Consider the following 1,153,433-nt stretch of genomic DNA (forward strand, 5'->3'; position numbering starts at 1 on the left):
CTTTTTTCTTTATGCACTAGCGAGGAAAAAGATCCACCTTTCATACTTTCAAATAATTTTTAATAAAGTGTATAATGGCGTTATCATCGAATATAACAAATAGGCCAAATTTCAGAAAGCTCTAATTTTAAATTTACATATATCTTTGAAAATTTTGAATAAAAAGTGGTTTTTTTTTTTTTTTTTTGAATATATCTACTTCAAGATGATGCTAAAAATTGTATAGGTGTTAAAAATATTTTTGAACAATTTATCAAAAATATTTAAAAATACAAATTTTAAAAATAAATCATAAAAATGTTTGAATTATATTTGGATTAAGCCTAAATTTCGACTTCTAGTAGAAGGAATCAAATAAGTTTAATAAAAATGAGATATTAATAAAAGTAGTATATCAAATTCAATTAGCACTGAAGAGCTAAAATTTTGAGAGTTAATATTTTGAAAGCTGCTAGTGCAATTTTTACAAAACTTGGCAGTTTGGCATAATTTGAGTCGTAGAATCGAAATTTGGAAAAATAAATTAGCTTCTCATTTCAGAAAAAGTCTGATTTTTGTGTCAAAATACCTATATCAGAACAATACTATATATAAATCTAATACACATCCTAGTCGCACTTTCGAGACATGAAAAATGCAAGTTGAAATTTGTCAATCGGCCGAATGGAAGCGATATAGTATTGTCCCCCATTTTTTTTTCTCAGTGTACTTTAAGATGTGGATGTGGAACATTCGATTGTTTCGCGCTTCCACTGATGTCCCTAGAATAGGCTTGCAAAAAGATTTGAAAATGTTCGGCGTGTCTTGGCTAGTGAACGTATCTGTTTTCGTGAAGTCCAGACTGCTTTTCTCTGTTTTTGTTCATTTTTTTTATGCATATAATATCTAATGTTTTAATTAACTTAGTTTTGTAAACCCGTGTTGTACATCTGGGGTGCACGGGGTGATTGTATGTGTTCAGAATATTAAAAAAAAAAAAAAATCCAGACATGGCGGAGGGAGCATTAAATTGCCTATGTTGTTAGTTTGCCACTTTTACTAATCTAGGTTGAGCCGTCAGTACGTCGGAATTTTCTCTGCTTATTTTGATGCAATTGCAAGTATTCAATAAAAATGTGCCACGAAATCCAAATTTTTAAAACCTGCTTTTTTATCCTCATTAAAGACGCACATAATCATATTCAAAGTATAGCCAAACTTTTTTTCATAAACTAAAGCAATTTTTTCATTAGCAACTTTGAAATGCTAAACCCCGTATTTAAATGTATGAAACATTACTATAATTTCCTGCCTTTCTCCCTCCTAATTACCCCTTGCTCCGGATATCTGCCTCCTATTTTAAAACTCGAAACGGCTAAGAGGTTTCAATTCTCGTGTTACATTTCTCGGCTTCCTAAGGAAGTCTTTACGATTCACACATCCACCCTGACGTTTAATCGGGGTAAATACCGCTATTTGTTTCCGGGTGGTCGTCGAAGTTCATCATGCAGAAAGGATGAAAGCAATTTACAGCCTCAGGCTTTCAGAGGAAAATATTTAGCAAAAGAAGGGAAAGGCAAATTCTTGTTACTCGGAGTGATTGTAATGGCTTGTTGAAATCTAAAGCGTTAATATTTTTATTTTCATTTTTTAATAGTTTCTTTTTTGTCTTGTTTCGCTGCTAATGAGTAAAAATTTCGCTTTTTCGTAATTTTAACTAAGAAAAAGCAAGAGGGTTTGGGAGCTATTAACGTTTATTTTGTAAGCTCGTAAATGATGAGTAACATGTCAATAAAAAAACACCTTTTTTTTTAGCTTTGGGTATGCTTAGAATTACGTTTTTCATTATGATTAGTCATTACTGTAGTGCTTAAATATGTTTTTAACGTCCTAAAAATGAAGTTTTTTATGCGATTTTTTAATATATTTAGAGACAGGCTTATAATAGTACATTTAGAGAGCTAAGGTATGCATTTACGTGCTTTTCACCAGATGAAACATTCAAATTGCTTATTAAAACATCGAATTATATGAAACTGGAGACTTAATCTGTTAATTAAACTTCTCGAAATATACGAGAAATTCAGTTAAAAAATGAAACAATTCACTAAAGAAACAAAAATTTAAAAATTATCTGAAAACTTTCAGGTTTTATATTAAGCCCAGAGGGACTTTTGTTTTTCATTTACACACATATACATGCTTCCAGAGCATTTGGGCTAAAGCCCCTGTGATCTAAAAGTATTTAAAACAGATATATTTAGTTTTTGCGATACATAGTCACGTGCGTTGAATATAACATCTTTTATTCCGTACAGTGCTGGAACTTGACGCTTAGAAATCGTTGAAGATTTTTAATTAGAAATTCGTTAAAATTTTACAAAATATGAAATAGACAATAAAGCGAATTCAAAATTCAGGCTTCGAGGTGACCATTTTCGGATTACAATATTGAAAATTTGGTGGCTCTAAGTATCGTTGTTTTTTTACAGTGCACGAAAAATGCATACATTCATAGAGATTCTTCGTTATTTAATTTCTTTAAATATTATACTGGGCGATAATATTTGGTGGCAACAATTTGAAAAGTTATTCAACGCTTTTAGTGATCCGACAACAAACATCGTTTCAAGGCCTTTCTGGGATAGCGTTTGTTTGGGCTAATATACTTTCAAAAAGAGTATTGTTTAATATTTAGTCTTGCCCTTAGAGTATCAGAACCATAAATGAACTAAATGATTACTAAGCCGTTGCAATGATCGAGTTTCAAATATCATTATGCAAGAAAGCAAATTAAAAAATAACACATAATTTTAAGTACGTATATAGAAAACATGGCCACTATGAAACAGTAGAATACATAGATTTTCTATTTAAAATGCACAAAGAACTAAATAAAGCATTGGGGTCAAATAGCGAGTTTAAATGAAAGATGTACATGTATTGAGTGTTTGTAATTATTATTCTGGTAGCGGTAAATAACATGTTTGGTTTCTTCCATTTTAATTAAGTACAAACAAATAATAAACCTAAATATATCCAAATTGTTTTTAAGTATAGTGGTAGCGTTACTCTCTACATCTCGAAGTTAAAGCTTACAAAATTGTTTATAATAATCCTCCTCCCCCATAAAACTTAAATTCCTTACCATTACTCCATCTTTACAATTCCTTAACATTACATTCTGCATTTATATTTTTGGGGAATCAGTTATGTAATAGGCCCAACTGTACAGTCTGTCTGTCACAAGAAAAGCTCTCGCCAGTTAGTCTGCAGCTGTCCGTTGCCGTAGAAAAAAGCTTTGACCCATTGTTCGTAGAGGTGACTTGAAGACAAATGATAAATTACTTCCCCTCAGCCGACAGTTGCCAAAAACAAAATAACAATAAGGAACCCTTGGTTCGTCCCTATTTGAAATATACTAGCCCTGTTGCTATAGCGACCGCCACCCGCCAAACACTGTGGCGGGAGCTGTTCTTGTCGTAGAGAGACAATATGCCTGGTGTGATTTGAAAGCTTAGGACCTGATTTCATAAGAGAAAGTATGGATGTAAGATACACATTTATAATGCTTACGTTACGACCTAAGCTCTCTGTGCTTAAGTAATTTTGTGAGGTACCACAAGTGGTTCTTTTGGTACATGTGCTAAGTATCATCACAGACAACTATTTTTTGGCTGGTGACCGGAACTAAAGCAGTTTTATAATAACAAAACTCTGTTCCGGTCAGAATTCTTCAAATGATATCGATATGTTTGGCACTTCCAACGAAGGCGTCTAAACGTTGAAGATATAGGGCATTAACTTCATGGACACTGGTAAAATTAACTTTCAAGGATGTATTTTACAAAGATAACAACAAAGCAAGGCTTGCCATGCAAAAACGTTTGACGACATCAAGGGGTATTCATTTCGAATCTCAATTTCGTATCGGTATGTCATAGTACTTGTAAAATGGCAATCCTTTAACATACAGATCTTTGCGTTTCTTAAAGCCATCTGACCAGAACATACATACACATGGCCGTATACATACATATTGTCTCGAATATTTTTCTGCAAAATACTAGTCTCGAATTCTTTAAAAATGTATATATACGTGCATCTTGACATATGTACGAAACATTAAGGCAATATATTAAATGTACATAAAACAGGTTAGAAATTAGGGCTTTCTTAGTGAAATCCCGTGCTAGACAGAACGGTTTCATTTTTTCTCCAATTCTTTGTTCGTGTTCGCTTCAAACGAAATGAGGTGACTCATTATTCCCTCCACTCAGGTTTTTCTGAAATTAAGACAGATTTGGCTCTAAGATAATGAGCAATGATAGTAAAATTGAAGGTCACCTCAGAGGTATTTATCTACAGGGCCTATTTTTGCGAGAATAGAATGATTTCTAAAGTGTATACATTTCAAGGCTTTTGAAAACATAGAAGCACTTTTTAAATACTTAGGTTAGTATTTCCTATGCTAGGCAGCGCCAATGCATATATACATTAGTAAACGAGGTATTATTAGTAATAGCTTGCCTAATACTTGCGCTAAAGCTGCAACGTAATAAAATAATAATTTATTTATTATTAGAACATTATCTGCATATGTATGTACATTGATATTGCCTACCATAGAAAAGGTAAACATTATTTTACTCAAAATGTGTTAAATTTCTTGTTATATATTTTAGTGCTAAGAAAATCTTTCGCTCTCTCTCCCTATACATATATAGATATATATGTAAAAAACTTATCGTCAGAGAGAAACAGAATAGTTAATGCCATATTATCACCTTTTTAAAAGGTAGTTGTAAACTCGAGTAAAATGTATGTTAAGATATGTCGCATATCATTTCTATTCATTTATTTCAGATTTACTTTAATTTATTTTTAATTATTTAAATACATGACCATCAAATGTAATTTTTTTTTTACTCCTTGCGAATTTTATGTGAACACATTACTTCTCTTTTTAGTTTGAAAAATGTTTTTAAAATATCACCAATGCTTTTGCTTCTAACAAGGAAAACGAACAGACTTAATAATAATAATAATAATAAAAAAAAAAAAAAAAAAAAAAAAAAAACTGTAATTAAATTTACTTGGTTAAAACTCTTCCAGAAATGGTTTTGAATATTTGAAATATTTTATTTTAATTTGCAAAGCAATTATTTATGAATTTATTGAAATGATCGTTTTTTTCATATTGCTGTATATCAGTTGAAAGAGACTTATGAGTTTGAACACTTTTATCTTATTAAATCCCTTTACGTTAATTTGTATGAATTTTTAACTCATAATTTCATCTATACTGTTATATAACACATTCTATAGAAATATTTAGAATTTTTAGAGTTCTATACAGGAGATAGAAAAAAGAAAGAGTGAACATATTCTAATTCTATTAATTTAATAATGCTTAATAATTTTCCTAATAATGTTTAATAATATGTCGATAACAAATCGAATACCTGTACGAAAATGTGCGCTCATTAATTTGCATTGTTAGAAATCTAAACAATTTTTAATTCGTAATTTTATCTATACTGTCATATAACACATTCTGTATAAATACGTATAATTTTAGAGTTTTTATAGGAGATAGAAATAAGAAACAATGATCGTATTCTAATTCTATTACTTTATGTGGACAACAAATCTAATACCAAAAACAAAAATGAAAACCCAACTAGCTGCATATGTGTGCTCATTATATTGCGTAATTAAAAATCTAAACAATTACGAAACAATTAAAAATTTTTTCTTTAATTCCTTTTTAAGCCTAAATTATTAAATTATATTCTTGTATTATTTACAATGGAATTCAAAATTTATTATACTACTTGCGTTCAAAGTTTGTTATATATACGAATTGCTCGAACAAAAAGTGTTCTGTAGCACTGTAAAATGTAACACATATTTTAATAACACTGTTAAAGAACTGAAAGGTAATATTGAGAACTGATACGAGAAAAGAGAATTTCCTAGGGGATTTCGTTAGCTGTGGAGATCTAATCCGTAAGCTTAATGGTGAAAAAAAACATCTGTTGGAGTAATAAGATTTTTTATGCCATAAAATCCAAATGCTCAAGATAGATAAGGCGAAAAGTGGCAGTTTAACGAAAAGATTAAGAATAAGTGTTTTATTAAATCGAAGAAACTAGGAAGTTTATTCTATAAAGGAGATTAAACTATATGCTTATTCCTAAAGCTTTTATACCGAACATTTTTAGCCAATTACGATTTGAATCTTATGTCTTTTGTAAAAACTATATAATGACAGTTATTAAAATAATTATCCTGTTAAAATAAAGCAATAAATTGAGGAACATGTTTATAAGAACATGCTCTGAATTTATCTATGACATGAGAAATTTATATAGGAATATAACAGGGAATAAACTGCTAATAAAACAATTTTCAAGCAATGAGTTAAAAATATAGCTTTGCTGGAAAAAAAAAAAAAGTTAAAACATATGTCTGGAAAAAATGTAACATATTACAGTATCTTGTAAGTATCTTACACATTTACGTATATAAGCACATGCAACGTATTAATAATACATCCCATACAAACACAAACATCCTCTGCAGGTCCCGAAAAGAGAGTTATTTATCTTAAATCTCAAATATGTAACAATGCGTCTCCAAAGAACTCTGTAGGTGGTCCATCTGGCAAAAGTAGTTCGTAGTGAAGCCACAAATGGTGGAAGAAACTCAGATATTTAACTATTTACTTACATTATGTTTTTATGCTACATAACTTTTATCGTTTTTCCTTTCAGTATTTAATCTAATTATAATGAAAATTAATGAGTTAAAATGTCTGTTTATGCTTCCAGCTAATGCCCACCCTTGAAGCAAGGCAATTTGGAGCTGAGCAATCTAGTGAAAACAGTACTTATTAAGTTGTGTTTGGAATTCAGAGATGATAGAAGTATATTAAGACATTGTACGGGTTCAATGAATATAATGGCGAGTATCCTAGTTCAAGTTAAAAATGAACACAACACGCTGCCCAAATAAAAGTCTGAAAGTACCCTACTAAATACTACTAAGTTTTAAAATATTTCTTGGGAAAGAAATTCAAAGCATGACCAAACATGTTTCTCTTTTGTATTCGTTTTTAAATATATCCAAAGAATTTCGCTACATACTTAGAATAGGAGAAAATGTATAATTTTAGGCGTATTTCATTGCCTCGCTCATTCATTTTCCTCCTAGTTTTTGAGAGTTTATGAAACCATTTACAAGTTTAAGCATTTCGAAAATGATATATTTTTTAAGTTAAAATTTTACAGATTTTTCGCACTGTTTAATAATATTTCTGTTACATATGAAGTCAAAAATCTTTGTTTCTTATTTGCAAGTGTCCGCACTATAAGAGAAAATATAGTACAGCAACAGATGGCAAAGCCTTATTTGCTTTATGTCAAGACAGTGTATGGACTGTCAATTATTATCATCATGATTTTTTGGAAGTACTTCAAGACAAGTCTAGCGCAAACTATGTAAGCCTTGATATGAGTACCTGAAAGAGCACTTCAGATGGTTGCGTTTAATATATTACGAAGAGAAAAACATGTGAATCTTTTGCTTCTTGTTTTCAAAAAATTTTTTGCATTAAAGTGATCTTAAAAATTATTACTACTTAACAACTTACTAAAGGCATTCTATTTTCTTACATATATTTAATTTTTTTATTATTCATGCTTTTTTTCGTAAATGTTTCAATAACTCTTTTACACCAATTTTATATAATTACATTTCGCTTTTTAAAAATGAAATTTTGCTGTATGATGCATACAAATTGTGAAATAAAGATTTCTATCACTTGTTTCATCCGGAAGATATGTTTGTTTTAAGTATCACCAAACTAAGATTGAATCCATTCTAAAGACACATCGAATATTCTGAAATTTGTTTTTCAAAGTGAAAAATGCTGATGAGTTTACTTTAATGTACTGAATTTATTAAAACTATACTTGAAATCAAATTAAAATCAAGAATAGCCAATTCGATTCTCTGAATAATAACTTTGAATGAAACTCAGAGAATATAAAGAAACATTAAATACGTGTAATTTAGTTAAAATCATAATTTTAGTTAATGCAATGAAAAATGAAATTAAAGTAAATATTTTTGTGCAGCTCAAAAATTTCTGCAATTACGTTTCTCCCTTTAACATAAGCTGCAATTGCGTCTTCAGTCGAAACATGAGCTTTATAAATTTCAGATTATATTACGACCTTATTATAGATTTATTATGATAATTTTACCTTGTGCACAATGAAGTATTTAGACTTCTCATTATTACATACAATTAGTTCGTAATCTTCACCTCTGACTAGAATTTTCTCTGCTTAATTTCCTGTATTTACCATGTAACATCAAGATTTCCTTCCATAATATTAAATAAAATACTGTAAACACGTTTCCAGCAACAAAGGAACTACGAATAGCTGACAAATCTACATATCAGATAGCAATGCAAGGAAGAATTCCATTTACCCTGCTTAACAATATCGAATAAAAACGGAATCCAAAACGGAGTATTCTCATACATATAATCTAGGTCTCCAGAAAATCGGCAAATCTCAAAAAAGGAAGTTTAAAGATACCATTTACGTAATTTCCTTCGAATTATTTCTACCATTTCTTGCATTTTTTTTCAAGCGTTTACAGCAATTTCTATTCTTATCGAAATCTCGGAACGCTTAATAAAAAAACCCTACCTAGGAGGATTTCCATGAATAATGTTGGTCATATGCATAAGTAGAGTTTCTCTCCAAAATGTTTCTCCAAGATGTTTCTTTCATTGATGATGACAATGTAGTTTAGTATACCAAACTGTAGTAGCTAATCTGTAACGTTAAAATCTGTTAGCGTCTGCCTGTTTGTTTGTGACATCATGTCCTCCGGAACGACATGAAGTTGCGCTTCGAGAGAGGTTCCCAAGAATTCCAAAAGATCATGAGAAACCCTTTCAAAAATTCTCATCTTCGTACGATTTCAGTCAAAAGAGATATTAATTAAAAATATTGAAAACGCTAATTTTCCCACTCATATTTTCAAGTCCCTCGCACGCTGGAGATAAAATTCTGCATTATTTCCAAAAGAGTTGCCAATAATGGCTTTTAAATCGAAGAGTTTGTTAATAAAAATTTGTAAGTTTCACAAAATATGAAGTAAATATAGCATTGTCAAACATAAAATATATTATTATTATTATTATACAAGTTCATATTCTGACGTCGAAAAAAGCGTTTCATGTGACGCCATTTTTTGTTGAAATGGACGTTGGCTGACAAGACTATAAACAGACCAGTTCGAAGTTCCCTCTCTCCTTTCCTTCTTTAGTGTTACAGGCGCACGCGTGAGTGAAGGCTGCAAGATTTTTCTAGTATCTTCTGGTCTTTCCATGCCGTTTGGGTGATACCATTTTCATTAGCAAGTCCTCGTGTTTCTTCTTATTATTAAGTAATTTCATACCAGTGAATGTGTTTAACATTAGTCTACAAGAATTTTCTCGTCACAAATACTGCAAGAAGGGAAAAGTATTCCTAAATTCGGATTTGAGTCCAGTGGAATACTCTTTATGACATAGTCATGGGATTGACCAGGCAGCGTATTTTGTTAAAAAACGACTGAACATTTTTCATTCCTAACAAATTCTTTAGTGTTCTGCAAACATGATGTCGAATAATAATAAGTGACTTCTGCGATGTTTCAAGATTTCACTTCCTGCTTATGATGAGCTCGCGACTGTTATTTTGTGACAGTTGTTATATGTAGGTTTCTTAAGACCAAATTTGTCAAATATTCTCCTACAGCGTTAAGGCTCAGAATAAATAAGTGTTTCATAAGACATTATGTGTTTTTTTATACTTTCATGGGTAAGTCAAATTATACCTTTTATCTACTTTTAGGTTATTAAAACACATCAGAATCAGATCTCAATGTTCTGCTCTTTTCGGGTTATTGTTGGTCTCAACGCAAACATGATAAAATTCAAATTTAAATAATTTCTTTCTTTTGGCTTATTCCCGGTAAATTTTACATTAGGATCCACGACAAGCCTCATAAATTTACATCTCAGTCAGTCCACCTTGTGTACGTTTGTTGCCTCTGAAAATTTAATTTTCAAAGACCTAGCAAATGATATGGCATCATCACCTTCATGAATAAGATTAAGATTACAAGCGACAAATACTACAGACGTTCAAGTAGAAGATTCTCAAATAATTCTCTAGATGAGGCTTCTGTAGACTTTTATTCAGTGTACTCCGCAGCAGCTCGTTTAAAAGCAATGTTCAACTGTAAACTTTTCTAGATAAAGTCTATGTGTCTATGCCAGAGTTACTGCAGACGTGACATCTCAAAACTGTCAGGGTGTTGGATGGACACAGATTGCTAACAAAGCGGGGGGATAGTTTAAACTGAAAGCTATAAATATAATACTCGCACGAACTTATGCAGAAAACTGAGTTTTTTCTTCTCTATGTAGTTGGCATGCATTCCTGGCAGTATATATTTAAATATTGAGCAACTATATTGAACATTAACCAATTAAGTTTGTTAAAATGCGAATTCGTTATAAATACCGTATATTCTGGCGTGTAATGTGCACTTTAAATACCCTCGCAAAAAACCCATTGAAATTTAGGAGTGCGCTTTTTGCGCCGAAATAAAATGATACATTTAAAAGAATGCGTACACAAGAAAAAGAAGACCGTACAGAAATTTGATTTTTTGACCCTAAAACAAATGACACATCTTATAAACATAAAAAGTTTCACTACTTGATAATTCTTTACTATCTGTCAATTTCCTTTACGCAAAACATATTAATTACTATAATTTCACCATCAAGCCTTGCTTCAGAATGATTTTCATTTTCTTTGACTTGAAACCAGTATTGTATTTGTTTCATTTTGCAGGATCCATGCTTATTACTAAAAGGAACACTAAATCAACTAAATCAAATGCGATTTATTAAACTTCGATGTTCACTTCAAAATCACGGCTTCAATTGACTATAGCGAGATAATTTTTTTTCTAATTCGCGAATTCATTCCGGTCGGAAAAGCATATTTACCCTAACTTATGACTTTCTCCCGAAACCATAGAATAACATTCTTGCGCGCACCTGCATTAAATACAACCCACCCACTTTACAGAAAAATTTATTCCCTGAAGCCCAACACACAAAGTTCCTCTTAGCACTTCTCAATTCAGTATACTATTAAACAAAGCCTGGAAAAGGTCTTCGAATGAAATAACTTCAAAATCTAAAAGCATCGCAAATGTATCTTTCACGTTTCTTCTTAAAGAAAAGCGTAAGCGTTATACTGCGAATATACCTGAAAATTAAAAAATGCAGTTTGAAATGATAGGTGCATGTGATATGCCGGAATATGCGGCAATTCAAATTTATGTTTAATAAATAAACATAAATATTCTGTATTCCTTATTTTACATTGCTGATTGATTTTCAAGTTTAATATTAGAATATGAATTACTTCTTGCTTTAATGCTAGAAATGTAATTATCAGTTGCAGCGAGATAATTATTATGACAACCACATACGTAAACATAGATTCGATAGTATTAAGAAAGAATGACTCGGTAATAAATTTACATTAAATCTGATATAGATGATTTTCGTAATCGTAAAATGTCTAATGTGAAAATCAAATATAAATCCAAAATTTATATATATATATATATATATATATTTGGTAAATTAACAAATTCCATGTTCCGCGTGCTTCTATATAATACGCTTAAAATTAATTTTAAGCTTTTAAAATCGGTATCAACATTCTGAAGATAGTTTTTTCAATTAACGAAGTTGTTATTGAATTAATAATCCTTCGTTTTCTAATAATATGTGACGTATAATAAGTTGAGGTACTCTTATTTTACTTTCCTGAAACAAAAATGTTTTTTTTGACTTCGTTTTTATACGTTCGCATAAAAACGAACTTATTTTAAACAAATATTTGAGAATAAAATCCCATCTCATTGTTTTAAATTCAAATATTGTGGCTCATGAATATTAAAACTGAACAATAGAAATTGAAGCTTTGTACGCTTGGCTTTATTAAGCTACTTTAAAGGAATTTGTGTTCGAAACATATGATAATTAATACAAAATCTAATTTAAGGTACCTTATTAGTGATGCGTGACTTCTATTTCGAATTATTTTTAAAATGCTTCTTCTTTAGCTCACTTCGAATTAATCCAATTAAAAGGAGGTAAGTTTAATGTATAAACTGCAATAAATGCTCTTTTATAACTAAATTTCTGAAGATGATAAAATTTGAAATTTTCAGTTAACCTCTTTTCTAAATAATAGGATAAATTGAATTAATTATAAGTTGAAATGCAAATACCAAAAGATTCAAACGCCACTGAAACGTGTAATTAAAGCAGGGTAGATAGGAAATAAGCATGTTATAAAAAAATATGATATTCGCAAAAACGAAAGAAAAAATGTAAACATTATGTGAAAGGTTCTTGATTTAACACTACTAATAAAGAGCTACGCTTTTTTATGCCTTTAAAGAATTTAGTTGCATTAAAAATTTTTAAATGAAAATTTCAATTCTAATAGATAATTACTTTGTGAACGTGAGCTTCGAAAATACAAAGGTTTAAAGATTATGCTATTATTTTACACGAGGATGTTTTAAGGAATCCCACAGATATATAATTTTAAGAAGTACTATGCAAGTTCATGAAAAATCGTACAGAATGCAATATTATGGATAAACCATAAACTGATCTTGTGCCCTAAAATAATATTAGCGTTATATTTGAATTCTTGATATTAAATTTTAAATTTTGTTTGCGATATTGAGATATATATCTCTGAAAAAAAATTCGGCTATTTTAATTTGGACATAAAATTTTCCTAACAATTTCGCAGCACTTTTTTCTAAAATAATTACATCTATATTGAAAATACCTTAATACTTAGTACTTGATAAAACTTGAAACAAAGGGTAGATAAATACAGGAAGCGAATTATGGAATACGTTTTGTAAACATAATTTTTTTCAATTAAAGGGATTGCTTTAGGGTTTGGCAATTGCGTACAAGGGAAACGCTTTGGTAAATTCTGTTAATGAGTTTACTAAAATCATACAAGGTTTCAAGCTCATGGAAAATATTGCATCAATATTAGATATGTTATTGCAGACCATCTTTTTCTTTTTAAAGAAATAATTATGGTTGATGATAAAAAAGTGAAGTAATCATACGTTTCAGTAAATTAAAAAAGCAGGTAAACAGGTAATAAAAAAGAGGAGGAGTAATTCCTCACGAAAATAGAGGAATTACTTTCAACGATTTATAGAAAAATTAGCTTAATATTTCAGTCAGAAGAATAGATCATGTACTTAAGCTATCTTTCAAATTAACTGCCCTACTCGTTAAAACATAGATTTAAAGAAAATATGTTTTTTAATGATAAGAATGATATCTTAATGAAAATTTTCATACATGTGCTTTCTTTAATGATTTTAATTATCTTTTTCAATAAATATGTTTTCATGTTATCGAAATATCTTCACCGCATATAACAATTAACTAGAGACTGCCAACTAGAGATATGAGCTAAAAGTTCTAAAGAGCTAGAAATGTATTTATTAATAACAATGTGTCATCTATTTAACATTTTGAAATCGGTGATGATTCCTGCAAGATCGTTAAAAAGACTGGCCATTTCGTACCTTATGCTTTCCCCCTTTTAAGAAGACCCTTGCTGTTATTAACAATGACGATTTCAGGTAGTTTGATTAATTCTGAAAGAAAGGCTTTCCTTTACAAGAGGAAGAGAAATGTAGAGATTCTTGTCTAAACTCTTTAGATGTTTTTTCTTATGAAGGAATAATTTAAAGGTACAACTGATTTCAAATCAGACAGTGATAACAGAAGAGAATATATATGTATATATAGAAAGAAAATGTGATTCTGTTTCTTCATATTATATATCATACATTTATTTCTTAAAGAAAAGTATATGAGATATTAAGTAATTTGTTTTGCAATGTATTTTATTAAAATTATCCAAATTTGTTAAAATTTTCTCCATGGAAGAAATAGTTAAAAAAATAAAAGGACATTGTTACATAAATGATTAAAAACTTAAACTATATGGAACTGTTAAAATTTAAATTGCAGAAAAAATAAATTTTAAGTTGAAAATAAATATTAAAAATTTGAGTGCTGCTTAAGAGCGTAATGCTTAAGAGCGAAAAGTGATAATTTAAAATATGCAGTTCAAATATGACTTGCACTATACATTGTTCGTATATTTCTTATTGCAAATTTTTAGCAAACACTTTCACATCGGAAGGATAAATTCGGGCCGTGTATACAGTTTTCGAAAGAATGAGAAGAATTTACAAAAGAATTACAAATGAGGTAATCCTTGTATTCTGAAACTGCTAGAGCGAAAAGAGAATTATATGGAAAACAAAATCCATGGTGCAAAAGCCTTTGAAAGAGATACAGACTGCAGGGACATGAAACTCGACAGTTTACACTTCTTTTCAGCTTGGAAGATGGAGAAAAAAGACATTGCCACTAAAGTGTCCCTGCCCTTTCAAACAGTGAATATCAAAGCCAATATAATGGCTATTCCTCCTCCAATTAATAAACATAGGAACAATTGTACCTAACCGTTTATTTTCAAATTCCATCCGAATCCTTCACAATCTTCTAACCAACTAATTCAAATGACTTAAATACTGATGCTTTCCACATTGGCATCGAATATTTAAGAAGAGCAAACAAATTAGTAGTTTTGCTCAATAGGTTTCTCCTGTGTATCACTAAGAATAAATCTTTATCAAGGGGTTAGAATACAGGGAGTAAGCATAACATCTTAAAAATTAAACCAAGGACATGTCAACAGCGTGACGTCAAAACTTACCATGTCCGCCACACAGCATGTTTATCTGAACTATGAAATATATTATTAAATAACATTATACTGACTGAGAGAAAATATCATAGTCTCCGAAAAGTATCTTTAGACATAATTTCGGTAAAATGCCATTGAAACTTCCACTGGTCATGAAGGTTTTACCATGTCGTATAGATACCATTTGCCCATTTTCATATAGCTAGATTTTATTGAATTTGAAACAGTTATTTGTAGTCCTTACGATTTTTCTACGTACTAAGTAGAAAATCATTTATGTAAAGTATTAAAATTAGAACGGGTGACTTATAAACAGTCAATGAGGAAAGGTAAACAATGCCAACCAGAAGCTCGCCTATGGGAATGGCTAGGCTAAGTCATAATATCATGCCATGACGTTTGGTGGCTGCATTTTCATTTCACGGGGCCTACGGAGGAGGCTTACTCCATTTGTTTTAACTTACTTGATCTATATAATCGGCATTTAAATAGTTATTGTATTTCAGTACTAGAAAAAAGTTACTTTTCAGTTTACGCTGAGGCAGGCTTAGTATTTTTTTAATCTATTTCTTCGTACTTTTTTAAACTGCGTGCATCATATCATTTGTTCAATGCACTTTTTCTTCTGATTTGATACTAATACAGTATACATTGTTTCCAATGGAAGTTAGGACTATTGTATATTATAAGCTGTAAGGATTATGTTAATTTTATTAACATTTAAATTTTGAGTTAAACTTCTTTCCTGTCAAATTCTTAACTTCAACTTACTACTTTCGGCCAGAACGTAGTTTTAGAATCATGCCTGAATACATAATGAGAAAGAGCGGTATTTAACCGCGAAGTTCTACTTGATGAGTTAGAATCAGAGATTCTGTTTAGTGCGCGGTCGCCTTTTTGGCTACTCTGTCTCAAAGCTGTTATTACGCTCGGCCGTTCTCAGGCCCTTGATAGCTTCGCAGTCAATTAGCGTTAAGGCGCCAACTTGGTTAGAATCTTGATAACTTCGGCTATATCTCTTTAATTTAGATTAGATTTAGTTTACTTCTTAGCCTCTTAAGTTCAAGCCCAAGTGTTGGCTTTTACTGTACACTCCAAGACGGAGTTCTATTAAATCTTATCCGAAAAATAAAGGGTTATTTACCCTTCCATCTTGTTGTTTCTTGTTGCACGAACTCAAGCGATTATTCGCTTACTAGTTCTTAAGATTCTTCACTTTTTACCGTAACTGAGAAACACACAAGTGAGAATCCCACAAAGCGATAAAATATATAGTAAATTATTTAGTAAAAAGTAAATATATCTAATTTATATAATGTTCTTTTTTCTAGGTAATAAATGACTAACTTATGAAATAATTTCTCTAAATCTATTGATAATTTATGCGAACATAAAATTAATATAATAAAACCGACCCTGAAATAAAAGTCTGTTATTAGCAGTAAAAGTAATGTGTGATCGTGCATAACGGTTTTCGGAGGCTGTGAACTCGATTGTCGTGTAAGCTCTGACTGCATCTATGTTTCATTATTCCACTCTTGCTGGTGCAATGTCGATCATTCAGGAGTTAGACGACTAAATGAATGAAAAAATAAGTCAATTATTAATGATGAATACTTTTCGTCAAGTGTCTGGCAGTTGAAAGTTTAATATCGTAACTTATAGACTAATACTCGTTAATTTTCCAAAACTAAACAAGAAACTCCTCTAGTTAAGGTTAAAATCATTTCAGTTACTGTGTAAATTATTTTTATGTGTAAATAACTTCACATTATGTAAGTGTGTACCTGTTGTTTAACATGTACCTTTGTTCCAAGGAGCTAGATGTTTTCATGAATTATTTAATTTCTAATAATAATATGAGACTGTTCATTATGCAAAAAAAAATCTCTCTTCTGTTGTGATGCATAAATATTCTAGCAAAAAATATATATTTGTCTTTGAGCTGCGGGGTATCAAAAGAAATTATTCGAAATTAAATAATTATCACTAGCATTATGAAAATTTGAAATCACAAGAACAAACAAATATTTCGAAAAGCAGGAAAATAATATTCCTTCCCACTTAAAGAAAGCTATCACTGTCACAGTACGTATGAGATCTAAACAATACCCGAGCTAGTTTTATGTTAAAAAATCTCCTAGAGGTGCTATACAGTGTAACCGTATCTAAATTTATTATATGCATGACAAGAGATAGAGGTACGTTAAATTAGAATAAGAAAAGACGCATGAGTATCTAAAGATCCACGTATCACAGTGTACCAGCTGTTCGGCAAGAACTTATCCCCAGGGTGTTATCCAAGCTGTTACTAATGCATATGACAGTGGTGACAAATGTATTACTCTTCTCTGTCTAGATTCACTCCTTATGTCAATCTGAAGAGATGAAATCTTCAGAAATTGATTAGGTATGGGAAAGAGAGAGACAAATAAAAGCATTAAGCGGAGATTCTTGATTTATGCTTGCAAAAACATAATTTTGGTTACCGATAGTGTAACCTTACTGCTTGTAAGAATAATGCAATATTAGTGTTACCATGAAGAAATGTCTTAAAAGTTATTAAATTTTTTTCTGTGTATACGAATATAAAAAAAATATTTTTAAAATAGGTGGTGCTATTTATCAGTAATAAATTTAAAAAGTACATATGTTATTTAATATAGTTCATGTTGGAATTAAAAGGATTAAACCATTGTAATTAAAATAATCCCAATAAATGCTTTTGAAATTACATAGAATAAGGAATAAATGTAAAATACTGCATGCGTACTCCTTTCTCAAAAAGTAAATGATTAGAATAGTCAATCGTGAACTGTGGTGCTCAGTTTATTACTATGAAATGAAGGTGAAGATTTGTTGATGAAGGACTGTAGAACTGGAGCCATATGTTATTGACCATTGGTGTTAATCAGATAAGACCTGACAATTTTTGGATTCATAGCTACTAGGTCAAAATCATGTTCAATGTCCTTGGATAACTAACTACGGGAAGAGAACTCTGACCATGCGCATTTAAACTTTGCAATATTTCAGTCATTGGAGATGTATCTTATCACGAGCATTTTCTGAAATATTGTAATCAGTAAAAATTAGTGATTGATTATAAGTTGCAGTATCAATTTAATACGCTTCATAAGATTGTAGGGTTTTATGTTAATTAACCAACCAGTTATTACGATTTGGACCTTTAATTTAATTTCTTCTTTCCGTAATCCTCCCCAAAATGTAAATTAGCTGAATACTTAAGCCAAGCTTTGAATATTTTAGGGTTTTAGTTTCTGAAAGTTTCGTCTTACAGTTACAAACTATCGCTAGTTCTGTCAAAGTTATCTTGACATTAGCATCTTGATGGCTAATGTTTAAATACTTTCATTAATTACCTTTAGCTAGATTAAGTAGCCTATTCTGTGTGTAATCTCAGACTACATTACCTACATTTGGATTCATCTTATATAAATTTAAATACACGCAAGTAGCTAAGGTTCATTTGTAGCACAAGTAGTACATTCAGATCATTTTAAGAGTTAAATAAAAACGTTATTTTAACTTCCTCATGCCTTCATTATTTATTTCAGGCTAAAACAGTAACTCACTTCCGAGTCTAAAAGGATCTGCAGTACACTGAGACAAGCTTATAGACATAGCAGAATCTCATAAGCTTAAATTTTACGCGCTAGTTGATTTGCTAAATAGATCGGTAGAATAAAATACTCTCATTATTGTTTCTTAAACTTAAATGTAAATATATCTCATCTCTACAGGTGCGATACAAGCTAAGTTTCTTGGCTAAGTGCTGACGTGAGTGGCATACGTATGAGTAAACCTTTGTTCCAGAAAATGCAATTGAGCAAACTGTGCTTCCTGCTCTTCTATATTTATGTTTTGATAGCTGCCCTACCAGTTTCCTCACAGCGTAAATGATAGAACAAATGATAGCCAAATTAAGTCATAAAATAGTTAATCAAAGTTAAATAGTACATTATATAATAGTTTGTGGCGATATGTATTAGTTTTTGTATTCACGTTTGCTGCTACTTGGTACGCAGCTGCTTGCTCTTGTCGCCATCACTAAGAGCTAATGAAAAGTGAAGTAGCGCACGAGTTTAGCATGCCCTTGAAATTCTATCTGTGTCTGTTTATATGGCAGTGGAATATCATACCGCTGCTTCAAAAGAATTCCCTTGCGACAGATCCTGATATTCGGACAGCTTTGTAATGCGAGTACGTTGATTAGCTATCGAGATCGCTACACACTCTCCTCCAAAGCATTTTGATGCGCTATGAGGGGACACGATTGGTCGCTGTGAAATGAGTCTGCGTCCTCACGCTCTTTGAAAGTCTTCAGCTGGCTTTTATTTTCGCAATCTTTAGTCCTAGTCATGTACTTCCACTTACAGAAGTGTTTCAAATGCCGAAAACATTCACGTTTTGGCAATGTCAGGTTTTTAAAAGAACTAATTTTGGACAAATTTGAATGCTGTCTTCTGTTTCCTATACTTATGTTTGGAAAGTTTTCCATTCGTTATGAAAAAAAAAATTATAAGAAATTTGACTCTCCTACTACAAATATTGAATGGATTATATTCAAAATTTGCAATTTTTTATGTCATTTTCAACTTGCCTTTAGTAATCGGTTAATTAAGTTAAAATTTTGAGATAAAATCAGTGTAAATGAAGAACTACGTATAACTTAATTAAAAAAACGAGTCATATGTAGAATGCATATCAGATTGTTTTTAAAACGCGTGTTGCAGTCTGGAGAAGACGGGATAAAAAGGTTTCTCCTGGGAACATTCGTTTTGTAATCTTGACGCACTTAATGACTAATTGGCAATATTCGCTTTTTTCATTTTAACTTCAAGTAAAATCGTTAAATCGTTGTAAAATTGTTTTTATATCCGATTTCCAAAAACTCAATATTTAAACGATTTCTTCACTCTCTGAATAACTTTCAGTAATTTTCTTTACGTCATAATTTTCTTATTATTTATTGCTTACATATTAATAATAACTAAAAATTTTATCTTTGATAACGTGTAAATGAGACTGAAAACAAAACAAAAAAATAAAATACAAAGGTTTTTAAACAATATGCGTACATTTAAACGGAATACGGTAACTAATGCTCCAAAAGGAGAAAATTAAGTTATTTTATAGTTTAATGGAATAATATGTTAAATAATTCATATTAAACTATTCATATATAATAATACATTAAACTATTTACAGAATTCATCTATAACTTCATAGTGCGAATAATAAAAACGTGGGCAGACTGAAAACGAAATCTATTAAATGAATTGTATTCTCAAATGTATAAATTAGTTTTCAAATTTTCTAATAATTTAATTGCATTACCAAATATATAAGCAATTATATTTTTAATTTTCAACTAGTTTAATATCACTGTTGAATGTATAATCCACTATCTTTTGAAATTTTTGATGGGCGCCCATGCTTTCATTATTTGCGTTATTTAACCTATTATTTCCGTTAAACGTTGTGATAACATTTTTCTGCTTTCAGTGCAATACGTATTATACTATTTTAAATAAAAGCGTATTGTACAAAAATTTTTAATTTTTAAATTTCATTTTATTTAATAAAAAACTCAAGGTGTTATTTAGTCTCATCGAAAGGTTTTTTAGTTTCCGCTTAGCAGATTTTTCAACCTGGTTTAAAAGATACTGCCATTTAAGAGAAATTTTGCCTGCAAGTCTGTACACTGTCCTTCAGGGAAATAAAAACACAGCTACGTCTTGAATAACTTAATATTTTTATAAGAAATATGAAGGCATCTCTTTTCTCAGGCAGAAAGCCCTAGTGTGCTTTACCATACTCAGGCATATTATATCCAAGATTAAATAAGCGTACATCGTACATTAACCATAAACTATAATATACGATGAATCATAAGCACGACAACATTACCCTATTATTTAGCCAATTTACTGCAAATCAATTTAAACGTGCGAGTTTAAGTAGTAAGTTAATAAATAATCAGAAATATAAGATAAAATCCTAATTAGAAGTGAGTAAGTTTTTATAGATTAAATACATCGAAAAACGATTTTATTGTAGTGTTTGTGCATGTAAAAATTAATTAATTTTCACCTCAACTTCAAGCAATACAAGATAAATGAAGTTTTATCATTTAGCAGTAATAATTATAATTAACCCTTTCAGGGACGCTACCTTTTAAAGTCGGAGTTTTGATTAAAAGAAAAGTATGCAGTCTAATTAGGCCTAAAGTAGTAAGCAAGTAAAATTTTGTGAAGATAGCATTTATCGTTTTAATTCTGTAGGTGTGCCCGAAGTGGCACACTGATTGAATAGAGTTTCGAAAAGAGTGCTGAAACGAGCATCGTTTTCAATGAACTGACCGGTGAGATGCGGAGAAACAAAGAATACAGAATCTCAGTTGTCCTATGTTATCGGTGAGCCGGCCTGGGCACACCTAGGGTTCGCCGATTGATTTTAGGCAAGATTTCAAGGTTAAAATTTAAAACTAGTATAGAATAAGAAGATTAGCATAGAGCCAAAAATTAACATAGAAATTTCTTTTCAAACAGTTCCTTTTATACCCTAAAGTAAATCTGGAAGATTTCTTTGAAAAACGAGAGTCTTAAAAAACTAAACATGGCTAAAATATATGGACTGGTTTGTGTTGAGCTGCCATCTGCTATAAATAAAGAAGGTTCAGAGTAACCTATAGTAACCTATAAATCTTCTTTCATTCAATATTTCTGTGTGTACAGAAGGAAATTTTTAGGTGTGTCCAGGCAGGACACACTGTGCCGCAAAGAGTTAATTAATATAACATTTCCTTTTGCAAACCAAGCAAAAATAACAAAGTGGTTAAAAGCTCACTATTCAAAGATTTTAAATGACGTGATTTTTAATAGTCACGTTTACATTATCTTATAGAAAAAAGATGCTTAATTTTCAACATTATGTTACTACATTGATTACATTAAAAAGCAAAATTTGGGGAACATATTTATCAAATAAAAAAAAAAATTGAGGCTTTTAAGCATTTAGGATCCTGTGAAGTCAACTCCATGTATTAGATGTTATGGTTTTTCGTTCTCTTCAAATATGGGAGAGGCATAGTTTTAAGCTCTTTACAAATGAAATTTCAGCTCTGACTCTATTTCGTTATAAGTCGAAAGCAGATAGTATTCACATTTTTATCTGTTGAAGAGCAGTTAATATAACAAATTCTCCATGAGAATCTTATTTGTTCTCAAACTTCGTTAATTAGTTGACAAGACTACTTGTGCAAGACTGGTTAATTTAACACCTAAGAATTACCTTGTGCATAGATCGCTTCAGTGTATCACCTAAAAGTACGGCACACACATTTCATCCTTAAGCAATTTTCTAATAGCACTATGCTTATGGGAATACAACACAGTTGTTGTGTCTTAAGGGAATAGTAGAAGCTCCTCAAACTCAAAGATACCATTTCATTTCTTACTTCTTTGTATGACGTAAAGGAAGTATTGTAATCGCGAAAAATTTCGAGTATCGTATTTCAATGGAAATAGCCATTTTGGCTGCTTTCGAATTCATCTGAATGATATTTTTGCTTGTCATCTGTACATACGGACAGAATAAAGAACTCCTTTTTCCAAAACGGATTGTAATATAGATTCAAAGAGATTTATTTTTTTTCGTGACGTCTGTGCATACGTGCGTATGTAGTAAGTATGTATCTCGCATAACTCAAAAACGAGTAGCCATAGAACGTTGAAATTTTGTATATGGAAATATTATAATATGGTCTTATGCGCTTCCGGTTTTCATTATAATCGGCCGCACCAAACGTATGTGTGTGTGCAGGGTTATGTTGTTCGTGCTTTAAAAGTGGTTATGTTGTTTATGTTTAAAAGTGGTTATGTTCTGGTTGAAGTTTTTATGCCTTTGGTTAATCTGCATGCAATAGTTGTAGAATTATAAGCAATTTAAAAGTAGCACTGGGCCTAACGAGGCCAGAATTTGTTTACATTTCAAGCCCTTAGCAGAACAGTGAATTAAGTCAATTTTTGCACGCTATTTTCAGAGTCTTTTTGCCCAGTAGGACCAAAAGGCAACTATCATTTTTATGCACCAAAAATTTGGTCTTTCTGCCAATTGGCCGAACTGCTTATTTTTACGTAAAACTCCGATTTGGATTGTAAAAATTCTTTTTTTAACAGCAATCAGTGTTTTAGATTTTTCTGTATTTTAATGAAAATGTTTTGAGTTTTTATGTATTTTTGCCTTGTCACGAATTGCGAACTTCACTGATTGAATGAGAAATACATCTCTAGTGAAATTCGAGGAAATAAGTTTAAATGAAAAGTAGAAACAAAAGTGTAGTTCAATAGGCCGTACAAGGACATTATGTGATTCCACATCATATATTTTACTCTTATAGCTATCACATGATCATCAATAAATGATACAGTTTATGATCTGTAACGTTTAAATTTTCTTCTACTGATTTTGATACTACAGGCAATTCTACTTACTGACACTGTTAAGAACTTCCAACCCGTTTGGAACTAGTGGCGATAGAAATTTCTCAAATTACGGGAGGAGAAAATTAGGACTCGAAAACATAACTTTCTATTTAGTTATCAAAATTAATAGTTTGAAATTTAATGTGAAACATTCTACTACATGAAGAAGTATAAATTTCTATTGATATGAAATGAATTATGTTCTGGAAATGTTTACTGGTATTTCTTCTGGATTACTTAAAGCCTTTGCAAATATTATTCGGATAATCTGGTTCTTTTTAAAAAAAATTCAGGAGATATATTTTATCGACTCAACCTAAAAGAGAAGTAAATTTCAGCAATTTTATATGCTGTATATTTTTATAACAATATAACATACATCAGCTCGAATTAATAACCATATTTTAAAAGGAAAATCAAAATATTATAATGTGACTGATGAAAGAGCTAGTGATTAATTAAACCCATTTATCATAAGTTTCAAACAGATGATTAAATGCACAAACAGAACTTACTTTAGATTCGTGAAAGGAAGATATTATACTGTCCATAATATGATAACATTTTCATTAAAAGAGGAGACGGATGTATAATATCCCTCATAAGAATTGCTCACGAAAAGCAGGTGAGATACTTTAAACAATATATCCAATGTGTTATGACCTCAGCTACAGCTTACTTTAATAACATCCAGTAAGTTACGTTCTTCCTTTCCACAGACGGTGGGGCAGCCGATCCACTGAGCTATATTTCTTTAAAATATATCGACCATGTCTAAGAAGTAATTGTTGTTTTCATTTACTAAATTATTACATATGTACATACAACATAAGTAAATAAATAAAAGAAAGAGAAAAAAACTCTAATTTAAACAAAATTAATGTGACGCAAGTACAGAACATGTAGGGACTATGCTGATGACAGCTGAAAATTTTTCCAGGCTTTTTTAGATATTATTTGCCATATCGATGAAATTTCGTATGCGTTTCAGAGAATGATGATTTTTTAAAATTATTATTCTCAGCCCGCGCTCGGATATGCTCCGCTGCTGGCTGTTGAAGGTGATGTTCTGCAACACCTCCGCAATCGGACACTGGGTGATCTGAACCTTCTGCCATCCTGCATGAACACAGGCCGTTTCCACGTCGTGTAAAGAGCTGCAGATAAATCAAGAAGAGATCATGTCTTGTTAAAAACTAAGTAAGGTGAGACGAACCACGTCTTAGAATCTAATCTCTTTTTGGGAGGGTCAGATTCTAAGAATTGATCTGCAATATTAGGAGTTAAGTATAAATATAATCTTACGGGAAACAGTAGTATGTATATATAGAAGCAGAAGACGCAGAAATAATACCAAAAGTTTGACTAATGCGATTGATGATTGAGTGAAAAAGGAGAACGCGTTTTTTGTCAGATCTCTTAATTCTTATAATATATCTCAAATTTGGTGCACTTGATAATTTCCTGAATGTATCCCTTAGCTCATAAAGGTTTCTATGAAGCTTTATTAGTTGCAAATATTTATCTCCAGCAAATTGTTTTCAGTGTAAATGCTTCAGTTTTAAATTCTAAACATGCACAGCAAAGTTTACTATAGATACAACAAAAATTTCAACATTTCCGTTTAAGTCCAAGAACTGATACATTGCACAGAAGAAGAATACATAGAGCAAATGCATTGTTAATATTCGAAAAAAAAAATTTAAACTCAAAATATTTCTAAGAATGTTACTCTAGATCCCAGATCTACTAGACTTAGGCATAGCAATAAATCATTCTAGAGCTTTTATACTTACAAATACAAAAATACGTTTTCATACTTTTTAAAATCCAGTAAAAGATATTTTTAAATATGTTTGAGAGATGTATGTCGTAGAAAAAAATATGTCACTTGTATTAAAATACATAAGTTTATAAGAAATATTTGAAGGGCTAGAACTAGATTTACAACAGCCATGAAAAATGCATTCTGAAACGAAAGAACTCTGTACCTGAAGAAATATGATGAAGTTATTCTACAAATGCTTCTTTGGGAATGTGAGGCCGTTTGAGAATTCAGTGACGGGTGAGATGCTAGTACACAGAACATTTTTCATCCACATTTCCCTAGCTTTTTTTGAAGTCATCGTTTTAGAAAGCAAAAGCGTTGTCTCATACAGAGCGAAACGAAATCGGTACTCGATATGCTTGCTTGCTAGATTTTCAAATAAAAACAAATTTTCGTGCTTCTCCTTGTGTCAAATCTATACTATTAAAATCTGTGTGTGTCTTTCTGTTCGCTTTTGGCATCATCTTCTCCGGAATGGCGGAGAGTTCAGTTTAGAGAGAGGTACCCACGGATCTCAAAAATTCGCGGGAAGCCATTTCGGCCTTTTTCATCTTCGTATGATTTTAATTAGCCGCGATATTAATTAGAAACTCTAAAAATGCTAATTCTTGCCCTCATTTTTCAGAGTGGCGAAATTCCTACACGCTGGAGATAAAAATCTGCTTTATTTCAAAAATTGTTGCCATTGCTCGCTTTCAAATCGTTCAAATCGTAGAGTTTGTTAATCAAAATTTTGTAGGTTTTACAAACTATTAAACAAAAATAGCACTGCCAAACATTAAATGTATTATTCCGAATTCCAAAAATTCGAGCGAAGCTATTTCGACCATTTTCATCTTTGTACGACATGAATTAGCCAACATTTTTAAATAAAGTTTTGACAAATCTAATTTGCGCATTTATTTCCCTGGAGATAAAAATCTGCTTTATTTTGTTAGGCATTACGGAGGCATAACGGAGGTTAGGCATTACGGAGGATTACTCTATGATCAAAAAGAAATTTTGTTTGATCGTAGAGTTTGTTGATAAAAGATTTGTAAGTTTCACAAAATATAAAGTAAATATAGCTTTGCCATACTTTAAACATATTATTGTTATATATAGTCATATTCTTGACGTTGAAGAAAGCATGAGATTACATTCGATGTCATTGCATGTCTAAAATGTTTCGTTAATGTTACGATTTTAAATAAATAGTGTTTGCAACATTTTTGTTTCAGGTTAGGATAATTGACACGATATGTTACTGCCTCGTTATTTTTTTATTGATATTAAGAATTACATCATTAAATTTAAATTATATACATTACATTTAATTTAAATATTACATTACGTTATAGAGACATTAGGTATATTTTGGGAAGCAGAAAAGATGAAAAATTAAAACCGCCTTCGGCGGGAATCGAACAACGGACCTCTGGATACCGGCCCAGCGTGCAGAACCCCTACACCACGAAGGCACGCCAAGAAGATGGGAGAAATACCTTAAACCAGTGGTCGTCAAACTTATTAGCCAAAGAGCCAAATATGAACATTACAACAATTTTTAAAAAAATTGGGAGCCAAATCTGCTTGTTTAGTAAACTTTTATTACACTAAATAAAACTAAATTTAATGCTTAATAAATATTTATTAAGGCGAACATTGTGCTTGCATCTCCTTGGAAAGTTGGAGTAAGTCAGGTTTGTATGTTGCTTTTAATTTTAGGCATGATTCCAAGTTCTCATCAATAAGACGACTTCTCAGTTTACTCTTGATAATGTTCATCCTTGAAAAAGATTGTTCGCATACATATATGTAGAACCGAAAAGGGAAAGAACAGCAAACGCGAGCTTTTTCAGCTGATCGTAAGAGTCAGGAATACTATTCCAAGCGTTGAGCAGAAGATCAATGTACTTACTCTCCATTTCAAATAAAAATTCTTTGAATTGGCGATGATTAAGAGCTTTAGCTAAAATGGAGTTGATAATGGTAATCACTAATTCCATAACTTTACAAATTTTTTCCGGAAATGTTTGCGCACAATGCACTTCTTGGTGAATGATACAATGGTAAACAAGTATTTCGTGATTAATTTTTTTCTTTCAAAATAGCAACAACCCCTTTTCTTACGCCGGTCATACTTTTGGCCCCATCTGTTGAAATCGACACAATTTTATCGAGGGCAATATGATGTTTATCCATACACTCAATTACAGCATTAGCGATATCTTCTCCACGCCTCTGACCTTTGAGTGGCAATAATCCTAAAAATTCTTCTTTAGGGCCTGAATGAGACATAAATTTTACAAAACGTGAAACTTGCACTGTAGCATTTATGTCACAAGACTCGTCATCTGCTATTGATAAAGCCGAAACCAATTTCAGATCTTCGATATGCTGGGTGGTTATATTCGAACACATTTTAATTGTTCCATCTTTAATGGTTTTGGCAGGCAATGGTAACTCCTTAACTCTTTTCAGAATATCTGGTTTTACTTAAAATCCCGAAATAGCTCTTCGGATGCATTTATAAAACAATTTTTATGTATTCGCCGTCTGTGTACGGTTTTCCTCTTTTAGCAATCTCTTGGCTACAAACAAAACTTGCCATATTAATATTGCATCCAGTTATTAAACATAGAAGTTGACGACTCTGGACTCTTCTGAAGTTCCTCAACTGCTTTCTTCCTTGCATCACCGGTAGGATATTTAGGGCTAAATGACGCCTGCTTTCTTGTAAAGTGTGTCTCTAAATTTGACTTCTTGTTATGCGCGAAATTCTCCTTACAAATAAGACATGGCGGAAGTCCATTCAAGTTTTGAATAAACGCAAAATTCTTGGTCCACTAAACTTTAAATTCGCGGTTTTCATCTTCCGTTTTTCTTTGCTTTTTTTTTTTTTTTTTTTGGTAGTCATGTTAATTGGGGTGCCTATAAAATATTCCAAATATATTTTTTCTAAAGCCACCAGTACAAAATTATTATCATTATTAAATTGATGAAAATAAAATTTTAATAAAATCTTTTTTAAAAATACAGTGTTATTAATATATGTAACTGCACTAAAAAGAAAAAAATAATTTTTTTCCACCATCAGAATAACAAAGCCTTTAATATGACAAAAAGGGAAGAAAACTTCCAACATTTGGACAAATAGAAGTTATCGAAAAATCGATTTCAAATTTTGTACCGGAATCACATGCATACATAGCAGGTGTAATAAAATCGTATAAAAATACCTGTAAGATGTGAAGCTAGATTAAAAAATACAACAACTGTTTAATAAGACAGGACAACGGCAAACACGGAAGATAAAGCAAAACTGTTCACACTGCAACTGCTGCTCTATGATGCCAATTTGTACCTTCACTACTTTATAAAAAGCATGCACGCGCATGCCGCTAGCTTGTACATGGTTTATGTTTACGTTTACGAAAACTAATAAATTTAAACTCGATGTTCGTTACGTATTTTTACAACAATATAAAATTTTAATTACCTATCTATCTTTTTTACTCAAGCAAAAAATTACATATGTTCTCGATTTATAGAATAATTTTAATTTATCAAAATAAGATGTAATTTTTTTCTTCCCAAGTTTTTTTTTTTAAATGAAAATATTAGTGCGCCTTCCATGGATATTTGTACCAGAGCCGCACTTAAGGAGCCAAAGAGCCACATGCGGTTCTGGAGCCGCACTTTACCGACCACTGCCTTAAACCATTAAATTTAAATTATGTCGTAATACATGTACAGTGTCTCAAAAAAGTGATGGGACACTTGTGCTTTACAAAAGGAAACTGCAATAAAATAAATTAAAAAAAACATGTAAAATTTTTTGTGGGTGTGTTTCATACTTAAATTTAGTAACAATTATTACATAACATGCATTTTCTCAAAATATTAAAATATTAATTTAATAAAAATACAATTGTTTAGAACGGAGCAGAAAATGGCTCACTTAAGTGATGGCACACTACGTACTATGCAACAAAAATCGTCTGAAGTAAGCAATAAAAATATCTTTTAGGGTATTTATTTTTACTCAAAAGTATCCAATAATTTATAAAATCTTCTGCAGTATTTCTCTCCAGTTTGTTTTGGAATTTTTGTGTTTTTTAGCTCTGTGCAGCCATGAATGCTAAATGAAAAGAAACTTTGCCTGGAATTCGAAAATTAGTTATTAATTTGCATATTGAACGTGTAAAATCTATTAGAGAAACTACTGAAACAGTTAACTTCAGTCATACAACAGTTTTCAATATCATTAAACGATATAAAAAGAATCATATGATTCAGGATAAAAGAAGACCTGGCCGACCAATCAAAGCTGGCCTGGCCGACCAATCAAATGGAATAAAGCGAATTATCGTTCGAAATATTTAAAAAAAAATCCAACAATGAGTGCTCCTTAAGCTGCTGCTGATTTACAAGCATTATATGGAGTAATTGTTAATTCTGAGACTATTAGAAGAGTAATTCGATCTACTGGATATCACGGTAGAGCAGCCAGGAAAAAATTCTTCGTAAGTGAAAAGAATAGAAAACTCAGATTGGCTTTCGCAAAATCCAACATAAATAAGAATTCTGATTACTGGAATGAAGTTATATTTGCTGACGAGAGTAAATTTAATATATTTGGTTCTGACGGTAGAATCTTGGTGTGGAGAAAACCCAGGGAAGAATTTCGCAAGCAGAACTTGGTGCCAACAGTAAAACATGGTGGAGGAGGAGTTATTGTATGGGGGTGTATGTCGTCCGCTGGAGTTGGTAATCTTGTTTTTATTGACAGTATAATGGGTCAGTACAAGTATATTGACATTTTAAATCAAAATTTGAAATCTTCAGCACGAAAATTGAACCTTCATAACGATTTTAAATTCTACGAGGACAATGACCCCAAGCACAGTGCTTTGAACGTTAGACTCTGGCTGCTGTATAACTGTCCTGAAATAATAAAAACACCCCCACAATCTCCACAATTAAATCCCATAGAGAATATTTGGCAAGAATTAAAACAACAATTAAAATCGGTGCTTCAAGAAGAATGGGGTAAAATCACTCCAAAAATCACAAAAAAATTAGTCGAATGCATCCCAAGAAGATTAAATCATGTTTTAAAAGTAAAAGGAAATCCAACAAAATATTAAAACCTTTTAAAAAGTAAAATTTTTGGATAAATATTTGATGGAAAAGTAAGTGTCCCATCACTTAAGTGAGCCATTTTCTACTCCGTTCTAAACAATTGTATTTTTATTAAATTAATATTTTAATATTTTGAGAAAATGTATGTTATGTAATAATTGTTACTAAATTTAAGTATGAAACACACCCACAAAATATTTTACATGTTTTTTAAATTTATTTTATTGCAGTTTCCTTTTGTAAAGCACAAGTGTCCCATCACTTTTTTGAGACACTGTATGTATTAGTCTAAACTGTCAAATGTCTTTGTTTCCTGGTTTGGCAACAAAACAAATTAACGAATCGGTTGCTGTTTGGAACGCACGTCAATTGTCGTGTCATGTCAATTGACATGTTTTTATATTTTTTCCAGGTGTACATATAACTTATAAATATTGCTTTGGCCGATGCTCGGTCATTTGAGAGGTTTGCCAGCTAGCGTTAGTGTATTTGTGGTCTATGAAACTGATTGCGAGCTTGCTAGATTTTTTTTAACTGCGCTTTTTTTTTTTTTTAAGAATCACCCTATCCAACTAAAAGTTTTGGATCTTTAACTTATGATTTAAATTTAAACTGTGTTTTAAAACCTTCTCAACTTATATGCAGCAGCATGCAAATACGAAATAAAGATCAAAGCATGAAATACGTAACCTGAATATAAGCATAAATTTATTCTCGCGTAAAATGCTTTTCTGATGTTCCTGTGTTAGCTTGTTCGTGCTCAGAAAAATGAATGAGCAGGAGAGTGGATAGAATTTTGTGACTTCTGTAGTACAGTCGAAAGCGATTGCCGTTAATACTGGCGAGGGGGAAAAAGAGGTATAATTATACTAATCACCAGAATGCTCCATAAGAAACGTAAAAAGAAAAGTTATTTGCGAAAATTCAGAATCATTAGGAGTTTAAGCTGTTAAAAATTCCCTTTAAAAATAATCTTCATCAGTGTCCGGAATTCGCAAAAATGCCTATCCCTTTTACTGAACTCATGGCGATTCACACTAATTGCTAATGCCTAACCGTTAAAACTTGACTAGACAATCACCCTGTTGTATTGTTTCTCCAACGTTACGGAGAAGAATGCTTTGACGTTTGAAGAAATTTCTAACTTAATAATGAATTACCAATGCAAACAATTATTCTAACATTTTCCATAATTCATAAATACCAAAAGGTGTCAGTTCACAGAATTACCCAGAGAATTTTAATACAAGATAATCTTCTGCACTTAACATGTTTATTGACTTCTAAATTTAAATCATACAATTCAAAACTGGCACTTACGTGCTAATTTTGATACTATTGCTATCAACTTTGAAGCGCGGCTATCGAAAGCGGTACTAAATCACTACTTAGAAGCGGGAATTCTTTTAGAAAAGAGTGATGGCGTCAAAACATTAGCATGGAAGCGGCTAATATTTGAATTTTTATATAATACTGTACCTGGCACATCATACTTTAGAGAGTCCTTTTCAGTATGTTTGCTGTTACTATTTGAGTTGGAGCGTAGGAGGTTTCTTCACAACCTCAATGCTTCGTGGTTTGCTGGTGCAAACCCTTTCTTTCTTTCTAATAATATATATAAATAATTAAGTCCACTCGAAATGATTCAGGCAATTCAGCATAATCAACAAAGGACTAAATTTCAGCCATAGGAGCTCGTTATGTGTTGTATATTGCTCCATCTTATGGAAGCCCACTTGGTTTACAGTTTGTTCTACCATTTGGAAATGCTGCATTTGCTTGGCGATTGCTTGCATTCAGAACTGACCAAAAATTGTTGCTGAGATAATGTTAACAAATCGTTTCTGAATATCTAAAGTATATCGCTTATTTCCTAGCTGTACTGTGAGGCAAAACAGACTGATTCTCAGTAAAAGTGAATCTGTAAGTCGATCTCTAATGGTCTCAGAGTTTCTGACTACGAATTGTAAACTTCTACATCACATCCATTCTTCTGACATAAACATCTGCATATTTTTGCATCTTTCTACTGGAAAAGATTTATTGAAATGCTTTGAATTGTGTTAGCATACGATGTAGAAACAACATCAAAACAGGAATTACGAGAGTTTAAAGAATATGTACTAATTCAGAAGTCAAACAACAAAAATCGGCGTTAATTAAAAAAATTTTCACAGAACTAGTTTCGATGGTTTTACCGAACCACCATCCTCAGCTGCAAAACCGCAAATGAACAAGATAGGAAATAATGATTAGATAAGATAAGAAATCCTGGACAAGAATAAGCAAGTGGCGCCATCTGTTGAATGAGTACAGTGAATCTTAATTAAAGAATATGGTTTGAGTCTTAATTAAAGAATATGGTTTGAGACAATACCTGTATGAATTCTGCTGAATCCAAAATATGCATTGTTGTATTTTCAGGATATTCTTCCGAAGGTGGGTATAGATTCGGACATTAACTTATTCGCGGTAATAAACTATACAACATTCTGATGCATATTTTATGTATAATGCGAAATTTTTATGTATAATGTCCTGCTACTCACTGTACTCATTCAATTATAGGAAGTTGCTATTTCAAACGTTTTAATTTTTTTTTCTTTTTGAATTTTACAATATAACCAGAAAATTTACTTACGCTATACCGTAGTCTAAAAAGTAGATAGACACATTTGATGTCATATAATCCAGTCTGAATTTAAAAGCATGCATTTTGTTTCAATACGTTACATTCTAACATATCTTAAAAAGTAAGTTTATGCAAACATGTAGATCAGAATTTATTTATTAATAGGTTTGTGATGATAAATATCGTACGGAACAGAATATAAGACGATTTTGACGGAGCTCTGAAACTTCTACCAAATTTTTTATCAATAGTCTAAAATTTTAGCGCAGTACTCAAGTAATTTATCACTTAACTAATCTTTAAGATAATATAAGAATATCTTACATTTTTACCTCAACATGCGTTACTTTGGTAATTCATTTACTTTCTTTCTTAAGGACCTTCGTTATTCTAAATTTACATATATGAGATCTTCTCTTATGCAAGCCTTTTCATTCGAAAGCATTATATTTGTGACTTACTCTTATTCTAATGACGTAAAGTAAATGCATTTAAAAGAGAAATAATAGTGTAGATATTCGTAAGCCAGGGCTAGTACTTTCCAAAAGGATTTTAAAATATTAATTAAACTAGAAAAATCTTGATAACTTTTCCCCTATTTGAATTTCGCAACTTCGTAGCGATATTTGAACTCGAGAAATACACTGAGAGCCATATATGCCGAGAAAGCATTTGGGAAGATAAAGTATTATGCATACAGAAGTTGATGACATTTGCTTACAAATGTGAGCATGAGATGTTTTCGGCAAAATAAAAGAATAACTAGATAAGCGATCATTTTGCTGAATCTTTCTTCTCTACCTCCATTTAACTGATCGAGCTGTCAAGTTATAGCAGTGAGCATAACGGAGCAAAAGTAGATACATTAAGAAGATGGAAACAAACCAGCATTCCAAAGCCGTTTCCCACATATTTTATCTGCGCTTTCCTAGTTTAGGGAGAAAAAATTCCTCGATTCTTTGTTTTCCAGAAGCTTCATCACGGGCTCGCTTGTTTCATGAGTAGAATAAAGAACTTGCTTCATTTTGAAAGAGGACATTTTGCACGCAGCAGATAAAACTCCCGTAGTGTATTCTCCCATGTATTTCCAGCGGATTTATGAGAAGAGACATGGGCAGTCAATTTATTTTTTTTCTTTGCAAAGTATATAGATATAAAGGAATAATGGATTCCATTCTGAACAGAAACAAACGAATGGGATCTAAAAATGCCTATACTTTTGAGAAAATGGAAAATTTTCTTTGCGAACACCAATTCAACTCTGCAAATGGAATACAAACTTCAGTGCTATGATAAAAATATACATGCGGGAAAGATATAAAGGCCTGCAGTTCCGCTTCGCGGATGCAACGAAATGTACGGAGTATAAAAAACGAAGTTTAGAATAAATAATAAAAGTAAAGTGTCTGCCCTTCCTTAGAAATAATCTAAGATTCCACATTAAAAAAGAGTATGATTTAGATTTTTATTTATGTTTATGAGCATAAACAGAAATCAAGTAAATGTGGCCGTTAGTGTTTCTTAGCGCTACTAGAAAGATCGTATTTCTGGGAAATGGTTGCTGTAAGTCATAGTATATTCAGCAAAAACTCAATTTCTCGGAAAGTAATATTTTTCTCCAATCACAAAAGAGTTTTCAAAAGACGTATCTTTTGAAATGTGTGGAACAAATATTCAGTTGCAAAAGGGAAAACGATTTTAGTTGAATTTAGCGACTGATTCCATCTTTTACAGTATAAATGCAAAATACTGATGAGAGAATGACAAGACGAGCAAACTGAATAGAAGGTTGCAAGGTTAAATGTATTTTATACAGAACACCAACGTAGAATAGCTACGGCTATTCTTTTCTTATATTTATTTATTTACTTGGATATTACGGTAAGAACTTTGAAATGAATTCCTATTACAAAACATTTGTAGTTATATAATGTTTCTGACTTTAGGTATCATTTGTAATTCGTCGCTAACATTCCCGGCATGTAAATATTTGTGAATCAGCAAAAGGTTTTAGTTCGTTATTGAGATTATAAATTTCAAGTACTTGTTTTTGACTAAGGTTAGATTTAAGTATTGAAAGAAAATGTTATTCTTCACTCTAAATTGGAAATTGCATTGATTGTTAACCGGTAAAATATTTAATATGATAAAATAAGGTGGAATAAATGTAAAAACGTAACATCATAGAGTTTGACTTGCTTTAGAAGCATAAACCAGTTTCAAACTTCGGTGCTACTTGGTAGACGGTTGCACGGATTTTTTGGCGATTTACGTTAGCGCAATTGTTGGCGCGGTTTTTACAATCGTCAGCCATCTTGAAAAACGCTGTTTTTACGTATTTTGCGCATAGTAAAGTATTCGAAACTTAAAAAAAAAATAAATATAGTTAAAAATAATGGATTAATTTTTTATTGAAAACGTTTGTTTTTTTAAGATGGCAGGCAAATGCAAATAAATACATTTACTACGAGTATAAAATACTAAAGGTTAAATTATTACTTTCATATAGCAAAGAAATAGAATAAAACATCACTATAAAACAATGCGCCAACGTTTAATTGGATTAAAATATTACGTAAATTGAAAATTGAATTAAAAAACATCATACCTATGTTTACAAGAATTAAAATATTACTTAAATTCAAATACTTTAAAATAAGTAAATAAAAACGCTTTGTACACTAGAGCTAAAATGACATCAATTAGTTTATTGCCGACAAAAAAGAGGAATGTCTAATATTGTTTTTTACCCTTACAGAGGTTAATTCTTCCACCGTGACCACAATACCATATACGGCCGTCCTCAAAATCGGCTCTTCTAAAGATCTCAATCTGTGATCCACATTTCTCGCACTTCATTGAAGAAGCTATTAGCGAGGTTTCCTCCAAAAATTTAAATTAAATTTCCTCTGACCCTTGTAGCAATTTATAAATAAATCTTTGATTAGGAAAGCCAAGTTGGCTAAAATAGGGTCTCAAAGGACAATTTTTTGATTCCTAAAGCAATAATTCTTGGCACTTCCCAATAACAACATTAATCTTTGAAAGGCCTCAAAATCGGCTCTTCTAAAGATTTCAATCTGTGATCCACATTTCTCGCACTTCATTGAAGAAGCTATTAGCGAGGTTTCCTCCAAAAATTTAAATTAAATTTCCTCTGACTCTTGTAGCAATTTATAAATAAATCTTTGATTAGGAAAGCCAAGTTGGCCAATATAAAAGGACAAGGACAATTTTTTGATTCCGATAGCAATAATTCTTGGCACTTCCCAATAACAACATTAATCTTTGAAAGAGAAGACATATCCGTTTCCATGTGAAATCTGAGGAATTCGAAGAGATGAATAATAAAATGGCGCGGTAATGCAAAAATTTTCAGTAACCAATCCGGGACTTGACTACAGCTTGTTAATGCACACGTATTCTGTAACCAATCAGGGACCTCATTACATCACGCCTAGAATTAAAATTATTTAAATAATCATACATAATAAAATCATTTAAAAATGCAAAATTAAATTGTATTTTAATATTTAACAGCCATAAAAATGCTTAAAACATTAGATTAAATTTATAGGTATTAAATCCAATTAATTTTAATGCAAGGTGACGTCATTGATTACATCATCTACAACATAATTTATACAAAATATCATAAACAGTAAAATTTTTATTTCAAATAAAAATGCAAAATTAAATTGATTTTTAATATTTAGAAGCCATAAATTATATTTAAAACACGGAACTTATGCATGTGGGAATCACCAATGCCCGGTGCTGAATTAGAATACCAGGATGATGACGTCATCAGCATCGCTCAGCGCAGTAAGAATCATCCCAGACGGCAAGAGATAGCCGGCAGACGTGGACGTGAGCAGATGGCTCTGTCCTCAGTCGAGAAAGTAGGATGCCATGAAGGACCGAATTCGACATCTACTGCGGCTGACCATATGAAGCCATGGTCAAATTGATTTGATGTTTGTATCAGCTCAAAACCTAAGGACCTGATACTCTCTTCTTCTTTTTTTTTTTTTTTTTTTTTTTTTTTTTTTATTATCTTTGCGAGTATATAATAGTGATGTCCATTCAACAGACATCGAGGACGAGGCCTCTTCAGGCTGGCCGAAGCTGTGGGAATCACCAATGCCCGGTGCTGAATTAGAATACCAGGATTATGACGTCATCAGCATCGCTCAGCGGAGTAAGAATCATCCCAGACGGCGGCTCTGTCCTCTTCAAGAGTTTTGCTGTTACGCCTTTAGCTGTGATGACTAGATGATCATACTATTTAAAACTAACTGTGTACTAATATTAATTAAGAAGTCAAACAACAAAAATCAGCGTTATATTTACAAAGTTTTCACAGGACTAGTTTCGATGGTTTTACCGAACCACTAACCATCGAAACTAGTCCTGTGAAAACTTTGTAAATATAACGCTGATTTTTGTTGTTTGACTTCTGAATTAGTATTTATTCGGCGTGTTATTGTGTCTTAATTGTGTACTAATATATTCTATCAACGCCGGAGGAACTCTGTGTAAAGGACTGTGTGCATCATTATGTTAATCCTGCATACCGTTAACTTCATCTTTACTTAATTTATCTTATTTAAGTTTATTTCTTTCTATTAAATAAACCATAATTAAAGTATCCGTGCTCTCCTGATTTGAGTTAAAGAAAATTCTACATGCATAATAAAGCGCATTATTTTTACAATAAAATGACAACAAAGTATCGGTTACCATAAATAGCTCGTCCAGCAATGGGTTTACCCTAAGTCGTATCACTCGCAAAAAAAAAAAAAAAAAAAAAAAAAAATTAAGAAACACCGAAACTTCTAACAGACGTTAAGCAAATTATCGCTACTTCTGATATTAACTATAGACACTTGAAAAGGTTTATACAAACCTTTTTAATAAACAGAAAATTAAAACACAAACACAATTCTTGTGTCTACAGAAATCAGCCACTACTTATGATGATGCAACATATATAACAATTAAATTTTAATTAAAACGTAGACTAGTAGTCAAAGACTACACAATTAAATTTAAATCGAAGTCGGCTCAAAACTCTAGCAGGCGTAACAATTTGCATGTCGACAGGAAATAAAGCATAGCCGAATGATTACAAACCTATCAGTGATGTCAGATTTAAATAACGTGTTCTGGAGTGGCAGAAACGAAAAACATTTATTGCTTTCACTCACATCTTCTAGAAAGCATATTTTTCTGTGTTGGGTTTGGCACGTCTTTTGAAATATGTTTCACCATAATGTCAAGAAATTTCAAAAACTTGTTTACAAACACCTTGGTTTCAGATTCCTTTTTTGTTAGCATATTAATGTTTTTCTTAGTTTGCAAAGTATTTCCTTAAACACTTATGCTCCTAAGCACACACAGAGTGTCCCAAAACAATGCGTATATTTTTTTAACATAAATAGCAAAGAAACTGTTAACATGACTAAATTTAGTAGGTAGTATTTGAAGCAGCAGTTTCTACTTCATACTGCATGAGAATGTGTAGGCGCTCTTTTATTTTTAGATGCACAGGTGACAGACATTCGCATGCAAGAAATGTTAGAAATAATCGCAGTTTTTTGTGCAATAAAAATTGATGAAATGTTATTCGTAAGGATGTGTGTAAGGTTCAAAGACGATGCTGGACAGAATTGGATATCCAATCACAGTAGATATCAGAAGTTTATGCAACTAATTTCACCCAAAAAAGAAAGAAAAAAACTTTTTTTTATTAATATTATTATTTTTTGGGAGACAACCCCCAAATATCATACCTGTTAATTTTACTAACCTATAAAATACTAATGTTAGTTTACAAAAATCGACTAACGCGCCAAAAAAGAGTTATATCAGTATGGGCATGAAAGCAGGTATCAGAAGTTAACTTTCTCCTAAAAAAAGTATTGAAAACGCCGTTTCTTACACCAGTATTATATAAACTAAAAGCAACTTGAAGTTTATCTGAAATATCTTCAGTTAAAGAGTACATTTTTATATTCGCTACAATATCTTCAAGAAATGATCATGTTTCGTATCACTGATAATTGGTATGGGAACCTTAATATATCAGTTATGGCGCTTCTCGATTTAAAGACCAGTTTGAATGTTACAGTTTTCGGCTTATAACTAATAATTAAATTTGAGATTGTAATATATAAAATGTTTTTCTAAATCTAGCTTTAATCTCTCGATAAAGAATGTTTTTCTCAAATGTGAAAGGTAACTTTGGATAGCAGTGTTTTGTATTTTGAGGGTCTGTAGGTTTAAGAATGTGTTGTGCATGAAATATTTGGAGAATTTAGAAGACGCAAAAGTACAATGTATGTTCGATAAAAATTAATGCCACACTATTTTATACTTATTCAGAATAACTGCTGAGAATGAAATTGGATACACACATTCATGTTCGTACCTTTGTGTAAGCATCATTCATCATTTTAAAATACATGCAACTGGTAGTTTCACATTTGCCAAATCTTTCTTTTTCTTAAAACCTGTAAATTTTTACTTCCTTGTAAGGAGTAAAGGACGTATTGTAATCACGAAAAATTTCTGCTATAATATTTCAATGAAAATATCCATTGCAACCAATTTCGAAAATCCGAATTTATCAAAAATAGAAAAATTAATTTACTTAAAAAGCTTTCTTGGTGGCTCAGCCGCTAAAGCTATTTCTGGTTTCGCTCTCATCGAAAATAATTACGAAGCTGCTCTTGAACTGTTACGTTCCAGATTTGGTCAAAAGAACATCTTAATTAATTCGCATTTAGGACAACTCTTAAGTACTTCACCTGTTAGAAATCCTAATGATATAAAGGGATTAAGAAAACTTTTAGATCACGCCGAAGTACAGATAAGAAATCTTGAAGCATTAAAAATAGACTCTGATACCTACGGAAATCTCTTAACGCCTTTAATTTTGAAATTACTTCCTAATGAATTCGTTCTTGATTATAGCCGAAAAATTAAAGACGAAAATTGGGATTTAAAAGGTTTGTTAGCCTTTTTGAGGAATGAAGTATTCAGTAGAAAACGCGCGGCTTCTGTTAATTATAATTCTAGAGAAAAATATTCGCGATTGGAAAAGCATTTGCCCTTCAAACATAAACATTCTCCAGCCATAACGAGCAAGCCGTCTACAGTTGAGTTATTAGTGGCGTCATCCGAATCGCAGTGTCTGTTCTGCGGGAACACAAATCATAAATCTGCGGATTGCGAAATTTTAAGTGTAGAAAAGAAAAAAGAGATCTTAAAAAGTGAATCGCGGTGTTTTTTATGTTTGGGTCGATTTCACCGGATCCAAAATTGTAAACAAAAAATAAACTGTGCCTTCTGCTTTAATAAACACTCGAAAGCCATTTGTTATTCATTCCATCAGAAAAAAGATAATGAAAAACCTGAAAAGAAAACGTCGGATTCGAGCGTTATTTCCGCTGTTTCGTCATATAATTCCGATGAAAATAGATCTAATAAAATATTATTACAAACGGCTTCTGCATTGATCCGAAATAATGATAAATCTGAAAATGTCAGAATTCTTTTTGATATTTTGATAATGGCTCAATGAGATCTTTCATAACTAAAGATGTATCTACTAAAATGGAACTTCCGATTGTTAGAAAAGAATCACTTTCTGTTTATTCCTTTGGTGATAAAAGTGCGTTAGAAAAAACCTTTAATGTTGTTAGAGCAAAACTAGAAAATGTAAACGATCCTAATCTTAATATATATATTGAGCTTCTTGAAACCGAAAATATATCCAATACTGTTATCTCTCCTCCAGATTTTAACTTTGCTAAGAAAAATAAAATTTTACAAAATTTACAATTAGCAGATTGTTGTAGAAAAAGTGACAAAATTGATATTCTCATAGGGGTAGATTTCTACTATTCTATAATTACTGGTAAAATTAAAAGAATTTCAAGAAATGTAGTAGCCACAGAATCTTTATTTGGGTGGTGTTTGCAGGGTAAAGTAAATAAAGATCATAGTGAATTATTAACTATGAAAGTATTTGTAAATGAAAACTTGATATCAGATCAGTTACAACAGTTTTGGAAGCTAGAAAGCTTGGGTTTGGAAAGTGATACTCAAAACGACAAAACTGTTGATTTAGAAATTATGAAATCTTTCGAATATGATATCAGGTATAAGAACTGCAGATACCAAGTAAAATTACCTTGGAAACCGAATTCAAAACATTTAATGGAAGATAATAGGGATATAGCACTTGAAAGATTTAAGAAATTGAGTAACAAATTTAAAATTGATAACTCTTTGTTTGTTCAATACACAGAGGTTTTAAAGGATTACGAGTTAAAACATATTATTGAACCAGTTCAAGAAGACAATCAAATTGATAAAACCCTATTTTATTTACCTCATAGAGCAGTCATCAGAAATGATAGAGCAACAAGCACACTAAGAATAGTTTATGATGCTTCAGCCCATAAACCAAAAACACTCTCTCTAAATGACTGTTTATATACTGGTCCGAACCTATATCCTGATATTTTTGATTTATTGATAAAATTTAGACAAAATTCGATAGCCTTTACAGCGGACATTACACAAGCATTCTTACAGATAGAGTTAAATGAAGAAGACAGGGACGTTACACGATTCTTTTGGAAAGATGATCCCGGTGATAACAATGAAAGTTTGAAAACCTTTAGATTTACAAGAGTTTTGTTTGGAGTAAAATCTAGTCCCTTTCTTCTAGCTGCTACTATTAAGCATCACCTTAAAAAATATTCAGAAATATATCCTGAAACAGTAGAACTCTTAAACAACTACCTGTATGTTGATGACATTATTGGTGGTCACCAAAATTTAGAACAAGCCCTGAAAACAAGTTTAGAAATTGTGAACATTTTTAATGAAGCTCGCATGTCACTATATAAGTGGCATACTAATTCCAAAGAACTCAAAGATATTTGGCATCGCAAAGAATTTTCGATGCAAGAATCTCCTGAAGTTGTCCCAATTAAAGTGTTAGGAATTAACTGGGATACGGATAATGATAATTTTTATTTTGACACTCAGCACTTGACAAATTTCATTTCCTCGTCAATCAACTCAAAACGTTTTCTATTGCAAACCGCAGGCCGTATTTTTGATCCTGTCGGATTTTATGGCCCTTTCACTATAAGAATAAAGTGTCTGATTCAGGAAATCTGGTCTGCCAAAATTGATTGGGACGATGAACTGCCACCTGATCTTAGTTATAAATGGAAAGCCTGGTACGAAGAAATTGAAGAACTGAACCACCTCAGAATTCTCCGCTACTATTTAGAAGGAATATTATATGCAGATGTGAAACAAATAGAACTCCATAGCTTTTCTGATGCTAGTTTGAAAGCTTATGGATGCGTGGTATATCTGAGAATAGTTTTGAACAATGGAACTTTTCAAACAGTTTTTGTTGCTTCCAAGAGTAGAGTTGCACCTCTGAAATCCCTTACACTTCCTAGATTGGAGCTTTTGAGTGCGCTTTTATCCGCTAGATTGAGTGATAAAATAGCAAAATCTTTAAAATACGAAGTAATCCCCTTCTACTGGACTGATTCTCAAATAACGTATTTTTGGATTCAGGGATGTCCCGAAAGATTTAAATCTTTCATTAAAAACAGAGTTTATGAAATTCAGAAACTAACTGAAAGCAATAATTGGCATTATTGCCGTGGGAAAGATAACCCCTCCGACCTCATATCACGAGGAACTACTGTTGCTAATTTAAGAAATTGTTCACTTTGGTGGTTTGGACCAGAATGGTTGCAAAACAAACATATAGACTGGCCAGTTCAACCGAAGTTTGACGTGGGAAACGATAAGCAACTAGAACTCCGTAGTAAGATATCTGTTTATGACGTTGTTGTGAAAAGACATGATCAACTATTGGATATAACAAAATTCAGTAATGTGCTGAAATATCTCAGAATTATGGCATGGGTTAGACGTTTCGTTGCTAAGGCAAGAAAACTGCCTGCTAATAGTGGAACACTAAGTGCTTCTGAAATTCAAGACACTGAAATATTTTGTGTTCGTAAAGCCCAGATGGATTTCTTCACACCTGAAATTAAGGCTCTTCAATCTAACAAGTCGATTTCTCCAAGCTCTGATATATTCAGCTTGGCACCGTTTCTTGATGAAAATAAAATTCTCCGAATTAAGGGAAGATTAGAAGAAACCGAATATACAGTTGACGAAAAGCATCCAGTTCTTCTTCCTAAAGATTCCAAATTTACTGAATTAATTGTAAAAAGGGAACATAATAACGTTCTGCATGCGGGAGTTGCAGCAACTTTAGCCAAACTAAAACAGAAATTTTGCCGTCAGTTGGTAAAGAAAGTCTTAGGGAACTGTTTAATTTGTCGGAAATACGCAGTAAAACCAGCGAAACAAATGACAGCTCAGTTACCTAAAGATCGAATTGTTGAAACTCCACCTTTCTATGTTACAGGCGTGGATTTCACAGATCCAGTTTACATCAGGTCTGGAAACGACATTCAGAAATCATACATCGTATTGTTTACGTGCGCTGTTACACGAGCGTTACATCTAGAACTCATTTCCAACATGTCTGCAAACAAATTCATTTTGGCTCTCTCAGACGTTTCATTTCGAGAAGAGGAAACTGTCGCACCTTTTATTCAGATAACGCGAAAACTTTCAAATATGCTGCCAAAGATTTACAGTATTTTTACAGCATAATTAAAGGTACAGAGTTTCAAAATTTTCTAGCAAATGAAGGCTTGACTTGGAAATTTATCGTCGAGCTTGCTCCATGGTGGGAAGCTTTTTATGAACGCCTTATGAAAACCATAAAGGAACCATTGAAAAAGATATTAGGCAGAGCTCAATTGAATTTTGAAGAATTTATGACTGTGTTGACAGAGGTCGAAAATATTGTGAATAGACGTCCTTTGACCTACGTTTACAACGATTTACATGAACCTGAACCGCTTGCACCGGCTGATCGGACATAAGGATGAATATCCATACAACTTTGCTGAGATCCTGAATAACTCTCCAACAAGAAAGAGTCTAATAAAACGAAAAGAATATCAGACAACGCTTATAAAACAGTTCTGGAAAAAATGGAAAAATCAGTATCTTCTTGAGTTAAGAAATGCTCACTTCTTTGGTACACCAGAAGCCAAGAAAAATCTTAAAATTGGTGATATAGTTTTACTTGAAGGAACAACTAAATCTAAGTTCCTCTGGGATTTAGGTCGAGTAATTCAAGTCTTCAAAGGACGTGATGGTCTTGTACGATCATGTGTGGTAAAAACTAAAAAAGGGGACCTTAAGAGACCTGTGCAATTGATATACCCCCTTGAACTATCAGACTGAAAATGAACTAAATTTGTAACCTTTTAATTTTACTTCTTGTATTTCATATTCACTAACATTAATTTTAGATAATTAGTTTAGTTATTACTAATAATTTACTGTTTGTAATTTGAATTAATATTTACGTATTGAGTAACATTTGAGTTGATGCAGTTAACTGTATTTGTTTATTTTATAGAATTTCCTTTTGCAGTTTATATTTACATCAGTTGAATGTATTTGATATGTAAGTTGCTTTCTTATATTTTATTATTTGTATGCTGAAATAGTGAAAATTATCAGGTGGGGAGTGTGGAAAAATCCCCCAAATGATTTATATATCGCCGTTAGAGGGCGCTTCGCTTCTGAAAAGGAATGTTAGTTTTTAGTTTGCGACGTAGTTAGTTAGCAGTGAACCTTCGAGGCAATCCAAGTTGCTTTGTAAATAAAATGATTATTTTTGTAGATTGTTGAAGATATTTCACTTCATTTAGAATTAGAACCACCTTTCGCAATACTTGGCACTCTAGTCGTGCCTTTCCACTCCATTTTTATTTCCAATTGATATTTGTGGCCACAATCACTTGGCACTCTAGTCGTGCCTTTCCACAGAAGATTTAATTTTTGATATTGTTGAGATAGAAAGCAAGCCAGCGAAATTACATCTTAGCAGAGCAGAGGGCAAAAGCTGAAGTGCGTAGTTATGAAAGATGGAAGCACGCGAAGAGAAAAGTTTTGGTTTACAAAGTCAGTTTCAGTTCTTAATTATTACGTCATCAGAGTTGCGCGGGCCATAGAGTGATCTAGAAATGACGCAATGCAGAGAAGTTATTACGATTTTAGAATAAAGAGGAAGAATTAATGTTTTTAGTTATTCTGATTCATATAATTTTATCTTACATATTCCCCCCTTCAAAAAGAAAAAGGCGTAGCGACAGAGAAGCCTTTTTAAAGAGAGAGTTAAAGCACTAGCAAATAAAAAAGAAAAACATAAATCATAAAATTTTGATTCTATAAAAGTATAACTTATAAATATCAATTTTTTTTTAATAAAATTTTAATTTTTAGAGTCCTATTGAATTTTTCACTATTTCAGTCCGAAAGTCTTTTTGTTTGAGAGTTCACATAATTCTTCAGGGAAAGTTCTTGTTATCGCAGAATATCACAAAATAAACTTTTAAATAATCATTACTTATAATTAAATGTAATGCACATAAATATATATGATACTTATTTTTATACTGATAAGTTATAATTTAACATCATAAATAATATAATTAAGATTTTCAGAATTTATGGTTTCACAGTTATCATCTTTCATTTACAATTCCTGATTTTACCAAACTGGAAGCCTCGCAATACTTCTAAACAAACATATTCATCAATAGGGCTGTCCTCTTGAGCTAACCAGTGTATTCTCTGCACTGGTGGCCCAGGGTGCCTAGACAGTTACTTGAAAAGGCCTCCGTTCCTTGCATTAAGGTAACTGGCCTTTGAGAACTGCACTAATACATTCCATAATAAAAAAATATAATAATAATAATAATATAAAAAATTTACATGCATTCTTAAAATGAGAGCCTCCAACGTTATCTTGCATGAAGAGGGTAAAAGGAACAACTGTACAGAGGTAATTACAGGCCTCTGTTGAAGGAACCAATACACCCTCGACATACACTATACTTAACATACAATCACGCATACATTTAACATGCATTTACCATAATTTCATATTACTTATCTGTACTAATTTCACTTATTTTTAACATCTTTATTTTTAGAATAATTATAAAATTTGTATTCAAAATTCTCAACAAAATTTCAAAAGCATAAAAACTTATCTTTATATCCTTCCCTATGAATAATTTAAATTGCTTAAAATTAATTACTTAATTTGCTTACACATAATTATGAAAAATTAGAAAAATTAATGAACAAGAATTTCAGATTTTCTGAAAACAAATTGCAGAAATTTTACCCAATGTTGAAATGAAAACTATAGAATTCGCAGCACATTAAATAATTTAGTTCCTGAGCTGGATTCACACGAATGTAATAATTTTTGAGCTGTTGCAAAAGCGGAAGTGCAAATAATTTTCTGTCGCACATACTTGCAAACACCAACTCAGATCGACCTTGAACTCGCTGTAATGCTGAATTCCTAAACGGTAATTCACTGATGATTTAAAGCACTTTTTTTTTTCTAAATATTGTAGAGATCGGCGAAGCAAATTCAATATTCCTTTTTACTATCATTCGAACTTCTCAATTTATCGAGATATTACTTTCAATCTGTAAACACTACGCGTGATTATTTATTGAAGCACTTGCAAAACACCACAGCAGAAGAATATCTGTTATTTTTTAAGCACTGAAAAAACAAATTTGATGATTTACTTCTTTCACATTATCTTGGATTTATTACAAAACGATCATTTGAAGAGCTGAATTAAATTTTCCATTGAGGTTTCAGGCTGCAGGAAACTATCCTTACCGGCTTAATTGTAATAATAAAAGCAAAGGAAATGACGGAACACTGTAGATGCACTGTAGATGCGTAGTTATCCTAAATTGAAGAGGAAGTAATCTGATTGCGTCGTAAACTAATGAATGTGTTGACTTCGTAAATAAAACTTGGCAGTAGAAGCGATTTTAATTCCATTTTTATTTCCAATTGATATTTGTGGCCACAATCACTTGGCACTCTAGTCGTGCCTTTCCACAGAAGATTTAATTTTTGATATTGTTGAGATAGAAAGCAAGCCACCGAAATTACATCTTAGCAGAGCAGAGGGCAAAAGCTGAAGTGCGTAGTTATGAAAGATGGAAGCACGCGAAGAGAAAAGTTTTGGTTTACAAGGTCAGTTTCAGTTCTTAATTATTACGTCATCAGAGTTGCGCGGGCCATAGAGTGATCTAGAAATGGCGCAATGCAGAGAAGTTATTACGATTTTAGAATAAAGAGGAAAAATTAATGTTTTTAGTTATTCTGATTCATATAATTTTATCTTACATATATATATATATATATGTTTTCCCACTCTGTTATCGGGCTCGTTGAGGCTAGGTTTTTTTATTCTTATATGTTGGTAAATTGAGTAATTTTTGCTTTAAAAGTGATTGAATTACGTGGATTTTGTTTTCCGGTTATGGTTTCTATGCCTGTAATTAATCTACATGCAATAGTTCTAAAACTATCAACAATTTAAAAGTTTAAATGGCGTTTTAAGCCTAACCTGCCGTCATTCGTTTACGTTGAAACTGGGCAGAATAGTGAATTAAGTCATTTTCTGCACCTTCAGTGTCTTTTTACCGAGTAGGACCAAATGTAAACTCAGTTTTATGCACCAAAAAATCTGCCTTCTCACCCCCCAAGTAGAGTTGCTTGTTTTTGCGTAGAAACTCCAATTTTAAATGCAAAAATTATTTTTTAACTGTTTTAACTATACTCATTATTTTATATTTTTCTGTATTTTTCAGTTTTTGATAATGGTGTTTTGGTTTAATGTATTTTTGTTTGTCGCGAATTAAGAACTGCATTAATTGAATGAGGAATATTTCCCAATGAAATTCGAGAAAATTATTTAAGATGAAATTCAACAAAAAATATCCATATTTTAATAGGCAAAACAAGGAAATCATGTATTGTCCACATCATATTTTTTTATAATTACCTTTGCATTAAGGCTATAATAAATATTCCTGCATGCTTAGACTTAATTCTTATGAAAATGTATTATTTAAAATGCGGATTTATTTTGCATTAAAAGTTTCATTGAAATCCTATATATCCCAGTATATTAACAACATAATATTCTTCTTTAATATTACTTCTAATATTAAATAAAATAAATTGTTCATTGAACTTCAGATCCTGATCGACAATTTTTTAGTTAATTTTCGAAAAAGAAATGAAGTCTGGGCACAAATAAAACAGCATCGAGGAAGAGATCTAAAATTGCCGAAACTAGAGGCTCTCTAATTGACTACGTTCGGTAAATTAAGTCCGCAGTTATCGACGATCCCTTGGCTTCCTCCCGGATGCAATTAGGGCTCGAATGTTAATTATGTGGCTTTTGGCAAGAGAAGGGATCGTTAAGGTCTATTGCAATGATGCCACTAGCTGGACCTTCTATGGGAAATTATTTTAAATCTTGCAGTTAATGAAACTTTTTGATAAAGTAATCAACAGTGTTCTTACAGTAATAAATATATTTTGGCTATTCTTAGAATATGAGTAATAATAATATTAAAAATGTAAACTATAAGGAAGTAAAACTACAGTTTGATAGTTCTTGAAATTCTAGACCAGACCCAGTAGGGACCCCAACTAGGGTTGAATTATTGAGTATTTCCTAGGATTCCTAGGTATTCCTAGGATAACAGGGAGGATTTAATTTTTTAAAAGAGAATGTGGTCAGCCTTACATTTAGCTGTTAAGCTTCAGAGTCATTAGGTTAGGAGACATGAAAAATGAGGCATGCCCTCACCATTGCTTGAGCCTGGACCTCTAAAATACGCGGCGAGTTTGCTACCGTCACACCATGAAGGGTCGCCCAACCGATATAGTGGTTAGCGTCGCTGACTGCTGTGCTGTAAGGCACGGGCTCGAATCCCGGAGAAAGCATGGGTGTTTGTAAATGTATGGTGTCGATGCGGCATGGCGGCACTCTAAATATGCGAAGAGCTGAAAGTTCTCTCGTGTAGTTTGGTGGAAAGGGAGAGGGGTGAAAGACCTTCGGACCCGTCTTCATCGCGGTGCTCTCCATCAAAATTGGGGGCGGAACTGAGCAAAATCGCATTGTCACCTGAATGGTGCTCAAGGCTGTTGCCAATGGCAGGAGTATTCTAGCGCTCCTTGCTAAGAAGTATTTCGTGGGTTTGGGTTGATTACGTCAGACAAGTGAGCAAAAGCAACAACAAGAACAACACGAAGGCATACAGAAAAGTGTGAGAAAATATCTTATAAAGTATTAAATTTTATTTTATGAATATAAAAAACTACTTTTATTCAAATTTGGGTGTTTCTCAATTGTTTCTGCAACATTTGTTTTTGACGTTATAAAACACATCCTAATGTAATGTAAATCTAAATAAATACATATTATATATTTTTACATAATTAATTACATATTATATATTTTTAGAGTTTTGTAAAGGAAGGTGGGAAATAATTTTTTTATGGTGAAAGGACTGCTTGGAGCAAAACCGGTTAAGGTGAATGGTTGATGGTGAAATGCATTATGTAATTTGTTAAAAAATTGTACTTTAAAAAAAGAGTGTGTCATTTTTTTAGTAAGAAAAGGAAATATACAATTCATTCATAATTTCGAATGTGTCATCTCTCATTGCAGCTCAGGCAAAAATGATTGTGGATTTTCGGGCCATTTTTCCATTTCAGAACCTTAACAACTGACAACCAGAACTCCGAATCACCTTCCAGAAAGAGAAAACCCCATAATCCTGCTTGAGAAAGATTTGATGGAACGATTACCGAAAGAGCAACGCCATATTTGTTTTTCAGAAAAGACAACAATTATTGATAGATTTCTTTCCGTTGACAGCCGGAAGACTCTTTCCCTCTCTGTTGTCTTTTCAACTTTCCGCTATTCATGAAAACGCGTCTAAAAGAATTACATATTCTGTCATGTTGTATTCTTATCTCATATTTCCTTTAGAATAAATACAAAATTTGAAAACTCGTGACTTTCGTATTTTGTCTTTGTGCTTTGAAAAAATGTATGTGTCGATATGTAAAATTTATCGAGCAATGCGAGGCATTTAGTGTTTTTTCCCCTTTTCGTAATCTGTAATTTTTTTCATATAAAAAATTCGCTTCTTAAAGAAGTTTTATTATTTTAATATTAGAATCATTCCTCATACAGTTAGCTGTAATTCATCCATCTGAAAATGAATGCAGAAATACAAGTTGTTTAGAAATGTTTAGCCCAATGTGCGTTAGCGCAGAAGAGCTATTAATTTCGTTTTGGCATTTTGCGTTGAAAACTTTACTTTCAAATTGTTGCAACTAAATATTATCGCCCCTTTATTATATTTAGAGAAATTAAATAATGAAGAATCTGCATAAATGTAGGTATGTTTCTCGCTTTGTGATAAACAAGAATACAATGTTGAATAACGTACGTTTCCACGCGATTATGGGGCCAACTAGAAGCCCAAATTTGGAATTTGTCTTATTATTTATTTTATATTTTGTGAACCTATAACGAATTTTTGATTTATAAACTCAACGATTTCAAAGGGAGCAATGGCAATACTGTACACACACAAAAATAAATAAATAAATTGATTAAAAAATTTTAATTCTGAAGGTTTTCAGATTTTAAATTACGTCTAAAGGGGCGTTTTTTTAACATTTTGTATGTGACCTTTATTTATTAAATATCACGTTCTTTGCACTTAAACCATAAAATTCAGTTCAATAGCAATGTCTCAAAATAATTTTAAAATGAGCCTATCTTTAGGATTTCCGATACACAGTTCCGCACGCTGGAGATAAAAAGGTTTTTTCTCCCCCCCGTAGAGTGTTGCCATTGCTCGCTTTTAAATTGTTCACTATGTTACTCAAAAATTCGGTTTTTGAGTAACAAATTTCGCAACAAATCCGTTTTTGACTCAAAAGGGTTTTTTTCCCTCGTAGAGTGTTGCCATTGCTCGCATTTAAATCGTTGAGTTTGTTATTCAAAAATTCGTTAACGTTTTACAAAATATGAAATCGATCATAAAACTAATTCCACATTTCAAATTTGATCTTCTACATGTCCATATTCGTAGGAGGATTACGTTATTCAAAATTCGATGGCTCTATGTACCGCTGTTTTATCACAATTCAAGAAACATACGTACATATATGCAGATTCTTCCATATTTAATTTCTTTAAATATAATACAGAGCTATAATATTTGGTGGCAACAATTCGAAAAGTGAAACAACGCTTGTAGTGAATCAACGCAAAATGACAAAACGAAATTAATAGTCCTTCTGGACAAATTGCTCCTTTGGGATGATAAATAAAGTTAACCCACAAAACGTTAAAAAAATAGATTTCAGATTTTAGTCCTTTTTTTTTTTTTTTTTTTTTTTTTTTTTTTTTTTTTTTAGTCCAAAGGGGCTTTGTCTCTGAAGGACTATTGTTTTCGTTTTACAATTTTGGGTTGAATCACTATAAATGTTCGTTTCACATTTCAAACTGTTGCCACCAAAAGTTAGATTCTTGCATTATATTTGAAGAAACTAAATAATGAAAAATCTGCATAAATGTACGTATATTTCTCGCATTGTGATAAAACAACGGTACATAGAGCCATCGAATTTTATTCGTAATCCTCAAACGAATATATTAATATGGACATGTGGAAGACCAAATTTGAAATTTGGAATTTGTTTTATGATCGATTTCATATTTTGTAAAACTTTAAAGAATTTTTGAGTAATAAACTCAACGATTTAAAAGCTAGCAATGGCAACACTTTACCTTGCGGAAAAAAACTTTTTTATTTCCAGCGGACGCGGAACTGTGTATCGGAAATTCTAAAGATTTGCTCATTTTGAAATTATTTTGCGACATTGCTACTGAACTGAATTATATGGTTTAAGTGCAAAGAACATGATATTTAATAAATAAAAGTAGCACATAAAACATTAAAAAAAACGCCCCTTTGGACGTAATTTAAAATCTGAAACCTTTCAGATTTTTTTGGAGGGGGCTTGTATTTTATGTTTATATTTTTTATTTTTTATTTATTTATTTATTTATTTATTTTTGGAGAATAGAATAGCCTACGATTCCGGATCTGCGTATCGCATTATATGCTGTGTTTGCTTCTATTATTTTGGAATTACGTGATGGCTGGTTGTATTCGTGTGCAGTTTTCCAAAGCAAGTTTCCAAAACAGCTAAAACATTTCTAGTCATTACGAAATTAGGTGGTTATCTATAATTTTCGTTTTCATTTATTATTCATAAGTAACGCTACAGAAGTGCATCATAAAGTGACAGTCAAGATTTCATTTTCTGCGAAGAATTAATTTCTTCCTTTCCGTATCATTGACACTGAGTTCAGAGTTTTTTGTTGCAAATATTTTTTTATAACTGTTAATAATAAATTTGTGACGAGTAGAGTAAATTGTCCACACTATTAGTCTTAGACTTTATTGATGAAGAACTTGTCATAATTTCTTCGAAATAAAGAACCCACATTGTTTTTTATTGTAACCTTACGTTGTTTCATAAAATGTGATGTTTTTCTTCGCGTTTTCAGCAGTATTGAAAGACGTTTCATTTTTCTAAATGGTATGGGTTTAATGAGGAATATTTGTAACAAATTCTAATAAAATAACTCAATGAATCTTTGACACAAAATGAGAATATGAGTTTTAGAGCTCAATGTGGGAAATAAATGCATAATTTCAGGAGGTATTAGCTCGAAAAACGTATTTGAAACTTTTTTTCTTAAAAAAGTGGTACCAAATTCTGAACAGTGCTTGAAAGCTAAAAATACATCAACACTTTTGCAATCCATCTGACCTTAATGTCTTTTATTTTAGTTGTAATTTCCTAATTACAGAAGTTGAACTAAGTAACAAAAAATCAATTAAAAGCGGTTTTATTTTTCCTCTTTAAGTAACGTATAATACTATAGATTAGTAATTATAATTTATCATTAAATTAATATTAAGTTTATGAGATTTCAGTTAGGTTTCAGTTAGATTTCAGTTTATGATTTTAGGAACTCAAGAATATTCTTCTTCTAGTATTATTCTGATATTTCTTTGTGTTTGCATATACTATAGTAATTTATTATATACAAGGAAAAAAATCTCTCGTCACAGTATAAGCTTAAAACTAATGAAATATCAACCCAGTGCACTGAAAGTTTTTTATTTGAGAAAACCCCCATAAATGTCCAGATTTTCTGTTAGTGTAGAAATTGTTTTTAAGGAAACAGAAAAATGAAAACTTATGCTAGAAAAGTACATAAAGCCTAGTTTTTCTCAGAAATTTTTGCAATTTTTTTCGATACGTTCATGCTACATAGATTTGCAAGGAGTTGCGAAGGATGGCTTCTCTTCACAGTGGCCTTTTGGAATACAATCGATAACAATGAAAGCGCAACAGACGGCCTGAAAACCAGGTTTTTTTTTCTGGAAATCACTTTTCGGGAAGAGAAAACATTAAATATTTGTTTTGTTTAGTCTTTCAACTGAATGTTGCATATGCAGAGGAAATCGTTTGCTTTTCGAAGGTCTGAAAGAAAGGAATATACGCTAGGAATCTTCAGTGTTCAGAGGAAACGGTTTCAGAAAAAAAAAAAAAAAAAAAAAAATTCTGACGTTTTCCATAAATTTTACAAGATGAAAAATAATTCAGGAAATATCATTATGTTACTTCTCCAATGGAATTCTTTCTTGCCAAATCTGAAAGTTTCTGAGCTTGTTGGCATTTTGCAATACCAGGTATTTTTATTTAACGACCGACATGTTTTTCGAGTAAATTATACGTTTGAAAATTTGCGTTTATTTTATCCATCAATGCCAATATGACATTAAAAATTTTCATAATCGAAGTATTTTTTTAACCCAAAAGGAACGTTATTCCCGAATGGAATATTAGTCTCAAAATGGTATTTTGCCTTGAATGACAATAAACGGCGTATCACTTTTCAAATTGTTGCCATGAAATATTATCGAGCTTTACTATATTTAAAGAAATTAAGTAATGAAGGCCGCCCAGCCGGGAGAGTGATTATCGACGCTGACTGCCATACCGAAGAGGCAGGGTCTGAATCCTGGATAAGGCAGGTATGTTTTTAAATGTTTAGTGTCCTGTGCGGCATGGAGACCCTCTAAATTATGCAGCGAGCCGAAAGTCCTCTCAAGAGCTGGTGGCAAGGGATCAATCAGAACTGGGGGCGGGACTGAGCAAAAACATACTGCGTATGGTGATCAAGGTCTTGTGAAAGACAGAAGCAATATTGCACTCCTTGCCACATTAAGTTTGTGGGTTTGTTCTGATGTTATTGTCAGACAATTCAGATAAGTCACAACGCAACAACAAACAAATACTGAAGAATCTGCATGAATGTATGCATGTATCTCGTACTGTGATAGAACAACGGTACCATGAAAATTTGAATAACGTAGTCATCCATCTGAACGTTGATATTGGGAAGACCGAATTTTTAATTTCAAATGCTTATTTTAATTATGTGTTTAATATTTTGTAAAGCTTTAACAAAATTTTGATTAACAAATTCAACTATTTCAAAGCCAGCATTGGCGACAGCATTGGCAAGGGGAAAAATATTATCTCCGGCGCGCAAGACTGTCTCTCCGAAATTTTGAAGAAATGCTGGTTTTAAATATTTTATGACTTTTGCTTTTGAATCGTATTTTATGGAACGTAAGGTCCAAAAATGTGGTATTTAATAAAAAAAGTAAACGCTCCAAAACGTTTAAAATAAAAACACAAAAAGTTTTTTTAAAGCCATCATATTTTTGATTTATTTGATTACGGAAAGGACTATCTGCCTAAGGAGAGGGATGCCTTCGCGGAGGACGTTCTAAGTGAAACTGGCTCGTTTACACGTTACATTACAGAAAAAACACGAAAACACCCATACAGCCAATCTGTTCGTCTGGAATCTGACGCAAGTCGGAACTACCAGTGTTTGGCAACTCTACCGCTCAACGGCTGGTGGGCCCCATCTTAATTCATATGATGCTATTACAAAAGACTGGAAAAAGGCAGAATATGTCAGGAATTCTAAACATATAATGCATCGGGAATTCTATGCGTATAATCCTAAGCTTCTTTCAAAATATTTGTTATTTTGCTGTTCATTTGTATATTTCATACGTGCGAAGGAAATGATGCTTGATAGTAAAGTTAAAAAGACAAAAAAAAAAAAAAAAAAAAAAAAAAAAAAAAAAAAAAAGGGTTAGTAGAAGTGATTGTAACAGCTGACTGGTAGACTGCGAGCTCAGCAAGAACATAAAAAATAGTAACTAACTCTTTTGGGCTACTGTTAAAACTGAAACCTTTCAGATTTGTTTAATGAAACATGGAAGAACTTTTACTTTTAATGAGTTTTTTAGAAATCTATTGAAGTACTTTTTTCAATAAAATTATTTTTATAATCAAGAAATCTTTTATATAATATTAACGGAATTTTAGTAAATCTGAAATTAAAAGCTGTAAAAACCTGTCTTACAGTTATTATACGTTTATATGAATCAAATATTAAATTATTTGCAAATTGTTAAACGTTAAATTATTAGCAGAATGTATTCCGTTGCAAATCAAAATATTTGTTGTCAAAACGGAGTTACATATGTTGACGTGTTTCCTTTGATAAAATATACCAAAAATATGTTTAAAAGAATATAGGGCAATCAAAATCACTTTTAGCATCAAATGCTTGCATTCTAAATGATATTCCCAAGTTAAATTAATGAGTCTATAATGTTCATCTATACTTCGTCTATGCTGAACGTAGAGGAATTGACTGAACTGTGGAGCGACTTATTGCAAAGTTCAAATAGGTAACGACAAAGTACAGAGAAGGGTTAAAATACCCTTTATTCACCCACATAATTTAGAGACGGCTCCTTCTTGGGCGTACAGGGAAGCCTCCACTCGAGCTTCAAATCAAGATTAGAAAAATGCTAAACTAATCTAATACTAAACTAAAGTGACTTAGTCGAAGTTAGACTTAAATAATAAACGTAGTTAGCCCTTAATTTAACCTAGCCGGCGATTATCAACAGACACGCGAAATACGGCGGATCGTAGTAGATTTAACAATGAAGTAGCCTGACGACGAACACGCGCCACTAAGTACTTCCAAGCTGTCTCTCCTTGAAGTAAGCTGAACCTTCCTTAAATACTCCTTCTATCTCGGATGCATACAACACGATACTAAAAATACATTCTGGCAGGGAATAGTGGATGGGAAATGAGAATAGACAATAAAGTATATTTAAACTTAAAGTAACCTCTACAAACCATTATATTCCATTCATTAATTACAATTTATATTCAAAAATAAGAAGTTGTTCAAATACGAAACGTTCGATTGTTACGTTAACTTCGTTACGCCTTATACACGGAAGAGTTTTACCGTGTAACTTATTTTTTTATATATGCTGATTTTGTAATCTTAGATTTATTGGGTTACCTCTGAATTCGAATTACTCATTTATTAGAGCTTTTCAGTTTTACAATTCATTTGTCTATTTTATATGCTATTTCTTCAATGCATCTCCATCATGGTGGTCTGTTTCCCTGGCCCCCACGCTCATTTGATTTATAGAGCCTTAATTTCTTTCTTTGGCGATCCCACATAGCTATGTGTATCACGACTCTGTAGAATCTAAAACGGGTATTGTGTCAAGATTTGTGCGCGCTGTTGTTATAATCAAAGAAACGCCAGGTGTGATCGATCGGTGTCAGGCATGCTTGGCGTCGGATGGTGCAAAGTTCGAACATTTGTTGCCACATTAGAACTGTTTTCATCTCGTATGCTATTTGTACGCATGATGTTCAATAAATGTTTTAAATTAATCATTCCGTTGTATCCTTTCCTATCTTCTACCTCTGCTACCACCTATCCGTGACTGTCAGTCGTCATGAAGTCCCATACCTCCTCTAAATGTTTGTCGCTACAGTTTTTAGACATCTGTACTGCTACAATAATTATAATTCCAATAATATATATTATTTTTTCTAGCGGGATATGTTAAAACAGTTAAAGTATCTTACATCCATCATGGTTTTGAACAGAATTTATAAATGAGCTGCATAATTCGATTTTTTTATGGACGACTGAGTACGAAATCCGAGAGAGCCAGTTAACGCTCGCAAATTTGAATGAGTTGGAATTCTTGAAATCATCACACAAGATCTCTTTTGGACAATGATAAAGCATTTTATTTCTATGACATAGATTCTGGCTTCAAACGGAAAACTTGGTCCAAAACGACAATGACACTCCTGAATCGCTTTTCTAATATGAGGCATAGATGTCGTCATGAATTAGATTCCGACTTAACATCGAAAGGTTTTTAATCAACAATCGCTCTGCGGACCGACGAAGTGATGTCCTTCGAGGATGACAAGAATGCCGCTTCTACCTGCCTACTTGTGGAACTGACGACCTATGTCTCCCCCCGGGGGTTGACACAGGCGAACGCCTTGCAAGTACTGGTTAGGATCCGTACCTAGGCAGTCTCAACCACGGGGATAATTTGGCTTAACAGGACTAAAACCCGAGTATTGTGCTCAGATTGGTTCAGGCTTGGCAGGGACCATACTGGTACTGTCGTGTCTGTTCCTTCTGCTGGGGTGGAGCTAGATCGGAGATCGAAGACCGTGTCCCCGGGGATTTTATCCATTCAGTTCTCATGGCGGGGACTGACAGAGTGGACAGAGCACCCACAACAATGTAAGTCTTGCCGATGGAGTGGTGCCCGGTGGCAAGGTAACAGTTTCAACATAGCAACGTATCGCTCTGCCTAATGCTTTGTAAAAGCCGGGCGGGGACTGCGAGGGTCGCGCTCGCGAGGATAATGTCCCAGGGATATAGATATCTAAACTCTGTATGGATCCTCTAGAGTATGGACCTGGGTCACAGATCTATCGTCTGGTGTGTCGGTCCACCCATGCTGGCTTGGTGCATGATCCAAGTAGCACGGCAACGTCACAATGACGTTGCAAACTCGTCGAGGCGGATGTTGCAAAAACGTTGTAATATATCGTCTTCAAGACGATCAGATGTCTGCGAAACTCCACTGTTTTGCAACCGTTGCAAAGATGTCTTTATTACGTCTTGTAGTTGTATCACGACGTCTTAATGATGCCCAAATTTTTGCAGAATTCCACCTTTTTGCAACAGTTGTAAAATCGTTGTTATTATGTCCTTGTGTTACAAATTGATTTATGCAGAAAAATAAGCTTAATAATTTGTATATTTTTCTTCTTTTTTAAAATCTTTTATAACTTGTATTTTTTCTTATGTATAACTATTTTATCATTTCCTGAAAATCGGAAGATAATACAACTTTTTCTCTGTAGAATAACTATGCATAATTTTAATGAGGCAAATATTCAAGAGAAATTAATGATACTGGCGATAGCAGATTTAATACGATTCACTTTTTAACAAATATACTGCGTTAAAGTAAAATACTGTAACGATCTTCAAGTTTCCATGCGACGAAAACGTAAAAGAAAAGGAAGAGGCTTTTAGCGGAAAAATGCCGTAGGTAAAAGTCGCACCAAGCGATTATCTGATCCACAATGCGGAATCTTTGTCTGTTATTGCTGTACTATACTGATGTTTTACTTTTATTTAAGCCAGAAATCTTCGTTTAGGTTTTAAAATAAATATTTAAAAGACCGGTCTGATTATTCCTCCATCTCGGAAGTTGCTTACGTCACAACAAAAGTGACAACCTATATCAGTTTTCAGCAGTCTATTATGCGATAAGGATAAAAGTAAAGTTATAAAACAATTACATTATTTAACTATAAAGAAAACATATAAATGCAGAATTCTATCAAAGGTATTTAATATCAAAATTCTTACACAATTAGCAATGGTGGCAGAACAAATTTCCTCAAGAAACATGAAATCAATTTATTGTTTTCATGTACTGCAGTTTGACACAAGTGCATAATCTTAACAAACAAATATTTGTTAACAGCCTTATTCATAGAGTTACAGATAGTCCATATAGTTAGTTATAGTCCATAGAGTTAGTTTCAGAATGCTTTTCATCTAATGTTGAACCTTGACGACGCTCTTGTCTATCAGTCACCTATTATAATTAATCATCTGCAAATAAAATACACACACACATATATGTACATTGTTGGCAACCGCTGTCGATTTCCCTAGCGCATGCGCATGATAAGCAAGTTCTCTGCTGCGTAATACTTAGTTAATACGCAGTTAGCAAAAGTCAATGGTGAGTATTGCATGTAAGAGAGAAGTGCAAAGCGCTGTGTAATATCATGTTTCTACTCTGCTGTTCAACGTCTTCGTAGTTTAAATAAATGTTTGTCATGTGTGTGGAAGACGTCATTTTATTCTTCATAGGTTATGGGTCCAGATAGCGCTTAACTGTGCAGTGCAACTACCATTGTTAAATTCTTTCGGTAAGCCAAGCTGCGTCGACTGAAATGAAAATGGCTACGCCTACTACAGTGTCAATTGAAAAGCTAAACAAGGATAACTTTGACACGTGGAAGCTGCAAATGGAAGCAATACTGATTAAAAATGATCATTGGGACTATGTAACTGGGAAAATTCCGAAACCAGAACCTGGTGATGAAGAATTTGCTAAATGGAAAACTACTGACCAAAAAGCACGAGCGGATATAATCCTATCCATCTTACCCAGCGAACTTCCACAAGTAAAGAATTGTGTAACATCTCACGAACTGTGGCGTAAATTGCATTCTACTTACGAATCGAAGGGACCAGCTAGAAAAACCACAATTCTAAAAAAATTGCTTTTTACAAAAATGAGTGATTCTAAACAAATGAGTGATCAGCTAAATGATTTTTTCATTCTTGTGGACAAACTGAAAGAAATGGAAATAAACATTGAGGATGATTTGCTTACAATATTGCTTTTATATAGCATACCGGACTCTTATGAAAGCTTTCGAATAGCTATCGAATCTCGTGATGAACTGCCTTCTCCAGAAATGCTGAAAATTAAACTGTTGGAAGAAGCTAACACTCGCAAAAATAAAGATTCAACGTCTTCTGAACCACAACATGCGTTCTATTCGAAAGATCGGAAGTATACTCAACGACCGGTACCTAAACCGAAACCAGATAAGTCTGCAAACCGAAGACAGTATCCAGTTAACTACAGATGCAATTTATGCCATATCTATGGGCATAGAGCATCGGAATGTAAAAAAAAAATAATAAAGAAACTAAAAGCAAACGCCTCAGTGAAACTGCGATGTCTGCAGAAATTCCGAATTCCTTGGAGCGAGAAAAAGCCGTAGCATGCACTAATAGTAATTCTAAAGACATTTTTTCTCTGGATAGTGGTGCAACATCGCATGTGTGTAACAGCAAAGAACTGTTTCAAGAAATTCACGAGGTAGGTGACACTTATGTTAAATTAGCTGCTGATAAAACATTTAAAGCTATTGGAAAAGGAACTGTTAAATTTAAAGTTCGCATAGGTTCTAAAACTGAAAATATCAAACTCAAAAATGTATTGTGTGTACCTAATTTGAAAAATAATTTAATCTCAGTGTCTAAAGTAACTGAAAATAATCTTTCAGTAATTTTCAAAGAAAAATGTGCTCAAATAATTAATTCTAATAACGAAACAGTAATTTTAGCTAAACGTGAAAATGATCTTTATTTTGTCATGCCAATATTTGAATCTGTATCAATTGCTAAAGAAATAGATCAGTGGCATATAAGATTTGGCCATTTAAATGAAAATGATCTTAAAAAACTTCAAATAAATAACATGGTTAGAGGTCTTTCTTTTTCTCAAAATGACTCTCTTTCTACTTGTAAGGTATGCATTCAGGGTAAAAAAACCGCAACCCCTCTTTCCAAAGAATTTGAATATAGAAGTACTGAATTGTTGAATCTAATTCATTCTGATTTGTGTGGTCCCATGAGAATTGAATCAATAGGTGGATCATTTTATTTCGCAACATTTATTGATGATAAATCTCGATATGTTCGTGTTTATTTTCTGAAATCTAAGGATGAGGTTAAAGAGGCTTTCAGAAATTTTAAAGCATCTTTTGAAAATAAACTTAACTCTAAAATCAGAATCCTGCGAAGCGATAACGGGCAAGAATATTTAGGGAAAGACTTTAATAAATTTCTTAACGATGCGGAAATAAAACACGAAATGAGCACTCCTTACACGCCAGCTCAGAATGGCGTCGCCGAAAAATTAAATCGCACTTTGGTTTCAATGGGATGTTTGTTATTGCAATCCAATCTGCCTCAGAAATTCTGGGCCGAAGTCGTCAATACGGCTGCTTACATTCGAAATCGCTGCCCAACGCGTGGTTTAAAAAACGAAATAAAAACACCTTATGAAGTGATGTTTGGCAGAATACCTGCTGTCTCTCCCTTCAGAACCTTTGGCCAAAAAGCATTTTCGCTAAATAAAAGGACAGGAATAGGCAAATATGATATTCGATCTAAAGAATGTATTTTTATTGGCTATTCTGATGAATCAAAAGCGTATAGACTTTGGGATCCCGAGGCATGTAAAGTGATAATAAGCAGAGACGTAAAATTTATTAATGAATTTGAAAACTGTAGTTATGACTCAGAGCAAGAAATAAATCTGCCTCTCGCTCCGGAGGAAAAAATTATAAATAAAGCATGTGAAAAATCATCACCTCTGGACGGTAGCGAGTCACTCTGAATCTGAAAAGGAAAGCGGAATAAACTTGACTCTGAATCTGAAAAGGAAAGCGGAAATGATTTAGATAGTGAATCAATGCTTCCTATCCTGATTAAAAGGGGGCCTGGTCGACCCAAGAAACTAAACAGGTTTGCCAGGAAGGCCTAAAAAGGAATATCACTATACAGTTGTAAATAAAAATGAACAAACTCAAAATGCTGTTGAGGAAAGCATTAATCCTACGGTGCAAGAAGCATTAAATAGACCATATGCTGAAAATTGGCATAATGCCATGCTGTTAGAATATAACTCGCTTGTTCAAGAAAAGGCTTGGGAATTAGTAAACAGACCTGAAAACAAGAAAGTTATTGGTAGCAAATGGGTTCTTAAAATATAATCACGACGGCACTATCGAAAAAATACAAAGCTAGGCTAGTTGCTAAAGGGTGCGCTCAAATCCCTGGTCTCGATTTCACTGAAAACGTTTCCTCTGTTGCTAGATTAAGTTCCATAAGAACAATTTTAGCCTACGCAGTAGAACACAATCTCAAAGGTTACCAATTAGATTTTGTAATGGCCTATGTAAATGGAAATTTAGATGAAGAAATCTACATGGAAATTCCCGAAGGTTTTCGCGATGAAACTAATTCAGATAAAGTGTGTCTTTTAAAGAAATCATTATACGGTCTTAAACAGTCAGGACGTCAGTGGTACAAAAAGTTGGATGAAAAATTGAAATCTATGAAATTTAAATCTCTTAATTCAGATAATTGTGTTTATAAAAAGACGCCTAACAGTGAAACTATTATAATCGTTTATGTAGACGATCTTATCGTTTTTACCGATTCTAAGCAAACGTATGAAACAATTCGCGATAGTTTAGCTTCTGCTTTCAAAATGAAAGACTTGGGGAAGTTACATTATTGCTTAGGCATAGAATTTCACCAAAATGAGAATTCAATTAAAATTTCTCAAAAGAAATACGTTGATGATATTTTAAATCGGTATAATATGCAAAATGCTAAATCCGTGTCTTCACCTATAGATAACAGCAAAAAAATTATCAAAAGAGATGAGTCCTAAAAACGAAAACGAAATCGCTGACATGAAAAATGTTTCATTTAGAAATCTGATCGGATCACTAATGTACCTTTCAGTAGCTACTAGGCCAGATATCACATATGCTGTGAATTTCTTAAGTCAATTTAACAACAATCCGGGAAAAGAACAGTGGCATGCTGCGAAAAGAATACTTCGATATCTAAAGGGAACACCAGATCAAGGACTAATTTATACGAAAACAGGAAAACCACTCATCGCCTTTGTGGATGCAGATTGGGTATCAAATGATAGAAAATCTTACACCGGTTTTGTATATATATTAAGTGGTTCAGCCATAACTTAGGAATCACGAAAACAATGCAGTGTAGCCCTATCTTCAACGGAGGCGGAATATATGGCTCTGTCTGAGGCCGCCAAAGAAACCGTCTACCTACGTCGTTTCCTGAAGAAGGTGGGTTACAACATAGAACACCCAACAACAATATACTGCGACAATCAAGGAGCTCAGAAAATTACGAAGAACTCTGTGTTTCACTCCCGTACAAAGCACATAGACATTCGCCATCATTTTGTGCGTGAAGTGTATGAACGCGGTGAATTAGATGTGAAGTACATACCTACCAGTGAAATGGGAGCTGATGTGTTAACCAAACCCCTGACTCCCGTTAAACATCAAAACTGTTGTACAATTATAGGATTGAATACTGTTTAATATGTATTTTACGTACTTTTCAGGAATGGGAGAATCAACGTCGAAAGGGGGTATGTTGGCAACCGCCGTCGATTTCCCTAGCGCATGCGCATGATAAGCAAGTTCTCTGCTGCGTAATACTTAGTTAATACGCAGTTAGCAAAAGTCAATGGTGAGTATTGCATGTAAGAGAGAAGTGCAAAGCGCTGTGTAATATCATGTTTCTACTCTGCTGTTCAACGTCTTCGTAGTTTAAATAAATGTTTGTCATGTGTGTGGAAGACGTCATTTTATTCTTCATATATATATATATATAATATCATTTTTTAAGATTCATCTAGATATTTAAATATCCAATACATGATAGCACGGCAATTATTATGAGGTTTATTAGACTAACAACATAACAGTCTATAATAGATTAATTCCTTTAACTAATCATTTTCTGCAATATTTTGTTAGCATAAGGAAAAAAATGCAAAAATAACTTTAGATGAAATGGACTTTATATATTTTGAAATATTTTCCATACTTCTTGAAATATTTCGAGAGAAAATTTCATTTCATTAAAAACTCACGAGGAAAGCTTTAAGTTTATCCATTATAAAAATTTATTTATATTGATCGTAGCAGTTGTGTAAATGCACAAACTTCATCTCAAAATTAGAGCAATGTTTAAAAAATAAAATTCATCTTTGAAAATGTTGACGAAAAATTGTTTAATAGAGCATTTAATTGTGAAATAGTTAAGTTTCAGAAAATTAAAATAGGAAACAAATTAGTTCTTTAGAGTTACCTGAAACGTTCATGACAGTTTCAATTCAATATTTTGAGATTTTAATTTTACTTGCTTTTTAATATAAATTCAACAATTAATAAGTGTGGCTAAAGCACTTTATTTTAGTTTACATTTTGATAAATTAATTGTAGAACTTTTAATACATATAATTTACCAATACCATTGCTTAGAATTAAAAGCATTTTAAATTTCCTTTTCTTTTTATGTAATTAATTCGACGCAAGTGAATTAATTAGATAAAAGGGATATGAAGGATTCTTCTTAATCTATATTAAAAAATTATGATAAAATCATACATTATAACTTCAGGAAAAATGAATATTTTACAGCAGTTTGAAGTTCCTTAACGGCATTCCGCTTGCAACATTAATCTCTCATGATCAACAAGATATCACAATCAGTGCCAAGCTTATAAAGCAAAAAAAAAAAAAAAAAAAAAAAAAATTATCAAAATAACATCATTTCAAGTAAAAACTATTTGGAAAATTATATTTTTTATTTGCAAACGGTACTTACTTCTGCTAAAACACATGGGCAATAAACTGGATCTTACAAAATATCGGCCCGTTTTTACGAATAATGCACCGTTACAGTTAGCAAACATAACTCATCATAATTTTGCTAAATGCAAGTGGCACTAGGAGAATAAATATTATTTAAGATTAACGCATATCTATGGGTGTTGTTTAATTTATCTGTAAATGTGCCCAGTGATGACGGCGCCTATAAACACGTCTGTCTGCTTTGTCTGACAGTCTGTCTCACGCACTCGAGTGTCTGTTCAGTTGGTTAAACGAATATGAAGGATACCAAGTTGCGTTCTATTTTGTACGAAATGCTCATTAATGTGGCAGGAAATACAGTTTGTAATAAAACGAATATAGTACTAAATTCATTCCTAGGAATGAACTTCTCAATGAACTAGCTGTAGAGTGTAAGTACTCACATTTAATGAACTTTAGGATTGTGCTTTATAATGATTTCGATAATTGTAAATGTGATTTCTGAGCAGCAAGTTATACTTGAATTATTAGTCCAAAGGGGCAATTTGCCCAGAAGGACAATTAATTTCGTTTTGGCATTTTGCGTTGAATCACTATAAACAGCGTATCACTTTTCAAATTGTTTCAACCAAATGTTAGAGCCCTGCATTATATTTTAAGAAATTGAATAATGAAGAATCTGCATAAATGTATATATGGTTCTCGCATTGTCATAAAACAACGGTACTTGCAGCCATCAAATTTTGGATAACGTACGTTTCCACCGGAATATGGGCATCTGAGAGCTCAAATTTAGAATTTGTTTTATTATCTGTTTCATATTTTTTAAATTTTTAGTCGAATTAATTGTCATTAAAAACTTTTTTTTTTTTCAAATGATAAATTTAACAAAGTAAAACATAAAACTTTTTGCAGTGTGCGCGGTAAAATGTTTCAAATTATGTCAGGATATTAATTCAAATAAATTCGTCCTTACTTCAAAAATAATAAATAAAGTCATATTTCAATAGTGAAATAATTTCTAACATAAGATTTGCAAAGAATTAGATTAGCAATGATTTCAAAAATACGATTTTTTTAAATATATAAAAGGCATAAATTAGTAACTTATTTCAGAGATCATATTTATTTTTAAATATTTTGCTGTAATATTTATAAAAACATATTTGAAGTATTAACTCTTTTAATAACATTTTAAACAATAATTTAGCACTTATTTTTAGTACTAATTAAATTTAATAATTCAAAAGTGTTTATATTAATTTATATTTCATTAGATGCATCTACCTTAGATTAATATATTTAGATGAAATAAGGTAATGAAACATTACAAAATAAATCATATGCAGACTTATGCAGATTCTTGAAAGGGCAGATTTAATCTCTTTTCATTCTAAAAGTAACGCTGACGAACTACTGCTGAAAAGATCACGTTTAAAAGCGGTCAAATCACGACATTTCAGTGACGTCGACAAATTGCCAAGATGCAAAGGCAAATATTTTGCGTCTTCTCTGCGCTGTATAAGTTGGCGCGACCACTTTGCAAGCTCTCGGATCAGTTTGTAACGTCTTTGCTACGTCATGTGTGACTTGGGGAATGTTCAACAAGCCAAAGTAGCCCAAGGTGGCGTTGACCTAGACTCCAGGTGCACTGTAGGTGGCGTGGCGTTGACTAGCCACGCTCAAGCACGGAGCAGAACACCAGCTCACCAACGTAACAATCAATCATATGAACGCAGTCGGCATGCAAACATTTCCCCAAACACACGGGCGAAAATTACGACAGCAATTCTTACCTTCTCACAACGGTTTATAAATATAAAAGGAGGGTGTTACGGCGCCAGCGAGAGCCGCTCAAAGCTTGCAAATTTGAATGAGTTGGAATTGTTGAAATCGTTACATAATACCGGTGATAGATCATTTCACTCCTATGGCATACAGCCCTATTTTGTCCTCGACGGAAAACGTGGGCCAACAAGGATAAAATGATTCCCGCTTCTAATTTAAGGTTGCAGATCACGCCATGAACAATAGTCAGCTTAAATATCGAAAGCACTGAAAAGCAAGTGATCATAAATAACAGCTGCTCCGTGGGCCGCCGCATGAGTTTTATGAACCGCATGAAATAGAAACCATTCCGAGAGGAATGAATATATTTTGATCTCGTAAATGCATTTTTGTTGCGTTTCAAATTTCGATGAAGATTCTGTATATTTTGTTTCCACACCGATATATTTTTTTAATCTCAGATTTCTTTATTAGTTTTAGCTCCGTCGGGAGACGGGTCACATTTAAACCCTTTTGTCTGAGAAACTTATAAAAAGTAATGACATTTTTTTCAAGTAAAAGTTAAGTATATGTCGAGTATAGCTTATACCACAAAATATTAATTCAGAATTATGACACTACAGATAGAATATGTCTGGAAAGAGAAAACAAATCGTAAAATCTTCTTGCATTAAAATTGCAAGGAAAATCAATTTCAATATGTACTTCTCATATTTTTCTTCATAAAACTTGCACTAAGAGAATAAAAGAAAATTTGTCTTTAAGAATGTATATATTTGGAAATATCTTGTTTAAAATAAAACATTTCCAAGTGTATATTGACGATTTACCAAATTTCCTCAGATTTGTTTAACAGGTATATCATTTTTAAAATCACAAATTCATGGTATTCAAATTCTTAAAGAAATAAAAGAGTGTTGGTCACATACATCATCTTCAATCTAAATAAAAAATGGTTTGTGAGACTATTTTAGCTCGAAAAGCATTTGCTTGAAAGTATTGACTCTGTCATCTCAATTGGTGCATGACATATCATTGTGAGGAAAATGCGCTTTGGAAACAGTGAATCTTTGCCAAATGCATTGTTTGGAATCAACGAATATTGGATAGATATATTCTGTTTGCTTTTTACTGTTATTTCTTTGTCTTCTTGGGCTATTTTATGTCTTTAAGAACATTCGGTCGATATTTGCTCATAAAAAGGGCTCTCGTTTGTCCTGCTATATTATTAGCTGATTGTAGCCACATCAAGTAATACAATTTCTTTCGAATTCTGTAGTAAATGACTCCGTGCCTTTCGAATGATTTGCTCAATAAATAACGTCCAAAATGTACTCAAAAATAGTTCATTATTGCAAAATGTAAGGCTTTAATCAACTACATAACTCTGAAAACTATTTGGTTTTCATTATATTAGAAGAATACATACGTAATTGAGTATATAATTACTAATAAAATAAATGGAAGCGAATCACGAAGTAAATGTTGCACACTGTGAGAGTTATTTTATAAAAAAAGAGTGATTGGTACTCTAGCCTTTAGTACCACCACTCGTAAACAAGGCTCAGATAGCATAAATTTACGAGTGTTAGAGGGAAAACTCAATCACGATGTTGGGGTTTTAATTTTTTAATTTAATAGTTAAAATTTATTTAGTTAAAATTTATTTGCTTCTTTGCGTACCACACTTGCATACCACCGGTTAAGAACTCCTGCTCTAGAGCAATAGTTCCCAATCTGTGGTACGCTCACCTCTGAGGAACCATCAAGGAACAGGAAAAAATCAGAAATAGCGGGAAACAAAAAAAAAAAAAAAAAAAAAAAAAAAAAAAATTACGTTAAATGCTGATTAAATAAACAAAATATTTAGAAAGTATAAATTAATTATTGAATAAATGCGATTCTGAGCTAATTCCGAAGATTTGCAATGGGACCGGTACTAATATCGAAACGTGTATAAAAAAGCAATGCAACTAATTGTAATTAGCCCGGCTCATATGAATTGCATTCCTCCATGTCTTACGTCTCCTTTCATCTTCGCTGTGTCATTGAATATCCTATAAAACGACTGGCAGCCAGTCATGTTTTCAGTAGTGAATAAATAATGAAATAAGTTGCATTTCTTTTACTGTAGAATTGTGGCATCCAAACCAGTTTGAGCGTGGAGTTAGATTTATTTTAAAGCCTTCATTTGTCTTACAGTTTTTAAATGTAAAGAGTTGAATAAAAATGTAAAGAGTTGCTTATAGATAAGTGATTGATAAGTAAATCTTTGTACGGAATTGAAACTACTATGGATAATGACTCTGATTTGTCATGTGCTCCAAGTATTCTAGAGAGAAAGACGTGTCTCCTATTTCAGAGCAGAGATAAGTGTAATACTCAGGTAACAGATGGGTTGATTATTAATAAAATATTTCGAGAACGATATTCTTTCCCGCCCCCTCTAAAGTAATGTATACTGTTGAATATTTAAAGTGTTGATTTTCCTTCATAGGAGATAAGGACATTAATTTTTTTATAGTTAAGTGGCAAGGTTTTGTCAAATGGAAAGTACGAACTTTTCACTACATTTGAATTTAGAAACCCAGCAATGCAGCTGCAAACTAAAAAACAACAAATCTTTCTTCGACAATCCTTAAAAAGGTTTTAACATAAATTCTTACCTGTTGTGTACATACAATGGAATTACTAACACGTTAATAAAAGTGCGATTGTAGCGTCCTTCGAAAAACATTGTCATGCTGTTGTTATCATCATTGTTAAAAGCCATATAATTCCTGAAACTTTGATAGCTTGTTACATTAAAGATACTATTCAATGAATGTTTCCAGAATATTATGTATGATAATTTAGCAACATCTCTTTCTTACACAGTATAATTTGTTGGAAAACTAAGGACATGCCATGATATTGAAGCAATAGCAAATGACAGAATTTCGAAACCACCGTGTGTCAAACCTTCAGAACTTGCATTTCATTTCAAGATATATAAATGTATGGGTTACCTCACTTTTATCTTTTTAAATGTAATATTGAGGAACTTAGTGAACTGCTACGAATAATTGCTCAAGTCCAAGAACAGAAACGTAAGCTCAAAAAGGATTAATTATCCTTTATTTGTGCAAAATAAGATTAACAATAGGCCCCTTTCTCAGGGCGTACAACAAAGCCTCCACTTGGACTTAAAATGTAAGAAATAAGAACTAAGTAATGACTAACTAAAGAGGTTTAGCCGAAGCTAACATAATTCTAAACTACTTGGCCTGTAATATTAAATTAGCTAGCGAACTATCCAAAGGCACTTAATACGGCCGAGCGTAATAACAGCTTAGAGAGACGTAACCCAAAGACAAACCCGCGCTATTCAGGAATTCTAACCCTCTCCAGCGAAGTCAATTGAAGTCGAAATCGAACTTGACTTAAACAATATTGTACTTCTCATTTGCATTTAAGGCGATTCCAAAAGGTCCTTCTGGTAGGAGAGACAGGAAAGAGGTATACACTTAAAATAACTGTTAAAAAATTAAAATATACCTTACAGATGTTAAAAATCTTGAAGAAAATTTCTAGTTTTGCTACCCCGCCTCACAGAAAAGACATCCCAAGAAAACGTTTTAATATTATTTATGTTATTTTAAAAAGAAAGGCATTAATTCCGCCAAATGTGGTATTTGTATAGTTAGTCTAGAGTCTATGGCAGAATATTACACAGTCACATCCCATTTAGTGGGCTAGAGTCTATGGCAGAATACCACACAGTCCCATCGCATTTATTCTATATTTATGAATGCAATAATGTCTTGGAGACATTTTTTTATTCCTAAATATAGCCTAGTTTCAAGTCTTTTTCAGAGTTACTATAAGGAACACTTAGCGGATCTGTAAATGGTTTTAAAGCTTGCATAATACATTACTTTACTCTATAAAAATAAGATGGCTATCGAGTAGGAAAATGTTAAATAAATTATTTGAATTAGGTCTCTAGGATCACGAGTTATTTAAGATCACTATTTCAATTAAACTTGAAAATGTCACAACGATGTTGTCTTGAACGACTAACATATTTGAATTAAGTTTTGCAGAAAATTAAAATGTATTTAGGATTATCTAACACTTCATAACAGTTTTTAAGCGTCTAAGAGAGCTAATGCTGCATTCAAAAAGTTAGATGTTTTGGATTCATATATTGAAAATATCACTCGGAAATATTCTAGATGCTTTAAAACGTTTTTATCAGAGAATGGAATTCAAGTTATAAATGAAGTCCAACCAAGCATAGCAAACCATCTAATATTCCAAGAATTCTTCATTACTTGGCCAAATGAAGTGAGGAGGAAAGTTGTTTTGTAGAGACATTAGGTATTTTTGAAAGCCGGCGAGATGAAAAATTAGCAACCGCCTTCGAAGGGAATCGAACCACGGACCTCTGGAATACCGCCCCCACGTGCAGATCCACTACATCACGAAAGCACGCTAGGAAAGCGGGAGAAATACCTTATGGTATTTCAGATCTTATAATGATTTTTTAGTGATTTTTCAAAGCAGATTTAAATGTTTCCTCCTTATTAGCTACTTCTGTAAAAGCAAAACCTTCCTTCTTTTTCAATTTAGAAAAGAGAAGAATATGAAGAAAAAAGCGATAAGGCACTGGAATAGTTATTACCATATAAAAAGCGAAATTTTTTACATAAGATTATCATCTTACACCTATAATAAAAACAAGTACCACACTAAACTGGACGCTGCTATTAGGACTTTTTCTTCTCTTTTTTTGGTCTTAACTTAAAAACGTTGAATTCAACGAAATAAACTCAAGTATTACATTAGCATTGAAAAGCTGATGTGTACAACACCGACATGACTCCCTTGTACGGAATATTAAATTACGTGCACTTTCTCCTGCATTTAATTCAAACTTATTTCCTCGAATTTCATTAGCTATATATTTATTAGTCAATTAATTCAGTTCTTATTTTGCGACAAGGCAAAATACATAAAAACTCAAAATATCTATATTAAAACTTGAAAAATATAGAAAAGCATAAAACACCAATATGCTTTAAAAAAACAATTTTTACAATTAAAATTACTAGTTTCTAAGCAAAAACAAGCAATTCGGATAGCGGTCAAGAAGGTAGATTTTTCGGTGCACAAAACTGAAAATTTACTTTTGGTCTCACTCGGGGAAAAAGACACTGAAGTCGTAGAAAATTAATTTGCTGTGGGCGCTATGCTGAGTCAATATATGGGATAATTTATTAGTTTAAATGATAATTCCAGAAAGGATTAATCATGATTTAATTCACAATAGTAAAAGAAGACGTTACTTTGTTGTTGCGAAGCTTAGTTTTTCTAGACTGGCAACGAATCCACTATTCTGCTAAGTTTCAAATGTAAACAAATATGGCTGCTATGGTTAAAAATTAGGCTTAGCCACACTTAAACAACTTTTAAATTGTTGCTATTTCTACAACTATAACATGCAGGTTAACTAAGAGCGTAAAACCTTAATAGGAAGATAGGAACAACATAATTCAATCATTTTCTAAGCAAAAATGCACAATTTACAAACATAAAGGAATAAAGAAACTGAGCTCACTGAGCCGAGTAACAGAGTGGATATGTATATATATATATACTTTTGGTGTGACCGATTGAAACCAAAATATGAGGTGCACATCTAACATGTTTTAGTAGTCCTACATGCAAAATTTCAGCGTTCTGAGGCTACTCATTTTTGAGTTATGCGGATACGTACGTGCGTACGTTCGCACAGACGGCACAAAAAATTCTCTTCAGAATTCATTTCAAATCAGTTTTTTAATCATTTCAAATCATAATTGTTTGGGGGGAATAGAGTCCTTTATACTGTCCTTATGTATAGAGGTCACGCCAAAAGCTGATGTTATTGGTTAGGGCTGATGTATTGGCCTTTTTAGCATGCCTTCGTAGTGTAATGGTCAGCACGCTCGGCGCGTATTCGAGAGGTCCGCGGTTTGAGTCCCGGCGTGAGCATTGCTCATTTTTCATATCTTCTCCTTTCAAAAACATGCCTTTACATGGTATTAAAATGATGCAACACTAAGAAATAATGCTGGTTTATCGTTGGGAGCACCGATAATCATATTTCTGAAGAGAAATATTAGGGATGCTCTATAGATACAAATTCTTATCAACTCACTGATGACGGATAACTTAAAGTATGTCTTTTAAATTCAAAATTTAGTAGCCCTTGACGTGGCAATACGATATTCGATTTCATTGGCGAGAAGCCGTGGACGTAGCAATATGTTATTCCGTTTTCATTGATAAGTATCCGTTGACGTAGGAATCTGTCACTCCACTTTAATTTTCGAATAGCCGTTAACGCATTCAGTATGTTATTTCTATTGTTTTAAAACGTTTGACGTCTGCAGTTCCTTAAGTCAAATAATTTTTGTAATAATCTGTGAAGATTTAAATGAATTTACTTTTTATTCTTAATTTTACAATGAATGCTGAAAGTAAATCTATTAATGGTGAAATACGTTTTGATAGTTTGTCTGAAGTTGAAATTGGACCAGATATTTTGAATCCTGATAGTCATAAAAATCAGTTGGAATTTTTTTCCACAAAACGAAGAAACGTTTTGCCACTTTTAAGCGAATCGGACAGGAGTGAGATAGGATATGTCAAAATAGAAAATGAAAAAAAAAAAAAAAAAAATATTTCAATAAATCATTGGTCTCAGAATGATGTGAATGTAATAATGTGAATGTAAGTTGATTTTGGGGAAATGAAGGGATTAAAGTTTTTCGGGAAGACTCTGAAGCTTTGTCACAAGTTATAAATTCATTTGTCTTTTTGCCTTATTGAAGTCTGAAACAAACAATATCGCCATCAAATCGAGCGTAAGTATAAAATTACAAAGAGCGCTTAGCGGTGGACGGACACTCAAAATTCAAATATTCTTGGGATTAAACATATTAATAGAATACGCTAGAAAGAATGGTATAAATGATTAAAGTCCGCAGTTCCTTATGGAAGCCTCCATCTTTGACAAAATAATAAATCAAATAGATTCAGCCAAATTCTACAATGCACATATTTTTTCCAGCATAAATGCCATAAAGTATTATCCGAAATTTTAAGGTAGACTTAGTTTTAAATTATGTTTTGTGTAAATTCGGTAAAGTGTACAAACCAAAATAAACCTTTCCTTAGATCTTACGAAATCCGGACTTCTTGTAAGAATGCTATGTAATATGAAGAATAAAGCTAAATTATATACTGGTAATGGGTAAATGTTAAATGATCTTGCTTGTAAACACCTAGATTGCAGGGAAAGTAAATTACACTACGTTTACACGGACAATTTATACGACAATGTCAAATTCGCAAAACATTTGCTTGAAAATGTGTGGTATTACACAAAAAATTCGGCGATTACCTATGTAAGTCCAAAAGTTTAAGCTGCGGAGAGGAAAGATGATTTTCGTAGAAAAGGAGAATACACATCTGGAAGGATAAAAGGGATGATAATGATAATACATAAAGCTACATGATTGAATTAAAATAAAAAGAAATTGCCGATATGAGAGTAAAACCAGAAATTATTTTGGAGTAAAATAAATATATGAAAGCTGCTCATCAATATCTTTCATACAACTCAATAATAAGAAATATATAAAATGTTTTCATGTTCGTTTATTAACTATTTAATTCTTTTGTAATCCACAAAAACTTTTAAATCCTCAGAAAAAACTAAAATGTTCGTGTTTTTCAAAACTTGCAAAATAATGGATTGATTCTGAAGGTAATATTTGGCCATGTGATCTACGAAGTTCAATAAATTCGTTAGATCAAACAAGATGAGATCCTCATTACGATTCACATCATGGAGATGGGGTAAGAAAAAATTTCTCAAAAACTTTCCAAAATCTGTCCGAAAAATAATATTCGAAGAGTGACATGTTTTTATGCAAATATTTTTAAATTCTTCAACGACCTATCCTCTCAACAAATCAAAATGAAATTTCAGAAACTATTATTTGAAGGTATATTCTCAAGATTATTATGATTTAAAAATATAGAACTCTTATGATTGCGATTGTAGAGGAAATATTTTTAAGTGCTCAAATGGCAACATTCACATTTTTCCTGTCAGCGCACTGAAGAAACATGAATGGCGTTGAAACACATATGATGAAATTTGGATGTACCGAAAACCACAAAACTCAAGCTTCTGTGGTTTGGACTGCGGACATTTCTTTGTCGATTCCAGCTCGTCTCCATGTTGCAACTTTGAGACTATTAACAGCTTGCCGAATTTACAAATTGTTTTCCTCATCAAATATGACGATAATAGCAGGTGGCCGCTGCGCATATTATGGACCGATAAGGTGTATTTTTCCAACTGGGAACGTAAACTCACAAGAACGTCGTTCACTGGGCAGACGGAAATTCTTATGATGTGGCACCAGCACATTTACACGAAGCTAAAGTGACTGTATGGTGGCACCATCGCAAGCACATTCATTCTCTGTCTGTGCGCCTTTGAAGAGGTCAATTGTTTGTTCTATTTTTTAAAAAAGGGGGCTTTTTTTAGGATGAAAATGCCTAGAAATTTGCAAAGTGGAAACATTGTGAAGCAAAATAAGTATTGCAGGGTAATTATTCATGGGATGTCAAAAAGTCAGATTCGATGACCCAAGAAACATAAATTAAGCCTACTTCCGGAATTAACATTATTTTTTGCCAGGTAAGGTTGTTATGTAGTCTCCGCATCCTAAAACTACATCATTATAAATTTATTAGTCGAAAGAGGCAATTTGCCCAGAAGGGCTATTAATTCCATTCTGGTATTTTGCGTTGGTTCACTATAAATTTCGGTTCACCTTTTCAAATTGTTGCCACTAAATAATAGAGCCCTGTGTAATATTTAAAGAAATTAAATTCTCGCATTGTGATCAAACAAAAATACCTAGAGAAATCTAATTTTGAATAACGCAATCTTCCACTGAATATGGGCATTTGGAAGCGTGAATTTGGAATTTGAAATTTGTTTTATTATCGATTTCATATTTTGTAACACTTTAACAAATTTTTTATTAACAGACTCAAGGATTTCAAAGCAGAAAATAGCAAAGTTGTACAGGAAAAAAAAAAAAAAAATTATCTCCAGCTTGCAAGATTATAATCGGAAATTCTAAAGATACGCTAATTTTAGAATTAATTTGCGATATTGCTGTTGAGAACTGAATTTTATGGTTTAAGTACGAAGAACATGATATTTAATAAATAAAAACAGCACACAAAAGGTTAAAAAATGCCCCTTTGTGCGTAATGCAAATTTTGAAAGCTTTCAGATTTTTTTAATTAACCTTTTTTTATTTATTTTTTTTTTTTTGAATTTATTTTATATCTGAAATATTTTAACTTTTGATGGGAGACCAGAAACGTACTTACTATGGAAAAATACATTTTCCCATCTTTCTTCTGAGATGAGTTGAAGAAAAATTATAGTCTAGAAAAAACTTGGTCCTTCCTTGAAAATAATTTGCCATGTAGAAGCCTAAAATTTAAAACATTATTTAATATGATTTATTATGATGGAAAGATACTAGTAATGGCTCAGGCATTAACTTATTCAGAATTATACTTCATTAAATTAATATTCAGTATGTGAATAGTTTCACTAGGCTGCATTAAAATACGAAAATATATTCTTGAAAAAACATATCATTATACTGATCATCATGTTTTAATTATAAATTTTATCCAGGTTTTTTACACAACTTAAATTCGGGAAATAATTTATAAGGAAGAGAGATGATTAATTACCTCTGGAAAAATTAATAAGCACATCCATTTAAAAATTATGTGAAAAAATTAAGGTTTCAGAATTGTGCTACTATTTTTAGAAAAATTACAGATCTTCGCGTCGTAGCCAATTAAAATATCTAGCTGTTAAAAACAATTATCATGTCTTTCTGTGATAGCAGTTGGAGTTTTGTGTGCACTAATTTATTAATAAATTAGTCTTATTTTATAATACCAGGCATGCAATTGTACTTCTATTTTTAATTTTTTATATTCGCTTTTGTAGAAACTCGATAGAGATTTTGGTAACACTTTCCGGAACTAAATTTAAAAGTTAGCGAAAAAAGGCTGAAGGCCCATAATTTTTAGTGACATACTAAACTAAAAGAAATGTTATAAAATGCATTTTGTAACAATATGAAAACATTTTAATAAAAAATTCAACTTTTTGTAATTTAAATTAATGGGCTTTGGAAAAGAAATAAACTTAGTTAATTTAATTTGATACTTTTTCATTCCTAATTGTATTATGAAAGTAGTTATTTATTAAAAGATAGGCTAAAATTATGCTCAACTGTATTTATATAGTTGCGAGCAATTAGTTTTGTTTTCGTATAACAGTTTAATTATAGAAACATAACACATCCAGATGGAAGCTGTTGTAAAACTGCATTAGTAACAATAACAATATTAAAACACACTATCTATTACTAAGAACTAAAACACACTATTACTAAGAATTCTACGAGAACAAACATTAATAAATTTAGATTTTGAAATGCTATGCAATGTATCTCAAAGGCCCACCAGCGGCCGAGCGGAAAATTCCCTAAACACTGGTAGTTCTGTCCGAGGTTCGAATCTCGCAAACAGGCTGCCTGCATAGGCGTTTTTGAGTTTTCCCACGTATATAATGTGTTAAGTTTCTTTTAGAATATCCTCCACGAAAGCATCCCTTCCTTCCGTGTAGTGCCTTAGGACGAAATAGTTAAATAATAATAACATTGTATCTTAGTGAATGAAAAGATTAAAGCTTCATCCATTCTAGATGTTTGAAATGAGATCGCTACCTTTATTATTCAGTGAATAGATTTTCAAATTTTTCTCCATTTAATTTGCTGTTATTCGGATGAAAAAACAAGAAGATAATAAATGAAAGAATCAAAAAAATGTTTTTGTTAAGTAAGTTTTCGTTTAAACCTTTTAAAATATTTATTGAAGTAAAAGGAAGAAAATTAATTTATCATATAGTTTAATAGAAGCAAGATAATAAAGAAATCTCTTTAATAAATTTTTCTTCTGCAATTTTATATCGCGAATAGCAAAAACCATGGGAAATGGGCCTTTCATAATTTAATAAAGGTAATGGTTTATACCTTTAAAAATGCAATTCAATGAATAAAATCCATTATTTAGGCGCCACGTTTTTATTATTTGTTATATAAAATTGTATATTAATTTTGTAAAAGGAATTATTTAACATCAACTTGTTAATATCACGATAACTGAACGATATTTTATCGCTCCTTTTTAGTTCAATATATATATATATATATATATATATATATATATATAATAATTATCAAAGAAAAGTGTTTATTAGTTTTATTCTCTCTCTTCTAATGCGAATTGAATATTTCAATCAAACTATTCGATTGAAAAGTCATTTTTCAGCAATAAACATTCCCAACAATGATGTTATTATTTACAGCCTTACAAGACTGTTAATTAGGAGACTGTTAATAAGATAAAATTAATTTAAATATAATAATAAGCTTGATTAATACAAAAATATGGAGCCAATTTGGGAATATAAAGTTGATGCTGCTATGGTATTAAAATTTATCATAACAGAGCAAAATGTATATAGTTATTGCAGTTTTGGAACATATTTATCCCTGTTACGTTTATAATTTTGTATATTGTAAAGTCATCAGGTTCTTTTGAAGCTGGAAACATGAAAAAATGTTCAATGCCCTCGCCGGTACTCAAACCTGGATCTCTCGAATAGGCGCCGAGTGTGCTACCGTTACATTACGAAGACACGCAGAAAGAAGGGAGAAAATAAAATGGTGAAACTTGTAAACTGATGGGAGAAAATAATTATATACACAAAATCTTCAGTTTTATTCCCCTTTCTTGACGCTTTTTCAATTTATTAAGGTTATGAACAAAGTTTGAATAGAATAAGGATGCCTATTTATTTATATAAAGAATAACATCATCGTATTTTAAGAGGGAAAGGAGGTCGTACAGTAAAATGAAATATATAAAATACTAATTATGAACTATGAGGTCTTAAGATGCGTTACATCGAAGTAAAAAATAACTGCAGTTTACTGATGTGCAGAAATTTATATAAATATCTCTAACATAATTTTTATTTTTAATCTGGTTCATACATAAATATATTTCCATGAAGTATTTGTGGACAGGTATTTCTTACTGCGTATTAAAATAGTAAATTTTCTAGTTAAAGAATAACGTACAAGTCTTTTATGCGTTGACTTGAATACAGTTAAAATTAATGTCAATTGTATTCTATTTTACATGCATAAGCATTGCATGGAAAAAATAAATAATCAATTAATACATAAATACTATAAAAATAAAACAGAATTCTTCACCTGAAATTTAATTTTTCCTTCTAGCCCAAACTTTCTCTTTAATAAATTGAATCAAATGTGTAGTACGAAAAATAAAATCTTTCGAAACATATTTCATCAAGCTCTAGGAAATGAAACTAAAGAAGAAACCACATATAACTAAATTGATTTCTCAAGCTTCTAAGTAGAAAAATCTGTATTTTGCAAACAAATATGAAAAAATAAATACTATAATCTTCTGAAGCATTCAAGATACATAACATTTCTTCAATAATAATGCAATCATTGCCCTCCACAAGAAAATAAAAAAAAGTAAAATGAAAAAAAAAAAAAAAAAAAAAAAAGAATGAAACAAATTGCAATTTTCCAACACGCAATGGCCAAGCTATTTGTTTCAAGACTCAGCAGGAAATAACGATTTACTTGATAACGAACGAAGGACAGCGATAATAAGATAAAGCCAAGACATGCACTGAGAAGCAAGAGGAAAAGATAAAAAAATTCAAAGAAGGATTAATCCCCTAAAGCTTCAACATTTTCGCATGCTTTTATCTTTTGCAAGAGAGAAATAGAGAAGAGAGCTATCAGTGATGGAATTCGTATCTGCATCCTAGTCATAACCTTTAAAATTCGTTGAATATTTATGAACTTGAAGAAGAGAAAGAAAGAAATGGAGGTTATCTAGATACGTCTTACTGAACATTTATTTATATTCGAACTTAATTTAGGAAACCAGAAAGAAATTAGATTGGATTTGTATCAAGACCATTTTAGCAGGAAATAATCTTTTGTATATGCGCTGTGAGGACCTAAGTTGCGTATTAAAAGTATTTAACAAAATATAAAGCTTTATCTCTTTGAGAATTCGCTTTTTATAGATAGGAAGGAATGGTTAAAATTACTGCTGAGCAGACTAAACTGTAAAGAAAATGTAAAACCATAAGCAGTTTTATGAATAATTAGAAATGATAATATTAATATCCTTTGGTACATAAATTATAAATTACTCTTCATAATCAGTTAAAACTTTTGCTGTGTGTATTAAATATTTTGTGTTTAAGTCATTTTTTTTTTTAAAAATAATTTCAAGATACTATACAAAAGTGTAATATTTTAGACATTTACTTTCCTTTCTATTACTGTAGAGGCTTTGATAAATCATTGTACCCATTTTTATTTTTTTTTTTTATTTTTAGTGCTCTTATTTATATTAATAGCTCATTAATTAGCTGCCTTACTTATAAATTATTTAAGTTTTCAAAAAGAAAAGTCACACGCACTATTTGCGTAACGAATATGTAACGTAGGAAAGGTTGCTATCGATGGGCCGGTTCCTTTGTTTAACCACCTTCATTATTCTCTATTTATTTCTGAGAAGTCGCTAATTGTTGATTGTCTAGTAAACCATATGAAGCTTGAAAATCACTGTCTTGACAAGGAGTTAAACAAGGTTGCTTTACAAGAAAGTAAGATTTTTGTACTTTACTTCTAATTTATCACGGTAAAGAAGATACAACTATCAGAGAGACGTTAATAATGTTTACTGATAACATTTAAAACTGCGTTAGATCAGCGTTATTTGTCTATGTTAACAATGGTTGCTTACTTTGTTATAACCGAAATCACGGGCGTATTACGAGTACATACCGACTGCTAGCTGCCTTCAATGAGTCAGCCTGCTTTGCTATGAATGGGCGGTTGGCCCAACCATGAAAACCATATCAGGGCTAATATTTTGTAACTTTTTGCCGTTGAAGAATAAAATCCATATCAGTTACATCAATGGAACATTATTACATCAATGAAATGGAGAAATTTCTACGACAGAGATGGAGAGAAGGGAAATTAGAAGTTTTCATCTATATAGCGAGACTGCTTGGGGAAACATATAGACAAGGAAGCAACGGTAGGAACGGTAATGAATATTTTGCTAAAGCAGGAGTTTGGTTAGTTAACAGAGAGGTATTTTTGTTAACTGGTTGTACTTCTGTTTACTGTTATTTTGCTGCTGCAGTGCAGTTTGAAGCAAATGATGTTACTGTTGTAGAAGTTCCTGACACAAGCCTAACTCCTTCTACCATTGTAATGTCACATGACATGCATGCTCCAGAAAGAACCATCTGTTGCAACCATCAATTCTAAATTCTCAGTTCGAAAAGGTTCAAACAAAGCACAAAAATACAATACTGATAACAATATGAATATATATAATATGTGTAATGTATTGAATTTTAAACTGCTGATTTCATTTCAGAAAAATAAAGATTTTCAAGTTTGATTAAATTTGACTTATGTTTAGAACTTCTCTTCCGCAGTTATGGGATATTTTTGTACTTTATAATAGCTTTTCAATTTCATTCAAAACTATTTCAATAAACTTTTTATGTTTTCAATAAACTGTTTTCTTCAAAACCATTGATACTTATGGTTTAAATTTAATTCCTCAGGAGCTGAATATGCTTAATTAATAAATCTAAAAGCTGACATTACATAAATTTTAGACTATTAAAACCTTATATTTATTTAAATTACTTCCAATAATTTGTGTTGATTGCAACATAATTCACGAATTGCTAGCACTCTTTAATCCATTAGTTTTATTTTATGTTTTCAAAAGTAATATGATGAAAAGTAATGCTTAGTATTCAATTTATAATTTAGTAGTATGCTAATAAAAATTTGCATTTATTATACATTTTCCAATAACTTTGAATACAACAATTCAAATTCATACAACAATTCAACTTTGAATACAACAATTCAATTTTCCAATAACAAAACATTTGCATTTGTTGACTGATGGATATTGTATACGAATCGTATTTATAATTTAAAAACATGTTGACTTTTTATGAACTAGAAAACAAAAAAAATTAACGGTATTTACTTAAACTTGTCTTACTGAACCTTTATTTAAATTGGATTTTAATTTCAGAAAGCAGCGAGTTGTTAAACTGGATTTATGTCAATCAAATTCATTTCAGCAGAAATTAATCACTGAAATGCTACATTTTATTACGTTTAAGCTTTTATTTAAGCTTAAATTAAATTTCGAATTGATTTAAAAAAGAAATATGCAATATAATTTTCTCTGCATATTTATACCATGCATTTATTACCAAACAAATTAAAAAGACATTAAATTTTCTACTAAATCTTTACAAAACAGCATATTGAAATAAAATAATATTGAAATACGATAATACGCTAAAAAATTATTATTTCAGATTAATTAAATATTTTAGAAGTGAAAATTTAAATGAAAGATTGTAACAACACTATAAAAAACAGAAATAATACTAACTGCGTTGTAAATTTAATAATTCATAAGATCATGTTTGACTTGGATAAGTTTTGATACTTTCTTTCTACACAGACTTTTATGAAGAGTTTCAACATGTCTCTTGTTATGGCTGCTACTCTCTTGTAATTTAGTTACTTCATTTTCTTTTACGATGTAATGCTGCAAATTCCAAGAAAAGCTCACAAATAAGAATTCACACTATATGTTCTTGGGTATTAAGGTCGGGTCTCTTCTGGACCACATCATAAAGGCTAGGATTTTGAAGCAAGTCTGTAATCAATCGCGATGCTGGAGTTTCTAGTTTGCAGCCCTTAGTACTGGCAAAATTAAGCGGCCGTAAAAGACTTTTCAATACTTATCATGGTTGTAAATGTCATTCTTGAGCTTGGTTGTAAACGGCTATCATTATATAAAGAAACTATTATTTTTTTTGTTAAAAATCTGATTTACCATTATATTAGGTGAAGCAAATACTTCATCTAATAATCCCTAAATACCAGGTATTGACATTTTATTATTATCGAAGAAAAAACATTTTCTTTTATTTATCCATGCTTGTGATATGAGAAACCTTCTTGTCTGAAAACATTATGGCAGTTTAGATTATTTTCTTTTTCTCGCCCCCTCCTTTTTTGTTTTCAGAGATTGTATTTATTTTTAAGACTTTAAATTATTTCATTGGATTTAGGCGGCGGTAGCATTTGATACTTATGTACTCCTTGTAGATTCTAACTGTTTCATAATCACCTCCACAATTAGACCTGAGTCCATCTTTGCTTTTTGTACTAGTTTCGTTTTAAGATTTTTTTATCGTATAAGGTATTTTCTTAAGGTTCTTTCTTCTTCTTATAAGGTATGCCTTCGTGCTGTAACGGTAGCACACTCGGTGCTTATTCGACAGATCCAGGTTCGAGTCCCGGCGAGAGCATTAAACATTTTTCCCATCTTCTGCTTCAAAAAACCTAATGACTCTGCAAATCTACTTACCTACAAATGCTGCCCGGACTGAAAAGTGGGTGGCTAATAATTCATCACCACCAGGATTTGGCGACTGAGTCCCCTAATACCCGGTCGCCCTTTAAAAGGTGGAGTATATAAGTATTTCCTCCCTCCTTCCAGCATGACTTCGTGATGTATCGGTAGCACACTCAGCGTGTATTCGGGCGTTCCAGGTTCTAGTACCTGCAAAGGTATTGCACATTTTTCACATTTCCTACTTTAAAAAATCTTAAGACTCTGCAAACAATTCTTTCAATAACTCCAAGAGCAATATTTATTAAATTTTCTAAAATACTTATGATAATCTGCAAAATTTCTTTGTTTAAAAAAAAAAAAGCTTTGTTAATTTCTATTCCAATAAGGTGCCTAGAAGAAATTTGATAATATGGGCTGAGTTGTAACGCTGAGGTTTCTGCAGGTAACCTTGTCACTTATTTGACTGAATGTAAAAAAAAAATCTATATATGTAGTATTTATAAAGTATTAATAATATGTTAATATATAATTTCTTGTACTATATAATTATTGTACTATATAATTATTGTTTCTTGTACTATATAATTATTGTTCGTATGTAATTATTGTTATATCAGTATGTAATTATTGTTATGTCAGTATATAATTATTCTTATAATTTCGATAAAGATTCTTATTATTGCTAAACCATAATTATGTGTTTCCACTATTTACGTTAATATCTTAACATTTTTTTGCTGTATTTTTATCATATCTAAAGCATTTTGGGCTCTTAATTTGCATTATTAATACTTTTCACATTAAGTCCTTCAGTGTCGTACAGATATTTCTAATTGTGGATTTTACTTCAATTTCTTTAACGATTTTATTTATAACGTAGATGAAAAAATTTCACACCCCACACCTTTAAAAATATTGCTTTAATTACTGTTTTTCTTTGCAAAAACCTAAAAGAGAATTTAATATTTTCTAAAGACTTTTGCTGCTGCAAAATGTTCGATTATAAAGCGAAGAGTTTTTAAACCTTACAGGCTTAGAATTGAGGTGGTCGTTTTAGTCTTATAACCCAATCAAATGTGAAGCGAACTGTCTCTCTGTCTGAGAACAGTGATAAAATCTAGAAATAACCATTTTATTTAAACAGAATTTATCGCATAAAGTCACTGTATTGTGTTACAATTTCCACAACTCATGGTGATGCAAAATAAAATAGAACAGTCCACGTTGAATCAAATGATGAACAGTAATCAAAGACTACACAATCATATATTCTTATAAACTGCATCACTAAACTGACACTTTGATTCCAATGTGTCACTAAACTGACACTTTGATTCCAACTCTACCAGAGTCGGAATCAAAGCGTCAGCGGCGTGAGAATGCGATCCGAATAATTTCAAATACCGTCATTATTATTCTTTTTCATATAAGTTTGTAATGAGCTATTTACGCGTGATAAACGGATAATATTTTATCCATTCTTTCATAGCCATATCCAAACTAAGAAAAATTTTAAATTAAAAACATCGAAAAAACTTTCATAGATTATTATCTATTGTTATAGTGTGTTTGTGTAGTTTGATTGTGACTTTTTATTTAAGCCCAAAGATGCGTTAGCCCAGGAGTGTTATTAGACTCGAAACGGTTTTTTTTCGTTGAATCACACTAAAAGCGTTATATCACTTTTCAAATTGTTGCCACCAAATATCATCGCATCGTATTGTATTTAAAGAAACTAAATAATGAAGAATCTGCATGAATGTTTCTCGTATTGTGATTCTGAATAATGTTGTCCTCTACCCGAATATAAGCACCTGTAAGCCTCAATTTGGAATTCTTTTTATTGTCTGTTTCATATTTTATAAAACTTTAAAGAATTTTTTTTTATTATCAAAATCAATGATTTGGAAGCGGACAATAGGAATACTGCATAGAAAAATACAGATTATTATAGCTCGCGAGACTATCTACTGGAAATTCTAAAGATCTGCTGTTTTTAAATATTTTTGCCCAAATGCTCTTAAAACGATTAACGAAAAAACTCCTCCTTTGGGCGCAATATAAAATTGAAAGCTCTTGGATTTATTTATTTATTAATTTTAATAATTTACATCACGGATAAGTGCCTGTTTTAAGGTATTAAAAGGAAACTCATGTCAGGGCTAAATTTTATCATTTTAAAGAACAATTGTTTAAATTTATGTTTAGTAGTGCTCTTTTATTTGTTCGCAACAATCATTGTTACCTTTGTCAACTTCAAGTTGCATAAGCATACTATACTACATTAGCTTTTTGAGATCTCACAAGAAAAGCACAGTCTGTATAAAAACAATAAATATTTTTTAAAATTTTCTCTGGTTTAATAAACGAAGTTTATTAAAATTAAAAGATGAATTTATAAATATATCGGAGCTCCCACATGCGTTTATGGAAGTTCCGGAACAAACAAAAGAACTGCAGAAATATGAGTTCTTTTCTCTCAAGAGTTAAAATAACTTCCTCAAACTGCTAAAGTGTCTGTCTGCCAAATTGCATATGTTTATTTTATTTACTTAATACTTGAATTCCAGGAACTCATTATCACTGCAGTATAAAATGTGGAATGCAAAAAGTAATGCTCAGGACGAAATTAGTTGGATCGATAAATACCTAATTATTCTGTGAGTAATTCAAGTATTTGTAAAACTTGTTTTCATGAAGATGTTAGTCGTTATTGTTAGCAGCAAAATTTATTGACGGTAAGGAAAAATAGGAATATTGGAAAGAAATACGTTTCTTAAATGTGTGTTTATAAGGTATTCGTGGTAAGGAAAAAAATTTGCATCAGAAAATAGCATAAAAAAGTCTAGATACATTCAACAAAAATTCTTTCTTGGAGTATTTGCTAAACATTTACTTAGAATACCTTTAGCCAAATTATTATATAATTAGTATTTGAGAATATATAAAACTTAATATTATCTTTAAAATGCAGTACATAATTTCCACTCTGCCAGGAAATTTTCGGATCAACATATGCAGAAAGCTAGAGATGTAACAAAAGCTTAAAGAAATTGGCAAGAATATGAGAAGCTTCTACTATAAAACGTGAAACGGTTCATTCATATTGTGAGGTTTATTTCATCCATACTCTGTTTATGATAACTGTTTTCTGTGCTTTCTAGTTTTTTATCAGTCTTCACCAGAATACAAATTAAATTAAACTTAATCAGCGAGTACAAGCGGTAGATCTCCATTAACTACGGCAAGTTTCCAGTTTATCCCACTGGTTAATCCTTTGAAGGCTTGCCATGGCGAGCTGCTGTCTGTTAAGCAAACGATGAGTGAAATGATTTATCTAATTTCAAGTTAGCATTAGCCAATAATGAACTGTAGAGAATACCAGGCTTGATTGGCATAGTTTCAGTGATAACTTGTCACTTATATACTCGCTAATTAGAAAGCCAGTTTTGTGTTCATCTGAATTAACATTGGATAGTTTTATTGCTTTTAAATTCTAGTTTATGACAACTAAAAGATAAAAATAAACCTTTAGGTGAATGTTTATCCTTTTGTGAGCTACTAAAGGCCAGTTTAGACATCAGTAAATATCTAAAGATGATAATTCGTCTAACTAAACTAAGGTTACTCATATAAAGACAGGTATAATAGTCAAACCTTACCGTATCATTTATTGCAGATTTATCCAAAAGTTCCAGCAAAGACGCAGCAGCTTATAAATATCTTCAAATATTTTTCCAGACTCAACTTGACAGATTAATTGCAGCATAGCCAACTACCTCAGCCTTTTACTGAAAATAGATGTAAAACATTCTGACAGTATTTTATGATGATTAAATGAAAAACTACTATGATTTAAAATATTTTAAGTATTACTTTTATTTATTAATATTCTAATGCGCAGTGTGAAGTGCACACCTGGGCAGATTACATAGTTATAGCGCTAATACTATTCAAGTGGCTTCATCAAGATCTATTACTCAGTGTAGTAAACTTACACTGAAATTACCTGAAGTCAGCTTTGTAATCTTCAGCCTCTCAATCAAAGCTCGGAGCAAGATATTTGTACTCAATTCACACCTGACTCACAGAATTTACGACGTTGGGCAGAATACAAGATACACTGTCTAAATCAAAACCAGACATATTTTCAATCACTGTTTGAAGTAATCCTCAGCATTTAATAGCACCTGTACACACATAGAGTAATTCCGAATAAATGCCCATAATTCTTTTACTTTGGCGCCTTCGTAGCCTGGAAACTCTCTGCAGTTAATTGCATAATAATGGGAATGTAATTTGATATAGGAATGAGTTGCAACCTTTCCAGCCGAACGGTTGAGACAGCTCAGCCAATACAAAAAAAAAAAAAAAAAAAAAAAAAAAAAGGATTACTCAAATATCAATAATTAATAAAAAGAAATAAAAGAAAATATATATACTTACAAACATGTAATTATAATTCCCAATAATTTGCTATTAGCATTTATACAACTCAGAAACTCCTTTATAAATTTAAATTATTTCTTGTGGCAATAGATTTTCTTTACTTTGGCATGTTTTTCGCTAACATGCATAAAAGTGCTATAAAATTGTCACAATGTATATAATAATAAATCTTACTTTGTATACTTTTATGTAAATGTTTAGGTGTTTTAGAGCAGGTGAAAAATTTTATAATATATTTTCTTGGAAAGTTTTAATCAAGACAATGACGAAATATATTTTGTGGGGTTTATTTTCAGGGACGCTGTTGACACGTTTAACTGTGTATATGTTAAAGGTTATTATTTTCAATAGCAGAATATTTATCGAGTTTGCAAATTAACTTGACACTGGAGAGAAAGACGGATATAATGGGAAAAAAACAGACTCTGATGTACATTATTCACTGTACCAAAAAATATGAAAGTAAACAATTTTTTCACAGTATTGGTCCAATCAATGGTTTTTCCTTCCTAATTCTTGGAATCCTCTATTAATTTACGTAAATAAGTGTATTTACTTTATATTATAGTTATACATAAACCCTTGAATCTGAGCGAAAATTTTAAAATCGCTTTCCGAAATATCTAATATTATTTTCCTAAAAAAGAAAATTAGTTTTATTCTAAAACTAATTTTTGAAATATACCACCTTTCTTGGAAAATGTTTGTAAGGATTAATAGCTTTCTACGTTCATTATTTTCTGCGCTCAATAAGGATGCAATATCTGTAATATATAGAAAGAAATGTGAACATGCGACTTATTATCAGCTTTTGAGTTTTTTGTCTGTTAAAAACCATTGCAAATTTTCTTTAAAATTTTTTTAAACTGATATTAATTCCTTTGGAAAATTAGGATATTAAGAATTCTTTCGCGATATAATATGAAAACTATAATGGCTGTTTTGCATTTTAGTCGTTTTTCTACTAATGCTACAGCAAAGTAATATGTCGGAAGATTTTTTAGTTATGTTAGTTGGGCTTTCAGGAAGTTTAAACGCAGAGAATGAGTATGTTATTCTGAATGTATTCTTTTGCATATCAATCAATTTAATTCAAGTATTTTTTCTCTACAGAAGAAGAGAAGGTACTTACGTATTATCGCAACCAGGTTGGCGCAATTTGTAAGTTTGAGTAAAAAAGTATGAATAGAAAGAAAATTTACATTTATTAATTACAGATAATTTTTAATACAGTTTTTTATATTATTTTGTTTATCCTACTTCCGGCAACCTTATGTTAATTTATTAAAGCGAGGTGTGCGTAGTTCGTAGATTCGTTCGTTGCCTACATTGTGCCCTTCGTAGATGTTTTTTTAAGTTAAAACGTGTCGCTGTGTACATGGATTCTTGTCAAATATTTTTGGTTAGAAACTTTATGTTTTTGCTATCTAAATTTGTTGTTTTTGTTTCGGATTTTTAGCTTAAATCGTGTGTTCAAAACGTAGTTTTTGCATGTGCGAAAACCGCGTTTTTGGAGACATTTTAGGCTTAAAGTTCGAAATATAGACAAGAATCCATGTACACAGTGACATGTTTTAACTTAAAAAAACCATCTACGAATGGCACAATGTAGGCAACGAACGAATCTACGAACTACGCACACCTCGCTTTAATAAATTAACATAAGGTTGCCGTAAGTAGGGTCTCCAAATTTGGCGATTTATGCGAATTTTGGCCTGGTTGCGTTAATACGTAAGTACCGAAGAGGTAGATAACGCACTTGTAAATGGCTAAAATAACGATTAAATATATTTTTCTGTTGGCATGAAAAAAAGTGTTGTGTAAAAATGGTTTCAAGGCATTTTTACAGGAAACTTATCCCATTGTTGTTTATTTCCTCCCTCCTACCATCATTCCTTCTTCGTATAACGTTAGCGTATTTGAGAGATCCAGGTTCGAGTCCCGACGAGGACAATGCTTATTTTTCACTTCTCATGCTTCATAAAATCCTAATGACTCTACAGTGGCGCACGAACTAAAACATGTGGTGGATGATGACTTTTAACCATCAGGATTTGTCGTTTGAGTCCCCTAATCACCAGTCGCCCTTTAAAAGGGAGGAGTATTCAAAGTATATCCTGCTTCCTTCCAGCTTGCCTTCGTGGTGTAACGTTAGCACATTCGGCACGTATTCGACAGGTCCAGGTTCGAATCCTGCGAGAGCATTGCTCGTTTTTCGCAACATCATATATTCATGATTATCCGAATTCACAAACAAAAAAAATGGTGTGCATCATGAGAGTAAAGCTTCGTATGTTCAGCAATTTATTTTAGAGCAAAACCGTTGCATTTTCGTAATTATTGTTCAGTATTTTACACGAGGCACCGAAATTTTAAACTGTGTGCTGGTACAAAACAGGTAAAACTTTATTCGACTCAGCAATTCAATTCAAGAAAATGAGAGCACTCTTCAACAGTGGGGCACGATAATCATACATTGCGGTGAGTAACAGCGATGATCTAGTCGTGAAATCATTTACTAATTCAGTTGCCTTCGTTGTGTTATTATTAGCAAACCAACCATATGATGCTGGGGAAAGTCATACAAAGTGAATAAAAGTAAATAAAAATACATAAGATTTAAATTTCAAGATAACCTTAGTATTTAGTTTTTCCTATGCAAGTTATGTGTAAGAGAATTAACAAATTAATATAACCTCAAATCTCCCGCTAGAATGGAAAATACAGAAAAACCTTAACATCAGAGCTAAGCTGAAATTCATATTGCCATTCTGGTACAAAATTATTCAAGATATTCAATGATACAATTTTTCTTATAATATAACCGGAAGATTATATTTATATATATAAAACTTTAATATTGCACAAAATTATCAATTGAGAAAATATGCTAATTCAAAATGAATCATTTAAGGTAATACCTTTAACTATTAAGTTAAAACATAAATTTACTAAATATTCCTTACAATATAAATATTGCACTAAACCGGGGATGCGGGAACGCATAGAAAACCGGGACCTAAGAAAAAAATAATTTATTACCTCAATGTTTCAAAAATTAATATAGATAAAAGCTAATTTCCATGCTGAATTATTACATTATCTCTATCATTTATTCCAACCTTAATACTATAAGAAGACAAATTAATTGAATTTGATTTTCTTTTCAACTTATTCAAATTAACATAGTTAAAAACAGAAGAAAAACTTATCTGATTTACTCCTCACGAGTGCTATGACGTTCTAACCAAAAAATTCAAGAAAAGATGGCGGGTTCCTTAGATCGCTGACTCTCTCTTCGGCCATCTCCGCAGGACGAAAAATGTCACAATCTGTGTCTGTGATATTAAGGCTCCTTCGATGATTAAGGTTAGCATAGGCCAACATCTAGGATGGTCACATGTTGGAATAGAGGAGGTAACTCCTTCGACGATGAAAATGGAAATAAAACCACCCGCTAAAAACCTCTGAGTGGTAAAGTTCAATTCCTGTAAGACTACCATGGGAAATTTGCCTCTGAGAGGAATCAGATTAGCAATTCTCAGCCGCACCATTTTTTTGGGTGGAAGGGCATCTTATTCGTGAAGAGATTGATAAACCAGTTACTTTCACTGCTCCGCAATGAACTGGTAGTTAAAATTGGGTTATTGCAGACCCAAAGATTGTATAATCTTGCCAGCAATAGGCATGGTAAAAATAGGAAAAATTCTATAATGGTAGATTTTTCAACAACCTTCTGCACCCTCTGGTCAAAGAGTGTAGCTTCCCGCTTACCAACGAAATCAACAGCAATCGAAAACTCTTAAGAAAGCAAAAAGAGGCCCGCACACTGTTTTTAATCTGAACTGACCTCACATTTTAAAATTTCTCCAATTTGAAGAGAAAACCCATTCAAAAACGCCAAGAAGAATATGATTCAAAAATGTCCACTTTTTTCCCTCAGAAGTTCAAACAATTTCGTGCAACTCACCCCTTACTCGCCAAGTGACCTAAGAATGCAGCAACATCTGTATCCGCGCAAATCACTCTCCTCAAGACAGGAAACGTGAAAGTGACCTTGCCACTTCTACTACATGTACACCGTCAAAACTGGCTAATTTCAATACTCGAAAGATTTTAACCGGAATTTAGATAATTTATCGGGAATAACTCTAATTCTATTAAACATATCTTAATGAAAGTAGTCTTGATAGAATTACAGAATTTAGATAATTTATCGGGAATAACTCTAATTCTATTAAACATATCTTAATGAAAGTAGTCTTGGAAGAAAGATAAAATTTTTCTACTTAAGTTGCTTAGATTTCACATACAAGTAAGTAACTTTAAACCTCGCTAATACGCAGAAGTTCGACCAGTTGCCAAATGTCTCATTTGACTAACTACCGTATTTACGCGAATCTAATGCGCATCGTTTTTGGCCAAATGTAGTATTCAAAATTGGGGTGCGCATTAGATTCGATGGCGCATTAGATTCGAGTGCAAAGTTCGCCGATGACGTCAACCAAATTTCTCGACTACATTTACCGTTACATTTTTCGTTGACACATTATTGCATAGAGGATACAAACTGCAGAGTACGTAGTCACGAAATGGAGGGCAAACAGAGAAGAATGTCATATGACGCTACTTTCAAACGTAAAGTAATTCTTTATGCTGAAAAAAAATGGCAATAGAAAGGCAGGGAGAGAGTTCAACGTAGCTGAGAGCAATGTTCGCTTGTGGCGGCAACAGAAATTGGCACTGTTTGCAACTAAAGCTAGTAGAAAGAAATTCACTGGCCCTCGCAAAGGAAGACACCCTAAAATTGAAGAAAAAGTTTTGGAATTTGTACCTGAAAGGAGGAAGAATGGACAACCTGTGACTAGTGACACCATAAGAAATAAAGCAAAAGAGGAGGCTGAAGTTCTCGGAATACCGAAACAAGAGTTTAAGGCTAGCCGTGGATGGGTTGATCGGTTTATGAAGCGGATGGGTTTATCTCTAAGACGCCGTACAACAATATGCCAAAAGCTTCCTGCAGATTTAAGCGGTATGTCATTACACTTCGGAAGGAAAATAATTTTTCAATGGGGCAAATTGGCAACGCTGACGAGACGGCAATTTGGTTTGATATGCCTCGTAACTACACCATTACGGAGAAGGGGACTAAGGAAGTTATGATCAAAACTTCGGGATGTGAAAAGCAACGCGTAACAGTGATGCTGGCAATAACAGCAGACGGGTGCAAACTTCCCCCTTTCTTAATCTTCAAACGGAAAACATGCCCTAAAACCCCTAAGAATGAAAAGCTGTTCCCAGATGATGTCCTGATTCGAAACCAAGAGAAGGGGTGGATGACGGAATCATTAATGCTTGATTGGCTCCGAAATGTATGGAAACGCCGTCCCGGTGGGCTCTCTAATCCATCATCAATGCTTTGTCTGGACGCATTTCGTGGTCATCTCAACGACGACGTAAAAAAGAAGATGCACAGCCTAGGCAGTGATCTTGTTATCATTCCTGGAGGGATGACGTCTGTGTTACAACCCCTGGACGTTATTATAAATAAACCTGTTAAGAGTCACCTTCAGGCGGAGTACGAAAAATGGTTTTGTGAGCCAAACCGTGTATTGACCCCGACAGCAAAAATTAAGCGTGCTGCACTGCACATTGTTGCACACTGGGTTTCTGCTGCCTGGAAAAGCATCCAAGCACCAATGATTGTGAAATCTTTCAAGAAATGCTGCCTTTCAAATTCATTGAATGGCAGTGACGATGACGTGCTCTGGAACGCTGAGGATGACGATGACGATGATGAGGAAAGAAGAAATGAATCTGCTTCTGACGAAGAGAGCTGCGAGGATTCCAGTGATGAAAACATTAGTGAATAAAGACGTTTACTATTAATCACTGAATTGTAGAAACTGTTAGCTAGATATAAATGTTACGATTTATTTCATGTTCATATTTTACGATAGGTACCGTATATATGGTAATGCTAATTAACAATGATTGTTTCACATGACAATAGCCCACTAATAGGTTAATTCTATGTTCTGTTACTTTATGTATAAATCCATTGTTGTATAAAATATGGTATCTAAATTTAAATAAAATTATCATACCATTAATTTATAGTTTATATACAAATCCATTGTTGTATAAAATAAGATTCAATAAATTCCTCATATCATTGATGCGCATTACATTCGCCGACAAACAATTTTTTTATTATTTAAAGTTTTAAAATGGGGATGCGCATTAGATTCGATGGCGCATTAGATTCGCATAAATACGGTAGTATAAAAATAAGTGAGAAACGGAGTGTAACTTAACTTGCAAGAACCGCGGTTAATAACAATTAATTCAACAACGCGAACAATTAATTCTTTGATTAATTAAAATAAGCATTGTCTAGTATAATTTAGAATATCTGGTAAATTAATTTTAAATAATTGCTAAGTGATACTTAAAAACGTTAGTTAAGTTAGAATTAATTCAATATGTTAAAATTGATAATATATCATTATTTTAATGAAGTATCGGTTTCTACTGATGGACGAAGGGCTACGATATCAGTTAATTAAGTAGTTAAGTGAAAACCTATAAATAATAATAACGTATTGATGAAATTCAAGAATACATTTCAGAAATTTATTGAAACTGAAATCCTAATGGTTAATCTGTAATGAGGCAGACTTTAATTGTAAAATGTTAGCTCTCAAGACTCTTGCAGCCAGAACCGAAGTGGCAGAATATTTTTCCGCGTAGTAAGGAAAGACTGATAAGTTTGATAAGTTTTAGCTGGCAGAAATGTTACAGCAAATCTCAAAATGGAACTTGTAATGACTGAAAAGTTTTAAAACCTTACAGCCTAAAGGAATTTAGGGGGGAAAAACGCACTTCCTGTAATATATTTTAATAGCACACGTACGAAAAGTGAAATTTTAAAACAATTGGTTCTTTAACCGTTTGAAGGCCGAAATTCCCGAGACATTCCTTCATTCAAACGACAACAGCCACGCGAAACGGCGGAGATTGCGATGTTGTTTTCATCCCTCCTGCTAAGTCATCCAGTAGTAGGTGCAGTTTCCCCAAATGCAATGTATCCGTTTATTGCAGAGAGCTTGTCCTAGAAGACTATTGGAAGCTTCTTTGTTAGGAAGTAGAAACCATGTCATTTGAAATCTTCACACATCTTAGTGCGTTAATGGACGGGGAAGGAAGGAAACGGACAGGACTGGTAAGGGACGGGAAAAGGACTTTCGAGTATTTTAAGCATACAGGTTAGCGAAGGGTTCGGTTTTCTAAAGGGTTAAGTAATCCATTCTTACTTTAGAGAAGTTTTCGAAAGAAAATAATTTACACAGAAACGTTGTTTTATTGTCAGATAATATTTGAATGCAAACTGAAGCAAAGGAACTTTATGGTGATATTAAACTAATATTTCTGTCCCTCTCCCTATATAACCTCCATATACCAAGCTATTAATAAAGGCGTTTTGGAAACGATAAAAAGGAAGTATCGCAGGAAGCTAGCTTTGTGACTTCCCGCCTTGCAACTTCTTTTTATGAAATTATGTCAAGTCAGTTGTTTACATGATCATACCATAAACGGTTCCAAAACTAAAGAGGTAAGTTCAACGAATGATTGGTGTAATTAAACAAAGATTTTTGTGAAAGTGTCGTTGTGAACTTAACCGACAGAGTAACTGCTTGCCAAAAAATGCTCACGGAAAGTCAGATATTGTTTCACTTATTAAAGTGGAGTGTATATAAGAGAAAATTAAACAATAGTTTCATATTTTATCTCGATTTATTGCACTGATAAAATGTGTGCAATTTATGAGGCATCCTTTATTCGAATTGAGACTCTAATATTTATATTGTGTTGGTTTGAATGCTTTCAATACAGTTAAAAAATTAGTAAAGTAAATTTTTAAGAGACAAAGATATATTTTAGTGAGGGTAAATATAAAGGTGTCAATCATTAAAGCATAGGAATTAATGAAAATTAAAATGAAATAACCAAATATATTAAGTTTGCATTATCATTCTCAGCAAATGTAAATGCAATTCAAACATTTCCCCAAAATTGGGAAGAGGGTGACAAAACATTACATAATCAAAGCAAATAAAGTACTATGAGAATCAATGCTCAAATCCTTAACAGAATAAAAAAGATAAAGTTTACTAATTTCCTCATAATTTTACTACGTGTTAATCAAGTAGGTAATCATCTAACCAAAATTTTAGAAGCCACCTTTTTTAAAAATTTTCATTCAATGATATAAAAAATTCCAAACTAGATAATTTTTAATGTTTTTTAGTCAAGCGTGAAAGTGTGACTTACTTCGTGTGTGAATCTAAAATCATCTAAAGTTTCAAATCATATTTGTAATTTAATCATCAAAATGTTACAGTGAATAAAAATGTGTAATACGAAACAGTCAGTGTGCATTCATAATGCGAGCCAGTATAGGCATGATGAGAGGCGTTTTTGTTGAAATTGTCTGTGTATATGATAGACAAAGGCAGCAAAAGAAATATAAATTATTCAGAAAAAATATAAATAAAAATTCAATGCGTCAACAGTGAAATTGTATATTACAAAGATTTTCGTTTTGGGTTGTAATGATTTAGTGTATATATTCAGTGTTGATGCGTCATGAAAAATCAAGATCTTGAACAATATGATAGTTACTAGTTTAGTTTTTGTAATTAACAGGAAACATAAATTACTGAATGACATAACTAGAAGTATTACAAATAAACAAATGCTAAAAAACACATTTTATCATGTTTCCAGCATATGTGATTTATACTGAAATTATGGGAAAGTACGTAAAGTAGGGGTCATTACAACTTATTAAGATTTAACTTTCCTTAAGAAATATTTATTAAAAAATTCCATTTTCTGTGTGAACGGTCAAGTTGTATTTATCACGAGCTATTTTCTTCAAAGCGTTATAAAACGAATAATTCTTTTATCACAATTATTCCAAGTTTCTGTTCTAACTCACTTTTTTTTAAATTTCCCCTTCTTTTATACTTCAGTTTACTTACGGAAATTACTCCTAGAAAAACTGTTATCTATCCTTACGATTTCTAATAAGCTAAAAGCATTTCTGGAGGCATTTCGAACAAATTAATCTGGCATGTCTCTTACAAAATATTTTCTAGTTAATTATGATCATTTTAATTTGCTCTACGATATGTTTACTTTATTTAGATTTCATTAAATTTAAAGGGAAATCCATGCGTCTTTGGCTATACTTGTTTGTTTCACTGATGAAGATTTATGTCTTATTTCTTTGAGACTATGCAATCAAAAATTACAACGCTTTAGAAATTATTGTATTCCATGATGCATCATCTTATGAAAATCTGTAAATAAAAATAGCTCTATGTGTGCATATGTATATATTAATTATATTAAAGAGTCTTGTATTCTTTGGTAATATAAAATGTATGAGAACCCTTAAGACTAATAGCGAATTATCCCTTAGTCACAGAGACAGGGAATGAAATGTATTACGAAAGTATATTACGAAACCGTACGCAATATGCTTCCTTTTTATAGATTTTATACACGTGTACGTAGAACAAGCATGAAAACAATGCTTTTATCGCGAGGTGTCTAGTAGCCATCACAATTTCAAGAAAGTCGGGTTGTACATTTTTCTTCCAATTGTTTGTTCTTTTTTCGGTGGGTTATCTGGAACCTTCTGGATATTATATATAATGTTGCGTCTCTTATTTTTATTACTGCTGATTTTGATTCGAATCTGAATAATAACATTAATAATAAATCAGTTATTTTAGCTCATACAGCCTTACATTTACATGTATTATAACGTTATTTTCTTCCAATGCTATGCTAAAAATGCAAGATCAATATCTCGTTTTTATCATATTATGCCTTTTTATAATAGAAAAATCTGATGTGGACACTACATGACTTCCTTGTACGGCTTATTAAATTATGCACAATTTTTACTACATTTTCCTTAAAATTATTTCCTCGAATTTCCTTAGAGATATTTTTATCATTTAGTCAATTCAATGATCACTTCACAGCAAGGCAAAAATACATACATAAAATCTCAAAACATTTAACTAAAAACTGTAAAATGGAGAAAAACGTGAAACATCAAATACAGTAACAACAATTAAAAACATTTCTTACAATTAAAATTAGAGTTGCTACACAGAAAATAGCAATTTGTCCAGCGGACAAAAAAAAAAAAAAAAAAAAAAAAAAATTTGGTGCACAAATAAAATGAAAGTTTACTTTTGTCCCCACTCGGCAAAAAGACACTGAAGTTGTTGCAGAAACTGACTTAATTCATTATACTCTCAAGAGTTTCAAATATAAAGAAATGGCGGTCTCATTAGATTTCGTAGCGCTTAAACAACTTTTATATTGTTGATAATTCTGCAACTCATGCATGAAGATTAACTAAAGGCATAAAAACCTTAACTGGACCATAAGAAAAAAACATGATTCCATCCCATTTAAAGAAATGGGATGGAATCATGCACAATTTACTAACACACAGAGATAAAAACTGAGCTCACCGAGCCGGGAAACAGAGTCGGTACGCACACACACACACACACACACCATATATATATATATATGTTGCAACCAAAAAGAGAGGTGCATAACTACATGTTATACCAGTTCCATATACGAAATTTAATTATGAGTTATGAGAGATACATACATACGTACGTACGTACAGAGATCAAAGAAAAAATCTGTTCTGAATCCATTTTACAATCCGTTTTCTGATAAGCAGTCCTTTATTTTATCTGTACGTACAGCTGTCGCGCGGAAACATATTTCAAATGGACTCAAGAGCGGTAAAAATAGATATTTTCGTTGAAATACGACACGGAATATTTCGAGATTGGAAAAATTGATGATGGCGAAATGTTAACTACCAAATTATGATTATGTTATGCAAAACATTTTCCTATTGTTTCACCTTGATAAAGCGCTAAATTTCGCACATGAGTTTTTAAGTAAAATTAACTATACACACATTTTTCAAAATTAAGATAATGCATTCTGGAACAACAATAACAAAAGTAAATAAATAAATAAATAATGCAAATAAATCAATTATCGATAAATTATGCTCGAATGGCTTCAAGAAGTCTTTTCTTATTTCTTGGCAAATTGTCTTAGTTTTTATCAGTAAATACATATTTTAATAAGTAAAATGTGTACGTTGATGAATAATTGTTTAAATCTGTAATATTTTAATTCGAAACTGGTAGAAAATGTAGTATAAAAACTTCTTAAAAAAAAAAAAAAAAAAAAAAAAAAAAACTTTTTACATGCTTTCTTTCTTATCGACTCACATTCACATTTTGCTTTTAACAAAATGTGAATCTAGATAGTTAATCTAGAAGTTTTATTTATATTATAGTTTTATTTATTATTATAGTTTTATTTTAGAATTAAAAGAGGAGGGGAAGGAAGAAAACAAAAATTACTGTTGTCAAAAACACGAAGTTGAGAATTTTATCCTGATAATACGTTATTCTGTATGTAGATTTTATAATCCAAACTGAACGAACGAAAAAAAAAAAAAAAAAAAAACTTCTCCCTTTCTAAGAAAAAACTTTTTTTTTTTTTTTTTTGTTTTGAAATATCGCGTATGTCGTTGTACAAGAAACGTCATTCTTTAAATTCTAAGAATAAAATCAAATTTTCTAGTCAATAGTATGACAGATAGTACTGAAAGAATATATTTCCATCATTTCCAAAACTTGTCGTGAAATCAAAACAGCCCATCTGTAAAATTTACCGACCCTCATCTGGAATTTCGATGCTCCGTAAACAGAAATGTTTTGTGAAAGATGTTTTGCCAATCCTTCCGAGTCAGGTGTTTTTATTTATGTCTTCTGGTGGAATATATTTTTAAAAAGTCAATCCCATTCGAAATATATTCAAGAAAGCTTATTAATAAAATTTCCGTTTTGGAGCCAATGAAAGAAACTTGAGTTCATGTATGGTAATATTTTCATTCCTTCTGCTTTTCAAAATGCGTGAAGGAAAGTCCTATACGTAGAGAATGAACAAAATATCTGACTGCAAGTGTTTATTCAAATATTTTTCGTTTCATTATAATAAACAATATAAAATGTTTATTTGGATTAATTTAATATCTCAAACATTTACAGTGCATGCAAGAATTTAAATATTACTACAATGTATGTAATGGCAGTAAAGTTCCATGAAAGAGAGCATTAGCAGTAGCAGTATTGATTAAGTGACATTAATTTTGAAATATTTAATAAAACACTTTAACCTTTCAGAAGACACACTTCAAAGATTGTATAGTAACAGAAAAGTATTTAAGCAAACAGAGGCTCTTAAGGATGTATGAAATGCTGCAAACAGAGGCTCTTAAGGATGTATGAAATGCTGCAAACAGATAAGACGATCCAAAAGTAAAGATTTAAAATAATTATATATCGTATATTACGGCGTATAACACGCACTTTTCAGACAAAATTTTAGAATGAAATTTACGAATGCATGTTATATGCTAGGTATAAGAATGATAGAACAAAAATTACATGTACCTAAAAGCTAATTTTTTAAAAGAAATGGTATACCTTACGAGCTCAGTTTTCATAATCGGATAACATGAAAAGTTCTTCATGTTCGTCTTCCGTTATATCTCCAAGAACACCCTCTAATTCTGTTTCATGTTCACCATCATTGTTACTCTAATCCATAAATAAATAATCATCATTCGTTCCATCTTTCACCAATACCAAACACCCTTGTTGCATATCAAATCTTGCACCATTTCCCTGCAAAAATGTAAGTTTCCATTGCGCTTGGCATTCAAATTAGTTAGAAGGGAGTACTTAAAGCAGGGGTTTGGAAGTAGAAATCAGAGCGTGTTCTGGCTATTTGAAGGCCACGTTGCTGTTGGTAATTATCTCGATTAAAATTCTGCAGCGTTGAGTGATTCTTGCTATTAGGCTTGTTCACTCCGACTTCGGTCAGAGCCAGTATTCGCGCTAGTTATAATAGGAAGCCGTTAGACTATACTTAAATTTCATTAATTTTAGTATATCCATTACCTTTGATTTGCAGCCAAAAGTGCTAACTTCTGTAATCACGCGTTGGTGTTGCCTCTTATTAAACTTTGCTTGCGTTAATAAAAGTGTCCTTTACACCCTTTCCCTGTCTTATCTCTTTTCCTGTGTCAGCAGTATCTATAACACATTAATTTAAAAAGACACAACTTGTCTTTCAGCGTTATGGTGTAATTATATTCTACTGTTTAAAACCAGATCTAATCAGATTTCTGTTTCAACAGATTTCTGTTTCAACAGATTTCTGTTTCAACAGATTTCGTTTTGGAAACTATAATAGGAAACTTTACGAGAACAGTTTCATGACTGTAGCTAGGAAAATATTGTAAGTGAATAAATATATAAACCCCAAAATTTTTAACTTTCTTTTAACTAAGGCATGCTCATTGTAATTCCAAGATTAAAAATATCAGAAGTCGAGCATGAACGGGTAAGTATTTTGAACATAGCTTAATGATTCGTGAATGTTATACACATTAATACTTTGAGCTTCGCCATGGGTTAATTAAATAATTGAAGGACTTCAATATATATACCATTTTTTCTTTTTCTTGATAACGTGAAGAAATGCTAAATACATACTTTAAATAAAAATAACGTCATTGCCGTTACTTGTAACCATTGCCACAATATATTGTTGCGTGCGTACGGATTCGAAATAGATTAAATGCACACAGGTCCGATGATAGGTAAATAATATTTTTTATCAAAATAAGTAATTTAAAGTTCTGCAATTTTCCGCAGAAATACTCGCGCGGGTATCAGCAGTATCATAGAGTATAATCAGTAGTTACGCTTCAAATTACTAAGAAAGTTAAACACAACGCAGTGCAAAGCGCATCAAAAGAGAAAATTAACCCAAAGATATCTCCGATCTCACGCTGAACTAAAACTCGCAACAATAACAACAACAACTAAGCAATTAAGAGCAGATGCTCCCTTTCCGGGCTTCTACCGGGTTCAACCAATAGTTTTCAACCGACCGCCGAGATATTTCTAGTACTTTCTTCTTCACGAAACTGCTGGAATGCAGTGTAATGGTCAAATTACGGTTGCAGCTAAAACAGTGATAAATTACATTTATCCAGTTACAATTACAGTGATACAGAGATCTGACCCAAATATCGAAAATGGTCGACTTTTGGCGATTTCTCGCCAAAACCGTTGTCAGCTTGGCGATATCTAGTCAAATTACCGAGATACCCATTTACTCAATGATTTACTCATTTTCCGCCTCATTCTTAATTTTTTAGTATAGCTACCCTCTTGAGATTTTTCGTGTTACATTACACAGAAAAATACAACAATTCCACATATAATTTCATTAAAAACATCGATCTATACAAAATACATAACAATATATATTAGGTTTCAGTATCACATTCAGTTCTAATATAAAGATGTCCTTATTCACAAATAAGAGCTTACAAACTAGAGTAAAAAACTGAATTAAAGGGGGAAAATATTATTTAAGTACTAATAATGGATTCGTAAATATTTTGTGTTAATTTTGAAATGTTATAAATTATAGGTTAATCTTCACAATTACTTTATGTATTAATTTTAAATATTAAAGCTCTCCTGCTTATATAACTGGTTTCCGGTTACAAATGAAGTTTTTTATTTAATATTTACTCTTCGTCTTGCGACTTTTGTAACGCTGTGTTACAGCTACTGAATTGAGTAGCTCTGTTTCTTATAAAGTGAAACCATAATCTGTGTCCTTATTCAAGGTGCAAAAGTTATAGAAAACGTGCATCTTTTGGCAGGTTATCATAAAATAACCAAATATCATGTTCTTCGTACTTAAGCCATACACTTCAGTTCAATAGCAATGTCGCAAAATAATTTTAAAATGAGCCTAGCTTTAGAATTTCCGATACACAGTTCCGCGAGCTGGAGATAAAAAGGTTGCCCCCCTCGTAGAGTGTTGCCATTGCTCGCTTTGAAATCGTTGAGTTTTTTAATCAAAAATTCGTTAAAGTTTTACAAAATATGAAATAGATAATAAAACAAATTCGAAATTTCAAATTTTGGCTTTAAGATGCCCATATTCGCAGTAGGATTACGTCATTCAAAAATGAGAAATAAAAGAATACCATAATGTATTGCAATGAATTTAGAAAGAATATATAAGTAATAGAAAAAAGGGATTCTGCGCTTTTTTTGCCATATTCTCGCATGTATGTGCTTAGAACTGATATAAGCAGTGTATTTATATTTTTTTCGTTAAAATGACCGTAAATGAAATTAATAGGATTATCGTTTTAATTTCTGTCTCAGTTATTTTTAATTACAGCAGTTTCAGTAGTTTGGACATGTAAAGTATATATTTACGATAAATGAATAATAAAAATATAGTTTTTCCGATGAAATAAATTATTGGAATTAAAATTAAATTAAATTCTAATAGTTACTGAAGTAATAGACGAATAACGTAAAATCAAATTTATTGATAAAAAATTCACAATGATAACTGTAATAATGTATATTATTGTAAATGCTGCTGTTATTATGTTACTGTTGTTATCTTTAACATAGTTCGATAAAATTCCACAGCAGATAACTTTTACTTTTATTTTTACTTCTTTTATCAATTAAATAATTTTGTAGTATAATCCCTCTTCTATACAGTATGATATTGCAGTTAAATGTTAGTTAAAGATTAGTAAAGTAGTTAAATTAGATGTCATCCCAATTTCTTGGGATCTTTCTTTTTTCAAATAATTTCTTTTTACATTTTTTAATCTGCATTGTAATACGCATACACACATAAGTTAATCTGCACATACATAAGTTAATTTAGAAAATAAATAAATAAATTACAGGAAAATGGTTAATAGCAAATAAAATTAAAAGTAAAATAATATATATAAAAAATTACTAAATTATATTTGAAATTAAAAAATTAAAAATCTTAAAGGATATTAACTGTCATCCGAAAAAACTCCTTTAAAGTTTAATATGGTTTATAACTAGAGATTATTAACAAAAATGGCCAAAATCAGAACAGAGCACATTTTACAAGATACCAGACGCATAAACATTTAGACTAGCATGCAAATGTTATATACACCCTGTATAATAAAAAAAAAACGAGAAAGGTGAAGAAATATATAACATCATTCTACACAAACATTGCTTTTTCATTAGGTAAATAAATTAAATGCGACGTAATCTTAAATAAAATAAATAAATTAAATGCGTCGTAGTTTAAATCTATGAGAATTAAAAGTAAAAAAAATGTATAAGGGAATAGATTTTTAATGGCTTATTTTATTAATTATTATGTAAAAGTTCTAGCTCCAGGTTTATTTCTAAACACTGCAGATTCATTTAGCAATTTAGAATATCGGCTTCGCACCGACTTATGTATGCATTACCTGGGTGTTCTATTCCTACTTAGAGCATTATAAACATATTCTTTCGAACGGTTACTAGCTATCGACTTAGAATATTCATGGCAAACCTTTTAAGATTGGGGTGCAAAATGTCCAAAAAAACGTAGCTTAACACAGTGCCTTGTCATACAGAATCATGCTTCTGCCATTCGTGTCATAATGTCTGCCAAGAATGCACGCGAACGCAACCGACTTTAGCTCAGCACATGTTGACAATGACGAGGCAGTAGCAAGACACAAAGATATTTTTGTATTATGCATTTTTTGTGTCCATCGACGACTCTGGAAATGCGTGGTCACCCAAAATGTGTGTTCTTTTGTCATAAGTTCGCCATAACCGACTTAGAATTTTCGCTTCTGATTGATGATGTGCAGGGATCTGGTTGACTGTTCCTCTCTTCGAAGTGTAATACGAACTGATACGTAGCGCGATGAAAAAAACTGTTCCATTCTGCGAACAATAATCAATTTTATTAAAAGCTATGCATGACTGTGTTTGGTCGGGTTGCATTTATTCATTTGTATTTAAAACACCTTTCTCGTGTTATCCTTCAGCACAAGTTTGCTTTAGATTCCAGATTCCCAAAATCTGCACCTGTAAGCGAACTTCACCTCTTTTTAATTGTAGAGTTGATTATATAAATATGAATATTTAAATGTCAGTATATAAGTATTTAATCAGGAGTTTAGTTCCAATAAGAGGGTGAAGTCATTATTTGTGTCTATACTTTAATATAGTTTAAGGAATGAGACTTTTATTAAATTGTACCTTATGGCTAATCCTCAACAATATTGTAAGCAACTTATCGCTACGTCTTCAGAAATACCACAGTGACTTGGGAAGGGTATGAAAGACCCGTTATTTTAAAACTAAGTAAGATAAACTGAAAGCACACTTGTTGCTTTCAATTTAGCTAGTGTAGAGTAACTTAAACTGGAAGTTGGCTTTTAAAGTTTCACCAATGTGAAACACTATCGGTAATTATCATGGAAGGCCGAATTCAAAAACTTTATCTTATTTGTTATCTTAAAATAGCCCACCTAGCAACGTGGTCTTCACTAGGCAAAACACGTTCTGTGTAATCTCAAATCCTCACTTAGATACATGCTAGCTAATTTGCATCCTGGCGGAAAAACAGAAAGGGAGAAGAGACAGTAAGGATTCAAAATATAAAAGAACGATAAATTAAATAAACTCCACAATGTTAATGTGGTACTTGAGGAATGGAAAAAAAAATTACTTAGCTATGATTCTGTATATGTATGCATCCACGACCGTTATCTGCTTAGGACAGTGCAATTAAAGAATTTTTACGTAACGAACCTAAATTGTAATGTTTGGGGAAGAAAGATAAAATTTGGTATGTTTATCAATTTTTGTACAAAATTATTACACAAAAAAAACTTCTTCAACACGACGTAAATAATAACAAATAGTAACGTAAATAATAACTCTTACATTTTGCTGAATGGCAGCAATCTCGAATAAAAAGTGAAACAACGCACTAACAGTGGAAAGTATGTATACTGAGTAAAGTCAATATCGAGTTTCGAGAATAATAGCCCTTTTGGGCTAATAAAAATAACCAAAAAGCCCACACTTTAATTGGATACTGTAAATTAAACATTTGCCTTGCGTCTTACAAATTGTAACCGAACAAAACCTTTTTATAACTAAATTACACTTGAGCTCAGGTATTATCAAGAATTCGTTCCTTCATTTAATGTAGAGTTTATGTTCGATAAAAATGGGAATTCTTGCTAAGTTGTCTAAGGATTGCGATTAAACTCCTAGAAGATATCCTCCATGAAAAAAACTGCCTCTATACCACTTTTGTTCCTTTTTTTTCTATATTTTATGCCGAGGAGTTTCCAAAGGAATTAGTCTTATATTATACACTTGAAGAAACCGCCATAAATGTTCAAAGCTCATTTCAGTGGCGAGCAGAACCCCCGTCTGGAACACTTAAAAATTTTATTATGTTCTTTAATGGAGGTAATGCAAATAAAGAATCTTCATTTTTTCACTCACACCAACTCCTGCAGGCTCAATTATGTGAATTAGAGTAATTTGGATGTATAGAACGTGTTAAACTCGCGAATGGTTTAAGAGGAAACTGCAGTACACTATCATTTTATTTTAAATTGAAATTAGCAAGAACGGTTGTATTGCTAATAATGGACAGCTTTAAATTATTATGGAAATGGACACTATTTTAGAAAAATAAATTGTCATTTGTATCAAATAGGCTGAAAGACCTGTAATTTGTTGCATGTGCAAAGTAAACAACTTTCCTAAACGTTTACCATTTTATATAATGTTATCGTCCATGTTTCAAAATTAATTTACATTTATATAGATATATATTATTCGGTAATTTCAGCTACAGTGGGAGACGCGTTTGTATTTAGAATTTCTAGCATAACAATTGAAATTTAGTTTTCTATTTTTAGAATAACAATACCTCAGTACTTTTTTTAACTGTGTATTAAGTGTATTAATTTGGTGAAATGAAATTTAACAAAGAACGAACACACATTTGAACTGAATAGCATATCGGTTGGGAACCTAATTATGTTCTTAATACTTGATTTTTCATGATAATTTATAACGCTATAACAAGTATAAAACAAATAATCCGTATATTGACTGAAACTGGATTATTGCATGATGCAACAAAGCGGAAGTGCTCCTCTTTGCTTGAGACATGGTATCTTTTATATAGAGACGGTTTAATCTTCTTCTCAATGCGATCAGCTTGACAACTCTAATTTAGATCGCTGTTTTGAAATGGTTTAGAAACAAGACCTTTTCTTTACCGCTTTGTTACCCAAGGTTCACAAAGATTTAAATATATAATTGCAAATTTCAAGTTATGTTCTTATACAGGGTGGGACAGAGCAGTTTGCTTATTTTGAAATTCAATAAAAGAAAGCACCATGTATGTATCTACGAGTATTTAATTCTTTGAACAGCATCAAGTACAATACGTAAGTTCACACAGTTGTAACATCAGGCAGATGGCGTCCATTAGTATTAACACACTGCGTTAATAGAACTCGGAAGTTTTGTACTCCTTCCAGCACATCGACGGATATGTTGACTATAGCTTGACGAATGTTGCATTTCAAGTAAGACAGCGTGTTAGGACGGTCGTTGTAAACAAGGGATTTTAGATAGCCCTTAGAAAATAATCATAAAGAGCTAAAACGTGCGATCGTGCTGGCTAGTGCAATTCGCCTCTCAAAGAAATGAGTCGTCCTGGGAAGTGTTGCATCAAAGCAGTCATTGACACACGAGCTGTATGTGCCGTGGCACCATCCTGTTGGAACCATACACCTCCCACATTCATCTCGTTGAGTTTTGGTAAGAACTCCTCAATCATGTGTACATAACGATCATAAGTCACTGAAACGGGTCGTTCGTTTTCTTAAAAAACCATAGTTCAATTATTCCAACCCGCGATATTGCATACCAAACAGTTACATGCTCTGAATGTAAGGGACGCTGATGAAGCTGTCTAGGTATATGAGGACTCCAATAGCGCATATTCTGCTTATTTACAGATTCCGAAAGATGGAAGTATGCCTCATCACTGAATGAAACAAGCGCGTCGTCAAGCATTGCAAGAAGCCTTTCACATTAATTTTCTCTAGCAATAAAATCACGTGGATTAAGTTCCTGCACTATAGCTAATTTGTAAGGAAGAAATATCAGTTCTTCATGAAAGAATCGCCTCACAAATCGGGCGGACAACGTAACAGCAGTAGTATGTTTCCAAGCAGAGTGCTTAGGAAACCGCAAAACAGAAAGTCTTAGCATGTCTATATTTTGTGGTGACCTTGCTGTTCGTGGAAGCCCCGGTTTCCTCTTTCATATCACCAGTTTCCCTGAAGCTGTTTACCGACGAAACAATCGATTGCTGACTAGGAACATGACCACGGGGCGCAGTATTGAAATGAGCACGGAATGAACTTTTGCGTAGCGATGATTGAGTAATCCTTACAAAAGTATGCCTCAACAGTAAACGCCCGCTCCTCCTTCGATCACTTCATGATGCTAAATGATCCAAATGGGCTAAAATTTTACGGTCCCTTTTCTTAATTTTGCCTACCCTCCACACTTTTCCAAGCAAAAGTCGCTCCAGAGCGTCAAATTTAAATAAGCAAATGCTACATTCGCCAACATACCCGTGATGTGCTGGAAAGAGTTGAACGAAACATCCTAGTTCAATTAACGCAGTGTGTTGATAATAATGGACGCCATCTTTAGAGCAGTGTGAACATAAACTTTACATATTGTACTTGATGCTGTTCAAAGAATATATATATATATATATTACGTTTTCTTTTATTTAATTTCAAAATAAGCAAATTGCTCTGGCCCACCCTGTACTTTGCCTGAAAACCTTCCATAATTCTGTTGTGGACTCCATGGTCGATTGCAATGTGAACCTCCGGAGACATTTGAAAATTGTCCTCCATAAATGTATAAAAAATTCTGGTCTGCCCAATTTTTTTAAAATTATTTTTGAGCGGAACGATGAAATTTCCAGCAATTCCAATTTTTACAATATCAGTCTTTATGATATCATCATTGTAATTTGCCGCTGCTCTAGTGGTCGATTGGTTGATAAATACTGGTAGTTCGTCCCATGCTCGATAATAGACAAAGCAGGCTAGCTGTATATCTGGTTATCTCATGTGTAACATGAATACAAGCCAATTTCCTTCAGAAAGCTCTCAATGCATGCAACCTTCCCCTTCGGATGATATCCTACGTGCTTTGCTATATTCAAGGAAGCCAGAATCTTCGATTTGCTTTCATTAACTTTTGCTAAGAAACTGTTCTCTTTTTAGTAATACTTAAAGTTTTCCTTTTTTTCTGTTTCACAATGTCCTAATCATAATTAAAACGGGAGTTAAAAATGCAGGAGTCTTCAAATAAAATAATCAATAAACTGATATTTTCTAGCTATTGTGAACTTTCTAGTTATTTCGCATTCGCAACAACTATCATACGTTTCCGTCATAGTGAAGTGCGGATGGGTGAAAATTACGTATATGCATGCGTAATGACAAATTCTAAATTGAATGTATTGAAAACTATTACATTTACCGTTCATTGTCGGAAATGATTAACAACCAGTTCATGAGGTTACTTCTCATAAATTATTCTTTTAAACCTGTCTATTTAGTTATCATTAATTGCACTGACTGAATATATATATATATACCTTTTTCATGTAACAGAACAAGCAATGACTGTATTTAGTTGGTCATAAAGTTTTTACAAATGAGACCCTTTTGGGTTTGAATGTTTCAGATTGAATTTCGTACAGTTCTATATATTGGAATATCACAGTGTGAGTTTCCCCAAATTCTGTAATTGGGTATGTTTACAATCGCGTACAGTTGAAAATGATGTGTCTCATCTGCACATATATTGATTTAAGGCTAGGAATCCTCATCTTTGTTGCAGAGTTTTTCAGTAGCATTTCTTGGAAAAATAAGAAAACTAAAATCGAGGATTTTTATATATCGTCATAAAGTACTCATTTCAATACTTTGCTATTGCCATTACACCGTTAACACTAGCAACAATATCTAATAATATATTTATGAGAGACCAGTTTGATTTCTAAGACTCGGGTTGGCAATAAGAAATTTGGTGGACATCTTTGTATTATCTTTCATCTCTAACTAGTAAACACAAGTTAGCTTAAAAGAAATCTACAAAGACCCATTTCCCTCCGATAGCTTTTAAATGTATGCCATAATAGATTAAATGTGTTTGCTTTTGTGCTTACCATAGCATATTAACTGCGTGCTATAATAGCCGAAGAGGATTCAATGTTTGCAGTTTGAGAGGCAGCATGTTTACATCTTCTTTTTGTTTAATTTTTAATAATCTCCATACAGCAAAATATTCTTTCAAACATCAATAGTTAATGCAAGATCATTCTGCAAAACTTAACTCTCTTTAACTATACAAACTGTGGTCGCTGAACTGTTTCAGTTTTGGTAAAAAAAAACTGACAGTTAGCACATGATTTCCTAATGCTTCCCAAAAGTTTACTACAGCAATCATAAAAACATTTCAAACCAGCCCTGAAACCCTAAATTTTCCACAAACGGAATAAATAAGTTGCGTTTTATTGATTATAATTTCAAAACGACTAAACCTTTTGCTGCCATAAATAACTTGTCACGATAATCGTACCTATTCCAGAACATAACATTTACATTTCTGAGATTATTGCGATAAGAAGAGAAGCAGAAAGCAGCTCTCTAGCGAAGTTGAAAGGTAGGAGAGAAGTACGTTGTGTTAAGGATGATACCTTAATTCAGAATGAGTAAGTTTCGATTTCAATACCTTTTGATTGGAAAATTAGAAAAACTAAGATTATTATTGCCTGTTTGACTTTTAGTTTCATTTACGTCACCAGGGTTATGCAAAAGTCGTATGACATAGATTAATCTAGAAATGACGCAGTTCAGGAAACATTATCATAAGCAATTATTATTTTTAGAATAGAGAAGAGAAATACTCGAATTAAAATGAAGAATGAAGGTGCTATTGCTATTATAACTTTTATTTACGCATTTTTATCTTGCATGTTCTCTTTAAAGAGAAAAAGGCTTAATGACAGAAAAGAATTTTTAAGAGAACAAACATTAGAGCTGCAAAACAAGATAATTATAATTTGCAAATGTAAATAAAGCATTGAATTTTCAACTAAATTCTAAATTTTTAAAATAATGTTGAACTTGCATTTTGAGCACTGTAGCTTTGAGAACAATGCAGTCCTGTTATTAAAAATGTAGTCTAATTTTAAAAATTTCTTATTTTTGAGAAGCCCACATAACGATGATGACTCTTCAGTAAAGGTTATCAGTCTCATAGATTAAAAATTAGACTACTAGAATATTACAAACATAAAATTTTTATACACCTAAATTACTTGTGTTAAATAATCATAACAAATCTCAGAAATTTTTAACATAAATAATTTTCATATTTTTACTGGCATTTTAACATCTTTTGTAATAGTATTACTGAATTATGGTTTTTTGTTGATATTACATTTCTAATTTTCTTATTTTATACAAAACTAGAAGACTAAACAGCTCTATTTAAATACAAACAAATCCATCAGCTGGCCATATCCACGTATGCATTATTTCACCAGTCGTTTAGAGGATGTTCTGGCAGTTAATTATAAATGTCTCCGTTACTTACGCAAGGTAACTAAGCCTTTGTGAACTGCACTAAAACATTCTATTTCGTAAAAAAAAATAAAATTAGACTCCACTGCATAAAGAACAAATTCTGCAAGAAAAAATTGCATTTTTTCAAAGCACTGAATCCTAACGTGACAGGCTTCAAGTTTATCTTGTTTGCGGAGGGTAAAAGAAATAATTATGCAGAGACTAAAATAGATGTCTGTTTTTTTCAAGAAGCTCTTTATTGATTACTAGTGTTTATTGATTACTAATCACTTATAACTTATTTCTTATAATCACTTATAATCATATTATTAATTTATATACAATCATTAACTAATTATAACTACCTTCCCAATTTATTTTTATGTGCTAAATTTGTAATTACGTTCTCCGTAATCAATATTATTACAATTATTCAATTTTCTAAAATATTTAATATATCTATATAACGTATACTACTGGCAATACATTAAATATTTGCTACATTATACACAAAAAGCAGTTTTACTTCATTTTCTATGCCAATTTCGAGGTTATTTCATTCGTTTTTTACATTTACTTTACTCTTAAAATTTCTAAATTCTAAAAATTTAGAATTGGTCTTCTCACCTGTCATAAATTTATAGACCGACAGCGAATTATCTCCAAGTCTGAAATTACTCAGTATTTTGAAGGATGTAAAGAACTCTATTGTAAATAAAATAGAACAGACTGCACCTTTGGTGCTCACACATTCAACCAACACTTATGGCAAGATAACTTAAGAGTCAAATATAATTTAAATAAAAAAACTAGTTGTCACAAACTATACAATTCAGTTTGACATGAAGCTGTCTCACAAATCTAACCAGCATAGACAATGCAATATCTGCAACAAATAATGCATAGTCGATGAATTCAAACTATTAGAACGGGGAAGAAAAGTAACGGGAGTGCACACAGAAACACGCTCTGCCTTTGAATCTAAAACGCTCAGCTTAAATATTCCAGTCTAATTTCAATTCTGGCGCAGAAATGGAAAGGAGATGTAACAGTAAAGATCCAAACTATAAAATAACTAGTTAATGAAAAATAAAATTTTAGTGTGATATTTTTATCAAACAGTGCTCCTTTGTTTTATCCAGTATACTAAGAAAGCATTACATCATCAAATTTTAGAACAGAGTCAATTATTGAGTAAGTTATTTATAACGAATAGGGAAAGCAAGTTAAAGAATATCGCTTCCGCACTTGAAAGAAATCTTTCAATCTTGCAAAAATTTAAAAAAAAAAAAAAAAAAAAAAAAAAAAAAATAATAATAATAATAAATAAAAAAAAAAAATGTGACTTAATTTATTCTCTGAAAGAACCGAAATAATACAGATTAACACACGGAATGATTATCTTCAGTGCACTGTATCTTTTAAATACTGGTCAAATCACTTTATCGTAAACTCTATGCTCATTCAGTAAATCATTTTGATGTTTCTAGCACAAATGTTTCTACACTTTTCAAACATTAGTTTGAATTTATTCAGTATAGCGTCTCGTATTTTTAGCAAGCATAATTAGTGAGATGCTATTAGCATCTTACTTTTGATTGAAGACTTTGTAGGAATTATCATTACGTCTGAAGTATGACAAAGTCCACAGTAGGGTGTAAAAACAATTTATCAAATCAACATCTTTCTCAGATCGCACGGAATCATGCTTGCCAAAAGGAAACACTTATGGCTTAACTCGAAATGTAACAAGTTACTGAAAATAAAATATAATTAAATTAGCCTAACGGCTTTTCGCAGATTTCTTAAAGCACGGTAGGCTCTGATTCGTAAAAGGCGGCGTAAATAGGCTTAATGACTAGAAGCGCGCGACGACATAGAAATCAAATCTCCAGTACATGAAAGAGAGCACCGTGGTTTTCAGGCAGGCAAAACACGCTCTGTTGTCTTTCTGAGTTCACCTTCCCTGAAGCACAAATCTCTTTCTATCTCATTTGTATACATGCGCGATAACTTATTAACATTCTGTCAAGAAAGCGTGGTTTGAAAAACAGGAATACTGCGAAAGCTCGCTTCAAAAATAAAATTAAGTGTTAAATAAATTAAATGGGTTCCCACAACACAAGCTGGGATTTGAAAAGCTCGCTAATATCTCATGCAATTATTGCGTTAAAAAATTAATTTCAGATAAACTCACATTTAAGTCTGTACAAAAACCAAGTCTGGCACAACTCTACAAATAAAGTAGGAATGTTTTGAACAGGGTCATTTTACATGTAATAGATAGTTACAGGAATTACTCAAAGTATGCATACTCATGGGAAACATCAGCTCAAATAAGGGAAATTATGTTTATTTGCTACTTTTCAACGAATGGAAGTGCAGGTGTATATTATAAATTACTGTATACTAAGTAAAGATGGGTGATTATTTGCTGATATGAAATCATCATCGCGTGAATGATTATAAGCATTAAGTTAATGCACCTCTATTCATTATTCTTATGTGCACCTAGTGAATGCTATTTCATTATTTTCCACTCTCGCATAGCGTAGTAGGCAAGATGCAAAGGAATTGCATTTATCAATAAAGTAAAGGAGTACAGAGAAATGACAGCTGGCGTCAATTATTATTGGAATGATGGTGCTTTATTGTGAAATTCACTTTGATAATTTCAAAAGGATGTCACCAAGTTTAATAATTCATTCTTTGGTGGATAGGTGAAACTTCCACTTCACAATAAAAATTACTTTTGCTTGTTTAACAAATAGCAATGTAATTCGATGTGCGGAATTTCACCAACGTTCTTAAAATAATTCAACGAAGAAATCAGAGTGTATTAGATATATTAGAAACAATTCATAAATTTTAAATTTAGAGACCATTTTGAAACGATTCTTAAATTAATTAAAATTCAAAATCAGATGATAATAAATTTGCAAAAATTCTCCTCTCCTAAAAACATTGATTTCGGAAAACTGTGTTGTAAGGTTATGAATAATTTTTGTTCTGGTTATCTATTAGAAATTATGCATAAAATAGATAAGAGATCTACAGTTCACGTAAAAAATCTAAAACGGTAGAAAATGAATGAGTAGTGTTGTCTATGACACAAAATAAAAAAAAGACCCAGAGGAGTGCTTCAAACTAATGAAACTACTAATTAAAGAGAACTTTTAGTCCTAACGTGCATTAGTTCGGAAGGGCTATTAGTCTCGAAACCAGATTTTGCGTTGAATTGCTGTAAAAAGCTGAATCACTTTTCAAATGCAACTTTTCAAAAATTATCTCCTATATTATTTTAAAAGATATTAAATAAAGCAGAATGTGCGTGAATGTACACTGCTCAAAAAAAAAAAAAAAAAAAAAAAAAAAAGGGACAGTGCTATATCTCCCGATCTACTGGGCCGATTGACAAAATTCAAATTGCGTTCTTCATGTCTCGAAAGCGCGACTAAGGATATATATTAGATTTATATATAGCACTATTCTAACATAGGTATTTTGACACAAAATCGGACTTTTTCTGAAATAACATACCAATTTTTTTACATATTTCGATTCTACGACTCAAATTATGCCAAAATACCAAGTTGTGTAAAAATCGTATGAGTAGTTTTTGAAATATTAGTTCTCAAAATTTTAGCTCCTCAATGTTAATTGAATTTGGCAAATATTTATTTATATCTCTTTTTTCATTAAACTTTTTTGATTTTTTTCTCTCACATTTCGAAATTTAGGTTCATTCCAAATAAATTTACCCATTTTTTGTGTTTTATTTTTTAAATTTCTATTTTTAAATAATTTTTATAAATTTTTCGAAAAAAATTTTGAATTATAACCTATAAAATTTTTACAATCATCTTAAAGTAAGTATATTTTTAAGCATATCTGCAAAAAATTAGATCTTTTTATTCAAAATTTTCTAAGATATACACAAATTTACATATTTTCGCGTTTTGAAATTTGGCATCTTTTTTTTGAACGATAATAACGCCAAATGTGGTCTATGGAGTTTTGTTACACTGTATTGCCACAGCTATTTTTAACCTTAAATTTCAAGTAAAATTTTACGGAGAATTAATTATATGACATTTTTTCCCTCAATGATGCGTAATAAATATTTATTAATACTATATGAAAAGCTATTTTTTAAATAAATTTTTTAATATTTTTTTAATTTGTCTTTTTTTTTTTTTTTTTTTTTTTTTTTTTTTAATAAGATTAAAGTTTTGTAAGAGTAAATTTTTACCTTCGGCGTTTTATCGTCTGCTACTTTACATCGTTTAAATCGAATTGTCTAAAACTGAGAATTTTCGTTTGATGTTTATTTGAATTTTATGACATTAACTGCACAATTTATTTCTAAACAAACTGATGCTTTTTAAGTGGCTGAAAGAGCGGCTGGTACTATCATCCATATTTTTAAAGCACAGTATATTTTTATAGAGACATAAGATTTAGAATAATCATTTTTATAAAAGTCAAATTATGATATAAATATACAATCCTCTAGAGACTGAATTAATGGAAGTTCAATGGTTATGTAGAAATGATCTGCAGCTACTTAATCGCTGGATAAGTCAGCAGATTCCGTGAACAAGTAAGAATAATTATATAAACGACACCCAACATTCTGAATTCAATTAACAACGAGGATACGATGTTTATTAAAGGAATTCAAGAAGTTTTAAAACATAAAAAATCAACTAATTTTTTATCCAAAAATGTATTTTTGTGCGTAGCGTGTTTTCATTATTCTAATTTAAAATTCTAATAATTCTTAAAATTCTAATTTAGAATGTAATTTTCAAGAACTGATTCCTAATCATCAGTAATATAATAAGTAATTATTAAGGTTATTAATAAATCTTTCTTATAAAGTAATTGCACATATTTCAAAAAACTTTCTGTCTGAATGCAAATATTTTTAATTTTATATTAATCAAGATTGCACACGATATTATTTATTTGAACTTCAATTCTTAACGTCAGTTCTAGTAGAAGTTACAAATCAATTATATTTAATTAAGGATTAGATTGGATTATTTAATTATGGCAAAGCACACGAGGGCTATCTGCCTAAATGTAGGGATGCCTTCGTGGAGGACGTTCTAAGGGAAACTGGCTCGTATACACGTTAGACATCGGGAAAACCACGAAACACCCATGCAACCAGCCCGTTTGCGGGATTCGAATCTCGGACCGAACTACCAGTGATCAGCGTCTTTACCGCTCGGCCGTTTTTGGGCCTTTATGAAATGGAAGGCGATAACTTTATTTAAAATGATCGTCAGAAATACCAAAATGTTTCGAAAAGTTGGATACTTTTTAATATACTTTCAGAATGCTTAAAGAAAAAGAGAAGAAAAATAAATTTTTTCGTAAAATTTATAAAATTTAGTATTTGTATTTTTTTTAATTTAAAATTTTCAATGTTATGATATTTGATTCTTGCGATTTCAAAAATAAAATATTTGACTAAAATATGAATAACATTTTAAGAAACCAAATGTAGGATAAAATTATGTAAAACAATGGGCACAATGATAAAACTGTTTAAAGCAGTGTATGCAAGTCATCCTAAGTTAAAATGTCGGTTATACATCTCTCTTATTTATATATATCTTTTCTGAATGGAACATTGAAAGGCGTGTAAAACTGTGCTTTACTGTATTTTCTCTTTTAATATAGTATGCAGTTTTCAAACTCATCGTAGTCTGGGTTACAAAGTATTCTTCCGAAAGAAACGCAGTTCAAATAAATAAAATCAAATTCTGGAAAATTGATATTAATAAATATATTTAAAATGCTCAGTTCGAAGGAATAAATAGAAAATTTTAAAACAATTATCTGAAGAGACAAGCAACACAAACAATTAAAATAAAAGTATAAAAATTTAAAAATTACCTAAAATAATAACTATGACGAAAAATATATATAAAGAAAACTATTTGAAAAAAAATTAACGCTGCACCTTTATTTACGCAGCTCGAATAGGTAAATAGAAATTTTTAAAACAGTTATTCGAAAAAAAAAAAAAAAAAGTGCAACTTAAACAATTAAAATGAAATTCGAAAAAGAAAAAATTACTTAAAATAATAAGTTATAATTAAAAATATAATATAAAGAATATTATTTGGAAAAAAGGAACGATGGTGACTTTTTTTCCTCTCACGAGAAAGGAAACTAGTTTGCCATATATTAAAAAGTTCGCCAAGTGAAGTATTCTTGGCGCAAACTGACAAAAAAGTGCCAACATAAATTTGTGAATTTCTCCGTAAATTTCGCTCCAAATTTTACAAAATTTCATACTTAGGCGTAATTTGAGTCGTAGAATCGAAATATGTAAAAACATTGGTATGTTATTTCAGAAAAAGTCCGATTTTGTGTCAAAATATCTATGTTAGAATAGTGCTATATATAAATCTAATATATATCCTAAGTCGCGCTTTCGAGACATGAAGAACGCAATTTGAATTTTGTCAATCGGCCCAGTAGATCGGGAGATATAGGACTGTCCCAGTTTTTTTTTTTGAGCAGTGTACATATGTTTCTCGCATAGTGGCAAAGCGACAGTACCTACAGCCAGCGAATTTCGAATAATGTAATCCTCCACCCGAACATGTTGCACCTGGAAATTCGCATTTTGAATTTCGAATTTGTTTTATCTGCTTCACATTTTGTGAAGTTTTAACAAAATATCGATTAGTAAACTCAACGATTTGAAAGCGAGCAATGGCAGCACTGTACAGAAAAACAAACTTTTATCTCCAGCACATGAGGTTATATATAAGAAATTCTAAACTTGTGCCATTTTTAATTATTTTGAGATACTGCTGTAGAATTGAATTTTATGTCGTATAAAGGCGAAGAACATCACATGTAATAAATAACAGTAATGAACGAAACGTTAAAAAACGGCCTTAATATAAAATCTAAAAGCTTTCAGATTTTCATGCCCTTGTACGAAGTAAAGGAATTCTTGTAATCACGAAAAATTCCGGGTATAATATTTCAACGAAAAAAAAATTGACATCTATAGTACGCAATTTAACGATGTTTTTGCTTGACATCCGTACGTAAGGACAGGATAAACGACTTTTTTTCACAAAACGAACCATAAACTAATTTAAATTAATTCAGAAGAGACTTTTTCGTGGCGCTTACGTATGTATCTTACGTAACTCAAAAACGAGTAGCCTCAGAATGTTGAAATTTTGTAAATAGGACTGCTATAACATATAGTTGTGCACCTTTCTTTTCGATCGTAATAGGCAGCACCAAAAGTGTATGCATATATATATATATATATATATATATATGCCCACTCACTCGTCTCAGTGAGCTTAGAATATTTTATTCTTATATAGTGGTAAATTGTACTTTTTGTTTTAGAAACGATTGAATTAAGTTATTCATATCTTCCGGTTAAGGTTTTAATATCTTTAGGTAATCTTCATGCAATAGTTGTAGAATTATCAAGAATTTAAAAGTTTTTTAAGGCGGCTCATACACCTTAAACCCCTTATGATCTTACAATATTTGAATGTTGGAAGAATTAGGATATTTTATTTATTTTAGAAGCAATTACATCCACCTTTGTACAGCTGACTACATAATATAGCTGATTTGGAATACCAAACCAGGTATAGTAATACCATAATATTTACATAAAATATTATGGTACCATAATATTTACATAAATATTAGGTATAGTAATACCATAATATTTACATAAAATAATCCAAAATCACAAATCCAATCATCTTTGTGACAAAATGTTTCGTCATTTTCCATCTTGCGTGCATGATATTTTAAAAATGACTAATGGTACATGCTTGAGATCAGATATAATTATTTATATGGGCACTATTTGCTAACTGAACCAAAAATCTTATGAATATTTTAATATTAAAAAATTTTATGCACGGATACATTACAGATTTTTTTAATAAAATACATTTCATATACTCAACTCCAAATAAAATAAAAATGTAACATGAAATTCTTAGAATTCTTGGTTCACAGTAGTTTCCAAATGTTATAAAAGCTATATATTAAATATGGAATTATATTACGCAACAGAATGTTTTAACTGTGCGCGCAAGTTGGAAACATGACGAAAACCTTTGTCACAAAGAGGATTAAATTATAAAAATATTTGTGGTAACACAAACTTCTTGATTACTCTTTCAGAAAGCAGCTGTATGATGTAGTCAGCTGTAAAAAGTTGGAAGTAATTGCTTTTAAAATAAATAAGTTATCCCAATTCTTGCATATTCGAATATCGTATGGGTTTTAAGGTGTACGAGTCCCCTTAAGTACGGTTAAGCCAGTGCTTGTTTTTTTACCATAACAGCCGTATACCATAACCATAACAGCCATTTGAAACTTAGCAGAATAGTGAATAAAGTTATTTTCTGAACCTTTAGTGTTGCCGAGTGAGATTAAAAGGAATCCTCTCCGAATTGTTTGTCTCTGTGTAGACACTTTAATTGTAATTGTAAAAATAGTTTTTTCTAATATTTTAAACTGTATTTGATGTTTTATATTTTACTATATTTTTCAATTTTTAATAATGTTGTTTTGAGGTTTTTATATATTTTTGCCTTGAGGTGAAATGAGAACTGAATTAATTGAATGAGATATATATTCGTAATGAAATTCGAGGAATTAAGTTTAAATGAAATGCAACAAAAATGTGTGTAATTTAATATACCGTACAAGGAAGTCACGTGCTGTCCCCATCAGACATGTTTTTGCAGATTTGTACCCTTATTTTAGTGCAAAAATTGAAATAAAAGTTCATGAGTAACAAACAAGGTTTATTATTTTCTCCTTTTTCGGACTTAAGATTCGGTGCTTGACCTGCAAAGATAACAAGAAACCTGCAAAGATAACAAGAAATGCAGAATTCCGCAAAACTTTAATTATAAAGTAAAACTTTTAACTATACTGTAAAAACTGGACTATGAAATAAAAGATGGAAAACGAATACATTTTTAAAGCAAGAATAAAAGAGAAGCGAAAATATGAGAAACTTAGAAAAAGTCACAGCAGCTTTTTAACTAGCTATGTAGGATGGTACGTTATTATGCTAGTTTCTTAACCGAGAAATATTATTTAGAAGGTTAAATCTCGTCATTCTACTTTGTATGACCTAACTCTTTCGTTTGCCTTGGAAGTAATTAATATTTTTTTCTTTGATAATTTTAAAACAGAAATCATTACCTTCAAAATTTTGCGTTCTCAGAATTTTCTTTCGTGTATTTTTATTTTAAATAAAATTTACTATTTCAGATATCAATACAACTTCTTATTAATTTTTGTTCCTGGTCTAAAGTTCATTTTCTCTCTTAATAATGCTGTTTCAAACTTTATTTTCCTTGTTATCTTGCATTATAAGTTTTTTCTCATGCACATATTAGTATTCACTTAATTATATTAATTTGTTTTTATTACCTTTTTTATTTTAATTAAAAAATCATCGATAAAAAGGGTTTCATTGATTTTTCCAGATAAAATAAAATACGAAAAATCTAAAAATACTTTTTCTGTCTAACATGTGAATGTTAGATTATTAATTTTAATCAAATCAATAACATTCATTTATAATAACAAATCATTTTAATTACAATTTTCACAAATCATTTTAATAACAATTTTCACTCATTTTAATTACAATTTATAATATCTAGAACAGCGGTCATTTCGTATGACCGCCGGGCTTTCTAGTGAGTATATAAACTAATTAAAAATCAAGACGATTGATCAAATAATCGGCAACGACAGTGCATGGTATTTGCGCGTTTAAGATGGTATCTCCAAAGACAGTCTTGAATAATGAGGTATTTGCAGCAAAGGACTGTAAAGTTCTGCAGAGTTCAATAACTCCTTGTAGTTGTATGAGACAAACTAACAACGAATGAAAGCAGATAGGTTGTATTACTGAGCTGAAATTACGATATCTCTGTAAGCCTATTGCAACAACATGATCGGCATGCTGGCTGCTGTATCATTATTCCGGGTTCATATTTCGAAGAATGCATGAAAGTAAGTGTAAATTGTAAGTGTAAAATATCTGTGATACATTACAGCATTTCAAATACTGACCTGTAAGTCTTCTACCTATATGTTTATTGCCTACGAAAGATCAAATGAACAAAACGACAAATTATTATGATACAGCACTCATAACAATTGAAGAAAAAACCGCTGATCATGATATTTTACTGCATTCGCGATTGTACAGTTCCATCTACAGACACAGAAGCCTCCATTGTGGCATGCCGTGATTTCAGAAAGACTTACATAGTTCAGAAAATGGTTTGTAATGATGTCTTTTCTGGTCAACATGACAAAAGATCCAGATTGATTTATGGCATTATTTGATAAGATTCATTTTGGACTTCGGGTCAATAGCTTTCTTCTAAAGAAAGGTGGATAACAATTTTATTTGAATAACTGTAGAACCTATCCGCCACCCGCCCATGTACATAGTCATGTGCTTAACAGCACATAGCGCGGCTTGTCTTTTTTAACATTCTGCGGTTGTACGTGGAAGTTCTGAGATCTGCTTTGCTAGCATTTTTAACCAAAACCTTCGCTAACCTGTACGCTTAAAATATCGAAACGCCCGCCCTTTCATTACACGTCCCGTACATTCCCTCCCTTCCCGTCCATTAACTCACAAAGAAGTTTGAAGGTTTCAAATGGCATCCTTTCTGCTACCTAACAAACAAGCTTCCATTAGTCTTTTAGGACAAGCTACCAGCAATAAAGTGATACAACGCACTTTTTAAAAATGACATCTGCTACCGCATACCTCAGGTATAGGGAAGAAAACCACATCACAATCTCTGCATTTCATGTGGTATGTGTTGTTTGAACGAAAAGTTGTCTAGGGCCTTCAAAGGGTTATGTTAAGCCTTATCGTATGATCTCTCCTTAAATGCATGTTTTCGACGGAAAAATGAACGCACTTATTTTCAACTCAAAATTGCGACGATAAGGTTAGCTGATTGGACAAAAATCAAACACCCTTTACATTTAATTCTAAGGTTCCTGCAAATACCACCTCTAGATTCGTGCTTAATTTCAAATCAGAAGTGGTATTAACTGGTTTATTATTGTCATTTGGGAAGTAGGAATGACAAAACACCCGATACCTATCTGCCTAAGGTCTAGAATTCTTAGTGGAAGACTTGAATAAAAGGAAAGTTGCATGTATTCATTCAATAGATTTTTTCTTCTGTGTAATGTTTTTAAATGAGTACATAGCTTCTCTCCTGTGTTATCGTGATGTTCTCAACTCATTGTGATCAAGATTTTGTTCAAAATGCCATAATTACGAGTTGTTGATTTTGATTACATTCGGAGAGAAAATTGCCGGTAACAGTTCAATATAGATCATAAAAATAATACTAATTGGAAAAGGTCAAATTAATTATTCTTACAAATATTCCAGCTTATATTATGAACACATCGTAAAACTAGTTAGAGTTTCAAATGACCAAATTTTAATTTCCATCTTTTGGACAATGAAGGTCATCAGCGCATCTAAAAAATTCATATAATTATATTCAGAGTTTTCTTCAAATGAATCATTGGCGCTGAGTAAATACCCTCATTTTTTTCAAAATAGTCTTGCGTGCATACAGGTTTGTAATAGATTGAATCCACTCAGAACCGATGAGAGATTGACAAATTTTATTTCACCAAAAGAAACACTACAGTTCTGGAACTTTCGAAAAAATACTCATACCGGATCTAAACAATATCACAGAGTACAATCAGTAGGTTCCCTTCAAACTACTAAGAATGTTAAACACAGCGTAATGCAAAGTGCATCTAAAAGACGAAGCTCACACGGGGATTCGCGGCGCCGATAATTCATTTGAAAACTGAAGATATAATTTCACGAATTTTTTAAAAGAATTATGGAATTGATATCAAAATGATCAATTATAGAATTTATACATAGACCGGGCCAAAATGTAGCCAAATGGTCGCCAAGTTTGGCGACGTTTGTCTCTTTTCCGCTAAAACACCTGCCAGCTTGGAGATATGTCGCCAATTTGCGAGATAGTCATAGACTTGCCGCTGTAATCTTTTTTTTCTAGCAGACTATCAATTCTTTCAAGAATTCCATATTATATTATACAAAAAATTTCTACAATTTCACATATAATTTAACAAAAGTCATTTACATGTATATAAATTCCATAACAAATTAATTTTGTTATTTTCACCAAAATTAAATAAATATTCGAGGTACACATTTAATGCATACAGCATTTTGAAACCTTAATCTAATTTATCGTTTATCGTGATATTTTTACTATAGGAATAACTTTTAAAAGATAAATAAGGAGCAGAAAATAGCTAAGACGTAATGAGTATGATATGATATATCATCTAAATCTAAATAATGTTTTTCAAAGACACGTATGCTTCAACTAAATATATTTTCGAACTTCTAGATTAGACATTTATTGCTTTTATAATTTTCTTTACCCTCGTCCCGCACGATTTCTAGCCTCAAAATTGATTTGCAACATCTGTAAAACTGTTCCACTCCGGCAGTATTTGCAGAAATTTTATTTCTTCCTACGAAGAGGAGTATCTAATAAAATATTCATATGCTTTCGCAGTCGCTGGCAACATAATTTTTACCTACGGTAGCTGCATTTATGAAACTGTCCAGTATTGCTCCATTATTATCCTCTCGAATATACGCTGCTCTTTACAGCAATAAAACATAATTTATCGCTGATATAAAACTTTATGGGTAAGAATCTCCATACAAAGGTAACGCATTTGTAGTAATCGAAGATGAGGATGGAACATTTATTTCTGGATGAAGTTGAAAATATTCATGTGATTGAACCCATTCATTCTGTGGCATGCATAATTTCAACGAAATTACGAGTTGCGCATGAATAGGCTTAACTTAAATAATCCTCTTCAGTTTTTTTTACTGTAAATAGAATGAAGGACCTTTTCTAACAGCATGCATCAATTGTGATGGGTTTTAAACCATAAATAGAATCACTAATTAGGCTTAAGGGATAACCTGAATGGAGATTATTCATATCTTCTATACCGAATCCTCATTCGTTGGGATCAATTTCGCGTTCTGTTCTTCTCTGGAGGCAGAGAAATCAATATGGGGATATCCATTCCGGTGCTTTCTAAGATTCCATTACTGAGGCTTCCATCGAAATTCTTCAGTCATTCTGCCAATATATGCCAGGCAATTCAAACAATTTTTCCTGATTCTTTTATCGGAAAAATACAAGAGAGAATGCTATTTTTATATGCGATTGGTGTCTATATTTTTATGTCATTTTATACATAAAGTTTTAAAACAATAACGTGCAAAATAATATAAGAAATAATTCAGAAATAATAAAATTCGCTGAAAATCATAAAAATAATTACGCTGTTTGTCTTATTTTATTATCTGGAAATATCATAATAGAACGAATACAATCCAGATATAGCGCATATCGCTACGTTTACGGTTTACGAAAGATCTCCGAATCACCGATTTAACAAGCAGCATTAACTACCTTTCAAATATTAAATTATGATTACTTAGTAAAGAATCAAAACAATTAGTAGCCAGAAGATGCAAATAGTTTGTTTTTCAAGAAGATACTACTGGTAGCCCTTCCACAACTAAACCAATTTTATTGGGGATCGAAATCATTAAGTACTCTAAGTATCGAAAACTTTAAAATTAAAAATATTTTTATAAATAAGCTCAGCCTCTAAAATGCAACTGTCTGTAAACTAGAAGAGAACTGAAATACAAGTTAATGATCAGCTTGATCTAAACATTAATTATTGTTATAAATAAAGGGTAACAAATAACGTTTCAAAATTACGAAAATTAATAGACTTTTGCACTTTCATAAAGAATGCCAGTTGGTTGTAATCTATAAAAGATCTCAAAAAAGTGTCCAAGATTTGACTTTAGATTTTTTAAATTATTGAAATTCCTTAAGCCATGTTAGAAACACAGGCCTCTTCTAGCATGGCTTAAGTAGCGGAATCATTGCTACTGAAGCCATGCCAGGAAAAAAAAAAAAAAAAAAAAAAAAAAAAAAAAACAGACACCGAAAACTGTGTAATGTTGCGCGCTTCCAACCTGTACGCAACAATAGTGGTAACTGCTAATTACTGGAAAGTACACAAAGTCTTGAGAAGGGTTTAAATCCCTTTTTATTCAACTTTAGAAATTACAGATGCGTGCTCTTGACGCTCACAAACTACGCCGACCCGGCGGTAAAATAAAAATAAGAAACTAAAAATGAATAATAACAAGTGACTACCTACGGGGCTCTCTAAACGTAACTAACCTAACCGCGTTAAGATACCGCTGATAATTCAGCAAACTTCTCAATATTACGCTGGAAGATTTAACTATCTGCCGAGGCAAGCACACAGGCCGAAACGCGGTGGTTCTTCAATTTCTAACTAGCCACCTCCACGCTCGTGAAGCAAGAAAGCACACTATCGAACTCGTTTCCCTTCTATTTAACTCAGAATACTTCCGCTGACTATTTTGAATACTTTGCGCGTTCTACTAAAATTTGCATACTCTGGCATTGGCAATTCCAAGGGAAAGTAAGGCTTGACAGGAAAGATAGTTTAAACTTAAAATAAAAATAAATGTTAGTTAAAATAAATATAAACCCTACAACTGTAAACTTTACAAAATTTCCTGCGCTACAATGTAAAACAATAACTGTGCATTCACAAGAAAACGTATTTGCAAAATATATAGTGTTACATACCAAGTGGATGTACACGATGTTTCAGCAAATCGGTTACAAACTTTCAGGAGATATAAAGTATGCCTAGGCAATGGAAAAGCGCATAGCAGTGTATGGTTGGAAACGCTTTCCTGGCACGGTACTGACGACACAAAGCAAAAGAAACGGAGGGCACGAACAGGGTGAGAATATATGCTTAGTGCACCGGAAATCAAGAAATAATAACAAAAACAAACGATCATTATCAAAGAAGACGCTCGAAATTATGTTTGAAACGTATCCTCAACATTTGATAGGCAGGGGTTATCGAGTGCATTAGCTAACAAAATCGCCAGACCTCATTTGCATTGATTACTTCCTCTGGAGATACGTCAAGACAGTAGTGTATGAAAAACCGTTAGAAGTGCTAAGGAACTCATTGTATGCGCTGTGGGAGCTTCTGAGGAAGTCCGAGACATGCCCAGTGTTTTTCAAAACATCAGATCTTCTACACCCCGGAGATGTGAGGCCTACATCAGGGTTTGGGGTCTAATTTCGAACACCTTCTTTGATGACGATAGTTGTCTCTTTTGTTCTTATTTCTTGATTTCTGCAATACTAAGTATAATAAACATGTTTCCTCTCCATATTCATGTTATTCCTTTCTTGTGTTTGCGTTGTCACTACATCACCAAGAAATCCTTTTACATCATACAGTGCTGTGCGATTTTCCATCGTCTAGGTGTACATTATCTCTCCTGAAATTCTGTAACAGATTTCTTTAAAAATCCTGTATATGTAAGTATCATATATAGATATTATGCTCATAATAGACGGAGGCAATAGGACAACAATAGAGCGTAAAGCAGACGCAGCACTCAAATTGCTTACAAAATGGAGTCAAGACAACAAACTGTGCTTCAGTATTGAAAAGACACAGATGATAGTCTTTCCAAAGGGCTCAAAAATAGACGCGAATCCACCACGCATAAAGTGGGAAGGGCATCCACTGCGACGCCAGGATACCATTAAATACCTCGGATTCACGCTTGATAAGAAGCTCACGTGGGTATCACATCTTACGGAAATCCGAGATAAGACGCATCGAGTCATCAGTAAACTAAACAGGATAATCACAGAAAAGTGGAGCCAAAAGGGGCGCCTGTTAAAACATCTATACCTTAATTCAGTTGAACGCATGATCCTCTACGGCTGCCCAGTCTGGATGAATGGCACAGCAAGAATATGTCAAAAACTACATCAAATACAGCGAGTAATCCTGTTAAAAATCACCAGTGCGTATAGCACCACATCAACCTCAGCACTTCAGGTTTTACTGCTGGCTCGCTCCCACTCAACCTAAAAGCAGAATTAGAAAGATCAATCTATCGACTTCTACACTACAAAGAGGACCTTCACACTAAAGAAGATTTACATCTATCCTATGTCAGCATAGAAAGCTTCCAAGATCGCCCTGTCTTACACGCAGGAGATCTACCCATCCTTCCCTGGTACAAATCGCCACCCTCAGGACAACAAAGAGGTATTTTCGCTGACGGTTCAAAAAGTTCAGGACGAGTAGGGCCAGCGTTCACGGTTTTTTCGAACAATGAAGAAATTTATCAAGTACAATTCCGTCTAAGCAACCATGCTTCAGTCTTCCAAGCCGAGTCCCTAGCACTCAAAGAAGCAGCACTATGGTTAGGTACGCAACCAGCAGCTCACACTTCATTCTTAACAGATAGCATGAGCGTTCTGAATACGCTGAATTCCTTTCCTCCAAAACATCCGCACACGGCAGCACTTAGAGAGATCCTCTTGATGTTAGGCTCTTCCATACCTTTAAAGATCTACTAGATAAAAGGACATACCGGGAAAAAAAGGCAATGAACGAGCGGATGAACTAGCTAAGACTGCAGCTCTCAAACCAGAAATTGACAAGGAAGTTCCGCTTTCCGCAGAAGTTGCAAAAAGGCTCCTTAAGACCACATTTCAAGAGACATGGTCATCACGATGGCAGGAGGAAGAGACAGGAAGATTTACTTACAACATCTTCCCAAAACCTTCTCTCAAGACGGTCAAATGCAACCGACTCTTCCTCCAAGCCTGTACCAACCACGGGAAATTCCCAGCGTATTACAGACGATTCCTCAGCGAGACTGTTCTTGCGGTTTTCGCGGGGAAGACGCGGACGCACTTCATTACCTGCTCTCCTGCCCTCTGACAGAGCACCTTCGACAGCAGTTCTTTCCGTCCGACTACATCACATATCCTGTGAATAGACTGTTCACGAACTATTACTGCAACAAAGGCATCTTAGAGATAATGAAGCAAGTGAATGAAAATAATTATATCCAAGAAACTACAGATTAATATAAAATGTAGAAAGGCGGCCTCTACCTTAGCTTGGCGGAACAGGTTAAGTAAAGTGACCATATATATATAGATACACACTTGTGTGTATGCAGGTATAAACTGAAAATTCAGTGACGTAACAGCGCTAAAGGGACAAAGTCTGCAGTGCACGAAAACCTGCTTTCTTGAACGTGGCCCGGGGATGCGTAAGCATATGCCCTTAAAATGTGGTCATCTTGTCGCAGGCCCCCCAGTGTTTAGTCCCCAAGCGAATTTGATAATCATTTTATCGACTTAAGTGATGGAAATCAAGGGATGAAAGGCTGAGTCGACATTGCTCAGCCTGGAAATCCAAACCTTGGCCTGTGGCGCTGCTTCACGGTGCGCTAGCCACTGCGCCACCGGGCCTTGTATGCAGGCATATACTTAAATATTTTTTGTAACTTTTTAATGATAATGTTCTCGAAAACAGCTTTAGCAAGAGTTTGGATAAAGCAAAGCAGGTAATGAATAGTAAAAGAAAGAAAAAACAAAGGTTTATTATATGCAAACCAAAGATGTCTTACTTATTATTGGCTGGAAATTTCATTAAATAATATGAAATTGATTATTTAAAAATGTGCGTTTTAAGTGAATAGATGAACAATAAATTAGTTACGGAAATTTAAGTCGATTACATATCTCATAGTTAAAATGAGAAAAAAGGCCATGAATTTCGTTCAGTTATAAATGAATCAATTAATATTGGAACTAGTAATTTCAGTTGGAAGCTTCTCAGCAAAGGAAAAGACAGAAATTGCCTTTTTAAAATTTATTAAAAGGAATAATTTAGAATTGTAATACAGAGTAACAAAAAATATTTAAATAATTATTTAAAAAAATATGAAATTTTAATCAAATGAAGTAAATTTAAAAACAAAATGCGTTATCTTAAGTTTAATGGTTTTCATATTTGATCTGCAAAATCTGTTGTAGTTTATAACTTAATGTACAAAATCTAATAGTAGTTTTTGGTAAATATGAAAACACAGCAAAAACAAAGGGAAAAAATTAAATATTAACTGTATGGTAACGATAAAAAACTAGAAATGATTTAGATTTATTTTTAATAAACGTAAAGGAGATAGTTTTTTATTTCTCGTTACGAAAAGCTAAAATATTCTTTATTCAGTGGGGATGTGTTTAATTATTCATTCGAACTATGTAGGTGTTAACTAATTCTTTCATATGTATCAATAAGAAATGATTTATTCCGGGATAAGTAATATTCGTATTGCATGAATAATGTATTGAAGCTTATTTAGTTATGAATTTAAGATTACATTATTACACATTATCTTATTTGCGCTATTTAATTTCTTTCGGGAATATAGGTTTAATGCATATATTTCTTATAAAGATTGGTCCATGTTATTTTTTCTGAGTAAATATAACTAATGTAACATTATTTATTTCTCTTGAAGCTATTTAAATTCAAGTGAATAAATGTTAAAAAAGAAAAAGAAACACGAGTTAAAAAAATGTAAAAAGCTTTTATCAAAATGAAGATGCATTTATGCAATAATATTTTTCCAATTATTGATTTTGATTCAGATTATTGATATCTCTAAATTTAATTAAACTGAAAGCTACATTTACTATATTCGTTTGAAATGAAGCAATCGAAATAATTCATAAATTTTGCATAAAGCTAAAGTAGTTGATAGTTGATAGTGGACAGGGGACGTGTGCACCATCCCTTTACCGTAATGGTTAATTGGCATATGCAACACGTCCACCTCTATCTTGAGCCAGATGGGCCACACAGGCTCCTTGCACCATACACCGAAACCCAGCGACCAGGCCATCCAGGTGGCAGTCCAAAAGACCAAAGAAGCCCCCAGAAGCATGTTCACACCAACCGCCCGGGCATGGTATTTATTGAGTCAAAGTTCAACAAATACATGGCCAGACAAGGGCTAAAAAATAAATAAATAAAGGGTACATTTGTAGTTTTGACAAAGCATAAGATTACAAAGGTGCAAGCGCCAGTTTTGAATAAATACTATAATCACATAGACATAATTAGAACAAAACACATACAGATAGCAATAACAATAGAAAACCAAAGAAGTAAACACCACTACAAAACTACTACTGCTACATACTACAATACTACAATACTACAAAACTACTACTAGAATACTTACAAACAGTACTACAAACTGATACAATGCCAAATATTACAAAACTGCTACTGCTGCTATATACCAGGCTGATAATAATGCTGATAGTATGATATCGGTGATGTAATGATCTTAATACTGATGGTAGGTTCAATACAATAGTTAGTGTACAAAGCAAGGATACAATACATAAATACATTATGCAACTATAGAAATACCAATACAAGGTAAAAAGGATACATTATGCAACTATATATAAATATATATATATATATATATATATATATATATATACACACATACACACACATACACATATACATACATATACAGATATATACCAATACGCGGTAAAACGATACTAATGATTCTGTACGAGATGCAAGACAAGATAGATAATTCAAGATAAGATCAATAAGCCATATTGTTCAATACAATAGTTAATGCAAAGTTAATAAAACACTATTTATATTACTATACCAACTGTATATTTCCTATATTAGCGCAATTTTATACAAGATGATACATATCTATACTATGCTCACAATTTAATGTATATATTATATAATACAGTATACAGTACAATATGATTTACAACTAATACGTAAGATAATGGTTGATATATCATTTAATTACAAAAGTTAATGCAAAATTAATGATACATTATTTATATTACGATATCAGCTATACATTTCCTGTATTGCAGGGGACTTAAAGTGCAATTTTATTATGCATACGATGCTCACAACATTGCAATTTCATATAAGATGATACATATCCATACGAAGCTCACAATTTAATATATATATATATTATACAATACGGTTATACGATATAATATGATATACTGCAAATACGTAAAATATGTGATACAATATTTAAATTAACATGCTTACAGGGCAATGCTTTTAATATCAATACAATACTTAGTATACAAGACACAAAAACAATAGGTACAATACAATGCTAAGAGTAAATAAATAGAGTATGCGACAGTATATAGACAAATGCAATGTAAAAAAATACATATTGTCAAGTAATTGGTAATAATTCTATGCAATATGCAATACAAGACATATGATACAGTATAAAATCGATAAGCTACGTCTATGATACTATTCATAATTTAATGGAATATTTAATGCAAAATGAGACCAAAATACTACTTTAACTTTCATACAGTATTTTAACACAATTGCTAGTTCAGTAAAATAATTAATACAATATTTAATTCAGTACGTATCTAAGGGTATAAAAAGAAGTGCATTATATATATTCTTAATAGTATGATAAGTATAAGGCAATGTTCTTAATAACTAAAGCGAATTAAATGCAATACTTTTTTTACAATACACAAGAGCAACACTTCAGCACAATACTGAGGATAAAAAAAACATATTTTGCAACAGTATAAATATACCAATGCAATGTATAAAAATACCTATGATCAATTCAATATTAATAATTCTGTGAAATATGCAATACAATGCAACAATATATTTATACCAATATAATGTATAAAAATACTTATGATCAATTCAATATTAATAATTCTGTGCAATATGCAATACACGACATATAATTCAATATAAGATCAATAAACTAAATCTAAAATCTAAAGTCTAAAATTCTGCATGTAATTCAATAAAATAGTTAATGCCAAGTTGAATGAAGACTACTTATAACGTTATGCTAATAATCCAGCTAATAATACAGTTCCTGTATTGCAAAGAATTTAATTTACAGTTCCATACTAAAGCATGCATAGCGATACGATGTTCATAATTTCAATATGTTGCATCACATATTCTTAGGGTAGAGCTTATAACTCAACATAATGTTACATAACTACCAACTCAATACAATAATTAATGTATTTGATTAAAATATAGATGCATTTTTTTAGTGAAAATGCCTTTAAGGATGTAATTTCCAATAATGTGAAGTATAAGAGAAAGATGACTCACTGTTTCAATTACGAAAATGAAATTATACAAAATAGCGTAATTTGTTTTAATTGATCATGAATCAATACAATGGGTCTAACGATGAGATTTTAACGAATTGCATAGAAATAATTATGATTTTCACTTTGATCCTTATGCTGTATGAAAGAATGATTGTTCGATCGGAATTTATGTTAGAAATACAGAGAACTATATGATTCAATGAGAAATTTCATCGTTATATGTCAGATTTGGAAGTATGGTCGTTTTAAAATTGCTTGTATATTTCAGTAATGTTAGAATTTTGAAACATTCTCGAAAGCTTGTGTCTTTTTGTTGATGAGCATATATTGAAAATATTAGTAACGATTATCTATAAAGTCAAATATTAATACACATCAAAGCCGAAATTTTGTAAAACCCACAAAAGTCGTGTAAGTATTTTCTTCCTCCTTCTAACATGCTTTCGTTATGTAACGGTAGTACACTTGTAAGGATCTTAAGCTTTACTAACGTTTATTTTTATTTTAAAACACTTTACTATCCTCTCTTATTTTCGACTTTGCCAGAATAAACACGTTAACTTGTTTATGCAAATTATACTTGCTAACGCTGAAGTATTTAAGTTGTGGCGTTTTGCCAAGAGCAGAGTTAGATGGGAGGAGAGTGAACGTTCTTAGACTATACTTCACGCGAGCTTCAACCCGTTGCAGTCTGCCTTTAAGGCCAGAGGTTTTAGTCCTCTTGACAGCTAAAGACGTATTATAGTTTTCCGCAGTTTGCGTACTACATGCGTAGTAATTTAAAAGGCCAGTCTTAGTGTAAATCACTCAAAGTTAACTCTTATTTTTAGTTAGTTAGTAGTTCTTGTATTTTTACGTTCAGACCGCAAGTGGTTGGTCTTTGTATCATGAAATACAGGAGCGCCTGTAATATCGTGGAAAATAAAGGATAATTGAACCCTTCTCATCTTGTCATCTTTTCTACACTCCATAGGACATAGTTCGTAGTCAAACGCACTGTCTAATCAGGACACGTCATGATCGCCAAGTAGGTTAAAAGAAATACTAGTCTTGATACACTCAGTGAGTAATCGAGAGGTTCTGGTTCAAGTCTCGGCGAAGATATTGCTTAATTTTCGTGTATTATGCTTCAAAAAACGTAATGGCCCTACAGACGAATAAGCTTTCAGTAGGTTACCTACCCTCATAATAAATAATTTCACACGAAAGCGAAGTAATTATTAGTTGCAGATAGTACTGGATTGGTAAATAACGTAACTGTAGTTGAAAGGTTAGAACTATTGTCTTTGGTTATGCGTCAGAAAAAATTTTATCTGTACATTAAAATTTAAAGCTTTATTCCTATCTGAAGCTTTTAAAAAACCCTTTCGCTTTCAGTTGTAATGACAGTGAAATTTTTTCCGCTTTCCTGAATGACAATCTGGCCACTGGGCGGTCTGCAGGAAGCAGCATTTGATAAAGATTTCAAGTAAGTTTAAGATGATATATATTGAAGGGGGCAGACTTTGTAAAATAAGTATCGAATGAAAATAGGTGTCATTCTTTGTTAAAGAATGCTTCATCTATGATGAAAACTGAAAATGTAGACAAAATTATTATTCATCCTAGGAGATGTTTTATCGGAGTGTGATGTTTTTCGGTTTTTTTCCCAGGAAGAGAAAAGCACCCTGAGGTTTTCGCACGTTGTGGATAAAGAAGGATTTGCAGCGCCTACTGTAATTTGTACTGAGTTTTAATAAGCTGGGATAAGGTAATGGAGACTGCAATTCACCAATTAATTTGAAATAAGACATGGTTACGTCGGTCATTATTATGCAATAATAATTAGGCGAGGAGTTATAAACGGGGAATTTGTTGAAAGGGGAGAGAGTGTTTTTCAGCCACTTGTTTTGAGCTCGATGCTCATAAATTTTAGTCAGCTATTGGATTTTTTTTGGACGCGAAGATAGCGAAACTGAAGAAGAAATGAAAAACGTAGATTTGGTTGAAGGAGAGAGGGTTTCTTCAGCTTGTTTCGGGTTTGGATGGATTTAGTTTAGCATGGTACTGGCGAGAAGGTGATAGATAATTAAGCGAAACATTGTAGAAAACCCAGGCTTATCCTGAGACTGAGAATGAACTTATTTTAGCCAAGATGTCTTGAAAAGACGAGCCGAGTTTAAATTTTTTCCCGCTTGCTGCCCCTGCAAGGAGAGACTGCAGGTTTTAGATGTAGGTGAAGTTTCCCATTTCTAGATTTTAAGAGACGATTTCAGCAGTGTACGAATAGCTAGAGATCACTCAGCTGAAAGATGTACTTGGTGTGTGATGGAGAAAGGACGTAATTTAACGAAGACGTCTTGAAAAGACGAAGTGGTAAATATTTCTTCCGTGTTTTGATGTAAAGTTCATATTTGGGGTTGTGATGATTATGTTATGCTATTATAGACCTTCAAGTGAAGACCGAAAGAAAAGGATTTCTTTCCAACAGAGAAGTAGTGGCTACAGATACCGAAAGCGGTTTCTCTTGTGAACTATATCGAATTGTAGGAAAGTCAATGTTTATATGAACTATATCTAACAATGGAAGACAAGACTTCTATGAACTGTATCGAACCGTGTTAAAGTATGGGTACATGTTAACAAAATCCAACTATAGGAAACTATTTTGAAGCCCAAAAAGTCCCAAGTACCTTTCACCTCTCATGCACACATAAATAATTCTATAAATTATGTGTAAATTGGAAATGAATAGTCAGGACTTTATTTTAAACTTAGGGATAAGACTTCATGTGTATGTTGTTTTTAAGTTTATATGTTAAAGATATACTTAAGTGCTAGTATAAAAAATGATATAGCTAAGAATATTGTGATCCTTAATAATATGGTTCGGCCCACTGCAGTATAATAAAGAAACTTAAATTTATCACTACGTAAATCAGCCTGGTTATGTGTAATTGCGAATGCATTTTTACATTATTATATAACATTCATTAAGTAAAAGATTAAAATCTTATTTTATTATCACAATGTGTGCCATAATTATTAAAAAAATTTTATATTCCTTAGTTTATATTTTGCGCAAACATTATACTATACCACACCAAAATTGTTACAAAAGAATCCACTCTCTGTTTAATCAATAGCTTCTAATATCTATATTAATAAGGGCAGAACTGTAAACTAAGGGAGTTGCATAGTTAAAACCAATAAATCCGTTAACGAAACCCATCCCGTTTCTTTGAAATATTTTAAAATCATGTTATTTTATAACTTTAATGGAATGCCTTTATCTCTTTCTTCGAATAAATTTTACATTATATGCGCATCAAATGACCGAAATATTTCGGCAGAGTTTCCTTTAGCATTCTCTAAAATTCAGAATTCTACTTAATCCTTTTCAGATTCGCATCACCAGTTCTTAAGCCCTACAGCTTAGCATAAGAATTCCATCCTAATTCCCTTCTATGGTAGGAAAGTATTTATCGCTACCTGTCCAGATTTTAAATCTAGTTAGTTATGCTCAAATGAGTGTAAAAAGCTGTCACTTCAATTTTAAATTTAAAACGCGCATCTCGCGTTGAATTCGGAATTAGATTCAAACTGGTTAGCAGTGATTAGGAAAAAAAAATGAGGCTTTTCATTTCTTTCACCTCTATCTGTTTTTGATTATGTTTATCATTTACATCTCCATTTGTTTGTCAGATATAAATTCTTTTGAATGGTTCTGTCTAGTAATTAAAATTTTTAATAAAGTATAAGAAGTAGTAGTATTATATAGCATAGAGAATAAAGGCAAAAAGTAAAAAGGCAATAAGATAAATACGCAAAATATTTTAGACCATTTAATCAAACTAGGAAAAACTTATTTGAAGGTATCTCAATTTGAAAATTATCAGCAGATCTAAATTAATTTCAAATATGAATGAATTTAAGGAATTAAAAATATGTAGTATATATATTTCATTGCAAAAATGCAGAATGAATTTTGTAGAAAAATACAGTACATTTCGACGACAGAGGGATAAACAGATTGAAAGAATGTTTTTTTCTTAATATTTCTATCGAAATTCCTTTAAATTTATTTTTAAAACGAAACTCTAAGTTTTAAATGGCAAAATGACGCATTTTTATTGCTCATTTCAGAAATATGAATCTAAATAAAAACGAACAGGAAACATAATTCGTAACGATAAAGAAAGACTAAGTTAAGCGAAATTCAACCCAAGCAATTACCTAAAATTTACCTATACATTTTGAAAGTGTACACATACATTTTGACCCCAAGTAGTTCGTACTGAAAAATTAAGATTTGTATCTTCTTCTTAGGCAGAAATAAGTCACTTAAATAATTGTCAAATAAAAAAAAAACAATAACAAAGAAAACCTAAAAGCTTTCAGATTTTATATTATTCTCATAGGGGCGTTTTTTTATTTATGTATACATTCACGTTTCAAGAATATTTGGGCTAAAAATATTTAAAAATAGCACACCTTTTAATTTCCGATAAAGGGTCTCGCTCGCTAGAGACAAAAATAATTTATTACGTACAGTGTATTGCCACTGCTCGCTTTGAAATCGTTTTCTGAATCAAAAATTCGTTCAAAGTTTAAAAGATATGAAATAGATACTAAAACATATTCGCATATATTAATTGCAACGGCTCACATTGTTTTCGGACACTTACACTTTTCAATTTTATTTGCAATTAGTGTAATAATTAGTGTTCAAATGAGTTTATATTTTTTCGTTTTAAAAAATTATTAAATATTTTTACAAGTAAAATAATTTATTCGGAAAGTTACAAAAATGAACACACATAAGTAAGAAATAGGCCACGGAATAAACGGTTTACATTTAATAAGCTGTTTTTTCATGGTTTTCATTTTTTTTCATTCAATTTTGTTTTAATTCCTCCATAAGGATTACGTTTAGTAAAACTTTGGAAGAGATATCATGTTTCCTTTTTCTTTTCTGCAACCCACTCCCTGCATGTTCGACAGAATTTATGTCCAGAAAATGTGAAGAAGTCTTGAAAATTTTGGGACCATTGTATAATATCAACAAGCGAACATTTAGGGCGGATCGCTATTATCATATAATTTGAATGCATTCGTATTTTAACATTTCTGCAGATGGTTTCAGCTTTTCATTAAAAATAAAATCGATGTTCATTCTGATCCATTTTTCCATACTGATCCATGCAACGGCAAATAATTTGCGTCTTCGCAACGTTGTAAAGACTTCGTAAAAGAAGTAACCACGACCACTTTGTAACCTCTCGAAACAGTTTGCAACGTCGTGTGCTACTTGGCCTATGTATCCAATCAGTAACCAATACTTTGATGATGACATGAAATGTGTAATTTTAAGACATCACGAATCTGAAGTACCGACGTCTTGTTACAAAAAAGCTTTTTTAGAACTTTTGGAATTTGAGGTTGATTTTCCGAATCTTAAATTTCTCCCTTGGCCATACTAAATCCCTTTACTAAATACATACTAAATCACAAAATTTACGTTTACTATGCTCTTACATAAAATTTTGTAAAGACGTATACAAAAATTTAATAACTATTTAAATAAATATAATTAAATAAAATGCAAAAAAAGTGCATGTAAGCTCAATTTCTACATATTTGTTTTCGTTTATCAGTTTACATTTTCTCTACCTGACACAATCATCTAAAGACTCAAAACACCCATTTTGTAATTAATATTTATCGCTATGTACTTTTAACAGAGAAGATTCATAAATATTTTGTCAAACATATTAAGCATTCAAGATAGGCAAACTTTACTTGAAGTTCGAACTGGATCCTAGTTCAAACCAAGGACTACTTGCACCAAAGTCCTCCAGACCTTATTAGATTGACAAGTGAGTTCTTTTGCCCCTATATTATGATAATATCTTAAGAAGGTTGTAAGTAACATTTTAATTTAACAATAGGCATAACTGGGTTAAACAGAAAGCTGAAGTTATGCTTACAACACTTTTTAGGTTTTAATACACCGCCTCTTGCGGTTATTAAAAACCTATATTGTATTAAAAACCAATATAAACTTAAATTGTATTAAAAACCAATATCAACTTAAATTGTATAGAAAACCAGTTTAAACTTAAAATGTATTAAAAACAATATAAACTTATATTTCATTAAAAACCAGTATAATTTTAAATTGTATTAAAAACCAATATAAACTTCATTGTATATTAAAAACCAATATAAACTTAAATTGTACTAAAAACCAATATAAATTTATATTGTATTAAACACCAATATAAACTTAAATTGTATTAAAAACCAATGTAAACTTATATTGTATTTAAAACCAATATAAACTTAAATTACATTAAAAACCAATATAAACGTAAATTGTATTAAAAACCAATGTAAAGTTAAATTGTATTAAAAACAATATACGTTTTTACATTCAAGGTAGCATTGTCGGAGACAACAGAAAGTGGCCTACTTAAATTGACTCAGTAGTTTAATTGCGTGTCTTAAAGTCAGCCAGCGAAATGGCTATTTACTGTCAGGGCTAACCGATGTAACGTGAATTGCAGGTGACGCGGCCAAACCATCTGACAGTGAAGCAATTCAACTAAAATACTTAAAATACTCAATGAACTAATTTGTTTCTTGGTGAGGACTACGGAAAAGAGCAAGTTATAGAAAAGTTTTATATCATAATAATTATTTAATTAACATAAAATATTTTACATGTTTATGCTACTGCAAACCAGAATAAGTGAAAAACATTCTAAAATTTTTTTTACAGAGGACATTTTCTATCCTCAAGGGATCACAGAAAATGATTTTTTTCTGTGTTTTGTATTAACACCTGCTTTAAAAATGAATTATTTTTCAGCGTAAGAGCAAACACATTATAAAGCAAAAAAGCAATTTATTGGTCATACGCAGTCACCTTTCAGTTCCTTTCCTCTGCATTCAATATTTTTGCCTTATAACGTAAGCTTAGATTAAGCTTACATGTTTATTTCGGTATGACGGGTAAAAACAACGAGATAAAATATAAAAGCTTTCTTTTGTATTTTTGTGAGCAAAAGGGGAAATATAGAATTCCTATCACAAAATCCATTTTTAGTATAGATTCGAAAAACTCTTGACTGGATGCCTGGTATAAGAATTCGGTTCAAAATAACCTCACGTCATGTAACTTTATAAAATTTTAGATATAAGAATGGAATAAATAAACTATTGTGTTCCAGTATATTTCTTTTTCATTCTGCTTGAAATACAACCTTTAACAAATGCAGAAGAAATGTTTGTCCATTCCTCACGGAACTGTGAGATCGAATTTTTCATGCAATTGTTAGTTCGATTGAAGATTAAAAAAACTGTATTTTACATTTAGTACATATTTGTACATCTTAATAATTTCTGTCGCTTATTAAAGCCAGGTGAATTCACTGATCATATATAATTTTTAAATAATACAGGTGCAAGTTGCATTATTTAATAGTTAAGCAAATTTCAAGCTGTTCCGATGTCATAAAAGCCTTTCTAACGCAAATGGTATATATATTTATGCTATGTGCAGTAAAAAGAAGAAAACAATATCGTATAACTTGGTAATTTATTTAAAACATTACTTTGAAATTTGTTCTTTCGAACTCGCAAAATGTTCAAAAAATGGAAAGGAATTTGAAAGGAGCGCAGTTCTTCATACTGGCTTGGAATTAAATTCCTGATTGGATTAGAGTACAGTGCACATGAATTCCACGTATGAGAGAAAATTAAGTAAAAAAAAAAATCTGAAAGCTTTTCAGATTTTATATTACGCGTAAAGGGGCGATATTTTCATTTGCATACACATACATATTTCGAGTATTGGGGATAAAAATATTTAAAAACAGAATATCCTTAGAATTTAAAATAGACAGTCTCGCGCGCTGGAGATAAAAATGTAATTTTCCCTATAGTGTTGCTACTGCTCGCTTTGAAATCGTCAAATTTGATAATCAGAAATTCAGTAAAGATTTACAAAATATGAAAAAAAAAACTATAAAACAAACTGCAAATTCAGACTTCCAGGTGCCCATATTCGGATGAAGAACTACGTTATTTAAAATTTGATGATTCTAGGTACTGTCATTTTCTCACAGTGCGAGAAACATACATATTTTCATGTAGATTATTCATTATTTAATTCCTTTAAATATAATATACAGGGCGATAATATTTGGTGGCAACAATTAGGAAAGTGAAACGGACATTTACAGTGAAACGAAGAAAAACGCCGTTTCAGGAATAATATACCTTTTTCGCTAACGCCCTTTCGGGCTAATAATTTTGAAATTCTCGGTGTTAAAAATAGCAGGAGATATTGCAGATACCATATAAAGTGCTCTGCGCCTTTATATCCCACCGCTCAGCCAGTATAATGGATAGAGCCACAGACTGCACAAGTCCACTAACTACACAGTCCCAGGTTTGAATCTCAAAGAATTGCCTAGATAATTTTGTAAGCGTGTAATGTTTTAGCGGGTAGGTGGCACTAAAAATACACGTTAAGCCGAAAGTCATTTTGAGAATACGACAAGAGGGTAGGAAGATTCTCGGATTGGCACCCCATCCCGGAGTTTACGGCCTCAAAGTTAGGGCGGAACTGCACAGTTTATGGGCGGGATTTTGTCTGTAAGACCATGTTGAAATTATGATGTTCCGTTACCTTTTTCCTACGCTTGACTCTTGACTAGATACTGAAGATTGCGTAATCAGAGAGTACAGCTGCAGCAAGCTTCAACTTGTTTGACGACTTGAAAGGCAATTGCTTGTTTGCGAAGTCTGGGCAAGTTTGATATTTCAGTGAGCGGGAATTGTACTCTGACATTTTCAAATACAGTTACTCTTCAAAAATTAGAGTTTGAAATGTGTCTTTATGTGATCTTTTATGTCTGTGGCTTTTAGTGTTATTACTGCTCGCTTTGAAATTGACGAGGGGAAGCCAATCCCCTCGTCAACCTTCTTACATCTAACCATATAGCGGCCCATAAACAAGGTGCTGACAAGAGAGTACCATATCGTCCCTGCGAAGTCTGAACCTACCACCATATAAACGATGATTCTAGTCACTGTGAAGTCTGTTAATTTTTACCCAGAAGTTGAGTTTGTCTAGATATTGACCTAGAAGCCAGAACGCCGGGATTGCTCCTGGTCGACCTCACTTCATGAATGCCATAAATTAAATGAAAAATGAAAAACTCTGTTCTAGTTTTTTGCAACACATGCCTAAAGCTTAAACTATTTGAAACTGAAATAACTACAATTTCCCCAGTTATTTCTTAAAGTTGTTAGTGAAGTCTCCCCACTTATCTTAATTAAATTCTACAAGCAAACTCAGATATCACTTTGAACTTCTTCTATCTCACTACTTGTGAAGATTGAACTAAAGTAGTGCAATACAAAATTACCATTCGCCTAGACTTGGCTGTATGCACAAAACCTACCTTTACAACTTTTTGCAAATACAATATCTAATCCACTTCTAATAGAGGCTAGAAATTCATCATTATTAGTAACTACTCAAAATCAGACTTTATTTACCATTTTGCTTTATTTCGTCTTACGCGAGGTAGCGGATTTTCGCTAAGAGGCAGACTGGATACCAAGCAGCCGGAGTTCACCCAAATGCTCGCATACCGTTATTAGCTATTCCGCTAAATTTATGCTAAATTGCTTACCACTTTAAATCTGCATAATCTCGGGAAGGATTCGCAACAAAATGTTGGATAAATTGGGGTTGCAGAACTGAATCTCAACTATAATTCCATAGTATATATTTTGTAATAATAAAATTCCATAGTCAAAAATACATTTAAAATTCTAACTGTACGTTCTTTTCATTTTTTAATGGCTACGGTCTCTTATTTGAAAGAACGTGGAATTAAATCCACAGCCCCGTAGTCAAGTTGTTTTTCCCGCCTTTTCTACACGTACAGTTATAGAATGTTCTGAAGATATTTAAAGCGAACTATAATGGCTGACGAGGCTGACGTCATTTCTTGGAAGCTCCGCTTTTCCAGAGGCTATAAAAGGACTCGCAAAGGAATATCGGGGTCTTTTCTTTAATGTAACGATGCAGTAAACTTCATACAAAAAGTTATTATTAGTTCTTTTTAATTTACTCCAAAGTCTTGATTTTTGTAACTGCTATTTCTCTTAAATAATAATAAATGGATCCTGTGTTTTAAACTTATCGTCTGATACTTTTGAGCTACGACTACATCTATGATTCTTCCCCAATCTATTTATTCCGGACAAAAGCTGGTACATCACATATATATATATATATATATGTAGAATCGGTACTTACTGTCTAGGAATATGATGTTCGTAAACTTACTTCCGATGTGGCTGTCTAGGGGCTAATAAACTAGTCCGATTTACAAATAACTTGAATATTTAATGAAACATGAATAGTTGCTACAAACTGCAAAGTATTTACATACGTAGAAGGAAATAGATGAGATTATTTACAAACGAAGAGAAGGAATCGCATTTTACAAGCAAACATCTTTGAATCCCGTCATCGTTCTAATGGCGGAATCCTCTGCCTTCGTCATCGAAAAAGGTGAAAGATTTCCTCTCACAGCTTGTCGCGTCATCCGATTATAAATGAACGATGCCAACTGCTCGTCCATCCTGATGGAATGCGGCCTCGCATTCTCGCAGCACCACTGTCTACATCTAGGGATCTGAAAAATAAAATTAAAAAAAAAAAAAAAAAAAAAAAAAAAAAAAGAGATTTTTATTTACTATTGATGGAAAAGTCGTCTTAAATGGTTTATTTCAGCCATCTTTAATCATCATCTTAACATCCTCAGAAATAACGGCGTTAGCTCTTCTTAAATGCTCTTTCAGTGTTCGTTCATCTTTAACAGTCTATCTGAATACATGTATTTTACAAACACGTCTTCATTTGATGTTGTCTGGTACAATTCGTCTTCGTATTTACGTCTTCTTAAACATCATCTGAATACGTCTTCTGAACGCGTCTTTTCAGATACCGTCTGGATACGTCTTCTGAATGCGTCTTAGATATCTTCAAGATCTGTCATTCGAATGCGTCTTCTCAAAATCATCTTCTTTAAGCCATATTTCTTCATACATTTCATCCTTACATCTTAAATTAGTTCACGTCTTTAAAATAATAGTCCAAACAAATTGCATTTAAAACACTTAAATCCCTTACTCTTATTGTTACAAAAATTCGACTTATGACCTAAACTTCCACAATTATAACACCTTGGCTCTTTAATCTTACTAGGTACAGCGCGTATTTTATTTTGTGTGTTAGTACTTGAATAACCCTTATTCTTCGTATCTGGAACGCGAATTTTCTCATAAATTTTTAATTTCTTTTTGAATTCAGAAATAGTTTTACAACCGTACAAAACAATTTATTACTACTCTGATCTGGTATCCCATTGATTACATAATCAAGAATTGATGAATCATCAACAGAACCGCGACTGGCTATTTCACGCATGGCAATTAAATATTCGGAAAGTGATTCACCAGGTTTTAAGTGTCGTTTCTGTAACAAATTATGAAGTTGTGCACTGTTTATTTTAGAACCAAATTCAGATAAAAGATTTTCTTTTAATTTGTTCCATGATATTATACCTTTCAAAGACCTAATAAATACTTTAGCAGAACCAGTAAGCAATTTTTTAGCAAACACAATTTTCTGTAATTCCGATAACTTAAATAATTTAAAAGATTCTTCTAAATCACCAATGAAGGATTCAACTGGATATGTATCAGTGCCATTAAATTCAGAAACAGTTTCTAAGATATCACGAAAATGTAGGGAAATATTGCTAGGCATTATAATGTTTTCATCCACTAAATTATTTATGGGAGGTGATTCTGACCGAACAGAATTAATATCATCATTTTTATCAGAATCATAAACACTTTCGTTTTCAGATAACTCATCATCGTCATCACTTTCGGATTTTAAAAGCTTAAAATCACAAAGACTATTCAATATTAAATCACAGTTTTCATCAGGATTTGAATCATAATTAAGATATAACTAATTACACACAGAAATAAAATCATTTGCAGTAAGAGTTTTAAGTAATTTTTGTTTTGTTTCTTCAATATTAAAATCAGATGGAAAACCTCAAAAGTTACGCAATCTATATCTATTTTTTTCGATCACCCAAAGTTCCAAACACAATTTGATGTAAAAGTTTAATTGACTTAGTAGGCCCAGTCTTTAAAGAATTTGAAATTCTAGGATTAGAATTTAAGGTAGTCATCTTAATTCACAGTATCATAGAACACTATTCTTAGAAGTAAAAATGTGGAAATAATCGAAACAAAACTTACTTCTCTTCTTTTGTAATATTCATCATGCTTCTTCCTAGGCTTATCGCGGCCCGAGCGCCCAAATCTGTAGAATCGGTACTTACTGTCTAGGAATATGATGTTCGTAAACTTACTTCCGATGTGGCTGTCTAGGGGCTAATAAACTAGTCCGATTTACAAATAACTTGAATATTTAATGAAACATGAATAGTTGCTACAAACTACAAAGTAATTACATACGTAGAAGGAAATAGATGAGATTATTTACAAACGAAGAGAAGGAATCGCATTTTACAAGCAAACATCTTTGAATCGCGTCATCGTCCTAATGGCGGAATCCTCTGCCTTGGTCATCGAAAAAGATGAAAGATTTCCTCTCACAGCTTGTCGCGTCATCCGATTATAAATGAATGATGCCAACCCACATATATATACTTATATGTTCAACCATATTTAAGCAGTATACACAGGTTTGGTTATAAAATTTCAGACTTTTTCAATGTTGGATAAATTGGGGTTGCAGAACTGATTGATGACAACTCACATATCTTATCCTCAGTTCTGATAGACGCTTTTCGAGTTAAGTCCAATTTACGTATAATAAATCCTTACGACGAGTTAGAGTATATATTTTTATATAATTCAAAGGTTAAAAAATTATTTAATTTCGATCACTTTTTAACAGCCAAAAATGTTTTGATATTGTTGCGGGCGTACGGGTTCGTTATGAAATGAATGCACAAGTCCGATGAAAAATGAACAAAAAATTATTATTATCGCAACAAAAATGCTTAAATTTTCTCAAATTATCATGCAGTATTACAATATCTCACAGTAGTTATCTTTTAACTACTCAAATGTCCAATAGAACGCAATTCAAAACAGCTAAAGAACGCTAATCCGCGAATTCGCTACAATCAACAACAGTAGTTTTCTAAACAACAACAAATTAAGCAACTACTACAAACTGAGATGTTTTCCTCCTTTTATAAGATTTTAAAATCACGCGCTAGAATTTTCCAGCACTTTCTCGAAATCAAAAAGAGATATTTATTTATTTAACGCACGCGCTCTTGTATTTTTAATTTTTCCGGCTTAGCTTTCTTTTAATATTCGTCACGCGCTGCACTGCGCGAGAAATAAAACCATTTAATATATAATTGAACTAACATTAGCTTTTTAAATACCAAATTCGTAACACTGCCCCCTTCCCAAGAACTGCACGTCCCGGGCAGTACAATCCCTGGACAGGAAGCTAAACTTACAACTGCGGCATAAATGCAACTGAGGCATAAATATTACATTACGATATCAAACAATATAAACAATAAATGCAATAACTAACTTAAACAAATCAAAAGCTATCAAATACTAAATACAAAACAAATACTAAATGCAAATCAAATACTAAATACAAACCAAATCAAATACACATTTATAAACAAAAAGGACTATGGTCTGATACTATTTACAATTATTTACATTACGTACTATGGCCATAGTAATGAGCTAACCTGTCGTAATGAACGACTTTAGGTTTAGAGTTCGAAGACTTACGAATCCGAACCACGACGTCATTCAGTCTTTTTAGGACTGTATACGGGCCATCTCAAGGTGACTGTACTTTCGGACAAAGTCCTTTCCGTCGAGTAGGATTCCACAACCACACCTTGTCTCCTTCGTGGAACTGATGTTCAGTAGCTCTTGTGTCGTAGCGGGTCTTCATCTTCTCCGTCGCCAAGTTGACTCGCTCTCGTGCAAAGTTGTGCATCACTTCAAACCGGGCCTGGAGATCTTGAATATATTCCTCAGACGATGAAGGAGCATCCGGAGGGCGGCCAAACAATAGATCACAAGGCAGACGAAGGTCACGACCGAAGAGCATCTGTGATGGAGAATAGCCGGTAGTCTCGTGGACAGCACTGCGGTAAGCCAGTAAAAAGAGTGGTAATTTCTTGTCCCAGTTCTGTTGGTTTCTGGAAACCACTAATGAGAGGTTATTAAGGATGGTTCGATTGAACCTCTCTACCATGCCGTCCGACTGGGGATGCAATGGCGTCGTTTGAGTTTTGTCAATGCCGAGTAGTTTGCATAGTTCTTTGATTACTGCCGAGGCAAAATTCCTTCCCTGATCGGAATGTAACTGAAGAGGCACTCCGAACCTGGAAATCCAGTGCTGTATCATTACCTCAGTTACTGTGACAGCCTCTTGATCAGGAATAGGATAAGCTTCAGGCCACTTGGTGAAGCAATCAATGACAACGAGTATGTATTTGTTGTCATCAGCAGTTCGTGGCAGAGGTCCCAGGATGTCAAAGGCGATACGTTCAAAAGGCGCCCCTACGTTGTAACGTTGCAGCTTGCCTCGGCTGCGTCTCCTCGGTCCTTTCCGACCTGCACAGGCATCGCAAGATCGGCACCACTTTTGCACGTCATCCTTTGCATTATTCCAGTAAAAGCGCTCACGAACTCTCTGCAAGGTCTTCATTATTCCAAAGTGACCTCCAGTAGGGGTGCTATGTAACTCTTTAAGGACATCAGGAATGCGGGATCTTGGAAGTATAAGTTGCCATCGGAACGTCTTCCCATCATCCGATTCGAATTTCCGGTATAAGACGCCGTTTCGAATGTGAAGTGAAACCCAGAGTGCCCAATATTGTTTGGTTGTAGAACTACAGATAGAAATGTCCTGCCAGGTAGGTTTTCTGTTTGATGACTCCATTAAATCAATTATGGGTTTAATGTCGCTGTCTTCCAGCTGGTCTTTCCTGACTTCATCATCACTCCACGGTTCTCGATCAGCCGATGTTGATGTTGTAATTTGTCTTGCGACCGGAGTCAGCAGCTCGTATTTCGCTTCCACCCTGGAACAATATCGGCAGCTCTCTTCGCAAGGTCTTCTAGACAGGGCGTCGGCGTTTCCGTGTGATGATCCCTTACGATGACGGATAGTGATGTCATATTCTTGGAGTCTCTGTATCCACCTGGCTATTTGACCCTCAGGATTCTTGAAATTTAAAAGCCAGGTCAATGATGCATGATCGGTGCGGAGCAGGAATTTTCTGCCGTATAGATAGTGATGGAACTGTTCTACAGCTTTGACTATGGCGAGCAACTCTTTCGTGGTGACACAATAATTCCTCTCCGGTTTAGACAGGCACTTGATCCAGTATGCCACTACACGTTCTTGGCCGTCTATTTCTTGGGACAAAACAGCACCAACACTTTCATTACTCGCGTCGGTGTCGAGAATAAATGGTCGGTCAAGCTGAGGATACGTCAGGATTGGAGCAGATGTTAAAGCCTCCTTTAAGTTGTTAAATGCATCCTCGCATTCTTTTGTCCACAAGAACTTCTGGTTGCTCTCTGTCAGCTTGTGTAGGGGTCTTGCGATGGAAGAAAAGTCCTTCACGAATTTCCTATAGTAGGTGCAAAGCCCTAGGAAGCTTCTCAGCTGATGGACATTTTCGGGACGTTTCCAGGATTTAACGGCTGATACCTTTTCAGGATCCGTGCGCACACCTTCTGCAGAGATGACATGTCCCAGGTAAGTCACTTCCTTTCGGAACAATTTGCATTTAGCGGGACTCAGCTTCAGATTGGCTTCTTTCAGTTTCTGAAGCACCTTCCTAAGATTTTCTAAATGTTCTTCAAAACTCTTTCCGACGATGATGATGTCGTCTAGGTATATGAGGCAAGCTTCGTAGGAAAGGCCTTTCAAAACAGTTTCCATAAGACGTTCGAATGTTGCCGGCGCATTACACAGTCCAAACGGCATCACCTTGAATTGCCAAAGCCCTTGTCCCGTAGTAAATGCCGTCTTTTCTCGGTCTTCAGGCTGTATTTCTACCTGCCAATACCCACTCTTTAAATCAAGTGTTGAGAACCACTTGCTTCCAGAAAGAGTGTCTAGAATGTCTTCAATTCTAGGAAGAGGGTAACTGTCTTTCTTCGTAACCTCATTCAACCGGCGATAGTCGACGCAAAATCTTGTTGAACCGTCTTTCTTTCTGACTAGGACGATGGGAGATGCCCATGGACTTACTGAAGGCTCGATGACATCGCCTTCTTCCATATCTTTTAACAGTGTTCGCACCTCTTCCTGTTTAGCAAACGGTAGACGTATTGGATGTTGCTTGATCGGGGGATGATCACCGGTATCTATTCTATGTTGTATCAAACTAGTTCGACCCACGTCAGAATACGAGCGGGAGAAAACAACTTGAAGATCTTTAACGACGCGATCGGCAGCATTCTTCTCTTCATCGTTTAATTGCGCATTCTGAAGTAAATCTGATGTAATGCTTTCTGAAGACACGGATTCTTGGATGTTACTCTTTCTTTCAACGGTGGTTACTGGAGTACGTGTTGCAACCACTTCACCTTTCTTAATAACTCTCGCCTTCTCAGTTACATTGGCGACTCTCACCGGGATAACCGTTCTGGATAGGTCGACGAGTGTTGAGGCTACTAGTACTCCTTTTGGGCTATTACAGTTATTGGGATATTCTATGATGCCGTAGCGGAAATTTCTGTTTTCGGCTAACAGAATTTCCCTTGTTTCTGTCGGGCACTCCGAAAAGGCGTGATGTGACAGCCTTTCAACAACCGTGGCGAGCTCCTGAAGCGTTTCGGTGAGCTTCTGTTGACGAGATTTTAATTGGAGCCTGCTGTTGTCTTTTAAACATTTCTCGCCGAAGCGCAGCTCCAAAGCGCCGGATAGAGCTTCGAAATCTAGCCTTTGATTTTCGGGAAGCGTCTGCAGGATATCCGCTGCGTCTGCTCTCAGAGAAGCGGCGAGATGACAGGCCTTAGCTTGGGAATCCCATCCATTCGCATCCGCAAAGATAGAAAATTGTGTCCTATACACCTGCCAGGAGGTCTTCCCATCATATGTAGATCCAGGAAGTAAAATTTCTGTTCTTGCCGGTATTGTGATATTGTCTTGTGCTATGATTTTATGGACAGATTTAACTTCATCATTGACTCCAAATAACGCTATGTCCTCAGATGTAGAATGCAATTCGTTATTTTTAAAGTCCAAGGAAAAATTGTATTTCCTTAGAAAGTCCAATCCGAGTATGCAAGAATCAGTGATCTCTGCTACATATGCCGTGTGATGGTAAGCGGCACTTCCAAACGCGATGTTAGCATTTACTTTTCCATCGATGTTGATCTTCTCACCGGACACAGTCTGTAGGGTAACGCAGGGCGGCGTCCAGATAAGTTTGCTTCCCAGTTGTTGAGCCAAATCTTTTCGGATGGTGGTAACGTTGGCTCCTGTATCTATCGTCATATTGCAGGGAACTCCATTAATATGTCCTATTATGAAAAGTCCATTACTGCCGCCTCTCACTGCAGAAATCTGAAGCGCTTTAAACTGGGGCTTTTCATGATCTGGCAACCTCCACCCCGCGAGATGGCCACTAATTAGTTTCCCTGGTGTTTGTTAGGAGCGGTCTTAGCATCTGTGCCCTGGGGTGTTCTGCAGTTTCGTCGTATGTGTCCTTCAGCACCGCAGTTCCAGCACTTTACGGTCGGTTTCTTGTCACTAATATTCTGTCTCAAGGCGTTCAGTTGTCTAGTTAAATCGTCTAGACGAGCAGTGACTTGATCCCCTGCCTCCTGGACTTGAGCAGCTCTGACTGGATGGCGGTCTCGACGAGTGGCTTGCTGGGCTGCCTCAAATTTCATGGCATACACTAAAGCGCTTTTCAGATCTTTAACATCCGCCATTCGCAGTGCTTTCTGTATTTCAGGGTCCCGGATGCCATCGATGAAATATTGCAGGGACAGGATTTCCCTTGTTTCTGTCGGGCACTCCGAAAAGGCGTGATGTGACAGCCTTTCAACATCCGTGGCGAGCTCCTGAAACGTTTCGGTGAGCTTCTGTTGACGAGATTTTAATTGGAGCCTTCTGTAGTCTTTTAAACATTTCTCGCCGAAGCGCAGCTCCAAAGCGCCGGATAGAGCTTCGAAATCTAGCCTTTGATTTTCGGGAAGCGTCTGCAGGATATCCGCTGCGTCTGCTCTCAGAGAAGCGGCGAGATGACAGGCCTTAGCTTGGGAATCCCATCCATTCGCATCCGCAAAGATAGAAAATTGTGTCCTATACACCTGCCAGGAGGTCTTCCCATCATATGTAGATCCAGGAAGTAAAATTTCTGTTCTTGCCGGTATTGTGATATTGTCTTGTGCTATGATTTTATGGACAGATTTAACTTCATCATTGACTCCAAATAACGCTATGTCCTCAGATGTAGAATGCAATTCGTTATTTTTAAAGTCCAAGGAAAAATTGTATTTCCTTAGAAAGTCCAATCCGAGTATGCAAGAATCAGTGATCTCTGCTACATATGCCGTGTGATGGTAAGCGGCACTTCCAAACGCGATGTTAGCATTTACTTTTCCATCGATGTTGATCTTCTCACCGGACACAGTCTGTAGGGTAACGCAGGGCGGCGTCCAGATAAGTTTGCTTCCCAGTTGTTGAGCCAAATCTTTTCGGATGGTGGTAACGTTGGCTCCTGTATCTATCGTCATATTGCAGGGAACTCCATTAATATGTCCTATTATGAAAAGTCCATTACTGCCGCCTCTCACTGCAGAAATCTGAAGCGCTTTAAACTGGGGCTTTTCATGATCTGGCAACCTCCACCCCGCGAGATGGCCACTAATTAGTTTCCCTGGTGTTTGTTAGGAGCGGTCTTAGCATCTGTGCCCTGGGGTGTTCTGCAGTTTCGTCGTATGTGTCCTTCAGCACCGCAGTTCCAGCACTTTACGGTCGGTTTCTTGTCACTAATATTCTGTCTCAAGGCGTTCAGTTGTCTAGTTAAATCGTCTAGACGAGCAGTGACTTGATCCCCTGCCTCCTGGACTTGAGCAGCTCTGACTGGATGGCGGTCTCGACGGGTGGCTTGCTGGGCTGCCTCAAATTTCATGGCATACACTAAAGCGCTTTTCAGATCTTTAACATCCGCCATTCGCAGTGCTTTCTGTATTTCAGGGTCCCGGATGCCATCGATGAAATATTGCAGGGACAGGATTTCCCTTGTTTCTGTCGGGCACTCCGAAAAGGCGTGATGTGACAGCCTTTCAACATCCGTGGCGAGCTCCTGAAACGTTTCGGTGAGCTTCTGTTGACGAGATTTTAATTGGAGCCTTCTGTAGTCTTTTAAACATTTCTCGCCGAAGCGCAGCTCCAAAGCGCCGGATAGAGCTTCGAAATCTAGCCTTTGATTTTCGGGAAGCGTCTGCAGGATATCCGCTGCGTCTGCTCTCAGAGAAGCGGCGAGATGACAGGCCTTAGCTTGGGAATCCCATCCATTCGCATCCGCAACGATAGAAAATTGTGTCCTATACACCTGCCAGGTGGTCTTCCCATCATATGTAGATAGTTTCAGAACGGAACGAGCAGGCATCGATAAAAATTTGAAACCTTCAGAATTGTTTCCTACCGTCGCTATGCACTTCTTTAGGCTGTCAACTTCTTTGGCGACGGCAGCAGAAACCCTATCGTCAATTTGTTGTTCGACGGCAGAAACTCTTTCTTCAATTTGTTGTTGGAAGGCCGAAACTCTTCCTTCGACTCGTTGGTCCACAGCCGACACTCTATCTTCTATTTCATCTTTGACAGAAGAAACCTTTTCTTCAATTTGCCCGACTTTATTTTCGACAGCTCCTATTCTGTCTTCCATAGCCTAAAATTTACTTTCTATTACGCAGGTTATTTCTCTTTTCATTTCGTCTTGACCTGCTTCAATCTTTTCTTGTACAGCTTTTATGACTTCTTTAAAAGTTACTTGACCAGCTTCCATTTCCTTTTTAACGGATCTCATCTCTCCTTTAACGGAATCTTGGCCCAATTTCATTTCTTCCTTAACGGATTCCTGGCCCAATTTCATTTCTTCCTTAACGGAGTTGACGGCCTCTTCCATCTTTTCTTGGAAAGCAGCAAATGCAGTCATCATTTGCCTGAATTGTTCTTCCATCGCTCTTGTTATTGGCATTCAAATCCCACTTCTGACACCAAAAATTGTTGCGTGCGTACGGGTTCGTTATGAAATGAATGCACAAGTCCGATGAAAAATTAACAAAAATTTATTATTATCACAACAAAAATGCTTAAATTTTCTCAAATTATCATGCAGTATTACAATATCTCCCAGTAGTTATCTTTTAACTACTCAAATGTCCAATAGAACGCAATTCAAAACAGCTAAAGAACGCTAATCCGCGAATTCGCTACAATCAACAACAGTAGTTTTCTAAACAACAACAAACTAAGCAACTACTACAAACTGAGATGTTTTCCTCCTTTTATAAGATTTTAAAATCACGCGCTAGAATTTTCCAGCACTTTCTCGAAATCAAAAAGAGATATTTATTTATTTAACGCACGCGCTCTTGTATTTTTAATTTTTCCGGCTTAGCTTTCTTTTAATATTCGTCACGCGCTGCACTGCGCGAGAAATAAAACCATTTAATTTATAATTGAACTAACATTAGCTTTTTAAATACCAAATTCGTAACAATATCTTCGCTACCTGCTTCGTTTAAAACTGCAGCATATGTGGAATATTTGAAATTTATAGTGAAGTTCAAAGAGAGCCAAATGCTGTGGTTACCATTCTAGCTTGCTCAGAACGCCTTCTGACTTCAGCGAGGAATGTCGAATTGAATACGTTTTCACGGCAAGGAAGGCTGCTGGTAGAATTTGAATGCCATATTATTATTTTGGCACATAAAATTGTTTACGTTAATTATTCTTCGAATATTGCTTAAGGACTGTATATATTGTACATATTTCCATGCAGAAAGAATTAAAAAGACATTCAAACTGGATTTCTTGAAACCTGAAATTACTAATTCATCAACATATAAGTAATACGATTTGTGACCTATAAAACTGTACAGAAACCTTTTAAAATGAGTTAGATGGACGTAACTAAAAGCTAAATTTAAAATATTTCATGTGTATGCTACATGACTTTCCTGTATATTCTATTAAACTCAATGCATTTTTGCTGTATTTCATTTAAACTCATTTTCTAGAATTTCATTACGTATGTTTTTCTCATTAAATTGATTCAGTTCTCACTTCGCGGCAAAGCAAAAATATTTAAAAACTCAAAATATCTTCATTAAAAATTGAAAACTATAGAAAAACACGAAACAACAAATGCAGTTAAAACAATTAAAAAAATTACAATTTAAATCAGAGTTTCTACGCAAAAAAAGAAGCAATTCGGCCAGCCGGCAGGGAAGTAAATTTTTTCAGTGCATTGAAAGTTTACTTGTGGTCCCATTCGGGAAAAAACACTGAATTTGGTGCACAAAGTGACCTCATTCACTATTCTAATAGGAGTTTCAACTGTAAACAAATGGAGGCCTCATTAGGCTTAGCATTGCTTACAATTTTAAATCATCGATAATTCTACAACTATTGCTCGCAGATTAACTAAAAGCGTGAAAATCTTATACGGAACACAAGAACAATATAATTCAAATACTTTTCAAACACAAAATGCACAATTTGACAATACACATGCTGTTCTGTAAATGTTGCGACAAACTTCTGGAGGAGGTAGGACACACCATAAGGATTAAGAATTGCATAGGAACCCATGTCCTGAAATGTCAGAGGTAAGTGGTAGTAGAGGTAGAAGATGGGAAAGGAAACAAAAGAGTGATTAATTTGAAATATTTATTGGACATGAATACAAATGGTGTACGACAGCTTGAATGGTACAACAGATGCTCAAAGTTTGCACTATCAGACGCCAAATATGCCTAACCCCCAACGGACCATTGATTGCCGGATATGTTCAAACACACAGGGTATTTCTTTGATTGTAGCAGCTGCGCCGGCAAGTCTTGCTACGAGATCCCTTTTAGACAAAACAATATCGTGATACATGACACTTTTGATGGTTCCCCACTGCAAACACTCCCTAATCGCACAATTTTTGATGCAGACGTGGAAACAAACTGTGATCTGGTTGATGTCTGTCAGGGAAGCGTTGTCGTTAAATACATGCAGCGGCTTGTCTATCAATATTCCATACACTAAGTGCATGTCTACAAGCTTTCCGTTAGTACAGCATTCCATGCTCTTCGTATGGTTTCTACCGCTCCGAATGAGGCAATCCTCACTTTTTACTAGCACGCTCCTGTACAGCAAAGCCTGGAGGCGTACAGTGACGTCTCTGGGCATGGGTTCCTATGTAATTCCTAATCTTTACGATGTGCCCTACCTTCCCCAAAAGAATGTAGCCACAGTTACGGGACACCCTATATAAGAATAAAAATACTGAGCTCACCAAGCCGGGTAACAACGTATATATGTATATATATGTTTGGTACGGCTTATTGTTACTAAAACGGGAGGTGCATAACTTCATGCTATATTAGTCCCATATACAAAATTTCCATGTTCTACCGCTACGTGTCATTGAGTTATGCGAGATACATACATATGTACGTATGTACAGACGTCACGAAAACATCTTTCTGCATTTAAATCCGTTTTGGAAAAAATGAGTCCTTTAGTTAGTCCGTAGATGTCATGCAAAAACACTGTTCACGTGGATTCGGGAGTGTCCAAGATGGATATTCTCGTTGAAATAAGATCTCGAAAGGTTTTCGCGATTGCGAAACTTCCTTTACTTCGTGCAAGAAACTAAAAACAAAGTTTTAGCAACCACAAGATGCTTTTGAGTACACGAACCCCATAAGGAGTATCTAATGAAAAATAAAATTCCTAGTACAGATGGAATACCTAATGTGAACTTATTTCTATATATAAGAACTCTAGCTACTAAGTATGCGTAACCTGTGCATTTTAAACTGTTGTATAATTAGTTTAATACGTTCTGGTCCCTACTTTAAATTTGAATTCGGATCTAGGTATGATTAAAACATATTATTCGGTTAGTATGCTTCCATTTTATTTCATGTATATTTAATAAAAAATTTGCTCACATTATTAATTAAAGTAGAAACATTTTATTTAGGTATGCTCAGAAAAAAGTTATATGACGAGCATAAATATATCATTTCCAGACACTTTAATTATTAGCTTAACGATAGATTCATATTTCTTAAACATTTTTATTTTAGTAATATTAACGTTTTATGCTACCTAGTTAAATTTGAGCCCGTGGAAGACAATTTAAGTTACTTCGCGAAAGAAAATTTAACTTAATGGGTATAATTTGCTCTCTAGTTAAAAACCAAAAGACGTGACAAATTTGCTTTTTGAAATGAAGCGACCTAACAGCCAGGAAGGAAAGATAAAAGGGATTAACAGTGTATAATGGAACAGAATCTCATTTTATTTCACTCCAATCTTGGCAATGCAGAACAACTAGTTGCTTGAGCAAAGAAGATTGCATTTTGTGTTTATTTTTATGTTTTGCTATCTGTCTCTCCCCTTCACTCTCTCCCATCTGATATTCGAGCGAAATCCTCTCATCCTAAGCGCATTGTATTACGGACAATAGCGAGGGATTTAGCTGAGTTTCGTAGAACAAAGAAACTTCTTTCTTCTCTTTACTGTTTTCGTCTAACCATTTCTTTTTTAAGCTTTATTTTCAGCTAGCCTCTCACTTTAAGGTTTTATGTTGAATGCTTACTTCACAGGAAGAATGGTTTATAGAGAATTTACATTAAGGGCAGGAAAGCATTTAACTTAAAAAAAATGATTGTATATAAAATGTGTTAATCTGTTGCCAGCCGAAGTGAGAAAAAGAATATTAATTTTAAACGATCCATATTTTAAATCGTATAAAATTAATATTTTTCCAAAATTGTTATACGTACTCTATGTAATAATGCGCCTACTTTATCCATTACTTAATACTAATAACATAAATTTATGTGACAACAAAATGTTATGAAATATTAATTTTATCCCAAAACAGAATATTATGGGGCATACATTGAAAGGACCGTCAATAATATTAAAAGTTTTAAAATGTTCCTTTAAAGCGTTTTTGTAAAGTACGTTTTTTAGAAAGTATTCTGTAGCAAGATAATACACTTTCTAAATTTTTAATGTCATCATAAAGTATCTAAAAGCATTAACATTCCATTATGCATTATTTTTAAAGTCACGTAGAAGCATAAGTTAGATAAATTCCATCCACATTTCCAAAGCATGCGGTAGGATCCAAAATTTTCGTATCAAATCTTCAGGTGTTTAATGCTATACTATCAAATATTTTAAGTTAGAAATTGAAAATAACCATACCTGATATAAAACTGCAAAGATGTAAAAATGTAAAAATCAGTGGTATTATATAAGTAGATGAAAGCTGTAAAAGATTAATTAAATGCTTTAATATGTTTAAAATTTATTACCCTTAAAGCAGAATGCCTATTTAAAAACTACTCGCACTAATTTTTTTTTTTTTTTTTTTTGCTTAATCAAAGTTTACTAGAATTATATTTGATACTGGTATTAGTTATGGCTATGATTTTGTCATGAGAAACAAACATTTAATATTTTTGTTTACCTCTGGGACTATTTGTTTGGATTTTCGGTGTTTAACTTTGTTCTCCGAATTTTTTGATCAGATTGAATCAGATTTCTTACACAGTGGAAAACGTATTTGCAGTTGTTTCATTTGTGATCTTCTTTCATTAGAATCTATTACCAGTAGATTTGCCACATAAGGCAATCAAGTTTCTCTCAAATTTTGATATGCCTTTAAAAAACGTATGCCTGTTACCGCTAGATATAGGTTTCTAATTTTCAAGGTGTGACTGTTGAACGCAGTATACTATTATTCCACTTCATGAAGAAACTCTATATATAAGAAAGTGTTTTATAATTTTTATTTCACAATGTATAAGACTAGGAACGCTCTTTCGAGGCTAAAATTTCGGAATCTTTAAATACAAATAGTCGATCTCTCCCTATGATTCACTGTTGGCAAATTCTTCGTTCTTAAAACAAAATCATCAATCAGAAGTTTAGAAACATCTTTTAAATCCCATAAAAGTCGATATAAAATTTAATGTTAGATTTTAAAAATTTAAAAAACAATTATTTTGTTTGGAAGGTCTAAAATGACTCTTATTATTTTTATTGAAATATCGGTATATCATTATTGAAGAAATAATAGTGTGATAAAAGTACTTATATTATTTGACATTAGCGAATTCGAGGAGGGATAGGATTAGCTTTCTCTGTTTTGAATTGTGTTCTGTAAAACGTTTCAGTAGTTTAAAATATAACTACTGTGAGATATTGTGATATTGTACGAATATCTCTCAGGAAATTTCAATATTTCGTTTTATTTTTTGTAATAAGTATAAATTTTATTAAATTTTTATCGACTTGTGCATTCAATACATTCCGAACCCGTACGCTTGCAATAATATTAAAAGGATTACAATATTTATAATTTATAGTAAAATTTTAAATAAACCATTGATGTATTAATCATGTATACTTATAAGGTATTTCTCCCACTTTCCAAGAGTCCTTCGTGGTGTAGTGGTTCTGCACGCTGGGCTGGTATTCCAGAGGTCCGTGGTTCGATACCCGGCGAAAGCGTTTGCTATTTTTCATCTTGTGTGCTTTCAAAAAGAAATACCTAGTGTCTCTACAAGTGGCGCCCGAACTAAAAGGGTTGGGGATAATGATTCTCCGCACACGGGATTTGGTGACTGAATCCCCTAAAACCCTAGTCGCCCTTTAAAAAGGGAAGTATATAAGATATTTCTTCCACTTCCGTAGCGTGCCTTCGTGGTGTAACGGTAGCAAGATGGGCCGGTATTCCAGAGGTCCGTGGTTCTATTCCCGTTGAAGCGGTTGCATATTTTTCACTTTTTCTGCTTCCAATTAACCTAATGACTCTACAGGTGGCGCCCGAACTAAAAAAGGGTTGTGGATGATGATTCTCCACACCCAGGATTTGGCGACTAAGTCCTCTAAAACTCTAGTCGCCCTTTTAAAAGGGGAGTATATAAGGTATTTCTCTCGCTTTCCGCTCCGTCCTTCGTGGTGTAGTGGTTTTGCACGCTGGGCCGGTATTCCAGAGGTTCGTGGTTCGATTCCCGGCGAAGGCGTTGTTAATTTTTCATTTATCCGGCTTCCAAAAAAATATCCTAATGTCTCTACATACTCATTATTAGTGTTTGAGGAAGATGAAAGTGATGCAAATTGTTCCAGTTTAATTATGAATACAAAATTCAAAATGACCTTAAGAGCAATTAAAGTAGTCAATGTTGCATTTTCTTTGCAAGCGTCTGCATTTATGTTTTTGATGAAGTACTGGAAAAACAAAAGAGTAGCATGAAAACAACATATAAATTTCTTCCTAAATTTAATTTGACCTTTATATTAAAATATTAAAATATTACTAATGTTTATCTACTTCAATGGCAAAATATACTTGCAGTAATTTAATTATCTTTCACGTCATTTACACTGCATATATGAAGCATTATGTTATTTAACTTTAATTAAAATTACACAGACATATTCCCTAAAGTCATAATCTCACATGATAATTGCTTTTATGGCTGCGTATTAGTAATTATATATTATGAAGAAAATGAACATAATGCAACATTTTATAAGCATATTAAATATTGTTTTAAGAGAATCACTTGAATAAATTAGGCACAATTATAATGGGACTAAGTAATGCATTTTATTGCATTAATAAAAGATTGGCTAAGTCATGCGGCAATCCCTTGACGCTCTAATTATTTTAAATATTTAATATAAACGATGGTAGTTCCTTTTATGTCTGTAAAACCATAGTCGATTTCCATATTTGACAAACAGAAGGTGTTAAATAGTCCTGATGATTTCTAAAATTATTACTTTTGTGGTCTGAACACATAGCTCTCTCAATTCTACTTTTATTAGTAAATAGTCTTCTGAAATTGGAGCCAAAAGTAGAATTTTCCACTTCTTTATTTTTGAGTAAACCAGCTGGAAAGATTTAAGCAAAAATGTAAAAAATAAAACATGAATAAATTTGACAGTTTTGTTTTAATTTCTTCACAGACATGAAAGATTTAAAGTCAAACTTGTTACAATTTTTAAGTTGTTCATAATTAATTAAAGGCAATTACAGACTTTATTCCTTTAGCTTTTCATCCTCGAAACATGTGCATTGCAGTATAAAATTCCTTAATGAAAGATGGAGATGTATTGTAGTATTTAATGGTTAGTGTGTATTAAATTAAAACTTAAATTTATAAACAAATGCTGCAAGTTTTTTCTCCTATACAGCTGTATCTAGACACTTCTTCAGTTCCATGGTGGGTGAAGTTAAGTAGATATTACAGTCTTGATATAACTGTTGTGTAGCGAATTTAATATAATTAAGTGATTCATAAAAATCAAAATTTTAATTTGTAATTATTCAAAATTTGAGCTACACAACAAGTTTGGTTATATGCTTTTATTTGGCTTATTAATTCTAGTGTAATCTATTTCGGCTATTCGAGTTTACGCGAACTGCGTCTTCAATCATGTACGATCAGACAATGGATTTAGGTGAAATTTTCATGTAATAAACTCAGCTTTTCATGTCAAAAATCAATATGATTTCTTAGTATTTAATATCATTAGTTGCAGAAAAATTAGCTCTTTAATTTGACATAACTTTCGTTTTTCTAACTTTAATTGCATTTCAGTTATGAGCTTTAATTAGTAGATTTTTTCCGTTTGCATTGTGATTTCTCTTGTGGGGAATGAAATGCCCTTTTCCGGTAAAATAGTCGCTTTTTTTCGAGTTTCAGCGTTTCTTCGTTGGGACTGCTACAGGGTTGTTGAAATTCCTAGTTTCCCCTTCCACGAGGCGCGGTTATTTTGGCGGCGGCTTGGCTATTTAGAATTTCCGTTGGGGTTTCAAAGTGGTGGATTTGGCGAGTTTGCTAACATGAAGGAATGCTGTAGTTGCAACTGTTTCAACTTTTGGCGAGGAGTGAGTTGTGCCAACTTGGTAGTCCGGTGTCCTCCCTTTTAACGGGTTGTTTTGTGGGACGAAGACACTTTTTGACTTTTTTCGCTTATCACATTTTTTGAGCGCGAATTAAGCTGAGGCGCGTGCTCTGCGAGCCGGCTAATAGGAAGAAATGGCGGAGTTTCTCCAGCATCTACGGGGCTTTTGCCCGCGAAAGGAAAGGCTACAGCAGATTAATTCCATCAGCCCTATTTTTCATCTGCATTAAATTTCTTTTCTCCTCGGCGTTTATATTCAGTAAGTTTCCAAATGTTCTATCGGCTGAGAATACTCACATGAAATAGTTAACAACGGCTTAGTGATCTTCAGACAAAAAACCAAAAATCTCGTCAAAACTGATGACCTGTCGCAGAGCCATCTTCAAGGATGTCAATTGTGGAAAATTATAGATAACATGCTACCGTCCTAGTCCTTATGGAGTCAAGAATGCATCCAACTAAAATTTTCTACAAGCCATCTGGGTATGGTTTCATGGAACTTTTCTTCAAAACTTCAATAGTTACCATAGAACTTTCTACAAGCATCTGGGTATAGTTTCTTGGAACTTTATTTTCTACAAAACTTCAATAGATTCCATAGAATTTCTACAAGCCATCTGGGTATAGTTTCATGGAACTTTTTCTACAAGATTTCAGCGTATTTAGTTATGACCTGTTAAATTAGGAAATTCTTATTTGACCACCTCACCAACCAGGCCTCCTAGAAGCCCCAGATAAGTGAATTATATTTTTTTTTAATAATTAATGGTTGATTTATCTCTTCTGTACTTAAGAAATATCTTTCTTGTTATAGATAACTTGATTAGAACGACTAGAGAAATGTATTATTAGTTAAATAGTTTAATTAAAGCAGTAAAATTTTTTTTATCGTTAAGATTTTTATATCCGGTACAATTAATTGGGTGTCATCACTACGCAGTTGGAATAAGTTGTCTGTTAAGTTGTAAAGCCTGATTTTAATTTTTAAATATTTTACCCGGTTTATTTTCTCATCTCACAACTCAAAAAATTATAATGTGCAATTAGAAATTAGTATCATTCCGGTTTATTTTCTCATCTCAAAACTCTAAAGTCATAATGTGAAATAAGAAATTAGTAACATTTTGTTTTTGTAATTAAGTTCACATATGCTTATTCTGTGTGGAATGCTCTTGCAAATTGTAAATTGTTAAATATTATTATTTCTTTTTTCTCCCCGGGGAGGGTTGTTATTCTCACATACCAAGAAAATGATTATGCCTACCAGTATGAATTCAATATAATGTTTGATATTGCAGAATGTTTTGAAGGAAAATTGTGAGTTTATGTTGTTAAAGTATACCTTTTATTTTATTCAATTATTTCTCCCTAACTGGATAGAATTTTCTAAAATATAAATTGCTTGAAAGTTAAAATAAATAAGTTTTTCTAGATCAATCAATGGTTAAATTTATTTTGTGTGCTCATGATTTTTACCAGTGTTTTACTCAAATTGATTTAAGGGTTAATCCGGAAGAAACGCAACGCAAATGTAAATTTATTGGTACTAGTATCTTATTGTTGAATTGAGTTTTTTTTTTGTCTAATTTGTTGTGGTCAACTAGTAGGGTACCTTTTGGTAAAAAAATTGGGTATTTCAAAAAACGACATAACATAACATTTAAGAAAACAATTTTAACGCTAAACGTTAAATTTGTAAAACTTCATATTTATGTCTCATATGGTACTCTCGAGACAGAAGTTTTGATCAATAAAATATTTATGAGTAAAGAAAAAGAATAAACTCCATACCTTTATGAGCAAAACTTGTGAAATTATTCATGAACTAATTTATTGCGAAAACGTTTCAACCTCGCTTACTGATTTAGATTCTGGAAGAAATCTAGGGAAGCAATAGTAAAATGAATACATTTATTACATAGATATACTTATTCTTTCTATTATTATTACTTAATATAACCCCATAGAATAGCATTCATTTCTTAAATTTTTACTTGAAACCTCGAAAATATTTATAAATCACATCAAAGCAATATTTTCCGGCAAAGAGGTGGAACATTGCTCGCTTTGAAGTCCTTGAATTGTTAATAAAAAAATTCTTTAAAGTTTTATAAAATATGAAATCGATAATAAAACAAATTCCAAATTTTGTCTTCCACATGCCCATATTCGTAGGAGGATTACGTCATTCAAAATTCGACGGCTTTATGTACCGTTGTTTTATCACTAATGCGAGAAATAAACATACATTTATGCAGACTTTTCATTATTTAATTTCTTCAAATACAATGCAAGACTCTAAAATTTAGTGGCAACAGCTTGAAAAGTGATTCGCCGTTATAGCGATTCAACGCAAAATCGCAAAACGAAAATAATAGCCCTTCAGGGACAAAGCCCCTTTGGACTAGTAAAAGTAGGTCTAGTTCACGTTTGGCAATATATATAATAGAAAGATAGAAATAGATATAGTTAATATCTTTGTATAGCTCCTTCTTTCTCTTTAAATGTTATGCTTATTAGACCAAAAGAAGCTATCAGTCTCGAAATGCGATTTTGCGTTGGCTCAGTAAACGGCGTAGCACTTTTCAAATTATTATCACCAAATATTATGGCTCGTGTTATTTTTAAAGAAATTAAACAATGAAGAATCGGCATGTATGTATGTATGTATATATGTATATGCACGTGCCTCGCACTGTGGAAAAACGACGGTACCTAGAACCATCAAAATTTCGCAGTCCATCACCCGAACATGTGCACTTAAAAGCCCGAAATTTGAAGTTAGCATTTTTCTCACCAAGAGCGTAAAAAACCTTAACAAAGTATTTTGGCCGACCAATAAAACCTGAAGCTCTTCAGATACGATTTGTTAATATATTAGAATAAAGTATAATATAAAGTAATAATGTAATAATAAAGTATTAATTAAATAATGAAAACTAATTACTTAGTTTATCTTTTGTAAACTTGTAGGGTTTATATTTATTTTAACTAACATTTATTTTAAGTTTAAAGTACCTTTCCTGTCAAGCCTTACTTTCCCCTGGAACTGCCAATGCCAGAGTATGTACATTTTAGTAGAACGCGCAAGGATTCAAATTATCAGCGGAAGTATTCTGATTTAAATAGAAAGGAAACGAGTTCGAGGTGTGATATTCTTACTTCACGAGCGCGGAGGTAGTTGGCCAGAAATTGAAGAACCCCGCGTTTCGGCCTGTGTGCTTGCCTGGAAGTAGTGTTAATCGTTCAAGTGATCTTCAAGTTTGCTGAATTAGCAGCGGTATTGTAAAACGCGGTGAGTTAGTTACTTTTAGAGAGCCTCGTAGTTACAGTCTTGTCTTTAGTTTCTTTTCAGGTTATTATTTTTATTTGACCGCCGAGTTGGCGCTGTTTGTGAGCGTCAAGAGCACGCACTTGTAATTTATTACGTTGAATAAAAAGGGACTTAAACCCTTAACAAGACTCTGTCTTTTATCCAGTTTTCACAGTCACCTCTTGGTTGCGTGCAAGTTGGAGGCGCGCAACGCTACAAACTTTAATTAATTTTTGTTCAGTAAACTCAAGGATTTAAGCTAAAGCAATGGTAACACTTCTCGAAATTTTTATCTCCAGCGCTCGAGACTGTTACATTCAGAAATATGTCTTTCAATTTTATTTAACAAAATCAGCCCTACGTCAAAGCGGCTCGTTTCCAATGAAATAATGTAGCGAATATAAAAGAATGCATGGCAACCTCTAACACTCTATCTAGAGATATGGCATTATTAAATATTTTATGACTTCTCTCTTGAATTGAATTTTACGAAGCGTAGCATAATATTTAATAAATAAAGTTAACTCATAAAAAGATAATAATAAAAAAGCTAACCATCTTACTTAGAAGATTGAATATTGATATTAAGAACTGAAGAAACACTGAAAATGATATAAAAATGTATGCCATCTCTTAACACTCCATCAGTAATTCTAAACATATGCTGCTACGCAGTTCTAAAAATTCTGTGATTTTTTGTTGAAATGTATGTGGCCTAAGTGCAAAGGAAACGATGTTAAATAATAGAGCTAAATATACAAAAAAAAAAAAAAAAAAAAAATGTGTTAGCAGGAGTGAGTGCAAGAGGAGACTGGTAAGACTGCGATCTCACCAAGAGCGTAAAAGACCTTAACAAACTCTTTTGGTTGACCATTAAAATCTGGAAACTCTTCAGCTATCATTTGTTAATATATTAGAATAAAGTATAATATAAAGTAATAATATAATAATAAAGTATAATATTAAATATCTGATAATTCCACAAGAACAGTCCTCAAAATTGTTTTTGAACTATTTAATAGCCCAAATGACTATTAGTGTCGAAACACGATTTTGTGCTATTTCACATTTCATTCCTGTCTGCTGCTATTTGGCAAAATGTAATGTATTTATTTTTTATAATATTATTTTTCTGATTTTAAATCTGATTTTTTTAGATAAAAATGCTATTATTCCATAATATATCTAAGTAGATCTTTTAAATATTTTTATAGAATAAGGTTACACATTCTTTACGTTTTAAGCATACAGTTTCATAACGTTCCCATGTTAGTCTAAATATGTACACATCTAATATCCTATAAATGCCTCGCTACTCTATCCTGAACCGTCTTTTGTTGAATAATCTGAATAATCTCTACTGATAAACCCTATTAAGTACTGAAAGAGCATTTTTGAGGGAGCGCTAAAATCAGAACCGCTTCAGATTAATTTTTTAAAGTTTTACTAATGTTTATTTTATTTTAAAACTGTACTATCTTTTCTTATTTTCCACTTCCGGCCAGAATTAAATGTGTTAACTTGTTTATGCAAATTGTACTTGCTAACGCCCAAGTATTTAAGTTGTAGCATTTTGCCAAGAGTTAGAGAGAGAGAGAAAGTGAGCCGGCTGGCCACTGCATTTCTGTGCGAGTTTTCAATTAGTTGCTCTTGCCTTTAAGAGCAGAGGTTTAGTCCTCTTGAGATTTAAAAAGTATTGTAGCTTCGGCAGTTTGCGTACTACATACGTAAAATTTTAAAAAAGCCAGTCTTAGTGTTAGGCATTTGTAAACTAATTCTAAGTTAGCTCTTATTTAGAATTTTAGTTAGTAGTTTTATATTTTTACGTTCAGACCACAAGTGGTTGGTCTCTGTATCCCGAAGTACAGGAGCACCTGTAATCTTATAGAGAAGAAAGGTTTCATTACACCCTTCCTGCTGGTGTTGCCCATTCCAGACATCTTAATATAGCTTGAGTAAACTCCCTGTTCCTATTCAGGACACGTAATAATTCCAAAGCAGATCAAAAGACATACAAGTCCTGACATATTTACAGTTTTGGTTGGGATAAAACCATAAAAACACACTTACAAGCTCTATGTTTTGTACTTTATTTAGTTGTTTGGTTAATTTTGTATTTGAGGAAGAATATATTTTGAATTAATATGCCAAATTCCTGTTCCGTTATTTAAACGTTTTTGAATGACTGAACAAAATCAGAGTAGTAGTATATTTTATGCAATACAATTCAGCTTATGTCCACGAAATATTTACCCTATTTCTGTAGTAAATTAACTAATTATACGGATTGCACAGTGATATATAATGAAAATATATATTGTTCGTGAAAATGATTGACATTATCTGGCATAAAAATTGAGAGTTGTAATTTCTAACATATGTTTCATTTACGCTACTTTAAAAAAGGAATATGAAGTATATCGACCAATATATTTTAAATTCTTTTAAGATCTTCAAATATTTTCGATGCATTTTTTAAGCATAAGGCTATATGGTATATAAAAGCTGAGTGTTTAGCAGCATCTTTATTCTTGACACAAAGTCAGGATTATGTAGTTTTGGTTAAGAAAATATTTTCTTAGTCAATGTTTTTTCTTAGCAAAAGCTCACAGCTTAGAACAACATAACGCTTTCAATGATATTATTCCAAACACCAATGGTATCGTTTTCTTAAATGATAACAACTCTCTATTTATAGAAGAAAATATCTCATGTCTTGAGTATCTAAGAGAAAATTTTTTAAATAATTTAATTATAATTGAGGGATTTACGAAAACGTTTAAGGAGGGGAGAGCAATACTACAGTACATATTTCCTTCTGCAAAAATGATGATTTTAAATCGAACTTTCTTATATGTGCAGAGAGATATAAGGTCACCGCAATCGTAAAAGTAACCGTGCAAAGATATTGAAATAAACCAAAATGCATGTATGAACTATAGTAAATTAAGGATTATTTTGCGAAATAGAAATAACGGTTCAGAACATCTTCACATTAAGTTCTTAAAATGTGAGCAGCCTTTTCTTCGAATATGCATTCATGAATACGATTTCTAAAATTTGAGGCTATCTTTCTCAATGTACGAATGCCTCATTTCCCTTTTTTAACTTCCTTTGCAATGTCTGAATTGAGTGACAATGTACGAACTGCTCGCATAACCACGCGCTTTTAGTTTACCGTATAGAACAAAATCTGAAAGTGACAAATCAGGAGACATTGGGGCTTAAGTCCTTCCGAAATGAGAAGGTCAGCTACGTCAGCTCAGATAAACCCCAGTAGGAACGGCCCTTAAAAGGTAATTAAGATGTGGCTACTAGCCAAGGCAGTAACAGCCTTCCATCTGCCCTGCTACGCGCGTGCTTTTCAGTCAGTTCATGTCTACCTTTAGGCCAGAACTTACTTCCTGCTGATATAATAGACTTACTGTAGTATTTGCGTCTAGCTCACTACATACGCAGGTTTAACCCTTTCGCCGTCGTCTCCTGTCCGCGAAAATTTCTCCCCAGCGGCCCTTTGTTTTTCGCAGGGTGTAATGTTTTGTAATGTTGTTTGCTTTTCGCAGGTTGTAATATAATTTTAATACACCTGACGTAGCTGACCCATCTCCAAAACCAGTTTCCTCCCCCCATAGGGCAGCAAGTTGAAAAATCTGAACTGCAGGAATAGCGGAGCTAGTCGACATATAGAAGTGATTCAAATAAATCCCAGTGGGAACGGCCCTTTACAGTTTGCATTAAAAGCCTACTCGCGCTTATTCTGTCCGGAAATGGAAGAGAGAGGATAGCATAGTTTAAAATAAAATAAACGTTAGCAAAACTGAAAATCCTTATAAGTTTACAAATATTTCGAAAGAATGACGAATATTAAATGCTTCAACAGCTTTTCTTTGCTTTAATGATTTACGAAGTAATGCTCGATCGTAAAAATATCCTTCTGCTTGGGAAAACGGGCCATGGCCATCTTACATCAAATAAATAATTTTTAAAGTCAACTACAACTGAAACTGAAACTAAAATTTTGTAAGATAACATTATAGTAATTTATTGGAGCAACTTGCAATTAATACAGATTTTCTAATTTCTACAATTTTTAAAGTTTGTTGTGCATTCATGTTCGATCACCTGGTACAAATACTGTTTGCGTGCGTCGGCACACAACAGAGATTCTAGTTTTTCTACACGTTATTTACGGAAAACTGTCATTTTCCAATTTGATTCAAGCTGACTGAAAAGCTATGAATGATATATTATTATTCCTTTGAAACTTTAACATTTATTCCAGTGTAATATTCCATTAGCTTTTCCACTCCAACTTTGAAACTTCCATTTCGAAAATGAAATTGCCTGAAAACAGATAAGTACTTTTCATAGCGTAGATGAATTGATAATTTTGTTTCTCATTTCAGTGAGAAAATTTTGTATGAAACGAAATTGAAAGATTTCATCAAATTTGAATATTTCTCGTCTACAAATATTAATTTCGTTGGTTGATAAATTTATCCTGCGATGATCCATGTCTCATGTAATTTCTGTGTCTCCGATACTTGCAGTTTTATTTTGCATGTTTGTTATTACAGTTTCCAAATTCTTCGATGTTTATTTGGATGATAGAGGCGATTATAAAATTTACACTGTAATGCTATGTTTGTTTACAAACACTTTTTCTAAACTTTCAACTAATTCCTACTTTTCTATTTTCACATCTAAGCACCGTTGATATAGAAGACTTTATAATCAGACTTTCAATATATTTAATCTGTAAAGTAAACGCAAATGACTTCTTGTGAGTAAAGATCATGATTGATGGTGGTGGTGTATTTAATTATTGCAAAGCACACAAGGGCTATCTGCCTAAGGGGAGGGGTGCCTTCGTGGAGGACTTTTTAAGGGAAACTGGCTCGTATACACGTTACACATGGGAAAACCACGAAAACTCCCATGCAGCCAGCCCGTACCGTGACATATGGATCCAAACATCTTATGTTATTTTGAAGTACAATTAACGGCATTATGTTTGAATAAAGCATTATAAAAGTGTTATTGGGCACAAACTACTTTAATTAGATGACTGTATGCACTAACTCGGGCCTAATGGCACTAATGTAGTGCTCGATGTTTATTCTTAATGCTTAAAGGGTTCATTACTTGAAATCAGTGATTCGACTTGATCTTTAGCATGACTTTAGCTTGACTCTAGCCAAGGTACAAATAAAAAAATTTTGGAGAGGCATAATTATAATTAATATTATTATAATTATATGATTATATTGTTGTAATTATATTTCAAATTAAATGTATATAATACATAGATCACTCTGAAATTTTTGAGATACGCGCAGATGATAAGTGGCAGAAAAAAGTCAGCAGTTAGATTTGAAAATATGAATTACTTTAGTTTAGCAGATGATTTTTATTGGCCAGTTACAAATAGTTTAGTGTAGAATAAATTTTAGGCAGAAGGAAAAATGGAATTGACTCGAGAATATTAGAGCTATGATTTTCTATGAAGAGCTTAAATCAAGAAGAATGCATAAAACGTATACAGTTAGCATTTAAAAATGAAGAGCCATCTCGTGCTACTACTATATTCAGATGGTTTACGGAATTTCACAGACGCCTGAACTCCCTTCAGAATCAAGAACACGCAGGAAGGCCGTTGAGAGCAGTCATCACGAGTAATGTGTCTGCCATACGGAAAATATTAATCGACGATAATTGCTGCACCTACGAAATGATACAAAAGGAACTTAACATTGGATCCGCAGCCATGCATAAAATTATTAGTGAATAATTGCATACGAAAAATTTAGTTTGCTGTTGGATTCTCCATAATTTATCTGAGCATCAAAAAGAGGAGCGTGTCAGAAACAGTAAACAAATCCTTAAATAACTTAAAGATGGTAGCATTCCATAATTTTTGGCATTCCATAACATCACGAAAGTAAAATATGAGACTTTGAAGATGATTTCACGCCCTCAACGGTGAGAAACCAATGTGAAAAGTTAAAAGCTATTTGACTGTTCTTATTTAATTTGCATCGGCAATGATTATCTGTAGCACGAGCATTACTATGTTTTGTTAAAAGTTCTGTGCAATAAGAATACTGTTTAAAACTTTCGTAAGTCTATAAACGCTAACGATAAATCGCTAGCGGTCTAATAAGCCTTTAGGACTAAAGTTCCAGTATCAGACTACTAATAAGAGAGCCAATTCAATTACGAACCATGTCGCAAGACCAAGCAACGTTAAGTTCCCTCCACAATTTCAAGCTTCTCCGGCACTCGGAAATCCAGTGAAAGTGTTCGGTTTCATTTTACGTTATTCGCCATTTATTTATTCACCATATGCGCATCAATGAAACCAGCCATTCGTTTTGATGGTAGACGTTCAGTAATGACTTTCTGAAGCAATTAGAAGTTAATTTTTTACTTTCCTCTATTGCAGATTTGCAAATGATAACCAGCAACGGTTACGCTTCGAGCACAGCACTGAGCTGGTACAAATGCATAGTCAAATTTGTAGTAAGTAAATCCAGCACAGAAAATTGTGAGTCTGAAATATTGAAAACGGCGCTTTGGAAAGCATTTGATGTGGCAAAAGATGAGACAAATTACAAGCTGAACTGCTTGGTAAATATCACACTACGACAGAAGAATTAATAAGCCTCATTTTAAGGAAGGTACAGGTCTTATTGTATTGGAAAGTACTTAATGTAGAGGCTATCTAACTATTAGTTCCTAGGTTGTTGCCTCAGATTCAGAATTTTGTTGAGCTACGAAACCTGGGAAAGCTAGAGCAGTTATTTGAATTAACAGTGAGGTTTGAGTGACAATGAATACATATACAGCGGGATATGAGCCTAATCTGCGCGAACATTTTTGCAGACCTGTAGCGGAAGAAAAAGCAAGGTCTGGCAGTACTAATAGATTTCATAAGCGAAATTAAAGTAAATCTCACAAGAAGAAAATGGGGAAGACGGGAAACCTTTAAAATACTCAGAGGTGCTTGCTGTAATATAGAGTGTACAGTCACTCCAGAGAGAGAAACATATCCCTCTAACATTCAATTCAATACGGTGCTAAGTTAAAATGTATCCCTACCTGTGATTCATATTGCGTTACAAAGCATATCATCAGATGTATTATTGGTAAGGGTACACAAATTAGTTGTTTGTCAAAAAATTAATTCAAGCTAAATTTTAAACGGCACAGATTATTTGATGTTGTTGGATTGAAGGTGATAATGTCGCACGGCAAGCGATGTGAACACATGGGAAAATTTTGAATATGCAGGTTAAAAATAAGCAACAGAAGATGTTGTTTTTCCGTGTTGGTGCGAAAATTAATTTTTAGGTAGCTTCGGTGCAGTTGGAGATGAAGAAGATGGGGGAAAACATTTTCAGCCACCGACCTTGCTTGAAGGAAGAGAAATAGGATGAAAAAGCTGGAGCAGTAAGTAAAAAAATCCTACTGCTAGGAAAAGGTTAAAGAGGAGATAGAAAAATCTTGATTTAGAAATGCTGAAAAATAAAATTATCCCCATAAGTAGCCCCTACGCTAGCTTACACTGCTATGCCGAAAGGTAAAATGTCTCCTATCCACTCATTTTAAATCATGCCCTTTAGCTACTCTCAACAGAAAACTAAATAGGATCACGAAATATCCAGTTTACAAATAATTGAGGAAAAAAAAAGGAAAATTATATCTGCAAAATAGATGACCACGCTACATCTTGTTATATAGAGAAGTTTCGACACCAAGGTTAAATAGCTTTACTTCAAGGTACCATTGTTAAATAAGAAACTCCTATATGTTAAATGTTAAATATGAACCTACTTGCAGTGAAAGGTTTCTACTTCCTCTTAGGGAGGAAACTAAACTCTTAAGAATTTGCTAATTACCCAAACTTTTAGTGATCGTATAGTGAAACGTTAAAGCATTTTGCGTTGTGAAAAAATGCATCCCGGGACCGCGCCGTGAGAGGATCGAAAACATAAGAAAAACATATACAAGATATATAGGAAAAACATATTAAATATTTAAAGAAAACATACTGTAATAGGTTTCCAGATTAAATATCAGTTTATTCAATTACATCACAATGAAAAAAAATCTTACCCTCATCTGAGAGTCTAAGGAGAAGTCATCAATTTGTCATTTACCCTTTTTTTTCATTTAAATTCATATAAAAAAAAACTTAAGGTTTGTCTGGTAATTTAAAAGGGGAAAGAGAAACAATTCAAAGCCTGAGAATTAATTTAAGATTCGACGCTGTTTTTACTTTCCAAGAAAAAGTTATTAAAAACCCACTCAAAGTTCAGACACAAAAAAAAATAGCACTTAACTTGGTTGAACATCTTGAAGTGGAGGACTCGTATCTTAATAAGCGTTGACGTCGGCCGGGCTCATCTTTACACTGGTACGTTATTTTTCCACTGTAGAACAGAAACAGGAGCACTGCTGCCCAGGACGGCTATCCGCTTGGTCTTGAAAGTCTAAAGTCAACACGCAGGTAACTCGTTCAAATTTCGCCTCTTTACCAGAACGCGGCAAGGGAGCGTGTTTGCAGCTTCCGGCCAGAAACGTTTTTTCTAGGCAATTACGGCTCGCCTGTTCTTACTCATCCCAAGAGCAAGCTTCACGAGTAACGTCCAAAGTAAGTTCCACCCGCCAGTCAGTAAAAGAGTCCTCTTAACCAAAACGCGGCCGGGGAGCATATTTGCCGCTCCCCGCCGGGAAACATCTCTCTTCGTAATTACATCTGGTCTCTCCCTTTCCAGCAAGTTTCAAGAGTAACCTCCAAAAGTCCAGCAAACCCGTAAGTAAGAGAGTCAATCCAACTCGAATTTCCTTCGTCTCCTCCACAAACGCGGGCTCCCACTATGGCTTCACTTATCGCCCCCTTAATTTTGGCAAAATTTGCGTTTTCAACTCCAGAATGCGGAAATAAGGGTGCTCGCGCATGCGCGTCCTTCTTCACTTAGCCAACAACTGGACCCTCAATCGCCAAAACCTGAATGACTTACATTGCAAGACAAGTAGTAATCTTTTGACCTTTTTGTCACGTACTTCCTCTCTTAAGGTCAACTCCACAATGAAAATTCCTTCTCGAACATTCTAAGGGACAAAGCGCGCGAAATCATGACTTGGCAAAAAATTGCCTCCCTTTCCCTGCTTCTTTAACAATGAATCAAAACTTGTACAAAATTTGCAAATAAAAGAAAATAAATAATATTCTTTTAAACTAAATAATATTCCCAGAAGCATCTGTTTTTCCCCAAAATTAAAGCCTTAAAATAAATAATTCAGAATCAAATAAAATTAAAATTTCCATAAATCAGAAAATCATTCACATAGTTTTTATAACGCTATCAGACAAATTTTCTACACAACAGTCTCATCTCTAGATAGATAAGAAATCAGAGGATGTGCCAAAACGGTATTTGTCTCCAAATCACGAGTTTACTTTTTCCTTAGAATGTCGTTTGGCGTATGCGGAGTACCCGTCACGTTTCCAAGACCTGTTAAGAATGCAAGAAATAGTGTTAAGACCTGTCGTTGGAAAATATACTTTTATTTTTTAGATGACATAATGGCCGTTAGTGATACAATTTGTTAACACATTCGGAATTTACACGAAGGTTTATTTTTTGGCTTCTAAAAGAAGCAAGTTTATATGTGAATTCGGCAAAATGTAAATTCGCAGCCAAATAGCTTCGATACATGAGCTGTGGCGTATTTGAGAGGAAAATCGAAATGGTAGATTCTAAAATTTCAGCAATAAAAAATTATCCACCACCTAACACGAAAGAGAAACTAGCCTCGTTTTTTTGGCTTGTATTCCTATTATAGGACTTTCTGCAAAGCTTTTGCTAACATAGGAAAACTCCTATTAAAATTTGAAAAAACGTCAAGATTCACTTGGTCAGCGGAAGCAAACACACCGTTTGAAAATCTTAAATTGGTATTAATCTAAGCTCCCATCTTGAGATTTTCTGAAGCGAATAAGTAAAAATCCCCGTAGATGTGTCAGATTTCACAGTAGGATCTGTAATTAAGCAAGACGGATATCCAGTTGCCTATTTTAGGAAAACACGTAGTCAAACTAACGAATTTGCGCAGCTACTGAGAGAGAAACCTTAGCAGTCCTGTTGGCGGCATAAAAATTTGGAATTCATTTTGAAAAATGGCCGGTAACCGTATGTAAGCACTATGCGGTTATATTATGTATGCAGTGCGGAAGGAATCTATCACCCACACTCATCGGATGGGCTCTACATTTGCAGGAATACAGTTATTAACTAGACATGCTCGGGGAAAAGAAAATATAGATGCGGATGCTCTATAACGAATTAAATACATGATGAAGAGAAGGAACTGGAATGTATTATGTTAACTTCTTAAATTATCTCAGAACTAAAAATAGACCCTGTATTTTAAAAACTATTTATGTATATTTGAAAGCTTACGATCATTTTGGGACCATAATGTTGCATGAATTTGGAACAGAGCTGAAAATTATGACCATTACTAATAATTGCTTGCTCTACACTAAGGCAACAAATGACAAAAGTGAATAAAGACCGCTTATCCCAAGAGTTTAATATTAAGTATTTTACAGGAACTTCATGATGCGTAGTATCAGGTTATCTCGGAATGAGAAAAATAGTGCAGAAACATTTGTATTCAATGTGTTATGTAACATTTTTCACATAGGTAACGATATCAATTATAACCCGGCTGGGTAACTAAACATCAACTTTTTATGAATAATGAAATAATAAAAATTGACCTACAAGGTTCATACCTATGCAGCTAAAAAAATTAGAAAATATATTTGTTTGTAAAAGCTGATCATTGCTACAAATGGACGGAAATAACTCTTGTGAAAAAAAGCTTTGCCTAAAATTGTTCTAGATTTATTTTAAAATAAATTTGCAATAAAGTATGGAGCTGAAGTGCAAATAATATCGAACAACAGAAACAATTGGTAAACCACATTTTTTATGAAATGTGTACATGTCTTGGTATAAAACATTTTAAGATGGCTCCTTACCTATCCTTATCGAGAGCGGGTGACAGAAAAGTAGTTAAAATTATTCGCTCATGTGTGAGAAATTATTGCTAAGCACACAATTCAAAAAACAATGGATGAATGCCCCAAAAGCAAATGAGAAGTCAAAAATTACTTTGTCAGTGGAAACGTATTTCATGCTGAGTTCTAACTCAATTGAGGACATCTTAGTTTTATTCAGAAAATACTTCTACTCTAATGTATAATTTATCTAGATTTCTAATGTATAATTTATCTAGAAGGATTCTTATTTTTGTATAGAAACATGACTATGCCATTGTAGTCCGAGGGAATATATTGAAGAGAACTGGGATGACTGCGTCTATGAATTAGCATTTACGTTGAGATCGGCCAAACACGACATAACAGACAAGGCTAAATTATTCCTTAGCGGAAAGTGTGGGGAAGGAATAGCGTATTTCATAGTTCAAAATGATGAATGTTCAAATACAAGCTTTCAAGTGGTATTATTAGGGCACCAATCGCCAAATCCTGGGTGAGGAGAATCATCATCCAACACCCTTTTAGTTCGGGTGCCACTGTAGAGACATTAGGTTAATTGAAAAAGCCGGAGAGATGAAAAATGAGCAAACGCTCGAACCACGGACCTCTGGAACACCGGCACAGTGTGCAGAACCAGTACATCACGAAGGAACGCTAGGAATGCGGGAGAAATACCTTATAAGACTACCTATAATCTTATAACTCTAAACATTGCAGTAAGATGGACAGATCAAAAAGAAACTTTTAAACAACTCAGAAATATACGTATTCAATCATGAATGCCTTTCAAAAATATTCTTTTTTAGTTTTTTTTTTTTAAATGATATAAATTTAAGTATTAAATAAGCTGATAATTGGAATGTTAGAAACAACAAATAAAATGAATTATTAAAATTGATTATATTTATTATTACATCAAAATTTATTTACAAGAGGAATAATTTTTCGGCTACATTTTAGTTGTTTATTCTGCAAAATATTCAAATTCACTTGCGGTTCCTCAAAAAATGGAATTTAAAATTACTTTCAATGATCATGTAATATTTTTTACGTTACGTTTATTTCATGTATGAGAATTCTATAAAGCAAACTTTACTAACTACGGAGCTTTTAAAAAACAATTTTGAAAATTCTTTTTCCGAAATTATTACATTTTTTCGTATAATTTCTAAAGAAGTACTTTCTATCTCCGTAGAAATTGGTTTCTCTTTTTTATTTTGTTATTAATATATGAGAGCACAGTATTTTAAATAAAATTTTAAAATTGATTAATGAGCGGTTTTCCTGTTTTATATGGGGGAAGGAGAAAGTAGAAGAGAAGTTTCACAAAGAGGAGAAAACAAAAGTATGGACTACGTTTCGAAGAAACTAAACAAAATTCGTTCTAAAATTGATGCTAGAATTTTAATTTTAAAAATATAAAACATTATTCAATATCATATAATAGATTATTTAATTTTTTGAGAAAATTTCATTTTATATTCATGCGAAATATTTTCAAAGTTAGCTTGCATGTTTTACGTTTCGAATTAATTTTAAAATATTTCAGAGTATCTTCAAAGATAAAATAACTGGATACAACTTTGTAAATAGTGAAAATATGCATAATAGAAGAAATGCAACGACAGAATATGCAAAACTGAAGTTGAAAGACAAGAAAAAATGAAAACTAAATTCTCTTTTCCATAAGTAGAAATATCCGATTCCATTTCCGAAAGATCTAATATACGTCCTCGCTTAGGATATGATTTTATGTTGCATTAGATAAGCTCAGAGATTTGAAATTGAAGCATCAAAAATCACAGACGGGATAAGAAACGTATAAGGAAAGAACTAGAAATGGGAATTGATTTAACTGAAGATTTGGCTGATCTCCAGGGGCAGCAGTTCAGAAAACTGTTGACCCTATTTGAAGATTTAATCAGAAAAAATGAAGCAGTTTTCTTTTCTACATGCTCAGAAATGTAACAAATAATACATTGCATGAAAAAGCAACAGTTATGATAAAGTTGCTTTCTTCCTAGTGAAATATTTTTAAAATATGCAAATCTAACATTTTATTATATTAACACATAATACGTAATATATGTTGCATTGTATATAATACATACGTTTTCAACTCTGTTGTTACACAGTATTTATTTTCCAAACTTAGAACTTTGCTAGAATTTCGCTGTTTGTCCTCAATGACATTTTTACAAATGCTAATAATAATGGAATGTATATTTGCTCCCCATGTTCGAATGGTTCCCGGAAAATGCTTTAGGGCAGTTCTGTGGAAAATGTAAACCATTATATAGGGCGTTTCAAAATTATACTTACAAACCTGGAAGGGAAGTAGGAAACATATATAGGAATCAGAATCGCGTGGAAAAGCAGGGTCCCAGATGGGCAAGTGGCTCTGTTAGCGAGCTGTCGAGGTCGGCACTCGCGGTTTTTTCATTATAGCTGGCGACGGAGTGAGCTGAATGTTATAATAGATGGTGTGTTGCGGTGCTAAATGTAAAAAAATGAAATAGAATTAAGTGTAGTGAATAAGAATTACTTGAGCATCAAAAATAGTCACTTGGCGTTTTTGAATTAAAGGATTAGCAAATGTAAATCAAATGAAATTGCTTCCTTAGTAAATCGCGTTGTGTAGCAATAACCCATAAATACTTACTTACGTGCAGATCAAAATGTGTGATCTGGAAGGAAATATGAAATCAAAGTACTTACCCCAAAGTATGACAACTGTATGTTACCAAATCAATTATATTTTATTCTTCATATTTGATATTGAAATAAGCATTAATATAAATAAAATTATCAACCAGACAGACGAACAAATTTGAACATCAAGCACGAGTGATGCGCATTACCAGAATTAACGTTGCACTCAGAATAAAGTCAATCTTTCTCCGTCAGCTCGAAACAAAGTCTTGGTATAAAAAGAAAAATCAAATTTTGATGGCAGTCATTAAGCGTACTCGATTAATCGTGGTATTTCTGCTTTTTCTTCTTTAAATCAGGAAGTTTCAGATCTCACAAACACGTGCGCGCGAAGAGTTCTCGAAAGGAGGAAAAAGCTGAACAAAAATTATTTTCTGCAACAATGTACAGGAAACAGGAGTAATTATTTTCCTGAATCTTCATGCAAAAAACTCACTAAAAAGGTTTTTCATGTATAGTAGATAGCATCGAAAGAACAGCAAAGAGAAGCAAGAAAAAATGGCACATCGCATCGGCCTGGGAGAGGACAGACTGAAGCCCGTCCTACACCCTCGGACGCCAGCAGCAGAAAAACGAGAAACCGGTTGTTGCAATCTTTTTCGTGTTGTCCTTGAACGGTTGCGGTTAGCACACCTGACGCTGAATAATGTGGAGGCTTGCCTGCACAGTGAACATGCATCGTTTTACTAACGCCGAGTTTGCCGACGTTGACTTCGCTTATGGCCTAGACAATTGAAATGAACTCGCTGCTGTACGGCTCTATCTGGAAAGATTTCCAGCGAAGAATGGCACATGTGCATCAGGACTTGTATGAATCTTTAAACTTCCAATGTATGACTCAGGACGAATGCGACCAAGACGACTATCCAACTTGGAAGTGAGTCTGCTGCAGGTTGTGTGCCGAAATCCAGCACCAGTGTGCATGCGCTTGCCACTGCAACAACCGTATCCGCATCAGTTGCGTGAAGCCTTCTGCGCAGCAACGGCTTACATCTTTTTCATCTTCAAAAAGTCAAAGGACCGAAGTCAAAAGATTATCCCCGAGCAAAAACGTGTATAAAAATTGTTCCAATGTTCTATTTCATTCACTGATGAAGTTTTCTTTATACTTGAGGGGGTATTAAATACCCACAACACGCACATGTGGGCCGTAGACAATTCACACGGAAACAGACGCACAACAGCGCTGTGCTGTAAATGTGTTGGCTGGACGTGTGGCTGAGAGTTTGGTTTTGGTCAACCCAAACCTTTCGAATTTAGGCTCACAAGTTTCTCAGTTTTCTGGAAGAAGCCTTTCTGGATTTGCTGTCCAATTGGTCAGTCGAGCATTAATATCAATGGGCGAAATTTTGAACACCTCCAGTAATGTTCTAACTATTCTACTGCTATTTTTTGTGTGTAATAAAATGCTTAATACTGCTACTGCTTTCTGTACTGTGATCTTGCTTAATGTCCCTTTATCACTTGAGGATGGTATCTGGAATCTTGCTTTCCTACATGACTGTGATTACTTTTGGTGTTTACTCCCTCCCTTGTAAATTTGTACGTCGAGTTATGAAACATTCTGTAATTTAATCGCGACGATCGCGACCCTGAGCACAAACACTCATGCACTGTTTGGACCGATTTATTGATGAAATAAGGTAAAACATGTGGTAGAGATATTTTCCCTTGTTAACTTCATTCTGTGTATTTTCACTGCGTTCAAAGAGCACATTTAAGCAGGTAGACAATTACTGTTAAGTAATCTAAGATAATATGTTTATCACCATTTGTAATTAACTTTTTTTTTTTTTTTTTTTTTACATTGAGTGTAATTTTGCGCATTTATATATTTAAGGAACAGCATGTTTTTCAAAGCTCATTATTACAGAAAAGTCATTCAAATTCACAGTTTATATGCATGATGATAAGGAAATACGAGAAAATATATGCAAAAACTATAGCTACAACGTTTATTTTATAGAAATGTATACTTATACAGAAGTTGGAGGAAAAAATGCAAAAATTGCAAGTTTGATTCACGAGTGTTGATCTTCAATTGTTATTAGCAGTTTCGTTGACAATATTCAGTAGAGACTATCGATGTCCAGGAGAAATCGAAAATGGGGATGTCACAAGCTGATGCTGCTAGACGTCTCCATGTGTATCGTAGTGTGGTCCACCGACTATGGAAACACATTCAATCCGAGGACTCTGTGTCTAGAAGACATGTTGTAGGCAAACCGAGAGTTAAACCACCTGTGGGAGACGGTTATGTATCTCTTCTGCTAGAAGCAGAAGCAATATTATAATGACACAGCTCATGGCAGATGACTTAGTGGCAACAGGAACAAGAATCACAGCTACTGTAGTACGCAGATGCCTACGCAATACAGGTTTGTATGCAAGACTGTAAGGATCTTAAGTTTTACTAACGTTTATTTTATTTTAAATCTTTACTATCACTTCTTATTTTCTACTTCCGGCCAGAATTAAAAGCTTTAACTTATTTATGAAAATTTGTCTGGCGAACGCCAAGTACTTAAGTTGTGGCTTTTTGCCAAGCGAGAGAGAGGAAGGAGTTAGTCCAAGCAGGCCGCTTATCTTAGCAGTTTTACTCGGTTGCTGGTTGCCTTCCAGGCCAGAGGTTTAATCCTCGTGATAATTTTAAACGTATTGTAGTGTTAATAGTTCTCTATACTACATACGGCTTCCTGTTAATATACGGCCAATCTTCCACGTAGGCCCTTGTTTATTATTCCAAAGTTAAGTTAGAATTTAGTTAATATTTTTATATTCTTACGTGCAGACCACAAGTAGATGGTCTCTGTATTCCGAAGTACGGAAATTATTGTAAAGAGTGAAAAATAAAGGGTTTCGTATAAACTTCCTGTGTATCTTGTCTACTTCCCACATTTATTGAACATAGCTTTAGTAAGCTCCCTGTTCCGAGTCAGGTTCCTCAATGTTCCCCAAGCAAGTAAGGAGAAACACTGAACCTGATAGTGGCGCCCAACGAAGAAGAATAACCATGGCCGAGTTTCAAAAAGAACCTGTGCTGCCTGCAGAAGAGGCTCAGAATCCAGAAATGCCAGCTGCCGCCCTGGAAGGATTTGGTTACATCGTCCAGACCATGCGCGCTTCGATGAAACCAGAAGCAACATTTAATGGAAACTCACCGGTTACTAGTTTTTTGGAAAAACTAGATGACCACTTCATGCTCTACCCCGTGCACGAGTTTCAGAAAGTTACCTTAGCTACCAGCGCTTTGAGGGGCCAAGCGCTTAATTGGTTCAAATGTATAGGCAGAAGTCTCTTGGGTCAAGCAGGAAGTCCCACCTATACTTACGAAAATTTCAAGACTGCCCTAGTAAAAGCCTTCCCTGTCGTAAGGGATCGTGCGAAATTAGAAACGGAACTTTTCAGCATATATCAGCAAAGAATCGAAAATCTTTCCACCTTTATTTTAAGAAAAATTCACGTCTTCAAACTCTTGTATGGAAACCGTCCGGATCCTGAGATAATTCAAGTGATTTTGCCGAGGTAACTTCCCCAAGTACAAGACTTTATTGAATTAAGGAATCCGACTACACTGGAAAAGTTATTTGAGCTAGCAATCCAGTTTGAGTGGTAAGTGAATTTGCTTCGTTATTTAGTGATATTCCAGGATTTACTCAAGTTACTAACCATAGTATTGACACCGGAGATTCAATGCCAGTTCGCCACAAAGCATACCGGTATGATAAGAATAAAGAAAAAATTATAGAATGGCACATCAGCGATATGCTACGTAAAAAGATCATAACGCCCATGTCAAGTAGTTATGCTAGCCCGGTGGTTTTATGTAAGAAAATAATGACTATCCATTGACACATCTAAAAAGGTGGCGATTCGCGATTGACTATCGTAAATTAAACTCCATAACTAAATATACGGTATATCCGTTACCTATTATTGAAGAAATTCTAAGGAACATAACGTCTACCAAATATATGACGACTTTAGACTTAACGACTGGTTATTTTCAAATAGGGGTTAGACCTGAGGACGTGCCTAAGACTGCTTTTATAACCAAGTCTGGCACTTATGCATTTCTGCGTATGGCGTTTGGCCTTTCAGGGGCACCGGCAACATTTCAGCGATGTATGGACATTGTGTTAAGGCCTGTTCTTGGAAAGTCCACATTTATCTATTTAGACGATATCATTATTACTAGCGATAATCTGGACCAACATGTACAGGATTTAAGACAGGTGTTTTCTTTATTAAATGAGGCCGGTCTAAAAGTTAATGTCGAAAAGTGCAAATTTGCAGCCCCTGAATTAAAATATTTAGGTTACAAAATATCTCAGAAAGGAATCAAGACAGACGAATCAAAAATAATCGCTGTGCAAAAGTATCCGCCACCAAATACGGCGAAGAAGCTCTCTTCTTTTCTAGGACTTCGTTCATATTATAGGTCCTTTATAAAAGATTTTGCAGCTATTGCTGAACCATTGTTAAAATTAAAAAGGAAAAAGGCAAGATTCTCGTAGACGGCCGAAGCCAATAGTGCTTTCGAAAAATTAAAACACGCATTAACGCAAGCCCCTGTGTTGAAATTTCCTGAAAAGGATGAGAATTTAGAAATTTCAGCGGATGCTTCGGATTATGTGGTAGGAGCGGTACTTTCGCAAAATCAACAGCCCGTGGCATTTTGTAGTCGAACTTTAAATCAAACACAAAGAAATTATTCCGCGACTGAGAGAGAGGCACTTGCAGTTCTGTTAGCAGTGCAAAAGTTCCGAGTCTATTTTGGAAAGGCGACAATAACAGTGTATTCTGATCATGCGGCGGTAACTAGATTGTACTCAGGGAAAAACTTATCCCCAAGGTTAATAAGATGGGCACTCAAGCTAAAAGAATATAATCTGGTAATCAAGCATACCCCCGGAAAGGAAAATATTGTAGCAGATTCCCTATCCAGAATAAAAATAGATGAAGAAGGTAATACTGTAAAGGTGGCAATGCTCACAGCATGTACAATAAATTCCCGAGAAACTGTAATAACCGAAGTGGGTAAGGATCCTGAGTTTGGAAGCATTTATGAGTATTTAAAGGATCCTGAAAATTTTAGCCACCAAGATATTGTGGCGATAAGAAATAGGGCGGCCCATTACGAACTAATAGATGGTCTATTATTTTGTACAAAAATTACAAATTCCAACTACGAATTTCGACCTGTTATCCCAGCTAGTCTTAGATTAAATATCCTGCAGGAGTTGCAAGACAGTCCTTTTGCTTCTCATGCTGGTATTCGAAAAACTATCCAACGCGTACGCGAGGCAGTCTATTTTCCTGAACTGCAAAAGTTAACAAGGGCGTATGTCCAGTCCTGCCCAACATGTCATGCAGTTAATTATATTAATTTCCGCCCGGCCGGGTTTCTAAATAGTATTAAATCCGAATTTCCAAATGAAATAATTGGCATCGATTTATTCGGCCCTTTCCCAAAAAGTCAGTTAAATAAAAGTCGCTATCTCCTTGTTATGGTTGATCATTTTAGTAAGTGGACCGAAATTGTTCCCTTAAAACGAGCCTCCGCGAAATTAATTACTGATTCTATTTTAAATAAATATATTTTAAAATACGGAGCGCCCCTAAAAGTTATATCGGATAATGGTCCTCAATTTGTAAGTAATATATTTGAAGACATGTGCCAAAAACTGGGCATACGTCATTTAAAAATGGTCCCGTATCGGCCGCAATCAAATATAGCGGAACGGGTCAATAGAAATATAGTGAAAATTATCCGTAGTTATGTTAAAAATTTTCATAAAAGCTGGGATAACTATGTCAATGAATTTGCTTTCGCCCTTAGGACCGCAAAACATGATACAACGGGCAAAACTCCTGCTGAGTTATTTTTAGGCAGAAAGATTATAACGCCGTTAGATAAATTATTTTATGTGCAACAAAGAGCCCCAGAATTTAAAATGGGTGATATAGAAAAATTAATTAAAGAAGCAAAAAAGAACACTGAAGTAGCACAGAGAAAACAGAAGCTTTATTATGATATGAAACGTCGGGGAGTAACTTATAAAGTAGGGGATGAAGTGTTAAAAATTAAGCATTCACTTTCTTCAGCACCAGAAGATAAAACTGCCAAATTTTATCCACGATTTGAAGGACCACATGTCATAGAAAAAATAACTCACGCTGTAGTGGTGTTAAAAGCCAGGAATGGTGAAACATGCTCCGCAAACTTTGATCAAATAAAACCATATTATGATCGTAATAAAATGCAAATATTCCAGGATCTTTTGCAGGATCCGGCACGGCAGGCACAAGCTCCAGAGGTGGAACAACGACAAGTGCAAGGGCAAGCCATTAGGAGGCAGGAGCAATTGAAAAGAAAGTTTCCCCGCTGCAAAATTGAAGGTAACAAGAAAAAAAAGCCGTTCCACCGTCCAGAAAAGAGAGCTCACGACCACCCCCAGAATGAAGAAGGGAGAAGTACGACGAATGCAAAGAGAGCCATGAGAAATAACGGCAACTATAACACGGCTCCCAAACGGAAGATCTACTCATCGGACAGGACTCTCCGCAGCAAATGTCGCGGAACTGCGGAAGGGCCACCAGCGGCGGAGGAAAAGATACAAGGAAAATTTGAACGGCCAGCAACGAGGTCCAAGCAGGAACGAGAGAGAAGTGTCCGCCAAGACCAGCTGCCATCAAACGGCCAGGACCACAGGCAGAGGCGAAAAAGAAGGTATTCAAGGGTGACCGAACTGGAGGAAAAGAAAGCTTCTAGAGGAAGGCACTGAAGGGCGAGCCCGCACAAGAAGGAGGATAAATCAAACTAGAATCTTCGCTACCTTCCAGGACTGGGCTGAGAAAAGAATGTCCGAATATCACAAAGATAAGTAAAATTTTATGTTACTTTGCAAACTTAAGTTAATCTTTCATTCTTACTGCAAGTGGCAGATTTCAAGAAGTTTTACCTCATCTGAGGTCTACCTTTATCGCCAAAAAGGCGAGAAATGAGTTGTTACCGATTTTGGTATTATGTTTTTAATTACTCGCGAGTAAAACTAAAGTTGATGTATAATAGGAATGTGTAAATACTTGAATATTGTAAAAGTTATTGTATAAATTTTATTTAAAACATTCTGGCAAGAAAGAAATTTTAGTCTGAAAGACTTTTGAAATGTAGTATTTAAATGTAGAAGAACTGGCACTTGCTTGCAAAAGAATAGAAGTTAACAATTGTAGTAAACTATAATATTAACGGCACCATATGTTGTGAAATTATTAATTAAGAAGAGCTATATGTAGTGAAAATATTTGTATGTGGTAAAAATGCTTATATATTTTAATTTCTTATGTAATGAAAAATGTGTTAATTTCTGTAAGCTATGAGAAATATTTAATACAATTATTCAGGTGTATAAGTGATAACCAAAATTTTGAATATCAATTTTATCAGCGATGAAGTTATAACAATGATTAAGAGTACTTCACGTTGTTTCCGCAATAACCCGAATGATAGGGATAAAATATGTGACCCTCAGAGGATAGCAAAATAAAGTACTTACTCCAGACTTCGTGATAGTTAAAGAAGAAAATACAAGTTATTCATCTACTATTTATCTTTCCTATCAAAATATTTTATTGCTGAGCTCCCACAAATAAACAAGAAAATTAAATATCAGATCATAACTATAGTCCTACTATAAATACAGAGCGTCCATTCGTTTATCGATATGCTACCGAGCACTATCCATTTGCATCACTTTCTATAGATCACGAAATATCTGGAATCGAAGAAATATGTAGACCCGGAATACACTTATCTAGAAACTTTTGATTTTGAAGCTTCTACCAGTGAAGTAATTTGGAGCAGTCACCACGTGGAGATAGACAATGGATGAGTCTCAAATTGCACAATGAGATCGTTAAAATTCTTGTTTTAAATCTTCATTCCACCCAGGATGAATTTTCAGCAGCTGCATATAGAATGAAGATATTCAATAAAAAAACTACAGTTATGGGACTTTTCAGGAAAGTTAAACGTGCATCAATGACATGGCTATAGGTGAAGAGACAGTCCGTGAAGAGACAGGCCGAAGCCCGTCCTTCACCCTTGAAATCCCAGCAGCGAAGAGGAAAAAAACCGGTCCAACAACTGCCACCAAGGGCTTGGACGAAACGATGACAATTCTTGAAGCGATAGTCTGATAGATGCCGGCTTGCTAGCACATTCCCTCCGGCCAAAGAAAAAGCACAGATCACCGCATGAACACTGCATGATAAATGCACTTCACTGACGCTGAGCACTGCATGATAAATTTCACCGAAACACAGTTCATTGCACGATAAATTTACTGACGCACAACACTTATTACAAGTATGATCTGGTATAATAGTTAAATCAAATGAAAAATAGTCAAAAATTATTTTATCATAATTTCACTGTCTGGGATAAGTGCTACACATATGAAGTACAATCAAAAATTAATAACTAATACATATCATACAAGTTACTCATATAGTTACAGCATACACTTTCATTATAATCTGTAGTCAAGTTACAATTTTCTCTTTGTAAATGGAAATTGTAAGCTAATACCTATTTTTACATTCATACATTTTCACTGTTAAACACAACTCTGCATTAATGATCATTTTTTGACAAGTTTCTAATTATACAGATTCTATAAATTCTTCTGGATGACATCAATTAGCCCTTGAAATTACTAAATACATCTAGACCAATTACTCTACAATTTCATTTTTTTTGAACACATTAATTTTCTTCTTCCTCTTTTTATTATTGTTGTATATGTATATATATCTTACTACTCAAGCTTGTTTTAGTAGCACAATTTTCATGTCTAGCTCGTTACTTGTAATGATCACTAAGTGTACTGCACACATTTTTTTTTTTTTTTTTTTTGTAAATTCCATGACATTAGTCAACCCGGACCAGCCTGCAGCCAGCCAAACGTATGAGTGAAGGTGGCCAACCGACACCCAAACTAATCATGAAATCTCAAAAAAGAATTCTTTTGTTGGAAATAAATCCACTAAATTCCTAACACTTACAAATGTGAGTATGTTTTCTATTTATTTATTTTTTCTAACTTAGTGAACAAGAAAAACAAGCTCGATGAAATAAATGTTCTTAATTAATCAAATTGAGCCTTGGATCAACTCTTTTAAGTAATTTGCTACAATGAATTTTTTTTGTTTTGTGGTCTTCGATGTTTTGAATTAAGTAGTTTTTATTTCGAAAATTTTTTATTATTTTGAAAGGTCCATTGAATTTTGGCTGAAAAGCATGTGGTGGTTGTAAAGCCTTTAAAAATACCTCATCTCCAATATTAAATTTTGGTGGTTCTCTGCCTTTAACAACTTTATTTTGAGACTGAAAATATTTTTCTTCGTTTTGTTTCACTAATTCTCTAGTTGCTTTAATGTGTTCTCTCTGACGTGACAAGTATTGTGAAGGATTATCTACCGTTGCCGGTTCATTATTTGTATCTAGAGGTATTTTGAGTTCTCGCCCAAAAAATAACTGTGCGGGAGTAAAACCTGTCACTATGTGTTTAGAATTGTTCTAATATAGTTTGAAAAAAGCTAATCTATCTGACCATTCGATTACCTTATTGGATAAAGAAGCTATGCTTTCTTTCATAGTTCGATGAACTCTTTCTATGATTCCATTAGACTGTGGATAATAAATGGAGCTTTTTCGGTGTTCAATATTGAGATCTTTTAGAAATTTTTCAAATTCAGCTGAACAAAAATTTGAAGCATTATCAGATAAAATTACTTTTGGAATACCAAATTTTGAAAAATAAAGATTCATACACCTTATTATTGTAGCAGATGTAATATTTGACAGAGGAATAGCTTCTAAATATCTTGAATTTTACATGACCTTGGTTTATTCTCCAAACACTGTTGACATTTTTCACAAACGTTTTTTGTATCTAAAAACATGCCCTTCCAGAAATACTTTTTCTTAATGAATTCATAAGTTTTACTAGTACCAAAATGCGGAGCATGAGCAATCTCTAAACAAGGTTTTACTAAAGAATTTGGAAGTAGAATTTTATTTTCTAAATGCCTTGTCTTTAAATGATGCGCTCTGGGTCTTAATTTTATCATTACTACACCATTTTTTTTATCAATAAAATATTTTCCACAAATATCAGCTTTATTATTGTTAATTTGGCTTAAGATATCCTTAATATTTTTGTCATTTCTTTGGTGAATAACTATATTTTGGATGCTTAACTGAGTATTGTCTGAATGAAATAAGTTGATATTGTTTACACTATGAGATGCTTCAGGAACTCTAGAAAGAAAATCTGCAGGATTGGAAAAACCAGGTATATGTTTTAGAGAGTAATCAAAATCTTGTAAATACAACAACCATCTGGCAACAATGTCAGGCTGCTTATCCAGCTGCATATGAAAAGTGAGTGGTTTAGCATCAGTTAAAATAGTAAATTTTTTGCCATATAAATGTTCATAAAAATGCTTGACAGAAGAAAAAATAGCATAAAGCTCACGCCTGATCGATGGGTATCTAGACTCAGCAGGAGTGAGAAGTTTCGAATAAAATTCTACAGGAAAGAATTTATCATCAATCTTTTGTAACAGAATACCACACATAGCTACTTTAGAAGCATCAGTGATCAAAAATATCTCATGATTATCATCAATGTTCCTTATAGTTGGTTTGTCCAACATTATTGATTGTAATTTATCAAAAGCATCTTGGCAATCTTGATTCCAAACAAAGGGAACATGTCTTTTAGTTAAGTGTACTATTGGCTGAGTGATCTCAGCAAAATTATGGATTAAATGTCTATAATAGTTCATCATGCCAAGAAAAGCTTGAACTTGTTTTACATCCTTTGGAATAGGAAATCTTGTAACCTTTGAAATATTTTCTTCAGAAGGAGAAAAACCTGCTTGTGAAATATTGAAACCCAAATAAGTTATTTCAGATTTACAGAGCTGCACTTTAGCTGGATCTAGAGTTAAATTAAATGATTTTAATCTGTCAAACACTTTTTGAAGAATTACTTTTAACTCACTCATACTATCAGCTGCAATAATAATGTCGTTTAGAAAAAATTGAACATTACTACCTTTAATGTCATTTAAACATTTTGAAATTAATGTATGGAAATAAGAAGTGTTATTGCGAGCTCCAAAGGGAAGTCTACAAGGATGAAAATTACCCAGTTCGGTGCAAAATGCCAACTTTTCTTTATCAGAGGCCTGCAAATTGATCTGGGAAAAGGCTGACTTCAAATCCAGTACACAATACAATTTCCTACCAGCAATGTTATGCAAAATCTCAGAAATTTTTGGTAAACAAATTTTGTATGATTCTGTGATACAGTTTAATAGACGATAATCTACAACCATACGAAATTTTGGTGCATTTTTATCTTCACCAGGTAAACTCTTTTTCCTAACAAATATTACAGGAAAATTATAACTTGAAGAAGAGGGTTCTATTATGCCTGCTTCTAATAATTTTGCAATTTCTTGTTGAGCATACTGTTTTGCAATTTTAGGAATAGGGTAAGGTCTAGTTTGAATTGGGAAATTGTGAAGAAGTTTAAATTCTGGTACAACTTTATCAGTAGATCCCGCTAGGGTATGCTTATGTTAATTTTCAGCAGCCTGTTGATGCTGAAAGAGCGTTAGACACAATGAACTTTGACACTGTCAAAGGAAGGCCAATTAGAATTATGTGGTCACAGCGAGATCCATCTCTGAGAAAATCAGGTGTAGGTAATGTCTTCATAAAGAACTTGGACAAAAGTATTGATAACAAAGCCATGTATGACACATTCTCTGCCTTTGGAAATATATTATCGTGTAAAGTAGCAACTGATGAAGAGAGCACTTCAAAAGGCTATGGATTTGTTCATTTTGAAACTGAAGAAGCAGCAAATAACGCGATCATGAAAGTAAATGGCATGCTTCTTAATGGCAGAAAAGTTTTTGTTGGAAAATTCATCCCCCGTAAAGAGCGCGAGAAGCTCTTGGGTGAAAAAGCTCGTCGTTTCATGAATGTTTATATCAAGAACTTCGGTGATGATCTTGATGATGAAAAGCTGAGAGAGCTGTTCGAAAAGTATGGAAAAATAACAAGTGCCAAGGTAATGACTGACGAGCTTGGAAAAGCGAAAGGCTTTGGATTCGTAAGCTTTGAAGAACCAGAGAATGCTGAAAAGGCTGTTGAAGATCTTAATGGGAAAGAATTAAATGGAAAGACTTTATATGTTGGTCGTGCACAAAAGAAATCTGAAAGAGCAGCAGAATTGAAGCGTAGATTTGAATTGTTGAAAATGGAACGTATGAATAGATACCAAGGTGTAAATTTATATGTCAAGAATCTTGCCGATGCTATCGATGATGAACGCTTAAGAAAAGAATTTGCACCTTTTGGAACAATAACTAGTGCTAAAGTCATGACAGACGGAAATGGACGTTCCAAGGGATTTGGCTTTGTCTGCTTCAGCTCTCCAGAAGAAGCAACTAAAGCAGTAACTGAAATGAATGGGCGAATTGTTGTGTCTAAACCTTTGTATGTTGCTTTAGCTCAACGTAAAGAAGAACGCAAAGCTCATTTAGCTTCTCAGTACATGCAACGAATGGCCGGGACGCGCATGCAGCTGGGACAGATGTTTAACCCAGGAAGTGGCGGATATTTTGTACCAACTATGCCTCAAGCTCAAAGAAGTTACTTCCCACAAATGGCTCAAATGCGTGCAACTCCTCGATGGCCCACTCAGCCTCAGATGCGACCAGGAGGTCAACCAGCTGCAGCATTCCAAGCTATGCAGTCTGCTCCATTTGCTAGAGCAGCTGCACGTCCAGCAGTTGCAGCTTCGCAAAATCCAGGAATGAGAGCCGGTATGAATGCTCGACCCATAACAGGCCAACAACCCACTGCTGCAGCAGCTGCTGCATCTGGAACAAGAGTTGCTGCAATGGGTCCTACTGGTGTAGGTGCTGCACGACCTACTAGTATGGCTTCTGCAAATGTCAATCAAAGACCAGCCACATACAAATATACTTCACGTTGTTTCCGCAATAACCCGAATGATAGGGATAAAATATGTGACCCACAGAGGATAGCAAATTAAAGTACTTACTCCAGACTTCGTGATAGTTGAAGACGAAAATACAAGTTATTCATCTACTATTTATCTTTCCTATCAAAATATTTTATTGCTGAGCTCCCACAAATAAACAAGAAAATTAAATATCAGATCATAACTATAGTCCTACCATAAATACAGAGCGTCCATTCGTTTACCGATATGCTACCGAGCACTATCCATTTGCATCACTTTCTATAGATCACGAAATATCTGGAATCGAAGAAATATGTAGACCCGGAATATACTTATCTAGAAATTTCTTTTGATTTTGAAGCTTCTACCAGTGAAGTAATTTGGAGCAGTCACCACGTGGAGATAGACAATGGATGAGTCTCAAATTGCACAATGAGATCGTTAAAATTCTTGTTTTAAATCTTCATTCCACCCAGGATGAATTTTCAGCAGCTGCATATAGAATGAAGATATTCAATAAAAAAACTACAGTTATCGGACTTTTCAGGAAAGTTAAACGTGCATCAACGACACGGCTATAGGTGAAGAGACAGTCCGTGAAGAGACAGGCCGAAGCCCGTCCTTCACCCTTGAACTCCCAGCAGCGAAGAGGAAAAAAACCGGTCCAACAACTGCCACCAAGGGCTTGGACGAAACGATGACAATTCTTGAAGCGATAGTCTGATAGATGCCGGCTTGCTAGCACAACAATGTACTACTAATGTATGTTTTAAAATGCGTAAAATTAACGGCATGTTAATATGTTCTTATATACAATGTGAACTGTTATTTTAAATGTTAAGAAATACTATGATATGGTAAAAGTAAAAGTAATGCAAAAAAAAAAAAAAAAAAAAAAAAAATTAAAACTTATTCGTGTGACTGAAAAAAGACCAAATTATGGTGAATATGTGTTAAAGTTTGAATGAATGTAGTTAGGCTCTCTGACGCTACACTTCAGAGTTAGCCACTTTCAGAATAGTACCTCAGGGTTTAGAGTTGAAGATAGGGTGTGTTACGTGGTCTTGTTATGTTGAATTTTAACACGTTAGTGTTTTGATTGTAGACGGCAGTGTTAAACACGTATACATAAACTCATTCGTGTTTGGTGTTCTTTTACAACACATGTCAGAGAGCACGGGGAGAGATAATTAAAGTCATGAATGAAATAAGAATGTTAAGAGAAATATAAATATGCATGTTACTTGCCATTTCCTTGTGTAACATTTCATTAAACTAGTTTTCCTTCCAGATCTCTGGAAGGAACCAGATTTGAATAAAAGCTCCTGTTTAGATGCAGTACAGATGAAAAATTGGTTGTCCATGGAGCTGATATTGTAAAAACAATTTTTTTTTTAAATTTCTAGTTTCTAGTGAGAAATGTTTGTAAAAGATTGGCCTCGCTTTAGATTCTAGAGCTAAAAGTTTTCAACAAGGTCGTTTTAGACCTCAGTTTCAAACTAATTAACTCTGGCGGGAAGTATGTAAGGATCTTAAGTTTTACTAACGTTTATTTTATTTTAAATCTTTACTATCACTTCTTATTTTCTACTTTCGGCCAGAATTAAAAGCGTTAACTTATTTATGCAAATTTGTCTGGCGAACGCCAAGTACTTAAGTTGTGGCTTTTTGCCAAGCGCGAGAGAGGAAGGAGAGTCGAAGCAGGCCGCTTACCTTAGCAGTTTTACTCGGTTGCTGGTTGCCTTCCAGGCCAGAGGTTTAATCCTCTTGATAATTTTAAACGTATTGTAGTGTTAACAGTTCTCTGTACTACATACGGCTTCCTGTTAATATACGGCCAAACTTCCACGTAGGCCCTTGTTTATTATTCCAAAGTTAAGTTAGAATTTAGTTAATATTTTTATATTCTTACGTTCAGACCACAAGTAGTTGGTCTCTGTATTCCGAAGTACGGAAATTATTGTAAAGAGTGAAAAATAAAGGGTTTCGTATACTTTCCTGTGTATCTTGTCTACTTCCCACATTTATTGAACATAGCTTTAGTAAGCTCCCTGTTCCGAGTCAGGTTCCTCAATGTTCCCAAGCAAGTAAGGAGAAACACTGAACCTGATAAGACGACCAGTTGCTTGTGCCAGTTTGACACAAGGACACATAGATGCCCGTTTATAATGGGCAAGAGAATACGTCTCATGGACCATTTAACAACTGGCGTCTGTTCTCTTCTACCAGACGAGTCCAAGATCGCCCTGGAGAGTGACTCAGGTCTTCGCGTGATCTGGAGGAAATAACGCACCAGAACTAATCCCACACTGTGGAAAGACACAGGTTTAAACGTGATGGAATAATGGTTTATGCTGAGATGCCTCTTGATGGTAACATTGACCTGCATATTCTCCATGGAGGAACTTTGATCGGTGTGAGATATCGAGACGAGATCCTTGATCAATATTTCCATCTATATACCACTGCTATTTGTCCTGCGTTTTTCTGATGGACGAAAATGCGCGACCGCACCGAGTTCGGGTTGCTGAAGAATATCTTGAGAGTCACGTTATGGAGCGGTATGTCACGGTATGTCAGCTCAAACACCAGACTTAAATCTGATAGAGCATCTTTGGGTCTACCTTGGGAGACAGTTTGCTACTTTATGTCCTCTTCCAAGGTTGTTAGATGAGCTTGAACAAGGATTACTCCGTGTCCGGTCGTTGCTTCTCATTTCACTGACCGACAATTTAATTGACAGCTTGGAATGTCGCTTCCGCCAATGTAGTGTAGCTAGGAGAGGACACATTCCTTATTAGAATCCATTTTTATAATGTTACCACACTTTTTCTCAAAAGATTGTAATGTAATATTTCTCCAAGAGTAGTTTTCTCTACGAAGAGTTTAGTTTTTTTTTTTTCTAATTTATGTTTGTGTTGAACTTTAGACACATTCTATGTCGCATTCATTAAATAACTATTTAGTGAACATGCCATCTAAATTTCTTGTTTTTATGTTGTTTTATTTTCATGTTAGACACAGAAAACATGTTCATAAAACTGTTCATGTTAGACACATGATGTTCCCTAAATTTTAGAGGGCAGCGTATGTGGTAAAAATATTAGTGTTTTCAAAGCTTAACTTTGCTATATAGGCATAATTCTATGATAAAGTGCAATAAATAATGTTACGGTATAATAATTGTAATTATTATTATAGCTTTATTGTATTTTATTGTATAATTTTCATTCCAATGAATTCTAGTATAGTAATCATAGTAATCCATAATTTACCATAATAAATGGTTATTATAATAATACTATAATTAATAATTATTATAGTCTCTTTTATCTTTGAATTAAAATATATGTACATTAATATGCTCTGAAAAAATTAATTTCTTAATCTTTAGTTATAATAATTATACGACAATAAATGATTTTTACAGTTAGTTATTTATTATAATTTTTGTGTGATAATTATTTATCATTATTATTATTATATACTTTTTCATAATTCATAAAACCATTCTTGTATAAAAGACCGCAAGATCGGCTAAAATCACGCTAAATCAATTTCGATCAGGGAAGATCAGAAAAAGATATAATGAAGAATGTTAAAGTATTCCTGGAGACTATTACTAAGTTAGTAAACATTGAATCATATAGTAAAGACTAATAAACTTTTATAAGATCTTCTTTCTACAAGATGGACGCATTTTTAACCTTTTACTGACCCCTAAATTTAAAACTGAAATGACAACTTTTGTGTTGTGTAGCATCGGCAAAAGGGATATTGCATCATGTACTATGTATACATTATTGCAAAAACACCGGTAGCCATTAAAACTGTAGTTCCAAGAATAACGCATCTGATCTATTTGAAACTTCCAGGCAACGAAGGTCACATGAGGCGATATAAATGATTGGTAGTGCATCATCTTTGGGAAATATCTGAGCCAGCAGCACTGTTCTAATAGAATTATAGAAAGGAGAAAGGAAAGGCTATAAGTGCTGAATTCTTGTTTAGAAACACCTTAGATTCATCGAAGGACCTTGAAGCTATATCAGCTGACTGTCTATGGTGGACTTTGAGAGATCAAAGCTACGGATTATCATTCAGAGGATATTACAAATAATGAAGGCAATACTATGAGTTACTGGTCTGATATGCAAAATAACTCTCAATCCACTAATTCCAGAAAGAAGATTTTTAATCCCGTCACATCATGTAGGAACACAATTCGCGAATGTAACTCATGGATTCAATAGCCACGTTAGGAATTAATTCTTGCTCAAAAAAGAGTTTGGGTTGTTTTGTAGTTTTAAGCTTTCGACTTTATTTGCAAAAGGTAGAAACTTTTTGAAAGTTTTCAGTATTTCAGCTTCCCGTGCTGGTTATGGTTGCAGTGATGCGTAAAATGTGTCAACCTTAATTCCTTTTGAAAAGGATCTCTCAGTTGTATAACAATACTATGATTTTTGGGTAAATGTTGTGCTGTAACCTAGCATCAGACTGAGTGACCTGCATAATTATTCATCAATTGGCTAGGTTGTTGTAAGGTTTGACACTAGATTACTGCCATGCTCATGTCTAACAAGAATAAAGGCCCTGCTCAGGAAATATAATTTCATTTCCGAAATTGAGCAGCTTTTTGTCTTTTGTCTTAAAGGCCAGCTGTCTGTTATTGAAAATCGTTGCTGTTGTAATGCAACCTCTAACTATAGCTACATTGCTAGCATGTTCGATGATTAGATTGGACAGGCCTTTCATAGTATCCATTGCAATTTGTTTACATCTGTCCATGATTGCCTATTGATAGATCAACGTAGATCACCCAAAATTACCGCAGAGGGTCTTTTTCAATATATCATTATGAATACGAGCCAGTATCTTTTCGAAAATCCTTCATGAATGCATCCAGACTTAGGTAACCCTCGCATGCTTTACTTTAATTTCTAATAATCCCGTCCAGTGCAGTCTGTACAGAAGCAACTATGTATTGCATCACTGGGAGCTACTTCTGCGCAAAACTTCGTTACGAGATAAAGTAATTGCCTTATAAGGTAATTCTCCAACTTTCCCACGTAGTGTAGTGGTCAGCACACTGAGCAGGTACTTAGAGGTCCGTGGTTCGATTCCCGGCGAAGGCGGTTGCATATTTTTCACCTCTCTTGCTTCCAAAAATACTTAATGTCTCTACAACCTTATGGTCGATTAATGTTTCTGTTGCATTTTTGCATTGTAAAGTATTATGTATATTGAACGTGTATTCTTATTATGTTTACTTATAATTTCCACCTTGATCCCCTTCAGTACTTTACATATTTATGCAAGTTAAGTGAAGAAAATTATAACATGAAACCACTTGAATGTGCTTAGACATTTAAAAGGTTTTTCTTAAGTATGAGGCGACTGCCAAAAATAATGCTGTTTATCGAAACTCACTTCACTTTCCTCTTGATAAATATAGTTGAAAGGATCATAGCAAACAATAGCGGTTCACTGAAGCGCTACCGTTTGGCTGGAAGACGCTCTTTTGAAGAAAAATAAGACATACTTCTTCAGTAACCGTTTATCGCTTCAGTTCTTTTCGTGCGTGAGGAATTTGAGTCTTTTCTCGAGTAGCCTTTGATTTTCTTTCCATAGCTTCCGCATATATTATGAGCATCTTCTTGGAATCTTTCCTTCATCAGTGATTTCGAAGGAGACTAAGTAGAGTAACCTTTTAAATTAATACTTTTAGTTCAAAGTGTGAAAAAGCTCCGCTTCGCTATTATTCCCCGCTTTCTCAAAGAAAAAGACTGAGGACACATTAAAGTATTTTCATTGTATATTGAAAGATTTAAATTTCTTTTGCGCAGTAGGGTTACTTTTTTTAATTAACCTAAAGAAATCTCATTTCAGGTAAAAATTGTATTTCCTGGAGCGTTAGTAACTTTGATTACATAGAAGCACAGTGAATGGCTGCTCGTTTTATATTATTTTATTAATAAAGAAATAAAAATTTCGCCCTCTTTCAGACCTTTGTTCTTTTTGATTTCTTCTTTTTTATACTTATATTCAGGCATAATGAATTTTTAAAAAACTTAATGTTAGAAAGCTTTTACTCATAAGTTCGCAAGCCGAAGCTCAGATGAGGATAATGAATATTTTAAATTATTCTGAGAGCATAGCGTTCCGTGGAATTCTTAGATGTCATTTCTGAATTTAAACTGGAAATATTTAAATAGAATATGTCCATATACGCAAAGTTAACTTTTTCTCCCTCGCTTAAATGTGATTTTCAATTTTCAGGTCTAGTTCAAGAAACTCAGAGAAAAACCTTTTAATCTGAAAAGTCTAGAAAGGGAATCAGAGAGTATGCAAAATATGTAATAAAATATAGATTACATGAAGTGCTATATTATTTATAGAGAAAGAACTCTTTAATGACTTCTCAAACTTAAAAGAAAACTGGTTAAGCCATGTAATGGCATAAAATTACAAAAAAAAAAAAAAAAAAAAAAAAAAAAATGCGGGCTATCTTATACTAAAAAAGGTGAAGGAAACGAAAATGCGTGTGGCACGTAGGGACGTCGTTAACTGATTTAGAGTTACGGTTAGGGAGTATTAAGTGTTGCCATACTTTTTTATATTCGCTCTACTATTTATATTAGGCATGTAAATTGAGATATCTTCACCCGCAAAAACTGTTACTGCCAAGAGGTTTTAGGTTAGTTTTCTTGCTCTGCTGACATATTCATTCACAAATTGCTAATTGGGTATTTGAAAGCACTGGAAAAGATCAAAAGGTTTTTTTTTTTTTTAATTAGCCTTTGTTTTTGAAGGTGAGAATGGCAACGATTTGTAAAACAATTTAAAATGGAATCCGAATTTTAAGATTTTTATTTTGGATAACAGGTTATACGTTATTTTTCTATATTTAAAATTTTATTTTGAGATCCATTCACAAAATCAATACTGTATTATAAGCTTTATTATTAAGATCTAATCAGCTTTATCTAATAAGCTTTATTATTAAGATCATTTGCATTTTGCGAATTATTTAGATGTTGGCTTTAAGATATAAAATGAACAGATTATTGTTTACATTAGTTATAGTTTGCCCAAAGAGGTAATTTTCCCAGAAAGGTTATTAATTTCGTTTTGCCATTTTGCGTTGATTCATTATAAAAGTCTAAATCGCTTTTCAAATTGTTGCCACTAAATATTAGAGTCCTGCACTATATTTAAAGGTAGTATAATGAAGAATATGCATGAAAGTGTGTGGTGTGTTGGTCTGCACGCTGGGCGCGCATTTTAGAGGTCCGTGGTTCGATTCCCGTCAAAGGCGTGCTAATTTTTCATCTTGCCTGTTTCCAAAATATACCTAATGTCTCTAAAAACTTTATTGAATTTTTGATTAACAAACTCAACGGTTTATAAGCGTTTCGCTAATATTAACATGGCGTGCAGCTTCAAGAATTGATATTTTATACGCGAGGTTTCTTTACATTTCTTACTTGTATTATGTTGGTAGCGTACCCACGCCAAGATGTTACAATGTCTAACGGTATTTTGTGTCGAATAACTTCGAATGTTGTATCACTTTTCAAATCCCCCGTGGAAAACTACCCTTTGGGCATAATATAAAATCTGAAAGCTTTTAGATTTTTTTAAATCATTTTTATTATTACTTCGGTTAATATTTCCATCTTTAACAATGACATAGCATCTTGGCAGAGTTTCCCTCTCTCGCTTATCGGAAGAATCAGCGGATTACTAATAATAATTTTAATGACACTGCCTGTGTAGAAATTCACGTGCTAATTTATTTTAAGTATATGACAAACACACACAACAATAAGACGCATAATATGAAAAATAAGTCATGAAATATTATAAAAAATATCTGTAATGGAGTAACAGTTAATAAACACTTTGTGCCAGTTGCGAAAAGTTAGGGTATCGGTGCAGTTTGCATAATCAAATAGCTGAAATAAAAATTCTTTATACAGAAGTGCTTTTTTAAACTATTAAATACACTGCGTATGAATTAATTTACCTGAACTGAAAATAAGCTTCATAGTAACAATAATAAATTATAATATGGCTTCCAGAAAGAAGTTAGTCTATTATGTTTTCAATTAACTACAAATTTAATCATCAGAAAATTATATTAACAGTGATTGTTTTCGGATATAGGTTGGATTGTTTGAATTACGGCAAAGTACAAGAAGGCTACCTGCCTAAGGTAAAGGGATGTTTTTGTGGATGAAGTTTTAAAAGACAATAGCTCATATTCAAGTTACACTTGGAAAAACCAAGAAATCTTCCCTGCAGCGAGCTTTTTTATTGCAAACGGAATCCGAAAGTAACCACACGAGTTTACTGATTTTATGTAGTGGCTGTTTGTGGGCTTTAAAATATGGAATGAAATGAGTACGAAACGTCAATTCTAAATCAATTTAGTGAAGCATATAATATCTCCGTGCTGTTACAAATATGCGTGTCCATGTGTTTGTATATATACAGGGTGTTTGATAGATCATGGGACAAACTTGGAGGGGTGGTGGTGCGTACTAAAACATGCATTTTTGATAGGAATGGAGTGTCTAATGTGACAGGTTAAGGCAGGAACGCAAAAACACGACACAAGAGAAAAATGTGTTTATGTACAAAATCAACGCAAATTGCTTCTTTGTAGCAATACAGTATTCAAAATAATTGTTCTAAATTGCGACCACCAACAGTAATACATGCTTGGTAACGTCGCAGAAAGGATTGACGAATATTTTGAAAACGACAGACGTTTCGCGCACTCTTGCTGCCGTGCAACGAGGTCCTCCAGTGAGTCAACGGGAGTCTCGTAAATGATGCTCTTCAGATGGTCCCATAAAAAAAAATCCAAGCTGGATAAATCTGGCGAACGGATTGGCCATCGAACGGGCATTATCTAAAATGCAAAACATCTCAGAATATAAAAACTGAGCAATTATAAAATTCAAAATATTTTTTTCATGCATTCAAAGATATAGGAAATAACACCAAATAAAATTAAATTTTCTCAGACTGGACATAATCTTAAAGAAACAAATAGCATTATGTTCATCGATTTACTTCAAATACTTTTGAGAAATTCAAGCAATTTGCGCATGTCTGGGTATGGGCTAAAACATTGTACTGTTTACTCTTTTTTAGCCTTTAAATCCGGATTGTGTTTAGCGACGCTGACTGCCAAACCGAAGGACCGGGGTTAGAATCCAGGTAAAGGCATAAATGTTCGTAAATGTATAATGTATGTGCGGCACGGGAGCACTCTGAATATGCGGTGAGCCGAAAGTCCTCTCGAGAGGTCAGCGGTAGGGGAAGAAGGGTAAAAAATCCTCGGACCCGTCTCCTCGGGCGGAACTGAGCGAAGTCCTATTGTCACCTATATAGTGTTCAATGCTCTTGCCAACGACAGGTGCAATTTTGCACCTTTTGCCACGATTAATTTTGTGGATTTCTCAGACAAGTCAGATAAGTCCCAACAACAACGTCACCATCTTCTTTTAAAATGCGAACACAGTTTGGTTATTAAATTATAATAAGGGAAGCTAAAATATTTGGTAATTTAGAGCTAATTAGATAAACATAATAATTTGATTCGGATGGTATATTTTTGATAAGTACTAATTAAATAATACCTGTTATCAATGTTTCAGATTAAAATATAATTCGAAAAAGTCATGTTATATAACAATAAAAAATATAAATTTTTGTTTACCTAATAAATGTTTCTTGCTTAAATAAGAAGATTTAGGTTTGATATGTAACAGAAATCAGCAAAGTACTATAATAGGATAGTTTAATGCGATCACGTTTATAAATGATTATTTTGATGAAATGTACCAAATGATAATAATAAGCAATGCTAAAAATAGCCTACAATGAGTTAATGGATAATAATTTAATACAAATGTAACTAAAATATATAAAAAATTATTTTCGCAGTATTTTAATTACGAAGTAAAATCATGAATAGTGGATGATTTGGAATCATTACGCAAAAGTTCCTTTATGCGCTTCTAATATTCATAACGCTTCAGGAATTTTGTTTCCTAGAAAGACATGGACAGATTTATTTTTTTGTCATTGATGCTGCTACTTGTGTTTTATCAATAACCACCCAAGCGTTAATTTACACAAAATTCATGTTGTTGGAGATGGTTTTGATTATTCAGCTTCCTTTATGTCTTCATTTGTTGAAGGGTTGGTATGCTTAAAACTGATTTTTATTACCGTTTTTGAGACGTGGGTTACAGGATTTAATTGTTTGATAATTCTTGGTGATTTTCTTACTCGGCGACATGTTTCTGTCATTTCAAAGTTTCGGCATGGTATTTCGAAATTATTTAATTAATTTATTTATTTATAATTAAAAAAATGTCTGACGGCATTGTTTTAGTTTAAAGACTTCATTCTATAATATTTTGATAGCATAAACCGATCAGTTGTTCACAATAAGCGAAGTATTTTCTATGGTTTTGCATGCAACTGAATCCGACTTGTGCAAATTCGATAGCAATATCCGAAAGAAAACATTAACCACGATCACATGAATCGACGTCGCCCAACCTGGAGGAGGCCGGGTTTGAATCTCAGAGAAGGCATGGCTGTTTGTAAATGTATAGTGCCCGAGGGGCGTGAAGACACTCTAAATATGCAGTGAGCCGAAAGTCGTTTCGAGACGTTGGCGGTAGGGGAAGGTTTAGTTGTCGCGATGAAAGAAATGCCATCGAAGAGGTGTTCTATTGGTTCCGGGCAGATATTAATAATATTACCCTCGGACACGTCCTCCTGGGGTGTTGTCCATCAAATTTGGGGGCGGAACAGAGGTAAATCGCAGGTGCTCAAGGCTGTTGCCAGCGACAGGCGTAAAATTGCGTTCCTTGCCCCGAGGCAAAGAACGCAACAGTTTCGTGTTGTTTTCGTGGGCTTGAGCTGACTATAGGTCAGACAAGTGAGTGTTAGCAGAAACAACAACATCAACAGCAGCATTAAGTGGCGCCTGCAAATCCGTTAGAAGAGGCAAAGCAATGATGCAATTGAACAATTCTCAAGAAGTTTGAATCAAATGAACGCGTAGGTAAGTTTTCATAAATTTACTTATTAATTTATGCTTTAGGCTAATAATCCCCAAATATAGGTACGAATAATTTCTTTTAATGTTAGGAATACGGTCTAAACATAAACCTATTCCAGTGAAGTTTTCAACTCTTACTGAATAAATACTAGTAAGTTAACCTCAGAGTTGAACTCAATAAATGACGACACTTCCGAAATCATCCCCATTTGTCTATTATGGTTTATTACAACTTCGCATGGGATTGGACAGTAAGGCAACTAGAGGGAGAAAATATTAAAGTTGATCGCTAAGGTAACAAGACGCAATTGACTCTTTCATGTCTTCGACATCTTCAAATTTATTTCATAATAGGAACAGCTCAGATTTTAGTGAAATTCAAAATGCTTTGTATTACGACGAATGCATCGATCAACCTTTCAAACGCCCGGAGATGATTTTTCCAAATGAAAAATGGTAGTTTTTCTTGACATTTCATTGCGGTACCTTTTTTGCACCAATGTAAACTGATAACCTTCTTGTTACTGTCTGCGGAATTGTATGGACCAATTTACTTGTTAACGCCAAATGATATTTTATATAAAATGAGGAAAGAAGTTTTGAGAGCAACATTACTTGTTGCCATTCTTCGGCCATTTGCCTGCAAGTGCCATTTAATAGTTGCCAACTTATTATTTCCTATTTATCCCAACATTAGTTTTCAGTCCTTAATTATTAGTAACGGGTTTTATGTAATATTATTAATATCTGCCCGGAACCAATAGAACACCTCTGTGATAGCATTTCTTTCATCGCGACAACTAAAATTGTTATTTTGCAATATTAATTGCACTGTGGTGGTGGTGGTGGTAGTCATGAAAAATTATTCAGAGATTTCTTTTTAACAAGTAGTATATTGTTATAAGGAAAACACGTAAAATAATTTTATTTATTGGACGCATAATGTAAAATAAGTATTAAATTAATAATATTAAATAATAATTATAAAATTATAACATAATATTAAATTCGTATAGTTATTTATTCAATTAGTATTATTATTTTAAGCAATGATTAATAAATTAGATAACAATAAATTATAGTATATTAATTATGAACTAAATATTAAAATAAGAATAGAAATAATATGATATATTATTTTGTAAAATAGTTTATAGCTCATTCAGACAATTATAAAATATTTTAACAAGAACCATGCGCAATTTTCCATTAGATTTAAACTCAAACCACCTTGAAATTTTTATTTATGTAAATTTTTTATGAATTTATTTGCAGAAAAGGAAGTGAAACATTAAAAAAAAATGAAATATAAGATTATAGTCCAATATTCCAAAGAAGATTTTACCTTTTCTAAAAAATAAATAAGGATAACAATAAGAAAAATATTTAGTAATTTAAAGACTCACGCAAATATTTTGTTCCTTTTCTTAAATAAAAATGACACTTACCAGCTTAACTTTTAACTAGACATTTACAAGACAATGAGTTAAAACTCAATTCAAAACATATTTCATTTTTGAAAAATTGTGTCGGTTATTGCATTTAGTTTTTTAATACAGAATTATATAAACAGAAAACTATCAAAATATTTTTGAAATGTATGCATAAACCTTTCAATAAAATTTAATCTGTGCATCAATTACTACATTTCGGTTTGATTTAGTATGCAGATCTCATAGTGAACTCATTGTATTCGTATTATAGGAAAAAAATATAATTTATCATACTTATGGTATAAAGCAATACTCGTTGCAAAATGTAATTAATGGAAGTACATGAAATATTTTTAAAAATATTTCCTTATCTGAAGTTACTTGGGAAGCGCTCTAATAGTAACACTGATTATGTTATTCTTCGCCGGTTAGGGTCTTCTTTGCTCGATGCGTAGTATTGCATCGTTAATTGGCAACAATAATAAATGTTTGGAATGCTTTAAAATAATTTTTTCAAATAAACTACAAAGAGTACATACAGACTTCATACAACTCAACTCAACCGGCGAGGCAGCTTCCGACCTGGCTAATTGGCCTTAACGGAAGTAAGTGCTGCCCCGCCGTAGATTCAGTTCACCATCTGGCGACCCCATAGAGCAAAGGTAGACAAGGCAGTACGAGTACGGTCCCTGCCAAGCCTTACTCTGTCCCGAGAGCCAAGATTCTAACCAGTACTTCCCAGGAATTCTACTGAGTCAATCCCCGGGGAAAACAGACTTCATACAGGGGGGAATCTAATTTTATTTTGCAAAATAAGAGGGGAGGTAGTACCCATCCAGATGAGAAATAATTATAATGGAACACATGATAATTATTCCTCGTCTGGATCATGGAACACATGATATCTCAGAGTGGAGGTTGCACTCCACTCTGAGAGGCAGAAAAGAGTAAAATTAGAATTTCAATATAAATTTACCACAGAGTTTGGAAAGCGAATTAACGATACCAAAATTTGCACAATCTGATTTATTTATCAGAGAAAGACCCACAGCAAGTGCTCAGAGAGCATCCACGGGTGTTGTTGCACAGTTCACACCGGCGAATGAATGACTGGGCAACCCTCTCAAAGATTCCTGGCTTTGGGTTAATTTTGTCTGCGTTAACAACGAGTTTCGCTACGACATCTGCCGCTAAGTCCACAGGTGTCTCGTACACTAAAGATTTCATGTGCCCCACAGAAGAGAATGTCCAGCACGTTGATATCCACTAAGCGAGGAGGCCAAGCCACAAGTCCGCCACGTCCGAACCATCGTGCTGGATACTCTGCCTTTCAGAGTGGAATGCGAACCTGTGTTCCATGGCAATTACTGCTCGTCTAGATGGGTACTCTCAACCCTCTTATTTTGTAGAATTACTTTAGATTAACTCTGTGTATAAATACATGGATAAAATATTCATATTAATTTCATTTATCTCATATGTACAATACAAGGAACTACTTTACGAATAAACAAATATGAAGTTTAAGGAAAATAAGGGGCATATTTTCTGAGAATGAAACTAAATGAATAATAAATTATTCAGCAATAAGACAAAATATTTCAGCCATTTATGCTTCCGTGAAATGCGATTATGCAGCCCTCGTTCCATTTTAAATGAAATTTTCTGCAATTAACGAACTATTTCCTGTATTTAGAACATAAAAACGGTTTTAAATTTGAAAGGCAGTTCACAATTAAATTAATTCCTTCGCATTTCACATTCTATCTTTTTATGGCTAATTATTCTATATAGCCATAAAAAGTTATATAACTCGCTTGGAAAACCATAAATTGTTTAAATCTTTCTTGCCGAGTCGCTGGCCACTCATCTTCAGCTTTTTTTATATAAAACTTTCTTTTCAAGAATATTGATACTAGTTCAACAAAATCTAATTTAATGTAATCTAAAAGTATTTAAAAAAATTAATTTAAATTCAAAAAACTATTTAAATTAAATTAATGGCCTACATTGAAACCAAACTTTTATTTATCGCTTAATTTCTTCCCGAAATCCTGTCTTAAATAATTAAACATATTTTCTGATAAATAAGTGTACAATTCTGCACCTGACGTTCTTTTGCAATGAAATAATACCAAGTAAAACTTCAGCCATAGCCATTTTGCAAAGTTTTTAGTAAAACATTTTAAATATTCGATTTCATACTATGCAGCTTGAATTAGTTTTGGTCTAAGCTTTGAACTTTTATGCTGATGCCAAATATTTAGTTTAAACATGGTGTAGGCCCTAAGGCAGCAACTGCAGATGAGGTTTTGAATGCAAATTTTATAAAAATATAAAAATCAGAGCCTTTTGTGATTTAAGTACATGATTTTTATATTTCTTAAATTTTTAAATATATAAATTTTAATTTTTGGAAATTCCAGAGTATTAGACGTGAATATGAAATTTTCTGACCGCAATACTTTTATTAATTTATTTTGCTTGCTTTCAGGTACTTTCAAGAACAAAGTCAGTTCAAGAATGGAACCGGTATTTTAATAAGGAATTTCCTCATTTCTCACCACATGTATTCCATATGCAAGTGGAAGCACAGAATGCCAGTGACGGCATATTTGATTTTCCATTCTTCCTTTTTTCCAAAAGCCTAATGGATTCTATGGCGTTCGATTAAAATACGATTGCAGCCTAGGTTTGACGATTGCAGTCTTCTCAACAGTCATTTTTTAAGTGGGAAAGAATGTAAGGAATTTTCTTCCTTCCCTGTAAAGTGCATTTGTAGTTCGTTCGTCGACCTGGAAGAAGGTCTAGCTGTCATCGCAAGGTCCAGAGTTTGAATCCTGACCAAGGCTTTACTGTTATTTCCTTTTTCGAAAAGCCTAGTAAGCGCTATGATTTAAATGTTCATTCTTGCTGCAAAATGTAAGAAATATACGGAATATTTACAAGACAATAGAGTTGACAACAATAAAACAAAATAAAGGAAATGTACGGGATATTCCCAAGACAGTAGAGTTTGCAACAATAAAACGAAGTAAAGGAAAAATAAACCCAGCAATATTGTAAATTTTAATGTTACTAAAAATGTATACTATAAGCTTTTAGAATTTCAATATGGAAAAATACATATCTTAAATTTCAATATTTCAACAAAAGAATTCCTTAACAGAAATACCTTCAAACGCATTTACATAGAAACTTCTTAAGAGTATTTTTTTTCCGCAAATTTCCTTCAAGTCAGCGATTTTCTTTATGGGAAAAGGCAAAGAACCAAAAAATGTGTTCGAGTTTAACGACGGGAATATTTTCTTGCTTTTGTGCCTACTATTCGAAGTCAAAAGATAAGATTTGACTTTCAGTTTTCATGTTTTATGTAATCATTTTCATTTTTTTTTACATTGAAAGGAAATGTAAAAGTGTAGAAAAGATTAAATAAAAATGAGTTTTTTCCTTTACAGGAAATCCAACTTATTTCTTAACCAGTGGGACCCATCTCTGTACCTGCTTAACGAGTTTATTTTTGTATGTAAAATGATACACTTTCTTTGCTATATTTTTATACGAAGGCATATGAATAATAATGCATAATAATAGCATTTTGTAATAATGAAATAATAACTGAGCCATTATTCATATTCAGAAAATATTTTAATGATCTTGTTGCCGTATAGATCAGAACATAATTTTTCTTTCAACCGGTAAATAATGTACAGTTTGACTGGAATGATTGTTATTATTTTCCAAATAGCCGGACGCTTACATCATAACGCTTTCGTCCCGGATTGCCAAAATCCATCGGTCATTTAGCCATTTAATCAAATGAGAATTTCGCACAAATTTTATACCCGCCAGAGCGTGTAGTTCCGTTCCAGTTTTGATAAACAACCTGGGACACATTGATTCCAGGATCTCCCACCGCACTTTCCCTACAATCGAGCCTCTCTATGGGACATTTGGCCAGCCGCTATTTAAGTGCTGTCATGCCTTACAGGCATTGTACACTTACAAGTATCCGAGCCTTCTCCGGAATTCCAACTGTAGCCCTGCGATGCGAAACAAGCAGTGCTAATCACTATTTTAAATACACTTTTATACAAATGCCTGCATACTATATTTATGCTTTATATCTGTTTATTTATATAACACTGTTACGAATTTTGTATTTAGATAACTAATGTTAGTAGAAGTATAATTAAAATTATTTTATTCCCCCATGAGACGAGTTTTAAGAGAAAGCTATGTCGGAAAAGTACAAATTAACGTGCATTTAACATTGAATAAAAGTTTACATCGGTAATTCATATTTAATTTGAATGAATGTAATTGACTACTATGTCAGCTGTAACTGGTATTCTACTCTTTTGCCTTCCAGAAATCTCAAACAGCAAAGAAATTACCAGAAACTTCTCGCGACCGACTAAAAGCCATAAAATTCCAGAGAGAGAACATCTCAGCTCATTTGTTTTGTTACTATTTTGCAAGTTATTTAATTAGCTGCTGTTGTTCAGCATAAGATCGGATTAGCTTTCCTTTGCACTCTGTTATATTTTAACGTTTTTAGTAGTTTAAACTATTGATTATATTGTGTCCTTGTACGAATATCTCTGAGGAAATTTCCAGCGTTCTGTTTTATTTCTTCCGATAAGAATACATTTTATTAAACTTTTATCGGAACTGTACATTCAGTCCTGACTTTTTAATGTCAGGAGTTGGACTGAACGCCGGTCACAAGAGCAATGGAAGAAAAGTTAAAGGAGTTAATGGCAACTTTTGCTGCGTTTCAAGAAAGATGAAAGTTGGTCAAGAATCTATTAAGGAAGAGATGAAATCTGTTCAAGCAGGTCAAGAAGAAATGAGAAGGGGAATTACCTGCATAATAGAAAACAAATTTAATTCTATGGCATACAGAACAGACTCAGTTGAAAATAAAATTAGACAAACTGAAGAAAAAGTTTCTTTTGTTAAAGATCAAATAGAAGAGAGAGTTTCGGCCGTGGAACAACAGACTGATAACACAGTTTCTTCTACCAAAAAGCTAATTGAACGATAAATTGATGACAGAGTTCCCGCTGTCGTCAAAGAAGTTGATACTTTAAACGAATTCGTTGCGACGACAGGGAGCAATTCTGACGGTTTTATAATTTTTACCTAAAGCTCTATCCGGCTCATTGGAGCTGCGCTTCGGGGAGAAATGTTTAAAACTCTACAGCAGGTTTCGATTAAAATCCCCACAACAGAAGCCCACGTAAACACTCCAGGAGCTCGCCACGGAACTTGAAAGGCTATCTCATCTCGCCTTTTCGGAAAGCCCTATAGAAACAAGGGAAAATCTTTGTAGAGACATTAGGTTAATTGAAAAAGCAGGAGAGATGAAAAATGAGCAACACTCTTCGCCGGAAATCGAACCACGGACCTCTGGAATACCGGCCCAGTGTGCAGACCACCACACCACGAAGGCACGCCAAGAAGGTGGAATAAATACCTTATATACTCCTCTTTTAAAGGGTGACTGGAGATTTTAGGGGACCCAATCACCGAATCCTGGGTGAGGAGAAACTATCATCCACCACCCTATTAGTTCGGGCGCCACGGTAGAGATATTAGGTTAATTTGAAAAGCCGGAGAGATGAAAAATGAGCAACCGCCTTCGCCGGGTATCGAACCACGGACCTCTGGAATACCAGCCCAGTGTGCAGACCACCATACCACGAAGGCACGCCAAGAAAGTGGGAGAACTACCTTATAATTTGAAGCACTGTCTTTTCTGTTTAAGATGAGTAAGGTCATCTCCTTTTTTCAAAAGAGATTTAGCTGTTGCGTCTCATTTAGATACAGCAACTTCTGCATAGGTATATATATATATATATATATATATATATATTTAGCACAGATGATTTGAATTTCTTTTTTTATTTTTCAGATCTTTTTTGCATTCGCTTCTAAGTTTTGCAGATTCTTTTAATTTATCTAAAAGCAACTTTCAGTTGATTCTCACTTTTATCCACGCTTTCTTGTCAGTATGTTAATAAACTAGCGTTCGTGTATTCAAATCAGATAGAAAGAAGTAGTATTTAAGGGAAGGTATTGTAAGATGAATTTAGAATGCGTTATGCTTGCTTTAAATCCACTTTGCTACCTTGAATTACTAGCGATTAGATTTCTCTGGCTTTGAGACTCTGGCGTACATTAGGGTTATTTACGCCGGCATTTATGAGTCAGGGCCTTCTTGCGCGTTAAATTATTCTGTAAGCCGTTAAGCTAAACTTACTTCATTTAATTTTATGTTCATCATTACCAGTTTGAGTTAAGCCAAAAGTGTAGGCTTTTATGTACGCCCAATTGGTGCGATCTGTGAAATTATATTGAGTGAATAAAGGTTTCTCAACACCGTTCTTCTGACTTTTGTCGTAACTAAGATCTGAGGATAACTCCTCACACAGTCTTTTAGGTCTCCTTCGTTTATGCTACCCAAGTTTACGAGGTATTATGAAGTTAATAATATTAAATTGTTGTTTAATACCAACGCTGAACATATCAAAGAATAAATATGTAATATCATTGCTTATTCATGTGTTGATAGAGCACACTTTTGCTTTAAGGTCTCCTTATCTCCTCCGCTCTTTGAGAAAGTATCCGAAACCAAGGGTTTAACATATCAAGATTTTTCTGTATTAAAGCCAAGCGTATAGCAGAAAAATTTGTTGATCGACCATTTGTAAATATTTATTTTTGCAAGCAAATTTCTAAAATTAGAAAGCTTATGAGAATCATATTCTAATATACGCATAAAGAGTAATTAATTACAATTTATTCTAAAATGAATCGCTAATAATTTCTCAGGGAAATATGTTCTACATACAATGTTTCAAGCATATTTTAAATATGCGTTGAAAATGTGCTTAAAATGGATTTTTCTAATCAAATTTCTGATGGAAGAAACAAATAAACAACGTAAGTGAAAAATTAAAGTACATTAATTTAAGTGCAAGATTAATTAAAATGAAATGTAATACTTTCCCCCCTATTTTAAAGGCACAAGTAAAACTATTTTTGAATATATTGCACTTTTTAAACTTTTGTGAAGTCAAAATTTTGTTCAATTAATTTTAATTTTATTTTAGTGGGTTGAAGTTTAATTTTATTTTAACATTAGTATTACTTATTATAGGTTTTTAAACACGAATAACAATAACGCTAGAGTCTTCAAAAAATGTTCGAAAATTTCTCTCATGACCCGCATATAAGGAACAGAATTAATATGTATATAATTTAAATTCTTTCTTCAAAAATGTTTTTCCGGGAAAGAATTTTAAATTTCTTTTTAAATAGCTATTTACCGAGTCAGCCTTTCCCCTTCCATCTCTTTCTCCAAAATCGAACGGATTTATCCTACATTTATCATTACAGAACTGCTGGTGAAGAGGTTTGATTTCGTTTTCCGTTTAATCATTCTGTGGAGAAATTTGCTTCTTAATATAAATAACACACTCTTTCATTTATTAGTTTCTTCATTATTAGTTCTGTAACGCAACGTATTTAATTAATTATGAATATGAGACAGGTGAAAATCTCTTAATTGTTTTAACTTACATAAATTCGGATTTCAATAAACTCAGCTTGTACATATTAACGTGAAATGTGTGTGAATATAACCATGCAAATTTACAATAACGGCATTTGCTTGGGAAAGGAATGAATTGCTCAGTCTTAACGGGATTCCAAAATTACTTGCAGGGTTATGAGAACATATTTTAGGCATTTAACTTTGAAATGAATCATAATATACGAATTTGGAAGTACTTATGTCTTTGAACCCACATTAAATCGATGCTAAATCAAGCTTTTAAATATGCTATGAAGCACAGATATTCTGTTCTCATATCAGTATGAATATTTAGTAAGCTGAATAAAATAAGCTTAATTTATGTATAAAATATGATGATCAATTTAAACTAAAATAATCTACGCCATGAATTTCTATTTAGAAAATGAATGTATTTTATAAGACTCGAGGTACATAAATCAGCGATAGTGTACTTATATGAATTAGGAAAACTTCTAGACCCTTTCTTCGGTAGTTTAACAGAACTTTATTTTACTTTTACACTGATAACGGGGTTGCCATCCACTCACTGGGTTGAATTAGCATCTCGAGGATTAAAATCATTATCAGAACTATTTATAAACTTAAATTGCACGATTTGCTCACCGGGTCTATCGTTGAACGACAACACAAAGTACTGGATGGCTAGACATTCAGTTCTTATTTTGTAACTATTTTAGGGGGACATGGTACACTTTGAATAATTGTATTTATTTAATAACATTCATGTGTACATCTTTAAGAACTTTGATCTTACATCTTCTATAAATATTATTAAATGGTTTTGTAAGAAAAAATGATTTTAAGCTGAAAAATAATTTTGTCGGTAATTTATTTCAAAGTAAAATGTTTAAAGTTTTTTTTTCCTACAATTTTCAATATTTCCCCCACAATATTTATTGGATTTATTAGAATATACTTAGTAACTTTAAGGATAGATTTTTCAATTAATGAATACGTCTCTGAGAAAAAATAAAAGCACATTTTTATGCACATTATTTTTACAAATTTTGGAAAAAGTATTATCTCATTCACATTTTCACTTCCAATAAGTTTTCTTCTGTGAATTTTGCAAACCCAATCCTTGTTCCTATTAAGCTTATAATTTTAAACGAGTAGTAAAAATGTTAAACACTTTGATCCACATCTGTGTAAGTTTTAGAGCATTGAATAAAAGGATTTATCAAAAAGTGCAAACTGAGAAAACACAGTTTAAAGAATTTAAACTTAATTGTTTAAATTCTTTAAACTGTGTTTTCTAATAACCATTATAATAATAATTCTAATAACCATAATAAAAATAATAACCATTTTAATTAATGGTTATTAAATCATTTCAATATATATATATATATATATATATGTATACAAACCTAGCACTATCCAATTGGTTAATACAAATATAAATTAAAAGCTTTTATTTAAAACAATATTTAGCCAGAAATATTGAAAACAAAATCATAAAATTCAAGTAGAATTTTACTTTACCTAATTTTGTTTTGTAAAACATGTTCAGAACAATTTTAATACATGAATTAATTACAATATATCTTCTAAAATATTTATATTCAATATTAAAACATTTGTAATCAATATTAATTGTGTTAATGTGCCGTTTAATTCATTTTTCTAAAAAGCAAAATTTGAAAAGTGAAAAGTGAAAAAAACGCTTTATTTAAAAGCATCAGCAGCATATGTGATTTCTTCTTTTGTTTTAGCCATTGGGTATCGGTTATAAACTGTATTTTAAATCAATTTAGGTGTCTTTTATTTAATTAAAGAGTTTAATGTTTGTTTCAGTGCGATATTTAATAATGCTATAGTCAGGAACTTAATCACTTTCATTACCTCACCTCTTTCTGTCCGTGTCTTATTAAAATAATTTAAATTTTTGAAGAAGTATAGCAAAAACGACTAATAATACATACAGAAATGATCTGAATATATATCAACCTAGCAGTTCAAAAATGAAGAAATTTTTTTTTCCACCTTCAGTCAGTATTTAAATCAGTTTATATGTATAAATAGAGTTTGCTGATAGATGCAGTCATATTTAACTACATTCCTTTTCTTTTATCCTGGTTTTTAAGACGTCACTGAAACAGCTAAGAAGTGAAAAAATAAAAATTTAGGATGTGTGGTATTTAAAGGGTTGTCAAAATTTTTAAAGGTTTTTTTATACCATTTACTATAGTCAGATCGTTTCAAAATTTCAGTTTAGTGTAGTCAGGGTATTAAGGTGTCCATTTAACAAACACATTGAGAAAACCTGTAAGTCCACTGAATTTTCTGTACTAACTCCACTTAACAGCTCATAAATTGCATTCGATTGCATCAATATAAAGTTGCTCATATTTTAAAATCGATTGCTGCTAACATTTAATGCCACTTCATTCTGCGAATCTCTGACAAAAAGGCTCCCATCAAGAACAAATTTAAATGTAATTATCCCAGATTTACTTTCAGAATGTTTCCTTATTAATCTAAATATCTCTCATTTATTCTTCATCTTAAATAATATAATTATTTACTATATCTAGAATCACTTCTATAGTGCTATATCTAGAATCACTTTTATGGTTCATTTCTATAATCTAAAGGGAGTTTTGAAACAAGGGATATTCCTTTTTACGCTGCGTGGCTCAGTTGTTTCTAAAGATGACGCTAAATTAGCTATACTTAAAAAAATAATTTTTTAGGGAGAAAGTCAAAAGACAAAGCTATTGAGGATTTATGAAACATTTTAACCTTTAAAAATCATAGCAAGATATTGAATAAATCGAGAGTGTTACATTTAACTTCTGCTGGCACTGCAGAAAAAAATTGTATGATTTAATGGAAGAAATTTATACATAATATTTTATGAAGGTCAAATAAATGTAACATTTGAGGCGTAAACGTAATACTTGAAATTAGAAATATTTATCCCTCAGAAAGCAGCAGAAGTCAACGAGTATCTGTAATTACAGTTGTGCTGGTATCATAAACACACCATTCACAGTTTCCTAAATAAATCTATCCTAAGCTCTCTGGTAACTGTTTTTATGTTGTTAGGCAAGAAAACTTTGGTGAGATAAAAGAAAAGTGAAGGTATTGATTTATCATATGGCGTTATATAAAATCAAACTATCCAGTACCATTTCCTTATTAGGTTTCTGTCATCGAGTTTCTCAGAATTTGTTTGAAAATACAGGGTTAGCTTAAATGATTCTTTCATTTTGAAAAGGCTATATTTTGAAAATTATTACGGGTACGCACTTGAAAAATATATGAAAAACTCACCAAGTTCCTTTCACTAATTCACCCAGTTTTTCCGGATAAGTGGAACGTTGCTTCATCGCTGAATATCATCTTGGTGGCGGAAACTTCGTCTTTCAATTTAACGCAGAAATCAAGTTGACGGGCGTAATCCTTCGGCTTTAATTGTTGCAGGAGCTACACATGGGGTACGGTTTGAAATGCAACCGTCAACGCAGAATTTTCCACACAGTTATTGTGGCATTCCGAACATCTGGTCAATTGACAGGATTAACATCTGGACAACAATACTAGAAAATACATGGAATGAGCTCGATTATCGTCTAGACGTGTGTCGTGTCACCAAAGAGGCCCATACCGAATATTTGTAGAAGGTGCAAAAACTTGGTGAGTTTGTGTTTCTTTTCATATATCTTTCATACGTGTACGTAAAATACTTTTTAAAATATAGCCTTTTTTAAAACGAATGAATCATTTGTGATAACCCTGTATATCGAAACATTATCACGCAGAGATTTCACAATTTGATTAACAGTCTAGATTTTCGAAAAAATTCCTATTTTTAATTCCTATTCTGAATTTCTGTCTAAATTATCGAAAAAATTCCTTAATGTGAAGTTTGCAAAATTGCTTTTGCTGTCATGACGTCTCCTGTACTGTTCTCTGCTGGTTCTTTGAATAACACGATGAATTGACGCAATGCGTTAATAATTATGTAGATTGTAATTACATACTTTACATAGAACACAGTTTTCAAATGCTAGTAGACCACGGTAAATATCAGTACTCTTAAAATAAGCAGATAAACTGCTAAGAACAAGTACAAATCCTTATAAATACCTTGTGAACTACCTTGTAAATACAGCGTGTTTAGAAAAGAAAATACGTATTTCGAATACATATATTTATTAAACTGTATGACATACGAATATGAAACTTTACACACATATGCACGAACCTCTCAAGTTCAGATTACAGATGTTACAGATGTTCAATATGTCCTCCATCAGCAACACGAACAATCCCATCGATATTCAAATTCCACCCACACTTGGGCAAGCATGTTCGTCGTCACCTCTTCCAGACTCTGTGAGAGTGGTAGTACATAAACGTTGCCTTTAATGAAATCCCACAGGAAGAAGTCACAGGGTTTCAAATCCGGTTACCGTGGAGGCCAGCTGAGACATGCTAAGTCGACAGCTCCTTGACGACCAATCCAACGGTTCGGCAGTTTCATTCAGAGAATCATGCACTTGGAGACACCAGTGAAGTGGTGCTCCGTCTTGTTGAAAAATGAAGTTGTCTTCGTGCAGCCTCGGAAACAACTCGTTTTGTAATATAGCGAGATACTGCTGACCGTTAAGCGTGTGTTCCATGAAAGAAGAATGGACCGTAAGCAGATGATCGGGATATCGCACAGAGCACATTGATTTTGGGCGAATCTCGTACATTTTCAATGGCTGTATGTGGGTTCTGTAGGCCCCAAACTCGAACATTGTGTTTGTTTACATGACCACTAACATGAAAATTCGCTTCATTACTGAACACGATGCGTTGTGCGAAAGTGTTATCATTGTCAATACCATCAATTATCTCGTTACAAAATACCACACGCTTGCGTTTGTCATCAGAACGCAGAGCCTGTAACAAATGTAACTTGTACGGCTTCATAACCAAACGACGTCTCAAAACACGCCAAAGTGTTATTGTAGGCAGTTGTAACTCCCGACTGGCACAACGAGTTGGTTTTGAAGGACTACGTTGGATAGCAGTTTGAATTCGGGCAACATTTTTCGTCGTGAACACGAGGGCGGCCAGGACTCTTTCCTTTACATACACATCCTGTATTTACAAACTGTCTATACCATCTGGGAAAGTCCCACCCATTCAGAAGATCACTTTGGTACCTCAACTTGAAACGTCTTTGCACTGTAATCACGGTAATGCACTTCGCATACTCGAACACAAAATGATTTCTGCTGCGGAGTAGCTATTGTGAACATGTGACAGTTACCACGCAAAACAGAAGACAACTGACATCTAGCGGCTATAATTATAAACTAGACTATGTATTCGTTTCGCCAATAGTTGAGCGGAGGCGCAGTGTTTGATAGTTTGGACAAAATAACACTTTGTAATAAGCATATTCTTTTCGAAACTGTACTTATAAATTAAACTGGGTACTTATAAATTAATAAAATTAGCTTAAAAAGGGATTTTAATATAAAAATGAAGTTAAATTAAAAGGGACTTCACTGTCATATTATGCCTTATTTAATAAAGCAATCGTAATACGCATGCACCTTAACAAGAGGAAAGCACAATTTCAGTATTTCCGGAATTAATCTTCTAAAATTTTGATTCATTCCCATGTCGACAGCCAATGAATTACAGCTTTTCTCGAAGCTAGTTAACATTTCAGTAACAGTTTAAGATAGAAATTTATTACGTTAATCTAAAATTCACTGCTTTTAATTTAAAAAAAAATGAGCTAATTTAAAATACGAAATGTCTTTAAATATCTTTAACGTAAAAAAAAAAAAAAAAAAAAAAAAAAAAAAAAAAAAAAAACCCACTATTGCCCTTGACATTTAAACAGACCATTTAATAGTTTATAATGCATAGTTTCATACGATATAAGTTTCATAGTTTATTATGCAAACTATGCACCAATATCAAATGAAAAATAAATAAGCTATTAAAATTTAAAATTAGGGAAATAAATTACTTAAGTTTGAAGCAGATTTTGAATATCTAAGCATATGTTCAGTTTTTTATAATCAGTCAGTTACTTTTTGTTTTTTAAGCAGAGAGCTTTGTGTCTGATCGCCTTGTAAATCGATACTGTTTTAGTAAAATCTGTATCAGGTTAAGGTTACTTTTGGCTAATTCTAAACGCACAGTGACGTGTTTATATAAATCTTACAGAAATATCTAGATTTTGTAGGATGAGCTTTCATTCGAAGCATCAAAACTATATAAAAACGGCTTGTGTAAAAAAGGCAGAAGCATCTCTTCTATGGATCTCAGTTGCGCATGAAGAGTGCAATACTAAAAACTTGTTTGGAATAATACACTATTCTATTATTTTCAGAAATATCCCTGAACTACAAAATATCAATTTTGATCAGCTTACGACAGAAGATAAATAAAAAAATAATGCTTCATTATTCATGATTTTCCTTTAAAGGTTACATTTTTACTTCCTTGTACGAAATAAGGAAATATCGTAAGCACGAAAAATTCCGGGTATCATATTTTAACGAAAATATCCATTTTGACCACTTACGACTGTAATTTAACAATGTTTCTGTGTAACACCTGCACCTAAGGACATAATAAAGGACTTTTAACCCCAAACGAATTATAAAACTGATTTAAAATGGATTCAGAAGAGATATTTTTCGTGCCGTTCGTCTGTCTGAATATTTCTGGCATAACTCAAAAACGAGTAGCCTCAGAACAATGAAATTTTGTATATAGGATTACTGTAACATTTAGATGTACATTTCATATTTTGGATGCAAACTCTAATACTCGGCTCAGTGAGCACAGATTTTTTTAATTTTAGATGTTGGTAAATTGTGAAATTTTTGAAATGATTAAATTATGTTATTCTTATCTTCCGGTTAAGGGTTTTATACCTTTAGTTAATCTGCATGCAATAGTGGTAGAATTATCAATTATTCGAAAGTTGTTCAAGTGCAGCTAAGCCTAATATTTTTACCATAGCAGCCATATTTGTTTACATTTGAAACTTAGCCGAATAGTGAATTAAGTCTTTATGCACCTTCAGTAACTTTTTTGCGAAGTGGGCCAAAACGAAATTTTTTTTGCACCGATGTATCTGTCCTCTTGCCAGCTGGCAGAATTGCTTGTTGTTAACTATAATTATAATTCTAAAATTTTTGTTTTAATTGTTTTAACTGTATTTGGTGTTTTATATTTTTCTACATCTTTCAAATTTTAAAGAAGGAATTTTAATTTTTTATGTATTTTTGCCTTGCCGCAATGTGAGAACTGAATGAATTGAGTGAGAACTATATCTCTAACAAAATTCGAAGAAATAATTTGAAATGAAATGCAGCGAAAATTTCATATAGATTAATATTATGTGAAAGGAAGTCATCTGGTGTGTTCTTCGGATTTTTTTTTTTTTAAATTTAGAATGTAGTTAAATTCATAATCGAAAGACATTCAATTTTTAAATGTTTAGTTGTGAATTCAATTAGGGATCGATATTTGTTTGTGTTTCTTGCAAATCCTCTTGTATACAACAGATTACTGAAAGCATATTGATAGTATATGAGGTATTACTAAATAACAGATTTAAACAAATTCCTAAACGGATAGGTCTGTCTTACATCAAAATTAAGCTCGCATTAGGTACGGAAACAAAGTAAAGGTTTTCACACAAAGTTTAATTTTTTTCTCGGTATTGTGGTCAGAATGACCATGGTCAGCAAAACTGCATCTTTTTTTCCTTTGTGGCTGTGTTTGCTACCATTTTTATCTTTCTCGAGACAATGAGATCAGTGTTCCTTTTTCTCTTATGCTTTGTTCTCAGTGTTACGTTCGAAATACCTAACACATTTGACGTTAATGTTTCAGACCTAAATTTGAAGTTCAAAAACCAACGTTATCTATAGGAGCCAGAATTCTTTTTACAACATTTGTAGAAACAAAACCCGATGAGTTTTAGCCTGATAACAGACTCGGATGGCGACGTGTTATTTTCCTGGAAACGAAACACTTTCATTCTTTCATTCTAAAATCTCATTTTGTCCAAATTACCAAATTATTATTTTTTGTATGCAAGTTATGTATGGATTTAGATGTTCTATTATCAATAGTTTCTGGAATAAAGATTATCGCAAACAGGGAAAGCGTTTCTGAATTGATTTACATACAAAAACAAGCTAATACATAACGCGCTTTTGTAGATATTTCGCAGATAGACAAATAAAGTTGTAAACGAATTCAGAAATGCGTTATCTTCTTCAGAAACACTTTTATTTCCAAAATCAGGTTTAAAAAATATATTATTCGGTAGAAGATAGTAAAATGGATTAAAAGTACGGTTACACATTTGGAAGCAAATACGTTATCTAATAAAAATAGCAAATACGATAACCTAAAAATTCTTGTCTAACATATGACATTATTTTGCACCTAAAAAGTAAAATTTGAAAAACCTGTTTTGTGACTTGTCTCACTTGTCCGACACACACATCAGAAAACGGCCATGAAATTTATCGTGTCAAGGAGAGCAAGATTACGCCTGACGTTGGTTAGATTACGCCTGACGTTGGTTAGAGTCTTGAGCACTATACAAGTGACAGTACAACGCCGCTCAGTTATGCCCCCCCCAAGATTTTATGAAGACCACCCCAGAGGAACAGGCCCATAGTTCTCCCACCCCTCTTCCCTTACCACCAGCCCTTTTGAGAGGACTTTCGGCTCGCCATAGGTTTAGATTGCCCCTATGACGCAAAGACACTATATGTTTACAAACATGCATGCTTTCTCCGGTATAAGAAACCGGGCACTTCGGTACCGCAGGTACCGCTTCGGTAAATTATATATATATATAATTTGTAAAGAAAAAAATAATGAGTAAATCTTTCAAATTGATAAATTTTAAAGTTTATTTAAAAGGTGCTTGAAAAGTAAAGTCCTGAGCTATTGCTGGAACGTGAAGTGGATTTTATATAGTAAATGTGTACTATCGTGAAACTTACAAGTAATTATAATTTTTAACAATTTGTATTTTTATTAACGATTTCAGTTTAATTATTTACAAATTCCTTTTTTAAATTCCCACAAGATTACACATTTACTACCAGAAATTCACTTCATATTCTAGAGGAGATAATTTTTCATTTGCATATTTTCGTTCTTAGTTTGTTTGGAATTTTTTGTAGAGGAAAATACAAACGCTGATGATTAACACGTTTTTCATTCTTGTCTAAACATTTATTATACGTACGAAGCTAATTTCGGCCCTTGCATATGATGAACAGAAGAAACGCTAAAATATTCACTGAACCAAGGTAAGCATGAGAAGAAAGAAGGTTTTGGTGTTAAATTAAAAACATCAACGCTATTTCCCCATGCTATTTCTCTTATTCTACCTATTATGTATTCGTCTACCTATTTGATATCTTACATACATGTAAGATAAATTAGGCAAGATGAAATACTTACTTCAATTTCCAGGAGCCCCTTAAATTACTTGTAATTTTGTTAGTTCCCTTTTATATCCTAAAATTAGTAATTGCTTATAAAAATTTCTCTAAGCTTTGCCATTTCAAAACTGATACTTCTCATATGATTCCTACGTAATTACGCAGACTATATAAAGTTTCAGCTAATCTCAATATTAAATATTTCAAACTAAAACTTGTATCATATATACTATATTCGTTCTCTGCTTCTCTCTTTGCTATCGCTTCGCTTGCTAATCATCCTTTCTCGCAAACTGCAAATAAGTCACATATATGTAAAAATATGTTAAAGAATGAGTTTTGCTTCAGATTATCTGTGTTTGTGAAAATATAAAGTTAAATGTCTAAAACGATTGGCATTGTAGTTTTATGGTCCATGTGATAACATTTTATATTATTAAATATATTACTATATGTCTTTCATAAAGGAAGCTCTCCAGCATAATTACTTCGCACATCATTCTCATTATATAATATAATGGCGACGATTTTAGAACCATTATGCAGAGTCTAAACTTGCCTTCTTTCTGGTAGGAAAGAACCAAGGTCATCTTCTGTCAAATGATTTATGCGTTTCAATTTTATTGCAGTTTTGCAATTTAAATGAAAGAGAAAAAATCATTATATTTCAGAAAATGATTAAATGTTATCATCCTCTTTTGCAGTTTTACATTTATCGTATCTGATTATATAAAAAAGTGATAAAGCGAGATATTTATGGGTTCAGAATTTACAATATGAATAGCAAATGTTTTTTTTTTGTCCCTTTCCATGGAGGGGGGGGGGTAAGTGGAGACTATATTATTTCAGTTTTTTAATATAAATACAAAAATAATTTAATATAAATACAAAAATGAATATTTTTCATCTATTATTAAAAATTAATTAAGACACAATAACACGCCGAATAAATACTAATTTCGGCTAATTTTCCAGTGTGGTTTAATTTACATTGGCCAAGCTAAGACAGCCTTAAAATTTCGCGTCAAGGAACATGAGGCATATGTTAGAAAAAAGGAAACGCACAAGTCTTCTGTTGCTCTACATTGTTGGTCCGAAAATGCTGTTCCACTTTCAATTTTTATGCTGCCAAAATTATTCAAAAAACATCTTCCATTGGAGAACTGGATTTTCTAGAGGCATTTCACATTCAAAAAAATCTTTCTGTTCTAGTTAACGATCCTAATTCCAATCCATTTTTGCCTTCGGCCTTTAAAGAAATTATGTTTTAGTTCTGGTTTCATCAACAGATGGCGCCACTTGCTTATTCTTGTCCAGGCTTTCTTATCTTATCTAATCATTATTTCTTATCTTGTTCAGTTGCGGTTTTGCAGCTGAGGATGGTAGTTCGGTAAAACCATCGAAACTGGTCCTGCGAAAATTTTGAAAATATAACGCTGATTTTTGTTGTTTGACTTCTGAATTATTAAAAATTAATTTGACTAAGTAATTTTTATTTATTAAAATAAAGCGATTATATTTTAACTTTTAGAATTGGTTCGCTAAATATATTTCGAACACAAAAATACTCTTGAAACTTCTGCCTGAAAAGCTTTACCTTCTTGTTGAGTTCAATCTACCAAAAATTCTTTATAATGAGGGAAAAGGAATTTTGTAAGGGGATTTTTATTATAGTATTGCGCTCTTTTGCAAGAGATCGGTGGTTTATATTTATGTTCTCCACATATAAAAACCTTATAACATTCCGAGAAGTGATCTAGAAGTACCTTTTTTTCACATAAAATATCTTCCATATGAAGAATGCTGAAAAATTTCATTGTAGGAAATATTTTCATTGAATGGTGTTATCCACGAGGAAAATTGTACCTCGAAAGAGATGGCATTTGGAATATAAACGCACACAAATAAAATGATTCAGTAAAATACAGAAAGAAGTTTTCCAACTAACAAGAAACATCAGAAATAATTAGGCTAGGCAGAAAAATTGGAGTCCAGTTAATCATAATAAAAATCAGAAGTTATCAGAAATAGTTGCCTTATTAACTTAATTTCGAAAGCAAACACTTTATTTACTGATAAAATCCTTGCTCCTCTTACAATGATTTCCAATTCTACATCGGAATGCAAAACTGAAGACATTTAAGGGGATTTTGGAAGGAGAAAATTATGATACGGTTCGATACGCATATCATTGCAATATAAATTCATAAACACTTTTAAAATATTAATCTAACAGTTCCAGTTATTTCGTGGAGCAAATTAAAAACGAAAGTAAATTTTTTTAAAAAAAATATTTAAGTGTGTTTGTAACTTCATTATCATAAGGAAATATGCAAGGTGTGAAGCTCTTGAATACCTGACAGAAGTGAATATAATACTGTTATACAAAAAATTTTATATTTAGATAGAGAATTTTAGTACAATTAAAACTGCTGTGTTTTCTTGCGCAATCCAGTGCGAGACAAATTTTAAGAGAAAGCTATGTCAGAAAAGTAAAAATACAGGAGCATGTGCATTTAGCATTGAGTAAATGGATATCTCGGTAATTTTTATTTAAATTGAATAAATGTAATTGACCACTAGTTGTAACCGTAATTCCATTCTCTTATTTCTTTTCAGAAAACTCGAGAAAGAGAAAATGCTAGAAATATCTCGCAACCGGCTGAAAGCTATAAAAGCCGGAGGGAGAGCAGCGGAGTTCAGTTGCTTAGTTACTGTTGTTATGAGTTGTTTAGTTCCGTGTGAAATGAGATATCTGAATTAGCTTCCTCTTTAGATACGCTTTGCATTGCTTTATATTTGAATGTTTTTAGTAGTTTGAAGTATAACTGCTTATTATACTGTGAACACTGGTACTAATATCTCTGAAGAAAATTCCAGCATTCTGATATATTTCATCTGATAAGAATAAATTTTATTAACCTATTATTGGGCTTGTGCATTCAATCTATTACGAATTAGTACGCACGCAACAATATTGTTATTTGAAATAGAATGATAAAAGTATGCAAATTCTGGATACAATACTTTACTTCCTGAATGAAATTTAAAAACTTACCACATCAAAAGGATAACCTTCTCGTGCAGAATTATCTTCCTTGCACATTTTTTAAAACTAGACCTATACATTTTCGTGTAATTCAAATTAAGCAAATGAAAATTCGCTTAAGAATTTAATACCTATTAATTCAAACAAACATATGTTCAGAATATGTTATAGAACATAGAACATAGAACGCTTAATATATTAATTAATAGAATTACTAAGACTAAGATAACATAATGCGAACAGAATTATATTCATTGTATTCCGTTTAAAATGCATTGTTCTTGTCTACAAGCTTAAACATGCTAATTTTCGTATTTTATTTTTCATAAAGCAGCAGAATTAAGTGTCGAATATATTGTTCTTTCGTAAAAGTATTTTATATCAATGGATGCTTCGGATTATTTGAATAACTATAAAATCATTAATGGAAATAATCCTATGGTCTTTGGAAATTAAAAATATTCATAATGTATCAAAATGCGATAACTTTAATTTTGGTCTGTCTGAAAACAATTACAGGGTTAGACAATATCAGAAACGATATTCAATGTGTTGGAAATAATCATTGCAAATAATTTCATGTTAATATTTCTTATTGTTATATTAATTTCTGAAAAAAAAACAAATTTGTAGACAAAACTTATAACATATCCCTAAGTCATAAAAATTCTTAGACAATTAACTGAGTGGTTGAGAACATGAATGTATTATTTTTAATAATAATAAAATATGTACCGATACATCTGAGTATTTACATACTAGTTAAACTGTCTGAATAATTTCTTAAGTATTGTAAATGAAATTAATTACGGATTGCTTTAGTCTGCCATACGTTTTGTAACAACTATTTTCGTAATTTGGGTACGGTTCTTTATTATTAATTGAATAACGAACTAGAATACAAAGTATAGTAATATGAACTACAGAATTTAAATAAGAAGAACTAAAACTTGGTTACTATACATTAACATATTTTACTACGTAAATTTTTCTAGTAACATCCTCATTTTTATCCGGGGAAAAACTTTTATGTGAAGAATTTTTATGTTTTTGCCGCCCAAACCGGACTTAAAAGTGCTCGTGTCATAAATTCATCTTTTCTGGCATGGACGTTGATTTTCTGGTTCGTCAACTGGTAGTTTGCACTACTGGGGATGTGGGAATTCTGGTGTAACCGACTGCTTTTGTGGTACATGAATGTGCCGTCAAGAACCTCATTTGATTCTCCTGGTCATTCACAAGTTTTTCTAGCTGGTTATCCACTGGTAGCTTACCGTGTAAGCTTAAGGATCTTTACAGCTTAAGAATCTTTGTACTTTGTTTCCTTTCTGTCTTGTTGGCACCCCGTATTCGTATCTTTATTTTTAAAATTGTCGAACTTTGGTTTTCTTTATTTTCTTTTTCACCATTTCCATCCTCCTTTCTATTTCTTTGCGAACCATGTAATTCGGATCTTAACTGTGTATCCGCCGAATTTCTGGATGGCGCTTCGTTGTTCACATTTTATGATTCCAGTAAAACATCTCGTAGAAGTAGCATATCAGCGAGTTCATAGTGAAACTTGATATGATGTGGGTTAGTTTTGGTGCTTTTGTTCTTCGGATCTTTCAGAAATACTAATCTTTCCCTCAAACCCTTAATAAAAATGGGGCTTTAAATTGATTTCAAAACCTTCCAGCCTTAAATTCTGTTGCAAACGAAAGAGAATTTTTAATTTTCAACAGAATATCTCCCACTTTTTTTCCACCTTCTCATTCTCCAGCTTTTCGCCTTTTCTTACCATAATAAAACTTTTGGTTCTCCCCAGCCATATCCAAATTTCTAATTGCTTCATCCACTAATTTCTGAATGTCTGCATCTTTAATTTTACAGACGTCTTTTAAAAAAAAACCTTGATCAAGGAGAGTAATTAACTTTCTGCCAAGAAATAATTCGGCCCTTGTATTCCCGATAGTACCATGTTTAGCCGTCCTCAAGGCAAATGAGAGTTCGCTGACACAGCCATCGCAAAGTTTTTCATAATTTTTCACATAGCTGCGAATAATATCAGCTCTGCTTTTATTCAGTAACTGTACAATACAATATTGGACTGTGTTGAGTAAAGAACCATCTTGTATGCCAAGCCCTAAAAATATCTACTCAATGTGACTAACGAATTGTTTGCCATGCCTTTCTAAGGGGAATTACTTCAACCATCTTCGAAAAATAATCAATGATCATCAGTTTACATCAATTTTTATTTTGTCACTACTTAGGCGGGACTTAATAAGTCAATTCCTATTAATTCATTAGGGTATAAGGTATTTCTCTCACCTTCTTAGCGTGCCTTCGTGGTGTAATGGCCGGCACGCTGGGCGGGTATTCCAGAGGTCCGTGGTTTGATTCTCGGCAAAGGCGGTTGCTAGTTTTTCATCTCTCCGGCTTTTACAATTAACCAAATGTCTCTACAAGGGAAAGTAGCTGTTATGCTACTTATGTATCCAGTCGAGATATAATTAATGTCGTTAATTAAGTGGCAAATAATACAAGACTTGACATAAATTGTTTACACATTTTTGTGGCTGTGGAAAATAAAAAGCTTCCTTTAATCCTCGAAATTTTACCTTTGGCCGCATTCACCTATAAACCTGCTTGTTTTATAAGCGTAACTATTGTATCATCTAAGTTAATGAAGACAAATTTTCCGAGACCAAGTCCTAGAATAACATCCATACCTCTTTGAAACGTGGCGGTAAATACGGTTTCTGTCACATTCTGTTTCTTCACACATATCTGAAATTATCCAGAGGGGAGGTCTAGCATCGCTATGTATTTTGTCGCTTTTAGTTTTTCAATAATTTCCTTAATTATTGGTAACAGGTAAACAGTAAATTTTGTTATGCTATTTAGTTTTCTAAAGTCAGTAGCAAATTGGTGATTGGGAGATTATTTTTCTTCCGGTATAGTATTACAATCGCAATGTAAAAGCTTCTTATCGAGATTATATTTTTATTCTTCATGATTTCTTCAATAGGATGTTCTATTATTTCTTCGTTGACTTTACCATAGAGGTAAGGATTTTCTCCCCGGGAAGGGGGTTGATTCCCAGTTCCTATAGTGTGATTTAATACTTTAGTATATGGTGCGATTTACCACTTGAGACTATTGTGTGATTCTGTTGTGAGAATTATACTTCTATAATGTGATATACCACATGTGGGGCGTCATCAAATAAATCTAAAAAATGTTTCGCCAATTCATCCTAAAGAACTTTGGAAATATGCACTGAACTTATTTCAAGTTATGAACTCCAATGTATAACTCCAGAGTTCCCTCGGAGGAAACTAATACAGTTAATTTCTAATTTTTCGCTCAAAAATTTAGACACTTCCAATCACTTTGGAGTTTAATGCTTGTCCTCAAAACTTAGTAGTAAAGTTACCTACTGTATTTATGCAACCAGATAAATTAGAAAGTGAGAACCTATAAGACCACTACCGAACTTCTGTCATCGAAAATACTTATTGGTTTCAATGACGTTCGAATGGTATCTTTGGGGACCTCGAAGCTTTCCCCAGGACTTGCTGGTAACTGTGGAGACTGCAATCTTACAGGGGGGACAGGCTACGTGTTGCCCTATAATTTGTTCTGTAATGGTCTGCAATTAGATCGGGGCGTTTTGTTGGGTTTCACTTGGTCTGTTAAACTTAATTAATCCAATGACCATAAAAGACGCGATGCGAATTATTGATTTGTCTGAATTATAAGACATAAGTGGTTGTGAAATAGCTTAATAGAAGATTAAAATTTAAGTTAAACGTGAAAAACAATCAGTCAAAGGCTACGCAATTAATTTAGTAAACTAGAAACTGGCACACTGCTCTACTGGAGTCTCATTATTTTACGATTAGGCAGCAATGAAGTTCAAGACCGAATAATTACAACTATCAGAGCTGGCAAGTAAAGCCTCAGATTTCAAAATCCAAAAACGTCAGATTAAATACTGACTACTCATTTCCATTCTGTTGAGGAATACGGGAAGGATATGTTATAGTAAAATTTAAAATTATAAATTAACGTTAAGTGTTACAAAATTTCCTACAAGTTAATTGTTATGCAGTGAACATCTGCTGTCAAGGGTCCGAAAATTAAACGATGAATAAGAATATTACTTAGCAGTAAGATGCAAAAAACGCAACGGAGACCATCTTGTGCAAAGTATAAGAGGATGAAGCATTTACACTACCGAATGCGATTTATTGATACGTACCCTTTCGGAATAAACGTGATGATATCAATGATAAACCGAGGAATGATCACCATTCACAGTTTTGAATGGTCATCGAAAAATTGAGAATTATTGTAAATATAAACATTGAATCTTCGAATGCAATATCATCAATGTTGCTGCTCACAAAATTATCATAGAAGGTCTTGAAAAAAGTAAAACTTTGTTCCGGTGCATGATAGTGCCCCGTTACACACTTATATTCTTCTTGAGCAGGTTCTATAAATGTTAGCAATTCCCAAGCACTCTCCTTATTTACCATATCTGGCAAATGCACATTGCTTCTCTTCCCTAACGTGAAGCCTCACCTTGCAGGTCATCAGTTTAGTGGCATTCAACATATTCAAACTATAAGCAGAGTCTGAAAAGAGATTTCCTAAAGATGAGTTTTACGATAGAATAAATGGATTACATCAAAGTGACAAGCGTTCTAGAGACTTAGAAGCGTTGTATACTGAAAGCTGGGTAATGAATTGATTGTTTTTTGCAACGATCGAGTTTGTATAACTTTAGCTCTGAAATTTTCTAGACGCTCTGTTTAGTAAAAATGGTTGTAATTCAAAAGATTTCAGGAAACTTCTGTGGTATTCTTCACAATTAAATTTCCACCAGAAATCTAAAAGTACATTAGTTATTGCTAACAAGAAAGAAAATAATTTCAATAAAAAAAAAAAAAAAGACGCACCAAGAAGTTATCTGATTGAGACGAAAATCGGTAGAAGTGATGTACACGTACAGAAAAACAAATGATTACAGTTTGAGAAAAAGTGGATTATTTATTGAAGTAATAGAGCTTCACAAAGTGAAAACGTCAATAGCGCTTTTGTCCACCTCTTGCAGCAGTTATTCGGCTTGCCATCGATTGATAGAGGTTGCGGATGTTCTCCTGAGAGATATCGTGCCAAATTCTGTCCAAATGGCGCGTTAGATCATCAACATCCCGAGCTTGTTGGAGGGCCCTCCACATAATGCTCTAAACGTGCTCAATAGGAGAGAAATCGGTGACCTTTCTGGTCTAGGTAATGTTCGGCAAGCACTAAGGCAAGCAGTAGAAACATGTGCAGTGTGGTGGCGGGCATTATCTTGCTGAAATGTAAGCGCAGGGTGGTGTGACATGAAGGGCAACAAAACGGGCCTTAGAACTTCGTCGACATACCGCTGTGCTGTAAGGTTACGACGGATGACAACCAAAGGGGTCCTACTATGAAATGAGATGGCACCCCAGATCATCACTCCCGGTTGTCGGCCTGTCTGCTGGATGACAGTCAGGTTGGTATCACACCGCTGTGCGGGGCGTATCCAGACTCGCCTTCGCAGGTCATTGGGGCTCAATTCAGAGCGAGACTCATCACTGAAGACTATTCTACTCCAGTCAGTACACAGTGCGAATGAACCCGACAACACTGCAAACGGGCTTAGCGTTGTACAGAGGTCAATGGTAGTCGGCGCAAGAGGCGCCGTGACCTCAGCCCCCTCTCTGCGGGCCGTCTATGAATGGTCCTTGCTGTCATGTTCTGTCGTTTGTCCGCAGCGCTTCCTTGTTGACTCTGCGTGAGGCCATGGTTCACCCATTCCTGCCAACATCGTCTAATAGTGGCATCGCTCCTGCTCAAATGTCGAGCTTCGCCAATAAGACCAACCGGCTTCTTTGAGGCCAACTACACGACCCCTCTCAAATTCTGACACCTGCGCATATCGTTCGCGCACCTGTATGAGAGGCGTAGTTACTGTCTACCAGAGTACACGGAATGAAATTCGGGAAGAATTGATGACATGAAATCGTAATTTCTCCTCTTAAATATCCTACCATTTGCGCAGATCAGATGCGCTGTAGCGACAACCGTTCATTCATTAGTAGCCAAAATGTAAAATGTTGCATTTTCGGTCGAATCCTGTATGCATATCAGTTTGTGTCCAATTCGCTTTATATCTTCTCGGTGCGTCTTTTCTTTTTCTTTTCTTTTTTTTTTTTTTTTTGTCTAAGAGTGTATTATAAATCCGCTTTAATTTCCTTGTAAAAATGAGTAATTTTTTTATAACACTTCAAACAATGCTGAAAACCTTTAAAACAGAGATTCATGGTTATATATTCCCTACTTCGACGTTTAAGCGTTTTGTTGTCTGATATAATGTACCGTACTTAAAACTACCTTCAAATGAACTATTGGCTTTCAAAAGAAATCTTTTTCTCCCTGATAAAAATGTTGCTAAATCTTTTTTGTGTTCTCGATCAATAGGTTCACTGAGGTAAGATTCATTGACGTTGGTTGTCACTAGTTGGACAATGAGCAGAATCGATGGTCGGCCATTTTCAACTCGATAAAAACTTGTAGGCTTACATTCATGTTACAAAGCATCTGGAGAGATAGATAGCATTTATGGGTAAAGTTTCATTCAGATAAAATAGCCACGATTGCAAGATTGACTAAATCAATTCTTTAATGTTTTATCCATGTTCAGAGACGATGCAAAATATCGATTCTTTTCTTCTCTGTCACAAATGAAATATAATGCTATTAATAGAAACTTTTTGAATCGTATCTACGGTTTAAATACAAAGAAACGGATGACAGTTTGTCAGTGAATCGGCACAATTTTTATACAAAATATCTTAACGAAAGTTACATTTCGAATTTATTTTATACAGGAAATTTTACTTTAACTCTTCTGTTAAGCTGCATGTTTATGGTAATTATGCTACTACATTTGTAAGGTATATTTTAATTTTATAACATTTATTTCAGTTTTGAAGCACTTATTATCAATTCTTCTTTTCACGTACAACTCCCTCTCAGAATTTGCTTTCAGAATCCCTTTGAATGGAAATGAGTTAGAAGAAGTATTTAAAGAAGGTTCAACTTACTTCGATAGAGAGTGTTAGGAATCCTTAGTTGATTGCCTTCGGTAATTGTATCTAGCTTCGTCTAAGACTCGTTTGTTAATTACAGTTTAGTTTCTTATTTTTGAGTTAAAGACTGAGTTGATGCTTCCTGTAAGCCTGAGAAGGGGCCGACTGTTGTTCTTATTTGAGTGAATAAAAGGGTAATTTAACCCTTCTCGAGTCTACGTATTGGTTGTTCTGAACTCAGCGATAAGTCGCTACATAGTTCACTAGGTTTCTCAATGTTCATCTTAGAAAAAAAGGAGTAAGTTACCCTACATTTTAATTATAACTTGCTTATCGTCGCTAAATAAATTAGTGTTCAATATATTTATTTAACCTAGTTATTCAGATATTTTCAATTTTAAATTTCTTCTTAATTAATAAGTTCACACTTTGGTTTGAAAACTATTCTAGATGCAAGAATTTCGAATAAAGAGATCAAAATACATTCACCAGAGCAGCAGACTATTAATTTAACATTTCATCGTCATTTACCAGGCGTGAAAATTTTGTTAAAGAGTGATTATAAGTATGCTTCTTACCTTCGCCTCGAGTCTCGTTTTCTTATGCAACATAAACTAAGTAGACTTGAAAGGCTGTTTAAGGAATTATCCTCAAGCCTTAAGTACGACAAAAAATAAGAAGGATGTAAAGAAACTTTTATTCACTCAATATAATTTCACAGATTGCAATACTTTGGAGTATACAAAGCCAACACTTTTGGCTTAACTCAAAACAGGTAACGTTGAACTTAAAATGAAATATAGTAAGTTAAGCCTAACGGGTCACAGGATAATTTAAGGCGCCGGTAAACTCTGACTTGTAGAACTCCACGTAAACAAGCCTAATGGCCAGAAGCGCTCCACACCACAGATATATAATCGCTAGTATTCAAGATAGCTAGGTGGCCTACTAGCAAGCTTTCGAGGTGTAACGTTAGTACACTCGGCGCCTATTCGAGAGGACCACGTTCGAGCTCCAGCGAGGGCACTGAACATTTTTCATGTACCCTATTTCAAAATAAATTCATATCTCTACAGTGGCGCCCGAACTAAAAGGTTGAGGACAATAATTCGTCACCACCAGGATTTGGCACATGAGCCCACTAATCCTCAGTCGCCCTTTATAAGGGAGAGTATATAACGTATTTTCTCTCTCCTTCGAGAAATTATAAACATGTCTACAGGAAGATATAGGTTTGGTTCACATTTAAAGAAATAAGGCTATTAAAACATTTGTGTTGATTATAATAGTATTAGCAAAATGTGCGCCTTTCTAGTAAACATTACTACAGAATTTATCTACTTCTTGTAATGTAATCTAATTACTGTAATTATATGTCTGGTTACCTTTATAATTTCTCAGCAACTAGAATAAGGAATATACTAGAAGTAATTTTCTCTTATGTAAATTATGTTCTTTCAAGGTTAATAGACTGCAAGCAATATGCAAATTCTTTTATTACTGATTTAGTGAAGTAGTTCTTGTCTTGCGGTTTGTCTTAAATTTCTTAATTATACATTTGAACTCAAGTTAAAATTTCGTATTTATCATGAGCTTAGTAGCAACCCGTAATAAAATTACTTTAACAAATAAAAGAAATATGTCCACATTACCTACCCTCCAGCAGTAACTATTTACGGGAATTGGACAGCGAAAATCTAACACATGTATCTGAAATGCAATATTTTTAATTGACATTGTACCATTATAACAACTAATACTTGCGCGTTCCTTGGAAATGAAGAATAATTGATAGCAAATCTTCTTGGAATTGAACGAAACTAGTCTTACATAAAACTTTAAAGTTTCTGTAGCCATTCCTGCTAAAACACATTCTCTTTTATACGAGTGCAGACATAACCATACATTCTGTCGGTGTCGAAATATCAAAAAGTCTTGACGTCTTGTTAAATGATCTCTAGACATACGAGCGCAGACGTTTATTTTTCTTTTCAAATCTAAAGTATCTCTCATATTTAGATCCCTAATCTGAGGTTTCTTCCTTATAATACAATTCTCCAAATAAGTATCTCAAATAGCGCTTATCTCAAAAGCGACGGTCATTTTGAATTTTGAATTTAGCAATAATTAGTGAAAATAGGCCAATGGAATGAACTAAAGTAGCATCGCTAAAACTGAAACGTTCTGTTTTAATGACTAAAACCTAATTTTCTAAAAGGTAATACAAAGCAAAGCAGATGATGTTTACATATAAATCATAAACTTCTAGAAAATAATAAAATAATGTTTCTGTATAAGTCAAGAGCTTGATAATAGCATTTTAGTAAGTGAATATTTATATGATTACAAAAAAGATAAAGGAAGCTGACTCTAATCTAAATTATAAACAACATTTGAATCTGTTTTGAAACGTGTCTCCATTTCGCCAGTAAGGAATTGTTCAAATATGAGAGTTTCAAAAAGCATTATGTCACTAGAAACACTGAGAATTTGAAATTTAGCGAAACCATTATAATACTCAATTCATTACACATTTTAATTTGGTTATTTCCCTTTACTCTCCTGTAATAGTAATTGTGTAAAATATTCTCTAAAGTGTCATTATAAAATTAATCTGTCACATATAATTTTTATAGAGAGCTAATCACGCAGATTCTTATATAAGGTTTTTGATTTAAAAAAAAAAATCCAAATTTCAGATTTAGCACTTAAAAAGCAACCAATCAGAATAATGCTGAACCATTAATCAATTAGAACTCAGATTCAATCTTGGTACATCGCATTCTCTCACTCGTTTTTTTTTTTGTCCTGTGAATTCGCTTGGCGCTTGCTGCTCTTTTCTTCATTGAAGTAAATTATTCTAAACATGTAGAAAAGCATATATACATATACGAGGGCATTTCGAAAAGTAAAGATACAATGGCTCGCATTCCTTAAAAACATTTATTTAGAAAACGTCAGTTACATCTTACTAACTGGATTATTTATTATTTTTCGGCATAGTCACCCCCGTTATCCAAACATTTGTCAAGTCTGTGCACTAGCTTTTGTATCCCACAGTCATAGAAGGTTGCCGCCTGTTGGAACCCAGCGTGCACACAATTTCCTGTACCCTAACTTGACAGTCACAACTTCATAAAGAGTTGTCATTGACACTTCCGGTATGATCTGATACAATTCTTTCAATTTGAGACGTCTATTCGCACGAATTACTTCCTCTGTTCTCTGAAGAAGGGCATCAGAGATCACAGATGGCCGACCTGTTCTTTGTTCGTCATGAACATCGGTCCTACCTTCAGAAAAATGACGACACCATTTCGTTACATTTTGTCGATTCATAATGTTCCCATAAACAGAAACAATTTCTTTGTGAATATCCGCTGGTCGCTGACCTTTTGCATGAAGAAAACGTATTACGGAGCGCACTTCGCATTTGGCGAGATTCTGAATCGGCGCAGCCATTTTAAACGTGACCTACTCCAACCAGAATCAACGTTGAAATGCCGAACGACCGCGAGGAGAAAGCTAACGGTTCAAGGTTAACACCTGTGTTGCCAACTTGCTCACCAAAAGTTTTCTTTTCCTCTGGCGTACGGTGTATATTTACTTTTCGAAATGCCCTCGTATATCAAATATTGAATCCGTACATATATATATATATCAAATATTGAATCATATATACATATATATATATATATATGTACGGATCTGCAAAATGAACAACTACCTCTTTACATATTATCTAACCGACAGATTTCAAACTAGACATCTAACTAACTATAATCTCAAATTTGAAAGATCCCTTGCGCAACAGTATACAACAGACTGAAATTCACCATCGATTATCTACTTGAATGAGCTCTGAACCCATAAACTCTATTCTCATAATGTGCCTTCAGTGATTCCGTGAAAACTTCTTGTAACGATCTTGTTACTTGATATTGTGACATTTTACTCTATTTTTTACTTTCTCATGGTATTTTTATATAATAATAGTAAAATATATAGTAATATAGTAATAGTAAAACCCAAACACTAAATCCCATATAAAGAATATTCTTTATCAATATCTTTAGGATAACTGCAACAAATGCACTGTAGATATTATCCGGCGTGCTATTACTCTTCATAAAAGGTGAAATCGAATGCAACCATAATTGCTTTCAACTTAAAGAAGACCACGACATGTGATGGAATAACATATTTTCTCGTAACTATGAAGAAATATATGGAATACTAATGTGTGAAACACAGTACCAACTAAAGAACCTTAGATATATTAAGAACCTATAACCACCAATAACTGCGTTCACAGCCTTAAGTTGGCTCCCAGATACAAGAAAATGTTGAAAGAAGCACATATATTATCTCCCAAACAGGATACGAATTCACCTGGTTAGGCCACATCCCTAGTAACGAAAGTGTACATCAAGCGGAACTTAAGCAATCAAATAGAGTCTGAATCTCTTCCTAAAGCTTTCAACCAATAACTTACATATCGTAACAGTCAGTTTTTGATGGTTGAGATTGAAAATAAATATCCTGAATCGCTAGTAATAGCACAGATTCAAGACAGTGTAATGAATAGCAACGAAAACTTTATAATAGCATGTAAAAACGCATATAATAACTGTAAAGTACTGATGAAGCAGATGTGTATTCAAAACTGTCTGCTCTTGAAAAACTGTGAGATAAAATTGAAACCCTATGGCTAAAATCACCATTAAAATTTGAATTAAAATATCATAATGTAAATAATGGCCAAACCAATGGCATCCAGAATTGCAAAGCCACATTTTTTTTGCAAGATTTCCAAGACAGCGTGATTTTATCAGCGTATTTTATTTCGCAATATACCTCCGCTCTGGCCCCTTCAATGACAAAACGTTATCAACCACTGATCTGGGCATATGCGGGAAAGGGGAGATCTTGACCACTACCTCTTTACATATTATCTAACCGACAGATTTCAAACTAGACATCTAACTAACTATAATCTCAAATTTGAAAGATCCCTTGCGCAACAGTATACAACAGACTGAAATTCACCATCGATTATCTACTTGAATGAGCTCTGAACCCATAAACTCTATTCTCATAATGTGCCTTCAGTGATTCCGTGAAAACTTCTTGTAACGATCTTGTTACTTGATATTGTGACATTTTACTCTATTTTTTACTTTCTCATGGTATTTTTATATCCTTTTGCTCATTATTTACTACGAAGTTAATTATTAACTAACTTTTAAAATTTTATAAGGCAATGTTACAGTATTATATTGCTGCTGTAATAGTGTACAAAATCCCAATTATTTTCTGCTTCACATTGTTTAGTATTGTTTCTTTGCATTTCCCTTCCTCTTTTGTATTATCTCATAGTTAGCTTTATTTATTACTGTCTCCTCATACCTACCATCACAAATAAATTCATAAGATCACTTAGTATTCTACCTAACATTAACTGTAAATACATTTTCTCCTTTATATCACCACTAATGTAAGAAAACATCTTAGGTTATTCTAACAATCATTTAAAATTTTTAATAATACATATAAAAGTACTTCTTCCTCTCTTAAATGTAGTACTGTAAGATAACACTTTAATTATATATACCCCATTTTTGTCCTTCCACGATCATGTCCTTGGTTATTAAAAACCTGGTATTCTAATTATGGTTGAATTAAAGCAATACAGTAATTCACATAGTTAGTGATAATACATTTACACATTAATTGTTTTTTAGTTTTACAGATATTTTTACCTTTCTCTATTACTTCATTACTGCTGTATTTGGCATTAGTTATTTCTTTTAATAACTGTATGTTTAAAATCTCCGCTATTTCTCTATTCCTGTTATAGTTGTATCAATCTCTACTACACCTCATGCAAATAATTTTAAACTAAACTTTCTTCTAAGAAATAATTTCTATTATTCTATTAGTCAATTAACACAACTTAATTTTGTCTCTTATTTCTTTTTCAGGTTAATATTATTATTGTTTGTCTCATTATTATTAATTTGGTTTGTATCACAATTATTTTTAAGACAATATTATTTATTTATTAGTAATTTTAATTTTTAGCAACCTTAGCTTAAAAATATAAATTCACACACTTCATCTATTATTCAACTTGTACCTTATGTACGCTCTATACAGTAAGTCCTCCAATCCTCAATATACAATTGTATACTGTATGTGAACTTTTGAAAAATTCCTTTAATAAATGCCGCTTTTCTCAAGGCAAATTCTTTGGCTTGGTGTAGCAGATTCTAGATTAGTATTGATCAGTACAGCATAAAAGCTGAAAGCCTAAATGATGGTGTAGATGCTCCTCCGATGGTCTCCTGTATTACAGTAATAGACATTGTAATTGAATAAATATAATTGATCACTATAGTAACTGAAAACGTAATGCAACGCCATATTACCTTCTAGTAATTTCGAGAAGCAGAAATTTCTAGAAATATTTCGGAGGCCGGGGGGGAACTATATAAAGCCGAACAGAATATCTGCTCTCAGTTGTTACTGTTAGCTGTTATCATAGCGTGAAGTGAGTATTATCACCGTTTCAACTTCGCTCTTTAGTTGCGCGTTGCATTGCGTTGTGTTTAACGTTTTTAATAGCTTGAAGTGTCACTACTGATTCTGTTCTGTGATGCTGCATAAACCGTACCAGTGCTTTTGTGGAAAAATCCAGAACTTTGAAGTGTTCCTTTCGAAAACATAACTATTATTAACTGATCGTCGGACCTACGTACATTCAATCTGTTACGAACCCGTAGGCATGCAACAACATATAAATATAAATACGTGCTTTTTGTTTTAGAAGAAGTGTAATTAATGTAATGAACAGATGTAGGACAAAAAGTAAACAAATAGTGACAATAAACTTCTTTAAGTCCATACAAAGAGGGGGGAAAGGTCAAAATGAGTAATAATAATAATAATAATAATAATAATAATAATAAATTATTTATCATTTTTGAATACTTGGGAAGAATTAGTTTAAAAGCCCATTTCAGACTAAATCGAAAAAATAAAAATAGAAGGTGCAATCCAGTTTAGTTCCAGCTGAATAACTAAAAATTGACTTAAATTCGTGTTTTATAGAATGAGATGTCATGAACAATTTTGCTTTCTTCATAATAGGAAATAGCTCTTGATCTTACATGTTATAATTTAGGAATTTCTATAAAAAAAGGTAAAAGAAATAAAACTGAATCTTTAGATTGGAGATAGTAGTTCCCGTTTCACAGGTTTTTCGATTTTTATCAGTATTAATCTGACATTTTAGGAAATATATTTGTGCTATAATTATTGGTGTATTTATTCCCTCAAAAATATGATAATTTGTAAGAAAAAATAAATAAATTTACTGAAAATCAATGAACTGAAATTTTCAGTCTTCATCTCAGCCAAAAGGCGTAAACATTACCCTTGCATATGTATTGTACTTTCATAAATAGTATCTGAGATAAATCATGAATGAAGCCCACACACATGAAAGGCAGAATATGCTGAGAGATGCAAATTATTAGCGATTGACAGCATATGCAGACTTTAAGCAAAAATACTGACTTAAGAATAACAAAATGGTAAACTAAATCACTTATTTTCGCTCGGAAATGGCGTTTACTAATTTTTTCTGCTTGGATGTCGTATGATTATTTATGCAAAAAAGTGGAGTTTATGCCAACCGTTTCAAAATTCAGTCGAGGGTGACTCGGTTCTACACGAATTGCGGTTTATCATATATCCCAATTGCAGTTCGTGTCATCGAGATCTTCTTATGTTTGTTATGAGTCGTGCTTGTTATGTGAATTTGTCCACGGTACACGGTCCAGTCCATTTGTCCACAGAGGACACGTATAGAGACAAACAGGTTCGAACTGCCCATAATAACTACTTTGGATACCATACGTATTGCGCTTAATTACTTTTAAGAATCTGCAGTCACATCTCATACCTGGGTCAGGAAATCGCGTGTGCTACATACAATCAAGTATGCACATGCATAGGACGACGGACGTTCTACAATAATATAGATTATCAACAAGGCTGCGATTGTTTCTGCTTCGCTTTACGCTACATTCCAAGGTACAGTGTCTACAACGCTGCGTTTAATGACTCACATGGACGTATCTTTACGTCGTTTCTAACAATTCCTATTTTTACTTACAGCACTGTGATAGTCGTATACTTTCGTGGAGGCGCAGAGGAAAAGGAACTTTGGAAATTCAAGTTTTCTCTTGTCATACTGGCCCAACACCTGACTTAATGATATCCGAAGTCACTGGGTAGATGCCCCGTTTTCTAGTCCACACATCCGATAAATTGAATAGTAACCGCTGTAAAACTGAGATATAATTCAAATAGCTACACCATGCTTTTGGAGCCCCCGATATCCACCTCTCAGAAGAACAATTCGACACCGCATGTCGCCCACCTGTTTCATGTTTCCTTAGTACGTGATACACGTTTTCTCCTTAGTACCCAATGCGTGCCTTTCTTGGCGCGTTCTTCAAATTTCTCACGAACTGAAAAAGTCTGGTAGGTGGTTGCAAAATTTCATTCAAGTGCAACAATTCAAATTTCATTCATTTACAAACTTCAAGTGTCATTCTTTCTAGTATTCTTGCACAACACTCGTCGGCCAGTTTCAAGCATACATTATGGCACAGCACTAAAGCTGCATGCATTATAAAGCAACAAACTGCAATCCGAAGACACTCCGACTTCATACGTGGCTACTTAACAACTGCTATTGTTGCAAAGATAGGTTCTCGTGATGTCGATTTCGTCATATTTTAAATCTAAAAGTTTCCTGAAATTTTAATACTTGATCCTTCCGTGATAATGTGTTTAGTAATAAATATGACTGGGCTAGTTGATTTCGTTTATGATGTAGCGGTTTTAAAACCATGAGTGAATGTGCTGGTTTAAAAAAAAAATTGAACTTACCAGTTCTTCACTTGCTGAAACAAAACGTATAAAATAATTACAAAATGCTACGTTTGGCAGAAATGTGTAACATTAAATGTGTTACAAGATTTCCAATTTGTTTTTATTGATTTTTGTATTCTTTTCACTCAGGATTTACTGTATCTCCTTTTAAATGTAATATCGTGTAAATGAAAGAAAGAAAAAATTACCTTTTTTGAATAAAACTAAAATGTTGACTGAAATAGATTATTCATAGGAGAATTTTATCACGCTCATTAGATTTTATTTTTTGATTACGACGACTGCTTACACAGGGAGGTAAAATTGTAAATTTTCCGATAGAAGTTAAATTATACGATATAGAAATATCTTTTGTTAATTCCTCTAATGATGTAAACATTAATAGCACATATCAAACGTTATTTATAAATTATTTTAAGTGCTTCACAGTTTAAACTGGTGGTTACATTTAAAATACAGAAGTTAAGATATTAGACCACATCGATTGGCAATCAATTCCTTGTTTCCCTAAATTTTATCTAGGCAAACAAGGAAATTATATAACAAGGAAATATTTAGGCAAAGTATTATTAAGGAACACAGTCGATGTTTTGAGTATTTTTTATCTTATACTAAGTGTACATAATGAAAAATATTTCTGTTTACCAATTTACATGAACAATTGAACGTAGTCATATAAATTTACGATGCGATCTGACTCCAAATATTAAACAAAAATATATATAAATAAAAAATCCTGACTATTTTTAGGCAACAAAACATACATATTTTCTTTTAATTAACACGCGTTTGCCTGCAGTTAGAAGAAATGCATATTTAATTAAAAAGGTTAAAATTATTAACAGGGTCGTTGGAAATGAAGATGCAATTGAATTTTTATGAAAATGTTATGATATATTTGGGAAACGTGCTTCTAAAATCGGAAATGATGAACTGAAAATAAGGGTTTTGGGGAGCAATTAGCAAAACTATTCTGTCTTCAAAATCATATTATTTCCTCTTTTCCTCATCAACTACCGAGCGAAAAAGATCATTTAATCGGTGATGAGATCCAGGTTCGAATCTCGATGGATGGATTAGCTGCATGGTAAACATGAAAAAAATATTTTATCGTGTTTACTATATAAGGTATTTCTCCCGCCTTCTTAGCATGCCTTCGTGGTGTAGTGGTCACACACCCGGGGCGTATTCGATAGGTAGTTGGTTCGAGTTCCGGCGAAGTGCTCATGTCTCTTCTCCTGTTTTAAAAAACACCTAATGTCTCTGCAGTGACGCCCGAACAACAAAAGTTGGTGGATGATGGTTCTCCACTACCAGGATTTGGCGTTTGGGTCCCCTAATCCCCAATCGCCCTTTAAATGGGTATATATAAGGTATTTCTCTCGCTTCCTTAGCATGACTTCGTAGTATAGTGTTCCGCACACTCGGCGCGTATTCGAGAGGTCCGTGGTTCGAGTCCCGAAGAGAGAATTGCCTATTTTTCATGCCTCCTGCTTCGAAATAACCTTATGTCTCTATAACTATGAGCACGAACTCATTTCCAACAGCACATCTTTCAGAAAAGCACTTCTTGACTTAGGTAGACAGACCCAGATTTCTATGATATAGTCGATAGTAGAAATATTTTGCCTATTTCAACTTTTGTCCCATAGATTCGGGTCCAGTCATGGTAGAATGGTTAAGACTGGTTACTGGTACTTTGATATGGGTTCAAAACCACGTGAACTGCGGCATAGTTGGTGTTCGGTATTTTTTCTGTGTGTAATTTGAGTAGAGCCTGTTTCCCTAGATAGTTCTCTACAAAGGCTTCTCTCTTTAAGCAGATATCATTTACGTGCTATCTGCATGCAAAAGGAATAACATTCAAATAACTAACCTAGCGTCACAGAATAACCAACTTTAAGCTCTTCTCCTTTTTCATATGAAAGACATCATCTTTTCCATATGTTTAAAAAGATGGAAGAGTGAATTTTTTCAAGAATAAAGATGTTGAGCTAAGATATGTTTATGAACATGAGAATAAAAATTCTAAGTGATAAAAATACCTTTTCGACTTTCAGCGATATTTTTGCCCACATTAGAGAGTGGCGACAAATCAATTGAGCGTAGCCTGAAAATTGCTTTCTCAAAAAGTTTTAAATATCCAGTCGAGAGATGCAAAAGCAAACATTTTAAGTCTTTCAAATGGATACAACTCATTTCTTCTCTTGCAATCACAAGCAGGAATTCTAGTCAATCATGAATTAACGGGTTTCGCTTTCGCCTAAGGCGTCGTTTTCGCTGAAACCCACTAGAAAACTATGAGAAGGGGGCGCTGCTAGCTCCCACTCACGCATCTCGCGGAGGCTTTTTCGAGTGGCAGGAGCAGACGAGAGATAGTACGTTCCGCCGTCAATGTACCGACGCCGGTTAGTGATTCTGGCCATGGGCCCCGGATTCAGCCGGATGATCCTGCTGCTCTCTGTGTTCACAACCGTCTCCCCAAGACCGGATACTCTTCGAGTTGGTAAGTATGTCCAACACCCTTCCTGTATTTCACAAGGTGAACTTATGTTACCTGTTGAACATAGCAACGCATAGGAGAAAGTTTCTTGGGATTCTTGTGGTCCTGACTGAGGATTCCAGGTGTTTCGAAGGTCAGGCAGGATTTAAAAAGTTCGCTTGATAAAAAGTAATAAGCCGGGATATATCGATTTACTTTTGTATGATGAAGTTTTTCGCAGAGAATGCACAGGGGAAAGTTGAAGTGCAACTCTGGACCTGGAAACTTTCCGCCCGGATTAAGAACTCTTTAACCAGCAGGAAAAGAGGCAAAATATTTTATTGATTTTATGTCAACTGGCGATTCCGTTAGATTCCATATGCTTTTTTCTTTAACTTTAATTGCTTTTTTAATATTACTTATATAGGTTTAATTTCTATACTATTTAAAATAAATCACAAACGCGTCTTAGCTTCGAAAAATTTTCATCCAAAACTCATATTTTTATTTTCAATATAATGTTTCAAAACGCATATTTGTATTAATGTTTTCAGAACATAAGTGAATTTGAAGTGCTTATTTTAAATATTTCAGGCTGAGGAAAGTTTGATTTTAATAACATATGGTCTATGATTTGATTAACTGAAGAAAATGTGTATGTTTTATATTTGATGCCTCAAATTCCCAGAATTTCATAGAGTTTCTACTAGAGATATTTTTAGATTAAATTGTTATTATTAAAGAGTTTTGAGAAATTATTTATAATCAAATATAATATAGCTAGTTTACATTTTTCAATTAGCTGTATCCAAAGACTCATTTGAGTCATTGAAATAATGTCTAAAGCGTCCCCAGAACGTTTCTTGCAGATTTATTCTTCAGAATATTCTGAAATCAGGATTTAAGTTTATTTCAATTTTATACCTTATATTTCTGAGTATAACTTTCAAATTTACATTTTCTTAAGCATTAATTCATTTTATAGATAAAGAATGTGTTTTCTGAAGGAAATATATTTTTATTTTATACTTATCTAATGTTCTGTAGATCTACAACGGATAATAAACGAAATTCGAAATTTCAGAAGTATGTGATAGTAAATAAGACTAAATATTTAAGAATTAAGCCTTTTTGTGTATTATGTTATTATATTCGTTATGAATATATGTATATTATGTAACATATACGTTATACATTTTGTTTCTTTTTTGGATAGTTTTATATATTATAATACATATACATATATATATATATGTATTACATATACATATACATATATATATATATGTATTACATCTTAATGTCCTGTATTTATTTAAATTACGTTTGGTTGACTAAAATTCAATGCTGCTGAATCGGGTTACTTCCCAAGCAAAAAGATCTGTGTAGACAGTACTTATAAGAGGTTTAGAAATTTGACCAGAAATTAAGGGTAGTCGGGAGGAGGGAATTAAGAGGACATTTTACTAAAATTCAGTTTTAATATAGTGGAACGTATCCCTTAATTTTTGTTCTGATCATAAGGTAACTGGAAATTGAAACAATTAGTAAAGTAAATAGATAAATAAATTTTTATCCGTGTGGCTACTTAATATATTCTTGAAATCTATTTTTCAAACATACATATATTTTTATACCTATATCTAACGAAGTTGAAATTGCAGTTTATTTTAACATTTATTTCGGTTTGGCGAGTATGTAAATAAAAAGCTGATTTATTAAAATTTTTATTGTATTTAATGTCGAAATATTGGGAAAAGCAACTTTTGCTAACGTACATCTTTTCACTGCATTACTTAAATACTTTTCTTCAAAGAAATGTAATTTTATAGAATGTTTTTGAAACTAAATTGTAATTTGAATGCATATTTTCTACAAGTATAATAATAAGGTTAAAAGTAAGTAATAATCGTTCTAATTTTCCTAAGTCATCTAATTTAGGGGGTTTTTATTTACAGAATTCAGTTAAAAATATTAAATTTTGAGTAGAATTCTCTTAATTACACTTTGAAACTTATTTCACTTTTTTTTAATTATAACAGTTATTTTGTTTGTATTTTAATCCCTATTAGAGTCATTTTTATTTGCATATTCAAATTATCTGATATTTTTTCAGCAACTCATCGTTTTGTAAAACCTTTTCTTAAAACTTCAACCCTGTGATAAAGGAAATAATAAAAATTTCACAAAAACTTCTAAATTTGTTAAATAAAAATGAATATAAATGTTTTTAATTTTTTTTTTCATAATACAAGTTAGAGTGTGAAATGATCTACAAAATTACTAAACCTTTTCTTTTAACAAGCTTTCTTACATTTTAATAAATAATACGCCGATCGTCGGGACTAAAATACTGAAGAGAAAATAATTCCTCACATGTAATCCGTTTTACTTAGTATAAGTCAATATTAATTCGAACAAATACAGCATTAGAATTTCAATAATTGTAAAACAAGACTCAAATTCAACATTTTTGTGCGAGTTTAGCTCTATTTTTAAACTGTATTCAACAAGCTTTTCCGCAGATTTATATTAAAAAAATTCAGGATTTCACACAGTCGAAAATATAACTTTTTGCTCTTTAAAATGTTTCATTGTCTAGAACTATTTCTTCTAAATATGCAAACACTAAACTGATATTTTAGATTTAACATATACTTGGAAGAAAATAATGGCAATTTTTAATATTTATGCCACAGCTATTTTTAAAACCAATACATAAAAGTAGACCTAAATAAGCGTCAAAAACTATTTGACAGACACAAATTAGCAAAAAATAAAATCAGATATTTATACGCGAAAACACTTAGCATTAAAATATTAGGCTTAACTATCTGACCAACAAAGGGTATCATTAAAAAAAAAAAATTTCCAAAACTGCCATGAGAAAGAAATATTTTTTTGATTTTAGACGCGAAATATTCTTCACATATTATACTTGCATTTATATACTTATAATGAATTTCCTTAATTTCGGTGACATATTTCAAAATGAAAGTGCATATATTTGTTAAAGACCACAAAAATATTCTAGGCCGTGAAGCTGTACGGTTAGAGGGCAATTTTAAAATTAAGCAACATTTGATCAAGTTTAATACGTTTAAAAACAACATTTTTCAGTATCAATGCTAGTGAAAAAGCCAAGTATCATGCTTTATTGTTATATTTTTCTGACTCAAAGTTATATAATTAATATATATATAAGATAAAAATATGTAATTCAGCTTTATAATTTAATTCATAAATAGCTTCTTATTCATTTTTATTTTTAATTTGGTTATTTCCTCTCTCCATTCTAAAAATAATAATAATTTTTCTGGACTGTGTCATTTCTAGATTAATCCATTTTGCAAATGACGTAGCTCATTCGTAATCTAAACTAGGAATTTCGGGAACTGAAACTTTTCTAACATAAACCAGAATCTTTTATTGGTGAGTTTCCACACAGGATAAATACATACTTAGCGTCTACCTTTGTTTCCATTAAAAGCATTTTTGCTGTGCTCTCTTTCTATTGCCCGTTAATATCAAAAAATATAAATGTTCTGGAAATGGATACGATCAGAATGCCAAGTGAATTGTGACCACAAATGTCAGTTTAAATAAAAAGGGACGCCTCGACTGCCAAATTTCTTAGTTATTGCGAATTCAACATTTTAGCATTCTACGCAATGTGAATTCTTCCCCTTCAATTTGGTTCTAGTTTCTAACCTATCAAGTATTTACCCAATCCGTATTTCTGCGTTTCTACGTCTCAGTGTTCCTGAGCACAGATGATATATACTTGGAAAACATTTACAAGTACAGATAATATGTAGAAATAGTATTGCATTCCTATATTTACAAATTCAGATAATATGTACTTGTAAACACAATATAAATAATTTATAACTACGGATTTCCGTAGGAATTACATTTTGCTTTCATTTCAAAATTTGAGTCCTACACATTTAATTAGACTTTTCAGAGCATTTGAATGCACCTTAAGAACATGAATCATGTTGTTTTGCGACATCGGTTTTAGCTATGGAATTTTCAATTTTCCTGATCTGAAGAGAACCTCCGTGTAATTTCCTTGCTCATGTGGCTGTACATCACTAGATCTATTTATTATCTAATTTAATCTGAAGATTGTCGATTCACTTTTATATCAACCTATGTAGCAAATCACACATTAGAAATATGCATCCAGGCATTATCCATTAATTTGGCTTTTTCTTCATAACTCCCCCTAAATGGTTTTTACTTGAGAGTCAATCTTCAGTCGGTTCTTATGAGTATGTTAACGTATCTATCAGCACAGTGTAATCGCAATAAATAATCTAGAACAAGCTTTGCCCACTGTTAAAGAATAACTGGCTTTAAGTAAATTCCACCAATCAAATATTGCAGCCTACTATTTTAAATGTTTCACCTCCATATGCATAAGAACAACATTTCAAGTGTTTTGGTACCTTCCTCAGATTTACAGCAAATTTCATTCAGATATATACCATATAAGTAAAGATCCACCCAGTCATTTTTGTCGCATTTTTGTGTTATGTCACATTCATGACCAAAGGATGAAGATGAAACTTTTCAAATAGGTTAGTTTGAAGGAAATATTATCACTTGGAAAGCTTAAAAAAGCATTTCGCATTCTTTTCCATAAAAAATTTAAAGGCACAAATCTGAACAATTCTTTCTTACGTAACAAAGTTTCATCATTTAAGTTTTAATACTTTTGATTTCAAAACATAACATTGTCATTCTTCCAGTCATCGGATCGAAACTAGGTTAAGATGGTGACGAAAATACTGCAGAATCTGTGTTTGTTGTAATGAGAATAAACAAGGATTTTTATATTTATGATGAAGTTGCTATCGGTGTTCATTTAAATAAATCTTTTTAACTAATGGTGAATAAATAATCAAAAATAAATTCAAATTCATCAAACATATATTCAAATGATATTTAACAATTTCATTAAATATATAGGATAAAATATTAATGATTGACCTATTATAATTATTAATGAATAATTATGTTCTATCTTTTGTTGATAATTTAATAAAGAATTAAATCAGCGTTTATTGAACAAACATAATCTGATTAGATTTCGAGATATCGCGAAGCCATTTCTAAATAACTTTTCTTTGAGAAATATGTCCTTGCATCGAAAAACTACCTAATTCTCATATTTTTCTATATTTTGATGATCATCCTTAGCATCTGATTTCAGAATGAAACCTGAAAAATAAAATATAAAACATTATTTTTTGTTTAAGTAAAAGTAATATCACCAATGATTTTATATATTAATGAGCAGGAAAAATTTTCTGTACATTTCATTTGTCATTAAAATTTCTGTTCAAAACTTGTCAGTTTAAATCTTAAAATTTTATATATTATTATTTGCTATGTAAACATCATACATAACTATTGCTATTTGTTATGTAAATATTATGTTCAAATATTATTATTTGCATTTAAAATTCAGTTTCAGACTCCCGGATTTATTTAACGTGGCAGAAGTCTTTTAAATCTAGATAAAAAAAAGTAGAAAATGAATTTGGTTCTATCTTGATCCCGTATTAATTTTCAATCACCTTTTAATTGCAATACCGTTTTGTTAAACAGCATTAAATTAACTTGTCTTAATATATATTCAGCTATAATTAAAATTGTTTGAATGACACTATTTTTAAGTTAAGAATTTAGTTCAAGAAATTGTGAGGCTCATTAGAAAATAATATTAAACTACTTTTGCTCTCAACTACTCTATTATAAGGTACTTCTCCCGCCTCCTTAACATGCCTTCGTAGTGTAGTGGTCTGCACGCTTGTCGCGTATTCCAGATGTCAGTGGTTTGATTCCCGGCGAGGGCGTTGCTCATTTTTCATCTCTTTTGCTTCCAAAAAACTTAATGTCTCTACAGTGGCACCCAAACTAAAAGGGTGGCGGATGATGATTCTCCACACCCAGAATTTGGCGACAGGGTCCCCTAAAGACCCCAGTCACCCTTTAAAAGGGGGAGTATATAAGGTATTTCTCCCGCCTTCTTAGCGTGCCTTTGTGGTGCGGTGGTCTGCTCGCTGAGCGCCTATTCCAGACGTCCGTGGTTCGATTCCCGGCGAAGGCGTTGCTCATTTTTCATCTCTCCAGCTCGAAATAACATAATGACTCTACAATGCATTGAAAGATGTAATGTTTTCTATGGGGAAAATTATTCATGTACTGTGGGGGAGTTTAGTTTTAAAATTCAGTACATTTTTGGAATTAGAGCATAATCTCCAAAATGCAATATTCTACGTATTTAACCAGCACGTCTGATGACCGTATTGTTACTCATTTTTGCGTTACTTTCGCCATATCTGCAACAAAATTTCAGATTTTGTTCTAAATTTAATTTATAAAACATTTTCGTTTTGATTAAACAATTGTACAATTTCAAGATAGTGTAGCAATATCAAACTTGATGACTAATGGAATAATGCCTTTATATATATTTATAAACGCGTAACTAGTTTATTAACTCATTTTATTTTCATGCTGAAAGCATAGCTACTGTATACTTTGTAAACGATCACTTTTCAAGCCAATATTCAATACTTTTCATTAGCATATGTATTTCGTTTAGAATGTGTAAGAAGTTCTCTATTACGTCACCTAAATTAGCATAAATTGAAATTAAAAAAATCTTTTCAGTTTAATGGCATATGATATTCTCTAATACGCGCTAAAACGCAATTTATCTGTTCATGTTAAAAAAGTTGAAAGCTACATTTTGATACATTTTAGAATGTTCAAATTCTAACAACAGTGCGCTTTTCCCGTCTTTGGTAGTGATGTAAGATAAGTTTTATTTCTCTGCTTTCAAAACTTTTCCAATTATATTCAGCAATTAGTTAAACAGAACAGCTTCGTAACCTGGGAGTGACAAATTACCATTTATTTAAAAGTTCGGTTTCTATGACATTTGAATCATTACTGGGGAATCATTACTGAGGAAAAGGAAGTGTTTAATTTATCTCCTTATTCGTATGACACAGAAAATTTGTACGGAAAAGAAAAGGATATTCATAAATATTTAAGCTCCATTTTATTTTCCTGCTAGGTCAGTGGAGTAAACATTCATTTTTATAAACAATACTATTAAATCTCTTAATCTTAGACTTATGAATGCTTTTTTAAAACATTAACTTGATTTGTAGTCTAATGAAATTAACTATTCGTATTTTAATTTCGTTTCTTGACAGTAATATTTAGCAATGATTATTATTATATAATATTCTCTAATATTTCTAATGATTTTAGCTTTTTAGAAAATAGAGCCGGATGATATAACGTTTTATTGACTGACTTGAGTGAAGTTAATTACCGAAGTCTTGAATTTTTTGTATGTGAAAAGTTCACACGTATAAAATTATTAGATTTAAATATGCTGTTGACTTGTTAGTTTATTTCTGGATTTCAGAGAACAAATATTTAAAAAACCAAAAAAAAAATCTATGTAAGTTTATTTCTGTTACATTTTTCTATGATATCATTATAAATTTGTTTCTGAATGTGAGAGTATAATATACAGAAAAGCACAATGAACTTATGTAATTCATGCTGCTATTACATAATTCTGTAATATCACTGTAAATTTGTTTCTGAATACCAGATGACAATATTCTCCAAAGCAGAACTATTTTATGTAAGCTTACTTTTATCACGTAGTTCTGTAATATCACTGTTGATTTATTTCTTAATGTGAGAGAACAATATTTATAAAAGCAGAACGAGTTTATATAAGTTTGCTTCTTTTACATAATTCTATAATATCAGTGTTAATTTATTTCTCAATGCGAAGTACAAAATTAACCAAAGCAGAACAAATTTATGTAAGTTTAATTTTATCACACAATTTTGTAATTTCACTGCTGATTTATTTCTGAATATGAGAGTTAAACATTTATAAAAGCAGAGCGAATTTATTTAAGTTTGCTTCTATTATGTAATTCTGTAATATAACTGTTAATTTACTTCTGAATGAAAGAGCACAATATTCCCCAAAGCAGTACTAATTTAAGGAAATTTACTTCTATTACATCATTTCTTTAATATCACTCTTAGTTTATGTATGGATGCGGGAGCACAGTATTCCCCAATACAGAAGTAATTTATGTAAGATTATAAGGTATTTCTCCCGCCTTTCTAGCGTGCCTTCGTGGTGTAGTGGTTCTGCATGCTGGGCTGCTATTCCAGAGGTCCGCGGTTCGATTCCCGGCGAAGGCGATTGTTCATTTTTCATCTTGCCTGCTTCCAAAAAATAATTAATGTCTCTACAAGTTTACTTCTGAGTAGTAAGCTAATTTATTCAATTACTTTTTAAAGGGACAAGAATAAGCAAGTGGCGCCACTTGCTTATTCTTGTCCAGGCTTTCTTATCTTATCTAATCATTGTTTCCTATCTTGTTCATTTGCGGTTTTGCAGCTGAGGATGGTGGTTCGGTAAAACCATCGAAACTAGTCCTGTTAAAAAAAATTGAAAATATTACGCTGATTTTTGTTGTTTGACTTCTGAATTAGTATTTTTTCGGTGTGTTATTGTGTCTATTCCATTATTTCTGCGATATCACTGTTAATTTATTTCTGAATGCGAGAGCACAATATTCATAAAGCAGAGCGAAGTTATGTAAGTTTGCTTCTATTACATAATTATAAATATTTCAATGTATTTCTGAATGCAAGATTACAATATTCATAAAAACAGAGGATATTTATGTAAGCTTACTTCTATTACATCGTTTCCGTAATATCATTGTTAATTTGTTTCTGAATGTGAGAGTTCAATATTCCCCAAAGCAGAACGAATTTATGTAAGTTTACTTCGTTAATTAGCTTTGTAATATCATCGTTAATTTATTTATGAATGCAAAGGTTCAATATTCATAAAAGCAGAATAAATTTATGTAAGTTTACTTCTTTTGCATTATTTCTTAGATATCACGTTTATTTCTGAAAGAGAGAGTACAGCATTCATAAAAAGAGAATGAATTTACTTTTGTGTACGTTTATTACAACAGCCATTCCGCGATATACGAATACTTATAACTGGCTGAAGTTGTTTGTCTAAATTAACAGTTGAAATTTCATTAACTCTATGTTTTCCAACACATAAGACTGCACACATGTAAGAAATAATTATACATAATATATATTCAAATATAAGCATTTGAATTTACATCAAAATTAATTGATATAAATAACAAATTGTTGCATTGTATGCCGCTAACAGCATTAGTGAATTTTCAGAAGTAAGTGCTGAAATTTACAACTTATTAAATAAATATACCTATGCACTGAAATTCAAAAATTCCGCAAACAAATATAATCAGGTAAAAATATTCATAACAAAAACAGCTTTCCTATAGGAACAAATTTAAGTTTAAATACAGAAAATGCAGAATTGTCTGGTATTTTTTCCGAGGATTTGAGTTAATAAAATATTTGAAAACGTGAAATGTAGTTACATTTCAAAAGCAACATCTCGACGAATTAGTCAGAAACGCAGTATTTTATTAAGCTGCGTTTCAAAGATTAAATATTCAACCTTTAGGACATATGAAAAGGAACATGACAATACTGAATGTAACTATACCTTAGCAACCAATCATGGTTATTATCTAATAAAGTCTATGCAATGTTACGTTGATGTATATTGCAATTAGGTTCCCGTTGAAACACCTTTGCGATATACTTGACTATTTTAAGGGATTACTAGCTGCAGAAATTTAGTATGAAAAGGTAAATCTTTCAATCATTTTTTTGGGGAGGGGAGACATCAAGTATAATCCACACATTAAAAAGGCAACAGACTTATGAGATAAGTAATTTATGAAGTTAGAAGCTTTTATAACAACAATGTGCATTGATTTAAATTATTCAGATATATTTAGCCGCCCAACCAGCGCTGACTCGGGACTTCGGGACGGCAGTCAGCACGCTGAATGCCGTCCCGAAGTCCCGATTTCAAATCCTGGAGAAAGCAGGGGTGTTTATTAATGTATAGTATCTGTATGGCATGGGGGTATTCTAAATATTGAGATGAGATGAAGGATCTCTCCAGAGGTTGATGGTTGGGGTAGAGGTAATGCAAACCCACTGATCCGTTACCCCGGAGTGCTCTCTTTCAAAATTGAAGGATGAACTGAGCAAAGTCGTACTGTCATCCGTATGATGCCCAAAGCTCTTGCCCAATTATCATAACACGTAAAGTAACATAGCGTAGCGATCCAAAACCTTTGAGAAGACCCTCTAAGGACATTTCTAACGTCAAATAAATAACTCTTCCTATAGGCTTCGTAAATGTAATAAGCTGGGTATATTTTAATTTACATTAATTAGATATGTGAAAATGCAATACTATCTTATGCTTAGAAATACTCTTACATCCTTTCAAGAACACTTGCTAAGACTAATTAATTCGAAAGAACTTTTTATCTTTTACAGATTGGCAACTCTCAAAGAATTATTACAGCGCGTGGTCAAATTGAAGACGGATTAAACAGTACATTATATTTCTCTCAGTGCCAATATTTTGTAAGATGAGAGGCGATATTTTTGTGAGAGCTATAAAATGTAGAGTAACGTAATACTCCAAAAATTCGGAAGCGATTCAACGAACGAATTCTTTATTAATTGATAATAATAATGTTCAGATGACGGTTATAATATAAGCTCTTCTTTGCTTATCTCAGTAAAGCCGTACTGACCAGAACTTACAAATCAGATTTTGAGTAAGTTTAAATTCGTAAAATCATTTCCAGCGTTATTCAGCATATAACAAAATATATGTCTAGCTTATTGAATTTAATTTGCATTAAACATTGTCTCTGAATTAAATAGAAACTGATATATTTTATAACACGATAGCCTCAGGATGAGACTCTAGTTACTGTCTGTGTACATTGTACCTACACATTTAGCGTTGAATTAATTCTTTATTTGATATACTCATATCATAACAATGGAATGCTTTGAAAATGTATCACAATGGACAATTTCGATCTTAAATATTTGAGTATGAACTTTCTTTTTCGTTAGACAATTACCTGAAGCAAAATTAAAATGCATAGGTATAATTCGCTTCATTGAATTAAAAACTTTATTGTGTTCTACATAAGTAGCAGTACCTCGAATATGTAGTTCAAATATTATACCAGCGCAACTGCGTATAAAATAACCTTATTATATTACTCATATTGATATATTTTAAGTGTGTCTATGAGCCTGCAAATTAAAAATAATGAAAATCATGTACGTCACATTTATATTTCGCATAATATTATACTTCACATTATTTAATTTGTCTATCAGCAAGCAAATTAAAAGCAACAAAATAATTTATTTCATATTGTATATTTCATATTGTATATTTCGCATAACAAAACATATATACCGCATTTTTAATTTGCCAATCAGTCTGCAAATTAAAAGCAATAGAAATCATTAACTTCATATTGTATATTTCTTATAATAACATGTAACGCACCAGCAGAGGCCTTAATCGCTCTTTTAAATTTGAGCATCATGTTCAGAGGGATAAAATATTTGAATTTCTTCTTAATTTATATGGTATTTTCTGCGAGTTTTCTGCGAATTTTTAGCATGCTTTCGTGGTGTAACGGTAGCGCACTCGGCCCGTATTCGAGAGGCTCAGGTTTGAGTCCTGGCGAGGGCATTGCACTTTCCTAACCTCTTTGATTTCAGAAAAAAAAAAAAAAAAAATCTAAAAATGGCGCACGAACTAACAGATGGTGGACGTTAATTCATCACCACCAGGATTTGGCATCCTAGTCCTTTTATCCCCAGTCGACCTTTAAAATGGGAGTATCTAAGGTATTTTCTCCCTCCTTTCCGTATGCCATCATAGTAGATGCATACTCGATGCCTATTCGAGAGGTCTAGTTTTCGAGTCCCGCCTATAGGGCATTGCATATTTTTCATCTCTTCTGCTTCAAAATAACCTAATGACTCTAAAAACTCAGTATAAAAAGGCCTCTGATGTTAAGATCTTACGTTATGAGCATATCTATGCGTTACTTCATGAACAGTATTAATAAATACAGTCGATCGAGATCGTATTTAGAGAACTTTTGATTTAGACACCAGTGGCAGGCTTCAGTATTCTCATATCTTAAAATCTTACCATTTTAACAAAATAATAATAATAATAATAAGTAAATAAAATAAAAACTATACCAATGAACTTTTGTATGATTTTTAGTTTGGTATTCTGAAGTAATAAAATCGCATGAAGATATTAACGACGTATTTCAAACTTTTGAAACCTTATAAATTATTTGCTTGAAATTTCCTTCCGCATGATAATTGTAACATAAATATAAATTACTAGCGTAGTAATAAACCACTAAAGAATATCACTGAATGCTATTTAAAGAGTAGAAAATTAGCCTAGAAGTACTCTAATTTCTTTATTAACTCCTTAAAACAAACTGAAAATTTCCTCAAAATAATCGCACATTTTGAAATTAAATATTTAAGTTTTGTTGTGAGGAAGTTCGACTTTTACAAGCTACAATTTGTCTTAAATATAAGACCTATAAAACGTTATGTTTCATATTTTATGTAAAATTGATGTTATTGTCTTGTGGTTGCCAGAGCGCAAAGACATTGAACTTCTACTCCAATTTTGACGCAGAGCCCTCCGGGGATGGTCCAAGGGTCTCACACCATTCTTTCCTAACACCAAACCACACGAGAGGACTTTCGGCTCGCCATGTATTTAGAGTGCCGCCATTCCAGGAATATTTAAAGTGCCCCATGCCTATACATTCACAAACATCCATACCTTCTCCGGAATTTGTACCTAAGCCCTTCAGAATCGCATAATCCCCTATCCACTCTACCGCCTGCGTGACATATGATTTTTTTTTTTTTAAATTTAACAATGCGGAAATATGAGTTCTTGCCTCATTCAAAACAATTTTGAGAATGGGAGTATATATCTCTGACCATTGGTTGCAAAAATAAAGGATTAGAAATTTTGTGGAACAGTGAAGGTTTGTGGTCTTTAATGATTTGGTTTATTTAGTCATGGCAAAGACCTCGAGGGCTATCAACCTTAAGGGAGGGTCTGTTTATTTATGTGATTACGGCAAAAGCCTCAAGGATATTTACCTAAAGGGAGGGAATAATTTGTGGAGGACTATCCAAGGGAAACTGGCTCGTTTATACGTTACATATGGAGAAAATAACTCAAAATGAACATGCAGCCAATATGCTCGCGAGATTCGAACCTCGAACCGAGCTACAGAGTTCATCGACTATACCGCTTGGCCATTGGTGGGCCTAAAAGGAGGGATACCTTCATGGAGGACTTGCTAATGGAAAATGGTTAGTATACATGTTACATTTATGGAAATCTCCGAAAACGTCCATGCACTAAGCCCGTTGCTGGGATTCAAACCTCGGACGGAACTACCAATGACCAGCGTTTTTATCCTCGGCCACTGGTGGGCGTGGACTTCAGTGAAGTGACCAGGTCAGAGTTTAAACATAATGAGTGAAGAAAAGGAAGCTTTACTGCTTTACTATAATTAGTAATTAACCAAGTTCAATATATATTTAAATATCTTTTGCTTCCTTTGCAATACAGATACGAATAAGAAATGATTATTAAGCTTTTTATAAAATATATCATTTTAAGAGCCAATCCTTTAAGTATAAATGTAATCATTCTGAGAATACTTTGTGTAACAATAACCTTTTGCTGAATTTGGTGAAACAGTAGATAATGTTATTTTTACCCACCTTTCCAATACAAGATAGAACATGCAGAGAGAACTGCTGCTTTAGGCAAATAGTATATCACTTTCCTGTTTTGCATGTAAACAACATCAGATCGAACTGCGGAGATGGGTTTTTTGACTCGAGTTTCTTGTTTATGTAAAGGTTGAAATTCTACTCTCGTCGTTGACAGGATCTTGGAGAGCGTCCCACTGGAAATTTGGCATCAGATGGGAAAAGCTTCGTTGATGACTCTAGGGAAATGCGTATATATATATAATAAAATATTTCTAGCAAATTTTGTCACAAAATTTCAGACTGAAAAGTGGTTTGATAGAATCGTTTGCTTAATAGAAATATATAAAGAGAAATCGAAATTATAATAGAATTTGAAAGAAGGATTCGATGATAAATAAATGTGTTAATATTTTCGTAGAATGTAGCAATAATGTATAGTATATAAATATGAACTTACAGTATCTAAATATGTATAGGATATAGTATATAAATGTGTTAACACTGACAAGATTATGAAGGACAGTTTTGTAAACGGAGGTCTGTTTTAAGGTACTAGAAGCAATTACTTTAAGAATACTTAATACTTTAAGAATAATATGTTAACATTTTCGTAGAATGTAGTACAGAAACTGCAGTGAATTTTTTAAATAACTTATTCTTTTATAAGGATTTTTTTTTTTTTTTTTTTTTTTTGCTTTCTAAAGTAATATTTATCTACTCTATTTGGATTTTAGAAGGACATCTAGTGAAAGTTTTTAATGACAATTTAAGCGGAAAAATTAACCATTATTTAATGCTAATTTAAATAAACCAGATTCCAATATGTTCCGTCGACTCATGATACTTCTTTTCCCCCAAACCAAAAATTATTATTTCAAAGAATAATAATGGAAAGAAAATATTTGTTTCACATGAAGATGAAACTAATGTCTATGAAGTATATTAAAATTTCCTTCTAGTGAAATTAATGCAAATAAATGCTAGATTTTGCTCTTTACATTCTAGAAAAATATGGAATGTTTACTGCTAAATTATGCAAACTAACTAACTGTGGGTAATCAGTATGGATAACTCTTATATCACTGAAACAGAGTCAAATATGTATGGGACAAATATATATTTGAATAAAAATTATGCGTTATCAGAAAAAATTAAAAAAAAAAAAAACAATTCTGGTTAAGTTTAACTATCCAATCAAAATGCAGTGAGAACCAAAACTAACTCAGTCTGAATTAAGATTTCACTCTGAACATAACACACTTGCTTTCAACGCTTTGGCCTGGCTGGACTGCTGTCTGTTTGCTGCTTCCTTCTTGCTGCGCCCACCAGCGGCCGAGCGATAACGTCCCTGAACACTGGTAGTTCGGTCCGAGGTTCGAATCCCGCGAACGGGCTGGCTGCATGGGCGTTTTCGTGGTTTTCCCCATGTGTAACGTGTATACGAGCCAGTTTCCCTTAGAAAGTCCTCCACGAAGGCATTCCCTCCTCTTAGGCAGATAGCCCTCGAGGCTTTGCCATAATTACACACACACACACACCTTCTTGCTGCAAAGCTATCAAAAATGCAAACTTCTTATAATAGGCACAGTTAATGTGCCGACTTGATTGTGGCCGCAACATGTTTACTAAAATAAAAGTTGAATTAAATATACCTTAACTGCCAAATTTCTTACTCATTGTGAATTGGCATTTAAGCATTCTACGACATCAAAATTCTGACTGTTCATCAGGGATTCAACCGCCTGTGTACTACTAAAGAAATCTATTACATATATAACATGTATATATGCAGATAGATGTATGTGCATACATATACATGCATGTTTGCGTACAAATAAATGCAATGTTAAACGCATTGTCAGTATTCTATCAAATTATGAGCAAAGTACTTGTCATTTGAAAAACTAAAAAATAAAAAGTAAAATCAAATTACATTAATAAGGACATAAAATTTACTTTAATGAATGATAATTATTACATGAAAAATGACGTAATATAAGTACGCTAACATTTTTAATTTTTGTTTGAAAAATGTATAAATGTATGAAATTTTTGCAGTGCTACATTAGCCTTATATAACCTCAATCCATATGATGAAAAATTTCTACCCTGTTTTCAAGACGTCTCCACGCCATTATGGCCCTATAGACGATTTCTCACATGTCCTGCGATAATGCAAAGTTACTCTACGTTTCTTGATCAATTTACAAACATTAATGCATATATGTAAGGAAGAGGAGGAAATAATGATGAAACAAATGATAAAAACAATCAGATAGAATATACATGAACACGAGGTTTAGCATATTGATTTATTCACTTTTTTAATTGACATTTTTTAAAGTAATACGAAAATTATATTATGCATTTGTTTTTTATATACTATATTATGCGAGTACAATGACAATTCAGAAAATAAATCATTTCAAATTAAAGGCAACAAGTGTAAAAATTGATTGAACAAAAATTATGTTATGGTGTATCTATGATGTTATTAGGAACAATGACATGTAATTCCTCGCAGATAATTTTTGATATTCAGTCTTCATTAGCTGTCACTTAATCTTCTGTTACAGTGATTACAACAATGAATCATAACAGCAATCAAGAGAAATCCATTATCTTATCTAAATGATCATTATACCTCAGGAAACATGAACTCGCTTAATTGGATAAAGTCTGACCTTAATAGCTGTTTTAATTTTAAGAACAAAAAAGATGAAAGCAAATGGATTTTATTTTTTTTTATCTAATTTTGAAGAGCATTATAAATGATCTTCAAAATGTGGTTTAATTTCATTCGTATATGTAACTTCCAAATGATTTAATACCGTTATAAACATGGAGATTTATATAACACTTAATATAAAGTAGTTTTTTGTCTGAAATTTATAAACGAACATTAAGATTATGATGTAGTAAAACACTGATGAAAAGAAAAAAAAATATCATTGATATATATACAAATTCCCCGATGATAATGAAAGCAAATGAATGTAATTAGTTTGTGGGTGTTTAAATATCTGTCAAGTTCTTTCTCACAATGTCTCTGAAAAGAGATAAAGTACAATAAAGTTTACAATGCTGCACAGAAATTCCTCATTAAACTATTACTGTTTGCAGTCTGGCATTTGAAAAGATCTATTTTTATCAAATCTCTGTTGCAATCCATTAGGAATTCCTCACTTGCAATCATTCAGGAACAAAGTATCTAAATATATGCTTTACTGTATTGTTTGAATTTAATATGTAGAAAAGCAAGACTTCCATTTTCATTTGGATAAAGCCCAGCGGTTTTATCATATCAAAATATTTGCTTTGGAAATTATTATTTCTGAATACATAACTTTAAAGTAGGAATTAGAAAAAATTATCTCCGGCTTTCAATTAAAGAGATATATGTGATGAATAAGTGAAGCTGTAAGAAATGCTATTTAAAAATTAACCAGCAAAGTTTGTATTGTTGGTTTCATGTCGTGTCGATGAAGTCAGTTAGGTGCTACCATGGGCGGTGCAGAACGCCATAGCTATCTCAAGGCAATTCCTTTCATATATTGGTTCATAGAGATTTCTTCATAGCTATCTCGAGGCAATTATCTTCCTGGGGCAATGATTAATTTGCTGTATTGCATCCAAGATGGCGGGGTAAGAGAAGATGTGGCCTGGTCCAAGTCGATTTCAGTGCAATTTCTGGCAGTGTAGGTTCTTGTTTTGCCAGGTAAGATTTTCATTCCCTTGAAATAACCAGTTCTGTGTCTTGGCAAAATTTTGAAAGTAATACTCTTGGCGCTGAGTTTGCACAGCTGAAATTTGTGCCTGATGGTTGAATCAGTTTTGTACATCCGATATAAAAATTCATACAGACTTTCGAAAAAAATATATAGCCATGACGTATGAAGATGTACAAATTTACCACCAGACAAAGAATATTCATATGTCGGTGAAAGTAACATGAAGTCCAAATTGGGAAAATCCTATAAATAGGTGAGCTTGTGGAATTAAATATTATTAATTATATAAAAAGGAAAAAAAAAACAACAATATGATTCGCGGTTTTGAATGTGCAAGTTACCTTCATTTTAATAATTCGCAGCATACCTGTGAAAGCTTTCGCAAGCGGAGATGACGTAAAATGAACTATCAGTTACAATGACATTTGAACGGAGGAAACAATGAAATGTATTAGAATTTAAAACAAATTAATCAAAATGGACCAAATTACGCTTGCAGCTTACAATGGTAATAAAAGCAAGAAAGATATGATAAATGCAGAACCAAAATAAATAGAACTATCATCCAAAATTTCTAAGACAGAGATCGCATTTAAAAATTTATTGGGAATGCAGTGACAATGATACGCCAGAATTTGTTTATTCATTTAATACAAATACTGATTTAATACAAAGACACGTGTTTTTGAGAAATAAACTCTTCATGAAAAACTTTCTTAGGGAAAATGGCTCGTTTGCAGGTTAAAAATTTGTGGGAAATCATGAAAGCACCAATGCAGCTAAATCTTTCACCAAGATTCTAACTACAGTTGCCCAGCAATCTTATGCACTAGTGCCCTAGTTCGTCATCAAACTCAGTATTAGGACATGCACTGGTAGATCTGTAGAGACATTAGGTATTTTTTGGAAATAGGCAAGATGAAAAATATGCAACGCCTTCCCCGGAAATCGAACCACAGACTTCTGGAATACGTGCCCAGCGTGCAGACCACTACACCACGAAGGCATGCCAAGAAGGCGGGAGAAATACTTTATATACTCCCCCTTTTAAAGGGTGACTTGGGTTTTTAGGGAACCCAATCGCCAAATCCTGAGTGAGAAAATCATCATCCAACACCGTTTTAGTTCCAGTGCCACTGTACACACTAGGTATTTTTTGGAAGCAGGCGAGGTGAAAAATATGCAGAGCCATCGCCGCGAATCGAATCAAGGACCTATGGAGTACGCGCCCAGCGTGCAGAACACCACACCACGAAGGCGGGAGAAATATCTTATAGGTCATGTATATAACATATCACCATTTATATTCTTGGGCCTCTGTTTATAGCTTGTACATCTGTCTACCCAGGTCGAAATTCGAGGCGTGGCTTATGTGAAGTTGTTGGAATACAATATTATGTTCGACTGTACAATCTGGTAATAAATGCACACCTTTAAAATAATATTGTTTTTTAGACATTGCATAATACAAATCCTGACCAAATTTTCCACACCCTCTCCCAGTAAATGTTAAATGTATTTTTTTTTATTTCTTTCATAAGCCTTAAAAAGTGCAGTTGTAAATCACTTGTAAATGGTAAAGTGATGTAGCGCAAAATTTTGCAGCGTTGGGTCAGCAGTTACATGTCTTGAATGAAATGATATATTTTATTAATTTCTTAAAATGCAGTTTGTAATTTATTACCGTTATCGGACATTTTGCAGTAAACACCTGTATAGTCCATACATGTCAATTATAGATTAAAATGATTATATGTTAGATAGTTATCATAGATTATAATAAGTGAATAAAATTTTAGAAAAACAAGAGAATGCCATAATTGGAATGAAAATATAGATACGATTTCTAAGTAAATTACTTTACTAATTCACAGGAATTTGTAAAATTAATTTTGAATGCACTTATGCTTTGTGAGCTTTGATTAAATCATGTCATATACAGTAATAAATTTCAGTAAATATTTGGTAGAATTTTAAACTTTAAAATTAGACAAAATTCACCAGCAGATTGACAATGATTTTAATGCATTCTAGCGTTTAATTAAAACTCCCCATATAGAAAGACTGGATTTGTCTGCTTTTAGAAACTGCGTAAGATAAAATTTAAAAGCTGTAATATAATTCACAGATGATTTGATATGCTTAAATGCAAAGTAAATGTATTTTTAAAATGGGTCAGAGAAGTAAACATCAAACCGTTGTAATATCCTAACTTAAATTAGTGTTCCTTGTAAGCTAGAGTACTGGAGAACTGGGTATCGACTATTCGCTGAGTTCTTGTAGCGTAAGTAACAAGTCCAAAGAAAGGTTAAAATACCCTTTTATTAAAACTTAAAGTGAAAATATAAAACTAAACTAATGCTAATTAATATTGACCAGCCGAAGCTTCATATAATCAGCTTATGGACTTGGCATTTATTAAAGGATCTCCGGAGTATAACAAGAGGTAAGTATTCGATACGGATGTAGAATAGCAAGCTTACACTAACAACAACAACGTGGCTGAAAGGTAGAACACGCTTTGCTGCTGAAGGAACTCAGATTTCAACATAAATACTCGTTTCTTCTTTATTTGCATAAATCGTATTCTGAAAAATCATGCTGGTAGGAGTACGTAGGTGGGAAATTAGAATGTATACAGAAGGCCTGTCCCAAAATAAAAATAACTGATGGAAAATTAAAGTAAAACCCTAAACAATAAATACTTAAAATAATTAAAGATTAAGACCCAATAACACGCCGAATAAATACTAATTCAGTAGTCAAACAACAAAAATCAGCGTTATATTTACAAAATTTTCACAGGACTAGTTTCGATGGTCTTATCGAACCACCATCCTCAGCTGCAAAACCGCAAATGAACAAGATAGGAAAATGATTAGATAAGATAGGAAAGCCTTGACAAGAATAAGCAAGTGGCGCCATCTGTTGGTGAAACCAGAACTAAAACATAATTTCTTTAAAGGCCGAAGGCAAATTTGGATTCGAATTAGGATCGTTAACTAGAACAGAAAGATTTTTATGAAATTGAAATGCCTCTAGAAAATACAGTTCTCCAATGGAAGATGTTTTTTGAATAATTTTGGCAGTAGAAAAATTGAAAGTGTGGTTTTCGAAAATTATTTAAACGCAATAGCTATTGACAGTTGTTTTCCACCCAACATTATTAATCAAGCAGTTAAAAAATTCTCATCTCAACACACTAAAAGGCACAATCTTGTTTTAGGAGATTATAAAAATTCTGTTGTCATTCCCTTCTTTCCATCAATTAGCTATAAAGTTGCACATATTTTGCAGAAATTTAACTTTCGGGTTGTTTATTCTCCCATCAATAAAATTCCGAGTTCCATACTCAAGGACCCCATTCCGGATATGAATTCCTGGAGTATTTATAGGATTCCTTGCCAGTGTGGTTTAATTTACATTGGCCCAACTAGGAGAGCCTTAAAATTTCGCGTCAAGGAACATGAGGCATATGTTAGAAAAAAGGAAACACAGAAGTCTTCTGTTGCTCAACATTGTTGGTCCGAAAACCACACTTTCAATTTTTCTGCTGCCAAAATTATTCAAAAAACATCTTACATTGGAGAACTGGATTTTCTAGAGGCATTTCACATTCATAAAAATCTTTCTGTTCTAGTTAACGATCCTAATTCCAATCCAAATTTGCCTTCGGCCTTTAAAGAAATTATGTTTTAGTTCTGGTTTCACCAACACATAGCGCCACTTGCTTATTCTTCTCCAGGCTTTCTTATCTATTCATTATACCCTATCTTGTTCATTTGCGGTTTTGCAGCTGAGGATGGTAGTTCGGTAAAACCATCGAAACTAGTCCTGTGAAAATTTTGAAAATATAACGCTGATTTTTGTTGTTTGACTTCTGAATTAGTAATTAAAGATTCTTTAAAATGCCCCAGCACAAGCTTTGATACATACTATTAAAATAACTGACAAGTATTATCTCTCATGACTTAAGTGAGAAATTTAAGCTTAAGAAAAAAGTTTTATACAGGTAACGTTATTTTGTAGGAAAACGTATTATTAGAAAGCCCGACATTAATCTGAAGAACTTAGAAATGTCTACATGTGTGTTATATGCAGAAGGCAACTTGCCTCAGAAAATACTGAATACAGGATGAGACATCTCTTTACGAGCAATCATATCTCCTCTAACACATAAAAGTAAAGATCTATAATGTTGGTAATTGTCACAAAGCCACACTGCTTGTATTACAATAGCCCTTTCTTCGCACTTAGATAAACTCAAGACTTCGCGCCTCCAGATTAAGAGCTTTCTGTCTAAGATAAAATTTCTTTGATAATGGAACATAATATTAAATCACTAGTCAACGTTCATTATCAGATGTGAAACACAATAAATATACTAGTAAATGGATTATTAGTGGGAATCCGTTATGGTGTCGAACAAAGAGATTTGTTGCAATGGGAACTAAGCTCTTCTGAGGACTTTGACACGTTCTGTGAGATTTTGTGAAGCTAAAATCAACGAATGAAGCACTTTAAATCCATAAATGATAAATGAAGGTCATCAGAATTCGTCAAAAATTTTCATATTAATATATTCTTCTATAATAGTAGTTAATTTATTTCAGATTAACTATCATCAGAACGAAATTGTTTTGATATAGTATGGTTATTGTCCTTCAAGACAATAACCGTATTTATTTAAATTTAAATTTAAATTTAATCGTATTTATTTATTTAAATTGAAGCGTAATTTTGCTTTGTTTTACGATGGGACAGATTAATGATGTTATTCTGCAGGTATTATACAAATGTATAATAAAAAATATTTATATTCTCAGCTAGAGGTAACTTTTAATCCTGAACAGATTGCCAAATAAAAATTAATGCGACCTAAATTTAAAAGTATTTCACTAGAAGTTTAACATTTTACATGAAACATTTTTAAAACGCTGCATTTCGATAAGCTAGCCATTATTGCCGAAAATCTCTGTAATTAAGTAAGCTAGAAAGAAGGGGGAAAATATCGTCATTACTGAAATCTTAAATTCTAATAGTGTTCTCTAGGATCTCTGATATACGTGATATGATCGAATTTAACCACAGGAGTGAATTCCATTTCAACTTAAGCAATTTAAAAAATTAGAATTTCATGCAAGTTTGAAAATTATGAAACAAATATAAAAATCGACATCATAAGGCTGAAATTGTTTTCTTTTCGTGTAAATGACCTCAGTGACCAAATGAATGCAAGTTCTGTCAAGATTCGAACTGGTTGCATTAGAAATTTGGTAGTTCCCCTATATGGACATAATATAAATGTGAACTACTTTACCTTAGATAGGTCTACAAAAAGTCTACCCATACCCTTTCTTGCTTTAAGCATTTTTGCCTTGTAATTGGTTAAATAAAATAAAGCTTTCCGATTAAAGTTAAATTAATCGACTCTATTTTTGTACATCCTAAATCTCATGAATGCCTTTTTTGATGGAAAGTACAAGTACTAATTGTCCTCTTTTTTGATATAAAAACAAATAAGTGTGTAAAAGTCTTGAAAAGCGTAGGTTGACTAAATTAAAGTGAAAAAAATCGGTGACTGTAGTTTCGATGGACCGAGTCGACACTGTCAAATTGCTATCAATCGTATATACATATTAGCTGACGTCGTAGTGTTTCGTGCGCAGATTGAAATGTAAAATGCGTACAAAGAAAGGTGAGGTGTAGTATTTAACATAATAACAATGCTTTGACAATATTAGTTTCAAAGGAACAGCAGTCAGAGAGAATTTTTTTTAATTCATGTTAAATTTTACCTTGAGCTATATTTTGATTATTCTACACTGATAAGAGTTACCTTTCAGAAATAATTAAATGAATATATCTGAAAATATTTAAAAAAAATATTTTGCATTATAAATGGTTTCTCTACCAGGCTCTGCATCAAGAGCCGTTATAGCAAAGCAGATATTGCTGCTGATTTGAATCTGACAATTAGTCAACTTATTTTCTTAAAGTTATTAAGGAGGACAAGATTGTTCCAGAACTTGCAGAAAGGTCCATTGCCCCATTATAAATAATCGGTATAACCTTCTTTTGGCATCGTCGTGAAAAATAAGAAACTAACCCAAAGGAATAGAAAAGACAGAATGCCTGACGATGTTTTGTTTTCTCACTTGCCGGAAAACAAAATTTTCGGCCGCACATTTCCCTTGCAAAGAAACGTGTGTTTTACAAAAGAATGTAATATGCCAGGAACTAATTGCAAAGAAAAGAGCAAACCATTTACATACATAATTATCAATCGCTAACATGGAGTGTCCCTTTAGATTGTTTTACTGTCTATGCGGTGGAACACCCGAGTGCCCTGTCCTGCTGTCACCTGTCTGTACGGTGGCGGATAAAAAAGCATTCCCGCTCACTATGCTTTTACTTGTATCAATGCAAAGGAATAGTATATTTCAAACAAAGTACTTCGAGCTAGGAAGTATGTGCGAAGAAGGCGAAGTCTAATCCTTGTGATCTTATAAATGTTTCTATATTTTAAATTATTGTCCAATGATAAGCAATTAGACCCCTCGAACAGCAGCTCTAATTTTATCACAGGAGATGGATCAATGAATCAGAACTGAACTATGCATTACATATTAATATTCAAAACTGTAAAATCACTTTCTTTGCATATATCTAGAATGTTTTATATCTAATTATTTATGTCTAAATAATCTAAAACTGTGTAATATTTATATATGTATATATGCGTACCGTTGGAACTTCCAACGTTCATCTAATATTGTTTTAATGTTCTAATGTAACTTGCGTTATAGGCAGAATACATCCGCCAGGTTGGTAACCATCTTTGCATTACTGATGTCAGGGCAAATGACGTACTCCGGCGGCGTTTTGTTCTGTCTGTGCAAGATAGTTGTTGGCGACTGTTAACCGCTGAGTTCGCTCCCGACCCAAGTATGCTTGAGGAATCTATGCAGAATTCGTTACCATCCCAAAGGCTTATTGCGCTAAAGTTATAAACGTTTCTGTAACAGGCTTTTCACCGCAAAAAATAATTTGCACTAAAACAATTAGCATCTTGCGTGAAGCAAAGCATCACTACCAAAGAGCTTATTACTGAAATACATATGACTCTTGCACATTACATATAGTCCCCCTACGTATTACGTATTCTGGTACTAATAGTAATAGATAGTAATTCAAAGATAAGCTATATTAAACAGATTGAAATAATGCGCAACATGCAATGCGAAATAATGCACAAGATGCAATGCGAAATAATGCACATGTAAAATCCTAGTGTGCATAATGCTATGCTTTACAGAACAAGTAATCTACCTCTCAGGTTAATTAATGCGCCAGTTAAAGGATTAATGCCATACAGGAGATAAGAGATTCAAAACTCTACTCTAGAAATGGCAATACTAGACACTTAATGTGCGTTACATACGACACAAGCTTTGCGCTTTATATCTGCTCTCCTCGTGGCCCTGAGGCTAGTGGCTCATGGATCGATGGCCAGTAAGCAAATACGTCACGTAATTATTATTGGTTTGGACTCTCATTTTAACTTTAAGAATGAGTTTGTACTTTCGTCTACCAGTGGAGTATTGATCCCAACATTCCTGGCATATTCCAAAGAGCTACTGAAATGTCCGTCTCCTTAGGTCCAACACTATCTGAGTGTTGAGACTTACGTGTGAATGTCTGAGTGTTGAGACTACGTGTGAATATGTGAATGGCTCCGAAGCGTCATCTGCAACGTTGTCTGTCATACCGAAACACCGTGTTCGAATACCTGAGAAGGCATGATGTTTGTAAACGTAGAGTGTTTCTGCGGCAAGTTGAAACTCAAAATACACGACGAATCGAATTTCTGTCGAGAGATTGCTGATATGTTAAGAGGGGTGGACGACCATCGGAACAGCCCTTTGGGTATTCTACCTTGGAATTCAGTTGAGGCGGAAAGAATCGACGATTCCTGTTACACTTAAAAAAATGCACAGAAATGACCTTGCTTAAACCTACCATTTTATGTGCGTGGGTCGCCCAGACGGGAGCAGTGCAGCTTAAGCGTATATATACTGCTGATTTGTAACAACAGAAAACTCAAATATATTTCCTTCAAGGGTATTGTATGTTTATGTAAGTCAACAATTTTTGCTTAATTTATGTTCCCTGTCCAGCCTTGCCAGTGCTTAGCCGTGGTACACAGACGGTAGATTTCCTCTTCCAGAGGACTCTCAGTAATATCTTAAGCATAGTAGTATACCTATTGTCCTCATGGGGTTGCTGTAACAGAGAGGTGTCATTGACTGGTATACTAATGTGTGAGATACTCTTAGAACGTCCCTGAAGTATTATTCATCCCACTGAGGCAGAGCTAAACTTTTAGGAAGAATAAACGATACCTAATATACTTTGGGGAATGAACAAGTTTTTCGACTTGCACTTGTCTCTGCGGTGGGCCCTCCAGACTGGACAGGGGTTAATCACGCTGACCAGCTGTACGAATGAACCAGGCTCGAATCCCGGAGCAGCCATGCATGTTTGTAAGTATATACTATCTGTGCGGCAAGCAGGTGCTCGAAATACTTGGCGCTTCGAATGCGTTAGTGGGTAGTTTGGGTGGTAGAGGAAGAGGGTTGGAAGTTAATCGGGCAGTCCCCCTGATTAATTACCAATTACAAATCGCGTCGAGCTGAACAGCTAGTACTGCTGGAGTACATTTGTATAACCACCGCCGAATTTTTTGTGCACCGCTAATTTATACCTGTACCTGTCTAAAGCGGTAAGCTTATTACAAATATAAAGACTAGTTCACTACAGACTGTTAGAGAATATGAAAACTTTGAGTGAGAGGTATTACGTACAGTTAGAGGAAATGAAGAACGTTCTACGTAGAAAGGGTTGGCACTGTTTAATTGACCTTGAATCTCTTCCATCATGAATATCAAAAGCGATTGATTAAATCATCACGGCGTTAGGAGTAAAAGAAATTTCGAAATTTTCTTTATTATACTGCGAGGATAATGAATTGGAGATATTTTTTGAAAGAACAGGGAAGATTTGTTTCCTTCAAGAAAAATATTTCGTTAACGATCAGTTGATTAACCTTGCAGAATGCTAAAATTCTGCCATCACACATGTATAAAATCAATTATTTCATTAAATAGAACATTGTTTTGGAAGTTTTAAGAAATTATTTCTTAATTCAAAGCAGAAAACTTCAAATAAATCTACAATTTTTACATAACCAGAAGCAATGCATTTATAAATGTTTTTGATCTATGTGTGTGTGGTAAAATGAGTGAATGGAAATCAAAAAACCTAAAACTCGTTTATTCGAATAAGATGACCAACTGCATATATAACTATTTCCTATTCTGAAAAGAAGAAAACTGCATAAGCATAGGTTCTTAACTGAAGAAAATATTTTCACAAAATGCGCAGTACAAATCGTATACAAGAAGCTTCTCTACACAAAATAAACAGAACTCGTTTTCATTTTAATGAACCACGTAAATACAGTGAAAGATGTATTTTAATATATATAAGTAAATATATAAGTAACTTATATACGTTAGTATATGTGTAAATACTTTATTATAAGCAAATACCTTATATGTAGTTCTTATATAAGTGCTTCCTCGAGCTTCCTTCTTCAGAAAGCTTACAACAGTTTAACTATGGGTTAGTTAATTAGCCATTACTTGCGAGTCGTTATCTTTGCCTAAGACTACTTAGAGGAAAGAAAAACTTGCTTGAGAAGGTTTCCTTGAAAGCACTTTTGTGATTAACAAAACTACCATTTGTGATTACAAGGCAAAGATTTAAAAGTCTTAGTATCTTAACATTACGTTGCTTTTAGTTTTTTCAGTAGATATTTCAGATTCACACTGAAACCGATTGTTGCAGCTAATATAGCGATCAATTACATTTTTTCAATTACAATATCTATTACGGTGATACAGAGACCAGGCAAAAATGACGCCTCATGGTCGCCAAGTTTGGCGACCTTCTGCGATTTCTTGCCACATTTGGCCACAAAAATCACTTGCCATAAGCGTTGACAACTTGCGGATATCTCGCCAAATTAGCGAGATAGCCGTTTACTAAATGCTAATTAAGCTTGACCAAGAATTCATACTTTTTTTAACAGAGATTCTTTTCTTTCAGTTTTCAGTGTTACATTGTATAGAAAATGTCAACAATTCCACATATAATTTCACTAAATTTATATATCTATGCTCGCAATTCGTAATAACAGTATAATACTTTACGAAAAAACCTGAGGAAATGAGAACCAAATACAAATCTCTATTTAAATGAATTTATGGTCCTTATGAGATATTAATTTTGAATCAGTAGCGTAATTACCAAAATACTTTTCACTATTAGAAGACAGGTTGAGATTTTCCGTGGAAAAACATCTGAAAATAACATTTTTATAAAACCAAATGTAAGATAACAAAAGCCTAAATCGATACCCTCGCAGTAGGTTTATACACTTTCTATGGGAAACTTTATATGCCAAGTTCCTTTCCATTACATCCTTATCATGAATATTCCAGTGCATTCTACATTTGCTCTTTCCTAATCTAGAGAGAAAGAGAGATAGAATAAATTCTATATCAAAGTACTGCGAAATATGATTTTACTATACAAATAAACATGAAGGTGAAGAACAGTACTATTCTTGCGTCATTCTCCAGACTATGCAACATTTCTGGAAACTTCAGGAATGGAGATACTATGGATTCTAAATTTAATTCTGTATTAATTCATATTACTAATACGTAACTTTTGTAGTCAAGAAATCTTCAAATATATCTGAAAAGTTAAAATTAATTCTACAGTATCCATGCCTACAGTAATTAAGTCATGTCATTCTACAGTAAATTAATTCATGTCTGAACTAACAACTAAGAGCAGATGCTCTTTCTTCTGTCTAATATAGTTTTCCCCAGGCGCCGAGAAATCTCTCATAAATTCCATTTCTCGAATTTACGGAAAGGAATATACGGTTAAAGTTACATCTAAGGGTTGAATACGGTTAGAGTTGCATACAGTGATCAATTACATTTAATCAATTACAATGCCCATTGCAGTTATACGGTGATCCGACTAAAATGTCACTAAATGGTCGCTAAATTTGGTGACTTTTAGTGATATCTCGCCAATTTAGTGAGTTAGTCATTTACTCAACGTTAAATAGACTTGGCCCTGTACGCTTACGTTTCCCGCAAAGCTCCATCTCTAGATTTTTATGTTAACATTATTTAAAAAATCTGATGTGTGGACCACATAACTTCCTTGTGAGGAATATTAAATTACACCCATTTTTTCTTGCATTTTATTTAAACTTATTGGATTAAATTAAATCTACTTCGTCGATAGTGCATAAACCACAATATAATAAATGCACTCTTTAAAATTCACTATATTTGTTTACCATAGCGATATTCTGGCCCTAGGTTCACTTAAAAGCGTTAGATTTCAATCATTTCTTAAATCAGAATGCACAAAATTTATATCATCTTAAGAATTATCTAATCGTTGCCACATGTTCTATTCAAATACTATAATAAAGCTAGAATGATGTATAAAATAAATTAAGCAAACAAAACAAAAAAGAAATAGATTTTCACAGACGACTGAATATTTCTCATTCAATTAATTCAGTTCTTACTTTGCGACAAGGCAAAAATAAATTAAAACTCAAGATGTCTGTATTGAAAATTACGAAGTAAATCTTAAACACTTATTTCCTCCGATAAATTCCAGAATGAATTAAGCATTATTTAATTCGAAATAATGAAAGAAGGCGTTATCTTTGTTTTTCGAATCTTACTTTCTCTAGATTGGCAACAAATCTTCTATTCTGCTGCTTCAAATGTAAACAAGCAATGGCCGCCATGGAAAAAATTATTAAACTTAGCGGCACTTAAACAACTTTTAAATTGTTGATAATTTTAAAAATATTGTATACAGATGTACTAAAGGAATAAAAATCTTAACCGGAAGATTAAGAAGAACAATGTAATTCAATCATTTTTAAAACAAAATATGTACAATTTACAAACATATAAGAATACAGAAACTGAGATCACTGAGCCGAGTAACAGAGTGGATATATATATATGTATATATATACATATATTTATATACTTTTGGTTCGGCTGACTGCAACCAAAATACGAGGTGGACATCTACATGTTATAGCAGTGCTATATACAAAATTACAACGTTCTGAGGTTAATCGTTTTTGAGTTATGCGAGATACATACGTACGTACGTACGCACAGACGCCACGAAAAATTCTCTTCAGAATTCATTTTAAATTAGTTTTACATTTTATTTTCGGGGGGGGGGAAGAATCCTTTATCCTGCCCTTACGTACAGATGTCACGCAGAAACATCGTGAAATTGCATTCGATAGCGGTGAAAATGGATATTTGGGTTGAAATATCATGCCTGAAACTTTTCTCTATTACAATACTTCCTTTTTACTTTGTACAAGGGAGTAAAAATGCTATAAATTCCCATATAATTTTGCTAAAATTATTTAATATGTATAAAATTCGTAACACTATCATCATAATGAGAAAGAATCAATTCCAGTGTTTCATTGTGTGTTTTCTGTAGTTATTCATTCGGTATTCGAGAAATATGAAAAACTGTCTGCTAAAATAATATGCAGTATTTGTAGAAACGCCATTCTAAAATAAAAAAAAAAGTTGTGCGCTTAATATATACTTTCTTTATAATGAATGGAAACCAAATTGCCGCTTGATTGACTGGTACAAACCATGTAACGTCAATTTGCTTGTAGAAGAGAATTCCCATAAAGCCATTTTAAAATACATTTGTTCATACAGGGTCGTGGCAAAAAGACTTCATTGAGTTTGAATGCTAACAAAATCCAACCAAATAACGCATGAATTTTTTTTTATTCCTTAAAAGTATACATAATGCTATTTTACCTCAATGTTGTTTTTTGTTTTGAAGAAAACATCACTCGACTGTTTGGTTCCATTGTTTACGCACTGACTGAGACTTTCTGGATAATTGTTCAAGGCATTGATTGTTATTTCAGGATCAATGGCAGCAACTTCTTGCTATATGACCTTCTTCAGAACAATTAAAGTTGAACATATGACGGTAAATGTTTTTTTATTCGCAATACAGTCCATGGACCGAGAGCGAAGTGTATGCAGAAGGCAAGCTGCGTTACTATTGCAGCCCGTTGTTGTAAAAATCTGCTCTACAACGAAAACGTTGGATCCTCCTAACCAAGCTACAGTCTCTTGTGAGACGGCAAATAAGTCGCTTTTAGATAGTCCGTTCCCCATGTTTAGCTCATCCCACATCGTAGCTTTGCTATTTCTAACTGCTTTCTGCCGCATATTGTATTTTATGTTCCTCAAAAGGGAAAACCACGAAACCCCTAAGCGGCCAAGCAGACTGCTTCAAGACTTGAACCCGAACAAAAGTAACAATTATCCGTGGTTTTAAACACTTTTATCCACTGAGCCAAAAATTAAATCATAATTATAAAATTTAGATAGCAAGCTATTTAATGAAATATTTATTTTTCCTTTTTAAATTATAGATATATATTGTCTTTGAATTCCCCAACGTATAAGCATCATTTTTGTTCTATGACCTGATACAAAAGATTTATTTTGAAAGTCGACATCTTGTTTTGAATCCTCAACAAGAACAAAGAATAAGTTTAGAGCTTTTCCGTAATGCCTTCTTGAAGTTATCAGCTTTCTTTTTATTTCTAATCGCTTAAACAACTGATAAAACTTGAGACCATAAATTACACTGAAGAATATCATGAAGATAAACTTTAATGGCTCAAAATGTTGGGAAGAGGAAGATGGAATGGGAGGCCAAAATGTAGTGTAAAAATGGGCTCTGCGAATCATGGTATATCACACAACTCTGTAATTATATTTAATGGGATATAAACTATTTCTGTCTTTATCAAGATCCTTTTTCTTGAGCACATTATTTTATGCTACGTAACGTTTATCTGCAAGCGTTAACATTCTTGGGATAGCGATTAGAAAAATATGCTAAAAGTAATATGCTTTTGGAAAACTGCATAAAATGGATAGTATTTATTAGGCATACATGAAAATAAATAATATTATAGTTATTTATATTTTTAACTTTTCAAATATTGGAGATATTTCCCAGCATAGTCCAAATTAAAAAAAAAATATCAAATGATAAAAAATATCAAATTATATATTCGCCTTTAAACTGCATGGCTGTTTTTACATTAATTGAGTCCATTACAATTTTTGAAATGTAAAGCTATCGCGTTTTTCATCTCTGGTAATAAATAAAAAAATAATAAAAATGTTATATATAGTTTTATCATATTTACCATATTCGCCAAATTTTAGAACCATTCGTTTATTTTCTATTTTCTAAATTTAAACTGTCATTTATTTTCCTACTACATGAAATTTAGACAGTTAATAAAATTTGAAATATCTTATATAACTATCGATGACTTCTATATTTAAAAATTCGATTATGCATTTCTTTACGTTTTGTTGGCGCAGAGCTTTTGCTAATGGATGAAAATGCTCGCCCGTACTCAGAATCTGTAACATCATAACACTTAGAAACAAAATATATCTCTCGAACGGATTGGTCAACTTGCTCCAACATACATGAATTCGACTGAGCAAGTTTGGTGACTCCAATAACTCTTTAGAACCTTTTAAATACATTGCAGAAGAATCGCTTGCTATTACAAAGACTTCATCAACAGCTTTCTAAAAACTATAGAATGAAGGTATAGAGTTTACATTTCTTTCAGAGGTGACCATACACTATTTAAAAAAAAAATTTGCTTAAAAGTAAGATAATGTTTTCAATTTTTTCACATAAATTTGACTTTAATAATAAATTTAATGTTTTGAGATTAATCAGTTGGTGAACATGATAATTTATTTAATTTAAATCGTGACTTAGTAAAACACTACTTCATCTAGAATATTCTTTTACCGCATGCAGAATAAGAGACACTTTTCATTTTATTTATAAATAATTAATTCTTTTTCGCAGCTGAAATTTTATTTTTATTCTACTGAAATATTTTCCGAATATGCATTATTTATCGTATTATCGATATCATAAAAAACATAAAATATAAATTAATCTAATGTATTTGTCCTACCATAATTCAAAATAATGAAATCTTTTAAATTTTAAGTTACATATATAACAGTTTATTGAAATGTGTCTCAGCTAATAGATTGAGTGCTTGCCTTAGAAAAGACGGGAATTCACTGCATACGTTTTATATCCTGCATCACTCGTAATGAATTTAATTTCACGTTGCATATATAGTTCTAAAGTATAGCTATTACATATTTTTTAGAAGTAAGATATATATCTGAATCCTGAATCTTTCTCAAGCGTTACAAATTTTATAAAATTCTAAAAGCGAAAGTTTGAAGTCCTTCAGAAAAGCTCATTATGCTGAAGTCTTTTAAATTTTCTTTTTCTCCATAACCTGATTATCTTTAAAAACGAACTTAGTATAACTTGTTTGTGCGTGCCAAAGCAGCGAATTCTAACACTTTTACATAGAATTTATTGATTAAATTTCATTTTTTCTCTACACGAGTTTATACGTAAACGCAGTTTTATATAATTCTAGTAAGCTTATAAAATATTACCAAAATATACATAATTTTAGGCATCGTAAATTTATCATAACACCTAACCTTTTCTTTATCTTTATATTTAAGATGTTACCTATTAGAAGGGTCTAGTATCAAGGTAGACTGTAATTCTAATTAAATATTTTACACTGATATAGGCATTTTATTTGTTTATTAAGATATTATTTTTATTTTATTTATTAAAAAAGTATCTTAGTCATGATTTAGAACTTTAAATAAAGCATGTAAGCATTAATCTACATCTTAAATAATGAATTAAATATCTTTTTTGCTTATCCATACTGCACATTTTAAGAACTATCTATCTAAAATTTATATCGTATTGGTATTCTTAAAACTCAGCAACTAACTTATATTTTGATGAGAACAAAGCAAAGAAAAATTAAATAAGTAAAAAAATTAAATAAGTAAAAAAAATTAAATAAGTAAAAAAATTAAATAAGTAAAAGAGTAAAGATTCAAGTCGGAATAACTAGTTAAGTTAACATAAATTCTACGAGATAAATACGCAAGAGGTCGAATAATTGGATATCTTCAATAAGAAGATAATCTAGTAGAGGGAAGTTAAATTCATACTATATCAGATATTGCATTTCAAGGGTTTAAGACTTCTGGAACAAGAAATAAGGGAGTTTCAAGGATAGGTGGTAGTTATTGTTTGAAGGAAGAGTGGATAATGTCATACAAGCTATGAAAGCTGGAGAGATGAATGCCGTTAAAGTAAGAGCATACGAAGAGTAAACATAGCCATTTACTAAGACCTGCCCATAAAAATGCTCGGTAGCCCGTAGGCTGTGTCGTGCTAACATCTATCCCTTGTTGCCATCCATAGCTTACAAAAATATAGAAAATGTAAGATTTGAATAACATAGTGCAATAGTATTGTCTACGCATGAGCAGAGAATTCAGCCTCAGAAGTAAATCCGAAACTAAATGAAGTGCACAGGTTTAAACTGTTGTATATATGACTGTCTTCCTTATCGGTGGTACACTCTCAGTCACTCATAAACTATTCTTCGAGCACAAAACATCTTAATGACAGACGAGTTCAATCATTACTCCTGACTGTTCAAACAAAGGAAGGAGGAAAATTCTTGAAGAACACTTTCAGCATATCACTTTCACCCATGCTAGGCCATTCCATGTGCATGATCTTTATGTACCTGGTTTCTCTTTTCCTTTAATTAAAAAAATTGGAAACCCTCTTGTACACAAGGTTTACATATATTTGAGTCATTTAAGTAACATCTATTTCATTCAGAATTTACGAATCGAAATTATGGAAGATAAATTCTAATTGGAAGGTATATTTTTTTCTAAGTTTACGTTTATTTAGAGCGGTAAATTATTTTATCCCTCCTCTATAGCGAATGTGAAATAACTCTAACCAATTATATGCCTTAAAAATTCCATTTTCATTTCAAAACAGCTTTACCATAATTTACTGGTTTGTTTAATTTAAATATTTTATTAACTACGTGCTAACAAGACTTTTAAATCATGAAGTTGTGCAAAATAGTCTAAATCTCGTTAAATGCAATTTATTTCTGTCTGGAAAGAAGAACATTGGTTAGCTTTACTGAAATCATTAAATGCATGTCGTAAATTAGTATGCCATATTTCAGCAAAAAATGACACCCAAATCCTTTTAGAAAATAAGTTAAAAATCAGAAATGCTTATTTATATTTTTCTTCCTAAAATGACAAAAAATATCATATGTGATTAGGAATTTTTGGCATCATTCTTATGTCTAATAAATTTTGATACTTTCCATTTCCGGCTTTACAGTTATTGCAAAGTATAAACCGGGGCTCCAGTTACGAAAATGAAAACTTTTCCTTACCATCAGTTCAATGTAATCAATTGTACTACATATTAAATGTTTTAAGTTCAAAATTTCAAAAGGAAAATTATTGTTATTTATATGTAGTAAACCTTAATAAAATTCAACATTTAAAAATAAAGTATTGATCCAAATGTAAAATCTTATTACAAGTTCGGTTATTGAACAATTGCCTGTGCAATCCCTCAATGAGACGACTCTGAATACTATTTCAATATAAGTTTTTAAAATTAAGATATGCAGCTAGGAATGGATATAGTTTTAGAAAGATGCCCTAAGGAAAGAAACACAATCTTTTATTCGAACCAGACGGTTCATATAAATTATGAATAATTTTTAATTTTCTTTTCTGGAAATAGCTTATGCGCAATTTTAAAACTGTTTTAAGTTTAATAGGAATACAGTTTCATGTCTAATAAAAATGAACACTAAAAGTTTCGTAAAGATAGTTTGATTCCTGTGTTGTTAACTAATTCATTACCTAAGTAATGAAATCAACATAGGCTTTGAGATATATCATTGGTTCATGTCTAGATTATTTGCGGATCAGATTAGTTGTGAAGCATTTTTATAGTCTAGAATTCCTCTTACCTTTCGCCATCAAAACGAGCAAGCCGGCTTTTCATTCAAAGGACCAACCGCCTTCTGTCCGTACGGCCGAGATCGCATGGTCTGTTCCTACAACCTAAACTAACAACAGCCTAAGGTAAAGTTTCCCAAAGTGCATTGCATTGTTATATATATATATATTGTAGACAATCCTGATGTGATAGGATTCTTTTTTGATTCTTATCCTTAGGTTAAAAGTCACTTATTTTGCACTCAGTAGCTAACAGAAGCTTCTTTGTTAGGAACTAGAAAAGTTATAATTTGAAACTTTCACACCTCTTTCTTCGTTGATGAACGAGGGAGAAGAAATTGGTTTGCACCTGAAATGGAATATGAAGCGTTTTGTTATTTTAAGCCAATAGATGAGAGAAGGCTTTGCCCTTTAACGATTTAAGGGTTAACAATAAATAGCCGAATTTGAGATAGATATTTAACTTTAGGTACATGATCTCTTCGCAGGCTTAAGTGCTTAAGTATAATAACATTTTCTAGCATATCAAAGTTTTGCAAATCAGTGTGTTAATTTAAAAGCATTTGATAATACAGTCCCTAAAAATGATTTTGTTAAATATACTTCTGACATAACATGTTATCATATTATATGACATAACAAGTTAGAACAAGAATCTTTTGATAGACAGTAAAAACTGCGGATTTGCAAAAGGTACAACTTTCAAAGAAGTTCAGGTAAAATATTTTTAGACCAGTTCTAATTTTAAAGAGATTGTAAGGTATTTCTCCGGCCTTCTTAGCGAGCCTTCGTGGTTTAGTGGTATGCACGCTCAGCGCGTAATTGAGAGGACCCCCGATTCGATTCCCGGAGAAGGTGTTGCTAATTTTTCATCTTTCCTGCTTCCCAAAAATATCTAATATCTCTACCAGATAAAATGTAATTTAAGATCGAATTATGAATGTTTTTTTTTTTTTTTTTTTTTTTTTTTTTTTTTTTTTAGTGCATTTGCATTTGCATTCTATGTCCAAAAATGCTATTAGTCTCGAAACACGATTTTGCCTTGTTTCGCTTTTCATTCAAGTCTGTTGCCATTCGGAAAAATGTAAGATATTTATCTTTCAAAATTATTCTGCTGCTACTGATGAAAAAAACTAACTTATTTAAAAGCAGTTGGTGAAGTTCTTAAGAACTACATTTTTTTTTATATTTGAATATGATTCAGTGATTTATATGATTCATGCTTTCAATTCATACTACGGCTTGTTAAAAACATTCACAGTTAGAAACATTGAAACAGATATTTCAAGTATAAAATTATTATCATCATTTCCATTACTGCATTTTTAGAATTTCTATCTTTTTTTTCCATTTCTACTGTAGTCATAGTATTTATCAGATTAATTGTTTACAATAGCACTTAGTAGGCCGGCGAAATTTCCAACCTTACAGAAGTCGAATACGCTGTGCGCAGATAGTTTCCATAACAGTTTACATCTGAATGCTTATTTGTAACTTAAAAGAACTCTCGCTGTGTTTTTTCAAAAAGTTCACTGTTTCGTTGAGTGCGTCTGCTTTTGAACTCCTATTTGAGTTGAAAAGTGATCCATATTTTTTCTTCGATCGGCCCTTCAGAATCTCCTCCGCAGAGTTGATGCCTGCCACTAAGCTTGAAAATAATGTCCTTGAAGTTTAGTTCTAAGTTTGGGAAGTAGGGAATACTCATAAATACTTTGAGCGTCACAAGAACGTTTGAGGGGGAGCGACAACAAAATATTTCTGTATATTTTGGCAGGGTACTATCCAAAAAACTGTTATAATACATTTATATTTTTAATTAGAAACGAATCTACCACTAACAAAAAAGAATAAAATTTTTGCATTTTTACTTCCTTGTACAAAGTAAAGGAAGTATTGTGATCGCGAAAATTCCGGGTGTCATAGTTCAAAGAAAACATCCATTTTGACCGCTATCGAATGCTATTTAACAATGGTTTTGCGTGACATATGTACGTAAGAACAGAATAAAGGACTTTTTTCCCAAAACTGTCTGCAAAAAAGGATTTAAATTTGATTCAGAAGATATTTTTTCGTAACGTCTGTAAGCACGTACGTACATAAGTATCTCGCATAATTCAAAAATGAGTAGTCTCAGAAGGTTCCAGTTTTGTATATAGGAGTACTACACTGACTACAAATAAGTATTTGGACACCTATGCAAATGACGATATCTGCGGTCCTAAGGTACGTCACGGACTCCGCCGCTATATATCGTGTAGGAAACAGCATCGGCTTTAGTCGCATGCAAGATGTCTCGCAGTTCGGAGCTCTCTAATTTCGAGAAAGGTATAATTATCGGGTATCACAAATGTGGCATTAAAAGACATATCCTTAAGGGACATATCTAGCGATCTGAAGTACCCAAAATCAACAGTGGCCTATGTGATTAAGAAGTGGAAGGGGAGCGGAGATTGTCTGAATGTGTTCCGAGTTGGCAGACCAACGAAACTGGGAGATAGAGACCGACGAGTGCTGTCCAAAGAAATTCGGAAGAACCGCGCCCAACCGATGGCCCTCATCCGCGAGGAGTTTCAACAGGCATCCGGGAGTATTGTTTCAATGAATACCATCCGTAAGGAAGCACCTCTGCTTGGTTTTCATGGTCGTGCTGCTGCCCATAAGCCTTTGATGACAAAGTCCAACCGCGCGGCTCGGTTAATGTGGTGTAAAGCACATCGAAATTGGACCGTAGATCAGTGGAAACGGGTTCTTTGGAGTGACGAATCAAGGTTCACCCTTTACCGTTCGGATGGTAGGGTCTGGGTCTGGCTCCTACCTGGAGAACGTCTCCTGCCAGAATGCATTGTGCCAACAGACAAGTTCGGCGAAGGTGGAATTATGGTCTGGGGGTGTTTCTCCTGGTATGGGCTGGGACCCTTGGTTCCCATTCACGGTAAGCTCCACTCCGATGTCTACTGCACTATTTTGGATGACAATGTTGTGCTTCCTACGTTGTGGCAGTTTTACGGGTTGGACCCCTGTTACTGTCAGGACGACAATGCCAGTTGTCATGTTTCGACGTTAACCAAGGCTTGGTATGGTGCCAATGGAGTTCATCGAATGGACTTGCCTGCTCAGAGTCCAGACCTGAACCCTATCAAGAATCTCTGGGACAAGTTGCATCCCCGAATTCAGGGGTGCACTATCCGTGCAAAATCGCTGAAGGAACTTCTATGTCTTCTCCAAGCCGAGTGGAAGAAAATACCACTAGCTGTCATACAAAGATTTGTGGAAAGTATGCCCCGGAGAGTCCAAGCTGTAATTACCTCTCCTGGAGGCTCTACCAACTATTGAGTTTGAATAAATTTAGTGTAAGAAATTTTATTTGGAAATATATTTTAATCGCCAAAGAGGGCGTAAATTTTTTCATGATGTATACTTCTTGTTCTTGGATCTGGAGCCGATAGTGTGTTAGACATGAATAAACTTGGAGTTTAGAAACCTGATTTGTAGTGTTCATGTATCTTGATGTTATGTGTGATTCGAATTAGTGTTTTTTTTAACTAAGATATCTTGCAAATCTTGACAGTTAATATAATATTTTATATTTTTGGCGCCCAACAGTTGCGCACGAACAATTTTTTTTTATTTAGAATGTGGTGTTTCTCGTGTTACTGAAAAATTATTCCTTTGTACTGAACGTGGCAGGATTGACGTTCAGAATACTTTTGAATGTGCTTCACCTCGAAAATGAGTTCCTAAATTTGGATTATACCATTTGAAGCCTGCACCAGGTAAGAGAATAAAATTACTTTTGTTGTTATTATGGCAGACGATATTATTAAATTGAAAGCTACTAGAAAAGTCATGAGACAAGCTATTTCTAAAATAATAAATGTTGTAGAACCTGAAATTAAAAATGACATTTTGGATAAGAATATGGTAGAAGAAAATGTGTTTTTACTTACTTTTAAACAGTCTGCGTTAAAAGAAATTAATGAAAAAATATTGGATTGTTTTAAAGGGGATGAGTCTGAAATTGAGAAAGAATGTAATACGTTGTTAGAGTATGATGAAAAAATAAGTTTATGTATTTTTAGGGCTAAAAAGAAACTTAATTTAAATTCTCAGATAGTGAGCATTGAAAGAAACTTAATTTAAACTGGTAACCATACTGCTGCCGTAAAGGTCGAAAACAAAACTAACATTCGATTACCTAAAATTTCAATTCCTAAATATTATGGTGATCCTAGTTTATTTTTGGAATTTTACTATTCCTTTGTAAATGCTATTGGTAATAATAATGAGTTAACAAAGGTCGAGAAGTTTACCTATCTTAAATCCTTACTCGCAGGGCCTGCTTTAAGTGCAGTATCCGGGTTTGCACTATCTAATGAAAATTATGACGCTTCTATAAGTTTAATTAAAGAAAGATTTGGACGAACAGATTTGGTAATATCTTCGCACATGAATAAACTCTTGAATCTTGAACCGGTTAGAAGTTCGTCCAATGTGAAAACACTAAGAACACTATACGATTCCTGTGAAATCAATATAAGAAGCTTAAATTCATTGGGTATTGTGTCGGAAGCTTACGGAACCCTTTTAGGACCTGTTATTTTAAAGCTTTTACGATATGAATCTGGAGTTTAATAGAAAAAGAAACTCTAAACAACAATATAGCCTAACAGAACTTCTCGAATTCATTAGATTGGAAGTTGAGAGTCGGGAAGCTTCTAATTTAATAATAAACTCAAAGAAAAGCGACATAAATTACGGTGTTAAGCAGAATAAAAATAATTACTTAAAAGGGGCAAGCGTTCCTACAGCTTCGGCGTTAGCTACAGTGACTAAGCCGTATTGTTTCTATTGTAATCAAAATACACTTGATGTAGGAAATTGCGAGAAAACAAATGAGCAAAAAAGAGCGATATTAAGATACCATGGACGTTGTTACAGATGTTATAAGAGAGGTCATGTAGCTTTCAGATGTAAAATGAAACTTCAACCTTGTGAGTTGTGTAATGGTTTAAATCATAATAAGCTATTTTGTAGAAATATTCTTCCTAAAGTGGAAGCAGTTTCAGATGTTAAACAGAAAGTAGTTACAGTATCAGATTCTAAGCATAATGTAGTTGCATCCCTGTCGTTTAACTCTGAGACTGTTTCTGAAACTGCTGATAAAGGTGTATATTTACAAACTTGCACTGTTAACGCTTCAGATACAGATAATACTAGAAGCCCAATAGTAAAAATCTTAATTGATGGTGGATCACAGAGGTCATTTATTAGATCTGATTTGGCTAAAGAACTAAAATTAAGGACGTTAAGGAAAGAAAGGTTATATATTTATTCATTTGCGTATAGCCAAGGTAGACTAATAGAATATAATGTTGTTCAAATTACCCTGAAAAGTATGCATTTCCTTAATGACTCAGTCACTATTGAAGCTCTTGTTACAAATACAATTTCTGGAGCGATCATAAAAAACGCGTTAGAAATATTAAAATCAGAAAATCTAAAATTAGCCGATAGTGGTGAAGCAGCTGAAATAAAAATATTGTTAGGATCTGATTCATGTTGGGAAGTGCAAACAGGCAAAAAGAAAAGAGTAACTAATAAATTATTTGCGGTGTCTTCTATATTTGGTTGGTCCTTCGTTGGATCTTTAGAAGGTGATCAGTCTAGTGCCTGTATTTTTACAACTGGTGCTTCTCATTGCTTGAAGGAAGATAATAATTCAGTTAATGACTGTTTGTAAAGGTTTTGGAGTCTAGACCATTTGGGGTTAGAGGAGAACGAGAATCCTGACGATAAATCAGTCATTGAGAAATTTGAAAAAGAATTGCATTTTTCTAAAGGTAGATATGTAGCTCGTTTGTTATGGAAATCACATCATGCAAACTTGGGTAATAATTTAGAAAATTTTAAACGACGTCTAGTATCTTTGGTTAATAAACTAAAAAGTTATGAATGGCTTAGGGCGAATTATGATAGCATAATAAACGAACAGTTAAAAAAGGAAATAATTGAAAGTGAATGAGTGCGAAATTGAAAGTTGTGATAGTAGTAAAATGTATTACATGCCACATGCTCCAGTTGTAAGAAAGAATGTATCAAAAACTAAAGTCCGTATCGTGTTTGACGCATCTTCGAAGTGTAATGGGGTATCTCTGAACAATTGTTTGAATCCTTCTGTTTTGGATTTGATATTGCGGTTCAGACAATACAAACATGCGTTCTCAACAGACATTGAAAAGGCCTTTCTACAGATTGGAATCTCTGAAATTGATAGAGATGTATTACGGTTTTTATACTTTGATAATAATTACAATTTGAAACATTATAGAATGACTCGCGTTCCTTTCGGTGTATCACGTAGCCCTTTCATTCTGGCGTGCACTATAAAAAAGCATATGAAGAAAATAGAGTTAGAAAATCCAGATATTTTTGAGATGTTGAACTGTTCGATCTACGTAGATGATGTTTTCTATGGTGCAGATGCTGTGGAACCGGCTTTTAAGATAAGTACTGGAGCCTATTGCGTGCTTAAAGATGCCGGAAAGAAACTTTGGGATGATTGTGGAATAATTAAATAAGAAAATGAACTAAATAGTTCTTTAAAAGTATTAGGGCTTAACTGGTGTACGAGTAAAGATGTAATTTCCTTGAACATAGACAACTTGTGCGAAACATTAAATAGTTGTAGAAAAGCCACAAAAAGAAATATATTAAAGGTGACTGCTACTATTTTCGATCCAGTAGTTTCCTCGGCGCCATTTATATTATGTGCAAAATTGATAATGCAAAACCTTTGGCAGTTGGGTTTAGAATTTGACGATGAAGTTCCAACTGAATGTAAGCAGTTGTGGTCCGAGTGGAGTGGTGAAATTGAAAAGTTAAAGAAATTTGAAATTTCTCGAGAATATTTGCCCAGCAAATTGAATCAAAATAAGTATATCGAACTTCATTTATTTTGTGATGCATCTATTAAAGCGTATGGTTCAGTTGCATATTTTAGGTCAGTTGAAGAAGGACAGGTAGCATTCATTATGGCAAAATCTAGAATTGCGCCAATAAAACTAAAACTCGCAATTCCAAGGTTAGAGTTGCTAGGAGCATTAACATCGGCAAGACTTGCTAAACATTTAAAAGAGCTGTTTTCAATTCATGAAGAAAATATTTATCTGTGGACTGACAGTATGATAGTGGTTCACTGGATTCATAGTGCTCCTGAACGATGGAAAATGTTTGTAAAAAATCGAGTATCTGAAATACAATCTTTAACCTGCCCAAATAACTGGAGACATTGTAATGGGAAGTCCAATCCAGCGGACATTTTATCTCGAGGATGTTCAGCCGAATATTTGTTGTCTTCAAGATTATGGCAGTCTGGGCCAGACTGGTTAGTTGAATCAGTGAGTGCTTGGCATAGTAAATTTATCGTGACAACGGAGTTTTCTGATGCTGAATTAGAGCGCAAAAAGTGTATAAATGATACGACAATACTACCGTCTATTGCAGACAAATCTAATTCTCTGTTGAATTTTGAAAATTATAGTAAATTAATAAGAGCTATTAGAGTAACTGCATGGATATTTAGGTTTATTCACAATCTGAAAAATAAAACTGATAAGAAAACCGGACCCTTGATAGCGGAAGAACTTTTTGCCGCAGAATTGTATTTGATAAAAGAAGTTCAATATGAACGTTTTTCTGATGAAATTAATAGTTTAAAGTCTGGACAGTTGATTTCAAAAAGCTCAAACATTTATGAACTAAATCCTTTTCTAAGTGAGGAAAGAGTTTTGTTAGTAGGAGGAAGACTACAAAAATCAACTTTAAGTTTTCATGAAAAGCATCCTATAATTATTCCTTCAAAAACTCATTTTACAGATCTTCTAGTACGTGATGCACATGAACGAGTTCTTCATACAGGTGTAGCTAGTACTCTCATGTTCCTCCGTGAAAAGTACTGGATAATTAGATCCAGACAAAATGTGAAACGTGTTATAAGAAACTGTGTACTGTGTCAGCGTTATAATTCCTGACCGATGCGACAAGTCATAGCACCATTATTTCCATCTAGAGTTAGTGTTAAGAGTATTAATATTGTATGATAGTATATTTCTTACTGAAAATGTAATCGTAATGCTACTAATGTTATATCTATTTTATTTAATTGCTATTTAAAGTACTGTATGTTTAATATTTAAAGAAATGTATATATTAGAAAATTTTAAGGTTGTAGTGTATTTAAAAATTTTAATTTAATTCTGAAAAAAAAAAGACAGGTTTCTTGTAATAATTCTAAAATTTTAGTTGAATTATGATAATCTTAATTTTGAAATAATTTGTTTAATATTATCTTGATTTAAATCCTGATGCTTGAATAGGAATGTTATGACAATAATTCTTGATGAAATTTATTTGAAAATTTACTTGATATTCTTGAAACATATGGCAAGTTTTACATGTTCTTGATATTTATGTGGCATTTCTTTATTACAAAACTTGAATTTGTATTGAAATGCATAATGATTCTTGAAAATAATTCTTGAAAATGTTCATGTAACACTGATAATCTTGATTTTTCTGAACTACAGTTTAGCCGGGCCCAGTGTGTAAGAAATTTTATGTGGAAATATATTTTAATCGCCAAAGAGGGCGTAAATTTTTTCATGATGTATACTTCTTGTTCTTGGATCTGGCACCGCCAGTTGAATGTGTGTTAGACATGAATAAACTTGGGAGTTCATGTATCTTGATGTTATGTGTGATTCGAATTAGTGTTTTTTTTTAACTAAGATATCTTGCAATTCTTGACAGTTAATATAATTATTTTATAGTTAGTTTTTCTTTTCTATCACAGGTGTCCAAATACTTATTGGTAATCAGTGTATAACATGTACTTGTGTACCTCCCTTTTCGGGTGCAATCGGTGACACCAAATATATATACCCACTCTGTTACTCGGCTTCCGTGAGCTCAACTTATTTTATTCTTATATGTTGGTACATTGTGAATTTTTTTGCTTTAAAAATGGTTTAATTATGTTGTTCTTATCTTCCGAGTCTGTTTCTGCACCTTTAGTGTCTTTTTGCCGAGCGGGACCAAAAGTAAATTTTCAGTTTTGTGCACCGAAAAATCTACCTTCTTCTCCGCTGGCCGATTTGCCTGCTTTTCGTAAAAACGCTAATTTTAATTGTAAAAATTGTTTTAACTGTATTTGTGGTTTTATAGTTTTCTATGTTTTTCAATTTTCAATAAATATATTTTGAGGTTTTAGGTATTTTTGCCTTGTCGCGAAGTGAGAACTGAATTAATTGAATGAGAACTATGTCTCTAATGAAATTCGAAGACATAAGGTTAAATGAAATGCAGGAGAAATGCGTATAATTTAATCCTCCGCACAGGGCAGTCATGTGGTGTATGCGTCAGATGTTTTCATGTACATTTTGTGAAATGCAACTGGTTTGGAAACAAAGTTTTATCAAATTCCTTCTAAGCTTATTACTATATTGAATAATCCAAACATTAGAAACTGAAAAGAGCATACTTACATCTCTTACATCCCCCTGTCAAAGTAAGACACATAAAAACCTCACTCAATGTATGAATAGAGCATTCTAATTTTCCACAATAAGCGGCAAAAATTTGTACAACTAAAATTTAAGAGACTTCAATAGTAAATATGTGTTTAGTGTAACATAATTGGATGATTCTGTCTTTGAAACAGTTCTAAGATTTTTAGATCTCCGATAAATATATCGGTAATCCAAGTTTCACCATTTTGCGACCAATAATATTCAGGCACTAGTGAATGATTTTCAATTCAGACTACGTAGATCGTTCAGGTCTGGTGTTGCATAAAATGGATACACTAAAATTATTTTGGTGTTGACTGGGATACATTTTATTATGAGCTGCGTCTTCAAGTAGACGAGAAGGTAATACAGAGTACTGTCGACTACAATCGCACCAACCATTGCTTATCAGCTTATTTTGCATGAGTAAATAGACTGTTATTCCATGCTTACCAGTAAAACGCGTTACCTAATCATCCACCGCATATCTTGTTTTTTTTTCGCATTACAGAATAAGTGGTTATTTTAACAGTCTCTCCGCAATCGATTACTAGCATTCAGGCCGAAATCTGAAAGAAAAACTGTTGTCTTTAGGAATCTATTACTGTGCTCCATTAACTTAGCTGAGATTATACATGTGTAACACATGTGTCAAATGAATGATGTATGTAGACAAAATCCTAGACACGTGAAAAAAGATCTATTTAATTTCAACACATGCAGCATATTTCTGCTGTTGGCTGTACCACAACTCTTTTGTATGACTCAGTATGATATTTAACTTACAGACCTAGATTACTGGAAAAACATTATAAAATTAAAAATCGCTTTTACTTGGCAAATACGTATATGCAAATCCTGTTGGATTCACACACTTTTAAAATTTTCACTTTATTTATAACGGTGGGTAAAATTTAGAATATTTAAAAAGCCTTATTAATGCATATTTATGGCAAAGTATCAGTATGTTATTTTTGGCTTTCTTATACCAGCATATTCCTCAAATAGGCTTTCGTCTGAAGTGTCTTTCTTAGGATTAAGATTTTAGCAGCATATGTACCATACTATAGGAAACAGGCATGTTTTAAAGACGTCTAAACATCAACATGACATGTCATGAACACGTGACATTTCAAAAATGTCTGTGTCCTATAGAATGGGACATATGCTGCTGATTCTTAAAGGAAACTCTTAGAAAAATATAAACTTTGTCCTAAGAGGTAATTGTTTTATCGGCCCTAAAGATTTCATCAAATAGATCATAGCCGTTTTATTTTATATCTATTTTAACCAGATTATTATATATTTATATAGAAAGGATTATAAGTCTTCAAAAAGGCAGACATTTATGATTGCTTGAAAATTGCATAGTAAATTTCGAGCATATTATAAACATTATAAATAAAGCATATTATAAACATTATAAAGTTATATTATAAACATTATAAATGCAGAATGAATTGAGTTAAGAAGTTAGTCTCCCAGTCAACGAAGTAAAAACGATTTTTAATAGTGCATCATATAAATAATTTTAATTACAGGAAATGTTAGTTTGCCTGTGAGGATAAATAAAGTCATCCTAACTGTTTTAAAAATGCGCATGAAAACAGGATTTATTATTAATGTTTGAAAAGGGGGAAAGATTTTCATTTACAAGAAGATACTGAAATATCATGGAATTATATGCAAAAGTTAGTTATTACTGGATTATTAATCAGCGAAACTGAATTCTATATTATATAGGGAAATACGATAAAGTGCTTTAAGACTTAATTGTGTTCTTTTAGGTAACCGTCGAGTTCTAATATTAAAATAGGTAACAACACTACATCTCTGACAGCTCATAGTTCTGATTTGTTACTGAAAAGACTCTCTTTTTGAGCAAAAGTAGACGCTTAGAACTTAAATAATAAATGTAAGGAGCATGTTATTTCCCTTGTTGTTCTGATAAGCAATAGGATTGAAAACTGCACGTATTTTCTCGTTCCTTTGGTTGATAACCTCAAGAAATAATAGAAAAATTTTAATGAAAGTCGGTGTTATCGTAGATTGGTGTGTTATATAAATATATGTTGTGCAATAATCAAAGTACACATGCATAATCGTAGCTCAGTGGTGCAGGAATTTCGAAAACAGAAACTGAGATATCATACAAAACAGAAACCAATAGGGCACGTGGCCCTCTCTAACAATTAAGCAAATGCCACAACGTGACTTCATACTGGGAACGAAGAAGTTTCAGTGTCAGTAGAGCAGTTTTTCCTACTCATGCTACAACACTCGCTTCGAGTGATGGAAGGTTAGAGAGAAGAAGAACACATTGCAGCTGTCCTTCCAAGAGCGCCCCAGAATGTTCTTTAGGATTGTTGTCAGGAGATATGGCTGGCCATTACCTTTAGTTAATATTCTCAGTTTACAGAAGATTATCCATTAGATTATCTATGTGTCTTCTTCACAGAAGAGCATTTTAATCCATACAAATTTAACTGAAAGCCCCTGGACTTCTGAGAAAGTAAATATATTGTTTAAAGATCTAGTCTCATAGAAGAAAGACCTGCTGTTTGCACCCACACACTTCTTCGCAAAAGACTTCACATTTAGCATAGAACAGAGAACATCTACTTCAGTAACCAACATCGGTAAGGGATCATTATCTTTACAAATGTGTCCTAATTAATCTAAACATTGATTATGACGTATGTTATTCTGGAGAGAATCAATGGCCCGTCTAGTAATCCAAAAGAGGTAGAGTATGGCATAGACCTATTGTCTAGACAGGTACCATGTTGAATGCGGCCATAGATCTTTGACAGAGCTCTGCGAGTTACAGGGAAAAGTACTTTCAGCCTTATGTTCGAATTTCAGTGAAGCAGTGCGCCCTCACTTGGTTTTTACGGAAGACACTTTTTCCACATATCGCTAATCTAATGGATGATTTTTTGGGAAGTGAGGATATTAACTGAAGGCAATGGCTATGTCTTCTGACAAAAATGCTGAAGAATATTCTCGGTCGGCCTTGGAAAGATAGTCGTAATATTTATTTCTGATCTCTTAACTTGCAACACTCCAAACCAGTGCTGTAGCATAAGTGTTGGATGGGTCCACCAGTGTTGTAATATGGCCTGCGAGACCTCTAAATGCAAACCCTATAGAATATAACCGAGATGTTCTTCAGAGGCCGACTACAATTCTTGGAAGACAATTTCTTTGTTTTATCAATAAATATTTTTCTTCTCTCTTAAAAGGCAATAGATCGATTTGAAGTCTAAAATAATTTATACTAGCCCTTTCAAAGTGAGGTTTAAGAACTCAGTCTGGATATTATTGTGAACGTTCAGAATTTAAAATCTTACTCATGTAGTTTGATAATTTTAAATATGTAATATTACACAAAAATTTATTTTTTATATTCACATTTTCCTAAAGAAATTATAGCTAGATTAGTCCAAAGAAAGATTTAATCATTTTTTTTTTCGTATTTCGTTTAATCTAGACTGGATTTTAATATTTCAGTTTATTTAGACTGGTTTTACCTACGGCAGTTATTCTAGATCGTTTTTCATATTTCATTTAATCTAGAATGCTTATTCATATTACGAAAAATTTAAAAAAGGGAGTGGAAATGCATTCCGAAAAGCTAATTCGAAGTTACTAAACAATTCAGGTTGAGATGAAATCATTCCATGTCAGAAACTGAGTTAATGCACAATTGTAAATTTATTTGCATCCATGGTAAGGTTTTTATGCAATAAAACATATAGTTTTGATGTGTCTCACTTTTATGCAATAAAAAAAAAAAACGAAATTTATTTTATATATATATATATGCTCGTCTTGAAAACATTTAACTGTAAAATGGTTAAGGAATCAAAGCAGATTTAAGTCCGAAAAATAAAATCTTTTCCAATTAGTTCCCTATACTCTATATAAAAATCTGATGTGTACACCATATTACGGAATATTAAACTATACGAATTTTTTCTTGCATTTTGTTTAAACTTATTGGATTTAATTATATCTACTTCGCCGACAGCGCATAAACCACAATAGAATAAGTGCATTCTTTAAAATTCACTCTATTTGTTTACCATAGCGACACTCTGGCGCTAGGTTCACTTAACAGTATTATATTTCGTTCATATTATAACTCAGAATGCACAAAATTTGTATCATTTAAAGAATTATCTAATCGTTGCCACATGTTCTATTCAAGTACTATAATAAAGCTAGAACGATGTATAAAAGAAATTATGCAAACAAAACAAAAAAGAAACAGTTCTTCACAGACGACTGAGTATTTCTCATTCAATTAATTCAGTTCTCACTTCGCGACAAGGCAAAAATACATAAAAACTCAAAATATCTCTACTAAAAATTACTAATTATTAAAAATCAAACTATTAAAAATTAAGTAAATCTTAAACACTTATTTCCTCGAAAAAATTCCAGAAAGAATTAAGCATGATTTAAATCGCAATAATAAATGAAGGCGTTTATCTTTGTTGTTGCAAAGCTACGTTTCTCCAGATTGGCAACAAATTCTCTACTCAGCTGTTTCAAATGTAAACAAGCAATGGCCGCCATCAAAATAGGCTTAGCGGCATTTAAACAACTTTTAAATTGTTGATAATTCTAAAAATACTGCATACAGATTTTCTAAAGGCATAAAACCCTTAACCGGAAAATAAAAACAACATAATTCAATCATTTTTAAAGAAAAAAATGCACAATTTACAAGCATATAAGAGTAAGGAAACTGAGATTACTGAGCCGGGTAACAGAGTGGATATATTTATAAATATATTTATATACGTTTGGCGCCGCCGATTGAAACCAAAATACGAGGTGCACATCTGCATGTTATAATAGTCCTATATAAAAAATTTCAACGTTCTGAGGCTACTCGTTTTTGAGTTATGCGAAATACGTACATTTTACGTACGTACATACGTTCGTACAGACGCCACGAAAAATTCTCTTCAGAATTCATTGTTGACTAATTTGGTTCCTATGTTGATAAGTTGTCTCCTACGTAAAACTCGAAATTAAATGTATTCAACAATAAAGAATATAGCTAGTCATCTATTTTCAGACATTCTCATAAAAGTGAAATCTTTTAAATATAATCTTCTCATTAATATTTTATATCGGTTATTAAAATATTATAAAAAATTAAATTTCTGACTTTGGAATTTTTTATATTTAATATTATATTATCTGTTTTTGTGAATAAAATACAGTACATACATATTATTTTTACTTTGGAGATGTTTTTATCTTGCCTGATGGATTTAAAAATTAAGCCCATAAATAATGAAAATAAAATTAGGGAAATCACTTTATCTATATTTAGGGAACAAGTTTTTAATATTTTGAAAACTGAAGGCTCTGAAAGTGACATTGTAGAGTTATTTTGAACATATAGTCTCGCTGTTTCTCTTACTTTTTGAAAATCATGCAGCGATTGATGGAAATATTTCACATTTTAATAAACTTTATATTTTCAAAAAATATCGTACAGCATTTCGACATCTTTAATATTGTTTTTGATATAATTTAACATTTTATATACATACAAAATGTTAAGTATAATTTAATTTACCAAATTTCAGTAACTGATGTTTAAATATAGAACACGATTGATGATTCACTTCGAGAGACGTGAAAATCTATAATACTATAACCATAATAAGTACCAAAATAATGAATATCAGGAAAAAAGATTGCTCCAAGTTCAGTATGTTTCTTAAAAATGCCCCATATATTTAGATTTGGATAATTCTCTCCGGAAATGATTCAGTGAACCAGTTCACTTCAGTGAGAGAATTTACTTTGATTCCAGAAAACGGAATTGTAACTCTTTTACTGTTCCTGTTGGAAGTATGCCAGAAATAGGGATTTTATATCCATTTAAGAAATGATTGACTTTACTGAGCAAGCGAACACCTGAATACAGGTTAAAGTGAGTTTAATTTTTATCATTTCCCAATTTTTTGAAAAAAAAATTCTTTTCGAAATTTATTATTAGTTCTGCACAGAAGGATGGTTTCAGAGAATCTCAAAATAAATCGGTTCCGGAGTTAGCATCTTTGAGTCGATTTTTCCGATTCCTCTGCTCGATGCATTACTTTTGCTCTTCGCTGTATCCTCGAAACCGATTCCGATCCTACTTCTCATTGGATTCTTTCCTCTCTTCGCTGCATCTTCGCTAACTGCTCTTGATTCACCCATCGTTGCAGATATTTTTATTAAGGTTATTATTAGTGAGATGTGAGTCACTAAAAAGAGCCAATTTATTTTAATGAGCGAACGGTTCCAATCTTATCGCAGATAAGGACGGTTTTGCCTATCTGTAATGTACATTGCTGATGATGCGCTGCTTTCGATTTCAATGCACTGCCCTAGCTGGCCCATTTTTAGCTTACACGCAGCCAACTTCCTTGAATACTCTGCATCACATATAAACTGCTCTATTCTGTAGGTGCTTACGTTTGCCATTTATGGCGAAATATCTCTCGCATCGAAATTCATTTAGTGAGATCTAAGACGTGGTAACATCTGTACTTACTAGTGAATTTCTGCTTGCTGTGTACTGCTATACAGCATTACGTTTCGCATCTAGTACCTAAATCTCTAATTACAGGAGAGAGCCTATTAAGGTTTGACCCTTATATACTTTATGAATTATTATTCACTTTATCGTTGCATTTGCTTTAGCAAAGGTTTCTCTCAGCAGTCGATATAGTGGAAAGTATTATGAATGACCCTTTATTTTATGTATATTTATTAAGATGCCTGTGCATTTGTAGTAAGTTTCTTAAAGGTATCAGAATAAATCAGCTTGCTTAGTACCAATTTCCTCTTTTTCCACACAGGTGGCAATCAAGATGAGAGAAAGAGGCTTATTTCACGTGCCTGTCAGCTATTCGTTTCTTGTTAGCACTGTCTGGTAACAACATTAGTGCATTAATATTAAAAAGTCGTTCTCCCGTGTTTTTTCATTCAAAGAAGGAAAGTAAGAAAGCACAAATAATCCACCTACGATAAAGAGCTTCCGCTGTCTGTATGAGAAGTCTGCTAACCTCTTGAAAAACTGCAAGTAATTATCTCGCACAATTCACAGCAACTAAGTATCTCGCACTTTTAACAAGATTGTACGTAATGTGGTATGAAGAAATTAGTTGCCTGCTGTCTGTTAGTTGATTTCATGATAAACATCATGAACGTTAGATTCATTTAAGGAATTATATAGCTATATTTACATATTTTAATACTAAATTCTGTTATAAGATTTGCTCAAACTAATGGAATTCTTAATCAACAATTCAACATTCTGTCATACAGGTTAATTGACAGCTTCAGGGCAAAATGCAAATAAATAAATAACGCCATTCAAATACTTATCTAAGATATATTTAGCGATCCCTTTCACCAAGTCTTCGAACTTTCGAATTTCCATCTCAATAGAAATGAACGTTCAGATGTACTTTAAATCTGCATTCAATTCACATTTATCTCTGCGAAAAGTATTTCCGAAGAATTATTGGATATGCTCTGAGCCTATGATCACTTGAAAGAGTAACCGATACTGATATCCCATCAAAAGAGAAGCAAAACAAATTTACTTCCAGAAATCTTATTAAAGGACCTTTTGATATCGCATCTAGTCCCGAGTTTGGTAGTTTCTGCCCATTCCTTGTTATGACTATCGATTTCTTTGCACTGTCTTCTGAGAATCCAATGCTTAATGCGCCCAGAGGGTCTTTGGGTAACATTCGATGGTTGTTCCACGGAGTTTGTTGCATTCACTATGCTTGTTTTCTAGAGTTGATCTTTCGAAGATGGATTTGCAAGGACGGAAAACTAAATTGATTATGGAAACTAAGATTTGGTAGCTTATTGAGTGAAGGATAAATTATTAAATATAAATAAACTAAACCAGGACATTGCACATAAATCATGAATGTATTTAAATAAGCCACTGGAAAAATATTTCTTAAAATGTCGCACGAAAACTGAAATATTATTAGGAAAAATCCTAGATTTCCTTCTTTATTTGGAAATGCAGATTAGCTGAACATCTGTGAATAATCTGTATGGAAATTCTTCAGTTTCAGTAGATTACGTGTATGCCATTATCATGAAATAGTTAAGATTGTTTTTCGATAAAGTTGACTAGAGTTGGTAAAAGTGCAAACTTCTAATGAAGAGATTAGGTATGATTTTTATAATATTTCATGTCAGTTTAAATTTACGTTATTTTTAACTTAAACTTTGATCTATGGGTTCTGTCATCTGCAAATGATAACACGTCAGTTTAGTGACTGTAACATCTGTGATTCGAATCCCGGCTAAGAGCAAACTGATTTTTTTTCAGGTTCGTTGTTTCAAAGAACATCCTGAATGTTTCAAGTGTGTCACTTGAACTAAAATGAGATAAGCTGATTCGTCGCTATCTGGATTCAATCGATTGGGTCTCATACGTTTCGCAGTTGCTGTTTATGTGAAGCAGAACATAATTTTCCTATTCGTGCTCTTATCGTATAACTGATAGCAAGGCCGACTAGCAGTTAAGCGATACATAGTTCGAATGATGACTGAAGATTATTTTCTTTGGAATCTATGGATTCTTCGAATAATAAATTTTCAAGTTTCTCGCTCCTAAATCCTAAAACCCTATATATAATAATTCAACAAACGCTAACTGGATTTGTATTCTGCTGGATTTTTAAAGGCACACCTGAAGTTTGAATACCATTATTCAAAGCATTTGTAACTTCCATTCTGCATAATAAAAAGGAACTTTTTTTAAGTTTCTTTCACGCGAAATTCAGTTTGTAGAGACATAATTTTTTTTGATCATGGAAGACGTGAAAAATGAGCAACGCCTTCGCCGGTATTTGAACTAGGGGCCTCTCGAATATGTGCCGAGCGTGCTGACCACTACACTACGATGGCATGCTAACAAGGCGGGAGAAATACCTTATACACTCGCCCTTTTAAAGGGCGACTGGGGATTAGGGGACCCAGTAGCCAAATCCTGAGGGTGGAGAATCAGCATCGACAACCATTTTAGTTCGGGCGCCACTGTAGAGACTTTAGGATTTTTTTGATGATTTATGACGTAAAAAATGAGCAACGCTTTCGCCGGGACTCGAACCACTGCCTCTTGAATACTCGCCGAGCGTGCTGACAACTACACTACGAAGGCATGCTAACAAGACGGAAAAAATACCTTGTAGGTTGATCATTGAAAGATTCACGTCTTAATATATCAATATAATTGTTTATGAAAGTCATGAATTAGTTATTTTATGCTAGTTCCTACATTAGTATAAAGTGGTACATTAGTATGACGTTAGGAGTTTCTGCATTCTATTAATTATAGATATTAAAAACTAAAAAGGAGCATAAATACTGCTTTAAATTAGCTCTGTTGTTAAACGATTAATGGTAATTTAAAAAAATAAAATTGAGTCCTTCTGAAGAGCAGTATATCAGCACTTTTGGAAAAAGGTAATTTGGCAGGCTTCCTGATTTATTGATTAAATAAATAGCGACACGTAGGAGTGCAAGTCGTGCCAGTCTGCGTGTGTTGATTGATGGTTGGTTTGAAAGCAGTTTGATTATGCCTGAACTGATATTTAATTTTCTAACCTTTGCTACGTGTACAATGTTATAATTTTTACTAGATGTAATAAGATGAGCTACTTACCATTATGTTTTAATCGTTGAATATATAATTAAAGTTGAATGGGTTACAGCAGAAACAGCAGCAAACTTATATAAATTGGTTGTAAGTTATGATGTTCCTCATCAGTAAAATAGCAAAACGAAACTAATTATTAAGTCCGTCGCAACAATATTACTATCAAATAGGCACCAAAAAACATAATATCTAAAGCAAGGTATCTAAATCGTTAAAGTAACTTCATATTCAGCTTTTAGAGTTATTCATTTTCAGAGTTATTATCATTTTTAATCAACAGATGGAACCAGTAGCCTGATTTCCTTCCTTTCGCCGTTATCACCTGAGCATAGGCTTTTCTTCTATCATTTGCACTTCTGCAGCTGAAGAAAATGTACCTGAATTTAAACTCTCGAATCTAGTCCTACATATTTCTAAATATTAGGTTATTTTTATTGACGAAGACCTCTGTTAGTTAAAATATGCTTGGAGAATGGAACTTCATGACTACTAAATTATAAGAGTACATCTCCCACTTATGTAAAATATGGTAGCTTTGTTTTTTTTAAATAAATGTATTGTTATGTAATAAACTTGTGTTTGAGGGCGCGAACTTTGTATTTGAGGCTCCTATTACAACATTCCATGATTATTTCGTTTGGAGTGCATGGGTTCTTCCACATAACGGCATTTACAATTCTTTTGATTTCTGATGAGTTAGTTTAGAATAGATTACCTGTCAATTTAAGGGCCGTCCAGCGGCCAATCGGTAAAGTCGCTGAACACAAACAGTTCGGTCAGAGGTTCGAATCTCCCGAACGGACTGGCTGCAGGGCTGCTTTCGTCGTGCTTGCCTTGTATAACGTGTATGTATACAAGATAGTTTCAGAAAGTCCTCCACGTAGTCATCCCTCCCTTTAGGTAGATAGCTCTTGAACCTTTGCCGTAACCACACACACGCACACACATATACACACAAACATCCTATCAGTTTGTGATATTCATTATATGATGGTTAGAATTTATGTTCACTCGAAGGACAATAGGTTATGACAGACAAAGTGTGTAGTGATTTTGATGCCTTCATTTGTCTTTATATAACGTGGATTATTCAGAAAAGAAATATTTCATTAAACTTATTGAAACTATTTTCCATTAGAGATGATAAAAAAGATAATTGTTTTGTGTATTATTTTTACTAATGCCAAAAGAGAGACTTACATCCCAACCCTCTTTAGAAATATACAGTTTAGTTAGTTTCGAGATTAATCACTGAACTCAAGTTAGGATTTTAGCAAATAACATGGTAGTAGTCAATATTTGGGTATTTTCATTTATATTAAGTTCCTTGAGTATATGAAAATACAACTTATGCTGTAAGCTGTAATTTCACTGGCCAGAACTAGCTTCCTATTGCAATACATTTCACTACAAAAAACTTGAAGAAGAAATTTTTGAGAAGCAATTAGTATTACTTCCACGACCGTCTGTTTGCATAATAGTAGCAAATTCACAGTCTTAATTTTTTTTTCTGGAAGAAAGAGACTGTTTTCTATCAAGAATCAATGCTCTTGTTATTTCCACAACTTTTTGCCCCATTTCTAAAGGCCGAAATCTCTGTACCCCAAAGATGCTTTCAAATGGTAATCTGACGCATAGAAATCACTGCTTTGGTTCAATAAACTTTCAAGTAAACTCATGAATTTCAGCAATTCACGAATAACAGTACTTTGGGCAATGCTGTTGTGACATTTTTCTCGAATACGCCATTTTTTCCCGTCCGTTTTTGCATTTAAGAAATTAGCCAGATTCTATTTCTTAACCATAAATAGATTTATGTTTTATTCATTGCATGAGAATATTAATGAGGCTGTGGTTACTTCATGAAATCTTTAGTTTTTATATATATAAATGTATTTAGTTATTACATACATAAATAAAAATGTGTATATGTCTGAGTGTTTATTAATGACAAGTATAGATATGATATTACAATTATTTCTATTTTATTTATTTCTGTATTTATTACCTTAAAAACTCTTTGTATGTCGTATAATGAAAATAAGAAATTATTAATGAAAACACTTCAAAAGGAAAGTATTTCAAATTTTATATTTGAAAATACGTATTAATATAAACGATCTTGAAACCTAGCAAAAAGTCACGTGCTTTTCTCTTCATTGTCAACGATTTCTTTAAGATGCAATCATTTTATTTTTTCAAACTTTATAATATTGTTTCTAAAATTTGTTGTTATGATAACGAAATATCAGTAAAACAGTGTACATAGAGTAATGCTGGAAAATTCTGTACAGTGCACTTTTCAGGTAAACATGCAATATATATTTCTGGTTTTTGTACCATTGTTTTAGAAAATAATGCAAGATATAATCTGAGGTATAATTCTTATATAAGCACTAATCCTGTTATACTTATATAAGCATCTGAAGTTAGCAAATAAAACGATCCAGAATTCCAGTTATAGATGGATGCAATTATGAATTTTAATCATGGTCGAAAGGGATCCTTGCATTTATATTTCTTACGAACAGGAGAATTCATCAATTTCCTAAGAATATCTAAACTTAATGCATTCAAACTTTCTCCCAGAATCCAATTATTTTCCAGAATACTGTCCCTTTACTCAAAAAAGGCTCCTTGGATGGTTTCTTGTAATTGATTGAGAATATTTTCATTTAAAAGTATCACCATATTAAGATTTCGTTTCATTCTCTTTTAAAACTGATGAGTTAAAAATGAAAGTATGGAGTAGGTAAGGTTATTTAAGATAAACGCTTTAAGTCCACTTTTCAACTGATGAACGAATTGACCTTACTTTAATTGTAATATGCAGCGCAGAATATTTTAAACGTTTTCTTCTGTTGGAAGCCATAAAACTATGCATTTGACAGAGAACTTCCACATAAAAGAATTCTCAACAGAGGTGGAATAAATTGTGACTCTTCTCGATCTGAATCCTAAGAGTTTCCCAAATCTCTCCGATGTTTCACGGGGTTATAGGGAATTTTCTCCCTCCTCCCACCATGGCTTTGTGGTGTAACGATAGCACACTCGACGCGTATTCTAGAGTTTCAGGTTCGAAATCCCAGAGAGGGCTTTGCTCATTTTTCATATCTCTATCATCCAAAACCCTAATGACTCTACAGGATGATAACAACAACAACAATAATAATAATAAAAATTTTATTCTGATAGCAAGAGTCGTGAGTTAAATTAAAAATTAAAATCTGAATTTATCGAAAACAAAATTACAGATTTCTATTTTTAAAAGTACATCTGTAATTAAAATAATTTGTGTTATATTTACAAATGCACTTCTTTTTTCACCTCAGATATTAGAGTCACCATTGTTGTCACCCTTTGGATTAAGGAATTTAAAGTGCGAAGCACGTACTAAAATTGTCAATGTTCATGGGTTGTCTGCAATCACAGAGAGAACACACGTTATAATTCCTCAATGTCATGCAAAACAGAGCAGTTTTAAGGCAATCCAATTCACAGATAGAACAATGTCACAATTATAATACAAGGAAGCATTTGAGGTAGTATGTCAGTTGCCCAGCGCATATCGCCAAGCCTTTGCCCTATCTTTTCAGTCACGAATTTTGCTAAATTCCTGTATATCGATCTCTTACCAGAATGAAAAGCAATTAAATTTCTGGGTTTCTGGATTCCTTTCTTTGCCTTGAAGTCTGCATCCTCGTTGTCTTCTGCTTCACAGTGACCTGGCACATATAAAAATTCTAGAGAGACAATAAGAGATATCAGAAGATACTGGCGTTCCTTAAGCAAGCAAGAACTTTAAAGATAGATCTAACGTGGATGTGTCATATCCGGGAGGATAACGGTTATGAAGAAAGCTCATTTTTTACAATGAAATCATTACAAGGCTATGTGAAAGACTAGTCATTCGCCATGAAAACTTGTACAGTTAAAATGTTATGGTACAGTGTGGTAAAAATGGCCCCGACTGGTTTACGAAAGGTAAAAAGTACAAGAATATCCAGTGTCCCTGTTTCTTGTTGAACCGTTAATGTATATGTGAATCCACTAATTGATAGTTGTATTATTATTAATATAACTATATTGCAAAATTATTTAGTTCTCTGCAGGTTTTGATGTCCCGATTTCTTCAGGTTACGCATCCACGCATTTGTATTTTTTTAACATTTTAGGCAAGAATTTCTTGAACGTTGCTGAAATCCTGCAGCACTACAATCCGATAAAATCCTTATACTCTTCGGAATACCAAAATCCTGCTCAATAAGGTACTTAGTCTTCTTGGACCCGAGGTGGGTATTAAAATTTCACGTCTATTTTAAGTAATAGTGTTTTCCAGTTTCAATATGAGGAAGTCTGCAAAACCGTTTGCAACAAAATGTAAGTGAACTTCATTTTCACCTTAGGGCATTTCAACCAGCAACAGCACTGCTGCAGTAGCAATCTAAAGTAGTCCGATAATCAGACAAAGATTCTACAAAATTTTAAAGTCGCTTATATTTTGGGGGAAGCCTTTAGAAGAATTCCATTACAATAATTTCATAAAAGATTCATAGATTAAATAAAAAGTTAAAACTCTTGAATCCTCAGGTTCCTTATTCTCAAGAAAATCAGACAAAAATACACTAATAATAAGTTCAATGGTTTCCCAGTTTCTCAAAATTTTTTAAAACAAAGATATTACATTATATTATGTATTATTTCCAAAATTAGCAGACATTAAAAAAAGTGTTGTTTTTAGAGTTAGAAATGTAATACTTTTAAAATCTAAATTTCGGAAAATCCGATGACGTCTCGAGATTCAGGGGCATTCTAATAACGATAAGCATTCGAATATCCTATGTCGAATTATATATTATAAACCATTATGTCATATTTACCTGTTACCCCCGTTTCTCGCGGAACTCCTAAACATTTAATTGCGTTTCTTTGGTTGAGTATCAGGAATCAAAGGAATTCCGATTGGAAATATCATTTAGAGTATTATAAAGTTAGTTCAAAATATAGTTAGTTTGATGGTAATGTTACGAAATATCTACGCACGGTAAGATAGCTTTCTCGCAAAGCAGGTTTAGGGTTGCAATAAAATGACAAAGGAAAACAAAGTTGTAACATTTGGCGAGAAATCGCCCATTTGGCGACATTTGGTGGCAAAACTGGCGATATGCCAAAGACGGATGGAGAACCTTCTGGAACGGATTCTTACTGGGTTAGCCCAGAATGTTCTCGAACACAAGCTAAAAGCTATAAAAACCCTGCTGGTACGCGGTGAGTGAGTTAGTCCGTGCGAAGTCCATCGACTTGATCGTCACTCTGTGAGTTCCAAGTTAGTCGTTCAGTGCATCGACAGAATGTCTTAGAATATAGCGAGTTAGTGCATCGTCGAGTTTCATCTTAGAGTGAGTTGAGCTCCGGGAACGACTGAACCGAGTCGAGAGCTGTACTCTTGTGTATCGTCGAGTGCATCGCGAGTTGGATAATCTTAAGAGCACGTGAAGTTCCGGGAATGACCGATCACAGTCGAGAGCTATGCTCTGGTGCTTTGCAGTGAAGCTGTCTTCACCGTTATAGCCTGTTTGTCTGAAGGCTGTGTCGCTGAAACGTGATTTTGGAGCTGTCCTGAGAATGTTGCCCAATAAAGTGTGTTTTGATACTTCAACAAATGTCGTCGTTATTCACTCCAAATCCGCACGAACCCGTTTCGTAACAAACGTCAAAAGGAAGAGAAAAATCCAATAAACTTTCATCATATTTCAAATTTTAATAAATTTTCAAAATGTATTCAAATTTTTAACATATCACAAGAAAAAGGGAGATAATTTTATGCATAAGAATAGAAAGAGAAATTATAACCTAATGTTGAAGATTATCAAATGTATACAGCTGTTAGAAAAGGAAATTAATAAACCGTTTAAATGTCAGTTTAGTCCGTTACAGTTAATTATAATATAATAAAAAAAAAACTGAAAAATTTAAAAGAAGAATCTCAAGTAAACTTAATTATGAGGGAATAAAAAATTTGAAACATCAAAAATCGTTCGTAAAGTATCCTCTCGGTAACCGTGTCTATCAAAACATTATTTTAGCTTTTTAATTACTGTTCAAAGCAAGTAAAAACCCATCTTTGGACATAAATATACAATCTCCGTCTATCAGAGAGGACAAAAAGAAAATAGGTAGTGAAATAATCTCAGGTGTCTAATTTGTTAGTTAATTGAGATAAAAACTTTAAGAAAGTGCTCTTAAGACAATTTTTACGATATAATTAATTAAATCCCATAATATTAAACGTTTTCATAACTGCCTAATTTTTATTCTCTGCCTAGTGTAAACCAAGTACACTTTTCAAATTACTAATTACTCAAAAATATAGAAAAGAGGTTTTTTATACTTTCTGATACATATAACGGTTATAAAGATGAGAAAAATTAAAAGCGAATTGTGGTATTTTTTCCTAAGCCCTGCGAAGATAAGTAGAATTTTATTTATTTTTCCGCTTGAAACAGAAAAGGCTTCTGTGATTTGGTAAATGATCATATAAATAAGTGAGTTTTACCTTTCAATGAGACGCCCAGACGGAATAGTGGTTAAGGAAGCCTACTGCTGTGCCGACGATCCAGGGTTCGAATCCGGGCGGAACTGAGTAACGTCCAGCTGTATGGTGTTCAACGCTCTTGCCAACGACAGGCATAGTCTTCCATTTCTTGTGACGAATGAATTTCGAGGTTTTTCTGAGGTTACCGTCAGACAACTGAGATAAGTCACAACGACGAAACTGATATCCTAATTATCCGAAGAATTTTTTTAGTAAAGAAGCTGCAGGTTTCGGATGATTTAACACTTGTGCTTAGTTATGTGAACTAGGATAGCTTTCCAAGCATTTAGATAATTGGTGATTTGCTTTGTTTTGAATTTATTTTTGATCACCTTTATATGTTTCTTAATATTGCAATAAAACTTCAGTTTGAAAAATTTGAAACAACTTGTAGTAAATACTCAAGAAAAAATACGAGGATTAAAAAAATAAAAAAGTAGCACTTGAATAAAAATGTTTTGCTATAAAGCCAAAACATACACTGACACATAAGTAGAAATATACCGTCAAATAAAACCAACATGATGTGTTAAATGTGTTATGGAATCTTGCAAATGAGTTGATATCTCGAGGAAATGTAACATAATGGAAGGCCAAAGCTGGTTTAATGAAACAAATTTAGAAAAACTTAGGTATTTCTCCGGCCTTCTTAGCGTGTCTTCGTGGTGTAATGGCCAGACACTCGGCGCGTATTTGCGAGATCCGTGGTTCCAGTCGGCTAGAGCATTGCTCATTTTTCACATCTCCTTCTTCAAAAAAAAATCCTAATGACTCTGAAAACTAATTAAATTAAATTTTTCTTCAACTACTCAACCTTGCCATGGCTTCAATTGAGATGATTAACTTCCATTCCTATTTTTTAAAAATGTGAGAAAAATGCTTATTATTTTTCATTGTGGAGTTGACCTTAAGAGAGGAAGTACGCGACAAAAAAGGTCAAAGGTTGCTACTTGTCTTTCAATGTAAGTCATTCAGGTTTTTTGGCGATTGAGGGTCCGGTTGTTGGCTAAGTGAAGAAGGGCGCGCATGCGCGATCACCCTTATTTGCGCATTCAGGGGTTGAAAACGCAAATTTTGTCTAAATTAAGGGGGCGATAAGTGAAGCCATAGTGGGAGCCCGCGTTTGTGAAGGAGACGAAGGAAATTCGAGTTGGACTCTCTTACTTATGGGCTTGCTGGACTTTTGGACGTTACTCTGGAAACTTGCTGGAAAGGGAGAGACCAGATGTAATTACGAAGAGAGATGTTTCCCGGCGGGGAGCGGCAAATATGCTCCCCGGCCGCGTTTTGGTTAAGAGGACTCTTTTACTGACTGGCGGGTGGAACTTACTTTGGACGTTACTCGTGAAGCTTGCTCTTGGGATGAGTAAGAACAGGCGAGCCGTAATTGCCTAGAAAAAACGTTTCTGTCCGGAAGCTGCAAACACGCTCCCTTGCCGCGTTCTGGTAAAGAGGCGAAATTTGAACGAGTTACCTGCGTGTTGACTTTAGACTTTCAGGACCAAGCGGATAGCCGTCCTGGGCAGCAGTGCTCCTGTTTCTGTTTTACAGAAGAAAAATTAGTTTCGGCACTATGAAAACCCGTTACCTGCGTGTTGACTTTAGACTTTCAAGACCAAGCGGATAGCCGTCCTGGGCAGCAGTGCTCCTGTTTCTGTTCTACAGTGGTAAAATAACGTACCAGTGTAAAGATGAGCCCGGCCGACGTCAACGCTTATTAAGATACGAGTCCTCCACTTCAAGATGTCTTTAACAGATAAGTTATTGTTTTTGAGTTTATTCGATCCTCTCACATGTAGTAAGCATCTATATAACAAACAATATCGTTGTCAGTACTCGAACCGCGGACCTCCCGAATACGCGTCGAGTGTGTTTCCAGTTACATCCCAAAGACATGCGGAAAGGAGATAGAAAATACCTTATATACTACCTCTTTTTAACATTGATTCGGAATGAAGGAACCCAATTGCCAAATCCTGGTGGTGAGAAACTATTTTCTGCTACCTTTTAGTTCGAACGCCACTTATACAGTTATTAGAGTTTTGAAGCAGGAGACGTGAAAAAGGAGCATTGCTCTCTCCAAGACTCGAACCTGGACCTCTCGAATACGCGAAGAGTGTTCTAACGTTACATAACGAAGGCATGCGGAAAGGAAGGAGAAAATACGTTATACCTTAAATGACAAAAACACTGCTGTGTCATAGTAAACCTGTGTCTTCAATAAACCTAACTTAATTTGTATTCAGGAGTACTCAGAAATTCAAATTTCCAGACCTTGCTTTCAGATCTATTCGTGTTCTAAAAGCAGAAAAAGATATTCTTTTATCATGGTTAATAACCATGGATCGACAGTCTCCTGTTCCAAATTCATCAAAATATTTCAAATTCTTATGAAGAATATTTGCTAGGGAAGCAACATTCAATTGATTTCGGGTTTTGAGGAAATGGAGAGCTCTATGCGTTTTTGGAGCAGAGAAAATTTTTTAAAGAAATCCCGTTTTCCATTCTTCTCCTTTACAGAAATCCCCCTGGAGAAGAATTTTACTTAAAGGAACTGAAAGTAAAAAGAAAAAAATTCCAGAGTACAAAAACTAAATTAGTAAAAAGCGAAAGAGGGGAGAAAAGAACACGAGGGGAAAATATTATTCTAAATGAAATGCTCGACCAAGGGAAGCTTAATGATCTCCCTAAAGGCTCAAGACATGCTGGAGCGAAAAGTGTGTCTGGGCTTAAAGTATTAAAAGAGCTGAAAAAGAGAAGCTTTAATGTTCTTTGTTGTGGGTTGATGCGTGAGACCAAAATGGGTGAGGGGATTACTTCTCCAGGTCCATCCGCATTGGAGTGAAGACTGATATTAAATTTCATTTTCTTGGTCGTTAAAGTGAATAGCAGGCCACTTGACAAGACGAGTCACAGTTTAACATGCACAGACGCTGTTATTGTCGAGTCTGAGAGAAATATTTTAAAAGGAATTTGAAGAAATGTGATTGGGACTTTGTACTTGAAGGTTTAATTTCTTTAATGCCAGCGTATGTAAGATATTCTGGATTGCGAGAGATTTCACTTCAGGTAGAAGAATTATGACAATATGAATAGCGAATTTACGCTTCAGAAAAAAGTATTACTAAAGTTTGTGAATATTAACGTTTATGTTTGCACTCGATTCGTTTCGTTTTATGGATATGAATGTTTAAGAGATGAGGAAATACTTCACAACAGTGCAATAAGTTTATAGTTTAATAACTTTAGATAAGTTGCAAAGTTCGTACAGGAGCAGTAATGAAAAATATACAAATATATGAATTTGGACATCGTAGTTTGAATTTTCATGTTCTGATAAAAGTTTTACTAATATTTCAGACTATTATTCAGATTTAATAAACGGTTTCCGAAGCCGAAGTAATGTACACTACGAAAAAAAAAATGGGTCAGTTCTATATCTCCTACATGTAGAATTTAATTTCGATTGACGAAAATGAACTCGCATTTTACATGTCACGCAAGCGCGTCTTAGTATATGTACTAGATTTATATATGACATCGTTCTATTAATCTGACACAAAATCAGATTTTTTCTGAAATGAGGCATTTTTCCATATTTCGATTCTACGATTCAAATTATGGCAAACTGCCAAGTTTTGCAAAAATCGAACGAATAGTATTCAAATTATTCTTGGCGCAAACTGAAAAAAATGCGCCGAGATAAAGGTTTGAATTTCTCAGTAAATTTTGTACCAACATGTTTACAAAATTTAATAGTTATGCATAATTGGAGATGTAGATTTAAAATATGGAGAAAAATTTACATGTAATTTTACAAACAGTCCGATTTTGTGTTAAAATACCTATATTAGAAAAATGCTATTATAAGTCTAATATATATCCTAAGTCGCGCTTTCTAGACATCTAAAACTTAATTTGAATTTCGTTAGTCGGCCTAGTAGAACGGGAGGTATAGAACTGACCCATTTTTTTTTGCCCATCATAGATTTTTTTATTTAAAGTCAATGTTAATATAATATTTTATTAACTTGAAAATTTAGCTAATTTAGTTTCTTTAATCTGTTATTTTATGATAATTTTCTTTCCTGCCCTCCTCATTTCCCATTTTTCTGCCAGAATGTAAATTTCGAGCTCGTGTGATGTCCAAATGAGGTAGAAAGGAGACAGTATTTAAATGAATGTTTAGAATGAGCGTGTTTTTGCTTACTGAATGACACTATTTGCACTTTCAGTCAGTCTTTCTTCGAGTAGGACCAAACGTAAGCTTTCAGTTTCGTGGACTGAAAAATCTGCCTTTGTGCCCGCTGGCAGGATTGCTTGTTTTTGCATAGAAAAATATATTTTTAAATGCAAAAAATTGTTTGTTTTAACTGTATTTGGTGTTTCATATTTTTCTGTATCTTACCATTTTTAGTGAAGATATTTTGAGTTTTTATGTATTTTTCTTTGCCGCGAAGTGAGAAATAAATTAATTGAATGAGAACTATATCTCTAATTAAATTCGAGAAAACAAGTTTAAATGAAATGCATCAAAAATATGTGTAATTTAATATGCCATACAAGGAAGTCAAGTGGTTCCACATCTGAACTTTTTTTAAAGCAGTTATATTGGAAAATCAACTATAGTTTCCCTCGGATTCGTAACACGGATATTCCAGTTGCTGGCTGGTTGTAGTACAACATACCCTGTCAGAGACCGCATGAGGTATGAGATAATATCTTATATTCCCTCCCTCCCAATGGATCGGTTCCGGGAGGAGGTCAATTCTCTGTCAACTAGAGATGAAGGACAAAATAATGCGAACACCTGTGAAAAAGTATGACTTATTTCACACCTGCAGTACAGCCGCGCCACCTGCAACAGAAGTCTGCCACCTAGTGAGCGTGAACAGGAAGGTATCAGTCTCTCAACAACAGTCACCTGCGTTGCATGCTTCGATTGAACTGTCTGTGAGAAGTCGAAATGTCAGACTTGTCAGAGTTCTAAAGAGGAATGATAGTTGGAGCGCGTTTAAGTAGAGCATCGGGTAGGGAAACAGCAAACCTTGTGGGGTTATGACACCGTACATGAAAGAGGGTAAGACAACGTCTTCAAAGCACAACAGTGGCCGAATGTGAAAGATGGCTGATAGGGATAGACGAATCTTGAAGCGCATAGTAGCCCGAAAGCACAAGCAATAGCTATCCGAGATAACATCTGAAATAAATAGTTACCTCCAGTATCCCGTTTAAACAAAAACTTTCAAAAGAGAACTTCATGCTTCTAACATTTCTGGCAGAGTGGCATTTCGTAAACTCTTGGTGAAAGCAACTAATGCTTTCAAGCTAGGCCACTAGTGAAGAGATCACAAAGGCTGATCCCCACAGCAGTGGCAACAGGTAATATGGTCAGATGAATCGTCATTCTTCCTATTTCAGACGACCGGGCGCGTTTATGTTTGGAGAACGCCCATAAAGGCGTTTCACCCTGACTGCCTCTTGCCAACTGTGAAGCATGGGGGTGGCCCCATTATGGTATGGGGTGCGATATCTTGGCGCGGTCTTGGGTCACTTATTATTCTGCATAGGAGGATCACATCCAATTACTATCTAATCATTCTAGGAGATTATGTCCATCCTTTTGTCTAGACTGTATTCCCTGGGGAGTGACCGCTTTTTCAAGACGATAACGCCTCTATCCACACTTCTAGGTGTATTCAAGAATGGTTCGAAGAGCATGACGATGCAATTGAACATCTCGCTTGGCCCCCTGAGTCTCCGGACTCAAATATTATTCATTATATATATATTACATTATGAGATATTGATTATATATGTATATTATATGACATATTATCTATATTGATATATTGATTATATATTATATTATACTTCCTCGAATTATATATTATATATATATATATATATATATATAATGAAACATTAACCTCATTTATGGGTATATTTGGAGTCCAAACTTGGTTCCCGATTTCCAGCTCCATCCGGATTTTCGGAATTAGAGACCGCTCTGCAGGATGAATGGCTTAATATTCCTTTAAATACTGTCCATGACCTTCATGCATCTATTCCACGTCGGTACTTCAATCAAAGGGTGGTCCAACCCCCTTTTTAATAAAGATTTTCCATTATTTCACAGATGTTCGTATTATTTTGTCCTCCATCTGTATATCCAGATGATTTGAATTATTGTTCGTCAAATTTGAGTTGTGTCACTACAGTGCTCATGATAATTCAAACAAGTCCCAGCCGGCTTTCTACTTTTGAATCTTTTAGTTGTTAGCCGGTCATTCTACTACTTACACCGCGAAATCGCGCAGGTGGAAATGCGCTAATTCCTAATATCCGACAGGACAGTAAATTCATATCCGTTTCTAGCCGAAAGGACAGTAAATTTCTATCCGTTCCTTTCAAACAATGAGCAAAGCTTGGTTGCATAAGGAAGAAATCAGTTTTTCGCACTGCATTATTTTATCACTGTTATTTTAAAGTAAAGTTTACAAAAAAGACGATAGTTACTATGATTTGGGTCTTCTAGCGAGGTCGTTACTTTAGAGCATACAATTAATGGTGGTGTTCAGTAATGCTATTCAATGGTACTTACAGAAATATGTGTATTTTTTACAGGTGATCCAACTGTCAGGTTGATACTTTGCATTATTTATACGAATAAATTTAAGGCAAACACAGATTCAATTGCCTGAAACTTAAGCAGAAAAGATAAATTGCTTAAAGTGTTAGTTTCCCCAACTGTATTTACGAGATAGTTCTGAAACAGCCTTAAAAAAATTGAAGTTCCCTAGAATTCTCAAGCAGTTTCGGAAAGACGACCATTAAGCTAAAATCCTTCTTTTGTTACAAAAGAAAGCGCTGTGATACGAATTTTTTTAACATTTATATGGAGAAGAAAATCTTTTCAAATATTTTTATCTCCTACTCTGTCGAACACTCTCTCGCGTACCAAATTTTTCTATCTCATACAAAAGGCTTCAATTTTTAACATGAAACTAAATGGTCAACACTGGAATTATTGATCGACAGAATACACTGTTCTCGAAATATTTTAGGACACTGCGAGAAAAGGCCAACACTCCTTTTGAATTTCGTTTTTCCCCACCATTTAAATATATATGCGTCACTCGCAACTTGAATCAAAACGACACCTTGTATTTTCCTATTGCCTTTTCGAACTATATAAATTTACCTCATTTTATATTTATATGAGCAGGAATTAAGAGTGGACATAGGATGTGATGCAAACTTGTCCCAGCTGCTTCCGCTAGAGAGAAAACTACGTAAAGTTACTTTATGCAGTTTGAAATAAAAACTGCTAAAAGAGTTTTTATTGCGTTAGCATTTATGAGTTCGTTTGCTGGAAAGAACGTTTTCTGACTTCAAAACTCTTGCTTTAATTATACATTCAGAACTTCTGCTGCGAAAGAAATTGTTGAATTATGCAGTAACTGCTTCCATTGGAATTGCGTTGCTCACAGTATTATTAAATTACTGCATAAAATTTTTTCAGGTCTCTTTGTTTCCGCCGTTCTTTTGATTTATACCATAATTCACCGGTTTGGATTTAAAAGCCGTATTTTTAGAAAACCTTATTAACTTATCAATACTCGTAGCCCATCAGTGATCGAAGATAAAAAAATGCCTCTTAGCTAAAGTTAATAAAGGTACTTATAGGCTTAGAGATAGTATGGCCTATTTTTGATACATGTCCAGTAAGCGAGTTATGTAATAATGTTCATAATTTTTCAAAGCATCCGTAATTATAAACTGATATTAACAGGAGATAGATTTCACAAAATCAGCGTTCTTGAAATATCTAACTTGTAGCTGTTGTGAAAACAGTCACTGCTTAATTTGTAACGGCTTGTACAGCACCGATATTTAACTGTACACAAATATCAAGTGATAACTTATATAGTCTGGTATTTTTCGGAAGCATAAACTACATAATTTAAAAGACTATAGAAGAATTATCTTCGAGTTTTGCGATTACAGAAACAAAAGTCAGAAGAAGAGTGTATCAGACACTTTTATTTGAACACAAGAATTAACAATGACCGAACTTGAGTTTAGTCAAGCCAATGCTTCTGGCTTAACTTAAATATGTAATGCTGAACTAATTCAAATATCATAGATTATCCTGACGGCTCATCGGATAAAGTAACCTGCAGGAAAGACTCTGGTTTGTGGAAAACCGGCGAGACAAGAGTAATGACCAGAAGCACCCAACGCCATAGAATCAAATCGCTAATAAGTCACTGTGCAACGTGGTCTCAAGTAAGCAAAACACGCTCCAAAATTAATTTGCGAAACTTTCGCTTAAATCGCACTTCTCCCTGAATGTGAATAAACGTTCTCTACCTCATTTAATCTCTGCCATCAATTGCGTGGGTGCAAAGAAAGTAACAGAAACGTAATTTAACTTAATATTTACTATTAGATAATATATAATAGATAAATAGATAAATCCTCACAAACTGATTATATATCAGCTTTAAACCTACATACTTTCTAAAAAATGACGATACGTGATTTCCGAATATATAATTAAAAATGTTTTATTCAAAATTTTATAGTCTAGTAATTAGAAATAAATTCTTCTCATACCTATCCAGGTTTCTATATTTAAATCCTAAATAATTTACTACACGCATGAAAGAAGACTACTACTACTTCCCTTCGAGATGACATTCGACCTAAGCTCTTTATATAGACCAAATGGGTTAAGTCATTCCGATGGTTTATATTTATTGAATATTATTTGTTACATTACATGATGCATGGAGCAGATATATGAAAGAGGATACGTATAAGTGCACATTCGTACGACTAGTAAGTACGTATATAAATTTGCTGAATATGTAATAAGACCTCATATCCAGGTCCTGCATGTGACTGGCATGTAATATGAGTATGAAGCTACTGCGTAATAGTATGTAAATAATACATATTTCATGTCATAATGATATTTCATATGATAATGTCATAATAATAGCTGGTAAATCTGTAGTAAATAACTCATATCATGTAGTTTGTAATGTATATTCTATCATCCTTTGCTAACCATGAAAAATGCATGGAAAAAGACTTGAAAATAAGTATGAATTTCACAAAAATATCTGATACGAATGATAAGAGCTATAGTAGAATACAACTGGCTGTATTTATTGATTATGTTTTACAGGGTTACGAACGTGCAGCATAAATTGTGCTCCAAATAACACCTGAAAGGAATATTTCAGTAGTCATATTTAAAACAACATTAAACAGTATGAAAGACAATATATCCAAAGTGGAAATTAGGTTTAAATTGTGACGTAATTGCACTAAATTTCTTCTCAAATCATTTTAACACTAATTACGAAGAATCATGCCATAAATAAACGGCTCCCATCTAGTATCACCTCAATGCCGATACTAAATTTAATGCTTCGAGAACTACTATTGATTTACCTTGTGTCATGTTTTAGGATCTTATACATTATAAGCGGTAAAGATGCCTTAAATCATTAGCATTGTCAAAAGCAGCCCAACCTTCTTTCACTTCACGTAACATCTAAAATGAGGATATGTAAGAACTCTTTTTTCTTGGTAACAAAAGTAACAGCTAAATTAAAGAGAAAGTTAAAAATGTGTGGAATAAAAAGACTATTGTTGGCGATACTAAAACAACAGAAATCATGGTAAGTTATATAAATTTGTTGGACTAGCTTCAGGGTTTGAATACAGCCATCTTTTTCAGCTATGAATGTGAATGACGAAGGACAAACTTGTGGTAACGCGTTAGCATTACATGAGAAAATTCGAAGAATTTATTAATTTAAGAAAGAAAAGAAAGCAGCAAGCACCATATATCCATGAACAATGAAAAACCTATATGAATTCGCTTCCTTAAATGCAAAAGGTAAAGACGGATTAGATTTTAAGTCATGAAGTAGAGCTGAAAGATTTTTATGAAAATGGAACGCTTCTGGAAAATCGAATTAGGCAACGGAAGATATTTTTAATCACTTTATCTACAGAAATATGATAGATACGTTTTTTAAACCAACAGTGTTGGGCAGTAAAGGATTTACATGTTTTCGTTTTCATGTGTCTTTGCTCTTTTGTGCAAAATTTTAGGCTTTTTTAATTTGACTAATTTATATTAAATTATGATGGCAAGGAATATTGTATGTACCCTAGTAATTCATAACCAGAAACTACATATTTTATTGATATGGAAATTCTTCATGGTGTCTATTTTATCCTATGAAAAAAATTCTCGTAGGTAAGTTAAAGGCGTTTCACATTCATAAAACTCTTTTAACTCTAGTAATTATCATTATTCGAATCCATCTTTTCCTTCAGCTTTTAATTTAATTACTTCATGTTTGTGTTCTCTTTTTGTCAACAGTTGACGCCAGTACCTGTGTTTTTTTTTTTTTTATTTCAACTTTCTCGAATTGTTTGGTCAAATGTTGTCGCATGAGCACAAGCTTCCTCATCGTCACTTTCATACCTGTAACTAAAGAAGAAGGTTCTGTTCAAAACTTTGGACCTAGTTCTACAAATTTTACAAATTTCGCTGATTTGTATTGCTTTTGTATCTGCAGCATTCATTCTTTGGCCTGTTATTTTTGTTAATAAGATATTTTCAACGAAGTAATAATATTAGAAACCCCATTTAAAGTATTTTTAGATACACTGAAATCTGAAATTCACTTTAAATAAAATGTGCGTTATATTCACCGTTTACAATAGAAACAATCAGCAAAATTTTCTTTGCGCGATATGAATATTTTTTGAATTACTGATGAATAGTTATTAGCTCAATCAATGAGAAATTTAATCCGTTTCGGCAGAATATCATTCGCTGTGGACGTTTTAAAATAAATTCAGATGGTATTATTATTATTATATTGAAAGTAGTGCTACTCAATGTCATCACTTTTCGTATTAAATATCACGCAGGGATGAATCTAATATAAAAATAGTAGTACTATTGGACCAAAAACCGAAAGTTTATTTTTGGTCCCCAAAGGCAAAAAGACATGGAAGGTGCAGAAACATACCTAATTCACTATTCTTCTAAGTTTCAAATGTAAACAAATATAGTCGCTAAGTCAGGCTTAGCCGCACGTAAACAATTTTTAAATTATTTATATTTCTACAATTATGCATGCAGATTAACTAAAGGCATAAAACCTTTAACAGGAATATTAGAACAACATCATTCAATCCTTTTTAAATAAAAAAATGAACAATTTACTAATATATAAGAACAAAACAAACTGAGCTCACCTAGTCGAGTACCAGTGTGGGTATTCAACTAAAATGGGAAATGCATAAATACATGTCATAGCAGTCCTATTGCATAATATTTCAACGTTTTGAGGCTTTTCGCTTTCGAGGTATGCGAGATACATACATACATACGTACGTACACGAAAAAAATCTCTTCTGAATCCATTTTGCAATCTGTTTTGGGTAAAAGAGTCCTTTATTCTGCCCTTACGTACATATGTCACACAAAGTCATCGTTAAAGTGCAATTCCATAACGGTAAAAATGGATATTTCCTTTGAAACATAATACCCGAAATTTTCATTGATTAATTTTACTTCGTACTAAAAGGTAGAAAACTAAATAACGAAGAATCTGTGTGTATGCATGTATGTTCATGAGGAACTGTGGGAAAACGACGGTGCCTATCGCCACCGAATTATACATCGTTTCCTATACGAACATGAGCACCTCGAAGCCTGAATTTAAATTTCAAATCTGTTTATGATTTATTTCATATTTTGTATAAATTTAATGAACTTCTAGTTAACAAATTCAGCAATTTGAAGTGAAGAAGTGATTCGGAATAAAATATTTGTATCTCCAGCTAATCAGACTGTGGCCATTCGACAAATTATAAAAAATTAATCTTTCAGTTTTAATCCCCTAATTCGGCTATTCGAAAGAAATGTGTTGCGACTAACTCAGACAGAATACTTAATATCTGGCTTTAATGAAACTTTGCCGCCACCGCAAATATCGTCTGCCCAAAAGTTCGCGTTGGCGTGTTTAATTATATTTTGTCAATAGATTTTTGGAATTTGAAAGAAAGAGGTTTGCTTTAGAAGAGTGTGTTGTAAAATTTGTAAAAAATACGTTATCATTAAGTGCAAAGGTGTCTGAAATGGAAATATTATGCTAGCAGATTACAACCATCATATACTTTCAGTCCTGTTGCAAAAGTTCAGCTAGAGAATGTCACCAAATCACGGGTACAGCTTTAAGTATTAATGTTGTTAGCACTGTGAAGGTTTGGTACCGAAAGTTTGAAAGCAAGGACTATGACATTCAAGGATCAGAGCACTCTGACCGTCCTACTGATGCTGATGAGTAGGACCTGCGAGAAATTGTGGAAGAAGATCATTATGCAACCACTCGAGAGCTTGCTAAGGAGTTAGATTTTATTGCTGTGTCCATTAGTCGCGTTATGCATCGCATAAACGCAACGTACAAGTTGAATAGCTGGGTGCCGCATGGACTGATTCAAGCACATAAGGACAGACGTGTTCGTACGGCCCGCACAAATCTGATCAAATATGAACGAAGGACACAATTCTGCACCGGATCATCACTTGTGACGAAAAGTGGGTTTTCTTCAACAACACAGGCCGAAAACAGGGTTGGGCTGCGCCCGGTAGACCCATCGGCACCGTCGCAAAGTGCAGCTTGACTAAGAAAAAGATCATGCTTTGTACCTGGTGGGATTGCCATAGCAATTATACACGAACAGTATCTGAGAAAAGGTAAAGCCCTCGTACAGCAGGACGCTAGTCAATGTGACGCTGCTATCAAGGAAAAACGTCAAACTGAGACCTGGCGCAAATGGTCCATCAAGGTAATACAAGACCACATGTGTCTGCATTCACCGGTTGGACTCTGTACGGACTCGGAATGAAATCTTTTGCCACACTCATCGTATCGCCTCGTCATCGCTCCTTCGGGATTTTACTTTTTTTTCCATACCTGCGGATACATCTGGTTGGTGCTACCTTCCGTTCTTCACAGGAAGTCCGAAACGAGGTTGATCTGCTTTCGGACAAGCGGCCACCAAGTTTCTGGGCACAAGGGTTAGAAAAACTACTAAAACGTCGACAGAAAATTATAGATTTGGGTGGCGATTACTACCCGCTCTTAAGATACAGTTTTCATCCTTTTATCCCTAACGTTATTAAGAACGATTTTCGGCGGCAAACGTTCGTTACATTCAGATTTCTCAACGCATCTGTTTGATGCCATTTGTTGCATAAGAATCCTGGAATAGGGATTAGAACACTACACACCAGCGCCATTCCCTAAAGCACTTTCAAAATTAAAAATTCTGTTACTGAGTAGCTAACCAAGTGATTGAAAAGCAATAAATTCAATTCTTTGAAATATTTGTTTGTAATTTTTAATCTTAATTTAAATTTAAATTTCGATCTAAATAAAGATGCATTTTAATTATGAGATGCCTAAATAAATATATTAAATATTGTTATGAAATGCCGCGAGTTGAATTCATTAAAATCATTATATACGTTTTTTGGGTAAATCTTTCAAGGAGCAAGTTTTCTAAGATATAATGTAGTGAAAATTAAAAAAAAAAAAAAATTATTGCAAACCCTAACACACTTTCGGGAATTCTGAAGGTATGGTGGTTTTAAATATTTTTTTATTTTGCTCTTGAATGTTATGTGGTGTAAATGTGATGAAAGCGATGCTTAATAATAAAGCCAAAAAGACAAAACCAAATGCATTATCAGAAGTGACTCTAAGAGCGATGATCAGTGATAGCAATGAAAACCGTACCAAAATCTCTACGACGTAAATATGGAACGACGTAAATATCTTAACCTTTTTCTTAGTGATTATTTTTACAATTACAGTGCTTCATTACAGATTTAGAGCAACTAATTAAAAATGATTTGAATTTGCAATCATCTCTGAGTACTGTAGCGTCTTTCACTACGACTGTTGAGAGTAAATTAGGGGGAAAATTAATATTTCATTTAATGAGAAGACAAACTCGGATTATATTACGATAATATTCTCTAACTGAGCTGTTGAAATTTGCAACCTTTATTTATTTAAATACAACATATCCAGTTAAAGAATCTAAAACATATACATTGTAAACGGGTAATTAACATTTAGTAAATATTCAGTTTGTGTTTATTCCAGTATTGTAAATGGATGGTAGATTTAAAAAATGAAATCTTCACAATATATGCGAAAATAAACATTACAATTCCAAAATAAAGCTTAATTAAAATTTTCCATTGATTAATTTACCTTTTAAATATTTGCTTTAAGGTAATTAATCATTTCAAGCGGAAATCACCTATCTGAAGTAAACAAGGAATATATAACCAATTTTAATTTCACCGACAGAAACTGTACAATAATACTTGTATTAATTTTCCTTAAGACATTGTGTCCTTATATTTTAATTCTAGAATAAAGGTACGAGACTAGCTTGGAAATTTCTGCCTTTGTTTAGCGTTCATATTGATTAAATTATTAATGTACTTCCAGAGGCAGGAATAAGATCTCTCAGAAAACGTAATTAATAGCATAAGAAGCCGAATTAATTTACTAATTTTGGACATATGTTATAGACAGAACAAAAAGTGTACTGCGTTCAAAAAATGATCCTTTTTTCCCTGTGAAAATCTAAAAAAATAGTAATTTGACATATAAAATTGGATGGAGTTTTGAGAATCAAATATTTGGACTCATTTTAGCAAATAAACAAAAATTAGAAATTTGAGCTTTCGAAACTTAAATTTGGAGCTTCTAATATAAATATTATAATCTAAAGCAATTATTTAATGCAGTTAATATTATTAACATTGTTTTAGAACACGTACTGTAGAGTATTGTTAATATAGTGACTACGTCTGAGAGTATATCGACTACATCTGAGAGTGATATTTTGAGAACCATAGCAAAAATCTGTTCTGGCAGATTAAATATTATTTTTCAAGATGACCAGTGCTATATAAGATAGACAGCATTAAATACTTAGTAAGACGATTTCTCAAATATCTAGTTTCTAAAAGAAGCAAAAGTGTTTTATGCACTACAAAATAGTTTCTGAACAAATTAATACTAGTTTATAATTAAATAAATGAAAACTAGAAGTTTTCTAGTTTTTCAGAATAAAAATAAAATCACGGTTTAAAAGAATAAAAGCAGTTAATTTTGCTTTCCGGATTATTATTAAATTTATTGCTGTAGGTTGTGTTTGGTTTATTCGATTTTGGCAAAGAACTGGAGACTATCTGCTTAAGGGGAGAGATACCTTCGTTGAGGACTTTCTACGCAAAATTGGCTTGTATACATGTTAGACACGGAGAAAACTACGAAAACGCCTTTTCAACCAGCTCGTTCGCCGGGATTTGAGTCCCGGACCCAACTGCCAGTGTTCAGAGATTCAGCGACCAACAGTGCTCAGCAGCTGGAGAGCCTGTTACTAGAGCAGAGTTTGACATAAGTTATAGTAAACCCTGCAGAACGAGAATACATTAATTTAATTGCTTTCATATGATTTATCCATCCCAAGAATTTCATTTATACGGAGTTCAGTGTTTATTCATCAACACTGAATGCTCTCTGGTATTCTCTGACCGAAAGTTTTCAACAATTATTACAGGATTTCCGTCGATTGAAACTGAAGCCAAAAAAATCACAAAAACAATACGAAATCAACCGGTGGTGAATGGTGTTCAGGTATGGTAGAAGAGGAAAGCAAAAGCATTAATCAAGAAACGACGATTGAGGAATTGGATGACATTATAACATCAACCCAGAGTGAAAGTAGGGATAATAAAGAACAAGACGTACAAAAAGGTTGAGCAAATTCCTAGTAAAGACATAGCAACTGCCTGATGGTGCAATGGAGGTTGATCCAAATCATGAAAGAAGAGAAGATTTTATGGAAGCAAAATGAAAAACCTCTGATGCCGAAAAAAATAAAGAGTTGTGTCAGTCACTATTCAAAGCAAAACAGCTCTTTTTTGTATGATTTTATTACGCAGTTATTAAGATGTAGAGAATACATTTAATATTATTAATTATCTATTTTATGTTAATTTGCTTTCCTGTTTCCCATTTTAATGCCATACTGTAAAATTCTAGCTCCCGTGCTTTCAAATGAGATAGAAAAGACATAGTTTTTAAAAGAAGGTTTTAGAGGGTAGAATTAAAGCAAGTTCCGCCTGCGAAAGGCCGCTTTGCTAATTTGATTTTCTTGAGATTTGTATTCAGCGATGTTAAATTATTCTCACCTTCTCACCATTATGCTTGCTCGTGCTGACTTGAGTCAGAGCCTACACTTCATAATGATTACTCTGACAACGCTTATCAGTTCAACCGAAGATGTAGACTTTGAAAGGTGGAGTGTATTTAAATGATACAGCTGAACACGAAGAAAGGGCGTGGAACAGCAAAGATAACAACTTGGCAAAGAAAGTTACACCACTCGGACAGTGTAGTGGATAGTGACTGCCATATCGTAGGGTCCGAGTTCGAATCCCGAAGTAGACATGGATGTTTGTAAATGTGTAACATTTTTGCGCTATAGGGCTTTCAAAAAATCCTCTTTAAAGATTGGTGGCTACAGAAAAGAAGTAGGAGACTTTCGGTCCTTTCCTCCTGGCTGCTATCCTTAAAATTGGGATAAAACTGTACAAAGTCGTACTGTTACCAAGACGGGGTTCAAGGCTTCTTGCAGTCCACGAGAAAATTTGCCTGCTTGTTCTGATAATAATTAAGATACAATAACGCGCCAAACAAGTATTAATTTCGAAGTCAAGCAGCAAAAATCAGCATTATATTTTCAAATATTTACACGATTAGTTTCAACCGAAACATCATTCTCAGCTGCAAAAGCGCAAATGAACGAAATACGATATAGTGATTAGATAAGATAAGATAAGAAAGCCTGAACCGGAGTCAAGCTACTGGCGCCATCTGTTGATGAAACAAGAACTAAAACATAAGTTCTTTAAAGTCTGAAGGCAAAGATGGATTGGAATTAGGGTCGTTAACTAGAATCTTAACTCGTTCATTTGCGCTTCTGCAGCTGAGGTTGAATATTTGGTAAAACCATCGAAACTAGTCCTGTGAAAATTTGAAAATATAACACTGATTTTTGTTGTTTGACTTCTAAATTAATGTTCTGATAACGTTAGACAACCGACAAGTGATATTACCACACCAACAGTAAAGAAGACAGTTAAGAATGAAGCGATATTAATCAAGAACTGAAGTTGAAAATCCCATGTGCAATCAAATCCTGATTAAACGAGGGTTAATTAGCCGGGCTTTGTTTGAAAACCCTCTTTTTTAATTTGGCGAATGGCGAATTTGAGCTTTACGTAGATGTTATTTAAAACTCTATCTATCTCGAGGGAGAAAAGATACATGTTCCTCTTTATAAGGAGCAAGAGAAGGCCTGTGGCAAAACTATTTACTCCTAACGAAGATGGACTTGTATCTGTTCGCCCTTTTAATCGATAGAAGTGTAATTGCAATCTACCCGAAATACAAGGCACAAGGTTGCAGACTTTAAGTTCTGCTTAGAGGGACGGTGCATTTTAAAAAATAGCTAAAAAGCAACTTTTTTTTTTTTTTTTTTTTTTTTTTTTTTTTTTTTTTTTACTCTCATAATATTCCATATACAAAACCACATCATACGCGAAAATTGAGTTCAAATATTCTAATTTTTAAGAAGCTACAAGCATTTTAAATGTGTAAACAACGTAAATTGTGCCATTTAAATTTTGGAGAAAAATCTAAAGAAATGGATTTCAACAGTTATTTACTGATGTAATAATTTATATATTTGCTCAAAACAAGTGTTTATTTCTGAAAAAAAAAAAGGCTAAAAATATCAGTATTGACAGCTATTAATGAATTTAATTTTGGATAAGTGAATGTTATACGCCTAGAACAGGAAGAAACAATTTCGTTTTCTCTACTCATTGCAAAAAAGCGTGATGAACGTCGCTTGAACAAAAGCAAAAAGAGAAGTTTACCTACTTGGAAAAAACAGAACTAGTAAAAAATATTGTAAAGCATTAAAAGATAATGTAAATGTAACAAGTGCAGGTAAAACATATGATGCGAGTGAATTTTAAAAGTTTCATTGGATATAATGCATAAATTGTTTCTACCTCAAACTTCGAATCGCGAACCAATTTGCGATATGTTTATTTTTCTCATATTAATATTATGAGATTAAAATAGTTAAATGATGCGAAAATGTTATCTAGTGTCTACATATTCATATTTAAAGTTAATTTGCTGTTTCTCATGACCATGTATTAAAGGTAAGTTTGAAGAAAAACTTTAAATTTGGTTTTCTCAAAATAAAATGTTTCGCAGTTCATATGTCTTGAAAATGCTTCATGCGTCTCATTTTTAGTAAAAAATGAAAAGTTAAAAATAGTTAAATGGATAGTTAAAATATTTGTAACAAACTATCCTGTTATATGTGAGGTATTAAAGAAGTGTAAACTTGTGATAATGTTTAACAAAATATGACATTTTTCCGAAAACTAGGTTTAAGTTTACAAAAATCCTTTTTAAAAATTTCTGATCCTTTATATACAATAACGGATACACAAAAACTTTCGTCAAGTCTTTATAACTAACTTAAAGGAAAAATTAGGAAAAGATATTGAAAATTAGCGCGCAAGGAGCATTTTAAATCTTTAATTAAAATAATTATTTGTTTTACAAATTTTTAATTTAAAGAAAATTGAAATTTTGATCATATATTTTATAAACTGATTTTATAATACGTATATATATATAAAATTTCTAGTTAAAAACACAAAAACTTAAAAAACTAATTTTTAAAGTCCACCGTCCCCTTAAAATCATTTTACTTTCCATTTAAAGTGGTGTTTCTATTCTCTCTTAAAGGTAAAATTTATTTATTGTATAATAATAAAAAAATTATAATCCCAATGCACCAGAATAATGTATCATTTTCAAAGAAAATTCAAAAGAAAGAAAACAATAAGTGAAAAAAAAAACAGTAATAACAGATGAAGTCACTTCTTTACGTTGAGATTATTTTTATTCAAATTAGGACAAAATTTAATTAGATATTAATTGGAATATATATTTATTGGCAAATCATCCCCTAGAAATAAACTGCTAAATTATAAAAGTAACGTAATTTCACAGCCGCCGTTTGTTTTATTTATTTCCAAGTCTCGAATTGAAATACAAGATTAATAAAAAACAGAATATACGTTCCATCTTGAAGTGCATTCCTTTTTCGAAAACTTTTTTAGCTCATCTGAAGAAATGAACCTACTTCCTAATCTAAATTGCTAAAAATACAGATAAATTATTAATAGTAGTTTTCTGCTAAATTTAATGCAGCTTCCCTTTCCTTTCTGCTGTCTTTTTAACCGTAGATGGTTTAACATCGCGATTTGAATTAAAAGGGGGTTGTCATTCCGGCGTTAACCCTTAAGCCAACTTTAGATAACTTCTAGAGAGTTCCTAAATGTAAACAAATTCTAGAGAGTTAGATTTACGATAAAGTAATTAATTGGATCTTCTAAGAAAATTAAAAATTTCAAGCTAAATATAATCATAGAAAAACATGTTTGAAATGGATCGACCATTATGACCTCTATGACAAAATGATGTAATTATAAGTAAAGTTTTAATAACATAATCATATGCACTGTACTATATTATAATGCGTACATTGAAAGGTCTACGTATGACAACGTAAATCTTTATAGAGTAATATTTTTTTTTTTTTAATAAGTATAAATTTTCCAGGAGAAAAGAACTGAAGATATTCCAAATGTTCCTCCAAAAAATCACTAAATCACGTGATATGAAAGTTCAGATAGTTTGATCATAGTACAGAAATGTGAGATGTTTGAATCACTTTATGAAGTTTTGAAAAAATGGCGCATATTCGAGAGATACAGGTTCGAGTTGCGGTGAGGGCATTGCCCATTTTTTTTAAAAAATGGGCAATGCCCTCGCATTTAAAAAAAATGGGCAATGCCCTCGCCGCAACTCGAACCTGTATCTCTCGAATATGCGCTATTTTTTCAAAACTTCATAAAGTGATTCAAACATCTCACATTTCTGTACTATGATCAAACTATCTGAACTTTCATATCACGTGATTTAGTGATTTTTTGGAGGAACATTTGGAATATCTTCAGTTACCCCAAAAAAAACTTAGTTACCCTACAGTAGCGTTTGAACTAAATTTGTCATCACCAGAATTTGACGACTGGGTCCCCTAATCACCAGTCGCTTTTTAAAAGAGGAGTATATAAGGTATTTTTCTCCCTCTTCTCAGCGTATATTTGTGATGCAACATTAAGCACATCCGGAGAGTATTGGAGAGATACAATTTCGAGTCCCGATGAGGGAATTGCTCATTTTTCATGCCCTCTGCTTCAAAAATACAAATTACTGTACAGTTTTAATGTAAATATCAAGGAAGTATAAATTCTTGCAAATACATATTTCAGTAAGCTTTAGAAAAAAGTCAGTCTTAGATTTACGTAGGTTTTATTGATTTCGAGAGTGATCAGGCACCAATCCCTCTTCCTCAGGAGGAAAAATATTTTTCCCCGGATTTTCTAGGTAGTGAATATAGTCTTGAAGAGTAGGGAACTGTACCCGGTTGCTCTCGAAATCGATTAAGCTTTATTCAGAATAAATACAAATATAAGTTTGCCTTTTTTGCCAAAATTAAAATTTTATATTGGCATGTTGATTGCCACTTTGATGCACAAGGCTTAACTGAAATTCATAAATAAAATTTACCGTGTAATATTTTTGTAACTTTGTGTCTCTTTTGTTACTTAACTCTGTGGTATATTTAGAAATTTTGTTCACTTACAATATTTCGAAAATATTAACTTGCTATCCCTTTTTCGTTTTAATTTTCATTTTATTGCCTCATTACGCGCAGATTTACCTATCTCTAAAACAATATGTTTTTTTTTGGTAACTTAAATAATACATTTAATCATAAATAATATACTTAAACTCACACCAAGAGTCTCAAATATGGCAAAGTTTCATGTATTTCAGGGCATTCACAGCTACTAAAAATCAAGATTATCTGAAACTATGGATGATCGTTTTAAGACGATGTGCTATAGGCAAATCTTGTTAAAAATCATTATTTGTATTTGAATAATTTTAGTCACATAGTTTTAGAAAAACTTTTATTAAAAAATTAAAAGTAACAGTTTTGTAGAATACATAATTATGATTCAATTACGTATGTACTGCTTTTTAACATTACTTTAAGGATTAATAAATATGATGATTGAAATCTAAACAAAAAAACAAAAACAAAAATCTGAAAGTTTTCAGATTTTAAATTACGGCCGAAGGGGCGTTTTTTAACATTTTGTGTTACCTTTATTTATTAAACATCATATTCTTCGCACTTAAACCATAAAATTCAGCTCAAGAGCAATATCGCAAAATAATTTTAAATGGAACATATCTTCAGAATTTCCGATACACAGTCTCACGCGCTGGAGATAAAAATGTTTTTTCTTTAATATGCTGTGAATGCTCGTTTTGAAATCCTTGAGTTGGTTAATTAAAAATTCGTTAAAGTTTTACAAAATGTGAAATTGATAATAAAACAAACTCCAAATTTCAAATTCGGGTTTCCAGGTGCCCATATTCGCAGGAGGATTACGTCATTCAAAATTGGATAGCTCTAGGTACCGTTGTTTCATCACAATGCGAGAAACATACATACATTTATGCAGATTCTTCATTATTTAATTTCTCCAGATACAATACAGGGCAATAATATTTAATGGCAACAGTTTGAAAAGTTAAACGGACATTCAGAGTGATTCGAAGCAATATCGCAAACTGGAAACAATTGTCCCTCAGGAACAAAGCCCCTTTGGACTAAAAATGAATGCTAAGTATAGTAAGAAGGTCTACTCTTTCATAAAATAGTATCAAATTAATTTCTTATTCCATACTGTAACTCGATAACGAGAAATACGTTATTATCGTCAAGAATGTGCTGTAGCTTAAATAATAATATCAGTCTGGTACATCCTATATTTTTACTAGAATATTATAAAGCAGAGAAATACTCATTTTAATTTTCAAATAACTATCGCTGAAGCTCTAAATCTGGTTTAAGATAACTTCTGAGCTCAGAATTTAAAATATATATGGTGAAACTGCAGGGATAACAAGCTCCCCTAATTTTCTTCTTGTCCAGATTTTCTTCCTAACATAGGTAATTTATTTCTGAACACCAGCCTTTAGCTACTCTTGTCCGACAATTGATCTACGTCAAGCTCTTGGCACAATCCCTTCAGCTTCTTTTTCTTCCTCCCATCATTTCCGGGAACGTGCTGATTTGGAAGCTGAGGATCTTTTTCCGTTCGTATGTTCACCTTTCTACTTTATCTTATTGTTTCTTTGTTTTTCCTCTTTCTTTCCTTCAGGTTCGTGTGTAGCAACTGTAACTTTGTGATGCAATTGATTGTAAGTCAGAAATGACACGAATGGGACGCTTCAGGTCCACATCGTCTTGCTCTGTACCATCAGACTCAGCTTTTATTTACTTTTATAGCAATTTTCCTCCAAAACGCTTAGCAGTACTGCCTCTCAAAGAACTTCTAAACGTTAAAAGAAAGAATAATCTTTCGTTATTCTTGTGTTCATCTTAACAGGCGATATGGTATTGTCTAATATTCCTTATATAATAATATTGTCTAATATTCCTTACACAATAATAATTCTAATATTCCTTATATACTAATAATGTCTAATATTCCTTATTAGACAATATATGTTTTCTAAAAGAACATAGGTCACAGTTATGTGATTTTATGCTGAATAAAAATATTAAAAAACTGTAATCATGCAAAGATCTTAAAAGCATGTCTTATGACAAATTCATGATGCATCCTTAAACGGTTAGCGCGCTCTCGTATTGCCTGCATTTGGAAATTGACAATTACTGAATTGTTATGAAACCTCTGCATTGCGAATTCGGAAACATCATTTTAGTTCTCAATTCCAGTAACAGATGATGTTACTCCCTTACATTTATTTTTCGGAGATTAATTTCTACAAAACGATTTATTATCCTAAACCGTTTGGCATATTAAGATAAAATTATTTCAAGACATACAGCTTTTAATAATTTTTAAGGTATTCATTTTAGCTGCTTGTTTTATTTTCCGAAAGTTTACTCTTCTTCCTTTCTGTTTGCCTGCCACAATTCAAATTTTAGCTTTCTGTATATCTTGGAACATCTTCCTGTTCGGGCGCCAGTGTAGAGTCTCACCCGATTAAGAAAAATATACTAAGTCAAGACTCTAAGTAGAACTAAGCGACTTATCGCTACATCTAGTTAAGCTGACATAAATGTATGAAATGTTCAAAAGACGGCAGGATTAAATCAAAGCCGTAGACAGGAATACTATCTTAGAATATCACCTAGAAACGTGGCCTTCAACACACTCAACACGCTCTGACTAATGACTAAAGCAATCTCGTAACTCACTTAAATATGCGCGATCTAAAATTTGCATTCTATCTGGAAAACAGAAACGGAGAAATGAGAGTAAAGTTTCAAAACATAATCTTGTAGAGATATTAGGTGTTTTTGTAGCAGGAGAGATGAAAAATGAGCAACGCCTTTGCCGGGATTCGAACCACGGGTCTCACGAATACACGCCCAGCGTACTAACCACTGCACTATGAAGGCATGCTAAGTAGGCGGAAGAACTACATTATAAACTAACTGATTAATTAAAATAAATATTATACTACAAATTATTATGACGTAAATGATAAGGGAATAGTTATCATCTTATAGTTTTCTTCCATTGGGAAAGGTTCTCCATTGTATAACTTTAAATATTACTGTCTAAATTCTATTAATTTCCATTATAAAACTATTTAGTTTTGCAGAGCCTTGCATGCCATTCTCTCTGGCACATAATGACCATTTGTTAAGTTACAAAACTAATCTATAACTAAATACATCTTTATATTTTTTAGTGTTTCATCATACTGCAAGGGCTTGTTCCCGGTCAGTAGTCCTCCTTAGCAGTGTAAAAAAAAAAAAAAAAAAAAAAAAAAAAAAAAAAAAAAAAAAAAAAAGTTAATAAACACTAGTCACCTGCGTATGCTTTGTAATTTTCTTTTCGAAAGTTTATTTTCACTCGCTGAACCCTGTTGTTTGATTCGTGGATCCCTCAGAAATTTTCGGAATACAGTTTCAAGACCACTGCTTTAGAGCATTTTATTTTCCTAAATTCAGTCCTTTTAGCCTTTCCTTCAGGTAAAAAGCAAGTACTTTGCAGTTCATAACGGTATCAATTTAATATATTTTCATTCCTTCGTAACAAGAACAAAATTGATAAGGTATCGTTGCTATCTGGTAAGTACTTTCTAAGTCTTCTATGATTGCTTTTTTTAAAACTACCTTCATATCAGTTCCCTTTCTGCTCTTTAATGAGATTTTTATTGAAAGAAAATCTTAGTTTATCCAATAAAAATTGTCGCCATTTCTTTAAAAAATGAGAATATTCAATAAGTACGACTGTTCTATAGGTTATTTTCTCAACAGCAGATTAATCTGTCAACATCATGAAAATAGCAACTTTGGGAGCATCTCTGAATGTTTTTCGTATAAATCTCGTATTTTCTCATTTTTGCTTCATATTTCATATCAAAATATGTCGAGAAGTTTAATTCGTAGGAATGCTTAATTTAATGATCCAAAGGCTGACAATGTCTAGTTGAAAGGATTTTATAGAGAGGGTCAGTTTCTTCTATCAAAGTAATATTACTTTGATAATAAAAGCTCTCGATCTACTGAAAAATATTTAGAGAATACAATATTATCAAAAGTTACCATATGCCTCAAACATTATGCACTGATTTTAATGTGAGCGTTTGTGCAACAGTACCTCTGGCATGCGTAAATGACTATGGAACTGCCACGGGAGCTCATGGTTTAATGCGAACTGGAAAAAAAAAGAGAGAGAGAGAGAGAGAGGACAGTTCTACTGGGCCTATTGACGAAACTCTACTTGCGTTTTTCAGGTCTCAAAAGCGCGACACGACTTAGGATATGTATTAGATTTATATATAGCACTGTTCTAATACAGGTATTTTGACACAAAATCGAACCTTTTTCTTAAACGACTTTTGTAAAAGCCGCACTAGTAGTGTTTAGAAAATAAGCTGTCAAAATTGTTGCCTGTCATTGTTAATTGAGTGTGGTATATATTTATTAATATCTCTTTTTTATTAAACTTAATTATTTTTCCTTTCACATTTGGAAATTAAGGCTTGGAAAAAAAATTTGAATGATAATCTATAAAATTTTTACCATCATCTTAAAGATGTATTTCTAAGCATAACTGCAACAAATTAGTTTTTTATTCAGAATTTCTAAAGATATACGTGAATTTGTATACTGTCGCGTTTTGAAATTTTTCATATTTGTTTAAAGCCACAATAACATCAAATGTGGTTTAGGCATTTTTATTAAAACTATTTCAAAGTAAAACGATGCGACTTTTTCCCGTTCATGCACAGTGTAAAAAGGTAGGAACGATGTGCCTTTTTTCCTCTCCTGCAGAATGGAAGGGAAAGAAAAATAGGTTGCCATATATTTAGAAGTTCGCCAAGTAGATTATTGTTGGCGCAAACTGAAAAACAAAATTGCACCAAGTTAAATGTGTGAATTTATCCGCAAATTTTGCTTGAAATTTTACAAAATTTAATATTTAGGCATAATTTGAATTGTAGAATCGAAATATGGAAACAAAGTGCTATGTTATTTCAGAAAAATTCCCATTTTGTATCACAATACCTATGTTAGAACAATTCTATATATAATTCTAATATATATTCTAAGTCGAGCTTTCGAGACATGAAAAATGCAGTTTGATTTCATCAATTGACTCAGTAAAACGGGAGACACAGAACTGTCCCATTTGTAAATCTAACTTGTCCATTAATATTTGTCTTTAGGCAGAGGGCGAAGGATGTAAAATATATTAGAGTCATGAACAGTATAATGCATTTGGACCCACGTAAGACTAAAATAATGACACAGAATCTGTAAGACTTACTTATCGTCTTTTGTTTTACATTTTCATTAAAATTGTTTTCAACTGGTATTGATTTTGTTACCTTTCCGATCCAAATTAATTCTAACATGGGCTACAGTAATTGGTTTTCATAGTTGGGATCTGAATTAATTTGTGCAGTTTATTTAACTGGAGCTTCAGAAACTCCAAGAGAGTATAACTGCCACAAATTTCGTGTCAATTCGTAAAAAACGTAATTTTAAAACGTAGTCAATTCGTAAAAACAAACGTATCTATGGAAAACAAGTATATACTCATTGTTACGAATTTTGCATATATATATATATATATAAATGAACACTTTTAGTGAAATTCAACGTGAATTTGTAGTATCTTTGTATAATGCAATATGAAATGCTTGAAAACATGAACCTCTACCGGAAAAATAAGGTTACAGTGGCAAGTCTATTTAAGATTGAGGTAAATGGTTAATTTGGCGATAAATCGCCAAAAGTCACCGAACTTGGCGACCATTTAGTGACATTTTGGTCTGTAGAACTGTAATTGGTTCTGTAACTGAATAACTATAATTAATCCCTATGTGTAACTGTAACACTATCCTGCCCTTTTAGGTAGCTTTCTAGAAATTTCAAGAAATGAAAGTTACTAGAGATTTCTCGGCGGCGGGGGAAAAACTATACAAGACCGGATAGAGAATCAGCTTTCGGATTTAGTTAAGAACTAACTTCGGAGTATTGCGAAATCTCAGCGCGAGCTTCGCTCTTTGGAGACATTTTGCATTGCGTTGTGTTTAACATTATTAGTAGTTTGAAGTGGTAACTACTGATTGTGTTTTGTTATACTAAGAAGATCTGTGCGAGCGCTTTTGTGGAAAGTTCTAAAACTGTAAAATGTTTCTTATATCAAGCTATCATCGATTCTGCCGTAATTCAATTGATCATGAACCCGTATGCAGCAATAATATTTTATATGTTAAGGACATATGCACTTGTTTAAAAAATTAAAAAAATAAAAAAACAAAATCTGAAATGTTTCAGATTTTAAATTACGTCCAAAGGGGCGTTTTTTAACATTTTGTGTGTTACCTTTCTTTATTAAATATCATGTTCCTCGCACTTAAACCATAAGATCCAGTGCAACAGCAATATCGCAAAATAGTTTTAAAACGAGTACATCTTTAGAATTTCCGATACAGAGACTCACGCGCTGGAGATAAAAATGTTTTTTCTGCACAACATTGCCATTGCTCGCTTTGAAATCCTTGAGTTTGTTAATCAAAAATTCGTCAAAGTTTTAAAAAATAGGAAATCGATCATAAAACAAATTTCAAATTTCAAATTTGGTCTTCCACATGCTCATATTCGTTGGAGGATTACGTTATTCAAAATTCGATGACTCTATGTACCGTTGTTTTATCACAATACGAGAAATATACATACATTTATGTAGATTTTTCATTATTTAATTTCTTCAAATATAATGCAGGACTCTAACATTTTGTGGCAACAGTTTGAAAAGTGAACCGACATTTATGAGTCCGACGCAAAATGCCAAAACGAAACTAATAGTCCTTCGGGATTCAAATCCCTTTGGACTAAAAAAAAACAGCACATAGGAAAGATTAGTGTAAAATAATTCTTCTAGGCTTTCTGATAAAAACTTTCAAATTTAGCATCTATGTTTTTAAAACAAATTGGAGATTTGCTAACCATTTATTGCACGTGTTATCAAGAATCATTTTCCTGCAATATAAATAGTATTTTCTATTCGTTTCAATGCCTAAGGTTTACTAGTAATTTTTATAATACTGAACTACTTCTTTTTCTGAGTTTTAGGCGTCAAAATTTTCAACCCCTTCATGAGTTATCGCAAAATCGTAATATATCCTTCCTTGAGAACAGTTTTTTTTTCCTTCCTATGAAACAGGAACAAAATTCTGATCGCACTATTCCATATATTTAATCGAGCGTAAATATGGAAAGTGAATGTTTGAAAAATGGCCACACAATATTAGTTACCAGAGACATGGAAATGATATCAATGTATTTTCCTTCGGAATTGATTACTTTTCCTCCCAGTGATTTCACCAGTTTACGCTAAAATATGGAATAACCTACTTTTGCTCTTGAATAAGCAATGATAGTGATATGCACATGCATCAACATACACACAAGCTAAGAATGAGTTATGATAACAATATTAAACAGATTAAAAATATTGTAACTTACGTCTTATACTGATAGTATTTTTTAAATGACGATTTGTTTCACAAATTATTTAGTTCATAAATCTATATGCTGCATCAACTTAACATGACATTTTTATTCTTCAAAATACAGTATTGGGGAAACGAAATTCCAAATTCCGAAAATGAAATTCTTTTCTAATCATAGAAAAATGTACATATTACTGGTACATGAAAATAGTAATATACGAGTTATTTAAAACATACATATTAGTATAAATACAAGGTAAAGTTTCAAAACTGCAAACACTGTTCGATACCTGAGTGCTGGGGTGGCGACGATACGCAGCGCTGCTGACGGGGTGATTCCATCTGATTTGTATACCATTTGTTTAGATTGCGTATGCCTTAGTGCATATAGAACTGAAACACATCTCTCTATATATAAAAGCAAAAGTCTATTTGCCTGTCTGTGTATGTGTCTTTCGTTCGCGCTGAGCGTAAGTTAATAGACCCAGGGCTACGAAATTTGTTACATAGGGTGCATGTAGACAACAGCCAATGCACCTCGAAATTATGTTTTTCAAAATTCGAATGAGATTATTTTTTTATTTTATGTTTTTTGATGAAATCGCATCAAATAGTAATTCTATCTCATTATATCAGCAAGAATTGCACGCATCTATTGTTGCTGATATATCACTGCTGCCATTGTTGCTGTTATCAGCACTGTTGCCGCTCGGAAAAATGAGGGCGATAATTATGTGCAGTTTTCACATTTAATGTTTCTTTTGGATAGTGGGCATTTTTTTCGGTTCATTTAAAAGCCAGAGAAAGCTGGCCGCGTAGTGGTTAGTTTATTATAACAATTATAAGTTATTTTCGTCATTATGTGAGAATTTTGCTAGCGACAAGAGTCTCTCTAGTCGAAAGTATAAGAGCATTCTGATCTGTTGCTCTGCCTGAAACAATCTCCAGATACTTGGCTACAGCTATTTCATATGATACTTTATATAAATGCTGTCTGAAACATTCGGCTATATTCATGTTTTCAATACAATCTTAGACAGTTTTATTCCATGGCTGGATACCTTACATCAGATTGCCACAACACGCTGAAGAGAATCTCAGCTATTGGCCACGTCGGTAATCAGGACGTCGAGAGGGCATACAGTCTTCTCTCTCTCCCACGCACACCTGCACAGCGTTGAACTTCATGCATCATCAGCGCTGTGTAGCTGCCAAACAGAATATAAATTTCGCAACAATTTACTAACAAAACAGGTTTTTACTTTGAACTCTGGATTTTTCGTAAACTATTCACGTTATAATCTTCCGTTTACCAGCTTTTTATTCTACCACTGTATTTGTAGGAATCAGTATATTTTATCCCAGTTCCATATAGGATTAGTTAGATGCAGTGTCACTGCAAATGAGTATTTTTACTCAGTAAAACGTTTGAACTTTAATGTTAAATAAGTTACCTTCACGTATTCATCTCCACAGATATATGCAATGATTATACATCCAAGTGCACTCGAACGTCCTCTGAAATCTCTGAATCAATGATAAATTAATTTTATTTTAAAACGATTCATACTTTGTATAACATGTTCGGCTTTCATTCTATGCTAGTAAACAAAGTTTGGTGCCTTTAAACCTGCTGAATATAAACTTTTCAGACAGATATTTTCAATGCCTGTTCTAGATTCCTTTAAACTATTGGAAGTAAGGTATGGAAATTATTCACTCGCATTCTCCCATTCTGGAACAAATAATCTATCACTTTTGAGGATTTGTATATTTCTCACGCTGTTCGAAAATCCTTCTAATTTATTCGTTGGAAGTACCTGCAGTGGGGCGAATTTAATTACCTGGTCCATGAATTTAATTAGTTACTGGATTTCTACTGTCATCGCCAATGAATGATACCTTACTTTCTTTTCAAAGCGGGTGAATAAGTTCGCGCATTTAGACGTATAGGCTATTCGAATTTGAATTGTTCCAAGTATGCAGCGCATTTCTGTAATCTCAAGAGTACTTATTCTAAGCTTTACATAAAATGGTTTTAATTGTAAAAATGTTCGCTTGTTCATTGAACCAATTTAGGTATTTGAAGTAGGTACAATAAACCTGTGTTCCTTTCATTCATTTAAGTAGGCAAGTAGGAGGATACCGGCTAAAGGTTTAAAGTAAAAGTTTAAAAACACAGTATGAATTATCACCGAAGGCGAGTGCTAAAATATATTATAATTTAACAATAATTCTGAGTGTGAAATGAGTCCCTAATTAATTATAGTGGCAAATATGATTTTGTGCAACTTCAAAACAACATGAACAAGGTCATCGATCTATTTTTCATATCTGTGAATAAAATCGTAAATGAAGAAAAATACAATAGTTAAAATTCTGTGTAATTTCTACCATCTAAATTTTGTCTGTTAATTTAAAAATTACAATTATTCGAATGCCTTAAGATTCCATTTAATCTACATTATAATTTGCATTGTATGGGTTTTTCATGACATCGTTTTGTAATTATTCTTTCGTTTTCAGCTTTAAAGCAACCTATCTGCTTATTCTTTCTATTATTCACTTTAATTAGTGTTTCCTTCTGTGCAACATGAACTGTAACTTTGATTTAAAATGAATACTAAAAGGTTTTTTTTCCATGGCATCCTAATGTATATATATATATACCTAAACTTCCTACCTATGGGTTCATTGTTTTTAGATACTTCTACTAAAATTAATCTTAGGTGATAATACAATCAATATTTATTTAGTAAATATATATATATATACTGAAATTAGTCTTAGGAGATAATATAATCAATATTTATTTAGTAAATATATATATATGTGAACCCATAGGTAGGAGGTTTAATTCCGAAAAATTGTTTTAAAGTAACTTGAATGTATATATATATATATATATATATATATATATATATATATATATATATACTAAAATCAGTCTTAGGAGAAAATATAATCAATATTTATTTAGTAAATATATATATATATATATATATATATATATGTGTGTGAACCCATAGGTAGGAGGTTTAATTCCGAAAAATTGTTTTAAAGTAACTTAAATGTAAATTGTTTAAAATGTTTTATGGGTTCTTGAATTAAATTATGAATAACAAAATTTCAAATATCTATCTATCTATATATATATATATATATGCACGCACATTAGGTTAAAAAGATAGAAAATTCATGCATTTCCTAATTTATTAAATGAAATAACATTTTTGAATATTTTGTGCACAGTTGTCTTTGTTTTTATTTTTATATAAATCTTGCGTGGTATAATTTTGCATTTCAATTTAGTTTGTTTATGAGTATGCTTTTATTATTTTTTTCAACTAGTAGGGTGATACTGACACATCGGGGTACTTCATGTCATTATGTGATTTTTAGAGATATTATTTACCAATGTTGGTCAATCGGCAACGGTTAATGTTTTAATTACTAACATCTAGAAAATTTCAATATAAAGCATTACGAAGAGGTTGATTAAGAGCTTTTTTACTTTTTCCCCATTTATATATTTTCGAACTTTTCCCAATTATCCTACTAAGGAAAAATTTTATTAATTTAAGTTTTAATAAATCAATATTTTATTTAATTTAATTATTAAATTAATTAAATTTAATAATTTAGTAATGTCGCATTTCACTACCAATTAACAGGAGGCGGTGTTAATATCCTAAACAATAATTCCTAAGATAGGATAATCTTTTTAATAAAAAAATTTCCCCCGAAATTTGTATATGCGAGCCTTTCAGATGTTTGGGAAGAACGGTATTTGGCCTCTACCAAAGGGAAAGAGTTAAAGGAATTTTAAGCACTTAGTAATGCGTATAGATTTTCAATAGAAAGTATATTAAATAATAATTTGTATTTTATACAAAGTGAAAAAAAATAATGTTATTTTCGGAAAATAATTTAAATATTCATCCCTAAAATGAAATTTATTTTTAAGAATTAATTAAAACATGTGCTAGACACGCGCTTCTATGCTGTCAACGTATCCGCACGAAATTTAGCAAGCATATACTTCGGCATTTGTCACTGCCTCACAGCTGACCGTAAAGCCGCCGATGGATGTCTGGTAAACTATGCAAGAAGTGATTTTTGTTTTTAATTCTGATCGAAGCTTTCCTGTAAAATACGAACAGAGGGAAAAAATCATTTAAATAGAAAAAAAAAAAAAAAATTCGGACAGTTTCCAGATTTTATATTACGCCCAAAAGGCTCTTTTAAACGTTTTGTGTGTTACCTTTATTTATTAAATAACATGTTCGTCGTCCTTAAAACATATCTTTAGTATTTCTGATACACAGTCTCGCGCGCCTGAAAGCAAATTTGTTTTTCTTTTTTCCCCCGCACCGTGTGTCAGGACTGCTATTCCTTCTAATTGCCTTTGGACACATTACTGGAGTCCTGAGTAGGAACAGGGAGCTTACTCAAACTATGTTCGCGTGTGCGCAGAAGATACAACACATATAAGAAAAGTGAACTTTACCCTTTATTTCTCACAGAATGCAGCCGCTCCAGCACTTCGGGATACAGATTCCAGAACTTTTGGTAGAAAATAAGAAATAAAACAATTTAACTAAATAAGAACTAAACTTAAATGCTTTACGGAGATTATTAACGCGAAGATTGCCCTTGTAGTGAGCGAAACGCAAATACTATAATACGTCTTAGTAAATATCAGCAGGAAAGAAGTTCTGGTCTTAAAAGCAGACATGAACTGACTGGACACCACAGAAGGCAACTAGAAGGCTCTTTCCTCTCTTGGCTAAAGGCCACTTTTTAAGTATCTTTACAGTTTGCAACTCATTAACATAAGATTCCTACTCATGCTTATTCTGGCCGGAAATGAAAAATCAGAGAGGATAGCAAAGTTTTAAAATAAAATAAATGTTAGTAAAACTTAAAATCCTTACATATTTCTCGCCAGAATTTAATACTTCGAAAACTAGGTCTAAATGACCTTGTTGAAAGTTTTAAATTCTAAACTCTATAATCTATGCTTTTTAAACCCTATAATGAGACCAATTCTTACAAGTGTTACCATTCGTTGCTTACAAATCGTTGAATTTCTTAATCAAAAACTAATATATGCATTACAAAATATGAAATAAATAATAAAGCAAATCCCAAAATTCCAAATTTAGACTTGCAGAAGGCCACATTCTGGTGGGGATGTATGTTATTCAAAATTTGATGCTTCTAGTTGCTGTCGATTTATCAAAGTGCGAGAAACCCACATACATTCTTGAAGACTCTTCATTATTTAATTTCGTTAAATATAATACAGGGTGATAATATTTGGTGGCAACAATTTGAAAAGTGAAACACACGAAACGCCAAAACGAAATTAATAGCTCTTCTGGGATAAGGACGTCTGGGATAATAATAATATGATTTAGGAAAAAAATGTGAAATACACAGTTTTTAAAATTATTTTGTTACTTCATAATTAAATTTTATTTCGAAGAATTTAAAATAAATTGATAGCACTTAGATAGCGGAAGAAATATTTTAAGATATAAATTATCAATTAATTGACATGCAGATATTATAAATAGGTTTAAATATGCTTTGATTTTGCTTCTGAACATTTAACGTCTCAAGCGCTAATATGCTCTTGTTCACAAATATTTATAGATATTCTCAGTTTTTAAGAGAAAGGAATTTCGAAACATCATGTGTGGGCTCAGAAAGTAACTGAATATTAATATTCATTGTCTTCCATCTCATTGAATTGATTGAAAGGAGGCTTTTAATTTATTTATATATATATGCTTCTTTAAAAATTCTCTATATATGCTTCTTTACAAAGAATTCGGCTTGTCGCTAATTCCGCAACGATATAAAAGTGAAGAAGTATTTCATAATAACTTATTTGGATAAAACTGCACATACTCATTAGTTCTAATTTTAGTAAATATAATGTTTTCTTCTTTTTGTTTTTTTTCGGGGAGTGGGCAAACTTATGCTCAGACATTTATCATAACATATCGTTTTCCACGCCCATTCTCTGTTCTTCGAAAATGCGTGTGTTTGCGTGATGGCTGAAATTTTACAAAATTATGTTTGTTAAAAAAGTGTTGTCTAAAGTAAGCCCAAAATAAGAAACTGTTTTACAATATTCATTAAACACCCGAAATGACTACTATTAAACGGATAAGCAAAGGGTAGGCGGATCGAATTCATGAGTTTTGCGTGTGTAGTTCGTTAAAGCACCCAACAAATGTTACGTACTGCTTGCGTTCCTCCAAGAAACCACTACCTTCTGTTCGTGTGAATTTTCCAGTGTTATTTGAATCGAAGCTCCAAAGAGAAGGAAAACGAAACAATTTTTTTTTTGCTCTTGTAAAAACAACAAAAGAGAAAAGAGTTTTAAGGAGAAAAATATGAAGCAAATTTTTCATTTGTCTCGAAAAAAAATTTGTAGGGTTCTTTTCCTGTGCAAAATTCGGAGCTGACCCTGCAATGTGTATTTGAATAAATTTTAAGGATGTTAAAAATGTTATCATAATTTAGAGATATTAGGTATTTTTTGGAAGCAGGAAAGATGAAAAATGAGCAACACCTTCGCCAGGAATCGAAACAGGGACCTCTGGAATACGCGCCCAGTCTGCTGACCACTACACTAAGGAGGCACGCTAAAAAGGCGGGAGAAATACCTTATATACCTCCCCCTTTCAAAGGACGAGCGGGGTTTAGGGGAACCAGTCGCCAAATCGTGGGTGGAGAAACATCATCCGCCACCCTTTTAGTTCGGGCGACACTGTAGAGGCATTAAGTATATTTTGGAAGCAAGAGAGATATATGGTCACTTTACTTAACCTGTTCCGCCAAACTGAGTTAATGGCACTACAGGGTTAGGAAGTTATCCTATTCATTGCTAGCAATCTGACGGTTAGGCCGCCTTTCTACATTTTACTTTAATCTGTAGTTTCTTGGATATAATTATTTTCATTCACTTGCTTCATTATCTCTAAGATGCCTTTGTTGCAGTAATAGTTCGTGAACAGTCTATTCACAGGATATGTGATGTAGTCGGACGGAAAGAACTGCTGTCGAAGGTGCTCTGTCAGAGGGCAGGAGAGCAGGTAATGAAGTGCGTCCGCGTCTTCCCCGCGAAAACCGCAAGAACAGTCTCGCTGAGGAATCGTCTGTAATACGCTGGGAATTTCCCGTGGTTGGTACAGGCTTGGAGGAAGAGTCGGTTGCATTTGACCGTCTTGAGAGAAGGTTTTGGGAAGATGTTGTAAGTAAATCTTCCTGTCTCTTCCTCCTGCCATCGTGATGACCATGTCTCTTGAAATGTGGTCTTAAGGAGCCTTTTTGCAACTTCTGCGGAAAGCGGAACTTCCTTGTCAATTTCTGGTTTGAGAGCTGCAGTCTTAGCTAGTTCATCCGCTCGTTCATTGCCTTTTTTCCCGGTATGTCCTTTTATCTAGTAGATCTTTAAAGGTATGGAAGAGCCTAACATCAAGAGGATCTCTCTAAGTGCTGCCGTGTGCGGATGTTTTGGAGGAAAGGAATTCAGCGTATTCAGAACGCTCATGCTATCTGTTAAGAATGAAGTGTGAGCTGCTGGTTGTGTACCTAACCATAGTGCTGCTTCTTTGAGTGCTAGGGACTCGGCTTGGAAGACTGAAGCATGATCGCTTAGACGGAATTGTGCTTGATAAATTTCTTCATTGTTCGAAGAGACCGTGAACGCTGCCCCTACTCGTCCTGAAATTTTTTGAACCGTCAGAAAAAATCTCTCTTTGTAGTCCTGAGGGTGGCGATTTGCACCAGGAAAGGATGGGTAGATCTCCTGGGTGTAAGTTAGGGGAATCTTGGAAGCTTTCTGTGCTGGCATATGATAGATGTAAATCTTTTTTAGTGTGAAGGTCCTCTTTGTAATGTAGAAGTCGATAGATTGATCTTTCTAATTCTGCTTTTAGGTCGAGTGGGAGCGTGCCAGCTAAGACCTGAAGTGCTGCGGTTGATGTGGTGCTATACGCACTGGTGATTTTTTAACAGGATTACTCGCTGTATTTGATGTAGTTTTTGACATATTCTTGCTGTGCCATTCATCCAGACTGGGCAGCCGTAGAGGATCATGCGTTCAATTGCATTAAGGTATACATGTTTTAACAGGCGCCCCTTTTGGCTCCACTTGTCTGTGATTATTCTGTTTAGTTTATTGATGATTCGATGCGTCTTATCTCGGACTTCCCTAAGATGTGATACCCACGTGAGCTTCTTATCAAGCGTGAATCCGAGGTATTTAATGGTATTCTGGCGTCGCAGTGGATGCCCTTCCCACTTTATGCGTGGTGGATTCGCGTCTATTTTTGAACTTTTTGGAAAGACTATCATCTGTGTCTTTTCAATACTGAAACACAGTTTGTTGTCTTGACTCCATTTTGCAAGCAATTTGAGTGCTGCGTCTGCTTTACGCTCTATTGTTGTCCTATTGCCTCCGTCTATTATGAGTATAATATCGTCGGCGTAAGCTTGTATCTTGGCATTGTCTCCAAAGTTGATGTTCAGCGCTGAGTCTGCAATTATGTTCCACAAGATGGGTCCGATATTAGACCCCTGTGGGGCTCCTTTGTGGTAATTCATCGTGATATTTTAGCCGTCTCTTTTGTAGGTCACTTGACGTTCTGTGAGGTAGCTTGCGATCAGTTGGTAAAGATTCTATGGACATCGCAGGTCTTTTAGTTTTGTTTTGAGCGCAGGCCACCATAGTTTATTGAATGCGGAAGCTACGTCAAGCGATATTATACACGTATGAAGGTTATTTTGTCTGTTATTTAAGATGATGTCTTGAACACGGTTGAGGGCGTCGGTAGTGCTCCGCCCTTTAGTAAACCCGAATTGGGCGGGGTTTAGTAGTTTGTTTTTGACCAGGTAATACGTTAATCTCTGCGTAAGCATCTTGTCAAGGACCTTGCCCCACGCTGAGAGTAAGCAGATAGGTCTGTAAGAACTGGGCGTGGACTTTGGTTTTCCCTCTTTCAGGAACTATACTAGCTCTGCGTTTTTCCATTCCTTTGGAAAATAACCTAATTCAAGGCACTTGTTAAAGAGTGCTAGAATTTGTTTGTCGTCCGCGAGCCTAAGCTCTTCAATGGTTTCAATCGTGAGGCCATCCAGCCCAGGAGCTTTACCTCGGCGTGTTGAGTTTATCGTACGTTGCATTTCTTCGAGTGTGAACGGCTGATCGTCTTCCGAGTTTGGAATCTCGGTTGATTGGGAACGAATATCTGCATGGTATGTAGAGTCCTCGTTGGGGTCGTCTTCTGGAAAATGGAACCTCATGATTTCTCTAATTGTATCCTCAATTGTGCTCGTCATTGTGCCATCTTCTTTTTGAACTGAACCTATCTGTAATGGATCCATGCTCTTCCCTTTAGCTAGATCGAAGTATGTTCCGAACGGAGAGCTAACAGTGATTTTGTTCCATGTCATGTCCCATGCTTTTTTCTTTTCTTTATGAAAAATGAGCAACCCCTTCGTCGGGAATCGAACCACGGTCCTATAGAATACGCGCCCAGAGTGCAGACGACTATTCTACGAAGGCATGTTAAGAAAGCGGGAGAAATACCTTATAAATTAATTTTAAAATGTTGTAACGAGAAATTACAAATTTGTTTTTTCGATAATTTTTAATATTTTTTGTTTTACGCAATTAAAGCAACAAATATTGAATGGCATCAAAATGTAGAATTAAGCCCTAGACAGGAGCGATGTACCAAGATTATTTTAGAGCTGTAATGTTTATTTAAGTTGTTTAACCAGTTATTTTATGCCTTGGAACTTAACTGTCACTCCTCGATTTTCGTTTTCCCTCCAGAATGCAAATCAGCTTGCCTGTAAAGTGAAGATTTCAGATTATGAGTTCAGAGCTTGTTTTTCTTAGTTCCTGTCTTCAGCCGTGCATTAAAACCCTCCGATTTTTTTTTTTCTTTTCACGCCGGTGAAGCTTTAAGAGCCAACTTCGAGCAAAATTTACTCTGTGTAGCCATTGACTATTTGTTATTTATATTTAGATGTACGATAAATTTCTATTTTGAGTTGTTGTCATGAGTGCTGGCGGATTTGTAAGCACCAAGTATGCCATCTGTTCTTCTTACTTTAGTTTTATAAATTGTGTTTTACACCCTTCTCAAATCTCTGCAGTTCTTTCAAAACATAGCGATAAGTAGCTTGCAGTTTTACTGAGGTTTTGGTCACAAAAATGACAATAAAGAAAGACCACAGCAAATATCAGCAGGAACGAAGTTCTGGTCTTAAAAGCAGACATGAACTGTCATTCGTAAATCGCTATCTGTAGGCTAAGATATAAAAGATCCTTGCATCATATATTTCCTAAATTATCCATAGATATAAATAAATGTTTATTAAATCTTTCTAAAGTGTTCTTTAAATTCACGCTGAAATCCTGAACACATTCAGGCTAGAGCAGAATTTCAAAGCTAAAAAAATGCATTCTGTTTTATTAATCATCGAATTATTTTTCAATACCCGTATTATGAAACTTTCATACAGCAGTTGTCATTTATAAAATTCTAACATTCTTCAAATCATTCATTAACTGAGTAACCTGTTATAAATCATTCATTGTTTTCATAATTAGCGAATGAAATTGTTACAAAATAATAAAATCAATATTATCAACCATAGATTGTAAATATGTACAAAAGTAAATTACAATTCGAAAGTGCTGCTCAATTGCAAAGAAAAAGAAAGCACACTTAATTTTCTTTTACAGACTATAACTGTTTAACCTAGGTATTTCCAGGCTTTAAAACGAGATGGCTAGCGTGACTAAAAGGCTGTCATCATTGCTAGCACTATTTACTTGACACTTGATCAATACAATTTTTTATATACTTCGTTCTTGAGAATTTAAATTGGATGCGTGTCCCAAAATTTTTCGTTTAAGATGATCTAGACTCCTAAGATAGAAACAATTGATGCATGGTATAGCAACGTTCGTGGCCTAAATGAGATTTTCTTACAAACTCGTGTGGCAGTCAACATATTAAGATAACTTATTAATGAAATATGGTGATATGGGTGGTTCGATATTTTGCTGGACTAGGAATTGAAAACATTAATGGATAACCACAATAGCTACCAAATATTTCATGTATTGGAGATACGCGAATATTGTTGGCTTGGCCTTCTTTATTTTCTGCCAGATTTGCGTGTTTCTGGAGGAAAAGCTAAAAGACACAAAATAGAAAATAAAAACTGATTAAAGTTAACTAATTAAATTAAACTAAATGATTAGAGATGAATGAATTGAGCAATATATAAGTAGCACTGACTGTTACAGTGCCAAACATTCAGCATATTGGTACTGTTTGGTTTTTAAATAAAGAAAAGTAAGCGTTATACGTATATGAGTATTTCTACTCCCAGGAATCGCCACACTAACCTAGGGTTCCTGACGTTGAATGAATATGGCGTCCTATTATATCTCGGTACAAGCCCATACACAGTTCGTTTTCTGGTATTTTGCTTTCATAATATACAAATTTTGAGAAAGTTAGTTGGTATTTCATTCTGTCAAGGTATTTTGAATAAAATGCATATTTACAAAGGTTTCACTACATTAATTAGAGAGTCGTGACTAACTTTTGCAATGGGGTATAAATTAGTCCTACAGGAAATCCAGTTTGAAAGTTAAAAATTAATATCAAAATATTAAGTTGGTTCTAATAAAGGCACTGAATGGCAGGCTTGTTTCACAGTAACGCATTCTTGGGGGAAATTAAGATAAAATTGTGGTCTGGAGGCTTTCTTTTGACATCAGTGAAATTTATATGAAATTATACTATCCTTGGGTAGTTTATGAAGTTTGCAGAGTTTACTCTTTTTTTTTTTCTTATTGTTAGGTAGTGGTTTATGGGTAAAGAAGAATGCAAGCGGATAGAAATTTAGAAATATGAAAGCCAACGAAGAAAACATTTTCAAAGAAAGAAGGGTAGATGAAGTAATAAGTAATTTACACATAGCTAGTTTGTACAAAATTATCATGGAGGCACTAAAACCGCAGTTTTGTATTATCTGTTGTAAGCAGAAAGTTTTTGCGGCTAATGTTTAAGAGAAAATGTTTAAGAGGAAATGTTTCGTATTTGCATTAGTATAAGACATTAGGAATGCATTAGCAAAATTATACAAGCCTCAAGCAATTGAACTATTCTGCCTGCAAGTATTGAAAAGGAAGAGATCAACCGCTAAAGTTCTTTATATTTTGCGCTACGAGTAAAACATAATTATGCATAATTCTAAAGAATTAGCCCGGGAACACGCACACTGATCTCAGTTACACGAGTATGCGCACTGGATCCAAAAGTTCCGTCTCGTATTTTTTGATTCTGATGTGTATACTATATGACTGCCTTGTACTACCTATTAAATTATACACATTTCTGCTGCACTTTATTCAAACTTATTTCATAAGAGATATATTTCTCATTCAATCTATTCCGTTCTCACTTCACGGCAAGGTAAGAATATATAAAAACTCAAAACATCTTCATTAAAAAATTGCAAAAACACCTTAAACACCAAATACAGTTAAAACAGTTTTAAAAATTTTTGCAATTTATATAAGAGTTTCTGCGCAAAAACAAGCAATTCGAGCGACGGGCAGGTAGAGAAAACATTTCGGTACTCAGAACTGAAAGTTATCTTCCTCTCCCACTGGAAAATGCAGAATCACGAAAATACAGAATGCGGCCTCCCATTCTGATGGAAATTTATGTATTACGAGTCTGCTAATATTCTTAGTCTAGGAAGACGTTTCGAAAAGAATTCAGAAAGTTCAAGGGCGTGCTATCAGGAAAATCCAGAATGAGACATCCCTTTCTGATGGGAACCTAATCTCTGACGAGAATGCTGTTATTCTGAAGTCTTAAATAATGTGATTCTAATAGCCAACATACAATAACAACGTACAATAGAGAAGAAATCTATAATTATACAGATAGCATGGATATTCAGGAAAATATCGAAATATATACATATATATGCGCAGAAAATTATGTATAGCAACTTTTATTGTTGTAAATTTCACATGAATAATCCCAAATTTGGTTATTCAAAAGCTACGATATTTTTTCCGACTAACCTTCCAACGAAATATTTCGTTAGAAGTTTTGAAATATTGCCTTTACATTCTGATTGCTGAAGCCAGTAGAGCGGGTTTTTTTCAAGGTGGACTTTATTTATTTCTTGTAAGCCTTCATTTTCAAGAACTAGAAGCAGGCAATTTCTGTAAAGAAGTGTCTCGGAAGAGATTCATTTTCTCTGGCATCTTTCATCTTTCATCGAAAACTATACTCCAATCCAAATCCACCTGGCACAAGGTTGGAAGCTTGTTGGAGGATTTCAAGGAAGTATCTTTTTTTGTTTCATTTGTTTGATACGGATATTCATAGAATTCGAGAATCTAATGTTTATAAAATTGCGAAACATTTTTTTCCTTGTCTCTTTTTATAGATACGTGAAGCGAATCAATATGTTGTTCCAAATAAAATTTCTCTTCCATTTCAAAGAGTGTCTTTTCTCAATTTTCTTAGGTTTAGAATTCAAATGGGATCCAAATAAAGTGAAAAGGAATGAGATTAGACAACCCCGAATTATTTTTGTTGCAATGCCTTTTTCGACGACTGAGCTAAGCACGTGCTCCGATAAGAATTCCCAGCATGCACTTCGATCCGAATAATGAGATTTGCAATTTATGCTCCGCGTATGAAGTTTCACTGCAAAAGTAGTTTCTTACGAAAGGATTTTCGACAGATTTCGTTTTAACGGTTTGCTGTTGAATAATTGATACTATAATAATGGCAACACTGTGTGGTCTGAAAATATAAAGTTAGTTTCCATTTCTCAGGAAAGCAAGAATATTGATAAAACTCCTTTTCGATGTATTAAAATTATAGTTTATTTGCTTTTATGCATTAAAAATATATCAAATAGAAAATGTTATTTTTAACTCGCTACTTTTGCTTTTCTCCCGACTCACAAGCGGCAGAAAATCTCTTTCAAACCTGATTGTCAAGTCGGAGCATCTGTCTCACTATTGTCAGAAAGTATATTACTGATAAAGTAGATTAAATTTTATTTCCCAAAATAATTTTAATAAAACTAATTTTAGTAAACATTAATTTTAGTAAAATTTTCCAAAACGAATTTAATAAAAAATTATGAAAATTAATACGTAGAAATATTTTATGTTATTAATAAAAGTGATGAATTAATTCACTAACTGTAACTTTTTTTACTACCCTTAATGAAATATCTGAGAGATACCTCAATCAGCACGGTGAATCTGAGAGATACTCTATTTTCCATCCATAGAATAAAACAAGCATTTTCGGAACAGTCGCATTTAATTTACAATATTCCAAGCAGGTCCCAGGGATTATTTTACAGTTTTGCTAGTAATATTCATAAAATGTTCCGAACTTATTACAATTTGCAATATTCTTCTAATATTCTACAGCCGCTAGTATTCAAGCAGTATAAGTGAAAAAGGTACAATGTCCTCACCGGAACGTGTACCTGGAAATCTTAAATACGCGTCGAGTATGGTTACCGTTACACCACGAAAGCCACGCAGAAAGCAGGGAGAAAATACCTTATATATCCCCCTTTTAAAGGGCGACTGGAGTATTAGGGGACACAATCGCCAAATCCTGGTGGCGACGAATTATTGTCCACCACCTTATAGTTCGGGCACCATTGTAGTAGAGTCATTAGATTATTTTGAAATAAGAGACATGAAAAATGAGCAATGTCTTCGCAGGGACTCGAACCTACACCTCTTGAATACTTGCCGTGTGTGCTACGTTACACCACGATGGAATGCGGAAAAGAGGGAGAAAATATTTTAGAGTATGCTAGACAAAATGTGCCTATAATATTCTAGATATATTTCATGGACAATTTCTTTCACGCAAGAAAACAATTGCCTTTTTCTCAAGTTAATTAATTAGTTTGAAAAAAATATGTGGCTGAAAATATTTGAATTTATGATGAAAGTTGTTCATCTGAAGCTCTTGTCTATTAAATGGAGAAGCAGCAAAAAATTTGTTTTCAGATAAATGACTAAAAAAGATTTTCATATCAGTCTGTTTATTAGCAAATTAATAAACAGACTGATATGGAATTCTTTGTGAATTGTTAGGCGTAAAATGTTAGCTCAATAAAAATATTAAACTGGAATTTTCACTGATAATTTGAGAGTTTCACTCTGTTGTTTTCATCTTTTATGCTAAAGTTCTATATAGCATCCTAATCTTGAATTTTCTGAAATGTACGCAATTTTTTAACTGTTCAAAACTTAAGTTTATGAATGAGAAGGCGTTTCCGAATAAAATAAAAAAATTAAATTGTTAATATATAGAATCAGATCATGAGAAATCTTAGTTCATCACATTACTTCTGTATTTAATTTCTTTAATTTTTAAACAAGTAACCTACAATCACAGTGTTTCAAATACAGAGGAACCTCGAGATACGATAAAAAGATGAGCGAAGCATTCGGCTCTAAATACAAGCATTGACTCAAATAACGAGCAACAAGCCCGGCTACTGGTATGCGTGACACGTTTTCCGACCTGATTCGACTCGGAGAATGCCTTCGTCACATCACTCCATGTTCTTTGATCTACGTGTTTGTGCACTTGTCGGTTAATTGTCTTTTATTTTAACGGGAGAATAATTATTTCACGATGCCTCCCAAGAAGATTGTTTCCCTAGATAGTGCTGCAGAGAAAACGAAGGATGTTATAGCCGTTGAAACTAAGAAAGAAATCATAGGTAAACATAAGCGTGGTGTAAGAGGGAAGGGACTGGTGAAGACCTAACGGCCATTCGACATCAACGATCGGCACTAGTCTGAAGAAGAAGGAAAAAATTAAGGAACTTGATGTAGCCAAAGCAATTACGATTACTTCTAAGCAACATCCGAACTTCCAATGACGAGAGGCTGTTGTTGGTGAGGATTAAAGGTACGCACTTAAAAGGCGATTCGGTATCGGAAGCTACCATTTGTGCTATGGTTAATACTTTGTACTTTGACCTTCTACGAAAATCACTACGTCGACTGAAGATGAGGTAGCATTTAAGGCAAACCTGCTGCTGAAAATAGTTGAATTTACGATGAAAGTTGTTCATCTAAATTTTGGTTGATTCAAAAAATTTAAAAAGACAACCGGTATTCACAGTGTTGGGCGATATAGGGTGGCTGCGAGCTCTGATACAGCTGCTGTTGATAAATTTCGGCCAGAGTTCTGACAGCTTATTACTAGTGAGGGGTTTCTTCCCCAGCAAGTGTTTAATTGGAAAGTAACATATATTTTTGCCTGGCCGCAAGTCAATGAAAGATAGGCTTACCCTCTCATTTTGCGCCAAGGCAAGTGGAGATTGCAAAATAAAGCTGTTGCTCCTCTAGCTCTCAGAAGATCCAAGAGTTTTCAAGAGGGGGAAAGGTGCAGAGAAACCATCTGATCAGGATATGACGGAGTAACAGCAAAGCCTGGGTAACACGTAAATTTTTCATCGAATGTGTCAATGAAGTTTTAGGTCCCTCAGTGAAGAAATACCATCACGAAAATAATTTGCCATTCAAGACTTTGCTCGTCCTAGTTAATACTTCTACACACCTTCCAGGGCTTGAAGATGATTTGCTGGAGGAATTTCCAATTGATAAAAGTCAAGTTTCCTCCTCCCAACACCACTCCACTTCTCCAGCCTGTGAACCAGCAAGTTATTTCCAGCTTTAAAAAGCTGTATACGATGTCTTTGTTTCAATATTTGGAAGTGACCGAAAATACAAGCCTGACCGTCAGAGAATTTTAAAGTATCACTTCTATATACTAAATTGTTTAAACTGCATTGATACGACTTGAGAAGAAGTCTTAATGAAGACCCTTAATTCAGCAAGGAAACAACTGTGGCTTCAGAGTATTCCTGAAATTTCGATCGCTGATCTGGATGAGTTAGTGAAGAATCTCTTCCAGTAAGATTAAAGAAGTGTTTGCAAAGTGGGAAGAGTTCTTTGAAGAAAATCACCCTAATAACTAGTGTGCGATGACAATATAGTGTTTTAATTTAGAGGCATCTTATAAAGGAGATTAGACAAGTGTTAGTAGATACGTTTTTGGTAAAGCAACCTGCGACCAAAAACGTTAAGTAATTCTGACCCAGAACCTGCTTACAGTGGGGTAAAATTCAAAAGAAGAGAGATCCTTCCTGAATCAGAGGGGGACTCTCCTCCCCAGCAGTAAGCCGTTTTGTCTTCCAAACATCCCTATCGCCAGTCAGAACTCTTCATAAAGGTAAACTACGGTTATTTTAACTACCAGTGTTATTTATTAGGAAAACTGATTTTTATATTGATAGTTTTGGGAGTGTGGAACGGATTAACTGAATTTCCATTATTTTCAATGGCGAAATTTGTTTCTAGGTACGAGAAATTCTTTATACGAGCTCCATGTTGGAACAAATTAAACTCATATCACGAGGTTCCACTGTTTCTGCTAAATTTTTATAACCACTGATATGTGTTCCTAAATAGCGTATGAACGTTACGCGATGAGGTAACAGTATACCGAACTGCTATTAAATTTTGATCACTTTCAGCAGAAAAAAATGAAAGTTTGTAAAAGGACCAAATGCATCATTGAAACTCTCAAACCCGTATATGTACATTTCTAGACCAACTTTCTATTAGTAATGTATCTAGTATTAGAACAGAAAAGCGACGATTTGTGAGAACTGAATAAAAATGAAGCAGTCAGGAAACCTTCGAATTAGTCTCCAAAAACGGTATGTCTTTCAAATTACTTATGTCCCGCTATCGGCCGCCCTGATGAGAAGATATTTAGTGACCCTGACTGCCTTATAGAAAAACCCGGGTTCGAATCCCGAACAAGTCATAGATATAAATTTTCTGATTCTTCAGAGGAGGCAACGGTAGCCCGTTTATTAAGTGTGTGATAAGGTCGCTTAAAGGAAGAAGAAACTGAAGATTAATATGGACAAGGATGACTCGAGAGCAAAAGATGAATATTATTATTATTTAGCTTCCGAATACGTTTTCAATAGTTGTTAAGTTGAATTAATGGTTTTAAAAATAATATTAATATGTTGGCATTATTTCAAAGGCAAGCTCGAGAGCCACGTATTCCTCTCGCACATAAAATGTAGAGATATATGAATTTGTTTGAAAAAAAATATATGTAGGTTTTTCTCTTGTTGATTGTATGTAGCCTTTTATTTTGGACGTTGAATAGAATTTTCATGCGATGTTCCATCATTAGAGTTTTCATTGGAGTTCAACACCACACCGTTAAAGCATTAACATCACACCACAGGAGCCTCAATAATAAAATGACCGACGCTTTTTGCCTTAGTAATGTCCAACTCCTATAATGGCTAGTGTCCGCTGTTGGGAAAAAAATCTGAATTACGTATCAGAAATAATTTAATAACAAGTAAATTATGAAATGTGGTACAGTTGCAACTTTTTCTACGCATGGTTTAAAACAGACAATATAACGTTATTCAAATCGACTATAGACGAAATCTGGCAAATCATTAAGAACTATAGTGTAATAGATCAAAACAAACATCCAACGCGTAGTCGTTATTGAACTACTACTTTTACCTTTGCAGCTGTGGACGCGGTCGAGCCTACCGCGTCCACAGCCAATTACGATAGAAAATGCCAATTACGATAGAAAGCAATGAATGTCTTTCTGCACAGACATAAGGACCGCAGAGGAGGTGCAATGCTTTAGCGAACGTTTCCACAGAAAACTAATATGAATTTCTAAGAATAACACTCTTGGACAGCTATTGGAAATCTGAAAATTGCTGAATGACCATGTTCACCCATGCTCTTCAAATGTGTTACCTACCAGAAATGCTTGAGGGCAACAGCATAGTGCGAAATACCACCCTATCAAAATCGTTTAAAAGTAGCTTGTAGAGTAGGTTTTTCAATGTTATGGTTGTTCATATTCATGAAACGTGTGCCTAGTCGGAATTTATTTTAATAGTATTTTAGCTAGTTTACTTTTGCCTCGAAATATGAGACCGAAGGTGAGATTATGTCATGAGACATTCTGGGATATGTACTGCCAGTTAGTTGAATCTGTATCCTGCAGATAATTTATTGATGTTGAATGCAAACGGAGGTCATATAATTTATTTGGTTGTTATTTGTAAAAGGCTCTTTGGTGAATTAGTTACACAGAAAATTTACATTTCATGTGATCTTATATTATGACCTATGAAAAAAAGTGCTATAAAGTGCTATTAGAAAACTTCTTGTTCTCTTTTGTATATTTTTTTCCATTTCATCATGGAACAGAGAAATATAAAACATAATGCAGTAAAGAATTAATTTTCATTCCTTCATAAACAAAACTCTTGTTACTCTTGAATGGTATTATGGAATAATTTTATTCCCAGAGAAGGCTTTGATTCTATAACGTAATCGTACTCATATGTGGAGCAATGTAATTCACGTGTTGCTGTGAGTCAGGTTTCAGTAATAAACCCAGTAGGGAACTTAGGAAACTCAAATTGTCTGACTCTTCCGTGCTTAGCTGCAGTCAATTTTCTTAGAGCAGGGCGACTGAACATTAATGCAAAATTTCTGTCTCTAAACGCATTTTGCGTCACTTTTCCATTCCTCTTGGATCATTTATCTTCTTTAGGAGCATTTTAACCCGCTTCGCAGTTTCATTCATCTAAACTTTCAGACTCTGTTGTTGGAAAACCTCCCTTAAGCGTGATGCACGTTAAAGCATGGCATAAATAAATAAACTCCCTCGACGTTACGAAGTTGAAAGAACTATTAAACGACATGTCTTGTGTAAGTAAGGTCCCTTGATGCAAGTCAAAGTTCATTTATTCATAAAAGATAGTGTTTTATTGGAAAAGGGGAAGAAGTGACACTCGCCCGACTACCTATGTTGGTAATTTATGATCAGATTGAAATTTATTTTTGTTATTAATTCCCTCTTAAAATTCTTATCATAGTTTTGATAATTTAAAATCCATATATGAAAATTGACTCTTGAATGCATATCTGAAGTAACTTGTGGTTGAAAGCTTCAAGAGAAAAAAAGGTTAATGTGCTGATGATTTCAGTATATTTTTGACTTTTGGTAAGAATATGTAAATTTAATCCAACTTTTATTTTAATTTTTAGAGCTTTTTTCTCACAGTTTTACAACAAAGTATACATCTTAAAAATTTAAGATTCTTTCAGACATCCTCTAAATTATTATCTTTTACACTTTAAAATCAACATATGTCCATCAAGTAGTTAAAATAATATTTAGACACTAGATATGTGTTCATCAAATGCAGATACATACTTTAAATAGCCCATTTAACCTAGTTTGCAAATCAAATATAAATTTGTATTAATTGCTTTATACTTATAATAATAATGACGTTTAATCGAAAATGATGTTTTAATGATGTTTAATCGGAATTTACATAATTTTTGTCAATGAAATGTACTTGGATTTCTCAATTGCTTTCATTATTTTCGAATATAATTCACTTAACTCTTTCAATTCGATAAAGGCCAAATTCTGTTCTTCTCAAACATCTGAAACGCCCGCGTTTATGAGTTTTTGTTGGAATGGATTTCCTTTCCCCTTGACAAGCAGAATGCTACAAATTTAACAATAACCTATTTAAGTGAACTGATTAATTCTCTCATTGGGCATCTTTGTGCAACTGCGAGCAGCAATAGCTAAATGTACATCTGAAGTGGACCTCTTCACGTATTGGCGTCAGTACGCTGATGTCAGTAGACTGAAATGGCTGATATCCTTGCTAAGCAGCGTAGTTTAATGAATCTGACCACTGCACCCTGATTTTGGGATATCTGCTCGAGAATTAAATCTAGTGTTGCCTCTCCTGACATTCTCTTTCGGCTCATGACTGGTACTTTGGCAGGCAGCTGGGGGGTGTTATTGCTTTTGGAGGTAATAGCGCTCAGCAGAATACTCTAAAGAGGTTTCTAAGCGGACCCCTGAAAATACCTTAAATTTGACCGGGAAAATTATATCTATACCATTTGTGGCAAATGTAGTACTGATCATTTCACTCCTGAACATCTTCTCATATGTTTGGACTTGTAAAAGAGGGCTTATTGAAAAGATCTACTTTCATTTTGAATTAATTAATTGTTCTTAGACTCTTGTATCTACTCTTGTCTAGTATTTACTCTTGTATCTGGTCCTAGCTATGGCTAGCAACAACAAGAAGAACATAGCTAAATGTTGATGTCGAATCATGCTGAATTGAATCTTGAATGTACATCTGCAGTGGTTAGCAAATGTTTTCGGAAATAGTACAAACTTATGTTTCAAAATTTCTATATACTTCGATGAATTCATCATTACGTCAGTACAAATTAGATTTCCAGTACCATCTGCAATGTAAAGCCCCCAAAACTATTTATTTCTGAGGTTATTTTACGGTTTATCGGATGCCTTAGTGATTCAACTTCGTGTAACAATGCTAGATGTGTAACCATGGACAAATAAATGAGTCTGATCGCCGTTTTTCCTGAAGATGTTTTTCCTATCATTTCGGATCCAAGAATTTGTAAGCCGACAAAAATCGATTTGCTTCATTTAACGTATCAAATATTGTTTTCTATTCGGCTACTTTCCGACCAACAGTCAGACGTCTGTGCCGCATAGTTGAAAGATGAATAGCAATATTAATGTGCAATAGATCTCTTTTAAAATAGTGTTACGAAATGTCAAGGCGCGGTGAGATGGCTTCTCCTCAAAGCAGTTTTAGGGTTGCCATAAAATGGCAAAGGAAGACAGGGTTTTTACATTTGGCGAAAAATAGCCCATTTGGCGACAAACTTTGCGATATACCATGGACGGATGGAGAACTGTCTGGAACCAATTCTTACCGGTTCAGCCCAGAATGTTTTCAAACAGAAGCCAAAAGCTATATAAACCCTGGTGATCCGCAGTCAGTTAGTGTGCGTCTCTCATAGAGTGAGTGTGTCTCGTCTAGCGAGTCAATCCCTGCGGAGTCGATCGTGTTGACAGCCGGGCAACGAGTGCCGAGTGGGTCGTCGAGCGAACCGAAAGAGTTTGGTAGAGTATCGCGGTTAGTGCATTGTCGAGAGAGCGTGTTGAGCTCCGGAAACGACTGAACCGAGAATCAGGAGCTGTGCTCTGTGTGTCGTCGAGTGCATCGCGAGTTGTAGCGTGGAGAGTCTCGAGAGTACGTGGAGTTCCGAGAACGACCAAGCAGAGTCGGGTGCTTTGCAGGAAGCTGTCTCCACCGTGATAGCCTGATAACCTAAAGGCTGTGTCGTTCATCGTGTCAGCTTGTTTATAGTAGTTCATCGACGACTGTAAAACGTGTTTTGGAACTGTCTAATTGTGTATTGTTTAAATAAAGTGTGTTTTGATACTTCATCAAGTGTCGTAGTTATTCACTCCAAATCCATACGAACCCCGTACGAACGTGAACGAAGAAAATAACGTAACAACTGGTGTCAGAAGTAGGAAAGAAAAACGTAGCAATATTATTTAGTTTTTGATTGGAATACTAATGCTATTTCAAGGTAGGCATCGATCCGAATTTAGAGTTGTTACCCTTTTTTTTCCACATTTGATCTTCCTTTCTGGAGAAAATGATCCAATTTCATTGCGTTTCCACAGAATTACAGAAACGTTCGATGTTCCTATACCAACAGCTGAAGCAATGTTTATTATAGCCATGAGTGTGCGATTATTAAATGCGATATTCTTTTCTCTCATACTAGGCGCTATATCAACTTTTAGTACACTAATATAAACGAATGCAAAACCTTCTTGAAAAACATGCAAGGCTACTTCTTCTTCTCACAGAAACAAGCTTAAAAATCGTGTAGTAATCCAAAGCTATTGTGCAAAGGCGGCTCTGCGTTGTCAAAAGAAGACATCCAGGTGACATTATGGCAAATTAAAATTTACTTTGATGGATCTGTTGATGTCATCTGGCAGCCAGTGTAAAATTTTATGAATACAATTGCTCTGTGACAATTAATTTGCACACTGTAGTATAATTCTTTTGATGTTAGCAAATTTAACTTAAATTTGTAAAGGTAGCATCACTAAATAACGAATAGAATCCGCTAAACCTATTTTCTCTTATCAGCTACTACAATGCTTTACAAGTTATTCATTATGATGACACAGTTCCATATATTTGCGATTTATCGTATAACGTTGCGCGCCTCCAACTTGCACGCAACCAAGAGGTGACTGTGAAAACTTGTATAAAAGATAGAAGCTTGTGAAGGGTTTAAGTCCCTTTTTATTCAACGTAATAAATTACAATTGCGTTCTCTTGACGCTTAAAGACGGTGCCAACTTGGCAGTCAAATAAAAATAATAACCTGAAAAGAAAATAAAGACAAGATTCTAACTACGAGGCTCTCTAAAATAACTAACTCACTGTGTTTTACAATACCGCTGCTAATTCAGCAGACTTGAAGCTCACTGGAACAATTTCCACTACTTCCCGCCAAGCACATAGGCCGCAACGCGGGGTTCTTCAATTCTCGCTAACTACCTCCGCGCTCGCTAAGTAAGAATATATCACACACCGAACTTGTTTCCTTCCTATTTAAATCAGAATACTTCCGCTGATAATTTGAATGCTTGCGCGTTCTACTAAAATTTACATATTCTGGCATTGGCAGTTCCAGGGAAAAGTAAGGCTTGACAGGAAAGATAGTTTAAACTTAAAATAAATGTTAGTTAAAATAAATATAAACCCTACATTTGCCGCTGCCAGAATTTGGAAAACTTGGAAGCAGGTCCTACAAACGACCTGTTGTAAGTTTCTCTAATTCTGAACTAACTGGCGAGAACCTCGTTTACACACACAAAAAAAAATCTTATGTAACTATTATACTAAAATTCTGTTGCTCGTTACAAAGCTTTCTTCTTACAGCAACTTTTCCTGGACTTCATCAATCAATCTTGGTCTTTCCTTCCAGCATCTGGAAGGAATAAGTATCAGTATCTTTCTACATACATTATAATTTACACTTTCTTGACACAATAAATTTTTGTTTTTAAACGATTCGTTTTGCTTAGTTATTGCTTACTTCACATTCATTCAATTTTTCAAGCATTAATTTAACTTTACCCTGGCTCTCCACCGTGTGTGGTGTCAAACGGGAATATTCGTGTTTTAGTCTTACAACACTTCCCCTAACCACCATGATTTGTTAGAATTCAACGACCAAATAGACACACCTTACTCGACATTCTACATCTCAATGAGCTACTTTAATATTCTTAAAAATTCAAATGTAGGTGGAGAACCCTACAAAACACATTCATTCTAACTTCCCCCTCATTCATCTTTAAACATGCAGGCTTTCGCTCTAAAGCATGACTTTATCTACAATTTACTACTTAAATTTTGACTTCATTGCTTTTAAGCATTCACTTTTAGCATCTACAATTTTATGCTTCTAGACTAAATTCTACTTTTACATAACCTTCAAGTATTTACATTCATTTACAAATTTTTAATACATATGCTTTTTACAATTTACCATAAAATGAATAAGAGAAAATAATTTTTTACTTTACTCATTCTTCGCCAAGCTGGCGGCACTGAAAGTAAAATTCTTATTAATACAAGAATACGAAGTTATTTTTATCTTCGGCCAACTTTTGGCTTTAACATAACAGAATTAGTCTTTCGACCAACAGAAAATGCTTGTTTTTAGCTTTTACACTTAAAGAAAATAATCCTTTTGCCTAAGCTAAATAAAGTAAAACAAAACTAAGTCTCAACCGAGACATATTGACTTTCGTCAAAACATAGAACTTCGTACTTATGCATAACATTTCGGAACAAAAGAGAAAAATATTTATAGAAGGTTTTAACTTATCTTTGAGTTTTCGATGCTTGAAACTCCGTCATCCGTTTTTTGCAAAATTGATCCCAAGTTAGAGGTTTCATGGATGTCAATCTTCTCCTTATTGATCTCCGAGTGTCGTCCACGTTGCTCTTTCTTTTGCGTCCTCTACATGCTGGCCACTTGACGGAGTAATCGTCTGGTTGTTGGCTTTTGCGTTTCTGCCTGGGACGGCTGGTCTTGACGTCCTCCGGTCTGGAGTCCTTCTTGAATTTCTTCTGTTCGTCGTATTTTTGTGCCTCCTGTTGGCGTTTCAGTTTCCGGAACGGCGGCCTTGGTGGCACCTGACTCTGTGGCCGTGTGCGCGTTCTCCTTGATGTGTAATTTCTCCTGCCATCCTTTGTAGGTGGTGTTATCGTCTTTACCACGGTTTCTTTACCCGGTTCATCTGTATTTTTGTTTTTCTTAAACGCCGGAGTTTAAAAATCATTTTTTCTTTTTGGTACCGACGTCCGGGTTGTAGAAGTGCTAGGTCGCTCTTCATTTCTCTGTTTCTTGGGTGGTGGAATAGTTGTTGTAGTGTTTGAACCTTCTACTTCGTTTAGACTTGAGTCCTGCAAGAAACTTTTAAGGATTTCAAAATCATTTGGATTATAGTATTTTTTCACCTGATCGGGACTTGCTTTACAGATTTCCCCTCTGTCGTTCTTAAGATATAATACTACCCCTTTGATTTCCTGAATTACATAGGGGCCTTCAAACTTTGAAGCTAGCTTTGCCATAAAATTGTCTGGCACTTGATAAAGAAAATTTCCGCTTCAATACTTTATCCCCAACTTTAAAATCTGCTTCACGGCGTTTTCTATCATAATATAACTTTTGTCTATTTCTTGCCATATCCGAGGTTTTAAGCGCCTGATCAATCAACTTTTGCACATCTTGTTGTTTAAACTCCTGCTCTCTTTATTGCACAAAGAATAATTTATCTAAAGGCGTAATTAACTTTCTGCCTAAAAATAATTCTGCTGGAGGTTTTCCCGTAGTATCATGATGTGCCGTTCTTAAAGCATAAGCTAATTCATTTATGTAGCCATCCCAGCGCTTGTGATGTGTACTCACGTAACTGCGAATTATTTTTACTATGTTTTTATTAACTCTTTCTGCTATGTTAGCCTGTGGTCTATACGGAACCATTTTGATATGGCGTATGCCAAGTCCATTACATATGTTTTCAAATAATTTACTAATGAATTGTTTTCCGTTATCGCTAATGACTTTTATCGGTGCACCGTATTTTAAAATGTATCTGTGTAAGAATGCATCTGCGACTGTTTTGGCTGACGCGCGTTTAAGTGGAACAATTTCTATCCATTTTGAAAAATGATATACTATTACTAAAAGAAAACGATTTTTATTTAACTCGCTCTGGGGGAAGGGACCAAGGAGATCTATTCCTAAAATTTCATTCGGAAATGTAGCGCGAATGCTATTTAAGTACCCGGCCGGGCTGTAATTAATATCATTTATTAACTGACATTGATTGCAGGACCTGACATACGCCGTTACTATTTTGTATAATTGCGGGAAATATACCGCCTCGCGTACCCTTTTTATAGTCTTTCTGACCCCGAGGTGGCCCGCTGTTTTTTTTTTCGTGCAACTCCCTCAAAATGCTTAATCGAAGCGAGGCTGGAATGACTGGCTTATACTCAAGATTTTCGTTTGTTGTTTTCGTATAGAATAATAAATTATCTATTATTTCTTAGTTTTTTGCTCTATTTCTTATCGCATCGATATCTGTGTGCTCAAAGCTTTCGGGGTCTTTCAAATAAGCATAGATATTTCCAAATTCAGGATCAGCTTTCAGTTCAGTAATAACCGTATCTCTAGAATCTAAAATTTTTGAAGTCAACACAGCGCATTTAAGTTCATTTCCTTCGTCGTCCAGTTTTATACGAGAAAGTGCGTCAGCTACATTGTTTTCATTACCCGGTTTATATCTTATTGTGATATTATATTCTTGGAGTTTTAAAGCCCATCTTATTAACCTGGGCGTTAGGTTTTTTCCCGAGTAAAGTCTACCAACAGCCGCATGATCCGAAAAGACTGTTATTGGCGATTTGCCGAAATAAACTCGAAATTTGTGTACAGCCATTAATACGGCTAATGTTTCTTTTTCTGTAGCTGTATAATTCCTTTGTGTCTGATTCAATGTTTTACTAAAAAATGCCAGCGGATGGTTATTTTGCATAAGAACCGCCCCCACCGCATAGTCTGACGCATCTGCCGCAATTTCCAGGTTTTCGTCCCCCTCAGGGAATTTTAAAACAGGGGCATTAATAAGCGCTTCTTTTAATCTTTCAAAAGCTGTGTTAGCTTCCGCTGTCCACGTAAATTTACTCTTTTTTCTTTTGATTACTAAGAGTGGTTCAACAATATTAGCGAAATCTTTTATGAAAGATCGATAGTAAGAACATAGTCCAAGGAAAGACGAAAGTTTCTTGGCGGTGTTGGGCGGTGGGAAATTCTTAATAGCTTTTATTTTTGAATCTTGCGTTTCTATACCCTTTTGCGAAATTTTATAACCGAGATATTTAAGTTCTTTAGTTGCGAACTTGCATTTTGAGGCGTTAATTGTAAGACCGGCCTCTTTTAATAATTTAAAATCTTGTTCGAGGTTATTAATGTGTTGTTCCAACGTACTACTCGTTATAATTTTATCATCTAGATAAATTAAAGCTGATTTTCCTAGGACAGGCTTTAGAACAATGTCCATAGCTCTCTGGAAAGTTGATGGGGCCCCACACAACCCAAAGGGCATGCGTAAAAATGCATAAGTGCCCGATTTTGTTATAAACGCGGTTTTGTGTATATCTTCGGGTCTCATAGCTATTTGTTAGTAGCCAGACGTTAAGTCCAAAGTAGACATATATCTTGTCGATTTGATCTGTCTAATGATCTCGTCTATAACCGGCAAAGGGTAAACTGGAAATTTAGTGATACTACTTAGTTTTCTATAATCGATAGCAAACCTCCAAGCCCTTTTATCTGAAGGAGGAAACTCGTTCTTTTTCCTACATAGTACGACTGGACTCGCGTACTCACTATTTATGGGCGTTATTATTTTATTCTTTAACATCTCCTGAATATGTTCTTCGATGATTAATTCTTTTTGTTTATCATAGTCGTACAAGGTTTTTCGGCATTTAATTGAATCTTGTGAGTCACGATTTGACAGTTTCCTGGTTTTTCTGAAAACAAATGAGAAAAATTACTCACCACTTGCTGTATTGCTTTACTTTCCTGGTCATTCAAATGGCTAAGGACCAATTCAGGTGTCTCCACAGGTTCCACCACCCTCTGGTCCATCTCCAGCACCACGGAACTATCTTGAAAATTTAATTTGGCCCTCGCGGCCCTTAAAAAGTCCATACCTAAAATAAGAGAGTGTTGCAGGTGTTTCACCACAAAAATTAATACTTTGAGATTTTCCTCTTTTACCTGTACGTTTAATGATACTTTCCCGATGCAGTGACATGTTTTTCTTTGCGCCGCTATAATTTCCGTATTTCTGGTTTTAAAGAGTCGTATCCTATAAAAATTCATTTTGAAGAACTTTTCACTCATGAAATTTCCTTCTGCTCCTGTATCGATGAGGGCTTCTACTGGTACATCGCCAACCAGGACTTGTATAATTGGTAGCTGTGAGTTTTTTACGATGACTGTATTTAAATGTCTATTTGAGGGTTTTTTTAAAACTTCCGGGGTCTGGACCCTCCCTTTCACAGTCCCCTCTAGTCGTTTAAAGCTTTCCTTTCAATCTGTGTCTTCTGGGTACGCGGATGCTTATTTTCAAATTTTCTTTTTGGCCCTTGACCTTCGAGTTTCGATGCGTTAGCTTGATAGTTCTTTCCCCATATGAGCGATTTCCATTTCTGGTTTCCTCCTTCCTTCGGGTATGTTGAGAATATGTTTCCCCTCTCGCTTTTTCCGCTATTCTGCGATTTTGAAACTTCACCGCCAATTCGAAAAGTTCCTGCAATGTGCTTGGGTTTCTAATTTCAAAGTAGTCTTGGACAGCGGGTAACAATCTTGGTAATATTATTTCAATAATCTCCGCATCGGGTTTTTTCCCATACAGCATATCCGTTAGCTTGATTTTTCGTAAAATAAAGTCAGTCAATTGTGCTGTATCCCGTTGATAGAAACTATATAGTTCGGCTTCCAGCCGTGCGCGATCTTTCACTATGGGGAAGGCCTTTACTAACGATTTTTTGAAATTTTCAAATGTATACGTCGGGCTTCCAAATTCCCCTAGAAGAAATTTGCCTATATTTTTCCACCATAGCGCGGCCTGTCCTCTTAGTGCTGATGTGGCGATGGAAACTTTTTGTCTTTCAGGCACAGGGTAGAGCTGAAAGTGGTTTTCTATACCTTCTAAAAATACGGACACCGAATTTTTTCCTTCGAAATAGACGTTTGGCTTGATTGATGCTCTCAAAGTCTGGACCAGGTATCCAAATCCTTCTAACTGCGTTGTCATTTCTTGGTGTTGTCCAGCGGCTTCCATCCAGTTTTCGGCCATTTAAGTTCGATAAGTGTTCGGGCGCCAATATAACGTTGCGCTCCTCGAACTTGCACGCAACCAAGAGGTGACTGTGAAAACTTGTATAAAAGATAGAAGCTTGTGAAGGGTTTAAGTCCCTTTTTATTCAACGTAATAAATTACAATTGCGTTCTCTTGACGCTTACAGACGGTGCCAACTTGGCAGTCAAATAAAAATAATAACCTGAAAAGAAAATAAAGACAAGATTCTAACTACGAGGCTCTCTAAAATAACTAACTCACCGTGTTTTACAATACCGCTGCTAATTCAGCAGACTTGAAGCTCACTGGAACAATTTCCACTACTTCCCGCCAAGCACATAGGCCGCAACGCGGGGTTCTTCAATTCTCGCTAACTACCTCCGCGCTCGCTAAGTAAGAATATATCACACACCGAACTTGTTTCCTTCCTATTTAAATCAGAATACTTCCGCTGATAATTTGAATGCTTGCGCGTTCTACTAAAATTTACATATTCTGGCATTGGCAGTTCCAGGGGAAAGTAAGGCTTGACAGGAAAGATAGTTTAAACTTAAAATAAATGTTAGTTAAAATAAATATAAACCCTACAATCGTGACTCACATATAATTTGTGTGGAAAAAAGAATACTGATAGTGGAAATCTCTAAAGTAAAATTGGCTAGTTGTAAAGTAATAAAACATATATAATTAGCAGCACGTAATTGAAAATTATAATTCACAATTATTAAGAAAAACATATAATTATATAATATGAAAATGGATATTTTAAAAATTTTCAGACCGGTATTTTATGAAGCACTGAGCATTAAAAAATGTAGAGCTTCTACATAACTTTGACATTTTACATTTTCATGATATTCATTTATACAGATTTTTTTGTCATTTCCAAACATCATTTCTATCAGTGCCACAAAATTTGTATTCAATGGATATAATGTATCCTGAATTGCCCAACATTTTCTACAATTTTTTTTCGTTATTAGTTTTTTGGGCTGAATATTTTTGTTAACATTGGAAAAATCTTTCTAAGCATGAATTTTATTTATTACCTGAATAGTGGTACATTTTCAGGAAGAAATGGGTCCAGAAATATTTAATTTCCCTCCTACGCTTCCTAACTCCCTTTCAAGCCCATTTCACAGTTGCTGAGCTAGAAAGCCACTGCACAAAACAAATGTGCGTCTGTTTTTTTTTTTTTTTTTTTTTTTTTTTTTTTTAACCATCATTGGTTTCTTGCTGTACACTGCGAAAAAAAAAATGGGCAGTTCTATATCTCCCGCTTTACTGGGCCGATTGACGAAATTCAACTTGCGTTTTCCATGGCTCGAACGCACGATTTAGGATATGTATTAGATTTATATATAGCATTGTTCTAATATAGGAGTTTTTACACAAAATCGGACTTTTCCTGAAATAACATACTATTTTTACCCCATATTTCAATTCTATGACTTTTTAAATTTTAGCTCCTCAATGTTAATTGAGTTTGGTATATATTTATTAATCTCTCTTTTTTTAGTAAACTTATTTGATTCCTCCTTTCACATTTCGAAATTTAGGTTCATTCCAAATAAAATTTACCAAATTTTTATCATTTATTTTTTAACTTTGTATTTTTTAATAATTTTTATAATTAAAAAAAATTGAATAACAATCTATAAAACCTTTACCATCATCTTAAAGTAGACGTATTTCTAAGCATACCTGCAAATAATTACAGTTTTTTATTCAAAATTTCCGAAGATATACGTGAATTTATATATTGGCGCGTTTTGAAATTTGGCATATTTGTTGAAAGCGATAAAACATCAAATGTGGTTTAGACACTTTGCTAAATTTATTTGTATGTAGAAACGCTGTGACTTTTTCCCCGCTCACGCACAATGTAAAAATGAAAAACGAGGTGCTCTTTTTTCCGCTCCGGCATATTGGAAGAGAAAGGAAAATTAGTTGCCACATATTAAGTTCGCAAAGTGAATTATTCTTGGCTCAAACTGAAAAAATTCCGCCAAGAAAAAATTTTGAATTTCTCCGAAAATTTCGCACGAAAATTTACAAAATTTAATATCTAGGCATATTTTGAGTCGTAGAATCGAAATATGGAAAAAAATGGTATGTTATTTCAGAAAAAGGTCCTACATTTGTGTCTAACTACCTATGTTAGAACAGCACTATATATAAATCTAATATATGTGTCTTAAGTCGCTCTTTCGAGACATGAAGAAAGCAATTTGAATTTTGTCAACCGGCCCAGTAGAACGGGTGATATATAGAAGAACGGGTGAACTTTTTTTTTCGCAGTGTACTTCTTTATTGTGATGTACCGTCAACCTCACTAGGTGCAGATAACCCTGTATTTGTATCACTCAAAAGGAACAACTATTCTCAGATGCTGTCGTAAACCAGACCTTCAGGGCGACTGAGACAGAATTACGTAAACCTAAATTTGAATGTTAGAAACAATTCAAATTTATATCGAAGCTGGTTAGATAGATAGATACGTAGATACATATACCATCAGATTTGATGTCCGAGACAGCATATTTCGAAAAAAAGGTACTACGATGTTTTTGATTACATTGGTCTTCTCTAAAATTATAATTACATCAGTATACGATTTAGTTTTCCGTAATATTAAACGTTAATATGTCGATTTGTTTACGTATCAGCTCAGTCTAAAATCCTGACATTATGTAATCCATGAAAAATCAGTTTAATTCAACATCAGAAGAATAGTGGCTCTAGTCTTTGACCCAGTTTATTCCCATCGAAATGCTGCCGAACTACCTACATTATCCTGCTGCCCATCTTCTACTGACAATTCTGATTTTTTTTCCCATACAGATTCCTTTATGGCCATAGCTTCTGTATACCAACACAACTTTAATACGCTCTTACGCTCTACATGAGCTTCGAAAACTGTAATTCTCTAGCTGCCATTTCCTAATGCTTTTGCTACGTCTGCAAAGGCATATATCATACCTTATGTTTTACCCACTGTTAATGAATTCCCACATTGCCTTTACCCATTATTGAATGAATAATACGTTCCGTTTATTCTCCCCGTGCTTAGGTATTTACGGTTTGGTAGACATTAAGGCATTGACGTCAGCATTATTTGATGGACACAGTTAAAGGAGAAATGAATATTTGAATCGGCAAATCATATTATCTGAAAATGAAGAAAATTAATTAATTTACTAATTTTTAATCTCATTTTCATCATTACGTGAAATCCTTTAAGCCCGAATTATAAAAGCAACAGAAATGTAATACTAATTTAATAGGCACTTAAAAACATTTACATTCAATCTACCATATTTATTTGGATAAAGCAACGTCCTCCGTGATCTGATAGCATGCGTGATCTTACAAAAGTGTGCTTTTGCTACTGTAATTTTAGAAATGAATGCTGAAATTTGTTAGTTAAATTCAAATAATGTTAAAAAGCAAATTATTATAAGATTAAAAATTCTTGCAGGTCGGATTAGTTTAACAGTCGACCTATAACATATGAGCAAACTTCTAGCTCATGCAAAGAAATTAGCTGATTACAAAAGCCCTAAAAACCTTGAATTAAAACATTAGAAATCATATCATTATAATCTCTATAATATAACATTTTTTGCAAGTAAATTCGCATGCATTTATTGCATGTGACACTGACTGATGCGTAGTAATCTATAAAATATGGTTTATGTACTGATATATGTTTAAAGAATTTGTTGTTTAGCTAAATTCCTAATTCCACGATTACGTTGTTGTGTTTCCTTGGTTACGAATGAAAAGCTGTAGGATTAAATTTCGTACATAATTAGCCTCGTCTCTAATTCGATGAATTGTTAATCAAGATTAATTAAAAGTTAAATCAGTGCATGGGATATTGAAGTGAAAATAAATTTTGATATGCATTCTTTATTAGTGCTTTTTCTAATAACATTTATCTTGGGATTCTTAAGAGTTTCTACATTATCACCGTTTTCAATATTCAATTAAGGTTTTGTATTTATTTATAGCTGAAGATATACATTTTATTGCTATATTTTCCTAGCATAAATAAATGTAAATTTACATAAAATTTTCGAAACAGAATTTAAAAAATGATACTTTAAATTGCATTTTGTTACTGGAACTCTCAAATTTTCCGTATTTAAATACATGTGAATGAGAAAAGGAATTTATAAAAGTTAAAATGTTTCGCTATATTGTTTGAATCCGCCATTTGAAGCTCAAACGTAAATTCTTTTGTTTGAAAGCAATAAAAGTGACAATATAAAGAGAAAATTTGAAATTGCTGTCAAATAAGTACATTTCTCATTTAGGTCAGAAATTTCGTTTCCTTTTTTTTCCATGGGCGCATTTCCATTCAAATGTCAGCAGAAATGTGTCTAGTTTTCTTTTCTTATGTTTATGAGAAAATATGCTTAACAACTTTCTGGCTGACGATGCAAAGTAGTTAAAATGTCTGAAGGTTTCTTATATTTACTTTCATTCAGTATTACATTTCTGAATTTAGAACACCTGTTTTGTTATTTCCTGTATCTGAAATTCATTTTGAATCTCTACTCTTTTGCAGTTATTTTCAATGAATTTAATGCTGCATTTTTTCTACTAAATAATTATTTTCCAAGGACATACTCAGATAAAACGCGACCTGAAATTCTGCTTTACTTTATATATAGAGAGATTACTGAATAATAATTTTTTATTACTGCCTGCTTATTAACAAAAGGAATTACATTCTTTTTCAGAATTTATTTATGCCTCGCTTTGAAAAGTAGTTTATGAAGGTTTCATTTATGTCTTTACTTACTTTTAATAAAAGCTCGAAATACAGTTAAAAATCTACATAAAAAACAATTACACATCTGTAATTAAAGAAAGTAATCCCAAGCTGAAAAATAAATATAAAAAAGATATGAAACTTTTTGTAGACCTGTTTGGGTTTTCCGGAATCAGAAATTAACTAAAATTTTCACAAATATTCAAGCCATGGATCTTCCGACTGTTAGGATAATGTATTAGCAGCTACTTTAGGAGAACACGCAGGGGAAAGGGGAAGGAGGTAAAACTATATCTTTATATATTTGCATATGCATGATTTTTGAAATAATAAAAAATGCATATCTTTGTTTAATACTGTCCGTAAAACATTTTTGGTGACTGAGGTATTCATATGTTAATTACTCCTATAAAAGACGGATTTTAAATGTGGCTCGACGCACAACTTAAAGTTGTAATGAAAATAGTAACATTAGAAATTATAAATATTATTATTAAATCATGGAAAATGAAAGTAATTTTTATATTTTAAAAATTTTTCCTATTTCTAGCTTCATTTCCTATTTCTAACAATCTAAATGCCGTTAATTAATGCCAGAATTGACGCACTTCCTCTAAAGCAAAGCAGTGGTGTCAAAGAGTAATTTCGAAAGTGTAATTTCGAAGAATTATTATCAGAAATATTTCTGAAAGTCATTAGATTTAATACGATTTGGTTAGGCTAAACTCGTATTTTAAAAGTTACTTTTAAAATATAATTCTGTTACTTTTAAAATACTAGTAGTAACTGGTATTTGAAAAGTAACAGATATGTTTTATAAGAAAGCAATTTTAAAAGAAATTAAAGATTTTTGTTTAACACGGTTACAAATGAAAAAAAAATTAATATTTATTACAACATTTTTTATTTAAAGCTATGGCTGAGTCTCGTTCATTCTCGGAAAATAAACCAACGAATCTGTCTAAATGACAAACTGTTGTCTAAATGACTGTATGAGGAAACAGTCCCAAGCCTTTAATACAACAGAAAGTCACAAGAAATGTGTAAAGAACTCTTTATTCACTCAATATAATTTGACAGATGGCCCCACTTTAGCTTACACAAGCCAACACTTCTGGCTTAACTCAAAGAGGTAACGATGACCTTAAGTTAAATATAGTAAATCTAGCCTAACGGCTTACAGTATAATTTAACACGCAGGAAGGCTCTGACTTGTAGAAATCGTCAGAAACAAGCTTAATGGCTAGAAGCAATCAACGCCACAGCATAATCCAAAATAGGAAGGTGACCTGCAGGTAGCCATAACGCATTCTAAAATCAACTTCCAATACCTTCCCATAAAATAGCATTTCTTTCTACTTCATCTGAATACAGGCGGGCTAGTTTATTAACTTTCTGGTAAGAAAGCGTGTAAGAGATTGAAAGGAAACTTGCCTTAACTAAAACTTAACACTTAGTTAAATAAAATAAAAATCTTCACATCTTTTCCTATATTTTACTTTAACTAAATAAACTATCATTTTGTAAAAGCAATTTTTGCAAATATTTAGGTTTATTTTTTCCTGCATTAGAATTCTTATTTTAGAAATACGTATCGGTTTTTAACATAAATTTAGTTTTCTATACCATTGCCAATTGATGAGGAACTTATATACTATAGGTGACTAGAGTGTAAAAAATTTATAATGGATTCGAAGTTCTATTAATTGTATTATATTTGGATTTTAAAAATATGCAACCTATGCAGGTACAGGTATAGGTAAAAGTATGGGGACACCAGCGATGTACCATGGGTCAGCTGGTAATTCCTTCCCATACTAACTATTAAAAAACTGCAAGCTTTATAAGAATTTACAAAGAAATGTTAAAGAAATTGGCAAATGAAGTTTTCCGAATGATCTAGCTGTTTTCTGTTATGGTATATCGTACAATCTCACCGTACTCCCCGCATCCAGATGCAACATATTCAAAGCAGCTTTTGATCTTTGAGATTGGATACAAATTATCACATAGCTAGATCTGCAAAAATTATAACCAGCTGAAGATAGTAGAAGCGTAAAATTACGATATAAAGTAAAAGAGATAATAAAATTACTTGTTACAAATGGTAACATTTGAAAAGTCATATCTCTTAATACAGTAAATGAAAAAAAAAAATACTCCCGTGGAACTGGGGTAAATTTTACAATGCAACATACTTGCAATTACAAATTATATATAGAATGCTTTTTTCATTAAACTGAATTCATTAACAAAGGAAATTACTCACTTTTACATAATGCTGTTTCATAACTATTTCTGCATAAAATACTTAAGAAAAATAGATAGCAAGGGAGTGTAATTCATGTTATTTTGAGAAGTATACTTGTAAATTTTATAAATGTTTTGCTGAGACTATTAAATTTTTGAAAGCGTGTTGACATTTGACATGTCTTTGCAATGAATTAGTATATATGTAAAGAGAAGAGAAATAGACTTTAATATATAAGAAATTATCATCTCTTCCCCGATGTTTACTGTCGAGGTAAATTTGAGAACGCGTTTCTCTAACAAGCGAAAACCTGCGGTTTGAATCCGGCGAGGGCATAATTATTTTTTTCGCATCTCGCACTCCAAATAACCTAATGATTGTATATGTTTAAGCCTTAAATAAATTGTGGTTTTAAACGACAATTCGTTGCTTCATCTGTCTAAGTGTGTAAGCCGCCTTCTTCTCTCTCCATTCGGTCTGTAATTGAGGAATTATTTCCTCCCCTTTTGTTTCTTGTTGTTTTCAAAGCCCACTTGCTTGACTTTCAGTCAGCACAAGCTTACGAAAATCCTTATTACGAAAATCCTTGAGCGCCTTACAGGTGACATTGCAATTTAGCTCAGCTCCTCCCCCAATTTTGTTGCAGAGGAACCCGGTGGGGGGCATATATCACAAGCGCTCATCTGTGTAGCCATCGAGGAAGTGTCTTCTAGGTTGGACCAATGGGCATCCAGTAATTTTTTTGTCATGTTAACATGACCTTTCGCGTACTTAAAGATTTAAGCACGATGGTTGAAAATATTTTGCCACACAATTTTTTGTATAAAATAATTAAAGTATCGCCGATTTCTTCTGAAAATTTTCATTGCGAAGTTAGATCAAATTTAAGCAATTATGAGGATTTCACTACCTGGTTGAAAGAATTTGAAATCGATACAAACACATGTTGGATACTCCTCAAAAATACCTATATGAAATATTCCTTAATAAGTGGTAAATAAGATGAAATATGTGGAGAAAGAAATATGTGATAAACATCTGAGCCCAAATGCTATCTTTAGATAAAACTATGCATGTGAGAAAAATATTTACACCAATTATATACGTAAATAGAAGTCAGCACATTTTATTGCAGTCTATATGAAAAAGATAGTCTATAAAAATAGCCAATGCAGAATTTTATTCAAAGTGACCATTATTAATTTGCATTGGTATACATTTATCGTATTAAATTTCACATTTAATAATTGTTACTCTTAAATGCACTGTCTAAACAAGAAATACTCATCAAACAGAATGAATTTATCTTAGTCACAACGAATATATTCAATATACTCACATATAACTTTTAGTGTTAATAATGGATATAATCAGATCATACACAATATGTATTCTGAATCTTACACTTTAAAAGTAAAAAAAAAATGCAAGTGCTGAAATACGAAAACACTATATTCATTGGACCACTTCCAGTCCTTTTCAGCTCAGTTAATACTCAGCTCAATAATAAATATATACACTTGAATTCTCTTAATCCACAGGTATTAGTAAATGTATAATACTCGAGAACTAATTGTAGCTACGAAAACACTAAGAGATTTCCTACTATTACGTCATATAACTGCGGAACAAATGCAAATTAAAACATAAGCAACATACACTCACAGGCACGAAGATTTAGCGTCACAAATTAGCTCAATAGAAGCTCATTGGTCCATTTTCGAAACCCCTTCCTCAGTGGCTACGCTGATGTGTTGTACTTGTGAAATATGCACCCGGGGATGACGGGTCAGAGGGTCTCCGAACCCTCTTCTCTTATAACCAAACTCTCGAGAGGACTTTCGACTTTCCGCATATTTAAAGTACCCTCATGCCGCACTGACACTATACATTTGCAAACATCCATGTCTTCTTCTCTGGGAGTCGAACCCGAGTTCTTTGGAACGGCAGTCAGCGACGTTAAGCCCCATAACCGTAGGGTGTCCTTTTTTTGTTTCCATGGTGTAACTGGTAACAAGGTCGGCTTATAACGGAAGACCAATGAACTGAATACCTGCTAAGCCATAGCAATATTTTCGTATTTCCTAGCTTCCAAAGACGTAATAGCTTTAAAAATACGCTTAATAAGCTTACCTGGGAAATCGCAGTTTTAGTAATCTTAGTTAATGAGACTTATTCGTATAACATTACATGACTTCCTTCTCTAAGACCCCTTAGGAATTTTGCTTTCTGTAAGAGATTCATCACTTAAATAATTCATCCTTAACTAGCCTGCTTGCAAGCTCCTCCAGCCTAAATTATTCTCACATATTCTAATTAACCCTTTCCCTTTCGCTTCTGTGAAAATGACGGGGTGAGGTTTCTCCCTCTATTTCTCGTGTTCGTGATGTTTCCGGGTGAAGTATTTCAACGCGACGCACCAAAAAGATTAAACACAATCCATTTCTTACAACCGGAAAGCTTGTTATTTCTTATTTTACATAATAAGGTATTTTTCTCCTTCCTTTCAGCATGCGTTCATTGTGTGACAATAGCACACTCGGCGCGTAATGGAAAAATTCATGTTGAAGTCACGGCAAGGATATCGCGCATTTTCACATCTCCTGTTTCAAAATAACCTAATGATTCTGCAGTATATTATACATATATTATTCTTACACTTATTTTTAAATAATTGTTTTGAATAAGAAAAGCAATTTTTACTGATTTCTTGAAAATTATGCAATCGTTAAGGGATTAAAATGCAGGGATATTCAAATACTTAAATTTTCGAATTATATTCGAAGATTCGAGTTTTGAAATTTCGAATCTTCATCATTTATCGTTATTCGAAACTTAAATCTGGTTAACCTTTCAGTTTAAAATTTTGGAAGTTATATTTTAATTGAGGTACTTACTAAACCGAAAACTTTGCCACAATTCCAAAACCATTATTAATCACGAATATATTCTCTTGAGTAACCTGCCATATTCTTCACTTTTTGGGAGAGAATTTAGCGTTCTAAGTCCAATGCTTGCTTGTGTTGATTCTTAAAATAACTCTCTTCCACTCACACTTACTCTTCTTACTATTTTAAACAAAAAGTTCAGAAAATTGTTGAAAATGAAAAAAAAAAAAAAAAAAGCACTGAGAATAGGAATCTCAAACTAAATAATTTTAATTATTATTTATTATTTTAATAATAAATAATATTCGCTTTATTTACTTAATTCGGCCCGCCAGCAGTTCCGTAGTGTCGTTGAACACTGGTGGTTCGGTCCGAAACTCGAATCGTGCGAACGGGCTCGCTGCATGGGCGGTTTCGTGGCTTTCCCCATGTGTAACATGTATAAGAGCCAGTTTCGATTAGAAAGGTCCTCCACGAAGGCATCCCTTCCCTTAGGAAGATAACCCCCGAGTGCTTTGTCGTATTCACATAAACCAAACCATTTATTAAATTCACATTGTATTATCTTGGTAAATGCAAATGTATTTTATTAATGTATTCTTAAGCTTGATTTTATTTAAACTCAGATTTCAAATTTCACGTTAATTTAGATTCGTTAGTGTTAAATATAGGTAATTTCTTCATATAATTGTTTATACTAGAAAGACAACAGTGATTTGAAAGATAAATGAAAATTTAGGATTCGCGGCACTCTTCTTTTAAATCTGTGTTACATTTACAGCAAGCGCTACAGAATGAGTTCAAGAATTCTTAGGGAGGCAATTTTATTGGTACGGGCATTAATTGTGCTTAAACTGCCTCCTTTCAGAGGAATGAATTTCTATGAGGAGCTGAGCGAAACAGTTCGAGTGAAACTTCTCTTTCGACCCTTCGCTTATTCGATATATCTGGAGGGCATTTAATTGGAGCCCTTGTTAATCAACTACAGCTAGGTTTTACTTTAGGCAATGTTGAATTCAATTTACGGAAACTTTGTTAATTTAAGAATATCTTAAAAGAATTCCGTTTTCCAAACGGAATTTCAGAATAGTTTAGGATTTAATCCAAAGTTAATAAGCTAATATTTTCCCAATTGGAACTACAGTTAAGCAAAGATAAGAGGGTGGGGGATAATAATTAACCAAAAATTAAAGTTTAGAAATTGGTAGATATGACTATCTCTCAAAGTTTTAAGTGCTTATTTACACTTGATATTTAAATGTGATTGAATTGGCATGTCGCGCAAAGTTTGCTTGTGAATATGCAAAATGTGAAAATATTTCCGTTAATTCTATAAAGAAATTTGTTAATATATATTTGAATTGTAATTTCTACTAATATTTATTCCAAGGGCTTTGTAGTTCAAAACATTTTAACTGTATATAACGAAAAAAGAATATTAGTTATTTTTTGCCCAAACGGGCGGTTGCCCAGAATGTCTATTAATCTCGAAATGGAATTTTGTGTTGTTTCACTGTAAATAGCGAAACACATTTTTAAATTGTTGCATCCAGATATTATCGCTCTGTATTGCACTTAAAGAAATTAAATAATGAGGAATACATATATTTATGCAAATACATATATAGAAAAATACATATATTTATGCACATATATGTATTTTTCTCGACTGTGAAAAAACAATGGTACCCAGAGCCATCAAATTTTGAATAACGTAATCCTGCACCCAAACATGGACACCTGCACACCCGACTTTCGAATTTGCTTTATTATCTATTTAATATTTTGTGAAACTAAATAAAATTTTTGATTAACGAATTCAACGATTTCAAAGCGATCAGTGGGAACACTGTACAGAATCATTTCCGCACAGAATTGGAGAAAATTTTTGTCTCCAGCACTCGAGACTGTCTATTGGAAACTCTAAAGATATGCTGTTTTTAAATATTTTAAACATTTAAAGGGAGGCAGACTGATTGATAAAAACGTGAAATATTCCTAAACGAATTTTAACGATGTACAAATGACCGTGGTCTACGTGCAACATAAAGTAAGATTCGCCGTCTGTAAGCTAAACCGAACCTCAGTAGCGATCATATATTGGATGGCAGTTTTCGGACTTTGGAGTACAACGATGTTAGTCGGCGATTTTAAAATCCATTTGTATTTTTCGGAAGGAAGATAATTCGCCGAAGAACTTAAATACAAGAATCTCGAGTTGTAGACGAATCTCAAACACGTTACATTTTCAGTTATATGGAAGAACAGAATAGTTAACAGTCACCAATATAAGACAGTAGTAAAGAAAGCATGTCATTGACACCACTTCTAATCGATTATCTATAATAAAAAATAATAAAAAAATACCACCCTATTGGGCGTAATGGAAAATCTGAAAGCTTTCAAATTTTACTTTTTGTATCTTTTTTATTATAATGTTAATTTTTATTACATTGAAATGTCTCTAATCCTATCACCTACGGTTCAGGAAGATGTTTTCAATGAGGTTCTAAGAATTGACTTTCCTATGAGGTGCTCTTCCTAATACATAGTACTACTAACTTAATAAGAACTATTAACATTTCTTAAGGCAAGAAGGAACTTCAGGAAGCTGGTGACTATAATAAATATCACTAGAGAATTTTGTGTAAGATTTTTGAGGTAGCATCCTTAAAAAGTGATTGCGATTATTAATTAGTGAATCTTTATCCTGTTCCAGGATCTTTGAGTGAGTCATTTACTGAGTACAATGCATCCGTTGAGTATCGTAAATTAAAAAAAAATACGAATTAATTATAAAACTAAGAAAATCAGTGGATAATGCCACAGCAAGAGAAAGACTTAGTAATAAAGTGTACCTTAATTTTAATCTTCTGAAGCACTACAATTAAATATGTGTTTCAAAATACTGGAAATATATAAAATGGTAAGAAAGTTTTATGTATTGATTACTGTAGCGTTCTTGTGCTAATATTGAAAACACCGTCATTATTTAATTTCTTTGTATGTAATAATAACATACCTACATCTAAGAAGATTCTTTATTATTTAGTTTCTTTATATGTAATACAGGGCGATCCTGTTTGGTGGCAGACTTTGAAAAGTTAAACGCCACAAATTACCAAAACGAAACTAATAGCCCTTCTGGGCTAATTGTTCTGCAGAACGCGAATTTAATTGGAAAGTCTTAATTTATAAAAGTTTTATATAGTTTGGATGAATCCTTGGATACCTGTTTTCTTTTTAGGCGATTTTCTCAACGGTTGGCTTCACTTTAAAACTTAAATAGCTTTAGGGCAAAGATAAAAATACTTTTTTAGGATATCAGTGAACCCTTTTTAGAAATTTTATTTTAGAAAATTAGAAATGTTAGATAAATATTTTAATTTATTAAATTTATTGAAATAAATATTTAGCTTTGTATTGTTAAAGAAATGTCTTCTATTTACGCTTAATTGTCAGAAATTTAAATTGTCTTATTTTAAAATCAGAAAAGAAATTGATATTTTCTGATTTTAAAAATCAGATTGAAAAAAAATTGCGTGTTTTAATATTCGTGTAATTAAGATTACCTAACTGTTTTCGTGTTCAGTCGAATCATTTATATTTCAAACTCAAATTGAACTTGTAGAGCCATTAGGTTTTTTGATGCTGGATATGTGAAAAATGACGAATGTCCTCGCCGAGACTATTAACATTTAATTTAACGAATCCTGGACCTCTCGTATACGCGTCAAGTATGCTATCATTACACCATGAAAGCATGCTGGAAGGAAGGAGAAAGTACCTTATATTCTTAACTCATATTCTTTCCCTTTTAAAAAGCCACTGGAAATGAGGAGGCCCAATAGTTAATGCTACCGGTGACGACACCTTTTATTTAGTTCGGCAGTCACAGTATAGTCATTAGGTTTTTGGGGAAGAAGCAGGTGATGTGAATAATGTGAAGTGCTCTCCCTGGAACTCGAACCTTACACTACACTTATGTTACAAAAGCATAATGGAAGGAGAGAGAAATTCCTTATAAAATAGTATATTATTTTCCAGAATACAGTCTAATTGTTATAACATGTTAACAGACTTAATTAAGTTTCATTAATAGACTTAACGATTGGAAGGAACGGCTAATTCTTCATTTTTCCCACTCCCATACTTTTTTTAGCTTTCTAAAATTGAGAAACAATGCAATGCGCTTTAAAAAGGAATCCAGATCTAAAGCTGGATTCTTTTCTGATTTTAAAATAAGACAATTTAAATTTCCGACAATTAAGCGTAAATAGAAGACATTTCTTTAACAATACAGAGCTGAATATTTATTTCAATAAATTTAATAAATTAAGATATTTATCTAGCATTTCTAATTTTCTAAAATAAAATTTCTAAAAAGGGTTCACTGATATCCTAAAAAAGTATTTTTATCTTTGCCCTATTAAAGTGAAGCCAACCGTTGAGAAAATCGCCTAAAAAGAAACCAGATATCCAAGGATTCAGCCAAACTATGTAAAACTTTTATAAATTAAGACTTTCCAATTAAATTTGCGTTCTGCAGAATAATTAGCCCAGAAGGGCTATTAGTTTCGTTTTGGTAATTTGTGACGTTTAACTTTTCAAAGTCTGCCACCAAACAGGATCGCCCTGTATTACATATAAAGAAACTAAATAATAAAGAATCTTCTTAGATGTAGGTATGTTTCTCGCATTGTGATGAAACAACGGTACCTAGAGCCATCAAATTTCGAATAAGGTACGTCTTCACAAGAATATGGGCATCTGGAAGCCCAAATTTGGAATATGGTGTATTATCTACTTCATATTTTACAAAGAATTTATGAGTTTTGACTAAGAAACTCAATGATTTCAAAGCGAGCAGTGGCAATACTGTACGAAAAAAGAACATTTTTATCTCCAGCGCGCGAGACTGTATCAGATATTCTATAGACATGCTCTTTTTAAATTATTTTGCGACATTGCTGTTGAATTGAATTTTAAGGTTTAATTGAGATAATGATATTTAGTAAATAAAGGTAACACGCAAAAAATTTTAAAAAGGCCCTTTTGGGGCGTAATATAAAATCTGAAAACATTCAGATTGCTTTTTTTTTTTACTCTTTTAACTCAAATTGACCTTTATATGTAAGTCAAGTATTATATTATTTTCCAGATTACAGTCTAATTGTTTTAACATGCTAACAGACTGGACGTTTCGTTAGTCGACGTAGATCGGAATATCGGAAAGTATGACAATTTCCTCATTTTCTTTCCCTATTACATTTTATTATACTTTCTGAAATGCAGAGATGATCATAATAAAATAGTAAGGAGTAAACTGGAATTTAAAAATTTGGTTACTTTTGTGCAAATGGAATAGAGTTTTAATATCTACATGAGCTAGCTGTTTTGCATATGAATTGATAATTTAAGTATATTAACAGATTAGTGACATTAATTCATATTATTTAGAATTTTTACTTTCATAAATTCTTCAAAAATATGCTTGACTTAGATTTATTCAGTTTTAATTTACCAAATACAAAATATTATACTATTTCTTTCGCTTTATTGCCCTTCTTTGAAGATCAGCTGATGAAATGCTAATTATTTAAACAGGCTGCTTATAATAAAGAAGTGCAATTAGTGAATTTACACTCATGACTAACTCCGTGATTTTTTATTCCTTGAAGGATATTTCTCAAATCCAGGAACCCCAAATTTTGTAAATTCATTTAATATTATATCTGATTTAATAAAAAGCTGTTTGAGGTGTAAAATAATAATAGAACTATATCAGTTCTTACGAAAACGATAAGAAAAATCTAATTTAAAAGAGCAGAGTAAAAATATGGATTTTAGTAATGCATGTTAAAATATGCAAACATCTTTATATTGAAATTTACTGAAATTTGTGACCTTTTAGCAATTATAAATTTCACATGGTGTTCACGAAAATGTTGCCCTTAATATTATCAGGGCATTCATGACACGTTTATAAGAAACATTTGAATTATCTAATATCTACTGATACTTGTGAAATTTGGTGTGGTGTTCATGTTGTAAACGTGAGGTTTAGAAGCATTGATTTAGGTATTTTTTCATAATGAAACTCAAAAGCATAAAAAAAGAATGTCCGCCAAGATATATATTGGCGAGAGAAAGCGAAGTTCGGGAGCCTTCGATTATCACCTTGGCTACTTGTAGCTGGGCCAAAGGTCTAACTCAGCTAGTGCTTTCTCTTTCAGGTACTGTGTCAAAGTATGTTCCTGTTTCTCTTTTTTTATTGCCTAAATCAAAGTATATTCCTGTTTCTCTTTTTTTTAATTGCCTAAATAGGCCAAACTGATGATATTAAGACTGATGATGATTCTATGTAAGTTATTATTTTCAATACATCAATGTTTAATGTCTGTGAAGACTGTTACTTTAAGTAACAGTCTTCACAGACATTAAACATTAACTAACGTTCTACTTAAGCTAAGCAGAATTCGCATACTTGTTAAATAACCATTTCATTGTTATTTTGATTATGATTCTTTGATTGAAACTGAGCTAAACACAGCAAAACGTACTCAGTACGTCTTACGTGCTAATGCACAACACAACAAGAAATATTAAATGCTACCACGCACCTTGATTTATATATTAGAAATCATAAATTTCATGATTGTTAGAATTTTGGAATTCTTTAAGTTTGGATACACATTGTGTTACAAAAAAAAGGCTGTTTCACAAATAACATTTAAACAAAAGAAGTAAATTATGTTTAAAATTTTAAATTCATGTGTAGTAATCATCAAGTTTTTAGAGTTGAATTTTAAAGGTTATTTGCATTATTTTCGGCAGTGCTTTCTTATATTGAGAAGCATTTATTCCGTTTTTTTTAATTTCCTAATAAAGTTTTCATTTCATTTTTAAAATTTCTTAATGAAGTTTTTATTAATGTCTGTATTAGTTTTATCAATGACGAACAAATACGAATTCACACGTAATAGTTAAATATATCAAAGCACGTCATTTCTAATTATATCTCAAGAGGGAACGAACTAAATAAGTATTTAAGCGTGAAGAGGAACACACCAAGATAAAGCAAATACATAGGAAAAGAAACAACTTTGTATTTGGATTAGATATTAATTAAGACTGCCGATTTCAAAGGCGAGCAAATACATGTCCCTCTTCTTCAGAGGCAAAGAAATGTGTCATGAAAGAAAGCCACGGTTGTATTTATACCCAAAAATACGTAAAGGCAACGGGAGTTGCTTAAAATTTTAGGTATACTTTTACGTATATTTGGTTTTATCAATATTTGAACCGAACTCTTTTTATTTTCATGTTTCATTTTAATTTTTTCTAAATTGGATCATGTTAAAGAATTTCTTCCGCGTGTTTGAATATATTAAATGGAATATATTTTTGGATTTTATCAGGATGAATTTCATTCAAATATGCCAGAAAAAGGAAACACAATCAGATGTCATAATTGTTGGTTGATTTATAGAGAAAGGCGATTCCACTTAAAAACAAAAAAGGCCCTTTTTCCATGAAGTCAATAATTGTTTCGTTGTTCTTTTACTTGTTTTTTTCTTTTTAATAGTTTTACTCTTCCCTTTTTTGTCTTATAATTATAATAGTTAAACTATACATTTTTGAATACAGTCATCTTTTATAAGTTTTAGGATTATAGTATTTTATTTTCTTCGTTTTCCAACGGGATAATCTCTATTAATAATTTAATATGCAATAATTATAAGTGAAAACTTTAATGCTGATGGAAAAAAATGAATGCCATGTAACATAAGATGTGTCAAGGAAAATAAACAACTACAAGTTAATAGTACAAATATACGTAGCAGATGAGAAAATATGGTAAACTAAAAAAAAAGATCAAAATCGATGAAAAAGTCCAAAAATTCCATTGATGATAGAATTTATCTAATATAAATACAAATCAATTAAAATGAAAGCTGAATCTTAATGAGCTTTAAGTACATGCACGTAATATAAACTTCATATAATACCGCCAGCAGTGAGTGGAAAGGATGCATAATAGGAATTCATATGTGCATAAAATTAACTGGGGTATATACTCTGTCTTGTACTAATTTCGCGATATATCTCATGCTGCTAGAATTGTGGTCAGCCCTAGAGATGGGATTAAACCGAGATTTTACGCTGACTATATTTCCATAAATAGTTGCAATCCTGTAAATTGAGCATTGCAGAAAAAATATCTCTCATAATTCCCTAAAGTGTTAATGCATTTATACGTTAGGGGATTATGAATGAGCTGTATGTATTAGCTTATACTCCATCAAATCACGTACGAAGTGCCAGGAAAAAAATAATGCTTGATGATCCATTACCGTATGAACTGCTGGGAAACAATGCTTTTCATTTATAAATGTATTCAACTGCAAGGCGGCTGTATTCTAGCTACTTTATAATCATCAGTACATAAAATCTTCATACCTGTAAATAAAAAAATAACATTTTGTCTCATTATCTCATTGCTGTAGATTTATAGTGCTACTAAAATGTTTCTAACATAAGACACTACTGAAAGAGGTATTAAGAGGGATCTGATAATGACCACAACGTTGTAGAAAATTCTCTTAATATTTTATATCCTACACCGGTTTTCTCTAGAAAGATTTACTATCCGTAAATAACATATTACACGTATGCCATATAAACATGCCGAGCACGTGTCCACGCTATCAGTAAGAATTTTGATCAAAAACAAGTTGAAGGAAAGAAGAACGCTGCAGTTCTTCAGGAAGATCAGAAACTGCAACGTGCGTCTGCGGAATAGGAGGTTCTCCAGACCATTACGTCTGTCAATGCCCTATAACCAACGTCACTCACTTACGTCAGTGCTTCAGTAATGTGGATCCTGACAGAAGCTTTATTATACAAAACTGTGTCGCTGTGGACAAGACACGTCATATTATCATGACGACTGCAGTCTTGGGACAAGACATCTACCAGATCATTTAAGACTTTCAATCGATACCCCTACGTCAGTCAACAAATAGCAGCGCATATTCTGCAAAGCAGACCTGCAGCGAATTCCATGAGCAATCTGAAAACTGAATGCAATATAGATGACGTAAGACGTATATCTATCTGCTTACTCCGTTAGCCACCAGGTGCCCTGCCTGCTATCATATGCAGGATTAAGGTTTCGGGGAGAGAAAATGAGCGCTGCCGCTGAGAAGTACGCTGAAATGTATTTAAGATGTATTTAAATTCAGTTGTATTTAAGATAGACTTATGCGACAAGCATAAAGATTGATGTGAAAATATTGAGTAATAGAAGAGAAAACAAATGCAAACATTGCATCTCAATCTATACATCAGTATTTGTTAACAATAAACCTATCACAAAAAATAACCCAGTCTTCAAATAATTGTTAATAATCAAACAGTTACAAAAAACAAACCGGTCTGTAACTGATCGTTAGCAACCTATTACAAAAAATATCCGCTTTGTAAATAATTGTTTAACAATCCACCTATCGCAAAAAAATAATACCATCTGTAAATAATTGTCTAACAATCAACCTATTACAAAAATAATCCAGTTCACAAATAATTGTTTAAAAATCAAACTATTATAAAAAATAATCCAGTCTGTAATTAATTGTTAACTATTAACTTATTACAAAAAAATAAGCCAGTCTGTAAATAATTGTTTAACAATCATAAAAATAATCCGGTATGCAACTGGAGAATTCATTTTCCTAAGGAACTGCAGATATATCATCAGACGTTTTTGTCAAAAAAATGTATTTCTACATAGCAACGGTTTACATCAAGAGTCAGCAACCTTTTATGGCTACGGGTAAAAAACAGCCAAAATGTCTATGTTAAGAATATGCTTCAGATCAGTGTTATTTTCATTTTAGAAAAGTCTTTCCTGGTATATAATAAGGTAAGTTTTATTGAGGAAATAATTACAATACGCTTTAAACATAAAAATTAAAGTTCTAATTCTAATTATTATAAAAGCAGAGATAATATGAATGAACTACATTTTTCTCTTCGATATCAATGGCTTTTCTGATGCTGAAATTGTGACTTCAGTTTAGTCAAGTCTGCTTTATAATTAGTCGTCTTTAGAGGAATGTAACCATCTAATTTTTTTCTAAACAAGCTGCTCCTGTTTTTACTTAATATTTCATGTGTGAAAATATTTGCTCACATTCATAAGTTGAACAGGATGGCTACAAAATGGCAAAGCCAACTGCTTGGAATTGTATGGATCGGCGTTGCCAAACTTATCAATTCCTTCTTGAAATTGTGTTACAGTTTTTGTTTTTAAAAAATAAAAATGCATATTCCCTGCTACAATTTTGTGATTAAGCAAAATACCGTTGTCATTGTTTATTTTTTATTTAATTTCCAGGTGATCGTTTGATATTTGTGTTTTATAATAATTTATTTTTAATGTATTACACTTTATTTTTGAAACTCAAGTTGGTCATTTGAATTTATGAAATGGGTCGCTCGATGAACGGCGGGACATAGGTTGCCGATGCCTATTTTACTTTTAAAGCTGTTTGAATTTAATCTTGATTAAGAAGAGGGATAATATTAAATGCCTTGTTAAATGTTGACTTCCTTTTGTGACAGATTTTTTTAAATTCGCATTTACATCTTTGTTTCTGTAAAATTTCTTTTAATCATTTTAAACAAAAGGATGAAACACTGATTAAGCCCTGCTTTAGTGAAAATTTGTTTCCACGTTTTCAGTGCTTTAATTCAGCGCTTATTTGAACATTGTAAAAAACCTTTTTTTTTAATTGCTGATAACATAGAAAACCTCCCAGTTCCTTAGAGTGTAAATTTTCACATCTTAGCATTGTTCTCATATTATATCTGTTTAATATATGAAACCACTTTGAGTTCTTAAAATGTAAGAAAATAAATAAAAGCATGAAAGGTTTCAGATTTTAAGGGTCGCCCAAAAGAGTTTATTCAAGTTCCTCATGCTCCCGCTGAGCTCGCAATATACTTATTCTGCTGTTGCACTCATGCTAACGCATTTGTTTAAGATATTTAGCTTCATTATTAAGCATAATTTTCTTCACACTCACACTATATACAATTCAACAGCAAAATCACAAAGCTTTTATTTAATCAAACAAAATTAAGAATTCCCGATGTCGTGTTAAATTGTGGTAGACATATTTCTGTTTTTTTTATTCCCTGTCTTTTTTTCTTTTTTTTTTTTTTTTTCAGTTTATCTTATCAGTATTCAGTTTTCTTACTTTACACATTTTTATATATTTACGTATTTACTTAATATCATGCTCTTGGCTGTTACGACACATAAAATTCGATCCAGCATCAAAAATCACAAAATATCTAAAAACAGCCTATCTTTAGACTTTTCAACAGACAGACGCTTGACATTCAAATGTTTTTTTATGTAGAATGTTGCAACTGCTCGGTTTCAAATCGTTGAGTTTGTTATTCATACATTCATTAAAATTTTACGAAATATGAAACAGATAATAAAGCAAATTCGAAATTCAAAATGTGTGCTTCCAGGTACACAAATTCGGGTAGAGGACTAAGTTACTCAAAATTTGATGACTATACGTACCGTCATTTTTCACACTGCAGAAACCATTCATACACTCATGCAGATTATTTATAGTTAATTCGTTAAAAATAATACAGGACGATTATATTTAGAGGTAAGGATTTGAAAAGTGAAACGCCGTTTATAGCCATTCAACGCAAATCCCGTTTCGAGAGTAATAGCCCCATTTCGGCTAAAAATAAGAGTTCATATACTATACAGCATACAACAAAATGTCTGTTCTCTTCTGACAGTAGTCGTACGTTGCTTTTAAGAAATCTTTCGCCTTAAGTAACTAAAGTACTCAAAGTGAGGAAAAAATTACTATGAAACGGAAGTGATGGGCGAGCAAATATCTTGGCACTTAGCCATTTTAATTTTGAACAAATGACATGACCTTCAAATAGGTACTGAATTGAATTTAAGGAAAGGAACAGGATGATAATAAATAAAAATCGAAACTTATTCTTCAGAAAGACATTTGAAGGCCAAAATTTGGCACATATTAAATTTTCTTACTGAAGAATTTTTTATCCCAACAAACATTAAAAACAAAGCCTAACGTAATATATTATGTTTGCTATGTATTAGAGACTAGTTAATGAAACAAAGATTTATGCTATAAACAGATATTCGACATACCGCACAAAAAAATTCATGAAAGTTTTTTTTAGGATAAAAAGTAATTAGTTCTCATCTAAATTTATGAACCAGTACATTTTAAATAACTGTTGTTCAAAAAGGACATAGAATTCAATCAATCACTACTAGAAGTTCCCGTTTGAATATTTAGTGCTTTAGACTAAATCAAATTTAAAATAATAGTAGTGGTTATAAAATTAATATAGAAAATTATTTTCATTTCAAGAAATTTTGCATTATTCACGTCAATCATTTTCAAGATCAAAGATATTTTCCATTGTCACTCTGTCATCTTCATCTCATGTTTTATAATACTAATGGAGGAAAGATATTGCTAATGCCTATGTTAAATTTTATTTACTTTATTAAGCATGTTTCATTTTCATAAACAGAAAATTTTGTGTTTAGACTTTAATCAAGAATGTAACGGAGTCTCTTGTTTTAAACTACTTCTTATATTAACACACAATAATACGCCGAACAAATACTAATTCAGAAGTCAAACAACAAAAATTAGCGTTATATTTATTAGTACTTCTTAGATGTTCTGTTTTGAGGTGCATATAGAAGTATATTTAGATTTCCGGAGAGTATATCATAACATTCTACTTTCAACATGTTCTAAATATTTAACAAAACTTAAAACATCAAGATTTATTTTGTTGTCGAAATATCCATCTTGCTTATAAATGAATTAAGAGTTTTAAGATCAAGAATATTTTGCCTATTATTTACAAAATGTTCAGAGTCTGAGGGTGCATTAATAATAGGAATGCAAATTTTAACTCTCTTTGACGTTTACTGTTTCGTTTCTGCTGTAAATATCCCCTTACCAAACAAAGGGCGGAACGAAAAATGTAAACATATTCAAATAACCACATTCGACATGCATGAAAGGCATATTAGATGTTTATTCAACAGCGAATGAAATTAATTTACTTCGTTCCTGAGTTTGGTTTTTGGAAATTACGCCATCTGCTTGGAAAGCATTTTACAAGAACCAACTACAAACACATTTTACAGAAACAAATGCAAATGAGATAAAATCAAAATCACTCGCTTCATTGGAATATATTTTAGAATAAAATTTTGACAGCCGATTTTTATAATATTAACAAACTTCAAAGCAGCAAACAGTTTACCTAAATAAAAACACAGCGAAATTAAATGGCAGTTATTTATATAGTTTGAAATAATAAATATAAATGCACGATTGTAAACGTTGACGCTAAGTAATCTGAATGAAGTTTTGCAATATTGCTAATTTTTTTCCCTGATAAAGTTTCGGTATAAATAATCTATACAATTAAAACCTGTGCGTGTTTGTCTGTCTGTTTGTTTGTGGCATTATCTCCTCCGGAACCGAGAAATGTTGAATTCCGAGAGAGGCGTCCCCGATTCCAAAAATTCGTGGGAAGCCATTTCGACTCTCAACTTCCTAAGAACTTTAATTAGTAGAGATATTAGTTAAGAATCTGAAAACGCTATTTTTCGCCCTTACTTTTCCGAGTGTCAAGAGTTTTGCACGCTGGAGATGAAAAAATGTTTTATGTAGAGAATTTCTGCTACTGCTGGCTTTCGAGTTGTAGAGTTTGTTAATAAATGTTTGTAAGTTTTACAAAATATGAAATAAAAATAGTATTGCCAAACATCAAATGTATTATTATTATAAATGTTCATGTTCTTACATTGAAAAAAACACGCGATTTCGTGTGATGTCATTTTATGTAAAAAATTTTTCTTCAATGTTTGCTTTTAAAAAAATAGCTGCTGTTGCCAACTTTTCAAGAATGTTATTGTCACGTTAATTTTTTTATTGATATTAAGGAAAGGTTGTTATATTACATCACATTTAAATTATGATGTCATATATTTAAGTATAAACTTGAGGTGTCCAAAGTTTTTGTTTCCTGCTTTGGCAATAAAAAAGAAGTATTTACGAATTGGTTTTCGTTTGGAAAAAATGAACTGACTTTGTTCATATTGAAATGCTTTTATGCATTTTCTTTTGATGTGTACATAGAACTTATAAATTTTGCTTTGGCCGTGGCTAGCAACTTTTTAGACAGTACATTAAATTAATAGTTTATTTTATTTTCAGTTTTTCAGGACATAGAATTCATGCTTTGGCCGTAACCCGCTAGCAAAGTAATAAAATAAATAATAATGTTCCAATATAAATAGAATTCAAAGAAACATGTTTTTTATTTAAATCAATAAAATTTAATATTGAAATTAAACGTGTAAATGTTTGCTGCCATAGGGGAATCTTTGTAAAGTCAAACAAATGCATTCAATCTAACCAACGGAGTGACCAATCAACGAAGAGCGCCCGATATTGGTCAATAGAGAATGCATAATTTCCATTTAGGGAATACAAGACTGAATGTTAAGGGATCAATGAAACCTGGGGAACTTAGCTGATAAGTACGGATTCATCTGCCCCACTGCCAAAAACCATTGCAATTTTGAATTTCCGTGATTTCGGTCTTTACAAATATTTTCAAGAAATTTCCATGGCCCTTTGAGACACAGAAAGTCAGTTCTTGGTTATAAAAGAACTCTTCGTGGTGTTTTTCGGTCTTATGGCGGGCACTAGCCATTGTAGGCTATGTCCACTACTACGGCCGGAAGTGCAGGTCTCTTTATTATGGCGGCATCTAATAAGTGGGCAATAGTTGCTTCCGGTAAAAGGACAGACAATTTATATCAATGCCTTCTCCGGGATTGCAACTCGTGCAGTTAGAGACACTAAGCAATTTACCGACTTTTGGGAAGATTGAACTACAAAGGGACGTTCAGGGTATCAGAAACCCCTATACCGACAATGTTAAATTGGCCATTTTTTGTGTAATTAAAGTATACCTATCTGATTATACTGAAATGAGCTTTTGAAACATTTTGAATTTTAGAGTAAATTACAGGATATTTTGTTAGGCATAATAAAATTTAGCACTTTTCTCACAGACAAAAATAATTTTTTTTTCCTAAGTTTATTGCAAAAAGCTCATTTCAGTAAATATTAGGAAACCTAATAAATAAGCCATAAAATGTTTGGATACCTGTGAGCAGTAGTTCCTGAGAAAAGGTAAATCGAGTTTAAAAAAATCACGTTTGGAGAAAAACGCACTTTTATGTAAAAATCCTCATTGATTAAAGCAGTAGATGACAAATTAAAACTAGATTTTTTTACAGTTCTAATTTTCATAGAGATTAAAGAATGGTATTTTTAGAAAGATAAAAGTGTAGAGCATTTGAAAATGCAAAAATCCGAAAACACAATTTTTTGAAGATTTTGGGGTTCCAACTCCCCTTTATACTGGTGTTTATCTGAGCTGATGGGGGTCGGTTCCATCTGTGGACTAGCTCCGCTATGCGTACAGTTTAGATTTTTCAACTCGCTGCGCTATGGGAAAAGCTGGTTTTGGAGTTGTCTCAGTTAGCTCAGATAAACCCCGGTCTGAACGGTCCTTCATTCACCTGAATGGCGACGGAAAGTAGCAGAACAAAGTGGTGAATATGTTATTAATAAATAAAAAATGCTGATTTTTTTTAAAGTGCATAATTTAGTTTTTGCTTATTACTCAAGCGAACGTTTTAGCTTGATATATCTAATACTCAGAACAGAAGAGTACAATTTAAAATTTTTCTTATATGCAGTAGGAACACAATTGTATATTTTCGATTTCACTACCTTTCATAACTTCTCCATGGAAGAAAACTAGTTTCCGTTCAAGCTGCAACTGTAACTGTAGTTTGTACTCAAACTGAATCAGTTTCGGGAAAATTCATATGTTGCGTTTTTGCTTTAGGAATGTCAAGAAAACTTTGTTTCGAAGAAACATGCAATTTCATATTACCATTATAAGTGATCATTCAGTCTTTAACCAGGGAGCGCGCGCGCCCAGGGTCCAAAAGTCTCGGATCGTGTTTTGAAGAAAAAACTGTTACTCTTCAGGTAAAATTGTTAAATTTATGCCAAAATTTTATGATCAAACTTAAAAATATGCAAAATATAAAAATTAAAATTTTAATTTATATAATATATTTTATGAAATAAAGTATTTTAAAGGAATAGAAAAACGTATTATGTTAATATAGAATTTATTAGGAATTCATTACATTTTTATTCAGGTTATTCAGGAATTATTATTCAGGTTTATTAGGAATATACTACCTGAAAGAACATCTTCCTCGGAAAGCTTCACGTTTTTCATCAGTTGTTATAAACTCACGTACAGTGTAATATTTCTGGTAGTTATTCACAAAAATCCTCAAAAAATCTCTCTTATAGGTGCAAGTTTATCCGATTCTTTCTTGACGACGCAAGTTTCTATGTTATCAAAACGCAAAAAATCTTGATAAAAAAAGGAAAACGTTTGCAGGACATAGTTTTGTGGAAACATTACAAGCTGGTTTCGACTGTTGTCCACATCCCGCGCATTTACATGAGACTATGTATGTCACAAAAGTATAAAAGTCCTATAAAAGCGCAAATTTCAATTAGAGTTGTGTAACGAGCACCTATCTTTCTCTCTTTGAAAGTTGTCAGAAACAGATGCAATATAAATATTTGTATAACTGACGACTTTCAGCAACATTTTTTTCACTTAGTAAAAGTTACGCTGATTCATTTGGAGTCTTCACATTGCCTTCCCGATGTTTTCAGTCAGTTTAGTAATAATGTTATAAGCAATAGTTCTAACATCAGCTTTAGGCTCTTCTTTTATTTTATTTATTTATTTATTTATTTATTTTTTTTTTTTTTTGTCTTTTCCATGCCATTCTTATTTTCGTTTTCACAATGCATCCCGATTTCTGAATTAGTACTATTAGAACTAAAAAGTTCATTATAACTTTCATCATCAGTTTCTTCAATGGAGTCTTCAACATTTGATACATCTTCTAATAATTATTGTAAACGTAACATTTTATTCCTTTTTATTGGATAAAGTACGGTATGTTTGCAGCTTTCTGTGCTACCACAAACGAATGACGTTACAGCAATGCGAATAGGCGTGCTGGGTCTGAAAGACGCGATCCGATCAAAACAAAACTTAGAATCAAATTTCCCTCGACAAACTTCGGAAACATGAAGAAGATAGCCTTGGAAGAGACTACACTGAATCACAACCACTTGGGAAAAATAAGGGCCGTTTTCAGAACGGTTTAAAATTTCCCTCGACAAACTTCGGAAACATGAAGAAGATAGCCTTGGAAGAGACTACACTGAATCACAACCACTTGGGAAAAATAGGGGCGTTTTCAGAACGGTTTCTTTAATCGTGCGAGTCCATTGTGACCATCGCGCGCGCTCGTGGGTTAAATTACCTCAGTTGTTATCTATAAAGAAAACGACGCTTGGTGTAACGCTTTATTAGTACGTAAAGTAAATATGGATAATTTTAAATATAACAGCATAATAGCTTTGGATTTATAAACAAAATTAAACTAGTTCTCTCATTGTTCTTTATTCCGGTAGTGTTCAGCAATTCCTATAAGTACACCCAACTCAATAGTGTACTAGAATTATTCCGGTTAACGTAACATTTTAGATAAGCTCAAAGACACACCGGTTTTAAATTTGGGAAACGTGAACGCCATGAGAACGAAAAATGACTTGAAATGATGTGATCACAGATACAATCTTGAAGCACTCATTTCACACTCTTTCTCGCATGTAGTCAGACACTATCTAACGTCAAATGATAATCTGAAAATAATGACGTATCCAAAAGTCATCAACAACGTAAAGGAACAGCATCGATGCATAGCTTGTGAGAGAGTATCGCATGGTATATAAAATGTGGATGAGCTTTTACTAAAAACCATGAAGACAAGAAAGACAAACTCACCAGGAAAGATAAATCCAAACGTCATTCTTACAGTTCCATGGATTAGTAAGTCATGGAAATAAACAGATGCAATTCCTTCATGTTTAGATTCCAACTTAAGGGGGCGGTATACCTTAGAAACCGAGATTTTGGTCAAAAAGCTCCTTTTCCCCCCCTTACGCTCGATGGAAGTCTTATTTCTTACGTTTCCAAAACCGTTTGAATTTTGTTCCTACGTTTATTTAAACCGGAGTTTTGATACTTTATTTGACACCTTGTCCTCGAAAAGCATACCGGAAGTGCACAAAACGGAAATATTTAAAAGGCCGAAGTGGGTGTGTCAGAGTTGTTTACTTTTATTTTCGGGGCTTAAAACTTTATTTAATTGCGTTTTAAAAACCAAAAAGTATTTTTATGATGGCAACGAAACAAAGTTCTAGCATAATATCAAGCTGTGTGTTATGAATTCATTACGCATTTTCGCTCGTGTTTTGATTCTGTGTTTACATTGCTAATAAGCGTTTTCTTATTTATTACTGAGTAAAATTCACTAATTTTTATAGGTATAGATAGATATATGTAGTGGTTCTGCAAGCTGGGCCAGTATTCAAGAGGTCCGTGGTTGGATTCCCGGCAAAGGCGGTTGCTAATTTTTCATCTCTCCGGCCTAAAAATAAACTAATGTTTTTACAATATTTCTGCGGATACATGGCACTACTGCTACTAAATACAACTGTTGCTTTTCCTTTGCTGATATTTATTTGCTCCTGATGAAGAGGAACCTACACCTGTTCGCCCTGGAAAAGATAGAACCTTGACTAAAATCTACTCCTAGCACAGGGTTGTGGCCTACCAGCGATCGAGCCGTAAAAGCCCTAGACACTGGTAGTTCTGGCCTCGTGTTCGAATCTTGGCAAACAGACTGGCGGAATAGGCGGTTTCATGATTCTCGCCATGTGCAACGTGGATATGAACCAGTCTCAATTTCCACTCTAAGGAGGATCCTTCCTTTCTCGTGTAGTGTCTAATGGCATTACAATAATTCAAAAATTTCTGAGCGATGTCCTACCACGCTGCGGAATCTATATTATTTAACATTTGCGGCGATGAAAGGAGTATGAAAATATGATCAGCGTTGATCCTAGAACTTTTAGTGTTGCGGTTCTGAAGAGACTGGGTTTATTTGCAATACCACGTATGTTTTTCCTGCATGTTTTCATATGTCTCAATAAACTACCAAGATGATAGTAATATCTGTTGAAGATAGCCACGTCCCTTTCATTTGTATTCGCAGTCCGTGTTTTCGAACTTGTCGATTAAATCGTACCACGTCGTTTTTATCATGGATTATTGCTTAAATTATGGATCCTGTCTAACGCTTAGGCAGCAGTGCAATTTTATATAATAGTTGAGAAAATATCATTCTCTTTTGTCTCGAAATGTCAATGCACTAAACAGAACATTGTTCACTTTTCTGAATACTATTATTGATACCGAAATTTTTAGAATAGAAAAAGGAGAACAAGTGCTTGAAAGTTTACAAAAAACTCTAACTATGATGCTATCGCCTCATGCAGAAAATTATGTGGAATTTGTTGAATTATTAACTCACTTTCTTTTCAATATTTAAAGATCGATAGCACAACTGTGTTTTGCTTTTTACACACCCTGATGCTGTTTATCGCCCGGTATCCTTGTTAAAATGATGCTTGATGTTTGTATTAGCATGTTTCACGGAATAGCTACATTAATTGCAACTGTAAATGCTTTCTACCTTTTTTTTTCCTAGGTTTGAGCGCAACCAGCACTTACAGTAAAGTTTCAACAGTTTTTTTGTCTCTGCGTTTGGAGGAAAGCCAGTAACTAGTCAAGCTGTTTTATAATCGATTTATATATATTTATAAATTTCTTAAAATTAAGGCATCGCTTCTGGAATGCTGGTAACCAATAAATCTTTCGCGGATATTTACAAGAAATCCGGAGAAAGGCAGAATCTGCCTAACTATGACACATTGATTCTGTACAATATCAAATATAAATCTCTTTATCTTTACAAATATAAATCTTTTTTGTCGTGCACTGTTTTGCACCGAGATCCAAATTATATGCAAAATTTAGTCTTGATAAACAAACAGAAAGGCGTCTTTCTATTCAAATTTATGTGCAATAATATACTACTAGCACAAAAAACAATGGCCATTATTAAATACATAAATATACGAAATTATTAAATATACGAAAAGCACTGATAGTGTTGTGCACAAATTCATTAATTTAATATTTCATTATTAAAATACAGTTCTTTGGAAATGAATGAAATTTCTAAAAATATTGGTTAAAAATACAGTTTAGATAAAATCAGCTGATTTGTTTTTCTTTTTTAGTCCAAAGGGATTTCAGTCCCGAAGGACTATTGCTTTCGTTTTGGCATTTTGCGTCGGACTCATAAACTTCGGTTCACTTTTCAAACTGTTGCCACAAAATGTTAGAGTCCTGCATTATATTTGAAGAAATTAAATAATGAAAAATCTGCATAAATGATTGTCTATTTCTCGCATTGTGATAAAACAATGGTACATAGAGCCATCGAATTTTGAATGACGAAATCCTACTGCGAATATGGGTATCTGAAATCCCAAATTTGGAATTTGTTTTATTATAGATTTTATATTTTGTAAAACTTTAACGAATTTTTGATTTACAAACTCAATGCTTTAAAAGCGAGAAATGGCAACGTTATATAGAAAAAAAATACTTTTATCTCCAGCTCGCGAGACTGTGTATATCGGAAATTCTAAAGATATGCTTAATTTAACATTATTTTGCGATATTGCTCTTGAACTGAATTTTATGGTTTAAGTGCAAAGAACATGATATTTAATTAATAAAGGTAACACTCAAAACGTTAAAAAAACGCCCCTTTGGACGTAATTTAAAATCTGAAAAATTTCAGATTTTTTTTTTTTTTTTTTATGCTAAGCAAAAAATGATTATTTGTTTCGTTATTTTAACAATGGGACCGAAAATTCAAAGTTAGTCAAATAATACCAAAAATTTCCTAGATTTGTTTCAATTTCAATTTTTTTACAAATACCGTGTGAGTTTTACGTGTCTTTTTAGGATTGGATTGGATTGGATTATTCAGTTATGGCAAAGCACACGAGGGCTATCTGCCTAAAGGGAGAGATGCCTTTCGTGGAGGACTTTCTAAGGGAAACTGGCTCGTATACAAGTTACACATGGGGAAAACCACGAAAACGCCCATGCAGCCAGCCCGTTCGCGGGATTCGAACCTCAGACCGAACTACCAGTGTTCAGCGTCTTTACCGCTCGGCCGCTGGTGGGCTCGTGTCTTTTTAGGTATTACGATAGAAATTACTAAATATTATAAATACGGTCAAGTTCTTTTTAATTAAAAGCTAAATAAATATGAATACACACTGAATAAGTGTATCTTTGTAGTACATTATGCAACCTTAAGTATTATCGTTTATTTAGGTAAGGAATGTAAATATAGTTTTACTTACTTCTAGCAATTAGAAATAATATTAAACGTATGAATTTAATAAGTCAATAAATTCTGTTTTTCAAATTCAATTTAGGCATTTTATTCTTGTTTTAAAGCTGTCTTTAAACTTAAAAACTTCATTTGAAACTTTATGTAGTTTTAATTCAATTTTTAAAAATAGTAATTCTTAAAAATGAAAGAAAAGAATTGTCTGTTTATACTATATCACAATTCTTTCGGGATTCTTACGTTTTCAATTGCTCAATATTTTAATTTGCAGAGAAAAAAAAATTGAATGGGAAAGAAGTCAAGTTTTAGTTAAATATTTGCTTTATTAAATAAAATAGTCTTTTATTTAATTATACTTTTATTCGGCAACATAAGACAAAAAAAAAAAAAAAAGGCAAAATGTCAACCTTGTTCAGATAAACAAGGATTTGTTTGACTTTTATATTGTGTTGTTACTTTCAAACGAAAAAAAAAAAAAAAACATTAATAAAGATATCTTTTACTTTTGAACGTCAGCACCAGTTTGAAGCGAAGACTTAAATAAGAAAAAAAAAATTGCTTTCTTAGTATTTGCGTTGTATTCTTACATCTACGAAAGATTTAATATTATTTCTTTATTCGCATACTTTTCGTAAATTAATTAATGATGGGAAAAGGCATTAGATTAAGCTATGATGTATGGCTTCTCGATTTTAGAAATTAGTACAGACGGTAAAGTATTTCATAAAACTCAAAATTCTTTGAAGAATATATCATTAAAGAAATCGGAAAGTCATTGAGGTTGAAATGATATTTTCTAAGCAAGTGCAGTTTTTAAATTCGGAGCTTTCGAAAGAGATGGATCTATTATATTTCCTTTTTATTATTTTTTTTTCCAATTTGTACAAGCCATGTTTATAAAATTTTTGTTTTCGTGGTAAGTCTTCGAAATACTACTAGCACAAAAAACAAGGCCATTATTAACAAATAACTATTCACATAACTCTACGCTTTCCCAAGGCAAAGCGTAGAGTTATATGGACTCTACAGATCGCCACAGCATAGCCAATTTTTGTTACATGTGATTCGAAATTAAGGGGGCTCGATACTTTTTGAATGATTTTTTATTTAAGCTATTTCATCTTCTTTTCATGAATATTATTAAACGGTTTTGTAAGAAAAATGATTTTAGTCTGAAAACAAATTTTGCCAGGAATTCTTTTAAATTCAAATCTTTTGAAGAAACATTTAACAAATAAAATATCTTTTTTTTTCCTACAATTTTCAGTGTTTTTCCTCCTATTTATTAGAGTGTTTTAAATAACTTTAAACCCTTGGCCTACACGATATTGCGCGAGCTAGAGTAAACAAGAAAGTCGGTCACGCGCCTTGCCATTCAACTGTTCAACCGTGTAACCGAACTGGCGCAAAATGTATACTTTTCAAGACATATACATTTCAGTGTAACGAAAGGAATTGTGAAATGATAAACAATATTTAGGTACAAATAGTAATTTTAAGACGTCTAGGGTGTAATCATAATCAGTTGATCAGTTGACAAAAAATTTATTATTTCAAATTAGATAATTAATCAATAACAATTTGTAGATAAATACTTAGTTAATTTAATGAAAATTAGTAGTCTTGAACTGTATGGTATCTTTCAAAACAATGAGGTACATGTAACGCAACGCGACAGTTCTTACATTCTCACCTTTTCTTATATTTCGTACTATTTCGCATGCTTTTGTTGGATGTTTTCTCAATGGCGTGGGATCTATATGTTTCGGAAAGTGACCCCCAAAGTTGCACCTGTAGTCTCGTGGGTATATCCCCGTTCGATAATGGTTCTTGTCTGTTATAATTTTGTAATGGTACGGTTTATAATAATCCTTCAGCTATTCGAAGTCTGTACTCAGTGTATTTCTGTTTCTTTGCCATACTGATTCTGTTGTATAGAATGTATGAATTCAAAAGTGCCATATCACGCATGTAAAAAAAGATTTTTCGTTATCCCTTCCAGAATTTTCTCATAAGAGGGAAGCTCGCTAATACCTGATCCTGGCGATCAATACCAATCATTCCTATATTAAAATTTATAATACATTAAAATCTATAAAATCTATAATACAAATAATCTATAATACAATCTATAATACATACATACAAAACCGCTGAACACTGGTAGTTCGGTCCAACTTTCGAATCCCAGCGAACAGGCTGGTTCCATGGGTATTTTCGTGATTTTACGCCTGTATATCGTGTATGCAGTATCTTCTGGATGCATACGTGAATAAAGTGGGCGCAGCCCGCGCAAAACCGCTGAACACTGTTAGTTCGGTGCAACCTTTCAATACCAGCGAATTTTAACATGGGAACTCTTATACACAGCAATAAATATAGCGGGCTTCAGCCCGCTCAGCTGGCGGGCTTGCCCGCTAGTTCCTATATTAAAATCTATAATACATTTTGTATTGAAAATAGGTCTTAGATGACTTTGGTTTTGCGCAATCATTTCTGCACTTTCGTGCTTTGTTGAAAGAATATGGACGTCTCGTTTGTCTTTCCACTTCAACGCTAGTATGCCATTGCAACTTCTTACTATACAGTCCCCTTTTTTAAATTTTGCATTAACAAAATCTCCCGGCATATTTTTCTATTGCAACGTACTGTCCCAAGAACGTTTGTTCCATTTCTAACCAACGTCAGGAACGATTTCGGCAAAGAATACCGGTCATCTATATGTAAGGTGTGTAATTTATCTAGTATTGATTACAATAACTCCATCACAATAGTTTCAGATGCAGTGAAATCGAGATTTGTTTTATCGTTTCCTGATTATATTTTAAAATTATACCAGTAACCCGATGCTGACTCGCAGAGTTTACAAAATTTAATCCCAAACCTCGCCGTTTTTGAAGGATCGAATTATTTACAAGACATACGTCCCTTAATCTTCATCAGTGATTCATCGATCATGTTATTTTCTTCCATAACATATACTTCACTAAATTTTTCATTAAAATAATTTCTTAGAGGTGTCACTTTACGAAACTTATCACTTTTGTCAGTCACGTCGTTTTTTTCAAAGTGAAGAAACCTAGTGATTTGTAAAAATCTTCTTAGTGGCAGGCATACATTTTTGGAATATGGGTGTTTCTATAATGGCTCTTTTAGAGCAGTTCATCTGGATTTTTGGTTTCTTTATTTGAGCCATTGTGATGCATAATGCAAAGTATATTTTAATTTCATTGCCATCTACTGGCATGCAAGTTTCATCAATTATCCTGCTTGTTTGTGTATAGCTCTTTATTTTTCCTGAGTACCGATTAGTTTCCGGAACAATATTATCCCAAAACACATTGTCGAATATTATATTAAAAATGTCTAACTCTTTTTTACTTCCACCTAATTGGTCTTGAATTGCTGCTCTTATGCCAGGAGTTTCTGTATACTTCCAAATTTTTGGCTTGTTATTTTTTTTTCCCAAAACTATTGCGCTGATAATTGCTGATAAATGCTGTCTTCATCAGCGGAATCATCTTCAATTATTAATCTTCGTGCATGTTTTCTGGCAAATTGCCCCTTTGGGCTAAAAATAAATGTTATAAAATTAAAACGCTCGTACACCTTACAAGTATTTAAAAACAAAAGGTACTACATAACTTGTTAAAAGGAAATGTTGGCAAGAAATGTCTTCTGAAAGCAAATTTTACCTAAAACTTAATTAGCGACACACATGTATAAGCACAGCGTAACAGTAAATCTTACTCTGCGCTTGCCCAAAACTAGATTTGCGAGAATAAATAAATAAAATTAGTAGTCAAATTTTCATGCGGAAAGCATTCCTTTTTCGCGCATGCGGTTTCAAATCCAACTCCAAAATCAAATTCTTTATTCTTAAAATATTAAGTAGCGGCTCCGATACGATAAAAATTTGGTAAAAAAACCAAAAAATTCCCTGTATACTTATCAGATCTTGCATACAAGTTTTGCAAGAAACGGAAGCCACATGGATAAACTTATCAAGTGATTCTGACATCAAAGGAATGTTAGATCTGGAACTTAAGAGTAAGCATGTATAGCTAAAATTACGTTTTCCATAACGCTCGCGTGCATATAAATGACATCTTCTCGCATTAAATTGTAATTTTGTTTCTGTAATGCATTTTCGTAACACTAAGATCTTAATGGTTGGTGTAAATTCTGTGAGGAGCATGCACAGCATAAAGAAGTCTTAACATTTCTGCATCTCATTATTTGGCTGGATTTATGCCTCAGATGCATTGTAATCGAAGTGTTTTTGTACATTTCCTGTAAAAGGCTAAGAGAAGCGTTTAACTTCGCTAGGATAACAGGCATAATTTTGTATAAAAAAGGAAGTAAATAATAAAGGAAATATACTCTGAAAAAACGGGCAAGTACCATAAAGAATTGATAAGGTAATTTTCAAAATCTAATTAATGCTAAATTCAAGGTCATTGATAATTAGCCAATTAACAACTTTTGTTATATGTTCTTCAATTTTGTAATCTTTTCTGTCTTTTATGTGGATAACAATTAGACATTCTTCTTTCCTAAATTATATTAACGTAGTGACGTATTTCATAATAATACTAGTATACACTGTTCTGCAGTAAAATCATCTCTAAGAGATATTGTGTAATATGCATAATTTAGACTACGGTTTGTTAAGAATCCAACTCTTTAATAATTTCTCAAATATAGTAGTGCTATAAATAAAATGAGTAATTTTCTTTATACTAAAATGTGAACTATTCACCAGCGGCCGAGCGCTAAACTCGCTTAACACAATGGTAGTTTGATTCGCTTAACATGGGTTTGATTCCAAGTGAACGGCTGAGTGTTTCGTGAGTCCGCTCCTTCCTACCTCAAAGGCTCCTTCCTACCCAACGGGCTCAAGGCCTAAAGAAGACTGGGAAAAAGACTGGACCCACTGCACTACTGTAAGACATACATACAGCTGTTTGCCTAAAGTCAGCATCGAACGCAACATTGTAATAGCTCCTCTCACGGCCTGTATTAGGTATTTACGGGACACGGCGCATTCTCGACCTACTTCAATAGACATGGCATAACAACATCCGACATATGCGTCTGCGGAGCGGAAGGCTTCCCAGACCGCTACGTTTTTGAATGCCGTCTGACAGCAGGAATTCACCTTCCTCTTCCCACCAACAATAAAGAAGCTTATCACCGCTTCTCTACTGTTAAGAGCACAAACCAATACAATCTGCAAAAATCAATCATTGTAAATACAATCTGCAAAGTTGTCAACATACTCATGGGAATTGGCCAAGATTTATGCTCTGCTCATTAACCAAAATTCGCACGGCATGATACACTGACTAAGTCAGCACGTAGGTCCAAATCCACAGACGCATAAGTCTACCTAAGTTTATATAAAACCCTATTACAGACAGTAATCAAATGAAGTGCAAATCAAATAAAGTGCAGTCAAATGTTTCCAGAATATATTTAACGTTTCGTCTTCTGTATATGCATAGTAATTAATGTTTTATACCTATGAGCATACTCGCAAACTAAACCTATCGGCCTGTATTTTGATTCTATTATTTTGTAACTGTATTTTGGTATTTATATATTTAATTTTATTTATATTCTTATTTCAATTTTATAATCAGAATCCCCATAGGAAATAGCAAACACAAATGTCAACCCAGTAAAGCAAATGAAATCTCCCCTTGTCTGGCCATATAAATGCTCTTGTTAACATCGTAACAAACTCCCTAGGCACCGAAGTTCTAAGCAAGTGGCAGCAAAGTACTAGCTATTACGCCACTTCAATCAGCAATAAATGCAGTATCAGAAGCTCACGCTACAAAGGTACAGGGCTTGTCCTCACTCTCTAACTTTCCCTCCCTAGTACTCAGTATTTAAACATTTTCTCCTTATGGTAGAATTTGCAATTCTTCACGCGTACTATGAAATTTAAATATTCTGGCATTTACAATTAGGGCAATGAAGGCTTATAGGAAAGAAAGCATAAACTTAAACTTAACCGGTTTTAGAAAATAAATATAAATCCCTACATTTATATAAATTAATTTCCTGTAGTTTCGTTAAATTACATTTCAATTTAATTTTGTTATCCAGTGATTGAATTTTGGACAAAAGAATAATCCTAAATTTATATTTGCATACACTTGCTTCTTTGTGCATCCTAAAATATCAGGAATTCTTAAAGAGATTTTATTCTGCATGCTTTGTATATAAGCGCAGTAACAATTATGGATAAGCCCACATCTAAAAATATTAAACTTACTTTTGATAAAACATAGTTATCCACTTTGTTTACCTTTAATGGCCACCTGAAACTTTCCTTAAAATCCTTTCCTAACTTTAAAACATACTTTTTTGTTCTTTTTCTTAGTTTCAGAATATGGTGAGGAAATGTAAGTATAAAAAGGAAGAATTTTCAACTCTGCCAGGGGTTTTGCATTATGCATTATTTTCCGAAATCGAAATCATTATAGAAAGAATTTTAAGATGTTTCAGATAAAGAAATAAAAGACCACGTATAGTTTTACAGGTTATAAAGAACGAATTTTTATAAAAAATAGAATATTTTTGATTTTGCGTTTTGCTTATGATTTCATTAACTAATTTATGTTCTAATAGAGTTTACATAATTTACATAAATACCTTCTCCCACGCAAGTAAAGCATATAATAAGAATTAATTTTGATTGCAATTATATGTTTTGACATTGTTTCTTTACCAGTTTTTCTTTTTCTAAACTAGCGAGCAAGCCCTCCAGATGAGCGATCTGCAGTCAAAGCAAAATTTATAAGTTCTATGTACACCTGAAAAAGAAATGTATAAAAACATTTCAATATGAATGAAATCAGTTCATTCTTTCCAAGCAACAGCCAATTCGTAAATAAGTTTGTGTTGTTAAACCAGGAAACAAAAACTTTTGATACTTCAGATTAATACAAATAACGCCCAGATTGAAATTTAATGTAATGAAACAACTTTTCCTCAATATCAATAAAAGAATTAACGTGGCAATAACATATCGTGTCACTTTTATTAACCTGATACAAAAGCAGCAGCTATTTATGTAAAATACTGACATTAACAAAACATTTTTGACATACAATGACGTCACATGTAGTCGCGTGCTTTCTTGAACTTATTTAAAAATAATATGTTTAATGTTTGGCAATGCTATTTTTATTTCTAAGAATAAAGAAATATTTTGAAATTAACCTTTTATTTAAGACTTTTTTTCCTCACTCTTTTCAAACGCGATTATTTTTTGATTTATAACAATGTTTTCAAAGACCAGAAATCTATAAAAAAAGTAGAAAACAGAAACTAACAGAGACCCATATATATGTATACGACTACTATACACGAGTACGATAATGTGGACTTTTCCAACTGATGCATGCGTATAATCAAATAATCTTATTTTATATCTTCTATTTATAACATATGTATCTTCTCATGTTTAAAAGTTTCTTTCGTATCGATGCCGAACAAACAGACTTATCATTATGCTAAAACCTGAAATGAAGGCTATGCAAAAATGTGCTTTTGTGCCACTAATACGGAAATCAGCTTGGGAAGAATCTTGTGAATTTTTGTCTGATTTTGTAAATCAAGATTTCATCCAATATTTTGAAAGGGAATTCAAAAGGGAAAAAATTACTATAAAAATCAAAATACAGTGGTACTCTGGTATACGTCTTTGATTCGTTCCAGACTTTTAGACTTACACCAAATTGAAAGCTCTGTTACTCAGAGCAGAGTAACACACACACATATATATCTACTCAAAAATAAATTAATTAATTATAAATTTTATATATATATCATCTTACATACTGTATATATATTACATATATATATATATATATATATATATATATATATACTTACTGCATATCTTACATATATACATACTGCCGTAAGAAATAACTTGCGACATCAATATTAACAATTCTAAATTTGGTTTTCTCCCCCTAAGTTCATCTGTTTTCCAAAATTTGAGATCTTTCCATGTTACATAACAACCTAAATTTAATCATTCACAGACTAGCTGTACTTACGCATCATACTGAGTATAAATACTCCATGCAAGCAACTACGTCATTCCTTTTCCTAGCTTCCGCCATGCTGACAACTCTGCGCTGCTATACCCTCCTTTTTTCTTATTCTAAGATGACTTGACGTTTATATAAAAATTATTGTAATTGCTTATGATAGAGAAGTATCTTATATATTAAGATATGATTTGATATTTGTGAAAATAAAAATTGGAGATTCATAAATATCCAGTTTCGTTATTGTCGCTTTTATGCTTTTCCATTCAGCCATGTCTAGAGCCACAAGTTAAAAGTACCCGATTCCTCCTACGCAATTCATATATGTTACCATGAAAGACGGAAATTGGAGAATGTCGACTTTCACCGGAAAATGTCAACGTTCACCAAATACGTCGGTGAAAGATCGAATATTGCATTACATTTATGGACCCTCACCGGTGCATGTCGACAGACACAGATATGCTCTGGTGTAGGTCGAAGAGATTGACTCAAATTGGTGATACTGTACGAATACAAATCCCTGATGTCGACCGTGGTCGTACAGATAAGCAAAATGTGTTAGCGGTTGTTGTTGGAATAGAAGACTCCGACTTCTATAAACTTGGTACCCTCAAGCAGCTTTACACGCGTAATCAGTTCGTAATTTGTAAAGAAAAGTTACTTTCCATAGATGAGATTTACTTTGAAGAAATGTCGCTGAGAGAAGCAGCTGCAGCTAATTCGAGAAGAGGTGGGCAAGGCTATACACGCTGTCATTGCAAAAGGAAGTGTTTCATGAATAAATGCAGTTGTAAAAGCAAGGGCCTCTTGTGCAATTTAAAGTGTCATAATAGTTTAAGTTGTTGCTTTGAATCACATAATTTAGGAAGTTTTTCATTACTATTGTTTTATTTTCTCTTTTAGAACGTACTGTATAATTGAGTAAGTTTTTAACTTCTATTATTTTCCTTTCTCATTTTGAATATACTGTGTGCTTTAAGTTCTTATGTTCTTATTTTAAGTCTCAAGTGCGTTTTTTCGCGATTGAATTACGGAGAAGAAAATATAAGAATATTATATGTTCAAAATTCACCATTAGTACATGGTGAACGTCGATATTTACCGGTGTAAGTCGACATTCTCCAGATTTCGGTGTTTCACCGTAACATATATATATAATTTTGATGCGGCCGATTGCAACCAAAAAGAGATGTGCACAGCTACATGTTATAGCACTCCCATGTACAAAATTTCTGCGTCCTGAAGCTACTCGTTTTTGAGTTATGGGAGATACATACATAGGTACATACACACATTATTCCAAACAAATATTGTTTAACAAACAAACATTTTCGCTTTCAAACAGGACGTATTTCGAAGTGGATGTATACAGAGTTACACCAGTGTATTTCATATCCAGTATTAGTTTGCTCAATTAAGACATGATGTGCATATTAAAATAAGATGTTCTAATACATGGAAGATTTCAATGTTTGTTTTTCTTTCTTTCCCCCGTTTTCTTCTTACTCTGCCTCTTCTTATTCTTATTTTAAGTTTGAAAGGAATTTTTTAGCCTTTTCACAATAAATTTATGGCATTAGCGTATAATATATAAAAAAAGACTTCTATAGTGCAAATAAAATTATAAATCATATTATTTATGAACAAAGTAATTTAATATCATCTCTTTTGTGATAAAGATTTATTTTTTGCTCTTGATTAATATTCATGCGTCCGTAATTATTATAACATTATTATCAGCTCCAATAGTTCTTATCGTATGTTGAGAGGTTATTTTCGGTGGCTTGTATTAAAATCATGAAATATATTAAATGTGCTACTATTCCTCCAATCAATTCAATAATAAACAGTTTAAATGTGTAGAGTCATTCATATTATGTACCACAGTCGATATATCGTATTACGATCCTGCTATTCGCAGCTCACAGAAGAGACCGAGAGCCGTGATTGGCCGAGAGTTCGGCATCTACCCACCATCCAAAAGGGCAAGACACGCCCTCTCAACATCAGTTCCAGCTCCCGCGCCAAGAAGGAAGGACGTCTCTTCAGCGAGCTGCCATATAATTGCTTATTCCATCCTCTGCTACTTCTATCAAGATCTTCAAGCAAAGTTATCAATCTGTTTACTTAAGAATCACATCTCCCGCAGATTTTAAATCTGCCTAAGAATATTTTCATCGCGATCTCAGTAATTATTTGCACTCTCCAACACAAGCCACATGCCAATGAGCCTATTAATCGTAAACTCTTTCCTCTCCGCTTTTTGCTTTAGTGTTTGTATTGTGTATAAAAATTTTATAAAAACCAAAAAAAAAAAAAGTTTAAAATATATAATACAAAAAAATTATAAAACCTAAAAACTTATAAAAAGATTATGATACTTAAGTTTTTATTTTCTTATCTCTATCCTTAACCTTTCTCGAGCCAGTGGCTCCCTCTAATGTGCATCAAGTAAATCACTTATGCCAAATTTTTCCTATTTCTGCTCGCTTTTAGTAATTCTGATGTGGAGGTAAATGGTTTTGAACCATAGGCACTCCGAAATTTTCAAATCATTGGCGTTGGCATATATCGTATTATTTTTCTAAAGTGATCCAAAATCCATGGAAAAGAATTATTTACTTTTAGCAATAGGAAACACGGGTATTGAAATATATATTTTTTATTTAGTTTGTTATCTATATACATAAAGAAGAAAGTCTGTGTTTGAGTGTTTGTTCGCTCGCGATTAACTCAGTCACTACTATAGATATTGCTACCAAACATTCTATAATTCTTTTCTGAGTCCCGGGAAAGGTCGACGTCTAGTTGCTTTCCAAAAGAGAAAAAAAAAGCTAAAATCAGCGATATTAATTAAAATCGTAGAGTTTATTAATAAAAAATTTCGAAGTTTTATTACAATGAAATAAAAATAGCGTTGTCAAACATTAAATACATTATTCCCGATTTCAAAAATTCGTGGGAAGCCATTTCGACTATTCGCATCTTCGTTCGACTTTAATTATCCAAGACTCTGAAAACACTAATTTTCACACTATTTTTCAGAGTGGCGACAGTCTCCCGCGTTGGAGCTCAAAATGCTTTTTTTTCAAAAAAGTTTTGCTAATTCTCGCTTTCAAATCGCAGCGTTTGTTAATAAAAAATTTGAAATTTTACAAAATCTATATATATAAAGAAGAATACCTATTTGTGTTTTCCAAGCCAAACAAAGATACGAAGATAGATTCGAAGCGACGTAGGTTACCATGCTGAAAATATTATGCGACTAAGCTGTTGAATCATGCATGAATATCGACAAAGGCTATTGCGCATGCGTGAAGCATAAACCATGCTAGGGCTACTTATAAGACATAGTGATTAGGTAAGATAAGGATGGCTAGACAGGAGTTAGGCTACATGCGCCATGTATTGGTGAAACGAGAATTAAAAATAATTTCCTCAAAGGCTGAAGGCAAGGATGGGTTGGAATTAGGATCATTAACTAGAACAGAAATAATTCTTTGATTGAGAAACGCCTTTAGAAAATATAATTCACCAATGGAAGATGTAACACTAAGAGTATCTTTACAATCTACTTAATATATTCATTTAAAAATTAAGGAAATTTCGAGTAGTATTTCTGCACTTAACGATTTGTTTAACTTTAGCTTACTAAATAATTAATTAATTTCTCACTTTTTCAAATCTATTTAGAAATTAAAGGAACGCAATCACAAATAAAGAAGGTTTCAAAGAAAAATTATTTTGCAACTGATAATGTACATTTCTCTAGACAAAATTAAATAAATGTTGGGAATAAATAAAGTTATAATAATAACAAATACTGTAACAAAACAAATATGTTCCAGCTTTTGAGTTCTAAAATTATAAAATGAAAATTTATCTTGAATATTTATTCTCCTCTGATTATCTAATTTACTGGATTTTATTATAAACATAATTAAAATTAAACGTCTGTTGAACGGAATTTAATATTATGCCAGCCTCTAAGTAACTACATGATTTATAATTCATAAATGCTGTTTTATGAATGAATTCAAGCATTCATGGGACGTAAGCATCCCTCAATCAACCCTATTCATGTTCCTTCTTCTACTATTATCAGAGCCTCTCATACTGATTGCTAATGGCAGAATTAGGTATTTATCCCAAACTAACATGAGTATTCCCTTCAGATTATATGCATTGTTGTTCGGGTATAATCAAAGGCATTATGTACCAGAGAGAAATTATCAGGTAATGATTATATCCAAGACTCCCAGAACAATGACATGAAACTCTCTATTTGAAATTGAGATGAGATTATAGAAATAATGATCAAATACATTATATAAGGTTCCAAATATTTTGAATATATCAAATAAAGATATTCCGGAAATGCCGGATAAAAACGATATACTAGGAGTTATTATAATCGGTTTAATCCTTTAAAGTTCAAATGTGTACTTTGTTATTATATCCCTGAATAGGCGTTTCTCAAACAGCGCCGTTAGGTGCCTCGAAGGAAAAATTGCATGGTAAGATATTAAATTTGCAGATTGAAATTGTTTCTCTAAAAACGATTTGGAGCAGGGGATAGAAGGCGTTGGCTATCGGTTTTAGTCACTAAGGCTAGCTTCAGAGGAGAACAGTATGGTTTTTGTGCAAGACGCTTTTGCAAAAATAAAATTCTTACTTGGCTATACGGCGCCCGTATAGATTATGATATAATTTGTATAGCATTAATCAGTGCCTCAATGTTTAATCAAAACATTTTAAGCAAGAAATAGTACCACCGTAAATGAGAAACAGGCAAGACTCCACACTCCCTACGAAGCGAAGAAAATGTGCAAGCTGTCTGACGCTCAACGAAGTTGCAAGTATTTGAAGGCTATGAGAATGGGACCTGAATGCGGGAGGGTAGTGTCACATGACATATCTCAGAAGTGGTCATATATATGGTTAAAGAATTGTTAGCTTATAAATTGGTTTCTCTTAGTGATAATATCCCATGATCTTTCAGGAGTCCAGATCTCTCTCTCGCTAACAGACATTTCATGAGGCTAACGTATAAGTCGAATATGGAAAACATACCGACAACAGTAACCCAACTGAAACAAAATATAAATCATATTAACGATTCTGCAAATAATGTATCAGCCTGATTTTTGAAACATAAATGTTCGGTTGTATCTGTGCCGAACACATTAAGGAGGACATCTCGACAAATATTAGTGGTGAAATTTTGCAATCACAACTGTACAATAATATGTCAGCCTACTTTTCAAAACCTACGTATTCGGTTGTAAGAGTACCAAACACATTAAGAAGTGTGAAATTCTGCAATCATAAGGCAGCCTGCTTTTCGAAACCAACGTTTTCGACTGTAAGAGAGCTGAACAGATTAAGCGAGACATTTCGGTGATGAATATTTTTAAAGTATGTTTCTCGGATATATTTATTCTTTTAAAAATGGTAGGTAAGAAGATTTTACCCCATTTTATTATACATGATTTTCAAAAGGGCGGAATTTATAGCCCAACATGTGGATGTTTCTAATGAAGATAAGTGATTTTCATTTTACACTTATTTGCTAATATAGTTGTTTATAGCAATCACGGTCATGGTAGCGAATTTGAACTTGAATCTGCAAAAATGTAATTTTAGAATACCTTTCATGAAAGAAAGTAGTCTTGGAGGAAAGATAAATTTAAAACAAAAGAAAAGACTGGTGCTTGAAACCAGGATTTATGCAACTTATTCATAGAACTGAATCTTTTGCTTAGGGATTAACCGAAATTGCCAAATGCTGGAAAACGTAATGTATAATAATATACACTCTTCTTATTGAAATAATATATGGACATTTCCAAAATATTCTGTGTGTTAGAAACACCCATGAAATGGTTATTAGAGTGTTATTTGCCCTTTCACATCTTGTGTCATCTGAATAAATCATCTGATATTAGTGCAAAAGATTTAAGAGCCCGTGATCGCACCAGAACTGAATTATTCTGAATCACAGTGCAATTTGATAAGCAGATACGTCATGAATAATGGACAACAAAGAGAATAAAACGTGTTGTAGTAGGCTATTCAATTAGTATCTCAGCTAAGGAGAAGAAAACCGAAATTTCTTAGGAAAAAAGAGTTAAAACTTTTTCTGCTTGAACTAAAATTTAAGTAGAGAAGATAAAAACTATTATTCGGAAAATAATGAAAATGTGATAGAGAAATTGAAAAAAAAAGAATTTTTGCTTAATTCTGAAGCTTGCTTGAATTTTTAAATCCTTATTTTTATAAATACTTTAATAACGAGGAATAGTTAGTCTATTTTATTAGAATTGTCTGTATAACTCATATATGAGTTATATGGGAAGCCAATCGAGTTTACATGACAATAGGGAGAACAAAATTAATAAAATTTGTATTTTTATGTTTTTCAAGACATTTTTAAGAAAAATTCAACTAAACATCTGCATTAAACATAATTTTTTTATTGGTTAATATTGATGATAAATTATTCTTGTTATCACTTAATGTCGATGACAAATTATATACAGTAATTATTATTTACCTATCATTGCAATTATCAATACATTTCCAAATATGCGTGACTTAACAATTAGTTAAATTTACTGTTTACCGAGTTAAAACACTTATGCGTTTTCTTATTTTGGGAGGTATTCTCATGAAAAAAATATTACATATTATTAAATAAAAATAAAGGTACGCTCTATGTAGTGTCTTTGTACTTTTACGTAAATATTTTTGTATACAAATTTTTATCATTAGTGTAGTTATTTGTACTACACTAATGATAAAATCCTGGAAAAAATGCTTTAAAAGCATCAAAGTAATTATGATTTTTTTTTTCAAATTTAATCATATTTTTTTCAGAAATGTACTAGAAGTTCATTTAAAGGTAAGAAGTAAAATGAAAATAAGATCTGCGTAATGTTTGTTTTCTAAAATAAAAACGTATTTTTTACGAATAATACGGTTATTTTTCACAGTAGAAACGAAGAAACTTGCTTAATCACTTACAGCTTTACGGTACCGAAATTCTCCCAGTAATAAAATATTTAATGATGAAGGATTTCGTATATTTGTGAGCTGTACTTTTTTGAGTTAATAAGCTATAAAGCGAATTTTTCAGGCAATTAAGATTTTTTTCGTAGCCAAGCAAACACTATCGTTTTTTAAGGTTTCCTTTTTTCTGAAAATAAAATAAATCCCGCTTCTGAAAATTCCCTCAGCTCAATTCCTTTCAAATTTTTTAAATAATTTTGAAATGGTTTGTGTTTTTATAACATTTGGTTATAAATACACATTATAAAGGCAATCTCTGCAAACTTAAACTTACTGTTTAAATTTATAGTGGCAGTATGAGCTGAAGAAAATTTACGCACGGGCTGCATTTGAAAAATGTGTAGAAATCTAAGGCATGCATGTCATTTGAAAATATTTTGCATTTAAATAATATCAACCAAAATTGTTATCTTCTCATATATTTCAGATATTTACTAAATATTGTTTTGGTTTTTATTTCCTCGTACGAAATAAAGCAAGTATTGCAATCGCGAAAACTTGCAGGTTTCATATTTCAACGCAAATATCCATTTTGATCGCTCTTTAGCACTTTTGAATGAATTTCTGTGTGATATTTGTACGTACAGTCAAAATAAAGGACACTATTTCCAAAAACGGACTATAACATTGATTCAGAAAATGATTTTTTGTGACGCCTATAGGTATGTACGTATCCATGTATGAATGTGGCATAACTTGCATAAGGAATAGCCTTAGAACGTTGAAGTTTTGTGCATGGCACTGCTATAACATGTAGTTGCGCACCTCCCATTTTGGTTGCAATCGGCTACACCAAAGGTATTTAAATCTAAACATATATGCCCGTTCTACAAGGTATAAATTTATATATAGATACCCGGTTTCTCTACTATGCGGTTATAATCCAGTATAAATATATCTATGTATACCCACTCTGTTACTCCGCCCATTGAGCTCAATATTTTCGTTCTTATATGTTAGTAAATTGAGCACTTTTTTTTTTTTACTTTAAAAGTGGTTGAATTGTTTTGTTCTTATGTATGTTTGTATGCCTTTAGCTCATCTGCATGCAATAGTTGTTGAATTATCAAAAGTTTTAAAGTTTATGTGCTACAATGCCCCAGAACTTTGAAATTTTGTATATGGGACTGCTATAACACGTAGCGGTGCATCTCATATTTTGACTGCAATCGCCCATACCAATATATATATATATATATAATTGACCGAACGAATATATATGTGATGCACCAGCTTTTGTCCGGAATAAATAGATTGGTGAAGAATCATAGATGTAGTTGTAGCTCAAAGTATCAGACTATTAAGTTTAAAAAACAGGATCCATTTATTATTATTCAGGAGAAATAGCAGTTACAAAAAATCAGATCTCCGGAGTAAATAAAAAAGAATTACTAATAACTTTTTGTATGAAGTTTAATGCATCGTTACATTAAAGAAAAGACCACGATATTCCTTTGCGAGTCCTTTTATAGCCTCTGGAAAGGCGGAGCTTCCAAGAAATGACGTCAGGCATTCCAGTTCCCTTTAAATATCTCCAGAACATTCTATAACTGTACGTGTAGAAAAGGCGGGAAAAACAACTTGACTACGAGGCTGTGGATTTAATTCCACATACTTTCAAATAAGAGACCGTCGCGATTAAAAATGAAAAGGACATACAGTTAGAGATTTAAGTGTATTTTTGACTATGGAATTTTATTATTACATATACATAATCGCCCGAACCAATATATATACCCACTCTGTTACCCGGCTGTGTGAGCTCAATATTTTTATTCTTATAAGTTGGTAAATTGTGCACTTTTTGCTTTGAAGCTGAAGTTCCAGTTAAGGATTTTATGCCTTTCCTTAAACTGTATGAAATAGTTGTAGTTTGTCAGTAATTTAAAAGTTGTGAAAGTGCTGCGAGTCGTAATGAAGCCGCCATTTGTTTACATTTGGAATTCTCAGTAGAATTGTGAATTAAGGCAGTTCCTGCACGAACTTCAGTTTATTTTTGCAGAGTGAGACCAAAAGTAAACTTTCAGTTTTGTGCACGGAAAAATTTGCCTTCTTCCTCGCTGGTCGAATTGTTTGTTTTTGCGTAGAAACTCTAATTTTAATTCTGAAAAAAAAATTTTTTTTTTAACCGTGTTCGATGTTTTATGCTTTTCTGGTTTTAACAATTTTTGATAACGATATTTTGAATTTTATGTATTTCTGCCTTAAACTGAATTAATTGAAGGAGAAATATCTCTAATGAAATTCGAGGAAATAAGCTGAAATAAAATGCAACAATAATATGTATATTTTAATAGGTTGTGCAAGGAAGTCATGGAGTGTCCTTAATTTATACGAAATACATTTCAGTGTTTTCGATAACGCAAGATAATTGTTTGGAGGATGTAAGAACCAAAAGATGCAGGTTTAAAGAGATGTAGGTTTCGACCTCACTGACGCATACAAATCATTTTATGTGTTATTGCATGTCAAATCAACGATGGGTTTATCAGGACACTATTTTGGATATAAAAAATTTTTAAATTCTCGAGGAACAAATTTTGTCAAGGAGACTTATAAACTTTTGTGCAAACAGTTCCAAAAATATAGGCAGGAAAGTTTCATAAATAAAACTCTATCATTCCTACGGTTCCTACATATTCCAAATAACCCTCAATTGAATTTCTCTGACTTAAACAACGGTACTATTGCGGTGACTTGAAGGCTGTATGCCTTCGAACAATTTTTTTTTTTTTTTTTTTATTTTTAAGTTTTTGCATTTAATTTTGGCTTTAAAGTAATTAATGATGAAAAAAATGACGAATCTGAGTTATTTAATGACCATTAATTTGTTTGTTTTTGGAGTAAAGTAAGAAAACAAGCAAAAAAAAAAAAAAAAACAGCAATATTTACAATAAATTAGAAATACTGTGTTAACAAAAGTATAATATATTTTCATATTTTGTAAACTGGAAACCCATCATAACGATATTCTCAAGGAGGTAGACTATTATTTTAAAGCTAGGAAGTTATTTAAAATATTTTTGAGCTAGAATGTGTAATATAACAAAGAAAAAACATATTTTATATTAGAATTCATTATTAACACATAATTACTTTATAGAAAATGCCTTTATCAATTAGTAAATAGTCTGGCTCATTGCATGAAGTGTTCTAAACATGTATACCAAATTGCATAAGAATTCAATTTTTAAAGATATCGCGTTTCTTGTTAGCATTAAAACGCAAAAAATGAAAAACGAGATAAACGCGTTTAAAGAATTCAAACACTCGAATACTTACTTTTAATCAGTTTGTAAACTTGAAATTCCCCTGATTTATAACTAATGCCCTCTTCGGTTTTAGAATTTGTATTTTTTTTTCTTTCTCGCAGCTTTTAAAAGTTTTCTTTTTAAAGCCAAATAAAGGGAATGTCGTTTGGCATTGTCGATACGGTTAACATAAAACTTTCATACTCGTTTGCAGAGTAGTAACCAATATTTATACCTAATTGAACATATCTATACCTAATGTATATCAGTATCTATCTATACCTATAAAAAGTAATGAATTACTCAGTAATAAATAAAAAAAAAACTCTTATCAGCAATGTAAACACAGAATCAAAACACGAGCGAAAATGCGTTAATGAATTCATAACACACAGCTTGAAATTATGCTAGAAATTTGTTTCGTTGCCATCATAAAAGTACTTTTTGGTCTTTAAAATGCAATTAAATAAAGTTTTAAGCCCCGAAAATAAAAGTAAACAACTCTGACACACCCACTTCGGCCTTTTAAATGTTTCCGTCTTGTGTACTTCGGTATGCTTTTCGAGGACAAGGTGTCAAATAAAGTATCATAACTCCGATTTAATTGAACGTAAGAACAAAATTCAAACAGTTTTGAAAACATAAGAAATAAGCTTTTCATCGAGCTTAAGGGGAAAAAAGGAGTTTTTTAATCAAAATTTCGGTTTCTAAGATATACAGCAAACCAAAACGGTAACGGTGTCAGTAATTCAGAAATTCTACTTATTATTGAAAGATGTCACTTTTAAATAATTAACTGTATTAAGCCAGCAGAAGCAAAAATTGCTATAGATAAAAAGCTTATTTTCTCTCAGATGGCAAATCGGCCTTCAAGAAAGTTTTTTTTCCTCTACGACTAACTTAAAAACACATGCATGTGTAAATGAAATGCTAAGTAAAAAAAAAGTGACGAATGTAGATCGAAAGCAGTGCGACTACTTTGTATTAAATTAACATTTCAGCAATTTCCTATTTGTAGTTGGAAGACGTATGATTTGTTGGGAGAATCATAATAATTCAGAATTACTGTGAGAAATCAATAATCATTTCACTAGAGAATGAAATTGTGAAGTTAAGGTAAAATTCAACCTACCCCCACAGAAAATGGGCCATTCGTTGTGCAGCTATTTAATTAATTTTTGCTTGGTATTGTAAACCCGAGATATCTGAAATTGTTACGTTACCGCCTGGATGAGAGCTATTGATTATAATACTGGATCACCAAAGAGCTGAAAGATAAGTATATGCACCCGCTGCAGACAGAAATATAATTCATGAAAAAGCTACCTCTATAACGTTTTAGCATATATATGTACAAATGCCCTTAAAATGAAGGCCGATTAATAATTGGCAGTAATTAGCGTTTCTTCTACCGCTGGAATGTATACTAACTAAGCGATTTTGAGCAATTATAATATGTGTTATTATAAAGAATCACTGATCAAAGATGCTGAAAATAAATAATGTATGGCTCCTTTCGGGTGTTATTCCTGGGTTTGTGCTTTATTCCTCAACTGCACCTATACATTCCTATGCAAAAAGAGTTTCTTGTAGTATACTCTACCACTCCTTAAAGTCGTGACCACCACAATTTATGTTTTGAACAAGAACGTTTCTCCATAAATACATTTCTTTCTTCTTAAATTGGTACTACACTAGGATGCTAAACGCGCTTCGTAATTTCTATATAAACAGTTTACATTTCAGTTAATAAAGAAAGAAAGTGAAACGAGTGATATGGTTTATTCAAGCAGGAATAGGTGAAAAAAAGGCGGGACGTTATAACTATAGTTCTATTTATAAGCCAAAAATTCTTTACCTTAATCCTAAGCAGCGATTGGGCTAAAGTTTGACCTAACATGCAGCAGAGTGAGGTAAATTGGTGCAAATCATATTTTTGAAGCGGGGACGCGTTTAGTTAAAATATAAAAATTTAAAGGTCTATTGATAATTGCCCCAAATTAAATTTAATAAAAATCGGTAAAATATAAAATTATAGCATTATATGAATTATATATCAAAATAGGTAAAATATAAAATTTAAAATACTTTGTTTTAAATTTTATATTTTACCTATTTTGAGGCATTGCCCTCTTTTTGTCTAAAATAGTGATAACTTTTTCGAAATCGCATCATACCTGAAAACTAATTTGGCATTCTTTTATGATACAGACAGACAGACAGACAAAGTAGACAGATGTCTTTTGTTGCATCCGCTATGACTTTCTGCACCGATGGGCGAAAAATCAAGCATAGGTGCGAAGGAAAGGTATATAGAAACGGGGGGCAATTTCGTATTTCAGAGGAGAGTAAAAAGGAACTTCGTATAGTTTATACGAGTTCGAAAGGCCAGGAAGAAAAGATGGGACAAAATAAAGTAAAAAATAAATGGCCCAAAAGTAATGGAGAGGAAAAAAAATACATTTATAATTAAAAAAAAAGAAAGGGCTTATAGAAAGAAAAGGAAAGGAAGTAAGAGAATTTTGTTAAAAAAAAAAAAAAAAAAAAAAAAAAAAAACACGATTGTGTCCATGAGTGTAGTCAAAGGAAGTTTTTATCATTTACATTATATAGAATCTTCCAGGTGTGTGTAATGAGTGTGTTTTGTAAAGCTGAATAGATGTGAAGAGGGGGGAAAATTAATAATAAAATATAAATATTGGGGTCCAGTCACATAAGTCTAGTTTAGAAGCTAACTTATGCTATAACAGGGAGACTAAAATTTAAAAATTTTTAAATTAAACTTTTATTTTTTAACATGGGAAACAATATGTTTGCCTCTACCTTGAGACACATAAAATCAAGCTACATATAATATCATGCAAAATTATACATTAGATTAAGTAACATCATCTATTGCGGTATCCAACATATTCATATACTCAGAAAACACTATCAGATAAAATCATAAATCTTAAACAAGGCGAGAACACATGAGCAAAAATAAATAAGTAAATAAAATACAATGTTTTTTAAATTTTAATATTAATTAATTAAAAAAATAAGCATTTTATTTATTTATTAAGTTAATGGTCATAATTTATTATATGTGTACTATTTTATTTACATAGGAAATATAGATTAAAGGAGCAAAAACTACAAATCTATACATTCATTGAGGCCAAGATCGTGTTTTTTGCCTCTCAAGAAATTCTTCAAAGAGGCCCCAATGGATAACGCTAACAGACTACACTACTGATAAGGGCTACTGATAAGGATAGCGTCCCTACGAGATGGTAACCAAAAAACAAACACAAAGAAAAGAACCACATGATTTAAAGCAATTGCTAAGTATTTAATGCCAGAACATATTAAAATGAGTATAATAATAACGATCATAATAAGTAAGTGAATTTAAAGGTACTTTAGTGACAGATATTTGACTTAGCTTAGAGAAAAGAAGTTCTACTTATCTGAATGTTCCGTCTTGGTGTTGTTAAATATTACAAGGAAGATAAGACCTATTGGTTCAGGAAATCTTTCGGTTTTGAGAACGAGACAATGTAGAGGATATTCGCGAAAATTTTTCTTAAGTAGATGAGCACTATCTGAAAAAACTCTTTGAAAATTTAGGAGCTCTTCTAAGATCCTGCCTCCACCGTACGTGATCACAGCGCCCACAGCCGGCCCGAAACCTCTTTTATGATAATCATCTGCATTGTGTATAGTTCCGGTACGGTTGGGGCAGGGTGAAAGATATGCAACAGCTAGGAAGTCCCCGTAGTATTCGTCACCGACGAAGACACCGAGAACGTTCGTCAACTCTTTCAATCTAAGTTCATTTACCTAACGGTTCGAATGTAGGTGGAAACTATAAAAGTACATCACGGGACGCATATTTCACAAGTGCACATCTGTGTAGCCACCGAGGGAGTGGCTTCTAGGATGGACCAATGAGCATCCAGTAATATTTCTGTCATGTCACATGACCTTTCGCACGCTATAAGATTTAAGCAAGATGGCTGAAAATATTTTGCCACGCAATTTTCTGTACAAAATAAGAATCGTCTGTTTCTTCTGACAATTTTCATTGCGAAGTTAAATCAAATATAAGCAATTGTGAAGATTTCACTACCTGTTTGAAGGAATTTGAAATAAATACAAACGCATGTTGGATACTCCTCAAAAATATTCATGAGAAATATTACTTAATATGTGATAAATAAAACAAAAGAAATATATGATACACATCTGATCCCAAATGCTATCTTTACATAAAACTACGCATATGAGAAAAATATTTATACCAGTTATATATGTAAATAGAAGTCAGCACTTATTATTGCAGTCTATATGAAAAAGATGTTCTATAATAATAGCCAATGCAGAATTTTATTTAAAGTGAAATTCACTAATTTGCATTCGTAATTCACTAATTTACAATTAGTGTGTTAAATTTCACCTTTAATAACTGCTCACTCTTAAATATACTGTCTACACAAGAAATAATTACCAATCAGAATGAATTTATTTATTCACAACGAATATATTCAATTTAACTTTTCATGTTAACAATGGATATAATCAGATCATACACAATATGTATTCTGAATCTTACACTTTCAAAATCAAACGAATTCAAGCACTGAAATAAGAAAACACAAGACTCATTGTAACACTTCCAGTCCTTCTCGGGTCAATAAAAAAAAACAAACTATACACTTGAATTCTCTTTTAAACCACAGGTGTTAGTAAATGTATAATATTCGAGGCTAATTGTAGCTTGAGTCATTTTTCTCGATGTAAAGAGCAATAATATGCCGTGAACATCAATCGAAATATCAATGCGTGATAAAAATCGCGAAAGTGAAATGTCAGCCATTAATTAAACTCATAAAACGAAAGCACTACGAAATTTTCTACTTTTATGCCATACATTTATAACTGCGAAACAAATGCAAATTAAAACGTAAACAATATACGCTCACGTGCACGAAGATTTAGCGTCACAAGAGCAATAGAATCTCATTGGTCCATTTTCGAAACCCCTCCCTCAGTGGCTACGCTGATGTGCACTTGTGAAATATGCTCACGGGACGGCTTATGCAAATGCAAACGAAACCATTTGGTAAGAGCAAACTATGTGCATGTTTAGAGCCTCATGACTTGGCTCTTGATAAAAATTAAGAGAAGAATGACAAAGATAGAGACCCTAATTTTCCTGAATTGATCGTTATGTACTATGCGTTGTGGTGTCTGAATTGAAATCCCCAGTCGCAGATGCAAACAATGGAGTGGCTCGGCCCAAGGTCATCGAAATCGAAAAAGCTAAAGTAAGAAAATGCGCATTAAGTGAATACTGATTAATATTTTTGATACTAGAGGGTTGATTTATAAAGATTATCTGCCAGAAGACACTATGTTGAATGCGGCTACTGACGGGAACATCTTGGTTCGCCTCCTGAAGGGTATCAGACGTGTGTGTCCCCGCGCCTTCCGGTAACTGAAAAAGCACCCTGGTGTCTACTGCTCAATAATGCATGTCCCCAAGCCGACATAACCTTTCACCAGTTCCTGGCATGCAAGAGGGCTTTTGTGCTCCATCATCCCCCTATTCCCTAGATCTCACCCTTGCTAATTATTTCATCTTGCCTTGCTTGAAGAAACACAAGAAAGTTTGGACATTGGCGATATTCAAAGCAGTGCGTATGCATTCAAAACAGTGTGTATTCAGGGCATGAACTCATATTTGACAGCCTGCCTTTGCCTAAAGTATGTGAGACCTTTATCTCAGAAGTGCGTAACATGGAAGGACAATTATTTTAACACATTAGATATATTACATGTATCGCTGTTCCTGTATATAAAATACATGTTTATATAAATCAAGAAATCAATCATTTACCGTATTTCATGATCACAGGCTGTTTTACTGTTCTTTTTTAATTTGCATCACTATGTAGGAATTATGATATTAAACTGAAGCTAATATAGAATAGAGAAGCGAGTTATGTAAATGACTAGAATTTCAAAGTAATAATTAGTGTTGCCAGTTAAGCATTTTTAATTGTAGATTGTGGTGATGGCGATTAGGAGCGCGCCTTGCGCCCTCCGATAAGTGTGGCAACCCTAGATGAGAAGTTTCTTACGAGTAGCGAGCAGAGAGAAACAGGCAGGCTGTCGGGCAGAGTGCGCGAAGTTCCTAAATAAAGCTTAACTTTTATTGTGCACTATGTCTTGTTAATATTTATATTAATGCAGTAAGAACATAATCTGTGATATGGAATTCGAGGATTGGTGGTAAAACATAACAGGAAGTAACCATAAGATCTAACATTTGTTCAAAGCATTTAACAGCAAAATTTTCAACTAACGTTTGGCAATAAGATAACTTTTTAAATTTATTTAGCATTTTAAAACTAAAATTCATTTATTTATAGTGTTTAATTTTTATGCGGTAATATTAATTTTTATGCAGTTATATTAATTTTATGCAGATATTAATTAATGTGCAAAATTAATTGCCCTTCTCGTTTTTCATTAAAAATATTTCTTGGGAAGCTGGTCACATTGGTTATTTCCTCCTTCATAATTTGCTCATGATAATTACTTTATTACAGTGCACAAATTGCAGTTATCGAAATGCTGAGCCAGTTATGCGTTTACAAACTGCTATTTTAGTATTTTTCTTCTCTTCAAATGTTAATGTAAACTAAGTGCTGTAGTAAATTGTATGAAATATTTTGTATCTGTATGTATATATATTACGAATGTATTTAGAATTTACTGTTTATTACATATTTGGAAATGCGCAGCTATTATTTACAATATGTATTTCAGCCTGTAAGCTTTACCACTCATATATAGATCTCTGATTTAGTATAAAACTAGTACAGAAATTTATAAAAAAAGCGAACTTTTTCTTGACACAGTTATTAATTACAGAGAATAAACTTTGCAATTATTATTTTAAAAACCACCTTAACAGCCTTATTGCTCAATTTCTAATAAAACAATTACCTGAATTCATGAGAAAAAACTATACGTATTTCATATTGGTAAGCGTTTTTGATATCATAAATAGTTGATAATTATATGTTTAATAAAAAATACAGGAGCATAATCCGTTTATCCTTGAAAATATTAAACCATTTTGACACATGTTTAAAGTAACACAAAGCAAAATTTGCATGCTGTGTTTGCTCAAACTGATTTAGTTGTATAGTTGTATAGCAAATTTGATTGAACTGTAAAGTTTTTAATTTGGGTAATACTTTTAATTCAAATTCAGTTTTGAATTAAGAGTTTCATTGAGCTTTAATCTTTTTAGAACGCGACATTTCTGCAAGTTACAGTAAACTAGCCGAGCATGTTTTGGAAGACAAATGAAATTCTGGCTTTAGTTACACATATTATTAAGTTTTTCGAAGCTAAAAACTGTCATCTAGGAAATGAGAGATACAACTACCTTGTGTAACATTTCAAACATTTGAAATAAATAATATTACCTCCAACTTTGAATTCGTCATGCATTGGACAAGCGGAAAGAATGCTGAACCCTGACAATTCTCTCTGGATTCAAAATCTCAATAAACCGTCTGGCTGCATGGAAGATTTCATAGCTTCCCCAGTGTAACAGAAATGTGAGATATTTTATCTGGAATTAGCCACTACGAAATCCTGCGCTTAAGCAGATAATTCTCATGTGCTTTACTGTAATCCAAATAAACAATTTTGGATTCAATAGCAAAGCAAATTTATAACGGCATAAATAACTTCGATGACAATCTAATTCACGGATCTGAAAACTTTAGAGAACCACCTATCGGTGTTTACAACAGTTTATATTATCATTTCAAACTATTTTAAGAACAAATTTAAATACCCTTACTATTCTAGCCGCCACCACAAACATTTATATAAATAGGATATATTGAAGTACCAAAAATATCTAAGAATTTTAAATTTAAGAAATGATAATTTTGCTTTTGCTTGGCGCTCTTTAGCAATTTTTAGCATTGTGTTTCTTGAAATCTAGCATAAAAGTATTATTTTTAATTCCGTGAGGATGGTAATAGTATCCATTGGCTGAGTGATTCGATCTTAACTGTCGTGTTAGCCACACAAACAGAGGGCGTAGATGAAAGCTAAAATTAATGTTTCGTTATCTGCCAGAACTAATCACTTCATGCAAAGCCACTACATGTTATAATGAATGTTGTCACTACATGTTATAATGTTTTTATAATGAAATCGCAGCTTAATATGGGGCATAATATATCGTCAGTAATGCACTTGTGGAAGCCATGCGCTCATGAGAAACATTGCAAACTTGGCAATAGACTACAAATGTAATGTCAAGACGGGATGACGGACACTTTTCCAGTATGATATCGAAAAAAATTTCAGCTTTATCTTGATTTTTGGCATTATGTTTGAGCAGTTCTACAAGTATCATCTTCAAAGTTCATGCTGCACTATGGATTTCGTGCATGCTTTCTTTGTTAATGTTTCCTCTGATGCAAACCATCGACACCAGCGATTAAAATGGACTCATCAGTTAACCCCCCACGGTGCCTTCCGGATTCTTTTCCGACGACTTCTGTTTCATTTTGGGATACAACGATGGTCGAGTCCGCGTAAAAACACTGTAGGAAGAAACTCCATCTTAGGGAGTTCAAGTCCACATACTTGCTTTCTAAACATGTCTTTTACAACGCTGCTAAAATGAAAACTGTGTTTTCCTAGCATACTTTTAACTAGATGTCTCAATCTGGTGGATGAACTGCAGTTATTTATATTTATATCGAATGCTGCTATGTACCATGTTGATACAAGCAATTGTGTTTATCAATTGACAGGATTTCTAATTTAACTTATATTGAGGATAGAATACTTCTTGAGAAAACATATCTATTTAACTTAAGTTTGTAAAATAGATTTAAGTATTATTTTTAAAAACTTATTTCTTTTCTAAACTATTTAATATCTAACGTATTAAATATTTAAAAGCAAATAAAACAGGACAAAATGTTTACAGGGAAAGAGATAGCCACTTATGAGTATACTATCTGAAAAATATTTGTATATATTGTTTTCTACGTGTTACTGCTGAGAATGGAAACACTTTGGGATATTAAAGAATGTTAATGCAAAATATTTCAAGGTTATACTCATTCTTTTCATAAGACTGTACGATTTTAACCAAATTACCGACAACTGCTAATCAGATATTAAAATATAAAGTGTGTTTCGGCGCATTTTTGAACTTTTAATTCTTTCCTGTACACGAATTAAATGAGATTTTAAGAGTGAGAGTTTTGTTTGAACTTACGCCTGACCTCCATGGCAGTGCCTTCAGACTGTCAGGAGAATGGGCGATGATAACACCAGTATAATTCTCTAGCAAGGTAGTTCTCAATTTCAGTGATAACAAAGAGAAATTATAAATAGAATGAATTTGGATCCTCTTTATTTTAGATCGCCGTTTCGGTAAGGAAAGGAAATGGTTTCCCAGAAAGATGCAGAAGACATCCGACATCTTGGACGCATTTATGAATGTTAATAGCATTTTCGTAAGTTTGTGTTGATAAATGAAAATCACCGATGCTATTACATCTGTTTCCGGTAGCAGAAGAAATAAAAAGAAATTCAGAGTTCCGAAAACAGTAGTTAATTTAATAAACAGAATGAACTACTGTCAGATGTGTTGAAATACACTGATAAGTGCATTCAGTTTCATTGTTTTGTAAGATCTTATAATTTCTGTAAGAAGCTTCAGATTTCTGATATCTTGAAATATTAGTGAATCGAAGTATAAAGTCAGGAAAATTTGAGAAAGAAACAGCTAGTAATTATTATGATTATATGTTAAGTAAATAAAATTATGCATAATATAATGACGTTAAACTTTAGAAACTTAAATGTTTTGATGTTTTATCTTCAGTAATGGACGAATAAAAATATACTGAAAATGTATACCATTTGATGTAGAAACACCGTACGATAATACATAAATTCTTTATTATGATTAAGAAAGAAAATTTTATCTTTTTTATTCGTTTTGAACATAATTTTCTCAAGGTTATGCATCTCATGTTATAATTATAATTTTAAAGGATTCTGAATTTTATTTTAGTTTTTGTTTAACGAAATGCAATTACGATTAGTTTTACATACTATTATTGCAAACCTCTGTCTCGGGGTTAGAAAACAATTATCGAAATGTTGCTCAATGGTTTCTTATGGACTAATTATATTTTCATGGACTTTAAAACATTCATAATGCTTTGCACTGTTATAAGAGGTAAAATGTATTTATGATTACATACGTTACAAAGTCAATTCTTGGTATATGAATCATTTCATGGTTTTAGATATTTCATCATTGTTGAGACTTTGCTTTATGAAATGTGCATTTAATTCAATTAAATATTTATAAAAATTACTTTCGAAATATGACTAAATTGCGAAATTTGATGAATAAATCAGAATAATGATTTTATAATATAAATTGTCTCTGTAACTAAATCATCACGTTTCATAATCATATTTATACTTCCATGCAATAAACTCGATTCTATCTCCACTTCTGCTTACGTTCAGTTTTTTTATTCTAACCGCAACATTGTGTTATCTACATTTTTTAACAATTCACATTACATTGAGTTCTAATAAAAATGAAGCAATTGAACACTTATATTTTATTTTACTCTATATAATTCTATTTAGTTTTCTATTCCACTACGAATTTTCTATTTGAATATTTTAAGCTACAAATTTAACAGAAAATTCTTAACTGAATAGCTAATTCTTCTGACGTAAGGATATTCTATTATTTCTGTCATATTCTATTGTTATTTTCAAAAGCTCAAAAGAAATAATATTGGATCATCTTTATAATATTTTCTTCATAACATTATTTTCCTTTTATTTTATTTTTTCGTCATTTTCTGAAAGATATATTTATTTTTTCATAACGTAAATATCCTGACGTGCTAAAATAAAATTCGTAGCATTTTTGTGCTTTGAAAAGTCTTGTCACAGCGGTAAACATAAGACTTTTAAATTATTCAACGAACCCTCGCTCATAGGCAATTCATAAAGTGCTGGCATTCGCCAAAGCAAAAGATCTTTCATTAATCTTTTAAATTTAAATAAAACGTTTAACAAACTAGTTTGAAAGAAATAAACAAACATAAAATTTAAATAATCCGTATTTTATTAACAATCTGAAAGAAACAAGCACACTTTTGAAATTGCTGAAACCTTACATTCAAAAATTTAAACACTTAAATTATTTTTTAAATATTTTATCTCTTTCGTCATTCTTACAAAATTCGATTTTTTAAATTTATTTTAAACGTGTTGCAGTTTTTGGTAAATTTCATATTCTTTTTAGCTGTTAAACAATAATCTGGATTAATCAGACTGCGAAATTAATTTATTAATTGAATGGTCTAGTTTTGAAAAAAATTCTCGCTTTCGTAACGAACAAGAATTAGGTTCACAAACCGTCTCAACAATATAATACGACTATCGTTCTAACACTCAGTTTTTCCATCTTTTACATGCAAATTAAACTCACGCCGTCGTGGCATGGATGCTTAAGTGCTTGGTAAGTGTTCGGAGGAAGATTGTACCAGATTTTCTAGCACACATGACCGCATTCCGTACACTAGAAGGAAGCTGTTAGTGAACTCTGAGGTGGCGCTCACTGACATATCAAAATGTTCTTAAAATTATTAATATTATGCAATTTAGGAGTCAACTAAAATTCTCTAGTATGTCCCTTAAGTCAATGACTGAAACATCGTCCTCCTCGTTCGACGAATCTGTTTAAGGTGGGGAAAGCAGGACTCATGAAATGATATAATTGGTGAACAGTGATGCTCACAGAGTGCGAACCTGTCACGGTGTCTTTTATAACAGCCACCAGATAGTACCCATGAGAACGTCCTCCAAAGTACCTCCACCGATGGGCCTATTTACTTCTCGCTGTTCGTGTATCTGCATTTGGGAAACGACTTATCCCGACATGACCATCAAAATAAACTAAAAGAAATTATGAGTTATCTAATCAGTCTAACTTGGACTTACACTGCATTCTGCTGTCATTTGAGCTACCGGCAGAAAAATATTTGCCTTTATCAAACTGCATATCATCCGACTGCCACGTTCGTGATTCTGTGGCTGAAATTTATGCATACTACCGGTTTCACCTATGTTCTTCGACTTTCCATAGGATTAATAATGGCAGTGTAGTTTCGAAGGCACTTCTTAATTTTAGAGTCATCATCAAAGTAGTCTTTATTAAATTCCCGTAAATTAAGAGCCTCTTCCATACATGCACAGGTTGTCGACAAACTGATGCCTTAGTGTCCTCGGCTTCTGTTAAATAATATTCCCGCCTTCCCATGTGTCATTCGAGAGTTATTCTTACACCGTAAATGGGATCATAGTATTTTAGCAGTTCAGTGTATGTCTTGACTTGACTTCCTTCAGAAAAACAAAGCACCAAAAATGCTGAAATGATATTTTAGAAATACAAAAGTTAGTTGGGACGAAAATTTTCAAATTTTAGTATTCCTGCCTTTTATTACTTCGAATTAGAATCTCTTTCCTAATGGAAACTTAAAATCATCGTTCTCTGTTGTGAAGGTTATGTTATTTAATTACGGCAAACCCTCGAGGGCTATCTCCCTAAGGGAAGGGATGCCTTCATGGAGGACTTTCTAAGGGAAACTGGCTCGTATAAACGTTACACATGGGTAAAATCATGAAAACACCCATGCCGCCAGCCCATTCGCGGAATTCGAACCTCGGATTGAACTACCAGTGTTCAGCGACTTTACCGCTCGGCCGCTGGTGGGCTGTCTGTTGTGAAAGTTATTTTTCAGAAATCTGGATTTGTAAACAAATGGACAAAATAAGTTTTAAAATTCTTTTGTTATTTCTCTCAGATTTTATCATAATATTGTTTCAGAGACAGTTTTGATCATATAAGTATTTTTTCACATTATTTTGGCTGAGTCCTGAATAAAATTATGTTTCGAATATTTTGATTAAAATGTAACTCTCAATAAATTGTGTTTAGTCCAAAAGCCTACATCACATTATGAATGTGAAAGTAAAGGTTCGAAGTTAACTGCTCACGGTAGTTCTGCTGACGGTAGTCTCTAAAACGAGAAACACCCTGTATTTTCATATATATTTATTTCTTTTAATGTGCATTTAATTTTCACCTTTCACAAGCAAAACATTTGCTCATATTTGAGTTTCAGAACAACTACAACAACAACAACAACAACAACAAAAAAAAAAAAAAAAAAAAAGTTAAAAGTTTTTTAAAGCATCTAATCCGTAAATGGCATGTACGCAAATTTTAATAACTTGCGCCTGAATTGCAGAAATGATTTCACTTGTTTCTTAAAAGCTGTGGCTAGGAGAAATACTTTTCATTTGATATCAACGTTAAGCATAATACTATATTTTCTAATTGTTAAAACTATTATACGTCTTTACCATTCACAATAAAGGCATTAGTTTGCAAGTCATTGAATATATGTGAAGGTGAGGAAATACATAAATACACACTGCTTCAAGATCAATTTGACAGTAAAATGCTTTAGCAAATACAGGTAAATAAACTCTTAAACTAATAGTTATCAAAACCTTGATCTCTTCAAATTTTTAAATATTTTCTAGAAGATAATGCAGCATTTATAAAGTTCTTTAGAGGAGTTAAGTTTAAAATAAACTAGAACAAAAAAAAAAAAAAAAAAAAAAAAAAAAAAAAAAAAGCATAAATGGAACTCTAAAGATTCAAAAAACTAAGTTAGAGAGGATTTTTCTTTCTAATTTAGAACAGTTACTGATTCTTACAAATGGGTTTTTAATGCAGCAGAACGGATATTATCCTCAACGGAATCCGATTCGAATGGCAAACGCCCCACATTGGAAGATGCTGACGTCGAATTATCGACCATCTTGGATAATTGTGCCTTGGAGGTGTATTATCCGGATAATAAAATGAAGTTTCTTTCTTCCTCCTTTAAGTATTTTCGAGAAAAAAATATTTTCTTCTTTTTTATCTATAACAGTCAACACTATTTGTAAATCCATGAAATTTTTTTTATCACTCCAAATAATTTGAAAATACTTTTCTTCGACATAAATTTTCATACACTTTTTTATTCGTTGTCTAGGGAACGATGAGAAAATTGAAAACTGAAAAATGCTTTGCGCCTATAACAGAGTTGAAAGAAAAAAATAACCTCCATTCTTTCTCATTACCTGCATTTCTTTTCCAATATTTTAGCTTTCTTCATGTTCTTAATTATTAAACAAAATTTTTGGAAAAAAAATGAGCTTACTTTAATGTCCAAGCAACATATATTTTTCTTTCAATTTATTTTTTTGGATATATATATTTAAAATATATAATACAAGAAATGAACTCTCTGAAAGCTTCTAATTGAAGCCTTGGGGATTGTCACAACGTTTTATTAAACGTCAAATTAGGTGCCTTAATTAATACCTGCACATATAATCTGCATTAGTAAGAATTTGGTTCTTTGTTTTGTCGAATATGCTCTTCGTAGTGCAGCTATGTAGTGCATATTCCATTTATATTTACTTATAATTATCTGTAGACAACAGTAAAGTTTAATGACTAGAATATTTTTATATTATTACTGTGTTATTTGTTAAGAGTAGTTATACTTATTGTTATTTGTTTAATAAATTTATAGATTTACAATTTTGCAAGAAAATAAATCTATGTTTCGAAGTCACATTTCTAACGTGGCTCTGGGATCTGTATTTGATCGTTTAAAAATGCAGTACAAGGTTGCTTATTAAACTCATTTTAATATATTCAGTAAGCTGCTTGAAGTTCATTCATTTATCTTTCAGTTATTTGCAAGAAAATAAATCTATGTTTTAAAGTCACATTTCTCACGTGGCTCTGGGATCTGTAGGGGATCGTTTAAAAGTGCAGAACGAGGCTGCTTATTAAACTCATTTTAATATATTCAGTAAGCTGCTTGAAGTTCATTCATTTATCTTTCAGTTATGCAGTTTAATAAACCATGTTTAGCAGATATTTAAACCAGTGTAGTTAGAACTAACATCCCTTGGTGGTTTTGTGTAGCCTTCCTTAGTACTTTTCAGACACTGTTGTAAATCCTTTCTTTAGGACTTGAGATGAGAGTGACAGAACGCCGTTATCATATAATTAAGAATACCAGTACAGTAGAGTTATTGGAAACAAGTTTTTTGATTGCAAATGAGTGAGCTTTTTCCAGGATTAAACAAAAACTGGTACTTAAGTGTGCACTGGTTCCTTTTCTCTAACATCAGCTGATTGGGGATGGAAGTGCGTACACACATCAGGGTTGTAGATGACTGGAAAAGGGGATTGGTCATTGTAAACTGAAGGAAACACAAAAGAAAGTAGTAATTACGTTTATAATAACCATGAAATGACAGGTCGATATAACAGAAAAGGGCAGTCTGCTTACTGGCTAGAAACAGAAATTTTGAATTTGAACAAATCTCTGGAAAAACATTTAAGTTGCTGTGTGCGTGTTTAGTAATGTGTCAAAAACACCTAAACGAAATGATCTAAGCATAAATGAAAAGGTTAAATTGTTGAAAAATTATGATACGTTTAGTAAATGCAGCCAAAGGGTAGCAGTATTTTAAAATGGGAACTGCCCAGACAGTGTTGCGCAATTTAATTAAACAAAGAAATAAAACTGACAAATGACTTGTAAAAAATGCAAATATCTAAAGGAAGCGTAAAAGGGAGGAAAAATCAAATAACACTGAAAGCCCTCTTCTAGAATGTTGAAGAATATAAAACAAAACGATATTCTAATTTCTAGACCAGTTTTGACCACAAAAGCTAAAGAATTCATAAAATGAGAGGAATAAGATTGTTTAACGGAAACTACATGGAGAGAAGCAAAATACAGACCATCTACTGGGCCTTGAAATCTGGATAAAAGTCATTTTTGCCGGGACTTTAAAAGAATACGAGCAAACCCAATTTATAACTCGGTTGGATTTGGTCTGTTTTACAGAGGATTGCTAGACAACACATTAATGTTAAAAAGTAAAACATCGGCTGGTTTCGAAAAAATTAAAGCAATTCGTTTAATGTGTTATTAACTCTTAAAAAAACAGAAGCCTTCAATAACCTGTATGCTTGAAATATACCGAAGCACCGGCAATGCCTTTTGAGATTCACAGCAGTTTCATTCCCTCCTCATTCATTAACGCTCAAAGACGCGTGAAGGATTCAAATGGCATCGTTTTACTTTCTAACAAATAAAGATCAGAAACCGCAAATAAATCCTTTTAGAAAAAACTGTTTTCAATAAACTGACACAATGCATTGTGGGGGACTGCACCTGCTACTACATACATTAGGGGAGAAGGAAGAAAACAACATCCCAATTTCGTTCGATTTCGGGCAATTGTGGTCACTTGAATGAAAGGGTGTCTCGGGCGTTTTGATCTTGTATTAATGTGCTGTATGATTTTCATTGAAATACATCAGTTAAGAAGACGCCAGAAGTTAATTAATAATTTAGGTATTAAACATTAGATTAATTGTTAGTTACAACCTTGCTGAATAAATTCAGCGTTGATAGCATAACTTGGAATATTGAAATCGCCGTTTATTAAACTTAGATATGTTTGGAATAAGATAATGAATAATACTCAGATAGTTTTAATAAGTTCAAACTCGTTTGCAATATAAGTGATTTTAGTAATAGTTGGCTACTGTATATAAAACCAACTTTTTTTTTATGGAAATACATAAGATAGGAAATGAATAAGTGAATAATTTTTCGCTTAAGTGCCATATGTGTCAGCCCACTGTCTGTGAAATAAAATGACTTGCTTCCATACTCATAATTACTTTCCTGAAAATAATATTTGAGGTAATTTAATTCCTTTGTTCCAGTTCTTTTTATGTCGTGATGTGTTTCTAGTTCGCTGAACTTGAATTTCGTTCGTTGTTCGTTCTGCTCTTGGGCAATTGGCTTGAGCCCTGGCCCAGTGTATAATATATGGTTCCCTTTCAGAAAATTAACATACCATGATTGAATCAGTAACAATGAATACAGTTGTATTAAAGGTAACAATAGTTTCCTAGGCTGTAGAAGAGTCATTAGCTATGGAAGTAGAGAAGCGATTAGCAATTTAAGGCATTTCGAAATTTTGTATAGTCGGAGCTGACGGCAGTGCTGGATTCGGTAATCGATGAAAAAATATCACGAAAGAAAACCCGTGAAAACTTTATAAAAATCGTGTGAGACAAGAAAGCAAGGAGAAAACAATGCAATTCTAAAACATCGTGTTATAAAACATTGTCGTCGAAAAACAAGCAGTTCAGGAACATCGCCGTAGAAAATATAGTGGTAAAAATAAAGCACCTACAAGTCATCTGTGTTTGATAATGCCACAGACAATTGCTTCTGAGGCTTTAAAGTTTTAAATATGTATTCGCATAATAGGTTGAGAGCACTAAAAGGAATGAGGAATAATTTTACATACATATTTCATACTTCTAAATTAATTGATAAATTTTTGCTACATAAAACAAGACGAAAACTCAAGCATTCAGTAATACTCTTTCAAAAACTGAAGGAGTTGAAAATTAATACTCCGCATAATATAATAGTTAATAGAATTTTAACATTATGGAGTTAATTATTAAATGTATTTATTTAATGAATCTCTTTTATAAAGTTATTTTTAAGTTTTTCATGCGAAGTATAAAAAAGAATATTAGATATACAAAGTGAAAGAAGGTCGTTTTGCAATTTGATAACTAATTAAACAGCGCAGGTAACTTAACGCAGTTAATCATACTCCCTTTCTAATCTTTTTTTAGACTATATGTTTTATGAAAAACTACCAGTACAGCTTTTAAAAGAGATTAATTCAATAAAGTTCTTTAATTTTTAATTACAATAAGCTTAGAATCCATTTAACTTCTGTGCGCAGCATTAATTTTCTATACATTTTCAGTTTTTGAAGCTTTGTTCTTGCTTTTTAATGATGTATACGTTCCAGTCTGAAATAAAAAGATTTTAACCGATTTATTTTGCACGAAAATTTTTTATACCACGATACTTGGGAGCTGCGATGCTTTCTCCTTGCACCCTTTTCTCCCACGGTGTTTTGTACGACGACAATTTCGCCATGCGTGATTTTCTCCGCAACGTTTTCGTTCACGATGTTTTACGCATTTTTCAGACGCCTGCAGCGACTCGAGGCTAAGTGGTCAGGTCTTATAGAGAAGCAAGAATTTTGCAATCAAGAGAGAATATAACTGGACGATGAGAGAACTAGATCACTGCACAGTGTATGATCTTAAAGCGCCAGTTTACTGGGCGGGAAAGCGCTTTGGCCCTACAAGTTTAGAATAAGTTTCGAAATAATTGCGGTAAGGAGCAGGATGTGAAGAATTACAAAATTTTAGCTCTTACAACTGGTGCAAAGGAAAATACAGAGTATTACTTAATTACCTTAAAGGCAGATAATAGTAAGAGACTAATTATTATTAACAGTTAATTCTTTAAAACTTCGAATGTTAAGAATGATGTATATAATATATATCTTTGTGTCTCCGCGCTTCTAAGTTTCTCGATATTATAATTGATCAGATGGGTAAACTTAAAGAATTGCTTATTTCAAAATATGTTTTCAATTCAAAAGACTTTTAATAGTTCCTTAAATACAGTGTTTGTGTCACCACCACTAACAGCTTATGAAAACGTTTTGCATTTTTATTATATGCCTACTGAGTTACTTCTGCGATCTTTTGATCCTTTTGTGTAATAGAGTTATTGGTTTGTAAGGAGTTATTTGAAACATAAATCGTATTTAATTCTCTGTTTGAGAGAGCTTCCGAGTTTGATTTTGGAAGGTTCAGAGTACTGAAGTTTTTGGTACTTGGAAATTTCTCACCACCACGATAGGATGATAGAAGGAAATTTGACACTTGGCATAAACTGAATTATCTATTTTGCCTTACGACCGAGAACTAATTTGTGGAGCCCGGCACATTTAAGAGTTAAAATTTGAACTGAATTCAATTTCATTTTTTACCTTGAAGCTACAAAATTGCTTTGTGATTTAAATTCAAATTAATCTTATTTAGAGTCAGTAAACAACAGAATAGTTTAAGCTCTAGTAATAAATGTGTTTTTTCCTTGTGAACATTTAAACATAGACAAACTGTTTTAGCTTTAGATTTTGCAGGTGTTTTATGCCTATGAAAAATTACATTGGTCTTCAAATTAATACACCGTGTAAGAAAATCAATTAGTTTTTCCCACGTATGACGCTTTGTCGCCCATCCGGTATAGCGGTTAGTAATGATGATTGCCGTACCTATGTCCCCGGGCTCGTATCCTGAAGGAAGCATGGGTATTCATAAGCATATATTGTCTGTGTGGCAAGAGGACATTCAAAATCCAAGGCGAACCAAAAGTTCTCTCTAGAGGTAATGGTAAGAGAAGAGGAGTGAGAGATCCCGGACCAGCCCCCCTCCCGGAGCGTTCTCCCTCAAAATTGGGCTTAACCGCGTAGTTAGTGTGACGGGGCTACATCTGTACAACCCTACACCTCTACAACTGTACAAGTTCAGAAATTCTGGTGTTCTGACTATTGCTACGTGGAAATGTTATGACGTATTGAAATTGCAGATGTTTAAGTTTTAATTACAACTTTATGGAATTTCTTTAAATTCGATCTTACTTGGAGGAAAATATTGTATAAATTAAGAAAAAATAGTTTGTCTTTCTCATTGGACAGACTTTGTTTCATGGGGAGGATGGAGAATAGTTTTGTTTCTGTATATTATTTAGAGACTTCATACTTGTACTAGCAACAGTTGACTTCATTGAAGCGTAGACTAGAGTAATATTAGTGCATCTAATTATAGCTCCTTTTTAATACTATATTAAGTACGATTGGTGAAAAAAGAGGGGAAAATCAATCAGTAAATATTTCTGGAAACTAATTTACTTTCACACAAGAAGTGAAAAACTGATTTGAAATTCAAAGCGGAAAATAACTGAGACAGTAAAGTCTGTCGTGAATTAATTTTTATTTTATGTTAAAACCGTTTTCCAAAAAACGTTTTGAAATATATTATTTTTTTATTCATGTGATTAATGAACATATATATTCAAATGGAAAATCACGGTTTCCTTTTCCCCTTTTTTTTTCATTTTCCTCAGGACTTTAATAATTCGTTTACCAATCTCTACATTCATTTGTGATCTCTAAAGTTATGTTTGTGTAGAAGAATGATTTTATATCACATTCTTTTATTTGTATCTTATTTCGTTCATTTTATAACGCATCACATCTGTTGTTACATATAATTTTTTCAGTTTTTGATAGTTTTCATTTTCATCTTAGTGCTCCTATGCATAAAGCAGTTTTGAAGTTAAAAAAAAAAATCTCAAGTTGTCAAAACATGTAACTAACAGAACAATTTATTCAAAAAAGAAATCAATGTGAATGCATACGACTTTCACATATTTACGTTATATGTCCCTTCACATTGTTCATTGTTTAAATTATATTTTTAGTTCGGTTTTTTTTTTCCAGAGAATTTTTAGATTTTAATTTCTCTTTCATAGCAATTCAATTTACAAAGTTTGTAACAAAGAAATGTTTTCTTTGAATCTTTGGCTAAGCGTATTGACCACATATGCGTTAACTCAAAATCATTAAAATCCTATTTGAATTTTCTCTCTTTCTTTTAAGGTTCCAAGATAGCAACAGGCAAGACATCGATTCTTGAGTTCGAGACAATTCTCAATTTATGGATAAAAGTTATAAGAATTTGGAAAAAAACATTTGAACCTTTACCTATACGGAAATGCTGTTTGATTATTCCTCAGAATACATAAAAAATTTGCCTTCCATCTGTATTAAAATTGAATGAATGATTCCGCATTAAACGTTAGTATTATAAATAAGTTCCAGCAGTTAAGTAGTATTCTTTTAATACCGTTGATAAGTACGAGACTATAACATAAAATATAATTTAAAAACGAAGTACTCAATTCGTATGTTGCATAAAACCTAATAATTTTCCTTAAATCATTAATAATACAAATCGTGTATTTTAAAGGAAATAATGATTAAAATCTCAGTTCTATATTTTAATTTTTAGTCCGTAAGCAAATTAAAAGTAAACTTTTAAAACCTCAACTTTTAGTAGTATATAAAACCCAGTATCATAGCGGAAAATTTTCACATTTATTTAATCCTTACTAATTATCAAACAACTCTCACTGATTTCATAAATGACGCCTGTGTTTCACACTTTTAAAAATGGAGAAGCAATTGTTCGATTTCTTTCAAATAAACTAAATCATAGCAACATAAATGTGAAAAAGGGGCCAAGTTCAGGGGAAACGACGTTCGGTGTAGTCGGTGTCATCGGCAAAAGATTTAGTTGTCAATAAATTACGTTAAAAAAATTTGACTTTTCCAGTTCGAAATTAACTGTCCAAGTTATACATCCAAAAAGTAATAAACTGCATTTTAAATGAATTTAAGAACGTTATACTTTCCTGCAGCTACGATTAAAGGAACTGTTATGGAACTTCTCATCCTATATATATCTTAACAATTTTGTCGGTGACATCGACTATACCGAACGTCCTTTCTCCCGAACTTAGCCCTTTTATTACATTTATGATGTAGTTATGATATTAATTTAAAGATAAAAAAGATGATATTAAAGGTTATGTTCCCCTTTTACACTATTTAGACACGTAAATGAAAAAGCGTCTGAACAAATATCTGACATTCATTTTTTTTTCCTTTGTTTTACGCTGCCCTGGTATTTTGAAATTTTAGATTTTTAAAATGACGCAAAAATTTAAAAAATAATTTTAAACAGCTATTCTTAATTACTAAGCAATATATAGTTAAAATCTTATTTCAAAGTATAATTTCACATTTCCTTTTATTCATTTTCTGCTGTTTTATTTGCATCTGGCATCTGTTTCGTTACTTAAATTTGAATTGCTGAGCGGCAACGCTTTATATCGTTTGAAAGCCGTTTACACTCTTTTCGCGATATCGCTGTAGTTAGGCCCGAACCTACTATCAAAATGAAAAAAAAAAAGCCAGTCCACACTCTACCTCTGCGCTATCATTTCATCAATTACAAACATGTTTCTATTTTTTTATTCTTCACCTTTGACAAAGTTGATGAGCATATGAGTGATGCGGAAAACGGCAATCGGTGCAAAGTCATCTATTGGTGACGTTTTCAAATGCTCGTTATGAGTATTATTTGGATCTCGTTATGAGAATTAACCTCGATAATAATGCAGTTTTTTTAAGTTTTTCCTTTGTATATGTCTTCTAACCTACCAGATACTAAATTTCAAGCATCTAAGTCATTTAGAAGTGGTCTAGGTTTATAATGAGTGAGACAGTCAATGAGCGATAAAAATGACGTTTTTCAGATCTTAATAATTCGATAACTATAAGAGGTACATTAATGCAATTTGGGATGCTTGGTATTCAAGGTAGTTCTATTAGACATGCAAAATTACACGTTTTTAGGTCTAATAGTTTTTTGATTAATTCGGGGGTCAAATGTAGCTTGGAATGGTTCGCGTAAAATACACATAAGCCGGCGTATCGCTGTTTTCTTTCCGTCTGTTCCGAACTTGGCTGACACACTGTCTAAACATCCATGCAAATTTAAATGTTTGTGTCTAGATATTCATACAAATGTAATATATTATTCTGAATTCTCCTAGTTCATGCTTTTTTCAGTTTTAGAATATCACTTATAAGGTATTTCGCCCGCCTTCCTAAGTACCTTCGTGGTGTAGTGGTTCTGGCCGCTGGGAAGACGCTAATTTTTCATCTTTTCTGCTTCCAAAAAGTACCTAATGTCTCTACACTCTTTCTATCAATGTGTTTAAATTTTTGGTTACTAAAATATGCTTCATACGCATTTAAAACGTTAAAAGCATAAAAATTATCTTTCCTGTTTCGCTTGTGAGCAGACTTTCCACCTTTGAGATACCTAACATTGATACGTGACAAATATATTACAATATCATTAAATGAATATTTTTATGCAGCTTATAATGACTAGATTTTCATTCTATATTCAATTCTCAGGAAATACAGTAATTTTATTTCTATTTCCTATGTTTTACTCAATCAATGAATCTAATAAAAATAGTTTTGAAAATTTCGAAACCAAGGAAACTGCATATAAATATTTTTGGAGTGTTTGTGATAAGAAGTACTACTTAATTATAGTAGATATTATAACTGATTACCAAGTAAAATTTTTTTGTGTGTGCATTGGTATTCAAACTATTTGTCGCAACTCCACTTGTGGTCACAAAGTAGATAGAAATCTTCAGGTCACATATCGGTTTATGGTATACAATCAAGGCCGACGCTCTGAGTGTGGTCGGGAAATTGTGTTTTGGGATTGTTTGCAATTCTGTGGGGTTGCACTGCCAAACTGTTTGAATACCATTGCTCTACAAAAAAATAATCATACCTCTAAACGAGGAATAATTAAATGCTTCGTTATTTCTTTCATTACAGGAATTTTTATGTTTTAGCTAGTCTAACTTATTTATTTATTTATGTTTCAGTTGGACTTTTTGAAACTACAGACACGGATTCTGAAACACATTTACGTCACGCAGCGGATAAAATAAACAGCAATAAGACAATCTTGCCCAAAATGCGACTATCAACCCACATTATCAGGATACAGCCAAATGATAATTTCCACGTTGGTAAAAAGGGTAAGCTTGTATACTTTTAAATATATTTTAAGTAAAATTGAAGTTAAGTTTATTCCTGTAATAAATGTTTCTTTGTTGTGAATACTTTCAATGTCGACGAATCAAATTTTAAGTTTTAAAACATACAATTAATCCAAATGATTAACCCTTATTCAGACAAGTAAAAGTCTGCAACTAATAGTACTATTTAATTTCATATTCATCGCATTTTAGCTTCAGTAACATCGTACCGATATAGAGATCTTCAGATTTGGGAAACTAAAGATTACGCTCTTCACACTTCAGCTTAGCTCAAAACAGTGTTTCGTTAAAATAGCAATTTAACTGCACACGATTTTATATACCTTAATTTTAAATATATCTCTCCGTTATCACCATTCGTAGATGGAATCTATCCTCTATGCCAGGGTTACTTAAACGTTTTTCAGTCGCGACCATTTTTTATCACTGAGATTTTTTCGCAATCCCCAGGACCCCATAATATTCAAAAAAATGTTGTGGGACTCCATGAGTATTGCGCAAATCCGACACACGAGTGAGCGAAACTGTCAATTTGTTAACTTGTACTGTATATTACAGTTTATATATTATATTATTAATAGTTCTGTTGTACTGCTGCAGTTTTAGGTCATTAAATTTATCGGATCAGTCCATAAGTTCATGCGCATTAAGAGTATGCACTGTGACGCATTTACTAAAACAATATAATTTTGAACCTGTTGAAACTTGTCATCGTTTGACATATTATTCAGTTTATCACCAACTTTCGTAAATATCGAACGCATTTTAGTACCCATAGAAGATGAATACAGATAATCAACACAAACGTGCTGTGGTACATATTTTATTTTCGTGTGGTGAATCTGCCAGGTTTGCAGCGATAAAAATTAATAGTGTACATGGTGAACACACTATTAGTGTGAGGACTGCCCAGAAATGGTTTTAAAAATTTAAATAAACGTTGGAAAAAGCAGCATTGATGATGAACCCCGTTTTAGGACGTTTTGAACTGTTAGAACCAAATAAAACGATTTATTCAGACATTTATAGTGAACAACTTTGCCTTCGAAACTCAGAATTGATTAAAAGACGCCCACGAATGATGAATATCAAGAAAGTGTTGTTTCATCATGATAACGCTAGACCGCATACGACTCGAACAACGCTGCAAAATAATGAGAGAAATTAGTTGGGGGCTTTTGCCACATCCTGTTTTCTCTCCAGGTATTGCCCCAAGTGATTTTCACTTATTTCGTGCCTTACAAAATGTTTTACTGGGAAACAAATTAAATTCTAAACAGGATGTGCACAATGAACTTTCAAGTTCTTTGTATCAAAACCAGAGTCCTTCTACATAAGTCAATTCTACAGAGTCAGTGGCATAAAATATCTGCCTGTAAGATAGTAACACGTTGTAGATAATGGAGGAAAATATATAACTGATTAAAATGTTATATTGTGTTTTTTATATTTTTTTAAAAAATTACCTAAAAATGCGCATGAATTTATGCACTGACCCAATAAGTTCTAATTTTAAGACACAGAACAATGTGCAAATTTTAAATAAGTAACAGACGAAGCGTCACGTTCAAAGCAAGAAAAATGAACGTTTATAATATAAAAATAATGTGTCGAAACGTTTTCGTGTTTTTTTTTTTTTTTTTGTCTATATAGTCTTATCTTTGTCTATTTTCAGATACCGTGCGCAAAAACATTGGTAATTATAAAATTATTATAATAAGTTAAAGAAATATAAAAACTGCTAAAATTTTTGGATACCCCTTGCTGCAGGTCCTGTGTCTCCCACTGGGGTCGCGACACACAGTTTAAGAAACCCTGCTCTATGCGATAAAAGAATTTACAGGAAGTAGACTGTAAAGTAGTCTTTTGCTCAACGAACTATATTTTGAGCGTTAACCTGGTATCACTAAACCGATTCTTCTGATATAAACAACTGCTATCATATGCGACTTGATTATTAAGGTTTGAGACTTCTGCTTTGAGAACCTTGAAGGAAGTTGTGTTTTTGCCTTCTCATTTACCAAATTTCATTCATCTCAAAAGCCGTTACCTTACTACTACGCAGGTAGTGACAACTTTATTTTATCTTAGGAAGCCTTGCAAACTGATTATGCAGTTTTTATTATTTAAATCTCGTTGCCTTTCTATGCGTGTAAAATTCAAAGGCAAAATCATTCGAAAGCTGGTCAATTTTATTCAATGCTTCTTGCAAATTACGTAGTTTAGGCTTCAATAAATCGAGTGCAAGTCATTTGTCAACAAAGTTCTATTCAATCGAAGACGGAATAAAGCATTCTATGAGCATAAAGTAAACGAGGAATAAAGTATTCTGTAGAATACTTATTATAATTAAACTTATCTAAGTGTTTGTCTCATTTCCTGTAACTTATTAAAATAGTCTATTGACCAAATAATATTTTACGTAATTTTATCATTTTGGTTTTCATCATCTTAAAGTGGTAGTGGTATTCATTTATTCAGACACAAATTAGATCAAAGAGAAAAAACAATGTTAATCCACGCCGATGTAAAATCATCAGTTAATTATGTTTATTTTAATATTTAAAAGCCAAAATAATTTTTAAATAAACTTATTTTTTTAAATGTTAATGCTTCATATTCTGATTGGCTATTACAGAACTTCCAAGCTAGGAAACAAAGGAAAAATCTTATCATTTTTTGTATATTTGTATTTGGGAATATTGACCATATACGAATAAATAAATTCCTTATATTCAGAAATGAATTAACGAGGACAGTTACAAAAAATTCAGATGAATTACTTTTGAACTAAGGCATACAAGATTGGTTAAAATAATGGAGGAGATTTTATAAATCTATTTTGCGCAATGAGTAGCAACCGCGAGGTAATATAAGTCAAGCATCGTCTGTTATTATACAGCAGTAAACTTAGTTTCTTCCTAGCAGAGCAATGGTCATATCGAGACGAAACTCCAGATACATCTATTGAGTTCTTGATTTTCGAGTCTTTAGAGCATAAAAGACGTCCAGCAATGTATTTAAGCATTTATTTAATGTATTTACAAGTAATTCCTCCACAATTGTTTTTCCATAGCACGGGCAGTAGCTAATAAGAAATCTGGTCAATGTATTTAGAAATACCATTTGCCAAGAATCAAAAATATGTATTTGCCTTATATAGATGTTTTTCTCTCTTGTCTCCTAAGAGAATATTTTGGCACTTTAGTTTGGTTGCCAAGAGCAGTAATTTAAAACAAAATTAGCTATAGAAATGCCGTTCCAAAGACATATAAATATTTTCCCAACTGCCCAACAAGAACTGCGGAGAAAATATTAACTTACTACAGCAACAATTTATGGAATAATGTAAGTTTGATAATGAAGTAGATCCATAAAAGTACCAGACAGTAAATTGTTTACCAGACAATCTCTTCAAGTTTCGAGTTCCTAAACGTACACTAGCCCCTTTAATTGCTTGGAACTCCATTCTCTCTATTGACAGCAAAATACTCATTTATAAAACCCTGTTACGTCGTTGCGTTCCATATTAATATATGCCTGTCCTGTTTGGGGATATACTAGTAATACTAATATGCAAAAACTGCAAGTTCTCCAAAATATTATGCTCAGACAAGCGGCAAGTTGTCGTTAGTTCATCAGAAACTCGGCGGTTCACCGCGAGCTTAAAATTCCAGAAATCCATCTGAATATTACTCCTAACGTGCGAAATAGCACAATTCCTGACGTGCAAAATAGCACGATTCCTGTTCTAAACTACTCTCAATTATAATAACAGTATTAATAGTAGCAGACCGCTTGCGGTTCTTCGTCATTTTAACCAATACTAATCTATTACGTCTCATTGTATCTTCCTATCTAAATATTTTTGTCCTTTCTCTTATTTACTTTTTTATATTGTACATACTTTAATGTCAACAACACACTCTCTCAGATACGGTTCTGTGACATACTGGCATTTCTTTTAATATGTATTATGTCTATAATTGCTATCTGATCGTCGCTTCAATTACGCACTTCCTTCAAAGTCAACAGCTGTCAGTCGCAGGCGTATTGTTTCTTCGGACTCATTACGTGTTTTGATTGTATATAAACTATGCTATCCGTGCTGTGTATCTATTCATGAACTGTATTTTTGTGGATCACCATTTATATATAACTCATAAACGTTCGAAAATCGGCATTGTTATCACACCGGGTTAGATATTAAACGCGGGCGCTTACTAGCAAACCAATTTTACCTCAGCCAAATTTACCAAATTTACCTAAAGTAAACAATATACCTCACTGCCGTACCGAAACGCCTTGGGTAAAAACATGGGCATAATGTTTAGTGCACCATATTATGAATTAGTTCTCGTTTCATATTTTGCAGTTACTTCGAAATGCTATATATAAAATATAACATTGTATTTGAATTTTTTAATTTAGTATACTTCCTTATTGTTATTACGTCAGAAGTTGAAATAAAACTCTGTTGTACATTTTATGGGAATTCTTAAATACTATGCAAACTAAGATAATTTATCTGTAGGAAACAGTTAATTAACATGATTAATTTAAACATGGCTAGTCAAGGCCACACGAAAAGAAATCATTTCAGTACCTTATCTAAAAATAAATAAACAGGGAAGCATAACTACCAGATACTATTATGTAGGGAAAATACTTATGTCCAAATTTAGCAGGCTGATATTCTCAGATTACGCTGTATATTTTATTTCAGCTTTTAAGCAGGTTAAAATCTACGTACTGCAACTGAGTATGGCTGTTTAATAATTTTGTCTTAAACTTCTACTCTAACAAAGTTAGATAAAATATTTCTCAATGTACTACATCGAGCGCTTGAGCCTTTAAATAAGAGCATGATTTTGTCTGAACTAAAATAGCGCTTTCCCACCCGAAAATTAAACCAGTTACTTCGAAATTATGTCTCTGAATGCGATCATAGATCGTTGAGTGACTCTTATAGGATATAATCCCTTGAGATGAAATCCAATCCAATTTGCAAAATTCTCGTCTTCCCCTTCTGATTGCTCATTTCCCTCATCATTATTACGGATTACTTCCCATTCAACTTCCAACTATGCTACAGGGAAAGAGCTTTGCGTGACCATAATTTCAACAGTCATCTTTAAGAACCTCTTGCCAGCAATAAATTTTAAATTACACTCATTGAAATCTTCGCACTATTAGGTCTCATCGATTATTAAGGAATTCTTTTATAGATTGAGCTCCTAGGGAAAATAGCCGATATTTTTACATCTCTAAACTCTTTTTTCCTCAACTCTGAATTGATACAGGATTGCTCAAATTATTTTTTATGGTGCTGCTTCCTGCAGAGATAGGTAGCGTTCTACCAAGATAAAAAATGTCTTGGTATACCAGGATAAAAAAAAATCAGACCAGAATTGTCTCAAAATACACTCGATCTCTCATTTTTATTTCTTTTTTTCCATTTCAAATTTTGCATTTCATTTGGATGTCGAATCGAATTACACTTGTGGTAAAAGTTAAAGTCTTAGAGCACTTAAAATGGTTTTCGAAGATATTTTATTCAATTAAAAATCTTTAATTTAATTACTTAATGTTTAAACAAGTCAGAGCCACTCCGAAAGCATCACAGAATCTCACAGAATGCAAAAGGCAAGCATGTGCAAAAACTTTCCGACTAAATATTTGCATACAGCCAGAAAGATAATTTTTGTAAGAACATTTACAAAATATCACTTTCTTCTCTGATTGTATTAACTGGCAACACCACAATGTATCATAAACTGATAAATTACTTATATTTATTGCAAGAGGAAATAAACCTCCAAAGAATATCTGAGAATGCTAATTCTTTCTCTGACAAAAGTATAGCTACTGCTAAATGCTTTGCAGTTAAAGCTAAAGTAGCAGTTTAACAAAATGAATTAACCAAATTATTTTTTTGTGGGAGTACTTTAACCCATAATGAGATTTAAAGGAGATATTCGTATATCAAATAACATACTTATTACGGTAAAAATAAAGAAAATGATGGTGTTTTACCTTTCTATTATTTTGTAAGAATTTAAATAGTGAGCGACACATAATGTCACTCAGAAAACGAAGGAAGTGGAAATGTAATAAAATGTAAATAGAAAAATTATATGGAGCTACATGCTGGCCTCTTTTTCTCCTAAGATGTAAAGAATTATTAAAAACTTTTAATGTGCTCATTCATAGTATTTGCCACGATGATCCAAAGGTTTGTTATCAGTTTTTAAACTATTTTCTGATAAGCTATTGTGCCAAAATGTGGAACTTACACTGTTTAGGATGAAAGTATGACGCGATGAAAAGGTGTTTCAAAATTCGGTTCGGAAGCTTTATTTGAAATTTAATGTTGAAACGAAGTTCATTCATATGTTCGTTTAACAAAAAAATAAATAAAATAAAAAAATAAAACTCTCCTAATTTTACAGTTTTTTACCGTTAGATAGAGTGGAAAAGTTGTTTTAAATTGGATTTATGTAACAGTTTTAATGTAATTTCTGATGTTCTGGCAAACTTTCGAAAACTACTCGACTTTTTCGACATAACCTTATTTCTGAAATCTTCTAATTTTGAATATGTTCATGACTATTTAAACATTATTATTTAAACTATTAAATTATTACTATTTCAAACAGAAATATTGAAAAATCACTAATAGCGGTATATGCTATTGAAAATTTTGCAGATATTTATTTAAATACGGATTGTATAACTTATACATGTTTTAGATTGAAGAACGAGGCAGCGTTAACTGAAATTCCTATACCTAAAATTTTCATTCCTGTACCTTTTTTTTTTATCATTAAATAAACAATAAAATTCATAAGATAGAACCGTAGGAAAAATTGTTTGCAATAAGAAAAAACGTCTAATAGTATTTTCTTAAAAAGAATAAAGAAAAAGTCCTGAAAATCACGTAAATATAGAAAGAAATTTATTAAATGAATGGGAGATTTTCAAGAGGTAAATTGTATCAGAAAATAGCCTGTATAAAAATTAATTTGCATGTTGTTGTTACTTATACTCACTTGTCTGACAGTAACATCTACCGAAACCCACGGAATTCCTCCTGGATAGAAGTGCAAGATATGCCTGTCGTTGGCAACAACCTTGAGTACCATGCGGAGGAGATTTAGCTCAGTTCCGTCCCCAATTTTGATGAAGGGCACCCCGGAGGAACGGGTCCGAGGGTCTTCTCCCTCGCTCCTAAATTACACAAGAGGACTTTCAGATCATCGCATATTTAGAGTGTCGCCATGCCGCAGCGACACTATAGATTTTTTATATCCATGCATTTTTCCGGGATTCGAACCCGTGTTCTTCGGCACGGCAGTGGCCGACACTAACCACTCCCAGGGGAATCTTGGACCCACTTTATTCAATATTTACTTGAACGACATTCCCACCACACAGAACACAACGCTTGCAATGTATGCAGACGAAACTGCGATCCTCTTACAAAGTGCATTCATTAGCCTAGCTATAAAACGATTACAAGTCTACATAAACATACTCGAGACTTGACTGACAAAATAGAAGATAAAGTTAATGTAGATAAGACTCAAGCAATCCTTTTTACCAAGAAAAACAAATTCAATAAAAACTTGGAACTTTACGCAGAAAATATCCCATGGGCCAAGCAAGTCCTTTATCTTGGGGCGAACCTCAGTAAAACTCTCTCATGGTATCCACACAAAACATCTATTCTTAAAATGTTTCGAGTTAGTAAAGCTACACTTCACCCCTTAATTTCCCGAAACAGTGTACTTTCAATAGATAACAAGTTGCTTATTTATAAAACTGTATTGCGTCCCATACTATGTTATGCCTACCCGGTTTGGGCATATTCAAACAAATCATATACGGAAAAGTTACTGCAGGCATAAAATTGTGTTCTAAGACAGATCAACAACTCGCCCTGGTACGTTTGAAATCAAAAACTTCATGATGAATTAGGCATTGTATTTTTATTGCCGTCTTACCCGAAATTTTTATGCTAACCTCGCAAGTATCAACAACTCTGTCATAAGGGTCTATAATTATGATGTAAATGACCCAAATAATTGTAAACGGCCTATGGCCATACTTAGTACTCATATTGTTTAATTTGACTTACTTCACTTGTACAGTAGTTTATGACTTAAACACCAATTGCACTTATACACTTATGCGCTTATTTAAGTGCACCAGTTGACTCACACTATCTGTATGCATGTATTATATGTATTTCTAAGACTCAGATTAAAGCCAGGTCTTTTCCCCTTTCTCAGCTCTCCTAAATGGCATTTTCAGGTCTTTATTGAAACTGGGCGCACACTTTATTTCTGATAGAATATCTTATTATCCCATTACTCAAAAATATGATCATAATTTGTAAAAAATATGTCTTATGTTTGTTACTCATGACAGCATTCGAAACAACCTCCATATTCGACAAGGGGAACGGTCCTTGACCCAGGCACCCTGGTGTTACACAGCTTTTAAGTCCAACGAATAACCACTATACCGGTTGGGTGGCATCAAGCTATATAACTCCTTTTAGGATTTATTACTATTTATTATTATGGCCTTAACTATAGCGGGAATTTTATTTTGTCTGTCTTATGCACGTGAACTTTAGTGGGTTTTCCTCTTGCGGAACACAAGCGATGCTCTTGAGGAACACAAGAGCTATATTCTTAGGATTCGTTCAAGGCATTTCTCTTTATAGTCAGTTTGCCTTTATATACTTTGTCATAATCTCTTTAATCAGAATACATCTGCATCTCTCACTTTTATACGCACTACCCGTGCGTCACTGGGAAAACTGAGTATTCTTTCGAGTGATCAAACATACTCAGAGTAGTACCATTTAAAAATGCACCTATCTGTATTTAGCCACCAATTTTCATCAGAATCTTTTAAGTCTAAGCAAACAGAGTTCTCAAGTTAAAGTAAGTAAGTTCAAGTTAAAATAAGTGGTTAGTAAGAAGCTGTCGTGACGAATGTTCATAGTATTTCTTTTTGGCTTTCTGACTTTGATAGTGCATTACAGTTATCTTTCTCGAACCGTTGTAAACTAAACGTAAACTGAATATATTACATCCACCGGAGATGACCACTTAAAATTCCAAACGATTTTGGTATTTAGTGCAGCAGTCTATTTTAGAAAGTTGTTGCTTAATAAAGGTATGATTTTATATTATCACAATTAATATTCAAATCCAGAGGCGGTCACTAATACGTGATTATTTAGAGCTTTAGCAAATGTATTTTACAATTGCGAGAAGTTATAATTATTTCTAGGAAATAAAACCGAGGTTTAGATTACTGGCTGTTTGTTTCCTAATATAGGTCACTTGAAATTAATTGCAGCGAACACTCTGAGGACGACCATCTTCTGCAAAGTACCACCTTTGAAAATGTCCAGTACTTTTGATAATATAAAAAATAATGGTAATAAACAGTTCCGAAATGACCATCTGGTATAAGGTAGAATAAAATTATTTGAAAGTGTGAGTGTTCAACTTAGAAAGACTTCACTATATAAATGAAATAATTCCACCGATTGTTAAAATAAATTTTCGTAAATTGCAATATCCAGACAGTAAAATGAAGTTAAAAGGTGATTTTGAAAATTTTTAATAGTTTAAAAAAGCGATATAGTATTCGATGTAACCTGAAAGAGTCCAAATTTAATAAAACTTATTTAAAATTATCTGTCACTCGATCTATCTATTTATCGATTGATCTAGCAACTTTCTTTCTTTGCATATACAAGAACTAATAAAATTTGTTAATTTTGGACTTGAAAAGCCTGTTACAATATTTAAACTAATTAATACTTTAGTTCTCTCTATCTATTCTAAAAATAGTAATAACTTCTCTGAATTGCGTCATTTCTAGATCGATCTATCTTGCATGGCCTGCACAACGCTAATGATGTGGGTAATTCGGAACCTAAAATCAAAATTTTGAGAACTGAAACCTTTCTGACCTAAACCAAAACCTTCCTCCTGGCGATCTTCCTTATTAGCTTTGAATGCGCACTTTAGCCTCTGTCTGTGTGCTGCTTGTACACAGTTTCGCTGTGCTCTCTTCCTATCGCAACAGTATCAAAAATGTAAATGTTTTGGAAATAGGCACACACTTCGCTCCGTTTTCTGTGTCGTGGTACTAACTATGCCAATATCTAAAATGGGGTGCATTTTGCGCCCATGATCATGTATGATGAAAGAAAAGTTTTTAATAATTAGTTTGTATCCACCAATAGAAGTTATATTCAATTATATGCCACGTCTGTTTACAAGTCTTTCCTTCGAGTGTCATCTTTCTAACTATTCATTACAGTCTCCCCAGGATGTAACGTAGAGAACCATCGTCATTCTTTTGCAACTTACTCCAAGTCATCATATTACGCATTATACATATACCTATCTGCCTTTTTTATAATAACCTAATCCTTTGCTCAATTACTGAATTCCAAACTAATAAATACAATCAGCTAAGCACCTTTACAATTATTGAATTGTAATCTAGTAAATAGACTTAAAAGAAGGTGAATAGCGGATAGTTTAGCATTCAGTTATGAAAGATTATTTGATAAATTTCATTAAATTTACATTGAACCCTCGTGATGATCATTCCCATAACCGACTAACATTGGAAGTGAGTAGTATTTCAGAAATTATTAAAAAAAGCTATTGGTACTGAGCATCAGTTCGCTAAGACAACTTCCGCCACAGGAGACCAAAGTCATTTGTAAGCCATACGTAGACTTTATATTATTATTTGCGCTTGTTCTACTTTCAATCCTAAAGAAATAGTGAGGGTGATATTTATTAATTAATTATAAAATAATCGTAAAAGCTGATAACTTTGAAAGTTTGTTTCAAAACGCTTTAAAATAATAAAGTGCAAAAATCATTTTACAAGAAATCAACAAAATATTTTAATTTTATTAATATACCAAAATGTTCTTCCGAGATTATTCAGAAATATATCATTGAATTGCTAAAAATATGAAAATCTTAACTTAAAACTAATACAATTAAAAAGCGAGTGCAAAAAATAATGATGACTATTTTCTATATACACACAGCATCTGAAATTCATAGCAAAAATAACTCTGTTTTATATTTTCTCTACAATTAAAGCGCAGTAATTTTTTTCATCACGACCGCTTTCCCAAGATGATCACTTCCAAAAGTTCTAGATCTTTCTGAAAAAAATAAACTAACATCTTTATTATACATCAAGTCTCTAATATGGTGATCCATGCAGAAGACCAAAATAATAGGAAGCCGTGAGTAATCGTCTTAGACGGGGCACTTTACATTTAAAATAACACAGTGCACAATTAATAACACAGTTAATGCAAATTAAGTTAGACAAAATTAAGTTACCAGAACGATTGCAAAAGGTCATCGAACATATTGGAAGTTATTTGACTGCTTGAAGTTCATTTTTTGCATGGAAAATATCTAGTTTTAGTTCACGCTAAAAAATCAAAATTAGCTTTTGGCCAACCCGATACAAATTACACCTGAAAAAAAGAGCGTATATAAAAAAGTGGAATATGTCTTCTTGATGGACACCTGAGCAAAAGATTAATAATTAGTGAGTATTTACTGTTATGTTAGTTTTGTCTTCACATAAACCTTTGATTCGGCTTTACCAAGTAGTTAAAATCATAGACCGAGGAAACTGAAATTTTAAGGGCATAAATTTATTTAAAGTTAGAATTTCTAGATTATAAACAAATTTGCATGAAAACAGTTTTGTTCAAATTTATTTAAATTACTATATTTAGAAAGTGATTTGCATGAAAACAGTTTTGTTCTTTCCGTCAGAGTTATAATTAATCTGCTTACGCTGCCTTAAAAATAGATTCCCATTGAAATTGAAAATTTAGTTTCATTGCAAACTCATTGCAGTTTCTGGGTTTTCTTTCTCTTTCAATTTAAGTGATGTTTACAACAAGGTTTCTTCGTGTCTTCTTTTCTTACACCCACGTATTGTTTTAAGTGTGCTGGTCTGTATTATTCATAGGAAACAGTAAACTGTATTTGCTATTATAGAGGAAGAAATAAAAACTTCACAAGCAAACACTTCTCTGGTGTACACATATGAATTATTATTATTTTACAGGGTTCTCAACTAACAGATAAACAAGAATCATTAACCAAACGGTAGAGAAACACATGCATTCAGAGATTTTCAATGAAAATTCAGCATTATTTTAAATTTCTTTGTTTAATTTTGAATGGATAATTAATTTAGAACACGAAACAAGTTTCAGGTTGTAAACATGAAAATTAAAAGCGTCATAAACATACAGAATGAGCACGAAATATGCTTATAATGCGGGATTAATTTATGAAACTCACAGTACTAACAACATGTTTTATTACGCTTTGCAACATTAGTAATATTCGTAATTAAATACGCTGTTGAATATCAACATGCAAAGTTAACGTAATACAATAATTCATTGTAATATTATTTATTTACAGAAGCTTACGTATAGTAAAAAAATAAGATACATGTATAGAACAGCTTAGTTAATTTTAACTTCCATTTTTTTAATATATCTGAAACATACTTGCCAAATTCTAAAAATTAAACATTACCAATTGGAATAATAAATGTTATAATAAAAATCTGATGTGTACACCACATGACTTCCTTGTACGGAATATTAAATTATACACATTTTTTCTTGTATTTCATTTAATCTTATTGGATAAAATTAAATCTACTTCGCCAACAGCGCAAAAACCACAATAGAATAAATGCATTCTTTAAAATTCAAGCTATTTGTTTACCATAGAGACACTGGCGCTAGGTTCATTTAACAGTATTATATTTCGTTCTTATTATAATTCAGAATGCACAAAATTTATATCATTTAAAGAATTATCTAATCGTTGCCACATGTTCTATTCAAATACTATAATAAAGCTAGAGCTATGTATAAAAGAAATTAAGCAAACAAAACAAAATAAAAACAGTTTTTCACAGACAATTGAGTATTTCTCATTCAATTAATTCAATTCTCACTTTGCAACAAGGCAAAAATACATAAAAACTCAAAATATCTGTATTAAAAATTACGAAGTAAATCTTAAACACTTATTTCCTCGAAAAAATTCCAGAAAGGATTAAGCATTCGCAATAATAAATGAAGGCGTTATCTTTGTTGTTATGAAACTACGTTTCTCTAGATTGGCGACAAATCCACTATTCTGCTGTTTCAAATGTAAACAAGCAATGGCCGCCGTCAAAAAAAGTATTAGGCTTAGCGGCACATAAACAACTTTAAAATTGTTGATAATTCTAAAAATATTGCGTACAGATTTACTAAAAGCATAAAAACCTTAACCGGAAGATAAGAACAACATAATTAAATCATTTTTAAAGCAAAAAGTTTACAATTTACAAACATATAAGAGTAAAGAAACTGAGATCACTGAGCCGAGTAACAGAGTGGATATATGTGTAAATATATTTATATACATTTGGTGCGGTCGATTGCAACCAAAATACGAGGTGCACATCTCCATATTATATACAAAATTTCAACGCTCTGAGGCTACTCGTTTTTGAGTTATGCGAGATACGTACGTTCGTACAGACGCCACGAAAAATTCTCTTCAGAATTCATTTTGAAGCAGTTTTATAATTTTTTTTTGGAGGAAAAGAGTCTTTTATTCTGTTCTTACGTACAAATAACACGCAAAAACATCGTTAAATTGCATTGGAGAGCGGTCAAAATGGATATTTTCGCTGTAATATGCTGTCTGAAACTTTCGCGATTACAATACTTTTTACTTCGTACAAGGAAGTAAAAATGGAAAATATAATGTGAATAAATGTAATAAAATGTAAATAATAAATATAGAAAACGATTCTTAACATACGCATGTGGCATATGTTGTTAAATTGCAGCCGTTGTATTTAAGCATATCGCATGTGTTAATCGCAATTATGCACTGATTGCTACTTGTATTGTTCATAATTTTTAAAAAGGAAAAATCAAATCTAATTGGTATTAGAATATTATTTCACTTTCGTAAATAACTGCAGAGAGAAATTATCTGTCAGATGTAGCAAGATCACTGAAACATCCTTATTATCATTTGACAGGGCGACCTTTCATAAGATTTAACTTATAATATGCGGGTGCGTGTTTTGTAGACAGTGATTCAAGTTGTAAATTTTATTTGACACATTATTCAGAAGAGAATCAGAGAAACATCCGACAGTAGTAACTCTATTTTGCATTAACATATTCTGGAAGAAAGCAAGCTGGAATAAATGTAAAAGAAAAGAAGAATCAGACAAAAACAGAAGCATGTATGGAAATAACGACCCTTACGTTAACCAGTTAAACATCGGTATCTAATTTCCTTATTAGATTATCTAATTTCCTTATTAGAAGTATGGCAGTTTTTAATGTAACATCAATCAACTGCGTGGCAATTATGCCAATCGACTCCTGAGTTTTGGAAAGAAAGTTATAAAAAAGTTACAAAAAGAGGTCGTTTGAGATTACAAGACTTAATGATAAACAAAATAATTAAAATTACAAGACTTAATGATAAAACTTAAAAATATCAAAATGAGGGACACAACAAATGGTAAAATTATCAACAAATAGTAGAAAATAGAGACACGTAAATAAACTACATACTAATAAAATCAATATAATATTACTATTATTATATTAAAATATAACTACGCTAAGCTATCAATTTGATTTTGCTTATACTTGGACAATGGAAATCTTACGCAAAAATGAAAACGTTAATCACAATTAAATATAATTTAGCAGCTGTAAGAAGAAAAATGTAAAGCAAGATAGTCATGTTTTTACTGAAAAATTAAATTCCAAAAATTATGAAATTCGATGTAAAATACGAAGCGTTCAAACAAAGATCAGAAAAATATAAAACTATACGAAGCAGATCTTTTTTTTTTTTTTTAATAAATGCAATTGCTGTTCCGAACGGCCGAACCAAGTGAAAAAAAAATAAGAAAAAGCCAATTAATAAGAAGGAGGTACGTCACGATGACATCTAGATTACGAAAATTAGCGGAAAAATACGGGAGAAAAAACAAAGGATAATGCTCAGAACAAAAACTAAAACATCGAAAAAAATAATAAAGTAAAAGAGCTGCACCGCTAATTAAAAGCCCAAAGTTCCTAATTAGAATTTGGAAAATGCACAGAAATAAAATTATTAATTACATTCATAAGAAAATGCATATTATTTGAAACGAATGCAGATACAAAATGACTTAAACCAATCATTAAAGTAATTAGTTAAAGAATTAAAATATCGTACGTAATAAAATAATAACCATGCAAATCACGTCAAGTGGAAAGTTTGGAAGAATAAAAGTACCGAAAATTCCATCTGCAGAAATCAACTCTCATAGAGCATGCGCGAGACCATCGAATTAAGATTTGCAAAGTGAATTGTTTGAAATCGACCGAGGGCTTCAGAAGAAAGAGGGCGAGAGATGAAGATTGCCTTTGGTATTAAAATAATTAGGATGATCCGCTATTTAAGATTCAAAATGCGTTAAAGAGAAGTATAATTAAAAAATCCTTTATAAAATTGAATTTCTTAGGGAATAATTAATATTTTAAATTCGTTAAAGGAATTCATAATCTATTTTCTTCAACTTTTGGTGGATCATCTGTGCAAAAGCATATTATATCATGAATTAGGATAATTTAAAAAGACTCTTCTTAGCATATTTTAATGAAAGTGTTAAAATTTAAAGAATAAAATCTAATAACTCGAAATAAATAATTTCAGAGCCGTTTAAGGAAACTAAAATTTATTAGCTCTTCATGTCTCTTTAATAAAGGAAAGGTGTTCTTCTACTTTTTAAAGTGGTTTCTTTTTCCTTCAGTTTATCTTACGTTTCACATCACCCTACGTCATTTATTATCAAAATAACAATCGATTTGATATTTAAATTCTGTTCCATTTAACCGCAGAATGATATTTATATATGTTTCTGTGTCGTAAATTTTTGCTCGAATGTTAAGACAAACCGAATGAATTTTGCATGTAGAATTTGACCATGCTTTTAACTAAGGCAGTATCAATGCGGTTGAGTTTATGCAATTGATATATAACTGAAAATGCATTTAAGAATTTCAGTTTACTTATCGATCCCAATTATTTAGTTTTATTCATATTTATTCGATCTATCGATTGTCTGCTTATTTGTATACGACAAAACACACGGAAGCATTTTTGTAGTCTTGTCAGTGTATTTCATGGAAGAATGGTTGTCAAAGTCTCAAAAAGGTTGGACTTTTATTTCCACCCCAATTTTTCGGAAAAGCCCCCCGCCCGGGGGATGGTCCGAGGATCTCCCCTACCACCAAACCACAAGAGAAGACTTCGTGTTCGTTATATATTTAGAGTGTCCCCATGCCGCAAAAACACTATAAATTTACAGACATCCCTGCCTTCTCCGGGATTCGAACAGGACACTTCGGTATCGCAGTAGGCTCCTCCATCCACTATTCCGGCTGGGTAGGGCAAAGGTTTTGGCTTGGGTTAGTTTATTGTTTACGCAAAGATCGCTAAGCCTATCTGAAGGAGAGAATGGCTTTCTAAGGGAAACTGACCAACTCGCACCCACGTTGGTACATGGTGAAAAACACGGAAAGGTCCATGCACCCAATCTGGTAGACTGGATATCGTGCTAGCCTAACACACCGTACTAACCTCAAGGCTCACAGTGCGAAATTCTTGACAGGCCGTGGTCCTTCCCGGTATACCACAACAGTTTCTGATTTAGGAATACACCCTTCTGCGAATGTGAAGACAAAGGTAACACGGTTCATTATTATTTTCATTTTGTTAATACAAGTACCTGGCACTTGAAGAAACAAGCGGACTGTGTCTGCGCAATGTAGACGTTTAATACTCAAAAACAGAGTAGGCCTTTGTAAAATAGAGGAATTCTCAAGACTGGTTAAGCAGAAACCAGCGTGAGCAATATTAGGTTTGAAATGATCAGAATTTAAAGCAGATAATGAGGATAATGTTTGGTTCTTCCAGTTATCAAGCTAAATAATCCCTTAACTACTGTTAAGTTTAATTATAGAACAGTAAGGCTTGTTTTTCATGCAGAAGTATAAATCTGAGCGATTATTTCAGTTACTCAGTAAGATTAATGATATGAACAAATTTTGGACAAGTAAGACTTTGTAAAACATAGAAACTGCTATTAGTACTTAATACTGAACATTGTAACTTTGGAGTTTTTTCCCTCTGTTATGATGCACAACTCCGTTTAGTTCATGTCCGTGGTCGAAAGCCTTCATAGTGGTGCACTCACTCACTCACCTTATAGCTTCACTACTTTTCAAAAATACAGTTTTTCATTTAGTCGACTATACCGATGTTAGGTGTTTGGAAGTGCATTTAACTTTCTAAATACGTTACTTAACTTTTTAGTTTATTAAAAACACCCAGATTATTATTAGATTTGTTATTAGAAAGCATATATATACGTCAAAATCAATGCATGTAATTTATATGCATAATGAGAAAACCTAAACGTATTCTGTCATGTTACTTTTATAACATCCTCTCTAGCCGTAGTTTCCAGGCGCTGTAGCAAACAGCATTTCATTTGACATCTTTTGTTTGATTTATGTGGTATACGGACACATACTTTCGTTTTAAAATATTTGAACAAAGAAGCGCAGTTTTCTGAAACAAATTACTCTTTGTAAGCAGAATACTAAGATTTAAAGAAAGACTGATGCAATAACCTTGTTAGCATTCAAACTGATACTAAAACATAAAGCATGGGAGGCGAAAACTTTATTCCTTTGGTTAAGAACTCAGTTGCGAGCCATATTTTTCTTCTTGGTGCTTTGTGTAAGAAATGAAGCGGAAAGGCATTTTCTTGAAAAGATATATTTTGAAAAATTGGCTTATATGTAACACGAAATGGAGGTCGTATCACGTCTGAACGACTGTTAAATCCTCATCGTTTCTACTCACGATTTTCCCTGTAGACTTCAGAGAGACATTATAGAGGAAGTACTGAAAAAACATAACTTCCAGAGATTCTTTTCATTTTTTTACAGAAGTATAGAAATATTGCTCGCAAATATTGAGAGAATCACAATTTCTGTGAAGTAAAAGCTGAACAATTTTATTTCAGTATTATTTTATCGCCAACGGACTTTATTTATAAGTATATGCCAGATATAATTAAATATTAAAGCAGTAGAAGTGAACCTATCAGATAGTTTCACTCTTTTATATGAACTCACTGAAACGGAAGGATAATATGCATCGGTATAATTCTTTCGAATTTAATTTTATGTTGAATTAGTCCCTGTAAAGCAGTTTAAATTTTAGTAATCCGAAATTAATGAAAATGACGAATAATCTGTTCATGTTTCTAAATTCATGATCGTAGCATATTTTTTCCTGTTTATTATTTTAATTTCTATTTTTATATTTTATTTTCTGTCTTAATTAAGGAAATTTTCACAAAATAAACATCTATTTAAAATTCATAAAATAGCTAACGAAATAAAATGAAAAACATATTATATATATAGTCTATTGGTAGTAAGAGATTAAACAATTCGTTTTAGAAAATTCATCTAGAACTTAATACAAAGAACAGTAAATTCTAGTGATGTGCGCTAGGGCATTTTTCTAACATATTGTGCGTTACCTTCATTTATTAAATATCATGTTCTTCTCACTTAAACCATAAAATTCAATTCAACAGCAATATCATAAAATATTTTAAAAAGAGCATATCTTTTGAATATCCGCTACACACCCAAGTAGCACGGCAACGTCGTAACGACGTTGCAAACTGGTCCGAGAGGTTGCAAAGTGGTCGTGGTAACACGACGTCTTTACAACACTGCAAAGATGCAAAATATTTGCTCTTGCATTTTGGCAATTTGTCGACGTCGCTGAAACGTCATGCTATGACCGCTTTTAGACGTGGTCGTTTTAGCATCTTTTTCATAGTTCATCAGCGTTACTTTTAGAATGAAAAGGAGACTAAATCTGCCCTTTCAAGAATCTGAAGTCCGCATAAGATTTATTTTGCAATGTTTCATTACTTTATTTCATCTAAATATATTAATCTAAGATTATATTTTAAAGAATCATATTTCCGAAATCAATGCAAATCACATGTTAGTAATTATTTTACTGCTGAAATATGACTTTATTTATTATTTTTGAAGTAAGGACGAATTTATTTGAATTAATATGCTGACATAATATGAAACATTTTTACCGCATACAGAGCAAAAAGTACAATTTTCGCGAAGATATGATTGTATGTAAAGATGTATTCACGATTATAAATGGGGCGATTTTAAGAATTCCGAGAAAACGTCCAATGTTAAAAGACGATGCATATCCATGCATATTTAACGGCTGTCCAAAATATCTCAGAAGAAACAGAACGAAAACATTAATGGAAAAGGAGAAAGAAATATTAACACATTTAATCGAAAATGACAAAATTAATGGCTTTGACAAATTACTAATGAATGTTGACATCAAAAGTAGCTAAAATGTGAACAAAAATTCGAAATTCATTACCTATAAAAGTTCTGATGAACTGTTACTTTTTTGTCCATCTACATGCATTTAAAAATGCTTGATTTAATCCTAGTATACGGTACACTCGGGATTTGGCGATATTGACATTACAATTGTTTTAGCGAGCCTGATAAATATTTTTTTGTAAATATAATCTTGTGAACATTGTTCGCAATTCTATTCAGTTGAGATAATTATTCTATGCCATTTAAAAAAGATTCTATTAAATTATCAGACGAACCCTCGAAAGATTTAATGCCCTAGTATATATAAACCGCTGAAAAGTTTAGACTGAACTGCTGTTCGAGAGATTGTCATTCCATGTACATATAAAATCCTAGATGATTATATGATTATATAAAGGAACATCTGAGGTCGAGGCTTGCGCGCTTTGGCTAGCTGCCAAATTCGAACAAGTCAGTTAACGGGGCAATAGTTTCAGACTCCATTTTACTTTCAAAAATATTTTCTTTGCGGTTTTATAATTCACCGTCGGAATTCAATACTGGAGAGCTTCAATACAGCAAGAGAACGATGGAAAAGAATATAATGATGGCAGTTTGTTATGAATTGAGGAGAAATCAAGGTGGTAATGCCGAATTTTTGCTTATTTTGTTTGTGAATATCTTCTCTAAAATGCAATGTGCTACGTCTTACAGTGAAATAGGGGTTGGTGTTTTATGACCTTCCGGTGATTAAAATTATATTGTGGTTTTCCAATCTTCAGTGGCTCCAGCGGTGCAAAAGTTGGATACACGGATTATCGTTATATTTGGATACATGGATTCGGTTATAACGTATTAAGTGCTATATCGTATATCACTCATATTAAACGAACAGGTTGGTGCTCAGACTTTCCTCATATGATCGAGAAAATAGTGTTATAGAATTAGTGTGAAATATTATAATCCATAATTATGCGATATTTAAGTGTGTAATTTTAAAAACACTAAATATTTTTTTATTGATTGTAAATTGCAGTTGTATTACTTGTCGTTTGGTAGCTTTCTTCAAAACACTGTGTAATTCGCGTTTTTTTAAATATTGCTGTTATGTATGTCTATTAGATTATCTCAATAAATGAATGTTGGAAATTAAGTTTTATTCTTTATTAAACTTAAATATATTATATTTTCTTCGCTTACATTTTACGTGCGTATGATAACAAAGAAATTCATAATAATGCAAAAAGTTTCATCGTGTGCTATTTAACGAAGAGCTTTAACGTACTTTGCTTACTATCGTATACTATATTATTTAAATTATTTCTGTACAGTATCCAAATAAAAGCTATTGATTATAAAAAGTGCATGAAATGATCATTGTAATCTATCACGATTCTAAAATGTAGAAACGAATAGTAAATAAATACATTTACATATGATCGAAAGAGATGGTGTTATGAAACATCAGCATTACTAGTAAATACTGTGATCCATAATTATTGCACTTTTAATTGCTTACTTTTAAAAAACACAATTTTTTTTATTAATTGTAAATTTTAGTTCTGTTACCTTCCTTCTGCTATTTATACTTTTAAACACTCCTAGTTCATGTTTTTTCTTAAATAGTGCTGTCATGTATGTTGTTTGTTAGGTTATTATTTCATTTTAGACATGAATATGAGAAGTTATTAGATTTAGGTATATTTTTGATCACATTTATGAACTACTTTATACTGTCTTTCATTTGTATATCTTGAAGATATAGAAGTTAATTGTTATATTTTTTACTGTACAACGCGAATAAATTTATACTTTAAATAAAATACTGATTATATTACCTTAAGAACCGCTTTCTAATTTATCATGACAGGGTCAATTTTCAATGCTTCTGAAGTTTAACAGAAATAAATGTGATAATGCTGTTATCAGAAACGCCACCCACGTATGTATCGTTACTTTTATTTAGGTCTAATTGAGTTTTATTTACTTAAAACCTACTATTAATGTTATATATTTATAACAACTACTTTCATAATTAGTCTCACTTAAGGAAAAAATATGATGAAATCTTAAATTATCGTAACTTGGAATTTAGATTATTTAAAAAATATAGATTAAGTACTGAAAATAATTAAGGATATTATTAATTATGCAAATTTAGTCTAAAGAGAAATTTAAAAACTTTAAAGTATTGAAAATAATTAAGGCTATTATTAATTATGCATATTTAGTCTAAAGAGGAAGAATTGTATTATCTTCTGAATTTCAGGAAATGCTAAAATATTTAAACTTTAGATAAATACAAGGAATACAAAATTTTAAAAAGGAAGAAAAATATATTAATTATTAAGCTTATCTTTCTTCATCAATCAATATGTAACACAAGGACATAATAACGACATTTCACAACAGTTGCAAAAAGGCGAAATTTTGCGAACATTTAGGCGTCTTTAAGACGTCGTGATACGATATTTTCACAACCAAAATATCACCTGCGAAAGACGCATTAACGACCTCTATGCGACAAAAACCTCATCTGCAAAGACGTCTTTGCAACGGTTGCAAAACAGTGGATGCTCGCGGACATCTGGGCGTCTTAAAGACGACATATTGCAACGACATCTACGACGAGTTTGCAACGTCGTTACGACGTTGCTGTGTTACTTAGGCAGTTTCGCGCGTCGGAGGAAAAAACAAATCCCGTAGAGTGTTGCCATTGCTCGCTTTGAAATAGTTGAGTTTATTAATAGCGAATTCATTAAAGTTTTACAAAATTTGAAATAGATATTAAAACAAATTCCAAATTTGGGTTTCCAGAAGGCCATATTCGAATAAAGGACTACGTTATTCAAAATTTGATATCTCTAGGTACCGTTCTTTTTTTTACAAAGCGAGAAACATACTTACATTTATTCAGATTCATCATTATTTAATTTCTTTAAATATAATGCAAGACACTAAATAGTTGGTGCCAACAATTTGAAAAGTGAAACGCCGTTTAGCCAAAGCAAAATGCCGAAACAAAATTAATAGCCCTTCTGGGCAAATTGCCACTTTGAAGTAATAATAGCTTTTACTTTTGTTAATGAATTCTGTTAATCTAATCCGTTGTTTAGGAGCCCGTGCTTTTGTTATTAATGATACAATCGGAAAAATATTGTAAATAGACTTGTTTAATCTGTTGCTCCTGTTAGATAAATTATTTTTTGCCTTTTGCTTCATTAATTATTTCATGCATTTTTAATAAAAGCATATTTTATTTAATATTTTAGTTCTTCTTTGCTTCCTTGTACGACGTAAAAGAAGTATTGTAATCCCGAATTATTCCGAGTACCCTATTTAAACAAAAATATCCATTTTGACCACTGCGAATGCAATTTAACGATGTTTGTGCGTGACATCTGTACATAAGGACAGAATACAGGACTTTCTTCCCAAAACGAATTATAAAACTAATTTAAAATGGATTCAGAAGATACTTTTTCGTGGCGTCTGAATGTATGTAAATATGTAGTATATATCTCGGATAACTTAAAATCGAATAGCCTCAGAACGCTGAAATTTTGTATATAGGACTGCTGTAGTTGTACACCTCCCTTCTAGATGGCAATCGGCCGCACTAAAATTATATAAATATATCTATATCTTTATCTTATATATATCTTTATATATATAAGGAGCTAAAGTGTGTGTCGCCGATAGTTTGATGTTGCCACTCGGAAAAATTAGCACGGAAATTAACGTTTCTGCAGTTTTTAATTAATATCTCGGCCGATTAAAGTCGTACGAAGATGAGAACCGTATCGATGGATTCGGAGAATTTTTTGGAATCCGAGTATACGCGTCTCGAATTTCAATTCGGCCCCGTTCCGTAGATATTCGAGAAAAAAGAATTTGGCACGTAGCCAAATCCCTCTAATAGGGAAAACCCAAGAAAGAAAGTGGAGATTATAGGGAAAACGTAGGGGGAAATTAGTTTTTAATTAATATCTCGGCTAATTAAAGTCTGAAGAAGACGCGAACGGTCAAAATGGCGTACCACGGACCTGCGGAATCCAACGCTGTGCTTCGCTAAGCCCGGGAGCCAGCCGTTTCGGAGGAAATGATGTTACTTCACCCCATATATATATGCGACTTAAGTGTCTGTTTGTCACCGATAGTTTATTGGTCGCTTGCCTAAGTGTACTAGCCAATGGGCTGAAGTTGCCACGGCACAGGGTTGCCGTTTCAATTCAGACGTAGACAATCTCCTGTAAAACTCGCCTCTGTTATGAACATCCAGAAGTTTCAGGGCCAAACACTTAAGCATGTTGGCATATTTTTACCTGAACCTGCATTTGAACATGGTCAACTTTATGTTGCCTGTTTAAGAGTTCGTGAAATAACGGACGTAAAATTAAAAATAATGGATGGTCCTCTGCAAGGTGAGCTTAAAAATGATGGAGAGATCTACACAAGAAATGTTCTGTACAAAGAGATATTTGACATGTGAATTAACATTTCATTATTTAAATCAACTTTATTGATTGAGCTAGCGGTGGGCTCTTAAGATTTGTACCGCCAGTGGTTTCCTTCATTGCACTCTACAATTAGCAAGTAATTAAGCAAGTAGAAGGGGGTACCCCGTGGGGCAGTAAGCAAAGGAGCGTCCTCGCCGCCTGTTCAAATTAGCAGACACCTTTGCTAATTTGCCCTGGGTAATTCAGTTTAAATTAGCAGAATCATTTTAATTACAATTTATAGTATCTAGAACCGCCGGGCTTTCTAGTATATATATATATCCACTCTGTTACTCTGCTCACTGAGCTCAGATATTTTATTCTTATATGTTATAAATTGTGCATTTTGTGCTTTAAAAATGACTGAATTATGTTGTTCTTATCTTTCGGTTAAGGTTTTTATGCTTTTGTTAACTTCCACGCAATAGTTTTAGAATTATGAACAATTTTAAATTTAAATTTGCTTAAGTGTGGTTGAGAATAATTTTTTCCCCATAGCAGCCATATCTGTTTGCATTTGAAACTTAGCAGAATAGTGGATTTTTTGCCAATCTAGAGAAACTAAGCTTCGCATCAACAAAGATAATGTCTTTTAATATTGCGAATTAAATCATGCTTAATCCATCCTGGAATTAATATTATAGTTATTAAATTATCCCATATTTTGACTCATCATAGTGTCTATCACAAACTAAGTCAGTTTCTATGCCTTCAGTGTCTTTTGGCAAGTGAGACCAAAAGTAAACTTTCAGTTTTGTGCACCGAAAATCTGCCTTCTTGCCCGTTGGCCGAATTGCTTGTTTTGCTCTAATTATAATTGTTAAAATTGTTCTTTAAATATCTTAACTGCCTTTATGTTTGATATTTTTCTATATTTTTCAATTCTTAATAAAGCTATTTTGAGGTTTTATCTATTTTTACCTTGTCGCGAAGTGAGGACTAAATTAATTGAATGAGAAATATATCTCTAGTGAAATTCGAGGAAATAAGTTTAAAAACGAAATGCAGTAAAAAAAAAAGGATAATTTAATATTCCTCACAACGAAGTCATGTGGTGTACACATCAATTTTTTTTATCTCAATGACACGTTACCCGTCAATTATTCAATTGGAAAATTATTTTTCAACAATGAGTAGTCATTATTTACTTGCAACAACTCTGTTATGTAAAACGTCAGTACAACAGACGATTTAAAAATTTTTTCCTCTTTCTATCCAATGGTGCAAACAATAATATTCTTCAATAGATAAACAAAGATAGGGACAATAAATCGTTTCATTATAACGTAACGTTTAAATAAAATATAGAAATTTCCGCTTTACCGCCTTTTATCATTCACAAACAATATGTGTACGAAATTTGAACTTGAAAGTTTATCAACAAGTAGTTAAAAATGGATTACAAACATCTTAATCATAGGGCATGAGATAATTTATAACTCACATGCAACAATACTCTTTTAAGAATAATATAAATTAGAAAATTAAATTTTATTTATTTACTTTTTAACGTTTGATGCAAATGCTGTTTTTGATATCTGTATTGTATATTCCACAGTGTGCGGCCAAATCGACGTCGGTACTTTGGCAATCGTGGGTCCACATATTCCGTCCAAACTTCCTGTGGTTCAATCCACCTGTACCACCATGAACGTTCCCCACTTGAGCACAGCGCCACCTACTGTCAAACAGGTGCCTCACAGGAGTTATACTTTACATTTGCATCCACCGGATAGTGCCTTAAGTAAAGCCTACAGAGACTTTGTGAAATCGAGAGGCTGGAAGTCCTTCACCATCATTTATAAAGACGCCAGATGTAAGTTATCAATCTTATTTATTAATTTAATTGTTAATGAATCAAGCTGAATATCTATTAAGATATTAACAAGGAAGCAGCAAGAAAATACGGGACATATACAAGGAGTATTCAATTTGACTTCAATGTGTCATAGAATTCAAACTACAATGGTTCGCTTGACAACTCCTGCTGAAACCAGCTACATGGAAAGTTATTCGAGCATGGAATCGTTGAGCCGTTCCTGAGAGATACTCTGAATACTTAATTTAGGATAGTAAATTATTAAAATGTTCCACTGGTGTCTCTTATCTGATGTCCTGAATTGGAAGTGTAACATTTTCTGTCCGATAACAGTATTAAATTTTTTTCTCTAAGGTTACATTTACTATACACATCTTAATTTGTTATGATTTTAGTTGTTGAGTTGGTATTGATATGGAAACTCAAATCAACTCCTGTAGAACTCCCTAATAGAAGATATAGGCAAGTATCACTACGACTTAAATAGTCACACTGTACTGAAAAAGATTTTAAAATAAAATTTTTTATTTAATCCGAACTGAACACAAAACGCTCAACTTCTGCTACAGACAAACCATAAACCGTAGCTATTCAAATTAAGTAAGAGACAATAAAACTCAAACGTGTGTCACATAGTGCAAGGCTACTAATTCAATCAAATAAGAAACAATCGGGCTCAAATACTTTACCAGAGCTTAAGTTTAAAGCATGGGCTGGTGAGATTGCTCAAAAGTCAGAATATCGCTTTTACATAGAACTGGTAAAAACCTAACAGCAGATGCGAATGTAAGAAGTTTTAAGATTAAAAACCTTCAGTTTACATACTTCCAAAGTTAATTTTCATTTTAGACAAGAATACAAAAAGAAGTTATACTATATGTCAAACTCCAAATAACTAGTTTATTAACGTAAGAAACTTACGTAGTAAATCAGCTTATTATGTATGACTTCTGTGACTTTTACATAGATTGCCATATGTCGCATACAGAGCTCTGTCAAGCTTAACATATGCATGTGTTTTGCCATAGCAGTAGATGAGTTAGGTTTTAAAATAGCACCTGGAACATTACACATAAAAATAAAGCATATTTGTAAACGTAAAATAATTTACAAAAAAGGAATAATTAATATTGTTAATTACTCGTAAAATTAAATAAAAATATTTCTTTTTTCAATTTCTAGAAACTGTACGGAAAATCTTTACAAGCTGTCTTAAATTTATTGGTAGTAAAAATAATATAAACGTAAAATTGGTTTCAGTTGCTAGAAGCTTTTAGAAAAGTCATTATGAAGTATTTTTATTTTATAAACTATTTTCCATTATTCAATTTAATAATTCGTATTTTTATTTTAAACTGGGGTATGTTTTCCTTTTTATATTTTTTGTTTTAGTAAAAGAAACGAATGCAAAATTTTCAATTATCTAGGAAAACAAACATTCACGATTATATCCATAACATAAAATTTCACTAAAACGGATTAGGGAGATGAGTTAAATGCTTAACGATACATTACCTTCCATTTAATTCTTTTGTTTTTCCCTTAATGCGAATGTTGGGAATTCTACTCTTTCTTGTGCTCGAGAAACATTTCCACTAAAATCTGAGAGTAAGTCCGTTGTTATGCATTTTTCAAATTCTGTTTATGTAGTTTAAAATAGCTTATTGTGTTCTATTTAGCTTTGTACATACGTTTATTTGATAACTAATCGCAGCTATTTTAAATGATTCTGAAAAATGAATTTCGTTTAAATTCATTTTGAAAGCTAGAAAACATTTATGTGGAGTTTTGTTTGAAACACGTTTTTTTTTCCGATTATAAATTGCTAACCACAAATTTTATAAAAATTTAGATACTGTGCGTGAGTTGAATACATCAAACTATTCATTTTCTTCGGCAACTTGTACAAGTGTGTTTTGTTGTAATAAAAGATGCAAACAATTAAAAAATTTAAATCAGAATCTTCGATCGATATAAGAAGACAAGTTTTGAAATTTAAGATGCAACTAAAGTTGAAACAAGTATGGTAAAATTGAAACGTGTGGACAACAGTGACTAACACTGTAGGCCGAATAGAATCCACCAGTAAAACTTTAAAATAAAGAGTTTCTATGTAAACTCTCGTTTGCTTGATTAGTTTACGTAATATGAAAAATGTCAATAATTTAACCAATTTAAATAAGCCCCAAGTTATAAATTTATGCAATATTAATTTTATCTACATAGAAGCAATGCAATTAATCGAAATTGGTCAAATTTGCCTCCGTATTAGGGAAAGAGTATAGAGAACTCGTTTCAACAGTTTATATTTGAGTGTACCGAAATAGGAATGGAGAGCAAAAGTTCGTATTAAGTAATTCAACTGCCATCATTTCAACTGACGATGCAATTGCAATGCGTACAAAACGTGCGTTGTAATTTGTGATTTATTATTGGAAAATAAGTATGTTAAAAGCTGGAAAAAATATATCAATAACATGAACGACACTTTTTCTACAGTTTTTGTAATTCCCATAGTATTCATTGACTTGATGTAAAATATCATTTTTTTATACTCTGATGCTAAAACAATTATTATTTATACTCTATCAACTTTATTCTGTCTTTCTTATAGTCCATGACTTAGACCAGAACAACAGAGCTCTTAAGAATATGAAACATTCCAAGCGTTCTTCAATACATCAGAGTTAAGGAGAAATCATGGCTTACTTCTTGCGGAATTGGCGGAATGCCAGCCACCAAGTCTCCATTAGTTTAAAAATTGGATCAAAGTTAAACAGCGAAATAATTGATGTTTAACGCATATATTTTAGGTAAGGGATGGGCAAACTATGGCCCGCCGTAAGATTCTATCCGACCCGCGGATAAAATTTTAATTTGCCGGTCCGAGGAAAATTAAAAGAAATATATATTTATATATTATATATCCATCTCCTTTTCTACTTTTTTAAATATTAGTTCTCCTCCCCTTCCTTTTTTTCGAAGGACTGATGATCTTACTTTCTCTATTTTTGTTCTATAAAACATAACTTGACGGAAATAGCAAGCACAGGCAGCTTTCATAAAGTGTTAAAAGCGGATGTTCTTTGTTAGCTATAGCTGCAAATTGGCGCTAACAAGCGTTATCTCTTTCTCGGGGAGCAGACATGTGGGAACCCAATATAGGTAAATTAGACCTCTTAGAAAATACTTAATCTGAACTTAAAACTTAATATGTTTGCTGGACAGCTAGCTAAGAACGACTTGTCTCATTTCCCGATGTTAAATTCAATACCCTCATTAAATGAAGAAAAGCTTAAGAATCATGAAGATGGCTTGAAAAAAACTGCATTTTGAGTTCGAACAAAGATTTTAAGATTTCAGTGACATTCAAACAGGATTGGGTATTTTTACCATGTCTTTCAACGTAAATTGTGAAGCAGTGATGTCAGATTTGCAGCTTGAATTAATTGAGTTGCAATCTAACAATCATCTCAAGCAGTTGTTTCTAAATATACTAAAGTTAGAGTTTTATAAATCTTTATCGAAATTAAGTTTCCCAAATATAATATCTCATACCCAGGAAATCAGTGCTATGTTTGTTTCATCTTATATATGGGAACAAGATTAACTTCATCTTATATAATCATCTTATATCTTAATTATATGGGAACAAGTGTTTTCAAGTATAAACCCTAGAACGAATTATTTCAGAAGTAGACTGACAGATGAGCATTTAACGTCGCTCCTTAGAATCAGTACGTCTCACTTCGAACCTCAATATAAGGAACTTTTAAAAATGAAATTACAGTTTCATTCATCTCATTAACATACTTAAATTGTAATGCTTGTATATAGTTTTAAAATTTGTAGAAAAATTTATCTTGGCCCGCCAAACTCTTTTTTCGATTTTTGGCCCACGACCGAAAATGTTTGCCCATCCCTGCGTTAGATAGACTTTGCCATTGCAGCAACAAGTCATTAGTGAAAGTCATTACAATGTAAAATATGTCAAATTTATTCCGGTACTGGATCCAAATTTGACTTGCTCCAAAAAACCTGATTTGAATTTAGAAGCTGACAATTTTTTCTTGTCTAAAATTGTGGTCAAATGTATGATTTGAAAAATGAACATGTAGCTCAAAATATGATTTTCGGTTGTGTAATTGCTGTAAAAGTTTGGACTAATACAAAGTTTCCAAAAAACAGCTAATTCACGCTTCATAAAATTGGAAGGTAATTTAAATATTGATTAAGAATTAAATCGTTACTGGTAAATGGAGGAAGTTAACGAGGTTGGGAAAAATGAACGTCTGACATCTAAGGAACAATTTTGGGAATTATATTTCCAAAATACTTATTCTTTTAATTAAAATGTTCGATTTGTTGTAAAACATCCATTTCACAAACAGCATCTGAAGCTGTGTTATGCGAAAGTGGTACCAATCTCTTAAGTTGCAAAAATTATAAGTTGCTATAGAACGAAAATTCGAAGTTAATCCCCGATTCGAAAAACAGTATAAAGAATTTATGTATGAATACGAACATATTTAAAATTTCCAATGGTGATCCCTAGCCGTTAAAAGTGTTGGCCGCTACTAAGGCCAGAAGCAGTAGTCACTTCATTGTGTAGGCACCTAATAGGTGGGCAAATGTATGTGAATTTTATTTATGAAATATCACGTTCTTCGTACTTACGCCACTTAAAATTCAATTCAACAATAAAAATCACAAACTATTTAAAAATAGCTTATATTTGAAGTGTCCTACAGACAGTCTAGCGCGCTGGAGATAAAATGTATACCATTCTGTGTAGTTTTGCCCCTGCTCGCTTTTAAGTCGTTGAGTTTGTTAATGAACAATTCATTAAACCTTTACAAAATGTGAAATATAAAATTCGGGATTCAATCTGCCAGTGTTCGGAGGGAAACATTGTTAAAATTGTTCATAACTATGCAGATTATGCAGAATATACAGAAACTATGCAGAACATATAGAAGAAGTATGCAGATTATGCAGAACAAACAGAAGCTATGCAGGACATACAGAAGAACTATGCAGATTCTTCATTATTTAATTTTTTTAAGATAATACAGGGCGATAATATTTGGTGGCAATAAATTGAAAAGTGATTCGCGGTTTAGAGTGGATGGCGCAAAATATCATTTCCAAACTAATAGCCCATTCGGGTTAACGCCGTTTTCGGTTAAAAATGGAAGCTAAATATTTGTCGATAGCTTTCATCCTTTTCATACCTATCCGTATGAATATTTATCCAGATATTTTACTAGTGATGAAATGTTAGGAAAAAACGTTTCAAGATTGAAAAGCTCAATCTTCTCGACATTTTTTCGAATCTACCTGTGAAACATTTTAAATCAAAAATTCGGAGTCTATTTGAGGAATGAATAGGATTTTTGTAATATCAGTTGATGTGTCTAAAGTCTCAAGTACCACACGTTTAGGTTTCGTAAAGACTTCTGTAATTAGCATTCTGTAATTAGAATTTATCTATTTCAAGGCTTTAAATAATTATAATTATTTCAATTTAAATCGCTTAGTAGTTTTTGCAACTAAATTTCTATTTACTCTTATTTTCAACTTGCATTTTGTCATTTTTTTTTTACCTTGTATTTATTATTTGAAATGCCTTATGAATCCCTTGTACTTATTCCTCTTGCATTATTAAGTTCTATCATTTATTATCTTGTGCAGATTCTTAGTTAAGCTAGCCAGACTAGGCAGGTATCCTCACAGTTTCCAAACATGTGATTTCAACTTATTTCTATTATTTACGGTTTAGCTCATTAAGGCTTATCTAATGAAAATATATGCAGTTTTCCGGATATCTGGGTATTTTGCTTGCAAACTTTCTCCTTTTTTTCTTCCTGGGAATCGCGGCCAAGACTCATGCATGTGACACATCCGTCTCAATTACTGTCAGATATCGATTCAATATCCGTCAGAATCAATTTTACTATACATTCGTTTAAGAACTTATGTGTGACTGCTTTTCATCTGTTTTTTTCACATTGCAGCCGCGTTCTTCGGATATGAAGTTACTTGAAAAATTTTCCCCTCTCGTCTTTTGAAGAATAAAATTAATTAAAACGGGGGGGGTAATAGGCGAGCAAATAAAGTAATTTAAAATCATTTTAGGTCTCGAATTTAGACAAAATTCAGAATTTGTTACATCTCTATATTCGGTCCATCATCTCTTTTACCCGTTTAACAGGTGATAAAGGGAAAGAAAACAGACTTGTAAAAGAAACGAATTTTTATTTTTATTTCAAAGGAATCTGGAATACCCAGACATTTTGGAGAAAGAAAATTTCTTCGGGGAATTATAAGAAATATGGAATTGAAAAATATAGAAAACTTCGGAGGAAGTACAAATTTTGGGTTTTAAAAAAAGACCTCGAGTTTTTGTGAGATAAGAAATATACATATGGTATACTTCAAGCATTTGTATTCCTCATAAAAAATAGGAATTTAAAGTTTAGTATAGTAATTTAGACATAAATAATATCTGAAGTAGAAGCTGTAATTAATAACAGTTTTAAAATTTTAAATATTTTCCTAAAGGCTCATTGTTCTTGCATATATATTTTACCATATTCAATCCGTACGAGGTTCAACATAGATATACCAGTTTTCTTCGAATTATCATTTTATCTCATTACTCGTTTGTAAACCACTATTCAATGCCGTTTTCCCACATGGATAATTTGAAAATCATTTGAAAGCAAAACATGTATTAACTAGTAAGCCCTGATACTCAAACGAATCGAATAATGCTTTCATTTAAAACGACCAGCTAACATAATGCCCTGTCCAAAGTAGAAGCTTTGTTTTCAGTAGCCAATGATCTGTCTCGAATAATTTTTTGTTGTATTAATATTCATGTTTGCTCATTGAGCGCACAGAGAGAGCTAAGATTATTTGTCTGTGGAATGAATAATGTACGCCTATGACGTAAGAAATTAGTAAGTTGGAATAACGGGTGATAACTTGACATGCTAACTTCGGCATCATACGAGTATATTTCGAATCCTCTTTAGCACTATATTAGGTCGCCAAGTTCTTGACTACAGGTCGTGCAATGATACATATGAGATGCTGGCTGAGACTGGAATCTAACCTAAAATTCTACTAAACACTATTCTAAAATTCTACTATTCACACTAAAATTCTACTTTCGTTCCTTATGACGTCAACAGCTACAGCCACGCCAATATTCATTGGATCGGAAAACCGCACCATGATGGAGAGCACTACAGCTACAGCCAAGACGATAACCACAGGGATTGGCGACAAAACCGATATCCAGGACGATAACCACATAGGATAAGGCACAAGGACGATGCATATTTGTAGCTGGGTGCCTTCGTTTAAGCTATAGGGACACTCGTGTCCACGTGGGCTGAAGAGAGCTTCCAATTCTTACAATGCTTACATAGTTGTGGCTTCTACACTGGATTAAATATACTCGTAGCACCATGACGCACCAAGAAGATCTAAAGCAAATTGGACGCAAATAGTACATGTAGATTTTGACGGAGAATGCAAAATTTTACATTTTGGTTGCCAATGAATGAACGGTTGTCGCTATAGCGCATCTTATCTGCGCAACTGGCAGGATATTTAAGAAGAGAAATTACGATTCCAGGTCATACATTCTTCACGAATTTCATTCCGTGTGATCTGGTAGACAATAACTATGCCTCGCATACAGGTGCGCGAACGATATGCGCAGATGTCAGAATTTAGAGATGTCGTGTAGTTGGGCTCAAAGAAGTCAGCTGGTCTTATTGGTGAATAGCTCGACATTTGAGCAGGAGCGATGCCACTATTAGGCGATATTGGCAGGAATGGGTGAACCATGGCCGCACACAGCGTCAAGAAGGAAGCGATAGGCATAGAGAGAAGACAGAACATGAAGACCGAACAATCGTCAGAGTGGCACTCACAGCCCTAGATGCATCATTATCATCTACTGTACGTGCAACTAGTGCTTCGGTGACCGCAAGGACCATTCACAGACGTTTCACAGAAAGGGGGCTGAGGTCACGGCGCCCCCTACGTCAAGCACGTTTGCAGTGGTGTCGGGCTCATTCGCACTGGAATGTCACTGACTGGAGTAGAATAGTCTTCAGTGATGAGTCCCGCTTTGAACTAAGCCCCGATTACCAGCGAAGGCGAGTCTAGAGATGTCCCGGACAGCGGTGTGGTACCAACCTGACTTTCTTCCGGCAGACAGGTCGACAACCAGGAGTGATGGTCTGGGGTGCCATTTCATTTCATAGTAAGACCCCTTGGATTGTCATTCGTCGCAACCTTACAGCGCAGCGGTACGTCGACGAAGTTCTAAGGCCCGTTGTGTTGCCCTTCATGTCACGCCACCCTGGGCGGCTTATTTCTCAGCAAGATAATGCCCGCCCCCACACATGTTTCTGATGCTTGCCTTAGTGCTTGCCGAACATTACCTTGGTCAGCTAGGTCGCCGAATTTCTCTCCTATAGCACGTTTGGAGCATTAAGGGCAGGGCCTTCCAACCAGCTCGGAATGTTGACGATCTAATGCGCCAGTTTGACAGAATTTGGCACGATATCCCTCAGGAGGACATCCGCAACCTCTATCAATCGATGCCAAGCCGAATAATTGCTTGCATAAAGGGCCAGTGGTGGACAAACGCATTACTGACGTTTTCCCTTTGTGAAGCTCTATCACTTCAATAAATCATCCAATTTTTCTCAAACTGTAATCATTTGTTTTTCTGAACATGTACATCACTCCTACCGCTTTTCGTCCCATTCGGATAAGTCCTCCTTAGTGCGTCTTTTTTTTTTTTTTTTTTTTGTCTAAGAGTGTACATTTATATTTCTCCTTCTTTTCAGCTCTGCGCAGACGCAAGAGAGAGTGCAAATTTCCAACAATAACCTATACCAAACTCCATTATACTAAAATAAGAGGTAAACAGATAATTAGTTTTTTTCCCTTTTATGAATATCCAATATTTTCTAATACGGCTGATACAGCTCCATAAGTGAGATATTTAACCTGAACATAGTAGCAAACACATTAAAGTAGAATTGAACTTAAAGCAGTGATACTTCCCCCATTCAACAAGATAGCTGTTTGGTTTTTACCCTACACATCATTGTCGCGACCATTTTTTAGGTAATCTCAGTCAAAGCTAATCACAAAGACAGATACTATTAAGAGTATCTCAAATAAAATTTGCCGAAAGGGCGAATAAGACACTCAGTTGAAGATAGCCATACCAACACTTAGATTGAATTTCCTATGATCCTTTTCTTGTGCTCTTTTAATAAGGATACATCTTTATGGCTTTTGTTTACATTTTTGTCTATATCCATTCAGGCTAATATTCGGCAGATCGCAACTATATCATCAATAAATCATCAATTGTATCATCAACTAATATGGCTCTAGTTGAATGTGATATAATCGCAGGCGTGAGTTACAGAAAGGATTATCATACAAACACCTACCATGTAAACAAAAGCTAAAACTTTGAGCATTTGTGACATATATAGAAACGCAATTTATTTGTTATGAACTCTTAAGAGATTTCACGTACTTATGGGCAACTGTATTTATATAGAATAAATTCAATATTCTTGTAATCGATTCAAAATTACGCTCATAAAATATCTACTGCCTGAAAATTAGATAATTCCTATAATTTTATGTATCATAATTTAGACTGTTGACTCAATTAATACTAAAATAAATCCGATTTAAGGGATATATAAATGTCAATAGTTAAAATCTCTGTCAAGGCGTTCCTATTCCGTTTCAAAGACCCTTTTAAAAGTCAGATAATTGTAGGTTAGTCGCATATACTGGATAATGGTTTATAGTTAGATAAATCAATATGTAGTGTTAGAACGATGATCCTTTTTTAAATAAGCAGTAGTGAAGCCTTACAATCGTACCAAAAATGATTTAGTGCGCTTTGTATAATATGTGGTCTGAGAGTTTTTTCTTTTTCTGTTCTTTTTTCTAATCAGTCTATGCTTTTATTGCAGTTGGTCTAATATAAGATCACTGTTTTCTAAATTTAAAGCAATAATATCTAACTGGAATACAAATTTATCGAATTATAAAGGAAATACTGTTATTTTTATACTTTGGATAATGTACCCAGCACACTGTATGTTTGCATATTTTTTAATTATAGCGTTAAATCTGAAATTTAAAATTTTAATAAATTGTTATTAAATGATTTTAGCTTCCTATATGTTATTAAAATCTGGACTCGCATTACAAGAATATTTCTGTTGTAAAAGTGAGGAATAAAATTTAGTTCGAACAGTATTAAAATAGAGAAATATAAGAAAACTCGTTTTAATCCATTGAATTGTGTTTATACATATTAAGTATTGTATATTATGAAATCATATTTATACATATTGCGTACTTTATACTATGAATTCAGGTCTTTTTAAATGCAATGAATGAGTCCCTAACTGTCGAAGTTTTCTAAAACGAAACATAAATTGCCGGTTTTGAACTTGATCATCGAAGATCAGATGAAAGGTACTCAGACCATTTGGAAAATGTCTTTGGATTGTTATTAGGTACAGAAAACGAACTGATTTGAGAGCAACCATTTCATTGATGACCTCCACTCTCAGAGCAATTATTTATTTGCGGAATGATTTAATTTAGCACAGGTTAATACTTAATTTTTCTTCAGATTTTTGCCAGAAAACCTTTTTAGTTTAACCTTTTTTGGTGTTAGGAAGTAGATTAAATTTATTTTCAGTTTGCTTACTAATTAATTACCGGCTTTGGGAATATTGTTACGAACCTCATATATTTTGCGTAATCTAATCATCTAATCGATATTAATTAGAAGCTAAATTTAACAAATATCAACAAAATGCAAATACGCTGACAAAATCTAATTGAAATGTGTAAAAAACTAAGCCTTATTTATTAAGTAAAATATAAAGGGACTAAATTTTAAAATTTTCAAATTTTTCAGGAAGTTCTATAAACTGCTTGTATGAATAAACATTCACGAAGGAGGATTTCTATCTTGGGTAGAGACATCTAGATTCTGAATTCTTATTCTTTACGTAGTAATAAATGTAAGCTTTAAGTGAAACTGAAACTAGTAATTGACTTGTTTGTTTTCAGTCCTATAGCTGGCAAACATTTCAACCATCTAAACTTAAATACCTGCTATGAGTGGGAGAACTAAATCCGTTTATATATCTGTTGACGCTTTCCACCTTCGTTTATCTCATTTATTGCCCAATCAGGTAACATTTAACCTTTAGTGGCGGGATGTGTGATCTTAAAGTAAATAACTCATATTATAATTAACAGCAAATGGTACTAAACATTTTGTCTGTATCTTTAAATACGGTTTATGGTATTTGCAACTTTAGAAAGATATAGTATTTGCACCTTTAGAAAAGAAAAGACGAAAATTATTTAAATTAATTAATTACTTAAATTAAGAATTACAGAACAGTAAAAGAATATTAGCATTTAAATTGTTATAACAAATGTCAGTCAAATCTTACAAAGGACTTTTCTAGTATTTAATTCTTAGAATAAAATATAAAAATTTGTCTTAATGTATTAAAATTAAACGAACAATTACAAAGCATATTTATCGCAAACAAAAATGTGTAATTAAATTAAGCTAAGCATAAGACATTTATGTATTATGCATGCCAGCGGGCGGAACTTAATCTTTCATAAATGAAATATCTTCGGTATAGAAGGAATAGTAGCAGCGAAACTCACAATCCTTTTCATTTCCTTAGAATGAATGAAATATTTTGTTTAACATCAACAGGAAAAGCCAAATGCGATAAGAATGCAATATATAGATTCTGTCCTTTAGATCGCGAATACGAAATGCATTTTGCCAAACTTTAATAAAAAAACTTTCCATCTTTATGAAGATGGGAACTTATTACTCTGGAAGTTTGATAAGTTTTCATGTCTATATGCACTACATACATAAATTTATGAATTTCCATTTTTGGGAGAAATTACTTCTAAATTTCTTACATTATGTCTATACTGATAATTTTTCAGCAGTTTAATGCCTGAAAATTCCAGTTATAATTATATTTTGTTTTAAAAAATTGTTTTGTAATTATATATATTGTTGCATGCGTACAGGTTCGTTATGAATTGAATGCACAAGTCCGATGGAAAAAAAGAACGAAATTTATTATTATCACAACAAATAAAACAAAAATGCTTAAACTTCCTCAAATATTCGTACAGGATTACGATATCTCACAGTAGTTATCTTTTAACTACTCAAACATTCAACAGAACTTCAAAACAGCTAGGGAAAGCTAATCGCGAATTCGCTACAACCAACAAGAACAGTTTTCTAAGCAAACTCTTAAAACAGCAACTAACTACATTGAGAGGTTTTCCTCCTTTTTATAAGCTTTTTAGATATATATTTAATTAAGACACAATAACACGCCGAAAAAATACTCATTCAGAAGTCAAACAACAAAATCAATTTTTTTCAAATAAAAAAAAATAATAATTTTGAAAATATAACGCTGATTTTTGTTGTTTGACTTCTGAATTAGATATTTATTTGTTAAATGTTAAATACACGTGCTCTTGTAGTTTTTTAATTTTCCAGCTTAGCTTTCTTTTAATATTCCTCACGCGTTGCACTGCACGGGGAATAAAGCAATTTAATTTATAATTCTACTAACATTTACTATTTCAATACCAAATCCGTAACAATATATATATATATAGCTTTCGTATAACGATATTTATTTTTGGTAATGCTGCAAAAATATCCTTTATCGTTAGTATGTATATATATAAATACTTACTTAACAATACTTAATTATAATCTCGTGGATAATCACCATGTAGTTTATTTACTTTATTCAGGTGTTTTATTTTTCCTTCTTTTTGCGAAGTAAAGGAAATATTCTAACAGGGAAAAATTTCGAGTATTATATTTCAACTCTTAATTTGCATAATGGATTGTACAATTTATTTAGAAGGGCTTCAAGAGTTACTTTTTTCGTGTCGTCTGTATATCCGTTTCTATGTATCTCGCATAACTCAAAAACTATTAACAGCTGAAAGTTTAAATTTTGCATATGGGACTGCTATAATATCCCGTTGCGCACCTTCCAGTTTTATTGCAATCGGTGGTACCAAGCGTAATTAATTGAAATTCCTTGAAATATAAATAAATTTTCTGTTACTTGCGCAATAGCTGCGAAGTAAGATAATAATAATTTAATCAGTAATATTGATTATATTATCTCCTAATATAAAGTTAGTAAGACGTATCTGAATGAAGTAACCCAGAAATATGAAATTTAATTCCGAAAATAATATTTTTAAAGGAACTTGAATTTAAATCATGAAAAGTAGAAATCCAATTTTTAATATGAAAATTAATAAATCAAGTAATTATCTTCATTGATCGGAAAATGGTTGACTTTTCAAGGGGAACAAAACAACCCCCGTTCAGTTAACAATAATTAATAAATGCGAAAGTGTTTCATCTTTTACTCAAGTAAGAATTATGATGAAAAAAAATTAGCCTATTTCATACTCTAAGTCTGCTAAATAGCTCGTTAGGAGTGAGAATTACTTATTCTTCTTTTCTTCCTCGTTACGCCATGACAACTAGCCAGAAATTAATTAATTTTCATTCACCAGTCAGTATAATATCAAAATTTTAACAGACCCATTTACACTCGCAAAAGAGCTCCGCAAACACTTCCTTCCCACATTCCAAAAATAGCTTTTTAAAGGTTCACCGATTGTAATAATTCAAAGCATCCCTACTGTGACTCCCTACATATCGGATAGCATAGAATACCACTCTCCTTCTGAGTAAGAAAACAGACGCGAACACTTCACCTTCATCCCAATAGAAAGAACATAATTAATTCATATCCTGGTCTTTTTGTATATTATGTACATTTAAATTTTTACATTTCCTTGTACTTTATTTTATATATATTTCAATTTGTCAACTTATATTTCATTAATTTTGCAAAAATTGGATAGTTTATTATGTTTATCACATTTATAACGATTAGAGTTTTAGTTCATAAATATAGCAAAGATTAAATTATATTTGTTATGTTTTATAAAATATTGAATTAACATGTGTGAAAGAGAAGGTGTCGGGGACACTTTAAGTATATGATAAAAAATTTTTACTACTACTTTTTCCAGAAGAGAAATTTTTACACCTACTGAATATGGCTATAATATCTCGAGATTTCTAAAAAAAACATTAACTTAACGGAACTGCTACATACAAAATGAATTCTTTACAGTACTTCACTTTACTTCATCTCACTTTAATCTCACCTAATGAATTAAAAGTCGACTTACAAGTTTGGCCTTAACTAAAATTGTCAGTTTAGCATCATAATCCTTACTTGAGTATAAGACAAAACACCTTCGCATTCATTAATTACTGTTAATTGAACAGGGGTTGGTTTGTTCCCTTTGAAAATTCACCCAATTTCCGATCAATGGCGATAATTACTTGGTTTATTAATTTTCACATTAAAACTTTACATTTCTATTTTTCATGATTTAAATTCAAGTTCCTTTAAAAATATTATTTTCGGGATTAAATTTCATACTTCTGGTTACTTCATTCAGATACGCCCTACTATATATTAGGAGATAATATAATCAATATTACTTTAATAAATAATTTATATATAATTTTATATATACCCACCCTCTTACTCGGCTAAAAGTTCTTATACGGCCTTTATTTTGTGGATCCATGGTCTAGTCACATACTTCCAATTACAGAAGTGTTTTAAATGACGAAATTATTCATGTTTGGGCGATGTCAAATTTTAAAAAATTAATTTTCGACGCATAGCGAAACTTAACCTTTAATACGATGTCTCAGTTCCTATACTTGGATTTGGGAAAGCTTTATACTCGTTATGAAAAATAAATTTATAAGATGCTTGACTCCCGAACAACAAAATTGGACTGGGATATTTAATTTCAAACTGTGTTATTTTCGATGACACTTTCAATTTGCCTTGGAGGATGGCTTATTTAAATTAGAATAAATCGAGGAAATAAATTTAACTGAAGGGCACCCAAAAAAATGCATGTAATTTAGTAGACGCTAGAAGAAATCTGTATGTGTTGTCTACATCAGATACGTCTTTTTCATATTTCATACAATTTAATTTAATTCAATATAGAGATTCAGTTTAATTTTTTAATATTATGGGCATATTACCCTGTTTAATATTAATTTTGCTTTTTTTTCCACTTTAGACTATAAAAGCTCCTCATTTTTTGTATGATTTTTTTTCCATTTTAGACTAACTGACCATTCCATTTTAGACTCTTGTATTTTTTTTTTTTTTTTTTTTTTTTGTATGATTTTTTTTTCCCTCCTCAATTTTGTAAATTTTTCTGCATAAAGTATTATTATAAATTTTCATTTACTTTACTTTTAGTAAATGTATTCATTTCCTTAAATATTTTTACTCGAAGTGTATTTATGTTTGAATTGCAATATTTGCTTCCGATTTACAAACCTTTTTAGCAAATTTGCCTTTTTTTATTGTAAATTTAATAAAATATCTCTATAATATATTGCTTTAAATTTACCTAATGGTTTTTGTGGTTTCTTACGTGTAGGATTATTTTTTCACTTGTTAATTTTGACAGTGTTTTTTGTTTTAGTCATGGTGCAGCAGATTATATCTTGATGATTTATTAAGATTTAATAAAGCTTAAATAAATAAAAAAAATCTGAAAACTTTCAGATTTTATATTACGCCCAAAGGTTCGTTTACGGCGTTACATACACATACAGGGTTCGAGAGCATTTGGGCTAATGTTCCTTTGGGCTAATAATACTTAAAACAGTCTGTCTTTAGAAATTCCGATTGACAGTCTCACGCGCTGGAGATAAAAATGTTTTTCCCCTACAGTGTTGCCATTGCTCGCTTTGAGTGTGTTAACCAAAAATTCGTTAAAGTTTTACAAAATACGAAATACACAATACAATAAATTAAAAATTATGGCTTACAAGTGCCCATATTCGAGTGGAGGATTACGATATTCAAATGTTGATGGCTCTAGGTACCGTTGTTTTTTCACAGTGCGAAAACATGGTTGCATTCATATAAATTCTTCATTATTTAATTTCTTTAAATATAATACAGGCGATAATATTGGATGGCAACAAGTTGAAGCGTGATTCAGACTTTTATAGTGCTTCAACTTTAAATCCCGTTTTGAGACTAATAGCTCCTCTGGGCCAACGGTCCTTTTATTTATTTCATTTTAACGGATTTTGTTTAATAATTTTAATTAATTTTTTGTTTGGCCATCTCATTTCAATTATATCTTTTGAATAAGTTCAACAATTCAAAATCATTTATACTTAATTAAAAATATGACTCTATTGAAAATTGTTCGGCTGCTCCTTGGAAAAAACCAAGGAGTTTTCAACAGTGGTTATATAACTTCCCCATGTTACTACTATGTTATTTTATTAAAATATTTTGCTTTTGCTTCAATTTGATATATATGTGTGTATTTCCTGTTAGAGCGTTAACCCAATTTTTTATTTAATTATTATATGTTGATTAATTCATTAATTTCGTAGCAAAATGCGTACCTCGATAATTTATAATCTTAAATTTATAAATTAAATTCGAAATTTCTAAACTTCTGTTTACATATACACAAACACACACACACACATATATATAAATATATAGGAATATAACAATGTTTTATTACATTCCTTTACACAATTTTATAGCCCTTTCAATCTTGGCGAATAAAATTTATGTTGTTTAGACATCTAATAACAATTCTCTGAAATAATACTGTATGGTGCTATATAGATAAAATCAAGTTAATTAGTCCTAGTTATTCACGGAAGTGCTATGCAAAAACTTACTATTTAATATAAAATAAGATATTCTTATGAAGTGTTGTCCTTATGGTGGATGTCGTATTCTTAAAATATAAGTATGGAAGTTGAAATCTGAAAAAGGCTTACTTTTCAAATTATTTGTGCTTTTAATTGAAAGAACGATACTGATGTTTTGGATAAAAAAAAATCAGAAACCTTTCTTCCTTTTGAGTTCTCAAAACTGGGCTGAATTTGCATTTGGAAATCATCAAGAATGTTAAGATATTTTTCTGAAAAATGTGCTATAAACTTTTTCCGCGACGTTTATCATTTAGAAAAGAGTTCGGGTAAATTTAATGCTCTGCAGGCCATAAATCAGATGCTTGTTTAGGAGAAAAAACATTAAATGAAACTTAGCTCGGCATTACTTCCCAGAACTCACTTTGCAGCTGCAAAAAGATCTCACTGCCTTGCAAATAGAAATGATTCACGTGGAGCACTGAAGTTTCCGTTTGCAAAGACGCAAGTCTTATCAAAGTTATACAATGCTTATGATGTTATTATAACAATAATATCTATACCTAAAAAATTAATGACTGGTGAAAACTAAATATATATATAAATCAACAAAATAAAAGAAATAGAATGTTAATCAATTTTAATTTGTATTGAAATTAAAGTCATTATGGTCAACTGGAACGCTTTAATATTTATTTCTATATTGTGATCCTAAAATGAACAAAAAAATTGAACATTTTTATCTTGCGCTCAGATGTAAAATGTGTGAAATGATGAATGTATGACAGAACATGAAAGTTTTTGACAGATACGCGTAAATATGAAATATTCTTTTATTCTTTTTTCATGCAAATTTTAGTAGAAAATATAAACAAAAAAATAATTTTTACTTTTCTTTCATACAAACTATTACTTGAACAAAAAATTGCAGAAATTAACAACTCAAAAATGAGGCATATACTTTTATAGACTCTCTCTAAGCCTCCATTTTCATGTCTGTGAAAATATAACAGTATTGCAATATCATGGCCTTATCGTGGTAATATCAGTATTCAAGCATGGCCATAGCAATGTGCTAAGGATTTTACTAAGAGTGCTTTCAACTGCTCGCTTTAAGAAAAACACTAAAAACGCTGACATATACTGCAAATGTCAAGCTTTTAAGGACTATTAACTGAAACTTTAATATGGTAGATTATGTTATTAACATAATCATACATAACGGGACTATTCTAATATTCAATAATATTTTAGAACATTAATATTTCTGAATGGCAGAAAAAGAAATAATACTAAATAAAATGCAAAATATTGATTTTAGCGAAGGGGTTGCCTCACATAGTTGCACATTAACGTAAAAGCACTACTTTGCATGGTATGGAAGCATAACTTGAAGTATAGAATGAAGCATAACCTGAACCTGAAAAAATGCTGATGTGTTATATGTCCCCGTACATTGTTTGGATGTCCAGTGATCGTGTTTGGGAGTTGAGAAGGGATAGTAAACGATATTTGCGAAACTGTATTATTTTTTCTCATGTCAGGTTTGATGAAAAAAGGATTATGGTAGGATCTCCTTTCTCATCATTTGGCCTTACCTTACCTCATATTCTTGATTTCTATGATATAACTGTAGACCATAACGTAAGAATATTTTTATATGTTTCAATCCACCCACACTGTTGTCGGACGCTGATTTAGGGCCCTTCTTATTCCAACATGCTCGGGTTTCATAGCATACAGTACCTGCTGTTACCGTAAGTTTTTCTGGTATAGACATTAGGAACAGACGGAAAGGCTTAATGTTCTAGTACACGGCTTCTAAAACGTTTTTCAGTCTCGACCCCTTTTTATCACTCAGATTTTTTTCTCGACCCCTGGACCCCATAGCATTTACGAAACTTTTGTGGGTCTCCATAAGCACTGCGCAAATCCAACATTAGCGCGAATGAAACCGTCAATTTTTTCACTTGTACTATAATACACTATTTCAGTTTTAGGTCATCAACTTTAATTTCTAATTTTGAGATATAGAACAATGCGGAAATTTTAAATAAGTAACAGACGAAATGACAGCGTCACGTACAAAGCAAGTAAAATGAGCATTAATATTATAAAAAGAATGCGTCCAAACATTTTCGTTTTTTCTTTGTCTGTATTGTCTTACCTTTATCTGTTTTCAGATACATTGTGTAGAAATATTTGATAACTGTAAAATTATTATAATAAGTTAAAGAAATAACAAAACTGCTAAACTTTTTGGCGACCCCAGCTTCAGGTCGCGACTTACAGTTTAAGAAACTCTAGTATAAATCCCATAGTTGTAGTATAGCTGTTCCAATTGTTCCAGTATAAATCCAATAGACAGAGAATATTTTTCGAGCCAGTCCACAACGTTCAGAATCGCTGTGAAAAGTGACCGCTATTGTGTTCTATTGGAGACACATTCCATAAACAACGTATCAAAATCTGGTATACAGACTTCCTAATATAGCAGCCACTGTAATCGAAGACAAAGAGTTCCTACCAGTTCATACTACAAAATCATGAAATATGAGTTCATTGTAGGTGTTCCGTCTTTCGGTAGATAGGTAGCGCTCTTACTGCGCGCCGAAGAAAAATATTCTACTTGACGCCTGAACATAAAGAATGACGCATATCTTATACATTTGTGATGGTTGATTATGTTTTCATGGCCGCTATAGGCGGAAGTAACATACTATATCACCAAGTTTTATCGTTAATAAATATTATTTTTGTGTTCTGTGAAATCTTGAAGCGTTGATTGCCAATCTAATGCTCTCCTAACCTGATCCTGAAACCCTTGAAATTATGATTCATCATCCAGTAGGAGTGACAGCGTATCTTTTTATCATACAATATATTTTAAAAATTAAAAATATTATTCATCAGATGGTTCTTTGAAATGTGGAAAATTGTTGAATGATGTTTATAGTAAAATCTGTTACAAGCACAGGAAGTAGGAGATCCACTTAGATGATGAAATATTGCTTTAATTACTGTTATTTGCCTTTGCTTTAAGCTTGTAGTGTTAGCAGTCAAGAAGAATTTAGATGTACACTGCGGGGGGGTTACATTTCTATATCTCTCGTTCTACTAGGTCGATTGACTAAATTCAAACTGCGTTTTTCATGTCTCGAAAGCGCGACTTACCGTATATATTAGATTCACATATAGCACTATTCTAACATACGTATTTTGTCACAAAAGCGGACATTTTCCGAAATGACATGGCAATTTGTTTTCCTCATTTCGATTCTACGACTCAAATTACGGAAGAATTCAAAAATTTACTTTGGCGCATTTTTCTCCATTTGCGCCTAGAGTAATTCCCTAGGCGAAATTCTTTATTTATAGAAACCTATTTTCATTTCCTTTTCAGTCCAAAGGGGCTTTGTCCCATTGTTTTCGTTTTGCAATTTTGCGTTGGTTCACTATAAATGTCCATTTCACTTTTCAAACTGTTGCCACCAAGTCCTGCATTATATTTGAAGAAATTAAATAATGAAAAATCTGCATAAATGTATGTCTATTTCTCGCATTATGATAAAACATAAAGCCATCGCATTTTGAATGGCATAATCCTCCTACGAATATGGGCATGTGGAAGACCAAATTTGAAATTCGGAATTTGTTTTATTATCGATTTCCTAATTTGTAAAACTTTAACGATCTTTTGATTAGCAAACTCAAGAATTTCCAAACGAGCAATGGCAACATTGTACAGAAGAAACTTTTTTATCTCCAGTGCGCGAGTCTCTGTATCGGAAATTCTAAAGGGGGGATATGCTCATATTAAAACTATTGCGTGATACTGCTGGTAAACAGAATTTTATGGTTTAAGTGCGAAGAAATTGATATTTAATAAATAACTGTGACACATAAAATGTTAAAAAAAAGATCCTTTGGACGTAATATTTAATCTGAAAACTTTCAGATTTTTTTTTCTTTGCACACCAGCGGGAAAAAAGTCACTGTTCATTCTTTCAAATAATTTTAGCGAAGTGCTTAAACCACATTTGGCGTTGGTATCGCTTATAAAAATATGCCAAATTTCAAAACACACCAATATGTAAATTCACGTATATCTTAGACTTTAAGGTGTGGTGTGGTGTATTTAATTATGGCAAAGCACACTAGGGCTATCTGCCTAAGGGGAGGGATGCCTTCGTGGAGGACTAAGACCTTAAGGAATTTTGAATAAAAAACTCAAATTTATTGCAGTTGCGCTTAGAAATAAATGCATCTACTTCAAGATCATATTAAGAATTTTAGAGGTTATAATTCAAAAAGTTTTCAGTAATTTTTTTAAAAATATTTAAAAATACAAATTTAAAATTAAATCATAAAAAAATTTTGAAATTTATTTGGAGTGAACTTAAATTTCGAAATTTGAAAGGAAGAATCAAGTACGATTAATAAAAAAAGAGAGATTATCAAATATATACGAAATTCAATTAACCTGAGGAGCTAAAGTTTTGAGAGCTAAATGTTTAAAAATTTTGAGGGCTAATTTTTTAAAAGCTACTCATGCGATTTTTTACAAAACTAGGCAGTTTGGCATAATTTGAGGAGTAGAATCAAAATATGGAAAAAAATTGGGATGGCATTTCAGAAAAAGTCCGATTTTGTGCCAAAATACCTATATTAGAATAATTACAAATCTAATATATATCATAAGTCGCGCTTTTGTGACATGAAAAACGCAAGCCGAATTTCGTCAATCGGCCCAGTTAAACTGAAGATAAACGTATAACTTTTTTTTCTTTCTTTATTTAATATTGCGAAGCGTGCCTTTGCGGAGCTGAAAGGAAATCATTTTGCGCAGAAGAGCCTAGCCAGTTTTCTAAAAAAAGTGTTAATCATTATTTTCAATTAATATTTATTGTGCGGTTATGCGTCTGAAAGTTTTATATTATTTAACTAACTAACTTAAAGTTTTGTATTATTTTAATATTATTTAATAGTTTTATTTGGTAAATGTTGCAGTTCTGTATAAGGACTGGCAGCAGATAATAACAGTATATTGCTATTTGATCTGTTTCGTCGTTGTGGTATGAAGTGAAATTCTTTTACGCAAATATATTAACCTAAAAATCAAGTCTATAAGAAGCTCTCAAGCAAATGAGAGCTAGGTATTGAAAGAAGTAAGGTTTTTTATTACATTACATGATGTTGAAAAATCAGATGAGAGTTACATCATCTTTTAACTCAAAAAGTATTATAAAAACTTTCCGAACATTCCGCATATATGTGGCTTTTTCAAAGAACAGTTTCAGCTACCCTCACAAAAAATAATAAACGATTTGTTCATGCGTTCCTATCTAATGTGATAAAGAATTTGGACACAAGCCATAATGTGGGAAACTCCTTAATGTAATAAATCTACCGCAATTTCACGAATTGATTTTGCGGGAAATATATCGCATTCTGAATGTACAAAGACAAAAATAGAATGCTTCCTTTATATGCTATAATTTTTTTCTAGAAGATTTTTATTCTGGTATTATTAATAGCCAAGGAATTCCTAAAATTTGATTTGAAGTAGCATTTAAACAAGTGATGGTCTTGATTTTAATCGGAGGATGGTGCATATGTACACCTAAGATATTTCAGATTTCTAAAAATAGAAAAACAGTCTTTGTAATTCTCATTCGTTTAAATAAAGCTATTTTAATCTTGAGTGAAGCATGTTTTGTAATTTTGGAAAATGGAAATAATTTTTTGTTAAATGCTTAACCGATATGTTTTACTGGCATCAAGAGTTAAGACGTACTGACTTTTGCTCTCTGCTAGAGCATGTTAACATATTTATTTCCTTAAAATAAGGAACACAGATGCTATTTTAAGAGATTAAGTTAGAAGGAGGGTACATATAGTACATTCTTTAGGAACAGACCTTTGCCTTATGCACAGACGTTGATAACTGCAAGGGTGTTGAGTTGTGATTATGGATTTAGCTTAAAATATTTCGTCATTAAACTACTGTAAACTTCAGCTCAGATATTCATGACAGTTAAATATCAGAAATCATATGGCCAATAATGCTTAGCCCGTACGTTTTTTTTATTGATGGGCTCTAGTCATTTTAGGCCAGAAGTGGTGGTCATTTTATCATGGAGGCAGCTAATGTATCATGGAGGCCACTGGTGATAGGTTATCATGGAGGCCACTGGTGTCTCCTTATGAGGGGAAGATAGTTTTACATCTATGCCTTCTCCGAGATTCGAACCCGGGCTGTTCGGTATCACGGTCGGTTACCCTAACTACTATCCCGTCCGGGCGACACTTAAAACATACTAAAATGCTATAATCAGCTCGACAGATTTTTATAAAGGTTTAATCGACAATGAAAATCAATAGGAGTAAATCATAAATATATTATTATTATTATTATTATCAACATCATCATTATAATCATCATCATCATCATCATCATGAGTTAAAAGCGGCTATGAGTCACGCGTGCTAGAATGCAAATTCCTAGCTCCCATGATTTTGATTAAAGTAACTATATATGAACCGTTTATCTGTTCCCCTTCTAAAAAATGTGAGATAGTTTCCTTTCAATTTGAATCTATGTGTTGTGGATTACGAAACTACGCTACCTGAAAGTAATAAATGCAGTTCTTGAGAATATTCGTTTCTTACATTTGAATCAGATTGATTTAAACAATAAAAATGCACCTAATTCATGATCTGTCTCATTAAGAACTTAACACATAAAACGTTGATAAAAATAAGCAACGTGTTTTAAGCCATTTTACTGAGAAAACCTTAACATTGATATGATGAACTAAGAAAAGACTGAAAAAAAAAATAGGAAAATGTACTTATATCAAGCCTTAACGCTGCACTGGGAATTCTAAACATATACTGCTATGCTTAACATATACTATTAAAAGTTTTACAAGTTTGCTGTTGAATTGTACATGGCGTAAAAGCGAAGAAAATGATGATAAATAATACAGCTAAAGTGACAAATGAAATGGGTCAGCAGAAGTGAATACTACAGCAGAATGGTAAACTGCGAGCTCAGCGAAGGCGTAAGAAACTTTAATAAACCATTGAAAGTTAAATTCTGAAACCTATAATGTATCTTGTTTTTTTTAATCCTAAAATGTATGAAACGTTTTTAAAGACTTAAGCGTGAGTTACCACTATGTCTCGTAAAGTATGACAGAGACTGGGAAAAGGATGTAAAAGACCCTTTTATTTGATCCAAATAAAAGTTAACAGAAACCACTCGTGCTTGCAAAATATAGCCAGCAATTATGACTGAAATCAAAGATAATGAATTTACTGAGCTAAAGAAAATAAGTTAACGGTTGCACAAATAAAATAATGCGCAAGCTGGCTACTCTCATTAGAATCAGAATTAACAACGTAGTCTTCAACAGGAAGAACACGCACTGATTCTACCCTCGAAAACCTTTCTTTAAATACTGTTTGCTCTCTATCTCCTTTAATTATCACACGAACAAGAAATTTACATTCTGTCAGGGAAACAAATTAACAAAATTGGTTTGTAAGAATTTTGAGTTTTACTAACGTTTATTTTATTTTAAAACTTTTCTGTTCCCTCTTATTTTCGACTTCCGGCCAGAATAAACGCGGTTAGTTTTAGTTATGCAAATTGAGCTTGCAAACTTTAAGTATTTAAGTTGTGGCTTTTAGCCAAGAAGGAGTTAGAGACAAAGACTTCTCGCAACCTTATCTCACGCCCGCTTTTCAATCAGTTGCTGTCCGCCTTTAATGCCAAAATTTAGTCCTCTTGATACTGAAGACACATTGTAGTTTTCCCGCATTCTGCGTGCTACAAACGTAAAGATTAAAAGGCAATTCTTTGCTTTACTAGTCTTTGCAAAGTCTTTGAGTTTAGCTTAATTTTAAAGTTTAAATTTAGTTAGTTTTTAGTTCTTATTTTTACGTTTCAGGCCATAAGTACTGGTTTTTGTATCCTGAAGTTCGGGAACAGCTGTAAACTGTGATTAATAAAGGGTAGTTAAACTCTTCCCATTTGTGTTGTATCTTCTACACTCTCAAGAATATAGTTTTGAGTAAAATCCCTGTCCTTACTCAGAACTCTAGTTATGTTCGCAAAGGCAATCAGAAGAAACAGTAGTCCTGATAGGTTAACAAACTAAATGCGACCTTACAAACTATAATTAATATTATCATCATCACCATCATCATTATTATTATTATTATTATCATCATCATTATCATCATCATCGTCATCATCATCATTATTATTATTATTATTATTATTATTATTATTATTATTATTATTATTATTATTGTTATTATTATTATTGACATTCTTCTCCTGCCCGTTTTATTACTATTAAATATAGTTTTATTAATAGCTTTGACATGATCATTGTTATAACCTTATTTCTTATAACTTATACGAGGCTAACTTGAAAAACCTATTCGTGCATAAGAAATTGATGCAACTTAGTTAAGGAATTTTGAGCATTACTACCATAAGTAAGTTAATAGAAAACATTTACAGTTAATTAAGATTGAATAAAGAATATTTTCTTTTTAAATATTTTATTCTCTTGAAAGAAAAATAATTCCAAATACTTTATTCTCTTCGAAGAAACATAATTTCAAATACTTTCTTCTCTTGAAAGAAAAATAATTTCAAATACTTTATTTAGAAAACACCAGAAACAGGTATTAAAGAGCATAATTATTTTTTTTTCTTAAGAAAGGTAGAACTGCATAAAATATGCTAACAGTTTTTAACAAAAACCGGCTACACATTTTTCTCCAGCATGTGAAAGAAGAACGTTCCTATGAAAAGTTTTGTAGGCTAATGTCGTATGCCAAAGAAACAGTTACTATTAATTTATCGAATCGAATTGATGAGATTAAGGCTGCAAGTATCTCGTTGTCTAGCTCGCTGACTTTATAATGCTCCAAAACACATTGCATGAATGAGTCTGAACCGTAGCTATCAAGAAGGATATTGGAGGTGGGGGAAAAGAGGGGATTAATTTGAAATACTTCAAACTCCCCCTATAGGTTAGTAATTCAGCCTCACTGTATAGGGGTTTGCTGCGGTTACAATAGGGACGTTGTCTGCCGGCAAAAGTTAGAAGTGCCGCAATTTTCTTTCAAATAGAAGCTGCAGACTGTTTTAACTGTCATGAAACCCTTAGTACTAGATTTTTTTCTCATTGGCGGGCACTCAGCCGACATATACTTGACCACTACTAACCCAGAAATGGTGGCCACTTTATTGTGGAAGCAATTAATAGATGGGGCACCGTTACCTCCTGTGAAGGGACGGACAATTACAGCGATGCCTTCTGCAGGATTCGAATCCGGGGGCTTTCGGTATTGCAGTATGCTGAAGGTATAGTGATTATTCTCTAGTCATTAAATCGTCTGAACGGATAGTGACTAGATTAAAAGTACATATTCCAAGTATTGGCACAAATACTCAATGTCTTTTCAGCTGGTAACGAAGGTCGATGTGTAGAGAAAATGATATGTTATTTCTCAAGACTAAAAAAAAAATAGCAAGCAATAATAAAAATCTAAATTATCACTAAAAAGGATTGAAATGATAGATATATAATCCATATAAACAAAAATAATTCTTGTAAATATACATTTAGCTAATAAACAAAGCAAAGAAACTAACACAAAGCAAAGAAAGCAAGAATGGCTCTGTCTAATGTTACCTCGTTTATTTCCTGCTATGTTGATAATATTAACGGATGATAACGTTAAACGATGAGCTAAAATATCCTTCAAAATAGCAACGGAATTTGACTATAAACATATAAATATATTACATCGGATTATAATGTGGTTATGATAAATTAGCAAATATATGAAATATGACAGTTCAGTTGATTTCGACAGTCCCTAAGTGTTGTAAGAATGTACAAATACAACTATGTCTCTAGATTATACGTGTTTTAAGCGATTCTTGATGCTTATTTCAACAGCACTTTGTAACTACTTGAAAATATTATTTTGAAACTGTATGTGTCTATAAGTACCTGAAACATAAAGATATGAAACATTTTTATGTGCTTAAAAAATATTCATTAATAGGACTCATTATGCAAACAATTTTTTTCTCATTTTTCTAACACGGGATGACACTTGTTATCTACTAACACTGCTAATAACACTTTCTAAGTAAAGCAAAGCAATGTTATGAAGTATTTTGCGGAAACGTTAACGGAAGAAATGGATACAGATTGGGGATGAATGAAAATAGTATTGCTTAGTCAGCTTGACGTCTGAGCAGAGAATATTTTCACTTCGAACTAAAATGTGGCAATTGCAACGCAGTGATACTTTCTGAATTATGATGTAGAATATTAAAATTTGCTTGAATTTAACTAGAGTACAACCTATTAAAAATATGCAAGCCTAGGATTGTTATTTATAATACAAATTTATTACTGTTATTTATAATAAGAGTACCATTTTTACTCGTTTATAAATGATAGATATCTAATAAATTAGGTAAAAAGCTCTACATTCTTATAAATAACTATTAAGAAAGATAAAAAGATAAATATAAAAGATATAAAGAGATAAAAAATTTTTGTAATTTCTCCACTTCAGTAATCGTTTCAAACAGACTGACAATCACATTTAGGCAGAAGTAATTTATAATTGAGCACATACTTATGATTTTTCTGTAGAAAAATTATAAATATAGCTAGATCTAACAATACAATATAAGCATAACTTTATAAAGAAAATACATTTTATTTGATTACAGTTATAACATAAATTTTAACAAATATCTGGACTCCCGGTAAATAGCATTAGTTAAATTCCAGATAGATTCTAAATATTTTACTGATAATTAAGTTCCTATTTAATCTGGAAAATAAGACATCATGTCTTATATTTAGCTACATTAAATTTTTCATTTCAGTTTCAATTAAATATCGATCAATAGCTCGTCTCTTTCGTGTGAAATCAGTACTCGGTTTGTTGATTACATACCAACATATGGAAATAGGATAATTATATTACCAAGTGATTTATCAGTTATTTTTTATTACCAAGTGGGGCAACTTTATCTATTCCTTCTTCAGAGCCTTCTTCGTGGAGTTTTCCTTCGGAGTACTGTAAGCTTTAATTAATTTCCTCATTGTATATAATTTTATATGCGCATTCGAATTACGTTCTGAAGATAATATAAGCCAACACCTTCAACGAACAACCTAGCTTTGCAGGGATCATGCACTATGCTCTTTCATTAAGACAAACATTATTGTCTGTAAAAAAAAATGTGTTCTTAATGATATCGCGAACTAGTAAACATGGCATTAAATAATTCCTTCACAAAACTGCTCGTGTGGATCTGTGGCATGACTTAACACCAGTAATCATCTTCTCCCCTACCATCATCGGGGTATCAATATAAAGAGATAAAAATTTTCCCTGGTGTTACGCCCCATTCTTTTTCCGTAGGTTTAATAACATTTGGATTGTGATTGGAGATCGAGTCGGCTGTCAATGGAAAATAACACATGGTACATCGCAGAGACTTGATACCATCGTAGACGCCTTCTACGATGTTTCCTGTATAGTGGCACAGTGGCAATCGGGTTCTGTGTATAAAATTCAGCGTTGATCCACAAATAGAAGCGACAGGCTTATTCTTGTATTGCAATGGAGAAAGCCGTAACAAAAATGGCTTATTACCATCGAGTGCTTTCACTTCTACGTATTATAAGATATTTCTTCCGCCTTCTTAGCTTGCTTCTTGGTGTAGAGATTAGCATGCTGGTATGTGGTTAGATTCTCGGCGAAGGTGTTGCACATTTTTCACTTCTCTTGTTTCCAAAAATACCTAATACGTCTACAGTATGTGCTAAATATGGGTTTTCTTGCACAGCCGTAAAGGGTAGATCCGCTCCTTCCCTTCAGTTCATATAAAATAAATCTTAAACTTCCGAATTGATTCCGAATTCGTATTACTGCATACTGAATGTGTACTAGGCTTTAATGTATTCCAAACTACACTGCATATTTGATAATTGCTCTTTTCCCGATTTTCTTATAATTTATTATCGTGCAAAAACTTTGAAATAATGTCTTGAAGAAACTTTCACATTTGCACATACATTAATTTTCATATATAATTTCACACAGTTCTTTGAGGATATTAATATATTTTTCACAGGTTTTTTGTTACTCACGTGACCCCTAAATCCCGAATTCGGAAATACTTGATGGTTTTCTATTTCATGTATATCAACTTGTAGGCTTTTTTGAAGCAGGAGACATAAAAAATGAGCAATGCTTTCACCAGGATTCGAACCTGGAACTTCTTGAATACGCGCCGAGTGTGCTTCCGTTATACCACGAAAGCATACAGAAAGGATGGAAAAAGTGCCTTATAAATTGTGCTAGTCATATTAATTGGGATGCAATGGATTCTGCGATTATAACTTTGAAAAATGATGTTAATGCCTAGGTTTTGAATCATTTGAATCAGGTGCATATTAGATGTTATGAATAAAAATATGAGAGGATAACGTAGAATGGAAAACCTGCGGAGAGATAAATAATTTCCATTACGAACAAAACAGTCATAGTCGTAAAGGGAATGATGAATACGTAGATGCGTAATTACGTATGAAGCTAGATTAAGCAAACGTTGCTCTGAATATTTGATAATAGAAACATAGAATCATCCAACCGCAAAAAGAGATAAAATTTTATATGTGACAGAGAAAACACAAAGATTCTTTAAAAATTTCACTACCTTGTACCCTTTAGGGTAGTGTACAGAATGTTAAACAAACTGTCTTGGCCGTCAAGTAATGCGTTATAGTTCGCTGTATTATGCTTGTATTGTCTATGTCCCAATTTTTGTATGCAGATATTGTTCGTACATGTAGCATGCTTCCTTATAAATCAAATAATGTAACTGTTCGTTTTCCTTGATTGATTCTTGGAGAAGTTGAAACAAATGTTGTAATATTGTGTACGCTTTCTGTTTTTAAATTCCAATAACTGCTTTAATCTAAATTCAAGGATAAACGTCTGTCAAGATATATTATCTAGCCTTGCAAGCGTTGGTAAATGTAAATCTAATAACAAAAGCTCATTGAAATTTAAATAATTCATTACCACGGTTTAATAATCAATTCAAACAGAATGATATTCGTGTTCCGATAGGTCATCAAAGCAAAAACTTGCTGACAAATATATAATCATTATTTTTTTTTTTGCCATCAGACTTTAAATTCGACTTGCAAAATATATGTTATTTAACTATATAATAATATAACTCATTATAACAGATGTATAGCCTGTGCAGAAACCAGCATTATTTGCAATTCAGTTAACTTCCAAATTACTTACAAATGATTAAATTATTATCAACTCTAGGGAACAAGACGATATGGCTATTATTCAGTTACGGTAATTCCGTCTACTAAATTCACTAACAGGACAGGTTCTCATTTTTTCCGTTTCAATTCAACAACTGCTCAGCCCTTCCGTTTGAATCAGTGCCCCGGAGTGCTCGATCATATATCAACAGTTGGAAACAGGATAGTATTTAGATTCCATCCTTCAGGCGAGGCTTTGCAAGCGGAGTCATTCTATACAGGCAAAGTAGTCATTTTAATGTTCGGATCATTACCGCTAGTTAAGCTGTAACTTAATTTGTATGTATATAACTGGAAATACTTTCCTGTTCTCTACCCAAAGATGGTGGGAACGATTCACTTAATGCTGAAATTGGTGATGGGAGAAAAGGTTTGAATATATTCAAATTTTAACATCCTACCAGAAGATTTATTAACTTTTTTAAGCTTACTGAGCAACGGGAGATTACCAGTCTGCTGCTGGGACTAACTCCTTGCTAACACGATCCTCCTTTGTTTTTTAGCCTTATTATTTAGCCTTATTATTTTTAGTCTCTTTCTGCGTAGATAAAATGTAAGAGGAACATCTCAGGATATTTGTAAACAGCATATCACTGCGATTCTCGATACAGTGTTGGGGGTTGTTATACATTTTTTATAGTTACTATATTATTTCTTTGAAAACTAGCCACTCTAGTGGTCAACCACGAGAAGATTTATTATAACAGAGAAAGAGTATTTAACGATTTTAATGTGTTTAGCTAAAGGCATTTTTATAAAAAATATTTAATATTTATAGTTAGATATACGATGATTTAAATGTGCTTTAATTTAAACAAATCAGATAGCAAAGTAGAAAAATAAATTTAAGAACTGCGTTTATTGCTTTTGAATCACTTTGATACTAATTAACAGAAATATTAAATAAGAAATTTACATATCGTACGCTTTACTGAATGTCAGCATGAGTATAAATAACAGGTATACTTTCTTTTCTTTTCGCCATCAACGGAACAGCTGGCCAACTGGATTAGGTGCTTTTAACAGGTGTACTATTTAAGGCATTGGCAACACATTGCTTTCGCAGAGCCAAATTTGTGGATTAAATTTGAAAGATAAATTTGTTATTTGCCCAATGCGCTGGAGATAAAAAATGCTTTATTTCGAATATTGTTGCTGCTTCCTGCTTTCAAATCACTTTGTTAAACAAAAATTCGTTAAATTTCTACAAAATACGAAATAAATTCAAAACAAATTCGAAATTTAAAAATACGCGCATTAAAATTTCGTGGCTTTAGGTGCCCTCGTTTTTCCACAATACGGAGATCATGTGTACAGATTCTTCCTTATTTAATTCCGTTTTAAAATACAACGTCGCAATAACATTTGGTGGCAACAGTTTGAAAAGTGATTCGGATAAAAAGGGCGTCTCGAAAACTGAGAGGGAGAGGAAACTAAATATTGTTGCGTGCGTACGAGTTCGTAATAGATTGAATGCACAAGTCTGATAAAATTTAACAAAATTTTTTCTTACCTCAAAGTAGTATATTCCGATTACGTAGTACGCTAAAATGTTGAATCCGTAATGACAGGAAGAACCTAAAGTTCAAAGTTACCTAGTACCGAGGCTCACGAAGAGAAGGTTTCGGTTTCGGTTAGAAAGGTTTCAATTTTCAAAATTTTGTAATCAAGTTCCGAATTAGCTACGTCATCAGAGAGCCATATAACATAGATTAATATAAGATTCCTCACTACGGAAAAGTTATTACTACTTTTAGAATTCAGAGAGGAAATATTGAAATTAAAAATAAGGAATTAAAAGCCTGTTACTAAATTAAATTAAAAAAATTATTTACATGTTTTTTGTCCTACCTATACATATAATTAAGACAAAAATACATAAATCATTATTATCTCCTAGGAAGTTAAATGTAAACGTACTTGAAACTGAAATTAAGAAATGTTAAATATTAGTACCTAAGACGACTGTGTTAAAACCATTAAAAACTTGTAATACGTTTATAAGAAGTTTAAAAATTGTAATGCTATGCGTTAAAATCATGCGCTTTAAAAGAGGAGAAAGAGGAGCCCTCTATCAAACAATCTGTAATAGTTTGTCTGCTTCGTGTGTTTAAATGAATTATTTTAATCCCGAAACACTTATACATAAAATTTGTATTTAAATTAATAATTAATAAAAAATATTTATTATATTACTCCCAAAGGGGCTTTTTTTAGCATTTTCTGTGTTACCTTTATTTATTAAATATTGTGTTCTTTGCACTTCAACCATAAAATTCAATTCGACAGTAATATCAAAAAATAATTTAAATAGATCATATCTATAAAATGTCCGGTACACAGTCTCGCGCACTGGAGACATTTTTGTGTGTGTGTGTGCGTGGATAGTGTTGCCGTTGCTCGCTTCGAAATCATTGTGTTTCTTAATCAGAAACTCATAAATGCTTTAAAAAATATGAAATAACGAAAAAAATTCCAAATTCCAAATTTTGGCTTCCAAATGAGAGTTCTCGGTTCGGTGGTGTGGCAGCATATGTCTCGTTTTCCACCATAGCCCAACCATAGTGTGTGCGTGTGTGTGTGGATAGTGTTGTCATTACTCGCTTCGAAATCATTGTGTTTCTTAATCAGAAACTCATAATGCTTTACAAAATATGAAATAATTAAAACAAATTTCAAATTCCAAATTTTGGCTTCCAAATGCCAATGTTCAGGTGGAGACTTGCGTTATTCATAATTTCATGACTCTAGGTACCGTTGTTTTATCAAAGTGCGAGAAACATACATATATTTATGCAGATTTTTTATTATTTAGTTTCTTTAAATATAGTACAGGTAGATAATATTTGGTAGTAAGAATTCGAAAGTGATTCAGAATTTTAAAATTTTCTACGCAAAATTACAAAACGAAATTAATAGCCCTTCTGGGCTAAAGCCTTTTGGGCTAATAATTTTCAAACATACAGACCATTCTTTGACACGACGAAAAAATACATAGTTCACATTTACGTAAAGATGGTCATAAAAACTGATAGGGAATTTAAATATATCAATGCATGTAAAACGAAAGAAAAGAATATTATGCAGCTGAACTATTACATAATTGTAATGTTTTATTTGCATGCATATACGAAAGCGTACCAATATATATATATTGTTTCGTGCGTAAGGGTTCGTAATAGATTGAATTCACAAGTCCGATGAAAAGTGAATAAAATTTATTCTTATCACAACAAATAAAACAACATGCTGAAATTTCTTCAGAGATATTCGTACAATATCGCAGTATTTCACAGTAGTTACAGTTTAAACTATCACAGCGTTTTACAGAACATGATTCAAAACAGAGAAAGCTAATCCGTACTCACGCGAATTCTCTACAATCAACAACAAGAAATAAGTAAGCAACTGAAATAAGATGTTTTTCTCTAGCTTTTATAAGCTTTTTAATCCCGCTCGAGTATATTCTTGTATTTTCTCGATTTTTCTGGATAGCAAAATAGTACATAGTTATGAGATAGCTAATTGTTAAAATGTTAAATGCGCGTGCTCCTGTATTTAATTATTCCGCCGTAGCTTTCTCTTAAAATAAATCTCGTGCTGCATTGCACGGGGATATAAAATAATTTTAATTACAAATTTTACTAAAAGTAGCTAAATAATTACAAAACCCATAACAATATATGTATATATATATATATATATATATATAGGGAGAAAGAAAGAAATAGATAGAGATATAGATTTGAATATTAAGTTATTTATCAAACTATGCTTTCAAAATTATTTAAATATTGAAGTGAAAAATTTTCATACGGTTGTTTAGTAAATTACGTAAGATAAGACACTTCAGATGATTTGAATATTCTTCATTTGGAATAACGAATGATTTTTAAGTTTGTCTTACTTCTTTACAAGCCATGCGCTCAAGTACGAAATTCAGGTGTACTGAAGTACTATATCAATCTCATCTGCCAACTCATTCAATAGTTTTAATTTCATTGCTTCTGCTTCGCTTAATTTCGAACGAAATTAGATCTCCGAGTGAAAGGAAATTACCATTAGGAACTTTTTTTATCTTGCATAAAGCTGTAAAGATCGATGCCCTCATACAACGAAAGCAGTAAAGTCCATTTACAGCTTGTTTAATAATTCTAACCAGAGGGTTCCTCAATTAGAAGGATTACAGGAAGTACGTTCTCAAGAACTTCGTGGTATAAATTCTTGAAGTACAAAGGGAAGAATCTGGGAAGGAATTTGCATTTCGATCTGCATATTTTCGAGACGACATTTCCTCCGGTAAGGGGAAATATAAAAATCTATGGGGGAGAAAATTTAAATAGAAGCTTTCAATATATTATTCTTTAAGCGATAGGTGATGCTAATGAAGAACAGAATAATAAATTTATATTTTATGTATGAATAGAGAGAAAAAATATTTCAAATCTGTCTAGCACTTGGAAACGAAACACCTTGACAGAGCTGCTTGTCGATACGTATGGAAGTCTTAAAATATTCTGGTGGCAAAATGGAATGTATGTGACTTCAGATAAAATAAATGTTCATTGTATTTTTATGTAATATTTTTGTTCTATTTCTTATAAAACTGGTGCTTTTTTATATATTTTTGTTCTATTTCTTACAAAACTGTGGCTTTTTATATATTTTGGCTATAATAAAAATGTTATAATAAAAAAACACAGAAAATTAATTAATGAAGCAAAAAACCGTCCACAGAACTTTGAGGTCGCTGAGCAGAAACCTATGGAAATTTTAATTTCCAAAACGTTTAATGTTGAGCTAATATTATTGCATTTTACTTAGCAAACTGTTTCCATTCATTTTTTGATGAATTTTTTTTCCTTACTGGCATCACGAATTTATGGCAATTATGATTTATTGAATTGAAATTTGAATATTACAATGATATTTTATAAATGGAATATTTAAAACTGCGTATTTAGTCGTTGTCTACCGTTTAAAATTATATCAGATATTTGAGCTGATGTTTTTAAGTTCTCTTCAAAAATGAATATTCTTAATGATACATTATGGTTTCGATAAAGACACATTTACCAAAAGATCTCCTGTAAAAATGCATTTCCCTGTATGCACCGCGATTCTTTGCTTTAAGTACCGAGTTCTTTAACTTGAGCTCTTCTTTCTTTATTCGCAATATACGAAAATAAACATTTGAATCCAAGTATTAAATATGTTGTTATCCACAATAATGGCCTTGAGTGTAGTTCAGTGCTATTGATTCTTAAAAATTTAATACGGTCTTCAAAAGAAAAGTCTTTTTCTGTTTGATTATAAACTCTTAATAACACAGTAGAAATTTTTAAAGTAATGTTATAATTATTATTAGTGAGAATTGGAATTCATTTAATTCGTTAGCAGGTAATTTAAAGCAATAAAATGCTAATCGTAACAATAAATGTGTTTGTCAACATTTAACCTTAGAATATACTTCCTAAAATATAGTTAATACTTAGAATCAATATGCTACAACGGATGTTTACACATTTTTTAAAAAACGATTTCTATGAAGGATTTAAAAAAAAGCAAATGTTTTAGAATAATACATTTCTGACAAAAGCTTATTATTTCGAATGAGAAATATCGTATACTACTATTACATTTATTTTCCTTTCCATATATAACATGTAAACAGGACGTAGATTGAAAGATATAATTTTGAGCTTTCCAAAGATAAATGTTTTGTATTTTAGTTGCAAAACGTTGTGAAATAAATGCATAGTATTAAAAATTCTAAGTGGAAAAGAAGCAACAGATAAGCAGAAATGGAAACCTGTCAATCATTACTTCTACTTAGAACGAAGATTCCATACAAATATACGAACAAGGTACATATTATACACTACAATGGAAAAAACAAAAGACAGTTCTATATTTCCCGTTCTACTGGGCCGATTGTTTTCATGTCTCGAAAGTGCAACTTAGGACATGTATTAGATTTATATATAGCATTGTTCAAATGTAGGTATATTGACACAAAATTGGACTTTTTCTGAAACGACATGCAATTTTTATTTATATTTCGATTCTAAAACTCAAATTATGTCAAATTCCAAAGTTTTGATAAAAATCGCACGCGTAGTCTCCAAAACATTAGCTCTGAAAATTTTATGCCCTCCATGTTAATTGAACTTCGTATATATTTATATATAATAGCTCTTTTTTTATTAAACTTATTTGATTCTTCCTTTGATATTTCTAAATTTAGGTTCATTCCAAATACAATTCGCCTATTTTTATGATTTATTTTTAATTTTTTTAAATAATTTTTATAAATGTTTCGAAAAATCATTTTGAATTATAGTATAAAGAATTTTTACTATCATCTTAAAGTAGATGTATTTCTAAGCATACCTACAAAAAATTGCAGTTTTCTATTCGAAATTTCCGAAAATATACGTGAATTTATATATTGGTGCGTTTTGAAATTTGGCGTATTAATTGAAAGCGATAATAAAAACAAATGAAGTTTAGGCACTTTGTTAAAATTATTTGAAAGCAGAAACGATGTGACTTTTCCCCGCTTATGTACTATGTAAAAAGGTAGGAATGCTGTGAATTTTTTTCCCTCTCCTGCGCAATGGAAGGGAAAGGAAAATAGGTTGCCATATATAAAGAAATTCCCCAAGAGAATTATTCTTGGCGCAAACTGAAAAAATGAGCCAAGTTAAATTTTTAATTTCTCCGTAAATGTCCAACCAAATTTTTCAGAATTTAAAATTAGGCATAATTTGAGTCGTAGAATCGAAATATGGAAAAAAAATTGGTATGTTATTTCAGAAAAAATTGCATTTTGTGTCAAAATACTTATATTAGAACTATGCTATGTATAAATTGAATACATATCCTAAGTCGAGCTTTCGAAACATGAAAAAACGCAGTTTGAATTTCGTCATTCGGTCCAGTAGAACGGGAAATAGAGAACTGTCCTGATTTATTTTATTTTTTTAAATTTATTTTTTATTTTTATTTTTATTTATTTATTTATTTATTTATTTTGCAGCGTACATACTTCTAAAGTTAAATCGTGGGTCGTGGATAACAAGAGGAAATTCGCATACGCAAAATTCCATTGAATATAACCTATGTAGTCAAAAACAAATAATAATAATAAACCAAAATATATAGGTTAAAAAGTTTGAAAACATAACGCTCACCTGTTTTGCTGAGGCTTGTAGCTCAACATAGAATTATACGTAGAATCCTGTATGAAAAACTCTTTAGCTAGAAATAAGTACATTGTACCCCTTCATGAAGCATGGTTTTACCTAAATGATACTTCCTTTTGTATTACGGGGCCAAAACTATATGTTTATTATCGAAAATTTAAACAAAATTTGTACAAATATTTTTTCGGCATCGGAAAGAAAGTTTCAGTAGAGGATTTGTAATTGTTACTCTCACGATGGAAAATTAAAAACAAGAAGAATTTTAAAATCGGCTCAAAGTATTATCAAAAGAACGTTTTGCATCCGATACATTCAAACGAAATTCCATTACCAATCTTTTTAAAAGCGTGAAACTTCATCAAGTTAAAACAAAAAGTCATACTCCGATGAGTACCATTGCGTTCCTTGACAAAATGAAGACTATCACAGGTGTTGCACATGCTGTTTTTCAAAGAAGTCTAGCAATATCTTCTGATGTTTCACCTATCGACTACTGCGCTTTCGTCTCATGAAAAGAGCTCTTTCTAAGCGGAAACTCACCACGGGAGATGGACTCTGGCAAAAAGAGAATGGAAATCAATAACCCAGGAAATTTTAAGAAAAGCTTGTCTATTGTGGAAATAAAAAAACGTATAGTGCAGAAACAAACCTATGACATCGAACATTAAAAAAAACCTTTTTTTATACATTAAACATCAATATAACGGCCCCGAAACTGATCCAAAAATAACCAAACACGCTCTGTATTTCTTTTATGAAACAAATGAAATCAGATCTTTGCTAAAATTCCGAGGAACTTTTTTATGCTTATTATGAGCCTTGATGCTACTGAAAAAATGACATTTACGAAAATCAGATTTGGAGTATATCCAAGTAAGTTACAGAGTCTTAGCCATTTCTCTCATTTTTGTATTTTACTTTCTGGATGACAATCTGACAACAAGCAGTGATTGATTAGGCGTGGCTTCAAGATTTTAAGTACAGCTATAGTTAGTTAAGAAACTGGTGAAAGAATGCTATTATTAATATGTGTCATTTTCTATGTTTTTGAGAAAGTATGATGAATGATGGGAGCTTTAACTCAGAACTAAATTCTAAGCTTGTTTGAATTTAGAAGAGTTACAGTGGATGAACAAAAATATGGAAACACCTTGTGAAATGCATGTTTGAAAAGAAAGATTGATTTTAATGAAATATGTAGGTGGCGCTGGCGTTTTTGACTACTGACACCACCTATACAACTTCGTAAATGTGCTAAACAGTTCAGTTGTTGTCGGAGTACTGTTATGTGAGGTTGTCATTGCATTATGTCAGAGTTAACAGACTTCGAATGTGGGCAAATTGTGGGAGCACGTACGGTAGGTGCTTCCGTAAGCAAGGTAGCCGAGGTGTTTAGTGTTTCAAGAGGTACTGTATCGAAGATTTATTCAGCATATTTGAAAAGCGGAAAAACATCATCTGCTAAATCACAGCGCGGACGAAAGTGTGTCCTGAGTGATCGTGACAGACGATCATTAAGGGCGATTGTGACGAAAAATAAGAAGACCACAGCTGCAAAAGTTATTGCTGAAATGAATGTTGTGTTACCGAACCCTGTGAGTACCAAAACAATTAGAAGGGAGCTTCATAAACAGGGAATTGCTGGCCGTGCTGCAATTGAGAAGCCACTCATCAGTGATGCTAATGCCCGTAACAGGAAAAGGTGGTGTTTAAGTCATAAAGCCTGGACTATAGAGCAGTGCAAGCGAGTAATATGGTCTGACGATTCTTCTTTCGCATTGTTTCCCACTTCAGGCTGAGTTTACTTCTGGAGAACGCCATCTCAAGCCTATAATACAGACTACTTGTTGCCAAGAGTGAAACATGGCGGGGGTTCTGTTATGGTTTGGGCAGCCATATCGTGGTTCACTGCCAGCCCCATGATAACTGTGTCGTCAGGGCACATGACTGCCAAGACTTATGTGAACATTTTGGCCGATCAAGTTCATCCCATGGTACAAACTTTGTTCCCCGATGGTGATGGTGTCTTCCAAGACGACAAAGCCCCTGTTCACACAGCTCACATTGTCCAGGATTGGTTTTCTGAGCACGGGGATGAGTTGTCCCATCTTCCCTGGCCACCACAGTCACCAGACCTGAATATTATCGAACCTTTGTGGTCTACATTGGAACGGAAACTGCGTTCTCGTTAGCCACCGCCAACATCGTTATCTGAACTTGCCACCGTTTAGAAGGAAGAATGGTATAATATTCCCTTGGCAAACATACAGGGACTGTATTTATCCATTCCGAGAAGACTGCAAGCTGTTTTGGATGCCAACGGGTTTCCTACACCATATTAAGCAAAGAAATATGTTTTTTTAAAGGTGTTTCCATATTTTTGTCCAACCCCTGTATATCCTGTGTTACACAGTGGGAAAATGGAATTTCCATTTTATTAACATGTTATTGTTAATTACAGCATAATTAGTAGGGTAAAAAATTAAACAAAAATCGTGTTTAATTCACAAAACTCAATAACGTAACAGGGGTAATTTTTTGTAGCAAGAAACAAAGCAATAATATTAATGCTAACAGTGTCTAAAACAACAATAAAAACAAAATGTTCATAGCAAAAATAATAAAACTAATGTAGTCTCGATGGCAGAAATTTTCACACGTTATATCACACGTATTTGCCTTAAGCAGTGAGAGAAGACCCTTTCAAGTACGTAAAAAAACGCTTATATGATAATCAAGCGTTCAAGTGAGCTACAATAAAAAATTCACCAGCACTTACATACATGTGACATACTCATACATACATGCATAATATATACACGAAAAAAACCTGATATCACGAATCTCAAGGGAGCGAAAAATCAAGAACTCGTGTTAAAAGAATTCATGTTAATCGGGGACACAAATTTGATTTTTGGAATTGTTTTTCCTACATATTAACTATTGTATAGGCAGGTATGTACTAGAGTATCTTATGAATGTCTTTAACAGAAAACACCTAATGACTATACTGCAACTTGAAAATATGCACTCAGTGATAATTTCTAGTGAATAATTCGTATAAATTTCGCTGCCGTAGACCAGAGCGAAAACGCCTGGAAACTTCACGGTCAAATTTGCTCACGGCTTCCCTAAGACTAGCGGTCAGTTTGAATGTTGTTGCAAAACGTTCTAAAGTTGTAGAGACATTAAGATTTTTGGAAGCAGGCAAGATGAAAAATTAACAACGCCTTCGCCGGGAATCGAACCACGAACCTCTGGAATACCGGCCCAGCAAGCAGAACCACTACATTACGAAGGCACGCTAGGAAGGCGGCAGAAATACCTTATATACTCCCCTTTTCAAAGAGTGACTGGGTTTTTTAGGGGACCTAATCGCCAAATCCTAGGTGAGGGGAATCATTATCCAACACCCTTTTAGTTCGGGCGCCACATTGGAGACATTAGGATTTCTGGAAGCAGGCAACATGAAAAATTAACAATCGCCTTCGCCAGGAATCGAACCACGGGCCTCTGAAATACCGGCCCAGCGTGCTGAACCACTACACCATGAAGGCACGCTAGGAAAGTGGGAGAAATACTTATAAAGTGTGTTCAAGGCAAGCAACACTTCCTGTCGAGGAGTCCAATCATATTGTCCTTCTCACTCTCTTCTGATGACACCTCTTGCATCTCACTCACCGTCTACTCGTACATCAGTTTCCACTGGAGCACACTCGGCAACTTCATCCTATGGAATATTAAACTACTGAAAACTAACAGCACAATATGCAATGTTTTGTAGAATATTCTATTCGTCAGGTAAAGTGATATCGTTTCCCCTATCTATCTTGTTAACAGGATTAACGTGTTTATGTCTCCAGGCTCTTCTAAAATAGTTCTGTACGTGTTGGGATGACAATGATCTCCAGTATGTGGCGATAGCTTTTATTGCACCAAACACACTCGAAGTTGACGTTTCCCTGTCCCTTTCAACAGAGCGAATTTTAGCAGATAACTTTAGAGTAATACGGGATGTAACATCAGGCTTATTATTTTAGGATAGCTTTTATTGCACCAAACACACTCGAAGTTGACGTTTCCCTGTCCCTTTCAACAGAGCGAATTTTAGCAGATAACTTTAGAGTAATACGGGATGTAACATCAGGCTTATTATTTAACTTTAAATAAAAAATAATTAAGTTTAGTTAAAAAACATTTTAACTAAAAAAATAAAAAGCACATCTAACACAGAATTGCATTTGTTGCTCATTCTTGATACGATGATAGCGATTGTTGAGCAGTGTTACACATCCTGGCAATGGGTTAGAGAATGCAATGTATTCTACGTTGTTTTCTCGGGACGAAGGATTTCTGAATACAGCTCTATCAGAAAAACAACAGGAAGAACTGTGAAAACCTTTCAAAGTTCGTGTTAAAGAAATAAAATAAAAATCTGAAAGCTTTCAGATTTTATATTACGCTTAAAGGGGCGTTTTTTTCCACTTACATACACATGCACATTTTGAGAGTATTTAAGTTGCAATTATTTAGAAGCAGCATGTCTTCAGAACTCCCAATAAACTTTCTCGCTTGCTGGATATGAAAATGTTTTCCCCGTACAGTGCTGCCAATGCTCACTTTGAAATCGTTGATTTTGTTAATCAAAAACTCGTTATGTTTTTAAAATATAAAATAGGCAATAAAACATATTCAAAATTCCACATTCGGGCAGGTGTCCTTCCGAATTCCAAGTGTCCATACTCGGGTAGAGGACTAAGTGATTCAAAATTTTATGGATCTAGGTACCATTTCTTTTTCACAGTGCGAAAAATATGCATGCATTCATATAGATTCTTCATTATTTAATTTCTTTAAATACAATAGAGGACAATAATATTTGGTGGTAACAATTTAAAAAGTGATACGCCGTTTATATTGAAACGAAGCAAAATGACGTTTTGAGAATAAGAGCCCTTCTGGTTTAACGCTCCTTTAGGTTAAAAAAGGAAAAAAAAAGATTCAAGGAATTAAAAAAAGCACTTCGTAATTCATGGTAAGCGAAGTTCGCGTAAACCGATAAAATTTTCCCTAAGATCATGCCATGACCGAAATTTTGTTTATGTTAAACGAGAGTGTTATATATATGTAAAATACTAAAAAATACGATGGCTTTGCTCAGCGCAAACAGGCGACCTATAATTAACTTTCCGCAATTTCAGGATCTTCCCCCTACACCAGTACTTTCGAGAACATTCTTGCATGTTATATAACCGCTAGTATAAATACTGAGCACGCGACATTTTTTGTCAGACTTTGCTTTCTTCTACCTCTGGCACAAGACCTTGCTGCTGCTCATCCCATCCTTTTCTTCCATTTGTTAGAACACTTTAACATGTGATTTGAAGAATTTCATCTAAAGACAAAATGATCTGCTGTGAGAACTGAAAAAAGATATGGAATTTAAAAAGCTAAATCCTTCTTTGTCGTCCTTTTGCAGCCTTCTAATCAGCCATAACAACGCCCGGACTATGATGTGGTTATATCTTCAAGCTTTGTCATTCCTGTGCCTGCCTGCCAAAATATTATCTCAAGATAGAAGGCAGTAGATTTGCCGTCAGCAAATTTCAAATACAATCATTACTTTGTATACCTCCATTTTTACTTATAAATAGACAATTTACCTTGGCATTGACATTCCACTAAGAATGACTACAAGAAAACAGTCTGGTATTCTTTTTGTAAATTCCAAATGCAGTACCAATGTTGAATCTCAGATGGAGTAGAAGGTATCCTGAGTGGCTTTTACGAAGGTGAAAGGATCATTAATGGCGACACGTTCTTGGTAGATTTTTTTTCCACTTTTCCAGGACAAATGCTCTGTGCTACGAATTTCTTCTTAAGTGTTGATCCAGATTCCTTGTATAAACTCATTTTGATATCGTCTTGCAGGTATCGGCGTTTATATAAATAGCTTGAGAATATGGCGCAGCTTTGTGATACGATGCAGTTAAATTTAGACACTCTTCAGGAATAGAATTGCATCTTGAGGAAGCTGTAGTGGTACAACTTGCAGTACTTGCAGTACAAAATCCATTCTGATTAAGCGAATCTTCTTGTGCACTAAAGGTAGGAAATGAGACTGAATTCATTTGATATCACTGCTTCTATTTGTATTTCCATACTGTGAAAGGAAACCTCGAATACCCGAAAATCTGATTTGTGACCAATTATTGAAAGCTGAATCGCTTTTGAAGGGAAAAACATTCGAAACTTCCCCACACCGAAACTCAACTTATAAAGTAACAGACTAATTGCAATATCCCTTCTCCTCCACTATTAAGGAACATTATGGATGGAGACATCAAAAATGTATTAAAGGTACATCAATGAAACCGGGTTTCCAAAGCTTCATTTCTCATATCTAGTCTCTAAAACGGTATGTTAAACTTGTAACCAAAGCATCTAAAAATAGTATGTGGCGACGCAACAGACGGCTTCATGAGGTCTACCCTGCTACAGAGACTATTAACGCCCCCACAGAATTTTTCTAAAAATTTAGCTTTATATTGCAAACTTTTGTATACGAAAATTAAAAATGTTAACTATATTCAAAACTCGTACGCGAGCAACAGTATTCTCTTCACATAGTAAAACGTTTAACATTAAAAGAATTCTGAAACAGATGTTATTTAAGATGTTATGCACTGCAACAGAAAGAAAGACAAGAGATATCACAATAAACTTTATTTAGTAGATAGCATATTGACCAAGTATCAAATGATTAAATTTATAGACTTATGTGAAGTGTGGTTCCTTCCAGAATCAGTAGCCAGAGTAGCCGCCATTGTTGGAGATCACCGCTACCACACGCCTCGGCATTGATTCAAAGAGACTTTGGGTGTGTTCTTTGGGTACAGCAGACCAAGCAGCTTTCACATGTTGCCAAAGTCGATCTGGTGTGGCAGCTTGGGATGTAATCGGGGTCAATCGTTCAGCAACCATGGACCACATGTTTTCTATCAGCGAAAGCTCCGGAGAGCGAGCTGGCCAGGGAAGCAATTCAATCTGGCAATTGAAAAAGATCCCTTGGACAACGTGTGCAACGTGTGGTCGAGCATTATCCTGTTGAAATATGGCTGCGGGCAAGCCGTGAAGGTAAGGAAAGACAACTGGCTCCAACACCTCGGAGATGTAGCGCTGGCTGTTTAAATTACCGGCAATGCATATTAGAGGAGTGCGAGAATGATATCCAATGCACCATAATACACGGTGCAGGACGGTGCAGGACCAGTGAGGCGGTGCATAACCCAGCTGTTTAGCATCCCCTCTCCATGGTGCGTCCAGACTCGAGTCTGAGCATCGTGGTGTTGCAGACAGAAGCGTGACTCGTCAGTAAATACAATTTCATTCCATTCTACTGTCCACACCCTCCTTTCCTTGCACGATTGGCGGCGGAGACGTCTGTGGTTCTGCGTCAAGGGTAGACGAAGCAATGGACTTCTTGCGGACAGACCACTCTGCTGTAAACTGCGTCGAATAGTACGCGCAGACACTGGATGATGCGTTACAGACTGAATATGTTGTGCTATGGTACGTGATGGGACTGAGCGATCCGTCACTGCCATGCACACAATGTTCCTGTCATCACGTGAAGTGGTGCACTGAGGTGGATGCGATCGAACACGCCGGTCTGTCGTACCCTCCTGCATCCAACGGTCACATATCCTCATTACAGCTGTTTGGTTTCGTCCAACACGACTACCGATTTCCCTCTGTCGAAGTCGGATACTTAATTAAATGATGATCGCTTTTACTGCGAGGCATAATTGATCGTTTTTTTTTGAAAAAATACCACAAGAAAAATATAATTGCCGAACTTGAAAATCGTTGAAAACTCCAAGCCTTAAATATCGCTTTGAAGTGGCGCCACAGACGCGCGTGATGTTTTTGTGCGCTGAAATTCTAATCATTTGCATATCTCACCTCCGCTAATGCATGTTGTAAATTTCATGTTATTTGCATGCTTCCTTCAAGGTATTGCATTTAAAGTGGCCAGCAGTGTACTTTGCATCATAGATTCTGGCAATTCAACTCGGGTTTAGGGACCATAGGCTTTATGGATATTTTTGCCGTTTTTCCAATACCTCATATGAATATGAGATTGTTTCATGTTAACGTCGTTCACAATACACCATTTCGCTTAAGCAGATGAACCTGACGTGTTTTGCCTTTGATTTGTTCTTTAGACTACACATAACCAGTGTTAAATCAAGCCTTTAGACAAAAAATAACCATATAAATAAGACTTAAAAATATTAAAAATCTGTAAAACATTAAAAACTGTTTTGTACATCAGTTTTCATTTTCCTTTCTGAACGCTAAATAAGACAAGAAAACATATTAAATCGGAATTTTCGTTTTCTTTAAAAGCTTATAACTATATTTAAAAGCTTATAAACTATATTTGCAATGGAAAAAATAAATTTAAATAAATTTTGATACATTTTTCATTTCTTTTGCAGTTTATGTATTAAAAAAAATTGAGTTCTTTGATATACTCTTGTAGCCGTAATAACATATTATAATAAGGCATGTGTAGTATTTTGTCCCTACTAAATACTATGGTATAATATAAATAGTATCCGTATGCATCTATTATCAAGTTTAATAAATGAGCCTGTCTAAAAGTGCAATAACTGTAAAATTAGTAACACATTTAAAGCTACGATGCGTTTAGTAAAATAAATATATGCTTTTAGTGTTATTGTAATTATATGCAGCTACATTTTGGAATAGATTAAATAGCACTGCGTTAAATTCAAAATTTGATAGCAATTATTTCGTTCTGGTGTATTAAACCGTTATAATCATATGAATATAATGAATTTCATTTTTGTGCACGAAAGAAACTAAACAGTCATTTGAGATCGGTTTAAATTAAGAAATATTCTTATATGCCTAATGGAAGCAGCGAGTAATTTCAAAATCGGGTTTACAGTTCAGTGGCTGACATGGTAAAAATACTGGCTACATTAAAATCTCACGAATATCGTATAATTAATAAAAGCTCTTTATCTTTGTCAGAACAAGCCTCGTCCTGATAAATTAAATTTTAATAATCGCTTTCTCTTTCAGTTGAAGCCGCAGTTCTACGCATAAAGTAGGAAAAATAATGCGTTAATGAAAATAGATTCTGGGAATTTTGATGAACTAAATATGCTTAGATTGGTCTTATTATTTGTTTGAAAAGTTTCGAAAGTTTTATGTCTCCTATAATAAATAACTTAAGCCCTTGAGGATCATTTGTCATTCTATTGAATCTCCATTTTCGACTGAATGCTTTAATCCTTCACAAAACACTGTTGTATTTCGTTGTGCTTGAAGGTTGTGTGCAGATTGCAAATTAATGACATAAATTAATTAACACTTGTGGCATATTATATGTTATTTTTAAATTAATGCATGATTAATGTGCATATTTGGTTATTACATTCATATGATTGTAATTATGAATTACATCATAACAAAATTGCATTACATATGCTAAGTTATTATTTAATAATCTTGCTAACATCTATAATACTCTGATAGAAAAAAAACTTCCGCAATCATTAGTGTTGAGAAAAAGCGATTTTCTAAACGTAAATATTAGATTTACACAGTTCCTTACGAAGGAATTCTTTAAGCGCAGTGCAATGCATATTTACGTAAACTGCTCTGCAAAACAAATTAATTAACGTAACGCAACGTAAAGCAAAAGATAATGTGTCTAATGAAATAAAGCTTAACACAGCGTAGCAATTACTAAATGAGTTTAAGGAAAACAGACTTTAATTAGATGATGTTAGAGAGCAACTGAGTAGAATGATAACAATAATATTTGTGGTTTATGACACAAAACTGCTTATTTACTTTGCACTGAAGCTTCATCTTTCCAAATGAACAATTGGTTTTTACAAACTGACGAAATGCAAACTAATGCTAAGAACACATAACATTTATATAATGAAATTTTATAGGTACTGTTTGATTTGCGATAAAATTCAGTAATAACATATATTCATATAAGAGAAAAATATGTAAATTCTAACTATAAAATATAATTTAAATTAGCAGTAGCCCCATAATGCTTAATTTTATTTTAGTATATCGCTTTGTATTCTTAAATGTAGTAATCCCTTTCTTTGCACTGCGTCATTTCAAGACTAATCCATGTCATATGACTCTTACATAACACTGATCATGTAAATGGAACTAAAACTCAAACAACCAGTAATAAATTTACAACATTATTAATTATATAATTAAATGTATTAATAATCAAAACTATCTCATTCTGAATTAAGATTTCATCTTGAGCACAATTACACATTCTTCCTAAACTTCGGTATAGCTGGACTGCTGCATGCTGCTCTCTTCTTACTGCAAACCCATAAAAAACGTAAATATTTTGAAACAGGCACAAATAGCTTGCCTAGTTGTTTGTGGTCGCAATATATTTTTTTAATAAAGATGAGTGCTTATTCTGCTTCGGCTGCCACTTTGCTCTTCATTGTGGATCCACAATCAAATTATCTATGCTATTAGTATTTCTACGTATCTCTGCAAGCTAAATGTGTTTTATCATGATACTGTCAATGCTTATACAATATCATTACATCTAAAATTTTAACTTAACTAACTTTTCATTACCTTTACAGCATGGTTTACTAAGATATGCTTAATGTATGTTCGGCTTTTTCAAGAAATAAATGTTACACTTGCCTCGAACAACTTCTGTTTAGAGAACAGAGAAAGGCGGGGGTGAAGGTAACAGAAAAGTAAGGTAAAACTGCTTTTCGCTGCCTTAACAGCCCAAATATGGATGATTCTAAAGTTTAGTAAATGTTCAGCTTAAATGTGCAGAAATTTAGAGAAAATCATTAAAAAACAATACAAATCTTAGTTAAAGTTATTCATAAAATTCGTTATATCTGATTGTTATTAGCTTAGGGATGGGCTTCAGCCATATAAAATAACATTAAGTGTATAGGAAGTTGGATGGACCAACATTGCTGTTCGCTACATCTGCGATTCCTTATAAACTGTGCTCGCTATAGCGGGGTTTGACTGTATCTGTATGATATTCGGTTAGTAAATAACACAGTCGCCTAATACCAGGATAGTGGTTAGCGACTCCGATTGCCCTACCGAGGGGACTGGTTTCGAATCCGGGAGACGGCATGGATGTTTGCAAATGTATAGTGTCTTTGTAGCAGGGGGACACTCTAGATATATAGCAATTCCAGTCCTCATGAGTGGTTTGGTGGTAGGGTAGAGGAACCCTGGAGCACCTCCGGGATGCTCTCCCTCAAAAGTGGATGGAAGTGGAAATCCAACCTCGTTAAATCTCTGACAACCATTCTTCAATGAATTACGGATTCCACAACAAACAGACAAATAATATAAAACTAATTTTGTTTTGGATTTTGGATGGTTTGGAAACAGCAATCGTATTAAAAGATGCTGAGGGAAATGCAGGCATTTAAACATGCTTAAATTTGTGAAAACTGAGACATAAGTCTCTTTTATTCCAAGAGAAGTGATCTGACATGTATCAAGTGATATTTTGTTCAAACTTCCTTTCAGCAAGAACAATCATTCTGCAAAGGGCTCTTGTTACATCTTCGTAAACATAAATGTTCTGCAAAAATTAATATTTATAATCAAACAAGTATGTACTCTTCGGTAAATATTCTAGAAACGTAAGAAGGCACAAAATCAAAATATTGTGTGTAAGATGGTGAAAGAAACAAAAATGTTATAATATAGAATTTCCTTCTTAAAGACGTTTCCTTATTATTTTACCAGGAAAAACAGAAGGAACACTTGATAGATACAGTAGTTGTTATAAATGTAAGATTATTAAGTTTCTCGTTTCTCACTTACGATTCATAGTCATTATTGTAAAATATTTATACTCCGATAATTTATATACTATATTAAACGACATTTACGAAAAGTGTTTTAAATTTTTTCGAATTCCGATTTGATGTATGGTGTTTAAGAGCTAAGCAGTTTGTTAACAGAACAGAGAATAAACTAGGATACAACTCCATGGAGTTACCGAGCAATTCTGTAATTAATAGAAAAGTTAAAGGTTTGAAAGCTATATTTAGAATAAAAGGAGAGCAACTTCAATATTAGAATTTATAAGATGCGGAAGAAGACCTATTAAGAAAATGAAAAATTTAAAACTAAGAAATAGGACTCATCCCTTATATTCTAACATATAATCTTCTTAATATTCATCCAGTTTGAAAAGGCTCGTGATGTTTTCGCTAAAATTCGTACTCGCAAGTGCCCGAATGAGTAACTCTCGCAGCTGCTCTTGGTAGGGTTAACGCTGAATAGGTTGGCTGCGTACAACTTCGAACATTCTCCATGTGTAACCTGAATACGAGACATTTCCTTTGGTATATTCTTCACGAAAGGATCTCTCCTAAAGAAAAAAACCTCACATGTTTCACTGTAATCGATTTATAAACGAAGTAGTTTTTAAAGCAAGCATATCTTTTATCAATTGAATTAAATTTTATTGTGAGATAAACTTATTTGATTTTGAGCAAAATATCATATGACAGCTAGTTTTATATTTTTAATTTGATCAAAAGACAGGCTATGAGATAAAATTTTATGACTTATTGTTCTCATCATATCCCTACATTCCAATCCCTATTTTAAAGTTATAAAGATTTGATGTCGCTTCATGCATTCGCTTTAATTTACCCCGTTTCTTCAGTTAATTCTGCGGACGCGGTGTGTTAAATTTCGCGAATATTATTGGCGATTCTAATAATTTCTATTCGCCCCAATAAACACGTTTACAGTCTAATTTATGGTCTAATTTATTTTGATGTTTTTTATTTCAGTTTTTTTCTAATTCTTAAGTCAACCGTTTTATAGAGTTTATTGCTATGTTTATTAAGGTTTCAATTTTCTTAGAAACTCTGAGTTTTAAAATTTCTTTAGCGAGAATCGTATTTTTTTAATAATTTCTTTTTTATCGGCTATTTAGAATCAAAATAATGAAACTAAGTTTATTAAAACATGTTCTTTTATATAAATATCATTTATATTAGAATTTCCAGCATATTTTGTTTTAAAGCTTCGAGGAAAAAAATAAAAATTATCAGTTTCTTTTTTTTTATTTCTTTGGAACTCATACTAAACAATTAATTTTATGGTTCCATAATAAACGGTAGAATAATTTTAAAACAAAAGAGAAAAGCAGAGAGTGATAGAGAGAAGTATTGTCTTTCCTTATACATTTATGTCTCAGTCTTTTCAGAAAATGAGACTGACTAAAATGCGTATCCAATCTATCCAGCAATATGTGTAAGCGCTACTGGAATAACTGCGAACGAAACCATCGGTACAGGTTCCGTGCAAATTACACTCATGTCCATAAATTAAGGATAATGCAAAATCAGGCAAAGGAAGAGTTAGAAGCAAAACAAATTTGACTTATTTGTAAAGCTTATTTATTAAACAAAAGGTAAAGAGCAAAAAAAGATGCTATATGTTTGATATTATTAAAAAGATTAGCGATTTTTTCTCACTGAAGCAAATTACGAAAAGCAACTATTTACAAAAAAGCAATATTACATGGTTGGTATGATTGTTAATACAGTGTATGTCTCCCAGACGATGCAATACAGTCCGTACAACGCCTAGACATGCTTAGTATCAAATTATCGATCTGATCTTGGGGGATATTACACCACTCAAAAAGCAATGCTCTCCGAAGTTCCGGTAGACATGTAGGAGGAAGTTGACGGGCTGCAACTCGTCAGCCAAGCATGTCCCACACGTGATCTACTGGATTCAAGTCCGGTGAGAATGCTGGCCAGTCCATACGGGTGATATCCTCCGATTGAAGACATTCGCTTACGATGTTTGCACAGTGAGGACAGGCGTTGTCATCCATAAACACAAATTGTGCGCCCATGGCGCCCCGAAACAAACGTACATGTTGTTCCAGAATGACGTATCGATAGATTTCGCTTGTCATGGTTCCAATTTGAACATGCAGGTCAGTTCTGGAACCCAGAATAATTCCACCCCAAACGAGCACTCCTGCTCCACCGTAACGGTGTCGTTCAGTGATGTTTTCTTGGTGGTAACGGGTACCTGGAGCTCTCCATATGAAAGTCCGGCGAGAATCATATTGCAAGCTAAACCTGGACTCGTCAGAAAACATCACACAAGCCCACTGTTGCGGTGTCCACAATGCATGCTCTCTACTCGAGGCTAACGCAGGCGACAGTGAGTTGCAGTAAGTGGAACGCACGTAAGTGACAAGTCTACGAGCATATAGACCAATCTGCCCTAAGCGTCTGTACACGGCCTTCCTTGAAATTGTCGCACCAGTGGCTGAAGAGAGCTAAAGAGACAGGTCTGAGGCTGTGCTCTACCTGTTTCTTTTGGCAGTAACTGCCAAATACCGGTTCTCATTCGGCGTTGTAATTCTGAGACTACCTGTGCTGTAACGTCTACTCACATTACCATCATCTTGGAATCATTGCCAAAGCCTGGAGATGATACTCTGGGCAGTTCCAAGTTTGTCTGATACTTCCAGTTGGGTACGCCCACATTCCAGACGGCCGATAATTCTACCACGTAAAAAATCACCCATTTGTGCCCTTTGTGTCATAACTATTCGGTTATTGCACTGAAATGCTTATAAAGCGCCTGCGAACAATTTTACTTCTTTGCCTGTATTCCTTATATATCACTTTCTTACACTCTCGTCATTGTCACGTACCATCGGTGTAATTTGGTTGCTTCCTGAAATTCGCATATGATTCTTAAAGATGTGTGTAGTGATTTTACAGGTGATATATTTATTTTAGAGTTCGATTTCCGCGTGACTCCGAATTATCCTTAATTTATGGACATGAGTGTAAATATGAATACAAGAAGACAAAAGCACAAACTATGCTTCTAATTTATTACACATTTTACAACATAAATGAATCAAAATATTGAAAATGAGCTATATATTTTAATTTTAAACATCATTATTCAGCCCCCCCCGATGCTATTGATGCTATTTCAAAGCGTCTAGCGTCTATGAGATAAGTGTCTTACAAAAACTGTTGGAAATTTCGTCGCCGTCCACGTTTAGTTAGTGGACTTAATAATATTTTCACGGCGAATTAAGCGTAATGAGTCATATAGTTCAAATTAAAAAGGAGATAGTGAATATTTACTAACGTCAGCACCATAATGCTTTCCAGGAAAGTTTAGATTATGTAGCCTAATAACTTAGTGTAAACAAGTACAAGTTGAGATAAATACATTGGTTCCAATCATAAAGTTAATGTTTGAAAATAGTGGCAAAAGTTCTGATAAAAAATTTACTTCGTTGATTCTTCATTTGTTTCAGCTGGATTTCTGTATTACAAAATTTTTTAATACTTTTCGATGTGCCATAAAACTGAAAGTTAATAATTTTAATTTCTTTCTTTAAAATATATTTCTAAAATTCCGTAGCTAATTTGGAGCTCCTTTTATAGTTATTCACCTAATTGCAAGTACCTCACTTGCCTCTACCTTATCCCGGTTCTGGATAGAATTCTCATTTCATATAATGATGTATTCTTCTAAATTTAGTATAATTTATCAAACTTCTTGTTCCTTGATTATTGTTATAACTTGTTATATAATTAATAAATTAATTTTGTCATCATAACTTAGAATCTAAATATGATGCTTTTTAAAAGAGACAGAAAATTTGTTATGTTGTTATAATTCTCATTTTATTTAATGCTGAATACTTCTAACTTTGAAACTTAACTTGGTATATCAATTTATCTATTTATGAAATATTTTTATATAAATCTCAACCTTAATGCTTCGTAGCAGATATAATTCGGCAGTATACATCGAACTATATTACAGTATCAACGATATACCATAATATTTGACTTCGCTATAAATAGAAGCATTTGCTTCCCCTCAGGCCTTGATCATTGTTATAACTTGTTAAAGTTCCTCGCTTGAGATAATGATTTCCCAAAGATTTGATGAATAATCTTAAAGTTCACGCAGATCGTAAAATTCTCCCAATGATTTATCATCCCCGGGAAATTTCTCAATCCCTTTAATCAGGTAGAAGCCATCTTTAAATCATTTTAACTGGCTAATATATAGTGCTTACTTCACGTACTGTTTAAAGGGGTGGCGGGAATGGCAACATCACGGTTCGTGGGGTCGCTTAACTCATGAATAATGTTAAACTGCGAAGTCTGAATTGCGAATATTTTATCACGACAAGTGACAGTGGTATGCATGTTTTATGCCAGACTCTTAACGTTGGATAATTAGGACATTAATGTGCTTGAAGTGAAAACAATATAAATTATTATTTTGAGGGCTAGCCTGGTTGCTAAAAATGAAGCAGTTATCTAACGTAATATGTGTTTGTTTACTTCGTAATTGCTCTATTCCCTTATCTAGTTTGACGAGAGGGCAAAATAAAATTTACCCCACAAGAGTACCTAATTCATATCATTTTTCACTTCTTTTCATCAGGTTGATGTTAAGATAATTTTATTTTCGGTTGTGAGATACGAAGCATAGTCTTTGAAGAGCTATTTTCCTTATTTTCAAGTTCTGTAAAGTACGCGTCAAAATTCTGATGATAAACTATTATGCAAATCTAATTTATATAAATTACTACTGTAGTCTAAAGACGTCCGAAATAAAGAAAGAAAACAATATAATAAAACCATGAAAAAAAGTAATAAAATTACGCAAAAAATAGAGAGAAATATTGTCTTTCCTTATGTGTTTACATTCCAGTCTTTTCAGAAAATGAGACTGACTAATGGGCTTATTCAGTTAATCTGCCCAGCAATATGTGGCCCTGCTATAGATATAACCGCAAGCGAAATTATGCAATAATAATCATATAAAATTACAGTGCAGTTGTTTAATAAATAAAAACAAAAGCAAATCTAGTTATTATATTAAATTAATTAAAAAATAAAAAAAAATAATTACCATAACTTTTCTGGTGATGAATAACTAAATGAATACTAAATAATAATGAATGAATGTAAAATAGAACGATGAATAACTAATGTAAAATAGTAAGCTGGTAACAGCCATGGATTTTCACTAAGATTTGGGGCCTATAAGTGAGTGGGTGACTCTAATGAATATTTGGGTTTATCCAGATATGAATATCCGAAAACTGGCTGGTTACATCATGGATATTAGAACAATCTTCTTTTTTCCTTAATGGCCTGCCATCACGTGAATGTCCTCAGCCAACAAGGAGTCTGTGTGCGTTTTTGCTAACTTGCTCATGAAACACTCTACTAAATTTATTTAAAAATAATTATTAACGTCTGTTATGTACTATCAGTTACCTAGACTTAATTTTCCGATCATTGTGATGAGTCATATGCACACCTTGTTCATGGCGTGTATAATTTGTAAACAGAAAAGCTGAATTTGTGTCTTCACGAACTTTCTGCAGTCACGTGGCCAGAACTGTGTTTTATCTTGCATTACTGCTGTGCCTCTTATCAGCGTATTGTACATTTGTATATACTTTTATCTACTACTTTCTGCGCTGTTTACCTTATCTAAATGTCTATTTCACATCTTTTGGATTCTGTACCTTCAATATCAAGCGTGTTTGGGGCTCCACCTGGGAGTGTGACCGCACCATGTGACTTGGAACTGCAAAACTTTGTGCTTTTTTAATTTGTTAGGACTCTGAACACTTTTCCTGCACTTTTTCCGCTTAAGGCATAATCGCCACTCAATTACTATTGCTCATGAATATTTATTTTATTTATTATACATGTATTTCTTGTGTTATTCTTTTTTTTTTAGAAACGGACCCAGCCTATCTGACGTCTGTACTTACTCACGTGACCACGGTCACTCTCTTTTTTCTACACCTTTGAAATGTTCTTCACGGCCTCAGATCTTGTATTTATCTACTTCAAGGCCCGTAGTGGAAACAATTTTAAGACAACCGGAACAAGTCGTGCAATAACTGCGCGACAATCGATGTGCATCAACGGAAGTTTGAGTTCTAGCCTTCATGGCCTGCGTCAGTCATTTGCGATTTTTCTCATGTGTGAATCAAAACAGAAACATTGCGAATTTTCTATGAACATATGTCAAAGAAAGTTCCTTCAAGACTTCATGGAAAACTGGGAAGGACGTCAAAGAAGTCTAACAAATTTAAATTCAGAAGATAATCATCTGGATAGCTTTAATATTTATTTCATATGTCTGATAAATCAATATGGACAAAACTATAAGAATTAATTGAGAAATATTATAAAAAAATTACAAAGTTACCTTTTACTAAATTTCATAAGATACTACACTAATCCCCAAGCCCTATGTGATCACTTTTTAAGCAAGCGGGTCTTCAATTCATTTCTTCTCACTTTTGCATTCAAGGAAAAAAGACAGTTATTAATCCGTAATCTTTCTTTCACAGTAGATTATTTTATACGAAATCTAAATTTTTTAAGAAGAATGAAATAATTTTGAGAGTGGCAGAGATGGCGAAAGGGTAGTTTTACATACAGTTAACATAACAGGTTAGAATATTTTGAAGGTAATTTTTTACTCTCCTGTTTAGCTGAAAGAAACTGCCGAAAAAAAAGTAAGAATTTTTAAAAATTGTCTAAATCCTTGAAGAAGGAAAATTTTTATGCACAGTTTATGTAAAATAGGTGTTTAATTTCTAAATATTTGTTTCCAAACCATTCTCTTGTAATAAACTAAACGATTTAGAAAGTTCATTTTTCATTTGAAAATATAGCAAATCTTATCGAACATTTAAGGAGAAAAGTAAGAGAAGAGAAGACTATTTTGTGGACTATACACAAAGATATAAAATATTTTTCTACGGGAATTTTCTTTTCATCATACCTGTAACTTATACTAGATATATGAATAATATTACATGATAATAAATGTTATATTAATTATTTTAAATTATATTATTAAAGTAATATTTAATGAAATTGAAGAAGTAAAATTTTAACTTTTCCACGTATATTTAATAGCTATTTTTAAGCAGAAGTTAGTTCGTTTAAAGAACATTATATTTTAAAGAAATATGCAGTGCGCTATGAGCAGGGGAAAAGTATGAAAATTGCTAATTATCTCTCAAAACTACTAAACATATAATAATGTTTCTTAAGGATGAGAAAGGCTAAAGTTTATTATTATCAGAGTTGCTATTAAGAAGAAATGGAAACTGAATTTCCTGATCTTTCCTTTGCATGTTGGTAGTACTACTAAATGGATTGGAATGGGTTTTATATAGAGTACATTAAAGTTATTCGCTTAAATAATTTTCATTTCTGATTCGAATTAACCTGTGCACTGCTGTAAAGGCAAACTAGTTCTCAAATTTCAGTGTATTTCGATCCAGCGGAAAAAGACATAAAAAGACAGTTTGTCATCATTCCCTGGAGAGAGACACGCCAATTTTAAATACCCTGATTCCACAACCAAAATCACAAATATACATGCCATACTCCAGATTCGATTTCAGTCCCACGCAGCGAAATTTCTTTTATCTAACCACCACGTTGGCACTATTAGGGAAAATGCTGCAGACTCTGTATTTGTTATTTCTGTAATGATTACTATACACTGGTGTGCAAAAATTAAGGAAGAGACGGTTTTTTCAATATAACTTTGTACAAAAGCTTAGGCAGGTTTCACAGCGTCTGCCCATGCTGAGAATTAGGATGTCAATGAGTTGTTGAGGCATTGCTGTCCATTCGTCTTGCAGCGCCAATCGAAGCTCCGGAATCGTTACTGGTGGTAAGGTACGAGCTGCCAAGCGTCTGTCTAGAAAATCCCATACATGCTCGATGGGATTGAGATCCGGAGATCGTGCCGGCCAATCCATATATTTCAATATCCATATATTTCAATATCCTCACTCTCTAAGAGCTATTCAGCAGGTACTGTGCGATGACATGGTGCATTGTCGTCCATGAAAAGGAACTGCGGACCCATAGCGCCTCTAAAAAGGCGCATATATGGAAGAAGAATCTCGTTACAATAACGGGTCACGTTGACTGAACCTGCGTCAAAGATGTGAAAGTCTGTACGACTACTAAGCATGATGCCTCCCCAAACGAGAACACCGCCACCTCCATACACTGTCTTTTTCAATGATGTTCTAGGGATGATTGCGGCTTCCCCGCTCTCTCCAGATGAGTATAGGATGAGAATCGCTACTCAGACTGAATCTGCTCTCATCTGTAAAGAGTACTCGTCCCCATTCATTGTCTCTCCAATTCCGGTGTTCCCGGCACCACAGAGAACGCCTTCTCCGATGGGCAGGCGTTAGAGGTACACACCGTACAGGGCGTCGTGCAAACAGACCACCACCGTGCAGTCTTCAAGCCACGGTTAAACGCGATATCGGTCGTCCAGTCGCCAGTGTCATGTGTCTAGTGATTTCTCCCGCTGTCTGCCGCCTGTTTCTTCTGGCCTGTAAGGCAATATACCAGTCATCTGCGGGTGTGGTTCCTCGTGGACGACCACTACTAAACCCCCGGATAGCTGTTCCTGTAGTTTGAAATTGTCTCTAATGTCGTGAAACGATGTTGTGAGCAATTCCGAACTCTGCAGCCACACTTGTCACACTGCGGCCTTCCTCCATCTTCCCAATTATTCGACCTCGAGTAAAAGCATCCAGATGTCGTCTAACAGATTGATTATTCGCCATTTCTCGCTGAGGCAGCAACTCGGGGTGATTTTAACTGCTATACGCCGTGCAATCTCTTTGCCAGAAATACTGATCTTATACCGACAACATGCTTTATACTACTCAGACACTCCCCCATTACGTCTACCTACATATCTGCGCATGTGCTACCGTACATCACCTTACTTAATCTCCTGATTGGTCTTTCTGTCCGTTCTGCCTCTTCGTTCAGCTGATATGCTAATTTTTCTACTTCGTCCTTAATTTTTGCACACCAGTGTATATTCCAGCGTATAACGCGCATCTAATATTTCAAACTGTAATTTTTAGGTATATTCGTCGTATAACTCGCAGCCTTTTCTTTAAGAAGAAACCAGAAATATACATGTGAAATGCTATTAAAGCATTCATTAGAGCATTTTTCTCATACTTTCAAAAAATGGTGTCAAAATATGTGTCTGGTTAAAATGCTTGAAGGAGTAAATAATTCTGCAAATAGGACGGTTATATTCAATGCAGATGTATACCAGAATGTTATTCTAGGATTTCGAGAAAATAGAGACATAATTTAGGGTAAGAACGCACTTCCGACTGGAACTAAATCACTGAATTAAGAGTCAGATGTGTATGCTAAATGAATGAAAGCATAATAAGTAATATGCTTTACATAAAGGAAATTATCTGATATGAAACATTATCCGATAATGAAAATTTGGTCAAATGAAGAGCATTCAGGTACATGTAGAAGTCTAATTTTTGTATTCTCTGCTTTTCCTTATTTTTAAATATGTCATTTTTATATCCGGCGTATGATGCGCAACGGTAAGTTTCGATCTTATGTTTTACGTCAAAATGCCCAGAATATAATTTAGGTTTTAGAATGCAGTATTGTGTAGTCAATTTAAATTAATCCTAGTTAAGTGTTATTCCAAATTTCGGCTACACATTTTTTTCGTACTTTAATTAGGGAAGTTAATAATTATTTTGTTTAATTGTAAGAAAGTGAAAAAATTAGATTTTCAGTTTGCATTTGCTTTGGCTCGGTCAGAAAGACAATATGTATTAGGTAAAATTCTGAGTGTTATTGCAATTTTAAAATACTGATTATTGATTTTTCTACTTGAAATTTATGCATATTGTACAGAAAAATTTTGCCTTTCTGATGAACCTATATTTGTTAACTTAAGTTAATTGTATCAAGAATATTGCACAATTAAGTATATATTTTCATAAGAAATCACTCATTTCTTGCGCATCCAGTTTCTGAGGGTCATTGCTCTTTCGGATGACCTTGGGGTCGGGGCGCATCACCAGTCTGATGGTATGGAGGGAAGACTGAATGCCACTTTAATTAGTTCATTCAGTCATTTATTCAAAAGCAAGAAGATTGGGATAGACATTTCATCCACATTCATTTAGGACTTTAAAGATTTCGGAGCCCATCCACGCTAGGTTTTCCTTCATTGGTTTCCAAAGTTTTTCTTCATTGGTATAAAAATGACATATTTCCTAATTGCAACTGTGATTTTCCTCAATTGCCGGATATGACTTTTTCTTCATAGTTCCTGACAGACGTCAATTTTCTTTTCCCTCCTCAACCTGCAATAACATTTAAGGGATCGTAGATACTTCTTTCCACTCGTCGAATGAAACTTGCCACCAGCATAAATCGTCCATTGTTCATATAAATTTTGTATTTTCCTTCTTTTTAGTCTCAGTTAATACCGTAGTACAATAGTAAGAAGTTGTTTGTTTACATGTCTAATAGCCACTGGCTAATGTTTGCAACAACTCGTAATAATGTTATGAAATAATTGTAACTCTTTTGTTCATGTTAACTAACTGAATTTTCTGGCCAGAGAATGAGGATATGCTTATATTATTTGAGTTGAAGTGCTTTTAGCAAATAAACTACATGGCTGATTTAAACTAATGAGTTAGCCTTATTATCTGTGTTCATCGCCACCTTTCACTCTTACTAACCAGGATGGTTTCTTTGCGGTTTTATGACACAACGCAAGTATTTGGTTATACTTTATAAGTACATTTTAGTTTAAGTTGCTTAATGTCTTTAGTTGGCTCAGTTTATAAGATTTATGATTATAATTAAAATAGCAATTTATTGAAACAATATTACACTGGTTTTATATTTTGAAAATTTGTTTCAACAAAACATTTGAACTGTGACAAAACAGAAGCTATGATTAAGGCTGTAAAACAAAAATTGTAGGACTGGTGAATGAGGGAATAAATTGCATTATTCCTCATTTTTTACTCACATTTCGTCTTTTATGCTAAAGCTTGAAGTTATAACGATTAATGCAGTTGGAGAACAATTAGGGGAGTAATTGAATGTGGAAATAATACCATTTATTCCTGCATTCACAAGTTCCCTAGTTATTGTTTTTTTTTTTCGCCTCATTAATCGTTCGTAAATTGTATTCTCATAGCAACATTTCCTCAGTGGATCGCTTGGGAAAACATTTCAGACAAAATAAGAATTTCTAATTTTTGTGAATCATAGGAAATTACAGTAAGTTTATTTCTGTGAGTTTTTATTAGCACATTCATCTAAAGTTTATGGGGCTTTTAGTGCTGGATTTCGGTTTGAGTTTATGAAGATTGCGAAGGAAAACAATAAAGATAAAAACAAGGAAGAATACAATGACGAGCTTCATGAAGACTTAAACAGATTTTCAAAAGTTTTTTTAATACGAAATATAGGTGAAAGTGAGTTTTATGCATTAAATACATGAAAAATTGCTTCACAGATATATAGTTAATAGGGAAAATTGCGACTTGAATTTCGAAACCGCACACAGGTTTTCAGTAAGTTAAGGTTGTTCTTAGGTCTCAGGAGTGAATCCTACATGCCTTTGTATTAGCTAAAGCATATGAAAACATCGAATTTTGATGTCAAAATAGGCGGACATGTAGTGTATATATGTAGTGATCTGATTCATAGAAACTCGCTTTGGCAACTGTGATCTTACAGTGTGCCAGTTGTTTTCTCAGCTCTGGAAGAGGCGGCTGGATTGTATGTGTATTTTTTCTACATAACTGACATGATTAAATTATCATGCTATGAGTATAGAGCCATCTTAGAGCCAAAAAAGAAACAGAGATGCTCGACTTTCGAGGGTCTCTGTTTGTCCTGGGTTCCTATTAATGGACGATAACGCTCATCTGCATAGGTCTCATCTGGTCGAAGATTACCTGAAAAGTGAGAATATTCGCTTCATGCATTGGTCAGCCTGATCTCCTTAACCCTATAGAGCATGTATGGGCGCTCTTGGAGGTCAATTTAATTTCGCCATCTTCCTCCGAGAACCATCTCGAAATTGAAAACTGCTTGGTGCAAGAATGGTATTTACTGACACAGAGGCTCCTCACTTGACTCCTGCGTAGTAAGCCGTAAAGTGTGTTATCTGTTTAGCTGCGAGTGACCATAGCCCATATTATACTCATTTGCTGTTCGATATCACATGATGATTTTGAACATCCCTGAAAGTTTACTAATAATCGTGCATGTATGAAATAACTTTTGAATGGTACGTGTCTTTATTATACGAGACTGGATCTGTCTTTATTATACGAGACTTTATTATACGAGACTCCTATTTGCAAGAAAGATTATTGTGCGTAGTTTAATGGATTCTCAGAGGGGTGTATCTATGTCGCAAAAGGAAGACCTTTGAAAGAGATAAGTGATTAAAACCCTAGGGACGTCAAATTCGATATTTCACCCCACTTTTCAGCCTGGAAAATGGGGAACAAGGACATGGCCACTAAAGTGGACAACCCCGTCTTTTCAAAGAGAGGACTCTATGGCCACTATAATGGCCAGCCCGTCTTCAAAAGGTTAATAATAGACAGAAAATACAAAAGGGAATTAAGAGGCACACTTGACTATCATTTTTCCTCATAATTTGCAAATCTATTTAGGCATTTATCTGAACGCAGGATCAATTTGCTCAACCCGGCTTGGTAGAAATTACGTTCCTGCTCATTCAGCCAGTTCTCGATGACTGTTGCCACATCACTATCTGAAGAGAAATTCATTCCAGATAAACGTTCCTTCAGTTTCCGAAAACGAATATATGGATATGGATAGAGATATGTGGTGGACACCCATTGTTTAACCATTCAAAAAAGAATATAGTCACTTGGTGCTAAATATGGGCTGGAAGGATTGATTTAAGACTTCCCACTTAAACTTTTGCAGCAATTGTTTAGTTTGGAGAACAGTAGGAGGCCGGGCATTGCCATGTACGAGGATGACACCATCACACAATATGCCGGGCAGCTTGAGTCGGAAGACGTCACGTAATCTAAGTTGCATAATAACGATCGGCAGTAATCTTTATTATGCAACTTAGAGAAAATTACGTGATCTTATCGATCGAGTATCTGGAATGTATTGCCACACTCCAGATACTCGACCATGAAAAATCACGGACCACTTTTCACGAGACCACTTTTCTAAACGTGCCAAATTTCAATCGCTCTGACGCGTCTGCGAAATTACTCTACCTGTCCGCACAACAGCTGTTAGACAGCTAGTGCAATCTATTCTGGAGATATAATATTCCTTTCACGATAAATACTTTTCAAATGCTGATGCTTCTAACCTTTTGTTTATTCCACATATGTAAATGCATATACATGCCGAATTTCAATAGAATCTTTGATTAGTTTTTGAGAAATTCGATATATCGTGCAAATTTTCTTAATTATGCACACTCGGTAGTAAGATACTTAAAATGGAAAATTGCGCTGAAAACATTCATATTCTAAAAGTTATCTCTGATACAGAAAATGAGTTCTAGGGTTTCTTTCTTAATTTGCAAGATATTAAATGAAGTATTTATCTAAGTTTCCTTGCCGTATTATTTATTTCATGCTTTTTATACCTCCATCACCAATGAGAATCAATAAATAAAGTAAAACGGAATATCCGTTCTTTATTTCAATTCTGTTTCCGTTTTTATATTTGGTTTATTCCTTTTCGCATAAAAATTGATTTTTCTTAAGCTTCTTAGTCTGAATGTGTAGTTTACCATAAAATTAACAAACGGATATTCTCGATTTAGTTCACGAAATGAAAAAAAAAATTATTTTGTTTTGCAGATCATTAAGTATAAATACATTCCTGAACCCAAAGGAATGAATTTTTCCTTCTCTTTTTTAACCAATTTCTAAGGCCAAAGTAAAAAATTGCATATTTTATTGATAGCAGATTTTGATCTTAAATCCCTGCATAAATGAGTTTTTTTTTTAAATATAGTTTCCTATTTTTTAAGGTCGAGTGCATTGAAAATGTTTATCAAATAACTTTCGCAAGAAACATATAAAAAATAATAAAATGAATGTATGCAAGCACATAATAGTCATCGCATTTGTTTAAAAAATGATTTGAATATCGAATTAAAGCTACATCAAATTGTCTTTTAAGGCGCGTTATAATTATAAATACCATATTTTAGGAATAAGTGTCCAGAGCAACGGATATTTGCGGGAAAAGACACACCCCTTTCAGTGAAATCGAGTAATGTTTTTGATATGATGTGTCTCAAAAATATGCTTTATGTAATGCGCCTTCGTGGTGTAACGGTAGTACACTCGGCGCATATTCGAAAGTTTCAGGTTCGAGTGCCGGTGATGGCATTGCTCATTTTTCATGTCTCAGGTGTGACAAAATTTTCTTAGTAAGCCCCACGGGTGTCCAGATTCTGCTCTCAACTCAACTCAACTCAACTCTCAGGTGTGACATAACTCTACATTGGCTCTGAACTAAAAGTTTGGTGAACTATAATTCGTCACCACCAGTATTTCGTGGTTGGGTCCCCTTATCCTCAGTCGCCATTTAAAACGAGAGTTATATAAGAAATTTTCTTCCTCCTTCCAGCATGCTTTTGTGGTGTACTATAGCACACTCGGCGAGTAATAAGGATGTCCAGGTTCGAGTCCCGGCGAGCGCACTACACATTTTTTTACTTCCGGTGCTTCAAAATAACGTAATGTCTCTATAGTGTAATATGTTCTCTAATCTGTTTGTTAATCCCCCAAACGTAAACAAAATATTATTGATATAGTTCTTTTTTCCCTTTCCGCTCCCCCGCTAGTACATTTTGTGCATGTATCATTCCAGGACACTTCCCAGGACGAAAATATAATTTAATTTTTATTACAGAATTTACATCGTATACGTTATACAAGCCTAATGTGAGGGATAAATGTTGGCAAGAAAGAATAAAAATAAATTCTACTACAAGAAGAGCAAAAAAGATATAAGTAAATTGTACACAGTTGTAAATCATTTTATTTTATTTAACTAACCAGTTATTTTAGGTTGCGCATATGTACTCGTACTTCTCGTTTTTCGTTTTCCTGTCAGAATGCTAATTTTAACTCACGCGTATTTAAATGAGATAGAAATAGATAGTATTTAAAATGAGGTTTTAGACTGCTTAGACAGAGAGTGTTGCTCCTGTTGAAGGCCACGTTACTTGTTGAATTTCTACGATAGCGCTCTATCTTCAGTGTTGTTTTTTTCTTCCTAACAGGGCTAAGACCGGTGTAAACTTGAGCTAACTTGTGCTTTAAGTAGTTATGTGTAGCCTTTGGCTAATCTAAGCTTTAATTTGAAACTATATTTTTTGTATTACGCCTCATACGCTGACTGGTTCTGTAGGCACAAGGAATGCTTTCTGTTCAAATAACTGAGCTCTTAATAAAAGGGAATTTTACATTTTGTTACGTTTCTGCGTGTTTAATTAAACATAGCGATAAGTCACATAAATCTTTCCAGAGTCTTGACTGAGTGTTTGCTACCTAAAAAAGTGAGACTCTAAAGTGAAACACTTTCCAGCATGTTTACTATTCTTTAGTGCTATAAGAGTTTCATTTTGCAGATTGGCAACAGCGCAGTTGCATTCTCCATCCGAGTTAGAACATTAGATGAGAGCGAGCGAATATTTCGCTTTTCCATTAGAAGGGGTTTTTCTCTTTGCTTTGTATGTTACAGGACTATAAATGTATAGGATTTTAATATGAACTTTGAACTGTAAATCTATGTTTAAACTGATAACTGTGTAAGTATAACAAATGTTTGCGTTCCTTTTTAATAGAGTTGCGAATAGAATCGATATTATAACCGATTTTCAGCTCTATATATTAAACATTATCAAATTTTTAAGATAACTGGGTTAAAAATGCCGTGAAGGACTATTAATTTCGTTTTGGCATTTTGCGTTGAAAATTTTGCGATGAAAACGGCAAATCACTGTTCAAATTGTTGCCATCAGATATAGTCGCCTTGTATTACATTTAAAGAAATTAATTAATAAAGAATCTGCATGAGTGTAGGTATGCTTCCCTCATTGTGATAAAACAACGGCACCTAGAGCCATGAAAATTTCAATAATGTAATCTTCCATAGAATAACGGCATGTGGAGCCTTAATTAGAATTTGAAATTTGTTTTATTATCGATTTCATATTTTGTAACACTTCAACGAAATTTTGATTATCGAAAATGAGCAGCATGTTTTCAAGTATCAATACAGTATAACTATATCACTTGTGAGAAAGATAAATGCTTTTTTGGATACTTTTTCTAGATGATAATGTGAAACTCGCTATGGTCGGATCTAAAAATGTTAATTTCATGAAAGTGGTTTATATTCTTAACACCATAAAATATTTATGATATTCCAAATGCTATTAGGATATGCCTTACTTAATGTTTAATCAGAGTTAGAATTGCAATTCAATTATACTGAAATTTCTCGATACGATTGTATCTTAATCTAATCACCTGAAAATGTATTTTTCTATTTTCAGCTCTGCCTCGTCTCCAGCACTTGCTTATGATGGCGAACGATGGTAACGTTAAAATAACCTTAAGGGTCCACCAAAAGGATGAACACAAGTTGCTTAAAGATGTGAGCAATAAAGGAGAGACTAATGTTGTCCTTGATGTTCCCACGTCTCGCATTGAAAGCATTTTGGAAGTGGTATGTGGCTGCTAATTATAACAAAGAAATTGGTATCTTTTCTTTCTGATTATTGATGTCAGTGCCTTATATTTCAAAATAGCTTTATGGCGTTTGATTTATAAAAAAACAAATGTGTTATGTAACTACCAATAACAACAAATGAATTTTTATCCGTCATTCTTTAATTACTGTTGTTAATACCTTGTATTTCAAAATAGTTCCAAGGTGTTTGATTTACAAAAAAAAAAAAAAAAAAAAAAAAAAAAAAAAAGTGGTATGTAACTGCTAGTAACTGCAAAGAAATTTTTATTTTTCTACTGCCTAATTATGCTATCAGTACAATGTATTTCAAAATAGTTCCATGGTGATTGATTTACAAACAAAAGATTGGTAACTGCCAATAAATGCAGATGATATTTTATCTTTCACTGTCTAGTTATTGCTGCCAATACAATATATTTCAGAATAGTTCCATGGTGTTTGATTAAAAAAATGCGTTATGCAATTGCCAATAACTGCAATTGAATTTTTATTTTTCACTGTATTATTATTGCTGTCAATAGACTGAATGATTAATTTATTGCCGGACTACCACACAGTGCGTAGTTTTTCCGGCTCAGTCAAATTTGCTACATGGGCGCTAAACATGTTACTATCTGCCCGTGGTATCCTAGAGAAAGCGGAGGAGGTGGAAAAAGAGGGGACCGAGGCATCGCACGATCATGGACAGCAAGTGAAACGTCCTAAGTTAATTGAAGGAAAAGCGCAATGTCTTAAAGTAACAGTACAGTACAAATACAGAAAGAGTAAAAATATAAAAGAAAAATATATACAATATGTACACTATATTGCACGTTACTAACCATTAAGTAGGAAAAGAGTCATTTGCGAGGTGGGTCCCTAGTGGTCGAATTTCAGTCCTCGGATAGAATTGTATGTATAATTTAGTGTGTTTAAATTAGACAAATGTGCATAGTTAAGAGCTTTCATGAAGAAATTCCTGTTGAGTTTGTGCAAATGCTGCTCAGTTGTACTAAGTTTCAAGTCTCTGTGTAAAGTGGCGTTTCTGACATAGTAATGAGCGTTAGTAATAAGTATTCTATTCTGAATTACTTGCAGTATGTACAGGTCTGTCTTTTTAGCCGTATTCCAGGCTGGCGAAGCATATGTAATGATAGGCCGTATGTTCATTATGTACACAAGCCGCTTTAGACACAACTCGAATGAACGACACAACTTTTGTCCTAAGGCTGCCACTAGGCGCCAATCAGAATTAAGTGTCGTCCCGCCACATGAACAATCTACCATGTTGCGACCCCACAGAGCAAGGGCAGACAAGGCAGTACCAGTACGGTCCCTGCCGAGCTGTACTCTGTCTCGAGGACCATCAGGCCTTCTGTGAAGTCTGTTTGTTTGCCCACGTGGTTGAGACTGCCTAGGTGCAGATCGTAACCAGTACTTCCCAGGTATTCCCCTGAGTCAACCCCCCGGGGGGGAATGATCCTTATACAGCAAAAATTTCAGTTAGGAAAATATTCTCTATGCTTTAATCACACAAATAAAAAGTTTTCAAAAATCCTACGAAACTATTAATTACCTAAATAAATAACATGTATTTGTAGTCATTCCACAAATTTCTTCCAAAGCATTGAAATTCGTCTGGAAACAAGATGGCCATAAAAAGGTTTAGAATTAACCATTTTCTAACTTAAAAAGCGCAAGTTTGGTTATTGCAGAACGAAGGAAAAATTGCTGAACCAACCATGGTGTTGGACATTTACATTCATGACCGTATAATTTTGAAAACTTGTTAAGCATAGGCTTTAAACTGTTGATTACAGCGAAAGCCTTTTTCCTCATATTAGTTATATGGTCGTTCCAAGTTAGGTTTTGACTCAGTACTACCCCGAGGTACTTGGCTTTTGTGACTTGCGGCACTTCTTCATTGAAAAGATAAAGTGTCCTTTTGAGTGGGGTCCGTGTATGTTTTCTCCTGATGAGTCTCCTGAAGAAGTTGCGACTTTCGCGTATTGATCGATATCCTCCATTTCGTACGGCCCACCAGCGGCCGAGCGGTAACGTCGCTGAACACTGGTAGTTCAGTCCGAGGTTCGAATCCCGCGAACGGGCTGGCTGCATGAGTGTTTTCGTGGTTTTCCCCATGTGTAACGTGTATACGAGCCAGTTTCCCTTAAAACGTCCTCCACAAAGGCATCCCTTCCTTAAGGCAGATAGCCCTCGAGTGCTTTGCCGTAATCTAATAAACCAAACCTCCATTTCGTACACCAGGATAGGATGCAATATTGGGAATAATCTCTTGCAGCTTCTTTAAAGCATGATTTGCGTTAGCAGACTTCATAGCTAAAGTTGTGTCGTCTGTATAACATCCAAAAATGTTATTTCTATCCAAGTTGTCGCGCGGGAAGTCTGCAACATATAATAAATATAAAATTGGTCCTGCCCGATAAAAATAAATACAAAATTGGTATAAATACATATGCTGCCTTCGGTATACCAGCATTAATTTTTCTAGTGTCAGAGACGTCTTTTCCGATGGAGCTTAAGAAGCTTCTATTTGTGATGAATGAAGTAATGAGCTCAATTAAGTTGAAATTAATTAGCTTGTAAATCAGACCCTCATGCCAGACGCGGCCGAAAGCTTTCGCCACGTCCAGCATGGCAACATTTTGTCTGTGGTGTAAGGCATCTCCGCAAAATTCCATAAGCCTTACCAGCTGCTTGAAAGTACATAATGTTGCGCGAAATCCGAACTGTTGGGGCGGAAGTACATCTAAGTAGGGCTTTAGCGGATTTAGGATAACACTTTCATAAAACTCATTTCGAGAGTAAGGGCCCACCAGCGGCCGAGCGGTAAAGACGTTGAACACTGGTAGTTCGGTCTGAGGCTCGAATCCCGCGAACGGGCTGGCTGCATGGGCGTTTTCGTGGTTTTCCCCATGTGTAACGTGTATACGAGCCAGTTTCCCTTAGAAAGTCCTCCACGAAAGGCATCCCTCCCTTTAGGCAGATAGCCCTCGTGTGCTTTGCCATAATTAAATACACCACACCACCATTTCGAGAGTAAGGTAATGGGTCTATAGCCCTCGGGCCGGCTAGTATCCTTTCCTGGTTTTGGCAGTAATATAATTTTAGCGTGCTTCCAGCAATTGTCAATATAATGTAATTCAGAATAGCTCCATGGTGCTCAATTTACCAAAAAGGTGGTATGCAATTGCAAGCTAATTTTTATCTGTCACTGTCTAATTATTGAATGCCATGTATTTCAGAATACTACCATAGTACTTGATTTACAAAAACCAAAATGTGGTATGTAACTGCCAATAAACTGCAAACGAATTTTTATCTTTCAACTTTGATTTCAATACCATGTATTTTAGAATACCATTTTTCATGATTTACAAAAAGTGTATGTAACTGAAAGTAACTGCAAACAAATTTTTATCTTTCAACTGTCTAATTACTGATGTAGTAAATACTATGCATTTCAAAATAGTTCTCCGTTGCTTGATATACAAAAACAAGTATGCTCTGTATTTATTTTCAGGCATATGTTAGTAGACGATGTTAAAGCTTCTACTCAGCAATTTTAATAAATAGAATAAATTAGATTCCTACTCTAGATTTCTATAATATTTAGTGCAGTTCATGAAAGATAAAATAGCTATTGTACGAACTGCAAATATGGGTATAAATTTTGCTGTAATATTATATGTAAGTTTTAATGGAATACCTTAATTCTTAAATGCTCTGTATCAACTAATTTATCCCAGCTTCTTTACGGAGTAAGAAAGGAATCTCTCCAAAAACCTGCTCCCTTATGTGTATTTTATTTAAGCATTAATACCTTGATATTGTGCTAATGCAAGTATTTAACATTAGGCATGCTGTTTCTTTTCTTGATTAACAGGAATTAACTGAAGGAAACTCGGAATATTTCGAACATTTCTGTCTGTATAAAATCTCTTGAAATCTCTGACGAAACGCAAGTTACTCTATTACGATTTTCTCTTCAAGAGAAGGCAGTGATGCCTTCTCTTGAACAGAACAGAAGAAAAATAGTAATTTTATATAAGTTACATTCATCGATTGATGGTGGTTGTGCACAAAGCAGTGGATAAGTATTTTTTAATTGTTATTAAATCTAATAAAAGGTGAAACAATGATATAGCTAAATAAGAAGATATTCAAAATTCACGTCGTAAATCTTTCACATTAACTATGTATTTAAGGAAACTTCATGACTTAATTTGATGCAGTCCTAAACGTTCATTGTATTTTCAGAGGAGCAATGTTTATTGATAGTTTTCTAACAGAATAAAATAGTTATTTGCATTTCCAATTGTGTATTAATTCATAACACACATAACAAATGAACTGAATTCAAAGTAATTGAATAATAATAAATGCACTTCCTAGTAATTTATGTAATATTTTCCGTTTATTACAAATTTTTATACTGTATGTAATTGACATATTTAAAGAACTTTCATTTTTTAACGCATTCGATGGAAAATTACCATAACATTCAGCATTATATTTAACGACAGAAATTTCTAAGCCCATATACTATGTACTTGTGCACAGATACATTTAGTTTTACATAAGATTACACTTAGAATTTAATTACATTTTTATTGTTTAAATGCATTGTATTTCATATTTTATTACGATTATGATATATATTTCGTATGATATGCATTGATGATATGATTTGTATGAAATGATTCTATGATATGTATTCTGTCAAGCATATAAAATAATTCATGAAAGCAAAATTCTTTTCATGTATGTATATATACATATAGGAATGCAACTGCACTCAAATCAAGTAATTAAGAATATGAGTAACATTTTATTCATAACAAATTCTATTTTCAATAAACAAAATGTAACGATTTAAGGAAGGATAATAATAATTTTGTTTATTTTTAGGCTCAGAAAAGTGGAATGATGACAGAATATCACAATTATTTTATTACTTCATTGGTAAGTAGGGAATAAAGTGATGCATACGAAATGAAATCGTTTATTTGACATAATTAAATTTGTGTTTATTCTTTTGAAATAAATATACTGCTACAGTAGATTAATAAATAAATAAATAATGTATAATTAATAAATAATAAATAAATAAATGTCTTTAATAATGAAATACAAAGCTTTCGCTTTCATTTAAATATTTAGGAATTGGTTTTAAGTGGTTTTGAAACATTTACGGTATATTTTAATTATTAAATCTCTTTGCACATAAGATGTCAATATTTAGGGTATTAGTTTAAAGCAAGGGAGTATGAACTTAAATTTATATAAAATTTTTAAGAATTAACTAGAAAAATAATTTAGACTTAATTTAAATTCGTTTCTGTTAATCCTGCAAGATGCGATGATTCGATTTGTGTGTAGACCTATGTTGGGTCTGAAGTTGATATTATAATAATAATAAAATAATTATTGTGAACCTTTCTTGGGTTCAATATTTCTGCACTGGAAGACTAATGCCAGTTGATTGACAACAGGCAGCATAATTTAGCACTTCAATATTTAGGTTCCGTATAAATAAAATATTCAAAAGACCAAGCACATTAAATAAATATACTCACAGATGCATTATATTTTACTGCGCAATTTCCCGTTGAGCAATATACGTGTAATATTATATTCGAGCTATTTATGATTTATCAAGTTTGTAATTTTTTCTGGAGAAGTTATTAGTATCCGCTTAGAATTTTTGTGGTAATTTGAATATCATAATCGGAAAAAAGATATATATTTCAACACTGATTTTATATGAGGCTAAATGAGATTTTATATGAGGCTAAATAAATAAATTCAGAGGCATAAACGCAAAAGTAGTTTTCTTCAGTAATAACATATTCAGAGTAATTATCACACTATAGATTTAAGTTATCAATAAAAGAAAAGGTTCGATGATTTCTTGTGTTCCTCATCCGATGCATTTTATTATTTTCTTTGAGTTGAAATTGAAATTCATCGCAAAATTATTATTTTAATAATATTCATAATAAAATTCGTAATAAATAATTATCAGCTAATTGAATATCAGTAAAGAAATTCAGCAGTAGAGTTTATTCAAATAATTAACTTTGGAACAAATGATTTTAATTATTTATTCAAGCAATTATTTGTGTCTACATTGTGCGGCCTTTCTCCAAGTGCTTCTCAAACATAGGTATCTCAAATGTAGTTTGATGTTACATATTTTCAAAGAAGTATAAAGTACTTATTAAACAGCAGTAGGTACACCACTGGATCGCGTTATATAGAGTAAGCGTTTGTCTGCATTTACAAAATGAGCCATCCATTACACAGCATAAAGCTTTTAAGGTATTTTGTCCCTTTCTTTCTTATGCCTTCTTGGTGTAATTCGAAGCACGCTCGGCACGTATTCGGGAGGTTCGACGAGGGCATTATACATTTTCCATGTCCCAGCGTCGACATAAGCTAATGGTTCTGCGAATGTCTACCGAAGCAACCAAAGTCTGCTGAAGACTTGCAATTTTAAGGCTGTTGATGTGAGTTAGAGAGTGAATGAAACTTAGGCTTAGAAATACTTTCATTTAAAACCGGCTGCTAAAGTCCGAGAAATTTATTTCGAGCCCTTGCACCACTCTAGACTGAGAGAGACATTACTCATGGCAAACAGCAGAACCCATCTTAAGAGTTATTTGAGATATCATTTTCTTATTCACACATTATAACCTTAGAAATGGAATTCGTGAGGAGATTGTGAATGTTATAAAGTATTTTATCCCTCCTTTCTGCATGCCTTCGTGGTGTAACGGTAGCAGACTCGGTGCGTATTCGAGAGGTCCAGGTTCGAGTCCCGGCGAGCGCATTGCACATTTTTCGCATCTCCTGAGTGCGAAAAATCCTTATGACTCTACAGTCTTATTCAGAACTCTCTGTGCCACAATATGAGAAGAACTCCTGGGAGATGTCAATTATGTTTTGTCTGTCAAGGAGGAGAAATTGTATTGAAGGAGACACTCTATTCAAGAAATGAGGACAGTGTTCCGAATCCAAGATACTGATTTATCCAAACAGTAATTGTGAAAATTCTCTCTCAGAATCCCGAAAATATGGTTTCTTTTGAGAATTCGCCAAATGTGCCCAAGGTCTATAGGGAGAGTTTCTGCCCATTGCACGAGCTATATCTGAGCTATTTTGAATCAAAACCTTGTTGGATTCATGGTCACAAGGTCTGTAATTCTACATAAGAAAAAAGCACTTATATGCAAAATGCATAGCCATACGCTCAATTACACAAAAATATACCATAAAGCTAATGCTTCCTAAAACGCAACAATTAAAGTAAATAATAAATACACTGACTACCAATAAGTATTTGTACACATATGCAAATGACGATGTCTGCGGTCCTAAGGTACGTCAGGGACTTCGCCTGTATATATCGTGTAGGAAACAGCATCGGCTTTAGCTGCATGCAAGATGCCTCGCATTTCGGAGCTCTGTGATTTCGAGAAAGGTACAATTATCGGGTATCACAAATGTGGCCGATCCTTAAGAGACATATCTAGCGATCTGAAGTACCCAAAATCGACAGTGGCCTATGTGATTAAGAAGTGGAAGGTGAGCGGTGATTGTCGGAATGTGCCCCGAGTCGGCAGACCAAAGAAACTGGGAGATAGAGACCGACGAGTGCTGTCCAGAGAAATTCGGAAGAACCGCACCCAACCGATGGCCCTCATCCGCGAGGAGTTTCAACAGACATCCGGGAGTATTGTTTCAATGAATACCATCCGTAAGGAAGCACATCCGCTTGGGTTTCATGGTCGTGCTGCTGCCCATAAGCCTTTGATAACAAAGTTCAACCGCGCTGCTAGGTTAATGTGGTGCAAAGCACATCGAAATTGGACCGTAGATCAGTGGAAACGGGTTCTTTGGAGTTATGAATCAAGGTTCACCCTTTACCGTTCGGATGGCAGGGTCTGGGTCTGGCGTCTACCTGGACAACGTCTCCTGAAAGAATGCATTGCGCCAACAGTCAAGTTCGGCGAAGGTGGAATTATGGTCTGGGGATGTTTCTCCTGGTATGGGCTGGGACCCTTGGTCCCCATTCATGGTAAGCTCAACTCCGATGCCTACTGCACTATTTTGGATGACAATGTGCTTCCTACGTTGTGGCAGTTTTACGGGTTGGACCCCTGTTACTGTCAGGACGACATTGCCAGTTGTAATGTTTCGACGTTAAGCAAGCCTTGGTATGGTGCCAATGAAGTTCATCGAATGAACTGGCCTGCCAGACCTGAACCCTATCGAGAACCTCTGGGACGAGTTGCATCGCCGAATTCAGGGGTGTACTACCAGTTCAAAATCGGTGAGGAACTTCTATTTCTTCTCCAAGCCGAGTGGAAGAAAATACCACTAGCTGTCATACAAAGACTTGTGGAAAGTATGCCGCGGAGGGTCCACGCTGTAATTACCTCTCGTGGAGGCTCTACCAACTATTGATTTTGAATAAAGTTAGTTTTTCTTTTCTATCACAGGTGTCCAAATACTTATTGGTAGTCAGTGTACAATGATACGAAATATTGTAACATTGCACCCAAGCAATAATACAGTCAAATGCATTCAAACCTCACAAATATTTATAACAATAGTTTTGAGCAAATATTTTTAATAGGATGAAACTTATAATAATAAATATTATACATATAATTAACAAATATTAGATATAATTAATAAATATTAGAAATAGGCATAGTGTAATATAATTATCTTCTTATCTTTGAACAGGACCTACATACAGTTAATCTACAAGATTTTCAACATGGTCGTGCGAATATTTCAGGGTTCAGACTTGTTCAACCTTCAAGGACAGCAGGAGTATTCATATCTCGTGAATGGTTCCTAAGCGATATTTACTACGGCCGCCTTAATAAAAAGTTGCCTCCCGTGAAGGTAGGCCAAATGTAAGCTCTCTTTTATTCAATGTTTTACACATTCAGTTACTTGTGTGCTATAACTCGAATGATAAATACTCGTCTATAAATAGCTAACTTAAAAAGTATATGTTTAAAACTCATATTTAGTGCAATATGCACGCAATTCAGAATGGAAATAAGAATTAAATATATGCATATTAAATCTGCAAAAGTGCTGAGATATCTTTGCAGGGAATTCATAAGGATTGTGGCATATTGTAAAGCAAAGGTTTGAGGAGGAATTATGTATACAGTATATCCATAAGCTTCTAAGATAACATCAGTAGTATTGAAAATAATTAGCTGGCAATTGCTGATTTTAAGAGTAAGAATTAAAAAGATTTCTAGAATTTTCTTACTTTCAGTTTAACATTTAGAAATTTACCATTATATTAACATTTTCTTTTTTGATTTCATATCATTAATTGAAATGCTATCAGAATTATATTTTTCGATATTTAAATTAAGCAGTAAAATCTAATAATTTTCAAGCATTAGCTCTGAGAGTGCAATAAAATTGTTCTTACGGTTTCCAAATATAATGGGAAATTTTTTGATTAAATGAGTGAGAATGAGATTATTTGAAAAAATGATGAAATTTAACAGTTATGAAACAATACTGAAAATGATAATATTAGGTGTGTGAGTAATTTTAAACATTCGAGATAATATGAAAAAGAGTATTCATATTTGTGAGTTATCAAATTTAATAATAATAATATTGAATATGTGTAGTGCAGTAAAAAAGTAAGTAAATGAAGATATTGTTGCGAAATACCCAGCTGTCGTAAGATAGCTTCATCGCAATGCGGGGTTAAGGTTTCCAGAAAATGGCAAGGAAAAGCATTGCTGCCAGATATGGCGCCAAATCGCCCATTTGGCGAAAAAATTGGTGATATGCCATAGAAAAGGTGAGAACATTTTAGAACACATTCTTAGCCTTTTTACTCGGGAATGTTCTCGAAGGTAGGTTAACGCTATATATATATATCCCGCCTGTGCGCGGAGAAAGTAGTGTCTTGAGAGTAGCAGTAGTGTCTTGAGTTCAGAGATTAGCGTGAGAGAAATCGACAGAATGAGCTGCACTTTAGTGCTTTGCCGTGAAGCTATAGCCTGAAGGCTATAGCGTTATAGCCTGAAGCTTATCAGTGTGCTTATCGTAATTTTTCGATGACTATGAACGTGTCTTTGGAACAGTCCTGCGTAATACTGATGAGTAAATTGTGTATTGATTTTCATCAAGTGTTACCATCAAGTAATTCAATTCCACGAACCCGGAGAAAGTAACAATATTAATGCTATCCTTGAAATCATAATTGAATGATATAAGCTAATTATATAATGGATATCGACATAGAAAAGAAACACGCCAATGTGCATCATAAAATTAGACAAAGGAACAGTCTTGTAATATACATAATGGCTAGCTGTATGTAAAGAGTAGAAATATAATGCAGGGAGATAGTTTCAAAGTTATAGAGCAGTAATTTTATCTCAGAATTAACTGTATATTTTTATCCTTATGAACAACAAAAAAGCTAGATTACTGCTAATAGTATTGAATATGATAATAATATTTTTTACGGACTCATTAAATTGTTTAATAATTTAAAATTTATCTCATTTTTACTATGAAATCATTTACGCAAAGAGATCTGCAAGACTTTTTTTGTTTTTTAACCCCTGACGAAGAGGGATCTACTTTGCCCTCAAAATCGATTGAAATCTTGACATAAATAATTTGCGCCAAACTCAAGGTTACTAATTTTATGTTTAACTTGGCGTGTTTCTCTTGTATTTTCAACTTATTAGATCTTAAACTTAAGTAACAGTCAAGAAAGACTAACATTTATATAATTGGTGGTTATGATTAACTTCTGATTACATACCTATCTATCTATCCATATAAAAGATAAAATGTATGGAATTTTTTTTTTTTTTTTTTACAAAATCCTTTTTCAATTTGGTCACTTTTTTATGCTTGTAATAAATCTGTCTAAACAGCGTTGATTCGAAATTAATTCTTATCATGTAGTTCTTAGGTAAGACTAATTACGTAGATAACTCATAAACTTCAGCAAAAAATAATATTTAACTTTGCTAACTGAAATCAAGATTGCAAATGGCAATAACGTCACACAAAAACTGATTTATTCTGAAACGAACATTCGAAGTACAATCTTTTAATTTCCTCACAGATTATCTATGCTCGCTTACTGTCCGCAGCTCCTCTTTTTGTCTTAAAATATATTATAAAAATGTAAGAAATACCAAATAACTATTCCAAAAAGGCACGATTTTGGCTCCGATTAAACTATGCTTACAACAAGAGTCCTGTGTGCTGCCAAAGAAATATTAAGCCGCACACTACTGTAGCTACTTCTTGATGAATTGCTTTCCATAGTAAACAACTGCACTGTAATAAAAATATTTTATTGAAGATGTGTACATATTCAATAAAGTTTGGCATGGTAGGCCAATTAAGATAAAATTTCTAATGATCAAAATCAAAGTTTTATTTATGATTTCTGCAACTGTCAATCTTCGATGTGTTAAATCTTAAGGTCAATAAGCACTCAGCTTTGTTTCAAGTTATTGCAGTATCACGTAATCACGTAATAATAATCTAAAGCCATGTAACAATTTAAGAATAATCCAAAAATGCATAATTGGGAGTTGCTGCTTGACTGTCGTTATTATTAAAATACTTTTCCTGTTGCTCTTTTTTAACATTAGCCTCGTTCCGCAACTAATGGGAAGATCGTGCAGCATTTGCTGCCGTTATTAAACATTTGTAAATATCCTAACAGCATTTCTTTCGAGAGATTTTGAGCATACTTCGAGCATGATTGAAATTTATAATGATTGACGACCTATGGAATAACTGATTCAATTCCTTATGCATGTAAAAAGTATCGAGTCCATTTTATGAATATGGTTTTACTTGATTGAATAACAAACTTCAAAACAAAATTTTATTTCTTTGCTTAATATGAATATCATTCGAATAGAGAGCGTCCGTCAGAAATTTATATACACTTTTTATACGCTTCGTATTGGCTTGGAAGTTCATATTAATTATGTTTACAAAATGTAATATAGTGTTATCAACACACGCCGGTATTTTCATGTCTGTAATCTAGGATGTATGACGTAGGATAGTGAATCAAAATAATACTGAGGGATGTTGAAATACGTCATTATACTGGAGGTCCTTCGTTAAGAAATTAAGCGGCATGTACCCGCTTACATATTGGCCAACGTTGTATAAGCAACCACGTCGTCCACTTGCCTTGCGCTATGTGTCTGGCCATTAATGGCCTCCAATCTGTCACTTCCAGCACTCTAAGTAATTGCACAAGTACAGATGCAGGATGATTATATTAAACCTAACCTAACCAATGACATGTATGATTGTATTAACTTGTTATTAAGTTTCGTACTAACAAACAATAATGACTTTACTGTCATTAATGTATGTATGCATTTTTCTAACGGATCCTGTGAATGTATGTATATATATTTATGTATTTGTGTAAGACATGAAATATGTAAGTTAAAAAATGGTTTATAACTTTAAATGAATTTATCTGATTTTTAATTAGATTCTCCCTCGAAATTAAAGCCAGTCTGCTCGAACTTACATCCTGCATATATCCTTCAGGAAAAATTTATGGCATTATATAAGATAATGATCTCGACAGGGTGTCTCAAAAGGTCGTTGCCAAACTTAACATGCTGGTCTGCCATACCTTGACAAACAAAATTTACAAGGAACTTTTGTCCGAAAATGCCAACGGCGGCTGCAATGTTCGCAAGCATAGAAGGAAAGAAAGAATGTCTAAAAGAGGTGTTAAAATTATGATTCTTAACATGGTTAAATCACAGTAAATGTTCATAACTTCTTCATTCACCACAAAATGTTTCACATCATAGACGCACAGATTCACGGACCCATTTAAAATGGGCAGATGTGTCACAGATACGAGCCGCCGCTTCCACGATCCTGGTGAAGAGATCCATATTTGTTGTTCCTGTCGTCTGTTACACCATGTATCATCAGAGGCAGAAATCCAGGTCGGGGAATTGCGGTAACCATGCGACTGGTCCAGCTTCACCAATCCAGCGATCAGGTTATGTCCTAACGAGGCATTCCCCCACAGGGTTGTTAAAACTTGCAAGAGCTCCATCATGCTAAAACCAGCTGTTTCGACGTGTAGGTGCTGGACTGTCAACCATCAGACCCGGCAACAATCTTTCCACAAAATGTTCATAAAGAACTGAGTTAGTAAACCAACATATCTTACTCCTGCAACGTCTTCACCTAAAATAATCCCACTTCCCCCTCTCCCATAAGCCTGCGAACATTGCCCTGTAGCGGTCGCCGTTCGCATTTCGCCGGACACAAGTTCCAATGCAAATCTTGTTTGTCATGGCACGAGAGACTAGCATCAGTTTTTTTTTATATTATCAGTAACAATTTTTTAAGTTCCCTTCCTGTCGATTCTTAACTTCAACTTACTACTTCCGGCCAGAACGTAGTTTTAGAATCACGTCTGAATACATAATGCGGAAGAGCGGTATTTAACCGCGAAGTTCTTATGTCTTAGTAAGAGAGTTACCAGGTAGTCTGTCTGTACGCGTCCGCCTTTTTAGGCTACTCTCTCGTAATCTATTGTTATGCTCGGCCGTACTTTAGGCCCTTGATAGCTTATCTATTTTAGTGTAGATTAGTTTTAGTTTATTTCTTAACCTCTTAACTTCAAGCCCAAGTGTCGGCTTTTATTGTACACTCCAAGACAGAGTTCTGTTAAATCTGATTTGAATAATAAAGGGTTATTTTCCCTTCCATCTTGTTGTTTCTTGTCATACGAATTCAAGCGATTATTCGCTTATCAGTTCTTAAGATTCTTGACGTTCAACTGTAACTTAGCATTTACAAAGTGAGGATCTCTACAAGCTGATAAATAAATTCCTAACCCCTGTGTTATGCAATGTCAGATAATAGGTGCTAAACTGTTATCTAATGCCATATATGATGACATCATCAACAGCTAGTAATATTATTTGATAAAAATGTAAGCAGATGATAAAATTAAGATTCCTGTATTCACTTGCGAAATTCCAAAATAAATTTTTGGGAAAATATTGAACAACAAAGATAAGCTATTTCTCTTGTGATTACATTCGTACATCCTACGAAAACGAGAAGCAAAATTAAACAATTAATGCCATCTTTTCTGGTTGTTACTCACACTGTGAGAATAAATTTCTATTTTCTTTGCAAATGCGTATCTTCTTAACATTTAATTAAGTTTCGACGGTAAAAACACTTTCCCTAAGGCAAGGATAAAATATACAAATTTTTTAGTTGTGTCGTCAAAGAAAACAAGCTTTTCTTTTAAATTTGTGTAATGCAGAATGTTTACTAATTAATATTCCTTAAAAATGCTTTAAAGATTCCGCTTAGTTCCGCTAGTTCGATGAAAGACTTGCTTATATTTATTCATAATCTCATAGACTACGTTTTTACACATTTTCATGTTTTCTAATACAAATACGTTGCGTAAATTTACTTTCAACTTATAATTTCCTTTTCTAAATGTTTTTTATGGTTTCACAAACAAAAGTAAATACTTTATTTACTGCTATGTACCTCCTAATTATTGCGTAAAGGTAAGAATAAAGCTATAGATGCGTAACTGCATATTTCTTTCAGCAAAAATTTATGGCATTGTATAAAATAATGATTTCTATACATTAAATAATTTTTTAAGCACTAAAGATTTTAATGAGCATATTCATGATTTCGCCTTTAGGGGAAACGTTTTAAATAATCCATTAACATTTTCAAAACTTGTCATTTCCAGCTGCTTCGTAAGTAGCATTTTAATAAATAATTTTCATTACTATTTTACATAGCGGCATTTCAAATGATGGGCATTGAAATTTACATTAACTTTGAAATGCAGATTTTTCCTTTCTCTATTTTAAACCATCTACTTAATTCTATCTTTTCCGCTTTTGAGAAGAATAAATTTTTGTTGTCTGATTCCAAGTTTCTTTATGTTAATAATTCACACATGCATTATTATATTCATAATACATCAATGTAAGGGAAAGAAAATTTATGGTAAAGAGAATGTGACATCACGTTGACGTAGGTTTCCAATTAACAGTGGAGTAGATGCAGGTAACAGTAGTAAGGTAAAACTAATTACACTAGTCAAGCAACAGATAGAATTAGGGGCTAGTCCATTAATATAATTATTATTACTTACATTAAATTATTTACATGTGATTGCCTGTATTGTAACGTACGCAGAATATGTTAACGTTTCAATTATCATGCCGGTCACCGATCATAGGAAGTGTTCCGTAGAAAAAACATTAAAATTACTTTCACAATAAACTTTTGAACTGACTTTTTACTCGGTGCCGCGACAAGGAAAACAAACAAAACTCTCTCTGATAAACAAAATCTTATCTTACTAATTAAGTTTTTGAATACAAAACTTTTTTATGTTAAACAAAATTCACTTAAAGTAACAACTCATAAAATAAAATTTATCTGCTTATTGCTTAACTCTTTAAATAAAAAAAAAAAAAAATCCTCCTTGGTGTTTGGGGAAAACAAGTCAAAGATTATTTATCAAAAGATAGTGTAAATGCCCTTCCGCAACAACTTCATTAATTTGCAATCTTTGTGTAAAATAAAACTAGATTCACTGAATTTCTTAAAACACATAAATTTCGGTACGCAATAAGATTTACCCAGGTTCGAATGTAAAATTACCATATTTTACGTAAGGAGCATATGGGTGGCCTACAGTAGACCACAAGATAAATTTAAACTAAAAAATACAATAAATTAATAAACATATTTAATAATATTCCAAATATTATAATTTAAGCTAGCTGGCCAGACTACCCCTACAAAACAGAATCTTAAAATTTCCTCATCATTTCATATTTGATGGCTTATCTCTCATTAGGAGTATAAATACTACAAATCATTAATTAATAATTCAAATTTAGATGGAACATTTTATCTTCTGAGATTTTGTAATCAATTAAATTACTTGTTATAATACTGAAATTACAATTACTTCAATGAAAATTTCTTTTCAGAAATATTTCTTTTAAATCGAAATTAAATAAACATGAGCGTTAAGCAGTAAAAAAAAATAACTTCACTCTAATTTAAACAAAACACTTGTAAAAACAAAACGAGAGGAAACAAATATTTACTCACGGATTTCGCGTACAAAAGTCTGAGGGGCTCGGGAAGCTGTCCGGATCCAGTCACAAATCGTCGAAACAATAACGACCGAAACTTCATCATTGTCAGGAAAACCTATACTGAAGTCCGTTCAAGGCAGAACGGGAATTTTCTCATAGTTCCAGCACCATACGGTGTCTAATATCATTTTAACTCTGAAATCAGCCTTCCCTTTAATTTTGAAGTTCCTCTGAAGATGACCGCAGGAGAGGGACAACAGGAAACGACAGACCGCGGCAGACATAAGGAGATGACGACACCACTCTTCCCATATTGTCCAAAGAAATCTGGAACTTCGAAGCGAGCAATCGGACTCAAATCTTCCACAAGTGAAAAAACATTGATGACGAATTTGTAGAACAAAAGTTACTGGTCAACGATAACGCTAGATCTATCCCCAGATCTTCCGTCATTTTCGCCGATGTCTATCCAATAGGAGCCCGCGACGAGCTCGAATCGGTCCCCGCGCTGCCAGAACCTCGGAGATAAACAATATTAACCGCGAACTTCGGTCGCCCCCAAGGGTTTGCAGGGCTAAGCTCTTTCTTAAAAGTAGATCAGAACTGGACCAAATCCCCTCCTGCCTCTCGTGCAACGGCTGAAGATACCTCGGTTGACGCTCACAACGTAAGGCCTCTAAATTCAGTATTGGCTCAAAACTAAAATTAAAAACTAAAATTAAAAATTAGCCGATCTTAAACAAAACTTCAACTCTCTCTAGCCAACTAAAACAGAGTTGTTAAACAACGACCAAAATTCGAAGAATTCAGAACTCTCTAACAAAATGATATACCTTTTCCCGCTCAAACCAGAAAGATTGTTTTCAATTGTAATTCAGTTAAACTTGCGACATCCGTAGGTAATAAATATATCACAAAGTTTTCGTCTTCGAAAAGGTCAAAAATACTTTCTCGCCTCCGCACCCGAAACACGTGGTTAACCCCACGAAAGATAAGGGGGAAGTAAAACGCAGCTGGCCGCAGGTGACCGGTTCGTGTGAACGGAAGTCAAATCTCACGTCTTTTAGCTGCATCAACTCTTCAGCTAGACTTAAAAGAGCTTTACCGTATTTGAACGAAACGTTTAAACAATACTAAATATTATACATTAATTCTTAAATAAGAGTATTACAAATTCCGTATTCACAGCAAAACAACATAATCGCTAAGAATTCCCTATTCACAGTAAATAATACGTAAAGTTATACACAACAAAAATAATATATAACAATTTCATAACACAAGAAAAGATTGCATTCGAAATCTTTTTAATCCGTGATCGCCTGTGTAAAATATAAAATTAATAATGTAATAAACAATTTTGATATTTAAAAACTAAAATGATAACTAAGTGCTTTTTACAGATAACTATTCTTTATGCATAATTTTATATAATTTACCTTTTTTTGTTTGACTGTGGGTCTATGTGGTTATTTTGATTAATTCTTTATATTGTTACGAAATGTACGGGCGCTGTGGGCTAGCTTCCTCGCAAAGCAGTTTTGGGGGTTGCCATGGGGTGGCAAGGGAGGACAGAGTTGCCACGTAGAACTCTGCTGGTACTCGGAGAGTAGTATTGAGAGTGTGCCTCGTCGAGAGGGCGAGTGAGAGTGCCCGTAAAGAGCGAGATAGTTAGTATCGAGTTGGTGTCTCTAGCGAGACAATCCCTGCAGAGTCGATCGAGTTGACAGCCGGACAGCGAGTGCCGAGTGGGTCGTCGAGTGCACCGAAAGAGTATCGTAGTGCATCGCGTTAGTGCATCGTCGAGAGAGCGTGTTGAGCTCCGGGAACGACTGAACCGAAGAGTCGGAACTGTGCTCTGTGTGTCATCGAGTGCATCGCGAGTTGTAGCGTGGAGAGTCTCGAGTGGAGAGTCTAAGAACGACCGAGCAGAGTCGGGAGCTGTACTCTGGTGCTTTGAAGTGAAGCTGTCTTCACCGTGATAGCCTGATAAACTGAAGGCTGTGTCGCTGATCGTGCCAGCTTGTTTATAGGAGTTCATCGACGACTGTAAAAAGTGTTTTGGAGCTGCCCTGACAATACTGGCTAATAAAGTGTGTTTCGATACTTCATCAAGTGCTGTCATCGTTATTCACTCCAAATCCATACGAACCCCGTACGAACGTGAAGGAAGAAAATAACGTAACAACTGGTGTCAGAAAAAAATTGCAACAATATTAATACTTTCCCCTTTATGCCTATCATATTTTCTTTAAATCTTTGACACTTATGAATTTTAGATGACATTGGGACTGTCAGAGGAATTTATTAAATAAATTCTTTTTTTATTTTTCAGAATTTGATATAAGATTTTCCTCATATATCCTTGATTAGCGTTAAAATAATCATCTTAGAATTACATCTCCGGATAGGACGAAAGTTTAATTCCGACTGGAGGTTTTTAGAATTTTTTAATGCAGTTTCCTGACTTTTCTAGGTTTCTCAACAAGTGGCTGGACTTTTATAATTTTTTAATAGATTTTTGTAAGTTCGATTTTTTTTTTTTTCGTTTTTCCTGTTGTTACTTTTAAACCTGATAATCGGCGAGGATCGTTCGATTAAGTCCATAATAGCCATCGAGACAAAAAGATAGTGAGAGACTGTCGTTGGTTTGCCATTGGACAATTTTCAGATTACAGCACAACTTTTGTGCAGCTCTTTACCACTTTTGAGCAGCTTTGAAGAAGAACCCACCCCTAAGACTTATCAGAATGTGCCTTAATTTTCCCATGTCAATACCATTTTCTTGGCAGAGTTTCTCTCGTACTTTCAGCGCGACAACATTTTAAATGCACCCATGCCGCAGAAATATTATATGGTTACAAAATATCGACGCTCGAATTCGAACTCGGGCTCGAGGCTAAAGCTGTGGGATCTCATATTAGAGCTGAGAGTATTTGGGTTATTGCAGCCACTACAGCTATCTCTGGGGTTTCTAGTTATTAGGTGCCATTTAATTCCGAATTATCAAGATGGAGGTAAGATTTTTAGGTTCATGTGAGAGGAACTCAGTAAATTTTAATGAATTTGTTCTTGGGAATTAATATAAAAATACAGATAACACTGGAGCCAAAATTCACACTTCAGTTTTACTTTAAAAGGAAACACAATGTTAATTTTAACTAGTTGTAATATGCTAAGCTTTCATCCGCAGCTTGCCATTTAGGACAGGTTTTCTCTGAAATCAGCTACACTGGCCAGGATTTAAACATCAATAATCATTCGTTGCTAATTTCTCGCGGCTCCATCCTCCAGCTTACTCTGCCACGCCTACACGCTTTGAACTCGGATTGACGTTCTTCAGATGCCAAACAACTTCAGACAGGCTCCAACTTCAGACAAACTCACGTTTCTAGTTACCCTACCTATACCCCTACGCTCGTCTTAAAAACCCATATATTCATCTAGAGGGAATGAGCTTCGTCACTAAGTCAGGAGTTATATAAAAGATGCAAGCCAAACTGCTAGTTAAATATAAACTAAATTATCACAAAGCAATCGGCTCACCTACCCTTATGCCAAAGGAATATTTTTTTTTCTTCACTTAAGGCATGGTTAATAACAACGATGAAATTTAAAATAAGAATATTTAGCCTCTCCTTATCAGCAACCTCATGGTGTTCAGTGATGATGTGATCAGGTTTCTCAATTAGATAGAAATTTAAATAATAAAATACAAATTTATACAGTAGGATAGATTGGAAGTCCGCTGAATGTACATCAGTAAAACAATAATAAAAATGGATGTATATCATTATTACGTTATTAAAAAGACTAATTTATCGCCATTCAAAAAGTAGTACTATTTTGATTTCTGATTATTTTTTGCTTTCAATATACAGAACGCTTTAAGTAAAAAATATATTTTTATAAATGACATGCTTTTAGTTAAATGAAATGGAAAGAGGACTTTTGTAAACCTATCATAATATGTATTCTGAGTAAAAGTCACATGATTAAAAGTGAAATCGAGTCACATGATTAAAAATAAATTTGTGAAAGTCTTTTGTCATATAGCATCTCCAGAAGATCCTTTCATTCCGAATTTAACATGATGCATTATATAAACTTATCCAATAATATATTCATACAAAAACGGCAATTTTAATTGAAAAAGTATTAAACGGATTTTAAACATAGAACGCTTGCAATTAGATTCAAATTATTTATCATTTCACAGGATGATTAAAAAATAGATTATAAAATGGCATGGTAAATCAGGGATATAATAAAAATCAAAACTCACAATGGAACATAGGATCGTGAATGCTATCCGGAGCCGATAGAGGACGTTTAAAATAATAAATTTTACAATATAAAGGCAAGAAACAAAACCATTCCAGGGTCATATATTTATGTTAGTCACATACTACGAATGTACGACCACTACAAGAGATACTCAAAGTTTTTTTCAGATGCATCGAGACACGCCTTTCGCTGCATTCGGCGCACCTTCAAAAGATACCAGGTGTATCTCGACCACATCCTGCTATCACAACAATTCTTCCTACTAAATCGCCTTCCTTCTATGAAACAGGTGTTCCAGGCAAAAGTCATTTAAAAAATTACTCAGTAGAAAAATTGGAAAACTGGAGACAAATCTGGTGATCGTGGTGGCTATGCCACTGGTTCACCGCTACCAATCCGAGTCAAAGTAATATGCAGATCCGTTCTGACTTGTGTGCTGAAATGCGCGGGAGCTCCATCGTGCTAAAATCGAATGCCTCGATGAATAAGCGTATAAATATCATCCGTCATGTCTGAATATGAAGAATATAAAAATATGAAACAAAAATAAAATATAGCAAATGATTTAGAAGGCAGATTAAACTTCAACATTTGTAAAAAATAAAAAATTCAGTTTAAATATAGTGACGGAGTAGCAGAAGTTTTGAATAAAACAGAAATAAAACACAGGAAATAACTAATGTTCTTTGTTCACAAATAGCACACAGATTTTTAAAATTCGCATTTGTATGAAATTATTTCCAAATTTAATTGTATCTTCATCTTTTGAAGACTTCAGGTGGAAAATTATCCAAACGTATAATGAATTTTAAATAGCATTTCGAAAATAAAATTGGTTCTGTGTTACATAATTTATTCAGATCATCAAATTACTTTTTGAACTAAATTAAACTATGATTAAAATTAATTTCTATGATTTTATAGCGCTAAAACATGAGCTTATCTTCAATACAAGCATTTTCACGTATTTCAATGTGCACTGTGAACAGAATTATTGATTACATTAACACATTAAAAAACATGTTCTTTACGAGGGTAGAAATGGTCATGTAATTCAATCTTTTTAGGTAAAATAATATTAAGTTTTTCTTCCTAATATGAAAAAGTAAGTTTTGATTTTCTCAGAGAAAACTTTCAAAATCTGTTTATTATCTGAATTGGAACCTCCGTTCAATACAGCAGAATACAGAATGGGGTTTTAATAATTAATAATAAATCGATGTATTTATTACTTTCCTCTTGCAAAATCTATCTCCTTTGTTAAACCTCTAAGTTTCTCATATGCTACCTGCTGTTTGCTTTTCACGCTTACTGCGCAGCCGCAGCATCAGTTTCCGAGATGGCGAGTCAACGGGAAAAGACTTTCAGAGTGCTCCGTCTTGAGTTGTCCAGATATATAGTTTCAGCGCAGCCTGAGTTTCGTGAACGTTTTTTAGTGCGCTGTCCCGCCAGAAATTTCACTGCCCGTTTTTCTTCGATCAAGAAACTGTGATCGGTGACTCATTTCTAGACATGCTAAAAACCTGGTTGTTACCCTAGCTTAACACCAATTATGATGATCACATTTTGCAAATGGACGGTGCTCAGTCCCATATTCATAGGAATGTACAAGAGTTTCTTAATCATGTTCTTCACCAACGCTGGAATGGAAGTGCTGCAACAGCAGGCAACGACATTCTCCACTGGCAATCCCATTCGCCAGATTTAACACTATTCAATTTCTTTCTTTGCGGATTTGTTAAAGACTGAGCTTACGTACCGCCAATGTGTCCCTTCAGGAAGTTTGTGACTGGCTAAAGCATGCACTGCAGATTGTCACCGCGGACATGCTATACCGAGTATGGGAAGAATCTGATTACCGTGAAATGTGTGTCGTGTGGCCGAGGGTGCACATATTGAAGGATTGTGATTAATGCATCAAAGACAAGAACAATTGTCACTATTCATTTATAAACGACTCGTATTTCCCGTCCCTAAAGATCAGAAACTTCCAATTATCTCATTATGCAGTATTGCGAGGATAATCCCAAAGTACAAACGAAATTATTTGAATTTTATTAAAAATTTTTATTTTAAATGTGCGTACCTTGAGCTAATAACCAACAGCTGGACATTATCATTGCAGCGGTAGACAATAATAATCTCTCACAGCAACACTTTGCCGCAAGATCTGCATTCATAATTCATTTGTTTTAATCATTGCTTGAATATGTATTTCAATTTGGGAACAATATGTTTGGTATTTAGGTGAATGCAAATTTTCGTATTAGTTTTGAAAGTCTAGTACCTATAATTACTAGATTTCATTCTCAGCGATGACCCTATTTTCACAGAATTAAATTAGCAAAATAGAGTTTCAAAATAAGAAGTTTTTTTTTTTTTTTTTTTAATTTTTTTTAGTCCAAAGGGGTTTGGTCCCAGAAGGGCTATAGTTTTTGTTTTGCGATTTTGCCTTGGTTCGCTATAAATGTCCGTTTCACTTTTCAAACTGTTGCCGCCAAATGTTAGAATCCTGCATTATATTAAATAATGAAAATCTGCATAAATGTATGTATATTTCTCGCATTGTGACAAAACAACGGTGCATAGAGCCATCGAATTTTGAATGACGTAATCCTACTTCGAATATGGGCATGTGGAAGCCCAAATTTGAAATTTGTAATTTGTTTTATTATCGATTTCATATTTTGTAAAAACTTTAACGAATTTTTGATTAACAAACTCAAGGATTTCAACGCGAGAAATGGCAATGTTTTACCGAAAAAACATTTTTATCTCCAGCGCGCGAGACTGTATCGGAAATTCTAAAGATAGGCTCAATTTAAAATTGTTTTGCGATATTGCTCTTGAGCTGAATTTTATGGTTTTAGTGATATTTAATAAATAAAGGTAACAGACAAAATGTTAAAAAAATGCCCCTTTGGACGTAATTTAAAAACTTAAAACTTTCAGCTTTTCTTTTTTTATATAATTTAATTGTTTTTTTTTTTCTACTATCAAAAATCTTCTCTGCTAACGTCCAAGCGTGCCAAGCAAATTATTCTAATTTTCGCATTCAGTATCTGGTATACGTTAAACGAACTTCTATTTTGCTGTTGCCATTTATTAATTAAATTATTGTTATTAGTTATAGAAAGAAAATATATATACAATTTTTTTTAAATATGTACTAAAGATTGCCATAAATTACTAATATTTAATATAAGGTCACCTTAGCTAGAAAACTGCATAGAATGTTTTATTCCTGCAACAATAGTTTTGAAAGTGTAATTAAACTGCATCATTCTCCTGCTATTAGTTTTTTGCATCAGGTATAAATATTTTAATAGTGTTTCTTATTAAATAGGAATATGATTGAAACAAACTAAAAATATGTCTCTAAAGTAAAATAGTAATGTAATTGTTAAACTCGTTTTCTCCCATACACAGATTTTGACACATGGGAAAATCTGAGTACCATATATTAGAATCAACTAACGCGAAATACGCATATGAAATAAAATTCCTGTTAGATTTTATTCTAATTTTAGAATTAGCTTTGTTTTCTAAAATTAAAATTCTTTTCTAAATTGTTGTTGCAAAGGAAACTTCAAATAACGCTTCACTGAACATAAGATAATCTCTATAGAGTTGAAAGAAATTATTCTTCGAGTTATTCTGCACCTCAACCTTGAGGTGATCTATGATACAAATACATAAATGCCTTTCTCCTGTATGGTATTCAAATTTAGATTAACCATTAACAAAAATAAGCAAATGATTAGGACATTAAATAAAAGTTGTACCACACAAAGGGTTACAGTGACTCAGAAAAGGAGGCACCAGAAACATTCTTGAATTCCCGGTCTTTACCATGGAACAAATGCTGCAGCTAAGTCAAAACAGAGAGAGAAGGAATGGGGGAAAAACTGGTGGTAAATATATATGGGGACACCAAAGTCTTTTTAGATCCTCTAAGTCTTAAGTAGGCCCTGATTGTGTTGTCGTGCAATGGTCAACACATACCATAGCAAATTGCAACAACAAATGTCAAAACGGTAAAACGAATGCAATCTGCCCTTGTATGGCCATGTAAATGTTCTTGTTAACATCCTAAAAAGCTCCCGAGACGGCCTCTTGAGGCCTCAGGGAGTTGTTCCTGGTTAGTGGAGGGCGCGGGACACATGCCTGTTTACCTCTGTTAGACATCAGGCGTCCCCGTCCTCCGTTACCAACCAACCAACCAATGGTCAACACAACGATTTGGAAATTTGAAAATATTTATGAATAGTTTTTCTCTGTATATCTTTGGTTTCATATTTTAATTAATGAAAAAACATAATATTTATATAGTTACTAATTAAAGAACTATTGATGAAGAGGTAAGAAAATATAATTAGACATTCAGAACAGAAAAATATCCCCCATACGCTGCAAAAAATGCTTGAATCCTTTAAGATACTTCATCGCAATTTCATTCTTCGTTGTTATGACATTGCAATTTTGCTCAAACTTCAGTGCGAATATGCAAAATTGCTTCACACTTTATTGCAATTTTAAGATTCTAGAAATTTATTTTTATAGTTGCATTATTTATATTCGTAATGTACTTCGCTGTGAAATAGACAGTATAAGAATAATTGTTTATAAAACACAGCAGAAAGACACTGCCATTTCAAGATTATATAGTGCCTAACTTTAATTATGTAGTTTCTTCCCTAAAGTTATTACGATTTCAGTCGAAGTCTCGTGGCTTGGATTTCTACTCTTTACAAATATCGGTAGAGTTTACAGGCAATAATTAAAACCTGCATTTAGGAAAACACCAGCGTACTTGAATTTCTTATTAATTTTAACGACAAGAATCAAGCAGCATTAAAATGATATATTGCATTAGACCTAGGGAAGTGCTACTACTAATTGGAGCTATCTTGTTTAATTTTATTCCCAAGATTCTTCTTTCTGCATTTAAAAATTTGCCTGTTGATGTTCAGAAAATAGTAACTTAGCTTAAAACTAATTTCGGAAAGTTCTCGTTAACGTAGTGATGTGTACATGCAGTTTTAATTGTGATATTTATCTTTAATAAAATCTTGCGAAAGTGCACCAACGTGCCCAACGGAGCAAAAGTTTTGCTAAATTCCTCAATGGCAAGAGTTCTGAAGAAACAGAAATAGTAAACTCGGAATCAGTTATTCGAGTTTAGTTAAGGATGTATTGTATTCTTCGTATAAAATTCGAAATCAAAATGGCTCGTTATTTTGGTGAGATGTTTTAACGCCAAGAAAAGCTTTTTTTTCTGCTTGGATACATCCAAACATATTTCCTTTGTGCTTTCACAAATATTCTATTAATATTTCATATCTTTAAGAAAAGCTTGAATTTACTTCATGAAAAGCATTTAAGAATTAAAGTAATTAATAAATTAGAATTAAAGTAAAGTAGGCACGATTTAAGTATAATAACTATGTTACTGGTTCTCAATTTTTTTTTCCGCCTATGTTAACTTTTTCTTCATCGCTCTGTCCTAAAAATAGCGCTGTAAGTCTAAACTGCGTCATTCAAATTATATTACGTAACCCTTAATGCAGATGACTCTTGACCAATCACCAAATTGCAAACCAAAACTTTTCTCTTCGCGTGCTTCCATCTTGCATAACTACGCAATTCAGCTTTACTAGCTACTGTGCTAAGATGTAATTCCGCTGGCTTGCTTTCTATCTCAACAATATCAAAATGTAAATCTTCTGTGGAAAGGCACGACTAGAGTGCCAAGTGATTATGGCCACAAACATCAATTGCAAATAAAAACGGAGTTAAAACTGTCTCGAATGCCAAGTTCTTTAGATATTACCAAGTTAACATTATTAGCATACTACGCAATCAAATTTCTTCTTCAATATGGAACTAATTACGCATCGAGACTGCTCCGGCTTTTCCTTGCTCTTATTATTATTTCATATATACACTGGTGTGCAAAAATTAAGGACGAGACGGTTTTTTCAACATAACTTTGTACAGAAGCTTTCCAAATCAACACATTTAATACCGTAAGATCCCCAATACGTAAGGACATGAGTAATGTAAGCAACACTTACTAAAAGAGAAATATTAGGGATAAAAACAAGCTTTATTGAAAGCGTAGCATGGAGCGCAATGCGGCTGAAGGCCGAAACATCCCTGTGATGGGTGTCCAGCAAGAAACATCCGGTCTTTAATAGGGGATATAATCCTCCCTGACTGCTAGGCAAGTTTCACAGCTTCTGCCAATGCTGAGAATGAAGGTGTCAATGAGTTGTTGAGCCATTGCTGCCCATTCGTCTTGCAGCGCCAATCGAAGCTCCAGAATCGTTACTGGTGGTAAGGTACGAGCTGCCAAGCGTCTGCCTAGAAAATCCCATACATGCTCGATGGGATTGAGATCCGGAGATCGTGCAGGCCAATCCATACGTTCAATATCCTCACTCTCTAAGAGCTGTTCGGCAGCTACTGTGCGATGACATGGTGCATTGTCGTCCATGAAAAGAAACTGCGGACCCATAGCGCCTCTAAAAAGAAGCACATATGGAAGAAGAATCTCGTTGCAATAACGGGTCCCGTTGACTGAACCTGCGTCGAAGATGTGAAGGTCTGTACAACTACCAAGCATGATGCCTCTCCAAACGAGAACACCGACACCTCCATACCTGTCCCTTTCAATGATGTTCGAGGGATGATTGCGGCTTCCCCGCTCTCTCCAGATGAGTATGCGATGAGAATCGCTACTCAGACTGAATCTGCTCTCATCTGTAAAGAGTACTCGTCCCCATTCATTGTCTCTCCAATTCCAGTGTTCCCGGCACCACAGAGAACGCCTTCTCCGATGGGCAGGCGTTAGAGGTACACACCGTACAGGGCGTCGTACAAACAGACCACCACCGTGCAGTCTTCTGGCCACGGTAAAACGCGATATCGGTCGTCCAGTCGCCTGTGTCGTGTGTCTAGCGATTTCTCCCGCTGTCTGCCGCCTGTTTCTTCTTGCCGGTAAGGCAATATGCCGGTCATCTGTGGGTGTGGCTCCTCGTGGACGACCACTACTAAACCCCCGGATAGCTGTTCCTGTAGTTTGAAATTGTCTCCAAAGTCGTGAAACGCTGTTGTGAGCAATTCCGAACTCTGCAGCCACACTTGTCACACTGCGGCCTTCCTCCAACTTCCCAATGATTCGACCTCGGGTAAAAGCATCCAGATGTCGTCTACCAGATTGATTATTCGCCGTTTCTCGCCGTTTCTTGTGATTTTAACTGCTATACGGCGTGCAATTTCTTTGCCAGAAATACTGATCTTACACCGACAACATGCTTTATACTACTGTCAGACACTCCCCCATTACGTCTACCTGCATATCTGCGCATGTGCTACCATACATCACCTTACTTAATCTCCTGATTGGTCTTTCTGTCCGTTCTGCCTCTTCGTTCAGCTGATATGCTAATTTTTCGACTTCGTCCTTAATTTTTGCACACCAGTGGAGAGAGAGAGAGAGAGAGATAGATATATTTAGATACATATACGTACATTTATTCAGATTTAGGTTATTTTTACGTGTTTATAAATTAGACAACGAAAATCATATAAAATGCTTGCCAATATCAAAATTTAAATATAAACAGCTTTTATGTTCATAAACCAAAACTGAATACTTAATAGTTAAACAAAGAGGTGACCGCATTTCTCCTCACCCCTCGAACTATGAAGTTTGTTGCTTGTGGGAATTGCGCCCCCTTTTAAGTGAGAACTCACGAACCATATTTCATTGTGACTATTTTCTTATTTGATTATGTATTTGTAATCATTTCAAAGATTCATTTAAACTTTTCTATTTACGAATTTATTAAAGCAGGATATTTTAGTTCTTTCTCTTTAATGTTGCAGACTCAACTTGCATTGCTGTATGATTCAATTAGCATTCTCAGTGAAGCTTTGAGAAGCATGAATGAAACAATCAGATTCACCAGCAGATCTTGCTCTAAATTACAACCATGGTCGCAAGGTCGGTTTTTGCTCAACTACCTCAAAACAGTGAGTACTTCTCATTATATAGCATATTTTATGTAATAATATTTGATAGTTTTTCAACGGATATTACTGAAATCGAAACATATTATACATATATTTCCCATTTTACCTGCATTTTATCCATTATTTTTAAGTGTATACTCTAAAATACGTGAATGCTATAGAACATTTAATTTCCTTAAAAATTTATAAATTATTTCGGAAATAAAAGCTTTGTAATTTTCATATTTTTATGCGGTCATTTATTTCGCAGGAAGAAAACACCTTTGTATAAAAGGTCTCCATCATGTTATTTGTAACCTTAAAATTAAAAGCTGAAATGACACATTTCATATAAGTAAACACGGATTTAATGAGCAAGTACCGATGTAAATTCTCATGTAATGAGTGAATTGCAATGAATGTAATAGTAAGTAAATATAAATTGTGACGGTCATTAGAATTCTTCAAGCAGAAAAAGTGAAAAATGTGTAGTACCTTCACGAGAGCTTAAAGTCCCAAATTTCCGATGCTTGCCATGCATGCGTTCCAATGAAAACACTAAGGCCACGTGGGGAAGACATGGAAAATACCTTACATTTTTCCCACCTAACAGGCGACTGGGGAGTACTCATTCACCAAATCTTGGTGACGAAGAATTGCCTTCTAGTACCCTCTAGTTTGGGCACCACTATAGAGCATATTTATATTTTCTTCTTCAATCCACAAGGCTCTAGCTGTGCACGAAACCACACAGTAAGGAGAAAATACTTTCAAAATGAATTCGCTTAATACTGACCGATTATACTTAAATACTCATTGATAATTTAAAAAGAACAGTCTACAGACATGGCGCCTGTATCCAAAGTGCCGTCTATCTTTTTTCTATCCGAATAGTATTCAATAATTTACTTATAAAAAACAAATTCAGCTGAAATTGTTATATTATTTTCAACATACTCTTCCTGGATTTCAACACCCTTCTTCTATTTCGATTCGAGTAAGGGGATTTTATCTCTATAAAGGCCGCATGTCCGTAGTCAGGACATTCAGTCATTATTGCTTTGAGATCATTATTGGAGGGATATCGTCATGCAAAAAAATAAAAAGTGATCAAAAGGACCTGAATCCGGATCGTCGGGTGAATGATTAAGGAACCGGAATTCTAGTGTCCAATATTAACATGAGTCATATAACAATTTTACGTTGCCATTAAAGAGCAATACGTTAATTTGTAATTTTCTGAAGAATTACTTATTGATGAAATCCCTTAGTTCTTGATGCTAATATAATATTATTCAGTAAAGGTAGACTTGGTTGGTATGAAAGAGTACCAACATAATATCTGTCGAAAAGAAGGTATCAATTTTCAAACTCATCTTTGCATGGTTTACATTTTCAACTCTAATAGTTTTTCAAATCACCGCGAATGAAATTTCTCTGGTTTAACCTTACGAAATGTAAATGCAAGTCAATATTCCTTGAATATTCATCACGAACGCCTTCTTCAACTTAGACAGATAGCCCTTGAATGCTTTTTCATAATCTAATTGATTGAATTTTTAAACTTGATGATACGTTTACTTCTAATGAATAGTATTTTTCAGATGTCAGGAAATAGGCCACCGCCGGATCTGCTCGGTGGTGTCATCGCCGGTCACAGTTATTATGAAAAACCATCTGAATTTATCCAAATAATTCTAAATAATTCTCTACACATTTCCATGAAGTAAATTATATAATCTTATCAGCATTATTTGTATCCATCGACAACTTATTTTTGACATTATGAAAAGCTCATGGATAACCAATGCAACTGCAGCAACTTAAAACACCTTATGGGACTTATGGATTATTCATAATTTAATTCTCAATAATAAAAGAAGACGTTACTTTGTTGTTGCGAAGCTTAGTTTCTCTATATTGGCAACAAATCCACTATTATGATAAGTTTCAAATGTGAACAGACATGCTGCCATGGTAATCAGAAATTAGGATTACCCGCACTTAAAACTTTTAAATTGTTAAAAATTTCACAATTATTGCATGCAGGTTAAGTAAAGGCATAAAAATCTTAACCAGAACAATAATTCAATCATTTTTAAAACAAACAATGCACAATTTACAAATATATAAAGAAACTGAGCTCACTCAGCCGAGTAACAGAGTGGATATATATATATGTATTTATGTACTTTTGTGCGGCCGATTGCAACCAAAATAGGAGGTGCACATCTACATTTTATAGTAATCCTACGTACAAAATGTCAACGTTCTGAGGCTACTCATTTTTTAGTTAAGCCAGATAAGTACGTACGTAAAGATGTCACAAAAAATCTCTTCAGAATTATCAATCAGTTGTAGGATTTTCCTGATTTTTCATAACAAATTTGTTTTAAGTTTGATACCTGTTCTAGACTTCTCAACTTCCCTTCACATTCTCTCGTCATGATGTAAATTTAAAGTTAAGTGAAGTGCTTATTTAAATGTGTGAATATCTCAGTTTAGTCAGAGCGTCTTTCGCTAGCCAAGCGTACGTTTCGCTGTTCGCTAGTAAGCCTGTAACGTTGCGCGCCTCCAACTTGCACGCAACCAAGGGGTGACTGTAAAAACTGGATAAAACACAGAGTCTTGTAAAGGGTGTAAGTCCCTTTTTATTCAACGTAATAAATTACAATTGCGTGCTCTTGACGCTCACAGACTGCGCCAACTCGGCGGTCAAATAAAAATAATAACCTGAAAAGAACTTAAAAATAAGACTCTAACTACGAGGCTCTCTAAAATAACTAACTCACCGCGTTTTACAATACCGCTGCTAATTCCGCAGACTTGAAGCTCACTTGAACGATTAACACTACTTCCCGCCAAGCACATAGGCCGAAACGCGGGGTTCTTCAATTTCTCGCTCACTACCTCCGCGCTCGTGAAGTAAGAATATCACACACCGAACTCGTTTCCTATCTATTTAAATCATAATACTTCCGCTGATAATTTGAATTCTTGCTCGTTCTACTAAAATTTACATATTCTGGCATTGGCAGTTCCAGGGGAAAGTAAGGCTTGACAGGAAAGATAGTTTAAACTTAAAATAAATGTTAGTTAAAATAAATATAAACCCTACATTTGCCGCTGCCAGAATTTGGAAAACTTGGAAGCAGGTCCTACAAACGACCTGTTGTATGTTTCTCTAATTCTGAACTAACTGGCGAGAACCTCGTTTACACAAAAAAAATCTTATGTAACAAATTGTATACTAAAATTCTGTTGATCGTTATAAAGCTCTCTTCTTACAGCAACTTTTCCTGGACTTCATCAATCAATCTTGGTCTTTCCTTCCAGCATCTGGAAGGAATAAGTATCAGTATCTTTCTAAATACATTATAATTTAAACTTTCTTGACACAATAAATTTTTGTTTTTAACGATTCGTTTTTCTTAGTTATTGCTTACTTCACATTCATTCAATTTTTCAAGCATTAATTTAACTTTACCCTGGCTCTCCACCGTGTGTGGTGTCAAAATTCGTGTTTTAGTCTTACAACACTTCCCCTAACCACCATGATTTGTTAGAATTCAACGACCAAATAGACACACCTTACTCGACATTCTACAACTCAATGAGCTACTTTAATATTCTTGAAAATTCAAATGTAGGTGGAGAACCCTACAAAACACATTCATTCTAACTTCCCCCTCATTCATCTTTAAACATGCAGGCTTTCGCTCTAAAGCATGACTTTCTCTACAATTTAATACTTAAATTTTGACTTCATTGCTTTTAAGCATTCACTTTTAGCATCTACAATTTTATGCTTCTAGACTAAATTCTACTTTTACATAACATTCAAGTATTTACGTACATTTACAAAATTCTAATACATATGATTTTTACAATTTACCATAAAATGAATAAGAGAAAATAATTTTTTACTTTACTCATTCTTCGCCAAGCTGGCGGCACTGAAACTAAAATTCTTATTAGTACAAGAATACGAAGTTATTTTTATCTTCCGCCAAATTTTGGCTTTAACATAACAGAATTAGTCTTTCGACCAACAGAAAATGCTTGTTTTTAGCTTTTACACTTAAAGAAAATAATACTTTTGCCTTAGCTAAATAAAGTAAAACAAAACTAAGTCTCAACCGAGACATATTGACTTTCGTCAAAACATAGAACTTCGTACTTATGCATAACATTTCGGAACAAAAGAGAAAAAAAAATATAGAAGGTTTTAAGTTATCTTTGAGTTTTCGATGCTTGAAACTCCGTCATTCGTTTTTGGCAAAATTGGTCCCAAGTTAGAGGTTTCATGGATGTTAATCTTCTCCTTCTTGATCTCCGAGTGTCGTCCACATTGCTTTTTCTTTTGCGTCCTCTACATGCTGGCCTCTTGGCGGAGTAATCGTCTGGTGGTTGGCATTTCCGTTTTTCCCTGGGACGGCTGGTCTTGACGTCCTCCGGTCTGGAGTCCTTCTTGAATTTCTTCTGTTCCTCGTATTTTTGTGCCTCCTGTTGCCGTTTCAGTTTCCGGAACGGCGGCCTTGCTGGCACCTGACTCTGTGGCCGTGCGCGCGTTCTCCTTGATGTGTAATTTCTCCTGCTATCCTTTGTAGGTGGTGTTTTTCTCTTTACCACGGTTTCTTTACCCGGTTCATCTGCATTCTTGTTTTTCTTAAACGCTGGAGTTTGAAAATTATTTTTTCTTTTTGATACCGACGTCCGGGTTGTAGAAGGGCTAGGTCTCTCTTCAGTTCTCTGTTTCTTGGGTGGTGGAATAGTTGTTATCTCTGGACCTTCTATTTCGTTTAGACTTGAGTCCTGCAAGAAACTTTTAAGGATTTCAAAATCATTTGGATTATAGTATTTTTTCACCTGGTCGGGACTTGCTTTACAGATTTCCCCTCTTTCGTTCTTAAGATATAATACTACTCCTTTGATTTCCTGAATTACATAGGGGCCTTCAAACTTTGGAGCTAGCTTTGCCGTAAAATTGTCTGTTGCACTTGATAAAGAAAATTTCCGCTTCAATACTTTATCCCCAACTTTAAAATCTGCTTCACGGCGTTTTCTATCATAATATATTTTCTGCCTATTTCTTGCCGTATCCGAGGTTTTTAGAGCCTGATCAATCAGCTTTTGCACATCTTTATGTTTAAACTCCTGCTCTCTTTGTTGCACAAAGAATAATTTATCTAAAGGCGTAATTAATTTTCGGCCTAAGAATAATTCTGCTGGAGTTTTTCGTAGTATCATGATTTGCCGTTCTTAAAGCATAAGCTAATTCATTTATGTAGTCATCCCAGCGCTTGTGATGTGTGCTCACGTAACTGCGAATTATTTTTACTATGTTTTTATTAACTCTTTCTGCTATGTTAGCCTGTGGTCTATACGGAACCATTTTGATATGGCGTATGCCAAGTCCATTGCATATGTTTTCAAATATTTGATTAATAAATTGTTTTCCGTTATCGCTAATGACTTTTATCGGTGCACCGTATTTTAAAATGTATCTGTGTAAGAATGCATCTGCGACTGTTTTGGCTGACGCGCGTTTAAGTGGAACAATTTCTGTCCATTTTGAAAAATGATCTACTATTACTAAAAGAAAACGATTTTTATTTAACTCGCTCTGGGGGAAGGGACCTAGAAGATCTATGCCTAAAATTTCATTCGGAAATGTAGCGCGAATGCTATTTAAGTACCCGGCCGGGCTGTAATTAATATCATTTATTAACTGACATTGATTGCAGGACCTGACATACGCCGTTACTATTTTGTATAATTGCGGGAAATATACCGCCTCGCGTACCCTTTTTAAAGTCTTTCTGACCCCTAAATGGCCGGCTGTTTTTGCTTCGTGCAACTCCTTCAAAATGCTTAATCGAAGCGAGGCTGGGATGACTGGTTTATACTCAAGATTTTCGTTTGTTGTTTTCGTATAGAATAAAAAATTATTTATTATTTCATAGTTTTTTGCTCTATTTCTTATCGCATCGATATCTGTGTGCTCGAAGCTTTCGGGGTCTTTCAAATAAGCATAGATATTTCCAAATTTAGGATCAGCTTTCAGTTCAGTAATAACCGTATCTCTAGAATCTAAAATTTTTGAAGTCAACACAGCGCATTTAAGTTCATTTCCTTCATCGTCCAGTTTTATACGAGAAAGTGCGTCAGCTACATTGTTTTCCTTACCCGGTGTATATTTTATTGTGATATTATATTCTTGGAGTTTTAAAGCCCATCTTATTAACCTGGGCGTTAGGTTTTTCCCCAAGTAAAGTCTACCAACAGCCGCATGATCCGAAAAGACTGTTACTGGCGATTTGCCAAAATAAACTCGAAATTTGTGTACACCCATTAATACGGCTAATGTTTCTCTTTCTGTAGCTGTATAATTCCTTTGTGTCTGATTCAATGTTTTACTAAAAAATGCCAGAGGATGGTTATTTTGCATAAGAACCGCACCTATCACATAGTCTGACGCATCTGCTGCAATTTCCAGGTTTTCGTCCCCCTCCGGGAATTTTAAAACAGAGGCATTAATAAGCGCTTCTTTTAATCTTTTAAAAGCTGTGTTAGCTTCAGCTGTCCATGTAAATTTACCCTTTTTTCTTTTGATTACTAAGAGCGGTTCAACAATATTAACGAAATCTTTTATGAAAGATCGATAGTAAGAACATAACCCAAGGAAGGAAGAAAGTTTCTTGGCGGTGTTGGGCGGTGGGAAATTCTTAATAGCTTTTATTTTTGAATCTTGCGTTTCTATACCCTTTTGCGAAATTTTATAACGGAGATATTTAAGTTCTTTAGTTGCGAACTTGCATGTTGAGGCGTTAATTGTAAGACCGGCCTCTTTTAATAATTTAAAAACTTGTTCTAGATCATTAATGTGTTGTTCCAACGTACTACTCGTTATAATTATATCATCTAGATAAATTAAAGTTGATTTTCCTAGGACAGGCTTTAGAACAATGTCCATAGCTCTCTGGAATGTTGATGGGGCCCCACACAACCCAAAAGGCATGCGTAAAAATGCATAAGTGCCCGATTTTGTTATAAACGCGGTTTTATGTATATCTTCGGGTCTCATAGCTATTTGATAGTAGCCAGACGTTATGTCCAAAGTAGACATATATCTTGTCGATTTGATCTGTCTAATGATCTCGTCTATAACCGGCAAAGGGTAAACTGGAAATTTGGTAATACTATTTAGTTTTCTGTAATCGATAGCAAACCTCCAAGCCCTTTTATCTGAAGGAGGAAACTCGTTCTTTTTCCTACACAGTACGACTGGACTCGCGTACTCACTATTTATGGGCGTTATTATTTTATTCTTTAACATCTCCTGAATATGTTCTTCGATGATTACGTCTTTTTGTTTGTCATACCGATAAGGTTTAGTCCTACAAGGTTTTTCGGCATTTAATTGAATCTTGTGCGTAAAATTTGGCAGTTTCCTGGTTTTTCTGAAAACAAATGAGTAAAATTACTCACCACTTGCTGTATTGCTTTCCTTTCATGGTCATTCAGATGGCTAAGGTCCACTTGAGGTGTCTCCACAGGTTCCACCACCCTCTGGTTCATCTCCAACACCACGGAACTATCTTGAAAATTTAATTTGGCCCTCGCGGCCCTTAAAAACTCCATACCTAAAATAAGAGAATGTTGCAGATCTTTCACCATAAAAATTAATACTTTGAGACTTTCCTCTTTTACCTGTAAGTTTAATGATAATTTCCCGATGCAGTGACATGTTTTTCCTTGCGCCGCTATAATTTCCGTATTTTTGGTTTTAAATAATCGTACCCTATAAAAATTCTTTTTGAAGAAATTTTCACTCATAAAATTTCCTTCTGCTCCTGTATCGATGAGGGCTTCTACTGGTACATCGCCAACCAGGACTTGTATAATTGGTAGCTGTGAGTTTCTTACGATGACCGTATTTAAATGTCTATTTGAGGGTTGTTTTAAAACTTCCGGGGTCTGGACCCTCACTTTCACAGGCCCCTCTACTCGTTTAAAGCTTTCCTTTCAATCTGTGTCTTCTGGGTACGCGGATGTTTATTTTCAAATTTTCTTTTTGGGCCTTGACCTTCGAGTTTCAATACGTTAGCTTGATAGCTCTTTCCCCCATAAGAGCGATTTCCATTTCTGGTTTCCTCATTTGAAGATTTCCTTCGGGTACTTTGAGAATATGTTTCCCCTCTCGCTTTTTCCGCTATTCTGCGATTTTGAAACTTCACCGCCAATTCGAAGAGTTCCTGCAATGTGCTTGGGTTTCTAATTTCAAAGTAGTCTTGAACAGCGGGTAACAATCTTGGTAATATTATTTCAATAATCTCCGCATCGGTTTTCTTCCCATACAGCATATCCGTTAGCTTGATTTTTCGCAGAATAAAGTCCGTCAATTCTGTTATATCCCGTTGGTAGAAACTATATAGCTCGGCTTCCAGCCGTGCGCGATCTTTCACTATGGGGAAGGCCTTTACTAACGATTTTTTGAAATTTTCAAATATATACGTCTGGCTTCCAAATTCCCCTAATAAAAATTTGCCTATATTTTTCCACCATAGCGCGGCCTGTCCTCTTAGTTCTGATGTGGCGATGGCAACATTTTGTCTTTCAGGAACAGGGTAGAGCTGAAAGTGGTTTTCTAGAGCTTCTAGAAATTCCGCCACCGAATTTTTTCCGTCGAAATGGACGTTTGGCTTGATTGACGCTCTCAAAGTCTGGACCAGGTATCCAAATCCTTCTAACTGGCTTGTCATTTCTTGGTGTTGTCCAGCGGCTTCCATCCAATTTTCGGCCATTTCAGTTCGATAAGTGTTCGGGCGCCAATGTAACGTTGCGCGCCTCCAACTTGCACGCAACCAAAGGGTGACTGTGAAAACTGGATAAAACACAGAGTCTTGTAAAGGGTTTAAGTCCCTTTTTATTCAACGTAATAAATTACAATTGCGTGCTCTTGACGCTCACAGACTGCGCCAACTCGGCGGTCAAATAAAAATAATAACCTGAAAAGAACTTAAAAACAAGACTCTAACTACGAGGCTCTCTAAAATAACTAACTCACCGCGTTTTACAATACCGCTGCTAATTCCGCAAACTTGAAGCTCACTTGAACGATTAACACTACTTCCCGCCAAGCACATAGGCCGAAACGCGGGGTTCTTCAATTTCTCGCTCACTACCTCCGCGCTCGTGAAGTAAGAATATCACACACCGAACTCGTTTCCTCTCTATTTAAATCATAATACTTCCGCTGATAATTTGAATCCTTGCGCGTTCTACTAAAATTTACATATTCTGGCATTGGCAGTTCCAGGGGAAAGTAAGGCTTGACAGGAAAGATAGTTTAAACTTAAAATAAATGTTAGTTAAAATAAATATAAACCCTACAAGCCTCTTGGTCTTATCAGATTAGTATCACACTAGTGAGATTCCTGTGAGTCCACTTCTTAAGCGTAACTTAAGTGCGCTCTTGCACTTTTTATTTCAGGTTTGACTTATATGATATTCTACGTTTTAGTTTCCACCGCAAGTTGATGGTGTCTTTGTAAACCAGGAAGTCCCTGTCTTTCTGTTAACTAGTTTGAATTAATAAAGGGTTACTTTTCAGGGTTTGAGTGAGTAGTTTTATTTACGCCTGTGCGAGAATTCGCCAGGTCCTTATAGGGTCTATTCTAGTTTATGTGGAACAAGAGAGACAGACTCTATACTGTTTTATAACTTTTTTGGGAGAAAAGAGTCCTTTATTCTGTCCTTAGGGACAGATGTCACGCATAAATATAATTAAATTGCATTCGATTGCGTCAAAATGGATATTTTCGTTTAAATATGATCCGGAATTTTTCGCATTTATAATACTTTCTTTTTACTTCGTACAAGGAAGCAAAAATGGCTGTTTTCATGTACAAAATATTGCAGCTGTGTATAGCACATCTTTTTTTATGTGGAAGTTCTGGGTTCAATTGAGAATGCTCGGTATGTAAGCCAATATTTATATGGATGCGTTATATTAATTCGAAAATTAAATACAAAGCATATGATAAAATATTTACAAAGTTTTCCGAAAGAATTCAGAAATGATTTTCGTATCCTTATAATCTTCATAATCACGGATATTAATTTTCCTTCGAGAGGAATTTGCTTACTAGTATAATTTTTGAGACTTTGCTTTATGTTATTCCTACTGTACGATTTTCATTAAGTGATAAACTATTCCTTGTTTCAGATTAATATGAATGCTGAGTTGGATGGGTGAAGTAATTAAATATGTATGTAGAAATCTGCATTGGATTTATTAAACAGCCAGTTAAAGGTTTCACTGCACATTCTTTAACTATTTTAATCGCTTCTTTGGTACACAGATTGTTTTATCTTTTACTTTAATAAGCCATTGTTTTATGCAATAAATTATCCGTATAATTTGGCAGCTTGCATACCATCACGAGATTTCTTTTCGCTTTCTATACATTACATTTTTTCATATTTCACTTTAATAAGTCGTTGTTTTATGCAATAAATTATTCGCATGTTTAACTATCCGCGTAACTTGACAGCTTGCATACCATCACGAGATTTCTTTTTGCTTTCTTTACATTACATTTTTCATTGGAAAATCACCTTGCTATGTCACAAGACATCTCGAGATCAATGTGTATATTTTTTTCATTTTGCTGATTTCGTATGCTGGTAAACAAAATATATTGTCTTTTTGTTAGAAATTAGTGTAGTCTTGTAAGTAAGTAATTATCTCGTCCAACCAGCAGCTGGAAGTTCCAGGTTGAAATCCCGAACAGTGTATAGGAGGAGTTTCTCATTTTCTGAGCTAAATAACCCAAAAGTATGCCGTGACTAAAAATATACTGGCCAATAAAACTTCAACGCATATTTCATATACTGGATCTCAGATTTCTCTCTTGCTCTTTAAGTGGGAAAGAATGCAAGGAATTTCGCATTCTGCTTGAACGCTCTCGTGATTTGAGTAGGTAGTTAACACTCCCAATCAGAATTTGAATGATCTACCGTTCGTATTCTGGCAACAGAATATCTAACGAAAAACTTCGAATTCGTTAGAAGAATATCTAACGAAAATGTAATGGCCTCTACAGTTTGAGAGAAATATTTGTTGCTAACCTCGTGCCGAAACGTTGTTTTGGAATAATTGCAAAGTTGTGTCTTGAATAAGTAATTCTTTTTCCTTCGAGGTATTTAAAAATATATTGCTGAAAAATTGTTGAGTCATTAGGTTTTTTTATGTCGGATCATGTGAAAAATGTACAGTGCCCTCGTCGGACCTCCAACCTGGAACTCTCAAATGCGCGCAGAATGTGCCACTGTTACAGCACAAAGACATGCGGTATGGAGGGAGAAAACATCTTTACATACTCCTTCTATTTTAAAGGTGGAATGGGGATTAGGGAATCCAGTCGCTTATTGCGCATTACCTTTTAGTACAAGCGCCATTGTAGAGTTATAAGGAATTTTTTTAATCCAATATTGCATAGAAAATGTGCAATGTCCCTCGCCGGGACTCGGACCTGGATTACACAAGTATGCGTCGAGTGTACTACTGTTATACCACGAAAGCATGCTGTAAGGGAAAAAAAGAAGGATTAAAATGGAAGCAAACAGATAGAATTTGACATGGGTAACATGAATTGTTGCTTTACGTTTATACGCTCGTCAAAACCAAATTTGCCTGCTCATGAAATATGAGTCTATGTTCAGGAACGTCGCATCATTCCCAGCGACGGTGTACTTGTATTTTACAAGTAATGAAACTTTAAGAAAAAGAATGAACAAGTTTGAGGTATAGTGTATCGCTTCAGAAATGTTAAGAGCTAAATATATTTTAGAACCAAAGCAAAATTCAACCGATCCCTTAATTGAAGTTCAAGGAAAATGGTATGTTTACGGTAAACACTGACTATAGTAAATTTATTAAGATGAAACGATGCTTCCTCGATTTTCGAATAATTTTAGTGGAGAAATATAATACTTGCTGTCAGCTTGTCACCAAATATGCCTCGAAATAGAATGATTAATCCACGCCTTGTATGTCATTTTACGCTTCAAGCAATTTATGGGGGATATAAATTTTAACTTCATAGGAAAGATATGTTCGATCAGATACCACTGCGTTGATGTCTGGGTGTTTATCACAGTATTAAATAGCGTGTTAAAGTTTTTATCTTAAAATATATCCTCTTGCCAAAATAAAATATTCAGAAGTTTTTACTTAATTTTTAAACAAGCGCTTTTTAAAATTCGTAGTAAATTCATTTTTAAAATAAATGCCCTAGAAAAGACGATGATAGTGTTAATGTCAGAGATCATAATTGGCATATGTGATAGATCATATGTCTTCACTCGTCGTATATGTGAAGTTATTATTTAGCTTAAATTAGAAAAAAGTAAATTAATGAAATTAAGAAAAATTGTCAAATATTTTTGTATCAAAAACAATGCCCATGTATGTTGTGTATTATTATCGTTATTATGAAAATATTACAGCTAGAAACAGAATCACGACGTCAAAAGAAAAGTAACAAGTTTTTTTTAAATTGTTGTTCCTTATACTGCAAATTGTTTTATTAATTTTCGTGATATTTTGCTTACGTATTCTTCATGGTAGTATCTCATTTCAGTTTATTAAATAGAAATTTTTATTTATTCTACGTATTTTTTTGTTTCGTCTCTTCCTTAATAAATATTAAAAATTCTCTTAAAATCTTTCTTAATCTATGAAGCTCTTAAAAATTGGAAAAAGGATTAATAAGTGTTACAACAATATTAATAATAAATTTGGTTTACATTTTTATCTTATATATTTTGCAGCTATGACCCTACCCTTAGGCTTTGATACATAATTGTTAATATCTACTAAAAACACAGAGATTAATTGTGAAAAATGTGTGTTTGTGGCCAATTTTCTATTGTCGTTTTCTTCATCAAGCAAGCTCTTACACTTTACCTTTAATTCTTCCTTCGTAATAAAGCATCGCTAAAAACCGAATGATCCGAAAATAAGAGAAAAAGTAAAAATTCAATATTTTGAAAAATACAAACAAAGCAATATTCAGTTTTCATAATTCACCGAAAAAAATTGGTTATGTAACGCTATAGACTTCCACAAAAGAAATAGGGCCCAGAATGAACGGCTCTTAAAGCCGCACCTTGCTATCACCCTGCGATTTTCACAATCGCGTGTGGGTTCTGTATTGATAAGGCGGCACATTTGTGAGTATTTTCATTATAAGGTCTTTCTGCATGGTTTCGTGGTGCAACGGTAGCACATTTGGCGCGTATTCGAGAGGACAAGGCTCAAGTCTTGGTGAGGGCATTGCTCAGTTTTTATGTCTCCAGCATTAAAATAACTTAATGACTTTACAAAATTTCCAACCAGCGAGGCCGCTCTCGTTAATCATCAAGATGTTTGACAGCTACTACGCACTGCATTTCATCTGTCAGAAAAAGTCATTGTAGCCATGTATGGCTTACAATTACCTCTGCAGGTTTTTAAGTAATTTTTGTATACAAAAGGGAAAAATGAAAAATGGGCTTTATATTGACGGTAAAAAGAACTCTTAATACTGCCGTATAGAAATAGATAAAAAGTCAGAAACATGCAACATCGAATATCAAACTTCAAACTTAGGTAGTTGATACTGTATATTTTGTGGAAATCTCACATATGCCACTCAAAAACTTAGACCTTGCTATTTGAATCTGCACCTTGTTCCTTTTACAATTCAGTTTCTATTTTCCTGTTAGCTTTACTTCCGTACATATTTTAGAAATTCATTGACTTTCATTTTTCTATTTATGACTAATATTATTTTCATAATAATCTTATTTTTAATATTTTCGAATATTTTTCCCCATTCCTTTTTTAGTTAGTGTTTTAGTTAGTTTTATAGTTTCTTAGCTAACTATTAGAGTTTGTAAACTATTTCATCTCTGCGATGTTTCCTCTTCAAAGCGAATAACGGTACATATGATTTCATTAATGGTATATACAAATTTTATTATTATTAAAATATTTTAAAACTGACTTCTCACTTCTTCGATATGAGAGAAAATATATGAATGATGATACAAATTAAATAAAGTAAACATTTCAATACAGTTTTGCATGTAAAGTGTAGTTCCTCTTTTTCAAATGTATCATTTCTTGTTTAACTCACGGAAGAGATAAAAAGCCTTTGAAAAATTCAGATTCTTCTCTGCATTTTTCAATTCACAAAACATTGAACTAAAATTAATTCAAATGTAAGGTTAGTTTGTACAGTTCCACACTATATTAAATATCTTATTCCTAGAAACGTTCAGGCAAACAGACAACATATCTTCCCGTCTTACCTTGTAGAGTCCAACAGGTTCACTTCTGTATGAAAACTGGAGTAGTAGTAACTACACAAGGGATGAGGTAAAAGTACCCTTTATTAACTCCTTAAAATTCACAATGCGTCAACTCGAAGCTAACAGACTGCGCCTCTGCTTGGGCGGTAACTGAAAAATCAAGTAACGAAACTAAACATTTGAAGATGTTAACAAGCGATAGAATTAAACTACAGGGCTCAGTGAGCTTACGTTTCTTAAACCCCTTCGAAACTAGTGGCAGCAAGTATATATAATTAAGCCATGTGAACTAGCAATAAGCAGCAGAGATGTCGGCTATATCCTAACTCCTTTTTCTTTCCCACTGAAACTCGGCATTTAAATACTTTCTTCAAAGTCGAAATTTCCATTCCTCCACGCGTGCTACCAAATTTAAATATTCTGGCACTGACAATTAGTGAAATGAAGGCTTATAGGAAAGTTTAAAATTAAACTTTAACTTGTTAGTTAAAATAAATATAAATCCCTACAACCTTCTCAAGTATAGTAACCAGAAGCTCAGTGAAGGTTTAAAATAAACTTGTTTATACATTTGACGTTCTTATAGTTACTCGGCTATTAAGGCGCTCGGAAAATGTCAAATAAAATATAAAAGCGCTACTGATCGGAAACTGTCAAATAAGTGTTACTGTCAGATTTAAACATTTAATACAAATTAACATTCACCTAAATAATGTTTGGTTCAGTTGTGAATAATTTCACGAAACAGCAACGAATAGCTAAGCATAATAACTCGATTTAGTAGAAGGATATCCTAAGTAATCGGCCAGCGATAGCTACTAAAAGTTCTTTTCAAAACTCAAAAACTCGGCGCTTAAAAAAATTAACTAATTAGCATCCTGGTGAGAACAGATGAGAATTGAAATAACATTTCTCGCAAAATAATAAGGTAACTGTTTTAATTAATATAAATAATACAGGAATTTGCTGTCTTTAAAATTCAAGTTCACGCGATCTGTTTTCTGGACACAATTCACAACTTTGTAGTAATATATTTTTGTAATTATATAATAAGTAGTACATTTAGATGACGCAAGTGAAATAGATGAATTCGTGCTTAATAGACCAACAAATAACTCCCCTCACTAATCTCAAGAGGTTATTTAGCAGGAGAAGTGTTAGAGTTTCTTACACAAAATATTCCCTAGAGTAACTGAGATCATTAGTAACGTTGAAGCACGTTCTTCTTCCTAAACTATTAACGTCCACTTTCTTTTTTTCAACATTAGAAGAAAGTTACTTGTTCAACAACAGGGTAAACATTGAACTTTTTTATCTTTTGTGATCTTACGATTCAAGTTTATTTTTTTAGAGTAGAAATGTTCGAACGTCAGCTTTGGTAATGTTTGCTATCTTCTAAGTCAGCGGTCTGAAAGTCGCGGGTCTGAGCGGCTTCCGAAATAATTTTACACTGCCCACGAACACATGCCATTTATGTATTTCTTCAATGTAGGTAGTTACTTTTACTTCCAAGATTTGCTTTAAATAATGAAACTATTATTGAAGGGGAAAATAAAAGACAGAATCAACACACGGTGTACTATTCCTTTGCCACTGTATGAGTGTATGCTAGACTATACTGATGTCGTAAGATGTGAAAACTTTCTACATATGTTCTATTAGGAAATTTAGTTCGCCAACAGCACTTAGTGGCACTTAAGCGTTTAACCCCTTCGAGCCGGGTACCGAAAACGCGCGCTTATCGCGGAGGCCGGCAGTGTCTTCCGCGAGCGTCTCTCCAGGGCCGGGGGCTTTTTTGCTACTAAGCCTAAATCCATGAAATTTCCGAAGTATCAACGCATTGTTTAATAATGCTCTATAGAGTATTTAAACGGCTTATGCTTTATAAATATTTATATATATATATACTTTAATTATCTTATTTCTTGTTTAAATGCATATTTTATACATTTTATTTTAATCACGCACCATTTTATGACTTTTAACATTATACATCTGAAAACTAAATATATTACTTAAAATTCTCTTTTCGTATGAAAAATTTGAAAGCAGGGATCTACACACAGTCCTACGTTACATTCCTTGAACTCGTAATAACTCATTTGCCCGTTTGGAGGATTTTTCCGGGAATGTGAACAAACGAAGCATCGTCGTCTGATTTTCTTATCAGTCTCTTCTGAACAAGGTTTTGGAAAATATCTTTCAGTTAATCTTTCAGAATCAATATCAGAATATCAGAATCAATATCTGAAATATTTTGCATCATTTCTGCTATTTAATGCTCTGTTAAACATTTTCGACGGTTCGACATTGCAACGGTAAAAACAGAAAGAATTCACGTCTCTACCAAGATCTAATTATTTTCTAAAAACTGAACTGTAAACCGAAATACTCAACGCTTTAGCGCATATAAAACTTCTACTTACAATAAACAACTACCACGTGTGAATAAATTGCGATTTAAAGAGACGCCATAAATCACGCCATTCGGAAACATTTAGTTCCCCGTTTGTTTATATAATCAAAAACACGTGTATGTGAGTCATGCTTCTCTCATTTCGGGTAGAAGGTGTAATATACACGTATCTGAAACCATATGGACATACAGTGCCATTTTGTGGCAGAAATTATAGTTCCTAAAACGTTCCAGGGTACTGGCACAAATACGTGACAATCGGTAGTAAACGGAAAAATGCTCTGGCACGCCTGCGTGTCGGCCGGTAGGTGAGTGTGTTCGTTGCTGGCACGTAGACGTGACAGTCGGCGCGAAGGGGGTTTCCCCCTCAGTACAGATTCCATTTAATTAGTACTTCTTATATTTACTTTCTTTGAGTCAGTTGGTAGTTACAGGTTGGACTCAGGCACCTGCGCATTCAAATTTATTGCAACGTGACCTGTATTGAATCATCGTAGGAGACGAGAGATGCATGCAATGTGTGCTAAGTGATACACGACAGAAAATCAGTTAGGCAACGTCCATTTGGAAATACCTTTTTTTAAATAACTTCGGCATTAGATATTTATGCTTTCATTTTGTAGTATTTTCAATTGTCTGTTTGCATTTTTATGATAAGAAAATAAGTTTATAAAAATCGTGGGTCATTTAAAAAGCCTTCGTGTGTCAGTGTTTGACCCTCGGGTCATAGGTTTGCCCATAACTGGTCTAGTAATTACAACTCTTGCATTTTATATAAGGAATAACTGAAGCCGCCGCTCTTGCTAAGTAAACATAGACAACTGATGGTCACAAAAGAAACGTTAAAAAATGTATTTTCTGTTGGATTGTTATCTCTAGAAAGATTTATAACAGTACAATTTTTAGTGCCTAACATTTTAGCCATCTTTAACCACATCTTTAAAGATCTTTAACTACCTTGAATGTAAATTATTCATCGTATCTGCAGTTTGTAGAAAAAGAGTGAGAATGAAATATGAGGCACCTCACAGCATGATGGAGACTGTACGGTTGCAGTCGATGAAAGACTGGAACCTCTCCAATGCAGCCTTCAAGTTGGTTATTTTTGAGGTACTAGCGAATGAAGATCCTGCAGCTTTAAAGTCCTCAAAACATACTAGTAACATTGCAGAAGGTAATTCGAGGTTATATTATCGTCACTCTCTATATCGAAGGTAAGAGGTCTAATGAAAGCTGCAAAAGCAAACGTCGAGCATACAAGTCCTCAGTACAACACACAATACTAAGAGATATTATCCAGTGTTCCACTGAGCTCTATTATTGTTATCATGACAGTCTTAAATGCTGCTGTGTATACCATTCCTCTAGCTTCACTTTCTATCCTGCCCTCAGTCGTATCATATCGATGTTTTGGTACGAAAATTCATGGTACGAAAAACTAACTTTCCTCGTCCCTACCAGTCTTCCTTTTTCGATGTCTGTCAGTTGTTCATATTGCTATCTTGCTCTGTGTTGAGGCATGTCTATGAATAACAGTGTAATAACGAATGTTTTTACCGATTTAGTAATTGAGTTTTGTTTTTAAAGACTTTTTTTAATCTACCAAGGTATATCAACCTCTATTGCACACGCAACTGATGTGTTTTATTTATTTTCATTTATCATGATAAATAAACTATGTTCCTAATTTTTCAGATTTATAATTTTTTTTCTTTGTGATGCTATTTCTATAAACAATGGTACAGTAAATGCTTGATACTATTTTAAAATGATAATAACTTAGTTATTGTCATCAATCAACAGAAGAATGCTCACGGATAATTTCCTTAAAATAGCTATAATGCATGAAACTTAATACACGAGATAAACGTTTAACTGTTTTCTGTCTAATTAATTAAAATATGAAGGAATTTTGAAGCTGTTTGTCTTCGGAAATAGAAATAGGAAATGGAATAGGAAATGGAGAGCCCTATTATAATTTCTTCTCATTTAATCATCGATGATTAACATAATATTTAATATTCAGTTTTCGTAAAAATATTGTGCTAAAAGCATATTTTTGCGTTAGTTCAAATTTGACTTGTACGCCTTGTACAAAAAGAGAGGGGCAATCTATATCCCCCGTTCTAGTGGATCGATTGTTGAAATTTAAATAGCGTTTGCCACGACTTAAAAGCGCGACTTAGGCTAATATATATTAGATTTATATGCTGTAACATTCGTATTTTTACAGATAATCGGGCTTATTCTAAAATAATATACCGATTTTTTTCATATTTTGATTCTACTACTCAAATTATGCTTACATATTAAATTCTGTAAATGGTGAGAAATTTATGGAGAAATTAAAAAAATTATTTTGGCGCATCTTTTTAGCGCCAAGAATAATTAACTTGGCGACCTTATTTTATAGTAAACTATTTTCCTTTCCTTTATTTTCATTTTATTCAAACGGAATAAAGATCATCGTTCATAATTTCAAATAATTTTAACAAAATGCGTAAACCATATTTGGCGATATTATCGCTTATAGCAAACATACTAAATTTCAAAACGCGCTAATATATAAATTCACGTATATCTTAGGAAATTTTGAATTAAAAAAATATTATTTTGCGGGTTTACTTAGAAATACATCTAATTTAGGATGATGTTAAAAATTTTATAGCTTGTAATTCAAATTGTTTTCCGAAAAAAATTGAATGAAAAACATGAATTTTAAAGATAAATCATAAAAACTGGACGAATTTATTTGGAATAAACCTACATTTTGAAATGTGGAAGAAAGAATCAAATAAGTTTAATAAAAAAGAGATATTAATAAATATAAACAAAATTAAATTAGCAGAGAGGAGCAAACATATTGAGAGCTGATTTTTTAAAAAACTACTACTACCATTTTTACAGAACTTGGCACTTAGGCATAAGTTAAGTCGTCGACTCGAAATATGGGAAAAAAATTGTAATGCTATTTCAGAAAAAGTCTAGTTTGGTGTTACAATACCTATGTTAGAACAACGCTGTATATAAATCTAATATATTTCCTAAGTCACGCTTTCGAGACATGGAAAATTCAAGTTAAATTTCGAGACCGGCAGATATAGAACTGTCCTTTTTTTGGGTAAGTTGTACGTTCTTGAAAATAAATTGATCAAGGATTTTAGGAGCAAATAAAATAACCTCTCACAACACTTTTAAAACACACAAAGAAGAAGGAACATTTGATGGGGTCTATCAGGAACTGAATTTGACCACTTAAGCATATAAAAAGCCCTTTTTAAATGAAGGAATTTCAGGTAGTGAAGCAGCCAAAAGCTAAAATAATCGCGCCAATTATGTGTTATTGTGGGCAGAGAGGAAAAGGTGGAACGAAAAACAGAAGGAAATCCTTTAAGTGCTGCTTTGTAAGCAGAAAAAGGGAAGTAACAAAAAATATTGAAGGCTTATATACTATTAATGAGGATAGGACTGTTGCGCAGTAGTAATTTATCCGGAGGGAATACAATTGAATTTCTTTATCATGTAGCTGATAAAAGAACATTGAATAAAAATGTTGTTCCATTATGCCTTATAAGAGCGTTTCTTCCCTTTTATCATATACTTTGATTGCTGAATAGGTAAGTTTCAAACGAATTCAGTAAATATGTATTCTATAATTTATTGTTTACTTTTTAACACAATAAGTGTAATACTAATCCACGAGAATATTATTAAGAATAATTTATAAGTAAATCATTTTAAGTTTATTTTAAGTAACTATGATGTATGCCTATGTGCATGTATATTTATGTGTGTGCATGTATAAGGCAAAAACGTATGTAAACAAACTTCTGATTTTAATTGGTAATAATCCCTTAATGCTTTAGTTTTTAATTTTTGCATATTTTCCTTCTGGATTCTTTTAATAATCCTGGTAACATAGATAATTTTCAAATGGAAACTCACACAGCAAGCGTGGAAACTTTAATAAAGAAATTGCAAACCAAATCCTTTTTGAATCAGGCTTCTGTTTTGGAAAATGCCCCTTTGCTATTTTGCTTCTCTTGCTATCATTCCAGTTGCTTCCGCTCTCTTCAAAATTATATCTAAAATGTGAACTGGACCGAAAAAATATTTTTGTCAAAGAGAAATTAAAGGAGTATTTGAATTTGGACATGAATGTAAGTTTCATCATCTATTATGCATCTACGACACATTTACACAACGCCAGCTTTTCTATATTATTACACGTAAAAATTTGAATTTTTTGAGTTTCAATGTAGTTTACAATCCCGAAAGCTAAGCACATAATTTATTGCATTATGTAACTACAACACCGCTAATTTATATTTAATACAAACAATTCAAAGTAATGTTATATTTTAGTGATGGTAGAAATTTTGGGATGAAGTCAGCTTAAGGTTGTTAAAATACTATGAAATATCTGGCTGCCTTAAGACATACCATAAACATTTATATGCAGAAAAATAGGGAGTAATCATAAGAAATTTGAGTGCCACACGCATAAATGACTTTTCTTCCAAGTCATATGGACGTTTCAGATCCTATTCCTATAAATCGCTGAGCCTGCTTAGAAGCACAGAAGTCACCAAGCTTGTTTGGCTCGGTTTCTCTCTAGACAGCATCGTTCAGCTATAGGAGTAGTTTTATTAAATCGAATCCGAGCTGTATAGTGTTTAAGACTAATCATTCTAGCCTGTCTTCATTACACGAAATTAGAACTTCACGTGGATGGGCTGAGCCTGCTTTTAAGCGGAGAAGTCATTAGACTCATTCGAGCTATAGGTGGATGTATTTAACTTGCATCTTCAGTTTTCATCATTTAAGCTTCATTTAGATGTACTAAGACTGCGCAGAAGCCTAGAAGTAACAAGCTACCCATTTAGCTGAGACTCATTTCTCAAAGACCTGTCTCTTGAAAACATCATTCAGCCTTAGCAGCAGTTTTGTTAATGCAGATGTCAGCTGTATAGTGGTTAACTCTAATTATTATAGCGTTAGTCGAAGAATTCGAATCACAAGTGAATGTGCTGAGCCGAAGTGGATGTGCTGTGGAAGCGAAGAAGTCAGTGGACTCTCTCAAGCTCATTTTTAGTAGACCAGTTCAAGCTTCTTGTGGATGTAATGAGCTACTTAAAAGTGAAGAATTTTCCAACAAATCATTTATGGACTTGCCAATAAAAGCATCGCTCAGAAACAAAACATTTGATTAGTGCAGATTTGGGCTGTACAGCAGCTAAATTTAAATTTGCTTGCCCACTTTCAGTAGACTCATTCGATCTACATTTGATTATCCATTGGAGGGAAACGTTTTGAAAATATACAGCAGAGTAAAACGTCCATTTGAGTACGTTATCAGTGAGATCGTGTAGTTTCTAACAGGTTGTCCTGGATGCTGATATTTGACTATTTAAAGCCATGGAATTTTCTCGCCCACCTTTAGTATACTCATTCAACCTACATGTGTTTGTTCATTGGCATAAATCTTTTTGAAAACATCATACAGCAAGGTTCTTTGAGTACATTATTAGTGAGGTCGTGTAGTTCCTAACAGGTTGTCCGGGATGCTGATATCTGACCATTTAAAGCAATAGAATTTTCTTGGCCACCTTTAGTAGACTCAATTAACCTACATGTGGTTGTTCATTGGCATGAATCGTTTTGAAAATATCATACAGCTGAGTTCTTTGAGCGTATTCTCAGCGAGGTTGTGTACTTGCTAACAGATTGGCTATCATGCTGGCATCTGATGATTTAAAGCAATAAACGGGTATCGTTTTGACAAAAATCATTCTTTTACTTTTATAGTAATTAATTTAATTGATACAAAATAAAGTACATTTGATTTGTTAATTAAAATACATTTAATTTGTTATGAAATTTTGTAATAATTCGTTCTTCGTAGTTTAATATCCGATCCAAATTCTGTAATTCTGAATTAGTAATGTGGATAAAATGTTAGGATTTGTGCCAGTCGGAATAATTTTGTAGTTCCTATTGAAAGTTATTAGCACAGTTAAACTTTTGTTAATCCATTCTGCTTTAAAAGAAGCCCAGTATTTTAGATGTAATTTAATGCCTCCGCATATATTTACTGAAATGTTAAAACGCAGTTTTCAAAAATCATAATTTATATATTTTTATTTTAAAATATACCACAATAATAAATTACAGTGTTCTATTGATGTGGTTTATTTTAATGAGATCTAAACGATTTTTCACTTTATAGATAGTCTTATATAAAACAGCACTGATGTTACTTTAATAGAAATATATTATCTAAATTTTAAACTTATTTACTTATGAAATTCAGAAAGAAAAATTTATCATAGAGATAAAATTCCCTGATTGTTTACGTACAGGAATACTTATTTTTTAGATTGTTAACGAAGTTTTATACCAAATCGTCGCCATATCATATGTAAGTAATGGTGTAATTAATTCTTATGTAAGCTAATAGTATAATTTTTCAGGTACCTTATAGGAAAGCGAAAATTACGTAAAGTCAAATAAATTTGGTACCCATCCGCATATAAATGGAGGTGAACTTTTCAAGTTTTCAGGCAAAACGTATTATCCTTGCATGATCTAACAAAGTAGAAATTAATTATAGTTATTACTATACATTATTGTTATTCTACATGCGTTTAAAATATAAAAAATAGTCTGAATCACAATTAAATGTGAATATATTAAAATACGTATGATTAATGTTTGTAATTGCAGACGAAGGTTTAATTATTCTTTGGAAATGAGGCTCAATTAATATGTTACATTCTCTATTCGTGAATAGCATTAAGTCTTGATCCGATGAGATTTAAGATCTTTAAGCAATTTGCTTAATCTGGAGGATTAGATGATAAATTAATTGAATTCCATTACGCATTGATGCTTAGTTGGAGATCTTACTCACAATGGAAGAAAATTAAAAGAAATAAAATTCGATTTTTCTGTGATATGCTTAATTAACCGAAAGAGGAAAAGGATTAAAACAACGAAGGATTGTAAGCCACTAGAGAACTTTAGAAGATTGAGTTTCAGTATCAGGAAGTTCCTTATTTCTCTTATACCATGCTTTTGAAAAAATGAATAAAGGTTATATAGGGTATTATTTTGCTGTTTAACTGAAAGTGATATATTCAGAATTATAAAGCATGATTGCCAATCAAGATAACACTTTATAAAGAAACAAAATTCTGTGAATTTTTTGTTCTGAATGTTAAACAGTTATCAAAAAACACTGTTAGTAGTAATTTGTTAAAAACTGAAATTATCTGTCTATCTTTATAAATTTTAAATCTGTTATGAAAAATGTTAATTAGCTAAAAATATAAATGTAATGTGCAATATTAGACATTTATGAACAAAAAATCTGACATTTTCATGAAGTTAATTTAAGTCATTTTTACTTCCTTGTATGAAACAAAGGAAATATTGTAATCGCGAAAAATTCCCGGTATAATATTTCAAGAAAATATGCATTTTGACCGCTTTCAAATCCATTTAAATCATTTTTGAATGATATCCGTACTTGCGAACAAAATAAAGGATTCTTCTTGTCAAAAACGGATTGTAAAATGAATTAAGAAGAAAGTTTTTTCCTAACGTCTGTACGTATATATGTTTCTGCTGGGGTGTAAATACATGTTCACTGACTGTCCATTTGTCACAGCACAGATATAAACTGAATGCAAATTTCCGATAGCGTTATTATTTAAAAATTCTTAACTCCTATTTCGTTTTAACTTGGAAAATCACGTCATCTAAAAACGAAAGCTTTTTATCTCTATAACATAGTTGTAAAATTCTTTACATCTAGTTCATGCTATGAGCTTTGTACTTTTTCCTTTTTAATACGTTTATTCAAAACGTTCAAGGAAATGATGTCATCATTTGTACGAAGCTTGTAACAATTAACAGCAGAAGACTTAATATACCTTCTTGTAAGATACCTCCTTGATACCCAGGATAGCTTGGCTTGGGCTGTTATGCAAACGGAGTTAAAGCAACGTTCGGCATCATATCCCATTTTGAACAAATGTGTTTCGAGTTCTTTGGTTAGAAATGGATAGCTAAGATACTGCGATTCCTTATTTGAGAGGTACCCTACCCTCTGCCTTCGCTGCTCAAGATGGGTTCTGAGGGAGCAACATTTGAAAGAAGTTAGAGTAATTCAGCTGGATACGTCGGTTAGTCTATGATAGGTAATTAAAGAAGAAGCTACCAATGCTTACAAAAATACCACGAACGTTATGAAGGATGTTACTTGACAATGTTCGCGTTTCAAATGAAACAATCCTATAGGCAATTTCTCTGAGCTGTTTGACGTAGATAAAATTCTATGTTTCGGTGTTATTTTGAAATTCAGTCAATACACAGTATTATTGTTTTTGCTATAATAGTTTAGAAAAGAATATCTTTCAAAATATAAGTGTAAATTTTCAAATATTTAGTTTTTCAAATGACAGTAATTCAAGATTATGTAAATAATAACGATAACAGATATCTATATACACTTTAATGGATGAAATACCATATTTTGACTGTGCACCCTTTTGTTTATTTTATTATTTTTTTCTGAAGTAATTATTTAGGCTGCAAATACAGAGTTCGTGGTAAAGTGTTTCAATAGTGAATTGCTAAAGCTTGAATTGTTTCCATGACGACTCTTTTTTATAAATATATCTTCCTAATATCAACACTACATGAATTACTGTTGCAATTTGTTCACAGCTGAAACTTTTATATACATAAAATACTTTTATATAATTTTAACCAGGCTGTGATCATTCTAAATTTGTACTCGGTACACTTAACGTATCAGGTAAACTCATACAGCTCAGTAGAACTAACTTACGCCAGGTAATTTAAATTGTTACCGGACATGCTTATCTGGCCAAACATCTCCACAAATGTGGTTTGTCGAAACTCCTCTCTGTCCAGCTTGTGGAGAAGAAGAGGAAACGTCTGTTCACTTCCTGGGATGATGTCTGGTGTTTTCTGTCTCTAGAAACAAATTCCTTGGGTTTCCCTACATCAGCTTCGATCAGGCCCTTCTATACAAAGGGCTGTCTGGCGTAATAGGGTTCCTAATATATGCTAAAGTAAGGTGAATTTGAAACCACAAGAAAAAAGCAATGAGACGCCCTGTGAGTCCCTTTTTTTAGGGGAGGGGGTAAACGAAACTATGCAGGGAATTCCTTCTCACAGCTATGTTTTGGAATATATAATATATAAATATAGATATCAAATCTATATACACCAGCTGGCCACGTGGCTTGAGGAAGTACCTCTGTCCTTATTTAATTTATTTTTCAGACTGACTGTCGCACCGTTGTTTGGTCAAGAGTTTGCGTTTGGTGGTTTGGGAGGGATTGAATCGGCTATTCATCCAATTGGGATGTATTAACGAATTAACCAACCCACTGAACTTAGAGATAGGATCTCTTACTAATACTATATATTTGGTGGCAGTTTGGGATGTTATCTGCTTATTTACTATTTACCTTGCACAGGAATAACTATTTAAAATCTTTGTTTTAAATGTTCTAATGGTTGAAGAGAAATGGGCATCATTGCCTAAGCTGTTTTCCTTCTTTTTGTGAGAAGTAAGCGCCACCCTTGTTAATAATGTTCATAGAATTTTCAACTCTTATTTTCAAAAGTTTCATTAATTTATACTTATCATTGCCTTTCATGTAAAAATCGCTTTAAATGCTACAAATTTGTAATTCTTTTTTCATATTTTAGCTCAGTAAATATTAATTTTCTTTCAGTTAACATATGAAGGGATGACTGGTTTTATAAAATTTGATAAAGATGGATTTAGGACCAATTTTACAATTGATGTTTTGGAACTGAAAAGACATGGATTATCTAAGGTGAGTCGTTTTGTCTTTAAATTTACGAAATCGCAGAGTTGATCACAAAGAAGCCAAATATATGATTTGGCATAAATCTTCTGAAAGAAACTCGATTTTATCAGTCCAGTTGTAATAAAACCTCTTCCCTTGAAGGAAAGACAACCAAATTTTCCATAATGAATCTGCAAAGAGCACTAGTTAAGAATCAATAATTCTATTATATATAAGCATGAAATTTATAATTAATTCGGTAAAATGAATAAAATAACATGAGTTTCCTTAAAAGCGCGTATCAGGGTATTTCCAGAATAAAATTTAGAAGTGCTTTCCAATTATTTATGCTTGCATAAAAATTCTTTAACTTTATTTTTCGTTTTTTAAAATATCTTAAGCAGTATATTTGAATTTCCATGTCTATTTTGCGTTAATCTTAAAAACTAACATGCGATATGAAAAACATTTTTATAAAAATAAATCTTATCATTGAAAAGAGTATTTCTTATTTCTAGCATCGGGTATATTTAGCTTATTTTTGTTGCTCCCAGGATCTCGGAATAGAGAATCGTTAAGTCACTGAGTTGAAATTAAAAAAAAAAAAAAAAAAAAAAAAAAAAAAAAAAAAAAAAAAAAGATTGTTAGATGCATAATTCATGTTAATTCTTATATACATTTTTGTGCTAAATGGGAAAATGAAATCCGTTTTTCTATAGTACAGAACTCCGTTAATATAATGTGATTTTGTTTTCGCTCTGAGAATTTAACTGATGCTAATTCAGAAGTCAAACAACAAAAATCAGCGTTATATTTACAAAATTTTCACAGGACTAGTTTCGATGGTTTTACCGAACCACCATCTTCAGCTGCAAAACCGCAAATGAACAAGATAGGAAATAATGATTAGATAAGATAAGTATGCCTGGACAAGAATAAGCAAGTGGCGCCATCTGTTGGTAAAACCAGAACTAAAACATAATTTCTTTAAAGGCCGAAGGCAAATTTGGATTGGAATTAGGATCGTTAACTAGAACAGAAAGATTTTTATGAATGTGAAATGCCTCTAGAAAATCCAGTTCTCCAATGGAAGATGTTTTTTGAATAATTTTGGCAGCAGAAAAAATGAAAGTGTGGTTTTCGGACCAACAATGTTGAGCAACAGAAGACTTCTGTGTTTCCTTTTTTCTAACATATGCCTCATGTTCCTTGACGCGAAATTTTAAGGCTCTCCTAGTTGGGCCAATGTAAATTAAACCACACTGGCAAGGAATCCTATAAATACCCCAGGAATTCATATCCGGAATGGGGTCCTTGAGTATGGAACTCGGAATTTTATTGATGGGAGAATAAACAACCCGAAAGTTAAATTTCTGCAAAATATGTGCAACTTTATAGCTAATTGATGGAAAGAAGGGAATGACAACAGAATTTTTATAATCTCCTAAAACAAGATTGTGCCTTTTAGTGTGTTGAGATGAGAATTTTTTAACTGCTTGATTAATAATGTTGGGTGGAAAACCCCTGTCAATAGCTATTGCTTTTAAATACTTTAGTTCTTCATCAAGGGCTAGTTTGGAGGAGCAAACTTGAAGAGCACGGGAAACATAGGAATAAAATGAAGCTAACTTTTGTTTAGTCAGATGACATGATTTAAAGTGTGGTGGAAGGCAAACCGATGAAGGTTTACGGTAAACCGTAGTACTGAAGTTGGATGTGTTACGTGTGACCAGAATGTCGAGAAACGGAAGAGAATTGCAAGTCTCAAGTTCAAAAGTGAACTGAATAGCAGGATCAATAGAATTCATTGTTGAAAGAACTTTATTTAAATCATCTTTATTACCTTCAAACAGAGTAAAAGTATCGTCTACGTAGCGGAACCATGCCGGGAAGTTTAAAGTTTTAAACAATTTTGATTCATAATAATGCATGTAGATATCAGCCAGGATGGGACTGAGGGGGCTTCCCATGGCTAATCCCTCAGTTTGCTTGTAATATTTATTTTGGAAAACAAAATGTGTTTGTTTCAAACAGAGTTGAGTGAGAGAAATTAGCTCATCAATTTCGATGCAAGAGAAATGAAATTCGCGAAGTCTGGTTTCTAGACACCTTAATGCACCCTCCACTGGGACATAGGTGAATAATGATTTTACATCAAAAGAAACCATGAGTAAATTACTAGGAGAAATGTTTTTAACTTTTTTTACAAACTCTATTGAATTTTTTATGGTGTAAATGTTATTGTCTAATAGAGTTGAAAATCTAGAAACTAAATATTTAGCTAATGGATACGAGGCAGTACCTAAATTTGATACAATAGGGCGGAAAGGAATACCACTTTTATGAATTTTGGGAAGAGCATATAATCTGGCACAATTCGCAACAGATGGGATAAGGGAATGTTTTAAGTTGGCTGAAATGATTTGCGAAGATTTGATCGCAGTTTTTATTTTTGACAAATCCGAAGGTGAAGGATCTTTAGGGATCGGATTATATGGTCCTTCGTTTAAGAGTTTAGTGACACCATCGATGTAAGTGTTCCTATCCATGACGACTATCTGGCCACCTTTGTCGGCGTTTGAAATAATAATATCCGGGTTAGAATGATTTTCACGCAATGTAGCTCTTTCTCTCGCAGTTAGATTTGGTTTCAAAGGTTTATTATTGAATTTCACATTATGAGCGATAAGATGCCTAATCATTTCTTTCTGTGAATCTGAAACTTTACTGAACTTGAAAGCTTTTTCGATAGGAGCCAAAATCTTTGGAATCGAGGGTTTACAGGTTTGTGAGAAGTTAAAATTATATTTTAGAATTCTCTCTTGTTCTTCTGAAAGACTAACATTACAAATATTAACTATTGGCTTGATGTTTACAATGGGAAGATTTTTTGAACTACTTGAACTGGAAGATTGTAAAAGAAGTTTTTCGAATTTAACTGCAAGGGTGTTTTTATGACGGTTAACTGCATTCTCCGTTCTAGACCAAGACTTTTGTTCAAGGGCAGTGAATTTTGGATATGATTTAGCGAGTTCCAGATGAAGCTTATAGAGTTCACGTTCAATTTTGGACAATTGCTGACGTGTATCCCTTATGACGGACCGAAGTAAGGCAAGCTTGCAATTTAACAGAATTCTTGAAACGCGACTCGAAGGTTTTTGATTAGATTTGATTTGAATAAAATTGGGGATCAATTTTCTACATTTACATTTAAGTAAAAAGTCAAGATGATTCATGAATTTTTGCCGTTTCAGGCGTAATTTAGTGAAACGATTAACGGATGAAGGCATGATAAACAATACAGAAAATCAAACTAAATTAACTAAACAATAATAAAGCACACACAAAACAGCAGAAAAATCCCTCACTGAAATTAATAGAAAACAAAACATTTGTAAGCAAAATGCACGAAATCAGACAAGCAAAGCACAATATCCAAATATACAAAATATAAACATAACTTGAAAATTGCAAAAAAGTACTTACCGAAACTCATGCAATCACAAAATGGCGGCCACACCACGTGCAAAAAAGAAAGCAAAAAGTAAGCCTGTTTGGGGCTTCTATAATTAAGACACAATAACACGCCGAATAAATATTAATTCAGAAGTCAAACAACAAAAGTCAGCGTTATATTTACAAAATTTTCACAGGACTAGTTTCGATGGTTTTACCGAACCACCATCTTCAGCTGCAAAACCGCAAATGAACAAGATAGGAAATAATGATTAGATAAGATAAGAAAGCCTGGACAAGAATTTTGTGATTGCATGAGTTTCGGTAAGTACATTTTTGCAATTTTCAAGTTATGTTTATATTTTGTATATTTGGATATTGTGCTTTGCTTGTCTGATTTCATGCATTTTGCTTACAAATGTTTTGTTTTCTATTAATTTCAGTGAGGGATTTTTCTGCTGTTTTGTGTGTGCTTTATTATTGTTTAGTTAATTTAGTTTGATTTTCTGTATTGTTTATCATGCCTTCATCCGTTAATCGTTTCACTAAATTACGCCTGAAACGGCAAAAATTCCTGAATCATCTTGACTTTTTACTTAAATGTAAATGTAGAAAATTGATCCCCAATTTTATTCAAATCAAATCTAATCAAAAACCTTCGAGTCGCGTTTCAAGAATTCTGTTAAATTGCAAGCTTGCCTTACTTCGGTCAGTCATAAGGGATACACGTCAACAATTGTCCAAAATTGAACGTGAACTCTATAAGCTTCATCTGGAACTCGCTAAATCATATCCAAAATTCACTGCCCTTGAACAAAAGTCTTGGTCTAGAACGGAGAATGCAGTTAACCGTCATAAAAACTCCCTTGCAGTTAAATTCGAAAAACTTCTTTTACAATCTTTCAGTTCAAGTAGTTCAAAAAATCTTCCCATTGTAAACATCAAGCCAATAGTTAATATTTGTAATGTTAGTCTTTCAGAAGAACAAGAGAGAATTCTAAAATATAATTTTAACTTCTCACAAACCTGTAAACCCTCGATTCCAAAGATTTTGGCTCCTATCGAAAAAGCTTTCAAGTTCAGTAAAGTTTCAGATTCACAGAAAGAAATGATTAGGCATCTTATCGCTCATAATGTGAAATTCAATAATAAACCTTTGAAACCAAATCTAACTGCGAGAGAAAGAGCTACATTGCGTGAAATTCATTCTAACCCGGATATTATTATTTCAAAGGCCGACAAAGGTGGCCAGATAGTCGTCATGGATAGGAACACTTACATCGATGGTGTCACTAAACTCTTAAACGAAGGACCATATAATCCGATCCCTAAAGATCCTTCACCTTCGGATTTGTCAAAAATAAAAACTGCGATCAAATCTTCGCAAATCATTTCAGCCAACTTAAAACATTCCCTTATCCCATCTGTTGCGAATTGTGCCAGATTATATGCTCTTCCCAAAATTCATAAAAGTGGTATTCCTTTCCGCCCTATTGTATCAAATTTAGGTACTGCCTCGTATCCATTAGCTAAATATTTAGTTTCTAGATTTTCAACTCTATTAGACAATAACATTTACACCATAAAAAATTCAATAGAGTTTGTAAAAAAAGTTAAAAACATTTCTCCTAGTAATTTACTCATGGTTTCTTTTGATGTAAAATCATTATTCACCTATGTCCCAGTGGAGGGTGCATTAAGGTGTCTAGAAACCAGACTTCGCGAATTTCATTTCTCTTGCATCGAAATTGATGAGCTAATTTCTCTCACTCAACTCTGTTTGAAACAAACACATTTTGTTTTCCAAAATAAATATTACAAGCAAATTGAGGGATTAGCCATGGGAAGCCCCCTCAGTCCCATCCTGGCTGATATCTACATGCATTATTATGAATCAAAATTGTTTGAAACTTTAAACTTCCCGGCATGGTTCCGCTACGTAGACGATACTTTTACTCTGTTTGAAGGTAATAAAGATGATTTAAATAAAGTTCTTTCAACAATGAATTCTATTGATCCTGCTATTCAGTTCACTTTTGAACTTGAGACTTGCAATTCTCTTCCGTTTCTCGACATTCTGGTCACACGTAACACATCCAACTTCAGTACTACGGTTTACCGTAAACCTTCATCGGTTTGCCTTCCACCACACTTTAAATCATGTCATTCGACTAAACAAAAGTTAGCTTCATTTTATTCCTATGTTTTCCGTGCTCTTCAAGTTTGCTCCTCCAAACTAGCCCTTGATGAAGAACTAAAGTATTTAAAAGCAATAGCTATTGACAGGGGTTTTCCACCCAACATTATTAATCAAGCAGTTAAAAAATTCTCATCTCAACACACTAAAAGGCACAATCTTGTTTTAGGAGATTATAAAAATTCTGTTGTCATTCCCTTCTTTCCATCAATTAGCTATAAAGTTGCACATATTTTGCAGAAATTTAACTTTCGGGTTGTTTATTCTCCCATCAATAGAATTCCGAGTTCCATACTCAAGGACCCCATTTCGGATATGAATTTCTGGGGTATTTATAGGATTTCTTGCCAGTGTGGTTTAATTTACATTGGCCAAACTAGGAGAGCCTTAAAATTTCGCGTCAAGGAACATGAGGCATATGTTAGAAAAAAGGAAACACAGAAGTCTTTTGTTGCTCAACATTGTTGGTCCGAAAATCACACTTTCAGTTTTTCTGCTGCGAAAACTTATTCAAAAAACATCTTCCATTGGAGAACTGGATTTTCTAGAGCCATTTCACATTCATAAAAATCTTTCTGTTCTAGTTAACGATCCTAATTCCAATCCAAATTTGCCTTCGGCCTTTAAAGAAATTATGTTTTAGTTCTGGTTTTACCAACAGATGGCGCCACTTGCTTATTCTTGTCCAGGCTTTCTTATCTTATCTAATCATTATTTCCTATCTTGTTCATTTGAGGTTTTGCAGCTGAAGATGGTGGTTCGGTAAAACCATCGAAACTAGTCCTGTGAAAATTTTGTAAATATAACGCTGATTTTTGTTGTTTGACTTTTGAATTAGTATTTATTCGGCGTGTTATTGTGTCTTAATTTAACTGATGATTTATTAATCGTATAATTTGGCAACAAAATGTGTCATTTAATGAAGATATCTGCACAATCGCGTGAGTAAATGTAGCTACGAATAAAGTGAATTTAATAAATGAAATACAATACAAAAGAGCTATTTTACACAATACACTTTTATTTAAAATGAATATAGTAATTAATGCACTAAACGCGTAGAGACATTAGGTTATTTTGAACCCAGGAAGCAGGAGAGATGAAAAATGAGCAAAGCCCTCTCCGGGAATAGAACCACTGACCTCTGGAATACGCGCCTAGAGTGCAGACCACTACACTTCGAAGGCATGATAAGAAGCCGGAAGAAATCCTTATAAAAGGAGAAAAAACAATTTATTATATAGTTTAATAGAAACACTATTTCTAAAATTTGTCTATAAATTTATATGACGAATAATAAAAGCAAGGGCCCTTACGATAAATTAAAAAAGATAACAGCTTATATATTTTACAATGGAATTTAGTTAACAGAGAATTGAAAACGTTATGGCTTATATAGTTCATAATGCAATAAAATTAATGTATTTTGTTAATTATGTCTCCAAGCTTTGATTATTTGCCATCTAAAATTATAGTTGAGTCCTGTAAATATAATTATTTAATCTATTATTCCATTAAACTATATGACAAATTATTTTCCTCCTTTGGTGGATTAATTACCATATCCAGTTTAAATGAAAGCTTATTATAGGATATTTAAAATTGTATTTTATTTTCTGTGATATTAGTTTCAATTACACGTTACCGAAACAAATATGGCCAATTTGTCATCAGCTGATTTTTGATAGATAATTTTGTCATTAAGGGCGCCAAGCCACGAGGAACGCTTTTTTTTCTACTTTAGGCCTGCTTTAGGCTGAACCCATATTTAAAAAAATGTAGAAAATACTCTTATTCTTTTTTATCATTCTTGTTTTCAAAGAGGTCGAAAGGTTTATTTTAAAATGTATGAAAATTTCAAAACTTTATATCCAATACATTTTTAGATGTTAAAATTTTAAAACATAAACGTTAAACAGTCTAAAATATCGAGCTATTTCAAAAATTCGCCAAAACGTCAGAAATTAATTTACCAATTACATACACATTTCAGTGAAAAGAATTTTCCCCTTTTTTTGATAGTGTAAACTTCTGATTAATTTACTTTATTGGTTAAACGAACATATGTTCTAAAATTCGATTAAACATTAAATGAAAGAATTGAATTAAATTTTGAAACATTTGCTTCATTACATTGTCATCGACCAACAGCGTATGTACAAAATTTGAACTGAGCAGCTTGTCTAGAAGAACTGAGCAGCTAGTCTGTGTTAAAAATCGATGAAAAAATTTAAAAATTTAATTAATAAATTAAAGGACTGTCGATGCACGGGGAGGGGGATCTGTTTTTTTTAATCAACATTCAAAATTACATCAGAATACTCACAAAATACACATTTAAAAATCGCTGTTAACTAATATTATTTATGATCATTCTTAGGTACACATACTGTCTCATATCATAATTCTAACATGCTGCTTGTAACAAATGTGTAAAATTATAATTTAATCTAATAATTCTAGTAATTTTCATGAATGCAGGAAGAGAAGAGCTTTGCAAACTGTTGAACTAATAAATTGCGTAAAGTAAGAAGATTCTTAAAAACATTCATTTCTAAAATCTAGCTATTATAAAATTATAGCTTATAATATACAAATCAGTGTATTAGCTCGAGTTACAATACCTGATGTTGTGTTTCTGAAATATCAGAAATTTAAGTAAGGTTTTTTTTCAAGCAAATGAGATATAAAATATCTAATCAAGAATGCCAACGTCCCTAGATGTGGCATTTGACTAATTCAAATAAAACTAAATAAAGTTACTAAAGACGTAAAATCAGACTGAACCAGAAAAAGTGAGTTTCATTCGCCATCGATAACCATATTCTGTTACTCTATATTTTAGTGACAAGCTTACAAGTTTTATTATCATCAATCGTCACCCATCATCGTTACCCATTGCCTAATTAACATCAATTTATTTCTATTTTCAAGGCTGAAATTATCAGCTATTATTGAAATTGTTAGAGAGAACTCACTGAAAGTAAATTTTTACGTAAATTCTTTAGCCGCAATAGTACGAAATTCTTACAGAATATATCTCAGGTACGAGCCCTTCTGAGATACCATAGCAAACAATGTATAGCCTTATACAGAACATCCATCGACTTTTTTCAGTAGATTTCTTCACTCGTAGAAAGGCCAAATGAAGTGAATGGATAAGATCATTCAACCAATTCGATTTCCAGATAAACGTCTTACTAAATGGAAGTTTTCGTGTCTTTCCCTGTGTATAATGTAAATATAAACAAGCCTCCCATAGAAAGTACTCTATGAAAGCATCTTGCCGCTTAGGCAGCCGTTCTCTTTCTCCTTGCTGTATTCATTTAAATAAACAACTTCCAAAATTTGACATTTCACAACAAGTCCACGAAGTGACAGAATCAGAGGCAAAACTGCTGCTTATTGTGAGAAACGTCGGTGCCCTTTCAAAGAATTTGGTATCTTAGGAGAAGTCAACCAAGTAACAGAATCAGAGACAAAACTGCTGTTTATGTCGGCGCCATTTTTGAAGATTTGTCATTTCATGACAACTCAACAAAGTGACCGAATCAGAGACACTCCTACTCTTTCTCTTTGACACTCCTACGCTAAAGAAAGCTAGCTTAGATGTAAGCTGCTTCTTGATGTGAGAAAAATCGGTGCCATTTCAGAGGATAACTAAGTTTTATAATCACAAGACCACATTATAATAAAAATAAGCTTTCTTGCTACTGGTATGCAGAGAGATTATCAAATGAAGTTTCACGTTTAAACTTACTAATGAAACTTGGATTATAGTTATGAGACTCCTAATCGAACATTAGGCAAACGGATTTCGTAAATGGTATTACATTTCTTCTTCGCACCATCAAATGCAGAAGTGCGCCGGATTTGTAGTATGATCTTGCACTACAAGTTGTGAAGATGTTTTCTCTAACTTCGTTACATCTCTCCCTAAAAATCAACTTTAGATTACCTCTTCATTGGTGTAAAATGCGTTACACAATCATTGCTATGATAGCGCATAATCAAAGACCGCTATTCTGCTGTTGATTGATCTATGAATAGTTTAGGTATTACTTAAGAACCAAAGATTATGTTTCCAAAACATCCAAAGAATCGTTAACTTATACTTTAAAATAGCTATTATTTGACAGTTTTTTGCAATTAATCCATGAAAAGGCTTGGAATTTAAATGGAATAGTGCTTACATATCATGAGACAGATCAGTTCTCTTCAAAATACTTTCTGTACGATTCATTAAATTTGAGATTTTGCATATATCTTCGAATTTGTTTCTAAATGGAAGATTTCTCCTACTCAATCTTTCACATCAATGATTCAAGCAGATTTTTATTTACGTTTTCGAAAGCCTTTCAAAAACTTTAAAACAAGACAGACACCTTTTGGAATATATATACTAAAGAAATTGCATTTAAATCATGAAATATGAACAGCCTGATGAGAATTTTGAAATAATCGTCTCTTTTACACTATTTCAACCAGAAATCTTATAGAGGGTAAAAATGTTATATCATCTTTTGCTTATATTTTTCGAATTATAAAACCTAAACAAAGGAAGGGAATATTTCTAAAAGAACATTTTGAACCGAAGCTTATGATAAGTAGCATTATAATTGTTCAGACAATTGCAAAAACTTTAATAAAAATAAAACAAATTAATATATGTATATATATATATATATATATCTGAAAGTGTTCAGATTCTACATTATACCCCAAAGGAACGTTTTTTGACGTTTTGTGTGTTACCTTTATTTATTAAATATCATGTTCTTTGCATTAAAAAACTATAAAATTCAGTTCAAACGAAATATCTTAAAATAAGCATATCTTTAGAATTTCCGATACACAGTCTCGTGGTCTGGAGATGTTTTTTACCGTACAGTGTTGCCGTTGTTTGTTTTGAAATCGTTGAGTTTGTTAATCACAAATTCATAAAAGTTTTGAAAAATATGAACTAAATAATCAAACAAATTTCACATGTGGGCTTCCAGATGCCCAAATCGAGTAGAAACTTACGTTATTCAATATTTGATGGCTCTAGTAATTAATATTTGGTGGCAACAATTTGAAAAGTGAACCAACATTTATAGCGAATCGAAGCAAAAGCCCAGAACGAAATTAATAGCCCATTTGGGCTAACGCCATTTAGCTAATACTTAAACTAACAGTAATAAATGCAGATGAAAAATATCACGAACGAATTTTGGTAAAATCATTTACTAAATAAACATTGAAACAAATTGAAATAAAAAAAAAAGAAATTGAAATGTGTCAAATTTTAAATTACGTCCAAAGGGGCGTTTTTTTCAACGTTTTGTGTGTTACCTTTATTTATTATATATCATGTTCTCCGTACTCAAGCCATAAAATTCAATTCAAACGCAATATCACAAAATAATTTTAAAATGAGCATACCTTTAGAATTTAAGATATAGAGTGTCGCGTTATAGAGATAAATTTATTATATTATATAGATTTATATATATATTTATATATATTATATTATATAGATTTATATTATTTTATCGTTATAGATTTTTTTCGTATAGTGTTGCCGTTGCTCGCTTTGAAATCGTTTTGTTTGTTTATCAAAAATTCGTTACAAAATCTGAAAACGATAATAAAACAAATTTAAAATTCAAATTAAGGCTTCCACATACCATATTCAACGGAAGATTGCGTTATTAAAATTTTGATGGCTCTAGGTACCATTGTTTTATCACAATGCTAGAAAGATACATACATTCATGCAGATTCTTCATTATTTAAATGTAATGGAGGGCGATGATATTTGGTGGCAACAATTTGAAAAGTGAAACAACGCTTATTGTGAATCGACGCAAAATGCCAAAATGAAATTAATAATCCTTCCGGGCAAATTGCCTCTTTGGGCTAAAAAGGAACTAAATGTTCATTTTAACACTAAATGATTTTCTATGCATGCTATAATATTTCATATTATTATGTAAAATAAAATATTGGGTAATAAAGCAAACAAAGCACATTTTATTTACATTTAACAGAGCAAATACTATTAATTCAAATATTTAAAGAAAATTATATGCAAATATATTGGAAATTCCAATTGATAGCATAAATGTCATAATACTCAAATAAAATCCTTTCTACTGAATGAAAAAAGAGAAAAAAGTATATATTGCTGCTGGAGACGTCTTCCTGGGGAACCAGTTCAAATATTAATTGAAACATGTACTACATTGAGAAATATTTCAAAGAATTTCCATCTAGTTAAATTAGCGATATTCAAAAACGTATTATACTACATTATTATCATGGGCGAATAAAAGTTTTATTATAATCTCCAAGGATAGATTTCTTTTAAATGTAGAATTTAATTAAACTTCTCTTACAGCTGAAGCTATCTGAGCTGGCGCAATGCATTTGTGGAGCTTAAAATACGTAAAGCATATTTTATTATTTCTTTAATATTTTCTTTCTTGATCAATGCTAAATATTAACTGGGTTTAATTTTTAAAGCTTTTCAAAAAAAAAAGTATGATTAATGCGCCGCCCGACTGGGATAGTGGTTAGAGACTCAGACTGCCGAACCTAAGGGAATGCGTTCGAATCCCGAAGAAGCCATTATGTTCGTAAATGTAGAGTGTCTGCGCGACTTGGGGGTAGCCTAAATATGCGTAGAGCCGAAAGTTCTCTCGAGAGATTTGTGGCAGGGAAAGAGGGGTGGGAGACCCTTTGACACGTCCCCCTGGGTGCGTTTCATCAATATTGTGGGCGGAAGTGATCAGAGTCGTACCGTTACCAGTATAGTGCTCAAGGCAATTGCGCATGTCGCTGCAAAATACCAGGATGAATTTCGTGGGCCAGAATGAATTTCGCTGCAAAATACCAGGATGAATTTCGTGGGCATGTTCTGATGGTGCTGTCAGACAAATGAGATAAGACTGTCACCTGTAAGGTACTCAATGCTGCTGCCAACGACAGACGTAATCTTGCGCTTCTTGCCACGATGAATTTCGTATGCTTGGGCTGACTATAGGTTAGACAAATGGGTGTCAGTCAACAACAACAGCATCTTACGTATCTTCTTTTGCTGTCATGCTCTTCATCAAAAATGGGGGAGGAAGTGAGCTAAGTTGAGATGTTACTTGTTAAGGTACTCAATGCTGCTGCCACAGACAGGGGTAATCTTGCGCTCCTCGCCAAGAGAAATTTTGTGAGCTTGGGCTGACCATAGGCCAGACGCTATTATAAAAATCATTCGTTAATAAAATATAAATGTTGAGCAAACATGAAACTGTTAAAAACAAATAAACCTGAAAAGAAATTACCTGCCTCTGAAAAGAGTATTTAATAATTTACCAGCAATCTCAATTCTGCTTCATTCAAGCTTGAAAAATGTATCCCTTGACATTTAAACTATTCCGCATTTTAAACACAACCTTAACGGAGCTTTGCAAACGGTGAATTACCTTATTCCCCCAAAATAAGGAACTCAGATTTTAGTGTTTCATTTGATCAAAGTAAAAACGAAGATAATGAGTGTATAGAAAGTCTTCAAATCATATTGCATTTCAGTCTGTAAAGGACTTAAGAAGTTTCGAGAATAAAATATTTTCTCAAACAATTTAGTATTTTATCTTAATTGGCTAGCAAATAGAACTTGCAGTAAAATTCTAAACAGTGAAGATTCAAATTTATTTGTAAAGAGAAATATAAATATCATCGGTATCCATTTTTATGCGCAACAAAAGGCTATTTATGTCACATTTCCTTTTAGTTCTTAAAAGGCAGCAGCCGGCACGAATATTAATAAAGAAAATTTGACAGAGAAAGCTTAGTCCAAATTAACTGAAAGTGAATCACGGCTCTTGTCTCACTACCGTTTTATTCCTTCAGAAAACTTTGAAAGGGCTTTAATTTCAATGCAAATTGTCAGAATCTTGTTTTTATATATTTATTTCCCTCTTTTATCGCCTCGTTGAGGATATAGATTTTATGCAAATGACTCAGCCAGGATTGGAACCAAAAAAATTTTAAAAATAAAAATTAAGGAATAGAATGCTATGCGGAAAATGCCTGCCGTTGCTTTCATCAAAATCCCACCTTGTGCCGTGTTGGGGAAATATTTCTATTATTATTTCATTTTGTCGAATCATTTTTTTTAGTTTTCTTAAGTCAGGTGCTTTTAGATACATTCTAATTTGCATTGTTTATCTTATGAATATTTTGATGTCTTTAAACATTCGCATCTTTGCTTGTGATTCATTTATTGTTTATTTTTATATTTTTGGAACAGTTAAATTTTAAAGGTAAAATACAAAAGGAAAATGTTCAATTGCAATATGAAAGTAGACATATATTCTGAAATTCTGCTTATATATAAGTGACAAATAAAATATTATAAGTACAGAAAATGGATATCATTCCGTTTATATAATATTTATATGTAGTTTAAATGCAGCCTGATTACTATTCAAATTTGAAACAACACATTATGCTATAATTATGATTGAAAATTTCAATTTACTACAGTTCGTATAAATTTAATTCAATATTTAAGTCAATTTACTTCCTTATCAAACTTGAATAGAAACATTTCCCCACTTTGATTTTAGTACCTTTAACAAACGTTACTGTTGCCAGTAATTATCGTCTGGTATTCAATTTTCTGAAAATGCTACCAGATATATTTTCTGTTTCGCAAACAATCTTAAAAAACTTTCGAAGATTACTTCTATCAACTTCTAAATTTAAGAATTTTTAATTTAAACAATAGAAAATAAAAACTATTAGAAAAATCTTATAGGGACGTGGACAATTTCCTATATTCAAATAAAATAACAATTTTAATTAAAAGTGTTTTATAGTTATCAGAATTACAATTAATTTGAAATCAATATTTGTTTGAAAAAATATATATAGCTGTTATGCTTCTAAATTTAATACAGATAACATTCAATTAAAAAAATTAGAAAAATACAGCTATAAGTTTTGAGCTGTCGATCTACTTACCTCTCTTTACGTTTATAATGTTTTGCTTTCCACCTGATTTTTATGCATGTTATTTTTGCTATAAAGTGCGGTATACATAGATTGTTTCACATATTTTAGTTTTATAAATTATTATTTTCGGGGCATATTGGATAATTTTTAGGAAATTTTTAGAAAACCTAACATTGGAAATGAATAAAATGCTGAAAATTTACAAAATGGAAGTTACTGAAATTCTCGTAAATTAAAATAATTAGGAACAGAAGAAAATTTCTGAAAAATTAGCTGTCAGAGATCTATAAGACTTTTGCACAAAGCTTTTTTTAGGCATGCACGTGGGGTATCCTCAAACTTGGGAAAGGGAAACTGTGAATAACGACATATCTTATGAAAATATATGCACTAAATTAGGTAGAAACTTTGAACAGATGTACAAAAGCAATTATTCTCTGTTGGTTTGTAAACGCCGGTTAGGATTGTGAAAAGGAAATTATTTAATAATATATTAAATGCTTGTAAGACAAATAAAAGGGACAAAATTATCGTGTTTTAATTCATGGCTACATAATTAGCAGAAAAATATAAAGACTGGAATATTACAGATTAGAGTAAAGTACATAAAAATTTCGGGTACTTTTCCGCTTCGCCGGCGCAGGCGCCAATAATGGTACAATTGATGCCAAACGGAATATCGTTGCTGGCAACCTTTTACGCTTCATTTTCAAAACACGTCGCAGCCATTTATTATCAGATTCGTTGTTTCTTTCAATACTTACAATTGCATAGTATTTTAATACAATTACATAGAATTTTACCAGATATTTCAATTTTATGTTTTAAGGCCATTCGCGGTATTTAAGTCAATTAGGATGCAATCATACCGCTCACCCGTAGGCGAAAATATATAGAAAATGTAAAGTCGAGGGTTAAATTCATCAATTATAATGAGAATGCACTAGCGAAGTAAAGCACTGCGGTTTTACATAATTTGAGTAAGCTATTCGTACGAATTGAAATAATTCTCGCTTTTAAGCTTGTATTCCAAATTAAGATTTAACTTGAAATTAATGTTGATAATTACTGAAAGAATTAGATTTTTGTAGCGTAGTTTACGTGAGATGAGATCACTTGGGGTCACGTGATACGAACCGGCGAATCAGGCTGTTGAACCATAAAAGCAGTAGTAAATTCTTAAATTAATATCTTTTAACAAATTTATTGTCTTAATGTATTTGCTTTTTACAAAATTTTAAACGATATTAAAATGTTTATGCCTTTCAAATAAAAGAAAAAATCTTAGAACTAACATTTGTTAACATTTATTATGTGTATAGTATATGTTGTCGCCAATAAAGTCTGCTTGGCGATATTTGCGCCGGCGAAACGGAAAAGCACCAAATATTGTTATCTGTTTCCTATCACTGAACGCTTACTATTCAATTTGGTTTTATTACCTTTAGTTATTGTTAAAATCTTACTTCTTAATATTATTTATTCTTATAAAGTTCGGTTAGACGAACTTGCATTTTTGTTAGTACAAGTTAATTCATTCAATATAGCGTGCGTGAGAGTCTCGAATATGTAAAACCATTATGTGATTTGCTTGTTGCACTCAAATGCGTGTGAAAGGAAGCATTTCTGGGAATCCCCGCTTTCAACAAATCTGATTAGTTAACTTATACGAAAACTTACCGTAAATATATTTTCTTCTTCCTCCCTTATGCGAAACATCTTCCCAACTAGTAAAATATCCTCAGTAAGTAAGCGCAACAGATGGCTAGGTAAAACAGCTTCAGCCAGAAACTTACCCTTTACTAGTGCTGGGAAAAATCGCGATTCTCAGAAACATTTTTTATAGGATGGCTGTATGTTATAACGCCACACCTGTTATTGCTGTCTCGTGCGGCTAAATTTAGCTTGATCCTCTACTATGCAGAAGTCCGATTCGAAGAATGAGCGTCTATTTAGAAGGCGGAAGATTCATTTGTTATCGGAATTAACCATATATTTTGCTCCAACAAATAAAAACGATCATTCATCTCGAATTTCGAAATTTATTCCACGCTTAGTCAAACTAAGCCGCAAGCTCCATTCTTAGAAGTGCCTTTCTCTCAAAAGTTAACTATACTTAATTACTTAGTATAAATTCATGTTAAAGCAAAAGTAAATACCTTAACGATTTTTTAATTCCAAAATTAGAGAAATGTTAAATAAGTATGCTGATAAAACGTCAGCGCAACATGGGACGGAACAAGTTCCAGCAAACTAAATTTAAACTATTTAAATATGCTATTCTACAATCAACAAGGAAATCGTTTCAAGCTAGGAAATCTCAGAACACAAAAAAGCATCAACATAGTTTAGAAAGAAACTTTTAAAGTAAGTTTTGAATCCACGTGTGAGTAAAACCTTGTGATTTTAAAGAGAATGATGAATGCACAGGGTACTGAAACCAAATAGTAGCTTCCAAGCAGGAAAGATAAAACATGTTTAATGCGCTGGGTAAAAGTGAGCGAAGCATTGTAGATCTAATACTCAATTCTATCCATACTATCATTATTTCGAAGTAAGGTTAATTATATTTTTAAGACATTGCAGTGCAAATTTCGGTGTAAATAAATTTCAAAGATAAATTTAAAATATTACAAGAATGAATTAAATAGTGTGCATGTCGTTTTTTTGTGCCTTTAGTTAAATTTTAAATGATTAAAAATAAATAATTTTTAATTCTAGGTAATTAATATACTATTTTTAATATTCACACGTCTAACAGCAACTTTGTAAGAAAGTTAAAAGTATTTTATTTGAAACGTCTTTATCTTTAAATCTTGTCATTTAATGGTAATTTTAAATTTAAAGGCAATTAATAATCTTGTATTTCAAAGATACATTTATAACTTATAAATGCCCAATATGTTTTTAGTATTAATATAGAAATATGAAAATATAATCACAAGTTTGTAGGTATACGTTTCACACTATCTGAGGTGCTCGGTGTTTCCTGGACTTCACGCAGAATAAAAGATGCTTCATTTATGATAATGGGGCACTTTTTTCTCCGAATTCTCAGGTAGATACGGTAGTTCCATTCATTTTGGTTCAAAGTGAAATTGTACAAAATTTTAATTTGTTAACAGTTATATCTTTTTTCGGAAATTAACTTTTGGAAAATCCATTTTCGCCTTTTCGAAGTAATTATGCAAAATTGATAGACATCCCACTTAAATTCTGCTTTGATGGTTCTATACTGTTGTAAAAAGTCCTGCAATAATAGTAAAAGGACACTATATAACGGATTTAGTAAGAATTTATATCAGGAATGCAACAATTGCGAGGTGAACCTTACATGTATGATGTCATTTCAGATTTGAAAGTGTATAGGAATATTAATATTTATTTTATGTTAAAAATTATAAACTCATTTATTACCATGGCGAGAACCGAACAAACGGCCAAGTGAACCAAAGATGGGTAACGTGCAGCTAAGATAGGTGCTGTACGGGTTTTTCTTAAATTCTGATGATTATAGAGCTTCTTGATTATTATAATTTTTTTCCATGCAGTTTTATTCAAAACGTGATAAACAAAATACATTTTAATAATATATTATATTTATAAATATAATTATATTTATCAATACAATTAATAGATATAATTTTGATAATCTAGGTGTGTATTTATAAATTAAAATTATATTTTATTTATAAATAAAATTATAAATAATAACCTAGATTATCAAAATTTCGCTCAACAAGCGTGTCTTATTTATTTCATTCTAACTTACTTTTCTTTCTCGTGAATTCCTTTTTGACTGACAGATGCTATTTATAATAAAAATTTCAAAATATAAATTATTCTAATTGGGTAAATTTAATAAATGATCATTTATCATAATTAAATTTTCTTGTAACAATATTAATGAAACCTATTGCCAAAGCCCAAGAGTCTCTGGATCTCGAGAAAGCGAGCCACAGTTGCACGGTCACTTATCTTCAGCTCTAGTAGGCTATGATTCCTCCAAGATTGAATTTTGAGATTTGCTGGTAGAGTATTTTCTTCTTGGACGAGGTATACCATGACCTTTAAAACTAAACACAAAGAGAAAATGCGATTTCGAAATGGAAAATCACATTTCAATCCATCGTTTTATACTGTTTCAAGGTGTCATTTATTTCTATCTGTAACATACGCATGTCGAGAAAGGCTAATCATTTGCACATCTTAGCACGGTCTAGTTCTCACGGAAGTTTCAGATGTGTTGTGCATTTCATTTACGTATACCAAATTTAATTTCCAGCAGTGTACAACTCAATAGAACAAAATGGAGAAATCATTAGCTTTTGCTCAAAATATATGCCATTTGCATGCAATATTCTTAAAAATGTTTTCCATGAATGCATTTTCTCTCAAAATATTTGATTCTGCATTAGAGTGCAGAAAAAAACTTCGAAAATGTTTAAAAGTAGTCGGATGAAAATTCTGTCTCACTCAAAATCTGTATATGGACTGATATATCACTCGTGAATTTTTTCAAAATTTTTGTACTTCATCTTCATTCCCTGCAACGGCATTGAAAGTTTGTAATAGTACCGTAAAACCATAAATTTTCGAAAATTATCGGATGAAAACGAATTACTTCTCAAAAGTACTCTTCTACCTCTATTTTACTTCCCGGAAGAACCTTGAAATTTTGTAATAATACGGCATAACTGAGAATTTTCAATAAATCTTATTTTTTTTTCTAAAATTAACACAGCACTGTTGTAGGACTAACTTTATGAAAGTACAGCTCTTAGTGGTTTAATGAAACACACGTAATTTGTAACGGAGATAAAAGACTAAGGACGGAGATTAACTTTTATCCGTACTTAACAAAAGATAAAAACGTTCATTCACAATTTTTTGCAATACGAAATATCACCTTTTTAGGAGTATATTTATATGTGAACAATTTATTTCCGCATTTGTAAATTAATAAGTTTAATAAAAGCACCAGACTGACCGATGAGCATCCACAACTCGTGATGGAGATAGTTTCTTATACTTTTTTCCCAACATTACTAAAATTATCAAAATTGAAACGGCATGAGATGTTGAAGGAGAAAATTATGCCAACAAATAAAGAAGCGTGTAATAATTGAAAATTAAACATTTGTAGAAACAAAATAGATTTTCATTATTTACCTCAATTTTTGTCCCATTTGGGAAGTCTTTCTCATTTATTGAATGCTAAATGTAAGTTATTTGGTGGTTAAGGGCACTCGGTACCTTTTGAGTGATTTTTTTTATTTAAGCACTTTCATCTACTTTTTATGAATAATATTAAGTGGTTTTATGAGACGAAATGGTTTTAAGCTGAAAAAAATTTTTTTGCTATTATGTTTTGTTTAATTTGAATTTTTTCTTAAATTAAAAATTCTTTCTTCTTCCCCAATTTTCAATATTTTTGCTTCAAATGTTTTTATTGTATTCATAATAGTGTTTCTAATAACTTTACGGATCGATTTTTTAATTAATGAATTAGTTTCTGAGAAAAAAATAAGAAGCACATTTTTATATAAAAATTTTTAAAAAAATATGATTTCAGTAACATTTTTACTTCCAATAATTTTTCTTTCCACTGTTTTTGATTCCTTGATTCTGTTCCACATCCTTGATTCTATTTAGTATATAATTTTAAGTAAGCAGTAATTTTATTAAATAATTTGGTCCATATCTGAATAAGTTTTAGGACTTTAAGTAAAAGGATATATTAAAAAATTGCAAACTGAGAAATCGCAGTTTAAAAAATGTAAACTGTCTGGATGGTTATTAAATCATTTCCAATTTCTTAAAAATTTTATTACTGAATTTCAATACATATATATATTTATAATAAAACTTAGCACGGCTCAATTGATTAATATGAATATAAATTACAAGCTTTTGTTTAAAACCTTATCTGGCTAGAAATATTGCAAAAATATCATAAAATGCAAGTAGAATTTTCCTTTACCTGTTTTTGTTTTCTAAAACAATCTCAAAACAATTTTAATGCATCAGTTAATTATAATATATTTTCTAAAACGCTTATAATCATTATTAATAATATTAATTTGTCGTTTTATTCATTTATAAAAAGCAAAATTTGAAATTTTAACGGACATAAAACATTTTATTTAAACCACTCAGCAGCTTATGCGATTTCTTCTCTTATTTTAGCCATTTGTTTTCGTGTATAAATTCCACTTTAAATTAATTTATGTGCATTTTAATTAATTAAAAAGTTTAATGTTTGTTCCAGCACTATTCCAATAATGCTACGGTCAGAAATTTGATCACTTTCATTACATCACCTCTTTCTGTTCGTATCTAATCACAGATAATTTCAACTTTTGAATAAACATAGCATTTTTGACTGATAATACATATAAAATTATTTGCTGAGCTCAGTATAAATATATAAACTTTCCAGTTTAAAGGTGAAAAAAATTTTTCTTTACAACTTTAATTTGTATTTAAATAAATCAGTATATACGCATAAATAGAGTTTTTTGATAGTTGGAGTCATATTTAATTACACTCCTCTTCATTTACACTGATTTTTAGTGAAGTAAAAAAAAATAAAATAAACACTGAGGGGGTGTGGCATTTAAAGGGGTGTCAAAATTTTAAAAACCTTTTTATAGCATTTATTATCGTCAGATGATTTCAAAATTCCTCTTCAGTGTAGTAAGTGTATTAAGGTACTTTTTCAGCAAAAAAATTAAAAATCGGTAATTTCATTGACTTTTGGGGTACCGAGCACCCTTAATTCAATGTATTAGAGTTATTTGAAATAATTCTTCGACCGGAAATATAATATTTAACTGTCAATACGCTTGAATTACAAAGAGTAAATAACAGAATTTTTTTAGATACCAACTTTTAGACTTAAAACAGAAAAAAAAAATATATATAAATCCGAATTTTTATTGCATCATTATTACTACTGTTTAAGTATGTTTTGACAAATATTTCGTAAATAAAATTTTCAACTTTTCAAAAATTTATTTTTCTAAAAAAATTGAAATTTTGTATAAAAGTTTTTAGCTGTCAGCTGCTTTTCGATCGTGCATTCAACCCATGTGCAATTTGAGTTTGAGATCAGTGCTCCAAAATAATTAGAATATTAACTTCTTTCGGAAATCATTCCATCTTTTCTATATACTATGTTGTTCTTTTGGTATATTAATATTATAGTTAAAAATATGCTTTTCTTTATGTACACTGTTCATATTCTATTAGTAGTCCAAAGGGGCTTTATCCCTGAAGGACTATTGTTTTGGTTTTGCGATTTTGTATTGAATCATTCTAAATGTCCGTTTCACTTTCCAAAATGTTGCCACCGAATGTTAGAGTCCTGCATTATATTTGAAGAAATTAAATAATGAAAAATATGCATAAATGTATTTAGTATATTTCTCGCATTGTGATAAAACAACGGGTGCATATAGAGCCATCGAATTTTGAATGACGTAATCCTCCTACGAATATGGGCATGTGGAAGACCAAATTTGAAATTTGGAATTTGTTTTATAATCGATTTCATTTTTTGTGAAACTTTAAAGAATTTTTGATTAACAAACTCAACGATTTAAAAGCGAGCAATGGCAACACTATACGGGGGAAAAAAGACCTTTTTATCTCCAGCGCGCGGAACTGTGTATAAGAAATTCTAAAGATAGGCTCATTTTAAAATTATTTTGCGACATTGCTATTGAACTGAATTTTATGGTTTATGTGCAAAGAACATATTTAATAAATAAAGGTGACCTACCAAACGTTAATAAAACGCCCCTTTGGACGTAATTTAAAATTTGAAACCTTGAGTTTTTTTTCAAATAGTTTTCTTTATACTATACATTTTTGATAATATACTCGATACTATCAAAATAAGTCATATGATGTACTGAATTTAAATAACTTCATATTATTCATTTTTATAGGTGGGTGTTTGGCATCCAGTCAGTGGAATACACTTTACATGGAATGATACTATCGCCTATGAAGAAGCTATTCAGTCTTTGCGCAATAGGACATTGAAAGTAACAACAATATTGGTAAGTGGTATTTTTGCGTTTGGTAACATAAACCATACCCAAAAAGGAAATTGCTCTAGGGTATAATATTAATGACACCCGCCGAACTCTAATGTCATCAGCAGCCGTGTCGTTTCCTAACCTATCGTCTTCAGCATATGCTGACACAACAACAAAACACATACTTATCTAAAGACAAATAATCATTCTTTGACTCATTGTGATAGATTATTCCCAGTAGACTAAAGGATTTCTTGTTTATATTGCCAAAAGCAGAGTTGATCTGACAAAGAGGTAACAGATAATTCCGATTAATGGTGTAAGGCATCTAGTTGCAATCGCCAAGAAGTAAAAAGGTTGAGGTCTGTATGACAGTTTGTTATATATCCTTTATTAGTATCCATTTATGTATAATTTTACTGTCGCTAATTTTATACCTGCATACATATATGTCATGTAGATGAAGATGGATACATGAGGAAAACAGAAGAAGAAATTTTGATTTTTAGTTTTGATCAATGAAACGTTCTTATTTTAAACCAAGCAGTTTTTATGATTTTGACATTTACTTTAACGTCTTTCCATATTCCTCACCAAAGTGCTTCGCCTGCTGTAGAAGCCGATACTTTACGCGCCTTTAGATTATTTAAGATAGCTTGCAGCTCAATATTTAACTGTATAGTTTTAGACTGCAGATCAAGGTTTGAATTGATCTGATTGTTCTTATTTAGTTTGCATTGCCACAAGCAGGAGTTATCTGTTGCTCTAGCCGAGTCCTGTATTGTTTCTGTTCAATAAAAGATTGTTGAAAGCCTTTATAAGTCTTGTCAACCGGTTTTAAACATAGCGATGACTTTCCAACTGTCTAGCAAGCTTATAGAGGATTCAGCATTAGATTAAATATAACCTCATACCATGTAATACCGTATATAGTATAATAACTATAATAAAAAATATTTACGGTTTTCCGTGTAACCAGTAAAATATTTTATTCACATGAATATATTATCATTTATTTTTATATTCACATATAAGATGTTTCATATTATTATTTCATTTATTTTCATTGTGTCTATTTTCAGTCCTTTTAAATTGTCCTAACACACGCGCGCCTCTCCAAACACCACACACACACAACAAACAAACAAACAAACAAAAAATTAAGGCTTCCAGATGCCCATATTCAGTGCAGGATTGCGTTATTCAAAATTGGATGGCTCTATGTACCGTTGTTTTATCACAAAGCAAGAAACATGCATACATTTATGCAGATTCTTCATTATTAAATGTCTTCAAATCTAACGCATGGCGATAATATTTTGCGGCAACAATTTGAAAAGCGAAACGGACATTTAAAGTTTCGACTCAAAAGGCCAAAACAAAATAGCCCTTCTGGGCTCACGCCCTTTGGGCTAAAAAAAACACTGTTATTTTGTTTCATGATCCAAGAGAATCTAATTAAATACACTGGTGTGTAAAATTAACGACGAAGTCGAAAAATTAGCATATCAGCTGAACGAAAAGGCAGAGCGGACAGAAAGATCAATCAGGAGATTAAGTAAGGTGATGTACGGTAGCACATGCGCAGATATGCAGGTAGACGTAATGGGGGAGTGTCTGAGTAGTATAAAGCATGTTGTCGGTGTAAGATCAGTATTTCTGGCAAAGAGATTGCACGCCGTATAGCAGTTAAAATCACCCCGAGTTGCTGCCTCAGCGAGAAATGGCGAATAATCAATCTGTTAGACGACATCTGGATGCTTTTACTCGAGGTCGAATAATTGGGAAGATGGAGGAAGGCCGCAGTGTGACAAGTGTGGCTGCAGAGTTCGGAATTGCTCACAACATCGTTTCACGACATTAGAGACAATTTCAAACTACAGGAACAGCTATCCGGGGGTTTAGTAGTGGTCGTCCACGAGGAACCACACCCGCAGATGACTGGTATATTGCCTTACAGGCCAGAAGAAACAGGCGGCAGACAGCGGGAGAAATCGCTAGACACACGACACAGGCAACTGGACGACCGATATCGCGTTTTACCGTGGCCAGAAGACTGCACGGTGGTGGTCTGTTTGCACGACGCCCTGTACGGTGTGTACCTCTAACGCCTGCCCATCAGAGAAGGCGTTCTCTGTGGTGCCGGGAACACCGGAATTGGAAAGACAATGAATGGGGACGAGTACTCTTTACAGTTGAGAGCAGATTCAGTCTGAGTAGCGATTCTCATCGCATACTCATCTGGAGAGAGCGGGGAAGCCGCAATCATCCCTCGAACATCATTGAAAGGGACAGGTATGGAGGTGGCGGTGTTCTCGTTTGGGGAGACATCATGCTTGGTAGTCGTACAGACATTCACATCTTCGACGCAGGATCTTACGGTATTAAATGTGTTGATTTGGAAAGCTTTTGTACAAAGTTATATTGAAAAAACCGTCTCGTCCTTAATTTTTGCTCATCAGTGTAGCTTTATCTGTTGTTTCCATACTCCGTTCGCATGAATATTTTCGAATTCATAAAATAAATGTCATATGTCCTCATTTTCTATTTGTAAGAATGTGAAGTTTGATCTTAAATGTTAAGCCCTTGTAAGGTATTAAACTTATTAAAAAAATCCCATTTCCTAAAATCTGAATTTATCTGATTGCATCGAATCAAAAAGTCTTATAAATAAAAGATTAAGCATATTTCATACATTTATGCACTACTTTATAATTAACAGTAGTCATTTTAAGGTCATATTAATGCTGTTTCGTTGGAAAGAATTACGGTTTGGTTTCAAAAGTCTTTTGAATAAAGATTTTAGTTTGACAGTTAAGTGTTGTGTCTAGATGCAAAACGTACTTCATGCATACAAAAGGCGAAATTACTTTTTTCCATGTTTATTTCTTCCATAGTTATGGCATATTTAAATCTGAAATTAAAGTATTGTCACTTCCTTAATCAACTAATTAGCGTATTAAAAAATGAAACAGCGCTTTGATCTGCTTTAATATTCTTCCATATATATCATAACTGTCTTTTGATGTTGTATTCAAAGAATTTCAATTGAATACTGCTAATTAAGCCTGTATTTGACAGTTTTGAGAAACGACAATTTTGTAGAGAATAGCTACAGAAAAAACCATAATGTTTAATTTCTGATAAGAGTCTTTTGAATTAATTAAAATTTAGGAAATCAAAAGCGATATAGCTCAAATGCCGTGAAATTCCCCGTTGAATATAATAAATATTTCTTATAAAAGTTACTTTAGACAAGTAGCTGCTTCAAAATCGAATGGAATTCATTTCTATACTTAATAACAATAATTTTCGTGCTAATTAGTGAACTTTTAAATATCTATCCTCCAGCTAGGCTTAAAACGTAAAACATATTAGCTCGTGCAGATGGGATACTTTTATTAAATGGTATTTTATCCGATATTTATATTCTTGTTTTGAATGAAACCTAGAAATTCCACTGTGATTATGGAGGACAGTGCTTCAGTAACTAGGTGCACTTTTCACACTCAGCTTTCTATGTGAGCGTGATAATGGTATATAGCATTGGAGAGTTACCTAACTTTTCGGGGATTTTACTTCAATCCAACGTTATCGTTCAAAACTGAAATCGTGTTGCCATTCCACCTTATTATTCGAAAATAACCACTATATGCTAGCCCAGTTCTGTTTAGTCCCTTTGCGATGCTTGCGATGCTATTGCAGTGGGTGGTGCTATCTGGACAATGCAGCGCACACAAAGGCCTGCGAAAGTATAATCATCCTTCTCTCAAACTACCGGCTACAGGATTTTGAGAGATCCGTAGTTCTGAGACGGCAAGAAATTCATCTGCCACGTGCTCAAACGTCGGTTTCGTTTTAGCCTTACCTGATCTCTCAGGAACCATACCTGTACCATGATCACCGTCATGAGGTTGTCTACACTTTCCACTTGTTTTAAACGCTTTCCACAGGCATGCTGATTTCCGTAGCAACATCTGTTCCACAGGTAATGCTGATTTCCGTAGCAACATCTGTTCGCCCTACTTCGATCTTTTGAAAGATACGGCTACGCGTAGAATAATCTATCTGATATCAGGAAGACATACCGAAGCTTTCAATATCATCAGTGCTTTTGCTGTAAAACATTCACTTGGTACACCAATTGCCGCACACGTCAAAAAGCTTAATCCTTTTATAAGGGTTATCACGTAATAAATAGAAGAAAACTAAAAATTTGCAAACGCACACCCTTTCTTACTGAATCTCGCACTTGTTTTAATTTTCCCCATTTTGCTTCCTTTTATTCTGTGGTGCTATGGTTAATAGTATCGTCTGTTCTCAGCAGTGTTCCAGCAGAGTATCTCTGGACGACTAACCTGAAAATTTCTCCTCATAATGTTCCATAACTGCTATTCTCACTCCATCATCATCAATAAGTCTCTTTCCACGGAGATCAGATTTCTGTTTGGATAACAGCTAATATACACACGTGGAGCTGAATGTAGGTTGAACCCCCAGCGGCAGAGCGGAATTTCACTGAAAGTTGATAGTTCAGTCCTGGGTTCGAATAACGGCGAACGGGCTGGCTGCATGAGAATTTTCTTGGTTTTCCTCATGTGTAAGCTCTACATGAGCCAGTTTCCCTTAAAACGTCATGCAGGAAGGCATATCTTCCCTTCAGGAGATAGTCCTCCAAAGCATTGCCGCAATTAAATAAATAGACTAAACCTAAATGAATCTAGTTTGCAAGGGGTATATAGAATGGTCAAGCTCGTTAATCCCACACTGCTGTTTTTAAAATGTTCAAAGAAGTCAGAGCATCCATCTTTCAGATACTTTCTTCTCGTGGAAACGCTCACGTAGAATGCGCAAAGCAGGTATTTTAGACTGGTCAGTCTTTCCTTGACTTTTAGTATACTTCATCTCAATGCTTCCTTCTTAGCCCGAGCAATATCTTTTGATGTCAATTTTTACAGTGGTCAACGATTTACGAGAATCATAATCTACGGATTCTCAGCGCATGCAAAATTGTTTTCCCCATTTTTTTAACTGCAGAATCGGAAGTAAACGAATCAGCATACATATGATCTAAAAGTCGCATTATTGCTTTAGGATTGAAACCTTCTTCTGTCATAAATTGAGTAATAGAGTGATATTCAGTTTTAAATATTTCAGAACGATCTTGCATATCACTTCATTCAGTAAGCAGTCAAAAAATAACACATATGGCATCTCTAACGAAAGTTTCAAATTTATTCATGTAATGTTGGCGAAGTATATGTCTGGAGGAGGAGCTAATTAAATAATTTTATGCTAGGCGGGAAATTTTTGGATCTACCTTATAAGGTATTTTCTCCTTTCTGCATGCCTTCGTAGTGTAATGGTAGCACACGTGGCGAGTATTCAAGAGGTCCAGTTTCTAGTCCTGGCGAGGGAATTTCACATTTTTGACGTCTTCTTCATAAAAAATCCTAATGTATCTACAGTGGCGCCCGATTTAAATGGTGGTGGATGATGATCTGTCGCAGTTATTCGTTTCATTATCACCAGGATTTAGCTATAGGGTCCCCTAATCTCCAGAAGCCTTTTAAAAAGGGGGTGAATGTAAGATATTTTCTCCCTCCATTCTACATGCCTTTGGTGTAATGGTAGTACACTCGGCGCAAATTCCAGAGGTCCAAGTTCAAGTCCCGCCGAAGTTATCGCTCATTTTTCTTGTCTCCTGCTTCACAAAAATCCTTAATGACTGTACAATTTAGGTACATCATTAGAACTTTTAAATTATGAGGTTCATATTTTCAACATTAGTTTACAAAAGCGTTTTGTATAGTATGACAAAAATACCTCAGTTATAAGATTCTCCTTGTCTTCCGCATGCCTCCGTGGTGTAACAGTAGCACACTCGACGAGTATTCGAGAGGTCCAGGATCCAGTCCGGCCAGAGCATTGATTATTTTTCACATCTCCTGCATCAAAATAGCCTCATGACTCTACAGTGTTGTTACCGTAACTGCAAGCTTCGCAAAATAACTTATCCGCATAATTTTTCTTTTTCCGTTTTCGAATGAAAACAAATAATAAAAAAAGGAGAAAATACTCAAGGAAGTACGGTAATATAAACATCATAATGTTTGAGCCGACTATTAAATGGAAAGAAACCAAAAATTTGAGTAGATGGTCGAATTATTAGTATTTTTAACTATTTGGCAGAAAAGAAAATTTGGTGATTTTCCATTTCTGTAGGTTCATTACAGAAAAAGGGCTTGTACTGACATATATAAAACCACATGCTTTTGATATTTTTCTTCCGATTCAAGCAGACCACTTCATTTTAAGGGTTTCTGTTGCCTGATTCGTTTTAACTTTGTGATAGTAAAGTATATGTCGTCCAAAGCTCTTACCTTATCGTTCGGAGTATCAGAAACTCAGATGTTGTTCAGAAGGGTTTGAATCGGAATCTGTGTTTTTTGACAGACAAAAGCGGAGATGCGAGACGAGATAGGAGATTGGAAAAGGAGATTGAAAGACGAAACCAATTGGATTTCCATCGGGTAATCGATTATCTCTAAACATTTCTGGGAGAACTTCGTTTTGTTTCGTTTCTTATTATTTCTTTTTTCTTTCCTCCCGAGACCCCTCCCAGCATTCTCGGATTTCTTTTCGCGACATCTTTTCTCTTGGTGGTAAACATAGTACGTGGGTTCAAACTGGAGTTAGTCCTCTGATAAAACTTGCGAGTGTCATTTGAAGCTCTCGGTTTTATTTGGAGAACCCAGTGGAGGGCGTTTTATAGTCTTTCAGAATATAATGTTCAAGTTTCAAGAGGAGCTTAGTATAAAGGCCTTTCTTCGCATGCCATACAAGAGTTTATTTCTTTTTTTTATTTGAAAATTCTAATATAAATCCACCTTTCTTTCTAGACCGATTTCTTTATCTAATAATATTGTTCTATCCAATTCAAAATTATGCTACTGGAAATGAAAATATATCCCAGAAATTTAAAATTTGTCCTATTTAATATTTATTTCCAGTCATTTTAATTAAATATTTGTGTTCAGTTTCTACATATCTTTTTTTATCTTTCTTTCAATTTCTACCTTTCTTTCTAGACCGATTTCTATATATCTAATAATATTATTCTATATAATTTAAAATTGTGCTACTGGAAAAGAAATATCCCAGAAATTCAAAATGTGTAAGGTTTAATACTTATTTGTAGTCATTTTAATTAAATATTTGTGTTCAGTGTCTCTGTACCATATGTGCAAATATTCTATAGTAATAAATACTACTCTGCATAATGGTGAGGACGTTGTGTACGGTAACTGTGTGAGGAGGGCAAAAATATGGCTAATATCAATCAGTACACATTATATTTCATATGCACGCTCATGCTTTTTTATTAGGAATTTTTCTCTTGCGATAATTTACCATAAGTTTAACAGCACAGACTCACATTTCATCCGGAATTTTTATTTTCATATATGAGGCTCGAAGTCGAACTTTATATTGGTTAAGATTTTTCATTATAACTTTACATAAGCTTTATAAAATATATTTTTACGTATTTAAAATGGAAGAAAGAATTAAGTTACGTATAAAGTAATATACATGTGTTCTGAAAATATTAATAAATATTAATCGTGAAAAGAAGACTCTGAAACTAGATACCATGGGCGAAAGCCAAATTATTTTGTACCATGAGCGTCATATATGGCGTTTGAAACAATTTTTATTTCTTACAAAACACTGCGTATATCCGATTTAAATTATTAAGAAATGATTTTTTTTTATTTTTCCAAGAAAACCGTTTTATTAATTAAGTAATTAAAATTTATTAAATTTTAGAAATAAGGAAATGGCGGAATTTCAACACGTCAAGGAAAGGCTTAAAATAAACACTAATGCTTCATATAATTATCAAAATGCATGGGAGTGTAGGAATTTTCGAAAGATTTATCAAACTACGTTTCTAATTTTGCCTCATCAGAATCCCATGCATTCATCCACGAATACATCCCTCCCCATTACGCAGATAGTAACTGTGTGCTTTGCCTATTTCAATAACCGTTCCCGATGCGGAGGTAGAGCTTACCTTTAAGTGTTACTCTCGTACCAATATTCTGAATGCTCTGTCATGGTGTATCTCACACTTATGTCCGGATCACTTTTATAAATTAAAATCTTCTGCGGAGCACCTTTTTCTTGACACTTTAAAGGAATTTTTTTAACGTATATTACTATAAGTATCTTATATTTTAAAGCAAAATTAATTAAAATGCATCCAGTTTTATACTGGGACTAAGTTATAATTAAATTAACAGAAGAAAATTTCCTACTTGTTTTTAATAATTCATGGCTATTAGAATTTGGATAATATTTACCTTATTAACTAAAACCTAAATAAGCAATAATGCTCACCATTATCGAGATTGATGAGAATGCCGATTTTTCAACAGTTGTTCTATGTTTGGATAGATGCTGATAAGAAACGCCGTAGTCACAATGTCTTAAATCCCTCTTTTGTTGCTAAGATTAGCACGTGTAATCCATAGGAAGGATAGATGGTAGTAAACTTTAGAAAATTTCACTCATGATAGTAAATAATAGATGACTGTTTATACATAATTTTCAAACAACAAGGTTTTCAGTTACACAGTGTGGTATACACATTTAATTTCAATTTTATTTTTTCTCTTTTTTAGAAACCTAAGAATATCAGACCAGCGCAATTCAATGCTCAATTGTCGAACACTGGCTTGTCGTTACGGGAGTCAGGGTCACTAACCATTATATCGGCTGGGCTCGGCAGTACATATACTATAACATTTTTATGCATCTTACTATTTTAAATTTATGCAGCTAAATGATAATTATAATATTCTGTGTTTCTCATGACAGATTTTACTAAATCTTTTCAAGTGGGTTCAAATTTTACGCCTTTTATAAGTGTGCAATCTCCATTTTACTCTATGATACTCACATTCGATAATATTGAGTTAATTAAGCATATAAAAATTTTTATCACATCGAGATTTTTGAAAGCATGAATGAAAAACAGATTGCGGTTTTTTTTGCCATTTAAAATAACTCAATGTTATTTTCTCTTAATTCCATATTAGAGAAATGAAAGTTAATTCACTGCTAGTTAAAAACAAATTAGCAGAAAAATTTTGTTAATGCAGTTATGTCCTAGCTCATGTTTTTGTAGCTGCATTCTATGTATTACTTCAGTTTCCGTATGGAGCAGCTGAAGGCGCGTCAGATCCTCCCTAAATACGGCTATGATATAGGTATATATATATACATGGTATAAATCCTCATCCCATTAAATATGGCCATGATACACACCTTACGAGGACTCGCTTTTACGAAGCAAGCAATGATAAGCAATTAAGAGCAATGATAAAATACCCACTTATTTTCCGTATATGCTCACACAAATCATTTTAACACGTACAATAAGTCATCCAAAGGAGTAAAAATGACTCATATTTTATTTTTAATTAAAGATATTGATTGGCTGTTTGGTTTTTTATTTTTGTTTAACTAATTTAAGGAAGAATTTTGTTAATTTTGTAAACTGTGTATGTATGTATGTTGTATATGCGCATAAGTCAATGATGAGTTGCTTATGAATATTACATATTTTTGCATATTCAAAAAAGCATTTTTTATGAAATAAAGGTTTAATTTATAAAAATGTAATCAAATAGGTCACCGCTTTACATCAGAAAATTTATGTAAAAGAGGTAGAAACGAGTATTTAATCTGAAGTTTAGGTCAGTTTAGTATAAGAGCGTATGAAAACGTGTTCTGTCTTTCGGCCACGTTGTTGCTGCTAGTCTAAGCTTAGTGATATACGGCCGCACTTCTATATGCCTGCTACTATACGCCGCTGATCTTAAACAAGGAGCAAGTATGTTAATCAATTTTGTGCAGCTTCTGTTGATTTATTTTAGTTAGAATTAGATTAGTTTTATATTCTCTATCTTGTGTTAAAGCCCAAGTGAAGGCCTACTGTAAACCCGAGAAGGAGCAATCTGTTTATTTATTTTGAGCTGGAATAAAGGGTAATTTCACTCTTCTTTGAACTTTTTACTTACAAAAACTCAGCGAACAGTCGTTACGCAGTTCTTTAGTATTCTAACACATAAAGAACTTTAATTCTGCTATGATATTACAAACTTATTTATTAAAGAAACATCACCTGAGCAAAATTTTGTTGCGGTCAAAATTTTACATTGAGGACACTTTAACCAAAGTTTGAAACTTAGTTGAAGGTATTTTAGAATTTAAACTGCCTTAAGCTGTTCTTTCGTTTCTTAGGGAAAAAAGCCATTTTCTTGCTATATAATAAAAGCTGATGATTTATCGGATGCTTAACGAAACCGTGCTTTCAAACCGAAATTTCATCGTTATCGTTTTATGGTCTAGTTCTTGAAGAGGGGTTAGTTCTCAATAAATGTCAGGGGCCGTTTCAATATTATCTGTTTCTCAGAGATAATATTGTTTCTACAGCATATTTGTTTCAGACTCGTAAAGAAAGGAAGAAAAGAATTCGCTGCGGAAGAGAAGTTTGTCATACGTCATTTCATGTTTGAATTCAGAATTCTAAGGCCATAATTAAATCTTAGGCTGGTATGGTTATAAAATATACGTTTTCTTTCGATACGTAATAGCAGAACGTCACCATTGTCCGCCTGTGAGGGAATTTTTTCTCATTCTTCCTTTATTCATCTCTGATGACCTACTTCTCTCATAATTTTGTGGGAAATAATTTGACGAAACCACTTCAAAAGGCTTAAAAATAAAATTAAAGCAGTAATTCTCGTTGCAGATAAACAAATGAACAGAAATGCACAGGTTAAAAAACAGTTGACCACCTACCAAAACAAAAACAAAAAAAAAAAAAATGAAAGCTTTCAGATTTTATATTACACCCAAAGGGGTGTTTTTTATCGCTTTGTTTGTTATCTTTATTTATTAAACATCATGTTCTTCGCACTTAAACCATAAAATTCAATTCAACAGAAATATCACAAAATATTTCATAAAAGAGCATATCTTTAGAGTCTCCGTTACACAGTCTCGCACGATGGAGATTTTTTTTTGTTTTTTGTTTTTTGTACAGTGTTGCCGTTTTTCTCTTTGAAATCGATGAGTTTCTCAATCAAAAACTCATAAATTCTTTACAAAATATGAAATCGATAATAAAAGAAATTCCAAATTCCAAATTTGGGCTTCCAGATGCCCATATTCGGGTGAAAACATTAGTTATTCCAAATTTGATGGCTCTAGGCACTCTTGTTTTATCACAATGCGAGAAACATACATACTCTTATGCATATTCTTCATTATCTAATTTCTTTAAATATAATACAGGGCTCTAATATTTGGTGGCAATAATTTAAAAAGTGATTCGCCTTTTATAGTGAATCAACGCAAAATGGCAAAACGAAATTAATAGCCCTTCTGAGCAAATTGCCCTTTGGACTAAAAAGAGAAAGATTGTTCTAAGTATGAAATTTCAGTATACGTAATTGGCTGCTTATAAGTAAGAAAAAACTGAAATCTGTAAGTAATTTTTAACCATCTCCTTATAATGATAAAACATGATACTAAAAAATAGATTATTTTGAAAGCAAATAAGGTTTGTGCGATGATCCTATAAAAATGTATTCTTTATTAAATACGTCTTTCGTTGCATTCCCCATTCAACATCATATTGCATTATTCCTTCTATTATAGATGCTTTCAATTTATAACAAGAATTTAGAGAAATAAACAGAATAATGTTTCTGATTTTGTACCGTAATACTGTAAAATGCAGAAAATTCATTAAAAACGTGAGATTGTTTTACTTACCCAAGAGCTTAAAGAAAATAACATAAGCACACAATTCATTAAATATTTTCTTAAAACAGTTGACAGTGAACGTCAAATTTAAACCTAACAGGTAATGTAACAGGTAACTAACAGGTAATGTTAAGCTTATCCGAAACCGTAAAGGAGGGTAAGAAAGGATGCCTTGTTAGCTTTGGAGATTTGAATATTTTGTATTTTATAATGAACTGTGCCTTTTAACGTATAAGAAGTACTTGTTTATTAGAGTTTTATCTGTATATAACTTTCATTTCATTTTCATCTTGATTTTCATTTCTATTTTTCTTTTATCCTCATTTTTAGTTTAAGAATTGCTCTGTATAAATAGCATATTAATTTTAATTAATTGTCTGTCAGCACTTGGTGTTACTTCACATAACTCAACATTTTTAAGATTTAAATTCGGATTTTATAAAATTGTATAGAAATTTAAGATTGGAATAGGAATTTTATTCAGATATGCCAAGTGACGAAACGTGCTTCTTATGAATTGTTGGTGGTTGTTTCGAGAGGTTCTAATTGCCTTTGATTAGTTCAAATCTTCCTATGGAATCAGCAATATTTCTTTGTTTTAAGTCTTTATTTTAGCCTTTATTTTTTTTTTTTGCAATGATTTTAGTTTCATTTAGTCTTTTTTCTCATAAAAACTCTAGTTTACTTATTTACATATTTAAATTTTTATTTTCTCCGATAGCACTCATTTAAGATCTAAATTCACTTCGCATTTCATAGGAGATAGTTTATCATTTTCTCATTTTCTTTTATATTAAATTTCATCCTTGTAGCAATAGCGTAGGATTTTACATTTCAAGTCCTTTATAAAATAAATTTTAATGTCTATTAAAGATTTTTTCCTTGTTTCCTTTATGCTATCTATATATATATATATATATATATATATTACGGTTCACCAAGCAACAGTGAAGTGTCGCATCTGCGAGAAAGATTAGAAATTTAAGGCAGAAAATACACTGATTCTTAAACATTGAACTTAAAACACCGAAATCTAGAGAATGTCAACATTCACATAGTCACTTGGTGTATGTCCGAGATATTTTCCAAGTACTCTTATTTCTGACTTACACCTGTAAATGTCAACATTCACCATTTACTAATGGTAAATGTCGATGTTCACCATTTACTAATGGTGAATGTTGAACATAGAAGAATATTATATTTTGTTCTCCGTAATTCAGTTGCGAAAAAACGCACTTGAGACTTAAAATAAGAGCTTAAGAACATAAGAACTTAAAACACACAGTACATTCAAAATGAGAAAGGAAAATAATAGAAGTTAAAAACTTACTTAATTATACAGTACATTCTAAATAATAAAATAAAATAATAGTAATAAAAAACTTTCTAAATTATGCGATTCAAATCTTATTTATTACAACAACTTCAACTATTATGACACATTATGACCTCTCTTTTCGACCTATACCAGAGCATATCTGTGATTGTCGACATACACCGGTGAGGGTCCGAACGTACAAGAATGTAATGCAATATTCGATCTTTCACCGACGTATTTGATTGAATGATGACATTCTGCAGTGAAAGTCGACATTCTCCACTTTCGGTCTTTCTCGGTAACATATATGTAATGGATAAATACAAAGGAAACGCAAATTTAGACCTAATCAATATAGATCGTGAAAGCAGCAAGAAGTGGTGGTAATAATGTAAAATAATGTAAAACATAATGTGTTTAAATATCATCCTATAATTTCTGTAATTCGATATTTTACCTTTTAAAAATTTAATGTTTAATTAGCATTTTAATTTAGCAATGAAGCAATATTCATGTCACCAAATAAGGAACTAAGTGTAATTTCTTAAATAAAAACAAGTTTTTTGAGGACTTATTGCATAACCAGAGAGCTTTGTAAGGCAGAATTAATTTCACAAAACAGTGAATAAACGTTTTGCTTTTATTACGATTTTGAGCTTTGAGGTTTATCGCCTCGTCACGAATATTTGCTTGCGGCTTTGGTGTAATCGTAGCTGTCATTTGTATTTTTTCCTTCCATTTTTACATGAAAGTTTAAAAAAAAAACTATTATACTGATACCTCTCTATTCTATGATGAATTCTCCACAGAACTCAGTTTCCATTCAGAGGGGAATTCTGTAGTTTCAGAGAGAATGCATCAGCCTTTTATTTACCTTTCAAGTATTTAGTTTCATTAAAAAGCTACTTTTATTCAAATTTTGATATTTATCGACATTAAAAAGTAATTAAATTTTAATAAATGTATATGTTTTTTTCGAGTTTGGGAATTTGCTGTAAGGAATGCAGGGAGCAAGAAAGACTCCTAACCTTGTTTGCCTGTTGTGCAAAAATTTTTTAAAAATATACATATTGTGTTCCAAAGGGTTCTAATTCTTCCCTTTCTTTCGTTTAATAATATCGCACTTGATTTATGCAAATCTTCCTAAAAGTTTGAGGATCACGAGTATTTATGGGAAATGACACAAGCAACAGTGAAGTGTCGCATCTGCGAGAAAGATTAGAAATTTAAGGCAGAAAATACACTGATTCTTAAACATTGAACTTAAAACATGTAGAATATTCAATTATGAATATTTGCAGTCGTAAAGGTTTGGAATATGTGGATGTTTGCTCAAGAATTTTTATGCTGAGACGTATGCTACCATGTTCTACAGCGTATTTTCACATAATTTAATAAATTATTCTTTTGATAAATTCTCTGATGTACTTCATGTAAAATGCATTTGATGGTTAAATTGCAGTCTTTTTATTATATCAGCATCTGTTATTCTCTGCAACTAATACTCAATTTATTTGATCAGTGAAACGCTGTTCTGGGTTTAAGAGGCATTTTCCAGGTTTTGTGCATGTAAACATATTTATCCTTTTATGTGAACAAAATTGTTATGCTGTTGGTCTTACCATGTGCAATTTTCAAAATCTCTGTTGTCAAATTTTTTTCCAAAGCAGTTTTACTTCAAGAAAACAAAACCGTCTCTGCGCTAAGAAGCTGTGACATTTTAAAAATGCATTTCGTGTGACATTAAGAGATATAAATTATTGCATTATTGCATTTTTATTTTCGAAAAATAATCAAACCAATTTCTGGATATTGAATAAAAATTAAATCATTGGACATTTTTTAAAAATTCTGATGGTATTGTTTTAAATGAAATTTATAAATGCATATGTACGTATATAATTACATACATATCTATCTATCTATCTATCTATCTATATATATATATATATATATTGGTATATATTTCAGGTTTATGCTATAATATAGACGAAATAATATTATTCTTTATGCTTTAGACATATAGCATGATTCATTTCTGCAGATGATGTTTCTCTGTACTTTTGTGGTAAAACGCAGGCTGAATTGCAAGCTACTTAATGAAAAATCTTTTATAATATTACGAATTTTATACATATATTTCAGTGCAATTATATGTGAAACTTGTATTTTGCTGTTTAACGTAGCGTGAGAACTCTTAAGACAGAAGCTAAGCCGGTAAAATAAGAATACAGGGGCAAGTCCGTTTAGCATTATCTCGGTAATTTGGCGAAATATCGCCAAACTGACAACGGTTTTGAAAACTTATTTTGTCACTAAATTTGACGCGAAATTATCAAAGGTTGCCAAACTTGGCGACATTATGATCCTGTCCCCGTAACACAGTAATAGGTATTGTAACTGAATAAATGTAACTTATCATTATATCAGCTGTAATCGTAATTCGACTCTCATATTGCCTTCCAGTAATTTCGAGAAGGAGAAAGCACTCGGCGGCCGATTGAAAACTATATCAGACCGGAGAGAGAGCATCTCCTCACACTTTCTTAGTTATTGTTGTTGGAGTTATTAGTTCAGCGTGAACTGAGAGACAGATCCGTGTTACCTTTCTCTTTAGATGCCCTTTGCACTGCTTTGTGTTTAACGGTCTTTGTATTTTGAAATAAAACTACTGATTGCACTGTGCGACACTGTGAATACTTGCACGAATATTTTTGTGGAAAATTCCGGAGGTTTGAGATATTTCTTTTGATTAAAATAAATTTTATTAATCGATAATCTGACCTGTGTTAATTTAATCTATTATCGTTTTCTATATACGTTTATCCCGTACGCACGAAGAGTACTATTGTGAACAGAAAACTACGTACACTTGACTGGATTCTTTACAAAAATTAGGTTTTTCGTTGTAACTAATGAGTAATTTTGCTGCGAAGTGATTTTCTTTCGTATTTTAAAAGTACTTAAAAATACGTGCCAAAATGTTTAACTTGATTTTAAGTAGTGCAGTTAATTCATATTAATGAGCTCTAACTGGTTGTTTACCAGAGTAGAGAGTTGTGCCTAGTAAGTGACGATGTTTGTGCAATGCATTTGTTGAATCAGTAGGTCATTATGATTTGAAGCAGGAAATTAAAAAAAAAAAAAAAAATGTGTAATGCCTTCTCTAACATTTGAGTTTCTGCCTCCTCGACCATCTCAAACGCAACCCTGGCTAGCATTCTGCCAAAACACTTAAATTTAGATTCGTCCAAAAGGGGCGTTATTACTTGCTGCGATGTTGAAAGGTCACGTGAAAGTCTTCTCTTCTCCGGAAAGAGATATGCTGGAGGGAAAGAAAGTCCCCAACCTTCCGCCCTACTTTGAGAATAATTCGGTCCGAATGGCGCATGCGTGTTTGCGCTCATGGTCGCGGATGAGGCGGTCGAACTATACTAACTAGACTTACTTTTAAATGGACTACATACGATGTAAATTTTCCTAATGAACTTTTCATTCATGGACCATTTTAGTAATCTGAATCCGAGTGTTTCCTAGAAAGTAATCATAATGCTTACCGTTTTTAGTTGCGCAAGACTTCCGATAATTCTTATTTAATCATAACAAAGCGACAGGCTGAAAATTAAGTGAAAAAGAATGAAACACCATTTTAAATAAATCTTAACCTATAACACAATATTCTAGTTAATTCGCAGATATTTATGGCAAATATCCAAAAAAGATATTTTCAGTTATATGCGTGTTGATGAATGAGTTTTATGACAGAAGTAGGAAGTTTCACATTTCTTTTTAAATAGCGTGTGTCTAGATTTATTACATGTGGTAAATTATGAAAAAGTAAGAACTCAAATATTTGAACAAAACAAGAATTCATAAAATAGTTTAAAAAACCAATGACAATTGATGGCTTCACATAGGATATGGTAAAAAAAAATATGAGTTTTTTTTATAGTTTTATTACTTTTTATGAAGGTAAAAAAAGCATATGCTAATATTTTGCTTTGTCAAAAGACAGAAAAATAAATGGGATCCAGAATCCACCAGTATTTATCACGTGAATGATAAATCATTTCAAAACTTTGGTTTTGCAGCAAATTATGCACTGCACCAATATTTGAATACAGGCAAAGTGCTATTTAAATACAAAACGATTTATTCTTACATTTAAGATTCTGAACCAGAGTTTCTTTCTTTCCATAAGTTTAAGACCATTAAATAAAGAAATATATTTTTGCACGTTTAAGAAAGGTTTTCTAAAAAGAGTGAAATATTTTCAAACGATGTATAGTTTTTAGAATAGAAAACGGAATTTATTGAAGAATTCTACTTTATTCAAAGTACTTTTCACAGTCCGGAAGAATGGAACAAGAATGCTTTACATTAGATTTCTTTCAGTAACACAGTGAAATTTAATTCTGACCTTTATTTTTTTACTTCTTTTTATTTACTTAATTGTTTTAAGAAACTATCTTATAAAATGGTATTTCACCATAACTGAATAGCAAATGAGAAAAGCGATGTGCCACGAAATCAACATCTTATTGTTCATAAATGGTTCGTAGGTCTTCAAATTCGTGAATTCGGTTTATATTAGATAAAAGACTAATTTATGGAAGTATTTTTAAAGATATCAAGAATAAAATATATTCTGAACTTACGTCAGAATCGACTTACGAAGGGGCTGATAGAATGGCAGTCGTTGCGTGTCCAAGACTATCTGTAAGTTCTTCCCAGTTTTATATTGAGAAATCATAAACTGATTTCTTAATATTTTTAAGTTTTACACAATTATAAAGCTTTATATTCCTGTTGTATCTATTAAGTAAAATTTCAAAAGCTTCTTCTCGAAGTTTAAAAAAAAAAAAAAAAGACCCATATGTTGCTGTGTTGTTGTTGTTATTTATGTCACTTGTCTGGCAGTAACATCAGAAGAAGCCCACGGAATTCATCGCGGCAAAGACTACAAGATTGCGCCTGTCGTTGGCAAGGGCCTTAAGCATCATACAGGGTCTCCCACACACTTTTTTCCCTTTCACCAACCTCTCAAGAGGACTTTCTGCTCCCCGCGTATTTACAGTCCGTGCCCCTATACATTTACAAAAATAATAGCCTCCTCCAGGATTCGAATCCGGACTCTTCGGCACAGTAATAGACTCCTATAACCACTATACCATCTGGGTGGCTAGAATATACGGTATAGATCTATATTGGCTTTGAATCATAGATACTTTTCTCAGTTTCAGATTGCGAATTGAGACTGTGCAGGAAGACAAAAAATTCAAGAGCAGACATGCGTTTTATGCTACTTGAGTTATCCGAATTGCTTTTTACTGTGTTGTATAATGCCAAAATGAATAGCTGTGTAGTGAGTAGTTTTGTAATGAGCGTTCTGTAATGAGTAACTTTACCTTCATTCCAGCAGATAGACTAATGTGTCAAGAATTAATTGTATTTCATTCCATATATTTTGCTCTGTTACGATACGTACCAATATTGTTATTCATAATTGTAAAGTCATTATCTGTGTACATTACCTAGTTTACCTCATAATTAGTTTTCATCTAACTACGTATATAATTTACATGCATGTGTTTATGTACCATCTTCTAATGTTAGTATTCTGACAACCGGTACAAAATAAAACGCCATGACAAGGATAATTGCCTTCGGCAGCATTCTGTGTTGTGTAATGCCGATAAAAGTCATCAAATGACTCAAGTTTATTCTTTCTAAAACACGATTTCAAGTTACACGAGTATTGATTCTTCTTTTCTTATCTTGTCTTAAATTTCCGGTGGTGTAGTCTTAGTTAAATATCTGGATAAACAGTAGATATACATAATTAAGTTTTTTCTTTGGTATGTGTAAGGGGGCATGTTCAATAATCTGAGTAACAGCACATTAAATCGTTGGTGAATAAACGTGGTAAAACCATGTTATCATTTATAGAATGCTACTTACATATGTCGCAACGGGCGTTTTGGAATGAACGTTTTTCGTGGTTTGTCTTTAATAGAAAATTCCATTTTTATGTGTCCTCAAGAAATTTAACAGTGGTACATATTCAGTTCTATTCTTTGAAAACCGCTTTCAAATTTGCACATAACATCTTAAAAGCATGGTGATGGGTAATGCCTAATTTATTTTGATTCTTAATAATTATTAACCATATTTATCACTAAATGCTTCTAGAAAAAACAATTTTACATATGCTCTTGGACGAAAACAGTCGTAACTTTACTTCTGTTTACTGTCTAGAATATGCGAAATCGAATTATTGAACAAAAAGACTAACACCACAAAAAGCATTAAAACATGACTGGAATACTTCGATGTTTATGGAAAAGAACAGAAATGCACTACGTGATGGCAAATCATGTAACTGTACTTAACCATCTTTTGTTATTCTAGTCGGTCGTATCAGAAACTATAGCTTTTCCTCTTTTCCAAACTGTGCTAAATTTAAAACTGCGTGAATATTAACTTTCCATTTAAGACTGCTGAAAACACAAATCTTTAATTGATAGCAGAAATAATGTCTCGCGGATATTTAATGTATAGAAAATAAAATGAAACATGAGATTATAGAGATAATACAAAAAAAAAAATGGGGATAAAAAAGCTTCAGACAAAGAAAAAGCATGGAGAACAAAAGTATGAATATTATGTTTCATAACGATGATAAAGTAACTCTAAATATAGTTATATATTAGTAAAAGAAAATACGAAAGTTCTCTGTAACGTTATACACTTCTGGCCATTAAAGTTGCAACACCATGAAGGGAAGCAAATACAAAAATGATATTTATTGCACGTAAACAGTATGGCATGAAGACAAAATGATTAAATTTGTAATCATTTTGGAAGTTTCCAAGGGTGAGAAATTAGTAGAAACAGCTGACAGCTAAAACGGTTCTTACCCCATTACACTGGGCTTGGATGACATGGGGTCAGACATGCCTTGGATGACAGAAATGGGCAACTCATTCCATCCTGCCTTCAAGTCTATGATGCACTTCATCAATCGTATTAGCTGGAGAGGGGTGGCGGGGCAGTTCCTATAGCAACCCATGATCAGATGTATTCAATGTGTGACAGATCTTGAGACCATGAAGGCCAGGTCAGCAGTCAAACACCCTATGTATCGAAGAAGGTCAGAACACGACATGCGACTTGTGGTCTTGTATTATCTTGTTGGAGCATGGCGTTTGGGGGCCTCGAGGATAGGGCACAACCATTGGATGTATGATGTCAGAAATGTACCCATCTGCGTTCAAATCACCGTCGATCCGAACTAGAGATGTGCGTGTCGTGTACCCAAGGCAGCCCAAAACGTCACACCAGGTGCAAGGCCACTATGCCGATATCGATTACAAGCAGGCAACGTGCAGTCTCCTAGGACACTTCAGACAATTATAAGGCCATCAGAATACTGAACGTAGAACCCGGACTCGTTTGAAAAGGCAACATTATGCCACTCCTGTACCCAGCTGGGTACAGGATTGGCGAAGCAGAGTCGATTGGCGCACCAGAGTCTCCGTTTCTCTCTATGCTGCAAAGCCGTTGTCAAGCAAAGCCGAAGAAATGGTCACTCCGCTGATAGTTCACGCTGCTGCAAACGTCGACGCACCATACGAGCTAGTACTAGGCGTGCTGCGAACATGCCCATTTTCTGACTAATGGTTTGTGATGTGATCGTACGATTTTTCAGTGCTGACCTCACATTATGTCTGTCCTCTCTGGCGTTATTCATGGGAATGGTTAGGGTCCTGCATGCCGTTAAGTATGACCCTCAGTAAACCATTGATTCTATATTCGCATGCCATCGGCCGAGCGGTAAAGTCGCTGAACACTGGTAGTTCGGTCCGAGGTTCGAATCCCGCGAACGGGTTGGCTGCATGAACATTTTCGTGGTTTTCCCCATGTGTAACGTGTATATGAGCCAGTTTCCCTTAGAGAATCCTCCACGAAGGCATCCCCCCTCTTAGGCAGATAGCCCTCGAGGCTTTGCAATAATCACACACTCACACACACACACACATCTATATTTGCATGAGAGTGGATGGATATCGACAATTGCGATCGGCGATATCACGGAACGATAATCTTCACTTTCGATAGGCAAGCATCCTGCCTTTATCGAATTTTGAAACTTCCAAGTAAGCATTTCCTCTTCTTATTCGAGGCACGTTATTTTGAGCAAACTCCAACCTTACAAAGCACTTCTCAAATGATAAATCCACTACACAACTTTTCTTTTATGCAGTGCTTCAGATATCGTTTCTCTCTCCTGCGTCGTCTAAATGCATGAAATGCTAACCATTTGCATATCCCAATTTCTTCTTCCTTTAATATGATTTTGACATTCGTCAGATCATTCCTTTCCGGTTTTGCAGTTTTAGTGGCCAGCAGTGTAGCATTAAATAGAGAAAAAATGTATTTAAAGAATATTCCTTAAATACATTTAAGCGGGCGAATATTCCCAGTTATATGAAGTGGCCCTAAAACTGGATTATTTGTAAAACTCCTTCGCAGTGTTGATCAAATACTTATGGAAAATATCGAATGGTGATACGCATTACTCATTTAAGTAGAATTTGTTTATTGAAATCAATAACAAATGTTTTATTCAAATTAGTAAACAATTCCCATTGTTATTAGAATTCATGATAGTACATTTTTAATAAAATTTATTTTAATGAAATAAGATAAAAATATGTTTTAGATGATTTCCGTTTTGCTTAAATATAATACGCTAGAAAGGCCTTGTATTGCATATTGATAACGCATAGTATTTAATGGTACAGAATTTTTATTCTAAAGTTTGAACTGGGCAACCAACGACATTTGCAATACTAATATTTCGGCCGAGGTTCGAATCCCGGGAACGGGCTGACTCCATAAGCCTTTTCATGGCATTCCCCATGTGTAACGTGTATAATAGCCAATTTTCCTTAGAAATTCCTCCATGAAGGCATGCCTTCCCTTAGTCCTACAGTGCTTTGTCGTAATCAACGAACCCAAACCAAACCTAAGTTTAAATTCTCAAGTTTTTGTCTTCGCATGAAAAATATGACTATAAAACAATGCAAAAAAAAAAAAAAAAAAAAAAAAAAAAATTACAAACGCAAAGGAAGCAAGGTTTTAACACAATTATGTGCTCAAGTCTAAAGTTAGATACTTAAGTCTAAATGAATCAGTTGTTGCCATTGTTCTCATGTCCATGGATTAGCAGCGAGAAAATGATATGATTTAAAAAAGAGTTCTACGATCAGACCTCCCCAAAGGAAGGTCTGCAGCCGCTAGCTTCAGGCAAAGAATATGTATTGTAGACGAAAACGTTCGAAAGAATATATAGACGTTCTTTGGCTCAGGTCCATGCAGGATTTCCTGCAATGGGTCAATGAGTGATACACTGCAGTACTGGGCCGATTGACAAAATTGAAAATGCGTGTTTCAACTTTCGATAACGCGACTTAGGATATGTATTAGATTTATATATAGAATTGCTCTAATAAAGTATATTGAGACAAAATTGGGCTTTTTATGAAATGACATGCCCATTGTTTTCCATATTTCGATTCTACGACTCAAATTATGCCAAACTGCCAAGTTTCGCATAATTTCAAATTTGAGCTACTCACTGTTAAATGAATTTGATATATATTTATTAATATCACTTTTTTTTATAAAACTTACTTGATTTCTTCATCCGGAATTCGATCTTTAGGCTTAATCCAACTATAATTCACACATTTCTTATGATTTATTTTTAAAATTTGTATTTTTAAATAATTTTACAAATTTTTCGAAAAAACATTTCCTATTACAACCTATAAAATTTTTAACATCATGTTAAAGTAAATGTATTCCTTGGCACACCTGCAAAAAATTAGAGTTTTTATTCAAAAGTTTCGAAGATGTATGTGAATTTACGCATTGGCGCGTTTTGAAATTTGGAATATTTCCCATAAGGGATAATAACGCCAAATGTGGTTCACGCACTTTGTTAAAATTATTTGAAAGGTGACAGGTGACAGGTGACGGAGGACGAGGGCGCCTGATGTTTAACATAGGTAAACAAGCATATGCCCCGCATCCTCCACTATTTAGTGGCAACTTCCCTGGAGCCTCATCAGGCTGCCTCGGGAGTATATTTGAATCTTAATGAGAAAGTTACATGGCCATACAAGGGCGGTTGACATAGTCTACATTATAAGTGATGTGTATGACATTTGAAAGTTTTAGGATTGCAGTGGTTACAGAAAATCTAAAAAAAAAAAAAAGGGGGGGGGTGGAGGTGGCATAATAATGTAAGACATAATACACATAACAACACACTTAAAATACACAGAACATACTCACAGACTACTAAGTAGAGTACTAATAATGCATTCATGTGATGCTGTTAGAACATATAATGCTGGGCAGATGTAATACTATGTGACATATAAAAACGTGTAATAAAACTGGTAAGATCACAGGATGCAAAGCAGAGATAAAGCTGCGATACTAGTGAAAACACATGGTGCATGCCAGATATAAAGCACGCGTGTAACATTGCCAGATATAAAGCACGCGCGTATACTAATTAAAACAGATGTTGCAGGGCAGTTTTAAGACAGATAATAACATAAGTTGCAAATAATTATTAGCAATGAACTTTTGGTTTACATATGAAACAGATGGTAGTATATGAGTAATAATACTTATGGGGAGACAATGAACCTAGGCTAACACATGATAGGAGTACATGATGCAGAGCAAATATGTTAATAGTATATACACATTATGCAGAGCAAATATAGAGCTAAAAAAAAAAAACATGATTCAGGACAACTATAATTCTGATAAAAACACATGACTTTGGGCAGAGATGATGATGCTATTTAAAAGCACATAATGCAGGACAAAGATAATACTAATGAGAAACACATGATGCAAGCATGAATATGATACACATGGTACAGGGCATATGTTATACTAATAGAAACTCATGATGCAAAGCAGATATAATACAAATAGGAGCATATGATACAAATAAATATTAGGGTACTTTATGCAGACCAGGTATGATGCTGGTATATACACATGATGCAGAGCAAATATAGAGTTAATTAAAAACGTGACATAGGGCAGATATAATACTAATAGAAATACATGAAAATACATTATGCAGTGCAGTTTAAGTTCTAATGAACACGTATGATGCAAATCAGATATGAGGAAAAAAAAAAAAAGGGCCACATGCCGCTGAGCAGGTATAGTACGATTAAAATCATTTGATGCAGGACAGATATGATACTAATGAATATACATGATGCAGAACAAATATAGAGCTAATTAAATGATATGGTGCTGAGTAGATGCAGTACAGGTGAAGAACGAGTAAATACATACACTTGGTACAAAGTAAATATGATGCCAATAAATATACATGGTGCAGAGCTGATATGATACTAATAGCAAAGCAGATATAATACGAATAAAACACATTGTGCAAATAAATATTAAGGTAGACAAAGAAACATATGATAGTATATGAGTAATAAGTGCTAATAGAAACATATGATAGTATATGAGTAATAAGTGCTAATAGAAACATATGATACAGAGAGCTGATATGATGCTTATAGGAAGGCATGCTACAGAGTCGTTATAATACTGACAAAAGCACATAATACTGTGCTTGTATAGAACTAATAAGGACACATGGCAGCGTTAAAGTTCATTAAATATTTGCTATTGTGCAAGAGTTCTCAAACCAGTTTAAGTTCTGTTTAGGTATAAGATATAAGGTATGCGTGTGTAAATTGTAGTTTCCTGGATGCAGTGGAAAATGCAGTGGAAAATCTTATGTTGATTAAATGGGCTGGCACTGACCTAGTGCCGCGATAAATTTTATAATTTTACATATTGCATTAATGCTTCCCTTGTGCTTAATTATCAGTCGGTGGTAGGCAGTTATGTTGCTCGTGGGCATGAAAAGATGCATGGTATCTGTCAGAGGGCACCTGAATAGGTAGTGGTCTGGCGTTCCGTCTTCTCCACAGACACAGATGTCTGTATTTGATATCCCATGTCGATGAAAATAAGACGGGGACGGCCCGTGACCTGTTATGTAGTTTACCAAAGGAGCAATGGCGATAAGGCGGTCAGTTGATACTTTTGAAATACGCTCATAGGTGCGCCTCCCTGTTTCCGCATTAGTCCATTCTTCTTGCCATTGTCGTATTGCTTGTCCCAGCAAATGACGCTTTAGATAGGATGGTGGGTCAGGAATATTTATTTCTTGTGCTTCGAGATTGCTTGCAGCATCCTTAGCCAAACGGTCAGCTGCTTCATTTCCCTGGTTGCCATCGTGGGCTTTGACCCAGACCATGGTAATTTTAGTGTGACGATTATGCTGCAGGATGTCTTGCAAGTTAATGATGCTCGCCGATACATGGTGTTGATTTTCTATTGCATTTATTGCTGAAAGGCTGTTCGTGTATATGGTAGCTGCCTGTATATTGTTGTTGAGTATATGTTGTACCGCTGCTGTGAGAGCAGTAACTTCCGCCTGAAAGACGCTGTTTTCCGGTTTCAGATGTCCTTTCCATGTGTATTCGGTGTTGGAACCATCATAGTGTATAAAGGCACTGCCTACTCCATGTTCATGGTTCGAGCCATCCGTGTATATCTTCGTGAGGGTGTCTCGATGAAGGCAGTTGTATTTAACTGTGCGTATGCCTGCCCCTTTTATTGAGGGATGTGTATGCAATACGTCGCCCCGATGCTCATATTGGACTGGGCTATAGGTAGTGTTTCCAAATGTCGCATCTCGGCGCAAGTGGATCAGTTGGGCATATGCAGATTCCATTAAGGCTTTGATATGCAGTGGTATGATGCCAGCTAGTAACTGTGCTGCATTTGTGGCTGTAGTTCGATATGCTTTGCATAGGTTTATCGCAAAAGGTCTTTGCAAGGCTGATAGTTGACGGATTTTCCTGGCTCCCATTGGGTTTGCCCAGATTGGGGCTGCATATAATGCGATTTTCTCTGCAACTGTGAGATATAACAGTTTCTGAAAATGGGGGCTCTGACCCCAATTCTTGCCCTTAAATTGGCGCGCTGTTCTCGCTATTCGAGATGTTTTAACACGAAAATCTTGTATATGAGGAATAAAGGTTAGACCGGAGTCCATTACTCCTAGATATTTAAGATTTTTAACGAACTTAATATTTCTCCCGTTTAATTTAATACGGGGCCGTCGTGTTGGATTTGTTCCTGGCCTTGGAATGATCAACGCTGTTGACTTTTCTGTTGATATTTGAAGCTTAAGTCGAGTGCAGTAGTCAGCAAAAAGTGTGCAGCTTCTGTGCCGTTTTTCTCCAGTTCGTTGCGTGTGCGTCCTCGCACCAGGAGTGCAGCATCATCTGCGTAGGCGACAACTCGCGTGTGTGCGGGCCAGTCTGCAGCGAGCACTTCGTTAAATGTGATGTTCCATAGGAGGGGCCCCGCGCAAGAGCCTTGCGGGCAACCTCTCACTTGGGCTTTGGATGAAACACCTGCATCGTGGGACATTATTAACATACGATCTTGTAAGTAGCTTGTGATTGTTAGATAAAGGTTAGTCGGGCATTTTGCATTGCGTAAAGCTTGTTTGATTGCTGGCCACCACAGAGTATCAAATGCGCTGGCCAGGTCAATCGAAATGAAAGCCGTATGCATATTATCATTTCTATTGTTCTGGATGCAATCCTTGATTGTTGAAAGGGCTTGAACGCTGGAAGATCCTATGCGGAAACCGAATTGTCTGACACTTAGATATTTGGTCTTGTGCAGATGATAACGAAGTCGATTGACAATCAGCTTTTAATACACTTTGCCCAGTGCAGACAACAAGCAGATTGGCCTGTAAGACCGCGGTTCAGCTGGATTTTTGAATTTTTTCAAGAACAAGACTACCTGTCCCTTCTTAAATACGGTTGGGAAGAGCTTTGCCTGAAGTAATTTATTGAAGAATTTAGTGAAGAAATCTGGATTGGCTTTATATGCAACTTTAATTATTGAATAGTCCAGGCCATCCGGTCCTGGGGCTTTTTTCAGGGGTAGGTAGCGAAATACATGAGCGATTTCTTTTGCTGAGAAAGCATAATCATCTGGCGTATCTGGGATAGTTGTATTGTTTCGCACTGCACGTTGTCCCAGTGTATCTTCATGCGGATTGTCCTTTGCAAAAATTTCGTCAAGAAGGGTGGCAGCTGTAAACCCCGCTGGGTTTGTTGAAAGACTAGCTGTTGGAACCTGTGCATGAATTTGTGCTGCTTTGAATACCTTCTGTGTTGCAATCTTATGTAAGATCCCGTAGGGATTCGTATTGTTGTTACAGAAGGTGCTCCAGCTTGTCACTTTTGCAGCGAGAATATTCTTCTTATATTTAGCCCGCTTTTGCCGGTATGTAGTCAGAATCTGTGCTTTGGTCTCTCCGTCCACGTTGCCTCTTAGTCTGCGGCGCAAAGCTCTGCATTTTTGTCTGTTGCCTTAAACGTACCCAGGACGCGGCATCAATGCTGTACGACGTGTTTTCGCGAGCTCGCTTTTCGCCTTATTATTTTAAGTTAGTTTTGATATAGTTTATACAAGAGTTATATCAATTTAAAGTTCTTCAAAAGCTGAGCAATTTGATATGCATCTGGAGCGATTCCGTTTATTAGTGGTGGATTAATTAAGTCTTTAAAGCAGAAGTCATTGTCGCGACCTCGTGATATCTGCTGAGGGTTACCGTGACCCCGTGAAGTGCCGTTTTGTGGTGTTTACATCTATTAAGATTTCTCTGGCACCTACAGGCATCCAATTTCAATCCTAGTACCTTTGGAAAGTGGAAGATATGATCTCTTCATTGATACCAGTGCTGTGATTGTGAAGTGTTTGTGCGATTTATTACAGTGTTTTTATTGTGCGAAATAAAAGTGCCATACTTCTGGATTAATCTGCCCTTATCTCCGGTCTAATTGGGAATATCGACACCATTCCTAGACGATAAGGTAGGCTTTTAGATTACCTTTCTTTTAGTGTATCATTCGTCCTGCTAGCTTAATTAGTGACTGAGTGCCGTAAGATTTAATTGCAATATTCCTGTGTGACCTTGTTCTTTCCCCGGTATCCTCACCCGGCTCATTTTTACGACACAGCGGCGGAGGGTCGGTCCAGCAGGACAGGTCGCCTTTTGAACTTGTCGGACAACTCCTTGTCAAGCTTTTCTAGCGCATGCGCGCATAGTAGAGAGCAGTTGCTATAAGTCTTGCACGTGCTTTTGTTTACAATTTGAACTTAGCTGCACGGTACTTAGCCAGCCTCTAGTACACCCAAATTTTTAACCCTGTTCTAGTTTTTCACTGTGCATTTAACTTTTATTCTATTATATTTACTTCTTTTTATTACTTTACCATCATTATTATAATTTTTATACTTATTTAATTTCATCTTCCTGTAAATTTTTGTTTGTGCTTATTTACTGATAGCCATCTATTGTACTCTGTTTCCATACCTTGTTAAGTTCGTTTAGATTTTATTTCTGTATATACAATTATTCTGTGTATTGTATGCATTATTCTGTGTATTGTATGCATTGTATGAGAAATAGGCTGTGTGGCTGGTTTCTTCACAGCATTCAGTTCCGTACATTTAGCATTTGTGACGTAAATTAATGAGTTTTCTGTAAATTCCATTCACTTCTCATTTACTTGTCACCTTGTACCCGTGCACGCTAACTGTTGGCAGCGCTTTCAGTGCACGCACTTATATTTAACTGTATTGCCTTAGATTATGTAACTGTACGCTTTTTATTGTAATTCTGCATATTAACTGTCATTGTCTGCATTATATCATGGTACTAAAATCTATTCTATCTACTGACGAAGATATAACAACGTCGTCTAGCGCCTTAGACCCGACCTCTATCTTAAACTCAGACATAGCTCATGCTGAAAAGGTAGACCTCTTCTACCAGGAAATCAAGAGAGTAACAACTACCTACCGAGGTGGTAAATTTCTGCTCCGAACAGAACTCAGAGAACGTATTCTTACCTCACTAGAGGCTCTACAGAAGTTAGCCCTAGAAGGCCCCGAATACACAGCAAAACCATCAAAAGCCGACACAAGTACCAATACCTCCACTCTCTTCTGCTGCGAATTAGCACATGCAAATAACCAGTATCAAACAGACCAGCAGAGGCATAACGTGTTCGCTGTAGCACCACTGCCTAATCCGATCAGAGGTCCATCCTACGCGGCTGCTGCAGCTAAGGCTAAAGATACTAGTCACATAACTACGACCCGGCACACACTATTACTATATCCTAAGGAAGCCACCTGCTCCACCAGTCAAGACCTTAAGGCTAAACTCAGCCAGGAATTCCCACTCCCCAAGATAGGAGTAAAGGTATCCACAGTCAGAAACATACAAAAAGGAGGGCTAGCCGTTGACTGTCACACGAAGGAGGACCTTGACAAGCTAAAAAATACGCTAAACAGTGCAAAGGGACAAGAACTGGTAGAGACCAAGCTTCCCGCCACAAGACTTCCAAGAGTTGCTATCCACAGCGTCCCACATGAAGTCCAGGAACACGAAATAGAACGAGCCTTGGCATCGGAGCACAATGCTACCAAATCAACAGTCAAGATCCTCTACCGCCTCCGAGATAGAAGAAACACAGTTAAATGGGTTCTTGACTGCCAACCTACAGTCTACCAGCGAATCATGCAGGCTCCCAGACTCTACCTCGGCTGGCGGGCATACCGAATTGCAGACTTCTACAACACCAAGCGATGCTACAGATGCCAGGAACTCGACCACACTCAAAAGGAGTGTTCCAACAAACATTATTGTGCATACTGCACAGAAGAACACGACATCCGTGAATGCCGAGCGCAGCAGCCCGCGTGTATCAACTGCGCAGACTATAACTATAGGACAAACAGGAGCATCCCCTGCGATCATCCAGCCTATGATGTCAACTGCCCCTCGTACGGAAGATACATCGCTAATATCAGACGCAGTACCAGATACGAGTGATTTGCCACAGCCGCCCAATCAAATAATGCAAACACCAGACATCCAACGAGAAGTTATCAAATGCATCCAGATTAATTTACAAAGAGCAAAAGCCGCCGCGTCACAATTGATCCAACATACAATCAACCATCAACCAGATATACTATTGATTCAAGAACCTTACTGCAGAGCAGGGGAAGTCGCCTGTTTGCCACTCTGTTGGAAAATATTTCAGCACAAAGCACAACAGAATGAGCCACCACCAAGAGCAGCAATCGCCTGCTGCAACCCGCTCTGGTCCCCGCTGATAATTACACAGAAGCGAGACCATGTAGCAATCCTCCTCAGCTTCTCAAATTCACAGATCATCATTTCCTCCATCTACAGTCCGCCACCGGATGATAACCACCAGACCATCATGAGCATCGAAGAAGTAAAGACAAAGTGCCCCACAACATCACATGTTATAGGCGGTGATTTTAATGCCCACAACATCATATGGGGTTACCCAGCTACCACTCCAAAAGGGCAAGTCTTGGAAGACTACATATTGGCCAGCAATCTGCAAATCATAAACACCCCCAACGCGCCACCCACATTTGACAACACGTACCACCACGGATGGCCAGATATTACAGTGACTACTAATGATATAGCCAATAACCTACAAGACTGGATGGTAGCAGATGAAGAGAGCTGCTCGGACCATCGCTACATACACTTCAATATTGCAAGCGACACAAGGATCAGCATCTTTAAAAGATACAAACTTCCGGGTAACAAATTGCGAATACTTAACAAAGCTTTCTCTCTAACATTACAGCAAGAAGAGCAGGAGCTAAGTCAATACAAGAGCCCCAATGATCTGAACACTTATACCGAGCGGCTGCTTGACACTCTACGGAGCATTTGCGATCAGCACCTGCCCACCAGAGCAGCAAAATATTTGCAAGGAATTTCCTGGTGGACAAAGGAACTGCGACAGCAACGGCAAAAGTGCAGGGCTTTGCGACGTCGCCTTCGCACCAACATTAACGAAACCACCAAGAATGCAATACTAGCAACCTTTAGGAAGGAAAGAGCGCATTATAAAAATAATATCCTTAAAGCCAAAATAACCAGCTGGCGTAAGTTCTGCACAGAAAATAACAACCCATATGGAATTCTACACAAGCTTGCCACCAACAAGGTCTTTAAGCCGGATCAACTCTATGCCCAAATTGCCAACCAACCCATTACCACCAACATAGCAGAATCCACGGCAGCCACAACCTTAAACACAGTCTTCCCAGCAGACGATCCGGACGATGACACGCCAGAGCAAAGGCACACAAGGGGAAACACCACTATCCCAGAGACTTCAGACGACGAACCATTTGAAATGGAAGAGATCAAGCAAATCTTTCGACAGCTTCCAGTCAAAAAGGCACCAGGTCCTGACGGCCTGGATTATGCAATAATCAAGGTCGCCTTCAACGCTCGACCCACTTACTTTAAAGTTCTGTTTAACAAGCTTCTACATTGTCAAATCTTCCCTACTGCATTCAAACAAGGACAGGTCGTCCTGTTTTTAAAAAAGCACAAATCCCCGGAAGATCCATGATCCTTTAGACCCATATGTCTGTTATCTGCATTGGGTAAGATCTACGAAAAACTGCTAGTCAACAGGCTGAAGCACCATCTATACCGACAAAACTTTCTTAGCCCACATCAATATGGATTCAGGACAGGCACATCTACCATCCATGCTCTAGAACACATTCGAAAACATATAAATGACAACAGAATCAACAATCTACATACTGTATTTTTCTCTTTAGATCTTCAAAGTGCCTTTGATACTCTCTGGTGGCCTGCAATAAAGCAGGCCCTCAGGGAGGCAAAGTGTCCAAGGAACCTTTTTAATATCTTCACTGACTATCTCCACTCTAGAAGTCTAATTATAGTCAATAATAACGGTGTCGTCACTAAACAGCAGGAAAGAGGGTGCCCACAGGGGTCATGTGCCGGGCCTCTACTGTGGATAATCACGTTTAATTCCTTATTACAAATCAAATGGCCTACCCATACCAGAGTGATAGCATATGCAGATGATGCGGCATTGCTAGTCTCTGGCCGCACAAGAGAAGAACTCGAACGAAATGGTACGGAAACCTGTTCCATATTTTCAGATAAATGCAGTAGACTTAAATTGATCATTTCCGCACAGAAGTCAACGGCAGTAGTCATCCCACGACCGAGAACTAATCCAACGCGACGGCCGTGTATAAAATTGATGGGACGAAATCTAAAGATCTCAAAAACCATAAAGTATCTCGGACTTACATGGGATCAGGGTCTCACATGGCTGCCCCACCTTCAAGACATCAGAGTCAAGACAGCAAATATAGCTAAGAAAGCCAGACAATTCCAGGGAAGCAACTGGGGGCAAAACCCTCACATCCAGAAACTGCTATATCTAACGGTAGCGGAGAGAATTGTTCTTTACGCATCGGCTATATGGGCGCAACCAATGAGCAGTCGCAAGATCAAACTCTTGACAACAATACAACGGCCATTTGCTCTAAACATAAGTAGGGCATATAGGACAACGACATCAAGCGCAATAACGGTCCTTGCGGGACTAACACCCCTGCACATAAAGGCCAGCATAGAAGCTGCATATGAGCGCCTAATTAGGCTAAAACAAGATGCCAACTTTGCTGGCACCGCCTTCCATGCAACACAGTATGAATTACCAGGGAGTGTGCAGTATGTGCACCCGGCACACAAAAGTAAAGGCATCCATGTCGTGACAGCACAACACCCAACGCCTCTCAGAGAAACTCCACATGTGAACTCACGATTCTACACCGATGGATCAAAGCATGACAATGGAGTGGGATGCGCCTTCGTTCACTTCAAAAATGACCGAGTGGAAAGCAAATGGAAAGGCCATCTCGCTACCCACAACAGCATTTTCCAGGCAGAAGCTGTGGCAATAGCAGCTGCAATTCAGTATGCTCAGGATATCAATCTAGCAGCAACCGAAATTTACACAGACAGCATGTCAGTGCTACAGGCAATCATGAATCACCACCATACCTCACCCACAATTATAGCAATCCAACAGCTCCTGCGTAACAATATGCAAACACACATCAAACTAATCTGGGTGAAAGGACATGATGGCATAGAGGGTAACGAGATGGCAGACCAGTTAGCAAACGAGGCGGCACTCAACAACGACGCGCAAGAGGTGACAACTCCAATCCCGACTTCGTATTTAAAGCGAAAGCTAAGAGAACTAAGCAAAGAACAGTGGCAACAGGAGTGGGATAACTGTGATACAGGAAGAAGGACACATGGATTCTACCCAATAGTAGACAACGAACGTCTCCAGGCCATTGCACCCTTGACATACTATATCACGCGGCACGGCCCATTTCCATCCTATTTTCAAAGACATGCAATTTCGATGACAGATATATGCGTCTGCGGGGCAACTGGCTCCCCCGACCACTACATATTTGAATGCAGCCTTACATCCAACTTACACCTACCACTCCCAGCCACAAATATAGAATCATATAAACGATTCATCATTAAGCACCCACCAGCGGTCAAAAAGATCTGCCAAATAATTAGGCAGGTCAACGTGACCTTCTCTACAGTATGGTTCCTTAATCCTGCATGATTACGAGGTCTATGTCGTTGGAAATAACTTGCGTGAGGACATGAGATGTTGCTGCCTCAGCCCTTTGAAGATTGATTTGCAGGCATTTGATGATACTTGTGCTTAGTGTACCTATGTTCCTGCTTGATGGAGGTATAGTATGTGGACAGAGAATCTGCATATGATTATTGTTATTATTAGATTGGATTACAGGCGTGTTGTTGTTAGCATTAGTAGCAGATAGACTATTCATAGATAGTGCTGCGTTTGATCCGTTCGACGTATCTCGTGTATGTTGGACAGGCAACATCATATGCTGGATGGTCGCAAGCTTTATTGTCTCGGTTGCGGTAGTTACTGTCTGCACAGTTGATGCATGTGGCTCGTCTGGCTTGACAGTCTTTGATTGCATGATTCCCCGAGCAGTATGCACAATAGATTTTATTTTGGCATCCTTGCTGGGTATGGCCAAATGCTTGACAGCGGTAGCACATCTTAGTGTTGAAGTACTCTGAGATTCGATGTGCCCGCCAGCCGATGAGTAGTTTTCTGGAGAGCATGAGTTGTTGGAAGGCATCGGGTACATTCGACAATCCACTTGACTGTGTTACTCCTTTCTTTGAGCCTGTACAAGATTTTGGCATTATTCTTGTTAATATGGAGTTCTAAACTGATGACTCGTCCAAGTTCCTCCTGTGTAACGCTTAATGGGATATTGTGTATAGCAACCCTGGGAAGCCTTGTGCTTGGGATCTTGGTTTGCAAGAATTCTTTAGCCTTTTCAGTCTGCAGTTTTTCCGAGAGTGCGTGAATGTCCTCCTTTGTATGGCAATCCACTGCAAGTCCTTCCTGCGGGATGTATCTTTATGCTGCTACTTGAACTCCCAATGTGGGTAACGGAAATTCAGCAGTCAATTTTTCTTTTAACACTTTCCTGGATGTTGTGGACGGGTCTTTAGGGTAGATCAGCAAGGTGTGTTTAGGCTTTTGCGCCGTTACACTTGCGTAGGACTTTCGATTGTCTGTTGCCTTTTGCGCTAGATTAGGTGCAGCTGTGATGTGTTGCTGTTGACTTGCTAGTTCACACGCGAAAATACTGGATGTGTTGACTACTTTATCGACGGTATCCGGAGGTGGGATATACTCAGATACTCCCAAAGCCAGAATTCGGAAGGCTTCAACCGTGTCTATCAGTTGCTTTCGCAAGCCTAGGGGTAGAATATTTTTGCCACCTCGAAAGGAAGTTGCGATCTTTTTAATTTCGTCAGTGAGTTTATCAATCTTCTCAGTATAGCTTATGTCCGAGGTAATGAATGTTTGCAAAGCAAATTCTCTCGAGTAAGTGGAGGAATCTGTGTCACTCATCGTATGGGAAAGGATCTAAGTTTTTCTGTACAGTACTGCGTTTGGTGCTGAATTTTTATATTTCTATCTGGAATACAGGAAAAAGTCAAATTTTCTTACCTTGGCAGCAGTATTTCATCTGTCCTTCATCTGTATAAAGGTATTCCATAGTAATCCAAAGGCACATAGACACTGAAACACAACACTGCACTGTAATAGGAAGTCAAACTACGCAATTTTACAGCTTGAAAATTCTAAGTTAATAAATGTCGAAAAAATTATATCTTTGGAACCAGTGGGCCGATCACGACCAAAATTTGAAACTTCTGCTATTCTGAAGATAGATGATGAAGATTGCCGTTTATTCCAGCATGATACAACAATTAGGAAATTAATTAGCAGGCAGCTAATAAAGTGTCCACTTCATAAAAGGAAAGGAGGTTCGAATCCCGCGAACGGGCTGGCTGCATGGGTGTTTTCGTGGTTTTCCCCATGTGTAACGTGTATACGAGCCAGTTCCCTTAGAAAGTCCTCCACGAAAGGCATCCCTCCTCTTAGGCAGATAGCCCTAGTGTGCTTTGCCATAATTAAATACACCACACCATCATAAAAGGAAAGCCGTTGCGAATGTCCTTGACGAAAACGCGCTACCCCGAGGGGAAGGGGACTGTGGCACCTAACGGTCGAAAATGCAGCGTGAGCGAAAAAAGCGCTAAATTAAATGAGTAATTTCTGCATAATTATTCAACCAATTATCCAATCTTGATAAAACTTATATCAAAATACTGCTGAGATGATCCTCTATCCGGCTATGTAAAAATCCGGCTGCTACGACATCCGTCGGTGTATCCACGGGCTGCGAAGTTGAGGAACACGGCGAAAATGGCTCCAAGTCGTGAATGATAGTGTTAAAAACTTTGAAGTTCCATAAAAAAACGACTAAATGTCGTAATGACACAATTTTTATATAAGTGTACTCCTGATGATGTTAGCTACACGTAGCAACTAATTTTAAAGCGGTACGTTGAGAACTTCCGCTGATATTAGGCAAAACGGCGGAGCGACAAATACACGTCCTGACAGCACGGCACTCGCCTGGAAAATCAATTATTTGAAAGTATGAACGATGACTTTACAATGAAAAAAAAAAAAAGGAAAAGATAATAGGTCGCTATAAATCAAGAAGTTTGGCAAGAGAATTATTCTTGGCGCAAACTGAAAAAAGTGCTCCAATATAAATTTTGGAATTTCTCTTTAAATTTCGCAGCAAATTTTGCAACACCAAATTTAATATTTAGGTATAATTTGAGTCGTAGAATATGGAAAACAATTAGCATTTCATTTCAGAAAAAGTCCGATTTTGCATCAAAATACCTATGTAGAACAGTGTTATATATAAATCTAATATATATCATAAATCACGCTTTCGAGACATGAAAAACGCAATTTGAATTTCGTCAATCGGCCCATAGAACGGGAGATATAGTCTTTTTTTTTTTTTTTTTTTTTCCAACCGCAGTTTACGATTCGGAGTTTTTATATTGTGACGAAAGCCGGGCACTCAAAAGTATATCTTAGTGTGAGCTGGATCTTGAAGGTTTTGCAGCTAATGTATAATTGAGTAAAATTTTAATTATAACTGATAAAAACCAGGTTATTTAGACGCTTCAAAACAGGTATCTTAATTAAACACTGCTGATGGGTACTGATTTGAAATAGCTAACCTCTGGGTGATACGTTTAATCACCTCTGCCGCTATTTAGAATCTTATGTTTCAAATGAAAATATGAACAAATGAGGTAAGAGTTCCACATATATCTCTCTCGAAATTTCTCACTATGAAAGGTTGTCATTAGTTATTTTTAATTATATATTTCTTCATTAAACAGAAAATATCCCACGAGAGAGTCAAACACGTACGTTACACGTTAATTGTTGGTTATCGCTTCATTCTAGGTTATCCCACATAACATCGTTTACTCAGGAACAAAATTAGGATTATTTTAGAGTAATGCAAGAATATTTATGTATTGCTGCCACGTTTAATAATCTACAGCGTAACAGAGCTAACATAACTTTCAAAAACCTAGCTCTATAGCTACGTTAGCTCTAAGCTTATTGAAAACGTAAATATAATAAACACTGTAATATTGGTATAAAAACTTGCAGGAAACTAACTAGCTGTTCCGGCCGTTTCATGTAGTGTCTTAAACGCAATGTGCTTGAGTAAATCTTGGTCAAATATTGATTTTATGGGTGTTACATATTCATGACACCCATGTTAAGCTCAATTTACATGAAATTGAACTCAAGATCCTCCCAAACATAGGCTCTAGTTTTCAATATGAAATAGACAAGAACATTTACGTAAATTTAATGTTTTCACACAAAGTTCACAAAGCATTTCTATATTTAGCGGCCAGGAAGTAAAGTCTCTCAACACTGGTACTAAGTCTCGACGAACGGCCCGGCTGAGTAGGCGTTTTCGTTGTCTTCCCCTCATGTATAACGTGTGCACGTGCCAGTTTCCCTTAGATATTCCTCCACGAAAGTATCTCTTCGTCAGATAGCCCTAGAATGCTTTGTCATTATCAAATAAGCCAAATCAAACTTTTTTGGACAATCAGCGCTATATTGGAATGACCTAAACTAAGGAAATAACCGGCTAATGCCAGTCAATTTACGATATATTTCTAGGTCAGTTTTTATCTTAATGAATAAGTGTATATAGATATAGATAGAGAGAAAGCATTTGGAGTTGAGCATATAAAATATGATGATGAGGCTTTTTCTGGAGATTATTTGTTCTAATTATAAGCAGTTTAGAATATTTACAGTTACTTTTATTTTTTATTTCATTTTTTGCGCAATTCGTTAAATAAAATGTAATTACGCAGACAAAGTCAAGCTCAGAGACAGTTGCACTTGCAAGTTTATGTTTCATATAGTTACCGTTGCCAATAGAACAAAAGAGAAGCTACACATATCATCTAATTAGAATAGAGGGACACGAGAAAAACCGAAGATTTATTTAAACCATATTACACCATTTAAACCGTATTAAATATGAGGAAGTTTGTTAATTTCTTTAACATATGGGCAAAGTATCGTTGCATTGTTATTAATTTAGGTAAAATCTCCATTTAATTCTAATAGGATAAATGACTGTACTTTCACTTCCGACATAAATGCGATATTAATGATTTTCACGTGTCTGTAAAGTAACGTAAAAATCATGTGACAGTGATTAGTTTTGAAATGTCGCATTACAGAAAGATTTTTCATTAACATATCAGTATTTATAAGGAAGCAATAGTAAAAAAAAAAAACAGTTGAAAAGGAGATTTAAGGGGTCATTAAACAGAAATTTGTCTTACGTAATTCACATGCAGGGTGGTTTAAAACTCATGGAACAAACATTTGTTATGCTAAATTCAGAGGACATTACGACAAACATTTACTCCATAGGAATATATGGGCGCAAATGATCAGTTGTGGCATAAACATGAAAAATAAGACTTAAAGAAAAACTTGAATTTTTTTGCTTAAATCGTAATTTTCAATTATTTCTTTACTGCTTGCTTCTTCATCGGGTTTTGACATCATACATCGAGGGGATTTTTTTTTCAACTATATTGTCGCCCAGTTGGGAGATATAGGACAATGCCTAGAAGTCAGTCTGATATACCGGCCGGAAAACGATAACCGTAGAGCAATGCTGTGAGTGTATCAAGAACATTCTTCCAGTAAACGAATGCCTGACTGCGAAATGTTTGAATGGTGTCAGTCAAATTTACAAAACTGGTTTCGACATCAAATGACAAGAAACAGCTCGACCAATGGTCACACGATGTCGAGTTTCGTCTTGAATCTTGTAAACAACAATCCAACACAGATGCAACAGCTACTGCACATCGCATAGGTGTGAGTGAGCATAACATTTGGAGGTTGTAAAATGAAGAGCAATTACAAATATTAATTTTTAGGGAACTCAGACTTTGGAAACTGGAAGATTAGGTTCTGCGCATTGGAACTCTACCAAAGGATTTGCAGCAGTGAGGCTGAAGATACTGAAGTTTGACTCAGATGACGCGGGTTTTACACACGAAGATATTTTAAGATTATCTATCAATGTGCGGGTGCGTATAACGTCTTACTGACTGACCCATATCTATATTAATAAGGTATATCTCTGACAGATGTTATCATACTTTTCTGGAAGAGATTTACCAGAATCGCTTCAATATGATCAAACTGTCGTTCGTGGCCGACTGTGGTTTCGACTATAATGTCCGCAATTATATGCATGCCCTCTTTCAAGCGCGATAGAATAGCCATGATGGGCCAGTCTGTTGGTCAAATTTATCATTCACTTTATTCAGCATCGATTACTTCTTATAAAGGCATTTGAAAACTCTCATTTACAAGAATACGTTTGGCTCTGGCGAGAGCGAAACATGTATTTTTGTTCGACATAGGTTTGTAAACACTGCTGTGTATGGATATGGATCTTTTTATTGTAAAGTGTAGTGAACATACACAGGGCCATTTGCAATGCTTTGTATTTGGTGTGTTTTACACCGCGGGCTCTATCGCTTCTGGTTGTTATTAGATCTCTTTACCGCTTGTCCAGCTGTTTGCCTGATATGGAAAGAAATAATAGAATTTTTTACAGTGTTGCTTTTACAAATGGTGCTTCTCTCACTTACATTCTATGGAAGGTAGCTCCAGTTCTATTTGCGTTTTTCCTATGCTGAGGTTAAGTGCGATGTTTGAGATTATATTCTACAATTTTTTTGTGAGAATTTTAGGTTTTTGTACACATATGCTTTGGTGATAGAACATTAGAATCTGCTAAATCAGAAAAGTCTCATTAGGTTCCCATTGTTAAGAGCCTCACTGCTAGCTACATTACTTGATTGTTGTAGCTACATGTAACATATTTTTACTTTAAATGTTGTGGCACTTTTGAAACTGCGACATTATTTCAGTTTAATGATTGGCCGGGTGCTACTGGGAATCTATTATTTTAGTTTTGATATCTTGGGAAAGTATTAGTGTTGATATCTTGCTTCTCTGACGTTATCTCTAAGTGCCTCGGGATTAATATAATCGCTTCCTGTTCTTGTGTTAGTTAGTCTGATAAATTCTGAGTGTCATCTGGCTGAAGGTCTTGAAAGTTTGGAGTAGTATCTTTGATGACTGTGATCTCGTCCTTTGTTGAAAGACCTTCATGCGGATGGACGGAATTATGTTTCAAGGGATTAGCTCCTGTAGGCGGTAGAGAGAAGTTGCCGTTGGTTACTAATTCTATATAAATTTTCTCGGTATGCTGATGCCATTCTGGAGGTTATGCAGTAATTGGGAAATTTGAATACTGGAAACAAGCAGTTGTTTGCGGTGATGCTGGATACCTTCAGTGTTATTAAATAACATTGAGTCATCTGGTCTTTCTTGCATTTTAGGCATATAGAGTTACTTTGTTTTAGGGACAGCTTTTGTCGCGCTACGTTGAGTCTTTGTGTTTGGCATTGATTGGACTACAGAACAGTTAGTTATTTTTAACATATGCAAACAAGCAGTGAGCTTGTCGTCTCTTGTAACTTATTTTGATTCCTTGGAGGCACTGAGTTAATGGCACTAGGAATTTCCCTTGGTGTACGGTTGATTTTAAGCTGTAATCTTTGGTCAAAATACCAAATTCTGTTAAAGTTCAAGAGAATGGCTAGCATAGTTGGATAATTGTGCAGACGAAAATGTGAGAATAATGCGTTACGTAGATTACACTTAGGTACAGCAAACATAAAAAAAGTAATCAATAAGCTATTTGACACAAAGCACTGCGCTTAAACCCGAGGAAGTTTGATATATAAGAAAATGTTTTCTGCCTTGTAAGTTTTTTCTTTTCTTTTTTTTTTTTTTTTTCTTTTTGTAGACTAACATGGCAGTGATGTCCAGTTACAGATGAAGGACGATTTACTTTTGTTGTGCTAGCCTCTAGAAAAGTGTTGAAAACCTAATTCCAAAAATCTAATTAATTACATAAACAGGAGTTAATTGAGATAAGTGGCTGGTTCAACTAATTATAAGAATCTCTCCTTAACCGAGAAGCTTAAAAACCTATAGGTTTTACGGATGATGTTTAGGAAAGGAGTTAAGTTTTTGTTTATATTAATATTTATCTAAGTCCTATCAAATATATTTAGAAATTTAATGCTAATTGCATATAGTGTACGGTTTGACTATTTTAAAGATTAGTAATTTAATTTAGAATAAGAATAGATTGAATTTAAATTAAGGTAATTTCGAAAGAAGTTAAAACTCAATTTATATTAAAATTTTTCGAAGTCAAAATTTTGCATTTAATTAGAACAATATTACCAGTTGGAATAATTAAATAATATATTTAAAAGGCGATTAATTGAAATTAGATTCCAAAAATTTTATTAGATTTAAGATAGAATGTTTAGGAAATGAATCAAAGTATTTTTCACATTAATTTTAATTGGAGAAACTATTATAATTTTAATATTTATATGGTCCAACTATTGAAACATGAGCAATTTAAATTCGTAAGAGCATCTGATAAGTATAGGGCAGTTTGGGAAAGAAGTGACTGAGTATATGAGTGGGTATCAAGGGGCCTTTAATGAGATTACAAGGCTGCCATGTCTTTAGTGGGGACCTGGCGAAAATTTCTTTCAATTATGGGAAGCTGAAGCTCACATGTTCAAGTTGTGGGCAAGAATGGCAGAATATAGTTCATTAACAAAATGAGAGTGGTAAACTCACCAGTACGAAACATTCAGACGGATGTTAATACTCAATGTTAATACATTTACTAATGCTAATTAAATGCACTCAGAACGTAGTATTCTAAATTAGCAATGAGACAAATTGCAACAAACAAAGCAATTAAATACATCGATTAACTTTAAATTGACGTCAAACACTGAGGATGCCATGTATGGTAATTTTACAGAAAAGGGTACAGAAAGTTACTAATTAATAACTGTAAGAAAGTAACATTGATTTGAACATTTGAATTGCACTTAGATCTTAGTACACTAATTGGATGTTAATACTGTTATTGCCTAGGGAATGATTAATGCAATAATTAAAACTAAGTAGGAGGGATAGTGAAGTAGTGATGATATGCAAGAGCAACAACAATACACAAAGAAATATAAATATTTAAAGCTACAGTCAGTTCACAATAAATGATATCAGCGTACTAGGATAACATGTTGCTCAGTCTAATTATACAATTAAGTAATTATTTCAAATGATTTTAGGCTAAAATGTCATGTTGGTCTTACCAATGATCAGTGGCGTCTGCAGGTTGAAGTAATGGAAAGAACAGTAATGGCGTACCTGAGCTGCGTACACAAAATTTGTAACAAAATAACTCGGCAATTATCCTGCCGTCTGGGGACAGAGCAAAAGTGAATAACTTGCGTAAAGAATATAGCTACACACCGCCGATTAAAAGCACACGTTAATTACACAAATGGCCATGTAGCTACATAATTTATATATTCACGGAAGTAATATATCTTGTTTTACTATACGTTATTTGCGAAGCGAGGTTTAGCCCATCCAATACTGAAAGAATACAATAAGAAAACTTAACTTGAATATTGCTGCAAACACACAGTGGCAATTATTATGTAATAATAGTTTATCTTTTTACTTAATAATAATTAATAATTAATGTTTTCTTACATGTCTTATTTCTTGTGGCTCAATGCGCCACTTAGCGACAACGTTCCTGTACAAAACTGTTTACTGAAATGTGCTCTGCGACCACTTAAAATCTGTCCCACAAGTTTTGATCACCTTGTATAAACTGTAAAGTAAGGGGCCTATAATAAAAATTAGTTTGGATTTTTGCTGATATATAGTGAGTATACAAAACTGGGTATTCTCAGACTTCTATACTGGCATATATAAGATTCTCTTCAATACGCCATGAAGCACTGACACATTTGTACGTGTCTATAGAAAATTATTTCATGCCAGGTTTTAAGCCAGTGTTTATTTTACACAGACACCTCTCTAAGACTACCAACAGCGATTTCGAATGAATTTTTTTGCTAAGTTGATCGTCTTAGAATGGTGATGCTCAGTCTTGATCTTTATCTGTTTTTATAAATACTGATAATTTCCAGAGTTGTCCACTAAAGCGGACACTGTAATCTATTACCATATAAACTGCACTCTATTACCATCTTAACTGATTAATTTGAAACATTCCTTTTGCTTCGACATTTAAATAAAAAAGCCGTTTTGCATTTCGACAATTACGAAAAACATTTACTAAATTGAAACATTTTAAATGTTCGGGGAAAAAAGCTATAAGTATGAAATTAGCATATATATTCAGCTGTGGAAAATATTTATAAAATTTCAGATCCGATAGAAGTTATTACATTTATCTAAACGTGACAAAACAATTCAGTTTTCGTAAATGTGATAAAATAATACTTTTCCAGCCAACAACATTTTAAGGAAATATTCGAGGGAATTTTTAAGCTCTATCTAAAACTCAAACTTTTATAAAAATTGTATGCCGTAGGCAGAATTCTATATATCGGATACGTCTAGGATATAAATCATTTGCAAATGTGTATATTTCAATGAAAATTGCATATTTTCAAGATGTATAAGTCCGTAATAATTTGTAAATGTTTCGAATAAAAATTCTTGGTTCATTCCTTGAGGCAGTCGTAGATAAAGATTTCATTTTGTATTCCCCGTTTTATGTAGGCTGGAGAAAGTTTATTATTCTTAGTTTCTTAAATTCTATTCATGTTCTCTGTAAGCAGAAGAAAATGAATTTATTTACATATCTTTAAATCTTGCAGTAATAAGGTATGCAATTGTAAATGTTCGACAAATTTTGACCACTGTGTTTACTTTGGTAACAGCTTTGAGTAATCAGTGAAAGCGGATACTGCAATTGATGAGAATATTCCAGTTATTACTAATTTACATATTCCGTTAATACAAAACCTTTTTTTATAGAATTATATTGGTTGGTTTTAAAATTATGTAAAAACTATTATGCTAATACTTGCATTAGAAACGTCTTTAGAAGAGCGTTTAAATAGTTATTTTACCTCTAGCATCCACTATCTAGTTATTCCTAGGATGTTATTTTAGATATGCCTAGGATTTCCTAGGACGTTACATCAATGCTGGTAATCATGGATTGGCAGATCGAATAGACAAATTGCAATTTTGTGCTTTAGCTAGAAATGGAAGTTTTGAAATTTGAATAAATCACTGGAAGAAGAAATTTTTTAACTAGTTCTGTACTTAACTTTTAACATGCCGGAAAAAGAAAGATAAAAGATTTGTCTGAAGGAAAGGATAAATTGTTAAAATATTATTATGTTCTTCGTGATTGCAGCCAAACATATACTACATTTAAACATTGACTATTTGAAACAGCACTGAGTAATTTACTCAAGCAAGGAATTATGATTAATAAAGAACTAATAAAAAAGCAAATGTTTCAAAACTGAAAAAAATTGAGAGACTTTGAAACTGCTTTTCCAGAACGGTTTTCAAGTGACAAAGCTAAAACAATTTCTACTTCCAGAATGTTTTCATTAGTTTGCTGGAAACTAGGAGAGAATTATGTATCAATTAACAAATGGCTGACAGACTGGAGAAAGAAAAATCCAAGATTATTCATCAGGTCATCATCTGCTGAAAACTGTATAAAAACGTTTTACTGTAGCTGCTAAGTGAATAAAAATCACGCGAAATTTTTAATGCAAACGAAACTGGATTGCGTTGGAAAGCATTTGCACAATACACATTAATGATACAACAATTAAGAAAACAATATTTTTTATTGACAAAAAATCTTGATGCTTGAAAGATGTCAAGAATTCAGCTCTAGCTTACCATGGCAACAAGAACTCGTAGTTAAGAGGTAGAAGTTTTATTGACTTCTTTAGAAATACAGCAGAAAACTGAAAATTGAAAAAACATACTAATTAGGAAACTGTCAAACACACTTCTGATCTCCTTCTGGAAAACAATAATACCTCTTCCTGAAAATAGAACGTTTAACATTCAGCCTTTAGACCAGAGTATTATAAAAGCTTTCAAATATCATTGCAGAAAAGATATTCAGAAAACGGTGAACAGAGCTAAATTTTGGAAAAATGCAAGCTCTTCGAAGGAAATAAGTCAAATCAATATCTTTTGTTAGAGGCCATGTATACTACAGTCGATGCAGGAGATTTATTCCTCTCAATCGGTTGAGACAATGATGGGAAATGTGGCTTTTATGCAGAAAAACCTTCAGAGGAATTGCTAGTTATAGAACATGTTTGAGACATCAGCGAGAAAAGTTATAAAGATTTATTTTTAAAAATGTGCCAGTTCGAAAAATATTGAGATAATGTGCGTAAAAAATGAATATGGAATTGTTAAAAAAGTGGAGAAACTGGCAGCAAGCTAACATTTCAGGCATTGGGGTAAGGGAAGTTATGAAGGTTCATTCTTGAACAAGAGCCAGTTCACAATAATATTGAGATAATGTGTATAAAAACTATGTTTTATGATCACTGTGCTAAAGCAACGACAGAAATTGACTACGAAAGTGATACAGGAGAAAGCGATGACGAGCCAGCATCAGCAATGTAAATTCTAAAAAAAGCTCTTGAGCTGGAAGGGACTGATCAAAGCAGCTACCAGCAGATTTCACAAACTTTAAAATTAAAATTGAAAAAATGTTGTTGAACTTTATGAAAAAAAGACAAACAAAATAGCTGTTTGTAACAGATAAAATCTCATGAAGTGTCGTCCAGACGGAGATGTGATTAATGAGACGCTGACTGGCAGTACCAAAGGGCACGAGTTCGAATCCGGGAGAAGGCATGTTTGTGATTTATCCGTCCCTTCATTGGAAGCAACAGTGGCCCACATATTACGCGAGTCTATAAAATGACGACCGCTTCTGGCCTTACTAATAGTCAACAGCTATAAACGGCTACAGCCCGCTATTGGAAAAAAAAAAGATCATGAAGTATATAACTATACACATAACTATAAAAAATTTTTAAAAAAATTCAAAATTACATAAATACTTTAATTTTTAATTATTAATTTAGAAATAATTATTGAGTTTGTATTATTTTGCTTGAAAAATTTGGAACTGATATCACAGTTGCAACACACAAAGTTAAACTCAGCGCTAAATAAACTCAAATATGCTTAGAACGAAAGCGGTGGTCACTATATATATATGTATATATATATATATATATATATATATATATATATATATTATTATCAAGTGAAGAACCACCATTAGTTCCACAAAAGAAAAAAAAATATACTCTTTTCAAACCTACATACCTTTTGTTTTGCATTTTATCTACATAATCGTTGAACAGAAATCCACTGCATTTTCATGGATTCCTGAAGTATTTTTAATACCATACCCACCGCTAATTTGCCTGTTGATGCTCCTCGAATAAGTATCGTTTGAAAATGCATTAAAGTTTCATGCTTATAATTTTATCGTTTACTTCTTTATTTACTTGAAATCTAAATTTTAGCATCTTCTATTATGTTTATAATTAGATGCTGAACACAGTTTGGTAATTAAAAATTTGATTATTATTTGTAAGATAGAGGACACATAAACTCTGCATTGATCCAACAGAAAGGTATTTGAGATTAAAATACTCCCTTAGGTTGCGAGAATCCTTTCTCGAGACAAATGAGAATTCGTTTCAATAATGCTTATTCTGGGAAATCAATTATATTTAATGAATCCACTTTATCTAACATGAATATTTCTAATTATGTAGCAACACAATTCTAATCAAATATACAAACGCATTCGTAACGCGCAGTAATCATTAAACTTCCATCATTTGCTTTCAAATTTGTTGTTGCAATGATTCATGGAATCATGGATATTCGAAATTTCTTCAATTCAACTATGCAGCTCTTAGTATTTCAAACGTTGAGTGACCAGTTTCGACGATTTCATTAAAAATTAATTTATGTTTATATATAAAAATTAATTTATGTTTATATTTAAGTAATCATAGCGGTATTGCTATAAATGATTGTATAATAATATTCACAGTGCTGAAGTAACATGGCACAATAAATCAAATACTCGATGGCATGATGATTAATTTGGGAAACATGTGACTATGCCTGGATATACGTAGAATCAATGCCCTATTTCGCCAAATCTTGCCTTATATTAAATAAATCATTTTCTCCAATGCTGATAAAGCCTATTCAAGTTGCATCTTAATTAAAATTTTGATTAATGTGGTTTAATTTTACACAAAATGTAATATGCATTTTATGCAAACCATGATTTAAAAATTTTAAACTTTTATTCCGAAATCGAATTATGAGTGTTTGTTCGAAATAAAAGAAAGATTAAAATAAATAATCAAAAATAAGTATATGTATGCAGTTTGAATTGGTCACATTCTTTAATATTTTTTTCATGCTCGAGTTTTCCTTTCAATAATGTCTTTTTTCCCATTGCTGTTTGCAATTAGGTCTGTGACAATTATATTAAGTTCTATTAAGAATTAAGTGGCATAGTGTCCTATTTATCTTTGCTTCTGTAATGAAAAATAATCGTTCAAAGCAGAAAGTTATGTCAATTTAATTTACGGACAAGTAAGACAAAAATTCAATGATTTCTTAATTGCAAGACATGCAGCTGTAGGATCACAGAATTTGCTGTTCGTATCTAAAGCCCTCAGTTTGCTCGACAGCTACATTTTTGTGAGAGCACATCATATCACGCCCAGCTGGTCTGTAGTGCTAAGGTCAGTTGTTAAATAAACAAAGAAGCTTTTCCGCATTGGCAAAAGATTAATCTTTGTAGAAAGGCAAATAGCCTATATATAAATTGAAGTGCTTTGTTATGTCCCGACGAAAACAAAAATCTCTTGCAGGGAACGAACATAAACAATTACAACTCCTCTCACCACGCAAATATTATATCATAGTGCAATCATTATATCATTTGAAAATCAAGCATGTGAACACACCATACTTTTAAAACTGCGCTGTGATCCTCAAGCAAATAACCCATGTATGAAGGAACAACACGGAATATACAAATGTGTAAAATCATCACAAGATAAACAGCAAATTTTAAGACAATAAAAAAGTAGTATTTATTAGGTGCTAACTTTAATGTTACAAAATTCCACTTTTTAAGGTAACATATATAATGGTGACAGCCAGTGCAAATACTTTTAGTGCATAAAATTTTGGAAATAACAGCTGCTATTCAAAATGATAAAGAAACACATACTTTGATAACTTAAGAGCGGAATGGCCATACCCTCCAGAAATTTTGTAAATTTCAAATAACTCCAGATTTTTACGTAATTTACATTCAGTATTCTGAAAGAATAAATTAATGTATATCTGTCAAATAAAAATACCACCTCGCTGACACCGGGTAGATACTAAGATTAATAAACACTATTTTATCATAGGAATTATTTTTACCCTTTAGAAGAGTGGAATATTTCTCAAAAGATTAGATACACATATCCTTGTCAACTATTGCATATAAGCCAGCTTACACGAGATAGAAGACGACCGCGAAATCAACCGCCTTTAAAAATTACTTACTAGTCTGTGTTAAAAATTAGTGCAGAATTCACGAAGGTGTCTGGATGAAAGGGCTGCAATCTTAAGACATTTGAGCTAAGAAAAGAAATGAAGAGAAGTTGAATGTTATTTTCTTTCAAGAGATCTCGGACAGAGGAGTAAGAGGACTCTTGTCCTCACTCAGGAACCATGTCGTCACTACCATGTATCTTCTTATTGGGCAAACACCACCTAACTCTCCACTAGGCTACTCTGAAGAATCTTCGTCCTCTCCGCACAGCTGCTCGGCGAAGTCCTCTCACTTCTGGGGAGCCACAGTATATCAAGCCCTCAAACAAACTCCAAAGCTCGCCATCCACTTCAGAAGAAATCGGTATTAGCCGGCTCCAAACCTTTAACAGGGGTCTACCAAGATTGTCAGAAAGTACATTAGGTGAAATCAAACCACTCGGCAGTCATGTATGCATCTTCTCTCGATGTTCTGATGCAACCACTTGCTAGTCTCTACAAAGGGTCCGTCGTCCCCCTTTCAGAGGGGTCTGCAGGTTAAACGCATACAAACTTCTAGCTGATATCGGGGTCTGTCATCGCTGTTCATTCCTTTTGAAATAACGGGGATCCTGAGAGAACAGAAGCCCCACTTCAGAAACCCCAACACAAGCACAAGAGCCGACAGCAGATAAAGCATTTTAAGAAACAAAAATGGAAAGTGATGAAAAATTCACATATCTCTTAGCTTAAAAGCTTACCCTTACAATAATTTACAACCCGTTAGAGTATGTTATCGAATAATTCTCTAATACTTTCCAACTATATGACAATTCTTTTTCAAAAATAAAGAATTTCCTAAATGTCGAAAGATACCAAAAGAGTCAGAAATAAATGTTCGTAAATTTTACAAGACTGAAAATCAAAGTAAGAAAGGAAGGAAAGAAGAAAAGAAAAGAAGAAGAATGAGAAGAAGAAAATTAAAGTAAACTCCCAGTTAACAAAACGATTATGTTATTAAGTTCAAAGGTATAATTCAATTAAAATGAGATTTACGTTTTCAAAAAAAATTAAAAAGTATATGCTTTCACTGCCTTTTAAATAATAAAACTAAGAAAATTAAAAAATAATCATTACAAACAACAAAAGCAATTGTAGAGTGCTTTGGCACACAACGGCTACAATGTTCCCTACTCGTGATCTAAATATTGTACAACTTACAGAAGCAATAACATTTTGGACACGGCACTGAATTTTCTTAAGCGATGACAAATATCTCAATTAACTTATCGTTTGCTATCAGTTTTTTAGGGTCATTAGAGAAAACATTTGTGCGGCGTCGCAGAAACATGATTATTACTTGCAAATGCGTATTTATACTGTTTTATTATACACCGTAGTTACTATTTGTAAATATTTTTATGATATTCTTAGAATCCTATATTTATAAAAATATACAATGAACGGATAATAATTACATCAAAGATGAGCGACCAACTAGCTAACAAGAAGAATAAAATTAAAAAATGAAACAATACAGAAGAGCCATAAGAACTTAAATAATTTTAAAATATTAAATAACAAATAACTGAACATTCTGCGTTTTTCCCCCCAAGCAGCAACCGAAAATGTTTTAATTGTCGCTTTCTGTCTTATATCTGATAGATCAACAAAACTAATTCAGGAAATAAATCAAATAGTGAGTGAAATAATAAACAGATTTTAAAAAATAAAAGAGAAATGCAAGACCATTAATTTTTTAATAATATTATAAAATCATGTTATTGGAGTTAAGTTTAAGAAAATTTCAATAAGTCTTTAATCAACGTTCTTGGTGTATACGAGCCAGTTTCCCTTAGAAAGTCCTCCACGAAGGCATCCCTCACCCCTTAGGCAGATAGCCCTCGAGGCTTTGCCGTAATTAAATAACCTAACCTAACCTAACAACGTTCTAGATGTTATGTGTTCCTACATGACTCTAAACAAACTATACTGTTTAAAAAGTAAACATTAGAAAATTACGATTCTCGGAATTAGAAACCAGAAAAAAAAAAAAAAATTGGCAAGTTAAAACAAATGCCACAAATTAATGTTCTGGCAAAAATAATTAGTAATTTAAAATTTGAAATATTTAAACTCTTGCTTATAAATACATATATGAGTGGTGAGTCTGATAACTTTGAATATTTAGCCTTCATATCAAATTCAAATGTTTAAAGCTATCAGTTTACTCGAATTAATTCGGTGAATATTTAAAGTAAAAAGCAGATACTAGTTATATATATTCTGAAATAATTTTAATTTTCCTTTCTTAGATATTCAGTATAAAGTCTTAAAAAGGCTATTTCTGTTTTATCTTACACGCCTGGGCAGGCACAGTTATTGACTTGTGACTGTTATTTGGAGTTTTGATCTGCTATCATCCATCATCGAATTACAGGGAAAGCTTATCTTTTTGGTACTCTATCTCTACTCGATACTCTAGAGATTATCTTCAAGTAGATCGATGTTCGCATCAGCATCATTTCTATGTTGCTCTTTGTTGGAAAAATAGCTGTGCATGAACATATATTCAAAGGGGATGTGCTTACATAAGCGTAAAGCTCTTGTGTACTTGAGAAAAAGGTTAAAGGAAGGTATTTGCATTATTATGTGAACTGAATATTTTGCTTGTGAAAAATGCTTCAAATAATTAGAAAACAATAAACATTTGATGTCTTGGGATTTGAAGGCATTTTTTTCTTATCCGAGAATATCATCATATAAACAAAGTTTAATTGAATACGAGCGAAATTTCATTAAAGAACTCAGGATGAATAGTGTGACTCGGCTGCCAACGCTCCCGTTTTACTGGGAGACGCCCGGATGTTCATCACATTTTGGGGTCTCTCGTTAGATAGTCAAATCGCCCGAATTTTAATTTTTAGCGCTTACTAATGAAAATATTTGTCACAATAAAAAAAAAGTTTATTGAATGAATAAAATTTAAAATTGTGCAAGTTCTATTTCTCCACCCCTTGTGACTTCCAAAATACGTTTTCTTGTTTAAGTTTTGTTTTATCTGAACTGTATTTTTTTATTACATTTTATTGACTTTTTGTTATTAAATCGCATTTTACCCGAGTTGTCATTATCTACTGCAGTCATTTGCAAATTTTTATACGAAGATTCAAACAATTTTTAATTAGTTAATATTTGTATACATTTTAGTTCATTATATAGCATATTACAATTTTTATCCACATAAGTATTATGTGCATTAATCGTTAAGTTTATTTTAATAGTATTTAAAACTACTCCCATAAATGAAAGCTTTCCTTCTATTTTTGAGATTTTCTCGGTATAAAAGTGTAAGAAAATTATAAAATTTAGAGTATATGATATATATATATATATATTCCTACTATTACTACTAAATAATAGTAGTAATTGTAGAAGTAAATGACCTGTAGATTCTCACTCAAAATTAATATTTCTAAATTCTCTATAAAGGCAAGAAAAATTAATTTTATCTTTTCTATCTTCCGGATGGCCGAGGATGCATCCATTCTGATGACTGAAATACCTAAATTCAAAGATTCTTCAAAATACTGACACTTCTGTGAAATATAAACCGAATTATATTTATATGCATTTATATACAATCATTATATTACGTTTACATGAACATTACGCACTTTCCTTCATACAATCTTTCTAGTTCTTGTTTTGGTTTTAGTTCAATGCAAATCAGAGTTCTAGAGTTTGTTTTTGATTATTCGCCGGAGGAATACGTAGTTCAAAATGGGATGGCTATACGTACCGTTGTTTTATCACAATGCGAGAAATATACATACATTTATGTATATTCTTCATTATTTAACTCCTTTAAATATAATACAGCGCTGTAATAGTTAGTGGCGACCGCTTGAAAAGTGAAACGGACATTCGAAGCAAAATGTAAAAACGAAATTAATAGTCCTTCTGGGCTAACGCTCTTTGGGATAAAAATTCTATTTTGCAACAAAAACGATTCTTCCACGTTTGGGTAATATTCTTCCGGGCAACTTTTAAGCTTGTCAAAATACGTTCGAAAAGGAATTTTCAAAATAATTGTATTTCGTTGCCATTACTAAAACGCGAACTCTTGAGAGTTTTTATTTTTATAGTGGTATTTAATCTTTGTTAAAGTTTCTCTCTTTCTCTTTTTGCATTAGTGTCTCAGGTTTCGTAAAGCAATTTTTATTCAGTGTAGTACATAAATCCAAAGGACACTCAAAACTTAAGAAGACAATCTGCATTGTCTTTGCAATTTGCTTCAATAGATCTTCAGTTTGCAATTATCTCAAAAACAGGAAATGGGAAAAAAGAGAGTGTTGTTTATGTTATTGCAGATGTCAAATTCTTTTAAATAATGTATAAGCATAATATGAAATAAAAATAGTTATTAAATTAGGTTAAAATAGATATTGATGCATTCAAATGACTCATAATAGCTGAACAATTGTGAATACATTTCCTATTTTGCTTCCTAAAGAAGATGAAAGAACCTGACTCCATGAAGGCCCCCAAGGTTTTCCACATTTTTAGAGAATTCAGTTTGAAATTGGGTTTCTTGACAAATAAATCTTCAAGCAGAATCAGCTAAACAAAGCTTACTTTGTGTGTAAATGGTAAAATATGTAACTCCAAATTAATGTATGTTGTCATTATGTTATTTCAGTTTTAACACCTCATACCGATTATTGACACACATTTTTACCATTGTTCTATATTGTTGGTTCAGCGATGCGTCATAGCAAAGCATTTAATAATAGAATAATATCTTTTAAAATGTTTCAGACTGCAGAAACATAAGTTAGTGATACTGGAAAGAGAAATACTTCTACGTGCAAACTTTGCTTCTGCAAAACGTGCTATCTTTAAGTATATTTTTCTTTGAAACATTAAGAGGAATTAAAGCCAAGTGTATATATGATTTACCTAAACTATCTAAACGGCATATTGAAAACAAGCGAACCATAGATTCCCTCACAAAAATGATAAATACCGTTTTTAATCTGCAGATTATTCATGAGAAAAGTGCCGTATGATCCAATAGCAACAGAAAATGTAAACATTTGGAGTTCGAAAGGGATATATATTAGCATGATGCGAATTGTATGGAAATGCATAAAAGTACATGGGATTTTTTCTAATACTGACAGCATAGTTACATTTGTTTCTAATTTCACTCAAGTTGTAGAGACATTAGAAATTTTTGAAAGCGGAAGTGATGAAAAATTAGGTATTTTTGGAAGCAGGCAAGAGGAGAAGCTAGCAAACGCCTTCGACGGGAATCGAACCACGGACCTCTGGAATATCGACCCTACGTGCAGAACCACTACTCCAGGAAGGCACGCTAGTAAGGCGAGAGAAATACCTTATAAAGTGATATGGCTGTTCTGTCCACGCTTTGAAAGAGGTTGTAATGTAATAGGCAAAACGGCTTTGAAAAGACACCACTAAAATGCCACCAACGGAAAAAAATAAAATCCAGATTTGCTTCTTTGATTTGCTGAAGTTCGTAACTTTTTTTTGCGCATAGACTAAGAGCTACAGAATATAATTAGCACATCTTAGGTTTCGTTATAGACATCGGTAAAACTTGACATGAATGCCATCTTCATGATATTTTTAAATGTTTTATTATTAACCTAAATATGAATTAATTCTATTCAAAATGTCGACTATCAAGTCATCCTTCCCTAGGTAGATAGTCGTTTGGCCCTTTAACATGATTAAAAACCATGAAATAACTTTTCTTTTCCTCTATACTTACGAGACAGATATTCTGTTTTAATGTACATGTCTATATTACTGCAGCTACCATTTAACCAAATCTAATGTCTGAATAAATGAACAGCTATTTTTTTAGAAATGTTTCTCTTTTTGTTTACAGAAATATCTAAAATATTTTTTAAATATGTACATAAATCTAGGCTTTTACTCTATTTACTTCATATTATGTCATAGCATATTTGTGGAAAGTTTCATAAAATTTCTGTAGTAATATTTTAAGTAAAAATGTTTATCGTAAGAGAAATAGTGAAAGATTCAGATTTTTCAAGAAATAGGTTAACGTTATGTAAACGCAAACATAAAAAAAAAGGAAATGATGCCAAATATGAAAATTAAATTTCAAAACTAATATTCTTCGTAAGCACCTAATTACAAATAAAAAGTTTCAAAATTGTCTTTTTAATGTCACCAAAAGTATTCAAATAGAACATTTTCAGTTTAATTTTAATTTAGTAGTTTGTATCCCTTTAAACATCAGATTCCGGGACAGAAACTTCCGGTTCATAGCGTAGAATAAGAATAGTCGTCACCTTGTTTCTAATGACCGTAGAGACAAAATAAAGGAGTTTTGGGAAGTTAAATGCATGAGCTTTAAAATAAAGTAATAAAAAGTTTTTGAACAATTTTCTTTTTTGAAAAATTGATTATTAGAACGTAGTCGGTTACTTTAAATAAAACTTGAAATTATAGACTTATCATATTCAGTATCATAGTAACAAAATATTTTGCGAGTTTTGGTTACCAATATTCGAGGAACTGCTTTGAAAATATATAATTTCTATACTCTTATAAGTTCAATTTAGATTGCCCATCAGCGGCCGAGCGGTAAAGTCGCTCAACACTGGTAGTTCGGTCCGAGGTTCGAATCCCGCGAACGAGCTGGCTGCATGGGAGTTTTCGTGGTTTTCCCCATGTGTAACGTGCATACGAGCCAGTTCCCCTTAGTAAGTCCTCCACGAAGGCATTCTTCCCCTTAGGCAGATAGCCCTAGTGTGCTTTGCCATAATTAAATAAACCAAACGAATCAATTTAGAAATTCTTATAAATTCAAATCAGATTCTAAACAATCTAAAAATTAATTCTATTTGCTTCAGATTACAAAATGGTTAAATTTAAATTAGTTGATCATAAACTGTGTAATTATCATAAATTATTTGTAAAAAATATTATCATAGAGAACTGAAAACAAAATGAAAACACAATTTTGATATTAATTAAGGCTTAATTAATATTTTAGAGAAATAAGTTATACTCTACGAATCGTGCGATAAATAATATTGAAAATTTCAATAAATTAGAATATTGCCTATAATAATTCTGACAATATTCTCAATGTAAGAAATACTAGACTTTTGCCGCGTATTATACATATATCATAATGCTTCCTAAATTGAAACTGAGTAATTAATCTGAGAAAAATAATTCGTGTTTAATTAACGATTATAAAAAGGCAGTTCCATCACTCTCGAAAAGCATATTCATTTTCTTATATTATTTTTGAATTTGTCAACTGAAGTAAAAAAAATTAATAAACATACTTTTTTAACTCTTTTACCAAAGCATATTGCATTTTTCTTCTTAAATTCTGTTTTTTTCTTCTATTTTAAGTTGGAACATTAATTAGAAGTTTGTTTCTTGAGTTACACTGTACGAAAATGTTTTTCTTTTTAATTCCATTAAAAAATATTTGCTTTGCTTTTAGTACTTTTAAGTATGGATCTGCAGGATACACTTTAACATGAGCTAAATTAAGAAAATAAGTAATTTCCTCTGTTAATACATCGTAAAAGCTTTTATTTGAGTGACCTCACTTTCTCGAAATTTTTTCTTAACATTGAGCTTTGTTTTGAGTAATTATATCTTTAATTATAGGCTTAATGACCCGAAAACAAAAAAAAATATGAGTAAACATATCATTCTCATATCATTAACAATTAAATAATTTTTTTCTGATTTAAATATAAGAAATTTAGGCATTTAATTAACATATCAAACTTAATTTTCTAAAATAATGCTTTCTTTAATTGCGTGTAAAAGCAAGCGATGAATTGATTTTCTTATTAGAAGTGATTTCTGTTTTAATATTGTTTATTTATTTTTATTGTTTTTTGTAAAACTATTTGATTTTCTGTTTTCTGTTTAAAAAATAAAAATAATTCGATTTAAAAGAAGCGAAAACTTTTAAATGGTAATTCTTAAATACATATTTATATATATATTTTTTCAGTTATTTTTAATTTACAACGTAAAATTCTGTTGCCAAAAAATATGAAGTAATTATCAATCTTTTTACATTTTTCCACCCTGAAAATACAATTTTAAAAATCAGTTTTTGATACTGGTGATTTGGGAATTTCGAAGATAGTAATGTTTATTTCTGTCCGTTACATTACACTTTTGTCATTGAGTGTTGTGGGAAATTGCACGTTAGATTCAGGATAAATGTATATCGGAATACATTGCATTTTAAGATGAAAAATGCATCCACCATTTTACTGTATACAACGTAACGAATGACTTTGACAGGGCGAATAACGAAAATTGAATTGCTAGTTCTATGTTTTGTGGTGCACTTTCATAACCGATTATTTGGGTAAGATAGCGTCTTTTAAAAGGTCTCAGCCCACCGGCGCCGAGCGGAAAATGCGCTGAACACTGGTAGTTCGGTCCGAGATTCGAATCCCGCGAACGGGCTGGCTGCATGGGCGTTTTCGTGGTTTTCCCCATGAGTAACGTGTATACGAGCCAGTTTCCCTTAGAAAGTCCTCCATGAAGGCATCCCTTTCTTTAGGCAGATAGCCCTCGTGTGCTTTGTCATAATTGAATAACCCATTTAAAAGGTCTAAAAAAAGATTTAGGTATTGTTAGCTTCGCCACCACACCAACAGCTCATAAGAATAAAATCCTAAAGCTATGCATCACAATATGATGTATCGGTCTTTATTTGTAATTTGTCTTTATTTGCAATAGTTTCCAGAACAGTTATCTATATGAATAATATTTGGCTATCATTACTGACGACAGAGAATTAATTCTTACAATTGAGAACATCCACAATGGTTTCTCACACCATTAGAAATGAACGGAAAATATTAATCATTGAATGCTTTGAAAATCATAATCTCAGTACACTATTTTTCACATTAATTTCCATAATTTCTTCGAATGATGACGCACGTAGACTTATTAAAATTTCTATATTTAAACCCTCTCAAAGAAAAGTAAAACTATATATAGTTTCAATTAGTATTTAAGAGTTACAATACTGAATAATTGCCACAGTTTTAAAACCTAGAATTAAAACTGTTATATATACAAGCTAATTCTAAGGTATCAAGTAAATTTGACGTTAGATCTGACTTGCCAGCTGTTTGTATACATTTCAAACTCAGTAGTACAGTTAATTAAGCGAGGTTGTGGACCATCTTCAGTGTCGTTTTACCCAGTGGGATCAAAGGTTAACTTTAAATGTTTGTGCACCGAAAATTTAATCTTTTTACACGTTGCCCGAATTTTTCTTTTTTTTTTTTTTTTTTTTTTCTCTCATAGAAACTTTAATTTTAGTTGCAAGAATATTTTTCAGCTGCTTTCAACTGTATTTAGTGTTTCAGTTTTTTCTGCATTTTACAATTTTTAACAAAGATGTTTTGAGTTTTTATATAATTTTGTCGTGCGAAGTTGAATGAGAAATGTATGGCTAATGAAAAACGAGGAAATAAGTTTAAATGAAGTGCAGCAACAAACGTACGTAATTTAGCGGACTTAAGAAGGAAGTTGTGATGTATGCACATCAGGGATTTCTCATTATTGTACCAACATTGAAAATGAAAATGTATGTCATGTTCCCTATTTGTAATACATTTTAATATAGTTATAAACCAGTAGAGGAAAATGTATGAATTCTAATCTTGAATCCAAATAAGAAAACTCAATTTTGGTTGCCTGTGTTTGTGTCAGGAGCTTCTTCAAAGTATAATATATATTCTACTGCAAAGAATTGAGCAAAACTATTTCACTCTGAGACATTCCAGGGTTTTGATAATTTAATTTTAAAATTACTGAAGTCCTCGTTTCGTCCGAAATGAAAAATCTTATTAATGATATCCAAATTCTTCTCGCTTATATTTTTTATCAGAGAATTTCGGGAAAACTTCTTAAACTAGTAGGAAAGATTGATCACCCTGTCATACATGATATGCTTTCATATGCTTCTGCTGAATATTAGTTGTGTTAAAAGATTTCACTAAAAATTCATTTATTCTAGCCTGTCTTATATGAGAGAGTATAATGATTTATTTTCGTCTGGATCACTAGTTGTCTTTACAAACTTAACTTTACAAAGAATTTTTTGTTTTAGTGTATGCCATTTCTTTATATGTTTTGGGATTATTTTCAACAATTAAAGAATATTTTATTAAAATTATCTATCTTAATGTTGTACAAAACAGCCTTTGAAAATGTAGTTTTATGCTTCAATATTATTTGTAAAATCCAAACTGTAAAAATATTCTGTTTTCCAAATTTCTCGTTCTTTATTAATTTATTTACAAAAATACAAAATGACAAATAATGTATCTCAAATATTTTAAAACAACATTTTTCAAACGAAATCAAGGTAAAATAAGAATATTATTAATTTTCTGAAAATAGGAATGACAGGGCAAAATTTGAATAGTACATGTATAAGAAAAGATAAATTACTAAATACTAAAGCAATAAGTTAATTTTATTTTGGAGTGAGTATTTGTTTTATATGATAAGAAATTATCATATTACATGATAATTATTTTACATGATAACCCACTTAAAAGTATGAGTAGAGTTTTAAAAAAAAATGTCAGAAATAAATGTAAAAATAGTTTTCAAGATTTTATTTATTTTCCAACAAAAACTGCAGTAATTTAGCTCTAGTTACCAAAGCTTAATACAGTTTATTTTTAAGTTTGTTTTATTATGAAAAAAGCTATATTGGTTAATAATCAATTGAGTATGAAGTCAGACGAGTGTGATCCTAGAAAGAAATGGCTGTAGCAAACTGGTTAAAAAATTGTCCTTATATATGTAAGCCCGTTAATAGATTATAGAGCCTTGAATAAACATAACTGAAGTGTATTCTGAGAGCGTTATTGGCTCTGAATGTTGTTTGAAGATTTCTGGTTAACAACTTTGTAGCCCAAAGCAGCGGTAGCTCAGATGGACTGTTAGTCTCAAAACGGTATATTGTGGCCTTATTAAGGTATTTCTCCCGCCTTCATAGCATGCCTTCGTGGTGCATTGGACAGCACTCTCGACGCGTATTCGAGATATCCGTGGCTCATTTTCATTTTTCCTGCTTCGAAACAACCTAATGTCTCTACAGTGTCGACAAAACTAAAAAAGGTGCTGGATGATGATTCTCCACCACCAGGATTCAAAGACTAGGTCCCCTAATCCCCATTCGCAATTTAAAAATGGCAGTATATAGGATATTTCTTCCGCATTCTTAGCATACCTTCGTGGTGTAGTGGTCAGCACGCTCGACGCGTATTCGAGAGGTCCGTGCTTCGAGTCCCGGCATGGGCAATAATCATTTTTCAGCTTCCCTGCTTCGATAAAAACCTAATGTCTCTACAGCCTTATACTTTAAACGGCGAATAATTTTTTTTAAATTATTGCCACAAAATATGATCACCTTGTAGTACATTTAAAGGAATTATTAATGAAGAGTCTGCATGAATGTATGTTTGTTTCTCGCATTATGAAAAAACGACGGTACCTACAGCCATAAAATTGAAAAACGTAAACCTCCACCTGAACATGGGTACCTAGAAAACATCAACTTTTGATTTTTGAATTTGTTTTATTATCTATTTCGTATTTTGTAAAACTTTAACGAATTTCTGCTTAACAAACTCAACGATTTCGAAGTGAGCAGTGGCAACGTTGCACAGAAAAAACATTTTAATTTCACTATTTATTCAATGTATCTTAACTACTTTTGAATGAATAGGACAATACTGTTAAAAAATCCGTATATATGTAGATTTTAATGAATTTTTTTACAAATTATGGTATCTTTGATATAGTGTAATATAAAAGGCCTCAAGCGAACAAGGAACATCGCCGGAAAAGCGGGATTACAGGCTAAGTCCAATTAACACTGAGGTAAATTGTTGTTGCTATGCTAGCGATGGTTTTACGACTAATTTTTGTCGGGACAAATCCCGAAAAGTCTCCAAACTTAGTGACAATTCCGCTACATTTTGACCCGATCCATATGTAAGTGTAACTGTATCCGGCCCTATGTAACTGCAACTGTGTTTGCCTTCCAACAATTTCAGGAAACCGAAGGTGCTGCAATTTTCTCGGCTGCTGGGGAAAACTATATAAAACAGAAAAAAATCTGATGTGTGCACCACATGATTTTTTTGTACAGAATATTAAATTTTACGCATTTTTTCTTGCATTTCATTTAAACTTACTGGATTGAATTAAATCTTTGTCGATAGCGCATAAGCCACAATAGAATAAATGCACTCTTTAAAATTCACGATATTTGTTTAACATAGCGACACTCTGGCCCTAGGTTCATGTAACAATGTTCATGTTCCAATCCATTTTTAACTCAGAATGCAAAAAATCTGTATAATCTTAAGAATTATCTAATCGTTGACACATGCTCTATTCAAATACTATAATAAATCTAAGATCATGTATAAAAGAAGTTAAGCAAAGAACAAAAAAAGAAAAAAAAAAAAAAAAAGAAACAGTTTTTCACAGACGATTCAGTATTTCTCATTCAATTAATTCAGTTCTCACTTAACGACAAGGCAAAAATACATAACTCAATGACTTATGAAGTAAATCTTAAACATTTATTTCCACGAATAAATTCCAGAATGGATTAAGCATGCTTTAATTCGCAATAATAAAAGAAGGCGTTATCTTTGTTAATGCGAAGCTTACTTTCTCTAGATTGGCAACAAATCTACTACTGCTGTTTCAAATGTAAACAAGAAATGGCCGTCATGGAAAATATTATTAGGCTTAGGGGCTCTTAAACAACTTTTAAATTGTTTATAATTCTAAAAGTATTGCATACAGATTCACTAAAGGCATGAAAACCTTAACCGGAAGATAAGAACAACATAATTCAATCATTTTTAAAGCAAAAAAATGCACAATTTACAAACATATAAGAATAAAGAAACTGAAATCACTGAGCCAAGTAACAGAGTGGATACATATATATATATACACATATATTTATATACTTTTGGTGCGGCCGACTGCAACCAAAATACGAGGTGCACATCTTCATGTTATAGCAGTCCTATATACAAAATGTCAAAGTTCTAAGGCTAATCGTTTTTGAGTTATGCGAGATACATATGTACGTACGTACGTACGCACAGACATTACGAAAAATTCTCTTTAGAATTCTTTTTAAATTAGTTTTACAATTTTGGGGGCAAAAGAGCCCTTTATTCTACCCTTACGTACAGATGTCAAGCAAAAACATCGTTAAATTGCATTCGATAGCGGTGAAAATGGATATTTGCGTTGAAATATGATGCCTGAAACTTTTCGCGTTTACAATACTTCCTTTTTACTTCGTATAAGGAAGTAAAAAGCATCCGTTTTTAGTTTAGTTCAGAGTTTATATTAAAAAACTGATATTAATGAGAGATCTCTATGCGAACTTCCGCATTTGAGGCTTTCTGGGTTTTTCTTGCGTTCAGCGTTCTTAATTGTTTCAATTATTAGCCACTGTTGTGGTCTGTCATACTGAGAAGAGTTGTACGAATACGGTTGTGCGAAAATTCCAGAACTATAAAGTGCTTTTGGAAAAATAAATTTCATCAAGTTATCATCTGTGTTGTGTGCATTCACTCTTTCACGAACACGTCCGCACATAACAATGCTAACCTAAAATCTTAAAGCTGAGACAGATTAAACATGACATTAAGGGGACACATACACCTTGAACCCCTTGTCATCTTCGAATATGTGACTGTTGCAAGAATTGGGATATTTTATTTATTTTAAAAGCAATTACTTCAAACTTTTTACAGCTGACTACATAATATAGCTGCTTTGGAAAATAGTAACCAGAAAGTTTGTGTTGCCACAAATATTTTTGTAATTTAATCCTCTTTGTAAAAAACTATTTCGCCATGTTTCCACCTTGCGCGCATGATATTTTAAAAATGGCTAATGGTACATACTTGAAATTTGATGGAATTCTTTATATGGGCAGTACCGATTGGCATGAACCAACAATCTGATGAATATTTTAATATTGAAAAATTTTATGGACGAAAACATTAAAAATTTTGTTAATAAAATACATTTTATAAACTCAAGATAAAATAAAAATTTAACATGAAATTTTTAGAATTTTAGGTTCACAGTAGTTTTCAAATGTTATAAAAGCTTTATATTAAATATGGAATTAAATTATGAAACAGAATGTTTTAAACTGTGCGCGCATATTGGAAACATGACGAAAAATGTTGTCACAAAGCGGATTAAATTATAAAAATATTTGTGGCAACACAAACTTTCTGATTGTTATTTCGGAAAGCAGCTATATTATGTAGTCAGCTGTAAAAAGTTGGTATTAATTGCTTTTAAAATAAATAATTTATCCCAATTCTTGCAACAGTCACCTATTCGAACATCTTATGGGTTTTAAGGTGTATGAGTCCCCTTAACTGATAAATTAATTGTACTTTTGTAACGTGAAAATTGCTTAAGCATTACAATCGGTGAAGTAGAGTTTGTGTAACATTACTTCGGAAATTATGACGAAACACATTTTCTTTGCAAAAGTATAAAACCTGGAGGGAAAAAACAACTTCTTGAACAAATTTTCTTTCTTTTTCTCTCTCTTCCTCCCCTTTCTAGCCTAAACGGGCATTAGCACAGGCTCCAGTTAGGCTACCAGCCTCGAAACCAGTTAGACCACCAGTCTCGAAACTGCATTTTGTGTCGAATCAACGGAATTGCACCAGTTTTCAAACTGTTGCCACTAAACATCATCGCCCTCTATTATATTTAAAGAAAGTACATATTTAATAATCTGCATGAAAGTATGTATGTTTCTGACATTGTGATAGCACAACGATAACTAGAACCGTCAAATTCTAGTCCTCCACCCACATATGGGCAGTCCGAATCTTGAAAGCTCAGTAGGGCTATTAATTTTCTTTTGGAGTTTGCGTTGGTTCACTATATTCCCATTTTGCGTTCAAAGTTTGAATCGCTTCAAATTATTGCCACCAAATGAGCCTTGCATTATATTTTATATATTTCCAATTTCATTTATGTATTTCACATTATTTATATATTTGAAATTGAGCCCTACATTATATTTTAAAAAAATAATTATAAAGAATTTGCATGAATGTATGTATGTTTCTCGCATTGTGAAAACAAAGCGGTACCTACAGACATAAAATTCTGAATATGATGCCTGCCTCGTCTCGAATATGAGCAACTGGAAAAATCAAAATTTGGAATTTATTTTATTATCTATTCTATATTTTGTAAAACATTCACGAATATTTGATTGGAAAAGTCAACGATTTCAAAGCGTTCCATTAGCATTAATATCTCGTACATCTTCAAGCACGGATATTTTATGCGCGGGATTTCTTTACATTTCTTGCTGATATTTTGTGGGTAGCGTAGACACGCCCAAAGGCGTTACAATGTCTAACGGTATTTTTCGTCCAATGACTTTGAATGCCTGTATCACTTTTCATATCCCATTCTGGGTACCCCGCGAATAAAACTCGTCTCTGGGCGTAACTTAAAATCTGAAAGCTTTCAGGTTTTATTTTTTTCTTTCTTCGTTTTTTTTTTTTTTTTTTTTTTTTTTTTTTTTTTTAAACTTTAGCGAATTTTGTATTAAACATAACTATTTCAAAGCGAGCAGTGGCAACACACTGTATATAATGTGAAAAAAAAATATTTTTATCTCTAGCACGTGAAAATATCTATTCGAAATTCTATAAATATGCTGTTTTTAAATATTTCTAGTCTAAAGGGTATCGAAACGTGTATATATATATATGCAAATGGAAAAAAAAAAAACTCCCTTTGCGCATCGTATAAAATTTGTAAGCTTTCAGATTTTATTTGGGGGGGGGGCAACATATATATCACAAACACTGAAATTAAGATAACTGCAGGTAACTTTTTTATCCGTTTTATGTAATAAAAACATTTAATCAGAGTCGTTTACGGACAAATTAAAACTGTGAAGTTATTGGCGAACAGCTATGCCGTAAAAATCTTTTTCTTTGATGTTTTAGTTGCCATACATAAGTATAAAAACTGCAGAAGCGCGTTTAAACTTTCACCATAAATTACAAATGATGAAAACTGAATTATAATAAAATGCTGGTATTATTCATGAGGGCATAAAATTCAGCTATTTTCTGAATTCAAATTATCTTTATTATGCAGACTTTGATGTTTTATTCATTAAGCTGATCTGGGGTTATATTCATGTTCGTAATTAAGTGTGTTTAAACATTTTGACAAACATTTTCATGGCATAGCTTAAAAAGATATATTTTTTTAATTTAATGGAGTTCGATAATTTAGTAACCTGTTTGTGCGACATATATACATTTTTCATAAAGCAAGTTTTTAGCAAAAAAATGTATTAATTTTAAAGTATTAATTAAAAAAGTTTTAATTTTAATTCTGAGATTCTGTAAGTATTCTGATTGCAAGTACCATTTTACACGCTTATTTTTATGCATAGCAGACAACAAGTTGCTTTACATATTTTTGGCATTAAAAATGCGATTGCTATTTCACGCAAATCCAAATACATATCTTTCATGATTATCGCATTATGATTACTAAGTTTTGATGAAATCGTGACGTATTATATTTGATGAAACTGCAACAGGGAAGGACCAGAGAAAGTACACTCTGGAGACACTTACATCGGAAAAAACATTAACTCAAAGATCATAAAATTTCATTAAATATAACGAACTGTTTTATCAAATTCAGTTTCAATCACTATTCTGGTTTTCAGCCGGCCATTGTGGTTTCATTAACGTGAATATTTCCTAAACAGTTTACCACTATTACTATTATCACTGTTATTGACATCAAAATTTAACATATACTGACTTATTTAAACTGTTTCTCACGATACCTCATGCAGAATACCAACAAAATCTTTGCGGATATTTCTAATTTTAACTGCAAAAGAGAAAATTCTGAAAAATATTTCAGTCTAAAATAACTCTAACTGAATGAATACTTGTTATTTCTTGTTTTAAGATAATAATTACATTTAAATTTTTATTTACTTTTAATGTACTTTCAATTCGATAATATTTTTTAATTTAAATATCACAGATGACTAACGAAAGATTTGCCATTACTTAACGTTCATGCATATATACATATGTACAGCATATATACATCTATTCATCTATATATACGTCATTTCATACATACATTTCAGAGCTTATATGAGTTACAAAAATATAAGTTATTCACTTCATATATTTATTTAATCTTTTCTAATTGCAAATTCACTCTTCATTTTCGCATCAGTTGGAAAATCTCTAGAAATTTAGGTTGCACAGAATCATAACGTGCATTACCATTTTTTTTATTTTCTCCTTGCGTATTTCGTGTGTTATCTTGAAAGTTTTTAGATTATGTGAAACACGGAAATTCAACGATGCTGTAGCAACAACACGAACACCGAAGATTTCTCTGCTAGCAGACGTGCAACTTCTTACACTACGAACGGTCGCAGTGAGAAAGGCGAACATTTTTTAAAAGACACATTTTTTTTTTAAAATTATTTATGAGAAATTTATGCTCTTCATTTCATAGAACATAAGTGAAAAGGAACTGCCTACATACTTTATTACACTTTCCACATCACAGTTTCTGTTATTTTTGACCATGTCCTGGAAATTAAGATTCGTTTATAATTTAATTGATAATTGCATTACGTTGCAAAGTTTGTCACAAGCATTTCTTTTATATACCCAAATTATTTTTTCATAATTTTCTCTTACCACATTAGTTTTGTACAGCAAAGAACGCAATAAGTGCTTTATGACGCAATAGAAAATAACGGTGTCTTTCAAAGAAAAGTAGATCATTTTCTAGATTAAATGCCTCTGAAGATTTAGTATCAAAGCAAAATGGATGCCTGCCTTGCCCTTTAATATCAAATTAAGTGTTCAGTTTTTTCCAAGCTTCTCTTCCTATCGAATTTCCTATCCTTCAGAGACAATAAAGTTTCACGTCACTGAGCAACCGATTTTCTCTTTCTCAGAATCCTCCGTACATGATGGTCAAGAAGCCAGATGAGCAAGCGAAAGGCAGTCACGAACAGTACGAGGGATTTTGCGTGGATCTGCTCCGAGAAATGTCACGCATCCTCGGATTTCGCTATGAACTGAGACTGGTGCGTGACGGATCCTATGGTTCTCGAACTACAAGGAATGATGGAGACCACTGGAACGGAATGGTTCGGGAGCTTATGGACAGGGTAAGTATTTTTTGTTACACAAGATGTTAGATGCTTACTCAGTGACAGGTTAGATATTTTTCGCTCTTGTATAGTTCGTATACAAAATATTCTCTCATGTCCCATAAATGCATAATATTAATATTATTTCTATGCCTTTATTTTTACATTTTATAGCATACAGGACATCTTCAGGATATAATGATATTTTAATAAGATTATTAAAACATGAAATTAGGCGATAGAAATACGCAAATTTTGGCGAGAAAGAAATGCTATTTAAAGTATTAATTTAATAATTCATAAGATTTAATAATTCATTTAACCTGCATTTTGGAAGTCTATGTCTGATTCCTATAAGCTTTTATTACTTAATCATTGCTTTATTTTATTTTGTTCGTTTACTTTACAGGTTTACGAAATTATTAGTTATATAAAATAAATATCTGTGTTTATAAGAGTTAGTAATTTCTTTGATGCTGAGGCGAAAGGTTATTAAAATTATATCTTGCTTGCTATAGCTTTCCGATACTATCATATTAACTGCTGCTTTGAACTTTCATGTTCCAGTTTAACACAGATAAGTGCATTTGGTTAAAATAGTTATCTCGTAAGACATTCTGAAAATCCCATTAATTTGCGTAATTTAGTGTTTATCAGTAATATTTTAAGCAATGATTTGAAAACTACGGAAGTAAATCAATTCACTTGGCATATTATTTATTAATACTTCAAATATTAGTATTGTTTGAGTTAAAGGAATACGCAGAATAGCAATTATTAAAAGGAGCTAAAGGAACAAGAATCAAAGTAATATTCATAGATTTCCAGGACTAGTTTCGAAGGCTTAAATATAGAAATTTTTTCATCTGAAGAAGTTCAAATGAAGGAGAAGTTCTATATTTAAACTGCGGGGATTATTTTAATTTTCTAATAGTTATTTTAATTTTGAAACTCTTTCCTTTAAATTCTTGTTGCCGACCTACAACTCTCTGCCAGAATGAGATTCCAATATCCCGTTTTATGTACATGAAGTAGAACCAGTATTAATTGCAAAGTTTTGTCACTTCCGTAGAGAAACTCAGAAGTTCTCAGTAGCGCGTGTTCTCCCTTCGGGCCACGCCGTTCTTTTAAGTCTGTCTATCTTACTACGCTCGGTTACCTGCCTGTTAGCATTTGCCGGTGAGGTTTAATTACAGGCCAATACAGCTAGTTATTTCTGTACAGCTTCGGCTGAAGTTTAACTAGTTAGAACTAGTTTAGCTCCTTATTTTGTGTCTGAAGTTAAAGCTCAAATTGAGGCTTTCTTGTAAGCCCGAGAAGGGGCCGACTGTATTATTTTGTGAGTGAATAAAAGGATATTTTAACTCTTCTTTCGACTCATCGTTATAGTTGTAAGAAGAGCAGCAAATGTCGCTAGACTCTTCACTAAAGTTCTAGTAGTCAAGGACTCGTACATTTACTAGATTTTTATAAAACTTTCGAAACTCTTCCCGAAAATTCTTTAATATTACGCTGATTCTTTTTGCTTTACCTCCTCCAATAATAATATTATTATTATTCTCAGATTAAAAATCATATTGTAGAGATATTAGGTATATTTTTTGGAAGCAACAGAGATGAAAAATTAGCAACTACCTTCGCCGGGAATCGAACCACGGACATTTGAAATTACCGGCTCAGTCTTCTGACCACTACACCACGAAGGCGGAAGAAATACTTTATAATATTTATGTCAGTTTTCAGATCGCCAGATGATATTCGAAAAAACACAAAACAAAATATTCTTTTTATCATTTCAATAGCGATTAAAGAAATATTGCACATTTGACAGTCAACGAAATAATTTTAAAAATATTTGCAAATATTTCTGACACTTTTGTGAATAAACTCAATTCGCAAGTCAACTCTAATTTATGGATCTAAAGCGTAATGAAGGAAGTATTTTAAGAAAGGACATTTATTGATCATCTATAAAGATAAAGTGTTCCTCTAAGATTTAAGAATTTCTAATATCGTCTGATATTTACTCGGAAGCTCTAACTTTTATGGACAAGACATTTTCTCGTTGTTGACATTAAACAAATCTATCCAGAAATTAATCTCTAAGATGAGAATTTTGAGCTGCTGGTTTACGATTCAGTACAATGAGTGCAAAATCAAATCTTTCCCGAATTTACTGATGTATCTTCATCTCTGTTTGGTTTAGAAACATTTAAACATTTTCACGTATGCTTCTGTATTTAATTGTAATAATTTTAAAAGCGTAATACACTAAATTTTGTTATCATTGTTAATATATTATATTTTAATGCTTAATTGCGAATAAGTAATCGTTGTCAAATGGAAAGTTGTTTTTAATTTTCTTAACTGTACCCCAGACTAGAGAACAAAAATCCCCCTTTGAGAGCATCAGCTTATGAGAAGTTCCAATATTGTTCGGTGATTAATTAAAGCTTGCTGTATTTAAATATAGAAATTTTATTGTGAGCTATAAAAGAAAGTTTAAATTTGAAGATTTATTTCATTTCAGATATTAATTTGTAATGTTTAAAATTTTTATTTGCAGTATAATAAATTAATGAATAAGTTTTTGAACCCAAAATCTGTATCAATATTGAATGCCAAAAAGAAATATGCCGTTGCATGCTTTATGGGTTCTTAAAGGATTGAGAGTCCACAAAACTTGTGATACCTTGATAAAATGTATTTTACTTGAAAAAACGCTTCGCAGTTCTGGAATTTTCCACAACAAATACTCGTATAGCTCTTCACATTATCAGACAGTATTCACTAGACATACTTTAAACTACTAAGAAAGTTAAACACAACACAATGCAAAGCGCACCTAGCAGGCGAAACTTTTATGGAAATCTCAATACTCCGAAATCGCTTTGAAATAACAACTGAAAGCAGATGCTCTCTACGGTCTCATATACTAGTTTTCACGTAGCCGCCGAGAGATGTCTAGTATTTTCTTTTCACGTCTCGAAATTCTGGAAGGCATATGAGGGCTGGATACGGTTACAGCTACATATAGCATCAATTACAATACCCATTACAGTTATACACGAACCGATCCCAAATGCTCGCCAAATTTGGCGACATTAGTGTATTTCTCGCCAAATTTAGCTACAAAAATTAGTTTTCAAAAACCTCACGAAAACCAATTCAGCGAGATAACTCATGTCAAGAATGTTGTCTCTGTATTCTTACTTTTCGGGCGAAGCTTCGTTTTCTTAGATTTTTCATATTCATACATTATTAGAAAAAATACTGTAATTTTACTAAAATTATCTGCATATCTACAGAACTCATAAGAATATCATTAATAAACTAATTAAACAGTTAAATCTGTGGTATTAATTTATTAAAATGGACAATACAATTTTTGTCTCCTGTTGGTCACCGAAACAGTTGTATTTACAATGGCATTGTCGAAATTTGAATGCTTATTTCTCTTCGTAAATCCATATAGTTAAACTTAATTTAAGATGAGACGAGATAAATAAATCAAACAGCTTACACTTTTGTCACATTATACAGTCGCGTTTATAAAATAATGGAATTTGTATTCATAATTACTTTTCCATTTTGATTCTCATGTAAATGGAAAATGTTATTTTACTCTTTGTCATCTGAAAAAATTGAATTACTACGGATTCCGAAAATTTATACTGCAGGAAAGATCAAAACATATTGTTACTAAATGCTGAGCCTCAGTAAGATAGCTTCCCTTCCAAGCGGGTTTTGGGTTGCCAGAAAATTGCAAAGGAAGGCAAGGTTCCCATATTTGGCAACACAATTGGTGATATGCCATAGACGGATGGAGAACGTTCTAAAATGAATTTTTATCGGTTTGGCCCACAATGTTTTCGAAGACAGGCCAAAAGCTACATAAACTGACGAGACACACCTACGCGGAGTATATGTGTCTCGTCAGTTTATCGCGAGTTACGGCATCCAGAGTGTGCATCGTTGAACCTGTTGAGCGTATCGTCGAGTGCATAGCGAGTTGTAGCATGGAAACTCTCCAGGTTACGTTGAGTTTCGAGAACGACTGAATCGAGTCGGGAGCTGTACTGTAGTGCTTTGCCGTGAAGCTGTAATAAGCTGATAGCTGAAGGATGTATTGTTAATTGCTTCAGCATGTTTTTCGTAGTTTTTCGACGATAAAAACGTGTTTTTGGAGCTGTCCTAAGTAATATTGGCTAATAAATTGTGTTTTCATTCTTCATCAAGTGTGTTGTTAATCACTTAAAACCCACGAGCCCGTACGCAACAATATTACGAGACTGAACTCTATGTTATGATAAAATTGATAAAATGTTTCTTAAAAATGAATCATATGTTATTTTCTGGGAAGAGTTATGTAGAATAACGGGAAATTAATGCGTCTTATTTAATTTCTTTATATAGACATCCAAATCTCTTCCTACAAAATTACTGAAATATCTCTGTTTAGGATTATGTTTTCGAAGAAAACTCCTTCGTTATCTATATACCTCTGAAATGTTAGCAGTTATATAGTATTTAAAGTAAAAACTCACAGCACTTCGGGCAGTACTAAGTACAAAGTTGTTGCCTTAAAGGTCACCTATCCATTTAAATTTGCTTACTGTGTTGAATAATTATATGATTTATGTTTCAGTACATTATTTAGAACAATATTCTACAAAGTGGGGTACGCGTAACCCAAGGTGTACGCAAACTGACATTTGGCCGTACACTAAAGTCACGATCACTTGCGAGAGTGTGATTATGAATACTATATTGTATTGCATTATATGGATACACCTTCTAATTATTTTGGTCTTAGAGATACGCGATATTTGGAGATTGCTGATTTAGAATCTTCATTTTTGTTTCTCAGCCAGTATAATTATTTAAGTTTCATTTCTCATAAATAATACTGAGAAGCGAAACGAAAAATAGCTCCTTACATACATCGACTTACTTGAATCAAATCAGCATAAAAACGAACTTAATTATTTTTTCTTGGAATCTTTCTAGCTATTTCGCAGATATACATTTTGGTTCTTTACTCAGTCCTGCGATGGGTAAATGTTAACCATTAGAAAACTGAAGCCTTCGCGAAACTGTATGCTTAAAATACTGAATTGCCCATCCTCGTCCGTTAGCCATCCCGTCCGTTCCCTCCCCTTCCCGTCCATTAAGGCACAAAGAGGTGTGGATACTTAAGATGTCATCCTTTCTACTTCCTAACAATGAAGCTTCCCGTAGTCTTTTAGGAAAAGCTGTCTACAATAAACGGATACAGTGCATTTGGGGAAACTGTGCCTCCTTATGCACACCTTAGGGTGAGGGTAGGAATCAACATCGCAGGCTTAGCGGTTGTGTTCGTTTGAATGAAAGACTTTCTCGCTCGATTTGGCTTTCAAAAGATGAATAGTTTTCTGAATTTTTATAAATAAATTTCGAAATTTTAAATCGTCAGATAGATTAGGGTCATGAATTGGAAGCTAAAAAACAAGGAAACACAAATCCATACAAGAGTGGTACAGCAATAGGTTAAGCAAATACAAAACACTGATTGATAATTCCTTCCACAACTCTCAAAGCTTTAGAAGAATTTCCTAATTGTTCTGTTTTATGTAAGTTAGGTTGATGTGGATGTAAGTTAGGTTGTGAGTTTCAGAATCGAAACTCCCGTAAATTAAACAGGTCTCATGCAGCATGATAAAAGAGCAAATTTCACTAACGACAATGATGAGTAGTTAAAAATTTAGATTGAAATTTTAGATTTCACGGCTATTGAAATTATGTGCACCACATATATTTTGCATACATTTATTATGAAAACTTTTTATTACATGATTTTATTTCTTTTCATGATAAGATTTTATTGCGATAGAAAAGAAATCAATATTCATGTAAACACTGCACTATTTTAGAATATTGCTAGCGGAAGTACCCGATAGCAGTTAAATTGAGAATAATAATATCTAACAACAGAGAAAAGGATACCGCTGTAATCTTTCTCTAATAACGATGCAAACAATACGATTCATAATCATACATTTTTCAGTCTGATACGATATGCAACCCACAAAAAAAAAAAAATTTGATAGAAAAATAAATTAATTCTCTCTCACTATATCGACTATAATGGCACGCAGTTTTTAATGATTTTCGTGTTTCTCACCAAATGGTCCGAAAAGCTCAAATTCCATCCAATATTTCACTTATATTCAATTTTGATGTGGCAAAAAATTTATCAAAATTAATCAGAAACCAATAATGCCAACAAATACACATTCTTCCTTTTATATAGAGAGAGATTTTGTAAAACTTACAAACTTTTTATTAACAAACTCTACGATTTGAAAGCGAGCAGTAGCAACACTTTTCGAAATAAAGCACTTTTATCTCCAACGCGCGAGACTGTTGCTACTCGGAGCAAATGAGTTCGAAAATTAATGTTTTCGGAGTTTTTAAGTAATATTTCGCCTAATTAAAGTCGTACGCATTCAAAACGGCTTCTCAAGAACTTTTCGAACCGAAAATAATGTATTTAATGTTTGGCAATGCTATTTTTAAATCATTGTAAAACTTAGAATTTTTATTAATAAACTCTACAATTTGAAAGCGAGCAGTGGCAACAACGTTCGAAATAAAGCAGATTCTCATCTACAGCTTGCAAGACTGTTGCCACTCGGATAAAGGAGAGTGAAAATTAATATCTATGAGCTTAGCAACCTTATTTCTGGAAAAAAGTAGACGTCGACTTTTTCCAGGATCCAGAAAAAAATAGTTTGGTGACGATAGCTGTAGTATAGTAATTGAGTTATTAGCAAACAAACACACACACACACACACATACTTTTTTATTTATAGTATATTACAGGGTACGGCAGCGTTCATAGCGTAATTTGACTTGCGTAGTACAATGACGTACTGCATGAATGCGCGCCAGCTCGTACCGCATTCGTATACTAATGAGCTGCCATTTCGAGTGGGACAGTGATATGGATCGGTGGAGTGCTCAGCATCGTGCCTTTGCTGCTAAAAGTTATTTCAAGAATAACTACTCTGTTATTGCCACCCAGCGTCTATTTCGGCAACTTTAAATTTAGAACGTCATGGTAAAGTTCCAGATGGACGGACCATTGCGACAGACATTTCCAGGTAGAGTAATTTCCCGATTGGGTGACATTTCCTGGGACGCCTTGCTCACCTGATCTTTCATGTGCAGACTTTTTTCCTTTGGGGCCACCTGAAGCAAGAAGTTTTCCGAACACGTTGTGCCATCATACCTGAAGGATCGCATCAGAAATGCCATAGGCAGTGTCCCAGGGAATACATTACACCGAGTTATGGCAAGCTTCTAGCGACGCCTAGACGAATGTGTTGTGCAGAGAGGGCATCATTTGACAGGCATCATATTCAAAAAGTAATCCACGCAATGGACAATGACTTACACATTAGTAAATGCCATATCTTTAAATGTTAATTGACATCAGAGGTTATAAATAAATTACAATTACTGCCTTATGGTGTCGCACCCTGTATATATCTTAGCCGTCTGAAATCAAATCGCATTCCTAGAAAGAAAATTGATTATTTTTTTATCAGTAGTTCGCGAATTTAAGAAAACAAATATTAAAAAACCTGCCACATCTATCTTTGTAAACTTTGTATCTATCTATATAAACATCTATCTTTGTATCTATTCATTGTTTACAATGAATCTTATGAAGATTCATTGTAAACAATGAATCTTCATAGTTTAGAGTAAAGTAAAACATGATTGCTTTAGTGAAACGAATAATTGAATCGACTGAGTAATTGGTCAGTTCCTTGTAAAAATAATGTATCTTTTTATGATGCATCCTTTCAGTGAAGAAAGCTAATCGTATAAAAGATATTAACTATACAAATAAAAGCACAAAATGATTGACATCTGCATAAATACTTATTAGTGTCACAAAAAAAAAAAAAAAAAAAAAAAAAAAAACATGCTATGTAGACAATAATAAAAGGCAAATTAGGCACCTGTTTTAAACTCGCAACATATAAAGTATAAACAACTGTGAAAATTTTCAAAATTAAGTTTCTTATTTGGACAACGCAAAATATATAAACTAAGGGAAAAAATAAATTCTAAAACTCATTTATAAGGTACTTTCAAATCTAAAAAAAATCTGAAATTTTAAAGTTAACATTTTGAAAAACAGCATTAACGCTTTAAAATACTGGTGCTTTAGTATTTTCACTTGAAGGATGTTTGATAATAAAAAAATTAAAAATTAAAAATTAAATAATTACCAATTTTTATAATGCTTAGAAAAGTTGTTATTTATATTGTACAAGACTGTTGATTGCCAGGTTGGTGTAACATTTTACGAGTTGTAGATAGGTAGCCCCTCAAGCAATCGTAATTCCAAGAAAATGTCCAATCTACCAAAAAACTGTCTTGTAAACCTGGGAAAACTTTTCTGAACTTCCATTACATGTATTAAACATTCAAGAAGTGAAGCAGTCTAAGTAAGCTGTTCAAATCGAACCTTCCTGACTTAGAACGTTAAAATATTCGTCTCAGGATCTGAAGAAGTTAAAAATAAAGAGTTACTTGATCTTTTAGGCTTTCAAAGAGATTTGGAGCAAACTTCGCGTAGCAAATGTCATTATGCTGAAGAGAAAAACCAGGCAAAGAGCCAAAGAAATTCATGCAATTTTTTTTAAGTTTTTCTGTCATGAGAGAAAAAGCTTATACTAAAACTTATTTTTTGTTTAAAATTCCGTATATTTAGGCTTTAGACCAGTTGATATTTGAATTAAATTCCAATGCACAGTGCCTTTCTTAGAAATGAATTTAAGGGGAAATGAAACAGAGCTATTGCACAGTTCTAAACATAATTAGTTTGTTTAAAAAGTTAGCAAAATATAATAATGAAAAGACTGCTAGTATTATAACTTGAGAAGAATTTATATAAATAATTCACTGGCTATCATAAATTAAGGAAAAATCACAAAAATCACGATTACTGAAAAAGTTACATGTAGAATTTAATGAAACTTACCCACAATATACAACACATAGTAAGGTATCATATATCATAAAAAGAAATTACCAAACAGATATGGTAGTATAGAAATTAGAACATGTATAAAATGAACAAATCGAAGATGTCAGTTTCCTATAGGAATTGTACCTTCAATATGGAATATGATCGCCTCTAGAAGCAATACAGCACATACAGCGATGTGGACATGTTGTCGTGCCCACTGAAAACGGTCCCTCCTATGGCGTGACGTGAGCGGCACACAAATAGCTTTTCGCCTCGCATACAGACCTCCTTCGTGAAGCTTTCTACGCACAGTTCACGTTGACACGAACCTTCCGGTGGCTGCAGCAAGGTAGGATCTAAGAAGAGTCGGAGTAGCGGTTCTATTCCTGCGTGCACATAATGTCAAATATCTGTCATCGGCGCTCGTCGTAGCAGTTGGCCGTCCTTGGCTGAACATCCTAGATGCCAAATCTGTGGTTTGAAATTGCCTCCAAAGTCTATGAACCACAGAAGAACTCACATTTAGCCATCTGGCCACTTCTCTTTGACTTTGTCCTGCCTCTAGTCTCCCAATGGCTCTCCAGCGCAGTTCTGCAGGCAAATGATGCCTGGATCATTTGCCTGCAGAACGTTACGAATTGGCTATCTCAGCGTTACGAATTGGCTATCTCATTGTTACGAATTGGCTATCTCAGCTTTCTGATGTCACTGTCACATTGAAATATATGTGCTTGCTCTGAAACATGGACTTTTATGCTCCTCGCAGATGACGTATTCCGAAAGCAGCGCCACTAATTTGCATATCGCAGTTTTATTCAGCTACTCTTACTTGGCAACATATTCAAATTTCACACGGTTTGGCTTATTTTTGAAGGAGTTATCGCTATTTTTTGATTTTTCCTTAATTTATGATAACCAGTGTTTTATTTAGTGTAAACTCCCAAAAGACATTGTTTTATTAGGCGAAAAGCGAGCCTGTTAAAGCCAGCTCAACTTCTTATAATCCATAGCGTAAGGCAGCAAAGAGCTTTCGTGTTTTCCTCACTGAGCAATTTTAACGCATTTTGCAAAGTTTTTAGTTTTACTAAGACTTTATATCGGACAAAGCATGAAAAAGAATAGCACGGAATAGTAAAGAATTGGTTTGGTTTATTTGATTACGGTAAAGCACACGGGGAACATCTGTGCAAGAAAAGTGATACCTTCAAGGAGTACTTTTCTAAGGAAACTGGTTCTTATGCACGTTACACAAAAGGAAAACGAAACGCCCATGCAGCTAGCCCGTTCGCTTGGATTCAAATCTAGGACCGAACTACGAGTGTCCAACGACTTTACCACGCAGCCTCTGGTAGGCCCGAATGTAAGGGAGTCTCCATGTTTATTGCTTTAAATGCGGTGTTTCGTCAAGTAGTTCCAGTTGCAGAATTTCTCCAAATGAGAGACAGAGTTTTAGGGAACAGTTTAAACTCGAAGGGAAGGTAGTAAATCAGTTTTAGATGTATGAAACTTACATTTTATGTATATATATATATATAACACATACATATATATATATATATATATATATATATATATATAATACATACATACATATATATATATAATTATTAATATATTTATCAGTTACATTAAATATATAGAATTAATCTAAGTTTTGTAATACGTTTCATGATAATTGCGCACAAAAATAGGAAAATATCTGGATTAATTTACTAAAGTATATTACATAGTTCTCTAACTAAACATTTTGCTCTATGAATATGATCTAAAACGTTAAATTTTGCATTTTCAAATTGACTGAAAGTTTCAAAACATCGCTCAAACTTATCTCTTAGTCTCCTTAATCATATTTTTCAAAAATTTGCAGCTAAGCGTCTAAGATCAACAATTAAGAATGCCTATTATAGCTGTTACTTTAATAAATTACCGGGTTTAATGAACATAACAATGCTTATTAAATACTTGCTTATTCAAAATTTTGTGAAATGTTTAAAATTTTCATTGCATATTAATTACGCAATGGATAACAAACTGGATTACCTAGACACAGATGTTAGTTTGTGGTATATATTTCGTTAGTTTGTGGGATATATAAGCATTGTGTATCTTTTACGGTTGCAACAGATATTCCTACGTCATTAGCAAGACTTACGTCCATTTAACTGAGATACTGGCTGATGAGAGAACTATAATAATAATATCTAGCGACAAGACTATTATCCGCCTCATTGCTAATGAAAGCATGTCGATATCATTTGCAACAGTATCTCAATCTAAATTCGGTAGCTAGATGCATGAGATACTTAAGATGATCCGAACTCAATTCCATAAGTCTTCTCATGGTTTTCATCAAGTATACTCTTTTGGTGCTTGCGTTCTCTAACATAGGACATAATATGAAGTATCTGCGGAAACGTATCACGGATGTTTGATTGTGATAAACTGGCTCTGGAAGGTTGAAAATGTTATCATACAAGTTTCTACCGCATTAGCAACAGATAACATATGGAGCGTTTGCAAAATTAAGCTAAATGATTGAAACGTCATTTTTTCTAAACTTTTTCACCACAGGGTTTGTTGTGTTTTTTTATTCTCCCTCTGAGCTCTCAGTTTATCAAATCTTCTTTGGAACGTATTCCTACTAAAACTATTTATTTTGTATTTTTAACTTTATTACTAAACACTGTTTTCTTAGCACTTACGCCCCACAAATTTCAACAGTAAAATCACAAACATTTTTAAAGCAATTTTAGAATTGCCAATGTTCCCATATATTTTTCATTTTTTCAGTTTTTCTCAGTTTATCTTATCAGCGTACACTTTCCTTAGTAAAATGACTAAATCATAATTTTTGTGCTTTTGTTATTAGTTTTTTGTCTCGCCCATAATATTCAACATGCACCATATACTCGCCTCATAAAATTCAACAGCAAAATCACAAAATATTTTAAAAGAGCATATATTTCGTATTCCCGATAGAGTGTTAAACGTTGCAAGTGAAGTCTATCATGTGAGGCGTGGTTTATCTTGGTCCATATTACATACACCTTCTTATTGTTCATGCGTTCTTACTTGCTTTGGGTATACAAATTGCTGAGATAAATTTGGCTATACAAATACTTATTGCTATATATAAACATTTTCAGTACTTGCTAATTCTCCCATCGATTGTGAAAATGTTGCCAAGCAGCGCAATTTAGCGCCAGTTATAAGCATGCGTGACGTAACAACATACTCATAACATCTGCGCTTTCCTCGAATATAAGCCCAAATATTCTCGATTAGCCACTTTTTGCTTTATGGACAAATATGCGCCTTAAATGTTATTGCTGCATTTTCCCTTGCATTTAGAAAAACGAAATTATTATAATTTGGGATCTGCCTTCCACAAAACATCAAGCATTAGATTATGTTCAAAATCATAAAATGTTACTATCGAAAAACGTTTTTGTTAAAGGACACGATATTGTCAATTTAATATGACATTTATATAATGGAAAAACCTACCTGCGGAATATTCGTCATTAATGTATTTCCTCAAAGATGGTGTGGTGTATTTAATTATGGCAAAGCACACTAGGGCTATCTGCCTAAGGGGAGGGATGCCTTTCGTGGAGGACTTTCTAAGGAAAACTGGCTCGTATACACGTTACACATGGGGAAAACCACGAAAACGCCCATGCAGCCAGCCTGTTCGCGGGATTCGAACCTCGGACCGAACTACCAGTGTTTAGCGACTTTACCGCTCGGCCGCTTATTTCCTCAAAGAACGCAAGAACTTACTTCAAAACGAAAGACTTTGGGAAAGAATGGATGTTAGTTCTTATTTAAATTTGTTCAAAATAATCACGAAGGTGTCATTTTATATATATTAATTCAAAGTGGAATTATTCCCAAATGCTGATTAAAATTTTTTAGGTTGGTTTTATTTAATTATGGCAAAGCACTCGCGGGCTATCTGCTTATGCGGAAGGATGCCTTTATGGAGAATATTCTAAGGGAAACTGCCTCGTATACACGTTACACCTGGGGAAAACTACAAGAAAGTAGTTTTTAAGAGTTTAAATATGTATACATAACCATTTGAGTAGATTTATAAAGAATTATAATCGAAGTAGTCATTTACACTTTTAACAGATGTTAAAATAAACGTGGAAAAAATAATAATAAACTTCAATAAATAAATTCTTAATGTGTTAGTGGTTTGAATCTTAACCTAAGTATCAATGTATCTCCGTCTAGTGTTATGTCATTTTAAGTTTATTTTCCATTTTTCATATTAGAAATTGAATTCATTTTCGTCTAAAATACTTCTCAGATGCACAGTGAGAAATGTCGAGAAATGACTACTAGGACGTGACAGTGCAGATCCTCCCCTACCCGGATTCATCGAATTCAAATTCTAGAAAATTTCAATTGATTTTTAATCCGAAGGGCGTTAGCCCAGAAGGGCTTTTAATTCCGTAATGGCATTTTGCGTTTAAATCTTTAAATGTCGGTTCGCTTTTCAGACTGTTGCCACCAAATATTATAGGCCTGTATTATATTTAAAGAAATTAAATAATAAAAAATCTGCGTTCATGTATACATGTTTGTCGCTTGTGATAATCCGACGGTACCTACAGCTATCCAAATCCAATTTTGAATAAGGTACGTTTCCACCCGAATATGGACATCTGGAAGCCAAATTTGGAATTTGGAATTTGTTTATTATCTATTTCATATTTTGTAAAACTTTGACGAATTTTTGATTAACCAACTCAACGATTTCAAAGCGAGCAGTGGCAACACTATATGAAAAAAAAATTATCTTTAGTCCGTAAGATCGTGTATCGAAAATTCTAAAGATATGCTCATTTAAAAATTACTTTGCGATATTGCTGTTGAACTTAATTTTATGGTTTAAGTGCGAAGAACATGATATTTAATAAATAAAGGTAATCCGCGGAACTTTCAAAAAACGTTCCCTTAGGCGTAATGTAAAATCTGAACGCTTTCATTTTTTTTAATGTTTGTAAATTGATAAAGTACGGTAAATGAAAGCTAGTAATAATTCTTGTATAATTAAACGAGATGGTTACTCGTTACAATGTTAAACGCGAATTAAGAAACAGGAAAACAGGCTAATTTAAGCGGAACTATCATTTAGTTAATCTACTGAAGTTCAGATGAGCCTTAGAGAATTATAAACTTGCAGTGCAGTATATGCCAACAGAGCAATTTTTAAAAAAGGCTGCTGTATCTTTTAAAGATAATATTCTTAATTTATGATCCTTCTGATAGACTAGGTGCTTTTATTGCAGAGAAAAGTCCTTATTTCCTTGATGCATTTTTCTAAATAAAAATTCGTTGTATTTCTTGGACTAACTTCCTTCATGGCAGTGCATTATGTAATGAGTATAGAACTGATGGAGATATTGCAGAAAGTTAAGCAATTTTACCGCTACATGCAACGACGCAAAATACATTTGTGTGATTCTGCACGACTAGCTGTAGAGGAAAGAAAAACGCAGGTGAGCTACCATTGGCTAAGAAACTTCTCCGGGATTGCTATTTTTATTTTTGCCTCTGGAACTGATTAACAAGTTTCCTTGGGATTTTCTTTGTGGCAAATTGGCTTAACACGGTTATGCTTGCCACTTCCTTTTACACTGTTAGTCCATCTACGTCTAAGAAGTTAGAGTAAGGCGGGAAGACTGATTGATTTATAACGGTTTTATAGAAGCACGGTTTGTTACTAAAGTAGACTGTACAGATTTCTGTTTGATAAAAGAGCAAAGAAACGAGTAAGTCAAAATAACGCGCCGAAGAGTAATATTCATAAATTTGCAGGGCTACTTCCTATAAGGTACTATATTTAAACCTTCGGAACTAATTCTGCACATTTATGAATATTATACCGATTTTTGTTGCTTAAACTCCGCCAATTAAAAAATGTATAAAAAAATTTAAATGACTCTTTCTTTTAAAAATCGAGACTGATTTCTGATTAGATTGCTAATAGCATAAAATCATTTAGTTTAAACTGATTCAATACTAACAAAATTACATTCTAATTTTACATAAACCAGACTGAGTAACTTTACTGGATTGTAAAACGATTTGCCGTCTGTCTTAGCCTTAGCGTACTGCAACCCAACTGATGGAAACAAACTTATCAAAAACAAAAGCGTTTGTTTCTTTTTCAGCCTATTAGTTTACAAATAAAAAACAGATTAAAAAAAACTGAAATGTTTCAGATTTTAAATTACGTCCAAAGGGGCGTTTTTTTAACGTTTTGTGTGTTACCTTTATTTATTAAATATCATGTTCTTCGCACTTAAACCATAAATTTCAGTTCAAGAGCAATGTCGCAAAATAATTTTAAAATGAGCCTATCTTCAAAATTTCCGATACACAGTCCCGCGCTCTGGAGATAAAAATGTGTTTCTTTCCCCCTTAGATTGTTGTCTTTGCTCAAAAATTCGTTTAAAAGAAGTTTTACAAAATATGAAATCAATAATAAAAGAAATTTCAAATTTCAAATTTGGTCTTCCACATGCCCATATTCGTAGGAAGGTTACGTCATTCAAAATTCGATGGCTGTATGTACCGTTGTTTTATAACAATGCAAGATATATACATACATTTATGCAGATTTTTCATTATTTAATTTCTTCAAATATAATGCAGGATTCTAACATTGGGTGGCAACAGTTTAAAAAGTGAAACTGACATTCAGAGTGATTCAACGCAAAATCGTAAAAAGAAAACAATAGTCCTTCAGGGACAAAGCCCTTTTGGACTAACAAACTACATTTCCTTTGTTTGAAGCCTTTTGTAATACAATAGTAATTTTCTATTTACGAATCAAAATGTTCAAGGCCTAAGAACATCTCCTGTTGCTAACTGCTTTCTCACGTAATTGCAATAGTAAAATTAAAATGTTGCTGTTGTTGTGAGTTATTTCATTTGTATGACAATAACATTAGAACAAGCTCACGAAATTCAGCTTGGCAAGGAGTATAAGACTGCGCCTGTCGTTAGCAAGAGTCTTGAGCAGCATACAGGTGGCAATACGACTTTGCTCAGTTTCACCCCCAAATTTGATGGAGAGCACAGCAGTGTGACGGTCCAAAGTCTGAGCACCGCGGAGAGACGTGTCTAACTCCCACCTCTTCCCCCACCACAACCTCTCGAGAGGACCTTTTAGTTCGCCGCATATTTAGAATGCTGTCAATCTGCAAGCACATTTACAAACTAGAATTAAGAAGAATACACATTTAACGGTAATACGACCACACATATATAACGTTATTAACATTGAGAATATCGTAACTTAAGTTTACAGTAACGATTTCTGTAAATTAAATAACTTGTGGTTTTCAATACTGAATTCAATTTAACTTAAAGAAAACAGATTTTATCTATAACTAATCATGTGATTAATTATAGATAAAAGCTGCGTTTCCTATAACTAACCAAGAAGCTGAAAACATATTCGTTTCGTGATTAAGCCACGCTGTAACTTCAGTATGGTTATTAATATGAGAATTGTTCATGGAATGCGCATAGTGTTGGATACTATTTGCTTTGAAAGCGTTCCGAGTATCATTGCGTATATTTACTGTTTTTGATTTAATAGAAGGTTGGCCGTGGAAGGATCTAAATTCCTGATTAATTAACTGGTTCTTATCCTTTTTATTTTCCTCACACAACCGAAATGAAATAAATGTATAACGTTTCTGAAGGTATCATCCTAACGCACAAAGCAGCACATAATATTTCCTTGGTACTGAAGCAGAAGTTGAAAATCGTTCTCTGAGGGGAATAAGCATTACAGACTATATCTCTCATTTTGAGTATTTTTCCTCTTCGGAACACTGAAACCAGCTCTAAAAAAGATAATGCGTCTGCTTGCCGATGGCAAGAAAATGGTTGCATCGCATTTCTTTTACGTAGCAGCCAACATATGTGCAGCAGAAATGCCATTTTTCCATTGATTCATTAATCAGATGATTACCTTAAATAAAATACCGATAGCACCTTAACATACTGACAGCGATTCTGACAGCACGTTTCTGGAATGGCAATGCCAATGTTGTATATTAGAGTGCCTGTGCAATAAACAAAAATATTCTGAAATGGGAGACATTTTGATATTCTGTTATATTTGCGATGGGTGCGTTGTTATTTATGTCTATTAAGGTACCCCTTTACGCTCTAATCGTCAGTTTTGATGAAATGTTTCAAAAGACTTTTATTACTTTAAAGCCAATACGTTTAGCTTTCCAAAACTACTTTTAGTTTGTTTCTCCGGCCGTTAGAAGCGAAATTATAGCTGTTTCTTGTTCTACGCCGTGAACGCGAAGTTTCTGTTCCAAGAACCTGAAAGTTGATGTCGCTAGGCAGACTGCTCGCAATAAATTTAAAATGAGAATATTTCATTTGAATACTATTATTGATGTTAAGAAGGTTATTTTGGAGCTTTTTATTTGGTACTGAGTGCTCTAGAAGAAGATCAATTTTGCAATTTAATTTTCATACTTGGCAACATTTTATTTTCCTTCTGTCTGTGTTTGCATGCATTAAGGCTAATTATTCGAAAAACTTGATCTTTTTCAACTTTCCTGTTACGTAAAAAGGTTTAACTTAAAATAATACTATAGCAATTTTACGAAAACTTCCACAAATAAGCTATTAAATACTACGAATTAAATGTACGAAAGGTTTAGTTTTATGTACACTGTAATAAATAAAAGGGGGGCAGTTTTATATCTCCCATTCTACTGGGCCGATTGTCGAAATTCAACTTGCATTTTCCATGTCTCGAAAGCACGACTTAGTACGTGTATTAGATTTATATATAGCATTGCTGTAATAAGTATTTTGACACAAAATCGGACTTTTTCTGAAATGACATGCCTAGTTTTTTTTTTCCATATTTCAATTCTACGACTAAAATTAAGCCAAACTGTCAAGTTTTGTAAAACTAACGTTTTTAACGTTGTTGTTTTTAACCTGTATTTGTAATGATAATTTGCCAATACATTGACAAGTTTGCCCTTGCGCTGCTATGATTTCTGTGTTTTTATTTTTAAATAATCGTAACCTATTAAAATTCTTCTTAAAAAAAGTATATCTCATAAAATTACCTTCTGCCCCTGTATCGACGAGGGCTTCTACTGGTACATCGCCAACCAGGACTTGTATAATCGGTAATTGTGAGTTCTTTACGACGACTGTATTTAGGTATTTTCTTGAGGGTTTTTTTGAAACTTCCGGGGTCTGGACCCTCGCTTTTACAGGCCCCTCTACTCGTTTAAAGCTTTCCTTTCAACTTCTGCCTTCTGGGTACCCGGACGGTTGTTTTCAAATTTCCTTTTTGGGCCTTGACCTTCGAGCTTCGATGAATTAGCTTGATAGCTCTTTCCCCCATAAGAGTGATTTGTGTTTCTGGTCTGTTCATTTGAGGATTGCCTTCGGAGACCTTGCGAATACGATGCCCCTCTAGCTTTTTCCGCTATTGTGCGATTTTGGAACTTGACCGCCAACTCGAAGAGTTCCTGCAATGTGCTTGGGTTTCGAATTTCGAAGTAATCTTGAACAGCAGGTAGCAATCTTGGTAAGATTATTTCAATAATCTCCGCGTCGGGTTTCTTCCCATAGAGCATATCTGTCAGCTTAATTTTTCGCAGAATAAAGTCCGTCAATTCTTCTATATTCCGTTGATAAAAACTATATAGTTCGGCTTCTAGCTTTGCTCTGTCTTTCACTATGCCTTTAATAATGATTTTTTGAAATTTTCAAAGGTATATATTTGGCCTCCGAATTCCGCTAATAAAAATTTGCCTATATATTTCCACCATAGCGCGGCCTGTCCTCTTAGTGCAGATGTGGCAATGGCAACTTTTTGTCTTTCAGGCATAGGGTAGAGCTGGAGATGATTTTCGAGACCTTCTAAGAATATCGCCACCGAATTTTTTTCCGTCGAAATTCACGTTAGGCTTGATTGATGCTCTCATTGTCTGGACCAGGTATCCAAATGCTTCCAATTGGCTCGCCATATCTTGTTGTTGGACTTGTCCAGGAGCTTCCATCTAGTTTTCGGCCATTTCAGTTCGAAAACTGTTCGGGCGCCAATGTGGTGTTGCGTGGCCCCAACTTGCCCGCAGCAATAGTAGTGACTGCTATGAACTGGAAAGTACACAAACTCTTAAGAAGGGTTTAACTCCCTTTTTATTCCACTTTAGAAGTTACAGATGCGTTCACTTGACGCTCACAAACTACGCCGACTCGGCGGTTAAATAAAAATAAGAAAGTACAACTAAAATGAATAATAACAAGTCACTACCTACGAAGCTCTCTAAACGTAACTAACTTAACCGCGTTCTAAGATACAGCTGAGATTTCAGCAAATTTTCTGAATAAAAAGTTGAAAGATTCAACTAACTGCCGAAGCAAGCACACAGGCCGAAACGCGCGGTTCTTAAATTTCTACCTAGCAACCTTCACGCTCGTGAATCAAGAAAGCACACCTACAAACTCGTTTCCCTTCTATTTAACTCAAAATACTTCTGCTGAAAATTTGAATACTTTGCTCGTTCTACTAAAATTTACATACTCTGGCATTGGCAATTCCAGGGGAAAGTAAGGCTTGACAGGAAAGATAGTTTAAATTTAAAATAAATGTTAGTTAAAATAAATATAAACCCTACAAGTTAAATTTATGAATTTCTCCGTAAATTTCGAATTATATTTTACAAAATTTAATATTTAGGCATAATCTGGGTCGTAGAATCGAAATATGGAGAAAAATGGGTATGTTATTTCAGAAAAAGTCCTATTTTGTGTCAAAATACCTATGTAAGAGCAATGCTATATATAAATCTAATATATATCCTAAGTCGCGCTTTCGAGACATGAAAAGCGCAATTTGAATCGGCCCAGTAGAACGGAAGATATAGAACTGTCTCCATTTTTCTTTTATTTTTTCTTATTTATTTATTTATTTTATTTTATTTGTGTGCTTTTTTTGCTCAGTATACATATATACAATTTTTTTTCAGACAATTTTGTAAATGTAAACAGATGGATTTATTGAAAAACAATTTGTGCATGTACTTAAATAGTTGTATTTAATAGGCCTTTCATTTGATCACTTAGGTTTCATTCCTTGCATCTGAATAAATGTAAGTCGCAAAGATAAAAATAAAATAATGTTAAATATTTTTGTGGGAACATATCTAGTAATCCTTAAATTTAACTCATTTTAACCCAAAACACAAAACTTATACTTTGATAATATTATTATCACCTGTTTCTACCATTTTAAGCTGTATTTTGCAAAATAACACCAAAAATAAACTTATTTATACTATTTTTCAAAACCTGAGTGAGAATGTAGTCAGATACCTTAAGCTCGAAATTTAATTAATTTTTCGCATTCGGGTTCCGTTTTATATGTAACAGAATTCATGCTTTAATAACGCTTCAGTATCAGAGCTTTATTTTCAATTAATTTTATTTTTAACACTTTTTAATATTATTCATTGTTTTCTTTCAATCAACTATTGTTCTTTCGAAAACAATTAAAATAAAACTTTTACTCCTACGCATTTTATGATTGTCGTATATATATCATTTTGATCAAAATTTTATTAAAATAGTTCTTTTTCTAAATATATTTATTTTCTTTAATCTTGAAAGAAAACAGAAACGCCCAAGTGTTTAAAGATATCTGACGGGATAGTTATTTAAATTAGGGCATTTATAGGATCATCACTTTTCCTTCGGTTACTAGAAAAAAAAATACTAGAAAAAAAATTTGAAGTTACTCATCTGTACATATTACCATTAGAAGTAAAACTTGTGTAATAAGAAAAAAAGTCTCAAAGAGAACCAAATAGCATGATTTAAGTAGATTATCGATATGATAAATGAAGACAATGTAAAAACGAAAGTTTCCAATGAGAAAGATAGATGGAGGAAGCAAAAACTAAGAGAAAAGATTTTCGCCTCGAAGATAAAGAATCATTAAGACCTTTCGATCCGCTGCGTCTGAATCCTATAAACAGTTTACAATAAGAGATTACTGTAAACTATACCACGACCATTTAAAGGGATGCTGGTACTTTATATCGATCGACTAGCCCAAGGGAAAAACGCATTAGTAAGTGGGAAGTTTATACTCATTCGTAAAGCATCTTCGTCGCTCTTTTTCCCTTTTGTGAAAATATGATAACCCATTTGTTTAATTTTACGCTCGAAATGAGGGGAAAATTTCCCTCGTGGGGGAAAATGGAACAATGAAGCTCTTTAATTTTGCATTGTTTCTCTATGTGGAATTACGATTATTCCTTGAATTTATAACGAGCGATGCTGTATAAAGTGAATAATGGATGACGACTGGCAAGTATTTTTAAAGAACCTTTTGTAAATTTGTTTCCATCTGTTTGCTGAAGTAAGAAAAGGTTTGCCGATTTTGTGTATTGATTTAGTAAATGGAGCTTGGCGGAAATATTTTACATATGGAATGACAATTTAAAGAATGAGACTGAAATTATGATTCAAATGAAAGCAGAATTCATAGAATTTTTCTTCAATTTCATTTCCGCCAACTTCGCATTTAATGTGAATTAATGTGTGTTGTTGACAATTATTGTCTTCTGTTACACCAATGTACGTTTTTTAATATTTCTAAAGTAAGCTTTATCATTCGTGACTCCACAGATAAGGCATTTAATTATTCCGGCTCCAAGAGAAGGAAATATATTTGATGAGAGAGCTTGTACTTTAATCCTTTTGTAAAGCAGTAGAGTTTGTCTTTGAAGTTTTCCGTATTGCATATGTTACACATTTGACTTAAATTTATTTATAAATTTGTAAGTAAAATTCTTTAAGTTATTACAACTGACTGAAATAGTTATTTTTCCTCAATTAATGCTGAAAACTTTTGTGACATTTGTTAACAATCATCATACTGTAGATTAGGCAGTCATACCCTCCAACGGTGATAATAGTAGCTCCAGATGGTTGCGCACGATGAGGATTCTCCAAAGCACACACATTGGCATTATGCTGATTGAAGGCTCCCTCACGTGTGAAGTATGTTTCATCCGTCAAAAATACAGACGCAGCAAATGAGCTGACTGTAGCACTCTGTTGCAGGAACTATGCAGTAAACGCCCTTCGGAGTGGATAATCCTTAGGCTCTAATAATTGGAGGTAATGAAGATGGTATGCTCTGATTTGGTTTGCTGCGAGTATCCTCCAGATAATGGATTGAGATAAACCCACTTGTTGGGGTATCGCTCGAGTACTCGTACTTGGATTGTCTTCTGCCACACGTAAGACCGCCTCATCATTGCCAGGTGTCAATTCATTGTAACTCTCGTTTAAAGCAAGCAGTCTCACGTAACCTTCTGTTCACACTTTCAAAGGTCGTGTCATGTGAAGCAAGTCTGCTCGAGTCACATTCCTGGTACAACCGCCGAGCGGCATTTTTTGGCCGTTATAATCCGCAGCTTCATACACGATCGGCATGTCACCAGTTCATCGTTTGAATATGTGTTCATCTTACTACCTCTGAATATTCTTTAATAATTTAGAACAAAAGTATCTGAATTAGCAAATAATCGAAGAAAGGTCCAAGGATTAAACTGGAGTATAAACTCACACATCCAAAAAATATTTTTCCACACAGTTATTGAAACGTTTGTTCTTTACGGTGCAGAAATCTGGTCACAAGAAGAAATACTTGATCCAACAAAATTTGAAACTCCTAGAAACCCGTATATCAAGTACCCAGCAACCAATCCCAGAATCTCTTGTACGCTAAAACTAACCCTTCAGAACTCCTCTTATCCTATTATCTATACAGACGGCTCTAATGGAATCAGGTGTTGGATGTGCTTGTATTATTTTACTAAATCAATACCAAAATATTACACTGCTGAATTCTTAGCCATTGGTTATTCAATAATTAACAACTTTCAGCAAATAAACATCTTTACAGATAATCAAAAATTCTAGAGCTCCAAATGCTAAGCATAAATCCGAATTGATTCAACAAATTTTCGAACGTACCTCACAACATCCTCGCCTATCTCCGAGAATCTCATGGATCAAAGCTAATGTTGGAATCACGGGGAAGAGGAAGCAGATACAGATGCAAAAGCAGCCATAACATGTTATAATGCTCCAATAATACAGCATCCCTGGCCAAAATCCTACCTAAAATTTCGTCTTGGAGAAATTTAAAAAATATCTGGGAAAATGAATGGCAAAATAACGACAAAGGTAGAAGACAGTATGAAATCGCTCCTCATGCTAACGAACAATGCACAATGGTCAACCACTACATAAATTGCTTTCTCATAGGACATGGCCCATTTCCTACATACTTTCAACTAAGAAACATCTTCACTTCCGATCAATTCGTATGTTGGGATAGAGGAGTCTCTAATCATTACATAGATGCCTCTTTCTTAATTAGATTATTTCATATTAAATTATCTACCTCAAACGCCAATGCTTTTCTTAAATTTGCAATCAAGAATAAGCATTTCAGAAAGAAAATAGTAAATAGCATGATATACCTTTCATTCAGAGAATAAAAGCTTTCTGCTAATTTATTAAATACAGCTCAGTTACACAATAACTCTAACAATTAAAACCTCACAGATTAACTATAAATACTTCTATTATAAATTACAAGTAAATTTTACTATTAAGGATTATGAATATACAAACATATACTGCAAATGATGAACTATGAACTATGAAAAATATGATATGTTATAAGCCTGATCATAAAGATCTAATATAATTAATTACATACTATGACAAAATTCTGCAAAACAAAAAAAAAAAAAAAAAAATGTTTTTGTAACAAAATTTGCACTACCCAAATTCAGAAAAAGACTCTAAAGTTGTAAGTGCAAAGGCAGCGACAGTGAACATTTATTTATTTATTACATTCACAATTAATAAAAATGGAAGTGCAGTAGGGCTAGGAAACATTGCTTGCCCTATTAAATTTCAACCTGTACCTGTACCTGTACCTGTATTTCGGAAAGCGGATCTCAAATGACGACCTCCAGTAGGATCTCTGTTGAATTAACCATCTATTCACTGCCATCTACCGCATGACTGACGAGAGGAACCTTAGAGAACCATGGAATTCCTTACCTTCCTTACGTTCTCTAAAGAATTCCATGCAGCGCAGCTGTCAGACCTGTCCGTTGACTTATTGTCGTAAATTCGAACACCTGTTTTAGTATAACCCTTCAATAAAATGTTTTTTGTCCATTAATGTGTTGCTGTTTCTTTGCACCATAGCTCGCAATCATGGCATTTGCTACCCTGCATTTCTATGTGATTCCGAGTCGGTTTTGTACCCCTTATACATCCTGCAAGTCTGTAGGTCTGGTAGCGAGTCACCCTGTATATACGTACGGGACATAATGTTTTCGGTCTAACGTTGCAAAAGTTATTTAATGGCTTTCAGGGAATAAACACAGATTAGGGTCCTAAAAACACTTTTTAATGCCTTTACAATGGCGTTTGACAATTTGTTTGTAAGCTTGTTATGATTTTTTTGTCCGCGATAACTCTTATGTAAAACTTCCAAAAAGTTTTATTTCCTGTATTTCAGATTTCCACATTTATGCAAAGTGTTGATTAGATTTGGGGTAAAATTGGGTAATCAGAAGTGGTACTTTACTGGAACCCCATAAGAATTTTTAATGAAAAATTCTAATAAATTAATAAATACATTCCACAGTTTTATACATTTTAATATTTACGACTTTTATAGCAATGGGAGCAATATATTAGACAAGCCTGAAATTGATAAACTGGAAGTGATATTTTACTTGAATTTCCGAGGCAGACATTTATAAAGAATTGTTCATGAGGAAATGCAAAACTTCCCAAATTTGTTATTTATATTAGGCGTGTAATTTAGAACAACATATTGCATTTAAAGAATAAGCTCCTGACGAAGACGAGTTAAATGCATTCTCGTAATTATGTTAAATGTAATGACAATAAGCTCCTGACGATGACGGGCCCTCGTTACGAAGCATTTAAATGTTTTATGATCATATCTCAGTTTTATGTTTATTTCATATCTGTGTCCAATCATTTTTCAAATAAAAGGATGTTGCCACCAAATGTCATCGCAATACGTTATTTTTAAAATAATAATAAAGCAAATCTAAATAATGTAGCGAGTATAAAAAGAAATGAATGGTGATACTGAAGGCTCTATAAGAAGTTCTAAAGATATAGTATAATTTAAAAAAAAAAAATTGTGATTTTTAAAGTCACTGATTTGTGAATCCAAAACACTGTATGACTATACAGCGATCGATCAATCTGTTTAGATCAGAGCATGTGTAAGGATGCGTACATGAGGATGTACAGTTATCACTGTCCATTGTATGGAAGAATAGAATAATAGAACATTTGTATTGTTTGTAATTAATAACTGAGCCATAAAGACTCATCATATCATAAATAATGTATTATAAAGAAATTAGATTTTATTTGCAAATGAGCAACCCGAAGTGAGAGTTTACTTAGAGCTCGTTGCTTCCACATGGAATTGGAGGGATGTCATGTGCTGACAAACACAAGAGTTTTTCGCTTGAGACAAATTGTGCAATAATTGTTTCCCCTCCCCGTTTTGTAATTTTTTAACTTCTTTGCTACTCTTGAATTTAGTTATATTTAAATTATTACCACTGAATCACTGCAATTTTCAGATCAGGATTTAACTTCAGTTTTATTTGAAATTATTATTTTTATTTGAATCGTATCTAATATATGTGTGATAAAAAAAAACAGCAAACGACGTTGTAGAAATATTCGAATCCACAGTACGATCTATACTGCAGAGGAAGAATTCTGATTGCGTAGGATGTTAAATCCTTAATGACTAAGAAACTTGGCAGTCGAAGCGGATTAAATTCCATTTTTATTTAAATTGACGTTTGTGGCAAACAATCCATTTGGCCCTCTAATCGTGCCTATTTCCAGAACATTTACATTTTTGATACTGTTGCGATAGGAAGGGAGCACGGTGAAATTGCTTCCAAGCAGCACACAGGGAAAAGCCAAAGTGCGCATTTATCCAATATGTAAGCTCTCCAAGAGGAAGGTGGTGGTTCAGGTTCGAAAAGTTTCAGTTCTCAGAGATTAGGTTCCGAATAAACTCCGTCATTAGCGTTACGCAAGTTCTTAACATAGATTAATCTAGAACTGACGTACTCCAGAAATGTTATTAATTTTTTTTGGAATAAAGAAAAATTAACCAAATTAAAAAAGAGTAATTAACAGGCTAGTACTAAATTAAATGACGAAACTGATTTATATATTTTTATCTTACATATATATATATATATATATAAATCTGGGGAAAGTCAGTATGTGCGTGGGCCCACCAGCGGCCGAGCGGTAAAGTCGCTGAACACTGGTAGTTCGGTCCGAGGTTCGAATCCCGCGAACGGGCTGGCTGCATGGGTGTTTTCGTGGTTTTCCCCATGTGTAACGTGTATACGAGCCAGTTTCCCTTAAAAAGTCCTCCACGAAAGGCATCCCTCCCCTTAGGCAGATAGCCCTAGTGTGCTTTGCCATAATTAAATACACACCAGTATGTGCGTGTGTGCACAGTTTTCAAACCTCAGCAAGAAACTTGAGAAAACAAAGAACTTTTCGAAACCACAGCTTGAGAAAATATTTCTAAATTGTGAAGTTTCCAAAGCACTTAAAAATGAAAATCATTTCATAGTTTACAAATGCTAGAATCCATAGCTGCAACGCCAAATTTCACTGACAAACAATTTATTCATATATTTATTTATACAGGACTAATTTTTTTTTCAAAAAAGCTCAAGCCTCAGGTACGTATTTCTCTCAACTTTGAAATGTTTAAGACAACACTTTAAAACTAATTAATTTTACGCAGAGGCTACAAAAGTTTATTTTGAATTTTTCTGGTTTCATCCGGAAGGTCATGCATTTTTACTTCCTTTTACGAAGTATTGTAATTGCAAAACATTTCGGATATCATATTTAAACAGAAATTTACATTTTGATTGTTCCCGAATACGTTTGGAAGATGTTTTTGCTTAACGTCTGTACATATGGACTGTACATACGGATGTACACTGAGCAAAATAAATAAATAAATAAAAATGGAACAGTTTTATATCTCCCGTTCTACTGGACCGATTTACGAAATTCAATTTGCGTTTTTCATGTCTCGAAAGCGCGAATTAGAATATATATATAAGATTTATATAAAGCGTTGTTCTAATATAGGTATTCTGTAACAAAATCGGACTTTTACTGAAATAACATGCCAATTGTTTTCCATATTTCGATGCTACGACTCAAATTATGTCAAAGTGCCAAGTTTTGTAAAAATCGCACGAGCAGATTTTAAAAAATTAGCTTTCAAACTTTTAGCTCAATGTTAATTGAATTTGATATATATTTATTAATATATCTTTCTTATTAAACTTACTTGATTCATTCTTCCAGAATTCGAGATTTAGGTTTAAATATAATTCGCACATTATGCATGATTTATTTTTAAAATTTATACTTTTAAATATTTTTCATAATGTTTTTTCGAAAACATTTTTGTATTATAACCTACAAGTATAAAAGTTTTAACATCAACTTAAAAGTAGATGCATTTCTAGGCACACCTGCAAAAAAATAGAGTTTTTAATTGAAAATTTTCTAAGATATACCGAAATTTCTGTATTGGAGAGTTCTGAAATGTGGCATCTTTTATTTGAGCGATTAAAATGCCAAATGGGATTTACACACTTTGTTAAAGTATGAACAAAGTAAAAAGTAAAAAAAAAAAGAATATGAACTCAAAACGTAGGGGACTGCTATAACAGGTTCAGGTTCAGGTGGAAATGTAGTGGGACACCCAGTGTTTACTATAAGTAATGTAGGTATAGTCCCACTACACTTCGGTTTATTTTTAAAGTTAATATTAAAAAAAATACATAGTATAATATAGTAACAGTATAAATAGTATATCGCTATTTTGATTGATATCATATCTATTAGATATAATTATAGAAGTTATAATAGGTATAATAATAGTAGGCTAACAGTCATAATTTATAACAGTTCATAATAGTTCCTTGAGATAAAGTTTATTTTATGAATCTGTTTCTTCTTCCTCTTCTTTTTCCTTTTTTTTACTATATCAGTATTATTGCAAGGGTTTGTTTTTAAGATAATTTGATAAGAAATGTTTTAGATGAATAGCAGCTTCAAAAATGAGTTTTGACATTAATTACTTTAGAGCTCACATAAATATTTGCATATTGAAGATAGATATTTCATTGTATTTTCTATTTTATTTTTTAAATGTTTGTTGGTAATTGCAAAACGAAGGAAGGCATTGATATTTGAATTAGGCAATTTAATATGAGTTGACATTGTTAAGGGACATTGAGTAATATAATGTATTGGATCACATTTATTTCCACATACACATTACTCAAGAGTTTGAGATGTTGAATCTGAATAAGTATGTGGGAAATGGCCCATGTCCAGTTAAAAAGCGGTTTATATAACAATTGACCATTGTACACGTATCATTTACATGAGGTGCTATTTGATGTAATTGTCTTCCTATATTTATTGCTGTCCATTCTTCTTCCCACATTTGGAGGCTGATTTTACATAGATATTCTTGAGGTATGATTTCGGCCAGGAGATTTTTCTTGAAGGGATATTATTGTTGGTAGTAGCTGATTTGGCTGCTGAATCGGCTTCTTCGTTACCAAGAACTCCGACGTGAGCCTTTATCCAATAAATGTTTGCTGATATTTGAGGATATTGGATAATTTTGTTAAAAATATCTTGAATTATTTCAGATGTGTGTTTGAGATTTTGTAGAGCTAGTATTGCTGATTGACTATCTGAGAAAATATTGATTTTTTGTAAATTGTTATCGATTGAGTATTCTTTTGCCATTCGAATTGCGTGTAATTCTGCTTGGAAGATACTATTTTCCTTGGCGAGTCGATTTTGAAGAGTTATTTTCTGTGTTTGATCTATTTGTATTATACATGCACAGCCAACTCCTAAGCCCATTTTCGATCCATCTGTATATATTATTGGTGGAGATATATGACTGGTTGGAGGTTTTATTGTGCTATATATTTTAGGATTAGAGGCAGGATGTCTTCTGTAGGGGTTGACTGAAATTTCAAAATTGTTTGGATTAAATATTTCATCATGTAATATGCAGGATTTTTTTAATTTGAGAACTGTGGCTTTTGCATGTTCAGTTTGTGCTAAAGTATGAAGAGGTGCTATTCCTGAAAGTACACATAGGGCAGCATTTGATGTTGTTTTATAACATTTTGTGATCCGGAGAAGGAATGGACGTTGTATGGCTTGCAGTTGTTTTTCAGTCATAGGCTGCGCCCAAATTTCTGCACCATATAATACTATTTTTGTTATTACTGTATTGAACAATATTTTTTAAATATGAGGATTTAGTCCCCAGTTTAGTCCTTGGACATAATGTAAGTTGTTTGCTATTTTTTTGTGTTTGAGTTCTGATATATTTGAGATGTTCAACCCAGTTGAGGTTTTTGTCAATGATTATGCCTAGAAATTTAAGTTTTGGAACTATTTTTATTCTATTATCTTCTATTGAAAATTTTGGTAGTCGAGTGATTTTTTGAGATTTTTATGGAAAATTATAGCTTTTGATTTTTCTTCACTTATTGTCAATTTCAATTTGTTGCATTCAGTTTTAAAAAGATGAAGAGTTACTAGTTAACTAGATGTTATAGTAGACTGCTATAACATATAGTTATGCATCTTTCCTCCTTTATTTCGATAAGCAGTACTAAAATTGTATATAGTATTTAAGTTTATAAAGTATGAATGATGGCCTTTTTGTCCGCTCGTTTGCAATCAAAAAAATACGGAATGTTAAATTATACGCATTTGTTTCTTGCATTTCTTTTAAACTTATTGGATTGAATTAAATCTACTTCGCCGACAGCGCATAAACCACAATAGAATAAGGGCATTCTTTAAAATTCACTCTATTTGTTTAACATAGCGACACTCTGGCACTAGGTTCACTTAACAGTATTATATTTCATTCATATTATAACTCAGAATGCATAAAATGTATATCATTTAAAGAATTATCTAATCGTTGCCACATGTTCTTTTCAAATACTATAATAAAGCTAGAACGATGTAAAAAAGAAATTAAGCAAACAAAACAAAAAGAAACAGTTTTTCACAGACGATTGAGTATTTCTCATTCAATTAATTCAGTTTTCACTTCACGACAAGACAAAAATGCACAAAAGCTCAAAATATATGTATTAAAAATTACTAATTATTAAAAATTAAATGAGTAATTATTAAAAATTAAGTAAATCTTAAACGCTTATTTCCTCGAAAAAATTCCAGAAAGGATTAAGCACGATTTAATTCGCAATAATAAATGAAGGCGTTATTTTTGTTGTTGCGAAGCTTAGTCTCTCTAGATTGGCAACAAATCTACAATTCTGCTTTTTCAAATGTAAACAAATATGTTCGCCATGTTATTTAAAACTTAACCGCACTTAAACAGCTTTTAAATTATTGATAATTGAACAAATATTTCTTCCAGAATTACGAAAGGCATAAAAACCTTAACCGGAAGATAAGAACAACATAATTCAATCATTTTTAATGCAAAAAATGTACAATTTACAAACATATAAGAGTAAATTTCTTTACTAATAAAGAAATTAAGCAAACGAAACAAAAAAGAAACAGTAAACAATAATTAAATGAGTAATTAAATGAATAATGTAAAATTAAATGAGTATATATAAATATAGTATTTATATACGTTTGGTGCGGCCGATAGCAACCAAAATACGAGGTGCACTAGCAGTAATATATACAAAATTTCAACGTTGTGAGGCTACTCGTTTTTGAGTTATGCGAGATACGTACGTACGTACGTTCGTACGCACGTACGTACATACGTTCGTATAGACGCCACGAAAAATTCTCTTCAGAATTAATTTTAAAGCAGTTTTATAATTTTTTTGGAGGAAACGAGTCTTTTATTCTGTCCTTACGTACAGATATCACGCAGAAACATCGCTAAATTGCATTCGATAGCGGTCAAAATGGATATTTTCGTTGAAATATGCTGCCTGAAACTTTTCGCGATTACAATACTTCCTTTTTACTTCGTACAAGGAAGTAAAAAAAAAGAAAAGGAAAATAGCTTACTATAAACTAAGGAGTTCGCCAAGTACATTATCATTGGCGAAAACTCGAAAAAATACGCCAGGATAAATTTTTCAGTTTCACCACAAATTTAGCAAAAATTAATATTTAGGCATAATTTGAGTCGTAGAATCGAAATATGGAAAACCATTGGCATGTCATGTTATAACATGTTCGATTTTGTGTGCCAAAATACCTATGTTAGAATGATGCTATATATAAATCTAATATATGTCCTAAGTAGCGCATTCGAGACACTTTTTTTTTTTTTTTTTTTTTTTTTTTTTGCAGTGTACATACGGATAAATAAAGGATTTTTTTTTTAAACCGTACTGCAAAATGGATTAAAAATAGAATTTTTGCGTGAGGTCTGTATATACATATGTATATCTCGCCTAACTCAAAACTTAGGGGGCTGCTATAACATCTAGTTATGCATCTTTCCTTCTTTATTTCAATAAGCAGTACTAAAATTGTATATATATATATATGCCCACACACGCCCTTACGCTGCTTTAAGTCGGTACTTGGCCTTTATTATTAAATTGTTGTCTTAGTCATGCACTTCCAGTTACAGAACAGTTTCAAATGACGAAAATAATTATGTTTTAGATATGTCATATTTAAAAGAAAATTGATTTTGGATAAATAACGAAATCTAACTTTTACTCCCGATTTCTCTAATTATATTAAGGAAAATTTTATAATCGTTATAGAAAAATAAAATTATAAAACGTTTGATCTCCGTACGACAAAACCTGACATTTGATTCCAAAGTTTGGAAATTTTGAATTTATTTTCATCTTGCCTTGAGGAATCGGGAAATTAAGTAATGATAATTCGAGGAAGTAAGTTTAAATGGTGTGCAGCAAAATATGTGTCTAATTCAACATAATTTACAAGGAAATCATTTGGTGTCCACATTAGAGTTTTTAGATTTCTTTAGCTTTCAGAAACACTTAAATAATCTCCTAAAACAAGAGTGTGCTTTTTGGTGTGTTGAGATGAAAATTTTTTAACTGCTTGATTAAATAATGTTGGCTGAAAAGCCCCTGTCAATAGCTATTTCCCTTAAATAATTTAATTCTTCATCAAGGGATAGTTTGGAGGAGCAAACTTGAAGAGCACGAAAAACATAGGAATAAAATAAAGCTAACTTTTGTTTAATCCGACGACATGATTTGAAATGTGGTGGAAAGCAAACCGATGAAGGTTTACGGTAAACCGTAGTACTGAAGTTAGACGTCTCGCGCGCTGGATATGACAAAGTTTTAATCCGTAGAGTTTTGCCATTGCTCGCATTCAAATCAACGAAATTGTTAAAAATTCATTCAAGTTTTACAAAATATGAAATATAAAATTCAAAATTTAAAATTTTGGCTTGCAGGTGCACATATTCGGATGGAGAACTATATTATTCAAAATTTAATGGCCATTGACAACGTTTTTTCACAGTGCGAGAAGCATACGCACATTGATGCAGCTTCTCTTTATTTAATTTATTTAAAAGTAATACAGACCCATAATATTTTGTGGCAAGAATCTGAGTCAGATATTTAAAGTAATACACCGCCAAATACCGTTTTGAGACTAATAGGAAATTCGAGTTAACGCACGTTTGAGCTAAAAACAAGTTCCATTCAGCAGTAAACCTCAGGAATTTAATTCTAAAAAAATTAAAATCAACTCATTGAGCTATACAGAATTATAGATAACAGTAAAATTCTTATTGTTAAGAAGAAAAAAAAAATTTGAATGAGAGAATTTAACGCACGGTTTTAAATTGTTTAAAGTTTTATTCCCTTCTATGCACATGAATTATTTTATTATTCTCCTGATTAAATTTGTTACAGGAAGCCGATATGGCAGTTGCAGACTTTACAATCACATACGAGAGGGAGCAAGTCGTGGATTTCACAATGCCTTTCATGAATCTAGGTATCAGCATCTTGTTTCGGAGACCTATTCGAAAGGTTCCCAAACTCTTCTGGTTTCTCCGTCCTTTAAGTCTGGAAGTCTGGATGTACATGGCTACTGCCTACATGGGAGTGAGTCTTCTTCTGTATGTGGTTTCAAGATTCAGTCCTTACGAATGGCCACCACCTCACCCATGCGAAGCTGTTCAAGTTCATGCCTGCCGGAATTGTTTTTCACTTCAGAACAGCCTCTGGTTTACAGTCGGATCTCTCATGAGACAAAGTTCTGAACTAACACCAAGGTAAGCTGCCCTAAAAGATTTATTTAATACTCGAGAGAGAGACTAAAGAGTTTTCTACTTTCTAAGCCTGGAAATTAACAGCTTTCTGCTTGAAAGATATTGTGATGAGATAGTTAAAAGTCTTTTTCTGATGAAATTTTTTGCTGTATGTATATATATAATACAATAGTAGGTCCTCCCCAAAAATCTTGTATTATTGACTAATAGGAATTTGCTATTTATTTTGTTCTGTACATTTGCCTAACCGGGCTAGTCTGTATAGTTTTTTTCTTACACCATTAATGTGTTTATCATTTACTTTTAACCAGCGGACGCGTCGGGAAATGAAGCAGAGGAATTTAGACTTAAGTTTTAATAGGTTATTTTGTAGGTTTAATAGTCAAAAGTTATTTCGTGTTCAGTGTCAGTTCTTCTGTTATGATGAAACGCGATATGGAATTAGCTGGATTCGAAGATCATTGTAAGATCATTGTGCATTTCCCCTGAAGAGTCAGTAATGAGATTCGAATTAAGCTAATTTACCGCTTCTTTGTATTTCTGCTTGTGTCTTAAATAACTTTTGTGTTTATGTTAACTTATGTTTAAATGTTTTAGGGTTGTTTAAGCTTTAATCAACATTTTTAACATTTAAATTTGATATGAGTTTACATTCACTTTTTATTTGTCAGTTTTCTTGTTATAATTTCATTTATCTTGTATTTTAACTTTTAATTGAATTTATTTTAACTTAGTGTTAAAAATTATTCACGGGAACCACAGTGTCACATTTGCTTGAAAGCAATAGCATGAAATATTTTCTTTTTTACCTTATAATACAATACAAGAACTAAGCGTAAAAACTATTTAAAAAGAAATCAAACTATTTGAACTAAATGTAGTTACATTTGAAAGTAGTGAAATCAAACAAGGTAATTAGCGCTAAAAGCTGTTAAGTATAAACAAAAGGGTTTCGTAAAAATATATTAAAGTTAAATTAAATTAAAATAATTCTCTTGCGCCATTACTGCAAGAAATGTTAAAATTTAATTAATAAATCCTTGTAGAAATGGCTCAAGAGAATTATTTTAGTTTAATTTAACTTTACTATATTCTTGTGAAACAATATATATATATATGTAATATTTTGGCAGTCGGGCGCACACATAATTCTTGGTATGAAATGATGACACAGAAGAGGTTTAGCTGTTTTTAAACTCTGCATGTTTTCTCAATTTAAGTGGTAGATTATTCATGATTACAGCGGTTACGTAACATGCCCGAATGTTCTCGAAAGTACTGGTCTAGGAGAAGATTCTGAAATTGCGAAACGTTACATAGAGGTTGCTTGTTCGCGTAGAGCAAAGCCATCGTTGCAGCTCAATGCGCAAAATTCTGCACCACATATATATGTCTCTTTTTTCATGTTTTATTTCTGCTTATATATATATATATTAATTCCTGCGGAAGATAAGCAAGAATTGACTCATTATTCTTTTAAGCATTATAAAACTATAATATGATTGTAAAAAACATGTTTATACCTCAACACACACCAGATTTTTGTTTTACATTCAAAATTTTTGCAAGTGATAAACGAAACTAGATGGTTGTAGTCTCAATGGAATATCCCAGTAATAAGGATAAATGACGTTTTGTAGAAACAAGCTTCATGAGAAGAAAACTCAAGTAGCGCAGTTTGTGGGTTTTCTTTGTTCTTTTCAGCCTCCGTATATAAGGTAGGGGACGGAAAAACTGGGTGTTGTTCGTTGTGGCGCAGTTGGTACTAAGAAGGCGGTTTTCAATTAAATTTTGCGCAGTTCGTATCTTACCATGTAAATATTAAACACAAGTGGTTAACTTAATTAAAACACTAATCATTATCTTTTTCGATAGAATATTTCTGAAAGGTTTATTTTTGTCTAGTTTTTATCATTTTCATTAAAATGCTATTAGATTCATAAAACGGTATTAGCTTCCATTCACTAAAAAATTAACCATCAAACTATAAAGAATCAACTCCTACAGATAACAAAGGTACACTGCATCAAAAAACAACAACAAAAAGAGAAAAAAAGGGGGGACAGTTCTCTATCTCCCGTTCTACTTTCTACTTGGCCAATTGACGAAATTCAAATTGCGATTTTCATGTCTCGAAAGCTCGATTTCAGATATATATTAGATTTATATATAGCTTTGTTCTAATATAGGTATTTTGACACAAATCGGTCTTTTTCTGAAATAACATACCATTTTTTTCCATATTTGGATTCTACGACTCCAATTATTCCTAGATATTAAATTTTGTAATTTTTGGTAAATTTATGGAGAAATTTAAAAATTTATGTTGGTAGATTTTTTTCAGTTTGCGCTAAGAAAAATTCACTTGGCGAAATTCTTAATTTATAGCAACCTAATTTCCTTTCCTTTTTCTTCATTGTCCACGAGGGGAAGAAAATTCATCGTTCATACTTTCAAATAATTTTAACAAAGTCCGTAAATCAAATTTTCGTTATTATTGCTTAAAATAAACACGCCATATTTCAATGCGCGCCAAAATGTAAATTCACGAATATCTTAGGAAATTTTGAATAAACAAACTCTTAATATTTTGCAGATATGCTTAGAAAGACAGCTACTTTAAGATATATAAACTTTAAGATATAAAACTTTTATAGGTGGTATTCAAAATGTTTTTCGAAAAATCCATAAAAATTATTATTAAAAATACAAATTTTTAAAATAAATCATAAAATTAGGCTAATTTTATTTTAAATGAACTTAAATTTCGAAATATGTAACGAAGAATCAAATAAGTTTAATAAAAAAAGAGATATTAATAAATATATATCAAATTCAATTAACATGGAGAAGCAAAAGTTAGAGAGCTAATTTTTTAAAAACTACCCGCCTGAATTTTACAAAAGTTAGCAGTTTGGCATAATTTGAGTCGTAGACTCGAAATATGGAAAAAGAAACTGGCGTGTCATTTCAGAAAATGTCCGATTTTTTGTCAAAATACCTGTATTACAACAATGCTATATATAAATTTTATACATATCTTAAGTCGCGATTTAGTTGAATTTCGTCAATCGGCTCAGTAGGAATGAGACATGTAACCCTGTCCCGCCTTTTTTTGTGCAGTGTACATGATGTTCTTAACACATTAATTTGCTGATTATGCATTACAATCTCTTAATTTTAATTTTAATTAAAGGAAACTTAAATAGAACTTCCTTAAATGTTAATAATGAGTAGATTTCTGATGATTTCACTTATAAAATTTTAAACGATTCTGGAATGTTTACTTATAAACATATTCCAGAATTTTCCCTTTTAAACATATTTCAGTAGATTAATGTAAAGCATTTAAATTTTTATTTATAAGCAATTATTAGAACCCCTACAGCCAATGCAAAATACAAATTTTGGATTACAAAGTCATTTTATTAAAGATTCTCCAGTGTGATTCGGCATCCATCATTCTTATATTGGGACATCAACCCGCAATAAAATGGGAGCAGTTTTTCAACTTGAAAAACCTTGGTGGATGAACTACAGCGATATGTGAAATTTCATCACGACATAGACAAAACTGACACTGAAAATGTAGGTCTCTCTGATTTGAGGAAATTTTGCTGATTTCCATTATTAAGTTAAATCTGCTTTTATAAAACTCATTCTTTGCCAGTTTAAAGCTCTGAGAAAGGAAAAGACCGCAATAAAAAATTTTAAAGAAAAAATCTTCCTAGATAATCTTCTTATCTGCGAGTACTTTTACAAGCAGGAGATTCTTTCGAAGGTGAGTATTCATTCAAACGACGTATCCAAAAGAAGGTAATAGGAGGGAAAAAATAAAAGTACCCGAAATTGGAATGATTTCGAGATTTTTCAAAAAGCGCAATTGAGACTCCCATTTACTTAATCTTCATTTTATATTTTATTTTTTGATCAGAAAATACTTTAATGGAATGAAAGTTTATTCTTTAAATTTAATTAAAGCTCTTCGCATCACCTTTCGAACAAAGAAATGAAAACAATGAAAGGTGAATAACTATTTCGGATTACTTGTCCATGCAAAAAATGCTCTTCATTTATGCACACACAAAATGTTTTTGTGCATTTTATGCCTTTTGTTATTTCTTGTAACTTAATGCTTTCTGCTTTCTGTGAAATAACCCCGTGAAATTATATAAAGAAAAACAGTACTTTTTTATCCAGAAGAAAATGAATGATAGTAAGAAAAAGGCTGATTTTTTTTCTTCTTCGTGTGTGTTACGGAATATTGAGGAATGGTTAACCTTCTAATTTATCGTCAAATTAAACATTTCTAGCTGAGTACTATATCTTGTGGATATAGTAGGGAAAAATGTATGTATCATTTACTCATGAAACTTTCTGCTGAATATTTCATCCTACTATTTTGAATATTTTATCCTTTTTATAGACTCAAAGCACACTTTTTATATACCTATAATAAAATATCCATACCAAAATGTATTCCTTAAACAGGTAAAAACTATGACAGACTTAAGTAACATTTTATGTAGTTTAAAACTTGGTTTTGCCTTTTTTATGTGATACAATTGTAACATCGAAAGGAAAGCTTAAATCGATCTAGAAAATTAGTAGAAATTTAATATAAATAGTGATAAATAGAAGAAAAACTCGCTAATTCGCTATAATTAAAAGAGCGAAAGTAGGATATTTGAAGTATTTAAATATAAAAGCAATGCTTAATTGTTTTTGTATTATTTCTGCTTTTGAATTTTTTATAGTACTTATTTTCACTGTTTTAACAGTAGGCCATTATGTAAGGCTTTGCCTTATTAACCTAGTTATAACATCTCAGTTCGTCAATTCCACCACAATGCAAGGTAGTTAAAATGTAAACAGGTTTCAAGCAGTTGATCTTTTCGAAAGCTCTTTTGGAAGCAAACTCTGGCGCTCATATTTCTTTTTAATTTTCCTGCTCTTGCAATTTCACCTGACGATATAAAGTTTCTAGTCTGGAGTGTTACAATACGCAGGTTAAGCATGTTAATTTTTGTCCTTTGCATTTGACACAATCTAACCGTATATTTGTTTCAAGAATATAGGGTTGTTTCTGTTGCTGTCAGAGTACAGTTTGTGTAACAGTCAAGTCAGCGTATTAATAAATATAGTTGTATATAACTCTTCTGCATCGGTAGAGGCTAAAATCTTATCCCTTTAAGCATCTGAAATCCTCGTACATACGATTTTTTGCTGGAATGTGTTTCCTTCGTCCATGCCAAGTAGAATGCCAATAACCTACTTATGAGAAGCGATTACTTCTCTCTTGTTGTTCTTTGTGCAGTTTCCTCTTAGGACATCATTACAACTGCGAGCATCATCAGCTAAACGTTGATGCTAAATAAAGGAGAGGAATGGTGCATTCAAATAAGTGAGCTGCTTTCAGTCGCTTCAAAAGAAAGACTGATATGTCATTTAACAACTCCAGAAATCAGTGAGCCATGCACGTACGTTGTGGGTAAAAAGGACCAGGTATAAAATTGACGCAAGCGTTTGGTCGATATGCCGATGTCTGAATGCACGGACTGTTCGGGTGACTTCGCTGTGAAAGTGTTAAAACATTTACTTTAATATATTTTTTTTTAGTCAGAAGGCAGACAGAACGAAAAATCTTCTAGAAGTCTTCTGTTACTCAGAAGTAAATTGCTCACGTTACTTTACCTATATTATTAGCTAATTAATTAATGAAAAATCTGTACGCATGTAAGTAGTAGCTTGTTTAATTTGTACGCATATATGTAGCAGCTTGTAATAGTTTGTTCCTCGTATAGAACCATCAAATGTCGAACAAACATAATCCTCCAGCTGAACATGTGCACCTCGAATGTGAAATTATACATTTAGAATTTGTTTTTGATTTATTTTATGTTTTTGATTTATTAAAATACTTTTAAATTCCAAGTAGAAAAGTCTTGTCATTCTCTACAAAGATGTTTCATTTTTCTTTTAAATTGATTCTGTTTGTTATTGTTTATAAACAAAGCCATCCAGTTCTTGATCTCTATTATTGCTACGTACTAGCTGAACCATAAAACTGTACTAGGTAAATCTAGGTACACGGTGAGGAACATCTGTCAGAGCGCGTCCGCTTCCAGGTATTGGTGTCCAATCCAGACAACACACGAGGCAGAGGAATAAACAGTATTTAAAAATTTACATCATGAAGAGTAACATGGTGTTCGGCTATGTGTAGGTGAGGTGTGAAATTGCATATCAAGTGACAAATCCTTCTTGCCGCAGATGGCGAACATAATTTAGAAGTGAGCGAAGCTTGCAGTATATTCACATTATGGTGTTCCTTTATCGCGTCACTTTAGATTTAAAATGTATGCATATCTAACCAATAATAAAAATATTAAAATAGTGGTGGTCAGTTTGTGAACTCAGTGTGATTTTCTCTCAATCTCAATTATCCGGTCTTAGTTTTGTATTTACTTAAGTAAGTTATGATATTGGAAAACTCTTAATTATCTGCATAAGTATAAATGTGACACGTTAGATTTTAAGCTCGAAATTACGTTTTATTTCATTAAATTTTTATTTGCAATTTCGTCATATATTTCAATAATAATATGTCATATATTCAATAATAACAGGTATTAAATCTCGAAATATAATCCAGATTTATTTACTAAAAGTAATCGTGTTTGGAAGAATTATTTTTTGTACGGATGGAGCAGTTTCTTTCGAACCTGAGTATCTTATCCAGTTTAGTCTTCTCATTTTCTTACATTCCTTAAAACTATCATAGGCAGCCAGATAATTGAATTTCTTCTGCACAAACACAGCCGAATTTAAATTAAATTAGGCTATAAAAGACAGCAAGCGGTACATACATCAAGGCGAATACTCGCTCTTTCAGGGCGACTTAAATCTTTCCTTACAGTGAATTGCATAAGAAATCAAAATCTTCTTGGTTTATTTTATACATTTTCGCAGAAATATCGTCCTCAGTTTAAGAAATGGAAAGTAAAATTATTTCATTTAATGCAGTTGTTCTCAACATTTTTTGTTCCTTGCAACCCTTTTCACCACTGCTAGTCAATAATTCCCTCTGGTTTCTTAATTCCGAAAAATACATATACATTTATTTAAATTTAGATTATTTTAATGCGTTTTATAAATTAAGCAAGGAAAAGTTTTTAAAAAAATTTTGATAAATTCCAAAACTTGAGTAAAAGTATTTTTTTATATATTCATAAGCTAAAATTTGATCCTTAACAGCAAAAAAAAAAAAAAGTTTGACACATCCCCTCTAAATCTATTTACTTTTTTCTAGTTGATGCTTGCTCTTTTCAATGTTATAAAACTTTCAAATTTTGTAGGGTTTGATTATTTCATCATTTACACTTAATTTAAGATTTGTAAGAGGTGCAGTTAATTTTATAACTATTTTATTTAAAATGCTTTAACCAAACACGTATAAAGTCTCCAACTATCGCAGTCTACCGGGTATTTATTAATATTGGTATTTAATGTCATTATTATTATTACTATTAAGTAATGTGATGTAGTATAATCTAATTTCATACTTCGTTTATCAATTATTTTTCGTCATTTAAATGAAGACTTTGTGTTTAATTTCGTAACAGCGTTTTTGATGTAGACTTGCTATCAACTGATACTGATATATTTCGATCAAAAATTAATGCATTGTGGATCAAAGTGTGTTATCTTGCAAGAAAAAACGCATCAATGGGAAAAAAAAACAATTTTTGAGTCTGTTGATAAAATAATGTATGTATATTCCCTGAACATGCATATTAAATCTAAAAGAAAATAATATTTTCAAAGCAAAAGAAACCAAAAATACTGGTACAAGTTTTGATTTGTAAATCATTAATAATTTTTTCTATATTATGAAGATACATTTTGCGGATTTAGTAACATACTTAGAAGATTTTACTTTCGATTTAAATTTTGAAGAAAGGAGTTTTCGTAAACTTTTTGTATTGAACCATTTGCCTTCTTTTTGCATACTTTTTGATGAATTCTGTCATCTTTATTTTAAGGAATGTGAAACTGACCTGCTTGTATGTCAGTATATCATTGATTGTCATAATAGGGTGGTTTCTGTCTTCATAATTTATTTCAGCTACACAACAAAACTGACTTCCTCATTTTATTATTTTATTTCATTATTTTTTAACCTTTTATTTAAAAAGATATAAGCATAGCGAAAAATTAACTTTTTAAGGGACTCTTTTTGGAAGCGCCGTTCAGCAGTTGCTACTGGTAATACCTCAAATAGTCATCTATAGCTGATACCGTAGATGAAAGATTAAAAATAGTAATGGTAATATATTCATCGTAAAATGAATATTCGTCTAAGCAGATGAAAATAGTCATCGTGAAATGGATATTTTGCACAGAAAAACCGCTGTATTAACAGAATGTGACTACGAAGAAATATATCATTAACGGATTATTTCTCGCACATGCGTTGATGCTTAATTGTTTGTTTTTCGCACATGAGCAGATTGGTAAACTTTTATTTCCCGCCAATGCAGAAACGCGCCAAATCCAAGTTATCCCCAAGGCCGTTACAGAATACAATTATCCAATTTGATTTAGATTAAAAATAATTTTTAAACACAATTTAGATTTTCTGGGAATTTTCTATTTATGTGCTATTTATAGTGAAAAATCAGCTTGAATCCGTGCACATAGCCTGGGCGTCGCATTATAGAATAAAGAACTTTTATGCTTTTATTTTAAGATCAAATTTGCTTTATTTTAAGATCAAATTTGCTTTATTTTCAGATCTTATTATAATAATAAGATAATTATGCTTTCAGATAATTATGCTTTTATTATCAGATCGAATTTGCATGCAGCACGACACTTCCGAATCCTAGCTTTCACTCAAAACGTACTTTCGTAGGCAGGGCATGCGCAGTGACAATATAGAATCACAAAGGAAGCTTGGCAAGTACTGCTATCTGTTGAACAAATTGGGAACCTATTTCCGACACTTCTTTCTAAAGATATGCTGAAAGAAAAGATATAGCTTTTAATTCAGGCAAAATTAAATTTTAAGTTTGATTTCAAATAAAAGTGATAAAGTCAGTTTCAGACATCTCCTGATACTAGATTTTCTTCAATATACAGCAATGTTATTATTATCTTTACATCTTTGATGAAGAGAGAAATGTGTTTCAGATTTAAAGCTAGAAGTTTTCTAGATTTGAAAATATTTTCAAATACTTTGATTTCAGTTGCAGGAGTGCAAAACATGTTACTTTTCTATACAGGTAGAGGTCATAATAGCAAACAGTTAGATACATATTATTTAATTCGTACTACAATGCTAAATTTGATAATTTGCAAAATTAATAAATTTATACTAGTTCAGTTTATCAAAAACTGACAATTATGTCGACAACTTCGATGTGGAGCCCAGGGAAATTGTAATTTGAAACGATGTTGTCAGCTGCGAGCGACACGGAAAGATAAAGCTGGTCACTGCTCCTATCTCTTCATTGAAAGCAGGCAATGCTGAAAATCCTGTCACTAGATTATTGATTCCGCGAGCATAAGAAATTGCTTTTACCTAATGTAATAATGCAAGAAGATAAAACTTTTCGTTAAATTTCAGAAAATTATTCTCATTGAGTACTTTAATATACACGCGCTAATAATTACTGAAGTCGAAAGTTATTTACAATTCAAGATAAAATATTTAGGAATCGTTGATTGAAGTACTTTTAATAATCTAAACCCACATACAGTCTCACTGAGAATTCTACAGCGTAACTAGGTAATATAGGGAATATATTTGAGAAATTAATAATTATAATGAATAACTGGTATATTTATTTTGGTATATAATTATTAGGATTGATTTTGCTCAGTTATATGTGGTATATGAACGATGGATATTTGTATTTCTTTAGAAAGAATTTATATATTTCGCAGTACTTTAATCTTTCTGAAAAATGCGCTTTATTCAATACAGAAATTGTCAATTATCTGAAGAACAGAATTTCAATAAAGCGTGCAATATTAAACAATGTCATACATGAACTGCACAACTGTGTAAGGAAAAGTAAAGAGGGAAAAAATAAATGACATAAGGCTTTACAAACAAATTAAAATTGGATACCCACTTGGACAGTAAACTTGGATTTCGAATTGAAATTTCGGCAAATGAGTAAAAACTTAAAATAAAAAAATAGTTATGAAGTACGTTGATGACTATATAGTGCTGAGCTTCCGAATATCCATATTAATTAGAATGTAAATGCGCATGGGATAACTGTAACGTACAGAAAACCACAAAATTTTAAGTAATGCATATGTACTCGTATATTGTAGAGACATTAGGTTATTTCGAAGCAGGAGACATGAAAAATGAGCATATCTCTCGCTGTGACTCGACACGCGGACCTCTGAAATATGCGCCGAGTGTGCTGGTGGTTACAGCATAAAGGCATGCTAAGAAGGCTAGAGAAATACCTTATATACTCCCCTTTTAAAGGGCGACTGGTGATTAGGGGACACAATCGCCAAATCCGGGTAGTGAAGAATCATCATCCACCACTTTTTTTTAGTTTGCGTGCCCTGTAAAGACATTATAGAATTTTTCGAAACGAGAAAATCGAAGAAATGAGCAATGCCCTCGCCGGGACTTGAATCTCGGACCTCTTCAATACGCGCCGAGCGTGCTGGCCACTATACAGCGAAGGTAAAATACCTTATAATATGTACATTAAAAGATTAACTCAGCATAGATTTAAAAATATGATGTGGCCAGTATGTAACCTCCACCCAATTCCATATTTTAAATAGCAATAAGTTTAAAGTAAAGTATCTTTCCCACTTGATCATTTGTAAACGTAATCAAATGTATTGTTCCAATATAAACAGAAAGGTCTGTCATACGAAGTTTTGAAGTGCATTTTATTAGATATAATTGGCTATGTATTAAGCCTTGGTTTCCTAAATTTATATCTACATGATCAATTGTTTGCCACTTTATACAATTTTACTAAAATATTATTTTATTCGGCACACGAATAGCGTATGATTCATTCGGTTGTTAATTAAAGAAAATTTATATATTTAAAAATATTGTTACGGAATGTCCAGCTTTCCCGCAAAGCTGGTTTAGGGTTGCCAGAAAGTGGCAAGAAAAGGCAGAATTGCCAGATTTGGCTCGAAATCGTACATTTAGCGACAAAGTTGTAGCTACGCAATAGGAAGGAGAACATTTCTAAAACGAATTCTTACCTGTGTTCTAGAGAATGCTCTCGAAGGCAGATCAAAAGCTATAATTACCCTGCCTGTAAACGGAAGAGCAGTTTATCGTAAGGAGTATCGTGAGTGTGTTGAGTTCAATACTAATTGCCTTGAGTTCAGGGATTAGCTTGAGAGCGATCGACCGAGTCGGGACCTGTACTTTAGTGCTTTGGCGTGAAGCTGTCTTCTTCGTTATAGTTTAATAGTCTAAAATCTGTGTTGCTGATTGTTTCAGCGAGCTTGTTGTAGTTTTTTGACGATTATAGGGCGTCTATCGAACTGTCCTTTATTATACAGACGAATAAATTGTGCTTTTGGTTCTTCATCAAGTGTTGTCATCAATCACTCCAAATCCACCAAACCCGAAGAACGCAACAATATTGAAAATAAATGCTTTTTGAAGAATACCATACATTAATTTTCTTCTATGTTATTTCTATAATATCAATAAATCTAAATTCATTTTGATCTGTATATATATTTATCTGCACGATATTTAGGTATTAGTAAACAATGCCCGTTAGTTTTTGGAATTAGAGCTCAATAGTGATTACCTTACACTCCGCCATCAGTGAGAAAGAAAGTATAACATGGTTTCTGTTTTGCTTATTTGTCCTTATGCCTCCTCGCCATCAACAGTGCAACAAGTCCTTTTTTGTTTGTTTGTTTAATAATATGCCTGCATTATAAGAGTTTTATAGTTCTAAAAATGAAACGCTGCTATGAATATCATTTTCTTATGCAGCCAGATTTAAGTAAATATCATGTCTAGATACAATAGAAACATCATGCTATATTGTTGTAAATTTAATTCTTAGTGCAGTCATTCTACATTTTGCAATAAAAGTCTCCTTCCAAGTCAAGTATCACTCCAATTTATAATACATAATTGAAACCTTGTACGTTATTCTCAGTTATGGATCGTACATGCATCGTATATTCCTATATGAGTTTTAAATACCATGTTAGAAAAGTTTTGAATTATATCATAATGCATTTTTTCAGAAAAAGTCCATTCAGATCTTTAAGTAAAGTATAAGTTCTGGTTTATTAGTTTTAGTGTGTTGTTTCCAGTGATACTTGATCAAATAACAAAAATATTAAGTTCTGAAATTAAAAAATAAATTATATTTTAATATTGTTTTCCATTAAAAACTTCTCTCGGCTTCAAGTTAAGTACAAAATCCGGTTGTCTATTGAAAACTATTATGGACTTCAAATAAAATGACACTTCCGATTGTTTAGTTTCACCCAAAATTTAATCCGCTTTATATAAATCTAGAAAGCTTAAATACAGAAAAATTTCGAAGCTTGGTGCAAGAGTTATCGCGGTCCAGAAAACCATCATTTAGAGACACACAGACAGAAATAATTTTTAAAATATTAAAATCCTGTAGTGGAAACCCTAATTCCTGCTTATTCACTGAAAACTGAATATCAAATTTTTGGAGCCGAAAACTATATGTAAGAGCTGTCTTACTGAAACATATAGGTTGCTGCGAGGGAAAACGACGAATAGCAAAATGTTTAAATATATTTTTTTTTCTTTTTTTTGGTAAAAGGGGTAATAGATATAGACAACATTTTTTTCTAGGAAATCTTTATTATATACGTTCTTTACTCTTTTTTGAAAGAAATGTTGGATGTTGTTTCAGAATTGTGGCACATGCAGGTCAAATCTGCTATGTTAGTAAATACGAGCTCAATTAATTCATCCATGTATCTTAACAACTTCTGTATACATTCCAGTAAACCACAGTATTTACTTTTGTTATTAAGCTTCTGTCTTCAATCTCCTTTCAAGTACGTCTACAGGCTTCTTGTCATATCCAAGAGCACATCCTCAATAAATTTCTTGAATTAATTGAAAAAAGAATAACATTTGGTGGTAATCCTATATATCAGCCAGAAATAGAATAGCTTCGGCAATGGATCATGTAGAGAAAGGATTGTTTGGGAAATAGTCGTCAATGATCAAGTGGCTATCGATTTTTGGGAATAGCCCTTCAGAATAGTCTTTGAACAAAAATAGAGAGAGTATATACTTTATGTAGTTTCGTTGTGTTTTTAATCGCACCCACATCGGAGATGGATCCGAAGTTATCGCAACTGTCTTCTTCTAGCAAATGTGTCAGTAATGCTTGTAGCTTGTTGAATTTTAAGTGTCCTCAAATAATTTACATTTACAAATACTCATTACCAAGTTTATTGATTTAGCAGATATGTTTTGCTAGCCAAATTACAAGGCGAGGTAAAATAATTAAGTGAACGACTAAAGAAAAAGTTTATTTATTTGTTTCTAATGTTATATTTGTTGAATATGAAATTATAAATATGGAACCTTTAAAGTAGATACGTTTTGGAGCAATTCCGAAAAAAGTGATTATAAAGTCTGAGGCATATGACTGGTTTAATTTTTGAATTAGTTTAGACAGAATATTTAATGAGCTGATAAACGTTTACAAAATATCAGAAATAGCGTAGATCATGGGGTTCGCAATCAGTGGTACGCTGATGGTACGCAAGAGAAAAATAAGTGGTACGCAAAAAAAGGAAGATATTTTTAACTATTAAATTCAGAAATTAAAACCTCAACATCCTGATTGAGTTTTTTTCTAACACTCGTAAATTTATGCGATTTGAGCTTTGTTCAAGAGTGGTGGTGATAGTAGAGTGGTATTTTGTAGTGGTTTTCAATTTTTGTTCAGATGGTACGCGTTAGTCAAAAGGTTGAGAACCGCTGGTGTAGATTGATTACACCTTCATCCAAAGTCAAATTACGAAAGAATAAGTGTGAAGCTAATCCACACAACTCTAAACTGAAGCTCTTTAGGTTAGGTTAGATATATATATATATATTATTCTATTATTTTTTTAATTTTTAAACTTCACAAAATTGTGTATAATTTATATGTATTCTTTGTAACTACAATACTCTTCATTATTCTAAGTGGTACAACCAATAATAATAAGATTTGTATCCGTCTGCTCTTTGTTTCTTCAACAATAAATGGAATTGATAATTTAAACACTGCTTTATTCGAATGTAATTTTTTTGGATTGTTTAAATACTGTACATTAGTTCACTTAAAACTGCTGCTATTAAACAATGATGTACAAGGTTTATATCACAGTGAGCGTGTTATTATTTAGAAGACTTACAAAAAGACAATCAAACATGCTTTAAAAGTGTAGATTTTTCGAATGTTTCCCTTTTCTACAACGTAATATAGAAGCCAAAACTGTAAAATTTATAGAAATAGGTGAATCAAAGGAATATTGAAATATATTTGAATCGTTGAGGAACTCATATGAAATCGGAAGTTTTGTATCTCAGGTATTTGCATTTTATTGAGAGGAAACTGTATGTTTCTCTCTTCCGGCAGAAAGAATTTTCATGCTTTAAGCAAACAGTTTAAGAAGCTTTATATTTGCTTTCAAGCATTTACTAGGGGGAGAAGAGATACTTTTACAGTCAATCAAACTCGATCGCTATATAATGCAAATCTCTTTGTGACGAGAGAAATCCTTCATTCCAGAAAATATATTCCGAACCAATGATTTTTTGTGAAAGAAAATGGCAGAGCAGAAACACATCTATAACACTGTTATATATTTCTTTTCAATGCACAATAAAAAATTCAACATTCGTTTAAGTATATTTTACTACAAAATAGGCAGAAAATACTGCAAAGATTATTCATAACAATCATGGATAATCGAAATATGTTGAACTACTTTTATGCCTGTTTATTAAGTAAAAGATTCAGGGATTAGATGCTTGTTTTTTATCGTTGAGTTTCAGTCAGGAAATTCTATTTCCCAAGTGAATTGTTTATGAATAATTTAAAAAATAATAACTTCTTTTCTGTGCTTTCTGTGTGATATCTCAGCATAATTTATCGACTATAAAGCCACTTACTTTGTCATTTCGAAGAGACATTTGTTCAGTCCTTTATTCTTTTATTTTGGAGTTACTTAAGTGCACAAGAATACTCCGAAAGCTGTTGAAAACCAAGAGATCAAAGTTCAGCTTAAGAAACTGAGTGAAGGTACGAACATTTTGTTTCAAATCTTGATACAGTGAAGTTTTCATCAACAAATGTTACTTAACTCCACCCGACAGAACAGCTGATCCACTTGAAGATGGCGCTTATCAGCCTATTTAAGCCATGTCAGTGATTTTAATTTTGTTCGCTGATATACCAGTACCTTGCAAAATATACATATTATGCATTTTTCAAGTTTCTGGCATTAGATCAGAGACAATATCTGGCAGGACATGGTCTATGGGCCATGTTCTGCCAGATATTGTCTCTGATCTTGGGAAGGTAATTACGTACTCTACTTCCAGTGTCCTCGTTATTCCCAGAAATTTGCCACTGCTCCAACAAAAGAGCCCTAGTGATCGTTTCCACGTACGATTTCGGCCATAGTATGTACAGTACCCGCATACATTCATGTATCGCTACCAATTTGGCACTTTCGTGTGCTTTTTCATTTATGTGTACTCCAGTGTGTCGCGGACCAATTGAAGCTAAGGTCCGATGTTTGTCGGCAAGGAATGTATAATCTTCTTAATTAATAAATGTTACTGCGTATTTCTTCGCATCGAGCAGTATGAGCAGCAACACATACGGTGCTTGCAATCGAAGGTAAAACTGGCCGCCTAAATATCCATTTTTCAGTGTGTGGAAATTTACAGCCTTTATTCTTTATACAGTTGCTTATCCGAGAACTATAAAAGACCTGGAAGTCAACATGACACATGCTGCTTAGGAAATTAGTTGCAACTAATAAATCTTTGTATGGCATGATGATACGGCGAAAGTTCCTTCTACAAAAGTTACTGCCATTTCTCTGTATCCAATAATATAAACAATTTTTCCAGCGCTCGGCATATTCCGTGCCACTGGCTGAGATAACTCTGGTACAGTTACTGTATTAAGTAAATATTCTTTCTTAGAGTAACAAAGCACAAAAAAGTAAGGAGTGTGTACGATAGTAAGATTAATTTTTGGAATCAAAAGGGAAGGTCATCCGTCACAGCATTATACCATAAATGCTTTCTAGAGAGCTCAGCTTATTAAACTGTTAAGTTGTCCTCTACTTTTGCGAGAGTTCCAAAAGAATTTCTGAACTTTTTGTGGTTTCAATAAACTACAGTAAGCATCACTTAATGTGATCAGGTTGTCTCACGTCTATTATGTAACAATAACCGATGAGAAAAAAATCCTTCGGAACAGCAATGTAATTAAAATGAATATAAATGTAATAAGAAATGTATAAATTACGTGCTTTCCCAGGATTTTAATTAAAAAAAATGCAAAAGCACTTTTATAAATTTGTCCATACGTTTTTGGAAATTATTTGACCGATTTTGAGCTCTCAAGCTTGATACCTGGAGAGCATCTCTCACTGGAAAAGAACACCTCATGTAAAATTTAAAATTAGGCAAAAAATCAACCTTAGTTTGACGGGGTTGTTTTCAGAGAAGAAACAATTATTCTGTGGATATTTCTTAGCCTGGAGAAGAGGGAACTGTGTATGATCGCTCTCAAAGCAGAGCTATTAAAAAACATTCGTCAAACTAATTTTTTTTTTTTTTTTTTTTTTTTTTTTTTTTTTTTTTTTACGTTTTTACGTAATTTTGAATGGCTGACCAAAATCAATATAAATCTGTTTGGCGACTTAACCCCTTACTGCCGCGCAAACGAGATAGTAGTTATGGTGACTCCAACTACCATACTGAAAGGGTCGGAATCGAATCCCGGCGATGTTTCTAAATGTGCAGTGTCTTTGCAACATGGAGGCACTCTAATTAGATGGCAAGCAGAAAGTCCTCTTATGTAGCTTGGCGATAGGCGAAGGGGAGTGGGAGACCCTCGGACCCATCGGAATGCTGTTTCTCTAAACTAGGGAGGACTATGCAAAATGGTGCCGTCACCTATACGGTGCGTAAGGCTCTTGCCAATGACAGACGTAATCGTGTACTCCTTGCCAAAATAAATTTCATGGGCTTGTTCTGATTATGAGGTTAGCCAAATGAGATTAGTCACATCCCTTACTTGACAAGATGTCTCTGTCACTTGGTAATTTTTATGGCTTGACTTAGTTTAAAGCATTCGAGAGGTATCTGTCTAAGGGGGGAATGCCTTTGTGGAAGACTTTCTAACGGGAACTTGCTCGTATACACGTTGCACATGGGGATCACCATGAAAACGGACATTCGCCGTTCGCCGTATTCGAGCCTCAGACCGATATACCAGTGTTCAGCTACTTAACCCCTCGGCTGTCGGTGGGCCGACAATTTTTATGGTCTGTTTTGAGCTTTTTTGGCGACTTTACTTCAGTTTGCTAAACCTGTTTTATAATACTATTTTAATCATATTTACTGAATTTTTGATAGCAGTAAGTGATCTATTTCCATGTTTAGAGTATACAAACGGGTGGAACTTCAGCAATTTAATTGCAATATCCGAATAATAACATTAACCGCAAATACATTAAGCGGGGTGTACTGTACTAAAGAAAGATCAACGTGGGACAAAACTGTGGACACAGAAAACCGTCAAGAAACAGGAGTGGTAAACCTAGATGTTACATTTACTCTTTTACCAATTCGCTTTATATGTCTACCATGTCCGTTTATTCTACCATGCCGTTGAATATTTCGTTTTTCACATTAATCTTCTCCCAAATGTATGAACATATTATATATTATATTGCTAACTTGATCTGTGGTCTAAGACATGACGTGAACGGCACACAAATGGGCTGTCGTCTCGCATACATAAATCCTTCGCGAAGCCTTGTAGACGCGATTGACGTTGACACCAAACTTCCGGTAAGAAGATTCTGAGCTGAGTCGGGGAAGCAGTTCTATTTCTTCGTGCGCATAACTACAAATGTTGGTCATCGGCACTCATCGTAGTGGTTGGCCGTCCTTGACGGAACAGCTAGAATGCCGAACTGTGTAGTTAGAAATTGTTGCAGGAGTCTCTGAACAGGACTCACATTTAGCCATCCGATTACTTCTGCCTGACATTTTCCTGCCTCTAGTCTCCCAATAGCTCTGCATCCCATTTCTTTGGGCAAATGATACTTGGACATCATTGTTACAAATTGGCTATTGCGGAGTTTTTATCCCTTTATCACAACGAAATTTGTAGACTTGCTCTGAAACATGCAATTTTATACTCCTCGCAGACGTCGTATTTCGATTGCAGCGCCACTAATTTGCATACTGCAGTTTTACACAGCAGTTCGTTTTTGACAACATATTGCTGCATATTAAATGAAGCTAAGGGAAAGGCCTGGGAGTGTCTCACTAGTTCAAAGCCAGTTATTTCAGATTTTTCCTCGTCCTGTAGCCGTGGCGTAATTTCATCTTCTGACTGGGCACGTTTGACTAGGCCCATCTTTCTAAAATTCGACTTAAGGACCTCTCAGCCTGTACTCTGTAACTTTGGACAGTGTATGGATAAGGACCAAATTGACGAATACACTATTATCTTTTAATTCTATCGTTGTTAAGTATTGGGAAGCAAGATCAAGACTAACGGTTTAAGGGTCAAATATCTGGCAAATGTATAAATAAATAAAAATTAATAATTTGTATAAATAAATAAAATATATATCAGTAAAATTTATCTATAACTGTTTTTTCATTTTCCATGTTACGTTGCATTACGCTAATGAATCATTTATCATGTACGAGACCAGACAAATTCCCAGTTTTCAGAGGAATTCCTTTTCCATGAGTAACACATTGCATACGAACTGGTAATAGATTGAATGCACATGTGCGATAATGTGTTAATAAAAATTTATTTTTATCAAAAGAAATATTTTAGAACTCTCGAATTTTGCATAAAACTATTTGTACAATTATTCGCAGTATCACACAGTATAATAAGTAATTATTCTTCAAACTACTAAGACCGTTAAACACAACGCAATGCAAAGCTCATCTAAAGAGACAGCTAACTCGGATTTATTTCAGTTGACGAGGAACTACAATTCGCAATAACAATAACTAAGCAAATGAGAGCAGATGCTCTCACTTCGGCTTTAAATAATTTTCAACCGACTGCCGACATATTTCTAGTACTTTCTCCTTCTCAAAATTAATGAAAAGCACTTGCAAGGTGGAATTACGATTACAGCTAACATAGTGGTCAATTACATTTAATCATTTAGAATACTTATTACGGCGATACAGGTACTGAATCATAATGTTGCCAAATATTTTCCAAGTTCGGCAACTTTTGGCGTTGTGTCGCCTAATTACCGAGATTTCCTTTTAATCAATAATTAATGAACTTGTCCCTGTAGTCTTACTCCTCCAGCATAGCTTCCTTTTAGGTTTTCCATATTACAAAAGAAATACAATAATTTTACTTATAAATCTTCTAAAATGACCTCTCTAAAGATTGTTGCAATGTTTAATTTATCACTTAAGCAGCCTGGCACAATGGGAATTCTCACCACTGTGTACGGTGTAACATGATGAATTTAGATTTAATATTAAGATATTAGATTGCTTAATAGGATGACAGATTTAAAAGAAATATACATAATTTTCCCCAATTTATATTTATTTTTAAGACAGTTTTTCAAACGAATTTACGAATTTGGTTTACTAAAAGTAGACATTTTTAAGATCGTATTTATCTTTCTTGTCTACGTTATGTTGTAACAATTTATGGTTGTCCTACTAACAAGTTTCTTGTAATTTTGTTGACAATTTTGTCCTCGTTATTACCAAACGAAAGACATCTTTGCCAGAAAGCTCTATTTATAAGCTGTGTTTATAAATAGAACATTGCAACCTTGTATACATTGAGGAGTAGTCGCGAAATGTACATTTGCGCTAGAATAAATCCATGTCTTAACCAATAGCTTGATAGTAATTGCTTCGTTGGAGCTGTAGTAACGAATTTCTAAATTTAGAACTAGTTCTCCAGAAATTCTTAGGTTAGTTGATTGATAAATTTTTCTTCTGTCGAATTAACTAAACAAGAAAGCATTGCATAATTGTATTTCGTACACTTGTTTGATAACACTAAACATTAAGCTAATTAAGATTGAATGGATCTTTTAAAGCAAGCAATATTTAATGATATATATATATATATATATATATAATACAACAGACATTTATATATATTACATACATATAAACTACAATATATTATATATATGTATATATGTATATATATGTATGTGTATATATATATATATATATATATTTAGAAAAATTTTTTTTTATATAAAATCTCCATAAATTTGAGTTAGTATTTCAAGTATAAATTATTTAGACTTCTTTGTAGTAAAATGTTTTAATAAATTGCATAGAACAAGTATTTTAAACCAGAAAAATTATAAATAGTAAAACTAAATTTAAAAAAGTAAAATTTAAATTACTAAAAGGTTGCCATTGTTATTGACCGTAGATTAATTGACTTGTCAAGGGGAACAAACCAATCCACAATCAATTAACAGTAACCAAATTAAGGGAGATTGATTCGTTTTTTAAAAATAAGGGTCAGATTAATTGTTTTGCTAGCGTTAAATTATAAACTACGAATAAAACTCAAAATGAGAAAGATAGTTACCGTGCTAGAGCCGAAATACTTACCATAAGCTAAACCGAAAATGGAAATAGGTAAGATTTTCTTCTTAATTTAAGGTACTTGTTAAGAATTGAATTAACTAAGATACTTACTTAAAAAAAAAAAAAAAAAAAAAAAAAAAAAAAAAAAAAAAAAAAACATTCCCTGACACTCTCACAGTATTTTTTTAAAAAATTAAAAATTATTGAAATCTGAACAAATTACTAAAAAATAACTGAAATATGTACAAAAGAAGATATTTGAAAACAAAAAAATATGTACAAATTAATATATTCTTTTAGATTTAAACGCTAAATCAAAAATTAGGCATTTAAATACTAATTAATACATTTTTAGTTCTGAACGCAAAATCAAAAGATTGACTTTTAAATACAAATTTATATTCCTTTAGATTTATACACAAATTAAAAAACAGTTTATAATCTTTTAGATTTATATGCAAAATCAAAGGTGGTTAGGTATTTAAATACAAAATCTATGCCGAAAAGGGCATAAAAATGAACTTATTTGTTGGCAAAATTTAAAACGAAATGGTTGTAAATGTACATATATTTAGTGATGGAATGTAATATAGGGATTTCGCATTTAGTTGGAGAGAGGGTAGTGATTGGTGACGTGTTGTACTCTCCTTGAAATATAATAGCGATAAATTTGGAGAGAGAAACTTACTGTTTAGTTAAAGCTGTCGTAAGAGACTTGTTTCTTAGTAAATAATTTTTATCATATTGAAGAAATTAATTTATTTCTGGCTAATGGTCAAAAATGCATAAAGAAGAAGGAGGTATCTTCACTGGTAAAAGGCTATTTAATAGACTGAGCAATATGAAATAGGCCCATTAGTTAATAATAAAATGTAATGCCAGAAAAAACTTGTAATTTGCATTATATACAAAAATTAATTACAAAATTTACAAGTCTTTAACATCCAACTTATTCTGCCTTTTGCAGGTTTTAGGAATAAATTATCATAACCCTATTAGTCAGCAGATTTAAATTAAGTTTAACTCCTTCTTTTTTAGGACAGAAATTAATACATTTATCTGGTACCAATCTATTTTTAAGAGCTTTAATAAGTATTAATATCTCGTTCTGAATATCTAGTGTATCAGTACAAATATTTTTGATTAATTGTACTTGACTAATGATTGTGTCACTAATTACTTTTCTATAAATGTTTGTAAGTTTGTCTAGAAAGTCCAAGTAATTAATTTATTAGTTGTAAATATGAAGTTCCTGGTTTTGTCATAGAGTTTAATCTGTGTGTAGTTAACTGTTTGAAGATTTAGAAATTCAATAACGTTTCGTGAAAATTTAGTTAAGTATAAAATTTTGTAATAAATTTGGAAATTTTCTATCTCCTTAAAATCATTAAAAGTGATGAGATCGTCCATATATCTGAAAGTGCGTGCATAATAAATTAAATCTTTTTGTTGTAGTATTTGTTGAAATTTAAATTCTTGGATAAACAAAAAGATACTACAAATACTAGTCAACACATGAGCTCCCGTTGCTTAAAATCGGTTACTTGTTTAAAAAGTTGATTTCCAAATTTAAGATAATTATTAAAATAGTGCAGTGAAGGACGTTCTTCTATTTATTAAAGTCTAGAATAGTGACGATTGTACATAAGACTTCTTAAAGTTCAAAAAGGCTAGTAAACATTTCTTCTAATGGAAGAAAAGTATACAAGTTTTCAAAGTCACAGCAGTTAGCATTTTGTATGTTGATAGTCTGTAAGGTGTTAATTACAGGAAGGTTATTATTGATAAGCCAACAAAAATAATATTCTGTGTTACATGTAGTGAAGATTAAGTTACAAATACTTTTTAAGTTGTTATGCAAATATACAAATCTACATTTTTTTGGAATTATTAGTGCAATTTGCTATGAATCTGAATTTAATTGCCGTTTTATGAAACTTAGGAATAGCACAAGGTTATATAGCTGTTATATATGAGCATTATAGAAATGTTGAGTTTTTTATTTATTACTGAGGTATCTGTTGTGTTAGTTAGTTGGTAAGTATTGTCGTTGTAAGGTTCTGTGTTCGTCATTAAGCTACTCGGACACAGCAGGTATTCTCACACTTTGAAATTTTCGAAATATGTAGTTTCACTTATTAGAAGTTGAAGCAACACTAATCAGCGTTAGTTTTCAGAATCTGCAGTGCTCGTTTCGAAGGTTTTTATTGCAGAACCTCCTCCTTCAGCTGTAAGAGGGAAAATGACGAAGGACAAGTTTGTGCATAAGCGATCCAGCGAAAACCATAGACTAGAAAATTCCAATAAATAATGAACTAAGACAGAAAATTGAAATAAAAAATTAAAACGCAGTTGCTGGCTCCATCTATTGATGAAAAATTAAGCCAACCAGTTACTGATTTCTTTAAAAGCTGAAAGTACCATTTCTGTTCTTTACGTTCGAGCTCATCTGCTGCTGATCTATTCAATCTTTCGAAATCTGGGCCTTTTGTTGAACTTTCCCCTTCCGTGCTACTATGATTCTGTCAAGACCTGCGGTCAAGACATATTCATGCGAGATCCTCCTTGGGCTTTACTAGGTAGTTGAGCGGAACACGAACGTTCAATGAGCGGAACACGTCGTGCAGCCGCCTCAAGTATCGTCAGATATCAACGCATTATCCATCAGATATTATAATGCTAATATTACTATATATTCTTATTGGAGTATAAGCTTCTTTTAAAGAGTTTATCCATGACTACTTTTAATTTGCTACATTCTTATTGTAACCTTGTTCTTCGAAATTCAATGATTCACAGGAAATTTTCCTCTGGATTTTGTACAATAAAATCCGTTTAAAGAAGGGAGGTAAGCGAGAAAATAAGGTATTTATAAACATGATCCGATTCATTAGCTGCATTAGCATGTTACGTGATTTTCAAGAGCACAGTAGGAAACTAGATCGTTATTTCCGACTTGCATAATTTTATTCTTTCAACAGCGAAACCAGCAAATCCGGATAACATTTTGTGTTGTTTTTCTCACCCGCAATGCACCCTTCTTCTTCCATCACTGCACTATCGTCTTCGTCCAGCATTTGTTTGCACTGCCCACAGCAGTCGTCTTGAACACAATATGTATATATAAGTGTTTTTTTTTTTTTTTTTTTTTTTTTTTTTTTTTTTTTTTTTTAATCAAGTTATTTCCGTCAGCGGGGCTGCCTGGCCGATATGCTAACTACCCAGTGGACCGGCTGCCTCGCTGTCGGTGGAAAGAAAGAAAGTGCTTATCCAGGCAACTTTGATTGGCACATAATGCTCTGGAAACTGCACTTCTATAAAAAATTGAATTTCAAAATAATAATCTGAACAATAGCACATAAAGCACAAAAAGAAATTTGACCGTAACTTGCGACTTTATAAAAGTCACGAACAGAAGAAAGTGACACTTCGGAACCAAGGAAAAAATAATTAAAATTTTAAGCTTTAGAGGTTTGACTAGTAACTATTAAAAAGCACACTTTTAAATTCCGTAGGCATTGAAGAAATCCGTTGTGCAAGCTAAACAGCTCATTAAAGGAATAAAATGAAGCCAATAAAAATATTCAGTAACTTTCCAGAAAACTCATAATTCATAATATATTTTCATATCGATGATCTTGTTTTTTATTCGTCTGGTGATTGATATGGGAAAGGGTGTGCAGATATTGCTTCTGAGATAAATCGCTAGTATTGCAGAAAAGGTTCTCGATACAAAACAAAACAAATTTTCCTTTCTCATCATTTTTCCTTCTCTGAGTAGCTGCAATGGGTATATTGCAAATGTTTTTGCTTTAATGGGTATAATTTTAATTAATATGCTCCCTTGGAATAAAATAAATATGTGCTATATATGTATTAAAGATTTCTTTACTATATAGCTCTCTAGATCCATTAAAATTAAATGTATATTTCTGTGATTCTATATTTATGTATTTCAAGCAAAATCTTTTAAATTTAATTTAATAAATAATTAATTCACTCGTTAAATTTTCATTCTGTAACCTAATACCGTATTTATTGTTTTAAAAATATTTCATTTCACTTTTAAAATTTAAAAGAACAGAATCGCGTTAGTTATTATAAAACTGTTAAAAAGGAAATATTAATCTTTATGTTCCATTAATGAGAACGACCATAGACACTACTAGTACTTTATTTGAAAATATTAGCAAATTAATTTTATTAAGTCATTTTGTTAAGTCATTTTATTAAGTGCCATTTTATTAAGTTATTTATTTAAAGTGCTTATGCATTTATTCTACTAATTAGAGACTCGGATTAAATTTCATACGTGTGACTTTCGAACGAATGTATGAAAGGAAATGTTTGCTTCAATTAAAATAAGACGATGTTTTAGTTGTATACAAATCTAACGTTATAGTTTTATAAATGCAGGTGAATATTGACTATCCCTATAAGCTTGGAAATATTTTATTTTAAGATTTAAGGCATTTTTTAGATATTTAAGCATTCTAAAATGGCTTTAATTGGACTTATTAAAATATATCGTTACCAATTTCGTGCACACGTAATTAATTTTAGTGAAATTATATGTAAATTTGTAGGGTTTTTTTTTTTTTTTTTTTTTTTTTTTTTTTTTTTTTGCATAATGTAGTATGAAAATCTAACGAAGCGAAACTTTGCTATAAAAATAAAAATAATTGTCAGGTTTGTTTAATATCGAGTAAATGGCTATCTCGCTAAACTAGCGAGTAATCGCCAAGCTGGCGATGGTTTAGGAGACTAAATTGTGTCATCAAACTTGGCAACATTTTGATCTGGTCCATGTGTAACTGTAATGGGTGTTGTAACTGAATAACTGTAATTGACGCTATATCTAGCTGTAACCGCATTCGGCTCTCATAGGTATTTTGGAAGCAAGAGAGATGAAAAATGAGCAACGCCTTGTCCTGTAATCGAACCACGGATCTGTGGAATACGCACCCAGTGTGCAGACCACCACACTACGAAGGCATGCTAAGAAGGTGGGAGAAATACCTTATAAGATATCCAGATTTTCATATGAGATTTCGGAATATTAGAATATTGGAAAATTAGATTACAAGAGAATATATGTTAAAATAGGAGAGCTGTCTTAAAGCAGGGAACATTTAAGGTCAATTCAACCAAATATACATTAACTTCGGCAAGTCAAATTCATGTCTCACAGAATTCTGTAATTTGGCGGCAGGAAGCAGTACATGGAAAATGGAAAATATTTCTCAGCAAGGAAATCCGCAGTTTGTTTACGCTGAAGGCAATCCTCACTAATCATGCGATGTAATTAAACCTCTTCCTCGCGTAACTGAAATATGCTTCAAGATTGGACAGAAGATCAAACGATAAAGAGAGCGGAAGACTTAGAGCTAACCGTTTGTAAATTAACATAAATCTTACAGTTTTACAAAGAAAAGCAGTTTGTTTCATTTCACCTTTTGAGGCAGCGGAATCGTATAAGATGATTAGCTATAAACGAATTAAAATTTATTATTTAAATATTTTACCAAACATTGTGTCAAACTACTATCCCTGTCTCATGTATCTGGCTGCGGACAACCAATCAGCTGCCCTACATCGCGGCGAAAATCCAGCAGACAGACAGAATGTGTGGCAGACGAGAATTGTCTGAAGAACTTTTTGGTACGGCGTTGACGCATAAACTCAAATTTTGAGTTTAGCCAGCGTGGCTGATTAAATTTGTAGGGTATTAGGAAGACCTGAGTTTAAAAGGAGTTCATTTCTTAAATCATAATCTATCACTATGTAAATATTTTGTACATAAATATCGTGTTTCTGGAAATTGTTAAATTTACAATCACGTATTGTGTCACTCATCCCGAAAAGCACCACATCTTGTACTACGTTTTTATTCCTAAAATAATGTAAATGGTGATAATTTTTTTATTAAACAGAAAAAATATATTTCTAAATTAAAGTAAAATTATATTATTAGGTTAATAACTGAACTCAAGAAACAAATCCATATAAAAATTATATTTAGTGGCGGATAACAAACATGAAAGTTTTATGAAAGCGAATCAATGGAAACTGAAGCTTTTTAATCCGGAATGCGATTTAATGGAAAAAAACGTTACCAACTGGAAAGAAAGTGACCAACCGAGAAATTAATCCACTGCTCTGAAGCAACTGCTGAAGCTTTGATCATTCATTGTTTTCCTTTGTCTCTTTTTTAATGTTTGAAAGCAACGCTCGAGGTTCAAAAATCATACCTAATATTAAACTGCTGCCAGTCACGTACTATTTATTTCTAGTTATCTTCCAAATTATAACAATGCTTTTCTCAATAACTGTAAGGAAATAAATCAAGGACTGTAAGGAAATTAATTTAATAATCAAGAATAATCAAATGAAAAATTAAATTTAGAAAAAGGGACTTAACAGTTTAACAGAAAGTAAATACATCAGATATACAGATGTGTATGTAAGGAAAAGTTTAGCAATCTCAAATAATGTATTACGTTGCGCAATATTAATTAAGTAATCAAAAATACTCAAATCAGAAATTAAATCTGAGAAATGGGGCTTATATCTTTAACATAAATTCATTTTTCGTGTAAAATTTTCATTTTTGTTCTTTGATTGAATCTAGAAATAAATTATCCAGGAAACGAGACTCTTTAAAACAAACGTAATATTTATTTAACTTAATACAAAATAAGATATCCTAAACAAACACACACACAAAAAAAAGAAAAAATAAATAAAAGTAATGGCGGCCTCAGCTTCGTGCGACCTAAGTCAATACTGTGTTTTCTGTAACAGTTACAATATGGCCATAACCGCATGGTTATTTGTATAACAGTAAGCAGCTTGAGTAACTGTAACTTCAGCAAGAAATATTGCACCGCTCCACAAGCAGCACTCCACTAACAGGAACAATATTTATGCGGACTTCCACCAATCTCCTTTTACTCTTCTTGGTATATTTTTCACATAGTCGATAGTCGAGGAGTGACATGGGTTTGGAGTGCACAATATTTTATATTTGTAGTGATTTACTGGCAATTTTTCTTTTATTTGTAATTTCACGAATTTATGTTAGATTTAAACTGAGTACATGCGCTACTGGACCGAGACGCAAAAAGACTACTTTTTGGCTCCCGTGAAAAAGGCAAAAGGCGCTAAATTGCGCAATTTGATTAATGTTTGGTATACCTAGCTTGGTATATAATACAGGGCGATAATATTTGGTGATAGCAATTTGAAAAGTTATACAACGCATTTAAGTGTTGCAGGACTACCCAAGACTGTTTCAGTACTGTGTTTTAAGACCATTTGGGTCTAACATCTCTTTTGAGCTAAAATAAAAACGAATAATGGAAACGAATTTAGGCATTTAATTTTTAAATAATAAACTAATGGAGTAACGGCATAAGTCTTACAGATAGATTTCATACAGACTCTGGTAAATGTTTAGAAGGCACACAATTAAAATGAGTACGCAGCGGCAGCGCCAAACAGGCGATACGGACTTAAAAACTGTACAGAAAAGCGCCAATTGGCGAAACAGTAAACCCGTTTGGCAAACCTACAGGCTGACGGGGAGAGAAGAATTTTCCCCGGCAGTCAAGTGGAGCTACTTCAACAAATGTGTGCGTCTCTGCTTCGCCGAGATATGTGAACTTGTGTACTCGCATCTGTACTGTACTCTGAATTTCTTAAGCCGTTATAATGTACCCGGCAACTGTTACTTTTCCTTATTAAATTTGATTATTAATTGTAACCTGTCTATCTTAACTAAGATTTCGGCTTTCCTAGTTAATGTTAGGGATATTTTCGTATGCACGTGTTACTCACACGTACATCATTGGTGACCCTGTCCCTCGCTCCTTCTGTTTCGATCCCTAATGACTATCTGTCTCAATCTTTGTTAAAAAACTAAAAATATGCCTTATTTTGATGCCAATGCTCTTCCTTATGACTGATAAAGGCTCTACCCTATTTATTTCCTCCTCATTTTATCGTACGGATTACACGTGGTTTATCACACTTAAGGAGGATTTACAGATATGTGGTCAAATTTTTTTAATTATCTGTGATTGGTCTTAATTATGTTTTTGTGATATGTTTTGCTCTAAAATTATAGTTTTAATTTAATTATTGATTTTTTAAAATTGATCTTTGGGTAATATTTGTGCTCACACTTTTATTGAGATATTGAATGTCTTCATTATTTTATTCTAAATTGATACTGTTTTGATAAGGTATAGTGCAAAACCTTAAGTTTACGATTTACGATATATTTATAATTGGCAACCATGCCAGGATCGGAAGGCCAAACCAACGAGGAATGGAATATGGCGGTTCAGGAGCCACAAATCTCACACGTGGCAGTTAAAATTCCCCCTTTATGGAAAAAAAAAATGTTAAACTTTGGTTTATTCAAGTTGAAAGTAACTTTGCTTTAGCGAAGATTAGTAGCGATAGTACAAAATACAACCATGTGGTTTCTTCGATAGACTCTGAAACTCTTTCCGCAGTATCAGATATTTTATTTAATCCCCCAGCGACGGCTAAATATGATGCCCTTAAAGCTAGGTTAATAGTAGAATTCTCAGATTCGGAAAGCGAGCAAATACGCAGACTTATTTCTGAATTGCATTTAGGGGACGACAAACCATCTCACTTATTGAGAAAAATGAGAGAATTAGGTGGAAACTGTATAACTGACGAATTTTTAAAATCATTATGGCTGCAAAGGTTACCTTCCGAGGTGCATGCCATTTTATCAATAAGTTCGGAATCCTTAGACAATTTAGCAAAAATGGCTGATAAGATAACTGAAGTGCGCACGCCAACGAACAACAGCGTGTTCGCGGTCCAGGCAGCTTCGGCGAGTTCCCCCAGAAACCCTAACGATTCTGGTGCCCCCCCCGAGGAGCTTAAGGCCTTAAGGAGTGAAATCTCTGCCCTAAGTAAACAAGTCGAGCGACTCTCCCGCGGAAAAACGAGGAATAATTTCCCCGGGATCAACATAACAAAGCACGTAGTTTTTCGCGTGGGCATTCCCGAGAGCGTGTGAACAATTATTGTTATTTTCATTCGCGTAATAATGCACGAAAATGTCGAGCACCTTGTTCCTTTTCTCAGAACACTACGGCCCAGGAAAACTAGTAGTAGCGGCTGTCGATCGAAATTCATCGGCAGTCGCGCATTCATGTCGTTTACATGTTTACGATAACAGATTAAATTTAAACTTTTTGATTGATTCGGGCTCGGATGTTTCATGTGTGACACCGACTTCTAAGTTTAAGAAAATGCATCCTGATTCGCTTCAATTATTTGCCGCGAATAATTCCAGAATTTCTACGTATGGAACAAAATTGTTAACTGTGAATTTAGGACTTAGACGAAACTTTTCTTGGAAGTTTTTAATCGCCGATGTACCAGTGCCTATAATAGGAGCCGACTTTTTGAGGCATTTTGATCTTTTAATCGATTTAAAACGAGGTAGGCTTATCGATAATACTACGAAATTAACTCGTATTGGTTCTCTTTCCGATTCTAAAAATTATTTTTCGGTAAAGTTAATATCTGGTGATTCACCATATCACAGAATCTTGAAAGACTTTCCGGAAGTACTGAAGTTAAAATCCGATTCGGGTAGAGTAAAGCATAGTACGGTTCATTACATCGAAACAAACGGTCCTTCTGTGCACAGTAAACCGCGTAGGTTAAGCCCTAAGTTATACGAAGCAGTAAAAAAAGAATTTCAATTTATGATAGATCAAGGTATTTGTAGACCATCAAAATCAGCATGGTCATCACCTCTTCATGTAGTTTCTAAAAGTTCGGGAGACATACGGCCAGTAGGAGACTACCGAAAACTAAACGCGTGCACCGAACCCGACAGATACCCTATCCCGCATTTACAAGACTTTAATAATACGCTTAGCGGAAAGACAATTTTTTCAAAAATTGATATCGTTCGGGCATATCATCATATACCAGTCCATCCAGATCATATACCGAAAACTGCAGTTTGCACCCCATTTGGTCTTTTCGAATTTCCGTTTTTAAATTTCGGACTGTGCGGAGCAGCTCAAACCTTTCAAAGGTTTATGAACGAAATTCTTGGAGATCTAAAATTCGCCTACGTCTACTTAGATGATATTTTGATATTTAGTGATACGGAAGATGAGCATAAATCTCACCTACGTACTGTTTTTGAAAGATTAACTTCATATGGATTGACAATTAACGCTTCGAAATGTGATTTCGGCGTTCCGGAAATATCTTTTTAGGCCATATAATCAATAAAGATGGTACCAAGCCTCTGACGAACAAAGTGGAACCGATACTTAACTACCCACTTCCTAAAACGGTAAAAGATTTGCAGAGATTTTTAGGATTTTTAAATTTTTACCGTCGATTTTTACCCAACGTAGCCCAGAATCAAATACATTTAACTTCGTATTTAAAAGGGGCTAAGAAAAATGATAAGACAATCCTGAATTTGTCTGAGGAAGCGCGGAGTGAATTTCAAAAGTGCAAACAGCTAATCGCTAATGCTGTTCTTTTGGCACACCCGAAGAAAGATGCCCAGTTGGTGTTACAGGTTGATGCGTCAGACTTCGCGATCGGTGGAACGCTATCACAAATAGTTGATAGAAATTTACAGCCTCTCGCATTTTTCTCACGAAAGCTTTCGCAGGCGGAAAGGAACTATGGTGCGTATGATCGAGAGCTATTGGCAGCTTATGCTGCTATTAGGCATTTTAAGCATATGTTGGAAGCACGGAACTTTTCTTTAATCACCGATCACAAACCGCTCACGTATGCATTCCGACAGCGTTTGGATAAGTGTTCACCTCGTCAGGCTAGGCAGTTAGACTTTATCTCACAATTCACCACTCAAATTCGCCATATAAAAGGTTCGGAGAATATCGCTGCCGACGTACATTCGCGTATAGAAGCAATAAGCATGCCTAACCCTATCGACTATGAGGAAATCGCTAAAATGCAAGAAATCGACCCAGAATTACAAACATTGCTTAAAGAGTCAAAAGTTCTACATCTCAAAAAAGTTACCTTACCGAATTGTAGCTTACCGATATATTGCGATGTGTCAACAGGTAACGCCCGTCCTTACATTCCTCCGGCATTCCGTGAGAACGTTTTTGCCACCTTGCACAAATTGTCTCACCCCGGCATTCGCGCATCAACAAAGTTAGTATGTTCACGGTTTGTTTGGTCTTCCATCCGCAAATATTGCGCGAAATGGGCACCGCAGTGCATTCCGTGCCAGAAAGCAAAAGTAAGCAGGCATACTAGAACCCCGTTAATGAAGTTTCCAGACCAATCACAGAGGTTTGATCACGTCCACCTTGACCTTGTTGTTCCCCTACCTCCTTCTCAAAATAATTATTACTGTCTAACTATGATAGATAGATTTACTAGATGGCCCGAAGCAGTACCCATACCAGACATAACAGCACGCACAGTAGCACAGGCTTTCTATGACCACTGGATTACTCGATTTGGTTGTCCGACTGTTATTACTACCGACCAAGGGCGACAGTTTGAAAGCGGCTTATTTCGAGCCCTTTCCCAATTATTGGGAATCAAGAGGATCAGGACGTCTCCGTACCACCCACAGGCGAATGGACTGATCGAGATATTCCACCGTCCTTTGAAAGCTGCCTTAAAAGCGCACGATACCAGTGACTGGGTGGCTGCCCTTCCAACGCTGCTGATGGGTTTCCGCGCCGCTCTCAAAGAGGACATAGGAGCAACCACTTCTGAACTGGTGTATGGAAAGACTATCCGTCTCCCAGGAGAATTTTTCAATCCGACACCTCCGGATGCGTCCCCCAAACAGTTTGTGGAGGATTTAAAATCTCACTTTGCCAGTGTCCGCCCGACCGCGACTTCTAGCCACGGCCAGCGAACATGTTTCATTCATCCACGCCTTCCCAAGTCCACATATGTGTTTGTTCGACACGACGGAGTTAGAAAACCACTTCAAACTCCTTATGATGGACCATTTAAGGTGCTAGAAAGACAAGATAAAACGTTTGATTTCGAAATAAAAGGGACTAAGCAAACGATCTCCATAGATAGACTGAAACCCGCTTTTGTAACTATGGACTCTTCTCAAGTTGCTTCCAAGAGTGTGAAAAAAACTTCGGACCCGTTCTGGACGATTAATCCGACCCCCGCATCGGTATGTCACATTTCGTTGACACTGCGGAGGGAGTATGCAGCGGCAGCGCCAAACAGGCGATACGGACTTAAAAACTGTACAGAAAAGCGCCAATTGGCGAAACAGTAAACCCGTTTGGCAAACCTACAGGCTGACGGGGAGAGAAGAATTTTCCCCGGCAGTCAAGTGGAACTACTTCAACAAATGTGTGCGTCTCTGCTTCGCCGAGATATGAGAACTTGTGTACTCGCATCTGTACTGTGCTCTGAATTTCTTAAGCCGTTATAATGTACCCGGCAACTGTTACTTTTCCTTATTAAATTTGATTATTAATTGTAACCTGTCTATCTTAACTAAGATTTCGGCTTTCCTAGTTAATGTTAGGGATATTTTCGTATGCACGTGTTACTCACACGTACATCAAGTATTACAAGTAAAAAACCCAGTTTAAAACTAACGTATTCAAACTTCGTCTGAAAATATTTATTTAAAGTTTTGTGTCACACACTTTTACTACAGATATTTTAAAAGATTACACCTTTCTTTTTTTACAGAGCTACTTCAACAAGGGTTGTCGCAGCAACTTGGTGGTTTTTTACACTTATCATGATATCATCGTATACCGCAAATTTGGCTGCTTTTCTAACAGTCGAACGAATGAAATCACCAATCGAAAATGCGGATGACCTCGCCAAACAGACGAAGATACAATACGGATGTGTGGCGTCGGGGTCAACGAAATCCTTTTTCAAGGTAGGTGACTCTAAACAAATTTTATAACTGAATAAATGAAGGGAACTTAATTCAACTATTTCATATGAAGTAGACTATGTATCAAATTCCTCTGTATTATAGATGTTTGAGGATCCTGCATATAAATTGCTTGCTGCAGTCTGTGATTACTTTAACCGTTAAAAATCCAAACCTTGGCTAACTTGTAAGCTTAAAAATGTCGAAAACGTCTAACCCCATCCATTACTCGTCCAGTCCGTTTCCTCCTCTTTCCGTCCATTAACGCACAAAGAGGTGTGAAATTTTCAAAAGACTTCATTTCTACTTCCTAACAAAGAAGCATCCATTAGTCTATTAGAATAAGCTGCAGTAAAGTGATACAATGCATTTGGAGAAAGTGCACCTGCTACTGCATACCTTAGGGGCAGGGAAGAAAACAACATATTAATCGTGACAGTTTCGGTTGCGATCGTTTGAATGAAAGGATGCCTCGGGCATTTTGGCCTTTAAAGGGCATAGCGGGAAAAATTACTTCATGTTCTTAGAGCTAGAAAGGATGCCTTCTAATCAGCCCTGAATCCAAGATACTGCCTCTTGACGATTTTTAACTCTGTACCCTCTTAACCATCTAAAATGACAAATATAAATAGATTTCATTCAGCGGTTCCTTCCATTTTTATGTCATCAATATAGCTTCTTATAACTACCAAACTTTGAACGCACATATTTTTCAGTTCAAGTTTCAGTCTAAGACAAGACGTGGCCCAGCTTTGTATTTAAGTTAAATAAGGCATAGATATTTACAATTATGAAGTTTTTATGGAATGCAGGTTTTTAAAAAATTTAAATCTCTCTTGGAATTTTTTGGCTCAAAACGTGATGGACGAATGGGGTATTAGTCTCGAAACGGCATTTTGTGCTGATTCAGTATAAACGGTGAATCACTTTTGAAATTGCTGCCATCAAACATTATCGCCCTGTATTATATTTAAATACATTAAATAATGAAGAATATGCAATGTAATTGAGTTTCTCGCATTGCGAATAAAGAACAGTACCTAGAGCTGTCCAGTTTTGAATACCCGAACATGGACAACTGAAAGCCCAAATTTTTGAATTTCGAATTTGTTTTGTAATATATTTGATATATTAAACTTTAACGAATTTTTTATTAAGAAACTCAACGATTTCAAAACGAGTAGTGACAACACAGTGTACGAAACAAAATATATTTTTCTCCAGCTGGCGAGATTGTGTATCGGAAATTCTAAAATATGCTGTTTTCAAATATTTTTAGTCCAAATGCTCTCAAAACGCGTATATGTCAGTGAATTAAAGAAAAAACGCACCTTTGGGCGTAATACAAAATCTGAAAGTTTTCAGATTTTTTTTATGTACTTTTTAGGACTATTTTTTTTTAAGACTGGAGGATTTTATGATGGAAGGGCTCACTGCTGCTCAATTTTGCTTTGAAAATAAACGCCTTGTATTTTTTTTTTCTTTTTGATGTGATAGCAAAATCATGTTACGAGAACCAGGATTCCTTCCCTCGGGAAGCTCTCGATCAAAGCTAGGATGGAGTTTATGAAGATAGCATTCATATATTTTTCGCTATTCAAATATATCAGTTCATGCAAAATTACTCAAAAAGCAGTTCTAAGATATAAATTAAATGCTGTGGATTTTAATTACGACAGACATTATGGCCATTTCCGTCAACAAACAAGGGAAAGTGGATGGGTGGTTACCAAATATCCAAATAGTCAGAGAATGAAGACAGTGCCAACTACAGAGAAAGAAGAAATCAAAACGTAAATATTAGAATTTTGAAAATGTTAGAAAGAACTAGGTTGGAATTAATACCATTAACTAAATTAAGTAAATTTTTATTAATATGAAGGTGTAAATCGAGGAATTCTAATTTACCATTTCAGGGTGCATTGTGGATAAATTTAGCTGAACTAAAGTCGAAATTTTAATCAACTTTTAAATGTTTATTTATTTAACCTTTTCGAATATTGAATTCATGTTCTTTCACATTTTTGAATTGTTCTCAGATCTCTGCTTGAAGCAGTCATTATTTTGTTTTCTTGCATCGGGGATTTCTTTTAAGGGGGCTCATATACCTTAAACCCCTTATGCTCTTCGAATATTTGACTGTTGCAAGAATTGGGATATTTTATTTATTTTAAAAGCAATTACTCCCAACCTTTTACAGCTGACTACACAATACAGCTGTTTTGGAAACTAGTAATCAGAAAGTTTGTGTTGCCAAAAATATTTTTGTAATTTAGTCCGCTTTGTGACAAAATGTTTCGTCATGTTTCCACTTTGCGCGCATGATATTTTAAAAATGGCTAATGGTACATACTTGAAATTTAATGGAATTCTTTATATGGGCACTATTTTCTAAATGAACCAAAAAATCTGATGAATATTTTAATATTAACAAATTTTAGGCACGAAAATATTACAGATTTTTTTAATAAAATACATTTTATAAACTTAACTCCAAATAAAATAAAAAATTAACATGAAATTCTTAGAATTTTTGGTTCACAGTGGTTTCCAAATGTTATGAAAGCTATATCTTAAATATGGAATTAAATTATGCAACATAATGTTTTAAACTGTGCTCGCAAGGTGGAAACATGGCGGAAAATTTTGTCATAAAGCGGATTCAATTATAAAAATATTTGTGGCAACACAAACTTTCTGATTACTATTTCAGAAAGCATCCATATTATGTAGTCAGTTGTAAAAAGTTGGAAGTAATTGCCTTTAAAATATATAAGTTATCCCAATTCTTGCAACAGTCACATATTCGAAGATCTTATGGGTTTTAAGGTGTACGAGTCCCCTTAAATTATTTCTAATCCAAGTATTGCACGTCATATACGAAAAGTACTTAAATCAAATGTAACTTAAGACGTAAACATAACCATTGAAGAAATCTGAATCCATTTAGAAATAGCTTAGTAACACCAAATAATATTTTTTTCTTGTATTTAGTTTCCCACGCAGTTTAAACGTAAACTTAGTTTCTGTACTCATGTTTATTCCAAAATTATTTCTGTTATTTCCTTTGTAGATTCTATTTTTTAAGGTTCTAGAGCTTCTTTCTCTTTGATAACATAAACTATGAAAACTCTAAGACGTGAACGATTTATCACTATATCCTGGAAATTACGCGCCTGTAAAAGATCCATTTATTAATTCAGAGAGTATAACAGGAGACACTGCTTGTGCTTAGGCAAACAGCCAGTATTTATGATTTAAATTAAAAGCAAAGAATTCAGTTTTATCTAAGTAAATTGTAAGGTAGAGCAAAGGCTGCACATACAGAAAAGGCGCATGTTTACTCAGACCTGATATCGGCGTGACAAGCCTAATGGTAAGAATAACGCAATGCCTCAGATAAACTGCTCTCGAGAGAATCAACTAGTAACGTGGCCTTCATGAGAACATGCTCTTTCTACCAGCTACAACCTTCCTTTAAGTACACTATCTCTTTCTGCCTCATCTCAATAAGCATGAACCCGAAATTAGCATTCTGGCAGGAAAATTGGAAACGAGAAAGGCAGTAAGCTAATTAACATAAATACCTGATTAATAAAAATTAATGAATACTCTACAGCAGTGGCGCCCAACCTTTGGCTTCTTGCGAGCACATTTTGGTATATCGCGAGCGCATTTCCAAAATATAAACATTTCTGTTAAACATATTTCCAATCTTATATGATAAATCTGAAATATTAATGGCGAATGGATTTGAGATGAATAATAATATTGGTTAAACTTTATAGAAATCAGAGAAGTGGAGTTCAAATTATTTTTCAGTGCGTTTAGGTTATCCGAGTATTTCTCTGTTTCAATTGTCTTGTGGTTATTAATATGACTCGATAAATTCTGAAACTGGGTTAAATTTGTTTCTTTCATCTGATTTATCCACAACTTTATCTGAAAAGCAGTTACAGTTCCACTCAATTGAAAAAGGGTTTTTTTTTTCTTTTCCCTGAAGATCTTTGTTCAGTTTGTTCAGTTTAGCTGTTATATCGATGAGATAATACAGATCGGATAACCAATAATTATCGTCCAATTCTTTACAACTTTCGTTTCCGGATTCCCAAAACTGCTTTATTGACGAAAGAAATTCTACAAACCGTTGAAGTACTTTTTCCCTGCTGAGCCATTTAACATCGGAATGAAGCAATAAAATTCTATGTTCGCTATCAAGTTCATCAGTTACCAATCAATTATTTTATATCGTCTTGCAAGATATCTCTTATGACTATAAATGCTTACCATATTTTAACAATTAAGAAATGTAAATGAATAGTTATTTTTAAAATATGTTTTGTTCATAGTACCTAATCGGGCTGGTGAGCACATACAAAACGATCGGCAAGCACAAGGTTGGGCACTATGTCTGCTTATATGAGATAAAGCAGACATAGTACACTATACGTTGCTTTATATTTTACACTTAAGCCACAGTTTTAAACCATTATCAACCAAGTGACGTGCGATTAAGCCCTCTGAACATATGCAGTTTTGTCGAATATTTGATTTAGTAAATGAAAGCAACTCAGAGCTATTTTCATACTTTTTCTATGTAAGGGAACCCTTGATATTTTCTAATGTTAAATTGATATGATGACTGCTTGCACGAAAGCAATACACTCTAAGATTTGGATAACTGCTTAAATATGGAGAAAGTTTCACTTCCCTTTAGGAAGTCCTCTTTAGGAAGTAGTAATCTTTAGTCCCTTTAAGAAGTAACCTTCCCAAGAAAATATGCCTCAGTGTTAGCCGATTATATGGGTCACATTTTAGGAACGAAAATAATGAAAATAATGACTCTGAATGCGGTATTTGCTATTAAATTTTAAAGTATTTTCTGTAGACTTTATAAGAGAAGTTCAAAAAATGCATGCATCCAATTTCGAGATCGTTTCTGAAAACGTTTGAAGTTACTGATGAATACAATTAAATAAAGTTCACGAATTAGCATTATTTAGATAAATTGCTTTATATTCGTTTTATCGCTAAACCATTTCTAGTAGGGTGTATTTCGTTTTATTTATGCCCAGATGCATTAGTTGCTTTTTTGTATGCTTTTATTTATTTCCTTCTTCAGCTTTTAGTTCAGAATAAATTCTGAGTTCCCACTGTGTATTATGGAGCAATGTTTCACCCTAATGAAAAGGTATATAATAGGCTTGAAGAAAGGTTTCCTATGTTTGGTGTCTCTTGATACTTTGGAAAAGGCTAAGTATAACACAGTTCGGCGTTTCTAGATAGTATAATACCTTCAGCTTCTTCGAGCTACCTTTAAAGAAAAGTGGTTTTTTTTTTTTAAAATTAACCTGTTCCACGCTCTCTGCTCCAATTTGCAATATTATGATATATATATATATAAATTCTATCTTCTTTATTTTTTACTTTATTTTAAATCAAATGAAAACCTGCATAGGCATAAAAGAGTTTTTATAAAAATTATAACTTTTAATGAATGAAAATTTCTTGCCATTTTTCAAAGTATAAAAGTAAGGAAGAGCATACTTTTATAAACAAAAATTGTAGAATACCTAAAATTAAATAAAAGCAAATATCTCAAATTTTTGCATTGATTATCTAACGAAAAGGCACGCTTCTTGATGCTTCTCTGGAGTATAAGAAATTAAAAACGGGAGAAATTTGTTAAAAAAATTGTAGACAGCCTAATATTAAATAAACGCAACTACCTGAAACTTTTGCATTGATCATCCAATGAAACAGCAAGCTACTTGGCACTTTCCCTAAGTTTAATAAACTAAAAACAGAATTATGTAAAAAAAATAGAGAACAAATTAACTACCTAAAATCAAAAACGCAATGATCATAACCCTTGCATTGACCATCTATACAAAGGTCCCTTGATATTTGCCTCATTCGTAGAATTCTCTCTGCGGATTTCATTACGGGTATGCCTAATTTGGGACTCAGTCATGAACTGCAAAGAGAAGGAGCTTTTACCCTGCTGAGTGCCAATATACCTACCTAAGTATCAAAGTGTATATCAAAAGGCAGGTTCCTTAACACTTTTTCTAAGTAAGCAAAAACAGAACTTAATTATCTAAAATTAAATAAACCCAACAATCTTCAACTTTTGCATTGATCATTTAATTAAAAGGCACGCTATATTTATAGGTTATTCGTATCAAAATATTCTATGACATCAAGCTGCAGCAGAATTTATTTTGCATATCATGCTCATCGTTAAAATGCAAATTGATGCATACATTCATGAAGATACTCCATTATGTAATTTCTTTAAATATAATACATGGCGATAATATTTGATGGCAACAATATGAAATGTGATAAGCCTTTTATAGTGATTCGACGCAAAACGCCGTTTCGAATGATACCCTTCTGAGCTAACGCTACTTTGGGCTGTAAATATGTTCCGTCTTTGATGGTTCTAGTAAGTCATCGTTTTGTATTTTGCGAATGTGTCAGGTTTCTAAACAAAAAATATACTTTAATCGAATATCTTCCCTTCCGTTCGATGACCTTTTGCCATCTTTTTGGTAGCTTCATCATTTCGCGCTAGTAGAACTACTGGTTTTTATCAGCAAAAAATGTAACCATGTGCGATTTGTGCTTATCGTTACTACTGAAGTTTTTTACATTGAAGATGGTTTGTTAGCTTCCAAATAAATGACAATCCGTTAAGGCAAGGTTGGGGCGAAATAGAATATGACACATCACTTCCCAACCAAACTCCAATAATTTTGTACGTGTTGTTGGAGATGTGTGAGAACTCGCACTATCGTGGTGGAGCACGATTCCTTTACGATTTGTCAATTCTTGGCCTTTTTTTCTTTGATTACGCCCTTCAATTTCATACGTTTTTGGAAGTAAACATATGCGTTATTAATACACAACATCTATATAATCCCACCAAATTGGCAGCATGATCTTTTTCTGATGTAAATTAGCTTCCGTTACGATTTGTGCTGTTTCATCATGTTTGGATAATGATAGTTTCCGATTAATGTTATTGTAGACGATTACTTTTTCATCAGCAGTGAGATTTTGTTTAAAAAAGGTTGACTACATTTCGTTTGAAATTCGTATCGCAAATATTTATTTGTTAAGTGAATTTCTTTCAATCAATGCAAATCCCAGCTTGCAGCTATTCGAGCTTTTTGACGAGTCTAAGACATCTTATGTGATTATCAGTTGCTGTGTGTGATACATTTAAACCTTTTACGATCTCTCACAGTAATATGACGACTCGATTCAATTCTAGCTTTAATTTTGTCATCAATAATTTCAGAATCACCATTACTCTTCACATATCTCTTTGTGAGGTTCAGACGCTATCTACGCTATCTTGATTTCTTGACAATAGAAAAGTAAATTATGTCGAGAATGTTTATTTTTACACCCCATGTTAAAATCGTCCCTGAACTAACAGTTGTAAATAAAAATACACAGAATTTGTTTCTGTAGCATCTTGAAACTATCAGCTGGCAAATCTAAAAAAAAATAATAAATAAATAAAAAAAGTCTGAAAGGTTTCAGATGTTAAATTACGTCCAAAGGGGCGTTTTATTAACGTTTTGTGTGTTACCTTTATTTTTTAATATCATGTTCTTTGCACTTAAACCATAAAATTCAGCTCAATAGCAATCTCGCAAAATATTTTCAAAATGAGCATATCTTTAGAATTTCGATACACAGTTCCGTGCGCTGAAGATAAAAAGGTCGTTTTTCCCCCGTACAGTGTTACCATTGCTCGTTTTGAAATCCTTGAGCTTGTTACTCAAAAATTCGTTAAAGATTTACAAAATATAAAATCGATAATAAAATAAATTCCAAATTTCAAATTCGGTCTTCCACATGCCCATATTCGTAGGAGGATTATGCCATTCAAAATTCGATGGCTCTATGTACCGTTGTTTTATCACAATGCGAGAAATATACATACATTTATCATTATTTAATTTCTTCATATGTATAATGCAGGACTCTAACATTTGGTGGCAACAGTTTGAAAAGTGAAACGGCATTTATAGTGATTCAACGCAAAATCGCTAAATGGAAACAATAATCCTCCAGGTGCAAAGCCACTTTGGACTAAAAATTCATAAGATTGGCAGAAAAACAACAAAACGTACATAACGCTATCTATTTGTGCAAACCGAAATTAATTCATTGCCAATTAAGCACCATCAAGGAAAAATTAGAGGTCGCGACAATACATGCTTCCGAAATTCAGTAAATTGGTTATCCAATTTACTGAATTTCAGAAGTCTCACTGAATATCCAAAATTTCATTTTTACTTACCTACTCTTCAAGGAGATTGAGCACGAACTTGCGAAAGCGGGTTTCAATCCTTATTGTATCCTCATTTTTAACCAATTTTTGTATCATTAAAATAAAATCCTAGACGTTTCAAGCTTTAACATTTTAATTCGCAAATTTAGGTTGGGTATTTAAGCCAAACATATATGTATATGAAACTGTAACATCTGGCAAAGCTTCCGAATTTATTTCTAGTTCATTCTATAATGCTTTATAATTTAAATCCTCTCATCTAATATGTTCCTTTCTCTTGGCATAAAACTAAATTACCTTCTAAAGAAAGAAATATGTACAAAATTCTAAAAGCAAAATACACAAAGAGGTACTTATTTTATTCTGCTGTAACCAATCGGATTATCCGAACCAAAATTGGAAGACAAATTCAAAGATTATTATAAAGTATTCATGATCACATATCAATAAAATATGGAAAAAATTAAAAGCTAGTAGAGATATTTAAAAGATGCAGAATATATATATATATATATGTATGTATACATATATCTATGCATTAAGATAGATGGAAATAACAGTTTTAAACAACTCTACCATGTACATTAAAAATAAATCCTTGTTTTGAGAAGTTTGCATAGATAACAGTTTAAACGTGACTGACGTTTATTTAGTCGCAAAGTTCTAAAGCCAAGTATTTCAAAAGTAATTCTATAAAGCATTTGGGGTTAATACTAAAAAAGTTTTATTTCCTTAACTTTTTGTTTTAGATCTGTACAAGTTCTTTGATTGTGAAATACGTCGAAAACGACGAGGTAGTTGTTACTACTAAACCACATAACAATTTCTATCAATTGAGTAGCTCTCATGTTTATAATATGTATTTACAAATTCCTTTAGATATATTACATGTACTTATTTGTGAAGTTATAAATAATGGCATTCTGAAATGGACTAAATGTCTAACTTAGAATTTAAGTTATTTAAAAATGTAGTTTAAAGTACTGAAAATAATTAAGGCTATTATTAATTATGCATATTTAGTCAAAAGAGAAATTTAAAAACTTTATTAATTTTTACTTTAAAGTATTGAAAATAATTAAGGCTATTATTAATTATGCATATTTAGTCAAAAGAGAAATTTAAAAACTTTATTAATTTTTACTTTTAAGTATTGAAAATAATTAAAGCTATTATTAATTATGCATATTTAGTCTAAAGAAAAGAACTGTACTATCTTCTGGTTTTCAAGAAATGATAAAATATTTAAACTTTAGAAAAATACAAAGAATACAAAATTTTAAAAAAGAAGTATTGAAAATAATTAAAGCTATTATTAATTATGCATATTTAGTCTAAAGAAAAGAACTGTACTATCTTCTGGTTTTCAAGAAATGATAAAATATTTAAACTTTAGAAAAATACAAAGAATACAAAATTTTAAAAAAGAAGGAAACTATATTAATTATTAAACTTATTTTTCTGCATAAAGAAATATGTAACACAAGGACATAATAATGGCATTTTCCCAACTGTTGCAAAAAGGTGGAATTTTGCGAACATTTACGCTCTTTGAGACGCCGTCATACGATGCTTTCATAACCAAAATATCACCTGCGAAAGACGCAATAACGACGTCTATGCGACAAAAACGTCATGTGCAAAGACGTAATAAAGACGTCTTTGCAACGGTTGCAAAACAGTGGATGTTCGCGGACATCTGGGCGTCTTAAAACCGATATATTGCAACGTTTTTGAAACGACATCCGTGACGAGCTTGCAACGTCGTTACGACGTTTCTGTGCTACTTGGGTAGTAAAATAGCGAATTAAGTCAGTGTTTGCACCGACTTCAGTGCCTTTTTGCCGAGTGGAACCTTTTAGTCTTGCGGACCGAAAAATCTGTCTTCATGCCCGCTGGCCGAATTGCTTGTTTTTGCCTAAAAACTCTGATTTTAATTCTATAAAAATTGAACTCTTTTTAACTGTTTCCGTTCTCTTTTATGTTTTACGTGTATTTTACAAGTTTTAATCAAGATGATTTGAGATTTTTATGCAATTTCGCGTTGCCGCAATGTGAGAAAATTTATTGAATAAAAAATATACTTCTAATGAAATAAGCTTAAGTGAAATGCAGCAAAAAATATACATAATTTAATAGGACATGTAGTGTTAACATCAGATATTTGTGCCTACAGTATAAGGTATTTCTCCCGCTTTTTTGGCATTCCTTCGTAGTGAGGTGGTCTGAACGCTGGGCTCTCATTGCAGGGGTCCGTGGTTCGATTCCCGGAGAAGGCATTGCTCATTTTTCACAATTCCTGCTTCAAAAAATCTAATGTCTCGACAGTGATGCCCGAACTAAAAGGTGGATGATGATTCTCCACACCCAGGATTTGGAGATTGGGTCCGCTAAATCTCCAGTCGCCCTGTAAAATGGGGGAGTATATAAGGTATTTCTCTTGCCTTCTTAGCGTGCCTTCGTAGTGTTATGGCCTGCATGCTGGGCGCGTATTCCAGAAGTCCGTGGTTCGATTCTCGGAAAAGCCTTTTCTCCTTTCTTGCATCCAAAAAATCCTAATGTTTTTGCAAAGCGTGTTATGGAGACGTCGAGAAGTATAATAGCATTCCCTCGCTAGGAAAATGTATAACTTCAGTTTTTATTGATAAGGATAAAACATAAATTTTAAAAAAAACGTAAATATTATATATGCTGTTTACTTCTTTATCATGTAATAAACCATTTAACTGTTCCGTATTTCCACTTGCTAGTTTCTGAATTTTAATAACAAAGTCTGAAGGGGAATATTCTTTGTCCGTTCTACTTTAGAATTCACAAATACCAGTGTACCAGAAAATGTGGTCTTTCATGGAGTCGGCCCGACCTTCTGTGTTCACCCAGTCAAACAGAGAAGGCGTGCAAAGAGTGCTTCAGGGAGACTATGCTTTCCTCATGGAATCAACATCTATTGAATATGAAACTCAGAGAAATTGTGAGCTCACGCAAATAGGGGGCCTTCTTGACACAAAAGGATACGGGATTGCAACGCCACAAGGTAAATTTTTCCTGTTCCTATTTTGTCGTGTTTTGAATCTTAGCTTGAGCTCTGAAAACTGATTTTTAAGAACTTAAATAAAAAAATGCTTTCTGGTCCTAGTAGATTAAAAATTATTGATTAGAACTTTCTTTATGCTTATGCAAATTATGAAACGTTTTATAGGTACGTGACATTATCGACATAAATACAATTTCTGTTTAAAGAATCTGTTTGAATCGAATGCTCTTCTACTGAGATATAAATAATGTTTCCCCAAATTATAGAATTCAAAGTCATTGAATGAAGAATTTATTGCATTTTAATTAAACTTGCAATCGAACTTGAATTGCAAAAACTGCTCAAATTCCCCCTGTTTGATGTTGGTTTCAGGTAAATAGCTATACATTCATCTGAGATTTATTTAAATTTTGCATCAATCTAAAAATGACGTAAAATACTTCTTTTCATTTATGCAAACACAATTTATCTTTTACAAACTTTTACAATCTTGCACATGTAACCTTTCACAACTTTTTGCATGTAAAAATACATGTGTAAGAGAGGAAAGGAATAACTATGCAAGAATTTTAAAGATTTTAAGAACCTAACGCTAAAAACTGGAGATGGATACAGTAGTTTAATGTGCTTAATGTGTGTAGTAAAAAGACATAAAATTTTAGATAATTAAAGAAGTTGTATTTTATAAGTCTCTTACCATTTATAAAAAAAAAGCTAAGTTAAGTTTTCTTTATTTACAAAATATGTACTGTGGTTAAAACGCTTATTAGTATTGTCTAGAGCAAGTAAAAAAATGTAATTAAAAGTAAATTTACGAAAATGGTATAAAACGAAAGCGTTAAGAAAAAATGAAGCAGTTACTGCTATTAAACGGAAACTAATTGACCTTTCAAGGGGGACAAACCTATTTCTGATCAATTTACAAGAATTCACATAAGCGAATGTGTTTCGTCATATAAATCTGCTAGAACCAATTGTAAAATAACAAGCCAGGTGTATATTGAGCCAAAACGAATTCAGAGTACTAGTTAAGAACATATCTTAAGAGTACATTTTAAAGTAACTATTTATAAGTTCGCCAATTGGATTCAAAATACAAGTTAAAAACAAAGCTTAATTGTTTTAGTAAATATTTAAATAGTCTTGCATAAATTATAATTCCCCGACACATTCGCTGCTTTTCATAGTAAAACAATTCCGGAAGTCATAAACATAAAAGGAGGTAAAACAGTGTAAAAATGTAAGAAAAAATAAGATTAAATTTTAACCATTCTTATTACTAAAATAAATTCGTAAAGTATATCTGACTTTAAAAATCTACGTAAACATTATACATTAAAAAGGCCAGAAATGAGTTAAAGCCAACTTATATGTTTGCTAAACTGAATCGGACAGGAAAATGGCAGAGTCTTTCAACTTTCATTATAATGGAATGCGACTAAAGTTGTAATATTTAGGAGAAGAGATTGTGTCAGCAGACATGTTAGATGCTATTTGAAAATGGCGGGAAAATTAGTTGGGATCCGGGGTACCATAAGGTTGGCGACAGAATTTGTCTACTGTAGTTAAAATTGGCTTTAAAATTTTATCAAACAATAAAAATTAATTGGTTTCTTACCAATGGCCTAATATGTATAAAGAAAAGTATACAATCTTCACTTGTATCGAACTACGAACAAAACTTAGATTGTTAGTAAAATCAAAAATAGCCAGAAGAAACTAGCATTTTACATCGTATAAAATAATTACAAAATTTACAAATCCTGAAACTGATAGAAATCCAACATAATTCACGTAGAAGACTCAGAAAAATACTATCATAACGCTACCAGTAAAAAGATTAGATTGAGTATTTGACATTACTTTTTTAAAACAAAAATTAATAAATTGACTTAGTGCTTGATTATTTGTACGAATTTTAATAAATATAAAATTCCATTTAGAATATCTAGTGCATCTGTACAAATATTTTAATGCGTCTTCGATTAATAAGCGTGTTACTAATAATTTTTCTTGAAAATGTGGTCCAACTGATTAATTTATTAGTAGTAAAAGGGCCCACCAACGGCCGAGCGGTAAAGTCGCTGAACACTGGTAGTTTGGTCCGAGGTTCGAATCCCGCGAATGGGCTGGCTACATGGGCAATTTCCTGTTTTTCCCCATGTGTAACGTGTATACGAGCAAGTTTCCCTTAGAAAGTCCTCCACGAAGGCATTCTTTCCCTTAGACATATAGCTCTAGTGTGCTTTGCCGTAATTAAATAAACCAAACCAAAATTAGTAGTAAAATTAAAGTGACAAATTTTGTGAAAGAGTTGAATTTCGGTGAAGGTGACTATTTGATGATCTAGATAGACAACGATTTCTTGTCAAAGCGAAAATTAAAAAGTAATAAAAATTATGATAACGCTTATCAGTTTACAGAATGCAAAAAATTGGACGTTAAAGCATGGAAACAAGACTATGTCATAAAAAATTTCCAAACAATGTTCTGAACAATGTCCAATGTTGTTACATAACAAGACATATGGCTTTCAGTACTTTCCTCAGACGGTTTGTTTCGGTTTATTGATTTTCGCATCGCAAGCGAGAGATATCTGCTTAAGGGAGAGGGATGCCTTCCTGAACGACTGTATAAAGGAAACTGACTCCTATTCGTGTTACATGCAGAGAAAACCACGAAAGAGAAGATGAAGCCAAACCACTCGCTGGAATGCAAACTTAGATCAAATTACTGGTGTTCAGCGACTTCACCAGTTGGCCACTGTTCGATCCTCGCCTCAAACGGGGAACTCGCCATTTTTCAGTCGTTATTCCGATCTGACAAAGTACGCTATCTTGAATTTGTTCATAAAACATTCTAGCCTATCCTATACCGTATGAAAATGGAGAGCAAGGCATATTGTCTGAGAAGAAGTTATGACATGCGGACAGGTAACAACGATTCTGTCTTGTGAGATAAATAACTTCAGAGGCTCCGTTGGACCGGAAACAAATTTTTCTATAGATATTATAGGAAGAGATACAGTTCAGCATAAAATGTTTGATGCAATAAAACCGATGACAGCAGTGATAACTGCTAAACTTATTTGCAACTTACTATGCAGCTCACGTAACTGCAGTGTAACTAAATATACGACTAGATAATCTATAAAATCACCCAAAGTGGCAATAAGACTGAACGCATACTAATTTATACATGTGTAGGTCACTTATTAAACCGGTCAGTATTGGCTAATATCATGGACTTGGAGGTAACTATACATGCTTTACATATAACTTAAAACATAAAATTATACTATTTATTTATAAAATACTGAGTGTGCAACTATATCCAGAACATTCTAAGAAGAACTAATATATGGCCGGATACTATAAAATGGATTTAACAGTTTTCAGTTATTTCTTTTATGCTGCCCTGATTAGTATAGTGGTTAGCAATACTGGCTACTGTCTCACTAAATTTTGGTACAAATCCCGGAGAAGGCTTAGATTTTTGTAAGTGTACAGTGTCTGTGAGGCAAGGGGGTACTTAAAATACTGGCACGCGAAAGTCCTTTTAAAAAGTTTAGTAACAGGGAAAGAAGGTTTTGAGTTGATCTGTCACCAGAGGCATGAAAACTTAGGAATGATGGAATTTCCTCTTTCTCACGCATATAAATCGATCTCCTTTAGGGTGCAATCTGGGAAAATTTTCTCGGTAGTAATTAGGATAAATGAAGAAGGAGTATTGCCAATTCCCCTGTAATGCGTCAGGTTTCAAATGACCCGCTATTTGAAAAACAACAAGATTCTCACTTTTATGTTTCTGTTCCTTCAGTTACTTGCTTAATCAAAATCATTCAAATATTGTTCCAGAAAATTTTGTACTCGTTTTAATTATAGTTTCAAGACAAACCGATGAATAAATTCTTTCATTAATTCCCACACAAAACTTTGCAATTTATAACAGCAAATTTATGTAAATATCCGGAATGTAAAAATGCTAAGCGAACAACTATTTGCTTTTTCTACTTGTTTTTCTTCTTCAAATCACTTTGTAATACTAAAATCAGCAGAAATTCATATTTCTAGCACTTTCTTTATTAGTTTTACTGTTTCTAAAATACAAAATATCTAGTTATCTAAGTTCAGTTGACTTTTAATTGTGAAACCGTACTAGGGTTTCACGGAGCACTCTAAACTGGAATTATTTGAAGAATAATTTATAGACTCAAAAATGAAATTTTGGTTTTATATTCTTTTCGCGATGCTAAATCAAAACAGAAATAGAATAAATATTTTTTTTTCCCGGGAAACATTAAAACATAGTTGCTTTGGGCGTTTCCGAGAGATAATTTTTCTTGCACTGCATGTTAATTTTTAATTATTTTAAAACTGTTAAATAATTAATTTGATAAGAGTTTTGCATAATTTAAGGGATAATAACGCCAAATGTGGTTCACGCACTTTGTTAAAATTATTTGAAAGTATGAACGATGACTTTACAATGAAAAAAAAAATCCGATGTGTACACCACATGACTTCCTTGTACGGAATATTAAATTATACGCATTTTTGTTGCATTTCGTTTAAACTTATAGGATTGAATTAAACCTACTTCGCCGACAGCGCATAAACCACAATAGAATAAATACATTCTTTAAAAGTCACTGTATTTGCTTACCATAGAGACTCTCTGGAGCTAGGTTCACTTAATAGTATTATATTTCATTCATATTATAACTCAGAATGCACAAAATGTATATCATTTAAAGAATTATCTAATCGTTGCCACATGTTCTATTCAAATACTACAATAAAGCTATGTATAAAAGAAATTAAGCAAACAAAACAAAAAGAAACAGTTTTTAACAGACGATTGAGTATTTCTCATTCAACTAATTCAGTTCTTACTTCGCGACAAGGCAAAAACACATAAAAACTCAAAATATCTGTATTAAAAATTACGAAGTAAATCTCAAACACTTATTTCCTCGAAAAAATTCTAGAAATGATTATCTTGATTTAATTCGCAATAATAAATGAAGGCGTTATCTTTGTTGTTGCGAAACTACGTTTCTCTAGATTGGCAACAAATCCACTACTCTGCTGTTTCAAATGTAAACAAGCAATGGCCGCCATCAAAAACATTATTAGGCTTAGTGGCACTTAAACAACTTTAAAATTGTTGATAATTCAAAAAATGTTGCATACAAATTTACTAAAGGCATAAAAAACCTTAACCGGAAGACAAGAACAGCATAATTCAATCATTTTTAAAGCAAAAAATGTACAGTTTACAAACATATAAGAGTAAAGAAACTGAGATCACTGAGCCCTGTAACATAGGGATATATATATAAATATATTTATATACGTTTAGCTCGGCCGATTGCAGTTAAAATAAAAGGTGCACATCTACATGTTACAGTAGTCTTATATACAAAATTTCAACTCTCTGAGGTTACTCGTTTTTGAGCTATGCGAGATACGTACGTACGTACATACATACGTTCGTACAGACGCCACGAAAAATTCTCTTCAGAATTTATTTAAAAGCAGTTTTATAATTTTTTTGGAGGAAAATAGTATTTTATGCTGTCCTTACGTACAGATATCATGGAAATTTATCGTTAAATTCCATTCGAAAGCGGTCAAAATGGACATTTTCGTTGAAATATGCTGCCTGAAACTTTTCGCGATTACAATACTCCCTTTTTACTTCGTACAAGGAAGGAAAAAGAAACAGCGAGAAGGCAGTATTTAAAAACGCAATGGAAAGATGTAATTTAAACCATATTTAGCACTCTTGTATACTGAATAACATTCCTTCTAGTTCCTTTAGCTTAGCTGACGTGTGATCCACGAATATTTGGTGCATGATGTCTCAGCTTTCTGCTATTCATTTAAACAGCTTTCATGTTTACAAAATACCGAAGCTGATCTAGAATAACGAAATAACACCTGTTTTATTCATTTGCAAAACAAACATTTTCTTAAGTATCTATGTCCGTTCTTTAAAATAAGATATTTGGAATTTTAGTTACTATGGTAACCAGTTATTGGCAAATCGTGACTTGTTGAACAAAAGCGAATAATCTCCGCTTCCAATTTTCAGATGCAAATTTGAACTCGTTTTCCACACAAACACCATTTGCTTTTTTAAGTGACACAACGTAGTGCCTCAGGCGGTCCTTTCGTGTGCAGTGAAACTTATTTAACACTTTTCTTTCAATACATTTAGCGCTGAAAAAGCAAAACAGTCACGCAATTGCTTCAAGCTTGCTCATTCATTTCCTGTATCTTCTATAACTAAATAATTGAGGTTAAAAATACTAATTTTGCATTTTGTAAGCGTAAGTGATTCAATTGCTGTAGATCCTCGGGCATTTTCCAACGTCGTTAGCTAACAAAAGCATTCATTAACATAACATAAAAAACCATTGATTAACGCTCTAAAGAACATCATGATGCTGTTAATGAAAAACAAACATATCTGGTTATTGGTAAAAGAATAATGGCAGTTAACAGAAAGCGGAAATTGAATACTTTATCTTTTTAGTTTTTTGCTCGGAATTAATGTTATGTAATTTGAAATTATGCTAATGTCAGGCAAGTATAGCTTCAGGAATTAACATTAGAAACAGAAACAGTTTTCAAAATAATATCAGGATATGCTCAAATTTCTGAATTATTCTAAAGTAGTCCCATGTAAATTTCTCGCAACATTTTGCCAATTCTTTAAAAGTGTGTTCAGATTATTTGGCTAAGACAGACATTTTAATTTTACATATTAGTTTATTTTTAGCTTACGCTTAAATCTGAAACTATAATTTATGTTCAGCTAACCATTTTGTGATAGCGATTAATACAAATGCAAAATTTCAGTTAAATACTATTACGTAAAGATATACATACTTTAATTTTCCATGAATATTTTAATAGAATGTATTTATGTTAGCGTACATGTATCTGATTAGATACATAACATTACTATACATTATTTGTTTTCTTGTGCAGTAAATGGGAGGTTAATATTGTTAAGTCGCCGTTTTTTTCTCCGTAAAAGCGCTTTTTTATGGGTATGTAAGAAAAATAAATATGTAAAAGTTTACATTAGCAGCGTAAATTAATTTTCCTTCTCTATTCTAAAAATAGTAACTTCTGTTTGCACTGCGTCATTTCGAGAAAAATCTGTGTCATATGACTCTTGCGTAATTCTGGTGATGTAAATTGAACTAAAACTCAAACAGCCAATAATAATTTTACAGCAATATTAACTATCCAATCAAAATGCTTTGAGAACCAATACTAACTCAGTTTGAACTAAAATTTAATCCTGAACATTACGCACTTTCTTTCCACGCTTTGGCCTAGCTACACTGCTGTCTGTCTGCTGCTGCTTTCTTGCTACAAAGTTATCAAAAATGTAAGCCATTTGGAACAGTTACTTTTAATGTGTCGACTTGTGTATAGCCGCAACTTCTTGCTGAAAATAAAACTGAAGATTTAATCTGCCTTCGCCTCCAATTTCCTGGTCATTCCTTCTGAGTTTGAATTTATTACATCTAAGTTTGTTAAGTACGTATTTAATAGCAATTCTTTTGAAACAACACGGACAGCGGCTTTAAAAAAGCTATTTTGAAATAAATGCACCAATTTTAGCGTAAATAACTCAGTTATAAGAATCTGCGTGATATTTTCCTTAAGCAAGTGTTTCTCAGCTGCATATAATACAAGAAAGTGAGCGACTTGAAATCCAGTTTTTGGTTCTCTGAAAAGCTAATTAATTATCAGAAATAAACAATCTGCATATTTTTGTTAATAGAGTTTACAGTTGTTTTAAATGTTTGTAAGTATAAATTATTTCTCAGATATATAATCGTTTTTTTATTTATTTATTTATTTACGTTCGTTACGGCAAATAGCTGGATGGTTACCTGCCTAAAGGGGCGGATACCTTCGGGAGAACTTTTAAGGAAATCTGGCTCGTATACATTTTACACATGGGGGAAACCACGAAAACATCCATGTAGCCAGCCTGTTTGCCGGGATTCAAGCCCCGGACCAACATACCAGTATTTAACGACTTTATCGCTCGGACCGTTGATGGGCCTCACACACATAGTTGTTTGTAACTATTTTCCTTTACTCATACACCTCTGGTATAATTGTCCTTATCAAATTATGTAATTGAATACATGCAGTCAAAGGGATACTTTGAAAGTATGTAGATCTTCGACGTTTAATTAGCGTTTTCACGGAAAAGAGAGATCTGAAAATTCCTAGAAATCTCCAGTTACTTTTAAGAAATTAGAATCCTGGTTATTAAACCTTAGTTTGCACTAAGAACTGTTCGATAAAATAATCCAGAACTTCAGTGTCAGAATTAAGTGCTATTTTTACTTTTTACTTTGAACTGACTTCAAAGAAGAGCTTCGAGCATTTTCTTTCACAATTTCACGAGTAACGTAGTTTATTTAGAACACAAATATACGTTTTTTCTGGCTTTGAACACTATATAATCTTATCTGCTGTGCTAGCGAAAATACTTTCTTAATAGTACTCATTGATCGTTAGACGTTCATAATATTAATATCTTATTAGATGAAGTTTTTTCTAGCCCTAATGCCGCTCTGTCAAGAGACATATGAGAAAACAACATATTAATTAAATGACTTTGACCTCCTGAATAGCAGAGTACCGTTATCAGAATGGCGAAATAATTTGATGCCAAGATGTTGACTATAGTTAAATCGCATCTTTTAATCTAAGCTTTTGATCATATCTTCAAAGGAATCCACGTGGGTTTTATGTACACTAAAAATTCTGAGTTTCCTCGAGTGCCTCATTAATAATCGCTAAAATCAATAAGTCAATTCAATAACATCAAGCGCAAAGAAACTTCAAAGGAAGAAATACGAAAAAACTAATATATCATTGATAATCTCTAAAAGCAAGTAAAAAGAATCAGCGTGCTCTGACAAGTATCATGAAGTAAATTATAGAAACTCGTAGATTTAAACATCGAAGATATATCGAAAATAATAGCTCAAACAATAGCTTCAGTAGTTTGAGGCACAACAATGACGGAACTATTAATTTTGGATAAAATTATTTTCGTTTTATTTTTCGCTATATTTCGCTTATATTTTGTTTTACTATTTGCTAAAATTATTTTTCGCTATTCGTTTAGCTACGTCTACTCATTAATGGGGCTGTATGTGAGGTTTTGCGTCGCTTTTCTGAGAATGATCTCCTAGCTGCATTGAGAACGATAGACGGTCCTTATATTTTCGAAACTGGATTGCAAGATGACATATTTGTGAGAATGAGAGTGTTATGGAAACTTCAAAATAAGAATTTTAGGCAGAATAAATTTATATTTGTAAAACTTTTCAAAAACATATGTAGACGTATAAAGAGATATCCTCCTTAGATGATCAGTTATGGATGTATGAAGCCATGAAGCCCAAAACCCGAGGCCAGAATTCAGTCAGTTCCCCCCTTCCCCCACACTCCCTTTTGTTTACCGGTATTTGGATGCTAAGCGTCAATGATGTTCTCGGTGACAATTTCGATATTCTTAAATTTAAAATGATAAAAGGTTTTTTTCTCTGCTATTGGATGTTTAAAAGGATAAAGAAATAGCTTCCATAGGTACGTAATATTTATGTTGTTGTCACTTATCTCACTTCTTTGACAGTAATATTAGAACAGGCTCATGAAATGCTTCGTGGCAAGGCGAGCAAAATGGCACCTGTTTTTGGAAAGAGCATTGAGCAGCATACAGGTGACAGTACGACTTTGCTAAGTCCCGCCCCAAATTTTGATGGAGAACACCCCGGGTGAACGGGTCAGAGACTCTTCCACCCCTCCTCCCCTATCACCAACCTTTTAAAACTCCTCCCCTATCACCGAGACTTTCGGCTGGATGCATATTTAGAGTGCGCCCATGCCGCATAGACACAATACAATTATAAAAAATCATTCCTTTTCCGGGATTCGAACCCAATCTCTTCGGTTCGGTAGCCAGGGTCACTAATCACTATCCCGGTTGGGCGCATTATCACATAATTTTTTTATCTATATTTTCCTTTCCATTCGTATTGTTTTTCTGTCTTTTGTGTTAGAGCTCCGTAGGTATGGTCTTTTTTTGCATTCATAATATACACCAGCTTCTCTCCACCCAGCAGTATGGCTTTACCAAAAACAAATCAGCTGAGCATGCTTTATCAGATCTACTATCAACACTAACCACAAATCGACAAAATAATAAGCATTTACTTATGATATCATTGGATATACAAGGCGCCTTCGGTCGACTTTTGTGGCCGGATGTTTACGAAATAATGACAGCTCTCGATTGCCTTCTTCCTTAGTAGACTTTATTAAAAATTATCTCTCTCATCTCTTAGTACAAATAACTGCTATAGATAATGTTTTTACTCATCGCGTTCAAAAGGGATGTCCGCCGAGTCCTGCTTGGGTCCTCTTCTGTGGACTCTCGTTGCTAATTCTCTCTTCAATGAATTTACAGGATTGCCAGATATAAGAATCATAGTCTACGCAGATGAATTTTTAATCGTTATAGGTGGTCGCCATGACATTACACCCAAAGATCAATATTGTTTAGACAAGTTTCAAAATTGGTCTTGCAAACATAAAATAAGAATCTCAACCACTAAAACTAGAGTTCTACTTATTTGAAGACAACGCCTCTACAAAGAAATCCAACCTTAAAACTCAGTGGACAATCAATTCCTTTTGTTGAAAATCTGTTGTACTTGGAAATCAAAATAAATAATCACTTATCTTGGATCCCCTATGTCCAATATTTTAGAGAGAAAACTCTCAAGCTTCAAAACTCAATGAAAAGGGTTTCTGGACTCTCTTGGGGCTCACCCTCGAAGTTTCTGAAATTATAGTATACAATAATAACGCAAAGAATCATCTTATATACATCTTCTATCTGAGGTACACACCTTAGCAAGCTGCAATTAAACGCCTTAATGCTTTATGATGTCCACATCTTTTGATAATTAGCAAAGTTTATCGTACTACTTCAACAGCTGCTCTTCAGATTCTAACTGGCCTTCCTCCACTTCCCCTTCTGGTACAACACCAAGCAACAATAGCCAAAGTATTTCTAATTCAAAAGCCCCAAGAATTATGGAATCATGACCTTCACCCAGATAACTATGAACTTCAACAATCTAACGATGCTTGTCATCCAGCCTCATTCGATCTTCAACAAAATGTCTTCATTAAAACATCATATCCCTTGAATTCTGATTTTCAAATTTATACAGATCGTTCACAAAGGTCTTCAGAAACAAGAAGTGGTCTCTGCTTGTTTCAAAATGCTTTTTAGTTATGCACTTGGAACAAACGGCTTTCAAATAAAAATTCAGTTTACCAAGCTGAGTTGATTGCAGTACGCAAAGCAGTTCGACTATCGTATTCGTTAAATTCAATTAAGAAATTTACTGTAAATATTTTTTTAGATTCTGCATCACGTTTGCAAGCAATAATAGATTTTTTCAATGAAAATTCGCTAGTTCAAGAAATACAACAACTTTTACTACGCCTTCCTGCTTCCCAACGTCCGAATCTCGTCTGGGTCAAAGCACACCACGGTATCTTAGGTAACGAACTAGCGGATCAACAAGCCCAAGCGGCAGCTCAAGCAGTAAAACGTCCCATCTATGTTTATCCTCTTCCTTCTAGTATTAAAACATTTAGATGGAAACTTCTTTTGACAAAGGGGCGACAAGAATGGACTTCTGGTATAACTGGTCGAAGAATATATAAATTTGTTCCTCATCAAAATTATATTCAATCTATTCCTCAGTTACCTGGTTTGCCACACGACATGGCACTTTCAAAGAATAGAATGTTACTAGAATAGAATGTTTTCTATAATGTTACTGAAAGAAAGTTGATTATTTATATAAAAATTAATTTTATATTTTTGCTTACCCCTCTAAGCGGCACGGTTCTCAGATCTCAAACCTGTATTTAAACAGCATTTTAGTTTCTATTTTCATAAAGTTACATTCATCATGATGGCATATTATTGAGGAATGTAAGAAAGCAAACTATCTTTAAGAATGCATTACTATACATAAAGTCCCAAAAATGTTCCATGACCAGCTTTATCCGGTAATAGAGTTCAGAAGATTAATATATTTTATAATTCTAATCAAGGTTTTAATAATACGGATGGGGTATTATGAGACAAGAATTTAAGTGCAAGGTAAGGAAGAGATTGTGTAATTTACACTCTCTTTATGAAAACATTTTGAATTTCTGGTGAAATTCATATTTACTTTTTATGCAGCAAATATATCAGTACAGATAAATGACCCACAAGTTGAGATATGGGAAAACTTGAGAGCCGCTAAATTTATTATAAATAACAGAAACAGAATTCCGGTTCAGAATGAATATTTCAGGTAAAAAATGCTCGATAAAATGCATCTTAAAAATATAGTAAACTAGAAAGTCAATATATAGTTATTCAATGTTTCGAATAAAGTAAACAGTGGACTGAGAAAATGATTAAGCTGGCAAATTATCACACGTAAATAAATTACATTTATTACTTTCAACATGAATAAACTGCATTAAAAGACTACATTTAATTAAGTAATGTATCTTACACTGTATTTTACGCGCTGAAGGAATTTTGTGTTGAAACTGCTGCTTTCCAAAAGAGTTTCCATGTTTTGTACTGCTTCCATTTTGAAAGCAGAAAAAAAATGTTTAACGTTGTGTTAAAACTCCGAATATCTGAGTCAAATTGAGCACCATTTTTGTACACTTTTATTTTCGTGTAAATACTTCTTATAGATGCAAACTGAAAACTTAATTCGCACGTCTGTAATACATATCGGAAATAAATTAATGAAATATAACAGAAATAAATTAATGAAAAGTAAAAGAGATATACCTATTTCAACTTGCACAGAAATAATACATTGAAGTGTCATTAATAACGAGGATATTTTCTTAATGCCACGTGTGAAGTTTTAACATATTTTTGCAGTGTCAGAGGTACAGGACAAACAGAAGGGAATGTAAATAATAAATACGCTCTTCTTCCATCCCCCCAACTTGAACGATTCATGCACATATGCTGTACCGATATTTACGATATATTAATGTGACAAAGCGAAAGTTCGGTTAATTATGGATGTGCAAATATATAATATGCGTTCTTTATAATGTAATATCTAATTCGAAACCAAAAATGGCGAATACTCTCTACAGGATAATTGTTGCTGCAGGTATTATAGACCTGAATTCTACTTATTTTTCAATATATATAGGAATAAAAAATATTGTTACAAAATTATGTGCGTTTTTAAGACGCAAAACAACAGGTCATATAAAAAAATATTTTGGCATCAGCATTTCCCTATTTACAGAAGAAGAGTTTTGTGCAACTTTTTTTTATTCCGATCAGTAATTATTTAATTTAATAAATAAATCGCCGCATAAAATCGATTTTTTTCTGTACAAGAAATTTTAAGTGCATAAAAATTCAGCTGACTTTACAGAAATACCAGATGAAATCATGCCTCGAATTAAATCTATATTAAGAAGAAATTTGGGAACCACGTTTAATTTTGCTTAACGTCAGTTTTGTTTATAGGCTAAGACAAAAGCATACATGTTAAATTCTGTTATTAATGAACTATAATTTTATGTGTTTTAAAAGCTTTTAAAGCTGTTTAGGGCTTCATAATCTTGCATTAATAACCGATTATGATTAAACAAGTTATTTTATTCGAATTATAACGGTCTTAAATTTCAATCATACTTATCCTGTTGTTTGATTCATTTACTTTATGCTAGCATTTTCATATAAATCATCAGCTTTGCTTTGAAATGAATTTATCTGCACAGCTTTCTTCTAATTCTTATATTTAAGAGCAATATGAAATTCTAATATATCACGTACACATTTTGCTTTTCACTACAAAGTCGTGAATTTTCCAATAGTTATAAAGAGGCCGTAAGATTCGGATCGAAAAATGAAAGATCCAGCTTTACAACTAGCCAATCAATAAGATCTGGGATCTTTGTAAAATTTCCTCCATACCAAGCACCGCGCCATGGATTTCCGATTCCGAACAATCCGCCACGTTTACACACATACATACACTCACATACTTCCATACATGCTTTCTTCTACGCTATTAATAAGCTGATTCAGCGAAATTATTTTTGAAGATAAGGTAAACAAATTTTTAAACTCGACTTTCTGAGGGAATTTAGAAATCTTGATGATTTTGCTTAAAATGTATAATAACCAGTTCTTAAAATGAAAGCCTTAGTAAAGCTTCGTTGATTTGAGAATGTGGATGAGTTTTACAATCATTATTACTATAGTGTATTTTTCAAAATAAGACAAAATGTACTAATTTCTGTATAAATTTTAAAATCATGTATAAACCTAGTTGGACCAAATTAAATAAATGATTGAATAATTTCATAAAGAACTGGTTGAAACTACTATGTTTCCTTCAACCTATCAAGCCATTGTTTATAGTGTGAATTTTTTAAACACATCTTGACGTGATCACGTTTATTTATAAATCTTTTAATAAAGTTGAGCGATAAGAAGAGCATTTTTCGAAAAGTTATGTAATTTAACTAGTTTAATGTAAATATACCTACATATAAATACTTACTTAATATAAATATACATACAGATAAATACTTACTTTCACAGATTTTCAATTAGAAAAATGTTCGTGTACTGTGTATTGTTTGGAATTCTTACACGAAAGTCAATATTTTGAACTGTTCTTAACTTTTATGAAGGATATGTAACCGATACTACACCTTTCTTATCTATCTATAATCGTAATACTCGTACGGCACCTCATTTTCAGCTTTTGCAGGAAATTTCCCGAATTTTTCATCTTCAGAAAGATTTAACACATGATGCACTCGGATTAGTTTCAGGAAGCGACAGGTAAATATCTTCTTTGAATCTACTATCTTCTGTCTTTGAATCTACAATTTGATATTTTTCATCAGTATCCATCCTGGCATTACATTTTTCACTTCATGTTAATGAAGATGTTTTTAGTTCTTCATCTTCTTTTTTTTTATGATTTATTAAAAGTCTGAAATGCTTAAAACAGTATTTCATTCTCTTTTCTGAGACTCTGTTAAAAGACTTTAAATGTTGCCTTAAAATGAAGATAATTCACGATTCCATTCCTTATTTGTCGTCATGGTCAAACTGGGATGTTATACACTATTTTTACCTTATCTGGCGACATTTTGGAGACAATACTTAATTTTAAAAAGTTAATTCTGCATTATTTTGGTAACGTTAACCTACATGTTGATCACAATAAGCAATCATACAGATTGTTGTATGCAAATGGACGAGGCTTCATCAATTCAATAACAATATCCGAATGATAGCACTAAGGGCGATCATATTAATCGGCGTCAATCATACAGTTATTTGCACTTTTTACTCTTATCTCTTATTATCCGAATGATAAAATTAAGGTTGATTATATTAAGCAGCGCCAATCGTACATTTATTTGCACTTTTTACTGTTATCTTTCTGCGTTTAACATTTGGTAAACCTCATTAATACTTAGCTACTCCATTCACACTTCAATTATAGTTAAATAATATGTTATCCTGCTTAGATTGGTGGGGGGGCAAGGAATTTAACTCCGTACGAAATGATTGCAACCTCATCACACCTGGTCATTTGTTGCTTAAAGATACGTAAGATTAGCCATTTGCACTACTTGTGAGTGTCCTGTTTTATGTTGTTAGTGGAGCTTATTGCTTTCCTGTCGAGTTGCACACATAAAATTGTATCTGAGTTTAATAACTTTGCTTCGCTGCTTCTGCAACAGAGAAATAACAGTTTATGTTTAATACATAATATAGGCAGCGGTGTAAATGCCCCACCTGCTCAAGTCCGAACGTAAAACGGGACAACTGATAGCATCGCCAGTGATGGCAAAGCTTGCAACGTCGGTTGCAATAAATAAGAGTAGCAATTCAACTATGACCAGAACAGCATCGTGGGCCCCAGGAAGGCGATGATAATCTGGATAGATAGCGTAAGGGGCCTTTACCTACTTACTCAGTGTAAATAATAGGTGGCCCTTGCACTTATATTTAAGCTAAACTATCACTACCTAACCTAAACTAAACCTAACCTAACAATATCTAACCTAAACTAACCTAACTATACGCAGTGTTTCGTATGATAAAACAATATAATTTTTAATCTCTGAAACTTGTGACCTAACATGACTGGCCTTGCATTTCTTAATTTTTTTTTTGTTGCAGTAAGAACAGAAAAGCTAAAAAATCGCATTTATGCTTGATTTGTAATATCTATAGTCAGTTATTTCTAGGTTTTACACTCCGGAAGAACTGAAATCCTTTTCTTTTTTCCTACAGATTCATTTTGTTTATTGCTAGAACTTTCTACCATATTCTCGGAGATTTAATTTTATGTCTAATTAAATGTTATAATGTAAACCACGTTTTCCGTTAATAACTTTTGTAAATGCGATTAAAATGGACCTCTTAGTTGTCCTTTTAAGACAAAACTAAGCTTTTCATTATTTTTAATCATAATTTCCCATCTTAAATTTCCATTAAATCGATAACGTATTATTTTTCAAATCTTCTAAAATCACATATTTTCATTTTTAGAAATGTCATCTTTGTTTACACGAGTATCTTTATTCATTAATTGTCTTCTAGAACATTTAAGCTCCTACCCTATTTTTTAACAAATTCATCAACGAGATACTACATTTTTGCATAAGAAATTAAACGAACCAAACAGAAATTGCGTGGGAAAGTGCTGGAAATATATCTCGCTCCTCTTATATATAGAGACTTGATGGAGGCGTTGCGAAGCTTATTCCTTCATACTTTTCTAATACATTTTTATTTCTGAGAATTGTTTAAAACAAATATAGTTCTGATTTATATCTGCAATTTCATCGGATTATTCTAGTTTTGTGAAGAAAGGAATTTTGTTTCGTCTGCTGATAGTGAAATCTCATCACACAAACACACAGATATATATACATATATATATGCACTATATATATATATAGATATACATTTCTTTCCACGTCGCAAATACGCTGAAAATATAAAGCGATATCAATTGCATATAAAGTATTTGAAGCAGACGAGAATAGCATCTTGGAAGAAAAATTACTTTCGTATCCTGACTCAATTCTCGAGAGCTTTTTATTCGATTTTATAAGAATGGAGGCAGTAACTTTCCACAAATAAGTAACTTTCCACCAGGAAATATTTCTAAACATTCACAAATCTAGAATAAGTAAATTGAATTCATTTTGGACTGGCTTTCCGATCTGCTACTGCTAGAAAGATGCTAGATCTGCTACTGCTAGAATGCTACTGCTAGAAATAAAAACAAAATATGCTACCAACACAAAACAACTCTGTAAGGTTTCTTAACCTTACAGAGTTAATACAAAAGGAAATTAAAACTAACAAGGAAGAATAATTTATCACTTTGACATGGTACATCTAGCAGTACTTTCCATAAGATACAAAGCAGACACGGTAAGTTGATGCAGGCTTTCAGAATTCTGTGTTCAGTTGTTTCGGTCACAGGTATATACACAAATGATAATGTGAACGAAGTCTTACGAAACTACTCTACGAGACGCGATATGCAACCATCGAGGGGGGGGAATCTGTGCAGTTCCTAAAATCTGCTATCCGTTGCAAAATCCTGCCCTCCCCCAGTGCACGCGAATCGGTTGCTTTCTCTGCGTACAGTGTCATATTATTAAACATTTTCTCTTAAAAAACGAGTCATTAAACTGGGTCATATTTCCAAAATATTTAAGCTCTTTAATGTCATCAAACTGGTTTAACAACCTCTCGTTGAATGTAATTGTAATGACTTAGTGTGTTTAATGCGCAAGAATAACGTAACATAAAACTTTTTAGCGTCAAAACTATCAGTAATTAAATAATTATGGATATATCCACAATTTGCATCTCACCTGCCACCGACTAACAGAGCACACGCAGCGCCTTCTACAAGAATACAGTGGAGAATATGTAACACCTCTTATACACAGTGGAGAAATACAAGTACCTGGACGTCCTTGGAAACAAAGTAGGCTCAAAATCCTAAATTGTAAAAAAAGGAAGAGCAGTCTATTTAAAAACTGAATACCGTGTACTTCCGAAAGGTTAACAACAAGTTCTAATTTGGAAGTCAAACAACAAAAATCAGCGTTATATTTTCAAAATTTCACAGGACTAATTTCGATGGTTTTACTGAACCATCATCCTCAGCTGAAAAGCACAAAGAACGAGATAAGATGTAACGATTAGATACGATAAGAAAGCCTGGACAGGAGATAAGCCACTGGTGCCAACTGTTAATGAAACCAGAACTAAAACATAATATCTTTAAAGGCCCAAGGTAAAGATGGATTGGAATTAGGGTCGTTAATTAGAACAGAAAGATTTTTTTTAATTCGAAATGCCTATAGAAAATCCAATTCGCCAATGGAAGATATTTTTTGAATAACTTTTGCAGCAGAAAATTTGAAAGTGTGATTTTCGGACCAACAATGTTGCGCAACAAAAGACTTCTGTGTTTCCTTTTTTCTAGCATATGCCTCATGTTCCTTAACACGAAATTTTAAGGCTTACTTACTTAGTTTGGGCAATTTAAATTAAGCCACATTGGCAAGGAATCCTGTAAATACACCAGGAATTCATATTCGGAATGGGGTACTTGAGTATGGAACTGGGAATTTTATTGATGGGAGAATAAACAACCCGAAAGTTAAATTTCTGCAAAATATGTGCAACTTTATAGCTAATTGATGGAAAGAAGGGAATGACAACATAATTTTTATAATCTCCTAAAAGAAGAGTGTGCATTTTGGTGTGTTGAGATGAGAACTTTTTAACTGCTTGATTAATAATGTTGGGTGAAAAGCCCCTGTCAATAGCTAGTGCTTTTAAATAATATAGTTCTTCATCAAAGAATAGTTTGGAGGAGCAAACTTGAAGAGCAAGGAAAACATAGAAATAAAATGAAGCGAACTTTTATTTAGTCGGATGACATGATTTGAAGTGTGGTGGAAGGCAAACCGATGATGGTTTACGGTAAACCGTAGTACTGAAATTAGATGTGTTACGTGTGACCAGAATCGAGAAAAGGAAGAGAATTGCAAGTCCCAAGTTCAAAAGTGAACTGAATAGCAGGATCAGTGGAATTCATTGAAATTTAGCAGGAACAACAAGCTTGTTTAGCTATCTTAATAAATAAATTAGAAAATAAAATCTTACATACATTCAGTTAGCTATGAACTGTTTCAAAGAATATCATTTCAACATGGAAGAAAAACAAATGCTTTTGTAATAGTCATGAAAGATAAAATATCACATCATTCCGCCTCTCCTAATACAATTGTACTCTTTATCACTGTAGGAACTTAACCTTATAACCATCATTTCGATCATAAATATCTGTTGCCTACACCTGCATAATTGTGATTTAGAGTTATATGGATAAATTGAAGCTTATGATTTACAGAAATTATTCAAACTACTAGGGAGTTGAGAGTACACTATCCAACAGCATATAACCACAACTATTATACAAATTTTGTTTTGTGCTCTTGCTTTGATTATAACCTCTTGACTCTACAGGTCCACACATGTGGACCTTCAATTTTGCGATGCTGGAAATATTCTAGTACACTTTTACTCAATTGCAACTCGATTACCGCGTACGAGGATGTTTCAGCTTAACATTTTTACGAATGGTTGGCAGCACAGGTGCATACTTTTGAAGAAATCAGATTTACAAACGGATTGTTTTGAAAAAATGGCGCCGTCGAAAAGTCTTCGAAAACATAAGTAATAATTAATTAATTAATAATTTAATTAATGTTTAAAGTGAATATTTAGAGCTATTTAGGTTAGAGCTTTTGTTTGACGTTGGACGTTGTTGTTTGTTCGTCAAAATTATTTTTTGTGGCAATGCATTGAAATGTGTATTGGTCCACATACGTGGACGTCAGTCCGTTAGGGAAATTAGGCTCAGTTGAATACTGTCATACGTTTTTTTAATATTACATAATTTCAGTTACTGTTTCTGAAATTTATGTTTCAGAAACAGCTCACTGACGGCACAGGTGATTATATACATTTAGTATGTAATTGTAATATTAAATTACTTGTATTTTATAGATTTTTTTTACCCTTTTCTCGCTTTATTTTTGAATTAAAATATAATATTCATAATATTGGACTTCTATTCTTCATATTCTTTGACCCATCAAAATAAAGACAATGTATAGCTATTACAGACCTGATTTTATATTTTTAATATAATTTATTGTTTGTAATTTCTTTGTTATTTCATGTTATTAGTTGTAACTGATAGTTACGCAAGTTAATATGCTTGCAGGATGACTTTGAGAATGCTCCAGAGCCTTTTTCATCCTTGGCTTCGTGTTTTGAATACCTGAGAGTGGAATGTTTTGAAGAAGAAGCTGCCCAAACTAATTTTATTCTGTTCATCAGAAATATAAATCTGTAAACACGAACGCAAATGAAATAATGCGATTTGTTGGTCTGAATACTTAGATGGGCTCACTGAAATTCCCTCAAGCAGAACTATATTGGCCAAGAAACCTATCAATAAGATGTTTTCATGAAACAATGGCAAGAGACAGACTATTCACTCTGCCCTAAAATTTTCATTTTGCAGCTAATTTAGCATTCCACGAAAAGGATGATAAACATTGGAAAGTACAAACCTTTTTAAATCCCATCAAGGGAAAATGCCTTATTTTGACTTAACCGCAAAACATTTCTTTGGAACATCAAATGATTCCTTTCACGTACTATCGGTGTACTGAGAGGAAAAAAAATGGCCAGTTCGAATTTTCTCCCATTTTGTGGATTTGGTGATATCAAAGTGTTGGGCGATGCATGTACGCTATTACAAGCGAAACAATCTTACGGGTGCTAAATTCCTCATGGAATATGGCATGCTAGATGTATCAGCATTGCGCAGATATGAAGAAAATTTAATAATCAATAGAGAGAGACTAAGCTTTCCTTCAAGTTCAGGTGAGGAAGAATTCCCTAAGAAAGCAGACGAAAGTAATTTTCCTACCAGGAAAAAACACGAGTCTGGATGGTGTAAATCACTAACCAAGACCCATAGATACCAAAAATTCATCTAAGCGTAGAATGCCAGGGTGCATAACAAGAACAAGAATATTCTGTATCAAATGTAAACGTATTTATGTGTATTAAAAACAATTATTTTGAAAATTTTCATACAAAATAATGTAATGATAAAGATAAAATATAATTAAAATTTATTTAAAATTAATAAAACCATCGTACATTAGGATGTTATTGTGAAATTATATTACGTTCATGTTTTATTTCACATTTTAATCTAATGGCGGCTTTAAATATTAAAATTTATAAGTGATAAAATATGAGACTATTTACTTATTTGAATCCCAAGGTACACATATCTGTACCTCTCTTTTTTCCCATCTATAGACAGAAAGCAAGCATGTAAACTTCACGAATTATTTTTAAATTAAATATTTTAACTTCGGGTGTGAAGAGGGTATGGTGATTTAACACTTTAGAAACAGTATTCAACATTTATTTATGAAGCAGTTTAACTTTCTGTAAGACATAATGTAATTGCTATTTATTAGTCATCTTATGGACATATTTGTAATTATTTAAATATGTTTTTATAAAAGCTCATAATTTAATATTCTTTTGTATAAATTATATTACTGTATAAGATGCATTCATTAAAATAGGCATTTCTAAATATTTGACGAGCTTACCTTCTATAAATATAATTCTCCTATAACATAAAGTAACATAAATATATTTCAGACAGCGATATTACTTCTTCACTCGTAAGATCAGAAAAGAGTTTCAGTCCTGTAATTCACATTATTGCGGCACTCGTAATTAATTTAATGTAAAATATTTTTAAAATACCTAATAACGTACGAACATATTTTTAATTTTCGGATTCAGTCAAGTTTAAAATAAAAATACTACAAGAGGATCTTTTGAAGCAGATTCCTTAAATACCTGAAACGTGTTTTCAATATAAATGCACTATATCTATGAAAACGCTGGATAAACATACATTTATATTAAGGCTACTTTGGTAGACGGTTGCACAGATTTTGACGATTTTTTGGCGATTTTTCTTTTGGCGAGTAATACGACTTATGGTAAACCCATTGCTGAATAAGTTATTTATGGTAACCGATACTTTGTTGTCATTTTATTTAAAAAATAATGCGTTTTATTATACATAAATTCCGTGTTTTAAATATTATTTATGGCTTCTAAATAATAAAAATCAATTTAATTTTGCATTTCTTTTTTAAATTATTTTATTATGTATGATTATTTAAATAATTTTAATTCTAGGCGTGATGTAATCAGCTCTCTGATTGGTTATAGAATATTTGTGTATTAACGAGCTGTAATCAGCTCCCTGATAGGTTACGAAAATTTGTGCATTACCGCGCCATTTTAAAATTTAATTCATATCTTCGAATTCCTTCAAAAATGTCTCTTTGAATAATGAATGTTGTTACTGATAAGTACCAAGAATTATTGGTATCGGAATCAAAAAATTGTCCTTTAACACCTTATTTTGGCCAGCCTGGCTTTCCTAATCAAAGATTTATTTATAAATTCTTACAAAGGTCAGAGGAAATTTATTAAAAATTTTTGGAGGAAACCTCGTTAATTGCTTCTTCAATGAAGTTTAGATCACAGTCGTTGGAAGAGCCAATTCTGAGGACGGCCGTATATGGTATCGTGGTCATGTTGGAAGAAATAACCGCTGTAACGGTAAGAAAAGTATTAGACATTCCTCCTTTTTTACCGGCAATAAACTAATTGCTGTCATTTTAGCTCTACTGTGCGTTCTTATTTACTTATTTTAAAGTATTTAATTTAAGTAATATTTTAATTCTTTTAAACGTTGGTATGATGGTTTTTAATTCGATATTCAATTTACGTAATATTTTAACAAAAAAATTAATTCATTATTTTTAACGATATTTATTTTTTTTAAAGTTTCCTATACTTTACTATGCGGAAAATAACGTAAAAACGGTGTTTTTCAAGATGGCTGACGATTGTAAAAACCGCGCCAACAATTGAGCCAAAGTAAATCGCCAAAAATCCGTGCAACCAGTAGCACCTTTATATTTGCTGTTTTATATGGAAATAATTATAATTTGTATGAACTTTGTGAGGCACTGGCGCTTTCTGTGAAAAGCAAGGATGCCAACGTCAGCGACATGCAGAGAAAAAACAGTAAAACGGACCACGGAAAACGATTACGATTACTATGTCGTACTTCAAAACGAATCACGCGGAACGCGCTGAATGATTTAAAACTAAAACAAAAATATTTAAAAGAGTTTTGTGAGACACATAAAATGCTATAGTTGTTGTACTGAATTACTCTGAATAAAAACGTTTAAATAGCACAACTGTGTTTGATGTTTGAAGCCGATTAAGGTAAGAAAATAACCCACAATCATCGGTCATGACAAACTTATTGAAAGTAAATTATGTATAAGAAAAACTGTTCTATTTCTCTTTATTTCATTCTCAGGTTCCATCTTTAAAGTCTTTTACTGTTTAATGCAAATGTTTCTAGTGTTAGGTACAAAGGCAAGTAATTTTCTTGAATTCTTGCTGTTCTATAATCAGAAAATGCACTACAAAGGAAATAAATTATTTTTATTTTTATACACCTTTCTAACTGCTTTTCTGAGTTCAGTTCCTTTGAATAAAGATTTGGAAAATTTAAAGTTTGGGTTTAACATTTCAGAATTATACTGAATTTCAATAAAGGCATCTAAATCGTTTTAAAGGAGCACGCATTGCTAAAATTACTTCCAAATATTGACAATGAATATTCATTCTGGGAAAGGAACCTTTTAACTCAGGGTTCATGACATTTTATTCTCCAGCAAAGAAATACTTGCTCTTTAATAACTGGGATGACCAAAATCCATATTTTGAACATAAGATCTTTTATTTTTTTCTTAGGTTCTCCGTATACGACTCCATTCTCCAGCGTTATATTAAGGCTGCAAGAAGATGGTGTTTTACATGCTCTGAAAGAACGTTGGTGGACTCCAGAAGGAGAACCTTGTCCACCGGAAGAAAAGAAAGTAGGAAAAGTTACTAATGAGTTAAATTTGGTCAATGTTGGTGGCATCTTTTTGGTACTTTTGGCTGGTACTGGCAGTGCTTGTGTGTTAGTCGTCATAGAGTTTATAACAAAAACAAGAAACAGGAGGGTAAGTAACCGTATAACGTTCTTGTTTCTTTCTATATGCAGAACTTTACTTGTTTCCTTATATAAGAGCCGGCGTTATGGAAATAAATCACAAAAGCTCTGAAGTTGTAAAATTCAATTTCTTCTTTATGTTATAAGGGTTACATTAAGCTATTAAATCAAGCATATCAAATAATCAAGTTATCCATGTAACCAAGCAACTTTAAAAATGAAGTAATATATTGTTGCGTGCGTACGGGTTCGTTATGAAATGAATGCACAAGTCCGATGAAAAATGAACAAAAAAAATTTATTATTATCACAACAAAAATGCTTAAATTTTCTCAAATTATCATGCAGTATTACAATATCTCACAGTAGTTATCTTTTAACTACTCAAATGTCCAATAGAACGCAATTAAAAACAGCTAAAGAACGCTAATCCGCGAATTCGCTACAATCAACAAGAGCAGTTTTCTAAACAACAACAAACTAAGCAACTACTACAAACTGAGATGTTTTCCTCCTTTTATAAGATTTTAAAATCACGCGCTAGAATTTTCCAGTACTTTCTCGAAATCAAAAAGAGATATTTATTTATTTAATGCACGCGCTCTTGTAATTTCAATTTTACGGCTTAGCTTTCTTTTAATATTCGTCACGCGCTGCACTGCGCGAGAAATAAAATCATTTAATTTGTAATTGAACTAACATTAGCTTTTTAAATACCAAATTCGTAACACTGCCCCCTTCCCAAGGACTGCACGTCCCGGGCAGTACAATCCCTGGACAGGATGCTAAACTTACAACTGTGGCATAAATGCATTAATAAGCATTACATTACAATAATAAACAACATGAACAATAAATGCAATACATAAAACAAATCAAATACACATTTAAAAACAAAACGGACCATGGTCTTATACTATTTACAATTATTTACATTATGTACTATGGCCATAGTAATGAGCTAACCTGTCGTAATGAACGACTTTAGGTTTAGAGTTCGAAGACTTACGAATCCGAACCACGACGTCATTCAGCCTGTTTAGGACTGTGTACGGCCCATCCCAAGGTGACTGTAATTTCGGACAAAGTCCTTTCCGTCGAGTCCGATTCTACAACCACACCTTGTCTCCTTCGTGGAATTGATGTTCAGTAGCTCTTGTGTCGTATCGGGTCTTCATCTTCTCCGTCGCCAAGTTGACTCGCTCTCGTGCAAAATTGTGCATCACTTCAAACCGGGTCTGGAGATCTTGAATATATTCCTCAGACGATGAAGGAGCATCCGGAGGGCGGCCAAACAATAGATCACAAGGCAGACGAAGGTCACGACCGAAGAGCATCTGTGATGGAGAATAGCCGGTAGTCTCGTGGACAGCACTGCGATAAGCCAGTAAAAAGAGTGGTAATTTCTTGTCCCAGTCCTGTTGGTTTCTGGAAACCACTAATGAGAGGTTATTAAGGATGGTTCGATTGAACCTCTCTACCATTCCGTCCGACTGGGGATGCAATGGCGTCGTTTGAGTTTTGTCAATGCCAAGTAGTTTGCATAGTTCTTTGATTACTGCCGAGGCAAAATTCCTTCCCTGATCGGAATGTAACTGAAGAGGCACTCCGAAACTGGAAATCCAGTGCTGTATCATTACCTCAGCTACTGTGACTGCCTCTTGATCAGGAATAGGATAAGCTTCAGGCCACTTGGTGAAGTAATCATTGACAACGAGTATGTATTTGTTGCCATCAGCAGTTCGTGGCAGAGGTCCCAGGATGTCAAAGGCGATACGTTCAAAAGGCGCACCTACGTTGTAACGTTGCAGTCTGCCTCGGCTGCGTTTCCTCGGTCCTTTCCGACCTGCACAGGCATCGCAAGATCGGCACCACTTTTGCACGTCATTCTTTGCATTATTCCAGTAAAAGCGCTCACGAACTCTCTGTAAGGTCTTCATAATTCCAAAGTGACCTCCTGTAGGGCTGTTATGTAGTTCTTTGAGGACATCAGGAATCCGGGATCTTGGAAGTATCAGTTGCCATCGGAACGTCTTCCCATCATCCGACTCGAATTTCCGGTATAAGACGCCGTTTCGAATGTGAAGTGAATCCCAGAGTGCCCAGTATTGTTTTGTTGTAGGACTACAGATAGAAATGTCCTGCCATGTAGGTTTTCTGTTTGATGACTCTATTAAATCAAGTATGGGTTTAATGTCGCGGTCTTCCAGCTGGTCTTTCCTGACTTCATCATCACTCCACGGGTCTCGATCAGCCGATGTTGATGTTGTAATTTGTCTTGCGACCGAAGTCAGCAGCTCGTATTTCGCTTCCACCCTCGAACAATATCGGCAGCTTTCTTGGCAAGGTCTTCTAGACAGGGCATCGGCGTTTCCGTGTGATGATCCCTTACGATGACGGATAGTGATGTCATATTCTTGGAGTCTCTGTATCCACTTGGCTATTTGACCCTCAGGATTTTTGAAATTTAAAAGCCAGGCCAATGAGGCATGGTCCATGCGGAGGAGGAATTTTCTCCCGTATAGATAATGATGGAAATGTTCTACAGCTTTGACTATGGCGAGCAACTCTTTCCTTGTGACACAGTAATTCCTCTCCGGTTTAGACAGGCACTTGCTCCAGTAAGCTACTACACGTTCTTGGCCGTCTATTTCTTGGGACAAAACAGCACCGACACTTTCATTGCTCGCGTCGGTGTCGAGAATAAATGGTCTGTCGAGCTGAGGATACGTCAGAATTGGAGCAGATGTTAAAGTTTCCTTTAAGTTGTTAAATGCATCCTCGCATTCCTTTGTCCACAAGAATCTTTGCTTGCTCTCTGTCAGCTTGTGAAGTGGTCTTGCGATGGAAGAAAAGTTCTTCACGAATCTCCTATAGTATGTGCAAAGCCCTAGGAAGCTTCTCAGCTGATGGACATTTTCGGGACGCGTCCAGGATTTAACCGCTGATACCTTTTCAGGATCCGTGCGCACACCTTCTGCAGAGATGACATGTCCCAGGTAAGTCACTTCCTTTCGGAACAATTTGCATTTAGCGGGACTCAGCTTCAGATTGGCTTCTTTCAGTTTCTGAAGCACCTTTCTAAGATTTTCTAGATGCTCTTCAAAACTCTTTCCGACGATGATGATATCGTCCAGGTATATCAGACAGGCTTCGTAGGAAAGGCCTTTCAAAACAGTGTCCATAAGACGTTCGAATGTTGCCGGCGCATTACACAGTCCAAACGGCATCACTTTGAACTGCCAAAGTCCTTGTCCCGTAGTAAATGCCGTCTTTTCTCGGTCTTCAGGATGGATTTCTACCTGCCAATACCCACTCTTTAAATCAAGTGTTGAGAACCACTTGCTTCCAGAAAGAGTGTCTAGAATGTCATCAATTCTAGGAAGAGGGTAACTGTCTTTCTTCGTAACCTCATTCAACCGGCGATAGTCAACGCAAAATCTTGTTGAGCCGTCTTTCTTTCTGACGAGAACGATGGGAGATGCCCATGGACTCCCTGAAGGCTCGATGACATCGCCTTCTTCCATATCTTTTAACAGTGTTCGCACCTCTTCCTGTTTAGCAAACGGTAGACGTCTTGGATGTTGCTTGATTGGGGGATGATCGCCAGTATCTATTCTATGTTGTGTCAAACTAGTTCGACCCACGTCAGAAGACGAGCGGGAGAAAACAACTTGAAGATCTTTAATGACGCGATCGGCAGCTTTTTTCTCTTTATCGTTTAATTGTGCATTCTGCAATAACTCCGATGTAATGCTCTCTGAGGACACGGATTCTGGGATGTTACTCTTTCTTTCAACGCTGGTTACTGGAGTACATGTTGCAACCACTTCACCTTTCTTAATAACTCTCGACTTTTCAGTTACATTGGCGACTCTCACCGGGATAACCGTTCTGGATAGGTCGACGAGTGTTGAGGCTACTAGTAGTCCTTTTGGGATATTACAGTTATTGGGATATTCTATGATGCCGTAGCGGAAATTTCTATTTTCGGCTATGGATCCAGGAAGTAAAATTTCTGTTCTTGCCGGTATTGTGATATAGTCTTGTGCTATGATTTTATGGACAGATTTAACTTCTTCATCATTAACGAGAAATAACGCTATGTCCTCAGATGTAGAATGCAATTCGTTATTTTTAAAATCCAAGTAAAAATTGTATTTCCTTAGAAAGTCCAATCCGAGTATGCAAGAATCAGTGATCTCTGCTACATATGCCGTGTGATGGTAAGCGGCACTTCCAAACCTGATGTTAACATTTACTTTTCCGTCGATGTCGATCTTCTCACCGGACACAGTCTGGAGGGTAACGCAGGGCGGCGTCCAGATAAGTTTGCTTTCCAGTTGTTGAGCCAAATCTTTTCGGATGATGGTGACGTTGGCTCCTGTATCTATAGTCATATTGCACGGAACTCCATTAATATGTCCTATTATGAAAAGTCCATTACTGCCGCCTCTCACTGCAGAAATCTGAAGCGCTTTAAACGGGGGCTTTTCATTATCTGGCAACCTCCGCCCCGCGAGATGGCCACTAATTAGTTTCCCTGCTGCTTGTTAGAAGCGGTCTTAACATCAGTACCCTGGGGTGTTTTGCAGTTTCGTCGTATGTGTCCCTCAGCACCGCAGTTCCAGCACTTAACGGTCGGTTTCTTCTCACCAATATTCCGTCTCAAGGCGTTCAGTTGTCTAGTTAAATCGTCAAGTCGAGCGGTGACTTGATCCCCTGGCTCCTGGACTTGAGCAGCTCTGACTGGGTGGCGGTCTCGACGAGTGGCTTGCTGGGCTGCCTCAAATTTCATGGCGTACACTAGAGCACTTTTTAAATCTTTTACATCCGCCATTCGTAGAGCTTTCTGTATTTCAGTATCTCGGATACCGTCGATAAAGTATTGCAAGGACAGGATTTCCCTTGTTTCTGTCGGGCATTCCGAAAAGGCGAGATGGGACAGCCTTTCAACATCCGCGGCGAGCTCCTGAAGTGTTTCGGTAGGCTTCTGTTGACGAGATTTTAATTGGAGCCTGCTGTAGTCTTTTAAACACTTCTCCCCAAAGCGCAACTCCAAGGCGCCGAACAGAGCTTCGAAATCTAACCTTTTGTTTTCGGGAAGAGTCTGAAGGATATCCGCTGCGTCGGCTCTTAGAGAAGCGGCGAGATGACAGGCCTTAGCTTGGGAATCCCATCCATTCGCATCCGCCACGATAGAAAATTGTGTCTTATACACCTGCCAGGAGGTCTTCCCATCATATGTGGATAGCTTCAGAGGTGGACGAGCAGGCATTGGTAAGAATTTAAAATCATCACTCCTGCTCCCTGCCGACGCTACGAATTTCTTTAAAGTATCCATTTCTTTGGCAACTGCAGAAACTTTCTCATCAATTTGTTGTTCGATTTGGTGTTGGACGGCACAAACTCTTCCTTCAATTCGTTCCTCCACAGCAGAAACTCTCCCTTCTATATGTTCTTTTACAGAAGAAACTCTTTCTTCTATTTCTTCTTTCACCGAAGAAACTCTTTCTTCAATATGATCTTTTACGAAAGAAACTTTTTCTTCAATATGTCCAACTTTATTTTCAACTGCGTCAATTCTGCCTTCCATAGCTTCAAATTTATTTTCTTTTATGCAAGTAATTTCTCTTTTCATTTCTTCTTGACCAGCTTGAACGGCTTTCATTTCGTCCTTAACGGATTCCTGGCCCAATTTCATTTCTTCCTTAACGGATTCCTGGCCCAATTTCATTTCTTCCTTAACGGATTCCTGGCCCAATTTCATTTCCTCTTTAATTTCTTTTTTAAATGAGGCAAAGGCTGATATTAACTGCCTTAATTGCTCTTCCATCGCTCTTGTTATTGGCATTCAAACCCCATTCCTGACACCAAAAATTGTTGCGTGCGTACGGGTTCGTTATGAAATGAATGCACAAGTCCGATGAAAAATGAACAAAAAAAATTTATTATTATCACAACAAAAATGCTTAAATTTTCTCAAATTATCATGCAGTATTACAATATCTCACAGTAGTTATCTTTTAACTACTCAAATGTCCAATAGAACGCAATTAAAAACAGCTAAAGAACGCTAATCCGCGAATTCGCTACAATCAACAAGAGCAGTTTTCTAAACAACAACAAACTAAGCAACTACTACAAACTGAGATGTTTTCCTCCTTTTATAAGATTTTAAAATCACGCGCTAGAATTTTCGAGTACTTTCTCGAAATCAAAAAGAGATATTTATTTATTTAATGCACGCGCTCTTGTAATTTCAATTTTACGGCTTAGCTTTCTTTTAATATTCGTCACGCGCTGCACTGCGCGAGAAATAAAATCATTTAATTTGTAATTGAACTAACATTAGCTTTTTAAATACCAAATTCGTAACAATATTTATGAACGCGTAACATGTAATTTTGTGTTTCACATGTTAATTTGCATGTCTGTATTACGGAATCTAATTTTGTATGGGTTATATAATAAAGATGATAGCTCAAAACAAAACGTGTGCCTTTTACCTACTTCTCTTAACTGTGAGAATAGTTTTTGAAAATCGTTGAAAACAAAACACGGGAAAAATCTGCAGTTCGATCATAAATAAAATGAGAAATCATTTCGATCCTGGATGAAATTAGACAAATACGCCATCATCCTGCCAAGAGATTAGGGGTTATTGTCTCGCGTCCTGCATACTCAGCATTAGAAGATGCATCAAATAATATTGTAACATATTGTAGCCCTTGTGGTTCAGGACGTGAACTGCATAATTAGTGAAACATGTACAGTAACCAACAAAGTTGAATTAAAATGTCAAAATACACAAAACTGACCAGTGACGTAGCATCAATGAATTAAAAGACTTAGACAATCTACAGACATTTCATGCATTAACATATTCAAGAATACTTTTTCTTAATATTCAAAAGCATCAAAAAGAACATTTGTCATATTTTGAAACCAAATGCTGTTCGAGTTTAGTCCGGTTTTTGCAAGAGTAGGAGGAGCATGGCTCTAGGCGAAGAAGAAACTTCCTTTCACATGTTCCCTTGCTTATTCAATATAAGTCCTAAGAAATTATAATTTTCTCGTGATTTTTAAAAGCGAAATTCAGTTGTTAGAGCTGTATTACAGTTCATCCTTACGAAGACATTCTTATGGCACGGGAAGTAATGCAAAGTAAAACATATTGATGCAGAATAGCCCCAAGTTCAAAGTATGGAGACGGAATCTGTACAAAAGACTAATCCTCACATAAGATATAATTACGGAGCATGCGCAAGCTATCTTTGATGCCGTTTTATGACAGCGCCCTCTTGAGATCACAAACCCAATGTCTCGATAGCTTCTCTATGATGGCTTTTGAGATAATCTAATTTTAAAATATATCAAAATAATGAAAAAAGGTAAATCTGCTCCACATGATCTCATTTCGACAAGAATTAAATATTATACCGGTCAATCTAAAGTGGAATATTATATAATTTCAAAATGGTTAATGATATGCGAATTAAGAAATAATTTGTTTTGATGACATTTAAGCTCTTTTTGAGATAAAACATTTTTAAGAAATTATTTAAGTTTTATAAAATCCATCAGGTTAAAAAATCATTTTTTTATTTTACAAGGATCAGTTTAACTTCCTCTGTTTAACCAGTTTTCATAAATTCATCTAAGTACTTTAACTATTACTGCATCCCTTAGTCTTCGAACTATATCTTTAGTCTTCATATCCAAAATACAATAAACTGTGTTGTGATGAAAACCAACCTCTTTAAGAGGACCAAATCTGAAAGCATTGTTTTCATACCTAGTGCCCTAAAAAATACAGAACGCCACTGCAATTAAGGTACTTTAGATTCTCTCTTTGTATAAGTTCATCAGTTGAAGAAACATTATATTATTGAAGCTCAAGGACTATAAAACTCATCAGTTGAAGAAACAGTATATTTTTGAAACTCAGGTTAACGCTTTACTGTGTTTCTACAACTGAGAATTCAAATTTTTATACTTTCCGCAAATTATTTTTTGGAAGAATATCAGTGAACAGATTGTACTAGTATATTTCATATGAATTTGTTTTTAAATCTAACAATAATAATAATGTGATGAAAATGAACATCGTTTTTGAAAAGTATTAAAGATTAATTAGGATATATTTTGTTTATGTCATTCAACAAATTTAACTGATAACTTTACAAATCCTATGAGTGTGATAAATATAAGTAAGTTAAAAGTAATACACCTTTAAAGTATGGCAGTAATAACGGTTTAGTCATCAAAAGTAAATATTAAAAATTGCATGACTAATTGCTCCCGCGCTGTGTTAAAATATTAAATTATTAGTGGAAATAACTTTCGTTATAATCTTAGCGTTTTTATGTTTACCAGTAAATGTGTATAGAATTACCGTTTAGCATGCAATCTTGCATTCAAGTTATGAAAACGTTCTTCACAAACAAAACCGAAAATCATTGCCAGTTACCTTCTGATACTGAAAATCAGTATCTACTGTAAACGTGCTATATCTTAATGAAGACATGCATAAAATATTCTTAAATTTAGAATTATATTCAGGAAAATGCTATCAAAGACAAATAGTTTTATTCTACACTGTTTTTATGGAAATAATTTCTTCGATTAATGGAAAATTTAATTATTAGAAGGAAAATTCATTTACTAATGCGAAAAGCAAAAATTCTGCTTCTGAAAGTTCAGTTTTAATTTTGCTTTTCGGAATCCCATTTCTTGAACTATAACTTTTATTCTGGGAAACTGCTTTTATTTTTTGTAAGTTTCTGATTTTATGAAATTTCATACAATATAGATTAATTCTTCTCTTTTTAACATCACTTTAGAATTCTAATAATTCAAATTGCAATACTCCTGAACTTAACTTATTGGACTACCTTGTTCTTTCTTAGTGAAACTAAAAACTTATTATTAATCTTTATGCATTTGTAATTCTTTTTTTTTTCATTTAAATACCACAAAAAGAAATACGGAATATAGTACGTAATTTCACAGTAGAAGTTATTATTAGTTTAAGTTAATATATACGATCTGGAGTATGGTCGAAAATATTGGAGACGATGCCTATGATGTTAGGAATCATAACATCATAATATAACATAAAATCTGCTATAGGTATTATAAAATAACATAGCTACTCGTATTATGGCATAAGATAATGACTCTTGTAATTGTGAAGTAATGATGTGTTATTTAGAGGCTTATAAGTCTTCGTTTAATTTTAGGACGTACTGAAATAAAATATAATTTGATTATTTTATTTAAAAGAACTGGATATTTAGGTTAAAAAAATTAAAACCTAAATAGTATTATAAGTCCGAAATAAATTCATTTTTATATTTTGCTTTGCGAACCTAAAAATAATTTATGATTCAGTTATAATTAGTCTTCTGAGAAGTAGAGGAATGTGTTATGCTTTGGCCCGCTTATGATGACTCTCCCAAGCTTTCCTGTTCCTAATGGAATAACTGTTTGGACTGCAGAAACTGTTTCAATGAGATCTACGGAGCAAAACGGTTCTTGGTTCACCGATACTAAATCGTATGTAAATTTGTATAATGCCTATTATAGTGATAGTTTCTGGAAACCGCCTATTAAGTCATTAATAACTAGAAATGTGATGGATTTTGGTTTCTGTTGGTTATTACTTTAGTGTAAAAGCATTTCGTTGGAATTGGTTTACGTAAAAGAATATTTAGAAAAGAAGGAATTCGGAAACAGGTGTCCATAAAGATGCCTCAGAATCTTCAGCCAGAGCTTGCTGGATCTACACGCAATCTGAACTTCACATTCACCTTCCCGAAAGTAGGAACTCTCAAAAACTTATCCACAAACCCTTGTTGAAACTAGAATTAGCTACTGACACAAGGACTAAAGACCATCCGATTAACACTATCGGAGACAGCTAAGTGCTTTCCATTTCGACTTTAAGTAGAAGGACTGTAGTCGCCTTTTAAATGCCAGGACTCACCGTTCCAGCATAACGGTTCTGAATGCATGACAAACACATATATAGTTTTCTCGCCATGGTAAACTAGTAACAAAATGATGCAACAGTATCTCACTTTGCGACCCAACCTCAGAAAAGGATGGAATACGGAAAATAATAGGTAAGAATGGAAAAATAATATATAAGAATTGGAAAAGTGATAGAAAAGAAGACGGGAAAAATAGAAAGAAGACAGATCACTGGGACTCCGAAATCGTGACCTCCTTTCCACCAACAGGGGGATTTCCTGAAGAGCTGGGCTACCTCAAGTAGGCCGCATCGGTACTAACAACGAGTGACCTCCTCCAAGCATTTTCTTTCAGACACCATGTATACAAACCAGCTTCTCTTAAACATATTCCCCTACACAATTTCCTTCTTTAAGGTCGAATGGATAAAATCATTGATAATTGATAGTTTGGCAAGGTTTCGAAAGCCAGCAATATGCAACTTGCTTTGGATGCTTCCTTCGTGCTCTTTTGTGTTTTTTCCCCCACACGTATCGTGAGGAGCAAATTTCTTTTAAAAAGTCTTCAACATGGCATTATTTCCTTTGATAAGAAGGTCTAATGTTTTTTGAAGAAACCAATTAATCGAAATCAGTCTCTTCCCGTTGGCAGAATCCTGATGAGCTATGCTACATTCCGGTGTGCGAGAAAACAAACAAATGATATCTTAAATTTTGACATGCATTCAGTGAAATGTTTCTTATATTATTTTACTTATTATTGGGAAGCTATGTGTGGCAACATATTTAAATAATTTTATGAATTTATAAAGTTTTATTATAGTTGTGAATAAGTTTTTATTACAGTTGCGAAGAGTTTTATGCCTACTGAATAGGATGATCAGCAGATCTAATTTACCCGTGACAGTTTTAGGAACGAATAATCCACTTATACATTTATTTTAGGACAAGGAATTTCATACTTTTCTTTGGCACTTTATCTTAGTTTCTGAAAAATTAACAAAGCAAGCGAAAAAATTTAATTTCATATTCGTCCTGGTAATTCAAAAATAAATCAATTAGAATGCTTTATTAATTATGTCAAGAGATGTCATCCAAGGAAAGACATTCCGTGACACATTTTAATTCTCCAAAATCATCAGTTTCAAAATTTGGCATTCCAGTGTTATTATTTGTCACTTAGTTAAAACTTTGCATTGCTTGGTTTTTAAATTCTTAAAGACTGCTTCTTATTCTTAATATATATATATATATATATCAACTCTTGCAGCTTTATTACTACAGGATATTTTGGAATATGTGTTTAAATGCTCATGTTTATTGCATTTATTCTCATAATGTGTAGAATCTATTGTGAGCATTGCTATATAATTAATTATTATGGTAACATTGTAATATGGTAAATGTTATTGTAGTACTTTAGAATTATTCCAATAAAGGTAGATCAGTGTCTTTCATTCAGCTTGGTAAAATAAAATATACATTTTAGGAGTATTGCATATTAATTTTTATTCTTTGAGCAGTTCTTTGTAACATAATTCTCTGTTTTCTTTCCCTTCATAGAAAAGACGTCGGAGGTAGTAAAGACCATTTCTGTGATGCCTGATGCATCGTAAGTAACGACTTTAAATCCTTCAGCTAATGCTTTAAACATTAAACTATCTTTAACAAATCCTCTGAAAGAATAACAAATGACGCTTTTTTATTGACTTCAGTGATCTTTCCAAATATCAAAACAAAGCGAAACAGTATTCTTTGGTCTTTGGATTAGACACTGCAATTTACATATTAAACGACAGATGTGCGATTAGTTAATTTTCACATCCATATTAAAATCTTAATGATTTTAATGCTCACAACATTAACTTAATGCAGTTACATTTAAAAATTAACTTAAAAATATTATGAACAACCTAAACTTCTTTTGCGGCGCGCATAAATTTCGATAGAGTTAAAGGAAGGAAAATCTAAAGAATTTAAATACTAAAGCATGACACGTATAACAAACCTAAGATTCCCACAGTGAAACGAATAATTACGGAATGTCTAATTGAAATGAGACATTAATGAAATAGCATTAATGAAAAAGTATTGATTTGAATAAATTTTATGAAAGGTTACCTTGAAATAATCCAACGGAAGCTATTCATGATATATTATTATAGTATCCACCAATTATTTATTTAAATGCAAACACTGTGTACGTAATCATTATCTTGACATCAGGAAGAAAACTTTTATCCTTAAGTAACTTATCCTTACTTAAAGTAAGTTAACTTATCCTTAAGTAAACCAATAAAATAGGCTTTGAGGAAATTTCATTCCTTTAAGAATCGATATTTTTAATCAACGGAAAAATGATTAGGATATTTTTAAATGTTGGGGAGGGGGGTTAAAAATATTTTCAACCTTAAATATGTATCTTAAAATCATGAAAAATATTTTTATATAAAAGATTTTGAAGTATTTTCTATATGAATCAGGAACTTAAAAATAATATTAAAATAAATGCAAAGGAACTATTTTTTTGGGGGAGGGTTGGGTGTAGATTATGTTTTTACAAGCAAAGAAAACAAACTAGACTGCTGCCTAGATGGTACAGTGGTGAGGAAAGCCTACGATGCCGAGGCGCCCAGGTTTGAATCCCGAAGAAGCATGCAGGGTTTGTAGATACATAGTGTCTTTACGGCACGGAGGCACTGTAATTACTTGGCGAGCCGAAGGTCCTCTCGAGAGGTTGTTGGTAGAGGAAGAGGCGTGGTAAAATTATTTCTGATAGAAATGCGATGTTTCCCTTAAATTTTTAAATGCATGGGCCAGTGTAAAAATAATAAATAAATAAATAAGATGCATTTCTATTGATTTTGTAAACTTGCTCCCTGAAGCACCTAGTGATACATTATTCTTTAATTCATAAATTTTAGCATATACGTAAGTACTTATTACCTCAAAAGGATAATTTTTAATTACAGAAAATAAAGTTCTGAACTATCGGTTCTTGCATTTTCACAGTGAGGCAAGAGGACCGTGGCTCACGTCTATACGATTCAGATTCACTGCTCTAGCTAATGCGAAATTCAAAATTAGACTAAACAGCAACCGCAAAATCAACGTTAAAGTAAAATTGTTTTTCCGTGAAATTTTAGCCAGTGTTCTGGCAGTAGGAATTATGACAGCAGTCAAACCGTTCAGCTAGTTGAATAGATGATTGGGTCATATTTCCAAATTGTTTGTGTAAGTATTTCCGATTTTCAAGATTCAAACAAGATGTACTCTGGGTAGCATGCTTTCTAAAATGAAAAAGTGAGTGCAGATTTAAAACAAATATATCAGTCCATGAAAATGAACATCTTTGAAATGATAGTTTTCAGTTTTAAGAGCCTGATGGTAGGCAATTTTCATTCAAGTTCTATTTAACCTAAGAGTTATAAAATTCACAACAAAATTTTTGTAACTGAACGTTATTGGTCGCGTATTAGAAACTAAACTACAATCACAAAACAAAATGGTTCACCTTGAAGAAATACATCAGCTGAACGTAATGCTTCTAACAGCAAAAAGTGTTTGTGAACTAGGAAAACGCATGGACGGGCACTAATTCCAACTTATTCCAATTGAATTTGAAGTTTCACTTACTCAATCTACTAATCCAAGTCTGTGACCATTCTAGAGGAAAATTAACCCGCATTCAGCTAAATTCTGCTGTAGATGGAACAGCATATAATCAATCCTACTGACTAATTATATCCTGTATATATGGGTATATATGCTTCTTATAAGCGAGCCGCTATGTATATGATGTTTATATGCAAACTGCAATTAGCATTATACTTATGATATTTAAAATTCCTTCTCTCAACTAAATTTGCATATTATTCGTAAGGTTAAAATAATGGAATGAAAGAAAATTACCACAAAAGAGAATTAGCCTTGAGAAATTTCTGAAAGGAAACAACAACAAAATAATAGAAATCAAAATCCACATTATAACGAACCCGGCTCAAAATGGTCGCCCGGATATAATTTTGGTGTGATTTAATTTCCTGTACACCTGATGTTATTTTATACAGCTATAGCGAACTTCCAAATGAATATAAATCCGATATAGCAATCTCCGTGGATATCTTGGAGTGATTTTGTTTTAATTTTATAAATTTCTTTCTTGAATTTCCTTTTTTTTTTCCAGAACTTTTCCAGTTGAAAAATTAATAATCCTTAAATCAACCTGCTTAGATGATTAGAATAAAGAAAATGACGTTTAGGTTACTTTTATTTCACCTCCATCTTATAACAAAGGCGAGGTAGGTGTGGCATGCAATTCTTATAAAACCGGAACACATAATAGATATAACTTAGGAAATTGTGTAGCGTATTGAACTAAGGAACCATTGATCAACTGATACTAAGAACTTGTCACTGACCCATGAATTTCTGCTGTCCTTATTAGGTGAAAAAACGAGCTCGTAAGCTGCTAGACGAACCAATAAGCGAATTCTCTTATACCGCACCACCTCAGTCTCTCCATTCTCTGGGAATATGGATCCAATCTTCTCTAAGAAATACAGGGTGCTAGGAATTGTCCTCAAATACCCCACAAAGGGTATTGTTAATGAAATTAAGCATATATATTTAGAACTAGGAAAGAAGCATATTTTGAATTTACATTGGATCAAAGCTCACGCTGGTCATTATGGGAATGAGAGAGCGGATGCTCTAGCGAAAGATGCCGCCCTGCGGGTTGGGACCGAAAAGGTTTCTATTCAAGATTCAAAAAAGAAGACATGTGCTTATAATATATGACAAGCTTATTAGAGACTGGAAACATTTGTGGGATTTCTCTGAAAGAAACAAAAACTATCTAAAATGTTTAAAAATTAGCAAAAAAGTGCAAATTTTAGGATATGTAGATGTCAATCAAATTCTCACTGCACATGGAAGCCTCCCCTGCTTACTTAAAAAAGTTATATCTCCAGGGAAATTATATTTGTAAAGTTTGTAATAAATTCTGCGATTCCAAGCATTTCGTCGAGGACTGTTGCTTGACTGGAAGTGTGAAAGGAAAATATAAATTTGCGAAGTTTGAGGATTTATTTAGTAACTATAAATTCATTAGAAAATTTGCAAGATATATCATGCAAACTGTGAATGAGAATAAGAAGAATATTGGTATGGAGATATAACAAAACAGAAAATCATACTGAAACTGAAGTAATTGAAGTAACTTATGAATTTTGATAATATAAAGAAGATTTGAATAATAATAACTAATTGAAAGTAAAACTTATAAAGATTTTAAATTTAGGGAAAAACACAGAAATGGAAACGACACATCTATATACTATTTCACCGAGAGTGTTTGGAATGTATTTATCTGCTTTACGTTTATTTTTAATAACTTTTTTTTTTTACCTTTTATTTTTTATTTTTGTTTTGTGCGAAAATCCGAACTCATTACCAGATGTTTATTAAGTCTGTTATTTTCTGTTGTGTTACATTTTTTTTTGTTATCCTTTGTGGCTTGGCTTGTCCCCTCATAGCCATATGACAGGTTTCGCTTGCTAGATGGGCTGAGGGCCAGTGCTTAGAACAAACTAACTAACCCCACAAAGGGTGTTGGGATTATGAAATCGAAGAACGAACTGGTCGTCATGCTCGATTCGGATGGCTGTAGCCACTACCCTCCGGTAGAGCATAGGCTGCCATTTTGGATATTAGGGAACAGGCTTAGGGTATTTTATGCCCTCAAAACTGAGACTTTTATAGTATAATACTGAGCCAGTATGTGAGATTCCATTGGGTTATCAGATCGGATACAACAAAACAATGGATACAGTTAACTAAACGTTTGGTCACATGAAGTTCATTATACCAGGACTCGACGTTAGTAAAAAATAGAAAATACATATATACACAGGAATAATGAATATCTTTCGAAATTTAACAGGCTGTCTTGTTATGTACTATGTTTGAAAATAAGAAAAAGTCGAAATACGAGATATTATGAATATTTCATATTTATGTCTTCATGATATTCATTTCTTATTTCATCAATATGAAGCATTCGAACTGTTCAATCAAACAGGGCATTTTAACGAAGAAGATGCGTATTTGCACGGAAGGACTCTACTAGAGTATATAATAAGGTATACGAAAGAAACGAAATTTGAAACTTATCAAAAAGTAAAGTTTCCAATGGAAATTTCTTTACTAATGTTAGCAGTTTTATATATATTAAAACGGATATTTTACTGTACATGATATGTAAGTGAAATCATTAAGAATTGTTAAATAAAGAGTTGATGATGAGGAAAATATTGCATTTAAAAAACAGCATTGTTATTTTCCATGGTGAATCTTAGTAAATATCAATAACAAACAAAAGGATGGCGTCATGGCCTTTTCTGTCTGCAGATTTCAAATGATGATAGAAGTAAAGCTTATATCATTAATATATTACCGCAATAGTCCTAAACATACAGCGCAACACCAAGTATCTACCAATTTCAGAATAACTATTGCTGATGGGCTGAAGCAGCATGCGTATGCAATACGGGATTTAAGACGGCTTCTTCCTAAGACATCTTGCCACACGTGACGTTTCTTAGATAACTAAGAGGCATATACTAAAGCAGTTTATCCCAAAGTGTGGTAAGCGTATCCCTGCAGTAATCGATAAATTATCAGTAATATCATAAAATAAGAAACTGTTATAATAACTGTTCAAAATATTCAGTGAGTTTGTTACTGAAAAAAAAAAAAAAAAAAAAAAAAAAAAAAAAAAAAAAACGTGAGAATTAATAACAAGTATTTCCGGGTGACTTTTATTGACCAAACTGTGTATAAATCCGCGATGATATCCCAGTGAACGGTCTGGCTGCATGGAATTCTTCGTATTTTTCCTGTGTGTAGCATAGATAAGAATCTGTTTTCCTTATATATTCCTCCACGTTAGCATACCTTCCTCATACGCAGATAGCCTTCGAGTTGCTTTGCCCTTTATCAGTTCACTAACCTAATTTTTGTGCTGCATATAGCCAACTTTCCCCGCTCCATCACTAAATGTTGCATAAAACAACTAGCTTTTAATAGTATTTTACTATAAATGTATAGTAAAATGAGTTACATAGTTATATTTCTTTAAAATTTTAATATTCAGAAGAATTCGAGTTTGGAGTTTTGTTTTGAAGTAGTTTTTATTCTTTTACAGTTAGATTTTTTTAGAGTTTAGTATATAAAAAATTATCTCTAAATGAGATAAAAGCCAAATAATAGTGACAACTGAATACCTTCTTGCAATGAAGAAGTTATTCAGTATATCTCTGAAGAAGAACAATAAACGCCAGTCATTTCCAAACTGCAAAATTTCTTGAAGTATTAAGCCTGTATCAGATGGTACTGAATTGAGCCTTGTTGTACAGAAACTTAGGATCTTTTTTTCTTGAAAGGTAATGATAAAAAGCCTAAAAAATGCTCTTATTGCTGTATTCTCTCACAAAAGAGATATGCAGGGTATATACTTGCCATATTCATTAATAATTATGTTTGTAAAAAATATCATTGTTTATACCAACAACTGTGATATCTGTATAGATGAAGAGACAGCAATACGAGTTTCTGAGATCGTATCAAGTAAATGGCACCTCATGTACTGTAGAGCTGTAGCTTGTTGCGGAGCTTTAGCTTGTTGCATCCATAGGCAAAGTCTTAAGATGTTGCTAGAAACATTGGAAGCACTACTCAATGTGTCTGTTAGGAATTATTAATATTATTATTTCAAATGTAACAAACTCCAGACTACTCAAATCATCATGTGATAATATGGCTTGCATAATATATTACTTTGCAAAATAAAATGGCTGTCGAGAGCGAATATGGTGCTCAAAATTAAGAGAATTTTCACATTTGGCCGAAGGAGTGATTTTTAATGAAATCTGATATATATATATTGGTTGATGTAATATAAAACCCACGCATAATCCTGTGTTAAGGTTCATTGGGGCAGGAAAGTTGGTATAATACAAAAGTTCAATATGATGTTCAATACAAATGTTCAGTGAAGATTTTATTAATACCATTGTATGAGAGAAATTCGGTGATATATATAAAATATGTAGCATTTAAGTTATTCGAAAGCATTTTCTGCTTAAACTGTACGTTACAGTTATTTGCCATTCTTCCGGAATTAATTGCATAAACCTCCGCAAATGGGCCACTGTTTAATAACTGGAATTTCATTCACCCGTAATTTTTCGGTGATATAATATTTAATTTAATCGCTTTACTATTGCAATGTTGCAAAATGATCCAAAACTAAGTAACCAAAGAGCTTTATGCAAATATCTGCAAGGTGAACTGCAAAACAAGGTACTGAATACATAATTCAGTTATGTTACTCTTGCATTACGCTGGCATTAGCATACCTATTTTGGTACGGTATTATAAGCAGACAAATTGTAATATTGATAATAGTTAATATATAGAGAGATTTAACACCCAGCTTAGGTTCAATTAAGTTCATTTACAATCAAAATGAGGTGTTACAGGGGCTCTGCGGGTGACCTATCACCAGTAGAATTACTAATATTTTAAAACAAACAGATACAGGAGTAGGATAGGTTTAAATCTATTTACCTCTATTCTACCTCACTTGTGAAAGTTATCCAAAGTTACAATATAAGAGTTATAAAACTCAAAATTTGCCAGTCACCTTGGACCTGGATAGAACACAAGCTTCCTTCAAATTTCTCTTAATTCAAACAATTTAGTTAACCCTAATTCGACTAAGACCGCTATAGACATTCAAACATACCGAATAATATCTATGCTTGAGCTATTCTATTTAGTTCGAGATCGAGATCAGTCCTGAGTAACCAAGAGAAACTTCCCATAAAAAATATAGAATTAACGAGACTATCGAACTCTAACAATTGATTTATTCTGATTATGGAAAGCACGAGAAGACGATCTGCTAAGAGGAGGAATGTCTTCATGGAGGACTTTCTGAGGAAAACTTGTTCTCTACATTACACATGGAGAAAACCACTAAAACGTCTATGCTGTCAGCCTGTTTGCTGGGAATCGAACCTAAGTCGAACTACCAGTGTTCAGCGATTTTATCTAAACTTCTTTACCTTTATTGCAAAATTGTTTGCCATTCAAATGTACATAAATTCAGGAATGAGAGACCCTCATGATTAAATGAGACCAGATGAAAGATGTAAATTAAATAGTATTTAGTAAGTGAAACTTGAGTCCCGTAAAGATAGCGTATGCAGTCTTTCATATTCTACCATATCTATTTATTATTTTACATATTATATCATATTATATATGTATTCTTTCATATTTCACATATTCTATACATTCTATAACATTATATCATATCACTTTTACAGAAATTTAATCAAAATTGTATCATGAAAGGAAAGCAACTTTCCAACAGGAAATACTGAAATCAAAATTAATTAAAAATATTTCCGTATACAAGCTGATTCAAAACATTGGGTAGCAAACTGCTAGGAGAGATGGGGTACAATTAGACGACTCGGAATACCATAGCAGTTCATGGTCGTAAATACAATTCTGACGAGATGGAGGATATTAGAGAGGGGGGCTGTCGTATAAAAACCGTCAACAGCCACACACCGAGGGTTTTAGATGCAAAATATGAATACATCGTAATCACTAATTGACATTTAAAGACAATGAATTCAAAATAATTCAAGACCTTCTCGTTAATGAAGTGTACTGAAGTTTTCTGGCTACGTGCCTGGTTTTTACCGTCTACATTTTTGCAAGTTTGAATGTCCTGTCGGAGAGAGCTAGAGTAGGAATGCAGCGTTACTAATTTCAAGTTCCTATTACGTACGCAGAGCATGGAACAATTTACAAAAACAGAAATGTCGGACACGCACGTTGTGTATGGTAAAGTTCACTGCAATAGAAAAGCTGCTGCACGGATGTACGCCAAATCGTGCCGAACAGACGTCACCGTATCATCGAACATCATCGAATCACCGTATGTTTGCGAATTTTCCCCGTCATCTGTGTGAAAACGGAACATTCTGCAAGCGTGATACAGGGCGACCACAAGTCATAAATGCACCTGCCTTGGAAGACGAGGCATTCCGTCGAATGGAAGAAGCTTTTGATACAAGCGCACGAAACATTGCCCATGATATTGCAGTTTTTCAGTCCAGCGTTTGGCACACATTACACAGGGAACATTTACATCCATATGATTTACAATGGGTTTGCCTTGGCAGCTTCAGACGTAATCCTCGACGCCTGGAATTCTCGCGCTGGTGCGTGGAAAAATGCAACCAGAACCCAGCGTTTCATATTGCATTCTTTTCACGGATGAAGCCCTTTTCTCTCATGAAGGAATCTTCAATCAGTATAATGTTCATGTGTATAACCACGACAATCCCCAAAGTATACCCTCACATGCTGCACAACGACAGTTTTCCGTGAATGTATGGGCGGGTATTATTAATGAACATGTTTAATTGGATCATATTTGTTAGAATCTCTTCTGGATGGTTGAAAATATCGCATTTTTCTGAAGGGGATACTGCGGACCCTGAAAGCTGTGGTCTGCGAGACGCCAGTTACATCGCCCTCTTCACTAAAATCTCCTTGGCAGCTGTAAACGTCCGCCACATGCTGGGTATTTTTGAAAGGACTCTACAGTCAGTGCGTCGTTAGGAAGCATGCATAATGATGAATATTTGGAAATTCAAAAACTTGTTATTAAACTGAAAGTATAAACATATTGTATATTATCGCTAAATAGAGTTTTTCTACCCATTCTCGTTCCTGCGTCTTTGTTTCTCCTGCAACTTATCAGAGGTAGTTGGAAAAAAATTAATGGAATTCATTGTCGGAAGATCATGATTCATCATGATTAATGGATTCATCATGATCATGATTTAATGACCATAAAAATAAGTTCTGACTTTCCTGACGACGGCGATGCCCGACTTTTCGTGACGTTGAGTAAGGTATGGAACCTCATAAGTTGTTAAATGCACTGGGCATTTTGAAATTGTGCATATCCGTTGCTATCGCGAAGGTCCTACGGATATCCGGCGTATTTTAGAACAATACAGATTGCATGCAGTGGCCACATTATGAAACTATGGGCAACTTCATTATCATGTAAGTCATAAGCATCGGTAGCGCAGTAGGTAGTGCGTCAGTCTCCTAATCCCACGAAAGATATATGCAAGTCCTGACTTACTCTATGCTTATAGTCTTTACATGGCATTTGCGATCACAATGTATTCATGTATTCCATTTTAACACATTAGGGGTTGGCTGCCGGCGGTTTTCCTGCACAAGATACTAACAGCCCCTATCTCGTTACGATTGCATTTACGATCCTGCATTGCTGTGGGATTCTGTATCATCTAAGAGCACTCTAACCTTCCTGAAAGTTTCCTCTTCTAGTTTTGAATCACTTTGTTTATATGAAAATAATTCGCTAGCGTAAACCTTTCGACTTCATAGGCTAAGAGCGTTTATTGAAATGACACTAAAGGATTATTTTGTATTTAAGAGAGCAAAATGATATTGGTCATTTTAATGAAATATATCAAGATATAAATGTCTACCAAAGTTATCACTTGAGCGTGTATTACAGCTTCTATAAAATGATGACTTACGAATGTAGATGACTAGTCTTGCATGTAAAGTTCTCTTCATAGCATTGATTCTCCATACGAATATGTATGTATGCTCTCAGAACTATTGCTCACAGTCAGCGGTAGCCTCTACGAAATAACTCTCTGTGTTGGAAAATTAATTAATTAGATGTAGCATGAATTACATTAATAAGAAGTATTAAAATAGTATACAGATGTAATAAACACCTGCGTATATATTTAAAACCTCTCAGTCTGTTTAATAGCATTAATTTAATTTTAAAAATCTTCTAAAATTTTATACCACCTCATATGTGAACATCTGTTGAATTAGGCTACTGTGGATGTTAATTGTTTCCAGTTGTTCTCATATTTAATTTCCAAATCCTTATTATTAAACAGTGAGTTGTGTTATTCAATTGAAGGTAGTAATATAATTAGTACTCAATACAGTGTAATTAGTATTCAATAAATTTAATGCTTAGAGAATTACCTTTCCAAGATAACATTTTTACCAAGTTTCGCTGAATGAATACAAGTCTTTTTGTTTTTTTAAACTGTAGATATCTTTTCAAGCTAATACTTTTATCAAATTTCGCTACGTAAATATAATGCAAAAGGGGCTTATTTTATAGAAAAAATAATACTTGTTTCTTGTTTTCTTGTTTTTTCGCAAAATCTTTATTCTCCACCGGGTATAAGCCCGCCTTATCGATGCTACTTATTTTGACGCTATTGTTATACACGTTTCTTAGACTTTTTGAATGATATCAGCAAACGATTTAGATTGCCTAGGGAAAAAGGATAAAAAAAATATTTTATTGTTACAGAAACAACGTATACCATACGGTTATTGTGCCTTACGGTTATCCTTGCCTATAAATTCTTTAACAAAATAAAGAAAGGAAATGTGCTAATATTTGAACCAACTTTGCTAATACCAGTTTGCACTGAAAAATAAAATATCATGTAAAATATTAAAATATTGAAACTAAAATTAGTTTTCAATATTTATTTATTCAAGGGATTTGTACGAAAAAAATCAGTGCACACAAAATCAGTTATAAAATAGTTAACCTAAAACCAGATTATAATATGGTGTTTTAGCTTCAGAAAAAAATTAAATAACTTCCTTCATTCATAAATTACCGAAATAAAACAAAGGTAACTCGAGAAATGAATTATACATTTACTCTTTCTGCGTGTTTTATTCACTTACCATTCCGATATCAGTCATTTTCAGAAACCAACGTATTCTAATCGAGTTCTGAAAACGACGGACCTATATTTGATTTACCTTGGCATGTTCCTTTTCCAATAAAACTGTAAAAATTAATTTTAAAATTATAAATATTTAAGCTTTCGTAAACATAGAAAACAAGCGTTTGGAGCTTAATTGCCAAGATGGAAAGAACGCAGAAATATATATGCTTGGAAACCTTTTGCCTTCCAATGTCATCTTCCGTTATGAGGTCCGTTTTATTCCATGCGCATCTGACTTTGTATCTACTGTTTCCAGCTATATTTGAATAACATTTAAATTCTTTTAAAATTCTACTTATAACAGTAAAATTGTATATTTAGCACTGTAGTATTTTATTATTCCGATTCTCTATGTTATTTATAATTTATTTGACATTTTTCCCGCTCTAGTATGCTCTAGTATGTACTAGTATGTTCTAGTACGTAAAGTTCTAATAATGTTTGACAGTTATGAAGGAAAATATTTATTTAGTTAAATATTTAGTTAAGTATTTCGTATATGCCTACTTCATTCAGTCTACTGCATCTACTCCAAATCTCTAAACCTCTAATTATAATTATTTTTCTAACAATTTCATTTTTATTATATGTACAAACTAATAACAATAATATTAAATCAATTCCCTCATTGATGTAATTTAATTATTTTCAGATGCTGGACGTAATATATTATGGGTCATGAACCCCTTTGCAGACGGAATGCGCCGAGCAGACAGTGAAAGAGAAGCAGACAAGAAAATCCTTAGCATTCGTTGGAGTAGTAGAGCGTTGACGAGCATAATACAGTTCCTTGAAATTCGCGTATGCTGGAAGTTTCTTTCGAAATTTTTATGTAGCCATGATTTGTGAAATCATTTTTCAAAATTTACTCAGAAACACCTTGATTCTAAGCTACACGGAGGTAGCAAGATTGTATTTTACCAGATTTACGTACTTTTTTACGGTATATGAATTGTTGTTTACACAAATTTAAAATCCTCTGACCGGCAAGGCCGTATATATACGGTCTAGTATATTTTGTGATATCTGTAAGAACGTATATATACGCCCATTTTGAACCATGTCGAAAGGATTAAAGCAATGTATTAAAAGCATGTATATCTAGGTATAAAGTATTAAAAGCATTTTGGCATAAATTCAAGAAATCTCATATTCATGGCACTTTTCAGAATTTTGGCTCTGACCACACCGGTCAGGGGTTAAGAATGTAAAAAATTAAATAATATATATTAAAAATGGTAAACCACAAATAATTGAACTCAGTCGCCAACTATATAGCCGTTATTTTATTTCCAAATTATTTTTATTGAAGATTACGGAGGCCAATATTCAAAATTAGTAGCCAAATTACATACTTCGCAATACTTTCAATTAAATGGCAGTTAATTTGTAGGACGTTATACGACGTAAAAGAAAATAAATATAAAGTATAAGCAGAGTAAAGAAAATTAAAGTACTCTAATAATTCCCAGTTGTAGTTTTAAGTAATTCCTTGACAGCTATTCATAATCTGAAATATTCGCTGCTACAGTTTCCTTTAATTTAAGAAAATTTCTTGCTCGAGGAATTTAGGGCAGATGTCTGTAACGTATACCAAAAGCAGACGTATTATTTTTCAGATAATAATCTAATGCTGAAAATTATTAGTATACTGGAAATATAAGCATGAAAAGAATCTGCAATAAATACTTGGCTGTTCTGTATAAAATATTAGTTCTTTTCGAAGTTCACTATGCTGCTTTGATATGCTTAATTTATTTACAAGTCTAACAAAACAAATGGGCAAGTTTACCTGTATATTTAACAAGAGCTAAATAACATGATGAATAATTCATGCATGTAAGGTGAAGGTATTTGACTCCAGTTTTATTAAACTTACATCTAAAACGGCTGTATTAATTGTTGCAAAATAAGGAGAAGAAATATGATAAAATTTAAATGCATTTCATGAAACTAAAACAGCGCTGAGTTTTAAAATTCTTTTTAAAATGTAGCAGCATTATTTTGCACAAGTATTGCTTGTTGAGTTTGTAGATGGAATTTAATGTATCATTAAGAATTGCAGAGTAAACCCTCATCTGAAACGAAAAGTTCCTCCTAATACTAATTTTTTCCTACTAATACTGATTTTGTTATTACACCTTTCATTACTATCTCGAATTGTAGAAACTTTTTTTTTTCTTTTTAAAACATACACTGCGTATGGATAACGCGTAAAGCATAAATCCTCTTCTTTTTTACCTTTCACACATAATACAGAAATTACGTTTTCAAATATGTGGATGAAATACTTAATTGTACATTACTTAATTCATGATTTAATTATAGAACTGTGTTTCGTTTTCATATTAGAATTTACGAAAGCTCTCAGCCTAATTCACATGTTTCGGAAATGCTATTTTCGATTAAGTACCTCTGCAGTTATTTATTTCGATGGTTTTCTAATACCTGAAATGAACCGATTTTTTAATACTTTCAGTCTCATTGCTATCACCTTGCATTATGTTATATAATGACTTTTGTGCATAATTATAATGCATTTGAACAATACATAAAACTGTTTTTATCATTAAGTGCTTGTCAAAGTAAATGCTGACACTCGCACTGTCTTCATACAGAATTAAGTGATATAACTTGTGAATTATAGAACGCGCTATCGCTTGGACAGCATACATTATCAGTTAATGGATGCGAGAATAAATCTATGTTCGCATCGTAATGATGCACCAAAACTCTTATAATACATGTGTAAGGTATTAACTAAATATGTACACGTGTTTCCCACCTATATATATTGTTTGTGTAAATGATCCGTACCCTTGTAATGGATGAATATAAATATGTTTCCTGACACTCAAATATACGTCATGGCGTCAATATTTTACAATTAATGTTACATTTCCTTCTGAATGTGCCTTCCAAATGAAGGAGTTTCGTACACTCAGCTTTCAAAGGTTTGCTGAGTTCTCAGAAAAGGAGTATGGTGTATAGTTTGACTTTAATTGTATAATACTTGGTATCGTATAATTATTTCGAATGCTTTTCGTTACCAAAGCTCGGAACAACAAGCTGCTTCGAAAATATGTTATAGAAAAATGTTTCAAATAAATACAAAATTAATTTTTTATATAAATATATTATGATGTGTCATGTTCCAATCATAGCAATGAAAACAAATACAGTGCTGTGCTACTTTATGGGGAAAAAGACCTTTGACAAGATTTTAATATAATTATGAATGGTTCTGAACTATATGCATCGATTTTAAGGTTTAGAATTAAATATAATTTCCTTTTTCTATATATATTGCATTTATTTGTATATGTTCATTGCATTTATTTGTATATATTCATTGCATTTATTTGTATATATGCATTGCATTTATTTGTATATATTTTTGACCATATTTATAATAATATTTTTTGCATTTATTTCTGTATTTATTTTAGTTAGCTCATTACAAATGTTTCATTATTAAATTTCGGTTACGATTATCTATAAGAAAGAAAGTATGGAATCCTCTATTTATCTCATAATTTAATTTTATGAAACAGGAATGATAATAAAAATACGTCGGTTTTACTGAACTAATTCCTAGAAGACTCCACTTTGACGCACGAAGCAGAGGTTGAATGAGGTTAAATACGAATTTAAGAACACGAATAATATAATTATTAGCACATAATTAATTAATTAAAATTTAAATTTCACTTCAACTGAGCTTATCTTAATTACAGTGTACAAGATAATCTCAGTGCTAAGTGAAATTGGCATTATCTGAATATGGTTACCAATCTCTTTAACAGTAAAATCAAAATATTACGAAATTTCACGAATAAAGGAATGGTTTCAATATGACCCATTACCTCAGTGAAATAATGCGATTATTCAATTATTAATTACTACATTTTAATTAGTATTTGTTTTCCATAATATTAATAAGTTCGGCGTGAATTAAAGAACATAATACAGAAATCGTAGTGGCATCAGAGTTAAATATTTAAATGTAATATCCAGTTTTTAAGCTGCTTTCATAAGTTTGGCATTATATCCAGTAACGTTCACCAGAGTCTGGTAATTTTGATAACATATTGGCCCTTTATGTCTTTAACAGCTTAGGTCATAACCCTGAAATAACATGTTTGTTACTTTAGCGAATAGCTGGCAATGATAACCTAAATAGGTTAAACCTCTGACCCCAAGTCAACATTAACTTTTATTTACTTAGTGACGTTTTGACATAATGGGACTTTGTTTTCAAATTAGTAATTAATTTAAATTTAAAAGTAAAATAAATTAAATTGTTTTGTTTATCTGATTATCACAGTTTTCTAATATAATGTACGCTCTGGCACTTCTCACATGCCAGAGAATGTCACATGTGATATGCAGAAGGAAACTAAAATTTTGAAAGGCAAATTGCATTGAAGACTCGATTCACAAATTTTTGTTTCTAAAAGCCGTTTCTCATCCGACATGTTTGTAAATATGAACTATTTTTCCTGAAAGAATTAGTGCAAAATGGGTTATTTCCAGGACCAAAGATGATCTTTTATTTAAGGTTAACAACAATGCTCTGAGCAAAAGCTCATAACAGAAAATAATGAAAATAATTAAATCTAAGTTAAAAAGTAAGCATAGTATTAAATAGGTAAAATAGACGAAACCTTATTAACCTTACACATACGATGCAGACGGAAGACATGTAATTGTTTAGATGAAAAATTCTTTTTCACAAAAATGTCATGTAACTGTCTTTCTAGCCGTTTTATTGTATCTTTTCATTTAGCGTCTCTAGACTCTATTGCAGACTCACTGTGCCTCCATTTTCATACATTATTTATCCAATGTGATCGTTGTTGTCTATGTTTTAAAATGTTTCTACTGTAAAACATGGCATTGGTATTAAAAATGTTTGCAATAACTAGGTGCTTCTTTACCATGGTCATATCATTCAATGAAGCATTTAATCTTACTCCATATTGCACAAATTTACAAGGATCAGAGAATTAGGTTTATCTCCTCTTCGTTCTTCTTCCTCTGAATACACTTCCTCCATAACTGCTTTTGGTTCCTGCGTCTGAGGGCGCTTCAGAACCTTCTTATCGAACTTATTTTATGGCTCTCTAGCAACTCCTCCATCTCTTCATTGTTATCTTCCAAGCTTGTTGTTTTGTTAGAGGCACATCATGATAAGTAACAAAGGCTTCCCTAGTATCAAATTCTTCAAAATATGTATGTGCGAAGTATCCTGGACGTAAGTTCTATCAAGTCCAATTCATGGTCCTGTAATTAACTTGCAGGCTTACTTAATAAGAACAAAGCAATAGAATGTATTAAAATGACGTCTCTTTAAGTCCCTAAGTGTAAATTTTACACCACGGATACCACAAAATACTCTTAAAAAGGATTTCTTACTGATCTGAGTATTCGTAACTCGAGACACAATTTGTCATAAGAGCCATTTTACATTCAAATAATTTGTTAGTGAAGATCATGACGCGAGGAGTTCATGATCCGACGTTCCATTGCGTTTAATTATGTGTTATATTTTGTCCATATTCTACTGTTAAGCCCCTAACAAACTAAATTATCCATGTTAATAAACTAATTGGTGTTTATTACTAATCTAATTAACTCATTTTATTTTCGGGAAGGAAAATTGCAACATTACGCTAAAATATTCAGAATTTCCTGTTTATTTAAATGCAGCGTTCTACAATTTTATTCAGCCAAGGATTCGGCACGTTGTTATTTTAATGCCTTTAAAATAAATTGCTTTATCTTCCTTTACGCTCAATTACCATTTAAATGTTCACTATTTGTGCTGCTCATTTCTAAAAGCAGTATAACTTAATGCCCTCATAACAGTGGTTAATTTAAACCTTATTTGATAGCTTTTGTTTATAAGCAAATATAGTTTTACTTTGGAAAAAGAAGGAACAGAGAGAGATAAAGAAAGGAAAGCAAGACAAAATCCGACAAATAAGAATTATACAAAATTTAACTTTACATTGAACTTAATGTTAGAATATTGTTGTATCAATTTTGCAAGAATATGAAATGAATTTTACAGTTTTGCTATTAAAGACTCGGTTAACATATCATTCCTTGGATACCATGACCCGTTTAACATTTAGCTTCGGTCAATTCTAAATTTCAGAATGTGAGGCTCCTCATGCATCTATAAAATAATGTTAATAGAACTCAGACGATTTCAGAGTACGTAGGTATTCCCTTACGAACCCTTCTCCTTTATTCTCCCTTGTTAAACCTATGACTGTATTCTAATCGAAAATCTCAGAAACATACTCTCTCCTCCTCATTGAGATACTACTCCCCCGCTTTTACTCAGAGCCTCGGGAAATGCTTTACTAGCCCTTACTGAGGATTATTCAAACACATGGACTCTACTTGAGCTAATTCTCTGTAGAATTGCATATAATTCAATATACCGTAGAGCTGCATCTAATTCAGGACCTGCATCAGGGCTTGTAAACAGTTCGGAAATGTTACATTTCCACTCGATTTCTATTGAAGATAGCTATTTTATAGTTATTACTTAATATTTAAATGTTGGTAAAGCTTAGTCATGAGATAGTTTTGGTGGACTTAATCAAAGAATAAATGGCATTATTCTGTCGAACAATAGTACATGAATACATCAGAATCTACTTACTTTTGAATTAATATATGAAACTTTTAGAATCCAATTAATTTAAATTTATGCTATATAACTACTATTAAATGCTATTTACTTCAGGAAACATTAAGTTACTTAGTTTTAAATTTTCTTTAATATTAATTTGCTTTGCTGTCTTTAATATATTACTCTTTGAGGCATTTCGACTATTTAACGATCATTTTGCCATGTTATCTGGTAAGCCATGTTAGCAAGTTGCAAAACATTATTTACATCGATATGCAGATTGGCTATAACGCTGAAATGATATCTACTTTTTTACTTGAATCTAAAAGAGAACTTAGATGAAATATAATCAATCAAAATGTGAGTTCACTAAAAACTCATAATTTTTTATAAAATGAATGGTAATGAGTATCTTATAATAATTGAATGCCTTAATATTTTAGTTAATAATTGTAAAGGAACATCAAAAAGAAATTACATCTTTATTATCATATTACATTCTTTCCCCTTAGTTGCGAAATTCTGAATATCTTATTCTATAAGTTATTTCGTAATAATAGTTGCATCTGATTGGAGCTTCTACAGGCAGGCGTTCTTAAAAAAGTGGTTCTACCTTTTTAATCATTAATGTTTCCCTGAGAAATTATACTCTGCATATTTAAATACTTGTAACCAATTTTTGCACTTAATTTCTTTATAATGAGTCTACAGTTCATAATTACATTTTTATAAATTCAAAAATGTAGCATAAGTGTAAATACTAATGTAGTGTTTCAATGACTTCGGGCCTAAAATATATAATGCAATTCTATAAAAATTATTTAACGTTTCTGAATAGATCTATCGAATTCAGTGCATTTTTATGTCAGTCAGTCAGAGTGAAAAGTAAACAAATAATATCTTTAAGGACTGCATTTATAGTTTTTAAATAGTGTAGTTTATTAAAGAATAAATATGTTTAGTCTGTTTGCGAATTCATTTACGTTTTTTCGAATGGCAGCGGACTCGAATGAAAGCGAAATAAGCCAAATCCCGACTAAATATCCATTCTCGGCTTAAGAAAAGAATCTGACGTGGACATCACATGACATTTTTAAACAGCCTATTAAATTATATAATAGTTTGCTGCCTTCGTTTAAACTTATTCTTTCGAATTTCATTACTGAAATAGTTCTCCCTCAATCAATTCAGTTCTCACTTTAAGGCAAGACAAAACGTACAAAAAACTCAAAACAGCTCCATTTAAAAATTGTAAAATATCCGATTTTTCTACACTGAAACTTGTACCTTTAGTGTTGAAATGAAAAGGATGTAGAGGTCTGGTATTTTTCCCTCGTGCCACTGAATATTAAGTGTATAACGTTGAACTTCCGAAATTAACCCTGGGAGCGAATCAGCCAGGTTTTGGTTAAAAAAGTTAAGTTTGTTTACGGTGCAATAACTAAAGCAATATTATTACAATAATCGAAATAAAGCAAACATTCTTCGAGTAATATCAAAAGGAGAAGACAATGCCCGTGATAACAGATGTTGTCATAGTTTTTAGTCAAACACAACACATAATTTAACTGTACATGTATTGTTAAACCAAACGATAAAAATATAATGCTAAATCTGAAAAGCAAATCAAATGCAGAGACATTAATCTTTTTTTTTTTTTTTTTTTTCATATTGATTCATCAAAATGCAGGAGTCATATAAACAAAAATAATTTTATTTCTGTTTTGAAGAGTGTTCTTCTTGTTTTTAGTGTTTCCGGTTTCTTTTTGTTTATAGTGTTTTCTTAACTTCTGTCTGATTAACCGTGATCTTGGATTAGCAGTGAACATCTATCAAAGTACTTATTGCCTTGCTTAATTTGGAGTCTACTATACTGTTCATACTATGAATACACTGTTCATGCTATTATACATATATTTTTTTTAATTTATCTGAAGTAAACAAAACGTATTTTATCAGATATTACATATATAGAGAAATTTATCTGGGATTCATAAAAATATAATAGAAATTTGTCAAAAAATGAAGTTTGAATGACAGTATGAACGACTTACACTTTCAACAACATGTAGTATAGTTTATGTATTTTATTATTCTATCTATTTATTTTCAAAATCTCTTAAACATAAAAAAAAAAACTAAGTAAAAAAACAGTAAATAAAATCTAAAAAGTTTTGAACAGTTGAGACAAATATTTCGATAACTAGCGCAAAGGTGCTGTAGCCCCAGAAGGTTTTGTTTATTGATTTATTAGATTATGGCAAAGCACTCGAGGGCTATCTGCCTTAAGGGAGGGATGCCTTCGTGGAGGACTTTTTAAGGGAAACTGGCTCTTATACTCGTTACACATGGGGAAAACCACGAAAACGCCCATGCAGCCAGCCCGTTCGCGGGATTCGAACTTTGGACCGAACTACCAGTGTTCCGCGACGTTACCGCTCGGCCACTGGTGGGCCCGTAGCTCCAGAAGGGATATCAGTCTCAAAACGGCATTTTGTGGCGCTTCACTATAAACGGTGAAACTCTTTTTAAAATGTTCCCATCTAGCATTATCACCCTGTATTATATTTAAAGAAATTAAATAAAGAAAAAACTGCATTAATGAATGTATGTTTCTCGCACTGGTAAAAAACGACGGTACCTAGAGCCATCAAATTTTGAAAAGTTTAATCCTTCATCCCAACATGGGCACCTGGGCACCCAAATTTAGAATTTAGAATTTGCTTTATTATCTGTTTCATATTTTGTAAAATTTTACTGAACTTTTGATTAAGAAACTCAACAGTTTCAAAGCAAGCAATGGCAACATTGTACGGAGAAAACACATTTATCTCCAGCGCGCGAGGCTGTCTGCCGGAAATTCTAAACATACGCTGTTTTTAAATACCTTGTAATATTGCTGTTGAACTGAATTTTATGTTTTTAAGTGAAAAGAGCGGGGTATTAATAAATAAAGGTAGAACACAAAATGTTAAAAAACGCTCCTTTCAGGTTAATATAAAATCTGAAAGAATTTTAGATAATTTTTTCAGAGATTTTTAAAGTGTTTAAGCGATGATTTATAAAAAAATCCAAGATGACGATTGTACTGAAATTCTGACAATATTAATTTATTTAAAATAACATTAATTGCGTTTCAAAACATTTATCGAATACATTCCTTATATCTTATCACAATATTTAATTAAAAATTCAGATTTTCACATTTGTTAAGCTTAAATCCTTCAACTAATAGCCTAAAATATTTTCACACTTTATTCATCAGTAGAAATTCGAATCACAAAAGTTCTGGTGAGAAAGTTCCTTTCTGTTGTCTCTGTATTATATTTCTCACTGACATTTGTGATGATGAATGGCCCTCTTTTTTCAGAAATGATTTATGTGCCAATTTAATGACACTTTTGAGATTCTTTCATTCTCACGCTTTATCTCGATTTTTCTATGAACTTAGTTTTGTCGTGTGAGCAGTTTTGGGGTAAAAAGCATCCACGATATCGAACTGTATCTAATATAATATGTAAAAAATGTAAGCAAAACTGTGATTTTGTAGTATAAAACGCTCCGAATGTTTTGAACCAGAACCAGAACTTCATAAATGTATATTCACTATAATTAGAAGCAATTTGCATATATTCTTCAGTTATTTATCTGCCACTTTTTTCGATAGTATATGTTTGTCTACAAAATAAGACTTCACATTTTCGGTTTTCATCATTTTTTAAATCCGAATGAATGAATGCAAATTCTGCCTTTAAAAATATACTCGTGTGACAAACGAGTAATAGATACTCCGCCTAATACGGAAAGGAGCAGAGATCTATGACCGAACTAGCTCCATTTATAGGATCTGTTATTTGATGGAAGAGGACAATAGGAATTAATTTTATGAAGATTGAACATTTTCCTTTCTTATAATACATTTTAGAATTGGAAACAGACAATATATGGCAACTTACTACATGAATAATTGGAAGTAACATTAAATTTCAGATTATTAAACTCAATTTCTTAGCTTTATGAAATATATGGGCATCATTCCAACATAAAAGTTTCATTGGAATTTTGTTAGAAGCTGACAATTGTTAATAGGAGTGATTGTCTATTGGGACGTCACCACTAAACTTCGGAATAAAACTTAACTATCATTTATAAGACTAATATTTTGGGAAAGTAACTAATCATTGACATAGTAAATTAGGATAATTCTGTTAATGTGTACCATCGAGTTTAGTTGAAATTATTTGCCCTAAGGGGCGTTAGCTCAGAAGAGCTATAAATCTCGAAACAGCATTTTGTGCCGAATCATTAAAAGTGTTGAATCATTTTTGAAATGGTTGCCACCAAATATTATTGCCCTGTATTATCTTTAAAAAAAAATAAATGATGAACAAGCTGCATGGATGTGAGTATATTTCTCACATAGTGAAAGATCTGGTGTGTATACCACATGGCTTCCTTTTACGCAATATTAAATTATATGCACTTATTTTCTTTCTTAAACTTATTTCCTCGAATTTCATTAGATATATTTCTCATTCAATTAAATCAGTTCTCATACGGACAAGGCAAAAGTACATAAAACCTCAAAATATCTTTATTAAAAATTGAAAAGTATAGGAAAATATAAAGAACAATTTCTACAATTAGAGTATCTATGCAAAAACAAGCAATTCGGCCAGCGGGGAAGAAGGCAGATTTTTCGGTGCACAAAACTGAAAGTTTACTTTTGATCTCACTTGGCAAAAGGATATTGAAGGCGTAGAAACTGACGTAATTTATTCTGGATGATATGCTGAATCAATATTCTGGATATTTTAGTATTTCAAATGATAAATCCAGAATGGATTAAGCATGATTTCATTCGCAGTAAAAAGAGAAGTTATCTTTGTTCATACGAAGCTCAGTTTCTCTAGATTGGCAACAAATTAACTCTTCTGTTAAGTTTCAAATATAAACAAATACAGCCGCTATGTTAAAAAAAATTAGGGTTAGCTGCACTTGAAAAGCTTTTAAATTGTTGTTAATTCTACAGCCATTGAGTGGAAGTTAACTAAAGGCATAAAAACCTTAACCAGAAGATAAGAAAAACTTAATTCAATCATTTTTAAGGCAAAAACTGCACAATTTACAACATATAAGAATAAAAAACTGAGCTCAATGGGACGATGTAAGAAAAAAAATATAAAAGCAAACTTCTAAATTTAATTCACTATAACCTCTTTTATTTTTTATTTCATTTGGGAACTTCATCTCTCTGCCGTAAAATAGCGCCATAAGTCTAAACTGCGTCATTCAAATTAATCATGCGATCTTACGTAATCCTTAATGCAGATGCCTCTTGACCAATCACCAAATTGTAAACCAAAACTCAAAACTGAAACTTTTGACTCCCTCCCTTCTTTCTGTGATCTTTTCTGATGCGTCACTTTTGCTTGTGCTTTCCTTTTCGCGAGATGCTTTACTGCAATCATGTATGGGTTGCTATATCGCTTCTATGGCAATAATATCAAAAATTGTAAATGTTTTTTAATAGGCACGAGCAGAGTGCCAAGTAATTGTGGCCCCAAATGGGAATTTAAATAAATAAAAAAGGAATGTAATCCATCTCGACTGCTTCTTCTTCAAAATGGATGGACGCCCTAAGCATCAAGTATCTACGCCTTCAGTATTTTTGCGCGTTTACATCTCAGTTTTTTCATTTCAGTGCCTCCAAAATTGTTTTGTCATTACATTCTTCAGACAGCTCTAATTATGAAAAAAATCTACACGAGTTTGTTAAGCTATGTTCACAGTGAATCATAGGAAAAGACCTGTTTCACCGAAAATTTTAATGTAAGTTTGTACCGTATTCACGATCTATTCATGTCGTGTCATCGAGCCACAGTTTCATTACATATACGAAAAAATTTCGATTGACAAGTGAGTCGGTATACTAGACACAGCAATTACAGGACTTGAACAGTGGAATTTTGTAACTGAACAGGAAATTATGTCTGTTTATAGAATTAAAGAGAAAGTATTAGCACAAAAACGAAGCAACTTACATTGAAAGAAATGTTTAATAAAGTAAACAAATAAATATTAAGCTTTTTTTTGTAAATGTTGATACCCTTTAGAACATAATTGCTCTTTATTTCATAAATTACGGTTTCATATTTTTAATTGTATAATTTCTGCATGCCATCTTACCATATTTAAACTGATGATCTATAATCCGGAAAAAACCCTAATCCGAAATCGCCGAAGTCCAGACGAGTCCGGATTACGGACTTTGTACTGTATATATATATATATATATATATATATATATATATATGTCACTCAAAAACACCGTTAAATTGCATTTGATAGCGGTCATAATGGCTATTTTCCTTAAACTATGGTACCTGGAATTTTTCGAGATTACAATACTTCCGTTACTTCGAACAAGGAAATAAAAACAGCGGTATCTAGAGGCATCACATTTTGAATAATGCAGTCCTGCACCCAAATATGTGCACCTGAAGCCCGATTTTTGAATTTCGAATTTGTTTTATTATCTGTTTCATATTTTGTAAAACTTTAACGAATTCTTGATTAAAATGCTGAAGGATTTCAAAGCATGCGGCAACAACACACTGTACACAAACACTTTTATCTCCAACACGTGAGACTGTCTATCGGAAATTCTAAAGATCGCTGTTTGTAAATATATTTGGACCAAAGGGGCGTTAGTCTTAATATTCTTGTAAGTCTTAATATTCTTCTTAGTCTTAATATTCGTATACAAATGAAAAAAGACGTCCCTTCGGCCGTAATATATAATTTGAAAGCTTTCAGACCTTTTTTTCCTTGTTAAAAAAAAACAAAAAAGTTGGAAAAGAATGTAAAAGATTACATGGTTTTCTCGCTAAAACGTACTTGACACAACGGCTCTCGAGTTCGTAAAATAATGAGAAAAGAATAATTAAAATAAAAATGAAATAGCAAAAGTGTTAAATGTAGGTTCTTCTATACTTAAATAAACTGTCATCATTGAACAAAATGAGTTATAAATTATTTATGCCATAGCTGTATTCATTATCAGCCAACCAACGAGAAGAGTGTAGCATTAAGCACTTATTTATGCATATAGAAATCAGCTCAGTTGCTTATTACTTAAAGAAGGACAAAACAGATAATAAACTGGAAGTGTAATAAAGAAAGACGTTAATATTTTACGAAGCCATTTCCTTAAATTCTTTGTCTTTTTCTTATTGGTAAGCCCGTGTTTGTGGGTGTGGAAATTAAGGAGGAGATTATTATTTAACTAAGGATAGACCAGATAATAAAATAGAAGTGTAATAATGAAAAATACATCGACTTATATGCATTATTAGAAACCTCATGGGTACAAAATAGAAGGGCACGAAGAAGTGGAGAACCTGTTTAGGAAACTCTCCATTAAAAGATGCATAAATAATATCACAATCAGACCACAATCACACTAGTTTGTCTTTAACAGCGTATCGAAAGAAACATTTCTGGGAAGTTTCGCTTCGAGGATATATGATTAGTTAACTTATGCGGAAATGAGTTCTTTGATGAAGACCTGAGCGAAACAGAGCTGAAAGCAAACATTTTCCGTGGCCTTGTAAAATGTGTCGGGAACGACCCGCTGTACGTTGTCGAGAGCAGTTGTTTCGGCTAGCAATCTTCCGTTTAAAGCAGTACTGAGTAAAGCACCTTTCTCAAAAATGCTTTGTATATGTTATAAGCCCTTAACAATGCAAGGATAAACCCCACTATAAAACCCTCTCAGAAATGGAGTAACCCAGAAGACCTGAGCCGGCATGAAATGTCAAGAAGCATGAAACTCATGCAGATGGGGCTGTTGCTTCATAAAGAATAACTTGCTGATGTTGGTGTTGGTGTTGGTGGTGTATTTAATTATGGCAAAGCACACTAGGGCTATCTGCCTAAGGGGAGGGATGCCTTTCGTGGAGGACTTTCTAAGAGAAACTGGCTCGTATACACGTTACACATGGGGAAAACCACGAAAACACCCATGCAGCCAGCCCGTTCGCGGGATTCGAACCTCGGACCGAACTACCAGTGTTCAGGGACTTTACCGCTCGGCCGCGAGTGGGCAAGAATAACTTGTAAGCACTTAGAATGTGCATGTGGTTCATGTAAGCTTTTGCCGTACACTTCAAAAGCTTTCAGGCATTCAAAAAAAAAGCAATGAATTTTACAATGTTTATCACTAAAGGGAATCAGAAATGTCCACAAATTAAGACGTGTATCTGAATTGGAAGCTAAAGTCACCTTTCCTCAAAGCAATTTGGCATTCATGTTCATTCTTCAGACATTTATTGATCATTTTATTTGTTCCTAGAGCAGAAATCTGATTGGGCAGTTGATGCGTTCGAAAGCTTGGCACCACACATGTTTCAATTCATGTCACGTACAATTCTTTATCATTGGCGAATTTTCTTGGAATGTCGGCTCAGTTTTTAGGAATCCAAATTATAAAGAAGATCATTATGAATAAATTACTTTAATGCATAATTTATTCATCTGAAATATAACTTTAATTCACATTACATAGTTTTAAATCACAAGGTAAAGTAACAATGTCTGGCTTATTTTAAAATGATTCAGTCTCACGTAATTTGAATTAAAAACGATAAGCGTGCTTGTTTTAAAAAAATTGTGTTTCAATTGTGTTTAAAAAAATTGTGTGTTAAAATGATTCAGTCTCACGTAATTTGAATTAAAAACGATAAGCGTGCTTGTTTTAAAAAAATTGTGTTTCAAAAATCTTTTCAAGCTTCTATGTAGGTTACTTTCTTATATATTTCCTTACGTATGATGATAATATTTAAGGTAAAGCCCGCAAAAGATGTCTTTTTTAAACACTAAAACCTAATTTGACTGCTTAGATTTTAAAGAAGTTTGAATATGAACTTTACACATGTGGAATATTCCGAAACTCCATACAGCCAACCTTTTCGCTGGGAATAGAACCAGGGTTAAACTACTACTCTTGTGTTTAGTGATAGTATGCATTCTGCCACTGGCTCACCTCTTTAAATAAGCTTTCTAAAAATATTGTTAAATTTTATTCTCGTGTTTTAAACCTATCATTTCCATCAGTTGATTAATGATTCAAGCTTGGGGACTGCACTTGTAGTAGTCTCTATTTTATACTTTCAGGTCCTCAGCAGCAATTTTTTAAGAAATCAAGTTTTGTTTTTCCTTTACCTTTTTCTTTTCAATAGCTCTTGTAGGATATTATTTGATTGCTGGAAGGAGACTTCATATTTGGTTGAAGGTTGCTGAATGTATCTTGAACGAAAGACCTTTTTGAAGTTAGCATTAGTTTTTTTTTTTTTTTTTTTTTTTTTCTTTTTTTTTCGGGAGGGGGCATATTTGTCAAAATAAAAAAAAAAAAATATATCCTGTACTAAAATATGTTAAATTTCGAAAACAATTTAAATTTCAGTGCAGACTATAAAGAATAAATTTTGGTATTTTATTTGTTTAATCTATAATTAAGAATGAAACATTCCTGCTAATTAGAATAAAAAAAACATATTTTGAAATCTATATATAATACCTTAGTGAATTGTGTAATAAAAATGACAGCTTGAAACTGCGCGTTCATTGAATTCTTCAGCTTTCATAATTAGTCGATTTGCTGACATAGTCGAATAATTCCTCGATACAAAATTGTGATTATGCATGCCATTATTCTTAAACTTTTAAATTATTTTCTTACATCACCGTAGAGATAAGATTAAAAAAATTAATAAAAAAAATTGAAAATTTTAGATTTTATATTTCGCCCAAAGGGTCGTTTTATTTATTTTTTTTCATTTACATATACATACACGTTTCGATAGTATTTCAGTTAGCGCCCCTTTGGTCTAAAATATTTAAAACTGTATACCTTTATAATTTCTTGTAGACAGTCTTACGCGTTGGAGACAAAAATATTTTATTTCGTGCACTATGTTGCCATTGCTCGCTTTGAAATCGTTGAGTTTCTTAATCAAAAATTCGTTAAAGATTAAAAAAACATGAAGCAGATAATAAAATACATTCAAAATTCGAGCTTCCAGTTGCCCATATTAGTGCGAAGGACTATGTTATTCAAAATTTGGTGGCTCTAGTTATCGTTGTTTTTTCACAATGCGAGAAACATACATACATTCATGTAGATTCTTCACTCTGTAACTTCTTTCAATATAAAACCGGGCGATAATATCTGGTGGCATCAATTTGAAAAATGATACAGTCGTTTATAGTGATTCGACGCAAAATGTCGTTTCGAGATAAATAGCCCTTCTGGGCAAATAATAAACGAACAAAATGCCGCCTAAAACTTCATATAGATAATATATATTTTATCTTGCGAACTAAACAATTAAATAATAGGGGTTAATAAAATATCTATATGAAGTGGGCAAATTACATTTTGATTAACAAGCCGTTTTCCAAATTCTGCTTTCATCTAGATTTGATTTGAGATTGCTACAGCTTCATCCTCCCAATACCCCAACAACAAGATCTGTAAATGGCTACTAAAGGTGAGCTAAGAGATGTGCTGATATGCCCCATATAATAAACGATGACGACTAGTTCAGAGTCATGACTATAGAGAAACAGAATTTCAGCCTATTTAGTTTATAACAAAAGCATCAAATTACAGGCAACATAAATTTTATGAAATATTTTCATAACCTTAAAATGTTTTTCTTAATATTCATTTTAATTTGTCACAGAATATCACTTTTAATTTCTTAGTAACATATTTTCTATATAACATACTGCTATCATAGATGCTACGATAAAACAAATGAAATAATATTCGGTTGGATTACTGTAATCTTATATGTAACACGTTATTTTAAGTTACTTGCACAAATTATCTGAAATTTGTTTTTAATTATGTATGTTTATGAATGTCTCCTTTATGAATGTTTCACGTTATTTAGGATAATAAAACTTTGATAAAAAATGAAAGCAGCTTTATGAAATTGCATACGCTCACTATAAGTGGAGTCTCTTCATATGAACTTTTATATAATCAAATGAACAGCAGCAACCAAAAAATATCTAAAGAAAGTAACTAAAAATTCTGGAAAACATTATTTTAATTCAAACTATATTATTCATAATAAAACAATAGGAAAAATAATCTCTTCATTTATATTTAAAGTGAATATAATATATCAGCATCCTCTCAGTAAGGAAGATTCATTACACCAGCCTTGGATAAATTACGATTGGATACCATTGTAAAATTGCTCAAAAAGATATTTTGCTTTAAATATTAAATCAATAATTTTAATAATATCAATAAACATGGCATTCTTCAAATGAAACACAGAAATGCTGTAGCAAGCTATGTGTAACAGAAGTGTATATCAAATATCATTTTAGTAGTATAATTCTTAACTTATTATTTAATTTGTTACTTCAATTTTTGGTGTTAGGTAAAGATTAATTAACTATGGCTGTACAAATAAGCAAATGGACATTTTAATATATGTATAAAAACTGTTTTCTAAAAATAAAGTTTTGTACAATTATCTGTACAGTGTGGATATGTCATGTATAAATGTAATAACTGGAAATAAAGATGTTTTAACGTTGTGAATTACAGTTGTATTAATTGTAGTTCTGAAATTAGTTTAAGTTGTTTTTATTATGTCCTCTTAGTGATTCATTTTACAGTGAACGCGGAAGGTTACGGATATCAAAAGTTATATTACCATATAATGCAGTGTCATACTTTTACATAAAAAGGCTATTTCGAAATAGAGAAAAAGAGAGGGGAGGTTTATGGAATCAACCATGGGACCATTTTGAACTCTATTGCTCATATCCTTATTATTATCAATATTGCGGCTATAAAGACATGATGACGATTTTAAAATCATTTTAAGACTAGTAGTTCATTTCTGTAACGAGAAATCAATACATTAGGAGAAGTAAGAAATGTTTTTAATATTTTTTTTATGTAAGTTAAACAATGGATTAATAAATAAGAAGTTGTAAGACATTTTTTCCCTCAGACTCTTAGGTTTGTGACTCAAATCTCACGGCCGCATTTTTATAGGATTTTTTTTAATATTTATGATTAAAAGCATGAAACGTTTTAATGTATAAAACGCAATATCTACATATAGCGAACTCTTTATAAGACGACCGCCCCTAGTCTATATAATTCTGGATTCCTGTGCGTGGGGGTGATCTAACAGAGGCTGATTATATATGTTCCCAGATATACTAAAGACTTACAGGAACGGTCATCTATGGAAGAAAGTGGCCGAGAGTGTGTTCACTGTTTTTCTATGCTTTTGAAATAAATATCCTAAAAAGTTAGTAATCATACATTCAGCCATTACAAGTATTACAAATCACTATAATTTAACATATCTCGAGCTGAAGTGAAGCGATTTTCTGCTTTTCGTTTCTTCTTAGCATAAATTATCCTTTATCATACACTTACACATACATGTTATTTACTTACATGGTTAACTTTATGCACAAAAAAGTCCTATTTTGCTTACATTTAACCGTTTTCACAAATTAAATAAATAAAATGAACTTAATAATATAAAATTGTTATCAGTATCAATAAACAAACTGCTTTAAAACATGCATTAATTTTCTGTGTAAATTGTTCGAATATGTTAAAGTATAATTAAGAAATCCTTTTCGCCACTTTATATATATACAACGTAGAACAAACTCATATCATACTAAAATCTAATGATAAATAAAATTCGAACCTAATTACCGTATATATAAACTGCTCAGCTATCTCTACAAATTGAGCAACCTCATCTACGTGAGCTATATCAATTTAGGTTTGCATTCTCAATTCAGGTTATTGGTACGCCTGAAAACAAGCAGATAAAAATGCATCTCTAAACTCTCCTGATTTATCTTTCTGTATCTAGAAAAATGTTTTTTTTAATTAGCTAGCTTGCCTTTCATTCTGTTATATTCTAGTCAGAATTATTTTATTGTCTAATATTCACCTGCATATTTTTAAAAAAGACATTCTAAAATGTGAAGGGGATTTTACATTCGAGGGGTAGTTATTTTCAAGTAAATACAGCACTTGAGTTTCAAGAGTCAAGAATGCATTTTAAGCATATTTGATTTTGCATTGAAGTTTGTTTTTGTTACTTATGTACAGGGTAAATATATTTAAAATTAGAAATACCTAAGGACCTTTGGAATGTCATCAAGTAAGAAGAACAAAAATAGAAAATAAAATAATTAATAATTCAATAAAATGTAAAGGGTTAGATAAAAATTAATACATTATTTTACATTGATGAAAAATGACAAGTTAAAAACACCAGACCTCGTCATATTTAGGCTTCTGCTAGAATTGCAAATTTACTTGTAACCTGAGAAGTACAGCAGCCGAGTTCTGACGAGCCTCCGCTGAATTTAAACCCTGCTTACAGTTTTAGTTTCATCAAATTAACACGCTCTTAGTCTCTTACGTTCAAGCCCGAGTGTTGGCTTTATTCTACAACTCCAAGACGGAGTTCTGTTACATCTTATAGGAATAATAAAGGGTTTTTTCACCCTTCTTACTTGTTGGTTCCTATACCCCGAACTCAAGCGATTATTTGCTTATCAGTTCTTAAGATTCTTCCCATCCAACTGTAATTTAAAAGTATACAATACAGAATCTTACACAGTAAACAGAAAAACATACAAACAAGTAGTATAGTTAGACCTTGTGAAGTAGCGTGCTCAGACAGGAAGGCAGAAGAGGATTTCTTTGAAACTTTCGTAGTACTGATAGCAGTTGCAGGATACAGCCTTCAGTATGTTTTTACATGTGATGAGACAGTGCTCCTATATAAGAAGGTGCCAAGGATGTGCTAGGTAAAACCATGTTTGAGGTTTTCATTCAGTGAAAAAGCGAGTGAAGACTTCAAAATAACGCCGTTATTTAGATACTACTAACAAAACCCCAGAGCACTGAACGTCCATAAAATTAAGAATGATAAACTCCAGGTTATACCGAAGTCAAACCCGAAGTAATAAGTGGGCACTAGGTAAGAATGAGTGAGCATCAAATTTAAGTCTGATAACTACTTATTTTTCGTCATCTAAGGGGTTTTCAGCCTGATGTGTTGTGAAATAATTTCGGTTTTGATCACTTTTGCTGAAAAGCACATGTAGGAAAATAAACTTACAAAACTTACATGCAGGAAAACACAAACCCTTGTCGTCCTGTATAATGCTTTTGCGCACTCCGTGAACCTCGAGGAGAAAATCTTAAAACCGTTCAAGTTTGTCAAAAGTCTCCGAATTTTACACAACATTACCCCTATCCTATAGCCTTTAAGCCTGCAGCTGATTTCAAATTTTAAAAACAGCTTCACGAAATACCTCTTTCGTCACCGCTTTGATGGGATGGAGAGCATTAATCTCACCATTCACGAGTTATGGAATGAGTACTACAATGTTGCAATAGGACTATGAATTATTGGTATGATAGGGCAGAGCTTCTCAAGAACCTTGAACTCGGGTGAAAGAAACCATGGTCTGCGGCTGTGTCCGAAAAGTGTTTTGAAGGCTTAAATTACGAACTCGTACAAAAAATGCTCGAAGAGTGTGCCTCTTGGAAAGCCATAGGTTTGGACGTTGATGAAGAAGAGTGAAACGAACTCGTTCGGGAGCACTTGGGGGAATTTAAAAACAAGAAACTAAATGCATTACAGTTCGAGAAGTATAAAAATACATTGGATGATGTTAAAAAAGAAGAGTAGCTAGACGTAGAAATGTCTAGCACTTCAGCTGAAATTAAGGACATTCTGGAAAATTTAGAGGTAGTTGCCCTGTTCATTGATAAAAATGAAGCCTAAAAAATTACTACGCATCAGACGGCAGTGATGCTTAAAATGGTTCAGTGATTCTTAAAATGGAAAATGAGATAAATTTCTTTGGATAAATTTCCGCTGAAATGCTAGTTAGAGGAAAGTAAATAAATAGTGTAGAAAAAGGTAGCAAAACCTGCGAAAAATAAAAAAGACATGATGTAACGCAATCAGACTTTATAAAATTTGCCCCAGTCAAAATTTATAAAACCTGCTTATTACCTACATTCTTTTCTGTATGTTTTCATTACGTTTTATAAAGTTTTTATTGATTTTCTATGCATCACAGTGCATTTTCTAATATTTAGGTATAACAGAAATCTGAAGTGGTTATTTTGAGGTCTGGACCGGATTAATGGTATTTTCACATATTTCAATGAGTAAACTTTTCTCAGGATACGAATAGATCAGCTTATGTGATCGGTCACGGAAGAAACTAAACTCCTATCTCAGGATCTACTGTAATTTCTTCTATTCCATACAATCTTTTCTAGTCATAGATCATATGGAAAACAAGTCGGTGCTTTAGGCTTCATTTTTATCAATGAACACTTGCTTATACACTAACATTTACATGAGATTGCTTTAAACTTGTTTGCCATAATGCCCTCAAAACGCGAGCTATAGATTTAATAGATATATAGCATATTTTCTTCCTTTGCCGTAAGCTGAGAAAAGTTTTGTAGAAATGTGTATATACAGGGTGTATCAGAACAGCGGTGACAAACATTCAGGAGAGATAAAGTATACCTATACGATGGGAAGCCACATAGCAATGCATGGTTGGAAACACTTTCCTGGTGCGGTAGTGACGACACAAAACGCGAAAAAGGAACGACACAATTAGTTAGACAAAACGTGTTTTATTTTGGTTCGTACAGCAGAAACCAACAAATAAGAGCAAAAGCAAACAACGATGGAACATCTGCATCACGAATGGAAGATCGCATGGAAGACGCATCACGGGGTGGGTCGTAATTTCCATCACCTTCTTTGACGACGATAGTTGCCTCTTTATGCTATTTCTTCTTTGCTTTTGCTGTGCTCCAAGCAATAAATATGTTTTCTTACCCCGTTTGTGTCCTTTCATTCTTGATTTTTGTATCGCGACTACCACGCCAGCAAAGTGTTTCCTATCATGCATTGCTATATGATTACCCTATAACGTTGCGCGCCTCCAACTTGCACGCAACCAAGAGGTGACTGTGAAAACTTGTATAAAAGATAGAGTCTTGTAAAGGGTTTAAGTCCCTTTTTATTCAACGTAATAAATTACAATTGCGTCCTCTTGACGCTTACAGACGGTGCCAACTTGGCAGTCAAATAAAAATAATAACCTGAAAAGAAAGTAAAGACAAGATTCTAACTACGAGGCTCTCTAAAATAACTAACTCACCGCGTTTTACAATACCGCTGCTAATTCAGCAGACTTGAAGCTCACTGGAACGATTACCACTACTTCCCGCCAAGCACATAGGCCGCAACGCGGGGTTCTTCAATTCTCGCTAACTACCTCCGCGCTTGCTAAGTAAGAATATCACACACCGAACTCGTTTCCTCTCTATTTAAATCAGAATACTTCCGCTGATAATTTGAATCCTTGCGCGTTCTACTACATTTACATATTCTGGCATTGGCAGTTCCAGGGAAAAGTAAGGCTTGACAGGAAAGATAGTTTAAACTTAAAATAAATGTTAGTTAAAATAAATATAAACCCTACATTTGCCGCTGCCAGAATTTGGAAAACTTGGAAGCAGGTCCTACAAACGACCTGTTGTAAGTTTATCTAATTCTGAACTAACTGGCGAGAACCTCGTTTACACAAAAAAAAAAAAAAAAAAATCTTATGTAACAATTATACTAAAATTCTGTTGCTCGTTACAAAGCTTTCTTCTTACAGCAACTTTTCCTGGACTTCATCAATCAATCTTGGTCTTTCCTTCCAGCATCTGGAAGGAATAAGTATCAGTATCTTTCTACATACATTATAATTTACACTTTCTTGACACAATAAATTTTTTGTTTTTAAACGATTCGTTTTTCTTAGTTATTGCTTAATTCACATTCATTCAATTCTTCAAGCATTAATTTAACTTAACCCTGGCTCTCCACCATGTGTGGTGTCAAACGGGAATATTCGTGTTTTAGTCTTACAACACTTCCCCTAACCACCATGATTTGTTAGAATTCAACGACCAAATAGACACACCTTACTCGACATTCTACAACTCAATGAGCTACTTTAATAGTCTTAAAAATTCAAATGTAGGTGGAGAACCCTACAAAACACATTCATTCTAACTTCCCCCTCATTCATCTTTAAACATGAAGGCTTTCGCTCTAAAGCATGACTTTACAGTTTAATACTTAAATTTTGACTTCATTGCTTTTAAGCATTCACTTTTAGCATCTACAATTTTATGCTTCTAGACTAAATTCTACTTTTACATAACCTTCAAGTATTTACATACATTTACAAATTTTTAATACATATGCTTTTTACAATTTACCATAAAATGAATAAGAGAAAATAAATTTTTACTTTACTCATTCTTCGCCAAGCTGGCGGCACTGAAAGTAAAATTCTTATTAGTACAAGAATACGAAGTTATTTTTATCTTCGGCCAAATTTTGGCTTTAACATAACAGAATTAGTCTTTCGACCAACAGAAAATGCTTGTTTTTAGCTTTTACACTTAAAGAAAATAATACTTTTGCCTTAGCTAAATAAAGTAAAACAAAACTAAGTCTCAACCGAGACATATTGACTTTCGTCAAAACATAGAACTTCGTACTTATGCATAACATTTCGGAACAAAAGAGAAAAAAAATTATAGAAGGTTTTAACTTATCTTTGAGTTTTCGATGCTTGAAACTCCGTCATCCGTTTTTGGCAAAATTGATCCCAAGTTAGAGGTTTCATGGATGTCAATCTTCTCCTTATTGATCTCCGAGTGTCGTCCACGTTGCTCTTTCTTTTGCGTCCTCTACATGCTGGCCTCTTGACGGAGTAATCGTCTGGTTGTTGGCCTTTACGTTTCTCCCTGGGACGGCTGGTCTTGACGTCCTCCGGTCTAGAGTCCTTCTTGAATTTCTTCTGTTCCTCGTATTTTTGTGCCTCCTGTTGGCGTTTCAGTTTCCGGAACGGCGGCCTTGCTGGCACCTGACTCTGTGGCCGTGTGCGCGTTCTCCTTGATGTGTAATTTCTCCTGCTATCCTTTGTAGATGGTGTTTTTCTCTTTACCACGGTTTCTTTACCCGGTTCATCAATATTTTTGTTTTTCTTAAACGCCGGAGTTTGAATAGTCTCTGAACCTTCGTTTAGACTTGAGTCCTGCAAGAAACTTTTAAGGATTTCAAAATCATTTGGATTATAGTATTTTTTCACCTGGTCGGGACTTGCTTTACAGATTTCCCCTCTCTCGTTTTTAAGATATAAGACTACTCCTTTGATTTCCTGAATTACATAGGGGCCTTCAAACTTTGGAGCTAGCTTTGCCATAAAATTGTCTGGGGTATTTGATAAAGAAAATTTCCGCTTCAATACTTTATCCCCAACTTTAAAATCTGCTTCACGGCGTTTTCTATCATAATATAACTTTTGTCTATTTCTTGCCGTATCCCAGGTTTTAAGCGCCTGATCAATCAACTTTTGCACATCTTGTTGTTTAAACTCCTGCTCTCTTTGTTGCACAAAGAATAATTTATCTAAAGGCGTAATTAACTTTCTGCCTAAAAATAATTCTGCTGGAGTTTTTCCCGTAGTATCATGATGTGCCGTTCTTAAAGCATAAGCTAATTCATTTATGTAGCCATCCCAGCGCTTGTGATGTGTGCTCACGTAACTGCGAATTATTTTTACTATGTTTTTATTAACTCTTTCTACTATGTTAGCCTGTGGTCTATACGGAACCATTTTGATATGGCGTATGCCAAGTCCATTGCATATGTTTTCAAATATTTGACTAATGAATTGTTTTCCGTTATCGCTAATGACTTTTCTCGGTGCACCGTATTTTAAAATGTATCTGTGTAAGAATGCATCTGCGACTGTTTTGGCTGACGCGCGTTTAAGTGGAACAATTTCTATCCATTTTGAAAAATGATCTACTATTACTAAAAGAAAACGATTTTTATTTAACTCGCTCTGGGGGAAGGGACCAAGGAGATCTATGCCTAAAATTTCATTCGGAAATGTAGCGCGAATGCTATTTAAGTACCCGGCCGGGCTGTAATTAATATCATTTATTAACTGACATTGATTGCAGGACCTGACATACGCCGTTACTATTTTGTATAATTGCGGGAAATATACCGCCTGCGTACCCTTTTTATAGTCTTTCTGATCCCCCGAGGTGGTCCGCTGTTTTTTCTTCGTGCAACTCCTTCAAAATGCTTAATCGAAGCGAGGCTGGGATGAGTGGCTTATACTCAAGATTTTCGTTTGTTTTTTTCGTATAGAATAATAAATTATCTATTATTTCATAGTTTTTTGCTCTATTTCTTATCGCATCGATATCTATATGCTCAAAGCTTTCGGGGTCTTTCAAATAAGCATAGATATTTCCAAATTCAGGATCAGCTTTCAGTTCAGTAATAACCGTATCTCTAGAATCTAAAATTTTTGAAGTCAACACAGCGCATTTAAGTTCATTTCCTTCATCGTCCAGTTTTATACGAGAAAGTGCGTCAGCTACATTGTTTTCCTTACCCGGTTTATATTTTATTGTGATATTATATTCTTGGAGTTTTAAAGCCCATCTTATTAACCTGGGCGTTAGATTTTTTCCCGAGTAAAGTCTACCAACAGCCGCATGATCCGAAAAGACTGTTACTGGCGATTTGCCGAAATAAACTCGAAATTTGTGTACAGCCATTAATACGGCTAATGTTTCTCTTTCTGTAGCTGTATAATTCCTTTGTGTCTGATTCAATGTTTTACTATAAAATGCCAGCGGATGGTTATTTTGCATAAGAACCGCGCCCTCCGCATAGTCTGACGCATCTGCTGCAATTTCCAGGTTTTCGTCCCCCTCAGGGAATTTTAAAACAGGGGCATTAATAAGCGCTTCTTTTAATCTTTCAAAAGCTGTGTTAGCTTCCGCTGTCCACGTAAATTTACTCTTTTTTCTTTTGATTACTAAGAGTGGTTCAACAATATTAGCGAAATCTTTTATGAAAGATCGATAGTAAGAACATAATCCAAGGAAAGATGAAAGTTTCTTGGCGGTGTTGGGCGGTGGGAAATTCTTAATAGCTTTTATTTTTGAATCTTGCGTTTCTATACCCTTTTGCGAAATTTTATAACCGAGATATTTAAGTTCTTTAGTTGCGAACTTGCATTTTGAGGCGTTAATTGTAAGACCGGCCTCTTTTAATAATTTAAAAACTTGTTCGAGGTCATTAATGTGTTGTTCCAACGTACTACTCGTTATAATTATATCATCTAGATAAATTAAAGTTGATTTTCCTAGTACAGGCTTTAGAACAATGTCCATAGCTCTCTGGAATGTTGTTGGGGCCCCACACAACCCAAAGGGCATGCGTAAAAATGCATAAGTGCCAGATTTTGTTATAAACGCGGTTTTGTGTATATCTTCGGGTCTCATAGCTATTTGATAGTAGCCAGACGTTAAGTCCAAAGTAGACATATATCTTGTCGATTTGATCTGTCTAATGATCTCGTCTATAACCGGCAAAGGGTAAACTGGAAATTTAGTAATGCTATTTAGTTTTCTGTAATCGATAGCAAACCTCCAAGCCCTTTTATCCGAACGAGGAAACTCGTTCTTTTTCCTACATAGTACGACTGGACTCGCGTACTCACTATTTATGGGCGTTATTATTTTATTCTTTAACATCTCCTGAATATGTTCTTCGATGATTAGGTCTTTTTGTTTATCACAACGATACGGTTTAGTCCTACAAGGTTTTTCGGCATTTAATTGAATCTTGTGAGTCACGATCTGGCAGTTTCCTGGTTTTTCTGAAAACAAATGAGAAAAATTACTCACCACTTGCTGTATTGCTTTACTTTCCTGGTCATTCAGATGGCTAAGGTCCAATTCAGGTGTCTCCACAGGTTCCACCACCCTCTGGTCCATCTCCAACACCACGGAACTATCTTGAAAATTTAATTTGGCCCTCGCGGCCCTTAAAAAGTCCATACCTAAAATAAGAGAGTGTTGTAGGTCTTTCACCACAAAAATTAATACTTTGAGATTTTCGTCTTTTACCTGTAAGTTTAATGATAATTTCCCGATGCAGTGACATGTTTTTCCTTGCGCCGCTATAATTTCCGTATTTCTGGTTTTAAATAGTCGTATCCTATGAAAATTCTTTTCGAAGAACTTTTCACTCATAAAATTTCCTTCTGCTCCTGTATCGATGAGGGCTTCTACTGGTACATCGCCAACCAGGACTTGTATAATTGGTAGCTGTGAGTTTTTTACGATGACCGTGTTTAAATGTCTATTTGAGGGTTTTTTTAAATCTTCCGGGGTCTGGACCCTCCCTTTCACAGGCCCCTCTAGTCGTTTAAAGCTTTCCTTTCAATCTGTGTCTTCTGGGTACGCGGATGCTTATTTTCAAATTTTCTTTTTGGGCCTTGACCTTCGAGTTTCGATGCGTTAGCTTGATAGTTCTTTCCCCCATATGAGCGATTTTCATTTCTGGTTTCCTCCTTCCTTCGGGTATGTTGAGAATATGTTTCCCCTCTCGCTTTTTCCGCTATTCTGCGATTTTGAAACTTCACCGCCAATTCGAAAAGTTCCTGCAATGTGCTTGGGTTTTTAATTTCAAAGTAGTCTTGGACAGCGGGTAACAATCTTGGTAATATTATTTCAATTATCTCCGCATCGGGTTTTTTCCCATACAGCATATCCGTTAGCTTGATTTTTCGTAAAATAAAGTCCGTCAATTGTGCTGTATCCCGTTGATAGAAACTATATAGTTCGGCTTCCAGCCGTGCGCGATCTTTCACTATGGGGAAGGCCTTTACTAACGATTTTTTGAAATTTTCAAATGTATACGTCGGGCTTCCAAATTCACCTAGAAGAAATTTGCCTATATTTTTCCACCATAGCGCGGCCTGTCCTCTTAGTGCTGATGTGGCGATGGCAACTTTTTGTCTTTCAGGCACAGGGTAGAGCTGAAAGTGGTTTTCTAGACCTTCGAGAAATACCGCCACCGAATTTTTTCCGTCGAAATAGACGTTTGGCTTGATTGATGCTCTCGAAGTCTGGACCAGGTATCCAAATCCTTCTAACTGAGTTGTCATTTCTTGGTGTTGTCCTGCGGCTTCCATCCAGTTTTCGGCCTTTTCAGTTCGATAAGTTTTCGGGCGCCAATATAACGTTGCGCGCCTCCAACTTGCACGCAACCAAGAGGTGACTGTGAAAACTTGTATAAAAGATAGAGTCTTGTAAAGGGTTTAAGTCCCTTTTTATTCAACGTAATAAATTACAATTGCGTCCTCTTGACGCTTACAGACGGTGCCAACTTGGCAGTCAAATAAAAATAATAACCTGAAAAGAAAGTAAAGACAAGATTCTAACTACGAGGCTCTCTAAAATAACTAACTCACCGCGTTTTACAATACCGCTGCTAATTCAGCAGACTTGAAGCTCACTGGAACGATTACCACTACTTCCCGCCAAGCACATAGGCCGCAACGCAGGGTTCTTCAATTCTCGCTAACTACCTCCGCGCTTGCTAAGTAAGAATATCACACACCGAACTCGTTTCCTCTCTATTTAAATCAGAATACTTCCGCTGATAATTTGAATCCTTGCGCGTTCTACTACATTTACATATTCTGGCATTGGCAGTTCCAGGGGAAAGTAAGGCTTGACAGGAAAGATAGTTTAAACTTAAAATAAATGTTAGTTAAAATAAATATAAACCCTACAACCCAACGTCTAGGTGTAGTCTATCAATAGAAAATTCATAAATTTTCGGGATAGCAGTCTTTATCCGCTATCTCTTCCGAAACCATGCAAAAACTGAAACTGTCAAAATGAAAGTAAGCAAATTTCTAGTCTTTAATTAACTAAGTAAATGCAGGCATGGACTGTCAGTGTAATGTAGGAGTGCTTTTCTGGAGAACCTTCTAGGAGAAAATGTGTAGATTGTTAGAAATACGTTCAGAATTTAGAATTGTTTTGGCAAAGCGAAACCATGTGGTTATATGACTTTTTTTTTTTTTTTTTTTTTTGCTAAACGAATTGCAAGTTAGAAATTTATAATGAATTAACATTTATATACCCTTTCTTGATTAGAATCATGGTAGTAAAAAAGCAAAGAGTTAGAGGTTTAAATCGGGATATTTCATACACTCATAGCGTCGGGGAAACTGCAATACCCTGTATCACAGGTACAGCAACCTTAAACGTTTGACGAATAGCTTGATAATTTAAATTATATTCATTCGCCCTTAAACGTAGACAATAATAATTTATTTGTTACAAATAAAACTAGATCTTCTAATAAAGCTCATTTAAAGAAATGATTTCAATACTTGGGAAAAATATAATTTTAAGGAAGTTCAAAAGTGTAGTTTCTAATATAGAAAAAGGCATATAAAAGTTCTCTGAAAAGTGTGTTAAATCTTTCCTTTTTATGAAAATTCTTCTTTTTTCAATGAATTGCATAAAAAAGTTACTTTAAGCGGTTTATAGTAGTTTACTTGGACAGTGTTGGCTACTTATATCAGAAGGAAGTATCTATTGATATCTGTCGCGTGTACTTATGTTGCAGAATTTTTTTCGAGTTTCATAAGTACATGAAATACTTTGGATGTATTTAGATCAGAAGTTCCCAAAGTAGGGCGTCCCTATCTGAGCTTGGTTTTAATTATCATAGAAAAAGTATTACAGAAGGAAGAGGCTCCAGTATTTTTATACGTGAACTTGCAATGGGAGAGAGGAATTTTCAGATCTATTTGCTGTCGTTTCTAAAGCTCACAATAAACAAAATATAAGATCAGATGTTTGGTACACGGTTTCTTAGCTTATATAGCTAGAAAAATATCTAAATTCTGTGACTAAACCTTATAAAATGTTTCTTTGTATGTATCAATTTTTGCCCAACAGCACATTATATTTCGCTTTTATTATTTTTATTTTTTCACTATCCAAATTATATTGTGCTCATGTTTCGCTGTACTTGTTGTATGCTAATTCAGTAAATTAATTAACTACAACTGTCTTCGTAGAATAAAACAAGGAAATGATAAAGGCGGCTGCTGGGATTTATTGAAATATGCAGTGGACAGATTGATTAGTCAAAAAAGATCTGGAATTCTTCATCTACGTTAATGCTCCCTTATGAGCCTTCTGAGCTCAGGAGCTTTTAATTTTCATGAAAATTATAGCAATATTTTTTGGGGCAGTAGGACATAGAGCAATGGTATGCTTACCGAGTAAATTAATTCATTACTTTCAATTGCATTTAGGATAAATTAAATGAAAAAGTCTGATATGGACACCACATTGACTTCCTCGTACGGCCTATTAAATTGTCTAAGTATTTTCGCGCTCTTCGTTTAAGCTCATTTCCTCAAATTACACTGGAGATATATTTCTTATTGAATCAATTCAATTCTCACTTCGTGGTAAGACAAAAATGCGTAAAAGCTCATAAAATCTTCATTTAAAATTGAGAAATACAGAAAACCCGAAAACACAAAATGGAGTTAAAAGCAGGTAAGAACAACTTTTGCAGTTAAAAATTAGTATTTCTATACCAAAAGAAGCAATTCAGCCAACGGACAGGAAAGACAAAATTTTCGGCTCATAAAATTTAAAGTTAACTTTCTGTTCCACTTTGTTAAAATACACTTAATCTGGTGCACCAACATACTTAATTCACTCTATTATAAATGGTTTGAAATGAAAACAAATAACCCACACGTCATTAACTAGCGTTAATTACACTTTTAAATTGTTGATAATTCTACTACAACTGCATGCAGATTAATTAAAGGCCCTAAATATTATCTAAACTAACTAAACATTAAATAAAGGCACAAAAACCTTAACCAGAACATAATAACTACATAATTCCATCACTTGTAAATCAAAATATGCGCAATTTACCAGCCTGTAATAATAAAAAAAACAGATATATATATATATATCTGGTTTTTTATTGTAACGTATCTGGTAACGTATGTATATATATATATATATACATGCGTTAGGGACTGCTGATTGCAATTAAAAAGGGAGATGCGCAACTAAATATTATAAACTAAATATGAAAATTAAATATATACAAAATTTCACTCTTTTACGCTAAAGTTATACGAGATACATTCACACATACGCAAATCACGAAAAACGTCGTACATGCATCACAAAAAACCGATTTTGAAATTATTTTAATTCTATTGTACAATCTGGTTTGGAACAAAGAGTCCTTGATTCTGTTCAAATGTAAAGATGTGAGGCAAAAGAATCATTCAAATTAATTCGAGGGCGGTCAAAATGAATATTTTTCTCGAACTATGATGGACGAAATTTTTCGAGAATACAATACTGCCTTTACTTCGTACACGAAAACAATAATTAGGATAAAATACTTTGTAAGAAACTCTAGAAACAGAAACGATTATGGTATTTTTAGCCTTATAGTAACAATAATTTTTTATAGTTTCAATATGCTTTATTTAACTACATTTTTTTCATGAAGGGCTGCTTCCAAAGTGTTCATTTGCATAAAAATGGCTACCTATGTGTTGGTATTATTACAGTATTCCCGAGAATGTCAGAAACAAATATTGTTTAAGAATTAAAATAATTTTCTATTATTAATTAAAAATCTTTTTATACTGATTTCTGTACTTTCTTTATTTTTATGCGCATTTCAATTTCATTTTGGAAATTTCATAATAAATTAAAGAAATATGACATCCGAATAAGTTGCAAGAAAATCATTCTGATATTATAGAAGAGAGTCCATCCAAGTGGGATTTTAGACAGGATAATATGATACAGAAACGCTGAACATGATTACAGACATAAGAATGTTATGCCTGCTACAGGTAGGTATATTACAGACATAATATAAAATTGTACTGTTTTTATAAATCAAATAATTTTTTTAATTTTTTAAACTTGAAGTGCCTTGTAGAAATAAACTTAAAAAAAATAGTGTAGAAGTAAAATTTTTAAGAAACTTAGAAGTTTTCCATACGTTTTGAAAATTGTAACGACTGATTAACCTCTTACAGTGATTTATTAACCATTAGTCTCGACAAATGTAAAGGTGTAATTAACCATTCTTGCCTGAATAAGAATAAAGCCACTTATTGTTTCAGCCTAGTTAATTAACTGTTACATAGATTAAAAAGTTAATAGAAAAGTAAAAATATTGGTAGGTTAATTTACGTAAAGTTAGAAGCAAGTAGCCAGAGAATTGCACATGAGCCGTGCTGTTCATTGACTTTCAAAACAATTTTAGGATTTTCCAAATGATGCTTTATGATACAGTAAAAGAAGAGCTAAATTGAGGTTTATTAATGTCTTTAAAGTTGTTTTACAGATCGATTCCAAGAATATCTGGCAGACAAAAAATGGTGAAATATCATATTATTTCTTAAATGACTGTTAAAAGAGGCTCTCACGTGAAACATAAATGCATTTAGTTAAAGTCAGAACGAGCTTCCGTAGTACATATAATTCTTGAGTTCATTTAAGTAGAACTATTCGGTTCATTTAACAAGAGCAAGTTGATTAACTAAGCCGCAGTGGCTTCTAGTTAAATGAACCAAGTCGCATTTTCTAGAAAATGATAGCTACATGAGAGTGGTTCTGGGCTTATGCTTTGCAGCTGTTAGAAAAGATTCATTTCTTGTATAAAATTACAGTATTTTCTCTGAGTCATAATTAGACAATATTTTCAAGAAACGTTAATCGATATGTATGGATTGAAAAATGAAACATTGAAAATCGTGTCAAATTTTATATAAACTTATGCTTTTGCTCTTAAACCCTTTTTCAAACCGTAAAATACTTTCAAGCAACAGTTTTCAGGAATAAGGTAAGGAATTCTGAACACCATTATCAGGAACATGAATGGTTGCTACTAGAAGTGATAACATTCCACACTTAAAACATTGTCTATGTATTTTTTTTTTCTTTTGGCCTTGCAAGAACATTTTTAATTTTATAACCCGACTACCTTTACCCGCGGCTTCGCTAGCGTTGATGTTCTTAAATAAGTTTCAACTCCGCGTGAATTTTAAAAATGCACTACGCGTAAAATTTCAAAATAAAGAACATTAAAATGATAAAACACAATTTTTATCGCACACAGTAAAATGTAAAGAATATAAAATGTAAATGCAATTTTTCTAGCAACAATAACAGAAATATATAGCACGAATGAATATATCTTTAAAAAATACAAAACAAAACATTAAGTAATCGAAATGTTGATAATAGTTTCAAGTCTTTAAGTTAATTAGAAGTTATTAATTTTAAAATGGTTTTCCACGTGTAAATTCGTCAACTTTGATCTTTTCGCTAACCCAACAATATAATGGATATCACCTTTTCCCCCTCCGTCGCTTTCGAATCGCAGCCTGTCAACAAAACAGTTAACAATAGCAAGTGGAGTAGTGTTTCATCTGCGATTAAGCTAGAAATAATTAAGCGACAGAAACAGTTACATCGCCATGGTTTCTTTCATTCAGAGAGCGACACAAGTTTCTAAATTCGAGAAATTTGGATAATTAGATCAAAAGTTAAAATTTTCATCACCAATTTATTGGACACACACTGAAAGACTCAAGAAAAAAACCCTAATGACTCTATTGAGTCGCGTTCAAATTAGCGTTTTCAGAGTTTTTAATTAATATTTCAGCTGATTAAAGTCGTACGAAGATGAGAATGGTATCGATTTATTCCGACAAATTTTTGGAATCAACGGATATATGTGTCTCGAAATTTAACTAACCACCGTTCCATAGATATTTGTAAAAATTTACATTGGCGCGTAGTCAGATCCCTTCAATAGGAAATAACCCAACAATGTAAGTGAAAAATGTGGGGAAAAAGTAGTTTTTAATTAATACCTCGGCTAATTAAAATCATACGAAGATATTTTATAGCCTAACATTTTCTAATATACCAAAATATTTTTTGAAAATTTCATGATGATCGGTTAAGTAATTAAGACGTGAAAGCGTAACAAACAAACACACAAAGAAACTCACAATCGCATTTATAATATTAGTAAGGTTACTTTATGTTAATTCCCTTTCTTGTCAAGTCTCGTGTCATTTCCCTGCCAGAATGCAAATTTCCAGCAAGCGTGATATTCAAATTAGGCAGAAAGAAGGACGTACATAAAGTAAGGCTTTTGGTGGGTGAAATCAGAGCATGTTCTGCCTGCTGAAAGGTTACTTTGCTAACTTTCTTTCTCTAAGGATTAGAATTCTATGGCGTTAAATTATTCTTGCAATTAGGCTTCTTTACGCCGACTTAGGTCAGAGCCAACTTGCACGCCAGTTAAAATGTGAAACCGTTGAACTATAGTTAAGTTTCTTAACAATGAAGTTGTTAGTTTATCCATTGCCTTTGATTTAAAGCTAGACTTGTTGGCTTCTATAAACGCGAATCGGTGCAACTGTTAAAATTTATTTGGATTAATGAAAGGTTCCTTTGCAAGCTTTCTCTATCTACGTGGTAATTACAAGACATACGGATAATTCCCTAATTGTCTTTTGATAAGTTTTATCTAAGTCTGTGCTTCCTAAGAAAACCAGATGATACAAATTTTATTATGCATATATAAATTTTTGCAATAAATAAACGTTTGAGTTGAAATGAATTTGGAAATCTGCATACAAATCATTTGCATTGTTTTCCTCAAACTTAACTGCAATTAAATGTATCATGTTCTGAAAGCAAATAATTTTGTAGCGAACAAAAGTCATCCGAGACTCTTCTTTATAAAATGCATTGGAAAATGTCTGTTTATTTCGGAAAGAATATGCCGTCTTCAGAAGATAACTTGAAAAACATATGGATTAGAAATTCGAGTTTGTTTGGAAAAGGAAATAAAAGAAAACTGAAGACTTGAAATGGTTTTCAGTCCATCGAGAATGAGCCTTATCATGAAAAGGAGAAATGTTTTTAGTGGAATATTACTGATGTTGTCTAAAAGTCTAAAAGTGTTCTCGAATTCGAAACCTTTTTAGTAATAGCACATTATGTGTTTATTACTATTTAATATAATTTATTTAACTATTTTTACGTGTATTTTGAAAAAAAGCTGGCAATAAAACATATGTATTAGAATATTGATATATTCCATAAATAATTTCTTCCTTACTTATCAGTAGCATATTAATTCAAAAGTGATAATTCAAACAAAAATAAAAAATGTATTATTCACCATCCTCAGCTTGGGATACACCATTACTTTTTTCAAAATTTATTGCTCTTATGACATTGTTTATTTTTGTTGAAATTTATTTCTTTCTTATCTGAAAAAAAAAGCACATACGGGCTCTATTTTCCTAATGATGGGAATGCCTATAAAAAAAGGTGGGAACAAAACTTCTTCAGTTCACAATACACATTGCCAAAACTAGGTATCAGTGAAATTATCTATAATAATAATAAAATCGGGTTGTAATATTGAATTTATTTTATGAATATTATAATATATTCGCAGTAAATATATTATGGAAAGAAAACCATTGTTTAAAATCGTTCTACTATCACTTTGGATAAAAAGCGTCATTTGCAACATTGCAATTTTTTTAATTTAAAAAAGTATATTTTAGGATAAAGAGGAAAGAATCTTAAGTACTTCACCGCATTTATATTCGAAGAAAATACTTTCTTCTCCTCTGAAGACTACCTCCACAATCATATTTTGTCGCTTCTACGCCTAACAGTCTATAGTTTTGCTCAACATCCTTCCTCTGCATTTCAGCCTTTGAGTATATTGGAAAATTCCAAATAAACTTAGACTTGAATTCTTCAGAAATGAAACACAAATTAAAGCGTTATACTTAACATGGCTTGCACCGTAAAAACTCGTTTGATTACCGCATATGTATATAATTTGTTCAATCTGCGGATTCATTCAATCTTCTTTCGCTTACCTATAGTATCAATTAGATGTAGTTTTACCGTATTTGGCGAAATGGAGAACAGATCATTGTGCTCACCAAACTCTGGAAATGGATTTGCACTTGTCTAGCTTAACAGAATAGTAAAATGTGCATTTTTTCTATCGTATTTTAGCCATATTGATTTCCATATGCGACTATAACGTGCATGTTTCCTTGTGTAGCGAATTATATAAAATATTTTCCCTAAAAGTTTTTAAGTCCAGCATACCATTTCCTGATATAGATCGATACTTATATAAAATAATTTTCAATATAAAGCATGATCTGCATCAAAGAAGCCGAAGGAGCGGAATATAATTTTAAAATCTTAAATGAAATTTTCTAGAAAATTTCATTGCGTGGGAGAAACAAAAAAATATTTCAAGCAATTCTTTCAGGCAGTTTGATTATTCCAGAGCTCATGCACTTATTCAGGAATTCTCGACTTCCCATGTCTTAAGCATGTTGAATATTTATTAAAAATAATAACAATTTCATATGTATTAAAACTTAAATATACATGTTGAATATTTATTAAAACATAATAACAATAATTCATAGTTTTGGAGTCCTCGTGGTTATGTAGAGCCCCTAAAACCTCCTTTGCAAATTTTAAATCCTAAGTAAATTTTTAAATACATTAGAAAAATTCTTAAAAAAACTCAATAACATTGCAATAAAATATCGGAAACTTCAAAACTGATTTGTAAATTAATAAAAAAGATATACTGTGCAAGAAAATAATGACAAATTTTACTTCTGGATAACTTAGACAGAGAACGTTCAAGAAAAGGGAAAATTTCTTATATTTGCTCTGTTAATATGTTCAAATTTCCAGCAGTCTCACACGTTTAAATGTAGCATTACTTTTAATGAATAAAAAATAATTGTAATTAATTTAGATAATCAAATGACGGGCTAGTTAATTGTCGAAATCCAAAATAAATAAATTCATGAAACAAAGCCACGCAAATCCTAAAGATTTATTAAGAAAAGTAAAATTTTAATTTTTAATTAAATACGGGCGAAACCCGCTGTGATGAAATTTAAGCAGTTGGAGGTTTATTTCTCTATGTTCGGTGGTCCGAATAGCAAAATGTATTTTCCGATGAAAACATGCAAAAAGTGAATGATGGATAAAGGAAAGGCCTGATTAACATTACCGCATCTACTAAAGAAAAGAAAACAAAAATATGATCTAAAAAACTTATATTGAGCAATTATTATTACGAGCAGTTATTAAATTTGTCGTGTGTTCTTTTTGAGTCTCTCCAGTGCGTCTGACAGTTCCTTGGCCTTTGATGCATTTGACCAAATGTTAGCCGATTATGGCTTCCTTGAATGGCGAAATATTTCAGCAGTTGTTTCTAAACACCCTATGCTTCGCCTTTACTGATAAACAGATGTGCATTGAAATTACAGAATTTCGATTTTTTTCATATATCAACAATAGATACGGAAACACTGAATTTCAGGCAGATCAAAGGAATCTAAACTTCCCATTTGCTAAAAGAAGAAACAAGTGAAAAACAGCAAGATAATAAGAAAACTAATTCCGCTTTCGAGTAGTGAAAATTTCAACATTTCCATTATACCATCAGTCTTGAATAGAATTTTGTTTCGCAGTCTAATAAAAAAATTTGAATCGAATCAGAAAACTTATTCTCGTTTTATTTGGTTATATACATTATATATTGTCCTAATATATCCTTACTATATCTCGTTGACCAAGGGTTGAGAGCACAGCCTTTATCGAGAACACACAGAAAAGTGTGGGAGATGATTAAAAAAAGTAACTTAAAGTAGTTGTCAATTACGGAAGGAACATCAAGTGTGGATCCTAACATCCTAAACTTGGATGATTTTAGCGGTTAGTAATATTTTTCGGTAAAACTTGCATAAATTTTTTGGGAAAAAAAAACAAAAACAAAAAAAACGCAAAATACAAAAAAAAGTATTACAAAAATTCCAAAATATCCATACTTTTTATTACACCCAAATTTCTTATTCTTGGACATTCATCATAAAACTATGAAATAATATTAATGTATAGCAAACTGGACAGGACCAAAAGATTTATTCATTTTTTCCCAGGGGTTCGTTATAAGCCAGTTTCATTATAATGGTGTTCAACTCTACGGGGGATACAGTATTAAAAATTTGTTGAAATTTAACTTTAAGAAATAAAGTCAGAAGCGTCATGAAAGGGTATGAAAATTTGGAAACTATGACAGAACTATTCTCTTAAATAGAAAATTATTTATAATATATGTAACAACTGACAACAGTTTACAAATTACAACAACAGACAAGAATAACCATCTGCATTCGAAACATAGTTTCATGTTCAAAAGCTTTTCTGTGATATCTCCATCTGTGGTAAACTATTCAATTCAATGACTTTGAATAGTCATTGAATTGAATAGCTAATTTATGTAGCTTGCAATAAGTTAAGCCATATAGACGAATACGGTGTTTACAAATGCTTTAACGTTTTGTAAGAGAGATTTAATTTAATACGTGTTACAATTGCTGTTCAAGTAAATCCTTTCTGCTTCCTTATTAAAATTCCTATTGGTAAATGGAATGTTTCCGGGTATGACTACAAATTGCCAAATATTAAATGTTCAGTTATGTTCATCTCCTAAGACATAAAAGTTAATATTAAAAAATAACATGCTGTACACAACTGAAATTAAGCTTTAGCTAGGAGGTTTATGATGTTTGTTTAATGCACAGAACACAAAAAACTAAATGCTTTGGAACTATTAGCTTGAGAAGGTATTCACAATAAAAAAAAGGTAAAACATTTTTTGCTTACAATACGGATTAAATTGAGGAACAAATTGAAAATTACATTAAGTGGCTGTATGTCATTGGACAATAAAATTAACATAATATAAATTTCATTTTTTCAAATCAGCAGTTGTAAACCACACTTCTAAGCATAGAGACGAAAACTTACATTCTCATTCTCCGGGAGCAACCTATTCTATACTTTACTCAATTCTATACTCACATATAAATTATTAAGGGCCCTTCACACTGGGGTTTATTTGAGCTAAAGGAGTCAGTTCTATGTGTTGACTAGTTCCGCTATAGGTGCAGTACAGATTTTCAACTCGCTTTATAAGGTATTTCTCCCGCCTTCCTAGTGTGCATTCGTGATGTAGTGATTCTGCACGCTTTGCCGGTATTCCAGAGGTCCGTGATTCGATTACAGGAGAACGCGTTTGCTAATTTTTCACCCTGCCTGCTTCCAAAAAATACCTAATGTCTCTACAGCTTGAGCAATGAGGGAAAACCGGTTTGGGAGATGGGTCGGCTATGTATGAACCCCAGTATGAACGGCCATTTAGGATTCATAACGCTCTTGGCTAAGAAATCCGAAAGCTGTGTGTGCCGACGAAGATTTGTTTCCAAGATTTGCTGCTATTTTATGCCCTGTAGCCTGTTTGACAGAATTAATTTTCGTGAGACCTTACAAGAGTTTCAAAATAAAGCGCACATGAACGGATCTTTCGATAGTTTATATGCATGAAAATGCCATTATTAATATGGTGCACATATTGAACTCTTGACACCGCAGATATAATAAGATTAAATTCTTTCAATATATCTAGTATTGTAATATCAGATATATTGAAAGTTCATGTATGACCAAGCTCTTTGAAAGTCATCCCAAATTCAAATAACTCACGCTACTTCGAATGAAAATGAATATCTATTATAAAATGCAAGAACTCCCAGTCCTCATTCATCACATCATGTTTGTAGTTCAGATTTTATATTTATTATCTTTGGCCTCAGACGCCTACGCGAGAAAGTGACTTGTGACATTGACTTCCGTATGGGAGGACTGGGTCCGAGGTTTCCAGAGAAGACATGGATATAAATTATTTGCCCCTGCATAGGTTTCACCGTTTCTCCCGAGATAGACTCGTAGATTTGAAAACCGTCTTCACTCTTCAGCAAAATCACACACAATTCGGAGTTAAAAGAAGGCTGGATCGTTACTCACGAGAGACACTCGTCTTTTCTAACCTCCTAAAAGCAACGAAAATGAAAAGAGGTGATTGAAGGTTTAATTGGTCACAATCTTTCTTTGTATCAACATTGCACAGAAGTAAGTTCACTTAAAAAGACGGGAATATAGATGCACTTATGAAATCTTTCAGCGCGTACTGCAGTGGAAACTACTTCACATTTTAAAGTATACTTTTATGGGATTGTCGTTATAAATTTTCGGATAAGAGAACAGGAGTTATAATTACTTTTTTCTCTTGGGGAGGGCGCAAGTAAGTGGTTTTCTTAATAAGATCTTTACAGCTGCTGAAATGGGCGAAGAAATATTTCTAACGCAAGTTTCATATATAAAAATATTATTTTTAGTGGGGAGGAAACCAAATATTTCAGTTTCGTAGGAAGATGAAATGGTTAAACTAATTATCCTATTAACCCATACTTGCTGGCGTAGTATATGTTAGTAAAATGTCCAGCTACTTTTGGAATCCCGTGGAAAGCACAGTTGATTTTCTACTTTGTCATTTTCAAAAATTCAAATACTCTCTAAAAGATTAGGTCATGAAAATATCTTCTAATAAATGATGATTTAAGAAAAACTGTTTAAATTACGTAAAAAAAATTCTGCACAATTTTAATGAGATTTAATGAAATATTATTTGTATAAAAAACGAAGGCACCCACCACCGGAACATTAAACTACATCTGCAATATGAAATACTGTACCATCCCTGCCCTTTCGCGTAACGAAATTCATATTTTTTATGAATTAAAATTTCCTATTTTCTCATTTTATCAAGACATTTAATATTATTCTCAAAATAGGCATACGTTTATTATGTTCAAATTCTACATTTTTCTTGTAAATTAAATTTCAGTAACGCATTTGGAAATTTTTTAACCAGTTTTATATTGATAAAATTAATCGTTGTGAAAGAAATAAAATTGTAATTTCTCAAAATAAAAAATTCGATAAGTAAAGCTCGACTTTTTATTATTAAAAGTTTGAAATTTCCTTTCCTTTTCACCGTTTTTTTTGGGGCAATGAGCAACATTTTTACAATAATTTTAAATTAATATGTTAGCGACGGCCACATGCACAAGCAGTTAAAAAATCTCTTTGGCGAATGTATGTTGCGGCATATTAGAAATGGTAGTCATTTTTCATTTTTACATAAAACATTGGAACTTCAGATAATGAATGCCTCATATCACAGCAGATTGTGACCAGAGCAAATTATCTGAACAAACACTATCTGTGTTGTCTCAAGGTGTGAACACATACGTCAGGGAGAAATGACTCTCAAAGAGATTTTGAGCTACTCAAAGCTACAGAATTAATATTCAAAGATTTCCTGAAATACCATTGGTTATTTATGATGTTGCATTTCAAAGCTATGGCTCTGAAGTTAAAAATGTGAAAAAAATTGGGAAGTTCAAAACGTGGAGGAGTTACTAGAGGGTCATAGAGATGAACTTAACAAAGAGTAACTACAACTTCAGAAGCAGCAGCAAAAGACGATTGTGAAGGAAATGTATTTAGAATGGCAAGAAAGAAAGAAAATATGGTACTAGTGATTCAATCAGTGAAATTGTTGCAAAAGGAGGCAAGATGCACAGTTTATATTCAAATACATATCACTGATAAAGCAATAGCAAGCTATAACATATGCAATTTCAACAACAATTCCACATTTGACTTTATGCGGTGGTATGAAAACGTTGCGTAACTAGCTCTGTTAACCCATCATACCCGTACATCCAAGTTTTGAAGTTTAGTCACCTATATTGCAGTGCCAGGAAGTCTTTAAATATTCTTTCCAGATCTCGTCGGATAAAAAGTAATTAATAAATAATGTTTCCTCTCTGGTTGAGAATTTAATAATGAATCAAATGAAACTTGGTTAAAAATATCTCTTCCCCCAAAAACTTTGCAATTCAAATATAGAACTTCGTAGAATTTATTATTTGCTTGAAATGAGAGAACAACATCTAAAATAAATATGCTTGGTCACTTTGCATGTGGTAACAAGTATCGACAGTCTATTATTAATATCTCTAGCCCTGAACTCTGTATCAATTTGGATGACAGCACTCTTGTTGGTGAGTATGTACGTATACATCAGACACAACGGGTGCCTTTAAAAGAAGTACATTTCTACGTTCATTAACTGAAAATGACACTTAATAAGAAAAATTAATTTTAAAATTCTAAAAATACGTTATTACTATTTTCATAAAATTTTATTACTTAAGAATCATAGTTTGTGGGCACGGTGTGTAATTCTGGTTAACTGCAGTAGCTTGTGTTCGTTACGCTGCCCAGGATTTGATTATAAATAACATTACTTAAACAACGTCCAAGAGCAATAATGCTCATATCGTATATCACAATTTATTACAATTTTATAGTAACGTATTAATTTATAAAGCTATAAACGGAAATGTATTAAGTTTTCAGTATTGTTGCCTTTGAAGATAAGCGATTGAAAAAAGACATGAAAAGCAATGCGACTGTTAAAATGTATATAAAAAAGAAAAAGAAAAATCTCCATCTATTTTTTCATAAGTCCATGTTTTTTTTTTTTTTTTTTTTTTTTTTTTTTTTGTCTAGTTTTTGCGTTTGCTCCTTTTAACAAGGGAGAAAAATATTTTATTTGCCTGTGTTCGTTTTGAAATTGATGAATTTTTGATCGAAAGTTTGTTAAAATTTTACAAAATATGAAATGGATTATATAACAAATTCGAAATTCGTAACTCGGGCTTCCAAGTGCTCATATGCGGAGGGAGGCGTACGTTATTCAAAATGTTATGGCTCTATGCACCTTTGGTTTTTCACAATGCGAGAAACACACATACATTCATGCATATTCTAAAAAATTTAATTTCTTTAAATGTCATACAGGGCGATAATATTTGGTTTCAGCAATCTCAAAAGTTGATTCAACGTTTATAGTGATTCGACGTAAAATGCCGTGACTAAAAGCCCTTTTGAGCTAATGAAGCGCCTATTGAAAAAAACCTATAAAGCAAAGATTTAGTGCGTTTCAGCTATAACAACATAAAAATGAATTTTCGGGCGTTTTAGCTACAGTAACTTCAAATCCATGCAACAGAAGATAAAGGAAATTAAACTCACTAGTTATTTTAATTGAAACTCACTTAAAATAATTAAGAACTCATTTCATATGTAGTGATGTTGCTGTATTATTCTAGGAGGCACAAACGAGCCATTAACACGAATTTAAACAACGAATTAACATTTACTATAACAAATGTCAAGTATAACTCGTATGTGTAAGAAAAATGAACAAATTGGAATTTTTGAATTAAATTCGAAAGCACAGTAATTTCTATAAACCCATGCATGGGATATTATTAAAATACAAAGTTTTTTAATACTTTGCCTAAAAATAAAAGACTCATCATCACAACCTTATAGAGAAATCTCTTTTTACCAAAACGACATGTTCTATTTTTTATAAAATACCGAGGCGCACTCCAGCAGAGCAAAACTATGTTCAAAACTTCTTTGTATCCATTTAGTGAATTAATTGCGGATGCTCGAGTTAATAGCTGGTAATGGTCCATTTTTTCTGCCTTGCACATAAATAGTCCACTATCGCTAATCGCATAACAAGCAGAGTTTAGTTTATTCTGCATATTAATCTCTATTACGAGTTAAAATTGTCATTTGTTATTCTAATGGAAGGAGTTTTCGCTTTTATCAATTTCCTATTTCGGCTTTTCTTTTTCAAAGTTCGGTAAGAGAAATACATATTTTATTATTCGTATATTTAAATGAGCCTACAGATGAACATGCATCTTTAAAGAGTAATGAAATGGAAGGAAGCTTTTTTGAAGACTAAATCACTGGGTGAAGCCTACTTTAATATCAACGCATTTCACACTTTTTTTTAAGACATACATTTCCTTTCGGAAATATGAATTACATTTTCGAAGTTCCCTAGTATTAATTTTAATACTACATTTGTTTTATTTAAATAATATGTTTCAGTTTATCTGAAAGCGGTATATTTTATTTTAGCAGAAGGCTTTCAGTAAAATTCATTTTCTGAATAACGGGATAATTTATGAAATATTCATCATGGGATTAATTCGTTTCTAACTAGGGTATTTTTCTCTTAATTATATAAGTGAATTGGAGGAGGGAACAACAATGTACTGCTGCTGTAATGTTGGAAATTTCTAACTTTATTTTTTGATTTAAACGTTACTTACGTCTTGTGTGGTCCTTCCAGTAGGCATTTAGTTGTAGGTAAGGTAGCTTACTAGAAAGTAAAAGTAGAACATTTAATTGACTTTTACTACAAAGTAAAAGTAGAACATTTAATTGATGTTTTTCTGTAATTTAAAAACTTAATTATATGTGTTTGCCGTCAATAGTCTGTGAAATATATATCCAATACTTTAACAAGCATGCATCAAAACTGATTTCTCTAGAATATTTTATGTGATGTTGTTACCACGAACTTGGTTATTTCTATAAAAGTGTAAAATATATGCATATCATTATGCATACAGTTCACATTTTATTGCACATTTTGAGTGCTGTTGCATTATAAACCATTATACAATTTACCACATGATTCAGAAATTGTACCTGACATTGTACCAAATTGTACCAAAACTTCTTGTCATCTCACACAGAAGATTGTATCATTTTCTAGCAAATTTATCTCAAACACAAAGCATCTTGCACACCATTTGCTAGATTCATTTCAGGCCGTCCTTGCCTGATTTAAGTTTTTTGTTCGGTTCTTCACATATATTTTATTAGTCAAAACTCATAAAATCCAATATCAAAATTAAAGTCATTTTATCGTAACTATCAAAGGGAGTTTAACTACTTACAAGAGAACCCCGAGGAGGCCTGAGAAAGATAATAATGCTGATTTTAGCCGCAGAGAAGCAAAGTAGACAAAATCATTTCTTTAGTCATTGGCTGTTTTATTTAAAACAGAAAACTTTAATGATCATTACAACAGTGGTTTCAAGCCCGAACTGCATGCGGGTCGAATGAGCGATCTGAAAACTGTTGACGGGTGGCACTTTTTATTTTAATAAAATGGGACGGAATTTATATATACTTAGCGTGTTCAAATGAAATTGATTCGAAGCACCGCGTGCGAAAGTTTGATTTTTGTCAAATAGACGAGATAGTGAAGCTGTACGTACCACGCATGCGTGTACGGAAGGAGATTGCGTGCTAACTTCGTGTCGTAAGGACGTGGCATTCATTCAAAAATGGCTGGTTTGAATGCAACTGCGTTGAAAAAGTTCAGCGAACTGTAATTACATTTTCACACTGGAAGGGTGCTGGTGGACATTTATTAAAAAATGGTAGCTGTGTACGGAGACACGTGTGTGTCGAAGCTCACGTGATGAGGTGGGCGAGAATATTAAGCGATGGTCGGCAGGAGACAGCAGATTTGCAGCGGCCCGGTCAGGCGCACAAGGTTGTGACCGATAAGCTGATTAGGATCACTGACATGGCAATTAAGGCAAATGGACGTCGAAACATTCGTGAAGTTGCAGATGAATTGAGCATTTGCATCGGGTCTGTTCACAATACTGCCAGCAACGTTCTGAAGTATGAGAAAGTTTGTTGCCAGTGGGTACCCCACATATTGTCTGAACACCACAAGAAACAACAAATGGGCCTCAATTTACAGTATTTGGTGCACTACACGGCTTACGGCGACGACGTTTTGTAGCACATAGTAGGATGCAAAATATTCTTTATAATACCGTGATCGAAAAAATAATTCTCTACGGGGCATCAGCATGGGCTCACTCTATGACAGTGAAAAAGAAAAGACTTTTAGCTTCGATCCAACGCCCCTTCCTCTTACAAATAGCAAAAGCATACAGAGCTACCTCAACGGCAGCACTCTGTGTATTAACAGGAATCCCACCCCTATATCTGAAAGCAAAAGAAGATGCAGACTTAGCCACGTTTTTTCACCTCAAAAATATAGAGGTAGAAGATCAAGACTTGTGCCCCCTTGATTTCGAACAGCCTCAAAATCCTTACCTAAAACATCCTGCAGTACACGCAAAACTCAGAATATCAACAAAAGAAGAAACCCTTAGTGTGCCTACATTTCCAGTAGTGTAGAAAATAGAGTCAAAGATCCACAAAGTAGTACAAAATGTACAAATTAGGGTCAAAGATCAAGGTAGATCCTTTCCAGTAGGGTCAAAGATAAACGAAAATGTTGAATGCGCGCTCTTAGCATTCCTCTCAGAACAAAAAATAACAGAATGGAAAGCACACCTAAGAAAGAACAACAGGGTTTTCCAAGCTGAGCTTTCAGCCATAAAACATGCTATTCTATGGTCTCATCAAAAGCATTTAACATACGTTACCATCTACAGTGATAGCCAAGTGGCAATTAAAGCTTTTGATGATGCAAGAAACAAATCATCAATAGTACAAGGCATCTACGATTTAATATCACAGCACAACAGGACGTCTATAAAAATAAAGTGAGTAAAAGCGCATGCAGGACAAGCCCAAAATGAAAGAGCAGATGCGCTTGCTAAGAATGCAGCTCAGGATCCATCTCTACCTTAATCAATGTCCCATTCCCAAAATCGTATGCGAAACATATGTTGAAAAAAATTACATCAAAGAAATGACAAGCTGAATGGAAAAATGCAGAAGGTAGAAGGCCTTTTTAACTTCTACAAGAAACCCACATATGATCCAATCTCATATAACTTCTTCAATAACATCTTCTTATCTGGACATGGTATTTTACCCCATGGACTACTTTGCACGAAATTTGAGAGATTCAGACAAGTGCGTATGTGGGGAAAAGGGAAACCCAGAGCACTATATTTTCAAGTGCCAGCTCACAAAAGAGCTACACTGCTAAGAAAGGTCACAAATTACGCCCGAGTACATTAAATGCTTTCTAACGATCCCTCAATTACAACAAAAGTTTCCTTGATTATGAAGAAACTTTTCTCATATAAAAGAGTAGACATATGTCAAGATGTTATCACATCTGTAAGAATTCTTCTCATTCCATAACTTACAAAAATAATGCAAGATTTCAGAAATATTGCAAATGTATGAAACAGGCTAAATATGGTATGAATTGTTTTCACACAATAATTACATTAAGAATTTGGACTCTATTAGGAGATGGGGGGTAAATATTGTCATAATTAAATTCTTAATTAAAAAATAATTTCAAAAATAACATACGAGTTATTTATTATATTTAGATATATTAATGTAAATATATCTAAATATTTATTATTTAGATATATTATTATTTAGATATATTAATGTAAATGACTTATTTAGATATATTAATGTAAATATAAGTATTAAGTGATTTTCTAATGTATATTTTCTGTATTTATGTTACATTAATTTATAAAAAAAAAAAAAAAAAAAAAAAGTAAGACTTCAGTGCTGATGCAATTGTGTGTAAAAAGTTAAAAAATGAAAGGAAATATATTAACACTATAATTTGTCTTAGGAATACAACAAAATACTATGAGATGCACAAACCATTCTTCACCAATTAGTTCCTTTAAAAATGTTTAATGTAATTCGATGTAATTAGATATTCTAATGTAAATATATTGTTCGTATGAAGTACAAGTACAATGCCCGATTTACAATGAAAAATTGTATGATGTATGTTCCAAGTAATAATGTTATATTATTTTGCCATAATCCAACTTTTGTTAATAGGTCAATTTCTGTGTAATAATTGTATACTGTGTCTTTGTCATTGTATATTCAATACGTAAGTCTAGTATTAATGTAAAGTTTCTATGTAAATGTCTTGTTAGGCTGCCATCCGATGCAGGCCAAACGAAGCCCAACGGGTACAGTAGGGCGGCGGAGCAATACCTGTAAAAGTCACTGACGAAGTTCTGGTGCTCCATCCACTTTTCCCTCTCCCTGTCCCTGTAGCACATAGTGGCAGGGAATGAATCCTGGTGTCACCACTTCCAGCCGGAAGGGATGTCCGTCAGCATGCAATGGAAACATCCCGACTCGTGTAAGCCCAAAAAAATTCAAAACTCGGCATTCTGCGGGAAAGGTGATATAGACGGCATTTTTTGACAACCGTGAATGTATCCTCTATTACTATTTATTGCAGGGTCTGTAAATAAAAAATTACGGTATATTTTCGTGTAAAAGCGAGAAATTTCAGCAAATGTTTCGACCCTTAACTTAAGGAGTGGGTTTATTTAAGAATTCAAAATGTATTCACAAATAATTCGAATAAAAAAAGAATAGTATTTTGCTTCTGAAGTTTGGACGTTTGTCTATTTGTGAATTCAAAATCACTTACAAGCAATTTGATCAAGAAAATTAATAATGGTTTTCTACTGATGGCTCCTGGAGTTGACTGAATTGTGAATTCAAAATAACTTACAAATAATTCGATTACAAAAATTAATAACATTTTGCTTCCATAATTTGGGAGGCAGTTAATTTGTGAGTATAAAATGACTTGCAGGCAACAAGAATTTAAAATGCTTTGCTCTCGAAGTTTGAAATTAGGCTTATTTAAAAACTCAAAATGACTTAAAATAATTCGATTGCAAAAATTAATACGGTTTTCCTCCTAATGTTAGAAGTTGACTTATTTATGAGTCAACAAATTAATACGGTTTCCTTCCTAATGTTAGAAGTTGACTTATTTATGAGTTCAAAATGACTTACAAATAATTTATAGTGTTTTGCTCTCGAAGTTTGGAAGTCGGCTTATTTACAAGTTCAAAACGACTTAATAATTCGATTGCAGTAATTAATAACGTTTTCTGCCTGAAGACTCCGGCCTTGCATTAGAACTGCCGGTATAGAATCTCCACGCCAGTTAGGTTTGTGAGCCAACTTCGTGTTAAACTAATCTGTGTAGACTTTGGCTATGATACTTTATTTCATTTAAATTTAACGTTTGACTTAAGGTTATACTTTAAATTATCTAAGTAAGTGCTGGCAGTACTGACTGAGTTGTAAGCACCAGATGTGCCTTCTGCTCTTCTTAGTTTTAAGTAAAAGGGTCTTTTACACCTTTCTCCAGTTTCAGTTGTTATGTTAGACATAGTAAGAATTCGCTTTTAAGTCTACCAAGAGTTTGGGCACTATTTGATAGTTGCAAAATATATCAAACATTACAATGCTCATAATTCTAGCTATTTTTTAATTCCAACTATTAAATTTCCGATAATATAAAGTTAACTGTTGTTCATATTTATATGTATAATATGTAAGGCATTTCTCTCGCCTTCTTAACATGCCTTCGTAGTCTAGTTGTCAGCACACTGGACGCGTATTCCAGAGGTCCGTGGTTCGATTCCCGTCGAAGGCGTTGCTCATTTTTCATCCCTCCTGCTTTAAAAAATAACCTAATGTTTCTACAAACATACATATAACAACATATATAATGTATTATACGTATACCATATAATAAATATTGTAATTTATATGTAATTTTTGTTAAATTTCTGACATGCTACGAAATTTAGTTAATCAAGAGAAGTTTTACCTGAGTCTGCTTAACTACTGATGCTAACAGTTACTTCCTAATTGCAGTATAAAACTACATGGTGATCATTGATTTATATGCGAGATCTTATTTTCAAAGAACAAGCAAGCATCTAACTGTATATTAATTTAGAAGTCAAACAACAAAAATCAGCGTAATATTTTTCAAATTTTCACAGGACTAATTTCGATGGTTTTACCGAACCATCATCCTCAGCTCTTTGCGCTTTTGCAGCTGAGGATGATGGTTCGGTAAAACCATCGAAACTAGTCCTGTGAAAATTTAAAAAATATTACGCTCATTTTTGTTGTTTGACTTCTAAATTAATATTTATTCGGCGTGTTACCGTATCTTAATCTAACTGTATACTTTATCTAAGAAGTAAATGAAAGTTTTGAGAGCTTTTGAGTTTCCTTTTTAGCAAATTCGAAGTCTTTTTACAGGAAAACAACTTCACTATAAATTTTTTAAAACGCATATTGGAGGGGGGGGAAAGGAAAAGTTTAAAAAGAAAACTGAAAGGTTTCAGATTTTAAATTACGTCTAAAGGGGCGTTTTTTAACGTTTTTTTGCATTACCTTTATTTATTAATATCGCGTTTTTTGCCCTTAAACCATTTCAACAGCAATGTCGCCAAATTATTTTAAAATGAGCACATCTTTAGAATTTCCGATAAACAGTTCCGCGAGCTAACGATAAAAAAAAAGGTTTTTTTTTTTTTTTCCCTGGTAGCGTGTTGCTATTACTCGCTTTGAAATACTTGAGTTTGTTAATAAAAATTCGTTAAAGTTTTACGAAATATGACATCGATAACAAATAACAAATAAATAAACACATTCCAAATTTAAAATTTGGGTTTTCAGGTGCCCATATTCGCAGTAGGATTATGTCATTCAAATCTCGATGGCTCTAGGTACCGCTGTTTTATCACAATGCGAGAAACATACATACATTTATGCAGATTCTTTATTATTTAATTTCTTCAAATCAAATATTGGGCGATAGTGTTTGGTGGCAACGATTTTAAAAGTGATACAGCCTTTTAAAGTTTTCAAAGCGAAATCGCAAAATGAAAACAATAGTCTTTCACGGACAGAGCCCCTTTTGACTAAAATATTAAAATACATATGTTCAGTAATAATCAACTTAACTACACTTGTTTACAGCTAAAATCACTGGGAAACTTTATCCCATTTTACAGGCCTTTATTATCATAATACTTTGCACGTTATAATGAAAACGTGAGAAATATTTTAATGCATGTACTTAGCCAGTGAAATTAATAATTACTAAAATAGTCGCCTCGTTGCAAATATTTCCCGAAATCCTAGCATTAGCCATTTATCCGTACCCTTCAAAGCTCCCGCATGCATCTCACTCTTGCTTGCAGTTTCTTCATTAAACTCGAAAATCTCATCCCTTAAACTAAGCCAGCAAGTGCAAAATTATGCTGGTGATATGACACCAAATTACACCGATGCTTCAATTTCATCGTAAAAGGGAGTTCAATTCCCCTGGTGGCCGGTGGCACTAAATCTGCATAATACAGCCGTCGTCATTATGAGCCGGAGCTGAACAACTGTTTTGAGCAGTGATTAATATTTGAGACGCGAAATACGAGTGGTACGATGACCCTGGAACGAAAATATAGCCATGAACTTTAAGTAAACATAACGGTGTTATTGATGGAATATACAGTTAAAGCGATTTTGAGTCTGAGTTATGCGGTACATTTCTAAAGAACGCATATGTCCAATCGAAGGTAATTCTCAGAGCAATACAATATTATAATAATGGTAAGAATAATCAGAAATGCATGTATTTCTAACAGCGCTTATAATAAATTATTAAAAATATACATAACTGTACCTAAATTCAATTAAATGATATTAGGCGAAGGAAATAAAACTTTATTACAAGCACAGAAATATGCTAAAATTTTGAATAGGGTTTATATTTGTATACGAAAATCACATACAAATGTAATATTTTTTGTGTAGCTTAAGAGAATTTAAGGACCTATTTAAAAGTATATTTATTATTCAATTAGAATATTTTGAACAGTCGAAACTCACATTTTTGCATAGATAAAAAACTTTAAAGCACTCAGTTAAATATGCATTTATTATTACATTGTATAATGTATGCAAAGTGGCAGATGATAATCCAAACTTAAAAAAGGCAGTATTTTAAAATGACCATAAAATCACATGCTTATGTTCTTATGTAGCTCAATATTCTTAAAAATAGTGGTTTGGGGAAAATAGTTAAAGAATTCTGTATATGTGTAAATAATTTTAGGGAAATTATAGACAACATTGTAGTAGTTTTTGCATAAACATGAAATGCTTGAATAAGCGAAGCTCTGCCGTCAAGTTAAGTTTACGGGGCAAATCTATTTAACATTGAACTGTACGGCTGTCTCACTAAAATGGCAAAATATCGCCAAGGTGGCGATAGTCTTGGCGACTAATTTTTGTGGCAAAATTTGGCAAGAAGTTGCCAAACCTGGAGACCATTTGGCGACATTTTTGTCTCATCCCTGTATAATTTTAATTGGTACTGTAACTTAATAACTGTTATTGATACCTATGATATGATATGAGAAACGCAGCCCGATCCTCCTGGCAGACTTAACATTTCCCTATGGCCTTTTTGTGGGCTGCGCCAGAGCAACCTTCAACAAACAGACATAAAGAACATAACTAAGAAACAAAATTAAAATTCCTACTGCAAGCTTATCATGATTAATTTTCTCCATCATTTAAAATATATTAAAAATATCATTTTTCTTAAACAGATTCCTGATATGAGTAAAATATTTACATGTTTCCACATAATGCTTCTCAATGCCTGGTTCTTTACAGATAACACAGAGGTCAGACTCTTGTAATTTAAACCTTCTAAAATAGAAAGGAAAATGGCCATGACCTGTAATGATTTGGTTAACGTTAATGTCAACATAAACCTTTTTTAAGTTTTTTTAAGTTTAATAAATTTCATATAACCTTTATTTCGATCAGACCTTTCCCACCCCTCCATTTATCATAAATATAATTTTTCATAATAGTCACAGCTTTTCTTGTTGATCCCTGTACATCAATATCAGAGTATTAACATCGGTAATTGCCTCCTTGGCCAGTGCGTCTGCGCTCTCATTTCCAATATGTCCAACGTGTGCCTTCACCCAATTAAACACAATATTTTGATCTTCTCTCAAGTCTTTATATAATTCTCTAATGATTACCATTAAAGGATTATCCTGATCAGGTCGTGAGAGAGCTTGAAGAACTGTCAGACTGTCAGAATAAATATGTATGTCATATTTCCCTTTAAGAGTCTTTTTAATCCATTTCAATTAATAAAAAATAGCCGTAGCTTCCGCTTGATAAACTGAGTTATAAATACTGAGTTTAAATTTATTATTCTCAATCTCCATTCCATAATTATATATGACGTATGCGAAAGCAATGGCGTTTCCCAGACCTGACCCATCTGTATAAATGGCAATTTCTCCTATTTTTGGAGCATCCAAATAATACGGAATAAAAATTCTTTCAGCAGGGTGAATCAAATTTAAATCAAATTTTTCAAAAGCACACCGTGTTACAATAGAATCTCCATATAATTTAAAATCAATATTTCTTGTTTTTAAAGGGAATTAATTATAATAAAAAAAAATAGTTTGGAGAGAGGGGTCACACCGGCCAGGATACAAACAACCTCTGTAGAGGTCGTTCTGAAACATCTCGTAAGCATTAGTAACCAAGCTCTCTGCCTTGTGTCCAGCTTCATACGAAGTCTAACCAGCTCCTCCGCCTGACAACCCCATGCACCTATGCAATACATAATTCGAGAAATCACAACAGTGTCGTAGATCGACCTTATTATGGCATTTTTCATAGACAGAATTTCACTAGGGAAGCTTCTCCTGTAATAATTTAAAATATATTCTGATTTTTATGAACCATATTAAAATGTGAAATAAAATTTATCATCCACAATTACACCACGATATTTAATTTATTTTCTAAACTTCATTCTCTGATTCTTATATTTCAACCTTGGTTCTCGTGTCTGCTTTCCTGCACGGGGAAACGACACAGCATTTGTCTTTTGAATATCAAATTTTAATCCTTCTTTTTCTCCCCAAGCCTCTAATTCCAGAACTAATTCGTTAAGATATCCTTCGATTATTTCCAATGATTTACCTTTTATAAGCGTCAGAAGGTCATCAACATAGGCTACCAAACGTATATATTCAGGAAAATGTCTTTTCTCTAAATCATTTGTAATGAGGCTCCAATACAGAGGAGCACTAGACGATCCCTGAGGGCATCCCTTGCTAGAATCAATAATTATAGATTGACCATCTTCATTCTCATACACAATCTTCCTTTTATTAAAATAATCCATAATAATGTTTAAAACATTCCTTGATAACTTCAATTCAAGCAACTTGACAAGGAGTGACGGCCAACGAATGGAGTACAGTTACATACAGTATACTTGATACCTATATGTAACTGTGCCCGCATACAGCCTCTTAACAGCATATGCCTTCTAGTAATATATATATATATATATGGAATGTACTAGATAGTTCTTGGTGGCCGTGTGAGCTGACTTCGGAGTATTAAGAGATCTCCGTGCAGGCTTCGCGCTTCAGCTGAGCTTTGCACTGCGTTATATTTCACATACCAGTAGTTTGAAATATTAACTACTGATTGTGCTTTGAAATATTAGAAAAGCTGTATGACTGCTTTTGTGGAAAGTTCCAGGATTGTAAAACGCTTTGGGTAAATAAATTCTAGCAAGCTACCATCGGTTGTATGTGTATTCAATCTATTACGAATACGTACGCACGCAACAATAGATTTATGTTTTTAATAGCTCTTTTTCTTCATTTCTATGAGTAAAATGCGTGTTGCAGAAATGTGATAGCAAGTTAAAAATCCGGAAAATCCCTCCAGTAGAAGTATTTGTAACAAATTTACTTAGAAATTAGTTTTCGCTCTGTAACAAGAAAGCTAAATTTTCATATATTTTGCTAACCATTAAAATTACCACATCGAGAAGGTACCATACAACAGGCGCCTAATTTTCCCTTGGCGTCAGTAAACCCTTGCCGAGCGCGGATTTGCTTAACACACTTTGGGTTATACGCAATTTATTGATTGTCTCGATTTTTCCAACGCTAGAATTTTAGTTATAGGAGATATACTGTACAGTGACGGCAGCGTTGCGGTAACAGTGTACTCTTTTAGGGTTTATTCTTTCGATGAGAAATCTTTAAACATGTGGAGCCACTGAATAATAAGTCAGCTCAATGGCAACTGCAGTAAAATTCCTCATATTGACACCACAATTAACCGCCAGTATCCAACGGCAGTGTTGAAAGTCTAGATTTAAATCCGAAAGTTAGGCGTGTGTGATAAATTGTTAAGTAATGGACTAACATTCTGAAGACTAATATAGTGAAAAATATTGTTTTATGTTTTTTGGGGATGTAAGGAGAGAAAATATTAAATTCATATTTATAACTTTCGTGAACTTCATTTGTTTGCAAAAATACAAGAACACTAAGAATTTAGAAAAGGGGCCAGAATTAGTAACAAATTATTAAAGGTGATCGTATTTTGTCCCAAATATGGAGATTACTAATTACTTCAGCCAAAGAAAATAATCGAAAAATCCTGACAATTTGCTTGTATATAAATATTAAATAAATTTTAAATTATTTAATATATGTAATATTTTTAATTTAAATATTAAGTACTCGATAATTATATTCATTATGTAAGAAGCGAATTTTTGTAATTAGTTTATGTCATATAAAAATATAATTCAAAATGCTGAACTAATATACTTCATAAATCAAACAGAAAAGTTCTTCCTAATTCCGAAATTTTCCAGAAAATTGCAGAGTAAGGAGTTAAGTCGGTACCTCCATCGATAAAAGTCTCCGGGAGAGACAAATCGATAAATCAATGCTTCATTATATTGAAATAAATCTTCATTTCCTTTAAAGACTCAAACAACCTATCAAAATTGCTTTGTATGAAGTATGTAAACCTGATTTCATTAGGGATTTCATCTTCAAATATGGTATAATATTCTACTGACGTTGAATAAATAAAGAACTGAAAAGTTAGCGATACTTCATTAAATTATACCAAGTAACGTTATATGTTTTGATCTAACATTATCTACTAAATTTAATATAAACTTCTTTAAACTTTCTTAAAAAGATTATGAATTACAATAATTCCTATATAACAAACTCAAATAATTGCACAAGTTAATGAAACTGAAATTATAGGTATAATTTTTATTGCTTCTCAGATAGCTTGGATTACAAAAAGTGAGATTTATCTAATTTTATCATCCACTGAAAAAGGCGAATTTACTAGTATATCGAAAAAGTAACGAAGAGTAATGAGCAACAAAAACATTTAATTATGTTAATAAATTATTTCACAACACATACTGCTTATGATAAATTTTCTTTATTTTCCTATAATTAAGTAGGTTTCCGATTACATTTAGGTATTAAATTATTCATTATTCTTTCTATTTAGGTCAGGGATATCGCCATGCAGGCGGTGAGCAGATTTATATGTCATTAATTATTTTCACTCGAAAATGGATATGTATAGTGATTTTGCTGAAAAGCAATATTTCTTTATGATTTTTAAGTTCGCATTTGTCGGATTTAAAAATGGCAAACAAAATATATGAAGCAATACTATACGGTAGCATTAAGAACTCAATAAGAATGACCGGTTAGATAAATGCGAGCATTTAGAACCATAAAAACCGGTAAATATCGAAATCTGTGTTCATTCTTTATCTTATGTACAGAATATTTTTACATAAGATAAAAGGACGTTACTTCACTCTTGTGCTCGTACGAATAGCGAAATAGGTAGACTTTCTTGGCAAATAGTTTGACATGCAATTACATTTCGCAAAATGTAAATAAGTTCTTATTTCTTTAGATTTCTAAATATTTATGAATTCTGCTGTCTGTTCTCCAGAATAAAGTAGTGTTCAAAATAGCGTACAACAAGGTCTTCTGGCCAATCTTCTTTGAAATTTCAGTATTGCCTCGTGTTCGAACCAGCGCTGTAATTGTCACTGCTATTGTTGATTTAATATTTAGAAACTACAATCATGAATTTTCCTCTGCTCGGCGTAAACAAGCAAGAAATACATTTACACGCAAGAACTGGGAAGACGAGCTAAGTTCCGTTCCGCTATCGTCGACATTTGAGGTAAACAACATTACCCATTGATTAGTAGCACTTACCCATCGGCACCGAAACAACAGAGGTGGTCTTTTTTCAAAAAAATGGCAAAAACCCGACTATGCTGTCAGCATATCGGCCAATATGCGTTCCCTTAACATTCGAAAATATTTAGAGCGGATGATAATGCACACAAGAATTAAAATCTCGAAAGAAAAGCCGCAATATATCCGAGGCAGAATGGATTCTGAGTTTGTCGCGCAACTCAGTATGCACTGCATGACCTCATGCATATAGTGGCAGATATCAAAAGAACTAGTAACCACTCGCTTGTTATAGCAATGGACATCCAATGATCCTTTCATTCATTGTGATGGCCAAATGTCATTCCTAGCTTGATCTCAGTAGGATGTACAGGCATGCTCATTGATCACGTTTATAGCTATTCCGATACACGCAAAGTACAAGTAACACTGCAGTGATGAAAGACATTTACCAGGGATGCCCATAGAGAGCATGGTTAGGTCCAAACTTGTGAAATTTATTTGCTAATACGTACTGCAATTCTATAACGAATGAGAGCATACAAAGCAATTGAACTTTCTTTCGATGACTTTCTTCTGATAGTCCCCGATAGGATTAATTTAAAAAAGAGAGCTCAACAAAGCCTAAAACTTCACATGTTGTGCAAAAGATGAAAAGCATTAAGTGCCAAAGACAAAACTTAGATTCTAGTAAACAAACGCTATATTAGCTCAAGATATATAACCCCAGCTTAAACCTCCAGAGCAGAAGCATTAAAAATATCACACAGTTAATATGTCTCGGAATAGTACTAGAATGCCGATTGACATGGTTTCCTCATATTACAGATCTCTAGTGAAAAGTAAAAATCAGTGTCATCAAATGAAAAAGAACCTCAGTTATTTACAAGGCCCGCATCCACTCACTATATGCAGAGCATATCGCACAAATCAGCAGCAGCACTTACTCACGCGGTTAACACCTCCATGTTTGCTAGTAAAAATGGAGGCCACCACTGCAAATGTCATGAAGCTTGACAGAACTTGTGATTTTTGAAGACAAACATATATGCATTCCAAGTATAAAAAACGTCAGACTCCTATACACTGCCATCCTGGGCACGAAAACCTGAAGCAAAATGGACCGCCGAGCTTTGAGGTAGTGGCAGGTATCTGATACGCAACAGATATAGTAATATTAGTGAATATATCATGATATTAGTGACTTGTCGATTTCAGGCCATATCAGACAAATGTAGTAAAAGCCCATTGGTACATATCATTCGTCAAGTAATGTTGCGAGCTACTTTTCTATACTGCCCTATCCTATGTTGGATTCCAACTCATATAGGTATCACCGAAAATGAACTGGCTTGCGATTTGACAAAGCAGGCTAAAAAAGATGTCCAAAATGAAGAGATATGAACTCTCCTCTGATCATCGTATCTGAACGGAACCACTCAGGAACACATGCTCACAGTCACCGCAGGACGCGAGGCATTACTTTTCCTTCCAAAGGTGGCAGGAATGTAACGTTGTAGCCCAGGTTCACTGACACAATATTACTTTAAACACGATTAATACCCACCATATCTGCACCGTTTCTGGCGCAGTGACATATATGTATGCGTATGCGATAGGGAAGGATCACCGGACTATTACGTATTTGACTGACCAGACATCAGAATACCAACTTAAAAAGCTAATTTCCAGAAACTGGAAAGTGTGACCGCTAACACTACCAGTAAGAGATCTGCACAAAATGAGATTGGCTAAATCAAGACAGATTATGCCACTGTCTGCTCAGATATGTCAAACCATATGCAGCTTGCCCCAAATACGTTCTCAATGTAAGTTTTCTAGAATGCAGAAAATGCAATTTCTCCATTCATCTTCTTCCTATTCTTCACTTTTCCATCTGCAGCGAAATAACGGATGTAGCACTTTCCTGAAAAAGGGCAATAACACAATTATGTCCCCATTTAGGAAACGTTTCTACAACAGATTATTCGTAATTATAATGTTGCGATAATACGGAGTACCCAGTAGTAGGAATTTTTCCTAAATGGGGACTAAGTTTCTTATATTGGGCCTATAGTTTGGTTCTTGTCAGCAATGTTTAAGAAAATATATGCAAAAACAATAGCTACCACTTTTATTTTATAGAAATGGATACTTATATAGCAGTTGGAGAAAAAATGCAAAAATTGTAATTGTTTTTCACGAGTGTTGATCTTCAGTTGTTATTACAATTTCTGAAGAATATCCAGGAGAGTCTATGGATGTCCAGCGGAAGTCGTTGCCCCGATTCGTTGAAGTGGATGGCGGGTGTCCGCATGGATGGAAATAATGATGCCACAAGCTGATGTTGCTAGACGCCTCAATGTCTCTCGTAGTGTGGTCCACCGACAATGAAATCAGTTTGAATCCGAGGATTCATTTTCTAGAAGACATGTTCCAGGCAGACCTAGAGTTGCAACACCTGCGCGAGACCGTTATTTAGCTCTTTCGGCCTGAAGAAAGAGTAACATTATTGTACCTTAGGAGACGATTTAGTGGCAACAGGAACAAGAATATCAGACACTACAGTTCGCAGACGTCTGCACAATACAGGTCTGTATGCAAGACCACCAGTTGTTTGTGTCGCCTTGCCCCGAGGACACAGAGGTGCCCGTTTATGTTGGGCCACAGAACACGTTTCTTGGACCAGTCAACAATGGACGTCTGTTCTCTTCACAGACAATTCCAGGTTCACACTGGAGAGTAATTCAGGTTGTCAGCTGATCTAGAGGTAACAACGCACCAGATACAACCAATCCCACATTGTAATAACGCGCAGTTTCAGAGATGGTGGAATGATGATTTGGGCTGCAATTTCTCTCGTTGGTCACACTGACCTGCATGTGTTCCGTGGAAGAACATTGATTGAAGTGAGATAGTGATAGTGATAGTGATAGTGACGGAGGACTTGGCCACCACCCTTTTACTATTAAGTTAATTAGCATATAGGGCCACGTCCGCCCTTATACAGAGTAAAGCCAGAGAGGCCACATGGGAGGCTTGCACAAGGCGCCCAAACCCAACGCCTGGGCCATCCGGTTGGCAGTTCCGCGAACCAAATGCCACCGGGTAGACACCCGTCCAAAGTGCCCGGGTCCAGTGATTTTGAATCTTCAAGAATAGCATTGTACATGGCTAAACAAGGGCAGATATACATTAGTAGTTATTTACATGCTTCTGTTAATACATATTTGCTGGATTGAAGTGAGATGACGAGATTGTTTATCAATATTTCAGCCCACATGCCTCTTATATTAGTCCTGGATTTCTTCTGATGGAAGACAATGCGCGGCCGCACAGGGCTCGGGTTGCTGAAGCTTAACTTAAGGTCACGGTATGGAGCAGATGGAATGACCAGCTCAGTCCCCGGGCCTGAATGCGATAGAGCATCTTTGGAACTACCTTGAAAGACAGGTTGCTCCTTTAAGTCCTCCTCCAAGGTCGTTAGATCAACTTGAACAAGGATTACTCCGTGTCTGGCCGTTACTTCCCATTTCACTGACCGACAACTTAATTGACAACATGGAACGTAGCTGCCGCCAATGTACTGCAGGCAGAGGTAGGCACATTCCTTATTAGAACCTATTTTTGTAATATTACAACCCCATTATTTCTTAGAAAACTGATATACTGTTTCTCCAAGACTGGATATCTCTGCTAAGCGTGCAATTTTTTGTTGTAATTCATGCTTGTATTGAACTTTAGAAGCATTCTATGTCGCATTCATTAAATAACTGTTTATTGAACATGTTCCGTAAATATCTTGCTTCTATGTTGCTTTATTCTCAAATTTGACATAAAAGATATGCTGTTCCTTAACGTTTGGAGGGCAGTGTATATAACTAATTCATTCTATTAGAGCAGCCATGAACTACAAGCTACCTACTTCATCTTCATTGTTTTGACGTTTTATATATTTTATCTTATACTCAGCGCAGTCTAATATCAGATTCCATTATATTTTTCCGTACTAAAGTCAAAATTTTCCCTTCTTTGAGAAATAACAAAACTTATCGTCTTTAATTAAAGTCACAAACACTGAACATATTACATATGAAATGTATGAAGGTATTGTATATCATAGCAATCTACAAACCTTTTAAAATAGTTAATTTTTGTCTTGGGAATTTAATAGACAAGCAATATTCGAAAGATACAAATTGATCAGCTGCGTAATACCGTACATGTCTCAGCTCTTGTAATATTCATAATTTGATTCCCATGGAGCAATGCATAGTTTGCCCTCTCTTTTCCATGCCCTAAATTCAGGATCTACGGATTATTCAAGAAAAGTTGAGGATTAACTCTTTCGCATCGAGAGACGACCAAATCTGTATTCATCAAACATCGAAAACGCCCGTGTTTACGAATTTGTCTTGGAATAGCTTTCCTTTCCCCCTGCCTGGTAGATAGCTACAGCATTAACAATAACCTACTTAAGTGAAATGAGTGTTTCTCTCTTGGGTGTTTTTCAGCGGTTTCATCCATTGTGTGCAGTTTCACCTTACAGCCGGATTGCACCTGCAACCCTTAATAGCTTTCCGTATGTCTCCTTTAGTTGCTTTAAAAGAATGATTGACATGTCTCTTAACAACTCGCCAAACCAATGAGCCATACACTAACGTGGAGGGGGAAAGCACTAGGTGGAAAATAAACGAGGCGTTGGGGGCGGTTTGCAGTTGCCTGAATGAACGGGCGTTACGGGCGATTTCGATGCGAAAGAGTTAAGTTCCAAAACGCCAGCTATTGACAACGAAGATATACAGTACCTGAAAGATGCCCACTATGGACGACTTCTCTCAGTAATCACAATTATGAGAACTTACATACTTTTTAGGAACAATTTAAACAAACATGAGGAGCAAAAATTATTACGGCAGAACTTGTATATATTTTTAGGCTTGCAAATTATCCTATAATTTCGATCCTTTCTTTTTCATCCTGCTTTATAGATCTGAATATATTGGCAGAATAGCTTGATTTACCAGTGGGAAGAGGGTATTTGATTTACTTTTCCTTCCTCGATACAAATGCTATAAATGTGACTCCGCTGTCTTTTTTTTATTAACCCTGCACTGCTCGCGCTGCGTCCCAAGGACGCCAGGGATGTTTTTTTTAATTGTTTTATAAACGGATGCGCGTGCAAGCTTATGCTGCCGTCTACCTTTCTGTCAACTATACACAAATAAGTAAAAATCATCGAAACAACGCTATTTTCATTTTAGTGCTGAGAGGAAGAGGTTATATGCTGATGTGAACTACTGGAGTCTAGGAGACGCCACGCGACCGTTTTTGATTCTAAAGATAAGTATTTTAAAATTTATATATTCTTTTTTTTTAATTTATATTATCAACAGCTGTCCCTAGCAGTGTTTTTTTATTTTATTTTAGTGATAGGTGAAGAAATTGTTTGTGAATATTTTTAATTTTTAATGTAAAAAGAATGTATTTCTTTTGGTATTTATAATTTTTATGGGTAACATTTGTTTTTATTATTTATTTTCTTACCTTTAGATTCAAGATGACTTATCAGAAAAAATTCAATATGGCATATGAAAGTGACAGAGAAATAGTACTACGTATGCTGATTGAAGAATATGAATTAGGTGATGATTTTGATGATTATAGTGATGCAGAAGAAGACAGAATGAAAACAAAAGAGACGAAAACACAGACATCGAGCAATAAAAACTCCAATGATAGCGAGTAATGATTATATTGCCGATAATTATTTCCAAGGCCGATCATCAAAATCAAAATTTTGCCCACCTAAAAATAAAAAATATACGCATTTGGCAACACAATAGTCAGATAGTCACATAATAGACAGTCACTCATTTACCAGGGGTGAAAGGTGTCGCAAAAAATGCTCGAAAGCCGGAGCAATGTTGGGCATAATTTTTTGACAAGGGCATGCTATCTAATATAGTTCAAAAATAAAAAGTTTACAAATGAAAAGATACCCACAGTACAGGAAAATTATTCTCGGGAAAGGGATGCCCATTTGACCGACATAATTGGAATAAAAGCGCTTCTCGGCGTATTACACATTTGTGCTTCTAGAAAGGACAATCATGCAAATACCAAGAAGATATGGTCCTCTGGTAAAATGGGTGTTGAGTTATGCCATCTAATAATGTCTGAAAAACGATTTCGGTTCCTTTCATATTGTTTGAGCTTCGACAATAGCGATCTTTTGCTTCACAATAATCTTACCTTGGTTGGGGCTATGAGAAAGAATAAGAGTGAAATTCCTCCAGAGTTTACACATGAAAAGAATCGGGAAGTAGGAACATCATTGTTTGGGTTCTAATGTCTTATGTAACTAAGGAAAACAAGGTGGTTCGGATTCTCTCCCCTATGCATCATGATGACTTAATTGATGACTCATGTGAAAAAAACAAGCTCAAATGATAACCTTTTACAACGCAACTAAATCAGGAGTTGATACTGTTGACCAGTTGCGTAGCACTTACAATGTCGCCAGGAAAACGAACAGATGCCCTATGATCATATTTTATAGTATGATGAATGTATAGCAGCTATAAATGCTCAAATAATATATCGTGCAAATAACTTATCAATCAGCACCAGGCGCAGTGAGTTTTTTAAACTTTTGGATAGCTTATGATTCCTTGCGTAGACGTTATCAATGTCCATCATTACCTAGAAACCTCAAGCAGGATATTCAGAGCATTTTCCCAGATGAGGGTACAGTTCAGCTTACAATAGAGGCTTAAACTGCTAAAAGGCAGTAATATCATGAATGTGGCCGTTTCAAGAACAAGTACACCAAGTACAAATACCGCAGTTGTAAACATTTTTATGTTGATAAAACGCTCAGCAAATATACGTTGATGGCTAGTTTGTGCAACTAACTAAATGAGACAATTTTACTTGTATTTTTCATTTGTATTTGAGTTAAGTTGAATAAAATTAAGTCTCACTGTAAATTGAAGTTTTGTTATTTTTGTTTGTAATAGGATACCACAAATATATGTATGTTATTTCAATAACCCCTTTGCATTCATAAATTTGTGTTGAATAACCTAAATATATATTTGTCATGCCTCGCGCTCGTACAACCACGAGGTGGGTTCTTCTGTGTAAACTTACCATAGTGGGAAAATAACACTTGTCCGCTTAGACATTTTCTTCACTAATTTATTACACAAACTGCACTATTAATACACCATACAACGAATACACTGTAAAATAAACTATATACAATATATATATACAAGGCGCGCAAAAGAAATTAAAACATATTTCTTTTCTCTACGTTCTCACACGGCATGCTCGCCGGTCCAACTCCCAGTGCCCTCTCCGTCCAGTCTTTCTTCCCCCCATCAGCCTGCATCGACCGGTTTTTCCGGGGTAAGTCACTTCCGTTCTTCGTCTTTCATCAGGGGAAGGAACTTCACACCTCCCCTCTGGTTTGTAAATATTTACGACTGAGTCGAAAAATTTGAAACCCATATTATTTTGGCACGTACCAGGTAGTCCCTCTTTTCCGGGACACAGCACAAGGAATCACAGTAAAATCAGAGAGCAAAAAAAAAAAAAAAGGGTCATGCTACAGTTATAAACACTAACACAAAAAAGAACACTTAAAACACATAAACATAAAAACTGCACATGTCCAAATTTCTATAGCGATACAAACAAAACATTGCAATATCAACTCACTGACACTTCTGTAAGGAATAATTCGTTTACTAATATACCCTAATAACACAATCTTTTCTAGAGTAACCACAATAATACAAAAAAATAATAAATGAAAATTACAATATCTATGTACTTTTTGCCATACTAGCATTGAACATTATCCTTTCTAGCGTTACAATAATAAACAAACACACACACACACAAAAATATATATATATATATATATATATATATATATATGATACCAACATTAGTTTCTTTTTTTTTTTTCAATTTAGTTCAGATTATTGGTCACTTATACATTCGTGAGGGATCCTCGACAATGCGTCTGCATCGGAGTTTTTAGCTCTTGGTTTATGCATTACAGTGACTTGGAAGCGGGATAGAGCTAATGCCCATCTCTGTAATCTAGCATTCCGGGGTATCCCTTCGGTTAAGTACTTTAATGAGTTATGGTCTGTATGCAACAAAATTTTATTTCCGTATGTCCAAGTTTCGAACTTGTCGAGAGCCCAAATAATTGCATACGCCTCTCTTTCTATAGTGCTCCATTTAGACTGAGCGCTAGTTAATTTCTGGCTAGCAAATGTTATCGGTCTAGCTTTCCCATACTCATCTCGTTGAAGTAAACACGCTCCAATACCTATTAGTGAGGCGTCTGTGTTAATTTCAAAAGGTTTCCGTATATCCGGCGTATATAAAGACGATGCCGTGCACAATGCATCCTTTAATTCTTTGAATGCCTTCTCGGCTTCAGACCCCCAAGGTATATCATTAGGTATAGATTTTCTCGTGAGCTCAGTTAACGGCCTAGCTATTTTTGCATAATTCCGAACATACTCTCGATAGTAATTATATAACCCCAAAACGGATCTTAATGCCTTTTTAGTTCTAGGTGGCTTCAAATTTTTAATGACCAGCAATTTCTCTGGATCTGGGCCATGTTTGCCTGAGCCTACTATGTGACCTAAATACTTTACCTCCGACTTGCCAAAAGAACATTTCTCTAAATTAGCCGTAAAGTTCAATGTCTGTAAAGTACTGAGTACGGCTCTTAAATGTTTAAGATGTTCTTCCCACGTTGACGAATAGACAATTATATCATCGATGAAACTTTCAGCATAATCACTATGTGGTCTAAGAGCTTGATTCATAACTCTTTGGAAAGTTGCGGCAGCACCTGACAAACCGAACGGCATCACTTTCCACTGATACTGACCCTTCGGAGAAACAAAACTCGTCAGATGTCTACTTTCCTTCTCCATAGGGATTTCCCAATACCCCTTAAGAATATCTAGCGTAGACAAATAACGTGCTGCCCCTGCCTTATGTCGAAGCTCTTCTGCGTTTTGCATAGGAAATGGGACAATCTGACTTTCCGCATTAATCCCTCGATAATCACAACATAAACGTACGCTTCCGTCCCGTTTCGCTACACACACAATAGGGTAAGCAATCTCTGCTGTGGAAGGTTCAATTAAACCTCTTTCTAACAAATCAGCAATTTGCTTTTCCACCTGTGGCTTCAACGCCTCAGGTACCTTATAAACATGAGGTTGCTTTCTTTCAACTCCCGTTTTTAACCTGATACTGTGGGATCCTACCTTCGCACATTTAATCTCGCCGTCAAATACTACATGGAAAGATTTGATTAATCTGCTCAACTGATCCCTTTGTGACCTATCTAAATGTTTCCATTCCTCTGAAACACAGATCCTATCTAAAAGTTTGTCTACTTTAGGGTTTCTTTGAATAGGCGCGTGCTGCACCTCCCCAAATTCTGTGTCAGCCTCATAGATTATCCCTACTGCATTTATAGGCTGTATATATTTCCGTAACTTATTTTGATGCAAATGTCTAACAGATTCATCTGGCAATTTTACCAAATATGAATGTGGAGACTTTTTCGCAACTATTTCTCCAGGTCCTGTCCATTTCGAGCAAAGTTTATTTGTTGACGTTGGTATCAGTACTACTACCTCATCTCCTATCTCGAATTCATTTTCTTTAGACCTCAAATTATGATGATGAACATATTTCTGCTGTTTAGCTTCCGAATTTTCTTTAGCGAATTTCTCTGCCTCCTGTAACCTATTTCGAAGAGAAATTAAATATTCAGTAACTGATTCCGCAACTCCTTGTGGTAATACCGTCTCATCTACCCAACTTGATTTAAGTATCGCCAGTGGCCCCACTGGCACCCGACCATACATCAGCAAAAATGGTGAGACTCCGGTAGTTGAATTCGGTATCTCCCTATAAGCCCATAACAAATATGGTAGCTGCTTATCCCAGTTTCTTCCTTGAGTATTTATCGCGTGATGCAACATTGACTTCATTGTTCCTATCCACCTTTCCACTAGCCCGTTTGACTGCGGATACCCTGGCGTAGAAAATTTTGGCGAGGCCCCTAACCTAGTTAAAAATTCTTGTGTTAGCTTAGCCTTAAAGTTCGTTCCGTTATCCATGGCTATCATTCTCGGAACTCCTGTTCGCATGAAAATATCAATGAAAGCGTCACATGTAGCTTTCGCTGTTATCGCCTTTAGTGGAAATGCCTCCGGCCATCTGCTATGTTGGTCAACAACACATAACACATACTGGTGCCCTCTTGAAGATTTCGGCTCAATCGGCCCTAAAACGTCCGCATTAACCACTTGAAATGGAAGTTCTGGCCTCCCTACTGCTGTAATTGGAGTCCTATCCTTCACTTTAACTTTCCTTCGTAGCTGGCATTCCTTGCAAGCTTCGCACCACTTCCGCGCCTCCTTTGACAATCCTTCCCACCAAAACGACATTTTAATCCTTTCCGCCGTCTTCTTTGCTGCGAAGTGCCCCCCTTGTAAGCTTTCGTGAGCCAACTTCACAATTTCTTTCCTGCGGCTTTGAGGAACAACTAACTGACTACATCGCTGCCCATTGACACTTCCCGTATGGTACAAAATTCCTGACTCCAGCCAATACCCATTCTTGTTATTACGTGCATCCATGAACGCGCTTTTCAGCGAAATACATTCCGCTTGCTCCTGTCTAAAACGTTGAGTTTGCGATAAGGGTGGGTTATCAGCTGACACTTGCTCACTGCCTCCCACTTCTACTTCCCCCTCATCTTTACTCCTTACCAACGGTGTAGTACGAGCTATTTCCGTTTCACCTTCGACCTCGTGACTGGCGTTTTCTGTCGATTCCTTTCCGTCCAAGTTACTCGATACCTGACCAACTCCCAATACTAGTTTTCTTACTTATTTTCACCCCAATAAATATCTCCTTGTTCCCTGAGAAGTCTAAAATCTCGAGGTGTCACCAGCGCCTCCTCGTTCAAATTATGCACTACTGCTGCATGAACGTTTACATAAGGCCGTACCTCTTCTTCTCCTGACCAGATACTGATAGGTACTGTAACTAATTGGGCTTCTACCTGGGGTCCCACGGCGGGTTGTAACCATATCTTCCCTCCAGACTCCAAATATTTCTGTGGAACTACCGATTTCCGGATTACAGTAACTTCTGCTCCACTATCAATCACTCCTTTGAATCTAGCGTTGCCTATCTGCAGTTCTATCCTAGGTAATTCCCCACTTGCCCTAGTTAACGGAATTTCTTCTGCATAGTTAGCTAACTTCAACCCTACGCATATTTTATTTAATCCCTTTGCTTCCACCTCATCCGTATCCTCTTTTTCGCTTCCTCTCTTGGGTTTCGCTATCAGGTTTATCGCTGGACAAAAACGCTTTATGTGTCCTTCACCCTGAGACTGAAAACATTTTAGAACTTTCTTATTTGCCTGCATCATTCCTTGAGGTTCTAAAGTTTTTACCCCTTTGTACTTCTCCTTACCAACCCTGTAATCAGAACTGAAATTCCCCTTACTCTTATTTGGTCGTCCTAATTTTTCCCCTTGTCTTATCGGTTCCTGTTTTGGTCCCACTTTATTTACTTCCTGAGCACTCGTATTGTAATTTCTAGGCATTGCTGCAACGTAATTATCCAAATCATTTGCAAGCTCTGACGGAGATAACCAGTTTTCTACCTCTTTTAACAGTATATGCGCCTTAACATTTGCGGGTAATTGATCTTTTACTTGATCGACAATCAATAGTTCTCTTAATTTATCAAAAGTCTTAACTTTTCTGGATTCTAAGTAGAAATCAAGTGCTGCCTCAACCCTCGCTATGTGCTGAGTATACGTTTCCTCATATCTTTTTACACATTTTTCTAAATTCTTTTTATGTTGCAATGGGGTAATCTGGAATTCTTTTAATACTGTATCTTTAATCTTAATATAATTATCCAAATCTTTTTCACCCAGAGTTGAAATCAAACTTTTAACTTTAGTTTTTAAACTCTGCAAAATAATTTTCCCCTTATGTTCTTCAGGAAATTTATAGAGATTAAACATCATTTCCGCATGATGGAAAAAGAACGGCCATTCCTCAGCTTTAGATGGTGGGTCAATCATAACTCCTTTCATTATTTTTAAATGTTTCCAGAAATCATTTCCCTTGCTCTCAGCATCTGAAACCCCTTCATCCTCTGAGCCCGATTTATTTCCTCCTTTATCTATTTTCCTACTCTGAATTTCTAATTCTTTAATTTTTATCTCGTGTTCTCTCTCTAATTGTCTTTCCCGAAATTCCATCTCTTTTAATCGGTCTTTAGCCGCATCTGCCTCTAACTTACACCTTTCTAGCTGCAGCTCCATTTCCTTTAACTTAATTTGAGCCTGCATGTTCTTAATAATTTCATCAGATTCTTCTGACACCCTATTTCTTCTTTTAGGACCCATATTAACTTCTGGTATTTCTTTTTACAGCTTTACCCATACAACACATAAATAACACTTAATTTTACAGGCAAACATACATATTTCACTACTACTGAATACTAACATTATTCATTTAGCAAACATTATCATTAGTGAACACAATCATGAATACCTTTCTCATATTACTATTAACATATATTTCACCATATATTGTTAACACATAAATATCAAAAATTATATTAGCTTTTGAATTAGTACAAAAAAATAGTTCTGAATACTTTGGCCTTACGCCGTAATACCTTACATATTCTGGAAATGAAACAAACATTTACTTATTGTTCTCAAATCATTAAACTAATTAATTTTAATCAACCTATTAACTTTAATGACTAAAACATTTTGCCAAAACACGGCAACAACAAAAATAGATAATTTCTTACTTAATTAGTAATATGAGCACACAATTAAATGTTTCGAAATTTCTGCTGACATATTTTTGAACTATTTTAACATTCATTTAGCATACATTATCTCCTTAATAACAAAATTAATCATAATTCCTTATTTGCATATAAAATATACTTTCTAAGTGTCTACTGGATTTAACGCCTGGCATTCTCATCATGTTATTAATCGACATTAACACAATTTGAATTTTCTCCGTTACTATAGTAATTATAGGGAGGGAGCTCTCTTCATTTATATATTGTGCTTCCCAAGAAATTAAGAGGGACTTACCTTTGATCCCGATAGTAGAAAATGACGAGTTGTGCTCAATTCTGTACAATTTCCTCATCGCGCTGCATAACACTTCACTTAATAATATCACCACGGTAATGCTGATGATCACTTTTACCATCCACTGTTTCAACACTGCACGAACATTTCAATTAATAATATCACCACGGTAATACTGATGATCACTTTTACCAGCCACTGTTTCAACATTGCACGAACATTTCAATTAATAATATCACCACGGTAATACTGATGATCACTTTTCACACGACGAGGTATTATACACCCTTTCGTTTATTTGCACGTGTAGGCTTACGCGTGCCACTTTCCGTCTTTCATGACCATCTTTTGTCATCTTCCTTGCTTTCGTGATTTATTTCCTTCATTTAAACCACGTTCACTCAAATCACCTTTTACGATCTTACTTCCTTCGTATTTTTAGTGATTTCATTTTTCCCACTATCCTACCGGCTGCGCCATTTGTCATGCCTCGCGCTCGTACAACCACGAGGTGGGTTCTTCTGTGTAAACTTACCATAGTGGGAAAATAACACTTGTCCGCTTAGACATTTTCTTCACTAATTTATTACACAAACCGCACTATTAATACACCATACAACGAATACACTGTAAAATAAACTATATACAATATATATATACAAGGCGCGCAAAAGAAATTAAAACATATTTCTTTTCTCTACGTTCTCACACGGCATGCTCGCCGGTCCAACTCCCAGTGCCCTCTCCGTCCAGTCTTTCTTCCCCCCACCAGCCTGCCTCGACCGGTTTTTCCGGGGTAAGTCACTTCCGTTCTTCGTCTTTCATCAGGGGAAGGAACTTCACAATATTAGTACAGCAAAAAAATGCCTGGCGTCTGTTACAGGCCGCGCGACCTTTAACGTAACAATTTTCCAAGCGAGCACTCCAGGGTTAAAGTAGTAAATAATATCTTTTTATTGCTTTGTTTGGGAAAAAGGGATTTTAATAAAGATTTTAGAAGTAACGTACTGCATCGTGCATCACAAAAACTGCGTTTCTTAAATTCTTATTAATAGTTCGTAGATTAAATTATCAGAATCTCTTATTTCTATACGTATATGAAAAAAAAAAAAAAAGAAAAAGAAAAAAAAACAGTGTACCTTAAAATACATTATATTTTACATTATTTGCAATTAACTTTCAGTATGTAACGTAGTGGTAAAGCATAATGTACTTTTTATTATTATATTTAATGATGGTAACAACTTACAATACATAATTTACAAATAATTTGCAATCGTTCTTTTTAATGTTTATTTTACGAGCTTTTATATACAACGTTCGCTATTATTCGAGGTTTCACGCATACAGGGTAAGTCATGGACTGTAATACTTGCTATTTTCGAGTCACTGCTGTATATACAGAAAGAATAGTAACCTGTATCATCACCGCATAAGAAAGTTTACTTTCTGGTTTCTTTGTTTAATTATATGAAAATTGCATTTTGTGTACATGTGTATTTGACTTTTATAACAATGTAAACAGTAAATTCATTTTTTGATGATGCCTTTAAAAATAATTGTGAAAACTAGATAAATGCTCAGTCATGGAACGTAATATTTGCTATTTCCGAGTTACTCATTTACATAGAAAGAATAGTAACCTGTAATTATCTCCGTGTAAGCAATTGATTTTCGAATTTCGTTGCTTAGCTATAACAAAAGATATATTTCGTGTATATGCGTATATTATTTTATAACAATATAATCAGTGAATTCAATTTTTGATAAAGAATTTAAAAATAAGTGTAAAAAAATTGTAGATGTATGCTCATACTTTTTGCCCATTTTCTTGAAAGAGAATTCAAAGCTGCGTGGGTGTAAATATATGTATTTTGAATTTGTGCTCCATAAAGAATTTAATCAAAGGTATTTTCTAATTTTAGTTTTTGTTTTCGACTTAAAGAGTTATCATGGCTTTTCAGGGAGAAAGATTGCAAATTCTCGAATTTACAATGACGAATTCATTGTAAATTCAATATAAATTCTCAAGTTTATAATGATCTGCGACCTTTTTCCCTGCAGTGACCGCAGCTGGAAATTTGAATTGAAATTTAGAGATAAAAAGGGCAGTATGTTTCGGGAAATATGAGTGTATTTTCAGAGTTATAAGAATGTTATCATTTAAATGTTCCAGAAACTATTTAAAAATAAATGTATTCAGAGAGTCAACACTAATATATAGACATTTAAATTGCCCTTTAACTTCAGTTTGGCATGAATAAAGCACACATTATTCTTAATCATTGAGAATTTAATTTCGGGACTTAAATCATTACAGCATTTATACATTTCTGACGATATATATTTATATGTATTTTTCCAACATCTGTTTTAATGCACATCTTCTAGCATAGTCGGTAATGCAACATTTAAAATTTCTATTGAAATCATACTGCACAGGAGCTGCAAAAGCTTGTCTGTTCCAGTGGGTAGGAAGGATTGAATAGAGCTATAAATGGTGAGACCGCTAGCAAATGTTGAAACCATTATCAGTTTCCACTTGAACAATCGCATTACCTTCACTCGAGGAAGGAACTCATTTGCGCGACCGTAATGCTGCCATATGGCTGTCTTTATCAGCCAGAGATCATAATCCTATCAAAGGGGGTTATGGCCGCTATCAAAGGCATGATATTTATACTCCTTGTGGCTCCTTTTGGAGGATGAGTTATATTCCCAACACCGCAGACGAGAAGGGGAGCCGGAAAATGCTGTTTATTGATCGACCCCAAGAGATATTCGAAGTTGGGCAGTTGAGAAAATATTTCGCCCATTTTTCTTCACAGTTGGACGTGGAATTTTTTCCTTCACCGAGAAGCTCTCACTTTGTCAGTGCCATGAGAGTGCTAGAAACTTCTACATACAAAGATATGCTCAAGAACAAAAATATCAGTCTAAAAATGGATGACGCTTCTAACTTCAGGATTTATGTAGTGCGTGGGGTGAATAAACGCGTAATTAGAATTCTGAAAAACTAAAGCATTCTTAGACTGATTTCTTTTGTTATAATTTTAAATTATAACTACAAAGTGCTATGCTTAAATTTATCAAATTCCTTTCCAAATTTTCTTCGATTTCCATATTAATTTTTTATCATACAATTAAATTTCAGACATATATTTTCATTGTTAGTTTAAAAAAGAACCGGAATTCCAGATTTTAAAATAGTCTTAAGAATTACGTATACCCATTTCAGCATATTATGTTGTAGGGTTTATATTTATTTTAACTAACATTTATTTTAAGTTTAAACTATCTTTCCTGTCAAGCCTTAATTTCCCCTGGAATTGCCAATGCCAGAGTATGTAAATTTTAGTAGAACGCGCAAGGATTCAAATTATCAGCGGCAGTAGTCTGAGTTAAATAGAAGGGAAACGAGTTCGAAAGTGTGCTTTCGTGCTTCACGAGCGTGGAGGTGGCTAGTTAGAAATTGAAGAACCACGCGTTTCGGCCTGTGTGCTTGCCTCGGCAGTTTGTTAATCTTTCAACGTAATATTCAGAAGTTTGCTGAATTGTCAGCGGTATCTTAGAACGCGGTGAGGTTAGTTACGTTTAGAGAGCCTCGTAGTTAGTCACTTGTTATTATCTCTTTTCAGTTTCTTATTTTTATTTTACCGCCAGGTCGGCGTAGTTTGTGAGCGTCAAGAGCACGCATTTGTAATTTCTAAAGTTGAATACAAAGGGACTTAAACCCTTCTCAAGACTTTGTCTACTTTCCAGTTCTCAGCAGTCACCACTATTGTTGCGTGCAGGTTGGAAGCGCGCAACATTACATTGGTGCCCGAACACTTGTCGAACTGAAATGGCCGAAAATTGGATGGAAGTTGCTGGACAACAACAAGAAATGGCACGCCAATTGGAAGGATTTGGATATCTGGTCCAGACGATGAGAGCGTCAATTAAGCCAAACGTCAATTTCGACGGAAAAAATTCGGTGACGATATTTCTAGAAGGCCTAGACAATCACTTCCAGCTCTACCCTGTGCCTGAAAGACAAAAAGTTGCCATCGCCACATCTGCACTAAGAGGACAGGCCGCGCTATAGTGGAAGAATATATGCAAATTTTTATTAGGGGAATTAGATGGCCAGACATATACACTTGAAAATTTCAAAAAATCGTTATTAAAGGTCTTCCCCATAGTGAAAGATCGAACAAGGCTAGAAGCCGAACTATATAGTTTTATCAACGGAATACAGAAGAGTTGACGGACTTTATTCTGCGAAAAATTAAGCTGACGGATATGCTGTATGGGAAGAAAACCGACGCGGAGATTATTGAAATAATCTTACCAAGATTGTTACCTGCTGTTCAAGACTACTTCGAAATTAGAAACCCAAGCACATTGCAGGAGCTCTTCGAATTGGCGGTGAAGTTTCAAAATCGCAGAATAGCGGAAAAAGCTAGAGGGGCAACGTATTCTCAAAGTACCCGAAGAAAATCTTCAAATGAGCAAACCAGAAATGCAAACCGCTCTTACGGGGGAAAGAGCTATCAAGCTAACTCATCGAACCTCGAAGGTCAAGGCCCAAAAAGGAAATTTGAAAACAAACGTCCGCGTACCCAGAAGGCAGAATTTGAAAGGAAAGCTTTAAACGAGTAGAGGGGCCTGTGAAAGCGAGGGTCCAGACCCCGGAAGTTTTGAAAAAACCCTCAAAAAGACACTTAAATACGGTCATCGTAAGAAACTCACAGTCACCAATTATACAAGTCCTGGTTGGCAATGTACCAGTAGAATCCCTCATCGATACAGGAGCACAAGGTAATTTTATAAGTGATATTTTTTTAAGAACTTTAATAGGTTTCGATTATTTAAAATTAAAAACACAGAAATCATAGCAGCGCAAGGACAAACTTGTCAATGTATCGGAAAACTCTCTTTAAAAATACAACTTCAAAACGAAAGCCTTAAAGTATTAATTTTTGTAGTAAAAAATTTGCAAAATCCACTTATTTTAGGTATGGAGTTTTTAAGGGCCGCGAAGGCCAAACTCAATTTTCAGGATAGTTCTATTGTGCTGGAGATGGACCGGAGGGTGATGGAACCAGTGAACAACCGCAAGTCGACCTTAGCCATTTGAATGACCATGAAAGTCAAGCCATCCAGCAAGTGGTGAGTACTTTTACAAACATGTTTTCAGAACGGCCTGGTAGCTGTCAAATAGTTACGCATGAGATACAGTTAACTGCCGACAAACCCTGTAGGACTAAACCTTATCGCTATGATAAGCAGAAAAAGCTAATCATAGAAGAACATATTCAGGAAATGTTAAAGAACAAAATAATAACGCCCATAAATAGTGAGTACGCGATTCCAGTCGTACTATGTAGGAAAAAGAACGAGTTTCCTCCTTCGGATAAAAGGACTTAGAGGTTTGCTATTGATTACAGAAAACTAAATAGTATTACTAAATTTCCAGTTTACCCTTTGCCGGTTATAGACGAGATCATTAGACAGATCAAATCGATACATGTCTACTTTGGACTTAACGTCTGGCTATTATCAAATAGCTATGAGACCCGAAGACATACATAAAACCGCGTTTATAACAAAATCGGGCACTTATGCATTTTTACGCATGCCTTTAGGTTGTGTGGGGCCCCATCAACATTCCAGAGAGCTATGGACATTCTTCTAAAGCCTGTCCTAGGAAAATCGACTTTAATCTATCTAGATGATATAATTATAACGAGTAGTACGTTGGAACAACATATTAAAGATCTAGAAGAAGTTTTTAAATTATTAAAAGAGGCCGATCTTACAATTAACGCCTCAAAATGCAAGTTCGCAACTAAAGAACTTAAATATTTGGGTTATAAAATTTAGCAAAAGGGTATAGGAACTCAATATTTAAAAATAAAAGCAATCAAGAATTTCCCACCTCTCAACACCGCCAAGAAACTTCCTTCTTTCCTTGGGTTATGTTCTTATTATTGGTCATTCATAAAAGATTTTGCTAATATTGTTGAACCCTTGTTAGTAATTAAAAGAAAGAAAAGTAAATTCACGTGGACAGTAGAAGCAAATACTGCTTTTGAAAGGTTAAAAGAAACGCTCATCAATGCCCCTGTTTTGAAATTCCCGGAGGGGGACGTCAACCTGGAAATTGCAGCAGATGCGTCGGACTATGCTGTGGGTGCGGTTCTTATGCAAAATAACCATCCGCTGGCATTTTTTAGTAAAACGTTGAATCATACACAAAGGAATTATACAGCTACAGAGAGAGAAACATTAGCCGTATTAATGACTGTACACAAATTTCGAGTTTATTTCGGCAAAGCGCCAGTAACAGTCTTTTCGGATCATGCGGCTGTTGGTAGACTTTACTCGGGGAAAAACCTAACGCCCAGGTTAATAAGATGGGCTTTAAACTCCAAAAATATAATCTAATAATCAAATATAAACCGGGTGAGGAAAACAATGTAGCTGACGCACTTTCTCGTATGAAACTGGACGATGAAAGCAATGAACTTAAATGCGCTGTGTTGACTTCAAAAATTTTAGATTCTAGAGATACAATTATTGCTGAATTGAAAGCTGATCCTGAATTTGGAAGTATCTATGCATATTTGAAAGACCCCGAAAGCTTTGAGTACACAGATATCGATGTGATAAGAAATAGAGCAGAAAACTATGAAATAATAGATAATTTATTATTTTATACGAAAACAACAAACGAAACTCTCGAGTACACACCAGTCATCCCAGCCTCGCTTCGATTAAGCATTTTGAAGGAATTACACGACTCGAAAACAGCGGGTCATTTAGGGGTCAGAAAGACTTTAAAAAGGGTACGCGAGGCGGTATATTTCGCGCAATTATACAAAATAGTAACTGCGTATGTCAGGTCGTGCAATCAATGTCAGTTAATAAATGATATTAATTACAGCCCGTCTGGGTACTTAAATAGCATTCGCGCTACATTTCCGAATGAAATTTTAGGCATAGATCGTGTTGGTCCTTTCCCCCAGAGTGAGTTAAATAAAAATCGCTTTCTTTTAGTACTTGTAGATCATTTTTCAAAATGGACAGAAATTGTTCCACTTAAACGCGCGTCAGCCAAAACAGTCGCAGATGCATTCTTACAGAGATACATTTTAAAATACGGTGCACCGATAAAAGTCATTAGCGATAACGGTAAACAATTCGTTAGCCAAATATTTGAAAATATTTGACGGCAAATCTCGATACTACGGGAAAAACCCCAGCAGAATTATTTTTAGGACGGAAGTTAATTACGCCATTAGATAAATTATTCTTTGTGCAACAAAGAGAGCAACAATTTAAACAGAAAGACGTGCAAACACTTATTGACCAGGCTATTAAAAGCTCGGATACGGCAAGAAATAGACAAAAGTTATATTATGATAGAAAACGCCGTGATTTTAAAGTTGGGGATAAAGTATTGAAGCGGAAATTTTCTTTATCAAGTGCCCCAGACAATTTTACTGCAAAGTTAGCTCCAAAATTTGAAGGGCCCTATGTAATTCAGGAAATCAAGGGAGTCGTATATTAAGAACGAGAGAGGGGAAATCTGTAAAGGAAGTCCCGACCAGGAGAAAAAATATTATAATCAAAATGATTTTGAAATCCTTAAAAGTTTCTTGCAGGACTCAAGCGTAAAAGAAGTAGAAGGTCCGGAAGTAACGTCACCCGTTCCACCGTCCAAGAAGCAGAGAACTGAAGAGAAACCTAGCCCTTCTACAACCCATGCGACGGTACCGCAGAGAAGAAATGAAAACTTTCAGACTCCAGCATTTAAGAAATACAAGAAAGCAAAGCCGCCGCGTAAAGAAACCTTGGTAAAGAGGAAAACACCACTTACAACGTATCGCAGTAGAAATTCTACATCGAGGAGAACGCTTCCAGGGCCAGAGTCCGGTGCAAACAAGGTCGCCGTTCCCGAAAACGAAAAGACAGCAGGAGGAACGAAAAGACCACCACCAACAGAAGAAATTCAAGCATGATCCCAGACCGGAGGATTCCAAGACCAGCCGTCCAGGAGAAAAACGGAAAAGACAGCAACCCGATGACTACCACTCCAAGAGGCCAGCATGCAGAGGGCGAAAAAGAAAAAGCAACGTGGACGACACTCGGAGGACACTAAGGAGAAGATTGACGTCGATGAAACCTATAACGTGGGGGCAGTTCTGCCAGAAGAGGATGTCGGAGTTCCAATCATCAAAAACTCAAAGATAAGTTAAAATCTTCTATAATTTTTTTTTTCTTTTGTTCCGAAATGTTATGCGTAAATACGAAGTTCTATGTTTTGACGGAAATCAATGTGTCTCGGTTGAGACTTAGTTTTGTTTTGCTTTATTTAGCTAAGGCAAAAGTATTATTTTCTTTAAGTATAAAATCTAAGAACAAGCAGTTTCTGTTGGTCGAAAGACTGATTCTGTTATGTTAAAGCCAAAATTTGGCCGAAGACAAAAATAACTTCGTATTCTTGTATTAATAAGAACTTTAGTTTCAGTGCCGCCAGCTTGGCGAAGAATGAGTAAAGTAAAAATTTATTTTTCTTTTATTCATTTTATGGTAAATTGTAAAAATCATATGTATTAGAATTTTGTAAATATACGTAAATGCTTGAAAGTTATGTAAAAGTAGAATTTAGTGTAGAAGCATAAAATTTTAGATGCTAAAAGTAAATGCTCAAAAGCAATTAATTCAAATTAAGTATTAAACTGTAGATAAAATCATGCTTTAGAGCGAAAGCCTGCATGTCTAAAGATGAATGAGGGGGAATTTAGAATGAATGTGTTTTGTAGGGTTCTCCACCTAAATTTGAATTTTAAGAATGTTAAAGTAGCTCATCGAGTTGTAGAATGTCTAGTAAGGTGTGTCTAGTTGGTCGTTGAATTCTAACAAATCATTGTGGTTAGGGGAAGTATTGCAATACTAAAACACGAATATTCCCGTTTGACACCACACATGGTGGAGAGCCAGGGTAAAGTTAAATTCATGTTTGAATACTTGAATGAATGTGAATTAAGCAGTAACTAAGGAAAATAAATCGTTCAAAAACAAAAACTTATTCAGTGTCAAGAAAGTGTAAATTATAATGTATTTAGAAAGATACTGATACTTATTCCTTCCAGATGCTGGAAGGAAGAGAACAGATTGATTGCTGAAGTCCAGGAAAGGTTGCTGTAAGAAGAGAGAATTAAATAAGTATTTACAGAAATTTATTCTACCTTTTGTGAGATAACAGATTTTTTTTTTTTTTTTTTTTTTTTTTTTTATGTAAACGACGTTCTTAAAATTTAGTTCAGAATTGTGGAAACTTTTCAACAGGTCGTTTCCAGGACCTGCTTCCAAGTTTACCAAATTCTGGCAGCGGCAAATGTATTGTTTATATTTATTTTAACTAACATTTATTTTAAGTTTAAACTATCCTTCCTGTCAAGCCTTACTTTGCCCTGGAATTGCCAATGCCAGAGTATGTAAATTTTAGTAGAACGCGCAAGGATTCAAATTATCAGCGGAGTTAAATAGAAGGGAAACGAGTTCGAAAGTGTGCTTTGTTGCTTCACGAGACGTTTGGTCTTAAAGAAAATGGTAGGGAATCGCTTTGAGTGGAGGTGGCTAGTTAGAAATTGAAGAACCACGCGTTTCGGCCTGTGTGCTTGCCTCGGCAGTTTATTAATCTTTCAAGGTAATATTCAGAAGTTTGCTGAATTATCAGCGGTATCTTAGAACGCGGTGTGGTTAGTTACGTTTAGAGAGCCTCGTAGTTAGTCACTTGTTATTATCTCTTTTCAGTTTCTTATTTTTATTTTATCGCCGGGTTCGCGTAGTTTGTGAGCGTCAAGAGCACGCATTTCTAAATTCTAAAGTTGTATAAAAAGGGACTTAAACCCTTCTCAAGACTTTGTCTACTTTCCAGTTCTCAGCAGTCACCACCATTGTTGCGTGCAGGTTGGAAGCGCGCAACATTACAATGTACATTTTCATTATTCTAACACAAGTGTTTTTCTTTCTTTATTGTATGAAACTTTCAGCAGTTTTCATTCTATATGAATAATAGAAAAACTTGATGTGTTCTAATTTAAAAATTGATGACGTTGCTATAAATTTATCCCTGAAGGACATGGAAGAAGCCGTTTCCTCTTACGTGTTACTTTACCGGATGTTACGAGAGAAAAACAGGTTTCCAACGTCCAAAGTACCATGTGCAATATTAATACTGTGTTAGGCGTTATTAATTTATTTCCAGTTGGATGATGAAGATGTTACTAGCTTATTATTCATTTTGATCAATTAAAAACATGAAGATGACTCTAAAATTTATTTAAAGTATGAATAATTTAAAAATATGGTGAATAATTTTAAATGAATTTTGAACGATAAATAATTTTAAAACGTGGCCTTTATTCTACTGGATGCTAATATAGAGAATCAAGCTCATAATGTCACGCAGCGATTAATAATAACACCATTCATTCTTCTTCAGTCGGATAGCAAGGCTGGTTAACCTGAAGATTACTCTATTTGATAGATATTTTCGGATACGTGTTCAGCATTTAGTGTAAGACAGACATGAATGAATTTTTGTCTTAATACTACGTAATCGCAAGCAGTGTCCTACGCCTTTAGGCATATGAACTTTTTAGTGTGGAGAGAGCTTTATGTACTTTATGCAACACATGCAAATCAGCATCTAAAACTTGATGACTTGACCAGTCTTGATTTCGGGAGGTTCATTTAGATAATTGCGGAATCCGTATGATAGTGAATTAATCTATGGAAGCCGCCTGGGTGTCTGGAGCTGTTCTCAACTGTCACTTGCCTACATTGAGCCTCCAGCTTCATCGGTATAGTGTTTAAAAACACTGATTTTTATCGTTGGATGTGGGTTCGAATCTCAGTGAAAACATAGATGTTTGTCTGTGCTGCTTTTGGAGCACGTAAAATACTATCAAACCAAAAGTTTCCTCCAGACGTTTGGTCTTAAAGAAAATGGTAGGGAATCGCTTTGAGTCACTTTTCTAGAGTATTATCCATCTAAATTAGGAAGAAATAGTATATTAGCGATGCGGACTATGCATCATGTATCGGACTACAGCTAATAATGAAATAACTGTGTCCAGACTGCTTATTCATGTCCGTAATGTGCCTTGTGATTCGCAAAGAATTTTTCTCCCAGAAACTTACGATCACCATATATGATTCGCTTTAACGTATTCATCCACTTGTTCTATTAAGAAATGTGTAATGATAGGATTTTATTAACTAGGTTTTTCAACTATCAAAAAAAGTTTCTAGAACTTGAAGAAAATGTGAGATCAACACTAATTTTCGTAAAACTCAGTGTGCTTCTTTGTAACGAATTTGCTACCGTAAATATTGAACAATTTGTTGCTCTTGGCGGAGTTAAAGCATGTAGCCACGCATTGTTTGCTTACTGGAGAATTTAATAAGTGAAATGACTTTCACCAAAAATGCAGACAGCACACTCATAAAAAATGCTTGGCTTGAAGATGAGCCAATGACACAGAATATACTATTGAAATTGATTGTCACTAGTTGCATGACATCTTGAGCTTGATAATTTCTCGAAACATTCAGTATGGTCGAGACTGCATTTGCAATTAATTGGCTATTAAGCACCTTCCTGGAAGGAATTTTAGTGCTTCATTATTATTTGCTTTGACCAAATCAAGTAGTAATATATTGAAGTGAAATACAGTTACCCTTCATATGCTTTCCGTGTAAAAGAGCTTTCTATCAGAGGCAAATTCTATCGATACATAATTATTTACTACATAAATTACATAAATAATAAATAATGTAAATATTTTCAGATTTCCATATTTAAAATATGTTTTAAATTTCAGTTCAGGTTCATAATGCTATCTGGTTCAGTAATCCGAATTTTTAAATCCGAATTAAACTTTCAAATACAAGTTTTTTACTTGCAGTGCAAAATAACTCAGTAATGCTACTCATGTTTTTCCGTGTCCTTTCAATGTATTATTTATACATCTGTCTCAACGAAACTAATTAACTCTTTTGCATGGATAGATACCAAAATCTGTTTCTTACAAACATTTGAAAGGCTCCGTACATCCGAATTTTAGTCGGAGTGGATTCCCTTCCGCCATGTTAAACAGAATGCTACTGCGCTTAAAAAAACCTTCACAAGTGAGAATTTAAACAGCCTACACAAACTTCTATCTTGGAAATCTTTGCGCAGTTTCATTCATTGTGTGCAGTTTTCTCTTAGGAAAGGATTGAACTGCGAGCATCAATAGCTAAACATTGACGCTAAACAAAGGAGAGGGAAGGTAGATTCAAATAATAGAGTTACTTTCAGTCGCTTCGAAAAAATGAATGTCATGTCTTTAACAATTCTCGAAACTAATGAGCCATTAACTAAGATGGTATAGAAATATAGATAGAAAATGGACTCAAGGGACCGGCCTAAGTCTGAATGCTCGGGGGTTCCTGGCGACTTCTATGAAAGAGTTAAATGTCGTTTAGTTACTTAAAACAAAGTCATCAAGTTCAGTTTACTTGTTTTGAAAAATATATTACCCTTCTGAGTTATCATATTAGGATGTTTGCTATTTTTTGGATGTTCAATTAGATAATACATAAGTACTCTTTTCAGCATTTTTTACAAATATCAGTCAGATAGATAAGAAAATAATTCCCTTATCTATTTGACTTTTCTTAAAAACTGATATATAAGTTTTACAAAAAGTATACTACTAGCTGATTTTTTATATAGTCATTTTGCTGCTTAAATATTTACTGCATTGAGGTAAATTTCTGCAAATTTTTAAATGCTATCATCTATGTTCAAAGGTACTTTGAATACATTTCTTAAAACAGACTTATAAATGGCATGTAAAAAATAAAAAGCTTTCAGTAATTTACTTCAAACAATAAAGTTTCTAAATGTAGAAGGGCTCTAATTATATTTTAAATTTTTACTGTGTCAAACTATTTTATGCCAAATCTTAAAATTATTGCAATAAATAACTATTTCAAAATAGTTATCACTCTCGGATTTAGCATAGATTCAATTAAGTAAAGGGTGAAATTTAAGCACAATTTCGCCTGTTATTAAAATTAAAGCTAAACTATTTATTAACAGTTTGTACAGTCTTATAAACATAAATACTGTACAGTTTATAAATAATTTAAATGTTTAATTTGTTATTTTATTATGTTAATGGGATGTTTTCTTTCTTATGTTTATATGTTCTTTATTAAATTAGGGAACATTTTATAACTTTTAAAAATTATTACATTACAGACTAGGCCGTGTTTTCTTCCAAAAGATGTCTCTGAAGAATATGCCACTTTAGGAGGACTTGTGTGTCACTTTAAAAAGACTTCTTTCACTTATCTGATTGATTTTCAGATTTAACAAAATATAACAAACATTTTAACATCTGTGCTTTGTGTCATTAAAAAATGTGAAAGAATTTACTTAGGAAGGAAAATGCAAAGCTCTTCGGTTCTTGAAGAAAATGAAGTGAGTTAGAATATAACTCAATTAAAACCTCATCTAAGGTACTAACAGCTTAATTTTAATATCTATAATAAAATTCTCGTTCCAGACTGGCTGAAACATTTTACAAGACGTTTGTAAAATTTTAAAAAAGTGTCAAAACAATTTGACTTACACGAATAACATTCAGAGTTGTTAGGCTTACAATAAATACGATTTCTATCTTTTATATTAATTATCTTGTCCTGAAAAATTAACAGCATTCTTTCTTTCTTTAATAATTCCGATGGTGAAATAATGTTTTTGTTTTATGAGTTACAAAAATAACACGAAAGTGAAATATTACAATAAACGAACTATTGCATTCTATGTAAGATTAGTATTTAGTGAAAGCCTGACAAATACTATTTTTCCTTAGGTTAATCAAGAGTTTTCAATGTTCTTCACACGGCACCTTTTTTCTCATCTACTGACACCTAAATGATGTGTTGCCAGGATATTGCCATTAGGAGTTATCATCGGTATTGTGCCGAAAATCCGCCTTGATTCATAAGGTTTTGGAACCACTTAACAGGAGAGTAAAGGTCATAAATGCTGCGTGAGAACTACCGGATGGAAAAGATCGATTCATACATGGTCATAAAAAACATATTTTCTGGAACACACGATGGAAAAGAAAAATCTTCTGAACGGGGGATGACTTAATAAAGAACGATGCTTTAGTTAAGTAATAAAACGGATTAAAAAGCATGTATTTCTTCACTGCTGTTACAACTATAATATTGATGTATAGTAAACAACCCTTGAATTAAATAATTTTCCAAAATTTCAGACCTAAAAGAATACTAGCAGTCATAAAAGCGCGTATATAACAAAATATGCCTTTCAAAACAGCGCATTCAGAGTCTAAACTTAAACTTTTATTTATTCATTTTTTATTGCTCCAGATCATTTAAAGATTAAAATCCTTCATAAGAAGCGAAACAAATTATTTAGAATTAATAATTAAGTGATTTTTTAAAAGCAGGTTTTTTCCTTTTGCTGTGTATTTCAGTTAAAGAATAAACTTAAAATTATATTTAATATGACAAGCATCCTGTTTTAAGTAAGGGCAATTAACTGAAATTATTCCGATTGTACAAAATGGGGAATGGTAAGTTTGTTTATATTATTAAATGACATTTACACAAACTGACATTCAGAGCAGTAAATGCAAGCGTGATAATTTAACCTATACATTTTATAGAATTCCCTACAATTGAATTAACGATGTCTTTTTAGATAACATATTTTTTAGTAACTTTAATCAAGAATATCTCCCAAAGACACAGAGAGAGAGCGAAAGTAAAAGATCATATGTATATATGTAAGTAAGCTAAAAATATGTAAAGCAAAATCTAACTTAGTCCATTAACTCTCCATTTTAATTTTTTTTTCTACTCCGCTTTCTATACTAAAAATAATAACTTCAAAATAATAACTAAATCCTAAACATAATAACGAGATAAAAATTTTCTCTAAACTGTGTCATTCGAAAATTTAAATTAATGTGTGTCATATGATTCTTCGGTAATACTAACGCAGCAGGCTGTTACATAAAAGCTTCATCCAATTATGATTCCAAATGATTTCAGATCTGGAAACTAAAACTTCTAATAGACGCAGAAAAACTGTTAATTGAAAATCAAAACTGTGAAAAAAAAGACACGTCGCATTTCTGATCTTGCTTGTTGTCTTGCCAAAATGTTGCCGGTTACCTCTATTTCATCAATGGTATTGTCATAAGACGTAGAAATCATCCGGAAAGGAAGCGCAGATTTCTCCTTTTGCAATGCATGATTCACATTACGAATATAGAATAAAAATATATTACAAGAATAAAGAGATATTACATCTATATGTTTCGAATTTGGAAATATCTCAAACATCTCTTCTAAATTGTTTCCATATTTGTGTATATGTATGTAATATAAAAATAGGTAAGTCAAATATAGAATCAAACCCTTTGACATTTTAATTCTGTTGCTTCTCCTTTCCATACTAAAAATAGTAATTTTTTATAATAAATCACTTCGAAGTGCGTAATTTAAACTTTAATTTTTCTCGTTGGATTCTTACTTAACGCTATTTCGATGCAGGTACGTATACAAATCTTCTCCTACTAATAGTTTTAAATTTTATGAATTGAAGCTCAAATTGGCCAATGAGAATAAAGTGGAACTACAGTTTCATTACATTCATTCATGTTTCAATCAGACCGTTTCCCATGTCCTTTCGTTAGCTCCTAAGTTGTTGTCAACTGCTGCTCCGTCCTGCTTCAAATATTATAATAATATAGAGTACTAATGTAACTACTCAAGAAATGGTGTTCTTTTAGCGCCACTTTATCTGTGTCCTTATAAAATATTTTATCAGCAGTAAAATGTGTTCAGTTTTGGGTGTTGCGTGGCCCCAACTTGCCCGCAACAATATTAGTGACTGCTATGAACTGGAAAGTACACAAACTCTTAAGAAGGGTTTAATTCCCTTTTTATTCCACTTAGAAGTTACAGATGCGTTCACTTGACGCTCACAAACTACGCCGACCCGGCGGTTAAATAAAAATAAGAAAGTACAACTAAAAATGAATAGATAACAAGTCACTACCTACGAGGCTCTCTAAACGTGACTAACGTAACCGCGTTCTAAGATACAGCTGTGATTTCAGCAAACTTTCTTAATAAGAAGTTGAAAGATTCAACTAACTGCCGAAGCAAGCACTCAGGCCCAAACGCGCGGTTCTTAAATTTCTACCTAGCAACCTTCACGCTCGTGAATCAAGAAAGCACACTTACGAACTCGTTTCCCTTCTATTTAACTCAAAAATACTTCTACTAAAAATTTGAATACTTTGCGTGTTCTACTAAAATTTACATACTCTGGCATTGGCAATTCCAGGGGAAAGTAAGGCTTGACAGGAAAGATAGCTTAAACTTAAAATAAATATTAGTTAAAATAAATATAAACCCTACAAGTTTACCACGTCTGAATCAAGCTGTCCTTATTAACATCTCTAACTCATTTCCGCAGTTAAATCGTCACACAGAGTCGTTAAGATTCCCATAGCTGCTGGGAATCTCTGATCTATAATTCAATCTTCAACTAAAAGTTTGCTACGAGTCTCTAAGATGTTCACAGTATAGAGTTTTCAGTGCTGCTAAGTGGCCAGGCACTCTATAATTAGAAATACTCATACTGTATGGTACAGTCATACTGTGGCTAACACTAACCAATTCTAGAGTAAAACAATCAAAATTCATGCAGATAAATAATAGAAAATTGACAGTCTCTAATTCCTAGGTACTTCCAATATTGATTCAAAGTTAATATGACTCTAGGTTAATTGACAGACATTATAAAAATAATTCATTAATTAGGCTCCTTGAGTAATTCATATTTCGTAGGTAAAGATACATCTAAGAAAAAAACTACAGTTGCACATTTCATTTTAAATTAAAGCTATACATGAAAAATTCCAAAAGAACATAAATTCCTACTTCATGTACGGTCGTGCTTAGAGCTGAACATCATTTAATAATCATTTGAAAGAAAACATAATTATTTCTTAAATTCACCCTGGAGAAAGAAAATTAAATTCTGGACATACCATAATTCATGATCTCAGCTGAAGTAGGCTGAAAAAGCTTTACACTAGCCTTTTTTATCACACGTAAAACAGAGATAACGATTGACACACATTATTTATTTATCTTTTTATTTTTCTCCAACCACATATATAAGGGAATTACAATAATTTTATGTTAAGAAATGCAGGAGAGCTAATATAGACATTAGATTTTACATAAACAACATTTCGTTACTGGACTACAGAAGTCTTACATTAATTCAGTTTTAATTAGGCAAGTAAGGGTAATAAGAAAACAAACAAGAAAATGATTCATCCAGCCTGGAATCATCCTATCGAGGTGACATCAGGAACCGTTCTCAAGAATGAGCCTCAATTCCAAATTTCATGAAGTCTGATTTCGATAACTGGTTTCTTTTCAGAAGATGGTAATACATTCCAAAGAAGACGAAAGTCCGCTCATACCACAAGGTTCAGATCTTTTTTTACCAAGAGCAAAGGCAGATGTAAAGAGATTAAAGAAGTAATGTTAGTGGCCTCAAGCAGATTCTAAACACTTATAACGACGTAGCAACAGAAAATAGTATGAATAATGAAGAAGAATCTTCACTCCTTCCTTAGCTCCAGTCTCCTAAAACAGGCAGTAATTTCAAAAGTTCGGTAGTACATCTGGGAAGATATCGTTTCTCTTTTTCTGCAACTCTGGATGCTCCCAGACTGCCCAGAGACGGCCAGTCTTTTCTTTAGTATTTCGCAATCGTCCTGAGATAGCCCACAGTCGAAGTTCGTGATTTCAAGGGAAACATCTCTTGGACGGCTTTCTCATGGCCTACCATATAGAGAGCCAGCAACTCAAAGATCTCAAACTATCAGCCGTCGAGCAGCATTTCCTTTTAGACCTCTAAGTTCCAAATTTAAGTAAAAAGTGAAGTTCACCAATCTTCCAATAAAATCGATGGTTAGGAGGCATTTGTTTTGTTCCTCACCGCTTCGTTTAGAATTCCCAGTGGAAACACTTATCAGGCGAAATTTCTAGATCTTCACCTAGCTGGAAGCAAGCACAAGTGACCGCGTTCTCACAATTTTTAGCGGGACCAAAGAAAAAAATGCCCAACACTCGGATATTCGCATTCCTTCATACCAAGTATTACAATTTTTCCGCCAAATTATTTAGAAACAACCTGTGCGCAGGCGCGCACAACAAAACAGTAAGCCAAAACTGGATTCGGCCTACGCCAACCTCGTTGACATTCCCGCGTAATCTAACGGTTACCCTTCACTTTTCGTCAAGGAAAATGCACCTACTCACCCCTGAAGTAAAGCTAAGAACAATGACAAACCTTCCAGAGTTTTTCAGGTGAAAGAAAAGAAATGGCGCACGGAAATCACTAAGCTCTCCCGATTTCCTTTACATACAAGAATATTTCTTTTTGTCACTATTTTTCAAGTAGAAATGAATAAAAATAACTTTAGAACACTAGTTCTAGGGCCATAATGCGTGAAAATAAGAATTCTGCAAAATAAAACCCCTATTAAATTCAAACAATTAAGAAATAAAATTACACTAGAATAAATCTGGTCTCCTAATAATTAAAATTAAGATATTTAATTCTTCAGTCAGTAATTTCTCGATTTTCACCTCATAACTATATGGATTTAATTATTTTTGTTGAAAAGTATGAAATATTTTGAAAACAAAATTAACATAATTATTCTGATGGTTCGGTGTTTATTAATTTTTTAGTTTATTTAATTTTACATTTTAATAATAAACTATATTTGCTAATAAAGTCTTTCTTAACGCAGAAGTAATTAGTACGTTTATTTATTAATTCCGCAGTTAATAATTTCTGCATAGACATTGAGTATAAAATTGCTGGAAATGATTACTATTTTCTCTTTTGAATATGCAATATTAGTTTTATAGAAATGATATCAAATTAACATTTTGCGGCATGAAAATTTAATTTTTGAATAATGTTTCTCAATTAATTAAGTAGAAAAAGTTCGAATACTTGAGTTACGGAAGATTAATGAAATTTAATGCAAAAATAATTATATCTTTCAATATTTTGAAAATGAAGTAAGTATGATGTATAATTAATGATGAAACAATTTTGAATATAGAAAATTTTATAAAATTTGCGTTTTTGTGTATCAGTATAAATAAATTAAAAGATGCTATTCTGGATTTCGATATAATGAATATTAAAATTATGAATGATTCAAAAAATTAAATAATTGAAATAAAATTCAGTATGGGGAATACAAATCCAAAGTTAAATGCATATAGAAGAATCAGTTTAAAATTATAATGAACAATCATTTTAAATTCGTATTTGGGTAACTGAATGCAAAATGTAGACTATGATTCTGGATGTATTGATTTGGAAACACAGGATTATTTTTACCTCTGAATAATTGTTCTTTTTACATTCACGTCTGTAGAAAGTGAAATGATGGGGCGCCCAGCACATTCGTCGTCTTTCATATTGTCCCTTTTCCCTGAAAATCGCTTATGCCATTCAAACACACGTGCATGACATAAAGTTTCATCTCCGTAAGCCTCTGCTAACGTTTGAAATGTTTCCGCAGTGGCAGATTTTTTAAGTTTCACAAGAAATTTGATGTTGATTATCTGTTCGGTTTTTACATTAGACATTTTCCCGGCAGAATGCAGTTGCATGTGTTCACTCAATGACTCAGTATTCCCCACTGGCGTGGTCGGTTAAGTTGAAACTGAACGCATGGATAGAGGAGGTGTGTGCCACCAAAACACTTGTTGTCAATTCCACTCTGTTTTCAAGCTACACGCTTGGTCTCGTTATTTTTTTCTTTTCTTGTGTCGCATCTCGTACACACCAAAAATAAAGATTTAAAAAAAAATCGTCCAATTGCATTCCGAAGCGGTCGAAATGTACATTACCTTTAAAATATGATACCCGAAATATTTTTCGATTACGATACTTCTTTTTGGTTTGTACAAGGAAGTAAACAGGCATTTCCTGACAGAATCATAATAGTTATTTAAAAACTCTGAAAGCACAAAGACATTTTCAAATTGGAATGAAGATTGAAATATTACTAGAATCTTAATATCTGCGCTTATATTGCAGATTATAATGTTAAAATTAAAGTTCCAAATACGTTAGATATTATAATTAATTCAGAATTTAATCATTTATACTTTCAATTAACATTCCTCTTAGAATTATACACTTTTTTCCCTAAAGTAAAGTCCGTTTCTAAGCGTTTTTCCCTTTTCAGGGTATGAGGAATGCTTAAGCCAATATATTTTGCGATTACTATTTTGCGATCAAAATTGTAACTCAAATTTCCCTGTGATGTCTTTTTTTTTTTTTTTTTTTTTTTAATTTTCTTTTCTTTGATTTCCATCCCTAATTCAGTCACTGTTTATTGCAAACCGCTCTACGTTGCGTCAATTCAATGCACAGAATTGATGCAGCACTTACAAAGTCCTTTGGCCAATAATAATTTTAAATATTGCTAAATGGAATTCAAATTAGCCAATAAGAATAAAGAGAAGCTCTAATTTTAGAAACATTTATTGCATTTTCTCTCTCGCTTCATTTGCATGCAAGACTTCTGGCCGTCGCTGCTTCTTCTTTCTTAAAATATCCCCAAAAGCGTAGAAACACCAGTGTAACTATTGAACAAAAGGCGCGCATTTTGCGCCCATTGATCTGTGTTCCTACAAAAAACAAAAGTATTCATGTGACCATGGGTGCGTCTACTTCTGCCTGAATCGTCCGTTTTTGCAAACATCTATGACGTCTACATGAATCTGAATTCTCGTATATGTGTATTTAGACAGATCAGAAAATAGGAAAAAATTAAATAATAATTATTATTAATTTCGCTTGAAATGCTGTGAAAAAAGAATTTCTCTCTCTTAGTTATATATAAATATTATATACTATACATATTATTCTTTCTTAATCGTATACATAAGTTTATGCAGGATATCAATATTGTAACTTGCCATAAATTTATACAAATTTCTTACTTTCTTTATATTAGTTTAAATGTTAAACTGATTACACATTTCATCAACAAAAAATATTAATTTTCTGTCTATCTACAATACATTCTTTGGAATTCTCGGCAATATGGTGGCTTTTACCGGTAATGTTTCCAATACTCTTGCAGGATCCCTTTCCTCTATTGTGGAAGAGAGTACCTTGTAGTCCAACGCGAAGATTTGCTCCACTGGTCATATTCCTCGAACACAGACAAAAATTTCAAAGATGCAACTGTTATTAAAATGCAAATTTTTTTCACTAATACCCAATAGTTTGCAAAAGTCATATTACAGTTCAGTGGATTAATAATGCTAATTCTTTCAAATATTTGAATTTTAGGAAAAATTAGCTATTTGATGTTATGTAAGATTAGAGTTGGTTCTTAAAATTATTTATGATTAAAATTTTATATTTCCGGTTCAGTTCAATTTCTTTATATATTTGCAATATCAAAAGAAAAAAGGAAATTCACAAATTCAGTATTTAAAATTTTTTTATATATTTGGATTGCATGCTTTCTAAACCTGAAACAGGTCAAGCATAAATATTTTACTAACATAATTTGAGATAGATTACGTAACATATACATCGCTCGCAAGATCTTTCGTCCATTTTTCATACAATTTTCAAGTAAATATAAATTAACAATTTAATATTCTTAGCCTTCAATTGTATTAGGCATAATAAAAGCCATTACAAGTCCGTTACAAGATTTTGAAATTCGCCATTCAAACGAAAGGCAAACTCTTTTTGTACACAACAAATTTTAATATTTATATAATTGTCCAATGAAAATATTCGAAAGTAATATTTCATTTCCCCTCTTTATTTATTTTCTGAAGGAGACTTGAGTTCATGCTGTAAAATAAATTTCAAATTATGTCATTGTTCGATTTATTTTACGGCTTGTTGAACGGTTTCCACAGTTGTTCATTCTGCTCAAAAGATCCGGTTTCATAAACGATGTCAGCTATTATCTTCCACAAATTTTCAATCACATTAAGGTCAGAGATTGGAGATGGCCAAGGTAAAACCATTATACGCTCATTCTGAAATATGGTTTTAATACAACTGATTGTGTCGACAGAGCAATTATATTATTGAGGAAAATAACCAAACTGTATCCGAAGAATTCTCATACAAGGCAAGGATTTATCCAACTAAAAGTTTCCATACGCCTCAGCTGTAAGAGAACCTGTAAACCTATGAACTAATATATTTCCTTTAATGTCATTCCTGTTCATAAATGAAATTTCCAGTACCATACTGACTTTTTTCCAGCTCAGTAATCCAACTCTGAGACCCATGGAGGGAAAGGATAAGAGTTCCAGCTCTTATCCTTTTCCTCCATGTGGGACAACTCATTATCCAAATCATCTTCAAAAAACTGCTTTTCAGCATTAAATATCAAATCATTCGATTGCTAGTTATTACTTAATTTACTCCTTGCAATCTTCACTATATTCGCTTTATGATGTTTTGGAGAGATTGAAAATATCTTTTCTCTTATTCGTAGTGAAATCCTGAGCGCATGGAACGAAGAGACTGTGTCATGTTGACCTTCTCAAGCACTTTACCAACAATAGCCAGATTTCAAAATCCATGTACTTGACACACCGCTCTCTTTAATTCGAGCCGAAGAGTTTTTACGATCTTTACGATCTCTCTTCGCTTTTTCTTCTTCGCTAATTCGGTTTGGTTTGATACTAAAAGTCTTAATACGTTGATAAAGAATTTTAATCCTCGTAGCAATTTTCTTTTACAGAGGATTATTGCACATTTTTAGAATGATTTGACAAAGAATTGAAAAAAGCGAATGTTTTTGGAATTATTCTATCTATAAACAGACTATTATTTGAAATCAGAAATATCATCTGCTATTTTTAAATCTAGTCTTTTTTCAAAACATCGCATTTAAGCAAGCTGCGGATTGAAGGATATGATTTTGCACATTTCGGAAAGAAATATTTGTATTTAATGATTTAAAAACGTTGTGAAATCATTGAATACGAATATAAAACTTGTAAGTAAAAAATAAGCAACATTATTAACTGGAAAGGAAAAAGCCGTCAGTTATTACTTCCGCACGGAGAGAAGACTCCGAACGTATACCCGAGAAAGGTGCGCACTGTTTCTAATGCCTCTAAAGTTTAGTTTTTGGTAACAAAAGCAAATAACTGACAGAGAAAGCAATTGCATCCTTTAAATACATCCGTAGCTACAATAAATGAAATAATAAACCATGATTTACATCTAAAAAAAAAAAAGTTTACCAACTTTGTGGAAGTATGTGTTTCAACGCAGAATAATTTATAGTACCTATGAAAACTATTTAGCAGGAGATAAGTGAAATAAAGCATGAGTCACGGCAATGAAGGAAGTTCTACTTGTTATCGAAATCGAAGAGAAAAACCTTGTACGAATCTGGCTTCGTTAATGCAAAGTCGCAGAATTCGCTTACAGTGAGACATTTAAAATAAGAAGAGTGGAAATAAGTGTTAAAATCAACGAAGCGCACTATCAAGAGATTACTGTCAAGAGCGTTTTACACATGATATTTACAGAATTGATTCCATTTCTTTATCACAAGCATTTGAAAGAGTGGAATTTCATTAAGCCAAAGCAATAAGTCACACTTCGGAAAGTACCACTGCATTGCTTTAGAAACTCGAGACTGATATAGCTATTACACATATACCTTTCCTACGTATTCCTGAGTAGCCTGCTGTCTTTCCATCTCTAAACTATTATAAATTTGGTTTGTTGAAAAGAACCCTTTCTATGGGCAAACCCACCACTATGGACTGTGGAAACTAGTGAAGAGGAATAAAAATTAATATCCCAGTGAATTTTACGGAACGCATTTCTATTATGGATATCAAGATATAGACGTATACTAGGCCATTTAAAAGGCTATCCGATGGGGCATTTAAAAATATCTTCTTTACATTTTAAGCATTGATTAAACAGCTCCGACATTTTTCGGCGGTATACACGCATCTTTTAGATTCATGCCTTATACCATATCTTCATGTTTTTAATATTTCTAATGTTTCAGTGTACCAAACAATCTCGCGAATAATGCAATACCACAATGGGAACTCAGCTTTTGTTTAAAAAAAAAAGCAGTCAGTGAAAATGCAAATTACGTGAGATGATTAGATGATTTATAAATAATAGAAATAATATTTTAATAAATATTTAATAAATAAATTTATAAATATAGGGTCTTCTAGTCTGTTTTGGAATCATACACTGTGGACCTTAGCTGAGAAGACTAATGCGTAAAACAATATGCATTTAATGCGTAAGACAAGTTATAAGCATGTACTCTGCTGGCAAAATTATTCAAAAAACATCTTCCATTGGAGAACTGGATTTTCTAGAGGCATTTCACATTCATAAAAATCTTTCTGTTCTAGTTAACGATCCTAATTCCAATCCAAATTTGCCTTCGGCTTTTAGAGAAATTATGTTTTAGTTCTGGTTTCGCCAACAGACTTGCTTATTCTTGCCCAGGCTTTCTTATCTTATCTAATCATTATTTCCTATCTTGTTCATTTGCGGTTTTGCAGCTGAAGATGATGGTTCGGTAAAACCATCGAAACTAGTACTGTGAAAATTTTGTGAATTTAACGCTGATTTTTGTTGTTTGACTTCTGAATTAGTATTTATTCGGCGTGTTATTGTGTCTTAATTATAAGCATGTGTTTAATGCGTAAGACAAATTTGAAGCATATAATGCAAAAATAAGCATGAGGGAAAAAAAAATAAGCTTAAACTGCCAATGAAAATTTGCATTTTTATGATTAAAATTTTTAATGTAATTTATGTACAATATTATCAATATTTATGCAATAAGATAAATATGCATCGGCGGAAATTCAAAAACCGAATAAAACATAAGTTATAACGAGTCTTCTACAGCAAAAGCTAGCTTACAGCATTTGAATACTTTGCTATACAGTTTGCGAAGTCCCATTAATTGGCTATTGCTAATGAGAAAATGGAGCATACGTGCTGAGTCTTTCAAACAAACATTTCCAGCCCTCAAATGTTTTGATTTCCAAAGCACCTCACTGTTTAAACAGCTCTGATTCAATATACTGAAGTTTGTAATCAGAAACTTCTGGCTTTCCCAGAAATTTTCTCTCAACAATATGTATCTAAGCATGGAGCAAAACAAATGAGCTATTTCCAGTTTCCATCGTTTGTTAAGATCATGGATTATTCGTTATAAAGGATTATCGTTATAAATGAAGTATTTAATTACATTTAAACGTAAGTGGATGTGTTTCCCAATTATATGTTAAATCACCTATAGCATTAGTATGGTATTCAATTTTTGTTGCTATAACAAAATGTTTTACACTGCTATACTAGACAAATTTTCTGCAGTTCTTTACAATAGTTTTAGAAGAAACATTTAAAGACTAAAATTATTAATAATTATAATTAAAATTTAAGGAATGTCAAGGTGTTTATGCCTTTTCTTTCTACGTCGCTGAACACTGGTAGTTCGGTCCGAGGTTCGAATCCCGCGAACGGGCTGGCTTTATGGGCGTTCTCGCGGTTTTCACCATGTGTAACGTGTACACGTGGCAATTTCCATTAGAAAGTCCTTCATGAAGACGTCCTTTTCCTTAGGTAGATAGCATTCGAAACTTTGCAATAATCACATAAAACCCAAAAAAAAAAAAAAAAAAAAAAAAGTAAAACTTTTCTTCCTACATTCTTTTGCCGGAAAAGATGTGCTGACTACAGAAGTCAGTTTCTTAAACCTGGTTTCTTAAACCTTCAATTATTAAAGACATTGTGTTTTAAAACATAAACTTTGAATTGATAAAAGTGTGTGTAGTTGTCAATAATATACAGAAAACACATAACTAAGATGCCAAACCAGATTTAAGTTGCTTTCATAAAAATAATTTAAAAGGGACCTCCGTTGCTCATTAGATTTGAAAAATATATACATCATTATGATGTTTATTTTAGAATAAATCAGAAATATTCCTCATGTAATTAAAGTCCTTTGTGTAATATTCCATTGCTTATATTATAAAGAAATGATATTAAAAATTCCTTGGCATATATATCAAGATTTCAATGAATAAATGTATATGCAGTTGCCAGTAATTTACATAAAACATGACACACCAGATTTAAATTCCATTCTTATAAGGATGATGTAAAAGGCATTTCCGACCCAGTCTGATAAAAGAGCTAGAAATTGTGAAGAAGAATTCAGAAGAAGGTTTAAATAACCCTTTTATATAAAACTGAACAGATGCATCAAATGTTCTTATAATTTAAATCTGCATAACCTGAAGAACTTCAGATAACAGAAATTTGAACTTAAAATTCAAAGTAATTCTTATGCTTTTACGTTGATTTGAATGGTGAGTCATTCAAGTGCTTAAAAGTTCAAATGCCGTGAAATGAAATAAGGGACATGCTTTGTTTACAGATATGAATCATTTACTAAGCAAAGGATTTGCAACCTATTTTTGCTAAGTAAAAAAGCAAAAAAATAATGCATTTTCATAGCTCATGAAAGACCAGTTCTGGGGCTGAATTCTAATTATTTATCTTGAGTAAAGAAGAGAGTTAAGGGTAAGGGCATGGGATAAAACGAGTCGAAAATAAAAAAAAAAAAGTTGAAAAGGAGTCTGAAGGGCTGATTTTTGGGGAATATGGTATGCCATTAATACATACACCGCTAATGCAGTTTTGATATACAAAAATAAGTGAAATGGTAATACACAGATAAGTATAAATTTGAGAGGGGGAATTACCATGGCCTATAACCAAGTTTTAACCATTAAAATATAATGTAGAGACATTTGGATTTTGGATATTGAAAGACGTGAAAAATTAGCATTGCTCTCGCCGGGAGTCGAACCTCGGACCTCTCGAATATACGCCAAGTGTGCCGACCATTACACTACGAAGGCATGCTAAGAAGACTGGAGAAATACCTTATCTACTCCCCCCCTTTTAAAGGGCAAATAAGGATTAAAGAACCCAGTCGCCAAATCCTGGTGGTGAAGGATCATAATCCACCAACTTTTTTTCTTATTTCGGGCCCCACTGTAGAGACATTAGGTTATATCGAATCAGGAGACATGAAAAATGAGAAATGTCCTCGTCGGGACTCGAACCTCAGACCTCTGGAATAGGCGTCGACCGTGCTGGCCTTTACACCACGAAGGTATGCTAAGAAGGCGCGGAAATACTTTATATACACCCCCTTTTAAAGGGCTCGATTAGGGGACTCAGTCGTTAAATCCTGGTGAAAGAATCATCATCCACCCACCACAGTTCATGCTTTCGTAGTGTAACGGTATACATAAAACACATAATATAAAGTTTTTATTTCGGGCGCCACTGTAGAGATATTAGGTTATTTGAAGTAGAAGACATGAAAATGAGCAATACCCTCGTCGGTACTCGAACCACGGACTTCTAGATACGCACCGAGTATGCTGACCATTACACCACGAAGGCATGCTAGAAAGCAGATGAAATTCCTTATAATTCTACGAAAAAACAGAATAATACGTTGTTACTGGATACAAATGAAAGAAAACAGGATAGCAAGGTAAGGACTTACAGAACACTTGTTAAAAATACGGGTTTATACATATATATGTACTTAAATAGAACAGACGTACAAAAACTTATGCTTAAAATGTTAATGTACAGCAAAATAATGTTAATCCGATTGAGAGAGCATTTACAGTGGTGAGTAGTACGGACATTTTGACGTTTTCTTTTCTTTTTGCCACCAGAACGGCGGCCAACAGGGACGTTAGCATACAGGCAGAAAACTGCCGCTGTTATATTTTGATTTTTGTTTGTTTTTCTTTTAAATCGATATCGGTGCAGCCGTTCACTATCTTTATTCATCTTTTCGGCCAAAATCCTCATTATCGGATCCACCAGATCTGTTCTTATGATGGAAACCAAATATGTGTCTAAAGATAGAAACCTGTCGGCCAGTTAATGGTTAAGTCCAGCAGGGAAGGAGCGCAATGTAAAAGCCCAACAATCGTTGGTTCTAATTTCAACTAAATGCGCGAGTATTCGGAAAGCTAAAAAGCTAACGTTGTATAGTCATTAGGTTTTTATGATACGGGAGACGTGAAAAATGAGCAAGGCCCTCGTAGGGACTTAAAACTTGACTCTCGAATGCGCGCCAAGAGTGCTACCGTTACACCACGAAAGCATGCAAATAGGAGGGAGAAAATACTTTTAATACGTCTTCCTTCGAAAGTTCGAATTTTAAAGGGCGACGACCTTTTATAGAGGACCCAATCCCGAAATCCTGATTTTGAAGAATCATCATACACCACCTTTATATTTCGGGCGCCACTGTAGAGTCATTAGATTATTTTGAAGCAGATGTGAAAAATGTGCAGTGCCCTCGCCACGACTCAAACCTGGACCTCTCGAACACCAATCATTAGACCAAGAAGGCATGCAGGAAAGAGAGAGAAAATACCTCCATCAGATAATGCAAATCTCAGAACTGATTAAGGAAATACTAATTCACATTAGAATCGCTGTGTTTGGGTGAAAAGGGAATAAAGAAAACGAAAACGCTGATTCCCTTGCTAAAGATGCAGCTGTTGATTCTAACTCCAAAAACATGAACTTGAAATGGCCTAAGCCATACTTCTAAAAGAAAAGCACACAGGAAAATAAATTAATTCTGAGAGAAAGAATGGAATTTTGCTTTCTAAGGTAGGTGAGCACATGAACTAATCAACGCAACAAACGTGAAAACATGTTTCAATAGCCCCTGTTTAAATCGTTTTATATCTGAACATTGATAATTTCCTACTTATTACTATGAGTGACTACTTATTGCTATCACTTCGATGAAAAGCGATGATATCCGGAACACTACATCTACTCATATCCATTAATATAAATACATTACAGTGTTAGACCAAATACAATCCAACTTTGAGTTTCGAAGATATATAGTAAATGATTCAAAATTTCATCACAAAATTAACAGTATTGAAAAATTTCTCACAGAACAAGCGCAAGATATTTGTGAGGTTTCGAAAACATCTTTACATTAATAAACAGATTCTTCTAAATAATAAGTGCATGAAAATGCTTTGGAACGTTTCCAAGGATTTTCTGTGGGATGCTTCACTTGGATCCGTGGCATCACGAGACAGTGCCTGTGTCACTATATGGTTGTTATGCTAGAAAATCACGGTACCAATATGTTATGTTAATGTCATGGTACCTAAATTGTTATGGTTTCCTAAAGGTATGGTACCTAAAAGGTTTCCTACTCTGTTGACATAACACTTAAAATTTTCTAACAGTAATATACTAATATCAATAAGCCCTGTACATTTGCGTTGTGTTTTCGAATTAACCCTGAAATCAACTTGAGAATGAGACGGGTGAAAATCATGAGCACACACACAAAAATTTAACCTTTGAATGATCTAGAAAAACTTATTTATTTAACTATTAATGCCAATTATAAATATATATATATATCCATTAGTTGAAAAAAAAATATCAAAATATATTCAACAAAATTTGAACTATTGTTTTACACATCAAACATTTCCAAGTAATATTTTTTTAACATCCTTGTAATTACTATTAAATTTAATATTGCAAATCTGGTAAAACATACCAGAATAAACTATAAATTTAAGAACACTACCCTCCCCGGGGAGAAAATAAAAAAAAAATTAACAAGTTACACTTTCCACTTCACACAGAATTCCTCAATACAACAAAAATTATTGCTTAATATTGCACTCAATATCATTAAATACTATTTTTGCACATAACAATTTTATTTATTTAATTTTTTTTCTTAGATTAATTAAATATGGTTTAACCGGATAAAGATAAGTAATGACACATTTACTATTCTACAAACAAGTTCGTCCTGAGAAACAAGAATGCTCTAATACAAGCACTATTTCAAATCATCCTCACCAATGAGTAATTCAAAAAAACATTCAAGTAAATAATTTCCTGAAGAACTTAATTTTCTTAACCATTAAGTTAAGTTACAATAACTTTAATAAGGTTATAAATCTTTATTCCATTTAATGCTTTTACTTGATTGATACACCAAAGAAAAATGATTTCTATAGAGTTAGGATAAAGTTATCAACTACAAAAAAATTTAGGGTTCAACAAATTAACAAATTAAGTTAATTCAATCATTTTAACTGCAGAAATCTATAATATTTAACTAACCAAGAATTAACCAAAAAAAGAAAAGAACTTATCTGTTAAGGAGCATCAAACAAAAGAAATCCATCGAAGCTCATGAGGAATGCTGGCAGCCTGTTGAATGAAAAAAAAAATGTTCGTCGAACAGTTTGGATTCATTACGGTAGCCTAGAAGTTCTAGTAGATTTTAGGATGAACAAATGAGGTTCCAATACGGCAAGATAAGTGAAATACAGTGCTGGCGGCCTGTTGAATGGAAAAAATGTTCGTAGAACAGTATGGATTCATTACGGTAGCTTTGAAGTTCTAGTAGATTTTAGGATGAGCGAATGAGGTTCCAAAAGCAACGGTTGTAAATTATTCATTACGGTAGTCTTGAAGTTCTAGTAGATTTTAGGATGAGCAAATGAGGTTCCAAAAACAACGGTTGTAAATTAACGCTCTGGTTCCGAGTGAAGCGACGAATCAATGGTGCGCATCATTTTTCTAGAAATTTACTTCTGTATATTTTTCTTGAGATACACAAACACACACAACAAAAAACTGATGAAAGAATTTCGATTTTTTTTTTTTTTTTTGAAGACATAGATGCCCATACCTACGGCCCGCGCTCACAGCGCTTAGCCAAGAGGCACGTAGGTCTATCGGGGCGAAGCTCCATTTTCTTCGTCGGAGTCAGCTGTCGCCTCCGGCCAATTAAAAGGGCAAAAGAAGTGTCAGAAAAGTGCAAAAAGTGTAAAAAGTGTGCTCGTCCCACAGAACAACCCGTTAAAAGGGAGAGCGCCGGACTGCCAAGTTGGCGCAAGCCATTTTTCGCCGAAAGTTGAAATAGTTGCAACCACAGCATACCCTCATCTTATCAAACTCGCCAAAACCACTATTTTGAAACCTCAACGGAAAATCTATGTCGCCAAATAAACACCACCTGCGACCGGGGGAGATTAGGAATTTCAACAACCCTGCAAGGGTCCCAAGGAAAGAACGCTGAAAACTCGCAAAAAGTGACTTTTCAACCGGAAAGAAGGCATTTCATCCCCCTTTAACTAAATCACAAGCGAAACGAAGAAAAATCTACTAATTAAAGCTCATAACTGAAATGCAATTAAAGTTAGAAAAATGAAAGTTATGCCAAATTAAAGAGCTAATTTTTCTGCAACTAATGATATTAAATACTAAGAAATCAAATTAATTTTTGACATGAAAAACTGAGTTTATTACGTAGGAAAAAATACTTATCCATTGTTTGCGTGTACAAGAATGAAGACGCATTTCGCGTAAACTCGGAAAGCCAAAATATATTACACTAGAATTAATAGGCCCAAAAAGAATATAACCAAACTTGTGTAGCTCAAATTTTGAATAATTACAAATTACAATTTTGATTTTTATGAATCATTTAATTAAATTAAATTCGCTACACAACATGGTCAAATTCCGATCTCCCGTATGCTTGTCGTATCCAGGCAGATTTACCAAAACTGATTATCGTGTCTGTGAGGACAATGTATCTCTAGATCATTATTTAATAAAATGCCTCTTAATTAAACAATACAACATTAAATTTCTTTGGGCTAATTTTATTTCTTTTGAAAGATTCATTATTAAAAAAGAAATCTCTTTTTTAAATTTTTTTAAAATATAAATCTACTTTTTGCTTTGGCAAACGATATTTACCATCTCGCTTAAAAATTTGAATACGATTATTAATGTAAACTTTCATTACCTTATTTATTATCTTACTTATTATGTATGTTATGTATTATAATTTTACTTCCGTAAGATTTCATTACCTTATTTATGAGCTCACGCACAGTAACTTTATTTTATCAGCATGAGGTGTAAAAGCATAATTATTTAAGACACTATTTGTATAACTGTCATTATCGAATGTTCTATCTAACTTCATGGACTTCAAGAACTGTTGGGTTTACGAGCTTTTTATTTTCATTACAATTTTATTTCATTTCTATTTCTTTATTCACCCTTCGAATAGCTATATTCTGTAATTTTTCCTTTTAAATATATAAATATATAAAATATAATATTGAATTTCGAAATGTGATTAATTTGTTATTGGTATTTAAATTTAATATAAATTTACTTAATAATGAATGTGGGACAATTCGGTTAACCATCAATAAAGACCAGGTGTTTTCGTTCATGCTCAAATGAACTGAACTGCCAAACGTTATCTGTATATCTTACAAGAACGCATCTCATTTCTATTCCGGTGAGAGATAACGAAGCGTAGAAGTGGTAGTATAATTAAAAATCATAAGATAATGGGTTAGTTAACACAATATACTTTACGAAGTCTTCATGAATTCTCTATTCTTTTTGAAAAAAAAAATTGTCTTTTTTTCTATCACCAGTGCCAATGTAGAAGAATTACATTTAATGTCCACCTCCAAAAAGAGAGAAATAAGTCTTTGCATATTGCTATACGTCATTTAAGTTTGTTTTGAGGTTTCTAAACAACTCCCCTACCTGAATCTACAGACATGATATATAATTTATCATATTCGTACAGCCACTGCCACTAAAAATTGAATAAAGTTGACTACGCAGCAATAAATTTTCTAATAAAACTCCTAGAAACGGTATATTTTATTCTACGCATAAAGTTTTTAAAGAAATAAAAATATAAATTTAGTACACAAAACACTATTTTTTTAAACGAGAAGCTGGTGAGGAAGTCTAAAAAGCAATCATAAAAAGATTTAAAACAAATGCGAAAAGAATTATTTCCACAATCATTTTGCAGCAGGGGATATATTTTTTGTTTCACGCATTTTTGTCTGCACCATCTTTATTGATGCGTTTCTGAGGAGATGGAGCATTCGGCAGAGTTTGGCGTTTTTCAAATGGTTATGGAAATGTCTTCAACACTGGAAAAAAATATGTTTGCAAAGTACTCTCATAAATGACTATTGATTTCTAGAAAAGACAGTACTGACGTGTAAAAAATCAAGCTTGCTTTTAAACATTTATTCCTCTTTAAAGTATTGATAAATTCTTTCGGTTTCATACACCACGAAAGTCTTGATGTTAATGTGAAACGGATATTAGAAGTTTCTATAAAACTCTTTGCACTCGAAACATTATTTATTTAAATATTTGTTTTAGTATCTGCAACAGTATCTTACATAGTTGAGTTTGTGTTCAAAAAATTCTTCATGGCAAGGGAAGATGTAAAGATTATCATTAAAAGTTATTTGCATGAGAAGTCATATTTTGTGTTATATGAAATCTAAATATTCCTAAATTTACTTAAAAATAATTGGCGGAGTATGCATTAATGCAGGACAAGAAGTGAACGGGACATCAGAACTTCACCAGTGGTTTTGCAGGTACAGTCCTCTGCACTTGCTGTACTATTCTTCAGAATCCTTCCGGGGAAGGATTTGACGATCTTCCACCCCATACCAAAGTCTCTTGAGAGGGCATTTGATTTGCCATTTTTTAGCGTACTCATGCCACATAGATATTGTATATTTACAAACATCCAAGCTGTCTGTGGAATTAGATCCCAAGATCAACGATACAGCAATTTCCCAATTTTGATGGAAGACACACTCCGAAACTCATTTGGGGGTCTTCCACTTCTCTTCCTCTACCGCCTTGTATCGTAAGAGAACTTTCTGCTCGCCAATGTCGAACTTTCTGCCCCATGACGGACAAATACTTTATACTCACAATTTTGGAAATCGTATCTGCGATTAACGATGTGGCAGCCAACGTCGTTAATATGACCACGAAGTAATATTATACAATAAAGCAAATACACTATTTTGATACTACCAATTAAAATGATAATAATGAACCAGGTAAAAACTATAGTCTCGCCAAAATAAGCCTAAACGGATTTAGAGCCTTACACAAATAGAGTCTGTAACTAAGGCAACATTTTTAACAAAATTTAACATATGAGGGACTGCAATATAGTCTTAATTATACCAGTTCGTAAACAAGGAAATATTGGGATAATAGGAACAGTCACAAGGAAGTTGGATATTCAAACTCAACAGGTGCATTCTCAGTTGGCAACTATTGCATTATATACTAAATTAACCATGGAGTGACATAAAAGTCCGTTAACATTTGAAAATTCAATAATTTACAGAATAATTTAGGTAGAGAGGTAAAAATTGTCACAAATGCTTGAAATGACATAGTGTGTTATTGAAAGCGAAAAATAAATAAATAAATTGCAAAGAAGGCAAATATATGGAGCTGGGCAACAAAATGTCAGTGACGCCGCATAAGAATCGGGTATGGAATGAGCTATAGTGACAGAGGAAATCAGTCTCTTCATGACTTTATAAATTTTCTCCCCTTGCCTCTGGGTGTTGGTCAAGATGTGATGTGGATTTATCACATCAATCGTGATAGGATCCTTTATCTTCCAAGAAATGCATGTTGTGCTATTCAAACTTTGGGTGCGAAGTACGTTGGTATATTACAGAATCGCATCGCATGCTTGTTCTCAGGTCACTAGATTTTAATCCGTGTATTTATTGGTTGTGGGGTTACTTGAAATTGCACGATCGTCCGACCTCATAAGGGATGCTAAAAGACTGCATGCGACGGTAATTTCTCAGTATACCTACAGATGTGCCATACGTGCTATTCACAATAATGTCCCTCGACTACAGGAACTGTTGATGAATGATGGCCGACGTGTTGAACATTCGAATAAAGAATATAGCCTTTGCTAAAAATAAATTGTTATGGTAATATTGCTTTTGTTATCATATGAAGCGCCATCTATTGTCCGTTTTAAACGCTTTTTCTGCTTTAAAAGAAAAAAAAAAAAAAAAAAAAAAAAAACCTCTATGACATTTAGAGCACGTGTGTCAGTTTTTAACCTGTCTACCTATATTATGCAATGAATTATTGAATTTTCAAATGTTATCGGAAATTTGGATCACCCTGCATGATGTACTACATTAAACAACCCCGCCATGTAATTTAAAACATTAAGTATGAGTCGCTATTTATTTGGGAATACAAAACCACTTTAATTCACTTGAAGCAAATCTATGAGTGTCTCTATGACGTAAAATGCCGGTTGTTGAATATAGAAATATTTGGATAATCATAAAGAATGAGAAATTTGATAAGGTTCTGTTAATTTTGTAATAAAGTAAAATGAATATTTTTGCTCACTTTAGTTAAATTTATGATCCATACTTGCCAATAGAGTAGAATTACGATTCTGGATAAAAGAAGTCATAAGTTGTACTTTTATATGTTTTTCTATTATCATACTGAGCAGAAATATTTCTCACGGAGTGAACTTTACGTAGAGTGCTTTTAAAAAGAAGTTGTTTGATTAAATATCTCCCGAAAAGTTGGTAGTAGTAGACTGATTATTCCAAATTGGGAAATAAATCAAGTAATATAAACTTTAAGGTTACCATAATTTGAGACAGATCAAAGGTAATAAAATCTATGCCAAACTTAGATATTTATGTTGGACCATAAATAAAAAAAAAAATGTCAGTGCGAACCATATGCCCTCTTTATTAATATTATCAGTGAATTTTTTGTTAGGCAAAAAATAAATCAGAATACAACATCTAACTATATTTATGATCAAAGTAGAAAGTATGGAGGCAGAAACTCATATATAGAGACAGAAAGAGAAAACTAAAAAATATCACATAAATGTTTTGTTTCCATTCTTAAACAGGATTTAATAGCTACTACATTCCATTCAAAAGGTTTCAGATTAAATTTTGATCGCAATTAAAGGCTCCAATCACACAACTCTGTTATGTTTCATAAAATCAGCGAAATACTGGTTACTATTTAAAATATAAAATCAAGATTCGCTTGATAGTTGACGCTTATTAATTGTTTGCTATTAATAACTCTTTGTCTTTGATATAACCTCTCGCGTAAGAATAGAGTGGAAATGGCAGACGAGGTTGCGGTATTAAATACATCACTGAAGAGAAAGCAAAAACTTCTAAATGAAAAGCTCAAAATTGAGTGATACGTTTGATCAAAGTGCACTAATCAAGAATTTTTCGAACTCATGAAGCAGGTATCGAATAATTTGAACTTTTATCAGCCAAAGAAGACAAAAAAAGGCAAGAACCACTACAACACTAATATTTTTTTTTTCATCAAGCTATTCAAAAAATAATGGTTTTTCACTTAGGAATGATACAGAAAGTGTATAAGCATACGAATTATATTTTAAATTCCAGATTAAAGAATCCCTATCAATAGTAAACAATCCTGCAATCAAGAAGCATAAAATGGTTTCAATTCCCCATAAAAGAAAAAAAAAGCTCCTTACGTATTAATGTAATACGCTAAGGGTAATAATTCATGTAAGAATGTAAAGAACTTGAGTACAAAATTTAAACAAAATTTTCATTCCAGAAATATACATGCTATGCTACCATGACACAGAAGCATGCGTTAGAGTTTTTGAATATGGCAAAGCATGAGAAGCCGTCATAGAGGATTTTCTACAAGAAAGTCGCTCGCATTCATGTTATGTCCCAATCACATTATGTTTTGGCTACGCGGGACTGGATATCGAAAGGGACAATTTTCCGAACTCGCATATTTCCAGGAAACCCACATAACTAGGTTACCATTTTCACTTACTACAGAGATTTGAACGCCAAACAGTAATCGATTATCGCTCAGATTGCTATCACGTGATTCTTCAGAAGCAGAAATTTCGTCTGATTGTTTGATCTCTACCTGGGACAGAGTTTCAGCCGAGACATTTTCGGTGAGGTTTGAAAAAAATCTCGAGTAGCCGGTACATCGTTTCCCCAGGTAGGCGGGACTTCGCTTTCAGCAGAGCTCTTTTTTTAGGAATCCTTCCGTTTAAACCAGTGCTACCAGAATCTCGCTTCTCAGAAAAGTCACGTCTACCGTCTAACAGAAACTGCCGCTAGAAGTGATAATCTCTTTACGCCTGAGAGGAACTACGAAACGTAGTTACGCAGCTAGTCCATTTCCTTAACCTCGAACCTAGGTGAAACTAACAGCATTCAGTAGGCTTACTACTGGATTACTAGTGGGGCGCCCCATATAGGAAGCTGTTATTTTATTATTTTGAACCATAAATTCTTCACCGTTTTTCCCGAGGCAGACTCGTCGGATCAAAATGTCTCTTCAGGCTTCAACAACGAGAGAGACTTGACAGGTTTATATTAGAATCATGCAATGACTGTTCCATAAAAAATGGGAAATGTGTAAGCATTTCTAACCCTTTTAGCTGGCATTGCAGTTGGAACTACTGTTCATATGAAAACGTGTCTTTAGGGGGCCGTTCTTGTTAATATTCAGATAAGAGAAATGAGAGGGAACACAAACGAATTTTTTAGTAGGGTGACGTTATTCTGAATCCTTGAGTGTCACAATTAGGCAGTTTAAGATGATTCGCTTCATACTTCTAAACAGATCTTTACAGTTGGTAAAAGGTGGGAAAAGAAACATATTTATCATAAACTAAGGCCAGTTTCAGAGGCAAAAGTTTATTTTTGGAGGGGAAAAAAGGTAAAGGACGGTGAAGCAATTAGTCAGAAAGATAACGTTTCGCTCTGCTGATATCCATATAAAAGGCCCTAAAAAGGGGCGCGTTATGTTTTTAGGTTTAAGTAAATCAATATTTTCATTTACTTGACATTTTTATTTATTTTAATATTGATAATAGACATAATTGATATCCCATAAACTTAAAAATGAACTGTCTAAATTTTTGGTAGAAAGGCTTCTATAAAAGTATAATTAAATTTGTTATATGATCACCGTTAATATAAAAGCTATTCGCCCATTTTTAGATGATTTTCAGCGTATTTACAAAAATAGTTTACCTAAACGTTTTGTGTTTTAAATATTCCATTTGACGACACTTATTCTTCAGCATCTTCGTGTACCGTAATGCCAAGTGTTTTTTTTTTTTTTTCTTCTTTTTTTAGTAGAGGAAGGGGTATTTTCCCCATTTCGCTTTAACAGCTTAAGGAAGGTTGTCGGTCGGCGTTTGATCAATTTGCTTTTTGAAAGTCCAAAAGCGAAAATATCCTTGGATGACACATCAGGAGATTTAGTAGGGATATGAGAATTATATGAGGTATAACCTTGATGCACGTTTCTTGTTCCATTTTGTCCAAGAAATTAACAGTGGACTTTGAAGTGGCGCTGCTTGATTTGTCTTGATTCAATGCTACTGACTATTGGCACCGTGGGTAAAGAGTATGTGTTTCGTATTTGAAAATTAGGTTAAAATATTTTCCAGTAAATATGTGGAGTTGAATTGAATGTTTTTCTGCATTTTCTTTAATTTTTGTTTGTCATTATATAAAAAACCAGCAACAATCATAAATCTCTTTGAAAAACGTTACTTAGATTCTTAGAACTATGTTCTAAGATTTTTTTTTCCTTTTCGTTGGTGGTAATAAACAGATGCCTTTTTATTTTGATCATTTAAAGGTACACAAGATTCGTCTATTGTAAAAACATTGTTCCCATTCTGTCTGAATTTATTTCTTATAGCGAATTCTGCAGCGTGTTCTGGTTTCGGCAATATGTCATAATAAAAAGACGATACACATTACGTTTTGTAGCTTTTTTAAGATTACAATCAGTACGAATCACTTTATTTACAGTTGACACTGAGCATTTTAATGATTATGCAACATCACTTCTAAAGTTCTTACCTTTGCAACATTCGGAACCTTTCGTTTTAGCCTTGGATATGTATCCTGAGCAATGTTTATCCTTGATGCCAAACTTTGACGTTTTTTTAGTTTCTTGTTGGCAGTGTGTTATCTATCGTTTCCGGAGATACCAGAAAATCTTGGCTTTCGTAGTCTTTTTATTAACTAAATACGAATAAATTTCTTCGAAATGAGAATGATCATCGCCTCCTCTCCATTGCTTCCTTAAAAGGGTCATTTTGCATGAAAACAAAATGTCAAGTAGCAGTTGATAATTTATATTTTCAAAAATATAGTTGCAGTTCAAAACAGGCAATGCATTTTTTTAGCAAAGAAAGATCATCTAAAATGTGTTTAAACATCCTCTGTAGATACTATTTTACTGCATGTGCTTTAAATCAAGGTGTACTACAATTAAAAAAGTATTCTCAAAGCTTTGCTTTTGATACAGTTGCTTGCATTAAAAGTATAATTAAGCTTATTATATGATCCCTGAAAAGTAAAATTTGTATATATTGGGATACTCATTCTCGAGCTTAAAATAAAGAGCTTTAAAGAGTTAGAAACAAATACTTACATAAGCTTTGGCTTAAAATTGATATATATATATTCCAATAATGTTATTCATTATAACTCACTTTCTATTGACGTCGCCAGCTTAAACTCGAAACCTTTGAGAACACATTCATTCGCCGGAACTCGAAGCTGGACCTCTCGAATGCGCGCCGAGTCTGCTAATCGTTACGCCACTAAGGCAGGCAGACAGGTGGAAGTACACTTAAAAAGCAGAAGTTTCTAAAGCATTTGACATCCGTGCTTAGAAATAGAGTGTAGCGATAGTGAATATGCAGCCAATATACAGCAGTATTGGAGCAGTAATATGCAAGAGTATTGTAGACATTTCAAACTTTAATATTCCTGTAAGTTGGCTAGAGAGAGAAAAAAAAAAAAAAAAAAAAAAAAAAAAAAAAAAAAAAACTAATTTCTATAACTAGTCTTTGTTTGTTGTTACATCAATATGACTTCAGGAATCATATAATGTCTTGACTATCTATTTATCTGTTTTTTTTATAGTTAGGAATATGCATTAAATTTAGGAAAATGTTGCATTCAGGAATACCAGCGCAATAGAATCAAACTTTTAAATTCAATGCCTAACTGATACCCTGTCGATGGTAGTACGATATAGATCCACGTTTGGCAACTGCTTAATCAAAGTTATAAAATCTTCTACTTATGCTTTATCTCCTAAGAATTTAGAGTCAAAATTATACCGTTTTTGTGTTAGCAACATAAATTTTCAGACATTTTAATGTATGTGAGCTTTCATCTAAAGGCCCATTCAAAATTGCTGTCGTAGGGATTATATAACGAGAGAAACAATGCGTTTAGAATGCAATCGAAGATTCACTTCCCCCTTTTCCTTTTCTTCCCTTTTTCTTTTTCTCTTTCTTTTTTTACTAGAGAATAATTATGTCTGGGAAAGCAATTTAAGCAAGGAGAAACTGGAGATTTGAGTCGAACCACAAAAGATCAATAATAATTTTTGCTGTATGTTGGAAGTAAATTGGGATTAGTTTAAATATTCTACAAGGTTAGCAAGTTTCGTAAGTTGCTTTATTACTTCCATCTTGTTATTCGTGCTAGCAATTTAACAAACTTATAATGAGAGGCACGATATAAAATACTGTAAGGAATTTATATAACTGAGCGCGGATTCTTCATAAAAAAATTCTTCATCACAGAAACCTGCTTTCCATATAAAAAAATTTAAAAGCTTTTCATTCAGCTTTCTTAAAACAGAGTATTTGAAATACTTAAAATATTCACTCAGATTTTTTAATTTATTTTTAGTCCAAAGGGGCTTTGTCCCTGAAGGACTATTGTTTTCGTTTTGCGATTTTGAGTTGAATCACTATAAATGTCCATTTTACTTTTCAAACTGTTGCCACCAAATGTTAGAGTCCTGCAGTATATTTGAAGAAATTAAATAAAGACGAATCTGTATAAATGTACGTCTTTTTCTCGCATTGTGAGAAAACAACAGTACATAGTGTCATCAAAGTTTGAGTGACGTAATCCTTCTACGAATATGGGCATGTGGAAGACCACATTTGAAATTTGGAATTTGTTTTATTATCGATCTCATATTTTGTAAAAATGTAACGACTTTTTGATTAAAAAACTGAAGGATTTCAAAGCGAGTAATGGCAACACTCTACGGGGGGAAAAAAGACCTTTTTATCTTCAGCGCACGGAACTATGTTTTGGAAATTCTAAAGATATTCTCATTTTAAAATTATTTTACGACATTGCTATTGAACTGAATTTTATGTTTTATAAGCAAAAGAACATGATATTTATTAAATAAAGGTAACACGAAAAACGTTAAAAAACGCCCCTTTGGACGTAATTTAAAATCTGGAAGCTTTCAGATTTTATTTTATTTATTATTTCTGCATTATTTTTATTCTAATTTTTTTTGAAGAACAAACGGTGTGGTGAACGTGCAAGGACAGATTGAGATTTAAAATAAACCTACCAAAATGTTGCTTTGAAACGTTTTACGGCCACTGTAAAATCCTTAAGACTTCGAATATTCCAAAATACCGATACGCGTTATTGTTAATAACTAACATTCAGTTAACTGCAACATTAGAGAAAAAGACATAATGTGTTAACGTTTCAGAACTCTGGCTTGAAGTTTTTGTATACTTGCCACATTAACATTTTTAAAACTGAAGAAAAAAACTTGCTTTCCTTGTGATAATGCACTTATGTTTGAAAACTCTGTGTTTTAATTTTATAGGTAAATTCATCACCACCACCAGGCAAAATGTTAACCTCTTTTTGTTTTCCCTTTAAAAGAAAGGTAGTTATTATGAACTGAAAAAAAGATAAAGTCAAATCCAGGCTTTTAATATACCTCTTCGAAAAGGTTTCTTAACACAAGATTTAATAATAAGTTGAGATTTTTATTTTGACAGTGATATATTCTAAATAGTGAACTAATAGTTTTCCTAAACAATGTGATTATCAGAGTTAGATTAAATTCAGAAAAATGTTAAAACCATCCTACAAATCTTGTATCTCTGTTATTACACGATATGTAAGATGGTAACATAACGTGTAACACACGTTGATAACAGATCTTTACGGAAGCTTGTTATCCAGTTGCACTTTTCAGCAATTTTTTTTTCCCTCTCTGTCAGAGATGAAATTTACAAAGGCTGTTCGCATTTATATTATTCTAATTTTTTTATCTAATTTACATTTTATACGATTTTCATTGTAATTACAGAAACATTTTATCTAAAATTTTTGACGGTATGATAATGACGTTTCTTGATAATAATCATAATTCATACTGTTTTCTGACTTCTGTTTGTGTGCAGCTTTGTGTATAAGATCTGTATTTACTTTTAACCATTTTAGAATTTAATACATATGCGCCATATATCTAGTGTTGTATAACAGTTTAGGTCTGAGACCAGTAATCGATCAATCAAATTACCGTCCAACAAATAAAAAGTAGATTATTACATTACAAAAGACAATATATTTATTCGAAGAGCATTATTTTCATTCAGTATTAAAACTGTACACTGTCTATCTATTTGTTAAATTTGTTTTTGTTGAATTTGTTTTGTAAAGTATATAAAGAGAATATCCGTGGTAACATTTTAAAAACGAACTCAACTAGAACTCTAGCTTTTACGCTAGAAACTGCACAGCTATTTAGTAATTATGAAAGATACGTAATGTTTTACCCAGAACGGAAACGAAGAATATTTTTAATAATTCGAATGCATGTTAATGTAGCCATAATAAATGTTGTTTTCTTTTATGCAAAATATCTTCTCCCCATGAAGAAAAAAATCTTGCTAATTGCCGAAAGGAAAAATCAAAGAATTGTTGGAAATAAATTAAATTTGCATGTGCTTACAATATTATGTGAAAGAAAAAAAAAATCTATTAAGACATGAATTTATCTACATAGCCGCGGGGATATTGAGTAAAGGTTTAAAAATCCCTTTTGCATTTAATTATTTTAGTTGATTTCTTAACACAATTACATGTAGATGATATGAATGCGAAAGCTGCTGGAAAAAACTGCATAATTTCCCCTTAAAATAATTAAGGCAAAATACATCTTATCCCTCATTGTGTGATTAAACTGTGAGGTTTGCTCATGGCATGGAGCAGCTCTTCTGCTTAGATTCTTATAGTTAAGCCAATATTTTTATGTCTGAAAACTCTATAAATAAAATTTCAACATCTGTCACACCCATAATTGAGAAACACGTGACATAGGGATATAATATAATTAAAAATTTCGGTAATAAATATGTGAATTTTCGCATAAATATCAATTAATCCCGCTTATTAGTGATAAAACATCAAAAATGAAAAATATTGAACTTGGTATCAATACAGATCATAATTTAATGTTACAGAAAATCTTGTTTAACTAAAGTTTTTGTAATTATTAGCTAAATTAAAATTTATGTGTCTGTGATAGAATTGCAAATTTGATACAGAAAAACTAAGCTTATTAAAACTTAGGAGCAATTATGAAAGCACAGAATATTTCATACATACACTAGAAGAAAATAATTCAATCTGGGAAAGAGAGAATATACTACGAATGAAATTGCAGGGCGTAAAGAAGAGATACAAAGAAAGGGAAAGAAAACGTATCAAAAAATACAACGTGAGGTAAAATCTCTTGTTCTATATCTAAAACACACAATTATAAAGTGCAATACTGTGAACGAAACAGAAGCCTGATATATGGGTTAACGATCGAAAAAGAAGTAATTAATTTTTACGAAGTCTACAAGACTTTTATTCAAACCGCAAAAACAAGATTCTTTTAAATGAAGTTGCTAAGTTTTAAAATTTCTCATTGTTAAAATTTTACCAAGGCCATTGCAAAAACCTCCTAGTGACTAGCACATAAAATCAAAATATTAAATAGTGTTTTTAATTTGTTCATTTTGTTTAACTCGTGTCTTTAAGGCTATGCAAGAAAAGGATTTTTTAGCGGTACCCATTCTTCAGTAGAATTCAGAGAAACTCCGTAAAAAAGAGGCCCACCAGCGGCCGAGCGGTAAAGTCGCTGAACACTGGTAGTTCGGTCCAAGGTTCGAATCCCGCGAACGGGCTGGCTGCATGGGTGTTTTCGTGGTTTTCCCCATGTGTAACGTGTATACGAGCCAGTTTCCCTTAGAAAGTCCTCCACGAAAGGCATCCCTCCTCTTAGGCAGACAGCCTAGTGTGCTTTGCCATAATTAAATACACCACCACACCACCGTAAAAAAGAATGCTTGAGGTTTTTAAGACTTCATATTAATACTTTGAAAGCTAATTATATTTTAGAATAATTATTTCTTGAAAATTAATTATGGCAATTAAAAACACGGCTATTAGTCACAAAAAGTGCCCTTATGGCTCTCTCTTTCCTGTTTATATTGCATATATCCTTAGCCCTTTTTGGGTTCTAATATTTATTGTTATGATTATTATAATTTTTTCGATCATTAGAATTAGAGTTTTATTAATAAAAACTCTTTCCTAATTATTTCTAGTTATCTATCAAAGAATAAAGAATAATTTGACCAAGACACATTTTATTTTGTATCTTATTGCAACAATGTTTTTGAAGTCTTCAAAAATTAAATATATTACTAGAGGTATAAATTAAAATATTGTGGTAATGGAGCTAATCATTTTCCTTAGAATGTCATCTACAGTTAAAAAAAAATACATTTACTTTCGAATTATATATTCCTTTCATTTCCCTTGGAATTTAATTTACCGTTAATAAAATTCATAGACAGTTCAAGCAAAAATAAGGAAGTTTGCAATGCTAGTTACTAAGCTATGACATCAGAAACGTCTTTTTCAGCCGGCCCAGAGAAAATAACAAACAAAAAATCTGTACTCATGCAACATCAATAAATGAATAAATGGCAACAGTACCTGTGTTTTCGATTTTGAATGGAAACGTTCACGAATTTTCCAGTCTATTATTTTTTTTTTCGTCGTTCTCGTCATTTTTACTCCTTCAGGTCAAGAAGAATTCTCTATACGCTCATTCGATATGGTAGTAGTAGTAGTAGTAGTAGTAGTAGTAGTAACGGAGGACATGGGCACCATACCTCTACCATTACGGTTAATCGGTTCTACCCACGTCCGCCCTTGTCTAGTATTTATTTATAATTCTAAAATTTTTGCTTTGTAGTATGTTGTGGCTGATTTACAAATAAAGTCTATACAATAATTGTATTCATATTATTATCATAACTTATTACATAAATTTTGGTTGGCGAATTTTCTCTAATGAATTTCTTTCTTTTGTAATTCCTCTTTATTTTAAAGAAGTCTTTATATTATTTCTTTATCTTGAAGTTTATCTTTTGTTATTTGCAGCATTTGAACTAGAATGCTGTCTAAGTCCTCTTGCAAAATTCCTTTCATTTTGCTGCAGTTCTTTCATGAGTTTCTCAGTTTCAAAATTTCTATTGTATTCCTCATATTATGCCTTATATATTGTGCTAATGTCTTCCAGAATAGAACTTTTTCTTTCCAAAGGTTTTCTTCATTTCCTTTTGTGTGTCACTGAATCCTATCACACTGAATCAACATAGATATGCTTTCTTGTATTCTTTTCAAGTTTAAAATATCTTTATGACAATTTAACTACCAATGCATCATGTCTTTATAATCCCTAAAAGTCAGTATTTATTTATCGTAATTTGAATGCACGTACATTTTAAACATAAATGATTGATACTTTTTGCTAGAAATTAATCGTTTTTTCAAATGATAAGCACTGCTGTTATTTGCTTTACTCTATTATACATTGCATTTACTACTTTACTTCTTTATTTATTATATACTATTACATCTTTATTATATAACTTCTTATATGAAATTATAGTACTTAATTGTAAATTAATTACTATTATTAATTACTTTTACTATTACTTAATTGAAATTATATTACTATTATTGAAATTAAATTTGTGCCCAATTTTGTTAGGATGTCCACTGTTCTTGCGATTTTTGCACTGTGTATTTTTGATTTAATAATGTGCTGCTGTATTATTAGCGATGTCATCTTCTGGGAATAGTGTATCTAAAATATGATTGATAGTTACATCTCATAGACTGGAACGTTGGGAGCTTGTCGATTGAAGGTGTACTTTTATTGCTGTAAAAAGTAAAGGACTTTATCATGGATATGGTAGTGATAGTGATAATGACGGAGGACGTGGCCACCACACCTTTACTATTAAGTTAATTAGCATATAGGGCTACGTCCGCCCTTATCCAGAGTAAAACCAGAGAGGCCACATGGGAGGCTTGCACAAGGCGCCCAAACCCAACGCCTAGATCATCCGGTTGGCAGATCCGCGAACCAAATTGAAGTACAGTGGATACTCATTGTTCTACCATCCGCACTACTTTGCACGTGGCTCACAAGGGGCTCTGCCAGATGTTGCTTGCAAGACGTAGCATTTGGTACGTTCCACACAATGGGCTCTGCCCGTCTTGAGGATATTATATCTCTATACTGCTTCGCCAGATGTTTTTACTTCCTTGTACGAAGTAAAAAGGAAGTATTGTAATCGCAAAAAGTTTCAGGCAGCATATTTCAACGAAAATATCCGTTTGGACCGCTATCGAATGCAATTTAACGATGTTTTTGCGTGATATATGTACGTAGGGGAAAGAATAAAATACTCGTTTCCTCCAAAAAATTATAAAATTGCTTTAAAATGAATTCTGAAGAGAATTTTTCGTGGCGTCTGTACGAACGTATGTACGTACGTATGTATTTCCCATAACTCAAAAACGAGTAGCCTCAGAAAGTTGAAATTTTGTATATAAGACTTCTATAACATGTAGATGTGCACCTCGTATTTTGGTTGCAATCGGCCGCACCAAACGTATATAAATATATATATATATCCACTCTGTTACCCGGCTCAGTGATCTCAGTTTCTTTACTCTTATATGTTTGTAAATTGTACATTTTTTGCTTTAAAAATGATTGAATTATGTTGTTCTTATCTTCCGGTTAAGGTTTTTATGCCTTTAGTCAATCTGCATGCAATAATTTTAGAATTATATTCAATTTTAAAGTTGTTTAAATGCCTCTAAACCTAATATTTTTTTTTTTTTTTTTTTTTTTTTTTTTGATTGTGGCCATTGCCTCTTTACATTTGAAACAGCAGGATAGTGGATTTGTTGCCAATCTAAAGAAACTTACCTTCGGAAAAAACAAAGATAACGCCTTCAGTTATTATTGCGAATTAAATCATGCTTAATCCTTTCTGGAATTATTTCGAGGAAATAAGCGTTTAAGATTTACTTCGTAATTTTTAATACAGATATTTTGAGTTTTTATGTATTTTTGCCTTGTTGCGAAGTGAGAACTGAATTAAATGAATGAGAAATACTAAATCGTCTGTGAAAAACTGTTTCTTTTTTGTTTTGTTTGCTTAATTTCTTTTATACATCGTTCTAGCTTTATTATAGTATTTGAATAGAACATGTGGCAACGATTAGATAATTCTTTAAAGGATATGAATTTTGGGCATTCTGAGTTATAATATGAACGAAATACTGTTAAGTGAACCTAGCGCGAGAGTGTCTCTATGGTAAATAAAAAGAGTGAATTTTAAAGAATGCATTTATTCTATTGTGGTTTATGCGCTGTCGGCGAAGTAGATTTAATTGAATCCAATAAGTTTAAATGAAATGCAAGAAAAAAATGTGCATATTTTAATATTCCGTACAAGGAAGTCACGTGGTGTACACATCAGATTTTTTAAATCTGGAAAGAAACAATTACATTTTTTCTACATTGATTCTTTCACAGTTGATGCCTCTCGCTCTTACATACTAGGAAGGGCAGCACAGTTGTGTTTGCAATTTTACTTTGTTGAGGTTAATTGGATTTTGATATTACGTTTTCCAATTTTTTATCTTTCGAAATGATTCGATTTTTGTACACATCCGTTCTTGTTAACAAACAAGTGTGTAAATTTGTATGAATTTCAAAATTTAGGAAGTCAGTAGGTTTGTATTGCATTTGTATTGTTAATAGTCTCATTACTAGCTATATTGTTTAACTGTTGTAGTTGCATATAATTACATTTTACGGTAAATATTGTAGCACTTTGGGAAATGAGATGTTATTTCAGTTCCATATCTTGTTCAGGGAATATCTTTTTTTATGCTATTTTATGCAGCGTTCCATAGTAGCTCAGTCTCTCTTGCTGACAGAAAGTTCATTGTGTTTGTGATTTCCTTTTTGAGTTGGTTGATCTTGATAGAATATCTTATAAAATAATTTATTTCATTTTATGTGTTCAGAACTTTTAGGTGACTTTCAGCTGTGACGGAGAACTTAAATAAGCGGTGTTCGGCGCTGCCGCTCTCTCCATTTACACACTGATTTGATATAGCTAAATTCATTGCACGAAAGTACGTGGGAAACGAGCTGTGCCTCGATATGAACGCCTTTATTTCTCTTTGTTGTTGAACTTGGTACAGCGCTTACATTTGGAGAGAACTGATAGGTTCTTTTCTATTGTTCGGCTGGGATGTCAGCCTCCTCGTAACATTTTGTGCCTGCATGTTTTTTCAGCCAAGTGAAAAAGAATGATTTCGTGATACTGAAGTTCTTTCTGTAATCTTTTAGATTAATTTTGAGCTATGTTACGGGTTTGCCATGGCGTACATAGCTGAAAGACTGTGAAGGTGCCTGATGTTTTTAGGGAGTTTGTGATGCTGTATTTTTGACTTTCACGAGCGTTATTGATTACGCTTGGAATATACTGTTTTGTTGGTCTAAGGGGATCGAGTTGGGAGTTTAGGTAGTTATTGGTTGCGCTGCCTTTGCATTTATCTAGGTTGGAACCGTCTGTGTAGAATTTTGGGAATTTATTTTTATTTGATTCTTTTTTCTCTAATAATTAATATTGGCGTGGTTTTTTATTACTTTAATTCTTGAAATGTTTAACTTTCAAATTATATATAAATTTTTGAAAATTTTATTTATTTATTTATTATTTTAAAGATTCATAGCTTTATTACATAATCAGGAAATTTGATATATTCGAATTTAGGAAATATAGAGGACCCCAACTAGATTTTCCGACACCCACAAAACCATAGTTACATCATTTTAAAAATAGTAAACAAGTTTAAAATGAAAAGAAACATCTGATAACTTTAGGCAACGAAATTAAATTAGTTAATTTTTTTCTTTTAGGGGCTGGGAAGTTTATTTTTCCCTATCTCATACATAAATTTTATATGCATAACAGCCACACCACTCGCGTCGATGCAGTTACTTTACGCATTGAAAAGAACATAGACTTAAACATTCTTTATGATAGAATGATTTGAACGAAACTGTCATCCATCTCTTTTTGTGCATAAAAAAGCGATATATCCAATTTCCAGAAATTCGACACTTTACTTCCTCAGAATTCCTGTAATTTCTTTTTAAATTATTTTTAAAATTTGAATATTTGACTGAAGGAAATTAAAATTTTTCGCACTATGATTATTAAAGTAATTTTTCAAATAAAATTGCTTTTCCATATTGCCCAACACAGATTTAAACGATCAGTAAAATCTTAAACAGATTTGTAAACTATCTAACTGTAGTGGAAGTCCAGGTTTTATAATATGAGGAATGAAATCGTCTGTGAAAAAGCTCAGTGACAAAGTCTGGATTTTTTAGTTTTTAGATTTTTTAGTATTAGTGCATATCACAGAGACCAATTTTACGTAAAATATTCTGACTCAAACACGCGTCATTACATCAATGTCTATGTCCAAGTAGAAAATGTGCATTTTGCATGGTGTAACATATTTTTCTTTTCTACTTCGATAAAAATAAGGTAGGATTGATTTCTCGGGAAATTTAATAACTGTTCAATAGATATTTTCCATCAAATGAAAGAATTAAAATAGTTACCCTATAAATTATTTTAAAATTCTCACTTAGTTTAATTACTATGTCTTTTAATGGATTCATTCACAATTTAACGAATTTGTGACGATTATAGGTAACAATATACTTATTTCAATTAAATAAAAAATTAATTTATTTTATAAAGAAAAAAGGATCGCATAGCTTATTTCGAACGGAAATAAATATATTTTGCAAACTATTTTTTCTATTTTATAGCTTTCCACTTCATCTTTTGTTTTGAGGAAAATATTAGTTAATTGGTTTGAATTGATGGAATTGAAAATGTCCATAGGATTAATCAAATATCTGCTTTTACTCAGAATAAAAATTTTTTTCAGATAAATAATCAAGTAAATCAAATATTTTTTTTTTATTTTATAAAACCTTGAGAAGCCTGTTTTTAATTTACAGACATATATTAATCAACAATCGTCTATTCACATTCTGCCATTATTGAATTGAAGGAGTAAATTTTTTAGTTACTATGAAAATCTCACATTATACAGTGTTCATCAGCTTCCATAGTTGCAATTAGTTAACTTTATCTTCGTTCTTAAAATTGGTAAATAAAATTATTTACTCCTGTGCGACAAAAATTGGTGTTTGGTTTTAAATTTTGGGATTCTTGACATCTGAAAACTGTTCTCCAAAAATCGTTTGTTAAAAATAAATTAGGATAATTCGAAGTTCTACTAAAGGATATTCTTCTGTGATTTGTTGGCTTGTAACATTCTTTGATTTATAGTTTTGTTTTGTTTGGCATGCTGGAAAATTTTTTCCCCTCTTCTTCAAAAATATATTTTCGTTCAAAATTTCCATTCCATTTGGGCTAAAATTACGTAAATAATGTTATTAAGTGCTAGAACTATGTCAATGATTTTCACCTTACCTTAATTTTGGTTTCGTAATCTAATAGTCACATAATCGGTTTTGTGCCAATACTTGCCACACTTATTTAGAATTCGAATTTTGTAAGATCTTCTGTTTGAAAACATTTGTATTGAACAAACGTTTTCAGGAAAATTGGTATATCAGTGATATTGACACTAGTTTTTAACACTAGAAGATTTTTTTAAACTGATATTTCATTTTTAGTCGCATACAAATTTTTCTGTTTCTTGCTTCAATTTGAATTCAACGCCGAGTTTCCAAAATGCATGATATATAAATATAAAATTTTCCATTTCTATCAAATTTTTCATGCATGAAATACAAATCACACGCTTTAATTCTAAGAATAAAGCTAAAAGATTATTAAATATACCTATAGAAACCACGATACCATACGAAAAGTTATAATTCATAATTTTTTTAATTGATTCGTAATTTTAATTTCGTCTCTGATGGCGGTGCGTTTTTCACAACGCGCAGGGTGACCCTAAATGAACTTGCCTAACTAGCGGCTACAATAAAAACGCAGGAACTGTGGTATCTTTGCAAATTTTGTAAGAAAAGCACAGGTTGGCATTGTGTAACCTTACATGAAAATGAGAATAGAGTACAAATAGTGCGTACAGCGAAATATTCCAGTACAGTCAGCGGAAATTCATGATATCACAAAATTTACCATAAAGCAAAACGGCACGAAGAATTTGTACAAACTTGTGCGAAATGGAAAACAGCAGACATTGTAAGTCTCGTGTGGTAAGATAGCAGAGCATTGAAAACAGAAGAGGTACGAGGACTGAAAGAAAACACAACGTAAAGAGTGCCGGAAAATTGTATATTTTAGACAAGGTTTTGAACTGTTTGCTAAGACAAATTCAATGATATGTATCATGTGGTCATCCACGAAAACAATAAAAGTACGACGCACATCGGCTTATATGCTATATGCTTTCCTGACAAAGATTTGCTTTAAACCACTCAGTGCCTTGAAATTATTATAACGGATCCATTTTATTTAATAGCAAAACCAGAGATTTCATCATTAAATATAGGGAGAGTGGAGAATATGAGAACGCAAAATGAAGTGAAATGATTTTGTGACATTTGTTTCATATTTGTGGGTATAAGTAATGGAGCACTGTTCTGCATTTAGATGATATTCTGAAAAGCATTAAGTGCCTATAGTACCTATGATACTATTCGAATAATATCCATGGACAATATTAATTAATAGCTTGTGGCTGTAACAGTGCAACCTAGTTTGCTATCCATGGAAAATGAATAATTTTCGAAACACCATTGACCTAGAAAGGAATCGGTTACATGCAAGGCTGGCACCTAAAATGCATGTGGAATAATGTGTAAATGATAAACAATTGCCTTTGTTTATCTTTGCAGTCAAGATTAAATGAGCCTCATCTGTCGTGAGAATGCGCAATGCTGAAATTTTGATCTTATGTTGCCACCAGCGGCCGAGAGGTGAAATTGCTTAACACAGCTATTTTTTTCATATATGAACAGTACAAGCTGTTTTGCTTAAAAGTTCCCCACAAAGGCATCTCTACCCTTTCCTTGATAACGCTACTGTGCTTTAAAATTGTAGAGTCATTAGACCTTTTTTTAGTAGGAGATGTGAAAATACGCAATGTAATCGCGGAGACTCGAATTTAGATCTATTGAATACGCCCAGAGTGGGCTACCGTTACACCACGGAAAAATGCTTGAAGGAAGGAGAATATACTTTTATAGCATAATTAATTTATAAGGTATTTTTCCCGAATTCTTAACATGCCTTCGTGGTGTAATGGCTAGCACACTCGGCGCGCATTCCTGAAGTCTGTGGCTCGAGTCTCAGAGAGGACATTGCTTATTTTTCACGTCTTGCGGCTTTGAAATAACGTAATGTCTCTACAGTAGTACCCGAACTAAAAAAAGCTGGTGTATGAGATTCTCCACCACCAGGATTTGGCGACTGGGTATCTTAATTCCCAGTCACCCTTTAAAAGGGGAAACATTTCTCCAGCCTTCTTAGCATGTCTTCATGTCGTCCGTGGTTCGAGTCCCGGTGAAGACTTTGCTCATTTTCATGTCTTCCAGCTTCGAAATAAGTTAATGCCTCTACAAACTAAAACCAAACTAAAGAAATCCTATCTTATATGCAGCGGCTTAGAAATATCTCATCCTGTGTATATGAATCTGCATTTTTGCAAAACAACTCGCTCTTAGTTTCTGCGTTATAACTGCAACGTGCACACGTATACATTCTTGCTAAACTGCTTTCGCGAATACCTTTTGCTTCATAATTAACAATTCATGAATTTTAATGCCTAAATATTTGTATTCATTTCATGTTTACATCTGCGCTTATATCTATAATCTAAACCTTTTGCATTTAGAAACCCAAAATGTACCGTAATAATAAAAATTAATTAAAATTTATATTCATTTAATAGAAATATATTAACGTATAGCAAATTTGTGAAGCTCGAGGTAACCACCATGTAGTCTACTCCTTTTTCCGATCCTTCTTTCAGTATTCCGCACTTGGCATATTCATGTTTCGAAGGACATAGCGCTAAGCCCTAGTTTATATTTTCATATAATTATTCGATCGAAAGGATCCAATATATAAGCATCTAGCCCAGTGTTCGAGATTTTTCTGTCAATAACGAAAAGAAAGAAAACGAAAGAAATCAAATGCGTGCCGCAACATGGGACCTATACCTCGTAAGATTTATACCCAGTGAAGCTGTACAGAGCCTCGTTCATTTATAATGTTAAAACTTTTAACACGGCAATTTTTCTCGGTCATCAAGATCTTTGGCAACAATGTTGGAACTTGTTCTGACTTATGACCCAATGAACTTCAACAACAATTTACTTATATAATAATATATGCAAAGTAGCACAACAGCTCACGATTCCAGCCAATTTAGACAAACCTCGAATTGCAAATAGATTTAAATTCTTTCTTAGATTATTTTGAAGAAATAATCTAAGAAAGCAAAGATTATTTCTTCAAAATAATCTAAGAAAGCAGTAGAAGTGCAGTGCATCCTTAGTTAATATAGTTTTAATTAATAAGACTTCAAATTAAATATGAAGAGGTTCAACGAATGCTACCTGAAAGTGGTAAATTATCTCGCATTTTATCAGTTAATCATTCTAAAATAAAAGAAATGAATAATTTTTTCAAAGTAAAGAAATGTAAAATTAAGATAGTTAGTAACTTCAAAAATGCTTACAATATATATACAACCAGAGAAAGTCTACACTGCAATTTGAAAAGGTCAGTTGCCTTTAAACGAGGGACGGAGGCCATTCAGAAGGAACCTTTGCGAGCATCCCATTGACCGTTGGTGAAAATTCATACATCAGTTTGTTAATGTGGATTTGGCCATAAGATGCATATATTAGCACTAAGAGAAAGCTGTGGGGTCTTTCAGTTTTAATGCCTACATAATATTAAAAAACATAATGTTAATAAAACTACTTCAAAAGCAATGAGATTTAGTTATAAAATTTTGAAATGTATATTCCTCCCGTACAATTACTATTAATGGATATATTCAAAATTTTTATAATATTGTGTGGAAAATTTTAAAAGTCTTTCCGTAAACAATTATGAAGATTCTAGTTTAATTACGACAATTACCCTTCCAAATTTGATTTCCAATTCATTTTGCCTTATCAAAACTTTACTTAACTAGTTTTTGCTTACGCAAAAGAAAACTATTGTCTGTCTCGCATTTTTTTTCTGAATCATACTGAACTGCCTAAAATAGATTAAGCATTTTATTGTTTACCAGATTGTAGTTTAACTAATTTAAGTTCTTTACATAATTTAGGTGCTTATCTTAAAGATCTACTGAGATTTTTCCAACTTCCTGTACAATTAGAAAATAGCTGCCTTGGAAATTAACGTTATAACAATAAAATCAATGTTCAGATAAGTATTCAGAAATGCTAGCTATTTTCAGAAATGGTTGTTAATGAGAGTGGGTCGCTGTGAAAATCTTGATTGCGATCACGTTATCATGTATGAACGAAAATCTCATCTTAAACAAATTAAAATAATTCATCTTATGGAACCATTTATATTCTTATTAAAAGATAAGAACAAACTTTTCCCACTGTTCTACAACACACAGTAATGTACTTTCTAGTCATTTCATTTATTTCTTCTCCTTTCAACTGCTCCGTTGTCTCCAACTTCAATATATCTGACAGACAACACTGCAGGTATCTCTGACTCGCATTTGAAAAGAAAGGAGAACGTGACTTATATAGAAATTGTTATAGATTCAGTTTCTAGATCATTTCCACGTTGTTTGGTTTCTCCTAATGTGCTCAAGAGATAAAAGAAAATGGACTGCCTTTGCTGAGATATTCGTTCTTTCTTTGTGGATTTGCCGCTTATTTCCATGCTGACATATTTTTACGTAAACTTTCAAAAGGAAGCATTTGATTTTATTATTAGAACAAATATATTTATGAAATTTTTTTTAAAAATATTCTTTCCCTGTTCCCGAAAGGTTTTGGTGCGAGGCCGCTAACGCCTAAATCATTGCAATGCTTAATTTAATCATTAAGCTAAAAGTCTAGGAAAAACTAGATTCTCTCTCTCTCTTTCTATATATATATATATATATTACTATAGTCAAAATACCATTTACTTATTTACTGAAAGTTTTTTATTTCAAAATTTCAATTTCAATTTTTCAATTTTAATCTCCGATTTTATGAAAAAAGTGTACTTAATTGTTTTAACTTTGAGATTTTTTCATATGAAATTTTAGTTTATGTCTCTAACTCAGTGATTCTCAACCTGTCGTACGCAGTAGAAAAATAGGTGGTGCCTGAAGAAATAAAGTATTTTTAAATTTTAAATTAAAAAATTAAATACCTTAAAATCCTGTTTAAATTTTTTCTCCAACACTCGTAAATTTATGCCATCTCAGCTTTGTTCAAGGTCAATAGACTTCAGCAAAAAAATCATTTTTATTTTCACAAATGTTCTTTTAGCTATACACATAACAGAATTTGTCATAAATGATGTTTTTAACAGGAGTAATATAAACTGATGTTGTATTTAATATGAAAAAAAATGTGTTCTTAGAAAAATATAACATTATCTCATTAATTCTTTTAGAATTAATCGATTTGTTAGCATGTCTATACTTATATCGCCACCGTTTCCGAGCTCTCATATTGTTCTATTCTCAATAATTAGAATAATTTTTGACGTCTATTTACTGTCTCTGACAGCAAGTATTTTGTCTTCTTGTTGCTTTGTATGCTTTGTATTCCTTACTTTTCACCGCGATTTGAGAATACCGTCGTTTCGTTTTGAAGATTTTGTAATATATTACGCATTTAATTATGTGTGAAAAAATGATAAAATAATAAAACAAACCTAAGTTTTTAAAAGGAAAAAATGGTTAGGATTGACTAAATGGAAAAGTTATGATTGACAGGTGATGGATCCAGGACAATTTCTTAGCACTAAGAATATTGAAAAGAAAAGAAAAATTGTTTATAGAAAATATAATGAAAGTTGCTTATGATTTGGGTTTACTTGGAATGGAAATAGAATAAACCATCAAACATGAATGCGTTGGTTGTGGTGAACTATTACCCAATCAAAGTACGAAATATCGCTTCTTAAACGACAAAATCTGAAGAATATTTTAAGTGGAAATTAGCAGAGGTAAAAAATAACAAACAAGTAATGAATGGTTTTGTTGCTTCATATGAAAAAGCTTCGGAAGCTCGTTACCTAGAAAGCCTGAGCATTGCCAAGACTGGGCAGGCTCACATTATTGGAGAAAAGCCTCATGGGACCAGCAGCTAAAGATATCGATTTAGCATTATCAACGAACTTAATAATGAACTTAATAATATTCCGTTATTAAATAATACAGTAAGCTGACCAATCCATGAAATAGCAAATTCTATGAAAGAAACACATATTGAAAAATAAGATACAGTGAGTATTTCGCATAGCAATAGGATGAGAGTACAGATATAACGAACTTTTTGATTTATTGGTTTACATACTTTCGAAAGAGATAAAATAAGTGTCGAAGAGTATTTAATTTGTGAATCTCTTCATGGTAGAGCAACTGCAGATGAAGGTTTCAAAGTTACTAACAATTTTATGTCTGAGAACGATATTCCTTGAAATAAGTGCCTGCTGTATGCAGTGACGGAGCTCATTCTTTAACAGGACAACATTGCAGTGTTATGTCTGAAATAAAGTCGCCCGTGAAACTACATTTACTCACTCCTCCATTCATCGTGAAATAGCCAAAACCATCCTCGAAAACCTGAAAATCTTTTTGAATCAAGCTTATGAAAATTAATTTTATTAAAAGCCAAGCTTTAAGTTGAAGAAGAGTTACGGTTTTATGCCAAGAGATGGACCGTCAACATAAAACGCTTTTGTTGCATTTCGAAGTAAGGTGGTTATCTACAGGCAAAATTTTAAATCGGTATTTTTGAACTTCGATCAGAAATTCAAATTTTGCCCTGTGATTATAAATTTGAGTTTGTTTAATTAATGAATTATGGTATTGCGCGTTTCACAAATTTAGCTGATATTTTGGAAAGTTAAATGAATTAAATTTAGAATTACAAAGTGTTAATTTGTTTACTATTAGAGCTAAAATAATGAAATATTAAAAAAAACCTCGAGCTCAATAAATAAACTGGAGCGAAACATCAAAGAATTGGATAACAATATTTCAAGCTTACCTTAAGAAAATTTTCTAATCGAAAATAATTTGAAAATAGAAGAATTAGCATCAGACATTAAAAAACATTGTTTTTGATTGATAAATAATTTCAACATGTATTTTCCCGAGGATTATGAAAACGAAAATTGGATTAGAAATCCATTTTGTTCAAATGTACCTGAAATTTTATCTGGCCAAAAAATTAATGGAAATTTCTGGTAATCAAATTCTAACTGAAGATTTCGAAAATAATACATTTGTTAACTTTTGGCTGAAACTAAAAAAAAATTTAAAGGCATTTAAAAAAATGCTTTTTTTTTTTTTTTTTTTTTTTGCACAACCTATTTGTTTGAACAAGAATTTTTTCCTTTATAATATATTTGAAAAATAAATACAGAACAAAATTAAAATTGGATCCTAATTTACGGTTAAAACTAAGTGAAATAATACTAGACATAAAGAAGTTCGTCCCTCTTAAACAGGCCAAAATTTGACACTAAATTTTAGAATTAAAGTATTATAACCTTAATTTTGATAATTAAAATGATAACCAATTTTTAATCTAAATTTTTATGTGTGCATATTTAATGCAAATAGCCTAGCGATTCCGGAAATAGCAAAAATCTCTTAAGCACATTGACTGAGATATTCAACTGTTAAATTTATATTCAACTGATGAATTTTTAAAAACATACTTTGAAACGCATACGAAGTGAAGGAAGCTTCGTTTCCGTTAATCCATTCAAGTAACGGTCAAGTCACTTCAAGGTCAAATGCCAAAATATATGTTTTTATTAATATTTCTATTGAGAAATTGAAAAATCATCATTGTAAAATGTAGTGATAGTAATAAAGTTTTTTAAAATTTTTGTTTAGTTTATACGCATTAGTCAAAAGGTTGAGAACCACTGCTCCAGCTGACACTGCGTCGGGGAGGATTTCAAAATTTTCGGTTGAACTGTTATGTACTTTGGAATACTTTATCAGCTAATTTTCAATTACAAGAACCCAGTGATTTTCACGTGGGGCTGCAGCTGAGGTCTGATATCTGCCTTTTGAGAACGTTATACTAGATTTGATTGAATTCCTCCACACACATGTATCTATCTATCTATCTATCTATCTATCTATCTATCTATCTGTCTATCTATATATATATATGCAAATCCACACCTACTTATATATGTTATATACAAGTAAACAAGTAATCATAGGTAATTTAAAAAGCCGAATACGTGCGCTAAAGCTGCCAAGTAAACTTTTAAATAAACCAGTAATACATATTTTATAAAAATAATAATAAATAAAAAATAGTACTACTATATATTAATAATATTTACGTATTAAAAATAATACTAATAAATTAATTATTTAAAAATATAAAAGAAAAACGTTTCGAATAATAAACTATGTATATTTATTTATCTCTACATATAATAAAAGAAAGAGTCTGTCTGCGTGTCAGTGTGTGTGTCTATTCTTCGCGTTGCGCGTAAGCTAATAGACCCATGGCTACGAAATTTGGTACATAGGTGCATCTACACAAGAGCCAGTGAACCTCGAAGCAATTTTTTTCGGAATTCGAATTCGAATTTTCATGCAACGTAGGCTCTTAGCTATTTTACGAACTTAAAATAAATTTCGTGTTTCAATAAATCGATTAAATACTAATTTATTTAACAAAGGGAGCTTAACACCTTTTCAAAGGGATATTTCATTGTCATTTTTTATATACATAATATATTTTTTTATTAATTTTTACTTCCTTATACGAAGTAAAAAGGAAATATTGTAATCGCGAAAAGTTTCAGGCAGTATATTTCAACATTTTTAAAAATGTGATTTGGCAACAATTTTCCTTTCTTATTGTTGTTGATAGATTTTTGATGAAATCGCATCATTTTGAATAGTTTCATTCTTTTAGAAATATGGGTTTGGCAACAATTTTTCATCGTATTTCTTATGTCACTGTTTTTAAGAGATTGGCATATTTCATTGTCATTTTTTTATATACATAATACATTTTTACTGATTTTTACTTCCTTATACGAAGTAAAAAGGAAATATTGTAATCGCGAAAAATTTCAGGCAGCATATTTCAACGAAAATATCGATTTTGACCGCTATCGAATGCAATTTAACGATGTTTTTGCGTGGTATCTATACGTAAGGACAGAATTAAATATTATTTTCCTCAAAAAAAATTATAAAACTGCTTTAAAATGAATTCTGAAGAGAATTAATCGTGGCATCTGTATAAACGTATGTACGTACATATTTCGCATAACTCAAAAACGAGTAGCCTCAGAACGTTGAAATTTTATATATAGGACTGCTATAACATGTAGATGTGCACCTCGTGTTTTGGTTCCAATCGGCGGCACCAAACGTATATAAGTATATATATATATATATATATATATATATATATATATATATCCACTCTGGTACCCGGCTCAGTAATCTCAGTTTCTTTACTCTTATATGTTTATATACTATATCCACTCTGTTACCCGGCTCAGTGATCTCAGTTTCTTTACTCTTATATGTTTGTAAATTGTACATTTTTTGCTCTAAAAAGGATTGAATTATGTGGTTCTTATCTTCCAGTTAAGCTTTTTATGCCTTTAGTCAATCTGCATGCAATATTTTTAGAATTATCAACAATTTTAAAGTTTAAGTGCCGCTAAGCCTAATAATTGTTTTGATGGCGGCCATTGTTTGTTTACATTTGAAACAGCAGAATAGTAGATTTGTTGCCAATCTAGAGAAACCTAGCTTCGCAACAACAAAGATAAGGCCTTCATTCATTATTGTAAATTAAATCATGCCTAATCTATTCTGGAATTATTTTGAGGAATTAAGTGTTTAAGATTTATTTCGTAATTTTTAATACAGATATTTTGAGTTTTTATGTATTTTTGCCCTGTCGCGAAGTGAGTACTAAATTAATTGAATGAGAAGTACTCAATCGTCTGTGAAAAAAAAAAAAATGTTTCTTTTTTATTTTGTTTGCTTAATTTCTTTTATACATCGTCCTAGCTTTATTATAGTATTTGATAGAACATGTGACAACGATTAGATTATTCTTTAAATGATATAAATTTTGTACATTCTGAGTTATAATATGAACGAAATATAGTACTGTTAAGTGAGCCTAGCGCCAGAGTGTAGCTATGGTAAACAAATAGAGTGAATTTTAAAGAATGCATTTATTCTATTGTGGTTTATGCGCTCTCGGCGAAGTAGATTTAATTTAATCCAATAAGTTTAAATTAAATGCAAGAAAAATGCGTATAATTAATTATTCCGTACAAGGAAGTCATGTGGTGTACACATCAATTTTTTTTTTTTTTTTTTTTTTTTTTTTTTTGACAAAGTTGTTCTGCAGAGTAAAATTCTGTGCGGAATTTTTTGTTTTTTGAGTTTCTTGTACTAAGGGATATAGCTTATTTCATTATAATTTTTTTCTTGAAAATATAAGATAAAATATCAATAATTCTACTTTGCTTTTCAGAATTTCTTGTTTTTTCTATTTTTTTATGTTATTTATTTTTCATTTCACTGTCTTTAAGATATTGAAAATTTTGAGTGATTTTTTTAGGAAACAAAGTTCTTAACCTCCTTTATACCATTCGAGTTCTTAAGATTTTTCAAAGGGAAGTTGGTTAATTTATTTATTAGAATAATTAATATTTGTATTAAGGGATATTGCTTATTTCATTGTAATTTTGTTATACGAAATAACTTTTTTTTATGAAGTTGTTCTGAAACGTAGAATTCTAGGCAGTTTTTAAATTTAACGTTTGGTGTTCCCTTCAGCCATTTTTCCGGTACATTTAAAAGCCAGACGATGGCTGGCAGCGAAACTGCTAGTATATATATAAGACCTTTTTTATGAGAAGGGTTTTTGATATATATATCATCTCCTAGGAAAATAAATTTAATCAAAAGCTAATTAGTATTCCATTGTAACAAAATACGCCAGCAGTATTATTGAAAGCTGGAAATATTTTTTATCAAGAAATTTATATATATATATATATATATATACATATGACCTTTCAACACAGATTACACAACTAAAACAATAATATTGATTGATATGTGGGGTTTTGGCAAGCAATTTGCAACATATGTAACTAATTCACAAAACGTAGGGAAATATATATATATATATATATATATATTCTGACAATTCATTAAAAAAATTGCCAGTTTTTCCTAAGGAAGAGAAGAAGAAATTATTTTTCTTTCGAACTTTAGTTAGAATGTGATTGTTCGTGGAGTAAGGAGCACGCAGTTGTACAAAAGAGATGGTAACTAATACGTCTCTTTGTATTTGCCCGATTTTCCCTCTCTACCTTTATCTTCTTTCGCTCTTTACCTTTATCTTCGATTTGGTGGTGAAGCAATGAAGAAGAAAAATCAGCTCAAAAAGTAATTACCGAATGATCGTTCATTTGCAGAAGAAGTATTGAAAAGAATATAAGAAAAATAATAAAAAATAACGTAACTGATAAAACTAATTTTATTTTTTACTTCTAAAAAGTATTTACCCATACTGGGAGATTTTAACCTTAGAAATAAAAAAAAATATTTTCTGATGTAAAAATATTGAGCATAAGAAAACAAAATATGCTTTCACCAAAATCCTTTTCAAGGGCATAATAACATTTTATATCTTATTATACTTCCTTTCTAGCATGAATGTGTAAACAACACAAGAGAATGAAATTTTAGAACGAAGGGAAAAAAGGTATTTCAAGCAATATTTTAACTTTTAGTGTGTTTTAATGTATGTAACTCGATTAAGTTAATTTTTGCAGTTATTTTCGAAATATTTCTGAAGCTATCATTTCAAAATAGAAAAGATAACATTTTTTAAATTCTATATAATTTTATGCAGAACCAAAGTTATCTTCAAATTACTCATGAAAGGAATTAAAGAAGAAATCATGAAAAGTGAAAGGAAATTGTAAGCCAATTTAATATTTGAAGCATCCTATTTCAGAAATATTCCAATGCTGTTACTGTCTCCCGTTTTAAATGGTTTATAAAATAAACATTTCCAAGCACTTGCAGTTAAGCTCTTTGTACTTTTTATCTGTATTAAAATACTTATAAAAGGAGGTATTAGACGAGTCTGTCTCGTTTTAAATCGAATTGTATTCAGTAATTGAAGCATTTATTAGTCTTAATGAAGCTCATTTATTAATCGTATTGCTATGCTTATGGACCATCCGTCATTGCTCGTAAATTTAGAACTTTCCTTAAATAAGTCTTCCAAATACATCAGTTGTCTTTCGAACACTTAGGTAAATTAAAATCCGATAAATTGAAACCGGATAGGGGTTCCGAAAACAGTCCTTTAATCGAATGACCCGGAGATTAAACTTAATGAATGAAGCAGAAAGTTAGGGAATAAAATTAAGAACAGGCAGAAATAGCACATTGTTCTACAATCCAGCATCGTTTTCATAGCATTTACTCCATATACAGTGCAACAAAACCCCAATATTTTTAAAAGCTTGCGCTTTAGAATTCCTACATTTTGGCATGCATTTTTATTTTTCCTAGTCTCTTCATCATGAAGAAACATTAGGTATTTTTTCTAAAGCAGGGGAGTTGAAAAATGAGCAATGCACTCACCGGCACTCGAACCACAGACCTCTCGAATACGCACTGAATGTGCTGACCGTGACAGCACGAAGGCATGCTAAGAAGGCCGGGAAAATACCTCATAATGATATCAATACTCAGTTTCTTAGTAAAATGGCTAACAAAAAACGTTTTTATCATTTTGTTATTAATGATTTTGTGTTAACTTCATTTATTAAATATCACGTTCTTCACCCTTAAGCCACATAATATTAGATTTAACAACAGAATCGCAAAATATTTCAAAAACTAAATATCTTTAGAATTCCGGATAGAGTGTTAGAGTTTGTCATATATATTTCTAAATATGCTATGCTATTTCTTCAAAAACTTGTCTTTCACGCATCCAGTCACCTGAAATAGTTACGATAAAAATAAAAGTATATAATAATTTTAATCAATCCAGCTAATGTCATAAAAATATCGAATATTTCTTATTAGACATCTCATTACTTTAGTACATGTTCATTTACGTCAAACAAAGACAGAAAATATTCCTAAGAAAATTTGCTTATTGCTTTTAATGCTTATCTTATCGTGTGTTTAGTTTTTATCGCTTAGTTTATCTAAGTTTATTGCCTTATTGTTAGTTTGCTCAAAGTCTAATCAACATTCAGATTAAAATTTTACCTTAGGCTTTCCAAAATGGCAACATGCTGGCGCGTGAACAAGAAAAGAAGTTTATTTCCGTCCGCTGCAACACATTGCTTTTCAGACAATCAAGTTTCTTAATTAAAACTGAAAGATATATATTTTAATTTTCCCGAATCTGGACTCTCGTGGCTCTGGAGATAAAAATATTTCATTTCGAACAGTGTTGTCAAGATTCCCTTTCAGATTGTTGAGTTTCTTGATTGAAAATTCATTAAAGTTTTAAGAAATATTAAATAAGTAATAAAACGAATTTGAAATTCAAAATTTGGGCTCCCAGGAGCACATATTAAAGTGGAGGATACCGTTATTAAAAATTTAATGGCTTTAAGTACCATCGTTGTTTCGCAATGTGAGGAACGTACATACATACAAGCAGATTTTTCATTTAATTTCTTAAAAAATAATACAGAGGGATAAATTTGGTGGCAATTATTTGAAAAGTGGTACGCCGTTTAACCAACTCAAACTCCATTTCGAGAGAATAGCCACTTTTAGCAAAAGACTTCGTGCATTCTTGACCTGTCTGTTGCTGGCTTGACCTGTCTGTTGCTGGTTTGCTTCTCCTTAATCAATCTAAGCAATGCTTCGAATGTACAATTGTATTTCTTTCAAGCTCTCGAAAATCATCAAATCATTTCTCCTATCAACTTTAGCAGAAATGATTTTGATTTGATGAACTATTTTGATTTTAATTCTTGTCTTTCTGGCGTTTAAAAGCCTAAACTGAAATTTGCTTTTGGCTCTTTTTCTGTAAATCTTGGAAAATTGATTGAGTTAAAGGATGAAACTATTAGATCCACAGCAGAGTTAAAAATATACGGGACCATTGTCTATCCATCTCTTACTGTGAGCGTCCAACATGAATGAAAGACTACTCAAAGCTCGCAGATTATTCGAAATAAATGCTTACGTCTGCTCAGTAATGTGCATTATTATATTCGAAAGAAACCCTACTGCCAAGATACCTTAAAATGGAAACAATCCTTTGATTTATTATGTGTTTCATCGAGTTTATTTGACCCAGAATGTTGCCACTCAGCGTATTTTTTACCATGTATATAGCAGTGTTATTTTTGTCACTCATCCTCAAAGACTAGCCGAGCTAAATCAAGTTTATGACAATGTACACCCTAATGAAATATAGAACCAAGATCGAACTGTCTGTAAGATATTGCTTAGAGATAACCCAGACAAGTAAGAATATATTCATGGAAGCTTCCTCAGAAGAACACTTAGTGCAGATTTTAAAACACTTGAAATCCTCAATAAACATAAGAGATCTAAGATAATCACTGAGTAAGCATATGAAAGTGGTTTGATCTTGCCTTGTAATCAAATGCCGGAGAGCTACTCGACCGATTACTCTGATACCAGAGGTGTATCGGTAGAACAAGCCACGTGGTTTTATTCTTGCACTTAATCATGGGGAAAAAAAAACTCTATATAGGTGAGAGGCTTAAAAGGCGCCAAGGTGCGTCAAACAAATTATACCCCTTAATCTTAAGTGAGGTATTGGTTTTCACTATAGTTTCCTGCAGTGTAATTATCTGAACTCCATCATTTTCAGCAAGATCCAAAACCTGATCCAGTTTAATTCTGGCAGTACTTAAATAAATTCCATTAATATTAAACTGCAATCCCTTTAAATTTTTCGGAGACTGTAATATATTTTTCGAGAAAGGCCCTCTGCCTAAGCCAAGAATGCGATCTTTGTTTGACGGCGAATGCAGTATGAAAATCATAGGGCGACTTATTCATGGAATGGGGAAAACAGGTACCTTCTGTATTCAGACCAAAGCAGCACCAAAAGTAGAAAGACCAAAAGTTAGCACGAAAGTCAAACCAGTAGTGAGACCAAAAGACAACAGCATCAAAGGTATAAAACCGACTCAGCGCCATTGCCTGACTTTAGCCGGACAAAATGGAATGGCCTTCACGTCTGGAGTGGCCATACCAGGAATAAAATGCCAACGTATTTTACCCTCTCGCCATAATGAAGCAGAATGCAAGACTTAGAGGAGATAGTATGGTATCCTTTTAACGAATTTATATTCTAGTGAGAGCCGAATGGAAGCTAAGAAACCTTACGTCGTCACAGAAGATCTCGAACACAGAGAGAATGAGACCGAATAGCCTAGCGCGATGTAGAAGGTTTTCTGGTAAACCTATCAAAGTTCGAGGAGTATAAGAATATACCTAATACCTAAGACATTAAATAACAAAAAATGCAATGATTGGAGAGCTAAAATACACTACGATAAAAAGAAAATAATCCTTCCTCTAAAAGACGTCGGCTGGATCTACATAATTGAAGAGACGATGTTCCTTGCAAAATATGGACTTAACACTAGTACCAAAAAAATATTGATTCCCTGCTGAAAAGTGAAAATCACAAAGGCCCTGAAGAAATTCCGACTTTCAAAGAAAGATATCTGATTTCTTTCCTAGACCCAACGCGTGCAATAAATTAGAAACTAATTAAAAATTATTTCTAAAGTACCAACTTTAGGAATTCGTCGATCCTCGTCTTGCCAAAAAGAATTAACCTGGGCGTTTTTCGAGTATTTTCTAGAAATAGAGCCATTACATGTTTTCAAAACCAGCAATCGAGCAATCGTCAGGTAACTTCTATTGGACGCAAACAAAAATTTTGTTTTTCGATTCGATATAGTGGTCTAGGACACAATTTAGAAAAGTAATTCTGCAATCTGTAATCGAGTGTAGAACAATTTCGTCTCATGAAGAAGAGACACCTTACAAATCCTTTCCAAAGGTATAAAAATTTTATTTATTCATTAAATTGGCTCCATTCTGATAAAATTTTTCAAAGAATGCGAAATTTTAAATTTTAGCTTTCAATGTCTGTTAACAAGTTCATATGTATTTTCCAAATGCTGCAAGATAACAAAAACGCATAAAAACATAACGTTTCGTATTCTAAACAGAAAAATATAAGTATTGAAAGTAATATTTATTATTATATTTCTAGTACTAAACATTCAATAGAGCATGTTTGGCCACAATATGAGTGACACAAAAATAAAGCGGAGCGTAATGTTTTGAAAACCGGATCTTGAATTTGTAAATACGGAACCCGATTTAAACGAAGATTCAATTTCTAATTTGTTACGCGTAATTCGAGTAAATTCAAATACGTTGTATTACTAATAAATTAAAAATTAAATGTTTAGATAAACTATTCCCTAAACTGTTGTATTTTTTCAACTCTAGTATTTCCGACATAGGAAAATGTTCTCCACACACTTCAAACATTATCGCATGTAATTAGACATCATCTTCAAAGCAATGAAGCTTTAACTTCCTAATTAATTCAGCCTATTTGTAATAAGAGATTTCCAGATTCATACACTAAGTCTGGAGTTTCCGTTATAAGCGAACATTAGCCATTCATGGTGAGAATATTCCCTCCTATTTCCCGTCCACGAGATCATATGTCTTGGATCAATACCAGCGCACCATGTGTTAGGGACACATGTCAACTACCAAATACCCTCCTTTCAGTGGAAGAGCGACTTCATTCAGGCTGAAATTTCTGCTTTACCTGTGCTACGACGACTGAAGTCCGGAATTTATTTTTTACTTCTTTTTTTTTTTTTTTTCATTTATTTTTTTTCTTTATAAAAGGGGCAACTATTTAAAGAAAAGCTTATTAAAGGTACGGAAAAATGCACCTTTCCTTTAAGTCTCGAGCCCAATTATCTGGTGAGTGTTCCAAATTAAGGTTCCTATTACATTGAATTATGATACGTAACTTAACTTCCTTGAGAAAGAAAGAAGATTGAGTAATTTATGATCCATAATCATAACATATCACTCTTATTAGATCTCATAAACCAAAATTACTTTCAGTAAGCATTTTTAATGGAGAATTTCAGTTGACAGTTATGCCTACCAGCGGCTGAGTGGTAAATTCGCTGAACACAGGTAGTTCGGTCCGAGGTTCGAATCCCTGCGAACGGTCTGCCTGCCTGGGCGATTTTGTGGTCTATATGAGGCAGGATCCTTATAAAACCTTCCCAGAAATCCTCCCTCCCATTAGGCAGATATGCCTCTAGTGCTTTACCTTTATTAAGTAAACCAAACCAAACCAAGGTAATTACCGGCTGAGAACGAAAAATGAACACTCTTAAAACCTTTATGATCTATAGATATTTTAAATTATTATTAGCTAGCAATTATTTAAAATACTTCTATATAAAAAGTTTTACTATGCTTCCTTTTCATACAACAATTTTACCACTAGAATAAGGTTTTGAACAGTGTAACTGTTTGAAAACTTTCTGTGGGACATTTATTATATCTGACAGTAGTATTTCTAATGCATATTTATTCCGCAGAAAATATCTAAATTAAACAGAAGCATAACCTTATGGAGGCACTATAATAAAATTATATTATACAGTTTTATAAGCCTTATTAGTTGAACATTAACGAACTGTCCAAGAAGATGACATGTAGTACTATAAACCTACACGGAATACCTACTACGACCTAAAGTAGCATAAAGCGGAGAGATTTGAAGTCATCCCGACAGTATTTATGAATCCTAGTAAAAAAAAGGTAGTAAATTATTTTAGCACACGAAATATTTCACTTTTAGTGTCACGTACTATATTCTTGTCACATTTATATTTAACAGTAGAATAGTTTTGTTTACATATTTACAAATGTTTCTCGTAATTACATATTGACAGAAATTGCAAGAACAACTGAAATATAACTCCGTGCTAATATTATAAATGAGGTCTTTGATGTATATATCAATTAATGCGACATTCGTAATATCACAGTCCATTGTCAATATTACGATCTTATTGTCAGTATTTACAGTCCATCGTGTGTTTTTCATTGTCATTGTTATTATTATCATCATTGTTTATTGTTCAATGTTAATGTTAAACCAGTTGCTAACATTATAGTCCATAGTACATTTATCTGTAATGGATTATAAAAAGTTCATAGATTATACCTAAGTAGTTCATATTCATAATTCATTCCTGAACACTTATTTCGTATTCAATAGTTAGTATAAAATAATTCATGATAAATGTTTGTGGAATATTCATAATTCACTTTCGGATATGTATTAGAAAGAAGAACTGCTCAACAGATTTGTAATGTTTCATTGGCAATAGTATAAAAACAATTAAAAAAGAAATCAAGTTACCACTGCACCTGCGGAGGAAAACAACAGTCATTACGTATAACCTCTAAAGTACTGTGTGGGTTGTGGAACATTGGTTGTCAACATTTTTGATTCTGAGATTGTTGAAATGTAAATATACTTACACATGACTTCCTTCTGCGGCATACCAAATTATGCGTATTTTTTCCTACGCTTCATTTAGACTTATTTTCTTGAATTGCGTTACATACATATTTCTCATTCAATCAATTCAACTCCCAATTTGCAAAAAACTCAAAACATCTTTATTAAAATTTGTAAACTACAGAAGAACCTTAAAGTTAAAAAAACAATTTTTTACAATTAAAATTAGAGTTTCTGCTCGAAAGCAAACAATTCACGCAACGGGAAGGAATGTATTGGTTCCACTCCGCAAAAAGATACCAAAGGTGCAGAAATTGACGTAATTCACTATTCTGCTATGTTTCAAATGTAAACAAATGGCTGCGCCGTTAGGCTTAGTTGCACTTACACAATTTAAAAATTGTTAATAATTCTACACCTTTTGCATACTCATTAAATAAAGGCATTAAAATCTTAATCGGAACATTAGAAACAACATAACTGAATTCCTTTTAAAGTAAAAATGAGCAATTTACCAATATATAAAAATAAAAAGTACTGAGCTCGAGTAACAGAGAGGGTACACATGTGTATATATACTTTTGGGGACGACGATTGCAACCAAAAAGCGGGAGCACTTCTGTATATTATAGCAGGCCCATACATAAAACTGTAACGTTTTAACGTTCTGAGCCTACTGTTTTTGAGTTATGTGACATATATACATATGCATGTACGTACAGGTGTCACGAAAATAAATCATTTCTGAATCCATTTTAAATTCATTTTAACTCGTTTTGGGAAAAGGAGACCTTTACTCTGGCCGTACATATAGATTTCACGAAAAACATCATTCAGATGCGTTCAAGAGCAGTCAAAATGAATATATTCGTTAAAATATAATAACCGAAATTTTCACGATTGCAATACGTCCTTTTTTTCGTACAAGGAAGTAATAAAAACTCAGAGCTCAACGAGCCGGGTAACAGTGTGAGTAAATGTATATATATATGTGTGTGATATATAATGTTATCATTGATAAATTACTAAAATGTGAAGTCCCCCAGAATGTAAGTTTTACGCTTATGCTAACGATATCACGATTTTAATTAAACACAATTCATTGGAAAAAACTGAGAGATCTTTCACTAATATTTGCAACATTTTAGAAAGTTTGCAAAAGAATGGAAAATTGAAATTTAATTTAGATAAAACTCTGACAAAATGGCTATTTTCGTTGAAATGTGACACCGGACGTTTTTCGTAATTGCAATAATTCATTTACTTTGTAAAAGGAACAAATAAAAAAGGTACAAAAATATGCAATATATATTTGTTGCAAAAAGTGACATAAAAGCACTGTTGCTAAAGAAATTTCATTTATGTTTAGTAAACGTCAAAAGTAAATAATTTTATTATTAATGCGTCAGCTGCGAAAGATGTTTAATACAGTTCTTTAAGTTTGATAATCTTCTATTCTATTTTTAAACGTATTCATTTAAAGTAAACGCCCACATGATGCTCTTTAATGTGTTCAAATTCAATTTATAGAATAATTATCTCTGAGTTTGGAGAGAACCGGAGCTGTATTTTGCAGAGAAATGGAGTTCAATGGTGTTAGCAAAGCAGTTTCAGTTTATTTTATATTAATAATTTTCATAATGCAAAGATTCATTTTTATTAAATTAACGGTGCAAGCGCTAATCGTTTATAAATATTGAGCCCTGATATTTATAGGACACATAGTGGTAGTAGTACGGTAGCTACACAAAACAAAATTGCATATTTTATACTGTCAGGAAAATCGAAATTTAATCCCTAAAACATGTTTAATATCCATGCAATTCGCTGAGCCAAATAACAAACAAAAAATTTTAGTAGTAAATTTGTCTCATATTAAAGGAATCGACTGACTCACTGGTCGAGGTTTCCTTAATGTTTCAAAGCATGAAGTAAAGAAATGATATTAAACTTCATTGCAGTACTTCGATAAAGCATTAGAAGCTTATATAAAAAATTGTACCCTCTCCGAATTTTAAAATAAGCACATAATTCAACGATGATCACATACATACTATAAAAGTACTGTTTTCTCTAAAGCTACAGGCTCTCTTAAAGCCTTTGAAAGGAAAACATAATGAATGTTTGCTATATATCTGAAAACAATTTCCTCTGGAAGCCCTATCGTGACATTTATAGGACTTGTAAAAAGCTGCTAGATTAATGGCAGGCCGAATCAATGTCCGTCTTGATTAATTTCATTTCTTCACGTCCTATTTCTCCCTCCAAGGAGTACTGTATAAAAAACCGGGACAGTCAATCTCTTACAAGAAAACGACAAAAATATTATTTGTTCTACTCATAGAATCGTTAGATATATCATGAGTAACTCGTCGTTCTATTGGATATCCTGTTCCTAACAAGATCTGTTCGTAGCCGCCTGTAATTAGAGAGTTAATAAAGAAAGAGAAATAAAAATGAACCAGATTGCTTGTGGATTAATCTTCGTCATGTGACTTCTTATTTTCGCAATCGTTTATCGTAGTCATATACTTCCAATTACAGAAGATTTTTTTAAAAAAGATTTTTTTGGCAAAGTCAAATTTAAAAAATATTTAATTTTAGACAAATGACGAAATACAGTTTTTAATGTGATCTCCTGTTTCCTATACTTATGTCTGGGAAATACTCGTTATGAAAATTGAAATTGCAAGAAGTTTGAATGCCGTATCATAAAAATTGCCCGGGATATTTAGTTTCTAAATCTACGATTTTTATGTCATTTTCAACTTGCCTTATTAGAGGAAATAAGTTTAAATGAAGTGCAGCAAAAATTGTATATATTTTAATAGCGTCTGACGAAGTCTAACAAAGTCACAGTTACCTGATCTGCATAAATGTATAAAAAGAGTTGTTTAAGACGTACTGATAAACATTAGAGAAATAAGATATAATTCGCGTACCTGACAGTGAAAAATTTCCTTTAGAATTTTAGTCATAATGATGCTTGAGGTAAAACTAATTAATTCAGGATACTATAATTTGGAAAAAAAATCTTTTCCATAGATTAAAAAAGAAAGCAATAATTTCATATGCAATAGAAGCAATTATTTTGTAAGGATGCACTCATTAGTGAAGAATTCAATTGTTTCTATGAAAGTAAGTGCTAATAATTGCCTTTCTCTCTCTCTCTCTCATGAATGTTGCTGAGAGAAGAAAATTTAGGACGTAAGTGTGATAAAATTAATGCACAAAGAAGTAAGTGCAGGATTTAAGTATTCTCAAAGGTACTTTAAGAACATTTCCTCAATAGCGACTAGAAAATAACAATGGAATTTAAGAGTTTAACGGGAGAGATATTAAAAATAAATTTAATAACAGCTCAGTTTTAAAAATTATGATTAACGAAAATTGAAAAAAAATTCAAAATTGAATTTAAAAAAATTTGTTATGTGTAAAAAAATGCAAAATAAATACGCACCTAATCGACAGGTACAATTCAGTATAGGCTTTACTTAGCTCTGAAACCTGTTTATAATTCTTCTGGAACATTGCATATGTTCAAACAAATAAACATAAAATATACATTTTTTAAAGAAATTAAATACCTTCATTCTTTTTGCTATTATTTTTCATCCACAGCGAATATATATAAATATGCATACGTATACGCACTCTGTTACCCAGCTCCTTTAGCTCAGTTTTTTTATTCCTATATGTTTTGTAAATTGTACATTTTTTGCTTTAAGAGTGAATGTATAATAATTTTCTTATATTTCGGTTAAAGTTTGTATGCTTTTAGTTAATCTGCATGCAACATATGTAGAATTATATGCAATTTAAATTTTGTTTTAAGTTCTAATAAGCCTAACGACGGAGCCATTTGTTTACATTTAAAACTTAGTAGCACAGTGAATTAAGTCGGTTTATTCACCAATTTAAGTGTCTTTTTTGCCGAGTGGGAGCAAAAATTTTGTTTACCAAAAAATCTGTCTTTGTGTGTAATTATGATTAATTTAAACTCTAATTTCAGTTATTTAGAAGTTTTTAACTCTTTAGTTTTTTCTGTCTTTCACAATTTTTAACGAAGATGCTTTAAGCTCTTATGTACTTTTCCCTTGCCGTGGAGTACTGAATTCATCGGATGAGAGACATACCTCTAATAAAATACTGGAAACTATGTTCAAGTGAAATGTAGCATAAAAGTCCATAATTTAATAAGTTGTACAAGGAAGTCATGTGGTGTTCACATTAGGTTTTTTAAATACTGTCGTAAAAGTATTTTATAGATTTTTAAATTATCTATATATTATGGAATTTCTCACGACCCAATGTAGTTGAAAAATACGGAGATATATATAACTAGAAGGGCTTCACATTCAAGATAGTAAATTTACGGTATATTGAAGAAGATTGGGGGTAAACTACTTAGTAATCTTGTGCTAATAGGATGTTTCAGAGTGAGTAACAGTTCCTCTGAATAATTTTGTGAATAAATTATCTTTAAAATTTTCTGGCAAAAGTAAATTCTGCTGAATTATTCCGTCGATATGAGGTGCTCCATGTTTTGTTCTCGGGAATTTCTTTGTTTCAAACCAGGATGGCACATAACATTTCATAACATATTCGGATAGTATCTTCAAGGAGTCTGTCGTTATTTTGGGCAATAATTTGAGTCAACACTAAAGAATAATACTTGTATGATCCATTGTATCCAGCTGTGTTTAGTTCACAATTATCAACATCCGAAGTAATCGTTTTGACTTTATTCAAACATTATACACAACATAACTTGAGCAATTATGACGAAATTCGAATGTTATAAAGTCAACACATTGAACCGATTGACATTCACTTATATAAATCAGAACTAGAGGTAAAATATGTTCTTAAAATTATTTTTATCCGTCTTTGTTTTTCACTATTCTGATACATAAAAACGAAGAATTGGCGGTTAATACATAAAAGCGCAGAATTCTGTTGGTTGTAATTAGCCATCATGAGTGGTCCATCTTTCCAGGATTCCTGTATGTTATTTCTGAAGGGCATTCCTACGAGAATACTGCTTTAGAAATATTAAGGAGGTATTTTTAATCAGTACTGAGATCCTTTTTGTCAAGTTACTTCATTCATTTCAAATCAATTTGTTGATACTGACATTTCCGAAATATCGCAAAAGATTGCAAGTATGTTACAGGAAAATTCTACTGATCTAGAAATAATGATTAGATAAGATAAGAAAGCCTGAACAGGATCCAAAAGTCTATTTGTGACAGTCTCGTTTTTAACTGTAGACTAGACTTTTCTTTTAAATATAAAAATATAAAAATATAGAAACAATTTATTATTTTGCTTTGTTCTGTAGAAGGAGGACCTGTTTCTTATACGTTGCACTTACAAGCAGGAATTTCTGTAAAAATTTTTAGTATTTAGTCAAGAAGCAATAACATCAAATAAAAGAGTAGATTGGATACATAGAAATAGATGTAATATTATTGTGTTACGAGAAAGTGGTCTTTCATATGCTGAAATTTGCAAGACAGGTGGGTGGTTCAGTGACTACATCTGGAGTCTGAAAGTTTTATTTACGATATCAAGAGACAAATTCAATAAAAAACAAAGAAGGAAAAGGCCGAAAAAGGTGCACCACATCTCTTGACGACAGAAGAATAAAACGACTATGTCTCCAAGATAGAAAAATGTCATCAGCGGCCATCAGAAGTGATCTCAATGATGCTGGTGTTTCTGTCAGTTCAAGAACAATCAGGAGAAGATTAACAGATGTTGGACTGAGAGGTAGAATTCTACGAAAAAAGCCTTATCTTAATTTTCAGCAACGAAAAAAAGGACTACAGTGGGCAAAGGAACACATTAATTGGACAGATGATCAGTGGTCACAAGTTATATAGAGTGATGAAACTAAGATATCGTTATTCGGTAGTGATGGGCGAAAATATGTAAGACGTAGAATAGGTGAAGAGCTACATCCTGAATGCATTCAAGCAACTGTGAAGAACCCAGTTAGTGTTATGATTTGGTCATGCATGTCAGCAGATGGTATTGGTCGCCTTCATGTCATCGATGGGACACTGAATGCCAGAAAATACATTGACACTATTCTAAAACCGAAACTTCTACCTTCCATCAGAGATCTCTTTCCCAAAAATGCTTCGTTTATTTTTCAGCAGGATTCTGCTCCTTGCCACACGGCCAAAATATCGAAAGAGTGGTTTCGTACAAAGAGCATTAAATTGTTGTCATGGCCAGGAAACAGTCCTGACCTCAATCCTATCGAACATTTGTGGCACCGTTTGAAAACTCTGTCAGAATGAGGCGCCCATCAAATAAAAGGGAACTAATTGAGGCTATAATTGTTTCCTGGCATTATGTAATAGCGAATGAACAGCTTAAAACTCTTGTCAGCTCAATGAAACGTCGATGTGAAGCTGTAATCTAAAATAAAGGGTACCCTACTAAGTATTGATAACTCACTGCAATCATCACTATCTAATGTATATCGATAACTATTATCGTTTAACTTTTTTGTATTGCAAATAATTGAATTTTGTGTTTTCTATTGAATTCAGTAATAAATTCTCTTTAAAATGATATATACAAGTTTACATTTTGTGAAACGTAACGTTTTCTATAAGCATGCAAATTTCAAAAACATAAAAATTTCCAAAAGTGTCCACAATTATGGCCATCACTGTATAAAAGCAAATTTAGAAAAATGATGGCGATTATCAGTATTGATAAAATAACCAAATATCCGTATTTTAATGTTCAGTACATGTGCTAGTTTGAAGTTTAAAATTTTTGTAATATGAATCTTTTGTAAATAAAAATTGCTAATGATTATTAAATATAACTGATAATGAGGTAAATTTAGGGAATTTAAATTTCAGTGTTAAAATCATAATTCCTGTTATATATTTATCAAAATTCATATACGGTATCCTTTTATTTTTCTTTGTTTTGGGTCACCATTTTTCATAGCTCCGAGAATCGATATCCTTTGACAAAAATACCTGCAGTTCAGACGTTTCAGCGTTTTGTTGGTCGTATTCTCCATGGAGGACCACTTTGCCATAGTAAATAAACTAAACACAAACGTTCTTTTAGGTTTCCTTGATTTTCTTGATTGAATAACTCCGAAAGAAGTAATTTTGGGCAATAATTTGAGTCAACCCTAAAGAATAATACTTATAGGATCCATTGTGTCCAGCTGTGATTAGTTCAGTTCACAATTAACAACATCCAAAGTAATCGTTTTTACTTTATTTACAACATAATACACTACATAACTTGAGCAACTATGACGAAATTTTAATGTTATAAAAGTCAACACATTGAACCTATTGACATTCACTTATATAAATCAGAACTAGAGGTAAAATATGTTTTTTAAATTATTTTTCTCCGTCTTCGTTTTTACTATTCTGTAAATAAATTGCAGTAAATATAAATAAATTTTACTACATAAAGGTAGTATGATGATATATGAGAAGTGTTAGAAAGAGGAAAAAAATTTTCCAGTCCTGTTTTTTAACGTATCTAATAAGTGAGAATTGAATTTTGCGAAACTGTTCATGAATAATATTAGTAAGTTAATTATTTTATTTTAAAATTTTCCTGAAAGAACAAAGGTTTTAGTAAAAAAATAACGATGTACAATTTTTGGGAACTTAAAGCAACAAAACTAAAGCCAATAAGAAACACAGACACAATATCACTAAGTGTAAATTAAATAACTGCAGAACATTCCACGAAAAGGAGAATGTTGCACATACAACTGCCCACGGAAAACAATGTGAACTTATATTTTTCAACTATTTAGCGAAAACATTGGTCGTCGTAGTAAAGAAACCCGTAATTTGAATCAAGTGACGGTAAATAAAATGTGAGATTAAGTTTGAAACTGGCCTTCCAGTAATTTAGGAACATTTACTCCATTTTAATTTCGAACCAGCATTATAATTTTTTAGTACAACTCATAAATGATATGCGTCTTAACCACGTGGAAAAAATTTTAAATTTAAAGAAATCTTAAGCTTTCTTGCGGAAACGTCCTCCTCCGAAATGTTAAAAAACACCCAGCACTAAAACTAGTACAATTTTTTAATAAAAAAAAAAAAGTTTCAAATTGTGTTTACTAACTAGTAAACACTTATTTCTTGCAATATCATATTATTCTCACATTCAGGTAAACTGCGCATTTCAGGAACACTATATAAAAAAATATCTAAAGTATTACGTGTGCCATACAAACGTATCTTTGAAACCAGCAGTCGAAATTCATCCTGACTGCAGTTTTCCGTTGCTGTGGCAACCACTCGATGAAAGGAGAGACATAGTACATTTCCCGAATGTTTCGTTGCTAAGGCAAGAAATGTTGATACAAGTTATTCCTAAGGACTTAATAAGCCCAAGAAACAGCAATAAACTCTCTAAAAGGGTAAGTTTTTATTATTAGTTTGTTCATTTGAGTTACTGTTAACTAATAATGTATGGTCATTTTAAAATTTAAGCATTGCATAAAAACTATGAATAAGTTTTATCTAGAAAACTGTTCTTAAGTCGAAAACATAAGATAAGTAATAAATAATGTGATAAGAATAATTTTAGTTTCCAATCAAAGTTTTTCATTTAACTTCACCTTATTTATTTTTTATCTTTTTTTTCTTTTTGCAAAATTAAATTTTTTTATTTATATGGTACAAAATTTTAAAAAAATTGAGAAATTCTGAATCAGAGCATGTTAACGCAGATGCCATTATAAATGATGTTGTGTCTAGCACTTCCTCCACTATTTCATAAAAAAAATTATTAATCCATGATATCTAGTATATTAGTAAGGCCAGAGCATTTAGATCCAAGCAGATGATCAGAAATTTCAGCACCTGTCTTTTAGACCATGTTTTGAAATAAAGCTCAAATATTGTCACAAATCTGTTTTAAAGTGTGTAGCATGTGCTACAGGAATATAAGATAACGCTTTCCCATTTAAATACAAAACTGGCTTTAAACATAATATCGGAGGATTTGTTGAAACAGCTTCCATTTTCAGATTGCATGATAACTTAAATTCTGTTACAGTCTTTGACTAGCATCATATCAATCTGTCACAGTCGCTGACCAGCGTCACTGTCTTTAACCAGTATCAAAATTAGTCCTTGACTACTATCATAATAATAACCTCGATCACAGATTTTAAAACTTTATTTTTCCTTTTCATATGATAAATATATTTGTTGGTGTCATTACGAATATGTTATTAGTAATTAATTAAAATTATATATTTGTAATTTCCTCATTATTAAAATTCTTAGTTAGACTTCAGATAAAAAGAATACATTTTGTTTTCTCTCAAAAGTACCATTTTAAGATAGAATGGAGCTAATTATTTCACGTAAAGTGAAGACGATATAATAAATTATTTTTAACGAGGTTTAAATTATTACTTATTTCACTGGAAGGTTTCTAATGATGGCACGTGTTTGGGTGCATATGAGTCTACTGCATCTTTAAATTACAAATACAAAATTTTCAAAATTTTCTTTTTCTTTTTAATTGTTGTACAATTGCATTATATTTTATTTTTAACTTAGGAAGAAATGACATTAAAGAAACAAAAGGAGCCGTAATTGTTTTACATGGTGGTTCGATTTACTTGTAATATATTTGATTGCATTTACAAACTAAACAGTGCATATTATTAGCTTTTAAAATGAAATATATGTGAATGTAATAAATTCATACTCATGTAATTTTTTTCACGCTTCTTAAATTTCGCACCACAATAAACGGCAAATCACTTTTCAAATTCTTGCCACCAAATATTAGAGCTCTGTGTGATATTTCAAGAAATTAAGTAATGAGGAATCTGCATAAATATATATATATTTCTCGCATTGTGATAAAAATCGGTACCTATAACCATCATGCGTTTAATAACATACGTCTCAACCCACATATGGGCATCTGGAAGTCCAAATTTAGAATTTGGAATTTGGTTTACTATCTCTTTCACATTTTGTAAAGAATTTATGAGTTTTTGATTAAGAAACTCAACGGTTTCAAAGCGAGCCATGGTAACACTGTATGGAAAAAAGAAAAAAAATATCTCCAGCCCGCAAGACTGTGTATTTGGAATTCTATACATATGTTCCTTTAAACATTTTGTGATATTATTGAATTGAATTTTATGGTTTCAGTGTGAAGAACATGATATTTAATAAATAAAGGTAGCACACAAAACGCTAAAGAAACGCTCCTTCGGGCGCAATATAAAATCTGATAACTTTCAGAATTTTTTATTGTTTTATTTTCGATTTTAGTCAGCTATTTAAAACTAGGCAAAATCGAAGTCTTAGTCCGGCTTACATTTTGCGTAACTCTATGGATTTGGAGGATATCAGACACAAATCTCTATCCTTCAGAAGTAAAAGAATTCTAACGAATTTTTCCTTTACCTGTGAAAAAAAAATCCGATGAAAAACATGTACGCCAAATAAGGTTGCTTTTTTTTAACCTTGCTTTAAGTTTTACGTTTCCGTGTTCTTCTAGTAATTGAGGTATGCCCTCCAGTATTAAGATTAGGAGTAAGTCATCAATCAAATAATTTCCAGAAATGTTATGAGTTCACAAATGAACTACGGCGTTAAAGACATTATGAACATTTTATGAATACATATTCGCATTATTTTGATTAAAATTCTGTGGAAGTATCCTTTTATATGTTTCTTGTTGTATTTATGTTAAATTACCGTATTTGCCAGCGTATAAGACGCATCGACCTATAAGAAGCATCACACCATTTTTATACACATTTTTGAAAGATAAAGCTTGATAATTTATAATTATAATGCATTTACAGTATTTTAAATATAAAATAATACAAATACAAAGTAATACTTTCTGAAAATACCCAATATATCTGGAAAAGAACACCTTCTAATCTTCTTCGTCAAACCCAGACACTCATCTCCAGAGCTGAATGAAGAGTCACCTGAAACCTCCTCTAAACCAGCATCTGAGTCCACATACAACAAATTATCTTCTGCGCCATTCAGTGCATTACTACCTCTTGCTGATTCCGCCAAGTGCTTGTCATTTTTCATATGGGTGTGCTCCGAAGTGCCTCTCTGCAGTCCTGTTTCCATGTTCGTTAGCATACGCAATCACACGTAGCTCGTATGTTATATTACAGAAATGCCGATTTGTTTTCGGCCCATAACTTTCCAACATATTTAGGAAAACTGAACAGTAGATATTTCACACACCTAAAAGTCGTTCACAAAAAGAAAGTTAAACGAACCCAGCTATGATCATCGATGACAGTGCATGCGCATTCACTGAACTCTACGTAACTGTAATATTCACACTTCGCAAGATCCGAATAAACTGAGTATCGACGTATAAGACGCACCCCGTCTTTCAGACCTATTTTTCAAAGAAAAAGTGCGTCTTATACGCCGGCAAATACGGTAGTTAAATTCCTTTGTTGTTTTGAAGTATCTATTTGAAGGTCCATTGCTGATTTTCCTCATCGTTTAATGTTATCATTTGGCTGATGTTATCAACATAGCCGTGGACAAACTTTATCATATTAAGGCAAACTACCTTAATTATTAAAATTTAATAATTAAATTTTAATAATTAAGGTATTTTAATTATTAAAATTTAATAATTAAGGTAGTTTGCCTTAATATTAATTAAATAATAAATTTAAAGATTAAGGTAGTTTGCCTTAATATTAACCAAAATTGCCTATTTTGAGGATCAGAAAAGCTACAAAATTAGCAACGTTTTCGCCAGGAATCGTACCGTGGACCTCTCAATTACGCGCTGACCGTGCAGACCATTACACCACGAAGGCTCGCTAAGAAGGCGGGAGAAATATCTTATGAAACTGCATCAAATATAGTATATCATTACAGTGAAAAATAAAAAATATTTGTGTGTGGAATAAATACACATAATAAACTTTCAAGTAAAACGTATTTTCGTACTCATTTAATTACACATTTACAGAAGCATTTAAAAATGTTTCTTTTTAGCCACTGTCTCCTTGAACTCCGTACATTGTTTATTATCATATGGCAATGATGAAATCCAATCTATGTCTAGTAACATAATAGCATAATGTATGACAGTATTGTAACCGAAAATAAATTACCTATTTTGAGAAATAGCTAATTTATTTTCGAAATCATATTGGCACCTCATTAATAGTAGATTCAGCTACAGATTGAGAAACCTATTTATTACAAAATACGAGAACCACAATTAAAATAGAAACATAGGGTACTCATTGTGTCTCATATGAAAACGTATTGTTAAAATTCCCAAGTTCACACACGTAACTATTTTCAGTATTTCTTCAGAGATATATCTTCGATATATGCACTCTTCCTTTAAAGTAAGTATATGTTTATTAGGCTATGGAATCTAATGATTCGTAATATATAGCATATTTTTAACTTTTTGTTCTGTTTGCTATGAATTCAAGATACTCTATCTTCTAACTATTTATCCTGCTATAAAAGAAAATGTTTTTGATTTCTAGAATTACCCAGATTTAAAATGTTATATCCATTTTCACAATTTGTTTAGCAATACAATTTAAAAAAGAACTTTTTTCTATGAAGTGGGAAGCTGCATATTTTACAATATAACAGACTTTCTATTTTAGATTATTCAGCACAACAAGATAAAGAAGTAGAAATGAGTAAATCAAGTAAGTGATTAATTTAATCATTAAATGCTTTGAAGCATACTTCTTCGGTTTCTTTTAGTTTTAAATGTCTTGCCAAAATCTGGCACTTTTTCAAAATAAAAAGCATTACAATTTGTGGTGGGTTTATTTGTTGCAAAGCTTGAAGAGCTACATGTTTAATCGGTTAAGTCTGAACATGGCAATTACTAATGATGTAATAATATTCAGAAAACGTTTTTCTATCATTTAGCGATGCCAGTTTTATAAACTAGTTTAAAACGTGTGACTTTGTGTTCAATATGTTAACTTTTCGGGACTGAGTCTTAAACTAGTACGCTAACCCTAAGTGCTTATTATTACTATTACTTTTTTGGGAACTGTTGCGAGTGCATATATGGAAGATGGAGCTAAACTGAAATTCAGTACAAGCAAATTATATTTCATTCTTTCTAAATGTTTGTGATTTTTAAAACTTTTCATTTTTTAAATATTCTTTTGTGACGTTTAGAAAATTCAGTAGTACTTCAGATGTTAGAATATGATCTGAAATCTTCAGACTGCAATTAATCTTTCTACAAGGAGTCTTTTGTTAGAGTTTACGTTACTACGCATGATATCCTATTGAAATTAATCTGATAAATAAATTTCATTTCTAATCTAAATACGAATAACTATTGAAGGCAAAAGATGTTATGTAAAATTTCAAAATGAAGCGATGTTTACCATATTTGCATGATAAACATAAAATCTGTTTTTAGTGAAGCGAAGTCCGTATGAAGTTTACACTCAGAAGCAAGTTAGAGCAGCATTCGAAGTTTTTGACGAAGATAGAAAAGGAAGGGCTAAAATCAAGTAAGAATTAACTTTTAGTTTGAAAAACAACTTTTATTAAAATTAATTCAAAATGCAATTAATTAGTACTTGATTGATAAGGTGAACAACGATGCATTTGAAACTAAGTAATATTCATAGTTGTAAGTTTAAAGATTCAATATTCATTATAATTTTACATGAACACATACACACTCATATACAATAATAGCCAACTTCATGTCATTTTGATAGCAATAACTTCTATAATCAATGTTAATTTTTGATACAATTAATTTCTTTCAATGCAATCGCATACACTACTTCTTCATTGTTCGTATACTTACTGGTGGCATTTTGCACTACTAAAAGAAAATGGTTAAAACAAACTGAAACTACTCCAGGTCTAGATTCCCAACGGAATAGTTGTCCACATGAGAGTTCTTGTGGTTTTCCTAATGTGTAACGTAATTACGAGCCATTTCCTATATAGTATTTATCAAGAAGACAGACCTCCCAAGAGAGATGCTTTCAAAAGCTTTTTCTTTATCATTTGTTTATCTGCTTTTTTGAGGTTAGTTTTTCCCCTTGTTTTTATCACATTGCTGACTAAAAACCTGCTTAGTACTTCATATTGATTAAACGTAAATTATCTGAATAAGTGTTAGATAAATATTTCTCTGACTGCGCTGTTTAAACTTTCTTACATTTTTTTAATGCTGGAAAAGTGTGCAATACCTTCGTCAGGACTCGAAACTGGACGAATACGGGTCGATTGTACTACCACACGATGGCGTGCTGGAATGAAAAAATAAATACCTTATAAAAGAAATTATTTTGTCAAAATCTGCAATTTTGTGTTCTTCACGGATTTCTGCTACAGTCCTGGCTAGTGTATATCGGACAAACTTAACATCTTTTCTGACGTAATTAAAATTCTGAAAATGAAACTCCTCTATCTGTGTGCACGAGGTAGGACAACATATCAGCTGCAAAATGAACTTTCCAGGAGTATATTTTCTCATAAACAGTTTCAGACTTGTAACTGCATGGCCTACTTGTCTTATGTGTATACTAACAGTTTTAAGCTTAATTTCAGCTGTTGATGATTATGTAATCTAAAATTAGATGACTTTTATTTAAGACTCGCCTAAGAACAAAGGTGTGATGCCTTGTTGTACAGATTGATTACCTCCCGTTGTTTACTTTACTTCTTCTACAGAATAATGTTTACTTTTGCTGAGTAATGACTACCCTGTTCTAAGACAATTTTGAGCTTTTACTTTCGAGTGAGGCAACATTCAAGGCATAGCTGCTAGCGTCCGTTTGTATAGCTTTATTCTATGGTAATTGCATACTTTTTCTTAAAAATCCGGGAATCAAAAATTGTCTGTGAGACAAGAAAGAAATTATTTTTAACTAATGTTCACCCTGTATTTTAAACGGTTAGCTATTTATGAAATATAATCCTATAACAAGATGAAAAAACTGCAAAGAGTTCGTCAAAGCCTTTGTCTGCTGCCTTTCTCCTTTTTACATTTAATTAAAATTGTAGTAACAAAACAAAAATTTCCAATCGGTCCTTTATTAATGTAGCTTTTTTGGTAAAAACGTGCTGCATTCCATAATAGAAATCGATCCATTTTTGACTTTCTTTAGCCAAAGAAATTACTTATCGAGTTACATAGAATAAGAGTAACAATGGCCTTTTGACTACATTGTTTGCGAACCGTTTCTAATCTATTCTAAACCCAACAGTAACACTTGTCCCAAAAGGAAGTTCAGATAAGTATGATATTCATATCAGCTAAAAAAATAAAGTAAAATGAAATTCTTTAATTTCAAATTAAGTTAATTACAGTATGTTATGTGATTTGATTATGATAGTTATTAGTGTAAATTAGGAGTTAATTGGAAATAAAAAAGACGGCACTGAAATAAGAAATGAAAACGGAAGTTAATAATAATAGGCATTTCACTGTCTAAATGAATTAAGTAAGTTAGCAAACAGTGTTCCTTGTTATGTAAGATAATATATGTTGAACATCCTTGTGGGGGAAAAAAAAAGAAAATCTGAAATGTTTCAGATTTTAAATTACATCCAAAAGGCCGTTATTATAACATTTTGTGTGTTACATTTATTTATTAAATATCACGTTCTTCGCACTTAAACAATAAAACTCAATTCAACAGCAATATCGCAAAATGGTTTTAAAATGAGCATATCTTTAGAATTTCCAATACAGAGACTCACGCGCTGGAGATAAAAATGTTTTTTCGGTACAGCGTTGCCATTGCTCGCTTTGAAATCCTTGAATTTGTAAGGTAATTCTCCTACCTTCTTAGCGTGCCTTCGTGGTGTAATACTTCTGCACGCTGGGCTGGTATTCTGAGGTCAGTGGTTCGATTCCTGGCGAAGACGGTTGCTAATTTTTCATCTTGCCAGATTAAAAAAAATCCTAATGTCTCTCAAGTTTGTTAATAAAAAATTCGTTAATTTTTTACAAAATATGAAATTGATCATAAAGCAAATTCCAAATTTCAAATTTGGTCTTCCACATGCCCATATTCGTAGAAGAATTACATCTGAAATTCGATGACTCTATGTACCGTTGTTTTATCACAATGCGAGAAATATACATACATTTATGCAGATTTTTTATTATTTAATTTCTTCATATATAACACAGGGCAATAATACTTTCCGGCAACAGTATGAAAAATTATTCGCCGTTTGCAGTGAATCGACGCAAAATCGCAAAACGAAAACAATATTCCTTCGGGGACAAATAGCCTTTGAACTAAAAAAACTTTTGCAAAACAGTCATATTGCCTCAGCTGAGCATACGTCCTGGAAATAGGTCTTCCAGGTATACTGCAACTGAAATTAGCCATATTGTAGTGCATACAGAGGAAGTTTTGTAACTTTATTTAAACGTTTATACCAACGGGATTTGTCTCATGTTCCCACAGAAAGCAACATTTTTTAAATGCATCAGAATGTTGGTTATAAATTTAAGCAAAATATTATAAAATTGATCTACGAAATGTAATTATTTAGTTTTTTGTAAACTTCATGTCTAAATAAGATTATTTATAAATGGAGATCAAACATATTATACATTAATTAGAAAAATCTATAAGCAAAATGTGGTTAAGATAAATTAAGTAAAAACTGATTTTACTTCTCCATCTCTAATGTATCTCAATGATATTATTTGAAAAAAATTAAAATTTTTGTTTATGAAATTATTTTTAATAAACTTATTGTAATCCAATAAATAATAATAATAAATATTAAAATGTAAAAACAAAAATAAAATAATTCATAAATGAATTTAATAAATTTATTGCGGTAAATTAAATTTAGTCATTCTGTTTTATCATTAAATATTTGCACACGTTTACGAACAAGAGGTTTCAAAATCAGTTGTGATGTTAAAATTTGTACAAAACCTAACTGCTCTAATATATGGCTCCGTATAGACATTAGATGATTTATCGCCCCTTCTTAAACTTCCCGAGCTTACTACAGAATCCCGAGAAGGTTTAAAATGAATCTTTTTTTTTAAATTAGAGTTTAACACAACTTACACGGCTAGTGTACTTACAGAACATGTCACCACTTCCAGCAGAACATAAAATTCAAGATAAAACTTAAGTAATTCAAGTATGCAAATTACAGGCTAGTATAAGTTTGGCTCAGGCTCCTCGAATCACGTAAGAAATTACGCAAAAAGACTTTTGTTAGCCGTAAGTCAGTTCAGGTGAATGTAACAACTAGGCGAAAACAGTTCCAAAAGACGGTCAGTCAGGAGTTCTCTATTCACTACAAGAACTCTCTTTGTACTAAACGTTAACTAATTTGCGTATCGGTAGGAGCTGCAGAAAGAAGTGAAAATTAAGATAAAAATAATAATATAAAAAACAAAAATAAAACTTTACAAACCTAATTAACTATTAAATACATTTTTTAAAAATTTCCTTGTGATTCAAATGAATTCTCATCTTCACACTTATTAAATTTTTAACTATAAGAACACAGACAAAAGGAGATGAATCATAACTCAACGTTTTATAAACATAATTATTTGTTTTGTTTTGAACTTTTTTTTTTAAGTTTAGATTTTGAGCGTGAAGGTGCATTTGCCCCTCGCTCCGTATTTTTAACTTCGCTAATTGTTCTTGTCCTTTATGCTTGATCAGATAGCCTGGCTCAGTAAAAGTAGGCGTCCAGTGCAACTCTGATTAAAAATCCAGTCATAACCACGTGCAGTGCTGATAAGGACCACGTGTTTCTGAGACTCCTCTCCCTTTATTTTCTTCTTTCTAGGTATTTCTTTCTCCTGATGAGGAGGGACCTTTAGCTGCCCTCGAAATCGATTGAGTGTTTCAGTATACTTACACTAAATACAAGATTGTTTTTACGATTTTGATTGTCATATTAGCGTGTTTCTTTTCTAGTCTAAATGAATCTGTTTTGAACCACTATTATTTCTTGCGAACATTACGCTAGTTTGTATCGAACAGCAAATTTGTTAACCTGAAAGAAGCAGAAACATTGTGCTTTATGATATAAAAGCACCATTATTTGGCTTTGCGTTTCGATGTAAGATTTGAAGGAAATCATGTAACGATTGCTGACACATTCAGCAAAAAGATATCTAGATCTCATAACATGAAATCGGTGATTTCGTGTTACAAATAAGGCAGTATATGTCTTTGGTCAATAATATAGTATAAGTCTTTGGTTTATAGAAATTACTCAGCGTCACTGGCAGTTTTAAAAATCTACCATCCAACGATATATACTATAAATTTTGCTGGTATCTTGTCCAAGTTCGTCATTTTGGCAGTTTTTTAATTACGATGGCTGCAATATTAAGGGCTGGAAACCTTCATCGTATGGTTAATGCCAGGGCATAGACCAAATTCGGAGGTGTTCATACTGCTGATGTATTTTTCCATTCTGTCTAGATGAAGTTCATTATGGTGGAAATGAGTATAAGAAATAACTTGCAAAGTTCTTGACAGTCCTTAGATAGCCGTCTTTAATTCTTAGATACTCTGTTTCAAATTTTTAGGTGTTTATCTTTTCATTATTTGAAAACTTGCGTTTTTCATTTATGTTTTTAAAAAATAGTTGCAGTAACTGCCTTATTTTTTTACCATTTCCAGTTCCATTTACTATTTTATTTTTTCCATATTTCTGGAATGTAGAGTAATTTAAATTACTATTTTAAATCATTAGCATTTTCTTATTATTCTTGAATTTAGGTATAGTTAATAATTCTTGAATTCGGGTTCCTTACGCTTAGAAAAGCTTTGTCCTGACAAGAAGATTCTCAGCATGAAAAGCTTTGTCCTGACAAGAAGATTCTCAGCATGAAAAGCTTTGTCCTGACAAGAAGATTCTCAGCATGAAAAGCTTTGTCCTGACAAGAAGATTCTCAGCATGAAAAGCTTTGTCCTGACAAGAAGATTCTCAGCATGAAAAGCTTTGTCCTGACAAGAAGATTCTCAGCATGAAAAGCTTTGTCCTGACAAGAAGATTCTCAGCATGAAAAGCTTTGTCCTGACAAGAAGATTCTCAGCATGAAAAGCTTTGTCCTGACAAGAAGATTCTCAGCATGAAAAGCTTTGTCCTGACAAGAAGATTCTCAGCATGAAAAGCTTTGTCCTGACAAGAAGATTCTCAGCATGAAAAGCTTTGTCCTGACAAGAAGATTCTCAGCATGAAAAGCTTTGTCCTGACAAGAAGATTCTCAGCATGAAAAGCTTTGTCCTGACAAGAAGATTCTCAGCATGAAAAGCTTTGTCCTGACAAGAAGATTCTCAGCATGAAAAGCTTTGTCCTGACAAGAAGATTCTCAGCATGAAAAGCTTTGTCCTGACAAGAAGATTCTCAGCATGAAAAGCTTTGTCCTGACAAGAAGATTCTCAGCATGAAAAGCTTTGTCCTGACAAGAAGATTCTCAGCATGAAAATTTAAGAACAAAGAGCTACCAATCTTGGATTAAAAACTTATCTTAGGAATAGAAAATGTCGAATATTTTTTCCTGCTTCAAATCCTATGCATCCAAATCAATGTTAGTAAAAGGAAATTACGGAAATGCAGAGCAGCAAATTGTAAAGTTTGAAGAGAAGAATTAATATATGTGTAGATATTATATATATTTATATAATTTATATATATATATATAGATAGATAGATAGATAGATAAATATTTCCAAGAAAACACAAAATTTTCACATTGCTAGGAGAGGTAAAATAAACTAAGGTCATTTTATTGGGCTCAATAAAATAATACACTGGGGAATTTACTGGGGAAATACTTTTTTGTAGAACATGTGAAATGTCTTAAAACTTTTAAAACAAATTTCTTTGTTATAAAACAATTCATCATTTTCTCTAAAGCTTACCGAACATAGTATTTGAAAACAGTTGAGCAATCGCCTTTATTCAGCTAACTTTGAAATATACTCCAGAGGATTTCAGTAAAATTTGAGCATCTGAAGCGGTGAGCCTATCATTTCAGATTAACTCTGATTTCAGAAGTAGGACGTTACCCAAAATATTCTTAAGATATAGAGTATCAGTTTCTTTTGACAATGTGATATTAATACATTAATACATAAGTATTTCTTGTGTCTCAGATTAAATTCTGCTTCTCCGAAAACAATTTTTAAAATTGTATTTACGGAATTTAACGTAAAGGACGTAGGTATACGGTGAACATTTTGTGTAGGACTGATTCAAGAATCAAAAGAGTTTACAGTTGTAAAAAAGTCATTCAAATGAAAAACAAGCATTATTTTTTTTAAGTTTGGAAAATATTCCTTGACATGACTATTGAATAAGTTCACTAGAATGCGGAATTTTAATTCGAATAAGAATAATAACTGCAACAGCAACAATAATAATAATAATTTTAAGAATACTTCGACAACTATTAATAATAATAACAACAACAATAATAATAATAGTATAATTTTTCCCGACCATTAAATTAAAAGGTATTTGAAACAAAGAATATGCAGCCTTCCCATAAGTTACAATGAACAAAAGTTTTTTTTTTCCTACATTTTTTTCACAGGATAAAAGCTGATCAGTTTTCACCAGATTTTAAATTAACTCAATTTTTGACTGAGCATGGTAATTTTAAAAGCTATTTAAAGCGGTTTGGACTGGTCTCAAGTGCTTTCTGTAGTTGTGGTATCGAAGATGAAGATGTTACGTATAAGAAATATTCTTCTTGAATGCATTCATCATGTACAGTAGATGATACTTCAGGCCTCTTAGAAATACCTGCCTGTATCTTGAACAGCAATTTTTTCTGAACATTTTCGGACGAAACAGACATTTTCTGCTTTTCGAAATTTTATTCTAAATGTATATTATTGAGTTATCACTATTTTTTTACTTTTTATTCCATTTTATTTTTCTTTAACTTATTTTTCTCTACGTATTATTTTAATTTATTTATTGTTTTTAATAATTTTTCCTATTTACAGTGCTATTGTACATTTGTTTATTTTGTTATTGGTATACTTGTGTAAGCCTAATTTGTGTGAGCCTTGTGTAAGCCTTCGTTAAACACGAGAGTTTAAATTTAAATCCCCCCCCAAATTAAAAGGTAGAGTTTGTCTCGAAAGCAATGCAAAATATTAAAATGCAAATGTTATAACACCAAAATGTCACATAACTTACCTAATTAAAAAAAATCTTAGTTATTTTCTTATTTATTTAATTCTATAAATTTATTTGTAAAGTAATTTACATAAAGAAATAAAAAAACACTTAAATAAGAAACGAAAAATCTTAAATAATTAATATTATGGACGCTTAAACAGTTCATATAAAGTATGTAACAGGTGCATTAAATTTTTTTTATCACACGTAGGTTGCAAATATTATTAAAAAAATTGTGTCTTGCAGAAGTTTTTTAAATTACGATAAATGCATTTTTTATTAAATTTTTAATACCGGTTGTATATTTATTTTGCATTGTTTTCTTTGTTGCACTATGTAAATGTAAGAAACATTTAATGGGATTTTTATTGAGTTTAAAGACCGAAATCAAGAGTGCAATAGGCAATGCACAAATGTGCAACGATATATTTACTAAGGTTTTTAGTAAATGGTTTCGATGATGTTACTATGTTCCTTTCTCTCACTTCTCTAAGTAACTTCAAGTGAAGTGAAGCACCTAATCTTGTTTGTCTACCGATCTTCATTTTGCCATAAGAGTTGTATAAATGTACCAGAAAAATACTAGGGTTGTCATCTGTCCTGCTTAACGCTCGAAACACAATGCTTCAGAACAGTCTCCAGAGCTTCTGCAATAAATTGTATGAGAAAATGGTTACATTCATTTCTCAATAGCATCTTAACCAGTATTACGATTTTACAGTTGAACTGCACAGAAAATGTAATACATCACATGAAAAATAATGTGAGGGGGGTTAGTAAATTTTTAACTCGTGTATCTAAATTAAATTTTGGCTATGCCAATATTTTTCTTTGCGACCACAGTTGGGGTCACGACCTACAGTTTAAGAATAGCTGTTACAGAGGATGTTCTATCACGAATTAAATTAAACGTTGAGGGGAAAGAAGTGAAATATCCCATGTTAACTTCTAAAATTTTAGGTTCATGAGAAACAATTATTTCAGAGCTAGAAACAGAGCCGGAATTTAAAAGCTTTTACGCGTGTTGAAAGATCCAGATCATTTTGAACATACTCACATAACGATGGGCTGCAAATTACGAAATCATTAATGATCTTCTGTTCTAGACTAAAAGCAATGGTGAGTTAAGACTGGTTATCTCTGCGAGTTTAATGTTTTCATGACCAAACTGCCCAAAAAGGGCTTTCACTCGAACGAACAACGGCCACTCAAGGCCGAGATCATGCTTTGTTTCTACCTTGCCTCTAAAGTGAACTATGGCCTAAGGTGCAAGTCTTTAAATGCATTGCAGCAATCTTTGTTGTGGACAGTCTTGTCGTAAAAGTATTCTTATATGGTTCCTTATCGTTAGGTCAGAACTGATTTAGAATTCACTCGGGCTAATAGAAGCTCCTTTCCTCTACACCTCATTGTTCATAAATGACCGGGGGGCGAAGAAATTGTTGTGAATCTCAAATGGAGTTTCAAGTGTTATGAATTTGAAGCAAATAGCTGAAAGAAGGCTAAGGTACTCTAAAATTTAGATTAAGTATTTTACACGAATTGCAGAATACACCACTGTCTGGCCATAAGAAAAACATCCTGGAAAGTAAGCGAAGCTGTTTGTTTTCCATAGCTGCAGAAATTCTAACGCAGTATGTCATGACCTAAAATATCTGTGAGTTAGTTAACGATATTTGTTATGGTCCGGCTAGATACTTAAATAACATGAGAGCTATATTTCTCAATGAAATAGTAGGAATTTACCTACTAGGTCACTGCTAAATAGTGAGAAAAAAAAAGATATTTACTTGTGATCAATGATCATTTCTCGAAGTGTGTAGAAATAATTCACCTCAAAACAGCCGCCGCCAAAATTGCTGTAGATTCGTTTTTAAATATAGTCGTAAAAATAATTATTTTTTAGTATTGAAATATGGAGCGCCAGTTAAAAAAAATATCAGACATCGTTAATGACTTTTCAAGTAAAATGTGCGAAAATTCGTGCGGTCCTTGACCTAAAACATTTTTAAGAGGTTCTTTATTGTCTACAATCGAATTTCGTACAGACTGTGAATGGACCACATTCACTGGGAGAGCTATATCAATGAACTGACTTATGCGTTAAGAAAGCTAAACATAAGAAAGCTAAACATAAAATAACTTGAAAAACAATGGCCAAATTATTCCTTGGCAGAAAGCTGATTATGCTAATCGATAACCGTTTTTCTTAATTATTGAAAAATTGTCTTCTAATTCAATCTGGCAGATATTTAGATACTAGTTGGATGAGGCAAATGGTAATTCAAATATGTCCCATTCGTAACAACGGAAATAAAGAAGTCATTTTTTTTTTTTTTTTTTTTTTTTTTTACATTTTATTTTGCTCTTTATGCGAATCACTCGTCATGGAATGTGATCGTTAAGCGAGGTTTGACTGTATTTCAATGTTATTTGTTATTTGTCAATAAGTACTTCCTTTATTTCATGCACGAAAGTGAAAAGGAAAATTGTAAATTATTATGTGTGTCATTTTTTAATTATTAAGCTATAATTAAATATTAGTATAGACGAATTAAGGTATTAATATTTCAAATAGTTGACTTTGATAAATATAAACATGTGCAAATATAATTAACTTATGAACTGTGTATAGTATGTATGTTATGTGTTTATATATACTATACATATATTTCTCTTTTTCCTTTAAATGGTCAGTTACCTTGCCCTATATATAAGGGAGCGTATTTACCTTTTTGTCTGAGGAGGAAAAAATATCTAGGTACGGCTCTGGTGACGTATATCCTATCCTATTAAATATCTTTATTTCCTTTTTATTCATCTTATACAGTCTTTCACTAAACAATAATTTCTTGATGAATAAACTAAACACTTTGTTTGAGTATTTACAATGACTCATAACTCTTTTACAACTGTGATTTTTACAAGATAGAGAAGCATTAATTACACATAAATGCAAATTTTATAGAAAGCAACAACTATACTTTGTAGTCCATTTTACGTTAATTAAGTATTCATTCCAAAATAGCCATAATGTCATTATTATTATGACATTACATTCTCATTATGTAAGTATCTGAAGAATTTAATGAAAATGCATTAAACATATGACGACATCAAACATTTTTGCCGTTTTCTGCATTCCAGGCATCTTGGAACCATTGTTAGAGCTTTGGGACGGGTACCAACAAGTAATGAATTGCAGGAACTAACTGGAAAGGTAAAAACATAAATTATATACATATGTGTGTCTGAGAGAGAGAGAGAGAGAGAGACAGATGTATAAATATATTAAATTTCTAATTTTAATTTACAATAATTTCTTAAATCTCTATTTTAGTTTCTATATTCCCCCTTAAAAGTAGTAAACGCTTATAATAAATTTCTCTAACATCTAAATGAATCTATGCCAGTTGATACTATATAACGCTGCTGGCCTAAAGTTGCATATGCTTTAGCCATTTACAAATAAGAAAATCGTTACGTTGCAAGCTATAATGTTTTGACTCCCTTCCAGATTTTCAATTTGAATGCGTCAGATACATTCCTGATCTGCTTCCTTCTTGTTAAGATGCTGTTGCTTACATCTGTTTTTCATCCATTGCATTTGTTTTGAAATGCTGAAAACGTATAAATTACTCTTAGTGATGTGCGAATATGTGTATCTCAAGAGTTATTTTGTCCGGAAATAAAATTTCTCAAATAGTCACACGACTGTTATCCTAGCATAGTTCTAGTACAGTGTTGTTAAAGTTTTCTTTACTATCCAAACATTTCACAGCTCTATTAATAATTTATTTGAAACACAGAAAACTGCTATTTGTCATAAATATGTTTTAACAGTGCTTTGTTGCCCAACCGATTGACGTCCTAACACATAGTCATATTGTTTTTGAAGTTAAGTCTTCTAGCAAAGTGCTTAGAGGAAATTTGGTAATATAGTGTATGAATAGTTTCATCTTTTACTTGGCCTTTATAGACAGTGTACGGTATAATGTCTACTAATTTTCTACTGTGACTATATACATCTAATAATAAATGCAATAAATATGTATTTGCTGATCAGTAATAAATTAGAAATGGTGAATGCGACTTTTAATGCAAAAAAATGCGTTTTGCTTAACTAAGTATTTTAGAAACTTAGAATATAACTTAGCTGTATCATAGAACTGTAACATAGAAATTTTGCTAATGTAACAAACTAGGGGATACATACGTGCGTTTGAAATACTTTGTTAAACATCTGCGTATAACAGAAGACACTGAATTAAGTTGAATTTTAAGAAATGAGAGAATTATAATTGATAATATTGCAAGCGACTGAGGAGCTAAACAATGTTTATTTTTCTTTGGCAGTCCATAGCAAAGTAATGGGTATAATAATGACACTTATGTGTGTTGTGTATTTTCTCCTTATTTTAATTTAATTTTATCGTCTAAAAATCGAGAAGAGAAATTTAGTTTCCGAAAGATACGGTTGCAGTTAAAACATAACAAATATAAAGGTGTCATGGAGAAATTACAGGTTGCAGGTGACTTCCACAGTATTATTTCTTTAAAAGAAATCTATAATCCAAAAAGAATATATATATTATCTATCCTTATTCTCTAGTTAATACTATATATATATATAATATTAACTTTGCAATACCTAATAAGATACCATCTTTTCTACTTCCTTGCGACTAAAATCTCGCCCATTCTTATCATTTTTCTTCTGAACCTTCGGCCTCAGGTCATCCACACGTAATTAGAAGAGGTTCAGCCAACTCGGAGAAATTGCACACTGAACATCAATGGCAAATCTTCACCAGTTAGAAGGGAATTGTTTCGATGTGACTATCGAAAGTAGTTTGCGAGGATTTCTCTTTGTTAGTATGATGAAACCTATGACATGGATTAATCCATTTAAATTTAGGCAAACCTCATTTTTTGAGCACACTGAGGAAGGAGAAGATTACGCAAATATTTTTTTTTTTAATTTCAGAATTTAGTGTTAAAGCTCTTGGGAAAAAATTATGCCAGGAAATATGGTATTTAAATAAAAAGCCTTCTATTTTAAAAATAGTTTCTGTTGAAGAAACTCAAAATCTATTTATAAAGGTAACTGCAGCTGAAACTAACACTACCAAATGGACATATCCTTGCTTAGAAGAAGCCTGTTTTTAACAACACCATTTTTACGAGAAAAAAAAGTTTGTAGACAGGTAACGTGGTAGAATTTGAAAAACTAAGAAAATGTTTTCTTTTATGAAGAAAAAAATAATTGGATACAGATTTTACTTATGCAAAGACTATACAAATATATAATTTAAAATAGATCATAGATTTAGGATACTTTTTCAAGATATTTCGATCACGTACTTAAAACTCTATGATAAGTTGTGTTTCGACTTATCTCACTTGTCTGGCAGAATTATCAGAATAAGCCCACGAAATCCATAGTGAAAGGGCCTCACGATTGCGCCCGACTTTGGCAAAAGTCTTGAGCACCATTCCAGGTGAAGAATTCCAGAGCATCCTGGAATTCTTCACCTGGAATGGTGCTTCATCCTTACCTGACAGCATTTCGATTTACGAAACGTTTCTAAGATTACCCAGTGTTTGTAAAGAAAACAATTCTCTTAAAACAGTAATTTTTAATTTTAAAATAATAATTTTTTATTAATTAAAAGTAACTGATTTAACTATTAACTATGCATATTGCAAGATTATATAGTTTCTTTTACAGTTCGCTGATGAAATATTTTATTTCATGAAAGCTCTTTTTCCATCAATTTTTTATGAAAGTTCATTGAATACGTATATATGTTTATATACGATTTAATACGTATATACGTATATGTGTTTTACAGGTAGAAGATCCGGAAACACCAGGTTATATGCAGAAAGAAAAGATTTTGCCTGAATTAATTGATTATCTGATGAAAGATAAGTAAGTACCTGAAAATTTAATTAATGTTTGAAACTTATCCGTTAAGATGTCTTTAGCTTGGAGTTAAATTTCCATAATTAAGGCAATTTCGTCAATAAATGAACATGAATTTTAATTTGTTGTTTGGGCTACCAGCGGCCGAGGGGTGAAAACCGGTGAGCATTGGTAGTTCGGCCCGGGGTTCCAGTCCCGGCAAACGTTGTTTCCTTTAAGCTTCGTGAAATAAATTTTTCCAGTTTTAATATAGTATACCTCCCATATAATGCATATACTAGTCAGGAAATCGTCTCCGACGGTTATGTGGACCAGATTCCGTCCCAATTTAGTACCTCATATACAGTATATTACAGTAAAAATTTATAGGCTGCGAAACAACTATTTAAGTTTATACATGTAAAAGTATAAACAACTATTTACGTTTATAACATGTAAATGTAATTTCTGCAACTTAAGTTAAAACACAATAATATTTTTAAGTATCCATTATGTTTGCACTGCAAAATCTATTAAAAATACTATTTCAAATAATAAATTGGCTACCGGTTTAACATATTTATTTCTGCAAAATTTTGTCTTTCCGTTTTTATCCGTTATCGTTCAAAATTTTATCTTTTCCGTTTCCGTCCGTTTCTTTAACAGCGATGCAGAGGGCTGTGTATATTTGGAGTAGAGTCCGAGAGTGAACGAAGAGTTTGTTTTATATCCTGCGAAAATTTCGAAACTTTACAATAAACGCATATTTTGATGTTGGGAATTTAAATTTGTAAAAGAGAATCTAGTATTATGTATATTATGTACCATAACAAAGTTAAGAAAAGTAAATTTTAAGAAGGAAATGTTGAGGAAAAAAACTCAAGAAAATGAACATACACTTATAAAATGGAAAACATTATGAGCCAATACATCAGTTAATCTTTAAAGGCTCTGAAACTGTACAGTAAATCGGAAAGGGAAAATGAGATTAATAAAATGAAATGAGTGTTAAAGCAAAATCATTTTTTAAATTATAGTTTCTTAAATACATGAAGATTTCTATAGTAAGCAGTGTAGTAATGAGAAAAGATTGATAAATAAATATATAAAATTAAAATTAAAGGTACTTTTCGAAAGCAAAAAAGTGTGAGAGGTTACGCAATAATATCGTTCGAACCATTTTCCCAAGGGGAATCATATATGTGATCTAGAAAGAATGAGAAGGTTTTCTTAAATCATAATGCAGTATATTAAAAAATATCATAAAAAGTGCCTAATTAATATTTTTTTATCCTTTTTTGAATTAAAACAGATTGAAGAGTTTATCTCTTAATCTGTAACCATTTTAAACATTTTATAACTGACGCGTTTTTTTTTAAATTTTTGAATTTTGAAATAATGGACGTAGAATGGTAAAAAATTTCAGTATTAAAAGTTGATATATATTGCATTTTAAAGCTTTGTTCTCGTCATATCCGGTGGTGAAAGTAATGAAATACCGAGAAATTTAGATTGTTCATTAAACAAAGATATGTGCGAAAAATCAACAAAAAAATTTCAATCTTAAATATAAACGTCTAAATAGAAATCTGAAATAATAGCTTCGAAATGCTCATCTTTATCATCCAGATAGCTAATGTTGTAACTATAGGCAGCGAGGGTAACTCACAAACTCACGTATTCATCAGTTTGTAATAACAAAGACTGCAGTGGATATGTCTAGGTAGTCCTACAAACGATGGGAGTACAAAATGATTTTTTTATAGTTTAAGAGAAAAACAGAATATAGGTATCGTAGCGAATTTTGTGCATAGATAGATGATTTAAGTGAAACTACGTGTGAAATTGTATTCTTCTGAATAATTAATGTAACATGAAAAGCTAACAGAAATGATGCGATACCGGAGAAATAAGAATACAAGGGTAAGTATATTGAACATTGAGTAAATGACTATCACCATAATTTGGCGAGACATAGCTCATCTGGCAGCGGTTTGGGTTAGAAAAACTTGCCGTCACATTTTGCAATATATCTCTAATAGTCGCTAAATTTGGCAACCATTAGGCGACATTTGGGTCCGGTCCCTGTATCACCGTAATAAGTATTGTAATTGAATAAATGTAATTGATCACTATATTAGCTGTAACCGTATTCGGCCCTCATATGCATTCCGGTAATTACGAGAGGCAGAAAGTAATTGAAATACCTCGGGGTCAGTTAAAGTCTATACAAGATCTGACAGCTTCAGTTACTCAGTTGTTGTTGCTGTTGTGAGTCGTTAGTTCACTTCGACCGCGGAGTATTGACATTTCTCTGAAAACATTGCCTCTTAGATGTGCTTTGCATGCGTTGCGTTTAACATCCTCAGCAGTTTGAAGTGTAACTAGTGATTTTACTCTGTCATCAAGTATTTATGTGGCAGGAACCAGAAATCTGAAGTGTTTCTTTCGATAAAATAAATTTTGTCAATCTATCATCGGACCTGTGTGTATTCAGTCTATTACGAACACGTACGCACACGATACTATGTACAGGGAGAGTCTTAAACACCTGTTGTTTAAGAATTACATAGAATACATATTATTATTATTATTATTATTTTGAATTTCAAGTGATATTATCAAGGCGTATCATCTTCCCGAATTTCGAAATTCTGGGTGCGAATGAACTTATGAAGTTGTTAAGCGAATTCTTTAGTAAATTGTGCCACCTTTTCACATTAGCAATTTCTAGCTCTTGAAGTGTCTAAGGACGTCACATTTCCCAAAAGCGTCTTATGCATGCTATACTAGATCCAGATCTAGTGAACACGCCAGCCAATCCACGCATTTTTTCCAGATGCCAGTCTCCCAACAAGATGAACTCTACTGATATCCTATGATACTGCTTATTTTATCAATAAACTAAACAAGTCCATTTTGGAAGGTTAATTTCCCTAAGCAGATTAAACATTTTCATTGCATTTATATTCACAGTGAACTCAACTGAATCTTCTTTGCCGAAAATTAAGATAAGAAAACATGTAATAATGTGATTTCATTGAGTTAGTGAATTTTCACAATTTTAACCCTACTTCATTTCAAACTGCCAATGTTGATGCTATTTTGCCACCTGGATTGGCTGTTAAAAGTACAGATAAGTACGAACAGAAAAGAACAGATAAGTTTCGTCACGTCCGGCAGAACTAAGATATTTTTTTAACTTCTTTTTGTCTGATCTTTCTCTGGCTTGGCATTCTGAAAGGAAACTATCTCATCCCAACTGATAACGTGCATGGGTTGCTTGAATTTTTTTCAGGTTTTTTGCATTTTAAATACATTTCAGATGATAGGAATCAAATGTTTATACCCTTTGTGACATTCTTTGGTTTAGGTTAAATTTTGTCATGTCTGCATTTTTATATGAGTGCGTAGTACATGGACCTCTGGGTGGATAGTTTTGCTTCATTCAAGCTCTTACCAAAATGATCTTGTAAAAACTTGGTTAGGTACTGAAGGTGTAAGGTATTTTCTTCCTCCTTTCTGCATTCCTTCGTGGTGTAACGGTAGCACACTCAGAGCGTATTCGAGAGGTCCAGGTTCGAGTCCCAGTGAGACATTGCTCATTTTTCACGTCTCCTGCTTCAAAATAACCTAATGACTTTATAGTGGCCCCCGAACTAAGAGGTGATGAATGATGATGTTTAATTACCTGAATTTGGCGACTGGGTCCCCTATTCCCCAGTCGCGCTTTAAAAGGGGAGTATAACATATTTCCCCCGCCTTTTCTTCATTCCTTCATTGTGTGACGGTTAACACACTCGGCGCGTATTCGAGAGGTCCAGGTACGAATACCGGGAAGATCATTTCTCATTTTTCACGTCTCCTGCTTCAAAAAATAACCTAATGAATCTACAGTGGCGACCGAACTAAAAGTTTGTGGATGATTATTCTTCGCCACCTTTATTTGGCTATTGGATCCCCTAATCCCCAGTCGCACTTTCAAAGAGGGACACATTGTAGAGTCATTAGGTTTTTCTGAAGCAGAAGACGTGAAAAATGAGCAATGCCCTCTGCCGTGACTCGAACCCGGACCTCTCGAATAGGCGCCGATCGTGCTGACCATTACACCACGAAGGCATACTAGTGATAGTGATAGTGACGGAGGACGTGGCCACCACCCCTTTACTATTAAGTTAATTAGCATATAGGGCCACGTCCGCCCTTATACAGAGTAAAGCCAGAGAGGCCACATGGGAGGCTTGCACAAGGCACCCAAACCCAACGCCTGGACCATCCGGTTGGCAGTTCCGCGAACCAAATGCCACCGCTTAGACACCCGTCCAAAGTGCCCGGGTCCAGTGATTTTGAATCTTCAAGAATAGCATTGTACATGGCTAAACAAGGGCAGATATACATTAGTAGTTATTTACATGCTTCTGTTAATACATATTTGCTGACATGAAATCCAACACTGTTACATACATATACTTTCTAAATACCTACATGACATTACCTTAATTTGCTTTGGAATAATAAGACAGAGCTAGTATATACACTTAGCACAATAAAAATAAAAATAAAAATAAAATAATAATAATAATAATAATAATAATAATAATAATAATAATAATAATAATAATAATAATAACATACATTAGGACACGCTTGCCCACACTATATACACACATCGCACACATACCTAGATTACTTATGCTTGAATGATACTGATTTACATTGAAATTTGCTGACATACTGACCAGTTATATTTACACATGGCATAAGTCTGGACCCATGTCCATTAGCTTGTCAATTATATGAGTAATTTTGTTGGTCTGGTGTCGCTGCTTGACCATAAATCTGTTGAATGCCTCCCTGTTCGTCTCCGGGAACGGAATGTGCATTCCCTCCGTGACAGGACATTCATGAACGTAGTGTTCTGCTGTGCCCAGATCGCCGCAGCAGCACTGATCCGAATTGGAGATTCCAAATCTCTCAAAATATACTGGAAAGGGCCCATGCCCTGTGATGTAATACGCCATTTGTGGCCGTGCAACCAGTAGTTCCCTATCTACTTTAGGCAGAAATGTATGCGCTCGGCGGCCTGTGTCTTCGTTGTCCCATGCATCTTGCCAGAGTGCTAGAGCTGTGGCGCGCAGATTCCGTGGAACACATATCTTACAATATAAGGTATTTTCTCCCTCCTTTCCGCACGTCTTTGTGCTGTAACGATAGCACACTCGGCGCGTATTCGAGAGATCCAGGTTCGAGTCCCGGCGAGGGTATTGCTCATTTTTCGCAATTCCTGCTTTAAAAAAATCTTTCGCAACCAACATTGATTTTTTTAAAATTCTTCTGCATAATTTTGCTCCTTTTCTTTAATCCGCAGTTTTGCAATAAAATATAATAAACACATATCAGGAAGAGTGAATTTTAGTTATTCTAGCAGTGGGTTATTGGTTGACCACTAGAATGACATAAAGCAAACTTCTGTCATAAAACTGAATGTTTTATGTAAAAATTTCATTGGAACATAAAATAAACATAAGATCTTACAATTTATATATAATATGCTCTTAAGATTGTTCTAATACTTAGACATCTAGCCTACTTTTAGACGAACTTTAAAAATAATGATCCAGACGTTATCTATACATCAATAAATAAATAACGTGTACGAATTGTTTCCTTTAGGGAAAATGCTCAAAATATTAAGAGTAAAACCCAACATATTTAGAGTGCCTCCATGTCAAACATGCATGCCTTGGGTATCCATGTTTTCGAACCCTGTCCCTTCGGTAGAACAGTCTGTGTCACTAACCACTACCTTGATTTAGTAGCGAAAGTAAAATACCTTAATTTAATGTATAAAAATATCTGGAAAGAATAAAACTTGAAATAATCTAATTAGTTCTTAATGGGTGATACGATTAGAGGCCAAACACTGTCGGTCAGCATTCATGTATACTAAATATCTTCTAAAAGATGAAAAACATGGATAACAATTGGGTTACCATTTTAATAATCATCATGGAGAAGCAACAATAGCGAACAATTCAGCTAATAGTGTTTCTGATCCCAACATTGACAGATTCATTTATTATTTTTATTATGAAATTTTAAAGTTCTTAAAAATATTTTTTAATTTAGTCAATTAGATAGCCAGTGAGCATTAGTCAATGAGCTTGAGCAGGTACTCTATAAGTGTGGTAAATTTAGTTTAAAATTATTTAATAAAGCCACTTAAAATTAATATAAATACCACTCTTCTTACTGAACTCTATTTATTCAATTATATCATTAACATATTGGAGTATTATTAACAAAGTTTTTAAAGTTAGAAATTGTTTTCAATGTTGCGCTTACAGCAAGAAAAATTTTAATAACATTTAATGCATTTAAGTTTTAGAATTTACCTCAAAATAAAAGAAAAATAAAACTTTCCTTCCTTTCTAGATGGAAGTCTTCCTCGAAAGAAGTTTTGCTTCAAGCGTTTCAAGTGTTTGATAGAGATGGGAAAGGTTTTCTGGAAAGAGAATATTTTCGCAAGCTACTCCTGCAGTACGGTATGTAATTCTATTCCGTTAATTAAAGTATATTTCTTTCTTTGTGATGCTCTTTGAAAATACCTAAAGAAATTTATTTTTTTATTAAAAGGAATGATGTTATTACAACTAATATAAAAAAGAATTGGTAGCTGCTATTCTAAGCACGATCGAAAATTGGATTTAGAAAGTTTTAAACATCCTCTGAACTAAGCATTTTTATCCTCTGAACTAAATCGGAATTAATTAAGTAAAAAAGAAATAATAATAATTCTTAAATCTTTACATCTTTGAGAAGTTGATAATAGAAAACGTGCTTTTTAACTGCTGTAAGTAATAGCATTGATATAAGGTTTCCAATAAAGGAGTGGAGATTATTTATTAATATAAAGATGGAGAAAATGTTCTGAAACGCCACAAAGGAATTAAAACTTGCGTCAAATAGTTTTCTGGGTTGTAAATAGCGGAACGATAATACTATTTGCAATAATATTTTAAACTATTTCATAAGTTTTATCTTTATGTAAATTAAATTTTTTGTCAGAATTTACTTGAAATGTTTGGCCAGGATCTTTATCTTTATTATGCCAATGATAGAATTTTAATTAAGTTAAAAAAGTAAATAATTAAATTAAAATTAATTATTTAAGTTAAAGAAACTAACTTAATAATATTTATGCAAATGCGCTTTTTTCTGAATTTGATTTAATTATGAATTCATTAATTGCATATATATATATATAAAATATAAGTTTTGTATTAGCCACAGTTAATTTAATTAAAATATTTTTTTTTTATTATATATATATATTTATTTATAAGAAATAAGTTTATGTTAATATTTAACTTAAAAACTTAGACATTCCAATAATTTATGAATAAGCTCAGATTTAGCATTAATTAAGAGGTAGTAGTTACGACAAAAATTTGCCACCCAGTCGGTATAGTTGTTAGCGTGGCTGACCACCGTGCCGAACGTCCCGGGTTCGAATCCCAGAGATGTTGCTGGTAGGGAAAGAGGGTTTGATCCTTTCTATCCCGGATTAGTATCTAGCAAAATTGGAAGCGGAGCTGATACAAATGGTACTGTTACCTGTAAGGTACTCAAAGCTGTTGCCAACGGACAGGCGTAAAATTTCGCTCCATGCCGGATTGGGTTGACTAGACGTCAGACAAATAGGCATTAGCAACAACAACACTACAAAATATTTTCAAAATTGAAACTTCTTAAAAACAGTACTAATAAAAGCTCACATCAATGAATAAGAAATCAATTTGTTGACTAGCAAAGTGTGAAAGTCAACAGGCTACTAACGTTGACATAGTAAAGAATTTAACTGTAACCCCCTGTAATAGAAAATTGAATTTTTTAAGACTGAGATGAATGGCTAAAGAAATACAAACAGTTAATAGCGTCAAAAGCAATAAATTACCGAACTCCAAAAAAATTGGCCCACCAGCGGCCGAGCTGTAACGTTACAAAATGAGTGTTTTCATGGTTTTCCCCCATGTGTAACGTGTATAAGAACCAGTTTCCCTTAAAAAGTCCTGCACAAAGGCATCCCTCCCTTAAGGCAGATAGCCTAAGAGTGCTTTGGCGTAATCTAATAAACCAAACCAAACCAAAAGAAATTTAAGTTACCGTATATTCCAGCCTATAACGCACACTTTTAACACCAGTAACGTAATCTAAATTTAAGGGTGCGTATTACATGTCGGATATAAAAATGAGAGATTAAAAGTATGGAAAAAATCAGCATAGAACCGCTACATTTTTACGTGTACTTATGCTGTTTATTAAAAAGAAATGGCATACGTTTTAAACTTAAAAATTTTTCATTAGTGGATAACTTGAGAAGTTCGTCATGTTTCTCATCCGTTAAATCTTCAGGCACATCGTCCATTTTTGTGTCATGTTCACCATCATTGTTACTCTGTTCCATAATTAAATAATCATCATCCTTTCCATCTTTCTCGAACACCAAACATTTTTGCTGCAACACAATTTCCATTTCCTTTCGCAAACTGAATGACTCCGCACTTGGAACCAACAATGTGTTGTTTCGTTCAGCAGAAGCCGTATTTACTACTAAACGAAACACTAGATCAACCTCAACTGAAACCTTCGTTGTTCACATGAAAATTACGGCCTCAAATGATTATAGGAAAGAGAAAACATCTGAAACCTAATTCCTTGAATTTTTTCGGGTTGAATTCTTGCTTCAAATTATATCCTCCTTTTCTCGAAAGCATTCTTTTGGAAACTTCCATTGAATAAAATCTACCATCTTTGCAGGAATATTTACCCTCTCAAGCATTTTACCTACACACATTTTGTTCCTTAACGCTTGCTAGCCAGTTTCCCTTAGAAATTCCTCCACCAAAGGCATCCCTCCCCTTAGGCAGATAGCCCTCGTGTGCTTTGCCATAATTAAATACACCAACACCAACACCTTAACGCTTGCAAATTGTGTGTACTATTGTTCGAAACGCTAGGGCAAATCTTCGAATAAGTCATCTCAAAAGATGAGAGCATTTCACATGTATCTTTTAGGTTTCTTCTTGAAGAATTGGGTGCACGTTATACGGCGAATATACCTAAAACTAAAAATACAGCTTGAAATTATAGATGCGCGTTATACACAGGTGAGCGTTATAAGCCGGAAAATACGATAATTACTAGCCTATTTAATTGCCAAGTATAAATTAATATCCACGTATATGCCTGCATGTGCCTTCGAAAAAATTGAAAATTTCTTACTTTTAATTAAGCTTTTTGGAGATTTCAAACTTGCCATCGCTAATTAGTTTCGCCAATGGCAACTGGCAACCATTGCCGTCTACTTTTGGATTTCTATCCTTTGTTCTTCGTTCTCTCAACGGTAGGTTATGAAATCAAAGTTCTGTTTTACATTTTATGCTCATTTTGTATTATTCCATTTTAATTTGAGTTTTAATTTCAGTAAAAATATGTCTAATTATTGTTCTTTTACGTTATTGGACATTGAATTTATTACATATGTATTTCTTTCTGTGTGTATAATTTTATTTCATTCTTGGAATTCCTCTGCGTCAAGAAGGTATTCAGAATTTTCGGGTGAATTTTTATAATTAAATAATTTAGAATGGTTCATCAGCTAGTTTTAATGAACATAAACGCAGTTTTTCCCCTGGGGGAGGAGGGGACTGATACAACTGAATCTGATCTACCTCCTTTTGATAACATTAAATCAGAATTTGATTGTATTCCTCTTCCTATACATTTTGTACTTCATATATCTGTAGTTTTCCGGAATTTAACTGGTTTGGTGAAAATTGTTTGATATATTTTGCATATTTATAGAGAATTTTTGATTTTACTGTTACTGAATTTAATTTAATTGCTGTTTTTTACAGAATGTGTTGTATTCTTCAGTAACTTCCGATAACAGTTTTGTTCATGAAATATTGCCTTGATAAGAATTTAATTTTCATTTTAGTCAAGTTATAATAGTTTAATTAACTCTTCCTACTTTGTTATTAGTTTGTGGTATATTAACAGTTGTTAATTGTGCATGTTATAGTTATTTAGAAATTAGTTTTAAGGTTTTAGGAAATAAAAGCAGCGTTTCTATCACTTACAATTTGGGAGGGGGATCCGAATCTGAATATTCTGTTCTAAATAATTTACATAAGTATCAGCAGTTGCACTTTTAGATGCAAATGTCTATATACAACGAATATCATGATCTATAATAATGTGAATATACGTTTTAGAATAATTATAACTATTTAAAACAACAGCAGTATCAATAAATGACGGTCCGAAAAGTTCACTTACAGATGTCAGTTCTTGCATTAAGCTAATATCTTTTCTTTGCTTTTTTATTAAATTAATACTCTCCATAATGTTTACAAATTTTTATATCTTGTGAATCTTGTGAATTTTATAACATCTTGTGAATATATGAAACTTGTTTTCATATTTTTACATCTTACACACACACCACACACAGCCGTACATATATACATCTTTTACGACAGTCTTTCTACACATTCTTTTTCTCTCTGTATATATATATATATATATATATATATATATGTATATGTATACCTTCCAAAATTATAATAAGCCTGAACGCTGTTTAAACTAATATTTTCTAGCACTCATTACAAAAAAAGAAAAAAAAAATATTACACCATATTTTCACTTTTATCCTCTTTTCGTTTAGCTGAAAATTATCTTCACATTTATCCAAGTTCTCCAAAAAGTTGACAATTTAATTCTTTTGTAAGAGTAAATGCACGTGCAGCGAAAATTCACAAAACGAAGGTTACTCGTATAATGCTGCAAATCCTATTTGCATGCTGGGAAAAAATTCATATTGAGAAAAGACTTGAACTTATTGATACTTTTATAAAATAATTTAATTATATAGATTTTACTATACATTCGAAAATACGCCTGTTAAAACATCTCATTAACTGTTTATAGCCCATATTATTATTAGCATGTAGTTTGTGGTATTATTAGTACCCGTAAAATTGCACCATTATGTATGTAATTATCTTTATCAGTCAAAATAATTCATGATGATGTTTGTATAATCACACCAGAATGAAATAAACAGTAATTCATGAATACAATTTGCTGAATTCTTAGACTTATTGGCTCCGTTTATGCAGGTCCAGAACTCCATCAATCGAATTTTAAGGATGGCAGCCCTTAAAATTCTTATTTTCCTTAAAATTCCTTAAATCCTTCCTATCCTTAATTCCTTAAAATAAAATCTATTTATCTTCCCAAATAATGAAAAAGCATTTTACAAAGCAAGGTTTTAAGTGTTCGAGCTGTCCCCAAATCTGCATTGGTAACGGAATGAGTGCAAAATATTTGTAATTATCACTTATAGGATTTATTTTATTATTACATTTGTATCTAAGTCGGAAGTTTTGAACGAGAACTAATTAATGCATAAAGCTATTACACTCTAAGACCTTTGTGTATTGGTTAATCATTATCTATTTATGCGAAAAATTATTTATAAATGCTTTTGATTACTGAAGAAGTTACCAACATCGAATTAATTAATCTTAGCTTACAAAAGGTAAATTACTGTGTTGACTTAATAACAAGCTTAGCAAATTAAAGTCTCTCCTAAAGAGGGCCTTCACGTAAGACCGTACAAAACGCATTTGGTTAGTGTTTAGGGAGGAATGTAGGAGGAAAAACACTGAGGAAGAGCTGAAATGGTCATGTAGTTCACCATTTCGTTGAAATCGAACCCTGGGCGAAATTTAATAGATATGACACTTCTGTTACACTGTGGTTTCTATTAATATCTTTCGTTGAGCCTTATATTCGCAAATTACTCCCTTGTTTTCTTTACTATTTAGGTTTGTGACTGAAACATAAATTTATAAAGTTAATCTGATTAAAGCGTTTACTTTAGTTTTTACGTAGTTAGTACTTGATTACTTTAGTTTACTTCATATGCTTTTAAAACTTTTTTATTTATTTATCATTTCTTTTAAACGTTATTACTTGTTAACCCATATCGCCCTGTACTTAAGAAACTAAATAATGAAGAATCTATATGAATGTATGTATATTTCTCGCAAGAGCTACTCAGATTAATCAAATTTTAGTAACATGGTCTTCGATCCGAACAAGGAAACCTGGACCTTGAATTTGGAGTTTAGAATTTGTTTTATTATCTTTTTCACATTATGTAAAGCTTTAAAAAATTTTTAATTAAAAGCTCAACAATTTCAAAGCGAGCAGTGGCAACATGTAACGATTAAAACACTTTTATCTCTAGCGCGCGAGATTGTCTATCTGAAATTCTAAAAATATGTGTTTTTTAAATATTTTTAGCCTACTGTGATGTTAGCTCGAATTCTCTTAAAACGTGTATATGTTTGTAATTGGAAAAAACGCTCGTTTAGGTATAATATAAAATCCGAAAGCCTTCCGATTTTTTTATTTAGTACTTCCTTGTACAAAGTAAAGCAAGTATTTCAATCACGAGAACTTCCAGGTACCACATTTCAACGAAAACATCCATTGTGACCGCAATCGAATGCAATTTAACATGTTTATGTGTTACATCTGTACGTAAGGACAGAATAAGGGACTCTTTTCTCCCAAGCGAAATATAAAAATGATTTAAACGGATTCAGAAGAGGTTTTTTTCGCGGCGTCTGTACGTACTTATGTATGTATGTATATATATCGCATAACTCAAAAACGAGTAACTCAGAACATTGAACTTTTGTATATAGGACTGCTATAACATGGAGTTGTGCAATGTCGATTGCTCCATTCTGCTTGCAAACGACCGCACCAAAAGTATGTATCTATATATATATATATATATACAGTGTGTATATAATATATATACTCACACTGTTACTCCGCCCATTGAACTCAGTTTTTTATTTTTTTTATACTTATATATTAGTAAAGTGCGCATTTCTTGTTTTAAAAATGTTTCAATTATGTTTTTATTATCTTCCGGTTAAGGTTTTTATGCCTTTAGTAAATCAGCATGCAATATTTAAAGAATTATCAACAATTTAAAAGTTCTTTCAGTACGGCTAAGCCTGATTATTTTTATCATGGCAGCCATAATTGTTTGTTGCCGGTCTAGAGAAACTAAGCTTCGCAACAGCAAAGTAATGTCTTCTTTTATCATTGCTAATTAAATCCATTCTGGAATTATCATTTAAGTTATTAAATTATCTTATATAATGACTCAGCACAGCGTCCCCAAAGTATTAAGTCTATTTCTACGCCTTTAGTGTATTTTTGCCAAGTGTCACCTAAAGTAAACTTTGAGTTTTGTACACTGAAAAATCTGCCTAACAAGGCAAAGTCCGCTAGCCGAATTGCTTGTTTTTGCGGAGAAACGTAATTTTAATTGTAAACATTTTTTATTTAATTGTTTTAATTCTATTTGGTGTTTTACGTTTTTCTATGTCTTTCAATTTTTAATATATATATTTTGGCTTTGTCGCGAAGTGAGAACTGAATAATTTGAATGTGAAATATATCTCTAATGAATTTCAAGGAAATAAGTTTAAATGAAATGCAGGAAAAATTAGTATAATTTAATGTTCCGTACAAGAAATTCATGTAGTGTTGTACACATCAGATTATTTTAATTGTAAATATTATGTTAATTTTTCTAACAGTTAAATTTTGAGTTAAATTTACTTTCCTATCATTTCTTAATTTCGTGCAGGTTTATCGTACAACTCCCAGACGGAGTTCTGTTACACCTTATTGGAATAAGAAAGAGTATCTTGTTGTTTCCTGTACCACGATCTCAGGCGATTATTCGCTAATCAGTTTTTAAGATTCTTCACATTCAGCTAACTAACTAAAAAACACAGTACAGAAATTTACATACTTATTATTTCCTTTAAACTTTATTTATTCATTTATCATTTATTTATTGTTGTATTCTCGTTTGTACAAACAAGAAATTATTTGTTACTTATCGCAAGATATAAACAAAAATAATTATACGCATAGGTCCAATCAAAAATAAGCCATTTAATAAATTCATAAGGCCAATGTACTTTAAAGAATGTCTGTCATCATAATCGTAAAAGTCTAATTGTTCTAACTTTAAGACGAGGCCTTCGAGCTGTAGTACTTAAGCCGTTCGCCTAGTAATTACGCATTTTCGTTAAAGTGTGTCAACTAGATAAAAAAAAAGGCTTTTCACGTGTAGTATGTGTTCATGTCGGTAAAACTGTTCGGCATATAACTGTCAAAGATTGAAACAAATGACAGAAGCTGTCTATTTCCTTTTCCTCCAATGGCAGTCCTCTCAGGCTTTGACAAAAGCTCTGACAATTCCGTACTAATTGTCATTTATCAAACTGCAGAATTATCGAGATAACAAAGTGGCTATGAATTTCTTCGGTTCTTTTTTACTCTTTGAAAATAAGGAGCATTTTTTTCTAGAATGTTAGAGTAATTTTCAAATGTTGGGAAACGAAAGGATATTTAGAACAATCTAAATATTCTCAGTGATAATATTGCACTACCGTAACTGCATTTAGCGTTAATTTTAAGCTATTCCACCCTGGCATATAAGATACAAATTATTACATTGAAAAAATAAAGTTTTGATGTCTGTAATTCATATCCCAAATCAAATATGGTATAATGCCGTTTTTCTTTCTAATGTTTATTCGTACAAATTCCTTACATTCAAGATATTTTCGCTCTTTACTCTGCTACTCGACTCTCCATTGAGTTTAACTATATTAACCATACGGATTAAGTCAACACGATGGTTTATATGTCATGTTTTAATGCATAGATGAAGGAATCAGGTACTTTAATTTCTGGCCCCCGAAGGTACTTTATTGCGCAGTTGGAAGGATCAAAATATAAACGAAAAACTACCAGCTATGGCCATTTCGAAACATAATTTTCTTGCAGGATTATTCCAATCAGATCATCTTTTTGTAGATAAGATATTTTCCAATCATATTTGAATAAGATAATTTCCATGTACGCGTGTTTTAGAGTACGACGTCATTCAGGAAAGTGAGCAGCAGCGTGGATGAAGAGTGTCTTGACACGAAGAAGGTGTATGCGAAACGGACGTAGCAGTTCAGAGGAAGAAGGAAAAGTGCCAAAAAGTTTCAGTTCCGAATTAAAAAAGTTTTTGTTTACAATTATTTAATTGGGATTAAGCGTTACGTATGATCGCATGATTAATTTGAATGACGCAGTTTAGACTATTTTTAGATAAAGAGAGGAAGTCCCTAAATTAAATAAAGGATAAAAGATGCTACAGCCAATTAAATTTAGAATTTTTCTTTCATATTTTTATCATACATATATATCTTTACAAAGGCCTTACTACGAATTTTACAGAACTGCATAAGTTATTTTATTACATTTCCCTGTGTTATATTGTAATCACTGTGCTTCGAGTGATATGTATAATTTGTACTTTGCTATTTACTAATCTATTACACGTGATTAGTCTTACAATATATAGTCCAGAGACATATAGAATAATCAGTATTCCAGAAATAAAGTCAAAATTAGATTACCTTTTCCATGTCAAAATCATTATTCAAATTCAAAGTTAAAAACATAAATCCAACATAAATTATGAAATTTAAAGTAAATTCAAAGTGAAATTCATTCAAATTTGGATTTTATATTTTGTTGTCATAGTTACTTACCTTTTCATTGATACGTGTCATTAAAAGTTTTCCGTCGTACATCCTGCAAAGATATAGAATTAGAAACAAAGTAAATTGTCAGGTCAGACTCTTAATTCAAATTAGTTATCAATTCATAATCAAAGTCATACTATCAAAATCATCATGCAACGTCAAAAATACGAATTCAAAGTAAATTGTCATGTGCAAATTAAATTTTGTGTAAAATTTACTAAAAGTTGATTGCCATTGCTGCTTCTTATTGTTAACGTTCATTTTCATAGTTCAATAACTTTGACATTGGTCCTTGTTCCGTCACATGTTTTGAAAGGAAAAAAATCTGAATGTATACTGTCAGCACAATCTTTTAATTTAAATAAATTATCCATTCATATAGTCAGAATCAAAGTCCTATTAAGCTATCGAAATCAAAATTAATTTAGATACTCATTTGGAGTTACAAAATGCTTCTCCGATTCTGAGGCGAACCATTTTTTTTTTATTTTTATTCACGCGAACTTTGCGGATAAGATGCTAAATCTATAAACGCAGACGTTTTCAAATGGCAAAATATGCCACAACATTTTAGTTTTACAAACTGCTAATTTCAATATACCATATACTATTTTTATTAATAAAAATAATATCAATCGTCAAAAAATAATTGCTACTTATATTTTAGTGTTTTACTTTATACATTTAATATGCATAGAAACATTTTTTTCTTGCAAGGAACAATGAAATTAAGAGTTGTATTACTAGAATCTATGATGTCTTAGAACTTAAAAAATGCAGTTCTAAGCTTTCTCTTAATTAATTAGTTTTGATGAAGTTCTGATATAGTAAGATTGCCTCATATTTTAAACAACTAATTATTTCAGAAAAAAAGTATATACGAATATCTTACTTTAGTTAGTAGTCATATTTAATATACTTTTCTCATTCCAAACAGGAGATTCGTTTGAAGAAGACAGCATAGACACATTCTTGGACGAGGCAACAGATCCTATTATAAAGAAAATTAATTACATAGAATTTTGTGACAAGCTGGTTGCTCCTGAAGTATTTGACATCGTGCAACGTCAGCGAAAGCTTCGCAAGGAAATTGCTAATTTAAAGAAAGAAAACCGCAATAAAAATCCTTATTTTGTCTAGTGATGAAATGAGTTAATAAACATGCAACGTTATTTCAGACTTCTACTGGTGAAAGCAAGGTTTTACGAATAAATGAAATTATAATTTATTTAGTCAACTAATCGATTAATCGATTGCACAATAATATTAGGTAACTAGGTACTTACATGTTATCGCAACCACCTTAATAAAAGTCACAAAATTTTCAGAAAACGCCAAACACTGGCAACCATACGCATAAGGATTCTTCAGGTAACTTTGCCCATAACAGCCTTTCATTCAAGCAACGTGCCATGTTTGTACGCGTTCTTTTTGTTGCGTTTCAAGTTCCAACGATTTTTATAAACAAATCGTGATATTTTTTGCCTTAAATGTAATTTAAAAATATGGGCTTGTAGACTTTATCAGTAATGGAAGGAACAGCGGTAGAATTTCTGCAGGAATACAGAATTTTGCCGCAAAGTCTAAAAAAGAACAAGGAGGAAATGCGTTTATTCGATAGTCAGTTTTGCCGATGTCTGTTCAATTCTCTGATATTTTTTAAGCGAAATTTCGCTGTGTACTTCAGGAAGAAGAATGGAGCATAAAAAACAATATTGGAAGATTTGTGAAGAATGTTAATGGTTTATATTTTTAATGTATCACATAATACTTATTTAACAACTAAAATTTGTTTTTTAAATTCTTAAATAGGATTTCTTTTAATATGTTGATAATGCCCTACTGGCTTACGATAATATAGATAGTTTGTGAATCGTTTAAAAACAATTCCAATACCTTTACGTTTTCATGTGCAACCTTTACGTTTTCATGTGTAAAAAATCGCCAAACTGTGCCAAGGTGCTTGCCTGAATATGTAAGGAACGAGAACTATAGTGTCACTGAAGATATCACGAAAAGTGTTTAAAACATCAGGCTCAAATTCAGTACCTATACGTTTATAGGTTGAATTAAAAAGACAGGCTGAAAATAAATTTATAAAAATAAAAATAATGCTCAAACTGTATAGCTAAATCGCAAGTTTGTTTTTCATTGAATGGAGCATATGTTCAAATAAAGCTCGGGATCGTGGAATATCAACTAATATCCTCACATAAAAGAACTACAGAAGAGACGATTTCCAGATGAATCCATACCTTCCAACAAAAGACAGTGAAAAGTGCTTATTTAATTCCAAACATTCACTAAATGACACTACTTTTCGTTAAGTGTACTACCATTTTGATATAGTTTGACCATGAGTCAAACTATATCAAATTCGGTAAGTTATAAATCGGTCAAAACTATTTTTTAATTTCTTCCCTAGTGTGAAACAAAACATCGTAAAAAATTACAATTATATTAGTCTCAAGCCAATGAACTCAAAACAAAGGCATTTGCTTCTCAAAGAATTGATCGAAAAAAAAAAAAAACCTCTAAAATAACTTTCCATACAGGAAGTATCAGAAACCGGTATTCCTAATTTTCTCCAATGTATTATTGATTATTTAAGTTACTAAAGTTAAAATTATCAGGCATTGAAATAAACTAGTAACAATCTTTGTTCTTAGCCCGTAAAGTGAGCCGATGAGAAAGTAAAATGATGTGAAAAAAATAAATGTAAGATATTAAATGCAGTTCTTTGTTTAATTTCTAAAGGAAGAGTGGACTTTTCTTCTAAAGGTTTCTAAAGGTTTCTTCTAAAGGTTCTTTGTTTAATTTCTAAAGGAAGAGAAGACTATTTTTAATTAAAGTCTTCCCTTTAAATTGAAGCAAAGTATTGGCATAAATTAATATCCACTTTATTTCTAAAGATAATTAGCAAAACTGATAACAAACAATATGCATATCAGTGGGGAGGAAAAAAAATGCTCCGCCAAAAAGGAAGGAACAGCCACACTGCTCTGAAAGGAGAATTTTCTTGTCTTATGAGCTTATACGTTTCATTTCCAGAAAAATGTAAAGCTTATTATTAATAAAAATAAAAATGTTCATTTTTCTTATGGAAGGCATAACGGCAATTTGAATTAACTTGCTAATTTTAGGAAAAATTCTAGCTCAACATATTCTTCACTAAGGAATAAAAAGGAATATTAAAATGATTAATAAGTCGAATGAGCCAAAAACAAAAATAAATTGACTGAAGGTCAATTGCTAGAAAATACACAGCATTGAAAATTACCTGCTTTATTTGTGAAATCAATAACAAAATTTTAGAAAAGAACAAATAATTCTACATAAATTCTTAAATAAAAGTGGATGCAAATCTATGCATATTCTAGTTACACAAGTTTTGTATTAATTGTGCTTCTAAAAAACCTATAAATTCTAGAGTTAGTATATAGGTACAGATCATCATGCAACTGATAACTGCACAAAAGATGTCTTACTTGGGCTTCGAAATGAGCCAAGTCACAAGCCTAAATAGTACTTTCTTCCCGAAATTTCTGTAGCCTGCACTGGAGTGTAATAACAGTATATAGCTTAAAAATTAGTCTGGCTTCTAACAAGATGCATAACCAGATTATTAAACTAAAACTACATGCTTCAGTATGAAGTATTTTTAAATAATATGTAAATAAACTGTTGTTTTTAAGATTTTAATAAATTTTTGTCAAACCAAATGCGAATAAGTGTGAATGAGCAACACCAGACACCTAAATGATATTCAGAGGATTAGCTGACTTCTTTCATTCAGCCTGCTTAGTCTAAACAAGAGGATTTCAACAGGAGGGGGAATTCTCCCTTGAGGGAATTTCATAGGGGGATTGAGTTCAACTTTTTGTTTAGCTGGCCAGTACTTAGATTTAGTTTATGAATTAAAAAAAAAATTTTATTCAAATAATTGCAATTATCAATATTTTGTTATACTTTGTACTATTAATTAAGAAATCGCACTGAGCAAAAATCTAAATCTAAATAAATGTACATGTATTTTTCAGGTGATTTATATGGAGCAAATATGGCCGAGAACCCCTTGTTTAAACGATCTGGAGAAACGTTATCACACGTTTATTCGTTGGCCATATATTATAGAATCAAAGTAAAAGCATGGATTAATTATTCCAACGATTAAATGAAATAAATTTTAGAGCTGAGAGTTACGAGCTGCCTTGGAATGGACAAACACACGCGTTTAACTTAATATATATTAACTAGATATATGGAATAAACAAAGCATAACGTCTATCTGAAAAATGATAAAGCTTTCCTTCGTGTGAATTATTACATTATTGTGTCAGCTTTCAACTAGCTTAAAATTTTATAATAAGGCATTTTATTTAAGCGGCAAGTAATTTGCACACACTATATTTCACATCACAGTACATGTTATAAAATTTATCATAAAAAAAGTAAACTCGACTGAAAGCCAATGATGGTAGGTACATCTCAAGATAAAAAATGTGTCTACGTATTAATTTCTGAGTATCATCGTAGGTGATTCAGTATGAATACAATCAGACACATTTTGTCATCATCCCAACATAATACAAAGAGATCCTTTCTGTAAAAATTAGGTACACTTCTGTTGTCGGGACCAGATTCAGAAATGTATGTATATATACATATATGGATGGATGGATGTGTTCCTGTATGCCCGTATATATGTGTGTGTACACACACGTATACGCACATACAAACACACTTCCATATATACATACATTTCTCATATTAAACACCGATCCTTCTGTGCTGACAAACAGAGACCTCAATAGTCAAAAGTATAAAGACGATCATGTAAGGTGTTAATACGTAGCTCCATAATTTTGCGCGGCCGAGTTTGAAAGGTTTACGTACAGAATCTCCTTCAACTGCAGAAGTGCAAATGCCAGAAGAGAAATCTGTATTCAGGCGAAAGGGAAAGAAGTCGAGCTACTGCCATCAACTATTGTTGAAAAAGTCCATTGCTGTTGCCTGAACAAAAGCTTCTCTTTCGTCATTTGCACTTCTGCAGAAGGTTATACATTTAAACGTTCGAAAGTAATCCCGCAAATTTATAAATACTGTTGACTTAACTATTTCAATAATCGCTATTCAGCGAGTTATTTTAAATCAAATATAGAGATGATATCCTGGAAATTAATGAAAACGTTTCTATAGCTCCAAGTAGAAACATTTATTTATGCAGAAGAATGAATCCCAGAGCACCATAGCTTCATGAGTTCGATTTCTATGCAGATGTTATCTGAAGTAGGCATGTATAGAATGCTTTATGAAGAAACAATGTCAATTTCAAACTGCCGTTGTCAGAATCAAATAGCGAGCTTAGGCCGATATTATGAGGTAAACGGCCATTGTCATTAACTCAGTTACTAATTCAGAAGTCAAACAACAAAAATCAGCGTTATATTTACAAAATTTTCACAGGACTAGTTTCGATGGTTTTACCGAACAGCAAATGAATCTGGTTCATTTGCGGTTTTGCAGCTGAAGATGGTGGTTCGGTAAAACCATCGAAACTAGTCCTGTGAAAATTTTGTAAATATAACGCTGATTTTTGTTGTTTTATCAGGTTCAGTGTTTCTCCTTACTTTCTTTGGGACATGCAAAGACATGACTCGGAACAGGGAGCATACTAAAGCTATGTTCAATAAATGTGGGAAGTAGACAAGATACACAGGAAGGGTATACGAAACCCTTTATTTTTCACTCTTTACAATAATTTCCGGACTTCGGAATACAGAGACCAACCACTTGTGGTCTGAACGTAAGAATATAAAAATATTAACTAAACTCTAACTTAACTTTGGAATAATAAACAAGGGCCTACGTGGAAGATTGGCCGTATATTAACAGGAAGCCGTATGTAGTACAGAGAACTGTTAACACTACAATACGTTTAAAAATTATCAAGAGGATTAAACCTCTGGCCTGGAAGGCAACCAGCAACCGAGTAAAAACTGCTAAGATAAGCGGCCTGCTTCTACTAACTCCTTCCTCTCTTTTGCTTGGCAAAAAGCCACAACTTAAGTACTTGGCGTTCGCAAGACAAATTTGCATAAATAAGTTAAAGCTTTTAATTCTGGCCGGAAGTAGAAAATAAGAAGTGATAGTAAAGATTTAAAATAAAATAAACGTTAGTAAAACTTAAGATCCTTACATACTTCCCGCCAGAGTTAATTAGTTTGAAACTGAGGTCTAAAACGACCTTGTTGAAAACTTTTAGCTCTAGAATCTAACGCGAGGCCAATCTTTTACAAACATTTCTCACTAGAAACTAGAAATTTAAAAAAAAATTGTTTTTACATTATCAGCTCCATGGAGAACCACTTTTCATCTGTACTGCATCTAAACAGGAGCTTTTAGTTCAAATCTGGTTCCTTCCAGATCTCTGGAAGGAAAACTAGTTTAATGAAATGTTACACAATGAAATGGCAAGTAACATGAATATTTATATTTCTCTTAACATTCTTATTTCATTCATGACTTTATTTTAATTATCTCTCCCCGTGCTCTCTGACATGTGTTGTAAAAGAAAACACCAAACACGAATGTGTTTATGTATACGTGTTCTACACTGCCTTCTACAATAAAAACACTAGCGTGTTAAAATTCAACATAACAAGACCTCGTAACACACCCTATCTTCATTTCTAAGCCCTGAGGTACTATTCTGAAAGGGGCTAACTCTGAAGTGTAGCGTCAGAGAGCCTAACTACATTCATTCAACCTTTAACACATATTCACCATGATTTGGTCTTTTTACAGTCACACGCATAAAAAAAAAATTTAACATTACTTTCACTTTTAACATATCACAGTATTTCTTAACATTTAAAATAATAGTTCACATTGTATATAAGAACATATTAACATGCCGTTAATTTTACGCATTTTAAAACATACATTAGTAGTACATTGTTAACTTCTATTCTTTTCCAAGCAAGTGCCAATTCTTCTACATTGAAACACTACATTTCAAAAGTCTTTCAGACCAAAACTTCTTACTTGCCAGAATCTTTTAAATAAAATTTATACAATAACTTTTACAATATTCAAGTATTTACACATTCCTATTATACATCAACTTTAGTTTTACTCGCGAGTAATTGAAAAACATAACACCAAAATAGGTAACAACGCATTTCTCGCCTTTTTGGCGATAAAGGTAGACCTCACATGAGGTAAAATTTCTTGAAATCTGCCACTTGCAGTAAAAATGAAAGATTAACTTAAGTTTGCAAAGTAACATAAAATTTTACTTATCTTTGTGATATTCGGACATTCTTTTCTCTGCCCAGTCCTGGAAGGTAGCAACGATTCGTGTTTGATTTATCCTCCTTCTTGTGCGGGCTCGCTCTTCAGGCCCTTCCTCTAGAAGCTTTCTTTTCCCTCCAGTTCGATCACCCTTGAATACCTTCTTTTTCGCCTCTGCCTGTGGTCCTGGCCGTTTGATGGGAGCTGGTCTTGGCGGAACCGGGACACTTCACTCTCGTTCCTGCTTGGACCTCGTTGCTGGCCGTTCAAATTTTCCTTGTATCTTTTCCTCCGCCGCTGGTGGTCCTTCCGCAGTTCGGCGACTTTTGCTGCGTATAGTCCTGTCCGATGAGTAGATCTTCCGTTTGGGAGCCGGTTTATAGTTGCCGTTATTTCTCCTGGCTCTCTTTGCATTCGTCGTACTTCTCCCTTCTTCATTCTGGGGGTGGTCGTGCGCTCTCTTTTATGGTAGGTGGAACGGCTTCTTTTTCTTGTTACCTTCAATTTTCCAACGGGGAAACTTTCTTTTCAATTGCTCCTGCCTCCTAATGGCTTGTCCTTGTGCTTGACGTTGTTCCACCTCTGGAGCTTGTGCCTGCCGTGCCTGCCGTGCCGGATCCTGCAAAAGATTTTTGAATATTTGCATTTTATTACGGTCATAGTATGGTTTTATTTGGTCAATGTTTGCGGAGCACGTGTTTCACCATTCCTTGCTTTCAACACCACTACAGCGTGAGTTATTTTTTCTATGACATATGGTCCTTCAAATCGTGGAAAAATTTTGGCGGTTTTATCTTCTGGTGCTGAAGAAAGTGAATGCTTCATTTTTAATACTTCACCTCGTACTTTATAAGTTACTCCCCGTCGTTTCAAATCGTAATAGAGTTTTTGTTTTCTCTGTGCTACTTCAGTGTTCTTTTTTGCTTCTTTAATTAATTTTTCTATATCACCCATTTTAAATTCTGGGGCTCTTTGTTGAACATAAAATAATTTATCTAACGGCGTTATAATCTTTCTGCCTAAAAATAACTCAGCAGGAGTTTTGCCCGTTGTATCAAGTTTTGCGGTCCTAAGGGCGAAAGCAAATTCATTGACATAGTTATCCCAGCTTTTATGAAAATTTTTAACATAACTACGGATAATTTTCACTATATTTCTATTGACCCGTTCCGCTATATTTGATTGCGGCCGATACGAGACCATTTTTACATGACGTATGCCCAGTTTTTGGCACATGTCTTCAAATATATTACTTACAAATTGAGGACCATTACCCGATATAACTTTTAGGGGCGCCCCGTATTTAAAAATATATTTATTTAAAATAGAATCAGTAACTAATTTCGCGGAGGCTCGTTTTAAGGGAACAATTTCGGTCCACTTACTAAAATGATCAACCATAACAAGGAGATACCGACTTTTATTTAACTGACTTTTTGGGAAAGGGCCCAATAAATCGATGCCAATTATTTCATTTGGAAATTCGGATTTAATACTATTTAGAAACCCGGCCGGGCGGAAATTAATATAATTAACTGCTTGACATGTTGGGTAGGACAGGACATACGCCCTTGTTAACTTTTGCAGTTCAGGAAAATAGACTGCCTCGCGTACGCGTTGGATAGTTTTTCGAATACCAGCATGAGAAGCTAAAGGGCTGTGAACTCCTGCAGGATATTTAATCTAAGACTAGCTGGGATAACAGGTCGAAATTCGTTGTTGGAATTTGTAGTTTTTGTATAAAATAATAGACCATCTATTAGTTCGTAATGGGCGGCCCTATTTCTTATCGCCACAATATCTTGGTGGCTAACATTTTCAGGATCCTTTAAATACTCATAAATGTTTCCAAACTCAGGATCCTTACCCAGTTCGGTTATTACAGTTTCTCGGGAATTTATTGTACATGCTGTGAGCATTGCTACCTTTACAGTATTACCTTCTTCATCTATTTTTATTCTGGATAGGGCATCTGCTACGATATTTTCCTTTCCGGGGGTATGCTTGATTACCAGATTATATTCTTGTAGCTTGAGTGCCCATCTTATTAACCTTGGGGATAAGTTTTTCCCTGAGTACAATCTAGTTACCGCCGTATGATCAGAGTACACTGTTATCGGCGCCTTTCCAAAATAGACTCGGAACTTTTGCACTGCTAACAGAACTGCAAGTGCCTCTCTCTCGGTCGCGGAATAGTTTCTTTGTGTTTGCTTTAAAGTTCGTCTAAAAAATGCCACGGGCTGCTGATTTTGCGAAAGTACCGCTCCTACCGCATAATCCGAAGCATCCGCTGAAATTTCTAAATTTTCATCCTTTTCAGGAAATTTTAACACAGGGGCTTGCGTTAATGCTTGTTTTAATTTTTCGAAAGCACTATTGGCTTCGGCCGTCCACGAGAATCTTGCCTTTTTCCTTTTTAATTTTAACAATGGCTCAGCGATAGCCGCAAAATCTTTTATAAAGGACCTATAATATGAACAAAGTCCTAGAAAAGAAGACAGCTTCTTTGCCGTGTTTGGAGTCAGATACTTTTGTACAGCGATTATTTTTGATTCATCTGTCTCGATCCCTTTTTGAGATATTTTGTAACCTAAATATTTTAATTCAGGGGCTGCAAATTTGCACTTTTCGACCTTAATTTTTAGACCGGCCTCATTTAATAAAGAAAACACCTGTCTTAAATCCTGTACATGTTGGTCTAGATTATCACTAGTAATAATGATATCGTCTAAATAGATAAATGTGGACTTTCCAAGAACAGGTCTTAACACAATGTCCATGCATCGCTGAAATGTTGCTGGGGCGCCTGAAAGGCCAAACGGCATACGCAAAAATGCATAAGTGCCAGACTTGGTTATAAAAGCAGTCTTAGGCACGTCCTCAGGCCTCACCCCTATTTGAAAATAACCAGTCGTTAAGTCTAAAGTCGTCATAAATTTGGTTGATTTTATGTTCCTTAAAATTTCTTCTATGATCGGTAACGGATATACCGGATATTTCGTTATGGAATTTAATTTACGGTAATCAATAGCGAATCTCCACCTTTTTGGATGCTCCAAAGGATAATCATTATTTTTCTTACATAAAACCACCGGGCTAGCATAACTACTTGAGATGGGCGTTATGATCTTTTTACGTAGCATATCGCTAATGTGCCATTCTATAATTTTTTCTTTATTCTTATCATACCGGTATGCTTTGTGGCGAACTGGCATTGAATCTCCGGTGTCAATACTATGGTTAGTAACTTGAGTAAATCCTGGAATATCACTAAATAACGAAGCAAATTCACTTACCACTTGTCGGATTCTTTGTTGCTCTTCCTTAGGCAGGTGATCAAGGTTTAACATTGGCGATTCCGATTTTTCTTCTCGAACTGGTTTCATCGTCAGCTTAAGGCACGTTTCATTAAAATCCAGCGTTGCTTCTGCCTCTGAAAGAAAATCTATCCCTAAGATAATATGTGCTTGCAGATTCTTTACTATAAAAAACATAACCTTTACTTGTTCGTCCTTGATACGAACGTATAGCGGTAATTTACCTATCAACTTACATCTTTCTCCTTGCGCAGCTAACACTGTCGTATTATCCGAATTATATATGCGATATTTACGAAAATACTTCCTAAAAATATCTTCTGCCACACAGCAACACTGCGCGCCTGTATCCAGGAGTGCGGTGGCTGGGATGTTATTCACCAACACTTCAATCTTCAGAAGAGTCAAATTTTTCACCATTACTGTATTTAACTTGAAGGAAGAGGGGTTTTCTTGGCCTTCGGATTTCTGCACCCTCCCGTCAGCGTTTTAGTTTAAATTTTAGAAATCCGTTTTAGTTTAAATTTTGTTGTTTCCTTTCCATGCCTTTCTTCTTTTTCCACTGGACTTTTTTCCTGGATTACTATTGAACTGTCGACGTTCGCCGGTTGTTGTTGGATACTCGGGTTTCCTTGCCCACTGATTCGCTTTGCTTCCGTAGCCGTGTGCTTGACTTTGCTGTGGTCTTGGCGCACCAAATTGGTTTCATTGTTGATATTGGCGTCTTCTTTCAATGTCCGCCGTTCTTCTACTTTCAAACTGCATTTCTAGCTCAAATAACTTTTCCAGTGTAGTCGGATTCCTTAATTCAATAAAATCTTGCACTTGGGGAAGTAACCTCGGCAAAATCACTTGCATTATCTCAGGATCCGGAAGGTTTCCATACAAGAGTTTGAAGACGTGGATTTTTCTTAAATAAAGGTGGAAAGATTTTCGATTCTTTGCTGATATATGCTGAAAAGTTCCGTTTCTAATTTCGCACGATCCCTTACGACAGGGAAGGCTTTTACTAGGGCAGTCTTGAAATTTTCGTAAGTATAGGTGGGACTTCCTGCTTGACCCAAGAGACTTCTGCCTATACATTTGAACCAATTAAGCGCTTGGCCCCTCAAAGCGCTAGTAGCTAAGGTGACTTTCTGGAACTCGTGCACGGGATACATCATGAAGTGGTCCTCCAATTTTTCCAAAAAACTGGTTACCGATGAGTTTCCATTAAATGTTGCTTCTGGTTTCATCGGAGCGCGCATGGTCTGGACGATGTAACCAAATCCTTCCAGGGCGGCAGCTGGCATTTCTGGATTTTGAGCCGCTTCTGCAGGCAGCACAGGTTCTTCTTGAAACTCGGCCATGGTTATTCTTCTTCGTCGGGCGCCACTATCAGGTTCAGTGTTCCGCCCTACTTGCTTTGGGAACATGCAAAGACCTGACTCGGAACAGGGAGCTTACTAAAGCTATGTTCAATAAATGTGGAAAGTAGACAAGATGCACAGGAAGGGTATACGAAACACTTTATTTTTCACTCTTTACAATAATTTCCGGACTTCGGAATACAGAGACCAACCACTTGTGGTCTGAACGTAAGAATATAAAAATATTAACTAAACTCTAACTTAACATTACAGGAAGCCGTATGTAGTACAGAGAACTGTTAACATTACAATACGTTTAAAAATTATCAAGAGGATTAAACCTCTGGCCTGGAAGGCAACCAGCAACCGAGTAAAAACTGCTAAGGTAAGCGGCCTGCTTCTACTAACTCCTTCCTCTCTTTCGCTTGGCAAAAAGCCACAACTTAAGTACTTGGCGTTCGCCAGACAAATTTGCATAATATAGTTAAAGCTTTTAATTCTGGCCGGAAGTAGAAAATAAGAAGTGATAGTAAAGATTTAAAATAAAATAAACGTTAGTAAAACTTAAGATCCTTACAGTTTGACTTCTGAATTAGTATTTATTCGGCGTGTTATTGTGTCTTAATTAACTCAGTTAGCTAACAGCAATATAAATATATGAACAATGGCAATAGTTCCGTACTATAATCACCGATGACCATCCTCTGTAATCAAGTCCTGTATTCAATTCACAGTTAGGCGTGATTATCATAAAGTTTCGTGTTAACTGTGTTTCCATGGAACGTTATCTTTCCTTTAGAATATTTTTATTCCAAACTGAAATCCATTACCATTTTTTTTACATTTTAAAGTCACTGTATTCATTATCATAATTTATTAGAATCTTTCATGTAACTATTTTATTCTATTATATATTTTTTAATTTTTCCTTAATGTACTGAAGTTAGTGCATTACGTTCAAGGAGTCGCGATATAGTGGTTTGGAGATGGCTGAACCATCATTTCATACTATTCTCAAAAATATTCTTGTCAAATACTGCATGAAACAATTAACTCTACCGATTCGCTATGTTTTCCCAAATAAAAGAATATCCAGTAAAAAACAAAGCCCCAGAAATTGCATGCGATAAATAGTTAGTTGCGTACATAAATGTGTACCTCCAGAATCTGGACTGAAAAATTTAATTATGTCGATTGGAAAAAAAACCGAAAAAGTATACATTAGCATACATTACAGAAAAGGCACTTGTAATTTCTTTCTGTTATAACTGCTATTTTGAAAGGGATTTTCGCATGACGTGATATGAAAAAAAAATTATAACTTGATGAAAACAAAATTATTACCTAGTAAGGAAATTTCAATTCAAACCTCTGAGTTTAATTTAAATTCAGAGGAAAATTATTCTAATAATGAATAAAAAATTGCAGTTTAGTTCCTTATTTTTACTCCCGAGTTTCCATTTCACAAATCAATCCTAGTTTTAATTCTGCTTGCCAAAATATGGAAAGCTTCATATTCATGAAACATTTGAGTTGAATAGCGACAAGATGAAAAGTTCTCTTCATTTGTTTTTTATTTCCTTCTTTTCCTTACATTGCTTTTAGACTACATTAAACCCAGGACTCAAAAATTAATTTGCGAAAGACGTATGCTTATACTTTAATCAACTTGATTTTCTATTTGCATGTAATGAAATGCTGAATTACCAAATCAGAGGCATTGTCATGAATTTCGGTTTACTTTTATGATGAAATTGTTAATCATGAAGCTTACCTTGCACTATTAAATCTAAATAATAAGTGCGTGATGAAACTTGATTGCAGTTTTTATATGTTACTGCGCATGGGATTGGGAGAAAGTTGGGTAAAATAGATAATCTGATTTTCATTCTAAAATGCAAAGTGAAAAGCATTACTAGAGACGGTAATCAGATAACCCGTCGAACTGTAATATAATTGAAATGTTCCACTCGTTAAGGCAAATTGTAAGTGAACAGGACATGCATCATGAAAGTTTCTTTAATATATTCTAAGCTCACGAAACAGTAAACGATATCAAAATACAGTTTATTGCAAACTAATCCACAAGATCTGTATCGAAATTTAAATATTTTCATTTTTTAATATAATGTTAAAAAAACACTTTATTTATTACTATTTAAATGTTCCGCCGCAAAGGCAGTAGACGGAAAGGAGGGATGCCTTCATGGAAGACCTTTCTAAGGGAAACTTGCCCGTATTAACACGCTACACAAGATGCAAACCATGAAAATGTCATGCAACCATCCCATTCGCGTTATTCGAAACTCAGACCGAATTATCAGTGTTCAGGGACTTTACCGCTGGCGAGTCTAAAAAAGTACTTGAAGTAAAACAGCATTATCAAAACATATTTATCAAAGCATAATTACAAAATATATTGCATTTAAGATTATCTGTTGTTCCTAGATAGGGAAGGGCGTGAGACACACTCTTGTTTTCCTATGTTAAACCCCAGGCGTCCCCGTCCTCCGTCACCTATCACCTGTCTGCTGTGGATTCAGGTCTCATTCCGTACCTACTTCTTTACAGGTTCAGGTATTTCTAAAATATAAAACTGATAGCAAATGTCAGACCTTTATCAGTAATTTCAAATTTATTTTGCAAATAATAAAATAATAAATATTAAAAATTATTTAGCTTTTATAAGGTTTAAAATTATTCTCTAAATCCGTGGTCTCAAACTGGCGGCCGGCGGCATTCATCCCCGAGATTAATATTATGCAGCCCTAGAATTAATTTCAATTATTTATTTCTTAGAAATATATTGTTGCAAAGATTTCAAGATTTAAATTTTTGAAGCCCGACTTTGCATATTTTTTTCATGACCATTAGGAACTAACTCGAATAACGCTACAAAAGTTTATATGTTCAAAAGCTAATTAATTCGCAGTGTGATACAAAGCTTATTCAAACATTTAAAATAGCATCTTTCATTAATTTTTCCGTACTTATCAAAAAATATGTATGCTTAGTTTATATGTACCCTTTCGCATTCTTTGGGAATAAATTAACGTGTGAACAGCTTTCTTTTACAGCTGAAACTGATAAAAAAAGGACTCGTTCAAAGGCTTACAATTCACGATGAAGATAATTTTTGAGAATTTTTCTTCTTTGTAATTATAGAAACGATATTATACAAAAATATATTGTACTTAAGTATAAAATTTATAATTATTAACATACATATCTATTTTAATTATGTGTAATACATGCAGCATTCAAATACATATGTATTTGAAATCTGCGTATTATAATACAGCGTTAAAATATATACGTATACTCAAATACATATATATATTAAAATACATATGTATTTTAATTTATGTGTCGAATAAAAATTTCTCAAATAAGAGAAAAAGACTAGGTTGTCATTACTTATTCTCAAGTTTTATTCCATTTGAAATTTTTTTTCTGAATATATGGAAAGTTTGTATAACTTGTTCATTTCTAATTTAAAATGGAGTAAGTTGTTTAGTGACTAATTAAAAATGTTCGAATTATTTAAAAGAAATATCAGTCTGGAAGTTTAATATTAAGCTCTCAGTATACTTGAATTTCAGAATGTACCCAATAGGTATATCTTGCAGGTACCAAATTTTAAATTTCGGAAATTTATTAAATATAAATCTGATTTTTTCCTTTGTGTTATTAATATTATTATAATTGCGTTTTTATTTAGAAAGTAAAACTCAAAATTTAGTCGATTTTTTAAAAAAATTTCTGAAAAAAATTTTCATTTTGCTTTAAAAAAATGTCTGGTCTTTACTCTGTTTTATAGATTGGTAAGATTGTGCATTCTTACCGCATGCTGTTTGAGCTTGAAATCACTGCTTTAAGTAATTTACAACTCAAGAAGATCTTTTTCCAGTTTGTCGCTATTTCTTATCATTAAAAAGAGAACGGCAATTACTTACTCTTAAGAGTTTCAACATGTCAACTTCACTGCACCTCACAAATCGCCATTTCTCTAAGCATTTACTTAATCAAACACATTTTGTTCCCCAAAGCATCTACTACAATGAAATAGAATTATATATGAGGTATCCTCTCAGTCTTGTTTGCGGGCTTAATTAACTAAATTACCTTGAATCTAAATTACTTTGCAAAATTTGTTTTCTTCTTCTTAGGTCTTCAATGCTACGATGCAACATATGCTTTATCGAGATTTGGTTGCTCGTTTGTGTCTTTAGGTTCTAAACTTAATCATACAGATCTCTTTCAATTTTTTTTCACATTTTAGCTACTCGTTCTAGCAATATCACTGCGCAACAGAAATCTTACCAAAATTTCCTGTTCTTAGATGATTTCATGCGCTTACTAAATTCCTAACAAAAAGCAGCTTATTTTCAGTTTCGAAAATGTTTTCAGTCTCAAAATATTTCTTCCTTAATCAATTTAAACCATATGTTATTTAAAAATTGCAGCTGTTGACAAAAGCATCTTACTACATATCACTGAAAATGAAATTTCCTATGATCGAAGAAAATTTCCTTTTCTATTAAACGATTCGAATTTTATACTGTGCTTTGAATATTGATCAAATTGTAATAAGCACTTTTATCTGGAATTTTAAAATGAATTTCTAACTGCACGGGATAATTTCAGTTCATATCTAAAAGATTCGGGCTGCCTCATACGCACTTGATGAACCTTCCTCTAGCTTCAAGGGAGCAAAAACTGTCAAATAGTTTGTTCTACTATTAAGTTTCATCAAAGATTTCATTGTAGATCAAGGGATCTCAATCTTTTTTGGCCCATGCACTCCATTCACTGCTACTAGATGATCATTCTTCTCTTCTTTCCTTAACTGAAATATAAGTACATGTATTTATCTAGATTTAAAGATATTTGATCGTGTTATATAAATTATGCAGTAAAAAGTATAGAAAATGTTGATAATTACCAAAACGTCAATAAAAGTAATTTTTTTATTCATAAGCGTAAACTATATAGATAAATAGAAGGCTGACGGCATTCTCCCCCGAAACTGTGAAATTTCCTCCAAGGGAGAATTCTTCTTTGGTTGAAAACCCCGGACTTAGACAGTACTTACCATAAATGCAGTTCCAGAGGTCTAGTAGTAAGTCAATTCTGATGTAAAGTAGGGGGGCATTATTTTTTTCTTGATGTCTTTGAAAGTGTTTTGTAAATTACGTGTATTTTACATAAAATAATTTTAGGAGCATATAAACTTACATAAGATTAATTAAAATTTATTTCTATAGGTATACTTTAGCATCAGATGTTTACGTATTTTACGAAATCAACACATATTCGCTTCAGATTCCGAATCGGTCTTGAATGCTATCAGAAACGGACAGACTAACGTCACTTCAGATATTTATTTTCTACTAGACCCGTTGCACAACAGGGAAATATCCTGTGCGCTACAATGGATTCCTACGCATGTAAACATTGAGGGAGATAAGTGTGCTGTTTCTCGCCAGAGACATTGAATAATTCAGTATCTCCATCAACGCACTGATGCAAATGCAGTATGTAGATATAGACGTTTTTCTTATAATTTTAAGAAGGCACTTGTCGTTGACTTCGACTGCCCTAGGAATAAAAAATCCATAACAGCTAGATTAAGAACAATTCGCTATAAGGGCATGAAAATTCATCAGGAAAATATCAAGATCATACATTAACTGCGAAACCTGCCTCGACTGTTGTTTTTCTCGTGCCCATGAACTAGCAATGAGAAGCTAATATGTTTTAAAAGACGGCTTCAGGATCAGATATTCCCCAAAGCTGTGAACGAATGCGGCCGCTAACTCTGGTGGCTGCGCCATAAAGATTTGAAATTTTCAAACGTTATAAAACAAACTCTTCACCGACGTTTAATTTTTTTTAAAAAAAAAGATTAATTACGTGCCATTCTAGGTTTTTTTTACTTTTTATTTTGACAAAAACATAAGGCGTATATGACAGAGGAAGTAGGAGAATGGACAACTTTTTTCATTTGGCATTAGTAAAATATATTAATGAATTTTGTTTCGAGGGCAGCATTTTCTAACATATCAATTTTGAATAATTTATTAACTATACAATACAGACATAAATTCAAAGAAAAATATATCACAAGGCTCGATGAGCTGCTAGCTGAGAACTGGCGAAATATGTAATGGTTGATCATTCGAAAAAAAAATTGGAACTCATTTTTTAGGTGCTAAAATTTGTTTTTAAAGAAACATTAATACTCATAGATGACTTTACGCAATGACAAACTTTATCAAACTTCCTTTTGCTACATATCGATTTTTGTAGCAACAAACTGTCGGAAGCAAAAAACAAAGATCGACAAAGGAGAAAAACATAAAATCATGCCCTGAATCTGCAAAAATTCTTACTTTTTCAACTCCAATAAGTTTCTCTAGTTGGCTTTGTGCCCATTTGCTAGCTTCTGGTTCTTTAATTCTCTTTTTAGCAAAACCTATTTCCTTTGATTTCATAAGCTAGTTTAAGATATCACAACGCATTCTGGAGCTTTACTTGCATGTTAAATATAGTACACACATTTTAACACGAAAACTATAAACAAGTCTAGAGCAAATTTTGAATCTGTATTGTTAAATGGTATAATGTTTTCATTAAACATAATTATCTTCTGTTGTATTAGTGGATAAATAAATAATACTTAATTATCAAAGCTTGTACGAATACTTTTGCACTTGCATCGATGTTTGCATCTTATATTTTTAATTTGAAATTATAGGAATCTGCTATATCTGTTCTCTATGTAATATATTTAGCTAAAATATTACGATAGTTTTTTTTTTCAGGCACAAAAGCAATATAAAAATAATTGAAATAGTGACAACAAAAATCGATGAAATCACTGTCACGTTGCATCTTTAATCTGCTTTGAAAATTAAAATAATCAAATATCTTTACTGCTGCGCAGAGAAAGCCGGTATTTTTGTTCATAACATTTTGGTATTTTTTCTGGCAATAAAACTTTAAATCAAATACCTATCATTTGGACCAAAAGGTACCCTTTTAGAGACTTTTTTTGTTAAACATTTTTATTAATGACATACCAAAATTGCCCAATGTCACTCTAGCACTTTATGCAGATTACACATCCAACCTCTCCAAGCACAAACACTTTTATAAACTGGTTCACAACATTTAGAGTTATCTCTCAAGCCTTCAGCACTGGCTCATTACTTGGAAAATCAACATTAATGTCGCTAAATGTGCTGCCATGATATTCACACGCTTCCGACTTCCGTTCCATTAATTTAAAATTCTTTGACGACTATATTCTCTGGTCAAACTCAAATAAATATCTAGGAGGGATACTTGAGTTTGATACTTGATTTCTGTGGAAAGTTCTAGAATTGCGAAGTGTTTCTTTTGTTAAAATAAGTGTTATCCGTTCTGTGTGCATTCAATGTGTTACAAACCCGTACGCACGCAGCACTATCATGGATATCTTTTGCAGGAAGAGAAAGCATCCTAACTTTACATAACTATTTTGATATTAAAAATACATTTTTGTGAAATTATTACCTTAAAATAAGCATTGAATAATATTTTCATATAATTTTCTGATGTCTCTCCATAATTATTACTCCACACTAATAATATTAACTCCATACTAAGACTACCATTATTAATTTCATACTAAGATTAAATTATTAACTCCATACTAAGATTAAATTATTAACTCTGTACTAAGTTTACAATAATTAACTCCATACTAAGATAAATTATTAACTCCATACTTGTACTACGTTTACCAAAATTAACTCCATACTAAGATAAATTATTAACTCCATACTAAGATTATCTCCATACTATTTTTAACTCCATATTAAGATTAAAACTGTAAGTCTATCAGAAACTCGGAACAGTATAAGACGAACTTCAAGTCTGTGACATGTGCACAAACAACGCTTTTTACTTTTCCAGAAAAATAATATTTCTTATGAAATCACCCCACTGCAGCGTGTCTTTTAATTTAGAAGGAAATAAAACATCTAAGATTGCATTATCGATTCCTGTTTAGCATTAGTATAGCAATAAGTAATTCCTAAGATGTAAAAGTGGAATTATTTCTTACATTGACTACAATGATTATTTACTTCAAAAGTGGAATGATTTATACATATATATATAAAGAGTGTCGACGCCATGGGGTGGTGTTTGAGAAATATTTTACAGACATTGACCTTCATAGTGTTTACAAAGTCAAGGATGGTAAATTTCATCAAGATCAGAATAAAACTATGTAACATGTATGAAAGCAAAAAGTATGAACTATCTTCTTTATTTATACAGATAACTGGTCATGTCAAAGAACTCCTTTTTTCTAAACTGATAGCAACGTAGCCAAATGTTTGCACCTTAAAGTTTTTTATTGGACAGTTGTAAAGTATAAAATTTATTTGGTGTCTCATTAAAGAGAACTATGTATTTATAATATATTTAAAATATACTTTGAAACGAATACCATAAATTAAAATTCTTTAATGTTATTTCTATAATATCAACAAATCTAAATTATTTTTTATCTTTACGTATATCCACTCTATGTTTAGGCATCAGTACGCGATGCTCGTTCAACTGCGACAATGTACTATGGTTTACATATGGAATAACAGTATGTTATGTTAATTGTTGGTTTTCCGGTTGTCCAATAAAACTATTGTAGGATTCAAGTATAAATTATGGGTGTCCAGTTTAACCTAAAATATAGAGAACTCTTTTGCGACGGTGCACCTTTGTTTAAGACGCTCGTGTGGGACGGAAGGGAATCGAAGGCAGTTACCGTACAGAACGGGCCTTTTGCATCGCTAAGCCTAATTGTATAAAAAAAAAAAAAAAAAAAAAAAAAAAAGTTTCACTTCTAGCATCGTGATTTTTAGTATCATTTTATATTATTACATTATATCTTATATATGTTAAAATTAGCATTTAATAAGCTTTTTTTCTTCATTTTACATGAAAATATATTTAAAAAATTGCCTCTCTTGTATAATAATTTTAGGAAGCGCTATTCAAATTATTCCAAAGTTTTAATTGATAAAATCCATCAATAAAGTTTAAAATTAATAAAACAACACAATAAAGACTATTTACAGTCAGAAGTAACAAAATTTAAAATGAAGATTGAGTGTGGTAAATATCGAAGCTCGGAGAAGTATCACTTTCTAACTCTTAGAAAAAGTATCACTTTCTAACTGTTTAGAAAACAAATCATCACTCTTATCTGTGTTAGTTAAATGGTTCATTAACCATACGAGTGTATTGTTCCTCTGATAATTAGCGCCTTCACGCCATAATAGACTAGTGGTGAGTCTTTCTGAAATAAAAAGAGAAGAACCAGAAATATATCTGAAGGCAATGCAAAACGTAACAAAGCTTCACATAGTAAAAAAAAAAAAGGAATTGGATATAAATCAGACAGGCAGATGCTTATAGTAGCATGGGACGATTTAATGAATGTAGAAAGCTTAAAATATAAATGTTGGATGTTTGATATAAGAGTTATCGTGAACTAAAAGTTAGTTACTCACATACACAAACAGACTGGCATCATTCTAAAAATAATACAAAAGTGTTATGTGGCACTCAAACTCGTGAACTGGTAGTTCGACGTGGGTTCGAATCCAAGCGAACGAGCTGGCTACATAGGCGTTTATGTAGTTCCCATCATGTGTAATGAGCCAATTTCCCTTAGAAAGACCTCCACGAAGGCATCTCTTTCCTTGGGCAGATAGCCTTAGTGTGCTTTTATAATAAACGATACCGGACGAAACTCTAATTCGTGATTATTCACTGAACACTCAATATCTAAATTTTAGATCGAAAACACTACCTCACTTACCTTTGTATGCATGTTGATGAGAGGCTAAAAAGAAAATCAGAGAATCAATAGAATTAAATGATGCTTGAAGACACGTTTAAAAGCAATACAGTCATGTTCTTGAATTCGTATAACTTTTGTATATATATATATATATATATATAACAATACATCTGCATTGAAGTACATTTGAAGAAATACTACGACTTTATTTTTTCAAATAGCAGGTACTTTAGAATTTTATAAAGGGCTGTTTTCCGATCTAAACTTAGTAGTCCTTTATTTGTAGATGATGCTTCTTTCGGAATTGGATTGCTTTACCGCCGATGACTTAAAGCAGCCGAAAGTTTCTACTCCAAAACTGGAAATAACAAGAAAAAGCTATCACTTCAAGCAGCTCTTTACCATTGGAAAGAATGCTTGAGACAAAAAAATTGTCCACTTGACTGTATTGTGACTTTCTGGTTGATTTTGCGTTTCTTGTCTGGACTCCAGTAGCTTCTGAAAAATCAAAAGTGCTCTTCAGGATGTTGGAAAGGAAAATATCGTCAAATTCTCTCGAGATAAAAGGTCTATTTAAAGTATTTTCCGAAGTTATATTTATCTGATAAAAAGTATCAGGAAAAGAGGCCGGAGATCAAGGTTCTTAAGAATTTTTTTTTTCACGTCTGAGCATCTGATTATTAACAGCATCGTTTTTGAGAGCTTATCGCATTTATTCTTTTAAAAATATTCTTAATGAATTAAAAAAATGACTTTGTGAGTGCTTTCTAAATTGCCGAAAATCAAAGCGGTTAATTTAAAATAATACGTAAATGAATCTGATATTGCTAAGGAACTTGAATAGATAGAAAAAGCTTTTGTTTAAAATTACTTAGCATCACATAATTAAGTATTTATGTCATTCAAGTGAACGTAACGAACTCATGAGAACAAAGCTTCAAAAATATGAGTTTTACTTTGTTATTAACTTGTAGAGTCATTAAGACTTTTTTTTTTTTTTTGAAACAGAAGACATAAAAATGGTGCAATGCCCTCGCCGGGACTCGAAGCCTGGACCTCTCGAATACGCGTCGCGTATGCTTTCAGTTACATCATGAAGGCGTGCAGAAAAGCAGGGAGGAAAAAAACCTTATAACTTATTAAACAGATTAAATATATATTTAATATTTTCTGTATTTCGTAATTCTCTTTATTTGTGAACCATTTAAAATTTATGTCTTGACGCCAATTAATATTAAATTTTATAATGGACAGCAAAGATTGTCTTACAAGTAAGCTTAATACTTGCAGTAATTAGTACCCAGTCTTCCATAGCTTACGAAAACATATTGTGTGTTCATTTATATACAATTCTAAGGATTCATACAACAGCTGGCACATCCGATATTAAATCTAAAAACCGATGCACGTTTTTGTGATTAGCAAAGGCACTGAATATTTTACGAATAAATTCGTAAAGAGTTTAGGGCAGTGGATTCAAACTGGAACCCCCCGAAGCAATTTTAGGGGACCCGCGAAAACATTTCACTTAATGTAATAATCACAAAAGCAGTGATGCAAATATTTCAAGATTTTTAGTTATTTGAAATTCGATTTTACATTATTTTCATTGTCATTAAAAACGAAAAAGAATAACGTAACAAAACGTTCACAAATGCAACATATTTATTTAAGATATGATATAAATATTATTCGAAAAATACAGATTTGATTAACTTTCATTCGTAGTACCTTCGTCTCAAAATATAAATACTCTCATTTACAAATTTTTGCACTAAGGTTAATTCATAAATAATTTTATATATTAAACTGCATTACAAATTTTTTCTATTATTTTTTCTAGTAATTTCAATTTAAAACAGCTCGGTTTGTTCTAACGAATGACTTATAAAGCAAAGAAAAGCACTTCTTAACTTGTTGCTGGTAAATTTACTATGCATCATTGTGCGATGAATTATAATTAAAATATTTTCTTTCAAATATCCATCATGGCTTTGAAATCTACATCAAAACTAAAGGCATGAGAATAACGCCGTATTATTAAAATATTACTTTCATAATTTTCGCTTATTTTCCCTTTACTGTTAATTAATTAATAAACAGTGAGTATGCCATACTATTAAAATCTGTGCGCGTCTGTCTGTTTCTTTGTAGCATTATCTCCTTCGGAATGGCGGCGAGTTGAGTTTCGAGATAGGTACTTCCTCCCCCGATTCCAAAAATTTGTGGAAAACCATTTGACCATTCGCATCATCGTACAACTTTAATCAGCCGAGATATTAATTAAAAACTCTGAAAACGCAAATTTTCGCCCTCATTTTTCCGAGTGGCAAAAGTCTCGCACGCTGGAGGTAAAAATCTGCTTTATTTTCGAAAAGTGTTAGCGCTGTAAGCTTTCAAATCGTAGAGTTCGTTAATAAAAGAATAGTAAGTTTTTCAAAATATGAAATAAAAATAGCATTGCCAAGCATTAAATATATTATTAATATACATAAGGGCATGTTCATATTGTATGTCGAAAATGTTTCGTTAATTTCAGCAGTTTAAATAAACAGCTGTAAAAGACAACTTTTTTTTAATTTCAGATCAAGATAATTGACACAGTATGTTATTACTACGTTAATTGTTTTACTGATATTGAGGAAAATGTATAATCAAATAATAATAATAAATAATCAAAAGTACAATCAGATAATTTAATAAAATATATTACATTTAGTTTAAATGATGACTTCGCACATATACGTATTAATCTGAAGTGATGAAGGTTTTTCTTTTCTGGTTGGCAACAAAAATATTATTTACGAATTGGTTGTTGCTTGGAAAGAATAAACTGACATCATTCATATTGAAAGGTTCTTATGAAATTTCTTTTTAATTGTACATAGAACTCATAAATTTTGCTTTGGTTACAGCTACCAACCCTTTATATACTACATAAAATTAATAGTTCATTTTATTTTAAACTCGCCGCTACGCGGCCAGTTTTCTTCCGGCTTTTAAATGTAAGTTTTTGTTCTTTTTCTTCCCGGTCTCGTGAACTAGTACACTACGGGTCTACTCCCCTTTTGGGCACTTCGTGGAGGTTAAATCTCCACTATTACCCTTCCAGGGGAGCAGCGCACCACCTGGATACGACACCAGGCAGTACTGGTCGTCAATTGCTCCTGCCAGTCGCATGGGCGAGTCCGTCGCAGTGGGCCGTTACCCAGCAAACCGAGGGTAACTAGCCCTCCGGCTACAGTTGCACACCACTCAGACGCTCAGAACATGCCAGACGCCGTGGCCGGCCAATAAGTGACCTTTCCCAGGGCCTTCAGAACCACCAAGTTCATAAATTTTATACCCCCGTGGCCGAGACTGCCTAGGTACAGATCCTAGCCAGTAGCTTCGCAGAGTTCTCTACGTCGACCCCCGGGAGAGCTTTAAAATGTACCAAAAAAGTGCCTAAAGGCCATACAATGCCAAAAATTAAATTTCAAAACTGCACAGAAATTTACTCTGAAGAACATTTTTATCCCCCCAAAAAATCTTAAAATTTCAGATTTTAAATTACGTTCAAAAGGTCTTTTTTTTAACATCTTGTGTGTTATCTTTATCATGTTCTACGCACTTAAAGTATAAAATTCAGTAAAATTCAGATTTTCGTTTTTTTCTGTACAATGTTGCCATTGCTAGCTTTTAAATCCTTGAGTTTTTTAATCACGAATTCATTAAAGTTTTACAAAATATGAAATCGATAAAACAAATTCTGAATTTCAAATTCGGGCTTCCCAGATGCCCATATTCGCAGTAGGATTACGTCATTCAAAACTCGATGGCTCTAGGTACCATTGTTTTACCACAATGCGAGAAACATACATGCATTTATGCAGATTCCTCAGTATTTAATTTCCTCAAATATAATACAGGGCGATAATATTTGGTGGCAGCAGTGATTCGACGCAAAGTCGCAAAACGAAAACAATAGTCCCTCAGGAACAAAGCCCCTTTGGACTAATAAAAATATATTACATATAAAACAATTATAATGAAATAACTAATATCCCTTAATAGAAATATTAATAAATAAATTAACCAACTTACCGTTGCCGTTCTTCTTCCCGTTGCAAACATCCAGTATCCAAGAGAAACATTAAAAACTGCACAGAAATATCGCCCTAATTATTTCGAGTGTCAACAGTGTTGATATCAGCAATCTTGGCAACAGTGGGGATATATCAGCGACAATGGCTCCGTGCTATTGTTGCTGATAAAATCAGAGAGAACTATCGATTTGATGCGATTTAATCAAAAAACATAAAATCAAAAAAAAAAAAATCTTATTCGAATTTATACAAATTCGCTTCGAGGTGCACTGGCTCTTGTTCAGATGCACCTATGTACAAATTTCGTAGCGCTGCGTCTATTAGCTTACTCGTAGCAGGAACGAAAGACACAGGAACCAGGGGACCACAGAGTGAGCAAGAACGAAAGATACACACACACAGACAGACAGACTCTTCCTTTTATATACATAGATGATTTTTCAGTATGTAGAACTTATAAATATTACTTTGGCCGCAGCCTGCTAGCATCAGATTTAACAGCAGATGAGTAATTTATTATTATTTTAATCATGGTAGTAAAATAACAGCAGAATTTTATTTGATACTCGATGACGATAAGAATTTATGATAATAATGACTGTATGAATTGATGATAAGAATTTATGATAATAGTCATAATTACATGTATTATAATGATTTATAATATATATAATTACGACTGTAAGAATTTATGATGTGCTTGCACTGCATTCTCCACTGAAATACTTTATGAATATAAAGGAGCTCTGAGATAAAGTAAATCTGACTGATACGAAAGCAACAGCTGCACTAGCACTCGCATCGTTCCTTTTAGATATTACATACGGGAGAAAATAATCAAAATTTAATTATTTCTAGTATAAAGAGTTCCTGAGTACATAATGGGCCATATATTTACGTTCAAAGAGCAACTTTATTCTGATTCTTCACTTAAACCTATAGCTATGAATATCGAGAATAACTAATGTATTAAAATAATTTAAAATTATTCTCATTGCTGTTTAATTGGTATCGAGCGCAGCTTACGATTTCAAAGATACAGCACATATCTATGAAATGAAAGCTAGTAAAAATTCTCCTGTAAAGGCTCTTAATGCCTGACCCCAAATTCTTAAGTTACAAGTAATTATCTTGCGGTAGTTTTCGAAACAGAACACATCTGTAATTTCGTTTCGTTGGACTAATTGCTGTGCTCCAAGCAGTGATAATTAGAGAAGTGTTATTATTACATTCCGCATTCACAATTATCGAAGAATGGTGGTTCAGTTGCAGACTCGAGAGGTTAGCTCTTTGCATCCTGATTAGCATAATTGGACTGTTTAATGTTTCATGCAAACAGTTGAAGCATAGTTGAGACAACGATGAATTCTTAGAATGACGTTAATCACTAAGGAAGTATGTAAGGTAAGACAAGGATTGAAATTCCATGATGATCTCTTTTCCACTCTTGAGAAGTGAGGCGGTGATATATATTAATATGCCCGTAAATAACGTGGAAGCGTTTAATGTAATAAACGTTAATGGCAGCTAATTGAGTAAGTGTTACTATTTTATAGTTATTTGCATGCCATTCACTGGGAATTAAATATAATCAGATCTGATGCGAAATAGAATTTGACAAATGCAGTTATTGTAATAGCACTTCCATTTAGCAATTTAATCATATTACGGAGATGGTTAACTAAATTTGTAGTCTAAACTACACAGTAGGAAAGTAAATAAAAATTGCTTTAAGAAGGAGAGGGACTTTGAATATTAACGGATATATATTTCGCTGTTCAATTAAAGTTAAACCTCTCTTACTTCATAAATTATATTTTCTTAAATTATTAATTTGAGCCGATGGGAATGATTTGTAAATTATAATAATCTTGTGCATTAAATAATTATTATTAATTTGTTATAGTGCTTATTTCTAATCTTCTAAATATTAATTAGAGATACTATCTGAATTTTTAACATTCATTTCTTCATTGTCACGAAACCTAAGTGCAGTACAATGCCCCATAATCTGCAAAAAATACGTTTTAACAGTTTTCCGAGAATATATGACATCCTGGCTTTAATAGACAAAGCTCTGTACCACAAGATATTTGAATAGCATGCATAAGTACAGTAACATTTCATAATAACATATGCATAATGCAACATTGCCAGCATTAAATTGGGACTTCGGCATACTACTCAGCACTTCATATTTGTACTATTAAATTACGTGATGATAATTTACAGTAGTGTCTTCTCGTACATTTCTGTGCTTATGAAATTAAAAAATTGCAATATTATTGATTCTCAAAAGGGAATTTAAATATGCGTAGGACTAATATTATTGCTGAAAGCTAAATTGCTGCAGATCCTACCATATAAATAGCAAGTTATCGCTAAAGCAACTTACGAAATATCGATGAAAAAGCAAAATAAAATTTTAATTTTATCTTAATACAGGCACAACATTTGCTACAGACGAAACTTCCACCACTTGTGGATCTTTAAATTAACGTAACGAAAGTTCAAATCAAACGCCAGTGGCGTAATCTAAGTCCGCACATTAAACATTAAAAATTAAATGACTCAAATATTTTACCGGCGCGTAATACAAATATAGGCTACAGAGAATGCTAGAGTAAAAGATTTAAAACCCTCAGCTTAGATACACACAAAACTAATTTGCATTCTCGTGAGGAATTCGGAAAAGTGAAAGTAAAGTATAGACTTAAATCATAATAACTCCTTAACTAACTTCAGATTCGTCACAAATAGAAAAACGATGTTCTTGCACTGTACAGGATAAGATCCTTAGCTGTGACAGAATAGTTATAATTTCTAAGCAGAATAAAATTACCAACATTATGTTTTCTGGGCTATTTTTAGGATACCTAAGAATTTTTTGAGTATTCAAGTTGCGATAACAGGGCAGCGTATTGTTGCAAAATACCCTGCTGTGACAAGATAGCTTAACTATAAAGCTAGGTTAGAGCTGCCAGAAAATGGCAGGGAAAAGCAGTGTGGCAAGATTTGGTGCGAAATCGCCCATTTGACGACAAAATTGGTAGTATACCATAGACGGAGCACGGATATCCTAGAATGAATTCTTGGCGGCTTTCCTCAGGAATATTTTTGAAAGTAGGGTAAAGCTACGTACACCTGCCCGTACGCGTGTAGGGACATTAGGTATATTTTTTGGAAACAGGAAAGATGAAAAATTAACAACGCCTTCGCCCGGAATCGAACCGTGGACCTGTGGAATACCGGCCTAGTGTGCAAATCACTACACCACGAAGGCTCACCAAGAAGGTGGGAGAAATACCTTATACGCGGAGTAAGAGAGTATCTAGAGTAGCGTTTTGAGTTCAGAGATTGGTATGAATCAAATCGAGTTCGGAGCTGTACACTAGTGCTTTGTCTTGAAGCTGTCTTAACCTTGTAGCCTGAAGGCTGTGTTACTGATTGATTCAACGTGTTTATAGTAGTTTTTCGACGACTGTAAGCGTGTTTTTGGAACTCTCCTATGTATTAATGAACACAAATTATTTTTTGATTTTTCATCAAGAGTTGTCATCAATCACTCCTAATCCATGAAATCGTAGAATGCAACAATATAAATAGGAAAACACTAAAAGCAAAAACAAGGCAAATTTAAGTGGACTGTTGTAGGTAAGCCACAAGAAACGATGTAAGATAGATACTGCCTACTAATGACAGCTGTAATTTTCTACTAACAAATATGTAGCTTCAAGTCCGTGAGGGACATAAAAAGAATGCGAGTGAATATTAGTGAGTCTATCGGTGATCTGAGAACATACAGAAAACTCCGCACTGATCATTTCCATTCTCTATATCTAGCTACTTCGAAGCGATCATGCAAATTCATGGCAAGATAGAGTTAGATATGATATGTGTAAATACTCCTCCCTTCATCTACAGTATACCTCGAATATTGTGTCCGCTAAGAAGCTACAGGATTTGATGGAAAGATAGGAATTTAGACTGAAAACATCCTGAAACACTGACAATTATCTTAATTCAATTTGGGAATGAAGACCGATGCACTTTTACTTTTCCAACCTTTTAAAGACAAGTAACGGAATGATGACGACCTATATCTGTATCTGTCAAACTTCATTACATATTAAATTATACTAACGCTAACCATTATAGTTCGAGTCCCATCTGGGAAGCAAAGAGATGTTTGAAACAAAGAATCACTGATATATTGATTGTGATTATTTCTGGACTCTAGATGCTTAAATTATTTGATCTATTTGCAGACTATTTAGGAGATTGGCCTTAATTTCATGCAAAATAAATAACACTGTGATATAAGCTGTTCTCATAAGTTAGTTCGATGACTGAAATAACTTAAGTGGATGATGTAGTCGTCTCTTTCTAATATTCACCATATACTGAAACCATGAAAGATCCTATGAAATGTCCTTCGAGGTGTTTTAAATCAAAATTGGAACAGATCTTCAGTTTACCTGGCAATGTCTGCCTTTTGGTTTATTCGATCAGATTTTAGAAAATACATAACTTGTAAAGTGACTGGCCGTCGGGAAGGGGAGGAAGCTGCAGGATAAATGGTTGCCATTTAACAAAATTAATCTCTCAACATGCATTAGAATAAAAATACTGGGGACTAAAACAGAGAATTATAAAATCATAATTCGAAACCAGATAATAAAAATCTTAAAAATGACTGTATGTAATAAAATTTTTATTCCCCAATAAAGGTTTTTCATATGGTTGAATAAGTGAAGTTTTAAGAATAATACAAATATTAATTAAGGAGAACGGAACAAAAAAAGCATTTGACTGCGTCATTCAATGTTAAAAATATTCGTGTGAAACGCTTTCAAGGGGAATTCTTCCTGACACTTAAGAAACATTGCCTTTGTCACTTTCGAAGTAAACTGGAATTTACAAACTTCCTCGAGCGCTTTTGACATTTCGGAAGTATTGGTAGAATGACTGTTTGGGATCTGACAGACTGGTCATCGCGTCGTTTTAGATTTATTGCTTTGAATGAATTGTTTCCCTTAAGCACATTGATAAGAGTAAACCGCGAGAGCAATAGGGAGTTTAACTTTCAAATAAGATATTTGCGACATGCCACGGTTCACATCTTTTGCCGATCAAAGGAGCCCATTCTTTGTTTAAATCTCCTTTGCTGAAAATGTAACATCGCGCCGAAAGATGATTTAACATCTCCTACTGTACAATATAAATTTTGCTGTCTCGATGAATAATAGCTATCGTACAAAGGGCACCAAATCTGTCTAAAAGCCAAATTCAATTATTGCAAATTTCATGCTTGTAACATCAATTTTCTGAGAATGTTTTGAGAGAGGAATACTTAAGTGATATTTAAACAAGTTTTACATTTAAATCAGAAGAGCTTAGGTTTGAGAATGTATGGAAAACGATAATAATGGGTTTACTAAATATTATTCCACAAAATTTCATTAGGTTAACTTAATTCAAGTTTAACTTTTTGCACTTTAAATTCAGATCGCAGTTAAGTAATTATTTCAAAATAAATATTATTGTTGTTTATATCTGGTAGCCTCTGATTAAAAGAAAAGTAATTAAATATAAAGTAAGTAAGTAGTAAAGTTCACCCCTTTTTTTATAATTTACTTTTTATGGCACTTTTTTTAGAACTTGAATGGTAATTATGTTTATTTTACTAATGACAGAAACCTGTTTCGTAACATAAACCTATTCCCAGTCTACAATACAGCATAACGTCTTCAATTTATTCCTGAATTTCAATTCTAAATTACTTATCACTGTAATAAAATGTATGAATGAAGTAATAAAATATTTATATATTAAAATCTTATGCTACTGTAAAAAAGACATGTGCATACGATACTTTCGTATGCCAAAACGTTCCTGTACTGATATTTTTGATATTTGAAACACAAAGACTGATTACATTTAATAAAAATCTTCAGATTTTAAATTATGTCCATAGGAGCTTTTTTTTTTTTTTTTTTTTTTTTTTTTAACATTTTGCGTGTTACCTTTATTTATTAAATATCATGTTTTTCACTCTTAAAACATAAAATTCAGTTCAAGAGCAATATCGCAAAATAATTTTAAATTCAGCATGTCTTTAGAATATCCAATATAAAGTCTCATGCGCTGAGGATAAAAATCTTTTCTTTCTCTACAACGTTGTCATTGCTCGCTTTAAAGCCTTGAGTTTGCTAATTAAATATTCTTTAAGGTTTTACAAAATATGAAATCGATAATACAACAAATTTCAAGCTTGGCCTTCCAGATGCCCATATTCGCAGTAGGATTACGTCATTTAAAATTGGATGGCTCTAGGTATCGCTGTTTTATTACAATGCGAGAAACATACATTTATGCAGATTCTTCATTATTTAATTTCTTCAAATGTAATACAGGGAGAAAATATTTGGTGTCAACAATTTGAAAAGTGAAACGAACATTCAGAGTAATTCGACGCAAAATCGCAAAACAAAACCCTCAGGGACTAAGCACCTTTGGACTAATAAATTACTTTGGTTAAATTTATGCCTATAGTATTAATTAATAAAACGCCTTTTTATTGTACTTCCTTTGGTACTAGGCCAATATTCCAAACCTTCTAAATCAACGAATTGAGATAATAATTCGATATTTGTTGCTACACAGTATTAAACTACCTCGGATTTCATGCATTGATATCATTGATATTTGAAGTATAAATATCGATTATGCTTAAGATAATTTGCTTGTGATACATTTATACGTTGATTATAAGTATTTAAAGGCATTTTATTGCCTTAATCTGTGCTAGGCCAAAATAATGAACCCACTAAATAGCTGAAAAGAAAAAATAAAATACAATTTTTGGAGCTCATGAAAATGTTTTATTTTGTGAAAATTCAAGTTTTAACTTCTGTACCATATTTCTTATATGTTCTCATTAAATATTGTATTTCCTATCGCACGTTTTCCCCTAGTTCCCATCGCATTACTAGCTTAATAGTTAGCAGTAGTTTATTTATAAATACTTTTTATTTGTTAATTTCTTACTCTATTTAACTAATTAAAGTAATTACAAATAAACTACTAGTAACTAATGAGCTAGTGGAGGGGACTAAGAGGTGGGGAAATACGGTATATAAAAAGTATTCGCAGCTTGTTCGAATCAATTCCGTTCAAAGTAAATTTGAGTTTATTAAGCGGCTGTATTAAACGACGACTTCAGTATCGCAAGTTTCGGTACCAGTTTTGAACTTATGAACTTTTTAAATTTATTTATTATTATTATTATTTAATATTATAATTTATTTATTGTTATTTATATTATTAAGATCGTAATTATTAATAATATTATATATAAATAATAATTTATTTATTGTTGTTATTTATTTAATCAATTTAATAATTAATACCTAAATTATTAATTTAAATTTAATGCTAAAATTAAGCTATTCGCAAAGCGGAATTCTGGAAATTTCTTTATTATTTATTTTTTATAAAAAAATTTATCTACGTTACGAAATTTTAAATTTTTACAAAGAACTGTTGTAGCCGAATTTGTTTTCATCGTTAAGTGTGTTTTGAATTCATTCAATTGTGTTTTGAAGTTCGTAAAATTGCTGGTAGTTTTTCTCATCTCCATCTTTGAATTCTAAAGTTCTTAGAATCTGCAAAATCTACTATGCAAAACTCTCGACATATCACAGAGCAACCCTACAGGCATGTAATAAAAATGCTAAAACTTACAAGCAAGGTATCAATGGTAATAACACGAATACACTAGGTTTATAGAAATATCAAAAGCTCAGCAACAAACTGAAAAATTATTCTACAGTAAACAACTCTGTAAATTAACCAGTCTGCTCAATATTAGGTAGTTACGTATTAACGCAACCAGGCAAAAATTCGCATAAATTGCCAAATTTGGCGACCCTACTTACGACAACCCTACGTGTTATACGTAGTTTTGTAAAAAGGGCATGTGGAGATTCACAAAACTTTCCTGCATTTTCGTGCAAATTTTTGTAATTTATGAGAAAATAGCAGTGTACATGGATAAAGTCGCAATGCCATTTTTGTGCAATTCTGGGATGTTTTTTTAAGTAAAAATAAGTAGACGTGTACATGGTTATGGCGAATACGGTTTTCAATCAGTGCTAAAAGCAATAGCCAAAAGATTTTCGCCGAAAAAGTAATTCTGCAACTTATTCAAATTCGAAACCGGAAAGGTTTAATTGCTATTTTATATTTTAAACCAAAATAATATAAAAAACTGTATTAAAAATTATCTGTAATTAATAAATGTACATTTTCTTTCTATTCATACTTTTTTACTCAAACTTACAAATAGCGCCAACCTGGTTGCGATAATACGTAAGTACCCAATATTATTATGGAGCAACTTAGAAGCGCGGAGAGGCAAATGGTTGGTTTGTTTTATTTTGGTGTGATTTATTTGATTATGGTAAAACATCGAGGGCTATACGCTTAAGACTAGGAATGCCTTATTTGAGATTTTGTAAGGGAAACTGGCTCGTATATACGTTACCAACCACGAAAACGCCCATCAGCCTGTTCTTGGGATTCAAAACTCGGAGCGACCTACCAGTGTTCAGAGATTTTACTGCTCGGCCTCTGGTGGCCTGAAAGGTAGAGGAATAAATTATATATAGTATTCCTTAATAATCGAGATGCTAAATATATAACAGTTAATGTTTAGTTCTTTTACTATTAGCTGTCTTCAAGTTAATTCAATAATTCTGTATTTTCCTTGTAACAGCTAAAATTTTGTAATTCTTTGCCCCCTCTTCCATAATCTAACTATTTCGGAACAAATTCTAAATGTCTATGGACAAAGAGCTTCCTCGTCAGTAAATTTGCATTTTGAGATTATAAGTTATCTAATGATCTAGTTCTTCCGAGTCTTTGCAGCTAAAGCCAGTCTCGCTCTCATCTCAGACCACAGAAAATTTCAAAGTGCCTTGAATTTCTAATCGCTTCACTACTTCCACAGCTTCGTGTTAGTAACATTGCTAAAACTTACAAAGTTTTTATTACCGTGAGTACAACTGGATTCATCCCTACCTGCTCAACCATGCTAGGTTAATATTCGGAAATTGAACCATTTATGCATCGGGATAAGGCTCAGTCCAAGTGCTCAAAAGCAGAACTTGCTTGTTAAACTCGAAGTTTAAACTCATTTTCGTAAAACCAGAAACAGATCAGGGCATACAAAACTTGAAAAAAAGATTTGATACGAGTTAAATCGTATCAAATGCTATTTTCAGGAATGTAATTTTGATATCCAGAAGCAAATAATTTAATTCACAGTAGGTAGGCTGAACTTACCATTCTTAGATAATAAATTATTCATTTCATTTATTTTATGTATTTCCATAGAAAATTTTGGTTCAGTAAACAGTACCCAACGATTGTAAAAAACACTTTGATTGCAAACTTATTTAAATTTATTAAATATATTTAAGCAATATTTATTAATTTATTCCAAACTTATCTAAGTTTAATAAACGGGGATTTCATGTTATGGTATCAAAGTTGAAATTGTTTAGTAAGATTGTCACTAGCAATTAATTACTAAATTATTAATTAAACTAGTTCTTTTAATTTCTTAGGAAGCAGCTGCTGTTTCACTTTTAAACGTTAATGTGTGCTCCAGTAATACTCTGTCAAACAGATAAAATTCAACCGTGTTATATATTTTGGGTGGCGTGTATACTTTTGAATCTCCGAGAAAACGATTTTTACCTAGACCTCAGCAAAATGATGATCTGTCCTAGTTTCTCACCATGTAGTTTCCGATAAACAATGTTATTCCTCTCTTTCCATCTCGTGAGCCATCCGTCAGTTGGCACAAAATTTTCTCGTAGCGTTTTAGTGAATTCTTTAGTTTTTGTGGGCCAAAGGGGTCTAGAAATTAGAATATTATTTCGTCTCATAGCTTGGAACCAATCTATAAGAGCGGTTTCGGTGTAACACTTTTCTTCCCCTTTTACGCCTCCTAGAGTCATCTGCAACTTTTATAAATATTTTAACAGTTTTATTTCTAAACTGCAGAACGCTGTTTGAGAATTTGTCATTTTAAATGCTATTTACTTTAACTGCATTTAATAAACCTATGAGAACATATATATTTATCTTTAACAAATATGTATATTTTTTAGTACTTTACTGTCAATCCCTTTCACCCATACCTTTCATGCCAGAATGTAAATGAGACAGATAACGTTTATTCAGATTGAAGGAAAAAGAAGTTCTGTTTAAACAAAGGTGAGGCAAGTTAATTTTTGGCGCATCTGCCCACTTGAGGCCATATTGTTACCTTGACGTAATAACGATTTGATTCTGTGGCGCTAAGTGCTTCTAGCCATCAAGCTTGTCTCGCCTTTTTCCTACAAGCAAGAGCTTTCCCTACTCTTTAATTTATCCTGTCAGCAGTTAGGGTAATCTGTTACATTTGACTTTATTTGAACATTACGTATTTAAGTTAAGCTAGAAGTGTTGGCTTGTGTAAACCCAAGTTGGGTCATTATTACTTTTTTTTGTGTTCAAATAAGAGGGTTTTATACACCCTTCTTCTGAGTTTTGTTTCGTTTCACAAGACTAGAAGATAATTTTTCTAGAGTATTTTTAAATTTGATATTTTATGCTTCCTAAGAATACAAGACTTTACAAAAAATTTTTTCTTTCAACAATTCAATCATTCAGCAATTTATCATTTTCAAGCTTAAATCGTTTCGTTTAGGTATTTTCAACATGTTGCAAGTCATGCAAACAGCAAATAAAAATGTTTCTTCCCGTGATATTTTCAAATCCAAATTCTTGCCAGCGAAAGATTGTGTTTTTGTCTGTCAAGTCGACCTGACAATGGTTATAGGCTTAATCTATGCTTTGTTTTCTTTCTTCTTCAGTCTATAATGACAATTCCTCCGCCTTTGTAATCAAAGACTCATAATGTACGGTATTGCCAAGAAGCATTTCATGACGTTTCCTGGAGAAAAGGAACAAGTGCTCACGTAATCACCTATTCTTTAATCTTGAGAAACATTCATGAATTTATGTAGTAGACCTGAGCTGTTAGAACCTTGGTTCTAACTATACTGGGGAAATTTCTGCTAAACAGGTTGTATTGAAGCACTACATTAAATGAAAGACAATACAAGTAGCTTTTATCAACTATGCAATACAAGTAGCTTTTATCAGCTCATAAATTTTATTCCGGATCTGAATAATCATACTTTAACCGGTTTGAGTTTTATAAACGACGAAGATGAATATAATAAACAGTGTATTTTTCTATTGATTAATATATGTTTGTTTTGGTTCCTAGAAATCGAACTCAAAAATCGGCCTAGTTCCTTAAACAGTGGGCCGAGCGGTAAAGACGCTGAAGAGTGGTAGTTCGTTCCGAGGTTCGAATCCCACGAACAGGCTGGCTGCATGGGCGTTTTAGTGGTTTTCCTCATGTGTAACGTGCATACGAGCCAGTTTCCCTTAGAAAGTCTTCCACGAAGGCATCCCTCGCTTTAGGCTGATAGCCCTCTTGTGCTTTCCCATAATTAAATATTTCAAACGGTGAGTTTAATAAGCGGTGGGAACTGTATTTTTTTATATTTTAGTTAAATAAAGTTTAAAATACCGAAAAACATACATACACATAAATATAAAGTAAAAGTTAAGTGAAATCCATAAAAATATAGATGCTCTTTAGCGTGGTGCTTTCAATATATTATGCACTTTGAACAAATAATTTCTATATATATTACTTATCATGCCTGAACAATATTCCTCTGGATTAAAATTGTTAATTTTAAAGTGTATAGTTAGTAATTATATATATATATATATATATATATATAGGAATATATATAGTTAAATATATATATATAGAGAGAGATAGAGAGAGTAGTGTAGTAATATATATAGTTTCTATTAAGCATAATATAAAAATTTGAAGACAGTATACAGCAAAATGTATCTTTGATTTAGGTTCAGTTAAACAGTAAAGAATTTTATCGAAAAGACGTTGGCATTACGACGTAGGCTTCTTTAAAACAAAAAATAAGATATTTATATGAATGAATGTCTTTTAGATTTATTTCGCTTAAACTGAAAATTAGCTGGAATCTGAGTCAGATTTGGATTTTCTTAAAGCAAACATTCCATTTTGAAAACGACGAAAAATGTGTATAATATAAAATGTAACTTTCCGAGTTAAAACATGGAAGACATGATATAAATAATTTGGAATTTTCATCTTGCAAAGTGTTCTAAAAATATTCTACACAGAAACGTTCTATTTTCTTGTGTATTTTTGCTCTTAGTTTTTCAGAGTTAGGTTTTAAAATATTTTCAAATATTCGAATCATTTTCAACGCCTTGTATTGTACATAGTTTTTCGCTGTGAGGATTCGCTTATTGATAAATTATATTGCCTTGAAAACTTTTATATTTATTCAGTGTACAATTTGTATTTTCATTTTAGTACTAGCATTTCATCCATTTTATTTTCTCTTGGATTATTATTCGAAACTTACTTTGTACAGATTCTTTTTTAAACTATCCGGATGTGGCAGGCTTTCTCACTCTTAAGAAACTTTCTAAACATGTGATATCTCCTTACTTCTGTTACTTACGTTCCACATCTCTTCAGCTTTGTCTACTGCTGATGCACTCGATCTTTCGGAAACAGCGTCTGTTTCTCCCCATTTCTTCATTCCTCGGATGTACCTTTCGGCAACTGCAGTCAAAACTCACTCATATTAGATGCCCATGGGGCTTTATAAGATAAATTAACCGGACGCTCAATTACCATGGGATATCGGCCTCAACATTCATCATATACTTCAATGTTAATTATTAGTATATATTCTTATCAAAGTGTAGGTTTCTTTTAAAGGAAAAATGTTATGATAGTTACTAGTAGTGTATCCATGACTCCTTTACATTTGTTATGTTTTCACTGCAACCACATTCTTCGGAAATTACATTACTCGCATAATTTTCCCCTTACGATTTCTGGACGATAAATTCAGTTAAAAAAATCATCAAATTATGCAAGGAAATGTGGTAATATTAATACGTAAACGAATTTAATCATGCAAACGATTAAGAATAATAAAACAGATTATATTATTCTTAATCGAATTAATTCTTTTTCTGTAAGAATAAGAAGAGATGTTTTCTGTTGAATTTTATTAGCCTAGTTTTCGTTAATGCTGTTTGAAACCAAGTAAGTAATACAATGATTACTATAACTATTATGTTATATTTATTACAAGCGCTTACAGGAAAACAAATGTAACTATATACTGTAATCTGAAAGGTCATTAAGTTTCAAACCTCTGCCCAAATTTTAATAAAGTTTGGCATAATTTAGAAATGTGAAATGTTAAATTTACTAGTAGTAATTATAAATGTGAAATGTTACATTTACTAGTAGTAAAGGTTTTGTAGAGAAAATTAATAAATTATGTTACTGTAATTGTTGTCTTTATTAATAAACTCTTGTACTGGAAAGTTTGTTGTTAAAAGCAGTTTGGAACAGATAGTAGAAACTAAACAGAGAAAAAAAATTTAACAGAGAATATAATATTACACAGAAAAAAATACCATAGGAGGAAAAAACATTCGAAGCGAATCATTTGGTATAACCGGAAAGGGAACAGGTACCAGAGCTTAGGAATCGTATCCATTTAATTTACCATACTGAGCATTATGAAGAAGCTATATACAGTACTAAATAGAAATGCAATAAAAGCTGAACAGAAAAACCGAGAATGTAGAAAAAACATAGTAGGGAAAACATTTGAAGCCAATCATTTGGTATAACCAGATAGGAGAGAATGACCAGTGCTTAGGAAACCTAGCCATTTAAACCTTCCAGCACGCACGCTTGGCAATTTTACATAAGCCCGAGCGCGTCGTACTTTTTACGACATTCGTTATTTTACCATTTTTGTCACGAAAAACGACAGAAACGAGTGAATATTGATAATGAATTTGTTAAGAAATAAGATATTAATCTTATTAGCGCAAAATACAAATGATATCACATTCAAATATAATTAAATTATTTTTAAGTTCTTATGTTAGTGAGATGGAAATGCAATGATGTATTTCATTATAGAAAATTTTAAATTTATTATTTAATAATTATATTTTTGAATCGAAGATAATTTTAATATTTATCAAAGACAAGTATAGACAATAAAAAAGGAAAACACCTTGGTAGGAAAAAAAGTAAGTTTAGCATTACTTACTTCTGCAAGGAAATTTATTACTTACTGGTTACAAAAACCCACTTTAAACTAAATTTAATGCTTTTATTTATTTCTAAAAAATAGAAATAAAAGAAAATAAGGAATGGAAATCGCAATTGTTCTCCCATACAAAGGTTTCCTTGTCTTCCTTTTCTTCATCAGATAATTCTTAAGGAATCCGAACAAAATCAGCTGTTTGCACATATATTTTTGCCATGAAAACCGATATAAAATTTACAGAGTCAAATGTATTCAAATTAAAATAATTCACGGCAATTAATAACACAAAATTACAAAATATTTGAAAAAAAATATTTTCCGAATTTTAAAACACGGCCACGCGTGTGTCGTAAATTTTATGAAAACGCTGCCACGTAGTACAAAAGCCCAATTAAAAGAAAAGTCAAATGACTTCCTGTTGGCACATTCCATGATGTGGGGAAGGATAGAAAGGGGGAATAGAAATGACTTTCAGACGTCTCAGCTTCGATATGCGAAAAATGTGCATTAAAAACTGAATCTCTCGTAAATTTTGCGCATACGCGCGTGCTGGAAGGTTAATTTGCCATATTGAACATTACGAATTAGCTATATGCAGTATTAAATACATATAATGCAACAAATACCTATGTTTTACTTTGTAACATAATTTCATAAATCACGTGGTTTCTGACAAAATATTGAAACGGTGCCTAGTATTTTTAATCGACGCCATTATATTTTCAATTTAAGTATACTCTCATCCCTCCTGTTATTTGATTAATTTGTATTTTTTTTTTTTTTTTTTTTTTTTTTTTTTTTTGCTTTTCCATCTCACTCATACATTGAGTAAAACTTAATTAGTAGTAATTGAAACGTTGACTTTCGATTAATTTAAACAATATCAAGGATGACATTAACTATTATTATTAAAAAAGAATTATTAGAAAAGAAATTACGTTAATCCGACAGAACTAAAATAACAGTGGAAAGAATTATAAACCCCATTATAACTAACAGAAAAATGCTGGTCCCAATTTATCAATACTTGGTTTTTCAAATTAAATATTTTGGTTACGTAAATTCTAACTTCGAATTTCATTTGTTTAAGTAAATTAAATCAACAGTGAAAACAGAAGTGCAATTAGAAAGAGAAAAAAATATTTTATTTGTGTTTTTAATACTGCAGTATAAGTACAAATTCACAAGAAAATAAATGGAAACAGAATGTATTTTTCTGTAGAAGACAATGGGAAACAGAAAATTAATGGCGATGCATCTAACTTATTCTAAAAATTTAACATGACTGTATATTCTAGATGAAGTAAAATTAAATTATATTCCGTTACGGATAAATATAATTTCTAAATGTTACGACATCATCTTCATCATTCCTAAATATTGTGCCATAAATATTGCGAAACGGAAAAATATGTGAGGAAAAACGGCAATACAAACAGTAATTTATATTGACAAGTAAGTAACAAAATCATTACTATAACTGCCATATTTATTACAACAGCTTCATAGGAGGAAAAGAAAAAGAAAAATTGGCACTGCTATTATTCAAGGGATTTTATATTATGTTTTATATTTCTCACAGAAAATTGAGTTACTTCTGCGGGTTTATGACAGTAATTTTTCCTCGTTCCTCGACAAACAGATATAACCTGTTGCAGAGAAAAACGTTTATTATGTTCCCAGTTAATCGGGAGTTGACTATTAAGTAACTAATATTTATCAAAACAAACATTTAAATTAAAATATCTGACGTAATTAAGCGATATAATATTAAGCGATTTGTTTGTACGGCCAATTAAGTTATGCACATTTTTTACTACTTTTTAGATTCTCATTTTTACTTCTTTGAAATTGATTAGAGATATGTCTCTCATTTAATAAATTCAGTTCTCCCTTCGCGGCAAGAAAAAATACAAACAAACTCAAAATATCTTTATTAAATTGTAAAATAAAAAAATACAGTTAAAAAATCAATTTTTAATGTCAGAGTTTTTACGGACATTTACAACGGGCATATAAGTTCATTTTTGGTGCCGCTGTGCAAAAACACACTGATGTTGGTATAGAAACTGACTGAATTCACTATTATACTATGAGTTTCAAATGTAAACTAATGGGGTTATTTGTTAAGCTTAGCAACACCTAAGGAACTTCTATATTGTTGATAATTCTACAACTATTGCATGCAAATAAACTAAAGGCATAAAACTCTAAACCGGAACATAATAAAATGCAATTCAATCTCTTAGAAAAAAATGCACAATTTACCAACATATAAAAATATAAAAGCATTGAGCTCGCCAAGCCGATTAACAGAGTAGGAATATATATGTAGATAGCTAGCTAACTAGAAGGTAAATATATAAATATATGCGTTTGGGGCTTCAAATTGCGACGAAAAAGGAAACATCATAAATATATATCATAGCAATTCCATGTACAAAATTTCATCGCTCTAGGGCTACTCGATTTTCTACTATGCGACATAAGTACTTCACGGAAAATAATCTCTTCTGAATCCATTTTAAATCTGTTCTACAATGAGATTTGGAAAGAAGACTCCTTATTTTGTCCGCACGTGTAGATGCCATGTAAAGAAATCCTTTAAATTGATTCAGGAGCAGTAAAAATGGATATTTTCGTTAAAATATGATACCTGAAATTTTTGCGGTTATAGTATTGCCTTTACTTCATACAAGGAAGTAAAATTCAACCTAGGTAATCCTTCCTATATCCTCAGTTTACAAAGTTTAGAAACAGGCGTGAATTTTTATTTTAAATAAATGACCTAAGGTTTTAAACAAAATTATTGAACCAATTTCTCTTTTAATTAATTTTCTCATTAAAACGCTTAAAGTGATTAATTTCCAGTCGTCTGAGTTTTAACATTAGATTAAAAGGCTTCTTTACACGCAAGTTTATTAAGTATTCCAAATAAAAGCACAGCTCACAAATAGTGCAATGCTAAGAGTATAAGGAAGGAATATTTTCAAATTAGTTACACATGTATATACACAAAAATCAGTAAAAAATTACTTGAAAGAACAATATGCAAAGTATTAAAATAGTTCTCTTAAGCAATTTAAGAGTTAATGATTCATAAAGAACACCTGCGAATGACTAGCCTTTTTTAATTAGTTGATTATAAATAAAGTATGATAGAGGAGGTGTGATTTTTTACTCGCTTCTTTGTTTATGACCCCTCATTTATCAACCCTTCTCAAATGATGAAATTGGCGCACTTCACCACGCTGTATGTGAATTATGTCTGAAAGAAATAACTTAGTTTTATTACATCATCATCTTTCTTCTAGTTTAAAAGTTTGGTAAATTGCTTTTGGTTATTAAGTTCTAATAGTTTGGCTGAGAAGACATTTTCCTGCCTTATCATAACAAATTCAGTTATATTAAATAGCCAAATTCAATTTAAAATTATCTAGTCGGCTTTATTCAATAAATACAAAAATGTGTATGTTTATTTAGTAACTGAGCATTTCATATACAACAGCGTGTGAGCATTTTCAATTAAAATATTGTGTTAAATAATTTCATTTAAACAATATGTAATCAGTTTTCATTTTTGTTGCATACATTAACTATCTATTTGAACATTATCAAGCGTACTACAATTCAAAAGGTGTATTTAATAAAGAATTCTAAAAATATTTAAAATTAGCATATCTTTAGAATTTCCAATAGACAGTCTCCCGCGCTGGAGATAAAAATGTTTATTCTGTACAGTGTTGTTAATGCTCGCTGTGACATCGTTGAGTTCGTTAATAAAAATGCATTAAAGTTTGCATTATAATGCATTAAACTATGAAACAGACAGTAAAACAAGTTCAGAACTATGAAACAGACTGTGAACTATGAAACAGACAGTAAAAATGCATTAAACTATGAAACAGACAGTACAAGAAATTCGAAACTCCAAACTTGGTCTTTCAGGTACCCGTCATCGGGTGGAGGGCAACGTAATTCAAAATTTGATGGCTTTAGACACGATTTCTCTTTTTGACAATGTAAGAAACATACATACATTCGTGTATATTCTTCAATACATAATTTCCTTAAATATCTCGCAGGGTCATAATACTTCGTGACAACGATTTGATAAGTGAAACGGGCATGTATGAAATGATGCAAAATGTCTCTTCGTGACTAATAGTCCCTTTGGCGTAATAATGTATTTATGATTAATGTATTGAAATTTATAATATGGAACTTTCAAAAAAGATTACATCAAATAAAAAATCTGATGTGTACACCACATGACTTCCTTGCACGGAATATTAAATTATACGCATTTTTTCTTGCATTTCATTTAAACTTATTCGATTGATTTAAATCTACTTCGCCGACAGCGCATAAAGCAGAGTAGAATAAATGCATTCTTTCAAATTCACTATATTTGGTTATCATAGTGACACTCTGGTGTTAGGTTCACGTAACAGCGTTACATTTCAATCATTTTATAACTCAATCCACAAATTTTATATCATCTGAAGAATTATCTAATCGTTGCCACATGTTCTATTCAAATACTAAAGCTAGAAGGATATATAAAAGAAATTAAGCAAACAAAACAAAAAAGAAACAGTGAAAACAAATTTTCACAGACGATTGAATTCTCATTCAATTAATTCAGTTCTCACATCGCGACAAGGCAAAAATACATAAAAAGTCAAAATATCTGTATTAAAAATTACGAAGTAAATCTTAAACACTTATTTCCTCGAAAAAATTCCAGAAAGGATTAAGCATTATTTAATTCACAATAATAAATGAAGGCGTTATCTTTGTTGTTGCGAAGCTAAGTTTCACTAGATTGGCAACAAATCCACTATTCTGCTGTTTCAAATGTAAACAAGCAATGGCTGCCATCAAAAACATTATTAGGTTTAGCGATACAAACAACTTTAAAATTGTTTATAATTCTAAACATATTGCATACTAATTTACTAAACACCTCAAAACCTTAACCGGAAGATAAGAACAACATAATTCAATCATTTTTAAAACAAAAAAATGTACAATTTACAAACATATAAGAGTATTGAAACTAAGATCACTGAGCCGGGTAATGGAGTGGATATATATATAAAAATATTTATATACGTTTGGTGCGGCCGATTGCAACCAAAATACAAGGTGCACATCTACAGGTTATAGCAGTCCTATATACAAAATTTCAAGGTTCTGAGGCTACACGTTTTTGAGTTATGCAAGATACGCATTTACGTTCGTACAGACGCCACGAAAAATTCTCTTCAGATTTCATTTTAAAGCAGTTTTATAATTTTGTTGGAGGAAAAGAGTCTTTTACTCTGTCCTTACGTACAGATATCACGCAAAAACATCGTTAAATTTCATTTGATTTCAAAATGGATATTTTCGTTCAAATATGCTGCCTGAAACTTTTCGCGATTACAATACTTCCTTTTTACTTCGTACAAGGAAGTAATAAATAATCTTATTTCATAATTTTTTCATCCTCTAGTACTTTCTAAAATTTTATTAATTTTTATTTGCTTGTAATTTTGTTTGTAATCTTATTTGTTGTAATAATTTAACTTTTTGTACTTTTTTGTATTTATACATGCTATTCTTAAATTATACTTGCTTGTAACTTTTGGGTATCGTTTTAACTAACCGGAATACGACGCATTTAGACTCAGTGTAACAAATTTAACAAGAACTAAGCGAGCTTTATACATTGCATTTATTTCAAGCACGTTTAATAAATTAAATAAAGCTGATGTGTACACACCACATAACTTCCTTGTACGGAATATCAAATTATGCGCATTTTTTTCCTGCATTTCATTTAAACTTATTTCTTCGAATTTCATTAGAGATGCATCTCTCATTCAGTTAATTCAATTCTCACTTTGCGGCAAGGCAAAAATACATAAAATATCAAAATATTTTCATTAAAATTTGAAATATATAGAAAAATATAAAACACCAAATGCAGTTAAAACAATTTAAAAAACAATTTTTACGATTAATATTACAGTCTCCACGCAAAAATAAGCAATTCGGCAGCAGCCAGAAGGAAAATTTTTCGGTACACAGAATTAAAAGTTTCCTTTTTTGGTCCCACTCAAGAAAAAGAGATTGAAGGTGCAGAAAGAATTAATTCACTATTATGCTAAGTTTCAAATGTAAACAAATATGTCTGCTATGGTAAAAAAAAAAATAAGCTTAGCCGCACTTAAGCAACTTTTGCATAATTAATAATTCTACAAATACTGAATGCAGATTAGCTGAAAGCATAAATACCTTACACGAAAGATAAGAACAACATCATTCAATCATTTTTAAAGCGAAAAAATACACAATTTACCAACATAGAAGAAATAAAGAACTGAGCTCACTGAGCCGTGTAACTGAGTGGGTGTATGCATTTATATACTTTTAGCACAGCCGATTGTAACCAAAAAGAGAGGTGCACAACTGCATGTTATAGCTATATACAAAATTTCAACGTTCAGAGGCAACGTTTTTGAGTTGAGCGAGATACATACGTACATAAATACGTACGTACGTACACACTCCACGAAAAAAAATTTTTCTCAATCCATTTTAAACCATTCCCTTGAAATATGGTAATATGGAAAAGTTTTTATGATTATAATACTTCCTTCACTTCGTACAACGATGTAAAAAGCTTAGAAACAGTTTTGGTGATATTTATAACTTGTCAACGGTTATATTTATTTCGAACCTGATTATGCTGATGAATGTATTTATCAAACTGATAAACCTTTCATAATGACGTAAATTTTAACAATATTTAGAAATAATTTGAATGAAATAAAAGGTTTTATAAATAATTATAGTATTAAATATAATCCCGGATTGGTCACGTTAAAGTCAAATAAAGTAATTGTGTAAAAATTTATATGTATTTTATCGTTAAAATCTTTAAGGGCACTACGAATTCTTGTTTCAGATATAAGTAAATAAATATGAAATAAAATTTAAATATGTCCTTCGAATTTCCCCATATTCCACAAGAAAATCATAAAATATTTAACCTTATGTTACTTTAAATTTCCCAAGTTAAACAAATCTTTCTACAATTTAATTTAAATTATTTTATCATAGTCAAATTATGGCATCAAAATGCTTTTATTTTGTAAGTGGGAAAATGTTTCTCTGCTTAATAATATGTTGAAAGTTCTCAGATTTTTATGAAATTTATTGTACCGGATCCTGAACCAGTGAAGCATGTGAAATCAATTTTCATACAAACAAAATCAAACAAAAGAACTTGATATTTAGTAAACATAAATTGAATATTCAGTATTACACGATAGAAAAATGATGCAAACTTTAAATAAGGCAGTATATAATGCCATAAAATCTCACTTCAATATCGCATATAAATTACATTCCAAATTGGATTACAGGTTTCTTTTTATTTGAAGCAACCCGTCTATAAAATTTGCTAACAGTTAAGGCTGAGACACACATATTAAACACTTGCCTATCTGTAACTTTTGATATTCAGCTGACTTTGTGATCTGACACTCGTGTTAAACCCAGTGGTACTGAAACATTCATATAAATCATATTCACGCCTAAAGTCTGTTCATATCTGCAAAACAGATGGCATTCGAATAATCTCTCTCAACAGCAAGTGTCCATTGGTTAACCACCCAATTTGTCACCTTTCCATTATCTCTTCATAACAATGTAATTGTGCCAGAAATCGCGTTGCATACATGCCGTTTCCATCGGAAATTCCTAACGTTTTGATGAAGCCTTTATAAATGTGTGTCTTATAATTTATGCTTTTATAACTTTAAAAGCACTTATGTTTCACCGAAAGGCCATTGTTATAGTAAAATATTTTAAGTTTTTATGATTTCCCAGTTAATTCAATGACTTGTAAGAAACATGAAATAACTTTATTTTGAATTACAGCTATTTCGAGAATTAGTGGTAAGTGATTTGAAATACAGCCATCTCGGAGATAAGGAAGAGAATTAAATACACCACAAAGTTTGAATAAAACTGAATAAAAAATATAATGGTGATTGCTGAGATGCAACAAATACAGGAAAATAACGATTTCAAATGTAAAAGCAGGTGTAAGAACACAAAGCATGAATGTAATAATATGTATTGTAATAAAAGACCGAAAATCTACACCAAAATCAAATCAGAATAAATGAACTATAAATGAACTATCCATCATCTTTCCGGTACTGAAACAAACTGGTGTTGACCTCTCTCTCAATTATACGGTCAAGAGGTAAGTCAAAGATACCATGATACTTCATTACAAATACATTAAAATAAGAAACTCTACACAAATATGACGCACCGTCAGATAAAAGTAGAAGTAGGTGAGGCATCAGAATTTCACCGTTGGGCTCGTACAGGTATGGTCCTGCCACAGTAACTGTGCAGACCAAATCTATTTTGAATGATAAAATCCCGGACGACGGTCAGAGGGTCTTCTTATTCTCTTCCCTACCACAAAATTGAACTTTCTTCTCTCCATGTACTTTGAGAATCCCTTGCCGTCCAGACACTGTAGGCTTACAACCATCTATGCATTGTCTGGTATTCAAGTCTCGGTTCCAGCTACCGTTGCTAGCCAATACATCTGGTAGAAGAGTAGTTGCGACAGTAAAAATGTATTAAAGTTGGAAAAATGGCGTTTAATCTCTGCTTCCATTAAGTAACTGTGAGTGACCTTGTAGTGACAGATTCTAAGTTAATATTTCTAAGTAAAAATAATCTTCCTTCTCGTTTCTAATAGCCTCCGAATATTCGACTTCAGGTTTCATGCTTCTTAGCTTATTATGAAGCTGAACATTCCAGAGATATTGCTATTTATTTAAAAGTTTTTTTATTTCACGTACGTCCTGATATCGTCAAAAGAGAAAAGCCGACTGAACGAGCCTTATGTCCGAGTAATAAAAGCTATAGTGCCCATGGCTCTTAAATTTAGATCCAGACTAAGGATGTCAACAATAATAGGAATATGCTTATTAGAAAATGATGCTAAAATTTTAATGCACTCAAGCAGTCGGTATATAGTAAAAAATTCCTCTGGCATACTATGGATGTGAATAAAAGCTCATAATATACAATAATTAAATTGAGATGAGGACTGAGCAAGCGTTACATATCGTCTAGCCTCAATGTGGTCTTGAACAACGAAATATGTACAAACAAACCATTTTCTCTCGACCCATTACTAAACGTAAGTAAACACAGGAGTGAAACTGCTGCATTGTTGCTTTTTATAAAAAGCTCCCTATACACCAACTCGTTCCTACCTTTTTTGTCAAGATGTTGGACAATGCCAAGGTACCAAAGCTGAATGTGAGATTTCGAAATGCATAAGCAACTGGGTGCTCAAATGCGTCATCAGGTTATAAGGTGTATTTTAATTTTATAATTGCTGTTTTTAATTTTGAGACACTTTTCTTTCAATTCTTGTTTCCCAATTACAGCTCCCTACCAAAATAATGTTTTAGAATCGCGTGGAATGCAAATGAGTTAGACGAAGTATTTATGTGCAGTTAACTTACTTCGAGAGAGAGTATTTAGGACTCCTTAGTGGCGCGTGTTTAATTTCGTCCTTGAATCTATTATGGTCGGCCGTATTGTACGTTCATGTTGAGAATCGTAGGCTAGTTTAATTTAAGGGCCAAGTAAGTTAGGTATTTGTGCCTAACTTCAGCTAAGCCTATTTGCATACGTTTCTTATTTTCTTATCCTGATCTAGAAGCCCAAATGGAGATTTTCCTGTAAGCCCGAGAAGAGGAAATTTCTTATTATTTCTTTGAATGAATAAACAAGTATTCAGCCCTTCTCAAGGTCTCTGTATGTACTCCACGATAATTTGCTACTTAGTTCACTAGGTGTTTCGATATTTTATGTTGACAAAGGTTTGAGGAACATTATAAGATGTTGTTCAATTAGTGAACATAGTCTGAGACGGAGACAATTGCATCCACGAATGTCGTGCATCAAACAGACGCTCACACATATCATGCGCATAATCATCAAACATATCATGAGACAAAATCAGCTTACACAGATGATCAGATTCTGATAATGTATTGAAATAAAGACAAATAGATTACTGCAATCGTCTTAAGTGATGGTTCATAAATGTGGATGTATAGGGTCTGAAGGTTCCAGAAGAAATCCGCAAAGCCCAACGGTGGACAAGATCTAGCCTCAATAAGAATAAACATCGTTCGGATACAAAGGTATAGTTCAATCTAGAGGCGGACAAAGGCTCCATATACGGACGTATGAGCCACATTCTACACCAAAGGAAGTGTTCACCAAGACCTATTAAGATATTCAATATTTTAAAAGGCTTCTTCCTGAAGAACTACTCTTTATACCGAATGAAAGGCAGATTTCGGTAGAGAACCGAGCCTAATATCTTTACGTTGAACACATCTTCAATTGTTGATCTTTGAAGACGAAGCCTGGGCCAGGATGATCACTTTCTATAGAATTACACGAAAACGGTCTTCTCTTTTACAAGCACAAATCAATGTTTCATTAAAGATAGTTGTATCTCGTAAAGAGAGGTTCATATAACTCATAACTGCTGCTCCACAACTAATATAATGATCCTGAATCAATATATAATAATACTGAAACGTATGAAAGAAGTTCCTTTAGGACAGAATTTATTTTTAAACTAAAATGTGTAATACTTGAACATAGCCTTCAGGCACACTTTCTGCTTCTGTAAAGACTTCGGACAAAATGAATCCAGTCCTTACCGGAAATCTTACTGTCAAACTGCAAATACTTACAGGTATAACAACCGTCTTTCCGTACATAAAGTTTCTAGCCTGGGATTGCTCTAGGAAATTAGATCAAGAAAGTGGTTAACAGATTGCTCGTCTAGTTTTGACAGACATGTTGATGTGCACAGTCATAGATTTTATCACCGAAAGACAAGTTTCTCTAATAAAGCGACAGCGAATTTCGTTTTTGGCTATGATTTGCCTGAATGACTTCCTTGAAAAGTTCGTATTTCAATTAGGCGAAGCTTGAGCGACAGGAAAACTCTTTGTTTTAAAAGCAGTCTGTCAGACATCAATAAAATGTGTCGCAGATATTTCTGCTTTCCATCTGTGAGTTCTTCAAATCCAGGAATGGTTTAAATTTTATTGTGTTTTGAGTATACAATAAAACTGTATGTAAAGTAAAATAATCCCAGCTCAGTCGTCTTTTCAAGTTCTTCGGTTGCCTATGAGAAAAAAGAATTCCCATGTTGCTTTCGAGGATAACTGTTAGGTTTCTCAGTATTAGCTACGACCAAAGTAGAGTGGTGAGGACAGTACCTTGCCCATAAACTACTAGGGCTCTCTTTTCCAGAAACCAGTGTCCCAGCACGACAAACACCTGAGCAGTTTTGTTACGATTTAAAGCTGAAAATAAGGGTTTTAATTGAATTTTACGGAAAGTCCCTGCTTCTGAAGAGGAAAACGGCACAGAAGAAAAGTAGGATACACTAATAGCTAACAGGAGAGGAAAAAGAAAAGAGCAAAGGCCACTTGGACTCCAGGATCGTGATACCTGTTTCACGAAGATGTTGATTCCCTGAAGAACTAGGGTACCTTGGAAGTGTCACATCCATACTCACAAAGAGTGTGCGCTTAAAGGTCTGTTTGTCTAGAGTTAGAACTTCTCTTAATGAAAGTCGATTAATGGAGTTCGTACAGCATCTTAATGTGATTATAAGCAAGCTAGCTAAATTAATTTTTAACCCAAGAAAAATATTACAATATTTAATTTTTTCACTTATGAAATTTTGCATTTTGAAATATTATTAAAACTGTAGTAAAAGAGGTTAAATATTTTTTTTTTATTCGCGTTGAATTACGAAGAAGAAGGTAATCAAGTAGATTCAAATCAAGTCATATTTTAAATAAATATTCAACTCGAAAAATTTCGTTTAGATCGTACATTCCTAACATGAATTTTAAATTAGCTTCGTTCCTTTTTATATTCGACTATTGCTTTGTGAAAAACAAATATTCGTGTATCAAGGAGGATGAAATACTTTACTTTGAAGCCGAACCCGCCAATCTTTCTTTTTATTCCAAAACACTATCCGTTGGGAACTTATTTTTCTTATCCAAATATCATGTGTGGCTGTGGTTATACTTTAAAAGAAAAAAATACAGAGAAATACAGTAAAGAAGCACACACAAGAAGAAAAAAAATATCCTTACGTTTTCTTTATGTAAATATTCTCTCACGGTCTCGCAAAACGCGGAAAATAAACAGTTCTTGGAAAGCATCCAGTATCGAGAAATTCCTTAGAGAAAAACAATAAAAATCTCACGCATGGCAAAGGAGGAAAAAGTGAAATTCAAAGAGCAAATCTTCTAAGGCTTTTAAGCTATTTTTTAAATTTTATTTTATATGTAGTAGCAGGAAATTAAATTTAATTAAACCAAAAATCTGCAGATTTTTCCTTCGGGAATGATAGAGATCTTTTAATATTTTTCTTTAGCCTACTCTGATAATGCTACCAGATGATTTTTGGCAGAAGTTCTTTCTCTTTTATACATATTCCCTATTATAAATATACAAACTAAGAAGACAGTAATTAAGCTGACTTTGACTCGTAACTATGTAACACAAACACATGCAGGAGTTTGTTTATATTTTTCTAGTTGATCGTAGCAAAGGCTATCATAGCGGACCATCTGACTAAGAGAAAGTATGCCTTCCTGGAAGTATTTTGCAGTCACACTGATATAATTGACGTAAAAGGAAATATTGTTGTTACATGAAAGAAAACATCCAACCGGCATTCGAATTTGGATCAAACTACTAATGTGCAGCGGTCTTACCACACAGCCGTTAGTTAGCTTCACAGAAATAGTTTAATAAAGATTAAACTCTTAATGCACTCTACCGAGTTAACTTGTGTACACCGAATTTAATTATTTCCTCGTACCTGAGTATACGTATAGGAAACTTTTTAGCACAAAAGAGAGTTAGTCCTGATAGGTTATTAGTTTCAAAATGGGATCTGGCAGCGTACCCCTGTAAATGTCTGAATCATTAAAAACCTAAATAACCTAATGTCTCTACAGCCTTAATTTTAAACGGCTAATCACCTTTTTAAATCGTTGCCACTAAGCATTAGAGCTCTGTATTATATTTAAAGGAATTAAATAATAAAGGATCTGTATGAATGTGTGCATGTTTCTTGAACTGTAAAAAAAAAAGACGGTATTTAGGGCCATAAAATTTTGAATAACGTAATCCTCCAGCTAACATGTATGTCTGAAAGCCCGAATTTTTAATTTTGAAATTTATATTTCATAGTTTCCGAAACTTTAATGAATTTTTAAGAAATTCAGCGATTTGCAAGCAAGCAGCGGCAGCACTAAATGGATTTGAATGGTTTTATCTTCAGTGCGTGAAGCTGGGCATTGGAAAATCGAAAGATATGCTGTTTTAAAATAGTTTGTGATTTTACTCTTCAACTGAATTCTGCGTAGTGTAAGTGGAAAACATTTAAAATAAAAAGACAAAAACGTTTTGCAAGCCATCATACTAGGGCATGACAGCGGCCGAGCGGTAAAAGCCGCTGAACACTGGTATTTCGGTCCGGGTTTCGAGTCCCGGCGAACGGGCTGGATGCATGGGCGTTTTCGTGGTTTTCCTCATTTGTAACGTGGATACGAGCCAGTCTCCCTTAAAAAGACTCCACGGGGAGCCCCCTTCCTTTCCGCGTAGTCCCTAAGGGCAGAGTACGTAATACGCAAAATAAAAAATTAAAAAAAAAATCCTACTAAGAAAAATATATATATAAGCTGAGAAAAGATTGAAATAGAAAATGTATAAACATACTTAACATTTCATCGAGAATTCTAAGCACATGCTGCTTTTAAAATATTTATAATTTTGCTGTTAAATGGTATATGGTGTAAGTCCGAAGAAATTTATGCTTAGTAATAAAGCTAAAACGACAAAAAGAATTGAGTTAGCAGGCGTGCGTGCAACTGCAGACTGGTAGATTTCAACTCTGCGAGAGCTTAGAAAATCCTTAACAAATCCTTTTTGTGGCGGCCGTTACAATCTGAGCCCTTTCAGATTTTTGTCTTTATTTTTTTCAAAGATGAATACAATGCAATATATCCGCTACATTTTTGAGTGAATTTAAAGAAAGAGTTTAAAATAAATAGAGTTAAAGTACGGAATAAAATATTTGTGGAAAAAAAGACCGCTTTCTGAATTTTTATTGGTCCATTAAGGGATGAAGTCATAAGTTCGTTTAAAGTTTTCGTTACGTAAAAAGCTTTTATCAGTCAGTTTTGGAATTTTCAGCAGCATGATTACTTACCAATGTAAAAAAAAAAGTATGCTTAAATATGTTAGGGAAATTTTTGTAGAAAAGATGAGAAACTCTAACAACCAAGACCAAAATGAGCAGAAGATGGAAATAAAATGAATATTGAAAAACATCGTGAAAACATAAGAGCGTCTGGATAGGAGCTTCGTGGTTAGCATCCGCTTGCAATAACTCCTCACCTGACTCTGTTGTAAAAGGCTTACACTGTTAATAATCATCCTACCGGAAGAGTCTTCCATATATAAATATAAATATTACATGGGCATACACGGCCTGTGTATAAGCATAGATATTTAATTAGAAACGTTGTTCTGTATAAGTTACATGAGATACTTACATACAATCATGACACTTACATGCACATTTAAATATTATCTGATTTCATAGTTTTGCTTTTACAGTCCAGTAAAGAGGCCAGCTATTTTTCACTGCTGATTTTCAATTATTGTAATACTATAAATTTCAACTGATTTCAATTGTTGTAATATGACTAGCAACTGACTGGAAACATTATTTTATGACACTATTTATATATTTGTTTTCTTTATGTATATAAAATGAATGAATGCTTGTTTATGTATATAAAATGAACGAATGCTTTATGTATGTATATAAATAAAGCAATTGGAAGCAATAGGTATACAATTTAAGATTCAATTTACTAAGGGTATTTCGTATTTGATATTTTGCGTAGTAAAATATTCTTTTAAATTTTCTATATTGTTAAATCTTTTTTCATTGGTATAAATCTGATTCATAAAATAAATTTCTAAGAATCATGTATAGCTTGTAACTCTGAAGTGAATCGTCATCAACCTGGCAGATACATTGTGTGTTTGCAATTAAACTACACTGGTGTGCAAAAATTAAGGACGAGACGGTTTTTTCAATATAACTTTGTACGAAAGCTTTCCAAATCAACAAATTTAATACCGTAAGATCCCCAATACGTAAGGACATGAGTAATGTAAGCAACACTTACTAAAAGAGAAATCAGAGGGATAAAAAGAAGCTTTATTGAAAAAGTAGCATGGAGCGCAATGCGACTGAAGGCCAAAACATCCCTGTGATGGGTGTCCAGCAAGAAACATCCGGTCTTTAATAGGGGATATGATCTCCCCTGACTGCTAGGCAGGTTTCACAGCGTCTGCCCATGCTGAGAATGAGGGTGTTAATGAGTTGTTGAGGCATTGCTGCCCATTCGTCTTGCAGCGCCAATCGAAGCTCCGGAATCGTTACTGGTGGTAAGGTACTAGCTGCCAAGCGTCTGCCTAGAAAATCCCATACATGCTCGATGGGATTGAAATCCGGAGATCGTGCCGGCCAATCTATACGTTCAATATCCTCACTCTCTAAGAGCTGTTCGGCAGCTAATGTGCGATGACATGGTGCATTGTCGTCCATGAAAAGGAACTGCGGAACCATAGCGCCTCTAATAAGACGCACATATGGAAGAAGAATCTCGTTACAATAACGGGTCCCGTTGACTGAACTTGCGTCGAAGATGTGAAGGTCTGTACTACTACCAAGCATGATGCCTCCCCAAACGAGAACACCGCCACCTCCATACCTGTCCCTTTCAATGATGTTCGAGGGATGATTGCGGCTTCCCCGCTCTCTCCAGATGAGTATGCGATGAGAATCGATACTCAGACTGAATCTGCTCTCATCTGTAAAGAGTATTCGTCCCCATTCATTGTCTCTATTATTCCTGTGTTCCCAGCACCACAGAGAACGCCTTCTCCGATGGGCAGGCGTTAGAGGTACACACCGTACAGAGCGTCGTGAAACCAGACCACCACCGTGCAGTCTTCTGGCCACGGTAAAACGCGATATCGGTCGTCCAGTCGCCTGTGTCGTGTGTCTAGCGATTTCTCCCGCTGTCTGCCGCTTGTTTCTATTGGCCTGTAAGGCAATATACCGGTCATCTGCGGGTGTGGTTCCTCGTGGACGACCACTACTAAACCCCCGGATAGCTGTTCCTGTAGTTTGAAATTGTCTCCAAAGTCGTGAAACGATGCTGTGAGCAATTCCGAACTCTGCAGCCACACTTGTCACACTGCGGCCTTCCTCCAACTTCCCAATGATTCGACCTCGGGTAAAAGCATCCAGATGTCGTCTAACAGATTGATTATTCGCCATTTCTCGCTGAGGCAGCAACTCGGTGTGATTTAAACTGCTATACGGCGTGCAATCTCTTTGCCAGAAATACTGATCTTACACCCACAACATGCTTTATACTACTCAGACACTCCCCCATTACGTCTACCTGCATATCTGCGCATGTGCTACCGTACATCACCTTACTTAATCTCCTAATTGGTCTTTCTGTCCGCTCTGCCTCTTCGTTCAGCTGATATGCTAATTTTTCGACTTCGTCCTTAATTTTTGCACACCAGTGTATAAAAATATACTTTGTAAGGACACAATTTCTGTACATCCCAGTACTTTTTCAATATGGCGTATTTATTATCCTGTTCAGATACGTTCGTTGAAATACTGTTTTGTATATTCCTATGAAAAACATATTGCATACATCCATAATCGCTAACTCAAATCTTTCAGCAATTTAAAGCTGATTGCTTTTGCATGTTAACTTAAAATCTAATATATAGATATTCTCTAAATCATTGGTTAGGAAAAATGTAAGAAAATACTTATTCTAATTTATAATCTGCATTTGCAGATTTTTTTTTAATTGAAAAATATTGCCAAAATACCATATATCACCAAACACATTGTAGAGTTCCTCTCTCCTTATGTCTAAGCTGGACGTTGAAAAACCTAGTGATCTGTGTAGAACAAATTATTGAGTTCAACTAAAGATAACTAAAGATGTAGAATCAAGAAAAGTTAAACTACATTTTATTTCACTCAAAATAAGATTAACAGTCGGATACAACAAAGCCTCTATTCAGGCTTAAACGCAGAGTAAGAAATAAGAAACTAAACTGTAAGTAACTAAAGGAGACTTCGCCGAAACTAAACACAAGTACCTAACGTAAATGGCCCTTACTTTAAACTAGTCGTTGAATATAAAAATGTAGATGATATTATAGCCGAACGTAATAGCTTCAAGGGAGACTTAGCCCGAAGGTGAACACGTGCTACTCAGGATTCCTAGCTATTTCTCATGAGGTAAGTTGAAACTTTTTTAAATACTTCTTCTAACTCATTTGCATTCAATGCGATATTAAAACCTCATTCTGGCAGGGAGTTGTGAGCGAAAATAGGAATTGATAGGAAAGGGCATCCAAATTAAAATAACTGTTATAAAATTAAAATAAACCTTACAACATTCATATAAAAATAAATTAAGTATCTTATACTCCAGATTCCTTCTCTGTTTGTTTCCTATATTCCATTTCATTTAAACTCAATGGGTTCAGTAAAATTTATTGAAGAGGCAAAAGAAAACCGCAATGTAAAATTCTACAGATAGAGGTAAAAGGGAGGATGTTATGGATTTTTTATATTTTTTTACATTGCGAAAATATATTCAGCGACTGTTATTACAGATTACGTCTAAATTTGCGATGCTAAAGATAAAGAATATCCCAGACAGTTTACGATTTACTGTAATAAGTTGCATTTAAATCTTGCACCTTACTTACAAAAGGTACTTGTGATGAAATACTTTCTGCAAAGTGATAGATAAATTTATTCTCATCGGTTGGTAAATTGTACATTTTTTATTTATGATTGATTGAATTATGCTATTGCGATGCTCCGATTAAGGCTTTTATGCCCTTAATTAATCTGCATGCAATTTTAGAATTATCAGCAATTTAAAGTTTACGCATCGCTAGGCTTAATGTGTTGGATGTTTGAAGCTCTTAGTACATATAGGGAAGTTAACTTTGAATATTTTTCCACCGAACATTTTATCCTTCTGCGCATTGAACGCGCTTAGCCCGCTGTCCGTTGTTTTGACATAGAAACTCTAATTTTATATGTAAATATATTTTTCTTAATCTCTTTTTAACTGCATTTGGTGTTTTATGTTTTACTCTATTTTAAAATTTTCAATAAAGATGTCGTGAAATTTTATGCATTCTTGTTGTGCAGCAAAGGGAGAACTGAAATGATTGATTGAAAACCATTTCTCTCATGAAGTTAGATAAAATATGTTTAAATAAAGTGCAGCGAAAATTGTGTATAATTTGATAGGCCGTATCAGGAAATCATTTGGTGTCCACAACAGATATTTTATTAAAGCAAAAGTCATAAAAAAAAGACAAATGACTGTGTATATAAAGTCAGGATTGAAATGAATTTAAACTCTTGGCTGAATTTTTGGCTCCCTACTTCCAATGATTTATATCTCCGATGCCATTTTTAAATTATTGCACATCAAGATGTTGCGGTATTATTAGAAGCAATACCATCCACAGAGAAAATCGTATTTTTCTGTTTATGTGGGAGTTTTGTCGATATACTATAATTATAATAAAATAGGAATAATTGTACTTATACTTTTATTTATAAAAATATAAACTTCCTCAATTATTGCATAATTATTTGAACGAGACTTCTCTATCACTCAGAATAAAAAGAAAAGAATTTTTAGAAAATACTCTTTCGTTTGTAACCAGTAACTGTAACTATGAATAATGCGTAAACATTTATATTTACTATGGAAAATTCTTTATTCTAATACATTCAATAATTCCAATCATTTACATAACAATGAAAGAAATCATTTAGTCCATTATTCTTTCAGACTAACAATGCAGCGAGACAGTTTTCTCGAAACCTGCATTATACTAGCATTGCATCCTTCAGAAAAAATAAGAAACTAGGATTATTGGTGACACTTCTTTCAGTCATTTACGTAATTACGAATGAATGTACATTGTGACTGATGACGCAGTGGGAGAAACTTTAGGAACTTTGCTTTTTGTCCACTTCGGGAGAATAAAACCTTCGTTCTGTTTCTTGACAGCGAAACCACAATGTTTCAGATCATTACTTCCTAATGTTAAAAATCAGTTCGACACTCTATTGCAATATAGGGAAGGATTATCAAGTACTATTTTCAACTGATGAACGTGATGAAATAATAAAGTGTACTGTATGCCAAAGCGACACATAAATTCATTTTTGTGTCCGTTTGCTGCGATAAAGGCGAGAATTAATTAAATGGTATATGCTACATATAATCTTGATTTTTTACTAAAGTTAGCATAAAAATCGTAATAGCGCAAATTTTGAGATCTTACGTTCCATAATTTTTACTTCTGATGAAAACATCTTTTAAAATACACTGGAGGACATTGAGACCGCTATGCACTGCAGGTAGCATGTAATAAACGGTAGATAATCGATCACTTAGTTGACTTTGCATGATATGATGAGGTATGCAAATGATTAGCATTTAAGAGCATGCGCACAAATTAGGTACGGATAACGCCATCTGCATTGTGTATAAATGAAAAGATTACGCAGCGGAGTTTTCACTTTGGGACCGCAGTTTAATATTGTTTGTTTTGTGTAAAGGTCGTGTTATCCCTCGTGTAGGAAAAAGAAACTCCTACCAGCACGTTTCGGAATTCGACCACGGTCGAAATAATAAAGTGTACTGTATAGATAAATCCCAATAGATCACGATCGGGCCATCGTGATCTATCGGGAATGCGGTTTGTACTTTCGTTACCTTGTCGTTCCATGTAAAATCTCAGCGATTCTTTGCCACTAAGGCTCGAGATAATAGAAATTATTTCTTCTCGGCCTTGGTCTTCCAGGATTGTACAGCCACATCAGGTATCCTGAGAAAAGAACTTGAATTTTTTTGCAGGGCAACAAGTGTGCGCACTGACAGTGCTACGACATACGTAGTACTATAAACTTTGAGCACAGCGACCATTGTTGTGGATTCCTCTGATAGGTAATAAATACTACATTGGTATGACTTATGACACAGGAGTGGCACCACGTCGTCTTTTCAGTCAAATTTTGGTTCTGTGTGCAACATCACGATGGACGCCCTCGTGTGTCGATTCATACGAAGAACAAGTGTTGTTGACTTGCACTCTTCATCATCATACGGTCCAGCACCTCGCACGGTGATATGGAGAGCCATTGGTTAGACATTTTGGTCACGTCTTGTTCGCATAACCGGTAATGTAGGCAGCTGCAGCTACATTTCTAATGTATTAAGGTCCATGGCTGCGCCTTATTTTCGAGACCTGCGTGATGATGTCTTTTAACAAGCTAATGTCCGAACCATGTTACTTGTGCTGTCCTAAATTTCCGCGATACAGAGGATGTTCGACGGTGGCCTGGCCAGCGTGGCTCCACAGAACATCTGGTAGAGGGTTGCCAGGGAACTGGCACACTCCCACTCGCAGGCCACTACTAGAGATGACTTACGGCATAGAGTTGACGCCACATGGAAATAAATACTTATATGTGTTATCCAAAATTCCATTCGACTTAATCTCAGCCAGATTACATCCGCTGTTGCTGCCAGAGGTGGCAGTTCTGTGCACTGAATGATGCACCCAAACCACCTGCAAATTTAATCATATCTTCCTCCTATTATACTGTACGTCTACAGTAACTAAGATTCTGCTATTCACTTTCCTGAATACAGTTGCAATTTTAATAGCCAGTAGTGTACAGATATGAAAGTATATTGCAGAAGTCAATGTATGAATTTTAAATTGCAATCAAATTCACATTAACTCACTAGTGGAGTATCTCGATTAATGGTAGATTAAAAGTTCCTAAAACACCATATTACTTTATCAAGTTTTTCTCATTTCTCACTAAATAAGATCGGAAAATGCCAATAGAAAAGCTTGTTTTGGTATTTTTCCTGTGCAACGGATATCATCCCAACCTTTATGAAGCTGTAAAACTGTGTGGTGTAAAATTTATATGCCAAATTTATACGGGATATAATTTTTGGGGGGCAATGTATCACTTCAAACTAAAAGAAAATTAAGCCATTAGGATCTGGAAAGCACGTGACATTGTTATTGTTATGACCCCAATCTCTAAAGAAAGCCAGTTCAAAAATTTATGAGTTAATAAAAGAATGTGTAATACCCTATGTTAGTAAAATTAATTTTGAATGATTTTTAAATACAGACGTATTGTTAATTCTAACATATATATGTATTATTTTCTCCCTCTTTTCCGCATTCCTTCTTGGTGTAATGATAGCACACTCTGTGCGTGTTCGAGAGGTCAAGGTTCGAGTCCCGGCGGGAGCATTGCTTAATTTTTCATGTCTCCTGATTCAAAGCACCTAATCTCTCTACAATATTTTATTTGAATTTTAATCAGACGTTGACAAAACTTTCTAATTGTGTTGCTCAAATTTGGTTTTTTACAAATGCTGCAGGATTCTGCCTCAAATATTCTTAATTTTCAACACTCGCCTACCTCAATAATTCGAGATACTGAAGTAGCTACATATTTTAAAATGTTTAAAAATTATTTATGAATTAAGTTAATCCTCTTGATAAAAATTCGAAAATTGCGTTAAATTATTAGTACTGTTATCACTATTGAAGTCACCGCTCTAATCCCTATAAGTGGTTGGTGTTCCTGGTTGTTATACCATCGGGCTCGGTTTGGAATCTTTTAGAAGACATGGATGCTTGAAAATGCGTAGCGTTAGTTCGGCATGAGAACACTCAAATACACATGGAGCCGAAAGACCTCTCGAGTGGACTGGTGGAAAGGGGAGAGAGGTAGGAGATTTCCTGACCCGTTCCCCATAGTCGGGTCTAAATTCCGGCTTCTTCATCTAAATTCCGGCAAAGTTGAATTAAATCTTACTGGCACACGTATGTTGTTCTAGGTCCTTGTTAACGACAGACGCAATTTTGCACTACTTACCCCGTTGAAATTCGTGGACTTGCTCTGATTAGATCAGACAAGTTAAGGAAGCTACAAGATGAGTGTAGTGCCTGGTCCTCCGAAACTGTATCCCTGAAAATAGGTAGCGCCCTCTAGGCGGAAAAACGGTAAGTTGGAGACTGGCTTTCGGTGAGAGAGGCCGATTGCTCAGTATGCTCAGTGTGGTAACTTTACAAATTTAACAATCCTACCTTTTTATACATTTATATTTGTACAAAGTGTATATAGTTTACGTTGATGGTGTGAATAAATTAAAAGATAAATCTAAGTCTATTAATTACGCCACCGGACACGGCTGGATCTTACACTCCGGACACGGCTGGATCTTACAATGAGATCGTCACTTTATCTTGAATTATCGAACATGATTATTCTATCTGTTGAGTAAAGCCTACATGACCAAGCAGATTTTGAAAACAAAAACATTGATAGAAAGTGTTTCATTAAAAGAAGAAAAAAAATTATTTAAAAATGCCTAAATATTAGGAATATTTTTCCCATTTATATTTTTACCACAGTATATTTACTATTAGTAACAATGTTTTTGCTCTCTACTTTTTTAAATATTATTTATTATATGTATTACTGCCTTGTGTATAAATATCTGATATTATTATAAATTATATGGCAATTATTATAAAAAATCATAGTTCATTAAAATTGAATTAAATAAAACCATTCATAATAAGTATTGAATTGTATTGCATGTTAAAAAGAACTTTACCTTTTTTTACCTTCAGTGAAGGCTCTATGAGAATAATTATATTTCATTAATCTATTTAGGGAACTAATAATATTCTTCTAAACGAAATCACGATGATACGTTTTACAACAGCGCTATTTAGATACAAATAATTAATATAATTATTTAAGACGATTTTTATACCTTTAACATATATGTATGATATGACTTTATTTGCAGGAACGATGATTCAACTTTGATCACTGGAAGCTCTATGCATTTCTGTCAGACTGAGACAAAGTTAGGGAGCGCAATATCCATTGCTGAGTATAAGCATCCCATATTGCATCCCTGGATTAAGTCATATCACTCAGACCATGTTAATTAATTCATGTAAAGTGGGTGAGTTTGCTATCAATGGAGCCTCAGTTGCATACAAATTGCGTTCAAGTACGAGAGTAACGATGTTTCCCAAGTTTATTTGTATTCACGGGCAGACGCCTAATCAGCAGCTTGCTGTTGCCTAGCGTCTTCAGTTAGGAATTATTGTAGCCTCATTTCTGGCTCTTGCGACTCATAATGTATGTTATATCACCACACTATGATCGCCATATGTAATGTAAAGGCTGTTTTATCGTGGCAATATGATACTTTATAGAATCTTTTAGTGATCCAGAGCATGGTTAATAAGCAATGTATTAAAATTAAAATATATGCTTCAAAACATGAAACGGGATTTATTTTCATACTTTAAAATGCCTTCTTATATTATTAAAAGTCAACTTTATAGTCTGAATTTCGTACTGGATTTTGAAGGAGTTAGTTTCACGGTTTGCCTTTAAATTTGTATCTTTCTGAGCATCCTATAGTTAATATTCATGGACAATCTTGAACATTTAAGTAATAAATTTCCTATTTTGCTAATTCTGGTAATAAATTTAAAATTAAGTAAATTATTTGCGAAAATTAAAACAAATGTTTCTTAATTTGCAAAATGTTTCATAAAGATTACAAGATTTCTTATTTCTCTAAGAGGTAACGTTTTCAAAAATAACGTACGTTTACGTTTGCAATATACTTTAAAAAATAAATAAAAAAGAACTATGCTAAGTAAAATATTTTCCATATTAATATGTCTACAAGTGAAATCCAATCTTTTGTTACCCAGTTTTATTTCTGTCTAAAGACGTATCGGTCAAAAATGAACATTCGAAACTTTAGGTTTGTAACTATCTTTACCACCATTTATTCCCGTTTATTTCCCGTTTTGACTTTCTCTATTTCATTATTTATAATCATGAAGCGATTTAATAAAGGTATAATTAGTCTCTATATATAGTCTCTCTCTCTCTCTCTCTATATATATATATATATATATAGTATTTTAGTTGCGTAGGAGGAATCCGATACTTTTAATAGATGGATGCATTAATCAAAAATTTCCATAGTATCCATTTCAAAACATAATTTTATTCCATTGTAATTCACATCAGATACATTTTGTAGAGAAGGAATTTATCCAATCACATTTAAATTTGATAATTTCATATACACAGATTTTAAAAGTACGACCGTAAGTCTTTTAGACAAAAAAGAATAGCAGCGCGTAGATGTTAGCATTGGCGGAAGCTAGGAAAGGAATGACGTAGTTGCTTGCGAGCAATATTTATACCGAGTAGATGCAGAAGTGTAATCAAGCTGTCAGTGGTTAATTTTAGTTTTAGTTACATTTTTCAAGCAGCATTATGTAACATGGAAAGATCTCGAATTTGGGAGAACAGATGAATTTAGGGTGAGAGCATAAAATCTAGAATAGTTAATTTTGAGCCCGCCAATATTTCTTAGCGCAGCCATCGTATTTTGTTATATCTTACACACACACATATACATACAAAACTGAAATATATTATTTATCTTTCGTATGCCTTTTCTACTCATCTTTTAGCACATGCTAGCAAACAACAAAATATAACTATGAAAACAGCAGTCTAGGAAATATTGAAAACAAATATTATAGTCTTTATTTCATATTGTAATTAGCATTAGGGAATTTAACATGGCAAGTAAGTTTGAGCTCTGGTATTGTTATTAAAAAACCTGGCATGAAATTAAATGATACACAAATACTAAATGTGCAGATATCTGTATGCTGAAAAGTTCTGTATCTCTCGATAACGAAAATTCACGAAAGGAATTCGGTAAAAATGATAAATTGGTTATTAAGTCAGAGGTAATAATAGGTAGTAAAGTTATTTAGTAATAGGTAGTAAAGTTATTAGTCTTTTTAGTATTTCATACTAAAAAGTATTTCATACTTTTTAGTATGAAAAGAAAAAATAAACATCATTAGTAGGATAAATAAACTGTCAAGTTATTTATAAGGTTTTTTTCACTTAACAAACATAAAGGTGTTAACATCCCACAGATGGACTCAGTGGGAATCGAACTTGGACCTCTCGAATACGTGCCGAGTATATAACCGTTACACCTCGCAGGCATGCAGAAAGGAGGAAGAAAATACCTCATATAACCCCCTTTTTAAAGGGCGACTGGGAATGAGAGGAACAATTACCAAATCCTGGTGGTGAAGAATCATCATCCACCACATTTTAATGCGGGCTCCACTGTAGAGACGTAATTTTTTTTTTTTCTTAAACAGGAAACGTTAAATATATGCAATGCTCTCGCCGGTCTCGAACCTAGACCTCTCAAATACTCGCTGAATGTGCTACCGTTACACCACGAAGGCATGCGGAAAGGAGGGAGGAAGTAGATTATAATATTAATAATTGATTAGTAATTATTAATAACTATTTTCAGTTTGTTCATGTCACGTTTTCAAAAAGTTTTAACTTTAGTTTTTAACATCCTGATTTAGCACATATGGTTACATGCATTACATTGTGATTTTCTGATAAATGTATGTAAGCATGAATATAAATCATTTATTGTTATTAGACAGAATATCTACTAAGAAATGACAACGGCTATTCTGGTTTTCGTTCTGTTTACATTCTAAAAGATACCGCAATGTATAATGTAGTAAGATCGTCTGTTATGCTATGAACGTTTAAGGGGAATCATACACCTTAAAACCCATAAGATCTTCGAATATGTGACTGTTGCAAGAATTGGGATAACTTATTTATTTTAAAAGCAATTACTTCCAACTTTTTACAGCTGACTACGTAATACAGCTGATTTCTGAAATAGTAATCAGAAAGTTTGTGTTGCCACAAATATTTTTATAATTTATTCCGCTTTGTGACAAAATTTTTCGTCATGTTCCCACCTTGCGCGCACAGTTTAAAACATTCTTTTGCATAATTTGACTCCATATTTAATATGTATCATTTATAACACTTAGAAACTACTGTGAACCAAAAATTCTAAGAATTCCATGTTAAATTTTTATTTTATTTGGAGTTGAGTTTAAAAAATGTATTTTATTTAAAAAAATCTGTAATGTTTTTGTGCATAAAAAAATTTAATATTAAAATATCCATCATATTTTTGGTTCAGTTAGAAGATAGTGCCCATATAAAGAATTCCATCAACTTTCAAGTACGCACCATTAGCCATTTTTAAAATACATGCGCGCAAGGTGGAAATATGACGAAAACTTTTGTCACAAAGCGGATTAAATTACAAAAATATTTGTGGCAACACAAACTTTCTGGTTACTAGTTCCCAAAGCAGCTATATTACGTAGTCAGCTGTAAAAGGTTGGAAGTAATTGCTTTTAAAATACATAAAATATCCCAATTCTTGAAACAGTCACATATTCGAAGATCATAGGGGGTTAAAGGTGTAAGAGCCGCCTTAAGAGTAAATTGCATGTAGCCCTAATAAGTTCCAAGCAAGACTTATTTTTCAATGTATGTTTGTTATCTTTGTTAAAAAGGCCTTATGAGTGATTAATTTAAATTCACAAGAAGCTAACGTACACATTAGGAAGGTATGGAATGGAATAACGCATGTGTATGGAATTATATGGAATATATTTTACAGGAGATAACGTATGTGGAATTCCTGGGAGATCAGTTTCCAAGCTTATCATAATGATTAAGATTAAATAGTTTTTGTTTTCAGTGTTAAACTGAAATTATCTTATGAAAATAAGAATATGACATTTATTTTATGATAGATTAGTTTTTATACAATTAATATCTTTTTTGAGCGTTTTGAAACTTAGATGATAACTTTTCGAATTATTAGATCATAATCTAAAATTTTCAGACAGCGATTTATTTTTACTCTACAGTATTTTTTCCAGTACCAGAACACAGAAATCTGAAGCAATAATCTGTAATAATGTTATTCTTGTTATTCTGGAATGAAAATTATAAAAAAAAATCTTAGTCTTGAATTCATGTGGCAGTTCCCTATTAGTCAAATGCTCAGGAACATGGCAATGATAACAAAATTAATTTCCATTTGTTTTGTTTAGTTTTTCACTCATAAATATACCTTCAGCTTTACCGCACGTTTACAGTAAGTAAATTGACACAAACGGAAATAAAAGCGGTAGTGAAACATCTATTTGTTAATCTAGGCCAAGAAAGAGCTAAAAAAGGTAAAACTTTTCCATTAGCAGTGATTTAACCATTAAGCAATTCATTATTCAATATGCATGAAAATAACCCCTCTTTCAAAGCGAAATCACCACAGCCGGATAAAAAGCCGTAATGACCGCTTACTACATTCATCACAGTAAACATAGCGGGAATTCTTTCGCAGCACTTTCACATAACTATCAGAAGTTAGAGGCCTGCGAATGCCATTTGCAAACTCTTCGTATTGGCCGTTGAGGTTCATTTAATCGATTTCGGACCAAGACAGAGGGATGTGAGCCATCATTAATTCAGAACTGCTTTCGTGGACAGCTATGACCGCTATTAATGACTTAAAACATGTTGGTGTCTTCTCCAATCTTCCCCTGTTCTGCATCTTTTCTTAAACGTTTGCTCTGTCTGACAACTTTTCTGTCGGATTTTATTAATTTAAAACTCCCTCGTATTCCGTTCACTTTGCTTGTCTTATGTAGAATCTGACACATCATTTTTCTTTTGCGTTTCAGAATCATTTAAATAAATCATGTATTCAAGATTAGCTGTAAATTTACAATTGGAAGAAATTTTTAAACTCCATCCCAATAAAAATATATAAATTGCATGGCTTTGATTTGTGTAAGATTTAGGAAAACAAATTTTCCTTCATATTCCATGCACATTGTTATAAACAGCTGTGATAAATCTATGATGCATAAATATGTGTACAGATGCGAACGACAATTACATAAATCACATAAAGAACATTTTTAAATTAACCAAAAATTTATGACCAATGCGTGAACTTCGCTAACTAATTGCTGAGAATAATTATAAAAATCTGATGTATGTTTACAAGCTTCAGTTATTGTACAGACAGAATACCGAATGCGATGTTTATTTTTAGCAGCATGAAAAACAATAAAATAAAATATAATTTGCCATTTTAATATTATTTTGTGCATTTGGAAAGACATGATTTAAAAAACGCTCCGATCTCAGATTTATTTTAAAGCAAAATCAATTAATAAAGTAAGGCCCAAGTAAATCTTTTGAGAGTAGGATGAAGTGTTTGCGAAATTAAGCACTTCAGACGTTGAATAACACATTTATTTTTCTTCTTGTGCATTCCTTCGTTAAGATTTAAATTCCAAAATCTTTAACTTCCGTCATATGAGGTAATGGTGGCCAGCTAGCTTCCATAATGAAATCGCCACCACTTGTTGGCCACCTTGTTGTGGCGTAAGGCTAAATAATGGCCGGCCATTATTAAAAAACTCAATAATTAGATTCCATTATTATTACATATATGCAAATTGTATTTCTATAAATGGTTTTTACGATTAATCTTCAGTTACGAGAGCAATGATGCTTGCGACTACAGAAAATTTACTTAGAAAAGGGTCAAATGAAAATAGATTCATCCTTGCCAGAACTATAAATAAAAGGTCATTGGCATTTATAAGAAAATATCAGCTTCAGAATTATCGCCAACTAAATCTTTTGGCAGACGCCCAAACAGTATAGAGGTTAGGGGAGCATTCCTCCTATACAGAAGGCCCTGAATCGAATCCCGAAGAAGACATTTTGTGTAAAATTGTCTGTCCTTTCATAGGAAGTAGTAGTGGCCGCTATTAGGTGGCCCCACATCTGGCCTTACTAGTAGCCAGTGCCGTTACAGGCAAGTGACCGCTACTGGTTAAAAAAATCGGTAAAGTTATTCAACCATGTATCTCTAACTGTTGATTAACCTTTTTTAGTACTATCAAATTCCTGAAAGGTAAAACTTATTTTTATTATAAAAAAATTTAAATGTTCGAAATTTTAACAGTTGTCCAAAAGGGTTTGCTAAGAATTTTACCCTGTCACTGAACTCGTATTCTGCAAGTCTGCTGTTACAGTTACTCCTACTAACCCATTTTTGGTGGGCTTTTTAACTTGATTGTTAAGCATTATTTTCTTCTTAGTTACACCATATAAAATTCAAAAGCAAAATTAAAAAAATTTCGAAATCAGCATAGCAGTATACGTTTAGAATTCTCGATGCAGCGTCGGCATATATTTTTCTGCTTTTTATAGTTTTTCCTTAGTTTAACATATCAATTTTCAGTTCTCGTACTTAAGATGGCTTTAGAAAACGTCTTTGTCTTTTTATTATTAGTGCTACATTATTCATTAAATATCGTGTTCTTCGCGCTTAAGCCACATAAAATTCAGTTGAATACCAAAGTCACAAAATATTTAAAAACAGCATACCTTTAAAATTTCCGATGGACAGTCTCACGCGCTGGAGAAATTTTTTTTTTCTGTATAGAGTATTACCGCTGCTAGATTAAAAATTCGAAATTCAAATTCGGGCTCTCAAGTGCCCATGTTCGGCTGGAGTCCTACGTTATTCAAAATTTGATGGCTCTAGGTCTCGTTGTTTTCTCACAATGCGAGAATCATGCACACATTCATGCAAATTCTACATTATTTAATTTCTTTAAATGTAATACAAGACGGTAATATTTGGTGAAAACAATTTGAAAAGGGATGCGCCATTTATAGTGATACAAAGCAAAAGGCCGTTTCGAGAATAATGCCCCCTTTCGGCACTGGCATCACTTTTAAGGTAAAAATTATTTATTAAATTTAAGCTTATTCGAATTATCTGAAACTCTTTAAAAATTCGTTACTGATAAACTAAGGAATCGGAAGCAAATATTACTATTATAGTGACATATAAAGATTCGGTACTGATCTCATAAGCGTTCTATGCCCATCGTTGCTGATAGAGAAAACACATCTGCGTAATGATCCCCTTTAGTGCTAGTGTAGAACAATCGACCAAAGCCACTGCTTCTGTAATGTTATTATGGTCATCTTGGAGGTTATCAAGTAATAGAGACACACAAATGACATCCTTAACAAATCCCTACGAGAAAAATGTCGCATGGGATTAAATGCGAAACATTCATAAATGATGCTTATACTTTTATGTAGGAAGCCAAACGACTCCTAAGGTTTGTTTTAATTAGCATATTATTTATTTTTAACATTTGTAGCTCTTCTACTGCTTCAACTCCTGCACCAGAAAATTAATGAATTAATGAAAATTAAAGGAACTTTTAAAATAAGGCAAAATTTAATGGTTAATAAAAAACATCTCTGGCAACTCAGACCCAGAATTTTATTCGCGGTATGCTGAATGTTCGTTAGTTGTTTCATTTGCAATTACGTAAAAAGGCTCGTTATTTCAGAAGAATATTTTTAAATGTAAAGAATTAGGTTTTAATTTTTGATTTGGTAACAGCGAATTACTATTGTATCCGCAGACCAAAATTTCAGAAGTTCAGTTTTTTTTTTGTTTGCTACAAAAGTAAAATTAAGTACCATTAACTATTTTAGTGTCCTTATATGTTTGTCGTAATCCATTATCGTATATCGCATCGTTAATTGTATTATGTTTATCGTAATTAGACTATTCTAATACTATGATTTAGAACAGAAGGATGAAAATTCGCCCAGCTGTTTAGTGAGGCTGTTCATTTTATGTGAAATGAAAGCATAACCTATAAAGTATTTCTCCCACCTTCTTGGCGTCCCTTCGTGGTGTAGTGGTTTGTACACTGGGCCGGTATTCCGGAGGTCCGCGTTTCGATTCCCGGCGAAGGCGTTGTTAATTTTTTATGTTTTCTGCATCCAAAAAAAAAGAACCTAATGTCTCTGCAGTGAAGCATACTAAAGGGGCGTTGGTTGATCATTCTCTTCAACCAGAGTTTAGCGATTGGGTCCTCTGCCTTCTTCCAAAAAATATCTAATATATCTACAAACCTTATAATTTGACCTGTTGTAAGTGTCATTGTTTATATGCAGCTATGTTGAAGTGTATACTTGCAATAGAACAGACATGTCTGCTGTATCAGCAAATATGCAGCCAAGTTCTAATTAGATAATTTTGTAGGGAATATCGAAAATTACAAATAAAGCAGAATTATTGCTCAATCCAGCAAAGGTCTTATGATGTGTAATTAAATTTTAATTCGTAATTGTCAAGAAATTAACGTAAAACTAGTTATAGTCGAATATATCATTAAATTCCTTACGCAGTTTAATTATACTTTAAACAGACTACATGTAATAAAATGCTAGAATAATCTATTTTACTTACCTTTTACTTTCTGCTATCGTGTTTTCGTGGTTTTTCACGTGCATGATGAGTAATAATGCCGGGAAGACCAATAATATTATTTCACTATAAACTGCCTCCGTTTATTCATGAAAGACAGTATAATGTGAAGAAGACTAACAACAATATTATTTCAAGGTAAAAACTTATTTTGATCAAAGAGAAAGAAAACTAAATTGTGGATATGAAGAAAGATTACATAGTGGCATAAATAAATGAGACGTTTTGAAATATATTAATCTACTATATATATTTGTAACTCTGCTTCTTACATATTCCTAAAATATCTATGTTTACCTAATGGTATTTCACGAACAGCTATTTCTTAAATTTCAACGAGTTATCGATTTTGCAGTAAGCTTATACAGGACATGTTTTATTCATGTGCTAAATTCAAAAGACTTTATTTATGGCTGTTAAAAATTAAAGCCAAACATTATAAATAAAATGAATGACTATTTACCAACACTAACATTTAATACTTTTCGCGATATACTTTGAATTTTAAAATACAATCATCAAAATTAAATGCTTTAAATCTAAACAGCTGGATTTTATTTTCAGCTAATTTCTAATGAATTCTAAGACCAAAACTAATTTTTTGAAACAGATCGACTCTTGTAAATAGTGTGGTTTTTTGGTAGCTCTGCAAGGAGGGAAATGCATTTAAGGATTTGCTAGCATTTAAAACCTCTTACGTAAGATTTAGTTTGTGTAGCGTTCTAAGCTATAAGAAAATTAAAGCAGGATAGTCTTTAAATTAAGCTTGACTTAAAAGATCTACACTTTTACCTATCATATAGTAATAGATTTTTCCAGTAAACTGGCGATTTCTCGTATAGACGTAAATTGGTATTATTTAAAAGAAAAAGAAGATTTAACAGATTATTATTATTAGAAGATTATTTAACAAAAAAGAAGCGGAAAACAAACCTTTTATTATTCGTCAAACTCTTAACACAAATGCACGTACTTCGTGCTCACGATAACACTGATGACTTGCGGTGAGAACTGAAGAATAGTGTAGTAATATATTCACAGATGAGTCAGATGAGTATTAGTGCTAAGCCTAATAATACTAATAATTTACTTTAAGTCTAACTTGGATGACTTAAGAACCAAGCCAGAGCTAGATTTATTAAATGGCCGGAAGGCGTAACAGAGACTCAGCGTAACAGCAGCAACGACAAAATATTAACGTGCTTTGGCTAGGGAAATCATGCTCTGAATAAACGTCAAGTTCCGTCTCTTATTATGCTCTCTTCACTTTAAATTTACATCCTGATGAGGAAATGCGAGGGAAAATGAGAGGTTCAGGAAAGATATCAAATATTAAATAATTTGTTATGAAAACTAAGTAAAACCTTACAAACTTTTGGTAAAATTTAAAATAATTATTCCAACATATGCTAATTTCTTGAATCTTATGCTTACGTAATTGTGATGTACTTACTATTTGCAACGTAAAAGCAAAGTTTTACAATAAAGAATATTTTATTTAATTTAAAATGCACTTCATAAAATTTATTAATGCTTGCTTCGTAGAAAGGTGTCAGATGTAATACATTTATCACAAGATTTTTTATGTCAGAAATTTTTTATACCACAATACTATCCTTTTTCACATAAGCATGCTTTTAACAAGCTCATTAGCGTACTAATCTTCAGATGTGTAATAAGTCCGATCTCTTACTCATATCTTTTAAGAAAGAATCACTTACGGATGCCTTAACCCTTTCCGGCCCGCTACGTTTTAAAGTCGGAGTTTCTATAAAAAAAGGCCTAGAGGCCTAGAGCCTAGAGGAGTACACAAGTCAAATTTTGTGAAGACAGCACTTATCGTTTGAATTCTGTGGGTGTGCCCAGAGCGGCACACTGATTGAACAGAGCTTCGAAAAGAGTGCTGAAACGAGCATCGTTGTCAATGAACTGACCGATGAGATGCGGAGAAACAAAGAATACAGACTCAGTTGTCCTAGATTATCGGTGTGTCCGGTCTGGGCACACCTACGGTTCGCCGTTTGCTTTCAGGCAAGATTTCAAGGTAAAAATTTAAAACTAATATAGAATAAGGAGATTAGCATATAGCCAAAAACATAAGATAGAAAGTTCTTTACAAACAATTACTTTTATACCCTAAAAACATCTGGAAGATTTCTTTTAAAAATGAGGATATTAAAAAACTAAACATGGCTAAAATATATGGACTGGTTTGTGTTGAGCTGCCATCTACTATAAATAAAGAAGGTTCAGAGTAACCTATAGTAACTTATAAATCCTTTTTCATTCAATTTTTCTGTGCGTACAGAAGGAAATTTATAGGTGTGTCCAGACCGCACACACTGTGCCGCAAAGGGTTAAATGTTGTTTGATAAACTGCTATGTCATATACAAAATGCACTCATTTAGTAATCTTGAATACTTTTGTAAAAGTAACAAAGAAAGATTTCCATGTATATGTAGTTATAAAATCAAAATTTCCATGTATATGTAGTTATAAAATCAAAATTTTTCAAGTTAATATTATTCTTCCCAGAATAAAATCTTTTGTTTATAAAATGTTCTGTTAAGTAAATCTCATTTTATTCCCTAATTTATCTTAATATTATATAGGCCTACATTAGGAATGGCTAACTCCCGACAAGCATGTCACAGTGTGCCCCAGCGGAGTTTTAAATGTGGTACGCGAAGACTTATTTAAATATTAAATGATTTGAAAAACTAATATTGTCGCCTGTATCAATTCCATCAATAGATAAACACATAAACACATTAGAATAAGTATAATAATTAAATTTATCCAACTGAAATCCAAATCGAAATTATTGACCTACAGCTGCATACTACACTGAAAAGCAAATGTAAGAAACTTATTTCATTTGAACGTGATCCAAATTATATTGAATTTTGCAACTTTGTACCGAAAGTAATTTTCCAAATTTACAAGGTAATGTTTGGTATTGTTTTAAGTATGAATCAACATATATTTGGGAACAATTTTCTATTTTGAACATAATAAAATCAAAATATGGTTCAAGATTAACCTTTTCAACAAGAACATTCTTCTCAGAATATATAGGTGTAATAACTGGCGTGCTTTGCTGTAATATATCAAATACCATAATCTATCACAAGATAAATTAAGCATATGGACCATATAAGAAATAGACTAACCCAAACGGGTTTTCTCCCTCGTCTGAGGCGTTGCCGGCTGTCACCTTGATCACATCCGGAGGAGTAGGGACGACTTGCAAACATTTACCATTGGTAGCCTATTGCAGTGTGTATAATTAATTGTCAAGAAAAAGCTGTTTGTAGCGCCTCATTTCACAAATTAGAATTTCTACATATTTTTATTTTTGAAATTGAGATTCATTTTTAAAAGTTTAGCATATTTATCAAGCATAATTAAAGTTCCAAATAATTATAAAGCTATTGCATGCTTTCAGGGCTGGATATTTTTTTAGTTTTTCCTATGCTGTAAGGAAATTTGTAACTACTTCTTTTAGAAAATAATATTTTAAATCTGAACTAATAGAAAATTTCAAACAAGCAATTTTTATGCTTTTTATTGGTGTAAATAAATAAAAAATACTAAAATATTTAAAAACGAATTTTTGAAAGTTTTGTTTAAAATTCTAAATTGTGCTGCTTTTTTAAAATTATAGATGAGTATTATAGCAGAATTTCTATAAAGGAATTTTATTTCATAATACATAATAGTGATAAACACTTTTGTCTCCTTAAAAATTTTTATGCATTTAATTCTAATATTAAAATTGTATTTAACCGTAATAATTAATTTTGCTTGTATTTTAGAGTGATTATTTTTTTTTAATTTATTTTTAGTTCTGCATAAGATTTTTTTTATTTACTGTTAATTTAATTTATTAGCCCAAAGGGGCGGTAGCCTAGAAAGGCTGTTAGTTTCGAAGCGGCATTTTGCGCTGTTTTACTATAAATGTCCGTGTCTCCTTGCAAATTGTTGTTACCAAATATTATCACCCTGTATTATATGTAAAGAAATTAAATAATGAAGAATCTGCATGAATACATGTATGTTCCTCGCACTGTGACAAAAACGACAGTATCTAGAGCCATCAAATTTTGAATAATGTAATCCTCCACCCGAACATAAGCATCTGGACGGCCGAATTTCGAATATGTTTTAAGCTATTTCCTATTTTGTAAAATTTTAACAAATTTTTGATTAACAAACTCAACGAGTTCAAAGCGAGCACTGTACGGAAAATAAAAGTTTTATCTCCAGTGCGGAAATTCTAAGGATATATTGTTTTCAAATGTATGTGGTTTACGGGCGAAGAACATGATATTCAATAAATATAGGTAACACCCAAAACTTTAAATAAAGAATATTTCTACATTTTATTTTATCTTTTTTTGTCCTTCATTACGCTCAGAAAATTTTATGCTCCGAATTTTATGAATTATTAAAATAACTAATCCACTTTAATGTTAATAATTTAATGATCATATAATCAAACAAATATGATCGTTTTGTAATGTTACTATAGTTTGGAAAATCACTGCCTGAAAATGTTCATTAAATTAAAAAAAAAATTATCATATCTTGTTTAATTTTACCTTATTTATTTCAAAACATGGCGTACTATCAATCTTATTTAATTTTACTTTATTTTACACAAAATTAAGCTCATAAATTTTGTGCTTAGAGTTTTTACCGTTTTACCAAAGTAAAGATGTTTGTACAAGAATTACGCGTGAAAAAAATGCGCGAAATGCAGTAAAAAGTGCTTTAATGAGATATATTAAATCCTATTTGGAAAAAACTGTGGCTTTAATAATCTCATCACTATACAACGTATCACATTTAATAATTAAAAAGAGTTATGTGATACAAACGCCATAGGCTTCAGTGTTAAATTAGACCAGATCGTCCCTACTCTTTCTTGCTGATATGTCGGTGACGCGCGCCCCGCCCACTGAGTTAGTCTATCTCTTATAAGGTCCATGATTAAGCATCGCAATAAAAATTTCTGCTGTAAATCAATGGTCTCAGACTGGCAGCTCGTGGGCTGTATGCTGCCATGAAACAATTTCATGAGACCCGCGAATGCATTTCAATTATGTACTTGCTGCAAATATAGCGATGCAAAATATTTTAAGATTTCAATTATCTGAAATCAGACTGTACGTGATTTTCATTACCATTAAAAATTAGAAAGAACAGCACATTATAAGATATACCTTCTTAGCTAACTTACAGTTAAAATGATCTTACGAGGGAACCTGGGAACTTCTCGCGCAAAAGTAAGAGAATACCAGCACAGAAGAAAGGTAAAATAACCCTTTATTATTCTTCAAACTCTTAAATGCACGTACTTCGTATTTACAATACCACCAACGACTTGAGGTGGAATTTAAGAATAGTTCACAAATAAATTCAAAGAATAAGAGTAGTGCTGGATTAACAATTTAATTTAAGACTAACTAAGCTAACTCAACAACCTACCCGGCGATGTAGTTTATAAATGGCCAAAAGGCGTATCAGAAACTCAGCGTAACAGCAAGGATAAACTAGTAGCGTTCGCTGGCTAGCGAAATCACGCTCTGAATAAACTATAAAATTCGTATGATTTTATACTCACTTAACTTTAAATTATTCTCTTGGCGAGAAAATGCGAGAAAAAAATGAGGTACAAAACTTAAAACAATTTGTTACACAAAATAAAGGAAACACTACGACATCAGAAGACCTATTAAATTAAGCTAATTATTTGAAATATGATATAAACCTTATTCGAAGATTTGAAGATATAGACTCCATAAGTTTCTTTTCATATTTTATAATAAATAAGTACATCATTTACGAGTTTTCTCACTAATACTAATGGCTCTGTCTGTGGGAGTATGTGAGCAACTTCATTTTACAGGTGAAAATTAATAAGAAAAAAATCCAGTTGACTGATAAGCATCTACTCATAAATTGCGTATGCTGTATTATTCCTTATGTATCCTTATGTATTTTCTTGCGTTGTATTTCTTAAGTTGAATATTTATGTACATATACAGCACAGATACGACTTGAATTTTCATCGCTCCCAATATATTATTGAAGTTTTATGACAATTTTTCTCTCATCTTAACATTATCAATCGAGCATACACTAATAGGCTAATTTATGATTTAACAGCTTAGGCTATAGTTTACTTCAATCTGCACTTATAATAACAAACATTATTCTATATTTATCCTTCTGACATCATCAAAAAATCTGGCATAAAAAATTAGCAAAATTTAAATTATGCGTAATAACGCATAATCGAAACTAATTATTTAATGCATAAATTGAAAAGTAACTTTCAGAAAATGTCATTATTTATTACTTTCGTTCATATACTTTACAACTCATGTATTCTTCTTAATAAACCAGAAACTTCTGTTGAGTGGAGGACGCCTACTATAGTAAACATTTCCTTAACCAAGAAAATATTTCAGATGCGAAAAGAAATAAATTCTTCGAGTTTCCGCCAATGAATTTGTACTTTTCTGTTCATTCGAGAGTAGAAAACTCAAAAAGATCGATATTCTTCCTTGAAACCTTAACAGACACACGTTTGTCCTCTCTTCTATGTAACTGGATGAAGGTAAAGAAATATATTTTCTGCTCGGGTTTGAGAAAGAAATAATAGAATTTTTAAAGGAGTCTGCAACGACAGCAAGTTTATAGTTTTATTGATCAAAAAGAAATTTTTAGTATTATCTCTGGCTAGTGACTTTAAAGTCTGTCGATATTCTGTCATATGTATTTTGCAGTTCTTTTCTATTATTATTTTTATGTATTTTTAGCTTTCTGTGAAGCAGACTTTTGTTATTAATGTGATATGCGTTTAAACACACGAAATAATATCAAAGAATAAAGACTATGAACTCAAAATTTTGAAACAATGTTGGAAAAGAAAGTTATCAGAAATTCTAAATTATAATATTGCATCGTGAAGACTAAGTGTGAAAATAAAAAAAAAATACGAATTTTTATGAAAAGAAGGCTTGAGATAGTAATGCGATATAACAATTTCTTCACTGATATGTACGGATATATATGTAATAACTTAGGAATGCGGGAAAGAAAACACAAAAATCTTAATTATATCGTGCGGAGCCCAGCAGCGGCCTAACGGTAAAGTCGCTGAAAACTCGTAGCTCGGTTCGAGATTCGAATTCCATTAACAGGCTGCTGCATGGGCGTTTTCGTGGTTTTTCCCCTGGGCATGGTTTCGTGGTTTTATGTAAGTTCTTCACATTGTGGAAAACGATAGCCCCTAAATCCACCAAATTGTTAATACACATAGTCGTTCACCATATGGGCACTTTAAGCCCGAATTCCCAATTTCGAATTTGTTTTCGATTTATAACTTATAATGTACCAATTCAATGAATTTACAAACTCAGCGATTTCAAAACAAGAAATGGAAACACTGTTCGAAATGAAATATTCCTATCTCCGGCGCGCTGGACCTTTGCCGTTGGGCAAAATATAAGAAATTTATCTTTCAGTTTTAGTCCACAAATTCCGCTTTTTGAAAACAATGTATTGCCACAGTCTCAAATATAATATTTATTATCTCCACGCAACAGCGTTTTCCTTTTCAATAAGATATTTAACTGATATGCTGAACCTAATTTGACGATTATCTGAATTTAATCTGCCTAGAACAATGCACAAAAGTCATTCATGTAATTGACAATGACATGCAAATAATAATGTATCCTCACAGCTTTGAGCAAAGGTACCTCAACAAGCAGATCCAATATTCTGTTATAATTCTTCTTCTGCTACCACCACTCTCAATGAGACTTTCGACTCGAAAGTATTTTAAGTATTCTCCATTCCGCAAAAACAGCATGGTAAAACAAATGATAAAATTCTGTTTGAGGTTTTTGACGGTAATCTGAAGCTGGCAGATTGAAAAGCTTTTCAACCCCAAGGCATGTTAGTCCCGAATGGCATATTAGTATCGAAAAGGCATTTTGCGTTCTCTTTTTAAACTGTTGCCACCAAAACTGTTGCAGTCGCACTCGGTTATAACGAGGGTGAATGGATGCGATTTTTGTTCGTTATAACTGAGTTCTCGTAAAAAATGAGTTCATGAAATATCATTAAAAATCCATTACATACTTACTACATTACATATACTTTATTTGTTCTTTTATTTCTGTGCAGTAAAAAAGAAGTTGTTTAATTTGCTTTAAACTATCTTACTGTCTCTTTCTTGTGTTACAGTTCTCGGTAGAAAATTCATTATCCGACAAACATCATAATTTGCAACCTGGCTTCTAAAACTAAAGTTTTTTGCGCACTCAAAAGCCATTGAGTATGTTAGGAGTGGTTCAGCTTCAAGTTGTTCACATCCATTATGATCGTTGCTTTCATTATTTTTTCCATCTGCTTGGATTTCAGCTACAGTATCCTCGGGAGTAGGTATCTCGGAAGTAATAACTTGCTGGTGTCAACGGATGCATAATTTTGAAATTATTTTATACTAATTTCTAAATTTTCCAAGAATTGTTTACTTCCTCTTCTTCTTCTTCTTCCTCAGTGATTTGTCCCTCTTGAGAAATTCCTAATCCAGCTTTACAGAAGCAATTGGTAATGGATGTTGATGTAACGTTTTTCCATGCTTCGTTCTATAAACATAGAGCTTCGAGTACGTTTATATTCGCATTTGAGATTGTTCCCATTTTTCTCTTCTATCGAGAAGTATCAAAATCGAGTACTTACGAAAGTTTGATTTAAAATTTATGATGATCTTTTGGTCCATACGCTAGATAGCACTTGTTGAATCCGTTGGTAAAATTTAATCCTGATCATTTCCCAAGATCAAAAAGGCCACTGCCAAGTATTCGCAGTATTTATGGCTGACCACTAACTTTCGTTTGGCTTCAGAATGTTAAACACATTTTTCTAAGAAAGAATTATCTGAGCTGGAGAGATGGAAGTCAATAGAAATTTTATGAATCACAAAAAATATTCCCGGCTGTAACCAGAATCTGCTTGTTAAAAGCGAGTTATGCTCTCATAGACTTAACATCGTGCTAACCAAGTATTTCGTTTTCCTCCTTAAAACCAGATTCTCGTTATAAGCCAGATGCGCTCTATTATCGCTCTGTATTATATAGGAAATCAAATAACGAAGAAGAAGCTTCATGAATGTTCGTACATTTCTGGCACAGTGGGAAAAAAAAAAAAAAACACGATACTTAGAGCCATCAAATATTTAATCACGCAGTCGCCACCTGAACATGTGCACTAAGGAGCCCGTATTTTATAAAACTTTAATGAGTTTATAACATACTCAGCGGTTTTGAAAGCGAGCAATGGTAACACTACGAAGAAAAGAAATATCCCCAGAGCGTGAGACTGTCTATCGGAAATTCTAAGGATTTGCTATTGATAAATATTTTCTGATTTCGCTGTTGAATCAAATTTCATGTGGCATAAGCACCAAGAGCATAATATTTAATAACTAAAATAAACACACAAATCTTTAATTCTAAAAAGAAAAAGAAGTTTTTGAAGCCATATTAGTAAGAAACCTGAACATTGATTTGAAGGACTGAGGAAAGTGATAAAAACACAAAAATGTAAGCCAACGATTAACGTTGCATCGAGGATTCTAAACGTATACTGCTATGCTGCTTTTAAAATTTTAGTAATTTTGCTTTGAACTGTATATGGCGTGCAAGTGGGAAATAAATGATAATAATACAGCTAAAATGACAAAAAAAGGGGTTAAGTAGGAAGAAGTGTAAAAGAAGTTCAGTAGATTGTTAACTCAGCGAGAGCGTACAAAAACTTTATAAGGTATTTCTCCCAGCTTCTTGGCGTGCCTGCATGGTGTAGTGGTTCTGCACACTAGGCCGGTATTCCAGAGGTCCGTGGTTGGATTCCCAGCGAAGGCGTTGTTAATTTTTCATTTCTCTGGCTTTTCCAATAAGTCTAATGTCTCTAAAGTGGCGCCCAAATTAAAAGGGTGGTGGATGATGATTTTTCCCCACCCAGGGTTTGGCGATTGGATTCCCTGAAAATTCCAGTCGCCCTTTAAATGGGGAAGTATATAAATTATTTTTCCCACCTTCTTGGCGTTCCTACGTGGTATAGTGGTTATGCATACTGATCCGGTATTCCAGAGGTCCTTGGTTCGATTCCCGGCGAAGGCGCTGTTCATTTTTCATCTCTCTAGCTTTTCCAACATGCCTAATGTCTCTACACCTTAACAAACCTTTTTGGCGGCCGACAAAATCTGGAACCTATGAGATTTTATTTTATTATTATTATTTTTTTTTTTTTTGTTTGTAAATAATTATTTACGGAGGTCTTCATTCGCTTCGATACATTTATTAATAAACTGTGATTATAATTACGTTGAAGAAGTTAGGCAGTATAATCATTTTATGCACATACTTTAAATAGATAAAAAGAACTTATTCAGTAATGAATAATTAATTTTGAAAGTCAGACGACTTCAGAAGCGATCACTTATTCACTCTAATCAGGAAAATCTTATAATCAGTTAAATTTATTTCTGCTCTAAATACTATATAACCTTCATTAATAAAATAAAGCTTCGCCAGAAGTCAGAAGTGTATCTCACAAACCATTATAACTAAGTAATGAAAATAGTTGAATATTTTATCTGATAATTTAGAAATTAACAGAAATTTCACGAAAGCGTAAACTCTTGTAACTGAGTAGGAAAACAGTTTTCAGCATAGCTTTATCAGTTGAAGTGTTAGCAAACTTTGGGGCAAAGTTTGCCTCTCATTAAATGCACTAACCTGTATCGTTTATTTAAAACTTCCGGAAATAACTTAATTGCTTTTCAAGAGTAATTTAGCGTTTAGCTTGAAAGCATGTAGTTTACCTCTGTCCTTGTTGTAATGCGTAATTAAATTGTTCCAAAGGTTTCAGAAGCGGCAAGTTCCATGCTTCTGCGCCACTCAAAGCCGTAAGTCATTTGAAAGACGAGCATTAAATGGAGCAAGTATGTGGTAACTTATTCTTAATATTAAATTTTCTTTCAAATATACGGTCAAGCAATTAAATTTAAATAATATGAAAAGTTTAAATTTCTTTTAGAAATGAGTGAAATCGTTCTCTGTTTTTATGCGGAATAAATACTTACAGCTTCAATTTTATTTTAGGAACCATAAAAGAAAACTTCCAATTAGAACGTCATAAATGTTTAAAGACATTAAGTCAAAGTAAGAGAGTTATATAAATAAACAATAAAAATAACATAATTAATGATAATAATAATAAAGAAAATCTGAAATGTTTTAGATTTTAAATTACGTCCAAAACAAGCGTTTTTTTTAACATTTTGTGTGTTGCCTTTATTTATTAAATATCAAGTCCTTTGACTTACACCATAAAATTCAGTTCAACAGCAATACAACAGCTGGCTGTTCAGTAGTAACCCTCAGGTACCGGTGTGTGTCGTCCGCGTCACGCGGCAAAATCTCCAGTATCACGGCGAAAGCCAAGTTCCATAAGATAGCCATGCCGTATACGGCCACCAGAACACACATGATCATTCAATGATAATGTCAGGAAAGTTATGCGTTTCCACACGTCGCTACACACAGGGTGTGGCTTTCCCAGCCTAGGAGCCTCGCACATAGGCTCCCAGCCTAGGTGGCCGTATACGGCATGGCTGTTGAACGTGCCTCGCACATAAGCCTTCAACAGCAATATCGCAAAATAATTTTAAACTAAGCATATCGTTAGAATTTCCGATTCGTAGTCTCACGCGCTGGACATAAAAATGTTTCTTTCCATACAACGTTGACATCACTCGCTTTGAAATCCTTGAGTTTGTTAATTAAAAATTCGTTAAAGTTTTACAAAATATATAATTAAAAAACAAATTTTAAATTTCAAATTTGGGATTGCAAGATGCCCATATTCGCAGTAGCATTATGTCATTCAAAATTCTATGGCTCTAGATACCGTTGTTTTATCACAATGTAAGAAACATTCTTATATTTATGCAGATTCCACAGTATTTAATAATTTCTTCAAATGCACTCATGTCCATAAATTAAGGATAATTCGGAGTCACTCGGAAATCGAACTCTAAAATAAATATATCACCTGTAAAATCACAACACACATCTTCAAGAATCATATGCAAATTTCAGGAAGTAACCAGATGACACGGATGGTACGTCACAATGACGAGAGTGTAAGAGAGTGATATGTAAGGAATACAGGCAAAAAAGTAAAATTGTTCGCAGGCGCTTTATAAGCATTTCAGTGCAATAACCGAATAGCTATGACACAAAGGACACATTTGGATGATTTTTTACATGGTAGAATTATCGGCTGTCTGGAATGTGGGCGTACACAACTGGAAGTATCAGACGAACTTGGAATTGCCCAGAGTCTCATCTCCAGGCCTTGGCAACGATTCCAAGATGATGGTAATGTGAGTAGACTTTACAGCACAGGTCGCCCCAGAGTTACAACGCCGAATGAGGACCGGTATTTGGCAGTTACTGCCAAACGGAACAGGCGGAGCACAGCCTCAGACCTGTCTCGTCAGCTCTCTTCAGCCACTGGTACGACAATTTCAAGGCAGACCGTGTACAGACGCTTAGGGTAGATTGGTTTATATGCTCGTAGACCTGTCAGATGCGTTCCACTTACTGCAATTCACTGTCGCCTGCGGTTAGCCTGGAGTAGAGAGCATGCATTGTGTACATCGCAACAGTGGGCTTGTGTGGTGTTTTCCGACTAGTCCAGGTTTAGCTTGCAGTCTGATTCTCGCCGGACTTTCATATGGAGAGCTCAAGGTACCCGTTACCACCAAGAAAACATCATTGAACGACACCGTTACGGTGGTGCAGGAGTGCTCGTTTGGGGTGGAATTATTCTGGGTTCCAGAACTGACCTGCATGTTCAAATTGGAACCATGACAAGCCAAATCTAACGGGACGTCATTCTGGAAAAACATGTACGTTCGTTTCGGGGCCCATGGGCGCACAATTTGTGTTTATGGATCACAACGCCCGTCCTCACCGTGCAAGCATCATAAGCGAATGCCTTCAGTCGGAGGATATTACCCGTACGGACTGACCAGCATTCTCACCGGACTTGAATTCAGTAGAGCACGTGTGGGACATGCTTGGCCGATGAGTTGCAGCCCGTCAACCTCCTCCTACATGTCTACCTGAACTTTGGAGAGCATTGCGTTTTGAGTGGTGTAATATCCCCCAAGATCGGATCGATAATTTGATACTCAGCATGCCTAGGCGTCGTACGGACTGTATTGCATCGTCTCGGAGCCATACAGTATATTAACAATCATACCAACCATGTAATATTGTTTTTTTGTAAATAGGTTTTTTTTTTGTAATTTGCTCCACGGAGAAAAAATCGCTAATTTTTTTAATAATATCAAACATATAGCATCTTTTTTTTTTTTTTTTTTTTTTTTTTTTTTTTTCTTTACCTTTTGTTAAATAAATAAGCTTTACAAATAAGTCAAATTTGTTTTGCTTCTAACTCTTCCTTTGCCTGATTTTGCATTATCCTTAATTTATGGACATGAGTGTATAATACAAGGCGATAGTATTTGGTGGCAACGATTTGAAAAGAGATACAGCCTTTTAAAGTTTTCAACGCAAAATCGCAAAACGGAAACAATAGTACTTCAGGGACAAAGCCCCTTTGGACTAAGTTTAAATGGGGATTTTGAATATTATGAGAAATTTAAACAAGTAGAAATGAAGAAATTATGATTGATGTTGGAGATGTGAAAAAATACGCAATGCCTTTGCCGGGACTTCTCGAATATGCGCAGAATCTGTTACCGTTTTTGGCTCCAACATTCTCGTTTAAGACATGAGGGATCTTTACAAAGTGTGTCTTCCCTTTATTGAGCACGTAGTTTCCAAGACCGGAAATGTAATTATTTGCAGGTTTGCGTAATTGCCTTACATTGGTTTCACAGATTTATAAGAAATTCGTTTAAAAAATAGGAGGTGTTTTGGCTTTTTACGACAGTAGCTGTTGACGACAAAGGAAAACATACAACCCGAAAACATTTAACTTATGAGGAAACGATTTCTAAAGTAATCAGCTCTCTCAGCGCAGCTAATTTATTAGCAATTTCAGGTAAACCAAACATCAGAAGTACTTAAAAAGAGTAAAAATCTATACCTACCGGAAGAGTTAAATATCACAAAATTACACGATATGTGCAAAGTAAACAATTCAAGAAATACAGTGTAATATTGTATATTTAGATATATTTTTAATTCTAAGGATATTTTCAAATTGGTTACGGTTACCCATGAAAAGATATTTGTAGTCTTTGTGACACGTTAAGAGCAGATATTGGTATGTTTACCAAAAAAACTCGCGTAAACTTGCTGAAAGCAAAAAAAAAAAAAAAAAAAAATTCGAAACTGGACAAAGACCTGAAAAATTAAATGTCGTAAAAAGAACTTCATTTGAGGAACAACCAAATATGAGAACAAAGAAGGTTGTGTTTCCAAGATTAATAGAAGAAATTTGGAAAAAGGAATTTTAGTCAACTAAAATTGAAATTTCGTTTCTGGCCTATTTGTATTTATTGCTTTTTCTTTATAATACAAATTTCGTTTGACAAAAATTGGAAGTGTAACATGATTTTTTTAAAGGATTTTATAAAATAATTTTCTTTACCTTGAATTAAACTTAAATAATCATTTTTCTCAAAACCCTGTCAATGGATATAAATGACTTCTTTGCCCCAGGTCATCACTTATCATAATAATATTGGTAATAAATCTGAATTTATTGAAGTATTTTCGAAATTTAGTTGGGTGATAAAACATTTTGAAATTAACTCTGAAGCTATTTAGATTAAATTGTTAATTTGAATAGTCTCACTCTTCTTATTAGATAACCAGAAAACACATCGAGTACTCATAGCTCAAACTGAAAAACAGGTGGCTCTAAATTATGTATATTAAAAGTGCTTTAACTTGACCACAACCAAGTAATTATAATACTACATTACCTAATTCCCTATTTATATAATATCCCATTAAAAGGGGGGGAATACTAATATAGCCATTTTTGGTTGGAGGGTGAACAAGACATAACATTTTATATTTCCTTTAATGATTCTGTCAATCATTAAATAACAAAATATGTAATTACCAATAATTGCTGGCGAAACGCGTAAAACAATATTAGATTTTTTTACAAATAAAAGTGGCATAGTAAAATATTTCTCATTACTTTTATCGCATATGAATGAATTTTTAATGTATATATTCTCATCAATTTGTTTTCTTTTTAGAATTAAAATATAATTCTGCCAAATTCGATTACTTTATAACATTTGCTTTGTCATGTCAAATAAACTGAGATAGAAACGTTTTACCCATGTATCGGAATAGGAAACATTGCAATCAAAATATTTGACCTATTTCTACTGTTTCCAAACTTCCAACTGGGATAGAGGTTAGCGACGCTGACTGCCATACCGAATGACTCAGCTCGAATCTCGAAGAAGGCATGGATGTTTATAAATGTATACTGTCTTTGCGGCAAGGGAAAACTCTAAATATATGGTGAGTCGAAGCTCCCCTCATGAGGTAGAGGAATAGGGGTAGCAGACCTTCGGACCCGTCCTTCCGGGGTGCTCTCCATCAACATTAGGGGCGGAATCGAGCAAAGTCGTACAGATGCCTCTGCTCAAAGCGGCGCCAATAGGCCCACCAGCGGCGAGCGGTAAAGTCGCTGAACACTGGTAGTTCAGTCCGAGATTGGCTGCATGGGCGTTTTCGTGGTTTTCCCCATGTGTAACGTGTATACGAGCCAATTTCCCTGAGGAAGTCCTCCACGAAGGCATCTCTCTCCTTAGGCAGATAGCCCTCAAGGCTTTGCCATAATAACACACACACACACACACACAAAGCGGCGCCAAAGACACGCACCTTCGACAAGCCCAATCTTGCACTGCCTTCCACGATGAATATCGTGGGCTTGTTACTGTCAGGCAATTGAAATAAGTCACAACGCAACAACATACTACTGTTAGAAGATGTCTAGTAATTCATCATCTGACAAAGAGAATTTTTTATTTGCTATATTTCTTTGTATTAATTATTATCTTTTTATTAGCCCATTATTAAACAATGCCGCTTGGTTTGTTCTAAATTTCGTAGTGATACTTGTACAAGGCTTGAATTTGTATAGCATGAATATTTTGAAAATTTTAGAATTTAAAGTTACATTGTACTATGAAAATATTCATTACATTTAAAACTGTAAGCAAAAGTTGTCTTAATGAATGCAGTAAATGACATTTCTCTGTTGAAGCGTGTATTTCTATCTCTTGTCTCATCAAGCCTTCGCATATTTATGTATTTGGAAAGGATGCTCTGAAAGAAACGCAGCGCCAGGCGTTACAGAATTTCAAGTTGGGATATCTGAGCTTTTTGTGACGAAACTTAGTGGGCGACACTTGTGTTGGATGAAGGGTCCCTGAAGGCTGAAGGCAGCCATATAAAAAAATAGTAGTCAAATGAGTGATGAATTTCTCAAACACTTCCAGGTTTTAGTAAGAAACAGTAAGACTTCATCTGCACTATACAGAGAAGATTTAAAAGTTGAGCATGTAGATATCCCACACATTGTCAGCTGACAACAAGGATCTATGGTGCCTGCCTGATGTCTTGGCTCTGCAACAAAACAATATTTGGTGATGAGCTCACGAGTGATGACATATGAATCTCGTAGGACACTTGCAAGCTTACCAGACGTTGCTGCGAGTACATATACTCATAATCCTATGTCTCCCATCTCAAGAACACTTGCGAAACCACTCATTATCATGAGCTATATCTGAAAGGCTTGTCGCAATGTTGTGCATTAAGAATTAATAACGCAAACCTACACCTTTACAGAGGACTTGTACTCGCAGTAGTTGCGATGGGTACAGCAGAAGGAATCAGCATTAGCCTAACCGCAGGAGTGTTGTCGACTCTAATGATGATGCGAGATTGCAGGTGACAAGAACGATTGAGGTATCTTTCATCAACTTGGCTGGGACACACCCATAATAGATATTCTAGTTTCTTACTGAAGAATTACTTTTATAATCATTTTTAAATTATTATAACTTTTATTTTGAGATTACTTCGGGACAGATTATATCTTGATAATTAATTAAATTATATAAAATTAAAAAAAAAATTACTTTCTTGCATTTTTAATGCAGCTTGATTATTTAAATCTTAATTAAATTATCTTAAATTGCATATTCTTTTAAATTTTATTTTGAACTGTCTGCAGAATTTACTATCATCTAGATATAATTCGGAAAAGAGGCTATATTGAAAATTCTTAGGCTGCTCCAAGATAAAGACCAAAACATTATCAAAAGGTTTTTATATTTATAACAGTTTCATTAATTTTATTGAATTGTTTTTGTGTTAGTTTTGAAATTTTTTTATTTAAATTTTAAAAGGTATAATTTTTGTTAAAGCTTGACCCCTCTTTCATGATCTAATTTTGATTTAATTATTAGATTATATATGCATATATACACATTTCACTTGTGCTTTTCAACATATTGTTTTTTCAATCGGGATGGAAAGCACTAACAATACATGCTTGTGATGAATGCGAAGTAAACCTCATTTTGATTATACCTGAACAATGTTGACTTGTTGTTATATCCTAAACTAAATATCTGTGTGATGTATTAGTTTATCTCATTACTGTTATAACAGAATTGGTCAACCAGCGACCAAGCAGCAACGGCGGTAAGGACTGGTAGTTAGGTCCGAGGTTCGAATCTCGCTAACGGGCTGCCTGTTTGGGAGTTTTTGTGGTTTTCCTCTTATGTAACGTGTATACGAGCCAGTTCGCTTAAAAAGCCCTCCACGAATTCATCCCTTTCGTTAGGCAGATAGCCCTAGTGCTCTTTGCCGTTTCTCAATAAACGAAACCTAAAACAGAATTAAGTGATACTATTTTCTGCCTTGAAACTGTTATGTTGCAGTACTTTTGGAAGTTCATGTGAACAACAACTTAATTTTCCAAAGCATATCGCATAATATAATTAATAATTCTGATAATATGTGCATTATGAACTGGTTTAGGAAGTAGCTATTTTTACTCCAGAAATTAAATTCAGTAAATCAATAGTTCTCTGTTGGATACGAGTATTTATGAGGCAGCTTTGAAGAATTCGTCTGCCATTCTGTTCGACTATAAATGTGTCTACGTTACTTTGAAACTCAAGAAAGGAGGCGGGGAGGTATTCTCTAATTTTCATTGTCAATTAGAGAAGTTCTACATTTAAGACCGTCGTGCCATTACATTACAGCACGAGATCACTGCATTTCTTGATGTGATCAATTGCTACAAATGACTATTGGGTCTTTCCTCACTCTCCTATTACATTAGGAGGAGAATGAGAGTTTGCTTCGAGCACAATGACCATCATTTGAAATGGGCCAAGTCTTAATGGTTACTTCATTTTCTTGCATTGTTAAAGATTCTTGAAGTATAAAGTTCAAAGTTAACAGATAAGCCATTATCTTCAGCATAAGCGTCGCCACTGAATGATGCCGTTGCGCATTCTTGTAATTGTTAGTTTAAAGCTCCTTCTCCACGAAGCTGTCTGTAGTCTGTGTCTGTAGTACTTTAGGGAATTATATATGAATATATATAAAATGCAACATATCTTGAAAGAGAGTCAGGCTGTTAAGTGCAAAATTTAGACAAGAGAACTAGGAGATAAATCCTTTTATTCTGCATTTTATCGGTTGCTTTACCTTCGAAAGCCCGAGATATGTAACATCTTTTAGATATATAATTTTATATAATTAAAATACGTAATTTTTATTTTAAATTCATAAACTTAATTATGGCAACAAGAAAGATTTTAATGCACTGATACTTTATTAACCCATATTTTACCAATGATCGAAGAAATTAAAATTTTAGTTTGAAATTTCTAATTTTGTTTTATAAATAGATAAGAAAAGATAATAAATTTAAAAATATTGGAAACTTTTATTTTCTTTGAGCTCACAGGCTGTCCTATATATTTAATTGACAACGACGTCAATGTCCGTCAGGGTATTTGACAATCACATGATCAGTTTGCATTTTCAAGAAGTCCGGATTTCTCTGCTGCGCACCTAATGTTCCGCCTTGAATGTTCCTAGGTATTGATAATTCCAAATAGCTGACTGTTATAGCACATCGATATTCTAGAAGATCGAGAGTTTTGGTTTCTTTCACATACATTTTACAACCATGTCGACCGAAACAACGCACCATTCTTTCATCAGTGCTTAAATGTTCGGAAAACACACCTAATTGTTGTAAAGCATCATTCAGTAAATCATAAAGTGGACGTACTTTGTAATAGCCGCCCGAATCAATGGTGCTATTGTCAATGAAGTGAATGCACCGCTTGATTTCAGAATATCTATTTCGTGGCATTGCTAGACTAAATAGTATACTTCTTGTGTCTGGCGCGTTTCCCCAGTACATTTTTTCACGTGGCAAAATGTGGTAGCCACTATAAAAAGGTATACCTAAGAATTGCTTGAGTTCATATGTTTTGTCAATAAAAAATTATGATTATTTTTCTGCTCAGCGTATCTCTTACTCTCAATAATAGCTTTGTTTATCACTTTTTCACCGACATACTCAGAGAGTTCTGTTGGAAATTTTCCAGAAACAAAATCAGTTGGAGGCTGATTAAAATCTTGAGAAAATATTTCTGAAGCATGTGAATATTTAGGAACGCAATCTTTCCAATCAAGGTTCGGCACACGTTTCATCAGCTTCATTTCCTAGTAAAATTTCCACAATTCGTGCTGTTCCTGCTGCGTTTTCATCACAACTAGCTTGGCCGTGCCTAATCTTTAGTGCAGTCATCGTCTATTTCTTCATTGTCACTGACTGTATCTGGATCAGGTGGTATTATTAACATTTACGGCTCAGTACCTTCATCATCTAATGTGATAAAATATTCCAAAGCTTCTTCAGCTGTTAGAAATTTTCGACCCATTTTGGATGCGTAAAATAAATATACCTTACAAAATAAACATTCACAAAAGTAAATTTCATTCATACCAATAAAACGTGTGAAACGTCTTTCAGATGCTAAATATAACTGGGAAAAGGGATACAGGATAAGAAACAGTTGATCGCTATATTTTACAGCGAGGGGATGAAACGGACGTAACCATTTCACTCCAAAGTGGTGTTATGTTTTAACGTCATATAATACTGGATTTTACCGTTGTCCTACACAGGAGAAAAGAAAGCAAAATAAGGATCTATAATATATTTTTCTTTCGGATTTTTTGTCATTCACATTGATGGATGGATCCCTATTTTATTTAAAATAAATCCATACTTTTTATTTTATCCTTTGTATCCCTTTTTTTATGCGTTCAAAAATAAAATGCAAAAAATCAAAGGATCACCAATGTAATTAAGCATAAAGTAAACTCTAAAACTGTTGCTCTTAATGCAAATAAGTTAATAAATAAAAGAATATCAAATATCGTGACAATGCAATCAAAAGATTCAAATATTCACATAAATTTGCAAAACTATGTAAATATTATTAGATTTTGGACACTGTACTATGCTACTTTTCTTTTAAAATAACACATTGCTCCTATAGTTTACATTTATCATTTTTTTATCATTTTTCTCAGGTTCTAAAATTGTTTATGAATGCTATTCTCTTTCAAAGCAGAAATGCTAATATTATTGTACTGATCTTTAGAAGCCAGACTATACCATTACAATCTGTGCGCGTCTGTTTCTTTGCTTGTGGCATTATCAATTCCGGAATGGCAGGGAGTTGAGTTTCGAAAGACGAATCCTAGGATTCCAAAAATGAGTGGGAAACCATTTCTACCATTCTCATCTTCGAACGACTTTAATCAGACGAGATATTAATTAGAAACGCTGAAGACACTAATTTTCGCCCTCATATTTCCGAGTGCCAAAAGCCTCGCATGCTGAAGACAAAAAATCTGCTGCATTTCGAAATGTTTTGCAGCTGCTCGCTTTCAAATCGTAGAGTTTGTTAATAAAATATTTGTAAGTTTTACAAAATTTGAAATAAAATTAGCACTGCCAAACATTAATGACATTATTATTGTATAAGGTCATGTTCAGACGTTAAAGGAAACACGCGATTTTATGTGACGTCATTATGCACTGACTACCAATAAGTATTTGGACACCTATACAAATGACGATATCTTAAGTCCTAAGGTACGACACGGACTCCGCCGGTATATATCGTGTAGGAAACAGCATCGGCTTTAGTCGCATGCAAGATGCCTCGTAGTTCGGAGCTATCTGATTTCGAGAAAGGTATAATTATCGGGTATCACAAATGTGGCCGATCCTTAAGGGACATATCTAGAGATCTGAAGTACCCAAAATCGACAGTGACCTATGTGATTAAGAAGTGGAAGGTGAACGGTGATTTTCGGAATGTGCCCCGAGTCGGCAGACCAACGAAACTGGGAGATAGAGACCGACGAGTGCTGTCCAGAAAAATTCGGAAGAACCGCACCCAACCGATGGCCCTCATCCGCAAGGAGTTTCAACAGGCATCCGGTAGTATTATTTCAAAGAATACCATCCGTAAGGAAGCACATCTACTTGGTTTTCATGGTCGTGCTGCTGCCCATAAGCCTTTGATCACAAAGTCCAACCCCGCTGCTCGGTTAATGTGGTGCAAAGCACATCGAAATTGCACCGTAGATCAGTGGAAACGGGTTCTTTGGAGTGACAAATCAAGGTTCACCCTTTACCGTTCGGATGAAAGGGTCTGGGTCTGGCATCTACCTGGAGAACGTCTCCTGCCAGAATGCATTGTGCCAACAGTCAAGTTCGGCGGAGGTGGAATTATGGTCTGGGGGTGTTTCTCCTGGTATGGGCTGGGACCCTTGGTCTCCATTCATGGTAAGCTCAACTCTGATGCCTACTGCACTATTTTGGATGACAATGTGCTTCCTACGTTGTGGCAGTTTTACGGGTTGGACCCCTGTTACTTTCAGGACGACATTGCCAGTTGTCATGTTTCGACGTTAACCAAGGCTTGGCATGGTCAGAGTCCAGATCTAAACCCTATCGAGAACCTCTGGGACGAGTTGCATCGCCGAATTCAGGGGTGCATTACCCGTGCAAAATCAGTGAATGAACTTCTATGTCTTCTCCAAGCCGAGTGGAAGAAAATACCACTAGCTGTCATACAAAGACTTGTGGAAAGTATGCCCCGGAGGATCCACGCTGTAATTACCTCTCGTGGAGGCTCTGCCAACTATTGATTTTGAATAAAGTTAGCTTTTCTTTTCTATCACAGGTGTCCAAATACTTATTGTTAGTCAGTGTATGTCGAAATATGTTTCATTAATATCAGCGTTTTAAATAAATAGCTGCTGTTGGCAGCAGTTTTGTTTCAGATTAAAATAATTCACACGATATGTTACTGCCACCTTATTTCTTTTTATTGATATTGAGCAAAAGTTGTTATATTACATTAAATTTAAATCATGCTCTCATACATATGCGTATTAACCTGAAGTGTCCGAAGATTTTGTTTCCTGGTTTGGCAACAAAAAATTATTTACGAATCAGTTGTTGATTGGAAAGAATGAACTGATTTAATCCATATTGAAATTTTGTTATGTACTTTTTTTATTATTTGTTATGTACATTTTGTTATGTACAGGTGTAAATAGAATTCATAAATTAATAGTTAACTTTTTTTCAATGCACAGAACTTTGCTTTGACAGCAGCCCGCTAGTAACATGTGAAATACAAGTTGTTGCAAGGGTGGAAATAACGGAGCCCCGGGTCGAAATAAGTTCAGCCATCAGGCCATAACAGGGGACAACCCATCAAACAATAACATAAATAATTATTAATTAACGTATTTATACCTTTTTTAAAAAAACAGATTTGTAAAAGTAAAAATTTAAAACAAAATAGCTAATATAATAAGCAGCTTTCTAGCAATAATACAAAGTGAAAGAAATAGTTTAAACATTATTACTTTCTTTTTACGCTCATCAAATATGTACTGTCCTGTATATAAGACAATGGTAAAATATGGATTAATGGAATCTGACAAAACTCTGGCTTGTCTGAGATAAGGTAATAAAAGCATATGCCCCTCATGCATGATTAATGCAAAATATAGTTAATGGGTACACTTGTATTTGTAAGATTTAACAAGCTAGATCTTTAATAAAAAAATTAGTTCTAGACAAAACCTGACCCAAATAATTTTAGCAGAGAATTCCTATAAGATTAAAAGAAAGCTATTCCCCAAAAAGGAAGGAAGGGAACTTCAGGTCTCTTGAACTCAGAAGAAGAAAATTTTACCATCTTCACAATTTCGGCAAAACTCCTATTATTACGGAAATACAGACATAATGTTTGGGTTTATGGTTCTAATGAAACAAAATCCGCTATTGGCAGTTAGAAGACTGAAAGGCTCTTGATTTTATATTTTTAATATATTTTTTGAAAACACTATAACTAAGAATTGTTTCATTGACATTTCCGCCAAACTTCAAATCTGTTTTAATTATCACCAGTCTAGTGGCAATAAAAGCCCGCGCACATCGTCCATGATTAAAAGAATATCTATTTTGAAGACTCGCTTTTGTAAGATTTAACAAGCTAGATCTTCAACGAAGGCTATAATCCTAGACAGAAATTGCCATAAATAACTGTAACATAGAATTCGTTTAACATTAAAGGAAACGTATTCGCCAAAAATGAAGGAAGGCATGTTCAGATCTCCTGAGGAATCACAATAACTCATTTTTTCTCAGTACAAACGTTGGCAATGGGCATTGTCATCGATTTCGCAATGGAAGGAATGCAAGTTCAGATCTCCTGAGGAATCACATTGATTCATTTTTTCTCAGTATGAACGTTGGCAACGTTCTTGAAGAAAAGAAATTCTTGATTTTCTGTAAGTTCATATCAGATAATTTGGCAACCCAGTCCAAAATCTAAATCAAATTGTCGTGATCCCAGGTAATAGTGACGCAGGCAAGATGCAGTTTGACAAGATATTTAACAAAAGATTCATCCCTCTGCGAAGTCTTCTTCTAAGAATTAAGTCAAACCACGAAATGTTCTTGCAGAATTGCTTACCAGCTTCACTTGTAACTTCTGTGACCGAAACTATGACATTGAAATCCTATGAATTTGAATTCTGTGAAATTTGATTATTCAAATTTATAAAATTAGTACTGCCAAACATTAATGACATTATTATTGTATAATGTCATGTTCGGACGTTGAAGAAAGCACGCAATTTTATGTGACTTCATAATATGTCGAAATATTTTTCGTTGATATCAGCGTTTGAAATAAATAGCTACTGTTGGCAGCATTTTTATTTGAGATTAAAATAATTCACACGATATGTTATTACCACCTCATTTCTTTTTATTGATATTGAGCAAAAGTTGTTATATTACATTAAATTTAAATCATGATGTCATTCGTATGCGTATTAACCTGAAGTGTCCAAAGATTTTGTTCCTGGTTTGGGAACAAAAAATTATTTACGAATCAGTTGTTGATTGGAAAGAATGAACTGAATCCATATTTAAATTTTGTTATGTGCTTTCTTTTCAGGTGTAAATAGAATAATAAATTAATAGTTAACTTTATTTTCAATGCATAGAATTTTGCTTTGACAGTAGCCCGCTAGTATCATGTAAAATACAAGTTATCACGGACACCCGGGGCGAAACAAGTTCAGCCATCAGGCCATAACAGGGGACAACCCATCAAACAATAACAGAGAACAGCGAGCCAGCCATATTCCATCGAATTATCCAATCAAATCAAAATCCCTGTCTCTTCTCTATTCTGATGCTATGACAATTCTTTCCTTTTCACTATCGCAAAGAAAAGGAAAGCATTAAGAATTTCGCATTCAAATATCCTGTTCTAGTTCACATGTAAAGTTGTTCTTAGTACGCGCGCTTGGCAATTTTACATGAGCACGCGCGCGTCGTATTTTTTACGACATCCGTTATTTTACCGTTTTTGGCGCGAAAAACGACAGAAACGAATGAATATTGACAATAAATTTGTTTAATAAATTTGTTAAGAAATAAAATATTAATCTTATTATTGCAAAATACAAGTGATATCACATTCAAATATTATTAAATTATTTTTAAATTTCTTAAGTTAGTGAGATGGAAATGCAATGTATCTCATCATCGAAATTTTTAAATTTATTAATTGATAATTATATTTTAAATTCGAAACTAATTTTAATATTCATCAAAGGCAAGTATAGACAATAAAAAAGGAAAAAAAAACCTTGGTAGAAAAAAAGTAAGTTTAGCATTACTTACTTCTGCAAGGAAATTTACTTCTTACTGGTTACAAAATCGCACCTTAAACTAACTTTAATCTTTTTATTTATTTCTACAAAATAGAAATAAAAGAAAATAAGGAATTGAAATCGCTATTTTTCTTCCATGTCTTTCCTTGTCTTCCTTTTCTTCATCAGATAATTCTTGAAGAATGCGAGCAAAATCAACTGTTACATATATTTTGCTATGAAAACAGATATAAAATTTACAGAGTCAAATGCATTCAAATTAAAATAATACACGGCAATTAATAACACAAAATATTTGAGAAAAATCATAGTTTCCGAATTTTCACTCACGACCACGTGCGTGTCGGAACTTTTAGGAAGAAGCTGCCACGTAGCACAAATGCCCAGTGGAAAAAATCAAATGATTTGCACATTCCATGATGTGGGGAAGGGTAGAAAGGAGGAATAGAAATGACCTTTAGACGTCTCAGCTACCATATGCGAAAAATGTGCATTAAAAACTGAATTTGTCGTAAATTTTGCGCATACGCGGGTGCTGGAAAGTTAAAACTTTTATACCTTAATGGATTCTTTCTGTTTTCTTCCTCTTCGCAGGAAATTTGGGTTACTGAATCAGAGCTTACACGGCATTCTTTCTTCACTTTGCATGTTCACAAGCTTTAGCAGTGAACTTATGGAAACTGAACAGATATGTGTCATAAGAAAACAATAAGTAACTTGAATAAGCAGGGTAAAAGAAGATGGATATAAATACTCATTTTCTCTTTTGGAGTGTACAAAATGTTTTCCTCGATTACAGTGACAGACATGAATATTTTTCTTCTGGAAAGATTCATAATGATGAAGCTATTCCTGTCGCCTCTCAGAGAGCATTATTATTTCAGTTTTATCAAAACATGGGCATGTATGATTTTCTTTCCTGTACTGCAGTTATAAAATTTAAGAACAGAATGAAATGTATATTTTCGTCTCGTCATATAACAATTAAATAACAAAGACTCTTATAACCAAATTATATGTTTAAAAAGCCAGCAGTTCTCTGCCATGCATATAAGCCATGTTGCCAGATATAATTTTATTGAACATTTAAACTTCGTAATAATGTGAATAATCCATTAAAGCTTTCAGAAATTCATCACAATCCACCATGAGAGTAAGTATTTTTCAGATTGATAATTTAGCAAAATTTTAGATTTTTCTTTTCCTTTATTTTTGTAAGATTGAACATTTTAATAAAAATGGTAGTGAAAAGTGAGTAATTTTAAACCGAAACACCACTAATACCACATTCTTAAGTAAACTCGAAACAAAATAGCTTTCATAACGTTAAGAAACAAACGTGAAGCTAAAAATCATTTAAAATGCCAGAATAGTTAATAAGTACGATTTACTATCTCGAAGCAACACATTTTCGATTTTAATAACATTCAAAGAGTTTGATTTGCTACAAGGACTCCAAGACAAGAATACCAAAAATTAGAAGCAATTAGTCTAAATTTAAAATCTTGTATAAAAAGATAATACGTTTTCTTTATTTCAACAGTAAAATGGAAAAAAAAAAGTTGATTGTCTTACATATTTTATAAACTCTAAAATTCTTACAGACATGGAAACTTTGTGGACCAAACTGCATGCAGTCTAATTTAAAACATTCAAAACTTCATTTCTTCCTTTTCTTCTAGAAGATCTTAAATCTGATCTTGTAAGTCTCTTTTCCAGCAAAACAGCATTACTCATTTAAAAGACAGTAAAAGATCTCACCCTTATCTCTTTACAGACAAACCTTCTACTCTACTATCTCTTTAGAAATTATGATAAATGTGCACGGATGCATTTTAAAATTCATCTTTTGAAGAACTAACGTGTGCTTCAAGGAAATACATACCGAATGTATACACTTATTTACCCTAACATTGCTTTCTGTTAAACACCTGTAAAAGCATAAATCTATAAATTCAAAATATATTGTCACGAAAGGAGCATATTCAGGAAAAATACACAATTAGGCAATTTGCTTCTAAATATTTTTTAAGAAGGAAAGGACCGTTATTCTTCGTGACATCCTTAAAAACAGCTTGTTTAAAATACAACACGAAAACCTAGAATTTTCAAGACGCTAATTACAAAATGAAAACAAAAGAAGAGAAAACATATTTACGAATGTTTTCAATTAAATTTCACTACGGTTAAAAATTCAACAAAAAGCGTAATTCTTTAAAACAAGCAGTATACCTTGTAAGGTATTTTTTCCGCCTTCTTAGCATGCCTTCGTAGTGTAGTGGCCAGCACGCTGGGCGCGTATTCCCGAGGTTCGTGGTTCGTTTCCCTGCGAGGGTGTTGCTAATGTTTTATCACTCCTGCTTCCAAAATACCTAATGTCTCTACAGCCTTAATAATTTTAATTTGTTGTGCATACACACTACACTTAGAAAAAAAATTAAGATAAAAATTATGTGCCTTATTCTCACATTTGAAGTATCACAAATGTGGTTCAAATGTTTTTGTGACATTAAAAAAATAAAAAAAGTACTAGCTGTAATACAAACTTTTGATATTGAAAATATTAGTGCTCTAAAATGTAGTAAATCTAAGTTTTCTAAAACTCCTATCTTCTTTAGAATTTGTGCAGTCTTTCAATTAATTAAAAAAAAATGACAATCGATTTCAACTTAGAAAATATATGCTTGCTATCCAAAAAACGCTACTATGTTCCGCATTTCTTTAGACATCGATTAGACATGTATTACAAACAAAGAATTGCTCAGAAGGAGATATTTAGAAACGAATTTTCAATTTTTGATTATGATTTAGTAAATTAAAACCAAAAGTTGAAAATCTGAATGCGTATTTCAAAACAAATTTTTTGATGTAAATCACTCGGTAATAACTGAATTTCGACTGAAGTTCGGAACGAAAGTTTTGTATGGTTAGAGGTAGGGAAAAGTGTAGAGGACCAGCGACTAAACTGCAGTATACAGTGTTACTGTATTGAAGAAACGAGCACTCAGATTGTCTCTCTAAGTAGGTGAATATTGCCGATTTACGATAATATCCCAAATTAACCAACTGCTAAGTTAAAAGAACACTCGGAGTAATCCACGCATAGTCTATATTGGATACGAATTCCTGGGCTATGTACGGGATACCTCTCAAATGTGGTTTAATTTACAGATGGAGGACAAAATAATGCAAACACCTGTGAAAAAGTATGATGTATTTCACACCTGCAGTACAGCCGCGCCACCTAGTGAGCGTAATAAGGAAGGTATCAGTCTCTCAACAGCAGTCACCAGCGTTGCATGCTTCGATCGAACTGTCTGTGAGAAGTTGAAATGTCAGACCTGTCAGAGTTCCAAAGAGGAATGATACTTAAACGCGTTCAAGTGAAGCGTCGGTTATGGAAACAGCAAAACTTGTGGGGTGTGCAAGGAGTATGGTATCAGCCGTTATGACAACGTACACGAAAGAGGGTAAGACGGTGTCTTCAAAGGACAACAGTGGCTGAAAGTCAAAGCTGCCTGATAGAGATAGACGGGTATTGAAGCGCATAGTAGTCCAAAAGCACAAGCAACTGTTATCCGAAATAACATCCGAAATGAACAGTCATCTCCAGGCCCTCATTTCAACAAAAACTGTCAAAAGGGAACTTCATGCTGCGATCATTTATGGCAGAGTGGCAATGCGTAAACACTTCGTGACATAAAGGCTCATCAAGGCTGATCCCCACAACAGTGGCAATCATAAAGGCTGATCCCGACAACAGTGGCAACAGGTAATATGGTCAGATGAATCCTCATTCATCCTATTTCAGACGACCGGGCGCGTTTATATCAGGAGTACGCAAAAAAAGCGTTTCATCCTGACTGCCTCTTGCCGAGTGTGAAGGAGGTAGTGGCGCCTATATGCTATAGGGTGCGATATCTTGGCGCGGTCTTGGGCCACTTATTATTCTGCATGGTAGGATCACATCCAATCACATCTAAGTATTCTAGTGGATCATGTCCATCCTTTTGTCCAGACTGTGTTCCCTGAGGAGCGACCACTTTTTGAAGACGACAACGTCCCTATCCACACTGCTAGGAGTAATCAAGAATGGTTCGAAGAGCATGAGGATGCAATTGAACATCTCGGTTGGCCTCCTCAGTCTCCGGCCTTGAATATTATTGGACATATTTGGAATCCAAACTTCGTTCCCGATTTCCACCTCTATCCGAACTTTCGTAATTAGAGACCGCTCTGCAGGAGGAATGGCTTAATATCCCTTTAAATATTGTCCATGACATTCATGCATCTATCCCAAGTCGCATTCAATCTGTACTTCAGTCAAAGGGCGGTCAACGCCCTATTGATAAATATTTTACATTATTTCACAGGCGTTCCTATTATTTTGTCCTCAATCTGTACATTTATCAAACTAAGAAAGCCTTAAAATTTTGGGCTGAGAAATATCAGGCATGTGCTAGGAAACTCAAATACAATAAACCCTCTGTCGTCGAACACCATGTGTCAGAAAATCACATTTTCCATTTTCTGCAGCCAAACTGCTCAATAAACCTCTTCCGTTGACTAATTAAAATTTCCATAATTGTTTCAGAATTGTTTTCATTTTTCATCAAATGCATGGCGCTAGTGGCCTTGATTATTTTCCTTTTATTGTTATCGCCTGGACACAGGCTTCGCTTTCATCATTTGCACTTCTCCAATCAAAGAACAAATTTCTGTATTTAAAACTTCGAAAACAGTCCTGCAAATTTATGAATATTACGTTGATTCAAGTTGCCTTAATACCTTCAATAATCAGCTTCTGAAGTTACCATCCAGATTTTACAAACGTCTGCAAATATATGCAATTCAATGGGCTTAGTTGAGTTTAATAGCGACTAAATAGTTTCGAGATTTGGTCAAACTGAAGCAACTTTGTTGAAGAGAAAAAAATACTTGGATAGGTTGGACTCCGGTAGGCATAGAATATACAAGAGGATTTGCTATTGCGGGGTAAAAATTCCTGGGAATGGGTTAGATTCTTCAATGACTACTCAGAATCAGATAGCAATGCAGGATCAAAACGTATCGTCATCTATAAATGCGTAAAGAACATGAGAAATGTAAGAACAGCAAACAAAGGAAAAGGGTTATTTTATTCCGATCGTCTTTCGGACGGTCGAGATAGATATGCAGATCTGTGCATCCCTTTCCATCGTCAACGGGTGTACTGTATACAAAACTTAGGTGGAACTCCCACCTCCAAAAAAATCAACATTCCAGAGATCATAGTTCCAGCAAGCTTGGAAGCCAATAAGGGGACCACCATGCCAGATCCAATGTGCAAATGTCGCATTTAAGTGTTTTTGAAAGTTATAGAAGCGATGGGTTGTTTCTCTTATCGAGATGGAACCACTTAGTTTTGCAGCCTCAAAAGTTGGAAAATTCTGGTTTGACATTTCTAACGTCAACATAATTTCTAAATTAAATCTAAATCCATCTGCATGTTGGTCACATTATTAAAAAAGACGAACTAAGCTGCAAGTTAATTTGTTTATTACTTATTGGTAAGTCCAGAAAACATAAAGTTGGTTAAATATTCTATCTTCTGATGCATTTCGTTGAGAACTGTTACGTGCCCTAAAGTTAGAGAAGTTTGAGAAATGCTAGACGTAATTAAAGAAGTTTGAGAAATACCAGAGGTAATTTCAAAATAATAAAAACTAAAGTTTGTGAAGTTCCGTTGGAAACCATTCATTATAACTAAATTACCTCCGCAAAATTTTGTCAGACTTTTGCATGGTATTAATGAAACTTCGGAACAATTATGTGCTAAAAATAATTAAAAATGACTTAGTACACGGTGTAATCGCTTAGAAAGCAGAACGAATAGTAAAGTGGCCTTTAACTCATTAGAATTTGTATTAAGACTAATTGCCTAAGTTCATGACAGCTGAAAAACCCTATCAGAGTAAAATAGCTATCATTTTAATGAAAGTTTTTTTCTACGTGAACTGCGGGAACTCTTAGTTTCATCAGATAGAAATGCGACAAACTGCGAGACTCCGTAAAGAACATGATATTAAAAAAATAACGAACTTAAACGAGAGTCTTTGTAATTTTTTTATATTGATAAAGAGAGATACTGCACCTTTTCATATTCAACAAGGTGCATTTTTAAATCTTAAGTTGGAATTTTCAATGTAGCCATGAGTAATCGGATTAAGGATAGAAAATCTTTTATGAGTACATAAGTTATACTCTCACGATCCTTTTTGTGCCTTCAATCTGTTACCAAAAGGATTAAGTACTGAAACGAGACTCACAGATAATCAGCCCATCAGCCATAATACAGAGACAAAGTATTCTACGAAATTGATGAAAATCTTCGTATGTAATCCACATATGTCAAGTTGGTAAACAAATATACTTTTTAACTTCGATCATTATGTTTTCCCACAAACTATTCGTACCCTTATCACCAAACTTATTTATGGATTATGATTGACCAAGGTTTAAACATTCGTAAAACAAGGAATTCATACATCAGTTATGTTAAACAATATGACAAAAGCTGGAATTAGCTGTTTCAAAATGGCTCCTAGGATCAATTTATATATATTTTTACTGCCTCCCAGCCGGGATAGTGGTTAGCGACTCTGACTGCATTACCAAAGGACCCGGTTTCCAATCGAATTCCGGATGAGACATGGCTGTTTGTAAGTTTATAGTATCTGTGTGGCATGGCGGCACTGTTAATATGTGGCGAGCAGATAGTCCTCTAGAGACGTTAGTGGTAGGGGAAGAGGAGGTTGGTCACCCTCGGACCTGTCCCTCCGGGTGCTTCATATCAAACTTGGGGAGGCGACAAAATGGCAATGTCCACTAACCTGTCACCTGTGTGGTGCTCTAGGCTGTTGCCAACGACAGGCCCAATCCGCACTCTTTCCATGATGAATTTCGTGGACTTGTTCTGATGTTAATGTCAAACGAGTGAGATAATTCACAATAGCAGCAACACATTTTTACTTTATGAAGCTGATATAGAAATAAAAATCTCAATTTTTACCTGCAGTTAATGAGTTGTTTTTTTAGATAAAATTCTGCTGAATACACCAAATCTTATAAAACATGTACGTTTTACCCCGAAATATCATAAACGTGAATCTCAACCTCAGCTTGGATTTCACAAAATAAAAGTAAAGGAACAATACTGCAATTTGTACACAGGCAGCTCAATGTTAATTTGAATTAAAAGTGTTTCGGATAAAAGAAAAATTCAATTAAACACCAGAAGACACACTTCTATTAGGCTTTCACGTATCTGCTTGGCTACACTCAATTAACTTCTAATTAAAGTAATTTAAACATAAATAGGTTTACTATGGGGCAGTACTATCTCAAGGGAACATTACTAAACTATGACAGCAGGCTGAAACTTGAACTTTATTTTAACGTGATTTACGCTCTGTTTCTGGACTTCCCGTTCAAACTACGATAATTAAATTGTTATTCTAACATAGGCGATGAAGTACAAGGAAAATACTTTACTTAAATGATTTAAATAATTAGTAGATCCGCAGTTCTCTTTTGAATCTAACATTTTCAATGGGGGAATAAATACTCGTATATATTTTACATTTTCGTGAAACTTCATTTTCTATGAGATATGTTCTAACTTTGTAAGTTATTTCCTACATCTTCACTGCATGCCCTTGTGGGATGTAGAAGAACATAACGATTTCAAATCACAAGAATGGCACTGCGTATTTTTCATATTTAATGCTTCCACAAAGAGAACCCTGTGTAGTGGTCCCCCAATTAAAATGCAATAAGCAGTAATCACTGTCCACGAGGATTTTATGATTAAGTTCATACCGCCTAGTTTCCCTTTTCATTAGAGGAGAATACATAATACTTTTTCGGTTTTCAATACATACATTTATGATGTAATTGGAAGCACATCAGGATACCAATCGGGAGGCTCGTATTTCTCATCCCGGCGAAGTCATTGCACATTTTCATGTTTCCTGTTTTATTAAACAGTTATTATTACGCATGATATTTTTTAATTTGCTGTGAATGTCAGTGACCATAAATAAAACTGATCATAAATAAACTGGCACAATAGAAGAGAAACATACCACTGTAAAATTTAAAACTGTGAAAAGGTTACGAAAATGTAGAGTTTATGTGGGTGAATGTAAAGTTAATGTAGATTTTGTAGGTTAATGTAGACCATCTGATTTTCCCATTTCCTGCTTGCAAAAATCCTAATGTTATCTATAGAGTAACAAACATCCAGCCAACGTTGTACCTTTATCCACTGGTTATTTGAAGAATTAAATAATTATTTCATATATGTTGTCGTTGTGACAAATTTGCGTGTCTGATGTCAGAGCAAGTCGACGAAATTCACTGTTGGTAAGCGTCTTGGGTACCATACACTGCGATTTTATTCAATTCCGCCCCCAGGTTTGAAAGACAGCTAGCTACCCGAGTTGACCGTCTGACAGACTCCCACCGTCTTCTTTACCCTCAATCTTTCGAGGAAGACTTTCGGTCAACCGCATATTTAGAGTGCCCCCATGTTGTACAGACACTATACATTTACAATCATCCATGCCTTCTCCGGGATTGGAAACCTGGCCCTTCGGTACATCGTCAGTGTCGCTAACCACTATTACGACTGAATGGCATTACATATCTAACAGAACTACGAACCTCTTTTTATTTAGAGTAAAACTTTTCTTTTAATACATATGAGTATTTATTTTAATTACGAAAGCTTGATACCCATATTCCCACAAAACATTTTTGGCATGGATATGTATTTTTTGCTGCGTGTTTAGGGTAACACACAATACTTCTATTCAGAAGAATTCCCTAATGCAAAATAATATTCATTACAGTCTAAATAAGTTGCCAAATCAGTTTTCTCTTCTTTTCTGTTTCTGATGACGTATTTAGGAAGGTTATTCTTAAACAAGAATAACAGAATGCCATTCCTTTTAAAGAAATTATATGCTTGTATGTAAATGTCATATGTAATCTTTTTGGTCCACGCTCTTTAATCCTAAATATCGTTTTTAAACTGCATTTATTATGAAAAAGTGCCTATTTAAAATTAGAATGATGTACTGTAAATCAATAAATCGCAGTTTTATTCTTGGAAAATGTACTCTTGAAAAGGAAATGTCTTTTTTTACATGAATGATCGATAAAACAATAAGAAACCAAGCAAAGACCTCATTTCGTGCAAATACATGCTCATTTTGATAAGAAATATTTTATAGTTTTCTGCATACAGAATGACCATTACTGAACTCAGAATTGTGAATTATGACGCAGCTCGAAAAGACATAATTTTTCGAATGTTTTGTAAAGGGTTCTCATTTTTATTCATCTATTTCCATACAGAAATATTGTAGTCAAATGGAAAATATCTAAATTTATATGTAGTGTATTTCTGGAGAACTCATTTAAATGTGTATTTTAGTCTACGATAAGGTCGAATGACCTGATTTGGACTGTTTTGTATGTGCTAATCAGGGAATCATAACTGTCTGTTTATATAAATGTCAGAATATAATTATAATAAAAATAACTGTAAATATTCATGCTACGTTTAAACAGACGAGTATTTCTTTGTTACTTTGTTTCCTTGTATTTCTTTGTTAAAATAATACATGAGTATTGCTTTGTTCATAGCATTCTTTTTTCTAATAAGGGTGTTAACTTAATAAGCACGTTAATCATCTGAACGATTTACCTTCTGTTCTCGGTAGGTCAGTTTATAAGGTATTTCTCCCGCCTTCTTGGCATGCCTTAGTGGTGTGGTAGTCTGCAGTCTGGGCGCGTTTTTTCCAGAGGTCCGCGGCTTGATTCCCGGTGAAGGCGTTGCTAATTTTACATCTTTCCTTCTTCAAAACAAAAATACCTAGCGTCTCTACAATTGCGCCCGAACTAAAACGGATGGCGGATAATGATTCTTCACATCCAGGATTTGGTGATTGGGTCCCCTAAAACCCCAGTCGCCCTTTAAAAGGGGAGAGTATATAAGATATTTTCCCCCATCTTCTGGGCATGCCTTCGTGGTGTGGTGGTCTGCACGCTGGGCGTGTATTCCAGAAGTCCAAAGTTCGATTCCCGGCGAAGGCGTTGCGTATTTTTCATCTTGCCTGCCTCCAAAAAGTACCTTATGTGGAGCCCGAACTGAAAGAGTGTTGGATGATGATTCTCCCCACCCAGAATTTGGCGATTGGGTCCCCTAAAAACCCAAGCCGCCCTTTAAAAGGAGGAGTATATAAAGTATTTCTCCCGCCTTCTTGGCATGCTTTCGTGGTGTGGTAGTCTTCACGCTGGAGGCGTATTCCAGAGGTCAGCGGTTCAATTCCCGGCGAAAGCATTCCTAATTTTTCATCTTGTCTGCTTCCAAAAAATACCTAATGTCTCAACAAGTTTCATTTTGTTGCAAAGATTCTTCGGCAGAATGATCCGAGTTCTTTTGTTTCCCATTCTCTTTTAGTTTTCGTTGTGTTTTCATTCAATAACGCGTTTACATGGAAAACGTGAAGAGGATAATCTTTCGCGTCTAGAACAGGTGTCTTGTGATTTTCCAAATTAGTTTTAATAGAAATGATGTCTTCGTCTTCCGCCTTATCACTCCGTTTTTTTTTTTTTTTTTTTTTGTAAACATTTTAAACCATATTTAAATGTGATTCTTGCTCCTTCAATTCATTGTGCGTTCTGGTATAGCCAGTTTTATAATGTCATTAACAGTCAAGAAGATCTCCATATTCCGGGAATATATAGGAGATTCCGTGAGTGATGTTTTCTCCCATTGTTACTGCATTGTTTCCAAAAAATTCCTTTCTACTGGTTGATGTAAAATTGTAAATGTCAGAGTAATCCATTGCTACTTTTTCTATAGATAGGTCGGATAAATTTTTGCCATCTTGTTTGTTCACTTCCACTAATTGTGGTGATGCTCATCTAACTTTTATCAAAGGTAATAGATACTTCACACTGATTATTAGGTACTTAGCGTTCAAACGTTTAGGGGTGTTTTCTGACGACTTGTGTAGAAAGTGGATTATACACGCCAAAAGAGAGAAAATGTCAGAAAGGCATATTAGTACAGTTCGATAGTTTTGCGCAGAAAAAGTGGAAGAAGAATTTACTGCTCAAAAGACGAGAAGTGAGAAACCATTTGATTATATATTTACTTCTTCTATACCAGTTCATCTTGTCTACATTACTCACTTAAGAGGCAGTACTTAATAAACTCGATGCATTTAGATGGTGCAAGCCAGTTTAGTTTGTTCAATCCCGTATGGTAGACATAATACTGTTTCAAATTATTAGTTCTTATTTAGTTAGAGCATTTGATTTTTCCTCACGTATTGATCAACCGAGTAGGTCAGTGCAGTTTGGAGTAAACACTTATACATACCATTCCACTGCATCATTAGATATTGCATGTCTTGCTCGTAAATAGAAACTAAAACCTGCTGATTCTTATGATACGTCATAGAATGTACCCATTAAAGTGTTGATTGATGCAGATTTCAATTTTAGTGTTGTCAACATCAAGTCAATTGGCAAATTTACTTAAACGTTTGATTGGAATTTTAGCGAATCTCCTTCCCAAACTACTGTTATTCCCTTACGCGTAATTCCTAATATTAATACTTTAATTGCTACGCATAAAGTTATCAGGACTTGTATTTCTCTTGATTTGCTTTGGAAACATGAATGGTCCTGAATAGGAACAGGGAGCTTACTTAAGCTATGTTCAGGAAGGTGTGAAATAGACAACACAAGCAGGAAGGGTATACGAAACTCTTTATTTTCTATCTTTTACAGGTATTTCCGAAACTTCGGAATACAGAGATCAACCACTCGTGGTCTGAACGTAAGAATATAAAACTACTAACTAAAACTCTAACTAAAATCTAACTTTGAATTAGTATATAAATGCCTAGCACCAAGATTGGCCTTTATTTAAAGAAAGGTACGTATATAGTACGCCGAGCTGCTTAAACTGCAATACGTTTGCAAATAACAAGAGGGCTAAACTCCTGGCCTTTAAGGCAACCAGCAACAGAGTGAAAACTCGAAATACTACAGTGGCAAGCGGCTTACTTCCTATAACTCCTTCCTCTCTCTCTCTTGGCAAAAAGCCCCAACTTAAGTACTTCGCATTAGCGAGACAATTTGCATAAACAAGTTAAAGCATTTAATTCTGGCCGGAAGTAGAAAATAAGAAGTGATAGTACAATTTTAAAATAAAATAAACGTTAGTAAAACTTAGGATCCTTACAAAGTAACTGAATGTATTTGGAGATTTTGCGATTTAGAAACCAATAGGATTAATCATTCTCAAGAGAAAGAAATTTCCACTAATGATACAGAAATTTTGAAACATTTCCACAATTCCTACAAAATAGCAGCGGTACGTCCAGTTGTGAAATTACCATGGCAACAAGATGTCACCCTATCTTTCGACAGTTGTGAGGTGCCCCTGAAGCGTTTGCATATCTTGAGCAAAAAACAGTCTGATAATCCAAATTTAAGAGTATGTTTATACAGAATGCATGCAAGATTAAATTGATAAGAATCAAACTTAATTAGCCTGAGATACTTAATAGTACTATCTGCCTTATTACGCAGTTGGAAAGGAAATAAATAGATAAGTAAAATGGAGCATAGTATTTGATGCATCATCTCATATGTAATCCATCTCTTAAAGAAAACCTTGAAAACAAGGTCCATTCTTAATTCCAGATATGTTGGATATGTTACTAAGATTTCGACTACATAAACAAGCAAACACATATGATGGAAGTTAGTCCTTTTGCAATTAATATCAACTCAGGAAGACAGAGACGCAACTCGAATTTTATCGTTTGGTGCAGAAAAAACGCTGACGGCAAAAGAATTGCCAAAGAAGAAATTCTTTCTTACAGATTTTCACGGCTATCTTTTAAGTTATCTTCAGGCCTCTTTTAGATATCTGCTACTCTACGCGAATTGGCTGATATGCTCTCCTCTTCAAAATGCATTTCCGCGCAAGATATAATTATTGATTAATAAATGGATCGTGGCATTCTTTGTTACCGCCTGCATCCACTTGTAGAGACATTAGGCTATTTTTAAAGCAGGAGTGATGAAAAATGAGCAACGCCCTGGCCAGCAATCAGATTAATAATATTGGAATACGCGCCCAGCGTGCAGATCACTAAACTACGAGGGCATGCTAAGAAGACGGGGGAAATACCTTATATACCCCTCCTTTTAAAAGGCGACTGCTATTTTAGGGGACCCGATCGCCAAATCTTGGGTGTCGAGAATCATCATCCACCATATATTGCTATCATAATTCAGAGTTCAAACGTAAGTCATTTCCGATAACGGTCAACAGTTAGTAAGTCAGCTTTGCGTAAATGTGTGCGGCGCGTGGCAGGAAGTATTTTTAAATGATCCCTTCTCGACCACAGTCAGATTTTGCAGAGCGGGTAGATAGGAATGTAGTTAAATCTATCCACAGTTATGTAACAAATTATCATCAGTCGTGGACGGAGTACGTACATCTAAGTTAAAAGAAAGTGCGCACAGTAAATAAAAGCTTCTCGGCGAAGTAGAGGAAAGGCAAATCTGATACTGGAAATAAATCCCAAAAGGAAAACTACAAACGAGGAGAAGGTGCACAAGAGAGCCCGTTATATTCTAAGAAGTTAACAAAGATTCAAAGACAACAGCAAGAAGTTTGCAGATGTCATAGCCACTTGACTGAAAGGTCAAGTCAGCTTGAAGAAGAAAGAAGACGATTGGTGAAAGGGACAGAAAACATCAATGCGAGAAAGAGGCGATGGAGCAGGTGAGCAATTATATCGAAATCTAAGGTAGAAATGAAGGTTTAAAAATTAAGAAGTGAAATGAAAATTGAAAAGAACCCTGAACCATGAAAGGCAGTAAAAAGTGAGTGCTTAAAAATATCTCCCGAAATTCTTAATCAATGTTTTTTAAAATATATATTTCCCAATTTTTGTGCTTCTGATTTATTAAAATGTTTCTTTACGTAATTTAAGAAGATTAAATTCGGTGAGAAATAGTGGAAACCATATGCATGGATTTTTACAAAGACAAATATAAACGAAACTAAATCTCACGTTGTACAGAACAAGGCTTACATTTAAGTGAAAAACTTTCTGGAATTTATCTTAATTTATGTTTTTATTCGAATCGCTTTCTAAATTTTAAAAGAAATTCTCATAAATTATGATTCAATGGCACTGCATATTTTTCTGTATAAAATAAATTTTAAAACTGTACATCAATACGTATTTTATGCAATACGTATTTATCCAATATTGTTTTGAATTTTGAGTTTGTTTTCACTTTGTTCAGTTTGTAAAGATTATGTTAATTTTATTAACAGTTAAATTTTAAGTAACTCAGCAGTTGGTTAATTTCAGACATTATCGTAAGCCGGCAACATTCGCCTACTTAGAGACGTAATCTGAGGCTCGTTTCTTCAATACAGTAACACTGGTATACTGCAGCTTAGTCGCTGGTCCTCTACGCTTTTCCCTACCTTTATCCATACAAAACTTCCGTTCCGAACTTCAGTCGAAATTCAGTCATTACCGAGTGATTTACATCAGAAAATTTGTTTTGAAATACGCATTCAGATTTTCAACTTTTGGTTTTAATTTACTAAATCATAATCAACAATTGAAACTTCGTTTCTAAAAATCTCTTTGTGAGAAATTCTTTGTTTGGAATACATGTCTAATCGATGTCTAAAGAAATGCGGAACATAGTAGCGTTTTTTGGATAGCAAGCATATATTTTCTAAGTTGAAATCGATGGTAATATTTTTAAGTTAATTGAATGTCTGCACAAATTCTAAAGAGGATAGGAGTTTTAGAAAACTTAGATTTACTATATTTTAGTGCACTAATGTTTTCAACATCAAAAGTTTGTATTAAAGCTCGTACCTTTTTTATTTCTTAAAGTCACAAAAACATTCGAACCATATTTGTCAGAACTTTACTTCAAATGTGAGAATAAGGCACACAATTTTTATCTTATTTTTTTTTGTGTGTGTGTATGGTGTATGCACAACAAATTAAAATTATTAAGGCTATAGAGACATTAGGTATTTTGGAAGCAGGAGACTTGAAAAATGAGCAACGCCTTCGCCGGGAATCGAATCACAAACCTCTGGAATACGCGTCCAGCGTGCTGGCCACTACACTTCGAAGGCGGGAAAAATACCTTATAAGGTGCACTGCTTCTTTTGAAGAATTACGCTTCTTGTTGAATTGTTTACCATAGTGAAATTTAATGAAAACATTCGTAAATATAAATATGTTTTCTCTTCTTTTGTTTTCATTTTGCAATTAGCGTCTTGAAAATTCTAGGTTTTCATGTTGTATTGCAAATAATCTGTTTTTAAGGATGTGACAAAGAACAACGGTCTTTCTTTCTTAAAAATTATTTAGAAGCAAATTACCTAATTTTGTATTTTTCCAGCATGTGCTTCTTCCGTGACAATATATTTTGAATTTATAGATTTATGCTTTTACAGGTGTTTAACAGAAAGCAATGTTAGAGTAAATAAGTGAATACATTGGGTATGTATTCACTTAAATTCACTTGTATTCACTTATTAAAGATGAATTTTAAAATGCATCCGTGCACATTCATCATAATTTCTAAAGATATAGTAGAGTAGAAGGTTTGCCTGTAAAGAGATAAGGGTGAGATCTTTTACTGTCTTTTAAATGAGTAATGTTGTTTTGCCGAAAAAGAAACATATAAGATCAGAGTTAAGATCTCCTAGAAGAAAAGGAAGAAATAATGTTTTGAATATTTTAAATTAGACTACATGCATTTTGTTCGACAAATTTTCCGTTGTAAGGATTATTCCGTTGTAAGGATAAAACGTTGTAAGGATTATGTTAATTTTATTAACAGTTAAATTTTAAGTTCCTTTCCTGTCATATTCTCAACTTCAACTTACTACTTCCGGCCAGAACGTAGTTTTGGAATCTTGCCGAATATTTAATGAGGAGGAGCGGTATTTAAACCACGAAGTTACTTACAGAGTGGGAGAGACTCAGAGTTTCTGATTTACGCGCGTCTTCCTTTTTGGCCACTCTCTCTCTCAAAGCTGTTATTACGCTCGGCCGTACTCAGGCCTTTGCTAAGCTTCGTAGTTAAATAAGTTAAGGGGCTAAGTCGATTAGAATCTTGATAGCTTCGGCTGTATTTCTTTAGTTAATCTTAGTTTTAGTTTAATTCTTAGTCTCTTAAGTTCAAGCCCAAGTGAGGGCTTTGTTTGTACACTCTTACGCGGAGTTTTGTTAAATCGCATTGGAATAATAAAGGGTTAGTTACCCTTCTATCTTGTTGTTTCTTGTCACCCGAATTTAAGCGTTTATTCGCTTATCAGTTCTTATGATTCTTCAATTCCAACATTAACTTAGAATTACAAAGTGAGGAACTCTACAAGTTTAATGGTGATACATATTTAACAAACATAGCAAATGCAGTATAAAAGTCACTTCAATTCATAAACAAAGGTTCCTGTGTAATATACAGCACAAATGCAAGTGATATATGAAGAAAGAAGTATGCCCGTCTGTTTATTTACGAATGTCTGTTTATTTACGTCTGTTTATTTACGAAGATGCATGCCCGTCTGTTTATTTACGAAGATGCATGCCCGTCTGTTTATTTACGAATAATATTATTTTTTTCTAAAAAAAGGGGGTTAACTTAATAATTACAACTATCATTCTAAAAACTTCAACTAGATTCTGTTATTGGCAGGTCAGTTCTAGATTGTTGCAGAGATTCGTCTTCAGAAAACTTCGTACTATTTTGTTCTTCATTATCTTTTAATATTCGTTCAGTGTATTTATTCGGTAACACGTTTACGCTGAAAATATCAAGAGGATTGTCTTTGACGTTTAGAACAGGTGTCTTGGCCTTTTACAAATTAGTTTCAATTGAAGTTATGTGTTCATGTTCCACCTTGCATATTACTTTTTTTGTATCTATTGTAAAGCATTTGCGTTGCTAAACTACCAACATTAATACCAGTAAGAAATGTAAAGAAACCTCGCCCATAAAATATCCGTGCTTGATGAGCATGCGCTAAAAAATCGTTTTTCAGTTACTCTGTAAGTACTGCATTTACAAGCATCCATTCCTTCTCCGAGGATTTGAACCTTGCCTTTCGGCACGGCTGTCAGCGACGCTAACCACTATACCGGTTGGGCGGCTCACCTAAGTTTTAATAAGCACAACTGTTAGTTATTCTGGCCTTTTCATACACTCGATTCTGAGTAGCATCTTTCGTACTTGAATCTTAAGTAGATTTAAAATCATTTGATTCCGAGTCCTATGATTTATTTATCTTTCCAAAAAAATGCAAATTAAGAGATAATTAAAAAAGATGACTCAGAGAGTAGCTGACTATTTGTTGTCTCTATCTTTTGTGTGAATGAGCACTGAAATTCTTAAAGTGTGTTACTAAAATGCTGCTACTTGTATTAAATCACAGTCATGGATAATCGTAAGTCGAAACTTGCCGAAATTAGCTGGTAAGTGAAACGTCACTTAATCTTTAACAAATTAGTTTGGATTTGAGTTAATTAAAACTTCTCTATAGGAATTGTGGCGAAGTATTTAGTGCGTAACTAGTTTCTGAGTTATTCTGTAATACCGATGCATAACTATTTTCAAACCTCCAGCTATTTAGTTTTCAATTCATTTAAGTCTGGGCGACAGAGAAAATTCGCATTACCATTGAATACAGCTTTGTCAAAGTTTTATATTTTGAGCATTTTTAAAATGTCTGTAATGTCGATAACTTGCTTTACACAATGAAAGAACAGTCGAGTTGTATAATAGGAATACTAGAATTTCAAGTCAAGCTCTGTTACTTTAAAAGTAACTAGACAAAATGACCTTGCATATATAATTTTAAGAATGTTCAACATGTGATATTTTACGTAATTTTAAATATAGCAATTTAGATGCTTTCAAACAATTTGCTGAACGAATGACTCTAACAGTTCAATGTAAAAGTGAGAATTTTTAACTCCTCGGTTAATTTACCCTTTGCTAGCCTTAGAGCGGTGGCACTTAGACGGTGGCACTTAGAGCAACCGAAATTTGAATACATGTAGTTCTCCACCCGAACATGTACACCTCACAGGCCGAGTTTTGAAGTTCAAATAAATTTTTCATTCATTTTTATTTTCTTATATTTTAATGAACTCAAGGATTTAGAAGCTTTCTCTTTCCGTTCTGCAAAGAGAAAGATATTTGCATTTCAAAATTATACAAAATGCGCTGCCACTCGGCAAAACGCAAAACACTTGTCTCTTGCCTTTAACAAAAAATTTCTTTGAATTAAAAGAAACTTGTTGTACTGCCCAAATTAAAACATTTTTCATCTTCCACGCGGCAGTGTCTTTTGTCATTTAGCAAGGCATAAGACAATTTTTCTTTCAAATCTGTTTCTTTTTAATGAATTAACACACTAAGAGATATGATAGCATTAAATGCAGATTAATTTCATCTACTATTAATCTCCATTTGGACTTGTGAAATTACTTTCCTTAAAATCTTTATATATATATAGCACTACCTTATGTATATTATATATATTTATATATATACATATATGATAAAAGCAGAATAATGAAGCAATGATGTAGGAATACTGAGAAATAGAAACGCAGAAATACCAATGGCGTAAATACTTGATAGCTTAGAACGCAGTAGATCCATAATATAAACAGGAAGAATTTTGATTGCGTAGAATGCTATTCCACAATGAATGGGAAATTCGCAACCTAGGCTGATTAAGTTTTCATCATATTTTCAGAAAACATGTTGCGGCCACAAAAATTTAGCACACTATTTGTGCTTATTCCCAGAACATTTACATTTCTGATACTATTGAAATAGGAAGAGAACATAGTAAATCGTCCAAGCAGCACGGAAGTTGAAGCTAAAAGTACGCATTTAATCCAATGAGGTTGGTTACCGAGAAAAGGTTTGGATATAGATTAGAAGGGTTTCAGTTCTCCAGATTTCAAGTTTTGAATAAGCTACGGCATCAGCAGCCACGCAGGTCATGTAACATAAATTAATATAGAAACGTTATTATTACATTTTGAATAGAGAGATTAAATTCTCAGGTTAAAAATGAGGTAGTAAGAGGATATTTTTAAATTAGACAATAAAGCTTATTTACATATTTTCTATCTTATTTACATATTTATTTATATATTTTTTACCTTATTTACATATTTTTTAATCTATCATTCTTACATTATTAAGTTATTTTCTCCCTGCAGTAGTCTTTTGTGGTGTAATGGTAGCACACTTGGTGCGTATTCGAGAGGTCCAGGTCCGAGTCTCGGTGAGGGTATTACACATTTTTCACTTCTCCAAATTCAAAATAACTTAATGATGCGACAATGGCAGTCGAACTATAAGGTGATAAACAATAATATGTCGCCTTTTAGCTTGGATTTATACATATGTATGTATATAAAATGTTTTTTCCTCCTTCCAGCATGCCTTCGTGGTGTAATGGTAGGACAGTTGGCGAGTATTCGAGAGGTCCAGGTTCGAGTCCCAGCGAGGGCATTGAATATTTTTCACATTCCTGCTTCAAAGTAACTTAATGACTCTGAAATATACATATTTAATGGACATTTAAGGAGGTTACAGACAAGTTATTAGTGTATTGAATTAAACAAATTGAAATGGTGTAATAATGAAATGTAAGTAAAATTTAATAAACTATCTAAATGTTAAATACTATCAGAACTCATTTCTTAATTTTAATAGTGAGACATCTTAATTTAAAATATTTTTCTTCTAGCAAAGAATAATGAAATAATCCAAAAGAAAAGTTTTTTCGCTGTACAAATATTTAAATTCCTAAGTGGAGGCTTGCATATTACTGCATTTTTTCCAGGAAAGATATAGTGGAAAAATTCATTCAAATCCATTCGTATTTCCCTAGTCCCAGGTATTGGTACTATGCAGATATGAGGGATTTAGCTTGTGAATAAAACATGTTGCAAAGACATTTAGCGCTCCGTATCTTCCATTTTCCTTTTCCTCGATTTCCTCATATAGCCGACGATTCTTGTCTCTTTTATTTCAGCTTCTTTTCGGCAAGAAAGTGCAAAACTTCGAGTTTTAGATTTTTTACTTTCCTTTACACTTTTTTTAAGATTCCTTTTTTACGTTATAAAATATAAGTTTTTCATTTTTGGCAAGAGAGGATATTCTAAAAGAGCATTTAGATATATATATATATATATATTAAACCTTCAGATATAATTTTTAAATAACTTCCATTTTTTAATAGCTGAAAGGAGGGATACTGGGCATTACAGCAACTTTAGTGCATTTAAAATGTGACATTTAGCTGAATTTAAGTCTCCAGCTTAAGATAATTGAAACGAATAAACTAAAAACGCTATTAATAACATATTTTAATAATAATAATATTAATAAGAGAAATCTCGCATTTCTATTAAATATACCACACTCACTAGGATTTTTTATGCTGGAGAAATGAAGCATGTGCAATGCCCGGAATTCGAATCTGGACCTCTCGAATACGGTCGAGTATGCTTTTAATTACATTCCGAAAGCATGCGGAAAAGCAAAAGAAAATACCCGATATACTTCCCCATTTAAAGGGAGACTGGAGATTTAGGTGGAAAAATCACCAAATTCTGGTGATGTCCAATTTTAGACCACCACCTTTCAGTTCGGGAAGCATTATCATTGGGTTAGTTTGAAGCATGGTACATGAAAAATTAGCAAGGCCCTCGTCGGACTCTTCGAGTGTGCTGTCATTGCACCACGAAGGCCTGCTGCAAGGGGGAGAAAATTAGTTATAGATAAACTACACCTAACTAGTATATTATTACTTCGTTAAAATAAACCTAAACATAGTAACATTGTAGAGACATTAGGTTGATTGGAAAAACCGGAGAGATGAAAAATTAACAACGCCTTCGCCGGGAATCGAACCACGGACCTCTAGAATAGCGGCCCAGCGTGCAGAACCACCACGGAGGCTGGTTAGGAAAGCGGGAGAGATGCCTTATATACTCCCCCTTTGAAAGGGCGACTGGGATTTTTAGGGGATCCAATCGCCAAATCCTGCGTGTGGAGAGTCATCATCCACAACCCTTTTAGTTCTGGCGCCACTGTAGTTACATTAGATTAATTGGAAAAGCTGAAGAGATGAAAAATTAACAACGACTTCGCCGGGAATCGAACCACGGACCTTTCGAATACCGGTCCCGCGTACAGAGCCACTACACAAAGAAGGCACACTAAGAAAGCAAGAGAGATACCTTATAACATTAACTTAGCAATATCTAATAAGATATACTCATTTCTATATCCCTGTAACTCAAAATTTGCCCGTTCTTAACGCTATCTCTGCTGTTTCATGGGTCTCAAATCATCCATAAATCACTTTGTAAGATATATTAGTGACAATAATACAAGAACGGGGAAGGGAGGAGACGGACACCATATCTTTACCATTTGGTTAAGTGGTTTAACGCTATCTTCCCTCTGTCTAGAGCATCCAAGGGTTGGCAGAGCAAGGCATAGATATCGCATGAAACCTCATACTACACCCCACCACCCAGGGACTTCAATCGACGTTCTAACCCACAGCCCAGGACTGAGCACAAAAATGGCCACCGGCGCATCACCAATCCAACCATCCAGACCCGAGCCTTTTATTGATATTAACAAAATAGATACATAATTTGAATATAATACAGAATTTTGAATATAATACAAAAATTTTAAACATAATATATAACATATTAATAAATGTACGAAATTTGAAGCATTGAAGAAGAGTTAACGAAACATATCGATATGATGTGATGTTAACATGTAATATAGTACAAAATATATATACATAAACTATAGTTTAAAGTATATAATTCAAAGTTCATAGTTCAAAGTCTATAGTTCAAATCTATATTAAAAATCCATATTTCAAAGTCTATAGTCTGTAGTCTATAGATATAGTACAAAATCTACAGTTCAAAATCTGTAAGTCAAGTAATATGTTTATGTAATTCATATATATAGTTCAAATAGATTGTGCAAATATACAGTTCAAATAGTTCATGTATAAGTATAGTTCATATTTCAAATTGTTCATGTATATTGTTCAAATAGTACGTATGTACGTATGTACAAATGTACGTATAGTTCAAGTAGTTCTAATACATAGTTTAGATAGTCCAGATATATATAAAAAATTGACTTTTTAAAAAAAATGTATGTAGTCCTAAAGTTCAATTAAATCTTAATTTATACTACAGTTCAGATTTTATCTATAAAATAAAGTTCAGAGAGTTCAAATGTAATAACTCTTAGTCAGTAGACCAAAGTATATGGTATGTTTATAGTTCATAATTGTAAGCTCATAAAATGTTCCTTATAAAATAAAAGAGTTCGTAATTGATGATAGATATAGAAAGTGCAATAGTATCTCTTGAAAGGTTCAAAATATGGTAGATTTCACGATATCCCTTGGAATATTTGTAAAATTTTCGAATCAATGTGACGTAGCAGTGCTGTTTTATGCTTTAACATCCAATACTTGATTTAAAAACACACCACACCTGTATTCAATGTAACGATGATAAAATTTTCATAAGATATTATGTTTGACAGAGATCCAAACTAAGGTCGAATAACTTTTGCATGATTTTGGAAACTGAATTTGCAAGATGTGTTTGGCGAATCATCAATTTGCAGAAAGCATTGTATTGGAAGATGGAATTGGAATGTGGGAATTTTCAGTTAGTAGAGAGCAGCAATATAGTAATAATACTGGAATATATTCAGCTGATAAAATACAGGGTGTTTGTAAAGTTCCGGACACATTTTGATGTTTAAGAACTCATAAAATAATAAAGATAGATTAAAATTAATAACATAAATGGTTAGATAGACTCAAAAAGTTTCATGACCCTAGTCAATGAACTTCCACATGTGTCCCCTTCGTCGCACGGAGAATATCAAGTCGGTATTCAATTTCACGCCAGGTACCGGCAAGCATGTCGGCATCCACAGAGGCTATTGAGGTTGTAATTCTGGCTTATAGGTCATCCATGTTCAACACTCTCCTCCTGTAAACGTTGTCCTTTACAAATCCCCAAAGGAGTCCAGCGGCGTTATATCAGGTGATCTGGGTGGCTAAGGAATTGGATCTCCTCGCCCAATCCATCTTCCTATAAAATGGTCATTCAAAGAACTAAGAAAGATGGTACCCCAATGAGGTGGTGCACCATCTTGTTGCAAAAAGACATGTGGGTGAAGCTCTTCTAGTTATGGAAATACGAAGTTTTCCAACATGTCTAAGTATACGACTGATGAGACGGTCTTTTCTGTAAAAACGAAAGGCCCAATGACACCGTCGTGCATTAGTCCACACCTCACATTAACTATGCGCACATTATTGCAATAGTTGCCAAAAACAAAAGAGAGAAAAATGCAATTAATAAGCAGACGATATTTAGAAAAGTACAGATATTTAGACTGGAAAATGAAATTATCTGAAATTAACCACACGCGCAGAAGATATTTACAAAATTAAGATATTCAAACCTGAAAAGGAAAATATATAAGTTATTCCATCAATAAATGCCATAAGTTTGTTTATATATTCATTATTTTATGAGTTATTAAATATCAAATTGGGTCCGGGACTTTCTGTATACATTCACATATTTATTATAGTCATAAAAAGGCATATTTTGATGGAAAATAAATGTTGGCCTGCAAATGCTTTTCCGCTGTATAAGCGAAATATTTTCTTTTGAAGATTTCTTTCCTTTATAAGGGCCCACCAGCGGCCGAGCAGTAAAGTCGCTGAACACTGGTAGTTCGGTCCGAGGTTCGAATCCCGCGAATGGGCTGGCCGCATGGGCGTTTTCGTGGTTTTCCCCATGTGTAACGTGTATACGAGCCAGTTTCCCTTAGAAAGTCCTCCACGAAGACATCCCTCCTCTTAGGCAGATAGCCCTAGTGTGCTTTGCCATAATTAAATACACCAACACCACCTTTCCTTTATAAAAGTAATAAATTTTGTGTATATATCTACTGATCACAGATATCTAATTTTATAAAGAATGTAATATAATTTCAGGCTAATAATTTGCATACTTGCTTTGAGATCCATAATAACGCGCGGGAAGGTTGCTGGTTCTCCTGCTGACTTAACGGTAATAAGCGACAAAAGAAGAATTTCATTCTTTGGCAAATAAACCTTGTTATATCGCTGAAATTGTTATAGTGATGCCGTTTAAACATATTAACTTTACATCTTTGCATATTACATTAGAAATGACAAATTATAGCAAAGCTAGCAAGTTAAAAACCGGTAGACACATTTACGCATGCGCAAATTTTTATTTCCTGAACGGCTTAGAACAGGTGTAGACGAAGCTAATGATTTTTTGCTCTAACAGATCATCTGCAAAATTTGAGCCCCTCTAAAATATAAAGTTATATGTATTAATTATAAATGTATCTGGATACGTGACATTAATTGTTCCGAGTGTTGTGATATCCTTTATGTTTTATCCTATCGTTCAGATTTCTCCTCGTTGTTTTCATTATTTCTGGAAAAAGAGGATAAAACCTCATTTTCGTGTTAAAAAAAATTTCTTTTACTACATTATATGAATGATTGTTACAAAATACTAATTGTGTCTTTTATTATGCGGCCCTCCGCTAATAACAGAGAAAATAAAGCTAGTAATGAATTAACAATCATTTTAGTATTGTAAGTTCATATTTAATTTTTAGTTTAATTATGAAACTTAATTATGAAATTACTAAATCACAGCACAAGACGAAACCAATTTAGAGTAAAGAAAAGGTGGAAAAGCATTTGCCTAGGTAATGTATTTATCTAATTAAAGTTTAAGGCACAGGTTAAAGTATGTGCGAGGTTAAAGTATGTATAATAGCCATTTCAAATGTGAAATGGTAGTACATTGATAATCACGGTAGTCTCCCTGATGTTCAATGCAAGCGTGCAAATGCCATGCTGGCGTGTTGTACAGGCGCCACATGTCATTTTGTAGTAAGGGGTTCTATGCCTGTTGCACTTCGTCTGTCAAATCCAGCGTTAACCAAAATCGTGCTGGTTGTGGATAACGCTAGATTTGTCGTCGATTCATGACCGATACATGCGCAATGAATGAAAACTCGCGTGACTCGCGCAGTCCAAGGCAACATTTTGACATTTTGTATAGCACAATATGCGATGGCAGTGCCGAGGAGACGAGATTTATCTAGTTAGAAAATGCCTCTTGGGATATTACTCAAGTATGGAAGCACACCTGATGCAGTCACCAGTCTAACGTATAAATTTACTCTCAAGATGTATGATATAACGACCAGAGTTCTTCTAATGTCATAGTAAATTGCTCTCCTGGTCATAATTTCTGGTGCTCGTCCAAGGAGTTTACACTGCAGACAGCTGGTTTCAAGCGCTCACCTGGCATCCTTTATACGAAAATACAGTCATCATTGGTAAGAAGAAAGAAGCGGCTTTCGTCTGAGAACACAACAGATCTCCACTCTACCGCTGAAGTCGCATATGTGGATGATCTGAAATGAGTGATATGGCTGCTGCAGAGCGTCTGGCTCGAAGCTGTCCATCAAATAATCGATTTGTTACTGTCCGCTGTGTTACACTGGTGCCCACAAAATCTCCATGTGTTGAGGATGCCGTTCGATGTGTCATAGATATGCGGCGTATACGATGGACTTCCTTTTGAATGTGGCAGTGTTCGGACGGAGGGAGGGCGCACGATCGTCGATGGTGTTGGCCATTAAACTTCGTGCTCCGATTTTAGTTGATTTTAAAGGTGGAAATAGCTACAGTCGGTATTTTTCATGTTTTAAAATGTGTGCATAAAGTGTTCCTGATCAAGTAGATACCAATTTTGTGAAATTCGACCTGCAAATTTCAAAGTTATGGTGATTTTGGATACTTAGTTGTGGTTTAGTGTTGCGAGATTCCAGCAATGGGGTCTTCGTTTTGTGAAGTTTTGGATCGTGTTTTGTGCCAAACAGGTGTAGAAACTATGTTCTACAGCTTCCGTCCGATTTGCGTCATATGTATTTTACATAAGTATTTACTGATTTATCTTCAATTTTGTATTTGTTTACATTGTACTTTGTGTTCATATACTGATCTTAAGCTAGAGACTGTTTTCGAATTAATTAATGGTCCTTTTCGTGAAATTAATTGCAATTTTCTTTTAAATATTAATGTTTTTTATGATTTTATGACTTACAAAAAATGTTTGGACAGTTTTATCACAATTAGGATAATTAATTAAGATTTTTATACTATGGTACAAAAAGGACGCTATCTTACACCACTGTTCTTCGAAATTCTCAAGAGTCTGTAACCGGAAGTTGCCATACGCATAGAAAATATGTTCTAAATTTATATGTTGTTACTGATTATAATCTCTAGAGAAGTAATGTTTTTGAACTTGTCAAACTTACGTTCTGAGACTGTGGTTCTTTCCTGGAAAACTCCATAGACTATATGTTAAATTCATGCTTATATTACTACTTGAAGTCAAGTGATAATTATTTTAATTTCTGTGCTATAATGTTCCTTGGGGTCCTTTTTGTTAATTTAATAATTAAAATCGTACTTAATTTTAATTAGTCTTTTGTTAAATAATGATTTTTGTTTAATTGGTTCTTTTCCGCTTACCGATTTGTTTTTCATAGTGTTTTTATTTCTGTTTCACTTTTAAGTCATATGTTTAAGGGTTTTATGATTATATAGTAACTCCCTCTGCAGAAAAGCCCATTTTATAGAATTATAATAAAATGTCTCATTCTAATGTTACGCTTTCTCCGGCACATTCAGTTTCTTCAGTCTTTGAATCTTCTCCTGGCTCTGTACAAGATTTGGCTCCAGAAAAGGTAACTGGGAACCATCTATCATTTATTAATGAATCCTATGACGGTATCTTAGCATTTTTAGTTGATGCCAATGCAAAACATAAATTAAATAATAAAGATGCAGCGAAACTTAAAAAGTTTGTAAGCAATATCAGATCACATTCAAACAAACGTGAATTATACATAGCTCACCTGGAAGGTTTTAACGCCTGCTTGAAGGAAAAAGTCTCTTCATTGGAGGAAAAGAATTCTTTGTTGGAAAAAAGACTTTTGGAACTTGAGTTAAAATTTAATCAGTTAACACAGCTTGACCAAGCCACTGTCTTACCACATTCGGAAGTAGCGTCCGATTTACAGGCTTGTCTTTCACATAGTTTAGACGGTAAATTTGATAAAGTGAATTCGAAGTTATCTTCTGCAGAAATTGTTAGGCTCACTTCGAACACTTCACAGGTAAGGAAGATTCCAGCTCAACAGGATCACGTTTTGATTATCAAGGCTAAAGATACTAGTAGATCGCCAAACAGTATTAAAACGCAATTAGTTCAGAATATTAAACCGCAAAGGCTCGGAGTAAATATTTTACAAGTTCGTCCAACAAGAGCCAAAGAGTTACTTGTTCGTTATAAAGGGGAAGAGCAATTGGTGACATTGAAAAAAGCCATTTTGGAAAACTCGGATTTGAAGGAACATTTGGACCTGAGAATTCCAAGACTACCAAGAGTGTCTTTCATAGTTTTTGGGGTTCCTCGGGATACTACTTCTGAGGAACTACAAATTGCTGTTCAAGAACTCATCATCAGGTGAGAAGAATTTTGTTTTTCCAAGGGAACCCAGATCCAAAACAGACTGTACGTGCAACTGGCTTGTTGAGGTGTCTAGAGAACAGGCACAATTGTTGAAGGACCTGAAGAGAGTCTATATTGGTTTCGCATCGTGCTTCTTTCGAGAATTTCATAAAGTGACGCGTTGTTATCACTGTCAAGCCTTTGGTGATTTAAGTCTAATTTGCAAAAATCCACCGGCCTGTGCAAAGTGCGGGAAGGGCCACCTTACTCAGGAGTGCTCCGAAAGCATTGCAAATTGCGTCAATTGCACTCACTCCAAAGCGTCTGCAGGAACGAAGTACGAGACATCACATCAGGCTAGCTCATCACAATGTCCGCTATACAGGCAGGAGATTCTTCGCCTCAGCAACACTCAGAAGTGACAGGCTCAATGAACATACCTGTTACTCAGAGCATCTCGGGTCTGACTTGTGCACAAGTAAATTTACAGAGATCAAGGGCAGCTACTTTAAATTTTATTGATTTTTATAATTAGAAATGAAATACAGCTCGCTTTCTTACAAGAACCTTATGTCAAAGATGGCAAGATCATTGGATTACCAAACTGTAGTAAGATATTCTTTTCTGGTTCTTTTAAAGCGTTGACATAATTTTGAAACGTAGATTTAAAACTTCATATGGTGGACATGAAAAATTTATTGAGAAACTTCGTCCACGAATTTCTCAATTTATAAATTTATTTGAATCTAATACTTCTCGAGAGGATTTAGAAAATAGCTACGACTTTTTTATTGGTTCATTGATGGATGCAGCAACAGCGTCCTATAAGTTGAAAAGAGTACGGATTAAAACCTCTACATCATGGTGGTCTGACTCGCTCACAATAAAAAGGAACAAAGTTCGTGCTTTAAGGAGACGTATGCAAAAAGAAAGAGATGACAATAAAGGCATTCACTTAAAATTTCTTATAAGAAGAAACTAGAAATTTTTAAAAGATTGATTATAAAGACAAAAAGTGAACCTTGGAAGGCATTTTGTGCTGCTATTGAAAATCCTTATGGCATCACTCAAAAGTTTGCAGTGGACAGAGTATTTCGACCTCTTCAGCTGCCAGTAGAGGTAGCTCCGGACTGCACTTCTCTGGGAGAGAAATATAAAAAATTTTAGATGAGTTATTTCCATTGGATTTGGAGATTGACGATATGGATTTACATAAAGTAATGCGAGAAAAATTTAAAAATCAAACTTGGAATTCTGCCCTCCTGGAGCTTGAGGAGTTAGAAAATACAATTCGTTCTCTACCGTCTAAGAAGGCCCTCGGACCAGACGGTCTTGATAATATTATCATAAAGATACCTTTCAAAGAATTCCCCCAATTGTTGTTATCTTTATATCGAGCATGTTGGAAATTGGCTTTATTTCCACGGCAGATGAAAATTGCCGAAATAGTTTTATTTGGCAAAAAAGGTGAAGATCCTGCTATTTTGTCTTCTTATAGACCAGTGAGTCTTCTTTCTTCTTTAAATAAACTCTTTGAAAAATTAATATTGAACAGACTAAATTATTTTCTAACTGAAAATAAAGTGATCAGCGACTTTCAATTTGGATTTAAAAAGGGGGTTTCAACTGAAATGGCTGTTTTTAATCTGCTAAACACAGTAAAACGCAACAGGGATGGTAACAGGCACACGTTAATCATCTCCATTGATATACGTGGTGCATTTGACACGGTCTGGTGGCCTGACATAATTGATGCATTGGATAGCGCAAACTGCCCTGTAGAAATTTTGAATTTAATTCGAAATTATTTGAAACAACGCAAAATTCAATTAACCCTGGATAATGAAATTTTAATAAAAGATTTGCGAAGAGACTGTCCACAGGGTTCCTGTTTAGGACCAACCCTGTGGAACGCAGTCGCTAATACGGCCTTTGGTATGTTTGAAAATACTGAACAAGTAACTTTGCAAGCTTATGCCGATGATTTTCTGTTAATTATCTCAGGCGTAAAGGACATTGAAGTAAGAGCTCAACAAGCGATTAATAAGTTTGTAGAGTGGGCAGACATGCATAAATTAAGAATTTCCGAAGAAAAAACTACTATGTTGTTTATCGGTAGGAAAAGAAAAATGCGTCGAAATCCGTCTATAAAAATCCATGGAAGGCCAATAAAATGTGCAAGCACCTTGAAATATTTAGGCTTTGTTATCAGCAATACGCTGTCTTGGTTTCCACATGTGAAACATCTTAAATAGAGATGTGCCGTTCTTACGAATGGCATGACAAAGACTATGGGCCTTAATTGGGGTACTTCCCCAAAAGTCTTGCGGCTGTGGTATAAAACAATCACTGAAAGAGTTCTTTTGTACGGAGTCTCCATTTGGGGTTTTGATATGAACAAAACTATGAGTGGCTTACTGAATTCAATACAGAGGCATCAGCTATTACTTATTTCCAAAGGTTATAGAACAACCTCGACAGTCTCACTGCAGATTTTGGTGGTTATACCTCCATTAGATCTGCAGGCTCAAAGAGACTCTTTCTTAGGACGGATCCTACGATTACGATTGAATGGGGATTTATGGAACCAACATCACCTAGTAAATGATTATGAACTACGGGTTCCATCTAATCTTGGCCATCCTGCCTCTTTAAAACTCAAATCTGCAGTCAATTTATACTATACGGCTCCAGTAGCCAATGTCATTGCTCTATTTACAGATGGTTCTAAAACTGAACGTGGAACAGGTTGTGCATTTTGTGTATTTAACAATACTCAAAAGGTATATACATGGACTCGAAGGCTTGATGACAGAAATACTGTTTTTCAGGCAGAACTTTTAGCGATAAACGCTGCTCTCACTTATGTTAAAAGAAATCTATCGGGCAAGACTAAGATCTTCAGTGATTCATTATCTAGTCTTCAGGCTATCTCAGACATTACGAATAGAAATCCGATTGTACAAGTTATTCAAGAGAAATTGCTAAGATTTAATTCATCTGAAAGACCACTTCTTACCTGGGTGCCAGCTCATGTTGGCGTACTGGGCAACGAAGAAGCAGATACTTTAGCTAAATGGGCTGCTAATGATATCAACGGAATTGAAAATCCAACGAAATTGCCTTTTTCACACTTGAAGAGCGAGACTTACACTGCTTGTGAAATGGCAGGAAAGATGGACTAATGACTCCACAGGAAAACGAGTCTTCTCTTTCTTTCCAAAAGTTTCACTCAGTCAAAGAAGCACATCGAATTTTTATACTCAATTTTTCACTGGTCATGGACCTTTTAATACATATCTCTTTCGATTTGGACTACGTACGACTGAGCTTTGTTCTTGCGGGGAGTTGGGAGACCCTGAATACTTTATCTTTCACTGTCCATTTACTAAAAACCTTCACTTGAATAAACCTTTAGATCAACACAGGCCAAAATGGGCTGAATTGATATTAAAAAACTCTAGTGAGAGTAAGAAATTTAAGGAAATTATGCTTTTCTGTCAGGAATTAAATTTTTCTGTAAATAATTCTCTCAGATCATCTCTATTGGGAGTGAGTAATTGACTTTCAGCGACTGTTAGATTTTTACTGTATAATGGTAATTGTTTAACTTTGTGTGTTTGATGCTTATTATTGTTCAGTTTTGTTGTTTCCACTACTTATGTTACTGATTTAAAATTAGAAATGGTTTTACGTAGAACAGACGTATCTGACATTGAATGCATCTCTGCTCTTATAAATTGTAACGGTTACTTGTAGCCTATTACGTTCTTATATTGTACAAATAGTCGGTTTTATTTGTGATGCACATAGTATTTGTTGTATGGTACTGAAATCGTTCTTAATCATATATATATCATGATTATTCTGTTCAGTTTTGTAATTGTTAATTAAATTTAACAGAAAATTTTTGTAACAATTTTATTATTTTGCATATTTTAATGCGTTCTTTTGTAATTGAATTGATTCACTTTGGTGAACTTGATAGGCATTAATTGTGCATTCATGATAAATATAAAAATTTGCATTCATGATAGTTATTTTATATTAATTTTCTTTACTTTCATCTTGAATGCATTTTGTATTTGATTTTGAAATTCTGTAAAATTTTATGTCGGCATTTTTCTAGTATTGCATTTGTCTTAGCGATGCCAGCAAACCTAATCTAGAATAATTATTTTGTATACCTTTTTGCACTTTTCTGAATTGAATAGTTGACCTGTTTTTGTGAATTTGATTGGTTTTACTTGAGTTCTCTATTGTAAAATGTGCATTTAAGGCAGTATTTTATAATAATTTTCGACTTATTTTTGAATGTTTGAGTTATTTTTGAATGAATGTGGTTTTTGGAATTGGAAATTTTTCATATCTTTATGTTGGCATAATTCTTGTACTGTATTTCTATCGCGTTGCCAGCAAACCTGATATAGAGTTTTTATATTACTTGGAGTGGTTTTGTTTTTAAACCAAATTTATGTTTTGTATTGTAATAATATCTCAGGTTGAGTGTATTTTATGATAATATTGTTCAGTTATCAAAGTTATTGGTTCTTAATTCTGAATTCATATGAAAAAATTTTATTTGGCAGTTTATTATTGTCTTAGTTTATCTTTATGCATATTTTTTCTAAATTGAATGGTTCTTCATGAAATTTTGAATCTAATTGATATTAATTGTGTATAATACAGTAATGGATGTATTATATTTTGTTTGTATCATAGTTTTTATTTAAATTAGTTGGACTCAGTTTTGAAAGTATTTCGTATTTTCAGTACAAATTATGAAAGTATTTCGTATTTTCAGTACAAATTATGAAAGTATTTCGTATTTTCAGTACAAATTATGAAAGTATACTCGGTTTATTGTTTGAATGCTATAGGTACTACTTGTAACATGCTTTCTTTAGGGTCTATTATGACTATGTTACTTATGTTCTTGTGTTCTTGAAGGCCTTGTATGCCACTGTAAACTTATTCTGATTTGTCATAATAAATAGCTTCTGGAGGCAGAGGCCTTAATCCGTGTAAGGCAGACATCATGTCAGCTAGGTAATGGAGCCCCTGTTCTCTGGTTAACAGTGTTCGGACGGAGGCTGTCTTTTTAGATAGTAAAATCCCGTGACCACTGTCATCAGTACGCATACACAGTGGATACAACACTCTCAGGTTTACCTGCAAACTGGCGTACTCTTGTCGTCACTAATCTGACGTTCTTAGCGTAAGCATTTTCTCCTGTTGTATAAATATATACAGAGTGCTCCGACGGTCATTAAAAACTTACCATGCTGGTCTAACAGAAAACGCAATTAAGTAGGTATTTGTACACGGAACCGTGACTAGCCGCTGCTAAAGGGTGACGTTCGCAGGCGTATTTAAGAGAGTAATTCAGTATCCTTTCAGGCTAGCACGTTGCAGGATAAGTTTGAATCTGTTCAGTGATGAGGAACTGACAGATATGTATTATGTGTAAAGCGCCATGGATGGAAATATACATGCCGGAACATCTCATGCATTGAGAGTGTTCCCCAAAAAGAACTCTTGCAAGTCATCCACTGTTTCGACAACTGCAACGCAGATTAAGCAAGGCTGAGCTCTTGAAGCAAGCAGCCACAAATAGTGTGTTAATTAATAACAATAAATGTGATTTTTTTACTAACAAAATGAATACATGAGTTTCATTTTTCAAATGTAAGGCTCGTGAGGAATTGCAAGTTTCTCGTTCTTTGACTAATGTATAATAGGCCACACTGACAAGTATTTACTTCTGTAGATACCATAGAAGTTCGTATCTAAAACATGATGTTTAGGTACTCAACTGAGCATTTTATTGCTAAGAGAAAAATGACACAAAGCCGAATCTTCTATGAAATTATGCAGTGATTTTAATAATTGCTTGAGAGACAGTAATAACTACTGAATTTGAATAATCCCCTAATAAGAAGACAGCTCCTTCTCGTGTTAGGATGAAACGATTTTGATCGCTTGATCAATACAGGGAAATACGAAATCTCTGTCATTTGCAACAGTTCTGAAAAAAATTAGCTTTGTGTTCAAAAGATGATTTAGAGAATCAAACTTCCAGTATACAGCAAACGAAAGAGTAAAATGTACCCAACTTCCGAAATATCAGTAGAATGGCAGGGTTTGAAATGTGGCGAATTGGTGGAAGGAAAATTGTTGAAATTTTATGATGCGCAGTAGTACTGACAAGAATTCGAGGAAAGGAAAGGAAATTAGTATATCTCAAGTTCAGAGAAGAAGTGAACTGCTGAATACAGGCGGGCCTCCACATTCTACTTAACCACAATTCACTATTTCTCACATTCTTAAAAATTCACTTTTCTAAAGATTTTTGTCAATAACCAAAACTTTGCTCATTGTCAGTACGATGTAAACAGATCTATGATATGTTCAGTTTGAAAAAAAAAAGAATAAAATTAAGAAATACATTCAAAATTGTGGAAATATATCCTCAAAGATTGTTTCCAAAACTTGCGGCATAGTGTACAAAGAAGTGGGAAAATCTTCATAATCATCGATTGATGATCAATCTCAAAATAATGTATCTCTGAGTTTTTCAATTATTCAAGCTAAGGTTCTTAGTTTGCATGAAGATTGGAAGACTAAATTAAATACAGATCGAAACGTGGTGTTTCATACCAGTAATGGCTAGTTCGGCAAATTAAAGTGCGATCTCTTTTACATGCTATTAAATTCAGTAACATATCGGCTGATGCAGATAAAGTTACTGCAAAAGAATTTATTTCATCATTGTGCAAAATTGTTGCAGATGGGAAATATTCATTCTAGGTAAATTATTCAATGTAGATGATCCGGGTTTATTTCGGAAAAAAATGCGTAATCTTACATTTTTGTCGAAGGAAGAATGAGTTACACTGAACATAAAACTTCCAGAAACCACTTGGCATTGCTTCTTGGTGGAAAATTAGTCGGTGATTTAAAACTGAAGCATTATTAATTTATTAAGAGGAAAATCCTACAACATCGAAAGGGAAAAGTAAAAAAGTTGCTTCCAGTCGTTTGAAAATCAAATAATGCCTGTGTTACTTGCACTATAATTTAAATATTGGTTCGTTTTTAATTTCTTGCCCTCAGTTAAGCAACAGTGTAAAAATAATATTTTACGATTTAAAGTTATTTTAATCTAATACAATTCTCCAGGACACCGTAAATTCCTGAAGAATTTACACCTGGAAATAAATGTAATATATTTCTTCCTCACAATACTACCTGCTTCATACAGCCTAACAGGATAAACAGGGATAGTTACAAGCCTAAACAGGGATAGTTACAAGCAAACTATATATGGAAAGAATAATGACTATGGCCAGCAAGGCAACAGACAGGGAACATAGGCCAACTTTAACAGATTTTTAGAAGAACTGATAATATGTGGCACGTAATAAACGATATTGGAGATTATGGACTCATTAAAAAGTATCTGGAAATAATTATGCCCAGAAAGGACAAGTAATTTTTATGAATTTTAAATAAACATCGGAAGCTGTAATAGATGAAATATTTAGCTTAATGAATGAACTAAACTTAGACGTCAATAAAGATGTGAATGAGCTGATAGAATCTCAGCCAGTAATTATGTCAAATGAATAGTTAATTGAGCAGCAATTGAGCAAAATTCAGCAACAACGGAGTACACAATTAAATTGGGAAAAGAGAAGTGCACAATTCAATTGAGAAGGAAGAAGCTGATAAAAAGTTCCAGACATTGAACAATAAATGATTCAAGCCTTCATGTAACTTGACAAAATGTTGACTTGTATGGAAGAATCTGATCCCGATGGGGAACATGTACCTCAAATACTTACGAAAATTGAGAAAGATCCAGTGTTATATAGATATCTTTAACAAGAAAAGATAAAAGGAAAAGGAGGTATACAAATATCTCTTGAGAAGTTTATAAAGAAAATACGAGAAAGTACTGTAACATATCTCGTTAAATTCATTATGTCGACATATTGATAAATAAATATATTAAAACATAGTTTTGGGCTCATATTTTTTTAGATCTCTCTACTTTCGAACAATTCAGCATTCGCACGCACTTTCAGGAACCAATTATGTGCGCAAATTGAGGAGTGTCTCTAAAGGGAACTGATTATTCAGAGAACGTTAAATACCGTCAATCAGTGCAAAAGAATCGTCTGTAAAATGAAACTAAAGTGTGAAGTTTACTGCTTGAAAAATCTGGATTCGCTAAACTTCATACGCAAGCTAGCAACAATTATTTACTATTGCTTTGTATTTTTTAGTTCAACAATGAGATATTGAACAAAAGTGAGAAATGGAGTTTCTAAATAAGACAATGCAAAATTTATATATATATGCAATATGTATATGTATACAGGGTGACGCAAATGTCTATTAACATTTGAAAAGTCAATACTTTAGGAATAATGTAGATGTAGATATAAAAATTGACACATGTGCTTGAAATGATGCGGGATTTTATTAAAAGAAAAAAATACAAAAAGAAAAAAAAAAGACCAGCATATGGCGCTGGGCAGCAAAATGTTAGTAACGCCGCGTGAGAATCGTGTACCAAATGAGTTGGAGTGAGATAGAGAATCAGTCCCTTCCTGACTTTGTTAATTTTCTATCCACGCCTCCGGGTGCTGGTCACGATGTGATGAGGAATCATCCCGTCAAATAATGATCAGATCCTTTTTGTTCGCGAAAATGCGTTTTCTGCCACTTAAACTGTCAGTTAGACAGGTGCGATGTACGCTGATATGTTACAGAATTTGCGTCATCCCTAGTCTGGCTGATAAAGACCTGTTGGCAGGTATGAATTTTATACAGTGTAGTTCTCCCCTTCATATTGCTGTACGTGTGAAAGATCACTTGCACACATCGTTTGGTGAGGATCGTGTGCTCAGCCGCCATTTCCGTCATGCTTGGTCTTTCCGGACCCAGATTAAAATCCGTGTGACAACTGGATGTGGAGTTACCTGAAATCCAACGTCTACCGCGATTGTCCGAACTCATTAGGGATGCTAAAAGACAACGTCCGATGGCAGGTTCTCACCATACCTATAGGTATGCTGTTCAGTGCTGTTCACAACATTGTCTCTCGACTATACGTATTGTTGATGAATGACGACGGACGTTTTAAACACTTGTTACAAAGAACATAGTCTTTGCTAAAAACCAATCTTTATGTTAACTGATACTATTTCCATCATATGAAGCGCTATCTGTTGGCCGTTTTAAGAATTTTTTGCTTTCAATAAAATCCCATGACATTTCAAGCATGTTTAAGTTTTTTCCTGTCTACCTACATTGTTCAATGAACTATTGTATAAGGTATACTCCCGCTTTCTTAGCATGCCTTCGTAGTGTAGTGGTCAGCACGCTGGGCGCGTATTCCAGAGGTCCGTGATTCGATTCCCGGCGAGGGCGTTCTCATTTTTCACCTCTCCTTCTTCCAAAAAATACATAATGTCTCTACAATTGAATTTTCAAATGTTAGCGAAAGTTTGGTTTACTCAGTATATATAATTAACACACACACATACACGTATATATATAAGTGTGTGTATATATATATATATGATAGTGGATAAATATATGTATAAATTATAACGATAATTTAAATTCAAAAGTATTCAGTTTAGAATAAAGAGTCAGAAATAATAGAATAAATTATCTCGTACATAGTGGCACCAAAATACGAAACCAATCTTGAAATTCAAAACACCAAATACAGCAAGAAACAATTAAATGCAATAAAAGAAGAATTTACATCTTCAGTAAGTATTTTTTCTTCAAAATATATATATGGAGAGTTAGTTTTTGCACACATATTTTGTGGGGCATTTTAATGTACTTTATTACGCAATTTAGTTTTTCTGTTTGAGTAATATGTATCTAATCATATATAGCAAGGATTTTTTAAAATTTCAAAGTATAAACAACTATTTTTTTGTACTTCTGAGATTCCTTTTATTTGAATAATCAGTTATGAAATGCTTGGAATCTGATCTATTATATATCTGTACTGTCTCTTTTCGTTTTTCTACCAGAATACAAATGAGTTCGTGGGTATTTAAAGTGAGTTTTGAGATTGTTGAAGTAGATCGTGTTCTGCGTGAAGGCCATGTTACTAGAAATGCTCTTCTAACATAATCCCGTCTTGGCCTTGCATTATACTTGCTGATAGTTAAATTCACGCCGGTGAAGTTCCGAGCCAAATTCGTGTTAACCCATTAACCGCCAAAACTACAAGGAACGTTTTTTTTTTTTTTTTTTTCTCATGAAAATGATAACAAATATTAAATTAAGCATTTTTAACATAAATTTACATTGAAAATAAAAAAAAAATGCTCTTTCTTGTGGAAAATGCAAATGTTGCGTTCGCGCAACGTCAGCGGAAAGACTTCGGACGTTGAGTGAGTAGGATTGTACTCGTGTGATGTTTCTTTTGAGTGAAGCGCAGGATTACTTTTTAGCTGTATAACGTTTTATAAATCTACAAACCACTTTACTTGTAATTAATTTAATATTAAAATATACATTGTATTTCTTTTACAAATACAGATTATTTCAATTGAAAGATTCAAGCATGAAAAGCTTGATTACAATCATGATGTAAAGCTACATTACTTACTTTGCATCTATAAACAGTCTGGCTATGGTAATCTTTACAACAAAGTATTTTGTTATCAACGGACTTTACGATGAAATGTCTACCATCTCCATGCAATGGTTTTTGAATGCTGAATTTACTAGGTATTCCTGTTGCTGATCTATTTCTGGCTAATTCTACACTCTCAATAGGAGTTCGCAAAAGGAATAATGCATTCTCGCGTCTGAAATCTAAAACAGACTTTATATTTCCAGTAGTAAAAAGTGGTGATATTTAGCAAGTTTAGATAAGGTATCACCTCATATAATTTATCAGTATTGTCAATTTGTCTATTGTCAAATGCAAATTCTGCTTCATATTCCTGTACTGCAAACGTGATATCGATTCTCGTACAACAGGAACAGAAATGTCCTTATCAAAAGACCAATACATTTTTCTTGAGGTAAGGAATAATATCCTGTAAGCAATATTATTCCAATAAATCTTCTCATATAGGTTTCAGATGAAATAAATTCTGAGCATTTTTTTTTTTTTTTCCTGAGCGTATATATTTGTCTGTTCAACGAGAAGAGAGTAAATTTTGTCTTTTATAATTTCTCTTCTATCTCTTTTTTCATGTTCTTCCTTAGACATAACTAACAGTTTCTTTTTTATCCATATCAAGATTTCAATCTTCTGCTTTTTAAGCTTTTTAGTATGACTATAACTGTTTTTAGAACTTACTTTTTACGTGAATTTCAACTTCCCCAGCAGTATCATTTGGTAAAATATCACTACCATTATTTAAAACATTGCCATTCCTTTCTTCTTTGTCACTAGTTTCTGCAATTTCCGGTGGAACAACAACAATATCAGTTTCATTCTGGTCATTATTAACATTATCATCATCTGTTTCTTCATCAAAAATCTTTGAAGGGCTTCTTCTACTGTAAGATACCTCGTTCTAGGCATCTTTAAACAACCAGAACATGAATCAGAACATCGAAAGGAATGAGTGAAAAAGGAGATTGACTACCCGTTTCCTGATGACGTTGCGTCAGCGCAACACCTGTTTTCCCTTGCTTCCCAACACAAATATAAACATCTGACTGATGTAATGTTCTGATAAACGGTGACCTTGACTAAAAATAGATCACTCATAAAGACGGCGATTCTTTCGTTAAATATTTTCAGCAAAAATACCCGGTCGAAAATTTTGCTTAAATTTTGCTTAAAGTATGAGATTAATTATTATAAACAAAATGATTGTTGAAAGCAAATATTTTTTAAGGAAAATAATCTTTATAATATTCCCTACACAAAATTATCTGCTGGTGTAAAATATCTTAGGTAGTTATATTTATATACGCATTTATTTTGACCGTTGCGTCAACGCAACACCAGCGGCTAATGGGTTAAATTGCTTTATGTTGCCTTTGTTTATAGCTATTTAAATGTAGCTTTATCTTTGAATTTCTTCTTTGAGTTTCTCGCCATAAATTTTGACATACTTATGAGCACCAGATGCGCCTTCTGTTCATTTTATAAAGTTTTAAATAAAGAGCATTTTATACACTTTACAAATTTCTGTTCGACTTAGAGACATAGCAATAAGTTACCCAAAAGAATGGTCACAGTTTCCAATAGTAAAAGACTTAAAACCATATATACTTTTTAAAAATGAACGCTTCCACAGACAAGACTATTCTTAATCACCAAACTATTACCCAATTAAAATGTTTTCTGTAATGAAACGTTATTTATGTTATTAAAACACTTATTTATCTATGCGTGTGTTTCCTATTTTGTTCTTAATATATCAAATCATAATTGTTCAAAATTTATAACCGCTAGGGTAAAAAGGTTATGCTTAAATGTATTTTAAATTAACACATTTTAAACACATAAACTGTGTTAAAATGTTACAATCCTGAAAAAGCTATAACATGTTTGTTATCCGTAAACATTCATTTAATTATTCAGAATATTACTAAAAATTTAAAAATCTGTTTGTTTTGTAATTAAAACTAATCTCGTGAACAGAACAGTAATAACTTATGAAATATATCTACGCCATCGCATATGCTTATTTAATTAATGGCTGCCGCACTAAAACATAATGAAAAGTATTTTTATCAATTTACATATTCCTTTTGAATTGAAGAGTGCAAACACAAGCCCTAAGCCTTAAATGTTTGTACGAAAATAAATGCCTTATCTGTTAAATGAACAAGAATGCTCAAATAGATTTCATTTAATTCATCCATGGAATTAAATGTTAGGTAAGATGATATTAAACTGTACTTTTGTTTAAATGCAAACATTATTCCATTTACCATTATTTAATACGAAAAGAATAACATTTTTCAGGGAAACATTTCACGGATTGTCTGTTTACAGTAGAATTTCGTCGATATTTGTCAACAATTTTTATAAAGCAGAGTTTAGAAACTGCGTAATAGTTCTGAAGATATTATATGGTATATTTCTTAAATAATAGAGAAACATTCTCCGAGTTGCTGATCCTAACCTATGCTTCATCTTTTCCCTAAAACGCGTCTAAAAGGTCATGGTTTATTTGAGACATGGAGAATGCGAATTCAGTTATATAATACGGTAGTTTAAACATTTGATATGTTTCAATGTAATTACTGCTGAAGTTTATAACACTTATGAATCTTCTTATATATTATAGGTCGAAAATATGGATTCTTTAATGTAAATAAATACTAATGATATTTAAAAAAAAATGTGTAAGAAAATATTTCTGTTTAATTCTGAGAGAAAAATTAGTTGATAGGACGAACAATTAATTCATCGTGTTATTTGAATATGGCAGAGCCACAAGAAATATTCGTCTAAGAGGGAAGGGATGCTTCCGAGGCGGGGCATTGTAGGAAACTAACTTGTATTCATGTCTCGCATATGAAAGCTCCAAAAACGAACCGTGCAGCCAGGACCTTTAGCTTAGAACGACCTCACATCAAGTTGAACTACTAATATTCAAAAATCGTAACCACTCGGCCACTGGTGACGCCGATTTTAGAAAATGACCTGATGCTGAAAATGAAAGCGTAAAGGCTAATAAAATGAAATGTTTTATTATAAATTGGCTAAAACCTCGAGTGAGCTGTGAAATTTATGCGATTTAGAAATAATATAAAATTTATGCTTTGAGTCATACCATAATTCACAATTATTTCCCCTTCAAATTAAAATGCTTGTCAGAAACTAATGCGAGCCCACCAGCCGCTGACTGGTAAAAAGGCCTGAACACTGTTATTTCTGCCCAAGGTTCAAATCCCGAGCAACGGGCTGGCTGCATGGACGTTTCCGAAGTATACCCATGTGTAGCGAGTACATAATATTAATGTGTTTATTGAAAAATATCTGAAAGAAACAGTGCATATGAAATAACTTTGGCAAAAGGATATGAAGTGCAGCAAAATATCAGTTTGAATCGATACACTAATAAATAATTAAACCCCACAATTTTATTCTTTTTAAATTTGTAGATGATATGCGTTACAGACATTAGTTACATTGGTACTCAAATTTATGTTAAAACTGTGTAGAAGATTTCGCAGAAAAATGCACATTCTTTCGAATGTCTAATTTATTTCTCGGAAGTTTAATTTAAGTTTTATGAAAAAAATTTGCATTAATTGTCAATGCAAAGTATCACAATCAAGTTAATTTCACGAAAGTGATATGTTAACTAACGAGACGGAGTGAAAACATCAACTAAATAAACGTGTTTTTCGAGCCATACTGTGTAAAACAAACTAGTGTAACTGTACACAATTGCAAGCCTGCGGCGGTTATTAGTCTCTGAGAGTATAAATCAGCTTAACACTGCTCTTTCGACCTGAGATCGACTGCGAACTAGCCAAGGAATTGGGTGCATACATACTGTTACGAATTTGGTATTTAAGAAAGCTAATATTAGTTCAATTATAGATTAAATGGTTTTATTTCCCGCGCAGTGCAGCGCGTGACGAATATTAAAAGAAAGCTAAGGCGGAAAATTGAAAATACAAGAGCGGGTGCATTTAACATTTAATAAATATCTCTTTTTGATTTCTAGAAAGTACTAAAAATTCTCGCACGCGATTTTAAAATCTTATAAAAGAAGAAAAACTTCTCAGTTCGTGCTAACTTGCAGACAGTTATGTCCTATTAGCCTTCTTCCGGCTATCGAAAAAATATTTGAGAAAGCTTTAAACAACAGAATTACAGATCACCTAGAAAGATTAGATCTGATAGACCCGGCCCAATTTGGCTTCCGAAAACACCACAGTACAACACATCAAGTACTAAATATCGTTGAGTTTATCACGAGAGCTTTTTTCCACAAGACTGGTGTGGCAGCATGCTTCATAGACCTTGAGAAGGCCTTCGACAAGGTCTGGCACGAAGGACTGATTTACAAGCTAAATAACTCTCTTTTTCCTGTCAGCCTTGTGAAGTTAATCATCTCATACCTAAAAAGAAGAACCTTCCAGGTGAGAGTTGGAGACTCCTTTCCGGAAGGAAAATTATTGCCAGCAGCGTCCCGCAAGGGTCTGTTATTGGCCCAAAATTATTCAACATTTTCGTTAATGATTTACCCAACCCACTGAATGCTAAAACCCTGAAATATGCAGACGACACGGTGATTTTATCGGAATCTAAAAGCCCCCAAATTGTTCTTACTAACCTACAGTTTCACATCAACATAGTAGCTGCTTGGTGTCAACTTTGGAGAATTAAAATTAATACCACGAAATGTAAAATTGTCCAATTCCGTCGCTACAGAAGAAATGTCACTACGAACACGGATATCAAGATAGAGAATGATGTGATTCCAGTTTGCTCGTCCGCAAAGTACTTGGGAGTTACCCTAGATGATAGGCTCACCTTCAAAGAGCACGTAACCAACCAAGTAAATAAAGCAAACGGAGTTTTCATGTCGCTTTATACTGTTATAGGTAGGAAACCGAAATTGAGCTTAAAAGCTAAACGCATGATCTATCTCACTATGATTAGACCAGTTATGCTCTTCGCCGCCCCAGCGTGGGCAATTGCCAATAAGACGGATAGGAGAAAACTAGAAATCCTTCAAAACAAAATTTTGAGAGCCATCACTAACGCGCCATGGTTTGTACGAAATAGCATCATTCATGCAGACTTGAAAATAAAGCCCATTTCTGAACAAATCCTCATGGAGGCGCACAACTTCTTCGGAAAAATGGATAATTCTCCAGTGCACACGCTAAGGGAACTCGGTAATTATGACCCTACGGTGGACAGCGTGGTGAAGAGACCGCGGTCAATTCACCACAATGTGCGGTGGGGATACAAATATGTAAATAGTGTACATATGAAATTGTGTTTTGTGCTCTATCTAACCTTATTGAGCCAAGTACTGTGTTACTGACGAAATTGGTTATTTGCCTGGAAGCAGGCTAGAGATTCTGAATTAATTAATATGTGTTAAGGACTGTGTATTGTGTGATCTCACCACGTCCACTGCTGTGGTTCTACTCCTGATTACCTGCTAGACTGCGCAATATCAGTAACCTTACGCTACTATCCTGACTGAATGCATCATGCATGGACTTGAATGCTGGATGGTTTTGTTTTCCAAGTACTAATTTCCCAATTTTCGTATATTCAGCTTGACTTCGCCACGAAATGATTGCACGTTGTTCTAATGTCACGCTCCCAGGCGAAGTGCAGTAGCACCTTAATGTACTAAAAACCGTGAATGGCCTTCATAGGCTGCACAGATTGAACAGGTCAAAACTCAAAGAAGTTGTATACCTGCGGTGAATCAGAAATAAATAAATAAAGTTTGTGCTAATTACTTAGTTTGTTGTTGTTTAGAAAACTGCTCTTGTTGATTGTAGCGAATTCGCGGATTACCTTTATTTATCTGTTTTGGAATTAAGTTCTATTGAACATTTGAGTAGTTAAAAGGTAACTACTGTGAGCTAGTGTAATATTGCGCCATCATTTGAGGAAATTTAAGCATATTTTCTTGTGATAATAATAAATTTTTGTTCATTTTTCATCGGACTTGTGCATTCATTTCGTAACGAACCCGTACGCACGCAACAGTACTTTTATCTCCAGCATATGTAACATAAATAAAAACGAATTTACCTTTAATCCCTAATGGATCTTTGAAGCTCCACGTTGACTCTACGAAGCTCCCGTTCGCTTTTGGAGAGCTCTTGCTCTGATTTCTTGTGTTATTCAGCTAAAAAACAGGCAATATTACGTCTGAAGGTAAGGTTAGAATAGGTCGCTCAGCAACGATAGTGGTTAGTGAAACACCACCGAAGGGACAGGTTTCGAGTCCCGGAGAAGGCATGAAAGTTTGTAAAAGTATAGTGTCTCTGTGACAGGGAAGCGCTCTAATCATGCGGCGAGATGAAAGTCTTTTCGAGAGTTTGGTATTAGGGAAAGAGATAAGGGAGACTCTTTGACCTCCGGGGGGGGTTCTCACTCAAAGTTGGGGGCAGAACTGACCTTAAGTTGCTCTGTCACATATATTGCCCTCAAGGCTCTTGTCAATGACTCGCATAGGTTTCCATATGACACTCGCATATGATATGATGAATATTTTGATGATATTTTGTTTGTTTGATATGATGAATATTTTGTTGAATATTTTGTTTGTTTCAAGACATTTGAGATTGGTAACAACAACATATCGCAATAGTAACGATATCTGCCAACAGATTTACTTTCCCTTTAACTTGACTATACTTTTCAGATATTTTGTTTGTGTCTGTACTTTTCGGATGACATCTCAGAATCAATTGCCTAACTCATTAAGTGAGCTCGCGAAGAAAGCGAGAATAACAGATAGGGATCCATATTACTCGCAAGTGAAAACGTCGTAACACTTAATAAGTGGATAATAAAATGCAGAACTTATTCAGTAGATCCAAAAGACTGCGCTACTCAAGGGGGTTGTTAAATTTACTATGTTGGTTGTAAGGAAACAAATCCCTTCAGGCAAATTACGGTAGTTAAATACTTGAGAGGCGCAGAAATACTCGAAACAACTAGTTTAAAATGCTAACGTACAAGAAATCGCTTGCAAAGCAATTTTTGGCTTATGACGTTTATCAACACACTTCGTATCGACATCTGTTAATATACAACTTTAACTCATTTCTTGCATCGATTGTATATCAATTCATTTTAAATGAATAAATATGAAATAAAAACAGTTTTCGAAATGGAATCTCTGTTACAAATTCTTTGATCTGTTTCAAAAGAGGTTGTAAACAACACGTTTCCAAAAAACAAAATGTTTAACTATAGTGTTAAAAGTTATTTCTCCCGCCTTCCTAGGATGCCTTCGCGGTGTGGTGGTCTGCACGCTGGGCACGTATTCCAGAGGTTCGCGGTTCGATTCCCGGCAAATTCGCAGCGTATTTTTCATCTTTCCTGCTTCCAAAATACCTAATGTCTCTACAAGGTATTTAATGAAGCCACTGAATGCTTTGAAAATAAACCTCGTTTAAATCAAATACTTCCAACTAATGAGCAACATCATTAAATTTAGAGCGTGTGGTACTTAATAAGTACTTAGCAGTATAGTTCAGTTCAGTTGATGATGAATGACGAAACGTGGTCTTACCAGTTGTTGAAAGTTATTATTCCACGTTTAATAATGTCGGGTATTAATATGCAATTTGCAACATTATTCTTTATTATTATAAATAGTTTGAAGGATTATTTGAGCTTGAGGTGCGCTGATTCTGGAGTCGTTCCAAAAGATATGAAGTTTTTCCAAAACAGAATTCCCTCTCCGTACAGGAAACAGTTTCTCAAAGCGAATCTTTCTTCTAACGGATTATTGCCTCAGATGACGCTTTTTAAAGTGAAATAGCTCCATGAGCAAGTGAATCGCGTTTGAAAGCTAAAATAAGACCGTAGGCATCACTTCGAGCTTGATCAAAAATGAAGGTTGTAATGAATGTTTCTTCAGTTGTTTTGGTGTTGCACATCATGAACTTTCACCAGCTAGCCAAATAGTTAACTCTTAAGGGCCATTCTCCCTGGGGTTTATTTGAGCTAACGAACACAACTGACGTAGCCGACCCATCTCCAAAACCAGTTTTATCCCATAGGGCAGCAAGTTGAAAAATCTCAACTGTATGCACAACTGAGCTAGTCGACACATGGAACTGACTCCGTTAGCTCAGATGAACACAAGTGGAACGGCCCCTTAGCTAACAAATGGGTTCGGGAGAAATTACTACTGAACCAGTTGTGGGAAATTACTGAATGTTTGCTGAACATTCAGTTGTTACTGAATATTACTGTGTGTTTTGCAAAGTTTGCGAAAAAACCACCGTAGTAAAACAACTGAAATAGTTCAAGATAATTCATGGATTTTGCATTAAAATAATGCATCTTTTTATAGTTTTATTGTTTTTCGTAAACGCTCGTTTCAAATGATCTCAACAGGGCTACGGAAACTTTACAGCCGCCTGTTACCTAATGCTCCCGTGTGCCTTTTTCTTACATCCGCCCTTAAAACTGCCACTTCGTGGGTACCGTCAGGACTTACGGAATAAAATATCATTACGTGCCCTGAAAAGAATTCATGAAATAATACTAATGAAATAATACAAAAATATACTTCAACGTTTGCAAAAACATTTTCGCATCAGTACATTACAGTCGAATGAAATTTCATTGAAAGCGACGTAACAGATACTGAGATGTATACTGAAATATTGTATTTTACAGATTTATCTCCTATATGTTTTCTCGCAGAACTAATTAATAACATTAAAAAAGGCAGACAAAGTTAGATTTTGAATTCCAATATTGTATATTAAGAAAAAATATGTATGAAATAAAGTTATAATGCAGAAGAATTTTTAAATTTTAAAAATTATTTTTATTTAATTTTAAAAAAATATTAAAATGGTTTTATAATTTAAATAAATTTACTAGCGATGCATTGCATTTTATTTTTGTTCTGTTGCAAATTCATTCAAATTTGCTAAGAAAAGATTTGCTCGGACAGCAAATAAACTGTTACAGAAAATATATAAATTCTTTTTCTCGATGAGTCATGTCTTAGGACATTCATTCTACAAATAAATAGATGAGCATCATTTTCCGATCAGCTGATGCTCAAAAAAGAAAGAGTATGATTTTCGACATCGAACTTCCGCGAAGTTTCTAAGCTTTTTATTCTCTACAAATGAAAAAATCGATACTTTTGCGATTAAAAAAGAAAACTTTCTCTCAAATGAAGACTGAGTAAACGTAGAAGCCCGCAAGACATCTAAGAAAGTTGGTAAATCTCTGGCGCGAAGACATCTGTTAGTTTCCAGATAGTTTAAGAAACACCGCAGGCTTATAATTTTCCAAGTCATTTTTATGTAATAGTTCGGTTTTATTTCAGTCGGATTGCAAGATAATGTTGATTTAGACGTCCAGTCTGTGAATGAAAGAAAATGTAATGTTAAACATTAAAATGCAGGACACGTTTCTACAGGAATATAATTCAGTAAAAGATATGGCAAACTGCTATTCATTTTAAATTGATTCAAAAATTAGATGAATCAAGTTTTCCTAAAATATTTTTTTTTTTAATTTTAGCTATAATGGAAAATATACGACACACAATGTCTTATATATGTATTTTTATCTTATTCACTCATATTTGGAGATAACTTTTTTAAAATAAATATAAGATACAATCATATTTTCTCAGTAATCTCCATAAATAATTACACGTAGCAATTTTGATCGGATGCACTTTTATTCATTACTATTATACATGTAAAGAAGGATTTCAATCAATACATTTGATTGAGTTAATACACACCTAAATGCTGCAGTTTTTAGGACTGTTTACTTTATCATTTTGGTAATAACAAGAAAATTACTGTAATTTTGCTTACGTAAATGAAGAAACTGATTTATTTTTATTTCATTACATTTCAAAGGAACTGGAGTGTTTCAATTAACATGTAAAATTATCTCCTGGCAAAGTTGATGGATGAGAAGATCTGAAAAAATCTAGAGATAATACTAAGCGAGTGTTGCCACTGGCCAAACATTGCACTTTAATTTATTTTAATATACTGTCGCACACAAGAGATTATGAAAATGTTATCATTTGACAAGTCCTGTAATTTATCTTTAAACCATAGCGAATCTGTTGTCAAATACTGAGTAACTACTCTTTAAATTTCCTATTAAATTTACCTACTCTAATTCAGATTATCAAACAAAGCGATTTAAAAGTAGAAAATTTAAATTTTATTTAATTTTAAGATTTAAATCTGTATCTTACATGTTAAATAATATGTATTAGTTATAGATAAGAAATTTAGAAACCATTTTTATGTCTTTGTGGATATTTGATTCTCTCTCTATATATATATCTGTGTGTGTCATCAGCATTGCTGTAAGATATTGTCCAATCGCCGATGAACTTAACCAAAGAATCCTCTTTTGCATGTAACCCTTTGCAAAATTAAACACTTATTTTTCTACTCGTTATTACCCTACTAGCGCGTGTTCCCACGCTTCGTTCTATTGTTGATTCTTTTGACACATGATAAGTTGAACATAAAATGTGTGGGCGCTTATGCACCCACACTGATATGTAAATCAAGAATATACATCCTAAGGAATTATTCTTCAAAAAAGTAAACTTAAGTGCTGAAAACCCAGCTATTTTTGCGAATTCACAAGTTCATAGCCCAAACGTTCTTGGAAAGATGTCGACCACCATATTCGGGAATGAACAGGCTACTATAACAGATACAACTTGGTCACAGGAAAGCAAACTTTCCAACTTCATGCCTGCAGGAAACAAAGCCCTGGTGGATAAGTCAAATTTAATAGAAGCATGTTTACATATAAATTCGTTGCGGCAAACTTAGCAGAAAATTTTATTTTTGCAACAGCCCGTAAATCTCCGGTCTCTGCTATTGAAGTCCAGCATGTTAGAGGTGAAACAAAATGTTCGGTCTATTGAAGGAAGAGATACTCTAAACGACATTATCTGACTATGCCAAAAAAAGACATGCTTAATGTTCCTAAATGTTGAGATCTTACTGCGCTCAAATCTTACAGGATTCGCAACATCAGGTGTCTGTTCACGTGTTGTTTTCTTAGGATCATGATCATAAGCAGTATAGATTTTATCAGCTTGATTAGAAAAAACTAAAAAAACAAAGAATATGAGGGATATCTGCCTTTCATAAACTGACAAATAAGATACAATATATATTCATCTATAATTATAAATATTCTAAACATTCACTCTATAAATGTATAATAAAAAGTTTGATGTGGACACCACTTAACTTTCTTGTACGGCTTAAAATGTATATTAAATTATATACATTTTTCGCTGAATTTCAGTTAAACTTATTTCCTCGAATTTCATTACACATATGTTTCTCATTCAATTAATTCAGTTCTCACTTCGCAGCAAGGCATAACTCAAAACATCATTAAAAACTATAAAATGCAGAAAAACACAAGACACCAAATAAAGTTAAAAGCAGTAAAAAAGCACAGTTTTTAGAAATATAAGAATTTCTAAGCGCAAGAAGACAGATTTTTCGACGCACAAAACTGAAAGTTTACATTTGGTCTCACTGAGCAAAAAGACATTGAATTTGGTGCAGCAAATGACTTAATTCACTATTCTAGTAAGAATTTCAAATGTAAACAAACGGCGACTTCGTTAGGCTTAAAAGCGTCACTTATACTTTGAAATTGATAAATCTTCAACTGTTACATGCAGAGTAATTAAAGGCATAAATTCCTTAACCGGACCATAAGAACGACGCAATTCAATCAGTTTTGAACCCCCCCCCAAAAAAAAATGCACAGTTTACCAACATATAAAAACAATTTGATTAACAAACTCTACGATCTGAAAGCGAGCAGTACCAATACATTTCGAAATAAAGCATTTTTATTTCCAACGCCCGAGTCTGTTCCCGCTCGGAAAAATGAATGTGAAAATTAGTATTAAACTGAGCTCACTGAGAAAGGTAGCAGAATGAGTATGGATATATATATATATATACTTTGCAACCAAAACGTCAGTTACACAACATGTTATTAGCAGTCCCATATACTAATTGGCGACCTTCTGAGGCTACTCGTTTTTGAGTTCTGCAAGATGCAAGTAGGTACGTACTTACAGACGTCATGAAAAAAATCTTTTCTGAATGCATTTTATAACCCGTTTTTGGAAAAAGGGTCCCATATTGTGCTTACATGCACAGATTTCACGCAAAAATATCGTTTAAATGGATTCGAGTGTGTCAAGATGAATACTTCGTTTAAATACGGTATCCGAAATTTTTCGCGATTACAAGCAAAGCTTTTATATTATATTAAGTTTGGGTATTTAACGAATAAGTATTAACAAATTTTCCACGCAGTTTATTATTCATATACGTTTTTTTTTAAAAAACTAGCGGAAGTACATGATGTCAGCTAAATTAGATTGAGGGTAATGTATCTAAACAACAGAAAGAATGGTACCGCTGTAATCCTTCTCTAATTCTCTAATAACAATGCAAAAAACATGATTCATAGTCATATATTTTTAGTATGATGCGATATGGAAGCTACACAAATAATTTGCATAGAGAAATAAACTAATTCTCTCTCATTATACCAGCAAGAAAGGCACGCAATTTTTAATAATTTTCATCATTCTAATCAAATGGTCGTAAAAGCTCTAGTTCCATCCAATGTTTCACTTATATTCAGTTTTAGTCGATTAAATGTGCAAAAACATCATAATTGATCAGAAATCAATAATGCGAACAAACAAACAGACATTCTTCTTTATATATAGAGAGAGAGAAAGAGAGATTTTATAAAACCTACAAATTTTTGATTAACAAACTCTACGATCTGAAGCGAGCAGTACCAATACATTTCGAAATAAAGCATTTTTATTTCCAACGCCCGAGACTGTTGCCGCTTGGAAAAATGAATGCGAAAATTAGTATTTTCAGAGTTTTTAATTAATATCTCGGCTGATCAAAGTCGTTTGAAGATCGAAAAAGTCGAAATGGCTTCCCACGAATTTTTGAAATCGGTAATAATGTATTTAATGTTTGTCAATGCTATTTTTTTTTTCATTATATAACTTCAAAATTTGTATTAACAAACTCTATGATTTGAAAACGAGCAGTGGCAACAGTTCTCGAAATGAAGCAAATTTTTATCCCCAGGGTGTGAGACTTACCACTCAGAAAAATGAGGGCGAAAATTAGAGTTTTCATAGTTTTTAATTAATATCTGACTTCACCTATTTTTTCTGGGTGAGGGAGGGAAATGGAGGTCGACTTTTTCCAGGTCTCAGAAAAGAATTGTAAAAAGTTTGGTGATGATAGCTATAGTAGCGAATGAATTAATCGCCAACAAACAAACACACAAAGAGACTTTGTTCTTTATGTATATAGTTTAAAATTGGGTGTATATGAAATGCTGAATTTTATATCAAACATTCTTTAAAATATTCCAAGGCACATCACTGTTTTTTTAGTAGAGAATAATAATGTGAATGTGTTAAACTTACTTTTGAAAGGTAAATTAAATTTAAATATACTTGTTTTACTTATTAAACTTATTTACGTATAAAATTAGTTTCACAAATTGTGCATTAAGAATATAGTTAGTAATGTATTGAAGTGTTTCTAAATTATCCGGAAGCTAAAACAATAATGAATTGTTTCTTATTATCACTTTTCTAGAGTACTGTTACTATTTTTAATGCTGAGAAGCATCCCAAAGAATTTAACAAATTTTAGGAAAATTGAAAGTGCGAGATGAAATGTAAAATGGATTGGAGATAGCTTAAACGCAAAGTTTTTCTAAGCCCAAATGGGGTAAGCCCAGAAGAACTATTAATTTCGTTTCGGCGTATTGTCGCGTTTCACTTTTCAAATTGGTGCCACGAAATATTAGAGCCCTGCATTATATTTAAAGAAAGTAAATAATGAAGAATCTGCATGAATATATGTATGCTTCTTTCACTGTGAAGAAACAACCGCACCTACAACACATCAAATTTTGAATAACGTAGTCCTCCATTCGAATATGGACATCTGGATGTCCAAATCTGGAATTTTGTTTTATAATATATTTCATATTTTGTAAAACTTTAACAAATTTTTGATTAACAAACTTGACGATTTCAAAGCAAGCAATGGCAACACTACGAAAAAAAAAAAAACGTTTATATCTCCAGCGCGTGAGATTGTGTATCCTATATTCTAAAGATATGCTATTTTTTAATTATTTTGTGATTCTACTATTGAATTGAATTTGATGATTTAAGTGCGAAGAACCAGATACAGTCAAAAGTCTTAAATCCGGACGTCCATAATCCGGAATAATCTATAATCCGGACCTCAAAGTTACAAACTTTCTGCGCATGCGTAAATGCATAATGTGTTTACAATGCGTTACAATGCGTTTACAATGAGCACTATGCGTTTACGCATGCGCATAATACCTTTACGCATGCGCATAATACCTTTACGCAAACGAGTTTAATGTATAACGGACGGTATAAGCTATGCTAAAATTATCTAATTATCTATTTCAGTTAATGTTGCAGATTGCGTTGTTCCTTAATCTTCTAATTGGATCCATCTTATTATTTTTTGCAGACTATTAGAGCAATTTTATAAAAAGTAAGCTTGAAATTTCGATTATGATAAAAAGAGTTTCCGATTCTGGAACTGCCAAAGCATCTACAAAGCGAAAGCATGTTTCGATGTACCGCATCCGATAGTGAAGAAAATGACAGAGAGGTTATTGAAAACGAAAAAATTTCGATTGACAAATTAGTCGGTATTCTCGACACAGCAATTATAGGACTCGAACAGCGGAACTTTGTAAGTGGACAAGAAAGTATGTCTGTTTATACAATTAAAGAGAAAGTATTAGCACATAAAACGAAGCAACTTAAACAACTTACATTGAAAGAAATGTTTAATAAAGTAAACAAATAAATACTAAGTTTTCTTTTTGTAAATTTTGATACCCTTTAGATCATAATTGATCTTTATTTCATAAATTACGTTTTCATATTTTTAATTTTATAATTTCTGCATGACATCTTACCAGATTTAAACTGATGATCTACAATCCGGAAAAACAGATAATCTGGAATCGCGGAAGTCCCGACGAATCCGGATTAAAGCACACAAAACGTTAAAAAACGCCCCTTTAAAATCTAAAAGCTTCCAGATTTCGCTTTTGTTTGTTTATTTATTACTACCAGTTTATTTACATGCAACAACACCTTTATCAATGCATAAATTTTAGTACATCGCAGAACGCGTATTACGGAAAAATCATTGATAAAATCATGCATTACAAATCTGTTAAAAAACAGAAATCAGACGAGAAATGCAAAGAGAAAGGAGTGCATATGCGAAAAGAAACCAAATTTTTAGCTGCAAGAGCATGAGACTATATTTTTCTGGCATTGTAGATTGATTTCATTGTTCCCCGTTTAATATTTCTAAAAACATAAAGATTATTATTTATGCAAACCGTTAAGTTCAAACACCTAACGTTTTTGCACTATTAAAAAAACTGAAGTTTCTCAATATCGTTCAAAGTAAAACTTTTAACTTAACTCCCGTAAAGAACATTCATTAATTGAAAAGAGACGAAATTTCTGGGCTTGCATTTTAAAGGCATTACTTTAAAGTGCATTTTAAAGGGAAGCCTTTAAAATGCAAGTTCAAAAAAATGAAGAAAATAAATTAGCTTTTATGAAAACATAGCATAGAAATGGAGCTTCTTAAATTTTTCTTCGAAAAGAATAACAAATCCTTAAAGTAAACACTTTTTTCGGAATATTAGAAATTTTGGGCTTACACTGTATTTGTTTTTAACCTGATGCGCTGTTTAATGTATAAATGTAAATAAAGAAAGGCACTTTAATAAAACGTAGGAATAATATTTAGCATTCTTCCCAATTCAAAATCATCATCTCTGCAGTACCTCCTGCGACATTCTTCAAAACTCCATTCAGTGAAATGGAATGTTTATTTTTGCATGTAACACTGAATTTCTAAAATATTGTATTGCACGTAGTTTTCAGCGATATTTAAAATTTTACATTGTAAAGATAAACATAATAAGCTTTCTAATTAAAAATGGGTAAAGTCTTCCTGCTGTGACTAATTTTCATATTTGCAAATAACCAGGAGTCTCCAACTAAGTTTCAATAATGCGAAAAAAGTGTAAAAATTTAAATAAATGTTTTAATAAAATTATGTTATCCAACATTATTTTTAACCAGTATGAAACCTTATATAATAAAACAAATTTTGTAACTAAATTAAAATTTAATTTATTAATATATATGTAATAATATGACCTGGAATAAGCTGCAGATTGACGAGGATTCTCCGCGTTATAATCCTGGGAAGACTTTACTACATAGTTAGAAAGATGAAACTCGAAGAAGAGACTTATAGACAGACGTAGTCGAGTTGAACATAATTTTTAGAGCTCGATACGGACTAATTATTGAAAATACGTTATTTGTCAAGCATGATCATGGGCGCAATATGCACCCCACAGTTTTCTACAAAGTATCACATTTTAGATAACGGCGTAGGTAGCAGCAGGACAAAGCAAAGCGAGATAAGTAGCGTCTTGACTGCAAGGGAACTGAAGCTAAATTGCGCAATTAGCCAATATGGAGGCTCACCAAGAGAAGGTGTTGGTTTAGGTTAGAAAGGTTTCAATTCTCGAAATTTTGAGTTCAAGTTCCCTATTAGTTACGGCGTCAACGTTACTCAAGCCATGCAAGATGGATTGATTTAGAAATGACGCAATTCAGAAAAGTTATTAGGATTTATAAAATAGAGAGGGGAAATTAAGGGCTTATTGCTAGTTTAAATTATAATTCTGATTTACATATTTTTAATCTTACACACACACACACACACACACACACATATATATATATATATATATATATAATTAGCATCGATTGGTCAATTTATAAATAAATTATAATAATTCGAGGTTGATAGTTTCTTCTTCCCTATGGTGCTTTTTTGATTGATTAGGGTCTTTAATTTAATATTTTATTACGATTGGTATGCCGAAAGAACCTTTATAAAAGTATGTTATATGTTTTCAAATTCTAAAAATACGTTATTAATATTTTCATGAAGTTTTATTACTTTAGAACATAAATCTTTTAATAGCAGAAAAGATTCAATAAACTATAAATATTTTATTTGTTTTAATTGATGAGGCTAATGTTAATTGTTAGTTGCAAATACAGAAGCTTTCCATGATCTCCTAAAGCACAGTTTTTATAAGATTCTATGAATAAAATCACAGATCACAGATGTTTTGGTAAACAAGAAGTTATATTTATGAATATTTTTCAAAATGATCTGCGTAAAAAAAAACCTTGCTAAATAATCTCCTACCAGCAGAAAGGTTCCTTTAAACGATATTTAATGTTTAGTTGTGCACAAATGTAAACCTTTCTTCTTCAATTTGTGAAAGGTATCTGAATATGCGTCCCAAATTTTGTATCAGATATGTCACTCACTGACTTTCAATTGTACGGGTGTCCAACTTCTTGTATTTAAGTTTTTATAACAGTACCAACTTTTCCTATGTGTAAGTTGTAGAGATATTAGGTATTTTGTAAGCAGGAGGGATGAAAAATGCGCAATGCCCTTGCCGGGGCTCGAACAACGGAGCTCTTTAATACGCGTCGAGCGTGCTGACCATCGCGAATTTTAATTATATTAATATTTGTTTTAAGTATCACTTCTTTCAAGTATTTTTTATTTGCAATCCTTTACATTCTAAAATTGTTAAAGCTTTATTTAGCTCGTTATTCTTGAAATTGTAGAATGTGTAACAAAGGCAGCAAACATTGCGAGGAGACACCTGGTTTATGGCGTTTTACTTAACAGTAGAAGCAGATAGAGTGTTGTCGCATTTCTTCGCTGGAGACTTTTACTAATGGCACTGAAACGGAAATTATAAATCGGCTTACTCGTTTTCGTTTTTCTCATCGCTTTGTTTAGGTAATTTGATTTTCTTGTCGCTTACTTTCCGCTTGTTAGCTGCGAGGTCCACTTTACTTTCCCACGTTAAGAGTACATATGTCCGGTTGCATTTGTCAGATTTTCCTTGTATTTGATTCGTTGTGGGGGGTGAAATTTCTCAGTTAAAGATAAAATAAAATTCCGGGGTTGGTGAGATTTAATTTTCTGATTTTTTTGTAAGCCTATGAAATTTCGGGGGCCGGGAGACCGTGTTTACCTCGGAGGCGGCACAATGTTAGAAGTCAGTCTGGATTCTGATTTTTAGCTTCAAGGAATAAGATAGAAGGAGAAATTGTGGCTGGGCTTGACTCTTACGGGTCTTGCTCGCCTGTCGGAGCGGAGTATGATATGGAATGATTTGAGCAGCCGCGATGTGAAGGAGAAAAGCGAATGAGGGGATTTTGCCCTACTGCCGCCGGCTTTGCCGTGGCCGGTTGCCTGAGCAAGAGGGCTTGGCCTGCGTTTGTCTTTGCTCTAGAGGATGCATTCTTTCCTCCGAGATGTCTGGAAAAATGTGCAAAGAGAATTTTACTGAGAGCTGATTACTATTTTAGTGCAAAATATATAGAGAAAAATCTACCAAGAAAATTTATCACAGAATTTCTCTCTTCACCCGAATCGCCGGTTAATCTCCAAGAGCCTTTTTCTAAAACATTCAGCATAAAATGTTGCTTCGCTGCTTCGATAATGCAAGTGATCTTGCTAAAAACTGGCGTATGTTCAGTTACCTGTTATTGAATATAACTAAAGATCCTTCTAAACTAGACTATTGGTTCCCACCTGATGGACAGATAAAGCGATTCCTGGCTGTTTGAAGAATTATTTGACTGTAATTACCACGTGTGATTCCTGATAATATGGGGCGCTACCAATAGAGTTTGACAGACTGGACAATTGGCTCCCACCTAATGGGCAGATTTAAAGGGATTCCTGGCTGTTTGAAGAATTATTAGACTGTAGTTATCACTCGCGATTCCCTTCCTTGCTCCTTTCCTTGTGGATTAGACACTAAGGATCCTGCTACCCGAAAAAACTGTCTCCCATTTGTGAGTGAAATTTTTTAAGATTATTTTCTATTTTTCTTAGTTTTCCCAAAGGCCATGGTGGAACAGTTAATAATGATTTATCTGGCTGTATATATTGTTATTACTTATATAAATTAAATATTACAGTAAAATTGAGAAGTGATTTATAGTTTCAAGTGAAAGCCAGTTTTAGGACGATTAAAATTTGTTTCCCCTAATAAATTTGTGAGTCAGAAAAATGTTAATTTTTAATTTTTGAGAACCATTTATTTGAAGGAATAAAAATATGTTACACCTTTTTAATTTGTGAAAATAAAATTTTAATTATTAATTATTTTTTTTAATTATTGTAAGCTGAAATATAGCATGACAGATGCTAACTTTTCATTGTAAAATATGTGGTAGGATTACTGATCATTTATTCAGTATTTAGTAATATAGTAATATTCTAGAAATTAATATATGTAAAACTTAATTAATATATTGAAACTTAATTGTATTTGTGTATTTATCTTGTGCGCATTTTTGAGGGTGGTCTGTGATGTCATTCCATTTGTTTGAGCCGGGAGCCTTTTAAGAAACATGGACTTTTATTGAATTTGGAATTATTGTTAATGATTTTCCCTTTCTTACATAGGTTTCCTCATAACGTGAACCTAAAATTTTATTGCATTCCCACTATACGATTGTTCTTATGATATATTATTTAGAGTTTTTGTCCGGCACCAAGGTACTTAAGGAAAAGTTAAAAGTTAGTTTAAATGTTAAGGTTTAAAAGTTTTAAAACCAATTAATTTCCAATTCTCAACACCACAAAGGCATGCTAAGACGGCGGGAGGAAACCTTATAAAATAAAGAAACCATAGAAATTTGTATAAAGTTAGATTTTGTCCTTCTGACGAAATATTATATTAACATTTAAAAGTGCTAAAACATGAATCTTTAAACATTTTAACATTTTAAACATTTTCTTAGTTTGCAGTGTATCTCTATGACCAAGGACTTCGAAATACAATAAGTGTTGTGTAATGACTTTGTGTGCCCTGCATATACACTGCTCAAAACAATTAAAGGATATTGCGGTTTTAGGTGGATCTTGTGGCTGGGAAAAGTTTTAGCTGATTGATACATGGTCGACAGACGTAGTAGGTTATATGAGAATAAATTACACATGTTTGGCAGAAAAAAATGCATTTTATTGCGCATTTGTGTACAAAAGAAGAAAAGCACAATTTGTGCATATGAGAAAAAAAGAATAAGAAAAGGTGTTTTCTTCAAAGGAAATCATTTTCAGTAGGAGGTATGGTTTCCACGGACGGCCAGCAACGTTGAACACCTTTGAGGCATGGAGTCAATGAGTATATTAATCATGAGTTGGGGTATTCTGTCCCACTCTTCCAGAAGAGCTCTTTCCAGTTCTTGGAAAGTTTGTGGAGGTGGTTGGCGGCTAGCAACTCGCTTCCTAGAGCGTCCCAAACGTTCTCTATTGGATTCATGTCTGTAGAACACGCTGGCCATTCCATTCGTACGATTCCTTCCTCGAAAAGGAAATCCTTCACCAGGTTAGCACGATCTGGCCTGCAGTTATCGTCCATTAAAATGAAGTCATCTACGATTGCTGCAGCGTAAGGGACTACAATAGGTCTGAGGATCTCATCCCTTTATCGGCGAACAGTCAGAGGTCCATCTCGAATGATGTAGAGGTCTGTGCGCCCGTTAATGGAGATGCCACCATACACCAACACTCCGCCACCGCCAAATCTGACACTTTCGTGCACGGACGCAGGATTATTCCTACTGCCACGGTCCCTCCAGATGAAAATACGCCTATTATCAGGATGAACAGAAAAACGGGACTCGTCAGAAAAAAAAACATTGCTCCATTCATTTCTCCTCCAGTTCACATGCTCTGTTGCCCACTCTCTGCGGTCGCGACGATTCCTTGATGTTAGTCTAACACATACCATCGGTTGGTGAGCATACAGACCTACACCATGGAGTCGGTTTCGGACAGTCTGAGGTGAAACCGTGGTGCCAGTAGCCGAGCGAGGGTGTTGTTGGAGAAGTGTTGCATTCATATTGCGGTGTCTCCGAGTCGTTAACACTAAATAACGATCTTCATTGGGCGTTGTTTCCCGTCTACTACCTTGCCCTGGTCTTCGGCCTGCACTTCCAGTTTCCAAAAAACGGTTCCAGATCCTGTAAATCACACTTTATGACACTCCAATGGCTTGCGCTACTTCGGCTTGAGTTTGGTTCCCTTCTAAACTACCAAAAACTCTTCAAGCATCTAAATCGGTTATATGACTTCGCTGAGACACCGTACTCATCGAAACAAAGCAGTCACTGAATGCCGATCATCCTTGTCTTCAATGTCTTTTGATCACTTGAAAGTCAAATTTCATTCGCTGCCGCTGAAGCGACGTTTTTGACGTGGAACTCAAAATCAGCATACTCCACAGTTTGAAAATCAGAAAAATTTCCATTTGTGATTCTCTTCTTGCATTTTCGGCAAAAAAAAATTTCGCTTATATCTTTATTTTATATAAAACTTACAATATCCTTTAATTGTTTTGAGCAGTGTAGTTCATATATGAATATGAATAGTAGTATATTATTCATATATGAATGAATGAATTATTATTGAATTATTCATATATGAATGAATGAATTATTATTGAATTATTCATATATGAATTATTATTGAATATGAATGTTTCTTTTTACTAGAAAATCTGAATATACATGTGGGATAATTATAACATTTAAAAAAAAAAAGAAAACATTGTTATAATTTGCATTAGCGGTTTGAAATCTATTCTTAAAAATATGCAGTAAATATCTTGAATATAATTTACTAATATAAGTATATTTTCAGATCAAATTAGTGATAGGCAATGCGAAACGACCGAAAAGCGCTTGAAATTTCAGCAGCATATAACATTAAAAAAAGTAATTACCTGTAAATCAAAGTATCTGAGAGGTTTATAGATTATGGATTTCTCAAAGTTTTCTTTAGTGATTAGACCTACAGACCAGGCATAAATTAGATGGCAATTGAAGATGTTCAGAATTTCTTGTAGTTTTAGCTGTTTCGAAGTAATGAGACATTGATGAAAGAGAATGCTAATTTGGGAAATTTTCGAAAGCGTAACCATTTTTATGAAAAATACAGAATATTACATCCCTTTCTCCAAATTAAAAAAACATCCGAATAGCAATGATTTAAAAGTCAAAAGAAATCTAATAAAAATTCCCGGTCCCATCACCGCAAAATTTTTCCAAACATAGTGAAAGCTAGAAAATGTTATCCTAAATTATGGTACAATCCACTCAACGGTGGATCTCGCACAAACCTATTTTAGGAAACACTCACGTATATATGTTTTCTCTGAAAAGTATTAAAGTCTGTGAAATTTTATGTAACGAGCAAATGCTAAAAAAAAAAAAAAAAAAAAAAAAAAAAAGAAAAGAAAGAAAGAAAATAACTTTCGGAAGCAAAAGTTAGAAAATCTCAACATTTGGCTAGATGACAAATTTTAATTACTATATAATGGATCCAGAATGAACCAAAAAGGATAATATGCATACATATATGTACGTATGACCTAAAAATTTCAGGTTTTTGTTTTTGAGCAGAACGCCTACAGATATTCTGTTAATAATCATAAAATTCAAATAAATTGTTAAGATTTAGTTGAAAGAAGAAGTTCTTTTTACTGCATTGGTTTCCAAAAATGAACAACAAATAGAAATCTGATGATAACTCAAAAAACCGTGTTCAAGCAATTTGAGCGAAACTTGGTGATAATATTCAGTATACAACTTGCAACTTCAAAGCACGATAAAATGTTATATAAAATATATATATTTTGTAATATCAGCAGCAACATAGAAATCTCCTAAATTTGGATATCAACGCTATTTACGAATTAAATTGAAAAAATTAATTAAATAAAAAATTAATCTAAAATTAAATTACTTTAAATAGCAAAAAGTACTCAGAGTACGATAACCTTGAACAGAAATGCAGGCCTGACAGCAATGTTTCATTTTGTTTATGATACTGTTAGTGAGCTGCATGGGTAGCGATGTTCATTGATCACTAAACCAATTCTAAGCCAATCTGCGGTTTAGGGAGAAGGTTCCATGCCACCCATAAGAGTCCTGCACATATGGAGTGCGATTAAGATTAGGAGAGCGCAATGGCCATATCATTTTGACTATCATTTCTTCTTCAGGAAATTAATGCACAAGGCGAAGTGTAAGAGCAAGGAATTATTTGCTTGAGAAATGAAGGTATTGCAAACTGTGGTAAAATAAAAACCAATAACAGGATTCAGTGTGTTGAGTTTTGTACCTCTGAGGAGTGAAAGTCCTATGTGGCAGCACCTACAAATCTATGCGTCCTCCTAAAGGTACTCCTACTCATTCAAGAACACTACATTCTGCATAGGTATCTCTTTCCCAATTGTTAAAGATAAGATATCCAGTGTTTACTTATAAGGTATTTCTCCCGCCTTCCTGGCGTGCCTTCGTAGTGTAGTGGTTATGCACGCTGGGCCTTTATTCCAGAGGTCCGCGGTTGGATTCCCGGCGAAGGCTTTGTTAAATTTCCATCTTTCCTGCTTCCAAAAAGTACCTAATGTCTCTACCTACTACTACAAGTTAATATGTAAGCAAGTCGAGGATCACTCTGTAAAACAAAGCGTAAAACAGTGAACAAACAGAAACGAGTATCCACAGATTTTCAATTCAGTTCACGTGACTAAGTGCCCATTCAGAATGCTCTCTCCGGTGGCAGAAGGTAAGCGAGAATTACAGTGCCAGTCGCCTAGATCTCTTTCATGCAGCCTTCTGCTTACTGTTGTGATTGATGTTGCCCTTCCTGTAGCAGAACAAAGTGCGGATCAAAGCTGAGATAGATTTGCAGGTTACTCTTGATTTACTTCCAATAGGCTGAATCAGTAGTTAGAAAGAAAATGGTTCCACAATCAGCTTACTACAGAATGGTCAACATTTAGCCATCTTGCTACGTCAGCCTGTCGTTGATCTTCTAATCCGCTTATGGCTCCATAAAGATATTCTACTGACAAATACCGCCTCGAACTCATTCTTACAATTAGACTGTCTCGAAACTGTTTATTATACCTTCGTTCGTTGAATAGCGATCAATTCCAGAATAGTTGGTTTTAATTTGCATCCTATTTATGTAAAGTGATGGCAGGGCCACGTTTTTGTGTAATGCTACTCGATGAACTTGGATATATTACGATTGCATGTGTATCGAGTAGCATTATGCATTCGTAATATATCCAAGTTTTAAAAATTCCGAACCACTTTTAGCCAATTTATCGTGATTTTTCACTTTGTCGCTAATAGTTCCGTTCATATACTTGGTTCCATTCAAAAGTGATATTTATATCTCTCTGATAGATATGTATGTACAGTACAAATATGTAGTGTATGTGCAGTACTGGGCATTCAAAAGGGGGATGACTAGCTAAACGTCTTATGATTTGGTGGTAGAGGTTATGTGTGCAGCTGAACCATGTGTTTGAGCATTTTTACTTTCTGAAGTCTCACGGAGCGAATATCGTGCTTGCATCTAGACACCCGATGTAACTTGGGGAATGTATAGACCTAGCGGAAATGCGACATGAAGTTCTGTTAGGAGCAAGACTTCGATTGCCTTTCGTCTTTCTAGTACCTTAGGGTTCTCACAGGCTACTAGGATGCGGACAAAGGATTACATTCATTTGCAGAAAAAACCTTTAGCTACAGTCAAGTTTCTGAATTCCAAGAATGTTAATTTAGTAAATGTACTAACCAACGCGAACACCTGATATCACTTCGAGGATTTCTAATCAGAAATGCAATGCAGCAACTCCTAGTCATCTGTAAAACTATGTCATTTTCCTGTGATTAAAGATTGGAGTGACCACCTGCTATAGTTTATCTCCTCCACCACAGACATATTGTGAAAAAATAAGCATTTAAACATCAAAGATTTACATGGTGGAAATGGAATGGGTAGAAAGACGAATATCACGATGGAATTCCATGAAATTATATTCTTATTTCGAAAATTTCGTTGCCTTATGGTCTGTGGGCAAATTTTTATTTATTTATATTTTCTGCCCTGGTCGATCGGATGGACAATTGTTTGGAGATAGATTTCGAATGCATGGTGTTCGAGGAAAATCGGGTATTCCTAAAAAGACAGTTTAACTGTAAAGGCCCGTTCCGACTGGAATTTATCTGAGCTAACGGAGTCAGTTCCATGTATCGACTAGCTCCGCTGTGCCTGCAGTTCAGATTTTGCAACTTACTACCCTATGGGAAAAAAACTGGTTTTTTAGATGGGTGGGCTACGTCAATTGTGTTCGTTGGCTCAGATAAGCCCCAGTGGGAACGGCCCTTAATTAGGCGTATATGAACTGCAGCTTCAATCACATTCAACATTTCATTGAAAATTAGCTGGCAGAAAGACAGAAAATTTAAATGACGCTAGCAATGGTTGGCTGGTAGTTTACGAATATAAAGTTAAGGTAATAAGCAATTGTTCACAAAATCAAAAGGAAACGTAAGATAAGTGTAAGATATTTTATTAGCTTTTTCCTTACTGTAGTCATTAGAAGACTATGGAAAATAAACAATATAAAATAATACTTATTTGAAATGCTTCAATTTTAAGTCCAAACGACGGCAGAAGTTATATATTATATGCTTTTCGTAACCATTGCTAGTTATAAGTGGTATGCAATTTAACTACGCCTCCCAGATGGTATAGTGGTTAGGGGAGCCTGACTGTGATACTGAAGGGCCAGGTTTCGAGTCCTGGAGAAGGCGTGGATGTAGGATTATCTGTCCCTTTGTATGAGGTAAATATGGCCGCCTATTAGGTGCCTCCACAATAAAATGGCCACCACTTCTGCCCTTAGGATGGCCAATGCCGTTATAGGCGAGTGCCCGCCATTGGAAAAACAAATGTAACTACATTTGAATTGGTCTGTAACGTCAAAATACAGAAATGGTAAATCGAAGCTAAGCCTAATTTCTACGCAATTTAGATTTATTATTTCAACAAAATGAAATTTCTGAATGAATTATATTATTTTGGCAGGTAAATGCACTTATGTTTCCAAAAAATAATTTTCTTTTTTTTTTTTTTTTTTTTTACTTTTAAAGTACTGAATGCATTCATCACAATTTCCAGTAATACTTTTACTTACCTGAAATAATGCGGTCGAGAAATCATTTTGAAATGTGATGCATTAGAGTGGGAAAATATGGTCAGAAATAGTTCTTTCTCAACTCGTATGCTTTATTCGAAATAAAGGACTTTCTTTTCAGTCTTTGATTGATTCTTTGAATGCAGTTCCTTTTCCCCACTGTCTCTTTAAACTCAGAATCGCAGGGTTCCTCTGTTCCCATAAATACCAAAGGTTTCTCGTATCGCTGACCAAGTGAAAAAAAGCCAATGACCCATATAAGGATTCTTATATACCTTTTACTTTTTTAACCTTAACTTCTTTATCCTTTTCTTTTTGGAGAATGAGAAAAGTTTGCTGCAAATGGGTTCTCGATCCAGGATTTAAAATCACTTTTCTTAGTTCTTCGTGAATTGCGGGAGTCCAAGTCTCCTAACTTCCTGCAAAGAAAATTAAAAAAGAAAAACAAATATCTCAGAGATTTAAAAGGTATAATAGTTTTTTAAAGGTTATCTGCTGCCAGCATTCTGGATAATTTAATGGATCTGAAGTGGATTCAGTATCAGTACTAAGAAATACATTTTTGCTTCGTACATTTGAATATTAGATGACATATGTATATAACATAATTTCGCTCTGAGCCATCGATGCTTTTGAAATATTTTCGAATGGGATATCAAATAAATGATTCGATAGCCTTCAGTTTCATTTTCCTTTCATCATTCTTTCAACTTATATAAGTATTGATCTATTAATTTATGTATATATGTATTGTGTGAGGCAATTGATATTAACTAATGCATAAAATTAAGCAAAACAGCAACCTTGGGTTTGGCGTAGATTTCAATTAAAATCCTATCGATTTCAAGTGTCACCAAATACAGATATCTCTTTATCAGGAGCACCATAATTCTGCAAAGGAGGAAGGAGGTATTTTCTCCCATGGTAATTGATAACCTTTAAGCATTTTTCATCTTGCCATCAAAGGAGACATTTCTCTGTTTGAAATAAAAATAATAAATTTATTGGTATTCCATTTAATCCTTTTACCAGTTACAAAATTACACGGAATCTCCAGAAGTTCAACGTACAAGTCATTTCATTTTTTCACCTAAAATAATCGATTATTTTATTCTTAAAGCTTACATAAGTGATTTAAATTCTTGAGAATTTAAAGTGCATTTTGTCAGTGTAGTGTCAGATAAATCTGCTAAGCTAAAAGAGCTTTAAAATTAAGTATCAAGTAACAAATCAAAAGAAGAATTAATAAACCTTCTATATACTATATCAAACATAGTTGATATATATCAACGCTAATTGATGTATTATATTGATATATATCAAATTTATTTGGTATATATAAAAATAGTTTGTATATATTGATATATATAAAAATAATTTCTACATATTGACATATACCAAACATAGTTCATATATATATCAACACGTTTGGAAATTTAATCACAATTTTGACTTTGGTTTAGCAAAAATTATCTGTGAATCTTCTTCAGTTGGAGAATTTGATTTCTATAAAAATGATACTTTCATAAACATAGCAGAAACGTTATTACCTACTTTGCGAAATAATGCTTGCTTTTGACGAATAGGAATATATATCTTTTCGCCTTCCGAAATCAATAGGGTTTCAATTAAAATCAAAGCCAAATACAAGGTTGCTATTTCGCTTAATTTTAAGTCTACGATTTTTTCATCAGCGTTTTCTTCACCTAAGTCTGTCAAAAGAAAAGCTTGCTTTAAATGCGGCAAATCCTGAGAGAAAGTGCTTTTTTGAATTCTTCATTATAATTTTGTTACAATTTTGAATACATGAAATATCTTATGCCCAGCAAATGCTTTGTTCCTCACTCCCATCAGATAGTAATTAACTTGCAAAATAAAACCCATAACTCAATAAGAATTAAATGTTACGAAACGTTAATAAACAGCACTTTGAAGAGAAGAAACAAAATATCCAATATTTTTAAGAAAAGAAGGATACATTTTCTCGGAAAACAGTTAAGAACAAAAGGAATTTCAGCTTTAAGGTATAAATAAAAAAGTAGAAAAACATTGAAACGGGAAGTGAAACAATAACATTGAAGCGGCTGAGGGAGAGAATGTGATAGTAGAAAATACTCGTTCAATATCATTCTTCGTTCAATCAGATGAGTGTTTCTGTTACTCAATTCGACGTTATCTAAAGATAACACCGCCTTGAGTGCTCACTTGCATGAAAAATGTATCTGTCTCAGAAAAATAACTCAATTAATTTGAAAGAGACATCAAAATAATGAATGATTTCAATCTTATTTCTGATTTTAATCTTACATAATAATTTTGCGGTTGAAAATTACAGTATTTTCAAGAAACATGAAGCTTGTTACTTCATGGCTGAATGGCACTACACATGGAATTCTTTTAAAATGACTTTTCATGGGTAATTTAGAGAACGTATTAAAGAGTTTAAGAAAGTTTAACTTAAGACGTAGTTCTGCTTCCACTTTTAAGTAAAAACCAAATACTGAACACTTTTCTGAACTTAATTTTTGAAAAAGAAGTAAACTGATTTATCAAATTTTCCAAACGTATTTCTAAAATGTGTATGATGCTCATTATACGCATGGAATTTAGATGGTAGCGGCATACGAAACACTCACATATACGCAATTAAGATAATTTTTTTGAATTACAAATGGATGAAAAATGTATGCTATAAATCTGAATAATTTACAATCCTGTGTCGCATAGCGATTCCAGAACTCGCCAATACATCTTTATACACTAATTGTTTTTTGAAATAATTTGATTTCAAATAGAAGACCGATTCTTCCCAGATATTTGCGTTTTTACCTCCTCCTTACGAATTTTATTAGCGAAAATCGTCAGAACAAAATTGCGCAAATAATTTAATTTCGGAAGGACACTGTTACAGTAAAAACATAACAAAAGAAAAGTATTCATGAACAAGCTACCCTCAACTATTAGAATATTATTTATTTAAGAGGAACCTACGTTCCATTAAAATACGTAACAATATCAATATTACAATTTGTAATAACATATCTTCGTTTCTGTTTCCCTTTATCTTAAGATCTCGGACACTCTTATTGCTTCCTAAGCCTCAAATAATGCAGTGCTGCTTAAACTGTCATTTGTTCCATTTGCCATAGCTTACAAGCCCTCGGTATGGTTATCGTTTATGCTGACTTCTCACATGCAGTTAACAGAACCGCCAAGAACATTATTATCCCAAATTTCTTACCTCTTGCCGTCGTACAGTTTAGTACTGTACTCTGGTGGTAATAGTAGTAACGGAGGACATGGGCACCAACCCTCTACCATTACGATTAATCGGTTCTGCCCACGTCCGCCCTTCTCTAGTATTTAGTAATAATTCTAAAATTTTTACATTGCCATATATTGTGGCTGATTTACAAATAAGGTCTATACAATAATTGTATTCCTATTAATTATACTCTGGTTGGTTGGTTGGTAACGGAGGACGGGGACGCCTGATGTCTAACAGAGGTAAACAGGCATGTGTCCCGCGCCCTCCACTAACCAGGAACAACTCCCTGAGGCCTCAAGAGCTTTTTAGGATGTTAACAAGAGCATTTACATGGCCATACAAAGGCAGATTGCATTCGTTTTACCGTTTTGACATTTGTTGTTGAAATTTGCTATGGTAATTTTGCACATTCACAATAAAATTCAAATAAAAATACAAATTAAATATACAAATAATTATACTCTGGTACAATACTAAACTGTACTTCGTACTAAGCCACCGTACTGGCTCAGTATTTTACTCCAGCATTCTCGGTTCTGAGGGCGCAAAATACACGATCCCGGTTATTACCATTCAAAAGACCAGAATATGTTAGACCAGAGGTTAGTGGTATCAGCTATCCGATTGAATAGCGTGACGATCGGTCTGTGTGACTTGTTTCATAAGCTCCACCACAACTTTCATGGGTTTTATCTACAAATCATTGCGTCGAAAAGGATAGTCAAGTCAGTCTAGTGGCTCATAACCAGATCTCTAAATATAGGTGGGCGCAGGGTTCTGGGGTTATAAAACAGCTTAGATTTGGGTTTTCGGAAGTGCTTGCGAGATCGCTCTGCCGCCTAATACCAAGCGCAGAATTAAGGATGAGCTACAATTGGTGCTTTAATTAGCAGGAGTTAAGCAACAAAATATTAATCGATTCTTGTTTTCTTGAAACTTATCATCATTATTATTGCTGCATCGATCAGAGTTTATGCAAAACATCACTAATTTTTTTTTTTTTTTTTTTTTTTTTTTTTTTTTTACTTCCTTGCACGAAGTAAAGGAAGTGTTGGAAACACGAAAAATTCCAGGTCCCATATTTCAAGGAAAATGTCCAAATTAACCGCTATCGAATGCAATTTAACGATGTTTTTGCGTGACATCTGTACGTAAGGGAAATGACTCATTTCCCAGAACGAATATTAAAACTAATTTAAAACTGATATAGAAGAGATTTTTACGTGGCGTCTCTAATTACGTACATATGTGCGTATGTATGTATTTATCTCGCATAGCTCAAAAACGAGTAGCCTTAGAACGTTGGAATTTCGGACGGCTAATAGCATGCAGTTGTGCAACTCTCTTTTTGGTTGCATTCCGCTGCACCAAAAGTATTTATATTTATATACCCACTCTGTTACTCGTCTCGGTAAGCTCAGTTATTTTATTCTTATACGTTCGTAAATAGTGCATTTTTTGATTAAAGAATGATTGAATGATGTTGTTCCGGTAGATGTTTTTACGCCTTTAGTTAACTTGTAATGCTTTAATAATTGTAGAATTATCAAAAATTTGTTTAAGTGCGGCTATGCCTAATTTTCGTCTACCATAGCAGCCATGTTTGTTTACACTTGAAACTTAGGAGAATAGTGGATTTGTTGCCAATCTAGAGAAACTAAGCTTCGCAACAACAAAGTTAACATCTTCTTTTATTATTGAGAATTAAATCATGCTTAATCCATTCTGGAATTAATATTTAAGTTATCAAATCTGCTCCTATATTGACTCAGCATAGCGACCACAACAATTTAAGTCAGTTTCTACGCCTTCAGTGTCTTTTGACGAGTGAGACCAAAAGTAGACTTTCAGTTTTGTGTATCGAAAAATATGCTTTCTTGTCCGCTGGCTGAATTGCTTGTTTTTTGCTTAGAAACTCTAATTTTAATTGCGAACGTTGTTCTTACAATTGTTTGAACTGTATTCACGTTTTATATTTTCCAAATTTGAGTAAAATTATTTTGGGGTTATATGTATTTTTGTCTTGTCGCGAATTGAGAACTGAATTAATTGGATGAGAAATTAATGAAATTCTAGGAATTAAGTTTAAATGAAATGCAGGAAAAAATGTACAAGGAAGGAATAATATTCCGTACAAGGAAGGCATGTATTGTACACATCAGATTTTTTCATTTTTCTATATGTAAATGTATTACAACTGGATGTGTAAGACAGAAATAAAAAGACTTCAGCAATAGAGACTCAAGTTTTACAATTCAAGTACAAGCAAAATAGCTTTCGAATTCCTTATAGAAGGCATCCGTTGAAAAGGATACTAGTGGTATCTAAATATTCGTAATAAAGCTTTAAGAGGCTAGCGAACTGATTCTTAACCTGTAGACCGCGAATCACTAAAATTTCAAGAGTTAATAGTCAGAAGGGTACAAGAGATTTTTCAAAACGTTTTATTTTATTTCGGTTTCTAAAATTAAAAAATAATCGTAGAAGTTAATGACTAGGGCGTCTAGCAAAAGATGACCTTCCACTCATAAGTTTTTAGAATCGCCAGACTAGAATGATGAATTAGAGTGCATACTTTTTTTTTTCCAAGAGAGCTTACTATTTTTTTCAATGAATCGATTAAATTGCTCTGAAAAAAGCAGATTTATTTTTTTATTTAAAAAATATGAGTAAAAATATCTTAAATTCATTCCTCAAAGTTAGGTATACAGAGAAGGAAAAATGAATAAACTCGCTGCATATTCTTTAAGATGCAATTTTTCTGGCTGATCAAACTTAACGTAAAATGACATTTAATAAGAATGCAGAAACATGAAACAGAAACGAAGTAAAGAAACATTGATTAATTCATATCCTATAAAAAGCTCAATGGAGCATAAAAATAAACAAAAATTTCAGATGAATAATTTTACTGTCCTAAGCAAACGATTCGGTGAATGCATTACTCTCTATCCATGAACCAAAGAAAATGCAATGTAGTCAGAAACGTTATCAATAATCTCTAAATATGGGGCGTTTATGCATGCAAAAGCAGACGATATTTTTTTCAAGACATTTGCAATATTCATGTGCTTCCTGAAACAATTTTTGGGGTATTATCTAAAATGAAACAGGTTCTTATAATTAAGAAATAAATTAAATAAAAGCTGAAACATTTTAAAAAGCAAAACTTTGTAGAAATTGATAAATTATTTTGAGAAGATTTCATTAGTAGTTTTGACACATAGCATTCAGTTGTTAAAATGCTTTAAACATTCAGTTGTTAAAATGCTGGGTAGCGTCCAAAGTTTCCGTATTTCATTAGAATTATTTTCTAGTATTTTTGTGTCATTATTTTCTACATTCGTCGGTTTTTCTTTTTCCCTTACTGCTGAAAATTTCTTTTGCAAAAGTTTAACACATTTGCTATGTATTGACAAAAATGAACTTTGAGAAAGCTTTGACTGGTTTTTCTTCCTTTACACGTTTTTTAATTTGCTTGGAATTAAGTGAGTGCCAAATAAATGAATACCAAATTAAGTGAATGCCACTGCCATTTAAATCTTATTTAAAAATACGCATATATGTTTCAGAAGATACAAATATGTATATATTTTTCCATCTATCCATTCTACGATACAAACTATGCCAAAGAGCCAATTTTTGTAAAAATCCCACAAGTCGTTTTTAAAACATTTGCTCTTAAAATTTTAGCTCTTCAATACTAATTGAATTTTGTATTTATTTTTAATATTTCTTTTTTTATTAAACTTACTTAATTCCTTCTTTCACAGTTCGTAATTTAGGGTAAATTAAAATAAAATTCGCAGATATTTTCCGATTTGTTTTTAAAATTTGTATGTTTTAATTTTTTTTTTTAATTTTTCACACAGTTTTTATTTATAACCTATAAAACCTTTAGCATGACCTTAAAGTAGATTCATGCTTTGGCGAACTTGCAAAAAAAAAAAAAAATTAGAGTTTAGTGTTTAAAATTCCCCAAGATATACATGAATTTATACACTCGCGTGTTTTGAAATTTTTAATATTTAGGATCAGAGATAATAGCGTCAAATGTGGTTTGCGCACTTTGTTGAAATTACTTGACAGAATGTACGAGGCACCTTTTCTTCAGGTCGTGCACAATAAAAAAAGGGAAAGGAAAATAGGTTACTATAAATTAAGAATTTCGCCAAGTAAATTATTTTTGGCGTAAACTGAAGAAAATGCACCAAAAATGTTTACATTTCTCTGTAAGTTTTTCATGAAGTTTTACAAACTTTGAGTATAATTTGAATCGCAGAATAAAAAAAATGGAAAAATACATTAATATGTCATTCCAGAGTGAAGTTCGATTTTCCATCAAAATACCTATGTTAGATCAATAATATATATAAATATAATATATACCCTAAAGTCTCACTTTTGAGACACGAAAAAAGCGAATTAAATTTCGTCAATCGATCCAGCAAAGCGAGAAGTATAAAACTGTTCACCATACTCCCTTTTTTGTGTGTGTGCGTGTGCTGAGTGTATCTATTTGATTACTTTATTTCATATTATTACACTTGACTGCGTTTATTTTGTACAAATAACTACATACTACGTAAATTCAAATGATATTAGAAAAGCTTTTATCTTCAAGGAAAACTCAAGTACTTCAAATTTATTGAAGCACAACTTTCAACAAGTAGATTGTAGATGAATGAAGATGTACCCACTTTCAGTTCTTCTGCTGATATTACTGATCACTTACAAAGCAGTATTTTAATGTATATATCATTATAAAAATATTATTAAGTTACAAATAGTAAATGCACTTGTTTATCATTATTTGTCAACATAATCTTTTAAAATAGATTCTAATAATATTTAAATTGAGAGTATTTTGGTAGACTGACTACGATTACAGCAAATTTTCTTACTTCTTTATGTGAAGAAATAAAACTAAAAAGTCAAATTGTATCTGAAATTCAAAGGTTCATTGTATACTCGTGCGTAATAATACGATCAAATTTTATTAGAGGCAAGAACATGCCAAGTTTGTTGATGGTTCTGAAATTAAATGTTGAATAAAAAAGAAAAGCTTGTTGTTGCGACTTAAATTAAATCTGGAATGAAAAGGAAACATGCTAGGCTTACTGATGAGATGGAAATTAAGTTCTTCTAGACAGCACTCACAACTGTGAAATTAATTACAATACATTCATCCATTTTTCTTGCCCAGAACGTAAGAAATGCACTTGCATGAAATATGTGAAAAAGGACTGTCCTGCTTATTTAAAACAACTGCGTAAAAATAATATGTTTTGTTCTTTCCATAATTGATTAAAGAAATAATTACGCCAAACAAATACATATAGGAGTAATTTTGCTGTATTTTTCTATTTTTATATACCACGTATAAGTTTATAGAACGCGGATACATAGTTGCTTATACTACATTTTAATTAATATAATATTATGAATTAAAAAATAAACATACTTGTTCCTCCCAGTGGTAATTTAATGCTATTACATACCAAGTAATAACAACACTGTTATTATTATAGTATAATAAAAATATAATAATACGTACATAATTATAAAATTCAATATTTTTGCCAAACCAACATCAATTTAAAATTCAATTTAACTACATTAAATCATAAAAAATTCTAAAATATAATTTAACGCTTTTTTAAAATAAAAATATTTCTAAATTGAATTCAATCCAATTAAGCGATATATAAAATAAAATAACTTGCCAATGAAATTCATTTTAAATGTTATTTCGGAACGAAATACGTATGATTGCAATTTATATAGCGTAATACTCACAACATATTAAATATTCTTTCCCATGTAAATATTTATTGCAGTGACAATGAAAGAATAATTTTTAAGTGTGGTTCACGTGGCGTCCGCCAAAAAAGTCGCCGCAAAATCATCGCGGACGGAAACGTCGCAGAGAAAACAAAGCAAGACGAAAACGTCGAGATACGAACATCGTGGGAGAAAAGAAAACAGAGAGAAAACATTGTGGTAGAAAATATCGTCATCGAAAATAAAGCGGTTCAATAACTTCGCAGTTTAAAAACATCGTCATCAAAAATAGTGTGGTAAAAAATAGAGCTTCTACAAATCATCCCATGACGATAATATAGAAGACATGCGTTTCTTTAAAAGATGTAAATGCATATTCGCATAATGAGTTGTGAGCACTAGGAGGAAAGAGGAGTATATTCATTTATATAATTCATAATTTTATATTAATTAATATATTTTTGCGGAAAAAGTGGAGGGAAACCTAAGTATTTGAAAGTTCAAAAGGAATAGAAAATTTACGCAACTTTAGTAGCACTTAATAGATAGCTACATCTGAGAATCAACATACTCAGGATTCCCTAAGTATGTTTCAGGATATTACTACTGAAATAAGACATCCTGAGGATATTCTGGGCTACTGAGGACAGGATCTGAAAAGACCTAAAAGTAGCATCATATCTTTCGTCATAGTTTGCAT

At 33.1% G+C, this 1,153,433-nt stretch overlaps 3 protein-coding genes and 1 non-coding gene across 4 annotated transcripts; all 4 read left to right on the top strand.

Moving 5' to 3' along the window:
- The first annotated feature begins 189,783 nt into the window (after window positions 1–189,783).
- Window positions 189,784–191,292, top strand: LOC118201707 (polyadenylate-binding protein 1A-like). The gene has a single exon (XM_035373853.2). The coding sequence runs from the start codon at window positions 189,850–189,852 to the stop codon at window positions 191,290–191,292; it is 1,443 nt and encodes a 480-aa protein (XP_035229744.2). The 5' UTR covers window positions 189,784–189,849.
- A 51,030-nt stretch (window positions 191,293–242,322) lies between these two features.
- Window positions 242,323–776,053, top strand: LOC118197896 (glutamate receptor ionotropic, kainate 2-like). The gene is made up of 15 exons (XM_085809703.1): window positions 242,323–242,434; window positions 435,421–435,576; window positions 461,231–461,488; window positions 527,608–527,780; window positions 532,716–532,769; window positions 536,562–536,726; window positions 556,172–556,318; window positions 582,854–582,958; window positions 605,534–605,647; window positions 672,573–672,788; window positions 705,931–706,295; window positions 739,927–740,125; window positions 751,245–751,470; window positions 775,609–775,862; window positions 776,000–776,053. The coding sequence occupies exons 1-15, from the start codon at window positions 242,323–242,325 to the stop codon at window positions 776,051–776,053; spliced, it is 2,598 nt and encodes an 865-aa protein (XP_085665829.1).
- On the top strand, window positions 250,599–250,672 carry TRNAS-GCU (transfer RNA serine (anticodon GCU)). The gene has a single exon. It is a non-coding gene; the product is annotated as a tRNA-Ser (tRNA).
- Window positions 776,054–947,125: 171,072 nt separating the features above from the next.
- On the top strand, window positions 947,126–985,328 carry LOC118195232 (dynein regulatory complex protein 8-like). Its single transcript, XM_035366489.2, has 7 exons — window positions 947,126–947,235; window positions 951,475–951,519; window positions 952,257–952,350; window positions 963,149–963,221; window positions 965,857–965,936; window positions 972,345–972,454; window positions 982,563–985,328. Exons 2-7 carry the CDS (start codon window positions 951,507–951,509, stop codon window positions 982,763–982,765), a joined length of 573 nt encoding a protein of 190 aa, XP_035222380.1. The 5' UTR covers window positions 947,126–947,235; window positions 951,475–951,506; the 3' UTR covers window positions 982,766–985,328.
- The last annotated feature ends 168,105 nt before the right edge of the window (window positions 985,329–1,153,433 follow it).

Source organism: Stegodyphus dumicola, chromosome 2 (assembly GCF_044657685.1).
Source record: "Stegodyphus dumicola isolate Sdum_Otavi_A_Nest chromosome 2, ASM4465768v1".
NCBI classification, from domain to species: domain Eukaryota; kingdom Metazoa; phylum Arthropoda; class Arachnida; order Araneae; family Eresidae; genus Stegodyphus; species Stegodyphus dumicola.

Coding starts and splice junctions, on each gene's coding strand:
- LOC118201707 (XM_035373853.2), top strand. CDS start 189,850: ATGAACTTTGACACTGTCAAAGGAAGGCCAATTAGAATTATGTGGTCA.
- LOC118197896 (XM_085809703.1), top strand. CDS start 242,323: ATGTACCGACGCCGGTTAGTGATTCTGGCCATGGGCCCCGGATTCAGC. Junction 435,577..461,230: donor TTTCCACGTTGGTAAAAAGG/GTAAGCTTGTAT, acceptor TATATTCCACAG/TGTGCGGCCAAATCGACGTC. Junction 536,727..556,171: donor AAAAGTTGCCTCCCGTGAAG/GTAGGCCAAATG, acceptor TTAATGTTGCAG/ACTCAACTTGCATTGCTGTA.
- LOC118195232 (XM_035366489.2), top strand. Junction 952,351..963,148: donor AAAGGAAGGGCTAAAATCAA/GTAAGAATTAAC, acceptor TCTGCATTCCAG/GCATCTTGGAACCATTGTTA. Junction 972,455..982,562: donor CAAGCTACTCCTGCAGTACG/GTATGTAATTCT, acceptor CATTCCAAACAG/GAGATTCGTTTGAAGAAGAC.